The following is a 1153433-nucleotide window of genomic DNA, read 5'->3' on the forward strand; positions in this document are numbered from 1 at the left end:
GATCATACATGTCGCCATCATCAGGTGAACTGACGGACTGAGCTCCTGTGAACGTGACGGCACGGAGATCCGTACGCTATGGCTACTCAGAGGGTACTGGTTCGGTCGCGGCGGCGGCCGATTTAAATACCCTCCGCCCGCGGTGCGCTGCCTCCGCTGTCCGCGCCTCGCGCCACGGTCGCGCGGTGAAACAGATTGCGACGGCGTTGGAAATGACGTCGGAGTGATGGCTCTGTCCGCAGTGGTCGTCTCAACTATACGTTTGCTGGATTTATTCTTGATTAACCCAATCGCTGGTTCACAAGCCTTGATAAGGTTATAGCCACAGTCACGGTTTATGAGATCGTCATTGGTGCGACTTTCGATGGCCTCTCTAACAACGCTGTCCCAGTATCTCGACGTCTGTACCAGAATCCTCGTGCGTTCATACTCCATAGCGTGATTTTCCGACAAACAATGTTCAGCCACCTCCGACTTGCTCGGATACATGAGTCGAGTGTGCCTCTGGTGTTCACGGCATCGATCCTTGACGGTACGCATCGTCTGACTAATATATGACTTGCCACATTGACACGGAATCTGGTACACGCCGGCCTTCCTCAAACCGAGGTCATCTTTGGCGCTCCCCACCAGTGCACGAGTTTTATTCGGAGGACAAAACATAATTCCGACCTGGTGTTTCTTCAAAATGGGGGCGTTTTTCCCCGAGAGTGCGCCTGTATATGGAATAAACGTAGTGCCTACCTTCTCCCTCGTGATTTCATCCATCTCCACAGGTTGTGCTGTAGTGGTTGGGTGGAGAGCACGTTGAATCTGCCACTCTGAGTACCCATTTTTTCGAAAAACAGTTCTCAGATGCTCCAATTCCTGGGGTAGACTCTCTGCGTCAGAGATAGTGCGCGCCCTATGTACTAGAGCTTTAAGTACCCCATTCCTCTGTGAAGGGTGGTGGCAGCTGTCTGCGTGCAAATACAGATCAGTGTGCGTTGTCTTCCGATACACCCCATGACCTAGGGTGCCGTCAGCACTTCTCTTGACCAAAACGTCAAGGAAAGGTAATTTACCCTCCGTTTCAGTCTCCATAGTGAATTTGATGTTGGGGTGTATGGAGTTCAGATGTGTAAGGAAGTCAAGGAGTTTATCCATACCATGTGCCCAGATGACGAACGTGTCGTCCACGTAACGGAAACAGCAAGTAGGTTTCCATTCGGATGACGACAGGGCTTCCTCCTTGAAGCTCTCCATGTACAAATTCGTTACCACCGGTGAGAGAGGGCTACCCATGGCGACTCCCTCCGTTTGTTCGTATTCTCCATTAAAAAGAAAATACATTGAAGTCAAGACATGCCTAAAAGGTTCAGTGGTCTTCTCGTCAAACGTATGACTTATCAATTCTAGTGACTCTCGCAGGGGTACCCTCGTAAACAAGGAAACAACGTCAAAACTCACCATGATATCTGACTCATCTGACCTGAAGCTATCACGGCGTTTAAAAAAATCCACGGAATTACGGATGTGATGAGGGCATTTACCCACATAAGGACTTAATATTCCGTCAGGTATTTGGACAACAAATATGTAGGTGCCCTGATGTTGCTGACAACGGGGCGTAATGGTACCCCCTCTTTGTGAACCTTCGGGAGTCCATATAGTCTAGGCGGTACCGGACCTTCGTGTAACAATTTCTTAGCGTCATCCTCCGGTAAATCTGCGTCCTTGAGAAGCGACTTCGTCTTGTTATACAAGGACGCATTTCCTGAAGCGTTGCAAAAAGGCGAGAAAACACCTGTCAGGAAGGTGGGTTCTTGTCAGGATATCGTTCTCTGTACAGTTCTACTGCCTGTGTAGCATTTCGCCTACCTACAACAACAACAGTAAGAGAAACGCTGTGTCGATGCAATTTGTAGGAAAGACTGCCTTTACTGTATGCCTACTCTACACGACAGTATTTAAAAAGACTAAACTACTGTACTAAATGTACCTGTACATAAGAAAACAGTATTGCAATCACTGTTATGCTAACTGACATTGACCGTGGATGAGTAGCATTTCTACCTTCTCTTTGTCGGTGTACATTCTACTCCCAAAACTGTTCAACTGACGTCAGTTCATGGAATGGCAGGTGTGCATTCTACTTATGTTTACGTTAGTCCTCTGTCAACGTCAGCACATGACTGTGTTCCATTACCCCAACTACCTGCACTATGAGCTGGGAGTTTCAACATCAGTGATGTGTTATGTAAATAATAACCGTGTGTTTCAGTGAACGTTATACTGTGATACATTTTTGAATAGGTCTTTAGGACAAGAAATGAATTACTGAATAAAAAATACAGGGTGGCATTTAAAAAAGTCGCACGTCTGTAAGACACAATTCTGCAATGAAGGCAATCATCCTGATTGATGTCCCCCTGACGGCTAAACAATATTTGTTTGAAACATTTAGTAATTTGCATCTGGACAAACAGTTATTTAGGGTGGACATGATAAATGGGAAATGCTGTATATTAACAATTGTGAAAATACTGTGGAAGCAGGTTATAATTTAGGCGACTGGACTAATGAATTAGGAAATAACTGGATTACAGATTGGGCTTCAACTGGCCTGAAAAATTATTATGAGCAAAATGATAAAAAACAAGAGATGAAAGTAAAGGGTTTCACTTTTATGTGTAAGAATATTCAAGTTCTGAATCTACATCAACATTTATACTCAGCAAGCCACCCAACGGTGTGTGGCGGAGGGCACTTTACGTGCCACTATCAATACCTTCCTTTCCTGTTACAGTCGCGTATGGTTCGCGGGAAGAACAACTGTCTGAAAGCCTCCGTGCGCGCTCGAATCGCTCTAATTTTACATTCGTGATCTCCTCGGGAGGTATAAGTAGGGGAAGAAATATATTCGATACCTCATCCAGAAACGCACCCTCTCGAAACCTGGCGAGCAAGCTACACCGCGTTGCAGAGCGCCTCTCTTGCAGAGTCTGGCAGTTGAGTTTGTTAAACATCTCCGTAACGCTATCACGGTTTCCAAATAACCCTGTGACGAAACGCGCCGCTCTTCTTTGGATCTTCTCTATCTCCTCCGTCAACCCGATCTTGTATGGATCCCACACTGATAAGCAATACTCAAGTATAGGTCAAACGAGTGTTTTGTAAGCCACCTCCTTTGTTGATGGACTACATTTTCTAAGGACTCTCCCAATGAATCTAAACCTGGTACTCGCCTTACCAACAATTAATTTTATATGATCATTCCACTTCAAATCGTTCCGCACGCATACTCCCAGATATTTTACAGAAGTAACTGCTACCAGTGTTTGTAGCGCTACCATATAATCATACAATAAAGGATCCTTCGCTCTATGTATTCGCAATACATTACATTTGTCTATGTTAAGGGTCAGTTGCCACTCCCTGCACCAAGTGTCTATCTGCTGCAGATCTTCCTGCATTTCGCTACAATTTTCTAATGCTGCAACTTCTCTGTAATGGCGAATCTATGATAAGATTAAGTGAGAGTGAAGTAAAGGAAAAGATACAACTAGAATACACTCAAATCACTAGATATATTGATACTAAAAATCTCGTCAACAAACAGTCTAAGAAAGAACTCTAATTTCAGTATGATAAAAGAGTAGGGCTGGGAAATTATGATATAGTGCCTTATGGATATTAAAATTATTTACTAGTTAATAAATATTAATAAGATTAAAATATTTTTCTATATCTTGTAAAGTAAAAATTAAATTCATACGACATTTCTTGTATGTATCAATAATATAAATTTATTAGTTGATTTTTATTGTATTCTCTATGTTCTAAATCTCTAGTTATTGACTGAGAAACTATTTAAAACAATGAATACAATTTAATATATTTTTGTATTATTTTTGATAAATTATTTATTGGTGAACTATAATAAGTTACGTTTATAGAGTCATAAAAAAGAGGACTGATGACCTCAGATGTTGAGTCCCAGTGCTCAGAGCCATTTTTTCCATAAAAAAGAGGGAATCTGAGTTTTCTGTTCACCTCTATGTTTCTATAACAGTTTTATCATAACTATTAAATCTCATTTTGTACTCTTCTTCATAAATTTGCTTTAATATGTTTATAATTCCAGTATGAACCACACTTCTCAAATGTTCTATACTTAAAGATGGTTTAAAATATTCTTTTCAAATATTACATTGAACTTGCTTCTCACTTGGTTTATTATTTCTATCGACAAAAATATCAAATTTAAATTCATCCCACACATTAGCTATATTTATATAGAATAAAATTTTTTAATCTTTTTTTATTCTATATAAATCGATACTCAACTGAAGAAGCTAAATAATTCAAGCAATTCTGATTTGTTTAAAAAGATTAGTGAGCTAGAAATAAATGAATTGTTTTGTATTACAAGCTGTGAACATTTAAAAACTAGATGTTTTTATGGAGCTTGATAATAAATTTAAAATTATTTCGCCAGACAGGTTCCATAAAATAATAAGTAACTGGGACTTTGAATTTTTTGAAGATGTTAATATTAAACTAAAGTATGAAGGAATGCAGAGAAGTAAAACTAATGATAACGAATGTCGCGATCTAGAGTTCATTGCTTGAATAAATTTTTGGTTTGATTTTTTATATCTTATTTTCTGGGTGGGTTGGGTTTGCTCAGTAAATAATCTCTTAGTGCGCTCAACCTACCCACTTACTACTGGTAAATCACGTAACTAATTAGGAGATACTGAACAGAATTGGGGAGAAGAGGATTTTGTGGCACAATTTGTGTAGAAGAAGGGATCGGTAGGGAGGACACGTTCTGAGGCATCAAGAGATTACCAATTTGTTATTGGAGGGAAGCGTGGAGGATGAAAATCGAGGAGAGACACCAAGAGGTGAATACACTAAGTAGATTCCGAAGGATGTAGGTTGCAGTAGTTACTCGGAGATGAAGAGGCTTGCAGAGGATAGAGTAGCACGGAGAGCTGCACCGAACCACTCTTTGGACTGCAGACCGCAACAATAACAACTACACTCTTATCATTCCGCTTCCTGTGAGAGGGCTCACATAGTCCGATACTAACAGTTTAATAATCCCACATGAGGAAGTATTAGTGAACCACTTAAAGAGGCATATTCATTGCACTGGTGTAGAGCTGGTATCAGAGTGCCCAGCGTCTCTAAGAGGAACGATGTAACATTCGTAGCCGTGTAAGACGACGTGTGAACTGTGATTGTAGTAAGTTATTAGCCGACGAAGACGAGTGGCATGTCTTGTCAGTAACAATCAGTTTCAAACCCAACAGGAATTACTTATACCCACGAATGGAAAAACCGTCTCAATTACTCAACGATCGAATGTTGCGAAGGAAACTGCACGCAACGAACGTTTGGAATCTGATACCTCATAAAAGGCCTTTGCTCATAGCGGCACAAGTAGGTGCAAGTCGTGATCGGCCAAAAAACACAGAAACTGGTCAGGGGCTGACTGTGAGAGTGCTGTGTGGTCCAAAGAATCCCGATTTAGCCCCTTTTCAAATGATGCAAAATGTCATGCGCACCAATAGCCCAACAAGGCGCTCAACCCGTAGTTTGCAGGGTGCAGATCAGGCTGAGTGTGGTTTTGAGATGTTATGTTGATGTTTTCCGTCCCATGACTTCGGTCCATTCATTCAGGTTATCGTGAAAATGAAGGAAGACGGCTATTCCAATAAATTAAGTGAGCTGTTGTTACGCTTTTCTCCACATGTCCGTGATAAGTATACTATGGACACTCTCATCTTCCAAAGTGGCAAAAGCAGTATCCACAAGTGTGTACAAAGGCGTTCCTGGTTTCATGAACACTCAGGCACCATATCATTCGTCGACTGAGAGCTAAACCACACGGAATAAATTTAATAGAAAATGTGTCGGACTGAAATAATGGGTGAAACGTAGCACCCTACATCTCCACAATCTGGTAGGTCTGCAGTATGTAATGATCAGCGAGTTGTTTCAGCTGTATGTTGCATATCTGAAGAAAGTTGTACGCTCAGTTTCTCGCCGAATTGACCTCATAATTTGTACAGCGTGGTTCTGAAAACTAACATCGGAATAAAGCTGGCAATGTTATTTGCTGCAAGTGGTTAAATCCTAGAATTATCCAGTTTACCTTGCACATTAATCCACTCCACTGTGGCGTCATGCAGCAACTGTGGAGCAAGTGTGGTTGAATGTTCGATAACATAGAAAACAGTCTCTGTCACAAGTGCTTTGTTAATATGACGCGTTTCGCGCTGTTAGCTCATCTTGAGATTATCTTGGACAGCGGGGACCGCGTTAGTCATAAAAAAAAAAAAAACATTGCTATGATGACGATGAAACGAAAATCGCAGTTCCCTAATGTCGACATAAGAAAGGCAAACCTCAGCAATATGCGGTGCGAAGACAGGTTAACCATCACAGTCATGTATCACAGTGTTGAACATATACACTGATGTGATAAAAGTCATGAGCTGTCTTCTAATATCGTGTCGGACTTCCTTTCGCCCCGTGTAGACCAGCAGCTCGACGTAGAATCGACTCAACATGTCTTTGAAAATACCCTGCAGAAATATTGAGCCATGCTGCCTCTACAGCAGTCCACAATACCGAAGGTGTAGCCGGTGTAGGATTTTCTGCACGAATGACCTCTCGATTATGTCCCACAAATGTTCGATGCATGGCCAAATCATCCTCTCGAATGGTCCAGAAGTTTGTGAAACCAATCATGAGCAATTGTGACCTAGTTACCTGGCATATCCACAAAAATTCCATTGATGTTGGGGAACATGAGGTCCATGAATGGCTGAAAAAGATCTCCAAGTAGCCGAACATAATCATTTCCGGTCAGTGATCGGTTCATTTGGACCAGATGTCACAGTCCATTCCATGCAAACACAACCGACATTAACATAGAATCACCACCAGCTGGCACAGTATGTTGTTGAACACCTGCCTTCGTAGGGTCTTCACCACAGCCGAAGCCTATCATCAGCTCTTACCAACTGAAAATTAGGACTCGTCTGACGAGGCTGCAATTTTCCAGTCGTCTAGGCTCCAACCAATATGGTTACGAGCCTAGTACAGGCGCTGCAGTGGTGTTGTGTTGTTAGCAAAGTCACTTGCGTTGGTCGTCTGCTGCCATACCCCATTAACGCCATATTTCGACTCCATGCCCTAACGGATATCCCCGTCGTCCGTCTCACATTAGTTTCTGAAGTAATTTCACCCAGCATTGCTTGTCTGTTAGTACTGACAACTCTATAAAAACGCCGTTGCTCTCGATTGCTAGCGCAGTCATGGACTGTGTGGCTGGTCCCGGTGGAGTTTCGAGTCCACCCTCGGGTATGTGTGTGTGTTTGTCCTCAGGATAATTTAGGTGAAGTAGTGTGTAAGCTTAGGGACTGATGACCTTAGCAGTTAAATCCCATTAAGATTTCACACAAACTTTTCGATTGCTAAGTGAAGGCCACCGACCACTGCGTTTTCCGTGGTGAGAGGTAATGCTTGAAATATGGTATTCTCGGCACACTCTTCACACTGTGTATCTCGGAATACTGAATTCTCTAACGATTTTTGAAATAGAATGTCCCTTGCACCTAGCTCCAATCACGATACCGCGTTCAGTCTGTTCAGTCCCGTCGTGGGGAAATAATCACTTCGGAAACCTTTTCACGTGAACCATGTGAGTACAAATGACAACCCCACCAACAAACTGCCCTTTTATACCTTGTGTACGCGATACAACGGCCATCTGTTTATGTGCATATCGCTATCCCCTGCCTTTTATGACCTCAGTGAGCTGTTCTATTGCCAATGCTACATATTTCTATGGTTTGGCTTTGTTATATCCATATTTGACAATTGATGTTTTCACTGCAGCCTCATCATATCAAAGACTTTTAATATGACTAAAGCGGTCTCCGCTGTTCAAGATAATATCAAGATAATATTAATCAAACAGTTGGAACAGAGACTACTTTCTTTTTTAAACTTCCTGGCAGATTAAAACTGTGTGCCCGACCGAGACTCGAATTCGGGACCTTTGCCTTTCACAGGCAAGTGCTCTACTATCTGAGCTACCGAAGCACGACTCACGCCCGATACTCACAGCTTTACTTCTGCCAGTACCTCGTCTCCTACCTTCCAAACTTTACAGAAGCTCTCCTGCGAACCTTGCAGAACTAGCAATCCTGAAAGAAAGGATATTGCGCAGGCATGGCTTAGCCACAGCCTTGGGGATGTTACCAAGATGGGATTTTCACTCTGCAGCGGAGTGTGCACTTGCCCGTGAAAGGCAAAGGTCCCGAGTTCGAGTCTCGTTCGGGCACACAGTTTTAATCTGCCAGGAAGTTTCATATCAGCGCACACTGCGCTGCAGAGTGAAAATCTCATTCTACTTTTCTTTTGTTTTTCATAACCCCCACCCCCATGAACTATGGACTTTGCCGTTGGTGGGGAGGCTTGTGTGCCTCAGCGATACAGATAGTCGTATCGTTGGTAAAACCACAACGGAGGGGTGTCCGTTGAGAGGCCAGACAAACTCGTGGTTCCTGAAGAGGGGCAGCAACCGTTCCAGTAGTTTCAAGGGCAACAGTCTGGATGATTGACTGATCTGGCCTTGTAACAATAAGCAAAACGGCCTTGCTGTGCTGGTACTGCGAGCGGCTGAAAGCAAGGGGAAACTACAGCCGTAATTTCTCCCGAGGGCATGCAGCTTTACTGTAAGGTTAAATGATGATTGCGTCCTCTTGGGTAAAATATTCCGGAGGTAATATAGTCCCCCATTCAAATCTCTGGGTGGGGACTACTCAAGAGGATGTCGTTATCAGGAGAAAGAAAACTGGCGTTCTACGGATCGGAGCGTGGAATGACTGATCACTTAATCGGGCGGGTAGGTTAGAAAATTTAAAAAGGGAACTGGATAGGTTAAAGTAAGACATAGTGGGAATTAGTGAAGTTCGTTGGCAGGAGGAACAAGACTTTTGGTCAGGCGAATACAGGATTATAAATACAAAATCAAATCGCCCACGCCTACTACAGTAGTACAAGTTTATATGACAACTAGCTCGGCAGATGACGAAGATATTGAAGAAATGTACGGTGAAATCAAAGAAAGTATTTAGATAGTGAAAGGAGATGAAAATTTAATAATGATGGGTGACTGGAATTCTGTAGTAGGAAAAGGGAGAAAAGGAAACGTAGTAGGTGAATGTGTACTAGGGCAAAGAAATGAAAGAGGAAGCCGCCTGGTAGAATTTTGCACAGAGTACAACTTAATCATAGCTAACACTTGGTTTAAGAATCATAAAAGAAGGCTGTATACACGGAAGAAGCCTGAAGTTATTGACAGGTTTCAGATAGATTTTGTAATGGTAAGACAGAGATTTAGGAACCAGGTTTTAAATAGTAAGACATTTCCAGGGGCAGATGTTGACGCTGACCACAATCTATTGGTTATGAACTGTAGATTAAAACTGAAGAAACTGCAAAAGCGTGGTATTTATGCATATGGGACGTGGATAAAATGACTAAACCATAGGTTATACAGAGTTTCAGGGAGAGCATAACGGTACAATTGACAGGAATGGGGGAAAGAATTACAGTAGAAGAAAAATGGGTAGCTTTGAGGGATGAAGTAGTGAAGGCAACAGAGGATCAAGTAGGTAAAAAGACAAGGACTAGTAGAACTCCTTGGGTAACAGAAGAAATATTGGATTTAATTGATGAAAGGTGAACATATAGAAATGCAGTAAATGAAGCAGGCAAAAAGAATACAAACGTCTCAAAAATGATATCGACAGGAAGTGCAAAATGACTAAGTAGGGATGGCAGAGGACAAATGTAAGGATGTAGAGGCTTATGTCACTAGGGGTAAGATAGATACTGCCTACAGGAAAATTAAAGAGACCTTTGGAGAAAAGAGAACCACTTTTATGAATATCAAGAGTTCAGATGGAAACCCAGTTCTAAGCAAAGAAGGGAAAGCAGAAAGATGGAAGTAGTATATAGAGGGTCTATACAAGGGCGATGTATTTCAGGACAATAGTATGGAAATGAAAGAGGGTGAATGTGAAATTGGAGGTATGATACTGCGTGAAAAGTTTGACAGAGCATTGAAAGATCTCAGTCGAAACAAGGCGCCGGGAGTAGACAACATTCCTTTAGAACTACTGACAGCCTTGAGAGAGCCAGTCCTGACAAAACTCTACTATCTGGTAAGCAAGATGAATGAGACAGGTGAAATTTCCTCCGACTTCAAAGAGAATTTAATAATTCCAATCTCAAAGAAAGCAGGTGTTGACAGATGTGAAAATTACCGAACAATCAGTTTAATAAGCCACAGCTGCAAAATACTAACGCAAATTCTTTACAGACGAATGGATCAACTAGTAGCCGACGTTGGGGAAGATCAGTTTGGATTCCGTACAAATATTGGAACACGTGAGGAAATACTGACCCTACGACTTATCTTAGAATCTAGATTAAGAAAATGCAAACCTACGTTTCTAGCATTTGTAGACTTAGAGAAAGCTTTTGACACTGTTAAGTGGAATACTCTCTTTCAAACTCTGACGGTGGCAAGGGGTAAAATACAGGGAGCGCAGGGCTATTTACAATTTGTACAGAAACCAGATGGCAGCTATAAGCGTCGACGGACATGAAAGGGAAGCAGTGGTTGGGAAGGGAGTGAGACAGGGTTATAGCCTTTCCCCGATGTTATTCAATCTTTATATTGAACAAGCAGTGAAGGAAAGAAAAGAAAAAATCTGAGTAGGTATTAAAATTCATGGAGAAGTAATAAAAACTCTGAGGTTTGCTGATGACATTGAAATTCTGTCAGAGACAGCAAAGGACTTGGAAGAGTAGTTGAACGGAAGGGATAGTGTCTTGAAGGGAGGATATAAGACGAACATGAACAAATCAAAACGAGGATAATGGAATGTAGTCGAATTAAGTCGGGTGATGCTGAGGGAATTTGATTAGGAAATGAGACACTTAAAGTAGTAAAGGAGTTTTGCTGTTTGGGGAGCAAAATAATTGATGATGGTGGATGTAGAGAGGATATAAAATGTAGACTGGCTATGGCAAGGAAAAAGTTTGTGAAGAAGAGAAATTTGTTAACATCGAATATAGATTTAAGTGTCAGGAAGTCATTTCTGAAAATATTTGTATGGAGTGTAGTCATGTATGGAAGTGAAACATGGACGATAAATAGTTGGAACAAGAAGAGAATAGAAGCTTTCGAAATGTGGTGCTACAGAAGAATGCTAAAGATTAGATGGGTAGATCACATAACTAATGAGGAGGTACTGAATAGGATTGGGGAGAAGAGACGTTTGTGGCACAACTTGACTAGAAGAAGGGATCGGTTGGTAGGACATGCTCTGAGGCATCAAGGGATCACCAATTTAGTATTGGAGGGCAGCTTGTATGGTAAAAATCGTAGAGGGAGACGAAGAGATGTATACACCAAGCAGATTCAAAAGGTTGTAGGTTGTAGTAGGTACTGGGAGATGAAGAAGCTTGCACAGGATAGAGTAGCATGGAGAGCTGCATCGAACCAGTCTCAGGACTGAAGACCACAACAACAACAGCTGTCCATAGTTTTTAATATTTTTAATGTTTGAAAGATTTTATTACGATGAAATGTACAGTAAATTATTACATTTACAATATTTATTCTGTATATAGTTGAGGATATTTTTAAGGATGTGCTTCTATTTGGAAGCCACTACTATCTGCTGTATTTTAATCAGAGTGCATAGCAAGTTCTGACATCCAACATTAACGTTCTGAAACTGTTCCCCTCTGTGTGAAATGTGAATGAACTACAATGCGATCTGTCTGTACGGTTCATTTAATAGGTTGTTTAACATAAAGGAAGATAAATTCCAACGAAGATCTTCAACTGTCCTCATACAGTCTGTCATTCTAAAAGTGTCTCCCCTTGTAGCCAAAAACGTGGGTCACGCTTGCGTAACTCATTTTACATGGTTCAGTTATCATGGCACTTGTAACAAGAACTTTCTTCCTGTTATTTTGTCGAAAACGGACATGTTTCAGACAGTGGCTGTGTACAAAGTAGAAAACGATTCGTGCAAAGACGAAACGAGCAACAGCCCACTGTTAGTAACGCTATTGATTTACACAAATACCAACGTTACCGGTTTCGAATCGATAGCATCATTTTCAGACAGCTATTCACGCATATACTACACTAGCTGCGCCCAGAAATGTTACCCGCGGTTAAACAGTTATTTATAAAGAAATACATATTAATGCCGAAGCTCATTATCAGCGCGAATGCGCCATCACAGAAGTTAGAGCGACGTTGGAAGAAAAAGAAGAAAGAGGGACGATGGGAGAATATGAGAGAAAATATGTCGCTCAAAACTCACTCATTTCGTTAAGGAAGAATAAATTAATCGTTACGCTGAACTTAACAGAATCATTTAATAGTTACCTTTCATGGATGGCTTGTTGTCGCTTTACCTATCCCACGGGAACAGTAGTCAAGTTGACCATACCACAGTAACAGTGATTTTTATTCGGAATGATAGGTAGCCAGTATGTTAATTCAGAGTACAAGCTATCTTCATTCCGATGTTGATCCAAGACCGTCCAGCCGGTTCATTGTGAAGGAGTAATAAACATACTAATTCGAATAAGAAAGAAAATTAGAATTTTCTAGTACGGGGTAGCAAAAATTTTATATTATTTGTACCTGTAACAACGTCAACTGAACCTCACGTGTGTGACTGTTACCAGCGGATGCGCTCGCATAACATAATCAAATCCAACGATACCACGTTCTATTTGTGGGGAAGGTACGACTCCTCTATGTCGTCCAACATTAAATGACACCGTCGTTGTGAGTCTTCAAGATCGCAGAAGCTTTCTGGTACATCTGACGCTCTGCGACTAAAGTGCACGGGCTTCTATGGAAGTATGGATTAAAAACTTTCAAGATTGTATAAGCATTGTATTCATTCCCGTCAATAATATGTGGAACGTATTAAATAATGAAAGCATTTAAACAAATTATTGCAGTTCAAAACTCAAAGAGTGAATAGCTTTTCCTAAGAATTATTTTTGTTGTACATTTCGCCTTGTATTCTTTAAATCAATAAATTTCTTGTACTACACACAATTAAAAACAGCCGATGTATAAATACAAATTTCCCCAAATATGTTCAGCCGTTTCAGCGTGACGGAGTAACAAACATAATTACACATAAACTTCCGAGTCTATAATATATGCAACATGGGATTTGGTGTTGTTTACATTAGTTATTAAAAAAACAATGAGCCGAAAAGTAATGTAAGCCGCGCCAAATGTGAAATAAACGCTATCATCCGTCTGAAGGTCACCTTGTCGGTTCGAAACCGCTAACAGAGCTATTTATGTAAATAAACAGTATTATTAATAGCAGCTGATTGCTGTTTTCTACTTTGCAAGAACCGACTTGTAAAACCGAGCGAGGTGGCGCAGTGGTTATCACACTGGACTCGTATTCGGGAGAACGTGTCCTGCCATTCTGATTTAGGTTTTCCGTAATTTCCGTAAATCGATTCACGCAAATCCGGGATTGTTTCTTTGAAAGGGCACGGCCGACTTCCTTCCCTAATCCGATGAGACAGATGACCTCGCATTTTGGTCTCCTCCCCCAAATCAACCCAGCCCAACTCGAATTGTAAAGGGGTTTCTTAGTACACGAAAATCCAATCAGTTTCCTAATAGGCTACTTAAAACGTTCTTCATAAAGCAGTTAGTTCTAGTTTGTCTCATTATTCTTTGCAGTAATGAAGTGGGTAACATACATCTATGGTGTCAGAATACCTTCTCAAATTTTCGTATACAAATAAGTTATGTACAAATAGAGATACATTGTTTTTGGATTCTTCTGACAAATGTGAGATTTAGTACTTAGAACCTTTTCACTTTTCACTCTTTATTTAACGTACTTTAAGTTTTCTGTAAAAAATTGTCTGTATGGGAGAAAAGTGATTATATAAAGTCAAAAACTTTTTCCTCACATAACGTGAACTTTAGGTACCGTATTCAGTTGCTGGACAAACCGGACTGTTGGTTGGCCCTGAGTTGCTCATGTGAACGCAGTGGTGCAATAAAACTGAAAACTTCGTGAAATGCAAAATTTGAAACAAACACAATGAATCTAATTAATTTCCAAAAGAAATTAACTGGGCGCTCAATGAACACAATGTAACTAAAAATTAGTATCGACGTGCGTTATAAACGTTGCGTAATACGAAGTCCAATGTTTTGCTTGGAATATCCACAAAAATAAATTAGTACTGTAGTTGGAAGAAAATAACTGTTTGAAATTACCGATATTTTTCATTGAAAATGGATGTACTTGCTAGCACTACACCTGACAATCCCGACCACACACCACTTGCTCAAGAACGGAAGGTGATCCCTATCTTGAAATAAAAATTATTTACCTCTTTATCAGCACGCTGTTTCTGCGTCTTGAATACTGAAGTTCTCGAAAGTAAATACAAATCAGCAGAGGCAGCAGCTAAAGATAAATAATCTACTTTGCTTGTCAGAAGCAGTCTGTATCTTTGTGTGGCGTAAGGTGCAATACGCACAAGACAAAATCTTCACAACTTTACTATGAATCATGGAGGTGGGTTTTATTCTACAAGATATCGTTCTGATTGAGAAAAATACAGCACAACATAAGAAGACTCTATTTCAAGATTCTCTCGTTACAGAAACTACAAACATATCTTTAAAATTCTTCCAAAACCTTATCTATCAATACAACGAACAAGAAAATATTATGAATGGGTTTTCATCTCCATATTAAGGTATTCTAGATAGTTTCTCCCAGATTCACAAATAACAGATATTGTTCTTTGAGAAATTCAACTGCTATATCTTAAATATGTATGTCCCACTGCATAACTGACTGACTAGCAACGCAACCACAAATAAAACTGAACACAGAGTCAAGGATCTTATTAGATACTCATCCAGTGCCTTCATACATCTTTGTCCCAGTACAGTAAAGATGAATCATTTACAACAGCAGAAAACATGGGAACCTTGCAGCACTTACGCGAACTCTGCTACTCTTCCAGTGAGCTATCAAATTAACCATTAGGCTGACGGCTGACACACCTCTCGCTTTTGTCCCCCAACCCCCGACGTGTATTTAGGAAGCACACTATTGGTGACTGACTGAAGAATTCGCTACGTGTTTCCAATGTGATATATATTGGCTTAAGCGCCTCAGAGCCCGCGGTGGAACTGTCCTGCGTCAGCAGCCGCGTCGCGGCGCTCTTGCTGGTGACGGCGAGGCGCGTTCGTGTGGCGCTGGAGAGGCGCCGTCCGTCGCCTGGAGGAGCGGACGCTGACACCTGTCAATGCGCCATCCCCCTCTCCACCTCAACCCCCGTGCGTCACGCCACGCCAAGCACGCACGCCGACACGTGTGTCACGCACTGTCAGCCATCCCAGCGCCGCGCCAGCTCGCGCTCCTCGTCTCTCCTGCCGGCATATGCAAATATTCGACGGAAGTGCGAAAGCTGAAGGTGCATTTTGCACTGGCCGTAACTGTCACTCAAAGTGGGAAGCCGAATCCCTGAGGCACTGGCAGTGGAGACACGTGAGGCGAAAATAGATCGCTACTTTTTGGCAAGAACCATTTACAGCCAAGAGTGTTGATCATATTTTACCATGAAAATAGGCAGATTAATAACTTTTCATGACGAACAAATCCACTCCAGGTGGACGTGAAAAATGCATTTCGGATAAAATCGTACACGACGACATGGTTTTCAAGATGTAAATCCAATCTTCAGGCTCTTGGTTGCGTACGAGAAAGCCGTAGCAGTCGCGTACAAAAATCCGGCTTGCAAGGCCTCCTGTGGAACGTGCATGTTATTTTATAGATCTTTTAGATTTTTTACGTGACTGGTACCGCTTTCTCGTGGGCAACAAAGCTCCTGAGGATGGGATTTACATCCTGTAACCCGGGTCGTTTATAAGGCTTTATGCAAATGAAGAATTTGTGTAGTAAAATTAGAACGGATTTATTCATCATGAAACGTTTTAGCAACAGTTCTGAATGTCCCGCAAGGAGTACACTAATAGACTTAGCTCTCAATAGAAACAATCAGACCACATGAAGCCATTGCCATGTTACGATACAATGGCGGAAATGGGAAGATGATCATAACACAGCGGGAATTAATTGATAACGCTTTCATTCCATTCTCAACTGAATTAGAATTATATCATTACCTTCAGCTGCTGACTGGCGTTGATATATATCAACGGGGACGGGTGAAAATGTGTGCCCCGACCTGGACTCGAACCAGGGATCTCCTGCTTACGTGGAAGACGCTCTTTCCATCTGAGCCACCGAGTGCACAGACGATATGGTGACGGCAGGGACGACCTCGCGCACGCTTCCCGCGAGTCCCACATTCTCACCTTGTATGTCCACACACTACATTCGTAGTGTCCCACACCAGCACACTCATTACTCGTGGAAGACATTCCTACCAAGTCACGTAAGAGTTCGGGGAAAATGTCTGCATCCACACAGAAGAAGAAGACCATGGCCAGTATTGCCAGAACTATATTCATATATGCATATGGTATCTGTTCTTTCCGACATCTCCGAAAGAAAAGACACCATATCCACATAAGTATATTCTCAACTGATGTCCATCAACAACATCAGTAGGTGGCGTGAACTCCTATGGCCACGAATTCGCTCTTCTGTTACATGTGGCCTCGACGCAAACAGTCTCCGAATATCATCATCAGGAATTTGTTGCCATGCCTGAAACACACGCTGCATCTGTTCGCGAAGGCTACTGGTTTGATGCTGGTACGAAAGTACTGTATATATCTTTCCATAGCATTCTAGACGCATCCTCTGGGTAACAACCCAAGGTACTTGCCAGCCCAGTGAAGGACACGTACCTATCGCATGGCCTTTGTGGTGTGAAACTGCAGCATGGTCAATTGCGTTATCGTGCAGCAATGTCATTTTGTTTCCGGTAGGTAATGACAACCATTTTACCAATCTCGTCACATACCGGCGAGCATAGACTTTTCTTTCAACAGTTAAGAAGTCAGTCCTGTTTTCATATCCAATCACTTTTTACGTTCACCTTTCACCAGGTCGCCTAGGGACACGTTGATTTCGATGCAGTCGCCACAAGCACAAGAGCGACTCATCGCTGAAACCAGAATGCGACTCACAAGGGGACAGCGCCTACTCGTACTCACCGATTTCGTCCAAATTAGTGGCATATGCAGCCCTTGGTAAAGGATGAAACTGACAGAAATGGTAGCTCCAGATGGCCGCCGGTTAGAAAAAGTTAACATTTTTGGAGCACATTGGGAGAGGTAAGGGAGCCAGTAATGTTGGCGTCGTATCCAGACAGCGGTTGGAGCAGTGGAAGGAGTCGGAGGGGGTCGTCCTCTCGAGTCGCTATGCAGAAACTACTTTTATTTTCAGTTTTTAAGTTACTTACACTGCAAACAAACCGAAATATTGTTCGGTATGTGGTATTTATTAGCATCTTATCAAAATGCGTGGAAAGAAAAGGCGAAAGGAAATTTGGGATTCAAAATAATTTCCAAAAAGTAATGTGCTGTTAGATACAGCGTCCACAATGATTCTGCAAATAAATGTCCAAAAATGGAATTTGATTGAAGCGTACAGAACTTCGTATTCCCTTAGTCTTATTCTGTCGTCCGAGCAGCCCTCAGCAAGTGCACACGATCGATAGGTTCCACTGTTGTTACGATCAGTATCAGTCCAGCTTATGAACCGTTAATTGTAAAATAATCAAAGAATATACACTCCTGGAAATGGAAAAAAGAACACATTGACACCGGTGTGTCAGACCCACCATACTTGCTCCAGACACTGCGAGAGGGCTGTACAAGCAATGATCATCCGCACGGCGCAGCGGACACACCAGGAACCGCGGTGTTGGCAGTCGAATGGCGCTAGCTGCGCAGCATTTGTGCACCGCCGCCGTCAATGTCAGCCAGTTTGCCGTGGCATACGGAGCTCCATCGCACTCTTTAACACTGGTAGCATGCCGCAACAGCGTGGACGTGAACCGTATGTGCAGTTGACGGACTTTGAGCGAGGGCGTATAGTGGGCATGCGGGAGGCCGGGTGGACGTACCGCCGAATTGCTCAACACGTGGGGCGTGAGGTCTCCACAGTACATCGATGTTGTCGCCAGTGGTCGGCGGAAGGAGCACGTGCCCGTCGACCTGGGACCGGACCGCAGCGACGCACGGATGCACGCCAAGACCGTAGGATCCTACGCAGTGCCGTAGGGAACCGCACCGCCACTTCCAAGCAAATTAGGGACACTGTTGCTCCTGGGGTATGGGCGAGGACCATTCGCAACCGTCTCCATGAAGCTGGGCTACGGTCCCGCACACCGTTAGGCCGTCTTCCGCTCACGCCCCAACATCGTGCAGCCCGCCTCCAGTGGCGTCGCGACAGGCGTGAATGGAGGGGCGAATGGAGACGTGTCGTCTTCAGCGATGAGAGTCGCTTCTGCCTTGGTGCCAATGATGGTCGTATGCGTGTTTGGCGCAGTGCAGGTGAGCGCCACAATCAGGACTGCATACGACCGAGGCACACAGGGCCAACACCCGGCATCATGGTGTGGGGAGCGATCTCCTACACTGGCCGTACACCTCTGGTGATCGTCGAGGGGACACTGAATAGTGCACTGTACATCCAAACCGTCATCGAACCCATCGTTCTACCATTCCTAGACCGGCAAGGGAACTTGCTGTTCCAACAGGACAATACACGTCCGCATGTATCTCGTGCCACCCAACGTGCTCTACAAGGTGTAAGTCAACTACCCTGGCCAGCAAGATCTCCGGATCTGTCCCCCATTGAGCATGTTTGGGACTGGATGAAGCGTCGTCTCACGCGGTCTGCACGTCCAGCACGAACGCTGGTCCAACTGAGGCGCCAGGTGGAAATGGCATGGCAAGCCGTTCCACAGGACTACATCCAGCATCTCTACGATCGTCTCCATGGGAGAATAGCAGCCTGCATTGCTGCGAAAGGTGGATATACACTGTACTAGTGCCGACATTGTGCATGCTCTGTTGCCTGTGTCTATGTGCCTGTGGTTCTGTCAGTGTGATCATGTGATGTAACTGACCCCAGGAATGTGTCAATAAAGTTTCCCCTACGTGGGACAATGAATTCACGGTGTTCTTATTTCAATTTCCAGGAGTGTAGTTTCATATACGAAGTTCTCGTGCAGACCTTAGAACCCCTTCCGGAAGTTTATTTGCACGTGTTTCATGAAAATATTAATAAATACAATATATTAATTGTTATTTCGGTTCCTTCGGTGTAAGTAACGCAAAATTCGAAAATGAAGAAAACCTTAAAATCTATGCCGCGTAAGGACTCGATCCCATACATTGACCGTGCCTGGAAATTCTTCCGGGTTATATGGCCGTGGTCCATGGACTACTTCTACTCCTAACGTTTCGTCCAATACTACGTTGCACATCCTCAGAGGTATGGCTGGTCCTGTTGAGTCCTGCGGACAGGACGAGCCATACTTCTGAGGATGTCCGACGTAGTATTGAACGAAACGTTATGAATTGAAGTATTCCATGGACCGTTCCATGGACCGTTGAGATATACAAATAATAGGAATACGGTATCATATTACGCAAGATTAGTAAACCTAAATAGATGACATCGATTTAGATCCTATGACGGCATATGCCACCTGGAGGATAGTATACGTACTAATAATGGTTTAAACATCGTGCGCCAGTAGATAGCGTAGTGGCATATCTTCCCGAGTGTCATACGTGTCTACCCTTCAACAGGGAACGCTCACAGCCAGAACGCTCAGTTCTCGAAACTTTAACAAAAGCCCGTACCGAGCTACTGAGCGTCTTTCCTGCAGAGTCTTCTACTGCAGTTTATTTATCATCTTCGTAACGCTTTCGCGATTACTAAATGATCCTGTAACGAAGCGCGCTGCTCTCCGTTGGATCTTCTCTATCTCTTCTATCAACCCTATCTGGTACAGATCCTACACTGTTGAGCAGTATTCAAGCAGTGGGCGAACAAGCGTACTGTAACCTACTTCCTTTGTTTTCGGATTGCATTTAATTAGGATTCTTCCAATGAATCTGTCTGGCATCTGCTTTACCGACGATCAACTTTATATGATCATTCCATTTTAAATCACTCCTAATGCGTACTCCCAGATAATTTATGGAATTAACTGCTTCCAGTTGCTGACCTGCTATTTTGTAGCTAAATGAGAAGGGATCTTTCTTTCTATGTATTCGCAGCACATTACACTTGTCTACATTGAGATTCAATTGACATTCCCTGCACCATGCGTAATTCGCTGCAGATCCTCCTGCATTTCAGTACAATTTTTCATTGTTGCAAACTCTCGATACACCACACCATCATCTGCAAAAAGCCTCAGTGAACTTCCGATGTCATCCACCAGGTCATTTATGTATATTGTGAATAGCAACGGTCCTATTACACTCCCCTGCGGCACACCTGAAATCACTCTTACTTCGGAAGACTTCTCTCCATTGAGAATGACATGCTGCGTTCTATTATCAAGGAACTCCTCAATCCAACCACAGTATGACAGTCTCTCATGGCTACCCTAGCAGTCTGCCGTTTTGTTTTTTAAATTTCACTAGTATTGAGAAGCATAAGACTAATGATATTACAACCGAAGTGCTTCGGACACCTTCGGGTCGTTTAGGCGGGCGGGGGGGATGAAGTACTTCGGCTGCGCTAGTCACTCTGTTTCCGATGTTCCGGAGGGCCGGACGTGTGTCTCTGTTTCGGACGGACGTGACGTACTGTATATCGAAAGTTGTCACGAAAGTTACTGTACTGTTAAGAAAGCTATGTCTAGCGTTGTAGAAGACAGTGTAAAATGTGATTATTTAAAATATAAAGAAACACGATACGTGAATGAGGTGGCGTCGCCTACCATCATTGTAAGTACTACATATCTTGCCCTCTGTAGACACAGAGAGTAACCAGGGCAAATGGCACTCCACAGGAAAAAAGAAGCACACACACAAACACAGGTTCAAGCTCGAGATGACAGCATAGTAGCCTCCGCCGATGAGGATCCCACGACCGACGAGCTGTCTCCTACGCTGGGACGTAAATTTATAAGACGACAGTTAGGTGGAAAAGACGTTTAGGGACTCTTATTCAGTCTCTCCAGCTTCCAGATCTGATTTCCAAAGGGCAAAGCATAATTTATAGCCCTCCAGGATCGTCGTATTGTAAGGGCAGCCGTGGAAGATCGTGCAGTGACCAAAGCACAGGTAAGAGGATTTATGAGTCCAGACGTGTCAACACGAAACGTTGCGAACCGGTTATTAGCAGTAGGACTAAAGCAAAGCACACCTCTAGCCCGTCTTCCACTCACGCCGCAGCAGCAACATGCACGATTCGACTGATGCTGTCAGGGTATCACTTAGAGGATTGAATGGTGCACCGTGGTTTTCAGCTATGAACGTAGATTCTGCCTGTACGCAACTAATGGTACTCTGCTAACACGATGTAGACCTGGTGAGCGCTGTGTAGCAGAGTGCATTTGTCCACGACATACTAGCCCCACCTCACGCCTTATGGTTTGCTACAACTGTAAGTTTCAACAGTCGTTCATCTTCGGTGTTTCTGAGGGGACGGTACCCAGCGTTAGATATGTGCAGAATGTTGTTAGATCCATTCTTTTGCCGTTCTTGCAACAACAAGGTGATGTGTTGTTCCAACAGAATAATGCTCGTCGACACACACTGCCCATGAAACTCAAGGTGCTCTGCAAAAGGTGTATCAACTTCTCTTTGCAGTACGATCTCAGGACTAGTCTGCAATTGATCAGGTGTGGGATATGATGAAGAAAAAAATTACTCGTGTGACTCATCAACCAATATCTCTCAGAGATTTACGTGAAGAGGTCGAGGATGTGTGGCGTAACATCTGTACGATCGACTGTTGCCGGAGCCCATGACTGCACTGCCGCCTGTAGAGGCTACACTACGTAATGGTACGGGTGTTACAGCATGGGTTGATACCTGGTACCTCAGAACGACTTATCCTATAGACCTGTAAATGCGATCATTTCATGTACTCCATATGCACTGTCGCAACAATAAATGTTGAGCTAACTGGAAATTTCTAATACAGTGTACCATTTTTTTCTGCAATGTATATACGATCAGAATGGCTTATTAATATACAACTACTTGAAAGATAGAGTGTTTCTAGTCTCCTGGAAAATGTCCCAGTGTGGAAGTATATTCAGTAAGCCTTACACGGTATGAAACTAGTGCAAACAAAAGTGAGCTGGTAATGTAGAAAGGTTAATCTGTACGCTACGCAGTACTCTGAACGAGAATAGTAATTTGCACTGTCTCTCAAAATATGGTTCCCTATGAATGTACACAATTTCACTAGAGAAAATTCATTGGTGTATAAATAAATGCGAATTGTTGAAATTTATTAAACCACTTCGGTACAAAATCTTAAAACTAAAAGACGAAAGACAGGAAACAGTAATCTAATAAGAAACTTCTGCTATATCGTAGGGTCCCATACATCTTTAATCCTGTTCCCATTGAGTATAAGTGAACCTGATCTATTGAAAATAAATCAATTTAGAGAAACAAACGATCGCATAAATACAGTGTTACATGTCGTAGTAGCTGTTAAGTGTGGTATTCTGCATTTAAGCAACTATATTTTCACAGACCACGTAAATAGTGTAATAACATCTTTTAACCAAGGGGAAATTTTAAACTGATGGGAAACAAAACTATTAAATCTTCAATCGCCCTTATTCGTTAACTAATTTCATTCTATCGTCCTCTATATTTCGTAGAAACCCACGTAAGAGTCTATGACATTGTGTTAAAGAAACAGGGTTTAACGCCGCAGATAACTCGCCGGATTGCTCTCTTGTCCCACCTGGTGCCGCCGGTACTGCAGACGATCTCTGGAATCGTCGCACAGCATATGTTCTTGAGTATTCGCAGAAACAGAAGAAGATGGCAGATGGTAACTCGTCGATAAAAAATTAAATTTGAAAAATACCGAATAAGTTCTCGCCTTTGTTCTGATGCACTGTCGCACTGTGGAAGTGTCACAGTGAAATTTTAGATTTATTTTTGATCAGGTTTTGGGGTTAGACACAGTTTTACAAACATTCAACTCTGGTCGACCGTACAATAATATATTTCTATGGCGTTTCATCACTTCATTAGTTTTTACTTTCGAATAATGTACGCTTAGGTCCTCACACAACATAGATCAATTTTATCAAATCTCTTCGGTGTTCGGCCATTTATTACACAAGATAACGGATAACAGGTACTCTTTGCAACACAGTCGTTAGTACTTACATAATTTACAGTCACCGCTCTACCAGAATAAGGCCGAGAACTACCTAGTACACTTCACAGTTTTCTTCGTCAGACTGTTTCTATTTCTTCTTCCCGACCTGTTGTTACTCTTGACATCGCTGTGTCTCCAGAACTGCTTATGGAAAAGTCTTCTGTCTTGAAAATATTGTTTCTTGCTTCGATTCTTTCTTCTCTTCTTGCGGCTCATCATCTTCGCTGAAATTTTAGGATCAGACGTCTTCACAAAAATTTAATGTTTCATTACAACACTGTCGATGCAATAGTTTTCTGGAAACTTCTATGTTCCGCCCTCTTCACAAGCTTGTAGTTCTCTTTTGTTCTCAATGTCTCCAATCTTCACCACAATGATATGTCCTTCTCCTCCGACGAAATTATGTCCTTTAGATTTATTAACCCTATGTTCGCGCCCGTCCGTCATTATACCACCCACTCTCCTTTCAAATATACTTCAAAACTTCCTATTCTCCGCCTGACTATTGCTCCGTCCTCATTTTCACAATAAAACACCTTCTCCTTACAAAATACAACAGGCTGTTTCTTACTAACATTCAGACATGCCCCTTCCGTCCAACCTTACACATCCAAGCCCCGGCTTAGATTGTCTGTATTCGTTTGTCTTCCTCTATTCGCCAAATTCACAAAGATTCCTACCGGACCAAAGCGGTTTTACTTATAGATTACACATAAATTCTGCACAACGAAATTTTCATCAAAATAGTTCCTCAAACTCGTATGATACTTCCATTTTATTCATAGTAAAACATCGAATAAATAATTTAGTAAAACATCGAATAAATAATGAACGAATTTTTCTTTTTCTGAACCACGGTCGTGTAAGATTTTCTGATGGATATTTCCTCCATTTGACTGTACATACTGTATTTATTTCACTATTTAGATTTCGGCCTTAGACCATTTTCAAGTGTTAAACTAGAATAAATTAACAATAATAAGTACAAATAAAAAAGTAGGGCAAAAATGGAAATTAAAAGTTATGTATAGATTACATGATTTTTACGCTACATACACGTTAAAAATCGTCTGACTTGGGTGAAACACCAATAATCGTTGATTTTTTTTCCTTTGTTGATATTTCATCCACCTCCGCTCCATATGGGTGGATACACGTATAATCACAGTGTATTTCTGTCGATTTTGTATGATGCCCTTTAGGAAAGAGCTTAATGTACAGATAATAATTTAGAAGAATGTAGTATATACATTAAGCCCTTTTCTAGCGGGCTTTATATAAAATCCTTAGAAACAAATACTCGGTGAATATTCCCTTGTTCGTGTCTCGTATGTTACCAATTACAACTTAAGAAGGATTATTGATTTTTAAGGACATATAACATCGAATTTTGAGGCATTGTGCAACTGTTCAGCTTATAAATTAGTGGCCAAAGTTTTAGGTAAAGCGCATTTTTGACACACTGCAACACTTTCATAACATGATTCTGAAGTGAACACTAGCAATAAGCTCTGCTGAGTACTCCTAGAACTCCAGCTGCTGATCCTACCACACTCATCTGTGCGGTCTCAGAATGATGTGCTTCAAATTGAGCAATTTGTGCCAAGATATTGTAATTGAGACCCTAATGTTTCTCGGTATTTGATTTTGCTGAAAAGCGTATTCCACGCTGAGTACACGGTATGCACGTCTTACTACGGATTCATGACCAAAGTATACACCTAAAGCCGTATTCCATAAACCAGTGAGAAGTGCGTGGCAGAGCCCACTCCCGCCCCCCCCCCCCCTTTTTAGGGTTTTTTTCCCATCCCATTCGCGTACTGCTTTATGCCTGCGTGTGTACTCTCATCAATCTAATCTGGTCTCCATCGTCCCAGCGGGAGTTTTAGTATGCTCCTAGAACTCTCACTTTAAAAAGCCTCTGATTCAAAACACTTAAGCGGGTTTCTCTGGATGCTCTCAAGCGCCTGCCAGTGTAATTTCTTTTAACATTTCCGCGACGTTCTCTAGTTAGCCAAACAAGCCTGTACAGCTCTCTTTCATGTCCTTTCAATATCGTCTTCTATTCCTTAACTAAGGACGGCTTCACGCAGCTACTCTGGAAATGCGTCAGCACACATTCTCATACGAGTGAAGGAATATCACTCCGTCCAACCAGTAACTCACATAATGGCCAAAAATGTAAAATTAAAGACATCACGAATTTATAGACGATCAACAACACATTCCTGCGCAGCATTCATTAATGGATCCAGCGTCATCGCTGGTCAACGTACATTGTGATCCTCCGCCACTCGGACGTTTTAATAAGCTACAAACTCGCAGTACTGTTCTGTCCTGTCCTGTCCTGTCTCAATGGAGAGAAGTCTTCCGAAGTAAGAGTGATTTCAGGTGTGCCGCAGGCCAAGTTGCTATTCACAATATACATAAATGACCTGGTGGATGACATCGGAAGTTCACTGAGGATTTTTGCAGATGATACTGTGGTGTGTCGAGAGTTTGTAACATTGGAAATTTGTACTGAAATGCAGGAGGATCTGCAGCGAATTGACGCATGGTGCAGGGAATGGCAATTGAGTCGCAATGTAGACAAGCGTAATGTGCTGCGAATACATAGAAAGAAAGATCGCTTATCATTTAGCTACAAAATAGCAGGTCAGCAACTGGAAGCAGTTAATTCCATAAATTATCTGGGAGTACGCATTAGGAGTGATTTAAAATGGAATGATTATATAAAGTTGATCGTCGGTAAAGCAGGTGCCGGACTGACATTCATTGAAAGAATCCTAAGGAAATGCAATCCGAAAACTAATGAAGTAGGTTACAGTACACTTGTTCGCCCACTGCTTGAATACTGCTCAGCAGTGTGGGATCCGTACGAGATAGGGTTGATAGAAGAGATAGAGAAGATCCAACGAAGAGCAGCACGCTTCGTTAAAGGATCATTTAGTAATCGCGAAAGCGTTACGGGGATGATAGATAAACTCCAGTGGAAGATTCTGCAGGAGAGACGCTCAGTAGCTCGGTTCGGGCTTTTGTTAAAGCTTCGAGAGCATACCATCACCGAAGAGTCAAGCAGTATATTGCTGCCTCCTACGTATATCTCGTGAAGAGACCATGAAGATAAAATCAGAGAGATTTGAGCCCACACAGAAGCATACCGACAATCCTTTCCACGAACAATACGAGACTGGAATAGAAGGGAGAACTAATAGAGGTACTCAGGGTACCCTTCGCCACACACCGTCAGGTGGCTTGCGGAGTATGGATGTAGATGTAGATGTAAGTGTGGAAAGACGTTAATGATATTGATCCTTGTGAACGCCTAGTACTCAGAGCCAATCTTCGTTTTAAGGAGTGTGCATTCTTTCGTCATTAGGCTTATCTCCACATTTAGTTTTCTATCGGGAATTTTCAGTGTGAGTTAATCGATGAGTTCTATCTTCCCCATTAAATTACAGGAGATGGAAGTTTAATCTAGGAGGAATTTCGATTTGAATTACATTCGAGAGGTCTCCAGTCTTGTCTGTTGGCCCCATGAATACAAAATTCATAAAATTATAAATTCTCCAACTCCGTTATGAACATCACTTAGTCACGCTACATAGGACGCAAGATGAATGGTACGCATTCTGAAATAAGTTATTTCGTTCGTCTCAGTTATCTCTGAAAGAGAAAAAAACTTGTGTTCTTCTGTGTGTGTGTCAGTTTTGCCCAAGCGTTCTCTCTTAGACGCACAAGGAAGTTTTAATTGTTATCCTTAATGTCTTACGGAGCGACGGCGTAAGTAGCTGTTCTGAGGAATTCTTGTATTAGTTGGGTATTTTAAGAGAGTGTCATTTTGGAACTTTTATAAGGTAACATCTACCGTTGGTCGCATCATCCCTTCCCCTGCATGAGGTAACAAATATAACGTTACGTGCATAGAAAACTGACGTACTCTTCGTTGACAGTCATCGCAAGTTTAATGTTACCTCATTACCTGAAATATGCACTGAGTTTCAGGAGAAATAGTAAATATTTTAGGAGCTGTTCGTAAAGAATAATTGGAAGAAAACATTCCACGTAACATGTGTCTAATTGTTTCCGGTTATAGAGCTACAGCTGACAGAATGCAATCCAAACAAATATTCTCAGGAGGTGTTAAGCAAAGGCAAAAGAATAAGTTCAGATTGTTTTTCATAAATTCCACCTCCGACTTCTGTGTAGTCTCGAATCCTCTCACTGATCGTGGTGTCGCAGTGGACTCGCATTCGGGAGGACGACGGTTGGTTCATACCCGCGTCCGGTCATCTTGATTTTAGGTTTTACGTCATTTCCCTAAATCGCTTCAGGCAAAGCTTTTGCTTTGAAAAGACACGGCTGACTTCCTACCCCATTGTTCCTTAATCCGGTGGGGCCGATGATCTCGCTGTTTGGTGCCGTTCCCGAAATCAACCAACCAACCATCAATTCCTTTTGACAACATCGCAGATACCTCTCCTGGGGTTCTTTTATTCTTATGTAATGTCCCCCACATTCTAACATTTGGAACACGATACGTATAGAAATTCTGCATGTGGTTGGTGAAGGACTACGTTCTACCAGCGGAAAAACTTCTGCTATTTCATTCACGCTCTGTTGATTTGCGCGTTCAGAAGAAATATGACAGCAGGTCATTGAAACAGTCTCGTACAGTTTATTGAAAGCAGGAGCAAACACCAATGAATCTGGTATGCTGCGGTTAGGGGTCGTCTACCTAGCTGGCCGGTGTGGCCGAAAGGTTCTAGGCGCTTCAGTCTGGAACCGCGAGACCGCTAAGTAGTCCTAAGTTCTAAGGGACTGATGACCTCACAAAAACAATGCCGGCATACTCATCATTTACAAATACGCGCATCACGCCTAAACGCTACAGCTGCGTTATCCAACTCGTGGCAACTAAAGATCCAACACGCGAAGTGAAAACTTATCTCTGTAATCACCTGTAACTCTGTATGTAATAATAATTGGACGAATGTTAGACTGAATATTTTACTAACGGGGCACTTATATGTGGTATCTTAATGCATACACACAACAAAGTGTTGGTCGTTTTTTCCCTGTGTCAAACAGTCTTCCCACTAACACATCACAAGCTTTAGGCCTGATGTTTGCTGCACAATCGTAGCTGGTCCATTATGTAGACTATACCAGTCAGTATAGATTAACCATTTTGCATCCACATGTCCAAAGTTCAACACCTGATCTGTCACCCACAGGGAAACAAGCGTTAGTGGTTTGATATTGCCACATTTATTGGAAGTACATTCGCCTTGTAATACCTATAGTTATTAGGTTGCAAATGAAGTAAATACTAGTTTAATGTTGTTCAGTATGCACTCCTCAGTTAGCAATAGAAATATCCTCATTTATATATCTCCCAGCCCTACAAGAACAGTGACACAACTCAAAAGTGCAACGCTTTAGAAAACACGACTTAAAAAATTAATTTCATAAAACTTAAATTGAATCAGTATCAGTATCTTTTAAATTTCAAGAATTGTTATTAATATTATGTTTTTCATATACGTTGGGCATTTGACACATATTTTTCATTCATACAAACTAAGAATACTGTATCCGTTTTTCGACTTTGTCACATTTCTTGTCGGGCTAGAATAAAGTACCCAACTGCGGAACACCGAAATGCGGTTTGAGGAGTTCGATTGTTCATGGTCATGGTAATGGCACGGTCGTCCGTTACCATGAATCAGCCCTGTAGTCCTGTATGTATTGAGATAATGTAATCTAAAACGGAAAGTGGTACTCCTGACAGAACATCATTCGCTCTGATTCATAAAAACGGCTGCATCCGGGCGGATGATATTTAAAAACGAATCCTCAATCACTACTGTACTTTGAAAGATAATGTGAAGTATGTGACAGAGGGATTGCGATCTCTGTGACGAGAGCTCTCTTGCCATCGGCAGCAGTATTGGTCATCTGGGCAGAAATGTTCCCCCTGATCTAATAAACTCGTGTACTGCGACACACAGGCGCATCTGAAAAGCCTTTTTCACAGCGGATTGTGCAGGACGAACGGCGGGCTGCGCGATTCAGCGGTCGTATCTTTAACCACCGGTGCAGAACAAAAGACGAGTCCGGTGCCAGAGGGATTAGTCTGCGGATCCGTAAATCGCTTTTGGGTCTCGGAGCGAGTAATTTTTTTCCCTGACTCTCTGGAAAGGGGACCGAAGCAAGAGAAAAAAGGGATGGTAAAGTGTAGATATTTAGCTCACTATATCGGCGAGTTACGCCACGGAACGTACCTTACATATTCGCATTCGCTTATCACCGCTTTCTATCACTACAAGAGTATAATGCGTCCCAAAGCCTTTAACGTAGCCTTCTGAACTCGGAACAGAGTGAAAACCCTCTGTTCAATGTTCACTCTGTAACATGGATCTCCGAATCTACTGCCCATACAAACATTTCATTAAAATTTTCAGAGTTATTTATTTCGGATGAGACACGATATTAATATTTAAGCCTGCAGAATCTCCTGGGGCAGATGGTGTGCGTACGAAATATTTTGCGAGGATTTTCAAGAACGAAAATATCCTAAATAAGTATCAAAATAGATTCCAAAAACAGAGAACTTGTGAAACTCGGCTCGCTCTCTTTGTCCTTGGTATTCAGAAAGCTGCTGACACTGGCGTCCAGACTTCTGGAGGGCATTTGTTACAGTTCCGTACGATCTTACTGAAAATCGCACCGGATTAGTGACTGCAGTCAGGACCTCCTTGCAGATGAAACTCGTCACGTCACTCTTATTGGTACGAAACCGGCAGGTGTAAAGTGGTTACGGGAGTACCCATGGAAGTGTGATAGGGCCCTTATTGTATGCAATATGGGCAGATTACCTGGTACACAATTCTGAATCTCCATGGGGCCGTTCACAGAAAACACAGCTGTCTGTGTGACGGTAATAACGCTTGAAGACTACAGTGAATTGTATGCAGACCTGCAGGGGATCGGTGATTCGTACAGGCACTGCCAATTGACACTGAACATAAACAAATGTCTCGATCACAGACATAAAGTCTACAAATGAGTCCGCGGTCATGTTATAGCACTTTATTTGTAAAGTTCCGTCTTGATCGTACAATTCACAATTACCCGTACCGGCCACTTTATCTTCAGAATAAAAATATTGCCATGTAGGTATCATCGTCAAAATCTACACATCTACTTACATAATAAGAACTAATGTACCTAAATATGTAGATTTTAACGTTGAGAACTCCATAAACGTCGAAATCTTTGTATCTAGATTCTTAGTAAGTGCTAAAGTACCTAGTTTATGTCTCAACGAGCTCCGCAGATGATAAAGAGATTGAGGAAATGTATGATGAGGTAACAGAAATTATTCATATGGTTAAAGGAGTCGAAAATTCAACTGTGAGGGGGATGGAATTCGATAGTGAGAAAAGGAAGAGGAGGAAAAATAGTAGGTGAATATGGACTGGGAGAAAGAAATGAAAGAGGAAGCCACCTGGTAGAGTTTTGCACAGAGCATAATTTAATCATCGCTAACACTTGGTTTAAGAATCACAAAACAACGTTGATTGTGTGGAAGGGACTTGGAGACTCCAGACTGACCATATAATAGTTAGACAGAGCTTTAGGAACCAGGATTCAAATTGTAAGACACTCCCAGGGCCAGATGTGGCCTCTGACCATAATTTATTGGCTATGAACTGCAGAGTAAAAATGAAGAAACAGAGAAAAAAGGTGAGGAACTTAAGAAGAGGGGACCTAGATAAATTAAAAGAACCAGCTTCAGAAGGAGCACCAGGCAATGGTTGACAAGAACGGGGGAAAGGAATGTAGTAGAAGACGAATCGGTAGCCTTAAGAGATGAAATAGTGAAGGTAGCATGGGATCAAATAGGTAAAAAAAAGGCTTAGTAGGAATCCTTGGATAACACAAGAGATATTGAATTTAACTCAGGGAAGGAGAAAATTTTAAAATGCAGCAAATAAGCCGGCGAAAGGGAGCACGAACATCTAAAATATGAGATTGACAGGAAGTGCAAAATTGGTAAGCAGGCATGGATAGAGGACAAATGTAAAGATTCAGAAGCATATTTCACTAGGAGAAAGAAAGATACTGCCTACAGGATAATTAAAGAGACCTTTGAGGAAAAGAGAATCAGCTTTATGAATATCTAGGGCTCAGATGTAAACCAGTTTTAAGCAAAGAAATGACAGTTGAAAGGTGGACGGAGTGTATAGAGCGTCTGTACAAGAGAGATAAACTTGAAAGCAATATTACAGAAAGGGAAGTGGACGTACATAAATATGAGTGGGAGACATGATACTGCGAGAAGAATTTGACAGAGCTCTGAATGATCTAAGTCGAAACTAGGCCCCGGGAGTAGACGACATTCCGTCAGAACTACTGATAGCCTTGGGAGAGCAAGTCATGGCACAGCTCTTTCTCTGGTGTGTCAGATGTATGAGACAGGCGAAATATTCTCATATTTCAAGAAGAATGTGGCAATTACCATTCCAAAGAAAGCAGTAACTCACAGATGTGAAAATTACCGAACTATCACTTTAATAAGACATGGTTGCAAGATATTAAACGAATTCTTTACATAAGAATGGAAAAACTGATAGAAGCCGACCTCGGGGAAGATCGGTTTGGATTCCGGCAAAAATGTAGGAACACGCGAGGCAATACTGACTCTACGATTTACCGTAGGAAATAAGTTAAGGAAAAGGCAAACCTACATTTGTAGGATTTGTGGGCTTAGAGAAAGATTTTGACAGTGTTGATTGGAATACTGTCTTTGAAATTCTGAAGGTAGCAGTGGTAAAACACAGGAAGCGAAAGGCTATTTACAGCCTAGACAGAAATCAGACGACAGTAATATGGGTCGAGGGGCATGAAAGGACGACAGTGGCTGAGAAGGGAGTGATTCAGGGTTGTAGCGTATCCCCAATATTATTCAGTCTTTATACTAAACAAGCAGTAAAGGAAACCAAAGTAAAATTTGGAGTAGCAATTGAAATTCATGGAGAAGAAAAAAAATACTTTGAGGTTTGCCGATGATACTATAATTATGCCACAGACAGGAAAGGACTTCGAAGACCAGCTTAAAGGAATAGACAGTGTTTTGAATAGAGGGTATAAGATGAACATCAACAATAACAAGACAAAGATTATGGAATGTGGTGGAATTAAATCAGGTGATGTAAAGGGAATCAGATTAGGACATGAGCCGCTTAAAGTGGTAGATGAGCTTTTTTATTTTGGCAATAAAATAACTGATAGCGTTCGAAGTACAGATCATATAAAATGTAGACTGGAAAGGGCAAGAAAATAATTTCTGAAAAGAGTAATCTGTTAACATCAAATACAGATTTGAGTGTTTGTAAGTCTTTTCTGGAGGTATTTGTCTGGAATGAAGCTGTGTGTGGAAATGAAACATGGACGGTAAACAGTTTGGTCAAAATGAGGATAGAAGCTTTCGAAATGTGATGCTACGGAAGAATTCTAAAGGTTAGATGGGTTGATCATGTAACTGATGAAGAAGAACTAAATAGAATTGGGGAGGCAAGGGATCTGTGACGTAACTTGACCAATAGAAGGGATAAGTCGATAGGACACATTCTGAGATATCAAGGGATGAACAATTTAGTATTTGATGGAAGTGTGGGAGGTAAAAATAGTACAGGGAGACCAAGACATGAATACAATAAGCAAATTTAGAAAGAGGTAGGTTGCGGAAGTAATTCGGAGAAGAAGAGGCTCGCGCAGGATGGAGTAGCATGGAGAGCTGCAACAAACCGGTCTTCCAACTGAAGATCCCAACACAAAGAACAAATCACTACGGCTCAAAGACAATATTTTGTATAGTATCACCTGCGTCTCACAAGTACGCACAAGCTATCTTTATCGTGAATTTTACGAGGGATGCATTGTCGATTGCTCTCTGCATTCGTCTAATCTTAGGCTCGTACTCGTTGCGGGACATGTAATACGGGAGAGGTAACATGTTCCATAAATTCATTGACTCCTGGACACTGTGATTTCTGCGAGCGCGTTTCTCTGCGATGTGCAACAACTTTGTTGTAACGTCTCTCATTGCAGCTTTCAGACAACTTAGGTAATGCTATCGAACTGAATGAAAAAGCCGTGACGAGGGGTGTACCCTTTTTTGAATATTTGTAAACCTTTCGGTTAACAATTCAATTTAAATTTACAGTACATTGCTCATAAAACCGGTATCACCAACGCACGCCTGGTTGTGTTGCATTCACCTGCATGTGTCCAGAAAATTGAAGGTAAATGGCGGCGTGCAGTTTACAACTACCAAACACACATACACACACACACACACACACACACACACACTGAAGGACGAAAGTACCTCATCTCTTCAATACGTCTTACCAACATCAGTGTGTCTTACTAACATCTAAGAGACGTGTCACAATATTCATTAAGTGCTATACAGTACTAACAATATTATGAACTTTCGTAGTATATCAAACAGTCGAAGCCAAGTTCGTTCAGAAAATAAATAAATAATTAAGTGGAAAATCGAAGACGGCTAGGAAAATGGTAACTTTTTCTGTATTTGGGCTATGATCGGAAGTCGTCTTGTTGAAAATGTGTTGATATGAAATTTTACTTCAGAGTTAACAGTTTTACTGAGATAGTGGCTTGTAAGCTGTCCGCATCTATATAAAAGTTGTTATGACAGCGAGATTAATAATGTCATTCTCCACTTATAAGTAGGCCACGGCAACGTCTAACGACTATGGCCTGAGAAACCTAACAGTTGTTTTATGACGAGCTGCTTCTTCCTTCTTGGCTCTACCGATGTTGGAAAATCTGTAATTCTCAAGCACAAGGAAGCAGTTCATTACGGACGGAGTGTGGCTACTGGGCTATTCAAAGTAACACTGTTTTGTAAGTACTTTGTTTCTATTTTGTAGTGGTGCTTCACTTGGCTCTATTGTTCTAATACTAATGTTTAACACACATTAGAATGCTTCTCGTAGGCAGACTACACTAATGTAGCGACGGGTTTCTCGTAAGCGTAACGGTATTTACCTGTCGTCATATCCGTTCAATTCAGTTTCACATATCTCGGTAATACGTTTGGGACCAGCATACATCGCACAATACATTCACGATTACTCTTTCTTGTTAAGTTTACAGTTCGATACACATGGTCTACACAAAGCGACGCGATATAAATGATTTTCCCACGAACCGTTAAAATTTAACTCAGAAGTGCGTCGTCTCTCCAATTCTGTGGCATACTCGTACACGCATCGGCAGCAGTTCAGTTATTGGTGCTGTAATACAGCTTTCACCATCACGATCTGCTCATAGCCCGACGATCTAACCGGCTCCCTCTGGTCTTCTCGACTACTTTTGGATGGCCATCCAGGACGAAGGGCGCGCAAAAGAAAGGACTCTTCGCCACCGGTGAACTACCGACAGCGGCGTACTATTCCTTCAGGCTTAAGGATTGCTTTTTGGGTGTTAAGAGAGCGAAACGGCAGAGACTAATGGATGTCAATGCCAATTACTCATCCAAAATCACACGTTAAATAACACACTGCATGACTTTCATCATCGTATCAACCAAAGAGCGAACTCAGATTGTGGTAAGCATGCTGGCAGCGAGGTCCCGGTGAAGAGTGAATCTCCTGCATAACATGCTCTGATAGGAGTATCAAGTGTTACATGCCATGTTACTTTGGTAGGCGAATAGCGCGACACATGCAGCGATGGCTGACACCTTCGTATCTACCAGACAGCGAATTCCAGTTGTGATTAGTACTTTGGCAGCGAAGTCCTGTTCGTGAGTGAATCCCCCACAGAACGTGCTTTGATAGAGGTATCATGTGTCACGTGCCAAAGCACCTGTCGTGTGCCGATTACAATCACAACTGTTCATGCAGATGGCGCCTACATATTGGGACTTGATCTGCTACAAACTTAGAGTTCTCTCATTAGTGGTTCTCAACAATAGCTGTAACCACATGGTGATTCAGAAAACACCTCACGTGTGCGGGAAGGTGGCAGTTGAGAATGTTCTGTTAAAAATCATACTGAAATGAATCACACGTCTATCATTTATGTATAACGTAACATAATTTCTGTTTAAAAAGAATATTCGACGTACGAGGCAGAAAATTGATAGGAATGCTCTCCCAACAGGTCCAGTGAACAAGTGGTACAGTTTTTGCGCATTCGAGTTTGCAGCAAAGCTAACTACATAATATTATTGTTCCGTACTGCTCCTCTCACGTCGCCTGCAAATTTTTGTTGATTGGCGACTCGATACAGTACTGTGTGCACAACGACAAAATGATAAATAAAATTAGAAGGAAGGTCAGCATTTGCCGTAATTTTGATGATGTATTAACAGCAAAATCGATTTTCGACCACACAATGATCATCTTCAGTGCTGTAGTGTACAAGTTAAAAGCTCGTAGGCACTGGTGTCTCGTTATTAGCGGTAACAGGGGACACTGTTTTCTCTTGGAAGGAAAACTTTAATATAGTTTTATATTCCATTTTGAAATGGTATCGTTCATTTTATGTGTGCTGCAGTATTTTTTCTGATATTACAAAAATTACTCGTAAAGGGCAAGGTTTTTCTAAATGTGAAAAACTGTTTGAAGGTACGTCACGATCATGTACTGTATTCCTTGCCCTGGGGAGATCAATACTTGCTCATATGGAGTTATGAACAGTGCAATGAGTTAAGACTTTCATGATTTTTGAAAAACCGACGAAAAAAATTTACAGAAAAATCATTTATCATTCAACTTAAGTCTATTTAAAAACAATATCGATTTAATGTGTATATTATACGTAATTCTATGGTAAAAATATTTTATGTAATTGACTACTCTGGTCCTCGTCTTGGATGAGGATAGACATCAGAGACATTTTAAGTGTACTTACATTGCTTTATGGTTAAATATTTTGCTCTTAAAATCTCTATTTATGTACCTTTAGCATCCCTATATGTTAGGAAACTAGTAACTTACTTCTTCAGAATACCAGAACGCGCAATAATGCGCAAGCCTATGAATGATTAATATCGGCCATTTACACGGCCGCAACGTGTTATTTGAATATTACCAGTATTAAACGGCACAGATCCACGGCAGTAACTTACAAAGTTTCGATTTTAACTATATTATTCAACTTCAGTCTCATTTTAATTTATTTGCGAAAATTAATCGTAGTTTTCATTAAAATCTTGTGGTTGACGCATAACTGTTATCTTTTATCTCAGCTACGAAAATTCGCAGAAATTAGCTTACTCCGAAATATCAGTGATAAAAACGCCACGCAATAATATTTCTCTACGCGAACTCATGACCTTAACGCAGTATTAATTTCAGGGAAATTCCAATGCAAAAAGAACCTCGGATATTTTATGAACATTCGAACTAGTACGGTATTCACGCCGCTCTTCACATGTTTTATATTACGAGCATTAAAACTTTAAATAATATTTCCATACAGAAAGACTGTGTAATTTGCTTGTCGTAAGTTGTGTTGTCACATTACTGTGTATGGCGTCCTTTGATGCATAACTATACGTATATGTGCCTACAAATCATACAGTTTAATGAACTGCACATGTACAAAAAACTAAACCATACCACTTGATGTACCGAATGGAACGCAACATAGACATTAAAAACAACGCAGTACCTCAGAACAAATACTCTATTTAAATTTAAAAGAGCTGCTAGACATAAAATTCTGTCAATACTGAATTTAAAAGTCTGTGCGATTCATTATTACTCAACTACACATCAATAATCAGTAAGTGAAATCAAATGAAGAAAAAGCATTGTCAAAAGACAGTTACCAGTTAAAAAGTTTTGAAACGAGACCTATTGACAACAAAAAAAATTCCCGTTTTCGAGACATGAAAACTGTCAAGACGTTAAAGAAACTCATTGCAAATACAGTACCCCATGACCTTCCTGTTCAGGGTACAAAGCGGTGCACGACTGACGAAGTGTGGTTGAACCGCCCGTTCGTTATGTTACTAATTTTAAAATAATGAAGAATTTTTGCTCAATTTAAAACATTGTAACTGAAGAATCAACAATGTACTCTGAGTAGCTTTAATATATTCTACAGCACTCACCTATGCAGAACTCACAACATCTACAGACATCAGCCTCATGTCTGACAACAACAAATACAGTAGAAAAGGTCGGGACAGTTTCGGCGCCCAGGGTGGCCGAGCGGTTCTAGGCGCTACAGTCTGGAACCGCGCGACCGCTACGGTCGCAGGTTCGATTCCTGCCTACGGCATGGATGTGTGTGATGTCCTTAGGTTAGTTAGAATTAAGTAGTTCTAAGTTCTAGGGGACTGATGACCTCAGAAGTTGAGTCCCATAGCGCTCAGAGCCATTTATGACAGTTTCCAGCGCACGTAACTTCACACGGGTTTAATATCCGTCACTATACTGAAACGACGACCAAGAAAGATAGTGTGTTCTTAGTTGTGCTATCCTCCAGGTACAGCAGTCCCCCTCCCCTCCCCACTTATCACGGAATATGACTTACGGATAAATTAAGTAAAGATAAAGGTGATGAAGAAACAATACGAGACGAAAGAATAGCTACTCCCTTCACTACAAAATTCGCAATAACACATTACTGGAAGGACAGAAGTAATTTTGTCTAGGAAGAAAAAATGTACAGGCTGCCTGCAGAAAAGATGGTACCAAAAACTGACCTGCAGATACGTAGAGCACTTATAGCCAATTAGATACTGATACGGAACTGAGAGACACATTCCGGAATTCGTACGTCTCGATCACAGAATTATGTGGGAGGGAAACTTGGGCCGTCTGAAATCAAGACAATAAGAAACTAGGAAGCAGGGAAAGAAGCTTAGTGCTTAATACTATGTCAACGAGGTCATTTACAAGTTCGGATTAGAGGCAAGAATGAGGGAGGGAGTCGCCATTACAAACGAATCGTCTCGGCATTCACCCGAAGTGATATGGGAAAATCAGAGAAAACTGAAATCTAGATGGCCGAAAGTTGATTTGAAGCACCGTCCGCCAAAATTCGAGTGCAATGTCTGACCACTGAGTCACTTCACAACGTCAGAAGAAACAGGAAGGATCTGATGTGTGGTGATGTCGAAGAATATTAAAAATTAAGTGAAATTACAAAGTAGTAAATGAAGAAGTACTAAACATATTGGATGCGTAGGGATCCACTTACCAGGAGAAGCGGAACATTTGTTGCGGAGTCCAGGAATACGAGTAATTACATCCTGCAGGGAGGATAGATTTTTATTTATATGTTTGTTTGTTTTATTGCATTAATTTTCTGATCGATTTGATTCGGCCACCACACGTGCCTCTACTATGCTAACTCCTTCATCTCAGAGAAGCACTTACAGACAAGACTCTTGAGTGTTTGTTAGATATCTTCCCTGCAATTTTCCCTCTAGCCCCCCTTAGTGACATGGAAACAATTGCCTGCTGTCTCAACACATACCTGTCATCCTGTCCCATCGTCTCGTCAGAGTTTTCAACGAATTTCTTTGATGACCGATTCTTCGCATAACGTTCTCATTTATATCCTTATCAGTCCATCCAACATACAACATCCGTCTATAGTATATGTCAAAAACCATCACGGCCTCTGCTCGTCTGCTTTTTGCGTCCTCCTTGTTCCGTACGTCATTTTCTTTCCAAGGTAGCAGATTACTTTCACTTCATCTACTTCGTGTCCGCAATTGTAGTACTGAGTCTATTGCTAATCTAGTTTCCATTACTCCTTATTACTGCCGGCCGTTGTGGCCGAGCGGTTCTAGGCGCTACAGTTTGGAACCGCGCGACCACTACGGTCGCAGGTTCGAATCCTGCCTTGGGCATGGATGTGTGTGATTCCCTTAGGTTAGTTAGGATTAAGTAGTTCTAAGTTCTAGGGGACTCATGACCACAGATGTTAAGTCCCATAGTGCTCAGAACCACCCCTCATTACTTTCTTTTTTTTCTCCAGTATTCTTGCAGTCCACATCCTGTTGCTCAGTAAACTGTTCTTGCCATTCGATACGTCCTGTATATCTCCCTCGCTTCCACTGAGAATAGCAGTATCATCAACAGTAGAGAGGAAAAATAGTGAAGACCGACCACGACTAGAATATGCAGAACATATTGTAGAGTCTCAAAACAGGACAAACATGTCACAGGGGAGTTCTCCTCGATTGTTGTCTGTCAGAAACAGGTTTCTATCCTGTCTGTAGATGGCTCTTTTTTATTATTAATTCATGACCGGTTTCGACCTTTGTCGCCAGTCTTCAGATAATTTCTCGTAGTTACAGAACAGCCAGTCTTAACAGAACTGTCAGTTCGATTGTCAGAATAGTATATAACAGTTAAAGAGGTAGTTACTCTGTAACTATGAGAAAGAATCTGTAGATGTGTGATATGGGCCGAAATCGGCTATGAAATAATAAGAAAAACAAAGAAAAAATAACATTAGCTATATTAGACACGTAGAGATAGTTTGTAAGTCGTAACGAACTTAACAATCGGAATGATTTTCGGAACTGCGCCGTGGCCAATATAAGTTAAAAAAACAAAAATCACGGCTGGCAACGGCAAATGTTGGACGTAAAGAATGAAAGCAGTGTCGTCCGATTGTGCTGTGTTTCGGTGCTGGTCATGGCCCGATTTCCAGAAAAGTCCACTAGAGGCCGGCGACCGCAAGGGATTTAAGGCCGATGACACTGTGTGTTGAGAGGGGCAGGAGAGGAGACTAGGGTGGAGGGTGGAGGGTGGCCGTGTTGTCGGGCCGCAGTGCCGCGGCTCATCCATATTTGAGAGGCCCAGGGGGATCAAAGCGGGCCCTCGCCGCACCTGGGTGCCGGCTGGCCCGCGCCACGCTACAGCCAGCTTTAAAACGCGCGTGCGGAGGCCGCAGCTGAGCCGAAGATTATCCGAAATGGCAAGCTGGCCACCTTTATGGTCCTAGGACGCCGCAGTCTTTCAAGGTAAACAGCAGAGACTAAATCTTCTCCGTCACAGAGCCACATCACACGGGATGTGGATCTTGGCCTCTGAGTTACAACAGCAATAATCTCAAAATTATTCTCTGAACTCACCTTGGTTGCTGTACTTAATGGGGGTAGGGCGTCAAATGGGCCGACTTGGAACAGGAGAGGCACCACAGGACATTTTAATTTCCACTGTCTATACTTTTACAAATAAATTCATAAAACTTTGTCAGCATAATGAGGAAGGATCATAGCAGCGGAAGTTCAAAAACATAACAAAATAATTTTTTTTACACGTGAAATTTCATCATTTTTTCACTTACTATTCGCTGCATTTGTTACTATAGGTACATTTTTCTTAATAAGTAAGAGAGACTGTTCGATAAATTTTGAACAGCATACAAACCATACTTACAGGTGTCTGAAACTCTAGAATCTATTTAATTTATGAAAAAATGAATGAGCTGTTACGTTTTATGCTTTATGTTTAGAGAAAAATCAAATTTTGTAGTTAATTATCTCTATTTTTTCATAGTTTTTAATAGATTTGCAAAACTCTAGAGTTTCATACACCTGCAAGGAAGGTTTGTATGCTGTGCAAAACTCATCAAAGAATCTCTCTTACTTGTGAAGAAAAATGTACCTATAGTAACAAATCCAGCCAGTAGTAAGTAAAAAAAAATGATGAAATTTCACATGTAAAAAAAAATTATTTTGTTATGTTTTTGAACTTCCACTGCTATGAGTGTTAGTCCTGAATCCTTCCTGATTATGCTGACAAAGTTTTATGAATTTATTTGTAAAAGTATAGGCACTGGAAATTAAAATCTCCTGTGGTGCCTCTCCTGCGCAAAGTCGGCCCGTTTGACGTCCTGCCCTCCTTCTCTCGTAAATTAGCATGGAGATTAGTGCGAAGTCAGGAATACAGACTTCATATCCTCCAACTCGTCAGAAAGGTCTCCTACACTTATGGATTGTGGAATGCTGCTACGGGTAGATCGACGGTACAGGGACTTGGTACATCACATGAGAAGAGGCATGCCTCTCTTCAACAAGAAATCAGGCAAGCGATGGAAACAGTCTCTTGTGAGAAACGTTCGAACTGGGTAAGATGAGGCACCTGACGGATGGTCCACAGTCTTTCATCAGTTAATGGAACACGAACTTACAACCCAGTCATTTAAATTCATTTGTTCTCCCACGGCACCCTCCCGCATCATTGCGACAATGTACCGAACCTACTGAGTTAGATTGGTTCGGGGAGCTCTCTACGCAGATTGAGATAATTCTGTTGCATTCCAGGTCAACTGACTACAAACGTGTTGAGCACATTTGGGATTCTCCTTGTGACAAGTTTGACCTTGGACTCAACTAGGACCAGCAGCCATGAGTTGTTGCGGTGGTTGAGCGGGTTTGGTTCATCAAGGCTCAAGGCTTTCAGAGGTTCGACTCCACCGCCTCACCAGGGTGAACCACGGTGTTACAGCCTGCTGCCTAGCTATCCTTTCATTTGTTCATGAAAGTATTTCAATCACATCAAAGCAGGTTCCAACTGAATTTTGCTACGATATAAGAACAATTGTATGTATGTACGTCACGCAATTACTCTAAAACTATTGAATCGTTTGCAGCCAAACTGGATACACATGTCACTTACTATATGTAAAGAACCACTGTGGTGGTAAAAAAAAAAAAAAAAAAAAAAAAAAAACACTTATCTGTAATAGGGATGGAAGTGGCTGTGAGAAGAGGCTTCTCGCGCACATATTTTTGACAGTAAATATTTTTCATCTTTTATGTATTTCGTTTCCTAGAAAACCTACTATTGGTGTTAATCAGTTTTCAGGTATCGGCCTTTTCGAAGAAGTTGGCACTTAAGCTCAGTTTCAGTTCTAGTAACGTATATTTTGTAATTTCCAACTTTGTTCATTTTAAACCATAACCTGTTGTTTGTATGCGACAAGGTATCTTTAGTGACTGCCCTGAAATATTACATATTTCCTTTCATTTGCACATATAGGTTACAGATTTAAAACGCTTAAGGGTAGTTTTTATAATAAAATAGGAAGGTACCTATATATCAGTGTCCGATTCGTTATTTGTAAGCCAAGCAGTTTTCTCTCATCTGGAAAACTGGTTGAAAGCTTGTAGATGTATTATGGCAGCCTTTTCTATGTCTAGAGTGTCATTCGTTTTTGTAAGTACCGCCAAAATTCTCAGTTTTCGCTTTTCATTGTTTTCTGTTGACCACGTGTGATCATGTGTGTTTTGTGCGTGTCTGTACTCTCTACTTTTTATCTATATTTCATTCACTTATTTTACTTTTCATTACATTTTTTATTTTTTATTTTATTTTTAGTATTCATTTATTTATTCTATTTGTGCACTTAGGAAAGCAATGGGATTTGTGATCATTAATTGTGATTTCTCTCTGTTATATGATCACTCAGTGTGAACAGTGCGTAGTTAGAAGTAAATACAACTTAATGACCAAGTGAATATAGCTAATCTCTCATTGTTTACACTTATTGATCATATAATAGACTCAAATCCCAGTTAATCACAAATCTCATTTCTCTCCTAAGTAAATAAATAAAAATAAATAGATAAACAAAAAAGTAAATAAATAATTTAAATAAATAATGAATAAACAGTACATAAATAAAATAAAGGGTAAACTTTAAAAAAATTAAACATAAAAAGCTTATAGACACACGCACGCGAGTGCGTGTCAGCGCACGCGCGACAACACACACACACACACACACACACACACACACACACACACACACACAAAGCTTACATGAACGCAAATACAGTCAAACGAAAAACAAATGAGAGCAAAAACTGAGAATGTTGGCAGTAGTTACAAAAACGAATGACCCTCCAGGCACAGAAAATGACAGCTTCGGCGCTATATTTTCGAAAATAGAGCTCCTACAAGAACACTGCAAGCTTTCAGAAAGTTTTCCAAATGAGAGAAAGCTGTTGGGCTTGCTAATAATGAATTACACTCTGATCTGTAAGCAGCTTTCTATTTTATTTTGATAATGTCCATCAACTGTTTTTAAATCTGTAAGCTATATGTGCAAACGAAAAAATATCGTGACTTTTCTAGACACCCACCGAAGATGCAATGTAAATAGATAAAACGCGGCTGGGTGTGCAAATAAAATATAAAAATTAGAGTGCAGCATGCAACATGCGCTTATCTTTTAACTGCTGCAAAAGATTATATTTGAAACGTCCCCTTGGAAGAATTATACAAGACTTTGCTTAAACTGACACAGACTATTTTTAGCGCAACGCAATATGACTTTCAAAAATCCCTACAAAAGAATGGCCCTGACTAACATTAACCCATACTTTTCACAAATCGCTTACCTCACAAAAGTCTTCGTTACTCAAGCTACTGCAATACAGCAAGCACCACTACTGCCAGCTAAATAAAAGATTTGAGCTACTGAAAGCACTAACTACTGATAGGCATAGTAAGCAAATGAAAGATTTTGATAGAGAACAAGCAATGTATTCACCTTACTAGTGTTCAAAAGTCATAATGTATATAGCAGTTCATGACATCCAGTCTTACAAATTTCAAAACTCCGCCATCTCTCTCCCCACATCCACCACTACTGGCGGCTCACCACCAACTGCGCAACGCTTCGCGCTGTTCTCATCCATCTGCCGAACGCTACAATGGCGAGTATTGCAACAATGCCAACCAGCCACAGACTGCACACAGCACAGCCACTGATCTTCATGCAGAGCGCTGTGGCGTTAGCAATAAAAAAACCTAAACAGCCTACTTACATAGCCCCCATGCTCCCCACAAAAAATTTTACAAATTATTTTGGGCACTGGCAATACAGATTTGAAAAAAATCCATAATTACAGTAAGAAAGATATCAAATGCACACACTTATTAATATAATGTTGGTCAAAAGCTAAGATTTTCTCACAGTCCATAAAGACAGTCCTGATCATTCATCACAGTAAAATTTTTTTCTCAAAGTCTGAGCAGTAAAAGAAAATGCACACAGAAGTAGTGGATTTCCATGCAGTCTTTAAGAAGTAGTGCTGTCATTCCAATGGAAAGACAGTTCTGACTTTTGGCATGCTGACAGGTAATGGGCCACAACAGAGCAAACCCACAGCAGAGTCAGTCGAAGTTTTGAAGAATATTGGAGGGTAGGTCATCACAGAGAAGACCACTGTAGTGTTGTTAGAGACTGCGGTACTGGTGGGCTACCAGAGGTGCAGACCCTGTGCAGTTCTTGTAGAAATAATTGTATTGGTGGGGCATCAAAGATGCAGACCCACTGTAGTTCTTGTAGAGATGGCTAGCAGCCATCTGTTGCGACTGTGCAGGTGCACAATCACCATCAAAGAGTCTTGAAGACAATATCGCAAGTCCTTGAACCACCACTTGCGCACTCACAAAGTTTTTTTCTAATTGTCCATAGAATCAGGAATTCTGTTACCCAGTCCCATGCTGAATTAGTAACACACGTGTAAATACAATCAGTCCCTACTCCTCACATATTGTCCATATACTACGACCAACAGAAACGTGTGCAGTGAAATGTAACTTACAAGTTACTTAATTTGATGAACTGGTGTCAATTACAATTTTATAATATAAGAATACAATGACAAAGGCACAAAATACATCATTAAAGAACATATCAGTACAGATAACATTTATAGTAATACAGGCTTTACAAAACAATAGAAATTAACATATACATCAGTGTTACAGGAATTATGACATAAGTAAATACATAAACGATCAGTATAACTTTTGAAACATCAACTTCACACATGAGCATTAAAACAAATCAGAATAAATAATGTCTAAGCAACTTTACAAGGTAAATAACATAGTATTAGAAAAATTCTACAACATAACTCGTATCAGCTAAACACACAAAGACAGGAAAAATACAAATACACAAGGGTACACAAACACCTAGATGGATAACTCAAAAGGAAAGGACAGGGTTTGTTTTACTGCTGTATTTTGCATAGAGATCTCCCTTCGTTCATCATTATTCCCAAGAAGTCCTATCTAAGCCTGCTTTCTGTATTCTGTTCATATCCTCTTTCAAAAATAGTTTTTCTCCACTGTACACTACGTTTTTGGCGAAACCATTTTCTTATAGCTTTTCAATGCATTTCTTCCAATTCGCCATAACTTGTTCTCTTATATGGCCTACATCTTAAGCTAACTTAAATCTACTGAGCTCAGATGCTAAATTAAGGGACGAGGCAATGCCGCTGCACAGAATAATTAACACAAACAGCAATGACAAAATTTCAGATTGGCAAAGCAAGCAGCAATATTACAACTAATATAAGGCAATGAGCAGCTAACAAGAAAAATAAATCAGTAGTAAAACTGGCTTAACAGAGAAATGCAAAGTGAAATTTAGTAGCAATATGCCTGGCAAACAGCAGCAGAAAATGCAATAACTTATATTTAAACATGACAAAGCTCAAGCAGAAAAGATATTACAGTAAAAATGGCCATGTTTAATACCCATGTCACATATTAACACTAGGGTGATGCATCACGAGAACTTACGCTAGCAGATAAGCTACCAAACGTAAAAAAATTATTTATACAATTCCTGTGAAGGGAAATGTCTATGTATGTGCCCTCGTTTTCTTGGAAGTGGATCATAAATTTATTATTGACTGGATCTGTAGGCATAAAATAACTATATTAGTACATCTATTAAATTTTATTTTAACAATGCTGCAGTGCAGCTAGAAACTAGATATTAAACAAAATAGGCAAAGCAAGGCGTGAAACGTCATTCGCTAGCCATAAGGCATTTCATATTGCAGTAAACAATCTTCCAACTAGCAAGACAATAGACATGAAATGTTTCTCATCATGTCACTTCAGTAAATATCATAAATTAAGAACTCTACAGTGTAATCATGTTTTCCAGTTTGAGGGTGTCGTATTTACGATGCTTTCTACAAAGGAATGTCAATAGTGAGAATAATAGCCCCCTTTTTTTCTTTTCTTTTTTTTCTCCACCTGTGCCTCTGAAAGACACACACTAATGGCTTTTTTCCAGGTGGCTGTCGTGCAGCTGGGTGCCCACGACGCATAACGTGACAGTCACTTAACTTTTTTACCGAAATATCTGCGACAGCAGTTTCTGCTACAGTGACAGTCTCATATAAAAATTTCACAGGTCAAGAATTTGCGTTACAAATGTGTAGAAACAAAATACTACAAATATAACAGTGTGCAAAAAATTTTTGCCTGCATTGTGATACATTCACGCATTTACACACATTTCATAACTCTTAAAGTACGATTCTCAGTTTCCAACATCATTTTCCACAGATCAGAGTACCTAACCACTACTCATTATTCCTTATCTTATTATACATATATATACTCGTCTACACTTCTTCAATATTTCATCATAAGAAATACATAGCATAATCAGATTCCTCATATACAGTTGCATCATTGTATTGATCATAAACATATATCAACAGCATAATACACATCGTCTTTGTAATAATATCATAACATCTCAGTCAATTCTCAAAATTGTCGTAGCTTCCTCAAATAATTTCAAAACCTAAAAAAATTCTCTACTCATGTCTAAAGAGTCATCTACCTCAAACGTACTTTAAAAATCATGATCTCATACTAAACACATCATTCAAAGCTCTCATAGTATCACAATGGTTCCGAAAAAATATGAAGGGGTCACACAGTACAGACAAAATACAATTTCATAAGTGTGAAGTTATCCAGCTGTGTAATTGCGAAAACATGTGTCACTGACGAAGTAAAAAGATATTTGTTTCTCTGTCAAATAATCAGATAGCTGTGTAATTCTGTGTTAGAAAAATATGGTACCGATGTGTAAAATTGTATAAGCAAATACCATATTAGCTAAGGCTCCTTGTGCTTGCCAAACACGTGATACACAAAGTAAGCGTGTACCCCCCTGAGGATTAATGTGATTATATCCTCAGGTGTTACTGATTACAGCAATGGAATGAAATGTATCACGGGAAACCTTTGTATCATTTTACTTCAAATATCTTTAAAAATAAATGTTTTAAGTACAAAATTAATCACTGAAATACGTGTACTGTAGCGTTAAACTGTGCCTCTCATTGTAAGATAATCTCTGTGGAAGTGTCGTAGTTATCGTCCTCCAAAAGCTAAGTTCTGTAGAAGTCAATGTACTTACCGCATGATAAACAAAATTGAAATGCTATGCGTATAGATATCGTAGTTGTTATGTACCGTATCGTGCTCAAGAAAGTGCTATAATGTAACATATTGTAGTGCTACGGAAAAGACTGTCTCATTGTAGCTATACCACAAAAGTTACTAGTAAAACATGTTTTCTTTCCAGAATAATTCAGAAACACTGTGCAGATATAAAACAGAAACACCGCCAAAGCAACATTGTAAATTGTCACTCATTAGTGGCGTTGTGATATAATCGTGTAGCTGCCACATATACTAACTACTGTGTCATCTGGTACCACACAGAAAGTGCTTTAAGCCAGACTGTATTTTCAAGTAAACCAAAATGTTGCATTAAAATCTCTTTAGCAGTACTGGTAAATGTTCTAATTATGTCAGCCTTATAGTCGTTACGTAATCGTGCAACTAACAAGCAAGAATGTACACACACAACAACACTGTGTCGTCTGTTCACTATAACAATGCACTCGTAATTTCTGTTTAAATAAGTTCTCTTGGTTCTTGGCTGGATATTTAACTTCAAACATTGTTGCATGTTAACAGATTCTAAGTCTGACAAAACATACTAGCAATGTAAAGTGAAAAGTTATATGGCAAAGACAAAGTTAAAAAGCAGAATATCTTTCAATAAACGGTTTTACATGTAAATGTGGTGTAAACCTTTACTCTTCCTAGTGGACAGAGTTTGAACTTCAAAGCAATTATCATGTTGTATACGTCGGTAAGGAATGCTAAAATTTTTCTCAAGGTTAGCGTCTATGCTATTTCTTGCTGAGCCAGCCAGCGCATGTGGCTGCCTGCGGTGCGAGTCATTGTCTATCTCTCTGTTGGCGCGCGTCGTTATTGGGATTTGGAGACCTAACTTCTACAAATTCACCTTGTCGAGAGGGCCCTGCCCTGTTTGAAGCTCGCCAGTTCTGAGGCAATTCAGGTGTGTCGTTACGATTATATCGCCTGTCGTCACGTCGGTAGATTCCATAGTTTCTTTCTTGCCGGTCACGTGGTGGGGAATTTCTTCCTGAATCGTAACTGCACGCTGAACTGTTGCGTCTGAAGTTATTCTGTCTCCATTGATAATAATTGTTTTTGTTCCCATATTGTCTGTTTCTATGGTAATCTCTGTCATATTCATTACTACGGAAATGCGATTTTTCTCTGTAACTATTATTACTCTGCCAGTGGTTGTCATATGGGTTGTGTCTGGTTTGGTCAGGATTTGCGTTGTAAGAATAGACTTTATGTGTCCAGTTATTGTTTCTGTCATCGCAGAAGTGTGACAGATGTGACTTGTAATTGTTGTGCTCCTGTTTTCGCGTTCCGCGATTGTCAGTGTCAATTTCCAGTTCCTGTAACAGTCCCTGAAAAGCTTGAATGTCGTCTTTGCAACGTCCTGCCAAAATAATATGTCGTAAAAGTTTAGATAATTTGATTAAGCAAATGCGGATGAGTTCTGAGGGGCTGTATCGCTTTGGCAGGTACTGATTCTTGTGCAACATGTCTTCAAAATATTTCACAATACTGGAAAATTCAGATTGATCGAAATGTTTCATCATGATGATGCTAAGTTTAAGTCGGTCTTGTGTAGCTTGAGACCAATACGCTGAGAGGAAGGCATGATAAAATTCTCCTTCACTGTGACAATCGTGAATGACCGATCGCATTCTTACAGCTGGTTCATTCTCCAAGTAGCCACACATAAATTCTAATCTGTGCTCTAATGACCAGTTGGGAGGAAAACAATGAGAGAATTGATGGAGCCACGCTTGTGGATGAATGTTGTTGCCAGAATTCTTAAATGTTTTGAATTTACGTGTAGTAATGAACAGCTTGTAGTCAAAATCATCGTGTTGGCGGGTAGCACATCGGTCATTGTTACGTTGTGTCGGCGGTTCCATCTCAGAATTTGGTGAACCTTGCCAATTTCTTTCATACTTTCCGAAATGCCCTGTGTTATTATTTTGTGGTTTTTCCGTATTTCTAAGTTCCTCTTCCTGTGTTGGAGCGCGGGTGTCCTCTGAAATATATAATTTTTGTATTACCTGCGTCAACTGATCTTGTACTTCCCTAATTTCTCTTTTGCACTGTGTATTGATTTGATTTTGATTTTGATTTCATTTGAATTTTCTAATTTGTTCATACTCGTCTGTGTCAGTGAAGGCTACGGGTCTTGTGTCATTCAGATCATCATCTACCTTTGTAGAGAAGTTAGTGAACTTATCCGAAAGTTCGGCTACTTTCTCCGATAGTGAACACATTTCCTCAGTGTGTTTTTCTGAACCAAGTTTCAGAGTGTCCATTTGTGTTGAAATCGAATCTACTGTGTCCTTTAAGTTTTCCTGAGTTCTTGCAAGTTGCGTAACCGAATCGGTGGATGCAACTGAGTCCATTTTAGCTTGCAAGGTGTCGTGATTTTCATAAACAATAGTTTGCAGTTCTTTTATGGCTGCTTTGTGATTCTGTAATGCATTTTCATGCCGCGAAAAAATAGGTTGAAAATGCTCACAAATTTGTGTTTTTATGTCATTACAGATTTTTTGACATTTCGATTCAATGTTATGTAACTCAGAAGTTAAGTCTTCACGTGTTTGTTAAAGTGTGGTGTCTAACTTCCAAAGATTTTGTTCCATTGTGTCTAACTCTTGCTGTGTTTGTCTCTGGTGTTGTTCCATTGTGTCTAACTTTTGAAATTTTAGCTGTGTTTGTCTCTGATTTTGTTCTATTTGTTGCATTAATTCCAATAATAATGTATTAGTGTCTGGAATCTGTTTCTCTATGCTTTTTGGCAGTGCATTTTCACCGGCAACATTCACATTTTGACAAGCAGAAAACGTGTCTTGACTCATTTGAGAAAACGTTAAGGACCCAAAACCTAAGTCTCCAGTATTCGCAATATTGTGTTCTGTCATTTCGAATTCCTGTTGCCGACCGATCGATCAATAATTGTTCCCTGTTCACTACTTGTTTCATTGTCTACACCATTATTTGCCGCCCACTCCATTTCCCTATGCACAATTACCAAATTACTACTTCGAATGTCTGTTAAATCAATACATAGTGGTGCTGATAAGCTACACTCGTCGTCACTATTATTTCGCAGTTTACTTTGGAGCCTAGTGTTTCGTTTTTCACACGCCATTATTGTCACAAGGTTTCACACGACAACACAGAGAAACACAATTTGAAGAGCAAAAATAAGAGAACGCGTTAACATAGCACTGAAATTAATATCTAGTTAATTGCAAGTGCAGCTGCGAAATACTTGGTGCAAATCTACATGCATGCCACAACTGTTTTACTGTACAACAATGAAAGACTACAACTACAAAGGAGATTCTCTCTACAATTACGTGCTAGCAATAAACAAAATCTACACTAATTACAAAAACTAAAAGAAAAAAATCAGAAGATTCCAGATTCGTATCCTGGCAGAGTCTCCATATGAAACATCCCCTTGGAAGAATTATACAAGACTGTGCTTAAACTGACACACAATATGTTTAGCGCAACGGAATATGACTTTCAATAATCCCTACAAAAGAATGGCTCTGACTAACATTAACCCATACTTTTCACAAATCACTTACCTCACAAAAGTCTTCGTTACTCAAGCTACTGCAATACAGCAAGCGCCACTACTGCCAGCTAAATAAAAGATTCGAACTGCTGAAGGCACTAACTACTGATAGGCATAGTTAGCAAATGAAAGATTTTGATAGAGAATACACAATGTATTTACCTTCCTAGTGTTCAAAGGTCATAATGCATATAGCAGTTCATGACATCCAATCTTACAAATTTCAAAACTCCGCCATCACTCTCGCCACATCCAGCATTGCTGGCGGCTCACCTCCAACTGTGCAACGCTACGCGCTGTTAACATCCGTCTGCCCAACGCTACAATGGCGAGTTTTACAACAATGCCAACCAGCCACAGACTGCACACGGCACAGCCAGTGATCTTCATACAGAGCGCTATGTGTCGTTACCAATAAGAAAATCTAAACAGCCTACTTACACATTCTTACTATTCTTTTGCGTATTTTTACGCAAGAGGGCGATCGAACACGCAGCACACTGATTAGAAGTATTATGAACTATACCAAAAAAAAAGTTTGAGGGAAAGTTACTAAATCCCCTGTCCAAATTCCACAACTTTCACGTTCAACAGAGAAGCCGAGAGCTCTTACGTGGTCTTTTACACTGTAATAACTACTGGACATGGAGATGTTCGAACAAGGACTGTAATGCCAAAGTTTCTGCGATCGGAGGTGACTATAACTTATTTTACTTTCTGTCTGACGCACCCACAACATTTTTACTGTGACTGGACCTTCAGATGGAAAACAGGAAAACCAGATTAAAAACACGAAACATAAAAAGCGTATCCCGTCTATTAAACGAAATCTATCTTAAAATAAACATGACATGGAATGAAACGTGATCCATACCAGGGCATCTGCATTTGGTATGTGTAACGTAAGTGAGATGAGTTCTCTCGCTAATTAAAGAGAGAAGAGAATTCTTTTCGGTTTATTGGCTTTTGGGCCGTGCCTTTTCAGCCATCTCAATAGAAATGTCAATTATGACGATACTATACTGAGGACAACACAACACCGTAACCCCAAGAGCAAAAATCTTCAGCCCTGCCAGGAACCGAACCCAGTCCCTTTGCATTAGTAATCAGCAGCGTTGGACGCACAAGTACCGAGGCAGACTAAGGACTGGAGTATGCACATACTGTCTATAGGTGACATAAGGTGCGCTTTGCTTCTCCTCCCACTCCAGTGCTCCATATATGTGTCCTCTGCTTGTGAATTTGAAACACGAAAACAGTTTTCTTTGCAACTATAATTCTGCATGTAAGTAAGATATGCTTTAGGAGAATAGGATATTCACAGTCAATATCATAAAGTAACGTATGTAAAAAAGTATTTTAAGGTGATTATGCATATAATGACAATTTATAAGGACAGAGATCCAATCATAAATGAAGGAAAACTAGGAGTTAAACTTTAAACAACTAGAACCAGTGGAGCATGGGTATGTAAGAAGGCATACAATTGGGGGTTATGTGGACCGTTGGTGGCGCTATTCTCCAACTCCAGCATGTTTAGCTTTTTCGTTGCTGTGATTTGCATGGCAGTGTCGACGAGGCTTGGACAGGGCGACACAATAACTCACTCTGGGCATCAGATAACTCTACCAGAACTGTACCGCACCACCTGGCTCCGCTAAGCAAATCATTATAAATGTCAAACTACCAAACCCATTTTCCTCGACAAGCACTCTTCCCATCTCCATTGCTTTGCAATGTAGGTCTCCAATTCTTCTGAAACTTCAAGCCACCAGATCTTTTCTTTTTTTTTTTAATTTCATGTATCATTTCGATTTCCTTTTCAGATTTATCTATGTCAAATTGCCCTATGATCCCAAGTTTCTAAGTTCCCATTATAAGTTAGCTTTACTTAAGGTGACTATTAAAATGGCCATTCACTGGGTTGGATAAGGAATTACGGAGTACACGAAGACTGTGACTCCAAGGGGGAATTGATGGTAGGTGAAAACTATTCAGGTGCAGGTAGGCCTTTACTTGGTGAGCAGATAGTTTCCATGAATACTGGAGCCAGGTTTCACAGATTTTTATATTGGCTTAAATTTCGCTGCTCACAGTTTCCACCTGTCCCTTGCCTGTAGGGCGAGGAGGTGCACCAGACCAGCATCGAATTTGAGCGGTCTGTTAACGAGTAGACACAGGCCAGTCAGAGTGTAGATTTCACTCTGTTTGAGGCACGTTTTGTCTGGTTCTGCACCCAGAAGAACCCGGCTTTAATGTGAGTTCAGGCCGTGGCACATCGGGCAGACAAAACACTGCTTTCTGCAGTGGTGCTCGGACCTCGTCAGGAAGGTTCGCCTGGACTAGTAAAGGAATCGGCTGCCGCTGAGCGCAGGTTGGTAGAAAACAGTATGTTTGAATTTGAGAAGCAGAGAGTGCTGCGCAGGACTGGTGGATTTCAGGACAACGCACTACAAACACCGTCAAAATTAGGACTGATAATGGTCTAATATACAACTAAGTTCCGGCAAATCGTCAAGTTATTATACACATAGTTTTGGTTCGAAATGGGGTGGAGGAGATGGACAGAGAGAGGGGGAGGAGAAGTTGGAGAGATGGGAAATGAACACATCGACAGAGGGGGCAGGAGCAAATGGACAGAGAGAAGGGTAGGAGGAGATCGACAGAGAAAGGTACAGAGGCAGCTGAAAGGTGACTATTTTGCTCTGCGATAGCTTCTTGAACGGCATAATCCCAGTAGGTGGATACATGGTAGAACATCTCTGTCACATCACCCTCTAACGGTCAAGTAAATAGCGTGGGTGGACCTGTTTTTCGTGATTATAAAGGAGAGGAAGAGGAAACCAGTTCTTCAAGGTAAATGGCTGTTATTCTACAAACAGGGCTTTATGGTGTATCGGAACGGTACCAAATGCAAACTAATCGATTAGTAGCATTTCTAACCTGACGATCTCATTCGTGAACCGTTGCAGTGCGGCTGCAGAACTGGATTTTTGAATAAATCGAGCACTTAGTTTTATTTTCGCTCTGCCAATTTCATTTGCCAGTCAGACGGGAGGCCCATTGATCATCGTTCTTCTCTCGCAGTAGCTTCGGTGCGGGTTTTGGTGCGAGTTTGTATTCACGTCGGCTGAATGCTGTCCGCTGCAATGCCGTCTGTTTTTTTATTAACATTTTTTCGGTTGCAAATGAGTAAAATTTCATTCCTCTCCACGAATGCCAACAGATGTGCCCAAATGCCATATTTTCGAAAGTTCATGCCACAAATTAAATGTTCGTGCATCTCGAAGCTTTTTCCGTACGTGCTGTTAATTACAGTTACGCAACAAGTTATTGTCATTTGTGATAAGTAACTATTCGGTATGAAATAATCAGACATAGTATGTTTTGCTCCTTATATTACCAAACTGTAAACTGACGCGGTACGACTTCCGCAAAATTACTTCACGTTAAATTATAGCAGTGTTAACAATTGGCCGGTTGGAGTGGCCGAGCAGTTGTAGGCGCTTCAGTCTGGAACCGCGCGACCGCTACGGTCGCAGGTTCGAATCCTGCCTCGGGCGTGGATGTGTATGTTGTCCTTAGGTTAGTTAGGTTTAAGTAGTTCTAAGTTCTAGGGGACTGATGATCTTAGCAGCTAAGTCTCATAGTGCTCATTTGAACCATTTTTTGTTAGCAATTCCCTAACTCTGTCTCCACTGAATTTGTTGGTAGCAACTCGCAGATTTAAGTACACTTGTCCTTAAGATAACCATAAAGATGAAAGTTATTGTAGTAATGAAAATTAATGTCTGAGAACCTATGTACCAACATTTCCTTTGCGCCGTGATTTTTACCTTAGTAAACAAAGGTCTGTGCGAACTTTTCCGTTGGCACGCAAACATCAGGCAATCTACATCCATCTAATTACTCTGTTATTCGCAACAAAGTGCCTGGCAGAGGGTTCAATGAACCACCTTCAAGTTGTCTCTCTATCTTTCCGCTCTCGAACGGCCCGCGGTAAAAACGAGTACTTCGTTTTTTTCTGGGCGAGCCCTGATTTCTTTTTATCTTAATGATCATTTCTCCATATGTAGGTGAGTGCCAACAGAACGATTTCGCAATCGGAGGAGAAAACTGGTGACTGAAATTTCAAGAGAAGATCCCGTGGCAACGAAAAACGCCTTTGTTGTAATATTTGTCACCCCAATTCACGTATCATGTTTGTGGCACTATCTCCACTATTTCGCGATGATACAAAACGAGCCGCCCTCCTTCCCACCTATGCGGACCTCACACCGCCCAACAATCCTCCCGAATAAGGCGGACAAGCGTGGTGTAAGCAGTCTCTTTAGTAGACCAGTTGCACCTTCTAGTTGTTCTGCCAATCTTATGTAAATCATTTTGCAATTCGTTTTCGTCATCTGATGACTTTACTAGACAGAATCATCTGCAAACAATCTAAGACGGCTAATAGGATTGTGTCTTACATCGTTAATATAGATCAGGAACATTAGCAGGCCTATACCACTTCCTTGTATAGATCAGGAACATTAGCAGACCTATACCACTTCCTTAGGGATCGCTGGATGTTACTTCTGTTTTACTCGATAACTTTCCGTCTATTGCTACGAACTGTGACATTTCTGAAAGGAAATCACGAACCCAGTGGCACAACTGAGGCGATATTCCATAAGCACATATACAGAGCGAGGCGGCGCACTGGTTAGCACACTGGACTCGCATTCGGGAGGACGACGGTTCAATCCTGTCTCCAGCCATTCTGATTTAGGTTTTCCGTGATTTCCCTAAATCGTTTCAGGCAAATGCCGGGATGGTTCCTTTGAAAGGGCGCGGCCGATTTCCTTCCTAACCCTTCCCTAACCTGAGCTTTCGCTCCGTCTCTAATGACCTCGTTGTCGACGGGACGTTAAACACTAACCACCACCACCACCACAAGCACATAGTTTGGTTAGAAGACGCTTGTGAGGGACGATGGTGAAATCCTTCTGGAAACCTAAAAATATGGAATCACTTTGACATCTGTCGATAGCACTCATTACTTTATGAGTGTAAAGAACTAGTACTGTTTCACAAGAACGATATTTTCTGAATCCGTACTGAATGTGTGTCAATAAATCGTTTTCTCCGAGGTACTTCATAATGTTCGAATACAGTATATGTTCCAAAACCCTACTGAAAATCGACGTTAGTGATATGGGCCTGTAATTCAACGGATTACTACTACTTCCCTTTTTGGGTAATGGTGTGACCTAATCAATTTTCCACTCTTTAGGTAGGAATCTTTCTGTGAGCAAGCGGTTGCATATTATTTTTAAATATTGAGCTATTCTATCAGCATACTCTGAGAGGAACCTTACTGGTATACAATCTGGAGCAGAAGCCTTGCCTTTATTAATCTGCTCTGTGACACCGAGGACATGTAATTCTATGTTTCTCATATTGATAGTTTTTCTTGACTGTAATTCAGGAATATTTACATCGTCTTCTTTGATGAAGGAGTTTCGGAAAATGGTTGTTTAATAACTCTGCTTTAGTGGCACTGCCAGCAGTGACTTTACCGTTGTTACCGCGCAGTGAAGGTGTTGATTGCGTCTAGCTATTGGTGTGCTTTAGTTATGACCACGATCTGTTTGGGTTTTCTGCCAGATTCCGAGACAGTTTCGTTGTGGAGATTATTAAAAGCATCTCGCATTGAAGTACTTTCTATATTTCGAAAGTTTGCAAGACTTTGAGAGTCTTAGCGATTTTACGTTCTTTTAAAATTTGCATGCTTTTTTCGTTGATTCTGTAAACAGCAATATGACCCGTTTTCTGTACCGTGGGGGATCAGTACCATCACTTATTTATTTATGTGGTACATATCTCTTAATTGCCTTCGATACTATCTCTTAAAAATCATTCCTCATGTTTTCTACTGTTACATGATTAGATCGGAATGAGTGAGGACTGTCTCTTAAAAAGGCTTTAAGACCATTGTTATCACCATTTATAAATAATAAATAGATGAACTTTGAGTTTCTTTTTGATGGCTGTGGGTGTTTCGGTATTTATCCTAGTAGCAACTGCCTTGTAGTTGCTAATCCCTGTATCCGCCATGATGCTCCCTATTTATCCAGGGTTATTTGTTTCTAAGAGGTCAAATATGCTTTCGGAGCCATTTACGCTTCGAGTGGGCTCATTAACTAATTGTTCAAAGAATTTTCTGAGAAAACATTCAGTACAATTTCGGATGACGTTTTATACCTGCCGCCGGCTTTAAACGTATAATTTTTCTCGCATATCGAGAATAGATTGACGTCACCACCGACTATAGCTGTATGACTGGGGTACCTCATATTTTCTTTTAACTGTTCAGCAATTGTATCTTCTGAGTCCAGCGGTCAGTAAAACGATCCAATTAATAGTTTAGTCCGATTGTCAAGTATAACCTCTACACATACTATTTCGCAGGAACTATCTACTTCAGTTTCACTACAACACAAACAACTTCTGACCGCAATTAGTACTCCACCACCAACTGCATTTAATCTATTCTTTGTGTACAGTGTTAGATCGTTTGAAAAAAATTTCGGTTGAACTTATTTCCGGCTTTAGCCAGCTCTCTGTACTTACAACTATTTGAGCTTCGGTGCTTTCTATTAGTGTTTGGAACTCTGGTTTTTTTCCAACACAACTACGACAATTTACAGCTACAATACCAATCGTTTCTACAACTACCTTACTGTGTTTTACTTGCCACTTTCAGCTGGACGTCCCTTGTATGATTCCCTGAGAACCTTTAACCTGAAAGACCGCTCAGTCCCTTCCACACAGCCCCCGCTACCTGTGTATCCGCCTCTTGTGTGTAGTCTGTGGTGTAGTGCACTCCTGATCTATTAAGCGGAACCCGGAAACCCACCACCCGACGGCTCAAGTCAAAGAGTCTGCATCCTACAAGGTCACAGGCAATAAACATGGTTGATGTTTCGTTTAATCAGGTTGAGTGTAACATCAATTACCAGTCGATCCAGTAAGTATTCCAAAAAGCTGTCTCACATGCTTGTATGCTATACAAATGTATGGACAATATCGATCTGTGAACTCCTCTTCGGGGGGGGGGAGGAAATTTAATCATTGCTCGGCGATCATGGTAGAAGACAACATCGGGCGGATTTCGGAGTGATTCATAACGCAAATTCACTACGGACTTCCTTCTCCATGCTGGTCCACAATCAGTGATAGGCCTTTTTTGACAATGTTAACATTATAACGACTCAGTCCCGTGTCTACCATGCCTGTTTAAACTCTGACACGTTGCCACCTGTTGTGTTTCCGACCAGTTGTGCACAGCTTGTAATTTAATTTTTCTCGAGACATTCAAGTCTCATTTATATCTACGATAATGATGGAAGCTGAATAAATGAATTAAAATTTGTGCTGCGGCCTGGACTTGAACCTGGCCCTTCTTGCTTACTAGGGAGGAATGCTGACCATTACATTACAACATTGCTGACAGACTACCCCAATCCGATGCCCGCCCTAACACAAACTTCAGTTCATACCTTCAGCTTATTTTCCGCCTAAATTGTCTTGACACAATGAAGTTGCATTCAGAACAGCAGCGATATTTCTTTCGAAGACACTGCGCATGAGTTCCTCTCTCGTGTCTCATCTCTACTGACTCGGTGTTAAACACTAAACGTCCTTTGTTCTGGAAAACATTATGACTGTTGCCCACTGCTCTTCAAATGCTACCTGTTTTCGTTGCATGCATATAACGCGATAAGGGAAGTATATAAAAGAGCAGAGACGAATGGTGAATCTTTCTGGTGACGATATCGGCCGAAAACGGGGAAATCCACTGACGTCAGCGAATTTAACAAAGGGCAGGTTGTTGTTGCCAGATACCTGGGAACGACAAAGCCGATCGGCTGTTTACGAGCTGCTGTCGTGAGCACCTGTGGCGAGCGGTTGGAGGATGGTGAAAATGTGGTATCTTAGCTCGATACCATCTTCACTGACGTCTCACAACTGGTGGTCGCTCGGGGATCCGGTAGTACCAATGATGCGTGCTCCCTGAGGCATAACTCCAGCAGCTCCGACTGCCAGCACCCTCTGCCGCTGCGATGTAGGATAGCCGGCGGCAGCTACACAGCCCAGTCATAGTGGCAGCCTTAGGCAGTCTTCAGTCTTAGTCAGCCTTTAACCGTTCGCTCGTGTATTAACAGCAGGCCCTTACACTACATGACGCCCAATAGTTCGTTTCTTGTAATAGCTTGACTTTACCGCCGTTTGTTCTTTTGTAAAGGTTCTCCGCTACGCTTAGAGTAAACTACAAGTTAATAAAAACTCCTTTTTATCGTATTTACGTCTTCGCTAAGTATTTCTGTTCCTCTCAAGCTTCCCTACAAAGACAGCCCACCTCTCATCACAGTTGTGTACGAAGCAGTACATTTAACAAAATCCACTAATAGGGACAACTTACTGGACGTCCACGTTTCGTCATAAAATGTGGACGTAGGATGCCTGCTCGCTCTGTAAAGCAGGATAGGCGGCGATCTATGCCCAATTTAACTACTGACTTCCAGGCTGGTGCAGGCAAAAGCGTTTAGGTGCATGCATTTCGGCACACATTATTGAAGATGGTTCTCCACACTAGATGACCCACCTGCATTCTCATGTTGACCGAACGATATCCTCAATTACGAGTGTAGTGTGTAAGGCATCATCGAGACTGGACTGTGGATCGATATAAAACGTGTCGCCTGGTGGCATGAATCACATTTCTTGCAACAACAGGTCGATATCTGTGGGCAGAAACACCGGCTGCTCGAAGCTTGCACCGCACCACGAACGCAGGCCGGAAAGGGCAGAGGTGGGGGAGTGCATTATGCTATGTGCGGGACATTTACTTAGGCTTTCAGGGGACCCCCGGTAGTGATTGAAGGAATCACGACAAGTGTGTATGTAGGTGTATGTGAACACTGTTTCGGACCATCTGCTTCATCTCAATCTTGTCTTCCTCTAAGACGGTGGCATTTACCAGCAGGAAAACTGTATATTTCATATGGCCAGAATTGTGCTACAGTGCCTTGGAGAAAATGCTGATGACCTGGTCGTCAAATTCGTCCGGTATGGTCTACATCTACATCTACATCCATACTCCGCAAGCCACCTGACGGTGTATGGCGTAGGGATATTCCCGTCCCGAACAAGCACATCCGTGACACCAACAGACGCCAGCTCCGTGCCAACAAACGGTGGGCACATAATTTACGGGAACTGTACGGCCTGTGTGCAGACATCTAGTGCCACGTATCTTCAGAAAACAATATGAGCAAAAGAAACCACCACATCTGTATCTTGAGAATGCCTTTACTCAATCACAGACTAGCTTCGGTGGGACATGACGATATCCTCAATCTCCATCACTGCTAAAAGAGTCTTTGATTTCTTTGGTGGATATACTGTGGGATCCTTGCTACTAGCACACGTGGGATAGCTTCCATCTCACTCAGTACTCGACACCGTGTTATCTCGAATGCAGTCTCATGTACCTAACGTGCCCACAACTCTTCGTGGGTATTTTAGGCACATGTGGTTACACTGGGGAAAACACGGCGCCGAACATAGATTCCGGATGGAAGCTACCCCAAATGTGCTAGTAACAAGGTTCCCACAGCAAATGTGCCAAGGAAATCAAATACTCTTTTGGCAGTGGTGGAGCCCGAGGATTGCGGTAATGTGCTACGGAAACTAGTCTTGTGACTGAATAAAGACATTCTCAATATACAGCTGTGGTGGTATTTTTTCACATATATACCATCAGCTAAAGTCCCTGGCCCATGCAAAAAGATGGACATCCATAAACCTAAGGCTTGCCGAATCCATACCGCTCATAATCGCTACTGCATTGCGTTAGAGAGGTTAATCAACTCGCTGTTAAGCAGGTTTTCTTATCATTTTGGCTCATCAGCGTAGTTCGCTTTAAATAGTCTACTTTACATTATTGCACTGAACAGTCTCCTTTCTGTTAATAAATGTTCATTTCCTCGTATAATAGTGTGATCATTTTGTGGGCTTGACAAGGAAGGGGTGCACGGATCATGTAAAAATGCTCTTTATACTGCATGTGCCCAATTGTTTTCATTCAAGCAACCGAATTACGCCTGGAAATCGATGCATATTAACCCTGATAGATAGAGGGATGGAATATCTGTCATTCCTCGGAAAGGCATCATTCTAGTTCTCTACCAAACACGGGAAGACCGGTGCTGCTACTTATTAGTCAACCAGATGACTTTAGAGGCTTCGAACTGTGTGTAAATTCGTCTTGATTGTGTCAAACTCATCTTTGTGCCATACATAAACTCAGCGTCTTAGCTCTTTCGGGCAATTCTGTTTTTCACTGATCTACCCAGACACGACCGCAGACCCACATCCAGAACCACTTCTGTCAATATCTGTCTACTACTTTTCAAATTTCACAGATACCGCGGACTATGAAAACGATAAATTCCCAGTCCCTTCCTAGTACAGAGTATTTTCTGTCATATGTTTCAGAACAGTGACACTAAGTTGCAGAATGCGCGCTACATTCACACAGGAAACAACCAGTTCACCGACCCCCCAATCTCCCCCCCCCCCCCTTCCCCAACAGCAGTGAAGAAGCCATTTGTCTTTGACAACCTTTCTTCCAAGAGTAATATTTTAGTAAGGTGCCCACGTTCTGTGATTTTTCATAATTACGAGTAGTGCACTGGAGAGAGCTGAGACAGTAGTCGTCCCGTGCGAGTTGCTTCACACACACACATACAGTTTCATTCTCTCCTGAATTCTCCAAAAAGCGAACACAACCCCCCAGAGCTACAAGATTCGCTCGGGTAATTTTGGGTGTTTCCTGTCTATCTTATTATTGTTTTGGGTGCGGAAATCCTTAGCTGGAAGCAACAACTAACTACACCAAATTGATTTCGTAGCCTTTGTCAGCTACCTTTACTTCGAATTTAAGCACAGAACGCACAAAAATCGCGGCATGTTCGTCCAGTTCATTAAAATATCTTGACCATTCTTTATAGATGGAATAATAGCAACAGTTTTTCCACAACAGAACACGTCCTACGGTAGAAAAAGATGTAAAACTACAATCCTTGAACAACATTACACGTTTCCATCGGTCAATACCATCGGCTTTTTGTCCTTTCGCCACTAAACGGCTTTGCACTCGTCTAATTTATACGTGATTTAACAAAAGCCTTTCTGAAAAAATGATTTAGTTTGTGAAGTGGAAACTTTGCGAAACTTGTTCGAAAGTTTGTAACATCTCATAAATCGTAGAGGATGATTATCCAGCGAACTTCTTATAGACGCAGTAAATGCTTGGACAGAAATACATTATTGTCACATACAGGGTGGTACATTGATCGTGACCGGGCCAAATATCTCATGAAATAAGCGTCAAACAAAAAACTACAAAGAACGAAACTTGTCTAGTTTGAAGGGGGAACCCAAATGGCGCTCTGGTTGGCCCGCTAGATGGCGCTGCCACAGGTCAAACGGATATCAACCCCTATTTTTACTGCATATTCGTGTAGTACGTAAAGAAATATGAGTGTTTCAGTTGGACCACATTTTTCGCTTTGTGATGGATGGCGCTGTAATAGTCACAAACATATGGCTCACAATTTTAGACGAACAGTTGGTAACAGCTAGGTTCTTTAAATTAAAATACAGAACGTAGCTACGTTTGAACATTTTATTTCGGTTGTTCCGGTGTGATACACATACCTTTGTGAACTTATCACTTCTGAGAACGCATGTTGTTACAGCATGATTACCTGTAAATACCACATTAATGCAATAAATGCTCAAAATGATGTCCGTCAACCTCAATGCATTTGGCAATATGTGTAACGACATTTCTCTCAACAGCGAATAGCTCACCTTCCGTAATGTTCGCACATGCATTGACAATGCGCTGACGCATGTTGTCAGGCGTTGTCGGTAGCTCACGATAGCAAATATCCTTCAACTTCCCCCACAGAAAGAAATCCGGGGACGTCAGATCCGGTGAACGTGCGGGCCATGGTATGGTGCTTCGACGACCAATCCACCTGTCATGAAATATGCTATTCAATACCACTTCAACCGCACGCGAGCTGTGTGCCGGACATCCACCAGGTTGGAAGTACAATGCCAACCTGTCATACAGTGAAACATCTTGTAGTAACATCAGTAGAACATTACGTAGGAAATCAGCATACATTGCACCAATTAGAGTGCCATCGATAAAATGAGGCCAATTATCATTCCTCCCGTAATGGCGCTGATGTTCCACTTGCCGGAGCCATCGTGGATTTTCCGTTTCCCAATAGTGCATATTATGCCGGTTTTCGTTACCGCTGTTGGTAAATGACGTATCGTCGCTTAATAGAACGTGTGCAAAAATCGTCCCGTAATTTCCCTTGTGCCCACTGGCAGAACTGTACACGACGTTAAAAGTCGTCGCCATACAATTACTGGTGCATAGAAATATGGTACTGGTGCAATCGATGTATCATTCTCAACACCGACCTTTTTTGAGATTCCCGATTCTCGTGCGATTTGGCTGCTACTGATGTGCGGATTAGCCGCGACAGCAGCTAAAACACCTACTTGGGCATCATCATTTGTTGAAGGTCGTGGTTGACGTTTCACATGTCGCTAAACACTTCCTGTTTCCTTAAATATCTTAACTATCCGGCGAACGGTCCGGACACTTGGATGATGTCGTCCAGGATACCGAGCAACACACATAGCACACGCTCGTTGGACATTTTGATCACAATAACCATACATCAACACGATATCGACCTTTTCCGAAATTGGTAAACGGTCCATTTTACCACAGGTAATGTATCACGAAGCAAATACCGTCCGCACTGGGGGAATGGTACATGATACCACGTACTTATACCTTTGCGACTATTACAGCCCCATCTATCACAAAGCGAAAAAGTGGTCCAACTAAAACATTCATATTTCTTTACGTACTACACGAATATCTAATATGAAATGGGGGTTCCTATTTAAAAATACTGTTGATCTCCGTTTGACCCATTGAAGTGCCATCTAGCGGGACAACCATAGCGCCATCTGGTTTCCCCCTTCAAGCTAGACGAGTTTCATTCTTTGTAATTTTTTCGTATGGTGCTTATTTCGTGAGATATTTGGCCCGGTCTCTATCAATGGGCCACCCTGTATACGTTCTAAATGAGGGATTCTCCATAGACAGTTCCGTCAAAATTTTATTCCATACTTATCTAACCGCTACCTGAGTTTATCAACTATGGTCGCAACTCAGTACTATTTATTCAGTTTTATTGCTACACACTAATGGATGGGTGCCACTACAACTACATGCATACTCCGCAAACCACGGAACAGAGCTTGGCAGTGGGTACCTTTTAACACTGATGATCACTCCCTTTCCTGATCTCTCTGCAGATGGAGTGAGGGAAAATGGACTGTCTGCACAGATCCGTGCAATCCTTAATTTCTCATATCTTCTTTTCGTATTCCTTACACGAAATGTACGTTGGCTGCGTTCTGCAGTCCGTTGCAAATGCCGGCCGGCTCTCTAAATGTTCCCAACAGTGTTTCGCAAAATGAACGTCGTGTTCCCTCCAGGGACACCCAAGTGTGTGCTCGAAGCATCCCCGCAATTCTAGCTTGTTGATCGAAAAAATCTAGCAGCCCCTGTTGAATGGCTTCGATGTCTTTCTTTAATCCGGCCTGGTGGGGATCACAGACACTAGGGCACTACTAAAGAATGGGTCGCCCGAGAGTTCTATCCGCAGTCTCCTTTACAGATGAGCTACATTTTCGTTGACGATTCGCCTTCGCTACGACTGGTCTCACCGGCTCCTTCCATGTTATAGCGCTTCTCAGCGTTGCGTCTTGGCATTTAATCGACGTGACTGTGTCAAAAACCATAGCATTAGTATCACCTAAATTGATTCTTCCTTCGGTTCTGAGTGGAACAGTGCAATAACAAATAGATCATACAAGAAAACTGTGCATTCCCTTAGTCGACATCACTAATATTGCATTTTCCTACTAATCTGGATTAACTTATACGGTTCTATGTTTAGAACAAGCCGCCATTCATCACACCAAATAAAAATCATGTTTACGTCGTCCTGGATCCTCTGGATTAACCACATCGCTTCCCTGTACACTACACCGTCATCAGCCAACATTCGCAGACTGCTGCTCACCCTGTCCTTCAGATTTTTAACGTACAGTAGACAGAGATTAAAGCGGTCGTACTATATCTCCTTGGGGGAAGTTCTGATCATACCCTTGTCTCTGATGAATACTCGCCGTGCAGGACAAGGCACACGGATTTATTACTTAAGACGTAAAAAATAGTTCAAATGGCTCTTTCACAAATGTTCAGTATGCCCTAAACGAGACGCACATCAAACATTCAAACGAGAGTCAAACTCGTCCAATACTTTTGCAACCATGCCTCCGGCTACTGCAGTAACACTGTCCACGAAGTACGTAGACTAGACGCAGTCTTTCGCAAACATCCCACGAATAATATTAATAAAAAAAGAAATTGTGACAGCAGGTGGCCTTGAGGGCCAAGAGAGCAGTACGAGATGTAGTGCTGCACTCTGGACAAAATGAAGCCACACAGTTTTAAGTGAAATTCAAATGCAGAAACAGAGCACGAAACGGTCTATGTTATCGCTTTCTCGATTCGACGAACATTCAGTAATAAACGCCAGAGTGAGCAAGCTCGTTGCGCCATAGAGACACCTATCGGCGATCACAAGAACCAGTTCACATCTGGCATCGATGTAAACTATTTGTGTCTATACCTGAGTTTAAATGTACCACAAGCTTGTTCCATTTTTAAGATATAGCCTTTGAAATCAGATAAACGTTCCATTTTTATCAAACCTACTTACATAATTATAAAATCTGCTGTGTCAGCGTAAAAACATTGCAGATAAGTAGTTTCAAAGGAGACAGTTTTTGCATTTCCGCCAGGCGCGCAGAATCACCCCGGAATTTTTTTGTTTAGCGGGAATCTGGAAACTATTTTTGTGGTCAGGCAGAAAGCGCTGGAGAACATATTGACCATAGTTTCCAGTCTGCAAGTCCACATTCTTCTTTTGTTCACCGAATGAATGTTTCTACACTCCGTTTAATGAACAGGATCAGAAGCTGTGATTATAAATGAAAGTTTTGAGTTCTAACTGATGGATATATTTTATAAAGTTTCACAATCATAACATAGTAATAATATTCCTGATAATAATAATAATAATAATAATAATAATAATAATAATAATAATAATAATAATAGCCTATGAGCAGTTCAGAGGCGACCTCTACGGTAAGTTCCCATTAAAAGGTCTTCCGGCCTGACTTATGAGAATCGAAGTTAATTACTCGCCCCGAAAGTGGAAAATAATGTTACCACTTGCCATGCGATTTTGTTAACATTACGGCGGCACAAAGTTACGTCCACGAAATCTAAGTGATCCAGGACGGTGTACACTCCTCGCGAGTTCTCTTCCTATTTGTACCGTACACATGCGTTTAGTTGCAGCCTGGCTGTGACGTGACCCGAGGAAGCGGGTAAGCCAGCCTTTGACTAGCGCGTACCGTATGGCATGTAGCTGGGTGCGAAGTGTAGTGAAGTCACTGCCTGTCAATCCGTATGTATGTGGACGCAGTTGACGGCCGAAGAGAACACCTACCATCATCCGCTCTATCCCAGAGTGGCAGCATCTAAATGGCCGCTTTGTCGGACACATACTCGTATTATTTTATAACACTGTCATGAAACAATTTAGAATCTTCATAATTTTTTTATGAATGGAGTTAAGTTGGCTTTAATCTGAGACAAAACTTCAGCTCGACTGCATTTAAACTCTACCCGCTAGAATTTTTAGAACGGAATCGACAGTAGAACATGACTTCTGAACTACAACTTTTAGGGAGATTGTATTGATTGTTAAATACATCAAAGTCTTGAAACTTGTCGATCTATTATTTAACGTATTTCATCAGATCCCGAAGTCAAAACGTTCTATATTTAATATAAATGACACTTGACCGACTACAAATAAGGAAGTTTTTCGTCCAGATTTACTTATCAGTAAATTACACGAAAGGTATTAGAGGTGGCTTAATGGGGTTCCATAATTAATGTTTTTATTCATACGAATTTTTGGCTTTCTAGCTTTATTACTTAGTGCCACTTATTTTTTTTCCCTGAAACCAAGTATTTAGGGAAAGATTCATCTGATCACTCTGAGACTTGCAATTTAAATATTAATATACTGAAGCATCTATAGCTACTTCTGCGTGATTACTTTGCTATTAATAGTAAGGTGCCTGGCACAGGAATCAATGAACCACCTTCAAGCTGTCTCTCTACCGTTCCACTCTCGAACGGCGCACGGAAAAACGAGCACTTAAATTTTTCTGTGTGAGCCCTGATTTCTCTTATTTTTTCGTGATGATCATTTCTCCCTATGTAGGTGTGTTTTTCCGATTGAAGGAGAAAACTGATGATTGAAATTTCATCAGAAGATCCCGTCGCAACGAAAATGACCTTTGATTTAATTATTGCCACTCCAATTCGCGTATCATGTCTGTGGCACTATCTGTCGTATTTAGCGATAATACAAATGAGATGCCCTTCTTTGAATTTTTTCGATGTCATCCGACAGTCGCACGTGATGCCGATCCTACACCGCACAGCAATACACCAGGATAAGACACACAAGCGTGGTGTAAGCAGTTTCTTCAGTAGACCTTTTGCACCTTTCAAGTGTTATGTCAGTGAATCGAAGCCTTCGGTTTGCTCTACCCACAAATCTATCTACATGATCGTTCCAATTTCGATTGTTTGTAGTTGTGATCTCTGAGTATTTAGTTGATTTTACAGCCTTCATATTTGTGTGACTTATTGCGTAATCGAAATTTAGCGGATTCCTTTTAGTACTCATGTAAATAACATCACAATTTTCATTATTCAGGGTCAATTGCCACTTTTCGCACCATACAGATATCTTATCTAAATCATTTTGCAATTCTATTTGGTCATCTGATGACTTTACAAGACAGTAAATGACAGTATCATTGCAAACAATCTAAGAGGGAAACTCAGATTGTCTCCCATGATTAGGAACAACAGAGGGCCTATAAAACTTATTTGGGGAACGGCGGATATCACTTCTGTTTTACTCCATAACTTTCAGTCTATTACTACAAACTGTGACCTTTCTGACAGGAAACTACGAAACCAGTGGCACTACTCAGGTGATATTCCATAGGCACGCAGGTTGGTTAGAAGACGCTTGTGAGGAACGATGTCGAAAGGCTTCTGGAAATCTAAAACTACACAATAAATTTGACATACCTTGTCGATAGCACTCATTACGTCATGAGTATACAAAGCTAGTTGTGTTTCTCAAGAACTATATTTTCTGAATTAGTACTGACTATGTCTCGATAAATAATTTTCTTCGAGGTAATTCATAATGTTCGAACTCATTATATGTTCCAAAACCCTACTGCATATCGACGATAGTGATATGAGCTTGTAATTCGTCAAATTACTCCTATTTCCCTTTTTGGGTATTGATGTGACCTGAGCAATTTTCAGTCTTTAGGTAGGGATCTTTCTATGAGCGAGCGGTTGTATATAATTCCTAAATGTGGAGCTATTGAATTAGCATACTCTGAAAGGAACCTGACTGGTATACAGTCTGGACAGGAGGCCTTGTCTTTATTAAGTGATTTAAGCTGGTTTGCCACACAGAAGACATCCTCTCCTATGTTTCTCATCTTGTCTATTGTTCTTGATTAGAACTGAAGAATATTTATTTCATCCTCTTTATTGAAGGAGTTTCAGACACCGTGTTAAATAACCTTGCTTTAGAGCCGCCATCATCATTGACTTCCCGTTGTTATTGCTCCGTGAAGGTACTAATTGCGACTTTATCTCGCATTGAATCATGTGCTATATTTCGAACTTTTGCAAAACTTTGCCAATCTTGGGGATTTTACGCTCTTTTACATTTGGCGTGCTTTTCTCGTTGCTTCTGCAACAGCTATATGACCCGTTTTGTGTACCATTGGGGATCAGCACCATCACTCATTAATTTATGTGGTATATATCTCTTAATTGCCGTCGATACTACCTCTTTGAAATCATTCCACACGTTTTCTACTTTTACATAATCAGATCACAAGGAGTGGAGTCTCTTAAAATGCTTTAAGACCATTTTTATCAGCTTTTTTAAATAGATGTACTTGGCGCTTCTTTTTGATGGTTGTGTGTGTTACGGTATTAAGCCCAGCAGCAACTGTCTTGTGGTCGCTAATGCCTGTGTCCGTCATGATACACTATTTGTCCAAGTTTATTGCTTGCTGAGAGGTCAAGTATGCTCTCGCAACTACTTACGCTTCTAGTGGGCTCATCAACTAATTGTTCAAAATAATTGTCTGAGAAAGCGTTCAATACAATTTCGGATGACGTTTTATGCCTGCCGCCGGCTTTAAACGTATACTTTTCCAGCATATCGATGGGGTCGGTAAAACGATATAATTAATGGTTTACTCCGATTTTCAAGCATAACCTCTACCAATACTATTTTTACTACTAGCTTCAATTTCACTACAAGGTAAACTACTTCTGACAGCAATAAATACTCCTCCACCAACTGTATTTGATCTATCCTTTCTGAACACTGTTAGATCGTTTGAAAAAATTTCAGCTGAACTTATTTCCGGCTTAAGCACTTCTCTATTAGGGCTTGGAGCTCTGGTTCTTTCCCAGCACAGGTAAGACTATTTACAACTATAAAAACGATTGTTGCTAGAACTACCTTATTATGTTTTAACTGCCCCCTTTTAGATGGGATGCCATTTCTGTGTTTTTCTAAGACCCTCTGACATAAAAAAACTATCCAGTCCTCCCAACAACCGCAGCTACCCATATAGCCATTTCATGTATGCAATGGACTCCTGATCTTTCAAGTGGAACCCGGAAACCCACCACCCGATGGCGTAATTCAAGGAGTCTGAGGCCTACTCGGTCACAGAACCGCCTGAGCCTCTGATTCAGAACCTCCACTCTGCTCTGCACCAAAGGACCACAGTCAGTTCTATTAACAATGCCGCAGATGGTGAGCTCCGCCTCAATCTTGCAAGCTAGACTGGCAGTCTTTTCCACTTCCGCTAGCTGCCCGAAACCAAAGAGAGAATCTCCTCTGATCCAAAGCGACACATGTCATTGGTAAAGGCAGGAGCCACCCCCTGCAGTTGGCTCTACCCTGTACTCTTCGTGGCATCCGAAACCACCCTTTCCCTATCCAGAATGACTCCTCCCGGTTTGCACACGGAGTACGCACTGGCTTCCTTCCCCTCCGTGGCAGCCATGCTCCTAAAGAGCCACATGACGCGCCTAACGTTGGAGCTCACAACTATCAGCAAACCCTCCCTCTGTGAATTCCCAGAGCTTGCGGGTCGAGAAGCTTCCTTTGGAACATGGTGAACGACTGCATCCAGCTTCGAGATTTTGTTAGCCACAGATAGCGCCCGAAACCTGTCGGTCAAACGAACTGGGGAGGCCCTACGATCGGCCCCTCGAAAAGTGTTTTGCTGCCTGCCAGACTTTAGAATGATCTCCCACTCGACCATGGGTGTTGGGTCAAATTCAGCACGGGCAGTACTCGGGGCATCCACATCAGTGGACCGATCAGCGGACAAGTGGGATATGCTCGACGTGTCTGACTACTCCACAGTGATGTGCCATAGCAACAGCTTCAAGCTATGTGACAGAAGCCAATACCACCTGGAGCTGTGAGTAAAGAGTCAACTCAGCTCGCATCTGTACACCGTAATCACAGTTCCTATCCATTACTGAAGTCGCTCCAGTCTGAAGTTCCTAAAAATGACAAACGACCAGTGTAGTCGGCTTATTAGCAGCAGGAGTTGGAGGGGCTCTCTCACTAACGGTCTAACCAACAGTGAGCAATACTAACCAAAACAAACAAAAGCTAGTTCGATACGAGGGTCTATAGAAGCGTCGTTAAAAAAGGCAGTAGCGTACGCTACACTGTTATTAAAATAAGAAGGTTGTGCCTAGTAAGCACTCAACGACGCAAGAAATTACAAAAATAAACTAGTAACTACACAGATAACAGAAAATAAGTCGCTCCTGTTTGAAGCTCCTAAAATATATATAATAGGCAACCGTTGTACTTGCCTTTTTAGCAGCAGGAACTAGTGGTGCTTTCTCACTGATGGTGTAACCGACTCTGTCGACAAAATTTGGAAAAATTTCTTTAATTTTTTATCATTCATAAATTATGGCGAAATTCTTGTATCCAACGCACAGTCGCGATATGACGACGTGGCGCTAGCAGCAGTGGACCGAGTTACGTCGCGGCACACTCGCTGGCCTCCGTATCTCTCAAATGATAGAGCGGTTGTTTCTCCACAGAATGGATCTGATTAGAGGTAGAAATTTTGATTATTTGGCGTAAAGAAGATGATTTGAGAAATAGTGCAGCAACTCGACGTGGCATGAACTCAACAAGTCTCTTTGATTCCCCTGCAGATATATCTAGCCACGCTGCTTCTGTAGTCGTCCATAACTGCGAAAGTGTTGCTAGTGCAGTAGTGTACGAACTGACCTCTCAGTTGTGTCCCATAAATGTAAGATGGGATTCATGTCGAGCGACATGGTTGGCCAAATAATTCGCTCGAACTGTCTAGAACGTTCTTCAAAACAACTGTGAACGATTGTGGCCCTGTGACGTGGCGCATTGTCATCAGTAGAAACGAAGTCCATGAATGGCTGCAAATGGTATCCAAGTAGCCGACATAACCATTTCCATTCCATGTAAAATGTAGGAGTTTGAAACGAGACGAACAAGTTAAACAGGTGTTAAGGGAGGCGACAGGAAAGCTAAGATTATTTGAATGGATACTGAGAACTGCTGTGCGTCTGCAACGAAAGGCCTAAGCGGTGCAACAAGTTCCACAGCACTTATCGAGCGTATGGAGAGGCTTGACAGCGTATATCCACAGAGACGCTGCGGCGCGGAGTGGTCGCAGGGTTAGAGGCACCGTGTCACGGACTGCCCGGCCCCTCTCGCCGGACGTTCTAGTCCTCCCTAGAGCATGGGTGTGTGTATTGTTCTTAGCATGTTTCCAGTATCTGCTATAATATTGACAACAATGGTTACGATAACAAGTTTACTGTTCACTGAAATTACTACCCACAATCAGTAAAGAACCTAATGAGCTATGTCGCATCTGTGGAGAAGCAGAGAAGGACAAATAACTGTGGTGAATGTGTGTTGCATGCTTTGCATAAAAGGATGCTGCGGGCACTAGACAACAGACATCCCAAAAGACGTTGTATGTGATGCCCGCTTGTCCAAGAAGCGACCATTGTAAGAATTGTTGAAATATAAAATGAAAATGATTACATATTCAAACAGTATTATAATTTTGTAACAGAAATAAACAGAATTTAGGTACCAATTATTTTCAATTATGTTTATTTTATGTGGATACGTCGCTTCCAGTGAGCGCTAGTTAAGCTCTGTCGGGCGTGGTCGGCACTTGGATGGGTGACCATCCAGGCCGCCATGTGCTGTTGCCATTTTCCGGGGTGCACTCAGCCTTCTGATGCCAACTGACGAGCTACTCGGCCGAACAGTAGCGGCTTCGGTCAAGAATACAATCATAACGACCGGGGGAGCGGTGTACTGACCCAACGCCCCTCCTATCTGCATCCTCCACTGAGGATGACACGGCGGTCGGATGATCCTGGTAGGCCACTCGTGGCCTGAAGACGGAGTGCATTTTATGTTTATTTAATATAAGCTTCTCTTCTCAAGCACACAATTTACTAACCGCTGCTCATCATTGGCCCATGAGGTGCAGAATCGTGCGCAATCGATTGTTTATGAAATTTGAAACTAAATATCATTGTGCGGTTTTTTACATTTAGTATAATTAATATAGTGAAAGCAGAGAAATTTCAGCTATCTTACATAGTGTTGGTTTTACTTAACTTTTTGCGGAAGTGTCAAAATAATAATTTTTACTTCAGTGTACGCCTAAGTTTTTCCGATTCTCTGTTTCGATTTGAAGGTGCTCTACTTTAGTCTCTTTTCCAACATCTTCATATTGTTCTGCATGTCGAATCTCTCTTACTCACTGTACTCCTTCCCGAATAATAGTAAGCCGTCTTTCTCCTTTTTCTTATTGTGCTTAGGTTATCTGTGCAGTCTTATAACATTGTGCTTTTGCTTGAGAAAGTGTAAAGCCTCTGATGGAATTGTATAAATAGTCGATCCATTTTTATAGGTTCTTAAAATAAATGTGACGTTTGAATGCTAAATATTGCTTTGCACAGGGTGATCCAGCTGCCACTACCACTGGGTTATATGCAACCTGCAATTCCCTCAATCGCTACGCACACGATTGTCACATTCTCTCGCTCGCTAACCAAAAACTATCAGTCCTACAGAAAAAAATGAACAGGACCTTTTCGTATGAAATTTAATGTACTTAAATTCTGTACGGGGACAAGTTTTCGCAAGAGTCCGTAGTTTTCGAGTTATTCAAGAGAAAGGTACAAAAGCAACCTTGAAGCGAGTTTTTGTTGAATAAGTCGAAAATCGTGACCTCCAGCGAAAACATATCCCACTACAAAATTGCCTACAAAATGAGTCTATTCGTTATCTCTGTAGGACTAATCGTTTGCACGTAGTGAGCGAAATAATATGAGAATCGCAAGCGTGGTTTTTGAAGGCGTTCTGGTTGAAGAAAGATCGTTGCTAGGGGCAGCAAAATTTGCCCTGTATTCCTTCGAGGATCTAAATTTATAGAGTTTAGCTTCTATTATTTCTGGTTCCGAGCATTCCTAAGAGTATTGTAGTATTTCCTTGACCATGCTGACCTACTCGAGCATCTTCCGTCTCTTTCGCACATTTTCTGTCTCGTTCAGATATCTCTCTCACTCACTGGTAACCTTCACCAGCCAAAGATTTTTTAAGCTTTCTCTGTCTTCTCATATATAAGAAAAAAAGACAGTAAGAGACAGATTCTTCCGCACTACATATATTCGCCAACAATACATACTGTGGCTCGGGCATCGGAAATAGACCTCCATTTTCTTTATGGGAGACAAAGGCCTGGCACCATCGTAACCGCAAGTAGATGGCAGTGTGTGTCTGGAGAGAAAAAATCTGTTAATGGAATCAGAGCCAGTTAGCACATATCGAACCCTACGAAATTTTGCAGACGACCATAGGTGAGAAACGCACAGTTGTGGAGCTTGGTATATAAAAAGGCAGTCAATCAACAGCAAGCACATGGAAATTTATCCAGTAAGCGAAAGTGTTTGTGCTCTTTGGGGGGATCTGCCAGTGCTGTTCCGTCCGACTACGCCGCTGTCGTGTTGTGGTGCTGGCGGTGTTCTCCACTGAACTCTTTGCCATGGGCTGCACCACGATGCTGGAGAGGCCGTGCCGAGAGGGTGGTGAGGCAGGACTCCATCAAGGGCGCAGCACAGAGGGGCGCAAAAACTGACAGGAAAAAAACAAGCACAGGCGACAGATAAAGAATTAACCGTGCGAGGTACGTGAGCTATACTACCTCTCGTCCTCTTGTATTTTTCCTGTGAGAAGACTCCTTTCCCTCGGCTCAGGACTGTAAACGCACATTTTTGCCAGCGTTCCAGCTCTACAGTTTCGTTTCATTCAAGTACCATAATGAAGAACCAGCTATTACCGAACAAGAAAAAGAATTGGTTCAAATGGCTCTGAGCACTATGGGACTTAATATCTGAGGTCATCAGTCCCCTAGAACTGAGTACTACTTAAACTTGCGACTGTAGCAGTCGCGTGGTTACAGACTGAAACACCTAGAACCGAACTAGAGTCTACCGCAATCGTTAATACTAGTAACATGGCAACATAGCGCTTTTTCACATAACTGCCGCCTACACCACGCCGGCCGCGGTGGTCTCGCGGTTCTAGGCGCGCAGTCCGGAACCGTGCGACTGCTACGGTCGCAGGTTCGAATCCTGCCTCGGGCATGGATGTGTGTGATGTCCTTAGGTTAGTTAGGTTTAAGTAGTTCTGGGGGACTAATGACCACAGCAGTTGAGTCCCATAGTGCTCAGAGCCAGTCTACACCCCTAACTCATGTCAACGATGGTTTTCGGTACCCTGCTATGACATTATAAGCTATAAAACTCCGGCGAGTGTGTGCTGATTGCTAAAGGAAATATGCCACTTCACTGTACACTACTGACATTTTTCAGTTTCTGCTGACTAAGGATTCTCAATAAGTTATGAGTGCAAAACAAATCATACATCAAATTAAACCTACTGTAAACAATCACATAAAGATTTTGTGTTACTATTAATTCTTTTATAAAGTTTATTTGTTGAGTGAAATATTTTTCCTCGATGTTATTTTGAATAACGGTCCATTTCAATTAATCTTGCTTCTATAATTACAAAATTTGCTATATGTATTTAAAAACATTGCAGAGAGGTAGTTTCAACAGAGACGACCTGTTGTTTCTGCCAGGGACACAGAATCAACTGGGCAAAGTCTCACTTGGAGGTAGTAATTTTGAATATTTGGCCTAAGAAAAGTAATTTGAGAAAAATAGCGTGTTTCAAAAATTTTTTCACTATTGTCTCGCCTCAAACTTGGTGATTAGAAAAAGTTAAAGAAAAAGTTAAAATATCTGTTCTTTAGATTTCATTGCTGAAAACATTACACCCTGCAGCACCTCATGTTGACACTCTTAGCAAATTGTTGTTTCTGCAGTACATGTTATTTTCGTAATTAATTGGTGGAATACTTTAATAGTCAGCTCCACCCAGTAAACACTATAGAAAATCTGCATCCAAGGAATGCGCCATCGATAGTAGTTCAAGGTATCTCTAACAATGACTGTCTTGTTGAAATCATTATCTTTGCCTATTAGTAACTGCCGTCTTTATAATAAGTGGTATTAGTTGGAGCAAGTTACTTTAAATTCACACTCCTGTGCATTACAGTCGTAGACTGGTAGTCGTTCGATGGCCATAACACTACAGTGGCGCATTTGAGACATGTGGTTGCTTGCAAAATTTCTCAAGATCCGATGTCCTCTCAACTCTAGTCAATCTAGTGCAGTATATGAAAACCTGCTGCAGCTTACATCCATTTCAGGCTGCTTACTCTATTGATTTCTTTATCTCCCTCTGCAATTTTTCTCCCACACATACACATTCTTCGTTCCATTACTAAATCGACGTCTCCTTGACGCCTCAGGATACGCCACTTCAACCGACCCCTTCTTTTACTCACGTTGTGGGACAAACTTATTTTGCCCCAGTTCGATACAGTATCTCCTCTGCAGCTATTCGATCTTCCCATCTAATCTTTAGCAGGTCACTAGATTTCAAACATTTCTATTCTTTTTTTTTTCTTTGGACTGATTATCGTCCGCGTTTCACCTCCTTACAAGGATACCAAAAGGATTCCAAAAAGTCTTCAGAAAAGATATCCCAAACGTTAAAATTATATTACGAACAAACTACTCCGTTTCAGAAATATTACTCTTGCTATTGCCAATCTGCATTTTATACTCTACTTCCGCCTTCACCCGTTTTTTGCTGCCCAAATAGGAAAATTCATTAATTACTACAGTGCAGCCGAGAGGAAGAGCTGCGGCTCGACAAGTACACGCCGCTGGCTGGCGTCTCTCTGCTGCCGTCTCGCACCATCGCGTGAAGTGAAATAGCTCTGCGTTGTGTACACACACTCCCGTGTCAACCACTGCTTCCTTTTCGAGTCTTCGACTCTTATAAATGCACTTTGGTTTTCACACAAGTTCTAAATAGCTTGAGTAAATCATGTGAGCTGATCCAGTCTACACCTACGTAATTACTCTGCAATTTACACTTAATTTACTGGCCTTTGAGGGAACCACATTCAAGCTATTTCTCTACCTTTCCTCTCTCGAACAGCGCTGGGGGAAAACGAGCACTTGAATAATAGCATGCGAGCCTTCATTTGTCTTATTTTATTATGATTATAATTGTTCCCTATCTATGTGGGCACCACCAAATCATTTTCGCATTCGAAAGAGAAAGTTGGTGATTGAAATTTTGTGAGGAGATCCTGACGCAACGGAAAACGCCTTTGTTTTATTGATTGCCAGCCCAGTTCACGTATCGTATAAGTGGCCCTCTCTCCTCTATTTTATGATAATAGAAAGTAAATTGCACTTCTTTAAACTATTCCGACATCCTCCATCAGTTATATCTGATGAGGATCCCACACCGAGCAACTATACTCCGAAAGACATCGGACAAGTGTAGTGTAAGCAGTCACTTTAGTAGACCTGTTAAATTTTTTAAGCGTTCTGGCAATAGATCACAGCCTTTGGTTCGCTTTCGCGACAGCTTTATCTATGTAATCGTTTCAAAAAAAAGTGGTTCAAATGGCTCTGAGCACTATGGGACCTAACATCTGCGGTCATCAGTCCCGTAGAACTTAGAACTACTTAAACCTAACTAACCTAAGGACATCATACACATCCGTGCCCGAGGCAGGATTCGAACCTGCGACCGTAGCGGTCGCGTGGTTCCAGACTGAAGCGCCTAGAACCGCTTGGCCACTTCGGACGGCGTAATCGTTCCAATTTCAGTTATTCGTAACTGTACTCCGTAAGCACTTTGTTTAATTCACAGTCTTAATATTCGTGTGCTTTAGCGTGTTACCGAAATATAGCGGATTCCTCAAGGTAGTCCTACTGACATGGATGGCTTTACACTTTTCATTATTTAGAGTCAAATGCCAATTTTTTTTATCGTACATATATCTTGTCAGAATTATTTTGCAATCGGTTTTGAACATTTGACGACTTTATAAGATGGTAAATGACAGTATCATCTGGAAATAATGTGAGACCGCTGCTCAGATTGTCCCCTAAAGCTTTTGTGTTGATGAGGGGCAACAGAGGCTCTGTAAGACTTCCTTGTGGATCGCTAGGTATTTCATCTGTTTTACTCGATGACTTTCCGTCCATTACTACGAACTGTGACGTTTCGCAACTGAAATCATGACTCCAGTAGCACAACTAAGACGATTGTATTCACACAATTTGATTAACAGTCGCTTGTGAGGAGCGGTGTCAAAAGCGTTCTGGATATCTAAAAATATCGAATCAGTTTGACATCCCCCGACTGTAGCAGTAATTGATTCGTGTAAATGAAGAGCTAGTTGTGCTTCACAAGAACTATGTTTTCTGAATCCGTGTTCGTATTTTCAGTAAATCGTTTTCTACGAGTAATTCATGATGTAGGAACACGGATGACTATAACAGTGACGGAAAGGCTGATGGTGTGTAGGGTGACATTAGTAGATCAGCCGGTTACAGGCAGTCTGTGGCGTCTGTAGCGCCCAGAGACGGGACTCTAGTCTGTATCGTTAGCTCAACGTCAACATTACAGGAAACCAGAACAGCAAATTCGCGCTGAACTTAAGACAAGCTTCCTCGTTCCTCGAGTGCTACATCTTTGTTCAGGTAGTTGATGCGAGACGTCGTGGGCCAGCGCTGCTGGAAGCCTGGAGGCCCCCCGTCCTCCTGTAAATAAGGACCCGAGGCAGCGGCGGCGGTGGCGGGGCGCCTTAGCAGCGTCGTGTTTCGGCCGCAATTTGTGGGCAGGTCCGGTCGGGGCTAATAAAGCGGCGTTTCCGCCGGAAGGCTATTATCCCAACGATCCCGTCGGCAGACTGCTGCTGCTGCTGCTACTCCAGAGACAACTGCCGCTCGTTTGTCAGGCGGCCGCTGAAGAGACGGCCCGGCAGCGCCACGACTACAGTGCAGCCGAGAGGAAGAGCTGCGGCTCGACAAGTACACGCCGCTGGCTGGCGTCTCTCTGCTGCCGTCTCGCACCATCGCGTGAAGTGAAATAGCTCTGCGTTGTGTACAAGGGACATTATAATGAAAGCAGTCCAGGCAGTCGCATAAATCAGTTTCCTCCTATTGGTAGGTTTAAAAGGGGAGGGGGGGGGGGGGTGGGAGGTACCGAGGGACCAAGCTGCTTGGTCATCGGTCACTAGTTTCCTCCGGAGCTTACTGGACAGACACAGGGTGGTTCATAAAATATCGCTATCTTTAATATCTAACAAATGTAACTCATCATCACCTGTTTGGAAAGATTATATGTGAGCCAAATTATTAGGTCGACCTTCCCAATATCGTGTTCGGCCACCACTGAAAACTAATAAAGCAGTGACATGCATACATACTGAAACGATGAATGAAAATTTGTACCAAGGTCGGGATTCGAGCCTAAGTCTCCTGCTCTTGGGCAGATGTGCTAACCACTAAGCCACTTCGGCAGAGTGGCCTTGCACAACTGCATGGACTACCATAGCGTGACACTCTCCTAAATCCAAATTTCCATTCACACCTAAAAGTGGGCTGATTCGTGAATGGAGTGTTGTATTGGTGATGGAGGCGCGGTAGGGTCGTCCATGCCACAGAGGCGTAGCGGTTATTGCATCCGCCTAGTGAACAAGAGACGCAGGTTCGAATCTTGACCTTGCTACAAATTATTTGTCGCTCCAAACAGGGTGCTTCAGACGCGATGGTCAATATTCAGAGATATGACAGGAATGATCATTCGAAACAAAAAGTAAAAAAAACATGGGTTCTAAGACGCATACCTTAGGAGCTATGAGGAATTTTTGTTCTTAGATAGTATGAAACAAATCTCTTCTACTGCAAGCCCTTTGCTTTCCATGTTTCGGGTAGTGGCAGTATGGAGCAAAACAAGAAAAAAATGTCCAGTAAACATGTGCTCTTAAATCCATATCTTAAGAACTATGAGCAGTTGTTCACCTTCACTACTTTGAATCACAGCTCTTATAATGAAGGCCAAGCCGCATGTAAAATGCTAGGCACATTTAAAGGGTGCGCAAAATGAAATCAACATGGAAAGTATATATAAGAATGACCTAGATCAGATCCTTGTTAGTGATCAGGAGAGCTACCCTTCACAGAAAATGCTGGAAACCGAGATTTAGATGAGCCAATCATTTGCTTACATATGTCTGCGCATCTCTCGCACGTTCTGTCCAGAGTACTTCGTAGTGTCAGTGCGTTTAAATTAGTGAGAGGAGCAGACCTGTTTAGCGCCACGTTGAATGAAGCACAAACTGGTGGTCGATATGAAGCAGTACGTATTCAGTTTCGAGTGCTATACAAAGTCCAATTCGTGAAAAACACTCTTTTCGGAGATCTCCGAAAAGAATCCTAAGACCAGAAAACAATGCTCCGGTAAAGGAAAGTACGAGACAAAATCTGACGAAACCTCTACGCTGTTTATCTGTGCGAGTGGTAATCCAGAGATCGTCGTGTCGAAACATTATCAAAAAGGTTATGTACCTGTATCCTTATAAATTTACTATTGTGCATGAGTTAAAGCATTCAAAAGAACTTCCACGTGTTTAGTTTTGCGCTGGTTTCAGAATGAAGTGAAATCTGAAATGTTGGATCCTCAGTGTTTCATTTCTGCCAATGAGGCTTTGTTCAGCAAGTCAGGGTACGTGAACTTATAGACAAGCGCCATTACAGATGAGAAATCCTCATCAATACTTCGAAGAGTCGTTTCATTATCTCAGAATCGTTGTTTGGTTGGCTGTGTCTGATCGACGCATGGTATCAAGATTCTCTTATGAAACTGTTAGTGTTTGTCGATTCAAACGGTGCTAACCTCTTCTTCTTTGTTGTGATTAACTCCGATTTACCACTTCTGTCCTATTGAAACTCTTCATGAAAAACTTGCAGGAACTGTCATTCGGCTACGTATCTTATGCCTTCCAACTACATAAGCAGCTGATTCTTCCCTCCACTTGCAGTAATAAACCTCGACTTCGAAGACAGGCTGAAAATTTTTAATGAAGATGAAGGAGTAGGAGGTACGATCTATATGAGGTTCAGGCTGTGGCAGAAACCGGTCTCGTCAATTCCAGCAAGGGTTGTGAAGGTGAAGAAGACGGGCGTGGCGATCACGGAAGCCAAAACTCACAAATAGATGATTCCCCTGGATCTAAACTTTTCGATGGTGTCAGTTTCTAACTGTGAAGTATCCACAAAATTAAAGGTTCAGTTCTTATCCCAAATTTACAGCACGCCAATAAAATTAGAGATAAATAAATCAAATATACTTTTTCTTCCAAGGAACATTATGGATGTTTTCTTTTTCTATGATGGTGATGCTGAGGGAATTAGATTAGGAAATGAGACACTTAAAGTAGTAAAGGAGTTTTGCTATTTAGGAAGTAAAATAACTGATGATGGTCGAAGTAGAGAGGATATAAAATGTAGACTGGCAATGGCAAGGAAAGCGTTTCTGAAGAAGAGAAATTTGTTAACATCGAATATAGATTTATGTATCAGGAAGTCGTTTCTGAAAGTATTTGTTTGGAGTGTAGCCACGTATGGAAGTGAAACATGGACGATAACTAGTTTGGACAAGAAGAGAATAGAAGCTTTCGAAATGTGGTGCTACAGAAGAATACTGAAGATAAGGTGGATAGATCACGTAACTAATGAGGAGGTATTGAATTGGATTGGGGAGAAGAGAAGTTTGTGGCACAACTTGACTAGAAGAAGGGATCGGTTGGTAGGACATGTTTTGAGGCATCAAGGGATCACAAATTTAGCATTGGAGGGCAGCGTGGAGGGTAAAAATCGTAGAGGGAGACCGAGAGATGAGTACACTAAGCAGATTCAGAAGGATGTAGGTTGCAGTAGGTACTGGGAGATGAAGCAGCTTGCACAGGATAGAGTAGCATGGAGAGCTGCATCAAACCAGTCTCAGGACTGAAGACAACAACAACAACAACATGATATCGTAAGAATTTTTTGTGCCTCCTACAGTTTTTAATCTTTTCAAGCAAACGAGGCGTTGTGCTTCATTGCTACCGCAATTCGTAAAATACTTCCAAGCTAAGAGATGATAAAATTCTCCAATACACCTGATGTCCGAGAAGGATAGCGAGAAATTACCGTATAGACCAGTCGGACCAAATCTCGCATTCTACACGTACACACATACCGTCTAATAGGTCACGCCACACGGCAACAGTTGAATTATAGTCTCTGCAATGCTGGACAGATTCTTATGTTATATGTTTGTTGATAGTTTCTAACTGTAGGTGTTTTTATGAAAATAGTGTTGATCGCCTTTCCCAATTTCTGTAAAAACCTAATATTTCTAAGCAAAGGAAATTTTACCAATAAACGTTACTTGTTTCTTTAAAAACAATTATAGCACAAACATTTACTATGGCTTATTGATATGCCAGTTTTTTACCTGGTTAGTAGCAAAAATTGAAAAAAACTGTTTTAACCAAGACCGAACAAATACACAAAAAAACTAAAATACTGCTGTCGGTCTTAACCAGGCGGTTTCTCACCTCCCTCGGGCACATCAGTACTCGAGACCTATCGCCTAGCGACAGTGAACGAACTGAAATCCGCGTGCGCGTAGGAGAATTTGATACCTGCAGAATACTGAGATAGTGAAGGCTGAAAATATTTGCGTCATGTGGGTTCCGAGATGCTGGCGGACGCCCACACCCTCCCTTCGGTTGTAACCCGCACCGAGTGATTACCACATCTTCAGTATACTGAAGGAATCTGTTCGCGGAACGAGATTTGTAGGAGTCCCTTTCATAAGCTGGTAGCACGCATCTCGTGGTCGTGCAGTAGCGTTCTCGCTTCCCACGCCAGGTTCCCGGGTTCGGTTCCGGCGGGGTCAGGGATTTTCTCTGCGTTGTGATGGCTGGGTGTTGTGTGCTGTCCTTAGGTTAGTTAGGTTTAAGTAGTTCTAAGTTCTAGGGGACTGATGACTATAGATGTTAAGTCCCATAGTGCTCAGAGCCATTTGAACCATTTGAACCAAAAGCTGGTAAACAGTTTCTCACATGTGCCGGTCTTGTCTTCTTCCGCGCAGGTACAAAGATCGTAATTCCATATATCAAATGGGAATATTTGTAATGTGGCGTGCTTTTTATACAGCTCGCTTTACGGAATGCAGAAGGGGTCTACGTAAATACAGCGTAACTGAAAAAGTACCTGTTTCAATTAAAAAATTTATTGGTGTGGCGCTGTCTAACAAAAAAATGTGTGACTGAGGTCACGGTGCTTACAGGCCCAGGGCGTACCAAGTTGTAAAGAGTAATTAAAAATTAAAAATGAGAAAAAATACTTCCCCTTTCTAAAATACATAGCATCTTCCCAAGAGTATACAAATATCAGTTACATTAGTTGAACTAATATATATATATATATATATATATATATATATATATATATATGTGTGTGTGTGTGTGTGGGATGGGGAGCTCATTAGGAACAAATCTGACAAATCGCATAGACGGGACCGATGACATTCTTTTTAAATATCGCACGTGAATGTTGTTATACTATCTCTTCATACACAATATTTCTCCCCAGTTTTTTCGTACTCTGCAATCGATCAAGCTCTTTGCGTCGTCAATTCAGCATGTAGGATGTAACACATCGAACTGTAAAAGAAAGTGTTTATTAATTTCAAAGCTGAGAGAATCTAAGTAGTTCTAGATGGGAAAGTAAGTCTGAATGTATACCATTTGTGTCCAAAAATTATAACCCGTGATTCTTTTGCACTGGTGAAGCGGCGATTATCGTCAGCAAAAGTTTGTTCATACACGACGAGCACGGTGCTGTGCAAGCTGCGCCTTGGTTTGTCTGGGCCACTGCGGTGTCGTTATTAATTATTCTTATGTCATACGCACTTTGTGGTGGACAACTCCTTTAGACTGAAATGGTCACCTGGTCGTCTTCGTTACAATGCAGCTGCATAAAATAAATTGGATTTTCAAAGCCAACTCACGATTAACCAACTCTCCACACTTACATTTACAGTTATTAATTTATTGTGGGGATGTGCACAGTCGCTGAATTGTAGTTAATGATGTGTTATATAATTTACATTGAATTTTGAGAAGTTTTCTGTGGAAACGAGATCCAGAAAGGGACTACGTTGCAATCGAAAGTCATGTATCACTGACATTCAATTAACGAAGTCAGTGACTCTCACCAATAACATTGCAAGACAGGATTTAGGTTATCACCCTAACTATTAACAGAAGAATATGTGAGTCGTAGACAGAAGTTATCAGGGACTGATTGACTTGGAACGCGTTGATACAGGTCTAAAATTGGGTCGCAGTGGAGATGGGAAATATTTGCAGTATGTCGAAAAGTAAGCGAACAAGAACTAGCAAAGTTTTAGTATGTGAAATGGCAACGTCGCTTAACTAAATATCTTAACGGATCTGATATTTATGCTACAAATAAAGGATGGCTACAGTTTAAAATCAATCTTACTTAAAATAATTAATCATTAGCTGCCGTCAGTAACATCCAAAACAAAAAGATTCTAATATAGAGCCTTCTACACTATCGCATAGAAATCAAAATTTAACATAAACAAAGCTTATGTAAAGTGAAAAAAACAGATAGAGGGAAAGAAAGAGGCAGAGAGGGAGAGACAGGCTGGCAGAGAGAGAGATTTTGGTAAATATGTATAGTATACTCCTATATGTTCCTGTGAAAATAGCTATTCCTGAACAACCTGATTGTACTAGAATTTTTCTGTAAAGGGTAAAAACCATCTGCGAATAAAATTTTGAAAGTGACGAAAGGCCAGATACGTCATCGTAAAGTGATATGGTGGTCTGACGCATCTTCCCTTCATTCTCTCAAGCCATGATAGTTCATCTCACCTGATCCACTTTTTCTGTGTCAACTGGAAGCCAGAGAAGGTGACGTCATACCGTATAACCTCGGAAGCATCCAACTCGATACTACTTGCTCGTTTGAATCATGAAGTTAACTCCGAGCGAGGTGGCGCAGTGGTTAGCACACTGGACTCGCATTCGGGAGGACGACGGTTCAGTCCCGCGTCCGGCAATCCTGATTAAGGTTTTCCGTGATTTCCCTAAATCGCTATAGGGAAATTCCGGGGTGGTTCCTCTGAAAGAGCACGGCCGACTCCCTTCGCCATCCTTCCCTAACCCGATGAGACCGATGACCTCGCTGTTTGGTCTATTCCCCCAAACAACGCAAACAATCCCAAGAAGTCAAATGAAACAACAATTAACCGAAGAGGCTTATCATGGCGATGCAGGGGAACGGGAAGAGCCGTGTCATACTCTTAAACTATGGGAGGAACGCAAATGTCCTCATTAATTGATATGTACTCTAAATTTAAGATTTACTAACAAACAAACAATCGCTGTGGGGATATAAACCACCTACCCATCAAAGGGACGAGGTTGGGGTGAAAAAGAATATCCAGATTTTAAGAGATGCATTCATTAAGAGATGTAATACTTTTTTCTCGGCAATGTCGGTTGAAAAATTCCGGAATTTGTTGCGGCACATCGTGGAGTATTCCCGGTTCAGCCAGTATACAAGTTTCGATAGGTGGTGGAGCTATATGTCACCTTTAAAGTGCCGTCTGTAGCGTAGGTGTGTTTCAAGAACAGAGCTGTCATTGAGTTTCTTTCGGCGGAAAATCAGACCATTGCAGATATTCAAAGACGCTTGCAGAAAGCGTACGAATATCTGAAAGAAAATAAAAGGACGGTGTGTTCTTGGGCGAGGCGTCTGCCATCACCGCAACAAGGTCGCTCAAACCTTCTGATCCCCAGCATGCCGACCTTACCCACGCAGCTGTGACACTGAACTTCAGCCACAAAAACGCAAACGAACTGCTCCCTCTCTGTGACAACGCATGACCTCGCACAATTTTACGTACGTAAGAGGATCTCACAAAACTTTATTGGACTGTTCTTCCTCATCTACCTTACAGCCCGCATCTCGCACCTTCCGACTTCCATCAGTTAGGCCCATGAAGGATGCACTCCGCGGGAAACAATACGTGGATGACGGGAAGGTTATTGATGGACCGAGGCGTTGGCTTCAACGTCGATTATAGAGTGGAGCCACGCAAAAACACAGGCTCTCCCGCTAAGGTAGCGTAAGGTCGTCGCATTGATCGGAGACTATGTTAAGAAACAGGACTTCATAGGCAAATGAGTGGTGAATAATGTGGTGTATATTAATCCTGAATAAGACCAACCTACTCTCTGAAAAAGATGTACGCACTGAACGGCTCCCGTACTCTTTCAGTATTTGAGAGTGAGAGCACTTCGTGACTTGCAACAGACTTAACACATGATTTGGAACGTTTACGAAATATTTTTCGCTGGAAGACCCCACAAATCGATGAAAGCAAAAATGTTTTTCGCTGATTACATTTCCTCTTTTCGCACAGTAAAACTGGCGCGTCATCCATAACTTACATTAATTACTTTTTTGATATTAACTCGATTCGAAAGATCTTTCGTAGACTGTATCCATATATGCTGCTTAATATACCTACAAAATTATGTCATTGTACGACAGACAATTCAGGAAATATGACATCAATAACATTGACCTGCAGTAAAAGAGAACTGCACGGTGAAATTCACTAGCGATGCAGCTGACCTGTGTTTACAAATATGTGTAAAATAAGTTAAATGTGCGTGAAATACATGTGATATGTGCGTATAACCACGGGACAAATCTCCTCCTAAAACCCTAGATCGATTCAAGCAATCTTGATACACATAATACTTCGTATCTGGAAAGATACGGGTAAAAGCCAGAAACAGCCTATAGAGGTAAGAGTGATAACGTTGAGAGAGATCAGTGTAGGAGGATATGGACACACAGAGAGGCGGAAGGAGACTGATAGGGGGAGGACGAAATGGACAGAGAGGAAAGTGGAAACGCACAAGTAGGGAACAGGAGGAGATATACAGAGGTAAAGGAGGAGGAGAAACGAAAGAGAAAGAGACAGATGGAGGAAGGAGGAAGAGATGGACAGAAAAAATGGAGGAGGAGGTTGACAGAGAGAGGGAGAGAAGGAGATATATTTAGAGGGGGAGCAAGAGATGCATGCGCAAGTTTAGAATTATTAACAGGGTGGAAAAGGTGATGGATAGAGAGAGCAGAGAAGGAGATATAAAAATAGAAGACTAGAACAAATAAATACTCGGGAAACTTTGAGAACTGAGTCAGCAGAAATGAAATGAAATCAGTCGCAACGGTTTGGAAGCGAGCATCCATGCACCCGACAGAATTTTTTTTACGAAATTATAGCATATCTACACTGCGATACAAGATAAGCGAACTGAACACCACATTTTTCCAAATACCTGCTAGTACTCTGAGCACTGTATTATTTTATTTGTTAATTAATGGCAGATCCGTACCAACTATTGGTAGCTTATCTGAAACATATTAGAGAGCCTTGTTTTACTCGTGATCAGCTCAACAAAATGCAATTTTTTTTGCGATGCATCGCGTATCATCGTAGAAGTGATGTAGCTATGTGTTGGGCTGTTCCTACGATATGACTGTCATTTTCCTCTCCTGGTCTAGGCACTAATGATTCCCATCAAACGCAGATACGAAGAGATTGCTTCTATAATAAGCAACAGCTGCATACCTACTTTGAAATGGATTAAGCTCCACCTAACAATAACTGAAATTGTTCGATTAGAGGAAATGTTTCCGTCTTACATGTAGTGAAACGAGCTAGCTTCAACTATGCTTGAAGATGCACATTACCAGTTTCATACTGCGAAAAACTAGAAGTGGTGCCTATAAGAGAATCAGAGATTAATTTCCAATAACTATACTCGTGTGCAAAACTTAAAAACCGAATCAACTTTCGTTTGATGTGTCACTGCAAAATAACATAACTCGATGAAATTGGGAACGTACATAGAAAGAACTGCTACAGTCTAGTATGGAAAGTAGCTGGTAGAAATGCGAAATGTTACGAAGAGAAATCACACTTTTGTACAAAGATGCTAATTACACCTAAGTAACCGAGATTTATAACGTTCTCCTGGCCCTTCAAATAGGCGGGGCATGGTTTCTTAATTGGGTGCCTGGTCACAAAAAGAGTAATACATGCTCTGAAACGTGTTCCCATGCTGGTCACAAGTTCGGTAAGGAGTTCTTGTTTTTGGGCGTTGGTTTCCTCCTACACCGGATTTGACAACCACTGGATGATTGGTGATGCATTTGGACGCTCTGTAATATGTGTCCCGAAGGAATCTCACACGTGCTAGATGCGATTTAAGTCGGGGAACGGGCAGGCATGTCCGTTCACTGGATATCCTCTAGTTCCAAGAGCCCCTCCACACGCACTGTTCGATGTGGTCGCGTATTGTTATTCATAAAAATGAAGTCTGGATTTGAATGATGTACGTGGGGAAGGAATACAATGTTACAATAACATTGACTAGTGAGTGTACCATGTTCAAAGATTTTCACGTAAGTACGCCCACGTACCATTTTGTCTCTACACACCATTTATATCTACACTAGATGCATTACGTGTTCCCACCTCTCACTACATAGGGAATGTCCAAAATCACTACTCAGACTAAATCCGCTCTCATATGAGAAGAGCACGTGACCCCATTTAGTCAGTTCCTATTCTCTTGACACCATCGTAAAGGGTCTCGCCAACGTTCGAGTGTCAACAGAACTTAACGTACTCGTCATCGGGCGAAGAAATCATTCTTGCACTGTCGCCCTGTGGAACGTGAATTGGCTGCGCTGCCGTCCTCTTAAATGTACATGCGGATGCGCCCGCCGTTTTTCGTGGGTCCCTTCCTGTCTGCTACACAAAGTAGCGGTCACCTGCTGCTGCAGTACCATTGGTCGACCAGTTCCGCACCTTCGTGCAGCAGTGCTTGTGGTTCGGAACGCTCCCCATGCATTTGAAAAAATTCTGTGAGCAATGTCAAACACCTGGGCTACCGTCATCACAGTTTGCCCTCATCCAGCTGTCCGATGATTTTTCCCAGTGTGAAGTCATTCAGGCCATGTTGTAATGAAGAACACCACAACAGTGCACACTAACTGGTAGCTGATTGGGACATATTGATTTTTTTTCCCTTCCGGTCAACTGCTTCCACTTGCGAGGTGAGCGGCACCTGGCGCTGCAGTCACTCTGACCTCATGGCATGTGCCATTTAGCTTTGTGTGCGCGACTGGGAGTCCTCTGCCACCATCCGCCTGCACTTCCATTCATTTCCACTGAGCAGTTAATAGGTTAAGGTCCTTCTGTCTCACACCTAAGTATTGCAAGGCAGTTTATTTTTTTCGTCAACGGAAATAATACATGTTTCTTACGGAAACTGGATACACTCTTGAACGACCATAGGGTGTCGCGGGAATTACGTCGTCTTTCTTCGAAGGATTTCCACTTAAATTCCACGTTTTTCTCTGTAGCATTTTCATATGGTAAATAACGACCTGTAGCAATCCATGTAGCGAATATGGTAAGAAATCCAAGCTGTAGCACAGTACTGTAGAATTAAACTCATTAATGTCTTTCGTGCTATTTTCTCTACATTTGCACTTTACTTTTCCTGAAAGCCAATCAACAAATGTGAGTCTTTCATTCCCCCTTGCATAACATAGATGAAAGTTTCAATATGTATGGCCTCTTAGTCTCACAATTAAATGCTTGTACGAAGTTATGTTCTCTTGGTGTACGTCAGTAATCCTGTAATAGTGACTATCACATGTCTTGTCTTTTTGTAGACATCAAAATAAATGTGGTGATTAGACAGCATGTGAAATGTTGATTGTACTGAACATTTTATATTGTAGTCATTGACGACAGTAAAACAGTTGTGAAATACAATTTACGTACCTCTACAAATGAAAAAATAATTATCCAGTTAATCAGGATTTATATATTTTATTAGATTGCCTTATCTCGAAGTTTTTTGAATAAAATTACAGGTTTAGAGTGTGTAATAGCCACCTCCAGAACCCACAATGAAAGTGAAAAAAATGAATTAGTAGCTACTACATTAAGAGAATAAAAACAAATGAACTTACGCCGTATTTTTGTACTAACTACTGTCATTTTTAATCTCTTAATGTAGTAGCTAATAATTTACTTTCTTTCACTTATATATTAGATTCTGAAGAAGCTGAATCCGTTAATTTAATAAAAAAGGTTTGCCATTAAGACAACCAAATAAAAATTATGTACGACATGAATGCTCTCCAGATTGTCATTTTATGCCAAATTCTGTTGAGTTAGGGTTCCTTGTAGTTACTTCCTACGATATTTTGTAAACTGTCGTCGCATTACTCGAGAAATAACAGAAATCATCCAATAGTACCATGAAACGGGGATAATATAGCCATTAATTTTTACAGCAAATTATGATAAACAATAGGATAGGTGCCTTTCACGCGTCATATCATTGCCGTCATTGGTTAGAGGACTTAATTGTACTTTTTCCACTACAGTCGTTAACACGCATGTTCCTGAAATCGAATGGAAACGTGACAACAGGGGAGCTGTTCGCTGCCTGTGGCTACTCGGGCGTGGCAGATAGGCGTCGGCGCTGTAACTGTCATGCGAGCGACACCTGTTCACGAGAAGCGTGTTCTCATTATTACAAAATATATCTACTCGTTTTTCACCCCGCCCTGATCCTCTCCCACCCCCTCCCCCCACCCCCTTGTTCCCAGCGTGACGTGTGACACGGACACGGGGTACCGGGTGGCCTAGCATTGTGTGCCGGCCGATGGGTGTCCTTGTGCGCGGCGCCTGGCAGATAGGCACGCCCGGTGCACACAATGGCCGCCTGTTGCTGCCGCGGCGGGCACAACAGCTCGCATCAATACCTGCCAATACCCGGCACCTGCTGGAAAACGGGCACGGTTTAATACACTGCAGCGAAGCGCCCCTCTATCCCCCTGCGAGATTAACGAGACCAGCCGTGCTGTGCGAGTACTTCGGCCAGATAAAATTAAACAGCATCGCTGGCACCTGTCGAGGGTGAATAACATCTCTGTGATTATTTGGTCATAAAATATAGCCACTCCTGTAGAGACATTTTCGATGTGTAACGTTTGCCTTATATAATACAAGGGCAGTTCAATAAATGGAGCAACGAACTTTTATTCTCGGCCAGTTTCGGTTCAAAAAATGCATAAGATGTTAAGGAATGTTCTGATACGTTGCGGCGCTATACGTAGATTTAAGGAAAGCTTATGTAACAAAGATTCGTTGCAAGCAGAAAACTGCCACTGAGTTGCTTTTAGCGGGAAAACAGAGCATCCCATATATTCATAAGCGATTGGAGAATGTCTACAGAGAGCTGGAAAGAAACTGAAGGATGGTGACTCGTTGGGCGAATCGCCTGTCTTCATCGCAGAAAGGTCGCGCAAACCTGTCCGATCTCCCACGTGATGGCTGGCCGCTCATAGCTGTGACTATTGCGGTTTAAGGGTGTGGCTACGTACTACACTCCCATTCGAAGTGATCGACACACCACAATCAGACACTTCCCTGCGCAACTGGACGTGCTGACACACTCGTTCACCAGTTGAGGCACCCAGGCGTGTGTGTCCGCTGGCTTCCTCGTTTCCTAACAGAAGGTCATGAAAGGCAACGAACGATCATCTGTGCTGTATTGCTAGCGGATTACGAAGTTGATCCTGACAGTTATTTGTCAAACATCGTCGAACCGGAAACAAAACGGCAATTAATGGGGTGACGCTACACCACGTCTCCTCCAAAGAAAAATATCGAAGCAGTATCCTAAACCGGTCAAGTCATGGCATCGGTCTTCTGGGACTCTGGAGAGACTATTGTGTTTGATGATCTACCTCATAGTGCAACGAAAAACTTTGGATTGTATTGTGTTACCCCCATGAAATTGAAGAAACGACTTCAGAGCATCCGTCTCCATGCAAACGAACATCTCCTCCTCCATGACAACGCAATGCCTGACGAAAGCCTGCGCATCCGAGAGCTACTCATAAAACATCACTGGCTGTCATTCCTCATCCACCGTATAACCCGAACCTCGTGTTTTCGGGTTTCTATTTGTTTTGCCCAGTCTGCGAGATTCACTTCGCGGAAAGCACTTCGTGGATGAGGCAGAGGGTACTGACGCAGCAAAACGTTGGCTCCGATGTCGATCAGTAGACTGGTACTGTGCGTGCATAGAAGCCCTTCCGGTAACGTACGTTAAGGGCGTCGCATTGAACGGAGATTATGTTGAAAAATAAGTTATTCCTGAATTTACCCGAACATTTTTTTTACTTCCTTCTTTCATCGGACCACTGAAGTATTTTTCCTGTTACCCATGGTTTCTTGGCAGTTACCTTTTATATAGATAAGTTTTTCTTTCCAAATTCTCTTTGCCCCTTTTAGAGATCTCCATTCCTCGTCAACTGTACCGCCCACTGAGATATTCCTTATTGCTCTATCTACAGCCTTAGAGAACTTCAAGTCTCAAGTCTCTCAAGTCAAGAGAAAATCTAAGCGTGTCCCATTACAAATTTTTCGTACTTTCCTATCCTTCTTCATATTCTTTTCAGTATCTCTTAATGCTGATAATATTTTTCTATTAACTGTTCGTTTCAGTAAGGAACTAAATCATGCTTTCGCCGGAACTACCCAGTTAAGCAAGTGAAATGTATAACACTGTAGCTCAGTATTGTATTTAGTACTGTGGCACTGCATCCAAAAAATGATTTGTCGAATTATAGTATTGTTTTGTCTACTATGATCCCCTGTCTTTGAACTCATATTCTGGTCACATCTCATGACGAACACCTTGCTGGAATGGTGGAAATGTAGATTTTTATTTGGTGTAGGAGTTTTACTTTTTAGTTGAGAAGGGGGCGGAGTACACAGTAATATTTAAGAGAAAGCATGCGTATTCGACCTTTTTGGGGAGAGTGTCAAATTTGAGGAGTCATAGAAGTCAGACCGCAATTAGGAGAAAAATCTCCTTTGCAGTGTTTGAAGATACAACCATACTAAACCTCCAGACAAATAGTCGTAGCTTCCCAATCAGTCATTTTGTGCTAATAGTGGTGATCGTAGGTTGCTGCAGTTCACCCACTGGTGATGTATATTAACAAGACAAAAAGTGTAAATACAAGCTCTGTTGTTCCCTTCCACAACTGTTATGTTTTTAAGCATGTTAATCTACATAAAATCCTAATACCACATCTGTAATTAATTTTCCCTTTCGTTCCTATGTGCAGCATGCCCGCGTGAGCTATGTTGCCGGACCTCTGAAAAGTATTTCCACATCATTGTTGCGCTGTTTACATCCTGGCTTCCCATCACCTAGGAAACAATCGTACTCCAATTTGTTGTGGTGTATTCGTGTGAGACACTGCTTGTAGCATAATTAGTTGCCTATAATTGTGGGAAACCATGCATCATTAACGGAGTGGTGATAAGTCTACGCCGGTGATCAGTGCACGCGGTTACTTTGAGACCGAGAAAGAACAGGGCGCGAGCAGTTTCGTATCACAGCCAGTAAAGATAACTTCTGAATGTCTCGCTATTAGTGAAAGTGCAATGAAGCGAATTTTGAGGCAATATAGAGAAACGTCATGCGTTTTATCACCAAAACAGAGTTCTGGCAGGCAAAAGGAGTCAGTACTGGACGAGTCTACATGGGGTATCATAAGGAAAAAAGAATCCACGCTTTCTATGTGGAAAAGCCGTTTTCAACAGTGGCAGCAGTGTCGAAAAAGTTGAAGACTGAAGTGTAAGATTTTCCCGATGTAAGTGAAACAATCTTTATCGTGATACTTGAAAATTGGGCTTCAGATACAAAATGTTCAACATAAAATCTGTGCTGGTGGAAAATAACCAAGTATCAGGAAAAGAGACGAATTGTTGCTAGAAATAAGGCACTTACGCAACGCTGGATGCGCTATTTATTGCATTGATGGGCTTTAGTGTCGTGTAAATCATTCCAGAAAGTTCGGTTGGCAAGAACAAAAAGTGCCTTATGCATCAGAATCTGTGTACGATTATCACGGAGGAAGTGTTCAAGAGTGGAATAGCCGGAAAGGAGGAATTCAGGCACCAATCCGATTCTGCGAGACCCCAGCCAGCAGCGAAAGCCATTAAAGAAGGTTTTATTTGAGTCACCATTATTTAGTGCAAAATGTATTGGAGCTAATCAACTTTTCCAATTTCTGTTGAAATCTGCTGTACAAATGTTCATTTATTGTGAGCTGCTTGCGTATCTAACGTTTATTTGCGATTTGTCATATTATTTCCCTCTACTCGCAACAAAAACTGAACGCAGCAATGCTCTCTAGAATGCGACTACGAAGCTGCCATTCTGTGCTGATGAACAGGCGTTACATCCCCATCTACATTAAAATCCGCAAGCCACTTAAAGGTGTGTGTTGGAGGTTACTTTTTGTACCACTAACTGAGCCCTCCAACCTTGTTCTACTCGCGAAAAGCGCGTGGGAACAGTGATCATCGTAGGCCTCTGTATTAGCCCTAATTTCTCGAATTTTCTCCTCGAGGTCATTACGCAAGACGTATGTGGGAGCAAGTTATATGTGTTCCGACTCTTCCCGGAAAGTGTTATCTCGAAATTTCAATAGTAAATGTCTCCGTGATGCACAACCCCTCTCTTATGGCGTCTGGCAATGGAGTTTGTTGAGCATCTACGTAACGTTCTCACGCCGGCCAAACGATTCCGTGAAGAAACGCGCTGCTCTTCCCTGGATATTCTCGATCTCTTCTATCAGTCCTACCTGGTAGGGATCCCAGACAGATGAACAGTTCACAAGAGTCGGTCGAACAAGCGCCTTATAAGCCACTTCCTCCGTGAATGAATTACATTTCCCTAAGCTTCTTCTTATGAATCTGGCATCTGGTTTTCCCACAGTTTGTTTTATGTGGCCATTTCACTTAAGGTCACTCTGAATAGTTGCTCCTAGACATTTTACAATAGATACTGTTTCCAGCGGTTTGTCATCAATAATGTAGCTATCAGTAGGGCTATTATTTTCCTACGTATGCGAAAAGTGTTACATTTATTTGAGGGTCAATTGCGAGAGGCTTCATCGTTCAACAATTCTGTCGAAGTCATTCTGCCAATCGTAACTATCTTCTAGCGTTACTACTTTGTTATAGGCAACCGCATCGTCTCCGAACAGCTTTAAAGAGCATCCGACGCTTCCTAATAAATGATTTATATATGAAGGGCTTATTTCAATAGTGGTACAAGTCCATTACCTCCACTTTTCTGCCTATAATGCTTCTGACATTAATGATCCAAATAAACAGAAGGAAAGGTTTATCTCTAGCAAGAAGCCATATGGTTGAATATTTCTGGTATCTCAACGGCAGATTTTGCAGCTCTCATTTAACTTTAGGACTGTGTACGTCAGAATGAAAAAAATGGACTTTTACCACTATTGAAATAAGCCCTTCATATATACCGTAAAAAGTAACGGTCCTATCAAACTTCCTTGGGGTACTTCTGAAATTACCTTTACTTCTGTCGGTTTTGTTCCGTTAAGAGAGACATGCTGAGTTTCGTCAAGGAACACGGCGTCAATCTGAGTGCTGTTATCTACGGCGCTGTGGGAGGAACAGAGCGAGCTGAGTTTCGCAGGATCTCCGTGGAATCCATGTTAATTTTTGTAGAGTAGATTTCCGTTATCCAAAAAGTCATAATTCTTGAGCATGAAAGATGTCCCTTCATTCTACAACAAATTGACGTCAACGATGTAATTGTGTGCATCTGTCATACAGCCCTTCTTGAAAAAGAAATGGCCTACGCTTTCTTCCAATTGCTAGGCAATTACTTCTAGAACAGCAGCAAGTAGTTTCGAATAATCTTTGTAGGTTAGGTATTTCATCTGGTCCTGACGACTCTCCAGTACTGAGCGACAGCAGAATTGTTTTTCTGTTCTGCAACCGGTTATCTCAATATCTGCCGTTTCTACGTTCGTAAGACGATTGAAAGGAGGGACTGTGTTACGATCTTCCGCAATGAAACAATCTCGGAAGATTGAATTCAGTATTTCACCTTTCTCTCTGGTATCTTTCGTCACGGTGCCGTTATCTTCAATGAGTGAATGAGTAGATGATTTCGACCCACTTACTGGTTTTACATACGCCCAAACCTATTACGGTTTTTACTCAGATCGGTTCGCGAAGTTTTGCTCTCCGTAGGCTCGTTTCCACGTCGTTCAGCTTTTGTTTCTCAGTTACATTTTTACGTCTCTTGAATCTGAGATGAGGTTCTCTTTAGTTACGTAGCAGTTTTCTAATACCTCTATTAAACCATGGTAGGTCTTTTCGACCCCATAAGACATTACTCGAAACATATAGCGCTATTACAGCGTCTTGCGTTTGACACTATAGCGAAGAAAGGAGTCATCAGAAAATAACGAAACTCTGCCTATACATAGAATATGACTGTATCTTTAACGTGCGCAAAGGGAATTTTTCTCCTAATGATGGTGTGATTTTTATGCTTTCTTAAAGTTGACATTCGCCGAAAAATGCTAGAAAAAGCACAATTCCTCTTAAATATTACCGTGTATGTCGCCCCAAATTACACCTAACACGAAATATTCACACACTAAATAGAAGTACACAAATCCACTATTTCGGAAAGGTATAACATATGCAGTGTGACCAGCATATGAGCTCAAAGACAAGGGTCAATCATCATGAAATAGATAATAGAGTGCTCATTTAGATGAGTTTGCGGTGGTCGCCGTCGTGACTGCTGTGCAGAACACTGCTTGTGATTAACTAAAGTAAAAATATGTCTCTCAGTCATGAGTACAGAAGCAAATATGAGATTTGAAAATTAATACGAAGCAGAAAGCGTAAAATATTGAAGAGCTCAATACATATAAACCCATTCCGTCGTGTACACAAGCCTAAGCTACTTTGATGAATGAGTCCAATATTATACATTTTATTACATTTTCCATGAAATGTTTCTGCAGCGAGCAGTCAGGGACTGGGTCAGACGGTCTGTACAGAGAGATTAAAAAGCCCCGCAATCCTGATTAATCGCTAACGCAGGCATTTCCTTCATCCTCTCTTTCGCAAACAAATTACGAACTGCGTTATGTATTGCGCTTCTATATTTTTGTCTCCAGTAATTACGTTTCCTATTTCTGAACTAATTAAGCCAAATGAAAGAAAAGTTTCCTTGAGTTTTAATAAACACTGTAGTAATAAATCACCGGTTGTGATTACATTTTCCTGCTGCTCGTCATTTGCTAACGTAGATAATATTATAACTACTAAGTGAGCACAGCGTAGTACGTTGCGAATGGCATTTATATTACCTGATGTATCTACATCTACATCCATATGGATGTTCTGAATATCGCACGTAAGTGCCTGGAAAAGGGTTTATGGAACTACCTTCACAATAATTCTTTATTATTCCTATCTTTCGTCTTTCCGCTCTGATTTCCTTTATTTTATTATGATAATAGTTCCATCCTATGTAGGTTGGCGTCAACAAAATATTTTTGCATTCGGAGGAGAGAGTTGGTGATTCAAATTACGTGAGAAGATTCCGCTGTAACGAATAATGCCTTAGTTTCAATGACGTCCACCCCAAATCCTGTATCATGTCAGTAACACGCTCTCCCGTATCTCGCGATAATACAAAACGTGCTGCTCTTCTTTGAACTTTATCGAAGTATCCCGTTAATCGTATCTGGTAAGGACTCCAGACTGAGCTGCGATACTACAAACGAGGACGTACAAGCGTAGTGTAGGCAGTCTCTTTCGTTTGTTACATTTTCTAAGTGTTGTGCTAATAAAACGCAATCTTTGGTTTACCTTCCCCACAATATTTTCCAAGCGTTCTTTCCAACTTAACAAAAAAGTGTGACCGCTACACTGTTAAAATATTGTAAAGACATAATTTAAACATAACACACTGCCAAACTGTACCATGACTTGGAGCATATAATTAACTCACATCCGAGATGTGGAAATTTACTTCGTTGGCCACGACTTCAAGCTCAAAATACCAGTTGAAAGAAAATGCAAGTTACTGGTGCAATATGATGATGAAGTCCCATACTCCTTGACAGAGCGTAGTGGACGATGCGGGAGACCCGCACCGCCGTACTAGGCAAGGTCCTAGCGGAGATGGTTTGCCATTGCCCTCCTCCGACCGTAATGGGGATGAATGATGATGATGAAGACGACACAACAACACTCAGTCATCTCGAGGCATGTGAAAATCCCTGACCCTGCCAGAAATCGAGCCCGGGACCCCGTGCCCGGGAAGCGAGAACGCTACCGCGAGACCACGAGCTGCAGGCTTGCTACAATAAACTGTGAGCTAATACTAATGGTCCTAATTTGTAGCAAGCAGTCAGTACTTCAAAGTATTACATAGCAAAATCAGAAATCTTTCTAAATATCTAATGATTTAGGAGTCACATTAAAACAAATATTGTTTTACAGATAGGCATATACATCAAACAGATATGAGAAGACGTCTGACTAAATACATACTCCTTAATTTGAAGTCAAAAAGTGTCTGACAAATCTATCGTAAATGGTTAACTGTATACGCGTGGACGATTATCCAAACTGCTAAGCATCGTTGGAATCTCGTGTCGGAAGTGTATAACTGTCAAGAAAATGAAATAAATTATGTGATTCGATGAACCTACAGATATAAACAATAACTAAAGTGAGGTGACGAAAGTCATGGGACACCTCCTAATATCGCGTCAGACCTCCTCTTCCCCCACCTAGTGCAGCACCTCGACGTGACGTGTACGCAACAAGTCGTTGGAAGTTCCCTCCAGCAATACTGAGCCATGGTGCCTCTACAGCGGTCCATTATTGAGAAAGTATTGTCCGGGCAGGATTTTGTCCACGAACCCACCTCTCGATTACGTTCCATTAATGTTCAATGGGATTCATACGGGCGGTCTGTGTCACTAAATCATTTGCTCGAACTATCTAGGTCGTTCATCGAACAGTTGTGGCCAGTTGCTACGGCGCATTGTCATCCACAATAAATCCATCTTTATATGGGAACTTGAAGTTCATGAATGACTGATAATGGTCTCCAAGTAGCCGAATATAACCATTTCCAGTCAATGATCGGTTCAGTTGGACCAGAGGACCCAGTCCATGTAAACATAGTGCACATCATTATGCAGCCACCACGAGCTTGCAGTTCCTTGTTGACAACTTGGGTCCATGCTTCCGTGGGATGTGCAGCACATTCCAACGCTACCATCGGCTCTTGCCAACTAAAATAGGGACTCATCTCACTAGGCCACGGTTTTGCAGGTGTCTTGGGTCCAACCAATATGATCACGTGGCCAGGGGAGGCGCTGCAGGCGATGTTGTGCTTTTAACAAAGGCACTAGTCTCGATTGTCTGCCGCCGGAGCCCGTTAACGCGAAACTTCGCCGTAATGGCCTAACGGATACGTTAGTCGTGCGTCCAACATAGATTTCTGATGCTATTTTACTCAGTGTTGCTTGTCTGTTAGCACTGAAAAATCTACACAGACGCTGCTGCTCTCGGTCGTTCGCTGAAGGCCGTTGGCCCCTGAGTTTTCCGTGGCGAGAAGTAATTCTTAAAATTAGGTGTTCTCGTCAGAGTCTTGACACCGTGGATCTCAGAATACTGAATTCCCTAACGATTTACGAAACGGAATGTCTCATGCATGTAACTCCAACTACCATCCCGTGTTGAAAGTCTGTTAATTCCTATTGTGCAGCTATAATCAACTCGGAAAGATTTTCACATGCATCACTTGAGTAAAAATGACAGCTCCGCCAATGCATTGCCTTTCTACACCTTGTAAATTACCGCCATCTGTATATGTGCATGTCGTTATCTGTATGAAACATATTCATCTGTGTCTTGTGCTGTGAATCTAGATACCGAGATTTTGGTCAAGGACGTAGAGCTAAATAAATGAAATTACATCCATTAATACTTCTCGTTAGTGTTACCGAGTCAGCTTCAGGCAGGCATTCACAACAGCCAAGAGGTAGGCGAACAGGCATAGACGTAATTCTGCAGCGCTCGGCTCTAGTACTAATGTAACATCACGCACAGTGACGTTGTACCATATGTACTGCACTGGATTGGACTTCACTGGATTGCTACGTGCTGCATATAAATACGGTGTTCCCACAGTCAGCTATGTGACAGAGTTTACCTCCTACCACAATACAAGCGGCCAGAGCGAGTATTAATGCCCTCAGCTCAGCCGGTGGCTGCATTCCTCCAGCGCCGAGCATTGAGAGTGGTGCATCTCCTCGCCAGCATCTGGGCTACTACAGCCTGATTGGGCGGCACACCTACTAGATGAAGCTGCTGATCTCAGCTAGTGTTAAAGGTTCAATGCTCTGAACTGTCTGATGCAAGGTCGCCAAGTGGGTACCATGACCTGGCAACCAAACCAGTTTCCGAAGGTCCTGGGTTCCACGAGGGGCGACCACGCATTCCTGTCACCCAGCTCGGATCTAGTGTGGTGTATATAGTCCCAGCTGCACGTGAACGGGAAATCTGACAACTGATTTGAGTCAGCAAGGACACTACCTGATGGGCGCCATGGTTCCGCTACCACTATACTCTTCTGCCTCGGCTGAAACCGCTTCACTACAGCCGCAGCAGAGTCGTCATCATTGGAGAGCTGTATCGAAGGCTGTTAATAATAGGGTATATTTATGTTGAGAAAGTATTCTTAACTCTGCACTCACTCTTCTGCAGCATATCTCATCCCACAGCCTTGCACAGGCGTCACCCTGGAGTCAGGAGCGGCCATGTTGCAACACTGGCATCAGCCGGCTATAACAATGGTGTCAGAAGATCCACTATCTTCGGGTGACATCGCAGAACGACATTCTGAAGCTTCACCTCAACGTCTCAATCTGACAGCGTTGAGTACGCAGTGTCTAATTGCCCAAATAGCTGGACTGGATGTAACACTGGGGAATTAAAGGAATGCCCTTGGTTAGCACTCAGACATAGGAATTAGATGTGTTCGTTGGCGGGAAATACGATTATGGTCTTGGTGTTGATTCCTTTCCCATTGCAGTTTTCCGTCCGTTACACAAGCTTTGAAATGAACGAACAATATGTGTAAAAGATTACCACTACATAGGTGGTTAAGACCTTATTGAATCAGATGGTCCAAAAACAGATAGTATGGAGCTAAGCAACCAATTGTGTGCACAGAGAGAAAATTGGGATGATCATTCCTTGCCTAGTACGCTTGCATCCATCCAAGACGCTAGTACCACTTACCTAGTCTCTCCATAATAGCGTAAATTAGGAAATGACGTCTAAGGGTTCACATACATTGTTTGAGAATTGCTAAGGAACGGAGACAACTTTCGACAGGAATCATCGCAGGCAGTGATGGACGACATGAAACACTGTACACAGGTAATACAGCTGGAGAGGTATTTTTTAACGATAACTGGTATATGTTTCACCACATGGAGAGCAGAATAACAGACATAAATAACGTCCATGTTTGATACAGGTCAAACTCGCAACATTAAGTTCGATATCGGACTCTCAGTAAGGAATATGCCCACCTTGGGCACTTATGTGCATTTTGAACCCGTTACTCATGCTGGCTGTTGGGGTGTGCTCGGGGAATACTGTCCAATTCCTATCTGAAGACTCTTTCAGTTCTTACTTGGTTCGGGGAGGGGGTGTTCCTTGAGAAACACATCCGCCAAGAGCATTCCAGGCCTGAGATACAGGGTTTCGGCCCGGGCAGTGTGCAGACCATTCCATACATTCAATCTTTTCGCTTTTCAGAGTGTTTGACCCCTCAGTCAATCTGTGTGGGTGAAATACGTCTTACAAGTGCGTCCCAGGTCTGAGATATAGGGTTTAGGGCGGGGGAGTATCCAGGCCATTCGATACACCCAATCTCTTCACTTTGCAGTGTGTCTGACACCTCAGCCATTCTATGTGGGCGGCTATTGGTGTCCATAAACAGGAAGTCGGGACCTACAGCACCCCTAAACAAACGGATGTGACCCAGAATAATCTCCATGCAATAGCGCTGTGCTGCAATGATACCACGCACCGAGATCTGCAGCGCTTTTCGGCCATTGTGCATAATGCCAGCCCACAACATAACGCCTAAGCCATACCGATGGCATTCGTGAAACACTCGCTCTGCACATTAAATGGTGGCCAGTGAAATTCGTCGGAGAACATTATTCTGGGCTACTGTTGCTAACCCACCAACGAACCCTTTCTCGACGATGCCGTGGTTGAATTGGGATGTTATTTAAGAGGCTTCTGAGCGTACAAACCAGCCTAATCTAATCGCCGTGAAATAATTTCTGCAGGGACACATGTACTGGAAACGATTGCAAGTCTGTAGTTGTCTGGCTAGGAGCGAGAAGTCTATTCCTTTGCACCACTGGGGCTTCGTATCGATCCCCTTGCCATGGGATGCTCCGCCTACGATCAGCGGCAATGGTTTACACCATCAGCGGCCCTTCTTAGTCGCGAGAAGACACTTTTGGAAACACCCACTTCTGAGGCCACGATAGTGACGCTCTTACTGGCTTCGAGCCGTCCAGCTGCTAGTCCACTATTGTAAACACTCAAATGATGTCTTGCAGCATGTTGCCATACCACACGGAGTGTCACACTAATTTGTTCCACAACAACCTTCCTCAAACACTATTCTGCTGGAACTGTCGAATGCTCACAGAGCACTTGTGTACAGGAGACGCTGCAATTAATGTGTCCCGCATTCCACAGTTCCTTTTACTGTCATTGGTGGGGTGTGGCATAGTAATTGTTGGTTTTTCCATACCAATGGACAATTGTTCCTTAGGAAGCACTAGTTGTCGCTTAGCACTTATCAGGCAGTGTGCAACTTTTCAACATTAGCAAGACTGGGATATTAAGTAGAGGAACAGCTTTTAAATATGGATGAACTACGTTTACTGGGAAACACTAATTCGTACACAATGAATCGTGAGGAGTGAAGAATAGGAAACTAGTCCCACACTGTACAGTCGTCGGAAACAGCCACTTTGGATGCGGTGGTAAGGATCCAGTTATGTTCGAGAGCGTCAAGGAAATGTCATTGATAGTAACACATTTTAGGCAGTAATACAGAATTGTCTTCCAAAGTGCAACGCCATAGCTGGACCGGATGAGCGATGCCTTGTGGGCAGTGGAAATCCATTGTTTGCTCGGACTGCAGTACGGCCAGTGCTACGAAGCGTCGGGTGGCGGCTGCTACGTCATGGGGCAGCCGTGGACCCGCGGATTCCAGCGGCCTCCTGCTCCACGTATCGATCTCCAAAGTACTCTCATTTATGTCGAAAATTTGCATTTAGGAGTGTCGCCTCAGGTCCACCTGAAGTACTCGCTGGCACACAGGGTTCAGATCTCTGCCCCTGCTTAGGAGACAGGAACCGACAGCTTCGGTGTCGGTCTCATGGACGGGATGAGCAACAGCAGCGCTCCCGCTCTCGAAGGGGGCTGACGAACAGCGTCCAGATCACGAAAATCAAGCCTAGAATAGGCCTGCAGGGTTATGGCGGTCTCTGCACCCCTTCAGTGTTGCCTCGGAAGCTGGCAGTGCAGCTGGCAGAAGCAGCGTACTTCCAGCTGCACTTGTGGTTCCATACGCGTCTGCGGACCGCAGATCGACTTCTATGGACTCTCTGCTCAGTGGATAGCTGCAACTGACAGGAGGGCTGAGACTACGCGCTGAGCAGTCGGCAATCAGCACTCGGCAATCAGAGATTTGTTGAGAAGGGTGTGGTGTGTATGTTAGCTGTTCCCGTGCGCTCTGCAGCGGAGAAGATTGCTATGACATCGTGTATCCTATTTTTCTCTTGCTGCCACCTCTCCTAGTGGCCTCAGACTTTCGCGGCTTCTCCTTTCCGAGGCTGTTTTCCGCTGGTTCCACACCTGAACACTTATCGTTGCGTTGTACCTAGCCTTCCTTACGAAACGTTACTTTGTCAGTAGTAATGACGGTATTTCTCGCCTTCCGAAATGTCACTGTGCTTGCAGACCTGCGCGCTCGGTCGTATCCCCGTGCTGTGATGGCTTCCGTGTTTACGCGACTCGCTCAGCATTTCCCTTTAGCTGACTGTCTACTGGTCACTGACATACACAGTTCAACTTCCAGGACCTGCAAACGTAGAACTAGGACAAATTTTTAGTGTCTGTCAGGGATTCTATCCATGGGCATAACATAAGAAATGCACAGCCGTTTAAAATTCAGTAGAAGAGACTGATGCAGTGGTACATAAGGAAAACTAGCTGTCGGTGTTATACGGAAAAGCTGAACAATGTCTCACGAAAAGATTGGGTGTCCATTGAAAAGTTTCTGGACATGATTAGGCAGCTAATTGTCAACACGTACGAGATGACGGCCAACGATGATACCAACAGGATCATTAGGAAGAAGAACAGAAGACATTAGATCTATTTTCACACACGTTACCTCATAGTGTGCCAAGAAAAGTAAGGTCAGAGCTCCCTAAGAACTAAAGTGCGACAGTGTTACAGAGATAGACGTAGTGGCATGAGCTCAGGACAGAAAGGAAATTTTCACGATGGGAGTTAAATACTAACACATGATGCAAGACTACACTGTACTTGCAGTATGTCTTGGAAGGCAACAACCGACTATGAGTTTCCGTTCTGACAACAATCAGTTTAACTAATAAACCTCCAACTTGACTACCCGGCCCACGGATCTGCTAAATTGATTTTACCCTTTGACCGTGTTTTTTGCTGATATCGTACATTAGAGGTTACCAAATTTATTAGAACTTAATGTACTTAAATGCTTAAATACTATTAATGATATGGTTATCTTGTCACTATTTTAGTCAATTGTTGATAGGTAATTAACATATCAACATGCGTTTGATGTTTCGTAGAAACTACAACAAAAGTTTATTGATGAAAAAACAGGACAAATAATACATGTTAAGTGTCATGACAAAATAAAACATGAACTGATGGCAGCACAAATATGCAACAAACAACTAACACTCCCCTGGGTCGCGGCTGGTTGATAAAGAGTAAGGTTCGTCTGATTGAACTATTTACTCTGGCTCAAAATATGTATAATTTAAACTCAAATTGTCTAACACTGAAAAGACTTTGATGGATTTATTCTACACAGAAGTTATACTACATTGATTAGTTGGCTGATTTGTGGGACGGGACCAAACAGCGAGGTCATCGGTCCCATTGGATTAGTGCAGGATGGGGAAGAAAGTCGGCCGTGACCTTTTAACGGATCCATCCCGGCATTTGCCTGAAGCGATTTAGGGAAATCGTGGAAAACCTAAATCAGGATGGCAGGACGCGGGATTTTGAACCATCATCATCCCAAATTCGAGCCCAGTGGGCTAACCCCTGCGCGACGTCGCTCGGCATTCTACATTGGTGGATAGCAGCAATACAAAACCTCTTTCTCGATGTGTGGCGCTGTCTCAGGTGACGGTCATGGTTCAAGTGTCTGAGAGCAGCGGCGTGTGGTACCTGTGATTTGCTATCGCGGGCATGAGATATGCAAAGTTGCGGCTGCCGATCGCAATTACTCTCTAATAGAAACCTGATATCTCTACAGATTCCAGCATGTGACCCTTCCATTCGCTACTCATACAGTGGACCAATTTGACTCACTTATACAACAGCGCACTCAAAGAGATCAAACGTCAGGGCGGAAGACTTGTCACGATTAAGATTGCTAGTTGTCAAAGATGTCCTCACTACAGGCTCCCCAGACAAGACCAGTGCTAGCGCGAAGTCACACTCAGGACAATCGTCCCAAGTTCAACCCACTCACAACAAACGTCAAGACCACAATCCTCTCCAGAACAGTGTTTGAATTAGAAAACTCAGTCCCGGCTGGAGTCTGAATTGGAAGAGCAAGTTTCTCTTCTCCTCACTTTCCATCAAACCTCGGCGAATTCCACCAAAGGGTTTAATGCCAATCACAATACGCCATGTGCACCCTGCCTTCCCTCTAACTCATCTGCGTTACTCATAGACCAATGCTAAACAAAGTTAACAATATTCTTCTTTTTTCTGCAGAAGCAGCCAATCTCTGACTCACAAATTCGCATGCAGAGAGGAGAAGAAATTGTGCTCCCGACTTGTTCTTCCCATGGCCACTTTAGGTAGCAGGTTTCGAGTTTTGCTATAGATCTAAAGTGAACAATACATTTATCATGGAGATCATTATCTTAACAGTCTGTACCTTACAAAATGTCCATCCAGGGGCCCTGGCTAAACTAAGAGAAGTGCTTTTGTGTTCCAACACAGATCATTATAGAGCCGCCATATTTGTTGTGTTCCTTCTAAAGATGTTTTGAAGGCCTGAGGCAGGCAAAGGGACACCACCACCTGACGTCATCCTTGATAGGTTATGGCCCACAATCAACATGGAAACCGAGAATTTTTATGGCCACCATACCTACTCACAAAGGGCCTTTTCTTCACTGATGAAACGCTTTGGCTGCGCTGTCTCGATTTCTCTTGCGTCCCTGCCCTGTTGTGGCTAAAGGGCCCTAACATGTAGGTTGGGGTAGGCAGTTTTTTCTGCCTCTTCGGCCGAACGCATTGTCTGCACACTGATGCAAGAAATTATTAGGACCAGCGTTCTATCCCCGTGAAGTGCTTTGAGATGTTCCTAATCCTAATCGCTTGCAAGCCCCAAACGACCACAGCAAGGTTTTCCGTTAAATGACCAAACTGCCTGATTGCTCTCAACTCGAGAAAATACTATTCGAAAGAGAGCCACCATAAAGATTACACAGGCATTAAGAATGTACATGCTCTCATCTATGTCTGGTCGCGTTGGTAACTTACTGTTTTATTACAAAAGTGATGACTTGGGTGTCGCGTTGGTAACTTACTGTTTTATTACAAAAGTGATGACTTGGGTGTAAAACCAGCGTTAAGTAGTACCTTTGAATATGCTAAATCGTGAGAGTGACTCAACCTCTCTTAATGTGTACAAACGAAGCACATACAGCTGTGATTGCAATCCAACAAATGCAGATGAACAAGAAATCCAGAAAGAAGGCATGATAGGTAGATGTGGGTGGGTATAGCAAGTCACCGTGAAACGACAATGAGGGTACCGGAATCACCATTAAATATATAGCTACAGCTGAAATATCAGCAATCGCAGAATTTTGCTTAGATAGCTTCATGGATGGAAGGAAGCGTATGTTTCTATTAGACATGGTTATGACCCCCTGGTTCATAGGTGGCAAACTTTTCTGGGATTTTATGGAGGTCTTCCTTCGTATGGGCAATGGTTAAAGCACCCTTTTAAAACTCGCCAACATAAAAACCTAAACAATCTACTTACATAGCCCGATTTTAGAAATTAAATGATCAGCACACGTTAGGAATCGATCGGGCATCGTTCCATCTCGGGGAAACTTCCGATAATGCCACACAACTGCGAGTGCCATCCCTGGTGCAAGGGGAACCTCTTAGGTCGTGTGCACAGTCATTAAGGATCGATTTGTCGCTATCATGTACTGCAAAGTACGAAAAAACTACTGACACTGAGACTATGAACTAATTTGCCGGTATACGTACTGTGTATAGTGGTCACATGACAAATTGTGTAAAACACTGTGAATCATAGGGAACAGCGTTGTGCGCATGCAGAAATTGTATGGTGAGCATTTAGTATCCATTGCGACAGATAATTTTGGGAAAGCCAACAGGATTGCTGGCCTTGAGAACTAGACAGTTTATTGTGTATTTGAATGACATAACTATATCTGCAAATGACATGGAAGAGAATTTACTGCAAATAAATGAAGGGCTTAAGCATTTGCGCTTGGCATACCTAACACTTATTTTAGAAAAATACCATTAAATGAAGGAAGGTGTACAATATGTATAGCATGTAACAGACATCAGGTGGGACAGGTGGATCCCAGAATAATAAAAATTATAAACATTTTTTGGCACCATATACAGAAATAGAATTGTAGATTTTCTTGATCCTAGCGAATGATTACACTAGTTTCTACCAAAATATACAGGAATAGAATCACCACTTACTCACCTATTGTATCCGATGCATTTCATCAATTGACAGGATTGCTAACAACTGGACCGATGTCTGTTTTGCGAAATTATTGAAGTAGAATTTGCGTGGCGTTCACATGAGCAGTCATGCTTTCAGCTGTATATTAAGTCAGAATGTGGATCAAACAGAACATACGCTCACCTGCGGCTGACGGCGGTTGGACAGAATGGAAAGGAACTCCTCTATTATGGAGAAAGAGATTCTGAGTCTCACATATGGCATAATATATTTTGTACGTAGAGAGTATGGAAGAAAATTCTAGGTAGTAATGGAGCAAGCACCACTCAGGTAGCTGTTAGGTTTAGAAAGTCCATCGAGCAGGTTGATGTTCTGGGCACTAAAATACAGTGACTCTGAATTTGATGTGATTAATAGACCTAATAGTCATACGGAAATACTGATGGCCTAGCTTGGAAAGTTTGTCATTACAAGACATATGTTCCACTTCTGCAGAGTGGTAGAAGATAGAAGCAGCTGACACAGACTGCAAGGTATTCGTGCAGCAATCACAGTACATGATAAACGACTAACTGTAATGCAGCTATGCTGAGCAATCCAGTGTTAAAACAGGTGCATGATCATTTATTGACAGTACACGGAAGTTCTAGATGTAGGCAGAATGTACACAGCTTGTAAAGAACAGAACACCAGTGTAAAACAACCCAAATGAAGAGACAAGTGTATTCCGTTGCAGGTATTAATGAAGGCTAGCAAATCGCTTGCGATATCAATTTGGACATCTTAGATCATTTTGGGCAGACGCCACCGGGGAATCGTTATGTGTTAACGACAATACATCACTTTTTGCATTTCTTGGAAATATTAGCTGTTCCAAACCAGCAAGCCGACGCAGTTGCTAAAGCCATGGTTTGCACCTATATCTAAATATAAAGTGTTCATGTGTGTACATACAGACATACTTTTCTCCACGTCCACCCACTGCCACACAGTCACGGTTGTGATGTCAGGTAGCCATTGGTTCCAAGTTGTTAGTAACGGAGTTTCGTCGCGTGGGGAGCAAAAATCCACGAAATGTGGAGCAATAAATATCCTTAGGGAAAGGTATGTACTCTATGACTTCCGATATTTACCGTACATGCGATAATGCTTTTATTGTTTCATTCACCCGACATTTTTCGATGCTTGCGCAACGACGTGGAATATTAAATAGATCAGTTTTTAATCTTGACGACCACATTTTACCGATTGTCAACAGTCACGAAGAATAAATCCAGATATACTAAAAGATAAAAATACTCGTACTAAGAAATGAATATTCTAACGGTACACTATTCTTGACTATAATCCTTTTATAATTTATCATGTTTTCGTCTATCACTTCGCTTACTCTTTTGCAGCATTCTTCGTGATCCGGTTTGCCCTTCACCATAAGACGACTGCAATTTCCAGTTAAATTAGGATACTACACGACCATCAACCGAGCTCAGGCGCATACATTCCAATACGGAGGCGTTTATTTGATGCATTCATGTTTTTCTCACAGACAATTGTATCTAGCGTGCTCACGAGTTGGATCTCGTGCACATTTGTTCCATGTTCCTTTACAGTCAAAACAGGGAAACTTCAAATACAGAATGATCGTAAATCCTTAATACAAACTTATGGGGTTTGTAGAGGAGAGTGAGTACATAATATTTTGAACAGGAACCCATGTCTGGAAAGGCACCGCCTGAGTGACCGAGAGAGGTGTCGTAGTGGTAGCCCAATGGGTAGCATTCGTGAGGACGTCAGTACAAACCCACGTCCGGCCATCCTGATTTTGATTTTCCGCGATTTCCCTAAATCGCGGGGATAGTTCCTATGAAAGGGCATAGTCGATTCTCTTCCCCATACTTGAAACCACCCAAGCGTGTATTCTAATGACCTCGATGTCGACACGACGCTCAACCCTAATCTTCCTTCTTTCCTCTCTGCTTGAGGAACTGAATTGAGCGTGATGCACTACAATTATTAAGTAACAGTTCGAAAGGAAACATAACGGAACATCCTTTTATCACATATGCGCATCTAAAGATTAAGTGTTTACATTATTCCAAAACAAAAAGGAACCTAGCATACTGTACGTACGGAAGAATAGCGTTGCATGGCAATAGCTGTTCGATGTGCCGACCACCGACGTTCTTACAGACGTTGTACACGTCGTCCTGTCTACGCTGTTGCATACCAAGACAGACGTTTCTCTGTCCCTCATCAGACATGGACGCGTTACGCATTTCAATTGAAAACGCCGTAGGACGGAAACAGTGTGTTTCCGGACATGGGATTCTATTCTAAATATTATGTACTCACTCCCGTTTACATTTCCTAAAATGTTGTAACTAAAATTTACGAACACCACGTATAGTCTGTGAGAAAGTATTTAAATACAAGATATTATACTTATTTTTGTCCAACGAAAAGCAAATGCCTAATGAAATACAGTAACTTTTGTTTCTTTTCAGGTTCACTTAAGTACTATTATGGTAAGAAAACATTACTAAACTAGCATTGGCCCTGTGGTTTAAGCCCCCCCCCCCCCCCTCCACGAATTAAATATGGTTGTGTAATCTTGAAATGAAGTGTACAGTATGGAAGTTGATATAAGCGAGTATATTCAGTAATATGGTAAAGTTCCAAAGTCATAGAGAATATAGTTTCTCCTAAGAGAATTAAGTGTTTCACATCCCACATTTGCATTGAGATATCTGTCAACCACAATCGCCCGCTAGCACCAACGACAGTATGGATGGCCGCCTTAGTGGCCGAGCGGTTCTAGGCGCTTCAATCTGGAATTGCGAGACCGCTACTGTCGCAGTTCCGAATCCTGCCTCGCGCATGGATGTGTGTGATGTCCTTAGGTTAGTTAGGTTTAAGTAGTTCTAAGTTCTAGGGGCCTGATGACCTCTGAAGTTAAGTCCCATAGTGCTCAGAGCCATTTGAACCGTTTGAATAGTATGGATGAAACACGTTGAGAACTTTATCACTATTACATTGTATCGTGAGTGAAACAGTAAAAACATTTTCACATATACGGTAAAGTTCGTAAATATATATTATTTAGCTTCACCTAAGAATATTTATTTCTCGATATTTGGCGGATTTTTGGTCATCACACTCATCCACTGCCACATACCACAACCAAACTGCATTCATAAGATCCTTGATGAGATATACGTATGTATGCGTCTCATATCTGGAATGGTTCTGACGCCTCCTCCCATGCCACATATTCCGACCCGGGCAATGACAGATTTCTCAGGTAGTCGGTTATTGAAGTTCTGCACTCCAGATACATTAATTACTGACCAAGACTCTAACCCCATGTCAGAATTAATGAAGCAGTAAGTGAAAACGGTGCAAAAATGTGAAATTTTGAGAAAACCGTATGGTCGGATAGCGGACAGTGTGTTCGAAATACCTAGGGAGACAAGAGCGAATGAGACAACTTGCCTACATACCATGTGTGGCAACAGCGGATGTTGTCGAGCTCTTACTTGTTGAAGAGAAAAGCTAAATAAAATTATACTCGTTGCCAAGGTCTACAGCTAGCGAACGAGAGGAATTCATCGTTAAATGTGAAATTACAGTTTCCTTCTCGACAACAGTCACCCACGTTGGCCATATTCACCCCTTCTGGGATGACCATTTCCGAGGTTCGTTCCTAAAATGAGGAGAGACGGTAAGACAGGCAAGGTGCTACAATTAGCATGCCACTCCCACATAGCCTGCACGTATCTTGCAATAGGCACTAAATTCAAGAGACATGCCCATGTAGAGAGGATTGGAGTAGTAGATAACAACGACAAATAGGAATGCTACAGGTTTCACTCACATTTGGAGAATCTGGAAACTTTAAAGAAATTAATACCTCTCGAATGACGGCTGATTCTGCTGATCACACGAGAAGTCATGCGTTGATGGTAGCAGAAGAACTGTGCTGATACCACAGACTGCATGCTCTAATACGCCCCTTCATACTCGTCCAAGCTGTCGCTGGGACTTGCGAAACGGAATTATTCCTCTGAGGAACAGACAAGGGAGAATGCCAACAGGACCTCTTTCTAATCCATTCATATTTACAGAAAGTGGAACTTCAGTATGTGTACTCAGTGTACGACACAGTAGTAGCTGTCAACACCTGGTGTGTGCAAGGACGCCTCAGGTGAACGGAAATATTGGAATATGAAACATAAAGAATACTGTAAAACAGATTAAAGGGATGTCTTGGGACCGACTTTTCGGTTTCCAAAGACTATAACAGGGGCTATGGCTCTCAGTCCAATGTACCTTCTACTGCATCTACCCGATTAACCTTCCGAAATCCGCCCAACAAAGAACCTAAACTACGTCAATACTATCCTCTGTTCCACCATACTTAGTCACCTTGTCAAGCTGTTAGCGGCACGGAGTGGACGCATTAGTGCATAACAGTTATTCCAGCATGCTCAGCAGTACTTCATTGGGTATCAGCTCCAAGCGTTGGAAAGGGGACTCAGAAATTTTATTAATCTTGCTCCTCGCTTGTGCGGCGTACGTCTACCATCTGCCTAACGGAACTTACAGTCTATAGCCTGCCAACCCTATTGATCGATCATAAGGTTTGACCGGAGAGACGGAAAATTCCGTTACTATATACTAGTTACTATATACCATGTGATGGAGGGTGTAGTGAAGAAAAACAGAAAATTGCATTTTATAACTAGTGGTGTGAGGCCACACAGCAGGGGACAAAACGTAGACACACTACTGCCATGCTTCTTTAGTAGTTTAGCAGCAGCCTGGAAATCGGAGGGCCGAATTCTCCAAAGACGGAGGAAATGTTCTGACATTCGCTTCAGGCAGACCTTTGTAACCAACCAAGAGATATACGAGCAGCCACCAAGGTAATTCAGCAGCAACGCACTGCACAAGTGGGGGTGTAATATTGTACAACATGACTTTGTACGATCAGTGGTGGACGGAATCGCTACGTGGAATAGCACAACGTCGCATTTCCACAGACAGCTGTGTGACGGGAGCGTAGCTTCTGTCATAAAACACCCAGATGGAGCGTGGAAATGTTTCTAGCTCAGCCGCTAGCAGCATTTGTTTGGAGCCATGCATTCGATCAGCCCAGCCTCGTCACCGCACCATCAACAACTGGGCGATGCCGCTGACCTACAAGCCGTTATCTAGCCCAGATCGTACCAGGCTCCAAACTGGACCCGCTGAGGTGTGGGCGCCCAGTGGATTCCAGCCAGTAGCCGAGAGCTGCTGGGTTCAACTCGGGGTGCCTGTATAATTCTGCCAGTCACCTCTCTGTGTGTGGTGTACGCTAGCCTTGCTACTAAGTCTCGCCGGGTAACGGATTTGATAAGCGATCTGCATTGGCAACGGCTCTGCTCGACGCGTGATGATGTGCTGCCAAAGCATTCTGCTGTCCCAGTGGGTGTTACCTGCTGCTACTTACATTTATGGACAGCACCTAAGTCGACAAAATTCGGTGATTTGTGGAAGATAACTAATAACAGAAAAACGTTCGTTTTAAGAAAGCATTCTTAACTTCGTAGTCACCGCAGTACTAGAGTCCCATCCCACAGTTTTCCACACACACCAGTCTTCAGTCAGAGGTGTCTATCGTGAACACGAAATTCAGCTAGGCATTATTTTAAAAACAAGTAAAGAGTAATCTTTTAAAAATTTTTGAGTTCTTCTCGTGCTACGAAGATTTCCGTTCGATATGAATAGAAGAGTTCACGGTTAGGAAATAGATGGAAAGCCTTCCTAACCTTATATATGCACTGCATAAAATAGGTAACAGGATTCATGACAGGTCGTAACGAGCGATACGCTGTTATGGTGGAACCTTAATGAGTATTCGGGACGACGGTGGTTCGAATACCCGTCCAGCTACCTGTACTTAATGTTTTCGTGCTTCTACTAATACGGCCCGTTATCTTCCTCACCTTTGCTCATGTTATGCTCCATGTCTAATGAATGTGTGGAAAATGGCAGTTAAACACACTTTTTTTCCTTTTTCGGATGCTGTAGATCTAAAATTTTGTACGTATAAAAAAAAAGGTCAACCCTGTGACAGTAGATGAATTGATAAATTTTTCAGAACAAAATTATGACCGCTTCGAGTAAAACATCTAAAAGCATTAAATGCTTACTTGTGGTATACCTTCGTGGTTCAGTTCTGGCAACTATTTGGATCGGAGGCTTTCCTAAAAGAGCTAACAGTGCATATATTTATAACTTGTTCAGCTACGTGATGACGTCATGTGAACATGGATAGTTCTACAAGGCCGGTAAGCACATTGTCATCCAGTGGCATGTTGCAGGAGTTACGCCTGTAAGACACTGTAAAAATGTTTGTCAAATACCTCTTATAAAAGACAAATTGAAAGAAAACATCCCTCGGTCACTAATTTTTAACGAATCAACAGGGTTTCAACACTGCTAGGAGTGTCTTCCTCAGAATGTAGATCAAAGAATGGTCTATAACATAGTCACAGAATTATGACTACAAACGTATGATACAGAGAATAATTACGGAATCTGTATCATACGTTTTTTGTCATATTTCTGTGACCATGTTATAGACCATTCTTTTATTTAAATTCTAAGGAAGACACTCGTAGCAGTGTTGAAACCCGGTTAATTCGTTAAAAATTAGTGACCGAGGGCTGTTTTCTTTCAATTTGTAACTATTCACTGTCTCTGAACGTGCAGCCATGTACAATTTTTTTTTATAAAAGTCGTTTTATAAAATCTCTGACAATGTATTGTGGTATTTTATCATGTCGTTTATAAAACTATGTTGCGATAAATGACCTAAACAACTGTAAACTACTCGCAAGAAAAAAATACTTTATACTTCTCATCTGGCAATGTCTCTTGATATGAAAATGCAAAGTAGCACCACTGTTACGCGTCTACGTTAAGCTGTGTGTCCTGGGAGGATCACTTCAGACTTCTCGGGGAAGTTAACTGCATACCACCTCCAGTGGAATCATGCCTCATAAGGCACTGTCGTGTTCAAATCAAACTTTGAGTTGATGAGAGTGTTACGTTTAAAATGAGGTGACTGTACAACCAAAAGGAATTTAATTATACCTCCTCCCCATCATAAAAACCCAAAGCAGTGAACAATGGCCTCTATATATATGAGCTCCAAGTTCTGTCTCCTGATTTCAAATATTCTGAAACCGACCATACCTAAAAATTTTGAACATTTATTTCTATGATACAAAAGAACACACAACATACATCTTGTGTATATTTCGATATCTGAAACAAAAGCACTTTGGGAAGATTAATATTCCTTGCTTCATGGGGCTCTCCAGTTTTATAAGCAATGTTTTATAATCTATTTAAATTGTCAGATGACACAGTGGGATCAAATTAGCGAAACGCTACATCATTATTTCATAAATCTCCGGGATGGCCGTGCAGCTGACGGAAAAATACTAGCCGATATTCCTTACATAGTTGGTTAACAGTGCATTAGCGAGAGAACTCTGAAAGTTCGCAGAAGAATTTCTCGGTGGAGCGCGGCCCCAGTGCTCCACTTCACCTTTTATTCGGTGATCCGTCTTCTTCTTCTTCGCGGAGTTTGCCCAGTAGTGTGCCGATCTTCCCTCGGAGAGGAAAGCGATTCCGGGCTTCTTTCAAGTTGTGGTGGAACTTTGAACCGAGATTGGCGGCTGTTGTAGGAAAAGAACTTGGGGGCCGAACTACCTGAAGCGCAAAATTGCAGCTGCTGCTAGGGAGAAGCGCTCGCCGCCGGCGGGGGAGGCGCAGCTCCACACGTGATTCCGACGCAAGTAGAAACTCAACTCTGTTCTGCACGTGCACGTCGGATAAACATTAATGAGAGCGCCTGGTTGCAGCGGATTAACAACTGTTTGCGGCAGAAAAATGATGACGGCACCAGGACACTTACGCTAGGACGCAAACACTCCCACAATAGTCCCACGTTTATACTTCTCATTAAAAACATTAAGGATACTTTCATAAAATATTTTCTTCTTACATCAAAGCTATTTGGAAATGAAAACAGTTTTATTCTACCATGACGAATTAGCAAAATACATTTTCAGTTTTAAAAGCATTACAAAAAATATGTCAAAGTTTTGGAGTATTATTTATCTGAATGTAAGAGTTAGATTAGAGAAACGTTTGCCACGTCTCTGAATAATAGTCGAAATCATGTACAGCAAATCGTGAGCCGACTTCGAATTTAAACATTTAACTTACACTTTTAATGAGTACTTGAGGATATTTTTCTGGTGGATTAATCGCTGAAATTTAAATTCTCAATCGGTACCTCAATTTTTCCTGAGATATTTTATTTTTAATTTAAGGCAAATCGTTACACAAAACATTTGGCCCTTTTATTTCATTCTTTTAAATTTTCAAGTTTTATTCAGAAAGCACGAAGTATAGCACATTTATTGGACAGTTAAATATCTCACTAAGGTAACTTTTCATGTGTAAAATTACTCGATGTTTAAGACATGAATTTTTTGACATTTCATTTAGGTAGCTAGCAGCAGTAGCTCTTGAAATAATTCAGTTTTCACTCAGTCACTAATTAAGGTTACCCTGGTTGCTTTCAAGCTCTTTTTTTTTTTTTTTTTTTTTTTTTTTTTTTTTTTTTTTTTACAAAACTAGACCTCACCCAGGTCAATTTGATACTCAATTTTTCCTTTTCTCCCTCGGCATTTGTCTAGGAAATTCGGACAAAAATCCATTGCTCGTCGAATTGGAAGGATATGTAAATGGTTTCCTGAACTCTTCCCCAATTTATTACATTTCTATTACGTTGGAAAGTCGCTTGACTTTAACCCGAAAGGAAAATTGTGGAGCATGCTGGAGCAGTGAGTAAAACGCCGACATAATCATCCCCACAGTTTGATGGAAATACGCTATGAAATCCTCAGTGTGTGGCTTTACTTGGATACGCCGTACCTGCATAACCTCCTGGACTCACTTCCTAACCGAATCCAGGCGGTTATCAAGTTCACGGGCGGAATTAAACGGTATTAAATTATGCTTGTAATGTTTTATTTAGTAGCCCATCGATCTTGTGTAGGTGTAGAATATCTTGCAACTTTTTCAGAGAACGAGCTAACGTAATTCTTGTCATCAGAAGCATCTCTTAACACTGCTTGAGACGGACTGGTGCTGAATGCTCTGGCATTATTCTGGATGAAATTACCGGACTTAACTTCGTTATTTATCGGTTTCCTTTTCTTGTTATTATGCATGCTGCCACGTGTCTGTCTATTTAACTTCAAATGCCTCATGGGGCCATAGCGTTTCTTCCACGTCTTCTGACAAAATGAACATGTCCATGGGCTTATTCATCCGATAATCTGATATTCCATACAGCGACACAACGTTGAGTTCGGCAGCAGTTTTTAGAGGCTGTTCCTAATGTTCGTAGAATTACTACATTTAGGATTTTTATTATAGCTTTGAAAATGTTAAATGTGTTCAGGACATCTAACTGCAAGTAATTTTAGAGTACAATTATCAATTGGACGTTGCAATTATATTTGGTGTAGCCCTGTTCGTTCCGTAAGATCCTTTAACATTTTCGTTGATGAACCATAACATCTGCTTAACAGCATATTTATCTATATGTGAAACGCAACATTGTTGCTATTCAGTAACAAGTTATTTGAGGTTTTCGGAGTTTCGCGTACAGGCGTCTACGGAAAGGTCACACAGCTACCGTAAATATCGGTCGGTGATTTTCGAGCGCAGAGATGGAGCCCGATAGCTTTCCACGGTTCCAGACGTGTTCTCTCGGATTAACATCAGAAGAATTAGGTAGTCAAGACACCAACCTGCGTTCACAGTCTTGGTCCTGAAACTACTGCAGCGAAAAGATGCCAAGACCGTTGGGGAAGACGTCAAGCATGATAGAATCACGCAGTCCACAGTAATGTTCAGACGACCATCGATATAGTGTAACAAGCAACGTAATTAATTCGACCTGTCTGCACGTTTCCACTGATCTACGGTCCCATCTCGACGATCCCCTACCCGCTGCTAGCGTAACTGACGGCGTCATCAAAGGAACATGTATGGCTGCTTCATAGCCCCACGTACAACAGTTTTTGCTGAAAGCTGTTCTGCGTAACACTTGTGCCTATGCTAGCACTGTACGCTGTCGTCATGTTGCCACAGATAAGCATCTATCCTGCTTTAAAGAGTGGACAGTTTTCCGAGCGTACGTCCTGAACTAAGGCGTACAACACATTGTCGCTTGCTCGTGAACTCTTCGTCCTTTTAACAACTTCCCGTTAATGGTGACGATACCAGCGCGCAAACAGTCGACCAGCTTCATCGTTTCCGGGATGCTCCTTTCCAGGAGCCGAGCCATAGTCATCTGTTCTTTGTGAGAGTCTCTTATGTCAGCTAAATTCCCTATTTGCAGCCCTATCGTACCTAGAATGATTTCTCATTCGCCTCTGTTCTGATTACACAGGGTGTTTCTCCAATCTATCATAGGCTCTTCGGGATTGTATAAGAGACTTAGCAGACAAAGTTGTGACAAGGAAACCATGTAAATAAATGTACTATTTGGATGCGAAATAAGTTTGAAGGACGCATCACTGTCTAACCTCCCACTTCACTTTGTACGCACAGCGGAGGCAATGAGCTGTGTGATGCTTATGCTCGAGTGTTCGTCTGATTCTCTACTAAGGGACGAAGGACGTCCTTTTCAATGTTGCGCATATCCGTGGAGGACCACAGACAACTCTCCCAGTTGCGGACGTGCAGTTTCTCGCAGGCGTTGACTTAGTCGGAAGAGAATATTAAAACATGTTTTACGGCGTAACATTCAGTGTTTCTCCTACATTCATTGATCACTTTCAGTGGGGGATTATAGCAAGATGAGTAGTGTGTACTATCTGTGACTTGAATATTAGAGAGGCGTAGGTTGATTAACAACAGAAGCACTCAGATACAACAAGGCTTGAGACATTTATTAACACTTTTTCGTTTCATATTAGGTGCTATTCAACAATTGTTTAAGAGCAAGGCAGCTTTGCTACAAATATACGTAGGTTGGAACTTAAATACTAGCAACACTGCTGTGGGGACACTATGCACTGGAATCGATTATTGTCGCTGATAGCACAGGTTGTGGATATAGCTGCCTTACCTCCGAGCAAATGGACTCGCCCATCACACGTCACCGGCGTGCGCACAATCGAGGGAAACAGTCACTTGTGAGCGAGCGGTCTAACATAACGGCGTCACTATGTTTTCTAAACACAAACAACGGAGTTGGATCTAGATTGAGTGTGCGAGAGGTCGTGCAGTGTCATAAAGCTCTTGAAGATGCGTGCGGAGAATCGGCATTGCCGTACAGAACAGTGGCACGTTGGGTAAAAGCCTTCACCGAAGCTCGGCAAACTGTGGCAGACAGGCATCGGGCAAGTCGCCCTAGCGTCTCTGAAGAAGACGTGGATGCTGTTGCCGCTTTAGCGGACGGTTATCGACGCCATACGATTCCTGAGCTCATCCACGAAATCGGATTAGTGCATACGGCTGTGCTTCGCATCCTGAAGGAACGCTTGGGCGTGCGAAAAATTGCATCACGATGGGTTCCGCATGACTTGACGGAAGTGCAGATATGGATACATTACGACGCTCCGCAAACGCACTTGGAGCGCTGTGAGCGCCGTATCGTAACACTGTATGAGACATGGGCCACGTCGTACGAGCCAAAACTGAAACGCTAATTCAACAAATTGGGTGATTACGGGTCGCCGCGAAAGTCGAAAGTGCCTCAGAGACCCAGTATGGTGAAAGTTATGGTGAGTCTCGTGTACGACTGCGATGGCGTTATCCTAACGTATTATGTTCCTCGACGGCAGATCGTCAATGCACAGTATTACTGTTCGTTTTTGTAGCATCACCTGCGACCAGCTTTGCGAAAGAAGCAGCGACACTTTCTGCGCTACCCACTCATCATTTTGCATGACAATGCGCGGGCACATACAGCGCAAGCTGTGGCTGCTCTGTTCTGTCGATGGGACTGGGAAGTACTGTACCATCCACCATACTCCCCGGACTTAAGTCTTTGTGACTTTTGCCGGCCGGTGTGGCCGTGCGGTTCTAGGCGCTTCAGTATGGAACCGCGTGACCGCTACGGTCGCAGGTTCGAATCCTGCCTCGGGCATGGATGTGTGTGATGTCCTTAGGTTAGTTAGGTTTAATTGGTTCTAAGTTCTAGGTGACTGATGACCTCAGAAGTTAAGTCGTATAGTGCTCAGAGCCATTTGAACCAGCCTTGTGACTTTTATTTTATTCCGAAGATGAAGGAACCACTTCGTGGCATTCGCTTCAGAACTGTTCCAGTGATTCGGCAGGTAGTAGACCGCTCCATTCGCAATATCAGCAGAACAGGCTCTGCTAACGGTATACTACGTCTTCCACATCGCTGCCAACGGGATCTACACAACCCAGGTGACCACTTTGAAGGACAGTAACAGGTGCAAACGTGTATCTCTTTTTCATCGGTTGTGAATAAATAGTTGCCACTATTTTGGTTCCAACCCTAAATACGCTACGGAGTCTGATTCAAATATTAAGTCGAAACACCTAAGGCCAAGACTATAGTTGGCGAAAAATCTCGAGTAGGAATGACAATGGCGTGCAGCGATAGCTGCCATCAGTATATTTCTATATCGTCGACACATCTAGTTGCGGCATACACTATTGATACAAATGAATATGTTGTCCTGTGCTACAGTACGATTATAGAAATTAAGCTACACACCTTATAGTACCTTGAAGCTGGACATTTGAAAGAGATACGAGTTTCAAAGTTATTTTACATCCAAACGGTACATTTCAGGTCAGAGCTTCCTTATTAAACCTTCATATACTGAGTCCCCTCTACAATTCCCAAACGCCTTTAATAGGAATACCTTCCTTACGTGTCAGGTGCCCACGACACCAAGCAGCATGTAATCGTGCTGTGAGCAGTGGCCATAACGTTTTGTTTTACCAATGTACATTAGATTTGGTTGACAGGGCGATGGTTTCAGTAACTGAAACTGCAACTTCGTTGATAGATAAAAGATTACGCTGATTTAACCCCATCATAGCGGCTTCTCACCTCACACCAGGGCAGTACCAGTCAGCCGAGTCGCTGGCTACCTCAGTGACTCACGTCTCCAGACAAGATAACGCGGTGCACCTAGTGTATATGCAACGTGTCAGCGAGGTTGGACGCCGAGGCTCTTTGCGTGTAGTAGTAAACACGCAAGAAGGTGGGTGATGGGTCGATGCATAGTAGCTAACACCAGTGTGGTAAGTGAGGCGTCAGCCAATGCTATTCTTCTGGCATGTAAGTCTGTAGCGTGCGCTTCGGGGTGGGATAACACATGTATCGTTGATTCTCACGTTAGTTTACCTACGGTGAAGGTACTTAGCCATTGCAGTATTAATCATACGTGCCAAAAGCAAAGACGACAATTCTTACGCTAAGAAACAACAACGATACTTTTTCGAGCATATAAATTTGTTCTTTGGAGGACCAAAAGCATAAACGGTCGCTAAATGTGGCGCGTGTCCCAGTGTTGCCGGTTCCGGATGTGGACAACAACTGAAGCGTGAGGCTGGGCACGGGGAAGGAGAATACTCTGGCGGTGAAGCCAACTATTGTCCACCTCTGTCTCCGCAGAGCGCATCGCGCTACCGTTTCCTCACTTTCACACCGATATAAGAACGTTGAATTACAGTAATGCTTTACTGAAACCTAAGTCACAAAGAAGCTGACTCGGAACGCGATGTATTTGGTTGCTCTTTGGCCCTGGACGGTTACCCTCAGTCCTATGGGCAAGTTAGGTGCTGAGGCAGGGAGAGTAAAAAGGTGGGTAAGGGGGGAGGGGGGCGTGGAGAGCCTTGCGTTGGTCGTGACCCTCCCTGAAGTGTATTTCAGCTAAGTCGTTTCTTTGTTCATATACATCAATTCCTTTCGTTTCTCACCTCGTTTTCGGAGTATAAAATAGCACGGAAACGAAGAGTATTGTAAATGGGAAGAAGTTTCACAAAATTGCAACCTTTATTTAACACAGGATACTTTTCCATTTTTGCGAGGGAGCTGCCAACGTGGACTGGTTTATGACCTGACCACCTGTGGAGGTCGGAAAAAGCACATTTTCACAGGCTGATCGCAGTTGTTGCCAATAACAAAGCCAACACTGTCCTTGAGCCCAAAGGTGAAGTCGATTAGTCTGTCGTTAAACTGAAGAGCGAGGAGGCGAATGGCACTGTCTCTACTTCAGGAGGAGGCATTATAGGCTGCTCATAAAGTTTCAACTGTTCTTTCGCAGTGCCACTGTTACATCAGTTACGACACAGTGCTCAGAAATGCTTGGGAGGATTGTCTTCTACTAAATATGATAAAAACGGAAAAAATACAGGAATTAGTAACTAATATAAGTAACGAGAGATACTTTCCGGAGCGGGAATGAGCGCCTGGTCCCCGGCACGAGTCCGCCTGGCAGATTTGTGTGGAGGTCCAATGATCCGGATTGTCTGCGGATGGTTTTAAGGCGGTTTTCCATCTGCCTCGGCGAATGTAGGCTGGTTCCCCTTATTCCGCCTCAGCTACACTATGTCGCCGATTTGTGCTCAAACAAGTTCTCCACGTATGCGTACACCACCATTACTCTACCACGCAAACTTAAGGGTTACACTTGCCTGGTGTGAGACGTTCCCTGAGGGGTGAAGTGGACTGTGGTAGTCCTCGTGGGGTTGTGCACCACTGCGGCAGCGGCGGGGACTGAGCCTCTCCGTCGTTTCTAGGCTCCCGGGTAACATACAACATACAACATACAACGAGAGATACGCTCATATCTATGTAGATCATTCCATGGTTCGCTACACTGCTAGACGGGAAATTTATTCTTAAGGCACTTGTGGGCGTAGGTAAGGCGTTCTTGCGAGAAAAGTCACTTCCTCTATCACGGCGAGCACTGCTCCCTGTTATGCTACAGAAACCACAAACCACAGTAAGGCTAACGAGGCGAAGCACAAAGCAAAGAACCTCCACTTAAAACAAACGTTGGCGAAAGTGACTCAAACAGAGCGATTTTTTAAAATTTACACGCACTTATCTTCATAGTTCGCAGATTTGCGTTCAAAATTACAGTAATAAGTGAAACACACATAATGCCTGAAGGCAGGCTTCAATTTTACGAGGACAGAGAGTAAATTATTGCGTTATAAAAGTTCCTTTCCTATTAAAATTCTTTAATCGCCACCAAGAGATATGCACTACTAAAATTTTCGGATGAATGCTTTTTAAAAGATTTCTGTCTTCGAGTAGAAATTTTTGGAAGTTAGGCTATTTTGCTATTTTTGTGAACTAATCTCTGATGTAAACAACTTATTACTATGGTTACTATACAGGGTGTTTCCCTAAGAGAGTGCAAAACTTTAACAGGACATAGAGGATGCTGCACTGAACAATTTAAGGTAGGGAACCTGGAGTCGGAGAAGCCAGTTTAAGGAGATAACAGGAATAAAATCACAGTAATGTGTACTTTTTTACTTACATTAGTTAAAGTTAGCTGCAGGTACCATCACTGTCACAATGAACGTACCATTCGTACTGTATCTTACAAAATGTACTGAAACTGCCTGCCATTAATCTCAATGCAAGCATGACGTCTGCGATCAAGATACTGACGCACGCTGACAAATATCCCCGGTGCCTTTCAAATCACATCACAGGCAGCTGCAATTCTGACAATTATCTCCATCTCCATAACCACTGAGATCTCATACACAATTGACTTTAGATAATCCCAAGAGATATAATCAAGAAGATTCAGGTCAGGTGACCTCGCAGGCCATGGAATACGACCTCCCATTCCCATCCAGCAATCAGGAAATACTGTATCGCTATTACTCAATCGTATTGTACTGTACGTCTTTGAACAACACTGAGTAATGAATGGGTCTCTCATTGGTTCACAGCATGTGCTGTCATTGGGTGATGTAAATACGATACAACAGAGCTACCTTATGGACAAGTAAAGTAAACAAAACCTGCATCATGGCTTCCTGGTAATCATGCTCGTCCTACTTGTTTCCTTGCAGGAAATAAAGAATATACATGTAAATAAACAGCGTAGTACGTATAAACTTGTACACATGATAACTGTAAATAAGCTGGAAAACAGTAATGCTAGACAAAGCGGTAGACAACTTTACTTCCATATCTCCTTAAGCTGTCTTCTCCGAGCCCAGGTTCCCTACCTCAAATAGTTAAGTGGAACATCCCCTACGTCCCGTTACATTTTTGTACGCTCTTACGGAAACACCCTGTGTATTTTTAGGTTTTGTTACTAAAATCCTAGGCGGCTGCGCTGGGTTAAAGGAAGTGACAGATGTGTTTTCTGTTTTAGGGGAAGAAGGCAGCAAATTGTTTCCGCGCCCAGAACCGAACCCTGGACCGGCGGCCGGTGCTGGCAGCGTTTTCCGTCGCTGCCCCGCCGGCACCTCTGCGACCGCCCACCATGTCTGCATGCTGGCTACGACTGCTACATAGCCTGCTGCCCAACACCCATCTATGTGAACCGAAATCTCTTCAGCCTACCAATCTATTGTGGACCAGTGCTGTCAATTACTAATCTTATGTTCTCGGAGTTACTACGACAGTAACCGTAGCTCCCGACATTTAACTAAGATTGTTGTCTCCGTTGCATATTTCCGTTCACGCTACACTACACAAGGAAAAATCGGAAGGGGGTCAGTTTAAGCAAACGACTTAGCCACAAAACCAAGACACTGGTGGTCAAGCACCTTTCCGGACGTAGCAGTTGATAATGAAGATGTACGAACGGAGCTGCAGCTCCATCATTTTGGAACCGCATTCGAATGGGTACATCATTTCATCTTGTGTACATCCGTTCAGTCTTCCTGTCTCAGCCCTTACAATGTGCGCCTACGGAGTGGTTGCGTTTGCCTTCCTTACAACGCTACCAACTACTTACATATGAAATCAATTTATTGCGTGTACATCTTACAAAAAACAATTCGTACGTTTCTAGTATTCCAGTGTCAGTTATCCACAATACATTTTGCTTTCCAACTTTCGACTCACGCGCTTTCCGATCGGGGTTCCTTGTTTCAGTTAATATATTTGGTAATCTACCACATCACAGGGAGTTTGTACAGTCATCAGGGGAACACTGTCCACCAAATATTTATTTATTTATTATTATATTTGATGATTGCAACAGCAAAACTATCATAAACATTTGTGGAATTCCCTCAATTATTTATGAGTGGTAATTTTAGTTCAGAAAATCATCCCATTAAATATTGAATACGGCAGTTACAAAATTTTAGTCAAAATTTGTGGAGCGCTAATTGGTTTGGCTGATGGGTTTTGCTCAACGACTGACATTGGTAACTGGTGATCGTTCTTAATGTATTGTAGTAATGTCTTTCGCGATTCTTTCGAGTATGTGACACATACTATCGAAAAAACAGACGTACTTCACTAACAAATTCTATCTACACCAAACATAAGGGAGAACAAATATCATTACATGTGCACGATGTTGAAGAAAAATTTTGTATTCAATTTTCAAGTATTAGGCAATTATGGAAATTTATATCCCCAATCTGGAACAACGGATACCGGAACCCATGTCAAGTCGTAACAAAATTTTATGATGAGACGTTAAGTATTGGATTTTAATAATGTCGGTACTTAATTATCATAGTTACTAAAGGAGCTCACTTACACAACCGCAGGATGTTATTGAGACAGTTTCGAAAGATCACAAAACTGCTTAACACGTGCAGTATTTCCTGACTTGTTGCGCAAATAGTATTTCCAGTCGAACATCCCTTCTGGAAACCAGACTGCGATATTCTAAGAAAACTGGTTCTACTTATATGTCAGCCTCCTCTTGAAATGATTATTATTTAGAATAATTTGAGCCGGCCAGAGAGGCTGAGCGGTTCTAGGCACTACAGTGTGGAACTGCGAGACCGCTACGGTCGCAGGTTCGAATCCTGCCTCGGGCATGGATGTGTGTGTTGTCCTTAGGTTGGTTTGGTTTCAGTAGTTCTAAGTTCTAGGGGACTGATGATCTCAGCTGTTAAGTCCCATAGTGCCCAGAGCCATTTGAATAACTTGACAACATGCCTCGTTAAGGACACTAAATGATAACTGTTTAAGCCTCTCCTGTGATTTTACTTGTAAAGAGATTACGCAAAGGCCTGTTTTAATATCTATGGCTAAATCCCTTTATCTCTATCTGTAGGCCTACAGTATATATGTGAACAATAAAGAAAATCTTTTTCACCGACCTCTCGAATATCTGTTTTCATATGGGCCCAATGCAAAAAGTATATCTTATCCCTCTGCGGTGCTCGATTGTTACCTATCGTCGCCATAATAATTTAATGCCTACGTTATCTACATAATAGTAAAACTTTTTGATCGGAGGTATATCGGAAGCTTTGTCTTAACCTCAAGTCGCAGAATGTCATTAACGAAAATTATGATAACGAGGACCATGAAGTGTTGGTCATAATTGTGTGTGTGTGGTGCATTTAGTATCTGCTGTAAAATATGTTCCGAATCTAGTTTCACATTAATTGTAAGCTGTTCAACTATCAAATGACACATAGTAACTAGACTACATAAGGAAATTTTGTGAATTAACATTATTAACAAATTTAATCCTAAATATTAATTAACATCTCATAACATAAAGTGAATATATGAGTTTTTCATAGGAAATATAGGAAGTTGAGACTTCGTTAAAAACAATTCAGACGTATCACACTGCTGGCTAATACAAATTTTATTTTCACAGACATCTATTTGGCTCAAAACTTTGTGTGGCTGTGCTTTGGGATCTTATGGTTCTCAGTGCCTCAATTCTATTAGTTTCAGAGAATGGTGTCAGTACTACTTCTGGCTGCTTAAAGTGATTCGGAACGACATTTTAATAGGTTCTCTTGGTTCTTCAAATGTGCCATTTAATGTTGGTTTTCCTGTTTTGTAGGTTTTTTCGTAGCTGATGAATTTACATAGTGGTTATTCAGTTTTATACATATAATTTAATGCTTTTATTGCATCTGAATAACAGAGCACTTAATGACCTGGTAAGTTAGTTGGTAATGATATAGGATAGTTCTTTGTAGATCTTAAAGTCTACAGAAACTGAGAATGTGGAAACCTAACCAGAGCAGTAACGATGGTTGACACTGTTGTAAACTTTCTAAAAGCATCGTTCACCTGTATAATAGATGAAGTTAAGAACGCAGCCTGTAGTGGTATATACTGCAACATCAGAGACTGATACAACGCATATGACGGGTAACATTGAACCTGTAGCGGTAGTGATGTACTGGTAGATCAGAGACTGATACAATTAATATAACGGGTAATCTTCTTGAATCTGAGTACACAAAATCAGGTTGAGAATCTCTCTGTCCAGCGTTTGCCACAAACGCCCGACAGAGGTGTGTCACTAGTGCTGCGACCCTTCGTGTGAAGGTACACTGGGCAACCCAAAAACTTGCTGAAATCTACCAGTACACACAGCTATTACTGTGGGCAGTTAAAGCAGATGACAAGTCGCAACTTTGAATATTTGTAGAAGGTAGAAAAGTTCCTAAAAAAGGTAAAGTGGCACGGTTGAGACCATCAGCGTTTCACATTGATAGGTATCTGTTAGTCAGTAGTTTAATTTCCTCACAAAAACACTGCCGGAAAAAAAAATTCGCAGCCTTTGAGAGGTTTCCAGTTCACTCAAGATTTATTGTTGCAATAGTGCATATGGAGAAAGTGCAACAATTACTTTTACAGATGAATAGCACAAACGGTTTTGAGGTACCAGGCATTGTTGACCCATGCTCTAACACCCGGTCCGGAGAGCTTGCTGACCATTGAAACTGCTGCACGTCTTGTAGAGCACGTTGAGTTTCATGGGTAGTGTGTGTGTGTGTGTGTGTGTGAGTGTGTGTGTGTGTGAGCATTATCCTGGTGGAACAACGCATCACGTTTCTGTGGCAAGGACGGCAAAAGAATGGGTCTAACAACGTTCTTCCCATATCGAGTGCTGTTTAGCGTCCGCTCGGAAACACTAAATGTGTTCAAACATTCTAGCTTAATGCACTCCAGATCATGAGGCGTGGAGTGTGGAGAGTGTGTCTTGGAAAGATGCACTACACAGACAGCGCTCACGTCTACGACATACGCGCTAACAGCCACCACTAGCGGGCGGGCAGAATCTTCTTTCATCGCTGAAGACCACGGCGCGCCGTTCCATTTCCAAGTGATCCTCTGATGGCGCCAGTCGATCTGCGCACGTCGATGCTGTGGTGTGAGTGGAAGACGGGCTAGAGGTGTGCATGACTGCAGTCCCACTGCTATTAACCGATTCGCAACAGTTCATGTTGACACGTCAGCGTTCACAGGTCCTCTTATCTGTGCTGTAGTAGCTGTACGTTCTACTACTGCTGCCCTTATAACAAGCCGATCATGGCCGGCACCTGTGCTGCGTGAACGCCTAGAACCTTGTCTACAGGTGTGGAAATGGTCACGTGCTCACTATACTAGCATCGCTGCACAACAGATGCTTCACACTTAACTTGAGTGGCAATTCTCCGAAAGGACCTTCCCACCACTCGGAAGGCTGCAGTATGATCCCTTTCATACTAGCGCCAATGGCTGCAGGAAGCACAAGTCCGTCTCAGTGGTATGGTTACCTGCTTGTTTCACACTGAGCCTTCTCGCTGTGAGCATTCCCTATAAAGGGCACACACAGATGGCGCTCTGGCAACTACGCCACTACGCTGTCCGTGAGCGGACGAAGATGAAACCATCATCAGTGCCCCTACTCTGCTATAGGAGGCATATGCCATCGTCGGATCAATACAGAAGTTGTCTTTCCAGGTGTACTATTTTTTTCCAGCAATGTATTTAGTCTTGTGTTCTTCGCGATGTTTATTTGCTATAATCTATCAGATCTTGCTCTAGCCACTTTCCATACATCAGTACTAGTTCTTTAGCAGTCTCTTTGCTGCTCATTGTGACTCGCTTAAGAGGACCACGCCGTGGTTCAGGTCGAAACAATCAATTTTCGACTTTCATCATATTTCGATAGATTAAGGTTTTATTTAAGTACTCTGAAAAGTATTTTGCTGAAAGAAAAATGTTTTTGAACATTTAAACAGCATTTTACTACCACGTGTGTTTATGTGCCATGCCCACTTTTCTGCATATATTTTACATCTTTATATCCCTTACATTGTACGTTAGGGTTTTTCCTTTTGCTCCTGAGTGTGTAGGCTATCCTTAGAATGCAACGGTCTGTATTCTTTTGGTTCTGCTGTTTGTTAACAACAAGCTTTCAAATACGCGCAGACTCAGAACCCAAATGAATGTTTCAACAGCATAATTTGGGGCCGCCTTCCTAAAACTGTGTTTGTAGGCATGCATACAATGAAACTAGGAGTTCATGAGGCTGTTACTACATTCATTAGTGGTAATATTGGAAAGTGTTGGGTACTGAAAAAAGCCGAGAATTAATCCTGGTGAAAATATGATCACTGGGCTCCAACATTGGGATAAAATGAGGATAGCCGATGCAGACAAGTGTGCATCTAATATGGTCAAGAAAGCAAGACAAACATCCAGGAAGGTGAAAAAGACGCTGGAAGACCTGCTAGGGACCGAAGAAGGGGCATCATATGCAGCAGAACAGTTTTAGTTAACTGTAAGTAACAAATTTAAAAAGTTATTTCTTTAAAATCAATTTTCCGCAATACAAAATTTTCAGTACATATGCCCCATTACATCAGAAAATATCATAGATAAATGAATGAAATTTTCAGAGACTATCTATAACATAAAAAACATTTTCTGCAGAAAAACTTAATATTTTTTGTTAATAAATTTAAAAAAAAATTTCCTATAAACTATAAAATGGATATAGTAGATTTTAGTATAGTTGATTCTATTAGCATCATGTAACATACAGTAAAAATATTAAGGTCCTGCATCAAATAGTTTTTTTTTTTCAGAAATGGGTCAAACACTTGCCTAAATTAACATGGGTTAGATAGGCAGGGTGTGGTCCCCTTGACGCTTCCTGAAATCTATTTTACTCTCGACCGATAGCAATCGTTCGCAGTAGAACATTCGATCTTGCTTATCAGAGTGTAGTCTGCCATTAATCGTGGTCATTCCTTGCCTGGAGTTGCTATCGCATAGGTGAAGAAGCATTTTGTGCTGTGTTTCTGATTTCCAGAAATATTTTTTTCTGGAGAAGATTCAAGCCCACCATCAAATACCGCAATGCAGAAGGATTAGGTGAGACCGACTCAATTTACTTTCCTGTGAGGAATGTTTACCTGGCAAAGTAGATTTGGGAATATTTGCTTATACTTATTTCGAGAAGGTAGCCGATGACATGATTCTGCAAAAAGAAATAGGTACTCGAATGTTAATGTCATTTATTGGTTGAAAGTTGGTTATTTTGCCACTGATTGCTTTACCATAAGTTCAACAATAGTAACTGTTCATGAAGTTCGAGATTAATTCTTGTATTCAGGATTCAAGATCACGTATTGATATTGTGCTTTACAATTCGAGTGCACTTTGCATTATCCCCACAGGGTTTACAGTCTGTAGGGTCAACAGATTCTTTGTTAAACTAACGTCTTCTGCACTCACTTACCAAAACCAAATTATTCTTTGTACATGCACTATCTGAGAGTGCCAGGCTGGTGGGCCTCCATCTTGTCGTGTAATGGAAGTCAAATGCGCTACTCACAGTCTCTCTGATTAATCACCACTCATCTACGTAGTGGGCACTGAGCGTTATAAATAATCAAGCAGAATCTCTCTGCATGCTAGTTAAGCTTCAAATGCTAGTATGAAAAGGTAGGTCATTGTATGCTCGGCTGCTAGTTGCTGCAAGAAGACATTGTGTTATCACCTCACAGGTCTAATACTATGTTATGTATGAACAAAATGGCGGTTGCACGTACTATTTTCTATATTCTTAAGTTTTGTATGTAGATACTAGGTTGAGAGAAAGAAAACAGGCGTTCTACGGATCGGAGTATGGAATGTCAGATCCCTTAATCGGGCAGAAAATTTAAAAAGGGATATGGATAGGTTAAAGTTAGATATAGTGGGAATTAGTGAAGTTCGGTGGCAGGAGGAACAAGATTTCTGGTCAGGTGACTACAGGGTTATAAACACAAAATCAAATAGGGGTAATGCAGGAGTAGGTTTAATAATGAATAGGAAAATAGGAATGCGGGTAAGAGTTTGACAGAGTACTGAAAGACCTGAGTCGAAACAAGGCCCCCGGAGTAGACAACATTCCATTGGAACTTCTGACAGCCTTGGGAGAGCCAGTCCTGACAAAACTGTACCATCTGGTGAGAAAGATGTATGAAACAGGCGAAATACCTTCAGACTTCAAGAAAAATATAATAATTCCAATCCCAACGAAAGTAGGTGTTGACAGATGTGTAAATTTCCGAACTATCAGTTTAATAAGCCACAGCTGCAAAATACTAACTCGAATTCTTTACAGACGAATGGAAACACTAGTAGAAGCCGACCTCGGGGAAGATCAGTTTGGATTCCGTAGAAATACTGGAACACATGAGGCAATACTGACCTTACGACTTATGTTAGAAGAAAGATTTAGGAAAGGCACACCTACGTTTCTAGCATTTGTAGACTTAGAGAAAGCTTTTGACAATGTTGACTCGAATACTCTCTTTCAAATTCTAAAGGTGGCAGGGTTAAAATACAGGGAGCGAAAGACTATTTACAATTTGTACAGAAACGAGATGGCAGTTATAAGAGTCGAGGGACATGAAAGGGAAGCAGTGGTTGGGAAGGGAGTAAGACAGGGTTGCAGCCTCTCCCCGATGTTATTCAATCTGTATATTGAGCAAGCAGTACAGGAAACAAAAGAAAAATTCGGGGTAGGTATTAAAATCCATGGAGAAGAAATAAAAACTTTGAGGTTCGCCGATGACATTGTAATTCTGTCAGAGACAGCAAATGACTTGGAAGAGCAGTTGAGCGGAATGGACAGTGTCTTGAAAGGAGGATATAACATGAACATCAACAAAAGCAAAACGAGAATAATGGAATGTAGTCGTATTAAGGCGGGTGATGCTGAGGGAATTAGATTAGGAAATGAGACACTTAAAGTAGTAAAGGAGTTTTGCTATTTAGGAAGTAAAATAACTGATGATGATCGAAGTAGAGAGGATATAAAATGTAGACTGGCAATGGCAAGGAAAGCGTTTCTCAAGAAGAGAAATTTGTTAACATCGAATATTGATTTATGTATCAGGAAGTCGTTTATGAAAGTATTTGTTTGGAGTGTAGCCATGTATGGAAGTGAAACATGGACGATAACTAATTTGGACAAGAAGAGAATAGAAGCTTTCGAAATGTGGTGCTACAGAAGAATGCTGAAGATTAGATGGGTAGATCACGTAACTAATGAGGAGGTATTGAATAGGATTGGGGAGAAGAGAAGTTTGTGGCACAACTTGACTAGAAGAAGGGATCGGTTGGTAGGACATGTTCTGAGGCATCAAGGGATCACCAATTTAGTATTGGAGGGCAGCGTGGAGGGTAAAAATCGTAGAGGGAGACCAAGAGATGAATACACTAAGCAGATTCAGAAGGATGTAGGTTGCAGTAGGTACTGGGAGATGAAGAAGCTTGCACAGGATAGAGTAGCATGGAGAGCTTCATCAAACCAGTCTCAGGACTGAAGACAACAACAACAACAACAACAACTAGATTGACTGCCCCATTACACAACTGGACGCAACAAGCGGAAAGCTACCAGGTATCTAAGTGCCGGTTACACGTTATAGATATGCATGCCCTTAATTACTTACATTGCGCTGAATTTATGACAGTGTGCAGTGCGTGTCCACAGCCAGACAGCTTTACTAAATTTCTTCTTCTGGCCTTTATAAATTTACATTCTCCATATATTCGGCATATGAGGACTTGCCTGTCGGTACCTGTAGAGTAGTCTATGCTTCTTTACATACGCGTTCACACACACACACACACACACACACACACACACAAACACAGAGAGAGAGAGAGAGAGAGAGAGAGGGGGGGGGGGGGAGTGCGCGTGCACGCACATTTCAACGCGTATGGAACAGTCAGAAAATGTGATTTGTGTTAAACTACGGATTTTCTGGGCATAGGATTCGCACACCAGGGAAAATTTTCTCACCCCCCTAGACGCTCGACTACACAAATTCAGAATATTTTCTTTGGTCACAGTAAACACCATATTTACCAAACTCCTGTCCAAGACACAGATAATCTTTATACGACAATGAACAACATAATCAGTGTACTCTCCCTGTAGAGTGAAAATTAATTTTAGAAACAACGTAATGACAACTGCCGATGAGACCACAGTGCGTGAAAGAGGTTAAAATAAGTATTAAATGTTAACACATGCTTCGAAAGATGGATGTATTAAGGTAGGATTGAATTTCTTGAGTCAGGTGTGAGAGCAAATCAATTTTAATTTTTCCCTGTCAGTTATTGATCATTTTGCTATGATACAAAGCTACGTTAAATACGAATGGATGTTAGGTACATTTTAGTTTCTCTTCTGACAGTACTAAATTTTCACCAGTTTTCTAGTTCTTAAAACGATCGAAGACTCCTCCTCCTTAGCTGGTCAACCAACGCATCTTGCTGCCATGTGTAGGATCCGGCTTCAATAGACAGCGCTGTCACTATTCTTTCTTTCGTGCGAGTACTGGAAAGGGTTAAACTCACCATCGCGAGGCCACTTTCGGAAGGATCTGTACTTGAGCGAGAAGTAGCCGCTCCAAGTTTCCGAAAGCTGATACCGGCTGGAAGAGCGGCGTGCTGCCCCTCCATACTGCATTCAAATGGTGCTACATGGCAGAGTATGACACGGCCATCGTTCGGCATGGGCCCAGAGTCTAAACGTGGCCTTTAGCCTTTATTTTTAGACTACAGAAGTATTCTACAGTACTTAAGGATCGCAAAAGGACGCAACTACGTTACGAATTCCCTCAGAGAAGTTCCATGATGTTTAAAGCCATTTCAGTTTGTCTCTGAAAATTATGCATAAAGAATCTACCAAGATGAACCAACATAAATTCTTCCGTCAGAGATTCCACGGAAAACAAGATCTCTGTCCAATTCTTCTGTTTGTAGTACCCAAACGTGTGGGCGACTTGAGTCGTCCACAAATTTGATCACGAAATTACTTTGAGTTCAGATGTCGCCTTATGAACTGAATAAGGAAGGCGATAAAATCTGGAGCAGCTGTTTCCACGCGGGGAGACTTGCATTTCGCCGAACGGAGAGAAAGAGCGAGGCGAGACGAGGACGGAAGCTTCTACGCAGGTTTCCGCCGGCGCGAAGGCGGATAACGAAATTCTTTCTGCCTCTTGCTTCCCGAGGAGGTTAATTTCTGACAGAGCCTGAAGAATGTCTCCTTCCCAGGCTTTTTCTCGGCGTTTAAGGGTTGCTGTGACATGCTTTTACTGCAGTTCCCGCGCGGAATATATTAGGCCTCTTGGTCGCGCCTCCGGAAAGAAATGAAAAACGCAGCGAGAATTCTAAGTGCCGAGTTTCTTTTCGGGCCGCGAACGCGCTTAATGGAAGAGATACGCACGAATGTGAGAGCCGTCGGCGGTGCATTACACCAAGACCCTCAATACCCCTCTGGGCACGGCACGAAGACTTTCCGCACAAATCTAAGGTCGTATCAGACGTGAAACAGAATCAACCCCTCAATACCGTGTTCTAAACTCATACTCTCTTAGATTATCTTTCCTGCGTTATCGCGGGATGAAGTTGCAGGGAACACTGAGACAGTTAAGAAGAAACGGTTCTTGTTAGTAAGAGTCTTATTGATCTCAATATTACTCTATGTGAAGAAGACCCTGACACTGTAAACATTACCTGCTTAGTAGAATACTGATCTACATTTGGAACGGAAACCGGTAACGATGTTGCTTCGTATGGATTCGATCAGTCCTCGATAACTTCCCAGAGGCCCAAGCAATTCCTGGATATTACGGGCCGGTGGTTCGCGTGCATGGAGATGGCGTCAGATAGTGTGGCCCGATGTATATTTCGAGCCTGGACAATGGTCTATCCAGACACGACAATCGACCTGACGTAGTAAGGAACGTTGATTCATACGACCAAACGACACGTTTCCTTTTACCCACGGCCTAATCTCGACGCATTCGTGACCACCGCACTCATAACTGATGACGTCGTTTCGTCAAGCTTAGCAGTACTAACATATTCTACATAAACGGTAATACCAAGGGGAATATTTTGTGCCCACTGCCAAAAAAGCTATAAAAAACAAATTTCGTAAAATGTATTTAACTTTTTAATTACGCTACTGGCCAATAAAATTGTTACGCCACGAAGATGAAGTGATACATACGCGAAATTCAACCGACACAAAGAAGATGTTGTGATATGCAAATGATTAGCTTTTTAGAGCATTCACACAAGGCTGGTGCCGGTGGCGACACCTACAACATGCTGACATGAGGAAAGTTTCCAACCGATTTCGCATACACAAACAGCAGTTGACGGGCGTTGCCTGGTGAAACGTTGTTGTGATGACTCGGCTAAGGAGGAGAAATGTGTACCATCACGTTTCCGACTTTCATAAAGGTCTGATTGTAGCCTATCGCGATTGCGGTTTATCGTATCGCGACATTGTTGCTCGCGTTGGTCGAGATCCAATGACTGTTAACAGAATATGGAATCGATGGGTTCAGGAGGGTAATACGGAACGCCGTGCTGGATCCCGACGGCCTCGTATCACTAGCAGTCGAGAATACAGGCATCTTATCCGCACGGCTGTAACGGATCGTGCAGCCACGTCTCGATCCCCGAGTCAACAGATTGGGACATTTGCAAGAGAGCAACCATCTGCACGGACAGCTCGACGACGTTTGCAGCAGCGTGGACTATCAGCTCGGAGACCACGGCTGCGATTACCCTTGAAGCTGCATCATGGACAGGAGCGCGTGCGATGGTGTACTCGACGTCGAACCTGGGTGCACGAATGGCAAAACGTCATTTTTTGGATGAATCCAGGTTCTGTTTACAGCATCATAAATCCATTAATATTGTGAAATTGTTATTGAAAACCATTCACCACTCTGCATTAACACTGTTAAATTGTTACTGAAAATCTGTATCATGGTCATCATCTGGCACCGTACACAAAGTGGTAAAGACCGAGGCAATTCTGTGGTCGTGATCTAAAACCCATGTATTGCTATAAACACATGAGGGGTTAGTGTGTAAGGTACGTACACCTATTTCAAATTCGATTACTATTCTTGTGATGAAGCTACCAGAGCGTGCATCCTGCAAGCCAGTGAAGCAGTCAGAGCTTGTTTTGTGCAAATGCCACACAATTTTCAGTAGTATGTATGGAGCTTACCGCTCTTCGCAAAAATATCCTCTGTCGCTCACTTCTCTTAGACATCGGATGAACATCTAGTTTGCTCTGTGGAACCACAGGCTGTTTACATGACACTCTCTACCGGACAACAAATCCGTCATACGTTAAGAAACGTACACTCATTGTTTGATGGATATTTCGAGGAATTTCAAACAATGGCATCCGTACCATTTTACCCAAGCATACCTCCGTCTGAGAGCTTGCAAGATGGAGCAACAAGTGTAACCAATGGCAGCCCATACCATCACGCCGGGTGGTACGCCAGTATGGCGATGACGATTACACGCTTCCAATGTGCATTCACCGCGATGTCGCGAAACATAATACATGTATGTCAGGGTCGCTGAACCATCATTGAATCTTTTTCTCGCGAAAAGAATTGAGTGTCTTGCCTACTACTTAACGTAGTTTAGTCAGAAGTAATAAGTAAGCAAGTACCCGTACGTAATTATACTTGTTCACTAGATAGACCAATAAATTAATGAAGATATATTGTCCACTATATCTTCAAATATCCGTTCTTTCGATTAAATTGTATCACATTGAACTGTTGTACGATGGGACAGCGAAAATTAAGCTACGCATTACTCTGGCAGTTGACTGCTGCACTATACATCGAAGCGACACAGATACATGACACCATTTTGCATCACAGTTACCAAGTCTCTGTAAAAAATTGTTGGTAGGTTCTATCAGTTGTTCAATTCCTTGATGAAAGAAGTCAGTTCCTTGGTCACGGAGCTACTAGAGAACCTCTGTATGAACATCTGCTATTACTGTGAATCAGCTCTGAAACGCCTGGACACTGCCGTCTGTGGTCGATATCGATGGTCTACCCTCCTGATCAGCATCACCATCAGATGGCACCATTTCACTACGGCTGGATGCAACATTCCATTTGGTCTATACACGCCAGGATATCACCGTGAATTTGTGTGCAGTTTAGGCGTCTTTCCCACAAGAATCCTACTGTTCCACGCACTTCAGTTTTTCAGTACGTTTCCAGCTACTGCGCCATTTCACTTGCACACGTAATGCACTTGTTGTCAGTAACGCAGAAAAACGGTGTCTGCAGGCAACCTTGAACACGCACTTTCTTCTGAAACTGTGGTACTCTTCTTACGCTATGATATTAGCGTGGTACATCACGCGTAACTGCTTTCAGAAAACGCTGCTTACGACGGGCGTTGAGTAAGTAACGTAACACCATTTTTCTCGGCCAGTATCAGGGAGAGAAACACAAAATTTGCTGTGGGACATCATGGAATATTCATGATTGAGCCCCCATAGTTTCATGAAATTTGATAGTAGGCGGGGCTATATACGTACCAAGCAGACGGCTGTCATTGAGTTTCTTTTGGCGGGAAACCAGACCATCGCAGATTTTCATAGGGACTTACAGCATGTTTAAGGAGACCTGGAAGTGAACAAAAGGACGGTGAGTCGTTGGGTGGCGCGACTGTCATCATCGCAACGAGGTCGCACAAACCTGTCCGATTTCACGCGTGCCAGCTGGCAGAAAACAGTTGTGACTCCTGCAATGCTGAAACATGCAGACAATCTTATTCGAGGAAGTCTACCCACCCAAGAGTACCTCACAAAACTTCATTGGACGTTCTTTCTCATCCATCCTACCCATTACATGGATGATGAAGGTGTTATTGTTACAGCGAGACGTTGGCTCCGACGTTGACCCGTAGAGTGGTAGCACGAGGGCACGCAGGCCCTCCGAGTAAGGTGGCGTTAGGTCGTCATATTGGACGGCGATTATGTTGAAAAAAAAAAGAGTTTTGTAGACTAAAGATGGGGAATAATACGGTCTATTGGAACCCTGAATGGAACCAGTCCGCTTTCATAAAAAATGTTCGTTGCGTTACTTATTGGACGCCCATCGTACTTTGCCGGGAGAGGGAGGATTTCAGTGACAATCGGATATTAATCATGGGCGAAGGGGTTACGTCAGCTACAATGGTGTATCCCAGAGAATCACATTAACAGCACTATGTGCCCATTTTGCGAAGTCTTAACAGTACATAAATTCGAAAGAACAATATGAAGCTTCGTGAATGAAAGAGAATGGAAAGGATGATTTGTGAAACTTCTTTTTATTTTTTACTTCTAGACAGCAGACACAAGTCCGACATTTCTGTCATCCCGATCTTCATCCATTCCATTCATTTCTTCTTTAATTTTCATTTAATGTCTCGTTTGAACAAAACCTATACACCCACTCATCCCAACCCTCACCAAACACTCAATACACTGATACACACACACACATACACACACACACACACACACACACACACACACACACACACACACACACACACACACACATTGCTGAGAAGACGCGAGAGGGTGGAATGGTGTATGAAGCAAGGATGTGTAGCGTTTACCCACGAGAGAGCTGTTTCACTGTGCACTCACCAGCTGACTGCGCGCTTATCTCTAGGCTTCTCTATAATTCAGTCGCAGCGCAGTGTACGACGGCTGCTATTGAGAAGCACGACGTTCCCCCACGTACCGGTAAGGGCAACGCCCCCTCTCGCTGCTGGCTGCTTTGCTAGGGTGAAGCGCTCACCTTGCTCTTCCAAAAGGTGCTGTGCAGCGTTTCCAGACAACGCTATTACGTTTTGGTGCAGGAACATTGCTCTTTACAGGCTCAAATGAAAATTAACTGTACTACAACGAAACATATTGGTTTTTCATTCGCTCATATTAATGCTTATTCACAACGATACTCATTTCGTATGTCCATACAAGGGAAGATCGAGGTGTAACGCACAAAAATTCTACTACTAAAATGTTTAATAGGCAACAAACAAAAAAATTAGAAATAAACTTCATCTTTTACACGATTTTCTACGTAGTCACAAACCTTCTCAACACATGTATTTCATCGTGGTACCAGTTTCAATACTCACTTTTCATAGAGGTCCGTTTGGTTGAACTATAGTACATCAAGCTGTTGTTTTTACTTCCGCATCTGTCACAATGTCGTTTGCTCAACTAATGGTTTCTGAGAATGCATTATTGTGGGGACACTCGAGATGCGAGTGTCTACGAATGTTGTTAATAGAGATAAGGGTTTTTCCCTCAGTGCAGCTTGGCAACCCGCCTGTGAATTGCTAAGAAGGGAGAGATAGCAGTCTGCATCGCGTAAGGCAGCGGTGGTGGCGGCCACGACTTACGACCTACTTAAACAATGAAAGGAGCAGCTGTTACTTGTGGAGCGGCCGTTGCGAGATTTAAATGCCCATAATCTTTATATGACGTTAGTATCTGTTCCCGAAAGAACAAATACCACTGATGACCTTGCAGCTTCTCGAGAATGAAATGATGATTAAATCCACACCCTAGCTGCAAACAGGCCTTGATATACACCATTGAGGACATGTTAAAAATGTGTGCCTCTGGACCGGGACTCGAACCCGGGATCTCCTGCTTACAGTGCTGACGCTCTATCCATCTGAGCCAACGAGAGCACAGAGAATAGTGTACGTGAAGCGATTTATCCCTTGCACGATCCCCATGAGACCGGTATTCCCAACATGGTATTTGTTCTTTCGGGAACAAATACTACCTTCAAATATAGTTAAAATATGGCTATCCGATCATTGACCTTGTTGTGCGAACGCACAGGCTATGCCCCAACTCGTAGATTAATCTGCCACGAGTAATGAGTGTGCTGGGGAAACATCTATTAGGCGAACTATGAATGTAGTGGTGTGGACATGTTGGGAATGTGGGTCTCACGAGGAGCGTGCAAAGAATAAATCCCTGCAGGCGCACTATCGTCTGTGTCCTCGGTGGCTCAGATGGATAGAGCGTCTGCCATGCAAGTAGGAGATCACGGGTTCGAATACCGGTCAGTGCACACATTTCAACATGTCCTTAATGATGTGTATCAATGCATGTTTGCAGCTAGGGTGTCGATTTGATTATCATTTCACCCACAATCTTTATCAACGTAGAACCATGGACTGTGAAATACGGGCACTTCGCTATATTGTGAATGGAGAACAGGGCATTGCCAAAACGTCACGTCACACTCGCACTGCGATCTTTCGTGGCGAGAAACCTGCCATGGTTTCATTGAATTCTTAAGATGTTGTCGGGGCGATCCGTGCAAGTGGAGGTGCAGCAGAAGTGCCATCAGAAGTCGGTAAGTGCATTGAGTCGTGTGTCCTCGCAAAACAGCTCCCTCATATCAATGTACAGGATAATGCTGCCATTTTAGACTTATTTTCACGAAAAAGAGTTCTACAGCGGGAAAGAAAATCCCTGAAATAAAAAGTGAGGACACCTTATAACAGACAAATGTGTTAAAATTATTTGAAGTTTTGGGTGGTTTTTGGGAAAAAAATTAGAACTGCAAAACAAAATTATCTCTCTTTACGTGTCGGGACACAATATTATTCAGTTGAGCTTCAAGCGTCACTTGAAGATTGCATAAGAAGCAGAGCCAGCTTGTCAGAAGGTATAGCGGAATATCAAGAACAGTGTAGTTTCTTGAGAACCTAATATATCCTGATGAGTCTGTAGCATGTCCGATCTTTCTAGCATCTCAATTTGGTCACTTCTTTACCGATGTCACTTGTTTTTGAAATACTGGGTGGTTATAATTAATCTTTCGCTTTTTGAGACGGGCCTCATAAATAACGAGTGGTCGTAGCACAATAAAACTTTGTGTGAACATTTGTAACGACGTATGGAAGAGAAATAACCAATAAACCATTTGAGGAAACACATTTTAATTTCCACATGAGAGAGTGACATTTGTTAATTTCGTTCCAGGTTACAAACGCTGGTCAATGTTACGACCATCTGCATTCACTACAACCTGTAAGTTCGTACGGATACCATTTCACATTTGTTCGTCGCACTTTTCGAACGGTAGACCATGGATTGTCCATCTGCCATGACAGATTGTGCACCTCTTGAAGATTCCATATTGCGTCCATCATAGTAACTTCTTCCACAATTTTTGGAGCAGTTGGCCGTCGGCCTCCCCCAGGATCATTTCCCAAACTGCCAGTTGATTCGAACTTCCGATTCGTATCCCTCAACCCCGGTGCGGAAAGAGGGCCTCTCCGTATTCCAATGACGCGTCGATACTCGCGAAGGGCAGCAGTGAACTACTGCCGTTCTTTTGATAAAAATCTTTACGAGTAAAGTCCTGTTCACCTCGTGCTGCCAATGTTGGCTGTCTGCAGCTATAATCAACACTGATGCTTCTGTTTCAACTCTAGGTCGTGGTTCCAGTGCTGGCACGTAACGGCAGGTCATGACACTAACATTACTAACGAGGCAAGTCCTGCAGCACCCAGTCTAAATCTCGTTCCTGTGAAGTTGGTTACCCGTAAGGTAAATATTTTACCGTCTACAGTGGCTCAGACAGCGAAAGGTTCATTACAACAATCCTGTATGTAAATGGAATAAGTAAAATTGTTGTGGCAGGCGAGGACAAGTTTCTTAGGTTGGACTCGAACTAAGCAGGCTTCGTTCTAGACATTCGGAATGTTTTTGGCAGAATTATTTAGTGAAAACATTTTTGACGTAAATGCTCTCACCTCAACCGCTAGAAATGGCAAATAGTTAATACGACGAAATGCCTCAACCTTATTATTTCCACTTCCTTTATTGCTAGATTCATTTCTGCAGCTACAGCACATCAACACCATAGGTGGAATTTATTTTGATTCGCTTATTACTCTTATGAACTGTCTTATCGAAGCAGTCTGCTGTAGACTGTCCTTCAAACGCTATGGTATGAATTATTAACAGGTGAAATCAGGAAGGAGCGATTGCGTCAGTTAATGTAAGAGAACTCTCTGGTAAGCGATGCATTCTCTCTGCTACAGGGTTATGTTTGCCTTCAGTTCGTGTCGCGCTTCGACTGTATTCATTCCCATGCACTTTTATATATATGAATTATTAACAGGTGAAATCAGGAAGGAGCGATTGCGTCAGTTAATATAAGAGACCTCTCTGGTAAGCGATGCATTCTTTCTGCTACAGGGCTTTGTTTGCCTTCAGTTCGTGTCGCGCTTCGGCTGTATTCATTCCCATGCACTTTTATATATATGTTTATGAAGCAATAAAGTGTACGTACTCTATATTTCATTATATTATCAGTCATCTCATCAGGATCTTCTCCATACTGGCGACCCCACGACGAACTTCCTACAGATTATCTTGCGTTCTTCGTCTCATGTTATACACGTCATAGTAGAAATATTTCACAACTATAGTGCCGGAGAAGTACGAATACAAGAAACTGACTTACACAGTGACTTACACAGTGTTCAGTTACCTCCTCTGTTGCGAGCTCGTATGAGCATGAGTCGGTAGAAGGTAACCTAATTTTGGCAGACAGTCTTATAGCTGTGTGACAACATCGACAATGCACTAATTTACCGGACAACAACGACCAGCTCCGTCTCAGAGAACATGCCAGGCAGCCAGGTGGAACCGAGTGTGGACGAACACCGCCGAGGATAACGTCACTGGTCCACGCTGGAGTAGCGACCTCAGACCGGTCAAAGCAAAGAGGCAGCCAGCTGTCAACAGCACCCCGCACTCGGACAAAAAGACACGGCCATGCTTTTGTTGGTTTCACGAGCGTTTCCGCGAGAAAGCATGAAACTGCGTGGAACCTTGCAATCACGCAGGCAGGTGACTTGCATAAACCCTTTGGAGATGGAGCGCGTTTCTCCAAGGCGGAGCAATTCGGCCTTAGGTTTCTTTCATCGCTTATAAAATATACAGTTTTTGATTTTCGGTGTAATTTATTTATTTGTAAATGAAGCTTAAAACACGCTCTTTACTGCGATACTGTTTTCATTATTCCATATCGCGCACTTTTTGACTTGGCGGTGGTGTTAAAACAGAAAAAGTGAAAAATCTAATTTTTCTTTAAAGTTTTAGCTTTAAAACGACATATAAAATACTCTTTCATCTGTTATGGGACGTCCGTGGGAAGAAAAATAAAAAGTCCGTTTTGAGTTATGAGAAATTTAATTTATGTCAATAAACTAGTAAATTTCATAAAATTTGCTTATAACAAACTTTACAACTCCGGAATATCGATTTTTCGATAGGCAATCATATTTTACAAGTCCTTTCGGTACTTCGCTACTTTGTGATGCCTGTTAAGCACTCAGGCAGATGAAGAGAAGGGTTGGACGGACAAGTTTGGCAAAAAAACGGGGACCGTTTTCGCCTCCTGGCTTGGAGCGATCACTGCAAACGACACAGTCACCCTGTTTTCCGGTGTCTATTCTTGCGATAGCATGGTATAGGGCGTCCATCCTGCGTAGGTCAATGTGCTCAGAACGTGGCCTCTACCTCGACGGGTTGGTTGGGCCCTGACGTCGCCCACAAGCTCCTTGTCGAGACCGTGCAAATGACTCTTTGGTGTCCCTCCTCTTTTCTTTGGTATGATGACATATAGCAAGAAAGCGTTGACGATCCCTACTTGAAATTAGTCATAACAATTACCGTTTTGTCAGGATGATCCCCGTCCCTTGTCGATCCTCCAAGCCGGTCCCTAGATACAGCGCTGCGTGTGTGACGCGACAATCGGACCACGTATACGGGCCACGCGTCTCACAGCGACTGCCGAGTCGGGGCATGTATACGGGCCTCGCGTCCCGAAAGGCTTAAAGACGCGATCAGGAACGCCTACTGAACCACTCCGGATCGTAGCTCTAATGCAGATCACCTGACTACTAAACCAGTAAGCTAATTATATTCCACACAGACCCCACTCCAAGGTAGTAGACTGTGCATCCTGGATCACATTTGCATCTGATATTTTCTTGTCAACGCATGTGAGCTACAACTGCCAGAAAAACTTCTACCCATCTTTTAACTTTGTGCATCGTACTACTCACAAATAACATCGCCGCACGGGATTAGCCAAGCGGTCTAGGTGCTGCAGTCAGGGACTGTGCAGCTGGTCATGGCGGAGGTTTGGAGTCCTCCCTGGGGCATGGGTGTGTGTGTTTGTCCTTAGGTTAATTTAGGTTACGTAGAGTGTAAGCGAAGGGCTGATGACCTTAGCAGTTAAGTCCCATAAGATTTCACACACATTTGAACAAATAACATCCTAAGGAACACACATCTCCAACCATCGACTTGGATTTCGAAAAAACGTTTCTGCAGCAGTTTTTCATCACCGACGTCAAGATACCGAAGCTGGGGCTGATTTTCTATGACCTTTTAATCTCTCCCGCGATGTGGCACACGAAACTGTTCTGCATCACAGCAGTGGATATTTGGCAACCGGGATCAATTGTACTCCACTGCCATCCACGCAGGTGCCTTCAGTAAACGCCTGCTAGCAAACCACTCATTCTGCTCTCACATAGAAAACATGACCAACACATACTTAGAGACTGTCTGGCATCAGCGTAGGAACTGAAGTAACTCAAGCAGCGCTACCTGAATCTCAAAGAGGAAACACTTCACCTATTTGTAAAAACCATACTATGAGAGGTTCCATGCCCTCTTTTGCATGTCTCCTCTCATTTTTATCAATTTTATTAATGTTCTATGTCATTTCAAGGTAGTAACAGACCGAATAAGGTTATTGTAATGAGAGTATTTGTACTGAGAACTCAAAAAGATACTTTTCACTTGATTCCTAAACATGTTTTTTTCCGCGAATGGCCTGCGCGAGGTGAGCATTGTAGGACACAGATCACTGCGTTTCCGGTTGGGAGTTGCACTTCCCTGAATTCTGAGGGGTTCGCACAATAGACTTAAGCGCCTGGCTGAACGACTGACGTCGGTCGAGTTCGCCTGTTGTATGCAGGGTGAAACGACCTGCGAGACGTCTGAGTGTCGCCGCAGATTATGAGTTTAGCGTTCGGCACGTCCGGAACGAAGAATCCTGGTTCCGACTGACCGCATTGTCCTCTTGATTCTGAGAATACTTGTAGACTGTGCCCTGCTGGGAGCGACTGTCTGGCGCCGGATGGCCGGTGATCTAGGCAGGTTGTTTTCGTAGCCAGTCAAACGGCAAGTTCAGTGCCTTGAGCTGAATAGCAGAGGTATGATTGGTCAACTTAAACTGAGGCTAGTTGGCGTCATAAGCCCTTGCTATAAATTGGAGGTAACGGTTCCTATTGGCGCGAATGATGTTCTGAGGGAATTTTTGAATCAGAACTGAATGCTGATTCACAGGTCTCCGAGGAGAGTAGGGAGTAGAGCAATGTTGGCTTCGCTCTTGCGTTGTGCTCGCAGTAAGATTCGGTATCTGATCCTCTTCGAAGTGGGAGTGTTTTGCGAGTTCGTCGCTCGTTTTCGGAACAACTTTGAATTCTCGGACAGCATTCGCAGCCTGGCGTTGACACAGAGTTGCTGCACGGCAGAAGTCGGCGCCCACATCATCAGGACGCTGCATACCGACGACATACTGCAGATTTCAGTACTGGTACAGTATTGTGCGGCCTCCGGCATTATAGGACCTTATCCATTTTATACTGAATCCCTCAGCAGCATACGCGCTCGCCTTGCTACAAATCCACCTTGCTTCTTTCTCCATGTGATCCCATTTGAGCTCTCACTACTAATTGCGTTACTGTTATATAGTCGGATGATTAATATTTGATTTAAAAAAAATGATTCAAATGACTCTGAACACTATGGGACTTAACAGCTGTGGTCGTCAGTCCCCTAGAACTTAGAACTACTTAAACCTAACTAACCTAAGGACAGCACACGACACCCAGTCATCACGAGGCAGAGAATATCCCTGACCCCGCCGGGAATCGAACCCGGGAACCCGGGCGTGGGAAGCGAGAACGCTACAGGTCAACACAGTGAACCCTTCTTCCAATGCTTGTGTAGCTACTTAGTGTGTTTCATCAACCCTACTAGATTCGCTCGTGCATTTCGGACAAAGTGCTGTCCACAAAAGAACTGGTCATAAAATCAACGCCACACCAGGCACATAGATTAGCTTTGGATAAACTTCGAGCAGCCAAGTTTTCTACTGATGAGTTACTGCAAACTGGTATAATGAGACAGTCCTTGGCCCTTGCACATTCATCTCATACCTACAAAGGTTGGGAGATATAGTCAGTGTAGCGAGTATTGGGCTCCTAATACCCACAACATTTCACTTATTCAATCCTGAATGTTTGGGACTTTACTCATAGGTCAGCAGTCGCCTCTGTGTTTATTGTGATGGACTGTAAAAATACTTACTTGCAGATTCCCACGAACCAGGAGTACATATCAAAAATGGGTACTAATGCCAGTTTTAGCCTTTATGACTCTCTTTACATTCCATGTGGACCCAAAAATGCAGTGCGGACGTGGAATAGGCCCATAGACAATGTTCTTTTCAAGTTTTCCTTTTGACTACATCTACTTAGATGACGTTGTTTTAATCTTCTTTCCCTCTCAACACAAATACAAAGAGTATCTCAAACTAATTTTTGTGGCTCACTTGAGCTTGTCATCGTAGTCAATGACGATAAATGGTAAGTGTGACGTTCAAACGTTGCCTTCCTTGGCCATTCCTTTATCAGTGATGGACTACTGCACAATAGGCTGAGCTCAATAGTTAACAACCAGGGCCACTGAACTTACAGAAATTACGCCGATTTCTGTGCACGGTAAACAGTTGTAGCAGTCGCCTACCTCATGCAGCTCCTAGCCAGGCACCACTGATGAATTTGCACTACTGGCCATTAAAATTGCTACACCAACAAGAAATGCACATGATAAACGGGTATTCATTGGACAAATATATTATACTAGAACTGACATGTGATTACATTTTCACGCAATTTGGGTGCATAGTTCCTGAGAAATTTGTACCCAGAAGAAGCACCTATGGCCGCAATAACGGCCCTTATACGCCTGTGCATTGAGTCAAACCGAGCTTGGGTGGTGTGTACAGGTACAGCTGCCCATGCAGCTTCAACACGATACCACAGTTCATCAAGAGTAGTGACTGGCGTATTGTGACGAGCCAGTTGCTTGGCCACCATTGACCAGACGTTTTCAAACGGTGAGAGATCTGGAGAATGTGCTGGCCAGGGCAGCAGTCGAACATTTTCTGTATCCAGAAATGCCCGTACAGGACCTGCAACATGCGGTCGTGTATTATCCTGCTGAAATGTAAGGTTTCGCAGAGATCGAATGAAGGGTAGAGCCACGGGTCGAAATACATCTGAAATGTAACGTCCACTGTTCAAAGTACCGTCAGTGCGAATAAGAGGTGACCGAGACGTGTAAAAAAAGGCACCCCATACCATCACCCCGGGTGATACGTAAGTGTGGCGATGACGATACACGCTTCCAATGTGCGTTCACCGCGATGTTGCCAAACACCGATGCGACCATCATGATGCTGTAAACAGAACCTGGATTCATCGGGAAAAATGATGTTTTACCATTCGTGCACCCAGGTTCGTCGTTGAGTACACCATCGCAAGCCCTCCTGTCTCTGTTGCAGCGTCAAGGGGAACCGCAGCTGTGGTCTCCGAACTGATAGTCCATGCTGCTGCATATGTCGTCGAACTGTTCGTGCAGATGGTTGTTGTCTTGCAAACGTCCCCATCTGTTGACCCAGGGATCGAGACGTGGCTGCACGATCCGTTACAGCCGTGCGGATAAGATGCCTGTCATCTCGACTGCTAGTGATACGAGGCAGTTGGGATCCAGCACGGCGGTCCGTATTACCCTCCTGAACCCACCGATTCCATATTCTGCCAACAGTCAATGGATCTCGATCAACGCGAGCAGCAATGTCGCAATACGATAAACCGCAATCGCGATAGGCTACAATCCGACCTTCGGAAACGTGATGGTACGCATTTCTCCTCCTTACACGAGGCATCACAACAACGTTTCACCAGGCAACGCCGCTCAAGTGCTGTTTGTGTATGAGAAATCGGTTGGAAACTTTCCTCATGTCAGCACGTTGTAGGTATCGCCACTGGCCCAAACCTTGTGTGGATGCTTTGAAAAGCTAATCATTTGCATTTCACAGCATCTTCTTCCTGTCGGGTAAATTTCGCGTCTGTAGCACGTCATCTTCGTGGTGTAGCAATTTTAATGGCCAGTAGAGTACTAGCAGGCAAACACTTGAGGGGCAAAAGTGATATTCAATGACCCCACAGAATGCAACAGACATTTGAGCAAATTATGGTAAATTTTGCCTTTCTCAGGCTACGATGTTGGTAAATCCTCGACCTACAGCACTCCTTTTGATAACCTCAGGTTCGAGCGATTCCATTATTGGACTGGTTCTCCAACCCTAAGCAAGAGGAATACAACAACCAGTGTGCTTCTTTCCCCAATAGCTGGCCGACACCCAGTCTAAGTGGTCGGCGTATGACATAAATTTTATTCTTCAATTTAAACAAGTCCTGTCGTAATTAAACGTCTGCAACAGAAGAACGAGGCAGTTGCAGTTCAGTGGATACTAGCTCACTGTGGTTTACGTGGTAACGAAAAAGTAGATTTTGTAGCCTAAAAGGGCAAAAATTTAAACATACTGGAAAAAAAAAGATGTTTTATTTTGCAGTGGAACGTATTGTTAACGACACATTTCCGTAATTATTAATGTGATCCTATAAAATTTCATGTCAGGGAAAGAACTGAAGGACTGATAAAACGTCATGGACGACACGGTACCCCAGATGGACCGAGTAGGGAAATAATAGCCATATTCCGCTTCACTACTGGACATGACACTTCAGCCGCCCACCTGCAAAAGGTCTCTATCCTGCTGTCTCCATACTGTGTTCTGTGTCAGATGATTGGTTTGATCGTGAACAAATAACATTTTTAGACTGCACAAAACTGAGTAATGGTAATTCAGAAATAACAACACTGAATTGATAGGTAGTAAGGCGAATTACAATAAGCCAGGTACCACAACATTAAAATAACAATAATTATATCATGATGGCAAGGGTTAATAAATTTTAAATAAAAAATATCATAGGCGTTTCAGGATTAAACGAATGGAAGCAATGTTGTAACCACCCAGAGACAGGGAAAAGAAAACACGCTTGAATTTTCACACTTCCTATTTGAAACGAGAGGTGGTATTAATATTAAATGAGAAAAACTCCGGTAAGAGACACAACATTACTTTCGTCTGCTTGTGTACCGGAATGTTATTTTCATCACCTCCATATTTACATTAGCCTCAACCAGCTCATAATCTCTCAAAATGAAGAAGTAAAACGGACCCGTTATTCATAAGTACTATTTGGAAATAAGTAGACTGAATATTCTTATGTGCATGACGAAACAGTGCAATGTAGATTTATAACGAATTTGTGGCGATACTAAGAAGATGGGCGAAGTCAAACTAGAGCAGACACTACAATAGAGAGAAAGGACACGATGTTAAAGGAAAGTATTCGTCTGCGAAATGTGAGCAGTTATTACAGAAATGTTTAAAAATATTACTAACGTAGAAACTGAAATGATAAAATATACTTTTTCATTGGAGCACAGTAGCTGAGATAAGGAAGATTTATGTTTCGACGAAATTGGTAGGAAAGGGTAAGGAGCTAAGCGGTGCTCTCCTTACACTGATTTCGTTGACACAGATAGTATATTTGAGTCAATCGATATTCGACCAAGCCACTGGAGAAGACTGCACCATCTGGAGTTATTTGCACCTAGGGGTCACTAGTCGCCCTATGGCACACTTGCCTCTGAGAGAGAACGGTAGTGAACGCAGCTACAGTTATTCAGCTGTCGTAAGCTCGTGGCCCGCGTGCCTTTTACAATTAATTACGAACATGTGTATTCTGATGTGTGAATATTCGTGTAATTGTCGGTAATGAGTCTTTCATCAACACCTGTCGTCATTTATTACAATATGAATGGATACGAATCATAATGAAGTCTATGTAAGCTCTTGGTGCTCCGGGAGTACACACTTTTTACCGATTTACACAGTCATCTGCAGACGCAAACATTATTATATTGTCACACTGTGTGATCTTAAGCTTACCCTGTAAATCGACTGTATGCACTGTTCTTGTGTGTCTGGTAGGGAACACTCGTCTTTGTAACACTGTATTTCGTCAGCGTACCTATCCGTCATCTTCAGGTGATACTTGTAGAATATTTTTTTCCGTCTCGGAGGGACACGGTTGGGTGCAGAAGAGCATATCCCTTTTCAGCCAACAGTATTAGTTTATCTTATTGGAATGGTTTTACACTGTGTATTTGGGGCGAAGGTTATGTTCGGTGGAGGCTCTGGGAGAGAGATTTGGCATTGGCCTTACCAGGACAGCTGACTGTCAACCTCCGCAAACCCTGGATAGTGCTGCTAGTGTTATCATCACATTTTGCTGCATCGAATGTGTGGCAGGCTACATCTATTTAAATCACCCTTCTATCTCTTACGGCGGAAGACTGAGCGTTTTCTCTAAATCCAGCTTCCTATATGCTGTGATCGCTCCCCACAAGTACCCGGTCACACGAAACGGTGGTTGGAGTGGTGCTGGGACGGCATGGCCGAAATCTGGGCACGAACCCCGGTCCCTTAGTGCTTTTGCAGTCCCCGTCGGCTCTCGGACGGCTCTTCGTTTTTAGCTGGCTGACAGCTGGTTCAGACTTTGCTCAGGGTGCGACCATTGTCTCTCTCAATCAGTCAGTTGGCTAATCGAATTTCAATAGTCTCCTTCAGAACACAGTCCTAAAACGCTAAGATCTGTCATAACACTTCCGTTTCTTCATACTACACTGATTCACCAATGTCCATGTAATGTCCTGTAGCCGAAGATTTTATTGTTTCCCAAGTTGGTCAATAGTTATTTCTTCCATGGGTCATTTGAATGATTCTTTTATCGAAATGGTGTGGAATGAGTCAGTGTATAGGATGTGTAAACGTGATTTCTGTTAACATTAATGGACAAATTATCTATGACGAATTTCACTAGCGCATATATGTATTGTGACCACGCACTTGAAATGCCTAACAGATTGAAGAAGGACCTACATGACGTCCGTTGCTGAACACCACATATTATTCTTATTGCTCGCTTTTTTGCAATCACTAGTTTCTTTATAAGTGATGAGTTACCCTAAAAATGCTTAAGTTTATTATTTCCTTTGTGCTCCTTGCAGCTTTCTTCGATTGACCGCACAGTCTGCCAGATGTATGCCTTATCGTAGTTACTTGCAATACGTTACCGAATTTACGGAGTCCTAAGTCGTCTTTTACCGTATCTAATACTCAAGCGTTTTCCGAGGTGGATGGAAAACGCATTCAGTGTTACGCAGAGCCAGGATTCTGCCGATTTTATTAGATGCTTCGCCGACGTAAGTCAGATATAGATATCGTGCTATCCTCCTCGTGTTCTGTTTGCTTCTGCACGGAAGCGCATTGGATTTGTCTCCTGCCTATCCCTTCTTCTTGAGTACGCCGATAAGGCGCTTGACCTCCCTCTATGGACGTCTTTTGTCAAGCACGAAGCCAATGGTAGAGTGTGACACAGCGTGTAGGGGAAAGCCGCCCACAGTGATTTCTGTCTCCATGCTCCCGACGTCATCATCCTGCACATCATGCTACGTACACTGGTACAAAGGGCCCTAACAATATCGGACGAAGGAAACCTACCAGAGGAGCTCAGTCACCTTAGGGACGTGTTCAAGAAGAATGGACACAGTGGGAGAAAAATCCGACGTGCCTTCATGCTGAAGTTGTAGGTCTAGCAAACAGAACACAACGAGAAGAATATGAAAATATTTGTATCTGCCGTGTGATGGCAAAGTATGGAATAAAATCGGCAGAAGCTTGGCTCGACGTAACAAACGCGTGCTCTATTAAGTACGGTCAAAGACGTCTTGGGGCTACGTAAACTCTTTATTATATTCCATGTAAATGCATAACATCTACATGACTACTCTGCAATTCACATTTAAGTGCTTGGCAGAGGGTTCATCGAACCACAATCATACTATCTCTCTACTATTCCACTCCCGAACAGCGAGCGGGAAAAACGAACACCTAAACCTTTCTGTTCGAGCTCTGATTTCTCTTATTTTATTTTGATGATCATTCCTACCTATGTAGGTTGGGCTCAACAAAATATTTTCGCATTCGGAAGAGAAAGTTGGTGACTGAAATTTCGTAAAAAGGTCTCGCCGCGACGAAAAACGTCTATGCTGTAATGACTTCCATCCCAACTCGTGTATCATATCTGCCACACTCTCTCCCCTATAACGCGATAATACAAAACGAGCTGCCCTTCTTTGCACCCTCTCGATGTCCTCCGTCAATCCCACCTGGTAAGGATCCCACACCGCGCAGCAATATTCTAACAGAGGACGAACGAGTGTAGTGTAAACTGTCTCTTTAGTGGACTTGTTGCATCTTCTAAGTGTCCTGCCAATGAAACGCAACCTTTGGCTCGCCTTCCCGACAATATTATCTATGTGGTCCTTCCAACTGAAGTTGTTTGTAATTTTAACACCCAGGTACTTAGTTGAATTGACAGCCTTGAGAATTGTACTATTTATCGAGTAATCGAATTCCAACGGATTTCTTTTGGAACTCATGTGGATCATCTCACACTTTTCGTTATTTAGCGTCAACTGCCACCTGACACACCATACAGCAATCTTTTCTAAATCGCTTTGCAGCTGATACTGGTCTTCGGATGACCTTACTAGACGGTAAATTACAGCATCATCTGCGAACAACCTAAGAGAACTGCTCAGATTGTCACCCAGGTCATTTATATAGATCAGGAACAGTAGATGTCCCAGGACGCTTCCCTGGGGAACACCTGATATCACTTCAGTTTTACTCGAAACTCGCATAAGGCGTACATCAGGCTGGCTGTGTGTACAGTCGAAGAAAGGTGCAAGTTACACAGAAGACACACAACACCAACAGAATCTGTGGTTGTAAAAAATTACATGGCTACAGGTTACTCAATGAAACGTGAAGAAACTGAAGTGTTAAAAGAGGACTGTCGTGTTGGGACTGTATTCTGAAGGAGGTCATTCAAATTCGAGAGGCTGACAGGCTGATCAACAGATACAGTGGCTGCACCTTAAGCAAAGCTTGCGACCCTGCGTTCAGCCAATTAAAATCAAGGCATCGGTCGAGAGCCACTTCCACGCCGGGCGGCAGCTGCGCTGAGAGTCCGGGCTTCGTGCCCAGACTTCGCCGATGTCGTCCCAGCAGCACTCCACCCGACGCGTCGTATGACCGGGTAGTGGGAGGAGCGGTTGGAAGCGATCACATTATAAAGGGGGCCGTATGTAGCGAAGACGCTCACTGTACAGGTATGACCTGAGGATGACGGCAACATACACTGTCGAAATATCGTGTGGCAAAGACGACTGCACCTGTCTGAACACCTGAGCACAACACAAACTGTTATATTGTTTTAATAAATAAAAAATACATGAAGATCATTTTACATTCTTTGGTCTATGATTATGTAACGGTACGCGTGCATACAGAAACGCTTCTAAATCTTGAATGCAGATACTTTGTTTTCTATGAATTATTAATGTGTAGAACGAGAACTGTAGAAATGAAGTAAAGACTGTTATTAATAATCTTCTGTTCTATGATTTTATGAAGCGTTGCCGAGCATGATATTATTGTTAGTGCAACCTTATGTAGTTTTCAAGGCTATTCTATGGGCAACAAGGCAGAACTGCTGGGTAGCTTTCACAGTTTCCTTCTCTAGAATCACGTGCTTAAAGCTGGAGCATGTATTACAAGTTCTCGGTACCTTATCCTTGGGAACTATGTAGATATAATTATTGGCTGAAGTCAACTCCCTCTCATATACACATACACAAGGCAATGTCCTGACTGACTGACTCGTCTTCCCCCAGCGAAACCAATAAGGCTAGAAACCTGAAATTTGGAGAGGGTGTCGATCTTTTACTGTAGGCGCCGTTTTAGACGGGACTTATAGAAGTTTTACTTCTAAGGGCCTGAAATAGGGGACGAAAGTTTTTTTTGAAAATATCACAATTAAGGCAATTTTGAAGCTACACCTATGAAAATTGGTATTAGGCTTTTCTGTCAGAAATACATGAGTCCGTGTTTCAGCATTTTTGAAAATGTAACCCCTATGCGGGTGAATGGGTGATAGTTTTTTTTAAATAAATCATTATTAAAAGACAGCTAAATTATTTGTAAAGCAACATCTATGACAAATGGTACTTGACTTTTCAGTAACAAACAAGAAAATAGATCTTCTATTGTTTTTGGAAATTCAATCCCTATGGCGGTATAAAGAGGGTGAAATATTTTATGAAAATATTTCGTTGTGAAAGCATTTTAAAGCTGAATCTATGAAAATTTGAGTTTAGCTTCTTCGTTATAAATTTAAAAAAACTTTTCGGTGTTTTTGAGATTCAAACCCTAAGACAGTGAAACATGGGATGAAAAGTTTAATGAAATTGCTTCATTATTAAAGCATTTTCAAAACTAAATCTATAAAAGTTTGTATTTTCCTTCTCTATTAGAAAAAAACCACATGTTGCTTAGTTTTTGGACAGTTAACTCCTATTGGGGTGAAATAGGGACTGAGAGATTTTATGGAAGTACTTCACTATGTAAGTATTTTTGAAGCTAAGTCTATGAAATTTTTTATTTTTCTCCTCCGTTACAAACGGGAAAAACTATGCTTCATATCTTTTGGAAAATCAACACTTAAGACAGAGAAACATGTATTTTGAATCATTAAAAAAACATTTAAGTCTTAATCTGAGAAAATTGATATTTCTCTTTTCGGTTAGATATACAGAAGCATATGTTACCGGACGAATGTTTCTATGAAAGTATCACGAAGAGATATAAAAATCGTATTAAAGGAAAACAAAATATCTATTTAGACCATAGAGTCCACGCGAGTAAATCAGCGGGTGCCAATCAAATATTTTATATTGTTACTGAGAGGAAACGTGTGGTCAGTAGTTACTGGTATACTAAAGCACTCGTAAACAGTTCTTAAGTGTCGCCAACTGATTGAAGAATTAGTATTTGCTTGATTAGGGTACGGAAGAAGGAAGTGGAAGAGGCGCTGGCATCAATGACATGTAATTTAATAAGAATGCGGAAAATTGTGATACTTTGTCATCGAATACAGCAGTAAAAGCACTGAAATTGTCTAAATTTCCCAGCATGCAAAAAAACCCTATCTACACTTCACATATTTACATATCAATATCTTGAGGTCCTACTATGATTTTTCAGACGTAATTTAGAGACTGTTTCTCGATGTGCTACAGTAGCCATGTAAGCAATTTATTTAAAGTTAATGTCGCACCAATGTTCCAATACATTCTGTAACTGAAAATAAATATTTGTAGCGTTGTTAGGATTGTTGACGGAGTTATGGTATATATTAACGTAGCAAGCTCGGTTCGAAAAATCCGTCACATGGATGAGGACAGTCCGTCCCTAGTTTCAAACCCCTATATCGTCAAATGTATCATAAGCATAAGGATAATGGAAAACACGTAGATTAATCAACTTATTGACTCTCAACATCTGGAAATAGCAAAAGAATAGAACCAATCCTTCGATCAAAAAGATAGCAGGAATAACGCAACACAACTAGGCATTGTCTCCGTTAATTTTTAACGTATCCCCTGGGAGGAGCTTTAAGATAAACAGAGGGTGTACGAACTGAGCAAAAAGGACAAAACTCTCATCCTTGCTTTGTAGAGCCTGTTGATAAAGCCGGTCAGTCATTCTACACTGCTTTTAGACATGCCCCAGAAATTACAGGAAAGCTTCAGTTCAGCCGGTTGTTAAAGATTAAATGCTGTGATCCTATTCCATTAACATCAGTGATATATACAGCAGTGATGAGAGAGATTCATCTCCTTTACTTAGTGTGGTGTCAGAAGAGCTAATCTTTGTCGTGCTGAGGTATGTGATGGATTCTCACATTGAACAATTTTGTGTTTGAGCAATGGTTTTAGAAGCGATGCGAGTGATACAACTGAAGCTGGTTAATGGCGTGTATTACGATTACTCAAAAAGAAACGAGCATGAGGTTGTAAAATGAAAACAGGTTAAAGAATCGTAAAGCCATTGTCTACGGAAGAATGTGTAGTCCGTGCAAAATCCCTAAGGTCACAGGCTTGCCGTGACATGGGCGCACACCCACGTGATTTATGACATCAGTTGTAAAGCAATTGTAAACTGGCAACAAACGCTTTCCCTAGGGTCGCTCGAAGCACCGTTGTGTCACTGTGTTCATCTTCCCCTCCTCCCTCGGGTAGATATTCACGACCGATCAAGCCCTTGCTGTTGAAAAGGCGATCAACATCTTCTGAATCTTTGATTTCGTCAGCTGAAATTTTTAAGGAGACGAGAAAGACGATGGAGATCACGCCATTGACAGTCACTTTGTCTTCGGATCGCATTGCCACCAGGATGTCTGATCTCCTGTAATGATGTGGATATCGAACAGCGCCTGACCACGGTGCTCCGAGAAATTCCACTAGAAGTGTTTTCTGACAGTTTCAAGCTGCTTTACAATGGAGATCACAAGTGTGAAGTAACTAACGGTGATTACTTAGAAGGCTAATTTAAATGATTTGTTCTTAGCTCATGTTTCCTTTATTTTCTGAGGCCATTCATTGTTCTATTAAAGCGCACCTTGCATAAATAGTAGAGATTTACGAAAGGAAGTAAAACATGTCATCCCAGCAGCCTATGACCAATGCCCAACAAGACTGCCGCTTCGTTAGGACAAAGTACATGTCATGTATTTCCTGCAGACTCTGTTCTACCTCGGTGGGATAACAGGTGCATTACCGTATTAGGGTGAAACGACGCGACAACGGGAAACGTTGAAGCACGCGGGACGGCGCGGTTATGTGGGACAAATGTCTAATTTTCTCTCAGATTCATATTAAAATTCTGGTGGCCCATGGACCAAACGCAATGTTGCGTCCAGCCGTAGTGAAATGATGTCAACATTTCTATCCAGTCCGCACAGACATTGGTGATGCTGATCGGGAAGGAAGACTATCGACTGCGGCAATGGACGAACCGATTCGCAACAGTCTCTGAGGAAAACAGTAGTCCAAGAATGGGGACGTACACTCAATGGTTCTCGTATGTCTCCGTGAGCAAGGAGCGGAATTCTGTTGTCGAGCAACGGAATGATTCGTTGATCGTTACCACCGTTGTTTGCAAGGCTTGGGGCCAAAGAAAGGTGTTGTCATGTAGCTGTGTCACTTTGTAGTGTGGCGCAACATTCAATAAAAGATATTTGGCCTGTCATAATAATACTTACTTATTCAGTTACTCCCTGGCACCACAACCGGTGTAGGGCCTTGGCCTCCTTGACAAACTCCACTCGCTGTTCTTTGCTGGCTGCCTTGGCTCTCCATTTCTTGACCCCCACTCTTCTCAAGTCCTCCTCCACCTCCTGGTACTTGGTCTGCCCCTTATAAGGTGTCCACCTCGTTTCCTTTGAAAACTATCCTGATTTTGCTACTCCCCGTCATTCTTTCTATATGTCCCAACCAACGGACTCTATTGCGATAACTGGTTTGTTGTGCAACTCTATGATCTCTTTATTATTTCTGATTCGTCAAAAACCCCTATCATGCACTGGCCCGAAGGTTTTGCTAAGTGTCTTCCTTTCCCATCTCTGCAACAACCCCTCTTCATTTTGCGTCCCCGAACCATACATCACCACAGGCCTGAGTACTGTACGATACACTGCCAGCTACAGATTCCTACCAAGACTTCTTGCTTTAAATACTTTAATTTGTGCTAAGTAGCTCCTGTTGGCAGCTGTAATCCTTACATTCATTTCTTCTGTCATATCAATATTCTCAGTTACCAGTGACCCAAGATGTTTAATGCTCTCACAGCGTTCATATTCTTTCCCGTTCAACGTCACGCTTCTTACTCCTTCGCTATACCTTTTCCTAGATGTTAATATATACTTGGTCTTTGATTGGTTAATTGTGAGCCCCATCTCCGCTCCATAACTTTCTAATACTTCAAGCTTTTCTTCACCATAATACTGGCGTAACTAATGTTTTGAAGTGCTCTCCTATTTATATTTATACACACACAGCAATAGAAGTCAACTAGTTCATGTTAATGCGTTTAGGTTAACCGTTTTTAGTTTTGTTTCTAAGAAATGTACTTCATATAAATTTAGCCTACGTTATAAAACAAACAAACACCAAACCCTCGCGACGCACACCACAATTAAAGATGGACTCCATTATGCAACGAATTTTAGTCACATCCTACCATGACTATAGTAGTGATGTGAAATTCGTTAAGAAAAAAAGAATTACGATGTACCCTCCCCACCTCCCCAACATGCATACACATATCTAAAAATCTTTGGAAGGCCTACCTGTAACACTGATGCTGCGTCTCTGAAAATCCGGTAGAGATGTGAAATCCGTTGTACCGCGTGTGGACGCCACTGTCGGCTTACGCTTCCACGCTTACCAGTCGCTGGCCGAAGGTCGCATCAGCGGTCACGTCTGCTAAAACTTAAGAACAGCCGGAAGGAAGTAGTATAAAGAGTGACCAGTTTCGCACAAGTTGATATACTATGTAGGCAAAGACTAAAGTTTTCCAAAACTAAAGTTTTAACTGCTTTTATTTGGCGTTTTGAGTACGGTATTCCAACGTACACCGTCGCAGTCGACTATCAGTTACCGGTATGATGTTGGAGGTGTCATTGTGCAACATGTCTTCCAGAGGCTTTCGTTATTGTGGCTGTAGCCGTCCAGAAGACGGCATGGTTGCGCAAACTTTCCTTCGAATGGCACAATGCTGCTAGGCGGCGCTGGCCGCTGTGGTCGAGCGGTTTTAGGCGCTTCAGTCCGGAACCGTGCTGCCACTACGGTCGCAGGTTCGAATCCTGACTCGGGCATGGATGTGTGTGGCGTCATTAGGTTTAAATAATTCTAAGTCTTGGGGGCTGATGGTCGCAGATGTTAAGTCCTATAGTGCTTAGAACCATTTGAACCATTTTTTCTAGGCGGCATTCTTGGAGCCGTAGCGCAGCAGGCAAGTTCCAAACTACAATGACCACGACTCGTGCTGTCAGATTGCACGGTTCGTCGCTGTCACGTCCAACTCGGGATGGCAGGACGTGCTGTCGCTCTATCATTGTCACAGGTCCCGCGGGTGTCTCATCTGGACGATATCTTCTATACGTTCATCTAAAAGAAGCCACTTCACGGCAAGTAGCGGAGGATTCTTCTGGTAACACAGTCATTTCCCTCTTCCATTCGCTAGTGATGCACAAGAAGAATTACTGTTGATTAACCGCAATGTAAGTCCTAATTTGTCTGATGTGTTTCGTCGTGATCATATCATGAGATGCATATGGTTCCAAGTAATGTTTCCAGTGCCTTATTACAAGTTACGATCTCGAAACTTTGACAGTAAACTACTTCTTGGTGCACAATGCCTTTTTCTTAGCATCTGCTCCTTAACACAAAACGGAACTTCCAGAAAATTCGCAACTATTCTTCGGATTTTCCAGCTCTGGTTTCTGTTAAATATGCCTGACAAGGGACCTATATTGACGAGAAGTACTCAAGAGTAAGTTCAGAAAGTTTTGCAGGATTTTTGAATTTCAACTTGGTTTCTGATCTTCTTATAATACGAGAGTGCAGTCGCAAACTGGGGTAGAGACAAAAGCGCAGCGTGTACTAGCCTGAAATTTATTTTCTTTTCCAACATACTCCCCTTGTAAACCTAAACTCTTACTCTATAGTTTGACAAGTCGTTAAAAGCCTGCAGCATAGAATTCTCGTGACAGTCTTCCCATTTAACGAGTGACGTCCAGGGATACGGCAAGTTTATTTGGTTCATTAAGCTGCTGCAACGCACAAGGGCGATGTGTCCTGGTGGTAGCGAAATACCCCATAGACCTAGAAACAATGCGCAATCATGGATAACCAGGGCGGCCAGGAAGCTCCGTGTTTGTGACTTTTTCCAGTCCTTTGTTGTACGTCTATATGCCACTGAACACAACGTTCCATGAAATAAGATTCTGTATTTAAATGAGACTAATTTTGCTACGGGCGTGATCTGTGGGCATTCCGTTGACTCACAAAAATCGCTCTTTCTTCTTGTCGGGAACACATAGAAAACCTGGCATCTTGATCTGACTGCAGATCATTAAGCATTGGCTGCGGAATACTTTGTATCAGCTACCTTACACGTGAAATGTGCTGTCACCTTCTAGATACATATAGGCACTAAATTTAAAACGATATGCGGTATTCTAGCGTTTGCGACTTATTTGTTGACTGATTCCCGCTGTTTTATGCTATCATTCTACTCTAGGTCGTGCTGGACGTTTACTTCTTGGTATTTAATGGCTGTTTCTAGTAATTTATTTTGAATAGTGTAATTGAACAGTAATGAACCTCTGCACCTATCTATGTGCAATCTGCACTTTTATTCTCGTTAAGTGTCAATTGAAGATAGGAAATGTGAAACGTTCTAAGCGCCATTTTTTCACAATACACGTTGTCTGGGCTGTTGTGTTCTCGGCACTATGTTGCATGACTCTAGAGTTGTTCCAACTGCCAAATCATGGTTAAATTTTAAAACATCCACTAGTAGATGGCACATGTCTTTGTGCCAAGCATTGTCAGATGGTTCAAATGGCTCTGAGCACTATGGGACTTAACTTCTTTGGTCATCACTCCCCTAGAACGTAGAACTACTTAAACCTAACTAACCTAAGGACATCACACACATCCGTGCCCAAGGCAGGATTCGAACCTGCGACCGCAGCGGTCGCACGGTTCCACATTGTAGCGCCTAGAACTGCTCGGCCACTCCGTCAGGCCAATCATTGTCATTCGGCACGTCTTCCAATTAGTTGATGCACGGTCTGTGTGGTAATCAGAGCAAGAGTCAGAAGACACAACTGAAATATTTTTATTAATTTAATGTTGTTATTCTCTTGCAAATAATTGAAGGATATCAGATATGGTTATTGCATACTGGACTTCTTAGTTAATGCATTCTTGCTGCTTATGGATATCAGTATAATCACAAATAAAATGTAGTGCCTCAGAATTAATGGGAGATGAAACAAAAACTTTAATATTGGCACTTCTTGATGTGGAATTTAGAACATACTTAATACGTTAATAATTTTTAATTCGTTTCATTATTTCTTGTAGTGATGAGGTGAGCATCATAATTCTTTGGTGTCAGAACACCTTCTCATTATTTTGGATACAACGAAGCTACGTACAAAGAGCGATATAGTGTTTTTTTATTCTCCAGAGAAATGTGAGATTTGGCTGTTACAACATTTGGATCCTCTGTATGCAAAGGTAGCAGAAACTCACTACCCTGTGAATAGAGTATTAATGAGTCACAAGTGACATTATTCAGCGGATACAAAGATCTGGGTCTATTTCGGGGGATATGAAACGACATAGTGACATAGGCTGAGTCGGAGTAAAATCAGTCTTGGACTTCGGTTTCTTGGTAGGATTATGGGAAAACACAATGTCTACAGAGGATACTACTTGCAAGCCACTCATATGACCTATCCTAGAATAATGTAAACCTGAATGAGACCCATACGAGACAGACTAACAGAGGCTGTTGAATATATATCGGGTGGTTATAATTGAAGTTGGGCTACTCAGAGAGGTCCCGTGTAGGCTGTAAGTATCTTATGGCAGTGAAACTTGGTAGATACGTTAATGCGTTAATGTGGAGAGGATTTACGCTGGAAATAAATCAATTAAAAAATTGACCATTAGGTGAAAATCTGACGCTGTACAGTATATCGTCAACATTTCCCGTGCTCATATTGAAGATATTGTTAATAGTTACTAGTAAAATCAACATTATGCCTATCTCATTTGTTTGAGGATTTCTGCCCACGTTCCATTCCTAACGTATTATACACTCCTGGAAATTGAAATAAGAACACCGTGAATTCATTGTCCCAGGAAGGGGAAACTTTATTGACACATTCCTGGGGTCAGATACATCACATGATCACACTGACAGAAGCACAGGCACATAGACACAGGCAACAGAGCATGCACAATGTCTGCACTAGTACAGTGTATATCCACCTTTCACAGCAATGCAGGCTGCTATTCTCCCATGGAGACAATCGTAGAGATGCTGGATGTAGTCCTGTGGAACGGCTTGCATGCCATTTCCACCTGGCGCCTCAGTTGGACCAGCGTTCGTGCTGGACGTGCATACCGCGTGAGACGACGCTTCATCCAGTCCCAAACATGCTCAATGGGGGACAGATCCGGAGATCTTGCTGGCCAGGGTAGTTGACTTACACCTTCTAGAGCACGTTGGGTGGCACGGGATACATGCGGACGTGCATTGTCCTGTTGGAACAGCAAGTTCCCTTGCCGGTCTAGGAATGGTAGAACGATGGGTTCGATGACGCTTTGGATGTACCGTGCACTATTCAGTGTCCCCTCGACGATCACCAGAGGTGAACGGCCAGTGTAGGAGATCGTTCCCCACACCATGATGCCGGGTGTTGGCCCTGTGGGCCTCGGTCGTATGCAGTCCTGAATGTGGCGCTCACCTGCACGGCGCCAAACACGCATACGACCATCATTGGCACCAAGGCAGAAGCGACTCTCATCGCTGAAGACGACACGTCTCCATTCGTCCCTCCATTCACGCCTGTCGCGACACCACTGGAGGCGGACTGCACGATGTTGGGGCGTGAGCGGAAGACGGTGTAACGGTGTGCGGGACCGTAGCCCAGCTTCATGGAGACGGTTGCGAATGGTCCTCGCCGATACCCCAGGAGCAACAGTGTCCCTAATTTGCTGGGAAGTGGCGGTGCGGTCCCCTACGGCACTGCGTAGGATCCTACGGTCTTGGCGTGCATCCGTGCGTCGCTAAGGTCCGGTCCCAGGTCGACGGGCACGTGCACCTTCCGCGGATCACTGGCGACAACATCGATGTACTGAGCAGACCTCACGCCCCACGTGTTGAGCAATTCGGCAGTACGTCCACCCGGCCTCCCGCATGCCCACTATACGCCCTCGCTCAAAGTCCGTCAACTGCACATACGGTTCACGTCCACGCTGTCGCGGCATGCTACCAGTGTTAAAGACTGCGATGGAGCTCCGTATGTCACGGCAAACTGGCTGACACTGACGGCGGCGGTGCACAAATGCTGCGCAGCTAGCGCCATTCGACGGCCAACACCGCGGTTCCTGGTGTGTCCGCTGTGCCGTGCGTGTGATCATTGCTTGTACAGCCCTCTCGCAGTGTCCGGAGCAAGTATGGTGGGTCTGACACACCGGCGTCAATGTGTTCTTTTTTCCATTTCCAGGAGTGTATATGGAAAAATGTTTCTGTCTTTCTTGATTTCAGAGATATGAATATGGTGACCAAAATCTAAACTAATTTACTTCCAGTATAATTCGGTCCATAATTACTGTCCACACTGTACCTCTGTGAGCAGATGATTTTCAGTCAAAACCATCCAGGGTTTTACAAATGATAGCACCCATCTCTGGCCGGGAGTGAGCAACTACCTCAGAAGAGTTTAGTAATTATTAACAGCGAGTTTAAATGCATGTAAGCTTTCGACAGCACACGACAAAATTAGGAGCCTTAGTCGGTACCTTTTCATTTCAATACTGATTTTTCGTGGGCCCTGCTCGGAGCCAAGCGTTCACCAAGTTTGGCGGGCAAGCCTGCTAGTGTGACGTCACAAGTTCGTTGCACGGCCCGTATATCTCGTTGGTCCCGTGAACTCGTGGCCTTTGTGTCCCCGCAGATTCGACTCGTGAGACACTTCCGCGGCGCACTCGTCACCTGCGTCTTCTGTGGGGTGCGAGTGGACTCGACTCGCTCAGGAAGGAGAGCGAGTACACGAGTTCGCAAATATACCCGAGGACTCGCGGCATTTCCGCTACTTGCTCAACCGGTTTGAAAGTAATTCTTCCATTATACTGTAAATTTCAATTCATTTATTTCACACAATCATGATTTCGGCTTGTTAGTCATTCTCAAGCTGAAATGTCACAAAATGTCCAACCAGCCTAAATGAGAGAAGCAATTTGTATCCAATGTAATTACTAATCAGTTAGCAGTGAATATTGTTCTGTTTGTACATACATTTATATAGATAAAATTTTAAGATTTAATATCTATTCACAGAATGTCTAACAATTATTTTGAGATAGGTCAGCCGGAGTGGTCGAGAGGTTCTAGGCGCTTCAGTCTGGAACCGAGCGACCGCTACGGTCGAAGGTTCGAATCCTCCCTCGGGCATGGATGTGTGTGATGTCCTTAGGTTAGTTAGGTTTAAGTAGTTCCGAGTTCTAGGAGACTGAAGACCTCCGATGTTAAGTCCCATAGTGCTCAGAGCCATTTGAACCATTTTTTAATTATCTTGAGTTATACACATTTTCGAGGCGTTATCGAGCTTGTATTGACAGTAGCACAAATTATGACACGAGAATGAAGTGTAATTCCTAAATGGTGATTAATTATTAAAATATATTACAGGAATAAATCATAATTTACACAACTCGCTTTCAACGCATACTGCAAGTTACTGTAACCAGACGAATAACGAAACGGCTCGATTGTTTACAGCAGGAATATAACAGTGACGTTGATCCCTGTCCAGTTTTCGACTGGCGCAGCACATACGTTTTCTTATCCTCGAATTGGTATAAACAAGAACACAATGATATTATTAGCATTTGACGAAACCTGTGTGTTTGTCGTCTCAATCGTAGACTACAAGATGAAACTTATTCAAGATATCACTCTTCGCCTGACTGGAACATTTGCGGTAGTGTATTTGCATCTGTTATTTTTCGTCTTACACCCTCCACAGTCTCACAAAATACAGCTTTGTTAAATTTGTTCTAATGCCGACAATCGGTCACTTCACATTGGCAGCGCTACTTTACAGCACCAACGTCGTGCAGTCGTCTTCCGTACAGACATTAAGTTACGACTAGCCTTACAATCTGGTACGCTTCAGCGAGAGACAGCGAGTTGGTGAGTGTGGTGCGACCGCAGCGCAGCCGTTCCCAGACTCGTGCAAGATCCCCTCGCTTCTAAACTGAAACTGTTACTACTCAGCTTAGCCGCGAGTCCGTAGAGGGTGGTATATGTGACGTACAGTACATCTAGTCAGTGTTACCACCAGAAATTTGCGAGCGTAAGTCGGGCCTTCCTTGATCCGCCTTGGTGGGTGGTGTCGTCGGATTTCCTCCAACCTGTGCGCGGTGCAGCTCTCGTAAATGTCGTCCCGCGCAGATTCTTCATTGGCGCATTGGATGTCTCTGTCGGTGGAAGCTAATTATCTGAAATTACTGTCGATCAACTTTGGGGTATCTATTTACTCGAAATTAACATTCAGAATGCCGTAATATAACTATTATTCCTATTAGATCAATAATGAAACACTCATGTCACAAACTACCCGTAACCGAGAGCATGGCTACCATCGAACAGGACAGGAAGAGCTCTTAACGTCGACAGCCGACTTTGGCACGCAGTCCGTATCTCTTACTAGCTTCGTCATAGTTCGTGGACATCCGATCAAGTTAGAACTTAGTAAGATATGCATTTGTTAATGAACGGGTGTGAATTTTAGCGAGGAAGAATTATAATAAATAGTTTTAAACATCCAGAGGCTCCTCCTAGTATTCAGGTCGTCATAAACTACTTTAATTATCAAATATAAATAAACAAAATCGTTAGCTTTGGCGCCAAATGGCGGTACTTCCCGTCATGTATATTTCCCAGGCCAACACTTGTTGCTATGGTACAGCGCCGAGCCCCACCCCACTACGCGCGACATATGGTCGCTTCGTCACCTAGCCAGCCAGCATGGGAAATGCTCTCCGATTCATGGCCGGCTACTGACTACAGCACTTCCTAACTATCGTGAATACATCAGTGAGAGACAATAATTTATTGAAACTGGTAAAAATGTCTTCCTCACGTAAGAGGCACCTTAAACTCGTCACACACGCGAAACTTCATCGAGAACGGAAGAAGTCTGTTTGCACTGATTTAACGGCGACTCGCTGACAAGTAAAGTATGCAACCCGCAGCACGAGAATCGTACTCGCTCGGTTCCTGATCTCTAGCTACCACCCGCTTTGATTTGTATTCTCGTGCCAAAGCGTCGCGGCTCGCAGCTGGGAGACTGCGACGAAGAGCGTCCCGGTGATGGGCGGCGTCGCGGGAGGCGGCGTCGAGTGGATTTTCCGTAACAGCCCACCACACATCGGCAGGCAGCGACAAATCGTGTCGGTGGCGCCGTAGCCAGCACATTGATTCTTAAAGCCATTACCTAGCGTGGCGCTGGCTGCGCTGGTTGCGCGCCACCGCCCCCGCACACGCCTCCACGCGCCCCTGCAGCGCACGTCCCCAGCCGCGCCTGACAGAGGGCCACTAGAGCGCAGCGCGTGGCGGCGCCATTCGCCGGAATCGCGACCCATTCCTCTCGGGATATCACGCCGCTCTCGACTTGAGGGGCCGCCCTGAATGGGGGCACGCGTGACACGGACAGCTGCCGCGCACTCCTCGTCCGTCAGCTCTCCTGACTCCATAAGAGAGCGCGCTCTGTACGGGACCCCTCAGCCAAATTCTCTCGTCAGGGGTGTCACCGAACCTACAGGTAATCCCCCAGCACAACAGCAGTGGCTGAGAGGTATACTTACAAATCCTACTTATCTTCTTTCAATGATGATGGAAGTGGTTTCTGACCTAACAAGCTCTAATCAGACGGTAAACTTTTTATACAATCTCTTCAACATTTCATTGTTGAACTCCTTTATGACTTCCTGTTATCAGATTCGTATCCCTACAATGAATGTTCTGTGCGCATTTGAAACTTTATTAAATGAAAAACTTTTAAAATCATCCTACGTTTCATGCCAGGTCTACAGCAACTTACCATTCATTTTTAAAAAAAAGTGTTGGTGTCATAATTCGGCACCTAAGAACGTCGTTAGAAAATGCCACATCGTTCCTTTAACTTAGCCAAATCGCAGCTTGATATGCGAGTGGCTTTCAGTAAGTAATGAACACTTTTCTTTCTAGGCCAATTTCCGTTGAAAAAATTCAGATTTGTTAAGATACATCATGGAATATTCGCTTCAGCCCCTATAGTTTCATGAGGTCTGAATACGTAGCAGCGCTATGCGTAACCTGCAAAATGGCATCTGTAACGGAAGTGCGTTCCAAGCAGCGAGCTGTCATTGAGTTTCTTTTCAGGGAAAACCAGAGCATCATACATATTCATAGGAGCTTGTGGAATGTCTGCAGATACCTGGCAGTGAATAAAAACACGTTGAGTCGTTGAAAGAGACATCTGTCATCATCGCAGCAAGGTTGCACAAACCTGTCAGACCTGCCGTGTGCCCGCATCTCGTGGCCGTGCGGTAGCGTTCTCGCTTCCCGCGCCTGGGTTCCCGGGTTCGATTCCCGGCGGGGTCAGGGATTTTCTCTGCCTCGTGATGGCTGGGTGTTGTGTGTTGTCCTTAGGTTAGTTAGGTTTAAGTAGTTCTAAGTTCTAGAGGACTGATGACCATAGATGTTAAGTCCCATAGTGATCAGAGCCATTTGAACCATTTGAACCTGCCGCCTACCGGCTCGCCGCACACTGCTGTAGTTCCTGCAGTGTTGGAACGTGCAAACACTCTCATTCGAGGTAATCCACGAATCACAATCAAACACCTTCCTGCCCAAATAGACATCGCTGTTGGTAGTGCTGACATACTCTTCCAACGCTGGGAGCACTCAAAGTTGTGTACCTGCTCGGTTCTTAGTCGTCTAATAGACGACCATAAAAGCAAAGAAGGAATTCAAATGGTTCAAATGTCTCTAAGCACTATGGGACTTAACATCTGAGGTCATGAGTCCCCTAGACTTAGAACTACTTAAGCCTAACTAACCTAAGGACATCACATACAGCCATGCCCGAGACAGGATTCGAACCTGCGACCGTTGCAGACACGCGGTTTCATACTGAAGCGCCTAGAACCGCTCGGTCACAGTGGCCGGCTGTGTGGAATTGATTTCTCGATAAGAGACTGATCCTGGAAAGCCTTTATCGAACACCGCCACGGGTGATGAAATATCCAGTATATGAAGTCCACGGAATGGTCTCAGACCATCTCTCCTCCGAAGAAAAAGGTTCAAAGCCGCATCTTAAGCGGGTAAAGCATGGCGATTGTCTTCCGGAACTCTGAAGGGGTTGTTCTGATTTATTTCATCCCTCACGGTGAGACGGTAAGTACTGAACTTTTTTTACTACCCTCAGGAAGTGGGAGAAACGACTTCAGTGTGTTCGTCGCCACAAAAGTGCACACGAACTTCGCCTTCTCGATGAAAACGAAAGTCTCACGAAAGCATGCGCACCCGAGATAAACTCAGAAAACTTCATCGGACTATTATTTCTCACCCAGCCTACAGCCCTGATCTTGCACCTTCCGACTACCATCTGTCTGGCCCAATGAATGATGCCCTCTGTAGGTAGCACTAAGTAAATGATGGGGAGGTTACTGATGCAGGTAGCCGTTGGCACCAACGTCGTTCAGTGAAGTGGTATCGTTCGGGCACAGTGGCGTAAGGGCTTCGCACTGAATAGAGAATATGTTGAAAAATAACGTCTTGTTGCCAAAAGCGTGACGAAAAATATGGTGTACTGGAATACCGAACAACACCAACCTGCTCTCAGAAAAAATGTATGTAGCATTACTTATTGAACGCCCATCGTTTTTAGGGAGATCTGTCTCAGATTGGCCGAGCGGTTCTAGGCCCTACAGTGTGGAACCACGCGACCGCTACGGTCGCAGGTTCGAATCCTGCCTCGGGCATGGATGTGTGTGATGTCCTTAGATTAGTTAGGTTTAAGTAGTTCTAAGTTCTAGGGGACTGATGACCTCAGAAGTTAAGTACCATAGTGCTCAGAGTCTTTGAATCATTTTTTTTTGTCAGATTACTGACACTATATACTAATTTCACAGTCATATAGGCAACTGACGGACTATACATTTACCACAGACGTCCTTGGTATGCTGTTGTGTTTCGGCCATACGATGTATAGCTTCTTGACGGCTGAATCATGAGCGCCTATTAAGATCTTCGAGACAAAGGCAGCGAAATATTGTACAGCATATCCCGCAGCCTCTATTGGATGTCTGTACAGGGGGCGACCGAAAACGAAAGCAACGTGTATCGTTGGGCTGCAGCAGAAGCAGACTTTGGCAGAAGCAAAAGCGTTTTTCGAAAACCGAGCTGAGAAAGGGATATGCACTCGATACATCGGAGGGAATGCAGCTTCTCATAAGAGAAGAATGCTTTCTGAGGAACACTTGCTTGGCGAATGTTTACGATTTTTTTATCCTGGGAAGGAAACGGTACCCAACAGATATTAACTATATTCTTACATAATTCGTTAGACGACAAGTAGCTTCCAAAATATGGGAAGCAGTGTAGCGGGAGCCACCGAGCCGAGAGGACGCGCAGCAGAGCACAGCAGCACCAGCAACACTTGTGTGATAAACTGTAAATTAATTTAGTCTTTGTACTTTTGTTCTTTGCTTCTGGAAGGGAGTCAACTACAAATGTGTACTTTACTGTGTGGACTAGTGGTTAGAAAATTATTCGTAGTTTTTTCTCTTTGCGCAAGTCTTGCGAATATCGTTGTGTAGGGCGGATTCCAAGTGTAAATTTTTCGCGTAGAGAAATTTTTCTCCGATTAGTAGCTGCGGTCTCAGAGTTCACTGAGAAATCTGCACATCAACTTTTAATGTTACTTTATTCTCCTTTGGTATAATTTCAAACGCAGTAGCCCCGTTTGAGCCCTCATATGTATTTTATACACAGTACGATATGCCCAGGGACTGTGCTTATTGCAAGCGAACACAAGGAGAGTTGACTGCTGTCCGTATACAGCTGGAAGCTACGTTGGCTACCGTCGAAAAGCTTCTAGGTAATACTCGAAGTTGCGGTGACTTCGGGGCGCCAGTGACGATACCTGCAACACCTTTTGTGTCACTGGAATCGCCTGGTGTCCAGGACGTCACTGCGGCTTCCAATACGCAACATCTGGCCGATTCGTCCTCACTCCAGAATGGGTGGCAGGCAATGGTGGGTTCGCGTGTCACTGGGCGGAAGGCGAAAGAGGGAGCAGGCCGTGCGGCTGGCTCCCTATATATTAGCAATAGGTATGAGTTGCTTCCCAGTGATGATGATAACTCTGAGCCAGTACGGGATGCCTCTTGTGTTGGCCCAGCGGTCGATTTTTCTGCCCGAGGCAGGATTCGAACCAGCGACCGTAGCGCCTAGAACAGCTCGGCCACACGGCCAGTTAGGAGGAGGCCCTGCGGGCGGCTATGAAGCACACTGGGTGCATCCGGCTGGATGTAGTGGCAGATGTCGCCTGCCGCGTGGGTTCTGAGGGCATCCTCGGCTCCTTTCGGCGGGTGGCTGATTTGGTGAAGGCAACTAGCAACGTACACGGGTTGCAGGCTAAGCTGTCTATTTGTAGCTTCATACTCAGAGCTGGTCGCGGTCCTCTGGTTTGGAGCAGAGTGGAAGGTCTAAATAAGAGGCTCAGACAGCTCTGCGATGCGGATGCGGATTTCTCGACCTCCTCTGTCCGGTGCAGAATTTTAGAACCCCCTAATAACTCAGGCGTGCACTACACGCAGAAAGCGGCTACTAGGATAGCGGAGTACATGTGGGGTGCACATGGGGATTCTTTTGGTTAAAAGAACCCTCCCTTGGTAGCAAACATGGTTTATCAGTTAAATCAGCCACAGCGACTTCAGAGAATCTTGGTCCTCGCAGATCAGATACGGAAAAGATTAACATGATTTTAGTAAATTGCAGGAGCATCCATGGAAAGGTCCCAGAATTAGAATCGCTTACTGAAGGTTATAATGCACACATGGTATTGGGAACAGAAGGCTGGTTGAAGCCAGACGTCATAGACAACGAAATCCTAAGTTCGGACAGGAATGTTTTTCGTAAGGATAGGTTAGTCGCCAAGGTGGCGGTGTGTTTATTGCAGTAAAAAATTCGCTAAAATCTTGCGAGTTTAGCACGGATTCCGAACGCGAATTGATATGGATGAAACTGACTATCAAAGAACAGTCAAAAATGGTGATCGGATGCTTTTATAGACCACCTATAGTTGTAGAGCACTTGAGACAGAGCTTGCAGAATATTCAAATTTGAAGAGACATACACAGTAAAGAACAGTTATGAACTTATTAATTGTCTAAAGGAAATTCAGATTCCTGATACTGCTAGGTTTGCATCACTTGACATCACAAACCTCTACACAAACATACCCGTCAAAGAAACAATAGAAATAATTAAAAACAATTTACTTAAACATAAAAATTTGGCATTACCAGAAATATATGAATTCATTGATCTATTAACACTAGTACTATCACACAACTATTTTTCTTTTAATAACAAAATGTACCAGCAGAAAGAGGGCCTGGCTATGGGTAGCTGCCTTGCCAGTTTGCTAGCAGATATTTTCATCAATAACTTAGAATGTAAATTTTTTAAAGAAAACCCCCAGATGGTAAACAAGATAATTTATTACAGAAGGTATGTTGATGATATAATAGTCTTATTTGATGGCACAGCAGAAGAAATTGATAACCTTGCAAAAGACATGAATAAAATGCATCAGAACATCATCTTCACTGTAGAACACCAAACATCAGTAGGTTTAAATTTTCTGGATCTCTGCATAAGTAGCTCCAACAACAAACACAAATTTCAAGTATACAGGAAACCAACATACACAGATAACACAATTAATAAGTCATCCTGCCACCCGGATCAACATAAGACAGCTTCATACAGAGCAATGCTAAACAGAATGCACAAAATACCACTACAACCAGCTGACCAAATAGAAGAACTAAACACCATCAAAGCAATTGCTTACAATAATGGTTACAATCCAAAATTAATAGATGAACTAAACTCTAAGATAAATCCCCACATAAACAAACACAATAACAAAACTACATTAAAGAATACCACAACACAGCCAAAAGAAAAATATGTAAGCCTGCCATTTGTAGGAAAGCTGTCATATAAAATATCAAACTTGTTCCGAGGAACAGATATCAACATCAGCTACTACACAAATAACAAAATAAAGGACAAAACTATCCATGACATTAAAAATAATACCAAACCGTACAATCAATCAGGAATATACAAACTTAACTGCAACTCATGTCCAAAAACATACATAGGCCAAACAGGGAGAAACTTCAGCATACGGTTTCGAGAACACATGGATGCTCTTCGTTTAAAAAACTTAAATAAATCCACATTCGCCCAACATGTAGCAGAAGAAGAACATCAAGTAACAGACATATCCCATAACCTACAAGTTCTCCACTTAGCCAACAAAGGAAAAAGAATGAACCTCCTAGAAGAAATCGAAATTTATTCACATAAACATGCATCCCCTTCTGACATACTTAACGACCAAACAGAGCTGCCAAACCGAATATTTCTAAAAAACTTCCACACTCTACTTATCAAACCACTTACTAAGCACAATCAACAAACAACATAATCTGTTATAAACCCAGCAAATGCATGTAAAAACATAAAAATCTTAATTCTAATATCTTAATTATATCTTTGTTATATTGTAAATGTATGAATTACTGCTTTGTATAAATGTGTTATGTTAGACTACTTCTATCAGCCAAGTCAATATTTAGAAAGCAATAGCTTATCTTAGAACCTCAAAACTTTCGTAAAAATATAACTCTGTCCATAGATAAACCATTTGTATGTAAACAAAAACTGTCAGTCGACAACATGGCGGATAACGCAGTGCGCCTGTGCAAAATACGTGATAAAAAGTGTTTGTGTCGTTGCAAAAAAGAAGAAAAGCCAGGAAAAAACAAGGAGAGGAGAAAGTAAGTAAAATGAACAGCTGATAGTGTGTGACTTTAAACTCGCGAAATTGAAGTAACTGATTGGAGTTGTTGCTTTGCACAGGCTTGCTGCAGCATCCAAACTGCTGTCGAGATTATACTACTGTAATAACTGAAGATCCATGTAATTTGCCAGCTGAAGATGGGTGCAAACCCGAAATGCATATTGGCGTAAATAAAAAACGCATTAAAAAGTGGCTGGTTGCCGTATTTTTTCAGTGAAATATCATTATCCACGGCCACGGAGCTCAACAGTCCAAATAAAATGGACAAATTGTTATTAGTTATTTTCCTGATCATTCCGTTGTAATAGGGGGTGACTTCAACTTGCCAGCTATAGATTGGGAGTGTTGTGCCATAGAAACAGGTGCCAGAGACAGGAAATCGTATGGTATTGTTCAGGATGTCGTGCCCGAAAATTGCCTTGAGCAGATAGTTAGAGAACCAACTCGTGAGGGTAACGTCTTCGACCTCCTGGCAACAAACAGACCTGAAATTATCGAATCAGTTACGTAGAGGAAGGTATCAGTGATCATAAGGCTGTGACAGCAGCTATGACAACGGGTCCTACAAGGAATGTTAAGAAAGTAAGAAGATATATTTGCTCAGCAAGAATGACAGGATACAAATTTCAAAATATCTCAGCAGTTAGCATCAAATATTCGGTGATGAGGATGAAGATGTGGCAAACAAATGGAAGAAACTCAAATGCATGGTTCAATATGCCCTAAAAAATTATGTTCCGAGTAAGGTTTTAAGGGATAGGAGAGAACCACCATGAATTAACAGCCGTTTTAGAAAAGCGGTACGTAAACAAAGACCACTTCATCACAAATTCAAAAAAGTAAAAACCTAGCTGACAAGCAAAACCGAACGAAGCGGAAATGAGAGCAAGGAGAGCAATGACAGAAGCGTTCAGTGGAGTGATTTCGAAAGTAAGACGTTGTCAACCAACCTGAGTAAAAACCCTAAGAGATTTTCGACGTATGTTAAATCAATAAGTGGGTCAAAATCTTCTATTCAACCTCTCAGCGATCACGCCGGCACCGGAACAGAAGATAACATAGAGAAGGCCAAAATACTGAATTCGGTCTTCCGAAGTTGTTTCACCGCGGAAGATCGTAACAATATCTCTCCTTTCAATCGCCGTGCGAACGTCGAAATGGCAGATTTTGAGGCAACCGATCGAGGAATTGAAAAGCTGCTGCAATATCTTACTAGTGGAAAGGCTTCAGGATCAGATGAGATACCTATAAGATTCTATAAATATTATGCCAAAGAACGTAATCCCCTTCTAGCAGTAATTTCTCGTAGATCCGTACCTAATGACTTGAAAAAAGCGCAGGTCATTCCCGTTTTTAAGAAAGGTCGTAAGACAGATCCACGCAATTCTAGACCTATATCGTTGACGAGAAACTGTTGTAGAATTATGGAACATCTTTCATGCTCAAGAATAACGATGTTCTTGGAAAATGAATAGCTGCTCTCTGAAAATCAACGAGGATTCCGCAATCATAGATCCTGCGAAACTCACCTTGCTCTGTTCCTTCATGAGATCCATAGCGCAGTGGACAACGGCGTTCAGAGTGATACCGTGTTCCTTGACTCCACTAAGGCATTTGACACCGTCCCGCATTGCCATTTAATGAAAAAAATACGAGCTTACGGAGTATCGGAGCAGACCTGTGATTGGATTCGAGACTTTCTTGCAGATAGAATTCAACACGTCGCTGGTAACGGAGCTAAATCGATAGAGATAAAGGTAACATCCGAAGTACCACAGGGAAGTGTGATAGGACCCTTGCTCTTCACAATATATATAAATGATCTGGTAGAAAGCGTTGGATGCTCTTTAAGTCTAATCGCAGATGATGCAGTTGTTTATACCAAAGTTGCAAGGCCAGAAGATAGTAACAATTTGCAGAACGACCTGCAGAGATCTGATGAATGTTGTAGACTCTGGCAGTTAATCCTGAACTTAAATAAATGTAACATGTTGCGCATTCATAGGAAAACTAATCCGCCACTGTACAGTTAAACTATTGATGACAAACAGCTGGACACAGCGTCTGCCGTAAAATACCTAGACGTAACTATCCAGAGCAACATTAAGAGAAATGATCATATAAAACAGATAGTGGGAAAAGCAGATACAAGACTCAGATTTATCGGAAGAATCTTAAGGAAATAAACTCTTACATAAAATAAGTTGCTTACAAGGCGCTTGTTCACTCGATTCTTGACTATTGTTCATCTATCTGGGATCCCTCTCAGGTAGGACTGATGGAGGAGATACAGAAGATCCAACTAAAAGCGGCGCGTTCCGTCACGGATCGTTTACCTGGCGAGAGAGCGTTACGAGATGCTAAAAAAAAAAAAAAAAAAAAAAAAACTCCGCTGGCAGAAGTTACAAGAGAGACGTTGTGCATCACGGAGAGATTTACCACTGAAATTTCGGGACAGTACTTTTCAAGAGAAGTCAGACAACATATTACTTCCCCCCACACACATCTCGCGTATTCACCACGAGAAGAAAATTCGAGAAATTAGAGCCAATACGGAGGCTTATTGACAATCATTCTTCCCAGGCACTATTCGCGAGTGGAACAGGGTTGGAGGGATCAGATAATGGTACCGAAAGTACCCTCCGCCACACACCATTAGGTGGCTTGAAGAGTATGATGTATATGTAGGCCGGACGCGGTGGTCTCGCGGTGCTAGGCGCGCAGTCCGGAACCGTGCGACTGCTACGGTCGCAGGTTCGAATCCTGCCTCGGGCATGGATGTGTGTGATGTCCTTAGGTTAGTTAGGTTTAAGTAGTTCTAAGTTCTATGGGACTGATAACGACAGCAGTTGAGTCCTATAGTGCTCAGAGCCATTTTTTATGTAGATCTAGGAGCAAAAAGCCTGATGTAGAAGAAATGTGTTTCGCAATATCGAAGATGAGCAAGTGCTCATAGCTCTTAAGATATGCACTTCAGAGATAATCTTTACTGGACTTTTTGTTTGGTTTCATGTAAGATAGTGGTCCACATATTCTGTAAAGGATACTTAGTTACACCATACATATTTTATTCCGTTACACCACTCAAGTCGTCGGCTGTAGGTTATTAGTGCTTTCCATGTGAAGCCAGGGTCAGGCACTAGTTATCCTCTTCAATTACAATTGAATTTTTTGATCTATACATAGTTATGTTCATGTACATTTGTACTGTATTTGTATTTTGTATATATGCATGTATGTGTTTATATGTATGTTTAAAAGGAATAGGCAAATGGAAGCGAGACACATGAGAAAAAGTACGTAAACTGTTTATAATTTCAAAAGAATTCGCCATAACAGTCAATAAATTTGGCTCACTGTGAGACAAGGTTGTCACTAACTTAATGGGAAAATGTTTGTAGTTGCCTGCAGAACCAATTTTGAACCCATATGTCCACCTCTCCGTCAGAAGCAAATTGAAGATCACTATCGTCTTTCTTCAGGGCTCCAAAAATAAGGAAGGCATGTTGGGAGAAATCGGGATTGTATGGAGGATACGTAAGGACTTGTCTGTGAAAATTCTCTAGTGTAGTGGAAACAACTATGGCTGCATGTGTGTGAGAATTATCCTGCAACCGTTTGGACTCGATGGTACACTTCAATTTTCGCAAAGTGTCCATGTACCGCTGTGCGTTATTTGTGGTGATTTGACCCAGAGAGTCAATGAGCAGTGAACCCTTGCACTCAAAGGAAAAGATCTCCATGAGTTTCTTGAAGCCGGCATGCCTGTTCTTTTGATTACGCTGGAGAACTTCGCTGGGATGCGCATACACATCCACCACAAAGTACTGAATTGCGTAAAAAACGGAAAATTTTGTCAATTATGTTCACGTTACTGACTCCCACCAATTCGTTGAAGGAGTGGCTCGCCAGTCACATTGGTAAATTTCATTTGAAGCTGCATATCGTTCACCACAGAATTATTAGAACGAGTAAACAGCACATTTTGCTTTAAATAATTAAAAACCAACATTCCCTTATGAAATATAAATAAGGAAGTAGAACTCTGTATTTGTTGAAAATGAGTTTTACTATAAATACTATCCCACAAACCCATAAAATGTGAAACGAAATCAAACACTGTTTCACATCGCAGTTGCTCCTACCACCATCAAATGACTGCACTGTAGATCACAGGTGCTCCTGTCATCAGCAGATGTCTGCACTGTAGAAAATCAGAGAGGTTCATTTTTTGTACCACAACTTTATTTGAGGGTTATTTCTAACGCCAATAGATGGCTTCATTGTAGATATATGGTTATTTCATTTTTTGTGCCATGAATAGTCTCCACCCTCACAAACAGATGGCTCCACTGTTAGAAAAACTACAGAGTCATAAATTAATTATTTTACTCCACTAAGCCATTGAAATGTCCTAAAACATCTGAAAAATATGTAGGCAGTGCAAAATGTGCGATGCTTTCATCGATTATCTAAGACTTCTTTCAGGTTAAATGCATTAAAAACTATCTTTCCTCATGTTCATCAAAATATCCACGGGTGTACTGCCGGTCTACAGTGTCCAACGGCCACAATATTTCGGCGATCATACATGTCGCCAGCATCAGGTGAACTGACGGACTGAGCTCCTGTTAACGTGCCGGCACGGAGATCCGTACGCTATGGCTGCTCAGAGGGAACTGGGTTCGGTCGCGGCGGCGGCCGATTTAAGTATCCTCCGCCCGGCAGTACACCTGTGAATATTTTGATTATCAAATACGCCGGGAAAAACTCAAGAATCACATCTTTGCTCATGTATTTATAAACAGTTCCTTTGCATTCAGCAGCTTAAGTAACATGAACATTACGTTGTACAATGCATTTTAGAATACTGTGCCATTAAAAATGTTGATTTGCGCGTTATTGTGTCTTTCTCTTGCACTTAACCTCAATTATATCTTTGATAATTGATGTAAACATTGAATTTTTCGCACTGCCGACGTATTTTGAACATATTTTTGGAATAGTGTGACATCGCAGTTATGGAAATAAGGCCTTGCCACCATAGTTCGAACTGAAAGCTGCAGTTATTGCAAGTAGCCTTTAGTAGACCTGTGTCAGTTGTAATAACAGCATCAACTTTCAATCCATAGCATCGATTATACACATTTTTTTTTTCTAGTGAATAACATGATGCGCTACTTTTGTGCTTCCTGAAATGATGCTTGACAACAATTTAAAAGTGGAAATATTTTATTTGAGGATGTATTGTAACTTCCTTCAATTGCAGTTTGAGTTAGTTACACTCAGACTGCCAAATTGCTTGTTTGCTTGCCTGCTTAGCGTAGTATTTTAACCTAACCCATATTCTTCTGTTCTTCTGGAGTTATAAGCCTTCTCAGGTTATTACTTAAATAGTGAAAACTACACGTATCTTGACATTTTATTGTCATTTTCAAGTGCATTAGTTTGCATGAGTATTTTTGGTGATGTTTACATGTCTAATGCAAGCATCATAAAAAATATTCACGCAAAGAAATGTACAGTGCATTTAAATGAGAATAAATTGACGAGACGCATTGTGCTAAACATGAAAAAATAAATAACTGGAGCAGCTGTAACTATTTAAATCATGAATAACACGGTTGTAGGCTTTCTCGAAACATCAAATATGATGAACGATATATGGTCAGGTTAGTTTTACATCAGATTCTTAGACCTACTTTCTTAAATTACAAGCGGTATTAGGCACGGAAATCTAGTATTAGAGTAGATATCTTATAATAACGAGCACTAATTTAGCGAATATATGTGTTCATAGATATTAATCTGCACTTTCTCTTTCGTTACAAATATATTTTTTACAGTATTGTGACATCACGTTCGTTGATTTGAGTCTTACAGCTGTTTTTCATGGACTTAATCTCAACTACACACTGTATAATCGGTGTAAGCAACGCACGTTTTGCACTGTTTATGTTTTTTGCTGATATTTTAGATATTTAATTATCTTAGGGCTGAAAAATAAATAATTTAGCGCTCTATTTTGTTTTTTCACAGTAGCGCCATTTGTTGATGACAGTAGGGACCACGCATATGACAAAGAAAGAATTATTCCACATTTATATAGTGCAAACATTTATTGGCGGCAGTGATAACCTCAAAGAAAATTATGGTACAAAGAACAAACCTTGCTCGATTTCAACAGTCCAGCCATCTGCTGACGAAAGCATTCTGATGTGAAAGAAGACTTAATTTTATTTCACATTTTTATGATTGGTGGGATGATTTTTGTAGTGAAACTCATTTTCAACGGACAATATTTGTTAATTTCTTATTTATACACTGACAGAAAAACGGCGGCACCAAGAAGGAGTTGTGCTACACAAACTAAAACTAGTAGGCATGTTTCTATGCCTGAAACATGATGTTTATTCAGTTTTTACGCCAGTCGCATAAGAGCAGCGCAGGTAGCGCCATAATAAGAATTCGAACCAGGTTTTGTTTAAATAGTCGCTGAATTGGTTGTGAGCATTAGTTACCTCGCAGATGGGGCTCGGTGAGTTGATGTTTAACAAGAATGTCTTTAAGGCGACAAAGTTGCCATCATCAACACCTCGTTGTGTTTGAACAAGGTAGTGTAACAGCGCTACAAGAAGCTGGAAGTTTCTAGTGCAATACTGCGGAAAGACTTGGGAGGAATTTAGCCAGTTTACACGATTGCTGACAGCGGTGGTCACTAGAATGTACAGCTGTAAGACGACCACGCTCCATACGGCCACGTGGCACTACCAAGATGGGAGACCTTCATGTCTGTTGTATGGCTCTGTCGCCTCATACTACATCTGCAACAGCAACTTGAGCAGCAGATGGCACCATACTGACACAACGAACTGTTAGAAATTGGTTACCGCAAACTGAGCCAAATGCCCAACCGTGCGCATTCCATTGACTCCAAACATGCGCCATTTGCTTCTTCAGTGGTGTCAAGCAAGAGCTCACTGGAGGCCAGGGTAGAGGTCTGTAGTGATTTTGGATAAAAGCTAGTTCTCCCTCAGTTCCAGCGATGGCCATATGCTGGTTAGAAGTAGGCTAGTTGACAGCCTGCAACCAATTTGGAACACTATCAGACAGTAACTCCAGCGTCACCCACAAATAACATTAACTGTACCTGTATTTACCGACCAACTGCAGCACAGATGGAACTCCATCCCAGAAACTGACGTCCGGCCCTTGTACAACACAATGCATGCTTGCATCAGTTATTGATGTGCAAGCACTTCACATTTGCAGGAGCTTATTTCGTTCTTGTCCGCAGCTCGTAGTCTTGCGGTAGCGTTCCCGTTTCCCGTGCACGGGGCCCGGGTTCGATTTCCCGCAGTGTCAGGTATTTTTCCCTGCCTCGAGATGACTTGATGCTGTCGTGTCGTCTTCATCATCATCATTCGTCCCCATTACGGTCGGAGGAAGGCAATGGCAAACCACCTCCACTAGGACCTTGCCTTGCACGGCGGTGTGGGTCTCCCGCACAGTCCCCTACGCCCCTTGCATTATGGGACCTCAACGATCAAGATCTCGTCATTACATTAACCTGCAATCTTGCAGTGTAAATTACTTACATATGTTAGCTAGACAAATATAATTGCAAAATTTCATTATTCTACTATTTTTTAGTGTTCTGAGTGTATTTTATAAGAAAACGTTTTTTTTTAATTGTTAAAGCGAGGTATGCTACATACAAGTTCCAGTGCTCCATGGCGAGTGATCTATTGCTGCAAATGAAGTTCACTAAAGCAGCTGGTGGGACAGTAATTCCATGAATTTTTAGAAGTCAGTATTGCAAATGCAGTTGCCAGAATGTTCGGTATGTTAGGCTATTTACATGCTTGTCGTCTTTAGCTACCTAGAAGGAGTGCGGGGCAAGAGTGGCTTGAAGCGTCAGGGCCTCCCCCTCCCCTACCCCACCCCCCCATCTCACCTATCTCTCTCAGCCCTTTGCTGTTGCTGATGTCATGATTCCAGGAATGGACTTGGAGATAAGGAAGCGCTGATGCTGCTGTCTGTGGAATATGACACATGAACAGTCTGACCTGTAATATGACGCCGCATATAAGAAAGTTCTGGTGCTGATGTTAGTAGTTATCTGCGAAAAACTCTCCATAACACACTACTCATACAGTCCTGATCTCCCCCTCATGAAATTTATGTATTTTTTAATCCTAAAAAACGACATTCATGACTGTCGATTTGGTTCAGATTAGATTAGATTATACTAGATTAATACTTGTTCCATAGATCATGAATACGACACTTCGTAATGATGTGGAACGTGTCAGGTTAATAAAAGATGTCTGTACAAGAAATTACATTACACAAAATATTGCATGACACTAATGATTAAGTTTTTTTTTTTACTTAGTTTATATCTAAAAATTCAGCCAATGAGAAGAAGGAGTTGTCATCTAGAAATTCTTTTACTTTATTTTTAAATGTTAGTTGGCTATCTGTCAGGCTTTTGATGCTGTTTGGTAGGTGCCCAAAGACTTTTGTGGCAGCATAATTTTCCCCTTTCTGTGCCAAAGTCAGATTTAACCCTGCATAGTGAAGATCATCCTTTCTCCTGGTGTTATAGGTATGCACACTGCTATTACTTTTGAATTGGGTTGGATTATTATCAACAAATTTCATAAGGGAATATATATACTGTGAGGTTACTGTGAGGATCCCTAGATCCTTAAATAGATGTCTGCAGGATGACCGTGGGTGGGCTCCAGCAATTATTCTGATTACACGTTTTTGTGCAATGAATACTTTTCTACTCAACGATGAATTACCCCAGAATATGATGCCATACGAAAGCAGTGAATGAAAGTAGGCATAGTAAGCTAATTTACTGAGATTCTTATCACCAAAATTTGCAATAACCCTAATAGCATACGTAGCTGAACTCAGACGTTTCACCAGACCATCAATGTGTTGCTTCCAGTTTAACCTCTCCTCAATGGACACACCTAAAAATTTTGAAAATTCTACCTTAGCTGCAGACTTCTGTTCAAATTCTATATTTATTACTGGAGTTGTGCCATTTACTGTACGGAACTGTATATACTGTGTTTTATCAAAATTTAAAGAGAGTCCGTTTGCTGAGAACCACTTAATAATTTTGTGAAAAACATCATTTATAATTACATCACTTAGTTCTTGGTTTTTGGATGTTATTACTATACTTGTATCATCAGCAAAAAGAACTAACTTTGCAACTTCATCAATGTGGAATGGTAAGTCATTAATGTATATCAAGAACAGTAAAGGACCTAAGACCGAACCCTGTGGCACCCCGTGCTTGATAGCACCCCAGTTTGAGGAATCAGCTGTTGTTTTAACATTACACGAACCACTTATTTCAACTTTCTGCATTCTTCCAGTTAAGTATGAATTAAACCATTTGTGCACTGCCCCACTCAAACCATAATGATTTAGCTTATCTAAAAGAGAAGGGATACATGATTGTGTAAACTCATGACTCCTTGGGCAACTGCAAGTATTTTAAATGAAGGTATTGACTATCGTGTCTCAAACTGGAATAAATATGTAAAACGTTATAGCAATTCCTTTGGAAACAATAAACAGGTTACTTGCTTTTCTTACATCTGTCTTGTTTTCATATACATACACATCAAAAAAAGTTTTGAATCAGCCCGATTCCCAGAACTCCTTAAGACAGATGTTGACTGTGGATATTATATCACAGACACAGTCTCTTTCACTGTTCAGAGATATCACTAAACCCGCCCAAAGATGTAAACAACCATGCAGGAGCTATTAGACAGATGGGGTCCGACAGCCAATCAGTTCCAGTCATTCCACCAGGAAGGAGGTACAAGACTCGTGTTGTCTGTAGTTCAACCATGCCTAGACAATCACGTCCACACTGTTACTTTGTGCCAGGAAGGGCTCCCAACAAGGGAAGTGTCCAGGCGTCTCGGAGTGAACGAAAGCGATTTTGTTCGGACATGGAGGAGATACAGAGAGACAGGAACCGTCGATGACATGTCTCGCTCAGGCCGCCCAAGTGCTACTATTGCATTAGATGATCACTACCTATGGACTATGGCTCGGAGGAACCCTGAGAGCAAAGCCATCTTCAGGATAACGACATAGCTCGAGTAGAGTGGCCAGCATGATCTCCAGACATAAACCCTGTCGAACATGCCTGGGATAGACTGAAAAGGGCTGTTTATCGGCGACGTGACCCACCAACCATTTTGAGGGATCTACGCCAAATCACCGTTGAGGAGTGGGAGCATGAGGACCATCAGTGTCTTGATGCACTTATTGATAGTATACCATAACAAATACAGGTTTACAGCAATGCAAGAGGACACGCTACTGGGTATTAGAGATTCCGGTGTGTACAGCAATCTAGACAACCACCTTTGAAGGTGTAGCTGCATGGTGTACAACATGTAATGAATGGTTTTGATGAGCAATAAAAACGGCAGGAATGATAGGGTTCCGGGACTCTCGGAACCGAGGTGACGCAAAACTGTGTGTGTGTGTGTGTGTGTGTGTGTGCGCGCGCGTTTGTGTTTGTGTGTGTATCTATCTACCTGTAAATATTTTAATACACTCCTGGAAATTGAAATAAGAGCACCGTGAATTCATTGTCCCAGGAAGGGGAAACTTTATTGACAGATTCCTGGGGTCAGATACATCACATGATCACTCTGACAGAACCACAGGCACATAGACACAGGCAACAGAGCATGCACAATGTCGGCACTAGTACAGTGTATATCCACCTATCGCAGCAATGCAGGCTGCTATTCTCCCATGGAGACGATCGTAGAGATGCTGGATGTAGTCCTGTGGAACGGCTTGCCATGCCATTTCCACCTGGCGCCTCAGCTGGACCAGTGTTCGTGCTGGACGTGCAGACCGCTCAATGCTCAATGGGGGACAGATCCGGAGATCTTGCTGGCCAGGGTAGTTGACTTACACCTTCTAGAGCACGTTGGGTGGCACAGGATACATACGGACGTGCATTGTCCTGTTGGAACAGCAAGTTCCCTTGCCGGTCTAGGAATGGTAGAATGATGGGTTCGATGACGGTTTGGATGTACCGTGCACTATTCAGTGTCCCCTCGACGATCACCAGAGGTGTACGGCCAGTGTAGGAGATCGCTCCCCACACCATGATGCCGGGTGTTGGCCCTGTGTGCCTCGGTCGTATGCAGTCCTGATTGTGGCGCTCACCTGCACGGCGCCAAACACGCATAAGACCATCATTGGCACCAAGGCAGAAGCGACTCTCATCGCTGAAGACGTCACGTCTCCATTCGTCCCTCCATTCACGCCTGTCGCGACACCACTGGAGGCGGGCTGCACGATGTTGGGGCGTGAGCGGAAGACGGCCTAACGGTGTGCGGGACCGTAGCCCAGCTTCATGGAGACGGTTGCGAATGGTCCTCGCCGATACCCCAGGAGCAACAGTGTCCCTAATTTGCTGGGAAGTGGCGGTGCGGTTCCCTACGGCACTGCGTAGGATCCTACGGTCTTGGCGTGCATCCGTGCGTCGCTGCGGTCCGGTCCCAGGTCGACGGGCACGTGCACCTTCCGCCGACCACTGGCGACAACATCGATGTACTGTGGACACCTCACGCCCATCGTGTTGAGCAATTCGGCGGTACGTCCACCCGGCCTCCCGCATGCCCACTATACGCCCTCGCTCAAAGTCCGTCAACTGCACATACTGTTCACGTCCAAGCTGTCGCGGCGTGCTACCAGTGTTAAAGACTGCGATGGAGCTCCGTATGTCACGGCAAACTGTCTGACACTGACGGCCGCGGTGCACAAATGCTGCGCAACTAGCGCCATTCGACGGCCAACACCGCGGTTCCTGGTGTGTCCGCTGTGCCGTGCGTGTGATCATTGCTTGTACAGCCCTCTCGCAGTGTCCGGAGCAAGTATGGTGGGTCCGACACACCGGTGTCAATGTGTTCTTATTTCCATTTCTAGGAGTGTAAAACATTTTGGAAGACTGCTGTAAATTCACTTTCATAATTGCTGCCTGCTAGCGTCTAAATATGTGAATAAATTTAATAAACGAATAACAATCTGTGAAAAATCACAGAAATGAATGACACGCTATACTAACTGCTGTTGCCCTGTAATCACAGGTTACCATAACAAGACGAATAAACAAACTGAAGCACTTCACTTATTAATATACACTATAGTTCCAGTCCCTTAATGTTTTACGTAGATTCTTTGCACTGCAGTCGAAGTTGCTTTAAAAGGCTGCTCCTAACTGCAAGGGTTAATATGTATAATTTCATTATCTATGCAATATCAAGGAAAAAAAACAACAAAAAGACAGATTTTTTCATTGGAATAACGTAATATTCAGCGTCAATCGATAGCTCATGAAAAGGGAATCGCAGTGGGTTTGCAACAACGTAAATGAGGAAATTATACCTAATTTTTATATCGAGAGCTAGCTTTTTTGTATGTTATTGAACTCTCATTTCCTCTGCAGGTTGTTAAATAAAACCCTGTTTCAATAGTCCGTGATTACAACTGCATTAACATGAATCCCTTTAAACTCTCCTGAGCCTTGCCACTGATGACACACCTCTGTACGCTTTAGTAAGGAAACGAGTCGACGAGCAGGAAGCGGCCACAATGCCACCGTTTTCAAAAGCATCATACTCGTGCAACTATGGCGGAAGAGAAAGAAGCCAGCACTGCACTGAAGTAACGGCGGTAACCTGGTTTCTTGTGAATGGAGCCCTCAACGTACTCTTAGTGTCTGGGTTGCTCTCTTCTACTTCCTGCATTGATGAATAATGCCTAACTCGCCGTACAGACTAAATAACAGTCTGAAGATGCATACAGCATCTCAATTAGTTGACATACGTACCTCGCAGCGAAAGATGTTTCTAGACCGTGTGTCTGAAAATGTTCATCCGACTCCAAGTGAAAGAAGCTACTGGAGAGGCGTTCCGTATTACGGACATATTTTCGCATGCATTTCCTGAGAACACACACTCCAAGAAAAGTTAAATGATATATTGCTTCCACTAGCAGATATTCCGTGAAACGACCTTAACGAAAAAGTTGGAGAAATTCCATTTCATGTAGAGGCCTACCAAAGGTCAAACTTCCCACATACCGCTTGCGAACCGAACAAATAAGTGAAAGGGAGGAGTGGGAAGGCGGAATTGATAGTAGCACGCTTAAAAAACCTCCGTCATAATTAGTAAGTAGGCTTCTAGAGCACTGATGTGGATGTGGGCGTAGAAAAATATCTGAAATCTCCAAAAACTTCTTAACGAAATTCGAGCCTTCTCTGAAAGCAGTTCTCATGATTGATAGTACCTCTACAATTACACTATCCCTTTCAAGTAAAATATATGTAATAAAACTAGTCTGCCAGTAAACATAACTAATAAACTACACTTTTTTTTTCAATTTCTAGAGAAGTGTTATATGCTATTGCTACCAGGACATCTGCAGCCACTGATTTTGAACTGTCACTATTAACACCAATGTTAATGCTGCATAAACCGTTTTATACACTGACTTGAAAACAATTGTAGCGCCAAGAAGGAGTTGTGCGACATAAACGGAAGTAGGTAGGCGGGTTACAACACCTGAAAGACGATGTACATACAAATTTTGAGTCAGTTGCTTAAGAGTGATGTTAGTAGCGCCACTATGAGGATGCAAATGAGATTTGCTTTAGGTACATGCTATAGCGGCCGTGAGAGTTACTTACCTTTGAGACTGCACGTGGTGAGTTGGTGTTGGTCAAGAATGCTTTTAAGGCGACTAAAACATCATTATCAGTACGTCACTGACTTTGAACGAGGTCATGTAACAGGGCGACGAGACTCTGGATGTTCCTTCAGCGACACTGCAGAAAGACTTGGCAGGAAAGAAACCACCGTCCATGATTACTGGCACCAGTGATCATTTAACGTGCGGTCTCAAGAAGACCGACCACGTGCTACTACCAAAAGGGAAGACCATCGTGTTCACCGTGTGTCTCTGGTGCATTGTGCTGTATCTGCAGCAGCAATTTGAGCAGCGGTTGGCACCACACTGATACTACAGACTGTTAGAAATCGGTTACTTAAGGGACAGCTCGGTGCATTCCAATGACATGAAGCCAAAGTCATTTGAGGCTTCAGTGATGGTAAAGCAAGCACTCATTAGAGGGCAGGGTAGTGGGCTGTTATATTTTCGATTGAAAACTGGTTCTGCTTCGGTGCCAGCGATGGCTGTGTGTTGATTAGATGGAGGCCAGCTGAGGGCGTGCTACCAACTTCTAGCGTGCTAGACACACTAACGTGCGCCTGGAGATCTGGTATGGGGTGAGATTTTCTTGTTTATCCCACGGAAACTGACTGCCAATTTCAGAATGAGATTTTCACCCTGCAGCGGAGTGTGCGCTGATATGAAACTTCCTGGCAGATTAAAACTGTGTGCCGGACCGAGACTCGAACTACAGACCTTTGATTTTCACGGGCAAGTGCTCTATCGATTGAGCTACCCGAGCATGACTCACGCCCCGTCCTCACAGCTTTACTTCTGCCAGTACCTCGTCTCCTACCTTCCAAATTTTACAGAAGCTCTCCTGCGAACCTTGTAGAACTAGCACTCCTGAAAGAAAGGATATTGCGGAGACATGGCTTAGCCACAGCCTGGGGGATGTTTCCGGAATGAGAGCACTTTACCACGAAAGGCAAAGGTCCCGAGTTCGAATCTCAGTCCGGCACACAGTTTTAATCTGCCAGAAAGTTTCATATCAGCGCACACTCCGCTGCAGAGTGAAAATCTCATTCTGGAAACATCCCCCAGGCTGTGGCTAAGCCACGTCTCCGCAATATCCTTCCTTTCAGGAGTGCTACTTCTGCAGGTTCGCAGGAGAGATTAGATTAGATTAGATTAGATTAGAATAATACTTGTTCCATAGATCATGCAGAAGGAAATCGGCATTGTCTCGACATTTACCGGGAGCGACTTCGGACAGTCACGAAAAATATAAATGTGGGTGGCCGATCGGGGATTTGAACCGTTGTTCTGTGGAATACAAGTCCAGGGTGCTAACTGCTGCCCCAGCTCACTCCATAAGGTACATGATGGAAAAACATATGTAACGCCGGAAATGCATATCCTCCTATTTCCAGCTATTGCAATGAAATTTTTTTCCTTATTTTGTTACATGAAGATATAACATTTCTGTGTCTTTGTATATTGTAATTGTTTTACTATTTGTATATAAATGCATTTAAGTCGATGTATAATTGGTTTGTTTTGTGAATATTATTTGTACACTCCTGGAAATTGAAATAAGAACACCGTGAATTCATTGTCCCAGGAAGGGGAAACTTTATTGACACATTCCTCGGGTCAGATACATCACATGATCACACTGACAGAACCACAGGCACATAGACACAGGCAACAGAGCGTGCACAATGTCGGCACTAGTACAGTGTATATCCACCTTTTGCAGCAATGCAGGCTGCTATTCTCCCATGTAGACGATCGTAGAGATGCTGGATGTAGTCCTGTGGAACGGCTTGCCATGCCATTTCCACCTGGCGCCTCAGTTGGAGCAGCGTTCGTGCTGGACGTGCAGACCGCGTGAGACGACGCTTCATCCAGTCCCAAACATGCTCAATGGGGGACAGATCCGGAGATCTTGCTGGCCAGGGTAGTTGACTTACACCTTCTAGAGCACGTTGGGTGGCACGGGATACATGCGGACGTGCATTGTCCTGTTGGAACAGCAAGTTCCCTTGCCGGTCTAGGAATGGTAGAAGGATGGGTTCGATGACGGTTTGGATGTACCGTGCACTATTCAGTGTCCCCTCGACGATCACCAGAGGTGTACGGCCAGTGTAGGAGATCGCTCCCCACACCATGATGCCGGGTGTTGGCCCTGTGTGCCTCGGTCGTATGCAGTCCTGATTGTGGCGCTCACCTGCACGGCGCCAAACACGCATAAGACCATCATTGGCACCAAGGCAGAAGCGACTCTCATCGCTGAAGACGACACGTCTCCATTCGTCCCTCCATTCACGCCTGTCGCGACACCACTGGAGGCGGGCTGCAAGATGTTGGGGCGTGAGCGGAAGACGGCCTAACGGTGTGCGGGACCGTAGCCCAGCTTCTTGGAGACGGTTGCGAATGGTACTTGCTGATACCCCAGGAGCAACAGTGTCCCTAATTTGCTGGGAAGTGGCGGTGCGGTCCCCTACGGCACTTCGTAGGATCCTACGGTCTTGGCGTGCATCCGTGCGTCGCTGCTGTCCGGTCCCAGGTCGACGGGCACCTGCACCTTCCGCCGACCACTGGCGACAACATCGATGTACTGTGGAGACCTCACGCCCCACGTGTTGAGCAATTCGGCGGTACGTCCACCCGGCCTCCCGCATGCCCACTATACGCCCTCGCTCAAAGTCCGTCAACTGCACATACGGTTCACGTCCACGCTGTCACAGCATGCTACCAGTGTTAAAGACTGCAATGGAGCTCCGTATGCCACGGCCAACTGTCTGACACTGACGGCGGCGATGCACAAATGCTGCGCAGCTAGCGCCATTCGACGGCCAACACCGCGGTTCCTGGTGTGTCCGCTGTGCCGTGCGTGTGATCATTGCTTGTACAGCCCTCTCGCAGTGTCCGGAGCAATTATGGTGAGTCTGACACACCGGTGTCAATGTGTCCTTTTTTCCATTTCCAGGAGTGTATTTATACGCTGGGTCTGGCCTAGAGAAAACTATGCTATCGAACGAATACATCGATAGGTCGTGTGGAGAACAAAAGTGTTTAGGATCTTTGGTAGTGTTAACTCTGTCACGTGGAGCGCGGGCAGAGGGAGTCTAGTGGGAGTAGGCCGGTGAAGCAGGTGTGTTGTGTGACGCTCCCGCGAGTCGCAGCGCGTTCGGGGTTGGGCAGCATGTAATTTTGCTCGACTTGCTATCATAGTTTCTGACACGGTGTCGCGGACGGGAACCATTAGCTGGCGAACATCAAGAGCCCGTTTCGCCTGGTGACCGTGTCGAGACGAAAGCGCGCCAAGATCCACCTTCTGCAGCAGCGACAGCCGACAATGAGTGACTGTCGACACCTCCACGATCGGCGGCTTCAAACCTTCAGTCAACCAACAAGGAAGACTGGAAGCACGTAAAGTTTTAGAACTGTATGGCAGACCTCAGCTTTTTAAACTGTTCCATTTTCGTAACTATAATTACAGTAACTTAGCATGAACATTTGTTGCTCATTGTCCCAATTGCATTACCACGCAGGGTCCCTTCCTTTTCTGGAATGAACCCGAGTGTCGTTGAAATTCAAACACCAGCATTACAGTAATATCATTCCATTCCACTGCTTTAATTTCAAAGTTCAGTTTAAGTATTCATAGCTGGCTACGATATTTAGATGACACAAGCAGAAATTAAGAATGCGAGTTTTGTTACCATATTTAGCTTACCTGTGACTGCAGCTCAGCTTTGTACGTACTAAATTTTACTATTGTCAGTTCTTCAGAATCATTTAATTCAAGTTCAAAGTTAAATCTCTTATTTCTAAATTGCATAGATTCAAATAGATTTTTAAATGATTGTTGAGGTAGCCCAAGACTAACCGTATTTGACTGAATTTCGATGTGCTTCAGAAACAAAGCTCACTATTAATTTCAGTCACTAAGTTAACTTTCAATTTTCCGATTTTATTAATCCTTTTGCTAAATTAAGTCAGAGTGTAGCGAAATTTATTACTTCTGACAAATTTTCAGTTTTCACACTACACGTGTCAACCTTCAGTTGCCACGCTTCTAGTGCTAATTACATGTGTAATAACCTTTCTTTTTCAATGTACTATAGTATTGTCCATACGACTGGCGACCGTAATTTCCCCCAAATCTCAAATATCTAATTACCGCTAGTTAACTGTTAACGTAACGGCCGCAAGTTTACTTTCTTGATTAACTTTACCCCTTTTTCAAAATTAATTTTCGCCAGTTTCATTTGCATTTTTCCTTTCATTTAGATGTAACCCTTTCCTCCCTCTTTACCGACAGATTAACTTCGGTGACGATTGCTTTTCCCAAATTTCCATTAGGTACACGCTGTTTAATTTTTCGCTGTCATTAAGATCGATAAGTGAGGGGGAGGTTACACATAGTGGCACACACTTGATACCACGTGACATTGGTTCTCTGTCAGGATGCTTTTATACAATGGCCGCTTTCTGAGTTACGAAATGACAAAATGTTCAAATGTGTGTGAATTCCTAAGGGACCAAACTGCTGATGCCATGGGTCCCTAGGCTTACACACTACTTAAACTAACTTATGCTAAGAATAACACACACCCATGCGCGAGGGAGAACTCGAGCGTCCGGCCGTAGGGGCGCGAAATAACAGCTAGACTGTTGAATTCACACTCGGGGAAGAGGAACAGGATGGCGTTAGTCACTGGCGTCTTGCAGAAATCGATCAACCAGGAAACTTAACACAAAAAGGACCTTCTGCTGTTCCTGTGCCAGGAGTTTCGGAGGAGCATGCCTATAGAGACCAGCTGGGTTCATAACATGGGAAGAGCAGAGTTCAGGAGATCTTCTGAAGCCTATAGCCAGAAGAAGGACAAACATTTTCATTATTGTAGAAGAGCCGCTCATAGACGGGCAGTTTTAAGGAGTAGACATGTCTTACGGCTGTCGCGGGAAAAGATGATCGTCTACGTGCAAGGTGATTCGAGTTGCTCGCTAACATCAACGGGAGATGAAATGATTCCATGAAGGCTTCTGATAACGGCTTACCTAATTCCTGGTAGTATATACCCTCCCCGCCATGCCTGACGCAGGAGTCCATACAGGACTGGGGATAATATCGCTGCAGCAAGCCACGTTGCAATGCGCAAGGAGCCCGCTTTAAGGATGTGAGGTTGTGTGCGTATCCTGTGGAGAGTAAACAGATAATGATGTTGCATGACGTTTATTGTTTGGATAACTTAGATGCTATACCTTGAACTTGTCTTGCAATAAACGAGAAATATAAATTTAGTGAAATCATATTCATAGAGACCAAAAAAAGTACTATTAGAAGTTCGTAGGTTTTGGAAAGGACATCGCACTACCCAAAGGAAAAGAACACACACGTCAGACGTGGACAGAAGTGATATGTGACAGTTAATTGTACAGTTTAATCAACTGGGATAGCTTGGAGGCACGAATACTTGTTAGCGAGTAAATGATAGAGAAGTATGCAAATTCGATGGTATTACAATGTGCGTACACTGACATACGTCCACCTGGTCCACTGCACAAAGAAAGCGTTACGTTCGTATCGATATGGCGCCACCCAACACTACTGGCATGTAAGCGTGCTGCTGGAGTGGCGAGATGGCGCACACTACGGGACGAGACGATTCTAAGGCGGTGCACGAGTGCAAAGGGAGGCAGTTGGCTTTCGGAGGACGTCTGGCAATCCAGTCTGACAGCAGCCGTGACCTCGTGAACGCTGCCACGCCCACGCTGACGTTGACAAGTAAGGACACACAGCGAGGTGAACAGTCTGGAACTGGCACCAGTTGACGGAAGGATGCGGCGTGTCGTTGCTGGCCTGGAAGTTCGTAGTGTTGGGGAGCAAGTACCGCGTCGCGCTGCGGAACCGTGGTGGCTGCCTCCATCCTCTCAATCTGTTCGGACAAACTGTGAGCTTTCGCCTCTAGCTGATTTAAACGGAGCTATGTTATACTGACAGATAAGGACTCACTAATCTTGCACCAGCTTATAAAAGGTGATAAATGGGTGAATGGTTATCTGGAAATGATTTGCGAAACAGAGATTAGGGGAAGTTAGCCAGCGTAGGACTCTGCAGGCTACTGTAAGTTCCACGTACCACAAATGTTTTCTGAGTCGCCACCCAATTCAATAAAAAAAATTTAATATAAAAAAGGGAACTGAATTAATCAGTAAGTTGGTAAGCATTAGTAATGTGTTAATATTAATAAAAAGATCCGAGTGAACAGACGGAAAAAGCATATGGGAACTATTTAAGAACATACAGTGAATCAAATAGTTCACAGCAGGCAGCAGCTTAAGCCATAACAAGAAAGCAGATCATTAAAAAAATCTTAACATATAAAGCCTGCCCTCTCCGCTTCAGAAACGAGAGGTTGGATGTATTAAACATGATCTTACAAAAGGGCAACAGTTTATTTGGAGAACAGTCATCACAGTTTAACGTGGTTCATTTACATAAAATATATTAGAATTTGACTAAGTGATTTTAAAGTAAGTTTTGTCGTGGCCTGTTATTTAATTAATTAATTAACTCACTTACACTTTTATTATATTGAGTACTGAGACTTACAGTGCTGATACATAATATCTCAGGCACGCATGGGACGAGTTCACAAAAACATAGACGATTCACACATACTAGAACAGAGATAAAAGAATATTGCTCATCACGATAAGTCAAAGGCTCAGAGGGTTACCCTGTGGCTGTGACTGAATTATTGTGAATACGAATACTATGGAACCCTTTCCAACAAACATCATCTTCCAAACTAAACTACGATACGGCGGCGTGAAACACCTGCAAATGCCGTGGCCGCCGGGGTGGCCGAGCTGTTCTAGGCGCTACAGTCTGGAACCTTGCGACCGCTGCGGTCGCAAGTTCGAATCCTGCCTCGGGCATGGGTGTGTGTGATGTCTTTACGTTAGTTAGGTTTAAGTAGTTCTAAGTTCTAGGGGACAGATGACCGCAGATGTTAAGTCCCATAGTGCTCAGAGTCATTTGAACCATTTTGAAATTACACACAGTGCAATTGCCAACACGTAGTACAATCAAAGCAATCTTGTCTTAAAACTGAAATGAAATAAAAAGCAGAAGAAATGAAACACACACCAACGGAAAACTTCACGGATACGCTTTAATTAAAAGAGATATCAGACAGTTGAATTTTAAACCTGTACTGTACTAACGAATCTTGTGCACTATGTGTGTCCGCAGTTCGTGGTCGTGATGGTTGGGCGTTGTGTGATGTCCTTGGGTTAGTTAGGTTTAAGTAGTTCTAAGTTAAAAAATGGTTCAAATGGCTCTGAGCACTATGGGACTTAACATCTTAGGTTATCAGTCCCCTAGAACTTAGAACTAACCTACGGACATCACGCAACACCCAGTCATCACGAGGCAGAGAAAAACCCTGACCCCGCCGGGAATCAAACCCGGGAACGCTACCGCACGACCACGAGATGCGGGCGTAGTTCTAAGTTCTAGGGGACTGATGACCATCGATGTTAAGTCCCATAGTGCTCAGAGCAATTTGAACCATTTGAACACCAAGTGTACTGGTTACAGAAGGCAAAGACCGGAAAAACGTACGAAATACAGAAAGCATGCACATCACTAAACCCTAGAGTTCGACTACCGAACTTGTAACTGAACTAGACTATCAAAGATGTTCGTCAGTTAGAATAGTTAGACGCCATCACACATTAGCACACTCACCAGCGCCAAGTCGCTCTTAAGACTAACATTTTCACTTACTAAAGGTTCAGCCCCGGCTGACGAGAGCTAGTTGTTCTTGCAACGAACTTCACCCAGGTAGCCTGAAGAGGCCAGAGGGGTCCTTTCCGCCACCAACGTAACTACTGTCGAATGACTGTCGGAAGGGTACAAATCTCTTTGCCTTGACGGACAAAGCTACAGTGCCTACACTGTTGCTACCACAGCAGACAGCCAGATGTGCTACCATATAATCGACAAATCCAGCATACACCCTCACTGTCAATCAAACAGAGGCTAAAGAGAGAAATTAAATATGTAAGTACAAAATGTAGGTAATTTACGTAGGATTAGGTCCTTACTGGAAAAATAGTTATTTTAAAGTAGCTCTCTACCACTGAACACGAAGTATGAAACTAAATTATAAATAACTGAGTATGACAACACGAAATACAGCTTAAATAATATGAAACGAATCTAACAGCCGTTTCGCTTGATAGCGACTGTTCGTGGAAACTTATCCTTTAACTCATGCAGTGAACTGTACTGTACTGTTAAAGAATTCTTATTTCCTTGCGGAATTACCTGTAAATGTCTGTTCTGCTTTTATATTAGCCTGTGAACTGGAATATATGTAATGTCAATGCTGAGCCGTAGACGTCCTGCCACGTTCGAACTTTAGTATGAACAGGCCGAGATGGCGGTGTTTCCTGCTAATGATTTATCATTCTGCAGTCAGTTGCGCGCAGTTTGCTAACGAGTCAGTTACTTGCTAGTTCATTTGCAGTAAATTATCACGAGAATTCACGTTTTATACACGCATGATTCCTTTTCCATGTGACTGCGTATGTATTTATTCTTGTTTCCTTTGTTGTACAGTTATGAGTCGTTATTTGAGCTACTATGAGTTGTTAAGGTACCTTTATCGACCAGTGGAGTTCTTGCTGCGCAAGATCGTTCCGAAGGTTTAGTTTACCGCGGAGGAGGAGGCAGGCGGAAGATTAAATGTTCTTCATGCGCTAGTTTTAGAGAAAGAAGATGGTACTTGGGCGACACGGTTTACCGAGAAACCGCGCTCACAGACCTTTAGCTATACCGGGATTCGAACCATCGGTCACAACAAAAGGGAGGCGTCATAAAAACTTTGGCGGATAGTGCAAGAAAAATATGCGAACCAGAAATGCTTGACGCAGAATTAAAGCCTCTCACCAAATCATTGCTTAAAAATGGTTGTTCGTCTGCTGAGTCGAAAAGAGCCCTAAGACCAACACGTAGAAATCATGACGCCTGATAAATCGGAAGTTTTCCTGCCTTTCATTATGGGTTTTACTAACTGTATAGGAAAAATCTTGAGAAACCGGATCATGGTGGTAATTCACAAACAACTCGGCAGATACAGTACCACCTACAATGGGCCAAATGTGCTCACCAACCGCTGGAAAAAGCAGTAATTTATAGGATTTCGTGTAGTTATGGGAAGGTGCACGCGGTTCCTACAATGAGAATGGTCAAAAGACGACTAGAAGAGCACAATATTGCAGAAGAGGGGAGACTGACATATCAGCTGTTGCGAAACATACTTTACAGCCAAGATACCACCACATTCATTTTGATAGGACCCAAGTACTGGCAGCCAGAAGCAGTTACCATGAAAAGCTGTATAGAGGACATAGAGACTGAAAAACACGGAAGGAATTTCAATAAAAAAAAGGAGGAAGGCATGAAACTGAATGACATGCGGATTCCGATGCTGAGGAAGACGGGTACCAGTCGTCCATCATGGGTGATACCTGCAGCTGTGGACGGCAGTCCCAGCGGACAATTGCGTTGGCGTATGCAATATGTACAACAACCAAGAGGGAATAATAAGAGTGGACGATCAAGAACGAAGTGCTCGTATTAAGAAGGGCTTAAGACAAGGCTGTAGCCTTTCGCCCCTACTCTTCAATCTGTACATCGAGGAAGCAATGATGGAAATAAAAGAAAGGTTCAGGAGTGGAATTAAAATACAAGGTGAAAGGATATCAATGATACGATTCGCTGATGACATTGCTATCCTGAGTGAAAGTGAAGAAGAATTAAATGATCTGCTGAACGGAATGAACAGTCTAATGAGTACACAGTATGGTTTGAGAGTAAATCGGAGAAAGACGAAGGTAATGAGAAGTAGTAGAAATGAGAACAGCGAGAAACTTAACATCAGGATTGAAGGTAACGAAGTCAATGAAGTTAAGGAATTCTGCTACCTAGGCAGTAAAATAACCAATGACGGACGGAGCAAGGAGGACATCAAAAGCAGACTGGCTATGGCAAAAAAGGGATTTCTGGCCAAGAGAAGTCTACTAATATCAAATACCGGCCTTAACTTGAGGAAGAAATTTCTGAGGATGTACGTCTGGAGTACAGCGTTGTATGGTAGTGAAACATGGACTGTGGGAAAACCGGAACAGAAGAGAATCGAAGCAATTGAGATGTGGTGCTATAGACGAATGTTGAAAATTAGGTGGACTGATAAGGTAAGGAATGAGGAGGTTCTACGCAGAATCAGAGAGGAAAGGAATATGTGGAAAACACTGATAAGGACAAGGGACAGGATGTTAGGACATCTGCTAAGACATGAGGGAATGACGTCCATGGTACTAGAGGGAGCTGTAGAGGGCAAAAACTGTAGAGGAAGACAGAGATTGGAATACGTCAAGCAAATAACTGAGGGCGTAGGTTGCAAGTGCTACTCTGAGATGAAGAGGTTAGCACAGGAAAGGAGTTCGTGGCGGGCCGCATCAAACCAGTCAGTAGACTGATGACAAAAAAAAAAAAAAAAAAAAAAAAAAAAAAAAAAAAAAAAAAAAAAAAAAAAAAAAAAAAAAAATTTCTAAATGTGACGTCACGCCACTGCCCGGAAGCACGCTCAAGCTGAATTTTGCTGGTGGTCAGTAGCGAGCTATGGTGTCAATCGGACAGTCAAAGAAGCTACGATCGCCCTCATATGGGGACAAAACATTGGGTTTTCAGGTGAAGTCCATTCGACCATTATATCCCGGAACATTTTAATAATTTTGACATTTTCGGCTGTGAGAGTTTACATTCTACAATTCAACGATCTCTTTGTTTGCTGCTAATTTGTAACTCGTAGTTTCTAATATTGTTTCAAGAGCTTGTGGTGGTTGCAGAAAACCATTTGTTTTGTAACTACGTTAATGTGTAAAAGCTGCCAGTTGTTACGTAAATTGTACCTTTACAGCTGGGTTTTTATACGTGGTAAAATTTCAAACGTCAGTGGGCGCTGCTGTCTTGGATATTTTAAAAATAAAATATCAGTTCACATTTTTTGTTTCTGTAATCAAACTACCAATGTATGTTATAAGTCGAATTGTTGTTAGTAAATAAAATTGTTTACTGTTGTTTGATGAGACCGGCTCAGTGACTTTACACACCCTGATCCTTGTATCCTACCTGTATATACCGTTAAAAAAGTCAAATATTTCACAAAGTGCCAACAGTTCACTTAATTAAAACGGAGATTTATACGAATCCGGTAATGAAGACTCTACCGCGATATTATATACTGTTTAATTTGCGCTAATCTATCGAGAGGAAATATACAAGACCGAAATATACCTGGTCAGATAAACATCAGATGTGTCCATTACCGAGAGTCTCCAGAGGAAAAGTTTCGTTTAACCACAGGCAAGCCCGCATTTTCCTTCTAGCAGTTCCCCCACTCACGTGATTCTATCCGTACTTTGTTGTTGCCAGCTTTGGCATAAAAAGGCATCTACAGCTTCCCAACCTTCTCTAGTCAAAGTTTTGTGCGTGCAGACTCAGAGTCAAAAACACCATGCATACAGCGTTTTGAAAGTTGGCAGATTTACTGCAGGACGCTGAGAGAGGAAGTCAGTTACTTTTATCAGATTGATTTTACAGTAGGACTGGGGAATTTGCCTCCAAGTCTACTGAATGTTAGTATTCCCTCCCACCATGTGGATCTGCTTCGTCTTTTAGTGTCTGGGGAGCTTAAAGTGGCTCGCGCCATGAAACGTGTCAGTTCGCCCGTGGCCGGTGTGTTTTAAGTCGTCAGGTAAACTTTCTGTGAACTTTTGTTCTCTGATTTCTGGAACCAACTATAAGACATGGGCACAGTCTTTGCAAGCGTAACACAATGATGACGTTGACGGATGAATCACATGCCGTCTGTGGACTTTAAGTGGTTACTATAACAGCAGGCACGACAGTCAGTAATTCCTGACAAAGACGATGACGGAATTTTTCGATGGCTCGAAACTGTATCAAGATTTGACACAAGTATACAGAGAACGTCGTAGAAAAATGGCTGTGACCACTATGGGACTTAACATCAGAGGTCATGAGTCCCCTAGAACTTAAAACTACTTAAACCTAACTAACCTAAGGAGATCACACAAATCCATGCCTGAGGCAGGATTCGAACCTTAGACCGAAGCGGTCGCGCGGTTCCGGACTGCAGCGCCTAGAGCCGCTCGGCCACCGCGGCCGGCAGAACGTCGAAGACAAGTGTTTCTTTGGTTGCGAACGTTTCGTGTACTATCAGATCAGTAGGGCACTGCTTGTCATGCAGCGCGAAAGTATCGCGAGTAATTTTTCCACTGAGATGACAAAAGTCGTGGGATAGCGATATGCAGATATACAGATGGCGGTAGCATAATGTACACAAGGTATAAAAGGGAAGCACGATGTTGGAGCTGTTACATGTATTTAGGTGATTGTCGTGATAATCTATCCGATGTGATCATGGTCGCACGACGGAAATTGACTGACTTTGAACGCTGAAAGGTAGTTTGACGCTAGAGTGTGGCGTCGACTCCAAGAAGCCAAAGGCCGAGTTTGTCAAAAAGACACTGTGCAAGCTGGTGGTTCAAAAAAATGGTTCAGGTGGCTCTGAGCACTATGGGACTTAAGTTCTAAGGTCATCAGTCCCCTAGAACTTAGAACTACTTAAACCTAACTAACCTAAGGACATCACAAACATCCATGCCCGAGGCAGGATTCAAACCTGCGACCGTAGCGAAGCTGGTATGCTCCATAATGGTGTGGCCTATGTTTTGAACCGATCACTGACTCTAAATAATTACATTCAGTTACTTTGGAGTCCATTTTCAGTAATTCACAGACCTCATGATTGCAAACACGTCATCGGGCCGCAGTTGATCTCTGTTTGAAGAACATTCTGGAAAGTACGAGCGAGTGAATTAGCCACCTAGATCACCCGACACGAATCCTATCACACATTTATGGGAGATAATCAAGAAGTCAGCTCATGCACAAAATCCTGCACTGGAATCACATTCACGATAATGGACGGCTATAAAGGTATAGGGACTTACTATTTCTGCAAGGGCTTCCCCCGACTTGTTGAGTTGATTTCACGTCGAGGTGCTGCACTACGCCGGATAAAAGGAAGTCCGAGTCGATATTCGGAGGTAGCTCATGACTTCTGTCCCCTCAGTGGAATGTTACCACCTTATCATATTTCCGTCGCGAGATAAAGCCTGAAACAAACAGCAAACAAACTGTGGTACCCCTGCATCTACATCTACATCTACGTAATTACTCTATTATTCACAATAAAGTGCCTGGCAGAGGGTTCAATGAACCACCTTCATGCTGTCTCTCTACCGTTCCACTCTCGAACGGCAAGCGGGAAAAATGAGCACTTAACTTTTTCCGTGCGAGCCCTGATTTCTCTTATTTTATCGTGATGATCATTTCTCTCTATGTAGGTGGGTGCCAACAGAATGTTTTCGCAATCGGAGGAGAAAACTGGTGACTGAAATTTCATGTGAAGATCCTCTCGCAAGGAAAAAGGCGTTTGTTTTAATGATTGTCACTCCAACACACCTATCATGTCTGTCGCACTATCTCTCGTATTTCGAGATAATACAAACGAGCTGCCCTTTTGAACATTTTCGATGTCATCCAACAGTCCTACCTGATGCCGATCCTACACCACACAGCAATACACCAGGATAGGACACACAAGCGTGGTGCAAGCAGTTTCTTCAGTAGACCTGTTGTACCTTTCAAGTGTTACGAGAGTGAATCGAAGTCTTTGGTTTGCTCTACCCACAATATTACCTATGTGATCGTTCAAATTTAGGTTATTTGCAATTGTAATCCCTAAGTATTTAGTTGAATTTACAGCTCTCAGATTTGTGTGACTTATCGCGTAATCGAAATTTAGCTAATTTCTTTTAGTACTCATGTGAATAACTTTGCACTTTTCTTTATTCAGGGTCAATTGCCACTTTTCGCACCAGACAGATATCTTATCTAAATCTTTTTTTTCTAGTCGTTTTGATCATCTGATGATTTTACAGTACGGTAAATAACAGCATCATCTGCAAACTATCTATGACGGCTACTGAGATTGTCCCCTGTGTCGTTAATATAGATCAGAAGCAATAGAGGGCCTATAACACTTCCTTGGGGAACGCCGGGTATTACTTCTGTTTTACTCGATGACTTTCCGTCTATTACTACGAACTGTGACCTTTCTGACAGGAAATCACCGATCCAGTCGCACAACTGAGGCGATACTCCGTAGGCACGCAATTTGATTAGAAGACGCTTGTGAGGAACGGTATCGAAAGCCTTCTGGAAATCTAAAAATATGGAATCAATTTGACATCCCCTGTCGATAGCACTTAATACTTCATGCGTATAAAGAGCTAGTTGTGTTTCACAAGAAAAATATTTTCTGAATCCGTGCTGACTATATGTCAATAAAACGTTTTCTTCGAGGTACTTCATAATGTTCGAATACAGTATATGTCCTAAAACCCTACTGCAAATCGACGTTAGTGATATAGACCTACTTCCCTTTTTGGGTATTGGCGTGACTTGAGCAATTTTCTAGTCTTTAGGTACGTATCTTCCTGTCAGCGAGTAGTTGTATATAATTGTTAATATGGAGCTATTTTATCAGCATAAGCTGAAAGGCCTCCTCCCCATGAACCATGGACCTTGCCGTTGGTGGGGAGGCTTGCGTGCCTCAACGACCCAGATAGCCGTACCGTAGGTGCAACCACAACGGAGGGGTATCTGTTGACAGGCCCGACAAACGTGTGGTTCCTGAACAGGGGCAGCAGCCTTTTCAGTAGTTGCAGGGGCAACAGTCTGGATGATTGACTGATCTGGCCTTGTAACACTAACCAAAACGGCCTTGCTGTGCTGGTACTGCGAACGGCTGAAAGCAAGGGGAAACTACGGCTGTAATTTTTCCCGAGGGCATGCAGCTTTACTGTATGATTAAATGATGATGGCGTCCTCTTGGGTAAAATATTCTGGAGGTAAAATAGTCCCCCATTCATATCTCCGGGCGGGGACTATTCAGAAGGGCGTCGTTATCAGGAGAAAGAAAACTGGCTTTCTACGGATCGGAGCGTGGAAAGTCAGATCCCTTAATCGGGGAGGTAGGTTATAAAATTTTGAAAGGGAAATAGATATGTTAAAGTTCGATATAGTGGGAATTAGTGACGTTCAATGGCAGGAGCAACAAAACGTTTGGTCAGGTGAATACAGGGTTATAAATACAAAATAAAATAGGGGTAATGAAGGAGTAGGTTTAATAATGAATAAAAAAATAGGAGTGCGGCTAAGCTACTGCAAACAGCATAGTGAACACATTATTGTGGCCAAGATAGACACGAAGCCCACGCCTAAAGTTTACAAGTAGTACATGTTTATATGCCAACTAGCTCTGCAGATGATGAAGAAATTGATGAAATGTATGATGCGATAAAAGAAATTATTCAGGTAGTGAAGGGAGACGAAAATTTGATAGTTATGGGTGACTGGAATTCGACAGTAGGAAAAGGAAGAGAAGGAAACGTAGTAGGTGAATATGGATTGGAGCTAAGAAATTAAAGAGGAAGCCGCGTGGTAGAATTTTGCACAGAGCATAACTTAATCATAGCTAATACTTGGTTCAAGAATCATGAAAGAAGGTTGTACACATGGAAGAAACCTGGAGATACTAAAATGATTCAGATAGATTATATAATGGTAAGACAGAGATTTAGGAACCATTTTTAAATTGTAAGACATTTCGAGGGGTAGATGTGGAGTCTAACTACAATCTATTGGTTATGAACTGTAGATTAAAACTGAAGTAACTGCAATTTAAGGAGATTGGACCTGGATAAACTGACTAAACCAGAGGTTGTACAGAATTTCAGGGAGAGCATAATGGAACAATTGACAGGAATGCGTGAAAGAAATGCAGTAGAATAAGAATGGTTAGCTTTGAGGAATGAAATAGTGAAGGCAGCACAGGATCAAGTAAGTAAAAAGACGAGGGCTAGTAGAAATCCTTGGGTAACAGAGGAGATACTGAATTTAATTGATGAAAGGAGAAAACACAAAAATGCAGTAAGTGAAGCAGGCAAAAAGGAATTCAAATGTCACAAAAATGATATCGACAGGAAGTGCAAAATGGCCAGTCAGGGATGGCTAGAGGACAAATTTAAGGATGTACAAGCTTATCTCACGAGGGGTAAAATAGATACTGCCTACAGGAAAATTAAAGAGACCTTAGGAGAAAGGAGAACCACTTGCATGAATATCAAGAGCTCAGATGGAAACCCAGTTCCAAGCAAAGAAGGGAAAGCAGAAAGGTGGAAGGAGCATATAGAGGGTCTACACAGGGGCGATGTTCTTGAGGACAATATTATGGAAATGGAAGAGGATGTAGATGAAGATGAAATGGGAGATATGATACTGCGTGAAGAGTTTGACACAGCACTGAAAGACCTAAGTCAAAACAAGGCCCTGGGAGTAGACAACGTTAATTAGAACTACTGACAGTCTTGGGAGAACCAGTCCTGACAAAACTCTACCATCTGGTGAGTAAGATGTATGAATATAATAATTCAAATCCCAAAGAAAGCAGGTGTTGACAGATGTGAAAATTACCGAACTATCAGTTTAATAAGTCACAGCTGCGAAATACTAACGCGAATTCTTTACAGACGAAAGGAAAAATTGGTAGAAGCCGACCTCGGGGAAGATCAGTTTGGAACACGTGAGGCAATACTGACCCTACGACTTATCTTAGAAGAAAGATTAAGGAAAGGCAAACCTACATTTCTAGCATTTGTAGGCTTAGAAAAAGCTTTTCACAATGTTGACTGGAATACTCTCCCTCAAATTCTGAATGTGGCACGAGTAACATACAGGGAGCGAAAGGCTATTGCAATTTGCACAGAAATCATATGGCAGTTATAAGAGTCGAGGGACGTGAAAGGGGAGCAGTTGTTGGAAAGGGATTGAGACAGGGTTGTAGCCTCTCCCCGATGCCATTCAATCTGTATATTGAGCAAGCAGTAAACAAAGGAAAAGTTCGGAGTAGGTATTAAAATCCATGGAGAATAAATAAAAACTTTGAGGTTCGTCAATGACAATGTAATTCTGTCAGAAACAGCAAAGGACTTGGAAGAGCAGTTGAACGGATTGGACAGTGTCTTGAAAGGAGGGTATAAGATGAACATCAACAAAAACAAAACAAGGGTAATTGAATGTAGTCGAATTAAGTCGGGTGATGTTGAGGGAATTAGAATAGGAAATGAGACACTTAAAGTAGTAAAGGGGTTTTGCTATTTTGGGAGCAAAATAACTGATGATGGTCGAAGTAGAGAGGATATAAAATGTAGACTGACAATGGCAAGGAAAGCGTTTCTGGAGAAGAGAAATTTGTTAACATCGAGTATTGATTTAAGTGTTAGGAAGTCGTTTGTGAAAGTATTTATATTGAGTGTAGCAATATATGGAAGTGAAATGTGGACAATAAATAGTTTAGACAAGAAGAGAATAAAAGCTTTGGAAATTTGGTGCTGCAGGAGAATGCTGAAGATTAGATGTGTAGATCACATAACTAATGAGGAGGTATTGAATGGAACTGGGGAGAAGAGGAGTTTGTTGCACAACTTGACTAGAAGTAGGAATCGGTTTGTATGACATGCTCTGAGGCATCAAGGGATCACCAATTTAATACTGGAGGGCAGCGTGGAGGGTAAAAATCGTAGAGGGAGACCAAGAGATCCGTACACTAAGCAGATTCAGAAGGATGTGGGCTGCAATACTTACTGGGAGATGAAGAAGCTTGCACAGGATAGAGTAGCATGGAGAGCTGCACCTAACCAGTCTGAGGACTCAGGACCACAACAACAACTAAGAGATGAACCTGACTGATATACAATCTGGATCGGATGTCTTGTCTTTATTAAGTGATTTAAGCTGTTTTGTTACACCGAGGATTTCTACTTCTATTACAATTTACTATAATAGGTGTGTAAATTGGTCATTACGCTTGCATATTGCAGCAAGCGTCATGCGTTCCAGTTCCCGCCTAAGGTATACTGTGTCTTGCACGACGAACTAGCAACTAAATGAATGAATTGACGTAGTTGCTATGTAGCTACCTGGCGCCACGAAGCGACCCGGTAACACACCATCTCCCAGCCTTCACAATATTGGTCAGTTTAGATGTCAAGCATGCAAGGTACATCTGTTCACTCGTGTACTTCGGAGTTTAAAATGTTATGTTTACCGTATCGACCTTGGCGAGGAGAACAGCGGCCACGACCGCAGGTGTTGGCGTCGCGTGCAGCGCAGCGGGGGAGGCTGACCGCAAGGCCAGCGCCGACAGCGTCGACGTCGGCGCATGCGCAGAGCCGCGCTCCGCCGGGGTGTCCGTGCCGGCGCGAGCGGCGCAGTCAGTGGCGGCTATGTTGCCGGGCAACCAGCACCCCTCGTGTCGCGAGTGCCCTGACACCGCCTGAGGGCGCCCGCCGCGTCGCGATCACCTCGTGCTGCGCTCGTGCCTGCTGCTCGGGTCCGCCTTCCTGCCCAAGGGCACGACCACTCTCTCACACCACTCTCAGGTAAGCTCACGCCACCACAGCCGTCACCCTGCTACCTCGAGTTGGTGCTCGAGAAACCTGCTGACGCTTTCCTCACTGCGTTACACCCTGTATGCAGTCCTATGACAAATATGAAATCTGTATTCCATTTGTGAGAAAGGAATTCCTGTCAAATATTTAGTGACGTATTAAACGCACTTTAAGTTTATTTTCTATTGTCCTCTCTCTATGCTTTCGTGCACGCTGATAACTGCGTGGCAAAGAGCAATTTCCCTGTATCATCCATTAAGACGATTTTCCGTTGCATTGGTGGACTGAACATTGGAGTAATAACTATATGTAAGACTCTGAGAATTACATTGTGCTAATTTAACAGTGTTCATGGTCTTCTCCGTAGACGCGCGTAGATAGCTGAAAACTATTTGTAGATTCCGTAAAGAAAGCAAATTGTTCTCTGTTTCTGCATAGCTTCTTGCAAAATTTTAGGCGTCTATCTTCAAGTACAAGTGGCAAAACTCTTGTCTCTTATCGAGCCAATGCTGCAAAGAAAAAGCATTGCGAATGAACGCTGTCACCGTCGGTAAGAAAGAATTGTGAAATTCTCAGATTAAAATGAAGATGTGGTAGGCTGTGGTCCGTTGCAGTTAAGATCTCTAAATATTTCGCAAGACGCACGCTTACAATTTCTTCAGGTAGCAAAACTGTAACGGCCCCACGAAATTTCCAACAATAGATAGACGCTAACTGATGAGGAACAGTTCTCATCTCTTCTTTAACTGCTTGAATTATTGTGCCTCCGTTGCGTTTAGTTAGGACATCCTTTCAAAATTGTTATGGAGTATCTGATTTAAGGAATAATAAGACGGAAATTTCTACACACTCCCTTCTATCAGAAGTATGTTGAAAATATGTTCTTATTAATGCGACAGATGTCTTAAGGTAAGTCACTCCATAAGTAATTGAAAAAAGAAACGAAGACATATCTTGATAGAAGAGAGATCTTCTTTCTTTTCCAGACATAGAGCAACGACAACTGGATATAACAACATACCGAATGTTCAGAGAGCTGTTTACAATAGCTTTGGAGGAAACTTTTTAGCTAATATTTGATTAAATTCTTGAACTCAGTGACAATTTCACCTCTTATTATATGTGAAAAGTAAGACGGTACTAATGAATGCAACAGAAAATTAGTTAATTTCACTACTGGTTAGGTAATTTAAAAAATTCTTAGTAGCACAAAACAATAATTGTTTTCAAGACTGGAACTTTTCATCAAGACTGCGACACAAGATACCACAACAGGCTACATCTGGCTTTATATATGACTACCATAACAAGTAAATAATCCAGCTTTTCACCGAAATGAACGATGCGTTCCTAACATAGTCAGTGGTGGGGAGAATGTCTCGTCTTATCTGTTAATGATCTGTATGAATATGAAGCTACCGTGATGCGAGGACAGACGTGTTTAAGTTAACTATTCCCTCCTTTCCCTTCATTTCACTTAAAGCCGCGCACTCTGAAAATGTAGCTTTCAGAACTTTAGTTACTTAAAAAAAAACTGTAGTATACCTAAAATACTTCCGACACTGGCAGGAAGTAAACTAAGGATTAGCAACTTTTTTGAGGATAAAAAATTTCTAATCATAATACACGTTGTAAACGTGAACGTCATACGTTAAGAGAGGTCGCAGTTTAAGTGAGAGGGGCGTTCCAAGTCCCGTACTTGCTAATTCATTAACGATGGAGCTCAGGCTCGGATTCAAGAGCATGCTGGAGGAAATGATCCGTGTTCTGTCTGAGGGACCCGCAGAAAAAAAGGTGATCAGGGAGGCGAGGTTATGGAACAAATTCCTCATCTACAAAATAATTCACTATGATCAGAAGGTCCAGGATAAGCGCTCCGTTTACGATAGGTCCTAGACCCGCTATCATTGACCGCACACGTATTACGTTAATTTCTTTTGTTTAACTTCCGCTTTGAAATTTATTTAGCTTATTAAATCTAAACCACAAATATGGATGAGGAATGTAACATGCAACAGCTTTGCATGTCGTAATGCCGAAAACAATAGAAACACCTGTTCTTTTACGTTTATCAGGCTCACAGAAGTCAAACACTTTTATTACACCAGTAACATAACCTGCACTGACAAATGTGCAACTACACTAATTTGCAGTAAAATTTTGGGGTACTATTAGCAACAGTACTGATTACATCGTGCTGATATTAAGAAAACGTCAGAACGACAGACGAGCGTATGGTGGACTAGACACGCTGTATCACCGCTATACTTCTTCCGGACAAACAGAAGCAGCTCAACGCATGGTACACTTGATCCATGCAGCGGGCCCTTCCCTTGTCACTGTGGCAAGTGTGCACCGCAAGTGCTTATGCTCGGGAGAAACTATGGGCGGTAAGACGCCCATGCTGTGGACAACAACATGTTGATGGTATGTCACTGTTGGCTGTCGTGGCTTGTGACAGTAGGTGGACGGACCACAGCGCAGCAAACTGCACACCAGTTCAGCGCTAGGTGACAAGATCCGTCTCCTCACTGTGGTATACAGAAACTACCTCTCGATACGCCTACATCTCTTCATCTCATGTAGCCGACCGCTGTAGCCGAGCGGTTCTAGACGCTCCAGTCCGGAACCGCGCTGCTGCTACGGTAGCAGGTTCGAATCCGGCCTCAGGCATAGATGTGTATGATGTTCTTAGGTTAGTTAGGTTTAAGTAATTCTAAGTCAAGTGGACTGATGTACTCAGATGTTAAGTCCCATAGTGATCTACATATCCACTCGGAAAGCCATTGTAAAGTGTATGACAAAGGGCGTAAGGTACCAGTATTATGGATTTTCGTTCTTATCCCATTCGCGGATTGAGAGATGTAACAGTGGCTGTTAATGTACACGTTTAATCTCTCTTATCTTATTTCCATGATCTCTATCCAAAATAGACGATGGACGTAGCATTAGGGTCGCACGACAAGGCAAGCGAAACACAGTGGTATGGAACTGATGGACCAATCTGGACCGATCGACCGCCGAATCATCCTCTGGCTACGGCGTCATTGGACACGGTATGCTTGGGCGTGGGGTCTACACCTCGGAGCCGAAACATCTCAGGTGGTCTCACGAGGCTGAGTGCAAACTGTACCAGTCCTACCACCAAGGAAAAATCCCAGAGAGTTACGGGAACCGAACCAGGTTCTCTGCATAGCAGCCAGACACAGTAACCGCTGAGTTACGAAGACGGACATCACAATCTACATCTACATCTACATCCCTACTCCGCAAGCCACCTGACGGTGTATGGCGGAGGGTACCTGAGTACCTCTATCCGTTCTCCTTTCTATTCCGGTCTCGTATTGTTCGTGGAAAGAAGGATTGTCGGTATGCTTTTGTGTGGGCTCTAATCTCTCTGATTTTATCCTTATGGTCTCTTCGCGAGATATACGTAGGAGGGAGCAATATACTGCTTGACTCTTCGGTGAAGGTATGTTCTCGAAACTTTAACAAAAGCCCGTACCGAGCTACTGAGCGTCTCTCCTGCAGAGTCTTCCACTGGAGTAACGCTTTCGCGATTACTAAATGATCCTGTAACGAAGCGCGCTGCTCTCCGTTGGATCTTCTCTATCTCTTCTATCAAGCCTATCTGGTACGGATCCCACACTGCTGAGCAGTATTCAAGCAGTAGGCGAACAAGCGTACGGTAACCTACTTCCTTTGTTTTCGGATTGCATTTCCTTAGGATTCTTCCAATGAATCTGTCTGGCATCTGCTTTACCGACGATCAGCATTATATTATCATTCCATTTTAAATCACTCGTAATGCGTACTCCCAGATAATTTATAGAATTAACTGCTTCCAGTTGCTGGCCTGCTATTTTGTAGCCAAATGATAAGGGATCTATCTTTCTATGTATTCGCAGCACATTACACTTGTCTACATTGAAATTCAATTCCCATTCCCTGCACCGTGCGTCAATTCGCTGAAGATCCTCCTGCATTGCAGTACAATTTGCCATTGTTACAACCTCTCGATACACCACAGCATCGTCTGCAAAAAGCCTCAGTGAACTTCCGATGTTATCCACCAGGTCACTTATGTATATTGTGAATAGCAACGGTCCTATGACACTCCCCTGCGGCACACCTGAAACCACTCTTACTTCGGAAGACTTCTCTCCATTGAGAATGACATGCTGCGTTCTGTTATCTAGGAACTCCTCAATCCAGTCACACAATTGGTCTAATAGTCCATATGCTCTTACTTTGTTCATTAAACGACTGTGGGGAACAGTATCGAACACCTTGCGGAAGTCAAGAAACACGGCATCTACCTGGGAACCCTTGTCTATGGACCTCTGAGTCTCGTGGACGAATAGCGCGAGCTGGGTTTCACATGACCGTCTTTTTCGAAACCCATGCTGATTCCTACAGAGTAGATTTCTAGTCTCCAGAAAAGTCATTATACTCGAACATAGTACGTGTTCCAAAATTCTACAACTGATCGACGTTAGAGATATAGGTCTATAGTTCTGCACATCTGTTCGACGTTCCTTCTTGAAAACGTGGTGCCCTGTGCCCTTTTCAAATCCTTTCAACGCTACGCTCTTCTAGAGACCTACGGTACACCGCTTCAAGAAGGGGGCAAGTTCCTTCGCGTACTCTGTGTAAAATCGAACTGGTATCCCATCAGGACCAGCGGCCTTTCCTCTTTTGAGCGATTTTAATTGTTTCTGTATCCCTCTGTCGTCTATTTCGATAGCTACCATTTTGCCATCTGTGCGACAATCTAGAGAAGGAACTACAATGCACTCTTGCTCTGTGAAACAGCTTTGGAAAAAGACATTTAGTAATTCGGCCTTGAGTCTGTCATCCTTTGTTTCAGTACCATTTTGGTCACAGAGTGTCTGGACATTTTGTTTTGATCCACCTACCGCTTTGACATAAGACCAAAATTTCTTAGGATTTTCTGCCAAGTCAGTACATAGAACTTTACTTTCGAATTCATTGAACGCCTCTCGCACAGCCCTCTTCACACTACATTTCGCTTCGCGTAGTTTTTGTTTGTCTGCAAGGCTTTGGCTATGTTTATGTTTGCTGTGAAGTTCCCTTTGCTTCCGCAACAGTTTTCTAACTCGGTTGTTGTACGACGGTGGCTCTTTTCCATCTCTTACGATCTTGCTTGGCACATACTCATCTAACGCATAATGTACGATGGTTTTGAACTTTGTCCACTGATCCTCAACACTCTCTGTACTTGAGACAAAACTTTTGTGTTGAGCCATCAGGTACTCTGAAATCCGTTTTTGTCACTTTTGCTAAAAAGAAAAATCTCCCTACCCTTTCTAATATTTCTGTTTATGGCTGAAATCATCGATGCCGTAACCGCTTTATGATCGCTGATTCCCTGTTCTGCGTTAACTGTTTCAAATAGTTCGGGTCTGTTTGTCACCAGAAGGTTTGATATGTTATCGCCACGATTCGGTTCTCTGTTTAACTGCTCAAGATAGTTTTCAGATAAAGCACTTTAAAAAATTTCACTGGATTCTTTATCCCTGCCACCCGTTATGAACATTTGAGTCACCCAGTCTATATACGGCAAATTAAAATATCCACCCAGAATTATAATATGGTGCAGAAATCTACTCGAAATATTTTCCAAATTATCCTTCAGGTGCTCAGCCACAACAGCTGTTGAGCCAGGGGGCCTACAGAGACATCCAATTACCATGTCTGAGCCTGCTTTAACTGTGACCTTCACCGAAATCATTTCACATTTCGGATCTCCAGCAATCTCCTTCGATACTATTGCACTTCTTATCGCTATAAACAGGCCTCCCCCTTCACTGTCCAAACTGTCTCTGCGGTATACATTCCAATCTGAGCTTAGGATTTCATTATTGTTTACGTGTGGTTTCAGCCAACTTTCTGTCACTAGTACTATATGTTAGTTGTGACCGTTTATTAATGAGAGCAGCTCTGGGACCTTTCTATAGACGCTTCTGCAGTTTACTTATAGCACATTAATATTGTTATTCCCTGTTGCATTTTACCTACTCCTACCGTGCCGCGCCTCAGGAGGCGTCTTGTCGGGCCTAGGGAGGGAATTCTCTAACCTAAAAAACTCCCATGTGCACTCCACACGTACTCCACTACCCTTGTAGCCGCTTCCTGCGTGTAGTGCACGCCTGACCTGTTCAGGGGGACCCTACATTTCTCCACCCGATAGCGGAGGTATAGAAATTTGCACCCCAGATCTCCGCAGAATCGTCTGAGCCTCTGGTTTAAGCCTTCCACTCGGCTCCAAACCAGTCACCGCGATCGGTTCTAGGAACGATACTACAAATAGTTAGCTCTGATTCCACCCCGCGAGTGAGGCTTTCCGCCTTCACCAATTCCGCCAACCGCCTGTACGAACTGAGGATGACCTCTGAACCCAGACGGCAGGAGTCATTGGTGCCGACATGAGCAACAATTTGCAGTCGGGTGCACCCTGTGCTCTCTATCGCCACCGGTAGGGTCTCCTCCACATCTCGGATGAAATCCCCCGGCAAGCAGACAGAGTGAACACTGGCCTTCTTCCCCGACCTTTCCGCTATTTCCCTAAGGGGCTCCATCACCCGCCTAACGTTGGAGCTCCCAATAACTAAAATACCCCTCCCCCCGTGTGCCTGCTCGGACCTTGCTGAAGGAGCAGCCACATGTCCACTCACAGGCAGAGCGGGCGATGCCACACGGCCAGCCTCCACATTTACCCTCCGCCTCGTGCGCCGCGAACGCCGCTGAACCCGCCACTCCCCTTGGGGAGAGGGTGGCCCAACCGCGCCCGGTACCCGCGAAGATGTCTCGACAGCAGGGACAGTGGGTGAAGCATGTAACACCTGGGGTGTACCTTGCGACGCACCAGACTCCCCACTGCCGCTACACTCCGAGGGAGCAGCCTGAAGACGGCTGACCGCAGCCATCAACACGCTCAGCTGTTCGCGAACAGCGGCCAGCTCCTCCTGCGTCCCTACACAGCAGTCACACATCCTATCCATTCTAAGGAATCAATTTACTGAAGAGAGTTAATCAACTTTTAACTAGACTGCTAATTCACTAAAGGCGGCTGTTTATTGACTAAACTGTGGTTGCTAGCCACTTCTTGTAGAAATCAGCACTACCTGTCTCTGGACTGTATTGAAAACATAGCACTACTGGCACTATGGTTGACTGGAGGGACTCTCTCTGACTGTATTCAAAACAAACACGAAACATATGGAACACTTTTAATAGCACTCGACAATTAAAGCTTCCTAAAAGCAAAAACACACTGAAGAAGGAGTGACAAGTAAGAAAAATACAGTTAACACTTAAATTAAGGTAGATCTCTGCACAGCAGACGTGAAGCAGTCGGCGGTTAGGAAGACACTGACACTACTGGCACGGTCATGTTCGAATACAGGTTCTCTAACTATCCGCAATAGTGTTTCGCGACAAATATGTCTTCTTTTTTCCCGAGAATTTCAGTTAAAGTTCGTCGAACTCTTATGTATTTCTTGTGTCGTGCCTGCTTGATAAGCACATAATTGGAACAACGCTCTCGAACTGGTTGCACTAAAGACCCTCATAAATTTTCAAACTTAGTTGTGAAATTCGCTCTTGTCTGGCCCTGAATTTGTCAAACAGGCCTGTATTCGTACAAACAAAGTTCGCCAATTGAACCGAACTTTCGAAGCAGGCGCTATTTGTTTATGCTGTATTCTGACGTTAGGGCGAATAGGCCCAAATGCAAATAAAACATTTCTAGCACTGATTCTGGTACTTTGTTTAAAGAAGAAATGGAAGACGAAAACAAGATACCGGTCCAGGAAATGAATTAAAATAAGAGAGAAATAAACACATGCAAACTTGTTAAGAGAAATATTACGCTAGGTACCTGACAATTACATAAAATTTGTGTGAATGGACAATAATTCGTTTAGAGTTACTTCGCCCTCACACTGAGGGAGACATGTCTTCTACGTGGTTCTCTATTGACAGTTTATTAAAATACCACAAAGTCGCAACATGTAGCCTACATCATCCACGGAGGAACCTGAAAACTTTGATTTTTATTTTATTTCACTTACCCTTGTATGTTATGTGTAGAGAACTTATTTTCTTTTTGAAATTACAATGAAATGAACACCCTTAGCTGCTTACCGGCGTTGACATACGGCCACGGGGACAGATGAAAATGCGTGCCCCGACCGGGACTCGAACCCGGGATCTCCTACTTACATGGCAGACGCTCTATCCTTTTTTTTTTTAGTCATGAAGTAAGACACTTTTTTTTGTTCAAATGGCTCTGAGCACTATGGGACTTAACAGCTATGGTCATCAGTCCCCTACAACTTAGAACTACTTAAACCTAACTAACATAAGGACATCACATGACACCCAGTCATCACAAGGCAGAGAAAATCCCTCACCCTGCCGGGAATCGAACCCGGGAACCCGGGCGTGGGAAGCGAGAACGCTACCGCACGACCACGAGCTGCGGATTTTTTTTTACTCATTTTGTTCGATGGTTTTCGTTGCATCTGCTCGGGGCGGACGTCGTAAGACATCCGTTTAAGTTCGTTGTTGATCGATTAACTCAGTTTTTTTTATTACAGAGGGAGCTAACCCTCTGAACGAACACATCTGAGCCACCGAGGACACAGAGGATAGCGCGACTGCAGGTATTTATCTGTGGCACGCCACCCGCGAAACCCACATTCTCAACGTATTTTGCCGCACTACTCGCGGCGAGTTGCCGATTCCCTGTGCATCCGCACAGAAGAGGAATATGGTCAAGTGGCCGGTGAACCTTATATATATATATATATATATATATATATATATATATATATATACACTAAGATGATATCTGTTCTTTCTGACATGTCCGAAAGAACAGATACCATCTTAGTATATATTTCCTTTTTAACCTCTTTCTAATAAATCGCTGGGAAAGATGCAACACCTCTGAATGTTGGAAATTTTCAGTGCTTTTTTTTCTAATTCTACGTAGTTTCCGCAGTTGTAGAAACTGACGATACAGTGAGATATAGTGTAATAAAACTGTTTTTCATTAAATGTACATGGCGAAACTTCAACACAAACAATGTTCTCCAGCTTCTCAGATTTTCCACCAATCAGAATTTCTGTCAGACACGTGAAACACGATCTACGTTTGACAAACCGTCAAACAGCACCGCACACGGTCGAATACTTGTCAAACGTAGAAAAATTTTACAAATTTTTTGATCGTTTACGGGGGCCTTACCGTCTTGCAGCGATTTCCTTTAAACATGCGTTGTATTTTTCTAGAAACCTTTCAACAAAACTATCAGTAAATCTTTTGCACGACACGTTGAATGCTGCCAGGGTTGCGGCAGACACAGCAGAACTATATGCCCGCAGTCATGTGCCCACCACCACCACCAGCAGCAGAAGCAAGCTCCTTTCTGTTTGACAGAGTGTGTTTCTGGATAGCGTGTTTGTGTTACAATTACAGTTACATGCGGCTTGTTCATGAAACGTGAATGAACATGTCCTGTGAATGAGATCTTGGGTTGGCGGGGTATTACCAGTTCATCCTTCGTCGCGTCTTAAAGTCCTGCTTGCTGCAGATGTCTTGCAGTCCAGTGCCATCACCAACACAGTCGTTGTCATAGCCACTGTTTGATATGGCAAACTACTGGTAATGAGTAAGTAGTTTCCAGCCTTCCTTAATTAAAAGTTACCATAGAATGGGCAGATCACATTAAAGAAAAAAATGAAATTACTCTTTGCCTTCACAGCAAATCCGAATGCAATGACCGTAGTGGATATTACTCCTTTTAAGTATGAGTCAAGTTTCCATTCAGCTTTTATGAAAGTAGAAAGCAACAGCTCGTAATCTTTATGGAATCGATCCGTTTAATAACTGCGCGACAGCGTAATTATTAAACGGTATTCTTTCCATGAAAATCTCATTTAGCGTAATAGCCAGACTTCGTCTCTCAATTCAGCAGGTTCAATTTTTAAAATGGTAGTGAATAAACTGAGGCCGAATGGCACTGAAAATAATCGCACGAGGCGAATCGATTCCATTTTAAAGACGGCCACATTTAACATTACCTGCTTATTTTTCTCATTAATTTTCCGACACAACTAATCTTGAAATGGATTATTATTCATTTCAGAGAACAGTACATATTCTGGGAGACATCTAATGAAACAATAAGAGACGATAAAACAGACATTTAACTTATTATCTACACAAAAAGACAAAGGCTGTGCGGTGTAGCCATGCGGTCTAAGGGTCTTAAGGGTCTTGCCACGGTTCATGCGGGGTGTCCCCCCCCCCCCCCCCCCCCCCCGTCGGAGGTTCGAGTCCTCCCTCGGTCATGGGTGTGTGTGTGTTGTCCTTAGCATAAGTTAGTCTAAGTAACGTTAAGTAGTGTGTAACGCTAGCGACCGATGACCTCAGCAGTTTGGTCCCATAGGAACTTATCACAAATTTAAAAAAGACAAGCACATTCTGATTTTATTATCAATTATAAATTATTGATCTTATTCCTTTCTGCGTCTCTTATTATCTCTTCTTGAACTTTTCGTCGTACCACGGCGACGGTATGAAATGAGCAAGGGTTATTTCATGTGAGGATTCTACTAGAACAATTTAAAAATAACGTTATAAATAGAATCGCTATCAGTTGCCTTCAAAAATGCAACTTATTCGTCACAAAACACCGATAATGCTGGTGTCAAAATCTGATTCCTACAATCTCCTCAGCAATTCTTCGTCCGTGAAACAAGTCACTTTTCGACGTAGTGCCGTCCAGTTAGTCGTGGTACAGGATCTATTTTAGCTTAAAACATTTATGCTCGCGCTATTGAGTTAGTCAATTTGTGAAGCTCTTGCTCTTGAATAAGTCAACCTTTTTTTCATAAATTATCATTTGTTTGTGTGTACATGTATAATACATCTACCGATTTCCATCCCATTCGGACAATGTCTTCATTTTTTTTTCTTTTTCTGAGTAGTGTATCTGGGAAGGTAGTTCTTACGGTTGTATCTTGGTTGGCAATAGATGATGTGGCACAGTGTCGAAAGCCTTTTGAAATCTTGAAAGACGGTGTCTACGCGTCTATTCACCTCCGTCTCTTGTTTGCAGCCTTAACATTGGCACATTAGCGCCACAATCGTACGCTGAGACGATGGCAGAACGTCTCCCGCAGTGATAAGTTGTGGTGCACGTTGGTACACACCAATCGTTAGGTACAAGTGCATGGCCAACTACATCAGGCATTTACTAACAGGTCACCGCATAGGATTGTGGTCAGGGTATCCTTGCGCTGAGAATGTTTACATTTGACGAAATATGGCTCGTTACAGGTGTGCTACCGTCGCTCATAATCTAACGATAACAAAACCGAAGTCCAGTGTTGCTCATCCGTTTTTTCAGCTGCAGCTCCCCGTCTGTTATCACCTCTTTTTGTAAGACGAATGTGTCATTACATCGCTCCTAAATTATGTCAGAATAATTTCCAGAACGCGCAATGAGTAGGAGAGTGCTCGTAGTGTTTTCCAGCTCGCCTGACCTCAATCCTACTAGCTACATCTGGCACGCAATTGTACATAATGTACGTGCCAGCACTGACCAATATGAGTGAATTGGGGTCAGCGACCGCGCTTCTGTAGAGCAGTATAGTTCACCAACATTTCCAGTATCTCCTACACTCCATGCAACGATGCGCTGCTTACATTATTAAGGAGCAATGGGTTACTACACGGCGCTGTTAGGACTTTATCCATAATTCAGTATCTTACTTGTAATGATTACTTCAGTCACGTACACAACGGGCTTTGAAGACAATGAAAACCGCTGTCGTCCTCTGCCCAGTGAACACTGTGTGAGATGTTTAGCCGCTCAGTATTTGTCCACTTCCTTGTCACGTGTAAGATAAAGGAATTAAACGAAGGGTAAGGAACAAATTCGTATTAAAATGCGAAAATGGCTGCAGGACCTGTCCACATTTAAGAACAGACCACTATCAATTCGAATATTGTAATAGATACACAGCAAATGAGGCCTCAAAACAGTGTTGTAATCAGGAACTGTACACCACGATCTCTCCTCGGCTTCACAGACAAATACCAGTGACGAGATGAATGTTTAAACGCTTATCTCTGTGTTTAGTGCCACCGCCTTACAGCAGTGTATTATCTTCGGCCATTCAGGGTCATTGCTTTCTGTCAACAGTGACTGAATGCACCGCTCGAAGTTGGTCGTTGATAACGGACCATGAGGAGCTGCGGACACACATCCTGCTTCGTCTGTTTTAGCACTGCTGTGGTGCTGTTTGTACCAGAAATGTCTAAACCGCTTGGATTCAGTAATTTTTGTAATAATTATGTGTTGTGTTGTAATACAGAACGTAGGAAATAGGAACGCTGAGGATCTAGTGCACGTTCAAAATCTAATAATTGCTGAGAGATTGTAAAGTATCACAGTACTGTCGCAGTAACGACTGGACAGGTCCTGGAACACGTCCGGTTCGGTGGGCTGCAGTGTGGCTAAGCGCTACAAGTGTTTTACATTTAAAGAGGGAAAAATATAAACTGTCATGACTTTCGATTCGAATGACAGAAAGAACATTCAGGTTGGAGCGCTTTTCACCATTTAACACGTTTCAACACAGCTAAATCTGTCGTATTACCTAAGTGCTAATGAAAACAAACTCTGTCAATAATTTAAGAAAGTTACAAAACACCGAAACTAGTATGAGAATATTAAATTGAACGCTTTCCTTTTAGGCACCTGCGGTTCGGTTCTGCTTATACACCATCCAAATCGACACTTGATCCTCTAAAAGTTTCAGGGTCAGTCACAAGGGTCAGTAGTCTTATATTCCAGATACAATGTTGCTACTGACCGAAAAGATACGGAGGAACTTGAATTCTTGACTTTAAACGGGAACAACAATCCGAAACTGCTTCCGTAATACAGAGAAGGTTGCGTAGTGGTTAAGATGCAAGACTCACATTCGGGAAAACGGTGGTTCAGATCCCCGTCCTGGGTTTCCGCAGTCTCTCTATATCTGTTAAGACAAAAGCTGAAATGCTCCCTGAGGAAAGACACACACGATTTCTTTCCAAATCTTTCTCCAGTGTGAACACGCCCCCGTCTTGTCACCAAAGAGTCATTCAACCCTACTCTCCCTTCCTTCTTCTGTATTTGGTGCAACTCTCTAGCAATAATTATCCATCGTTTACTACTCTGGCTTAAGTTTTAACATTCTATACTCGGAGTGCTTGTGTGGTGATTGTTATCAGTCTGTTAGAGGCCACGGTTTACAGATATTTTTTGCTGATAAGTACTTCACTTAAATTATTGTCATTGTGTTGCTGCAATATGGAATGGAAAGTGTTAAAAGCTATATTATTCGCTGGTACCTTCAAAATAATTTAGTTATCTTCTACTTCTTGGTTAAGAATAGCTTCAAATTCTATCACCGAGAGACGTCTTTCCCAACCAACAACCACGCTACATAATTTACAAGATACATAGTTCACTGTAAGTAGGTGTCCTTCTTCATTTATGCTCTAAACAAAAATTCATAGCTTTTCTAAATGATGAGAATAGTGAAATTCATTATTGGGGCTGTAGTAGGTATTTCAGACTTGCGAAAAATATTGTACTGAATATCCACGCAGTCGAAAGGAATCGACCGTGGTTAAATATCAATACTTGTGGAATCACAGTACCATAGCCGAATTTTGGATAGAGTGGGAAAAACAGGAGGACACTAGGACGTTTCTCTAATACCTACACCTGTCATTGCAGTGAGTGGCAGATAATATCGCAGAAAGTACTGACGAATAAATAAAGGGGAACGATATAGAGGAAGTTGCAGAGACTAGCTTAACGTATTATCACCTCTCAGAGTAGCTGGCAGACTACCTCTCCAGAAAATGTAAATTAGCAAGTTTCGCGAGGTATTAGAAGAACGCAGACAGCCCTTCAGACTCCTTGCTCTCTCCTCCTCGTGTATGGAGAGGTTCCGGATAATTAGCACATGTTTTCTCATGTTGCCTCTACAAACGGCTCGGATTACGGGGGCCATTAGTGGAGCAATTTATTGTACGGGGGAGGCGTAAGTTTCTACTGAATAAGACGCTTAGCGACCGCAAAATGGAGCTGTTTACTTCCAGTAGGAAGATCAACAACGGGGATCGGCTAAACACGGGTGTAACAAGATCACTAACTATTACACGCTACTGAAAATTTATCATCAGTGTTGAGAACACGCAAGTCTTAATACCAGTGGCTTTATTGGAGCATCTGAGTGCGGAATACTGAACTTCATAGTAGCTTGTTCCTTGCGTGACCATGTCTGTCGTACGACTTTCAAACTTCTTATAAATGATTGCGGCACAACACAGTCGCCAAATACATGATTTTAAATTATAGACGATTTTTGTGCATCCCCACTTCATAGTGTTCTCGTGGTCTCGGCGTTGATTTTGAGCATACACAGACATAACTTTAAGGTTATAATCGCTCATTCAGACTCTTAAACTAAGCAACTTGGAAATATGACACTAAGCCGCCCGCTCTTTTTAAACATACAGATCAATCTCACAAATAAACCCTTGAGTGCGAAGTCGTAAAGCCGATGATGTTTACAACATTCGCTCCCCTCCGCCAACCCCCCCCCCCCTCTTTCCCCAGCCTCCACCCACTACCCCCTCCCCCCCCCCCCCCACACACATATCGTACTATGCAACCACAGTATTGGCTGCTAGTGTCAAAAGAGACTAGAGGTATCCAGTGGTGAGCACAGCAAGAGGATACGGACATTCTTATATACAAGTAATGGATTAATGTTCTTAGCGCTACTGGGTACTTCTGGAATGTCTCGAATGAACTGCTTAGTCGAACTGCTTAGTCGACGACTAACTCGAAACAGCGCTATAGTGCTAGTGCTGTCGATGGAAAGGAAAGCAATGGCAACGATAAAAAAAGCAAACATTCCCCTATATCTACAACAACAGTGGCCGAAGCAGACACTACGTTACAATGGAGCCGAAGGAATTGAGAGAGAAGTGGTAGACGAAATATTAGCGTTTCTGCACAGTCAGTGGTGGAATTTGTGGTGTCTTATACGACGGACTGTGCGGACAATGCACATGAGGAGTACAGGAAAGACAGTACGTCCATAACAAGCGAAGGTGATACTGAAACATGTGCCGAGCCATGCAGTTCATCATCGTTGTCGGAAAGGGAGTCACAAATCCCGTCTATAGTGAAACCTAGTAAATGAAAACCGTTGCTCAGGGATAGGGTACTAAACATAATAACGTATATGGAAGTTTGTGAACACATTTGGAATAAGTCCACAGGAATGTGACCATGTAGTGCATAAGAAAAATTACGGATGTTCGAGCGAAGACCAGGCCCACTTTTCACGAAAATTGCTGTTTGCATATTTCAAGGATGCTCTATGCAATCTACACAGTGATCTACTACGTTATGCACATCAAATTACGCGCAATAGATATTACAGTGATTTCAAGGGAAGCGATGGATTGTTGCTCAACGTCAAACATTGCTACAGAACTGGAAGGGATAAGATAAAGAAATTTCAAACAAAGCGTTAACTTGACGATGCACACCAAACTGTGGAATCGGACAGAAAATTTGTAGACGAGATAATAGGATTCATCCCATTGTTCTGTAAGAAATTTGTTTTCAACTCCGAGCAGTCGTGATTTGAAGAGGAAGTGCTTACCAAAGTAACCCTGAAAATTAGAGGTACCAAGAGAGTAGATCAACTAACATCAATGCCTTAACACATTCGTATATATACAATTAAGCCGACTGTTAATCTGGATGATAAATTGTATGGAAAGTTATTTATGGTGCTGCGAAAAGGGGCTACACTGTGCCATACGATCATTTCTAGGGTGTAAGATCTTGCAAGGACAGTAGGGAAGGTTCAAGTAATTTCAAAGAAGACTGGGAAAAATTGTGTAAGAGTACTACAACTATGGTGTGAGCACTACTGTTGGCCAATAGCTTGAGAAAGTAGCTTGCTTTTGCTTAATTCATTATCTGTGTATAAAAATAATACTCACTTAGAGCAAACTATCGCTCCTAAAAAGTATAACATTACAGTTCATACCACCTGGAACCAATGCACAAGCTCAGTGTGTTTGTTTTCCGTGTCTATAACACATATTATCGCACTATCTGCAGCTACGCCTTACAGGATACCATAATACGACCCAGGGGGACATATTTTAGCAGAACAAGAAAGAGATATAACGGTTTAATGCCCCATCGACTATCTGGTGATCATAGGCCTAACACAAACTGCGCGGTGTTAACGCAGTAGTGGAACATGAGAACAATGCTACGTAATGGAGGGTGACGGTCAATGAAACATGGATAACTTAAAACGCACATGAGACATGCCGACAAAATGCAATCACTATGAGAGACTGAAAGAAGTTATTGGTTTTGAAACTTCAGTATTAGTAATTATAATTTGTACTGGTGAAAGACGTACGGAAATGTGTGTTCGATGTTCCGTCTCTGACAGTAATAGAATTCTGATTGAGAACAAATGAAGACAGAAATTAGATTACTTGTCCTCCAAATCACAAAGAAATCAATTCTCAAGTATCTGGCTGCTAGTTTTAGATTTTCTCTAACAACTTCTGACAATTCTATGCTCTTGTATGCAACAGAAAACTTACCTCGTCTTGCCGCTGCAACTGCGTGGTCAGCAACATGCTAAAATATTCCAAACGCAGTACAACGACCAATGCAGAGTGCAATGGATGGTCATTATAATTGCAACGACTACTGCCAATATATATATATATATATATATATATATATATATATATATATATATATATATATAGGCTTTTACTTATTTTACAATGTCAATAAATACATTTCAGGTCGCAACAAAGATACGAATATTACCCTCATTACCCTCAATGCATGCATGCACAAAACTAGCAACGAACAGCTAAGTGCAGCAAAAAGGCATATTTTCAAATATCCTCAGTTAATACCAAAGTCTCCTACGGCGCTACTTGCGCGATCACGGGAGCCTGCGACCTCTCATGTGGCGCTGCTTCTGTCCACCGCAGGCTGCTTCCGACCACTTCCGATTCCTCTCAACAACAGTTCGCTCTCTGCTACTTGCGATAATAATATCTCATACTCAGTGTTTGTGTATGCACATCGGAGCATAACCATTAGTCAACTCTGCAAAGGAGTATTAACGTCCACCTTCTCTGTTTTAAGAATTTTATGGAGTGATTCTTGCACATGTTGGCAAGGAGCAAAAGCAAAATTGTTACGTAGCGAAATTGAGAAAAATAGCATCAGATGTTTTACAAAGGTGATAGAATGCATCAATGTAAGCATAAGATTACATAAGTTATGTACATAACATGAAACTGATGAGCTGTGCACTGTGTTCAAGAAGGAATAATATAGAAGCTCTAACCTCTCATAGTAGTTAATTTGATAGGATAGAAAAATGTTATTTATAGTTCTCTAAGAGTGTAAAAAACTCTTTCAATTGTGTTGATATAATATTACATACAATTTCAAATAATTTAAAGAGAGAGAAATTAAATATACAAGTATCATTGTGCAGGTGAGCACTCAAATCTGCATGACATTGGCGGTAGTTCATTTGACTTTTGATACAACAACAAAATGTTATTTACAGTTCTTCAAGGGAGTAAAATTCATCTGGCTATACAAAACAAGGTAAAGTAACACTAGCTTTAGGTGCAGAAAGCTCAGGGACAACTCACACTATGTTCACTGACAACCACACCAAAACGTTAATATATTCATTTGACAAAACACAAGTTTGAGGTGTAAGAACACTCCAGGACTCATTACATATATTACAGCCACTGACAACCACACTGAAAATGTTTTAGTGTGTCACTCCTTTTCATATTCAGATAAAGGTACGGTACAGAATCAGTAGTAATAGTATAAGGCACAAGCATACTCGTACCTTGCTGAGTACAAAAGAGTTCATGAAGACCATCATAAAACCATTGATGTAATATTCCTTTGAGAAAACAGGTTCTCACGGTTGAAATAGGTGATCAAAAGTCTCATATATGCCACAATAACAGAAACAAATCATAGTGAGTAAATGAATAATAGTAAATTATATGCACTTGAATATAAAAGTCAACATTAAAATCGACATTATTTGAATAAGCACATAAGCTCAGTGCTCAGTAAATGACTCAAAATATATATGACCACAGGTAGCTACATAAATGTGGCAAGTTCCTTGAAGTACATAAGTAGATATAAAGTTTAGGTCAATCACATAGTGGCAAACTTGTTCTACACAAATTCATTTTATGGAACTGTATACAGTGTACCATGAAGTTCATCTTTTGATCCTGAGCATGCAAAATGTGTGAACAACACTAAATGACATACATATTTGTCCAAAGACATTAAACGTGACATCTAAAAAATGTTACAATTAAGCATAGATCCTATATTTGATACATATATAGTAGTTGCATGTCATTTAAATTATCATACAATATAAAATTAGCATTGTTCAAAGACAGATTTACAAACACAAAAATTACAGGTACACAATCAAAATGTGAAGTTCATGTAATCCAATTTCTATGGTAGATATTTAAGAAAAAATGTAACTGAGTATTAACGCAATTCTATCTTATGCAGTGTAAGTGACTTGACCTCCAGTCAATGTAAGTTAGTAAAGAATGTCATTTCTTATGACTGTGTATTGAGTTTAGTTCTCATAATTTATTTTACATTCATTCATTGAGTCATGTGCCTGTGATTATCACAAGTAATTCCTTATTATTACAGCATAATTATTTCATGTCTTAAAATCTTAGTAATGTTTACATGGTGATCAGCGAATAGAAAATAGTAGGTAGCATCACAAGGTTAATATCGTCAGATGTTAAATTTCAACTTGCCTGTGTGTAGAGCCAGAACTGAATGGAGTCATAATGTTATAGAGTCAGGATAGTATAGAGTGAGAATCGTATGGCCACACATAGTTAATCACAACAGCAAAATAAATACAACATTCAAAGCACATATCTTCTAAAGCAACTAATAATTACATATCTTACTCTAAGGGGAAACACAAATAATAAGTATCCTCAAACTGTTCAGTAGTACCTGAAGGAAATGGTTTATTAACCGAAAATGAAGAAAATAACTTCCATTGAGCTTCAGTATTGCTTAATGTCAGGAGAAAAAAAAATCATTATCCTTCAAGCAGTAACTTAACGTGATGGAATCGTCAATGCATCACTGCTGAAGCAGAACCATAAGCAGGTAATTTTTTCTAAAATAAAAAGACACTAAAATATAGAAGTAATTTATTTTATGCGATTATTTACAACATGTATAAAAATGTAGCTGATCAACTTGCAACGAGGCGTAAAAATTCAACATGCTGAAAAGAAAATGTTGCCAAAACGTTTAACATTTTTATATACAAGTAATGGATCAATGTTCTTAGTGCTACTGGGTACTTCTGTAATGTCTCGAATGAGTTGGTTGACAAGTCCGTATGGTATGCACAATACCCAAGTGGGACTGAATAAAATGTTGTTACATAAAAGCTAAAAATGTCTTGTCGCAGTACTAGGTTTTTTTGCCATTTCTTCTTTATCTCTTTCCATATTGGAACTTTCTCTTGTTCATGAGCAATGTCATATAAAGAGCATAAAATAAAGTTTTCAACAGTTACTTTTTGCATACATAACAAACTAAAATTATTTTAATCACAGTATTCTTCATTACTCTGAACTAAACCAACAGGTGCACGTGAAACTGCAGCAAAAACAATGTTTTCTGAACTCAAATGACAGTGAAACTGAATTCCTGAAGGAACAAAGCCCAACGTCTTAAACAGTCGTGATTTAGTTTAGCAGCCGTAAGTAACTGAAGTGCCCGATGTCGATATATCCTTAATGAGTTTACCTTGTAGAAAGTAACGAAATTCATCAAATTCCCAAACTAGGGCTAATGCTTTGAGCTCAGTGACAGAATAGTTGCGCTTTGTTTTGATTAACATTCTACTGCCAAAAGTTTTTGTGTGCAAGAATTCCATTTTCACAATTTCTTGAAACAAGTATATACCGAGACCAGATTTTTAAATATCCGTCGAAAGACAAAATTCAAGAGATAACTCAGGATGTGATAGTATGGTTGCATTAAGCAATGCAGTTTTCAGATCATCATATTCTGTCTGGGCGACATCATCCCAGTCCCAAACTGTATACTTACCTGTGAGTTGATATAGTCCAAGCGTAGATAGGCCCTCGAAGGTAATGAAACGACGATAAACATTCAAACGACTTAAGAATCTTCTAAGTTGTCGTTTGTTTATAGGTAGATCCATTTCTGCAATTGCTTTCCGTTTTTAAGGATCTGGTGATATACTGTTCATAGAGACAATGTGGACAAGAAATTTAATTTGCGTTTAACCGAATTCTGATTTTTCTGCATTGACTGTAATGCAATGCTCAAGAAGTGTCTGTAATAGTTCTGTCCACGAATTTCTGCAACCAAAATGTTGTCAATATAGGTGGTGATTCTGTATTTTAAATGATCAGGTAAGATACTATTCAGAACTCAGATGAAACAGCAGATGGTAATTTTATAAATTGGTAGCAGTTTCCAAAACAGCGAAAGGCTTTATATTTCCTACAGTCAGGGTGTGATTCGATTTGCCACAAACTAGATCACAAATCAAGAGGGGACATTTTCTTAAAACGATGACATTTTTGTAATAATTCGTCTAGTGTTTGTGGGCGATTTTCTTCTGGTTGTATTGTGGTGTTGACTTGTTCGGAATCGAGAACAAGTCTCATAAAATCAACTTGCTTTTTAACAACGTACAACGGGCTGTTGTATAAATTCACAGCATGCTCAATAATTCCCTGATCTAGCATTGACTGTATTTCCTGTGTAACCTTTCTTCTGTATGTCAACGGAATAACACAAGATGGTACAAGAAATTTATTATGTTCTTTAACATTGAATCGTAATGAAAACTTCGTACATTTCCTGTGCTGTGAGAAAAAACTTCATAACGTGCCTGTAAAATTTCTAGTAATTCATGTGTGTCAGCATCAGAATCTACTACATGTCTAAGTACTTCCTTTTTAATTAACTGTTCTATGGTAATACAGTAGATTGTTCATCTTCATAATGAAATGTTATTACGTCGTTCATGCAACTGTCAGACAAATTCAGTGAGTGTTGAGCCTAGAGCGGAAAGAGAGAATGTAAACAGTTCACATCTCCATATACTTTTTTTAACCAGCCTTAAAAATTTAAGCGTTACAGGTACTTGGTTTATTGGTAACATTACCTCAGCATCGCAAAAGTTTAACATCGCTTTATATTCACGTAGAAACTTTAGACCAAAAATTGCTTCAGTTGACAAAAGAGGAACTATCAGGTAATTCACAGGAAACGCGTGTCCCCGACACATGAAAACTAACGAAGTTTGATTGATTGAGCACATTTACTAAACACTCTCTCACTAATCACATTAACTGGATTACCAGAATCAAGTAAAGCAAAGAGTGAAACGTTTCCTATAGAATTTTTTGCAGTAAGATGTACAAGTTTACTTTCGTAGTTGTCATTTTCTTGTAACAATGTGTCCCTAATATCATAAAAACCTACGAAGTCAATATGGTTTACATGTATATTGTTGGCAACTACAAACAGTTTGTTTGCAGGAGTGTCTGCTACTCATTGTTGGGTCGGTTCATTTTGCCTGGATTTGTTACGTTTGTTGAGCGGTCTGTTTTCTATAGCTGCACTATGCTCAGAATTTGAATTTCTACGATCACGACAATTTTGGCTTGATCTGTCATCACAGCTTGCGTAACTGTAATTAATATTATGTCTTGGGCTCGATTGCCTGATTTCTACTACCTGAGCACCACGTTCGGAATCGAAGTTTGTAATGTCACACCAATTTAGATTTACTGTCATTGCCATTGCTCTAAAATTGGCTTCGTTGCCATAACGTCCATGTTCACACGATCCGCGATCTCTGTTTGTTTACTGATAATTCCTACGGTTACGGAAATCATTTCTCGAGCGTCTGTAACCTGTACTTTAGGGCTGATATCTCATACCGTGCCCGTTTTCGTAGCGTGTCTCATCGTCCACGCGAATTCCACCAATGTTTTCGGTTACGCTGCTGACTGCAATTTTTCAAGTACTGGTTATCATTGTGTCTTTGCGTTTTATCATTATTGTGAAACTGAAATTTTTGCAAAAGTGCCTGTAAAGCTTCCAAGTCATCCTTACAACATCATCGAAAACTATGTGGCGTAATCTGATGCGTAATTTAGTCAGACAAATGTGGATTAATTTCGACGGACTGTACGGATTAGTTAAATATCTGTTCATGGGCATCATGTTTTCAAAGTACTGCACAGGAATTGTGGATTCGACTGTTCATAGTTTTCATCAGGATAATGTTATGTTTCACGCTTTGTTCAGTTGTTTCGGACCAGTATGCAGACTAGAATGCGTGATAAAAATCACAGTACGTGTGACATTCACGTGCAATCGATCTCATTCTTGTCGCAGGTTCTTCTTCGAGATAACTGAAAATGAAATCCAATCTGTGGTCAATTGGCCATGTTGGCGGTAAAGAACAGTCAAATTGTTCTAAACACTCCCTTGGGTGAATTTCATTGCTAGCATTGCGAAAAAATTTTAATTTCCTTGCTGTGAGAAAATAATTGTAACTAAAACTATCGTTTTTCTGAACTGCTGTGTTTTCACTCACGCTGTAATTCGCATTCCAATCATTGAGTACTGCAAACATATCAAGTTCACGAGAGAAGTGATTAGCAGTTCCAAAATTAGGGCGTTTCTTGTGATTTCCAGTGTGATAATTATTTAACATAGTGGTATCGTTATAGCGACCTATTATTCCTTCGATATTGGCAAGCTGTTAGCGTATCTTTCTCAAGTCACGTTTATTTTGCTGATTAATCGTCATCTGCCCTTCTTTAAAACGTTGTAGAGACAGAAATTCTTCGGTATCTGTGAACGGAACCGGCTGAGTGAGTCTGACCTTTTGTCTCAATTATTGTTCGTTTGTGTTACTCTCTCGGATAATTCTTCGACACGTTTTGCAACAGTCATCAACTAATTTTGCGTCTTTAAAGCTGTAACTTCTGGAACATTTGGCCTAATTCGTCTGTTTGCAATTCTTGTTGTGCAGTCTGTTGTCGCAACTCAACAATATCAACTGAATTTGCATGGTAAGGTCTGCATTCAAAGTTATTATCTGTCTTGAGTTACTCATATTCCTGAATTTTCAGCCATTCTGACATTTCCTCAATTTACGATTTAAATTGTTACTATTCTCATCCAGAAACAGTTTGAAGTTCTCTACCTGTAGCTTGAAATTTTGTTCATGTTTGCTACTACATTCTTTGATCTCTCCACGAAGTCCGTCATTAGATTGTTTACTTTCATATAAAACTCTCTTATAGGATCATTGGATTTTCTGATTTCATTATTGGATTTTCTAATCTCATCAAGTTGAGCTGGTATTAACTGTATAACATTACTGAAAGAGAGGAAGACAAAATGATTTTGCTCTGTAGAAGTAGAAGCAATATCTGAATTTCCCATAACAAAATAGGATTGTGTCACTGTATTTTGATGGCTGGGAGAGCGGTGTGCTGACCACAAGTCGCTCCATATAAGCATCCAGTAACGCCTGTTGGCTGAGTGTGACACGGCGGTTGGTCGGTACCATTGGGCTTTCCGAAGCCTGTTCGGACGAAGTTTCATCGTTAAACCATCAACATTAGGCAGCTAATACTACAAAAAAAGTACTATTCTGTTGTACTAATGGTCATAGTAGACAACAATTATTTTTCACATTCGTAGACGTACATTTGGTCATATAGGTGACTCGAGCACTCGTGTATTAAAAGCAACTGAATAAGATTAACTCGCACTCAAACTCTGAATGTGCTAGATGTAGCACCACTTGAGTAATCTTACGTCCACGAGCTTGTCAAATTCGTGGCGACACATTGCCCTGGCATGTTTGCCAATAAACTGGGGCTAACGTTGCTGACGTCCGTAGGTTCAACCTTAGAATACCCTACATGTGGCAGCTGGGTGGTGCTAATTGAACAACAGAGATTACAGACAACCAGACTATCCATATGATCTCCTGGTAATGACATATTAACTAAATAGCAGAAACAGTTCTTTTCAAAGCTCATTAACAAGAAACATTGGACCAACTATCAGGCTCCTTCAACTGAATATCGAAATGTTGTACAGCATTTAAATATGTGGAACTATTAATACATAAGAACGATACTGAAAACATAAGTTCATATCTCACAATACAAAAAACACTAGAAAGAGCTGGAAACCGCTCATAAGGGTTTCTAGTTATCACTCCATCATGCGGAAACACCAGGAAACATTATCCGAGTTGCGTTCAATAAGTAATGCAACATTTTTTCCCCATTAGAGCAGATTGGCTTTATTCAGGATTTCGATACACCATATTATTTCCCACTCTTTTGGTTACAAAACCTTATTTTTCAACACAATCTCCTTTCAGTGCGACGGCCATGGACCACCTTAGTGGGAGGGCCTGTTTTCCTGCATGATACCATTCTACTGCTCAATGTTAGAGACAACGTCTTGCTGCTTTAGTTACCTGTCTATAATCCACGTATTGCTTCCCCTGCAGTGCATCCTTAACTCTTTCGAACAGATACTCTTTGTGGTCTACTGTTAAGCAGCGAGGAACCCAGCGGTCACACACCTTTGTGTACCCCAGCTGGTGGACAAGTGTGACAACACAACCAACTGAGACGTGCAGTTGAGCAGCAATGTGTTTGACTGCGATCCGTCGATCACATCAAATGAGTGTGTCTGCACGTTCCAACTTCCAGCTGAATTCGGACGAGTACTTACTGAACGACCTTCGTAAGTTCCTAGGTACACTATCCTCCAGGTACAATACTGTCTCCTACCATAGGGTACACAAGATTAACATCTTTGGTTCACACAATTTTAGACAGCAAGCGTTACATTTATGAGGCGTTAATGCCGAGGGCTGTGCCTCATCTTCAATGTTTATGACTTTATTTTCAACAAAATAAGGCATGACTTCATGCTGCGTGAGACGGCCTAGCCTACGTCCACAATGAGAGTGCTCGACTGCAGCCCCGGCCAACACGTTCTACAGATCTCTCACCCACTGAAAAGACTTATTCATTGGTTTCTGACAGCCTTACACCCCACAGCGCTCCAGCCACTAACACTGATGAATTCTGGTACAGAGCTCAAGCAGCATGTAATGACGTGACCACATATGAGAGGTAATCTCAGGCTGACTGGATGCCCCGCAACATGAGTGCCCTTGATTTTACCAGAGATGGCAGTTCTGAGGATTAATTAGCAAACTCTCTATTTGAAACACCATAAAATTTAAATTTATATTTTTGCTTCTGTACTGCATGTTTACATTTAGTAATATTTCGTAATTTTCTACCTTCCAGGTGCAGTAGTTTCTATGATTAGCCTTGTACATTACACAATACACTCTAAGTCAGAAAAAACGACGCACAACGACGGAATTGTCCGAATGGAATCGAAGTCAGTAGATGTGATGTGTATGTACAGACAAACCAAGTATTACAATTTCAGAAAAATTGGATGACTTGTTCAACAGAAACAGCTTCACAAACTCAGCAAGTCAGTAACATATTGGTCCATTTCCTTCCTTTAGGCAAGGAGTCATTCGTCTTGGAGTTGTTTGATAGAGTTTTGGATGTCCTCCTGAGGGATATCGTGCCAAATTGGAGAGTTATATAGCCAAAATCCCACTCCGGTTGGAGGGCCCTGCCCATAATGCTTGTTCTGCCTACAATCTCATTGATTAATGTAGAAATGTCTTCAGTGGTGAGTCCCGCACCGAACTGAGCCTCAGCGACCAACGAAGACGTGTCTGCATACGCCCTGGAAAATGGTGGGATACCCTCCCTCCACCCTCCACCGCCCCCAACGACCAAATTAAAAATTTTTTGTTCATTATGGCCATGAACCTCAAATCAGTTCGGAATTTTGACTATCTAACGCGGCAGTTGCACACAAGTTGGCACGATATCCCTCAGGATAACATCCAACACCTGAATAAGGGCCAGAGATGGATCAACGGATCATTGACTTGCTAAGTTTGTGAAGTGCTATCCCTTGAATAAATCGTCCAGTTTTTTTGAAACTGTAGAAAGGGAATCATTTGTCTCTACATGTAAACCACATACATCTATTTCCGCTCCACGCGGTTAATTCCTTGGAGGTGCACCGTTCTTTTTTTCTTACAGTGTATCATTATATAACATAACTACTAAATTTGAGGGATAATTCATGTCGAGCGAGATTTTCTGTCTTAATGTTACTGCGATAGATATTAATTGTGGCTTTACGCTGAAGAAATTCCTCGTAAAATGGGTCCTTTATGGATAGGGTGCAAACCATCATATCTCTGTCTGAATTCAGTCGTTGCTTTAGGATTCAATGGTGAGTAGATTGATACATATAACTTTTCCTTAGGTCCAGATGTTCAACCACGCTGAAGATGTAATACACATTTTTAAACTTCCTCAGAAGCCCTGTTGATGCAACAGCCCTTCCAGATTTGTTACTTGTTTGTTCTTTAAGTTAGTGTGCCACACTATCTGTTACTATCGTTCATTTTTTGTGTGATCTGAATGATACGCTACCTTCAACTGAACGGAACTCCCAGGTTCTTTCATTTTGAAACATCGTTCTTCCTTCTCCGTCCTGAGACTATGTACCTCCGTGGCTGTCCGTTCGTGGCACCGCAGGTCATACTAGGTTCACATAGAGAGCTATCCGTATGCAGCAGACACGGCGCGAACAACTGTCAGAATGTCATATCTTCGTTAGAAGGCCGCTCACCTCATTTTTGTCTTCTACCTTTACCGAACTCGACTTAAGTGCAGCAGTATTCGGACGTATCAGAATGTCACTTTTAAGTGTTTTTAGTTTCAGTTTTACTGATTCAACTCATATGAGCAATAACCGCTATATTTTAGTCGAAATGCTGTAATAAAATATGACATTAAGCATTTCCATCAATATGAAAGCAATCTATAGTTTCCTTCTTATACTTCCTCCGCTGTCGTAGCCAACGAATCAATCCAAGATCACTTGCTTATCACACCGATAAGTGAAAGAATGCTCGTGACCAGCATTTTTTGGCAGGGAAGAAAATGGGTTGTAATTTTCCTAGATACGAGACGTTATGTACACGTCCTGAGCTTTGTTCCGTAGTACTCTTCATTACGTTTTTAGTAAACGAGAACGCCCTTCACTCGTTTTCAGAAAAGGACGAAAGTTTTTCATCTTCTCCATTTCTCTTCCATAAGTCTTCATCACTTAATGGCATCGAATTTCGTGCTGATCCTTCATTAAATTTCCTTAATGGAAATGTCGTGAAACATGGTCGCGAGTGCCTCATCCGTACAAGACTCCGTTTAAAGAAGTTGGAAGTTTAATAAGATACTGCTGATTCTGAAACGAGAACTTCCCGCAGTCGTTAACTGGATGGAATTCCATATGTAAGAAATTTCTAGAATCCTTCTGTTTGAAGGACAGACTGCCAATCATCACGTATGGAATACATTCACTTCAGAACACGTCGGGCAAGTCGAAAATTTTTCTCGTCTGATCATGTAGCTACGCGAACCACGCGCTTTCATGTTCACGAATACACACTGATCGCAGAACAATGTTGTAGGGTGTCGAAGATGATAGACTGTAGGAGGATACAGGATGACTTAGACAAAATCTCTACTTGGTGAAATGAATGGCCCCTAGCTCTAAATGAAGAAAAATGTAAATTTATGTGCAAGTGTAGGAAAAACAAACCGATAATGTTCGTATACAGTATTGGAGGTGTCCTGCTTGATACAATCACGTCGTTTAATTATCTGGGCATAGCGTTGCAAGGGAATATGAAATGGAACGAGCATGTGAGGATAGTGGTAGGAAAGGCGAATGGTCGACTTTGGTTTAGTGGGAGAATTCTAGGCAAGTGTAGGAAAGGAGGCAGCATATAGAACACTAAAGCGAGCTATTCTCGAGTACTGCTCTAGTATTTGGGATCCGTACCCGGCTGCATTAGAGGAAGACATCGAAGCAATTCAGAGGCAGGCAGCTAGATTTTTTACCTGGTAGGTTAGAACAACACGCAAGTTTTACCGAGATGCTTAGGGAACTCAAATGAGAATCACTGGAGAGAAGTCAAAGTTTTTTTTTTTTTTTTTTAAGAAAACTATTGAGAAAATCTGCTTCAGTAAGACAAGACTCTGCGTACAAGGATCACGAAAATAAGACACGAGAAATTAGGTGTCATACGGAGGCATAGGATAGTCAAAGGAAACGTACTAGTACTCGTACGGGGTACCCTCCACTACGCAGCATAGGGTGGATTGTGGAGTATCGATGTAGTTGTCTATGTAGAGGAAGGATGTAGAACGGGGACTGCGTTAAACTTATTCTATTAGTTCTCATTTTGACAATTACGGCTGACAGGCGTATTTGATGGTTTTATAGCTACAGCATTAAATATATCAATCTGTTAAATTGAGTATCAAATCCTCGCATAGGACATACTTAAATACGCGTTAAGGAAATGCTTTCGAGGGTAAATCATTAGTCTTTTTTCTAGTACCAGTTGCTAACGATGTCCGGTATTGTTATGTCTTTAAACGAAATAAAATTCTTGTTCTAAAGCAACAGTACATCTGTTGCTAATAATCACAGCGTGTACACCGGAAACAATAGTCACAAATGTAATGTTATTTATTCGTCAAACGGCAAAAATTAACATAATAAGCATAAAAGTTTTCTCCGTAGTGATGTTCGTTCGAACTGTATGTTTAAGAACTACAACAACTAATTATTAGTGGTTGGGGAGAGCTACAGTATGCCTCATTTAGACTACCATGTCGTAGAGAGTGAAGGAAGGAAAACAGTTTCCTGGATCAACGATTGGTATGAGGTAAGCCAAACGACGAAATTGAAAAATGCTATTGAAATTAATACAAAAGTGAAGACAGCGTTTTCCGTAGACCAGGGCAAATGTAAGTTTCCTAAATATGTCACGTCGCACTTTAAACGAGAAGGAACAAAATTAATGAGTCGCACACCAGAAATAAATTTTATCTTCTTCCAGATACTTAATTATGCTTTCCAATCCAGTATGAAAGCGAAAACGTTATTGTACTATAAGTAGATTTCCTTACTTGATAGCTGTATCTCACCTCGTCTCCGTTATGGAATTATGCTAAAGTGAAGATGGATAGTTTAATTAATTCTATAAACCCAGATGTTGGTTAAATAAATGGCAGAAATCAAGGATTTGAATTAGGATTAAGTGGATACATTCACAACAGTCTTCGCTTTCTCTGTGTAACAAGTAAAATTTATCCATGGACTTTACCTGTGCCTACGTTTCGCTGAAATTTTCAGTTTCATGTTGTTTAATATTTCACGCTAAACTGAATCAAGGTCGACGTCACGACTTTTTTCATTTCCACTTCATGACGTCGATGATTGTAATTCCAAGATATGGAATTGAAAGTAAGTCACGGACATCGAACGGTACCAGCCAAACAGCTATTTCTGCGGACCATATTTACCCACTTATCCTACTATTACAGAAATTTCGTTTTTGACCGATGATCTCAACGGAAAAAAAGAATTCAATTAAAAAGCATGTTTTCGCTCATTATCGAAATGAGTCTTTTAATTTGAGGAGATGCAGCAACAGTGACAGCAAATACTAGAATGACGTAGAAGCCAATGGTATTCAGCATCGTTGGGAACTTGTTCTGGTGTTGTTCGTAAATGCTCAAGTCCTCCACAGGGTGAAGATGGCAATATTTCACTGTGGCTGTAACCTGTCAGGCTCCCCGCATATTAATACTGAACCTGTGGGGAACACAGGAGTCATAAACGTGCCCGTCACCGTAATCAGACACTCGTTACTATCTAAACGTTATGTCGGGTCAGTGCTGTCTGACAGGTAATAATATAGTTACTATCATAATATTAATGAATCGGAGATGACCGAATTTCATAGAAATAAGAATTGTCGATTTGTAATCGATATTATCTTTCATTAACAATGACGTACCTTTGAACATCACTTTATAAACTGCCAATAATTACGACCGAACAACCTTCGTCCGTGAGAGAAATGTACGATATACAGGATGTTTGAGGAGAAATGGTAAATATTTTGGGAGGTAGTAGTATAGACGAATTGCAATAAAAAATACCATTTGACATGGGTCAAATTTTTGTTGAGTGGAGAGAATTATAGTTCAGTTCAGTGCATTGGGTATGTTTATCGATTGTCAGCAGTAGTATTGATGTTCACGTTGTGAAGTGGGGCTTTAGTTAACATTCAAGTTTTAATTGTGATTTACTGTCCAAGTCTACTGTACTGTAACGTGTAAACATGCCGCGCTTATTTATATATTCTGAGTATGCCGATATGGTATTCGTGTATGAGTTTTGTAGTGGAAACGCTGCTGCTGCTTATAGAAAATACGGCACCAGATTTCCTAACAGCAGACTACCAGATTCAAGAGTGTTTACTAGTGTGTTCCATACACTGCGAGATGCAAGCAGAAGGCACTATTCAGTCGGTATAACGTGGTCCTTCAACAAGCACAATTAGAATTGCTACATATATCGGTGTTCCACATACAAGTGTATGGCGGACATTCCGTGTCATTTATAGCTCATTCAACACCTTCGAGCAGGAGATGAAGATAGACGATTGGAATTTTTTCATTGGATAGTTGAAAATTGCCAGGTAATCCCATTTCTGCTCTTCACTTATGAAGCCACTTTCACTCATGACAGCGTCAGTAACACTAGTAATTCAAAACAGTGGTCAGAAGGAAACCCACTTGCCATTGTGGAGATACGTTTTCGAAAACGCTTCTATGTAAATGTGCGGTGTGGTTTGATAGACATTCAGGTGATAGGGCCTGTTATGTTACCGCATTGTCTTACAGGACCCCGTTACCTACACTTCCTTGAAAATAACGTCCTGCATTATTGGGAGAGATTCCTTTGGCTACAAAAATTCGTATGTTCATCCAACGAGACTGGGATCCTACACATTGTAGTTCGTCAGGTGACACATCATCTAAATCTAGCATATCCCGGATGATGGATCTGTAGATATGGGCACGCTTCTAGACCACCAAGGTCCCCGGGCCCTTTGCATTTTTACCTGTGGGGATGATTGAAAGGCGAAGTCTACAAATAAAATCTAACTATAAGAGCCGATTTGATCTTCCGGAGTATGAATACTGCAGCCTTCATATAAGGACACAAAGATGACCTCATATGAGCTACACGTGTTGTTATCAAGAGGGGTCAATAATGAACTTAAGTTGGCGGTGGAGTTTTTGAAAATCAACTGTGAACGTCCTCATTTGCCATTGCTTTTAAGTTTTTTTTGGGTTACTTACTAACAGCTTTATGTCTGTAGTCAGCAAAACTTCGACACATGTTATATGGGATTTTTATTGCAATTCGTCTATTCTCCCACCTCTTAAAATAATTACCCTTCCTCCTGAAATACTGTGCATATCATCGTTAATAGGAAGAATACAGTAGATCACAAGTTTCTTCCCGGACAATACGCGAGGGCTTTTCTGTGGAGAGATGCCTTCGTCGTATTTGTAGAGCTGGTGGCCAGCCACTTGGCACAGCTCTCTCTGCAGTGGCGTCTTCTGTACCTTCAGTGACGGCGTTACACGGTAAAAAGTAGAAGTCAATCTGTTTCGCAGTTAGAAAACGGAATGTACTTATACTTCAGAATACAATAAAAAATTTTGAAACGCATAGCACGTACATTTGGTCATCTGCTGCGGAAATTTCTCTCGCAAGTTGCACTGATGTGACACAACTCATTGGATAGTGATATGCACATGATATACATGACGTTACTATTAAGTCCACAAGATGTGAAAGAATAATCCACTGGTGAAACTGTTATTTGTCGCGGAATAGTAGTTGGAGCTATCTCCATAGAACATTCCTTTTCGGAAATCGTTAGGGAATTCAGTATTCCGTCATACGCTGTGTCAAGAGAGAGCCTATAATACCACATTTGAGGCACTACCTCTCACCATGAACAATGCAGTGTCCCAGAGAAGCGGCGTTTGCGTAGGGTTGTTAGTGCAATATTGCGTGAGATAACCACAGAAGTCAGTGTGGGACGTACGATGAACGTATCCGTTAGGACAGTGTGGCGAAATCTGGAGTTAAAAGATGATCGCAGCAGACGACCAAGGCGAGTTCCTTTGCTAAGACTACGACACCGCAAGCACTGCCTTCCCTGGGCTCGTGACCATGTCAGTTGGACCATAGACGACTGGGAAACCGTTACCTGGTCAGATGAGTCGCAATTTCAATTGATACAGCTTGTGGTAGGGTTAGAGTAGAGCGCAGATCCCACGAAGTCTTGGACCCAACTTGTCAACATGGCACTGTGCAAGCTGATCGTGGTGCCATAGCTATGCTTACAAGGATTGGACTTGACGACAACTACGGATGTTCGGTTATTTGTAGGCTATATGCAGCTACTTACGGACTTCATGTTCCCAAAAAACGACGGTACGTTTGTAGATGATGGTGTGCCATGTCACCGAGCCACAGTTTTTCGCATTTGTATGGACGACCTTGTGGATAATTCGAGCCAACGGTTTGGCAAGACAGAGCGCCCGTCATGAGGCCCATCGATCATTTATGGGATATAATCGAGAGGTCGGTTCGTGCGCATATATTTTCATCATTATGGGCGGCTGTAAAGACATCATAGCTCAATATTTCTGCAGGGGAGACCCAGTGAATTGCTGAGTCCACGCCTTGTCGAATTGGTGCACTATGTCAGGCAAAACGAGGTCCGGCACGACTCTAGAAGGCATCCCATGACTTTCGTCACCTCATTGTATTTGTGACACTGATGTCTTTCTGCACACATATATTGTGCTATCTGGCCACGAAGCACGTGGAAACACGTTAACAGTTAGTCGAGCGCTCTAGCAAATGGGAGGGCGCCCAAATAAAATGTAATTAATACACTACTGGCCATTAAAATTGCTACACCAAGAAGAAATGCAGACGATTAACGGGTATTCATTCGACAAATATATTATACTAGAACTGACATGTGACTACATTTTCACGCAATTTGGGTACATAGATCCTGAGAAATCAGTACCCAGAACAACCACCTATGGCCGTAATAACGGCCTTGATACGCCTGGGCATTGAGTCAAACATGGCTTGGATGGCGTGTACAGGAACAGCTGCCCATGCAGCATCAACACGATACCACAGTTCATCAAGAGTAGTGACTGGGGTATTGTGACGAGCCAGTTGTTCGGTCACCATTGACCAGACATTTTCAGTTGGTGAGAGATCTGGAGAATGTGCTGGCCAGGACAGCAGTCGAACATTTTCTGTATCCAGAAAGGCCCGTAGAGGACCTGCTACATGCGGTCGTGCATTATCCTGCTGAAACGTAGGCTTTCGTAAGGATCGTATTAAGGGTAGATCCACGGGTCGTAACACATCTGAAATGTAACGTCCAATGTTCAAAGGGCCGTCAATGTGGACAAGAGGTTACCGAGACGTGTAACCAATGGCACCCCATACCATGACGCCGGGTGTTACGTCAGTATGGCGATGACGAATACACGCTTCCAATGTGCGGTCACCGCGATGTCGCCAAGCACGGATGTGACCATCATTCTGGATTCTTCCGAAAAAATGACGTTTTGCCATTCGTGCACCCAGGTTCGTCGTTAAGTACACCATCGCAGGCGCTTCTGCCTGTGATGCAACGTCAAGGGTAACCGCTCCCATGGTCTCCGAGTTGATAATCCATGCTCCTGCAAACGTCGTCGAACTGTTCGTGCAGACGGTTGTTGTCTTGCAAACGTCGCCATCTGCTGACTCAGGGATCGGGGCGTGGCATTTCTCGTCCTTACACGAAGCATCACAACAACGTTTCACCAGGCAACGCTCGTCATCTGCTGTTTGTGTATTAGAAATCGGTTGGAAACTCTCCTCACGTCAGCATGTTGCAGGTGTCGCCACCGGCGCCAACCTTGTGTGAATGCACTGAAAAGCTAATCATTTGCATATGCCAGCATCGTCTTCCTGTCGGTTAAATTTCGCGTCTGTAGCACGCCATCTGCGTGGTGTAGCAATTTTAATGACCAGTAGTGTATTTCTGATTGCAGACTCACATTTGTCTCTAAATTACCTGTCAATTAATATAGTTCAAGTGGTAATGGGCCCAGTAATATAAAAGCTGATTTAATTTAACACCAACTAAATCACATGAAGTGATTTTTCCCCGGCGAGTAGCGACCTCCATATGCTTGCCTAACCGCAATACTCGCCCCTCGCGAAGAGGTTATAATGTTTGACGCCCGGGTTAATTATTATAGAATTTTTACAATATGGCGTAGTTAAGGAATTTAAGGTAGCCATTGGTTTGAGTTCCAGTCCTCTTTCACCAGCGGGGGTGGGGCGCATCGCGCCCGCCATTTTCGCAGGAGACCTCCTATTCCAGCTCTCCCAACCTGTGGGCCGCTGGCACTACCTTCACGGATCGGGACAAATTCGCAAGATACAGTATTGCAGTATGTATGTTGTTAGGGAGTACGATGTTTAGTTGCTTCAGACATGCATGCCTGTCGGAAGTTACTTCGCATCGTACTTCTGAACTACATTGGCACAGCAATAATGTATTTATCCGCCGACACCGGACAAGCTACTTTCAATTAAAACGTCTCCGCTATAGGGCAATACATGTTCGACATAGTTCTGGCTGTACGCACATGGTTGATGACATCGGGAAGTTTGAGTCTGGCAGTGAGCCTTGCTCGGATAGCCTAATTGAAAGGCGACCGCTTGCGGTAAGTGGGAAACCCGCATTCGAGTCCGGGTCTGGCAGAAATTTTCATTGGCATCATTCAATTATACATCTGATGGTTGTCGATAGTCACAAATACGAATACATTTCATGAACTTAACAAGACGCGCACCTGTTAGGTTTGCAACGGCGCTCCTGTCTTATTAGCGGAGGTAAAAACATTCTAGATCTTCATGCAGAAAAATGTCGAAGACGTCATAGACATCCCAGTTGAAGTCAGTTCTCAGTTGGAGGTTCGTGACTATCGTAAGCTGGTATGCTGCCGCCATTATACGTGGGTAAGATGCCTGTTACACAGATGGCGGCCACTGGTCGCACGATCCGCTACAGTACGGTCGTTAATCAGTTTCCGCGTGCTAATCGGTAATTATTCCCACGCGATGCAATAGCGAACAGTTTGTGCGATGGTAGTAGAATGTTTCTGGAATAGCAATCTAAGCCGCCCCGCCTGGGCCCACCTCCTCAATTCTCATGACCATTAATATCTCTAGTTTATCTCGGTGCACCCTCTCTTAATTCACGTGTTAACTCATTCATCGCAACGTCCATAATTTGCTTCCTGTTAAACATTTATTGAATCTCGCCACTTTATTGTGTGCTGCAACTTTATTCACTTAGAACAGGCTACCTTTCATTCAATATGTTGCGCTGTGCCAATGTATGCAACATTTTACAAGATCTTTCTTTTTATCCTTGGTCTGTGGTTTGCCCTCTTGTCTGTTTATATTGTCGGCTGCATACTGAAACTGTAGCTAGACGCGATGGTGGGTGATGCAGGCCGTATTCGGGACAACAGGAGAACTGCAGGGGAGATTTAAAATCCGTAGTTCTCAGTGGAACGAGGTAAACTGACACCCAATTCAAATAATTACTGTTGTACTTTCGATTAATCACAACATCTCACGCCATCTCAAGAACCATTGCAGCCACAGTCTGATGAGTTATAAATGTTCAGACATCTCTTATAGTTCAAATTCGGTTGTTTTGCGCACTCTTGTAAATGAAGTATGCAGCATGGCCTCCTGTTTTTGTAAGGTACTGTCTAATTTTGCTTACCACAACATAGCAATCTTTTGCCTAGCGAGCTCGAGAAGTTCAAAGAAGGTAGTCCAGTAATGATGTTTCCGATTTGAATGCCAAATGGGTCAGCCTGCTTTAGATTCTTCACAGTTCATCTGCAGTGCGGTATGATTACGTTAGCATTGGCACCATCTGTTCATTTCCCTGCTGTTTTCATATTTAGCTAAAGTTGCATCTCTAACGAATTCACCAATGATGAGAACTTGATTCACAGTAAGACCGAGCGAAGCGGGCACTGCACTCGCATTCGGGAGGACGACGGTTCAAACCCGTGTCCGGCTATCCTGATTCAGGTTTTCTGTGGTTTCCCTAAGTCGCTTCAGCCAATTGGCACGATGGTTCCTTTGAAAGGACACGGCCGACTTCCTTCCCCATCCGTCCCTGATCGATCCGACCGATGACCTCGCTGTTTGGTCACTTTCCCCAAACAACCAAGTACCATCATAGTAAGATAAGAAAATAAAGATACATGAAGTCATTCTCTGCCATCCTTACACAAACACAGTGAGTCGTATTAACAGAACGATTGGAGATGATTTAAAAAAAACAGCAGTTCTATTTCTGAGGGATATGTTTAGCCAACTTGAGATTGCTAAAGAAATACTCAACAGTCTTTAGTGAGAGATACCACAAGTGAGATGTTGCATATCGTGGAGGGACTTCTCTCAAAAGACGCATCGTGGCAAATACGAGGTAAGTAATAAAATACTTGCTCCGTCTCACCTACCGTAAAATGACCAAAGCGGTAGAATTACAGAAATTCCAATTTACACAGACGAGTATTGCTGATCCTTCCTCCCTCCCGTCACACACGAATGGATTAGGGAGACGACCAAGTGAATCTGCTCCACTGACTGCACATTTAATGGAATCTGACACTGTCAAATTAAAGAATGGGACCTATTTAGGAAAATACAATTTTGTTCTGGGTGTATTTAATTATCTCTCTCAAGAAGACTTTTTAAACCAAGGGGTTTGAATAAACCTCTGTTTTCTGCAGCTAATTGCCTGTATTTCACTTTATCCTCACAGAGCGCTCAGAAGTTTCTGGATCTTTAGTTTTTCATTTCTGTAGGTTTCGCCCAGTTCAGACTGTCAGTGTATATCAACTCACAGAAAATGCGCCCCTGTGCATCAGAAAATTTCCGTCAGAGGAGTTGCATAATTTCAAGTCTGGTGTCTGGTGTCAGCATGGTGACACGATTAATTAACCGATCTGTTAGTGTTAATCAGTATCTCCAGAAACTATTTCACTCATATGTTGATCAATTCTCAGAAGATGAACCATTGTACGGGTATTGGCAGGAAGATGGAGCAACTTCTTGAGAACCTTATCTCGAGTGCGTGAGGTAATCTTGTCCACCTCGATCACCTGATACTTCTTCCTGTAATTTTTGCCTTTGAAGCCCATTGAAGGGGCTCTTCCTCAGGGAGAGCTGCTATATGTGCCTCAAAGTTTGATAAATCGAGCACAATGCTGCATCGTCGGTTTCAGTGACCATTTCCAGCATCTTCCGTGATGTCCAACAGTCAGTCCTACGTCATTTTATTGTAAACATTTTCCGGGCCTGTTTCATTTTATACATCTTGTGTATTTATTTTGGTATACATTGTTTTATGATGTTTTCTACAAGACGTGCACGTTGAGCAATTTGACAGCAGTCCTGCAAAAAAAAAGTAGTTAATCAGCTTTGCGTATGCTGGTTAGTCTATTACATTAATTTTCAAATGTTCTGATGTGTGTGAATTCCTACGGGGCCAAACTGCTGAGGTCATCGGTCCCTAGTGTTACACACTACTTAAACTAACTTATGCAAAGAACAACACACACACCCATGACCCAGGGATGACTCGAACTACCGGGGGGGGGGGGGGGGGCGCATTCCGTGACATGGCGCCCCAAACTGCGTGGCCACTCCGCGTGGCTTACATTAATGAAAGAATTTGCTGATTCCAAATAATAACTGAAATACTGTGACAGAGTAGCACAAGAGGGAACATACTGAATATAACTCCAAACAGAGAATACAAAGACAGCTGTCAGATAATTCTGAAAATTGTCATTTGAGCTTACCTTTGTTGTGTCACCTCTGTCGCTTTCGTGGTCAACAAGGCAGGCGCCCTTATCCGTGTGAGACTGTCATTCAAAATCTGCCTGCTTACATAGTCCCTTACATTCTATCGGATTTAGTACATAGGGCCCATCCGGAACCTCATCATAGTGATCTAAACTTCCCTCTTAGATAGTTACGTACAGACAAGCTCTCTCTAAAACAAATTAAATGCAAACCTTTCTGTAGCTGTAGCTCATACTACTAAGTAAAAACAACTGTGCTTGACCACTCGTGTAAATTACGGATTTCCCTAAAATGTATAGTGATATTTTCAGAACAACATTAACACAAACTGTTAATCAATCCATATTCATTTATAAAGCGTAAAATATTCAAGCAGTTGAAATTCTTAGACTGAAACTCAAGTCGCCGTTCTGAATTAGAGTCGAGAAGCGTAGGTGCTATGGTCTTTATAAAACAAAAAGACGAGCGGGTTCCATGTTCGGTCTTTTCTCTGATATCTTAACAGAATTGTATGCTGAGTTTGACCACTGTGCACAACAATAACTTCATCACAGTGAGAGAAAAAAGATTACTTGTGCATCAGGTTATATTTATTTTTAGAGGGTCGCCTAACCATGGAAACGCTCTAGGAGAATGTAAAAAACCTTGGAATCTAAGTGAAGATTGAGGTTAATAAACATTTATGTGACCTAATGTCTGACAAAAATCAGAATAAAACTTAGCAACAACGCGGTTCTGTAAAACTCAAATAAAATTACAAAATGATGCATACACAGTGAGTTACCAAAATTTATAGAGAAAGCGCAACAAGATCTCTGTAGCTTACGAAATCAAAGTTAATGATAGATCATGATTCTATGAATTATAACCAAAGTAAGCAAGAGAAACTGCCTGGGAATATAACGAAGTAATGAGCTGCTTAGTATATGGATCGTGCTACCACAATTGCTGCACTTACATTTCCCCAAAATCAGCAAACCGTGCACCCATCAGCACCAAATGACAACTGGGAGATGAGAGACCCTCACGGCGGACGGCAGTCAAATGACTACAGGACACGATATCCATCCTCAGTTCTCAACGTTCAAAAAAACCCTGTAAGGGGGGGGGGGGGGGGAGGGGGGAGGGGGGATGACTCAGTGTGCTGTTGCCAACGTGACAGACAAGAATATCGCTTATTTCATTAATAAATCGGATGATGTTGCAGAAACTTCAGGTCCCCATTTTTGCCGTACAAAATGCACCGTAACAAATGTGATATGGGTACTGGGACGGAGCTATGTCCCATCGATTGGCCTGCTTCTCCGGCCAAGCACAGTGGAAAGGTAGCTCAATGCGACTGGGTACACTAAATTTAGGAGCGAAAACATATGGACCTTCCCACACTGGCCAGACAGTGTCTCGGTGTCTCACCCTTTGACATTCAAACAGCACACCCAAAAATTGCTGTGCTCAGTTTTTTTTTGGGGTGGCAGAGCCAGCACGGCACAGTCCCCTCGGGTCTGGGAGAGGCGACGGCTCTACTAACAAAAGCACATAGCAGGCTGCAGCCTTACAGCCACGAAAACAGCCCAGCTCTCTTGGGACATTCGCTATTCCTAATGAGATTCACTGACCACCTGTTGCCAGCGAAGAGGGCCCAGAAACCACACCGGAATAAAGCCTTCCCAGTGAGAAACACACAAAGCTATCCTTACAGCAAATGTGCACTCTAAACAAAATTAATTACGAAACAGCGTTAAAAATGAGTAAATATCACATAGTGATATGTGGCAGTAATGTCACCGGCTATAATTTTTACATTTATTTTTTATCATTTAGAGTGCTTCGATTTGAAGAGGCAAGTAGTTTAGTCTTACAAGGTTTTAGTAACTAATACTACTTATTCTTACAATAGCAAAGCAAGATAATAGTTCTTAGCACATTATCATGCTTTATTGTGAATTCAAATTTCGTCGATTTAGTGTTTTCTAACATAAGGAGGCCGTTCCATATAGGTCTGCCACCAACAATTTTGTCACCTCGTGCGTAAATTTCATTGTCTTTTTCAGAGATAGTCAACCTGTAAATAAAATGACATTCGTCATTTACGTCTTATTCTGTCATACTACACTTACTCACACGTCTTTTTGACGTGCATACTCCTTTGGGACCACAGTCAGATATGGGGCACTCGTCAGTGAATCAGAAGTGATCTGTTTGAACTATAACTACAAAATTAATTATGTCAACCAGAATTAAGTCATGTCACTCGCGGAGTACAAAACTGAAATCTGTTCACTTCTCCTCGTTCCCTGTGGAGAAGGGAGCTCACGATGGGAGGTCTGTGGCAACCAGCACGGCTGAATACTGCATTGCCTGTGGTATCGTCGGACCTCCTGCTTTGCAAAGTGGTACGTCATAGGACAGCGGCTGACTTACATATAAAAGCTTTATTTGTTGAAAAAAGGATAAATCGCTAGTGCGTTACCGTGACCATTGCACAGAAAGGAATAACGGCTTTTGTCAGATATCTGAAAGGTGCTCTTTCGGACATGCCATGACCTTGATTTATGACAAAAAAAGAAAAAAAAGAAAAAAACTGTTTTGAAGTAACATTCATTTATTGCCGTGAAAAGTAGCAGTTAAATCCTATATACAGTTGCTGAAATGCAAACGGTGCGAAATACTATGAAACAGGATAAGCACTACGTGCAGTGCAGTTTAGTTGCTTCAGCTCCAAAATAAAGTTTGATTGATTACGGCTTAATCACTGAAGAGGAAAACAGAATGAGGGAAAGCTTAAAAGAAGTTACAGAGAAAGCAGAAAAAATTAATTTAGTTGAGCATGGCCAGAAGAAGAGGAATTTAAATGGTATTAACGACAGATATAAAGGGGAGCAAGTGGTGGGGAAGGGATTTGTGCACATTACCGTATATAAGCGCCGCTTAATCGCAATGTCTGGATTCAAAGGATTACGGCGTACGACTGACAGTGCATTTTTACTTATTGTTTATTTATTTAAAACAAAGTGTTTTCCTTAACGATACTGCTATAGCTGTTCAACAGGCAATGCAAATGAGCGTTTGGCGTCATTGGCCGGGAGGCCCCTTTGCGGGGCAAGTCCGGCCGCCTTGGTGCAGGTCTTATTACATTCGACGCCACATTGGACGACCTGCGCTCCGGATGGGGATGAAATGATGATGAAAATAACACATCACGCAGTCGCTGAGAGGAGAAAATCTCCCACCCAGCCGGAAATCGAACCCGGGCCCGTAGAACGGCAATCCGTCACGCTGGCCACTCAGCTTTCGGAGCGGACAACAGACAATTTTACGCCATCATATTTTTCATTTATGTTGTTTCTGTGTAATAAAGTTTTTCCTTCAGTAGGACATTTCAAGTTGACGTGGGTACTTTTCAGTTGTTGTATACGAGCACGGTAGAAACTTATTTGTTAACACTGCCACTAACAAGTTTTACTATTTTGGAAGACGCACCCAAGGTGACCAACTACAGCGCTTAGTTTGTCATCTCTTTCACAATACCGTAGACAATTCCGATTAAAACTGTATATTTTATGAAAGATTTACATTCACATTTTATTCTCACACGTCTTCATTTATGCAAAGCATTAACTCTCGTACAACCAAGGGGGAGGGAATTCACTTCGTGTCGACCTTTTGAAATATTTTAAAATTCTGAAAAAAAGTTTACTGTTTATGATGAATTGCTCTATCAGAGCCCATATTTTTATTCAAACTTTTCAGTTAAACTTAATCAAAAAAAAGTCATAGTAGTAGATGTCACTATCTCCAACAAACGTCATAGTCAATATTGGCAGGTTCAGGAACTTACCTTCGCATCAACATCTCTTTAAAAGGAATGCTGTGAGCAAAAGTTAACAGAAATGAACGAATTTTGAATTTTTAAATCTTTTTTGCAGTGCGGATGAAGTACGACCCCCCCCCCCCCCTTTCCCCGTCCACTGTCGGCAGTACACGTTATTGAAAGAGCGCTGATACTGCTAAGAATGTGCTAAAGATATTTAGAGGTTCAATCAACGAAATTTCTTTCTTTTTCAATATTTCTTATGGTGGGCATAAAGAAGCCAGCCACTACCATCTAGATAATGATCATTACGAAAATTGCGTTCGTATTGCTAGTGTTAATTGTTTTCTATTATTTATCCTTTTTAAATTATATCAAAATTTAATATTTTGCCGCCCATAAAAACCTGCCGTCCTGGGTGGTGGCACGGCTCGCTTCCTCCTCCCCCCCCCCCTCACCTATGAGAGGGCCAGCCCTTATCCCATGACATTGGAAATGCTGCTAAAATACCAGTGACGCACTGACAGGTATTTGTTATTGTTTCGCGTCGGGCACATGTTGCACGTTTTCTGTTCGGTTGCATATTTGCCATCTTCTCATGTTGTTGTTGCGGTGTTCAGTCCGAAGACCGATTTGATGCAGCTATCCATGCTTCTCTACCCTGTGCAAGCCTCTTCATGTCCCAATAACTACTGCAACCTACATCATTCTGAATCTGCTTACTGTATTTGTCTCTTGGTCTCTCTGTCTACGATTTTTACCCCCCACGCTTCCCTCCAGTAGTAAATTGGCGATCCCTTGATGGGTCAGAATGTGTCCCATCAACCGATACCCTCTTCTAGCAAAGTGGTGCCACGAATTTTTTTTCTCCCGAGTTCTGTTCAGTACCTGCTCATTACTTGTTCTATCCATCTAATCTTTACCATTCTTCTGTAGCACCATATTTCAAAGCTTCTATTTTCTTCTTGCTTATCAACCATGTTCCAATTACACACATACCTAAACTCCATACAAATACTTCCAGATAAAAATTCCTGACACGTAAATCTATATTCAATGGCAAGAAATTTCTGTTCTTCAGAAACATTTTTCTCGCCATTGTCAGTCTGCATTTCATATCCTCTCCACTTCTGCCATTATCAATTATTTTGCTGCCCAAATAGCAAAACGCCTCTACTACTTTAAGTGTCTCATTTCCTAATCTAGTTCCCTCAGCATCACCTGATTTAATTCGACTACAGTCCATTATCCTCGTTTTTCTTTTGTTCAGATGGTTCAAATGGCTCTGAGCACTATGGGACTTAACATCTGAGGTCATTAGTTCCCTAGAACTTAGAACTACCTAAACCTAACTAACCTAAGGACATCACACACATGCATGCCCGAGGCAGAATTCGAACTTGCGAACTTAGCAGTCTCGCGGTTCCGGACTGAAGCGCCTAGAACCGCACTGCCACCGCGGCCGGCTTTGCTTTTGTTGTTGTACATGTTACAACCTCCTTTCAGGCCACTGCCCATACCGTTCAACTGCTCTTCCGTGTCCTTTGCTATCTCTGACAGGATTATAATGTCGACAGACCTCGAAGTTTTTATTTTTTTCTCCCTGGACTTTAATTCCTGTTCAAAATTTTTCTTTGGTTTTCTTTAGTGCTTGCAGAATACACAGATTGAATAACATCAGGGATAGGTTACAACCGTGTTCACATTATGCTGTGGTTATAATGTTCTGTCTGACTGGTGTACGTTAGAAACATCCACCAAAAAACTAAAGGCATCTTCCTAAGTGTAAAGGTGGGTGTAAGGTATCACGGAAATGCACGAGACACAATATAAATAGTAATGTGAATCTTGCACTGGTGTGTTAAGGTCGAATCACACTTCCGATGAAGGGAGAGCTGCTTCCCTTTCATGCCCCTCGGCTATTATAACTGTCGTCTGGTTGATGTAGATACTGTAAAAAATAAAAAAATAAAAAAAATGCCTTTCGCTTCCTGTGTTTTACATCTGCCAACCTTTAGAATTTGAGCAAGAGTATTCCAGCCTCATGTGTCTCATAATTAAGCAGGAGTCAGAAAACTTTTGCAATATGAAACTGCTCCCTATTGTACTCCACTGTTCCTGTGGCCGCGAGATGAATATAAGCAAGAGCCTGACCGCCGTGACACCCGTTTAATTGGCATCCCGGCTGACGAACTGCTCTACAGGGAATTCGGACAAATGGAGCGGTCCAACAGACAGCGAGCGACAGCCGGCAGAGGCCGCCGGCCGCGCAGTGAGCGACGGGCCGTGATTGAAATCGGAGCGCGCGCCGCGCCGGCCAAAACGGTGCCGTCACGGACGTGGATAATTAATAGGGTCGGTCTGCGCGTGTTCGCGGCTGGTTCACCGACACACGTCACACTCACATGCGCGCTTGCGCACAAACATGGGGCCCACTTTCTCGCCCCGCGTTCACGCGAAGCTGGCAGTTACACCGCCCGATAAGGGCCATGAAGGAGGAAAATTTATGGCAGCCATTTTTTCTCGCTTGCGACGACAGGTCACGCTGTTGCTGCAGTTGGCCAAAAACCGCAGTAGCTTCCGGACTTGTTCCTTAAAACCCTAAAACAGTAAATCATTTGCACTTTGATTGCCGCCAACCATATAGCACTACTTTTGTAGTGTTGCTTCGTTCACGTCCTGAACACTTACCTGTGATAATCGAAATCCAGTGAATGCGTATTGATCTTATGGTATTTTCATGTTACATGCAAATTGCCCTGATAGGAAGAAATATGTTTTTCATATTCAGTGGAGCGTCATCCACAACAGGCTGAATCTGAGGTACCTTGTGTCAGGTGTCTACTGTTCCTGTTCTGGCGACCTGTCATGACTGTAACCTCCTCCTCATTTATCGACCTTATTGACAGTGAAAAATTAAACCGCGTGTACCTAATGGAAATTTCGGAAACGCAATCGTCACCGAAGTTAATCTGTCGGTAAAGAGGGAGGAAGGGTTACATCTAAATGATAGGAAAAGTGAAAATGTAATTGGTGGGAATTAATTTTGAAAAAGGGTAAAGTTAATAAAGAAAGTAAATGTGTGGCCGTTACGTTACCAACTAACTGGCGTTAGTTAGATATTTGAGATTTGGGGAAAATTACGGTCGCCAGTCCTATGGACAACTACTATAATAACTGAAAAAGGAGGGTTAATGCAGATATAATTAGCACTAAAAGAGTGGCAACTGAAGGTTGTCACGTGTTGTGTGGATACTGAACGTTTGTCAGAGTTTTGCTACACTTTGACTAAATTTAGCAAAAGAATTAATTAAAATAATAAAACCGGAAAATTGAAAGATAACTTAATGACTGAAATTAATAGTGAACTTTTTCCTGAAGCGCTACGAAATAAAATTAAATAAGGTTAGTCTTGGGCTACCCCAACAATAATCTCAAAAGCAACTTGAATCTACGAAATTTGTAAATCAGAGATTTAACTTTGAACTTGAATTAAATGATTTTGAACAATTAACAATAGTAAAATTTAGTACGTACAAAGTTGAGCTACAGTCACAGGTAAGCTAAAATATGGTAACAAAACTCGCACTCTTAATTTGTGCTTGTGTAATCTAAATATAGTTCCGTTTGGTTATTGTAGCCAGCTATGAATACTTTAAATGAACTTTGAAGTGAAAGCAGTGAAATGGAATGAAATTAATTTAATGCTGACGTTCAATTTCAACGACACTCGGGTTCATTTCGGAAAGGGAAGGGACCCTGCTTGGTAATGCAATTGCGACAATGAGCAACAAAGGTTCATGCTAAGTTTCTGTACTTTAGTGATGCAAATGGAACGGTTTGAAAAGCTGAGGTCTGCCATACAGTTCTAAAACTTTACATGGTTTCAGTCTTCCTTGTTGGTTGATTGAAGGTGTGAAGTCGTCGATTGAGGAGGTGGCGGCAATCACTTATTGTCGGCCGTCGCTGTTGCAGAAGCTGCATATTGGCGCGCCTTCTTCTCGACACGGTCACCAGGCGAAACGGGCTCTTGATGAGTGCCAGCTAATGTTTCCCGTACGCGACACCGTGTCAGAAACTATCATAGCAAGTCGAGCGCAATTACATGATGCCAAACCCCGACAAGCGGCAACTCGCGGGAGCGTCCCTCAACACACCTGCGCCACCCCCCTACTCCAGCCATATCCCCCTCTGCCCTCGCTCCCAATTATCCTAAACACTTTGGTTCTCCACACGACCTATCGATGTAATCGTTCGATAGCATAGTTTTCCCTAGGCACATATAAAGACACAGAAATGTCATATCTTGAGATAACAAAATAAGGAAAAATTTTATAGTACAAGAGATGGAAATACGAGGATTTGCATTTCCGGCGTTACACGATACATCCGTTTTTCTTTTAGAGGCGTTTGTACAAATGCAATGGGGTACGATTAACAGCAGAATGTTTCAAAATCTGATGTTCACACTTGCAACCTCACGTGTTACAGCTTTCCTGCTTTTTTTCTGTTTCTTTTGCAAACGGGCAGTGTAAAAGTCGAGTCGAGTTCCAAATCCGTCAACCACTTGTCGAATGAGGCCGCACAGTAGACAAGACACTGAATGAACTTAGTCATAATCACAGCAGGCATCATGATAGGATTTTGTGTTGTTACTTTAAACTTTTTAAGGCTTGTGCACTGAGAACCTGATAACCAGTCCACGGAGAGGTGGGCACTTTCTTCATAGGTATACAGTAACGCTTCAACTTTATCGATCTCGTTATCGACAGAACGTTGCACTCTAATCTTCCTTCCTTTGCTCTTGCCTTCCTTTAGAAGAACGTACGGGAGTTTACTGGCGCTAGGACAGTTCACTGACCCAAATCAGTAACTAACGAATATTTTCATGTAGAAGAAGGTGTAATTAGATGAATGACGAACACTAACTTCACTTAACGAAGCTTTATTCAGCACTTGCACATACAAGAGCGCGGAGCGAACAGCTTCCAACCAGAACAGGTACGGTATATATAGTTACAGAACATTCCAGTACAATGATTCTTGACATTTGTTGATACTTCTATAATGTACTCAAACCGAATATAGAAACCGAAATTTTACAATTCAGGTGAGTTTTGAACTCACGACCCTGCATGCAACAGTCTAGTATCATAACAACTACACCACGGTGCTACTAAGCTTCTTCTGCGACATTACTCCTCCCTTAAGACAACAGCGTCTCGGTGTTACGTCCTCCTGGTACGGAACCGAGTCATCGGTTCTGCATTCTGCGACTACCGATGACTGATGTCCGTCCTGGCGGTGATCTTAGAACTTCCTTTGCTGCTACGCTCTTCGTCACCTTTCCGCTTGTTGCCTGTCGCTGGAGCTTCGAATTTACCCTGGGTTGCAGAATCCTTATAGGGCTTCATTCGAAGGACGTGGCTCGTATCTCTGATCTTTCGTCGTCTTGTGTCGGGGTCGAAAAACTACAACTTCATTAGTAACATCAGGCAACTATCTTACAGCCTTGTAAGGTCCATAGTAGCGCCTGAGGAGCTTCTCGGAGAGACCAACCTAACGAACAGGAATAACGTTTCACACGAGGTCACCAGGCTGGTAAACAACAGGGCGGTGGCTCCCGTCATACCTTCGACGATTGTTTCCTTGAGCCTGCATCGTGCAGAGTCGAGCTAACTGCCGAGCTTCCTCAGCGCTGGTTAACGCCTGGCCGATGCAGTCGTTGTCCATGTCATCAGGATCTAACGGAAACACAGTGTCCATCGTCGTAGTCGCCTCACTCCCATGCACCAGGAAAAATGGCGTAAATCCTGTGGTGTCTGGTTTGGCGGTGTTGCAGGCAAACTTCACGAAAGGCAGCACCTCGTCCCAGTTACTCTGCTCAGCATTGACGAACATCGATAGCATGCCGACCAAGGTCTCATTAAGGCATTTAGTAAGCCTGTTAGTTTGCGGGTGGTAGACAGTCGTTAGGTGATGAGTAATGCTGCCCAACGGTTTATCTCAGTCACAAGATTCGACTGAAAAACATTACCTCGATCCGTAATATGGCACCATGTTTTAATACAATGTCTTCCACGATGAATTTGGCTACCAAGGACGCTTCGACTGTTTTCACGGCTTTTGTAATGGTAAGGCGTGTCAGATAATCAGTTCAAACAATAATCTATCTATTGCCACTAGCAGACGTTGTAAATCGGCCGAGTAGGTCAACCCCAACATGCTGGAAAGGCGTTTCGGCTGGTGGAATTGGTATGAGTCAGCCAGGTGGTTTTTGAGGGACTGCCTTTCTCCTGTGGCACTCTTGATAGTGCGACACATAGTGACAGATACTCGTACATGAACCTGGCCAGAAAAATCTCTTGCCGATTCTATGATTTGTCTTAATAAATCCTAAATGTCCGAACTTAGGTGTGTCATGGAATTTCTGTAGAGCATCTAAGCGCATTTATTTAGGAATCACTGGTAGCCACCTCTTTCCAAACGGATAAGAGTTTTTCAGGCAAAGTAATCCATTAACTACCTTAACTTGTCCTTTCACATCGTATGAGCGATTTAAGACAAGCATAATTTGAGATTTCGTGGCGTCCTACTGCTGCTCAGCAGAGAGATTCTGGAGTGCAGCGAAGCAGTCACGATCACCATCACAGTCTAGATGGTCTTGCACAGGGTTTCTTGAGAGACAGTCAGTATCTTGGTGGTTTCTTCCACTTTTGTACATTATGGTATAGTCGTACTCGTGAAGACATAGTGCCCACCTGGCGGGTCGTCCTGGCGGATCCTTAAGGCGTGTCAACCAACAAAGTGAATGATGGTCTGTAACAACTGTGAATGGCCTTCCATAGAGATACTGTCGAAATTTGCACATGGCCCAAATCACAGCAAGACATTCTCTTTCTGTAATTGAGTAGTTTGTCTCGGCTTTTCTAAGTGTCATAGAAGCATAGGCTATAACCTCTTTTCATCCAAAACTTGCACCAGAACAGCACCGACCCCATACCCACTGGCATCTGTGTGTATCTCTTTAGGTGCTCTCTCTTCATACAGACCAAGTACATCGTCAGTAGTCAAAGATTTTCGCAGCAAATCGGAAGAATCTTGTTGAGCACCACCCCAGATAAATTTAGCATTGGCTTTTAACAACTCTTCGGGTGGACTGGCTTTGGTACAAAAGTATTTGATAAAACGACGGTAATAAGAACATAATCCCAGGGAGCCTCTCACATCTCTAATACTTTTAGGAATAGGAAATTCCGTTAAAGATCTCACCTTTTCTCGGTCTGGTCGCACATCTCCGTTTGACACAAGGTGTCCAAGTATTTTGATTTCTTTTGCTCCAAAGAGACACTTTCTTGGATTACGTTTCATTCCGCCGTGTTGGAGACACTTAAGAACGGCCTTCAGTCCTTTTATGTGTTCAGCAGAAGTCTCTGAGAACACTATAATGTCATCTAAATAACAAAGACACATCGTCCACTTCAGGTGACTTAGAAGATTACACATCATCCATTCAAAATTTGCTGATGCATTACACAAACCAAACGGCATTACCTTAAACTCATACAGGCCTTCAGTGGTGATGAATGCAGTTTTCTCACAATCAGCCTCATCTACTTACATTTGCCAGTATCCCATGTCATTGATTGAGGAAAACTTAGCCCCCTTCATATAATTAAGTGTATCGTCAAATCGTGGAAGAGGGTAAACGTCCTTTTTTGTTACCTTATTAAGCTTCCTGTAATCAGCACAAAAGCTCCAACTGCCATCCGTCTTCCTAACGAGAACCACCGGTGACGACCATGGGCTGAATGATATCATTCTTCATTTTCTCTACCTCGTCACAAATTATTCGACGTTCCGTTGCAGACACACGGTATGCTCTCTGGGTTGTTGGTTGATGGACTCCAGCGATAATCTGGTGCTTCACAGTAGATTTCTCTAATTTGCTCTTCACCTGTGGACTGAAGCATTCAGAGAACTCTTGAAGAATGGCAAGTAGCTTTTTCTGTTGGTCCTTAGTAAGATCTAGTGATAGTCGTGCTCGAAGATCTTGTCTCGTAGTGGCAGCGCTAATTTCTCCCACAGACTCGGCATGGGAGTTTTCTATGACGCTCAGCTGTTCTGCAATTAACGGCTAAGCGTTTGCTACGCACATGCATCTTGGAAGGATCTGCGGTTCTCAGCGACAGTCAACTATCCAGTGTTCACTAAATCCGTTCTTAAACGAGACGACAGAGGCTGTGATGACCCTGTTATTTTTCAGTGGTATGCTTGTCTTACATTCCACTACAAGATACATGGGTTGTGCATGGTATTACACATGACAGTTACCTTTGTAGTGCTAATTGCAGGAATGATCACTCCATGCTGGACATATAGTCTCCATACACTCGGATGCGCATCTTCTGTCCACAGTATCTCATCTCGTCTAGTATAATCTTCGAGTGACCGCCTGAGAAACTTTCAAAAAGTCCCATCCGAGAATTACGTCATGACTGTACCCTTGTAAGACGATCAATTCTAAGTTCTATGTATGGTCACTTATACCCACACAACTGGCACATCATCCTGTAGGTTTTACATATTTCCCATTAGCCACATTCAGTAGAGACGTTTTGCTGTCGACGAATACGGTTTTCTGCAGCTCGCGACGGTACTTCTCCGAAATGACTGGATATGATGCTCCAGAGTCTACAACAGCTTAGGCTGATCGGCCATCAATGAGGATATCGAAGTAGTTTCCTATCATTTTTATAGTAATAGACGGCGGTGGATTTTCTGTTCTGCGGCCTCACTTCCAAGGAAGGTCGCACCCTTTAGTTTTCCAGGTTGTGGCGGCTAGGTGATCGGCTGGAGCTTCTAAACGGCGTCCTCTCTAGCGGCTAGCTTGTGGCGATGGTGACCTTCATCGTCCTGCACCCGCATCTTCTTCTTCATCTTCGTCGTCCCGGAGTTGGCGTCAGCTCAAATCGGTCTGTTGTCTACTGGCGCGGGCGTCATCAAATATCCGTCTTTCTCGACAATAGAGCACCACATGTCCCGGTCGGCCGCAGTCGAAACACACTGGTTGGTTATCCTGGGTCCTCCAGACGTCAGTCTTCCTTGGTGCCCAAATAGGTTCCTCATGCGGCATTGTAGGAACGTAACTACTTCTTGCGTGTAATTCTTTTTTGATGCATTGTCTCGATATACTGCCACCATTTTATGAAGTCGTCTGCTGTCGAAACCTCCTTCAGGAGTAGGGCTTGATACATGTCCTCAGCAACACCCTTTATGACATGCGCTACCTTATCTTCCTTCTTCATTCTAGGATCCACTATTTTACACTGCTCCAAGACGTCTTGAATGTAGGATGCTGCAGTTTCTCCTGGATGCTGTGCCCTGTACTTTAATTTATCTACAGCCTTGCACTTCTGTCGTTGTGTGTCGCCGAAATACTTGCGCAGTTCCGCCAGCAATACTTCCCAGCTTCTTAACTTCTGCTCGTTGTTCTCATACCATTGCTTTTCAGTGCCCTCCAAGTAGAAATATACGTTAGCCAAACAGACGGTGTCATCCCATTTGTTAAATTTGGCTATACGCTCATATACCTTCAGCCACTTGTTTGGATCTTGGCCATCGTCACCAGAGAACCCGGAAGGATGTCTCATGTGGTGGCACACAGTTGCTGTCACTGTAACGTCCTCTTCTTCTTCTGTCTCCGATAGATTGCGATCTGTTGAACAGCGCTCGAACCCGAGTTTCTCGGTGGCTCTGTTGTGACCTGATGGGAGCCACTCTGTCGTCGATAATGTGCGCTACCACAAGTTCCAATACCCATCGCCTCTAGCAGAATAATTGCACGTAGAAGAAGGTGCAATTAGATGAATGACGAACACTAGCTTCACATAACGAAGGTTTATTCACGCACTTGCACATACAAGAGCGCGGAGCGAACTGCCTCTGGCCAGAACACACACACAAAAATGTTCAAATGTATGTGAAATCTTATGGGACTTAACTGCTAAGGTCATTAGTCCCTAAGCTTACACACTAGTTAACCTAAATTATCGTAAGGATAAACACACATACCCACGCCCGAGGGAGGACTCGCACCTCCGCCGGGACCAGCCGCACAGTCCATGACTGCAGAGCCTAAGACTGCTCGGCTAATCCCGCGCGGCGCCAGGACACATACGGTATATATACAGTTACAGAACAATCCAGTATAATGATTCTTGACAGTTGTGGATACTTCCAGAATGTACTCGAACCTAATATAGAAATTAAAGTTGTACAGTTCAGGTGAGTTTTTAACTCACGACCTTTCGTGCAACAGTCTAGTATCGTAACCACTATAGCACGGTGACAGCGCTTCTCAGCTTCTTTTGCGACATTATCATTTTGTCATGGATTCCACTACAAATTTAGTCAATTACCGTACACCAGTCAGGCGGGGACAGTCTACGACACGGAAGGAAATACTACATAGGTTATTCGAAGAATCCATTCTAGAACTTCCTAGACATGTTTTAGAGAAACCACGGAAAGCCGAAAATTGCTTGCTTACATTTACAATAACTCAGCACGAGTTACCAAGGTGTGGAAATTTGGGTGACACGGAACGGATTTGAATCTCGGCCCTCTTGAATTCGATACCGGTGCCATCTCTTCTGTTAAATTAAAATGATGTCTTAATTTCATGCTTTTTAATAGCAAGACTCATTCTCAAAATTCGTTTGATGGCGGTAAATAGCAGCGTACAGCCAACACTCTAAAGAAGGTATAATCAAACCAGCATTCTCAAAGCAATTAAAGAGCGCTCTGTCTCTCCAGTCGTTAACGGTGCAATGTGGAATTTATTTTCGTGGAGTCCGCTACGTACCAAATTTTCATAGAATTTTCAGCTGTTATTTATTTATTCCAGTGAAAGTCAGTTTCCTTGCTGCTGACTTTTTTTTGTATTTTAATGTTCACCTTAAGCTCAAAAAAAAAAAAAGTAGCTGTAAGGGTTTCATTGGAATTAATGTGAACATTGTCAGTTGCTCAGTCTGTCAACAAGCCTTGGAGGGTAATTTCAACCTTAAACCGAGCCTCAATTCTCACTTTACGCCATTATGGGCAATCAACACGGGAAACTGCCCGTTGGAGACCAGAAACTGGGCAAGTATGAGACCAGTGTTGCGGGTTGCTTACATCAGAAATGTAGGCGCCGATGTTACGTCAGCGTTATAGTGGATCCTCGCCTTCCCGCTGCTGTTCCACGAGTACGGCGAATCTGAGAACGGTAGCGCTGCATTAGATTCCTGCTGGCACATTCGTTCCCTTACTAAAGTGTATAGTGGTGTGTCAGCAGTGGCGAGTTCTGAGTAACAGCCACACTCCTCTAGCTGCCATGTGGAATTTTGCGTCTTTTGCGATAGCTCGGGACAGTTTACAAGTACCCATCTCAGTAAAATGCTAATGCAGGTCTAATTGCAGGAGCATCTGGAACCATAGTTTTATTCAACAGAGAAAATGGCAGGTAAATCATTTCTGAAAAAGTTCATTCTTGTTATAGAAATAAACTTCTAATATCTTCACTTACGTTGTTACAAACCCATATCAAATTCCATTTCACAAGATATCTACAGTCCTTAACAAATTACAGTATTCCACTGAAAAAAATTTGTATTTGCGTGGATATTGCAGTAGATAATGATGTTTGGCGTATCAACCCATGCAACTAGGAACAGACTTTTCCAGAAACTTCTACGGTTGAGCAAGGTAGCACCCTGTGTGCAACATTAATGGGATGAGAGTACTGACGTATACTAATGAGTGATGCGCCTCGTTTTCTTTTCTTTCCCTTAATTCCTTCTGTCAAGGATGACTTGTCTTTATAGACTAATAGCGATTCATGTAGCGTATCATACATTTATGTAAATTTTTGATTGTAAATTTATTTAACTTCTTTAAATATTCTACCACTAGCTGAAAGTACACAGGGTGTAACAGGTGTAAGTCCAGAAGTTACATGTACACACATTAGTGCGTTGGTTGTTTTTGCTCTGTGTCAGACAGTCGTCCCAGAAAAGTGTCACAAACTTTAAAAACCTGATTTTTTTCCTGCGTGGTCATAACTGCACAAATAAGTAGCTACACCTGTCAGTATAGACCAACTGTTTTGAGTCCACACTACAACACTTCAGCACGTGATCTGCATCCCATGAGAAAATAACCATTAATGACTCGCTCTTGCCACACATACTTCGTGGTACTAACCATCCCCAAAACATACGGCCAATAATTATTGGACTGCAAATGACGTAAATACTATAGTAAAATTGTTCGGAACACCTTTCAAAGTCACCAATACAAATGCACTTACACCCGTTACGCCCTGGACCTTAAAAAAAAAAATAAAACAATGGAACCGTCGTGTCTGTTTGTCTGAAGTCGCTAAGCTCCAAACCTAATATGCGAATTTTCATAGGGTTATTACAGGTAACTTGAGTGTAGCTTGAAGCAAAATATGGGCCTTCTTTCATTAAAATGGAATCACAGAAAAAATGATATTCTGACTTAAAGTTTCATCTAACACAGTCTTATATGTCTGTCTGTCTGTCTGTCTGTGTGAACCGGCTAATCTACAAAACTACTCAATGATTTTTCATCCGGTTTTCAATGGTAATTTGAACGTGGGTTGGAGCAACATACAGGCTTTGTTTAGTAAAAATCGGATCACTGGGGAAAATACATCGTAATTTAAAGTTTTATCTAAAATAATCACCTCAGCTCAGTAGTTGGGACGATAAATAATCACAGCATAGTTCACCAAATAACAAATAGACTACGCTGTTAGTCAGTTTCGTAGTACACCAAGGAACCAATAGATGCACTATTACTTTTTTAATCGATGTGATTGTCGTATTTTCATAAGTTTACAATAGTGGCAAAATTAAGCGTTGCAGTCTTATCTTCAGGAATGCAAATTAACAGCGGCTTTACTTGGCTATGACGTACGCATTTGGCATGGTCATCTCTAGATAGACCTCTCCTGCGTTAGTGAAATTATGTTTCCAATCATACTACTTCATACTGCTCTAGCACCTGCAGGTTAGACAACGCCTTCGACACCCATCTGGTACGATTTGCCTAGCTCATATGCTTCCAGGCTGATGTGGTGTCGAAGTTTCTGATCAGTAAGTTTGTAACGTGCTCAACGAAGTCGCGTGGGTAGTACTGAGGGTGTTGCTGAACTACAGGGGCTTACAGAGACCCTTTGACGATTCATTTGCGCACAAGTCAATGTTGCACTCCAGCGTGATCATGCTACAGGAGGGTAGAACAGGAGAGCTGAAAAAGCATAAGTACTCTTTCCTTCTTCCAATCATGTTCAAATTTCGTTGACTGGTTTTGAATGATAGCTACTGGTTCCAAACTGTGCACGAGAGTAAAAATTAAGGATGGACTGCACTCCAAAAGGCTACGTCAATGACGATGCAGCCCAAGATGTCCTTAGAGAAGGGCTGAAACATTCGAAGGTCTCAGAACTGTCAGATGTCGTCAAGAACATCTTCCTGTGGCCCACAACACTGAGAACTGTCGTTCTGAACTGCGAAATGCGTAGGATTGAACTACACAGGGAAACGAGAAGTTTCATTGGCAACTTTTATGCCAACCCATGAGACTTTTTCTTGTCGATTCGGCCACCCGTAAGAGGATGAGACAGCCCAAAAAATTAAAGTATTTATCAGTGAACCATGCAAGTTGCTTTTCGGAGGGAGAGAGCGAGCCCCTCATGAGTGCCACCCCATAACACGCCACATAATCCCACTCTTGCATTTGCATACATCGCAGTCCTATTCTGCTCATCCAGGTACCATTCTGACGTACTACCCTATGTACTATTACGTCGAGATACTTGCACACCGTACTATCCAGTCTGCGTACTGTCGTAGTGTAGTATTACACTACTGGTCATTAAAATTGCTGCACCAAGAAGAAATGCAGATGATAAACGGGTATTCATTGGACAAATATATTATACTACAACTGACATGTGATTACATTTTCACGCAATTTCGGTACATAAATCCTGAGAAATCAATACCCAAACAACAACCACCTCTGGCCGTAATAACCGCCTTGATACGCCTGGCCATTGAGTCAAGCAGAGCTTGGATGGCGTGTACAGGTAGAGCTGTCCATGCAGCTTCAACACGGTACCACAGCTCATCAAGAGTAATCACTGGCGTATTGTGACGAGCCAGTTGCTCGGCCACCATTGACCAGACGTTTTCAGTTGGTGAGAGATCTGGAGAATGAATTGACCAGGGCAGCAGTCGAACATTTTCTGTATTGAGAAAGGCCCGTACAGAACCTGCAACATGCGGTCGTGCATTATCCTGCTGAAATGCAAGGTTTCGCAGGGATCGAACGAAAGGTGGAATCAAGGAAATTGAAATAAGAACACCATGAATTCATTGTCCCAGGAAGGGGAAACTTTATTGACACATTCCTGGGGTCAGATACATCACATGATCACACTGACAGAACCACAGGCACATAGTAACAGGCAACAGAGCATGCACGATGTTGGCACTAGTACAGTGTATATCCACCTTTCGCAGCAATGCAGGCTGCTATTCTCCCATGGAGACGATCGTAGACATGCTGGATGTAGTCCTGTGGATCGGCTTGCCATGCCATTTCCACCTGGCGCCTCAGCTGGACCAGCGTTCGAGCTGGAGGTGCAGCAGACCGCGTGAGACGAAACTTCATCCAGTCCCTAACATGCTCAATGTGGGACAGATACGGAGATCTTGCTGGCCAGGGTAGTTGACTTACACCTTCTAGAGCACGTTGGGTGGCACGGGATACATGCGGACGTGCATTGTCCTGTTGGAACAGCAAGTTCCCTTGCCGATCTAGGAATGGTAGAACGATGGGTTCGATGACGGTTTGGATGTACCGTGCACTATTCAGTGTCCCCTCGACGATCACCAGAGGTGTACGGCCAGTGTAGGAGATCGCTCCCCACACCATGATGCCGGGTGTTGGCCCTGTGTGCCTCGGTCGTATGCAGTCCTGATTGTGGCGCTCACCTGCACAGCGCCAAACACGCATACGACCATCATTGGCACCAAGGTAGAAGCGACTCTCATCGCTGAAGACGACACGTCTCCATTCGTCCCTCCATTCACCCCTGTCGCGACACCACTGGTGGCGGGCTGCACGATGTTGGGGCGTGAGCGGAAGACGGCCTAACGGTGTGCGGGACCGTAGCCCAGCTTCATGGAGACGGTTGCGAATGGTCCTCGCCAATGCCCCGGGAGCAACAGTGTCCCTAATTTGCTGGGAAGTGGCGGTGCGGTCCCCTACGGCACTGCGTAGGATCCTACGGTCTTGGCGTGCATCCGTGCGTCGCTGCGGTCCGGTCCCAGGTCGACGGGCACGTGCACCTTCCGCCGACCACTGGCGACAACATCGATGTACTGTCGAGACCTCACGCCCCACGTGTTGAGCAATTCGGCGGTACGTCCACCCGGCCTCCCGCATGCCCACTATACGCCCTCGCTCAAAGTCCGTGAACTGCACATACGGTTCACGTCCACGCTGTCGCGGCATGCTACCAGTGTTAAAGACTGCGATGGAGCTCCGTATGCCACGGCAAACTGGCTGACACTGACGGCGGCGGTGCACAAATGCTGCGCAGCTAGCGCCATTCGACGGCCAACACCGCGGTTCCTGGTGTGTCCGCTGTGCCGTGCGTGTGATCATTGCTTGTACAGCCCTCTCGCAGTGTCCGGAGCAAGTATGGTGGGTCTGACACACCGGTGTCAATGTGTTCTTTTTTCCATTTCCAGCAGTGTATTTTTACCTACTTTGGAGTATTGCTGTGAGCACAGAGTTATGTCATTGTTTTGGAGTGCCTATACATCTGGTACCTAAAAGTGATCTTATTATTTCACCAACTACCAACAAATAGCAAAGCGTAATTAATGTTACGAATGTTCGCTGTTAAACTAACGTCCAGTGTACAATACATTACCGGCATTGCTAGCGTATTATGTACAATTCCAGTTTTCTAACTTGTTTATTTCAAGTCAAATTTAAGTTTCCGAATGATACAATATAGAAAGTTTGTAATATTATGCATACTGGAGCACATAAAACTGGCCCCTGCATTGAAAGGAATATGAATGAAGAGAATCAACGTACATCAGTGCTTTCTTACATTTTTATTGTACAGTTTCATTATTAACTATGAAATTAACAGTTTAAATAACAGATTTACTTTTATTAATTTAATAAGCAGGTTTTAGAAAGGAATTTAAAATCTGTGTTCAAAATGTTGTCCGCCAACATCGAAGTAAAGTTGTGAACGTCGGACCATGTTAAGGAAAACACTTTTCAGTGCTCTTTTAGGAATGTTCAGAATTTCTTCACATAAGTTTTTTTTTTAATGTGTCAAGTGTTCTGGGATTGTTACGGTAGACTCTAGCCCTTAGAAATCCCCAGAGGCAAAAGCCTCGTTGTTACAAGTCGGGAGGGCAGGGTGGCCACAAGCCCTTACTAATGATCCTCTCTTCTGTAAAAATCAGTATGTATACGAGCTAAGCACAAATCCGACGTGTGATAAGTTGCCCAATCTTGTTGGAAAAATGCACAATATTTTTCGTTTGGAGTTAACAGACCCGAAAATTCATTGTAGAGTTGCAAGTAAACATGTGTGTTGACAGTTTCGCTGAAGAACAATGGCCCAATAATTTTGTCACCAGGTACAGCAAACCGTACACAAATTTTTAATTGGCGTAACCGTTTTCCACTATGCCATGGGGATTCGCTGTCTCCCAGTGTCCTGTGTTTTGTGAATTAACGTAACCCAACCGATAAAACCAAGCTTCATCCTTCAAAAAAGGAGGAACGGATCAAAACGACCCCAGCGATATTTTCCACCAACCAATTACAGTAATGTATACGCTTATCCTTGTCCGTTTCCTTTATTTGCTGAACAAGACTCACACGGTAAGGTTTCATTTTTAAGGCATGAAGGATACGTTGACATGACCTGCGAGATACTCCAAATTGCTGTGATAATTGTCGCGTTGACTTGTAGGGACTTATTTCAATGTGTGCCGTCACGTTTGCCACAACTTCAGGTGTGCGTACAGTCGGCCCCTTTTTTCTCTTTGAATTAACAACACTGCCTGTCGAACGCCACTTTCTCACTAGATCCTGAATCGTTGATTTGGCAGAAATATTACCTTCAGGAAACTATTCATGAAAAGTGTCATGAACAACTTTAATGGATTCAGATCGCACATATTCTTCAACAATGAACACACGTTCTTCAATGGAGTAAGGCATGACAATGAAGTACACGGTTTATAACGACTAATTTCCGTATGAAATACTCACACGCTACTGATGTTGGAAGGTGGCAAAGAAACTGACTAGCTAGTAATGCTACTCATACGCTTTCTCATTCCGGTTTTATGTGCTCCACTCTGCAGTACTACACCTGAGTTTAAGGTTAGGGGAAAGGCATTTAGTCTTACATACGCCTTCACAGAAGCGACGAGCTCTTCCACTTCAGTGAAAATGGTGTTTTTTTAAAGGCCTCTCGTGTTCAGTGTTATCTACTCTCTGTAATATCGAATGAAATCCGATTTCGTATCACCTTGTGTGCTTCAGGAACTGTGAGACAGTTGTTTCTCTGATGTTGTTGAGGGACTGTGTTTTTCTAACTGTGATCTTATTTTAGCTGTTTATGTTTCAAGAAACAGCCTTTACATATTAATAGTGTATTGTTAGCTTGCGATTTTTGTAGTGCAGACCTAACGTAGTCATTCGACAGTGGACAGCCGAAGAGAGGGGGGGATATGTTATTAATTTGTTGACTGAATGCATCGAAATGGCATTACCAGACTAATGAATGATAAGCTGTTGGGAGTTTGTTGCAGTCTGTTCAGTTTGGGATAATTCTTTGATTCCGTGTATCTTTAATGCATAACGCTTAGTTTTCCAATTTGGCCTTGGGTTATTCAAATCTTTCAAATGGCTCTAAGTACTATGGGACTTAACATCTGAGGTCATCTGTCCCCAAGACTTAGACCTACTTAAACCTAGCTAACCTAAGGACATCACACACATCTATGACCGAGGCAGGATTTGAACCTGCGACCGTAGTAGCAGCGCGGTTCCGGACAGAAGCGCCTAGAACCGCTCGGCCACAGCGACCGGCTTGGGTTATTCCTATGCTCGTATGTAACTATATACTTAATCTTCAAATTATGTCATAATCGTTGTTAGTATTTATTTTCATTTCATTCGGTATAGATGAGGTAACAAAAGAAGTAAGTAAATAGAGATTTTACCACATACTTTGTAAATAGAAGTACTTCAAGTGCCTATTTCTATGTTTCATTTTTATGTCTATCAGTACATATTTCGAATCGAAAGTTTCATCTTGGTAGTCTGTGTTTTACAATTTAGGTTTCTCGTTACGGTCTCATGAAGCAACTGTACCTGAATTTTCCTGTATATTTTTTGAGTTTTATTACACACAGTTCGCTACAACAAACTGTTGTGTTTACAACAACGTAGTAGATTTTCACCAAATTCAGATACAACTACTTAACCAAACACTGAAGGAAGCCTTGATAGTTGTAAACTGTGGAAATGGATCTGTCTTTCTCAAATTTACCCCCTCTCACTGTGTCCAAGGACATCGGACTGATTATAGTGATACTGTATTCACTGCAATATTGCAGCATGTGTGAGCAAAATGTATTTTGCGTGGGGCGACATACAAATATAAAGTAGTGTTAGTGAAACTGCGTCCGCAAGTGGTTTATTTTGTACATCAGCTATGTCGCAGTATTCAATAAAAATATGACACACGTAACACCTAACTAAACCGAGTCAAAGTCCGAAACGCTTATACAATTATCGCAGCACAGATGATCGATCGCGCACTTTGACGTCAGCGCACGGAGCGTCCAGTTGAAGGTGTGGAACAGCTGCATTAAAGATTCAGAATCCACAGCAACAGCGGCCACAGTGGCCTACGTTGTGGAAGAACGCGCAGAGGTCGTCTTCTCCTCTTTGATAGTGGACAGAGCGAAGTCAGCAGTTCTTGGAGTCATTCGAAAGGAACTACAGCATTCAATCACAGAGATCCACGTTGAACAAATAGAAAATATCTGGTTAACTCGGTGTAGGTGATGTATTTTTACTGTAACACCTAGTTTCGCACGGAAATCAAAAACAGGGAAAGGATAAGACCTGTGATCAGCGTCAGCAGCTGTTGTAGCAGAGATAAACTGCAGATTTTCTGTATCAAAGACTTGGCTTTCGATAAATACTGCTGTTCCTTCATGTTGTTACAAGTAAGGGATAGAAATAACAAGAGGTTTTATAGAGAACACATCAGCCTGCAACTAAACTCAGTACCAGATGAGATTTTCACTCTGCGCTGATATGAAACTTCCTGGGAGATTAAAAGTGTGTACTGGGCCGAGACTCATAATCGGGATATTTGCCTTTTTCGGACAAGTGCTCTACCGACCTTTTTTTATCGTTATTATTGTTATACCGGAGCCAAGGTAGCCCCTGACGGCCGGCAACCCATATAAGTCCACAGAGGACGAGGTTGCCTATACCCAAAGGCGTACCCAGAAGCACCATGGCAAACACCGGCTATTTACACACAAGATAATGGAAACTGACATTCCGAGCACTACTTTCTGCAGGGGAAGCTCGAGCCACGGCCTGCAGAAAGTAACACTACGCCGAAATCTGATTGGCTTGAGACAGCTATTTAAGGGGTAGAACCAGGCCATAAGTTCAGTTCTCGTCGGATGCCGACCTCGTGTACTGCAACCGTCAACGATTACGCCCTTCGTCGCGTAATTGGACCCCTACTAGTGTGTGAGTGTGTTACCACGAACCTTTATGGAAAGTAAGAAGTGAACTTTGGTTTGCCTCAATTAGGAGACTTTTTTTCGTTATTGTATCCTTTCGTTTGTATGTTCAGTCATCAACCTTGAGAACTTACGTCAATAAAAGTAGTGTTGTAAAAAATTGCGAATCGTCAGTCACAACAATTATTCGTTGCATTTGACCTGGGCGGACGTCATTTGACATTCGTTCCAGTACGACGCTTCTTTTCTTCAATCAGTTCTTTTTATTACAGTGACTAACCAGCCCACTGACAGAACACGCAGAGCTACCGTGGCGGCACCGATCGAGCTACCGAAGTACGGTTCATGACCTGCCCTCACAGCTTGACTTCCATCACTATCTCGTCTCCTAGCTTCCAAACGTCACAGAGGTTCTCCTGCGAAACTTGCAAGACTAACGCTCCTGGAAGAAAGGATATTGCGGAGACATTGCTTAACCACAGGCTGGGGAGTGTTTCGAGAATGAGATCTTTTCTCTGCGGCGGAGTGTGCGCTGATATGAACTTTCGCAGGAGAGTTTCTTTGAAGTCGAAGGCGCCCAGTTCGAGTTTTGGTCCAACACACCCTTTTAAACCGCCAGGAAGTTTCAACCTCAATACAATTTGAAATGCCCTTCGCTTCAGTGTAATACACTGGACAGAGCACGGCAAGAAAGTGGTTTTCTCTTTTTACGGAAGGTCGCTTTGGCTGTAGTGACCCTACACGTTCAGGAAGACCTACGTGGTTTGATGAAGATCGTTTGAGCGAATTAATCCACAATGATCCACATCACTCTACTCGAGAACTGACGAACTGTGACGATTGCACCATTATGTGACATTTTTCAGGCAGTGGACAAGGTCGAAAAAAAAAGTGTCTTGCTGTCACATGCTGTAAGCGAAAGTCACAAAAATCAGCAGGTGGCCGTATGTGCATCTCTGCTTGCTCCGGCTAGTGAACAACAACGACCATTCTTACCTGGTATTGTTAATGGTGATGACAAATGGTGTCCTTATGCTAATATAAGGAAAAAGAGGAATAGCTGAGCCCAAAAACAGCAGCACATCCCCGTACAAAGATCTGCGTGCATCTCTAAAACAATGTTATGGATCTGGTGGAACAGCGACAGTAGGGTGTACTAGGATTGCCTCCTCGATGTTTAACTACACTGCTGATATTTATTGTCAACAACTGAGACGTCTTGCAGACGCAATCCAAGAACAACGACCAGGAAGACTGCGTGAAGTGATGCTACTCCACGATTACGTTCGCCTACATTCCGTACATTCAGGTAGACTGACAAAAACGCTATACAGGACTTGGGAAGTAGAATGTATTAATGACGAGTAAAGTCTCTGTTATGTGTATCTGGTTTATTAAACTTATGGAATAAGGCGAAGAAATTACGCAATAACCCAATAATAATATGCAACAATGTGTTTAAGCACAATAATAATATGCAACAGTGTATAAGTTTAAACACAGCAAACCTCTAACTTAGTCGGCTGTTGTGGCCGCGCTGTTGTAGGTGCTTCAGTCCAAAACCGCGCTGATGCTACGGTCGCAGGTTCGAATCCTGCACTCGGGCATGGATGTGTGTGATGTCCTTAGGTTAGTTAGGTTTAAGGAGTTCTAAGTTCTAGGGGACTGCTGACCTCAGATGTTAAGTCCCATAGTGCTCAGAGCCGTTTGAGCTTCTAACTAGCCAGTGTCAGACCGGTGCCCGGTTGCAAACGAAGCACGAGAAATACGTCCTTCATTTTGCCGCGTTCAGCTTCTTGTTGTGCTTATGTTTGCTCAAAAACATTATTTCTGTATACAGCTCAGCTCGGTCACGCCTGAGGTTCCGTACCACTTGCAGTAACAAAGTATGCCTACTGCAGCCGTTAAGAGGATAAGAAGGGAGAGTAGTACATCCTCTTCAGGTAAATAGCGTTGCACAGTATGTAATTAAAGACTACGGGGCAGGTGATAGAGCGGAAGTGTGACACACGACTAATGAGGGGCTACGGAGAGGCGACGGAGCACTGTGCACCGCACAGTAGTTGGCAAGCTGCGTTTAGGCCGGGGCGGCGCGGCACGGCGCTGTTTTCGACGCCGCGGCGGCCGAGTGCTGTGACGGCGGTAACGAAGGGCCGCCAGACCGGGCCGGCTGGCGGCGCCTCGTCAAGTTTGGAGAGCCCGGCCGCGCCCGGCGCCGGCCGGCCGTCGCGCCATCAGCAGCGCCTAACTGCCGGCCCCTATTATGTGGCGCGCTTCCCCGCGCCACCGACGCTCACCGGCGCCCTCCACGCCTGCTCGGCACCGTGCTGCACTTAGGCCGGAGAATGCTGAGGCCCCACAGCGCTGAGAGCTCTTCTGTCGCATAGAGCGTGTACACAGTCCCGATCACTCTGCTTTCCAGCTCTCGTGTGATAACAGTTCTATTCATGGGCGAAATTAATTTACAAAAGTCTAAAATTAAGATATATTATTGCTGAATGTCAGCTCACCAAACAAAACACCACATGGTTATAATTACGGCACAACTATTAACAGAGGTCCAGTGTGTGGTCTGTGTTTATGGTATCGCAGCGAAACTGCATAGATATTACAATGCATTAATGTGGAACCTGTTTACACTGTGGAAAATAATAGTTCGAATTTTTACCACCAGGTGCGAATCTGGCGATGTTCACGGTTTATATAATGATGTGACATCCATGCTGACATTTGACAAGCCACAGCGTGAGTGAGCACTATGGATCTCGAGAAGGCAGACCGTGCTCTGTTCTATGAGAATATTGCAGGTCCTGCAGGGGCCTTTCTGGATACAGAAAATTTTCGACTGCTGCCCTGGCCTGCACATTCTCCAGATCTCTCACCAATTAAAAACGTCTGGTCAATGGTGGCGAGCGACTGGCTCCTTACAATACGCCAGTCACTACTCTCAATTAACTGCATGGGCAGCTGTACCTGTACACGCCATCCAAGCTCTGTTTGACTCAATGCCCAGGCGTATCAAGGCCATTATTACGGCCAGAGGTGGTTGTTCTAGGTACTGATTTCTCAGGATCTATACACCCAAATTGCGTGAGAATGTAATCACATGTCAGTTCTAGTAAAATATATATGTCCAATGAATACCCATTTATCATCTACATATCTTCTTGGTGTAGCAATTTTAATGGCCAGTAGTGTATTTACGCTCTATGATAACGAGAGCAGGGAGAGGGTGAAACCCAGTGTCGACATCCAGCCTACTCCTCCCGGATAGTACCAATAGGACTGCCGACCTTAACGTTCCTACCCGACGAACGGATCACCATCAATAGTGTCTCATGGCCTCACTCCATGGGACACTGCGCAGAGGTTTGGCATTTAAACCAGGACATAGGCACAAACACTGATGATCAGGGACTTCCTGTCACCACCCCTGCTCCCGCTTGCCGAGAGGTCAAGGGTAAACTGCCAACAGCGCATGGCGTATCCATGCTATTACCCATCGAAGTAACAGCGACCCCCTACATTGCCTAATTTCGGTGATATGTGGGAAACCGATTTGTTCAAGAGGTCGAGGCGTTGACTTAATGATGACTGTGCTGTGGGCACTGCGTCTTCCCCGATGACGACAGTGGTGCCCTCAGGGTTACTTTCCTATTGCACTTCGAGTGGTCCGTTAAATAATTCGAGCTTAGTGGCACACTAAATGCCTTAGACTATTGAGTGGGAACAGTGTGTGAAACGTAGACGTTAACATCTCAGAAATCTTGGATTTCTGGCCGGCCGCAGTGGCCGAGCGGTTCTAGGCGCAACAGTCCGGAACCGCGCGACCGCTACGGTCGCAGGTTTGAATTCTGCCTCGGGCATGGATAAGTGTGATGTCCTTAGGTTAGTTTGGTTTAAGTAGTTCTAAGTTCTAGGGGACTGATGACCTTAACAGTTAACTCCCATAGTGCTCAGAGCCATTTGAACCATCTTAGATTTCTGCGGTACGTGACCTTCAATGAGTGGCTTCAACTGAATATGTCACACCTGGATAGACTTGTGTCTTGGTTGATGCCACTAACCAGGCTAGAGGTGGTGTTACAAGGCGTCAGCGTGATGTCTCTTGGTGACGACTAATTTGTTGTGTGGTGTTTCCATATTCTGCAAGTCACAAACGGTGACGGCTCAATTACAGTTGATTTTCTTTCTCACACTACCCGCGTATTGACCTAGGGGGAAACTGCTGACTATGCCTCTACAAACTCACTAATTTATCTCATCTTTTTCTCATATAACTAGCCCAGATACAAGATGCTGTCATCAGAATTATGGTAGTCCTCCTCGAATACTGACTCTCTAGATTTATCCAACAAGCCAGCACCTTTCATCCGAATATCCCTATTTAGATTCTCCGGGCATCACATGATGACTTTCGTATGGTCTACATCGAGTCGTTACGTTCTAGTAGTACGTTTTTTAATTTTTTCGATCTCGGTTGTCATTCATATCTGACAAGGGGTATGAAAGCTGGAATGTAGTCCAAAATAGGTCGGTATCGCGTTTTGTATGCAATTATCTTTACGTATGCACTACATTTTTCCAGAACAATTCCAGCAAATATACCTTTTCCATTCATCTTCTACGCTACTGATGATTCATATTCGTCTTATCCGATATCGCTTCTGAGCATTATCGCTAGGTATTTGCACGATTTGACATCTTCGAGATGCCAACATCTTACTCTGAAACAATCTTGTTCCTTCCCTTTGTTATACGCATTATGTCGCATTTATCCACATTTAAACAGAGCTATTATTGATTACAACAAGAGGAAATTCTGTTGAAATTTTTCTTCATTTTCCTACGATTGTCCCACTTTTCTGCAAACTTCGATTTCACCTTTGTATAACCTGATAGTCTGTCTGATCATGTCTCATACATCGATTTCTGACGTGTGTCACACTAATAGCTTTTTACCTGAATTACATTAGTTTATGTGCTGTAGTCTGTTCATCTCGGGCCACACGCTTGTTGGGAGATACAGTGTCACTCGAAACTCATATTATTCGTGCTTCCAAGAACCTGTATTCTTCCTACCATCCAAGACTTCCGACGGTAATTTTAGTTGTTTTGCTGTCAGAAGCCCTTAGTCTCCTGCGCCTCATTACAGTCACCCCGTTACCTTTGTGAGCGTAGGACGTTGATAAAACGCCTTTTGACGATGTTCTGTATCCGATTATGTTGAAAATATTTTAATGTACTGTGTAAGGAGAACAACCCTTTCCTGGAAATTATTTCATGCAATTTAAAATGGGTAATCGAAAACACATTGTCTGCCCTTCGTGAGGATGATGTGCTTTCGGATTTATCTGTGATTGTTGTGACTGTGTCTACTCTCCAGCATTCCCAATAAAACTTATGATTTTATTAGGTTACAGGGAGTAATTATACCTGCTAGTATCTGATCAAGTTATTCTAACATGTTCGTTGGACACGTCACTACGTATAAGTTAATTAACCTTAACTAAATTTTTCGTCTGCTCGTGGAAAAAATTCGTACTCCGTTACTTTACAAAATCTGTTTCATGACATCTTCGTAAATATCAACACATTCAAATATAATACTACAAAAGGAAACGGAGAGTGAAATCGAATAGAATGTTCTCGGCTTATAAACAGTGTCACTTGTAAACTGAGAAGATTTTATTCTGGCATGCCACTGTCAAAGACTCCGACGAAACAGTGCAAAAGTTAATAATAACAACAATAAGCTACACTGGGCACAAGTATTTCTGATGGAGTGTTGCTGAAGTGTTACGGTGGGCTCCAAGCTGGCGCAGACAAACAGTACGTGTGGGAGGTCTCACGCTCTACGGCGCCCTCGGCAGACGCCTGTTAAGGTGCTGCGGGGCCGGCCTGGAACGGCCTGTGCTGCAGGCTGTAAAACTTTGTAACTGCGGCTGTCCATCAGTGTCTCCGGCTAAAGTGGAGCCGGTCCACTCTGCAATGCCCTCGTGGGAGAGATCAGTAAAGCCACTTCCTGCAAATCCTTCGGGAAACTCACGTCTTGCGTATTAAGTTACGCAACAGAAAAACACACGGCAGATGCTGCTTGATTCTGACTTTTTTAAATTTTGCGAGTACTATTGTTCATATAGTTGCTCAGCGATCGGATTTTTAAAGGGAGATGGCTTATAACAGATCAAGTCCAACACTAAAATAAACTGTCTTTCTACTGTTCGCAACGTGACTGTAATTATTGGCCATCGACTTCTATAATTACACGTGATCAACATTTGTTATAAATGTCATCACGATGTATACAAATGTAGTATAATGGTTTCCAACAAACAATGTGCTACACTATGGTCTCCAACGCACACTTTCGTAATTCACACTGATCATTGATAATTTTTGGTTCCGGAGAAGTCACCATTTAATTTGGCGTGAAGAATTTCACAGAGCACTGAAAGACCTGAGTCGAAACAAGGCCCCCGGAGTAGACAACATTCGATTGGAGCAACTGACGGCCTTGGGAGAGCCAGTCCTGACAAAACTCTACCATCTAGTAACCAAGATGTATGAAACAGGTGAAATACCCTCAGACTTCAAGAAGAATATAATAATTCCTATCCCAAAGAAACCAGGTATTGACAGATGTGAAAATTACCGAACAGTCAGTTTAATAAGCCACAGCTGCAAAATACTAACACGAATTCTTTACAGTCGAATGGAAAAAACTAGTAGAAGCCGACCTCGAGGAAGATCAGTTTGAATTCCGTAGAAATACTGGAACACGTGAGGCAATACTGACCATACGACTTACCTCAGCAGAAAGATTAAGGAAAGGCAAACCTACGTTTCTAGCATTTGTAGACTTAGAGAAAGCTTTTGACAATGTTGACTGGAATACTCTCTATCAAATTCTGAAGGTAGCAGGGGTAAAATACAGGGAGCGAAAGGCTATTTACAATTTGTACAGAAACCATATGGCAGTTATAAAAGTCGAGGGACATCAGAGGGAAGCAGTTGTTGGGAAGGGTGTGAGACAGCGTTGTAGCCTATCACCGATGTTATTCAATCTGTATACTGAGCAAGCAGTAAAGGAAACAAAAGAAAAATTTGGAGTAGGAATTAAAATCCATGGAGAAGAAATAAAAACTTTGAGGTTCGCCGATAACATTGTAATTCTGTCGGTGACAGGAAACACTTGGAAGAGCAGTTGAACGGAATGGAGAGTGTCTTGAAAGGAGGATATAAAATGAACATAAACAAAATCAAAATGAGGATAATGGAATGTAGTCTTATTAAGTTGGGTGATGCTGAGGGATATGATTAGGAAATGAGACACTTAAAGTAGTAAAGGAGTTTGGCTATTTGAGGAGCAAAATAACTGATGATGGTCGAAGTAGGGAGGATATAAAATGTAGACTGGCAATGGCAAGGAAAGCGTTTCTGAAGAAGAAAAATTTGTTAACATCGAGTATTGATTTAAGTATGAGGAAGTCATTTATGAAAATATTTGTATGGAGTGTAGCCATGTATGGAAGCGAAACATGGACGATAAATAGTTTGGACAAGAAGAGAATAGAAACTTTCGAATTGTGGTGCTACACAAGAATGCTGAAGATTAGATGGGTAGATCACATAACTAATGAGGAAGTATTGAATTGGATTGGGGAGAAGAGAAGTTTGTGGCAAAACTTGACCAGAAGAAGGGATCGGTTAGTAGGACATATTCTGAGGCATCAAGGGATCACCAATTTAGTATTGGAGGGCAGCGTGGAGGGTAAAAGTCGTAGAGGGAGATCAAGAGACGAATACACTAAACATATTCAGAAGGATGTAGGTTGCAGTAGGTACTGGGAAATGAAGACGATTGCACAGAATAGAGTAGCATGGAGAGCTGCATCAAACCAGTCTCAGGACTGAAGACCACAACAACAACGATTCTTTCATCGACACCAGTTTCAACTTTTTCTACAGTCTCTTATAGTTCATTATTTCACGTTTGTTCCACATAATAACTTCAGCTCTTGTAGTCTAGAAAGGCAAATACTCGCCCACTACGCTTAACCGTGAACAACTCCGCTTCTTAACACCATTCTTCCTGTCAACACCGTCCTTGGCTTTCACTGCAACCGATAGCCTTCTTTATTATCCGACCAACTCTTTTATCTGCAGGCACCTACCTCCTCCCGTGGCCGCTCGTTATGTACGGAAAAAATGCCAGTACGCCTCGACAATGCTCCCGCCACTTTAAGTAGCGCATAGCGTACCGAATGTTCCAGAATGTCAAGACTCGCAGGCAAGCGCAGGCTAGCCAAAGAGTAAGAGTGAGGAAGACACAGTACTCTTAGAATGCCCAAGGCTGTGGAAGATAGCACTGCAAGATGGTCGCTTGTCACTCAGAGAAAATGACTGCTCAGACACACGGAGAAGCCTTTAAGAAACACTGTCCGCACAAAAGGGGAAAATTCAATTTTACCACAGTTTACGAGTGATTGGTTTCACGTACCGCTGTTCACATATATATATATTTCTGAATCCACAATGGCCGGCTTTTTGGCAGGCTGCTTGAATTTACGACCTCATACTTTAGCTTATACCGTGTGATCAGAAGCAGTCTGCAGGGGAAATTGTGCTAAGTAATAATTGTTAAGAAAAAATCTATATGTTGCGCCGTTTCTGAGTTATTTAGCATTGAAGTTAGCTAATCATGTCTTCGCGCGTGCAAATTCCAGCACCTGCAGGCGCCAAAGTGCGGCAATGCACAGACATTTGTGGGTTCGTAAGTTACCACTGGTTCAAATGCTCATTACCAGTAAAAAGTGCTTTTTTCGGAAGTGATTAGTTTAAGGTCGATGAGCAAAAGCATAAGGAAGCAAAAGCTTGAGGAAACAAACGAAGAAACAATGTGGTGACTGTCTTTGGCAGCTTCAAATGGTTCTGACCACTATGGGACTTAACATCTGGGGTCATCAGTCCCCTAGACTTAGAACTAACTAACCGAAGGACAGCACACACAACCATGCCCGAGGCAGGATTCGAACCTGCAACCGTAGCGGCAGCGCGGTTCCGGACTGAAGCGCCTAGAACTACTCGGCCACGGCGGACGGCTCTTAGGCAGGCTGCTTGAATTTACGCGCGTGACGACCTCATTCAATGCTAAGAAACTCGGAAACGTCGCAACGTATCGAACTTTCTCTTAATAATTATTCTCCGAATAACCTCCCATGCAAGATCGTTACAAGCTTTTCACACTGTTTCTGGCCACTCTGTACATATCGTTCAACAATTGCCAAAATACCTAATTTGTTTGAAGAAGTCTATGCAAGATTTTCTGCAGCTAACACGAGATATACGTCTATTCTATTTAAGTATCGTTGCCCCAACAAATAACCCCATACCGTTTTAGTGAATGAAAACCCCCTTCTACACTCACGTTACGGTGCGTAGTAACTGGTACTTCCGGCGCCATTATCATTTCCCCCCTTACATTCGAGAAAGGGGCGTACAGAGGAAACTATGGATAAACATCCGTATGTGCTCTAGTTCCTCTTATCATATGTTCGTTGTCATTGTGCGAAGCATTCATGGGAGCAAATAATATGTTGCCCAGCTGTTACTGCGACGTACGGTCTCTGAATTTCAACAGTGATGTAGAATGCCTCTTTTGTAGCATCTGCCACGATTTTGTAACGGAAGATCCTGCTTTTCGTTGGACGTTCTCTATCTGTTCCATTATTGTGATCTCGTAAGAGCCCCAGACTGATGAAAAATACTCATCAAGTGTGCACGCAGTTCATTCGCAAGCCTCTGGTCCTGCGATGGTGCATTTAAGTTTGGAGCGTACACTGCGAGAGTACTCACGCCCTCCCCTTATTTCCTCTCGACTATAATAATACAGAACACCATCGTTTACATAAAAACACATTACTCCGTAATGCCTAACAAGATGGTATTCGAAAATACGTTACGAAGTGCCCAAGCTGCCCGCAAGGAGCGGCCCTTGGCTGATCGGGACACTCGTCTGCACGCTGCAGGTTATCCGCAGTACCTGTCGCATCCGTCCTCAGCGACCGCACGGGAGCACCTCCGTGCACAAAGGACCTGCAAAGTCCGGTTTCGTATACGCAACGTTGCAGTAATTCCCGACAGGGAGCAGATTGTATTGAACATACTGAGCTGTCCAGCATGCACAATGCTGCTAGATGACACTTGGAATGTCAAGTGAGGTGCGGAGCTCAACAAATTGTGGTCACAAGTGTTTGGTTCGCCGATGACTTTGTAATTCTGTCAGAGACAGCAAAGGACCTGGAAGAGCAGCTGAACGGAATGGACAGTGTCCTGAAAGAAGGATATAAGATGAACATAAACAAAAGCGAAACGAGGATAGTGGAATGTAGTCGAATTAAATCGGGTGATGCTGAGGCAATTGGATTAGGAAATGAGACACTTAAAGTAGTAAAGGTGTTTTGCTATTTGGGGAGCAAAATAACTGATGATGGACGAAGTAGAGAGGATATAAAAGGTAGACTGGCAATGGCAAGGAAAGCGTTTCTGAAGAAGAGAAATTTGTTAACATCGAGAATAGATTTAAGTCAGGAAGTCGTTTGTGAAAGTTTTTGTTTGGAGTGTAGCCATGTACGAAAGTGAAACGTGGACGATAAATAGCTTAGACAAAAAGAGAATAGGACACATTCTGAGGCATCAAGGGATCACCAGTTTAGTATTGAAGGGCAGCGCGGAGGGTAAAAATCGTGGAGGGAGACCAAGAGATGCATACACTAAGCAGATTGAGAAGGATGTAGGTTGCAGTAGGTACTGGGAGATGAAGAAGCTTGCACAGGATAGAGTAGAATGGAGGGCTGCATCAAACCAGTCTCAGGACTAAAAGCCATAGCAACAACAAGTGTTTTGTATGCCACTTTACTCATGGATGAACTAAGTTTCGTTGAAATTTTTCCATTAATTCTCAGCTTGTCATCTGCCTTTTCTACAGTACATTTTATATGGTCATGCCACTTCAGACCGCTTTGGGCGTTATACTTAGGTGTCTGACAACTGTTGCTGCTTCCAGTTTTTTATCACCAACAGCGCAATCTAACATTACTGAGTTTGTTTCCTTATTTATGGGCGATATGTTATGTATGCTGCAGAATAAACTAAACTAATCACTTTCTTCTACTTTTTTTTGTTTATCTTTTTTATTTTTTATTTTTTTATTTTTTGCAATCCCATGAGAATTTGACAATGATATGACTCATTTAGACCAGTCAGTGCCGATCATCAGACTTAGAACAGAATTTGCAAATAATTTCTTCATTTTAGTCCTGAGGTCTAGGCCAAGAACGGAGTATATTTTTCGCTTCTGTGTCCCTATGCTTCTTGACGTAACAACCATACAACCATTTGATCTCAGCTGTTGATACCAAGATACGTTACCACGTAGGATTGACGGAGGACATCCAAAAAATGCAAAGAAGGGCAGCTCGTGTCGTGTTATCGCGCAGTAAGGATGAGAGTGTCACTGATATGATACGCGAGTTGGGGTGGCAGTCACTGAAACAAAGGCGGTTTTCTTTGCGGGGAGATCTATTTACGAAATTTTAATCACCAGCTTTCTGTTCCGAATGCGTAAATATTTTGTTGACACCCACCTACGCAGGGAGTAATGTTCATCATAATAAACGAAGAGAAATCAGAGGTCGAACGGAAAGATTTAGGTGTTCCTTTTTAACACGCTCCATTCGAGAGTGGAATGATAGAGAAGTAGTATGAAAATGGTTCGATGAACCCTCTGCCAGGCACTTAAGTGTGAATTGCTGAGTAACCACATAGATGTAGTTGTAGAAACAAACTTCGCAGCAGGCACACATGCCCGATTGTCAGTCAAGAAGATTGGAAATTCCGAAGAAGCTCCTTTAATGAAATTTAAAAAACGCAAGGACGAGTACCCTTGCTTTTTCAGGCATCTTTCACATTTTGACCAGCACCACAGCACGTGGCTCCAGTGAATTCACGGAGCGACGTCAGTGGTTCGATGCGAGAGCGGGCTTACGTGCTCCTGCTCTCCCCCAGGTCGCCTCTCCGCGGTTAGAGCTGCTCCGTCTCAGAGTGTCCGATAAATTCTCTCCGACAGCTAATTGCTTTCCCAGCGCCACGAGAAACATGCCGACTTTGTTTCAGTACTCTTAACTCCTTCCCTGATCTACGCTGAACGCACATTACCACCGAAGTAGCCGTGCTAATGACGCCCTTGTGTTCACATACTGTAGAACTTTGCGTTTCTGCTTCTGACAGCGCAGCTTCATACTATGTGTGTGCTGTCAACCGGCGGCGTCCTAGATCACTTATCGTCACGGAGCTACATTGATTTCATGAGACAGAAATGTCATCAGAATAGCTGTCTACTGTTGCAAGCACTGGAAATCAACAGACATCTGGTCCACTCTGATAATTTGATACTAAATGATCAAACCCAGCTCAGTATATCCAGTCATCAAAGTTTCTCTTAATCCTCAGAGTTTTCCAATGCTTCCCACACTGTGCTTCATTCTGTTCCTCCATTTTCTTGTATTTATTTGTTCTTTGTCTGTGTACACTACTTATTACGTTATTAGAACTGCCAATTCTATCTTTTACTCTATTTCTATGTTATCTTCCAAACTTAGTGCCTCTTCAAGTTATTCTTCAGTACTCTTGTCACATACCGATTTTATTTTATTGATATTATTAATTTAATTTAAATTGTTTAGTAGATATTGTACAGGGTGTTTATAAACGAATATTGTGGTTTTAACGCCTCATAATGTTTATTATATTAAACTTACAGTTATAAATAATATGTCAAATGAAAGAGCAATTCAAACAGTTTTACCAAGAACCGTATGAGTTTTCAATGTGAGCACCATTTGTCACACGGCACACATCAAGTCTACAGCCGAGTTCTTCCCAAACGTTGATTGTAGCAACAACTGCTTCAATCCGGTTTTTTAATTCAGGAAGGTCTGAAAATTGCATGGCGTTAGATCGGGTGAACGTAGAGGCCATGCAAAGCAAGCCCTGTCACTGGGCCCTTTGCGGCCTATCCAGCGCTTGGGTACACTGAAGTTCAACCAGTGGCGAACTTCGCTATGCCAGTGAGGTGGCCCACCATCTTGCTGGAAAATGAAGTTCTCTGGCTCATCTTCTTCCAACTGTGGGAACAGCCATTGCTCTAGTGTATCAAGGTAAAAGTGCCATTTACAGTAGGTTCACCAAAAAAGAGAGACCCATAAACGTTCCGCGGGATACGGCACAAAAAAAAATGGCGCGCTGCGCATGCGCACTGGTGCCAAACATACCTGTTTGAGTTGCTCTTTCATTTGAAATATCGTTTATACTTGTAAGTTTAATTAATAAATATTATAAAGCGTTAAAACTCCGATATTAATTTATAAACACCCTGTATTTAATGTAGTTTTAATGTTTTCTTGTTTCTTCCATTTATATTTATTAACTGTTTGTTGTTTGTTGTTGTCTTCAGTCCTGAGACCGGTTTGATGCAGCTCTCCATGCTACTCTATCCTGTGCAAGCTTCTTGATCTCCCAGTACCTACTGCAATCTACATCCTTCTGAATCTGCTTAGTGTATTCATCTCTTGGTCTCCCTCTATGATTTTTACCCTCCACGCTGCCCTCCAATGCTAAATTTGTGATCCCTTGATGCCTCAAAACATGTCCTACCAACCGATCCCTTCTTCTAGTCAAGTTGTGCCACAAACTTCTCTTCTCCCCAATCCTATTCAATACCTCCTCAGTAGTTATGTGATCTACCCACCTTATCTTCAGCATTCTTCTGTAGCACCACATTTCGAAAGCTTCTACTCTCTTCTTGTCCAAACTAGTTATCGTCCATGTTTCACTTCCATACATGGCTACACTCCAAACAAATACTTTCAGAAACGACTTCCTGATACATAAATTTATATTCGATGTCAACAACTTTCTCTTCTTCAGAAACGCTTTCCTTGCCATTGCCAGTCTACATTTTATATCCTCTCTACTTCGACCATCAGCAGTTATTTTACTTCCTAAATAGCAAAACTCCTGTACTACTTTAAGTGTCTCATTTCCTAATCTAATTCCCTCAGCATTCCCAACTACTGCTTCCCTTTCATGCCCCTCGACTCTTATGACTGCCATCTGGTTTCTGTACAAATTGTAAATAGCCTTTCGCTCCCTGTGTTTTACCCCTACCACCTTCAGAATTTGAAAGAGAGTATTCCAGTCAACATTGTCAAAAGCTTTCTCTAGGTCTACATATGCTAGAAACGTAGGTTTGCCTTTTCTTAATCTTTCTTCTAAGATAAGTCGTAAGGTCAGTATCGCCTCACGTGTTCCAACATTTCGACGGAATCCAAACTGATCGTCCCCGAGGTCCGCATCTACCAGTTTTTCCATTCGTCTGTAAAGAATTCGCATTGGTATTTTGTAGCTGTGACAAATTAAACTGATAGTTCGGTAATTTTCACATCTGTCAGCACCTGCTTTCTTTGGGATTGGAATTATTATATTCTTCTTGAGGTCTGAGGGTATTTCGCCTGTCTCATACATCTTGCTCATCAGCTGGTAGAGTTTTGTCATGACTGGCTCTCCCAAGGCCGTCAGTACTTCTAATGGAATGTTGTCTACTCCGGGGGCCTTGTTTCGACCCAGGTCTTTCAGTGCTGTTTAGCAAAAATTTTTTAATTTCTTTAATACACTGTACTGTCAAATATGACTTATTTGCGTACCTCAATATTGATGTGTGACATCATTTCAATATTGTTCATGAATATTGTACCGTCTTTGACGACAGTGGTCAGTTAAAATCTGACGATGGCTTTGTAAGCTGGAAATCTATTACTACAATAATTTAATACTGTAGAACATACACAATATTGTGCTTTTCATTCATATATAACTGAAGACATTGTGATTCGAATGTACTGAATCATGCACAAAGTACAAAGCGAATTGTGAGGCTTCTACTTAGCAAATTGAGGCACACGTTTCATATACTGCTTTAATCATATCTGAAACTGATTTGGAGGATGACGCCTTGGTGTACACATACTGCAACCACAACCTGCCGAAAGCACATCATCGGACACTTTACTAATATTAGTGCATTAGCTGTATAGTTTCAACAGTGAAATTCTGTATTTCTTTAAAGTAGTACCACCATCTTTGGGTAATGGATTTGTTCCAATTGCTTTCGAAAACGGTTTCACATATGTCTTTCATATTCAAAAACACTTGTTAATAACATTTAATCGTTATTAATATGATCCACTTGATGACAGCTTGCTGTAAATGTAGAGAAATGTGGGTTAACACTGATGAGTAGAAAAAAACAATACTGTTACGTTCGAAGATAGTATTACGGGTGTGCTGCTCGACATAGTCCTGTAGATTAAAAGTCTAGGAGCAAAATCCGGATATGTAATGGAACGTGCACTTAAGACCGGTGGTAGCGAAGAGGACTGGTCGATTTCGGTTTATTGTAGGAATTCTAGGTAGATAAATAACTGATATTCCATATAGAACACCTGTGTGGCCCATTCTTCTGTACTGTTCGAGTGATTTTTATACCCACCACTTCGAGGTAAAAGTAGTCACTGAACCAATTCACAGGCCCGCTGATAGATTAGTAACTGGTGAGTTCGATCAACACGCGAGTATTACGGAAATGCTCTATATAGTCAAATGAGAATCCTTGGAGCGAACAACATGTTTTCTTTCGCAAAACAGAATCCAGTGAGCTTAGAGAACTGGCATTTCGGACAGACTGCAGAACGACTGTACTTCTACCATGTACATGCCGTGTAAGAACATGAGCACAAGATAAGAGAAAACTGGGTTCGTATGGAAGCATATAGCACCCGTTTTCCTCTCACTCCATTCGTGAGTGGAACAAGAAAGGCAACGACTACGCGTGTAACAAGGTACCCTCTGCCGTGCACAGTATGATGGCTTGCTGTGTAGAGAGAGAAAATGTTCGCTCACGCATCCCGGCAATTCTACTCATCTTGAGGATTCTAGTCGTGTTTTATTGTTCTTCATGACCCTGAGATGTAGCAGAGCGTAGTCACTCTACAGCGTACAGACGCAATGTGTGTTGCCAGTATTCCACATGAAATAGGTTAAGCCGAACAAGATTGAAGTTCCTGATTCCCAACAATCATTCTTATATTTGATGGGAGGGAGTTTTAAGATTCCCCATATAAACTTCTTGGACTTGTGGAGGGAACTGTGTGGACAATATTTTGAATTACAGCACATGTGCGGAAACATAACGTTTCCGTGCTATAGCCGTTTGAAAACATGTTTGGTAGGTAGCTGTGCAACACCATAGTCATGGTGAGAGGTGCTTACGTTGGATCGTCTGATGTTGTTTGACTTCTATTCCACCTGTGACTTGGTTCGCGCCACATTCACGTGTCTGTGGGCGTTAGAATAACATGTTTGAATAAACATCTTGCTGAATACACCGACGTGATCCTTCTGTACGGTGAAGCTAACGGTAACGGAAGAGCTGCTCGTCGCCTTTATCAAGATCGTTATCCAAAACGTCAGACTCGATCGCCACAATGACGCAACGGCTTCGAGAAAGGGATAGCTTTACCGTCTGCAGGCGTGACTGACACATTGAAGAGAATCAGTCAACGGATACACGAACAGTTGCTCTTGCAGTGGATGTTCCTCCCAGCGCCGTGTGGTATGTTCTGCAATACCAACAACTACATTCTTACCACCCCCGCAGGATACCGTCACTATTGACAGTCCATTTTGCACCATGCGTTCAATTCTGTACACAGTTTCTACGCCGCTACGTCAACGAACCCGTAGCGTTTATGGGGTACATGGCGCATTCTCTTCACATACGAACGTGAATTTACTGGGGAATGTGTTCTCAGTTCTGGAAAGAGTCATGTCTGGTCAGACGAGAACCCCCATGCCACGCTTTTCCAGGTATTCCGACACAGATGTGGTAACAATGTTGGGACAGGTTTTCTGGACGGGTTTGTAATTAGTCTGTGTATGCTCCCAACGAAGCTCACGGCTGCCATCTACTTGACCTTCCCACAACAGGTACTTGGCGTGTTATTGGACGCTATTCCACTGAGTGTCCATCGTGACTTGTGGTTTCAGCATGATGGCGCACCCGCTCGCTTTTTATGTCATGTTCGGAAACATCTGGTGATGTGATCCAGCCGCATGGCCTCCACGATCAGCGGATTTGTCTGCACTAGACTATATCCGCAGGGGTCGAATGGTGAGTTTGGTTTATGAGACTTTCGTACCGACGGAAGATCTGTTGGCACGTGTTGTTATCGCTGCAGGACAGTATGCAGAGACACCAGGTGTGATAGAGCGTGTGTGTACATCATTCGAAGGAACAATGTGTACACCGAACTTGGTGATCGCCACATCGACCCTTACTTGTAGTGATCAGAAAGGTAACCCTCCTTACAAAAGGACAAAAACTGTTTAAGATTAACAGTAAACAAAAATGTTTGTGAAAATTACTTAAATTTACTTTTTGTTTCTTTGGTCATTAATGAGTGAAATTGTAAGGAAAGTAATGTATTGGGCCACACCTAATAAATTACTTATAAAAGTGGTAGCGTTTGTTTTCATATGGTTCCAATTCAAAATATTATCTACTCGTTTCCCTCTACAATTCCGAGAAGTTTGTAAGGGAATTTTAGAGCACTCTGTAGAAAATCATTCTACCAATACCTAGGGCAAGTAGTATGGATATGCAACAGTGCTGGTTAGTAGACCATGTTAATGAAGTGAAATCTCGTCGTCTTACGTCCGTTGAATTCAATAAAATGACACGAGTATTTTGACTCTAACAAATGCTGTTCCCCATGACATAACTGGTCACCCCTAGGCGTCTGATGTAAACACTATGAAACACCTTCTATGTGGATACAGATGTGCATAATAACTGACAAATATGTTTTGAAATCAGTCCACAAACCACTATGGTTCAAAGTAAATACGTAATTTCATAGTAATTTAATTAACACTTGGGTTATAAACTAGGAAATGCTCATTACAATAGGGAATTAAAAATTTAGCTTTTAAACATTATTATTGCGTGTTTTAAAATCAAGCTCTTATTAAGTAAACTTTTCCAATTATATGTACCTTGTACAGTGGTACACTGTTCTATTAAATAGAATATTATGTAAGTACGAATACTCTGATTACACCATAACACGTCTGATGCCGAAGGGACGAAGGGTAGATGTAGAGCCAAGTCTCCTGTTCACATATGCAACACGAGTAGCGAAGTCAAACATCAGCCGTCTCATTTTTAGCCTGGCTAGTGTGTCAACGTTGGTAGCTCAGGCTGTTGCGTCGGCGCCAAGTGATTCCCACAAGCAGGTGTGACCTTACCTTGCGCAGCGACAGCACAGCCCTTATTGACATGCCAAACATTTGTCCGAGACAACCTGCATCAGTCGTTCATCTCTGAAAACAAAAATTGGCTTCAGGTCAGAAGCCTCTTACTGCTGAAGCCATGAAAAATTGTCAGCGTAACACAGTCCTATCTGTGAAACATGGTACCTGTCACTTCATGTGTCACAAAGATATGTAACTCTGAAAGATTTTTGACATCTGTAGTAAGTGCCGGCCTACAAAAATTAAAGGGGCATAGCTAGAAAAATGTCAGAAGGTATCACAACATTAGATACCGTGAATGAAACGGTAGCGTAAGTCCCAACGAAACCTAAACAATTAGAAATTAAGGTAAAAGTAACAAAACATAGAAAATGTTTTTGAGGCAGATTTTACACAATTCATGTAATTTCATGAAAAACTAATAAATGCATCGACATTCTTTTGAATAACGCACGCCCGGGTTCGATTCCCCTCGGGGTCAGGGATTTTCTCTGTCTCGTGATGACTGGGTGTTGCGTGATGTCCTTAGGTTAGTTAGGTTTAAGTAGTTCTAAGTTTTAGGGGACTGATGACCATAGATGTTAAGTCCCATAGTGATCAGAGCCATTTTTTTTTTTTTTTGAATAATATTTTAATTTTTTCAGTTGACATTTACAGGGTGTCCAGAAAAGGACTCCCTGATTTCTAAGTTAAATATCTTGAAAACAAAGATAGATAGAGGAATGCAGTAAACGGTATGTTTATTGTGAAAGCTGTAAGAAGTTTATACAAAAGTTTGGAATAATAGTTACAAAAGCTGCTAACAGATGGCGCTGTACGGTGTACAGCTCATATCATCATACATAAGTGAAATAATCGTATGAAAACAATCGTTGCAAACAATCACATCACAATGTTTTCAAAATGTTCACCATGGGCACTACAGAGGTGGCGCAAACGAAAAATGAAATTCGCCATCACATTTCGTAGTGTCTCAACCGAAATGGATTCACAAGCTACAGAGGTCGCCGATTCAAGCTCGTCATGCGTGGCGGGATGTTTCGGGTAGAACATGACTTTCACTGTGCCCCACAAAAAAAGTCACAGGGAGCCAAATCCGTCTAATATGGAGGCCAATCCATGCCTGCACCAGTAAATTTGAGATATTCCAAAACAATGACTGTATTCCCGACGTATTCCTCCAGAAAGCGAAACACTTGTTCGGTCCGATGTGGTCGGTCTCCATCTTGCATAAACCATTCAGTACCTGGTCGATCCTCTAACTCTTGCTGTGTGGCGACAAATTGTTCCAAAATTGCAATGTAACGTGCACCAGTGACCGTTTCCCGAATGAAAAAAGGGCCAATAATGTCTCTGCTGCATAGTGCAGCCCTCACAGTAACTTTAGGAGAATACAGGGGTTTCGCTTCACACCAATATGGCTTTTTGGAACCCCAAAATCGCCAGTTCTGCTTATTCACGTATTCATTCGGGTGGAAGTGTGCTTCATATGTAAACCAGATGCAGCCAACATCAAATCCTTCACTATCAATCATTGTGAGCATCTGATTAGCAAAGCAACCCTTCGTTCCACAGCTCGTGCGGGTATTGCCCGGTGCGTTTGAATTTTTAATGGAAACATGTGTAGGCTCTTTCTCAGTATTTTCTGCGTGCTGGAACGCTTCAAACCAGCCTCAGATGCAATCCTACGGACGGATGACATTGGATTTCGGTGAATAATTCCAGAAACTGTGGCGATATTTTCAGGCGTAACTGCGGTTTGCTTGCGGCCAACATGCCCCATTAGATCATCAGTTACGCTGCCTGTTCATTGAAATTTTGCGAAGAGCGTACGAATGGTTTTCGCATCGGGTCCTTTTGGAACATTAAATCGTGCTTGAAAACTTCGCCTTGTTGCCGTAGGACTATCTTCTAACCTGTGGTACTCTAGCACCAGAGAAACGCGTTGTTCAATGGAGTACATGGTTTAAATCTCTTCCTTCGGTACGCTAACCTCCTTTCACGTTTCGGTAGTGGAACTGATCGCTCTGGGCTTCGGACCATTATTTATACTATGCATTACGTACTGCGATTACAGAGCCATCTGTTAGCAGCTTTTTTAACTATTATTTCAAACTGCTGTATAAACTTCTTACAGCTTTCACAATAAACATACCGTTTACTACATTCCTCTATCGATCTTTGTTTTCGAGATATTTAATCTTGAAATCAGGGAGTCCTTTTCTGGACACACTGTAGATGCACCGCTCCATTAGCAGGACTTCAGCTGTTATGAAAGGACATTCATCGCAATTTCAACACGACTAAAAGGCACAAAACTGGAGGTCCAAAAAGCGTTCTTATTAGAGATTTGCAGAGTTGTGGTGAACATAATCAAAAAAAGTAAGAATGTACGTAGATTCTTTTATTAAATTTTTTCCTACAAAAGTTTCATGTTTCTGTTGTATAGACATCACGTATTGCTTCTACAAATTATTCACATTGTAATTTTTTCTCGGGCATTTCATCTTCGGCTGGTGCTTCGTCTCCTATACTTAAAATATTTTCAATATTTTTGTTCATGGCTGCTTTCCAAATCCCCACCAATACAGACTCCTAATATTTTGTTTTTATTGTCTGCACAGCAGTTCCTAAATAATAAGCTCTGTACGCTTAGTTTCAGAAAAATCTTTAATCTCTAGTAATTAAATGATAGTATCAGATTTCTTGATGTTAGTGGAAGGTTTCTTCGCAAGTGAATGATAGTTTCTTCGTTCACTGTACACAACATTGCTGTCGTTGTTTTTTCGCCAAATTTAATACTGATCGTATGAATATTTCTTTTCTTGCAATCTTTATCACTATCGTCTTTGTCTCCCTTGTCTCAACCCACAGTTCAAGTTAATCAACCAAACCCCTCTACTTAGTAATGTCCTCATGTGCATCTTTCCTGACTCCAGAAGAGCCATGCAATCTGCGACTCTTATTTTGGCACCTTCTCTTTCTACACTTTAGAAATTTGCCCTAATTACCCTATACAATTGTTGGAAATGAAAAATAAACTAGTATGGCTTTCACTCTTTGTTAAATGGTTAAAATGGCTCTGAGTACTATGGGACTTAACATCTGAGGTCATCAGTCCCCTAGAACTTAGAACTACTTAAACCTAACTAACCTAAGGACAGCACACACATCCATACCCGAGGCTGGATTCAAACCTGCGACTGTAGCAGTTACGCGGTTCCCGACTGAAGCGCCTAGAACCGCTCAGCAAGAGAGAAGGAATGTGACATGTGTGTTATTGGAAACGCTGCCCTTGTCAATCTGCAAATTTTTTCTGATTTGTACTCTGATGGAAAACTGATAGCTTTCAATCCCGCAACGATTAAATGCCGGACATGCTATCTACTACCGTTCCAAAAATTTACCTTCGCAGACAGAGCTGCTGATTACACATCGATGCCTTGCGGCGATAATATCTGCTCGTCCCGCATTCCTTTTTGAGGGCCGACAGGAGAGCAGTAAACCCCGGCAGTCGAAGCACTGCCCCTAACGTTCCCGCACTCGTTACCGACGTTTTACTGGGGCCGTATATCTCCTGCGGACATAGGGTCACACAACGGCCGTAATTATCTCCAGCACAAGTGAAATATGCGCTTAATAAAAGTCACATTTCACGGGCGCCGACACGAAGTCTCCGTACCCGCCGTGCAGTTGGGAAGTCGTTTTAATTCAAATTAAGCTAGGTGCAGAATTAACGACAGTTATTTTTGCGTGTACGTGAAATGTGCGAGAAGTCTTTTAGTTGTGCAATTTGCACGAAATATTGCGGATACATTTTCTCTTGCTGTCGCAGTACTTGTTTGATAAAATTTAATTTCGTCCGCCACTAAAGGAACGCGGTCGGAATTTATGGTCTGACCGAAAAGGGCAGAAACGAAGAAAAAGACGAAGCAGAAAGAATGAATAGAAGACGGGCAGAAATGGCAAAACATACAGGAAAAGTAGCTTGGTCACACTGATAGACACTTCTACGACAGAATATCTTATATGAAATAAATGTTATAAAGAGCCAGGAACTCATTCAGTATCAAAGGACTGATATTAAGGAAATGATGGAGGCTGTGTCTATGAAACAATCAACTGTTCCATCGTGGTAACTATGCAATGGAACGAAGAATTTTTCGAGACATACGACCAAAGAAATAATTGTAGCTTGAAACCGGTTCAAACAAACCATTACTATCGTACCTAACAGTATCTTGTGAACATGCGACGAATTGAAGTAGTTCATTCTGCTGTAAATGACACTGTCAACGACCTCAAAATTAAAGTCATTCCTGAAGCGTTGTGCAGTGGTTTGGTTGTTAGGGTGTTCCTTCCGAATAGAGTCCAACATACAACCCCACCGGGCGCCAGGTACTACTTTGACCCTCAACTTCAGTTTTCCCTTGCTGACATTTCTCTGAACATTGGCATTTCTCTGAAAAGGAGAGATCTGCATGGAAATGACGAAACTCCTGTTGTGAAGTGGACATAACTCTCCGAAAAAAGACGCCAGTGTTTGAAGAAGTATAAGTAGGACGGAGAGAAATAAGTGTTAACACAACACAGCGTAGTAGGGCCAACCCGAAAACGAAGAGGAGTCGTGACACGATTTCCATGCTCTTATTATTTCCCTATTCCAGTAAGATGCTACTATAAAGAAATAAAAGCATAAACATGACAAATACAAGAAGCAAGAGAAGGGAAGGTGCAAAGATTGGTACATCTTCCAGGGGCATTCCTAGAATTAGGCAGAAGTGATTCTGGAATGAAGGAAGGGTCACCTAGGGTTCAAAGTTCTGTCGAACACGAGGTCAATACAGACGACAGTGATTTACAAAAAACGGGTTGGGAAGTTCCTTTCACACCGCGCCACATCGCTAGGTCAAAAACATTAGTGAGTAATTTCGATACAATTTCAGCGAGAATCTTTTACGTCCACTCACTGCTGTGAATATGATTGTTCTCACCTTAATTGTAGACTGGTTTCATCTTCTCCGACCGTAAGTAAGTTTGTGTATCATATGAATATTTTCCTATTGTAGAGTGCTACCCTTTCAAGGTGATAAATATAGAAAGAATACTTCCGGTGTTTGGCAGCTTTTATTCGTTCAGTTGGCACCACTACCTGTCGCCTCGTGGCACGTGATGAAATGACAGCCACCTGGTAGCGGTGTGAAGTGGAACAGGTGACAATCACCGAGTGGTAATTCTACTCATCTCAACACAAAATGGAACTCGTGGGCGCCTGAAGCTTATGTCTGCCTCATCCAGCGACTGCATATATATACACTGCAAAAGACGCACTCTTAAGTTGAACGATACTTAGCCAAAAACGATATAATGCGGCTCTGTCAAAAGACATGTTACTACAAAGTATAAGTAAAACCAGCAATCATACACTGTCATTTACTTAACACATTTAAATTTGAATCATTGTCGACGTCGAGTCGAGCCGAAACATTAACTCTCATACTGATGCTCAAATTTTGCCGTGTCCTTCACACCGCGTTGTCAATGAAAGTACAAAAATAAATTCATATGTTATAGACAAACGTGTGTTTCCTGAAGAGGGGCAGCAGCCTTTTCAGTAGTTGCAGGGGCAACAGTCTGGATGATTGACTGATCTGGCCTTGTAACACTAACCAAACCGGCCTCTCTGTGCTGGTACTGCGAACGGCTGAAAGCAAGGGGAAACTACAGCCGTAATTTTCCCTAGGGCATCGTCTTTACTGTGTGGTTAAATGATGATGGCGTCCTCTTAGGTAAAATATTCTGGAGGTAAAATAGTCCCCCATTCTGATCTCCGGGCGGGGACTACTCAGAAGCCCGCCGTTATCCGGAGAAAAACCTAGTGTTCCACGGATTGGAGCGTGGAATGACAGATCCCTTAATCGGGCAGGTAGGTTAGAAAATTTAAAAACGGGAATGGATAGGTTAACGACTTATCTTAGAAGATAGAGTAAGTAAAGGCAAACCCACATTTCTAGCATTTGTAGACTTAAAGAAAGTTTTGACAATGTTGACTGGAATACTATCTTTCAAATTCTGAAGGCGGCAGGGGTAAAATACAGGGAGCGAAAGGCTATTTACAATTTGTACAGAAACCAGATGGCAGTTATAATAGTCGAGGGGCATCAAAGGGATGCAGTGGTTGGGAAGGGAGTGAGACAGTGTTATAGCTTATCCCCGATGTTATTCAATCTGTATGTTGAGCAAGCACTAAAAGAAACAAAACACAATTTCGGAGTAGGAATTAAAATTCATGGAGAAAAAATAAAAACTTGGAGGTTCGCCGATGACGTTGTAATTCTATCAGACACAGCAAAGGACCTGGAAGAGCAGTTGAACGGAGAGGACAATTTCTTTAAAGGAGGTTATAAGATGAACAGCAACAAAAGCAAAACGAGGATAATGGAATGTAGTCGAATTAAAACAGGTGATGCTGAGAGAATTAGATTAAGAAATGAAACACTTAAAATAGTAGGTAAGTTTTGCTATTTGGGGAGTAAAATATCTGATGATGGTCGAAGTAGAGAGGCTATAAAATATAGACTGGCAATGGCAAGAAAAGCGTTTGTGAAAAGAGAAATTTGTCAACATCTCGTATGGATTTAAGTGTCAGGAAGTCTTTTCTGAAAATATTTGTATTGAGTGCATCCATGTTTGGATGTGAAACATGGACGATAAATAGTTTAGACACGATGAGAATAGAAGCCTTTGAAGTGTGATGCTACAGAAGAATGTTGAAGATTAAATGGGTAGATCACATAACTAATGAGGAGGTATTGAATAGAATTGCGGAGAAGAGAAATTTATGGGATTGGTTGGTAGGACATGTTCTGAGGCATCAAGGAATAACCAATTTAGTATTGAAGGCCAGCGTGAAGGGTAAAAATCGTGGAGGGAGACCAAGAGATAAATACACTGAGCAGATTCAAAAAGGTGTAGATTGCAGTAGGTACTGGGAGATGAAGAAGCTTGCAGAAGATAGAGTAGCGTGGAGAGCTGCAGCAAACCAATCTCTGTCCTGAAGACCACAACAACAACAACAACAACAACAACAACATGTCATTGTCGTCTGGGAAACGCTTGCGACTAGCCTCAGCCACCCAATTCCGGCACACAATACCTTTTTTTTTTTTCTTCGCGAAAGGAGAATTGTGTCCTAAACGTTAGTACTGAGTAACATATGGTGTGACGAGAGCATACAATGTCTTGGTGATGTGTTCGTATTGTTGGTCTGGACGATGAAATGGCGGTTGTTTCTTTCTGTAATCGAAGTTCCTTAGACCCGTGGAGGAATCGGAAACACTGCATCGTTTCTTCAAGAATGGTGGTTGACGTACATTTTCTGATTAATGATGACTATTTTATATTAAAATGCACGTTTTTATAGTCCACTTTTCGGGTACATTCCATCTGGAGCACCAAACAAGGCTTTGATATTTAGACAACCTTCGTTAAAATTACATTAACCTTGCCGCGTTTCTGTTACTTGGAGGGTGGGAATAATTAACTGTTTATTTGTTCTCACAGTTCTATTCCAGAGCACTCAAAAAATTATTCACTTCTGACGCAGGTGAAATGCCCATCAACAGGGTTGTAATTTTCAAATATCTAAACATGCACAACCGATCCTTAATTGAAACTGTCTTTTTATGGTCCTAAATTTATATGTGGCTGTGTGTTGAATGAAGTTCTTCCCTATGTAAAATCAAAAGAGCATAGTGCAAAGCATTACAGATCTCATAATATGCTTCACAATATACAAAATTTGCACTGTATGTTAATCATCAAATCAGTACTACAGTTTAATATTATCACGCAGATGTTTTCTAACCACTAATGAGAACAACTAAATTCTTAAGATATGGTTTTGTTCATAGCCGTAGTTCAGGAGTTGCAGAATATTTCGACCAAAATAAAAGGTAAGTCGGCGGCTGCACAAGTAAAGATTTATTTGGTTCATATTACCGGTTCCAACTGTTTAAACAGTCATCTTGAGAAGTGAATAGACTGAAATCATTGGTAATCCATAGTCAAAATAAGAATCGGATGGTAGTTTGTTACAAAGTAATGGGAAAATGCACGTATAAGACACGTATGTTAAATATATACCTAGGGGACATGTCATATCGGATAGCCAATTTGTTAAGAAGTTGTAGCGTTAATGTGCCGTTTACCACTAATAATGTCACAAGCCGCCTTTTATGCATAACGAGAGGCCAAGAACCGATAAATATCTCAAATCTAGAATATCCAAAATTCAATGCAATGTGTGGCCGAGTTTTTAAATACGAGTTTTAAAACCCATTTCCGAGAACACTTACTCAACAAAGATGGTGAGAATTCTTATAAGTCAACTTTCGCAGAACAACAGAAGTTGAAAAACACACTTATCAACCGCCACATTTACTCGATATGGAAATTTTGCGTATAGCAAATACAGAGTGCAAAATGAATCTTTTAGAAGTTGAAATTTATAAACTTTCCCGTCTTAACTCTAAGGATTTACTGCATGATCAACTCGCGCTGAAGAACACATTGCTTTTTGATTGTATAGCTTCTCAGTTAATTGTCTTACATTGCTCTACTTCTCGTCAAACGTTCGTTGTATCTGATTACACATTCGAAGCTGCCTTTCTCACAGATTTGAATGTAATTTTATTTTATCGTTTCTATCCGATATGTACTAACGGCTTTTATGTAACATAGATATTTTACGATATCTTATTGGAATAGCCACTAACTACTATTTATTTTTGATGTGGAACTGTCACACGCTTGCTTATTAAAACGCCTACGCTCCCACATGCTAGATTTTACATTGCATCCATATACGCTAGAGGCATGTTTCCACACACTAGGTCAACTTGTTGACACGCGCTGCGCTCCCACGCACGACTTCGGGTCGTCAGCGTCCACTCCCTGCCTTCGAAGCCCGACTGCAGCTCTCTTGTATATCCTGCTATCGCATGTCCGGCGGCCGGCCTATCTCCAGGATACTGAACAGTTCAAATGTCGCCACTGTTCCAGTAGCTCAAGGCACCACCATAAATTGATAAAATCTGACCAGTTTAGCTCTCTTTACATAGTATGTTATTTTTTATCTTTTCGTTTGTTTAACACTTGGTCCATGATTTACAGTCTGCGAAAATGCCTTTGTTAATAATTTTATATGGTTTTATAAGGTTTATTGCATATGTGCACTTCACTATTGCAGGCTTTATTACAGTTTAGGAGGCCTGTATGTATACTTGTGCTTCCACTTTGTATATTGGCGCTTTCAGTGCCCTTCATGTCACTGTTACGTTGGTTGACTTTCATCGCACATGCAATATACGATTTGCAATTTGAAAGTTCATTGTTTGTGACTGATCGCACATGTCAATTATTTTTAAAATGTCACTCTACTTTATTCTTTCTGAAGCAAATATATGTTGTGGTTCTCACACTTAACTGTTTTACATTTGCCTTAACAAAGTGGTTTTACTTATCCTGCTCAATATTTTTACATTCGTTTTTAACGTACTTGCTTGATATATGTATTTTTTGTCAATATTGTGTAGGACAACCGTCTGATTCTTATTCTGACCTCGGCTTACAAATGATTTAATGTTATTTCACTTTTGAAGACTACAGTTAAACTGTAGAAAGCGGTAAAGAAAAACCATAAAAATTTTCTAGTGCAGCTGATGACTGACGTTTTATCTTTGCTGAGACACTGAAGGTATTTACTTCACTATATTATTAAACTTCTCAGTGACATTTGTAAATCATTGTACGTCCTCCAAGTATTTCAGATAAGCCGGCCGCGGTGGTCTCGCAGTTCTAGGCGCTCAGTCCGGAATCGCGCGACCGCTACGGTCGCAGGTTCGAATCCTGCCTCGGCCATGGATGTGTGTGATGTCCTTAGGTTAGTTAGGTTTAAGTAGTTCTAAGTTCTAGGGGACTGATGACCTAAGATGTTAAGTCCCATAGTGCTCAGAGCCATTTGAACCATTTTTTTTATTTAAGACAGTATTTATAATAAAATCATCCAGATAAATTTGCCTTGCCGCAATGCTGCCACCGTTCACGCGGCTATACGACCATGTACCTCTCTGTAGCCTGCTGTAGCCTGTTGTGGGGTTGTGAACCACTGAGGGCTACGGCGGGGACGAAGCCTCTCCATCGTTTCTAGGTCCCCAGTTCCACACAATACAATACAATACAATACAAGCGCCAACGCCGAACACGACTCTTCATAAAAGCGAACTGGGATTCCATCCGGACCTGGCGTCTAATCTGTTTTCATCATTTTTAGTTCCTTCTGTGTTTCTACGTTTTGTGGAGATTTCTCAACCCATTAAACTGACAAAAATCATGGGATATCTACTAATACCGTGTCGGACCTCCATTTACTTCGTATCATTCAGAAATTCATTGTATCATGGACAATTCGCTGGTAGCGTCCTGCATAAATATTGAACCATGCTGCCTCTAATAACCGTCCACAATTACAAAGTGTTGTTGATGGAGAATTTTGTGAATGAGCTCACCCTAAATGGTTGATGGGATTCAAGTAGCGCGATCTGTGAGGCCGAATTATTCGCTCGAATTATCCAGAACGTACCTCAAACAAATAGCGAACAACTGAGGCCCAGTGATATAGCGCATTGGCATCCATAAAATTCCAGGTTGTTTGGGAACATGAAGTCCATGAATGGTTACATATGTTCTCCAGGTAGCCGAACATAACCATTTACAGTCAAAGACGGCTTCTGCTGGACCTGAAGACCCACTCCATTCCATGTAAATACACCATTATGAAGCCACCACCAACTTGTACCGTCCCTTGTTGACAGCTTGGGCCCATGGCTTCGTGGGGTCTTACTACACTCGAAGCCTACCATCAGCTATTAATCAGCTGTTACCAACAGAAATCGGAACTCATCTGAGCTGGCCACTTGTTTCCAGTCGTCTAGGGTCCGACTGATATGGTTACGAGCCCAGGAGAGGTGCTGGAGGCGGTTTCGTGCTGTTACCAAAGGCTGTCATTTCGGTTGTCCGCTACCATACCCCATACACGCCAAATTTCGCCACACTGTCGTAACGGTTATGTTCTTTGTACATCCCACATTGTTTTGCGGTGTTATTTCATGCAGGTTTGCTTGTTATAAGAGACAGCTCTACGTAAACGCTGTTTAATGGTTCAAATGGCTCTGAGCACTACGGGAATTAACAGCGGATGTCATTAGTCCCCTAGAACTTAGAACTACTTAAACCTAACTAACCTAAGGGCTTCACAAACATCCATGCCCGAGGCAGGATTTGAACCTGCGACCGTATCCGCCGCGCGGTTCCAGACTGTAGTTCCTAGAACCGCTCGCCCACTCTGGCCGGCAAAATGCTGTTTAGTGAAGGCCGTCGGCCACGGCGTTGTCCGCGATGAAAGGTAAAGCTTGAAATTTAGTAATCTCTACACATTCTTGATACTTTGGATCTGTTGTTGTTGTGGTCTTAAGTCCGGAGACTGGTTTAATGCAGCTCTCCTTGCTACTCTATCCTCTGCAAGTAACTACTGCAACCAACATCTTTCTGAACCTTTCTAGTGTATTAATGCCTTGGTCTCCCTCTGCGATTTTTAGCCTCATTGCTTCCTTCCAATACGTAATTGACGATCTCTCGATGCCTCAGAAAGTGTCCTACCACCCTATTCCTTCTTCTAGTCAAGTTGTGCTACAAATTTCTCTTCTCCCCAATTGTATTCAGTTCCTCCTCATTAGTTACGTGACCTACCCGTCTAATCTTCAGCATTCTCCTGTAGCACCACATTTCGAAAACTTCTATTCTCTCATTGTCCGAACTATTTATCGTCCATGTTTCACTTCCATACATGGCTACACTCCATACAAATACTTTCGGAAAAGACTTCCTGACACGTAAATCTACACTCGATGTTGACAAATTTCTCTTCTTCAGAAACGCTTTCCTTGCCATTGCCAGTCTACATTTTATACCCTCTCTACTTCGACCATCATCAGTTATTTTGCTCCTCAAATAGCAAAATTACCTATTTTAAGTGTCTCATTTCTTAATGTAATTCTCTGAGCATCACCTTTTTAATTCGACTACATTCTTTTATCCTCGCCAATTTCGACCTTTCAAGACACTGTCCATTCCGTTCAACTGCTCATTCAGGTACTTTGCTGTCTCTGACGGAATTACAATGTCGTCGGCAAACCTCAAAGTTTTTATTTATTCTCCATGGATTTTAATTCCTACTGTAAATTTTTAGTGCTTACTCAATGTACAGATTGAATAACATCGGGGTTAAGTTACAACTCTGTCTCACTTCCTTCTCAATCAGTGCTTCCGTTTCATGCCCTTCGATCTTATAACTGCCATCTGGTTTCTGTACAAATTATAAAAAGCCTTTCGCTTCCTGTGTTTTACCCCTGCTACCATCAGAATTTGAAAGTATTCCAGTCAACATTGCCAAAACGTTCTCTAAATCTACAAATTCTAGAAACGTAGGTTTGCCTTTCCTTAATCTATCTTATAAGAAAAGTCGTAGGGTCAGTATTGCCTCATATGTTCCAACATTTCTGCAGAATCCAAACTGATCTTCCCCGATATCGGCTTCTACCTGTTTTACCATTCGTGTGTAAAGAAATCGTTTTAGTATTTTGCATCCATGACTTATTAAACCAATAGTTCGGTAATTTTCACACTGTGGGTCTAAAAATACTGAATTTCCTAACGATTTCCGAAATGGAATGTCACTTGCGTCTAGTTGAAAGTCTGCGTTCAGTATGTATAATTCCCGCCGTGCGGCCAAAATCACGTCGGACACCATTTCACATGAATCACCTGAGTACATATGACAGCTCTGCCAATACACTGCCTTTTTATACCTTGTATACGCGATCGTACCGCTATCTGTATATGGGTATATCGCTATCCCATTACTTCTGACACCCTAGTGTGACACTGAGTTCTTCGGATCACCATATATAAATTATTCTTTTCCGTGAAGGGGTGAAATCTAATTTTGCAAACGCTGTTACCCCGGGGTGTGGCTCGTCCTCGTGCCTGTCAATATGTTCAGCAGCTAAGGACGAAGCTGGGTTATGCAACCGTCGAGGAGTGCGGGCTGCTTTCCGGGAAGTCAAGCAGTGACGTGTTGACACAGCGCTGCCATTTGAAACAAGCGGCGGCGGTCACGCTAGCGGCCGGTCACGACACAGACGACCGCCTGATGATGACTCATCGCGCGGTCGGCGATGACGTCAACGTTGCATGAACCGCAGAAATGGGCTGCTTGCATAACTCCCAAGCGCTCGACGTAGACGGTCGTGGGAAGCAGCCAAGCCGCAACGATGACGTCTGAATAAATACTCTCTTCGATCTAGCACTGACCTATCCACTAGTTAGTCACGATACCATAGATTACAAGTATCTAGCACTTTTTTCCATTTATGTTTATCTATTTCTAATTCACTGCGTGCAAATGTTGATTATGATTGAGTGCAGACCTCAAGGAAAGCATACAAAATGGAGCTAGCAGTCTACCTTATCAGCCCCAATTCAAACTCGTGATTTCAACTGTCTCGAACGACATTGTACAGGATTCACGTCCGCTTTTTTTCACACGTATTTACTTTAATTTCTGCGTAATTGGCCAATTTCGACCTTTTAGGCTACTTTCAGGTTCTGTCTACAAAAAGAGAGACAGACAGACAGAGAAGAAAAGTTACATCATGAATAGAAGGGCAAAAGGATGAATATACTATAAAGATATACTTCAGAAACAGCCTGACCACTTAACCGAAACTCACGATTTCAACTTTCTCGAACGACAATATGATTGTCGTTTAAATGTATAAACTTTATTTAATTACGGGCAATTGGCCAATTTAGATCTTGCAGGTTGTTCTCAAATGCTATCTATAAAAAGGGAAAGAGAGAGCGAGCGAGAGAGAGAGAGAGAGAGAGAGAGAGAGAGAGAGAGAGAGAGAGAGAGAGAGAAGCTACACAATGAATAGAAGGGGAAATAGATGACTGTACTGGAAGTGATTGAGATACTTCAAAAGCAACCTGACCACTAAATTAACAAACAGAATGATGTGCATACCACATAACTTTTGGACAACTTTAGCCTAATTTCCAAACATTATATGAAATGGAAATATGATTATGTGTCGTTTCTTCCCATGTGGTTAAGCAAACCCTTGACTATTCAGTGTAGCGTCCATTACTGAACTGTACGGAAGTATCCAATTCATGACGGCTTGGCACCCCTCTCAACTCCTCCATTCCCTCCCTCCACACCAACCGTTTTAGCTGATTGCAGAACAATTTATATTTATCGACTTCAGGACTAGACTAGATTGTAAACAGACCATCGTGTCTTTGTTTACTGTCATGTATTTTTACTCTATGCATCATATGACATCGTTTTAGCGGCTGGAAACACATTTTTATGTCAGACCACATTTCGTGTATGATGCAAGATTATAAACCGATCGACATTTTATTGTACAGTACTGCATATTTTGTTGTTATATACAAGCTACGTTATGTCACTTCTTTGCTGTTGCAAACAACTTTTGTCATTTTGAAATGGTGCCATCTTGATACTATAAGCCTCATTAGTTATATTTATGTAGTTACCTATGTATACATGTTATGTCATGTCACTTCTTTGCTGTTGCAAACAACTTTTGTCGTTTTTTAATGGTGCCGTATTGATAGTACCAGCCTCATTTGTTATATTTATGTAGTTACCTATGTATAATGGTCACCTGTTTTGTTATTTCGTTTGTGTATCTCATCTGGCAGAGTTATTTATTTTGATTACTTTGTGTCCAAATGCAATACAGAATTTCGTTTTCCGACTTGCTTTAATATTTCCTCACTCAACAGACGTATTGTCGCTTTGGAAGACCGTTAGCACTGGACTTGTTTGCTAAAATTTAGAAGCTCTAGAGCACCAGTAGCTATATAATAGATATGTTAGACATACGTCTCTAACACATTCATAGGTTTATAAACAAACTGATGGAAGTACTTATCTTTGTTTGGTTTGTTTCCTGCGCAGACAGGACTGACAGTTGTTAGAGTTGGTTTTTTGTTACGAAAGTGAGCACGCACAGTGTTTAAGAAAACGCCAGCAGTGTTTACAAGGACTATAAATTTATTCAGTAAATATTATCCTTTAAACATAACACTTGGACACATGTACCCTCGCTTTCAAAACTGCCATGTCCGCTACTAAATAAGGGGAACAATTGCGACATGTTAACAAATGTAAGTACAAATTTTAGGCTGTTCTTTTTAAACACTTTTGTACCCAGTAAACCAAACATAAACTTTCAAAATGGCATGTAAAGCTGAAATTGACCAGCTGCGAATAATTATGTAAAGTAAGTGTGTCAAACAACAGCCGTGGTGGAACCTGTACAATGTACACTCCTGGAAATGGAAAAAAGAACACATTGACACCGGTGTGTCAGACCCACCATACTTGCTCAGGACACTGCGAGAGGGCTGTACAAGCAATGATCACACGCACGGCACAACGGACACACCAGGAACCGCGGTGTTGGCCGTCGAATGGCGCTAGCTGCGCAGCATTTGTGCACCGCCGCCGTCAGTGTCAGCCAGTTTGCCGTGGCATACGGAGCTCCATCGCAGTCTTTAACACTGGTAGCATGCCGCGACAGCGTGGACGTGAACCGTATGTGCAGTTGACGGACTATGAGCGAGGGCGTATAGTGGGCATGCTGGAGGCCGGGTGGACGTACCGCCGAATTGCTCAACACGTGGGGCGTGAGGTCTCCACAGTACATCGATGTTGTCGCCAGTGGTCGGCGGAAGGTGCACGTGCCCGTCGACCTGGGATCGGACCGCAGCGACGCACAGATGCACGCCAAGACCGTAGGATCCTACGCAGTGCCGTAGGGGACCGCACCGCCACTTCCCAGCAAATTAGGGACACTGTTGCTCCTGGGGTATCGGCGAGGACCATTTGCAACCGTCTCCATGAAGCTGGACTACGGTCCCGCACACCGTTAGGCCGTCATCCGCTCACGCCCCAACATCGTGCAGCCCGCCACCAGTGGTGTCGCGACAGGCCTGAATGGAGGGACGAATGGAGACGTGTCGTCTTCAGCGATGAGAGTCGCTTCTGCCTTGGTGCCAATGATTGTCGTATGCGTGTTTGGCGCCGTGCAGGTGAGCGCCACAACCAGGACTGCATACGACCGAGGCACACAGGGCAAACACCCGGCATCATGGTGTGGGGAGCGATCTCCTACACTGGCCGTACACCTCTGGTGATCGTCGAGGGGACACTGAATAGTGCACGGTACATCCAAACCGTCGTCGAACCCATCGTTCTACCATTCCTAGACCGGCAAGGGAACTTGCTGTTCCAACAGGCCAATGCACGTTCGTATGTATGCCGTGCCACCCAACGTGCTCTAGAAGGTGTAAGTCAACTACGCTGGCCAGCAAGATCTCCGGATCTGTCCCCCATTGAGCATGTTTGGGACTGGATGAAGCGTCGTCTCACGCGGTCTGCACGTCCAGCACTAACGCTGGTCCAACTGAGGCGCCAGGTGGAAATGGCATGGCAAGCCGTTCCACAGGACTACATCCAGCATCTCTATGATCGTCTCCATGGGAGAATAGCAGCCTGCATTGCTGCGAAAGGTGGATATACACTGTACTAGTGCCGACATTGTGCATGCTCTGTTGCCTGTGTCTATGTGCCTGTGGTTCTGTCAGTGTGATCATGTGATGTATCTGACCCCAGGAATGTGTCAATAAGGTTTCCCCTTCCTGGGACAATGAATTCACGGTGTTCTTATTTCAATTTCCAGGAGTGTATTTCAACAAGTATATGGCTGTAGTACACTACACGAAGAATATGATTTTAAATTGTAATCGACCGGCGGATACACAAATAACAATGGAAAATGTATAATCTGGCAAAGCAAACCGAAAACGTGGACAGAGTAGCACTACAGTCATGGTTACGACTAAGAAACAAAGAGTGAAGGTAGTGACAGGGTAGAGTCCCGTAGCGGGGGCTACTGGCGCGCTTCTACGCACTATACGTCTCTTCCCCAGTGGTACGCATAGCACAGCAGTAAAATATCACCAGCCCTATTGTTTGCCAGTACTTCTAGCACACTTTAACTGTCAATGTGTAATGTGTGTGAATCCAATTTTCGTCTGAATGAACCACTGGCCATTTTTATAGTAATGTTTTAATGTTTGGTTAAAATTTTACCCGAGTATGCTCTTCTTCAAAGAAAATCTTTTCGATTACGCACGTGACGACACTTTTATCCTGCCAATTTTTTAAATCAAACCTTAGTGTTACCTTCATAGGTTGAAAATTCATTTCTGAAGTGCAAAAACAGTGACGCTTTTGCCTAGTTAGTATGTATTTGTATTGTTTAAAACGTCGCAGAAAGCGGTGGCTAATAAAACATTTGTACACATCGTTATTGGGACCTTTAGAGTGTGCAATATTCTTCTTCTTCTTCTTCTCCCCCCCTATTGTTCAGAGTAGGTATTTGTTCCTCACTCGTGCCAGCTGTTTGGTAATTTTCGCGTTATCGACCTGCGCAATGTTAATATTTATGAAACATCCCCTTTGTACAATTATACAATATTTTTAGCGCAACGCAATCTGACTTTCAAAAATCCCTACAAAAAATGGCCCTGACTAACATTAACCTATACGTTTCACAAATCACTTACCTCACAAAAATCTTGGTTACTCGAACTACTGCAACACAGCGAGCGACACTACTGCCAGCTAAATAAAAGATTCAAACTACGGAAGGCACTAACTACTGATAGGGATAGTTAGCAAATGACAGATTTTAATAGAGAACAAACAATGTATTTACCTTAATATCATCAAAAGTCATAATATATATAGCAGTTCATGACATCCAGTCTTACAAATTTCAAAACTCCGCCATCTCTCTCCCCACATCCACCACTGCTGGCGGCTCACCTCCAACTGCGCAACGCTACGCGCCGCTAACATCCATCTGCCCAACACTACAATGGCAGACAACAATGCAAACTAGCCACAGACTGCACACAGCGCAGTCAGTGATTTTCATACAGAGCGCTATGTGGCTTTACCAATAGGAAAACCTAAACAGCCTACTTACATATTTTTCTTGGACATCCCGACACTTACTCACTGCTTTCACCTTTTCTTCGTCAGTAAATTTAATGATAATAACTCAAATGATCACACCTGCTTACAAATACATTATCTGAAATTATTTTCTTGCTTTCAATGAGAGATAACGACACGCCCTAGTTTGAATTTGATCGAGGATGTGTTCAGTACCTGTGACCCAATTAGTTCCTGATACAGACGCGTTGTATGAGGACAATACTTGTGGAACACTCCCTCATACAACGTCATTATTTCGAATACGAATGTTGATTCTCATGTTTTTGAACACTCTTGGGACGTAATAAAATGCTGAGATGGGGACCCATCCTCTACGTTTAACACTTACCCTAAATCTCGTAGGAAGGCACCAGCCCACATAGTGGCTTACAGTTTCGGACAACTCTGCATTGAAGCTATTTGCGTTATAGCAGAAATACATCGTTAGGAACATAAATGACAGCTTTCTGCTGCAAATCATCACTATGCTGATATATTTCCCCATTAATTGCCTTTAAAAGTAGGAGAACTGTAAACAGTTGGAAAGTAATTTGATGCCACCAGCAGAGTTAAAACAGCAAACTGGAGATGTGTGCCACTTGCATTGTCTGTTGTGGAGGAAGTTTGGATACATAAGTCCGAAAGAGCTGCTCTCGATGAAGAAATCGTTCTAATTAAATATCAGCACGAACCGACCGCTTATTCTGGACAATGTCCGCAACAACTGTTAAATAACTGTGAGAGCAGAAGGGTGATACTATATTCCGTTTCCTCTGGGGATTAATCAAACCATTTGTGATCGCTTTATTGGAGTACGAAATAAATAGCTATTTCCTATTAATAGTGGAAAAATAAAAACCAATATTTAATTGCTGCAGGCAAGTGTAAAAAACTTTCAATATCTGTTACTCAGAGACAATTATGTCCCTTGCACTAAGAGAATAAAGCAAAACTGAAACTGGTAAATCACTTACGAGTAAAGAATTTCATGAGTATGATGAAGTATCAGGTAAGCTAATGAAAATTAGTGCGTCACACACTGGTGTTCTATTCTACTACCTGTCTTTTTAGTGCGGTCAGTTTCCAATAGATTAAAGTAGCCATTTGGAAAGTCATTAATAAAAAAAGAAATAATGTGGACAGTTACGAGTAATTTTCGTATGTCTATAATTAAAACGGACGACTTGGGACGTCAGCTGGTATAATATATGTTAAAAATGACGTAATTCCTCGAGCTGTATTAAGGTGTTTGTTTTATTGGCAACTGGTTTCGGTGTTGTAACAACATCGAAGCTAGTTGCCAATAAAATCAACACCTTGATACAGCTTGAGGAATTACGTCATTTTTTAACATATGTTACGAGTAATTCCCTTACTTCTAGAATTTTTCGAGTCCTTTTAGGTATAGCAACACAACTTAGTGTCTACAGTTCGTTGTCTGACCCGATGTTCGGTTTCAGGACAGAAGCATCAGGGAATAACCTTATTTATTATTCCGTATTTATGTTTTGTAACCAACTCATCAACTTTAATCTATGTACACATAAACAGGTACACTTCCACATTCATTCGTCTTTCAGTCATTTGTCTGCGGAACACTGTCCCTGAAGTAAATTAAAAACAACCCCCATCGCCCTGTTCTGGCTACGGTTTTCGGGAGGTATCTCTTGGGTGTAAAACAAATGCTGGAACAGGATAACCCATCTCAACAATACCTCCCTGCCGAAAAGTGACTCACTCTACTATGAATTGTTACTCCAACTACCCGCTCTTGCTACAGAATGGAATCTAACCACAACCAGTTGTTCTGTTCGTAGTACTATTCAAGAATTTTTATTTAAAATATGTTGTCTGGAACACGCTATTCTTTCGCATAAGTTGAACTATTGTCAAAAACCTTACCGGTGATCAGTTTACTGTCTAGGAGCTAAAATGTAGAAGGTTGTCTTCCTGTGTCAGCAAACAAGGAATGCATTCGAAACTGTAAGGACGCCGTAATGTGGTGGGGTGCCCCATTACTGTGTCCTACCTACACTGTTTCCTTTGGCATGTAGCAAAGACAAGTTAGTAAGCATGACAGACAATTCAAACACATGTTTTTCCAGGTGACACATTTGTCGTAATAGAAGATTGGTAATAAATATCAAGTAAATACACTGCTTCACAATTGCTAAGGTACAGAGACATTGCTGGACAGGAGTAATCACAGGTAATGATGGACGAAATGAGGCACAAGACATACGTAGTAGAGGTGGAGTAGTATATTTGTAACGAAAAATAGTACAGATCTCACCACAAGGGAAAATAAGATTCATGTTTAACACGGGTTATACTGCTGACATAAAGATCGATATCGGTCTCCTATATTGCATTTATTGTATGTTAACCGGGGACCTAGAAACGACGCAGATACTCCGTCGCCGCTGCAACCGCAGTGGTCCACAACCCCACGACGACTACCGGAGTCCACTCCACCCCTCCGCCGCCCCACACCGAGCCCAGGGCTATTGTGCGGTTCGGCCCCCGGTGGACAACCCTCCCCCCCCCCCCCTCCCCCAAGGGAACGTCAAACCAGACGCGTTTAACCCCTATGTTTGTGTTGTAGAGTAGTGGTGTGCGCATACGTGGAGAACGTGTTTGCGCAGCAATCACCGACATAGTGTAGCTGATTCGGAATAAGGGGGCCCAGCCCGCATTCACCGGGGCAGATGGAAAACCGCCTAAAAACCATCCATAGACTGGCCCGCTCACCGGACCTCGACACAAGTCCTCCGGGCGGATTCGAACCGGGGACCAGGCGCTCCTTCCCACTCCGGATACTCGTGCGTTAGACCGCTCGGCTAAGCGGGCGGGCTCGGACTCCTGTAAGTAAGGAATATGTCCTCCTCGGAGAGTAACGCAGTGTTTGCATCTGTTATTCACGCTGGTTACCAAACTGTGTGGGAGTCCTTGTTGGATATTGTCTCACCCCTCTCTCTAGGCCTTTTTCAGTTCTTGCACGGTTCCGAGAGTGGGTGTCCGTTGAGAAACACGTCTGTCAAGGATATCCAAGGCAAACTCCTTAGGGTAAGAGGGGGAATACGCAGACCGTTCCTATGCAGTTTGTTCGACACTTCAGCGATCCTGTGTGGGCGGGTTTTGTTGTCCATAAACGGAATGTCGTGACCTGCCGCACCCCTAAACAGACGGTCACAATCCAGAATAATGTCCCTGTAATGCCGTTGTGTTGTAACGGTATCCCACCCAAGGATACGCAGCCGTATGCGGCCATTGTGCAAAATGCCTGCCCACGCCATAATGCGTAGCCCATACCGACGACGTTCATGGACATTCTGTGGTGTGCAACATGTTCCCCTGTCTCTCCACACTAACTGGAGGCCAGAATCGGTTGCCACAGAGAAGCCTGATTCGTTGGACAGTATCACTCTGCATGACTGTTGATGACCACAACGAAAATGCTCTCTACACCAACGAAGTCGTTATCGACAATGGCTTAGTTGAAGCGGAATGTGTTTAACAGTCTTCAGATGATACCGACCAGCCTGATTTAATCGCCATAAAATGGTTCTGTCACAGACACGTATACCGGTAACGGTTGCAAAGTCTGCAGAGGTCTTCCTAGGAGTTAGATGTCTGTTCCTTTTCGTCAGTAGGGCTACTTATCGATCTCCTTGCTGTGTGGTGGTCCGTCTACGGCTACGGACATGCTATCGCATAGCGTTTCCACCTTCTGTAGCCTTTTTAAATTGGACACACCGATTACTGTGAACACAATAATGATAATTTTTAAAGTTATTACAACCAAAGGATCTGGATAAAAGGCAACGTCTCTCATGATGGACTTCGAAGCCCATGTAGTTCAATTTTTGTACCATCATCATCATCATCATCATTATCATTTAAGACTGATTATGCTTTTCAGCGTTCAATCTGGAGCATAGTCCCTCTTATAAAATTCCTCCATGATTCCCTATTCAGTGCTAACATTGGTGCCTCTTCTGATGTTAAGCCTATTACTTCAAAATCATTCTTAACGGAATCCAGGTACCTTCTCCTTGGTCTACCCCGACTCCTCCTACCCTCTACTGCTGAACCCATGAGTCTCTTGGGTAACCTTGCTTCTCCCATGCGTGTAACATGACCCCACCATTTAAGCCTGTTTGCCTTGACTGCTACATCTATAGAGTTCATTCCCAGTTTTTCTTTGATTTACTCGTTGTGGACACCCTCCTGCCCTTGTTCCCATCTACTAGTACCTGCAATCATCCTAGCTACTTTCATCTTCGTAACCTCAACTTTATTGATAAGGTAACCTGAATCCACCCAGCTTTCGCTCCCATACAACAAAGTTGATCGAAAGACTGAACGGTGCACAGATAACTTAGTCTTGGTACTGACTTCCTTCTTGCAGAAGAGAGTAGATCGTAGCTGAGCGCTCACTGCATTAGCTTTGCTACACCTCGCTTCCAGTTCTTTCACTATGTTGCCATCCTGTGAGACTATGCATCCTAAGTACTTGAAACCGTCCACTTGTTCTAACTTTGTTCCTGCTATTTGGCACTCAATCCGTTTATGTCTCTTTCCCACTGATATTACTTTCGTTTTGGAGATGCTAATCTTCATACCATAGTCCTTACATTTCTGATCTAGCTCTGAAATATTACTTTACCAAGTTTCAATCGAATCTGCGATCACAACTAAGTCATCTGCATATGCGAGACTGCTTATTTTCTATTCACACATCTTACTCTCACCCAGCCAGTCTATTGTTTTCAACATATGATCCATAAATAATATGAACAACAGTGGAGACAGATTGCAGTCTTGCCTTACCCCTGAAACTACTCTGAACCACGAACTCATATTTGGCGTCAACTCCAACTGCTGCCTGACTATCTATGTAAAGACCTGTAATTGCTTGCAAAAGTTTGCCTCCTATTCCATAATCTCGTATAACAGATAATAACTTCCTCCTAGGAACCTAGTCATATGGCTTTTCTAGATCTATAAAGCATAGATACAATTCCCTGTTCCACTCGTAACACTTCTCCATTATTTACCGTAAGCTAAAGATCTGGTCCTGACAACGTCTAAGAGGTCTTAACCCACACTGATTTTCATCCAATTTGCCCTCAACTAATAGTCTCACTTTCCTTTCAACAATACCTGAGAAGATTTTACCCACAATGCTGATTAAAGAGATACCTCTGTAGTTGTTACAATTTTTTTCTGTTTCCATGATCAAAGATTGGTGCGATTACTGCTTTCGTCCAGTCTGATGGAACCTGTCCCGACTCCCACGTCATTTCAATTATCCTGTGTAGCCATTTAAGACCTAACATTCCACGGTATTTTATGAGTTCCGAATTAATTTCATCCACCCTAGCCGCTTTATTGCACTGCAATCTATTAACCATTTTCCCCACTTCGTCAAATATGATCTTATTTCCATCATCATTACTATCCCATTGTACATTGAAATATGAAACATTACTGATCGTATTTTCACCTACATTGAGCAACTCTTCGAAATATTCCCTCCATCTGCTTAAGGCACAACAGGATTTACCAGCAGTTTTCCTGACCTGTCCAAAATACATGTAATTTCCTTCTCATCTCCATTTCTAAGACTGCTAATTACACTCCAGAATGGTTTTCCAGCAGCTTGACCCAAAGTCTCCAACCTGTTTCCAAAGTCTTCCCAACATTTCTTCTTGTATGCTGCAATTATCTGTTTGGTTTGTTTCTTTCTTCAACATAACTTTCTCTGTCAACCTGAGTTCTAGTATGTAGCCATTTTTAACACGCCTTCTTTTTCCTTTTACAGACTGCCTTCACTGTGTCATTCCGCCAAGCAGTTTGCTTCATCCTACCTTTACACACTACTGTTCCTAGACATTCTTTATCCATTTCTAGTACTGTGTCCATGTACCTGGTCCTTTCCTTTTCCAATGACTGTAATTGACTACATTCAACTAAGTGGTACATTTCTGAGATCACTGTTATGTACATGTGCCTGATTTCCTTATCCTGAAGTTCCTCCACTTTTATCCTCCTACATATGGGCCTGACCTCCTGCACTTTCGGCCTCACAATACCAATTTCACTGCAGATTAAATTGTGATCAGTGTCATCAAAGAATCCCCTGAATACACGTGTGTCCCTCACAGCCTTCATGATTTCCTGATCTGTTATATAGTCAGTGACAGATCTGATTTCGTTGCCTTCCCAAGTATACCGGTGAATGTTCTTATGTTTAAAAAAGGAATTTGTGATTACTAAGCCCATACTGGCGCAGATATCCAAGGGTTGTTTCCCGTTCCTGTTGCCCTCCATATCCTCTCCAAATTTACCCATAACCTTCTCTGCAACGGGCTCCCATGCTGGCCACGAGATTGGTGAGTAATTTACGGTGGTAAAGCGTTCCATTTTTCCACATGCACGGTTGACAACTACTAGACGGTCTTTGGTGCTTGTATATGTGCTGCAATACGTCCCACAAACGCATTCCACAGGTGCGCGGCGGGGCTTGACATTGGGAAACGGGCAGGAAAGTTCATTCACCCAATATCCTCAAGTCTTAAGAATTACTCCACCTGATCTGTTAGATGCTGTCACGCTCTATCACCCACAAAAATGATATCACGTCCGAATGCACCCCTGAATGTGGAGGTCAGTACGCTCATGCAATATTATGCCTCCAGACACCATAACACCTGGACCACCAAAGTGACCGTGTTCGACAATGTTGGACATGGGCCCTTTCTTGCCTGTTGCAGGATGTAGCGGTCGTCTGCCCTTGTAATTGACCGCGTGCGACCACCTCCTCTCCTGCGGGCAGCAGTGCCTGTAGTTCAGAGTGCTCCCCATTCGCGTGAAACAATGCTGCGAGCAATACGAAATTCCATACTTCTTTCACTTTCTCGAAATTCTTCCTAGTCTGAAATCATCCAAATATTGTCTCCGAGCCATATTGTAACGAAGAACACCAGCGCAGTGCATCTTAACTGCTAGCTGATTGACACACAGACACAGACACACACACACACACACACACACACACACACACACACACACACACACACACACACTCACACACATGTACACAGATACACACATTTATACGCTGTCCTTCCCCGTTCCTTCAACTACCTTATTTTGTGACGCCAGCCCCGTCTGGCGCTATAGCCACACTGGCCTTACGCTATGTGACGTCCAGCAGTCTTTGCACGATTGGGAGACCTCTGACAACATACTCCCGCCCTTTCATTCATATTCATCGAGTTGTTAATATGTAATACTAATTTTTCTATCTCGCCGTTACGTTTTTCAGAGCAGTGTATTCGGAATTACAGTGGGAGGCGCCATCACACTAACAATGTCTCTGGATGGTAAGCACTCCCTCCCCCCAGAGGGTAGAGTCCTCCCTCAGCATGGTGTGTGTGTGTGTGTGTGTGTGTGTGTGTGTGTGTGTGTGTGTGTGTGTGTGTGTTGTTCTTAGCATAAGTTAGTTTAAATACTGTGTTAAAAAATGGTTCAAATAGGTCTGAGTTCTATGCGACTTAACTTCTGAGGTCATTAGTCGCCTAGAACTTAGAACTAATTAAACCTAACTAACCTAATGACATCACACACATCCATGCCAGAGGCAGGATTCGAACCTGCAACCGTAGCGGTCGCCCGGCTCCAGACTGCAGCGCCTAGACCCGCACGGCCACTCCGGCCGGCCTAAGTAGTGTGTTAGTCTAGGGACCGATGACCTCAGCAGTTTGGCCCCTTAGGAAATCATACACATTTGAACATTTTTGGATAAATATGGGGACTATTGGAAATGGAATGTGTGTGTTCTCAAAATGGAAACAAAGGTGAAAATCAAAAATGTTTTATTACAATAGGTAGCTACACCTTCCAGCTACTTCTCTACGTAGTTGTTCTTCGACTGAGGCATTTGTCTTAGCGTTGAAGCAACTTTCCGATACCCTCCCCAAAGAAGCCAGCCGCCAGCGTTTTCTGCCAATTCTCTAGGCTCATCTGCGGCTCATTGTCTGCGTCATAATGTTGTTTCATAGGCAGCGGCTGATGTGAGCAGAGATGAATATCAGAGGGAGCCAAGTACGGGCTGTATGGGTGGTGACGAAAAACTTCCCATAGCAAACGCCGTGGTAGCGTCTTCATTACCCCTGCAATGTGGGGCCCAGAATTATGAAGAAAGGCTGCTAAAATTGGGTGGGAGACATTATTGTTCTAGGCAGCTTTTCGGTCTCACTGTCCGCTTAGATCTGAAAAAAGCGGCGTGACGCAATTGATGGGCATAATAGAGGCACCGTTCAACACAACTATGTAAAGTTTAATAGGATTTTCATTGTAGTTTCCATTTTGAGATCGATCGGGTATTACAATCCGAATAGCTCTCGTACATTAATGTCAAAAGATCATCGAAATGTTTAATAATTACTAGAAATCTTCGAAAAGACACGGAGGAACAAATCAACCAGCCTGAACATCTAATTTTAAATTTCAGTTGAAAAATAAAAAAAAAATAAGTCAGCTGTTAAGAATGACGAGACAACCACAAAAGCTTTAAGTAGACTTCATATTGACGGCAACGTATAATCATTTTTAGCAGGTGTCACATATGTACAGAAATTACAGTGAACAAGAAAACGTCACAGCTAGTGAAAATAATGTAAATATTGACAAGTAGCTGAATGCACGTCATGCATGGCATTCTAAAATATTCTTAACAGGTTTAATGCGGGATGAAATCAAACAAACTCATCGTGGTGTTAACGACACGAAGTCGGCCAAACACCTCTAACAATTTGTAAAACATATGGCCACATCTCTTTTGGAGATCATCGCAGCATTCCCCTTGAGAGATTTCTGAAATGAAATTGTAGACGGGTCGACATCCAGTATAAAATCGTTGCTGCGTAAAAGCTTACAAGTGACATGCCACTACAGCCATTCGTTCTCCCTCCGTCTGAAAACAGACACACAAGCCTGGTACGTGTTAAGGCAAAATAAAATACCATACAAAAAGTTACTGTTGTAGTTTTTCAGCATCTCAGAATGGCTGTCCCTGTGAAAGCCGCTTATCCCGGCAGTATCCCCAGACTCTGCAGAAACGTCTTTCGGCACAAGTGTTCCAGCCTCCCGAAGACAACTGGAGAACAAACACAATGGCAAAAACTACTACTGAGAAAATAACGTGCAGTCAGTTTGCGTGGTTCTTAAGTACGATTTTCGACGAGGAAATCTGTCCGTGCAAGGCTCTCATATTCCTCCAGAACCTACTCGTACTTTGGTGACAGACGCATGATCGTTAATGGTTCTACTCGGCATCACGTTGTAAAAGTGATTAAATATCGGGCGTCTGCTCATCAGTGGATGAAAAGGGGCGAAGAAATTGGAATAATGAAGGTTTTCGGCTGATGAAATACCATATTGTTAGCCAGCAGTGTTTCTGTGCTACGCGATTCCAAAACATTTCCGCCGAGAGGAGAAGACACAAGGAAGAAGTAGGACGACCACTGCTCCATTCTTCCTATTGTTAAGCTGTACAAAAGGCATTTGCTTCTGCGTGGCGTGGCATTGTGCCACGGGCCTCTCAGTCAATACTGCGACAAAGAACACCAGACGTCTGCCGCTGACTTGCTTCCAAGAACAATTACCACAACGCATTCCCTTTGTACCACGATAATTTTAAACGTCGCTTTGACATAAATTCTAAAGCCTTTTCTGCGCTCCACAACGGCCCCTCTCTGCACTGCATACTGCATTCATTTTCACGACATGTCAAGAACGTGTGTGAAGTGCATAAAACAAATACAAATAGCGTTAAAGTCCTTTAAAAAGAGGGTTATAACAAAGCCGGCCACACAGTCACTTCGGCTAGTAGCGAAAGCCTGTGGGTTTTACGGAAAGGTTTGGCCTAGCATAGCGGAGTTCTTCACCAGTTTTATGACGTTCTAGGTAGAGTGTCCCACGAGAAATGGTCAGTATTCAGGGCTATGACAGGAACGATCATTTGAAGCAAAACCCTTCATATTGACATAGGCCCTATTCAGAACGGTTCCAGAGGTAGAACACATGTAACGTACATTGTTATTTTTTGTGCTGTTCAGTACATTACCAGTTTTATAAAAGTAAACATGCGCAACAAATGGTAAACATTACTACATGTGCGTTACGCTGATACGTGCACGAAGTTGCCGTTTGCTGCCACACTACTGGCCATAAAAATTTCTGCACCACGAAGATGACGTGCTACAGACGCGAAACTTAACCGACAGGAACAAGATCCTGTGATATGCAAATGATTAGCTTTTCAGAGCATTCTCACAAGGTTGGCGACACCTACAACGTGCTGACATGAGGACAGTTCCCAACCGATTTATCATGCACAAACAGCAGCTGACCGGCGTTGCCTGATGATACGTTGTTGTGATACCTCGTGTCAGGAGGAGAAATGCGTACCATCATGTTCCCGACTTTGATAAAGGTCGGATTGTAGCCTATCGCCATTGCGGTTTATCGCATCGCGACATTGCTGCTCGCGTTGATCGAGATCCAATGACTGTCAGCAGAATATGGAAACAGTGGGTTCAGGAGGGTAATACGGAACGCCATGCTGGATCCCAACGGCCTCGTATCACTAGCAGTCGAGATGACAGGCATCTTATCCGCATGGCTGTAACGGATCGTCCAGCCACGCCTCGATCCCTGAGTCAACAGATGGGGACGTTTGCAAGACAACAATCATCTGCACGAAGACTTCGACGACGTTCGCAGCAGCATGGACTATCAGCTCGGAGACCATGCCTGCGGTTACCCTTGACGCTGCATCACAGACAGGAGCGCCTGCCATGGTGTACTCAACGACGAACCTGGGTGCACGAATGGCAAAACGTCATTTTTTTCGGAAGAATCCGGGTTCTGTTCACAGCATCATGATGGTCGCATCCGTGTTTGGCAACATCGCGGTGAACGCACATTGGAAGCGTGTATTAGTCATCGCCATACTGGCGTATCACCCTGTGTGATGGTATGGGATGCCATTGGTTAAACGTCTCGGTCACCTCTTGTTCGCACTGACTCCACTTTGAACAGTGGACGTTACATTTAAGATGTGTTACGACCGGTGGCTCTACCCTTCATTCGATCCCTGCGAAACCCTACACTTCAGCAGAATAATGCACGACTGCGTGTTGTAAATCCTGTACGCGCCTTTCTGGATTCAGAAAATGTTCGACAGCTGCCTTGGCCAGCAGATTCTCCAGATATCTCACCAATTGAAAACGTATGTTCAATGGTGGCCGATCAACTGGCTCGTCACGATACGCCAGTCACTACTCTTGATGAACTGTGGTATCGTTTTGAAGCTGCATGGGCAGCTGTACCTGTATACGCCATCCAAGCTCGGTTTGACTCAATGCCCGCGTGTTGTAAATCCTGTACGCGCCTCTCTGGATCCAGAAAATTTTCGACAGCTGCCCTGGCCAGCAGATTCTCCAGATATCTCACCAATTGAAAACGTATGTTCAATGGTGGCCGATCAACTGGCTCGTCACGATACGCCAGTCACTACTCTTGATGAACTGTGGTATCGTTTTGAAGCTGCATGGGCAGCTGTACCTGTACACGCCAACCAAGCTCTGCTTGACTCAATGCCCAGGCGTATCAAGGCCGTTACTACGGCCAGTGGTGGTTGTTCTGGGTACTGATTTCTCGGGATAAATGCACCAAATTGTGTGAAAATATAATCACATGTCAGTTCTAGTATAATATATTTGTCCAATGAATACCCGTTTATCATCTGCATTTCTTCTGGGTGTAGCAATTTTAATTTCCAGTAGCTGCACCATTCCAACAACGTGTTGCTATTCTTACACAGGTTTTTGAATTACGCGTTAATAAAAAAACAAACTTGAAGAATACCTGCCTAACTGATGTGCTTTAAAGTCTGGTAAAGATTCTACGATCAGAAATTCGACGTGTCGGAAAGCGCCGACGATATGCTTTGACAGCGGCAGGAGCACTACCATCGCAGAAGCCTTGAAAACACACACCATAAGTGCACATTCTTCACTAGTGACAATGTGTGGCAGTTTAGCCAGCACCTATACATACGCAGCTAACTGATATTTCTCTCTGATACATTCCGAATCCCTCGAACTACTTCTCTCACAACATACGATGGACAAATGCGCGTCAACGGGCTAGATTAATGGCAGAAATACAAAGAAGTTGAAGGCAACGGAGTTAGTAGGGCTAAAATAAAACGTCAAAGAGGTTGGCTGGGTAAGATATATAGGTTCGCCCCACTAGCTCAAAAATAAATGTGCATTAAAAGTGTTCTATTCCGGAAACTATCCAGAACAGGGTATTAGTCTGTATGAAGAGTCTTTCTTCAGATGAGCGTCCCTATCATATACGTGGATACTGACCGTTCCTCCTAGGGCACTCCGTATAACTGACATTTATCTTTAGTACTGTGACTTTTCCTTATTTGCAGATCATTTGTAATTCAAACTTTTTAAAAATGCCTTGCACCAAAGTCGTGCCTCGCATGATTCGGGTTTTATTATTTTTTTTATTTTTTTCTGTAGTTTCTTTCTCGCTACTGCTTTGTCGACACAAGAACTACACCTACAGACATGAAAAGTAAACTTGTCTCATCACAACCGTTCAGTAGAACGCGGTGTGTCTTCAGTCGTGAACGGAGCACAATGCACAGTGTTCAAACAATCATCATACCTCGAAGAGCCTTTTCGCGATTCTGCCGTGCGCACGTTGTCAGTTGACGGCAAGAAGGGGTCTTTGCACGAGAAATTGATACCCAATTTGGCGTAATGCTCATCAGAGTCATTCGAACATTCAGCTGCTATTGTGAGACGCAAAACAATGAAAACCTACCGCGTAGCGGACATTCGCAAACAACATCACCAGCTAACGACCGACAATTGATAATTACGGCAGGTAGGTAACCATGTGAGTACACAATGAAGCTGCGCTATTATTGTGTGGGCGCAACAGGAAGGCCTGCATCGATCCAGATATTACGCAGCCGTCTCTACTTGATTAGTTTGACCTCAATGCATCCTGTACAGAGAACAGCACAAACCGCTCGACACCGTGCTGTGCAAAGACTGTGGTCGGAGAAGTACCTAGAATGAAACCTAGATCAATGGCGTTCGATTTCGTTCACGAGTGACTGCAGATGTAGTTTCATACGTGATTATGACGACGTAATCCACCTAGCAACATTCATTTAACGGGCAATATACATTATAGGCATCTTTACTAGAATTCTACATATTGTCAGAACGTCGCTCACAACCAAACCGTCACCTCTAAAGTTAGACCTTAGGCTACGATACAGATCGGCCTGCGACCGTACCATATATTTCAAAAATTGTGCAGAAGCAAAGTAAATAATGTCAGATTGCTGTCCTATATGTGTTTATGTACATGTGACTTCATGTTGTGCAACATCTTTACAGCACAGCTCCGACGTCTGGTACTGATAGTTTCAACAGGTTCCTTAATGACTAGCGTGGAAGAGAGTGTATGCGAGTTATCCATGTACGTCTCAGATATGCAATCACATGTTTTGGGACGGGATCCCCCAACATATTGACTAACCCTACAATCAACATTTCGTCGATGGGTTCCTTTTTCATGAAGACAATATCATGAGTATACTGCGTCAAACACCTGAAAGCCTTCTTCCATGTGTCAGGATTCGACTGCGGTATCTACAAACGTTAACCCTGCTGAACATTCTTGGGACCAGTTTTAACTTGCAGCACGTCACCGCAAGAATCCCTCTCAGTCACTGATCAGCTCAAAAGACCGCTTTCGAAAAGTGAGACAGTAGCCAAGTCTTGAAGTTCCTGTAGACATCAAGCATAGGAGGATCTAGCCATATTTCAGATCACAGGATGGGACAACATGCTAGTGAAAGTTATCCAGCAACAGCTTTCGATTTTAAAGGTGTAAAAAGTTTTGTACCTTTGAACAGACAGACCTTTTTGGTATTTGTTTCGTACTTCACGGTCCAGTTACTTTTTTAGCAAGATCCTGTTGTTTCATTCCCTGTTTTCCCTGAAGACCTGATCACATACATAATTAGATATGTAGCTCGAGTGAAACAATTTAGCGACGCATTATGATTCCATGGGCAACGGCCTTGTCGCAGTGGATACACCGGTTCCCGTGAGATCACCGAAGTTAAGCACTGTCGGGTGTAGCAGGTACTTGGATGGGTGACCATCCTGGCCACCACGTGCTGTTGCCATTTTTCGGGGTGCACTCAGCATTGTGATGCCAATTGAGGAGCTACTCGACCGAATAGTAGCGACTCCGGTCACAGAAAACCATCATAATGACTGGGAGAGCGGTGTGCTGACGCCATGCCCCTCCTATCCGCATCCTTCTCTGAGGATGACACGGTGGTCGGATGGTCCCGGTAGGCCACTCGTGGCCTGAAGACGGAGTGCAGTATGATTCCATAGAGTTCTTTGGTATAATAAGATGACTGTCGAGTAATTAATCACAGAATCCTTTCAGCGAACTAGTAGAACAATATGAAAGAGACTCTGCCTTACTAAAATTGAAACGTAAATAGATAATTGTTTAACACTCACATTTTATGTGATTACACTGGTACAGGGTGAGGAAAAGCGAGGTCATGTTGATAAGATATGCTTGCGAATTTTATATGTGAAAACTTAAACCTTTTTAGATAAAACAAAGTTTGTTGACATTCGACATGTTTAATCGTGATGTCTACATATTTTGAGCCATGTGCAGCTATAGGGCTCAGAATTTTACTGTGTAACACGCTGAAGTGTAACATTACTGTGCCAGTGCGCGAGAAACAGTGTGCTTTAATCGAGTTTCGAATTCGAAGAGTTCATCCACACTTGGAGCACCCTGTCCTTCAGCATGAGGTTGCCAGACCACAGATGAGTGCTGTGACATCTGCAAACGTCCGACGCCTTGGGTTCACTCTCATCGATCCTTCTCCATATAGTCCTAACTTGGCCCCAATAGATCTTCGTATGTTTACAAAACCTAAAGAACACCTTCGAGGACTTGACTTTGATAGTGGTTCTGTTATTTTCTCAGTCAAGTAAAAGGTTCCACAGTGATGTTATCAACAAACTGGTCTCCCATTTGGAGAAATGTCGTCATCGCATGGGTGACTACGTTGAGAAATAAAAATGTGGTCCTGAAGAATAAATATTTAGAATATTAATAACGTTTGCTTCATTTAAAAAGGTGTAAGTGTTTAGACATAAAAATTCGATGGCATTACTTTTCAGCACGATCCCGTGAAATACCCGACAATTTTTACTCTCACCATAAGATAGGCAACCCTGCTTACATCATATGCCTAGGGGAAGGATGATGGAAATAGGTTTGCCTATCTTACGGTGCGTGAAATATTTTCTGGACCAGTTTTGTTTCACCCACACAGAATACTGTGATGCTGTAGACCGCGGCAGTTTTCACCATTGGTTATAACGCTACTACATCCACCTCTCAGATGTACTAATGTGCTATTACTTACTGTCTGATGAGAGAAGGCGGGAAGAATGGGTACTGCTTAATGTTCCGTTGGGAACAACGCCACAAGAGGCTGCAAAATGTCTTACCGAGCAAGATGCTGAAGTGTATCATCGCGGAACTTTTCTCAGGCAAGCTCTCGAATTTGAGAAGAAACCACGGGCAAAGTAAATCTGGGTGAATGGACGGGAATGTAGGCCCAGTCCTCAGTACATAACATGTGTCCAGTGTCTTAACCACTACATTTGTGCTGTCTTTTCTTTCGGCTATGTCCGAAAAACAGACATCATAAATATATGATTACGGCGATGATATGGCCGAAAGACCAGACACAACATGTATTATTATGCTTATATACATCTACATGGATACTCTGCAAATCACATTTAAGTACCTGTCAGACTGTTCATCGAACCACCTTCAAATTCTCTATTATTCCAATCTCGTATAATGCGCGGGAGGAATGAACACCTATATCTTTCCGTACGAGCTCTCATTTCCCTTATTTTATCGTGGTGATCGTACCGCCCTGTGTACGTCGGTGTCAACAAAACAGTTTCGCATTCGGAGGAGAAAGTTGGTGATTGGAATTTCGTGAGAAGATTCCTTGGCAGCGAAAAACGCCTTTATTTTGACGATTTTCAGCCCAAATCCTGTATCATTTCTGTGACATTCTCTCCCATATTTCACGATAATACAAAACGTGCTGCCTTTCTTTGAACTTTTTCGATGTACTCCGTGATTCCTACCTGGTAAGGGTCCCACACCGCGCAGCAGTATTCTAAAAGAGTACGGACAAGCGTACAGTAGGCAGTCTCGTTACTAGGTCTGTTACATTTTCTAACTGTCCTGCCAATAAAATGCAGCGTTTGGTTAGCCTTCCCCACAACATTTTCTGTTTTCTTTCCAATTTAAGTTGTTCGTAATTGTAATACCTAGGTATTTAGTTGAATTTACGGCTTTGGGATTAGACTGATTTATCGTGTAACCGAAATTTAACGAGGTCCTTTTAGCACTCATGTGGATAACCTCACACTTTTCGTTATTGACTGTCAGCTTCAACTGCCACTTTTCGCACCATTCAGATATCTTTTCTAAATCGTTTTGCAGTTTGTATTGATCTTCTGGTGACACTATTAGTCGATAAACGACAGCGTCCTCTGCAAACAACCGAAGACGGCTGCTCAGGTTGTCTCCCAAATCGTTTATATAGGTAAGGAACAGCAAAGAGCCCATAACACTACCTTGAGGAACGGCTTAAACCACCTTCTGTTATGACGGCCAATGATCCCCTCAGTGCAGACGCAAGATGCACACCAATCTCGAACTCTTACTTGAATCGGCGATGAGCTCTGACGCGACGTTCAGTCACGTCCGAGATGTGTTCGACTGGGTTCAGATCTGGTGAGTGGGGGGAAGAGGGGGCGAGCAGCAGGGAAGCACATCAGTTGGAACACGGCATTGTGTTCCTCGAACTACTCCATCGCGCTCCCCATCTTGTGTCATGGAGCATTATCTTGTTGAAAAATGTCACCGCTGTTAGGAAACATGATCTGGTCTGCAACCAGTGAACGATAGTCCTTGGCCTCACGGTGACTTGCACAAGCTCTGCTGGATCCATGGATGCCCACGTGAATGTTTCCCAGAGCATAGCGGAGCCGCTTCCAGCTTGTCTCCCTCCGTCCCGTAGTACAAGTGTCAAGGATCTGTTCCCCTGGAAGAAGATGGATTCGCGTCATCCCATTGTCATGATGAAGAAGGTATCAGGATTCATTAGATCCTGCAACGCCCTGGTACTGCGCCAAAATCCAGTGCCGATGGACACGTGCCCATTTCAGTCTAAGCTGCCGATGTCGTGGTATTGTCATTGGCACATGCGTCTGTCGTCGGCTGCGGAGATTCATCGTTAGGAGTGTTCGGCACGCTGTGTGTTCAGACACACTTGTACTCTGGCCAGCATTAAACCCTATTCTTTGATCCGCCACAGTTCGCCACCTGTCCTGTTTTACCAGTCTACCCAGTCTATGATATCCGACAGAGGGGTGGCCGCCCAACCCCACGAGTTGTGGACCTGGTTTTACCTTGGTAACGCCACGTGTTGAATACACTCACCACAGAACTTCTAGAGCACATGGAAAGTCGTGCAGTTTCCGAAATGCTTGTGGCGAGTCTCCGGGCCATCACAACCTGCCCTCTATCAAGCTCAAATACACTCCTAGAAATGGAAAAAAGAACACATTGACACCGGTGTGTCAGACTCACCATACTTGCTCCGGACACTGCGTGAGGGCAGTACAAGCAATGATCACACGCACGGCACAGCGGACACACCAGGAACCGCGGTGTTGGCCGTCGAATGGCGCTAGCTGCGCAGCATTTGTGCACCGCTGCCGTCAGTGTCAGCCAGTTTGCCGTGGCATACGGAGCTCCATCGCAGTCTTTAACACTGGTAGCATGCCGCGACAGCGTGGACGTGAACCGTATGTGCAGCTGACGGACTTTGAGCGAGGGCGTATAGTGGGCATGCGGGAGGCCGGGTGGACGTACCGCCGAATTGCTCAACACGTGGGGCGTGAGGTCTCCACAGTACATCGATGTTGTCGCCAGTGGTCGGCGGAAGATGTACGTGCCCGTCGACCTGGGACCGGACCGCAGCGACGCAAGGATGCACGCCAAGACCGTAGGATCCTACGCAATGCCGTAGGGGACCGCACCGCCACTTCCCAGCAAGTTAAGGACACTGTTGCTCCTGGGGTATCGGCGAGGACCATTCGCAACCGTCTCCATGAAGCTGGGCTACGGTCCCGCACACCGTTAGGCCGTCTTCCGCTCACGCCCCAACATCGTGCAGCCCGCCTCCAGTGGTGTCGCGACAGGCGTGAATGGAGGGACGAATGGAGACGTGTCGTCTTCAGCGATGAGAGTCGCTTCTGCCTTGGTGCCAATGATGGTCGTATGCGTGTTTGGCGCCGTGCAGGTGAGCGCCACAATCAGGACTGCACACGACCGAGGCACATAGGGCCAACACCCGGCATCATGGTGCGGGGAGCGATCTCCTACACTGGCCGTACACCTTTGGTGATCGTCGAGGGGACACTGAATAGTGCACGGTACATCCAAACCGTCATCGAACCAATCGTTCTACCATTCCTAGACCGGCAAGGGATCTTGCTGTTCCAACAGGACAATGCACGTCCGCATGTATCCCGTGCCACCCAACGTGCTCTAGAAGGTGTAAGTCAACTACCCTGGCCAGCAAGATCTCCGGATCTGTCCCCCATTGAGCATGTTTGGGACTGGATGAAGCGTCGTCTCACGCGGTCTGCACATCCAGCACGAACGCTGGTCCAACTGAGGCGCCAGGTGGAAATGGCATGGCAAGCCGTTCCACAAGACCACATCCAGCATCTCTACGATCGTCTCCATGGGAGAATAGCAGCCTGCATTGCTGCGAAAGGTGGATATACACTGTACTAGTGCCGACATTGTGCATGCTCTGTTGCCTGTGTCTATGTGCCTGTGGTTCTGTCAGTGTGATCATGTGATGTATCTGACCCCAGGAATGTGTCAATAAAGTTTTCCCTTCCTTGGAGAATGAATTCACGGTGTTCTTATTTCAATTTCCAGGAGTGTAGATCGCGCGCCTTCCCCATTCCACATACGGACAGCACACTCACAGATACAACATGCAGCATGTGTACGTCTGACTAGCAGTAATTCCTCTCCGATTGACGATGCTGTCACCTGGAAGGGTTTATATTCATAGTAGGTAGTTGTTTATAACGTTTTGGCTGTTCTGCGTATATTCCACACTGCGTACCAAGCTCTTCCACTGTACATGTGCCTTTACCGCCTCCTCTCAGTGAGAGATTTACCTCATACCGTGAAAAGTGTTTAACATGGAACAAATGTTGCCGAAACATTTTTCTGTGTTAAACGCATTTCATTTTACACGATGCATCCGAAATCAATGCTCAACAATATATTCTAGGGAATTTTTTGAAATGCTATTTACTGCTAAGTTATACACCTGCAGTTGCCAATACATGCGTTTGTTTACACTTTGAATATCTTCGGCCGGCCGCGGTAGTCGTGCGGTTCTAGGTGCTGCAGTCCGGAACCGCGAGACTGCTACGGGTGCAGATTCGAATCCTGTCTCGGGCACGGATGTGTGTGATGTTCTTAGGTTAGTTAGGTTTAAGTAGTTCTACGTTCTAGGGGACTGATGACTTAAGATGTTAAGGCCCATAGTGCTCAGAGCCATTTGAACCATTTGAAGCAATATCTTCATTTTAACAGAAATTATGGGATATATTCCTAATGACTTCACAGCCATTATACACGTAAATTAGATTTCGATACATAATTAATTATTTTTGATACATAGAGAACCAAATTCGAAAACTAACTGATTAGTTGAATAAAATGTCCTGGTACTGGTTAGTAAGTACCTGAACCTGCCAAAAAGCGGCCTTGTTTATTCTATTTGGACGAAAAAAAGAAGCGAAAATGAGAACAAAACTTCTGAGTGTTGATGCGACTGCATAAAATAGCTACTGAACATCTAATTTTTCCGAGAAGCATGTGACAAATCATTTTGTTTTGTGCTGAAGAAAACTTAAATATGGTATTCTCCCGAGTCCACTGCTCTATTACGTGTCAACGAATTGTTCAAATTGAGCATTTTCATGTGAAACGATTTTCCCTCCACTAACTTCAAAACATGATGATTATGGGTGCGATAAAACTGCCAATAAAATGTCTACAGCACAATAATAATTCACAAAGGAACAGGCTATTTATTTAGTTGCAATATATCAACACTGACTTGACAACGCACTACATAAATGAAAGCTACAATGCAAAGAGATACATTGATCGACAACAGATTTTGTGCGCAAAAATATTAGCAACATATCTCTTCATTGCTTTTCTCTTATAACAGTAAGAAGCGACATCTTCGACTAATTTACTTCTGTGATTTAGTATCCATATAACTCATCTGTGAATGTGGTAATGTCGTCAACATTTACTCACAAAACAAGCTTCTGTACTTTTATTGTGGTGGTACAACAAAGAATTTTAACACGCCTTCTGGCAAATTAACCATGTAAAAGTACTACTGAAAACAAAACCAAGTGTTCCGTTCTTAATTAGACGCCAACACAGTGTAAATGAAGCGGAATAAAGGGAACGAGCACACATTCACCGAGGCAGATGGAAAGCCGCCTTAAAAACCATCCACAGGCGCCAGCATAGCGGATCTCCGGGCATATATGAAGGCAACATGTGTGTGTGTGTGTGTGTGTGTGTGTGTGTGTGTGTGTGTGTGTGTGTGTGTGTGTGTGTGTGGGTGGGTGGGTGGGTGGGTGGGTGTGTCTGTGTGTGGTGTCTGTTCTGTCGGACATGTACGATAGAACACACCACATATCAGTTTAACTGCAGAGGTTCAAAATGGCTCTGAGCACTACGGGACTTAACTTCTGAGGTCATCAGTCCCCTAGAACAAAGAACTAGTTAAACCTAACCAACCTAAGGACATCACACACATCCATGCCCGAGGCAGGATTCGAACCTTCGACCGTAGCGGTCGCGCGGTTCCAGACTGTAGCGCCTAGAACCGTTCGGCCATTCCGGACGGCAACATGTAACATCTTGCAATTTTACAGAATATATTCCATTTGCCGTCCTCGTGTTTATGCAGTACTCCTATCACCTCCAAGGACCACTGTACACATACAAAAATGAAAGACAGTGCGAGGAACAATATTACTAAGAAACTGACCCGCAACCACTGGGGAGCACACTCACAGGTTTTCCGCACATCTGCCCTCGCTTTGTGCTTCTCCGCTGCTGAATATGCAGCACCTGTATGGCAGAACTCCAGCCATGCTAAACAGGTAAATATTGCCCTAAATGAAACAGGACGGATTGTAACCGGCTGCTTGCGGGCAACCCCTGTTGACGAAGTCTACCACCTCATGGGCACAGCACCTCCAGACATCCGAAGGAGAACAACAGCTGAAGTGGAAAGAAATATGCAGGAGACGGATCAGAGACACTCCCTGTTTACATGCGAACGTCAAACACCAAGACTCAAGCCGAGAAAATTTTTCTCCTGACAACGAAACCAATACAGACATCGTCTGCAGACCATAGGATACAATTCTGGCGCAGCTCATCATCGCAAAAATATTGGGACAACCCCAAGGAAGAACTTGCTACTGGTCATCATCTCCCACAGACGACATGGAAGATACTCAGTAGACTGAGAACTGGAGTATCTCGGTGCAAGGAGAACACGAAGAAATGGGGATACATCTCAGGGGACAAACTATGTGAGTGTGGTGAACACCAAAACCATCAGCATCTACTCAACTGCAGGAAACTGTCGGAACCTCTGTCCATGGACCATCTGATTATCACCAATGATAAGGCAGTCCGTGCAGCAGAATTCTGGGCAGCAGATGGAATATAAAAATGCACATATTCTCTGTAACACTTGTAATAAAGATGTATGATATGCTATGTATGATAAATTATATTTAATATGTTATGTTCTGGGCATGTGTAAATAAAAATCGCGTTTGTAGTGATTCACGAATTCTTACAAACGTCCATGAATCGTGTTGTATAGCTTGACAAGACATTTGTCCAGATCTTCAACCATATCAATGGAAGTGATGTATGGTTCATCTTTCGAGATGACACCAGGCTGAATAATTCAGGGGTTAGGTGATCTTAGAGGCTGAGGTACACGTCCTGTTCGACTTTTCTGTCATTGGCACATTAGATATCACCTTGCATCAAAGGCAAAATGTTCCTATGCCCCACCATGCACCTGCCATATTCCTCAAGCATGGGACCTGGATGTAATTTGAACCCAATAACGTGCGGGCTTAGCCTACTCGAAAAGTTTCTACTTCAAATAAATTTGCGTTAACTGGGACAACATTTCATTCTGAAGTGGCTGATAGTGACACAGTCGCAAATTTATCGCATACTGCTCGTTTGCAGTTCCTTGTTTCTTGGAATGTTTTTGCTTCTTTTATCGTATACCTCCGCTCGTGCCTGTTTCCGTATTAACTATGATCCACCTTGTATGAGAAAATACTTGTCAGGTTAAACTGTGTGCAGAAACGATACTCGAACTCACGTCCTTTGCCTTTCGGTACATAGTGCACTACCAACTGAGCTACCCAATCACGAATCATGGCTTGTTTTCACAATTTCACCTTCACCAGCACCTCGTCTTCCAACTTTCAAATTTCACAGAAGTTCTCCTGAGAAGTTAACTGAACTAGCAGTCATGAAGGAAAGGATATTGTGGAGACATGGCTCAGTCATAGCCCAGTGATGTTTCCAAAATGAAATTTTCACTCTGCAGCGGAGTGTGCGCTGATACGAAACTTCCTAGCAGATTAAAACTGTGTGCTGGACCGAGACTCGAACTCGGCTAAGCCATATTCCGCAATATCCTTTCTCACAGGAGTGCTAGTGCCGCAAGTTTCGCAAGAGAACTTCTGTGAAATTTGAAAGATAGCAGACGATGTACTGGCGGAAGTGAAGCTGTGAGGACGAGTCTTGAGTAGTGCTTGAGTAGCTCAGATGGTGGAGCATCTGATGTAAGGAAATATAATAATAATAATAATAATAATTAACATTATTATTATTGTTGTTGTTGTTGTTATTGCTATTATTAAGCATCAGATTGAGAAGACTAGGCAACATATACTTGCGTGGCTCCCTTTCACGTTTAGAAACTGCCGCGTACCATTGTGCGAGCGATGTAGCGATGTGCGGTAGGAGAAGTAAAATTTGCTAAGAAATTCCCGGACGTCACTCGCACTGAAAATGTACCTAAGTGGTAGCTTAAAATTGATTTTGAAGAATATTACAAGGGGGAAATATAAGTAGTATGTTAACGTCGGCCTCGACTGTTCTGTCCGCACAATGACACGTCGGACACGGTTGGCTCTGTAAAAAAAACTTGGAACATAGAAAGTAAATGATTAAGCAAATACACATTTCGAGTAATGACACTATAATTGAAAACCTGGACTTAACGTACATATAACATGTTAATACGTACGTCAATAACAATGACAGAGCTTGAGTGGTTTGAAAAGTTTAGAAATCACGAAGAAATGTCCATTCATTAACCACTCTGTGTTTTTCAAACATATTAGTCTCACATGCAACAAAGTAACCGTTTTTCTCAGTAGATTTAAACAAATTACAAAACCTATAATGACGCCTATGTAATGTTGCGTCCGTATTACACAGGAGGTGAAAAGGGAGTGATATCGTCCGGCAGTGGACGATGGGTTGCGCGCTTTTTTTAAATATATGAATGTCTTCAGAGTCTGTCTCTAATATCGATGTTTTTACATGCGCGTTGTATTAGTCTATAGTTTCTTAGGCGCGTCAGTGGCACTGGATTGATTTCTCCATTTAAATCGTCAAAATACATCATTGCAATGCTTAGTTAAATATTATACATTAACAAATAAATGGCGCTTGGCCTCTTTCGTTAGTCAAAACTGTGTTTGACGAGATATGGCGGTGTGAAAATACATCTCAAACACTTGCCCGCCAAAGGCGAAGATTTATATTTTGCGCCACAGTACGGCACATAGTTTTAATCTGCCAGGAAGTTTTATATCAGTTCTCACTCTGTTTGAGAGTGAACATTCCATATTGGCACATTGTATAAAATTCGTATATCCAGTGTGGTAGACGACCCATCAGGCACAGAACCTGAGGACTATTGAAACAGTGGGAAGACAGAGTTGATGTAGACAGTGGCAACGCTATAATGAAAAAAGGAAGGTAATTACTCATATCATGAAGGCTTTCACGACAGGTGTTCTCATCACTTAACAGTTCCGGGCTAAGATGCCGTGGTCCATACATAAGACTCTCCCCTGACGTTTCGCCTTCGACTGCAGAAGGCATCCTCCGAGGACAATCGGCGAACTGGCCATAGTGATGAAGGCAATTACTACTATGAAAGATCGTGATGGGCACAGAAAATAAGAGTTCTCTTTGTGTACTGGGGCCGTATTACCAGTCAGTTTACGATCACTGGCAGGACCAGTGTGTAACATTCATCTCTGGGAATAATAACAGAGCGTATCTGGTTTAACACATCTATGTTCCCTTCTTCCTCACCACAAACACGACGGTGATCCCATTCTAGGCTGGCCACAGTTTGCTTTGTGGAACAATACATCCCGTACTGCGCGGAAAGAATACACATAAAGAATGCCAACACCTGTGAAATCAACACACCTGCTGTAGGAGCTCTGTTAGAGAGGAGCCCGAAAGATACTGTGTAGCAGTCAAGAAGTTTTCTCGTCTCAGAACAATAAGGAGCTATTACCACTTGCTGTGGAGTGTCATTATTTCTTGCTCGCAACGGAAGGTAGGGTAGAAATAGTTGCCTGAAGAGCAAGTTGGCAAGTTTCCGCTGGACTTCTTTCTTGGAATGAGGCCGCAAGTGGCGCAGTGCCAACGGGCCCGTCTTGTCTGGCCTTTGAGAACGGTGGGGAATCTCTCCTTATCTGTGGTTCGCACACGACTGTAATCGATAGCAGACGTTCTTCGCAACAGAAATTGGCCGTTTTGTGCTACACTCAGCTACAGTACTCATATTCATCTAAAATTTCATATCAACTTACGGACTGTTGAGTCCCCTAGTGTAAGTGTCCATTCCCCCCCCCTCCCCCCTCTCTCGCTATAGTGGTCGCTTATTTAATTAAAGCCAAACGTTAGTTGTTTTTTTTCGATATCTTAATTCAGTTCGCTGAACTGTTCAATATTTCATACATATATGACGTATCTGTACACCTATTTCATCTACACTCCTGGAAATTGAAATAAGAACACCGTGAATTCATTGTCCCAGGAAGGGGAAACTTTATTGACACATTCCTGGGGTCAGATACATCACATAATCACACTGACAGAACCACAGGCACATAGACACAGGCAACAGAGCATGCACAATGTCGTCACTAGTACAGTGTATATCCACCTTTCGCAGCAATGCAGGCTGCTATTCTCCCATGGAGACGATCGTAGAGATGCTGGATGTGGTCTTGTGGAACGGCTTGCCATGCCATTTCCACCTGGCGCCCCAGTTGGACCAGCGTTCGTGCTGGACGTGCAGACCGCGTGAGACGACGCTTCATCCAGTCCCAAACATGCTCAATGGGGGACAGATCCGGAGATCTTGCTGGCCAGGGTAGTTGACTTACACCTTCTAGAGCACGTTGGGTGGCACGGGATACATGCGGACGTGCATTGTCCTGTTGGAACAGCAAGTTCCCTTGCCGGTCTAGGAATGGTAGAACGACGGGTTCGATGACGGTTTGGATGTACCGTGCACTATTAAGTGTCCCCTCGACGATCACCAGAGGTGTACGGCCAGTGTAGGAGATCGCTCCCCACACCATGATGCCGGGTGTTGGCCCTGTGTGCCTCGGTCGTATGCAGTCCTGATTGTGGCGCTCACCTGCAAGGCGCCAAACACGCATACGACCATCATTGGCACCAAGGCAGAAGCGACTCTCATCGCTGAAGACGACACTTCGTCCCTCCATTCACGCCTGTCGCGACACCACTGGAGGCGGGCTGCACGATGTTGGGACGTGAGCGAAGACGGCCTAACGGTGTGGGGGACCGAAGCCCAGCTTCATGGAGACGGTTGCGAATGGTCCTCGCCGATACCCCAGGAGCAACAGTGTCCCTAATTTGCTGGGAAGTGGCGGTGCGGTCCCCTACGGCACTGCGTAGGATCCTACGGTCTTAGCGTGCATTCGTGCGTCGCTGCGGTCCGGTCCCAGGTCGACGGGCACGTGCACCTTCCGCCGACCACTGGCGACAACATCGATTTACTGTGGAGAGCTCACGCCCCACGTGTTGGGCAATTCGGCGGTACGTCCACCCGGCCTCCCGCATGCCCACTATACGCCCTCACTCATAGTCCGTCAACTGCACATACGGTTCACGTCCACGCTGTCGGGGCATGCTACCAGTGTTAAAGACTGCGATGGAACTCCGTATACCACGGCAAACTGGCTGACACTGACGGCGGCGGTGCACAAATACTGCGCAGCTAGCGCCATTCGACGGCCAACACCGCGGTTCCTGGTGTGTCCGCTGTGCCGTGCGTGTGATCATTGCTTGTACAGCCCTCTCGCAGTGTCCGGAGCAAGTATGGTGGGTCTGACACACCGGTGTCAATTTGTTCTTTTTTCCATTTCCAGGAGTGTATATCTGTAATAAATTTCACTCTCCAGTTTTATCCCAGTCATTAAGAAAATTTAATTCTGACGGAGGAAGAAACATGGGAAAAGTCGTTGAAAACTGTCCAAATTTTGGTTCTAAAAATGCAATAAACACCTTTTTTTACATATGCAATAGGATAACTGCTGTATCTTATTACTTCACTTTCACTCAAACTATCTCTTTATTTTTTTAAAAATATTATCTCGATATTATGAGTTTAATTGAAAATCGAGCAGTTTTTGAAACAACATATCCTTCCACTTACAAACAATACTTAAAAAATGAAAGAGGTCTCCGTGTTCGTGAAACGTTCATTGAATTCAGTACTACATCTTGCGGTCCGCCCAGTACAAAACCACATTTTTGATCGACATCCAGTTCTTGATATGCCCTGAAGTACATCTGTAAGTGCTTTCCATTTTCAGTTGTAGGGAGAGAAGGGGGAACGCCCTTTGACTTGCTCGCTCGTCCTCCCACTCCGTGTAAGTGGAGTTCAGTTGATCTTCAGACTCACCAGTCTGCATTGTGGTGACACGTTCCCACATATCTAGCAGTCGATGGTGTCTGTTTCATTTATTCGCAATAGTTCCACATTGTTCTCCGTTTCCGTCTTGTATGAGGCATAATAACACCGGTTGATCGTTTTTTAGAGAAAAAGAACTTTCACTGCAGCTGTCGCATTCTCCACTGTTTTATACTATGGGACTCGATAGAGGATTTAAATGTATCTGTGATATTCAGCCACGTTGCATGGTTTTTTTAGCCGAAAAAAGTTGGAGCCAAGGAATCAAACGTCATCGGCAGTGTTGCGAATGATGCTAGCGACCCCGGAAACTATATATTTGATACTACTATTGGTCATTGTCGAATATTTTTACATCTCGCAGCTTCTAACAACAATTCATAGGGGAAGAAGGGATATATTATACCCATCCTCGTATCGTATGTCAACGCGCTAGCCATGCAATGGTTGTGTAAGTGCCTTAAGTTCTGTCGATACCCAGATCATTAGAGACATACCATGAGATCCGATTAAGGAAGGATGTGGAAGTAAATCGGCAGAGTCCTTTCGAGAGAACCATCCTGGCATTTTCTGAGATGATTTACCGAAATCGCATGTAAATCTATGTCAGGATGGCCGGACAGGGATTCGAACGGTCGTCCTTCTGAATGCAAGTTGAGCGTATCGATGGAATTACATCCCTTCACATTCTGCGTCTATGTGTCAGTCTACCTCTATGCTCTACAAGTCACCTAATGATGTGTACCTTGCCACACTTCTAGTGTCACCGCCATTGCTTTCTCCCACCATTCCTGTTAGATTTGTGAATGAGAACGATTGTTGGTGAGTATACGTATGAGCTCCAATTTTTCAAATTTTCTCGTTGTGGCCATTTCATGAGAAGTATGTGGCAGCAAGCAGTAAAATTATGTTTGTATAACTCTTGTACATTACTGGAATTTGATATACCGGGTGCTTAAAATTTAAGTGCAGCTACTCGCTGATGTCCAGTGTGGGCCGTTAGGGTCGAATGGCAGCGAAAGTTGGAAGAAATTCTTATGCGTTCACGCGGAACCTATATATGCTGGAAAAAAAATTAGTTCCAATTTTGACCACCATGTGCAAATATGGCGCTGTACATGCAATAAATGAATACACAAATGTTTCGATGTGAGATGGGTTGCGAACGGGACGTGAGCAGAAAAGATCAAACAAGTGAGAAACGCTTAATGCTGATTTTATTATTAACTCCCGAAGAAAAGATTTGTTCAATATGACCACCAGGGACGTCGACGAGATCGTGCTTCCGTAAAAGTACGTGATCACCAATCGCCCGCAGCAGTTCAATTGGAATCTGAGCAAAGCGTTCCTGTTTATTGGTCTTCAAATCAGGTAGAGGACGAACTTGCACCTGGTAAATGTGTGCTTTTAGGTATCCTCAGACCAAGAATGCACATGGATTCAGATCAGACGATATTGCAGGCCACGCATCTGGAAAACATCTGGAGATAACACATCGTGAAGAGTCCCAACGGCCGGCCGCGGTGGTCTCGCGGTTCTAGGCGCGCAGTCCGGAACCGTGCGACTGCTACGGTCGCAGGTTCGAATCCTGCCTCGGGCATGGATGTCTGTGATGTCCTTAGGTTAGTTAGGTTTAAGTAGTTCTAAGTTCTAGGGGACTGATGACCACTGCAGTTGAGTCCCATAGTGCTCAGAGCCATTTGAACCACTTTGAGTCCCAAAGAGTGTTTCTTTCACTGGGCGAACGACAAGAGTTTTTGCCACATCTAGCATTAGGACAATGGTTCCCACACAGCTGCACACTTCCAGAGAAGGAATCACACACTGTCAAGGAGGTACGGATAATGCGCTGACATCACTATATATCTGGCAGGTCCTATGGGTTTATTCTCTTCAAACAAGAACAGACAGGAAATAAAAGTTGTTGTGAATCCACACCGCACGGTCACATACAGCGAGCGCAATGGCACTTCGTGCACAGCATATAGTTTAATGGTACCCCAGATTCAGTAGTTCTGTGTATTGACTGCATCCTGTTGTGTAAAATGTGCCTTGCCGTTCTACAAAATATTGCCCGGTCACTGATCGTTAACTTCGATGAGTGCCAGGTTTCAGTTGCTGCACCGTCCGAATCTTCCTGTCAGTGTACACTAGACCGCAAACTTTCCGTACTGTTGACCATGGCATGGACAATTCTCGTGCCACTGTACAAGCACGAGCACTAGCACTATTCGCCCATGTGCTGCATGGTCAGTTACAGCAAATGCAACCTCACCAATAACTTCCACCCGGATAGGACGCCTTCTTCCTACAGGTGCCACACCAAGCTCTTCGCCGACCGGAGTGGCCGAGCGGTTTTAGGCGCTACAGTCTGGAACCGCGCGACCACTACGGTCGCAGGTTCGAATCCTGCCTCGGACACGGATGAGTGTGATGTCCATAGGTTAGTTAGGTTTAAGTAGTTCTAAGTTCTAGGGGACTGATGACCTCAGATGTTGAGTCCCATAGTGCTCAGAGCCATTTGAACCATTTTTGAACCAAGCTCTTCCTTGTTTTCTGTTTTTATTATCACCTTCTTTATACCATTTAATGATATCGGGCCTCTCATCAGACCTTTCTATCGAGACACTGTCTCAGTGCAGCACAGTAATCGCTGCTATTCACCGACCGAAGTGGCCGAGCGGTTTTAGGCGCTACAGTCTGGAACCGCGCGACCACTACGGTCGCAGGTTCGAATCCTGCCTCGTACACGGATGTGTGTGATGTCCATAGGTTAGTTAGGTTTAAGTAGTTCTAAGTTCTAGGGGACTGATGACCTCAGATGTTGAGTCCCATAGTGCTCAGAGCCATTTGAACCATTTATGAACCAAGCTCTTCCTTGTTTTCCGTTTTTATTATCACCTTCTTTATACCATTTAATGATATCGGGCCTCTCATCAGACCTTTCTGTCGAGACACTGTCTCAGTGCAGCACAGTAAGTGCTGCTATTCACAGAAGACAGTTTCACTAACGGCGTGCCGTCTCTCTTCTCGATAGCCGTATTGTTCACTCACGTTATGGTTTGTCAAATGATAGCGTGGATACTATACCGTGACACGAACAGTATACAGCGCCAGATTTGCACCTGGTAGCCACAACTGGAACTAATTTGTTTTCCATCGTAAATCGATTCCGAATTAACGCTGTAGGGTCATTATAATGTTTCTCTGCCTTACAGTAATTACAGCCCTCGTGCGTGCCTGCATTTCAATTACAACCAATAGCTAGATATCCTCTCCTGTAGCGTCTGCCAGTGGAGTTTTTGAACAACTATGCAACTCTACAGAGCTAATGAAGCGTACCCGCTGTTTGGTCTTTTCTATCTCTTCTATTAATGCTACTATGTAAAGAACACAGACTGTCATCAATATTCATGAATCAGTCAAACAATCGTTTTGTAACCAACAACTTTCGTGGACGAATTACATTTATTTCAGTTTCTTTCAATAACAGAGAGGCCGACCGGAGACATCTGCCTGAAGTCAGCTTAGCAGTTACATACGTGTCAAGCGTCTCTGACGCTAGTAAAGCATCGTCAGAGTTCAGTTATTTATTAACCATGTTTACAGTCGTGTTGTTCCACAACAGCCTTGTAGCCAGCGCTTCACTGAGCTGCATGTTGGATTCCCACTGACGGCTGCCAAGTCAGCTCTCTTTCAGCGAGTGACCTAGCGCCGCCGCGCGCTGCCGGCGCAGGTATGGTCCAGCACGAATGCACTTGTGCTGGCTGCTGGAGTGTGCTTGATGCCAGTTCGAATTCTGTGTTGACTCTTCATGACCTATTCACGATGTGGTGTTGTCGGAAGTCATGTGGTCGGTCGATTTTCTTCCTACCGCCAGTAGGTTCCAGCACCCGGAGGCGTCTAAATCTTGGACAGGAGCGTGGACCCCTGGAGGCCTTGTAGGCGATTTCCGCTCTGAAGTTCGGTGTTGTGCACTCCACGATATTGCGTTGTAGGAAGACAGAAAATTTTCGTCAGCAATGATAGGCGGCGAACAACAGCAGGTGAAGACCCTCATCTCAAGTGATTCGTAGCCTGTTCTAGAATATCCAGGAAGATTATCCGCTACAGTATCGTAATCATGGAATAGAGTGCTGTTACTGTGAACGCCAACGATACCAGCGATCAACTTCTTGAGAGATCAAGTATTAAAGGGAGCTATCGTGAGGCTATGACTTGACGCTCGATTCATAATGTCGCATGTGTTCTTAATCTACTACACTACTGGCCATTAAAATTGCTGCACCAAGAAGAAATGCAAATGATACACGGGTATTCATTGGACAAATATATTATACTAGAACTGACATGTAATTACATTTTCACGCAATTTGGGTACATAAATCCTGAGAAATCAGTACCCTAACAACAACCACCTCTGGCCATAATAACCGCCTCGATACGCCTGGCCATTGAGCCAAACATAGATTGGATGGCGTGTACAGGTAGATCTGCCCATGCAGCTTCAACACGGCACCACAGTTCATCAAGAGTAATCACTGGCGTACTGTGATGAGCCAGTTGCTCTGCCACAATTGACCAGACATTTTCAATCAACCAATATCTGGAGAATGTACTGGCCAAGGCAGCAGTCGAACATTTTCTGTATCCAGAAAGGCCCGTACAGGACCTGCAACATGCGGTCGTGCATTATCCTACTGAAATGTAGGGTTTCGCAGCGATCGAATGAAGGGTAGAGCCACGGGTCGGAACACATCTGAAACCTAACGTCCACTGCTCAAAGTGCCGTCAATGAGAACAAGACGTGAAAGAGACGTGTAACCAATGGCACTCCATACCATCACACAGGATGACATGCCAGTATGGCGATGACGAAAACACGCTTCCGATGTGCGTTAACCGCGATGTTGCCTAACACTGATGCGACCATCATGATGCTGTAAACAGAACCTGGATTCATCCGAAAACATGACGTTTTGCAATTTGTGCACACAGGTTCGTCGTTGAGTACATCATCGCAAGCGCTGCTGTGTGTGATGCAGCGTCAAGGGTAACAGCAGTCACAGTCTCCGAGCTGATAGTCCATGCTGCTGCAAACGTCGTTGAACTGTTCATGCAAAGGGTTGTTGTCTTGCAAAGGTCTCCATCTGTTGACTCAGGGATCGAGACGTGGCTGCACGATCCGTTACAGCCATGCGGATAAGATGCCTTTCATCTCGATTGCTACTGATACCGGGCCGTTGGGATCCAGCACAACGTTCCGTATTACCCTCCTGAACCCACCGATTCCATATTCTGCTAACAGTAACGCGAGCAGCAATGTCGCAATACGATAAACCGCAGTCGCGATAGGCTACAATCCGACCTTTATCAAAGTGGGAAATGTCAAAGTATGCATTTCTCCTCCTTACACGAGGCATCACGACAACGTTTCACCAGACAACGCCGGTCAACTGCTGATTGTGTATGAGAAATCGTTTGTAAACTTTCCTTATGTCGGCACGTTGTAGGTATTGCCACCGGCGGCAACCTTGTTTGAATGCTCTGAAAAGCTAATATTTTGCATACCACAGCATCTTCTTCCTGTCGGTTAAATTTCGCGTCTGTAGCACGTCATGTTCGTGGTGAAGCAATTTAAATACCAGTGATGTACATTCGCTTAACAGGTTCGTTGTTGCTGTGTAGTTTCTCTGATATTGGTTCTTATGAAATAAATACAGTTTCTTTGGACATGTCTTGCGAGCTAACGAATATGCGTGTCAAGTTTTCTTTGGTTTCTGTCCTGTGTTATTTTCTGTTGAGTTCCTCCTCTCTCTCTCTCTCTCCCTCTCCCTCTCTCTCTCAGCGCATTGTTGTAACGTCCTGCCGGCCGCAGTGGCCAAGCGGTTCTAGGCGCTACAGTCCGGATCCGCGCGACTGCTGCGGTCGCAGGTTCGAATCCTGCCTCGGGCATGGATGTGTGTGATGTCCTTAGGTCAGTTAGGTTCAGGTAGTTCTAAGTTCTAGGGGACTGATGACCTCAGATGTTAAGTCCCATAGTGCTCAGAGCCATTTTGAGACCTCACCCACTTGCGACACACCGCCTATTTCCTGGTTCTGTCTCCGCCTCTGGCGTGATCGCACTTTCCTTGTGACAATGTAAATGAGTTTTAATAAACCTTGAGGTTGAAGCTCTTTTGCCCATGTTTGCTTTTACATCGCGTATGTTTTTTTTTTTTTTTTTTTTTTTTTATGAGTCCCCCTTTAGCAAAACAGAGGTTTGTTTTTGTCCGAAACATTTCACTGCAGTTGCAGCATCATCAGCGGGCTTTTACTTTATGGCTGTTAAGCATAAAGAATGTTCTTTACTGTTTGTATACAGCTATAAAACAAAGCCCTCTGATGATGCTGCAACTGTAGAGATATATGTTTGGAATAAAAAACAAAATTGTGTTTCGCTAAAGGCGAAACCCATCCAAAAACATTTGTATGGTTTTAATAAAATTTTCTAATTTTCAATCCGTTACTATTCTCTGCCATAATACAATGATTCTCAACATCCCATCTTCTTTCCCTGCAACTAGTTCAAATGGTTCAAGTGGCTCTGAGCACCATGGGACTTAACATCTATGGTCATCAGTCCCCTAGAACTTAGAACTACTTAAACCTAACTAACCTAAGGACATTACACAACACCCAGTCATCACGAGGCAGAGAAGATCCCTCACCCCGCCGGGAATCCGGGCGCAGGAAGCGAGAACGCTACCTCGCGACCACGAGCTGCGGACACAACTAGTTCAATGTAATAATTACACTAGTAGTACAATGTCAGTGGTAACTGCAAAATCAGTTATTGTTAATTTAAGTAACCTACTGTAAATACACGTGCATACTTGCACTGATCAAAACAAGCCCGGTAATACAGAATGTTGGTTAGATTTTAGACTAGACCCTACAGGGTGTTAATTGAAGAGTGATAAGTAACTCATTGAATGGAGTGGTAGAAGAAATCGGTGGTGGCCTTATCCATGAAATCAGCGTGGCGCATGCCTGGAGCGAGTTGAGTAACCACGAAATCCGTACGTAAACACGAGGTGACGTTAATCTCTCCACAAACTAGAAGCAGGGGCTTTCGCCTCAGTATTTTCACTACTTGCTGCAGCAACAAAAAGAGAATACCGTAATATGTTAATAGCTCTCATTCATCCGAACTGTACTTGATCTATGCCACCGTTGCTGAAATCATGGACATCTGCATAGTTTTTGTGTTCTACATCCAATGCAGTTACCGTTGTTAAATTGATTTCCTGTAACACTAGGCCACTAGTTGCAGTAGAAGACAGTGTTTATCCATTATTTAAAAGTCAGACTCTTCCTAATTGTAACTTTGAACTTTCAGTAATTAAATAAATACTAAAAATAGTTTCACCGTTGTGTAGGCCCTCTCTGTCCTGTTTTCGCTAATTAAACTATTACAGTATCATGGAATCCAACTCCCCACTGTAGAACGTGTTTCATTTATTGATACATAACTTCATTTGAAGAAGTAACAAATAAACCATTAATGTTCCCACATCTGTTATCGGTTACAAATAAATTTCTCGAAAGTGTTACAGTGTAATACAACCCGCATTCCTTTGTACTGATCTTTTATTTATATTGCCTGAGGTGACCAGGATGTTCTTACGTTTCCGGTAACAAAGAATTTAAGGTAATCTGAATATAGTTTACGGGCAGGCTAGTAATCAAGCCCTACGTACTATTGAGAGGACTCTCGATGGGACAGTGTTTAGCTATCATTAGCCTGTTCGAGGGCTATTAAATAAAAGTGTCTTCAACGGCAGTACAGAGACCAAAACATACAAGCATTGTTTCTGCACCAAACTTTTCTTAAATTTTTATCTCGTAGTAACGACAAATGGTAATTCATAAAAGCAGAACAGACGATATTATCAAGACTTTTAATATTTTCCAATGAATGGCCTCGTGTTATAGTGACTCACCCACAAAACCAAACAAAATTTCCTCCCGATAAACTTTCTTGCGTTTCCAGTAAAATTAATTAATTCTGTCCAAAATGCCGGCTTTACAACGAATGCTACCAATTCAAAACGTCACATCCAGCTTGTAGAATAACACCACGAATTCCGGAAAACTCACCCATACGAGAAACTGCTTGTTTAATTCACTCACGACGTTTTGTCAACAGTGAAGGATATTGAAAAATGTGATTCCGTCTTTACTGATTCCCGAACGTCAATTTACTTTATAGACAGATGGCACGGAAATCTCTGCTCTTGACCGCGTGCAGCTAGGCTCGTTGCGCATATGATGGCGAAACATGATAAAAAGGGTCGAACATCGCAGATACCAGAACGAACAGAGGCATTAAAAACCCGTTGAAAGAGCTGTGAGACATTTGAGAAGGGCCTTGCAAGATAACAACGTTGTAAACAATAATTGGAAGTAAATTGTTTGTACAGGTTTGATTTTCAGGTCAAGATGGAAGACTTTTTCATATTTTTATAGGGCATAGAGAGATGCTGAAACCTTCTTGCTCACTGCAATTACGTTCTGAGTCGAATTCAGATTTTCATCTGTTATTACTCCTAGAGTCTTTGCTGAGAGGGAGAAGTTCACATTTGTCGCATTTAGGGTTAAAGATGGCAGGGATTCCCATATTTTCGATATTTTCGACTATTGAGCTTATGTTGACCAACCAGTACCAATCTGGTTTTTGATGGGTTGAGATTTAACCATATATCCGGCGCTCACTTTGCTAGTGCACACATACGGGAACTGAGATTCTCTATAGCTTCCTTCACTTTTATTGGTATTCCACTTAGATACAGCTGGAGGTCATCAGTGTGCACGTGGTATTTGCAGTAGCGCAAACGTGATGAAACATCATTGACATACAATGAGAAGAGTATATGGCCTAATACCGAACCCTGGAGGATGCCTCATACTGTCTGTCTCTATTGTGACTTAAAGGTGCTGGAATTGATGCACTGCTGGCGGGAAGTCAGGTATGAGCGAAAGCATTGCACGACACATGGCGAGAAATGTAGTCTGCTGAGTTTGACAAGTAAAATGTCGAAGTCGACAGTGTCCAAAGATTTGCTGAATTCAAAGAAGCACAGGATAGTCGTATCTTCTGCATCCTTGGTAAGCTTCAGGTCACCTGTTATCTTTATTAAGGCAGAATCTGTGCTGCGAAGTTCACGGAAATCTGATTGGTGTTCATCTACTAGGTTGTTCGAGATTAAGTCGTTTGTTAGCTGTTCGTGGACTATATATCATACGGCTTTGGACAGTGCAGGAAGAAAACAAATAGGTCAGTAATCAGAGGCTGCTGTGGTAACGTCCTTTCTTGTAGTCGATGTTCCCAGGCCTCAGGGAAAACAATTGCGTTTAAAGATGGGCTAAAGATAACTATTATGGCGGGCAATAGTAGACCAATAACAAGCTTCATCATTTGAACTGTGATGCCATCGTGACCAGTAGATGCTGATCTGATATGCATGATGGCTTATTTTGACTGTATAGCAAGTAGCATGCACTATATAGAACATTTTCGCTTCTATATTCCCATGAATTAATCAATGAGCCACTCTTTTGTCTGTGTTTGAAAGGTGGTAATGTGGTAATGGGAAGCACTCCTTCAGTTCTTCAGCTAGAACAACGAGAGCAGCTGCAGCAAGACCACGTAAGTATTTCCATAAGATAGCTGGTCTATTTCTGCTGTCGGTTAATATATAGGCGTGCTGAGTTTTGCGTTTCTTATAGCTTAACCGGCTCTCTTACGCTTTTCCCTGTACGCAATACATTTTTAGGTGTGTGTGTGTGTGTGTGTGTGTGTGTGTCTGTGTGTGTGTGTGGAGGGGGCCGGCAGTTTGGTATGCCCGATGCACAACGTTCCTGAGACTCAAGAGTTGTTTCAGTTCTTCAGTAAGACAAGGGGACGACCATTAATTACGTAAGGTCAAAATAGGGAGAGGCGTTAAAATCTCACGAAATGTCATTTAAAGGGGAGGGCGAGGGATGCGATTAAAACCTTACGTCAACTTTTTAATTCAGGGAACATGCATTATTATAACAGATAACATTTTGCGTATAGACTGCATAGGTGAGTGAAAATTTGTACCTAGGCCGGGAATCGAAAACGGGTCTCCTGCTCACTAGACTGGTGCGTTAGCCACTAAGCCACATTGGCACAGCGCTTCGCGCAACCCTCCTCGATATAAATTCTCACTGCCGCCCCAGTCTACTTTAAATTCCCTCTTCCACAAGAACAGAATCACCGATGCTCTCCATGTTCTGGACTAGCACCTCAGCATCGAATGGAAATGGGAGATGCAGCCTGAAACACAGGTGCAGGTACCTATACAAATGTTGGAGGAAATTTAAAGTAGACTGGAGCAGCAGTGATAATTTGGATAGATGGGGTAGGCGGACCACGGTAATCAGTGCAAATGTGTGAATAGCTGTGCCAAAGTGGCTTACTGGCTAACGCACCTGCCTAGTATGCAGGAGACCCTTGTTCGATTGCAGGTCTTGGTACAAATTTTCACTCACCACTACAGTCTACATACATAAAATCATTTCTGTACGAAACTAGTAAAGTCTCTGAAATTGTATCATTTCGTTGGGATAACATTTCATTTTATATAGTTAATCACGAGCGTAGACAATATTACAGTGGCCACAAATCTTCATGGCCTCTCTGAACTGAATGCAGCATCGAACATACATGGGAGATCCAGCCCGAAACCCAGGTGCAGGTACCTATACAAATGAAATGACACCATTTCAGAGACTTTGTTAGTCTCATACAGACATAATTTTATGTACGTAGGGAAAATTTAAAGTAGAGAGGGGCGGCAGTGAGACTTTGGATCGAATTGTTTCCTAACCTGGAGTAGCTCGAGTCAGCAACGTCTGTTAATCAGTACAACGAAAAACCAGTCCCAATGCAAATTTTATCTTTTATCTTTTCACTCGATGACTGGTTTCGGCCCGAAACTGGTCATCAAGTCAACACAGAAAAGGTAAAAATTTGCAACTTAGGACTTGTTTTTCGTTTTTACTGCTTTACACATATGCCTGCCCAGGATTCCCCGATTTGAAACAAGCGCCCCACAAGTGTTACATTTGATGCTGGGAGTTCCCTGCTGCGCCCGTCAAAATCACTGTGCGTAAAAGAATAATAACCAGCAAAAGGTCAATGTTTATGGTCCCTCAAAGCCGTTAATATTATTTCTGTGCATCCTTTTTGTCCGTATGTTTCTTTTCTGTATGTGAATTCTTTCAGATTTAGCGTATTTAAAATAATGTTTTCAATCGCGTGGTATAAAAACAGTTTTTTACACTTCATAAACCAACAAAACATGGCTTTATTAAAGGGTTTTAATCAATGTATTAAACAAACAAAGAAAATAAATTGTACTTATATTTACGCAACTACGGGGTAAATCTTGTGTGGGGAAGGGACTGGGGGGGGGGGGGTGAACACATCCCCTCACATCTCACCAATGGGATAGGTGGTGTATAAATTTTAAAGAAATCCCCTCACGTAATTAATGGACGTCCGCCAAGGTGCAGGTTTCCTTTTTACATTTCCGGTCTTTAGAGAATCACATGTGTCGTATAGTTGAGTAACTTTGTTAATAAATCCACAAAGTTTTTCATTTATGTCCGAGAAGGGAACAGCAGACGTTCCCATAACTATTTCTCGCACTTCTGTTGAGAGTTCAGCCAGGCGGATTGACGACGAGGCCCGGTGTGCGTTCCAGCCCGGATGTGGTTTGTAGGTGGTTCCCCACATCCTACTAGGTGAATATAAACATGGAGTAAGATACACACTGCCCAAACATATATAACACTTTCTCACAGTTGCACATAGGCCTTATTCTAGACGCAGACAGCTGAGATATACAGATTCCAGGATGAATACGAGATTTGCCACCTTCGATATTTATTTCCCTTAAATCCAATCACCAGAACCAGCTGTATCGTTTTATATATGGGCATAATTCCAAGAAGCGATATGAAATTGAAGGAACACGTAAAATCTGCAATAGCGAACACGAGTGGAAGTCAGGTTTGTACAAAAGGTTGCGGCAAAGCACACCCCATCTGTAAAGAAGACTCTAGTCTGGAAGACTCTAGTCTAGTGCAAGCAATTCTAAGGCATAGTCCGAGAGTTTGAAGATCTTATAAAGAAGACAAGGTATCAGACATCCAACGAATTGAGAAACGTGTTGCTAAGAACTTAACATGTCGGTATGACCACACAGAGAATCCCAGGGAACTGAAAAAGTCTTTCAGAGAAAGACCAGGTTCTTCCCACGAAAATCCAATGGGTAAATTTTAATAACCAGAACGTGAGAGAGAATGAGTGATAATTCTGCTGCCACAATCCACTGTCTAGGTGGTGGCCTCGAATATAGTAGGAGAAATTGTTTCTCAGTTTGCCTCTGCGGTAGGACAGAACATATCTGGTTCTTCTACAAAGTATTGTCGACCTTACATTCTTTAGTAACTCGTAGAATATAAAGGGTGTGCCTTCTAAGAGTCATCAGCTGAATTTCCTCTGATGTTTCAGCAGATATTTGCAATTTTGTTCTTCTAAGGTGTAGCTGGAGTCAGCCCAAACAGGTGCTGCTCATCAAGTCTTTCATATGGAAAGCGTCGATGTGCTTCCCGCTACAGACAAAATCACTTTTGAAGTGGACTTCCACATGCCCATTCAACAGAGCAGTTCCATGTTAGTCTAGTGCAATACTCATGTTAGCGATGTGTGTTAAGAGGAAAAGTGAAACGCGCACAACACCCGGTACTCTAGCAGCGAGAGCACCGCCCTGGGCCGCTCTGACTGCTGCCGCCACACAGCAACGCTGGCTGCTAAGTCGCTGCTGGAGTACTGATTGTCCTTCGTGTTTTACTGTTCCTGTGAACACACATCGGTAAACGAGTATCGCACTAGACTAATTTGGGGCCGCTCTGTCGAATGGGCACATAAAAAAATGAAATGAAATGTGTGTGAAATCTTATCGGACTTAACTGCTAAGCTTACACACTACTTAACCTAAATTATCCTAAGGACAGACACACACACCCATACCCGAACCTCCGCCGGGACCAGCCAGCACATAAAAGTCCACTTTCAAAATTCAGCAACAAGTTGTAAAATCATAACTGCAAATATCTGCCGAAACACGAGATAAAATTCGCGTAACTACTTTTAGATATTGTATTCAGGTGCACCGTGGGTGCGCCCGTTCAGCGCAGTTTACACAAGCGAATTATTTTGAAACCCTAGGTGCCAGACGCTTATTTTTAAACCAAACCAGAGCACCTCTTGGTCTGTATTTTGTATGAGAAAGCGCTTGCGACTCCTACAAAGGGACAGTCAGTGCTGAAATATTGACAAAGAATAGTTTGGACGCACCGCAAAGTGTATAACTCGACGCATAAACAGTTTTTATATATTTATAGCTACATTTACAAGCACGTGGCAGTTTTTATACGCTATGAGATAATCGGCTATATTATCTGCACTCAGTGTATCTTCCTCCGATTTAAGTTACACAGGATATTCAGGATATCGCAGGAGGAATTGCCAGTAATCAGGGATATGACAGGAACGATTATTCGAAGCCAAAAGCCCAATAAACATGGGCTCTATAATGCCTAACTTAAGACTTCTGAGCACTTGTTTCGTAGAAGAGACGTGTTTCGCAGTACCGAAATGAACAAGTGGTCATAAGTCTTGCCGCATGCACTATAGAGCCCATGTTTAGTGAACTTTTTTTTCTTCTTTTCGTCCATAGAACCACCTCTCAAAATACGAGAACCAAAGAACTTATTTCACAGTGTCGAAGATGAAAAAGTTCTCATAGCTCTTAAAGTATGCATTTTACAGCCCATGTATACTAGACATTTTTGCTTCAAAAGATCATTGCCGTTACATCGTTGAATTCTGTGCATTCCTCCTGGTACACCCTGTATAACTATCAGAAACACAAAACGTAACTGCCGGCAGGGGTGGCCAAGCGGTTCTAGGCGCTACAGTCTGGAACCGCGCGACCGCTACGGTCGCAGGTTCGAATCCTGCCTCGGGCATGGATGTGAGTGAGGTCCTTAGGTTAGTTAAGTTTAAGTAGTTCTAAGTTCTAGGGGACTGATGACCTCAGAAGTTGAGTCCCATAGTGCTCAGAGCCGTTTGAACCATTTAAACAAAATGTAACTGACTGGCTGTTGTTATCAGCTATCAGGAAGGTAGAACTCAGCAAGTAAGAACATTTATATTTACTAAAATTACAAATGTTTCGACCTACGTAATCGTTGTTGTCAAATAACATGATCTTAAATTATTACATCTAATTGGAGCAGTCGAGTTTCTTGTATGATTTCGTATATTTTACAGAGTCGCACATTTTGTAATGATTTTATTTTAATTCTTTAATAATGAGTGAAATTTTATTTATTTATATTTTTTGTGCCGAGTGCGTTTAATACGTCGTAAAACTTTGAATATTTTAAACAATACTTATTCACTTCGTTTGTAATTTTAGTTATTATATTTCTTGAGAGTCTAATGATAATAAATATAAAATTTTGCTTTTTAGTTTCATGAAATTGCACAAAATCGTTAAACAGTACAAAATTAAGCAGTATTTGGCCTATGTAGAATGTACTTGACGCTCAGAGAAAGAGGAAGCCACAAAGGAAGAACTGGTGTCTAACTTTGCAAAAACAGACATAATGTCTTTTGGGACAACAGCAATCAGTGAAATTATAATGTTACTTAAAAACCGTCTTGATTGCAAATATTTTTATTCATATGACCGGTTTCGGTTCATTCAGAACCATCTTCAGATCTGATATTTCAGTTACAGGAGTAACCCGTCCAAATCCAGCAGTTTTCACATGCTACGTCACATCTGCTGGATTTGGACGGGTTACTCCTGTAACTGAAATATCAGATCTGAAGATGGTTCTGAATGAACCGAAACCGGTCATACGAATAAAAATATTTGCAATCAAGACGGTTTTTAAGTAACATTATGGTGTCTAACTCTTGCCTCTCCTCACACTAAATTATCCTCTGAACTAAATGTCCGCAACCTAATCAGGAGTGTAGTATACCCTCATTCCCTGAGATTAAAGGAGAGGTTGTGGACGTTGCCTGTGGTAATGACGTAAGGGAGAATGTTGTATCTGGAGGATAGTGTGCCTACGAACAGGTAATGTTTCCTGGTTGGTGTTTTAACGTAACCATCAAATTTAGAATCACTAGAAGGAAGACGCACAAGACACAGCCACAGTCAGTTGCTGGTGTTTCCTGCTTCTTCTTTTTATAGTGTGTCGTGCAAAGTTGTGTAATATATTAAAAGTTTTGAGAAGAGTTTAATAACTATTCAGTTGGAGAATTTTATGACGAGTAAAAGACTGTGTTGTTTTAAAACTAGATATACATTTTGTCGGCGGTGAAGCCATACTTCGTCGACCGTGCACCCCAAACGGGAGAAGTTCTTCCGCCACGTGACATGGGATAGTTGTCAACGAAATGAGTGTTTTTAATCTAATAAGAGCTTTACCTGTTTTGAAAACGAAAATTTGCATTAGTTTCGAATAGCTTCTATTTAAAACTCTATTTCACTTCTACTACATTTTGATAATACGGCCAAGCAATTTGATACTGCATCACTTTGTGACTGTAGGTGTCTAGTAAACAGATGATGTAGACTATTAACTACAGCTTGATTAGCTTTTGTTGATTGCAACGCTATTAAATTTCAATAGTATATTCGATCCTTCCAACCGCCTTCCCACTGGTTCCCGTCAGATCACCGAAACTAAGCGCTGTCGCGTTTGAGTAGCACCTGGCTGGATGACCATACAGGTGTGCGCAGCGCCGTTGGCACGCGGCGTGCGGCCAGCCCTTGTGAGACTGTTCAAGCAGCTACCTGACTGAGAGGTAGCGGCTACGGTGACAGAATCTGAGAACGGCCGGGAGAGCAGTGTGCTAATGACATGCCCCTTCATACTCGCATCCAGTGACCCCTATACGCTGAGGAAGACACGGCGGTCGTTCGGTAGCGTTGGGCATTTCGAGGCCTGTTCGGATGAAGTTTAGTTCAGCATATATGATCGTAGGTAAAAGATCATGTTGTACATTAGAACACTTTGTAGTATTTGTAAAAACGTTATATTTTGTAATTTCAGAAGAAGAACACAGCACACAAAACTGAACTCCATCATCCTTCTTGCATTAAAAAGGGAAAAAGAAAATATATTTGTGGGCTTTTACAGGGCTGCCTAGAGGCGAGAGTCTAAAACGTATTACAAGGTCTAACACTCACAGTTGGGTAATCGTATCTTCTGTCCTACATCTTTCCTTCCCCTGCCTGCCAAATTGTATTTTGTCAAAATGTCTTCTCATACACGTGAAGACTACGGAACGCATCACTTCACCGGCGCCCGTTTGTGACCTCGGTAAAGAAGGGCCCTTGAATAGCATATTAACAGCAAAACTCACGTTATTAGTCGGTAGGTCAAGCACAAAATACAAACATCTTGAAAAGAATAATTGTATAATAACCTTTTACCAGCCAATAATAACTAATTAATTGAAAATCTACTTAAAGGATTTGCATAGTAATTAACAATGTGGGCAAACTACTGCTGAAGCGAATATAATCACTCTGTCAGATTTTCGTGAATTGATCTCGCTTGAAATGTAACTGCTATACCTTTACGCAACAGTTCATCAATTCATTAAAAATAAGTCCAAAAGAAAGAAAAATACATGCCTTACAAGCAGTTACAGGAAAAAATTCTATCTACTGAAGTATTGTTAAGTGTGTTTTTTACGCCTTCTTTATGTAAATTAACCTCGTACGGCATGGAGAGAATTTCATGAGTCAAAGCTGTGCTAACTTAATACCTGTAACACAAATTTAGTTCGTCGCAAGATGAAAAATAAAAAAGTAGCTAGTTCTTGCAATCAGTATTTTCATCTACAGTTACGCTACGTAAAGTATCGTATGGTATGCGCTAAAATTTAAACAGTGTAGCAATGTCATCTCTCCCGCTTTCCCATCCATTCATGGAGCCTGCAAAAGCGCTGGAACTCTTGACGCGACAACTCTTATGTTTAGTTTCTTCAACTAGCGCTTATATGTTATTTTATTTGTTTATTTATCTATTTTTTATTCAGCGTAAATTATTTTTCTCCTCCTCTGCGTTGGATCACGTTGTTACTGCAGCGGAAGGTTGGTCGCTCCGCTTTCGATCAGCCGACGTTGGCCACCCTGAAGCTTCCAAACAGCAATAAATCCTGCTGCTGCCTGTGCTGATATACACTGTAGCGTCCCCAAAAATATTCTTTCTGCTCTCATGAATTCACATCTGGGTTTCACCTTCAGCATTCAGGAATTGTATCATGGCCTGTTCTCCTTCATAGTACGCTCTGTTCGCTTATAATACACCTCAAACATTATAGATAAAGATGTTGCAAACCATGAGGAAACGCCGGTTTACAACAGAATATCGCTCAACTGGATTTGTATTGGTGTGTGACGACAACAGAGATGTTCTGCGGCTGTATTGGTTGACTGATCCATACCGGATCTAAACTGTAGCAATAGAGCTAAGCTCGTGATAAGAAGTTCTGCAGAAAAGATAAATAAGGTCACTGGTGTCGATAGAATCTTCAGCCGGTTGCATCCCTGTTGCCGTATACCCATTAGTGAGTACATTGAGCCGTGCATGGTACCTCGTACCATTATTATCAATTATTCCATTGGTACATGCAGAGAGGTAAAGGTTCCCCTCTTACGCGCTATCATCTCTCTACGTTATTCTCATTTAACTTTACTGATCATTTCTGCACACTTACATAATGACTATAGCTTGCTGTTACGATCCTAACAACGCGACTCCGAATTCATGCTATATCTATTGTCCTGCGTGCTAGATGAGGACTTCAAACACTACAATACTCTATAATTTCTCACTCTAGTGGCTCGTGTACAATTCTTTAAATATGGGCTCCATTTTCCCAAAATCCTTTCAACAATTCTAATCTTCCCATCCCCATTCGACACTACCCATTTTGCGTGGCCTGTATCCTATGGCTTCCTGGTATTATCCCTAAGCATTTATTTGATGCCACGTTCTCAAGGTGCTACCACTAATCTTGTATTCTGGTACTTATTGGGTTTCTTTTCGTTCTTACAGACGCTGTCTACGACTTTTTGTTAACTTATTTAATTTCCAGGTCTTACTATGGACGAATAAACTGAATACAGCAAGACCTTGTAGAAGTTCACTGGTCAAATTTTTGAATGGTGTAAAAACAAGACTCCCTAGAAATTACACCTAATTAGGGTAACCAAAAGAACATAGCCATTTGAGAGAAAATTAAAGTGTTTTCCGAAGAGCTGCTGTTAGCCATGTAAATGAAGTATTGAAACGTTCAGCTCTTGAAGGGCTACTTATTTTTCACATAAGAAGTTACATTAGTGTGATATTTCACTGACAAAAAAGCTGCCTTCGTATCAGGGACTAAATGAGAGACATTTCAAGCACAGAAGATGATAGGTAAGCGAATGAGATGTAAGAAAGTTTATCTTTTGAATGTGTAGATATTTTGTGCCGTTGTGCCTCCGTAGAATTTAAAGTGCAATTATTTGTACCATCATTCAAAGATACTCTTATGTTTCCTAATCAATTTCATTTCTTACTCTCGCAAAACATACGACCAATTTTTCTACATTTTTTAAAAATTGTTACTAATTGTCTCTTTAATGGTAAACAACATATAAACATTACAAGGGCTGACACACGCATAGCCGGGGGAACGATTCTGATTGGTTGATTTCCGCACATACTGATAGGCCAAAATATTATGACCACCTGCTTAATAGCATGTCTGTCAGTCCTTGGAACGAAATACACTTCTGGCCATAAATATTGCGACACCACGAAGATGACGTGCTACAAAAGCTAAATTTAACCGAAAGGAAGAAGATGCTATGATATGCAGATGATTAGCTTTTCAGAGCATTCACACAACGTTAGCGCCAGTGGCGACATCTACAATGTGCTGACATGAGGAAAGCTTGCAACCGATTTCTCATACACAAACAGCTGTTGACCGGTGTTGCCTGGTGAAACGTTGTTGTGATGCCTCTTGTAAGGAGGATCAATGCGTACCATCACGTTTCGGACTTTGAGAAAGGTCGAATTGTAGCCTATCACGATTGCGGTTTATCGTATCGCGATATTGGTGCTCACATTGATTGAGATCCAATGACTGTTAGCAGAATATGGAATCGGTGGGTTCAGGAGGGTAATACGGAATGCCGTGCTGGATCTCAACGGCCTCGTATACTTAGCAGTCGAGATGACAGACATCTTATCCGCTTGGCTGTAACGGATCGTACAGCCACGTCTCGATCGCTGAGTCACAAGATGGGGACGTTTGCAAGACGACAACCATCTGTACGAACAGTTCGACGACGTCTGCAGGAGCATGGACTATCAGCTCGGAGCCCATGGCTCTGGTTACCTCTGCATCACAGACAGTAGCGCCTGCGATGGTGTAATCAACGACGAACCTGGGTGCACGAATGGCAAAACGTCATTTTCTCGGATGAATCCAGGTTCTTTTTACAGCATCATGATGGTCGCATCCGTGTTTGGCGACATCGCGGTGAAAGCACATTGGAAGCGTGTATTCGTCATCGCCATACTGGCGTACCACCCGGCGTGATGGTATGTGCTGCCATTGGTTACACGTCTCGGTCAGCTCTTGTTCGCACTGACGGCACTTTGAACAGTGAACGTTACGCTTCAGATGTGTTACGACCAGTGGCTCTACCCTTCACTCGATCGCTGCGAAATCCTACATTTCAGCAGGATAATGCACGACCGCATGTTGCAGGTCCTGTGCTGGCCTTTCTGGATACAGAAAATGCCCGACTGCTGACCTGGCCAGCACATTCTCCAGATCTGTCACCAATTGAAACCGTCTGGTCAATGGTGACCGAGCAACTGGCTCGCCACAATACACCATACTCTTGATGAAATGTGGTATCGTGTTGAAGCTGCATGGGCAGCTGTACCTGTACACGCTATCCAAGCTCTGTTTTACTCAATGCCCAGGCGTATCAAGGCCGTTATTACGGCCAGAGGTGGTTTTTCTGGATACTGATATCTCAGGATCTATGCACCCAAATTGCATGAAAATGTAATCACATGTTAGTTCTAGTATAATGTATTTGTCCAATGAATACCCATTGATAATCTGCATTTCTTCTCGGTGCAGCAATTTTAATGGTCAGTAGTGTACATTACTGATTATGTGTATCAGGGGTCCGACAGTATGTTGGTAGGTTTGTGGAGGTGTGCGGAGTTAGATGTCTAGATGCATGTAATGTAATTCGCTTAAATAATGAGCTGATTTTTGTTAATTTTGTAAGTTGTTACTTTAACACAAAAGACGGTCTGCAACACGCTTCTAATAAAATGAATAGGATCTGCTCTGACTACAGTTTACGGAGGTAAAAAAACTGAAGGACAGAATTTGTATTAAGGTAATCTCTAGCTTGATCGTGCAGCGTATAAAGGAAAAGACAACAGCAACGTGTGACTGCTGCTCCAGGTGGAATCCAACGCGATACGAGCCGGCACGCTACGCACGCTATGTTCCTCGGGTAGCGCCAGCAGCCTGTAGAGTGCTTGTTCTCGTTGCAGGCGAGCGCTAGGGGCGGCATGCTGTGGAGCGACGCCTGGCGGCTGCTGCTGCTGCCACTGCTGCTCGCAGGCGGGGCGAGCGCCGGCGTGCTGGCCAAGGTAGGCAACCTGCTCGCCGCCAGCCACTGCTGCCATTGCTGCTGCTGATGATGACGCTACTACTGTGCCGACTGTCGATGCACGATTTCTTGATAAGAAGTTTTTAAGTTTTTGTGTTCTAATGAATTCTACACTTCCGGATAAAGAAAGTGAACCTTCCAAAACACATGGTCGGATATCAATGTAACTTCGTGCACCTACTCATCGCCAGCAGTTACGTAAATCACTAGAGTTGGAGTTGTCTGTGACAGTTTGAACGGCCTCCAGACTCACTTATTGTTATAGATACGAGAGGTGTCTGTTCTGTCAGACATATCCGATAGAATGGACACCACTCGCAGTGAAGCAGCTGGGACATATACATGAACAATTGTCGTGAAAGAAATAGAAAGGAAACGAGATGCGAAAGAGATAGGGAGAAAATAAAGTCCAGCCCCTCAGGGCATTGCGGCATTGCAAACGACGAGATTTGAAAATTTGTGTCGGACAGGGGCTCGAACACCGGAGCTCCGCTTGAACTGTTGAATTAATCACCTTGGCCATCTTGACACGCTCCCTGTCAGACCCAGACTCCCAAGTTCCCCTTTGCCGCATCGTATGGGGTGGGACGTGTCCAACAGAACAGACACAACTCATATCTATAAGTGTATTTACGCGATGGATTTTTGTTTAAAAATGTGTTAGTGTGGATGCGGAACCAACGTAGAAACTCGTACGCGAATGAGAAATCTGTGAATAGAGGTTTAATCGGACGGAGTCGTTGCGGTGCAGCGAGTGAGAGGTTGTGCTGTGGGCCTGACAGCCAAGGGGGCTAAGGCAACCGTTCTAGACAAGCGGAGCATTTGGGTTCGAGTCCTGGTCTGGCACGAATTTTCAACTTCCATCGTTGCATTACCGCCTTACCCTCTGAGACTAGAAGACATTATTTCCTTCCTATCTCTTTCCCATCCCGTTTCCTTACACCCCAATTATTCGTGAATTATTGTTCTTCGTATTTAGTGTTGTTATGAGACCTGGCATGGTGTATAAGGGATGAGAACAGCGTTGAGTGATCACAGGGAAGGAAACGGAGAAGCTGCGTACTCGTATGAAATGGTAACTGCAGAGTTTCAAAGAACGTCACTGTCTGTCTCCAATTGGCTGGATGGTCAAATCGTACAATATCCAGATTTGAGGGGCATTCGTATATGGCATTGGCCCGATAGCACACTGAGTGGTAACGTAAGGGCATATTTCTCGTCAAGCTCCGGTAGATCACGTCTGACCATTATATTGTGCACGAAGCACATCGTAACTCTTTCACATCTGTGGCTACCATCCGAGAACAATTAGCGAATTCCCTGCAACATTATGTATACTTCACACTGTTACTCGGTGAGTACCAAAAGCCGGACTACGGAATTACCTTAGGCTGCCTTAGCACCACAACAGAAACTGCTATGTGACCAGGAAGCGTGGACTGACGATGAGTGACGTCCCATTTGCGTTCAGCGAAGAACTGCTGTTCTGCACCTCCACGGATGGCTAATATGGTGGCAACATTGGGATAGGTCCCAGTCTTGCAATGTTTTGGAGTGATACAGCGATCCTACGTCTGGCCCCATGGTGTGGGGAGCCAACAAGTACGGCTCCTGCTTACGGCTGGCGATTATTGAGGGATCTCCGACGGCAGAGTGGCGCACCACAGACGTTCTGCGCTCTCATGTGTGAAAATTTTGTGGTCTCCTTTTTTTACAGAAGAGTGCTCGTCTAGGCGTCACGTGTAGCTATGAACTGTCTGCAAAGTGTTAAAGTACTCCTGTCGTAAGCAACACCCGCAGGTCTGTCCCCCACAGAACTTGTGTGGGACCAGCTCTGACATTAACTCCATCCCAGTGCGTTGTGCCGTATATCAAGGGCAACCCACAACAGTTTTGGTCCAGCTTGCCTCACGAGGGATCTGCGACTTTATGACACACTTCTCAATTGAATCGTTGCATGCATCCAGGTCAGGGGGGATGCAACGTCATACTGACAAATGGACTCATACAAGTTCTTTGTCATTTTGGCTCGGTTACATAATCACTGAAATAACTTCAAGTCCCATGACTACGCATGTAGTTTCATTCTATTTCTCCTCCCCTTCTCCGTGTTTCACTTTTTTTGTCTGGCAGTGTATTTTCAAGATTTTTTGACCACTATTACGACACGCCGTTATCACGGCTCCACAAGTTAGAAGAAGCGATGAGGAACTACACTGATTTGAAGGTGCAACCCCCACAATTAAATGAATCCGGTAGCGTTTTAATTTTAAGAAAGCAAAACTACTTTACATTATAGGGCAAAGAATTCGCAGAGAAGTTAGCTATTATTTTTAGGACTTACACACAGAACTTCGCCCAAATCGTAATTTCTTTTGCCTCTCAGGTATCTTTATGACACTTTTCGATAATCGTCAAAACGAAGGAACATAAAATGATTGCAAAACGTATATCTATTTAACGATATTTCTCCTAAGCATGTAATCAGAATAACTAAAATAAAATAATTTAGATTTTGAACTACACTTATGGTGCAAACAGCCATTTCGACTGCTCCATACGTATGCCATGCGTTTTGTGTCAGCAGACATCTTGAGCGAGTGAAGTACCCTAATACCCGTACAACATTCGTCGGACACCACCGATGCAATATGGGGAGTTGTTACGTACTCTATCTCTGAGCTTACTAATTATTAGCGGGCTGCTTACGAGTAACAAGATAAAAGTGGGCTGCTAGCACGCTCTTACATCGTTCGCTTTTGTGTGATGGCAGATAAGTTAATATGTCAATTTCAAATCAGAAACGAATTCCAAAAAACAAGAACGTAACGTCTTGCCTGCGTTCGAGAGCATGAGAACTCTGCCAAGGGTACATATCGTATCTTTACATTAGGCGCATCCCACTAGTCAATGGCACTCTTTTCCACTGTTTTTTGGGTATCGCACGATTGACCAATTGTGCGACATAAACGGAGTACTTTCTTAGTGGAACAAGTACAAGAAAAAGGAGAGTTTGGAAATTTGTGGTAAGGTTCTATGTGACCAAACTGCTGAGGTCATCGGTCACTAGGCTTACACACTAATAAAACTAACTTACGCTAGGGACAACGAATGCCGGACATTTGCCACGCCGAACATTTGCCACACTTACCCCTTCACCAGGTAGCTTGAGTAGCGATTCCTCAGGTAAGGAACGCCCTTCCTCGTACTTCTTCTGTCCGCTTTCAAACGGCCATCTCCACATCTTACTCGATACAACCAGTACGTAACGGACCTTCTTCTTCGACATCTTGGCCAAATACAGAGCTTCTTTTCCGAAATCAAAATATTTATGACTTTTGGGAAACTAAAGCAATACCGACGATTATGTCAGTATGTATGTAGTTCTGCCAAGTATAAATATAGACCCTTCTGTTTTTTATGGTAGCTTCCTTTCACACTTACTGATTACGATAGAAACAGTCCATCGCCGTGGGAGCAACAAGAAAGGAACGATGTAAAGAGAATGCGAATGTACGCTAATCATTTCTTTTTATCACTACGTTTGTGCCTACTTTAATTACTATAACTGCATGCCCAAAACACAATAAGGAAAGAAGAAATTGGTATGTGAATATTTGAAAAGAAGAACGATATACTCCATATTAATTTACTCTCAAAAATCCGATATCCCTAGTGGCCAAACATTAGTTAATAAAGTGTAGCGGGACAATGTTCAAAACATGACTGAAAATACTCGTACATTCACTAAATAGAGATAAGAACATCTATGACTGACATCTCATCTGAAGCCGACGTAAAATTTTAAAATGTAAAAAATAAGGAAATGACGTAATACAGAATTCTATGTTTGTAACGTACGTTGTTGTTCTACATTGTTTAGTTCTTAGTTCTGGTATTTACAGAGTCACAGAGAAAGCATCCTAGGTTTTGAGGGAAAAGCCGTAACTGTAATGATATCCACTACTACAGAAACAAGAAGCACAATTTGTGTTCAAGCTCACAAGCGACATAAAAGCAGATAGTTCCTATGACTTAGTATGGACAGAGGTTGTATTTGACAACCCGAATAAATTAATAACTGGCTCCACTTACCGACCCCCAGTCTCAGGTGAAACACTTGCTCATCACAAATAGGTACCCAATCCTACAATTATAGTCGGCAGTAACTTCAATCTACCTTCCATATGTTGACAAAAATACATTTTCAGACCCTATTGTACATAGAAAACAACTTCCGTAATTGTTATAAATGCTTTTTCTAAAATTATTTGTACAATTAGTTCACGAGGCCATTCAAATTGTAAATGGTTACGGAAACACACTTGATCTCTTAGCCACAAATAATCCAGAGCATCACAACGGATACAGGGATTAGTGAACTCTGTCGTAACGAGGCTCAACTCCGTACCAAAGAAATTCACCAAAACTAAACGAGAAATATATCTATTTATAAAAGCAGCTAAAAATTCGGTTGACTTCTTTCGAAGAGATAGTCTCCAATCCTTCCTAAGTATGCAAATGAAGACCACATGTGGCTTAAGTTCAAAGAAATAGTATCAACAGCACTCAAGTGATTCATAGCACATAAATTAATAAGAGATGGAACTTATCCCCCGTGGTACACAAAACACGACAGAAAGCTGCTGCAGGAGCAACGAAAAAGGTACGTATAATTTAGACGAGCGCAAAATCTCCAAGATTGGCGAGGTTTTACCAAGGGTCGAAATTTGGTCCGCATTTCAATGCGAGATGCATTCAATAGTTTCCAAAACGAACTTTCTCTAGAAATGTGGCGGAAAATCGAAAGAGATTCTGGCCCTATGTTAAGTAAATCAGTAGAAAGGCTCAGTAAGTACCTTTACTGCACGACAGTGACGGTAATGTTACTGACGAAGTGGTGTCGCTAAATTCAGTTTTCCGAGAATTCGAAATAAGAACAGCTGCAGACATAATATAGAAGTAGATATAATTGGTGTTGCAAAGCAACTCAAATTACACTATCAAATAACTGATGTTGCAGATGTGACTGAACTGTCAGTGACAGAGGAAATCATCAAATATCTTTTCAATAAGACTCTAATGTATAAGAAAAGTAGGTCTAATGCATTTGTTTCTGATGTTCTTTAGTAACAATTAATTTTCAGTAGTAAGCTCCTTGCCTAGTGTCAGTTGCTTTTACTGGCCTGTTTAAAGATAATCATCAATTTAGTAAGGAATTTTAATTTTTAAAGAACTATATCTAAATGTACTTAAGTAGATTTACATCTACTGTAAATGTTTGCAGCTAAACTTAAATAAAAAAATATTTGAGATGCCAAAATTGTCAACTTTAGGATCAGATCAGTTTTGGGATGTCAGTTTTATGTTCAATTCAAAGGTTCAGTTCCCATTTTCTTTTACAAAAGCGTATACCATCAGCATGATATTTTAGGTGATAGTTGCGACTCTGAAGCTTCAAAAACTGATTTTCGAACTCACAATTATTTAATAGTATGGCCTTAATATTAGAAGGTAGAAAAAAGTTATCTTAACGTGACAACAATAAGAGCTCTTAATTAAACAGGAAACAGGAGGATCATTTGAGTGATGTTTAATGTTGCCTTCGTTAAGCCAAATGTCACTGTTTCTTTATTACACTCTAGTGAACCGAGATGACACCAGCAAGTTACATCGTTAAGCTATTTAGGGATACTTTTGTGAGGCTTGAAATAATCTTTAATTTTTACAATAATGGCTGATTCCCATCACTCTTTGCACAGGCTTTGGACTGTCAAAATGATAAATGACCATTTACCATTTTGGCGTGTTTAAAATCAGCTTAAGCAGGCTGAACTAATGTGCACTATATTTACAATTACAACTTAATATTAACGCCGATAATGCAGTTTCAATATTTTAATAATTTTAACTCAGTAATCTGCGAGGACTCAGTGGTCTTCATAGTTTTAATGCATTATTTTTAACATATTTTAGTCTATTTTCTGAATATGGGCAGTGGCTTTCAAGCAAGGTCCAATGTTGCCAGTCTCTTCATAATTCTTTACTATACTCTCTATTCTGTCCTCCAGCTTCAAGCACTTCTTATTCCTCTTCTTACCTTCAAGGTTCATTTCCAATTTCATGTACATGCAGTTTGTCAGCTCTGCTTCCTTTTTCAAGCACTCCACCAAATAGGTGATTCTAGGGTGAAGGTTTCCATTAATATTATTTATTTTGTTGTGCCACCCTTCAACAGCATTCGTCGTTCGGTGCCTTTTTCCGTAGTATTTCCACATTCCTATTGGGATATCCTCACTCTCTAGCCAGTTGTCCACAAAGAAATCAAAAAATTGAGAGAGCCTTCACTTATCAGGAGCCTCTGCATGAATCTCAATCCATCCATTGCTTACGTCCTCCAGTTTTACAAATGCCAGCGCTGCACACACATTGACGTAAAGTATTAAATCCTCGTGCTGGCGGTAGTCCTCAGTTAGATCGAAAACTTGAATTCTTCTCCATAAACTCTTCTCCATAAGTCAATAGCATCCATTTATTTCAATTGTAGGAAAAACTTGACGAATGGCCGATATCGGAGCTGCCTCAGAATCGACATTCACTTCTTTAGGCGCCACTAAGGGACTGCCTGTTTTATCAGACGAAACAGACGAACATATGTGTCTTTCTTCTTATTAGGGAGCAGTGCAAATACAATAGGAAGAATGTTTGTTTCTTTAATCGGGCCTCCTAAGTCTACATGTATGGTGTAGATTTGAGCAAACTGCTTGCTGCAGCTCTTAAATGTTCCATCCATAAAAAAATGGGAACATGTTTTTAAACTTTCTTTTCCTTTGCTTCCACTAAAAATCATTATTCGCTCCTCTAATCTATCGTCTTCTAGAAGAAAACTACTGCCATCTCCCATTTTTATAGATCTTCATGAAGATCAATTTCATAACAGTTCTTAGGCTCTTGTTGATTCCCCCGCGCTTGACTCCGTCGACGACGCATGGTTCTCTTCATAGATTCTGTGATTAGGCATCATTGTAACAAAGTCATAACCTTTATTATGAAGATTTCCCATTTCATCCACGTATATCTCCGATAACTATGTAGTTTCTTCTTGAGACCTTCTCTTCGCCCTTTCCACTTGCTTTCTCACTTCCAGAGCCGCATCGTCAGGTGATCCACAGAGATGTTCAAATACGTTCAACACTTCTCCGTTCTTCGAAAGCAGCTTTCTCTTGGAATGATCCGATTTTCGGCGTAAGCACATCCACGTAACAACACCTTCTTTAAATTCTCTCTGTTTAAGGTATGCATAGCCCTTGTAATGAGAAGAAGACCAGCCCTTGTTCGTTGCAATAACTTCCATAGTGATGGTCACGTTAGGAACATCGAAAGGAAACTGAGTGTAAGGACTTTTGTTGTGACCAGTGTGCAGGTTCGGTAACCGTCCACAGGAATTCCAGAAGTTGGACGGCGGGTGAGGAAAAGGAGGAGGAGGAGGTGGAGGAGGAGGGGGAGACAAGGGACCCAACCCTTCGGAGCAGGCAAATGTCTGGCGTAGCAATTGTCCGCACACCAGGGACAACACACACACCCATGCCCGAGAGAGGACTTGAACCTCCGACGCGGGGGCCTCGCAAACCGTGACAAGGTGCCCCTGACCACACGCCTACCCAGCGCGGCACCAAGCAGTGTAATTAATTTAGCTAGGAGGGTAGAGCGCATATAGTTCCTTGTAAACACAAAATTTCTTTGTGCCAGTGCAAAAGAAAGGTGAGATAGAAAATTTTGAATTTGTCGGACTAAAGATTTATTCAGAAACTGAATTCCACTGTCCTTAGTACAAGCATAATCTAGACTTTCACTGACACTGAAGCGCGATAGCTTGTTTACTTTGCTGACTTTCCTAGTGTTGCCGCTTTAATTATGGGGTAGTTCTCTACATTCTGGGTCAGATAATAGCGGTGAGAAGCTCCTCGGGCATTATATAATTCGCAAAGTTTGTCCAGGACGTTGTTCAAGCGTCTCAGGATGCTAAATATTCCTTCCCTTTACGAACACTCTCTCAAGAGAAAGAATAGATTTAGAGGAATCAGTGGTAACCTTCATTACGACAGCTTGGAATTTAGTGAACCTAGCTGTTACAGAGTAAGAGTCCAACGTCCTAACTCTATCGCCATGTCGATCGAAACAGCCCTTGCCATCCAAACTTCGTTTGCCGTGGCATCCGAACAAAGGTGCTGCAGTTTTACCCGAGCGAAAGTGCGCGATACTGAGAATGTATAAAGTTGCTGACCTGAAGCATCTGTGTCTGATACACATCTGCACACCGCAAACCACGTTACCCTTTGGTTGAGGGTGCTTCGTGTATCACTACGATTTAAATCTTTTCCCATTACAATTGCCTAAGGTATGCAGGACTAATAAATTTCGCTAATTCTCCGTATGTGCTCCAGTATCTCTAATTGTACCCTCGTGATCGTCTCTCGAAAGTTTAACAGATGGCCACACCGCGATGCAGAGCGTCCCTGCTGTAGCGCCCGAAACTGGAGTTGGAAGGCAATGTCTATGACGCTTTCACGCTTACTAAACGAACCCGTGACGAATTTCGCTGTTCGTCTTTGGATTTTCTCTGTTTTCTCCGCCATTCGTATCACGTAATAGTTCCTGGACCGAAAGTAATAGTTAAGAACGGTACCACGTGTGTTTTTAACTATCTCCTCTGTGTCTGATTACGTTTCATGAGGATTCTTCCAATGAATATCTGTCTGGCATCAACTTTTATGTGATTAGTATTATCTGGTAGTTACATTTTGAATGAGTCTGCTCGCATACTCCGAGACATTTAATATATGTGACTGCTGTGAGTGATTACTAGACAGTTGTGTAATCGAGACAGTAACAGATCTTTCCATCTACTTATGCGCGGTATATTACATTTATCCACGTTGGGCGTATCTACCATTCTCATTTCGTTCTCCATTTCGCAGCAATAACCTAGCGCTGCGACTTCTCTACAGGCAGCAACATCGTTCGCAAAAAATCATGGAGATTCCGACCTTATACATAAAGTCCGTTCCATATACTGTGAACAGTGATAAACCCACATCTCCTTATTGTGATGTAACAGACAAGTATTGTCTAATCATCGTCAACTCTCTGGTGGGTTTTGGAGAACAGTTAATAGAGATGACAGCAGCTGTATTGTGATGAGTTGATAAATGGGAATGACTACCACGAATTCGGCGAGACTCTTCGAGTGCTTATACAACCTCGTCATTAGCATCCCTCGAAACACGACGAACAACAATGAAACCGACAGTATTTCCTGTGTGCATGTTTTAAAATTGAAACGTGACATCGAATCACGTAAATTAATAAGCGTATATCGCTCCACGCTGAGTGGCAAAAATGTAATAAAACAAACTAGTGGAACTATTAAGACAAGGAAATATCTACTTGCGTTATTACATCAATAACACAAATATAACTGTCAAGGCGAGTTTGAATACACGCAGAGACTAACTGGAAAGATAGGGGGGAATTAATTGTATCATTTCACCACTCGACAAAGTCAGTTTTACACAAAAGTGTGTGCGGTGGGTGCACAGTCAGCGCGATGCGTTGATCATTCCTCGTTGTCAGTATGACAACCGACAGTTTCCATCTTCCATGTCCTGCAGCCTTTTGGCGACACCCTGGGTGGCTCAACTCCATTCTTCTTCTGCGCTGTCTGACTTAATCCCACAGGGACAGTACAGGTCCGGCAGCCGCCAAGATGTTCCTCGCGCTCGTGGCGACTATCGTTTCTGTTAACTGTATTGCACAGTCAGTCTCTGCTTAACATTTGGAGGCTGAGGTCAAAGAAACAAATGTTGGTGTATGCTTAAAGATTCGTGCTCGAACCGCAATAATTGGTTAATTCAACATTGAGTGAAAGTGCTTATGCCACAAAGCGACTATAAAAATTTGAATGAGAGCAAGTATCTCACTCAGAGACCAAAGTCTGAGTCGACAACAGGTTCGAATGATCCAGAAGGTGAACTCACTGTCTCTTCTGATTCTCATGAAACCTGCTCACTGCCTTCTCACTGTCTATTTGGCTGCTCTTGACTCCTTGACTGTTGGCTACCTGCCGCTGTCTATTGACTGACCCACTATCCACTGTCTGATCTCAAGCTGTCTACCTACATTGTTCATTGATTGCATTTACGATTGTCCGCCCGACTGACTAACCACTGTTCATTGTTCCTTGCCTGCTACTTCTTCGCTCTAATCGAGCAACATGGTGCAGTGGTTAGCACACTGAACTCACGTTCTGTGAGACGCCGCTTCAAATCTGGGTCTGGCCATCCATACTTGGGTTTCCCTTGATTCCCCTAAAACCTCTCCAGGCAAATGCCGAGATGATTCCTTTGAAAGGGCACGGCCGATTCCCCTTTCCCGAGTGCCTGCTCTGTCTCTAATGACATCTATGCCAATGGGACACTAAACTCTCATCTTCCTTCCTTCCTTTCTTTACGCACACTGTCTGTCAAGCGCTGGAGTTTCTCTTGAGTCATCTTTCTCACTGGTAGGCTCAATCTGCAGTCCTACTCAGTGAACGACAGGCACTGCGTCATCACACCTCCTATCATTGCGCAGGGTGAAAATTTCTGATCTTGCAGCGTGTAACCCAAGAATTTTCGTTTCGCTCTCATGCTGCTCCTAACATTGGCATTACCTAGTGGTGGATGTAATCTCCCAAGTGAACTATACATCGCTAAACATTGGCTCAAGTATTTCCCAGAATTCCTGAGTGGTCAACGATTCAGTAACCTAACAAAAAATCCTCTTATTTGTAATGAGAATTGTAGTATTTCGCTGAAGCGTCCCCTGACGTTCTCAAACTGATGGCATTCCTCCTGCTGTACGTCGTACTTTAAACGGGACAACTGTTCTGGTGTAAAATCGAAAAAACTTTCACGTCTTCAGAAGTAAGTATAAAGAATGGACTTTGTGACACTAATCTGAGATACTTCTATGGACTTAGATGCATAGGGAAAGGCCATTAAGCTAGTAAGGTTATTTGTGGCTTGCTGAACCTCCTTGTCCCCCTATAAAATCTATCAAATACAACTCCATAATAAGAAGTAGTGTCAAGGCGTGTGTTATTGAGTCAATGACTACAGCAGCAGAGCAGGCTGTAGCAGAAAATGGTAGCTCTGACATAGCAATATCATTCGACGAATAATGGCAAAAAAAAAGATTTCCAGTCGTAGAATTCATGTGCAACTATTATCAACATCGACAATGGGAAAGTGTTGGATGTTGATGTGTTGACCATGTACTGTCAAGGTGTTAGCCCAACAGGCAAGAGTACTGAAAAGCAAACTAAGCATGAAACGAATTGTCAGAGAAACTATAAAGAAACTAGTGCAGGGCTGGGGGTTGCTTCTGCAGTGAAAATGTTCCAACGTTCCCAGCATGACCGTGCTGTTCGCTACAAGAGTTTTCTTGGGGATGGAGACTAACGATCGTATAAGGCAGTGGTGGAGAGTAAAGTGTATGGTGATTTGTCAGTTTCAAAAGTTCAGTGCATTAATCATATGCAAAAGAGGATGGGCACGACACTACGTAGACTCAAAAAGCAGTTGGGAAGTACAAAGTTATCTGATGGTCTAAGTATAAGACTGACTGATAAACAAATTGATCAGATTACACAATATTATGGTATGGCTATTAGAAGTAACAGAGATAATGTAGATGGTATGAAGAGAGATGTTTGGACAATTACTTTCACAAGCTCTGTACAGATGCTGAACTAATACACAACCTGTGTTCCACTGAATGGTGTAAAAACTTGAAGGCAGAAGGGGAGGGTAAAGTAGGCACTTTCTCGCACAAAATTACTACACCAGATGATGTTATACTTGCCATGAAACATGTGTTTCAGGATCTTGACTAACTAGAGCTGTTGAAGAAAGGTCTCAAGGGCAAAACACAAAATGCGAATGAATGATTTAACAATATTGTATGGTCAAGGATACCACAAAATGTGTTTGTTGGAAGGTTAGTCTTTGAACTGCGTGTTTTGGATGCTGTTCTTACTTTTAATGATGGGTAGTCTGGAAGACTGCAGGTTTAGGAATATGTTGGCATTCATAAAGGTTACAACACCACTAAAAGTATGATGGACTTGGACCAACTGCGAATCATGAAGACAGAGATTGCAAAGCACAATATGTCAAAAGAAGACAGATCCACGAGAAAGAGTTCAGCACTGGGTGAGAAAGATGAAGGAGGAGATGAGGACTACCATCCTGGAGGATTCTAACATACTTTTTATGTATCAGTTAGCTGTACATTAAAATTTTGTCTTTAAATGCAATTTTCTCAACATGACATTTTTCAGTATAAAATCCCCTTTTTCTCAGAAACTTCTGAATCTACACCAATGAATTATTTGCCACATAACATAGATAGTACAATGATGCTGTAACTCTACTTTAGTAGTATTTACTGTAATAGTTAAAATAGAAGAAAAATTGTGAAAATTTACACCCAAAAATTGCATGCCTAGGGAAAAAATCATAACTTTTTTCCAGTTGTTATTTTAAAAGTGATTGTAGAGCAGTGCAGTCATAAAACATGGTAGAACATGTGATAAAAACACCATATTTATATACTCAACAGTTCCTGAGAAAACGGGTCATTTACATAGCCAATTTAACATTGTCGAGATAGGGCGGTACGACTCCCATTAAGTAACGCCCCACCTGCAGCTCTACGAGGATCAGATGTTCTCCTGAAGACCTGGAGAAACATCCTGAAGAACACCCAGCTGCCCGTACACAGCGATATATTAATAGCAGAACATCAGCGTGTGAAGCCAAGAAAACCATCTTGGCGAACTGCACTACATCTTGGAGCTTCCGACTTTAACATAAACGAAGTATGAAGAAGTCAGTGGGAAGAAACGTCAGTGTTCAACGGTCATCTGGTTGAAAAGCCTTCCCTGCGAGTTCCAGGTTTCACACTCCGCAGACGCCAGTGGAGAGCCATCAACCGCATCCGAACAGGACAGGATCTAAAGCAGAAATGGGGCTGGGCAACATCTCCCGATTGTGACAGTGGAGCTGCCCTGCAATCAATTAATCACATTGTTGGTGAATACCCGATACGAGCCTTTGGGAGATCAATAAATGACATCTACCATGGATCACCTGAAGGGCTCAACTGGATGGACAGATTGGACTTATAAATCTAAGAACATGTGTGATGAGTAGATAATTTTGCATAATACTTTGAACATTTGATTCTGCACATGTATTTTACTGGTCATTTCTTACACTGTATACTCTTAAAATTATGTACTTGATCCAAGCTCTGTATCATCATACGATAAATAAATGAATAACATCGTTTACTGAAACCAGGCGGCCGGCCCGAGTGACCGAGTGGTTCTAGGCGCTACAGTCTGGAACGGCGCGACCGCTGCGGTCGCAGTTTCGAATCCTGCCTCCGGCATGGATGTGTGTGATGTCCGTAGGTTAGTTAAGTTTAAGTAGTTCTAAGTTCTAGGGGACTAATGTCCTCAGCAGTTGAGTCCCGTAGTGCTAAGAGCCATTTGAGCCATTTTTTTGAAACCAGGCAGCACAGACTGGAAAAACATACAGTCAGCGTCGTAAGCGGGTGATTCCAGGTGTCTTTTTAATTTCATTAAGTGTTTCTTTCGTGTACAGCTTGGGTTTGTATCGGCAGCATAAGAAGAACAGAAACAGGAGGCCACTCCGCACTCCTCATAGCAGGCGGCAATATCCGAGATCGTGTGATACGTAACTGGCAAACTCGGCGCGGAGAATCTCCGGTATATGTCATCTATTTTACCGAGAGTGGAAAGAGGTAGGACTCTCATTGCACTGTTGAAAACCATTTCGATATGTTAGATACATCTTTTACCCAATAATGGTTGGCATAAAGTGCACCAATCGGGACTGGATAGCAGGTAAATTTTTCTTTGCATATTTTAGAAAATATGCACTGTGTTGTACTTTACTTTGAAGTAGCACAGTAACAGTTGGCCATAACAACGTGGAAACAAGTTCGTTATGCAGTTGGAATGCGTGAGCCTCGCGGCACTGGTTGGCATAAAGTGCACCAATCGGGACTGGATAGCAGGTAAATTTTTCTTTGCATATTTTAGAAAATATGCACTGTGTTGTACTTTACTTTGAAGTAGCACAGTAACAGTTGGCCATAACAACGTGGAAACAAGTTCGTTATGCAGTTGGAATGCGTGAGCCTCGCGGCACCCCGTGTCAGGAGTGGGGCGGGCCTGACGACGCCAAAACACGCAGGCGGGCGGCGCGCAGGGCGTGACCTTGACCGCGACACGCGTTGCAGGCGAGGCCGCGTGGCGGCGAGCCGCGGGATCGATACCCGAGACGAGCCCTCCGTACGATTTCTGCACCATTCTTGGCTTCCGAATACCGGCCACACAATTCTGTCCTGCACTCAGAATAAAAATTATAATTCCATGGATAACACAATACACTCACAACGCCAAAGAGTAATTGATGTAGAGTAACCAAGTGAAGAAGAGAAATTTGTTAACATCGAGAGTAGATTTAAGTGTCAGGAAGTCGTTTCTGGAAGTATTTGCATGCAGTGTAGCCATGTATGGAAGTGAAACGTGGACGATTGAAACGTACCCTTAGAAAAATTATACATGACAGTACTTAAACTGACAACAATATTTTTAGCGCAACGCAATCTGTCTTTCAATAATCCCTACAAAAGAATAGCCCTGACTAACATTAACCTATACCTTTCACAAATCACTTACCTTACAAATATCTTCGCTACTCGAACTACTGCAATACAGCGAGCGCCACTACTGCCAGCTAAATAAAGGATTCAAACCACTGAAGGCACTAACTACTGATAGGCATAGTTAGCAAATGACAGATTTTGATAGAGAACATACAATGTATTTACCTTAATAGGGTTCAAAATTCATAATATATGTTCATGATATCCAGTCTTACAAATTTACTGTCTCTGATGGACACACGTCCAGATCATCCGCTCTCAAAACTCCGCCATCTCACTCCCCACATTCACCACTGCTGGCGGCTCACCTCCAACTGCGCAACGCTACGCGCTGTTAACAGCCAACTGCCCAACACTACAATAGCCAACAACAATGTAAACCAGCCACAGACTGCACACAGCACAGCCAGTGATTTTCATACAGAGCGCTACGTGGCGTTGCCAATATAAAAACCTAAACAGTCTTCTCATACGATAAATAGTTTGGACAAGAAGAGAATAGAAGCTTTCGAAATGTGGTGCTACAGAAGAATGCTGAAGATTAGAAGGGTAGATCACATAACTAAAGAGGGGGTACTGAATAGAACTGGGGAGGAGAGGAGTTTGTGGCACAACTTGACAAGAAGAAGGGACCGGTTGGTAGGACATGTTATGAGACATCAAGGGATCACCAATTTAGCAATGGAGGGCAGCGTGTAGGGTAAAAATCGTAGAGGGAGACCAAGAGATGAATACACTAAGCAGGGTGACAAGGATGTAGGCTGTAGTAGGTACTGGGAGAGGAAGAAGCTTGCACAGGATAGAGTAGCATGGAGAGCTGCATCAAACCAGTCTCAGGACTGAAGACAACAACAACAACGAAGTTTTGGGACTGCATTTGTCTAGGTAACATATTTACACGTAAATGCTACCGTGAGGTAAGCCATTGCAAATGTGAAATGCTGGTACATTAATAAGTGGTGTAACCGTCATAATGCTGAGTACAAACATGCAAACGTGCGCGCATTGTGCACGCAGGTACCGGCTGTCAGTTTGTGGTAGGAAGTTCCGTTCCTATTCTACTTGGTCTGTCAGTACAAGGACGGTTATAGCTGGGTGGGGATGACTCTGGAGTTGCTGGCTTCCTAACCAACACACGGCCGTTACTGGTGTCGAGGCAGAACCAGCTCTCATCACAAAAGAGACTTCCACTCTGACCTCCTAAGCTCTCGCTTGACACCACTGAAATCGCAAGTGGTGGAGGTTTGAGGCCAGTGGAATCTGATTCGGAGCATTCCTTGAAGTAACCGATTTGCAACGGTTCGTTGTATCACTTTTGTGCCAACTACTTTTGAAATTGCTACTGCAGATGAAGTACGACGCGCTAGAGCCATCCGTTGAACACCATGGTCTTCGCTTTCGGTAGTGCCACATGGAATTCCAGAGGCTGTAGTATCGCAGAGGGAACATCTAGCTTTTCGCAATCCTACTAACGACCTCGTTCAAACTCAATGAGGTGTTGATAATGGCTTCTTTGTCGTCTTAAAGGCATTCTTTACTAACTTCAACTCTCCACGTCCAAGCATAAAAATAACTAAAGTTCACGACCATTATAACGTGTACTTAAAGCAAACCTGATTTGCATAATCATAGTGGCCCTTCTAGCCCCACTCTTATGCAACTGGCGTGAAACTTTGATAAACACCACCATTCAGATATCGAAAAACGACTACCTGTGCGAAATCGAACAGTGAACACCGCGATCTCGGAGAACACTCGGAAGTTCGATTGTCTACAGTTGGAAGTTTGATAGATGGAGATTATTACAGATGAAAAATCAAATCATTTGTACAAAGGTGGGAACGAACCTTCTTGAATTTGCGTCAAGCGATAAAAAAGAAATCACGGAATCCAACGTCACTATGATGAAAGGAAGATTAGAATCCCACTTGTACTGGATACTAGACGAGAGTTACAGCTGTAGATTTCGGACTTGAAAATCGATATAATGTATGTGCTAAAGCAGGAAAAGAATATATATCCCACACAAGCTAAAGAAATGTTTGTTCAGCAACACAGTTCTAAGATACAAACAGATATTTTCAGAAACTGTTGCATTGTCTTTATACAGGAGAAACGGGAAATGTGCTTGGTAGTCGCGAATAATCAGCGTTGTTGTTTGCAGAATGCATGGCTATCGTGTCATGAAATGAAATGTCCATGTGACTTATTCGGCTGCTAAATTTTATACGGAAAAATTCGAACTTTCAGCTCTACAAGATGTAAATAAGATACCCTGTTGATGCCGTCAGCTTGTCGATGTTCTGGTCACAAGGTAGGAAAGGTGTAGAAGAATTACTTTATTATTTCAAAAGAAAAAATCTTAAAATCTACTTTATCATGGAGATGGAAGCAGACAACAAATATACTTCGTGTCTGTTTTCGTTATGAGGCAGGCTGATGGAAAGTTGAACGTAAGTTTCTTTGGGAAGTCACTCATACGAACAGACATCTTGTTGTAACCGCAGAAAAGCCAAGTCTAAATGCAGTTGTTCTCAGACGATACACCAGAAATCATACGGGGAGATAGAGTTAACAGGGGACGCCAGGCGTGTCAGAGGGGTCACAAAAGATAACGACGCAGCCAGATAGCTGAGGCGGCGGTCCAAGCGGCCAGGCAGCTGCGCGTGATAAGCAAGGAAGCAGACTCAGCTATTAAGATAAACAGGGCGCTCTGGGCAGGTCCCTTAATAAACAATAACTTGCAGTATCAACACTCTTGGCTAGAGGGAGAAGTCTGGGAGCGGAGAGAGAAAGAAAGAGGGCCCTAGGTGGGGACCGCACTACGTCATGAGGAGCCAATGAAGGGCTCAGGACGCAGTGCGTGACCATATAGGGAGAGGCCCCTCTACCCCTCCACCCAGCTTCTGAAGAAAAGTACTGAAGTTAATACTAAAACAATCCCTAATAAGGAAAAGTTGCACTCGACGCTACGTCATGCCAAGCGCTGGCGGGGTCGAAGGGGAAGAGCTAACAAAACTCGGAGGCACGCCGCTCCGGGGATCTCTCTCTCTCTCGGGTTTAGGCAGCGACGGTAGTCAGCGTGAGTAGCAGCCGACTTGGGCTGAGGGCGGGCTGCAGGCAGACAGTTGGAGATAGTCGCCGATGAGCGTTTAGGCAGCGACCGCGGGACTCTGACGTAGGGTGCTAGTGTGGGCAGCAAAGTGCTGGAAAGTTCTATCAGGCAGCCAGAACGGTGGAAGTCAGTCACCGTCTCTGTAATGGGCTTGGCTATTCTGTAGGTACAATCACTACGCAGTTAGGGTGATCTGTATTCTTTATGAATAAATTAGAACTTTTATAACGTCCATACGAGTTTACTTCTACCAACATCCTAGCCTTGTACCTTCACACTAGGGAATTTAACATCTTAGCCAGATCAAAAGTCTCCCTCTCAATTAGGTCAACCGGCTAATTCCCGTTTACGAACCGTGTCGCTCAATCCCTCGCAAAACCCACGCTTGGGACGCGACATAAATAAAAGTTTTTGGTGCCAGGTGTGGGGTACCACAAAGGCATATAGGCAAAAAGGAGATAGGAGCCAGTAGATTTTGCTACAGCGACTGTGGCAATTAGCAGGAAGTTGTGGCGACTCGCAACTTTCAGCATTAGTAGCCCCACTACGACAGAGTCCAGAGAAGTAGTCCTCGCGGGTGCAGGGCAACGCAGGATAGCGGCAGCACGACGCGGAGCGACGAGGCACAGAGGTGCCTAAGCAGCCAGCGTTCGAGACCGGGGGTCCGGGCCGAGCAGCGGCAGCAGCCGTAGCAGTGGCAGCCGAGGCGAGCGACGGGGTCGGCACAGCCCAGCAGAGCGGCGGCCGACGCATCGCGGCAGCGCGGAACAGCGCGGGCATAGAGAGCACAGAGACAGCGCGGAGCAGCGCGGCACAACGCGGGACAACGCGGATCAGCGGAACAGACGGCGCACCACAAGAGAAGCGGTACATATAAAATTATATTAAGAATTTTGTATCTTGTATTGTAAAGGGCTAACATAGTTAAGTTGGTAAGATGGCCCAAACTAACGAAGTTCCGTCATCCTCCAGTAGCGGTAAGATATCAGTGAAAGAAGCCTTGTGTATAGTTCCAAAAGTGTTCGAAGGAAATAAGAGAGATCTTAGGGAGTTTATTGAAAATGTAGACGCTGCATTTGAACTTGTGAAACCGGAGGAACACGAAACGTTACTGAAGTTTGTTAAAGCCAAAATAACCGGAGAGGCCAGATCGAGGCTGCAAGTAAGGGAACGCACGGGAACATGGCAGGAAGTAAAACATGTTCTAGAGGAAAATTATGCGAGTAAGCGTACCATTGACTACTACGCGTGCAAGATATTTCAATCGAGACAGGGACAAGGAGAGCCAATTGCGACATGGGCAAGCCGAATAGATGAAATGCAAAGGGATTTCAGGGAAGCAGTAAGCACAGTTACGGCTAGGGAGAACTTAAAGGGCGCAATAGAACTGGTTGATTCACTAGGAAGAGCATGCTTTATACAAGGGTTAAGCAATGATAGAATACAGACGATAGTAAGAAGTAGAGGCGATGAAATCACGCTGGCAGCGGCCGTGGAACTAGCATTGCAAGAAGAAAGTGCAATACTGTCAATGAAAGAGCGGGGACTAGCCCCAAGAGTAACTTTCAACCGGGGAAAGGAAACGGTGAAGAATACCAGAGATATTAGAGATTTGAAATGTTTCAATTGTGGATTGAGAGGGCACATGGCAAGCAAGTGTAGAAAGAATAGGCCAGAGGGAAGAGTACGGATAATGACGGGCAAAGAGTTTACGAATTTTTGTTACGGGTGCGACAAGCCAGGACATACAGACGCGGAATGCCGGGTAAGATTAAGAAAAATTCAGCCGATAGATACAAGAGACTTTAGAGGAAATCATAGGGAAGCTGATGGAGGGTTACGAGAGTGGAGGTGCCCACAATGTAATCTACCAGGGAACTGTGGAGTTCCGTGTACGAGGGTAAAAGACGTTGCTTGTGTCAAGTGTAAGCGGCCGGGACATTACGCGAAAGATTGTCACGCAGGGCCCTGGCACGCATGGAGAAAAGGCAGGGTGCCAGTATCGAGCAAAACCGGTAAAGTGGTGCAGGGAAACTAAGAGGCGGCAAGGCCGCACAGTCGGGCCTTGTTGCGATAGGTAAACCCTCAGTTAGGGTAATCGACTGTGCAACAGAAAATGACGTTTTGGTTTTATACTGCATAGAATTAAAAAGATATTTGAAGTTGCTAATAGACACTGGAGCACAGTTGTGTCTGCTCAAGAGAACGAGTATTCCGATAAATAGTACACTTGCAATTAATGAAGCGGAAAGGCTTCGGCTAAAAGGTGTAACCAGTGAGGCCGTCAGCACAATAGGTACGGTACAGGTACACTTAAGTGTGGACGGTTCTGAGCAAGTAGGGCAAAAATTTCACGTGTACGGGAGAGGATTAGATATTCCGTACGACGGACTGATAGGCAGAAATTTCTTGACAGAGCATAGAGTTAAGTTAAACTATGCAGGTAAAATAGTGAGACTAAAAGGGCGAGATATACCCTTAGTAGTAGAGGAAGAGCCAAAGGGACACGAGAACGAACAAGATTCAGAAGTAGGCGGGGAAATAGGGCCCCGAGAGGAAAAAATAATGTTATTAAAGGTGGAAGGAAATGTAAAAAGGGGAATCGAAAAGGAAATGATTATTCCTAGGCAGGAGATTGCACAAGGGGTACATGTACCTGAAGCGTTAGTTAAAGTGCGAAATGGGAAATGCATAGTTAGTGCATTAAACTTGTCAGAAGACAGAGTGCAGTTAGGAAACGTCAGGTTAATGACGGAAGAATTAGAAAAAGTAGGGAAAATACGCGAAGTAAAATGTTGTACTAATGTCATAGGAAAGACAGAAAGTCGTACTAGTGTGTTGCGAAGGCAATTAAGAATGGATCATTTGAACGCTGAAGAGAAAAGCGCTCTAGCAGAGGTTTGCGCGGAATACGGAGATGTATTTCATCTACCAGGGGACAACCTGTCCTATACTTCCGCAGTGAAGCACAGAATACCGATTGCACCGGAACACGCGGGAAAGGTAGTAAACGCTAGACCGTACAGGATCCCGGAAGCGCAAAAGGAAGTGCTAAGGGAGCAAATAGAGCAGATGCTAAGAGATGACATAATTGTCGAGAGTAAGAGCGCTTGGAACGCACCGTTACTGTTAGTTCCAAAGAAGCTAGACGCTAGTGGCAAACAGAAATGGAGAATCGTAGTGGACTACAGACGATTAAATGATATCACTGTAGGCGATGCATTTCCACTACCGAATATCTCCGAGATACTGGATCAGTTAGGGCAAGCTAAGTACTTCTCGACGCTTGACCTCGCAAGCGGGTACCATCAAATATTGACGGACGAGAAGGACAGAGAGAAAACGGCATTTAGCTCAAACTATCAGCATTACGAATACAAACGAATGCCGATGGGACTGAAGGGAGCCCCAGGATGTTTTCAGAGACTGATGAATACAGTCTTGGCAGGTTTACAAGGAGTAAAATGCTTTGTATATCTAGACGACATAGTATGCTATGGGAAAAACCTGCAGGAGCATAACGAAAAGCTCCGGGAAATATTTGACAGGTTGCGAGAGCACAATTTGAAGCTGCAACCAGACAAGTGTGAATTCCTGAGGAAGGAAGTAATCTTCCTAGGTCATTGCATCACTGACAAAGGAATATCACCAGATATGGCGAAGGTGGAGAAGGTGAAGTTCTTCCCACAGCCAAAGACAACTAAGGAACTAAAAGGGTTTCTCGGATTGATAGGTTACTACCGCCGTTTCATTGCTAACTTCAGCAAGATTGCGAAACCTCTCCATGAGCTCTTAAAAAAGGGAGTGGAGTACCGATGGAGCGAACGTCAGAACAATGCGTTCGAAGAACTAAAAGAGAAATTAATAAACCCTCCGTTACTTCAGTACCCTGACTTTAGGAAACCGTTCATCATTACAACGGATGCGAGTAACGCAGCCTTGGGTGCAGTGTTATCGCAAGGTAAGAAGATTGGCGAAGACTTGCCCATCGCATATGCATCCAGAGCATTGAACAAAGCCGAACTAAATTATAGCACAACGGAAAAAGAGTTGTTGGCTATAGTTTACGCAGTAAAACAGTTCAGACCATATGTATATGGCAGAAAGTTCACTGTAGTGACTGACCATAAGCCATTAACGTGGATATTTAGTGTCAAAGATCCGAGTTCGAGACTCCTGAAGTGGAGACTGAAACTCGAGGAGTATGATTATGAAGTAATATACAAGCCAGGAAAGTTAAATAGTAATGCGGAAGCGCTGAGTAGAATAAGGCATGAAGGGAAGGAAGAGATAGATGCGAAGCAGAAGGTGGAGACAGAGATCTCGGCAGCAAAAGCAAATGGGGAAGAAAGTTCCGTAAACGTGCGGCAAGCACAAGTGTCGAGTGAAATAGAACAGGAAACGGATAGTGGTGAGGAAATTAGTCCCGAAGAAAAAGAAAATATACTAAAGGAAATGCATGACAATCCCTTGGGAGGTCACCAAGGAATGCACAGGACACTCGAAAGAATTAAAGCATACAAGCAGTGGCGCGGAATGAAGCGTGACATTGAAAATTACATTAGGAAATGCCCATCGTGTCAAAAGAATAAAAACACGCAAATGAAAACTAGGATGCCCTTAGAAATTACAGGCACAGCAGAAACAGTATTCGGAAAGTGTTCGATGGATATAGTGGGTCCACTAGATGTATCTAATACAGGAAAAAGGTACATGTTAACATTCCAAGACGATCTGAGTAAATTTACCTTAGCAATCCCAATTGACAAACAAGATGCCGAAACAGTAGCTGAGGCATTTGTGGAAAACGTAGTATTAAGGTATGGAATTCCATCAGTATTATTAACAGATCAAGGGTCTAACTTTCTGAGTGATGTATTTAAAAGTGTATGTAAATTGTTGAAGGTAAAGCGTATAAATACTACAGCGTACCACCCTGAATCAAATGGTGCACTAGAAAGAAGTCATAGAACTATTGTAGAGTATCTCAGACACTTTGTAACAGGAGATCAAAGTTCTTGGGACAAATGGGTACCGTATGCAATTTTTGTGTTCAACACTACACCACACAGCAGCACAGGATACACACCATTTGAATTACTATACGGAAGAAAGGTTAACATACCAGGAGTACTGCAGCAAGAAACACAGCAGGTAAGTTACAATTATGAAATGTATGTAAATAAACTAAGAGCGAGAATGCAGGAAGCCCACAGAGTGGCCAGAGACTCGATTATAAGAAGTAAAAAAATCAGTAAGGAACAGTATGACATGAAACAAAATCCAAAAAACTTCAAGGTAGGAGATAAAGTATTACTGCACGATGAGTCGGTGAGACGGGGTAGATCTCGGAAATTAGATTCACAATGGAGAGGTCCATTTGAAGTAGTAAAAGTGGAAGATCCTAACGTAGTAATAAAAGTTAAAAGAAATAAGGAAACAAAAGTACATGCCAACAGGCTGAAACAATTCTTTTAAATTTCAGGTATGGCACTCAAGTGGCAGGTCGTGAAATTCGTCATAGTGATAACAGCATACTACATCACTGCATCAGAGCATGCAACAAATGAGTACCAAGTAACGCCATTTCCGAGTTCATCAGGACTATATTACGATAATAGAGGACAGGTAGAAATATACAGTACCACATGGAGAATAGTCACATACGTAAATCTAGATATAATAACAGAAAGGTTTCAGAATGCAGAGAGGTATGGTAGGGCAGCGGTACAAAGGTGCCGAGAAACACTAACACAATTAAATGTAGGATTAATAGAATGCAGGGTACTAGACCAACAAGTAACCCATCATGTGGAAAAAATCACAGGATTGCAACTTTTAGTACAGCAGCTAACGAAACACGAGACCAGAAGGAAGAGAGGAGTATTCAACTTCGTCGGGCAGGTAAGTAAAATACTGTTCGGGACGTTGGACGAAGCAGATGCAGCATACTATAAGGAAAGAATAGACGCTATGGAGAAAAACTCAGAAGGGTTGTTGAGGCTAACAAAGGAACAGGTGGCAGTGGTAAGAGCCACATTGGCGGGAGTAAACAGGACGGTATATACACTAGAGTCAAATGAGCACGTTCTGAAGACAGGTATGCAAAGACTAGAACGATTCATGAAGGAATACGTGAAGGAAACCGATATAGGGTTTAAACGTGTAGCGTCCTTCGCCACAGTAACAGAGCAAGTATTACAACTATCGGCAGTGTTTGGTCAGATCGAAGAGGAATACGAACAAATGATAAATGCCATTGTAAATGCTCAGAAGGGAATACTACAGCCTCATATAATTAATCCAGTCCAAATTGTAAAATACCTAAGTTTAATACGGGAAGAACTAAAAGATGTAAAGTTTCCTGTTCCTCTTACGGAGTCCTCAGGTTATCTATTGTTAAGAATAATTGATTTAGATGTTTTCATCTCGGGTAGCATACTAGGATATGTAATTAATATTCCATTAATAAATAATAACAATTTCAATTTGTATAGAGTACTCCCACTACCAAAAGAAATTCCAAACATGAAAGGTAAATATGTGTACATACAGCCAGAGAAAGAATTCTTACTAATAGATGAATCCAAAAGGCAGTACGCGAAACTTTCTGCGGAGGAACTAAAATGCAAGGAGCTAAGTAAAAATAGGAGACTGTGCAAACAAGCATTCGCCTTGCTGTCAACATTCGACCACGAAGAGTGCGAAGCCAAATTGTTGCAACCGGTAAGAGAAATTCCGGAAGATTGTGTGCGAAAAATAGTCGCACTGAATCAGAGCCTTTGGACTCATCTAAACAGTAATGAATGGCTATATGTAGCACCGAAGGAAGAAGGCTTAACAGTATTGTGTGGAAGGGAACCACCAAAGGACCTAGTAATAAAAGGGGTAGGAAAAAATTAGTTTTTACAGTAAATGTAAGGGGTATGGCACTAGAGTGTTCATACAAACAGATAGAGCGATCCAGAGTAATGTGACGAAGAAAGACATAGTTCCGCAGATCAATCTAGAATTCGATTGTTGCGTGGTAAACAAGGAAAAAAGGAATGTCTCAACGTTAGCATTAGATTTGCCATTGGACCAGGTAATAACACAGTTAGACGACTTGAAAGTCGCAGGAAAAAGACTGGATGATGTCCAGAAGATGGTAGAGAGACAAGAGGAGGAAATGAAGTACTCCAGGTACTTCACACATTACTCCATAACTACGTATGTAGCCATATCAATAGTTATTCTAATCATAATAACATGCTGTTGTAAAAACTGTAAATGTTGTAAAGACTGTTTTAAAAGTATATGGAAATATTTTGAAGACAGTGATTGTTGTGGGAAAGTATGTATAAGAAATACCATAGTGAACCAATACCCAGAGACTAGTTCAGCTAGAAGACACAGTAATAAAGAAACTGAAGAGATAGCAATTTATGAAAGATGTGGAAAAGACCAAGGTGATACGGTCGCTTTCAGAAACAGACGTTAAATAACTGTATTTGAAATGTGTTATTGAAATGTAACTGTATTTGAAATATGTAATTGAAATGTAACTGTATTTGAAATGTGTAATTGAAATGTAACTGTATTTGAAATGTAATTCTAATTGAAATGTGAATGTATGTATCAATGAAAGTGTCTTTTGATTTTAATGCAAATGCTTTTGACATAACTGAATGTTAGGCATGTATAATGTAATTGTATTATTGTGTGTTTAATGAATTTGACTTTACTAAATGAAAATGAAAAATATAACATATCAGATGCTAATATAATAAACAAATCTGTAAAGCATGTAATGGAAAAAAAAATAAAAGAGTCACAATTGACGCTACTCTGAGGAGTAACGCCAATTTCCCTGGCGGGGGAGGTGTTGTAACCGCAGAAAAGCCAAGTCTAAATGCAGTTGTTCTCAGACGATACACCAGAAATCATACGGGGAGATAGAGTTAACAGGGGACGCCAGGCGTGTCAGAGGGGTCACAAAAGATAACGACGCAGCCAGATAGCTGAGGCGGCGGTCCAAGCGGCCAGGCAGCTGCGCGTGATAAGCAAGGAAGCAGACTCAGCTATTAAGATAAACAGGGCGCTCTGGGCAGGTCCCTTAATAAACAATAACTTGCAGTATCAACACTCTTGGCTAGAGGGAGAAGTCTGGGAGCGGAGAGAGAAAGAAAGAGGGCCCTAGGTGGGGACCGCACTACGTCATGAGGAGCCAATGAAGGGCTCAGGACGCAGTGCGTGACCATATAGGGAGAGGCCCCTCTACCCCTCCACCCAGCTTCTGAAGAAAAGTACTGAAGTTAATACTAAAACAATCCCTAATAAGGAAAAGTTGCACTCGACGCTACGTCATGCCAAGCGCTGGCGGGGTCGAAGGGGAAGAGCTAACAAAACTCGGAGGCACGCCGCTCCGGGGATCTCTCTCTCTCTCGGGTTTAGGCAGCGACGGTAGTCAGCGTGAGTAGCAGCCGACTTGGGCTGAGGGCGGGCTGCAGGCAGACAGTTGGAGATAGTCGCCGATGAGCGTTTAGGCAGCGACCGCGGGACTCTGACGTAGGGTGCTAGTGTGGGCAGCAAAGTGCTGGAAAGTTCTATCAGGCAGCCAGAACGGTGGAAGTCAGTCACCGTCTCTGTAATGGGCTTGGCTATTCTGTAGGTACAATCACTACGCAGTTAGGGTGATCTGTATTCTTTATGAATAAATTAGAACTTTTATAACGTCCATACGAGTTTACTTCTACCAACATCCTAGCCTTGTACCTTCACACTAGGGAATTTAACATCTTAGCCAGATCAAAAGTCTCCCTCTCAATTAGGTCAACCGGCTAATTCCCGTTTACGAACCGTGTCGCTCAATCCCTCGCAAAACCCACGCTTGGGACGCGACAATCTGCATACGATCTCCAATTATAATCCGCCATTGAGTCTTTTTGACAGAATTTGCACGCCGGAACACCTTGACGCCAAATGAAAACATCTGAAACGGGGTTTTGAGAAGAAAGGCAACTCACGCAAAGAAGTAAATAGGGTTCTGTGACCGAATATCAGTAGGAAAAATGACAACTATAAAACAAAACGATGACAGAGGAAGGGGTCTCTCCATTTTCTCAAAAAACTGACTAGTCAGAAGATTTGACAGAAACATGATATGAGACCGGTTTTTATACCAACTAAGTGAATTTGTCAAGCTCTCCGATCTGTAAAGGTCAAAGGCCCTAATCTGTCAACAAGTAGACTATATAAGATTGCGCGTACTTGTGGAAAGATCTGTATTGGAGCTACCATGAGAAGCTTGAATACAAGACTGAAAGAACATAAAAAATCTTTGCCGACTTGGGGAAACAGAAAAATCAGCTGTAGCGAGGCATGCTCTTCAGTCAGAAAATCATGAAATGAAGTTTTCCGAGAGCACAACTTTATCTATTAAAAAAAATATTATCGACAAATATATAAAGAAGCCATCGAAATATATAAGCATAGTGATAATTTTACGAGAAAAGAAGAAGCAATGTAATTCAATGCCGTATGGACAGTGTGTCTGCAGAAGTTATAGACAGTTTTTATCTTTGACAGGCTACAATCGACATTTAAATTTTATCTCTGAGAACTATTATCTTTGCTGATCACGTGTGATCTCGACCACGCCCACTTTACTCAGTATTTATGCCGCTCTGCGACGTTCGGCTTGTCAGCCGACAAGACTCAGTGTTGCAAGGACCACCACCGAAGAGGTCTAGCGCTGCTCTGGACGAAACTTCAGGAATCAAAAAGCTTCTTCGACCACGGCCTTATAGCCCGGAAGACTCATCCTGACTTATCAGTGTTCGGATGCTCCGAGGGGATCAAATGATTCCAGATTACATTCCTCATCGTCGTACAGTCCCACCTCCTGGCGTAATGATATATATACAAGACGTGATCACCTCTGGTTCACATAGCCAGATCTCTGCATAGTGTGAGCTGCATTTCTGACGTGTTAAGGGCGGTGGCTGTCCCGTGTCTCTGAGGTGGCAGTGATGTTATCTTTCAAGAAGATAACGGAAGATCGCATATTGCTCATGTTGTCCTAACCTACCTCTATAAGGAGGGTGGCCGCGCGGGATTAGCCGAGCGGTCTTGGTCGCTGCGGTCATGGACTGTGCGGTTGGTCCCGGAGGAGGTTCGAGACCTCCCTCGGGCATAGGTGTGTGTGTTGTCCTTAGGATAATTTCGGTTAAGTAGTGTGTAAGCTTAGAGACTGATGACCTTAGCAGTTAAGACCCATAACATTTCACACGCATTTGAACATTTTTAAGGAGGGTGTTCAACTGTTGCCGTGGCCAACACGTTTTCGTGATCTCTCAGCAACTGAAAACTTCTGATCGTTGTTTTGTGAGGGGACTGGCGTGCCAGTACTCAGCAGCCACTAGGATTAATGAACTCTGGGACAGAGTTGGTGCAGTCGTCAGTGACGTACCCTTATCAGCCACTGAAGCTGAGTTTGACTTGACGCCCAGTGGACTTAAGGCCATTGGGTGCTGAAACAGATAGCACCATTGTCTACTTAATTTCACACACAGTACACCACCATGTAAGCTGAAATTTAATCGGTATACGTGTGATAGCATGTGTGCCTAATATGTTCCAAAACGCCGCGCATAAGAACGGAATTTTCTGCTTCTCATACCTCGGGTTCTATTAGTGATAAAAAGGTAGGATCAAGTATTTTGTTGTACCCTTCCTCCTGCTTAGGCAAATGGAGAAAATTTGTTAGTTCTTTTTGCATTTGATGTGGTCTACGGTAGCGACTTATGACAAGGCACCGTTAGTTCATAGGCGGTTCCTCTAAAAGCTCCATAAAAATGGCTTTTTACTATACTTTCGCCGATGCCAGCAAACGAAATCCAAGCGGAGCATTCTGAAACGAGTATTCACAGTAGATACCTGAAATTTTAACGATGTGTTAATCCTGATCTCAAACATGCTTGAACATTATGTATATATATTTATCCATTTACGAGAGACAGACGTTAAAGTTACAGAACATGTACGCGCAAAATTCGTACGTAAAATTCTGTGTGAGGCGAAAACATAGTTTGTAAAGAGACTTTTCACGGAGTAATATGTTGTAAAGTGTCTCCGTTATCATGTGAGCCCCATATGTTGTTGTACTGAAGCACGTACAAAATGTTTTTGCACGTGAAGTCCTATCTCAGGTGTAAAATTCATTTTTCTTTATTTCACATAAGTAGACGATCTAAATTTTAGTGACCAATACATTTCTTTTCATGTGAATTACGTTCCCCGATGCAGCAGGAAAAAGGAGGTAACTAGTGGAAAAATACTGTTACCGCAGCACAAAAAATGCGAACATATTCCTGTTTACTTAAAGGAACTCTGAATACTTGGGTACCAGCTGTCTCATTATACCTTCCTCAAAATTTTTGTATGGGAACACATTCGCGCTTTGTTATGCTGAGAGGGAAGTCCGTGGCCGTGGCAGAGGGACGGAAAAGTGATATAAATACTGGGAGATAATAGACAAGAAAATGGCTCTGAGCACTATGGGACTTAACATCTATGCTCATCAGTCCCCTACATCTTAGAACTACTTAAACCTAACTAACCTAAGGACATCACACAACACCCAGCCATCACGAGGCAGAGAAAATCCATGACCCCGCCGGGAATCGAACCCGGGAACCCGGGCGTGGGAAGCGAGAACGCTACCGCACGACCACGAGATACGAGCGATAAGTGACAGTGATTATGTTAGAGAAAGAGCGGAGGAGACAGTGGCAATGTGAGAGAAAGAGAGGGACAGAGTTGCAGTGGAACATAGCGGAAAGTGACAGAACAGTACTAGGAAAAAAGTGATGGAGACAGTGCTCCGGGTGGCGGAGGAATAAAGAGGAAGTGAGAGTGGGTGAGAGCCAGTGATAATGAGAGACAGAGTATATGCCAATGACAACAATGAGGAGAAAGAGAGTGGCAGTGATAAGAGACAGCAGCAGCATTAGCAAGAAAGGAATGAGATATGAACAGTAAGAAAGCAAGAGACAATGACAGTGAGAGGAAACTGTAGTAGTAACACAGAAATAAGGGGACTGTGGCTGTGACACAAGAGCCAGTGACAGTTAGAGAGAAAGACGTAGTTACGATGAGTTGGGCTGAATGAGTGAGTAAGTAAGTAAGTAAAGCGAACGGGGAGTGGACTGAGCTTCTTACAGCGATGGTTTAGTGGGTTTGAGTGAGTTACAATTACCGGAGCTTGTGGGAAATTGAGGTAAGTTTGCATGTTGAAAAAAGCGCGAATACGTTAGCATGCCAAAATTTTTGGGAGAATTTTTAAAGGTGCTGAGGAAGGTAGAATGAGGCAGCTGGTACCCCACTTTTCCGTCAGAGTCTTTTAAATAGACAGGAACATATTCGCTCTTTTGTGCTCCGATAGGATCATTTTTTGCTGGTAACGTATTGTTTCTGCTCTACTATACATGCACAGTAAGCATTTTCCTTTACTGGCGATCCTTCGTTGTGTTGCCGCTTCTGTCTGCAGCAGAGTACCTAGAAGTGTCTGTCGGAGTTGTTCATTTGTGTACATTGTTCGCCTAACCGTATGACTGTCTGCTTCCCGGAAGGGGAGGCTGGGGCGCGCAGTATCTGCGCACGGTCGCCCTCGGAGCTGCCAGGACTGCGAGAACACAAAACACTTCCGGCCGATGCCGGCGCGCCCCGCTGCTGTTCTTGCCTCGCGGCTGGCGGAGTCAAGTTTCCCGGCGGCCTACGCCGGCTGTTATCTGATTACAGCGCAACACGAACTGAGCTTCATTTTATGCAAATGCCGACCCCAGCCAGCGGGGCGGCGTCTGCCTGAGCAGCGTCTGCCGAGTGCTCCACAGTATAAGTCTAGAAGGCTCTCACCAAACAACTGCTTACTGCTTACACGTGGTCTTGCCAGTAGGTTAAACGCACATACATCAAACTCTACAATTCCCAGTAACGAGCTTTAAGTCAAAATTTTTGCGTATCCCGTTTGATGGAGTGTTGTTGACAGATTCTGGCTTAATTAACATCACCTGCATCCAAACAACGGGAAATGCACCCAGTTCTATCAGTACAGGATCTTGTATTAATGAAGCTACTACTATTTCTCCACCACGAGTAGTTCAAACGGATAACCGCACTTTTTAAGTAAAACGATAGTGAATTTTAGGGCTCCAAGCATCAATTGGTCAAAACGGAACCCCTATAGCGTCCATTTGTTGTCTCTCTCTCTCTCTCTCTCTCTCTCTCTCTCTCTCTCTCTCTCTCTCTCTCTCTCTGTCTCTCTCCCTACTTCCATCTGCCCGACTCATAAGACCCCTTTTTCTTAGGAACAGATAGACGTGACAAATTCAAATTTATGTCAGATACTAAAGTCTACGTTCCTTGGCGGTGTACAAAATTTAGGCTTGTAATCAATGGAATCAGTGTCAAACTCGTATTTTGATACTCGTAAACTGTCATCAAAACACATATGGTACCTTCCGTTGACCTAGAAACTGAAACATGGTAAGAAGCAACGTTTCACGGTAAAAAGAAAGGAAAAATCCGAAAATTGTTAATTTGTAATTATAACCAATGAAAAAAAATTGTTTTTGTCATTTGTTATTCCCTGTCTGTCTGTCCGTCTATTAAGAGCCCCTTTTCTCAGAAGCGGGAAAACGTATTAAGTTTAAATTTACAGCACAAACTAAGGTCTATAGTCCCTTGGCAATGTAAAAACTTTAAGATTCGAAGTCAACGCAATCGAAAGATACGGCTATTTATGTAACATATTTTCATACTCGCAAACTCACTCATCACGGAAGCCTATATGGGTTAATACACAAGAACATCAACTTGACATCAAGGAGCAATGGCGGAAATTTTGGAATGATTATGCAATTAATAAACAAGATATCCAAGATCCTACTCTGGAATTACCGGGCTTTGACCTGAAGAGATGCACCTGGACTAAATTAAACCGTCTCATAACGGGCCATGCAAGATGCAATGCATACAAGTACAAGTGGGGTCTATGCGACTCACCAGCCTGTGACTGTGGAACACCAGAACAGATCGTCCGCCATATTATTGAAGAATGTCCCTTAAGAAGATACGCCGGACCTGTCTCTGAGGTTATATATGTGAAACCCTCTGCTTTGGATTGGCTGTGAAAGCTAGATATTGAGCTTCAAATACATGAATGAGTTTCTAGTCAGCCTTGCCAAGCTTTTAACGTGTAGTTATTTTGTCTTGAGTGTTTGTACTTTATTCTTTTGTGCTATTGCTTGTTTTTTACATATGTACTATTTCCACATTGTTTTGTTTTATACATTTCGTTTACATATTGTTGTACTTATATAAAATATTGTCGCTGTATTGCCATACGCAATATAAAATAAATAATAAACTCATCAAAATCTCCGGCGTAGTTCCAGGATTATGACATTTGGCAAGAAGCAAGATCACGCGGTACTAGTAAAGTAAAAATTCCGAAAATCCTTAAATTTTGAGTTATATCATACAAAAAATATTCTTTTGCCATTACGGACGTACATTTCATCCGTAACCTCTCAAAAATCTCAGGAATTACTGTCGATATGTCGACCTGGTTTTCAGTAATGGGTAAAGTGATTCGCGAGGGAGGTTTGTTTATATAATTTACAAATACTTCGTGCTAATTGTCTGAGCTGGATTGAAATAAAACTATGAAAACGATGCCTTTGCCATCTAGCGGTGATAGGCGTACAATCATCCGACTAAGGCATGCACAGCGTTTGTAATGTTTAATAGCAAAGCGCTACCCGTAATTTTGTAATTTATACAAGATTTCACTTCCACTGTTTGGCATGAGGTTCCGATACCCCATAAAATATACTTCGATGTATTTGGCAGAACAATTCGTCATTTGTGTAACAACAATGGCTGTATGACGGGGTGCACCAATTTCTTCTCTGGAAACTTTCGTCAAATATTACCAGTAATTGCAACAGAGACTAGGGCAGAAGAATTCAACGCGCCTGCAACTGTCAGTTAACATAACATATTAATATAACATAAAAATTTATAAAATAAATGAAAACTTACAATAGCAGATATTAAATTACACAAAAAATGTAAACTTAAACTTAAATCGTCCGCGAAAGTCTTTGAATTCCCAGAATTATATTACGCCAGTATCGATACAGGTAACAGACAAAAGTCATCTAGATTCTCCATTCCTATGAATAAATTGTTTTGGAGAAGAGAAGAGAAGGAAAACCTTCCAGCGCACTCGTTAAACAAAAGTATGAACAATACTAATTAAGGTTTCTTTGATACGATGCAATTACTTACAGTTCCTGTGAATGTGCCATAACATACGTTGGTGAGGCACAACATCATGGCCGGTAACCAGTGCCCACCACTACGGTAAATGTCATCTACTGGCAGTGCAGGTGCATAAAGCGGTAAGGAAAGTATCCTGTAAACAGAGCAGAGACGAACTGGGAATCTTTTTAGTGACGATACTAGCTGCGAATGGGAATCTCTCCATCACCAACCATACTCTGCAAACCACTGCGAAATGTATATCACATGGTACATCTCATTTTACTAATGATTAGGACTTCTTCCGTATCCGCCGCGTGGGATTAGCGAAGCGGTCTTGGGCGCTGCAGTCGTGGACTGTACGGCTGGCCCTGGCGGAGGTTCGAGTCCTCCCTCGGGCATGGGTGTGTGTGTTTGTCCTTACGATAATTTAGGTTAAGTAGTGTATAAGCTTAGGGACTGATGACCTTAACAGTTTAGTTACATAACATTTCACACACAATTGAACATTTTTTTCTTCCCTTTCCACTCACGTATTGACCTAGGGAAAGAATAACGCGCTTAATCTAGCCTTGTCCTAACGATATCTATGCGAACGATACGTAGTGAGTTGTTGTATATTCCTATAGCCATAATTTACAGTCGGTTCTTGGAACCTTATCACTAGGCTTTTTCGGAATAATCTGCGTCTATCTCCAGCAGGTTGCTAGATCAGTTTCTTCAACATCTCTGTGACACTCTCCCATTGGTCAGACAAATCTGTGACCATTCGTGCTGCTCTCATCCATTCATGTTCAGTATCCTCTGTTAGTCTTTTCTGGGATCGATCTCAAAAATTTGAGTGATACACTAGGATGACTTTTATCTGACTGTGGTCCCTTACGTTTATGAGAGATGGGTAGGGATAATAATAAAATTAGCACGAGGATCAACATGAAAAGCGTCTTCATACAGTGAGATTTTGAACTATTTCGGGACAAATTTACGTCATGCACTCAGGTTGAAAACCCAGACAAACCTGAAAAAAAAAAGAGAAGGGAAACCCGTGGAACCAACTACGAAAAATTCAGAGAAGAACACTTATTCATTTGATAGCATACCTCCTATCTAAGATGGTTATTCACAAAAGACCACTGGTCTGTGGTCACGTGGTGTGCAACACCATGGTAAGAATGACTGCAAGACTAATCGGCACTTCGTTCTCGTAGAAAGAAGTTAGCACTCAGTACGTCTAGCCACATCTGATGATTTAAGGACTGAATAGAGTGCAAGGATAACCGCTGATGTCGTGGTGCCACTGTATGAATAGTTACAAGGCAAAGGAAAAACTGGTGACAACATATAAAGTTTCACTTGAAATAATTAGTATGCACATGCAAGCGTTAATAAAATCATAGCTGAACACACCCTACTGCTGAAGATGCTCATACCTTCAAGTAATGTCTCCACCTCTGCAGAAAGCAAAACTGGAACTTGATACTGGAAATAATAAAGCTACTGATGTCAATAAACGAATGAAAAATGAAATACTGAATTCCTCCTTCATGGATTAGCATGTGATAAAAATAAAATACTGATAGAAGCCGAATTATTTCCGATAAAAATGAAGGAAAGGCAAACTTATGAAAGCATACGAAAACGCTGTATGCCTTTCACCGATTAATGGATTAAAACATCAATAAAAGATCGTTGATAACACTAATAATACTCTACTTAGACACAATCCGACTTGTATAACCAGGAATAAAACAACCAACAACTCTGTTCTCATCTCTGCTTTATTCTACAGGCAACCGTTTTGGCGTTTCAGTATACCATGATCAGGCCCTCTGTGGTAACACAATGGCTGAGCTTATATTGCAGGAGAAAATACCATGCAAAAGTGAACGAGCATATGCTCCAGTGCATATAAAAAGACGGCTATAAACTCGCAAGTCGCAGCTCAGATTGCACAATTGCACCCAGATTGTTTACGGGACCATAGCCGTGTTACATACGCTGCAGAGGATACTGGTTCGTTTTTTCATGATACAGTCTCTGGCAATATAAGCTCAGCCAGTATGTTACCACAGAGAGCCTGATTGAGGCGTAATTGAATGCAGAAACCGGTATCCTCTGGAATTAATCAGAGATAAAAACATAGCTGTTGGTTCATTTATTGCTGCATATACATCACAATGACATTCAGCTTGATTTCTATTTTGATATTTGTAAGCGATTTTTGTTCTTTTATGCCTCAGACCTTCAACGTCTTCTTCAACATTGCTTAATGAATATCATACTTCGTTAACAGGAGGTGATATGGTAATACTCAAGTCTGAATTTATCGTTAAGGATGAATGGGAGTGGGAGGGCTAGAAGAAGTTCCGGGGGATCGAGCAATACAGGCTTCGACAGAGATAGCAACTGGGGCGCCTCAGAATAGGCAACTCTCTCAACCCAAAGTCGCGCCTAACGCACAGGGTACAAGATCACGGTTTGGTACGGAACACCGGAAACCAATGTCGGCCCTGCAATAATCATAAATACCGACGTTTCTTGTCTTCCCAAACATTAAATCGGAAGAATATATACTCGAAAATGAAAGGGTATACCCAAATAATGATCATTAAGCAATCAAAACAATAACTGGGGCACAATTCTTAATAATGATAGGTTAATTCTCAGACCTGTTGCGACCAAATATATATATATATATATATATATGCCCGTAAGATATCACGTAATCCTGCTGCTGGCAAGACTATTATATCCTCAGACTTGTTTTACCTTTTAAATTTTAACAGACATGTTAAAGGACTATCGCCGGCCGCGGTGGTCTCGCGGTTCTAGGCGCGTAGTCCGGAACCGTGCGACTGCTACGGTCGCAGGTTCGAATCCTGCCTCGGGCATGGATGTGTGTGATGTCCTTAGGTTAGTTAGGTTTAAGTAGTTCTAAGTTCTAGGGGACTAATGACCACAGCAGTTGAGTCCCATAGTGCTCAGAGCCATTTTTTTTTATAAAGGACTATCACAAGATAATCGTTGAAGCAACAAGTGTTACTAACAGCAGTAATATATATATATATGACAACGCTAATAATCAGTCACCAGATTTGCTGCGTAAAAGTGACTTTAACTACAACACACACACACACATATATATATATAAGAAACTAAAACTATGTAATCAACCAAGCCACAAGCACCGAGTATATCTGCTAGTGGCTGTGAAAGATTTTGTAATAACAGTATTTTCAACTGTACGCTGATTGAACACTCATCGGCGTTCTGTCGAAAGGCTCCTCTTGTTGCTTGCCGTTAAACAAATTGTTATTCAACGGTGCACGTTAACAACAACAGGAAAATTAGAGGAAGCCGCGACACGAATCCGCAAGAAACGAACAAACGTGTACAGGTACATAAAAAATATTTATTGTACAAAAATTTACAACTGTTAAACTACTTTTATACATAGGTTCCGAAATTTTGTATGCACGTGTCTTACCGTGACACAAGCTTTTGTATGCCTTTCGCATAGAAGGTTGCCACCTATGTTTTCTACCATGTGGTGACACGTTCATTCAGCTCGTCATTGTCATGATCGTGAGATTTGGGGATCTTCCATAACAAGGGCACTAAGTGTAAACTTAGAGTTGTGCTTAATCTTCTCCTCAATTGTGTGAACCAGTTCACCAGTAACCACAGACGGGCGTCCACTTCGCTCTTCATCGTGAACGTGATCACGTCCTTCATCGAACAGTCTGTCCCATCTTCTAACCATTGAATCACTTATAGCATTTTGTCCGTAAACCTCGAAGATTTGCCCATGAATTTCCTTTGGTTTAACTTTATTTACATTTAGAAAACGAATCAGAGATCTGATTTCACACGCGGAGGCATTTTCATTTACGGTTGACATTATAAAGAAGCACTACATAGCACACGTTGGCAGCAGCGATCTGAAAATGGCGTACATGTCGTCTCATTGAGTCAGAGTATCTGCCGCGCATACTCGGAACTGCGATCGTAGCGCTGCCGCAGATAGAAATTGAAACGGAACTTACGTTGTGGACGACCCTCGTACAGACGGCAGAACATCATACCTCCAAGCACATCGCCTCACCGTCCTTCTGGATGAGTCGCAATCGAAAACGGCGAGTGAGGTCGCTGAGGCCGGTGAGGCCTGGCACGAAGTCGGCGTTCCAAAACATCGCGAAGTTGTTCTATAGGATTCAGGTCAGGACTCTGTCCGGGTCAGTCCATTACAGGGATGTTATTGTAGTGTAACCATTCCGTCACAGGCCGTGCAATATGAACAGGTGCTCGATCGTATTGAAAAATGCACTCGCCATCCCTGAATTTCTATTCAACAGCGGGAAGCAAGAAGGTGCATCAATGTAGGTCTGTGTTGTGATAGTCCAACGCGAAACAACAAGGGATACAAACTCCCTCCGTGAAAAACACGACCACACCGTAATACCACCGTCTCCGAATTTTTTATGTTGGCACTACACACGCTGCCAGATGACGTTCACCGGGCATTCGCCATATCCACACCCTACCATTGGATCGTCACATTGTATATCGTGATTCGTCACTCCACACCTTTCTCCACTGCTCAATCGCCCAATGTTTACTCTCCTTACACCAAGCAAAGCATCGTTTGGCATTGCTGGCGAGATGTGTGCCTAATGCGAAGCCGCTCGGCCATGAAATCCAAGTTTTCTCACCTCCCGCCTAACTGCGATAGTACTTGCAGTGGATCTGCTGCAGTTTGGAATTCCTGTGGGATGGTCTCGATAAATGTCTGCCTATTACACAATACGACCCTCTTCAATTGTCGTCGGGCTCTGTCAGTCAACAGACGAGGTCAGTCTGCACGATTTGTGCTGTAGGTGTCCCTTCACGTTTCCACTTCACTAGCACATCGGAAACAGTAGACCTGGTGGCCGCTGTGGCCGAGCGGTCCTAGGCGCTTCAGTCCGGAACCGCGCTGCTCCTACCGTCGCAGGTTGGAATTCTGCCTCGGGCATGGATGCGTTGGATGTCCTTAGGTTAGTTAGGTTTAAGTAGTTATAAGTCTGGGGGACTGATGACCTCAGATGTTAAGTCCGATAGTGCTTAGACTCATTTTGAACAGCAGACCTAGGGATGTTTAGGACTGTGGAAATCTCGGGTGCAGACGTATAACAAAAGTGACTCCCAGTTACCCGACCACGTTCGAAGTCCGTGACTTCCCCGGAGCGCCCCATTCTGCTGACTCACGATGTCTAATGACTGCTGACGTCGCTAATATGGAGTACCTGACAGTAGGTGGCAGCGCTATGCAGCTAATATAAGAAATGTACCTTTATTTTTGGGGGGGGGGGGGGGGGGGGTTCGGATACTTTTAATCACATAGTGTATTTAGGTGTAACGTAAGTTTCCAGTATCGTTTATGGCGAATGGCAGTATGCGGTCATTTTTCCTCCCCATTTCTAACCAGTGTTTTAGAACTAATGAGCTAGTCATTTACAGGACTCTAAATTATAATCTCCGTTCCTTCTCTCGTTTTCATAACAAATTTTTATTTTTACAGAGATAGTCGGAGTACAAATACTATACAGCTCTCGACACAGTTCTCCCTTCTGTTACTGTCGCATGAAGAAATTTAGATCCAGCCATGTGTACATTTATTCCACTATGATAGAGAAAGAGAACGGCTAATACTGGATAAAAGTTGCTGTTTAACTTTTTTCCTTTGTGATTGTTGGCAAGTTACGAATTATTTTTGTGGTACAATACAGGACCCTACAACGTTTAAAATGCATTCTGTCAGAAGGGGTCCATGCATCTACCCGCCATTGCATTGGATCTCTGATATGCTGATGTATTCCTTGGAGAACTGCGAATTATTTCACAGCCTTGCTCAATAAGGGCAAGAAGACTCTGTACATATTGTACCGGAGTTCCGTATACAAGAGTTTCAGGTGCTCCCAAAAGCAGAAGCCTAACTGGTTTACCTCCGGAGAGCGTGGAGGCCAGGGAAATAGGAAGACTAGGGTTCAAGTTCCCTTCCAGCTACCCAGATTTAGGTCTTCGCTCCAAGTAAATGCAGGAAAGCTTTGTTCGTAAAGGGCACGGCCGGTTTCACTCCCCATAGTTTCGTGATCCGAATCTGGGCTCCGTCTCTAATGACCTCGCCTTCGATGGGAAGTTTACCACTAATCCTCCTTTCTTCCTACCTTATTTAATTTCTCTTGCCTTCGAACATTGACTTCGGAACATTTAATGTAAGAACACTGTTCAAGTAATATTGGTACGTTCTTCTCTGCGTGATTCCCATGATTAATGTGGTTATGAAGGGATGTAGAAAATGAGCACTAGTATGGAAATGAAGAGTTTACGTACACATTTCCACATACCACATTTTATACCTCTATGAGTGACGTATGTTCCTAGAAATCTTGGCCACACCTTTTTGTTACACACTGTGTAAAGTATGTCCCGCCTAACACTGGCACCTTATGTATTTCCGAAATGTGTAAAAAGGCAATTGGTCAGGGATGCACCTATGTCAGGGGCTCACACAATGGACAGGAATGCACAATTCATAAATGTAAATAAATTTTACTTTTAACTCAAAGGTATATTTTTTTAAAAAAAATTACTTATGGCTGTTTTTTTTTTTCTACGAAAACGCAAACCAGAGTTACAATTAGTGACGGCAGACTAGTTTCAACTGTCATAAATTTCACAGCCTCTGAAGGACATCGACTTTAAACTATGGCAACGGCGCCACAGTTTCTGCCATTATGCGCAGTGCAAGGATTGCATACAGGGGGCTCCAGGCATTATAGCACTATAGCAGAAAAAGTGACACCGTTTTTATCATTTAAAGCCGAAGTATTCCAGAAGTTAGAAGGTTTAGAGCAGTGAAACCAGGTCTGCCATCACTAATTGTACCCCTGGTTTTTATTTTGGAAGATAACGCACCATTTTCCACTTAACAAAACGAAATTTGTGTTAAAAGTTTTTTTTCTTGTAGGAATTGTACATACATGCCCATTATTTGAGCCCCTGACATAGATGCATCCGTGGCCAGTTGTATTTTTCACATTTTGATTCATTCTGGAAACATACGACGTGGCAAAGTTAGGTAGTATATCCTGAATTCATCCAATTACGCCAATTAATCAAGCTGTGTTAATGTTTCAGTTTAAGAGTATGAAACAATTTGGAGTTCTAGGAAATAAAATGTTATGTAGGTATGTAGAATCCTCCGTTCTGTTGATACCAAGCGACTGCTTCAGAAGGAAAGCTCTCTGTCTGTCATAACCTGATTTTCCTTTTCGAAATAAAAGTTGGCTCCTATGTAACACAACAAAGACTTTCTGCTATTACGTAGAATTAATTGAATTATTCGCATTCTTCTTTACCGATCCTCCAACTTGTATTTACTTTATCACATTTCTTCGTGTGATTCAAATTTTTAATATTATTTCTCTTTTGGAAATTATCCCCAGCATTATCGTTTACTGGAAGCCAGACACACCTCTTGTACGCAGTAACGTAATAGGTTTTGTGGGAGTAGCTTCCATTAACTAATCCTACTAAACACAATATGACAACACTCATCAACTTATTTTTCGACACTAGCCCTGGAAATTATTCCGAAGTAATTAATGTATCACAGTCGGTGTACAAGGTTGAAACACCTTAAAAGAGGTAATTCATTTCATCCAAAAGACGACTTATTAATTAATGTTAATTAATTAAAATATCGATAACTTAAGAAATACTTTTCCCTCCATACAAGTCCAAGTTTCTAAACCATGACTGAAGTGTAACCTTTTGAACTACATTTCGATTTTCACATTTCTCTAGTGATTTTTGTTTTTGCATATTCAGAGTCTTTTTCTCCTAATCTCAACCCACTTCAGTCATGAGAATTGGGGTCGCCTTTTCTGGTAATCTTAATGTTCTTTTGATTCCTAAGACACTTCGTAATCCTAATGTAAAGCTTATTTCACATCATCAGAATGACATCAAAGGCACCATAGTAAAAGAAGCATCTCGATATGAACCCAGGAAGTTCTGGAGAATTTTTAATGAATTAACTTTTGCTATCAGAGTTATGAGAGCAACAGTTTCAGATGATTTGACTATGGTAAGCAATGAAATGGCGACACTGCTTGTGGCGTGTTAAAGTAGATCAATGTGGCTTTGTTTTGTACTGAGTGATAGTAAAAGAACGGTACTGAAAGTTTTTGTTTGTTTTTTTGAACATTAAATTCACCTCAAACATTATAAGAATTTGAAGACCTACAACCCTGTACAAATCAGCGGCGACATGACAAATGTACATAAATTCGCAGGAAGCTGTGGATTCGAGGATCTACTGGGGGCTCGCCTTTTATAACGAAACAATAAAATATTGGTAGACGCGAATAAAACAGAGAGAAATTTTTCGTGGTTTACAGAAACAGCAGGTTACAGATTTGTTTTAGATTACTTTATTGAAAAAGTACCGTTACCTGTTTGAAGATGATACAGTTTTTCATCAGACAGCTTGCCGTTTTCGCTAAACACATTTTGCATTGGTTTACATGTGCGTTGACCTACAATAAACAACAATTTACATTTACGAAAGTGTAATAATTATTGTTCCGCAACAGACTTGTTTTAGAATTCAACTTACGTGAAATGCACGCCTGGAACACTTGTTTTTTGTAATTTTTCACCGACGAGGATCAGTCATGTATTTGTTCGTGAATTTCCACACAAACACACACACACACACACACACACACACACACACACACACACACACACACACAAGGGCCAGCACCCGCATGTGCTGGTCTTCATTGTTACATAATTTCGTTGGACCACATAACAAATTACTAACGTTCACCACTTTTACTGAAACGAATCTAGAGTATGTAAATTGAAGGTGGAGAGTGGAGAAAGGAAAGAAAAGTGAACGATATCAGCTGCATAGCGGAATCAGCGGCAAAGAGTGAACCCTGCAGCTGCTGCTTACTAGGCAGTTGCATGAACCACTGAGTCACGCAGATACACTGTTTATAGTTAATGCTCCTACAATCCTGGCACGCTTCTTAGCCGACTCACACTCCCTTCTAGTACCACCACTGTTCCACTGTCCCAGTCCATGTTCTTCGTGCCTACTAATTTTAGATTCCTACTGAAGATCGAACGTAAATGTACGTCATAAACGACATAAGTGTAAAAGCTGGTACAATACAGTGATACACTACAGAGATACTGGTACATCATTTCAGGTGAAGGAGATGTGCTATATTTTGTCGAAAATGTATTTAGCACTAAATATGGGGCTTCATGATGTGAGAAGGAAATGGAATGTAGTGACGTGCACCACTGAAAACATATTTTACAAAACGGTAAAGAGATAAATGTCCACATGAAGTTATGAAAAACCTAATGTGTTATTGGAACAGCGCTGATTACTCTACATTATAACTGTTTAATAATTAATGTCATGCCTCTCTAAATATAGCATATACATATCATATCATCATCGCACACTCCGCTCCAGAGTGAAAATCTCATTCTGGAAACATCCCCCAGGCTGTGGCTAAGCCATGTCTCCGCAATATCCTTTCTTTCAGGAGTGCTAGTTCTGCAAGGTTCGCAGGAGAGCTTCTGTAAAGTTTGGAAGGTAGGAGACGAGGTACTGGCAGAAGTAAAGCTGTGAGGACGGGGCGTGAGTTGTGCTTGGGTAGCTCAATTGGTAGAGCACTTGCCTGCCAAAGGCAAAGGTCACGAGTACGAGTCTCGGTCCGGCATACAGTTTTAATCTGCCAGGAAGTTTCATATACATATAATATTATAAATTTTGTCGCTTGATGTGCAGTTAGGTGGAGAAATTTTATTTGTATTGCAGTGAGTAAAATACCTTCTGAAAGTTTTTCGGGAAATGTGTATTAGCCAACTCAGTCCGCCCAATAAGAATAACGTGAGAGGATCTGCTTTTCTGAGTGTGTATTTATATTTATTATAACTGATTCATCATGGCCCCATTTTCCTGCAAATTGCTCTCCTGTTATCATTATTTCTCAGTGAATTATTTCTTCAGGAAAGTAGGTTGCTAATACAAAGTCGTTTGCCAAGCCTTAAGGCATCAAAGAGTTCTTCGTTTATTAACTCAAAGCTTCTGACCGACTCATAAACAGAATTTTGGGCAAAAATCACCTTCGATCTCATACATTCCTGATTTACTGTAAGGGCCTTCAAAATATTTGCATAATGGAATACTTTTTCTGCTAATTCATTGTTAGTAGATGAGTCGATTTCATAGTCATTTTCTTAAAAAAGTTTGTTATTTGGTACAACAGGGGACCTGTGCATGAGATAACACTATATTTAGGATTTCCTTCTGTCGTAGATTAATTTGTTTTGGAGTGAACATTGTGTGGACTGACGTGGACATGTTTATCTATCATTATGGACTTGTTTATCACAAGCAAATGTTTTCATTACACTGATTTACTTTAGTTAATCTATGGGACCCATGTGAATTATTTCCACAAATTGTTCAATGACTCCTCAATGTGCTGTTTCATGTAGGTTAGGAGGACGCAATGAAATGACAATGACAACATTTGTGTTGGCAGGTTTTCTATAGATATTAAGTTGATGTTTATAGTCATTATTACAAATTTTAAGGTAAAATAACAAATCATGCTATTATTTGTTTCATGCTCAATTCTATATTTAATATTTTTATTCAGTTTTCTGTGATCTGATACCGCTGCACCTGTTTCACAGTTCGTACCATCGAACAGTGTTAGCCTACTCTATCAACAACATATCTTCTGTAGTAGATTATTTTATTTGAGATATATCGGTTGGTTGATATGTATTTTTGCTCAGTATCAGTACTGAAAATACCACCTACACTGAAGCGCCAAAGACACTGGTATAGGCATGCGTATTCTGATACAGGTATATGTAAACAGGCAGAATACGGCACTGCAGTCGCTAGCGCTTATATGAGACAACAAGTTTATGGCGCAGTTTTCACATCAGCTACTGCAAGTTATCAACATTTAACTGCATTCGAACGTGGTGTTATATTCCGCGCACCAGCGATGGGACACAGCATCTCTGAGATGGCGATGAAGTGGGGATTTTCCCGTACGACAATTTCACGAGTGTACCGTGAATATCAGGAAACTGGTAAAACATCAAATTTCCGACATCACTGCGGCAGGAATAAGATCCTGCAAGAACGGGACCAACGACGACTGAAGAGAATCGTTCAACTTAACAGAAGTGCAACCCTTCCGCAAATTGCTGCAGAATTCAATTCTAGGCCATCAACAAGTGTCACCGTGTAAACTATTCAATAAAACATAATCGATATGGGATTTAGTAGCCGAAAGCCTTCTCGTGTCTCCATGATGACTGCACTCCACAAAGCTTTACGCCTCCCATGGGCTGGTCAACAGAGACATTGGACTGATGATGACTGGAAACATGTGGCCTGGTCGGGCGAGTGTCGTTTCAAATTGTAGTGAGCGGATTGAAGTGTACGGGTATAAAGACAACGTCATGAACTCATGCACCCTACATGTCAGCAGGGGACTATTCAAGCTGTGGTGGCTCAGTAATGGTGTGGGGCGTGCGCAGTTGGAGTGATATGAATCCCCTGATACGTCTAAATACGACACTAACAGATGAGACGTAAGTAAATATCCTGTTTGATCACCTGAATCTATTCATGTCCACTGTGCACTGCGACGGACTTGGGCAATTCTAGCAGGACAATGCGACACCCAACAAGTCCAGAATTGCTACAGAGTGACTCTATGAAAACACTTCTGAGTTTAAACACTTCTACTGGCCACCAACCCCCCCCCCCCCCCCCCAGACACGAACATTATTGATTATTGAGCATATCTGGGGTGCCTTCCAACATGCTGTTCAGAAGAGATCTCCACCCTCCAGTACTCTTATAGATTTACGGACGGCTCTGCAGGAGTCATGGTGAGAATTCCCTCGAACACGTCTTCAGATATTAGTGGAGTCAATGCCACATCGTGTTGCGGCAGGTGTACCAGTTTCTTTGGCTCACAGCCAAGCTACCTCCCATTGTCAGGTCATCATCTTGTTGGCAGAGCTTGTTGTTGAACCTAAAGTAATTATGGCCCAGGACAAGTGTACATATTTCTGTGTGTTTATGGGTCTCTACAGCACTAATTTTCTTATACCCAAGCAGAGCTTTTCTTGTAATGTCAATAATCTATTTAACAGGCATGTTCGTATTAAGAGTAGCTATGATCAATGATGCATATATAGCTGTGGGTATGATGTAGTTGTTTTAGTAGTGTCTATGAGATCACGTGCGTTATATCTGATGTAGCTCTTTTCAGACATATAGTACATGTTTAATTTCTGACTTATAATGTGTGCCGGACTGTTTCTCAAGTTAACTATTGGTCAAATGGGGCAGTTTTATTTATGAATCTTTGATTGTGCATGCAGTTTTGGTACTGGGGGATTCATTGTTATACATTAATGTACTTCAAATTTGTTCAATAAAGAGTTACAGTTATGTAGTAGCTTATAGAGCTTAGATTGGAATTTCATTTTCGGACCGATCTTTATTTCAGTTATGTTGATCTTATGGAAAAATTGTATGGTTTTTTGTACATATTGTTCTCCGTGATTTTGTGTATAGGATTTCCTATCCTAGCTATCACAATGATTGCTTTGCTTTTGGAGAATTTTATGGTAACATTTCTTAAGGAATTCATTCATTGTTTCTGTGAGTATCACTTTTTATATGTTTGCCCATTAACATATTTGGCTTAAAAAACCGGGACATTTTTCTATCACGTATCTTCTTTGGTTGTATCAAAGGTTCGTTTTTTATAGTCTATAAGATTCTTGACACTGTATATGAAAAATTTTAAGAATGTGCACCTGCATATATTGGCAACAAAATGATAATAAGTTGCATTAGTGAACAAGCAAAACAGAGTGGTAGCACTGGAAACGCCATAGGGCCATCAGGCTTATGATGTTGGCACTATTTGGCTAATGTTGTAAAGCGAGTATCATACACTGCTCCTTGTACATATCCAGTGCATATTGTTGACATGAACCAGGAGGTCTCATATATGGCTGCTGCTTTCATTATTTCCACATGGCTGCCTCTTCCAACCAAAGGGGTTACCGAAGATCGTAGGCATAAATAGAAAACTTATACGTCATTCTGAATCTGAATGATTTCCAAAACAGAATACATTTAATGATTTTGATAGGTCCAGTCATTTTACAAGAGCATGTGACAGAAAAAATTTCTTGCACTTTGATGGGTGATTCGTTTCTTGAACACCATGAGGACGTTTCTTTGGATATGGAGAATGAATGTACATCCAGCATGAGGGAGCCCATCCATACTTTACCTGATGTAAAGGAACATCTCAGTTCGCACTTATCGTAATCGCTGAACTGGCAGCGGTAGAACAATTAAATATCCACCACACCAAGGGCGCCAGACCTTACACCATCAGAATTTTGTTTACGGAACTGAATAAGTCTGAGATGTGAAAAAGAATGATGATCACCGAAGATAAACAGCTTGATAGAATTGTGGAGGCTGCTGTCCTTATTAGTGAACGTGTAAAGGAATTCAGACAAGCAATACAAAATGTTCTTCCAAAGGAACACAAATGTATTGACGGTGGAGTATTCGAAGGCTTATTTCGAACAGTACAACAGAATTTTTTTTATTAAACTGTGTACCATTGTTCGTTGAGAGCCCTCCCTCATCAAGCAGAAGTGACAGGAGAATCGAATGATTTCAGAGACATGTTACTAGGTTCATGACAGGTCAGTGTAGCCTACGTGAAAAATTAGTGGAGATCGTATACTGGATTTATATAGATATCCAATTATCTTTCGTTCCATACGTGTATCGAATAGAAAATACATTCGCTAACATAGGTACGAAATTCCCTTGGCCACGCACTGTGTAACGTGGTTTAAGTGTACGTATGTAGAGGTAAGCACGTGATGCCTGTATAAGACTTGTGCTGGAAAACAATCGTGGGCTATTCATAGGAACCATCACAAAATTGTTTTGTAACGTTTTACATTAACCACAGTTGTAAGGATTGTAAAGATCCAACGCTAGTATTGTTCTAACGGCATTAGAAGTCAGTATGAACGCCGTGCTCCTCCTGAACGACAGTTTGACGTGGCAAGAACAATGAAGCAACAGACCATACGTCAGATGTTGTCTTTATGACACTATTGTTGGTAGGCAGCAATTGAAGATACATTCACAAAAGTTTGTACACTTTCCCCTGGTACGGGTGTGGAAAATCTTGTGCTTATGTTCTGTGTTGATGAAATAGATTTAAGAATTCGTGCAAAGATATGCCACAAGGCCAAATAGCTACCATTTATATACTCTCGAAAACTGATATAATTTTCAGTGTCCAGCGCTTTTGAGCAAATCACGAATTAGTCATGGAAGGTCATCTCAAGCTTGAATCGCTACTGATGGCAGCAAAAACTAATTTTCTGTCTCACGTATACACTACCATCACATAAAAGTTTAAATACACTCATTCCAAAGCCGGCCTCGAAAGAAAAACTGCAAACGTTTAAGTAATAATTAACTTGCTTCAGGGACCAGGATTGTTGTTTCTGTAATATTTCGTGATAGCAATAGCAACCTAATGCCAAATTTTCGCATTATGTTCAATGGAAGTTCTATCGAAAGAAATGATGAAAAGTCCTGTCATCGTCTGTTTGAAAGAATGCGTTACTAATTTACGAGCAATATGTACCGTAGTAGAGCAGTGGAAATACAGAACGAAGCGTGGAACAACGAGTGAAGTACGTTTACTTAGCCGGGGTTGGCTGAAAGAGAATGAGGTTACGTTTTTAATGATGCAGTGTGGTACACACATTTCCATCTCCATCAGACGAATCTATTGGATCTGTGTCTTTTGTTTATCGCGGGATGCATGCAGCTGCGTGTGTTACGAGCTTTTCTCTTTGTTTTCGATTTTATATTTTTTTTTCGTTGCTCACGTTTCTGTATACCGTTATTTATGAAACGAATGCACTTACCTTTATTTGCATGTCTATTTGTTCAATTTTGAAAGTTCAAATTCTGAATGCGGCATTCACGTATCGAAAAATCTACAACAAACAGTTCTAATGTAACGTTGTGTCCTTACGCACGTTCGATGGGGTTGAAAATTATGTTGGTTTTCACATTCCTTTACCAGCCAGCGGTAGCCTCGACTATACATGCACTGTATGTATGACACATTGTGTGCTGGTGTGTATTCCAAATGCTGACCCAACTAATTATTTGGCCTTTTACCAAAGGATAACAACTACACAATCTTATGAACAACGTCCCATCTCATTAGTCGATCATTATTAAATACTGGTCACGATTTTGAATTATTTGTCCTTATAAAGTTTTTATCAAGGTCGTTGGTATAGTAATGCTTTCATCTAAGAACGCCCAAAGAGAGGCGAATAAGTGTAGGAGACATGCAATTTTGTCTATTGTATCCTGTTGTATATTACAGTTGACATGTCGGTTCGCCTTATGGTTAATTTCTGAGTAGTGTCAAGCTATCTCTTTGTCTTTGGGCACTACTGTTTTAATTTCTGATCATAGGTGCTAGGTTTATAAGTGCAAACCGATCAGAAATCCCTTGATACCTGTCCTTATCATTTCTTGTTGCTCGTAACACTCCTACGTAGTACCTAAAGGAACTTCACAGATAGTATTAGATTTGCATGTAGAGCCGATCTTCTGTTCAGAGGAGCACGCCAAAAATATAATTATGACGGGTGCTTCATGCAGTATCCGCTACTGCGGGAGTCAGTGCCGACGCAAACAAGGGAGGAGAGAAATTGCGATGGCTGGAGGCAGGAATCCAAAATCACCTGTACATAACAGATGTAGATTAATAGAACACTTTATTTTTAAAACAGAAAGAGACATAACCTAACTTCTGATTACGAGGTGGCTTGTTGTACTTCCTGTGTCACACACATGCAGTTGCATTTATACTCTATTACTAGTAGCATAACACAAATCCAACCATTCATTACTGATGCTGTCCAAGTCTCCAACCGAACTGGGCCCGACCAGTAATGGGCGGCTGGTTAAGTTAGCGTCTACTGGGGGCGCTGAACTCTGTCTTCCTCGAGGCGTAGCGCTGCCCGTTCTTTCCATTGGCACGTGGGTCAACGCCTCCTTGGTGCCGGCACAGCGCAGGTCAGAGGTGCAATCGATGCTTTAGAACCCCATACCAAGTAGGCATAAAGTTTGTTCAAACCAAACTACTTCGTCCTTTGTCTGCCGGCCGCTGTGGTCGAGCGGTTCTAGGCGCTTCAGTCCCGAACTGCGCGACTGCTACGGTCGCAGGTTCGAATTTTGCCTCGGGCATCGATGTGTGCGACATCGTTAGGTTAGTTAGGTTAAGTAGTTCTAAGTTCTAGGGGACTGATGACCTCAGATATTAAGTCCCATAGTGCTCAGAGCCATTTGAACCATTTTTCGTCCTTTGTCTTATGACTACTTAGGTCGTAAGATGGAAACCAAAAAATAATACCTACAACTACCATTAATTAGCGTTTCAGCTTATTTGAAATTCTTCTTTACTACAAGGCGTTTATAGTTACCAGCTTATATATGTACTCTAGAATCAGATTCTCCTGCCTGGTTAGGTGTTAGAGAGGGCCTGAAGGCCCTAATCTTGCCAGGTAAAATAAATGCATAAATAAATAAATAAGTTAGTTATTAATTGTGAAAATTATTTCCTTGCGTACTGGGCTCGAATTCGGAAATAGCGGAGCATTTACCTAAACGAGCGTGAGAAACAGTCCAAAAAAAAACCATATTCAGTTTTTCGGGCGCGACAGCCAAGGCCGTTAGTTAACCGCGTGGGTTCGATCCGGCTGTGGCTCACGTGCCTCTGCCTAAATCTAGCGAACTGGACGCTGCGCTATGCGAGCTGGTGACACTGTAAACTGTTAATCTTCCACAGTAAAGTCCTTAGTCAAGCGTGTGTCAGAATTAACTTTCTAAGCTCACGAGGGAACCGTAGAAATTTCCTCTCACCGATTTTGTTCAAATTCATAGGGCGCGACTAACATATGTAAACAGGAAGACACAACCCTCAACCGCTTTCGAGAAAATCACGCCACACCATTGCAGCTGAACTGCACCTATTGAACGGAGAAAACCACCGCTTTTGTGTTATCGTCATGTGGATTTGTCAAATACTGAGCAATGAACGAGTCAGTAAATGACTTTGCTGCATCAGGGAGACTCCCACCAGCAATCACATGGAACACCAATCTACATCTTGTCGCAAGGTAAACTTTTAGTTTCGATCTGTAAGTTAAAATCGACCTCAAGATTCTATCTTCATGCAGATCACATACCCATTTATAATCGGAAGAATCTTTTCAAACGCCTTGTGCTATAATGAAGCAAGTAGAAGATGAGGAAGCTCTTCGTTAACGACTTAGAAATACTTTGCCAAACTTGTCTGTTTTTACAATGACCTCTCCACTCAGCAATATACGATAAATTTTATGTCATCATCTAAAAATCATATTATCGGCGGTCCTGGTGCTTCTGTCTTCTGAAGATTCTCCTACAACAAACTTGATGAATACGTCTTCTGATTTCAATAAATGACCAATCCACTTCATCCTAGTAGCTCTGAATTTTTTTCCAGTGTCCTATGGTTAAAACAGTTCACATAATTATTTGTTTCTCCGGGTACACCAAACTACAGTAACAGGTTCAGACATTATTTCAAAATTTTTGTTTAATGTTTACTCGTAATATTTTTCTCTCGAATATGCCAAGGGTTTCCTCATGTAGTTTGTAAGAGCCGTGGTTTCACACTCATATGCCAGAACTGGTCGCGTAAGTAATTTTCAGATAAATGTTTTGGTTTTCTTACATAAGTCACTCCTGGTTAAGATGTTTAACGGAGAATTTTTTTAAATTATGAAAAACTGAAATTCGGAGAAAGCTGCAAATGCGGACGAGATTCCTTTGGAATTATTAAGAACGTTACGTTGGGAGAACTAACGATGACAGTACTGTTCCAGATGTTATGTAGTACATATGGGATAGGCGAAATACCATCAGACTGGAAGAGCAACGTAATAATCCAAATACCGAGACAGACTGGTGCTCTCATGTGTGAATATTACCGAACCGTAAGTTTCATAGGACTTGATTGCAAAATACTAATGTGTATTACTTACAGAGGACTGAAACAATTGGTTGGAACCAATATATGGGAAGATCAATCTGGGTTTCGGAAAAATGTAGGACCATATGAGGCAACGTTGACATTATGGCTTATCTTGGAAGACAGAATGAAGAAAGGCCAACTACAATTATACCATGTGTAGATTATTATGTGTACATAGCATGTGTAGATTAGATTAAATACAGGAAACAAACATTTATCTCCAACTACTGCAGAAATCAGATTGCAGTTACAGCAGTCGAAAATGGTGGAAGAGAGATAGTAATGGACAAGGGAATGAGACAGTATTGTGATCTATTGCCCTTGTTATTCAAACAGTACATTAAGCAAGCAGTGAAGGAAACAAAGAAGAAATCCCGAAAAGAAAGCAGCATTCATGGAGAAGAAACTTCAGGGCTCACTGAAGATATTTTAACCTTGTCAGGGATGACAAAGGACATAAGAGACCAGTTGAACATAATGGATGGCTTCCTGAAAAGGCGTCGTAAGACCAGCATCTACAAGGGCGTTGGAGTCTACTCGAGTAAAGCTAGTGATGGTAAAGAATTTAGGATGGTAGATGCGGTTTGTTAAAATGTTTCCAACTAGACAGTCAAGTTATTGTTATATTTAACAGCAAGGGCAAATAGTTAATTGAAAGTCATTTCCTTTGAGAGCTTCAATTAACTACATCTCCTGCAGCTCAAACAATTCGGTAATAGCACCAGCTGTTTCAAGAAACTGGTTGATTAAGTCCTGTGTTCTCGTTGTCAAAACATAGACTACATCCGACAGCGTTTTGTATGTAGTCAACAGAAGTACACGAATACTGATATTGATGCACATAAAATGGGATTGATCTTTGGAAAATAAAAACTTTGCTGTCTTACATGTGTATTAAAATTTAACGCAAATTGTTGTCTTTATTCGTATAGAAAATACACTCTTTTTAACCGGGTGCAACTTTTTGCAAAATGTTGTGTAGTTAAAATAACAACTATGATAAAGTAATGAACTGGCCCGGAGAGCCGAACCTAAGGACAATATAATAAAAAAAATTGCATCACCCCGGTTCCCAGAGGTCCTAAGGATAGAAGGCGTTGACTGTGGATATTGTATCACAGACACAGTCCCTCTGACTGTTCAGAGATGTAACCAAACCCGGTTAAATATGTAAACAACCATGCACGAGCAGCGCCTGTTAGACGAAGGGGGTTCGACAGCACTGCAGCTCTAGTCATTCCACTAGGAAGGAGGTACACGGCTCGTGTTTTCTTTATTTCAACCATTCCTATACAGTCAATACCGCGGTTTGATCACGTCTGCATTGTTACTTTGTGCTAGCAGGGCTCTCAACATGGGAAGTGTCCAGCCATCTCGCAGTGAACCAAAGCGATGTTATTCGGACATGGAGGAGATTCAGAGAGACAGGAACTGTCGTTGACATGCCTCGCTCGAGCCGTCCAAGGGTGACTACTGCAGTGGGTAACCGCTACCTACAAATTACGGCTTGGAGGAATCCTAACAGCAACGCCACGATGTTGAACAATGCCTTTAATGCAGCCACAGGACGTCGTGTTACGACTCAAACAGTGCGCAATATGCTGCAACTTCACTCCCGACGTCCATGGCGAGGTCCATCTTTGCAACCACGACACTATGGAGCGTGGTACAGGTGGGAAAAACAACATGCCGAATGGACCACTCAGGATTGGCATCACGTTATCTTCACCGATGAGCGTCGCATATGCCTGCAACCAGACAATCATCGGACACGTGTTTGAAGGAAACCCGGTCATACTGAAAGCCTTAGACGTTTTGGGGTGGCATTATATGGGGCCGACGTACGCCGCTGGTGGTCATGGAAGGCGCCGTAACGGCTGTACGATATGTGAATGCCATCCTCCGACCAACAGTGCAACCATATCGGCAGCACATTGGCGAGGCATTCGTCTTAATGGATTGCAATTCGCACCCCCATCATGAACATCTTGTGAATGAGTTCCTTCAAGATAGCGACATCGCTCGACTAAAGGGGCCAGCATGTTATCCAGGCAAAAACCCTATCAAACATGCGTGGGATAGATTGAAAAGGGCTGTTTATAGACGATGTGGCCCACCAACCACTCTGTGGGATCCACGTCGAATCGCCAATGAGGAGTGGGACAATCTCGACCATCGGTGTCTTTATGAATATATGGATAGCATGCCACGACGAATACAGGCATATTTCAATGGAAGAGGGCGTCCTACTGGGTATTAGAGGTACCGCCGTGTACAGCAATCTGGACCACCACCTCTGAAGGCTTCGCTGTATGATGGTACAACATGCAATGTGTGGTTCTCATGAGCAATAAAAAGGGTGGAAATATTGTTTATATTGATCTCTATTCCAGTTTTCTGTACAGGTTACGGAACTCTCAGAACCGAGCTGATGCCAAACTTCCTTTGATGTCTGTATCAATGGCCGGGTAAACTATGAAACATTTTTGTTCTACATAGTTGTCCTTCTGTCTGTTACTTAAGAATAAACAGTACTTATGTCAAAACGAAGACTAAGAGTGCGTTATTCAGGTTTTATTCGAAAATTGTTGGTGTGTAAAGTGAAACAGCAGGATGTTGTAGTAAAAATAAAGCAAACGATATAAATTTAAAACAACTCTCGCAATTATTAATAATAACAGGAGACTCTTGCATTTGATGATGAACTTTCTATTGAGTAAAAAATGCAAAACATAGTCTGTAACATATGCAATACACGATGTAATATATCATTCAGTGTTAGTACATTGTGTATTTCATATGTTACAGACTATGTTTTGTATTTTTTAAGTAATAACAATTAGTTAACACAGAATGGCGTGCGGTTCTAACTAGGTGAGAAAAAGGAAAAGAGAGAAATCGTCGGTTCAAATTTTCTCTCTTACACGTTGATTTATGTTTATTTCCTTACAATTCTACCAATACTGCTGGTAATCCTACCAATTATTGTGTCATTTATGTAGTGTACCAAAACTACCGGACTGTATCTCGCTCACCAATAGAAATGTGTGCACTTACATCCGTTCCAAGCTGTATATACAGGGTGATACAAAAAGGTACGGCCAAACTTTCAGGAAACATTTCTCACACACAAACAAAGAAAATATGTTACATGGACATGTGTCCGGAAACGCTTACTTTCCATGTTAGAGCTCATTTCATTACTTCTCTTCAAATCACATTAATCATGGAATGGAAACACACGGCAACGGAACGTACCAGCGTGACTTCAAACACTTTGTTACAGGAAATGTTCGAGATGTCCTCCGTTAGCGAGGATACATCCATCCACCCTCAGTCGCATGGAATCCCTGATGCGCTGATGCAGCCCTGGAGAATGGCGTATTGTCCCACAGCCGTCCACAATACGAGCACGAAGAGTCTCTACATTTGGTACCGGGGTTGCGTAGACAAGAGGTTTCAAATGCCCCCATACATGAAAGTCAAGAGGGTTGAGGTCAGGAGAGCGTGGAGGCTATGGAATTTGTCCACCTCTAACAATCCATCGAGGTCAGGAGAGCGTGGAGGCCATGGAATTGGTCCGCCTCTACCAATCCATCGGTCACCGAATCTGTTGTTGAGAAGCGTACGAACACTTCGACTGAAATGTGCAGGAGCTCCATCGTGCATGAACAACATGTTGTGTCGTTTTTGTAAAGGCACATGGTCTAGCAGCACAGGTAGAGTATACCGTATGAAATCATGATAACGTGCTCCATTGAGAGTAGGTGGAAGAACATGGGGCCCAATCAAGACATCACCAATAATAACTGCCCAAACGTACACAGAAAATCTGTGTTGATGACGTGATTGCACAATTGCGTGCGGATTCTCGTCAGGCCAGACATGTTGATTGTGAAAATTTACAATTTGATCGCGTTGGAATGAAGCCTCATCCGTAAAGAGATCATTTGCGCTGAAATGAGGATTGACACATTGTTGGATGAACCATTCGCAGAAGTGTACCCGTGGAGGCCAATCAGCTGCTGATAGTGCCTGCACACGCTGTACATGGTTCGGAAACAACTGGTTCTCCCGTAGAACTCTCCATACAGAAACGTGGTCAACGGTACTTTGGACAGCAGCAACTTCTCTGACGCTGACATTAGGGTTATCGTCAGCTGCACGAAGAATTGCCTCGTCCATTGCAGGTGTCCTCGTCGTTCTAGGTCTTCCCCAGTCGCGAGTCATAGGCTGAAATGTTCCGTGCTCCCTAAGGCGCTGATCAATTGCTTCGAACGTCTTCCTGTCGGAACAACTTCGTTCTGGAAATCTGTCTCGATACAAACGTACCGCGCAACGGCTATTGCCCCGTGCTAATCCATACATCAAATGGGCATCTGCCAACTCCGCATTTGTAAACATTGCACTGATTGCCAAACCACGTTCGTGATGGACACTAACCTGTTAATGCTACGTACTGATGTCCTTGACGCTAGTACTGTAGAGGAATGAGACGCATGTCAACACAAGCACCGAAGTCAACATTGCCTTCCTTCAATTGGGCCAACTGGCGGTGAATCGAGGAAGTACAGTACATACTGACGAAACTAAAATGAGCTGTAACATGGAAATTAAGCGTTTCCAGACAGATGTCCACATGACATATTTTCTTTATTTGTGTGTGAGGAATGTTTCCTGAAAGTTTGGCCGTACCTTTTTGTAACACCGTGTATAGTGAAGGCCAATAATGATTCTTCCGAATAGTTACAGCGATGGCGTGGGGAGGTAGTACACAATTTGGCTTATTACAGTGGCTGCGGACGAAAACAAAACTACCCTCGGCATGCTTCGTCTCTGGGAACAACTGAAACATTATATACTATGCCGCTGTGTCAAATATCCTCTGATATTATATATAGTATATTTAACTTATATATAGTGTATATAACGTAACTCACAGAGAGAGTAAATAAGGGGATCTGTAACGAATATGCTGGCTCCTGACGACGTGAGAGAGGACTGCACGATAACTTCATTGTTTGAAATAGTGCTTGCCTGGTATTATACGCATCGGTGAGCCGCAGAGTCTACGCGGATTAAGCCAACTCCTCTCCTGTGTGGGTGCTTTCAACGAACGCAAAGCTCAGTGTATTACCGAAGTTTAACTCTCCAGAATGGGTCTACAACAACATCGCCACAATTTCCTGCCAGTGTGACGTCTTTGTGCTGTAAACGACATGAGGGAAACTTTCCCGTCTGTTGTGTTGCCCAAGAGCGATGTGTGCCCTTTCGCAGGGCGGCGGCGGCGGCGGACACTGCAGCGAGAATTGCTTTAGGAGGGGAGGGAGACCGGACGCGACCCACCCTCTCCCACCCCCACCCCCGACATCCGCCGCTGCACACTCGGCCGGCCGACCCGTAAATACAACCCTTTGTTTAAAAGGTCACCAGCGCCACCGAGGCACCGCGGAGAGCACGGGCTCACTCACGTGTGGGAGCGGCAGCTAAAACACAAGTCATAACAATAAATCAAGCCGCATTTGTTAGAGCTGCAACAATGCGAGCGCCGTGCCAACAAATCAGGCGATAAGATCCCCTCTACAATGCTCCGGGATTACCGCAGCCCACTTCACTGCCGCTGTGTGGTGCGAAATCTGGGCAAAAAAATGACCGTCTCCCCAAAGTGCCTGTTTTCTCTACGCACTTAACTGTTCCCGTGGACAGACGCTCGAGTGCTGCAGGGATGCACTTCCCGAAAACTAAGTTATGCTCTCTGAACTACTGCTTTATGAACAATTACAGCATATATCAAAATGAGTCTTAGGGAATTTTTTAAGCTAAATTCCTCTCTCTGCAAGTAACCACGGACTTTGCAGGTAGTAATCGAGTGAAATCAGCTTTCTCTGTTCGTGTACCACATACAGGGTAACTATAATTAAGGTTAAACTTTCAAACCGCTGTAGAAATAAACTGGTCAGAATGACGTCAAACTGCAACGTAATATTATCGGAGAAGGGGGAAAACGTATGGCAGAAGAAAAATAAATAGTTTGGCAATAGATGGCGTTACATGCGTCATAATTTCAAATGGCTCTGAGCACTATGGGGCTCAACATCTGAGGTCATCAGTCCCCTAGAACTTAGAACTACTTAAACCTAACTAACGTAAGGACATCACACACACCCATGCCCGAGGTAGGATTCGAACCTGCGACCGGAGCGGTCGCGCGGTTCCAGACTGTAGCGTCATAAATTAACTGTGGACGGCTACAACTGACAAATGAATCATACTCCAATGCCTAAGGTTTACGTTTGACGTTAAACAAACTGTACTACTCAGAGTGCATGGGTTTACAGGTGTGATACTGTTAGTTACGTAAGCCCATCCACCACGGCATTGTCATATCTCATCGGATGGGAAAAATCTGTTTTTAATTATCCTGAGGCCAAAAACCGTATCGAAAGCAGCAGTCAAAATCAAATCGGATTATTAATTTCAGTGTGACTGGCGCAAAACATGTTCAATATCGTGTCCATCGGTTTCTGCAACAAATTGAAATCGAGGAACAGCATGTTCCACAACTGATCGAAGTGTTTCTCGGGTCATGTTCAGAATGTGTTACGCCATACATGCCTTCAACGGAGCTAAGTTTGCAATCGGAACACTGAACACAACATCTTTTATATAGCCCCACAGCCAGAGGTCACACGGCTTAAGATCAGGTGATCGGGACGGCCAGGCTGTAAGGAAATGGCGGCTGATTATTCAGGCATTTCCCAAATAGCGCTTCAGGATCAGCTTAATTGGATTTCCAATGTGTGGAGATGCACCATCTTGCTTAAAAATGATCACATCCACGCTGTTGGAGAGCTGCAATGATGTGTTTGGGCAAAAGACACTCATAGCGCTTACCAGTGACGCTACGGGTAACAGGGCCGGAAGCACCTGTCTCTTCCAAACAATATGGCCCTGTGATAAATGATGCCGTAAACCCGCATCGCACAGTAACCTCTCAGGTTGAAGTGTTACTGATTGATTTGCGTGTGGATTTTTCGTTACCGATATTCGAAAATTCAGCGTAAATAGGAATTTTTAACATTGTGCAGCACTGTCAGCAACTGTCATAATTGAACATGTAACATGTCAGCCTCAGTTGTAAATAGAAACCAAACCTAGCCAGGTTTCAGCCAAAATATTTCGGCCTTCTTCAGAAGCGAGTGACACTAAACTACTGCATGCCAAAGTTTGGCCATGTCAAGTATAAAACTGAAGCACCATAGTAACTAGTGATAATCTACGTTACTTGGACTGAAAAGAAACAGCAGGCCCCACTGCGCCAACGAGGTCGGTAGGCTGCGAGAACTGCACCGGATCTAAACGCGGCTAGCAGCCGTAAACCGAGCGTTACTGATAGTCATGCACATGCGAGCGTGGAACTATAGATACAAAACAATAGCTAACTTTACATTATGGATTGGATTAATATAACCATTAAAACCTTTAATGTCGTAATATGTAGAACAACTTAATTCTGATGAGACCGATACCCCTATAACAGATTCGGAGCCCATGAGAAAGAATAGCTATTTCTCGGCAAAATTATTTCTCAATTTTGAATACATAGCTGAAACTTTATCTGGTATGTGTGGTTATTTACAGGAATGATCTGTAATGTCGTGGAGGGTACATCAGTGTGACTAAGCGTCAATGAAGGCAACAGCGCCTAAAAACTTAAAAGTAGATGAATCTGAATTAACATAGCATTAGTAGCATTAATGAAGATAGCACTAACAAAAATTGCGTAGGGTAGTTGGAAACTGGGTAGCTCTGGCAGAACAGCAGGTAGTAACATAACATGATGCTACACGTTAATCGTGGTAGTACAAAATTATCAGTTTTCCAAAGTTCTTTTTATAAATTTGGCATATAACGTAATAAATACAATGGAAAATATATATGCACGTATATTATGTCAATTACATATTCTTAGCAAAACGTAATGGTTCAGAGAAAGAAAGGCAGCAGTGCCAAAATATTTTGTACTTAAGATTAAGATAGTGTACAGGTGTCTTAAACTGACATTGTCTATCACTGATTCATGAAATAACAGAAGGTAACCAACATTATCAGTAATACCGGGTGCAACGCCACAGTCCTCAATTATATAAAAAATTGTTGACTGACATTAAGTCAGATTTGCATTTAGGCATTTAAACATGCGTTTCTGCTTACGAATAACATTTAATACCAGTATGATTCGGCGTGTAACGCCACAGTAATAACTAAAATTCAAGGTCACATTTGTACACTTAAATATACATTTCTGTCTATGAACGAGACGAAGAATATTGTCCCATTACTATTATTTCACAGCTAATGGCATGATGAATGGGTATATATCTAACAGTCATATTTCAGATTGTATCCAAGTATCCAGACTGGCTACAAGTCACAGATAAATAATATCTAACAAGTGGGATATAAGAGACCATTTAACATGGTAAGTATTAGCAAAAACTTAACAGCTGATGGTAACATGAGTGGGTGTACAATCCCAAGTCACTAGTAACAGACAGACAGATTCTAGTCAAAAGTTAAATGCAGGCAGTAAGCCGCTCTTAAAATGAGTAAATTTGAACGTGTCGATAATATGGTTTACCATTAATCATATGTAGCGTACACGTAGTCCATGTTCAGGACACCCTGAAATGGTCTAGATCGTAAAGTAACATACAAAGGCCACGTATATTGTTGTAGTAAACGACGTGCAGACGTACGTATAGGACTAAGACACTTCTAGATATGGGCGTACAAAGGTTTCCGAGGACCTTCTTATAAACTTGGTGTATAACGCCATAAATGCAATAGAACAATGTACATGAACGTATATTGTGTCAAACTGCATATTCTTAGTAAAACATAATGGTCGGCTTTGCTACGAGCATTCTACCACGGATGATGTAACAAAAACTGAGAGTGACTGTGCACGGCTGCTTGCAAGGTGGTGGAAACAAACACATGAATCACAAAATGGCAGATACTACCCCGCGACTGCTGATCACGAAGTGAAGCCTACCAAGTATTGCTACGAACTGAGTCGGAGAGGGCGTCTCTCAGTAGTGTTTTGAAGTCTGATTCTCGCACATTGTATGCTTTCTTCGGCACCGAAATGTCTCTACTGCCAACATGAGTGGCAGCTCATAAGCCGATGGTCGCTTAAGATTTGATCTGAGGGACCGTTCGGCCATAAGATATTTCACATTATGAAGGATTGCGCCATTCTGATATAGCTACTACAGCGGCGTACGGATTTCACTGTGTGTCATGACTGTATACGTGTACCTCCAAACAAACAGAAATTTTAATTCTGTAATTTTATGAATTCGAGGCGGCAGTTAAAACTTCATACCCACCCATCGTATACTAGTTGATAATCCCTATATTTTTCCAAGGACAAATCTGTTGGTTGCCAGAAAAAATTGGTGTACTACTGCCAAGATCCGAAGCTTTTTACTGAAGCACATTGAATAGGTTTCCTAATTCTAAGACGCTGAGTAAATTGGCGCCTTCCGTCAGTTTCTGGTGGCTATTTCTAACAGATGATGTTCATTACTGCGAATTGCGCAGACGACTGACCGCGCATCGAAGTTGGGAAGCACTAGAGGGGAAAAATTACCTCACAGCGTCGAGTCACGTTAGCGGAGCTCCGATGATATTTTGCGACGGATTATGCACGGTTCGCATGGAACTCCATCAGAGTTTTGCTGGGAGTTTATTCGTGAACTGCGCAGCAGGTAATTAGCCACTCGCGGACGGGAAGCGGCGATGGCCGCAGGCGGACAGGCAGCCCTGCGGCGCAGCGGTGCGCGGCGGGTCTGCCGCTGCTGCCGGCGCCGTGCCTGCGCGTGCGCCGTCGCGCTTTTCGCGGAATTAACTCGCAGAGTCAATGTTGGCCGACGGCTTCCCGGCTGCAAGTGATGGGGGGGGGGGGGGGGGGGGGGGCACCGGCTCTGCGGCCCCGTCCGCTTCCTCCTGTCCTCAACCCCTCGCCTTCCAACAGTCAATAATCTCAAAACACACAGATTTCTGTTTATTTTTCTTAATCTTTATCTTGATCGAATGGAATTGCAAAACATATAAAACTTATCAACCCGCTTTGTTCCTTCCTATATGTCTTATGCGCCATGTTCATCCTATGTTCAAAATCTCCATTTTATCTCTGTTTTCTTTCCATTTTATAATTCTCCTACCTTCATCCTATTATGAACTCCATCTTCAGGCCACGCGTAGCCTACCGGGACCATCCGATCGCAGTGCCATCCTCAACGTAGGATGCGGAGAGGAGGGGCGTAGGATCAGCACACCGCTCGTTATGATGGTATTCTTGACCGAAGCCGCTACTGGTCGGTCGAGTAGCTCCTAAATTGGCATCACGAGGCTGAGTGAACCCCGAGAAATGGTGATAGCGCATGGTGGCTGGATGGTCACCCATCCAAGTGCCGGCCACGCCCAACAGCGCTTAACTTCGGTGATCTCACGGGAACCGGTGTATCCACTGCGGCAAGGCCGTTCCCTCATCCTATTATCTTCTACCGTAATTCTTCTGTTTCTCCCGCTCTTTCTTCTGTATCTTCACGGAGCGTAATGTTAATTTTTTTGGTTTGGTAATGGTAATGGTACTATGTGGCTGGATCCCCTGTCACGCTCCATCTCCTGTCAGCCCAATATTCACCTACTCGGATGAGTATACTGCCTAAAAGCCACATGTAGGTTGGCTGCTAAACAGATCCTGACGCCTCCCCGAATCGCAGAAGCGGCATGATCAAGCGCGCAGTAACACGGACGGGTATGCTCTACCGTAATTACAGTACTGGCCATTAAAATTGCTACACCACATAGATGATGTGCTAAAGACGCTAAATTTTACCGACAGGAAGAAAATACTGGGATATGCAGATTATTAGTTTTTCATAGCATTCACACAAGGTTGCCGACGGTGGCGACACCTACAACGTGCAGACATAAGGAACGTTTCCAACCGATTTCTCATACACAAACAGCAGTTGACAGCCGTTGCCTGGTGAAACGTTGTTGTGAAGCCTCGTGTAAGGAGGAGAAATGCGTACCATCACGTTTCCAACTTTGATAAAGGTCGGATTGTAAGCTATCGCGATAGCGGTTTATCGCATCGTGACATTGCTGCTCGCGTTGGTCAAGATCCAACGACTGTTAGGAGAATATGGAATCGGTGGGTTCAGAAGGGTAATACGGAACGCCGTGCTGGATCCTAACGGCCTCGTATCACTAGCAGTCGAGATGACAGGCATCTTATCCGCATGGTTGTAACTTGCAGCCACGTCTTGATCCCTGAGTCTACAGGTGGGGACGTTTGCAAGACAACAATCATCTGCACGAACAGTTCGACGACGTTTGCAGCAGCATGGATTATCAGCTCGGAGACCATGGATGCGGTTACCCTTGACGCTGCATCACAGACCGGAGCGCCTGCGGTGGTGTACTCAACGACGAACCTGGGTGCACGAATGGCAAAACATAACTTTTTCTGATGAATCCAACTTCTGATTACAGCATCATGATGGCCACATCGGTGTATGGTGACATCGCGGTGAACGCACATTGGAAGCGTGTATCAGCCGGCGTGATGATATGGGATTCCATTGGTTACACGTCTCGGGCACCTCTTGTTCGTATTGACGGCACTTGGAACAGTGGACGTTACATTTCATATGTGTTACGACCCGTGGCTTTACCCTTCATTCGATCCCTGCGAAATCCTACATTTTAGCTGGATAATGCACGATCGCATGTTGCAAGCCCTGTACGGAGCTTTCTGGATATAGAAAATGTTCGAATGCTGCCCTGACCAGCAAATTCTCCAGATCTCTCACCATCTGAAAACGTCTCGTCAATGGTGGCCGAGCAATTGGCTCGTCACAATACGCCAGTCACTAGTCTTGATGAACTCTGGTATCGTGTTTAAGCTGCATGATTAGCTGTACCTGTACACGCCATCCAGGCTCTGTTTGACTCAATGCCAAGGCGTAATAAGGCCGTTATTTCAGCCAGCGGTGGTTGTTCTGAGTACTGATTTCTCAGGATCAATGCACCCAAATTGCGTGAAAACGTACTTACATGTCATTTCTAGAGTGATATATTTGTCCAATGAATACCCGTTTATCACCTGCATTTCATCTTGGTGTAGCAATTTTCATGGCCAGTAGTGTACCTTCTACATTTAATTCCTTCTTATGAAACGTTTTATTCGTGATTGTTATTCCCCTGTATCCTTCCTCTAATCGTCGATCCTGGTTGTGTTGACTTTTAATTCTCAGCAATACCGTGGTAAAAACAGGGAGGCCCATGGGAAATAATGTGTTCTTCATTTGATTGATACCCAGTTTAGTGTACACAGATATCAATATAACGTCTGGTTAACTCTTCTACACACATTGCAATTGCTGAAAAGCCAAACACAAGTTTATGTCTTAAAAACCATATCACACAAATGGCTTTCATCGTTGGCGTTTCATTCTGTAATGGGCAATTTGGAGTACTATTTAATGTTGTTGTTGTGCGTGTGTAAGTGTTAGTGTAAAAATATGAAAATGTAACAGCAAGAATAACAGTATTGTTTGAAAGAGAGAAACAAACTCTGATAATTCTTATTTATGTGCTGCTGAGCCGGCTATAACGAGTTTCAATAATTCCCTACTTGACATTAAAATATGTTAACCAAGTGACTAATATATCACAGCACCATCTCCACCCACAACAACACTGGTGCCCTAAACATTTCTATTTTAAATCACTGATGAATCAGTTTTGGAAAAATTAATCTTACGCACCAGCCATAAATTATTTCATTGCGTTAAGTCTAAGATTTTTCTACTGAATGTTATTTTCGCTTTTACAATCGAGAAATAATAAATTCCTGTGATTTCTTGTCCTCGGAGTTCAGATATTGTAATATCGATCGAAAGAATTTGTATCTGATTATTTCTGCAGTTTAAAATTTCCGTTCCATACGCTCACGTATTGGCGCTAAACAAAGACCAGTCTGGACTGCTGCGGAACAAAACTTAAAACATTAATAGTTGGTTATTTAGTTACAAGTAAAAGTCTGTTCACTAGAATTCCATTTACTGTATGTTACTTTTATATTTTTCCTTTGACCATTTATGACCACCGTTTATAATAATTAAAAGAACAGACCTCAGCTTATCTTCGATCTCATCGGCTTCATACAACATAGAGAAGAATGACATAAGAAGGAAGAATTCCACAGACAATACAAAACAAGTACACTCTTTTAGTGGAATTATCTTTTGTTATGTGGTTATTCATTGCAGGGAACTAGATATAAAACGATAAAACATATTGCCGTTATTCGTCAATATAATAATAAGTCTTTTCTCAGTAAAAAGTCGTTTCTGGAAAAACACCCGCTAATTCACAAGGCCCGAGCACTGTCTCACACTCTGGCGCGTTGACATTACAATTCCTGACGACGTTCCCGTAAGTTCGTCATCAAACCTCAATCTTTCCTTGAGAAATGGCATCTGTCTCAGATTGCGGCTTTCAGATCATCGGAATTATAAAGCCATTGTAAAAAGGAGAAAAATTTCCTTCGGTCGATCCCATAGAAAAAATCAGGGTGTAAAAGGTCCGAAAAATATCGGACGTTTTGTTTACTCACAAGCACATACAGTTGAAAGTCTACCTCTTGAGACATTACAAGATTTGTCAAAAACGTGGCATCTGTATTAATTCTACTCTGTAACGTTTTGAAGGCACTTGCAGATTGTAGGGAGAAACTTTAAATCCGGTTTCACAGTCCCCGCCAAAGACCTGCGGAGGATATGTAATGTTCTGGAATGGCGACTGAGAGATCACTATGGGCTTCGTTGCAGCGCTGCACAAAATCGTCGAAAATTTTCGAACTGCCATTTCAGGTATGTTGTTACAGAAAGCATGTCACGCCATTGTTTTATCCATCTGTAAACTGCACTTGAGCCTGTAACACGGAAATGGTGCGTCCAGGGCATTTAATGCACAGGACAAATGGTTCAAATGGCTCTGAGCACTATGGGACTCAACATCTGAGGTCATCAGTTCAAAATGGCTCTGAGCACTATGGGACTTAACATCTGAGGTCATCAGTCCCCTAGAACTTAAAACTATTTAAACCTAAATAACCTAAGGACATCACACACATCTAGCCCGAAGCAGGATTCGAACCTGCGACAGTAGCAGTCACGCGGTTCCGGACTGAAGTGCCTAGAACCGCACGGCAACTGCGGCCGGCTATGCATAGGACAGCTGCAACGCTATGCACATGATAGTAATCCTCCACTGCCTCCACTTGGACTGACTATGTTGCATAAAGAACTGAATAGCGTAGTATGAAAGTCCCTTCACACACAATAGATAGCGTGAACACATTTACAAGTTAGCGGGGTGGCAAATTTAAAATCTATTATGTACCGTGGGCAATCCTGTATATATATCAAAGAAAACTTCTCTCATTCTCAGGAAACATCACTCTAATACCGTGAAACAATGAATGTAGCTATAAAATAGCCTCAGGTAGACGAGGAAGAGATTCGAGAAGTTTCTTCGCTTTTTCCTGATGCAGTGGAAGCCATTCCTTGCTGTCAGTTACAGGAGAGCTATCCCATTGCTGGGGTGTTGTTGTTACGTTTCACAACGCTGTTCTTACAGTCTCCCACATTTTCATTGAGATTAAGATCAGAAGATTTAGCAGGACACTTGAGGTGCAACAGGGTGCTTGAGTGTTCGACAAACCAGGATCGTACGTGTGCAGCCTTGTGAACACGACTGTTGTCATATAGGAAACGGGAATGTCTGCATCACGAAGATGCTCAAGGAAAGGCAACACCTGGTCACCAGTAATGTTGAAATAAATTTCCTGGCGCATGTTATCGGTTACCTGAAAGAACGGGAGACACATCCAAACCATCACCTAAGCCCCTACACACACTCTCTCTCTGTGGGTTGAACTATTCATTGGACTGCCGATGCACTCGACGCTTTGTACCTTTTGAAGAGAGGCAGTATCGCACTTGCCAGACCACAGTATTCGTCTCCAGTAAGCTAATGTCCTTTTTTGCTTATTTGGGCAACTGAAGATGTGCAGCTGCGAGATACGCCTTTTAAAAAGTATTACGTGCAGTTCCCTTCCTAATGTTCGGACGAAAACTGGCTGAAATTGATCTGCATTCACTGACAGCAGCGTTCTTTGTCGGGTCTGGCGTCGACTGTCATTGATACGGCGTGAAAAAGTCTCTGGCCCGTCTCGGTTAGGATCTTTCTGCAACCACTGTTCTTACGCTGTGTTACATGACTGCCAGTAGTACACTAATCCTTAAAGACACGTGTCAATACAAGAAATCGTGCAACCTTGTTAACGGTATATATGGACATACAGAGACTTGTTAACGCTATGGTCGTGGTCACATGGAAGCACGATAGAACTTTTCTACCATTCTTTCTTATCTCCACGTCAAGCCACATTATTGCGCCGATTCCATACACGTGACTTGTGGGTGTGCGTAATTTCACTCTCATGAATTACGTCATTTTAGAGCCTGATAGCAGTTCTACACCTCCTACAACGCTCCAAAGTGACCAATGTGTTTTTGTAAGGATGATTAATATTTTTCTCGGTGAGCTTATCATCTCCGACTGTTTTAAATCGTTCTGTGGATATGTTAATTAAAGATTAATCTTGAACAATTCGGACGATAAACTGTTCCCAAAGTACTTAAATATTGCAGAACGTATACAGCTTATTTTTCCTTGTTAACGATTGAATTGATCTACCGAGCACCACAGGAAGCGACTTACTGATTAGCAAGATTAAACTTAACTTTGCAACTATTTCTGTTACTTTATGTATGTTTCGGTGCATTTTTCTTTTAGATAACATTCTTCGACCCTTATAATGTTTATTGTACCATATATTTTTTCACGCCACACCTGTTCCTAGTAACTTTACTCCACACAACTCAGAAGTCATTCTTACGTATACAGAAATTTCGGTCTTTCCTCTCCACTGCTTTAGGTTTGTGTTTATAGAAATGTCTTTGTTGCTGCTCATATTGTTATAACATCTACATCTACATGACTACTCTGCAATTCACATTTAAGTGCTTGGCAGAGGGTTCATCGAACCACAATCATACTATCTCTCTACTATTCCACTCCCGAACAGCGAGCGGGAAAAACGAACACCTAAACCTTTCTGTTCGAGCTCTGATTTCTCTTATTTTATTTTGATGATCATTCCTACCTATGTAGGTTGGGCTCAACAAAATATTTTCGCATTCGGAAGAGAAAGTTGGTGACTGAAATTTCGTAAATAGATCTCGACGCGACGAAAAAAGTCTTTGCTTTAATGACTCCCATCGCAACTCACGTATCATATCTGACACACTCTCTCCCCTATAACGCGATAATACAAAACGAGCTGCCCTTTTTTGTACCCTTTCGATGTCCTCCGTCAATCCCACCTGGCAAGGATCCCACACCGCGCAGCAATATTCTAACAGAGGACGAACGAGTGTAGTGTAAGCTGTCTCTTTAGTGGACTTGTTGCATCTTCTAAGTGTCCTGCCAATGAAACGCAACCTTTGGCTCGCCTTCCCGACAATATTATCTATGTGGTCCTTCCAACTGAAGTTGTTCGTAATTTTAACACCCAGGTACTTAGTTGAATTGACAGCCTTGAGAATTGTACTATTTATCGAGTAATCGAATTCCAACGGATTTCTTTTGGAACTCATGTGGCTCATCTCACACTTTTCGTTATTTAGCGTCAACTGCCACCTGACACACCATACAGCAATCTTTTCTAAATCGCTTTGCAGCTGATACTGGTCTTCGGATGACCTTACTAGACGGTAAATTACAGCTTCATCTGCGAACAGTCTAAGAGAACTGCTCAGATTGTCACCCAGGTCATTTATATAGATCAGGAACAGCAGAGGTCCCAGGACGCTTCCCTGGGGAACACCTGATATCACTTCAGTTTTACTCGATGATTTGCCGTCTATTACTACGAACTGCGACCTTCCTGACAGGAAATCACGAATCCAGTCGCACAACTGAGACGATACCCCATAGCTCTGCAGCTTGATTAGAAGTCGCTTGTGAGGAACGGTGTCAAAAGCTTTCCGGAAATCTAGAAATACGGAATCAACTTGAGATCCCCTGTCGATAGCGGCCATTACTTCGTGCGAATAAAGAGCTAGCTGCGTTGCACAAGAGCGATGTTTTCTGAAGCCATGCTGATTACGTGTCAATAGATCGTTCCCTTCAAGGTGATTCATAATGTTTGAATACAGTATATGCTCCAAAACCCTACTGCAAACCGACGTCAATGATATAGGTCTGTAGTTAAATGGATTACTCCTACTACCCTTCTTGAACACTGGTGCGACCTGCGCAATTTTCCAATCTGTAGGTACAGATCTATCGGTGAGCGAGCGGTTGTATATGAGTGCTAAGTAGGGAGCTATAGTATCAGCGTAATCTGAAAGGAACCTAATCGGTATACAATCTGGACCTGAAGACTTGCCCGTATCAAGCGATTTGAGTTGCTTCGCAACCCCTAAGGTATCTACTTCTAAGAAACCCATGTTAGCAGATGTTCGTGTTTCAAATTCTGGAATATTCCATTCGTCTTCCCTGGTGAAGGAATTTCGGAAAACTGCGTTCAATAACTCCGCTTTAGCGGCACAGTCGTCGATAACAGTACCATCGGCACTGCGCAGCGAAGGTATTGACTGCGTCTTGCCGCTTGTGTACTTTACATACGACCAGAATTTCTTCGGATTTTCTACCAAATTTCGGGACAATGTTTCGTTGTGGAACCTATTAAAGGCATCTCGCATCGAAGTACGTGCCAAATTTCGCGCGTCTGTAAATTTTAGCCCATCTTCAGGATTTCGCGTTCTTCCGAACTTCGCATGCTTTTTCCGTTGCCTCTGCAACAGCGTTCGGACCTTTTTTGTGTATCACGGGGGATCGGTTCCATCTCTTACCAATTTATGAGGTATGAATATCTCAATTGCTGTTGCTACTATATCTTTGAATTTGAGCCACATCTCGTCTACATTTGCATAGTCAGTTCGGAAGGAATGGAAATTGTCTTTTAGGAAGGCTTCTAGTGGCACTTTATCCGCTTTTTTAAGTAAAATTATTTTGCGTTTGTTTCTGATGGATTTGGAAGAAATGGTATTGAGCCTAGCTACAATGACCTTGTGATCACTAATCCCTGTATCAGTCATGATGCTCTCTATCAGCTCTGGATTGTTTGTGGCCAAAAGGTCAAGTGTGTTTTCGCAACCATTTACAATTCGCGTGGGTTCGTGGACTAGCTGCTCGAAATAAGTTTCGGAGAACGCATTTAGGACAATCTCGGAAGACGTTTCCTGCCTACCACCGGTTTTGAACAAGTATTTTTGCCAACATACCAAGGGTAGGTTGAAGTCCCCACCAACTATAACCGTATGAGTGGGGTATTTATTTGTTACGAGACTCAAACTTTCTCTGAACTGTTCCGCAGCTGTATCATCGGAGTCTGGGGGTCGGTAGAAGGAGCCAATTATTAACTTAATTCGGCTGTTAAGTATAACCTCCACCCACACCAATTCGCACGTTGTTTACCTTTTTAATTTTAATGATTCTTATGCTTAACGTATATATTTATAATACATTAGTGTAGTGTTTCGCACAGATATTTGAATTACAAGCATTTTTCATTTTTATCTATCAAGAACTGCGACCGAAAACATCACTACATCGCATGTACCCAAACATTCAGCAATTTTTAACACGGACTTTTGCGCTGCTAGTATAATCTATTTTTATTTATTTTTTAAATTCTGTATTCATTTTCTCTTGAGCTTCGTTGTTGCTGATGGAACGCTGTTGGCCATCCTAAATAAGATGGCTAAAAAAATTGTAAGAAATTGTGGTTGAACGCAGAAGTAAGAAAAGATCCTTATCAAAGAATCTGAAATCACAGGAACAAATTCTTATAATAAATATAATTAAACATTTACAAGGATTTCGAGATTGAGTTTCTGTGGTTTATAAGACGGAAGACATTTGCATTAGATGTAACCAGATTGTAGTTCAACACAACTTTTTAGTCAAACGAGTCCTTACTGCTGCAATTTAAGAGCTCGGTGTACTCCCTACATTACTCACTTCGTCAGTCCATGTGAGAAACTCAGCCTCACAGTTGCGCAATGACTTTACTGTCTGTATCTTCGGGGAAGTAAGATCAAAGATTTTGCATTTCAGAGCTGATGTATTGTTGGTAGCTAAATTTTCTGATACCAGGATTCTCCGTCATGCTGACTTCAAAAGAAGGAGAGACATAACAGTATGAACACCTGCGTCTTGGTTTGAACGGACCTGTAATTACAGTGTGGAGTACGAGGTTCAGAATCACTTGCACAAACGTTGCATCCCATGCAAAAGGTATCTGGGAAGCCTTTGAGAGCGGTCAAGAAAAAGACCTTTAAGCCATGCGCTCGCAACCTGATTTTGAAAACATTTTTTCAGAAATACTGAAGGGCAGGTTGTCTCTAGGTGTAAATGTAACCGCAGTATTTCCAGCTCACAAAGCTGAACGGGGTGCTGTTGTTGCGAACGCTCTGGTACGCCGTTTAGAGCTCCAGAGATGCATGTGTATGGACAGGTAAGCTGGGCTAGCCCACTCGGGTCAGCTAATAGGGCTTCAAATTTTCCAGAAGCAACTGACTAGGAAATTCCAACAAATCATACTTACATGCATTTAATGCATTCATTTGTGCAAAAAAATAGTTCACATTATTTTCTAAGTTTTCACTTGCTTACAAATTAAACATGTCAAAATTATTTTTGTCTTAGGTTATCAATAGAATAATTATGTTAACGTAGTAGATTACGGGAAGCTATTCATTTTGACACTCTGTTATTAGGTCACTTTCATGTCTGTCTGCCCGTTCGGTTCAAGTTTTGCAATTGGTTTTAAGGCAACTCCCCAATCATCTGGAGACTTTAAACTTTTAGCATAGCTTAGAACTGGATGACAATGCAATTTAAACTCGCTTTTGTGCTGGTCTGTAGGGGAGGGTGCTTTGCTTATCTGTTTTTCTGTTCGGTAGAATACTTGCAGTTGATTTTAAACTAACTTCCCGATGAGTAACAGACTTGAATCGTTCAACATAGCTTGAAACTAGATGACAATGCAGTAGTAACTCACTAGCTTGTCTGTTATGTGACGGAGGGTACTTTGTATAGCACTGTCATTTCATTACATCGTAAAGACTTGAAACTTTCGACATATTTCAGAAATGAATGGCAGTACAATATTAACTAGCATTCTTCTGTGATGTGTGTCGGAAGGTTCTTTGTGTATCACAGCAGTTTCCCAATTTTCCTGATCCTGTGGCGACCAATTCCTTGTAACGACTGTCGCTAAGCTTCCTTTAGATCTCGAATCTCTAATTTTTACTTTTACCTTCACGATCTTTGTACAAGGTATACGTAAGAGGAAGCAATATACTGGTGGACTTAGGTAAAGATAAACTGAAATAAACCTGAAATTTAACACTTTTCTCTATTGTAATCGCTCCAAAATGTTTAAAAGTAGCTTGCAAAATTTCATATACACACACAGGCACTTAACTAAAAAGCAGAAAGCAGAAGCTAATTAAATGAAAAAATTTCAATGTAGCACGTCTTTAAACCGGACTAAAATGTAGAAAATAATTTCTTCTTGTCCTGAACAGATTCTTAACTTACACGGACACTCCTTAAACTTTTTGCATTCGAGACTTTTTAATAGCTGTGATAATACTTGTAACATCTGAAACGAAAAACGTGGAGTGCATGGAGTAGATAATGTAAGGCGTGTAAAGATTAGATGTCGTAGAGCAATATCACGCAACAGTTCATTTTCTTTATAGAGCAATAAATTTGTAAGCGATTTAGGTGAACAATTCATGCAGCAATTACATATTGCATATGCCAAAGGTTTTTCGTTTTAAATTTTATAAGTTTTGCCACAGGTGCTAAGAATTCAAAAGCACAAATTTTCGGGACTCTCTGTATGGCGTTGGGAATTTCTACCAGGCTGACATAAATTAATTTATTCTTTTCAGTCCGTCTTAAAAATGCATTACATAAAAAATATTTTTATTTAAATAATTATTAAATATGCAAAGAGTGATGTCATTTTGATCAACCTCTGAGCGAAATTTATTATCAAATTCTTTTCGTCGTTGTTAGCCGATTTGTAGTTTTTAATGTAATAGTCGTCAATACAATGGAGTCGCATGGTAGGAAGAGACGATGGCGGCAGCCAATACGAAACAAGTTAGAGCTAGTGGGATAACGCACAGTAAGGTGGTTTTGGGTGTCGACACTGGAGATAAAACTCGCTTAAAGCTGAAAGGGCGAAGAGTTCTGGCTCAAGAAATTGGTTTGTAAAGTTAGTGTGAACTGATATCTGGGCAGCAACTGCCCACGCAGAGCAACTGTTGGCACTTTTGTTTTCTTCCTAGTCAATTTATATCACGACCTAGAACTTCAAAAGTTTTCGTATGCAGGTGTGTTGACCTACGCTGAAGAATTATAAGTCTCTACAGATATTCGTGAATTGCTAGAGACACTTTCAGTGTGCTTTTTATGAATTTGGCTGCCTGCTAGAGTTGCCGAGATAACAAGTGCTACTAATAGTACACAGTTGTGTTTTAATGAATAAACTATTGAATTGCAAAGGTGACTCGTGTGTCACATAGATCGTACGATACAGTCCAGCTATATTAATTTACTTACGTTTCAGTTAAAAAGATTGCAATGAACTTGTTTTACACTGAAGAGGGAGATAAACTGGAACACCTGCCTAATATCGTGTAGGTCGCACGCGAGCACGCAGAAGTGTTGCATCACGACGTGGCATGGACTCCCCTAATGTCTGACGTAGTGATGGAGAGAAATGACACCATGAGTTCTGCAGGGCTGTCCATAAATCCGTAAGAGTAAGAGGGGGTGGAGATCTCTTATGAACAGCACGTTGCAAGGCACCCCAGATATGCTCAATAATGTTCATGTTTGGGGTGTTTGGTGGCCATCGGAAGTGTTTAAACTCAGAAGAGTGTTCCTGAAGCCACTCTGTAGCAATTCTCGACGTTTGTGGTGTCCTATTGTCCTGATGGAATATCCCAAGTCCGTCAGAACGCGCAATGGACATGAATGGATGCTGGTGATCATACAGGAAGCTTAAGTACGTGTCACCTGTCATAGGCGCATGTAGACGTGTGAGGTGTTCCATATCGCTTCAACTGCACACGCCCGACACCTTTACAAAGCCTCCACCAGCTTGAACAGTCCCCTGCTGACATGCAGGATCCATGGTTTCAGGATGTTGTCTCTACATCCGTACATGTCCATCCGTTTGACACAATTTCAGACGAAACTCGTCTGACCAGGCAACATGTTTCCAGTCACCTAAAGTGCAATGTCGGTGTTGACTGGTCCAGGCGAGACGTAAAGCTTTATGTCCTGCAGTCATCATGGGTACACGAGAGAGCCTTCGGCTCCGAAAGCCCATATCGTTGATTTTCGTTGTATGGTTCGCACGCTGAATAAAAATGTGCAGCAATTGGCGAAAGGGTTGCACTTCTGTCACGTTGCACGATTGTCTTCAATTGTCGTGGGCCTCGTTCTTGCAGGATCTGTTCCCGGACGCAGCGATGTCGGAGATTTGACGTTTTACGGGGCTCCTGAGATTCACGGTATACTCGTGAAACGCTAGGACGAAAAAATTTCCTCTTCATCGCTACCTTAGAGGTGGTGTGACCCATGGCTCGTCTTCCAACTTTAACACCACGTTCAAACTGACTTAAATCCTGATAAACTGTCATTGTAGCAGTATTAACCGATGTAACAACTGCGCCAGACACTTGTTGCCTTCTACAGGCGCTCGCGATCGCAGCGTCGTTTTCTGCGCGTTTACACACCGCTGTACTTGAATACGCATGCTTATACCAGTTGCTTTGGCGCTCCCGAGTAGTATGAACTGTTTTATAGTGGTGTGCGATAGGTCTCTAGACTACAGCTGATTTGTCAATATTCAATCACATATCTCCAAAAGCGCATTTATGTCCAACCTTCAAGATACGTTTATCAAAGCGGGGTGGTAGTCAGCTAAGGGAATACATACAAAAGTGATCTCCAGCGGAAGGTATCGCTTAGAAAAGTAATACTAAACGTTTCTTTCACGATAGACAGAGGTATAATGTTAATGAGATATAAAAAAGCAACATAGCTTACACCTATTGGTGATAATAAACAGTTGATAGACAGACACGCAATTACATCACAATACTTATTGAAACACATTTCCCCTGTGTCGAATATCATTCTTACAATGGAAATATGGAAAAGTACTGTCATCAGTTCAAGAGGTACTAAGAAAGTAATAAGACCAAGCTCCGCGCGTCGTAGGAGCGTGGTCAGGGGCGCCTTGTCACGGTCCACGCGGCTGCCCCCCGTCGGGAGTTCGAGTCCTCCCTCGCTCATGGGTGTATATGTTTTCCTTAGCGTAAGTTAGTTTAAGGTAGATTAAGTAATACGTAAGCTTAGGGATCGATAACCTCAGTAGTTTGGTCGCATAACGCCTTACCATAAATTTCCAATTTAAGATCAAGCGTGTGGCATATTTCCAAGAGACAGTTATAGTCTGAGAAAATTAAGTTTCTGTGCACCGTCAGTCACTGCAGCAAGTCGTGGTCTGAATGAGAGATGCGAGTTTCATCATGTGTTTTACATGAATGATGTGACATTTTATAATTCTTTGATATTTCTTTTAATACTCTTTATACATCAGAAAGACGTTCCATAAGCAACTACTGTAGTCTGATGAAAAATATCTCTTTAAACTTACTTGTTGAAATTGTTAGGTGACGCCGAACTTTAGCCAATTTCTGTTAAGCACTCAACTATAACATGCGACCACTACTTGAAAACAGGCTCAGAGGCTTAGTCTACAAATACAGTTCGTCCTCTGATAGAATATTTTTCTCATATATATGTTAGTTTTGCAAGGGAATGCAGGACATGTATTTTGTGCGGATGCTGCCTCCCAATTCGTAAATATTTAAGGAGCTAACATTCATACAGCACCAAGGGCTGCTGATGAAATAAACTTTTATTTGCACCAATCTGGAAACAAGCATGATCGTTATGCAGTGGTGTACTTTTTGGTGTACATCATTAATCAGTTACGGCGAGGAAACTTGAGACATCATCTTAAGCATAATCATTAAACAACAAAAAATTACTATAGCAACCTGTATGAATTCACTCTCACTGTAGCATCAATAAAAATAAAAGTACAATAAGAATCTTACGTCACTATCACTGCATCACTGAGTAAGCCGCATGGGATTAGCCGAGCGGTCTAGGGCGCTACATGCATGGACTGTGCGGCTGGATCCGGAGGAAGTTCGTGTCCTCCCTCGGGCATGTGTGTGTGTGTGTGTGTGTGTGTGTGTGTGTGTGTGTGTGTGTGTGTGTGTGTGTGTCCTTAGGATAATTTAGGTTAAGTAGTGTGTAAGCTTAGGGACTGATGACCTTAGCGGTTAAGTCCCATAAGATTTCACACACACTTTGAACACCTAAACTGAGTAATCTTGGCACAGTGTCCATGTCTGAGTTTCCTAACTGCTTTGTGGAGTCAGGGACTGCGGAGAGATACTGTTAGACTGCTGTTTTCAACCGGACTGTGAGACATTTCTGGTTTGCAAATTTGTGTAACGTCAACCCACTACAAACAATAATCTGGATTCCATCCTCGAACCGATAAACAGTCATATGTCAATAAATGACACCGTACTCTACACTATTCCGAAGACTGGAAGACTCATTCTCTGCTTTATTTATGTTAACGTGTCTAACTATCAAAGGACTTACTGATAACTTCATATGTTCACTTACCTGAAAAGTTGCTCACCCCCTTATTTTATAGCAAAGCCGACCTGGTTACATTATACGTTGTGTCCCAGAAGGATACTTCAGTGTCCAGATACAGTAATTTAAAGCCTAATGTTGGTCGTTTTTAGTCCCACAATTGAGCACCCTTGAGCAAGATACATATGTACACACGTCTGGAGAATAAAGGTGCTTGTAGACATATGACCTACTTCAAATGCACCAAGAGATGAACTTGTGTTGTTGTTGGTGTGCTCTTCAGTGCGAATACTGGTATGTTGCAGATTTCCACGCTAGTTTATCTTCAGCAAGCCTTTTCATGTCCGAATAACTACTACAACCTCCATTCATCTGAAATCACTCTCTGTCTCCATCTTTTGGTCTCTCTTTACTTCAAATCTCTGTGGAACCTGTTTCACGTGATACTTCATTGTTCTCACAAAAATGGCCACTTCGTTTAGAGGACTGGTGTAAGAACGATGAGTTCGTGAAAGGATGATGTAAAGTAAAATATGAAGGAGAGTCCACGGAAGCTGTGAAAACTGTTACGTCTGATATTGAACCAGTGGCGTAATATTAGTGACGTTGCGCTGTATTTAACTTGAAGACGTGACACACTTCCTAGAACTATAGACTTTAGGCCTACAATTTTACCCATGTATATGTGCGGAGAATTTCGAAACCCATAGAAAAATCTGTTGCATAGGCATTATACAACAACGCCGAACGTTCTGAATAACATGTTTCTGTTCCTCCGATGATGATCATACGTTTTGGGCCGGCTATTACTTTCACGAAGCGTGTTAAGAACACGGAAAAACACGACGATCCGCTAATCAGCACGCGGTAAAGCGCTCAATATCATCTGCAACAGCACCAGGAGCGTTCGTATACGTCATATCTGTAATTGTGCATTGTGGAACTACACGGCATATGTAATTACCATTTTCGAAGCGAAGCAATTACGTAATGATGCACTCACAGCCTGTTGCAATTATAGGGTGGCAATAACTCACAATCTTCTGTGAATTCTGTGGCTCGATGTCGTAGTGCTAAAGATGTTCAGAGCTCAGACTACGCTATATTAGAGTGTAAAGAAAGAGAAATCTATCAATCTCTTGCTAGCAACGGTTGCCGAGGTTGTGTGGCCTTGAGGATCTTATACAGAAATCTGTAGGACTGGTTTTGGGGAGCATTTGAGCCCTATTAGCTGCGATATAAAGTGATAACTTCAAAATTAAAATAATTTTACCTATGGTAAAAAGGATGACATAGTTAAATTAAGTTTTATGAAACAATTCAGAAAGACGGCTTGAGAATGTGAACGTGTTTTGTACGTTTATAACATGTAATGAGCAGGCATAGGACGCTAGTACGCAGTAAAACACAGCATGGGAGAGTGGAAGCACCTACACCAGTCAGTGGCAACCATGAAAAATTACAGGACATGTGTCTACCGAGTATTCCCGGAGAAAAAGAGCAGCAATAGTGTTGCATAAATCAGAAATAGTGGTTATCATTGCCTTGGCAGATCGCTTTAGTACAACTGAGCATAAAGGATAGTAGAGTTTTATTGGAATTGGCAACAGGTGTCTGTTCCCCTGAACTGTGCTGGGGGCAGACTGTATAACAGCTCTGCATGACATTCGCTTTGCCATACCACAATAAGCACAAATTATTCTAAAACAGACTCAGATTGACTAAAAATTTGCAAGACTACTGCCTCAAGGGATTAAACATCAAATTTACTTAGAGAATTTATGTTTGTTCCAGTTTAAAATGTTTCTTTTTATAACCATTCTTTACCTACTCGAACCTTACTGTATTTTGTGACACAAAAGATATGTGGGAAAAACGTAAAATTTGTGGGTGCGTGAGATGCATGTGGACAAATAGTGGGACTCTTGGAAGACTAGTTTGTACGCGGGTGTATATATATATATATATATATATATATATATATATATATATATATATATATATATATATATATATATACACACACATCTACAGCCATACTCCGCAAGCCACCTGACGGTGTGTGGCGGAGGGTACCCTGAGTACCTCTATCGGTTCTCCCTTCTATTCCAGTCTCGTATTGTACGTGGAAAGAAGGATTGTCGGTATGCTTCTGTGTGGGCTCTAATCTCTCTGATTTTATCCTCATGGTCTCTTCGCGAGATATACGTAGGAGGGAGCAATATACTGCTTGACTCTTCGGTGAAGGTATGTTCTCGAAACTTTAACAAAAGCCCGTACCGAGCTACTGAGCGTCTCTCCTGCAGAGTCTTCCACTGGAGTTTATCTAAAATCTCCGTAACGCTTTCGCGATTACTAAATGATCCTGTAACGAAGCGCGCTGCTCTCCGTTGGATCTTCTCTATCTCTTCTATGAACCCTATCTGGTGCGGATCCCACACTGCTGAGCAGTATTCAAGCAGTGGGCGAACAAGCGTACTGTAACCTACTTCCTTTGTTGTCGGATTGCATTTCCTTAGGATTCTTCCAATGAATCTCAGTCTGGCATCTGCTTTACCGACGATCAACTTTATATGATCATTCCATTTTAAATCACTTCTGATGCGTACTCCCAGATAATTTATGGAATTAACTGCTTCCAGTTGCTGACCTGCTGTTTTGTAGCTAAATGATAAGGGACCTATCTTTCTATGTATTCGCATCACATTACACTTCGCTACATTGAGATTCAATTGCCATTCCGTGCACTATGCGTCAATTCGCTGCAGATCCTCCTGCATTTCAGTACAATTTTCCATTGTTGCAACCTCTCGATACACCACAGCATCATCTGCAAAAAGCCTCAGTGAACTTCCGATCTCATCCACCAGGTCATTTATGTATATTGTGAATAGCAACGGTCCTATGACACTCTCCTGCGGCACACCTGAAATCACTCCTACTTCGGAAGACTTCTCTCCATTGAGAATGACGTGCTGCGTTCTCTTATCTAGGAACTCGTCAATCCAATCACACAATTGATCTGATAGTCCGTATGTCTTACTTTGTTCATTAAACGACTGTGGGGAACTGTGTCAAACGCCTTGCGGAAGTCAAGAAACACGGCATCTACCTGTGAACCCGTGTCTAAGGCCCTCTGAGCCTCGTGGACGAATAGCGCGAGCTGGGTTTCACACGATCGTCTTTTTCGAAACCCATGCTGATTCCTACAGAGTAGATTTCTAGTCTCCAGGACATGTGTCTACTGAGTATTGCCGGAGAAAAAGAGCAGCAATAGTGTTGCATAAATCAGAAATAGTGGTTATCATTGCCTTGGCAGATCGCTTTAGTACAACTGAGCATAAAGGATAGTAGAGTTTTATTGGAATTGGCAACAGGTGTCTGTTCCCCTGAACTGTGCTGGGGGCAGACTGTATAACAGCTCTGCATGACATTCGCTTTGCCATACCACAATAAGCACAAATTATTCTAAAACAGACTCAGATTGACTAAAAATTTGCAAGACTACTGCCTCAAGGGATTAAACATCAAATTTACTTAGAGAATTTATGTTTGTTCCAGTTTAAAATGTTTCTTTTTATAAGCATTCTTTACCTACTCGAACCTTACTGTATTTTGTGACACAAAAGATATGTGGGAAAAACGTAAAATTTGTGGGTGCGTGAGATGCATGTGGACAAATAGTGGGACTCTTGGAAGACTAGTTTGTACGCGGGTGTATATATATATATATATATATATATATATATATATATATATATATATATATACACACATCTACAGCCATACTCCGCAAGCCACCTGACGGTGTGTGGCGGAGGGTACCCTGAGTACCTCTATCGGTTCTCCCTTCTATTCCAGTCTCGTATTGTACGTGGAAAGAAGGATTGTCGGTATGCTTCTGTGTGGGCTCTAATCTCTCTGATTTTATCCTCATGGTCTCTTCGCGAGATATACGTAGGAGGGAGCAATATACTGCTTGACTCTTCGGTGAAGGTATGTTCTCGAAACTTTAACAAAAGCCCGTACCGAGCTACTGAGCGTCTCTCCTGCAGAGTCTTCCACTGGAGTTTATCTAAAATCTCCGTAACGCTTTCGCGATTACTAAATGATCCTGTAACGAAGCGCGCTGCTCTCCGTTGGATCTTCTCTATCTCTTCTATGAACCCTATCTGGTGCGGATCCCACACTGCTGAGCAGTATTCAAGCAGTGGGCGAACAAGCGTACTGTAACCTACTTCCTTTGTTGTCGGATTGCATTTCCTTAGGATTCTTCCAATGAATCTCAGTCTGGCATCTGCTTTACCGACGATCAACTTTATATGATCATTCCATTTTAAATCACTTCTGATGCGTACTCCCAGATAATTTATGGAATTAACTGCTTCCAGTTGCTGACCTGCTGTTTTGTAGCTAAATGATAAGGGACCTATCTTTCTATGTATTCGCATCACATTACACTTCGCTACATTGAGATTCAATTGCCATTCCGTGCACTATGCGTCAATTCGCTGCAGATCCTCCTGCATTTCAGTACAATTTTCCATTGTTGCAACCTCTCGATACACCACAGCATCATCTGCAAAAAGCCTCAGTGAACTTCCGATCTCATCCACCAGGTCATTTATGTATATTGTGAATAGCAACGGTCCTATGACACTCTCCTGCGGCACACCTGAAATCACTCCTACTTCGGAAGACTTCTCTCCATTGAGAATGACGTGCTGCGTTCTCTTATCTAGGAACTCGTCAATCCAATCACACAATTGATCTGATAGTCCGTATGTCTTACTTTGTTCATTAAACGACTGTGGGGAACTGTGTCAAACGCCTTGCGGAAGTCAAGAAACACGGCATCTACCTGTGAACCCGTGTCTAAGGCCCTCTGAGCCTCGTGGACGAATAGCGCGAGCTGGGTTTCACACGATCGTCTTTTTCGAAACCCATGCTGATTCCTACAGAGTAGATTTCTAGTCTCCAGAAAAGACATTATACTCGAACATAATACGTGTTCCAAAATTCTACAACTGATCGACGTTAGAGATATAGGTCTATAGTTCTGCACATCTGTTCGACGTCCCTTCTTGAAAATGGGGATGACCTGTGCCCTTTTCCAATCCTTTGGAACGCTTCGCTCTTCTAGGTACCTACGGTACACCGCTGCAAGAAGGGGGCAAGTTCCTTCGCGTACTATGTGTAAAATGGAACTGTTATCCCATCAGGACCAGCGGCCTTTCCTCTTTTGAGCGATTTTAATTGTTTCTGTATCCCTCTGTCGTCTATTTTGATATCTACCATTTTGTCAACTGTGCGACAATCTAGAGAAGGAAGCACAGTGCAGTCTTCCTCCGTGAAACAGCTTTGGAAGAAGACATTTAGTATTTCGGCCTTTAGTCTGTCATCCTCTGTTTCAGTACCATTTTGGTCACAGAGTGTCTGGACATTTTGTTTTGATCCACCTACCGCTTTGACATAGGACCAAAATTTCTTAGGATTTTCTGCCAAGTCAGTACATAGAACTTTACTTTCGAATCCATTGAAAGCCTCTCGCATAATTTTTGTTATGGGGTTTAGTAGGGTCTAAAGGTACTTTTGAGAGTGCTACGCGTCCTTGAAAGAGCTGACTTGATAGTGTTATTTTACAGTAAATTGGAGGCTGTTTTCTAGAGAGCAACGAAAATTATCACGGCCGTTAACAGTGTCAATATTTATTCCCAAATAACGCAAGAGTTAATAAATCCACATCTCTTCATTCATTAAACAACGGTCGGGTTGTTTAAATTGCTTAGATTTTCTTAGAGCTGGACTTGACGGAATCTACACGAAGCAGCATGCAACAAGCTCTAAAAAAGCCATACTTGCCGATGCAGAATGCAGAAATCATAGCTTTAGTAGGAAAACGAATAAGTTGTCGCCAGCCAGTTAGGCAACCCGCACTGCACGTTGTCTGAACAGATACGCCGGTTGATGCCTACATCCTAACGCGGTAGATTTTGAGAAATGAGGCATTTCATTGGTGTTCGCTGTTGCAAGAAGTGACAGCAAAGTTTTCTGTCCATTAGCAGTGTGCTAACGGTTCATACTGGGAGTTTACTTATCATATAGCTCCTCACTATGAGTATCATTGAGCGGAGCAAAGAGGATCCAGCATACATGCAACATATAAATCGTAATGTGATGTGTCCTGCATCAATTGTGAATCGGGTAGTTCTTACTTCGAGTATATCTATCTATACTCTATGAATTCAAAATAAAATACGTAAATTGAAAATGTACAAAATTGTTTATTTTAGCACCACATGTAGCCACTATTTAATTAGAGATAAATTATCAGCAATGAATGATATACGTTTTACAACGCAAGTTTGTTATGTTTCGAAAACAGTTAGTTGCACAGACCACGAAAATACAAGTTTACTTAGCGTGTATGACAGGAGTGTTTATTTCGTCTCCATGGATCTTAATTCCCTTTACTTTTCCGTAAACACTGTTTAGTATACAGATTTAGAAGCATACGGTAGATATTCGAGCTCTGTCTGATTGCCATCTAAACTACTGTCTCCGTTTCCCTTTCTTTGAGTCTTATTACTGAAGTTGGTTTTGTACAAGTTGTAGATAACATTTCGCTCACTGTATTTTATCCTCGCTACAGACACAATTTCAAGGAGTGTATTCCAGTGAACAAGGTGAAAAGCTTTCGCCAAAACTACAAATTTTGTAAACGTAAATTTGTTTCGCTCTCCTCATTCTACCACATTTATTGAGGATTACTTGTAATTCATGCGGTTGAAGATACAGTTTCCGTACCTCAACTAGTTTCTGAAATGTTTGAGAGGAACAGCTAAGTTGACTCACCCCAAATGCTGTTTGGCTATTTATTTGTGGTCAGGACCCTACCTGAGAGTTGGCGTATGATAAAACAACAAACTGTATATGCGTTGGTCATTCGCAGCCGCCGAGAGCTGTTGTGCCGGTGTCGGCAGAGCAGGTACCTCGCCTCGCCTCTGGGCAGGTGATTTCACATTCGCCAGCCAGCACGCTGCGTGAGCAGCGAAAATAGCGCGTGGCGCGCGTGCTTTGTGTGGGGTGCACTGAGGCGAGCCGGCTCTGCGTAACGGCACTGCTCTGCGCTGGCGCTCGGCTGGTCACTGGAGCCGCACGCACACACGCACACACACACACACACACACACACACACACACACACAGGGACCCTGTGAGCTCCTGACGTGGTATTTTGACTCCACACCCTACACGCCGCCGGCTCCGCGTTCACATGGAACACTGTGCAACTACGCACACTGGCCGCTTCAGTCACTACCCTGGTGCGTGCAGGTCATACGATCAAATGGAATTGCGGGTATTTAAAACCGATGTCACTCGCTACACGTACAGTAGAGCAATCCAGTTGAAAGGGAATGCTCGTTTGTATGTGATTTTCCATTGAGAAATCCATCTGTTTGCGCCCGCGTTTCGTGTTTCTCTCTCTCTCTCTCTCTCTCTCTCTCCCTCTCTTATTTTTAACCATAGGTGTATAGAATGTTTCAAAAAGGATTCATGAAAGCTCATAAGACTATATCTTCTTCACTAATGAAGGTAGACACTAGGTGGGAATGTTAATCAAGCAATGAAACTAAAAGTTTAGGTTGAGGACAGACGAACAGACTGTTTGCGCGACAGGAGATGTACCATGGTGAGATGCGCAGTCTTGCATCCCTTCTGCTAACTGCGGAACAGAATCCCAAAAACCGAATATCGGGTCATTTGCTGTGACTCTATAACTTGTTTTGCGTGGACAAAGCAAAGCTACATCCGCCCTTTTAGTTAGTTTCTTATTAAAACTTACTTTTTACGTAAAAAAATTTAAAAAGCCACTGATTTGGGTTTCAAAAGTGTTCTCCAGTATTCAATATGTCTCACTCGATTTTGAGAAAATCAAATTAAAATTTGATTTTTTTCATATCCTACAGTACCACATGACAGCTTCATAGTGAACCGGCTTCCTTGCGTTATTGCTCATAGTTTTTGTGATATTCGCAATACATCACTTACTGCACCCATTCTGGAGATTATACAGCGAATGATGTCCTTGTCGGTATATATTTGATGCATTGCATTGCTGTATTTGCTGTATATGAAATGTTGGTAACATAACAGAATTGCTTCCAAAGCTATAACGAGAGGCATACCTCTTTCCAGTCTCGAGTACGTCATTGGTATATTTTGGCGATTTGCCATTACGGGATATAGCACATCAGACGCTACAGCTAAACGATTTCTGGAGTTTATGGCTCATGTTTCTCCTTCGAGTGTGGTTTATGGCGTCAGCTGCAGTCACACTTCCAGTTAACATTGCAATGCGAATTATTTTCATTTTAGAGTCAGAGGTAGACAATTTCATATCCTGTGGAACATTTATGTGTATATAATATACATAATTTATTTTTGTCCGCGGATCCTGTGCCACATTTAGCTACATACAGTAGGCGTAATTAATTCTTGTCTGCCGGCCGTTGTGGCCGAGTGGTTCTAGGCGCTTCAGTTCGGAACCGCGCTGCTGCTACGGTCGCAGGTTCGAATCCTGCCTCGGTCATGGATGTGTGTCATGTCCTTACATTAGTTAGGTTCAAGTAGTTCTAAGTCTAGGGGACAAATGACCTCAGATGTTAAGTTCCATAGTGGTTAGAGCTATTTTAATTTGAATTCGTGTCTGCAAAAAAGTGTCTTTCGTGAAACAACCTGTATCTCTTTTGTTCACCTATTGTCGAGCAAATGGCGTGTTTCGGTGAGCAATGAGTGTGAAATTGGATTTTGCTATTGATATATATAAAAGATGCTGTGTCATTTATGACTATTTACGTGACAGAAATGATATTTAACTTGGAGACACATTTTCTGTGAAAAAAGCTAAGTGTGTCACAAACTAGAGTGAAAGAAAAGGAAATGTGCCAGCAGTAAGAAACAGAGATGTAATGGCCAACGGTTTTGTGGATCCTTTGGCAAGACAAGTCGTGAAGTAAGGCAGAAGATCAGCCGTCATATGCATTCCCCATGCCATTATTTCAAAAGCAAAAGGGAAAAATGTAGTTCTTGTGGACTAAGGACAGTACATTGATGAAGCACAAGAAATAATTTCACAAAATAATATTACAAACTAAAAATCCGACCCAACAGGCAGATTCCAAACAAAGTAATGAAGCTGAAGCAAGACACCGTGAAAATGTAGACAACATGATAGATACCACAGAGAAAAGAAAACTATCCAGAGGAATCCCAATGCACATGCCCTCTGATGCCAAACAAATAGCCGCAAGCGAAGTCCTAGTCATACCCAAAGAAAAATCAGAAAAGCATTCATTTACAACTTGTGGGATATAAAATAGGCCTGAACTTTTAAAACGAATATGCGTATACCTGCTGTGGATAATGACAACCTTGTAGTGAAAATACAGGACATATAATCGTTGTAACTAACTAGAAATCTAACCCCTCTCACATAAAACCTGGATTGTGTATAGGAAGAAAACTGCTTCCTCCCTAAGACAGGTACATCATTAAAGATACTGGCAATCAACCTCAGGTCTTTAAAGCATCTGGCGCGTAGTGCACTTTTTTTTACGCATTTATATTGAGCGGGTTAGACGTTTGGTGGATCATCATTATTATTACACAAATAAATCACTAAGCGGTTGATTTTCGTTAGTCTTCTGACTGGTTTGATGAGCCACACAATAACTTCCTCTCTTGTTCCAATTTTTTCATGTCAGACTGGCATTTACATTCGACGTCTTCGATTATTCGTTAAATGTTTCCTAATTTGTTTTTTCCCCAAAGTTCTTCCACTCTGTGGCTTCCTCTTGTACCACAGAAGTTACTCCCTGATGTTTTAACGCGTATCCTATTCTTTGATGTCTTAACACTTCTATATACATACTAGCAAACCACCGTATGGTGCGTGGTGGAGGGAGCCTTGTATCACTACTACTAATTTCCTTTCCTGTTCCACTCGTGCCGGCCGGGGTGGCCGTGCGGCTCTAGGCGCTACAGTCTGGAGCAGCAGGACCACTACGGTCGCAGGTTCGAATCCTCGGCCATGGATGTGTGTGATGTCCTTAGGTTAGATAGGTTTAATTAGTTCTAAGTTCTAGGGGACTGATGACCTCAGAAGTTAAGTCCCATAGTGCTCAGAGCCATTTGAACCATTTATTTCACTCGTAAATAGAGCAAGAGAAAAATGACTATCTATATTCCTCAAAACAAGTCTTAATTTCTGTTATCTTCTTTGTCCTTATGTTACATGTATGTTAACGGCAGTAGATTCGTTCTGCAGTGAGCTTCTAATGCTGGTTCCATAAATTTTCTCAATGGTGTTCTGCAGAAAGAATGTCGTCTTCGTTCCAGGAATTTCCATTTGAGTTCTCAAAGCATCTTCGTAATACTGGCACGTTGAATGAACCTACCTGTAACACGTCTAGCAAGCAGCCTCTGAACTGCTTCGATGTCGTCCTTTAATCCAGACTGTTGAAGATCCCAAACATTCGAGCAATACTCAAGAGTGGATCACACTAATGTCCTGGTGTTCTGTACGCTTTGCCTAAATTCTCCCAATAAACTAAATCCGACATTGTCTCTCGATATTTACCTGCATGTAGTCAGTATTTTCCGTATATTCTTCTCTTCACTGATTCTAAGAAGAACCTTATTTAGTATCAACCCACTTAATTTTTAGCATCTTTCTGTAACACCACATCTCATACGCTTTGATTTCTCTTGCTTTTTCTATTTTCTACTATTCACTTCCACCAAATACTTTGCTCCAGACATGCATCCTGAAACATTCTTCTTCAGATTATGGGTTCTGTTTAATACTAATAGACTCCTTTTAGCACGCAATGGTCTCTTTGCCTGTGTTAACATGCTTCTTAAATCTGCCTGGACCTCGTTTCGTTCACCAAGAGTTAAATTGTTTCCAAAGTAACAAAATTCCATCATTTCTGCTAGTATCCTTTAAACCATGGTACAAACCTTGCACACTTTGAAGCATTTCAGACATGGACTGAAGTCGACGCTATGTTCGGAACATCGCAGAGTATCTGTTGAAAACTTCTACGACACTGATGAAGTACAGAGTATGTTTACTGTAGACCGAGAACTAGCGACCACCCAAAATTTTTTTTTTCTTTTTAAAAATTAAATTCCTCCAGCTGTACTTAAGATTTTTTATACTTCGCTACCAGTTTCGTCGTTGCGCCAACGCCATCTTCAGGCCCGTACACTTTGATGAAATCAGTTGTGTGTGGCTCAGTCTAGAAGTCCGCTGGGAGACCAACACGTGCTCCACAAGGATGGCGGGTAGTAACTAGTGTTACACTAGTTTTACTAGTTACTGCCCACCGTCCATGTGGAGCACGTGTTGGTCTCCCCGCGGACTTCTAGACTGAGCCACACACAACTGATTTCATCAAAGTGTACGGGCCTGAAGATGGCGTTGGCGCAACGTCGAAACTGGTAGCGAAGTATAAAAAAACTTAAGTACAGCTGGAGGAATTTCATTTTTAATAAAAATTATACCAACTGTGTCCCACCTTCACACAGTTTAAATATGGATTTACGAAGACAAAATTTAGTTTTACAACGAACTGTGTTACAGCGACACAGATCAGTCCACTTGTGTTCCACAAGCCTGCCACCGGGTGTACCGCTCACGTTATTACAGAGACAAGATCTTTTATTTAAAAGAGTTGAAGCTGTCAATACCGTACGTCTGCTTTGTTCTGTGACGTAGTAATGCGTCAAAGTGTGAAGTCATGGACAAAATTAATTTTATATATATATTATTTCCCGGAATACAAACTGTTCTGATAGACTCATCTGAACTGCAGGCCAAATTCTAGGTTACAATGGAAAGCGACAATTTAGATGTGAGTTATTGAAGCCAAAAAATGTGAAAATGAAATGTTAGTAGTTTTGGTACAGTTACATGTAAACCCGTTCAAATTTTTCGTATTTTGTTTAATCATCAACATATTTTCTCTTATGCTTTGCTTTAAGAAGCAACAACGAATATGAGGGGAAAAAAATCGTGGTTGAGTTGGATCGGGGGAGAAATGACATCAACTGTTGAGGATCACGGTGTCCATGGTTACTCCTAAATACATACAGCAACCGATCTATTAATTAGCAAAATTTCTCTAATTTCAATAAGTGGTGGACAGCGGATGAAATGTATTATACATAAATGTTCTCTGAAAATAAAAACAACTGTTACTGAATTAAATTTCCCCCTTGGTAAAACTTTTCTCTTGGCTTGGAGTGTTTAATCGCTACCTATTTAACACCAGGCATACTAAGTCTATTTGTGCAGTGTCTGTATTTGAAAGTGTCTACGAAGTTCGATGTGATGTTTCTTCGGAAATGAGTGCAAGTCTGAAGTGCCGGGTACTTCTGACGATTATAGCCGTATTAAATCATGAAATGTTTAGCAGATAGCGAATATAGTACAATGACAACTATAAAATTTACTTGAGACAAATGAAAATTTGTGCTGGACTGGGCTTCAATCCGGATTTGTCACTTTGTTTGAGCAGGCACGTTAATAGCTTCGGCTATCCCAGCATGCTTCAAGAACAGGCACAAATTTCCGTATGTTCCAGTATCTGCTGCCCATTCTGATCGTACAGGATGTTGTGTGATTGTCACACAGGAAGGGAGTTAGTGAGTTTTCTCGTCAGACTGCTTGTCTTTGGCATGAAATACATCAGTGCAGTGTTTGTATTTGGCAGTGTTCCATGAGCGAAGGAACATTGCATCGAACTTGGCAGACACTGCCATATACAGAAACATCACTGATGTACAATACTGGAAAAAAATTAGTACACCCTTTTAGAGGCTTCCAGTCCACTCAGGATTTATCGATGCATCAGTGCATCTGGAGTACAGGACATTGGATTTACATATCAATAGCACAAGCGGTTTCGATGTACCAGGTATCCACCCATGCCGAAACTCCCATATTAGCAAGCGGTGTAGCCTCCACGGGTGGTAATGCGGGCGCTGACTCTGGCTTCGCGTCCGTAAGTGGCGAATACTGTCCTGGAATATCACATTCCACACCTGCTCCACCTGTTCACTTAGTTCTCTAGGAGTGCTTGGTTGACGAGTGGTATAATTCACTTCTGGCCCCATCATATTTCACACGTGCTCGACCCGAGACAGCTCCGGAGATCGTTCTGGCCAGAGAGGTTGGTACAGGTCTTGCACAGCACTTTGACTTTCAAGGGCAGTGTGTCGGCGAGAATTATTCTATTGGAACAACAGATCACCTTCCTGTTGCAAGAACTGAAAAAATGGGTCTAACACCATTCTGCGCCTACCGAGCACTGGTTAGCGACCCTTCCAGAAACACCACAGGTGAACGAGACTTGTGGCTTATCTCATCCCAGGCAATATGCTCTGGATTAGAGCCCGTGTGTCTTGGACAAATGCATTCTACGAACAGTGTCACCAGGTCTACGCCGTAGGCGCCAACGACCATCATTTGCGTGCAGGCAGAATCTGCTTTAATCGCTGAAGACCACTGGACGCCACGCAGCCTTGCAAGTGATCCTCTGAGGGCACCAGTCGAGCCGTGCACGTCGACGATATTCCGTGGATGGAAGGCGGGCTAGAGGTGTGCCTGCCCGTGGTCCCACGGCTAATAACCGCTTCATAGTAGTTCCTGTTGACACGTCTGGACTCACAAGCTCTCTACGAACTTCCACGGCTGCCCTTACAGTACGACCGTCCTGGCGGGTGTCTGTGCTGGGTGAACGTTCAGAACCTTATCTGAAAAAGTTCACGTGACCACTGATATCATCATCGTTGGTCGACTGACGTGGCGCATTCAACTTATGTGGCAATTCTCCGAAAGGATCACCCCGCTAATCGGAAGGCCACAATTTGGCCTCTTTGAAACTCACTCACTTGGCTGTAGGAAGCACGAGTGCGTTTCTGTGGCATGGTTGCCTAAGTCTGCACCACACTGAGCCTTCTAGATTTGAGGATTCCCTGTTAAAATGTAAAAACAGATGGCGTTCTGGTTGCTATGGCACTACACAATTTTTTGGCCGACTACGCTGAAACCATAATCAGTACATCTACTATCCCCCAGATGGCATATGCCGCCACCATATCAAAACCCACGTCGTCTTTCCAGGTGTACTTTTTTTTTCCTTTCGGCAGTGCATTTAATGCCAAAGCCAAGGAAATCCCGCGGGAAAACTAAATAATTCTGTCCCTATGCGAGAATGACATAACAGTACGATCACTATGGGTATGTGTCACTGGGACATATGGAAGTTTGGGTTTGTCCATGCAGCATGCTCAGATAGCCGAAGTGGTATAGGCGGTAAAGCGGGAAATCCAGTTTCGAGTTACGGTCCGGCAAAAATTTTCATTTGTCTCCAGTAAATTGTATAGCTATGGTGGTACCTACCGTACTTGTTCGCAGATGATGTAGTAATTTACCGTCTAGTAAGGTCATCTGAAGACCAGTATTGGTTGCAAAGTGATTTAGAAAAGATTGCTGTATGGTGTGGCAGGTGGCAGTTGACGCTAAATAACGAAAAGTATGAGGTGATCCACATGAGTTCCAAAAGAAATCCGTTGGAATTCGATTACTCGATAAATAGTACAATTCTCAAGGCTGTCAATTCAACGAAGTACCTGAGTGTAAAAATTACGAACAACTTCAGTTGGAAAGGCCACATAGATAATATTGTAGGGAAGCCGAGCCAAAGGTTGCGTTTCATTGGCAGGACACTTAGAAGATACAACAATTCCACTAAAGAGATAGCTTATACTACACTCGTTCGTCCTCTGTTAGAATATTGCTGAGCGGTATGGGATCCTTACCAGGTGGGATTGACGGAGGACATCCAAACGATGCAAAAAATGGCAGCTCGTTTCGTATTATCACGTAATAGTAGAGAGAGTGTAACAGATATGATACTCGAGTTCGCATGGAAGTCTTTAAAGCAAAGGCGTTTTTCGTCTCGGCGAGATCTACACTCCTGGAAATTGAAATAAGAACACCATGAATTCATTGTCCCAGGAAGGGGAAACTTTATTGACACATTCCTGGGGTCAGATACATCACATGATCACACTGACAGAACCACATGCACATAGACACAGGCAACAGAGCATGCACAATGTCGGCACTAGTACAGTGTATATCCACCTTTCGCAGCAATGCAGGCTGCTATTCTCCCTTGGAGACGATCGCAGAGATGCTGGATGTAGTCCCGTGGAACGGCTTGCCACCTGGCACCTCAGTTGGACCAGCGTTCGTGCTGGGCGTGCAGACCGCGTGAGACGACGCTTCATCCAGTCCCAAACATGCTCAATGGGGGACAGATCCGGAGATCTCGCTGGCCAGGGTAGTTGACTTACACCTTCTAGAGCACGTTGGGTGGCACGGGATACATGCGGACGTGCATTGTCCTGTTGGAACAGCAAGTTCCCTTGCCGGTCTAGGAATGGTAGAACGATGGGTTCGATGACGGTTTGGATGTACCGTGCACTATTCAGTGTCCCCTCGACGATCACCAGAAGTGTACGGCCAGTGTAGGAGATCGCTCTCCACACCATGATGCCGGGTGTTGGCCCTGTGTCCCTCGGTCGTATGCAGTCCTGATTGTGGCGCTCACCTGCACGGCGCCAAACACGCATACGACCATCATTGGCACCTAGGCAGAAGCGACTCTCATCGCTGAAGACGACACGTCTCCATTCGTCGCTCCATTCACGCCTGTCGCGACACCACTGGAGGAGGGCTGCACGATGTTGGGGCGTGAGCGGAAGACGGCCTAACGGTGTGTGGGACCGTAGCCCAGCTTCTTGAAGACGGTTGCGAATGGTCCTCGCCGATACCTCAGGAGCAACAGTGTCCCTAATTTTCTGGGAAGTGGCGGTGCGGTCCCCTACGGCACTGCGTAGGATCCTACGGTCTTGGCGCTAATCCGTTCGTCACTGCGGTCCGGTCCCAGGTCGACGGGCACGTGCACCTTCCGCCGACCACTGGCGACAACATCGATGTACTGTGGAGACCTCACGCCCCACGTGTTGAGCAAATTCGGCGGTACGTCCACCCGGCCTCCCGCACGCCCACTATACGCCCTTGCTCAAAGTCCGTCAACTGCACATACGGTTCACGTCCACGCTGTCGCGGCATGCTACCAGTGTTAAATACTGCGATGGAGCTCCGTATGCCACGGCAAACTGGCTGACACTGACGGCGGCGGTGCACAAATGCCGCGCAGCTAGCGCCATTCGACGGCCAACACCGCGGTTCCTGTTGTGTCCGCTGTGTCGTGCGTGTGATCATTGCTTGTACAGCCCTCTCGCAGTGTCCGGAGTAAGTATGGTTGGTCTGACACACCGGTGTCAATGTGTTCTTTTTTCCATTTCCAGGAGTGTATCTAAGAAAGTTCAGTCACCAACATTCTCTTCCGAATGCGAAAATATTTTGTTGAGCCCAACCTACACAGGTAGGAATGATCATCAAAATAAAATAAGAGAATTCAGAGCTCGAACTGAGAGGTTTACGTGTTCGTTTTTCCCGCGCTCTGTTCGGGAGTGGAATAGGAGGGAGATAGTATGATTGTGGTTCGATGAACCCTCTGCCAAGCACTTGAATGTGAATTGCAGAGTAATCATGTAGATGTAGATGTACTTGAAATTTGCGAATACATTTCATGAAATATTAAATGTACTAGTATGATGTTTATATAATTGTGGAAGATATCCAAATCTTTCAAAATGCTTGTCATACCCAAAAGACAGTGTACTACTAAGAATGACAGAATTGGAAACGCACAAGGATGTTTAGGATTCAATGTGCCGTCGACAATGAGATCTTGATGACGGAGGGCAACCTCGAATTACAGGAAGGATGGGGAAGGAAAGCTACGGTGTCCTTTTCATAGGAACCATCCCGTCATTCACCTTAAGTGGTTTACGAGAACTATGGAACCCTAAGTCTGGATGACCGGACGGGGACCTGAGCCTCCATCCTCCAGAATACAAGTCCTGTGTCTAGTCACAGCACCATTCGATGGTAATGTCCCATAATGTGTCTCTCTTGCCTAATCTGGGAAGAAACTGTTTTCTGTTGTAAATCTAGCAAAATGATTGATTTTTACTTCTCTGTTATTTATTCTCTGTGTCTGTATGGTAACGAACTAGTTCAGCTACTAACGCTTATCAGTCAGTAAACAGTCAGGTCCCTCACTAAGTGCCTCTCTTTTACATTTCTGAGAGTCAAATAACTACTTAAAGGGGATGGACAACGCATGGAACCATCAGCAGCACGATACACACCATGCGTCAGACGGTGTAGGAAAACCGTTGATATCCAAAATAGCTTCCAGTTGTCTTGGAGTGGATAGATACAGGTCCTGTATTGTTTTTCAAGAGAATCTTATACAATCCTTCCAGGAAAATAAAGGCAAGTTCAGGTAACGGTGATTGAGATGAACAGCGATCACGCACTTTTCTCTGTGAAGTAGGCCAGGAAGGCTGAAGTATATTGAGATCTGGTGACAGTGGTCGCCAGGGGAGATGCAACAGTTCATACTAGTGCTTACAAAAGCAGTTCTGCACCATTCGAGCAATGTGAACAGGGCCCTGTCTCTTGGAACTCAAGGCCTGCATTGGAGAACTAACTCTGTTTCATGAGATGGGCCTCTCCATCCAAAACGGTTACACAATCCTTGACAGTAATGCTACTTTGAACAGTCACCAAGGGTCCCATGAAACAGCACGATATTTCGACCCATATTATCAGCGAACCACAACCGTATTTCACCCTTGCGACATAAACTAGGCCAGAAGTTGTAAACAGTGTACAAGAAAGCTCATCCTAGCAAATGACTTACCCCCATTGCTCCATAGTCCATGTTCTGCCGTTTCTTTTGTGGCCTTTTGGCTCGATGATATGTGGTTTACTCATTTCCAGCCCACCCTGTTTCAGTTTTGACAGGGCAGGCGGTTGCGGCATTCAGTTCTGCAGTGGATTTTGCAGTTGTCGCCCCTTGAATAGGGCCTTTCACACATTACGCAGTTTTTAAAAATGTAACAACTATGTAAAAAATACATCGAAATAAAAATCCCTATTTTTTTTTATTTTCATCTACATATACTCGCATTTAAGTGAGGAAATTTATATCAGGCATATGTCCACAACCACTGTCTCAGCAGGCAGTTACCCGATGTATGAAGTTTGTGATGACACTTCCACAGACATCACTGTTTATGTCTTTGACGACACTTTGAATTGCTTCTTTCTTAAGTTGGAGAACAGTTTGTGGTTTGTTCTCGCAGACCTTGGTCTCCACATAACTCCATAAAAAGAAGTCACATGGAGTAAGGTAGTAAGATGTGGAAGAAAAGTGGCTCTGAGCACTAAGGGACCTAACATCTGAGGTCGTCAGTCCTCTAGAATTTAGAACTACTTAAACCTAACTAACCTAAGGACATCACACACATCCGTGCCCGAGGCAGGATTCGAACCTGCGACTGGAGCGGTCATGCGGTTCCAGTTCGAAGCACCTAGAACCACTCGGCCACACCGGCCGACCAAGATCTGGAAGGTTATTTCAAGTCACTACTAAGTGCGATTACAGACTGAGGGAATTATTCCTAGGATTATGATTATTGTCTCGCGGCGTGTGTGAAAAGTAGCTCCACTCTGCTAAAATTACATATTAGCTGTGTCAACTTCATCCAGAGCAGGGCAGAAGTTGTTTCTGTCCATTTCACGATAACGCTCACCGTTAGCTCTTACTGTATTACCGTCGAAACTTGAAAAAAAGAAGAGGCTGATCATGCAACCTGCCAACAGCCTGCACCTAAATGTGCTACACAGTGGATGCGCGTGGCTTTCTTGGATCACCCTAAGGTTTTTTTGACCCAAATACGGAAATTTTGTCAGCTAATGAGCCCAGAGAGATGAAAATGTGCCTCGTGACTGAAGATTGTCCTTTGGGCAAAACTGTTGTCCACTTAATGTTTTGTGAGAATCTACTCGACGAGGTTGAGGAAGACATTGAAGCAACTTGTGAGGGCTCACAGCCACACAATCCTGCACCAGTGCAAAGTTTTTCTACGGACGATTTTATGGTTGCAACGGTCCGTGCTTCCTCGAATTTCCTTATCAACTGCAGAACTGTTGATGCTGTAGGATCATTATTACGGCCGAAGATCCTGCAAAGTCTGCGAGCAGTCTATGCACAGCACTCAGTGGTTCTGTAATGGGTTTTCACAATGATACTGCGTTCCTCCTTTGTGAACCGCTCCTCGGGAGGTGAGATCCTGAAATATTCAAGAAACGATTGATCAAGTAATCGGAATGGAACTTGGAATTAAATGTATTAAATACAGTGCTGTAAACCCGAAAACAAAAAAAAAACAAGAATACCACTGAATTGGACCTAAGTAAGGGGACCGTCTGTCACGATTGTTCAACACACACCGTCATCCGCGTTGTAACTTAGCGCATAATGTTTTTCCGTTTTCCCTGTGTGCGGTATAAACGTTCGATTCGGTGCCTCTTGAAACATAAAACACGTCGGCTACGGTGATTGCGGAAGCACCCACCATACGAGAACCAACAATATGCCCACGTTCCAATTCACGTAGCTCCAACATAATGGACTCACAACTACACAGAACACTGTTTTAATCACGTCTGACACTTGGAAAGTATTTAGAACATTCTGCGCGTGGTCAAATGCAAGCGCAAACTGCAATCATGGTTAGCTTGTGCACCCATTTGGCGCAGTTTCCCATATTTTTTTCAGTCTATGCAACAGCAGCCTTCCATCTAGACCTTCTCAATAATCGACTGCAGTCCACTACCGTAACCACAAAAATGATTTAGAGAACAACAGGAAAGCTAACACTAACGATTTTACTGATTGTGAATAAGCGTTCAGCCACTCCAGATCTAGGAATGTATTAAACGATAATCGTTGTTTTGTATTTTACTTGCAAGTAAATCTCAACCTACTTCACAAACAACCAAGTGAATGAAATTTAGTACACGTTTCACTACGCTGTGAAGGATACGATTTTTCTACACTACTGGAAATGGAAAAAAGAACACATTGACACCGATGTGTCAGACTCACCATACTTGGTCCGGACACTGCGAGAGGGCTGTACAAGCAATGATCACACGCACGGCACAGCGGACACACCAGGAACCGCGGTGTTGGCCGTCGAATGGCGCTAGCTGCGCAGCATTTGTTGTCGCCACTGGTCGGCGGAAGGTGCACGTGCCCGTCGACCTGGGACCGGACCGCAGCGACGCACAGATGCACGCCAAGACCGTAGGATCCTACGCAGTGCCGTAGGGGACCGCATCGCCACTTCCCAGAAAATTAGGGACACTGTTGCTCCTGGGGTATCGGCAAGGACCATTCGCAACCGTCTCCATGAAGCTGGGCTACGGTCCCGCACACCGTTAGGCCGTCTTCCACTCACGCCCCAACATCGTGCAGCCCGCCTCCAGTGGTGTCGCGACAGGCGTGAATGGAGGCACGAATGGAGACGTGTCGTCTTCAGTGATGAGAGTCGCTTCTGCCTTGGTGCCAATGATGGTCGTAGGCGTGTTTGGCGCCGTGCAGGTGAGCGCCACGATCAGGACTGCATACGACCGAGGCACACAGGGCCAACACCCGGCATCATGGTGTGGGGAGCGATCTCCTACACTGGCCGTACACCTCTGGTGATCGTCGAGGGGACACTGAATAGTGCACGGTACATCCAAACCGTCATCGAACCCATCGTTCTACCATTCCTAGACCGGCAAGGGAACTTGCTGTTCCAACAGGACAATGCACGTCCGCATGTATCCCGTGCCACCCAACGTGCTCTAGAAGGTGTAAGTCAACTACCCTGGCCAGCAAGATCTCCGGATCTGTCCCCCCCATTGAGCATGTTTGGGACTGGATGAAGCGTCGTTTCACGCGGTCTGCACGTCCAGCACCAACGCTGGCCCAACTGAGGTGCCAGGTGGAAATGGCATGGCAAGCCGTTCCACAGGGCTACATCCAGCATCTCTACGATCGTCTCCATGGGAGAATAGCAGCCTGCATTGCTGCGAAAGGTGGATATACACTGTACTAGTGCCGACATTGTGCATGCTCTGTTGCCTGTGTCTATGTGCCTGTGGTTTTGTCAGTGTGATCATGTGATGTATCTGATCCCAGGAATGTGTCAATAAAGTTTTCCCTTCCTGGGACAATGAATTGACGGTGTTCTTATTTCAATTTCCAGGAGTGTATCTCCGTACATATATGTAACAGCTGCTGCCGATTAAGCATACACTAGTTAGTAATTCTTCATTTGGTTTGTTCAGTCTACCTCGTGGAAGTCTGGGGCGTGGCTCCAGACTTGGCGTAGAACGGTTCGCTGAAAGCCATCCACTCAGGCAAGCACGAGTCGAAGTTTCGGTACCGCTGCCGGGAGTTCCCCACCACCTTGGTTTCTGCCCCGATGCTTCTCCTTTTTACTCTACCAGTTCTCCGTAGTTCTCCTTCACAGCGCCTCTAATGGCTCAGACAAGTCGAGTTTTCCAACTAGTGTGTGTTAATAGTTTCTCTCAGTCTCACACACTTTTCTAGATTCAGTGCAGACAGAAGTTAGAGTTGCGTCTTCAGTAGGACTCCGCTGCTGAGTATATTGTTTTTTCACGCCGTAGCTCATTGTACGTTAGAGTAATTATCCTTATCGAGATGAGCGTTTGCTTTATTTTGAACGCATTTAATACACAGAAGTAAAAATTAAATTTATCAGGGTGAAAATTCTGACACACTAACAAGACACCGACGTATCATGTATTTTGCATACATTTCAGTCTAACGTATTTTTTCCCGCTCTTATTACTGTATTTAACGTTTATATGTCATGTTAGCTTTCGTTCAAAATTTCTGTAAACACGAACAGTTTACGTTTGATGCTCTATCGCCGTCTTCGTCTGAGAAATAACTCTAGTTTTCAGAGTGTATGTACGTAACATGTTGCATAATTATGACAGTGTAATCTGCATTAAAATTGTGTCTCAGAAATTATACATTTGTTTTCCGTGACACTTCGTAAGGTTTGAGTTCATATTTTGTTTATATAGCACTGGAATCCTGGCCAAGGAACTCATATCCACCGCACCAAAATATGAATACTTTGCAAACTAATGGATAATTCCTAGATCACACAGAATATAGCTTTAGATATATGGCTTGTTTATTACTTTATACCATTTACTGGGTGTTTCAAAAATGATCGGTATATTTGAAACGGCAATACAAACTAAACGAGCAGCGATAGAAATACACCGTTTGTTGCAATATGCTTGGGACAACAGTACATTTTCAGGCAGATAAACTTTCGAAATTACAGTAGTTACAATTGTCAACAACAGATGGCGCTGCGGTCTGGGAAACTCTATAGTTCGATATTTTCCACATATCCACCATGCGTAGCAATAATATGGCGTAGTCTCTGAATGAAATTACCCGAAACCTTTGATAACGTGTCTGGCGGAATGGCTTCACATGCAGATGAGATGTACTGCTTCAGCTGTTCAATTGTTTCTGGATTCTGGCGGTGCACCTGGTCTTTCAAGTGTTCCTACAGAAAGAAGTCACAGGGGTTCATGTCTGGCGAATAGGGAGGCCAATCCACGCCGCCTCCTGTATGTTTCGGATAGCCCAAAGCAATCACACGATCATCAAAATATTCATTCAGGAAATTAAAGACGTCGGCCGTGCGATGTGGCCGGGCACGATCTTGCATAAACCAAAAGGGGTGTTCCCAGTGTCGTCTAAGGCACTTTGTACCGCCACAAATTCACGAAGAATGTAAAGATAGCGTGATGCAGTAATCGTTTCGGATCTGAAAAATGGGCCAATGATTCCTTTGGAAGAAATGGCGGCCCAGACCAAAACTTATTGAGGATGCAGGGACAATGGGACTGCAACATGGGGCTTTTCGGTTCCCCATATGCGCCAGTTCTGTTTATTGATGAAGCCGTCCAGTTAAAAATAAGCTTAGTCAGTAAACCAAATGCTGCCCACATGCATATCGCCATCATCAATCCTGTGCAGTATATCGTTAGCGAATATCTCTCGTGCAGCAATGGTAGCGGCGCTGAGGGGTTGCCGCATTTGAATTTTGTATGGATAGAGGTGTAAACTCTGGCGCATGAGACGATACGTAGACGTTGGCGTCATTTGGACCGCAGCTGCAAGACGGCGAACGGAAACCCGAGGCCGCTGTTGGATCACCTGCTGCACTAGCTGCGCGTTGCCCTCTGTGGTTGCCGTACGCGGTCGCCCTACCTTTCCAGCACGTTCATTCGTCACGTTCCCAGTCCATTGAAATTTTTCAAACAGATCCTTTATTGTATCGCTTTTCGGTCCTTTGGTTACATTAAACCTCCGCTGAAAACTTCGTCTTGTTGCAACAACACTGTGTTCTAGGCGGTGGAATTCCAACACCAGAAAAATCCTCTGTTCTAAGGAATAAACCATGTTGTCCACAGCACACTTGCACGTTGTGAACAGCACACGCTTACAGCAGAAAGACGACGTACAGAATGGCGCACCCACAGTCTGCGTTGTCTTCTATATCTTTCACATCACTTGCAGCCCCATCTGTTGTTAAAATTGTAACTACCGTAATTTCGAAAGTTTGTCCGCCTGAAAATGTACTGTTGTCCCAAACATATTGCAACAAACGGTGTATTTCTATCGCTGCTCGTTTAGTTTTTATTGCCGTTTCAAATATACCGGTCATTTTTTGAAACACCCTGTATATACAGATATTTTAATTACATGCGTCATACTATGATCTTCATTAGTCGGTTTTAATACCGTAGGATGTAAATGTTAAGTAGTTGCAATTGTTAGATTCTACATCTACTGTACTATGTTTCGGATCCTTGCCACTTAATAATGCAGATCAAGCGAAGAGTTGGAGATACAACCACGACAGATAACACACTATTTCAATATAACACAGTTAGCTTTCGTGTTTTATTCCTAGTGCAATATGCACTAATATAAAACTGACGCACAACTGTAAGCCTTTTAAAGAGCAACTGTACTTTTAACTATACTTCGTAAAATACTGAAATTCTACAGAGAAGTAGACATCACATTTCACCCCGTGGTTAAAGATGTTGTTTTGAGTTTATTGGTATAGCTAGCGTCACAATCAGCTGTTTCTGTCTCTCTATCCTTGCTTCTGTAGGTGACTAGCGGCAACATACGGGTACCAGAGAATTACAGCTGCGAAAAAAGTAAATGGAAATGTAATCTGACACTCCCTTACAAGATGAAATGAAAGTGGCTCAATCCTGCTAACATTACTGATGAACTTTTCGTTGTGACAGCTTTTGTGCGCAACAGATTTTCGATCTTGAATGGTGTTACTATCTTGTGACTGGTTTCATTGAAATAAATCACCTCGGTCGAAGTTCGCCCCACCGGAAGCAATAATCATCGCAACTGTTGCTTAAATTCAAGGAAGGCGATGTGCAGGAATTTGTGGTGTCAAATGTATTGTAGGGCAACCAACAGTAATAGAACAAATCTGGTAGGAACGTCGGCCTGGCTGTGGTTTTTGGCGGCTTTTCACGCTAGTTTAGGTTGATCCTAGTCTGTTGCCCAATCACCAACTCAGAAAATACAAAGAAGAACGAAAAAACTGATACACATTTCTAATATCGTGTATGGCTGCCGTGAACATGCAGAGGTGCCGGAACACGACGTGGCATGGACTCGACTAACGTCTGAAGTAGTACTGGAGGGAAATGCATTAGGCTGTCCATAAATCCTTAGGAGCACGAGTGTGTGGAGTTCTGTACTGCACAGCACGCTGCCAGGTATCCCAGATCTGCTCAACAATGTTCATGTCCGGGGGGTGGGGGTAGGGGGGACGGGGTTTGGTGACCAACGGATATGTTTAATCTCATAAGAGTGTTCCTGGAACTGCAATTCTGGACGCATGGGGTGTCGCGTTGTCTTGCCGGAATTGACCAAGTTCGTCGGGATCCACAAAGACCATGAATGGGTGCAGGTGAGCAGATAGGATACATACGTACGCGTCATCCGTCAGAGTCATATCTAGACGTATTACGGGTCCCATACCACTCCAACTGCAAACGTCTCACACCATTACAGAGCCGCCATCAGCTTCAACAGTCTCTTGCTGGCATGTAGGGTCCATAGATTCATGACGTTGTCTCCATACCCATATACGTCCCTCCGCTCAATACAGTTTGAAACGAGTCTCGTCCGACCAGGCAGTATTATTCCAGTCATCAACAGTCCATGGTCTGTGTTGACGGGCCCAGGCGAGGCGTAAAGCTTTGTGACGTGAAGTCATCAGGAATACACAAATCGGCCTTCGACTCCGAAAACCCATATCGATGATGTTTTGTTGAATTTCTCGCACTCTGACACCTATTAATGGCCCAGCACTGAAATCTGCAGCAATTTGCGGAAGGGATGCACTTTAGTTATTATGTTGAACGATTCTCTTCAATCGTCGTTGGTCCCGTTCGTGCAGGATCCTCTTCCGCCGCAACGATGTCAGAGATTTGATGTTTTACAGGATTCCTGATATTCATGGTACAATCGTGAAATGATCGTACGGGAAAATCCTCATTTCATCGTTTCCTCGGAGATGCTGCGTCCCATCGCTCGTGCGCAGACTATAACCCCACTTTCATACTCACTTAAATCCTGATAACCTGCCATTGCAGCAGTAACCGATGTATCAACTGTGCAAGACACTCTCCTTCCTTTATGACTCAGTAGATGCAACAATTAAAGATGCTGAAGTTATGAATATTCATATTTTGTAAATGTTAAATTTGATACATAACATCAAACAGATATTCAGTTGTTGATAGATATGGTAGTTGGCAGATGTAATAACCATACAATTTTAGCTGTAAATACTGAAGTTCGAATACTAACCTGAGCATCAAATATCCTACACTCATGAGCAGTACATGAACTGGGCGTTAGAACTGTTAGTGTTGTGACCATCTCTTCCGAGGGAATAAGGGCCGTAAATCTTTTCTAAGCAACGGCGCAAAACACATGACGCTCTGGAGGATCTCTCTAATGCTCGTCTGTGGTATCTGGCTGACGTGCTCCCCACTTCCTTATGTTGTAGTGGTTCACTGTTCTACTTCAACACTGAGCGTGAAAGAAAGCTGTTTTCACAGATCTCTAGCCGGCCGCGGTGGTCTCGCGGTTCTAGGCGCGCAGTTCGGAACCGTGCGACTGCTACGGTCGCAGGTTCGAATCCTGCCTCGGGCATGGATGTGTGTGATGTCCTTAGGTTAGTTACGTTTAAATAGTTCTATGTTCTAGGGGACTAATGACCACAGCAGATGAGTCCCATAGTGCTCAGAGCCATTTGAACCATTTGAAAATCTCTATGCGTTGTTGTTTGTCGCCATAAAGTATTGATTGTAATGAAACATTCGCTTAGAAAAATTTAAAAATGACAGAGCTGGAAAACCTCTTACGTTATTTGATTTTCAAACAGCTGAGCAAAACTGAAAGTACTCAGACATTTCGCTCTGTACTTATTCTGATCAACACTGAACTGATAGACAATATTTTTATCGCAACGCAATCTGACTTTCAATCATCCCTAGAAAAAAATGGCCCTGACTAACAATAACCTACACCCTTCATGAATCACTTACCTCACAAAAATCTTCGTTACTCAAACTACTGTAATACAGCGAGCGCCACTACTGCCAGCTAAATAAAGTATTCTAACTACTGAAGGCAGTAACCGATAGGCATAGTTAGCAAATGAAATATTTTGATAGAGAACAAACGATTTATCCATCAAGTATTACAAATTTAGTCTTTCTGATGGACACACGACCAGATCGTCCGCTCTCAAAATTCTGCCATCTCTCTCCCCACATCCACCACTCCTGGCGGCTCACCTCCAACTCCGCAACGCTACGCGCTGTTAACATCCAACTGCCCAACACTACGATAGCGAATATTCTAACAATGCTAACCACCCACAGACTGCACACAGCACAGTCTGTGATTTTTATACAGAGCGCTACGTGGCGTTACCAACATGATAAACCTAAGCAGCCTTCTTACAGTAACAACTGAATTTTGTATGGTGACGAACACAAATGTCACCCAGAAACACACTACACAGACAAATGAGGGATGTCTAACTGTCGGATGGTACGACGAGTAGACTTCTTTGGACTACCTGCAACTCCATGCTTCTCGAACGTGGGCAAGAGGTGGCCTGTGGGTCCCCCTTACATAAAAAAACAGTGTACTGAAACTCATTTTATCCTAATAAAAGACAGTCTTGGCCTCTCTGTTCGGGTAATTCATGAAATAGGCTGTGTATGTGGTGGACTTTACATTGGTCTGTCATTACAGAACGCTGCACAGAACACGAATGACACAATGAATATCGTGATTTCGGCAAACCTGCTGTTACTGAATGAAGCGCTATGAACAAACATAGTATTATGTTTTATGAGACATTCTCCTATTCCTCTACCTGCTGGGATTCTGTCATCAAAGAAAGAGCTGAGATAAGCACTCGTAACGTCTTCAACCGGAACAATGGCTACAGCATTAGTGGCACATGGAAACAAAGACAAAAGAGAAATCAGCTGACTTATCCATCATCTACCGAAATCAGCGTCGCTACTGATGTTCTCCAGTCATAGACATCGACATAACCTCTGGCAACAGTTGGAAGTTCTGAGACTTCGTGACGTCTTCATGACAAATCAAGCACCTAAGACCATAGTGAAATTTCCTGACGAGGGCAGCCAAGGAACTCGTCGACAGCTTGAGACTGAATATAAATCTGACGCGGCAAGAACTCTATGAATTATTTATTTAATAATCGTAAGTTATTTGCAGACTTTTCAATGTATTACAACCAAAAATTTGTTTCAAGTTGTTTTTTGCATAAGCATTCTTTTGATGTCATTTCACTGGTGATCTGCCCTCTTTCGCCGTGACTAACGCTAAGGTGACATTTATCTATGGTTACCCAAATCGTATTAGGGGCTGGGCTACAAAAATTCCACGGCCATTTCCTTCCCTGACCTTAGTCTCAAATTACCTGTTGGACAATGAGACGCTAAGCTCAGACACGCCTTCCTTTTTGAAAAAATAGTGATAGAATTTTTGAATGTCTTATTTTTCTGACTTTTGCCTGTTTGATCTTATGTGTGTTTCTGTATTTCCAGAATTAATTTTCGTCTCTTAATGACAGAGAGGTCAAGGCTGCCTATCGCTACAGTTTATATTCTCCGACATTTACTACTACTTAACACTTACCTTCGACATTTTACTTGTAGGAATAGGTACAGCACCCAATACCTTCATTCCCGAAATGAGCTCCAAATGATCCATAATGATGAAAGCCCAGACGACAGACTGAAAGTAAGTACTTTTTCTAGAAATAATGACCATGGATCGATCTTTACTGACAAGTATATTTAGTTTTGGTATGATTTGTGAGTCGTTCTGGACCTTTCAGTAATAGTGTTTCGTACAAGTGAATCATCCTGTCCAGAATACACGCAGCATGTGGAGTGCAAGAACGACACAGCAGGGGTGAAATTTCTTCTGACTCTGAGGTCAGTGTTAAGAGCACAATGTGTGCAAGTGTGTATGTTGTGTAAGTTATGCTAGTCGACTTTTTTTCGGAAGTTTCCTGTATGACCGGACCGTCGAAACATTTTCGTAGCGTTAGTGGTAGCTATTATGGAAGTTATGACGTAAACAATAATAACATCATCAAACTGTCTTGGGAGCTGAAAACGAGGTATTACCTACAGGAATGCTTTTTCAGAGATCAAAGCGAATCACTCGTTAAACACGTAGCTAACTGGTAAATAGACGAAATACTGAACAACCTTCAACAGCAACTCTGTCTTTTTCAGTGGTCATTTCTGAAGACTAGAGTTGTTATTCCCAAACTTTTCTTCTGATAGAACACTTTGAGAATACCGATATTTTGATGAAACATCTTGCTTATTTTGAAGGTTAATAAAATTTCGAACAATGAGAGAAATATTTTTTACTGTGCGATTACTTCAAGTTTTAATCACGTCTAATTACGCAGATGTGTAAAGACAGAGGAAAATGAGCGCTTTGATTCAGCTACAATAATATCAACATTTTCACTTTTCGTGTAAGAGACATTACCCTCCAGAGGTTTGAGAAAACTGAGTGAAACGAGTATGCAGTTAAGTGGAGACGATGGACAGTACGTATCTCTCTGTGCAGAGGACGTGTAAAGGATTTTTTAAGTAAGGGTAGCTGGCTTTAGTGGTACAGTTAGGCAGAACCAAAGGCTAATCAATTTAATACCATAGGTCAATGTGAGTTGGAGACCGGTTCTGTGAGAATTTTATTGATGTAGTGGTAAAGGAGCATGAACTACAGTCACGAATTACAGTTTCTATTTCGGTGTGGTAACTGCGTGCGGTGGAAATTGTGAATACAGATCATGTTACGGATAACGCAAAACATACCTAACATGCTGAGGACTGGAGATATCCATGATGAAAAATTTGGCTTCAAACTGGATTGGAGTAAGCTGCAAACAACAATAAAAGAGAGATGGTCTGGAGCATTGTCCAAAATTCAGTGCATGTCAGGTTTACAAAAGTCTGCATGATATCGGGTAATTCAAAATGAATGTGTTTCCTTAAACAAAGATTTTATGCTGAATTTAAAACTATTGTTGAGTTTATTCTACCACGTAAAGTTTCCATAACGCGATTAAGTTTATTTCGTTTTTAGTTCTAGGAATTTCACTAGGAAAGCAGGCTGGGTACACGACAAAGTTCTGCTTTTTATGTGAGTAGAGTAGTTGGGCAACGAAATAGCGTTGCAGCGTAAGGCTCGGTCAAATAGCAGGCTTTTTTTTCTAGGACGCAAATGATTTTCCATGAGTTACTTGTGTGCCAGAAAAAAAAACTACTTACAGCATTACCAATGAAATTGTCTTGACGATGCAGTTTCTATTAGTTTTCGGATAATACGTATCCTGCTTTAAGCACCTCTCTACGAAATTTTCCGTCACTAGTGAAGAAAACTTGAAACCTGGGTTTTTGTTGGTTCTCGCGTTCACAACACGCTAAGAAATGACGAATGTGAGAATACAATGAATTTCAGAGCTAAATTTGCTTCGACTGCCATCAGATTTGTCCCCGAAAACTTTGTAACAAAGAATAATTCTCTAATTACGAGAATATGGTCAAATAATGTCGGAAAATGAAGATAAAAAATATTAATGTGTTCGAATATGTTAACACTAATCACTTTTACAAATCCTGCGAATTGACGCATTCCACATTATTTCGATAAAAGAATCGTTCAAATGATCTATGAAACATGTAAGCAACTAACTAGGTCGTTAAGGAGGTGGATAATATTTACCGAGGAACATGGAATAAAACTATAATTTTCAGTTGTTAGATGTTGAAGAAGGGCGGTAAAGATTAAGAATCTGCAAGGAAATCAAACAATATGAAAGTTGTAATATTAAATATAAGAGTATTCATAATGTTTCTATGAAGACTGCTTGCAGTATTTTTAGTATAAGCCCAAAAATAAAACAAGGATTATAAAAAGTAGTCGTTTATTGAAATTTTATTTTAATATTTGTTCACTGATTATTTAAATCTTATGTGAGACCTTATTCTGTGCAAAATCGTGTTATGGGAGAAGAAAATGAAAGTATTTTTCAAAATCAGCATTACACATAGTTTCTGGAACACCTAGTTTTGGCAAATCATCGGACGAATATTTTAAAAATTCAGGTTATAAATTGGATCAAATTGTAGGCAAATGCAGGGTGTCACTTACAGAACATTTACTTCCAGAAGTGATTGAATGTCCTGAATTTCTCGGAAGGTGTTACAGAGAGGACTGTAGTTTCAGGCCAGTGAAACGTGTTTTTGCTCGGTTCATTGAATAGGCGCTGCAGCCAGAGCTGGCAGGGGCGATTGTGCAAGAGAAGAACGGATTCGGGGAAAATTACAAATTGAAGTGGGAAGCGGGAAAAAGAGCGTAGCGGACTGCCCACTGCGGCTGCGCCAGTGGTCAGGCTGCGATTGCCCGCGGCAGTGATTGGCGGACGTGAGAGCAGTGCGTGTTTGGGAGGGAGGGGTGGCCATCGCCAGCGCGCTGCGGCATACGAGAGTCGCAGAGGCCGGAGCCAACGCGGCACCTGCGACTCACACAGCACTACGGAAGTATTACATGCAGCAGTGTTCTTCAGTACAAGAAATAATCTTGATTATCGTGAGTGTAGTGGTGAAGCAAAGCACAGAATACAATGTCACAGCAAAAAGGAATCTAGACTGTAGACGCGAGGCATACCATTAACCGCGAAATTTTTGAAAAATTAGGAGAAAAGTATTCAATACGAAAAAGCTTAACACGAAAAATCGGTTGACAGAAAATAATACTGTAGTTGGGACAAACTTCTATTTACTTTCGTACTTTTTCTTTAAACATAAACCAAAAATTGTTTAACAAGAAAATATTTTAGCTTCTGCATGCTCTGATACTGCGACTGTCTGTTGAGACATTGAGGCCATTACCGTTTTAAACCATTACATTAGACCATTTTAAAGAGTTTCCGGAAACTACACTACAGTCCATTAAAATTGCTTCACCACGAAGTTGACGTGCTACAGATGCAAAATTTAACCGACAGAAAGAAGATGCTGTGATTTGCAAATGATGTTTTTCAGAGCATTCACACAACGTTGGCGCAGGTGGCGACACCTACAACGTGCTGACTGAGGAAAGCTTCCAACCGATTTCTCATACACAAACAGCAGGTGACCGCAGTTGAAACGTTGTTGTGATGCCTTGTGTAAGGAGGAGAAATGCGTACCATCACGTTTCCGACTTTGATAAAGGTCGGATTGCGGTTTATCGTATCGCGACATTGCTGCTCGCGTTGGTGGAGATCGAATGACTGTTTGCAGAATAAGTAATCGGTGGGTTCAGTAGGGTAATAGGGAATGCCATGCTGGATCTCAACGGCCTCGTATCACTAGCAGTCGAGATGACAAGCATCGTATCCGCATGGCTGTAACGGATCGTGCAGCCACGTCTCGATCTCTGAGTCAACAGATGGGGACGTTTGCAAGACAACAACCATCTGCACGAGCAGTTCGACGATGTTTGCAGCAGCTTGGACTATCAGCTCGGAAACCATGGCTACGGTTACACTTGACGCTTAATCACAGACAGGAGCGCCTGCGATGGTGTACTCAACGACGAACGTAGGTGCATGAATGGCAAACCGTAATTTTTTCGGATGAATCCAGGTTCTGTTTGCAGCATCATGATGGTCGCATCCGCGTTTGGTGACATCGCAGTGAATGCACATTGGAAGCGTGTATTCGTCATCACCATACTGGCGTATCACCCGGCGTGATGGTATAGGGTGCCATTGGTTATACGTCTCGGTCACCTCTTGTTCGCATTGACGGCACTTTGAACAGTGGACGTTACATTTCAGATGTGTTACAACCCGTGGCTCTACCCTTCATTAGAATACTGCGAAACCGTACATTTCAACAGGATAATGCACCACCAAATGTTGCATGTCCTGTACGGGCCTTTCTGGATGCACAGCACGTTCGACTGCTGCCCTGGCCAGCACATTCTCCAGATATCTCACCAATTGAAAACGTCTGATCAATGGTTCTCGAGCAACTGGCTCGTCACAATATGTCAGTCACTACTCTTGATGAACTGTGGTATCGTGTTTAAGCTGCATGGGCAGCTGTACCTGTACACGCCATCCAAGCTCTGTTTGACTCAGTGCCCAGGCGTATCAAGTCCGTTATTACGGCCAAGGTAATTGTCCTGGATAGTGATTTCTCAGGATCTATGCACCCAAACTGCGTGAAAATGTAATCGCATGTGAGTTCTAGTACAATATATTTGTCCAAAGAATACCAGTTTATCTTCTGCATTTCTTCTTGGTGTAGCAGTTTTAATGGCCAGTAGTGTACCATAAATATAAAACATTACATATAATACAAGATGAGAAAATAAGGCTTACATGTATACAATTTAAGTACCTACAAATCACAAAACTTTCATTGCACTGTAGATGAAAAACATACAAATGATAAAAATGCAGATTTGAAATATTACCATGAAATAAGATCAATAGAACAATTTGGTGAATACAAAGGAAACTTTCAAAAATGTTGTTTGCTGTAATGTTGGAAGGTAAACAGGAATATTATGAAAATAGTTGTTTACGTAGGTCAATAGTGGACTCATCTACAGGGAAGTTGCTTACTTCGAATTTTTTATAAGTAACCGCGCAAAATGGTGTTGTTTTAAGTACATGGTAAACAAAACTTCATCACGTTTCATTAACCAAAAGTCAGTTTTAAACTATAATACTGTTTCGTGTAATTCAAAATGTAGGGTTGTCTTCTGGAACTTGTTTGGCGAATAGATACAGTCGACGTCAGCGTTTCTTCACATGAAGAATCGGAATTCCACAGAAATGAAGAACCACCTTGCACTGTCCTCATCACAAGAGATAATGCTGGAAGTAAAGCTTATGGATTAGTAACCAGTCCTTTAGATGATATGCATATAAGAGTTGTTGTTTAAAAGCCAGAGGTTAAGATGAGTTTTTTTTTTAAAAAAAAAAGCAAGACCGGGTAAACTAATTTATTTTAACAGATGAGGAGCGCTTCAGCTAAGGAGATGCTGTACGATTTGTAAATTTAAAAGCTTCACTCTTAAACACGTTGTAAGTAACTTCATGAATTAACAAACAAAGTTCATCAGTTTAATGTTACAATAAAGTAATTGGAGGTGTAACAATCTTTATATGAAAAACATAAGAAAGAAACCAAAATTCATGCAATAGTTTCAGTTTTTGAAAGAAATAGTTCATTTCTTGAACCAAATAAATCTTCTTTCTTATATTCATAGATTCAAAACAGATTTTTACATGTCCCTATTCATTTATTTTCCATGTGTCTCGTTTTCATTTGACTGCTCCTTATAAATTTGTGGAGCAACAACAACGAAACAGACATCTTGGCTAGGCAGGAAGACGAAAAGGCGTAGTCACGGCAGTTTCCATCTTTTTCAGCCTACACCAACCCAAGCAAAAACACTAATACGTGCTAGACCCCACACCAACAGCTCAGTAGTCGGCACAACGCAGTGAGGAAAAGTAAAGGAGGATTTCCGTTCCGTCAGCTAGTCGAATTAAAATAATTGTTGATATTGTTGAGACTGTCGTTACTAGTAAGACTGACAGTTTTGTAATGAAAGCTATATCTCTTTGGCTATTTTAGCACCACATAACGTATGTGAACTAGTTCAGGAGAATAACAACGGGAAATACAGGGTGATTCTGTTGGCCTTAGGCCGTGCGCTACAGGTCTGGGGCCGAGTGACCACTCCGGTCGCAGGTTTGAATCCTGCCTCGGGCATGGATGTGTGTGATGTCCTTAGGTTAGTTAGGTTTAAGTAGTTCTAAGTTCTAGGCGACTGATGACCTCAGAAGTTAAGTCGATAGTGCACAGAGCCTTTTTTTGTTGGCCTTACTGATGTCGTTTTATGCAGTCCACAGTGCTATATTTGGCCTTCGCACACCTCTTGTAAGATTTTCGTGTTCTCTCGTTCTCTAAGCGCAGGCCTCAAGTAATATGAAAAAAATGAACAGGATCTTTTTGTAGGAAATTTAATGTGGTCAACTTGTGTACTGGGATGCGTTTTCGCTGGAGGCCATTGTTTTCGAGTTATTCAAGAAAGGCGTACAAAAGTGGCTTTCGAACTCACCTCCACCCCGACACTCATCTCTCGCCAGTCAAGATTTCTAGTGTGTTGTTCGTGGCACTCTTTCCTAACACTGTACAGAAATTTGCGACTGCTCGATGTGTTCCCGATATTCGACGCTTTTTGGTCTCTACTCATTGGGCTATTACGCTACCACCTTAATCGACTATTACGTTAACATTATTAATTTAAGCGTGCCTGGAATGCTAATGAAAGAGAAACGAGTTTTATAAAAGTTACTAATAACGTTGACAAGTCAACCCAGACCTTACTGTTAGGGCCGGCCGCGGTGGTCTCGCGGTTCTAGGCGCGCAGTCCGGAACCGTGCGACTGCTACGGTCGCAGGTTCGAATCCTGCCTCGGGCATGGATGTGTGTGATGTCCTTAGGTTAGTTAGGTTTAAGTAGTTCTAAGTTCTAGGGGACTGATGACCACAGCAGTTGAGTCCCATAGTTCTCAGAGCCATTTGAACCATTTGAACCTTACTGTTAGAACACAATATTTTCATAATCAGAAGGCCTGAAGACTCAATTATGTAACTGTTCATTTTATAATTTTGAATTCAGAAAACTGTTAGGTAAAATGTACAAAAACGCCAGTTCTACGATTTGTAAGTGCTCGAATAAACTGGTGGTGTAATAAAACCAGTCAAAGGAGACCAAAGAGATCGAATGTGGGAAATACTTCGTGCAGTCGCAAATTTTTGTACAGTGATAGGATGGAGCGACATGAACAACATACCACAAATCATTTCCGGTGGGGATTGTATGTGGGACTATGGTTGCATTTGAAAGGTCATTTTTGTACGCTTTTCTTCAAAAATTCGAAAACTACAGCTTTTGGCGAAGATGTATCCCAGTACATTTCTTTTCTATAGAAATAATAGTATGCGCATAGCGAGCGTGAGAATATGAAAACCTCGTGCGTGGTTTTTGAAGGCCAGATGTGACATTGTGTATTGGATAAAATGACGTCAGTAGTGACAGCTGAATCTCCCTATATATCATGCAGCTTTCCATTAAGTCTAATTTGCAGTCACTTCTTCACAAACAATTGTCTAGAACGTTGTATCCAAATAGCGGTAGCCTCCTCTGCCAGTCTTATTACACATATGGATTTCTGCGCCAAGTTTATGCCGCAGTAGCAACTCTCCAGAAGTTACATCAAACAATCATACGTGCCGAATGGAGCGCTTTCGCTCAGCGTACCGGCCAGTAATAATGAAAATTCTCGTGTGAGGTGTGAAGGCGCGTTATCCCGCATCATTAACGCAGGTTGTTAGCGCTCGCAGGCCGTAAATACGCGGGCAGGTGGTGGGTGGGGCTCGCCTTTCCCACGGTCCCATTGTCGTCCGCTCCCCGGCTGTTTGCTTGGGCGGTAATTCGGCGGCGGCGCGTCGTGCCCGCTGACGAACCGCTGCGCCGACATGATGTGATTACGCCCTCCCTCCCTCCCTCCCTCCCGCCTGACGAACGGCGGTAACAAGCGTAGCCGCCATTGTCGCCACACATTCGCAAACTGCCACTGCGCCCCAGCTGCGGCTCTGACTACAAACCGTGCCCTCTGCTAGGCCAACACCGTCTGTCTCCTGCCACCAGGCTGGTCGCTTTCCGTCGTCTCTTTCGTGACAAAAGACCATAAAGATCTCTCCATCAACCTGATAGTGGCAAATATATTCACAGTTCGATTAAAATTATTCGTAGTCACCGTTTCAATGAGCCGCGTGATAGGCGCTAGCTAGCAGCCAGTCTCAGTTATTTCTCAGAAACTACGTTACAAGCGTTGTTCAAAAATGTGTTAAATCTTATGGGAATTAACTGCTAAGGTCATCAGTCCCCAAGCTTACACACTACTTAACCTAAATTATCCTAAGGACGAACACACACACCCATGCCCGAGGGATTACACGAACCTCCGCCGGGACCAGCCTCACAGTCCATGACTGCAGCGCCTCAGACCTCTCGGCTAATCCTGACACGAGGTGTTACCTGACTTCGTAGATACAGGACCTTAAACGAGGATACCGCTCTTTGCAATGCAAGTACTAGCTGGCAACACTGCCTGCCACCTCTGCCACGTATGGCATCTCTCAATGAGACTTATTTTATTCGAATCATATATTCCTACAGAGCAAGCCGCTTTTACGAGTGTGACGGAGGGTACTCCGTACTTTATTATATTATTTTTCCCCCTTCCCATAGCCGTCCCAGCTGGAATCTTGGGTACAGATTTTTCGTTCATTATGGTCTCCCCACACTTTACTGCTGGTGGCATTCGATAAGTAAGGCAAGTAATTATTTTGTGCTAGCAGGCTGGTTTTATTCAGGGTTCCAATACACTAGATTATTCGCCACTCTTTGGCTATAACAGCCTGTTTATCCACATACTCTCCGTTCAATGTGACGGCCTTGCGCAACCTAAGCAGGAGGGCCTGTATTACCCAATTATACCACTCTGCTGGTTGACTTCGGGCTCTACTGCATCAGTAACCACCTCTCACCCACATACTGCTTCCCACAGAGTTCATCTTCCATTGAGCCAAACAGACGGGAGTCACGAAGTGCGCGATCCCAACTGTAAGGCGGATGAGAAAGAACAGTCCAATGAAATTATGTAAGCTCCTCTCGGGTATGCAGAACTGTTCGAGGCCTTGCCTTGTCATTAGAAGATGAAGTTCCTTTTCATTTATGTGCCTGTGAAGACACCGATGTCGTTTCTTAAGTTTCCTGACGGTAGCACAATGCACTTCATAGTTGATCGTTGCACCATGCAACCGTCTTGTCCTTTCAGAGACACAGAAGACCGCTGGGTGACTTTGCTGGATTACGGTGCGGCTTTTAATTTATTCTTCGTAGGAGAGGTGGGGGGGGGGGGGGGGGCACATCATGGATCGCCGTTTTGTTTCCGGTTCGAACGGATAAGCCCACGTTTCATCGCCTCTGAAGTTGTTCGACTAAAAATTGTCACGATCTGCCTCGTAACGCTCAAACGGTTACGCACAGATGGTCCTTCTTTGCTCTTTGTGTCTTCTGTTCGGCAGCGAGGAAGCTAGCTCGCTCACAACGTTGAGTACCGAAAATGGTGGACATGCGTGTCCGCATTACCAACAGAGAAGTCAAACTGAGCAGCGAGGTGTTTCATAGTGATTCGTCTAACACCTTTAATGAGAGTGTCCACACGCTCCGACACTGCAGGAGTAAGCTGTGTGCTGCCGGCCGGTACGCCGGAGATTGGACAGGTTCGCGCGAGCTTGTTGTGATGATACAGACGCCTCGCCCAACGATTCACTGTGCTTTTGTTCACTACCATGTCTCCGCAGACATTCTGCGAGCGCTAGTGAATATCTGTGACTCTCTTGTTTTCCGCCAGCAGAAGCCCAATGACAGCTTCTTGCTTGGAGCGCACCTCCATTATAGACGCCATTTTGAATTATACGTATAATGCCGCCACATATCGGCACTTCATAAACCTATGAGGGCTGAAGCAAGAGTATTCCACGATGTCCCATAACGAATTACACTGTTTTCAATCAACCGAAGGTGCCCGAGACAAAAATTTGTAGTATGCTTATTAAATGTCCCTCGTAGATATATAATTGTCTGTTATAGTACTAAGCCTACCTGACAACGATGGGAAATGTTTTGGCCTTACCAATCAGTAAGTAACTTGGGTTTGTTTGGTTGTCACATGTTACAAGTTTAATTTTGCCTTCTTCTTAGACGGTATTTTCCGCACTGTGCTGCTGTCCAGGCGAATGTGAGTATTTCCAGGACATTGCCAAAATAGAGTGCCCAGTCCATTCCTTGTCCTATCACCGTGGCAGGAGGAGAGCACTTCAGCAACCTGGTCAATTGATTCATCTACATCTGTACTCCGCAGATCACCTTTTGGTGTGTTGGGGAGGATACTTTGTGTACCACTGTCACTTCGCCCTTTTCTTGCTGCAGTCCCTAATGGTCTGAGGAAGAACGATTGCTGGGAATCTTTGCTATATACTGACGTCGGCGATGTACGTCTTTAGGTTTGTACGTCTATTCAATGACCTTCCTCGGAAACGGGTCTCATCTGCGCATTTTTCCAACCACTGAGAGGCCGGCCGCGGTGGTCGAGCGGTTCTCGGCGCTTCAGTTCGGAACCACGCAGCTGCTACGGTCGTAGCCTCGAATCCTGCCACGGGTATGGATGTGTGTGATGTCCTTAGGTTAGTTAGGCTCAAGTACTTCTATGTTTAGGGAAGTGATGACTTCAGATGTTAAATCCCACAGCGCCTAGAGCCATTTGAACCATTCAACAACTGAGAACACTTTGATTCTACAGCGATGTACGTTACACATCTTCTAGAAGAGGCGCAAGTAATTTTGCGTGCTGTACGGAGAAGTGTGTATGTATTACATAAGGCCCAACGTTCATTCTTCTGTTGAGCGTTTTCAGCCTTTTTCCTGTCTCACGGTCATTTAATTCGACATCTGCCATGTTGAAGTTCGGGCGACGTTTTACAGGAGAATCCGAACCGCAATACGATCTTCTACAATGTAAGGCTTTTGGAAATAATATACTACTGGCCATTAAAATTGCTACACGACGAAGATGACGTGCTACAGACGCGAAATTTAACCGTCAGGAAGAAGATGCTGTGATATGCAAATGATTAGCTCCTCAGAGCATTCACACAACGTTGGCGCCGGTGGCGACACCTAGAACGTGCTGATATGAGGAAACTTTCCAACCAATTTCTCATACATAAACAGCAGTTGATCGGCGTTGCGTAGTGAAACGTTGATGTGATGCTTCGTGTAAGGAGTTGAAATGCGTACCATCACATTTTCGACATTGGTAAATGTCAGATTGTAGCCTATCGCGATTGCGGTTTATCGTATCGCGACACTGCTGCTCGCGTCGGTCGAGATCCAATGACTGTTAGCAGCATATGGTATCAGAGGGTTCAGGAGGGTAATACAAAACGCCGTACTAGATCCCAACGGCCTCGTATCATTAGTAGTCGAGATGACAGGCATCTTATCCGCATAGCTGTAACGGATCGTGCAGCGACGTCTCGATCCCTGAGGCCACAGATGGGAACATTTGCCTGACAACAACCATCTGCAATAACAGTTCGTCAAAGTTTACAGCAGCATTGACTATAAGCTTCGAGACCATGGCTGCGGTTACCCTTGACGCTGCATCACAAACAGGAGGGCCTGCGTTGGTGTACTCAACGACGAACCTGGGTGCACGAATAGCAGAACGTCATTTTTTTGGATGAATCCAGGTTCTATTTACAGTATCTTGATGGTGGCATCCGTGTTTGGCGACATCGCGGTGAACGCACATTGGAAGCGTGTATTCGTAATCGCCATACTGGCGTATCACCCGGCGTGATGGTATTGGGTGCCATTGGGCACGCGTCTAGGTCGCCTATTGTTCGGATTGACGGCACTTTGAACAGTGGACGTTACATTTCAGATGTGTTACGACCCGTGGCTCCACCCTTCATTCGATCCCTGTGAATCCCTACATTTCAGCAGGATAATGCACGACCGCATGTTGCAGGTCCTGTACGTGCCTTTATGGATACAGAAAATGTTCGACTGCTGCCCTTGCCAGCACATTCTCCAGATCTCTCACCAACTGAAAACGTCTGGTCAACGGTGGCCAAGCAACTGGCTCGTCACAATACGCCAGTTACTACTAGTGATGAACTCTGGTATCGTGTTGAAGCTGCATGGGCAGCTGTACCTGTACACGCCACCCCAGCTCTGTTTGACTCAATGCCCAGGCGTATCAAGTCCGTTATTACGGCCAAGGTAGTTGTTCTGGATAGTGGTTTCTCAGGATCTATGCACCCAAACTGCGTGAAAATGTAATCGCATGTGAGTTCTAGTACAATATATTTGTCCAAAGAATACCCGTTTATCATCTGAATTTCTTCTTGGTGTACCAATTTCAATTGCAATTAGTGTATTTCAGAAATCACGACTCTAGCCTCATAAGTCTTCCTGTTCCTATACTGAAGAAACTACGAACAATCTCAAACACAAACGTGAGGCAAAATTAGTTCGTCGTATGTAGATTCCCGAAAAGTTGTTGTGTATCCTTATAGGAAAGTCAGTCGGTGAAAGATTGTGATACAGAGAAAGCGTCCTCTTCGGTACTCACTGCCTCGATCAATACTTCTCAACGATTAAAGTGTGGAGGCTAACTTTCGAACTAACAGCTAGGGCCGAGTATCTGAGAACTGATTCTAAGCGTTGCGATTCCATCGCATAATACACGTTAATAGGTCATGCTGCAGTTAACTTTTATCAGGTAACTACATCTTAATAACTTCCATAGCACTTCACCGAGACATCAGTTTTCACTAAAAGGGCAGTGTCCGTTTTCAGCACTTAAGAGCCGACTTTCAGTCATCAAAAGTTAGCAGGTAACTTAGCTGCGGTGAAGTTTTGAGAGCTCTCTGCTTATAGTTACTAATTGTGCTTGGATGCAGCTTTTTCTTTAAAACCGTAAGTTAATTACTTTTGTGGCCTATCTCGTAACAAGATTGTCGGAGAAGCTCATTTGTTCTGGAGCAGATGCCATGCTAGCTTCAGAAACAAAGCATAATGCCGCGGACCGTTCCTGTGGCGTAACTTTATATTCACGGACAAAGATTTGCCGTACTCCTGACTTTTACACGAACAATCTACTTGAAAACAAATCACCTAAGTAATAATGATTTAATACAAGCACTGATATAAACGTCAAGGTGTGTAGTTAGCGTTTCGTTCCTCCCTCGTTATTGTCTCAAACGTCCTACCAAAAGAACTTTTCATGTCAGGAGCTGAATGTAATGATAATAAAACAACACTTTTATATTTGAAAAACGTCATATTACGGTGCTGAGATTGTTGTAAAATACTATATTTACACAACCAGTTTCGGTCGACAGTCCATAAAATAGTTCAAATGGCTCTGAGCGCTAGAGGACGTAACATCTATGGTCATCAGTCCCCTAGAACTTAGAACTACTTAAACCTAACTAACCTAAGGACAACACACAACACCCAGCCATCACGAGGCAGAGAAAATCCCTGACCCCGCCGGGAATCGAACCCGGCAACACGGGCGCGGGAAGCGAGAACTCTACCAAACGACCACGAGACGCAGGCGGTCGACATTCCATCATCAGGTACATAAAAGTATTCACAATTTGATGTTAGCCAAAATATAAAATCATTATCGTCAAATAGGAAAACGTGAATTAGACATTGTTATCAAATCGTGATATAAATTCCTTCGTCAGCCTATATTGCATGAATCCGTTCACAGCGTTAAAGCCCATTACATTTATATCATAAATGAGTACATTGCGTAGCACAGTTTATGTAGATCACTGATGTAATTTATATTACGATATGAAAACAGTGTCTATTCCACGGTTCTATCATTTGACGATAATGATTTTATATTTCGCCTAATACCAAAGAGTGAATTCTTTTATGAACACGATGATGGTCGGTCAACATAAACGGGTTGTGTCAGTAAGGAATTTCACCAGTAGCTCAAGGTGATAATACGACATTTTTCAAAAATAAATGACCTGTGGTGCATCCTCTTTGAAAGTAGGTTGGAAAACTACGACAATTTCTCGAACACACAGTTTAAATGAAACGCATGTTTACGGCTAAGACCATTTGCGTGTACGTTTGTTAGAGGCGCTCAACTGCGAGCTTAATCAGACCATACACGAGCAGGTGTAGCAAAATAGTAAGATTTAAATATTGGGACTACCATAAAACACATGTGTTTCCAGTACTGAAGATTGCGCAAGTTTTGCTATTGCTATCCAATACCCTGGAAACGTCCTTTATCATTAAGCACTTTCCGTATTTTTGGCGATCCACAAATGAATTTTCTAAGATGTTGCCACGTCCCCCGGCAGGTGCTAACGATTTTGCAGCATAAATCATGATAAAGTCATCAACAGTGCTCATATTTTGTCTCGAAGTCAGACTCCGTTTTCTGTCAAAAATCAGATTAAACAAGAATTACATAATGAGTAAGGTGTCCCCTCCGGTAGTCGGACTATGCCTCCGAGCTGTAGGGAGTTATAAGGCTACAAATGATCTTCTAATAATTGCGGATACAGCTGCACAGATCACAAGTAAGGAGTATACCCTAGTTTTTATGGGTTCCTTATCCTCTCAGGCAGCGCCTCTCGCACTGAAGTCTACTGTTTAATATCACCCTACGTTTGCATGTTTTTACGGTGTGTGACGAAATGTATTTTCCAATAACACAGAAGGGAATATTTCTATCCCACGTCCCACTGACAAAGATGGTCGTTATAGAGAGAACAAAAGTTTTGAATGGACGGAGGTGGGGAGGTAAATCGATTTTCCCAGTTTGGGAACCATCGTGACATTCGGCTTCAGCGATTTAAGGTCAGAACGTTAAGCTGAAACTGAGGTGATGAGTAGGCCAATCAGTTACTGTAACACTTTTAACGTGGACAGTTGCCCGAAACACTGTACAGTATCCTAACTGTACACAGTATTCGTCCACATAATTGCCATCCATGGTACGCTACAGCAACGGACAAGGACATGTTTGTAGATGACATTAAAAATCGCTGGCGCTGACGTAGATGAAACCAGTTAGGATTCTGAGGATCGGATAAATCATGAGAAACCGCCGCGTTTATAATTTATCTTCACCGGAATGTTCACCAGTGAGTGCAATTATTCATTTATGCATTTATTTCATCTTGTGAGGTTAAAGCCTTCAGGTCCTGTCTTCCTAGTGACAAGATTTTCTTACTGAAGCAACATTACAGTATATATAATATGATGATGACTGATGAGAATAATAGCAAAATAATAGTAACAATAATAATAAGAAGAACAATATACTAAGTAGAACATGGAATTTGAGGAATTTCTAAACTATTATGACTGTATTACTGTTTTCTCACTAAGTTCTTATTCTCTGTAAGTAAGAAAGTCTAGCAGAAGTGTGTAGCAGCATTACAGAAATAATCAATGTGCTGAAGAAGTTGGCCGGGCAAAGGAAGAGCGAAAAAAACAATAGCGTGAAGTTTATGAATGAGTTAGGAAGAGCAGGTAGTGGTGATGACAACATAAACGCATAGTGATGAGAAAAGCATGTATAACTTAAAATGTGAAAGAGACATTGTTTCGCTATTGGAGAGTCCGCCCCCGGTAGCTGAGTGGTCAGCGCGACAGAATGTCAATCCTAAGGGCCCGGGTTCGATTAACGGCTTGGTCGGAGATTTTCTTCGCTCAGAGACTGGGTATTGTCTTCTCCTAATTATTATCATTTCATCCCCATCGACGCGCAAGTCGCCAAAGTGGCGTCAAATCCAAAGACTTGCAACCGGCGAACGATCTACCCGACGGGACACCTTTGGCACACAATATTTACACTTTTACTGTTGGAGAGAAGGAAAACCGCTGTCATATGCTGAAAGCGAATTATGCCGGTGATAACAGATAAAGTTTTGAACTTCTTGAATGAATGTGGCATTATTTCCTAGCTTAGGCTGTTACTTATTTATGTTCATTACCAGTTTCGACTTATGAAGCGTTTCTATAGTGAGTATTTGTACAGAAAGCATGTGTGTGTTACCGATACGAAATAAGAACACAATGCTGCGAAGGCAAATAGTGGAAAAATGATTTACTTTAAGTGTGTCAGTTGTCTCAAATGGTTTGATATTATAATCTGTGTCTCAACTGGTATTAGTATACAAACTATTCTAGATATTTTGACAGTTTTAACATTTATTTTGTGTGTAAAAGCTGGTAAACATATAGAGAAATTATGTTGACCACAGAATAACTTTTTTCCAAAGAACAAAAGTGTAGATGTCTAATAATCTTAGAGTATATGCAAAGATAGAAACTAATAAAATAAGATAAAATTATTAAAACAATTTACGAAAAAAGGATTTTGAAAATCTAAATTTCACTTATTGTGTAGGTATTATGAGTAATTTTATCGGTCAATGTTAAAATTACGTCTGGCTAATCTTATCAGCGAACGAACTGAAACGAATAACACAGGATATCGGTATAATTTTTCCACTATTTTGCTTGCAGCTATGTTGTTGTTGTTGTTCTGGTATTCAGTCCCGAGACTGGTTTGATGCAGCTCTCCATGCTATTCTATCCTGTGCAAGCTTCTTCATCTCCCAGTACCTACTGCAACCTACATCCTTCTGTATCTGTTGAGTGTGTTCATCTCTTGGTCTCCCTCTACCATTTTTACTCTCCACGCTGCCCTTCAATACTAAACTGGTGATCCCTTGATGCCTCAGAACATGTCTTACCAACCGATCCCTTCTTCTAGTCAAGTTGTGCCACAAACTTCTCTTCTCCCCAATCCTATTCAATACCTCCTCATTAGTTATATGATCTACCCATCTAATCTTCAGCATTCTTCTGTAGCATCACATTTCGAAAGCTTCTATCCTTTTCTTGTCCAAACTAGTTATCGTCCATGTTTCACTTCCATACATAGCTACACTCCATACAAATACTTTCAGAAACGACTTCCTGACCCTTAAATCTATATTCGATGTTAACAAATTTCTCTTCTTCAGAAACGATTTCCCTGCCATTGTCAGTCTACATTTTATATCCTCTTTATTTCGACCATCATCAGTTATTATGCTCCCTAAATAGCAAAACTCCTTTACTACTTTAAGTGTTTCATTTCCTAATCTAATCCCCTAAGCAATTCGACTACATTCCAGTATCCTCGTTATGCTTTTGTTGATGTTCACCTTGTAGCCTCCTTTCAAGACACTATCCATTCCGTTCAACTGCTCTTCCCATACCTTTGCTGTCTCTGACAGAATTACAATGTCATCGGTGAACCTCAAAGATTTTATTCCTTCTCCATGGATTTTAATACCCATTCCGAATTTTTGTTTTGTTTCCTTCACTGCTTGCTCAATATACAGATTGAACAACATCGGGGAGAGGCTACAACCCTGGCTCACTCCCTTCTTAACCACTGCTTTCCTTTCATGTCTCTCGACTCTTATAACTGCCATCTCCTTTCTGTACAAATTGTAAGTAGCCTTTCGCTCCCTGTATTTTACCGCTGCCACCTTCAGAATTTGAAAGAGAGTATTCCAGTCAACATTGTCAAAAGCTTTCTCTAAGTCTATAAATGCTAGAAACGTAGCTTTGCCTTTTCTTAATCTAGTTTCTACGATTAGTCGTAGGGTCAGTATTGCCTCACTTGTTCCAATATTTCTACGGAATACAAACTAATAATCCACGAGGTCGGCTTCTACTATTTTTCCCATTCGCCTGTAAAGAATTCGCCTTAGTGTTTTGTATCAAGTTACTTATTAAACTGATTGTTCGGTAATTTTCACTTCTGTCAGCGCCTCCTTTCTTTGGGATTGGAATTATTATATTCTTCTTGATGTCTAAGGGTATTTCGCATGTCTCATACATCTTGCTCACCAGATGGTAGAGTTTTGTCAGGACTGGCTCTCCCAAGGCCGTCAGTAGTTCTAATGGAATGTTGTCTACTCCAGGAGCCTTGTTTCGACTCAGGTCTTTCAGTGCTCTGTCAAACTCTTCACGCAGTATCATATCTCCCATTTCATCTTCATCTACATCCTCTTCCATTTCCATAATATTGTCCTCAAGTACATTGCCCTTGTAAAGACACTCTGTATACTCCTTCCACCTTTCTGCTTTTCCATTCTCTGCTTAGAACTGGGTTTCCATCTGAGCTCTTGATATTCATACAAGTGGTTCTCTTTTCTCCAAAAGTCTCTTTCCTCTACATCCTCACATTTGTCCTCTATCCATGTCTGGTTAGCCATTTTGCGCTTCCTGTCGATCTCATTTTTGCCTGCTTCATTTACTACGTTTTATATTTTCTCCTTTCATCAATTAAATTCAATATTTCTTTTGGTACCCAAGGATTTCTACTAGCCCTCGTCGTTTTACCTACTTGATCCTCTGCTGCCTTCAGTACTTCATCTCTCAAAGCTACCCAGTCTTCTTCTACTGTATTTCTTTCCCACATTCCTGTGAATTGTCGTCTTATGTTCTCCCTGAAACTCTGTACAACCTCTGGTTCTTTCAGTTTATCCAGTCCCCATCTCCTTAAATTCCCACCTTTTAGCTGTTTCTTCAGTTTTAATCTACAGTTCATAAACAACAGATTGTGGTCATAGTCCACATCTGCCCCTTGGAAATATCTTACAATTTAAAACCTGGTTGCTAAATCTCCGTCTTATCATTACGTAATCTATCTGTAAGCTGTCAGTATCTCCGGGCTTCTTCCATGTATACAACCTTCTTTTAGTATTCTTGAACCAAGTGTTAGCTATGATTAAGTTGTGCTCTGTGCAAAATTATACCAGGCGGCTTCGTCTTTCATTTCTTACCGCAAATCCATATTCACCTACTACGTTTCCTTCTCTCCCTTTTCCTACTCTCGGATTCCAGTCACCCATGACTATTAAATTTTCGTCTCCCTTCACTACCCGAATAATTTCTTTTATTTCATCATACATTTCTGCAATTTCTTCGTCATCTGCAGAGCTAGTTGGCATATAAACTTGTACTACTGTAGTATGCGTGGGCTTCGTGTCTGTCTTGGCGACAATAAGACGTGCACTATGCTGTTTGTAGTAGCTTACCCGCACTCCTATTCGTTTATTCATTATTAAACCTACTCCTGCATTACCCCTATTTCATTTTGTATTTATAACCCTGTATTCACCTGACCAAAAGTCTTGTTCCTCCTGCCACCGAACTTCACTAATTCCCACTATATCTAACTTTAACATATCGATTTCCCTTTTTAAATTTTCTAACCTACCTGCCCGATTAAGGGATCTGACATTCCACGCTCCGATCCGTAGAACGCCAGTTTTCTTTCTCCTGATAACGACGTCCTCCTGAGTAATCCCCGCCCGGAGATCCGAATGGGGGTCTATTTTACCTCCGGAATATTTTACCCAAGAGAACGCCATAATCATTTAACCATACAGTAAAGCTGCAAGCCCTCGGGAAAAATTACGGCTGTAGTTTGCCCTTGCTTTCAGCCGTTCGCAGTACTAGGACAGCAAGGCCGTTTTGGTTATTGTTACAAGGCCAGATGTCAGATCAGTCAATCATCCAGACTGTTGCCCCTGCAACTACTGAAAAGGCTGCTGCCCCTCTTCAGGAACCACGCGTTTGTCGGGCCTGTCAACAGATACCCCTCCGTTGTGGTTGCACCTACGGTACGGCTATCTGTATCACTGAGGCACGCAAGCCTCCCCACCAACGGCAAGGTCCATCGTTCTTGGGAGGGGGGAGGGCCGAGGGGGGGTCTTGCGGCTAATCAGGAGAAGAACTGTGATTCCATTGTAACTCCCAAATGAATAGATGTGATTAGTCATACGTAGTTCTACATTGGCAGCTAATATTATTTAAATTACCTATGTGTACACGAAGCCAAATTTAAATTTTTAAACTCCCCATTTTGTAATATCTTTGAATAACTTTATTTTATTTTATTAGTTCCTGTATTTATCTGAACATTGAGATTATTAAAAACCCAGATTCTTGTCCTTTGGCCAACATTTTATTCTTTGCTCAACATATTATACTTTGGTCAACATTATATCTGTGCATATGAACAAAATAAATTACAAAACTGACAAAAAAACCTAGAATAGTTTGTAAACTAATACAAATTGAGGCAGAGTTTTGAAGAAGCTGCCTATTTAGACATTTGGCTTATTTAAATGAATTATTCTCCCACTTATTTAACTTCATACCACATAGTTATTTTGTACCAGTACCATAATTATGTTTTTCTGTACAGTTAATCACTAGACAATGTCGTTGTAAGTTGAAAGGGGCACTGAACAAAACAACGGCCTAAGTGAAGAATAGATGCTGTATGCGTTCCATAACTACACCCCTGGAAATGGAAAAAAGAACACATTGACACCGGTGTGTCAAACCCACCATACTTGCTCCGGACACTGCGAGAGGGCTGTACAAGCAATGATCACACGCACGGCACAGCGAACACACCAGGAACCGCGGTGTTGGCCGTCGAATGGCACTAGCTGCGCAGCATTTGTGCACCGCCGCCGTCAGTGTGAGCCAGTTTGCCGTGGCATACGGAGCTCCATCGCAGTCTGTAACACTGGTAGCATGCCGCGACAGCGTGACGTGAACCGTATGTGCAGTTGACGGACTTTGAGCGAGGGCGTATAGTGGGCATGCGGCAGGCCGGGTGGACGTACCGCCGAATTGCTCAACACGTGGGGCGTGAGGTCTCCACAGTACATCGATGTTGTCGCCAGTGGTCGGCGGAAGGTGCACGTGCCCGTCGACCTGGGACGGACCGCAGCGACGCACGGATGCACGCCAAGACCGTAGGATCCTACGCAGTGCCGTAGGGGACCGCACCGCCACTTCCCAGCAAATTAGGGACATTGTTGCTCCTGGGGTATCGGCGAGGAGCATTCGCAACCGTCTCCATGAAGCTGGGCTACGGTCCCGCACACCGTTAGGCCGTCTTCCGCTCACGCCCCAACATCGTGCAGCCCGCCTCCAGTGGTGTCGCGACAGGCGTGAATGGAGGCACGAATGGAGACGTGTCGTCTTCAGCGATGAGAGTCGCTTCTGCCTTGGTGCCAATGATGGTCGTATGCGTGTTTGGCGCCGTGCAGGTCAGCGCCACAATCAGGACTGCATACGACCCAGGCACACAGGGCCAACACCCGGCATCATGGTGTGGGGAGCGATCTCCTACACTGGTCGTACACCTTTGGTGATCGTCGAGGGGACACTGAATAGTGCACGGTAAATCCAAACCGTCATCGAACCCATCGTTCTACCATTCCTAGACCGGCAAGGGAACTTGCTGTTCCAACAGGACAATGCACGTCCGCATGTATCCCATGCCATCCAACGTGCTCTAGAAGGTGTAAGTAAACTACCCTGGCCAGCAAGATCTCCGGATCTGTCCCACATTGAGCATGTTTGGGACTGGATGAAGCGTCGTCTCACGCGGTCTGTACGTCCAGCACGAACGCTGGTCCAACTGAGGCGCCAGGTGGAAATGGCATGGCAAGCCGTTCCACAGGACTACATCCAGCATCTCTACGATCGTCTCCATGGGAGAATAGCAGCCTGCATTGCTGCGAAAGGTGGATATACACTGTACTAGTGCCGACATTGTGCATGATGTGTTGCCTGTGTCTATGTGCCTGTGGTTCTGTCAGTGTGATCATGTGATGTATCTGACCCCAGGAATGTGTCCCTTCCTGGGACAATGAATTCACAGTGTTCTTATTTCAATTTCCAGGAGTGTATTTGGCTGTGGTACTCTCCACGAAGATATTCGATCTTCTCTTGATTATAGGCGGTTTGTGATAACACGCAGTTTATAGTATGGTTTGTTCCAGAGCAGTATGCCTGATATGGAGAAGGGAATAGAGAAAAACTTTCCCTTGGTGTTTTAATCAGCCAGTCTCTTTAATTAACAAAAAACTCCGAAAAAATAAAAGAGATCATTATTCAATAAATCTCTCGAACAACTATAAGAATTTATCATAATGTTCAGGTTCACTTTAGTGACGAGGCATTGAAACTGTTATAATTGTGGAGCCTCGTTAGATTACTACAGTGTTAAGGATGTCAACACCTGGATACTTTAGAAAGGCGACTGGTGCACCTAACAGGCTATGCTGAGAAACAGCATTAAATATATATCTCCAGTGTGGCAAGTGAGTGGGTCATCAGTGTGACGTGCCGAAACTGTTAATGTCGTATGAGCGAAAATAGTTGTTCCAATAGACGATGTAACAAAGGCAATTAGCGTTATCCGTCCAGGAAAATCGGATGTTCGGATTCCCACGGGCTGCTTGTGCCAATTTAAAAACTGTTTTTCCTTTTTGTGGTTAAAGTGACCACTGTTCAAAAGAATATTTTAACCTAATTTCTACTAATAAATCTGCATTCATATTCTGCAAAACTCATCGAAGTGCATGGCAGAGACTACGTCTTATTGTATTAATTATTAAGGTTTCTTCCCACTCCGTTCTCGTGTTGAGCGCGGAAAAAATAGTTGTTTAAACTCCTCTGTGCCCACTGTTATTAGTCTAATCTTGTCGACGCAGTCCGAAAGGGAATAATAGGCAGGAAGCTGTAATACATTCCTACATTCATTATCCAAAACTGGTTCTTGAAACTTTGTAAAAAGGTTTTCACGTGATAGTTTGCGTCTATATTCAAGCGTCTTCAAGCATTCAGTTTCTTCGCCATTTCCTTGCTACTCTCCCGCGGATCAAACAAATTTGTGACCATTCGTACTGCTCTTTCCTGTATACGTTCAATATCCCCTGTTAGTCCCATTTGGAGCAAGTCGCACACACTTGAGCAATATTCTATAGCAGGTTGCACTGCTGATTAATTTCCCTAGTATTCTACCAATGAACCGAAGTCTGTCACCTGTTTTACCTATGGCTGACCCGGTGCGATCTTCCCACATCATGTTGCTACAAACTGATACAACCTGGTATTTGTATGAGTTGACAGATTCTGTCTGTGACTCACTGATACTGTAGTCACAGGCTACTGCGTTTTTTCGTTTTGCGGAGTGCAGTTTTACGTTTACAAATATTTAAATCTAGATGCCATCTTCGTACCACTTTTAAACCGTATCAAGATTCGACTGAGTGTTTGTGCAGCTTTCTCCAGACAGTATTTCATTGTAAATAACTGCATCATTTGCAGAAAGTCTGGGGATTAACATACTGTTATATTAAAACACTTCTGAAACACGAAATATACTCAATGTTCACTTTCTATAAGCCTTACTAGGGTACACTTTTCTCTGTACAAAGGGCGTTCAAAACGTTTTGCACAGTAGTCTCTAATTGTTCTATCTTCTTTTTTTTTTTTTTGCAGGAGGATAATGAAAGTTTTTGTGAACATACTTGGAACATTTACCTATAAGTTAGTATATAAAAGCATTTTCTTCCGTTTATAGGTGAGCCATAATGGACCGTGAAGTAGATGTCAGGGTGCGACAACGGTCGGTGGCGGAGTTCGTCTTCAAGACCGGTGATGAACCTGCCACATCGATTCACAGGAAGTTGCTACCTCTTCATAAGGGGGACACAGTGGATCGCAGCAGTATCCAGCGATGGTTGCAGAGGTTTAAAGAAGCTGATTTCTCTCTACATGACAATCCATGATGCGATAGACCATCGACGGCAGTGACAGATGTGAATAAGGAGACCATTGATCAAATCATCTAAAATGACAGACGTGTGAGGACACAACAGCTTACTGCAATGGCTCGTCTGTCATAGGGAAGTGTGGTATCACTGGTACAGTCACTAGGGTACAGAAAAATCTGTGCACGTTGAATGCCTAGATTAATAACAAGAGAAATGAAAACGATGAGGAAGAATGTGTGCGAGGGTCTCATGAAGGCGTTTACTGTAACGTGTAAACAGTGTTTTGATGGCGTCATTACCCAAGATGAAACATGGCTGTTTTTGTCCGAACCTCAGAACAAAACCAAATCCATGGATTGGCGTCATCCGGATTCCCCTCGGAAGAAGAAACCAAGACCTTCACGAACAGCACGCCGAAAGACAATGGCCTCCTTCTGGGTTCAGTGTGGTGTCATTTTCATTGACTTTTTGGAACCTGAATCCACAATTAACCGATACCGTTACTGTTTGTCACTGGACAAGCTGCGACGTTCCATTAAGACCCACAGACCACAGCTTCAGGGTCAGGTCATCTCATCAGACTACACCACGACAATGCCAAATTCCATACAGCACTTATGATGCAGAAGAAAATCAGGAAAATGAGTTGGAAAATTTTTTCTCATCCTCCCTACAGGCTCCGATTGATTTTTACCTTTTTGGTCATCTGAAGACCCACCTGCGTGGTAAAACATTTAATGGTGAAAAAGACCTTATTTCCTGTGTCAAGCGATGGTGTAAATGTCAATCCCCAGAATTTTACCAAAGTGCATTTACATCATGGAAAGAACGTTGGGGAAGATGCGTTACAGCTGATGGAGGTTATATTGAGTAGGCTCAGTGTATAGCTAAATGTTCCAAGTATGTTCAAAAAAATTTCATTCTCCTACCACAAAAAATTAAAAAAAATTTAGAGACGCCTGTGCTAAACTTTTTGAACGCCCCTTCTATTTTTATTTGTTAAAAGAATAAAAACATACTGTGGACACAACAAGTTATATATATATTGCTATCGATATATCTCTACACTATTTCCTTGCTCTGCAAAATTAATAAGTAAAATGAATGACGCTTGACTACTCGCAAGTAATGGTCTTTGCGCCTATGTAGATATGCTCATCTGTTTTTTTTTATTAGGGATCTGTAGACACTGTGCCATCTGTCCGGAGGTTCTTAGGTTTTCTCGTTTTTAGAGCGTACCAAACGAGAGACAATAACATCAGTATATCTGAATAACAAACGAAGGCTTTTACCTTTCATAATCACGCTGCTTTGATCCTCATTCTCCAACATCACTGTTCATTTTGTATTGATACGATATTATTTTCTCCTTTTCCTTCAATCAGTTCTACAAAGGTAATAGAAAATAGCTCAGCGTATTGACAACTTTTTCCCGTGAAAATATGTTTTCACGAATGAGATGTTTTTATCCGCGGAATAATAAGTAATGTAGTGTCTTGTACGATGAAAAATCCCGAGTCTGGCAGGAACCATCGCTTTAATTCAGTGAATCGTTAAAACAGCTTTCTCGTGGCTCTGACGAAAACAAGTTTTTATCTTTGACAAATCCACTGTCTTTACGTGAAGTTTTAAGTTGTATTAGCGGACTTTACTAGAAGACTACTAATGAAGATAAATAATGTCTCTTTGTCTTCACTATTCTGCTACGCACAGTAAACAACTGACAGTGATTTTTACGTTCGTTTTATATTTCCTTGTCTCGTCTGTTTTAGATGTATTAAAATGGACTTGGAAGAGCATTTGAACTGAATGGACAGGATCTTTATAAGTTGATCATAAACAACAGCAAAACAAGGGTAATAGAATGCAGTCGAATTAAAACAGGAGACACTGAGAGAGGAAACAAGACACTTAAAAGTAGTAGATGCGTTTTGCTATTTAGGTAGCAGAATAATTGACGATGGTCGAATTAGAGAGAAGATCATACGTAGACTGACAATGGCAAGAAATGCGTTTCTGAAGAACAGAAATTTGGTAACGTCGGATATGGACTTTGGTGTTAGAACTGTAAGTAGGCTGTTTAGGTTTTCTTATTGGTAACGCCACGTAGCGCTCTGTATAAAAAAACACTGGCTGTGCTGTGTGCAGTCAGTGGCTGGTTGGCATTGTTGTAATACTCGCCATTGTAGTGTTGAGCAGCTGGATGCTAACAGCGCGTAGCGTTGCGCAGTTGGAGGTGAGACGCCAGCAGTGGTGGACGTGGGGAGAGAGATGGCAGAGTTTTGAAATTTGTAAGAATTGGTGTCATGAACTGCTATATATATTATGACTAGTGAGGTAAATACATTGTTTGTTCTCTATTAAAATCTTTCATTTGCTAACTATGCCTATCAGTAGTTAGTGCCTTCAGTAGTTTGAATCTTTTATTTAGCTGGCAGTAGTGGCGCTCGCTGTATTGCAGTAGCTTGAGCAACGAAGATTTTTGTGAGGTAAGTGATTTGTGAAACGTATAGGTTATTGTTAGTCAGGGCCATTCTCTTGTAGGAATTTTTGAAAGTCAGATTGCGTTGCGCTAAAAATATTGTGTGTCAGTTTAAGCACAGTCGTGTATAAATTGTTCAAAGGGGACGTTTCAGAACATCTTTTTTACAAGTTGTGGTATCGAATGTAGAAAAGATCAGAAGCTATTGAAACGTGGTTCTACAGAAGAATGCTGAAGATGAGATGGTTAGATCACGTGACTAATGAGGATGTACTGAACAGAAATGGAGAGGCGTTTAGTCATACAGTGTAAGCTTTCACGGCCGGTGTCGTCTTCGGTTGAAACTTCCGGGCTGAGAGGCCGTGGTCGATGTATAAAATTTCCACCTGACGTTTCGTTTCCATCTGCGGGAGACATCTTCTGAGGTCACCCGGCTACTGCCAAGTGATACTCTTGTGAGCTTCGATGTAGTGTCATTACTTACCATGGTGCCTGTAAACGAAGCTATATCATATATATCAGGTATTTTTACGACTGACATAGTGGCTTCATTTAAACACTGACTGACGACAACTTATTTCCAGTATAACAACGAGTTTTACGAACAGATCGACGGTGTGGCGATGGGAAACCGTTTCAGCCCGGCTGTTGACAATTTATTTATGGAGATCTTCGAACAGCTAGCGCTGGAGACTGCTAGAAAAAGCCAGCTAAATGGTACCGCTCTGTTGATGACACATTTGTAGTGTGGACTCATGGTGAAGAAGAGTTGGAGGTCTTTTTGGTGCATCTGAACACCATCAAATGTGACAGTACCTGGAGCCTCAGTGGCAGCAGCCAGACAACCTCAGAAGATGTCTCGCGCAGATGGAGACAAAACGTCAGGTGGAAATTTTATACATCGACCACGGCCTCTCAGTGCGGAAGTTTCAACTGAAGAGAAATGGAGAGAAAAGAAATTTATGGCACAACGTGATTAAAAGATGGGATCGGTTGAGAGGACACATTCTGAGACATCAAGGGATGAGCAGTTTAGTTTTCAACCGAGTGTGAGGGGTGAAAATCGTAGAGAGAGATCAAGAGATGAATCTGATAAGTATCTTCAGAAAGACATAAGTTGCAGTAGTCATTCAGAGATGAACAGGCTTGCACAATACAGAGCAGTATGAAGAGCTTCATCAAACCAGTCTTTAGAGTGAAGAGTACAGCAACAAGTAGTCTGTCGAAATGAGTTACGGAAACTTTAAATTTAATAACTGAGGTAACACGTCGAGGCAGGAATGTGGCTAAAAAAAACTGTGAAAATTTATCTTTCCTATCCTTAAGAATTAAATTCCTATTTAGTTAATCGCTGCCCTGATACAAATTTTAGGTCTTCTGTAAATGTAACTTAACTTATAAATAAAAATGAAGTAGAAAAGAGGCGTTACCTATAACATACTACGCAAGTTAATACAATTCTGCAAGTCTTCCCCTGGAGCCACCTATTACCAGAAGTCGTGTTTTTGTAGCGGGACTTGTACTTTTCGTTGATAGCGAAATAAGTCGGTAATTCCTGCATGTCACTTCCAGAAACTTAGAACGTTTCATCATACTTCTGTAGCACTGCGCTGTAGCCTAGAGGACGTTGCCGGTTTAACAGGTAACGTGGAAGTGAAATAAATGTATTTATGATTTCAATTAAGAAAATTAATAATAAATGGCGAAAAAAAAAGAGATTCACATTGCTTCGGGTATAAAATTGTATGTCTTTCATTAAGGGGAGGTTTTCTATCTTTGGCCCGAAAAAAGCATGTTTTTTAGATTTTTTTTCTCGGGATGTGTTACAGATATCAATGTCAAATTTAGTCAAAATGTATACTGATACTTCATCCAAAACTGGAATTCTTTCGACGGGAAATGTCGAAGAGCAAAGGCGGAACGAAACAAAGTTTCGCTGTAGACCTTCACGTACGGAATTTCACAGGTTAGCCGGCTCGTCTGAAATCAAAATTAAGTTGCCGTTATCGAAGTATATAAGATTCTTTATTGGACCATAGGAAACAAAATGGCGGCCATTTGAAAAAAATAGCTGTTTTTTCATCGATTTTTATAGTTCGTCGGCCAAGTAAAGAGATTAATAGTTGATGGATCAGAATAAAAGTGGTACAACTCCTACATAATTTAGTTAGCTTCGTCGGAAACAAAGAACCATCCCACATGGTTCAGTAGATTTGAAGTTACCATACCGCGCGATACAAAAATGTCATTTCGAGAAAAACGCGTTTGACGTTTTAACTACATATAAATGCAATATTATGAAATGTACGTTCAATCTGCTGTTGCGGGTCCATAAACTAGTCCTTCCTCTTCCTCATAGAGGGGGTTCTGCTCGATCTAGGCCATCCTGCACTGCTCCAGAGCCGCTCGTATGGCAGGTGACAAGCGGTTTTCGCCCGCTTGAACCTGGTGGTCTTCCGAATGCTTGGTGAACTGCTTCGAATAGAGTCCCAGGGTGACGTCCATCGTTGTCATGGTCTTCAGAATTGCTGAATACCCTTCGTTGAAGCTGGTTACTGCCAGGAAAGTCCCAATCTCACAGTCTTCCAACCAGAAGGCAAATGCTTGGGGCTAACTTCCAAACACCGGCGTTCAAACTTTCATTCAAATTTTGTGTGTTTCCTTCCAAGCACCGGTACAATAACTCGTCCTCCGAAAGAAAAAGAACTAATTCGTGACAAAGGCCGATTTAAGGCAGGTGCATTTTTTGTTCAAACTGCGAATAACAAACATTTCCGTATTCGGAAAAACAGTTTCGGGATTGGATTCTGAACACATTTATGGTTCCAAAAATGTAGTTAAAAAAAATCGATTCTTTTGAACCAAAACATAGTAAACTTCACCTTAAACGGAAGTCCATTTTTGCAGCGACAATTAACTTTGTCACAACATATTACAAATTTAGCTCCTCTTCCGTTTGTTTTTGCCTGTATATCAAGATAACTCTCAGAAACCACTACAGGCATTTTGATAAGGTTTAAACTTATAGGTAGACTGATACACTAGGAATGTTTGTGTGTATAATTTATACATACTTCGGGCAAGTTGGCTGAACTACGAAGAAGTAAAGTCTTCCGCCGTGTTCTTCTGTCTGTATGTGAAGACTAATCTCAGGAATTGTTGCAGGAATTACGGTAAGGTTTTCACTAATAGCCAGACTGATTTGTGTATATATATTTTTTAATGCCACCTCTGACAATTCTTCTAGACCCAGATGCTAGTGTTACCCACGTGAAGCTGGGGCAGACCACTAATCCATATATTTTATAACAATGTACGTATGTATGTGTGTTTATGTATGAATGTTCTACATCTCTTCCTAAATCAGTGTGTGTGTGTGTGTGTGTGTGTGTGTGTGTGTGTGTGTGTGTGTGTGTGTGTTTGTGCGTACGTTGGGTTGTGTTGTGTTGTGTTGGGGGAGGAGACTAAAATGCGAGGTCATCAGTCTCATCGAATTAGGGAAGGAAGTCGGCCGTGCCCTTTTCAAAGGAACCATCCCTGCATTTGCCTGGAGAGATTTAGGGAAATCACGGAAAACCTAAATCAGGGTGGCCGGACACGGCCAACAGAACTCAGTACACGTATCACTTTCCATCAGGCAACTATCCTGTGGTGATAGAACCATCTAGCCATCATAGTTCAAAAGATATAACGTAATAAACACTGATATGTGTGTGGCAAAACTACCGCATCATGCATAACGTTTTATCTTATTACCTCCTTGCTGCTAATTCTACTCACTAAATATTTCTCTAACTGTGTGGAGAATGGAGTATAGAGAATAAAGGACATACACAAGTATATCATAGTACGACTCATAGTTCAGGAAATACGCCGTCATAAACACGGAGATGGATGAGAAAATGACGCAGCATACCTGAAGTTGTAATACATTTATTCTATACTACTAAGTCACTAGTACAGTCGTGTCAACTAAAGGATATCCCTGGCACCTGCCAGCGCTTTTGACAGTTTTCAGCTGCGAAGCACAAACGGCTGTAAACAATACCCGTCTACAGAGTTATTAAGAAGCGTTGCCATAGAGACGTCTACAAAATAGCGTTCTAGACACGCGACGCAGCTGCTCCCAGCGTTCAGGAGATGTCCGGGGTCGTGTTTCTTAATCTAGGTACTATACGTACACATTTCTACATTTTGCATTTTTATTTGTACGACTGTTTCGTAATTTGAAAGGTGTTTTCACAAATACATGGAAATAAAATTTTGGCGATACTTCACTACAAACGCTGTTTTTGTTTCCATTTCTAACAGAAAATCATTTTGGAACCACACGAAGGACCGTGATAGAGACTGCCATAAGCAGTTTCCAGCATTTTCTGTTATTTCCGTTATTGTGAGACATAAGATTGTGTTTTGTGCAGCGTTTGTGAGTATTAAGACTTCTATATATTTAAGTGCTGTGTAATGCATGATAGCTATTTTCAGAGTGCTGTTATGTCTCCAGTTGCACAGTTTTGTCGTGGGTAGAATTCTATATATTTTTAGAACGAGTTAAATAACGTGTGGGAACCATACTTTGTTAGTCGTGCAACATCTTTTATCTTGAAACGGAATGTCTTTTTACCATGAAACACAAGATATTTGCAAATGAGTGAGTTTCTTTAATTTCTTAAAAATTTCCCTGTCTGCAAAACGCAAATCTGTGTTAGTTGCCAATGGCCTCTACTATTACTTTTTCTTAATATGGTATACCTTAGTGATTGTTCATGTAGCGGAGGTAAAATGTAATCCGTAGGCTATTAAATGGAGTTTTGTCACGAATCTTCTTTACTGCAACACTTTTAGATTTGAACAAAATATCTGTTCCTAGATACATGACCATGTTGTACCTTGGAACAGATTTTCACATTTGAAAAAACCTTAATTTTCCAGAGTAATTTTTGTAATTTCAGAAAACGACTGTGGTAACCGTCTAGATTCTCTTTCTTGATGTAAATGCTGCAGATCTAGGTTTTACTGTAATTATTTCCATAAGATATTTTTTCTCTGTGACTACAACTTTTAGTGTCCGTAATTAGTTTTCCCTCCTCTTAGTCGAACATAGGTGACGGTGTCCGTTTCCCTATTATACGAAGTAAAGTCCAAAACTTTATCTAAATCTTAAGGGTCATGTCATGAGATTAATTGGCACCTATAACCAAACTTCACTCATCCAACCTTACTCCTTACAACTGCTAATTGCAAACATTTCTGTGGAGCAGACATAGGCTGAAGCCTGCCTATGGCATCATGTAGAGTTAAGATACAACACTGCAACGTCGTTGTAAGATAGTAGATTGTATGAGCATCACAGACGCATTTCGAGAGATACAAGACTCCAAGAAAGATAATGATGAGGTCGATCTAAGTTTAGTAAAAATTATCGTAGACGCATAAAGAAAGGTGTGCGGAGGCTGAGAAATGTAAGTCAAGCCCTTAACAACTGATAACAATAACGGACAACATCCAGATAAGAAAACTGATCTCGTTCGGCCATTTGTTCGGCGTCAATGACAGCAGGTTGACGTAAAAGCTCTAGACACAAATCTGTAAATCTGTTAGCTGAATGGCAGACCTAGAGAGGACAAAGAAGTGGTAAGATTTGTTGCTATGCTAGGTAAGAGAAAAAATTCTTTCGATTAAAACATTTTATGTAGAAAATCACGACCTAAGACTACTTAAAGACGAAATGGTTCAAATGGCTCTGAGCACTATGGGACTTAACTTCGGTGATCATCAGTCCACTAGAACTTAGAACTAATGAATCCTAACTAACCTAAGGACATCACACACATCCATGCCCGAGGCAGGATTTTAACCTGCGACCGTAGCGGTCACGCGGTTCCAGACTGAAGCGTCTAGAACCGCACGGCCACACCGGCAAATACGAAATAAAACGTTTCATGTCGTGCCGAGGAAGGGGAAAAGAAGCTCAGATTAAGACCTCTAAGGATATTATTATTGCTAAGAATACGCAATTACGATCTCACATGGTAGGAAATTTAGTCCAAGATAACCATTAATAAAGGCTTGCTGTACTTGCACAGAGACAAAGGTGTCTTAGGATCACGGATGAGCAGGCAGTGACTTGAACATATTTTTGGGCTTTGTGGATGAATAGTTATTAAATTGTCGAAAGCTGGAATGCATAAGATGCAAAGATTGCTTTACAACCGGCTAGCAGAGGGATCTAGTAATAACAGTTCAGAAAAGAAAGCAGTTAATCAGTGTAAAAATACAAACTTTTCTTCCTGTAGTGAAGATTGAGTCAGAAACGTAGGCACATCCATAATCTTTACGCAGCATGTTTTCTTAATACCTCAGGAGCACCTCCGAAATGCTTTCAGCAGGACGGTATCGGATAATGTTAAACTCAGCAACTTTCTTTCTGATTCTTTTTAAAACGAACAAATAAGCATTCTTTCGGCGGCTGCTTTGCTTTGGTATCGCACGATTACCTATGTGTTAGCGTTAACAAAGGAGAAAAATTCACAGGCCGAAAAATCTGACTCACAAAGGCTGAAAATTATTTCGGATTCAGTGCACACGGAGAGGGGCGAGATAGGGATTCTCTCTTATCTTGTTCCAGAAGGCCGCAGGAGCTCCGTAATTGGAAAAGTTTACTTCCGCTGCTCTTTGCTTGTGTACGGAGAACATTAGCTGCGGTGTTTACGATCTCTCAACGCCGCACCGCTGCGCGCCCCCTCTCGCCGTTGGCTTGCCGCGGTTTAAAGGCCGGGCCACCGCAGTGCCCACTTACACGCCGGCGCTGGCTACGTTTCATTAGTCTGCAGCAATATGCCAGCGGGCGTACTGTAGCCTGTAGCTTGTGCTTCCGACCTTAGCCAACGGCTGTTGACTTCGCCTGCAGGATGCATTCATCAATCAGGCTTCCAGAACAGCAGAACTGTCTAGCTGTAAATAAGCCAATTTCCTGACAGCAAATGAATGCGATGTAGTAGCTGAGCACCATCAGCACGAAGAAGAAATTCGCGTGGCTCCAGCAGTGTGAATAGTAGTAGTAGTACGGTATTCTGCCTTACGGCAGGTCTTGTCATGGGTTAAGCCTCTTCCACTTTTGTCTGTCCACAGCCAGTCTTTTCATTTCTGATTATTTGCCTCCTCTGATATTGTCCAGCATTTGATATCTTCTTTCTGCCCCCCTCCTTTTTCCCTCCGCCATTCCTTCTATTCCTTCTTCCAATAAACAGTCCCTCTTTAAACAATGTCCAGTCCAGTTCCGTTTCCTCTTTCTCATGAATTTCAGCATGTTCCTTTCTTCTCTTAATACTTCTTCACCCCTTACTCGGTCTTCCCATTTCACTTTTTCCATTCTTCTCCATATCCACATCTCTAGTGCCTCCAATCTTCTTTCATCTTCCTTTCTCAATGTCCAGGTCTCCGCACCATATAGAGCAACGCTCCAGATGCAGCATTTGGCAAGTCCTTTCCTCAGATCTTTGTTTAGTGGTCCACAAAGTAATTTCTGTTTCCTCTTAAATCCTTCTTTTGCCATTGCAGTTCTTTCGTAATTTCTGTTGGGCAATAGGTATCATCCATTATTACACTTCCCAAGTAATTGAAGTTATTCACTTGCTCTATTTCCTCTCCCCCTATTGTATAGGCATTTTCTCCCCTTTCCTCCAATTATTACGCTTTTCGTTTTCTTCTTGTTAATCTTCATTCCATATACCTCTAATTTTCAACACACATGGAACAAATGTTAGATGATCTAAACACAAAATTAGAGTGTGAATAACACTGTAGAAAATGCAAGTCGCTGGATAAATATCTTTCTTGTTCTGTTTCTACATCTACACACCGCAAGTCATATTTTGGTGTGAGGAGAAGGGTATTTTGTGTACTACTATCACTTCGCTCCTTTTGTGTTTCAGCTGCGAATGGTGCAAGGGAAGAACTCTGCTGTTTCCCTTTATTTCATGTAAAAATTCATAATAATTGCAAATAACGCTGTACTGAGATGCGATCTGTTAGAATTGAGTATTGCATTTCGTGCTCATGTGTAAGGTGTGGCCGGCCGATGTGGCCGAGCGGTTCTAGGTGCTACAGTCTGGAACCACTCGACTTCTATTGTCTCAGGTTCGAATCCTGCGGATCTGTGTGCTGTCCTTAGGTTAGTCAGGTTCAAGTAGTTCTAAGTCCTTCAAGACTGATGACCTCAGAAGTTAAGTCTCATAGTGCTCAGAGCCATTTGAAAATTGTTTTGTAAGTTCCGCCTGAACAGTTGAATGCGAAAGGTGTAACCACAAGCGCCAGAGACGGCACAGCTATTTATGCAGACGCTGTGATGCAATATTGTCGCTGATGTCTTCGTTATTCTTAGTTTTTATGTAATAAGACTTAGAAGAAGCGACTCTGGCTATAATCGTACATAAAGGTAGACGAGTTCTAAACTGGAGTATTTCTTGCTAACTATCTTGTGTCATCTTATGCACATAAGAGAAATTTGTTATTTGACGTTAAATGGAAATGTGTGGAGAGTAACGTAAGAAGATTACTCAATACATGTATCAAATTATGGTACGTCTTCAAAATTAATTTTTGGCTTCTCATAAACTGAAATCATTGAGTCACTGCTACACTATAGCCTGCTGTTGCATACAACTCGTAGGCGTGGAAGAATATGCAATTTCTAAACGTTCGTACTATTCTTATTGTCATCATTGGACAGTTTAACTTGCAAAGCATATTAACTTCGCTCATCGATCTCCGAATTTATATGTGATAATTCACCATTGCACACAAGTGAGCCCGTGTGTTGGCTTCACGGCGTAGAAACTACTTCTGTGTGGAACCTTGGACATTCGGGAATCCAGCCGGATGTTCGCGTCGTTCTCTTACGATTTTTCAGCAGCGTGCCTCGCTGTCTTCTTCAGGTGCTACCTGAGACTGGGCGTTGGGTCGATCGAGTCCACTATTTATGCCTGGAAGCAGCTGGGCGTTCCCTAATCGGTCCGCGGCGAGTCGAGTGTTCCGTCTGTAGTCCACGCCGCCACACTCGGGTTCAATGGACCCCTCCAGTCGCGGATGTACAGACTGCCGTCCGCGCCGGCCGTCTTCTGAAGTCGAGTTCATGATCTGGTTTGTATCAAATCTGGTCTCTAATGTCCGACACTGATTTTCACGGCTGTTCTCTCGGTCTCCACTTCTATTTCTTGTAGAATACCGGAATTTCCTGCGTTGAGTTTTCACAAGCTCAAGCGCTAGATTCCAGGCAGTGCTCATTTGGTATTCTGAGTCACAGTTGATTAGATTGTCTGTGACCTTAATCTCAACGGCTTCTTTAATGGCACTGTCCCAAAATCTTGTAGTCTATGTCACAATCCTGGTGTCATTGTAATCCATTGAATGACCAAGTGCCAGACAATGCTCTGCTATGGCTTATTTAGTTGCTTGTCTGAGTCTGGTATGTCTCTGTTGTTCTTTACACCTGATGTCCGCAGTTCTGGTGGTCTGGCCAGTGTATGATATCCCACACAGGCATTGTATGTTGTAAATTCAGTTCACAATTGAAATGGAGAAAGATGGACTACTTCCGTTCTTGTACGTTCTAGAGAAGAGAAAGGCAGATGGCACATTTCTACACAGTGTGTACCGCAAACCTACGCACACTGACTTACACCTACAAGCTAGCAGTTGCCACCATTCGGCACAGAAGAATGGAGTGCTCAAGCCACTGGCCAACAGAGCACAATTTCTGTCAGATCCTGATAGTTTGGCCAGAGAAATCGAACGCTTACAATCAGTGTTCAGCAGGAATGGGTACTCCTCTAGAAATATCCAGAAGGCACGTCAACCTGCCAATCAGCCAAAGGATCCAGAAGAAGAACCAGAAGAGGCAAAGAAGATGGTATACCTGCCATACGCTGGACATATCTCTGCGAAAATCAGCAGGATTCTCCAGAAATATGACATCAAGTGCATATTTTGCCCAATCACCGACATTGGGGCTATGCTGGGAAATGTAAAAGATGACCTGGAGCTACGCAAGCCAGGTATTGACAACATATCATGTTGTCATACATTGGCCGGACCACCAGAACTGTGGACATCAGGTGTAAAGAACACCAGTGACATACCAGACTCAGACAGGCAACTAAATCAGCCATAGCAGAGCATTGTCTGTAACTTGGTACAAAAATGGTTCAAATGGCTCTGAGCACTATGGGACTTAACAGCTGTGGTCATCAGTCCCCTAGAACTTAGAACTACTTAATCGTAACTAACCTAAGGACGTCACACACATCCATGCCCGAGGCAGGATTCGAACCTGCTACCGTAGCAGTCGCGCGGTTCCGGAATGCGTGCCTAGAACCGCGAGACCACCGCGTCCGGCGATAACTGGGTCATTCAATGGATTACAATGACACCAAGATTGTGAAACAGACCTCAATATATTGGGAGATTAAATAAACCATTGAGATTAAGGTCACAGACAAAATAATCAACCGTGACTCGGGATACCAAGTCAGCACTGCCTGGGATCCAGCGCTTGAAGTTGTTAAAACTCAATGCAAGACACTGCGGGATTCTACAAGAAATAGAAGTGGAGTCAGAGAGAACAGCCGTGAGACAAGATGTCGGACATTAGAGACCAGATCTGACACATAGCAGATCATGAACTCCACTTCAGAAGACGGCCAAGCCGAGGGCGGACGGCAGTGGGAACACCGGCGACCAGAGAGGGCCAAGGCAGCTGCGTCTAGCGGGTGCGGACTGCAGACGCAACACACGACGCGGCGCGGACCGATTATGGAGCGCCCAGCTATTTCCAGACAAAAATACTGGAGTCGATCGACCCAAGGCCCAGTCTCAGGTAGCATGTGAAGAAGACAGCGAGGCACGCTGTTGAAACATCGTGCGAGATCGACGCGAACATCCGGCTGGATTCCCGAATATCCACGATGTCAACAGATCGCCGGGAAAGCATGAAGAATTATTTCTGTGTGTGTCATGCTAAAGAATTTCAGGGCGCGCAGCAGCTTCCTGAGATCAACGCAAAAGGTGACTCAACATCACCTAGTACGTGACAACTGTGTGTGTGGCGTGAATGATCGAGAGTTAAATCTATATCGAAGGACTATGAAGTTAAATAATTCTTATACTCAGAAGTAAAGATCGATAATTGCTACTTTATGTCAGTTCAGAATTTTATATTTGAACATTAAAGGTCATTATTTTATGGCGATGACTTTCAAACTCACGCCCAAGAGCTGTTTTAAAGGTCCGATCTTTTAACTGGTAGCGGCAGTTAGTGAACTATTGATTGAAGAGTTCAAACGTCCAGCTACTTCGAACTTCATAATTCTCGCAGCTTTAAATGTGTGATCCATGTATGTGCTGTGTAGCTTACACTACTTGCTATCAAACCCATTTGGCCTTACGCATCACTTTTATTTTGTTATAGATACAAATTTCAGCTGTCAAGTAAGAAATTAACAAATGAACAGATACATACGTCCACACTTACTCGGATCAGCCGGACATTATGACCATCGACCTACTCTCGATGTAAATCCTTCCAGAAGTTAGCAGCGTCATCTGGCTAGGAATGACTGTCAGTCAGACTCAAGCAAGGAGCGTGTAGTATCATTGAGCGTGGTGTCCTTGTGCAGGATATGAAAGGCGCGAGGTCTATCTGAGTCTGACCGAAGGCACATTGTGGGGCCGGAATCTCGGCACGAACATATCGGAAACCACATGAACAGTCTGGTCTTCGAAGAGTGCTGTGTTGAGTTTCTTCAACACGTTCCGAAACCAAGATGAAATCACGTCCAGACATCATCGGGTTGGGTGGGTATCCCACATTACAAATGTCGGACATCGTAGGCTGGGCAGACTGGTAAAACGGGACAGGTGGCGAACTGTGGCGGAACTATAATCAGACTTTAATGCTGGGCATAGTACAAGTGTGTTTGAACACACAGTGCACCGAACACTCGTAACGGTGGGTCTCCGTAGCCGACGACCCATGCACAGGCCATTGTTAACAAGACATCTGCAACTACGACCAAAGTGGGCACCTGACCATCAGCAGTGGACGTTGGTGTATTGGTAGAGCGTTTGCACGGCCTGATGAATCCTGGTACCTTCTTCATCATGTCGATGGGACGGAGCGAATCCGTCGTCTTTCAGGGAAACAGCTTCTTGGCAACTGCAGTGCGGGACGGAGACAAGCTGGCGGCGGTTCCATTACGCTCTGGGGAACATTTACGTGGGCATCCATGGGTCCGGTGGGGCTCTTGCAAGGCACCATGTCGGCTAAGGAGTATCATACACTGGTTACACAACTGATGCACTCGTTCACGTCGATCATGTTTCCCGACAGCAGGAGCACTTTCAACAAGAAAATGCGCCATGGCCGGCCAGGGTGGCTGAGCGGTTCTAGGCGCTACAGTCTGGAACCGCACGACCGCTACGCGCTACGGTCGCAGGTTCGAATCCTGCCTCGGGCATGGATGTGTGTGATGTCCTTAGGTTGGTTAGGTTTAAGTTGTTCTAAGTTCTAGGAGACTGATGACCTCAGGAGTTAAGACCCATAGTGCTCAGAGCCATTAGAACCATTTGAATGCGCCATGTCACAAGGCCAGGAGTGTGATACAGTGGTTCGAAGAGCACGTGGCAAGTTCCAATTGATGTACTGCCCCCCCTCCCCCCCCAGATCGCCAGATATTAACCCGATCGAACACATTTGGCGAGGGGGGGGGGGGGGGAGCTCATCGCCCTCCCCCCTGCCTGAATTTATGGGGAATTGTGTGACTTGTGTAAGCACATGCGATACCAACGCCCTCCATCTCACCTGCTGAGGCCTCATTGCTGTCATACCACGACGACACGTTGCCACTGGTATCCGTTCCAAAGGTGGACATACCGGCAATGAGGTAGCTGGTCGTAATGTTCTGGGCTGGTTAGTGTATTTCGTTTAGGAGGCAAATAACGTGGGATGGAATCTCTCTTGTTTTAACTGTTTGATATTTTCTATACTATTGGAAACAACATATTAGTTGACTCTTCTAGGAACGTAACTCGCAAATTTTAACAGTAAATCGCGACGTGATTCAGAACTTCTGTCTTGTTGCCTCTGCCACAGAGTTCGATGAGCATCTCCATGGCTTTCGCATTCACTAGAAGAACGTGTGGCGAAACACACCCCTTCTCTTCTGGATATTCTCTATTCGTTCTACCAATACTACCTGGAGCAGACCCCAGACTGACGGCAGTGTTCCAGTAATGGTTGAAAGAGAGTTTATGCCCTACTTGTGATTGGTTTTATGTAGTTTCCCACTTTAGATCACTGCACACTTAACGGTTGTGATTACTTCCAGTGACTGATCGGCAAACAAGTGATCTAAGAATAAAAGTTTTTCCTCCTACTTATGAGCAATGCAGGTCTTCCTGTATCACGCTACAATTTTCAAGCGTTGCGACTTATTTATACACAACTTCATGATTCGCGAACATCCACACGGATGATTCATTGTTTTCCACTTGGCCTTTTTTATCCATACTGTGAAAAATAATGGTCCTGTAACAACTTCTTCTGGTGAACCTGAATTTACTTTTAAGTCTAAAGGTCTGGCATGATGCGTTCTGTTTCATAGAAGCTCTTCAATCGAGTTAAACTATGTGATCAAAAGTACCCGGACACCTGCCTGAAAATGACTTACAAGTTCGTGGCGTCCTCTATTGGTAGCGCTGGAATTCAATACGGTGCTGGCCCATCCGTAGCCTCGATGACAGCTTCCACTCTCGCAGGCATACGTTCTATCAGGTGCTGGGAGGTTTCTTGGGAAATGGCAGCCCATTCTTCACGGAGTGCTGAGTATCGATGTCGGCCTGTGATGTGTGGCACGAGGTCGGCGTTCCAAAACATCCCGAAGGTGTACTTTAGGATTCCATTGTTCAATCCTCCAATGTTTACGCTCCTTACACCAAGCGAAGTATTGTTTGGCATTTACTGGCGTGATGTGCGGCTTATGAGCAGCCGCTTGACCGTGAAATCCAAATTTTCTCACCTCCCGCCTAACTGTCATAGTACTTACACTGGATCCTGGTGTAGTTTGGAATTCCTGTGTGATGGTCTGGATAGATGTCTGCCTATTACAGATTACGACCGTCTTCAACTGTCGGCGGTCTCTGTCAGTCAACAGAGGAGGTCAGCCTGTACGCTTTTGCGCTGTAAGTCTCCCTTCACGTTTCCACTTCACTATCACATCGGAAACAGTGGACCCACGGATATTTAGGAGTGTGGAAATATCGCGTACATGCTGACGACATTCGAAGTCCGTGAGTTCCGCGGAGCTCCTCATTCTGCTCTCTCGCGATGGGTGGTGCATGTATTGCAGATTTTACCAATTTTAGATGGTTGTTCTTAAGATCAGACACATTCAACACAGCCTCAGTAGGTTAGGCTCGATAACGAGCCTCTGGGTTCGAGACTACTTACCAAAATAGATATACTGTAACTGCGGCAGCTTTTTAATAAACATTTGATGATGTCTTTATGCTGTTTTTATCCTTTTCGCTCTGAACCGGCCTTTGTTATAACATACAAATTAAGTTTCATGCGAGAAAATCATTGCCCATCTAAAGAAGAGCCATTAGAGGTATAGATGATAGAAATTCAGATGTTTCTTGATAGCTCGTAAAATTTTGGTGACAGAGGTAAGTGAAATCGGATCAAAAGCTGCTTATTGTCAGTTTAAGCACTTCGTGTATGCCTGAGTGCCGTTCTTGGAATGTTGATCCAATCATTAGATCCAGAGAAATCATAAAATTTATAATACGTCTCATTTCGGTTACAACGCCCTCTTGCGAACACAATAAATTTTTGGAAATGTATCTCCTGTGCAGAGGTCAAGGAGAGAACGATCCGTCGACAGTTATATCTAGTCCCAAGCAAGAACGTTCGACGTTTCCTGGAGTGGTCCAAACCTAACAACAGCATTTTCCATCTGGAGCAGTGGAGAATAGTTGTGACGTGCTAAATAATGATTCCTGATACGAATCTGAGATATGGATGTCCTACTTGACGAATGCGTGACAAACGATATTTATAAAAATAGTTGCCGCGATTGTATAATTCAAATATATTAGTATAACAGTCTCTAACTATATTAGCGAAATTGGCTTGTAACATTAATTTTGGTACACGGCGTATCGAACGCAGGAGTTACGAAAATATTTACACAGAGAAAATGTAACACTCTTGTCCACAAACCAGTGACCATAGCATCGTGCCTTAAGAAAATTCGAGTTTATCAGCGTAAGGTCGGCCGTGGTGCCCGAGCGGTTCTAGGCGCTACAGTCTGGAACCGCGCGACAGCTACGGTCGCAGGTTCGAATCTTGCCTGGGGCAGTTAGGTTAATTAGGTTTAAGTAGTTCTAAGTTCTAGGGGACTGATGACCTCAGAAGTTAAGTCCCATAGTGCTCAGAGTCATTTATTAGCGTAATTTCCCTTATTACAACTATTAACTGGACGTCATCTGATTCCTTTGCAATGGATGTAAGCGTTATTTACGTGCCTCTCGGTCCGCTCAAGAAACGCGGTTGTAGCGTCCCGCCGTACTTCGGAAGAATGGAAGCCGATTATATCGCCATAACCGAAATTGGTGACATGCCTTTTGGCACTAAGAGCGTTAATGGCAGCAGAGTAAAGCCGTCGCTACACAGACCGTGCATTCGAACATCAGCGTTGAGTGTGGTGGAAGCCTGTTCGAGAGTTTTTGCGAACGTGTAGAGCACTATCAGGCCTGACGGATATTCTGAACTTGCGTCTAGACGTAGACCAATACTAAGGAGGATAGGCACCTATATTACGTGTATACCCTCTCTTTTCAGTACAGAGACTGAAGACGCCATATTGGCTTTCAGTTTAAGCCCATGTTTACTTTATTTTATGTTATAGCTTAGGTCTTGTGAATATATGCCGTTTCAGAGCACCAGCAGATTGATCTCTCGAAAACCCGTCGTTTATTGGAACTATTTATGTGATAAAATGACGGGAAACATCATGTTGGTGGTTAAATGTTGTAACCTGCGTGTCATGGAAATATGCCATTTCAAGGGACAGGCGTCTCCGCCTCGGTAGCTGCGCGGCCAGCACGGGTGACGGCTATGTGAAGGGTCCTGGGATCGATTGACGGCCAGGTCGGAGGTTTTCTCCGTTGAGGGACTTGGCGCTGCGTTGTTCTTTCGTTCGTATTGTCATATTTGACGTTCCATTACTGAGCTGGCTGAATCGGTACGTCCCGAAAACCAATAAATTTCAAAAAAAATATATGTTGAAGATCCCTCAAAAAGACATTTTTCTTTATATTATTTATCATCATCAAATGTCAGTTAACAACATTTCTGTGATTAACGCCTTCAGAAAGTAGTAACATGCAAGACAAGATCGCATGCTGTGGGAATTCAATTTAGCATAATAAATGGAGGAGCATTATTACAAAATTATGTGTCATGTGTTGTTGGTTTTTGTGGCACTATATGCAAATTCCTGTTTACCCGCTTTCTCGTTTTCTAGTAGGTTCTGAGACTTTCTTATTAATTTAATACATGTATACTCTATAATATTCGATTATATTTAAATACATGTGCGCTCCCTTTTAAGAGGGTGTTTATTCGATTGGCTTTATCTACAAGAGATCTAGCACTACTTGCAGTAAAATATTTTGCAGTTCATTACTTAGTCTTGTACCTGCGATGTTCTGAAAATTCTGCTAATGCCGGGAAACAGCGATCAAACAAGAACGACCTTAGCATTTTGCAAAAAAGTGAGAATAATAAAATTATTTTTATTTTATTTGGAAAACTGTTGTAAATTTCTATCGCATTATCTGTAATGAAGGTTTTTTAAGCGAATGCCTTTACTGACTATAGATGGAGTTTTCCTTTCAGCTTTTCAAAATGTTCATGGACATTGAATTTTTTATTTGTGTGTACGTACTACAGAGAGAACAATACGAGTAGCGTAAGGAGAAATGAAGAAATGTGCTTTTTAATAGAGATGACGTAGGAGTTTTACGTCCATCCAATTCGTAAAGAAACTTTTTAACTTGCGATCCAGACACGGACTGCAGCTCTGCGATCGCGTATATCACGTTGAGATATGCGTACCGTATGCACAAGTCGCATCGTTTCTGAGCGTTCAGCAGCACGGTGAACTCTGCACCCCCAACGTTAACGTTCGAATGCACGGTCCGTGTGCCGACAGATTAAGGTTCTACTTGCTATTGGGTGCGTGGCTATAGCCTTTGGAACGAAGAGCAGTTTGTCTATGGATACTTACGGCTAAATATTATAACATAGCATCCTAACTTCAAGAAAATGAAGGTAATAACAAACTGAAGAACATATATTTTTTTGGGTAAATTCGTTTTAATTAAGGGACACATTCATGAAGACAGGAGATGAGCATTCAATACGTATACTATTAAAAGTACTTGACGGCAAAGTTCACTTCAATTTTTTCTTGGAGTGGCAAGATAGTCACCGTTTCTGAGTAGGTTAAGCCTCAAATATACGTGTCGCCATATCCTTATCTGTTCCGCGAATCGTTACACTCAATACAGATCATATTCTAGCGTTCTCTGCCACTTTCCAACTTTTTGCGTAAATAGTATCCCAATCATTTCTCAAATCTTTTAATTCTTCCACAAGATTCTTAATTTTGGCTCCTTTAGCCTTCCTTCTGGCTTCCTTTACTTGAAGCATCTTGTTAATTGTGTTTACTGCAGCTAATACTTTGAATAATATCGAAGATATCGAGGAACATTGAAACAATTTCAGATATACCTAAATGCCATTTAGTTCAGAGACTGACTTCTCAGTCAAATTAATGTTAAAAGTAAATTGACCAGCCCTTTCTAATCCTAGAAAATGCTTAGCAATTGGACAAACGTCATGTAACTACATTTATGTGATTAATATGCAATTCACGAATAAGTGATTGTAAGAGGGTTCACCGAACCACCTTCTGACTATTTCTCTACAGCTTCACTCTCGAACAGCACATGTGGGAAAACTAAATTTATCCGTTCGAGCTCTGATTTCTCTTACTTTATTATGATTGTCATTTCTCCCAAAGTAGATGGGTGCCAAGAAAGCACTGAAAATATTTTCGCACTCTGAAGAGAAATCTGGTGTTTCAAATTTCGTGAGAAGATCCTGCTGCAACTAAAGAAGTCTTTGTTTTAGTGATTGCCATCCCAGTTCACGTATTATATCCAAGACACTCTCTCCTGTTTCGCAATGATACAAAACTAGCCATCCGCCTTTTAAGTTTTTTCGACGTCTTCCATCAATCCTAACTGATACACATCCGACACCGCACAGCAATATTCCAGAAGAGGGCGGAGAGTCTCTTTAAACACAGCTGTTGCATTCTGGAAGTGTTCTTCCAATAAATCATAGTCTTTGGTTTGCTTTCCGCACAACATTTTCTAGGTGATCGCTACAATTTAAGTTATTAGTAACTGCAATTCCTAGTTATTTAGTTGAATTTACAACCTTTAGATTTACGTCAATTATCGTGTAAACAAAATTTTGCGAATGCCTTTTAGTAGTGTTGTGGATGACTTCCCATTTTTGATTATTTATTATCAACTACCACTTGTCGCAACATAGATATCTTGTCTAAATCGTTATTCAGTTTGTTTCGTTCATTTCACGACTTTGGAAGGGTAAATGAGAGCATCATCTGCAAACAGTCTAACAGGAAGGCTCAAATGATCTCTCAAATCATTTATATAGGCCAGGAACAGCAAAAAGCCTGCAACACTTCCTTGAGAATCGCCAGATATTATTTCGGTTTTACTCGATGACTTTCCGTCAGTAATTACGAGCAGTGACGTTTCTGGCAAGAAATCATGAATCCCGTCACTCAACTGACACGACACTCCGCAGGAAAGCAATTTGATTTGAAGTCACTTTTGAGGATCGGTGTCAAACGTAGAAATCTGTAAATGTGTAAACAGTCTATCATCCGCAGATAGCACGCACTACTTGGTGAGAACATAGAGCTGGTTGTGCTTCACAAGGATGATGTTTTCTAAATATGTGCTGACTTTGTGTCAGTAGATCGTTCTCTTCGAGCTAATTCACACTGTTCGAATCCAGTGTATGTACTAAATCGTACTGCAAATCTATATTAGGCATACGATTCTGTAATTGCTGCTGTGTAACAGAGCTGCTTCCACGTTAACTAATTGTTTGTCCTACCTTTTTTCAGACTCGTGATTATCTCCAGCCGTTGAATAAAACCAAATAATACTTAAGACAACAGATCGTAGTGAAAACAATGGGCAAGGAAAGCAGTACAACGACTGTTTCTCCAATCCCCATTTTTTAAGATGCGCTCAGATGCATTTGAAGGGTAAGACTGATTACTTTTTCAGGCCCATGCTAGTCATTTCGGTGTTTGCTTCAGATCATTACCAAACAACTTCTTCTGTCTCTGAACTGCTGAAGCGTTACTTTCTTTTCACTCCACAGACCGATATCGAAATCTGGATGTTACCCACCCCCTATCGACTTAGCTGTTACAACCTGTTCACCTTCTGGAGCTATCTCACCACCGTCACTCACGCTTGATCTTAATACTCGACAAAAAAACTTTTCCGAAAAATAGAAATTTATTAACATCGAATATAAATTTAAGTGTTAAGAAGTCTTTTGTGAAGGTATTTGAATTGTATGTAACTTGTGCGGAAGCGAAATGTGGACAATAACACATGCCTGCGGCATAAAAATTATTTCAAATTTATTAAGTGATTTTTGTAGTGTTTTCAACGCTTATTTCGGGAAAAATAGTGAAAAAAGCTACATCACGTACAGTTGTTTCACAAATTGCTTGTCTAGATGGGCTTTCTTCGATATTTTAACACTCATGTGAGTTTGAATTTTGGCTTTTAGGACCTCCATAAACTGTTATTTTTTTCGTTTTTATACTAGATATACGTAAAATAAGGAGTAATTAGGAGAAACCAGCAGTTTTTTCATGTCAGTGCCTGTCTGTCGCGCTGTCCTTTCCACCGCCATCACCAAGCAGTGAGCTTTTGCTATAGTCCTTCAGATCACAGTACCTCTTTACTCTGTGCTGTTAACGTGTTGTTGTTACTAGTAGTTTTAAGTAGTGACTGTTTTCTTGTGTTGTGAAGTAGTTTTATGGACAATGGACAATGACTACCAGAGGGTGTATAAACTCGATAGATGTTTCTGCTACATTTGTGGTAACTATACCGTTGTTTGTTGTCGTGGTCTTCAGTCCTGAGACTGATTTGGTGCAGCTCTCCATGCTACTCTATCCTGTGCAAGCTTCATCATCTCCCAGTACCTAATGCACAGTACATCCATCTGAATCTGCTTAGTGTATTCATCTCTTGGCCTCCCTCTACGATTTTTAACCTCCATGCTGCCCTCCAGTATTAAGTTGGTAATCTCTTAATGTCTCAGGACATGTCCTACCATCCGATCCGTTCTTCTAGTCCAGTTGTGCCTCTAACTCCTCTTCTCCCCAATTCTATTCAATACCTCATCATTAGTTATGTGATCTACCCATCTAATCTTCAGCATTCTTCTGTAGCACCACATTTCGAAAGCTTCTATTCTCTTCTTGTCTAAACTATTTGTCGTCCTTTTTTCACTTCCATACATGGCTAAACTCCAAACAAATACTTTCAGAAACTACTTTCTGACACTTAAATCAATACCCGATGTCAACAAATTTCTATTATTCAGAAACGCTTTCCTTGCCATTAGCAGTTTACATTTTATATCTTCTCTACTTCGACCATCGTCAGTTATTTTGCTCCCCAAATAGCAAAGCTCCTTTACTACTTTAAGTGTGTCATTTCCTAATCTAATTCCCTCAGCACCACCCTACTTATTTCGGCTCCATTCCATTATCCTCGTTTTTCTTTTGTTGATGTTCATATTACACCCTCCTTTCAAGACACTGTACATTCCGTTCAACTGCTATTGCAGGTCCTTTGCTGTCTCTGACAGAATTACAATGTCATCGGCGAACCTTAAAGTTTTTATTTCTTCTCCATGGATTTTAATACCTACTCCGAACTGTTCTTTTGTTTCCTTCACTGCTTGCTCAATATACAGATTGAATATCAACTGGGAGAGGCTACAACCCTGTCTCACTCCCTTCCCAACCACTGCTCCCCTTTCATGCCCCTAGACTCTTATAAGTGCCATCTGCTTTGTGTGCTAATTGTAAATAGCCTTTCGCTCCCTGTGTTTTACCCCTACCACCTTCATAATTTGAAAGTGAGTATTCCAGTCAACATTGTCAAAAGCTTTCTCTATGTTTACAAATGCTAGAAACGTATGTTTGCCTTTCCTTAATCTTTCTGACAGTTTTTCCATTCGTCTGTAAAGAATTCGCGTTAGTATTTTGCAGCTGTGACTTATTAAATTGATAGTTCGGTAATTGTCATATCTATCAACACCTGCTTTCTTTGGGATTTGAATTATTATATTCTTCTTGAAGTCTGAGGGAATTTCGCCTGTCTCATACATCTTGCTCACCAGATGGTAGAGTTGTGTCAAGACTGGCTCTCCCAAGGCTGACAGTAGTTCTAATGGCATGTTGTCTACTCCTGGGGCCTTGTTTCGACTTAGATCTTTCAGTGCTCTGTCAAACTCTTCACGCAGTATCGTATCTCCCATTTCATCTTCATCTACATCCTCTTTCATTTCCATATTATTGGCCTCAAGAACATCATCCTTGTATAGACCCTCTGTATACTCCTTCCACCTTTCTGCTTTTCCTTCTTTGCTTAGAACTGGGTTTCCACCTGAGCTCTTGCTATTCATGCAAGTGGCTCTTTTTTCTCCAAAGGTCGCTTTAATTTTCCTGGAGGCAGTATCTATCTTACACCTCGTGAGATAAGCCTCTACATTCTTACATTTGTCCTCTAGCCATCCCTGCTTAACCATTTTGCACTTCCTGTCGATCTCATTTTTGAGACGTTTGTATTCCTTTTTGCCTGCTTCACTTACTGCTTTCTTGTATTTTCTCCTTTCATCAATTAAATTCAGTATCTCTTCTGAAACCCAAGGATTTCTACTAGCCCTCGTCTTTTTACCTACTTGATCCTCTGCTGCCTTCTCTATTTCATTTCGCAAAGCTACCCATTCTTCTTCTACTGTATTTCTTTCCCCCCTTCCTGTCAATTGTTCCCTTATGCTCTCCCTGAAACTCTGCACAGCCTCTGGTTCTTTCAGTTTATCCAGGTCCCATCTCCTTAAATTCCCACCTTTCTGCAGTTTCTTCAGTTTTAATCTACATTTCATAACCAGTAGTTTGTTGTCAGAGTCCACATCTGCCCCTGTAAATATCTTACAATTTAAAATCTGGTCCCTAAATCTCTGTCTTACCATTATATAATCTATCTGAAACCTTCCTTAATCTCCAGGGTTCTTACATGTACACAACGTTCTCTCATGATTCTTCAACCAAGTGTTAGCTATGATTAAGTTATGCTCTATTCACCTACTATGTTCCCTTCTCTCCCTTTTCCTACTTTCGAATTCCAGTCACCCATGTCTCCCTTCACTACCTGACTAATTTCTTTTATCTCATCATACATTTCATCAATTTCATCATCATCTGCAGAGCTAGTTGGCATATAAACTTGTACTACTGTAGTGGTCATTGGCTTCGTATCTATCCTGACCACAATAATGCGTTCACTATGCTGTTTGTAGTAGCTTACCCGCACTCCTACCTTTTTATTCATTATTAAACCTACTCCTGCATTACCCCTATTTGATTTTGTATTTATAACCCTGTATTCACCTGACCAAAAGTCTTGTTCCTCCTGCCACCGAACTTCACTAATTCCTACTGTATCTAACTTTAACGTATCGATTTCCCTTTTTAAATTTTCTTAAATACCTGCCCGATTAAGGGATCTGACATTCCACGCTCCTATCCGTAGAAAGCCAGTTTTCTTTCTCTTGATAACGACGTCCTCTTGAGTAGTCCCCTCCCGGACATCAGAACGGGGAACTATTTTACCTTCGGAATATTTTACTCAAGAGGACGCCATCATCATTTCATCATAAAGTAGATCTGAATGCCCTCGGGAAAAATTACAGCTGTAATTTCCCCTTGCTTTCAGCCGTTCGCAGTACCAGCACAGCAAGGCCGTTTTGGTTAGTTTTACAGGGCCAGATCAGTCAATCATCCATATTGTTGCCCCTGCAGCTACTGAAAATGTTGCTGCCCCCTCTTCAGGAACCACACGTTTGTCTGGTCTCTCAACAGATATCCATCCCTCCGTTGTGGTTGCACCTGCGGTACGGGTATCTATATCGCTGAGGTACGCAAGCCTCCCCACCAACGGCATGGTCCATGGTTCATGGGGGGAGAGGGGGGGGACTATACCGTTAATAAGCAGGAAAGAAACATTTCCGATTTTGTTGAAATAGTATATTTCGCCTATTTTGGTATAAAGTTAGGCGATGAAGATAAGCCTTGTGCCCCACATATAGTTTGTTCAGTGTGTGTAGAAGAACTAAGAGAATGGTTTCAACGTAAAAAGCAGTCCTTACGTTTTGGAATAACATTGGTTTGAGGGGAGCCCAAACATCATAGTGATGACTGCTATTTTAGTACTTGCAACGTATGAGGTTTCAATTTGAAAAACAAAAATGATATCTCTTACCCTAACATTCAATCAGCTATTCGCTCTGTTCCTCATTGATCTGAAGTATGAAGTACCAATACACTCTCCTCCACAGACTTTGGATTATATAGATGATGACGAGCCATCGGCTCAGCAAGATGATAGCCAAGAAGACAGAGGTTGCTACTGTCCTGGCACAACCGATCCCATTCCATTCTCACAATCTGAACTGAAAGATTTAGTTAGAGACCTAGGCCCTTCTAAAGAATCGGCAGAGGTTTTAGGATCTAGATTGAAAGAAAAACATATGTTGGCTCCGGGTACATCCTGTTCTTGGTATCGATCGAGGGAAAAGGATTTTGTACCTTTCTTCTCTCCAGAAGGTGACTTTGTGTTTTTCAGTGATGTTCCTGGACCTGTGGCACCTTTCAAAATAGAATATGCTCCTGATGAGTGGACACTTTCAATTGTTTCTTCAAAACGAAGCCTTAAAGCAGTAATTCTACACAATGGCAGTTTGTATGCTCCTATACCAATTGGACACCCGGTTCACTTAAAAGAATGTTACTAAAACCTTGAACTGCTTTTAAGCAAGCTCTGCTATTCAGACCGCAAATGGAGACTAAGTGGTGATTTAAAAGTGATGTCAATGCTGCTTGGTTAACAAAGTGGCGATACAAAGTTCCCTTGCTTTCTCTGTGAATGGGACAGCAGAGACAGAAAGCAACACTACATCAAAAAAGCTTGGCCCTCGAGATAAACCTTACAGCTAGGGGTTAAAAATGTTGAGAGGAAAAGCCTTGTGGATCCCAAAAATGTGTTACTTACACCACTTCAGATTACGTTGGGGCTGATGAAACAATTTGTCGAGGCATTGCCAAAAGAATGAGAGTGTTTCAGATATCTCTGTGGACAGTTTCCTGGTTTATCCGAGGCAAAGCGAAAAGGAGGTATCTTTGTCGGGCCAGACATTAGAAAACTAATGACAGATTGCAACTTTGTGGACAAAATGGGAACAAAAGAAAAGGCAGCATGGACATCTTTTAAATTAGTTATTACTGGTTTCCTAGGAAACAAAAGAGATCCAAACTACAAGACAATCATCACAGACATGCTCGACAACTTTAAGAAGCTGGGCTGTAACATGAGCATTAAAGTTCATTCTCTCCACTCACATCTTGACTACTTCTCTGCAAATCTTGGTGATGTAACTGAAGAGCAGGGCGAAAGATTCCACCAAGACATCAAAGAATTGGAAAGAAGATATCAAGGAAGATGGAACGTCAACACGATAGCAGACTACTGCTGTATGATGAAAAGAGATGATCCTCAACGAGTCCACAGCCGGAAAAGCAATAAAAGAAGCTTCGACAGAAGGTGAAAGCGTTAATATAAGGACCTATGAGCTTAAAGACTAATGGAAATGTACTGGAAACGTATTTTATAACATGATTCATAAGTAAAATAAAATTTTATAACGTTGTAAAAAAATGTGATATACTGCTTAAATTTTGTTATTATACCCAAAAGTACTCCCTTTTTGTGAGAAAACCTGTCGTGATAGAAAAAATGGGTTGCATTTTTAAAATCAGCGCTGTAAAGTACATAAAAGTCAGTTAGTAAATTTCAAACAACTTTCAAAAAATATTTTTTTCAACCCTGAGTAATCTGTTCAGACAAGAAGCGAATGGAATTTTTTGATATGCGATTTTACAGAACAACGTTGATGATTACATGGATAGATCGAATAACTAATGAGGAGGTATTTAATTGAACCGGGGGAGAAAAGGAGTTTGAGGAATAACTTGACTAATAGGAATGATCAGCTGATGGGGCACAGTCTGAAGGCTCAATAAATCGTCCTTCGGTCATGAGAGGAGATGTGGTAAGTAATAGTTGTAGAGGTAGCATGTGCGAGCATGGGTTAAAATGCATATAGTCTACAGTAAATACGTCGATATGAAGAGGCTTCCACGAGATAGGCTGACAGTGTAATATGACACGTAAATTCGACGAAGCCGTGGAGTAGCCTTATATAGTGATTTAGGTCATCATAGGATTAGCTCTTATAGGAACAAATATCGTTAACATTTTCTAACTATTGACAAGAGCATCTACAACTCTTCAATGTCAGTATCAGGTACAAGACTGTACGGAAAGGATCGCAGGATTTGTGTATCATAATAATGGAACTACTGAGTTAAGACTGTTATATCTGTTTCAATGATACGTGCAATCTCCGGCTGTATCAGTGAAATATCAAGCTACACAAATCACTGCCAAGACTGTGCTGCTGGTCGTCGTTCTTCTCACGAAATTGTACTGCCCTCTCGTGGATACGTTCAGCATCACATAACAAAAACCACGCATTGTGTATAATTTCAGAGGTCAGAACGTAGTTGTAATTAGGTGGAAGCTATATGAAATTACAAACGCTGCAAGAAAAAAGGTGCGGCAACACATTCATTGTTTACTGTGCGCCAAGTTACTCAGTCTTTGAAACCATATCATTTTAAGGCTTCACAAGAGGTGTGTCAACATGCGTTTTGCTGCACACAGCAGTAAAGCTCTTACTGCATCATTTTCAAACGATATCTAGATTTACATCCGTAATCATCACTCTCAATACTTATCACAAATTACTTACGAATTTTGTATTCTAAACAAAAAATTAATGGCTAAAAACAAGTGAAAGGATAATACACTTTTATTCTTTCGTGGTGAATTCTCGAGTGACGGGGTGTGTTTAGCACACAACAGACAAATTCTTGGAGTGACAGGCTAGTCACCGTTCCTAAGTTGGTTAAGTCTCAAATATACGTGTCGCCATATCCTCTTTGAGGATTCTGTAAGCAATCCACGTATAAATGTCTGTTATTGTGATCATTCGCATATTAATTTCTGTGAATTCATATAAATACTCTCACTTGTAATGGTGATGTCATCTACAGTTGACCGAGTGTAATAAAACTTCTTTACGCAACACCTAACTTTTAGCTTCATGAATATCTCGATCAAAATTTCCCCTACGTTTTCGTGCTGTGTCAACGTAACAATCTTCATACTGTATTTGTAATATGTTTTCGCACTATCGACAAACTGTTCGCTTTTGGTGTGCTCCAATTAACCGCAAAGTAAAGACCTATCGATTCTGAAAAAGCGTCGCAATTAAAATGTTGTTTTGCTTACGCGACACCGCTAACGGCTTCAATCCACTTTCTACTAATTGGCACGAGGCGAACGAAAATACACATTTGGAAAACTGTGAATTTAAATCCACAATTTCTCTGCATTTTTATAACTGGTAAACTTTCCATAAACAAATATCTGCAGCATATTTTTTCCAGATCAAATACTAAATCACTGATCAGCAGAAGAATTCACTAACCTGAGTTTGCATTTGTTCTGCAACTGAACGGTATTTCGTTACATTAACGAGATTAAAATTTTACTGTTCAGTTGGAAGATGGGGTCAGCAACTGATATTTCTCGACAGCGAAATTACTCCTTTTAATGCTTACGTACCGCAGACCAAAGCGGGAACGTCATTTACAATTCCTTATCTGTAGACCGCGTTGTCGGAACTGTTTTGCATCTTTTAGCAGACTCATGCAGCACGAAACATCGCATGATCCACGACCGAACAACGATCCTTTCATGTTATTATTACGTCACGATTTTCCCTCCTGTAACTGGATAGAAACTCATTTCCTAAGCGCTATCTTATTAGACTACCGGAAATTGCCGTTATCTATGCACCGTTTCATTGCTTTCGAGGTCAGTGAAATCACTTGTTAATATTTCAATATATTTGTGAAGCATGTTCTGGGATCCAACAAATTCATATCACAGTATAAACACGAAAATGATATGACCTCTAAGACAGCTGCAATTACTTGGACGATGGCAGTATTCAAGGTGGCACTGGCAAGTAATTCAAATGGAACAATTGAAATATCCGCTATGATGATAGCAAAAAATTTAAAAATGCGAGATGGCGGGATAGGGAAATTGAAAAAAATGTTTTTTTAGCATTGAAACAACGAGTCACGATACAGTATATGTCTTTTTAAAGACGAAATAACCAACCCGTATATCGCCTGCCATATTTATCAAGTTGTAATACAGCATTTCCAGATACAAATTACGCAAGCTTTATCTGGCCTGACACTATGTCCCAAATCATACGACTATTTATTAAAATTATGAAGGAACAAACATACATACTGACACACGCACACACAGACACACATCTGAATTTTACTCTACTTTTAAAGGTATTCTCTCTAACACTATTACAGTCCACAGCTCCCCATACCATATGACGTAGCATTATATGCACTCTATATGCAGTGACACAAACTATGGCCAATGAGAGCTGTATCTGATGATTGTATGCTTCACCTACTTCACTAGTCTCTGTCAGTCCTTCAAGAAAAGTGGGACTGCAGCCAGATACGAAGCTCTCGAATAATGATAACAAAACTAGCGGCTGTAATTGAATCTACGTCGTTAAAAAAAGTAAACGACCGTGAATTCAAATAAATCAGCTGGTCTTGTTATCATTTTACAAATACTTGACTAGTCGGCGTTAGATACATTTAAGTAATTTTCCAAGCAATATTCTCAAGAAATGAGGGATAAACCTTGAGTAACAACGTTTTCATACGCCTGAACATCGAGATGAAAGATGTTATTTAAGGTATCATTATCTCAATGTCAATAAATTATGTTTTTTCATACAGTGTGTTCGTTCCATTCTACGACTTCATTGCATTAGGTACATGCTCATACATTCTTAAGCTCTTACAATTTCGTAGTTCCGCATGTAGACTCTACATTGACTCCTGCACACATACTGATCTCACGAAAATTGTATTCCGTTATGCAAGATAGAAAACATCGATTTTTAACTAAGTACCTCAGCATGTATTGCAACTATCATACTGAAATTTTAATAGTGTCCTATTATTGTTTTTGACAGCGTCGTGTGAAGTTTTATTACAGTTGGTTTACATTTCTTCTAACAGTTAACACATATTCCTGTCCTGTTTTCCTTAAATCTGTTACGTTTGAGCGAGAGCTGAGATATCTTAAGCAAATGTAATTCTCTTTGCCTCCCCCAGTTCTCTCACTCCACCTACAGCACTAGTGCTTCTTCCATGCCATCTAGACTTTTCTGAGGGTGTATATTAAATAATCCTGGTGAAGCGACTACCTTACTCTAACTCCGTCTTTTATTAGTGCTACTTGCCACGTTTCAACACATCTGTAGTTCAAATAAACTACCTTTTTGATTCACAGACTACATTGCGACGCAGGAAGTAGTACTCTGGGTATGCGACCTACCAAGCCATGACAGGACCTACGAAACAGGCCAAACAGCGAACATGTGATGCTTGAGAAACCACCACGATTGGCTGACGGCTGACCTCTGCCACACCATTTGCTGAAGCTGCGATCACAAAAAAGATTTCAAACGCAAAATAGCGCCAACTATCTTTTCCAAATTCTGTAATGTTTGGTCTTCAGGTTCTGCACCTATCTCCCTCACTACCAGGAAAACCTGCTCGTAGTTTGAACTGTCAAATACGTCCGTAATAAATCAATACAAGTGATTAAGATACCCTTACTGCCGTTAATCGTTACTCTTTTATTCATCCCAGAGAAGTGACTGCATCCTGGGGCCATTCCCACTCTTGGAATCGTACTCCTTTTCAGAAATTTCTGCTTTCAACGTCCTGCAGCTAAGTGAAGGTTTAATTTCCATTCCTTCTGATGACCACTCTGCGACTAGATACACTAAATTTCACTCTTTAGTTTTATTCTTTAGAGCGTAAAGATTCGTTCCAGCAGCCATTTCTTCCCTGCGCAGATCAGCCCTAATTCTCTGAAATTTGCAGTTTATTGACGAATATAGAAAGAACCTTGCAATATCACATTGCTTATAACTGCTCGCTGAGCCACAGAGCTCGTAAAAGTAGAATTTTATCCAGTGTTAAATTGCTGGGAAGTTTTTCATCAATATGTAAATTAGAGCTTTTGACTTAGATGCTTCTATAACGTACCGGTAGTTGGTATGCAGTAAAGGAAATTTTTAATTCGCCCTCCTCGGAGTAAATGTTATCGAGGTACCGGAGTATTTTACCTGAATGTAATTCATATTTTCATTTTAATCCGAGGTAATTAAGCTGTTGAAATGCAGTTTTTATGAGCTAAAGCTATTTTAATCACGATTCTGGATTAATACAGTGTTTCGGAACTAATTTCGTACTTCTCGTTTCAATTATAAATATTTTACACAACTGACCATTAAAACTGCTATACCATGAAGATGACGTGCTACAGACGCGAAATTTAACCGACAGGAAGAAGATGCTCTGATATGCAAATCATTAGCTTCTCAGAGCATTCACACAAGGTTGGCACTGGTGGCAACACCTACAACGTGCTGACACGAAGAAAGTTTCCAACTGATTTCTCATATACAAACAGCAGCTGTCGGCATTGCCTGGTGAAACGTCGTTGTGATGCCTCGTGTAAGGAGGAGAAATGCGTACCATCACGTTTACGATTTTGATAAAGGTCGGATTGTAGCCTATTGCAATTGCAGTTTCTCATATCGCGACACTGCTGCTCGAGTTGGTCGAGATCCAACGACTGTTAGCAGAATATGGAACTGTTGGGTTCAGGGGGGTAATACGGAACGCCGTGCTGGATCCCAACGGCCTCGCATCACTAGCAGTGGAGATGACAGGCATCTTATCCACATAGCTGTAAAGGATCGTACAGCCACGTCTGGGTCCCTGAGTCAACAGATGGAGACGTTTGCAAGACAATAACAATCTGCACGAACAGTTCGACGACGTTTGCAGCAGCATGGACTATCAGCTCGGAGACCATGACTGCGGTTACCCTTGACGCTGCGTCACAGACAGGAGAGCGTGCGATGGTGTACTGAACGGCGAACCTGGGTGCAAGAATGGCAAAACGCAATTTTTTGGGCTGGACCAAGGTTCTGTTTACAGCATCATGCTGGTCGCATGCGTGTTTGGTGACATAGTGGTGAACGCACATTGGAAGCGTGTATTCGTCATCGCCATACCCGCGTGGTGGTATGGGGTGCCATTGGTTACACGTCTCTGTCACCTGTTCGCATTGGCAGCACTTTGCACAGTGGACGTTACAGTTCAGATGTTATACGACCTGTGGCTCTACCCTTCATTCGATCTCTGCGAAACCCTACATTTCAGCAGGATAATGCACGACAGCATGTTTCAGGCCCTGTACGGGTCTTTCTGGATACAGGAAGTGTACGATTGCTGCCCTGACCAGCACATTCTCCAGATCTCTCACCAACTGAAAACGTCTGGTCAATGGTGGCCAAACAACTGGCTTGTCACAATACGCCAGTCACTACTCTTGATGAACTGTGGTGTACACGCCATCCAAGCTGTGTTTGACTCAATGCCCAGGCGTATCGAGGCCGTTATGACGGCCACAGGTGGTTGTTCTGGGTACTGATTTCTCAGGATCTATGCATTCAAATTGCGTGAAAATGGAATGACATGTCAGTTCTAGTATAATATATTTGGCCAATGAATGCCCGTTTATCATCTGCATTTCTTCTTGGTGTAGCAGTTTTAATGGCCAGTAGTGTAACTCTTGACCGACCGATCTACTTTTAGGAAATTTGCAATGACCATCGTGAAGGGAAAGTCGACAGGAAATAGTGAAATAGGTAATAATGCAGCTCTCTAAGACGTGTGTCTTTGGCTCCAGGGGTGTAAAGTTTCCCGTAGCACCGGAGAGACCACATACATTTAGTTGAAAGACCACATGTTAACTGTGCCATTAATGCGACTTAATAAGACGCCCATCAATGTATGCTATGTGACCAAAAGTATCCGGACACCCCCAAAAACATACGTTTTTCATAGTAGGGCCATTGTGCTGCCAGCTACTGCCAGGTAATCCATATCAGCGACCTCAGTATCATGAGACATCGTGAGAGAACAGAATGGGATTCTCCGTTGAACTCACGAACTTCGAACGTGCTCAGGTGATTGGGTGTCACTTGTGTCATACTTCTGAAAGTGATATTTCCAAACTCTTAAACTTGCCTAGGTCCACTTTTTCCGATGTGATAGTGATGTGGAAATGCGAAGGGACACGTAGAGCGCAAAAGCGTACAGACCGACCTCGCCTGTTGACTGACAGAGGCCGCCGTCAGTGGAAGAGAGTCGTAATGAGTAATAGGCAGACATCTATCCAGACAACCACATAGGAATTCCAAACTACATCAGGATCCACCGCAAGTACTGTGACAGTTACCTGGGAGGTGAGAAAACTTGGATATAATGGTCATGCGGCTGCTCATAAGCCACACATCACACCGGTAAATGCCAAACGAGACTCTGCTTGGTGTAAGGAGCGTAAACATTGGACGGTTGAATAGTGGAAAATGTTGTTTGGAGTGATGAAAACGGTACTACATAATGTGGCGATCCGATGGCAGGGTGTGGGTATGGCGAATGTTCTGTGAACGTCATCTGCCAGCGTGTGTAGTGCCAACAGTAAAATTCGGAGGTGGTGGTGTTTTTTATGGTGTGGTCGTGTTTTTCATGGAGCGGGATTGCACCCCTTGTTGTTTTGCGTGGCACTATCACAACGCAGGCCTACATCGATGTTTTAAGTCCCTCCTTGCTTCCCATTGTTGAGGAGCAATTTGAGGACGACGATTGCATCATTCAACACGATCGAGCACCTGTTTATAATGCACGGCCTGTGGCGGAGTGGTTACGCGACAATAGCATCCCTGCAATGGTCTGGCCAGCACAGAGTCCTGACCTGAATCCTCTAGAACACCTTTGAGACGTTTTGGAACAACGACGACGTGTCAGGCCTCACCGACCCACATCGATACCTCTCCTCAGTGCAGCACTCCGTGAAGAATGGGCTGCCATTCCCCAAGAAATCTTCCAACGTCTGACTGAACGTATGCATGGGAGAGTGGAAGCATCAAGGCTAAGGTTGGGCCAACACCATACTGAATTTCAGCATTACCTGTGGAGGGTGCCACGAACTTGGAAGTCATTTTCAGCCAGGTGTCCTGATACTTTTGATTACATAATGTAGGTTTCATTCTAAACAGCCGAATCAGTTTCAGCTCTCATATAAAAGACTTGGGTAAAGGAGACAGAAAAATGGAGGAAAAAATAGTAACCTTTTTAGGGTTCAACTACAAGGTGCCAATATAAACAGTACGAACAGTTTTAATTGTATCACTGCCGATTAGCTCAGAGGCTGCTACCTGCAAAACCAGAAGAAGGAGTAAATAAAGTACAGGGACGAGTGCCTTCCAGGTTGTTGGTATCTGCGGAGGCACTACCAGAAGTACTTGGAGTAACTCTCCTTCATTTACAAATCCGAGAGGAAGTATCTATGTACTGGTTGAGAAGGAACTATTACTACCATCCTCATAGGAAAGAATGCCACTGATCTACATCTACATCTACATCCATGCTCCGCAAGCCACCTGACGGCGTGTGGCGGAGGGTACCCTGAGTACCTCTATCGGTTCTCCCTTCTATTCAAGTCTCGTATTGTTCGTGGAAAGAAGGATTGTCGGTATCCTTCTGTGTGGGCTGTAATCTCTCTCATTTTATCCTCATGGTGTCTTCGCGAGATATACGCAGGTGGGAACAATATACTGCTGGACTCTTCGATATGTTCTCGAAACTTTAACAAAAGCCCGTAACGAGCTACTGAGCGTCTTTCCTGCAGAGTATTCCACTGGAGTTTATTTATCATCTCCGTAACGCTTTCGCGATTACTAAATGATCCTGTAACGAAGCGCTCTGCTCTCCGTTGGATCTTCTCTATCTCTTCTATCAAGCCTATCTGGCACGGATCCCACGCCGCTGAGCAGTATTCAAGCAGTGGGCGAACAAACGTACTGTAACCTACTTCCTTTGTTTTCGGATTGCATTTCCTTAGGATTCTTCCAATGAATCTGTCTGGCATCTGCTTTACCGACGATCAACTTTATATGATCATTCCATTTTAAATCACTCCTAATGCGTACTCCCAGATAATTTATTGAATTAACTGTCTCCCGTTGCTGACCTGCTATTTTGTAGCTAAATGATAAAGGATCTATCTTTCAGTGCATACGCAGCACATTACACTTGTCTACATTGAGATTCAATTGCCATTCCCTGCACCACGCGTCAATTCGCTGCAGATCCTCCTTCATTTCAGTGCAATTTTCCGTTGTTACAACCTCTCAATACACCACAGCATCATCTGCAAAAAGCCTCAGTGAACTTCCGATGTCATCCACAAGGTCATTTATGTATATTGTGAATAGCAACGGTCCTATGACACTACCCTGCGGCACACCTGAAATCACTCTTACTTCTGATGACTTCTCTCCATTGAGAATGACATGCTGCGTTCTGTTCTGTAGGAACTCTTCACTCCAAACACATAATTGTTCTGATCGAAAACGAACAAGAAATTGGTTCCTCCTCTTCTGGCAGGAATCTTGGAATGCTTCGAAAATGGAACACAAACTCTCAACTTTTTTTTTTTTTTTCGTTTGTCTTCTGACTAGTTTCATGCAGTTCCTCTCGAGTGTCGACCTCTTTTTCTCAGAGTAGCACTTCCTACATGCTCAATTATTTGTCAAGTGCATTTCGATCAGTGTATACCTATAAGGTTTTTGCGCTCTAAGGTTCCCTCTAGTACCATAAAAGTTATTCGTTGTTTTCTTAACAGATGTGCTAGTATCCTGCCTCTTCATCGTATCAACGTTTTCCTTATATTCCCCTCTTCGCCGATTCTGCAGAGAACCTCCTCGTTTCTCCCCTTATCAGTCCGCCTAATTTTCAACGTTCTTCTGCAGCACCGTATCTTAAATACTTCGAATCTCTTATGTTCCGGTTTTTCAAATTCATACCAAACGTCAAATAAAGGCTCGGATTACTATACCTCAAGCTTTCAAGACGGATGGCCGACCCCGAACCGCGCCTAAGGACCGCGGTATCTTCCACTGCAACCACGGGGCGCAGGGGAGAAGTGTGCTATCAGAAACTTCATCTTAAATTGAGATGAACGAAGATTTCAGATTCCTTCATAACGTCCTCTAGTGGAATAAATATGTAACGTACTGAATCGAATGTGAGAAAACTAAGTGGCAAAGACGTTATCTGAGAGGCTCTCTGATAATTATATCGTTGACTTGAAATATTACTATCTCTGTGATTTACTCGTAACTACGGGAAACTGGAGTTTTCTGTTCGCTTCTTTTGATGTTATGTGGAGAATTGTACAAGAGACACAATAAACCGTTATTATTTCATGAGAACAACGGTGAGCGTCACGAGCTTTATTAGTATTTTTGGAAGTATTGAAATAGCAGAATTGTTTCAGATTGAATGCGACGTGTACGTGAAGAGACGTGGGCAACAGCACTCGAACCTGCAATCTCATGTATGAATAGTTGCTAAAAATATCCAGCCGTGTCTCCCAAGACTTTATACGCGCAACAAACTGTCAGAGACAATTTTATCACGTTGTTACGACCTTTTACTGCGAGCATAATACATCGACAACAGACAAACAAAAAATCGACAAACGCATAAAAGAATCTACCACAGGCCTCTGTAATGCCGACGGAGCCAGCAATGAAGCTACGGACTGGGATCACACTGAACGATAGTGAGGAATCTACAACACGAGGACTCTTAAAGAGACAGACAGATTCCTGTAATTACGTATCATAATAGAAGGGGAGATAATAACGGTGGTGATAGCTGTAGTAGTTAAAGATTCATAGTGACTTTCGTCGTCTTATTACTAATAATATTAATAATAATAGTAACAATAATGGTTACTTCATGTTTAACCATAGAGTCGTTACTCTCTTTTACAGCGAAATTAGTAATAATACTGTAGACAGTGAAATGTAGAGCAGTTAAACAAATAAATTTCTTGCGGCTACCTGTACTTAATTAATGTTGGTATTCGTTGTCATTCAGTTGACATGTTCCTCCTTTTCCTGAATGATATGTAAACTGCAATCAACATTTGTGAGAAACCGAATCTAGGGGCCGGACCGGGAACTGAACCCAGGTCCCAGCCTTTGGCTGATAGTGCTCTATTAATTGTGGGCACACCACAGGAGACTTATTGTTAGATTAAAACTTTGTACCGGACCAGAGCTCGAACCTGGGGCTAATGCTCTTCGAGGGCACGTGCTCTACCAACTGAGATACTCATGTTCGAGTCCCGGTAGGGCACACAGTTTTAATCTATAATTCACAAGCAACACTGTTGCATAAAATTTAATATAATTACTCTGCTCTACGTCTAGCTTGAGAGAGCCTTAATTTCTTTCGCCTCCTCATATCTCAGTAGTTCTCACTTAGTTACTGTAAAAACGGGTAGTCAAGTGGCTCAACTGCTCTCACACAACCATTTCGGCTGCTGCATTTCCTACCTCTGCTTTTTTGTCGATTATTACTTCCTAAAAGCGGTAGATTATCCTTTCTCAATCAACCTGGAAATCTTAAGGGAAAGACGAAGACACTATGTACCTAATTCACAGGAATAATTCTGCTATCTATGAAAGTTCACCATTGGTTTAGGACAACCATTGCAGCTCATCTTACACAATAAGAAGTCTGTATGCTCACGTGAGAATTATATACCATACATGCAGTATGTATTGCGCATAAACCGTGACGATCCGTTCAGTAAAGCTACGCAATCTCTAGTCATTATGGCTTCTCTTTTGTTCGGTAATGTTACACATGCTAATCTAAAGCTACATCTATACTCCACAAGCAACTTTACGATATGTGGCCGGGGGGTATTTCATGTGCCACTCTTATATCCCACATTTCATGCTGCTTTTGCAAATGGTGCGCGGAAAACACGATTGCCTGTAAGCCGTCTTTTGAGCTCTAATCCCTCTGACTTTTTTGTCGTGATCGTGGCCGTTTCGCGAGATGTATGCACGAGGAAGTAATGTGTTGCCTCACTCTCCAAGGAATATACGCTCTCGGAAATTTAACAGCAAATTTAGCGTAGTACACAAATCTCTAGGAGTGCTCGCCAGTACAGTTTGATAAACATCTCCGTAAAGCTCTCTCGATTTGTTACCAAAACTCGTAATGAAATTTGTCTTGCATTAATATTGCCTGATAAGGTTCTCAGACTGACGAGCTGTATTCAAGAAACGGTTTCAACTTCTTCTCTGAATGTATAACACGTTATCAGGATCTTTCAGATGTACACCAGATGGGCATCTGCTTTTTGCGAGAGTTTTATGTTTCCACTATGCTTTAGTTCGTTTCGGACAGTAACTTCTAGTTCTTTTACGGTTTTTACTGTATTTAGTGATTTGTCACTAATAATGTAACCAAGTTTGTTTGTTTGTAAATAAACAGGCAACCAGTTCCCGAAAGTTTATTTATTAAAACTTACCCTACTCTCCGATACTGCCATGAGAAACTTTTTTAAAAGTTTATGATGTTCCCTAAAAAATTACGACAATCTAAACAGTAATTTTGTGATACCGATTATGATATACACTCCTGGAAATGGAAAAAAGAACACATTGACACCGGTGTGTCAGACCCACCATACTTGCTCCGGACACTGCGAGAGGGCTGTACAAGCAATGATCACACGCACGGCACAGCGGACACACCAGGAACCGCGGTGTTGGCCGTCGAATGGCGCTAGCCGCGCAGCATTTGTGCACCGCCGCCGTCAGTGTCAGCCAGTTTGCCGTGGCATACGGAGCTCCATCTCAGTCTTTAACACTGGTAGCATGCCGCGACAGCGTGGACGTGAACCGTATGTGCAGTTGGCGGACTTTGAGCGAGGGCGTATACTGGGCATGCGGGAGGCCGGGTGGACGGACCGCCGAATTGCTCAACACGTGGGGCGTGAGGTCTCCACAGTACATCGATGTTGTCGCCAGTGGTCGGCGGAAGGTGCACGTGCCCGTCGACCTGGGACCGGACCGCAGCGACGCACGGATGCACGCCAAGACCGTAGGATCCTACGCAGTGCCGTAGGGGACCGCACCTCCACATCCCAGCAAATTAGGGACACAATTGCTCCTGGGGTATCGGCGAGGACCATTCGCAACCGTCTCCATGAAGCTGGGCTACGGTCCCGCACACCGTTAGGCCGTCTTCCGCTCACGCCCCAACATCGTGCAGCCCGCCTCCAGTGGTGTCGCGACAGGCGTGAATGGAGGGACAAATGGAGACGTGTCGTCTTCAGCGATGAGAGTCGCTTCTGCCTTGGTGCCAATGATGGTCGTATGCGTGTTTGGCGCCGTGCAGGTGAGTGCCGCAATCAGGACTGCATACGACAGAGGCACACAGGGCCAGCACCCGGCATCATACTGTGGGGAGCGATCTCCTACACTGGCAGTACACCTCTGGTGATCGTCGAGGGGACACTGAATAGTGCACGGTACATCCAAACCGTCATCGAACCCATCGTTTTACCATTCCTAGACCGGCAAGGGAACTTGCTCTTCCAACAGGACAATGCACGTCCGCATGTATCCCGTGCCACCCAATGTGCTCTAGAAGGTGTAAGTCAACTACCCTGGCCAGCAAGATCTCCGGATCTGTCCCCCATTGAGCATGTCTGGGACTGGATGAAGTGTCGTCTCACGCGGTCTGCACGTCCAGCACGAACGCTGGTCCAACTGAGGCGCCAGGTGGAAATGGCATGGCAAGCCGTTCCACAGGACTACATCCAGCATCTCTACGATCGTCTCCATGGGAGAATAGCAGCCTGCATTGCTGCGAAAGGTGGATATACACTGTACTAGTGCCGACATTGTGCATGCTCTGTTGCCTGTGTCTATGTGCCTGTGGTTCTGTCAGTGTGATCATGTGATGTATCTGACCCCAGGAATGTGTCAATAAAGTTTCCCCTTCCTGGGACAATGAATTCACGGTGTTCTTATTTCAATTTCCAGGAGTGTATAATAAGCAAAATTCTCATTTTGAAACTGAAACCATTTCTAGAATAAACAACAACCGCCTTCACTCACAATAGTGATTTTATTGTAATGTTCGATGCAATATGAGCCCGTATGACTCATCTTCAGGTGGTTTGAGAGTCTACATTGATTTTTTGCCAGATTTAGGCTAATTCTGAGCCTGGTGATATTACAGTGGTATATTACAAACAGGCACATTGTGAAAATAAGTTTATGAAACTAAAACCAATCGGAAAATAACTTACTGTTTCTAATGGCTGATACACTATTTTGAAGCTTTCCATTCTACAGCACATTTTGTAAACCGAATCAAAGAATTTTGAATGTAAAGACTTTCGTTTGTGTGGCATTATTTCTAATTATTCTAATAGGTTAAATTTCTTACCATGTTTCCCTGCATCGAGTGCAACTAGGCTGCTGTGGATGTCTCTTATTCTGTTTCTGTTAGGGTACATGCGGTTGACTATAGTGGATCTGTCAAAGTGGTTAAGTCTAAAAGCATCAGTGTGTTCTTTGTAAGGAGTGTGGAAAGTTCTTCCTGCTTCACCTATGTAAAATGCAGAGCAGCTGTTACATTGTTATTTATGTATTCCACTATGTTCTGTTATTGAAATGTTTGTGTTTACTGTGTGACTTAAGTGGTGTCCAAGTTTGCGATTTGTGGAGAATGATATTTAAATGTTAATGTTTCTAAATAAGTTAGCAGTTTTTATTGATGGAGTGCCTAAATAGGGAATGCTTACGAAGAAATACGTTGTGCCAGTTGTTATTCTTGTAGTGCTTCTGTTGCTGATGTTGGCCTGTGTTTTTTTGAAAATTTGTCAGTTGATTTTTTCTGAACACCTGTCCCATATTGGTATTGCTTTGATCGTACCCGTTTCTTGTGTTAGTACTTAGGGTTTCAAAGGTAATGTGTGCGACATGTGAACACGAACCTAAATGCAGCATACTTATGTGTGTTTGAATGGCAAGGTGATTCATGTATTATGATATCAGTGTACGTTGGTTTCCTGTAAATGTAAAAATTATTTTCTTGTTGTTAATTGACAACTGTGAGGTCTAAGTGATTTGTTTCGTGTTCAGTTCTGAAGTTCATTTTACTGTGGAGTGAACTGTATAACGTAAGAAGTTCATAAAGTTTGTCTTCTTTACCACCAGTGAGGAGGAGAGTGTCATCCACATATCTTCTGTAATGCACAATTTTTTGCCTTCAACAAATTTATTTTCTATATAGTTGATGAATATATCAGCTAGGTGGCTTAATATGTTGTTGCCCATAGCGAAGCCTTCTTTCTGTTGGTAGATTTTATCATTAAAAGAGAAGCAGTTACGGGACAGTACTAGCCCAAGCAGACCAGCTAACTCTAAAATCTCTGGTATGGTTAGTTTCTTCTATTTGATAAAGTTTTCCCGAATAATTTTAGTTGTCTCCTTGGCAGTTTCATCTGTGTTTACATCAATATAGACTGTCAAAACATCTTAAGAAGAGTTCCCAGGGCTAGGACTGCATCGTGCATTGAAATAAAATCACGATTGCGACTGAGGGCGATTTTTCTTTATTTTACAAAACTAATACAGTCACGAAAGAAACGCTGAAAACAACGGGTAATATTAAGAAACTATTTCTTACTCGTTAAATTGATTATAACATGTTACATGAATCATGAGCTAACCTGCTAAGGTAACATACAGTAATTAAAAGTAAGTGTCTGTTAAAACTGCAAGAGTAAAATAGAAGTGACTGTTGAAAAAAGTCAAATATCTGACTAAACATATGACATACAGCTACAGTGCCCACATACACAACCACACCATATATTGGGAACTGATATTGGAACAAAATGCTCCAGTTATGTAATCTTTATCTTTTGCTGCTCCGACATTGCGTCGTAACATATAACCTGTAATCTATTTTTCATCGACATAAGGCAACAAAACGGTAACGTCGTAATAATAAGGATATTAAAATGAAATTTAAAAAAGTAAGAAATAGCCTAAACTCAATTAACTACTACATGCTTCCTTAATAAATAGGTCGAAATTCATAATTACAGGAAGTAATAAATTAATGCTTATCTACTGAAAAACTGTATAGGAAATTAAAGCGTCACTTGGCAGTCTATCCTGCCAAAGAATAATGCATTATAGAGAAACCATATGACACATTTTAAAAAGAAAACAAGACTTGTGAGGAGTAAGTGGTATTGAAACAAGTTACCGCGGTAGAATATTTACTACGCGATCACGATATTAGTGCACTTGACCTTCCACGGCCTTTATCAGAAACACGCGGTCACGTTAAAGTAAAGAAGTACATTGATGACCAAGAAAAGCTCATCGGACTATGAATGATTTTATGATAGTTTTGAATAATCTGTGAAACGGATAAGAGTGTTCCCATGAAATGTCACGATAAAACTCACAAGAATCCAACCGAAGCGCCCTTACTCCGAAATGCAATAATATTGTGATCGAATAATTCACAGTCGCGAGTATTAGTCGACGACTTTTTTTGCACTTGTGAGTGAAGGCGCTTCGGTCGGTTTATCATGAGTTTTTATCGTTACATTTCACAAGATCACGCTGAACCACCTGATAACACATGCTCAGCTCTCTTTAAATCTTTCACAGTGGTACGTGCTTTCATTAGTTATCACTGTACTTTTTTTTACTGTAACATTTCCATTTGTTTCTGATAATGGCCGCCGAAGGCCAAGTGCATTAATATAGTGGTGGAGTATCGAAGGTTTGAACGCATTATAGAAACTTCTATTTCTCAATAGCAACCGTTCATTTAAAAGAAGACCAGCTTTCCTTATCATGTGTCTCAGAATCTCCAGCTCTTTTAATGCATCTAATCTCCAGCCATTCGTTTCTTTATGTAGGATTTCAGTTCCTTCGTGTCTTTTCGGATTATGATATGACATTAGCAAGTATTCTGCGAATGTAGAATTATGCACATTAGTACCTACCTTTCCTACCTAAAACATGTTCATGATTCTGTAACCGGATGTATTTCATTTCTCCGCATATTTCACCGCATCGCATTACATTATTCACATTCAGGTTCAACTACTTATCCCTCCACTAACTGTGGCTCTTCATCAAGTTCTCGCGTATTTTGCCATAGTCTTCTTGCGTAGCTGCCTTCTTATAACGAACAGCATCGTCCGCGAACAGCGTCACGTAATTTTCCGCTTAACTCGCTAGAACAGATCAAGAGATAAGTGCTCCGAAAAGCTTTATAAATTTTATTTAAACATTCTGCTCATATACGGAATGATGTCAACCTAGAAGTTAAGCCTCGTGTTGGCAATAAGAAGGGCATAGTTCGTTATTTTGACTTTTATACGTATTCCCTGTAGTGCAAATCTTTGTTCTTTGATTTACTGGGATATTAGCGAGTAACATGCCAACACATGGCGGGCAGTAGTGGCAGGCAGGGGCTTTGTGCACAAAAGTGTGTAACGTGATGATCAGTGGAACTCTGGGCAGGTTACAGATGTAGAAGTAATTAATCTTAAGGAAATAAAATTTTATGTGTAATCGACATTAAATGGCAGTAGATAATAGAAATATTGCCATTATTTAAAGTACCCCAGAAAAAACATAAGAAATCCAGATAATTATTAAAAACAATTATAAACAAAACACTGCACAAACTATTTGCTCAGCTGCCGTAAAAATTGTGCTCTGTACACGGAAATTACCGTTATCGTAGACCGGACAGTAGATGCGGTTTACAGAGCAGACTAACCGCATTAAAACTATGTTTTCTACTTACCTAGAACAACAATTTCTACACAGCTTTCTTAAGATAGTTTTTTTGTTTTTTATGCTGTGCTATATTGACTGAAGAAAGTCAGTGACGGCTAGCCTGCTTATAACATTGTGCCGGTCAAAAGGTCTTTAGTGATTCAATTTCTTTAGTTGAATCGAGAACACCTTGCTAATTCGCAGTCTTCGTCAACTTCGGTATGTTACTTCATTGCATATCAACGAAACGAGAAAGTAAGAGCTGAATTTCGGTTGCACTGTCTGTAATCTTCTCTGATTTTCCGCAGAATGAGATCCATGCACTACTAATTCTGGGCTCAATAGGTAGTATTTGAGTGAGGCAAAAGCTACCACCTGCGCGATCAGCGCCTTGCGAGATGACAGAGCGCATGGAAGCGAGCGAGGTGGTATAGCGGGAAGATGGTCGGCTCGTTTTGTGCAGAATGGAATCTCCGTCCGTCCATACAGTGTTGGATTTTCTGCGGTTTGTATAGATCGCTTAAATCATTTGCTGGGATGGTTCCTTCGAAAAGCACACAGCCGACCTTTTGTAGTCTGACTTGTCGGGCTGGCTGTAATGGGAACTGGATGCTAAACCATAATCTTCCTTCCATCGTTCTGTCTATGCGGTCTGAAGATAATGTGTAAAATATAAAAAGAACATTCTCACCTACATGTATACTCCACAAGCCACATAAAAATACGGGGCAGACGATATTTCTGGTACCAGTAGTGTTTCAAACCATGTCTGTTCATTTATAAATGGCATGTGGGAAGAATGGCCGTCGATAAAATTCTGCATGAGCTCTAATGTTTCTGGTTTTCTTCGCCGAGGCCACTTCGCAAGGCGTATGCAAGAAGAATTACTACAGTGATGTTCAAAATTTACTTCCCGTGGTGGCGACGAGGTTAGTAACGAGTTCCAGACAATATTATGCTTTCCACACCGCAATACCTCATCTTCGGTAATGTTTCATGGATTATTACGTGTTACCAGGTGTCACCATAGGAGGCTACGTCCACACGATCGTTTTGGTTGTCAAGGCGTTATGGTGTTTAGAGGCACAGTGTTGCATGGGCGTACTGACCTTCAAATCTTTGCACACGGTGTACTCAACGATCAACGTTATTCTCACACTGTACTGCTTAGTCATATGCGTCTTTTCAGGGCTGCATTCCCGCCCTGACTTCATTTTTATGGGCGACAATGCGCGACAGCATAGAGGTGGGCAGGATAAGGAGCTCAGTGAGCGAGAGGATATTTGGCCACAGGCCGTAGTGACCGCGCGGTTCTAGGCGCGTTTTGTAAACGATGCCCCAATCAAACTTCAGTCCGTTCGTTAGATATTCTCTCTTTCTCTCTCTCTCTCTCTCTCTCTCTCTCTCTCTCTCTCTCTCTCTCTCTCTCTCTCCTCTCTCTTTTTCTCTCTCTCTCCTCTTTTAATAAAACTTTGTGAAGGCCTCAGACTCGCAAGCCCGCTGTCGTCTATTTCGGTATCTACCATTTTGTCAACTGTGCGACAATCTAGAGGAGGAAGTACAGTGCAGTCTTCCTCTGTGACACAGCTTTGGAAGAAGACATTTAATATTTCGGCCTTTAGTCTGTCATCCTCTGATTCAGTACCATTTTGATCACAGAGTGTCTGGACATTTTGTTTTGATCCGCCTACCGCTTTGACATAGGACCAAAATTTCTTAGGATTTTCTGCCAAGCTCGCGCTATTCGTCCACGAGACTCAGAGGGCCATAGACACGGGTTCACAGGTAGATGCCGTGTTTCTTGACTTTCGCAAGGCGTTTGACACAGTTCCCCACAGTCGTTTAATGAACAAAGTAAGAGCATAGGGACTATCAGATCAATAGTGTGTTTGGAGTGAAGAGTTCCTAGAGAACAGAACGCAGAATGCCATTCTCAATGGAGAGAAGTCTTCCGAAGTAAGAGTGATTTCAGGTGTGCCGCAGGGGAGTGTCATAGGACCTTTTCTATTCACAATATACATAAATGACCTGGTGGATGACATCGGTAGTTCACTGAGGCTTTTTGCAGATGATGCTGTGGTGAATTGAGAGGTTGTAACAATGGAAAATAGCAGGTCAGCAACGGGAGACAGTTAATTCAATAAATTATCTGGGAGTACGCATTAGGAGTGATTTAAAATGGAATGATCATATAAAGTTGATCGTCGGTAAATCAGATGCCAGACTGAGATTCATTGGAAGAATCCTAAGGAAATGTAATCCGAAAACAAAGGAAGTAGGTTACAGTACGCTTGTTCGCCCACTGCTTGAATACTGCTCAGCAGTGTGGGATCTGCACCAGATAGGGTTGATAGAAGATATAGAGAAGATCCAACGGAGAGTAGCGCGCTTCGTTACAGGATCATTTAGTAATCGCGAAAGCGTTACGGAGATGATAGATAAACTCCAGTGGAAGACTCTCCAGGAGAGACGCTCAGTAGCTCGGTACGGGCTTTTGTTAAAGTTTCGAGAAAATACCGAAGACTCAAGCAGTATATTGCTCCCTCCTACCTATATGTCGCGAAGAGACTAAGAGGATAAAATCAGAGAGATTAGAGCCCACACAGAAGCATACCGACAATCCTTCTTTGCACGAACAATACGAGACTGGAATAGAAGGGAGAACCGATAGAGGTACTCAGGGTACCCTCCGCCACACACCGTCAGGTGGCTTGCGGAGTATGGATGTAGATGTAGATGTAGACGTAGATGTATCGGTCTTAAAGGTATTCTGTAAGCCACTCTTTCGTGGTCGAAGTACATATCCTCGCCGTTCTTACAGTGAATCTCTGCTTTGCATCTGATTTTTATACAATTACTTTTACATGGTAATTCCATTTTAGATCGTTCCTAACGGCAATTTCTAGTTATTTTAAGGTAGTTATTGTTTCTATTATGTAATCGAACAGTTCCGTATCTCAGCGTCTGTTTAAGAACAATACGTTATATTTATATTCAGTCAGGATCATTACCAGTCCGTACACTAGTCATGGATCCTTTTCAGACCTTACTGAATTCCGCTATAGTCTTTTGATGTTGCAAACCTCTAACCGGCTGCCGGCCGCTGTGACCTAGCGGTTCTAGACGCTTCAGTCCGGAACCGCGCTTCTGCTACAGTCGCTGGCTCGAATCCTCCCTCGACCATGGATGTGTGCGCTGTCCTTATGTTAGTTAGGTTTAAGTAGTTCTAAGTCTAGGGAACTGATGCCCTCAGATGTTAAGTCCCATAGTGGTTAGAGCCATTTGAACCATTTGAACTCTACAGATACCAATATCGTCCTTGAAGATCGTCAAACAGCCTCTGGCGTTACCCCCTACACCTTTAGTATAAATTGTAAGCAGTATCGTCCCTAAAACACTCACTCGAGACATTTTATAAATTACGTTAACATTTGTCGATTTCGTCCCGTTCAGAACAACGTGGCGAATTCTGTCTGCTAAAACGAACTGATTCCAGTCACAAATCAGCGGCAATAGTCGCTAAATCCGCGTTTAGTTAGCCAAACGACAATGCGGAATCATATCGAATGCCTTCCGGAAATCAAGAGACATGCATAAGCCTTGTCACCGTTGCATTCTGCGCTCTAGATTTCATGGACGAACAGAGCGACCTGTGATTCGCAAGAACTCTGTTTGCAGAACACTTACTGGATTTTGTAGAGGAGAGATACGTTCTTCGAAAACGTAACAATACATGAACATAAAATGTGTTACATGAATGCACAGTTCTACCATAAAATAATATAATAATAATTAGTAATTGATATTAAAGAACACACAATAAATTTTACGGAGAATAGGACCAGAGTGTAGCGTGTAGTGGAGCAACGACCAACCGACTGCGGGGCGATTTCTTTTTAATGACAGAGCGGCAAACGGAAGCTGAACCGTAGCGGCAAAGGAAAGGCTTTTTCCGCCGCCTATGTGGCAGCTGCTGTATTATTGCCTTTTACTCGTATAGCCTTCAGAATGGAAGAATGTCGGTGCCGGCGAGCGAGCACAAAGAGCGGGCCCACAACTGTGCCGTGTGGGAGACGAGAGACAACAGCGGCGGCGGCGGCGGCGGCAGCCTTCCCTCCGGAGGGAATCTCTATCGAACGTCCGGTCGCCGCTCTGCCTCTCCGGACGTCTTATCGCCGCTCGCAGCCGACCGTGAGGAGTACGGCCAGGGAGTGGGAGGGTATCGAGCGCTCCCCTCCCCCCCCCCCCAACCCCTCTCACCCCCACCCGCGGGGGAGGCTCGCAATAAGCCGCCAAACGGCCGCGTCCGCCCGCCCCAATTTCGTTTCCGCACCCCTAGGCCGTCGTCTGCTCCAGCCGCTGGATAGGGGCACCCACCGACTTTGTTTGCGCTGTTTCTCGTCCCGAGCAAAATGCGAAATTCATTTCGTTGTTTAATATTCCTTTGAGCAAGTATACCATTTGCGCTGTATGATTTACATAACAAACACCCAGTAGGCGGAAAGAGGTTATTGCCTATATTGTGTTTTGCAAACGACCGTTATGGTACATGGTTTTTTTCAGTTAGACAACATTTATACGAAACCATTCACATTTCCTTCTATTTAATACAGATTGATAATCACCTACTATTATCAGAAGACCGAAATGTGGCCTTTTTTCGCAGATGACACAAGTATAGAAATAAAAAGTAGCACAGTCCTGTTACTGAAAAAGCAGATAACAATGTATTTGCAAACATCTTCAGTGACAAATGGGTGATCAATAAATTTTGAAAAAACTCACTACTACATACTATTGAAGACCTCAGCTGTAAACAATGGAAAGGGACAAGTTGTTTCTTTCTACAAACAGTGCAGTAATGTTTCAATAAAATCTCTTAAATAAGATATTTCAACGACATCCTTTATGATTTTTTTTATTCAGGTAATTAACTGTTTCAAAATATTTCTAGAGTAACGACATATTTTTAAATTGTAAATTTTATTCAAAATTTTATTTTTAAAAACACATACGAAGACTACACGGAAAGAAGGCGTTAATTTCAAATATTACGCAGATGCGTTAGTGGTATCATTATGAAGCTCATTAGATTTATTTTCAGTTCTCTGAATTTAAATGAATGTGGTGGGTATAGTCAAGGAGTTGTATCCAGATTAAAATATGGTATACACACAGAAAAAGAGCTTAGTGCGTCCAATACATGGATAGAAAGGGTGAAGTCCAGCAGGTGCGAATTTCTGAGCTGTATTGATTTTTTTGTCTGCTTTTATCGAAATATCATAGTTGAAATTGTTAAATACAATGTCATAGTTGATCTTACTGATGTATTGTTGAACCTAACATGGAGCAGATTTGACATTAACTTCTTTGCTTTGTGCTGTGGGGGGAAAATTTCGTGCCGTGATTTGTGCTAACACAGAGCGGCCTTCACAATCGCTTCAGCGCTTTATGGTGTGGTAGATAGAATTGAATTTCGTGTAAAATCCAAGTGAGGTCTGTGTTTCAACTGGTGATCGAATGAAGGATTATCCAGAGTCAAGCTGCAGTGGTAAGTCTAGAAACAGACGAGCTATGGTAGACAATTCGAAGTACCTAAAAAGCTAAGAACAATGTCACATAAAGTAGGAGAGCATTGTAACAGAAAGAAAATTTACTGATTTGATAACTGATGTAGAGAAGTCTACATTAATATCTAATTTCAGTTTGCTGAAGGACTGGAATGAGCAAGGTTGTCACCTGACAGGACTGATTTCTGTTGACAATGTACAACGCCGAAGGCCTCGCAAAGATGAGACAGTAGCTACTTTGCGTGATTATATATTACATTATAAAGTTAGAATAATGAGAGACAATACTGTAACAGAATTGTCTGCTTGTCAAAAGGCCTTTATATTACGACATGCTATTTCAAAGAAAAGATAAAAAACTGTCAGGAATTCCTTAAAAATAAGGCATGGCGCCAGTTGATAAACGAGGGAAACACGGAAACCAATTTATAAACTTTCAACAAAAACAGAGCACAACATCTCCGCACACATCTGGTCATTTAAAGGACGGTCCAGTTATTACAGCACAAACAAAACACAGAAACTGTATTTGCCTGAAGAACTCACAAGTAAGAAGATGTTCAAGATGTTTCAAGATACACACTCCACTTGTTCCGTATCATATGAAACCTATCGTAAAATACTTAATATAAAATTTAATATCCCATTCGTTTTCCGTCGAAGTGATACGTGCAGTACTTGTGATAAGTTTTCTGTAGCTTTCAAAGCTCTAGAGTCATAACTCTCACAAGCAACAAATCGAAAGGAAAGATTAGACGTTCAAAGTAATATTAAGAGAGAGAAGATTGAGTATGAACTGCACCGCCGTAAAGTTGATGCACTCTATCAGCGTAAAAGACAGTCTCGACGGAGATGCAGAACGTCCAGAAACACAGAATCGTTATATATGGATTTCCAACGAAATCATCCATATCCAATCATGAGCACCAACATTGTATATTACAAGCGACGGCTTTCTCTATATCTGTTTAATATACATCGACTCCCAGACAGTAACGCAGTATTTCATGTATATCCTGAAGCTATAGGGAAGAAAGGTTCAAATGAAGTAATTTCTTTCCTGCATCATTATGTTACTTCGTTCCTGGATTCTGAGGTTTAATATTTGGAAATCTTCTGTAACTCATGTGGTGATCAAAACAAAACTACACCCTTTTCAGGTTCATCCATTATCTTGTCCACCATGCAGAGCGATATGAATCAATTCGTGTGACACTCCCAGTAAGAGGACATTCATACCCGTAAAGTGACAAAGACATGGGCCTCATCATACGTAAAACAAAAGCTGAGCTCCCAAAGGACTGGGTAGACATAATTAAAGATTTGCGTGCGAAACCCACTCCTTTTCAGGTTGTTCAAGCTGATGGCTCAATGAAGCGTGACTGGTGTCCATTCCCATCGCGAATTATTAAGGAAATGAAGACAGAACGTCACCATCCAAGGCTTTTCATATATCGAGACACTTACAACGAATCCTGGATAACATTAGTTATTACTGCTCCTGCTGGACAAATGGAAGAGGAAGGAGAGTTTTTGTTCCCTTTACCTGTTACGAAGGTAGGCTGGTAAAGACTTTAGCCACAGTACTTAAAGATACTAGACCATATCAGTGTGTGAAATAGCACGTCCTGCTTCATTAAAACAAATCTGTTGAGATACCATGCTAATAAGAGGTCGCATGTCGAATGTTTCAGGACTGCTACCTATCACCAAGGAAAAGTATCGTGATCTGCAAGAACTGAGGGTGTTCTGTGACACAGTGGCCCAAGAGTACTATACAAATACTCCTTTGCAGCAGTGAATTTACAAACAAGTTTTGTATTATTTGTTTGTAATAAGTAAAAAGTAAGAAATAAAGACTGTGGGTTATAAAAACTGTGATCTGTGCTGATAACAAATTACGTCCTATTAACTATATTTTAATGTATGTGTTGTAACTATTTATTGAATAAATGTTGGTCTAGAGATTCAAAAGTTGAGACATAGGCTTATTAATCATTATAATTTACATAAGTTCAATGAAATTAAGAACAGAATATTGGTAAACAGTATTGTTCCTAAAACATGATTAGTAATGAAAATATTGTACAATAATGACTAGATCTTTGTCAAGGGAGTTGCAGGGAAGTTTTATAGTTAAGTAGCATCCCAACATTACATTACATTCTAACTTTTACAACCTAATTAGTGCACTATTCAAAGAAAATAAAAGATAGACATCAGATAAAAATATATACAGGGTCCAAGTTTTAATAATATTTTTCCACTTTTGAGGAATCCTAAAGAAAATATTGTTGAATCTGATGTATAAATTAAAAAAAGCACAGTTCAATAACCAGTGATACTTTAACTTTTTAAAATTTAAAATTGCCCCCCCGAAAAATTATAAAATCTATTAACTCCTTCTTTCCGTATGGTATTCATACACACTAGTGAAATCCATAATCCATCGCAATTTGAGAAGAATATTGATGTCCATAATTCCAACACTAGAGGAAGAAATACCCGTTACTACAAATCATTAAATCCGTCAGTGTCTCAGAAAGGACTTCAATAAGCAGAAACGGAATTATTCATTGTTTGATCAATAATATAAAATGCCTGACAGATAATAAAGCAGCTTTTAAATCTAACCGAAAATCATTTCTCCCGTAGAATCCCTTCCATTACACGGAAGACTTTCTACTCGAAAACTGGTACCTGTAAATAAAAAGTAAAATTTAAATGTCGTGTGACTAAGGCCTCCCGTCGGGTAGACCGTTCGCTGGGTGCAAGTCTTTCGATTTGACGCCACTTCGGCGACTTTTGCGTAAATGGGGATGAAATGATGATGATTAGGACAGCACAACACCCAGTCCCTGAGCGAAGAAAATCTCCGACCGAGCCGGGAATCGATCTCGGGCCTTTAGGATTGACATTCTTTCGCGCTGACCACTTTTTTGTTGTAGTTGATCTCATTTTGTTCTATATTGTTAGTTGAATTTGTTCGTGGCGGACGTCCGATGACACCCGTTCAGGTTGTTCGTAGATCCGTTCATTCAATTTTTTTTATTACAGAGGATAGCTAAACCGTCTGACCGAACACGCTGAGCTACCGTGCCGGTAACTACTCAGGTACCGGGAACGGACAAATAAAAATTGTCATGGCATGAGTAGGACTAAAAACTAATGTTAACACTATTCCTGTCTCGTGTATGATTGTAAACTAATCCCTTCCACATAATGCCCACAAAAGAATCGTTTAAGTGATCTACAAAGCATGTAGCTAAAGAACTGAATAACTACATCAGCGGCTACTTAACGTTGTCTGCCTGCAAACCGAGTATACCTTAGATGCATTAGCATTGACTTACCGCCTCTCACTTGATGAGAAATTCAACAATACATTATTGTGAAACTCTCTGTAAAATACAGATTTAAAATGTCGGAATTGCTTCAGGTTATGATACTAAGATGTGCATTAATAAAGTAGAACAACCTCAAAGGTCAATCTATGATTTAGCAAAACATACAATTAGTTTTATTAGTGCCTTGTTACAGTTCATAAGCTATGTTAAGGATAGCCCTTAATATTCCTGCCATAACACTGTCATATAAGCTCACGTAACATATGGTGACGGGGGTACATATTAACATTGTTGGCTTGCTTAAATAATTATTCACATTTACCTAATTAGCAACAGCTTTTGAATCACATCTGGAGTCAGCAACATATTGAGGAGCTTAATCTGAGTGGTAATTATGCACATCATTTTCGGATTTGTGCAAATCGTCCCTGTAAAGCCCTTCCTGTCACGAGTACCGTACACGTTACTGCTACTGGCAGCCATGTGTTTGGCACTTACCAACGTTTACATGCACACATCCCGGTGGAGTTGTCGTTAGTGAGACTTTGAAGCTAGATATAGCGCTGCCAGGCCTCCGTTTATTGACCAACTATTATCTGATAGGATTAAAGCACTCCACATGCATGTTTTGCATGTGATAAAATTTTTTTCACATCGAGTGTCTATTGCCACTCCTTGTAGGTGAGGTCTTGAGTTCATTACTTGCCACATAAGACCACACGTCAAAAAAAAAAAAAAAAAAAAGTCAATTCAAACAATTAAATACAAGTAGTAAAAAAATATGGTAAGTCGTAGAGATAACAGACAGATCAAAGCCATAAATAAAATACCTGCTGCCTAGTAATGAAGCTCCTTCCTTCAGCTACATTTCCATCATGCTTGAATTTTATACAGGTAATTTAAAATGCGGGAACTAATTTATTCCGCAGTCTCACATTCACGAAAAAGTAACAGAATAATTTTTTGAGGAAACTCAACTTACAGAACACAAAGGTGTGTTATGCTTGGTCCAGTCACGTTAATGTCATCACAGCGTATGTTCGACATCAACGTGTAATAACCACTCACAAACGGAAGGTACAGCACTATCAGAGGAGGATATATAAGGCATGTCGTGGGGAAGCGGAAAACCGTGAAGTCGTTGTCTTAATGTGGAAATGGAGCAATTTATCTGGCGTGCAAAAGGGCATGATAGGTGGTTTTCGGAGCAAGGTTGGAAGTACTTCAGATATGGCTAAGTTCTTTAAACTCTTCGCTTGGCGCCGTTGTTATAGTATGCCATGCTTGGTAAAATGGCGCCTCCTCAACGACTGTTCAGCGAACCTTGCTGCGTATGGGCCTCAGCAGCAGGAGCATGGTTCATGCGCCGGTGCCTGTTTCATGCACCCATGCTGACAGCTGTTCAATCTGGAATTGGCACGGTAATACCGCAACTGGAAATCCACTGTGTGGCGAGAAGTGGCTTTTTCATATGAATCACATTTTGTGCTCCATTGGATAGATGTCCCTTGGTGTGGATGGTGTGAAACGCTCTAAGGCAAATACCCTGCAACAATCACCGAAAGGGACCAGACCGGAAGAGAGATGGGGAATGTTTTCGTGACATCCCCAGTGTGACCTGTCAGTATCGGAAGCACAGTCGATTCCACAAGTTGCATCTATCCTTGGGGAGCATGTCCATCCCTGGATGCAGTTTGTTTTACCACGCAGCAAGGCAGTGTAATGTGTCACTCAGCTCGTGATGTACGTGCGTGGATCGAAGAGCATCGGGATGAGTTCTCCGTACTATTCTGGCCACCAAATTCCCCGAATTTAAACCGAATCGGGAATCTCTAAGACCAACTCCACCGGTCTGTTTGTGCCATAGATAGTTATCCGAGATACTTAGTGCAGCTGTTCGCAGCACAGAAGTCGACATGACACTCCAATTCCGTCAGTGTCTTTCAGGACCTCATTGACTATCTTCCTTCACGTCTCGGAGCTGTCCGTAGTGCGAAAGGTTGTCGTTCAGGTGGTAAGATTAATGTTAGTGGACAGCGTATAATCAAATCTTATGTTGGCTCTTCACTTGTCTGCACAGAAATGATAGCAAAAGTTAGTATTTGCGAATATTTCCACATTATAGATGTATCCTTGTTTGTCTCTCAAGAAACTTATTAGACCACGGTACAACAGCCTGACTGCGAAAGTTTCTGTTACACAGAGACACGTTATTTAGTCAAGATAGCGCATGGTACACCGAAGATATCACGCCACATACACAACAACGGATATAATTATGTTATTTTTCGAACGCTACCAAACTGACACTAGCCCACTGCTGTGGCCGAGTGGTTCTAGGCGCTTCAGTCCGGAACCGCGCTGTAGCAAAGGTCGCAGGTTCGAATCCTGCCTCGGGCATGGATGTGTGTAATGTTCTGAGGTTAGTTAGGTTTAAGTAGTTCTAAGTCTAAACCTCAGATGTTACGTCCCATACTGCTTAGAGCCATTTGAACCGTTTTTGAAACTGGTACTCCAGTACTTCCACACTTTATGAAAAGTTGTTTTCAGAATAAAAAAAAATGGCAGTCCCACAGATGAACAATGGTGTGTCTAAGCGTAAAGGAATTTTTCAGGTGGGGATCGCAACACAGCATTCTGAGAGGAGGTTTACGTGTAGATCATAGACATCCTTCACGCTCTGAGAAAGATTGAATCGTTCGCTTTTCGGACATTAATCATCATACCAACAGGTCCCTGTAGTGAAATAACTGCAAAACGAGGAGCGACGAAATTGACTCTGGACAGCAGTTTGGCAAGTTGTGTATGCACAGCTCCTTCCGGACGGACTGCACCACGAGAGGGTCGCAGAACTGTCCGACTGTCTCAGATGAATAGACGGATGACAACAGCTAAAATCCGGGCAGAGACTACAGACAGGTTTTCACCACGAACCATTGAGAACAGGCTAATCGAAGCTGGGTTGAGATCTCCGATTGATTATCAGGCGTCGCTTTCCACTGGCACCACACAACGGAGACCACAGTGTGGAATCCCAATCTATTGGGACATGGAGCCACATTATGCGGCGTTTAGCTATGAGCCACGCTAATGCCTATGGCAGGTCATATCGACGACAATGTGTCTACAGTCGACTTGGTGAAAGGTCACTGGAAGCAGCGTTCCTTGAGACCCACGTCCCTCCGGTTCCAAATCATTGTGTGCGCCGGTATTAGATATGGCAACAGGACCGATTTGGTAATTGTTGAGGTGGGACTGAATGATCGCCAATAGCGGTAACGTCGCTTAACAGTGTTTCCATACCCTTCGTAACCAGGATATTCTCCAGCATGATAATGCAAGACCCGACGCCGCAGTTCACACCACATGCACCTTGAAGAATTGCAGAAAATTTCTTCGAAAACGTGGCTCAAGTGATAAGCAGTAGACTACCCAACAATCTCTGTCCAGTTATAATAAAAATTTGAACCGTCAAGAGGTCGGCAATGAAGTAAAAATACGGCAGAATGCAGGGAACATGCTTCTGAGGAATTCCTTGAGTGATGTACGGATCCTTGACTGACCTATTCGGTCCCGTCATATCTCAAACGTACAGCATGTGTGAAATGCATTGGGAGGTCGTATGCTTTCGTACCAGCCGCCAGACAGCAGTCGCCATGGACACGGCAAGCGTTTCAGAGATGGCAATAAATTTCTCACGATGACGTCCAGAGACTATTCGCTCCCTTGCCACAGCAAATGCTGTACAACTGTGTATTCGTGTCCGTGGGGTAACGCCTCATTTTGGTGTTGATGATGGACATCGGATGCAAATGAAATAAATGCTCTGTTATTTAATATCTGTTATGAACTTTGAATTCTAATATGTCGGCTGAGCTGAACGCAATAGTTTTTAACCAATGTAAACAAGTAGTAATAAATTAATCGTTGCGAGACATGGACATTAAATGAATTCAGTGTTAGAAAACTAATAGTAACACAAAGAGGAACTGAAAGATCAGCATTGGATTACACAGAAAAAGACAGTAAGAAAGCAGCTGACATCAGACAGACAACAAAGATCACTGACATAATGGAAACAGTGAATACCTAGAAATGGAAGTAGGGTGGTCATGTCACTCGAAGAGAAAGATGGAAGGTAATAAAAAAAACACATAACACGTACTAGATTCAGCCCAATTTAACAAAAGAGACGAAGGGGAAGACCACCGAATAGATAGGACTGAGACCTAAGAAGGACAACTAGGTTTAAATAGCAACAAGAAGCTCAAGATCGGCAGAAATGAAATAACCTTCAGGGCTACTACACTACTGGCCATTAAAATTGCTACACCAGGAAGATGAAGTGCTACAGACGGGAAATTTAATTTACAGGAAGAAGATGCTGTGATATGCAAATGATTAGCTTTTCAGAGCATTCACACAACGTGGGCGCCGGTGGCGACACCTACAACGTGCTGACATGCGGAAAGTTTCCAACCCATTTCTCATACACAAACAGCAGCTGAACGGCATTACCTGGTGAAATGTTGTTGTGATGCCTCGTGTAACGAGGAGAAATGCGTACCATCACGTTTCCGACTTTGATATAGGTCAGATTGTAGCCTATCGCGATTGTGGTTTATCGTATCGCGACATTGCTGCTCGCGTTGATCGAGATCCAATGTCTGTTAGCAGAATATGGAATCGGTGTGTTCAGGAGAGTAATACGGAACGCTGTACTGGATGCCAATGGCCTCGTACCACTAGCAGTCGCGATGACAGGCATCTTATTCCCTCGGCTGTAACGGATCGTGCAGACACGTCTCGGTCCCTGAGTCGACATATGGGGACGTTTGCAAGATAACAACCATCTGCACGAACAGTTAGACGCAGTTTGCAGCAGCATAGACTATCAGCTCGGAGACCATGGCTGCGGTTACCCTTGACGCTGCATCACAGACCGGAGCGCCTGCGATGGTGTACTCAACGACGAATCTGGGTGCACGAATGGCGAAACGTCATTTTTTCGGATGAATCCAGGTTCTGTTTACAGCATCATGATGGTCGCATCCGTGTTTGGCGACGTCGCGGTGAACGCACATTGGAAGCGTTCAACACCATACTGCCTTATCACCCGGCGTGATGGTTATGGGATGCCATTGGTTACACGTTTCGGTCACCTTTCGTTCGCATTGACGGCACGTTGAACAGTGGACGTTACGTATCACATGTGTTACGACCAGTGGCTCTACCCTTCATTCGATCCATGCGAAACCCCAAATTTCAGCATGCTAATGCACGACCGAATGACGCAGGTCCTGTACGGGCCTCTCTGGACACAGAAAATGTTCGACTGCTGCCCTGGCCAGCACATCCTCCAGATCTCTCACCAATTGAAAACATCTGGTCAATAGTGGCCGAGCCACTGGCTTGTAACAATACACCAGTCACTACTCTTGATGAACTGTGGTATCGTGTTGAAGCTGCATGGGCAGCTGAACCTGTACACGCCATCCAAGCTCTGTTTGACTTAATGCCCAGGCTTATCAAGGCCATTATTATGGCCAGAGGTGGTTGTTCTGGGTACTAATTTCTCAGTATCTATGCACCAAAAATGAGTGAAAATGGAATGACATGTCAGTTCTAGTATAATATATTTTTCCAGTGAATATCCGTTTATCATCTGCATTTTTTCTTGGTGTAGCAGATTTGATGGCCAGTAGTGTATATTGCACGCCAGCTCATAGAGGCCACGTCACCAAGTGACCGATCTGGCTAATGATGACGATTATATGATGAACGTATTCATATTTTGATAAATATCGGAGTGCTACTTCATAGTGTAGCACTTTTTGTTTCCGTCTTCTTTTCCCTAGGGCTTATCCCATCTGATATGGGGTCAGCGTTTTCGAGCTCTGGCACACTTAATTTCATTATCTGACTTTGTAGCCGGATGCAGATGCTGACGGTATAGTCGTCAGGGTAATATAATGTAGAAAAAGTATGTGCCATTTGTCAGGGAATCGTGTAAGCTATTTTTTAACTTTTTGACTTAATTATTCTAGATGCCGGCGTTTGGTGCACCTAGCAGCATTTACCTAAGCGTGCGTGGGAAACTGCATAAAGACCTCACTTAAGCCGACTACTGTACAAGCCCACGTTCATAAACGTGCGATGCGTATTCGATCCCTCTGGACATTTTCCTGATTCACTACGTAGCAAGTTAGCCAGCCGCGCATTACGCTTTGTGAGCAGGTCACTTTCTATTTCCGTCAATGTGCAATAAAACGGCTCACTGTAATAGTTCTCAACTGCGATCCTGTTGGTCTTGATATTATAACTTAAGCGAGACAATATACGATAGTGATTAACAGAAATGTGCGCTGTGATATCTTTCTCATTCGGATATTGTCACTATGATCTTATTAGCAAATGTTGCAATAAGCTTCACTTTTATGAGGGCCATTCGGAAAGTGAGATCCGATCGGTCACGAAATGGAAACCACAGCCAAAATCAGAAATATTTTATTTCCAGCATTTAGCTACAACTTCCAATCACTTCTCTACATAGCCGCTCCGAATTAGACAATCGTCGTATCAACTATCCAATACCCTCGACCTAGAAGGCAGCTGCCCGTGCTTCCCGCCACTCTCTACTCTGGTCTGCAGTTCGTTGTCTGTGTTAAAATGTTGTCTTCGTAGTCAGCGGTACATTTGAGCACAGATAAACACTAAGGGAATCACGTTCGGACTGTATGGTGGGTGATCAAACGCTTGCCACGGAAAGCGATGCATGAATATCCACATTGCCCCTGCGGTGAGCAGCCGAAAATTGTCGTGAAGAAAAAAAAGGCATGAAATGTGCATTATGTGGGGTTTGCATGAAATCAGGCAAAACTTGGGGTGAGACACTACAGTTGTAGACATGTTAGCGTGCTCGCTGCCTGCTCAGAACTGAATAGACCGACGTGATGGAATCGACAGGCATAGAAAAGATCCCGCCCAAAACATCGGTGCAAAGCTTCGTCTCCATTTCGCGATCTATCGGATCTTACTTTCCAATATCCGCGTGCTGACTCCTTAACACAATGAGGTTTATGAAACTCCGTAAGTCATTACCTTCCAAAGTATTTGGTGAAATAGTCCGCTTTACATAACAAGGCACACGTGCTTCAGCATGGCAACTGTTTATCTCCATCTCATTGCATTACTATAACCTTTTACTTGTTCTGATGAAAATGTATTCTTAGATTTTGTTGCAGAAATTGCCGGCCGGAGTCGCTGAGCGGTTCTAGGCGCTTCAGTCTGGAACCGCGCGACCGTTAAGGTCGCAGGTTCGAATCCTGCCTCGGGCATGGATGTGTGTGATGTCCTTAGGTTAGTTACGTTTAAGTAGTTCTAAGTTCTAGGGGACTGATGACCTCAGCTGTTAAATCCCCCAGTGCTCGGAGCCATTTGCACCATTTTTTTTTTTGCATAAATTATTTGAAGGGAGTAGCTACAGGGTGTTTCAAAAATGACCGGTATATTTCAAACGGCAATAAAAACTAAACGAGCAGCGATAGAAATACACCGTTTGTTGCAATATGCTTGGGACAACAGTACATTTTCAGGCGGACGAACTTTCGAAATTACAGTAGTTACAATTTTCAACAACAGATGGCGCTGCAAGTGATGTGAAAGATATAGAAGACAACGCAGTCTGTGGGTGCGCCATTCTGTACGTCGTCTTTCTGCTGTAAGCGTGTGCTGTTCACAACGTGCAAGTGTGCTGTGGACGACATGGTTTATTCCTTAGAACAGAGGATTTTTCTGGTGTTGGAATTCCACCGCCTAGAAAACAGTTTTGTTGCAACAAGACGAAGTAACCAAAGGACCGAAAAGCGATACAATAAAGGATCTGTTTGAAAAATTTCAACGGACTGGGAACGTGACGGATATGTGGAAAATATCTTACTATAGAGTTTCCCAGACCGCAGCGCCATCTGTTGTTGACAATTGTAACTACTGTAATTTCGAAAGTTTGTCTGCCTGAAAATGTACTGTTGTCCCAAGCATATTGCAACAAACGGTGTATTTCTATCGCTGCTCGTTTAGTTTGTATTGCCGTTTCAAATATACTGGTCATTTTTGAAACACCCTGTATATCTGCCTGAAAAGCGGTGCTGACTTAGTACCTTGCGTACCAGATTCTCTTGCAGTTACGAGTGCCCTCTTTTTCTTTCCTCCTCTTTACCAAAAGAAAATTTGAGACAAAATAATTTCTCACAGAATTGGGGCATGTCTCTCGTGTAGCGTAAATTGTTACGTGCGAACATATTTCGTGTGTTTATTGAGATGTTTTAGCAGCCCGGTCCTCCTGTCTTGTGCAGCACTCGCGCCACCACCGGGACTCGACGCCGGCCACGCCCGCGACGCTGACGGCGACGCCGCCGCCGCCCCCCGTGCCGGCCACCGCCGCCCCGGCGCCGGACGACGCCGGCTACGCCATCGCCGTGTTCGACGACCTTGTCACGGAGGACAGTGAGTACACACATACTTGTGTCCCCGCTTCTCCTGTTGCTGACACGCTCGCGCAGATCGCTTCCTTCGCAGTGATGTGATATCCTCTCATCTGACACAGTGAAGTAACAAAAGTCGTAGAATGACGGCCAATATCGTGTCGAACCTCATTTTACCGGTCATAGTGCAGAAACTCGACATAGCGTGGGCTCAAAAGGTCGTTAAAGTCCACTGCAGAAATACTGAGCCATTGTGCCTCTATGTTGTTGTTGTTGTTGTCTTCAGTCCTGAGACTGGTTTGATGCAGCTCTCCATGCTACTCTATCCTGTGCAAGCTTCTTCATCTCCCAGTACCTACTGCAACCTACATCCTTCTGAATCTGCTTAGTGTATTCATCTCTCGGTCTCCCTCTACGATTTTTACCCTCCACGCTGCCCTCTAACGCTAAATTTGTGATCCCTTGATGCCTCAAAACATGTCCTACCAACCGATCCCTTCTTCTAGGCAAGTTGTGCCACAAACTTCTCTTTTCCCCAATCCTATTCAATACCTCCTCATTAGTTACGTGATCTATCCACCTTATCTTCAGTATTCTTCTGTAGCACCACATTTCGAAAGCTTCTATTCTCTTCTCGTCCAAACTAGTTATTGTCCATCTTTCACTTCCATACATGGCTACACCCCAAACAAATACTTTCAGAAACGACTTCCTGATAGATATTCGATGTTAACAAATTTCTCTTCTTCAGAAACGCTTTCCTTGCCATTGCCAGTCTACATTTTATATCCTCTCTACTTCGACCATCATCAGTTATTTTACTTCCTAAATAGCAAAACTCCTTTACTACTTGAAGTGTCTCATTTCCTAATCTAATTCCCTCAGCATCACCCGATTTAATTTGACTACATTCCATTATCCTCGTTTTGCTTTTGTTGATGTTCATCTTATATCCTCCTTTCAAGACACTCTCCATTCCGTTCAACTGCTCTTCCAAGTCCTTTGCCGTCTCTGACAGAATTACAATTTCATCGGCGAACCTCAAAGTTTTTACTTCGTCTCCATGAATTTTAATACCTACTCCAAATTTTTCTTTTGTTTCCTTTACTGCTTGCTCAATATACAGATTGAATAACATCAGGGAGAGACTACAACCCTGTCTCACTCCCTTCCCAACCACTGCTTCCCTTTCATGCCCCTCGACTTTTATGACTGCCGTCTGGTTTCTGTACAAATTGTGCCTCTATAGAATCCCTAATTGCCAGTGTTGCCGGTGCAGGATATTATGCACGAACTGACCTCTCAATTATGTCCCATAAATATTAGATGGAGTTGATGGTCGGTGGCTCTGAGAGGCCAAATCATTCGCTCGAACTGTCCAGGTGCTCTTCAAGCCAATTATTAACCATTTTGGCCCCATGACATGGCGCAGTGTCATCCAGAAAGATTGCATTGTTGTCTGGGAACATGAAGTCCATGAATGGCATCAAATAGTCTCAAGAATTGGGCGAACGTAACGACTTGCAGTGAGTGATCGGTTCAGCTGGACCAGAGCACCCAATCCTTTCCATGTAAACACAACCCGCATCATTATGACTTGGGTCCATTGACTTCGTGGGGTCTGCGCCATAGACGACTCCTACCATCAGCTGCTCTAACCGAAATTAGGACTCATCTGGGTAGACCACTGTCTTCCAGTCGTCTAGGATCCAACCGATATGGTCATGAACCGAGGAGAGGCGCTGCGTTTGACATCGTGCTGCTAGCAAAGACCCTCGCTCCGGTCATTTCCAATTATAGCCCATTCGCTGCACTGTCTTAACCGATACGTTCGTCGTACATCCTATATTGATTTCTGCGGTTATTTCACTCATTGTTTCTTGCCTGTTAGCACCGACAACTCTACGCAAACGCCGCTGCACTCGGTCATTCGCGGTGTTGAAATTTGGTAATCTTGGCACACTCTTGACACTGTGGATTGCGGCATATTGAATTCCCTAATGCCTTCCGAACTGGAATGTCCCATGCTCTAGCTCCAACTATCATCTTGTGTTCAAAGTCTTTTAATTCTCATTCTGCTGTCGTAATCACGTTGGAAACGGTTTAGCATGAATTATCAGAATCCAAATGACAGCACCGCCATTGCACTGTCCTTTTATACCTTGTGTATGCGATACTACCGTCATCTATATATCTGTACATCGGTATCTCAATAGTTCTTTTTCACCACATTGAAACGCGGGATCAATAAGCTGAGAGCGTTCCTGCAGTGTATATGTCATCCAGCAAGACTCTGATGCGGATATATAAGCAGCGACATGTAGACAATGGTTTAGTATAACCTTCGAACGGGAACTTTTTCATCGCCCCTTATGCTTAGTGTCATCTTCGGGTAACTAAATACACTGCATCTGTAAATAGTGGATCCAATGGAACAAAAGTTACTACAGATTTTTCTAATACCACAAAGTATGCATAGAATTGTTCTGAAAACTATTTAAGAACTTTCTCATTAGAAATAATAATAATAGCGCAAGTGTGAAACAAGGAGATCGACTCCTTAATGTCCTCTTCAACGTCGTCCTAGACAAGGTTATCGAAGAATTGGAGAATGAACTCAAGAAAGGTGGGGTTTGGCAGCCAATCCTACTAGGCTGTCCCATAAACAACCTCTGCATACGATAGTATCCTTGCGTTTTCGGACGACATGGCGATATTTAGACTGAATGAAGAGACTTTCGTCAAATTACACGAGATACTTAATGTGCAGAAAAATTAAGGTTGTAAATTAATTCGAGAAAACTTAATTCTTATGTTCTAAGACAGAAAATAAAACATGGTAACATAAACAGGGCTTCGTACTTTAATTAGATCGAATAATTAATCGAACAGACAGGTCTTGAAAAAATCTCACAGCAGAAGCACCTCCAAAAAGTAAATAAATAAATAAATAAATAAAAGCATCAGGGTTAGCCCCAAACCTCTCAACAAAAATTCGGCACTACAATACAGTCATAACATTACGTAAGACAAAGAGAAACGATTTGCAAATTAACCTCAGCGGAGCTCTGTCTTAATTAAAGACGAAATAACGATAGAACACGAATAGTGTTCGATCGTTTCGTCATCGAACAATCCGTTTCCAGCTTCTCATCATTGGCCATTGTAAGTTATAAAATACAACGACAATTATGTTAATGACAAAGGAAACGCGAAAGGTAACAGAACCTGAAATAATTAAACCTAAGTATAACAAATAGGTTGCCAGAGAACAGGAATATAATACATTTACGTTGGATCTTTCTGAGATCACGCAGGAAAAAGAGTGCAACCATATTTCTTACACAGCTGAACTGATGAATATTGGTTTCTTGTAAACAATACAATTAAGTGATTTCACACAATTCTATAGGTTTGGCTTGATAAATATGCACTTCGATTAGGAAGATAAAAAAGCGACAGAATAGTTTAAATAATACTTTAAAAATGTAATGATTCATATTTGATGTAGAAGCTTCGAAATAGGAGTTACACAAGCTGATGACAGACACTGCTGTACGCTGTATAGTTCTTACCACATCTTCATCGACACTCCGCACTCTAGCTTATGGCGCGTAAGGGAGGTTCAAATGGCTCTGAGTACTATGGGACTTAACATCAATGGTCATCAGTCCCCTATAACTTAGAACTACGTAAACCTAACTAACCTAAGGACATCACACAACACCCAGCCATCACGAGGCAGAGAAAATCCCTGACCCCGCCGGGAATCGAACACGGGAACCCGGGCGTGGGAAGCGAGAACGCTACCGCACGACCACGAGCTGCGGAACGTAAGGGAGGGTTCGCCGTACTACCACTAGTCATTTATTTTCCAGTTGCACTCGAAAATACAACGGGGGAAAAAGAACTGTCTACATGCTTCTGCATGAGCATTAATTTCTCTTATCTTATCTGCATGGTCCCTAAGCGCAATGTTTGTTGAAGGCAACAGACTCGTTCTGCAGTCAGCTTCAAATGCCAGCTTTATATATTTCCTCAGTAGTGTTCCTAGAAAAGAAGGTCGCTTTCCCTCCAGGGATTCCCATTTGAATTCCTGAAGCATCTCCGTAACACTTTGCATCTCCGTAACACTTAAGTGTTGTTCAAACCTATCAGTAACAAATCCAGCATCCTGCCTTTGAATTGCATCAGTGTCTTCCTTTAATTCGACCTGGTACGGACCCCAAACACTCCATGAGTACTCAAGAACAGGTCACAGTACGTCCTACATGCGATCTCCATTACAGATGAACCACACTTTCCTAGAATTCTCCCAATAAACCGAAGCCAACCAGTCTCCTTTCCTGTCAAAATCCTGTCATGCCCGTTCCATTTCATATCGCTTTGCAACGCTTACAGCTAGCTTCCATTTATCACGCTAACTATACATTTTTGTCTAAGTCATTCCGTATCCTCCCATACTCACTCAACTTCGCCGCCTTACCGTAAACCACAGTATCATCGACAAACAACAGCAGACTGTTGCCTAACCTGTCGTATATAGGGAATAATATTGATCCTCTCACACTTACCTGGGACGCTCCTGACAACATCCTAGTCTCACCGCCAAACAGTGAATGTGGAGGCCAATCCATACCTGCAACAGTACATATGGGATAATACAACCCATTCCTCTGCCGGAAGTATTCATCGAAATGGCGAAACTCTTGTTCGGTGCCTCGCCGAAATTCAAACCCTTGCTGTGTGGTGACAATCGAACTAGAACTGCAATATAATGTTCACTTATTATTGATTATTGCATGAAAAAAAGGTCGATCATCCACGTTGAAAACCGGAGATGGTTTGGGAGAATACTGTGGTTTCGTTTCAAGCAAATGGGGTTTTCGGAACACCCGAATAGCCAATTTTGTTTTCTCGCGAATCCATTCAGAGGAAAATGTGCTTCTTTTGTGAACCAGATGCTGCCAACATCAAATCTTTCATTATGAATCCTGTGGGAAATCTGTTTCGTAAAGTAAGACCACTGTAGCATAGTACGTACTGGTATGACTTTGGATTTAGAATGGAGACACGTGTAGACTGTTTGTTAATATTGTATGCGTGCTGGAACGCTTCAGACTAGTCTCCGCTGTAGATCTTCGTGCTTGTTCTCGCAAATGTTGGTGAGTAAGTCCAGAAACTGTAGCGACACTTTTAGGAATAGCTGCAGTTCACCTTGGATAAATATTCTCCACTAGACCATCAGGCACGCAGCCTGTCATTCCGAATTTTCCCTAACGTTGTGAGTGGTTTTCGTATTGGGTCCTCCTGGAACATTAACTATTTTGTGAAACTGTGCATTATTTGGTAAAATTTTTTTCTAACGTGGGATACTCCAGTACGAGAAAGACACGTTTTTCAGTGGAGTAAATAATTTCAGACTTTTCCTTCTGTACGCTAACTTTCTTTTCGCTTTTCAATGGTGGAACTGATGGCTCTAGGCGTCGGAGAAATGTTTATAGCACTACGTACCGCGATTACAGGGCTGTCTGTTAGCAGCTTTTGCATCTATCACTTCGAAACTTCTTATGAAATTCTTGCACGTTTCACAATAAACATATCGTTTGTTGCATTCTTCTGTCGAACTTTCTTTCACTGTTATTTAATTTCATGCCGTGGAACCCTTTGTTGATCACTTTTTGACTCAGTACGCACCCTTATCTCTGTTCTCTTTTTTTCATGATCCCAACCTGAGACATACAACGGTTCCAGTCTTCCTCAAATACGAGTTCTCTTGTTTTATCAGATTCTCTACGTATATCCAAACAAGTTTCTTGGGTACAACGTCGCCATTCTTCAAGGGATTCATGTGCAACACACACGAGAAATTTTTGTGTGATCTGTACTGCCTGATAACATTCATACCTGCTGGTTTCTGTATTCTTCCGATATCTACAGTCTTATCTAGGTATGTGATAAGGGCTCGAACCATTTGAGAAATAATACATAGTATGTCGCACTAACGTCTAGTATGAGAATATTTTTGCGTGTGCGTAGCACTTTTCCCAGAGTCCTTACTACAAATGTGTTTTGTATTCGACAACAAACATTGTCGAGACAACAGTATAGACAGATTACATACTAGGATAGAAGAAGTTTGCTGTAACCAACCGGCCCTGATCTTTTGAAAAGGACCATCACGGTTTTTGTCTTATACTATTTAACCCTTCACTGCGCTGCTGTGCACATCAACAAAATACAGTTTGAACTGGATTTTCTCTCCTGTCAGGCAGAGCTTAATACTGCCGATTCGTTTGCTTATTTGAGTTGCCGGATATATAAACGGATGTTGGGAAATGTGGCCACATGCAGGCAGCTCTACAGGAATGCAAAGTTGCAAAATATATTTATTTTAAAAAAATATTTATAAGTGAAATAATTTTTAAAACATGTTTCCTATATTCCGTGACTAACCCTACACATTAAAATAATTATTAAGGGTCATTTTATAAAGAGTATTGAATGAAAAGTTAAGGCAATCTGGTAAACTCTAAATATTGATGATTAGACGGGGAATTTAGAGCTTTTTCTACCACAACGCCACCTCACGCGGTCCCTACCATTCGTATTCCTATCCCGTGTTCCTGTTTCCACGTTCTCATCCCACCTCATGTTGCTTGCTTGACTTATTCCTAAATATTTAAACTATGTGAAGTTTACCACTGGAAGAAATCAAGAACATATACCTATGTGTGATGAGGCAGTATGTAATGTCTCTACTTCTTTCTATGTCATGTGGAGGTAGACATGGAACGGAGAATTAATAGCTCCACAGAGCGTGGTCCGTCATAGAAGAGGTAAGTTCATGAAACCCAGTTTCAGCGTTCCTTGGGGAACATTTGGAAGAGTTGTTATGGACGTACAGAAGTGATGAAACGCCTAAAGGTTAAATGCTTTAGAAGCCTTATGAGCTGACACGTGCACATAACAGTGTATGTTGCCACTGGTGAACAGCAGTTTCGACCTTATACTTCTGTGTCATTTATTTATACTTTCCATTATAATTTAGTAAGTACCGAAGTTGTCTTTGCCTCGAGGATTGCGGCGAGGAGAATCCACCGCTTAGTAGAGGATGGGGACGCCTGCTGTAGTACGCTTGGCCACTGTCTGTAGACTTGTAGCCGCTGACCAGTGTCCACGGAGAAACCGCGTGGAAGTGGTGCCTTCTCGTCGAGTAGCGCTGTATCGTGAATCAATGTAACCCCGCTCTGGTATCCGTAAAGTGAGCGCTCCGTGGAAATTCAGGCTGTAACAGGTGCTGCAGAAATCACTTTGCCAGCCGTGCCCACTGCCGAGCCCAGGTTCCATTGGACCACCAGGTTTCAGCCTAGTTGGTTCCGAGTTCCATCAAGTTTTCACCATGTTCCCAGATGTTCTGATTTGGTACGCTTCAGTGTTTAATATTCAAGCCGGTGTGATTTCGCTCACCACATTTGTGGACACACCGTCATGGTACCTTGCACGTTCCCCCTTTCAGGAATCACATACTGCTTGCTAACGCTCGTTATGCTAGGAACGAGGGATTAGTTAGTCGCTGAATGTTTCATTGGTAACCGCCTCGCAGTCTGTCAAGACGCTGACACCGCGTTCCTGGAAGGAGCTCACATGTTAGGGATTTCCACCCCTGGCCCAACACCTAGAACGGCTGCGCAAGCGAATTACATATGTTTCTTTTGTAACCACATATTCTCTTGTCTGGAAGTTTCCTCTGACCACATTTGACGAGACGCTGTCAAGGACAACCCTTTGGAGTTGTCTTCATCCTGTCTCTCGCTGTACTTCCTTAGGCCATTGGAACTGTATAGTTTGCGATATTTTTCATGGTGAACACCGCATGGTTTGCCAGGAAACTTCGTTGTAACTGCAGGTGGCTTCGAGTGCCACGCTATTGCGTGACTTGACAGCTCAAAAGTGTAGGCGCTGCAGTCTGGAGCCGAGCGACCGCTACGGTCTCAGGTTCAAATCCTGCCTCGGGCATGGATGTGTGTGATGTCCTTAGGTTACTTAGGTTTAATTAGTTATAAGTTCTAGGCGACTGACGGCCTCTGAAGTTAAGACGCATAGTGCTCAGAGCCATTTGAACCAATTTTTTTTTTTTCAAAAGTGTATCCCAGTGTTTACCCCTTTCCATCCATTAATTTGAAATGTTTCCAGGCTTTCACTTCACATCAGTTGCTGATTATCGTTACAAGATTCTTCTTACTACACTCGACACGTCATCGCCTAAGATGTTTCCACGAACTCCATTACTCATGTTACTCTGATTGTGTAATCGCCGTGCAGTCAAGAGCTGCATTTTTCATATAGGATATACAGATACCAATAAATCACACAAAGAGTGCACCGCTCGACATCTCATATCACTGCCCCATTTTACACAGAGGCCGTGGACCAAAGCTCTCTAGTTAAGATATCCAGCAATACCCACCTATTGTGAGGGTTGTCCACCCTCTGCGACTTTGGAATTAGTATGGTTACATGCTGTGCTCCGCGTGACTCGGTTTATCAAGTCTGTTCCTGTGAAAGGTGTCACCATTCAGAGGGCAGCCTAGGTCAAGGACAATGAATATACAACGTCTCTCAAACCTTTTGACTCAAACTGAAACAGGTTACAGAGGGGCCACAACTGGTTACATTGAACTGGGAACCAATGATCGGGAATACATGTTCATTGTGTTATGGGCATAAACAGAGTACATCGCATAAGAACGACATGGCTCATAGTAATGGTTCAAAGCGACTGTCGCCAGTCTCAGTGCATGTATTGCAACGGCGCATGCAGTTCCTCCACATTCTCGCAAAGATCCCAGTTTCTATTGTACACTGACAGTGAGTGACGGACAGCACGAATCCCTGACGAGCAAACAGACATACTGTACACAACTTAGCTCAAAGCACGTGTGTCATTTGACGACCGCCCACATCGCACCTGCACATTATCTTATGCCGCACCACACCTCTATCCTATATGCCAGTTGTCCGTTTCAAAAGGGAGCTTCTGGTGTGTCCATGGGGAAGTATGTTACTATGTATAGTGCACGACTCGTAGCCGAAGACAGAATTACTCGTCAGGAGAGTTGGCAGACATGCATTTAATATACGATGTGGCAAGATGTAGTGCCTGTAAATCAACACGAGTATACAGAGAACTCTTTCCCAGCTGGCATCATCCTAACTGGAATAAGTTTAGCACTTTAGCCGGACAGGGTGGCCGAGCGGTTCTAGGCACTACAGTCTGGAACCGCGCCATCGCTACGGTCGAAGGTTCGAGTCCTGCCTCAGGCATGGGTGTGTGTAATGTCCTTAGGTTAGTAAGGTTTAAGTAGTTCTACGTTCTAGGGGACTGATGACCTCAGAATTTAAGTCCCATAGTGCTCAGAGCCATTTGAACCATTTTTTTTAATACGTTTATCTCGCTGGACACCAATTTACAAGAGGCAGGGTCTTTCACGTCACAGAGAGCAGGCCAAGGTTCCAGGCAACGACATGTCCGAACATTCGACTTTCAGGAGATAGTGTTGAAGCTTGTGACCGACCACGCAGTGATAAGAACCTGTAACTTGTCGTGAAGCGCACGCTTCGAAGGGGAGAGTACTGCTGGAACAGGTATTACATCCTTATCATAAAGAACGTGAGCAAGCACGGATTATGACTCCTGCGCTTACTTCTGTCAGTGAATTATGCACCGTAGTGCTGTAGTGCTGAACTTCATACATTTTGTATTGTTCACGGATGAGGGCTCATTCAGCCATAATCGTGTTTTCAACAGTCACAACAGCCAAGTCTGGAGTGAGGACAATCCCCACGCCAATTACGTCGGTGGCCACCAACAACTATTCTCTAACGTCATCTAATAGGACCTTCTTTGCTGCCTCCCCGTTTGACTGAACCACGTTACCTGTTGTTCCTACGAGATGTCCTGCCACAGTTCTTGGAGATTGAACCCCTTGTTACCCACGAAAGGATATGGTTTGAATACGACGGTGCACCAGCCAGCTTCGATGTTCCTGCGAGATGTGCTGCCACAGTTCTTGAAGACTGAACCCCTTGTTCCCCACAAAAGGATATGTTTTGAATACTATGATCCACCAGCAAGCTTTGATGTTAGTGTCCCCGAGCACCTGACCAGCACGTACTCTCCTCGTTGGACTGGAAGTCCTGTACTTTGGCCTTTGCATTCGTCTGATCTCACACCTCTGGACGTGAAGACCTTGGTGTATGAAACTCCACATAAACGGATGAAGACCTGCTTGCTAGGGCCCGGGCTGCCTGTCTCCTGGTACAACCGACACTAGGGATCTTCGAGGGAGTGAGGCAGAACTTAATGCGCGGTTTCCATGCGTTCATTAATGCCGTGATCGTCGCTTTGAACAATCACTATGAGCTACGTTTTTGTTATGCTGTGTGTGCTGCGTATGTCGATAATACAGTAAATATTCATTTCCGATCGTTGATTGTGAACCCATTATCACATGCTCCAGTCTGGCCCGTAAGGTTAGAGATACCCTGTATGTTTCTACCATACTATATTCCATTCTTTAACAAATATCTGGCTCAGATATCCGCTTTATTTTAAGTCTTATGACTTCTTCCGATTAGTGTTATGGAGCTCAAAGGTGAATGAAAGGTTAAGGCAGTTATCACATGGGCAGTTCGAAGAATACTCAGGTGAGTTGTGTTATTACTCTGTGACATCATCCAGCCTGGTGTTGTCAGTACAATTAATTCAGGCATTGGCCTGATGATTAGCAAATTTCAGAACATCCTGGTGAACTACGTAGATTTCGACTCAAATGAGGGCGCAACTGACATCCTGACAGCAGCTCATCGCCCAGTTTTTAAATATGTAAGGTTACATATATTACTAACTATAAGTCTGACATTGATTCATATATTCCTTAACGTTTAACTGTTATATGTATAATTAGATATATTAAAAGAATGTGTTAAATTTCGGTTACATGATATACCACAGATCTGAAGGTTTTAAATTCAACTAAATATTTAAGAATTAAAATTAAGCTTAAACTGGAACGATCACATAGGCAATGTTGTGGGGAAATCGGATCGAACACTACGATTTACTGACAGAACACATGGAATGTGCAACATGTCTACGAAACGGACTGCTTACATTACGCTTATCCTCCCTCTTCTGGAGTATTGCTGTGCGATCTGCATCAGATGGGACTGACGGGGTACACCGAAAGAGTTCAAAGAAGGGCAGATCATTTTGTATTATCACAAAATATGGGAGATAGTGCCGTGAACATGATACATGAATTGTGGTGACAATCATTGAAGGAAAGGCGTCATTCGTTGCGCAAATCTTGTCGTGAAATCTTGTCACCAACTTTTTCCTCCGACTGCTAAAATATTCTGTTGGAGCCCACAAATATAGGGAGAAATCATCATCATGACAAAGTAAGAGAAATCAGAGCTCGCACAGAAAGGTGTAAGTGCTCGTTTTTCCCGCACGCCTTTCGAGAGTGGATCTATGCAGATATATCTTGAAGGTTGTTCGAAGAACCCTCTGTCAGGCACTTAATTGTAAATTGCAGAGAAATCATGTAGAGATGAAGTTCACGTCAGCAACAAGCAGAGATTTCTCTTTTTGTTCTTGGTGAGGTACAGCTTAAGAGACAGGTTGGTGAGTCAAAGTTTCGTCCGCAAATCCAGATCAGGTGGAAGAGAATAACCTGCCAGTGATAGGATTTTGCGACTGAGCCAGACGGTTTTCGACTGTCACACGTAATTATTAATCGATGAGCTACATTCTGCTGCAGATAAAGGTCGAAGATTAGATGGAAAATTGGGTAACGAATGAAGAGGTATTGAGTCAAATGGAGGGTAAAAAAGCTCTAATGTACAACTTGTCTAAAAGAAGGAATAGTTTGATCCGATGCATTCTGAGACATCAAGAAGTATGTAATTTGGTAATTGATGGAAGCGTATCGGGTTGGCTTGAAAGCTGTAGAGGGAGACTACGGTTCAGCAGGTGGTAGGCTGCAGCAGTTACGTAGATGTGAAAATATTTGCACAATGTACACTATTACGGAAAAAAGCATCACGCCAGTCACTGGACAAATGATTGCAAAGACGATGACGATAACAACAACATATTAACAACAATACACAACGTTCGTTATCACATAAAACATCAACATGACGTTTCAGAGTAGTCTTCCGGGGTTCGCATCCGCTTTTACTCTGTAATTTTTAGTATTTGAACGTCATAACTTACGGTGAACGGTTGTTAAGTTGCATACTGCTATTATTTTTCTACAAATATGAACCTGCAGTATCCTCGTAACAGCAGCAGCAGTTCACAGTTCTTAACAACGCTCTCTAGACTTGTCCTGTGTTTTACCCGTTGTGCGAAGAGGTCTCCCCTGCTGTAGCAATATACAGGGGCGCACTTTGCAGTCCCTTGACGAGGTGCTGTTCCCCCGGGCGCTGCGTGGCATGTTACCAGAATGAATAACGCTCATCACAGCGTCATTTGCAACCTCCCGCAGGTATTTTTTTCATTACCTGCGCAGTCTTCTCTCCGATGACTATCTCTGCTTGATACCTTTGCTGCACATTTGTTTTACTCCAATTTCAGACAGTGGCTACGATTACCCTGTAACACGCACATATCTAATCAAGCTGAGAGGCATTTATTCTCGTGGCAGACTGGTTCTACCGCAAAGTTTATTGCAATTTATATTCGACAGCAGGTATAAATTTACCTGAGCTTCTGACTGGTTAATGAAGTAGGCGCTAGATGACAGCAAGAGAAGTTACATAAGAGGAGCGTGCAGTAAGTAATGCAATACTTCTTTTCTTACCCAGTTTGTGTTGAAAAAAATGCGGAATTTGTTGCGCGATGATATGGAATATTTCCGATTCAGCCCCTGTAGTTTCATGAAGTTCCGATAGGTGTTGGCGCTATACGAAGCCTTCCAAATGACGTCTGTAACGGAGGTACGTTCGAAGCAGGGAGCTGTAATTGAGTTTCTTTTGGCGGAGAACCAGAGCATCGCAGATTTTCATAGGCGCTTGCAGAATGTCTACGGTGACCTGGTACTGACAAGAGCACGGAGAGTCGTTGGGCGAAGCGTCCGTCATCATCACAGCGAGGTCACGTAAACCTGTCCTATGTCCCAAGTACCGGACGGCCGCACACAGCTGACTCCTGCAGTTTTGGAACGCGTGAACGCTCTCATTCGAGGTGATCAACGGATTACAATCAAACATCTCACTGTTCAATTGGACGTCCCTGTTGGTAGGGCCTGCACACATATCCAACATTTGGGGTACTGAAAGGTGTGTGCTCCCTATGTTCCTTACTGCCGAACAGAACACCAGAAATACCAACGAAGGACCATCTGTGGAGAATTGCCTGCGCGTTATGAGGCTGATGGTGACAATTTGCTGTCGAACATTGTCACAGGCGATGAAATATGGGTTCATCTCCTCTAATAGGAAATAAAACAGCAACCCACAGAGTGTCGCCAACGACCTCTCCTCCGAACAAAATGTTCAAGGCCTCACTCTAAGCCGATAACGTCTTCTGGGACTCTGAAGAGGTTACTCTGTTTGATGTCCCTCTTCAACGACCAACCCTGTAGTGTACCGTGCTACCCTCAGGTAACTGAAGGAACGACACCGGTTTGTTCGTCACCACAAGTATACAAACGATTTCCTCCTTGTCCATGATAATTCAAGGCCTCAGACAAGTCTGCGCACCAGAGAGGGATTCTCAAGACGTCATTGGAATCGTTTTTTCTCATTATAATCACAGTCGGCATCTCGTACCTTCCGACTTCTGGCCGTTTGTCCCAATGAAGGATACACTCCGTAGGAAGCTGTAAGTAGATGACGGAGAGGTTATTGCTGCAGCAAAACGTGGTGTCTGACGTCGCCCTGTGTAGTGGTACCATACTGGCCTACAAACCCTCACGGTAAGGTGGCATAAGGCCGTCGCACTGAACGGAGATAATGTTGAAAAGTAGGGTGTTGCAGCCAGAAGAGTGGGGAATATTATGGTAAACTGGAATCTTGAATAAAACTAACCTGCTTTCAAATAAAAAGTTTATGGCACTACTTATTGAATGAACCTCGTATTATAAACCTTCTTTACATACTCCCGTCAACAGCCTTGCCGCAGTGGTTACACCGGTTCCCGAGAGATGACCGAAGTTAAGTGCTGTCGGGCGTGGTCGATACTTGGATGGGTGACCATCCGGGCCGCCGTGCGCTGTTGACATTTTTCGGGGTGCACTCAGCCTCGTGATGCCAATTGAGGAGCTAGTCGACCGAATAGTAGCGGCTTCGGTCAAGAACACCATCTTAACGACCGGGAGAGCGGTGTGCTGACCTCATGCCCCTTCTAACCACATCCTCCTCGGAAGATGACACGGCGGTCGAATGGTCCTGATGCACCACTTGTGGCCTGTAGACGGAGTGTTTTTTTTTTACTTGTTCCCATATGGCAGACGAGAGAATCTATAAACTCGTTCATTATTAGAAAATTGTGGCATATTTGCATAATATCTTCAGAACAATACTGACATTTTTATAAATGAAAGCAGCCGGAATATCCTTCTCCTTGATCTAGGTATGGAGTTTCATGCACGCGGTAAACGATATGATTGAACCATATCTTTTACGGAGCACCATGTTGTTTCATTGCATATCTTCTGCTATTTTCTGTTTTGTTTGCGAATCTAATTACTGTCCTTTTTTATGGACGCACAAGCTGCTATCGACGTCTCTCTATCAGTTTCCCTGCAGTCTGTTCCCCGGTACTCTCGGTTTTCTCGATATTTTATGACTAGTACTACAAAACTAGCGTGAATCTTTATATCAATCCCGGACCCATGTAATGTTAAGAAATGAAGACAGGAAACAGGTAGCGGAAATTTTATATTCCGCATTGAAAAATGTTCGCGAGAGGGCAGCACCGTATAATGTCTGACCACCTTACAGATTAAGAAGTGCCAGATATCGATATTAGAACGCAGGTGTTGAAAAATATTAATACTTCCTTCAGTGAACAAGGCACCAGCCGCTGACAGTGTTACGGAGCTATTTTACACTGTATACGCTGTTGAGTTAGATCCTTTCCAACCTCATCTCTGGTAAGAATCTCATGGGCAGAAAGTAATCACTTGTAACTGGAAAGAAAACAAGACACTGCTGTTTCCAAAAAGCATAAGAGTTGACATGCGCAAAATCACAGACGACCGTGTATTGCAAGATCCATAAGTATACTCTGAGTTCAGATATTGTGGCATTCACGGATGGAAACAAGCTTATATCAAATAAAGAGCACGGGTTCAGGAAAACCCTCTCAAGTTAAACATCACGCTTTATGTAGACATGACAACCTGAACGAAATAGATTCGGATGTACAAGTAGATGTACAAGTAGAAAGATGTTAGACTTTGTACCAGAAATACATTAATGAGCCAGGTTATCATGATGATTGATGCGCGCTCGAAAACGACAGTTCGCAGAGCTACGAGCAAAAGGAATATGTTATTGACATCGTTTAACATTGCTGACACCCTCGGACCTTAAAATCACTCTCTAAGGACACTGTGAGCCTGCAACTCCACTGGGCGTGGTCGCAACATCTTCGAAGTACAGCGCGACCGCAATTCTCGCTCTCCTGTACTGGCTGGAACCAATTGGGACCTTTCGAAGCCATCCCAACAAAATCTGAACGTGACCTGAAACATCAAAGCGTACTTACACTTTTGCAGCCCTTCTGTTTTGTGCCCACCTGTGGCATGATGAGGCGGGGCCACGTCAGTGTGTGCGTGAATAAAGCGGCAAAGGCTCCCTATAAGACGCCCCCCCCCCCCCCCGAAGTCTGGAAACACTCTTGGTGCTACCCACACGCCTTCGTTGACCACGTTAGAAATTTATCTTCAGAAATTTCGACACCAAAAGAGCATCGCAGCTGCTCTAGCACCTTATTGTTAAGCAAAGCCCACGACACCTTTTGGATGAGATTTGTCTACCTCCAGGCACTAGAGCAGCAGCAGGCTGAATTGGTGTCGAAGTTTCTGATAGGTACATTTGTAACCTGCTCAACAAAGTTCATGTGCGACACCAGGGATTCCGAACTGGGAATCTTAGAGAGACCCATTGCCGTTTTATTCGAACACATGTTAAAGTTGCACTCCCACGTCATCCCGCCACGGGATGGAGTAAAACCGGATGGTTGGAACGACATAAGTATCATTTCATGATTCGGTTCATATTCAAGTTACGTTGAATGGTTTTGAACGGTCCCTAGCGGTTCCAACCTGTACAGGGGGGCAAAAATTGCGATCCCGCTGCACTCCAAAGATGTTGCGACCACGTGCAATGCGGATGCAGCCCTGCAGTGTCTTTGGAGAAGAGTTGAAACATCCGAGGATGTCAGTAGTGGCAAAGGCTCCCAAGAACGACGTCTTCCTGTTCCTCGTGGAACTGCTAACTATCGCTTTCAGCGCGAAATGTCTGGGGATCAATGCCCGAGGGGCATTGACATTTGGTGCCAATGTGACATCATTAATCCACCTTGCAGTTCACACGAACGTTTGAGCTGTAGCCTTGTTTTCGCATACTTCAACATCTCGTATCTGAAGTGACGCCGAACGCCGGATGGGATCGCAGGGCGCCACGCTTTTCCAGCGTTGCAGAATAAGTTTGCAGCCAATTTGATCCGAATTTCAATCTTAATCATCGCAGCGGGAGACAATTACCACGTTTAGAAACAGTAATTCTTTAATTTTGTTGCACGAATTATATCACTCACCAAGTATTCCATCTATCTAACAGAAAATGTATAGAAGGTTGAATTACGCATGATTGGAGATTAAATAATGTCATGGAATGTACATGTAAGTAGTTGAAAAATGTTGCAGATTAAGTGAACCGATACATTACGAAATCATAAATGCACAAGGGGAAAGAACCTTTAGAGTAGGGGCAGTTCGGTAGTAGACTTGATAAGACATTGTGTGCTTGTCAACCTTACCAAGGGGGCATTGCTGGGACGAAACTGGCAATTATGGCACTGAATAGAACGCAGTATAATTTCGTCCAGATGTTGTGCTTAAAGGGTAGGAAAGACATACATATGATACAAAGTAATGGAAAACAGCGACAAGCTAGCCATCAGACACTAAAAGAAGAGATCACCTTCGGCACACGAAACGGTAAATGAGGGAGAGTGTGATTCTTTCTTTTTTCAGCATCAAATATTTCTCAAATGGTGTGCAGGCTCTTATCAACACAATGTTTTCATTGGTAATAAAGATAATTACGGAAATGGTGCACTAAAAGAAGCTACGACAGAGGGTAGTAAATCATAATACATTACTGCAGAATATAATGTGAAAACTAAATTCTGATGTTTTTGTAACAGTTTTAGTTACAATTTTTTTTAAAGTACAGATGCATGTTTGAAACTAAAACAGATGTTATATCAGGTATGTAGTAGATATTATTGCCAAAACATATGATTTCGATGCAGCACTACAGTCCTTTACGGCCACCAGTAAATACCAAATCAAAAACAAAAAGAAACAAAAAAATTAAATGTAGGAATAAAAAATGGCTCTGAGCACTATGGGACTTACCTTCTGAGTTCATCAGTCCCCTAGAACTTGGAACTACTTAAAACTAACTAACTTAAGGACATCACACACATCCATGCCCGAGGCAGGATCCGAACCTGCGACCGTTGCCGGTCGCGCGGTTCCAGAGTGTAGCACCTAGAACCTCTCGGCCGATCTGGCCGGCGTATAAATTACAAATTTTTGTGAAGAGTTTCGGGAAAAACAAGTCTAATCAAGTGATGATGCAGCTGGACTGCTCATCTTCGATTTCCTTCAGACGTGTACCATATGAAATCAGCGCTTGGAGATACATACCCTAAGACAGTACGTTGTAGTTCTCACAAAAACTCGAAAAACTCGCCTTTAACATAAAAAGGTTTCTCAGTGCTGTTTAGGTGCAAAACATAGCCAACTTATTAAGAGGGTCACTTATAGATGAGAAAGTAGATGATAGGTCTTCAAATTGTGAAAACGGTGGTTCGATCCTCAGAATGTTAACCTTTTCTAACTTTTTACAATTCCTTTTTATTATTAGTTTAAAACGTTAACTAAAAAATACTAAATCATGTTTTTCAGTAGAAATAACATCTCATTACCTTTAGTTAGTAATGGCGTTAAAATGCTAATATTAATAACAGATTACTGTTTCATAAAAAAATGCAAAACATCAAACTAAAAATAAAATACTTCTACAGAGTGAACAGTATGATTGATGTAAGTAATTTTTTCAATTAGGAATAACGAATTTTATTTGTTTGTATCAAATTTTAATTATTTTCAAATGATTAATAATTAAAAATAAAGACCCGCCAGCGGAACTGTGGGCACTAATGCACCGCTTCCGGGATTCGGGGGGACGAGCATACCCACAGATAGGATACGCCTCGCGAATTAACGACGAGGGTTGTGGAGACAGTCAGCCTATATGTGCTTTTCAAGCGGTTTCTCACGACTATCTTGGTAAGTAAGGGGTTGGTGCCAATGTGGCGCCTCACACACACGCTACAAAAACATTGAAAAAACGTTGTGACGTTTGAATATGTGATTTTATCAGACGGATAGGGTACGCAGTTTCTGTCCTGGGGGGAGTGATGGCATCAATCCACCAATTGTCACTAACATTGGCAACGCCCATATAACAAGCCGACACAGTAGAGAAACATGAAAAGATAACGGAAGAAGAACAGGAAGATTATTCAAATAATTTACTGGCATGCAGTGGGGTGACGTCGTCGACAATAGCCGATGTTTCGGACACGAGCACACTCTGTCATTTGCACGGTAAAACGGGAGCAAGTAAGCACTGTCCAAGGGAATTTAATACCGCTATTTTTCATAGAAACTCCGGAAGGACAATACACGGGCATACACTTAACATTAGCGCCATCACAAAGCAAAAATGACCGACTACAGAAGTTATCTCTAGCCAAATTAATAATTAGCCGGTGAGGTATCATAAACTCTTTCGCTCTGCTTTTTGACAAGGGATAGAGCAGGATTCCATGCAAAATTTAAGCAAAAACTACCATCTCTATTTACAGATAAGAGATAAGAATAATTAAAAATAAAGAAGACACTATTTTCAGTAAGATTCATGACCCAGAATCTGCTAATTAAAATTTACAATTGGTAATAAATAAAGATCTTAAATAAAAATAGAATAAGTTGCACCTACCGAGAATCGAAGCTGCGTCTAAGCATTTACAAGGCCCGTGCACTACTGAGTCTCTACAGTTACCAGAGACAGTTGAGAAAGAAGTTGGAAATGTTCTGTACTTAACAGCACTCGGAAATCTTTCTCTCTTGAAAGCCCATTTTTTCCAGTTTTTTGAAATTGTATCATAATGTTTTAAGAAACTGATCTCTAGGCACTGAAGTGGGACCAGGTCTCAATGACAAAAAATAATTATATGGACCTGAAGGACAAATTATCGACGCAATTCTTTCTTTAATTACTTTCATTTCTTCAATGAAATGCAATTAAATTAAATAATCTAAAATAGTATATAAATACATTCAACTTGAGTGAGGACGCCAGAGAAAACGGTGCTGTTTATTAAAAATAAAGACCCGCCAGCGAAACTATGGGCGCAGACGCTCCGCTTTCAGGATTCGAGTAGTCACTGAGTGAGACATGTATGTCTCTGAGCTGTGCTCTTCTTGTTGTGGTTGTTGAGCACAGGCAGAAGTCACGGACTGTCAGTTGTGAGTTGTCATCGGGCAGCATGGAGATGGGAGGCAATGTCACCTCGTATTATGTATTACTACAACTGTGCGTTCTGTTCTGAAGTTAAAGTTAAATGTGTGTACTTCCATGAAGTGAAATAATAACTGAGAAAAATACGTATCAGAAATGATTTCAAGTTCTGTCCCAAAGGAGTGTTACAGAAACAGAATTCTGCAACAAGGAAATGAAGTTCACACAAGTGCAAGGCGTCTGAACTTCTCCACAGGACCCGACAAAAAGGGCGTACGTCATCGCCTCGTATACGAAATTAAGACCCATGTTACTGTCATAACTGGTAAGCAAAACTTATAACAATAGAGAACAGTTATGATTTATATATTTAAATAACATCTTTTTATTACTCACTTTGACAATTTAGTTACATTTATAATAGATCCCGCTTCCTACAGAGTAATATATATATATATATATATATATATATATATATATCAAACAGAAAAACTACAAAGAAGGAAACTCGTCTAGCTTGAAGGGGGAAACCAGATGGCGCTATCGTTGGCCCGCTAGATGGCACTGCAATAGGTCAGACCGATATCAACTGAGTTTTTTAAAATAAGAACCCCCATTGTTATTACATATTCGTTTATTACCTAAAGAAATATGAGTGTTTTAGTCGGACCACTTTTTTCGTTTTGTGATAGATGGCGCTGTAAGCGTCACAAACACATGGCTCACAATTTTAGACGAACTGTTGGTAATAGGTAGATTTTTTAAATTAAAATAGAGAACTTAGCTACGTTTGAAGATTTTATTTCGGTTGTTCCAATGTGATACATATACCTTTGTGAACTTAACATTTCTGAGAACGCATGCTGTTACAGCGCGATTACCTGTAAATACCACATTAATGCAACAAATGCTCAAAATGATGTCCGTCAACCTCAATTCATTTGGCAATACGTGTAACGACATTCAACAGCGAATAGTTCGCCCTCCGTAATGTTCGCACATGCAGTGACAATGCGCTAACGCATGTTGTCGGGCTTTGTCGGTGGATCACGATAGCAAATATCCTTCAACTTTCCCCACAGAGCCGCGCGGGATTGGCCGAGCGGTCCTTTGGATAAATTAGGTTAAGTAGAGTGTAAGCGTAGGGACTGATGACATTAGCAGTCAAGTCCCGTAAGATTTCACAGACATTTGAACTTTTTTTTCTCCAGAGAAAGAAATCCGGGGACGTCAAATCCGGTGAACGTGCGGGCCATGTATGGTGCTTCGACGACCAATCCAACTGTCATGAAATATGCTATTCAGTACTGCTTCAATCGCACGTGAACTATGTGACGGACATCCATCATGTTGGAAGTACACCGACATTCTGTCATGCAATAAAACATCTTGTAGTAACATCAGTGGAACGTTACATAGGAAATAAGCATACATTACACCATTTAGGTTGCCATCGATAAAATGGGGGCCAATTATCCTTCTTCCCATAATACCGCACCATACATCAACCCGCCAAGGTCGCTCATGTTCCACCTGTCGCAGCCATCGTGGATTTTCCGTTGCCAAATAGTGCATATTTTGCCAGTTTACGTTACCGCTGTTGTTGAATGACGCTTCGTCGTTAAATAGAACGCGTGCAAAAATCTGTCATCGTCCCGTAATTTCTCTTGTGCTCACTGGAAGAACTGATCACGACGTTCAAAGTCGTCACCATGCATTTCCTAGTGCAAAGAAATATGGTACAGGTGCAGTCGATGTTGATGAGCATTCTCAACACCGACGTTTTTGAGACTCTCTATTCTCGCGCAGTTAGTCTGCTGCTGATGTGCGGATTAGCTGCGACAGCAGCTAAAACACCTACTTGGGCATCATCATTTGTTTCAGGTCGTGGTTGACATTTCACATGTGGCTGAACACTTCCTGTTTCCTTAAATAACGTAACTATCTGGAGAACGCTCTAGACACTTGGATGATGTCGTCCAGGATACCGAGCAGCATTCATAGCACACGACCGTTGGGCATTTTGATCACAATACCCATAAATCAACACGATATCGACCTTTTCCGCAATTGGTAAACGGTCCATTTTAACACGGGGAATGTATCACGAAGCAAATACCGTCCGCACTGGCGGAATGTTAGGTGCTACCACGTAGTTATGCGTTTGTGACTATTGCAGCGCTATATAGCACACAGCGAAAGTGTGGTCCAACTAAAATATTCATATTAATTTACGTACTACAAGAATATATAATAAAAATGGTGGTTCCTATTTTTAAAAACGCGGTTGATATCCGTTTGATCAATGGCAGCGCCATCTAGTGGGCCAACCATAGCGCTATCTGGTTTCCTCGTTCAAGCTAGACGAGTTTCGTTCTTTGTAGTTTTTTCGTTCGATGCTTATTTCGAGATATATTTGGCCCGGTCACTATCAGTGGACCACCCTGTATAGTTAGGGCTCACCGGCCACTTGACCATCTTCTCCTGTGCGGTAATCGGCAAAAGGCCGCGAGAAATGAGCATAATGGGCAGGGCACTATGAATATTGTGCGGGACAATAATTTGGGAATGTGGGTCTCACAGGAGGCGTGCGAGAGATAAGTCCGTGCAGTCACACTATCCTCTGTGTCCTCGTTGCCTCAGATGGACCGCCGGCACGGTAGTTCAGCGCGTTCGGTCAGAGAGCAGGTTGGTCTCTGTAGTAAAAACTTGAGTGGAAGGTTCAACAAACGAACTTGTACGGATGTCATGTGACGTCCGGAATGCCCAAGCACAACGATCAACAACGAACAAATTGCGAGAAAAAAAAGGATGGATAGAGCGTCTCCCATGTAAGCCGGAGATCCCTGGTTCGAGTCCCGGACGGGGCAAACATTTTCAGCTGTCCCCGTTGACTTATATCAACGCCTGTATGCAGCTAGAGTTATTCATTTAATTGTAATTTTATTATATAATACTCTGTAGCAAGCCGGTTTAATTAGTGTACGACTGGGAACTAAAAGATGGTATTGTAAGACTGTATTCACTGGTATCACAACTTCCATTATAACACATCTAAATATAGACGTATACTCTGATTTATATAATTAAATAACATCTCTTTATTACTCATTTTTATAATTTTATTACATTTTTATTACATCCCACTGCAGCACTGAGCTCTAAATTCCTTAGTTATGAATAACTGAAGAGGGCCAGCCGGTGAGATCCTATCGTAAAACATTATTTCATTTCCGACAGTCTCGTCCAGCGACGCTACTGAGCAGAGAATACTTAGGCTCAAGCCTGGCCGTGTGGTTCGGCTGCATCGATCGCGCTTCTGTCTCTGGGTACATTTCCAGGCTGTGATTTCCGATGGTTCTGCGAACTGAGATATGGGCTTCGATCCCGAGAAATATGCTGCGTGTGAAATAATTCGAATCTCGCTAGGCACGGTCTTGCAAGTGCGTCTGTCGAAGAGGAATCAAATGCTTCAATATATGATGCTGGCACTTTGAAGATTTCCTGTTATTCGGTTTACTTCCGTTTACCACAACCTAGAAAAGCAGTGAATGCTCACCACTTTTCGTATTTGCTTTGCCTTACCTCATTTTAATACACGGAGACCATAATTAAGTTTTCAGTTTCAGGCTCTACAAAGAGATTCACTGCTCAGAGTGACGTCAAATTTGACGAGCATATTGTTGATGGAGGGGAAACTTCCTGGAATAAAAGAAATTAATGGAAGTTTTCTCCATTAGCTGTCACTGTAAGTTTAAATGGAGTCGGCTACTAATGACAGATGAATCGCAATAAGACGGCTATGATTTAAGTTGCACATTACACCATCCGTATTGTTCAATGTGGACCACTGCACAAATTCGGCAGTTAACAGTAGTGACACTGTTAGTTAGGTAAGCCACATCGGATAGGAAAAAATCGGTTGTTCACTGTTCCTAGGAAAGCAAAATGACATCGGTTTTTAATTTTTCTGCGGGCTGAACGGCTTAAAAAGCAAAATGACATCGGCTTCTAACTGTGGTGGTAAACACGTTCAACATGGTTTCCTCTGTTTTCTGCCTGAAGTTGAATCGAAAAACATATGTTTCACAACAAATAGGAGTGTCACGGATGTCACGCTCAAAACCCTTTACGAAATGCGTGTATTCAATTCAGATACGTTCGTAAAGGGAGCACTGTACAAAACATCTGTCAATTAACCCCACAGCTATAAGTCACGCGGATTAAGATCAGCTGATACAGAAGGCTAGGTTGTAGGGAAACGACTACTGATAATCCAAGGATTTCCGGAATGCCGCTGCATCAGCCTCTTTATTGGCAGTGCAATTTACGGAGGAGCGCCATATGGCTTAATAATAATCCTACCCACACATCCACGCTGTTGAAGGTTCGGAATGACGTTGGTATGCAAAAGACTCTTAAAACATGTAACAGTGACGGTACAGATAACAGGAGGCCAGGGACTCGCCGTTAACCCACACCGCTCTACGGTACGGTTTGGTGTGCGTGACGATTTTCCATTACCAATATTCTGCATCTGTGCACATACAAATGTCTTTGAAGCAGCAAATGAGCTTCGTCTGCCCACAGAATATTCCGTGGTCATTCATTGTCCACTTCTAAGGGAGAAAAAAATTCCAGAGGGAACGTTTATTTTACTGACTCATTAGTAGGAAGCAACTCCAGAATGTGAGTGATTTTCTGTGGATAGCAATGCAGGATGTTTCGTAGGATTTTGTGTACCGTTCTCGAATGCTTCTCCAATGTCCTGGAAATACGCTGTGAACTGCATATTTGTACACCGCCACTCTGCTACTCCTGCAATGATCATGCAAAATATCTTCGACTGCCGTTGGATCAACTGCTTTGCTCCGTCCACCACTTTCTTTCTTTTGCTAGTGCCGTTTTCCCGCAATGACGCAGGGTCATCATGGTTAATCGGATTTGGCAAGGTTAATTTATGGGTGGCCGGATGCCCTTCCTGCCGCCACCCCATAACCCCCAGGATGGAATTAGTGTACCCCAACTGTCTGTGTCTAGTGTAATCCATGGAATAGTGCGAGCCGTGTAACTGAGTCGGGACGTGGGGACCAGCCCGGTATTCACCTATTGGGATGTGGAAAACCGCCTAAAAACCACATCCAGGCTGGCCGGCACACCAGCGTCCGTCGTTAAGCTGCCGGGCGGATTCGATCCAGGACCGGCGCGCCTACCCGAGACCAGGAAGCAGCGCATTAGTGCTCTCGGCTAACCTGGCAGGTTTCACTTTGCTTCGTCCGCCACATTGCACCACAAAAGAACCCATCTTTTCGAGTTCGTAAACATTTTCTCCAGATGCTTAGCACATATCGGACTAGTGCAATTTTTCATACTCTTGATTGTCCGGAACTTCTGTATAGCTGTTGACGCACAGTCGCTGTTCTTCTTAAAGAGCTTAACCACAGTGAGTGATCCTTCATGAAGACAGTAATGTTGGGCGTCTCGGGCACAAACTGAGGAACAGTGGTGTGCCGCGCTTCTCTTGGTGTGCTTATTCTGACGCTTACAACGTCGTCTATTTGTCAAATTTTCGTTAAATATTTTTGTTTCTTCACGTTTACCCCAGCGTCAGTAATATCCTGCCCAAATTTGACGTCATTCTGAAGTGGTTCTCTTTCCACAGCATTTTGAAACTGGAACTTATAATTATGGACAACATGTATTTCTACATGTATTCTATCTGTACCTATTAGTGCACAGTAGTATGGGGTGATGGCTTCAGCTCTGCTCAGAACTTTTTCAGTGAGGTATCTTAGTGTTTGTGGAGAAATGCCTGTTTATTATTCCTCAAGAGCGTAAGATGAAGGTGGCAGCGCTGTTGGACGCGACTCCAGAGGAAAGTCGATGTTGTAATTTATCCTAAAGATGTTCCACTGGATCAGGCTAGTCAATTTCAGGAATGATACTGCACACAGATCATTGCCCCGTAGACGCAGCTTTAAGATGAGGCACATTGTTATGCTGATACAAACAATCATTATCATTGAACTGTTCCGTAATACGTAGTACATTATGATGTAGAACGTGTTATATTCTTCCCCATTTAGAATTTTTTAAGTGCACTAAGGGAATCACACCATAACCACGAAAACCACTACCTCCTTCATACTCCACTGTTGACACCACACATGATTACAGGTAAAGTTCTCCAGGTATAGAAAAACGGAAATGAGCGGTTGGCGTCATTGGCCGAGAGGCCCCTTCCGGGGCAGGTCCGGCCGCCTTGCTGCAGGTCTTATTACATTCGATGCCACATTCGGCGACCTGCTTGCCGGATGGTGATGAAATGATGATAAAGACAAGAACACCCAGTCCCTGAGCGGAGGAAATCTACGACCAAGCCGGGAATCGAAGCCGGGTCCGTACGACGGCAATCCGTCACGCTGACCACTCAGCTATCGGGGCGGACAGTATTATAGACGTGATTCTTGAGTTTCTCCCGGCGTATTTGATAATTAAAATGTCCACGGGTGTACTGCTGGTCTACAGTGTCCAACGGGCACAATATTTCGGCGATCATACATGTCACCATCATAAGGTGAACTGATGGACTGAGCTCCTGTGAACGTGCCGGTACGGAGATCCGTACGCTATGGCTGCTCAGGGGCAACTGGGTTCGGTCGCTGCGGTGGCCGATTTAAATACCCTCCGCCCGCGGCGTACTGCCTCCGCCGTCCGCGCCCCGCGGTGGAACAGATTGCGACGGCGTCTGAGATGACGTCGGTGTGATGGCTCTGTCCGCCGTGGTCGTCACAACTATACGTTTTCTCGATTTACTAGACAATATGGACTCCCGAAGGTTCACAAAGAGGGGGTACCATTAGGCCCCATTGTCAGCAACATCAGGGCACCTACATATTTGTTGACCAAATACCTGACGGGAATATCAAGTCGTTATGTGTGTAAATGCCCTCATCACATCCGTAATTCCGTGGGTTTTGTTAAACGCTTTGATAGTTTCAGATTGGACGAGACGGATATCATGGTGAGTTCTGACGTCGTTTCCTTGTTTACGAGGATACCCCTGCGAGAGTCACTAGAATTGATTAGTCAGAAGTTTGACGAGAAGACCACTCAACTTTTTAGGCATGTCTTGACTTCCACGTATTTTCTTTTTAATGGAGAATACTACGAACAAACGGAGGAAGTCGCCATGGGTAGCCCACTCTCACCGGTGGTAGCGAATTTGTACATGGAGAACTTCGAGGAGGAAGCTCTGTCGTCATCCGAATGGAAACCTACTTGCTTCATCCGTTACGTGGATGACACGTTCGTCATCTGGCCACATGGTAGGGGTAAACTCCTTGACTTCCTTACACATCTAAACTCCATACACCCCAACATCAAATTCACTATGGAGACTGAAACGGAGGGTAAATTACCTTTCCTTGACGTCTTGGTCAAGAGAAGGGCTGACGTCACCCTAGGTCATGGGGTGTATCGGAAGACAACGCACACTGATCTGCATTTGCACGCAGACAGCTGCCACCACCCTTCACAGAGGAATGAGGTACTTAAAATCTAGTACATAGGGCGCGCACTATCTCTGACACAGAGAGTCTACCCCAGAAATTGGAACATCTGAGAACTGTATTTCAAAAAATGGGTACTCAGAGTGGCAGATTCAACGTGTTCTCCGCCCAACCACTACAGCACAACCTGTGGAGATGGATGAAATCACGGGGGAGGAGGTAGGCACTGCGTTTATTCCATATACGAGAGCACTCTCGGGGAAAATCGCCCGCATTTTGAAGAAACACCGGGTCGGAACTGTGTGTTGTCCTCCGGATAAAACTCGTGCACTGGTGGGGAGCGCCAAAGATGACCTCGATTTGAGGAAGGCCGGCGTGTACCAGATTCCGTGTCAATGTGGCAAGTCGTATATTGGTCAGACGATGCGTACCGTCGAGTATCGATGCCGTGAACACCAGAGACACACTCTACTGATGTATCCGAGCAAGTCAGCGGTCGCTGAACGTTGTCTGTAGGAAAATCACGCTATGGAGTATGAACGCACGAGGATTCTGGTACAGCCGTCTTGATACTGGGACAGCGTTGTTAGAGAGGCCATCGAAATTCGCACCAATGGCGACCTCATAAACCGTGACTGTGGCTATAATCTTAGCAAGGCTAGGGAACCAGCGATTGGGTTAAACAAGAGTAAATCGAGCCATCGTATAGTTGTGACGACCACGGCGGACAGAGCCATCACACCGTCGTCATCTCAGACGCCGTCGCAGTCTGTTCCACCGCGCGACCGTGGCGCGGGGCGCGGACGGTGGAGGCAGTACGCCGCGGGCGGAGGGTATTTAAATCGGTCGCCGCCGCGACCGAACCCAATTCCCCCTGAGCAGCCATAGCGTAAGGATCTCCGTACCGGCACGTTCACAGGAGCTCAGTCCGTCAGTTCACCTGATGAGGGCGACATGTATGATCGCCGAAATATTGTGCCCGTTGGACACTGTAGACCGGCAGAACACCCGTGGATATTTTGATTAGTATTATAGACACTCGCCATTAAAGCGAGTTCCACTAGCGCCGTGGGCGTCGCTGTGGGTGGAGATACCGACTTCGCCTCGGCCAATTTCTGGCCGAGCACAGTTCGCCAATGACTGCACGACAACGGACAGAGGCCGACTCGGAAGATAGAAGTGGAGCTCTCACCCACTTGGTTATAGAACATCGCTCATGGCTGACTTAGACAGGGAACGTCGTTTACTGAACTCATAGAAGTGAATAGGCAGTTATTGTAAATTGCATTTGCTATCTACTCTGAAGTCTGCTTACGATTATTTGCACTTTGCCATCGAGGGCCTTTTCTGCGTTATATTACGAGCAGTGTTGCAGACTTCATATTCAACTAGTAGCAAACATCAGCAAACCTTTTAATCATTTCTTTGACTTCGTTACTAATCTCTTGGAGTGTTGTAGAACCTTCGTTCTCCTACCTTATTACTAGACCCTGCGACATAGCTTTGTAATAGTGGCAGGGAGAAGTCGTCTTAGTGCTGTACTGCATCAGAAGCCGTTTCAGGAACTCACAAACTCGGCCTACCGTAACAACAGTGGTAACTCGGCCTCTCTAGCAGTAGCGACGAGGCCTTTACAAAACTGGCGTCGAAGGTTTAGAAAACATAAGCTGTCCAGTGGCATCACTCTTTACGCCTTCCCAAGTTTCGCTTATCACCGATTACAGAATTGTGTCGCTCATGGGGAGCTCCTTGACCGTTGTAGCCCATTCCGCGTAACTCCCTACGAACAGCCACTGTGCTAGCTGGACTTCTGGTTAGACTTTGGACATCACGAGCGATTCCTCCTGCTTTCTTTTACAACCACCTTACGTAGCTCGACGGTCTCTGTCCGTCAGTACATGAGGTATCCTTCTTCTTAGCGTAACTGCGGTTGTCAATTAGCGTTTCCAGTTCACAGTCACATCAGCAACAGTTGACTTGAGCAGGTAGAGAAGGGTTGATATATCCTTGATGGGTTTGTTACTCAGGTGTTATCCAGTGAGTAGCCCACCTTCCAAGCCCCTAAACTCTCCTTATCGACCCATTCTGCTGTTACTGGTTCTCTACCAACAACACAGCACCCCCTGCCTTGTTTTACACTGGCGGATGAACCTCTCGTGACATCTGATAGTCCATTTCGCATTACGTATGGGTGTCCGATAATTTTGATCAGAATGTGCATGCATCATTTCATTTACATGCTCTCGTAGCGTAATGCACAGTGAGCTAGCTTAATAGACAGAAACCTGGGCCAGACCCCGCGCGGCCGTTTAGAGACGGGTGTGGGTGCAATGGTTTGTAGGTGGTTTCCCATTCTTGTTCAGGTGAATGCTGAGCTTAGTACCAATTTTCCCCTCAGAAAAACACGACACTCAGCACGAAGTTCACGGAATACAGACCAGGTGGAGCATATGGTTCATATTAGGCAACTGGCTACAGTTGCGACTGGAAGGATATCAGGCCGCATCCATAAGAAACTATAAAAATAATCTATGGATGTATGTATGAAGTATACGTGAATACTATCTGAAAAATGTGTCCTGAATAGAGTTAGGGAGTAAACAAGTAATAAATTTAGACATAATGCTAAACGTGGGAGTTTCACTGCTTAAGCGCTGAAAATGAAGTAAGCGATAAACTACTTTCCTTTCATCATTTTCTGTGGGTGCTTCCGCAAGAGCGCGCAAAAATGTAAGAGGACTTAAAGAATACTCCACTGAACAATTTGAAGTAGGGAATCTGGGGTCAGGAAAGCCTGCATAAGGAGATATGAAATAAACTTGTCTACCGCTTTGTCTAGCTTTACTGTTTTCCGGCTTATTTACAACTAACATGCATACCAAGTTTACACGTACTGTGGTGTTTATTTACAGGTATATTCTTCATTTCCTGCAAAGAAACAAGTAGACGAGCCTGATTATTAGGAAGTCATGAAGCCATCAGAATGGCCACCTGCACTTGAGGTTAGCGCAAAGAGCTCTACCTGAGTTGTTGGCTGCTCGTGAGAGAGTGTGGATACAACATGACGGCGCACCGCCTCGCATGTGTCGATGTCCGCAAACAACTCAATGCTGCATTTCCTGGTCACTTTATTGGGAGGCGACGTCTTCCCATGGCCCGCGAGCTCACCTGATCTGAATCCCACTGATTATTTCCTGTTGGGATATCTAAATTCATTTGTGGTTAACACCCCAGTGGGTATGGGGATGGAATTTGTAGCCAGGATTGTACCTGCCTATGTTTTGTTTCGAAACATACCAGACATATTTGTCAGCGAACTTCAGAACGTTGTTCACCAATGTAATGGTTGCATTGTGGTTGATGGCCGTCAGTTTTCGCTTATTTTGTAAGATACAGTACAAATGGTACGTTTACTGTGTCATTGATGACAATTGCAGTTAACTGTAACTACTGTAAATAAAAAAGGTACACAGTAGCGTGATTTTATTCCTATTATTTTCTTAAACTGGCTTCTCCAACCCCAGGTTTCCTACCTCAAATTGTTCAGCGGAGCATCCTCAAAGTCCTGTTAAATTTTAGCACGCTCTGACTGAAACAACCTGTGTGTGTACGTATGTATTGTATGTTCCATATGCCCTCCTGAACCACTGCATCGAATTCATCCAAACTTGGTACCCATATCATTTACTGTCTGGAAAGAATCACTGTTGGGCTAAGAACCACCCACTTATCAAAGGGGTAGGGCTGGAGGCCAAAAAGTGTAGTCCACGATGCGAAAGTACCCGTATTTTAGTCATCCAGTAGTTGAGAATGAAATCACTAGAAACTTCGAACAAACTTTACACATAATTTGAAACCTTTATGAAACTTTATCTTGCTTTCGACCCCCACAGAACGATGGAAGGAAAGTAATTGATCGATTACCTCATTTCCAGCGTTCAAGCAGTGAAACTTCCACGTTTAGCATGATGTCTAAATTTATTACTTGTTTACTACTAACTCTATTCGGGACACATTTTTCAGATAGTATTCACACATTCTAATGAATTTATCAGAAAAATTAAATCATTGTACGATACTTAGTCCAAGATATATGATGTCGTAAATACGGAATGCGCGAAAAACTACCGCATCATGCAAGACGTTTAAATTTATTATTTCGTTGCTATAACTTCGTTCGCAGCACTTTTCGCAGGCGGTATCCACATATTCGCCTGCCGCTGAATGTACCTAGAAAAATATATCATTGTACCGCACATAGTTTGCACATATGCCGTCATGAACAGTGAGATCCGAGCAAAACTGCCGCGTTATGCACGACGTTTTACTACTTCCTTACTATTAACTCTCTTTGCAGCACATGTCGCAGACAGAACACATCCTAACCTCCCGGAACGATTTCAATGAAATTTAGTACACATATTAGTTGCAAATTCGGTATACATATAAGACATGCTGTTGGAGTAAGAATGACCAGACCCTGTTCCGGTGAGTGCCGCAACGTGGGGAATGAAGGGAGGGCGTGTAGATGGACAGCTAGCCAGAGAAAAGGAGGAAATAAGCACAGAGAGGAGGTGGAGGAGATGGACGTAGATAAAAGAGAAGGAAATGGACAGAGAGAGGGAAGAAGAGGAGATGGACACAGAAAGGAAAGGGGAGGAGATGGACAGAGACAAGGGTTAGAAGACATGGGCAGAATAATGGTGGAAGAGGATGCTGTTGGAGTAAGAATGACCAGGAGGGGGATGAGGAAATGGACAGAGAAAGGGAAGAGGAGATGAACAGAGAGAGGGAAAAGTAGGAAATGGATATAGAAAGGAATAGGAGAAGAGGAACAGGAAGAGAGGGAAGAGGAGGTAGGTAGAGAGAGGAGGAAGAGGAGGTGGACGGAGAGGGAGGCTGAGGAGGAGACAGACACAGAAGTGGGAAGAGGATTGGGGTGGAGGAAGCGAACAGAGAGAGAGAGAGAGGTGGAGATGGGCCAAGGAAGGGGCAAGGAGAGATTGACTAATAGAAGATCAGAATCAATTCGTACCTGGGAAACGCCGGGGAATCAGCTAGTAATTAGTACATAAAATAAATTCGACAGACCACGAGCATGAGAATAATGCCAGGTACAATATATATATATATATATATATATATATATATATATATATATATATATATATATATATATATTACATTAAAAAGTTGCTCATTTCTTAAACTCCTGAATAATTGCTTACTGACTTCAACTGATTACATAAATAAAGAGAGACGCGTTAGTTTCCATACATCTGAAGCCCTTATGCGTCGTTGCTGATGTTACCTAACACGGGCTTCTGTCCTCAGTTCGTTACTCAAGACTTCAGTACAGCATCATTATGCCTTTCTGCCTGAACAGAAACAGCTAGCAGTTTGAGAAATATGTGACTGACGTTTGTTTTTCTTGGTTTTGTGAACATTAAAAATTGCATATGCGCCTATGTCTATAAACCAATGGCTAATGTTCGTATTCCTTAGCTCTGCACTGTAATTGGTATCAACACTCTTTAACAAAATGTGTATTTGTGCTCCTGGGGTAACAATTACCAGTGATCAAAGTAATCCCGAAACAGAGAAATCATGCACATCCCCTTAGAAATCTTAATAAGTTGCCATATTTATACATATGAACAAAAAACCACTCTGTGGTATGTTCTGAGAATTAATCGAGTAATATGCATGATTCATTTAAAAACACCAATGGCTTTCCAGGTAAATGATATCGATGGATTTTGCACAACCATATTTTAACACACATCTTCGTATGAAACTGTAAGTCACAACAGGTTCGGCAACCGGCGCGCAAGAAAATCGGCACTACATGGCGCCATGTAGCGTGTATTGACTTAACTTTACCACTTAACAGTGTATCCTGAACGTCCAACTGAGAGCCAGCAGAGAGCCGCGGGTAACCACAGTGGTCTAAGTATTCCCGGTTTATGGTAGTGAAAGCGTCGTATTGTTAAACTGCTGTATTTCTATTAAAGATGCGGGTAGGGAGGACTTGATTGTAATCTGCTTCATGGTACCAATATGTGTCGCAGTACACGTAATGTGTACAATCATAACATTTCAAAAAGTGGCCAATGTGTGCAAACACAGCAACAGGCTGAGACAGGTGTATTAAGAAAGTATGTACGTATGTGCCCGTCAATTGCACGTTGCCGTTTTTCCATCTGCCCAAATACTGAAGCAGCTGAACTTTTGTTTCTTTTTCTTTCTTTCTTTCTTTCTTTCTTTAGCTGCACGATATGAATTCTGACACTATATCATACCTCTTGAAAAGACGAATGTGGTGCAGTCAATTCCTTCTGTTGGGAGTGAACTTTTCACTAGTTAAGGCTATACATGTACTGTATCTAAAGACCAAATCCACGAACATTGCGTAGATCCCGCTCTGTTAAGAAATGTCTGTGTGACAAATACTTCAAAAAGAAACTGCGCTATCTCACTAGGCTTTTACGTTTATCCAACATTATCCTCCACCTTTTTTCTAAGTAACTGTAACCGATAACTTTAACCAACGAGCATCATACTAATACATACTTACCGGAGATGCTATACATGGTGTTACAAAAAGGTACGCCCAAACTTTCAGGAAACATTCCTCACACTAAAAGAAAGAAAATATGTTATGTTGACATATGTCCGGAAACGCTTACTTTCCATGTTAGAGCTAATTTTATTACTTCTCTTCAAATCACATTAATCATGGAATGGAAACACACAGTAACAGAACCTACCAACGTGACTTCAAACACTTTGTTACAGGAAATGTTCAAAATGTCCTCTGTTAGCGTATTGTATCACAGCCGTCCACAATACGAGCACGAAGAGTCTCTACATTTGGTACCGGGGTTGCGTAGGCAAGAGCTTTCAAATGCCCCCATAAATGAAAGTCAAGAGGGTTGAGTTCAGGAGAGCGTGGAGGCCGTGGAATTGGTCCGCCTCTACCAATCCATCAGTCACCGAATCTGTTGTTGAGAAGCGTACGAACACTTCGACTGAAATGTGCAGGAGCTCCATCGCGCATGAACCAAATGTTGTGTCGTACTTGTAAAGGCGCATGTTCTAGCAGCACAGGTAGAGTATCCCATATGAAATCATGATAACGTGCTCCATTGAGCGTAGGTGGACAAAACTAAAATGAGCTCTAACATGGAAATTAAGCGTTTCCGAATACATGTCCACATAACATCTTTTCTTTATTTGTGTGTGAGGAATGTTTCCTGAAAGTTTGGCCGTACGTTTTTGTAACTCCCGTATACCGCTAAAATAGAAGATCGTTCGATCAACTACAGATTTTTCGCAGGCAATGAAGCTATAGGGCTTCGCCATTCCATTCAGGTTTTCGGAATAAAGCTACTCTAATGAGCTTCTTCTCCAGAATCGGTATTTAATTTTGCACTATCTGAAAATCAAAGGTAGCATTGAAGTCCTGTATAGCGGTGATTGCCAGTGAAAGCGCAATAGTTAAGAAAGAGGCAGTGCTTAAGTACCAGCCTTTTTGCAGCTGATTCCGTTTTACAATGTCTTTTATGAACTACTTTCGACGAAAGGAAGTGCATAAAACGTTCCGCTAACGGTCCATTAATTAAACGCTGCTCTTTTCTCTCCACTGCTGGGTAAAAGCGCGGTAATTACAGTTAGAGAATTTACGACGGATTGAAATGAGTTCGGAATGCTGGAAGCGCATACCAGGACGTTTAATCCATTATCGGATTTAAATCTCGCTCCTCATTCCCATATAGAGCATTTTGTTACTTAAGGAACGTCGTCGCTGTTCTAACGGTTTTGCAGAGCGAGAAATATTGCCAGCTATAGACGTAACACAAAGGGACACTTCTGAGAAAAAAGAGTTGTGTTGCCCCGAGTGAGCCCTGTATTTTTAAGTTTGTTTGTCAAACTACACTCCTGGAAATGGAAAAAAGAACACATTGACACCGGTGTGTCAGACCCACCATACTTGCTCCGGACACTGCGAGAGGGCTGTACAAGCAATGATCACACGCACGGCACAGCGGACACACCAGGAACCGCGGTGTTGGCCGTCGAATGGCGCTAGCTGCGCAGCATTTGTGCGCCGCCGCCGTCAGTGTCAGCCAGTTTGCTGTGGCATACGGAGCTCCATCGCAGTCTTGAACACTGGTAGCATGCCGCGACAGCGTGGACGTGAACCGTATGTGCATTTGACGGACTTTGAGCGAGGGCGTATAATGGGCATGCGGGCGGCCGGGTGGACGTACCGCCGAATTGCTCAACACGTGGGGCGTGAGGTCTCCACAGTACATCGATGTTGTCGCCAGTGGTCGGCGGAAGGTGTACGTGCCCGTCGACCTGGGACCGGACCGCAGCGACGCACGGATGCACGCCAAGACCGTAGGATCCTACGCAGTGCCGTAGGGGACCGCACCGCCACTTCCCAGCAAATTAGGGACACTGTTGCTCCTGGGGTATCGGCGAGGACCATTCGCAACCGTCTCCATGAAGCTGGGCTACGGTCCCGCACACCGTTAGGCCGTCTTCCGCTCACGCCCCAACATCATGCAGCCCGCCTCCAGTGGTGTCGCGACAGGCGTGAATGGAGGGACGAATGGAGACCTGTCGTCTTCAGCGATGAGAGTCGCTTCTGCCTTGGTGCCAATGATGGTCGTATGCGTGTTTGGCGCCGTGCAGGTGAGCGCCACAATCAGGACTGCATACGACCGAGGCACACAGGGCCAACACCCGGCATCATGGTGTGGGGAGCGATCTCCTACACTGGCCCTACACCTCTGGTGATCGTCGAGGGGACACTGAATAGTGCATGGTACATCCAAACCACCATCGAACCCATCGTTCTACCATTCCTAGACCGGCAAGGGAACTTGCTCTTCCAACAGGACAATGCACGTCCGCATGTATCCCGTGCCATCCATCGTGCTCTAGAAGGTGTAAGTCAACTACCCTGGCCAGCAAGATCTCCGGATCTGTCCCCCATTGAGCATGTTTGGGACTGGATGAAGCGTCGTCTTACGCGGTCTGCACGTCCAGCACGAACGCTGGTCCAACTGAGGCGCCAGGTGGAAATGGCATGGCAAGCCGTTCCACAGGACTACATCCAGCATCTCTACGATCGTCTCCATGGGAGAATAGCAGCCTGCATTGCTGCGAAAGGTGGATATACACTGTACTAGTGCCGACATTGTGCATGCTCTGTTGCGTGTGTCTATGTGCCTGTGGTTCTGTCATTGTGATCATGTGATGTATCTGACCCCAGGAATGTGTCAATAAAGTTTCCCCTTCCTGGGACAATGAATTCACGGTGTTCTTATTTCAATTTCCAGGAGTGTATTACAAGATGTTATAAGATAAACTTATTGAGCGAAGTCCTTACTAACAGTGAAACAAGCATTCAAGAGAAGAACAAAACTGTGACACCGTAATCTCATAGTCGGAAAATCTTAAATATTTATTATTTTCCGATGTAGCTGTTGCCGGAGGCTTCTTCGCTCTCTTACAGTTCATAAAAATGAGTTTCTGTACCAGTAAGCCAATTAAACGGAAGTCGTTTTCAGAGGCTGATACACAACGCTTAATGTACAACTGTACACATTTTTACTCAACACAGCTCGTCATATTATGAAACCTGTTCTTGATGAAAGTCAAACTTTCAACTTTTGAGGAGCTTCGTAATTCACTTAATCTTGCACCCACATAGCTGCACTTGGCTGTACTTGTAGAAGGTAGCACAAAGTTACCATACCTCTCCTTGGAAGTGGACAGCCACAAAATGCCACTTGTTGTTGTTGTTGTTGTCTTCAGTCCTGAGACTGGTTTGATGCAGCTCTCCATGCTACTCTATCCTGTGCAAGCTGCTTCATCTCCCAGTACCTACTGCAACCTACATCCTTCTGAATCTGCGTAGTGTACTCATCTCTCGGTCTCCCTCTACGATTTTTACCCTCCACGCTGCCCTCCAATGCTAAATTTGTGATCCCTTGATGCCTCAAAACATGTCCTACCAACCGATCCCTTCTTCTAGTCAAGTTGTGCCACAAACTTCTCTTCTCCCCAATCCTATTCAATACCTCCTCATTAGTTACGTGCTCTATCCACCTTATCTTCAGTATTCTTCTGTAGCACCACATTTCGAAAGCTTCTATTCTCTTCTTGTCCAAACTAGTTATCGTCCATGTTTCACTTCCATACATGGCTACACTCCAAACAAATACTTTCAGAAACGACTTCCTGATACATAAATCTATATTCGATGTTAACAAATTTCTCTTCTTCAGAAACGCTTTCCTTGCCATTGCCAGTCTACATTTTATATCCTCTCTACTTCGACCATCATCAGTTATTTTACTTCCTAAATAGCAAAACTCCTTTATAAAGAAATATTTATCAATCGTAACAAGACTGTTCACAGTTCAAACATCCGCTTTGATAAGCTGCCGTCCAATCCTTGGACGTCCATCTGGTGTAGCATCCTTAAACACAATGAGAAATCTCGAACAGAACGACATCTTCGACACCAATCACCATGGATTGCGGAAACTTAAAACAAAAAATTGTTCAAAAGGCTCTGAGCACTATGGGACTTAACTACTCTGGTCATCAGTCCCCTATAACTCAGAACTACTTAAACCTAACTAACCTAAGGACATCACACACATCCATGCCCGAGGCAGGATTCGAACCTGCGACCCTAGCAGTCACGCGGTTCCGGACTGCGCGCCTAGAACCGCGAGACCACCGCGGCCGGCTGCGGAAATTTCAGTCCTACAAAATTTGACTTGCGCTTTTCGCCCACGACAGCTTGTATTCAATGCATCAAAGCAATCAGGTGGATGCAGTACTTGTTGACTTCCGGAAAGCATTGCACTCGTTAGCATGCCATCGTTTATTAACAGATAAATGATCATATGTGTCATCCTACAAAATTTTGCGGTTATGTTGAGGATCAGGAGGAGGAGGAGGAGATTACTGTTTAATACCCATTCGGCAACGAGGTCATCAGAGACGGAGCACAAGCTCGGATGAGCGCAGTATGCTGAAGGAAAGTGGTCTCCGATTTCGAATTAACTACCCAGACTTTTGCCTTAAGTGATTTAGGGGGATCACGCAAAACCTAAACGAGCATGACCTGACGCGGACTTGAACCATCGTCCGCCAGAATGCGAGCACATTGTGCTAACCACTCCGCTACCCAGGTCGGTGAGATTTGGCGAGCGCACAGCATATCCTCCTTGATCGATAGTTATCCACAGAAGTATAAGAAACTGTGGGCGTGCTCTACGCGAGTGTGTTGGGACCCTTACTGTTCATGCTGCATGTTAATGACTTCTATAACGTGACGTCGGTTTCAGGAGGCAGTCAGTAAGTTGAGAGGTGGAGTGATGGGTTGGAGGGGTCCAATGACAGACAGAGACGGTCGAGAGAAGTATTTTATTAGACTGCCATTACAAATTTACGATCCGAGGCCCCACTTCGGCGCAAAGTCCGTGATGGCCAGCAGAAAGATGGCTTCCGCCCTGTCCAAGAGATAAATACACTCCTGGAAATTGAAATAAGAACACCGTGAATTCATTGTCCCAGGAAGGGGAAACTTTATTGACACATTCCTGGGGTCAGATACATCACATGATCACACTGACAGAACCACAGGCACATAGACTCAGGCAACAGAGCATGCACAATGTCGGCATTAGTACAGTGTATATCCACCTTTCGCAGCAATGCAGACTGCTATTCTCCCGTGGAGACGATCGTAGAGATGCTGGATGTAGTCCTGTGGAACGGCTTGCCATGCCATTTCCACCTGGCGCCTCAGTTGGACCAGCGTTCGTGCTGGACGTGCAGACCGCGTGAGACGACGCTTCATCCAGTCCCTAACATGCTCAATGGGGGACAGATCCGGAGATCTTGCTGGCCAGGGTAGTTGACTTACACCTTCTAGAGCACGTTGGGTGGCACGGGATACATGCGGACGTGCATTGTCCTGTTGGAACAGCAAGTTCCCTTGCCGGTCTAGGAATGGTAGAACGATGGGTTCGATGACGGTTTGGATGTACCGTGCACTATTCAGTGTCCCCTCGACGATCACCAGAGGTGTACGGCCAGTGTAGGAGATCGCTCCCCACACCATGATGCCGGGTGTTGGCCCTGTGTGCCTCGGTCGTATGCAGTCCTGATTGTGGCGCTCACCTGCACGGCGCCAAACACGCATACGACCATCATTGGCACCAAGGCAGAAGCGACTCTCATCGCTGAAGACGACACGTCTCCATTCGTGCCTCCATTCACGCCTGTGGCGACACCACTGGAGGCGGGCTGCACGATGTTGGGGCGTGAGCGGAAGACGGCCTAACGGTGTGCGGGACCGTAGCTCAGCTTCATGGAGACGGTTGCGAATGGTCCTCGCCGATACCCCAGGAGCAACAGTGTCCCTAATTTGCTGGGAAGTGGCGGTGCGGTCCCCTACGGCACTGCGTAGGATCCTACGGTCTTGGCGTGCATCCGTGCGTCGCTGCGGTCCGGTCCCAGGTCGACGGGCACGTGCACCTTCCGCTGACCACTGGCGACAACATCGATGTACTGTGGAGACCTCACGCCCCACGTGTTGAGCAATTCGGCGGTACGTCCACCCGGCCTCCCGCATGCCCACTATACGCCCTCGCTCAAAGTCCGTCAACTGCACATACGGTTCGCGTCCACGCTGTCGCGGCATGCTACCAGTGTTAAAGACTGCGATGGTGCTCCGTATGCCACAGCAAACTGGCTGACACTGACGGCGGCGGCGCACAAATGCTGCGCAGCTAGCGCCTTTCGACGGCCAACACCGCCGTTCCTGGTGTGTCCGCTGTGCCGTGCGTGTGATCATTGCTTGTACAGCCCTCTCGCAGTGTCCGGAGCAAGTATGGTGGGTCTGACACACCGGTGTCAATGTGTACTTTTTTCCATTTCCAGGAGCGTACATTAGTGCCATGCGATGCTAACATCAGGAGGACAGCAATCCATCTGGCGTCAGTCGGCCAAGGTCCTGACGTCAGCAGCGTCCTCGTTCTCGTGCTGCGACTGTTGTCTGCTTGTTTGCTGTAGGACGCCTGCACAAAGACGAATCAGACACTGGTCACATCCTCTGCAGTGACGAGGCAAAGCTGCCGTGCATGGGACACGACCCGCTATCCTGTATCAGGTATCCGGGGGCGGGTGGTCGGTAGCGCTGTGACATCAAATCACTCAGGCTTGGTGCGGCAGGCGGCTGTTCCCACCCGGTTCCGAACTCACACCTGTAGCTGGAGGCGCCCAATCGCCTCATCATGTAGCGTACCCCTGGCGTCGTGGTGGTTCTCTCGGACTCTGAATGAATCTGCCTCAAAATTCGCAGCAGTTTACAAGGTTCTGGGGGCTACCTGTTGCATTGTTAATTAGATCCTGGTCATGTAGCTCATAACTGATTCTTGCCCTGGGATGGTGACACCATCCTGCCCGCTCTGGATATTACCGGTGCTACAGTGCACGTTTCGCCGAGCCCGGCTAGCTCATCTCACTATCCTTTTGCGTACATGTTGCTATAACCTATGCTGCCACACTGCCCTTACTTACCAGTAGTACCTAACGCAGTGCTCCATGGTATCTTTCTGACACATACCCAAAAGTTTTACATAACACTAGGCAGTGACACTGTACTTTGCAGGCAGCATTAATAATAACCTCAGACAGATAATAAAGTTGTCTCTATTGAAGTATTTCTGAAAAAAAAAGCTACACAAATATGCGGTAAGACTTGGATAAGAATTAGAGATGGTGCAAAGAAATCACCTTGCTTCAAATGTAAAACTATGTAAAATTGGACACTTCACAAAATACAGAAAAGTTGTAGAGCAAAGTACTGAACCTGGAGGAACACTTGATGTGTTTTTGATCGATACTTGACTATAGTGACAGATTAAAGTTGTTTTTTTAACCATATTGTTGGTTCTCCAGTCGCCGATTTCCATGCCAAGTAAAATTCTGCCTTTTTAAAACTAGTTTAATAGGATTTTTCGTTGGTTGTGCACTACAAGAAGGTGTTTTAAATGGTTCAAATAGCTCTGAGCACTATGGGACTTAGGTAGCAGTCGCGCGGTTCCCGACTGTAGCGCCTAGAACCGCTCGGCCACCCCGGCCGGAGAACGTCTTTTACCTTGGAACATATGATATTAGGAAATTAACTTAATTTAGTTAATATACTGTTGTCCAAAACTAAAGCAACAAACGGGAGTCTTGCAAGATTGTGTTTATTTTATTACAAAACACTTTAAATAAGTGATAGTGAAGTAGGAACAATGTATAGAACACAGAACGTAAGCAACTGCAACAAGCATTGAGGTAGACAAAAATGTTTTTCGTTTTTTCCATGTGAACGGGTTTGGGCACACATTCCGACAACTGGTTAAAGTGCTCATTATGTGATGTGGCCGCCTCTGGCAACCAATACAGCCCTGAAAACGAAGGGGATTGCTGTGAATGACGTCATCCTTCTCATGTTGAGGCAATAATGCCCATTCTTCTTGCAGAGCTGGTCGCAAGACTTAGAGAGTGGTTGGTGGATGCTGACGTGATGCAATCCGTCTCCGAGTTCGAGTCTCGGTCGGGCACACAGTTTTAATCTGCCAGGAACTTTCATATCAGCGCACACTCCGCTGCAGAGTGAAAATCTCATTCTATTAATACGATTTGCTTGAATTGTTGTCTAGCGATCCGAGAAAACAGCTTCCTAGGCACCCTACATTAAAAGAGTGGGAAGGATACTACAAAAGCATCAACGACTCGTGCTCTATGAGGTTGAGCATTATCGTCCTTGAATATGAAGTCTGATTCCACAGCACCCCGCAACAACCTCATAATGAAACGTGACAACTATTAAATCTTGGCGATTCACCGGTACAATTTCATAAAGAGGTGTTAATGTGGTGAACATAATCTCTGCCCACACCGTTAGGGGTCCCCCTCAATAACGCTCTCTTTCCATACTGTCTGGGTCCCGAAATCGTGTTCCACGTGCCCTCCAGATGCGAATCACTCTCTAGGCCAAATCGGCAGTCACCTGTAAAAGGAACATTGGCAATCTGTTCGACCGTCCACGTGTCATGTTGACTACTCCGCTGTAGGTGTTCCCTTCTGTGAAGACGCGTTGGAGGCAAATATACATCAGGTCTTCGACAATAAAGGCTACTTTGCCGAAGCCTTCTGTACCCCGTTTGCCTCGGTACAACACGTCCAGTGGGTGTTGAGAAGTCAGATGCCAGATGCCAGTTTCTGTGCGATACTGAGTCGATACGTCGTGCCCTTATAGCCAAACAGCAGCCTTCTCTTTCTGATGTCTCACGTGGTCGGCCCTGTCCTGGTCTTCTGGATACAGTTTCAGTCTCTATGAATTGTCGCAACATCAAAGAAACAATAGAAAGATTCACATTAAGGCATCGCGCCTCATCAGTTTGTGACAGTCCTGCATGCATCCCTCCTAAAGCCCTCCACTGAAGAGTGACTCTTAGGCGTCTTCTCTGTGCCATACTGCACCGTCTCTTGACAGTGAACTGTGGGACTACGCGGCCAACGCTACCCCGTTTTTGCCGGCCGCTGTGACCGAGCAGTTCTAGGCGCTCAGTCCGGAACCGCGCGACTGCTACGGTCGCAGGTTCTATCCTGCCTCGGGCATGGATGTGAGTGATGTCCTTAGATTAGTTAGGTTTAAGTAGTTCTAAGTTCTAGGGGACTAATGACCACAGCAGTTGAGTCCCATAGTGCTCAGAGCCATTTGAACTAGGTGCACTGACATCACTGTTCGCGTGGTTGTCCGTTGATCGAATGCCATCTTCCGAGCAAAACACGATTCTACGGGCATCTGTTGACAGTTTGTATAACTATATCGTGAATTAGACACAGGAGAAGTAATAGAAGTCTGTTGCTTTAATTTTGGACACCAGTGTATGTTAACAACTTTACCTGTTTTGATAATGAAAATCTGTGTTAATTGCCAATAGCTTTAATTTCAAAATGTATTTCACTAACAACTGGTTTTTGATCAAACTTCCGCTCCGCTTGATTTCAATTTCTGATTATTGATAACTAGTACAGTAATAAAGCAACAGATAGCCGACTAAATACAATACTGACAAGATTATTTCGACTGCAGCGCTTTTAAATTTGAATAGAGAATTTGTTCCTAGGTCAATGTCCATGAGTTACCTTGGAACATGTACTCATATTTGGAAAAACTCTGATTTTCAGGACTAATTTTTGTACAATAATTTCAGGAAAAGACTGCAGCGCATAGAAACTGAGTAACAACATTTAAGAATGTGCTTTAAATTTTGCTTACAGGGAGAGATAAAAGGCTAAAATGTGTATCGTGGGACAACTCTCTCCCCTATACTGCCGGCCGCGGTGGTCTCGCGGTTCTAGGCGGTCCGTCCGGAACCGTGCGACTGCTACGGCCGCAGGTTCGAATCCTGCTTCGGGCATGGGTGTGTGTGGTGTCCTTAGGTTAGTTAAGTTTAATTAGTTCTAAGTTCTAGGCGACTGATGATCACAGATGTTAAGTCGCATACTGCTCAGAGCCATTTGAACCATCCCCTATACAGTGACTGCAACATCAATCAGTCAACTAATACAAATACCTAGAAGTAAAACTTTGTAGGAAGAACAAACGGAATGATCACGTAAATCACTCGTAGGTGAGGCAGATTGCAGACTTCGGTATATTTGCACGATATTGGGCAAATGCCGTCATTCCACGAAGTGGACTGTTCAAAATTCACTTGTGCATCCAACTATATAATACTGCTCAGGCTACGGCATTTTATACTTGTCACATTAACAGCCGTTACTTGCAACCTCAAATGGCTAAAATGGCTCTGCGCACTATGGGATTTAACTTCTGATGTCATCAGTCCCCTAGAACTTAGAACTACTTAAACCTAACTAACCTAAGGACATTACACGCATACATGCCCGAGGCAGGATTCGAACATGCGACCGTAGCAATCGCGCGGTTCCAGACTGTAGCGCCTAGAACCGCTCGGCCACTCCGGCCGGCTTACTTGCAACAGTTTACGTCTACGTGTACATAACTACACTGGAATTCATAATTAAGCGTCTGGCAGAGGGTTCATCGAACCACCGGCAAGCTGTTTCTCTGTTGTTCCACTCTCGAACAGTGTGAGGGATAAACGAACTTTTTCCGTGGGAACTCTGATTTCCCTTATTTTATTACGATTATCATTTCTTCCTAAGACACAGAGAAATTACGGATATCGACTGCTGGATCAAAATAGTGTTTGTTCTGTCAGCCATGTCCAAAAGAACGGATACTATATATATTTTGCGCTAGATGTTCACACTTTGAGGAGAAAGTAGATGATAGAAATTTCATGTGAATATCCTGCCATAACAAGGAACGCCTTTGTTTTAATGACTGCCAACCTGATTCGCATATCACATCCGTGACACTCTCCTCCTCTTTCGCGATAAAACAAAAAGAACTTTCCTTCTTTGAGCTTTTCGATGTCCTCCGTCAATTTTCTGTGATGTGGAACCCACGCTGTGCAGCATTGCTCCAGAAGAGGACGGACAAGAGTCATATAGGCAGTCCTCGAGTGAAAACAGTCGGGTGACATGTTGCGTATCGGAAGCCGCAGTGACAACAGAAATTCCAACCGGTATGCATCAGTGTGATATACTGCAGAAAACATCAACAGGTGGTATTCACTTGGGTCATATTCAATGATACATATTGTAAACAGGAGCTGAATCTAATGATAGCCACATTTAAAAAAGTTTGATGCTAATGTGCAGCTGTTGCCGTATTCGCAGTCCTAAAGGGTGACTGATAACTTACTCTCCTTACTCAAATAGTAGACGAGAGACACTACTTTCCTACGTACCATTTCCTTAACTAAGCTCTAACTAGTCGGCTATGGCTCGTTGACCAGTAAATTCTAGCACAGACACATTTCGAAATTGAGGAACACTACGTTTGAATGTCTCGTCTGTGAAGACGTTATTTGTGACGGTGCGTACGCTAACTCTATACAAAGCTAGGACAGAGCTAGGTCATCCATTTTATAAGGTGCGTTGCTAACAAATTCCTAACGTGACGCAGGAAAACCTAAGTAAACTTCTTCCGGATGACCGAGCTTCTGTTCCATGCGAGTTCATTGCCTTAATTACTGCGTCACCTCATAGAATTCCTGATTCGATGTCATGACTGTTGAGATAGTAGCTGCATTTATAGTTTCATTCTCCTCTACATCTATGCTCCGAAAGCCACATTATAGTCTGTGACAAAGGATTTTTCTGGTTCCACTATCTTTTACCCCCTCCCCTGTGTAATCCGCCGGTATTATTTTATTTCTTTTATATATAACTGATACTTGCTGAAGTCTGGCTGGCCGGAAAATTAGGCGTAGGACATTCAAAAGCAACCAGTTACAAAGGGCGAATTTACTTCCAAGGTACGTGCGCCGATACCCAAAATTCTGACCGCGAGCCTACGACGCATGGCCCAACTGTTTGTGATGTGTCGTGCAAACAAGGCACAGCCAGGGGAAATCACCACAGGGGCAAAGATGCGAGATGGTGCCCGTGCCATAAAGACGCGCCACTGGCGCGAGTTCCACCAGCGCCACGGGCGGCGCTGAGGATGAAGACATCGACTTCACCTCGGCCAATTTCCGTCCGAGTACAAATGGTTGAAATGGCTCTGAGCAGTATGGGGCTTAGCTGCTGAGGTCATGAGTCCCCTAGAACTTAGAACTACTTAAACCTAACTAACCTAAGGACATTACACGCATACATGCCCGAGGCAGGATTCGAACATGCGACCGTAGCAGTCGCGCGGTTCCAGACTGTTGCGCCTAGAACCGCTGGGCACTCCGGCTGGCCATCCGAGTACAATCCGCCAGTGACCGGACGACAACAGACAAAAGCCTACACGGGAAATAGAAGAGAAGCTCTCGCCCACTTGGTTATAGATCATAGACCAGGGCTGACTTTGTCTTAGACAGGGAACTTCGTTTGGTGGACTCTTGGAATTGAACAGACAGTTGTTGTAATTGTATTTGCTATGTACTGTGAAGTTTACCTACGATTATTAGCTCTTTGCCATTGAGGACCTTATTTGCGCTGTATTACAAACAGTTGCGGACTTCATATTCAAGAGCTTTGTAACTATTACAAAGATAAGTTAACCTTTTAACTAATTTGTGTGACTTTGTTACTAATCTCTTGTAGTGTTGTAGAACATTCGTTCTCCTATCTCAGTTACAAGGCCCTGGAGCACAGCTGTGTAATAATGGCTGGGAGTCCGCCTGCTTAGCTGGGAGGTCCCGGCTGGGTTGGAAATTTTCTCCGCTCAGTGACTGGGTGTTGTGTTGTCCTCATCATCATTTCATCCTCAACACCGGCGTCGAAGTCGCACAATGTGGCGTCGAAGGAAATACGACTCGCACTTGGTGACCGAACTTCCCCGAATAGGGGCCTCCCGGCCAACGATGCCATACGCTCATTTCTGCGGCAGGAATAAATTGTCTTAGCGGTGTACTGCACCAGGAGCCGTTTCCGGGACTCAGAAACTCGGCTTCCACAGCAATAGCGAAGAGGCCTTTACAAAACTGGTGAGGAGGCTTCACAAAAGTTTTCCCACAGTGTTACAAGATTCTGTCCCTTCCAAAATATTCTACTGTTAATGAAGAGGTTCTAATATGTGAATAGTTTTGTATTGCTCAGTAAACGTTATTCCACTTTCAATTGAGATAACACGTCCCTACTTGTTCTGATTGCACTCACTCTACAGTTGAAATCACTCATTTATCAGTTACTGGTATGAGATTATCATCCGACCGAGTACTGTACGATCGCCCTTCATTACATAACAACGACCGTAGATACGAAACTTAGATCTGAGCTTCAACATTCTAACTTTGCCCACAGACATACGGTATCTGCCGAGTTATAACTCTGGTGAGACTATCAGTGTAATGTTTCCTCACAATACATCACTTGTATGCACCATCGCAAGAAGCGCAGGCACTCGGGACCTGCCCTGTGAGCATGCTCCGGGTCGACTGGCTCACTCTTTCGCACCAAAAGATCTCCAGGCAGCAGTCAGTCCCTTCTAGAACGACGGGGCATCCCCGACAGCGAGGCCACTGTGCTGTAGCAAAGAGGGTAATGGTACATCCTATCGGCATCTGTACCTTTGGAACGGTTCCATTCACGAATGGCGCGTGGGATGAATGCTTGCTGGTAAAACGCAATATTAAATTTACATCATTTTATCGCTATGGTCATTTCGCGAGACGTATGTGAGAAGAAGTAGAATGATCCTTGACTCTATCCGGAACGCACCTTCTCGAAATTTCGACAGTAAATCTCTCCCCGATGCACAACCCCTCTCCTGCAGCTTCCGCTACTGAAGTTTGTTTACCATCTCTAAAAGCCATTGCATAGAATTAACCATCCCGTGACGAGACACACAGCTCTTCGTCGCATCTTTTCTATTTCTTCAGTTAATTGTACTTGCTAAAAGCCTCGCAGTGACGAGCAGAGGACTTGTGGAAAGCTACTTCCACTCGATCGCGGAGCCTCTGTGGCGTCGAGCGAAATCACAGCGCTGCACCGAGAGAGGAAGCAGTCTGGGCGACGTGCGCCGCTCCAGACAAACTAGACGTGCACTGCTCCGCAGATTGAATCGGGAACGCATATTGACGGATCTGGATAACCCTACACACTGCTAAACTTCTAAAGTCGAACTAGACAACGGGTGGTATGCTCTCTTTAACCTGCGGGACAGGGTTGAAGTGCTCACTGTTCGAATTTCAATAACCAATCAAAATGCCGCAGCTATCTCAATACTTTCAAGATCCGACCCCTAGTCTTGGAGGTGCGTTCACAACCATTCCACGCACGACCTCTAGGCGACCGCAGCAAGTTTCGTAGATAATTTCCACAGCAATACGTGGCTTCATTTCTGCCGGAATGCGCGTGCGGGCACTTCCCGGGATATTTTTTTTTTTTTTAAGTCAGCGGCACATGTCAGCTCCGGAGTGTTTACAATCTGAGTCCCAACAATACAAAAAATATTTAATTTTAAAATTTTTCACAAAATTAATGTTTATCATCATTGTAAGCAGCGCACACAGGAAGAAATTGGCAAAAGGTGAATAATAAGCTATTTTAAGGACGTGGTTTCACTTTGGTACCACTGGGACATACAGTTTTCAACCAACCATCATTTCAGGTGATATATTTGAAAGCAAATTCGTATTTTTTGTAGACACAATCTCACATCTCGAAACTTCCATGAACTCATAAAGCCTAAAACAAATTATTATAACAGTCTCATTCCCTCACGTAGCGCGGTCTACGCGCAGACCGTTGGTATGAACGCTGTAAGTAAACTGCTACAATGCACTGCATTCGTAGAATTGCCTCGCTGTACCACTAGATGTCTCTGTCTTACAGCAGCATCAATGGGTTCACGCTAAAGCCAATGGTACTTCAAAACAAAATTTATAAAATGGTGGTTTCAGCTAGAAACTACAAGCACATCAAGGATAGTACCAAATATTCACTGTAATTTGCTGCTACGTGACAATAGGTGTCCAACGAAACGCAACAGACAGCGCCGGGGGGGTGAAGTACTGTGTGTGTGCGTGTGTGTGTGTGTGTGTGTGTGTGTGTATGTCGCTGAGGCATAAATAAGATAAAGAGTCTAGCGACTTGCACCGATATGTGTCGAGCAAGGCTAGGGAGCAAAGTGACACTGCTAGGGGGACAGACGGTAGCACCTGTTCCTTCTACTAAATCTTGTGGTTTTATTGTAAGGAAATATGTTTTAAAAACCTGAGCTTCAGAACAGTATTTTGTAAAAAATGATTTCTAATTTTAAGTTTTATCACAAGTTTTCAAAAATAAAAATTTGTGATTTTTGCGGCTGTGGAGGGCTGCGAGAGAGAAGGATAGAGGCTTGTGTGGTTGGAAAGACTGCAACAGCTCAACACAAATACAGGTAACAGCCAATAGAGAAACTGTCAGACAAAACAGTGCACTCAAATTTCCGTGGAAACGGACGCTAAATATTTGTTCAGAGAAATTCAGCTTCCAGCTACTAGATGGTTCCGCACTCTGATATCTCTTCCACTACAGAATTTCTACAGTCAACCGGAGAAGACTAAAAAGAATGGGACGCCCTTACGATTCTTATAGCGTTTACATATTTGAAACATAATTTTCTTGTCAACAGTCAAAAGATTTAAAACACGAGCAGCATATTACGTGGCGCACCGTTGCTATCTCAACCGTCGCCTGCCAGCGGACTCCCAATTCCGCAAGCTCCAAGAAGCTCCACGAAATTGTTTGCTTTCTACCCAGTTACACTTCAGAACAGAAGGTAAGCAAATTAGCCACTTCTTTCTGGAGATAACAGCATTCGCCGTGAAGTTACTGCTTCTTTCCAAAAGTTTCAGAGTCGTCATTCCAGTGCGTGTTGGGAAATACCAGCCATAATGGAAAGGCCGTGCCCGTTACAGCAACAACCCAGTCAAGACAATCGGGGAAATACTGTTACATCACCTCCAGAGGGAAGAAAACCTGTTTCCCCATATAGAGGCCCTTCCAGTATACAATATCGGATCAGAAGTATCAGCATATCGAAATATAATGCAGAACTCATGTCACGAAACCCGACCCACCAGTACAAATGGCGGCAGGGAATATTGTATTCCCAATACATAAACAGTAAAATGTAAACGTTCACGGCCGGAAATGTCTGGTCGAATGGACTTCACTTTAAAATACGACGTTTCGTCCTCGTCTGCGGAGGAAATTTTCAAGGGGGATGGTAGCTTTGTTGAATGTCCGATTGACACCTTGGATCGCTACTGACTACAGCAATAATCCGCTTCCGCGAGTTCCCGCGCAGTGGCTTGACGTCACATGTTTTGAATACGAGAGCGCAATTGGCCGGCAGCCGCGGGAGCTCTCGGAAACGGAATTTTACTGCAGTCAGTAGCGATCCAGGGTGTGAATCGGACATTCAACAGAGCTACGATACCCCTTGAAAATGCCCTCCACAGATGAGGGCGAAACGTCGGATTTAAAGTGAAATCCATTCGATTACAGTGTAATAGCTCGGAACATTTTATTAATTTTATTGCAATACACAAGCAGTAATAGCAGAATGGACCGGTCAGGGCATCTCAGAGACGTTTTGACTGTTGGTGATGAGAATGTTAAATGGAAACGCATAGAAACAGCTGCAGCTAAAGAAGGGCCAAGCAGACCTCATGTACTGACGGACAGGGTCCTTCGGTCATTGCGAAAGATGGTTGTAAAAAGTCGCGTGAAATTAGCGGAAGGAACCACTCGTGAGTTCCATACTGCTATAAACAGTCCAGATAGCTCAGTGGCTATGATTAAGAGATAAAAATAAGGGGCTATAATGGCGAGCAGGTCCTCATAAGCTACATATTTTTGAAATCAGTGTTAAGTGATGCTTGATGTTGTGTAGAGAGCCACAGTACTGTACAATGGATGACAGAAAACGAGCGATTTTGAGCGATGAATCACGCTGTACCCTACGGCAGTACGATGGAACGGTTTGGAGATGGATAATTCTGGAGAACGTTTTCGGACATCATGTGTAGTGCCAACAATGAAGTACGCCGGGATAAGCTCATTTTACAGCAATGTATGCTGCGCACAGTAGAGGAACAGTTTGAAGACAATCATTGCTTGTATCAGCATTACAATGTATCCTGTCATAGAGCGATATGTATGAGGCAATAGCTTGGGACATTTGCATCCCTAAAATGGACCGGCCTGCTGAGGATCTGATCTGAAAACGATGGACCACCTTCGGAATGAGTTAGACTGTTAGTTCACAGCAGACCCCAGCGTCCATCATCACTGCCTTCTCTAGTTTTGGCACTTGAGGAAGACTGAGCCAACATTGCTCCACATTCATTCAGACATCTCCGTGAAGGTATCCCGTGCAAAGCTGAAGCCGTCATAAAGAGAAAGATGTCTGGGTACTTTTGAAAATTTAGTGTATTCGGATAATAGCCACCAAGGCGCGTGCAGGAAATATCTTACAAATCATCGCCAACTCATAAAAAATATATGTTAATTACAGTTGGTGGTATGCTGCCTGAATATGTTGGATATGTTCCGTGATTACATTAGATGGGCAGAAGTATTGTAAAGACCAGTCCTACCACGGGCCTTGTTCAGGTGAAGCACGTATCGAAAACGTACATCGGAGTAGCTGTACACAAATCGCAAATATCTTGACACTTATCTTTCAACTAACGTAAAACTTAGTTTCGTCATGCGTAGCTCCACACCCTGGACAGAATTTCTGATACTAAACGAATTTAAAACGTCCACATGACGCTGTCAAATTTTTTTCGTATATGTCAACTTTACTGGGACGAGGGGCTTTCAATAAGTAATGCCACAAATTTTCTTCTGAAAGCAGGTTGGTTTTACTCAGGATTGCAACACGCCACATTGTTCCCCCCTCTTTTGGTTATAAAACCCTGTTTATCGTCATAATCTCCGTTCAGTGCCACGGCCTTACGCGTCCTTATTGGAGGGGCCTGGGTGCCCGCATGATACCATCCTACTGGTCAACGCTGGAGCCAACGTTACAGATGCCATTTTGTAGGCTGCTTATCGGAACTGCATGAAACTACAGGAGCCGAAGCGGGAATACTACATGATGAGCGACAACAAATTCCGCATTTTATTTTTTCAACCGAAGGCCGAGAATAATAATGTGTTGCATTATTTATTGAACATTCTTTGTATTACATTACTGGCCAAAAATGGCTACATACCGAAGGAGGCTAGTAATTTAAGACGGATGCAGTGACGATCACCAGCATAAAAAAAATTCTCACAGCCCACCGGGGACGCTGAAAATGATCTGTGACTTCAGTAATGTAAAACTGGAGCAAAGTTTTTCCCGTAATTGATATTTCTCCTCTGAATAACGGTGTTTTTCCTATAAACAATAGAGAATCACGGACCTCTTACTGTTTCAAAAAATTAAGACGACTTTCCGGACAAACAGCTCTTCAGTTGCCGTGTGTAGGACGTCCCGAGTGCAACAAATCCGAAAGCAGTGTCCACAAAGACTGCAGCGGCGTTACGTCGCGGCACTGCGTGGCGCTGAGCGACGGCTACCTCGCCGGGAGGAAATCTTGTTTCGTGGGGACGTGAGTGGGGAGCATAACGGCTGCCAAACGCACGCCGCCCGCGCCTTCCTCTCGCGGCTCTGCCAAGAAATATAGCCCGACCCGGCCTTCCTCGCCGGCTCTGCTCTGCTCTCGAGAGCGAGGTACGTGGACGACGTCTGCGGGAGCGCCAGCAGAGACCGCGTGCACGGGGGTTTCTCTCCAGGATTTTGCCGGCCCTCGAGACAGTTACCTGCTGAAAAACTTGCGGCCTGCCTGCGTCCTACTCCCCACACGGCCTTATTTGCCTTAGCGCATCTCCTTCTACATGTTGTATCCTCGATATCTCATTCTCCCTTATTCGCACTCCTCCTTTATTTTCTGTCCCCAACATCCATTGCGTTTGGGGATGCACACGTCATGGATACGTATTCCGATTGGGATATGTGTGGCTGGGAAGGAAATTGAAGTCTATACAGAATACTACTCTCTTTCACATTCTGAAAGTGGTAGGGATAGAATACAGGGAGCGAAAGGCTATTTACAATTTCTACATAAACCAGATGGCAGTTATAAAAATCGAGGTACTTGAAATGGAAGTAGTGGTTGCGAAAGGAGTGAGACAGGGTTGTAGCCTCTCCCCGATGATATTCAATATGTATATTGTGCCAAGCAGTAAAGGAAACAAAAGAAAAATTCTGAATAGGTATTAAAATCCATGGAGAAGGAATAAAATCTTTGAGGTTCACCGATGACATTGTAATTCTGTCAGAGACAGCAAAGGACTTGGAAGAGCAGTTGAACGGAATGGACAGTGTCTTGAAAGGGGGATATAAGATGAAGCAAAACGAGGATAATGGAATGTAGTCGAGGTAACTCGGATGATGCAGAGGGAATTAGATTAGGAAAAGAGACACTTAAAGTAGTAAAGGAGTTTTGCTATTTGGGGAGCAAAATAACTCAGGATGGCGAAGTGGAGAGGATATAAAATGTAGACTAGAAATGGCAAGGAAAGCTTTTCTGAAGAAGAGAAATTTGTTAACATCGAGTATAGATTTAAGTGACAGGAAGTCGTTTCTGAAAGTATTTGTATGGAGTGTAGCCATGTATGGAAGTGAAACATGGACGATAACTAGTTTGGACAAGAAGGGAATAGAAGCTTTCGAAATGTGGTGCTACAGAAGAACGCTGAAGATTAGGTGGATAAATCTCATAACTAATGAGGAGGTATTGAATAGAAATGGGGAGAAGAGGAATTTGTGGCACAACTTGACTAGAAGAAGGGATCGGTTGGTAGGACATATTCTGAGGCACCAAGGAATTACCAGTTTGGTATTGGAGGGCAGCGTGGAGGGTAAAAATCGTAGAGGGAGACCAAGGGATGAATACACCAAGCAGATTGAGAAGGATGTAGGTTGCAGTAGGTACTGGGAGATGAAGAAGCTTCCACAGGATAGAGTAGCATGGAGAGCTGCATGAAACGAGTCTCAGGATTGAAGACCACAACAACAACAGAGATATGTTCAGAAATTCCCATTATTGACTTCTAGGACCTTTAGAGGGGAGCGAGTACGTAATATTTTGAACAGGAACCCATGTCTGGAAACGTCGTCCAACAACGGTACACAGCATCAAAGTTTTAGGCGCTGGCACATGTTAATCTATATACATACAGAATGATTCCCTGATGATGTTACAAACTTTCTAGAACAACGGAGGAGTATAAATGTAGCAGTTTCAGGTAAGGCTCCCTGCTTCGGAAACGAACGATTCGACAGTTATATTGGGAACCTGTTCTGAAACCTCGGATAGTGCAGCGATACTGTTGTTGCTAAGACTGTAGGGCAGGCAACTTGCGGGAGTGGTAGCCTGAAGCAAAACAAGGAAAAAATGTCCTATGAAGACAGGGTCTAAAACGCATACATGAGGAACAATGAGCACTTGTTCATCTTCGCTGCTGTGAAACACAACGCCTCTGTTGAACAAGTGCTCATAGCCCTCAAGGTAAGCATTCTAGAGCCTATGTTTACCACAGTTTGCCTTATACTGCCACTGTTTCATACTACCACTTCTGAAAGTTGTATACCCTACAATCTTAACAAAAACAGTATCATTATGTTATTCCACTATCAGAGGAATCAGAACGGTTTCCGCTTATAACTCGCGATTCGTTCGTTTCCGAAACACTGACTCTTTCTTAAGTCTGATACATTTACACTTCTCCATCATCCTTGGAGTTCTTAAAATCATCACAAAATCACCCTATAGGTCTATATATGTACATTTACAGGCGCCGTAACGTTGCAACTCTGTAAAGTCATTGGATGACGTTTCCGCACATGGGTTCTAATTCAAAATATTGGATGTGTTAATACTAATACTGACTGGGAAAGTACGTGACAAAGAAGAAATAAAATGCGCTTAGTATACGACAGTACAATTTCACTACAAAACATGTTTTACATTGAAACAGTTTCTCTGGCAAATAATTGAGGATCACTGTGATCCTCGTGTACAGTTCGTGCGACAATTTCAGAGGTGTACACTTCGCTTCTTCTCACTGTGCAGAGGTGCCACTTTATTCAAAGTAAATTCATCCCTGTCACCGCACCGACTGTCGCCAACGTACAAAATGTTTTGATCAATGTTTACTTATTAGGGTTCCGTACCTCAATTTGAAAAAACGGGCCGGCCGCGGTGGTCTCGCGGTTCTAGGCGCGCAGTCCGGAACCGTGAGACTGCTACGGTCGCAGGTTCGAATCCTGCCTCGGGCATGGCTGTGTGTGATGTCCTTAGGTTAGTTAGGTTTAAGTAGTTCTAAGTTCTAGGGGACTGATGACCACAGCAGTTGAGTCCCATAGTGCTCAGAGCCATTTGAACCATTTTGAAAAAACGGAATCCATACAGTATCGCTCTGTTGTCCGCCTGTCATTCTGTCTGACTGTCCGATTATTAACGAGTAGACGAATGTAACATATTAAGGTCTACGGTCCCTTGGCGGTGCAAAAAAATTGATCTTTTATGTCAGTGCAATCAAAAGATACGGCCATTTATGTCATATTTTGAAACTAACACAAGAAAACATATAGAGCACTTCCCGTTGACCTAGAATCTACGAAGTTGGCAATAAGCATGTTTACGCACTACTAATAAAGGGATGAATCCGAAAGTTGTTAGTCTGCAGTTAGATCACAAGATAATTGTTTTTGTCATTTGTTATCCGATCGTCTTTGCGCACAACTATTAAGACCTCTTTTTCACTGGAAAGGGTTGATCTATAAATTTCAAATTTGTATGACACACTAAGCACTATGATCCCTCTGCGGTGTAAAAATTCAAAGCTTCTGAGTCAATGTAATAAAAACACACAGCCATTTCATTCACATATTTATACTGTCAAACTCACTCATCAAGACCTATGGCGTGCTTTCCTTTGAACTGGAATCAATATTTGGCCAAAAGAAAAAATTTCACGGTACAAGACAAGGAAAAGAATCCGAAAATTATTAATTTGTAATTACATCACGCAGAAGAAAGTTATCATTTGTTATCCGCATGTCTGTCTGTCCTTCTGTTAAGACTCTTTTTTCTCGGGAAAGGAAAGACGTATACCTTGTATTGTATGGAACTGGGGACCTAGAAACGACGGAGAGGCTTCGTCCCCGCCGTAGCCCTCAGTGGTTCACAACACCACAACAGGCTACAGCAGTCCACTCACCCCACCGCTACCCCACACCGAACCAAGGGTTATTGTGCGGTTCGGCCCTAGTGTATCATGGTGTACGCGTACGTGGAGACAGTATTAGCGCAGCAATCGCCGTCATAGTGTAACTGAAGCGGAATAAGGGGAACCAGCCTGTATTCGCCGAGGCGGATGGAAAACCGCCTTAAAAACCATTCACAGACTGGCCGTCGTACCGGACCTCGACACTAATCCGCCGGGCGGATTCGTGCCGGGACTGGTACGCCTTCCCGCCCGGAAAGCAGTCCGTTAGACCAGACGGCTAACCGGGCGGGCACGTATACCTTCCTATGGTCGATATCGATAAATGGCAAAAGTCATCGAGATACTTGGTTCCCAGGGTTGACGAACTATCTATAACAGAGTGTTTCACAATTCCTGTTACACACTTCTGCAGGTTGTACGGGATACTTAGTAGATGAAGATTTACGTGGGATCCCAACTACGGAAACGTTATCCAACGACATTACAGAGCATCGAAGTTATAGGCGCTGGCGCTTATAGCTGTATGTACATACAGGGTGATTCCGTTATGATATTAGAAACTGTCAAGATGAAGGAAGACGCATAAATGTATCAGTTTGAGATAAGGGTAACTGGTTCGGAACGAACGAGTCGAAAGTTAAAAGCGAAAATCATTCTGATGCCTCTCACGGTGGTATACCTGTACTGGAATTGTTGTTAAGAGTGGGGGGTATGTAACTTCCAGGTGTGGTAGTATGGGCCAAGAAAAGAAAAATGAGCAATTAACATGGGCTCTAAAATGCATACCTGAAGAACCGCTAGTGTGAAACACATTTCATCTATTGAGTAAGTGCTCATAGTTCTCAAGTTAAGCATTTTAGAATCCGTCTTTACTGCACAGTTTTTCTTGTTCTGGTCCATATTACCACCTCTGAAAGTTGCCTTCCCCACAATCTTACTAAAACAGTACCACTATATTATTTGCACTGTCAGAGGTATCAGAACGGTTTTCACTTATAACTTCCGACTCGTTCGTTTCTGAACCAGGGACTCTTACCTCTGACAGATACACTTATATATAATCTCCAAGAACAATGATGATTTGACTTACCAAACGAAAGCTCTGTCAGGTTGATAGACAAGCAAACATACACACAAAATTCAAGCTTTCGCAACCAACGGTTCCTTCATCAGGAAAGAGGGAAGGAGAGGGAAAGACGGAAGGATGTGGGTTTTAAGGGAGAGGGTAAGGAGTCATTCCAATCCCGGGAGCGGAAAGACTTACCTTAGGGGGAAAAAGGAAAGGTGTACACTCGTACACATACACATATCCATCCGCACATACACAGACACAAGCAGACATTTTTAGGCGCCGGCGCCTATAACTTTGACGCTCTGTAGCGTCGTTGGGTGACGTTTGCTGGCATGGGTTCCTGTGTAAAATTTGATTTACTGAGTCCCCTCTACAGCCTGTAGAAGTGTGCAACATGGTCTATGAAACAGCCAGTACTTACTTAAGTTTGTACGGAACCCTCGGTGCGCGAATCCTACTCGCACTTATCAGGATTTTTTTTTTTAGGTACTCCAGTTTTCTCGAAATTTTGTAAGCACAAGGTGTCTGCACCTGGAAAGTTATTCAATCGTTGTCAGTCATAAGGAAATGCTCTATGCTCCGCAACAGAATGTGCCGTAATTTTTTGTCCGCTACAGTGGCAACTTAAGCGTCGGGTGCCTTTAATGGTAACTGACGCTATTACGTTTAGGTCAAAAGATATATCGAGTTTATCTTCTGGAACCGTGTAAAAGTGAATTTACCCGGTTAAAGAATTTATCAAGAAACCGCATGTTTCTTTCTCTGTGTTCTGCTTTGTGTGATGCCCGCTATATTACAGAAAACCTAATGGCAAGTTTCTAAGATTATTCTCAGCTCTTAAGACGAGCAAATAACCTTACATAATTAGGAGCAAAGAGTCGAAATCGCCTCTGAACTCTATCGAGTGCTGAATAGGGATAAGGCAAATGTTAATGTTTTACAAAACTGATATTTGTACAAGTGAAATATAGGCACACTATACTGATGAATTAAACGAGAGTAGACTTTCATTTATCGTCGTGGTTCCTAACTCCTTTGCTATATTCTTAGAGAAATACAACATTTTATTTCAGTTTCGGGGAGCTGAGTAATGGGCCTTTGGAGTGAAGAGTATCTAGCAAGATCTGCTTCATCACTTCCTGGCTATTCGTAAAAAGAGTTTTTAGGACCTTGTAAAACGCTGTGTTATCCGAAAATCGCGCAAGATAACCAAACATTTCATCTTACAAACTAAATAGCAAACCATGTATGTACACCCGCCGCCCCACAAAATGTTCGCCTCGGAGGGAAAAGCAACTTACACTGTGACTTTTCGTAGTAACTGACTGAAGGTCATGGAGTAAAGCAGAAGTGATTTCTGGCGTTCCCCAAAGTAGTGTTCCTTATCTATATGAACGATGCGCGAGACAATCTGAGCAGCCGTCTTAGGTAGTTTGCAGATGACGCTGTCGTTTATCGACAAGTAAAATCATCAGAAGATCCAAACAAATTGCAAGATAATATCTGTATAGTTTGAAAATAGGCAGTTGCCCGTAAATACCGTAAAGTGTGAGCTGATCCACATGAGTGCTAAAAGGAATCCGTGAAACTTCGGTTACACAATAAATCAGTCAAATCTAAAGGCCGCAAATTCAACTAAATACCTAGGAATTACGATTACGAACAACTTAAATTGGAAGGAACACATACGTAGAAAATGTTGTGGGGAAAACTAACCAGAGACTGCGTTTTATTGGCAGGGCACTTACAAAATGCAACAGATGTACTAAACAGACTGCTGACACTACGCTTCAAAGCAGGACAGCGCGTTTTGTATTATCGCGAAATATGGGAGAGAGTGTCACTGAAATGATAAGGGATTTGTGGTGGACATCATTAAAACAAAGGCGTTTTTCGTTACGGAGGAATCTTCTCACGAAATTTCAATCACAACTTTCTCCTCTGAATGAGGAAATATTTTGTGGACGTCGACCTATTTAGGGAGAAAAGATCACCACGATAAAATTATGAAAATCAGAGCTCGCACGGAAAGTTAATAGCTGTTTTTTCTTTCCCCGCGCTAATCGAGATTTGAATAATAGAGAATTGTGAAGGTGGTTCGATGAACCCTCTGCCAGGTGCTTAAATGTGATTTACAGAGTATCCATGCAGATGTAGAAGTAGTTGTAGGTGGGCCACTGCTGGTTGAATAGATGGCTCAGTGTCAGTAATCACAGGTTGTTGCTTTGAAATAATGATTTCCCTGAAGTCATTAGCGGATTTGTGCAGAGTGATTTTGTTCGTGGTGCGCGCAATAGCCGCACGGTTTGAGGTGTCACGTCACGGACTGCGTGGACACTCCCGCTAGAGGTTCGAGTCCTATCTCGGGCATGGGTGTGTCTATTGTTCTTAACGTAAGTTAGTTTAAGTTGTGTGTAAGTCCAGGGACCCATGACCTAAGCAGTTTGGTCCCTTAGGAATTCACACACATTTGAACATTTTGCACATTTCGTTTTTTTATTGCTATTCCGCAAAATTTTAGTGGTGTCTCCGCCAGACACCACATTTGCTAGGTGGTAGCCTTTAAATCGGCCGCGGTCCGTTGGTATACGTCGGACTCGCGTGTCGCCGCCATCAGTGATTACAGACCGAGCGCCGCCACACGCCAGGTTTAGTCTAGAGTGACTGACTACCTAGCGCTCGCCCCAGTAGTACAGCCGACTTTGCTAGCAATTTTCCACAGTCTACATACGCTCTCATTTGCAGAGACGACAGTTTAGCATTGGCTTCAGCTACGTCATTTGCTACGACCTAGCCAGGAGCCGTATTCTTTAAGAATGTATTCTGAACAGATAATACTGTGAATCATACCTCACGTCAGTATTGTTCTTCCCTCCTCACGCCAGCGTGCGCGAGCTAAAACGCGTGCATTTCGGCCTCCACTCGCAACATGGTGTTGGCTATTCTGCTAACACAAAAATTTTAATCCGGTTATCCAACCTCGCAGGAACTGGGACATAAATTGGTATACTAAGAGTTGAGGTATGATTCAAATGGCTCTGAGCACTATGGGACTCAACTGCTGTGGTCATTAGTCCCCTAGAACTTAGAACTACTTAAACCTAACTAACCTAAGGACATCACACACATCCATGCACGAGGCAGGATTCGAACCTGCGACCGTAGCAGTCACACGGTTCCGGACTGCACGCCTAGAACCGCGAGACCACCGCGGCCGGCCATCGTAGGTATGTTTTTCGAAAATGACTCTTATGATTTGTACCTAGAACATGTCGTTTCTTCTCAGAAGCACTTTGTTATATAGTACAGGGTGTTTCAAAAATGACCGGTATATTTGAAACGGCATTACAAACTAAACGAGCAGCTATAGAAATACACCGTTTGTTGCAATATGCTTGGGGCAACAGTACATTTTCAGGCAGACAAACTTTCGAAATTACAGTAGTTACAATTGTCAACAACAGATGGCGCTGCGGTCTGGGAAACTCTCTAGTACGATATTCTCCACATATCCAACATGCGTAGCAATAATATGGCGTAGTCTCTGAATGAAATTACCCGAAACCTTTGACAACGTGTCTGGCGGAATGGCTTCACATGCAGATGAGATGTACTGCTTCAGCTGTTCAATTGTTTCTGGATTCTGGCGGTATACCTGGTCTTTCAAGTGTCCCCACAGAAAGAAGTCACAGGGGTTCATGTCTGGCGAATAGGGAGGTCAATCCACGCCACCTCCTGTATGTTTCGGATAGCCCAAAGCAATCATACGATCATCGAAATATTCATTCAGGAAATTAAAGACGTCGGCCGTGCGATGTGGCCGGGCACCATCTTGCATAAACCACGAGGTGTTCGCAGTGTCGTCTAAGGCAGTTTGTACCGCCACAAATTCACGAAGAATGTCCAGATAGCGTGATGCAGTAATCGTTTCGGATCTGAAAAATGGACCAATGATTCCTTTGGAAGAAATGGCGGCCCAGACCAGTACTTTTTGAGGATGCAGGGACGATGGGACTGCAACATGGGGCTTTTCGGATCCCCATATGCGCCAGTTATGTTTATTGACGAAGCCGTCCAGGTAAAAATAAGCTTCGTCAGTAAACCAAATGCTGCCCACATGCATATCGCCGTCATCAATCCTGTGCACTATATCGTTAGCGAATGTCTCTCGTGCAGCAATGGTAGCGGCGCTGAGGGGTTGCCGCGTTAGAATTTTGTATGGATAGAGGTGTAAACTCTGGCGCATGAGACGATACGTGGACGTTGGCGTTATTTGGACCGCAGCTGCAACACGGCGAACGGAAACCCGAGGCCGCTGTTGGATCACCTGCTGCACTAGCTGTGCGTTGCCCTCTGTGGTTGCCGTATGCGGTCGCCCTACCTTTCCAGCACGTTCATCCGTCACGTTCCCAGTCCGTTGAGATTTTTCAAACAGATCCTTTATTGTATCGCTTTTCGGTCCTTTGGTTACATTAAACCTCCGTTGAAAACTTCGTCTTGTTGCAACAACACTGTGTTCTAGGCGGTGGAATTCCAACACCAGAAAAATCCTCTGTTCTAAGGAATAAACCATGTTGTCCACAGCACACTTGCACATTGTGAACAGCACACGCTTACAGCAGAAAGACGACGTACAGAATGGCGCACCCACAGACTGTGTTGTCTTCCATATCTTTCACATCGCTTGCAGCGCCATCTGTTGTTGAAAATTGTGACTACTGTAATTTCGAAAGTTTGTCAGCCTGAAAATGTGCTGTTGTCCCAAGCATATTGCAACAAACGGTGTATATCTATCGCTGCTAGTTTAGTTTTTATTGCCGTTTCAAATATACCGGTCATTTTTGAAACACCCTGTATATACAATAGCGAGTTGTTGAAAGTTTTGACTGAGAGGACTGTCTTGCCTTAATACGAATAACAACCCGGTAATTATCTGACGTTTCTTTAAATTTAAACTCTGTTTTGTTTGTTCCTGAGGAAGAACAACCTTCAGCCACGGCAGTGAAAGCAGGTGCTGTTGTTTAGCAGACCGAGCAGCGACTGGGAGCTTGTTACGTCACATTTCCTCGTCGTCCGGCAGCAGTTACTCCAAATTGGGCCGCGAGGTTGGCATGCCTGCACGGGCGGGGCGCGCGCCCTGGGCGCACGCGTGCTGCGCGTGCTGGGGACACGTGGGCGCGTCCCGCACGTGTTTGACATTTGCCGCCGTGGAGCGGGCGGGGCGCCGGTAGCCAGAGCAAAGCCCCGCGGCTCATCCCGTACCAAATAACAATAGCTGTCAACTTTGAGCCCTGCTGTTTCTGTCCAATAAAAACTTCCACCGTTTCAAATAATTTCATAAAACACAAACAAAACAGGTTATTTTAATCATACAGGCTCATTCGTCTAAAGCTACCATCGCGAATTTTTCCGCAACATCCCAAAAGTTCTTCTGACAGTTTCCTGCCTAATAAATCCTCTTTTTAAAAAATATGTATAAATTTTGAAAAGGTAACGATGCAGACGAAACAGAGCAGAAGAAACGGAACGAACGCTAAGGATAAGAGGTCGTCTATTGAGAGAGAGCTTTTCAGAATGAGAAATGGAAACAGTCCACATATTTTAGCTTGTGTGGCTTTCCTTTTTATTATTTTTTTTGTATTTTTTAATTTTCATTTATTTATTTTTTTGACCTCTGTCGTGAGTCTTCGTGCTGTCTGTATTAAAAATTCATCACTACAGTTGATCATTTCATTTCTAATTTTGTATATCTTCCATACAATACATTTCACCCATTGTTTCATCTGCCAGAGCGCGGTGAAAAGTACTGCCTCAGAATTTTTTATGTCGAATCCCCGAAAGCTTTTTTAAATAAAACAAACTGTATGAACATTCTACATCATTATACTCGAAATTTTTGCGTATGCATATTGATGATATCTTGAACTGGAAGAAGCACATTACTCAGCTTCCACTTTAAGTTATGCTTTTGCTCTTCGTACAATTACTGATGTTGCAAACCTCCTTTTACATCTTGCGTATTTCCACATAGTAATAACTTATACATTAATTTTGTTGGGTAACTCGTGACTTAGAAGGAAAGTACTGATTGCACAAAAGAGAACAGTAAGAATAATATGTGTTGTTCAGCCGTGGACGTCAGGTAGGTGTCTCTTCAAGCAGCTAGAAATTTTAACTGCGCTGTCACAGTATATGCACTGAAGAGCCAAGGAAACTGGTACACCTGCCTAACATCGTGTAGAGGCCCGCGAGCGCGCACAAGTGCCGCAACACGACGTAGCATGGACTCGACTAATCTCTGGAGTAGTGCTGGAAGGAACTGACACCACGAATCGTGCAGGGCTATCCACATGTCCGTAAGAGGGGGGATAAACAGCACCTTGCAAGGCATTCCAGATATGCTGGTTCAAATGGCTCTGAGCACTATCGTACTTAACACCTGTGGTTATCAGTCCCCCAGAACTTACAACTACTTAAACCTAACTAACCTAAGGACATCACACACATCCATGCCCGAGCCAGGATTCGAACTTGCGACCGTAGCGGTCACGCGGTTCCAGACTGTAGCTCCTAGAACCGCACGGCCGCACCGGCTGGCCCAGATATGCTAAAGGATGTTTATGTCTGGGGAGTTCGGTGGCCAGCGGAAGTGTTTAAACTCAGAAGAGTGTTCCTGGAGTCACTCTGTAGCAACTCTGCACGTGTGAGGTGTCTCACTGTCCTGCTGGAAATGCCCATGTCCGTAGGAATGCACAGTGGACATGAATGCATGGAGGTGATCAGACAGGATGCTTATGCACGTGTCGCCTATCAGAGTCGTATCTAGTCATATCAGGATACCCATATCACCCCAACTGCTCATGCCCCACACCATTACAGAGCCTCCACCAGCTTGAACATTTCCCTGCTGACATGCAGGGTTCATGGATTCATGAGGTTGTCTCCTTACACGTAGACATCCATCCGCTCGATGCAATTTGAAACGAGACTCGGCCGATCATTCGACAGGATTCCACTCATCAACAGTCCAATGTCGGTGTTGACGGGGCCAGTCATCGAGGGTACACGAGTAGCCTTCTGCTCCGAAAATCCATATCGATGATGTTTCGTTTAATGGTTCGCACGCTGACAGATGTTGATTGCTCAGTACTGAAATCTACAGCAACTAGCGAAAGGTTTGCACTTCCGTCACGCTGAATCTTCAGTCGTCGTTGATCCAGTTCTTGCAGGATCTCCTTCTGGCCGGATTCCTTATAATCACGGTACGCTCGTGAAATTGTCGTACGGGAAAATTTCCACTTCATCGCTACCTCGGAGATGCTGTGCCTCATCGCTCGTCCACCGACTATTACACCACGTTCAAACCAACTTAAATCTTGATCATCTGTCATTGTAGCAGCAGTAACCGTTCTAACAACTGTGTCAGACACTTGTTGTCTTATAGAGGCGTTGCCAACTACAGCGCCATATTCTGCGTATGTAAATATCTCCGTATTTGAATAGACAAGCCTATACCAGTTTCTTCGGCGATTCAATGTATATTCGCTAATGACATTCGTCACAAAATATCCATCACAATTTCAGAAGAATAGTAATGTCCATACCTACAATACTACAGGAAAAGTGACCATTATTTCTTTCTTTCTTTCTTTCTTTATTTCTCGGGCCTTTGTCCCACTCCAACGCGGCATCGGCATTGTTATGACGGATGTAGCAGTGTTAATGATAGAGGGTGGCCGGATGCCCTTCCTGCCGCCACCTCGAACCCCCCAAGAGGGAAGTAGTGTACCCCAGCTGTCTCCGTCTAGTGTAAGTCATAAAATAGTGCGAATGTTTGCAGATGTTTGTGAGTCGTGTAACTGAGGCGGAACTGGGGGACCAGCCCGGTATTCACCAAGCGAGATGTGGAAAACCGCCGAAAAACCACGTCATCCAGGCTGGCCGGCTTACCGGCTCTCGTCGTTCATCCTCCGGGCGGTTTCGATCGGGGGCCGGCACGCCTACCCGAGTCCAGGTTGGGTTGGTTGGGTTGTTTTGGGGGAAGAGACCAAATAGCGAGGTCCTCGGTCTCATTGAGTTAGGGAAGGACGGGAAAGGAAGTCAGCCGTGCCCTTTCAAAGGAACCATCCCGGCATTCGCCTGGAGCGATTTAGGGAAATCACGGAAAATCTAAATCAGGATGGCCGAGTCCAGGAAGCAACGCGTTAGCGCTCTCGGCTACCCTGGCGAGTGGAAAAGTGGCCATTATCAACCATTATTAAAGCAGTCAGTGGCTCAGAAAGAAGATCAATACTAACTAACAAACTTTGTGGTCATTTGCAAAATACCTGACATAAAATGTCTGAAAAGCACATTTAAAATCTAATTGAAAGTCATTTCTCCTGGACAACTAATTTCTACTCAAAAATTTGTTTCTTTGGCGCTTCAGTGTATGTCGGTGAGTGAGAAACAGCGTGCGTAATCGACTTCGAAAATCGAAGAGTTCGTCCACACTTGGAGTACCCTCTCCTTCAGCAAGACAACGCCAGACCATCCGCAAATGCTGCAGCATCTGCTACAACCCAACGACGTGGTCTGACTGTCATCGAACATCTTCCATACAATCCCGTCTTTGCCCCATCCGTTTTTTATCTGTTTCCTAAACTTAACGAACACCTCCGAGGAATTCACTTTGGTTTGCGATAAAGCGGTGCAAGCTGAGGTGAGGTTTCGGCTCCGACAAAAAAGTCAAACTTCCTACAATGACGGTATAAAGAAACCTGTAGTGTGTTCGACGCCCGGGTGACTACGCTAAGAAATAAATATTTGGATATGAAGCATAAAGATGGATAGTTAATAACTTTTGTTTACTTTAAAAAGAAATATCGCATAAAAATTCGGAGGCTTTGGTTTTCACTTGTATCTACCTCTTTACTCCGTAGGCCACCTTATGATCTGTCGGGAAGGGTACTTCTTCTGCCACCATCATTTCTACCTTTGCTGCTCAATTCGTGAACGACTGTCGACAAGCTTCCATATGAGCTCTGATTTATCTAATTTTCTCGGGAGGTATATATGGAAAAAAGTAGCATGTTGCCTGACGAATTTTGGAACGTACGCTCTCGGAACTTTAGCGCTAAGACTATTCGCAACCCTCAGTACCTTTCCTATATTGACACCTCCTGACAGATTAAAACTGTGTGCTGGGTTGCAATCTAACTGGGAACCTTCATTCTAGGTACCTCTCTTGTAGTGTCTGCCGCTAGGACTTGAGGAACACTTCACTACCGCTAGCATTGTTACTAAAGGAATGCGTGACGAAATGAGCTGATCTTCATTGGATCCTCTCTATCCTGCCTGTTAATCGGATGGTCGTACGCTGATAATCTGTACTCAAGATTCTTTCGAACAAGTATTTTCTACACCTCTTCTTTCATGGCAGCACGCAGCTTGCAGTCTTGCGTTAGCGTTTTCGCCTTTCACGCACGGGTGAGGGGAGGAGGGGGGGGGGGGTCAGGGATTTTTCCTGCCTCGAGATGACTGGGTGTTGTTGCGTCGTCTTCATCATCATCATCATTCATCCCCAATACGGACGGAGGAAGACAATGGTAGACCATCTCCGCTAGGACCTCGCCTAATACTGCGGCGCGGGTCTCCCGCATCGTCCATTACGTTCCTCGGAGTATGGGACCTCATCATCAGCTTTCACGGAAAGCGCTCATTTCTTCAGAATTCTTCCAACGAATCGCAATCGGTTTTATGTTATAATTCTAATAGAAATCATTCTGGATAGATACTTCTACGTATTTTACAATTATTACCGCTTCCGACAATGTAATCGAACACTAATAGAGTCCTCTGTCTGTGTACGCGTAATATCCTATTATAGCATACCAGGAAGAGATTTCGAGAGGAATTTCATACGTTGTTCAGCAAGTGCGACTGAAACTTTATCACATATATTTTCGAGTTCTCCATGAGAGTGATGATTGAGTTTAGAATATGTCATTGGTACAACTATTCTCCCTTCATACTGAGTGGAGGGTTATAGGGCTTACGTATTACACGTGTTTCCTGAGTATCCACTGTTCGATGATCGCCCGTCCATTCTCATTCTGATTTTCCGTTCTTTTCTTAAATAACTTAAAATGAATGCCGGAATGGTTCTTCAGTTATTAACTTCCTACCATAGATGTGATCAACTTATCCTTTTTGATCACCGAAGACCTCGGTTTTGACTGTACGTCCACACTGCATTGGCGCTGACATTCCCCCTGGCGACGCCAATGGAATTGTCGACAGACCAATGGTGCATCTTTCGGCGTTTTACCTGGCTATGATTGGTAGATGTAGCTTCATCACTAAACAAGATACATGACGCATCTGGAATATACTGTCTTAATGCCTATGAAGAGAAGTTAACGCAATTCTCATAACCATTTTCATGCAGCTGTTGATGGAGAGAGATGTGATAGGGATGGAACCTATGAAGATGGAGACTGCGTTGAATACTTGCATGACTTGCGATACTTCCTCGCGCTGTTCAGCTAACGTGTTGATCAACTGCAACAGCAGCAAGAAAATTAATTTCTCCCCCACCCCACTCACCCAACCCCTTCTGTCGTCTCTTGTTTCCTTCTGCTACACCTAGCAACTATGTAGATTGAATGGCACAAAACGAGTGTCAGTGCAGGAACTTTTCAAAATACGATATCTCGTAAACGACTCGCACTAGAATCTTACAAAAATACCACTAAGATTCTAGTATGCCGTACTTTCAGTTGATAATATCAATAGTTTAAAAATGTATATTTACACAAACAATACACTTTTTAAGTATCATTACAATCAGTTTATTGTCTAATAATGCGAGCCCCCGGCTACTACTACATTCTGTGAAAATCGTACTTCGTTAGCGAATCCAATTTCGTCAATATTTGCGTTGCAACGTTTAGATCATTCACCTTGTTTATGGGATTTCAAAAGCTCTTTGTTGGGGTGACCTAATATTCGATCAAGCTAAATACACTGTAAACATTTATACATTACTTCTCTTAACTTACACAATCGCAGTGGGTGCTATACCTTAACTTAATTACAGCTCATCCCTCCCACCCCAACACCATCACCGATCATGCTCTACTACGTACACACCCAAGAATTTCTGATAAATGGCCGTACAATGGCCGACTGAAGTCGTCATAAAAATCACAAATTCAGCTGCAATCGTTAACTTCACCTTGTGGAGGAGAAGCAGTGACTCTCATTATTTTATTGAGTCGTAACTCACTCTCTCGCTCTCTATTTCTCTCTCAGACACACACACACACACACAAACACACACAATACAAATACACGTATTTGTGTGTAGTGCAATGCGTAAAATAAAATATTAAAGAGGCAATATACATTTGTAGGAAACTTGATAAACAAGTCTTAACCGGTGCCCTTTTCGTTGATGAACTCCGATCGATTTTCATCCCATCTTCCAGTTCTATAGTACTGTGCAATTGATACACGTGGAACCACGAGACAAAAGCGAGAAGTAAAGAGGTGTAGCTGGGAGAAACAGAGGGAACAGAGCGCGTTTTGTCTGTGATGTCCTACCAACAGTGGCCGTGATTCACTGCTCTCCATAAGTGTTATTACCTTGCATTGCACGCTACGAATGTGAATAGGAACTCGAAACTCATTGTAAGCAACAACAAAAAGCAACCAGTATTGTGTGGGATGCAGAGTAGTATTCGTATAGGGCGCCGAGAGGTGATGTACAGAGCCACACAAACAACAAAGAGGGACCACACGTTACCCATTCCATTCAGCGTTCGAACAGCCCAAAGACCTTCACAAATGATCAGAAGAAAATGAGAATATACCAAAAAACACACGATTGTCATAGAAACTAAATGTTTTAAATATTCACTGTTCTCATAATCCATTGTTTCGTTAAGGGCTACCCATAATTCATCAGACTATCAGTACTGTCATATTATAGAGGAACCGGTGAAACCAAGAATAGTGCTTAACTCAGTATGAGTTCTTATTAAAAACTGACATGATTTCGTAAATTCATGCACACATTACCCTTAGTGAGTTGGAAATTTTTATATTATAAGTATATTATAACGGCACTGAGAATGCGAATACATGTTAACAAATCACCATTATTTGATTAGTAATGAAGCTTTAGTGGTCCGTCGATCACCGGCGACGTTTCTATGGCAGTAAGTGATGAATAAATAAAGCTTGCCGATGACAGAAACGAGGCGTGGAGGGTATAGACCTCCTTCAGAAGTTCAAACGATTAACAATGAGCTCAGAATTTTTCCGATAAACTGCGAATCTAACCTGGGTGAACATAATGTCCACCGAGTCACGATAGAGCGCCTAGTGGGTTGAAAACTGCATTGAGTGTTTTGATTCCGGTCGGCTGGCCAGATACAGAAAAACTGCAATTCCGGTATCCAGGAAAAATTGCAGAATGGCCACAACCGAACTCGCCCGATAAACACTCACCAGATACATATCTTAAAAATATGATTTATACAGTTAGTCTTCATTTAGCGTTTCCTAAGGACGCATGTCATTGAAACGTGGCGTAAGTTATCTAGATTCTGAACTTACCACAAAGAAGAACGCATAAAAGAGGTTGCATATAAGTAGGCCACGTTTATTCATATTTAATTAGTTACTACCGTTAGTTTCTGTTTTTTAATAAACTTGTTTCAAAATGTTTGTCAGCTTTATACAAAGAACCTCTAAACAAGTTTTAATCTATTTTAATTCATCCTAAATCTGCGCGGATGATACATTCGGGGAAAGGGATTGGTCAGGGCTAAAGAATGCTGTAATTATATTACGTGCGTATCAGAGTGATTCGGCATTCCAGCACATTTGGATAATCAGATTCAACTGAAACAATCAGTAATATTGATTGTACACGAAACTGTTATAGAAGTGTTGACAACCGACTCTTTCGGTTATTGTTTAACGACTCATTTATGAACGTTGTTATATGCATTTCCGTGTGATTAATTTTTGTATATATGTTATATGAGTTCTGATTTATGCATACTGTCAAAATTTTGTTAATTTTTAGGGTGCAATCTCTGAATGAATTACAATGAATTGGTCTAATTGACGGGAGCATTTTAGTGCACCTGGAATTTTTGTAGGATTAATCCAACTTGTGGAACTAGACTTCTGTAATCGCGGAAGCGGCCACATTTATAACTTTACACAAAGTTTTCCATTACAGTATGGTGCTTTCGCTCGATTCAGAGGTAGTCATGCTATCCTTCTGCAACTGCCAGGATGTTCCGGTGCCACGCCGGACTTTCTGCCCGCGGAGACAACTCTCATCTATCTGACTTTCCAAGCGACTTGTGACGACTATACCCACACGTTTAAAACTGTCGGCTGTTGACAACCAAGTACTGGACGTTACCTTACCTCGTACAACACTTCAGTTTCTAATAACTTCTCGTACTCCAAGTTTTTAATTTCCTCTTTCTATCTTTCTTGATTTGTAGTTATTTACATTCCGTATTGTAGGAAAGTCTGCTATCGTTTTAAATTCTAAAATGGTTACATTTACGGGACGGTAAAAATAAATAAATAAATAAATGAAAGTCTGAAAAGTTTGTAATGATGCTGCAGGGCACGCTGTGTTATGAAATAATGTTTAAGAAAAAATGCGATTCGTTGCGCCGTTTCCGAGGTAAATAACACTGAAGTTAGATAGTCGGTCCGTTGCGTAAGCAAACGTAGGCGATCCGCCAGAGACGTGGTCACGAAACGTGTTCTTCGTTTGATTTCATAAAACCGAATAAGAGAGCCACACAAAAATTGTGCTTGGGATCGTAGTATAGAATCCGAGCCAAAGGCTGAGCAATCTCGTGCGCTATCATCTTCGCTATGAGAGCAACTGACGTTAATTGCATCTTGCGGAGTGATTGAATTTGCGCGCATCGGCCTGGCTGGCTAACTTCAGTGCTAATTAACTCGGAAACGGCGCAACATGTCGAATCTTTTTCTCAACAGTTATTTTTTAGCACAGCCTACCCTGCAACATCATTAGAAGCCCTGCACACTGTTTCTGACCGACTGTTTTTCTTAACTATTGTTTCTCATCACAATCAATACTGAAACGCTCTTACAAGCTTTGCGCGGTGTTTCTGACCACCTGTACACAGGATGTCCCAGGAGGAATGTTCAATATGCATGGATGACAGGAACGCTCATTTGAAGTAAAAACGTATGGACGTATACCATTTTCCGAATGTTTTCCGAGATAGAGCACATTTAATATGGATTTCTTTTCGGGCTAGTGACATGGATTTATGTGTCTTGCCCACGTTTTATTTTAGACCAGCCTACATCGTTGCTTTCAGCCACTTAGCTTGGGATGTCTTTCTCCCAGTAAACTAGCCCATTGAACGTGCAGTTGTTTGTGGTGTGTTGTGAATGACATAGCGTGAGACATTGAGTGCGTACCACAGAGAAGCATCGCTTAAGGGGACATTGTGCGTGAAATTAGTTGAAATTTGACATTTTCTGTTTTCTACTCCATAATGTACTTCGGACTTTTCTAAACATTTTGTTATATAATACATTAAAATCAGACAAATGTGAGACCTTCAAATAATATTTTGAATGTTGACGTGTGACAATCAAATTTCGAGGCTGCAAATATACTGCCACAGTTGAGCTGTCATACCTTGGGAACTACACAGTCTAGAAGGCTGTGAATTTCTTTGTTTTGTGCCTACTGCTACGTCTCAGAAGTTGGTATTACAAATAAAGAAATCAGTCCCCTGTTTCTGATACTAGTTTTCGTTGCAAGTACTGTGATTATCGGCTATTTTTGTAGTAACCTAACTTTTATTGCTTTTTATACGTAAATAAAATGACTAAGCGTAAACGTAACTTCAATAAACGCAAATTTGGCGGTAACAGATATGTGAGACCTGTATTTACCTCTGAAGTACTTGAAACCACGTGTGCTAGCATTGAAGGAAACCACGATAACGTTTCTGAAGTGACCATGGTCCCTAGTGTATCGCAAAGGAAAGTAACTTTATAAACTGGCGACAGTGGTAAAAGTAATGACATTATGGGCAACGTCATTATTGATCGGCATATCCTTGAAAAACCATCCTGGTTAACACAAAACTGTCTGATGGCAAGACAATAAAATGTGTTGGAAGACTAGCGGACAAACTAATTGATGAATTACTATGGGAAGGCCATTAGAGATAACTGTGACAGTTTAAAGAAGATGAAAAAAGCTGTCTGGAGCACTTTCTGTCATCGAATATTAACCGATGAAAAGCCATGTCATGTTTTGTGTCCACCTCCGCCAAACACTTGGTGTATATATAGGCAAGCTGAATTTTCTGGCACCCTGTATGAATTTACACATTAGCATTCTCTCCCTTTGGCAGTAATGGAGGTAATCAAACCTATTTACAGCGATTTGGCGTGTTTGCATAGGAAGATCAGAATGTGAATGAGTCCTTCAATAAAGTTGTGTGGTACCATGTACCTAAGAATGTATTTGTTGGCCTTACGACTGAAGATAGCAGTGTCTGGTGCTGTAATAACTTGAAGCACTCAAGATTGTGGACAAGTTAGGGGTAAGATTTGGACAGAAGACAGTTAAAGGACTGCAGGAATTGGATGAGCTTTATGTACGTGAAGCAGAGTTAGCTTCTCAGCAAATGACAAAAGAAGCAAGAAAGAAAAGGAGGAGGTAAGCACTGGGCTGTTGTTACACTGAAGAAGACACAGACTGTGGGCCAGGGAAATTCTAGTGCGTAAAAGACGCAGAAATGTAAGTCTGTATAAGAATTTTCAATAAAAAAAGTTTTATAAACCTCAATATCTCTGAACTACATTTTTTGCAATAAATGACCAGTTTTTAAAAAATATATTGATGGTAGAGACATGAAATTTTCATAGCATGCCAAGTGTGAGATTCAACACACATGTAACTAGAATAACTAAAATATCATGAGTTCTTTTGTTATTATGTTAATTTATTTACCAAATTCAGTCAAAAAATTCAGTGTTTGAAAAAAAAGATAACATGCCCCACAATACAATTTTAGTAAAAATTCTAATTCAGTGTATCTAGAAAGGTGCATTCAATAATTATTAAAAATTGTAAGTTGGTGTCTTAAGAAGTTTCCAAGATAATGGTTTACAAAATTCGGTAATTTAACATTGGCGGCATAGGACGTAATATGTCCCCTTAACTGTGTTTGTAGGCACGCTGGCTGTAACGCCACACATCTACACTAATGAAGAAGATGCAGATATGGAGTATGATTACGGCTTCTGCGATGGCAGTGCATCTGCTACTGTCGGAGAAGACTGTCGCCGCTATCCGTCTCGTTGAATTCCTGAACGTAGAGTGTTTACCAGAGTTTTCAGCACATTGGGGGAAACAGGTATTCCTCATGCTCCCGTGCTGCTTCTGTACGTCTAATTCAGCAAGCTGCACACGAACAGCAAGATATTTTTGAAATGGTGCGGCGTAGTCCTACCACCAGCGCACGGATACTTTCTGCACGTGTCAGTGTGCAACGAACACCTGTACGGCGAACATTGCATTCGGATAACTTGTACCCGTTTCACACACAGCGTTTCCACAATCTTCACGTTGGCGACAATGGCACACAACGTGAAGTTTGTCACCGGTTAAATGACAATGGTCACTTCCTTCCACTAATACTATTCAGTGGTGAAGTTACGTTTACACGGAATGGCATCAACAACACACGTAATAATCGTCGATAGCAGCAAGAAAATCCACACGATACGCTGTAAACTTGTTCCGTTTCTCGATTAGTGTTTGGTGCGGTTTGATCGGTAACGTGTTGATAGGTTCAGTTACTTTAGAAGAGCGAATGGTGGGACGTAATCACTTGCAGTTTTTTTGGAATTTCGTTTGTTGAACATGTTGAGGACATTGCTTTGACCATCAGAATTCCACCATACTTCCAGCATGATGGAGGTCCTCCACATTTTACCAGACGTGTAAGGGAACATCTCAACAACACTTAACCTGATCGCTGGATCGGTCGTGGTAGTACAATCAACTGGCCACCAAGATCGGTAGACGTTACGCCATGAGATTTTTCTCACAGGTTTCAAGGTAGTCTGAGGTGTACAAGTATAAAGATAAATACGGGAGATAAACTGCCTCTTCACATCATGGATGCTGCTGTCCTTGTTAGGAAACGTGAAGAGGCATTCACACAAGCAACAAGCAACACAACACGATTTCACAAGAATACACAAATGCAGTGAAGCTGTTTGTTCTGAACTGTGCAACAGCTGTAATGTGACGTGAACAATAATTATTAGAGGTGGACGTAATAAAAAAATATATTTTTCCAATGATACTTTGTAAAACGCATGTTGTAATGTGTACTAACTGTTGTGTATGTGTACATGTGTAAATGTGAGAATCTACTGAATAATACAGAAAATAAATAAGAATGTGCATTAAATGTGTTGTGTTTCGAAAATCATTCTAATAGGACATATGTCCACATGAAATATTTAGCTTCAAATGATCGTTCCTGAGTACTGACCATTCGTCCTGTGACGCTGTGCATATCATCTAGAGGACAGCGTCGGAACTTCCATGAGGCTTTTTGCATGTGATGCTATTGTATACAGCGAAGTGGCAACGCTAGGAAATCGTGACGAAATGTAGGAAGACATGCAGATGATCAGTTATTCGTGCAAGGATTGTAAATTGACCATCTACGTAAATAAATGTAACGCGTCGCCCTTAAATATGCAGAAAAAACCCATTATTGTATGTTTACGCGACTGCAAAACAATCACTGAAAGTTGTCGCACCCATAAAATAGCTAATAATATGCGTACGAAGGAGTTTGAAGGATCATACAAAGCCAATCGGAAGTAAGAATGATGCCAGACTGAGATTCATTTGGAAGAATCCTCAGGAAATATAGTCTACTCACAAAGGAGGGAGTTTACAAAACACTAGGTCGACCAATACTTGAATAATTCACCTCGTGAGTCTAGGATCCGAACCTCTTGGAAGTGATAGAGGAAATAGGGAATATAGAGAGTAGAGTAGCACGTTTCGTTACAGGGTTGTTCAGTAAGCGTGAAAGCATCACGGAGATGCTCAGTCAACTGCAGTGGCAGACACAGCAAGAGAGCCGTTCTGCATCACGGTGACGCTTCCTGTTAAAATTCCAATACCGTGCGTCGCCAGAAGGGTCAATCAATATGTTTCTTTCTCCTAAGCACATCTCGCAAAAAGACCATGAAGATAAAATCAAATAGGTTCTATCCCGCACGGTAGGTTACCAGCAATTGTCCTTCCCGCGAGCCATCCGTGAGTTCAAAGGGAAAAGATGGGAAGTAACAATTGTACACAAAGTACGCTGCGCCATACAGCGTAAGGTGACTTGCACAGTATAAATGTAGATGTAGCGACGATACGTCTGGTATTATTTCCTTATTATTTTATAGAAAACAGGCAATTTCATTTAAGTCCCATTTTGTCCTTGCCTCCTCATCATTTCCGTCCGGAAGAACAAGTTCAGAACTGTAAGTATTGCGACACTGATCTCATAAATGTACGAACTAAAAATCAGTAGATTCAACGGTAGTACGGTGGCAGCTGTGCTGAACAGATGTTTCATTGGAAAGTTGTTGAGGAAGCAAATGCGGTATTCCATTATATTATGACAACCGATTGCTTACAAATCGTACGCAGATAGTATTGTAAGTGAAACTTCCTGGCATATTAAAACTCTGTGCCGGACCGAGACTCCAACTCGGGACCTTTGCCTTTCGCGGGCAAGTGCTCTACCAACTGAGCTAACCAAGCACGACTCACGCCCCGTCCTCACAGGTTTATTTTCTCCAGTACCTCGTCTCCTACCTTTCTAACTTCACACAAGCTCTCCTGCGAAGTAGTGCGAGGTACTGACGGAATTAAAGCTGTGAGGATGGGGAGTGAGTCGTGCTTGCATAGCTCAGTTGGTTAGAGCACTTGCCCGCAAAAGGCAAAAGTCCCTAGCTCGAGTCTCGGTCCGGCACACAGTTTTAATCTGCCACGAAGTTTCATAATAGCGCACACTCTGCTGTAGAGTGAAAATTTCATTGTAGTATTTTAAGTGATTTTGAACACTGGGTTTAACTGAGACGTAGAAATGGCTTGAAAAAATCTGGCTGACATGTTCAACGCAATGAAGTTCTAATAAATTTTTTAAATGAAGAACAACTAAATTTCATCTGGTTTAATTATTTTTTCACTTGATGTCATATACACCATGCAGAGAAGCATTCAGCATTTCAGAAGGCACCTTCAGTAATAAATTTACTTGTATTTGGTTTCAACTTTGGAAAGAGATGACTAGCAATCTTCACTCTAATGTGTGAATCAGCACAACCAATTCAACAATGTAATACAGGTATGTGAAGTACTTCCACGTACTGTAGCACCACCCTTGCTGTGTATATTAACATTATGTTTATTTGATGTGCTCGTAATGTAGCAGTTCTTGCTCGGTTCTGAGATTGCCGTAGCTCCTTTCTTGACTGCAGGACAACAGCTAAAAAAGTCATAGAAGTAAAGCAGTCACTGATTGCGCAAACAAACAAAACAAGAAGGAAATAGAAGTCGTTCTTACGTCTGAATTACGACAATTGTATGAAAGTCCTTCCATATGTTCCACACACACATTGTGTGATAGCTGATGTGTCACCGTGCTTGTACCCCTTTAACCGTTACCGTCTACAACGACTTTATGCGGGCGATGTAGTTGGACGATACCAATGGTTTCGACGAGCAATTGCTAAATGTCGGTCAATTCCACTCGTGCAGCTCACCGACAATACTGCATCATGCTTATCGGCATTAACAACGTCTGTAACTCACATGGGTGGAGCAATGAAACTACGGATACCTTTATTGAGACACATCGCTGATGTCCAGCATTACTTCTCTGTAAATGAGTCAGCAACGGTTGGTCCATTTGATATCCGTTATGAGTGAAGCGTCCTCCAGGGCGTAGGAATTATGACTTTTTTTAGTATGATTTGAAACTCTTGTCGGCAGAGGCAACAACACAAGATATGTTCTCTCAATGTGACGTGGCCGCAACATGTTCTGGCGTCATGGAACATATTTGCTAAATTTGATACTCATTGGTCATCAAGTTGCCAGACATTACTTCAAAAGTTTTCAGTCTGTGGGAAGGGGTAAAGTGCTAAGTACATAAAGTACATGCAGACAATGACGAACTGTGTAAAAAGCTTTGACTCCATAAAAGCTTTTGTTTCCATAAATTATATGTGTGACTTTGACCTTATTTGTAAGATTTCTTTTCAGCATACCAGTCACACCTTTAATTTCACCCTAATTAGAAATTGCACATACGATTATTTTTCATCTTAAAGTATCCATGGTATCAACGCGGCTTTATTAAATACTTCGCTTAGTACATACATCTCCGGTTCTTTTATTTTGAGTATCTACAATAGATGCACGTGGCAGCTTTTAGCTCGAGTGGTTCTAGAGACACCATACGTCTCGATTTGCGGCTTTACAAACATTGCTGTGTGTATTCGGGCCGCCGACAATCACACTTTGACCTAAAGTGTGTATGAGTTTGAAATTTGACTTGGGTAAAGCATGTAACTTAAGTCTGTATTATCGCTTAGAATATTCTCGCTTTAAACAAAGCCTTCTTCACATAGCAAAATGAAATCACTTTATTTGTTTTCTTATAATGAGCACTCAACTCTGTCTATAACTGCAAATAGGAACATTCATTGTTTTCTTCCAATACAATCCGTCGTTCAGTCTGCAGAAAAAAATAAAGCAAAAGAATCATCGACTTTCATAACTCGTCAGTTTTTAGGTCGATAAATTGGTGTGATATTATCTATTGAAATGTACGCAATAGGTTTGCTCCCTTTAGCCAATGAAGCGACAGCAGATTGCCAAAATTAATTGATACAAACTCCGAAACCTCCTATTACTGGAAGAAAAATGTTCTCCCACATAACAGTTTTAGGCGTAACCTGTTAAAAAAAAGCCATCAGCAGCTTTCGAACTCATGACCTGCAGCACGACAATCTGACGCTCTACTAACTCCTTTAACACAGATCTCCACATTCAGAGCACACGGATACGGTTTGCCTATATTCCGCAGTTCTTGTGCTGCTTTTAATTACCAGTCATGCATCTTCTATTGGACCACAGCACAAACTAAATCGATCTTTTAGTTGATATTCTATCGACACACAACGTTTCATACCGATCTGAGTGTCTGACACCTGGAGGTTTGCGTGTGAGCTCTCCTAACTGATCCATTCTGCTGTGACTGCTCCTCTGCTGACAACATAATACGCTCCACCTCCTTTCATCCTGGCGAGTCCCCCGCTCGTGATTCCAGCGGTCTGTTCTGCATACACAGGAACTTCAGCAAGCTTTCGATCAGACGGTGTAGTTCACTGGGAATCAGTAGCAGGTCACATAAACAGGGAGAAGCGGTAAAGGCTCTGTGCAGGTGCAAGGCAGAATTGTCCTAGGACACACAGATGCACACAGAACTACCTCAGCTATACGCCTAATCGTGAACATATAATGTGAAAGAAGCTAAACGTGTGCTGGCTTCGAGACGCAAACAATAAATGGACAGTTACTGGACAAGGACAAGTAATCATTGCGTGCAAATACTGGAAGTATGTGGCATTCATGCCCGAACGATATTAACGACGGAAGGAGGATGAAACATTTAGTTCCAACAAGAGCCTGATGCACTTACTCTAGTCATTGGCTTACCCATACTGTTTATACAAAGCTGAACGAAGACGAGGTAACTGCTGTCCGTATGATAACCTATGAGCCCCACAATATGTTATTTTTCAATATTGAGTCGGAGATCCCTATTCGAAACGCAACAAGTTTACCAACACATGAATCTTGCGAACCATGGATGAAGGGTATCAGACGGATGCCATATTCCTTGACTTCCGGAAAGCGTTTGACTCGGTGCTCCACTGCAGACTCCTAACTAAGATACGAGCATATGGGATTGTTGTCCTCGATGGTGGGTGTTCATCGGAGGTGAGGGTATCATCTGGAGTGCCTCAGGGAAGTGTGGTAGGTCCGCTGTTGTTTTATAGCTACATAAATGATCTTTTGGATAGGATGGATAGCAATGTGCGCCTGTTTGCTGATGATGCTGTGGTGTACGGGAAGGCGGATAGTCGTCTTCGGTTCATTGTTAAAATTTTGGGGAGATGTGGCTCATCTGAGAAGGAGACCACTTATAAAACACTGATACGACCTATTCTTGAGTACTGCTCGAGTGTTTGGGATCCCTATTAGGTTGGACTGAGGGAGGACATAGAAGCAATTCAGAGGCGGGCTGCTGGATTTGTTACTGGTAGGTTTTATCATCACGCGAGTGTTACGGAAATGCTTCAGGAAACCGGGTGGGAGTTTCTAGAGGAAAGGAGGCGTTCTTTTCGTGAATCTCTACTGAGGAAAGTCAGAGAACCAGCATTTGAGGCTGACTGCAGTACAATTTTTTTGCAGCCAACTTACATTTCGCGGAAAGACGACAAAGATAAGATAAGAGAGATTAGGGCTTGTACAGAGGCATATAGGCAGTCTACTTTCCCTCGTTCTGTTTGGGAGTGGAACAGGGAGAGAAGATGCTAGTTATGGTACGAGGTACCCTCTGTCACGCACGGTATGGTGGATTGCGGAGTATGTATGTAGATGTAGATGTCTGCTTTGGAAGAGGTGGATTTTGGAAAACATGAGAAACGTTAAGAAGTCTTGCAGAGAAGCACTAAGAAAAGAACTTTCTTATACTATGCAGCATAGTATAGTGTGGACTACGAATCGCAGTGACAGAAGTGAACTCGAATGCCAGCCACTGCAGTGACCATATGAAGCAATGGCGAACCACCTGCTGCAGACATGAAAAGCACGAGTATCAGATAAGTGGAGACACACGACCCAAGACTATTATTTTATTACCGCCTAGATACCAACCCACCGAGGTTGTGCAGATCTGCTCAAGCATTATTCTAGGACCCTGCCTAAGACCTAAGGAGACAGATACTACAGCTGCATTAGGAACGGAAGTGGGAGATGAATGCTATGACGGGAGGTGAGAAGGTGTTGGTGACAGTTTTTGATAGATGCACCTACCTAGTGGTTACAATTAAACTGAGGGTCTGCCGAGTGCTGCAGTGCGTATTGTATACATATCGTGGACTATGCCGGAAAAAATGATAGTGTCACTTTCTACCACCAGGTGCGAATATGGCGCTGTAAGCAGCCAGAACATGAAATATTTCCAGGTTTTACATCAGTTTGCTGTCTGTCACTTGGCGACATCTGTTGGTTTCTTTTGTGACGTGCGGTGTAAAATGTTGAGAAGGCTGATGTTTTCTATACGAAACGCAATGACTGTTGAGAAGAACGACCTGCACTTCTGCTAAGGTTCTTTCGTCGAAACGGCAGCAGTAGCAGCAGTGTCGTGAATGCACAGAACTGTGTTACACAGGACTCTATTCCGCCACATGGTGTGCAAGAGCATCCACTACACACCGCTTCTGTGACAGTGTGGTGTGGCTTCACGAGTTCCTTCACTCACGGTACGTTTTTTTTTTTTTTTTTTTTTTCGAGGAGATGATACCTCGTGGTCCTGTTAGGTATACAGTGATATCTTCACATTATAAGGCCTTCCTTGTGCAACAGGTGAGCCCAGAGTTCCAAGAACGCAACTGTATCCATACTACTATTTTCATGCAAAATGGGCGACACCACACTTGCCAGGTGAAAGATTGGCTCTGAGAAACCTTCAGTAACGACCACATCATCTCTAGGCAATTTCAGGATGTGTGGTCTTCCAGATCCTCCAGCCCAAATCGCTGTGACTTCCGGGTCTTAGGATATCTAAAAGACCGTTTCTGTCAGTAATTTATCCGGCACTTCCTGATCTGAAGGATAGCATATGATGATATATCGCTCTGATTACACTGGATGTGCTACCGACAACTAACGACCATGGCGTGTTATGGACGCAGCATGTTGCTGAATCGGGAGACTGTATTGCAGACATATTGTAAGTTTGACCGTATGCTAAGAAATGAGCCACAACCATCGTTATCATGTGTTTGATTCTTCCTGCACCCACACCACATTCTGACTGTTTACAGCCCCAGATTTTTACCTCATTAAGGAACATACCTACAATGTTTCAGCGTCCTGTGATTTATACAACCTACACTACAGTTATGAAAAGACCGTCAGTTTAAATACAACCATTCGGTACCCACTAGACTCAGCATTAGATCAGTAAGCTCTGGGTGGATGGGATGGAGGAAGGTCCCTCTAGACCTTGGTCATGGTTGAAAATTATGCTCTAGATGCAGTAACAACTACTCACCGTTTGACGCTCTTTGCTGCCAAGAGGACGCTCTTCGCTGCCAAGAGACATTGAGGCCTTTTGTCCAGATAGCCGAGAGACGATCGTAAGTAAATGCAAGTAGACTTGAACAAAGTTTTTTACTGGCGAAATGAGTGACAGCTCTCTATGAATGTGCGCCGTAATACCTGTAACAAAAAGAAAGAATCCACTGTAACGGATTATACCATTAGTGGTGAAAATCAAGAGCAAGTCAAATCATTAGAATCCTTATCAAGTAGGCATGACAGCAGACAACGAATGAATTCAGAGATTTGCTGGATCCCAAGAAACAGGTGTAAGGCAGTCTAAAGAGTAACAGGGATGCTCGAGAAATTTCTGCTGCCATCATCATATGTCTCGTTTAGGGATCACGAGAAAAAAGAGAAATTTTGGCACATACTGAGACCTGCTGTACACATTTATTCATCACTATGTCCAAGATTGGAGTTACATACAGCAGCAATTGCTGTACCCTTCATCACGAACTGTATAATGGCTTCAGGAGTACATACGTAGGCTGAGATATGGAAGAAATTTGAATATTAATGTGGCCTTCTCACAAAATGAATGTTACACAAGCGCATTAATGTAAAATAGCAGAAATATCGTCACGTTCTTTGAGCCTTGATCATGCATAAAAATAGTTAAAACTGTAACTTAGTGACAAACATACATGATCTATAATACGAGTGGGGTCATGGTTATATCTTAAATGTACATATCAGACAGTAAATAAAAAGAAAATTTACTGTAGTGAGAGGTACAATCAGTGTGGCGCTTGAGAATTTGAGCGCTACATTTTGAAAAGAGTACACTCAATTTAATGAGCAGAGGATAATATCTAATTTATTGCGGATCTTGTGCACAGTTTTAGATAGTGACATAGAGAGCGGTAAATGCCAAGTAAACTTTAATCTTCTTTGCATTTATTCTACAAAATATTTATGAAGAAGGATACTCGTACTGTTCGTTTTAGCATCACAACCCTACAAACTTTGATGTATTCACTTTTCCTTATATTTTTAGGCACCTATGTTTTGTAATTTACATTCAAATTAATTTTTTACGTTTCATTTTCATATGATTGTCAATTACCAGTTGTGCTGCGCACTTCCACCGCAACAGCTGGTACCTGGTCCCACAGTTTTTTTGGAAGCTGTCAAAAGCAACAACTTATACTAGAGATAAATTAGCATCACTTGTTAGTTGATATCTCAAGCTTTGGAACTTACTTCCTACAACCAGAGCTCTCAGTGTTACACGTGAACTGTTCGCCATTGAAAAACGCTGGGACAAAGAGTCATTTCCCTTGCAATGTTCGAGTAGCGTGATGTACAGAGGTTATCAGCAACACAGCATCCCATCTAAATGAGGCTGGTCACTGCGAGTATATCCGCAATCTGGCAATGGCCTGTGCTGACAGTTCGATGTCTTTTGTTTGAGTCGTAACAGAGGAATAGCTGATGTCTGCAGTGGAAATGAATATAAATGTCAAATAACAAGCCGCGCGGGCTAGCCGCCCGGGCTAGCCGCCCGGTCTCAGGCGTCTTGTCACGGTTCGCGCGGGAACTCTCGTCGAAGGTTCGATTTCACCCTCTGGCATGGGTGTGTGTGTCGTCCTTAGAGTAAGTCAATTGAAGTTAGACTAACTAGTGTGTAAGAGTAGGGACCGATGACCTCAGCAGTTTGGTCCCATAGTACTAACCACCAATTTCCAGTTTTTTTCAAATAATAAGTTGCCAGGCTGTATGTTTTACTAATTAGTTGAGTGTGCGCCATTTGAAATTTCCTGTCAGATGAAAACAAATGCCAGAGCGTAACTGCAAGCGTGGATCTTGCCTTTCGTGGGCAATGCTCTTTCTTTTTTTCTTTACTGTATCCTTCTTGTGTCAGGCTTCAAATGGAGGCTCCGTATCGGGCCCTATACTGTGCATCGTCTTTCATCTGCCTCTATATTCGTCCATTTCTAATGTCATCCAATACTCTCGTTTTCTTCCTACCTCTTCCTCTTATTCATTCCACATTTGCCCCTATAATTATTTGCTTCAATCAATATTTACGCAGTATACCTACCAGCCAAGACATTTTTTCCTCTTTCTGATCACTTCCCCTGCTTTCTTCATTAATTATTCATTCGTAAATCTCCCAATCCATTTCACCTTAAGCTCACGCTTATGTTTGAAAAGTTGCTAAACATTTTTTTTTTGCTGCCCGTGATTCACTGCTGCATCACACTACATTCCAGGGATAACACTTAGCAAATCTGTTCTTGAGTTTCGTTGAAGTTCTTCTAGCAGTTAGTTGCTAGTTCACTTTTGAAGAGTCTCTGTTTTCCATTGGCATCCTCCTCTTTATCTGTTCTCTTCAGCTTCCATTCCATGTCATTAAACTTCCCAGTTACATAAAGGATTTTACTTATTCCATCATTCTGTCATCTAAGAATGTCTTACTGGCGCTACCTTCTTTCCTATATTTACCCTCATTCCGCAGTCCACATCCGTTCTCGCGATACTCTTCAACACCTGCAGTACCTCATCATCTGATTCTGCTAGCACTGGTCTATAGTCTTTATTCTTCTCCTCGAAATGCAATGCCTATTGTGACCTATGGCCTTAACTGTATGTTATTTTTCATATGCAGAGTGATTCAACTGCCCTTATCGCTGAGTTTTATGCAACCTACAACGCCTTCAAACACAACACACTATATTTTCGTATTCTCTTGCTCACTGATATACGTAAACTATTAGTCCTGTACAAAAATTAAGTGGACCTTTACATAGAAAATTTAATGTAGTTAACGTTTGTACTGGGATACACTACAGGTGGAGACAATGGTTTTCGAGTTATTCAAGAAAAACGCTTTTGAGGCTCACTTTTTTACCTTTTTCATGAATAATTCTAAAACTGCGCCATCTAGCGACAACGGATCCCAGTACAAAATCCAACTGCATTAAATTTAGTACAAAAAGGTACCTTTCATTTTATCTGTGTGAGTACTAGCTTGGATATAGTATGCTCTGAATTACTGTATGTAGTTAGTGCCTTTTCACAGCATAGAACACAGCAGGTAATAAATCCATGGAGAAGAAATAAAAACTTTGAAGTTCTTGGATGACTTTGTAATTCTGTCAGAGACAGCAAAGGAATTGGAAGAGCAGCTGATCGGAATGGACAGTGTCTTGAAAGGAGGATATAAGATGTACATCAACAAAAGCAAAACGAGGCTAATGGAATGTAGTCGAATTAAGTGGGGTGATGCTGATGGAATTAGATTAGGAAATGAGACACTTAAAGTAGTAAAGAAGTTTTGCTATTTGGGGAGCAAATTAACTGATGATGGTCGAAGTAGAGAGGATATGAAATGTAGACTGTCAATCGCAAGGAAAGCGTTTCCGAAGAAGAGAAATTTGCTAACATCGAGTATAGATTTAAGTGTCAGGAAGTCGTTTCTGAAAGTATTTGTATGGATTGTAGCCATGTATGGAAGTGAAACATGGACGATAAATAGTTTAGACAAGGAGAGAATAGAAGCTTTCGAGATGTGGTGCTGCAGAAGAATGCTGAAGATTAGATGGGTAGATCACATAACTAATGAGGAGGTATTGAATAGAATTGGGGAGAAGAGGAGTTTGTGGCACAACTTGACTAGAAGAAGGGATCGGTTGGTAGGACATGTTGTGAGGCATCAGGGGATCGCCAATTTAGTATCGCAGTGTAGTGTGGAGGGTAAAAATCGTAGAGAGAGACCAAGAGATGAATACACTAAACGGATTCAAAAGGATGTAGGCTGCAGTAGGTACTGGGAGATGAAGAAGCTTGGACAGGGTAGAGTAGCATGGAGAGCTTCATCAAACTAGTCTCAGGACTGGAGACCACCACAACAACAACAACACAAACATACGGCGGATGAGATGTCGAGGCAGGAGTCCCGACCCGCGCCGACCACTACCCTTGTGGCAGGCAGCCTGAGGTGACGGGTACACCCGCCGTGCCGCAGGCCCGTGCTCGCTGCTGTCGTGCGGCGCGGGCCGCGAGTGCCTGCTGGACGGGGCGGGGCGCGCCTCCTGCGAGTGCCGGCGCCGCTGCCCGGCGCGCGCGCGGCTGGCCGTCTGCGGCAGCGACGGCCGGCGCTACGCCTCGCATTGCGACCTGCACCGCCAGGCCTGCCTCCAGCGCCGCCACATCGCCTTCGACCACAAGCTCGCCTGTCTGCGGCAGCCGACGCCCGCCGCCGCCGCCGACGCCGAAGCCGCCGCCGACGTCGACGCGTATGCTGGTCAGTACTCTACTACCTCGATACTTTGTCAATACGTTTTTCTTAAGTCGCCTTCATCTCTACCTCTTGTACATGTTTTGCAATGGCTTTTAAACTACACTACTGACCATTAAAATTGCTACACCAACAACAAATGCAGATCATAAACGGCTATTCATTGGACAAATGTACTAGAACTGACATGGGATTACATTTTCACACAATCTGGGTGCACAGATTTTGAGAAATCAGTATCCAGAACAACCACCTCTGGCCGTAATAACGGCCTTGATACGCCTGGGCATTGAGTCAAACATAGCTTGGATGGCGTGTAAGGTACAGCTGTCATTGCAGCTTCAACACGATCACACGGTTCATCAAGAGTAGTGACTGGCATATTGCGACGAGCCAGTTGTTCGGCCACCATTGACCAGACCTTTCCAATTGGTGAGAGATCTGGAGAATCTGCTGGCCAGGGCAGCAGCCGAACATTTTCTTTGTATAGAAAGGCCAGAACAGTACCTGCAACATGCGGTCGTGTATTATCTTGCTGAAATGTAGGGTTTCGCAGGGATCCAATCAAAGGTAGATCCACAGGTCGTAACACATCTGAAATGTAACGTCCACTGTTCAAAGTGCCGTCAATGCGAACAAGAGGTGACCGAGGCGGGTAACCAATGGCACCACATACCATCACGCCAAGTGATACGCCAGTATGGCGATAACGAATAGACGCTTCCAACGTGCGTTCACCGCGATGTCGCCAAACACGAATACGACCATCATGATGCTGTAAGCAGAACCTGGATTCATCCGAATAAATGACGTTTTGCCATTCGTGCACCCAGGTTCGTCGTTGAGTACACCATCGCAGGCGCTCCTGTCTGTGATGCAACGTCAAGGGTAACCACAGCCGTGGTTTTCGAGCTGATGGTCAATGCTGCTGCAGACGTCGTCGAACTGTTCGTGCAGATGGTTGTTGTCTTGCAAACGTCCCCATCTATTGACTCAGGGATCGAGATGTGGCTGCACGATCCGTTACAGCCATGCGGATAATATGCCTGTCATCTCAACTGCTAGTGATACGAGGCCGCTGGGATCCAGCACGGTGTTTCGTATTACCCTCCTGAATCCACCGATTCCATATTCTGCTAACAGTCATTGGATCTCGACCAATGAGAGCAGCAGTTTCGCGATACGATAAACCGCAATCGCGATGGACTACAAACCGACCTTTATCAATGTTGGAAACGTGATGGTACTCATTTATCCTGCTTACACGAGGCATCACAACAACGTTTCTCCAGGCAATGCCAGTCAACGGCTGTTTGTGTATGGGAAATCGGTTGGAAACTTTCCTTATGTGAGCACGTCGTAGGAGTCGCCACCGGGACCAACCTTGTGTGAATGCTCTCAAAATCTAATCATTTGCATATCACAGCATCTTCTTCCTGTCGGTTAAATTTCGCATCTGTATCTCTTCATCTTCGTGGTGCAGCAGTTTTAATGGCCAGTATTGTATGTTCCTGTTAATCTACGGAGTTTAAATTTTAAACAGTGCTCTGAACTGCATGAGTGTGCAGTATTATCTCGCTTTCTTGTCAGTCTTTTCGGAAGGGGTGGGGGTGAAAAATTTTGCCCATACCTCACATCTCAGCTGCCCTGAATGATCTGTGTTTTGTTGTCGATAGTGTTGGAATGCATTCCAGACGATACACGAGCGGACGGGCACAGCTGAGCAGAGAGATGTGGTAAGAGGAGATGAACAGAAAGAGGGGGATGTAGAAACATGTACACCTTATGTGGCATACATGTACAGTCATAGACATAAAAATTGACCACCGGCCCGCCGCCACGCAGACTAAGTCCGAGTCGTTCACTTAAGGTGGCCAATAAAACAGACCGCCCCTGACAACGCTAAGTCCTGACATCTGCACAATCTGGCAACACTGTAATATGCACACGTATCGGGTGGAAGTGGTGTCTACTTCCGAGATGTTATTGTGCTGTGTGAGCCCGTGGTCTAGAGAGGAAGTATCCAAATTCAAATGTTTTGGTATTGAATTCAGGAGCAACATCCAATACACCACATATGTTTTTAGATAGGGTCCGGCTTTAGCAAAACACAGTTTTGTTTTTTAACCGAAACATGTTTCACTGGAGTTGCAGCATCTTCAGTGGGCTTTTATTTTTCATCTGTTAAATATAAGGAATGTTCTTTACTGTCTGCATACATGTAACTATTAGTTTTTAAATCGTACTTACAGATATTTGAGAAAAACGCATAAATTGTGAGTTCATACCTGTTTACCACATGGTGTGGTTTTTCTTATGTGTTGTGTTTCTACAGTGACCGTTTTGTTCCACAGTTTGTCGTCTGAAACCACTTATACCTTAAAGTAGATAAATTGCTTAAGCTAAAATTTGTGCTTGCGAATTTTTAGTACCTGTAACGACGGTTATAAGTTTTGTAACGGAAAAGGTGGGGCTCGTGCTCTAATAGTGGGAGTTTAAAAACGTGGTATATTAAGAGTTTATTTTTATTTCAGTAATTAGTGGCATGGTACTACTGTGCAGATGGTTGTAATTACACTACATCTGCAGTGTGAACTCTAATCCTGCATACTGATTTTTTTCAAGGATGTTTTTCGTGTCCACCCTTATAGCCAAGGCCGGTAATGCATGACTGCATTAACCCTCGGTTCGGAGGGACATCATTTCAAATCCTAATGATAGAAACTTTTCACTGCTACCAGTAGGCCGGCAAGAGAGGAGTGGTGGTGGCGTAAAATTACTGATGACCAGTCTTTGCGCCAATGTCTAGGATTAAATTCCACAATTCTCCGCATTTCTTATGAAGTGTGTGCATGTGACACATGATGGTGATCTGTTTGTCGGATGGGAAAGTTGCGTTTAGTGACCCCTTGGCGGTATCCGTGACGAATACGCTGCGTGCCAGCACCGAGTTTCATCCTTTCCCGTCCCTTCATTCACAACACAGGCCCAAGACTACACTGTACAAACACTTATCTCAGCCAGCCACACGGCATAGATACACATGGAACATTTCATAACAAGTCTTAGGAAAGTAACGGCAATTCACCCGCCTAACTATATTTCCTATTACAGCGACACATCCACTCCCCTGTGCTCTTTTCCTGATTATGGGTCTACTTTCACGTTTTATTTCCTGAATATTTTCATATAAGTGAACCATGGTCACTTCACATTTGTGAAACGTTCTTCAGTATACCCGGTTATTGATGCAACGTTGGCACCACACGTCACCACAGTTTTCCCAAATGCCACCGCGAAAGTCTGAGCAATGGGACAGTCGTCACACAAACTCTTGCGCATATTTCACTGCTTATCTCGATGCCTCTGAGGTGGAAGCTACGTCCACAATGCCTACTGATGAAATCACGCGGAGGTTCGAGTCCTCCCTCGGGCATGGGTGTGTGTGTTAAGGTCAAGTAGTGTGTAAGCTTAGGGACTGATGACCTTAGCAGTTAAGTCCCTTATGATTTCACACACATCCGAACATTTGAAATCACGCGATTCTCTTAAGGGTGGCAGAGGAAAACATTTCGGATACATCATTGTTCAGAAGCGAAACGAAAATGCCTGAGAGAGGATTTTGGGAGAGGTGGCGCAGTGATAAACGGCGTGAAAGAAAAGCAACTCTTCCATTGTGGATTTCATTTTACATACTTCACGGTCGAAAGCAACGGTTTACAGTGTGACGTGCAAGGGAATAACGTTCTTGACAATCTTTTACACTGCTGACACTCCACGACGGTTCAGTCCTTCTCTAAGGATGTCACTGGGCTGCAAACCCATTGGACGTAACCTCACCCCTTTGGAATGTGGCACGACCGACAGTTTTCCTCTGGAATAGAAGATGGAACTACCGCAGTGTGTTCAAAACTATTCGACGAAACGTGAATGTGACCTGAGGGAGAAAAGTGTACTTGGGGTTTTTCACCTCTCCTTCTTTGTACGATCCTGTGGAGTTTGCAAGGGTGAGGGTAACATTGATACACATTGAATAAGTTGCCAAGGTACCCACGACCACATCTCTTAGGGACACATTGCGTGCGTCAATATTTGCCATTCCTGGTATACAGCTTATCTGTTGCCTATAGCCACCCATGTTTACACGTCAGCTGGTCTTTTTCACCCCATGATACGTTCTACCTTTCGTGTCTCAAGGTCCATTGCAATATGTATTACCGCGTCGCCGTTCATCGTACTTACAATCTGAACGATAGCGCCCGCGACTGTAGACAGCTTCGGTGATGTACTGGGACGGTACGGGAGTCCCTGCTGTACACTACTCTACCATCGCCGTACTGCTCGTCGTAGGTGCCGGAGGTTGTTGCGGTGCCGAAGTTCCAATTCTGTGTAATTCCTGCGACACGAAGCTCCCTTCGTACCGGACTATGCACGGGAAAGATGTACATTTGAACACTTCTCCAATTATCTGAGATGATTAGGGCAGCGAAATTTGGTATCGACTTCCGTAAAACGGCCGTTGCCAAGCAACTGGACGTTATCATTTCTATTTAATACTGATACATCTCATAAAGTTGTGTACATCACATAACCAAGAGAGAGGTGCTTTTTTTACTTTTTTTGACACTCGTCTACACCGTTTTGTCCCGTTCTAAAGTGGTTCTTACGCATCGCAGAAACAATGGTTCCACACGGATAATTAGCCGCACAATATGACTACAAGTGTTTCACGAACGGATATCACGTCGCCTCCGAAAACCCATACAGAGGAATTGATAGTCTACTGCGTCAGAGTAATTGGACATAGGCCGTCAAGAATCCATTTCTGCCAAGACCGTACGAGGCCAAATGCTCGGCACAGGCTTCAGTGGCTGCCGACCAAAGTCATACGCTGCCATCTCTCGACTTCTGGCCGCTTTGTGTAACGTACGTAAAGAAAGCTGCCATGGCTTAACCACCTTCATTTTTATAGCTTCCAGATACTTACACGAATATCACTGCGACTATTACATTACAACGATGCACACTGCAGATTCTGCTCATCGTGTCGAGAATGTTTCAGCATATGAGCACACGTCTGAAACACCACCTGGCTGTAAATAATACGTCAGCTGCACGTTACGTCTCCTATTGTGTGGTGTTACAGGGTTTCACTTTCATTACTGCAAGCTACTGACACGAGCCTTTGTGCTGCAGCAGGGAACTGGACAGAACAGGAGAAGACGACACCTGCTGTGGATGCCTCGCAGGAGCTGAGTGCTTCGCAGGAATCTGGTTCCGACCTGGACTTCCTCAATAACTCCGTTCCGGACGATCCAGGGCCACGCGTGTGCACTCTGCAGCAGTACGAGATCATGAAGGTAAGGGAGCAGCTGACGACCTGGAATACGTCGCACCTACTGTGTCACATTCATCACAAAGTGTTTCGAAACGGCATTATAGTTTAGTTATTTTCTTTCCGTTCGGCCACACAACTTCAGTAAGTTTGAAAGAGATATGATTTCACCAGGCTGTGCTTAAAGTTACTATATTTTCAGACATCGTCCATTTTCAAGTGCACCTAAAAGACGTGCAACACACCAAGATAAAAATTTAAAAAAATAGAGTGTATAGAAAAGGAAGCAAAAAATTGAAAGTTATATACATAACATTTGTTGTAGCGATGAACAAACATAATAGCTAACTACAACAATCGATGTGGACACGTCGTCGTCAGTTTGTTGAAAAATCGTGTGCCATGAGATCTGTACGCGGCACAATCGCCAACGGTCATCTTCTAAAACAAGAGGTGCAAGACATGCAGCGACCTTTCGAGAACGATAATATTAGTGCCTTTTTAAGACGTCACATATAGCCCGAGCATCAGGGAAGCGAACCATGTAACTTCTGCTACAAACCACACACTGAATGTTGAATTTTGTACGGGAGAATTTTAACTGATGGTTAACGAATAAATATGCAGGGAACTTAATGTATTACCGAAACGATTTCAGAGTATTCTTCTGTATTGTACTAACAGCTACGTGGGAGACAGTGATACTTACATAAACAAATCGATGTCACACTTAAGCACAAGTATAGAGGAGTTTAGTATAACTGACAGATAGAGCATAAATATTTATACGATATACAGGGTGTTTCAAAAATGACCGGTATATTTGAAACGGCAATAAAAACTAAACGAGCAGCGATAGAAATACACCGTTTGTTGCAATATGCTTGGAACAACAGTACATTTTCAGGCGGACAAACTTTCGAAATTACAGTAGTTACAATTTTCAACAACAGATGGCGCTGCAAGTGATGTGAAAGATGTAGAAGACAACGCAGTCTGTGGGTGAGCCATTCTGTACGTCGTCTTTCTGCTGTAAGCGTGTGCTGTTCACAACGTGCAAGTGTGCTGTGGACAACATGGTTTATTCCTTAGAACAGAGGATTTTTCTGGTGTTGGAATTCCACCGCCTAGAACACAGTGTTGTTGCAACAAGACGAAGTTTTCAACGGAGGTTTAATGTAACCAAAGGACCGAAAAGCGATACAATAAAAGATCTGTTTGAAAAATTTCAGCGGACTGGGAACGTGACGGATGAACGTGCTGGAAAGGTAGGGCGACCGCGTACGTTAACCACAGAGGGCAACGCGCAGCTAGTGCAGCAGGTGATCCAACAGCGGCCTCGGGTTTCCGTTCGCCGTGTTGCAGCTGCGGTCCAAATGACGCCAACGTCCACGTATCGTCTCATGCGCCAGAGTTTACACCTCTATCCATACAAAATTCAAATGCGGCAACCCCTCAGCGCCGCTACCATTGCTGCACGAGAGACATTCGCTAACGATATAGTGCACAGGATTGATGACGGCAATATGCATATGGGCAGCATTTGGTTTACTGACTAAGCTTATTTTTACCTGGACGGCTTCGTCAATAAACAGAACTGGCGCATATGGGGAACTGAAAAGCCCCATGTTGCAGTCCCATCGTCCCTGCATCCTCAAAAAGTACTGCCTTAGACGACACTGCGAACACCTCGTGGTTTATGCAAGATGGTGCCCGGCCACATCGCACGGCCGACGTCTTTAATTTCCTGAATGAATATTTCGATGATCGTGTGATTGCTTTGGGCTATCCGAAACATACAGGAGGCGGCGTGGATTGGCCTGCCTATTCGCCAGACATGAACCCCTGTGATTTCTTTCTGTGGGGACACCAGGTGTACCGCCAGAATCCAGAAACAATTGAACAGCTGAAGAAGTACATCTCATCTGCATGTGAAGCCATTCCGCCAGACACGTTGTCAAAGGTTTCGGGTAATTTCATTCAGAGACTACGCCATATTATTGCTACGCATGTTGGATATGTGGAAAATATCGTACTATAGAGTTTCCCAGACCGCAGCGCCATCTGTTGTTGACAATTGTAACTACTGTAATTTCGAAGGTTTGTCTGCCTGAAAATGTACTGTTGTCCCAAGCATATTGCAGCCAACGGTGTATATCTATCGCTGCTCGTTTAGTTTGTATTGCCGTTTCAAATATACCGGTCATTTTTGAAACACCCTGCATGTTCGGTCTCTATTTCTAAGCTACACATACGGAGTCAAATATAGAACTTTATAGCACAGTACAAAAGGTTAAGGAATTATGTGAAGTTGTACCTATGTCTTTTATTGCAAGGCAAGCGTTCAAAATTATAGCACATCATAATGTGTAGCACGCAAAGGAAATCAAGTACTGGGGAAACAAGCTTGTTTATAGACCCATGTCTATAAAGAAAATAATTAATGTAAAATATAGTGTATCGAAGGTAAAGCAAAAACGTATTACAGTTAAAAATGTACATAGTGTTGTAGCTGGTTTATATTTGTGTACCGCACAGCATGTATGTATGGGCAAGTGAGTGTAATTATTTGTAGTTGCTGATAGCACAGCACAAACCATATGTAGAGGTAACTGTTGTGTTTGTTTATCGCTGCATCCAACGAAATGATATTACTTTGGTATTTTTATTGCTTTTTTATAAAAATTTTAATTGTTTTAATTTTAAATAATTTTACCTATGGTATGTTGAACTTTAAAACTGACAGTGTCTGAAGATAGTAATTCTAATAAAGTTTTTATAACATGGCCAGGTGGAATCAATTGATTTTTTAAAATTACAGTTTAGCTCTGAATATGATGAATCACTACAAACAACTACACTTCTCCCCTCCGTAAACACTACAACAAAAAAGCGAAAGACAAAAACTATTCTCTTTCATCCGTGAGCAGTAACTGCACTGAAATAGGTCACAGATTCTTTTCGGCTATTGCATAATTTAACTGCGTGTTGCACATTGTTCAGATCTAAAAAAATCGTGTATTATTCTAATCCTAAGATTATTGTGAAACGTAACATATAGAAACCAGTCGATCCCCAAGTAGAGTAACCAGAATTTTTATTTACCTGAGTGTGTAAATAATAGCGGAATAGAATGAGATTTTCACTCTGCAGCGGAGTGTGCGCTGATATGAAACATCCTGGCAGATTAAAACTGTGTGCCTGACCGAGACTCGAACTCGGGACTTTTGCCTTTCGCGGGCAAGTGCTCTACCAACTGAGCTACCGAAGCACGACTCAGGTCCGGTACTCACAGCTGTACTTCTGCCAGTATCCGTCTCCTACCTTCCAAACTTTACAGAAGCTCTTCTGCGAACCTTGCAGAACTAGCACTCCTGAAAGAATGGATACTGCGGAGACATGGCGTAGCCACAGCCTGGGGGATGTTTCCAGAATGAGATTTTCACTCTGCAGCGGAGTGTGCGCTGATATGAAACTTCCTGGCAGATTAAAACTGTGTGCCCGACCAAGACTCGAACTCGGGACCTTTGCCTTTCGCGGGCAAGTGCTCTACCAACTGAGCTACCGAAGCACGACTCAGGTCCGGTACTCACAGCTTTACTTCTAGCAGTATCCGTCTCCTACCTTGGTAGAGCACTTGCCCGCGAAAGGCAAAGGTCCCGAGTTCGAGTCTCGGTCGGGCACACAGTTTTAATCTGCCAGGAAGTTTCAATAGCGGAATAATTTATTTTGACCTACCATGTTGTAGTACACACACTGCTATACGAATTCTCTGATAGAATGGCAGTTTGGTTGCCTAACGTCAGAGTTCCTATAAATTTTACTAAAGGAAATGTGCATTTTCAGCGAATATCTTCAACTGGTTTATAATTGAAAATTTGGGAAAATTACTACATTGTTCTTCATGTCGCTAAAATGCTCTTGTAAGGGATTCCATATGAGAAAGTACATCAAAGCATTCACACACGCTTGCACACATAATAATCCATTCACAAATGACACGGTGAAGCACTTAGATAAATTGTCACTGATTACAAAAAGTTAACTTGTCAAAACTTATAGCAACGGTCAGGGTCTTGTTATTGTTTAATTTGACGAAAATAAGTATGCATTTCTGTACTTATTTGATCTATTTTAAGTTCGTGTATTCATTGTTGTTGGTTAGAAATACGTTACGGTTTGTTAAAATACTGCACCAACTACTTTTATGAAAAGTTGCTTATCGTACTTTGTCGTATTTGTAGTCTCACAGCTCAAAGTAAAAGTATTAAGGGCCTGTTGCTATTCTTGTCGAACACCGTATTAGTTAGAAAACTGTTACCTTGCACCCTGTAGTCGCTTCTCACGAAATTAATTACGAACTATAAAATTTTCCATTATTCTCAAATTGTGGTGTCACCGCCAGACACCACACTTGCTAGGTGGTAGCCTTTAAATCGGCCGCGGTCCGGTAGTATACGTCGGACCCGCGTTCGCCACTATCAGTGATTGCAGACCGAGCGCCGCCACAAGGCAGATCTAGAGAGACTTCTTAGTAATCGCCCCAGTTGTACAGCCGACTTTGCTAGCGATGGTTCACTGACTTCTACTCTCTCATTTGCCGAGACAACAGTTAGCATAGCCTTCAGCTACGTTATTTGCTACGACCTAGCAAGGCGCCAGTATCCGTACTATTGATATTGTGAATCATGTACCATAAAGAGCGACGTTCGTCATTAATGGATTAAAGTTAAGTGTACCACCAGCTACGTCCGTTTTTCTCAATTCTAATTCCCTTGTCATGTTCCAGACCTCACGCCAACCTGCTTCCTTTACTAACACGGTTGGCTCTCCTGCCAACCACAACACAAATTTTGCAATATTTGTTTCGCTTTGAGCTCTGTTAACATAATAATTTGAAATGGTGACAGCTGGTTTAGAATTTTCAATTAACATAATCCTGCGAAGCTGAAACAATTTAGAAAAATCGTGTCGAAACAAAATTAAATTACTTTATGGTCATGTAATATTTAATTCATGAGATAATCATTGGATTGAGAGATTCCATTTATAAAGGGAAATGTTGTGTTATCAGTTTCACACTGTCATAATCATAATACTCGGTAATCGAGACAATGGATCAAAAATAAAATCAAAGGCAGAAGTATTTTCATTGTTCGTAAAATTTCACTGACGATTCGCGTCGACCATCCTGTACGGAGTGACTTTGTGTATCCATTATCACTAAAATTAAATACTGTCGCTGCTGGCCTATATTTAAATTGCCTGTTCTTCAACCGAGGCAAAAACAAGGGATCATAGTCACACTAAAGCTTACGAATTCACCGATACCTTCTCGACTTTATTTTCACTGATCTCGACACAAACCACTTGAGAACTCTTTCACTCTTTTACTCTTGCCATTGCGAGTGCATCCGTCTTTCATGAAGGTCGTAGATGTAATACCATTCACACAGTTCAAATCCATACTCTCCAGAGTACGAGTCCTTACTTCTACTCAGGCAATGTACTCCTTACTATAATGGTATTACCGGAAAAATGAATTCTGGCAGACATCTCCCACACAATAATTATAAAAGTAAAATACAAAATCCTTACTTATTGAATCTAAAAGCTATTACAATTGCGTTTGAATTTGCACATACATAAAATAAATATTGAAATGTATTCATATTACGATAATAGCTAGTTTATCTGCCACTAGGTGGACATTATTTCACTCAACCCTATAACTTAGAAAAATATGACAAAGAAGTAATAAAAAATACTATAGACACTTCTGTGCCCCGTACTGTTACAATTGACGTAATCACTCAAAATGTAATGACGTTTCAGATGAGATAAAAACAATTGAGTCTTTAATTTAGAAGTGTTTACGATGCTTATATCCAAGTATCAAGTTTCCAACACATCATATCTTATTAATTATTATTTTTTGTGGCCGCATATCTCTTTTCAAATATTTGTCTAAATAGCGCCTTTAATGTGCTTTCTACTAAATTCGCTGTTCCCTACTGAATATGAAAAAAAATTGATAGTATTGCATATATTGCCCGGGATATCCCCTTCGGGGATCGGCCGTCGTATTGCAAGTCTTTTGACTTGACGCCACTTCGGCGACTTGTGTGTCAATGATGATGAAAATGATGATGATGGACACACAACACCCGTGAATCGAACCCGGATCCCTTTATGTGGTAGGCAGTAACGCTACCGCTGCGCTACGGAGGCGGACTTCGGAATATGAATCATCTTAATAAATGTGTACCTGTACGAGTAAGAAAAATTTTCTAGGAAAGGCGTTACTAAGAATGTCTATGCCCGAACATTTCATCAAGTAACGTGACATCGTAAGAGAGCAGTAAGTTGTACCCCGTAATCAATATGTAGCAAAGCGTTTTATGGGTTTAGAAAATTGGTAGCAGACTGAAACACGTTGAATATAACACATTATCAGCCTGGTCTGCTGTATGATATCTTACCGTCCAATCGTCCATCTTACCTAACACTAACACTCGCAATTTTTTTCAGTCTTTCTGCACGCTGATTCTCAATGATGACGCTACTTAAACTCTTACATATTCTTTCGAAAAATGACGTATTGTCAATTGAAATTATGTGATTGGCTGATTATCTTCTTTTATTCTCTTACTACACAGCCAAATATGCATTTTAAAATACAGAAACTGGTTTCGAACAACATGTGTCCATCATGGGACGATAAATGGTTAAAAAAAGGAGACATCGAATCATAAATTGTATGAAGTGTGCCTAACAACTCTATGTGTAATGATAAGACAAGCATAAAATTGTACCTAAAAGCACGCTGCATTCAATTTTTAACTTAAGTATGAGCATGAGATGGTACAGGCCCAGTCCAAAAATAACCTTGATTAACATGTCCAACACCATCATGTGCCTATGAACTGTCCTCTCACCACATTCATCCTCCTCCCCAATTTGCCAACACTGAAATTAAAAAAAAAAGTATTCTTAATTTTTAAATTTTGTTTAGACATTATCTAGAAGGTCTTATTATAACGTCGCATACCGCATGCTTTAAGGCTGATTCTTACTCTTGTTTTATCATTATACAGATAGTTATTTATTAGATTTTGTAGATTCTTTTCTCTCTGCCTGACATTCTGTTGACGACCACTGGCTGGTCAAACTGGTCACTTCATTGTAAAATGATATTACCACTCGATGCTTACGATATTCGCCCTAAAACTTGTGTAGTAATTGTGGAACTGATGGTCACCATACAGGAGTGCAATCGTCCAGTCCAACAACGTAAGACGTTAATGTACAGTGAACGAATCCTTGGCTGTAAACTAACATGAAACAACCAGCTGCTAAACTTCTGGCAGCAAGCTTACAATGGGATCGACAAAAGTTCCCACCTACCCTCTACGCTTAAAAACACTTCATTCAGCCAGTTCTTTCCACAATGCAAACATCACCTGGATTTCTACATAATCAAAGTACCATCACGACTTCGAAGGACTTAAACGCCATGCAGTTATCTTGCACACGCTTACCGTCGCAAACATTCAATTTATCAATTTAGATTCAAATCTGACCCACACTGAATGTCTGGTACACAGGCCAGAATAAGTGTGGTGTTTACGAGGGACTTTCTATAAGAAATGCAACACACTTTTATCTGAAAACAGGATGACTTTATTCAGTATTCCAATACACCATACTATTCGCGTTTCTTTTGGCTACCAAACCCTATTCTTTAACATAATTTCCGTTCACTGCGACGGCCCAACGCCAACTTACTGGGAGGGCTTGTATGCTAGCAAGGTACCATTGTACTAACCGACGTCGGAGACAACACTTAGCTACATCAATAACCTCCGCAGCATCCACGCACTGCTTCCCGTAGACTGCATCATATATTGGTCCAAACAGATGGAAGTCGGAAGATGTGAGATCCGGGCTGCAGCATGGATGAGGAAGAACTGTCCAATGAAGTTCTTTTGATTTCCTCTTGGGTGCGCAGACTTGTGTGAGGCCTTGCGTTTGCATTTTATTTTATTTTTTTATTTTATTTATTTTATTTTATTTTATTTTTTATTTTTATTTTTTTTTTTTTTTTGCGACACATGCTGAAGTCCTTTCTTCAGTTTGCTGAGAGTGTGAGCAGTTAGTCGTGCACTGGACATCTGGCAGGTTTGCGTGATCTTGTTGTGATGATAGGCGCCTCAGCTAACGACCAACTGTGTATTTGTTCACTGTCAGGTTTCCGTTGCATTCTGTAAGCGCCAATGGATCTGCGATGCTCTGGTCTTCCACTGTAAATACATCTACATATACAGGGTGAATCATCTAGAACTGGCACCGCAAGTATTGCGGAAATGTAAAGTGCTATTGATGTGCGACTTCCACAAAACAGACCGGTAGTCAGGGGCTAGTAGTTTTGGGCAAATAATAAAGTGTCAAACTATTTTGAAACTGTATTTTTGTGCATACATGCACTTTTTTAGATAGAACAGTCCCTATTGATGTTAACAAACTGAAGGTAGAGTGACTTAGAAGGTGAGTGGTACCTGTTGAAGGAGTATAGTGCGAGTCGTTTTCGTGAGACTGTACTTTTAAAAGTTAACGTACTGACATCTGCGCAACACCTGTTGTAACACACACTGATGAACAGCACAAGTTCATATACCAGTTATGTGGATTCTAACTAGTAACGAGACAACTAGACAAATAACCACCGGCAGCGGCAATACACGCTTGCAGTCTGCTGCACAGATGATAGCATTTGAGATAGGTGATCATCGTTTGCAGTTGGTATTGCTTTCAAGACAGTGTCTTTCAGCTTCCCCCACAGAGAAAAGTCCACAGGCATCAAATCCGGGGAACAAGATACAAGTCCTCTGCGTCCAATCGAAAGATTTGGAAACAATTCGTGAAGACATGCTGCAGTACTTCGGGCAGTATGATCTGGATACCACGAGTTCCTCCTAGTCCGCAGAGGAACTTTTTCTAGCGTATGTGGAAGATCGTATGTTAGGAAGCTACGATGCTTGTGCGCGTTCTGTGTTCCGTCTATGAAAAACTGGCAAATGAGCTGATGGTTCGCTATCCCACACCACACATCTACACTCTATGTATGCTGACGTTCCGCCTGACGAAGCCAACGAGGATTGTCCACAGACAGTAGTGCATGTTTCGGCCGGTTACCTGGCCACGATTGGTAAATGTCGCTTCATCACTAAACAAGCCACTTGATACGTCTGGAGTATCCCGTCTTAATGCTCATGTACAGAAGTTAACACGATTGTCATAATCGTTTGCATGCAGCTCTTGATTGAGACAGATGTGATAGGGATGGGAGCTATTTCGACGGAGAACGCCTAGGACACTTTGACTCATGTCACTTCCTCGTGCGATTTCGCGGGGCTGAAGTGCGAATCACCTGCAACAGCAGCAAGAACATTAACCTCAACCACCCCTCCCCGCTCCCCCCTTTTATGTCGTCCTTGTTTCCTTTGTTACGTTGTCTAGATGTTACACTACCACTTTCACATAACTGATAGAAGAGGTTCGTAAATAATTGCCGAGATGGCTACGTCTATTGAGATGTCTTGCCGCGTATCCCGTACAAGAATGAACTGTATTCTTCCTACACACTCTATACGCCATGAGCATATTGGCTCTTTCTGCATTGGTAAATCCATCATCCACTCACTACCTACTGCTTAGATTGTCACACTGTCACTAACAAGTCGCAACGCATTCAAGGAACACGCAAGAACACTGTAAGCAAAGGTAACAACGTCGTACCTAGCAACTCCGCAAACTGAATGACACAAATAAGTGTCAATGTGAAAACTTTTCAAAATAAATATCACGCAAACGACTTGCATTTGAATCCTGAAACACACACCACTCGCATTCTAGGCATTGTTCCATTTACAAAGGAGTATGTTTCGACAAAAGTACGCATTCTAATAATACGAGCCCCTGCCTCTTGCTCCACTCTCTCACATCTATAGCATTTCCTATTTCCACAATAGTTGGGGTCCAAGTTTTAGGTGATTCATCGTGTGTACACCGCAAGCTACTGTCAGTACGTGCCAGAGGGTATCCAGTACTACTACTACTACTGGCCTATTCCTTTCCTATTCCACTCGCAAACCGAGTGAGAGAAAAACGATTGTCTGTATGCCACCATAAGAGCCCCACTTTCTTTTATTTTCGCAGTCCTTACGAGAAACGTACGTTGGCGGCAGTAGAGAAGTTCAGCAGCCAGCTTCAAATTCGAATTTTCTAAGTCGTCTCAATAATATTCTTCCAAAAGAACGTCGCCTTCTCTCCAAGGAGTCCTATTTGACTTCACTAAGAATTCCCGTAGTTAGAACCTACCAGTAACAAATGTAACAGCCCACCTCTGAATTGGTTTGATGAATTCCTATAATTAGAGCTGCTGTGGATCCCAAACACTCGTGCAGTACTCAAGAATGGGCCACATTTAGTGTCCTGTATGCGATCTCCTTTAGCTATGAACCACATTTTCCCAAAATTGTCCCAATAAACGGAAGTCGACCATTCACCCTGCCTACTGCAATCCTTGTATGTTCGTTGTGGTTCACGTCACTTTGCGCCGATACGCTTAGATATTTAATCGACGTGACTGTATTAAGCAGCATTCTGCTAAAACTCTATTCGAACATTACGGGTTTGCTTTTTCCTGCTCATCGCCATTGACTTACCTGTTTCTACATTTAGAGTTAGCTGCCACTCGTCACACCAGGAAATTTGTCTAAGTAATCTTGTATCCTCCTATAGTCACTCAAGGACGATACCTCCTCGTATACTACAGCTTCATCAGCATATAGCGGCAGATTGCTGCTCACCCATTCCAATAACAGCGTCCTTTCATTCTGTCCTGGGTCACTCCTGACAAAAGCCTTGGCTCAGACAAACAGTCTCCATTGAGGATAAAGTACTGGATTCTGTTGCTTAAGAAGATTTCAAGTCACTGAAAAATGTGGGAACCCATACCGTATGTTTGTACCTTCGTTAACAGTCGGCAGTGGGGCACCGTATCGAAAGCTTTTCGTAAATCTAGGAATGTTGAATTTGCCTGTTGCGCATTATACATGATTCGCAGCACATCATGTGAGATAGAGGCAACCTGAGCATAGCACTAGCGATGCTTTCTAAAACCATGCTGATTGGTGGACAGAAGATTCTTCATCTCAACGTAATTTATTATATTCTGACTAAGAATATGTTAAAGAATTCTGCAGAAAACCGATGTTAAGGATATAGGTCTGTAATTTTGCGGATCCGTTCTTTTACCCTGCTTAAACTCAGCATTCACGTGTGCTCTATTCCGTTCGCTTGGAATTTTGCTCTGGGTAAGAGATTCGCGACAAATGCAAGCTAAGTTTGTATAACCGAATTGGTACTGCTTGGGACAACCCCGGACCTGGCGCTGTAAACAGGCTTATGTCCACTGGAGTCCTGGAGAAATTATCACATCACCTAAACCTATATCTCTGTTTCAGGATAATCTGCTTCTGTACAACCACGCCAGACTGATGGCAGAAGACAACCGCAGTTCTGGAAAGGAGTACCTGGTGAGCATCATGTTCAGCCATTACGACCAGAACAACGACGGCGCCCTGGAGAAGGAGGAGCTTGACGAGGTGAGGGTGCACTCCTTCCTTTCATCTACATCTGCATTTACATCTACAATACTACTCTGAAATTCACAATCAAGTGCCTAGCAGAGACACCATATTAGAAAGGTTGTGGCAGAGTGCCGACGGCACGCAGTATACCGCATGCCTGTTTATCTACCCCGCGTAACACACAGTGCATCCCATTACTATATTCAGTGGTGCGAAGTAGTACGTTAAATTTCTGGTCGATAATAAATAGAACCTGAGATTTTCCCATGCATGATTCTAAGTGGGTGTCTTATTTCAACATCGACAAATGATCTTGGCTACATATTGTAGCTATTTAGTCACACATGGCTTCTAGCTTGTCAGATCTGAACGGGAGCTCGTAACGTCAGCGAGGAATGAACCATCTTGTGCCGCAGATCACGACCAAGGAGCAGCTGCGGCAGCTGTCCAAAGGCTGTACGCTGGGCCACATGGTCGACTTCGACGACGCCGACAAGGACGGCCACCTCGACATCAACGAGTTCTACATGGCCTTCAGCAAGCTCTACAGTGAGTAGTCGGGGACCGCTCCACGGCAGACTTCACCGCAAAACTGTACCCACACGATGCTAGATCGCTCGTTTCGTTTGTATTTCTCACTGCCCTAGCTCCTGACTCACTTATTTCAAGGACTACTCGCGACGTCTTGCTGTGTAAATGAAATTATAACAGCATATCACAAAATGCAGTCTTTTACGAATAAATAATTCCGTGGGAAGCATAGAATAAACAATCTGAGCAGAGAGCAAGTATTAAAGATTCGAGGAAGGTATGCATCTATACGAGACAATCATAGAGTCGACGGCTTGATATTAGTAGTTTGAGTGTCTACACGAATGTATGTCACAATGCGACTAAAATTTTGTATGTGGATAATTTCTGCCTAGATTACGTCTTCAATTTTAAAGAATTACCCAGAACTTAAACATATTAACAGTTCAGGTATCTTATGAATATCTGTGGCTCAACAATGCGCCACACACAATGACAGAAAAAAAATTTGTGCGTATGTACAGCGGTTATTGGTTTAATTATCATGCTGAACTGTCTACAGGAATATTACACGCACTAATCATGTTATTTACCTATACGATTGTTTAATCTTACTAAAGAGATTTGTCGATATGTAAATCAAGATCCACAGAGAAGGAATGAGTGACAAACAGAGTATTCCACATGTCGTCAAAATCAAACTCGTGCAACGGTCTTTGCCTACCTTTGAACTAAAACTAAATCTTTATATTGCACGTATTTGCAATTTTTACACAATAATTTATTAGTAACAGCAATAATTTTGGCTCCTATGGTTTTAAATTGCAATACATCAAATAATAAGTTCCCTTTATGAGGTGAAAGATCTAATTGTAGTTATAATAATAGCAAAACACGCTTTGTTTACTGTAAGATAAATAACCACAGTTCAAAAAATTGCTAAAATTGTTGGGATAATTTACGTGAATGTATCAACATTTATTTACGAGACAAGTATTAGATAAATTCATCGGGTGGTAATGCGCTGCAGTCAGTTTGCTGAATGTACGCCCATTTAGAACGATGTTCAACGGAAGGTATCAGACATTTCCTCAGTATTTCACAGATTTTTAAACGATTCTCCAATAAAACAGTCAGAAAAGGAAACTACATTCATGAGCCGAAACGTTGTGATCAGTGCCCAGCACGGAGTTGAATGCCTCCTGGCACGTGACGGAGTTAGGAAATAATTAAAGCAGAATAGAGACGAATGGGCAGTCATCTTAGAGAAGACACAACGCGAAAATGCGGACATCCATTAATATATGCGGTTTTGACAAAGAGAAGGTTCTTTTGGCGCTGATTCTGGAAGCGAGAACCTCTCAAATGGCGAATATGGTCTACTGTTGGCGTATTTCTGTCGCGAGCACCTGAGGAAAGTTGTTGAATGATGGCCAAATAACGAGGAGGCCGTATGGTATTGGGTGACCACGTCTCATCACAAGACCTAGAGGTCGGAGGATCCCCCACTGTGTGATCCAAGATGGGTAGCGATCTGTGGCAGGTCTGACGACAGAGTATGGTGCTGGTGCATGCACAAATGTTTCGGAGCACACCGTTCAAAGGCCGTTGTTGAAAATGGAGCTCCACATCACACGTACTCTACGTGTTTCTCTGTTGACCCATCGACACCGTCAGTTATGATGGCCGTGGGCACGGCGTCACTGAGTTTTCAATGTGGATCAACAGAAACGTGTCGCCTGTCGAATGAATCGCATTTCTTGCTAAACCAGATCGATGGTTGGTTCCTAACAGGCTGTCATCCAGGCCAGTAGCTGTACGAAACATCCACCATCCCATAGATCCAGGCTGGTAAGGGCAGAATTATGCTATTGGGTACACTGAGTTGGACTTCCATGGGCTCTGTGGTGGTAATCGAAGAAATCATGACAGCAGTGAACTAAGTGAACATTATTGCAGAGCAGCTGCATCGCTTCATGCGACAATACCTTCCAACAGGATAACTGTGCGTGTTTCAAGGTCAGAATCATGCTATAGTGATTCGAGGGATATTATAGTGCAATTGCATTGATGCCTGGGCTAGCAAATATGTTTCATCTGTACCCAGTCGAACATATATTGGATGCCAACTGCTTCTCTGTAAACCATCATCCCGAAATTTGCGGGAATTGCTTTACCTATACGAAGACATCTGGTGCCATATACTTCTGGAATCCTGTCAAGGACTTGTGGAACCCATGCCAAGCAGAATTTCTGTTGTACTACGTTTGAAAATTGTAGTTAGAAAAGTGGAACAGCACTCTAATAAACAGGTGGTCAAAATGTTTCGGCTGATCGGTGTATACTACTACCACTTATGACGTGAACAATGTTTTTCTATCAAGTAGGTCCCCATCGTAGGAGTATTTCGTGAAGTACTCGTGATATCATCGTCTGCCTGAAAGTGCTTACAGGTGTTGAATACGTGAAAGACTATACATGAGTATTACAAAATTTTGTACGTGGCTGCACGTTCCGAGACCGTGAATAGCTACAATTGAAAGAAAACAGCCCTCGGTCACTAATTTTTAACGAATTAACCTTGGTTTCAACACTGCTAGGAGTGTCTTCCCCAGAACGTAAAACAAAGAATGGTCTATAACATGCTCACAGAATTATAACTAAAAACGTATGATATATAATATAAGTACGGAATCATCGTCAAAGACTGGGTGTACTTATATGTCATTTATAAAATAATAAATATGCGAAAAGGGTATTAGTCACAAAGATAATTAAGGGAAAAAACTGTGATGGCGAGCCACTAAGGGCTGCTCGTTACTCTCGTGGTGCAGGTTGTAAACGGACATGAGTATTAGTTTAGTTTCCCTTTGTGTCGCATAACTTATGTTCTGTAGTGTAGTCGATACTTGTACGTAAATTCGCCATTGAAATACGATAATGGGATTATTGGAAGGCAACACAGCTCATTGAGGAAAGACTCACCACTACGTTCAACTGCAGAACAAAACGTAAAAAAAAAGAGTGACTATCATTTTTTGCTGTAACATTAAAAATAGCCCTCTTGAACTGAGATATTTGCCGCAAAAAAAAAAAAAGAAAATACTCTTACATTTATCTATCAAACGCTCAAGCCAGTTTCATTATAGACATAGAAAGAAAATTGTTAAGATGCATATGAAAAGCGTGAATGAAAGCCACTACTTCTGAGCTGGATCTGTTTCTATTAGATATGTAATGGCGTTGAAAATGAGCAGACCGCTTACGGGAAAACTTTAAGAAACGCCAAACAAACCGTACTTTCTCACAAAAACTCTATTCGGTGCATCTCATCGGCCACTCTATTAGTATTCCTACTCCGTGGCACGGTGTACAGATAAAATAATAGCTAATCGGTATGCGATAATGAGAAACCTATCAGCGTTGTGCAAGAACGTCAAAACAGATTCAATAACAGAACACCGGTACTGGTTCACGGCATTATGTATGCTGAATTACGAATAAAGAGGAAGATTAGGGCTTAATGTCCTGTCAGTGATGCCAGCAATTAAAATTCCACAATAGGAACTGGGCTGAGGAAGCAATCTGGCCGTGTTCTTATCAAATGAACTGCCCGGCATCCGCCTTAATCAGTTTGGGTAACTCACGGAAAACCTTCATCTGGGCGGCAGAACCATAATTAATACCTGGCTCCTCTCAAATGAAGGTTCATTACCTTAAGTACCGCGCCACCGCGTCACGTCACTCGGTGCAGGCATCAGGAAAGGACATGTTGAGCGAGACTTCCCATAGAGCTACAAACAAAACTGACTGTGCAAAAAGGAGCTACGCTATTTCGTTAACATTTACTTTGAGCTACCAAAAATTATCATCAAGTTATAGTAGTCAAAAAATCGAAACTGAAAGTTCCGTTTTTCCTCTCTATACCACTGACAAAGAAACCTTTTGTCTGAATTTCACATCAATGTACAGAGGGCCATGTGAGAATTCAAGTAAGAATATGGAACATTTTTTTCCGCATGAAATATTTCGTAGATGCTATCGAGTAGAGCAATAAACGGCCTTCACTCACATGATTCCAAATCTGATCGTACAGTTCTCGTATGTGCCCTCATTGTGATTGCTGTTAGAATGTTTATGATCGGCCTAAAGGGAAGTGTTCGAAGAGGAGAAGTAAAGAGAGCCTAAATTATCAGCTGGCCATATATGTGTAGATAATGAGAGATGGAGCTCTATTTCGTCTGTAAAAAGGGTGGATGTTCCATAAACCAATACACCATTTGCATCAAGTAACTCCGGAACACAGGAAGTATAAATGAGGATCGCCACGCTATACACTGAATCCCAATTATTCAGAGTCCTAATTCTCTAATTTACTTCACCAACGAGAAGCGATCGCAAAAGCACTGACATTCTTCTTTCAGTTTAACCGTTAACGAAACTGCTGAATGAAATTAAATGAGAACAGTTGGAAGGAGGGCGACATTCCCTGAAAGTCTCTCAAGCATGCAGTCGGAGTAACTGGTCGTCATGGAACGACTGTTCGATTATATTGGATTAGATTTACTTTCATTCCAATTGATCCATAGTGCGGATGTCCTCCAGGATGTAGAACATGTCATAAAAGCAATAATACGTGACAAATATTTACAACTGAAACAAATAAGCTAACGTACCTTCCACAGGTCCCAAGTGGAATGAACTTCATTTTTTTAATGAACACTATATGAAAGAATCATTTTACAAACACTAATACACTGAATTTAAAATAATTTTTTTAATTTTTATTTATAAGGTAACAAACATGTAATAGAATTACTATAAAACTTATTTACAATTAACAGATTACTGCACTGACATGGTTGAGAAGTTACATTGTAGTTACACACATTCACACACACACACACACGCACACACACACGCACACACACACACACACACACACACACACACACACACGCATACACTTATTTACAACAAACACATTACTGCACTGAAATTGTTTAGAAGTTATATTGTACTTATATATATATATATAGACACACACACACAATTCACTTTGTTCCAGCGAGAAATTCATCAATGGAGTAGAAGGAGTTGGCCACCAATAAATCCTTTAGGCTTCTCTTAAACTGAATTTCATTTGTTGTTAAGTTTTCATGGCTGCTGATAAGTTATTGAAAATGTGTGTTCCTGAATAATGCACACCCTTTTAAACAAGAGTAAGTGACTTTAAATCCTTGTGAAGATTATTCTTATTTCTACTACTGATTCCATGAATTGAGCTGTTGGTTTGGAAAAGTGATATATTTTTAATGACAAATTTTATTAAGGAATAAAGATATTGGGAAGCAGTAGTTAGTATCCCTAGTTCTCTAAACCGGCTTCTTGGGTTCACACCACATATAACTCTTACGGCACGTTTTGGTGCCAGGAAGACTTCAGCTTGGCTTGATGAATTACCCCAAAAAATAATCCCATATGACATTATGGAATGAAAGTAAGAATAGTATGCCAACTTTTTCTTTCTTGTATCCCTTATGTCTGATACAATTCGTTTTGCAAATAGAGATTTGTTAAGAAGGCGTAACGTGCCATTGCTGCTTGGCTACACCTCCTGATTGACGTCCCGATATGGAGGATAAGACATACGCTATCTGATGAAAAGTATCCGTGGACATTGTGATGACTTGGACTGTCCCGGGGACAATTTCATTGGCGTTCCTGAATATTTGTGCACAAAAGACAGACGATTGGACGTCAAGAGCTGAAACCACAGACCGCTGGTATCTGGAGCGAAGTGAACGTTCTAACTCATCCCTAAGGTATTTCATTGAGATGAGCTCAAGACTCCGAGCAGACCAGTCCCTTTCAGGAATGTTACTGTCCTTGAAGCTTTCACTCGCGGATGCTGCTTTGTGACAGGATGGACGGGATGCACTGTCATGCTAATAGGCACAAACCACGTCTCCGAACTGTTCCTCCACTGTGAGCAGTAAACAACGCTGTACAGTGTGTTGGTATCCTTCTGTATTCAACGTTTTCTTAAGAGCTATAAGGGGACCACATCCAAAACACGGAAATCACACCCATACCGTAACACCACCTCACATTCACTTCACTACTGGCACCTACACAAGTAACGGTCTGCAGGCTTTCGCCAAACCCAAACCCGTTCAGTGGACTGCCACAGAGTGTAGCGTGCTTCAAGTCACTCATTTCCAATCATCCACTGTCCATTGAAGTCACTCTTTACATCACTTCTGGTGTCGCTTAACAATGACTACAGAGATGTGTAGCATATGAGGATCTGCTCAACATTATACCCCATTGTTTTTAACTCCCTATTCACAGTCACTGTGCCAGCTGGAATGTTGGTATCCCTTTGCAACTTACGAGCGATTCCTTCCGCTGATTTCATGCGGTGTTTTACAACTATTGTTCACGATTATTGACTGTCTATGTCCGTTATCTCATAAGGTCTGCTTGCTCTTAGTTTAGTTGTGGTTCCAATTCACAATCACATCGCCAACAGTTGGCTTGGCTAACATGAGAAGGGTTGAAATGTTCCTCTCGGATTTGTTACTAGAGTGACATCCAACGAGTAGTATACATTCTAAGTCACTGGTCTCTGCTGACTTACCCATGTTTCTCTAGCGACAGTATAATGCTCCCCTCCTCCTTTTATACTGGTTGTCCGTCTCTTACGCCATGCAGTGAGCGATTCGAAATTACAGTGGGCTGTCCAGATACTTTCTATTACATGATGTTTAATCTCGGTCCGCCACCAGAAATAGATCGTGAAAGTCTGACGTCAGCCATTCCTGTTGGCAAAACGTAAGAAAAATCATAAAACAAAGGTCGGTGGAGGGTTCCGAGACAAAAGTCAACAACCAACAAGTCAACGAGCTGCCACTAATCCTCAACAATTTATGATGAAAAGTTCTTAGTAAACTTGTCGCATCAAATTCAGATAAAATCCAAATCTTTCGATTAAAGCATTGATCGTCGTCATCAGGGCCCCTATGTCTGACTGTCGGGTAAAATAGTCCTCCATTCGGAACTCCAGGCGCGGGTAAACAAAATTTTGCTGCAAACCAATAGAGAGCCAGGGAGTGAATCGGACACTCAAAGAAACTAAGATCCTCCTTGGAAATGTCCACTGCAGGTGGGGACGAAACGTTAGGTTTTAATGTGACGTTCATCTGATTACGACTTAATAGCCAGGAATATTTTATTAATAGTCTAGGCTAAGCCAGACTGTGTTGAAAAGAAGAACAAGCTCTTTACTTGCGCGGCACGCTGTGAAACGCCGGGCGGCCCTCCGCAGGCGTTTCGGTGGTGTCGCTGGACAAGGCGCTGCAGGTGAACCGGCTGTCGGCCCGCGTGGGCGACAACGTGGAGATCAAGTGCGACGTGAGCGGCACGCCCCCGCCGCCCATCGTGTGGCGGCGCCACGGCGCAGACCTGGCCGCGCTCGCCGGCGACGGCGTCGGCGTCCGCGTCTTCAGCGACGGCTCGCTCTACCTGACGCGCGTCCAGCTCGTGCACGCCGGCAACTACTCCTGCCACGCGCAGCGCAACAAGGACGTCGTGCAGACGCACGTGCTCACCGTGCACAGTGAGTCCAGCCCCTTTCTTCCTGTCCAGTACTTTCAAAACAAACACTGATTCCAATATTAATTCTGGGCAGAACCTTGCAGCTTTCATTACTTACCTTCACGGAGTAGCGAGAAACTACATACTAATTTCAGTACAACGCTTTTCCCCTTATCATGTATTCACGAAAACTTTTAAGAAATTCAAACCTCAATTTATATGTCATATTTCTTAATATAATGAATGATTTGGTTGTGAATTATGAAATATACTAAACTTAGACAAAATTATTTCATTTAGTCCTCTATCGAACTTTTACTTTGTCTAATGACTATCGGTTTCGGATAAAAGTACCATCATCTGACCATCTTATGATCAAAGAGTGGAGTTATTATTATTATTATTATTATTATTATTATTATTATTATTAAAATCATTATTAGCCGAGCTGTCTAGGCGCTGCAGTCACGGACTGTGCGGCTGGTCCCGGCGGAGGTTCGAGTCCTCCATCGGGCATGGGTGTGTGTGTTTGTCCTTAGGATAATTTAGGTTAAGTAGTGTGTAAGCTTAGGGACTGATGACCTTAGCAGTTAGGGCCCATAAGATTTCACACAAATTTGAACTTTTTTTTTTAAGATCATTATAGTATGGGTCAGTTACAAAAACAAGAAAAGATGCTGATGTGCAACTACTTATACGATGAGGGGCGGTCAATAAGCAAAGCAACATTAAATGTTTTAGCAGGTTGAGTTTACTCAGGATTGCAATACACCATCTTATTCCCCACTCTTACGGCTACAAAATACTGTTTTACAATGTAATAACCATCAGTGCGACACACTTACTCCACCTTATGGTACTACTCTACTGGTCGGAGCCAAAGTCTTTCTGCATCAACAACCTCCACACCATCTTTCGCCGTCGGAATTTCCAATAGCAACGTCCAGCGTAAAATCAACTCTGCACCCACGAAAGAATATAGGTACATTCAATATAACAGCTTGGGTAGTTCCATTTTCTCCAAGTTTATTCTCGAGGCTGATTATGTGTTTGTAGACGGGAGAGCAGTGGCGGCGTTGACGATACACACGTCGACGAGGTATACTGCTTCAATGCTGTTGCAGGTAGAGCTCACAGGGAAATGGTTTCGCTGGCGTGCACTGCCCGCTTATATGGGAGAGGAGTGACCTCGATTACGTAACGCGCTGATAACGGACTTAGATTCTGCAGGCACCAGCAGGCGGGGGTTATCCCGTTCGCGTGCTGAAGTCGTGCTAGGGGCACGCCTTCCCAGGTGCGCCGGCCTGGCGGCGAGACAAGTCGGGCGGGTTGCGTTGCCGACTCGCTAGGCGCTCAGCGGGCAGTGCGGCATCACGTTTTGAATTTTTTTAAACTGTTGCATCCTTGAGCCCCCGGTTCGCGATGTGCGCACCCCGGTTACAGGTGTCAAGGATCACACCGTATTAATAATTATAGTAATTAATAATTATAGTAATTAATAATTATTGTATTTATGAAACTTCCTGGCAGATTAAAACTGTGTGCCCGACCGAGACTCGAACTCGGGACCTTTGCCTTTCGCGGGCAAGTGCTCTACCAACTGAGCTACCGAAGCACGACTCACGCCTGGTACTCACAGCTTTACTTCTGCCAGTATCCGTCTCCTACCTTCCAAACTTCGGTAGCTCAGTTGGTAGAGCACATGCCCGCGAAAGACAAAGGTCCGAGTCTCGGTCGGGCACACAGTTTTAATCTGCCAGGAAGTTTCATATCAGCGCACACTCCGCTGCAGAGTGAAATTCTCGTTCTGGAAACATCCCCCAGGCTGTGGCTAAGCCATGTCTCCGCAGTATCCTATCTTTCAGGAGTGCTAGTTCTGCAAGGTTCGCAGAAGAGCTTCTGTAAAGTTTGGAAGGTAGGAGACGGATACTGGCAGAAGTAAAGCTGTGAGTACCGGACGTGAGTCGTGCTTTGGTAGCACAGTTGGTAGAGCACTTGCCCGCGAAAGGCAAAGGTCCCGAGTTCGAGTCTCGGTCGGGCACACAGTTTTAATCTGCCAGGAAGTTTCATATCAGCGCACATTCCGCTGCAGAGTGAAAATCTCATTTTGGATTGTATTTATGGCTACAAAACACTATTTTTCAATGTAATCTCAATCAATACGACACACTTGCTCCACCTTACTGGGAGGGCTTGAATGTATCCATGGTACTACTCTACTGGTACGAGCAAACATCTTGCTGCATCAGCAACCTCCCCACCATCCTTAATCGAGTCAAACAGATGAAAGTCGGAAGGTGTGAGGTCTTGACTATAGGGTGGATAGGAAAGAACAGTCCAATGAGGTTTTGTGAGCTCCTCTCGCGTGTGCAGTCTGGTGTGAGGCCTTACGTCCTCTTGGAAAAGGAGAAGTTCCTTTGAATTTTTGTGGCGACAAACACGCTGAAGTCATTTTTGTAATTTCCTGAGAGTAGCACAACCGTGTGGGGCTGACCGGCAGGCGGGAGATGGTATAGGATTGGGCGACCTTGTTGTGTTCTTGATAGACGTCCCGATCAACAACTCGCCGTACTTTTGTTCACTGTTGGGTCTCCGTAGACATTCTGCAAGCGAATATGACTATCAGCGATGCTTTCGTTTTTCGCCAAAAGAAGCTCAATGACAGCTCTTCGCTTGGAACGCACTACAGTTACAGACGCCATTTTGAAGGCAACGTATAGCGCTACCAGTTACAGGAACTTCATGCAACTGTAGGGTCCCAAGCAGGAACATTCCACAATGTCCCACAACAATTTTCGCATTTTTTCAAGCGAAATTGGCCGAGAAAAAAAGTGTTGCATTACTTATTGAACGCCATCCATATATAAACATTCATCAGACTATATTACACACTAATGTCGGAACATTCAATCCAGTTGAACACCTCGTCTGATGTTTCATGCAGGCTCTTTATATCTCCGGTGAAACGCCTTTTAGAGCACTCATATTCTATTAAGCTGTATGCAAACGTCTCCAGGATGATAAAAGGCTGGAAATTTAATATTTGTGTTGTCAGTAAGGTCGACGTTGGCGGGGTTTGTGGCTTGCCACTCACGTTTCCATTCAGCATCTCTGTTGCACTCAGTGGAGATCATTTGGACACCTTCTTCATAAGCTGGTCTTCAGAAATTTATGGCGTTTGCTAGCCAGCAAAAGTAGATCTTTGTGAGGAGGGAGTGAACTATTTTTAGGAATTTGCTACAGAAGTTATAAAGAGACGCCTTTCGATGAAGAAGAGTTGGACGGATCTTTGATAGTACTGGTAACCAACATGCAGGTGTGGATTTTACTAACTCACTGATAGTTATCATAGCCGCTTTCAAATGAACATCAGCTTTCTTCGCATGAGAGCTGGAGAGTGAAACTGGTGCGCTATATTCTGCTGCAGAGGGTAGCGACGCAGGGGGTGCTACGCAGTGAAGCGATACGTTTGCTCCGCATGTTCTTCCTATCAATTCCTCAGCAGGTTCACAGGTTCACTCGTCTTTGCACCTTCTTAGCTATGGTTTTTAGCGTTCTGTTTAAAGTGACACCTATATATTTTAATTTATTATTGTATCTGACTATGCTCAGAGGGCCAAATCGTGAGGTGATCTTTGCTGTTGTTGGGTGATTACAGAGGCCGAACGACATAGGTATTTTAAAAACACTTCTGACTACAATGTAGTAGCTATCAAAAGAACATCGCTACAAAAAAACATTTACTAAATATTCTTCTGTATGGTAGCTGAAGTATGGTATCAAGTGAAACCTTAAAATACAGGTAGTCTCTTACAAATGGTTCGCAGTAGTCACCTTCACTTACCCAAGCAAGTGTGTCATATACTAAAAGTACATGTCAATGCTATGCTTTAAATAGAAGCAAATTGTAGCCAGTGATGGTAAGAGGGCCTCTTATGTACACAGGCTCTTTTTATGTCTTAAAATGGTCTGAGCGATGTCTTGTAGCGGAAAGCATCGCACACAAGCGGTGGATAAAAAAATAGCAATTTATAAACACTATTCTGTCTTTAATGATTCACTGCAGTTCTGACTGACTGTTTCATTTTTTATGTCTTGTTAGTTATATTCTTACATTCCATAGTTTCATGCAACTTTCATTTTAAGATATCTTTTGCATTCTATTTTTTGCGAAATAAAAAAAAAATCTCTGTGCTTAGCGGGCAGTTATATCATTTGAGACCGCAACTTGCGCCTGTAGAAATCACTGCATTCGGTAGTACTTTTAGTGAATGGCATGACGTCTTGGGTAAGCGAGCTTGGCAACTGCGCTCCATGGTTTAGAAGCTGCCAATATTTTAAGGCTGCAGTTTATACCATGAATTAGCTGTCACAGAGAAAAATATTTTGTAAATATTTATTGAAGAACTATGTACTCCGACTTTTTTTTCAAAATAGGATAGCCAGATGGTGTTTCTTGCTACCGAAACCGGCTGTCATTAGCAAAAAAAATGTTTTGTCTAAAGACAAATAAATTCTTCCTGATAGTGTTGGACACTGTTCTAACCTCTAGTATGTGAAGTAAATGTCGGCTTAAATTTAGTCTTTCGGAAAATAATGTTGGTGTTCTGAACGACGTGTTCGTACAGAGCGAACCAGAACACCACTGACAAACTTTCAGAGGTTGTTCGAGGATATCTATATATTTTTGCCACAAGGGACCCATGTTCTCCAGCGGCTCGTTACAGAGTAGTAATGTAATTGGGATTTATTCAGTTTGTTACTGAAATCACCCTTGTTTCTGTGAAAATACCATCTTAACAGCGAAGAAGCCTGCAAGATGCAACAGCCAAAACATGGACCACACAAGACAGAGCTCTCCTCCCACCGCCCCCCCCCCCCCCCCCAGAATTCTGTGAACCCACAACGAGGTGCATATCAGCCTGATCTATAACCATAAACGCATTCATAATCACACAGTCGACATTATAACTTCTGAGCACTATTTACAGTACTATACAGACATAAAGCTCGCTGTGGCAAGAAACCAAACGAAATGCAAAAGCTCTGTAACGAGTCGCCGGTGACCATGGATCCCTGATACCAAAATACTCATAAAGTATCCCCGAACAGCCGTGGGGTTCTGAAACACCTTCTATAGTGTTGACAGGCTTAGTAATGTAAATTTTGGCCGTTTGAACTCCTACACATTTTTTTTTTAAATTGATCATTGTATTGGGTTGACCCTACAAGTAATATAACTCTTCTGGCCACCACTTGTCAAGACTTTGGTTTCGTACTCCATACACATTCCGACGAGTGGCAGTAAATATCTACAGTGATTTTAACTGTTTCCTTCGCGGAAAAAGACCATACTTGGTATGGTATGCCTCTAAATAGGTAAAGTTTTGGTGGATGATTTAGATCGCCGTCAGGCATATGCAGGAACTGCAGCAATTAGGACAGCTTATCTGCTGAAGTCAGCGGGACATCGAATATTCAGACATATATGCCGTTCTTACAAGAGGTCACTCTTGCATTGGGTAATGAAGCAGTAAGGACTGGTGGGTGAAGGGGTCGTAGATAGTTCTTATATCGGTTAGGCAGTAGAATAATAATAATAATAATAATAATAGTAGTAGTAGTAGTAGTAGTAGTAGTAGTAGTGGTAATTGGATGTAAAACCTAAGATCACAAGGGGTGTTGATAATTCAGTGCACTATACGATCTTATACCAAGTCAGAGATAATAATTAGCAACATCGTATATATGTGGACGTATGTGAAGAACGATGGTAGCCGAAAATCGTGTTTCATCGACTATTTGCGTTGTTCTCAGCAGTGACTTACAGCCTCATATTCTATTCTGTAAGTACTTCAAAGGAAGTTTTGTTATTTCCTAATAACGTACAGCGAGCTTGCTTAGTTCCAAGACCTCACTTCGACATTGTTTCAACTGGATGACAATATTTGTCGCTCATGAAGTACATAAGATTGTTTAGAGTGTTACTGCAAGTTTCTGCCCCCGCAATGTACTACATAACTGTCTTCCATTAATGGCACTTGTCCATTAGATAAGAAAGTGGTATTCTATCGCCTTTAGACCTTCTATTTCGTTTTCAGCAATACCGGAAGTGAAGGTGATGCCCAAGATACAGTACAGACGTCCTGGTGAGCAGGCGTCCATGTTCTGCCACGTCGTGGGGGAGCCTTTCCCTAAGGTAAGAGCAACTCCAGCACATGCTGTAACTGCGCAGAAGCGTGCGTTACTACGAATTACGCAGTGGCTTAAAGGCCTTGTAGTAGTTGCTAAATTTGCGAAATGCTTCTTGCAAGACACAGAACACACTTCAATATACGGAACATGAATAAAGTCCAAGAGCACATATCTCAATATCCCGTACATTTCACACACTCTACGACTTGCCAATTTTCTTCAAAAATTCATGCCTATTGACGTGGAAACCTCGGTAGAGAAAAATTATATCTTTCCTAAGACGTACTTTCTCTTTCTAGTCAGTGAAGGAATTCCTTTACCTCAGTTGCTGTTCTTCTGAAAGGCTCGTATGTCTGCCATTGATGAAGAAAAAGAAAGGAGCATTGGTGATTAACGAGCAGTTGACATCTAAGTGATTAGAGATGCAGCTTACGCTCGAGATCAGACTTGTCATACTGAAAGGCGATTTATAAAAGTCACGGAAAACCTAAATGAGAACGGCCGCTCGGTCATTTGGACAGCTGTCGTCTTGAATGCGATTACAGTGTTTCAGCGATCTCGTGGCAGACTCGTCTGCATGTGTATTGTCTAATATTTCGAAACAATGCAACTGGCATTGCGCACAGACTTTTCTCACATATTTGTATGTACTAAATAGGATGTTCTATCTGCCACTTCACAAGGGGAAAAACTCTAACTTCATGGTTGGGTCTCTTTTCAGGCAAAAGGGTATAAGACTATAAACAGGAGAAAAATGAGATATTGTAACTCTCTTAATAGGGGACTTCCATTAAAAATACACACTATTTAAAAGATCCAAATCCACAATTCTGAAGAAACAGTATGAAATTTTGTCCCATACTTTGCATGAAAGTAACTCCTTTCCAGTTTTATCTTGGATTATATGTTAAACGTCTTTAGAGAATTTAAAAATTTTATTTTCAAAAGTAACATATGCACTTTTTTTCAGAAACTGTTCAAATATTTCTACAAAATTTATTTGTTTGATTTCCTTACGTGTAGTAAGTTCCTCTCATGAAGCTTTCTGACTACGTCGAACGGGAAAATTTTCACAATTTTTAATTGCAATTCTGTAAGTATAATATAAAATTCATACAAAATTACAAGCATTTTGCTCGATATCTCACTCACCTTCCACACAGAATTTCAAATTTTACGCATGAGACAATATTTATTGTGTTCATAGAAATAAGTGTACAAAATTTCGTAATTCTAGCCTTCATAGATTCTAAGAAAAAGGTATATAAACAATATAGTTTTCAGGATATGAAGTACAAAGTTAAACGTAACGTTTTTTTTTCTTATTTCGCCTATTCAAAAGGTCCCAGAAATCTACTCAGCACCCACTGTTCCTTCAAGGCTTCTCATCTGGAATCTTGTTTCCTGCCTTCTTTTCTTTACCAGGTCTTCAACTGCCTTTCCAGCTGCCGAAGGGCGACGTAAATCTATTTTTCCCAAGAAGTCTTGAATGAAATTTCCTACCTTCCAGCCCATTCTCTCTAATACCATCATCTTCCCTACCTTCCTACGGTTAAATACAAGAACTGCATCATAAGCTACAATTCTGGATAAAAATTCGTCATTAGTACGTGGCAAAACAAGCATTACTTCTTCATAATCAAAGCAGCCGGGTTGTTACTGTTTCTAACAAGTACGCCCTTGAGTGCGAGGTCGCAAATGGTCGATGATATTCGCCGCATTCGACGCTCCACGTATTGTCTACCACGCCACAACAGTACTGGCTGCCTTTAGCAAACGGGGGTGGGACTGGAGTTATCCAATTATGAGAGCAGTATGCAGCTACGGAGCGTAGTTCAACGAGTAATTGACAACAGTGCTACAGCGCTAGTAATGTTGATACAAAGAAGAGCATTGCATTATGCATACCACAACAGTTGCAGAAGTTGACATTTCGTCAAAAAGAACCCAAGTAAATTCGCAGAGTGAAAATGAAGTGGCAGATGAAATATTAGCGTTCCTGCCAGATGAGTCAGCGGAATGTGTGGTGTCGTATACACTTGACGGTGCGGACAATTTCCATGAGGGTACAGTGATGACGATACATGCTTTACAAGTGAAACTGATTTTGGAACAGCTGTCGTGCCATGTAGTTCATCATTCTTGCCGGGCAGGGAATCACAAATCCCGTCTCCAGTGAAAAACAGTAACGGAAAATCGGTCTCCGGGGAACGGATACCAAACATAATTACATACATGGAATATTATCCGCAACACAGTAAAAAACCAATTATGAACAGATTTAGAATAAGGCCGCAGCCATATGACCGCTTAGTGCATAAGAACTACTGATAATAACGGGTCTTTGCGAGTCTCAAGGATGCTCTGTACAATGTACAAGACTTGCAAGAGAGCGAACAACTGCGTTATGAACATCAGCTTGTGCGCTGCATGGATTACGGTGATTTTAAGAGAAGCAGTGGATGGTTACGTAACTTTGTAACAGTGCTACAGAACTGAAAGATAAAGAAATTTCAAACAAAGCGTCAGCTTGACAATGCAGAACAAACTGCAGAACCGCCCCGAAAATTTGTAGATTGTATCAACAAACTCCTCCCCCCGTGAACCATGGACCTTGACGTTGGTGGGCAGGCTTGCGTGCCTCAGCGATACGGATAGCCGTACCGTAGGTGCAACCACAACGGAGGGGTAGCTGTTGAGGGGCCAGACAAACATGTGGTTCCTGGAGAGGGGCAACAGCCTTTTCAGTACTTGCAGCGGCAACAGTCTGAATGATTGACTGATCTGGCCTTGTAACACTAACCAAAACGGCCTTGCTGTGCTGGTACTGCGAACGGTTGAAACCAAGGGGAAACTACAGCCGTATTTTTTCCCGAGGGCATGCAGCTTTACTGTATGGTTAATGATGATGGCGTCCTCTTGGGTAAAATATTCCGGAGGTAAAATAGTCCCCCATTCGCATCTCCGGGCGGGCACTACTCAAGAAGACGTCGTTATCAGGAGAAAGAAAACTGGCTTTCTACGGATCGGAGCGTGGAATGTCATATCCCTTAATAGGGCAGGTAGGTTAGAAAATTTAAAAAGGGAAATGGATAGGTTAAAGTTACATACAATGGGAATTAGTTAAGTTCGGTGGCATGAGGAACAAGACGTTTGGTCTGACGAATACGGGATCATAAATACAAAATCAAATAGGGGTAATGCAGGAGTAGGTTTAATAATGAACAGGAAAATAGGAATGCGAGTAAGCTACTACAAACAGCATAGTGAACGCATTATTGTGGCCAAGATAGACACGAAGCCCACGCCTACTACAGTAGTACAAGTTTATATGCAAACTAGCTCTGCAGATGACGAAGAAATTGAAGAAATGTATGATGAAATCAAAGAAATTATTCAGATAGTGAAGGGAGACGAAAATTTAATAGTGATGGGTGACTGGAATTCGGAAGTGGGAAAAGGGAGAGAAGGAAACGTAGTAGGTGAATATGGATTGGGGGTAAGAAATGAAAGAGGAAGCCACTTGGTAGAATTTTGCAGAGAGCACAACTTAATCATAGCTAACACTTGCTTCAAGAATCATGAAAGAAGGTTGTATACATGGAAGAACCCTGGAAATACTAATAGGTTTCAGATAGATTACATAATGGTAAGACAGAGATTTAGGAACCAGGTTTTAAATTATAAGACCAATCTATTGGTTATGAACTGTAGATTAAAACTGAAGAAACTGCAAAAAGGTGGGAGGTTAAGGACATGGGACCTGGATAAACTGACTAAATCAGAGGTTATACAGAGTTTCAGGGAGAGCATAACGGAACAATTGACAGGAATGGAGGAAATAAATACAGTAGAAGAAGAATGGGTAGCTTTGAGGGATGAAGTAGTGAAGGCAGCAGAGGATCAAGTAGGTAAAATGACAAGGGCTAGTAGAACTCCTTGGGTAACAAGAGATATATCGAATTTAATTGATGAAACGAGAAAATATAAAAAACTCAGTAAATGAAGCAGGCAAAAAGCAATACAAACGTCTCAAAAATGAGATTGACAGGAAGTGCAAAATGGCTAATCAGGGATGGCTAGACGACAAATGTAAGGATGTAGAGGCTTATCTCACGAGGGGTGAGATAGATACAGCCTACAGGAAAACTAAAGAGACCTTTGGAGAATAGAGAACCACTTGTATGAATATCAAGAGCTCAGATGGACATGTAAGGATGTAGAGTCTTATCTCACGAGGGGTGAGATAGATACTGCCTACAGGAAAATTGAAGAGACCTTTGGAGAAAAGAGAACCACTTGTATGAATATCAAGAGCTCAGATGGAAACCCAGTTCTAAGCAAAGAAGGGAGAGCAGAAAGATGGAAGGAGTATATAGAGGGTCTAAACAAGGGAGATGTACTTGAGGACAATATTATGGAAATGGAAGTGGATGTAGATGAAGATGAAATGGGAGGTATGATACTGCGTGAAGAGTTTGACAGAGCACTGAAAGATCTGAGTCGAAACAAGGCCCCGGGAGTAGACAACATACCATTAGAACTACTGACGGCCTTAGGAGAGTCAGTCCTGACGAAACTCTACCATCTGGTGAACAAGATGTATGAGACAGTCGAAATACCCTCAGACTTCAAGAAGAATATAATAATTCCAATCCCAAAGAAAGCAGGCGTTGACAAATGTGAAAATTACCGAACAATTAGTTTAATAAGCCTCAGCTGCAAAATACTAACGCGAATTCCTTACAGACGAATGGAAAAACTAGTAGAAGCCGACCTCGGGGATGATCAGTTTGGATTCCGTAGAAATATTGGAACACGTGAGGCAATACTGACCCTACGGCTTATCTTAGAAGCTAGATTAAGGAAAGGAGAACCTACATTTCTAGCATTTGTAGTTTTAGAGAAAGCGTTTGACAATGTTGACTGGAATACTCTCCTTCAAATTCTGAAGGTGGCAGAGGTAAAAAACAGGGAGCGAAAGGCAATTTACAAATTCTACAGAAACCAGATGGCAGTTATAGGAGTAAAGGGACATGAAAGGGAAGCAGTGGTTGGGAAGGGAGTGAGACAGGGTTGTTGCCTATCCCCGATGATATTCAATCTGTACATTGAGCAAGCAGTAAAGGAAACAAAAGAAAAATTCGGAGTAGGTATTAAAATCCATGGAGAAGAAATAAAAACTTTGAGGTTAGCCGACGACATTGTAATTCTGTCAGAGACAGCAAAGGACTTGGAAGAGCAGTTGAACGGAATGGTCATTGTCTTGAAAGGAGGATATGAGATGAACATCACCAAAAGCAAAACGAGAGTAATGGAATGTAGTCGAATTAAATCGAGCCATGCTGAGGAAAATAGATTAGGAAATGAGACACTTAAAGTAGTAAAGGAGGTTTGCTATTTGGGGAGAAAAATAACTGATGATGGTCGAGGTAGAGAGGATATAAAATGTAGACTGGCAATGGCAAGGAAAGCGTTTCTGAAGAAGAGAAATTTGTTAACATCGAGTATGGATTTAAGTGTCAAGAAGCCATTTCAGAAAGTATTTGTATGGAGTGTAGCCATGTAAGGAAGTGAAACATGGACGATAAATAGTTTGGACAAGATGAGAATAGAAGCTTTCGAAATGCTGAAGATTAGATGGGTAGATCAGATAACTAATGAGGAGGTATTGAATAGGATTGGGGAGAAGAGTAGTTTGTGGCACAACTTGACTAGAAGAAGGGATCGGTTGGTAGGACTTGTTCTAAGGCATCAAGGGATCACCAATTTAGTATTGGAGGGCACCGTGGAAGGTAAAAATCGTGGAGGGAGACCAAGAGATGAGTACACTAAGCAGATTCCAAAGGATATAGGTTGCAGTGGGAACTGGGAGATGAAGAAGCTTGCACAGGATAGAGTAGCATGGAATGCTGTATCAAACCAGTCTCAGGACTGAAGACCACAACAACAACAATCAACAAACTTATCCCATCGCTCCGTAAAGAATGTTTTCTCCTCTCCGACCAGTCTGATTTTGAAGAGGAAAAGCATATGAAAGTAACCCCGGAAATTAGAGATACCAGGAGAGTTGTATCAAGATCAGCTAACATTAATGCTTTACAGCATTCGTATACAATTATGCCGTCTGTTAATCTGGAAAATAAATTGGCTGGAAAGTTATTTATTGTGCTGCGAGAAGTTGGAACGATTCTTTCTCGTGTTCGTGATCTTGCAAAGGCAGTAAGAAATATTTACATCATATAAGCAGGAGGGCGAACATGGGCCTAAGACAACTACAACTGTGGTGTGAGCACTGCTTATGGTCAATAACTAGTCAAAATAACGTGCTTTACCTTCATTCTGCGTATAAAAATCATACTACTTTAGAGCAAACTGTCCCTCCTGAAATGTGTTTAACATCGCAGTTCATACCACCTGGAACCACTCGACAAATTCAGCCTCTGGATATTTGGTTATTCCGTGCCAATAAAACGTATTATTACACTATCTGCAGCTACGCCCTAAAGGGCAGTTAGTTTCACCACAAACTCCACGACAGACCTGTTTCACATTCGATTGCATGCCACAGTTCCAACAGCTCTGATCATCCTGTTACACCAAAGTGATTCTATATGGGTTTTTTAAGAGTGGATTCCTAGCTGACCGTCCTGTACGGTTTGGAACTTCCAAGGAGTTGGACTTCGATCTTGTTGGTACAAACCTTTGTGTTCACTGTGGTGCGCCATTTTTCATTCGGTCTTCATAGTGAAAGTTAACTGCTTTATTTCTATCATTTTTTGAATATCGACGATGTGAAGCGTAATATGTACATCCCATACAAGATTGATCTGTGCACCTGCCGGACACTCATTTTCTTTAACCTTCCAGAGGCACATGATGCGTCACTGAAGTCAATTCTACGCCAGTCAATGTGATTCCAGGCCGAATAAATGTTTGGACACGCCTCGGACATCGACTGAATACTGACCTGACTATCACCTGCCATACGGCCGATAGCGAGGATCGACGATTTGGGGCGCCATTTCTTATCACAGCACTTCCTCTTCTGCTGACGACACCATTACACCACAGCAGTACGTCGACGCTTTTCTACGCCCCGTTTTGTCGCCCTCTCATGGGAAGCGATCCTGGCCCTACATTTCAAGAAGATCATGACCTCCCGCACAAGGCAACAGTTTCTATTCCTAGTCTTCGTTCTTGCCAAACGTTACCTTGGCCAGTAAAGTCGCCGGATCTCTTTTCAAGAGATAACATTTGGAGCCCTATGGACAGGGCCTTCCAACCATCTCGGAGTTTTGACGATCAAATGCGCTATTTCGACAAAATTCGGTGCGATATCTCTCGGGAAGACATCGAACAATTCTATCAATCAATGCCTACCCGACTAATTGCTTGCAAATGGCCAGAGGTGGGCCAACGCGTTACTTACTTTCTCAATTTGTGAAGCTTTTTCTCTTGAATAAATCACCCAATTCTGCTGAAATTATAATCATTTGTTTGTCTGTAGATTTACTTGACTTCTACAAATGGTTCAAATGGCTCTGAGCACTATGGTACTTGACTGCGGAGGTCATCAGACTGAAGCGGAGGTCATCAGACTGAAGAGCCTAGAACCGTTCGGCCACTCCGGCCGGCGTAAAATGACAGCTCTGCCAATGGACTGCGCTTTTATAGCTTGTGTACGCGATACCAGCGGCATTTTTATATATGCATATCGCTAAGCAATGACTTTTGTTACCTCAGTGTAAGGTAACGAAATAATTTACACAAAATAAATTTGTAACACAAAAAATCAGATGTTACGCATTTCATTTATAGTATCTGGAGCAATATAATACCCAGACTGTATGGTAATTCCTCCATAAGGGCAAAGAAAAATACGTCATTCGCCTTTGTAGGTAACTGTTCACAAACCCCATTGGTGTCTATATCCGTACCTAATTAATTTACTCTAATCATGATTCATTGAATACATACGTGTTTTATCATGACTCACTGTTGATGTCATGTTTGATTTCGTCATCTTGATTGATTTACAGAATTCTACATTTATTCAGTTATATACTTTTATGATAAATATTGCCTTTACTGTAAAGCGACTTTATGTAATGCCCTCTTGTTACGAACAGAAAATAAAATTTTATCGACTTAAAACCTAACGAATCAGGAAAGTCTATGACTCTATTGCTTTATTTTTTTCCGAACACTAAACGACGGATTATGCTTGAAGAAAGCAATGAGTGTTCCTGTTTGCAGTTGTAGACAGATTTGAGTGTTCATTATAAGAAAACAAATTAAGTGATTTTGTTTTGCTGTGTGAAGAAGGTTTTCTTTAAAAAATGGTTCAAATGGCTCTGAGCACTATACAGCTCAGGTCATCAGTCGCCTAGAACTTAGACCTACATAAACCTAACTAACGTAAGAACATCACTCACATCCATGCCCGACACAGGATTCGAACTTGCGACCGTAGCGGTTGCGAGGTTCCAGACTGAAGCGCCTAGAACCCCTCTGCCACTCTGACCGGCCTTTGTTCAAAGCGAGAATATTTACAGCGATAATACAGAATTCGGTCTTAGAGTGTATGTTGAGTATTAAATCATTTACTGCACAGGTGCATTACTTTTCGATCCACCCTCGTATTTACGAAATACCTCAACCCTATGCGCATCATATGTTTTCCAGACATCTTTATTCCTCTCGGTATTCTGCACTCTGTTTCTGACGGGCATTTCCTCCCTAAGCTTCGGAACTCCTCTTCGTCTTGGTTATAAAAATGAAAGTTGAGCTATCACATTTTTTTTAAGGAAAGCACAGTATTCATTTGGACGGTAAGACAAGAATATGTGTTTTTGCCTCGAACCGTGCTCCAGTAGCGAGCCATTACACTATTCACCCATCCTCCTGAGCATTTCTCCTTCTGGACTCTTTCGTTCCCGTTTAACTGCTCTGGCAGACATAAATCCTCTTAGCGTCGTGCAGCGCTCGCTCGGCAGACGGCTGGCTGTGAGTGGGGACGCCCGCAGGTGGAGTGGCTGAAGAACGACGAGCCGCTGCGCGCGCGCCAGTGGCCGCGCAAGTACGACCTGGTGGGCAACGGCACCGAGCTGCGCACGCGCCACATCGCCTACGCGGACACCGGCGCCTACATGTGCCAGGCGCGCAGCGTCGGCGGCCTCACCAGGGACATCTCCTCGCTCGTCGTCCAGGACGAGCCCACGCCCAGTGAGTAGCCTCGCTCCGTACGACTCCCGTACTTCGTGACAGGCTCGAACTCGGGACCTTCGCCTTTCGTGGGGAGTTGCTCTACCGGCTAAGCTACTCATGCACGATTCATGGCCCGTCCTAACAGCTTTACTTACGCCTGTACCTTATTTTCTACCTTCCAAACTTCACACAAGCTCTCCTACGGAACGTACAGGACTAGAACTTGTAAAGAAGCTGGTTCCCTACTTTAAAAAAAAGAAAAAACTTTTAAATACCAAAACATTATCTATACAAGGAATCTGATTACCCCTGTTAGTCATGGACAAAAAGAAATTCAGTACAATTATTATATAGATGTGATAAATCACTTTAACGGGGGTCAAAAACATGGTTCAAATGGCTCTGAGCATTATGGGACTTAACATCATTGGTCATCAGTCCCCTAGAACTTAGAACTACTTAAACCTACCTCACCTAAGGACATCACACAACACCCAGTCATCACGAGGCAGAGAAATTCCCTGACCCTGCCGGGAATGGAACCCGGGAACCCGGGCGTGGGAAGCGACAACGCTACCGCACGACCACGAGCTGCGGACTTACCGGGGTCAAACGAACAATTAAAGTCAATATAATTTTAGTAAACCTGCAAAAGTAAAAACAAATTATTGTAGGGGCCTACATCTGCTAGATGCCCCCGCCATACGTAATTTTGTTTTGAAGCTGACACCCAATGAGAAAATAGGTGCAGTTTTCAAGCAGTAATAGCGGATAGCATCAGCTGGTAATACGCGGTGTTACAAAAACGTACTGCCAAACTTCCGCCAAACATTCCTCACACACAAATAAAGAAAAGATGTTCTGTGGACATGTGTCCGGAAACGTTTAATTTCCTTGTTAGAGCTCATTTTAGTTTCGTCAATATGTACTGTACTTCCTCGATTCACCGCCAGTTGGCCCAATTGAAGGAAGGTAATGTTGACTTCTGCGCTTGTGTTGACATGCGACAGATTTTCTGTGAACGTTTGGGTAGGCATTGTTGGTGATGTCTTGATTGGGCCCCGTGTTCTTCTACATACGCTCAATGGAGCTCGTTATCATGATTTCATACGGGATACTCTACCTGTGCTGCTAGAACATGTGCCTTTACAAGTACGATACAACATGTGGTTCATGCACGATGGAGCTCCTGCACATTTCAGTCGAAGTGTTCGTACGCTTCTCAACAACAGATTCGGTGACCAATGGATTGGTAGAGGCGGACCAATTCCATGGCCTCCACGCTCTCCTGACCTCAACCCTCTTGACTTTCATTTATGAGGGCATTTGGAAGCTCTTTCCTACGCAACCCCGGTACCAAATGTAGAGACTCTTCGTGCTCGTATTGTGGACGGCTGTGATACAATACGCCATTCTCCAGGGCTTCATCAGCGCATCAGGGATTCCATGCGACGGAGGGTGGATGCATGTATCCTCGCTAACGGAGGACATTTTGAACATTTCGTGTAACAAAGTGTTTGAAGTCACGGTAGTACGTTTTGTTACTGTGTGTTTCCACCCCATGATTAATGTGATTTGAAGAGAAGTAATAGAATGAGCTCTAACGTGGAAAGTAAGCGTTTCCGGACACATGCCCACATAACATATTTTCTTTCTTTGTGTGTGAGGAATGTTTCTCGAAAGTTTGGCCGTACCTTTTTGTAACACCCTGTATACGTAATTTTGTGGTGGCTAACTTTTAGTACACAAAAGATTAAATATGTACTCTCTCCAAAAAAAGTTACAAACAAACATTAAAATAAATTTATAATGAGCAGCAAAATGTCTGAGAAAAATTTTGAAAGAAATTTGTTAATTGAACTTTAATTTGGCGGGTTTTCAACACTCACAACAAGACGAAATAATGGAAAGAATATTTATTGGAACTAAGCAAAATTGAGATATTGTGACAGTATTTTTAAAACAGTTAATTTAACTGCAATTGTCTTTGATTTTGAAATGACAGAGAGCGTAATAATTTTCTTTTAATGTCTTAACTGTTGCTGCAGGCTGTGAGATGACGTCAGCTGTGGTCCGCGCGGACGATGTGTGAAGTTAATCCTGGTTCTTGCCGTGAAGATAATGATGGATCCTCCTGTTTCATTAATATTCCAGTTACGGCGGTGGACCACGTCAATCACATGGCAGCACTGGCGCGATAATAATAGTTCCAGTGCGTGTGTTGTCGTTACGCGAGGGACGTTTCATTATTAAAAGTTTATTAATCACGCAGTGCGGGTAGGTCGGAATTATGCAATGTCTTTCGTATTTACGATATATATCCGTTTAAAGTCAATACTTCTTTCACTGGTGTACCACAGGAAAACAGTCACATGTGTTTATCACTATAACAGTCCATTAAACATCAGTTCAATTTACTCTTCGGCTTTAAGACAGTTTGGACGATATAATAAATGTTTCTTGATCAAATCACAGCACTGTTCTTTTACCTAACATTTTGGTTTGTTCCACTTTCACGCAGTTCTAACAGTTTGTGTCGTGTCTCCACCTGACAATGGTGTCTGGTTCACGGCTAATTGTCACAAGTTTACACAGTATGTAAAATCGTCACCGCAAACACTCACTATACTTTTCAGGTTTTACTGTTGACTTAATAATGGACGATCTCCTATTAACACAGCGGACGCACTGTAATTGGTTGTTCCTCCTTGTATCACCATTTTTCACGCCGAACTTTGCAACATTTATCACCCGCGAACCGGTCACGATACTACACAAACTAGCACGCTCTCTATCGATAGTCGTTCGCTCTCTCTCTGACACAATACTTCTAGCCTAACCAATGATTTACAAAGCATTTAAATTAGAGCATTCATATTCGTACTATATAAAATATAAAACAGTAGCAAAATTAACGAAGAAACAATGTCACGTATTAACAAATAAAGAATAGTTGAAATAAATGATACATATGTACTATGACAAGGTAATGCACGAAAGAAAAAAATTACTATCGACTTTTGTGGAAAGCGATGTCTTTACAAACTCCTCGAAGAGAGGGTACTGCAGAGACGGTTTAGCCACAGCCTCCGGATCGCCGCTGCGGCAGCCCACTCGGTGCAGCACATGCCCGCGAATGGCAAAGGTCTCGAGTTCGAGTCTCGGTACAGCAGACAGTTTTAATCTGCCAGTAAGTTCCAGGTTTTGAGGAAATTTAAAAGTAACTCTCTTAATAGTTTACATGGAAGGCTGAGGATTTTACTCAAAATAGCTACATATCTCTTCTTCCGAACTCCACCTTTTCAAAAATCTGTCGCTTATAGGAGTGGATGGAAAATTTCTTTTTCGTGTCATAATGATTGAAGCGCAAGTTTCCCAAATGTGTGACACTCTCGATTTTATTAGAGTGGTGCCTGAGTTTGTACAGTCTTCCCGCAAATTTAGTAACCACAACACGTAACAGAGCGTTTAGTCATCAATAATATACTCCTTCACTATTACAACAGCCTGCCAACCCTGGAGTAATTGTTAGGTTCCGCGGCAATAGAAAGCACGTGGTTTTGAGGCGAAGAACTTGTCGACAGATGATCAAAGTGATTTTCACCCGGAGTGGAAGTTCTTTCAACGTTGTTCGATAGAGAGTGGGAAAAGGTGAATCCTCAGGCCGCAAGATTAAGTGAATTAGGTGGGTAAAGTGGGTATGGAAGAACTTCTCATCCCAACTCCCGTAAGTGTATTTTGTCAGTCTCTCAGAACGCGGGTAGGCCTTATATGGAGCAGCATCATTCCTCACAGTATTCCTGTTCGTTGTTCTTGGATTGCGTCTGCAACAAGTCTGCGTTGGTGACAGTAAATATCAACGGTGATGGTTACACCTCGAGGAAACAATTCGTAGCACATCGCACAGTCTCGGTTACATCAGGTGCATAACATTGTCTTTTGTGGATGCTGGAGGTCTCTGTACGGAGGTCTGCTGCTTTCCTTGCACTCAACCATTCCTTTCTTTTCCTTATATTAACATAAGGATACCATTGCTCCTCACCATTAACAGTACAACGTATCAATTGTCGGTGTTGTTCACGAGCCAATTTTTGACGAGCAAGCAGAGAGCACACATGGCCATCCGTTGGTAATTCTAATACTATCTTAGAGCATGAGGTACCCATATACTATCGATTTTTGAACTTTCCCCATTGTATTTACACTACTGTCTATTAAAATTGCTACAACAAGAAGAAATGCAGATGATAAACGGGTATTCATTGGACAAATATATTTTACTAGAACTGACATGTGATTAAATATTCACGCAATTTGGGTGCATCGATCCTAAGAAATCAGTACCCAGAACAACCACCTCCGGCCGTAATAACAGCCTTGATACGCCCGGGTATTGAGTCAAACAGAGCTTAGATGGCGTGTAAAGGTACAGCTTTCCATGCAGCTTCAACACGATACCACAGTTCATCAAGAGTAGTGACTGGCGTATTGTGAAGAGCCAGTTGCTCGGCCACCATTGACCAGACGTTTTCAATTGGTGAGAGATCTGGAGAATATGCTGTCCAGGGCAGTTGTCGAACATTTTTTGTATCCAGAAAGGCCCGTACAGGACCAGCAACATGCGGCCTTGCATTATCCTGCTGAAAGGTAGGGCTTCAGAGGGATCGAATTAATGGTAGAGCCACGGATGTAACGTCCACTGTTCAAAGTGCCGTCAAAGCGAACAAGAAATGACCGAGACGTGTAACCAATGCCACTTCATACCATCACGCTAGGTGATACGCCAGTATGGCGATGATGAATACACGCTTCCAATGTGCGTTCTCCGCGATGTCGCCAAACACGGATGCGACCATCATGATGCTGTAAACAGAACCTGGATTCATCCGAAAAAATGACGTTTTGCCATTCGTGCACCCAGGTTCGTCGTTGAGTACACCATTGCAGGCGCTCCTGTCAGTGATGCAGCGTCAAGGCTAACCGCAGTCACGGTCTTCGAGCTGATAGTCCATGCTGCTGCAAACGTCCTCGAACCGTACGTCCAGATGGCTGTTGTCTTACAAACATCCCCATCTGTTGACTCAGTGATCGAGGCGTGGCTGCACGATCCGTAACAGCCATGCGGATAAGATGACTCTCATCTCTACTGCTAGTGATACGAGGCCGTTGGGAGCCAGCACGACGTTCCGTATTACCCTCCTGAACCACCGATTCCATAGTCTGCTAGCAATCATTGGATCTCGACCAACGCGAGCAGAAATGTCGCGATACGATAAACTGCAAACGCGATAGGCTACAATCCGTCAACGTCGGAAAGTGATGGTTCGCATTTCTCCTCCTTACACGAAGCATCACAACAACGTTTCACCAGGCAACGCCGGTCAATTGCTGTTTGTTTATGAGAAATCGGTTGGAAACTTTCCTCAATTCAACACGTTGTAGGTGTCGCCACCGGCGCCAGCCTTGTGTGAGTGGTCCGAAAAGCTAATCATTTGCTTATCACAGGATCTTGTTCCTGTCGGTTAAATTTCGCGTCTGTAGCACGTCATATTCGTGGTGTAGCAATTTTAATGGCCAGTAGCGTAAATCTCACCCTATGGTGGAATAATCGCAGTTACTCACAATTAACAATTCTCGAGTACACTGACGTGGATTATTGTCGATTAATGCATTCAAACAATCTTCCTCAAATCTGGAAGATCTTCCTAAAAGTGAAAAGTCATCAATGTCAAAACGATCCTCCTTAACAAAACCATTTTCTTGACATACTGTGTCAAATTGGGTTATCCCCACTCACGGCGAAAACGTTTCTGGCTGTTTCCTTTGTGTCACCTCTCTGCTGAACTCAAACAAAATAATATGTCGCAAATGGTCCGATTTCCCCACTTAGTATCGGTTTTGTAACGCCCACAGCTCCACTCACTAACTTTAAATGACAAAATGAAATTATGTAAACTCAGTAACAAAAATAAACTACAAATAAAAAAAGACAATCGATTAATAAACCCATAACAACCGGATACCAATATGCATAATAGAAACGCTAAGAACTTTTCCACGAACCTAATGCACACAAAACTCATCCATAGTGAATGTACCACATTGGGTTAAAACAACAACCTATTTCGCAATAAAATTTTGTAAGTGACCGACTTCGACATCATTTGGATGTTATCTTCAGTTTCCAAGCAGCCTGTCCCATGGGTCGTCCACCAAAAGTCATTGAAGATATTGACCTGTGCCTTTACCATGACTACAGCCGACGTCCCTCTGTATATTTCTGTGATTTCTTAGCTCCCACCATGGTCTCTGTTTTACCCTGACAACGATGTCACTTAGAGTGCTCACTAGACGACATTGCTTAGCTGCTATACAGTGATATCTACATATTTTACTGTTTTTATCATTTAATGAAATTATTTTCCGTTTGTGTATCACGTTAAGCCAGCACTTAGAAACAAAATGAAAAAAACTTTTGTTTCGTTCTTTTGCTTATCGGCTGGAAACTATTAACAATGACGTCCTTGCAACTCGTTCCAATGCCATTATGTTGCATTTCATCTTCTTTCAATCTGCCAGCTCACAAATTTTGACATAAAAAAGATTACTTGTCTCATGATCCGTGACTATTTACATATTTATATATTCGCACCTAGTTTACGATAACTTGTTTGGAAATTCCATATAACATTAGTATCTCGCATTTTGTGTAGCGTTTACCATTGGACAGGGCTGACATAATCCGTTTTCGGCCTGAAATTTGCATACTGTTTAACCAGTCACTCTGCAGCCATCAGTCCGCAGTTTACGATTGTGTTGCTGCGTTCACATCCGAGGAGTGGCCAGCAGTATTTAGATGGGTAAATGTTACATCGCTACATCATTTTACTCTACTCCGACACCACACTCATGAAACATTGTGTTACTCTGCTATTGTTCTTCCAGCGCTCATATTCTGATGAGGACTTCTACATGGTGTCGAAACCGGTCATTAATAAAAGATTACTGTGATACCAGTTGCATCACCAGATCGCTGTTAGTCCCCTAGACCAGGTTGTCCAAATTTAAGGGGGTGTATCACATTGTTGCAGCGCCTTTACTGGAATCTACATTTATCTACACATTCAGCTTGCTAAAAATAGTCGATTTCAACCCACAAGATTTCAAAAAAATAAACTTTAGGATAGGAATCATAAAAGTAAATGAATGGTTACAAGAAAACACATACATATAAAAGATAGGGAATTGAACAGGGAAATCCACTGCTTCAGGTCGGTAAGAAAGATACCTGTTATGATCTCTTGAGGTGGCTCTCTCCGTCGAGCGACGTCAGGAGGATCGGGCCAGTCCAGAATTTTCTTACTTTGGCCATGACTGATACTGGTGCTTCCGGTATCTTGTTGGGAGCGGGAAGTCAGAGCCCAGGATATAATATATCACAGTATTTCACAACATACAGGTAATCCTCTCGCGCAGAATCAGGTCATGGGTGGTTATTAAGGGAGGTGGGGACAGGAGCCTATTCATCAGCGAGAGTGGTAACGGCAGTAGACGCTTCATTGTCGGTTCCGTCCAGTCGTCCAGATTCGTCATTATTTGTAATAACTGATTCAGCAGCAATGATGTCGTGGATCGAATAAACAATTTTTCATATAAACGGTCACAGAACCCAGATGAGAAAGCAATTCAAATTGCTAAAGTTCGCAGTTTCTAGCTGATATTATTCAGATGAATATACAAATTTACCAGGTTTCTCAGTGCAATGATTATAGTGAAGTCATAGGTGACTATATCAATCACGTTATCACAGGAACAACATACACTTCTGTAAAGGTACAGAAACTTATATTTAAGGCATATACCACCTGGAATCTGTTCCAGCTCTTCCAGACAGGTGCCACAACTTCCAGAATTTTTTCCAGAACTTTAGCTGGACCACCATTGCAGCTAGAGGGAGCTGTATGTCAAAAATATTTACTGTCACGTAGTTGGTAGCCTCTCACGTAGTTTGGGACGTTTACAGTACCATTGGAAACAGCCTGCTCAAGGCGCCATGGCCATCACTTGTGGAAGGATATTTCTAAACTGTCCAGTAGCCAATACATGCCACTGTGTATGTTGGCATGATGTGCAAACATTCCTTTTATAAATCCAAACGATCATTTCTTGGTACAATCTAATATTTATTTACGTTTTAGACGAGGTTCCGCCTGTTACGAAGGGTATACGCTATACATAATCATGAGCGCCCGAATAAGTTTGACTGAATGCTGCAGCTCCCTTCAATGTGACACAGATACGTGACAATATTTTTCAGCATAATTACCAAGTCTCTGTAAACAATAACCGGTACGTTCTACTAATGGTTCAGTTTCTCGACTATAGAAATCCGCTTCTTGGACATGGCTTCACTCCCGAACCACTGAGTCAACAGCCTCATCGTTGGACAATTTCTTCCCACGTACCCCACCCCCCAACCGCGCACTGTCTTTCAGGCTCCCGAAAAGATGGAAATACCGTGCTAAAAGGTATTAGCTGTATGGCGAGTTAGCATGATCTGCGTCTATGCGGCCTTGGTCAAATTGTTCATATCATATCACTTCGGCCGGCCGTGACATTGTATTTAATTCATCTACCGCCAGAATTTCACGGAGAATCTGTGTGAAATTTTCCCTCGAAAGAATCATATTGTCCCAGATACTTTAAATTTGAGGTACGTTTCCAGAAACAACGCTATTTCAATTTCACACTTGGACGCACCTGTTATCTGTATCGCAGCACACTATGTCTACAGGAGTTGTAGCTACACTTAGTCGAGAGCATACGATGTTGGCAACAAATGGCTATGTGCTGCTGCCGTAAGTGTAAAATAGGGGCGCTACTGAAGAGCAACATAAGGCACGCATGCCTATAAGCACAACTGCTGAAATATATTCACGACGATACACAAGTGTTCTACCACTCATACATATTCTACTTGAGGAGATCGTTGGACAATACCCCTAGCCTGTGGCACTTCTGGACCGAGGCTAAATACAGTTAGTGCACACTACTGTCCTCTATACGGGGTAGGCATTGGCGGGTCAGTGCCGTGCATTCATCTACATCTACATCTACATCTACGTGATTACTCTGCAATTCACAATAAAGTGCCTGGCAGAGGGTTGATGCTACCTCCTTCAAGCTGTCTCTCTACCGTCCCACTCTCGAACGGCACGCTGGAAAAAAGAGCACTTAAATTTTTCTGTGCGAGTATTGATATCTCTTATTTTATCGTGGTGATCATTTCTCCCTACGGAGGTGGGTGCAAAAATAATGTTTTCGCAGTCGGAGGAGAAAACTGGTGATTCAAATTTCATGAGAAGATCGCGTCGCAACGAAAAGACGCCTTTGTTTTAATAATTGCGACTCCAGATCACATATCATGTCTGTGACACAATCTCCCCTATTTCGCTATAATACAAATCGAGCTGCCCGTCTTTGTACTTTTTCGATGTCATCATTCAGTCCCACCTGATGCGTATACCACACCGCACGTCAATACTCCAGAATAGGGCGGACAAGCATGGTGTAAGCAGTCTCTTTAGTAGACCTGTTGCAGCTTTTAAGTGTTCTGCCAATTAATCGCAATCTTTGCTTTGCTACACCCACAATATTATCTATGTGATCGTTCCAATTTAGGTTATTTGTAATTGTAATCCCTATGTATTTAGTCGAATTTAGAGCCTTCAGATTTGTGTGGCTTATCGCGTAATCGAAACTTAGCTGATTTCTTTTAGTACTCATGTGTATAACTTCACACTTTTCTTTATTCAGAGTCAATTGACGCTTTTCGCACCATACAGATATCTTATGTAAATCATTTTGCAAGTCGTTTTGATCATCAGATGACTTTGCAAGACGGTAACTGACAACATCATCTGCAGACAATCTAAGACGGCTACTCAGATTGTCTCCTATGTCGTTAATATATATCAGGAACAATGGAGGGCCTATAACACTTCCTTGGGGAACGCCGGATATTACTTCTGGTTTAGTCGATGACGTTACGTCTATTACTACAAACTGTGACCTTTCTGACAGGAAATCACGAATCCAGTCGCACAACTGAGGCGATACTCCGTAGGCACGCAGTTTGGTTAGAAGACGCTTGTGAGGAACGGTGTCGAAAGCCTTCTGGAAATCTAAAAATGTGGAATGAATGAGACATCCCCTGCTGATAGCACTTATTACTTCATGTGTATAAAGAGCTAGTTGAGTTTCACAAGAACGATATTTTCTGAATCCGTGCTGACTATGTCTCAATAAATCGTTTTATTCGGAGTACTTCATAATGTTCGAATACAGTGTATGTTCCAAAACCCTACTGCAAATCGACGTTACTGATCTAGGCCTCTAATTCGGCGGATTACTCCTACTTCCTTTTTTGGGTATTGGTGTGAATTGAGCAATTTTCCAGTCTTGAGGTACGGATCCTTCTGTGAGCGAGTGGTTTATATAACTGCTAAACATGGAGCTATTTTATCAGCAAACTCTGAGAGGAACCTCATTGGTATACAGTCTGGACCGGAGGCCTCGCCTTTATTAAGTAAATTAAGCTGCTTTGTGACACCGAGGATATCTACTTCTATGTTTCTCATCTTGGCATTTGTTCTTTATTGGAATTCAGGAATATTTTCTTCATCTTCTTTGGTGAAGGAGTTTCGGAAACCCGTGTTTAATAACTCTGCTTTAGTGGCACTGTCATCAGCGACTTCACCGTTGTTATCGAGCAGTGAAGGTATTGTCGAAGAACGGCGAATTCTCTTCGGGCAAGACGGTTTGATGTAAGTGGCTCTAAAGCGACGACTGGAAGCGGCTCTAGTTGAAACCCTCGCTGAAAATCTAGAGCATCCTCTCGAATGCACTTCGCAGTAACTCCACCGGTTAAGCTTCGGAGCGCGGCTTGCATCCTAGCGTGCAGCCATATTAAGCGCCTCATTAACAATTGCACGTAATGCGTGCCGTAAACACAGTCCCGCGATGCTAGAAACGTCTGCATCCGACCGACAGAATTTGCTGGAAAACTCGCTTCCCCTGGGCGTGGATGCTGCCCCGTTTCTCTCAGTTGCTGGAGGGACGTCTATATTGCCAGGGCTGCGGTACGGTGTCAGCAGGAAACTCGGAACTTGTACAATTCTTTGAAAATGCACCAGTCTCGTTGTGCAAACGTTTTAGCTCGGAACAACTTGTGCAACTTTCTTTCCGAAGTCCCTAATGTATTAAAAGGCTCTTCAGTCGATGTTTAGTCACTCGTTTGTTCTGCTAAAATATGCATTTCCTGCGATCAGTCAAACGAATAACTATTAAACCCAGCGAAGATTCCTTTAATACAAAAGCAGAAACGCTTTTCGACGTAAATAAGTAAAGAGTGTTACAAAAATAACTTTACAACTTTGAAAATTCTTAAAAATTTATTGGTACGAATGACCGTCATATATTTGGCGTAATTTTGTAGGACAACAGACGACTCACTGATTGCGCAAGTACGAATCACAGACAGATGGAAGCATTCGGGTATGGCGAATGCCTAGAGAATGGTACTTATATCTCGTATGTTGGCAACAGTGAAGTACGGCTATGGTGGTGGTGTTTTTCGTGGTTAGAGTATGGTTCCTTATTGGACTTAAGATAATGCTTAATGCGTGAGGATGGGAAAATAGTTTACAGCATTGTGTAGTGCGTACAACACAGGAACATCTAGGAGGTGATTAAGGTTTGTATTTGCTTTACAGCGCGCCCTACCAATCCAGCATCTGTGGACGATAACACACCTGAAATGGACTGCTCTGTCCAGAGTCCTGAGCTGAATGGAATTGAATATCTATAGGATGAGCTAGAACGTTGGCTACGTTGCAGACCCAAGCGTCCATCATCATTCTCTCCTCTTTCGGAATAATATAATTCCATCTTCTGGCATACAATAAACCTTTCACCATTTGTTATCTGTGGAACAAAAGTTCCGTGTTCCACTTTATAAAATAGAGAAAATAGGATCGCGACAGCAAACACTGTCTTGCTGCCGTCTTCTGCTTTCAGCACTTGAGGAAAAAATGTCTGCCATTTCTCATCAAACATAACGCCGAAGAGTGGACAGATCCCGCAGGATACATCTAATCGGCAGTGTGTCTAAGGAACGCAATGGACCACTCCAAATCATGCATGACACCGAAGAAAATTGGCGGCAAAAATCAATCAGTTATCATTTTCGTTAAAATATTTTGTTAAGTTTCGCTATTCGTTAAAAGGTTGTAGAAGAATATTCTAAGATCAGACTCAGTTTCCTTGGAACTGTGCTGAGAGAATAGAAAGTGACGACTTGAAGATTGCTACGGTTAATTGTACAGTATACAACTGCTGTCCCATAAATGTGTGATCCCTGTGGCGAAATGTACGAGGGTCACTCCAGAAGAAATGCACACTATTTTTTTTAAATCCATCTTCTATTCTACATGTTTGAAAGTTTTACAGTGTGTAGATACATCCTTAAGGAACGACATGTTCATTTATCCACATAATTTCCATCCCTGTCAACTGCCTTACGCCATCTTGGAACCAGCGTCTGTACACCCACACGGTAAAATTCTGGAGCAACCTGCTGGAACCACTGTTTGGCAGCGTGCACAAGGGAGTCATCATCTTCAAACCTTGTTCCACGAAGAGAGTCTTTCAGTTTCCCATAGAGATGATACTCACATGGAGCCAGGTCCATCAGAGTTTCGTGATCGCTTCCATGGTTTTTTGAGTGACATGTGGCCGTGCATTGTCGTGCAACAGTACAACATCATGCTTTTGCTGATGTGGTCGAACACGACTCAGTCGAGCTTGAGGTTTCTTCAGTGTCGTCACATATGCACCAGAATTTATGGTGGTTCCATTTGGCATGATGTTCACAAGCAAGAGTCCATCGAAATCGAAAAACACCGTAGCCATAACTTTTCGAGTAGAAGCTGTGGTTTTGATTTTGGGTCAATTTGCATGATGCCACTCCATTGATTGCCTCTTCGTCTCTGATGAAAAATGATGGAGCCATGTTTCATCACCTGTCACAATTCTTCCAAGAAATTCATCACCACCATTCTCGTTCTGTTCTAAAAGTTCGCTGCATATCGTTTTTCTTGTTTCTTTGTGAGCCGTTGTCAGCATCCTGGAAACCCACCTAGCACAAGCCTTTTTTAACGCCGACACTTTCAGTATTCTGCAAACACTTCCGACCCCTATCCCAACGTAGCGCGACAACTCGATCACGGTGGTGCGTCTGTCAGCAGTCACCAATTCGTTAACTCTCTGCACATTGTCTGGAGTGTGTGCAGTACGAGGCCTGCCGCTGCGAGGACAATCCTGAATATTGCCGTGGCCGCTTTTGTCACGTAACCAGCTTGCCCACCGACTAACTGTACTGGGATCGACAGCAGCATCTCCATACACCTTTTTCAATCTCTTGTGGATGTTTCCCACTGTCTCGTTTTCACAGCACAGGAATTCTATGGCAGCGAGTTGCTTGACATGCTGTGACGGCGCCACTCACGGGAACAGGTTGAACTAAGTTTGAAAACGAACGGGAAGGATGTATCTACACATTGCAAAACTTTCACACACGCAGAATGAAAACTGTATTTTTACACAATAGTGTTCATTTCTTTTGGAGTGACCGTCGCAACTGATCCAGGAAGGAAGTGGTTTACAAGGCACTTGACCACCAGTTTTTGAGTGCCGTTCATCAATCAGCGATTCTTACTTTGTATAAACGACAGAAGAGATAGATAAGACCCAACGAAGAGTGGTGTATTTAGTCATGGGCTCCCTTAGTCGGCGTGAGAGCGTTACACAGATGCTTCACAAACTCCGGTAGTAGACGTTACAAGATAGGCATTGTACATCACGGACAGGTTTACTACTAAAATTTCCAGCACTTTCGGGAAACACTGTAATTTCTCCCACATAAATATCAAGAAATGACCACGACGAGAAAAGATGAGAAATTAAAGCTAATACTCGTGAGCTCCCGAGGGCTACCACAAGTCCTGCTAGTACAACGGCTGCGAGTAAGGAGTTAAAAGAGATGGGGTGCAGTAGTCGACAAGCTTACCGACAAACATTGTTCACAAGTGCCATACGCGAGTGAAACATGAATGGGGCGATGAGTTAGTGGTACGAAAAGTACTCTCCGTGAACACGGAGCCGATTATATGGCTGATGAGGAAGTATGTAACAGGTACATGTAATACGATCAGCATCGGTATCCTAGACTCCGCATACTGCGTCGTACCCGTTTGATACACGTGTAGACAGCTAAACTGTCGGTGACACACCGCACGACGATCGAAAAGACCTGTATTTGCACAGCAGGTCTGTCGATGGACTGGGGGTATGAGATGTGCAAAGGTCTTACTCGAGATATTTGAGTCGGATATCACCCCAACCTGGGATGAAGCTACTCCCGGGGCAGCGAGCGGAGCGGATGAACTTGTATTCGGAGCAAAAATTTAAAAAAAAAAAGGATTTCATTAGGGTTAAGTCATGGAAATAAATTATATTTAAAAATCCAGTTCTACTGCCAATATTTCGTTAAACACTGATACGAAATGTTTTCATCGTCTTCACCGGAAGACTAGTTTCATGCAAGTCTCCGGCATTAATCTGTCCCGCTCAAACTTCATCTCTGTATAGCTACTGCAACCTAAATCCGCTTTAACTGTCTTATTGTAATCAAACCTTGGGCTCCATTTATTCCTTTTATTCCTCAAAATTCTTCCGTTACCAAATTAATTAATTAGGTGAAAATACGATCAGTAATGTTTCAGATTTCGAGGTAGAATGGGATAAGAATGACGATGGAAATAGGATCACATTTGAGGAAGTGAAGAAAACGGTCAATAGATTGCAGTGCAATAAAGCAGCTGGGGTGGATGAAATTAAGTCGGAACTCATCAAATACAGTGTAATGTCAGGTCTTAAATGGTTACACAGGATAATTGAAATGGCCTGGGAGTCTGGACAGGTTCCATCAGACTGAACAAAAGCAGTAATCACACCAATGTTTAAACATGGAAACAGGAAAGATTGTAACAACTACAGAGGTATCTCTTTAATCAGCGCTGTGGGTAAAATCTTCTCAGGTATTGTTGAAAGGAAAGTGCGAGTATTAGTTGAGGACCAATTGGATGAAAATCAGTGTGGGTTTAGGCCTCTTAGAGGTTGTCAGGACCAGATCTTTAGCTTACGGCAAATAATGGAGAAGCGTTATGAGTGGAACAGGGAATTGTATCTATGCTTTATAGATCTAGAAAAGGCATATGACCGGGTTCCTAGGAGGAAGTTATTGTCTGTTCTACGAGATTATGGAATAGGAGGCAAGCAATTAAATCTCTTTACATGGATAGGCAGGCAGCACTTAGAGTTGACGGTAAATTGAGTTCATGGTTCAGAGTAGTTTCGGGGGTAAGACAAGGCTGCAATCTCTCTCCACTGTTGATCATATGTTGAAAACAATAGACTGTCTGGGTGAGATTACGATATGTGAACACAAAATAAAGCAGTCTTGCATATGTGGATGACTTAGTTGTGATGGCAGATTCGATTGAAAGTTTGCAAAGTAATATTTCAGAGCTATAGCAGAAATGTAAGGACTATGGTATGAAGATTAGCATCTCCAAAACGAAAGTAATGTCAGTGGGAAAAAAATATAAACGGATTGAGTGCCAAATAGGAAAAACAAAGTTAGAACAGGTGGACGGTTTCAAGTACTTGGGATGCATATTCTCACAGGATGGCAACATAGTGAAAGAACTGGAAGCGAGGTGTAGCAAAGCTAATGCAGTGAGCTCTCAGCTACGATCTACTCTCTTCTGCAAGAAGGAAGTCAGTACCAAGACTAAGTTATCTGTGCACCGTTCAATCTTTCGACCAACTTTGTTGTATGGGAGCGAAAGCTGGGTGGATTCAGGTTACCTTATCAACAAGGTTGAGGTCACGGATATGAAAGTAGCTAGGATGATTGCAGGCACTAGTAGATGGGAACAATGGCAGGAGGATGTCCACAATGAGGAAATCAAAGAAAAACTGGGAATGAACTCTATAGATGTAGCAGTCAGGGCGAACAGGCTTAGATGGTGGGGTCATGTTACACGCATGGGAGAAGCAAGGTTACCCAAGAGACTCATGGGTTCAGCAGTAGAGGGTAGGAGGAGTCGGGGTAGACCAAGGAGAAGGTACCTGGATTCGGTTAAGAATGATTTTGAAGTAATAGGCTTAACATCAGAAGAGGCACCAATGTTAACACTGAATAGGGGATCATGGAGGAATTTTATAAGGGGGCTATGCTCCAGACTGAACGCTGAAAGGCATAATCAGTCTTAAATGATGATGTTGATGATGTTGATGACCAAATTAATTACTTCTTTCCACGTGCCCTATCAGCCTCTTCTTTCAGTCGAGATGAACTAAAAATTTTTTCCTCCTCGATTAGATTATGCACGTCTTCACTAGTAATCTTATCTACCAATCTAATCTTCAGCATTATTCTGTATCATTTTTCATTTCGGTACAAAGATGCGCTGCGCATAAATCCTTTGATAAAACACGTCCTGTAAGTTTAATTTGCAGTAGATGTTGAAATATTCCTCTTTTTCAGAAGGCTTATAGAACTGCAGTTTATCTACACCTACAGACGTTCTCCGCAAGCAGACATACAGTACGTGGCAGAAGGTGCCTCGTTCCACGACTAGCAATTTCCTTTCACGATCCCCTCGCCAATGGAGCGAGGGCTGAACGACAGTCTATTCGCCTCCATGCGAGCCCTACGTCTACGTCTACATGATTACTCTGCATTTCACACTTAAGAGCCTGGCAGAGGGTTCAGCGAACCATTTTCGTACTACTTCTCTACCATTCCACTCTCGAATGGCGCGTGGGAGAAAGGAACACCTAAATCTTTCCGTTCGAACTCTGATTTTTCTTATTTTATTATGATGACCATTTGTCCCTACGTTGGTGGGTGTCAACAAAATATTTTCGTGTTCGTAAGAGAAAGTTGGTGATTAAAATTTCGTAAATAGATCTCCCCGCAAAGAAAACCGCCTTTGTTTTAGTGACAGTCACCCCAACTCGCGTATCATATCAGTGACAATCTCACCACTATTGCGCGATAGCACGAAACGAACTGCCCTTCCTTGCACTTTTTCTATGTTCTCCGTCAATCCTACCTGGTAAGGATCCCACACCGCGCAGCAGTATTCCAGCAGAGGACGGACAAGTGTAATGTACGCTGTCTCTTTAGTGGGTTTGTCACATCTTCTAAGTGTTCTGCCAACAAAGGGCAGTCTTTGATTCGCCTTCCCCACAATATTGTCTATGTGGTCTTTCCAATTTTAGTTGGTCGTAATTATAATTCCTAGGTATTTAGTCGAATTGACAACCCTTAGATTTGTGCGATTTATCGTATACCCAAAATGTATCGGATTTCTTTTAGTACCCATGTGGATGACCTCGCACTTTTTTTGTTTCGTGCCAATTACCACTGTTCCCACCATACAGAAATTCTCTCTATATCATTTCGTAATTGAAATTGATCGTCTGATGATTTTACAAGACGGTAAATTACAGCATCATCTGCAAACAATCTAAGGGGACTGCCCAGATTATCACCTAGATCATTTATGTAAATGAGGAACAGCAGAGGGCCTATGACACTGCCTTGCAGAACGCCAGATATCACTTCTGTTCTACTCTATGATTTACCGTCTATCACTTCGCACTGTGACCTTTATGTGAATAAATCACAAATCCAGTCACACAACTGTGACGATGCTCCATATGCCCGCTATTTGATTAATAGTCGCTTGTGAGGAACGGTATGAAAAGCCTTCTGGCAATCTAGGAATATGGAATCGATCTGAGATCCATTGTCGACAGCACTCATTACTTCATGGGAAAAAGAGCTAGCTGTATTTCACAAGAACGATATTTCCTGAATCCGTGTTGGTTATGTATCAATAAGTCATTTTCTTCTTTTGTCTTGTATTCACGGCCCTTGCACGAAATGAACATTGGTGTCAGTAGAATCGTTCTGCAGTCGACCGCAAACAGTGATTCCCGAAAAGAACGTCGTCTTCTCTCCAGGAATTCCCATTTGAGTTCACTGAGCATTTCCGTAATACTCGAGTGTTGGTCGAAACTACCGGTAACAAATCTAGCAGAAAATTTCTGAATTGCTGGACTGTTTTCCTTTAACCCGACCTAGTTGGAAACTCTAACATTCGATTATCACTCAAGAGTGGATCGCACAAGTGTTCTGTACGCGGTGTACTTTACATATGAGCTACTCTTTCGTAGAATTCTCCCAATAACACTGAGTCGACCACTCATATTCCCTACCGCTGACTTTACGTGCTGGTTCCGTTTCATATCGCTTTGCAACGCTACACTTAGATATTTCACCGACGTGACTGATTTACACAAGCTGCTCCTGGATCCTTTTTCGCACTCACCTGCATTAACTTACATTTTTATGCAATTAGAACTAGCTGCCAATTATCACACAAAATATAAGCACTGTCTAAGTATCCTTCTAAAGTTACGACACTTTCCCGTACCGACAGGTCATCGGAAAATTTCCAAAATTGATGCTCACCCTACCCGTCAGGAAGTTCACTCACGTACAGAAGAAGAGTGGTCATATCACATTTCCCTGGCGGGCTCCTAACGATAACCTTGCCACCAATTAGCATGCGTTGTGCAGGGCAACGTACTTGGTTCTGCTACTTAAGAAGTCAGCGAGCCAGTCACGCATCTGTGAACCTATTCCACATGCCCGCATCTCCGTTAACAACATGCAGGGGATCACTGTGTGAAACGGTTTCCGAAAATCTAGAAACATTAATTCCGTCATTCCCTCTTCATTCATGTTTCGCAAGATGTCGTGCGAAAAAAGGGCAAACTGAATTTCGCGAGTGTGATGCTTCCTATATCCAAATTGATTTGTGGGCAGGAGTTTATCTGTCTCAAGGAAATTTCGCTTTATTCCCGCCGCTTGGAGCTGTGCATTGTGCGTGAAATTTGCGGTAAATACAAGCAAAGTAAGGAACAACACCGAAGCGTACTCTCAATAAAGCCAAATTCGGACTCCACTTGGACCTGGCGACTCATTTGTTTCGAACTCTTTCACCTGATTCTCAGCGCCAGGGAGGGCTATTTTTTCGTCGTCCGTACAGGTGTCTGTGCGACAGACCAAGGGCCCTTACGATCTCCTTGCGTGAATGATTAATTATTTTTCAACCCAAGTTAAACACTTCTGTTGTTCTTTCGCTTTGCCTTATTGCCACGCCAGGCGCGTCTGTGAGTGACGGAATAAAAGATGCAGACCAGCCTAGCGCTATTACGTATGACAAGAATTTTCTCGGGTTCTCGACAAAATCTTCCCTTAACGTATGCCGATGGAAGTTGTTGCAGAGTTCGCGAATCAATCTTTTACAGACAGCACGAATTTCTACTAACTCCTGATTGTCGACATCTCTACTTTCTTTTTTGAACCGAGTAGGCAACAATTTCTCTTTCCTCGACACACTCCACATTTTGCTATTAAAACCACGTCGCATGTTTGTCGTCGTTAACCCGTTTACTCGGCACATACCGCTCCAGAGTGCGGTTTATGATACTTGGAAGCTTTGCCCATAATTTCTCTTAATCCATAATATTGGAACTAAATTATGTCCATTCAGTGTCCGAGTGGGATGCTAAGAACTACTTATCTGGTCTTTCCACCACAAAAATTCTCCTAGTCTTCTCGATCGTTATATTCGTTTTAGTAACCGTCGTCGCTACGAAGATATCATTAGCACTAATCCCACATCTCGGTACCGACAGTGTAGATAAGGTCACACCTGTTTCTAATTATAGGGTCTAAAATAGAACGCCAGTTACTTGTCTCCGAAAATATCAAAACCCGGCCAGAAGTTTTAGTGTCTCATTTCCTCTTTCAATCCGCTCAGCATAGGCTTATGCAATTCGAACACATTCCACTACTCTTGTCTTATATTTGTCGGTGAACATCTTTCAACATCTTTTCAAGACAACATCCATTCCTCTCAATTTATCTTCAGTGTACTTTGCTGTATACGAGTATTCGCAGTTTCTTCGGTAAACAGTAAGGCGTTCCCTTCTTCTCCTTGAACTTCCATTTAGTTTCCAAATTTTCTTTAACTCCCTTCGGTGCTTGTTCCATGTAAAGAGTGAATAAAATTGTGGATATTCTGGAATTCTGTCTCACTCCGTTTTCAATCACTGCGTCTCTTTCGTCACCGTCGACTTTTATAATTTCAATTTGGTTCCTACACTAGGTATGTGAAGTAAGTAAACAATAATTCCGCAAAATATTCAAAAATGGACATCAGCGCGGTCCCGTTATGGCGGAAACCGCAGCCTGTAAGACTGATATGGGAACGATGTTATCTGAAATTCGGCATGCATTCAGCGATAACCACAGCTTATCTCTTCCGGTCACTTGCTTTGTGCGGGCGACCAGTGTTTCGACCGTATTTCCGCCTCACTTGTTATTCATTGTTTCACGAAACAGGTGTTCACGGGCCAGCAGAGCATATGCCGTGAAGTCTCCCTTCATTGCTGTGGTGGATTACTGAGAAATGTGATCATATTTGTGATGATAGGGGCGGGGTGGAGTGGGGGGCGTGGCGATGTTCCTCAGGCTATGTTTGTGTATACAAGTAGAAAACAGAAAAGCAATAAGAGTTGCTTGATAAAAAACAACAGATGGTCTACACCTGGCTGAACACCTTGGCAATAAAATTACTCTTTAGTTTGAGTAATTCGAAATGAGATGGACACACAAGATAAAGCGGCAGTTTTCTTCGTAAACCTTTTACAAGACGGGACAGAAGTTGAATACATTTAACTGTTCCCAGAAGTAATCATGACGATTATTAACGGATTAAGTTGGCCAAAATATGTAATAAATAATACATTATATTAGCAGTGACACACTAGTATGCAATACTTTCGCATGATGCATCACTGCTAATTAATATAGCGTGATGAAACACGGGCAATACGTAGCCAGAACTAGTACATAAGGTAACTGAAAGAAATACGCAGTGAGACGGACAGAAATGACACTTTTATTCAAAGATAATAATTATTGCATTGAATGCGCCGTGTTACATGATGGTCCTCTAGACATCACAAAAGGCAGGAAACGGTGTAAGTGAGCTCTTTAGGTTCTTATGTTGGTAACGGCGCTCTGAATGAAAATCACTGACTGTGCTGTGTCCAGTCTGTGGCTGGTTGAACTCATTGTTGGAATATACGCTTGTGTAGTGTTGGGCAGTTTGGAGGCGAACAGCGCGTAGCATTGGGCAGTTGGAAGTGAGCCGCCAGCAGTGGTGGATGTGGAGAGAGGGATGCCGGTGTTTCGAGAGGTTACTGTAAGCGGACGATCTGGACGTGTGTCCGGCAGAAAACGGAAATTTTTAGAGACGGATGTCATGATATATATATTGCTAGCTATGCCTATCAGTAGTTAGTGTCTTCAGTAGTTAGAATCTTTTATTTAACTGGCAGTATTGGCGCTCGCTGTATTGCAGTAGTTCGAGTAACGAAGATTTTTGTGAGGTAGGTGATTCATGAAAGGTATAGGTTATTGTTAGTCAGGGCTACTCTTTTGTAATGATTTTTGAAAGTCAGATTACGTTGCGCTAAAAATATTGTGTGTCAGTTTAGTATTGATCAGAATAAGTAAAGAGAAAGCTCTATGAGTACGTTGAATTTTCTGAGCTGTTTGTAAATCAAATAACATAAGAGGTTTACCAGCACAGTAATTCGTAATTTTTATAAAGGGCCGTTTCAACGGTTTTTGTGACAGACCTCCACCAGCCCGTTGGTGCATGTGGACGTGCTACAGTACCTGTCCCCAACGCACACCACACATAGCTGATGCGATTCAAGCCGGGGGAGCGGCAGACCTGTTAATTCATCAAATATTTTCACATTCTAGGAGGTCCGCCACTAGCGTTATTTCATAAAATGAAGTCAGGGACGAAAGCAGCGCTGAGAAGATGCACCTGGCGAATGAGTACAGTGCCACAACTGCGTTGACCGGTAGGTGTCCCGTGTACAAATATCTGTAGGTCACTGTGCCCCACAAACATTATGCCTTACCACACCATAACTAAAAAATCATGTCCGACAATGTTGCAGGATGCATTACATGTACCCACCTCTCACCATATGAATGTACGTAGCCGAACATGGTCGCCTTGGTGGTCCAGTCGCTATGGCATGTGGAGGCATACTGTTGCACCTCCAGATCTTTGAACACGGCAGACTCACCAGTCTACTTTATTGTGACACTGTACCCATGTGCATCTTATCAGGGTGCACTCGGCCCTGAATTCATTTCTGGAGATGGCATTGTTCGACAGCTCTGAACAGCGCAGGAGGAGGAGCTTTTGTAACGACAAGATATTTAGCGAATGGAGTTCCCGCCCGTTCTACGACTTAAACTGCATTGAGCTCGTGTGGCTTGCGTTGGAGAGGCGTATTCCAGCACGTTCACGTACACCGACGACCATCCAGCAGTTGTCAAACGGACGGACTGGTAGGGGAATGAAACGCTCTGCCATAAGACCTCCCTATAATTTTCGTTGCCACCATGGCAGCACGTTAAAGAGCATCCACTGCCGTCAGTCTTGGTCATACACCGTATCGATAACCATGTCTTCATTCTGTAATGTACAGGTGCCATGACGAATAGCGGTAACTTCAGTGTAGTCATTGTCTTTGAAAAAAAAAAGAGTCATTTCTCCTCTTCTCTTTGCATATTTCCTTCACTTTTGTATGATACTGTAGCAGTTCTTATCAAATATGGCCCACGTTTCATCGAGCTAACTGTATATTAAATGGTAGTGGCATATGATGCTGGACAGTTGCCTTCGTCCATGACTTTTGCACTACAGCGTATTTCTGATACGGTATGATACGTCTCCTTAGAAAAATTGTACATGACTATGCTTAAACTGACACACAATATTTTTAGCGCAACGGAATCTGACTTTCAACATTCCCTACAAAAGAATGGCCCTGACTAACATTAAACTATTCCTTTCACAAATCACTTACCTCACAAAAATTTTCGTTTCTCAAGCTACTGCAATACAGCGATCGCCACTACTGCCAGCTAAATAAAAGATTCAAACTACTGAAGGCACTAACTACTGATAGGCATAGTTAGCAAATGAAAGATTTTGATAGAGAATAAACAATGTATTTACCTTAATATTGTTCAAAAGTCATAATATATATAGCAGTTCATGACATCCAGTCTTACAAAGTTACTGTCTCTGTCCAGATTATCCGCTCTCACAACTTCGCCATCTCTCTCCCCACATCCACCACTGCTGGCGGCTCACCTCCAACTGCGCTACGCGCTGTTAACATCCAGCTGCCCAACACTGTAACGGCCGACAACAATGCCAACTAGTCACAGACTGCACACAGCACAGCCAGTGATTTTCATACAGAGCGCTACGTGGCGTTACCAATAAGAAAACCTAAATAGCCTACTTACAAATGAGAATCGAGAAGTAAATGCCTGGCTTCTAACATGAACTTTAGTGAATGAAGAACTATTTTCAGACTGTTCTCATCAGAGTACAATTTTTAGGACCACATGACGACAGCATACAGAAAATGAGTCTCAATTAAACTGAACTGTGATCATATATGCGAAAGTTTGGAAGCACGCACTAATATCGAAAAAGTATCATGATTATCGATCCCAAACACCCAAATTACCGGCTTGAAGGTAAATTTTAGGGTGTGGTACGTCAAACAAAGGTAAGAACCAAATGAACTTCGAGCAAAATGCACCAGTTGCGAACTGACCGAGGCCGAACAGATGAAAATGGTTCAAATGGCTCTGAGCACTATGGGACTTAACATCTGAGGTCATCATTCGCCTAGAACTTAGAACTACTTAAACCTAACTAACCTAAGGGCACCACACACATCCATGCCCGAAGCAGGATTTGAACCTGCGACGGTAGCGGTCGCGCGGTTCCAGACTGAAGCGCATAGAACCGCTCGTCCACTGCGGCCGGCGCCGAACAGATAAAAAATAAAGGTTAGAGTTAAGCAGAACAAACATCTGGTTGAGTCATTAAATTTTACAATAAAATACCAACAAGTGACTATTATTTATTTGATCGCTTACCGAATATTATTTACATTTTGATATTTTAAAAATAATTGTTTTCTGTTTTTCTTCTAGTGTAATGTTAAGTTTGGTGCAAAATGGTTGTAGAATATGGTGGGTAATATTTGACCTGCGTCTCTGTAAAGCTGAGAATCGCTGGCGTAGCGCTTTGGCAAGCTTTTCATGAATACTATCAAATGTTTTCCATGCGTTACATTGGCGGATAACAGCTTTGACTGCTTTATTTCTCAAGTTACTTTCATTAAATAACTGTGCAGTGACAGACACTCCTAGATTCTTCGTACATCAGCGATAGGTCACGGCTACCCAGCAAACTTTACAGAAATGGGCTCAGATCGCGTCCCTTCTCAAAGCATACGGATCCGTGTTACTGGCGTAACAGAAGTGTTTCCAAATGTGGCGTAACCTCCTAGTTGCTGTAGCGGTTCACTTCCTCGCTTGATACGTCAGTGTCGATTGCTTCAGTAAAACTCAAAGCTCATGGTGAAAGTATAATTTACTCATCCATCAGATGTTCAGGTACGACTATGGTGCGAAAACCAAAACTATTTGCTTTTCAATCAATGTATCGTGATAAATGTAAAGGGTGATCGAAAAGTTAAGCATATCAAAAAATAATCACACATATAATTTAATATCCTCGCATACATTGCTTAGTTAGGTGCATGTTCCCTAGATCATCTGAATGTTTCTTTTCTCGAAATGAGTCAATGTATAGGATCTGGATACATGACTGTTGTTAACATTAATCACATATTTTAAGTCCTAGTTGTGCAACTACACTTAAAAATGTGTATGGTTTCCCACCTAAGAGTCATCAGGCTAGTTTTCTCTTGTGTTTTGCCAGGTATTCGCAATCTCGTTATTGCAATGTGCAACTGAAATCAACCCAAACACATATAGCTCATCAAGTCTTCCATGCGACACCCAGTGTAGATGGAAAACGTTGGTTTATTTCCCTGTACAAAGAAAATGATTTTTAAAAACGGAGTTTTACGTGCTTATTCGGTAGAGCGATTCTAATCTGGTCTAGTGCGATTTACGTTTTATCGATTTGTATCAAAAGGGACAGCAAAATACGGAGAACAATCAGTACTCGACAATTTGACCCTGGGCCGCCCTAACTGTTGCCGCCAATCAGTGTACGCTGCTCAGTCGCTGCTATTGTACTGAGTGTGCTTCGTGTTTTACGTCCCTGTCGACACAAATGATGAAGTGTGTACTGCACTAGACTAAGTTGGAACCACTCTATCGAATTAACGAGTAAAATTCCGCTTTAAAAATCATTTTGTTTGCAGCGGGAGACAAACCGAAGCTTTCCGTCGACAGTGTACTTCGCATGAAAGACTTTATGAGCTGTATTTGTTGGTCTGCCTGCAGCTACACACTTCAAAAATGACTTTCCAAATACCTGCGGAAACACAAAGCTAAATGGGCCTGACGGCTCTTGAGGGAGACACTCGATATTTACTCCACTGAGGTGGCACAAGTCATGGGACAGCGGTATGCACATATACTGATGGCGTTAGTATCGCGTACACAAGGTATGAAACGGCGCTGCAGTGGCGAAGCTCTCATTTGTACACAATTGATTCATGTGAAATGATTTCTTAATCATAGCTAACACTTGGTTTAAGAATCATGAAAGAAGGTTGTATGCGTGGAAGAACCCTGGAGATACTAAAAGGTATCAGATAGATTATATAATGGTAAGACAGAGATTTAGGAACCAGGTTTTAAGTTGTAAGACATTTCCAGGGGCAGATGTGGACTCTGAACACAATCTATTGGTTATGACCTGTAGATTAAAACTGAAGAAACTGCAAAAATGTGGGAAATTAAGGAGATGGGACCTGGATAAACTGAAAGAACCAGAGGTTGTACAGAGTTTCGGAGAGAGCATAAGGGAACAATTGACAGGAATAGGGGAAAGAAATACAGTAGAAGAAGAATGGGTAGCTCTGAGGGATGTAGTAGTGAAGGCAGCAGAGGATAAAGTAGGTACAAAGACGAGGGCTGCTAGAAATCCTTGGGTAACAGAAGAAATATTGAATTTAATTGATGAAAGGAGAAAATATAAAAATGCAGTAAATGAAGCAGGCAAAAAGGAATACAAAGGTCTCAAAAATGAGATCGACAGGAAGTGCAAAATGGCTAAACAGGGATGGCTAGAGGACAAATGTAAGGATGTAGAAGCTTATCTCACTAGGGGTAAGATAGATACTGCCTACAGGAAAATTAAAGAGACCTTTGGAGAAAGGAGAACCACGTGTATGAATATCAAGAGCTCAGATGGCAGCCCAGTTCAAAGCAAAGAAGGGAAGGCAGAAAGGTGGAAGGAGTATATAGAAGGTTTATACAAGGGCGATGTACTTGAGGACAATATTATGGAAATGGAAGAGGATGTAGATGAAGACGAAATGGGAGATACGATACTGCGTGAAGAGTTTGACAGAGCACTGAAAGACCTGAGTCGAAACAAGGCCCCCGGAGTAGACAACATTCCATTAGAACTACTGACGGCCTTGGGACAACCAGTCCTGACAAAACTCTACCAGCTGGTGAGCAAGATGTATGAGACAGGCGAAATACCCTCAGACTTCAAGAAGAATATAATAATTCCAATCCCAAAGAAAGCAGGTGCTGACAGATGTGAAAATTACCGAACTATCAGTTTAATAAGCCACGGCTGCAAAATACTAACGCGAATTCTTTACAGACGAATGGAAAAACTGGTAGATGCAGACCTCGGGGAGGATCAGTTTGGGTTCCGTCGAAATGTTGGAACACGTGAGGCAATACTGACCTTACGACTTATCTTAGAAGAAAGATTAAGAAAAGGCAAACCTACGTTTCTAGCATTTGTAGACTTAGAGAAAGCTTTTGACAATGTTGACTGGAATACTCTTTTTCAAATTCTAAAGGTGGTAGGGGTAAAATACAGGGAGCGAAAGGCTATTTATAATTTGTACAGAAACCAGATGGCAGTCATACGAGTCGAGGGGCATGAAAGGGAAGCAGTGGTTGGGAAAGGAGTGAGACAGGGTTGTAGCCTCTCCCCGATGTTATTCAATCTGTATATTGAGCAAGCAGTAAAGGAAACAAAAGAAAAATTTGGAGTAGGTATTAAAATTCATGGAGACGAAGTAAAAACTTTGAGGTTCGCCGATGACATTGTAATTCTGTCAGAGACGGCAAAGGACTTGGAAGAGCAGTTGAACGGAATGGACAGTGTCTTGAAAGGAGGATATAAGATGAACATTAACAAAAGCAAAACGAGGATAATGGAATGTAGTCAAATTAAATCGGGTGATGCTGAGGGAATTAGACTAGGAAATGAGACACTTAAAGTAGTAAAGGAGTTTTGCTATTTAGGAAGTAAAATAACTGATGATGGTCGAAGTAGAGAGGATATAAAATGTAGACTGGCAATGGCAAGGAAAGCGTTTCTGAAGAAGAGAAATTTGTTAACATCGAATATAGATTTATGTATCAGGAAGTCGTTTCTGAAAGTATTTGTTTGGAGTGTAGCCATGTATGGAAGTGAAACATGGACGATAACTAGTTTGGACAAGAAGAGAATAGAAGCTTTCGAAATGTGGTGCTACAGAAGAATACTGAAGATAAGGTGGATAGAGCACGTAACTAATGAGGAGGTATTGAATAGGATTGGGGAGAAGAGAAGTTTGTGGCACAACTTGACTAGAAGAAGGGATCGGTTGGTAGGACATGTTTTGAGGCATCAAGGGATCACAAATTTAGCATTGGAGGGCAGCGTGGAGGGTAAAAATCGTAGAGGGAGACCGAGAGATGAGTACACTAAGCAGATTCAGAAGGATGTAGGTTGCAGTAGGTACTGGGAGATGAAGCAGCTTGCACAGGATAGAGTAGCATGGAGAGCTGCATCAAACCAGTCTCAGGACTGAAGACAACAACAACAATATGGCTGCGCGATGGGAATTAACAGACTTTCTAGGCGGAATGGTAGTTGGTTAGTGGACATTCGCTACTGAAGTTCGCCATCAATAATCTCTCAAAACCTGAGAAGAATTGACCTTTATTAGCAATCAGAAATGCCGAGGTTTTAAATTTCAAGTTCAAGAGATCGTTCACACAGGAAAATCGTACAGACATACTGTCGTTTGACCATCGAGCACACTCCCGTGGGAACGTCAAAGTAATCGGCATTTCTGGCATAGAGATACCGCTGACGATTTTAAATCACGTAAATCACAATTTCTGGATGAAATCCCAGACCAGTTTTTCAAAGAGTATTCTAGAGAACTGGCCCATAATTTAGGTTACATTTATCGCGAATCTCTCGACCAGCGGAACACTGAGCAACTGGAAAGAAAGCTCAGATGACGTCTGTGTATAAGAAGGGCAAACGAGTGGACACGCAAAATTACAGACCAATATCCAAAACATCGGGTTGCTGCAAAATCCTCGAACATGGTATAAATACAATAAATTTTCTTGAAACAGAGGAGCTTATGTCCAAGAATCAGCATGGTTTTAGAAAACATCGCTGCTGTGAAGCTCAACTTCACATTTTCTCACATGATATACTGCTTACTATGGGTGAGCGGCAACAGACAGATGCCATGTTTATAGATTTCCGTAAGGCTTTTGACACGGTGCCTCATTGCAGGTTGTTAACGAAGGTACGAGAATATGGGATAAGTCCACAGATATGTGATTGGGTCAAAGATTTCTTAAACTATAGAATTTAGTATATCCTCGATGACGAGTCTTCACCCGGAGACAAAGGTATCGTCAGGAGTGAACTAGGAAAGAGTCATAGGACTGATTTTATGCCTTATATTAATATACCATGTGATCAGAAGTATCCGGGCATCTGGCTGAAAATGACTTACAAACTCATGGCACCCTCGATAGGTAATGCTGGAATTCAATATGGCGTTGGCCCACCCTTAGCCTTGATGACAGCTTCCACTCTCGCAGGAATTCGTTCAGTCAGAAGCTGGAATATTTATTGGGGAATGGTAGCCCATTCTTCACGGAGTGCTGCACTGAGGAGGGGTATCGTCGGTCGGTAAGGCCTGGCACGTCGTCGGCGTTCCAAATCATCCCAAAGGTGTTCTTGAGGATTCAGGTCAGGACTCTGTGCGGGTCAGTCCATTAGAAGGATGTTATTGTCGGGTAACCAGCCCGCCACAGTTCTTGCATTATGAACAGGTGCTCGATCGTGTTGAAAGATCCATTCGCCATCGCCGAAATGCTCTTCAACAGTGGTAAGCATCAATGTAGGCCTTTGCTGTGGTAGTACCACTCAAAAAAAACAAGGAGTGAAAGCTCCATCCATGGAAAAAAGTGGTTCACATGGCTCTGAGCACTATGGGGCTTAACTGGTGAGGTCATCAGTCCCCTAGAACTTAGAATTACCTAAACCTAAGTAACCTAAGGACATCACACACATCCATGCCCAAGGCAGGATTGGAACCTGCGACCGTAGCGGTCGCGCGTTTCCAGACTGCAATGCCTAGAACCGCTAGGCCACTCCGGCCGGCCTCCATGCAAAACACGGCCACATCACAACATATCCATGCCCTGACATGGGATCGCCGCATTGTGTACCGTGATTCGTCACTCCACACAACGTTTTCCCGCTGTTCAATCATCCAATGCTTATGCTCCTTACACCAAGAAGCGAAGCGTCGTTTGGCATTTACTGGCGTGGTGTAAGCCTACGAGCAGCCGCTTGGCCATGAAATCCAAGTTTTCTCACTTCCCGCCTAACTGTCGGGAATTCCTGAGCGATGGTCTGGATGGCCTATTACACAATACGACCTTCTTCGTCTGTCGGCGATCTGTGTGAGTCAACAGTAGAGGTCGGCCAGTTCGCTTTTGTGCTGTACGTGTCCCTTAACATTTCCACTTCACTATCACATTGGAAATAGTGAACCTAAGGATCTTTAGGAGTGTGAAAATTTCGCGTACAGACGTATGACACAAGTGACACCCAATGACCTGAACACGTTCGGAGTCCGTGAGTTCCGCGGAGCGACCCGTTCTGCTCTCTCATGATGTCTAATGACTACTGAGTTCGCTGATGTGGAGTACCTGGCAGTAGGTTGCAGCACGATGCACCTAATATGAAAAACGTATGTTTTGGGGGATGTCAGCATACTTTTGATCATATAATGTAAATGATTTGGCGAACATGGTAGGCAGCAATCTGCGATTTTTTGCTGAAGGAGCTGTGTTGTACGGTAAGGTGTTGAAGTTGAGTGACTGCAGAAGGGCACAAGGTAACTTGGACAAAGTTTCTAATTAGTGTGATGAATGGCAGTTGGTTCTAATTGTAGAAAAATGTAAGTTAATATGGATGAAAAGGGAAAACAAACCAGTAATGTTCAGATACAGCATTAGTATTGCCCTGCTTGACACAGTCAGGTTGTTTAAAAGCGATAAGAAATAGAACGCGCATGTGAGGACTGTAGTAGGAAAGACGAATGGTAGACTTCGGTTTATTGAGTGATTTCTAGGAAAGTGTGGTTCATCTGCAAAGGAGACCGCATATAGTTTGACCTATTCTTGAGTACTGTTCCAGTGTTTGGGATCAGTACCAAGATGGATTCAAGGAAGACATCGGAGCAATTCAGAGGTGGTCAGCTAGATTTGTTACTGCAGGTTCGAACAGCACGCACATGATGCAGAGATGCTTCGGGAAGTCAAAAGAGAATCCATGGAGGGAAGGCAATGTTCTTTTCGAGGAACACTACTGATAAAATATAGAGAACGGGCATTTGAGGCTGACTGCAGAACGAGACTCTTGCTTCCAACATACATTGCGCGTAAAGACCACGAAATAAGACACGAGGAATTGGGGCTCATAAAGAAACACATAGACAATCGTTTTTCCAACATTCTGTTTGCTAGTGGATCAGAAAGGAACTGACTAGTTGTGGTATGGGGTACCCTCCGCCATGCGCAATAAGGTGAGTTGCGGAATATCGATTTAGATGTAGACAAAGATTGTTGAAGCTGTCATTGACTCAGAGAAGAGTTCAGTATGCAGCAACAAAAACTTTTGATCATTTCCCCAATAACATAAAATGTCTGACGGGTAACAGAACAAGTTTCATATCTAATTCATAACCACTTTTCGTAGACAACTCCACTGACGAATTTTTACTTAAAAACTGGTAGCCAGTAAAAAAAGTGTAGTAGCATTCGTAGGACTAAAAATAATAAAGTGTTCATTAATGTATAACTAATCATGTATGTATATTCTGTAAACCGACCCGTCCTCCTCATTTCGATAAAAGTAACGTTCAAATGATCCATGGAACACGTGACTAACCAATTAAGAGCGAAAACATCACGAGCCACAACTACCTTATGAGGAACAGGATTGGTGACCGTATAGGCTCTTTGGTTGTCGGAAGCGGACGATCATCTTGACAAAGTAGTTTAGGTGGCATGGGATGTGTGCACTGTTCTTCACCCAGGCGTCGACTGGTCACCGTGTTGCCAACACAGGACACGGACGTAATCGGCTGCGCCCATCCACACACTCCCAGTCGGTATAGTTCGCCTGTGCCTGATAGATTCCAGTAAACGCCGTTCTCTCTGCAAACGCGGCACTCGCCAATGACCGGCACTGGTGCTAAGGCAGAAACTGTTCTCATGAGTAAACACAACTCTGTCCCATTGATCTCTCAAGTTGCCGGTTACTCTGCTCTGCTATAAGCGGGCTGCAAGGTGATGTGGGCAGGAATCCAAACGAGGGCATCCTTCGCTCGTAGACCAGCTTCTAGCGACGCTCCCTGATGGTACCAGCTAACGCCCTGAGACCAGAGTTGTCCACAATTGTTGTTGCGGTCGCCGTACCCTCATTGTTCGTCTTACGTGGATCTTTCACTCAATATAGTGTTGTTGTCCGAAGCAGATCGACTAGGCTGTTTACCTTTCTCGGACCTCCAGCATCAACGGCGGTACCCAGCAGACTTCGTGCTAATACGCTAAGTTATTCTTTTGAGGAACTCTCATACGTCTGCCTGACACAAGATAGGCCCTCAATGAAATTCATTTTACTCCACGAAATGATATGCTCCAGCCCTCATGATCTGATTGATTTGCTGTGTCGAGCAAGTGAACATTACAGTTTCAACAAGTGAGACGAAGTAGATAGGTTATGAACTTTATCATGCGAAATAGCCTCAGACTTCAAGAAGAATATAATAATTCCAATCCCAAAGAAAGCAGGTGTTGACAGATGTGAAAATTACCGAACTATCAGTTTAATAAGTCACGCCTGCAAAATACTAACGCGAATTCTTTACAGACGAATGGAAAAACTAGTGGAAGCAGACCTCGGGGAAGATCAGATTGGATTCCGTAGAAATATTGCAACACGTGAGGCAATACTGACCCTACGACTTGTCTTAGAAGCTAGATTAAGGAAAGGCAAACCTACGTTTCTAGCATTTGTAGACTTTAAGAAAGATTTGACAATGTTGACTGGAATACTCTCTTTCAAATTCTGAAGGTGGCAGGGGTAAAATACATGGCGCCAAAACCTATTTACAATTTGTACAGAAACCAGATGGCAGTTATAAGAGCCGAGGGACATCAAAGGGAGGCAGTAGTTGGGAAGGGAGTGAGACAGGGTTGTAGCCTCTCCCCGATGTTATTCAATCTGTATATTGAGCAAGCAGTGAAGGAAACAAAAGAAAAAAATCGGAGTAGGAATTAAAATCCATGGAGAGGAAATAAAAACTTTGAGGTTCGCCGATGACATTGTAATTCTGTCAGAGACAGCAATGGACTTGGAAGAGCAGTTGAACGGAATGGACAGTGTCTTGAAAGGAGGATATAAGATGAACATCAACAAAAGCAAAACGAGGATAATGGAATGTAGTCGAATTAAGTCGGGTGATGCTGAGGGAGTTAGATTAGGAAGTGAGACACTTAAAGTAGTACATGAGTTTTGCTATATGGGGAGCAAAATAACTGATGATGGTCGAAGTAGAGAGGATATAAAATGTAGACTGGCAATGGCAAGGAAAGCGTTTCTGATGAAGAGAAATTTATTAACATCGAGTATAGATTTAAGTGTCAGGAAGTCGCTTCTGAAAGTATTTGTATGGAGTGTAGCCATGTATGTAAGTGAAACATGAATGATAAATAGTTTGGACAAGAAGAGAATAAAAGCTTTCGAAATGTGGTGCTACAGAAGAATGCTGAATATTAGATGGGTAGATCACATAACTATTGAGGAGGTGTTCAATAGGATTGGGGAGAAGTTTGTGGCACAACTTGACTAGAAGAAGGGATCGGTTGGTAGGACATGTTCTGAGGCTTCGAGGGATCAGCAATTTAGTATTGAAGGGCAGCATGGAGGGTAAAAATCGTAGAGGGAGACCAAGAGATGAATACACTAAGCAGATTCAGATGGATGTAGGTTGCAGTAGCATGGAGAGCTGCATCAAACCAGTCTCAGGACTGAAGACCACAACAACAACAACATATCTCCCTATTCTGTGAGCAGGGCTGCTGTTATTCATTTATTGCCCCGTGTCAGTATCCCATGAGATACACTGTCGGAAAAAATAGAGTAACCTTTTAGATGTTTCAAAGTCACTCACGATTTATTGTTGCAACAGTGGATATGGAGTACAGGAAATGGTTACATGAGTAGCACGAGCGGTTCTGAGGTACCAGGAAACGACCCATGCTGCAACACCCATGTCTGCTTTCATCGCTGAAGACCATGGCGCGTCATTCCGTCTTCCAAGCGATTGCCTGGCGGCGCCATCGATCCATGCATGTCAGTGCTCTGGTGTGAGTGGAATACTGGCTAGAGATATGCGTACCTGTGGTACCGCAGCTAATAATCGTTTCACAACAGTTCGTATTGACACATCTGGCTTCACAAGCCATCTTATCTGTACTGTGGTAGCTGTACCATCTGCACTGCTGCCTTTACAATACCACGGTTCTGGTGAGCGACTGTGCTGCGTGGGTGTCCAGAAACTCGCCTACGGGTGGGAAAATGTTCACCTGACCATGATGCCAGCATGTTTGCACAACTCACCCAGTACGTCTAACTTGTGTTGAAATTCTCCTAAAGGACTATCTCGCCACTCGGGAGGCCACAGTTTGACCCCTTTCAAGTTCGCTCCATTTGGCTATGGGAAACATGAGTGCATCTCCATGGCGTGTATGCCTGCTTTCTTAACGCGCTTGCACCATACTGGCCTTGTAACTGTGAACATTCCCTATCAAAGGGTACACGCAGTTCGTGCCCTGCCAGCTAAATCAGTAGGATGTTTGGCGGACGACGTTGCAACTGTTATCAGTACATCTACAGTCCCCCAAATCGCATATGAAATCATCGAATTACAATCGACGTCGTCTTTCCAGGTTCATTTCTTTCCGGCAGTTTATATTGTTTATTTGCAGTGTGTGTGTAGGGACGTTCAGCTTTCTTTTTTTTTTTAATTTTCTTGTGTATTTTTTCCCAATTCAGCTTACCTCACAACGCTAGCCTGCTGTCGGTTTGCAGCAACTTATTTAAATGTCACGTGCTATTTTCATACTTTCGTAAGCGCCTAATCACGCTCAGATTCCTTTGGCTGTAGTGCAGTCTCTTTGAGCTGTAGTGTATTACGCATCACCTGATCGTCTAAGGAGCTTTCAGTGCTGTGTTGCAGCGGCACCCAACGAGGAGAGGCGCTTCTTCTCATTCCACGACTGGGGCGTGTCCGTGTACGAGCCGACGGCGTGCCGCCTCTACCACCAGATACAGGCCACCGACATCATACCAGGAACGCAGGTACTGCCGCCACTCAGCACCAACGCCATACGCTTTAGAGAACACACTACAGCTTGCCCATAAAGTTCAGATATCATTCCAGCAAATCTTATCTTGGGAACCATTAGAGATAGAGCACAGCGAATTGTTGTAAAACGTTTAGCAGTTTTCAAAGATTTCTTTTTCTGTTACGCCAGAATATCTATGAGTGCCCCTACTCGTCCCTCATACAATATCAACGCGCTATTCCAGTTGTGCCCATGTACAGGTGAGCATTACAGCGTCAACAGCTCTGATTGCTTTATTGATGATTGCGCAAAGAGCAGCCCACAAAAAAGAAGTGTAATTGCACGACATTGGGAGAGAGCAGGGTATCATATGATGAGACCATCAGCTCCCACCCACTTCACAGAAACTGTCACTGGATCATCCAGCACGTTCTAACTCCAGTGTGGGTATGCACCTTCGTGCTGAAAGATGATAGACGGTTGCATCTCCTACATCCGTGGTAGCAGTAACTGTTCAAGTATATCCAGAAAAATGTTTTCCATTATGATTTTTTCTCCGAAGAAAAATAGACCTATCACGTTGTCTTGTACTAGACCACACCAAACATTAAGCTGTCAAAGATTTGCCCATGTGTGCAGTGTGGGCTATCGGAGCCCAGATCCTAATTTGGCGACTCAATTGTCTGGAAATATGGAACTCTGTTTCGTCTGAATACAAGAACTTCTTCAGGTAGTCATTGTCAGTATCTATGGAGGTCAGTCCGGTTCACACGAGCACATAATGCAAAGGACGATCGGTTGGTTGCCGTACTTGAACCGTTTGCACTTTGTTCGCAAAAAAGCGTAAACGCCTCTGTAACACTTCACGGACGGCCGATCTTGCTTCCTGCAATTCGCGTTGTGCACGATGAACTGACTTCTGTGAGCTGCGTTGAAATGCAAGTTGCACTCTGTCAGCATGTGCTTGAAACAACGAGGGACGTCCACTTCGTGGAAAGTCTCAGACACTGCCTATCTCATTAAGATTTTTGAACCATCGCATTATGCTTGTTTCTGGCGATGGTGCGCTCCCACACTGTTGTCGATAATTCCGCAGTACCGTTTTCGCAGATTTGGATTTTGCATACCAGATGACACATTGCAACTTATCCTGGTTTGTCGCCATTTTGATGCACTCCAAGTCAGGTTTGCAACGCATTACAAAGGAAAAACACATTGAGAAGTTATTATTTCCTGAAATGGCATCGGGACTCTATGAACGCACACTACTTTCAATATACAATATCACTGCACATTGCATGAGAAAAGTAGATACTTGATTGCATAGAGCCTAAAATCAGTTTGATCAACAGACATGTTCTTAACCAAAGTGAATGTGAGTGGGCATTTCAGGGATCAATGTGCTTCTCAGCGAACTGAGGAAATCGGGTAGTGTTCAAGAGGAGTGATAATTGAGGAGTATGTAGCAGGGCAATTCTTGTCTTGAAATATTTCTCTTGTTTCAATTTCAATCCGGTACCTACAACGAAGTACCAGGATTCTAAAAGCTATAAGGCAATGATATAGTCATTTGCCCAGAGTGTTCAGTCTTTATGTCGTACTTTAGGGATGGGATAAAAATTTAAAATGAAAGGATATCAATATTCACTAATGACGTTGGTAGTGAAAGTGAGTAAGAATCATGTGACCTGCTGAATGGAATGAACAGTCTAACGCGAACAAAATGTGTATTAAGAGAAAACCGAAAATAGACGAAAGTAATGAGGATGGTCAGAAATTAAGTTAGCGACAAATTTAACATAAAATATTTGGACCAAACACTACACGAACTAAAGCAATTCTGCTACGTTTGAAGCTATTAGCACATGAAGAAAAAGCATGGAGGATATAAGAAACAAACAAAGAGGGCATAACTCTTTAAAAGAAGCCTTCAGCTATAAAATACCGATTTTAAGGAAGAAGCGACTCATGGACCCTGGGAAAACGGGAAAAGAAGAGAATGAAACAGTTTGAGACGTGCTGCTGCTGAAAGCTTCTCAAAGTTGTGTGTGCTAAAAGGATGAAAAATGAGAAGGTTCTCCACAGAATTGCTGAGGAAAGGAATATTTGCTAAGCATCGACAGAAAGAAGGGTCAAGATGATAGAAAGTGGTTTAAGACGACAAGGGATAATTTTTATACTACTAGAGGGAATTGTAGAGGATAAAACTGCAGGAGAAGGCAGAGACTGAAACATATGACTTGTAGAGGAAGGAAGAATATAATCAACAAATAATTGAGGATGTTGTGTTCAAGTGCTACAATGAGATGAGGAGTTCGCAGTTATGCTGTAGTTTTATTCATACAAATGATTTCGACTTTAGCACAGGCCATTATCCACTTGAAAATGTGCATTGCCATCGAAAATTGTACATTTTGCTATGTGACTGTGGTGTTCTGGTTAGTACTTAATAAAAATTGTAATGACTCGGAAGTTAAATCGAAACCGACTGTGTAAATAAGTCAACAACATAATTACTAGCTGGAGTGTTTATTTTCAGTAAGTAGAAAATAACTAATTTAATGCTCGCTACAGACGTTCATTTTTATTAGCAGTATTGTTATAGTTACTGAAGTTGGTCCTACTGAGGGCGTAAAAGATCTCTACAAAAGACAAGATGTCATCCTTAATTTCGCGTTTTCCACCGCGGAAACAAATATAACAAACTAACATTCCGTATTCCTTCCTCTCGAGATATCTCCTTTGTCCACACTTTTCTACTTTTCGTAAAGATAATATACTGACAAGGGGAGGCCACGACGTTTGGAATCCGGATTTGCTTCAAACTTCCTACACTCGTAGTACTCCACGAGGACAGCAAAATGTGTAAGCAGTAGCTCGTACTTCTCAAGCGCTACTGAGAAAATCACAAGATAATTTCCGTCGTCGAATGTATGTCGCTGCGTGGCCATTTTAACCATAAAGCGGCTGCAGCTGAGTGGTGCCGGCACGGTAGCTCAGGGTGTAGGGTCACAGCGTTAGCCACCTTTTATAATAAAAGAACTGAGCGAAGGGATCATCGAACAAACTGAACGGATGTCATCGGACGTCCACCTTGAACAAATTCAGTGAGCAATATAGAACAATTTTTTTAAGTGTTTGGCGTTCAAGCCGCTGGATGACTTTATGTGTTTGGTCGTTTAATAGTCGATAGTTATGAATATTATATTATTTGTGAAGATAAAAATTATTAGACTGCCAAATAACATTGTAAATTTAATAAAAGTTCATCCGATTACACGTATTTTCCCATTATATCAATTGTAATATAAATAGTAAAGAAAATGACCGTGTTGGAAACTAAAAAAAACTGACGAACGGAGCTCAATCCAGCGGCTTGGTCGCCAACCACTTAAAAAAATTGTTCTATATTGTTGGCTGAATTTGTTCAGGGCGGACGTCCGATGACACCGGTACAGTTTGTTCGTTCATCCTTTCGCTCAGTGTTTTTTATTAGAAAGGGAAGCTAACGCTGTGACCGAACACGCTTTTTTTTTCGCTTCTGTTCGTTGCATTTGCTCGGGGCAGACGTCGTAAGATATCCGTTTAAGTTCGTTGTTGATCGATTAACTCAGTTTTTTTGTTACAGAGGGCTGCTAACCCTCTGACCGAACAAGCTGAGCCACTGTGCCGGCATCTGAGCTACCATGACGGCACCAATCAGCTGCAGCCGCTTCATGGTTAAAACAGCCACGCACAGAAACATATTTGACGACCGAAATTATCTTGCGTTTTTCTCAGTAACGGTTGAGAACTACGGGCTACTGCTTACACATTTTATTGTCCTCATGGAGTACTACGAGTGTACGAAGTTTATAGTAAATTCGCGATCAAAATGTCATGGGCTCCCCTTGTGAGTTGCACGAATATAATTCAAATTTCATGTTAATATATTATGTGTAGTACGAACATAAATAAATTTATGTGCAACATTTGCTCTGTTGTAAGCAAAGAGGAAACGAATAGGTTAATAATATATGCTATTTACATGCTACAGTTAAGTATTTAACACAGACGTGGTGGTGTGCGCGGTAGTTTCCGGTGGCGAGACGAGTGTGTTTGTGTGTGTGTGCCGTGCCAGCAGCAGTACGTGTGCGGCGACAAGGGCGCCAACTGCAGCTGGGGGCAGGCCATCAACGTGGCCAACCGCTACGTGTACGTCGCGCAGCCCCGCAACGACCGCGTCCTCGTCATCAGCAAGATACAGATGGTCGTCGTCGACGTGAGTAAGCCTTGCTCCCGCGCTTCTTCCCCTCTAGTACTCTCAGATCTTATATCGAATGCACAAAGGAATCGTACTGGCCACATTCAACGAGTTTCAATTACCACCTCGGCACAATTAACTTGCTACTTTGAAAGATAATGATGTCAGTCTTGCTACACAATTCAGCCCTCAATGCGACACCTTTTTACTGACCATGCATGACTTGGCGGTGATCTTGGTAGCAGAAGTTTGCATTTTGGATATTCAACAAACGTTCCGCCTAGTTCTTATTCTGGAAAGGCTTTTCACACAATGGTTTCTTCACCAGTCTTGTGATTGTTGCTGCATTCGGGATGAAACCGTAACAGTTTGTGCTCAGTGGTGTGGGTGGGTAACGACGAGCTGCTGGGCTGCAGGTGGTCGTGACGGACAAGTTCCCCGTGGAGCTGCACTACGTGCCGCACCTGGACCAGGTGTGGGTGCTCAACTGGCGCGCTGAGCACGACAGCGGCGTCAAGACCATCCAGGTGATCCGCGACGCCTCGCAGAAGCGCAAACACCACACCGTGCACCCCGAGCCCATCGACGGCCAGTTCGACCTCGTCCAGGGGCTCTTCGTGCCGCCGCTGCAGGTCTGTACCTCAGCGCTCTCTACACGGCCACGGTCACAGGCTTCTTGCGAGAGACATTCCTTTTCTGTTGTCTGATGCTCTTACCGCTAAAACTGTTTACATTTACCTTGTGTACTGTTTATTACACCACTGGCCATTAAAATTGCTACACAAAGAAGAAATGCAGATGATAAACGGGTATTCATTGGACAAATATATTGCACTAGAACTGACAAGTGATTACATTTTCACGCATTTTGGGTGCATAGATCCTGAGAAATCAGTACCCAGAACAACCACCTCTGGCCGTAATAACGGCCTTGATACGCCTGGTCATTGAGTCAAACAGATTTTGGATGACGCGTACAGGTACAGCTGCCCATGCAGCTTCAACACGATACCACAGTTAATCTAGAGTAGTGACTGGCGTATTGTGACGAGCCAGTTTCTCGGCCACCATTCACCAGACTTTTTCAATTGGTGAGAAATCTGGCGAATGTACTGGCCAGGGCAGCAGTCGAAAATTTTCTGTATCCAGAAAGGCCTGTACAGGACCTGCAACATGCGGTCGCGCATTACTCTGCTGAAATGTAGGGTTTCGCAGGGATCATATGAAGGGTAGAGCAACGGGTCATAACACATCTGAAATGTAACGTCCACTGTTCAAAGCCGGGTGATACGCCAGTATGGCGATGACGAATACCCGTTTCCAATGTGCGTTCACCACGGTGTCGGCAAACACGGATGCGACCATCATGATGTTGTAAACAGATCCTGGATTCATCCGAAAAAATGACGTTTTGCCATTCGTGCACCCGTCGTTGAGTACACCATCGCAGTCGCTTCTGTCTGTTATGCAGCGTCAAGGGTAACCGCAGCCATGGTCTCCGAGCTGATAGTCCATGCTGCTGCAAACGTCGTCGAACTGTTCGTGCAGATGGTTGTTGCCTTGCAAATGTCCCCATCTGTTGACTCAGGGATCGAGACGTGGCTGCACGATCCGTTATAGCCATGCGAATAAGGTGCCTGTCATCTCCACTGCAAGTAATACGATTCCATATTCTGCTAACAGTTATTGGATCTCGGCCAACGTGATCAGCAATGTCGCGATACGATAAACCGCAGTCGCGATGGGCTACAATCCGACCTTTATCAAAGTCGGAAACGTGATGGTACGCATTTCTCCTCCTTACACGAGCCATCACAACAACGTTTCACCAGGCAACGCCGGTCAACTGCTGTTTGTGTATGAGAAATCGGTTGGAAACTTTCCTCATGTGGGCACGTTGTAGGTGCCGCCACCGGCTTCAACCTTGTGTGAATGCTGTGAAAAGCTAATCATTTGTATATCACAACATCTTATTCCTGTCGGTTAAATTTCGCGTCTGTAGCACGTCATCTTCGGGTGTAGCAATTGTAATGGCCAGTGTAGTTCATTTTATTAGAGGCGTATAGTGTGTGTGTGTGTGTGTGTGTGTAAGTGTGTGTGTGTGTGTGTGTGTGTGTGTGTGTGTGAGCGCACGCTTGCGCACACGTGTGTCTGACGGTGTGCGTAAAGGGTGCGTGATGGACAGGAAGAGATGAATGTGAAGAGGTACTGAAAAGGTGTGCTGAAAGTAAACAAATACTGTAGAAGATAGTAGGATGAAGGAAGAACAGCCTAAGAATACCTGCTCAGTAACAGATTTAGCAGGAGGAAAGTAAAAGGAAAAAGCTCAAGAGGGAGGACTAAATAGAAAAACCATAATGACAGATAGAGTGAAGCTACTGCATTTTAGTGTAATGTCAAGAAGGGATAGATATAGGATATGGTAAAATGGGTAGCCATTATTCTATAATTCCCCAAGTTTCATGTAGAACATTTAATAAAAAATAATTAATTAAAGCAAGTTTACAAAAGAACTTGAGATCTGCTCTTACTAACATATTGCACTTTGCAGGTAGGAATAACAAATAGTAGTTCTTATTGTTCTTTCCTTTCACGTTTCTCTTACGGGGTTCGCAGTGTTATGCCGCTACTCCCAGCGGACGGAATTGAAGTACCCCCTCTAGGTGCGTGTAGAGTAATCTCGTGTTTAACTGTGGGAAAGTTTTTCTGAGTGTTGGCGTAGTTTGCGTATGAGGCGCGTCGTCGCCACCAGCCCAGTATTTACCTACTTGGGTGTGGGAAACCATCTAAAAACCATATCCAGGCTGGCCGGCTGACCAACCCCATCGTTGATCAGTGAAGTGACTGTGATCTGGAATAAGCACATCTCCCAGTATCGCGGAAGTGGCGAGGTAACGCACTCAGATATCCAGTCAGGTAGCAATAGATAGATCCAGGTGAATATAGCATTGGCATGTGTCTCACACCTATACAAAGAGTCAATAAATTTTTCACATTTATGCAACAGTTTTTAGAAAACGGGGCGACCCTAATACTCCAACATAACGGAACTGTGCCGTGTTCCGTAGCATGATTGAAAATTTTCAGAAAGTGACAACTCAGGAATTTAAAACTAATGGACCAATAGAGTCTGTGGAAAATGGTCGTCCTACCAAAGACGCTGTTGTATTCAGACTCAGACATAACAAGGAACACTGACAACATTTATAGTGCATTACTACTGCAATGGGAAAGAGGAGACCAATCTTATATGCTTATATAGTCAGGACGTACAACTGGATAACATCAAGGATTTTCATACTCTAGAATGGAAGCTATTAATACCAAGCAGGCAAGATTTCTTAGGAAGATGTTGAATAACTAGAAACTGACAACAACGTTGTTCACTACAGAGATTAGTACATAATACTCTTCAGAACATCACATTCTTTCGTCACTAAGAGCAGTAAATGTTCGTCCAGAAATATGTGTAAAATGGAGGCAGGAACTGAGAAACCGATAGCACACAGAGAACAGGTTTTGGGATAAGAAGAAAGGTCGCCAGAATTAAAAATTAAGTGATCTAGCATAGGATAAAAGAGAATATACTGAATAAAATTCAGGTACGATCTTAATAACGTGCTTTATTTCACGTGTAAAAATAACGAATAGTAGTTGCCAGCTAAGTAGAAGTATCGTATGTTTATCAAAGACATATTGCGAGTCAAAAAGTTAAAGACATTACTGTAGCTGTGGTCAGACATCGTGCAAAACAATTGAAGGGTGACTTTTTTTTTAAATTGTTGTCATTGCAAAGCACAAAGTCTGTAATCTGGAACAAGGGTACGAACACCCTTCCTCGGTAATGGAGCAAGAGTACGGTGCCCTGTGATGTCACCCTCGAGCGCGACGACGCTTCAAACAGCGAGCTGTCGACATATGCCAAAAAAAAAATAAAATAAAATAAAATAAAATAAGCGCCACAGCTCAGAAGTTCACGTAAGTTGTGATTTGAGTTAAGACTGTCATACTGGCACCAGATTTCACCACAACTCTGTTCAACGCCTCCGCGTAACGGTGTCACACCCCATCTTACCCACTTTCTATCTGTTCTTTTGACGCTTCCGCGATGGAGATCAGAACAGCGACATCTAGCACTGAAATAACGCAGTTTTCTTGTGCGAGAAGGCATCAGTAGGTGGCGTAAAGGGGAGGTGATTCCCATACGTTTCGTAGTTGCAAACATGCATGAAAGAAACAGCAAAACTTCCCCCAAGTCCTCGCTCCCCTAATCCTAAACGCCCCCCCCCCTCCCCGCCCCACCTCCAACACCACTTCGACAACGCACTCGGTGTTAGCCGCACACCATTGTTGACCACTTTAATAGTGTGCTTTTACAGATACTTCGACAGTCATTGAGAAGCGTTCGGCTGCTACTCTAGCGACTGAGCACGCAACCCTTAGATTATGCATGCCCGCAAGCAGGCGTCAGAGCAGCCATAACGCGTCATTCAAGTGAATGAGAGTAGAAGTCTTTGTAAAAGACTTTTGAATGTGCTCAACAAAGGTGTACGGCTGGCACCGAGGGAATTGCAGAAATGGAGGCAGGGAGGACCCCACCTTCCCCACCACACTCCAAACCCCCCCTCCCCCTCACCGCCACCACCACTGCAGCATGTGGCACGCCGCTGGAAAGTGGAAAGCGCGAAACAGCAGGCCTGAAAAATCATAAATACTCTTTGCTGCTTCGGATCACACTCAGATTTTTTCAAATGGTTTTCAATAAGACTTAGCATTTCACCCTTTATATCAGAACAATCATTGTGGTCGCGCTACACTCCGAAGGGGTCAGATAATGCTGAATAGAGTTCCAGCCCACGATGTCGTGGAGAAGAGTTTAACAATCTGTGGGGTTTCAGCAAGGTCTAACGTTGACAGGAATGTAGTCCAGTTGCTGATCGCGAAGCAGACTGTTGGTTTCGACTGCAAAATGTGCTGTAATCAACGATCCGAGGAAACAATGGTTTCATCGAAGCTGTTTATGCGATTTCTTTCCTTTCATCTCGAACCTGTACGAATGTGTGTCTGAAATATTTCCCTCGGCCAGTGATAAGAAAACGCTTCATTTAAACGCTGGGTGTTGCTGTTCTGACTTCTTATCACAGAGACGTGAAAGGAAGGGGTGAAATGTGGGTAGCCGGCCGGGGTGGTCGAGCGGTTCTAGGCGCTACAGTCTGGAACTGCGCGACCGCTACTGTCGCAAGTTGGAATCCTGTCTCGGGCATGGATGTGTGTGATGTTCTTAGGTTGGTTAGATTTAAGTAGTTCTAAGTTCTAGGGGACTGATGTCCTCAGAAGTTAAGTCCCATAGTCCTCAGAGCCATTTGAACCCAATGTGGGTATGAGGGAGTATGAAAACCTTCCCATTGTGTGACACGTCCACTGTGACATTGGGCGGAATTGCTGTGAAATTTGGTGCCAATGTGACTTAGTTTATCCATCTTACACTTTACTTAAAAACTTCTGAGTTCTGACCCTTTTCTTCGCGTGTGTGGATACCTTGCCGTTTGACGCGTCGCCGAGCCCGAGGGGGCCTTTACAGTGAAAGGCTGTAGGCACCTTTTAGCCGAATTTGAAACTTCTGTATTGCGACTGAAGGAAATTATATAATTTCGAAAAAGTGTCCTTCTAATTGTGATGCACAGTGTAGAATAAGGTGACAATTAACCTGTTACTCATTTAACGTCACTATCCAAGACTCAGTAGCCTCACATGCATATATCACGCTCACTACTTGTAGAATCACCTCTCTGGAAACGAAGTAATGTGTGTCAAGTGTAGCCTACTATGGTCTCCGCACACTTTAGCTTCAGTAGCTACAGCATGCAGCTCCGAATTTGCTACCAAAAATAGAATGTTTCGTCGGATGTGGGTGAATTATTAACAGACTTCGAAGGAGAGTAAAGGCCTCTACAGATTCATACCTGCAAAACATAGCATTGAATTTACGCGTCACAGCCATAGGCAGTAAAATTATGTCTCGTAAGGAAACACATAGAAGTACTTTTGCCTTAAGTACTGAGTTTCACTCCTAAGTTTGGTCTAGGTTACATTAACATATGTTTGCTGTAATACGACTTATTTTTCGCACATTGAGAATACATTACGTTATTATTTTTAATCGGGGCAACGGCCTTGCCGCAGTGGACACACTGGTTCCCGTGAGGTCACCGAAGTTAAGCGCTGTTGGGCATGGCTGGCACTTGGATGGGTGACCATCTGGTCGCCATGCGCTGTTGCCGTTTTTCCAGGTGCACTCAGCCTCGTGATACTAATTGAGGAGCTACTCGACCGAATAGTAGCGGCTTCGGTCAAGAATCCCATCCTAACGACCGGGAGAGCGGTATGTGACCCCACGCCCCTCCTATCCACATCCTCCACTGAGGATGACACGGCCGTCGGATGGTCCCTGTAGGCCACTCGTGGCCTGAAGACGGGGTTCTTTCTTATTATTTTTAATCAATGTCATAACGTAATCCTGAGAGAATGGTTGGTGAGTATACGTGGAACCTGCAATAGGTAATGTTAGGAAGAGCACAGTGGGACTAGACTTAAGACGATAAATCAAAGAAAATACCAGAAAGCAAAGAAAATACTAGTTTTCCATCATCTCCCTTCATCTCCCTTTCCCATCCTTTATCTGTTGATTATACCTCCGGCATCCCTCATAAAGTGTCTTAGATGAATATTGGTAAATGGGTAGATATAGGTATTACTGGTCGAGAAAGAATGCCGTTTGAGGAGCAGATATAGGTGCGATGCTCTTCCTTATGCATTGAAGTAATAGCAGGAAAAATTTTTCTTCCGCATATGAGGCAGACCACATTGCTTCTACAGAGAATGCTGATTTCTGATGTTGCCTAACCAACGGCCATCGACATTGTGAAGTTATAGTACAGATGTCCAGTTATGAAATTTTGGAACTGGCAGAGATTGGTTTCAACTATTTTAGCAACGCTTCGGCATTGTGTATCACTTGACAGTACTGTCATCGAATTCTTTGGATCTAATAACCTAGTTTTCTATCGGATAGGTTATCGAAGACCCTGCAGTGACTTTTGAATGCCTCCGAAACTGAAGGTTGAAAAACGTAGGAAGTACCAGTATGGAACAGAATGTCCATACGAGGTCGCTCGACGTCACACTACAAGGAAACAGTTGCCAAATGAAGTATGAGATTGGAGAAAGACATGTAGAGATTATGTAAAGTAATCAAGTTGGTCCCAGTTAGTACGAGGGGACTTCAAAAAGTATGTTACACAATAGTGTGTAGCCAAGTAACTTTTATTGAACGCTGCACTATACCACAAATTAACACAGATACACTACACTATTTTCGTACATAGTCAACAGATCACTGTAAAGAACGATCGAATCGTACTGTCAATGATCCAGTTATTCGACGATAGATATCTGCACGAAACCATTCTAGAACCACTTTCTGAACATCCACATCGTCAGGAAGTGCGTCATCGCTGCGAATTAGTTCCTCGATTGCTTAGACATCTACGTCTGTAGTCGAGGTCGATTGCCTTCATTCGCGATCCGTATCAACCACGTCTTTAGCACTGCCCTCGACTGTACGGTCCCTGTCACATGATTAGCACCGTTTTACTACGGCTGGACACGATATTGCGTTTGGTCCCTACATCGCCAGAATTTTCCGGTGCACGTTTGTGCGATTTTGACGCTGTGACGTTAACAGTAACAAGAAGGTACGTGTTAGCTACTGTTTGATGCTCGAAATTTACATTGGGGAACACCACATCGTCATCTGGGTGCTCGACCAACTATCAAATATAATGTAGATTGCGCATCCTCCGACATGTACGACAGTTTGGATCTAAATGTCACAAAACAGTAGTTCATGTAAATCACACTCTAGCATCCATGTGGTAACTGTGACGAAATCAAAGAACAGTGTAAAACTAAAGTGAATAATCAGATATTTTGTTTTATATCTGCCAGTGAGTAATATTAGTACCCTTCCGAAAGTAAAGCCTTCCTCCCCGTTTATTAGAGATTTATAACATCCGAATGAAATACCGATTGTTTTAAAGTAATCTAATTTTCTTTGTATTTGCGAAAGGAGCAACTGCGTAGTCTTCCGGAAAGATATCGAAATACGTAAGAAACCGAGGCGCGCCTTCAGTTCTTTTGCATTTCTTTCTTGTTTCAGTCTCCACAATCCCCCTGTAGCTCTGTAACACGACACATTGCTAGTGTTTCTTTCTGCCATACGTATTACTTGTGAATACACACAAACACTAGCAAATGACGCAGAGAACGAAATAATGGAGCTTACTGCAATTATGTACTCATCATTTTGTACTAATTTGTTAAATCAGCTTCATGTTGACAGATCGAGTGTGGTGGAGCAGTGGTATTAAACAATGGACTCGGATTCGCCAAACAGTGGTTTGAGTTTCCGTCAGCGATCAAAATTTGTCTTCCCATGGTTTCTATAATTCATTGAGAATGAATCCTGGAATGGTTCCATAAAATAGAGACATAGCCTATGCTTTGTCCTCATATGAGATTGTGCTCCATTTCTAATGGCCTCGATGTCGATAGAGCTTTAAGCTCTAAGCTTCTTTCCCTCCTTCTTGCCGACTGACATTATATGACATTACGAGCAGTCATGTCGCGGAGTTAAGTGTAACTGTCAGCGCGACTGCCGAGCAGGTCTGGCTCCAATTAAGCAGAGTGACCGGTGGGCGCGGGATTTTTCCCCGTGCTCCATGCAAGCGCAGGTGAGGGGCTGCTGGGGCTATAGGTAGCGAAATATAAGATGGTTGTTGCATTTTCAGGGATACCACGCTACACACGTTAGATACATAACACAATAGAAACGAATACACCATCAAAATCTTAGCAATGAGACCAGCTCATTGCAACTTTAAGCATGTTTCTTCGATAATTATTAAGAAAGTTACAACTGTTTTAATTATAAATAGGACACTGGGTAAGACAAATTAATATTATTAATCCACTGCAGCGATCGCGTCACATAAATTATCAAAAGAAAGTTGATTACAACAGTTAACATCACAATTGGCTACAGTTCAAATTCAGCATGTATATCAAAAGTAACAGCCAATTTCATAAAAGTCATAAATTCTCCACAAACTACAAATAGCATGAAGGCAATTCCTCACCTAATCATTCCAGATTATTATGAAAAATAGCTCAAATGGTACGTATGTAAATGGCCATTGATAAAAGTTATACTAAATCGCTGTGGAAGTCGGAACAATAAACACTAAAACATATGCATGAAAAAACATGTATCTAGAGGCCGGAAGGTCGCTCTTTATAGCTGATCAGATGGATCTTGTGACTTAAACGTACTCACTTATCTCATATAGTAAAACCGAATGCAAGAACGTTTATGAATTTTCCTAATAACTTGTGTCATACTACAATGCTTTTATAATAATAGGAAGCAAAGTAGTAATTGTAGGTTTACTCTAACACTATGTATATGTGTGCAAACGGTCTTAGTTTAGACGACGGTCTTAGCTGAATAGTTAAATAGATTAAATAGTGTATGACGTAACGGAAAATATTTACAGCCAACCGAGGTACGCATATGGTCTTTGCTCTTGGTTAGTACTCTGTCGTTGTTGAGGTTTCCGTCTGTTGCGAGTGGTACTGTGTTGATGGATGTGCCTGACAGTAATGGAGATAATCTGGGCTGCAGAGCACCCACAATAGTTAAATACAGCCTCGGGTGAGTGCGAGCTCTTACTTTAACCTCTCATTTCATTTAGAGTATCTGACATCAGTTTGATGTCATTGAGTACGAACTTCAGCTTTGTTTGTGAAACCAAGAACGATTTTCTTGCAGTTAATATTGAAACTCGTTTGTGATAAACATGTTTACTTGTTATTGCAGTGATTATTTAGAACAAAAAAATTAGTTTTATGTCGTGATTGATTCTGAAAATTCATGCTATTGATCTTTTCATGTTTGCTTCGTGAGTAATGGGCTTTAAAAAGACTTTGCACGCACGTTTAGCGTTTACGTTTCTCTGTTACACTACATTAATTATTATTTACGTTTGTGCTCCCCTGTATCCACTATTATGTAATGTCACCATCCATAAATGTGCGCATTACTTGCAATAAACATTTATTTGATTTAAATGACAGTTATCCTGTTTTCAAAAACTTTGTCAATGCACAATTAATTTATATAAATCATTTCGGTAACCTGTTTAGTACTTTATTGTGATCTAATGGACTCTTCTTCAATAAATGGTTCTCATATTAAACATAACTCTTATCTCACATAATTTATAGATCTTTAGCGAATGACCCACCCGTACGACACTGTAGTGTGCCAAGCCAATTGTGCACTGGCCACACCAAGAGCAGACTATAAAACATCTGGAAATGTCCTAATTAGGCGCAGTAGTTGATAACGATTATACTCGTAGGTTCTGAGATAAATTGAGGTCTATGGGTACCATGGATATTGTCACAAAATCAGTGTAAATCTATTCGTACACGTAGACAATTTGACAAAAGTGAAAGTTTTCGAGAATATGTAGACACTGAGGATATGGCACGATCCCGCAATGAAGAGCTTTAATGATGTACACAGCTAAGCAAATTATGGCCGTTGTTGGAGATTAGAGAATTTAACGACAAAATCGATTACGCTATAAGATCTATACATCATGAGAGATAAGGGTTGTGTTTAATATGAGAAGTCTAGACTCAACACCAGATTAGTGGACAACAATCTTACTTCAAGTTGAACTGGACTGACTATCCTCTTTAACCGCCCATTCCTCCGGGCATAAACGTAACACACCTCCCTCGGGTGTGTGTGTTGTCCATAGAAAAAGTGAGTTTAACTTAGATTAAGCAGTGCGTAAGTTTGGGGACCGATGACGTAAGCAATTTGGTGCCATAAGATCGTGCCACAAAAAATACTACTTGGAGAACAGTTACAGTGACGCTGCGCCAGAGGGTCACGCGAAGAGACAATTTGCTGTGCGAAAGGCGTGCCCAGCGAGGGATAGGGCAGAGCAGCTTAACTGCCTCACTTCTCCTCTTACTACTAGAAAAAAAATTATCTTCGTATAGCGTCATCGCACACAGCGCCGCCAAACAGACAGCCTTCTTAATTCAGAATTAATTTGAAGGAAGCCAGAATGTGCAATGGGTACTGACTAACAGCGAGTGTACCCTGAGCAATTCGTCTTGAAATCTAAGCTTACAGTAGCGTTTCAGATGCGGTTCACGATGTTTTCCCCGTGTTACACGGAAGTGTAAAAAAACTGCCAGACGTTGAATACAGCAAGCATTCAGATCTGTCTGAATATTATCTGTCTGCCAGCAAAATAATATGTGCAAAAATCAGATAAACTACAAATATTATAGGTATGTATTAGCAAGTTTAGTGCATAGTAAAAAAATAAAGCTTTAGTGATTGGAAATCTGCGTTTAATTGTGCTGAGTTCCCTCCTCCCCTCTGCTTTCACGCAACTAATATGAGCAGCAAATCCTCCCAACCCCCACCCCCAAGCCCTCCGCCCACACACACACACACACGCACACACACACACACACGCACACACACACACACACACACACACACACACAGACCTAGCTCGGTTGCTGAGCAAGCTCTTGAGTGATATTCTCATTCTGAAATATGAGTTTTTTATGACGTGATTATCCACTTTTGGATGCAACTGTATTTTTGTGCTGTTGCTGGTTCGACGTACACGTCATAGTCAAGTATAAGATTCGATGTCATATTACGGCCAGAAATACATAGGTAAAAAATAACAATGTACACGCAACAAGTGAAGAACACACGCACCTCGTTGCTCATGTACTCGTGTCATGGATAACAACCACTGACTTTATTGTCATCAAGAGTAAGACAGCCCTACAGGAACGTTCTTATTATGAATCTGTTTCTGTGTCTATGCCATAATATGGCATCAAATCTTATACTTGACTATAGACATAAGCCGAAATAGCAATAGCAAAATAAAAACAGTAACAACTAAAACCGAAAAGTGACGTCATTTAAAGAATTCACAAAGAATGTGGATCGTTACGGCATGAACCATGGACCTTGCCGTTGGTGGGGAGGCTTGCGTGTCTCAGCGATATAGATAGCCGTACCTTAGGTGCAACCACAACGGAGGGGTATCTGTTGAGAGGCCAGACAAACGCGTGGTTCCTGAAGAGGGGCAGCAGCCTTTCCAGTACTTGGAGGGGCAGCAGTCTGGATGATTGACTGATCTGGCCTTGTAACACTAACCAAAACGGCCTTGTTGTTCGGGTAGTGCGAATGGCTGAAAGCAAGGGGAAACTACGGCCGTAATTTTTCCCGAGGGCATGCAACTTTACTGTATGGTTAATGATGATGGCGTCCTCTTGGGTAAAATATTCCGGAGGTAAAATAGTCCCCCATTCGGATCGCCGGGCGGGGACTACTCAAGAGGACGTCGTTAACAGGAGAAAGAAAACTGGCGTTCTACGGATCGGAGCGTGGAATGTCAGATCCGTTAATCGGGCAAGTAGGTTAGAAAATTTAGAAAGGGAAATGGATAGGTTAAAGTTAGATATAGTGGGAATTAGTGAAGTTCGGTGGCAGGAGGAACAAGACTTTTGGTCAGACGAATACAGGGTTATAAATACAAAGTCAAATAGGGGTAATGCAGGAGTAGGTTTAATAATGAATAAAAAAAGGAGTGCGGGTAAGCTACTACAAACAGCATAGTGAACGCATTATTGTGGCCAAGATAGACACAAAGCCCACGCCTACTACAGTAGTACAAGTTTATATGCCAACTAGCTCTGCAGATAACGAAGAATTTGAAGAAATGTATGATGAAATAAAAGAAATTATTCAGATAGTGAAGGGAGACGAAAATTTAATAGTGATGGGTGACTGGAATTCGGCAGTAGGAAATGAGAGAGAAGGAAACGTAGTGAATATGGATTGGGGGTAAGAATTGAAAGAGGAAGCCGCCTGGTAGAATTTTGCACAGATCACAACTTGATCATTGCTAACACTTGGTTCAAGAATCATAAAAGAAAGTTGTATACATGGAAGAAACCTGGAGATACTGGCAGATTAAAGATAGATTATATAATGGTAAGACAGAGATTTAGGAACCAGGTTTTAAATTGTAAGACATTTCCAGGGGCAGATGTGGACTCTGACCACAATCTATTATTGGTTATGAACTGTAGATTAACACTGAAGAAACTGCAGAAAGGTGGGAATTTAAGGAGATGGGACGTGGATGAACTGAAAGAACCAGAGGTTGTAGAGAGTTTCAGGGAGAGCGTAAGGGAACAAATGGCAGGAATGGGGGAAAGAAATACAGTAGAAGAAGAATGGGTAGCTTTGAGGGATGCAGTAGTGAAGGCAGACGAGGATCAAGTAGGTAAAAAGACGACGGCTACTAGAAATCCTTGGATAACAGAAGAAATATTGAATTTAATTGATGAAAGGAGAAAATATAAAAATGCAGTAAATGAAGCAGGCAAAAAGGAATATAAACGTCTCAAAAATGAGATCGACAAGAAGTGCAAAATGGCTAAGCAGGCATGGCTAGAGGACAAATGTAAGGATGTAGAGGCTTATCTCACTAGGGGTAAGATGGATACTGCCTACAGGAAAATTAAAGAAACCTTTGGAGAAAGGAGAACGACTTGTATGAACATCAAGAGCTCTGATGGGAAACCCAGTTCTAAGCAAAGGAGGGAAAGCAGAATGGTGGAAGGAGTATATAGAGGGCATATACAAGGGCGATGTACGTGAGGACAATATTATGGAAATGAAAGAGGATGTAGATGAAGATGAAATGGGAGATGTGATACTGCGTGTAGATTTTGACAGAGCACTGGAAGACCTAAGTCGAAACAAGGCCCCAGGAGTAGACAACATTCCATCGGAACTACTGACGGCCTTGGGAGAGCCAGTCCTGACACAACTCTACCATCTTGTGAGCAAGATGTATGAGTCAGGCGAAATACCCTCAGACGTCAAGAAGAATATAACAATTCCAATTCCAAAGAAAGCAGGTGTTGACAGATGTGAAAATTACCGAACAATTAATTTAATAAGTCACGCCTGCAAAATACTAACACGAATTCTTTACAGACGAATGGAAAAACTAGTGGAAGTCGACCTTGGGGGAGATCAGTTTGGATTCCGTAGAAATATTGGAACACGTGAGGCAATACTGACCCTACGGCTTATCTTAGAAGCTAGATTAAGAAAAGGCAAACCTACGTTTCTAGCATTTGTAGACTTAGAGAAAGATTTTGACTATGTTGACTGGAATACTCTCCTTCAAATTCTGAAGGTGGCAGGGGTAAAATATATGGAGCGAAAGGCTATTTACATTTTGTATAGAAACCAAATGGAAGTTATAAGAGTTGAGAGGCATGAAAGGGAAGCAGTGGTTGGGAAGGGAGTGGGACAGGGTTGTAGCCTCTCCCCGATGTTATTCAATCTGTATATTGAGCAAGCAGTAAAGGAAACAAAAGAAAAATTCGGAGTAGGTATTACAATCCGTGGAGAAGAAATAAAAACTTTGAGGTTCGCCGATGACATTGTAATTCTGTTAGAGACAGCAAAGGACTTGGAAGAGCAGTTGAACGGAATGGACAGTGTCTTGAAAGGAGGATATAAGATGAACATCAACAAAAGCAAAACGAGGATAATGGAATGTAGTCGAATTAAGTCGGGTGATGTTGAGGGTATTAGATTAGGAAATGAGACACTTTAAGTAGTAAAGGAGTTTTGCTATTTAGGAAGTAAAATAACTGATGATGGTCGAAGTAGAGAGGATATAAAATGTACACTGGCAATGGGTAAAGAAGAAGAGAAATTTGTTAACATCGGGTATAGATTTAAGTGTCAGGAATTCGCTTCCGAAAGTATTTGTATGGAGTGTAGCCATGTATGGAAGTGAAACATGGACGATAAATAGTTTAGACAAGAAGAGAATAGGAGCTTTCGAAATGTGGTGCAACAGAAGAATGCTGAAGATTTGATGGGTAGATCACATACCTAATGAGGAGGTGTTGAATAGGATTGGGAAGAAGAGAAGCTTGCATCACAACTTGACTAGAAGAAGGGATCGGTTGGTAGGACATGTTCTGAGGCTTCGAGGGATCACCAATTTAGTATTGGAGGGCAGCGTGGAGGGTAAAAATCGTAGAGGGAGACCAAGAGATGAGTACACTAAGCAGATTCAGATGGATGTAGGTTGCAGTAGGTACTGGGAGATGAAGAAACTTGCACAGAATAGAGTAGCATAGAGAGCTGCATCAAACCAGTCTCAGGACTGAAGACCACAACAACAACAACAACAACGGCAAGATGTTAGTGATATGTTGTAGTATACCTTCAACTGTTGCTTCGCATGTTCGTGGAGTATATCCGCTGACAAACTGGTAGATAGCTGTAGCTAACTTGCGTGGTGGCTACTTTAAGCGCACGGTGTGCCTGCAGGACCTGCGCTACAAGTTCCAGTACGGCTACGTGTCGCACTGGAAGCAGCGAGGCCTGTACAAGATTGACCTGGCCAACATGCGATACGTCCGCAGCGTCGACCTCTCGCTCTACAATTGCGTACCGCGCCATCTGCAATTCTCATCTCTGTGTAAGTACCTTCTACGAACAAGCTCTCACTATTTTTGTCTGTAGAACTTTCTGTACTGTTTTGATTTCCATGACACCCACAATAACAGATTTTTAACAATTTGCTGCAGATACGAGGTGTGATAATAAAGCAATGAGACTGATTTACTTTGCAAGATGTGGCAACCCTGCAGGCTTGCGTTGTCACAATATCTTTGACCTTGGTCTATAAGCTGCTTCTAGTCCAGACGGCACATCGATGCAACTGCTGAGTCGTGAGTTGTGCTGTAATAAGTTACCACGTGTGAGCGTCTCTCGTCACGGAAATGGAACCGCACAATATTGCGCAACGGTATGCCATTTATTTTTGCGTTAAATTGGGTGAAAATGTGACAACAACTTAGGGTAAGCTTCAGAAGGATTTTGGAGAACAGGTTATGTCAAGAGCTCAAGTTTTTCGTTGGTATAAAATGTTTAGTGAAGGCAGTGGACGACCATCAACCTCATGGATGGATGTCAACTTTCCCAGGCTGTGTGAACTCGTACGATCTGATCAAAGATTATCTGTGAAAATGATTGCAGAAGAACTGAACATCAATCGAGAAGCAGTTCGTCTAATATGAAGATGTTGGTATGAGAAAGATTTTTGCAAAGATGGTCCCCGAAAATCTCACACCACAACAGCGAGAAACACGGAAAAATGTGGCAGCACATCTGTTAGAGCAAACGGAAATGAATCCAGAATTGCTGAGCCTTGTTATCACTGATGATAAAAGTTGGGCTCTTCAGTACAAACCAGAGACAAAACGCCAAAGTTAGCAGTGGTGCTCAAAGGGATCACCCAGGCCAAAAAAAGTTCGCATGCCAAAGTCTAAAGTAAAACGCATGCTTGTGTGCCTCTTTGATTCCATGGGAATTGTTCATAAAGAGTGGCTGCCTTCTGGACAAACAGTTAACTAAAATTACTACAATTTTTTTTTACAAAGACTTCGTAAAAGAGATCTTCATGCCTGTGCCAACATTGCTGATAATTGGATTCTGCGTCACGATAATGCGCCATCCCATATTGCTCAGTCAAGACAACAATTTTTAACCTCAAAACTATTTCCAGTACTACCAAAGCTACCTTATTCACCAGATATCGCTCCATGCGACTCTTTTTCTATTTCCAAGAGTCAGAACGGCGGTCAAGGGACGCCATTTTCAAACGACACAAGATGTCAAAAATCTGTGCCGAGGATCTTGGAGGATATTACAGAAGATGAGTTCCAGAAATGTTACCATCAACGGCAGAAGCGCTGGAAAAAGTGTGCGTAATCACAAGGGAACTACTCTGAAGGTGGTAACACTAAACTTGACTAAAACGGTAATCAACTTTTTTTTTCCCCACATCAGTCTCATTACTTTATTGTCACACATCGTACGTCGCAATACTACCTCTAGCGTGTACTGCCGACAACTGAGAAGAATGCGAATAACAGGAATGCAGCAAAGTGTTGTATGTGTATTGTGACATACTCTAGGGAAGAATAGTTCATGTTGTTCTGACAACATTTTTTGTAAACCCCTCGTAGCCAGTTTTCTAAAGGCCACGTCGCTACTACTGCTGTAACGATAGGCCGAGTTTCTGAGTTCGTGAAATGGCTTCTGGTGCAGTACATCACTACGACAATTTTTCCCTGCCAATATTACACAGCTGTGCCCCAGGGCCAGGTAAGAGGACAGTAGAGCGAAGGTTCTATAACACTCCAACAAATTAGTGACAAAGTCACACACATCAGTTAAACGGTTTACTTATCTTTGTGACTAGTTGAAATATGAAGTCTGAAACACTGCATGTAATACAACACAAAAAGGCCCTCAATGATTAAGTGAAAATGCAATTTACAATGACTGTCTGTTCGCTTCTAAGAGTTCACCAAACGACCTTCCTTGTGTAAGTCACTCCTGGACGATGTGGGCGAGAGCTGCTCTTCTATCTTTCGAGTAGGCTTCTGTCCGTCGTCGTCCACTCATTGACGGATTGTACCCGGCCTGCAGTTGGACGAGGTTAAGGCGATACCTTCATCCTCAGCGCCTCCCGTGGCGTTGGTGAAACGCGCGCAGAGTGTCTACGGCACCGGCACCAGCTCGCATCTTTGCGCCCGTGTTGCTTTTTACGTGGCTGTGTATACATCTACATCTACATCTACATGATTACTCTGCAATTCAGATTTAAGTGCTTGGCAGAGGGTTCATCAAACCACAATCACACTATCACTCTACCATTCCACACCTGCACAGCGCTGGGAAAAACGAACACCAAAACCTTTCTGTTCGAGCTCTGATTTATCTTATTTTATTTTGATGATCATTCCTACCTATGTAGATTGGGCTCAACAAAATATTTTCGCATTCGGAAGAGAAAGTTGGTGACTGAAATTTCGTAAATAGATCTCGACGCGACGAAAAAAGTCTTTGCTTTAATGACTCCCATCGCAACTCGCGTATCATATCTGACACACTCTCTCCCCTATTACGTGATAATACAAAACGAGCTACCCTTTTTTGCACCCTTTCGATGTCCTCCGTCAATCCCACCTGGTAAGGATCCCACACCGCGCAGCAATATTCTAACAGAGGACGAACGAGTGTAGTGTAAGCTGTCTCTTTAGTGGACTTGTTGCATCTTCTAAGTGTCCTGCCAATGAAACGCAACCTTTGGCTCGCCTTCCCGACAATATTATCTATGTGGTACTTCCATTGAAGTTGTTCGTAATTTTAACACCCAGGTACTTAGTTGAATTGACAGCCTTGAGAATTGTGCTATTTATCGAGTAATCGAATTTCAACGGATTTCGTTTGGAACTCATGTGGATCACCTCACACATTTCGTTATTTAGCGTCAATTGCCACTTGACACACCATACAGCAATCTTTTCTAAATCGCTTTGCAACTGATACTGGTCTTCGGATGACCTTACTAGACGGTAAATTACAGCATCATCTGCAAACAACCTAAGAGAACTGCTCAGATTGTCATCCAGGTCATTTATATAGATCAGGAACAGCAGAGGTCCCAGGACGCATCCCTGGGGAACACCTAATATCACTTCATTGTTACTCGATTATTTGCCCTCTATTACTACGGACTGCGGCCTTTCTGACAGGAAATCACGAATCCAGTAGCACAACTGAGACGATAGCCAATAGGCCCGCAGCTTGATTAGAAGTCGCTTGTGAGGAACGGTGTGAAAAGCTTTCCGGAAATCTAGAAATACGGAATCAACTTGAGATCCCCTGTCGATAGCGGCCAATACTTCGTGCAAATAAAGAACTATCTGCGTTCTTGCGTCTTGTTCGGACGACATAGTAACGTTTTCACGGATGCAAGTATGTCAACATAGAAAAGTTCGAACGATGTAAATGGATTAAATGGGCCTACCTTTCAGCATTGTACTAATACTACCAGAATAATGTTATTAAGACTACCCATTTGTGCGGCTACAGCATGTGTGGTATGAGTATAAATAGTTTATTAATTTCAAACTGGTACTGTGTGTGCACTACTGAAGTACTCTTTTCCTTTACGATACATATTTCGCTTCAGTCAATTAAAACACCATCAGCGGTAAGGTTGTCTCATCCGTTTCTTCCTTACAGTGATAATATAACGTTTGCGTACATGTTTTGTGATCGAAAGTATCCGCACAATCTGTGTAATGCTGAGTTGATCAATACTGAACCGTCCCCTTAGAAAAATTTATGAGTTACTGTGCTGATAAACCTCTTACATTATTTGATTTTCAAGCAGCTGAGCAGAACTGAACGTACTCAGACATTTCGCTCTTTACCTATTCTGATCAACACTAAACTGACAGCCAATATTTTTAGCGCAACGCAATCTGACTTTCAATAATCCCTACAAGAGAATGGCTTTGACTAACATTAACCTATAAGTTTCACAAATCACTATCTCACAAAAATCTTCGTTACTCGAACTACTGAAATACAGCGAGCGCCACTACTGCCAGCTAAATAAAAGATTGAAACTACTGAAGGCACTAACTACTGATGGCATAGTTACCAAATGAAATATTTTGATAGAGAACAGACAATGTATTTACCTTAACAGTGTTCAAAAGTCATAATATATATAGCAGTTCATGGCATCCAGTCTTAGAAATTTACTGTCTCTGATGGACAGACGTCCAGATCATCCAGTCTCGAAACTCCGCCATCTCTCACACCACATTCACCACTGCTGGCGGCTCACCTTCTACTGCGCAATGCTACGCGTTGTTAACAGCCAAGTGCCCAACACTACAATATCATATACTCCAACAATGCAAACCAACCTTAGCCTTCACACAGCACAGCCAGTGATTTTCATATTGAGCGCTACGTGGCTTTACCAACATAAAAAACTAAACAGCCTACTTACAATACGTGTCAAGAGAAGGGAACCCGCGGGGAGTGCTGTGCTATCAGTAGAGGGAGCAGCAAAAAGCAGAACGGGTTACTCAGGAGAGATTAGTGCCATCGAACGTGGGCTAGTCATTGGATCTCAGATGAGTAACAAACCCACAAGGTACTTTTCAACTCTTCTAAAACTGCCCCGGTCGACTGTCGTGAAATGATTGTGAAGAAGAAACGCAAAGGAATAACCATAGCTAAAACGAGACCAGGCACACCCCCTCTGGTGTCGGGGGGGCGACCGTCGATCATTGCAGGGAATGGTTGTAAAGAAAATCATGAAATACGCCGAAGGAACCACTCGTGACTTCCAGATGCTACCAGAAGTCAGGCTAGCTCAGCAGAGGAACAGTTGTGCAGCCGTCTCGACAACGGATGAGCCACTGTTTTTTACGCCGGACAACGAGGTAATCGTTACCACAGCAGTCACTGTGAAGGTAAACTCTCCGTTCGTGGGATAACTCTGGCACAATTGCTCCTTTGTTTTCTTACATACTCATCGAATTTCCGTGTTTTTTTTTCCATTACAGCATGAACATTAAAATACGTTAAGAATATGAGCACTTTTTACCAGGATTTGGTGCCATTTGATCCAGCGCACATCGATTTCTGAGGGTTGACTCATTCAGAGGAATAGTTGAGTTATAGAAACCTGATGAGCGAGTTTCATTCAGTCATTTCAGAAAGCCAAACAGCCGCAATTGGCGCCTTGAGTAATGCAACAATCTCAGTCAGATACCAACAGATGGGTGCTCTCAGAACCATACAAGACAATCAAAGGAACACAACAAGGCTGACGTCGAAGACTGCCACAGTCGAGTCGATGTATGGAGATCCCAGGCAATTACCTCAAACAGTGACGGGACGGGATTCTGTAAACGTCTCTATGGCAACGCTTCAGTGTCGCCGGAGCTAAGTAGACGGCTATTGTTTTCGCCTGCTGCGGGTTGCGTTTTGCAGCTAAAAGTGGCAACAGCGCCGCCAGTCAGGGGTCATCTTACACCGACTCGACTGTAGGAATGCAAAAGAAAGAATTCGTTTCCCACACCTTGTCTCACCCCGCGCAGACATTCTTCTCTGCTGTCTACTGCACATCTGTCATTGACTGATCATTGCACATGTCTTACAAAAATATATCTGGACGGTATTTCATGTTGATATTAGGGGTAAAAATGTTAATTTATAGACACACGTTAGGGAGAAGAGATATTCAGATCCCTAGCTTCGAATGAGGCATTGGCCTTACGCAGTGAATACACCGGTCCCCGTCAGATCACCGAAATTAACCATCATAAAGACCGGGAGAGCGGTATGCTGACCACACGCCCCTCCTATCTGCATGCTCAGCAAAGGATGACACGGAGGTCGGATGGCGCACTTGTGGCCTGAAGACGGAATGCTGAGCGCTAGCTTCAAATTCCATATTTCTCTAAAATCACTTGCTGAAGACGTGATAACGATACAGTCAATTGGCTACTCTAATCATGTTTCATTTCTGGCTACTGACATACGCGAAATCACATTGTTGCAATCTTATTTTCCTCCAGTTTGCTACTCGGAGTCGAATTTTTGACAAGTAATGTGCATGTTTGGAGAACTGCTTCCGCTGTGTCGAAAATACGAGATTTATTGATTGTGAGTGGGCTTTGTATATCGGTGAGTTGGGATGGGGCTGTGTATGTAAACTGAATGTACTTATGCTCTTTTATGCTTCTTTGTGGTATGTAAACTGTGCTTTCTAATATGCACTGTGTCACTGTTTATCCGATAATCCCCTCTGTTGTCTTGCGTTATGTCTTTTACCAGTAACTTCATATATTGTAATGACAGCAGGCGTTAGTGTGTGTGTGTGTGTGTGTGTGTGTGTGTGTGTGTGTGTGTGTGTGTGTGTCACGTGCTTGGATCTTTGATCGTTCGTCTAGAGCCGAGAACAGGGTACCATTGCAGAGATTCATTATCTGTTTTCATTCTACTATGATTTCTTGTACATGGTAATTTTTTATATTGTAAGTTTATGTGGAGGGCTTTTGTTCCATTCAAGAATATCACATTGGTGTTTATATCTGTTGGTCTGTGGCTGGTATCCATATCGACTCTGCAAACGGAGAATGATTGCTGTGGCTCTGAAGCACCCTTCTATGTTCACCGCATCTAACGCTAAACTTTCTACCCGTCTTTCCAAATGTAAATTGAGTTGCACTCTTGAGATGTGAGCTAACAGATTCCAGATTGTTCTGTTTTCAGTTCTTGTTGCTTTCTTGTTGCCAACCACGCGAGATGCTTTGCTGTTGTGGGCAAGTGTCTGCCATTTGTTTGTTGTTATGGTTAATCCTTGTTCAGACCTGTTGTCTCGGTTTGTGTTCTGTGTATTTAAGTACTGTGCGCTTTTGTTTGTAAGTTGTTGTCGAGCTGTCTGTTGGATATCTTGTTCATTTTTGTTGTGGTTCATTTTCTTTATCATATTTGTCTCTACAGGTGCTTGTTTGACATTCTGTAGCTCATTTTTGTAGTTGTCCTCACTGGTTGGAGTTTTATTGAATGTGTGTAGCATCTTCAGGTTTTTTTGCGTGTGTAAGTAGGTCTGAGTCTTCGTACACGGTTGTGTTAGTGGTCGTGGGTTTCCCACATATGGAAAATTGTTGTTTGTTGAATTTCTGGAGTAAACTGCGTATTGTTAATTGGAACCGCCTGAAACGTTTTAATTAAAAATAAGAGACTTAATATAAAGAGTAGATATAAATAGTATAGTACGGGGTAAGAGCAACATTCAGTTTAATTCAATGAAAGCGATATATTGTGTTTGTTTCCACGTCATTCTAGTTTCTTAGTACTTACCCCACACATATAACAGTGGAAAACGTGATGATTTGAAACAAACGAACTGCTGTGTTTCTCAAAGAGCATTTGTTATCCTAACGTTCTCGTGTGGTTTGCGAATGTTCCCAAGAGGGTTTAATGCTGTTCACTTTGTCTCCAGCAGCATTTTGAGATTATCTAGTATTTTTCCTTCGTTATCATTATCAATACAATACTGAAATAGGATGACTAAAAAATGTTAGAACGCTATGGTTGTAATTCTCGTAACACTTTTAATGCATAGAAACAGTAAACCATTGTATGTGCCCTTGCCGGATTCAGACATCAGTATCGGCGAGAGGCGGGGACTTCGTGTCTGCTGGATAGGCGTTCTGGCGGCGTAAGCTAGGACGAAAGTGTGTGCTGATGTTTTCCAATCTTTTCAATCACCGACACTATTTTCGCACCGCTACTCACTTGCTCTTGTGTTTTCTCTCGGTTTGCAACTGTATCTTTGTTTAGTATACTGTTAAGGATTATTTACTTTCATGTTTTTCTTTTATTTTGTCCTTTCGGATTTATGTGTAATTGTTGCTGTTGAGTACTTGGGCCTTTCAGCCACTCGCTGTTTCCTCAAAACCCCATGTGTGGCAGTCCCACACCAGGGTGATGCGTCGCTAAAATGGCGCCAAGGCATACTCTCGCGTCCGAATAAGCAAGTAATGATCAATCAAAAACGTCCGTAGCTTTGCCTTCATCAAATAACGCTGCAGGAACAGCACCATGAACAGACGCGGCTGCAATGGCAGCAAAGGAACAGATGTGTCTGCAACAACTACAACAGCAAGAGCAGGTGCAGCAGCTGCCCTAGCAAGATGTGAGGTGATGTAAAACGGGAGGCCGGCCGGTGTGGTCGCGCGGTTCTAGGCGCTTCAGTCTGGACCGCTACGTTCGCAGGTTTGAATCCTGCCTCGAGCATGGATGTGAGTGATGTCCTTAGGTTAGTTAGATTTAAGTAGTTCTAAGTTCTAGGGGACTGATGACCTCAGATGTTAAGTCCCATAGTGCTCAGAGCCATTTGAACAATGAAACGGGAGCATGCCGCCGGCAGCAAGATCATCTGCTGGGTAGTCTTTGTCCCCACTTCATCCATTCTCTGTGTTCGACGAAGCTGTAGAGACGAGGGGAAAAACATGCGTAGATTTATGCTGTATTACAAGGTAATAAACATATCACGGAGTAGTTTGTGCAAGCTTGTGCACAAACTGTCTCTGCCTCCGGTTCTCGAAGTATTGGAATTTAACTGATTGTGTAACTTGCTGAGAGAGCATTTCTGCGATCGACAGATATCGTGACTGTAAGATTGCAGTTTACTCATATAATAAGCCAAGGAAACCGGTCTTATGCGTCGTAGTCAACGGATCTGCAAGGGATCGCCCATAAATTGATGTTTTAATGTACTAATTGCAGTGTCTCATACGATGATTCTTTAGGTAGTTGTAAGATAATCACTGGACAAGGAGGTCGAGAATAGAGCTACGGAATAGTCCAACACCGAGTTACGCAAAATCGCAGATATTGCCTGAACGATTGAGTTGTCTGCAGTAGGGCAAATGAATTTTCAAACAGTTGGCAAGTAACTCAGCTCCCCGCCATGCGTCGACAAGTAAGTGCTCTGGATGACATCTAGGCTGTGACCCCTAAGTAAGAAAGACTTTCTTTCCATCAGGTAGATTTCAGTAAACTTGGCAAACAGACAAACTTAGTCAGGAGTCTAGAAGTAGGTTACGTTCTTTAAATAACAAGAAAAGTTCCATCTAGGCTGCAGATTCGCTCCCACTGATGCTTAAGTCGTGTCCATCCTGTAGGACGCTGCCGCTTTACTTCCCCGTATTTGAGCTAGTTCTTCGTCTCTAATGACACACCCGTCGCTGGTACGCTAAACCTTGATCATCCTTCCTTTCCTTCTGGCTTGCCATAGAATTCAACACTTGTCAGTATGTATCGACAATTGCGTGATTGAACTTGTCATTTTAACTAACCTACCGCAACGATGTCGACTGTAGTGTTTTCATATTATGCAAATTCTTTTTTCTTGGTAGTATCCAGATGTTTCTGTAACACCGCTTCAGCATTGTTACTCTGAGGAATTGTCCCATACCTAGAAAACCAGAAAGAAACAATTGATTTTCAGGACAGTTAAAGCAAGCTTCCATGGTACTGTGACTTTACTGAAAGATTTACTCTAACCTCGAGCTGTCCCTATCCCTGCAGAATTTCTGCGATTCCACCGACTCAGCTGGTATTTTCGAAGCTCGTTGCCGTTTCATTGCCACAAACATCATTTTTCGATTATCACGGCTGGACCAGCCGTAAATCATTTCTGTCTGCCGTTATTTACTTTCCTAATGCATGATCACCGCCCTCCCCGCGTCCCGCACGTTCCACCCTGTCCACCTGTGACGTCCTGCCGTCACAACACATCGTTTCCATTAGCGCTCGCATTGATTTACTGCAGGGTCCCCTCATCGTCATCCGGTGTGGTTTTTTTTTCACGCCTACAGGGACGGTGTATCGTACGAAATGCACTCTTGATCGAGAAGGTGTTCCGGTATCCATGTAAATCAGGCATACAACATGCAGAAGGGCTAGAGCTGAAGTGTTAAAATGCCTTTAATTACGAGGGAAAATCAGTAAGCAATGGCAGTTTTTTCTAGTTCATAAGGTGACAGAACTGACTCAACGTCGACAAACCGTAAGGTCAACGTTGTTCTTGTGCGCTAGCAATGCTGCTCCACTCAGCAGCTCTTTCGTAGTGATTCTGTAGAAAGTTATTACGATTTCCCAATGGTCCGTAAACAACAAGGAATAATTCGTAAAAAGTAGCTGTATGTCGTTGATGAACGAAAGATTTTCTAATGTATGAATTGTTTGAAAAGTGGACGAGTATCTGTCTGACGAATAGCACTTCGAAAGCTAGCCGTACCAGTGAGAAAGCTGAGCAAATGATTCGTGGTGACCGTCGTCCCAGAACTGATCATCTTGTGCAAGTCGAACATTACCCGCGCTTCAGCATCTGCAGTGGTCCACAATGCTGTAAACCGTCGCAGTGCCGAGCTCACAGTGTACCACATCAACTGACAGACAAGAACAAATGGGGACTTTGCAGATTTTGAAGTAATATTTGACGCGTTTTTAAGAGGAAGGAGACGACTTTATCGGTGGAATAATAACCTTTGATGAAGACGTCGGTGCATTACCACGAATCACAGAGTAAGTGGCACAGTTTCGTATCTTCACATGAAGTCAGAATGTTTCGAATACAAATTTATGTGGGAAAGATAATAATGAAAGTGCTTTAGTGTGTCAGTGATCCACTGATAATTTATTACACTTCAAAAAGTAAAACAGGAGATAGTGATATCTGTTGTAAGCTTCCTGGAGATCTGAAATCCAAAATCAAAACGAAGACGAGACGAACCTTTCAAGAACAGTGATTTTCCTTGAGGGTAATTACCCGCCCTCATACTGCAGATGAAATCCAGTGCCTTCAGGATTCATTATTGGTCTGCAAAAGCATCCACAATACAATCCTGTCCTAACGCCAAGTGATTGTAATATGGTTAGTGTCATAAAGGAACACCTGAGTGAATCCAAGTTTTCATCGGACGACAGAGTTGTGGAAGCGATCCCAAAGTGGATGGACACGATGCTGGAAAGTTTCTTCCTGGATGAATTTAGAAAACTAATTAAGATATGGAGATATGGATCGACTGAATGCAATTTAAGGAAAATGATGTAGGGAAATTATGTTCCTTGCAATGTTGTTTTCCCAATACAAACTTCCTTTTTACAGAATTGCTTTTGCTCTTTGACTTGCCCACATGTATATTTATATGTAAGTCTGCCAATAACCAACGAGTATTATGCTCTTTTAATCTCTTTCTTTGTCGTAGCTTACATGAATAAAATATCAGTCATTTCCTCGGAACAGCACACTGGCTGCTTTGGAGCACTGTATGTGTAATGTGACCCTCCACGACTCTCACGGGTAATGGCTGTGAAGCGGATGTATGGAATTAACGCAGGAGGCTGTCGGCATAGAGACGTGATACAATAGCAGAAACTTCACAACGATCGCATTGAGGAATCATGCAACCCCATTTGCTGGCGTATCAACGCAGACTGTCTAAAGTGCCTACAACAGTGTATCACTCGCAACCTTGTAACACGGTGTAATAACAGCGCTCGTAAAAAAAAATCCAACCGACAGGCATCGGAGACGACTGTCGTGCCTTGTCCGTAACACTTACTTTCAAACCCAATACGAGTTGCTGTTGTCATTAAATGCAGTTCTATCTCAACCAGTTTCACAGCAAATGTTACTAAGGAAACGGCCTGCAGTGGACATATCGAGTAGGGGGTCCTGCCAAATGTCATTCCTCAAACCGACACATAAATCTACAAGTCTTCGAAGGCTCAAACAACGTAGAAAATGGACTTTTAGTGGTGTCCGACGAGTCGCAGTTTTGCGTCTTTTCAGATGACGCCAGCCTTCGAGTACACCGAAGACTCAATGATGCCTTTAACCCTCCGTGTCTGGAGAGTGTAGGCCAGGATGCAGGTTTTCTGTGATAATTTCCCGGTGTTTTTCGTGCTTTAACATGGATCATCTCAATCGCTCGAACATGAATCACAAAGGGATTCTTGAAATTTTCTGTACTGCTCGAAGTTTCAGGATTGCAGCCGGATGACGTAGACTTCTTGCCACGATTATTTCGGCTGACAACCATTCAGTCATCTCTAGGGGCGTGTTTAGTAGAGGGGATTGCTATCTTTCTTTTCTTCTTTCCGCGCGACGGAGGCGGGCTGGCAGCAGAAAAAGAACCGCTGTTCAGGGAAAGGTTACAAAAATTGTATTTAAAAATGTTTAAACACATAATATGTGATAATAAGAGTTTAACTTGTAAAAAGTGCATAGGTGGACTATAGTGACGATTTTTACATAAAAATTAGTGACAAACAAGGATTGTAAAACATACACAGATAAAAATACTGAAAATAGTGAAGGTTTTTAAAACTTGTTTGATGATTTTATAGTAAAGTTAAAATACAGTAGCTCTTGAAAGTGAATGAAGCCATAGTGTAGTGGTGATCCGTGGAACACGCGTAACGTGCGGTGATGAGTATGACTGGAGCCCTGTAAAACCGCAGTGGTAGGGAAGTGAAATCACCAAGATGGAGGTGGAGCATAGTGATTAGGGTTAGTTGGAGGGGTACATCTCGGAACGGATTTCATGGTTGGGGAGTGGGAGTTGGTTAAAATTCCTATAGGAGAGGAGAATAAGGCATAGACGGGCGTCTATGCCTTATTCTCCTCCCCTAGAGATGACTGAATGGTTGTCAGCCGAAATAATCGTGGCAAGAAGTCGACATCATCCGGCTGCAGTCGCGAAACTTCATGCTATACTCTTTACGTCTGAAAAATTTTGACAATCCCATTGTGATTCATGTTCGCTTGATTGAGATTATCCAAGTTAAAGTACGAAATACACCCGGAATTTGGAATGTGGAGGTAGTGGCGCAGCAGAGTACCTGGATGATTAGTGGGTGGGAAACTGCGTGCTAGGACTGAGTTCTGTGATTTATGTATCGAATTCGAAGTTGCTCTAGAAAGAGAAGAAGGGGTGCGAAGAGGGTAAGTTGGTACCGGATGCGAATTGGGGAAAGCAGGTGGATGCGGAATGCGATGTGGAGTGCAAGACTTGGCATGATTTCGTGGAACTACTAGAATTTAGGTGAGGCAGAAATGCAGGCTATGTTGGCGTGGGTTAGGATGGGGCGGATGAGGGATTTATAGGTGAAGATTATGGTAAAATGACGCAAGCCCAGGTGTGGCTTGTTTTTAATTTCAGTGGCTTTAGTAGTTGTAGACGGTTTCGGTCTTTGGGTTGGTTGGTAAGGAGATGTGTGTTCCATGTTAGTTCTCTATCGAGAGTTAGTCCTATGTACTGTACTTCGTTAATCAGAGGGATGGGTTGGTCGTAGATGGAGAGATGGAAATCTGGACGACAAAAACGCCGAGTGGTACGACCGAAGATGGTAGTTTGGCTTTTCTGCGGGTTTACTTGAAGTTTATGTGTATTACACTACTCGTCTAGGAGATTCAGATGACGTTGGAGGGAAGCATGGGAGAGTTGAAGGGTATGATGGGTGGCTAGGTACGTTGGGGAGATTAATAGTCCACGTCGCTGGCTTAAAACCAAGAACTTGGCGCGAAGATGCATGCGCAGCTCAGCCGGTACATGAGCGATCTCTCTCGAAATTGGCACCCTCTTCGAATATTTCTCCAACTACAGCGCGCAGGGGCTAGCTATCTCCAGTACTAAACACTCACATGAAGATCCTTGAATGGTTGTCAGTCGAAATATCGTGGCAAGAAGTCGACGTTGTCCAGTTGCAAATCCGAAACTATCTTGGAAAATGGACGACAATGTTTTTGTCAGCATTCTGATGGCAGCACATTTCAGCTCTTGGGTCCTAACTTAGTTGTTCAATGCGAAGCTCAAGGTGAAGTGTCTACCGAGCTGTTACTTGACTACTTGCGTTTTGTATTTATTTACGTGTCATAAGAAGGAAAAAAATATTGGCGATATTCTGTGAGTATTCTAATTAATACATGTTGCTAATAATTGTCTACTCACATGTTACAAAAAGGTGTAAAGGAATTGAATACAACTTTAATGAGCTATAATTCCCGCCAACTTGAAAAATATTGTTTGGAAAAAACAAGTGTTTAAAGTTTCTATTTTTGTTTTTCAACACTGAAATTGAACAAACCTTTAATTGGCTATACCAGAACCACACGATTGTCCTTTTTTTCGACGATGTTGAAACATTCTGATTGTGACGAAATTATGTAGATTAACTGGCTTCCGCTTACCAATCGAAGCGTTTCATGGGCGACTGAGATTACTTTTCGAACCTTTTCTATTCGCGTAAATGTGCCTGTTTCTCATTTTCAAGCACTCACGTTTTGCTTCGTATAAAACACAAGCGAAAGTTAAGCAGACGCGAGATAAGCAAGTGTTTTCAGACTGTTTATCATAAAAGAATCATATTACGAAGAGAAATCTTGTTGATAATAACATTTTAGTTGATACTAATGTTCTCTGTGATACTATTCGAAACTGACAGGACTCCTATTCCGTCTGTAAATGTTGGACTTAGTATTAATCGCTAGGATGCACCAGAACATGATGCAGTATATTGCGGTTTAACGTATTTTAAAATTTGTGGTATAACGTATATGAGTGAATTTTAAAAATAGACGCTCTAAGGTCCGTTTGAAGGCAATAAAAATATTAGTGTATAAGAATTTTTTTGCCTAGGTCCACCCTGTTAATCCCAGGATGATTTTCACATCAATTGAGCTATCCTTTATCATTATATAGCAGGTCAGCAACTGGAAGCAGTTAATTCGTTAAATTATCTGGGAGTAGGCATTAGGAGTCATTTAAAATGGAATGACCATACAATATTAATCGTCAGTAAAGCAGATGCCAGACTGAGATTCCTAAAGAAATGCGATCCGAAAACAAAGGAAGTAGGTTACAGTACACTTGTTCGCCCACTGCTTGAATACTGCTCACCAGTGTGGGATCCATACCAAACAGGATTGATATAGAGAAGATCCAACGGAGAGCAGCGCGCTTCGTTACAGTATCATTTAGTAATCGTGAAAGCGTAAAGGAGATGACAGATAAACTCCAGTGGAACACTCTGCAAGAGAGATGCTCAGTAGCTCGGTACGGGCTTTTGTTGAATTTTCGAGAACATACCTTCACCGAGGAGTCAAGCAGTATTTTGCTCCCTCCTGTGTATATCTTGCGAAGAGACCACGAGGATAAAATCAGAGAGATTAGAGCCCACATAGAGGCATATCGACAATCTTTCTTTCCACGAACAATACGAGACTGGAATAGAAGGGAGAATCGATAGAGGTACTCAGGGTACCATCCGCCACACAGCGTCAGGTGACTTGCGGAGTACGGATGTAGATGTAGATCCAGATGGGTCTCAAGAGTCACCTCACTGCCGTTACTCTCTTCGAGTTTTGAAATGATCTGTTCAGCCAACTTGAATAGCTCAGGGAGTACGAGATATGGCCACAAGAAGCAGTGGATTCGAAATGGTTCCGTCTATACAGTTTCAATTTGTCAGGATAGGTTATCTTTTGCTTTTCTTTTTAATTTCAAATGCCTTGTGGTCAGATTTCATCATTTCTTTGCAAATTTATGTCACATGTTTGTATACATTACCTACATTGCCTGGCAAAAAAAAAAGAATCTTCTAGAAGGGCAGGAGGAAAGCAAATGTAATTTCATAGGTTGAGAGGGTATGTGATCTATGCATACAAAATCGAATAAAATTTCCAAATAACTTGGCATTATCAGTATGACTCTGCACCCTTTCTGGTCTGGATTATACCGAAGTAAGGCACCTTTCACTCTTCTTTGTTGCAGTCTCACCTAGGTGATCCAACAGAGTATCAGTCAAAGCCTCACAGCAGCCGAAAATTCAGGTTTAGATTTAACCTATCTCTGCAAACCACTTAAGGCGACTGCAGGGATAGTTGTTATTAAACATGAAAAATTAAAACAATTAAAAAAACATTGTGAGCTTCTACGTGGCCCCGACGATATTTGCCTTTCAACTGACCAGGAACAGTCTGCATATCTGCTGCAAACTGGTCACCTCGTCTATCTGTCTTCACATGTTCACCAAGATCAATGAAAAAGTGTTCCCAGAGCACGCAATCGTTTGTACCTACTTACGACTCTCACAATGGATAATAAACACACTTTCAAAATTCAAGGTGCCAAATATCTGTACGGTCAGCCTATAAATCTACACCTATACGATTATTCTGCGATTCACAATTAAGTTCCTAGCACAGGGTTCATGAAACTATCTTCAAGCTATCTCTCTACCGTCTCATTATCGAAGAGCTCGCGATTAAGAAATAAATAAATAAATAAAAAAGGTCTGTACGAGCTCTTATTTTATTACGATTATTATTTCTCCCAGTGCAGTGGGACGACAACAAAATATTCTCACACTCTGAGGAGAAAGTTTGTGATTGAACTTTCATGAGAAGTTCCTGTCGCAACGGAAAACGGATATGTCTTATAGAGTGCCACCTCACGTATCATACGCGTGGCACTTTCTCCTCTATTTCACTGTATTACAAAGCGAGCCGTTCTTCGTTGAACTTTTTCGATATTTTCAGGTAATCGTCTCTGATGTTGACCCCATACCAAGTACCAAAACTCCAGGAAAGGCGGGACAAACACAGTGTTGGGAGTTTATATAGACAACCTGTTGCGTTTTCTAAATGTACTGCCAGTATTTACTGGTTTGCTTTCCCCAAAACATTATCTATGTGATTGCCCCAGTCAAAGTTATTTATAACTGTAATCTACAAGTGTTTAGTTTAAATCACAGTCTTTAGATATGTGTGATTTCTCGAGCAACCCAAATGTAGTGGATTTATTTTAGCACTCATGTGGATGAGTTCGTGCTTTTCGTTACTGTCAAGTGCCATTTTTTGCACCATACAGGTATATTGTCTAAATCATTTTGTTATTTCTATTGATCATCTGATGACATTGTAAGACGTAAAATGACAGCGTCAACTGCAAACAATCTGAGAGGGCTGCTCAGATTGTCTCCTAATTCGTTTATGTAGATCATGAACAGCAGAGCACCAATAAGAGTTTCTTGGGGAACGCCAGATATTACTTCCATTTTACTTCATGACTTCCCTTCAGTTACTGTGAACTGTGACGTTTCTGACAGTAAGTCAGGAATCCACTCGCACAACTGACGCGAAACTTCACAGTCACGCAATTTAGTTATAAGTTGCTTGTGAAGAACGGTGCCGAAAGCTTTCTGGAAATCCAGGAATGTAGAATTAATTTGACATCCCCTATCGATAGAACTCATTACTTCATGAGAATAAAGAGCTAGTTGTGTTTCACAAGGACGATATTTTCTGCATATGTGTTGTCTATTTGTCAGTGAATGTTTTTCTTATAGGTAATTCATAACGGCTGAGTATAGTTTATTTTCCAGAGTCCTACTGCAAATCGACGTTAGCGATATAGTTCCGTAGTTGAAATGCAGGAAGATCTGCAGCGGATAGGCACTTGGCGCAGGGAATGGCAACTGACCCTTAACATAGACAAATGTAATGTATTGCGTATACATAGAAAGAAGGATCCTTTATTGTATGATTATATGATAGCGGAACAAAAACTGGTAGCAGTTACTTCTGTAAAATATCTGGGAGTGGAAGTGGAATGATCATATAAAATTAATTGTTGGTAAGGCGGGTGCCAGGTTGAGATTCATTGGGAGAGTCCTTAGAAAATGTAGTCCATCAACAAAGGAGGTGACTTACAAAACACTCGTTCGACCTATACTTGAGTATTGCTCATCAGTGTGGGATCTGTACCAGGTCGGGTTGGCAGAGGAGAAGATCCAAAGAAGAGCGGCGCGTTCTGTCACAGGGTTATTTGGTAAGCGTGATAGCGTTACGGAGATGTTTAGCAAACTCAAGTGCCAGACTCTGCAAGAGAGGCGCTCTGCATCGCCGTGTAGCTTGCTGTCCAGGTTTCGAGAGGGTGCATTTCTGGATGAGGTATCGAATATATTGCTTCCCCCTACTTATACCTCCCGAGGAGATCACGAATGTAAAATTAGAGAGATTCAAGACAGCACGGAGGCTTTCCGGCAGTCGTTCTTCCCGCAAACCATACGCGACTGGAACAGGAAAGATAGGTAATGGCAACGCCACGTAAAGTGCCCTCCTCCGCACATCGTTGAGTGGCTTCCAGAACTTACAAGTAGACATAGAAGTAGAATTCAGCAGACTATTCCTGTTGCCTTTTTTGGATTTTGATGTGACTGTGGAACTTTCCAGTCTTTAGGTACCGATCTTTCGTCGCCAGAGCGGTTATATATGTTTGCTAAATATGAAGCTTTTGCATCATCGTACTCTGAAACGAACATAACTGGTATACAATCACGAACAGAGAGCTTGGCTTTATTGAGTGATTTAAGCTAATTCTCTACACCAAGGACATCACCTTGTAAGTTGCTCATATTGGCTGTTGCTCTTTATTCGAATTCTGGAACTTTTAAACCGTCTTGTTTGGAATTTCAGATAACTATGTTGAGTAACTCACCTTTAATGGTACTGTAGTCAGTAACATCAGCATTGTTATCGTGGTGTGAAGGTATTGATTGCGTCCTGCACTGCCGTATTTTGCTTACAGCCAGAATCTGTTTGCTCTTTTTGCCAGATTTCGAGACACAGTTTAGCTGCGGAAACGGTTTAAAACATGTCGCATTGACGATCGCGCTTAATTTCAAGTTTCTGTAAGACTTGGACTGTACATAGGTAGCCATGTGCCGCCATTTGTGGTAACCACATAGCGTGTGCTGCGCAGACGGGCTCGTCATCGTGGAGTGCGAGCAGCCGGCGGGCCAGCTGCTGCTGGACTACCTGACGGACGCCGTGGTGTCCCACAGGGCTCAGGTCTCGGGCCGGCCCTACGTGTCGCCCGACAGCCGGGCCGTCGTCACGCTGGACCGAGGACGCGACGGCGTCACGCTCGTGGTGCAGCGGGTGCAGGGTAAGCAGTCTCACTCTCTGGCCCTGTAAGGCCACCAGCAAGCTCACTGTTCTGCCTCTGGAATTCTGAAGTAGCTACAAATCATTTTCATGACACCTGTCAGTTTTTCCTCTTTCCTGGCGTCTTCCATAGTTTAATGAAAATTAATATCACTCAACCACGATGTTACAAAACAATGTTGTCTGTCACCTGATTTGTTCGTCTTTTATTTATATAAGCTAATCAAGGAATAACCGCACTGTCTGGGGCGCCTTGTCATGGTTCGTACGGCTCCTCCTCTCGGAGGTTCGAGTGCTTCCTCGCTTCCTCGGGCATGAGTGCGTGTGTTGTCCTTACTGTAAGTTAGTTTAGATTAGATTAAGTAGTCTGTAAGCCTAACAACCGATAACCTCAGTAGTTTGGTCCCATAGTAGCTTACCACAAAAATAATCACGGAATAGGACAACCAAGCACCTATTGAGACACACTGACATTCACCATTCAGTGCGCTAATCTGCACTGCTCTAAAGCCTCGCCAAAGATATGAAGACCTGTAAGCAGCATTTCGCCTGTAATCTCTTAGGTTTTCTCGCCGTGATTGCTTGATAGTGTGGAAGTACACTATTAATCAGCTCAGATAGCTGTGTGTGGAGGAAACTTGGAAGTTTTTAGAACAACATTGTGATTTGAGCCCATGGAACGAGTACACATAGTAGTGAAAGTCGCAACACCTAAAGGAGACGAATAGGTCGGTCGTGGAAATATTGTGTAGAGAACGGAAACAACTCTACAGAACACCCAGAAGTCAAACATTAAGCATTCCATACGTTTCCCTTCACAGGACATCCACAACATTTGATATCCATCAACAACGATAAAATCTTTTACAGTTACAATAATTATTTATTTCTAAAAAGGAAAGCACAAATCGGTGTCAGGGCGTATGTTCCATCTTCAGGTGCATTTGCAAAATTAAAAATCAATAATAACACCTATCCACATTGCTAAAATGAGAAAAGTTAAACAGAACCAACGTAAATTCTTAGAAAGAACCCCTGTACATACATTAAAATGTGAGTCCACGAAAGATGCATAACTGAGGTTGAAATAGGTTAAAATATCGGAAAATAGTGCATGCCTGGTATGTGGCATGAAACAGATTATCCTCTTCAGTCCTAAACCTGCAAGAAAGCTTCTCGTATAGGAGGACCTATATAAAAGGACAAAGGTCTCCAAATAAAAGAGTGGAACCACCGCTAAATGGAGTCAAATATAAAGAATTAATGGCTTGACATCCCAAACCCCATTACAAAACTCACAACGCTACAAATGGATCCACATGAAGCTAGATAAACGATCTTTCAAACACTGAAACGTCCAAAACGTTATACGCACTTTGCACCTGCAGACATGTGTGAAAAACACAATGAAGACTCTGTTATATGATGCCAGATACGTGGGAAAATGGGCAATAGTTTCAGAATTAATTGTAACGAGTACAGAATAATTCAAAGTCAGCCCTGTCTTTTCATCTAGCGCTCAACAAGCCTAGTGTACGGCACATTGTGGAAGAGCTAGAAATTGTGCATGTACAGTCTGTAGGACCGACACTTAACATCTTAAAAGAAACTTCGAATATTAAATCTAAAATTAATTATCCTGAGAAGGCATTTAATGAACAAACAAAGATGAAGCATAGGTGCATACTTAATGACTACATCCAATGCCTTCATTGTGTTACAGCCCAGTAAAATTGTTCTGTATGTTACAAACATAGGGGTCTTTGTGTCTTCCGTTTAAAGTTACATCCGTATTTTTCGGTTGCTAATGCCAAACTTCTTCTTTGCCGAAGCTCATGATGGGTTCCTTCATATTTATGTATACTTACATTGTGTTTTACAGTTTTAAATTAAAATTAGTAGTTATTACAAGGAGCTAGAGGTCTTTGGAGCACAGCATTATTATGGGCTTCCTTCTTGTTTTTTATTGCTTTGGTTGTTATCAGTGATTTTTACTATTTTAGTTATATGTCAGATTTTATTGAAGTGGTCAGTGCTGTGTGACCACTGTTCCTTGATAATTTTACGTTGTACTTTTTATTGTCGTGACAGTTTGGGACTATGCTCTCTACGCGTGCCACATAAATTCTTGAGTGCGATTCCAGGCAGTATGTCAGTGTACTTTGGTTTGTCCCTATTGGTTACCTAGCAATTAATCCCTGTGAAAACGGGGTAATCTGTAATTAGGGCCACACTGGTACATGTGAGAAGTTGGCTTTCATTGCAGCGGATGCTAGTTTGTGGATTCTTAGACCTGGCGTTAGGGGTTACATTAACTCAAATTTTCACCTTCAGATGGTGTGAGCTGTCCACTTACTTAATCTGTTTGCACACGGAACGAGGGAGGCAACGTTGACGTGCACGCACACAGGATATCCAGCGTCGCGAGACGCAACACCGCCGGCACAGGGCACCAGCTGGCTAACGTGATTTTGCGCTCTCAGAGCTCTACAACGGTAGTTGTAGGCTTTATTTGGCTCGCAAATCATATAATTGCTTCAGGAAAATAGACGACCATAAAATTCCTACGTTCAGCTCTATTAAAACTCACATTCTCTCCCTCTATCATAAGCTAATCATGTTCGCTCTGTCGTACACATAAATAAAACTTCAGTATCTGTGAATATGTATGTAGACAAAAAGAAGAGGTACATGGACATCAGCTTATAAAACTTCACCAAAATGAACAAACTCACCTCGGACAAAGAGTGCACTTACATCAACACAACATCAAATATTACACAAATTATATTTACTAATTTCGCAAGAAAGTCTGACAATCTTTGAGAAAATGAGAAGGTGGGAAATCAAGTGTACACAGCATGGCACGAACCCTCTTTCACTTAGTTTGCCTTCCATAACGTGGAGCGTTTACCAACTACGCTCTAATGAAACTGCTCTGGTCGACTTCTTGCATTTTCTGTTACAGCCTCCTAAAGGTATCAGTCTCCAAAATGTTGTTAATTGGCTTTCAATTACAAAAAAAATCCTAACAAGAACGACAGGTTTTTCATTAATCTCAAATGGTCATTGCCTTACATTGGCTTATCTTTGTATTTGCAACAAATCATATCAATAATGAATCGTTCCCAACACGTTCAATGTTCTAGTGCTTAGAAAATGTTTATATTCTCAGGATATGAAATACAACATATAACCCAGCGAATATGCGCTTCTATTGAACGCGAAAAATACAATACGGCGTCTCACTTTCTGCTTATAGCGTTGGACATGTTCTTGCTTCCTATTGGTTCTACATTACATGGCACATTGCCGAAATATCGAAGAACTCATTTTTTGTTTAAAGTGACGAAATGGCTTCGCAACATGACGTAGCGCGAAGTGGCGTCACGAAACTCGTAGCGCGCACGTCAGCGTTAGCTAAGTCGTCCCGTGTGCCAACGGCCTTACGTTTACGGATACACGGATACACGGCCGCTCCCACCGGCACTTCAGTCCTGGTTTCTGCTTGGAACGGCTCCGATGAGTGTGTATGCATCACTGGTGAATCGCAAATTTTACTCAAGGGGCTACTCCTGCAGGTGCACATTATATATAATTCCCTTTTTTGGACATTTCATTGTTCGGAACACATCCTGTTTACCTCCATGCTGATACATCAGTGGCATACCGATAAGCCCAGACTTTTGTCAGTTTTGTGATGGAGATTTGAGATATCGGGCACTTAATACATTACAAATTATTCCGTTTAGCAATGGCTTCGCTGCTTTAATTGGGTATCTATGTCCTTTCATGTAGGTCCTCCTCTGCAAGAGGCTGTCTGGCCTCCCTAGGATTGAATAGGATGTCCTGTTTCATGCCATGTACCATGGATATACTACTTTAACGTATTTTAACCTTAATTAAGTAGTCTTATGGCTTCACTTTTTAATGAACCTATAGGCTTTTTTTCTGAAAATTTATGATGGTTCTGTAAGTTTTTCTTATGTTAACAATGTGGGTAGGCGTTATTGACTTATAATTTTGCAGATGCACCTGACGATGGGACACAGGTCCTGAAACCGGTCTGCGCTTTCCTTTTTAGAAATAAAAATATTTTACAACTATGATGATTAAACATTCCGTCTGTTCAGATACGGCAGTGCAGCTAAACACCTGAAATTATCAGAAGAAAAGCAATGGATGTTGCATTGCGAAATGTATCTGAATCTTTTTAGTCTCGAACTAGTAGTGCAATCGATATGCTTTCAATACTTGGTTTGATGACTTGAGTAAGCATTTAGAAACCAAACAAATTTTTCAAAGAAGTCTAAATGATTTCAAAATCGTATTCAAGTTACACAAAAACAAATTAAGTGAAATCTTCACCGCTGTACGACACCTTACAAGGGCTGGTAAACCAAACACAAAGCGCAGAACTTATACCACTGATATAAATTTTCTTATAGGAGATAAGAGCTGCCCAAGACGACATTCTCAATAAATGTCCGGAGAATATCTGAAAATATAATGGAAGTCATGAATGGTTGTAACTATTGCACCAACATAAGAAGCAAGTGGTGAAAACGTGTTTATCATTGCTAGTTCTAAGCTGGTAAACAGAAGCAAAAAGGAAAATGAGATGAGAAGGTAAAATGCGGCTTCATCATTTGGAACTAGCATGTATGCCGCCTACGATGATAATACGTAGTAATAACCACGATTATGAAACAATTATTCATGTGTACCACCTTTATTTCATGGTTACTATTAGTCTGATGACAATGATGTAAGATTTCAACCGGTGATGTAAAGCAGAAACTGCTAATTTCTATATTTAAACTTGTCTTTTTGCTAAATCTGTCATAGAGAATGTTTTTCATCAGATGAGTGTAAGACGTTCTCCCCTTGGCTACAATTATGTGGTCACCAAACATCTAGGCCAAGGCAGCTTTTGAGAGCACACTTACTCTTCAGTTAATGAATATATGCATCATAAACGCTCGCTTCTGTAAACTATAATATCATAAGTCATTGACCAAGTTATCACTAATCTAAGAAAACACTTTTATCATAACGAATCGATATAATACAGTCACCTTATTTTCTCTGAAGTGTGTTGAATGTCATGCTAAATCAATGTTTGGTAAGAGGCACCACTAATCATGTTACGTACAGAAGCTTGAATCTTGTGTGTAAGATCAGAAAATAAAGTTTCTACCCTTAGGGTTACATCAGTTCCACGTTTGGCGCCATATAAGAAGTTTGGACAAATGTCCAGTAGTAGTACCGTATTTTTTTTCAAATTAAATTAGACGATAATCTGAGGCTATTTCAATAAAATTGTTTGATATTCTTAGTGACTGGCTATTCAGCGGATGTCTTACGTACGATATTGTATTTAGCTGTCACCTAAGGATTCTACAGCCATTATACTGATGGTCGACGCGTATAGGATTCATCATTTAATTCGTGGAATAGGATGAATTGGATGTGGACTCATTCCACTTCTTCAGGTAAAATGAGTTGATTACAAAACAAAACAAAAAAATTTTTACACAGAATCTGCGGACATGGCGTCATACTGAAAGCGTCCTACCAAACTGAGATACGCTACATACGTTTGCTTAATCGCGATGTGAACCTACGTTACTGTCAGAAAATTTTAGATTTTTCTTTTGCAAATAGATATGAATGATTTTCAATTAGAATTTTTTTAGGAGATTGAACAATAATATGTATCTTAGGACAGCTTGTGATATCGGTTTCACCAAAAATTTATCTAATATCTTCGCGGTTGTTTCTGTCTAGAGTGCAGAATTCAGTCGTATTTTCAGAGGTTTCTCATACTGCACTTAACATCTTGTGAATAATTTGCAAGTAATCTGAATGTTGTGCATCTGTATGACACTCGTATATGAAATACACTATTACGTTTAATGTAAATAGGAATTAAACTTAAGCTACAATATATTATCTGAATAAGGATTGTTATTTAATTACAAAAGAAATATTATAATCATTGTTTACGAAAGAAGACTCTAAAGTTCTTATAGTATAATTTAACACACTTGGAACGATTGCCGTCACTAAAAGCAATTCTCAACTTAAAAACCGTTTTGTAAAAGGTTTTCAGCAAGACCAGTACTAATTAGCTGAGGAAAGTTTAACCATAAATAGCGTTCCCTGTACGATCAGTATATGACCTCATTTTCAGACGACGGCCTCAAGTTTCTGTTCGACGTGAAGACGACGTTGAACGTCAGTGACATCGCCTTCTACCCGTCAAGAACGAACCACGGATACGACCTGTACGCCAGCGGAACCGATAAGGAGGACATACTCTTTCTGAATCTAGTCACAGGTAAGCTGCCTGACGTGTACACTACAGGCCTCCTGTAGTTACTCTAGTTCCGTGCTTTCTCTTGTATAATTTGTTGACGCTGTGTACCAGGGAAGGAAAAGCAGGCTAAACAATGAAACAAAATAGCAACCCTCTTGGGAAGGTAATGAATAGTGTTCGTTTTTGCATGTGTGTTATTTAAAAACTTGGTATTTTCTTCTCGCACAACTTCCATCTCTTTACATTCTCAGCTAGCTTACAAGTTATATAAAAATGTTTTACAAAAGTAACTGTGTTTCTCGCTGTCTTAACAAATAAAATTTTCGTTGTCAGTCTTTCCATACAAAAAATTAGAAAAAATCCGTTGAAATATTTTGAAAAACATTATAGATGAATTTTTCCTAAGGAAACGATTCGCAGAGTTGACGAAGAAATCATAAACAAAAGAAACTAATGGGGAGCAAGTGTTAGTTAAAAGTGATACATTCTGTACGATCAAATAGATTATGAAAGCAAACGAAACGAACAAAATAATATGAAAAAATTATTAATTTCCATCCGAAACTAATTTCAGCTCTCATTCGGATTGGAAACAGCGAATCAAGGGTCATAGCCCTGCGGAATGAGTTACACCTTATACTGGCTCTGCACCCGCCGGTAACGAACTACATTAACAATATGCATAGAACGGCTCTCTTGTCAACGTATTCAAATTCTTATTACACAACCAAAAATCAATCGCGCTACATGAAGAATTGATTCTTTCAGAGGAGAGCCATTTCTGGTGGGGTGACCCAAAGACAGATCCGCCTCAACAGACATGACTTTCCAAACAAGAGGGACAACAAGGAAACCACATTGCTTCCGAAGTTTGTCAGACAGGAAGTGCAGTATCGGCGTGTATTACCAGTAGTTACGTAACCGACTGGACATGGATTTAAAAGTGCAAAAACTGTTTCAGACACTCAAGGTTGCACAGAAAATTATGGAGAGTTGCATGTGTAGAATTAATAGGAGAGACAGGAAAATAAAGAGATCCTGGAGTAGACTGTAGTGGAGGACATGACCGAAAGTGTGTGGGAAAAGGCTACTATATGTGTCAGTGGTATTCTTTTCTGGATTACAGAAGATAAGACATACAGAGGCAAAATAAAGTATGATGTACTATATCCGTTTCTCAGGCCTGGAAGTTTGTTTGGCTGAATGAAATATTCTAAGTTACGGAAAGTGTGTTGATACTTCTGCAACTATTTTGTGTCTTGTCATGTGAACTACAGAAGTTAAAGAATATACATCTCATTTCTTGTTCCTGTCATAATTTTTTTCTTATTTTTATACTTTCTATCATTCTGATTCGTCTGTTGAACTATGTAAATGTTTAAGGAAATCGTCAAAATCTTGCATGGTTTCTGCTATGTTTTTAGGTTCTACGTCGCCTGTTGTGTTGACAGATCAAATATTACAGGTATATCTACCCAACACAAGTCTCTGTTCTATTTTCTTCATACTGCTTATGTTTACGTTTTCTTTCCCTCTTCTTAAATTTTACTTGTGCCTTTTCACAATCTCTTGGAGTCATTTCTGAACAGATATTATTATTATTATTATTACTATTATTATTATTATTATTATTGTCATTATTCAGGATACATTTTATCATGTGTGTATCATGTAACGCCAAAAACTCTCGCTTGCTCTTTAACTGTTTCCTAGTTCCAGTTCAGATGTTACTTTATTTCCCCTCCAAGAACTGTAGCTAAGTATATGTACTTTTAAGTTTGTTTAAACTACATTTTACTAGAGGCTAAACCTGACTCTTCTTTCATTCTGGAATAGTTTCCTATTCTCACATAAATTCTCCTAATGTACGTTACTTGTACCCTGCTTTATGAGTTTCTTTTTCCCCATTTTTCTGTGTGTTATTACTCTGCATTTTAAATGTTCTTATTTACTAACAATTTAAAAATTATTTGCCAGACATGCATTATGTACAAATATTGTCTTGCTTTGTGAAGTGTATTGTAATTCATTTTTAGCTCTAATTGGTCAGTGCAAAGCAAGTTATTTTTTCTTTCTTTAAGAATATGTTAAGGACATAATAGCGTTGCAGCAGTGGACGGTATGTATGGAAAGAGAGACTTTTATTTGTGAGTTAGCCAGTTTTGGTGTCACCGTAAACTCAGCATCAGATAGTAGGTATTCGCAGGAGCCTTAAATTTTGAACCAAGAATTTATCCGAATGGGACAGAAATTGATGGATGTGATGTAAACGTACAGACAAAAGAAATAGATCATAATTTCAAAAAAATTGTACGATTCATTCAAGAGAAAGAGCTTCACAAATTGAGGAAGTAAATAATCCATTGGTCCACCTCTTGCCCATATGCAATCAGTTATTCGTCCGGGTTCCAAGGTTCGATTCCCGGCGGGGTCAGGGATTTTCTCTGCCTCGTGATGGCTGGGTGTTGTGTGTTGTCCTTAGGTTAGTTAGCTTTAAGTAGTTCTAGGTTCTAGGGGACTGATCACCATAGATGTTAACTCCCATAGTGCTCAGACCCATTTTTTAGTTATTCGTCTTGGCATTAATTGACAGAGGTGTTGGATGTACTCCTAAAGGATATCGTACCAAAATCTGTTCAATTGGAACGTTGGATCATCAAAATCCCGAGCTAATTGGAGGGCCCTACGCAGTCTGCACCAAATTTCCTCAAATGGGGGGGGGGGGGGGTGGAGATCTGCGACCTTGCTGGCCACCTGTTGGCAAGCAGTAGAAATTCTCGCCGTATGCGGGAGAGCATTACAGATATAAGCCCAAGGTGGCTTTCCATGAACGGCAACAAAAGGGGGCGTATAGTATCGTCGACGTACCGCTGTGTTGTAAGGGTGCGCGGATGTCAACCAAAATGGTTCTGCTACGAAAATAAATGGTATCCCAACCATTATTCCTGGCTTTCTGGCCGAATGGCGGCCAACAGTCAGGTTGGCCTTCCATCGCTGTCTGGGGCGTCTCCAGACAAGTCTTCAGCCTGCAGTGTCATTGACTGGAGTAGAACTGTCCTCAGTTATGAGACCTGCTTCGAACTGAGCGCCTACGGAGACGATCAGGACAGTGTTGGGACACCAACCTGACTGTCGCCAGCCTTTAGGCCCGCAACCAGGAGTGATGGACGAGATGCCATCTCTTTTCTTAGGTAGACCTTTTTGGTTGTGCTCTGCGACACCCTTACAGCATAGCGATACGTCGACGGTATTCTGCGCACCGTTTTCTTTCCCTTCATGGCAAGCCAATCTGGGCTTACATTTTAGCAAGATAATGCCCATCCACACATGGCGAGAGTTCCTACTGCCTGTTTCGTGTTTGCGAACGGGTGTCCATCAAAGTCTCTGTGTCTCTCCCCAATGGGGGACGTTTGGAGCAGTATGGACAGGGCTCTCCAACCAACTCGGTTTTTTTACGATCAAACTCGCCAATTGTTCGATTTCGGTATGATATCTTTCAGGTGGACATCCAACAACCCTAGCAGTCAATGCCAAGCCAAATAACTGCTTTTATAGGGGCCACAGTTGGACCAACGCATTATTGACGTCCTCAAGTTGTGGAGCTCATGCTCTTTAATGAATCATCCAGTTTCTCTGAAATCGTAATCATTTGTTTGTGTGGACATATACACCAAATCTACCGATTTCCATCTCGTATTTCATCTGTGATTCATTCAGTTAGTGGTTGAAATTTCGTTTCAATCATTATTTATTCAGTTGTTGCTTTATAACACCGTAATCACACTCTACTTGACACGGTGGACGGCCGTTGACCAATAGTGTACTGAATCCGGCGACGTGATAAACTCGGGCGATGTGAGGTATAGCCTTCAGCGATTTCCATATCTTTGTGACATACGTATTGTTATCATTACAGACAGTGATCAATATAAATTTTTCATAGTGCCGAAATTGTAACGTTGAACATTTTGATCCAGAAATTATATGTTCACATAATTTTTTTTAATGTAATTCTGGTGGAAACAGACCGCGTTCCTACCGAGAGGGGGCTGTATTTACAGTCTACGGCAATCGTGTCACCTGTAAATATTGCAGTAATTGTACTGGGTGTCATTACGAGATCTGCCAAGAGCAGGTATTCCCTGCAGGTGGAGCAAATATTAATACGAAGTTGTCGAAGGCAGCCAAATTGTGTATTTTATTGACCGGTTTCGCGCTGTCAGTGTCAATTTCATCATCTACTTTTGTACTTTATACGTAGTTTAAACATAAGTTTAAGAACTATAGTACTACCAGATTACTCCTTAGAGATGTTAGGCAATTCTAATTCAATCTTTAATACTGTCAGCCAACTCTACTCTGTGTATTCTAATGATGCTCTTGTTCATTTGAAGAGCGAAACAGGTCAATAAGAAATACAGAGTGCGATTTGTGGCTGTCTTCAAAAACTCAGTCATTACGAGAGTTGGGTTGTTTCGGAATGGTTCAGACAGCAATAGTGTAAGATGAGAGGCGCTGTACAGTCACTCAATGGAGCAGGGAATGAGACAGAAGAACATCGCAGTCAATGTCGCCGTCAGTCAAAGTGATGTCTCTAGCTTCCGGAGCAAATTTATAGCAACAGGATCAGTTCTGGATCGTCACAGAAGTGGCCATGAGAGAAAAACAACCTGTGTGCAGGACCCATGTCTGTGTATAACAGCAAGGAGAAATCCTCAACACACCGCTACACGTCTACAGCAGCAGTTGGTTGGTTGGTTTGTGGGACTGAAAGGACCAGACTGCTAGGGCGATCGGTCCCACAGCAGCAGTTCCAAACAGCTCCGGGAGTGCAGGTATCAACACAAGCTCCCTGGGCAGAGATTACGTGCCAGAAGACCTCTCAAGGCTCCTCCTCTAAATCGGATTTGGAGAGGGGTCGTGTAGCAACGTCACGGAAACACTCGTTGTGGACGAGGTAGCAGCAGGCCACATCGTTATTTTTTCTCAGACCCGTATCCGTCTCCTCGCTGACGCTACTGATATTCCTTTATGGACGCAACGAGGATAACGTTTACACCCTAACTGTACCCAGACAGCCATCCTTATCAAGGTTGTTCAGTTATGTTTTGTGGTGGAACCATACACTATGTCATCAAAAGTGTACGGACGTCTGGCTAAAAATTACTTACAGGTTCGTGGCGCCCTCAATCGGTAATGCTGGAACTCACCTTGGTGACAGCTTCCACTCTCGCAGCCGCGCGGATTAGCCACGTGGCCTTAGGAGCCTTGTCACTGTCCATGTGGCTGCCCCCGTCGAAAGTTCGAGTCCTCCCTCGGCAATGTGTGTGTGTGTGTGTGTGTGTGTGTGTGTGTGTGTGTGTGTGTGTTGTGCCATAGGTTACGTTAGTTAGATTAAGAAGTGAGTAGGCTTAGGGACCCATGACCACAGCAGTTTGGTCCCATAAGTCCTTACCACACATTTCAAAAAATTTCCCACTTTCGTAGGCATACGTTAAATCAGGTGGTAGAAGGTTTCTTGGGGAATGCCAGCCCATTCTTCACGGAGTGCTGCACTGAGGAGAGGTATCATGTCGTTTGGTGAGGCTTCACACGAAGTCGGCACTCCAAAACATCGCAAACGTGTTCTATAAGTTTCAGGTCAGGACTCTGTGCAGGCCAGCCCATTACGGGGATGTTATTGTCGTGTAACTATTCCGCCACAAGCCATGCATTATGAACAAGTGCTCGATCGTGTTGAAAGGTGTAATCGCCATCCCCGAATTGCTCTTCAACAGTGGGAAGCAACAAGGTGCTTAAAATATCAATGCAGGCCTATGATATGATAGTGCAACGCACAACAACAAGGGTTGCAAACCCCTCTATGAAAAACACGACCACACCATAACACTACCGCCTCCGAATTTTACTGTTGGCACTACACAGAATGGCAGATGACGTTCACCGGGCATTCGACCAATCGGCATACCCACACCCTGCCATCGGATCGCCACATTGTGTAACGTTATTCGTCACTCCACACAACTTTTTCCAATTTTTACGCTCCTTACACTAAGCGAAGCGTGGTTTGGCATTTACCAGCATAATGTGTGGTTTACAGCCGCTGGACCATAATATCCAAGTTTTCTCACCTTCCGCCTAACTGTCATAGTACTTGCAGTGGATCCTGATGCAGTTTGGAATTCCTGTGTGATGGTCTGGATAGATGTCTGCCTATTACACATTACGACCCTCTTAAACTGTCGGCGGCAACATATGAGGTTGGCCTGCACGATTTGTGCTGTATGTGTCCCTTCACGATTCCACTTCACTATCACATCGGAAATAATAGACCTAGGGATGTTTAGGCGTGTGAAAATCTCTCGTAAAGACGTATGACACAAATGACACCAAATCACCTGACCACGTTGGAAGTGTGTGAGTTCCACAGGGCGCCCCATTCTGCTCCCACGCGATGTCTAGTGACTACTTAGGTCACTGACAGGGAGTACCTGACAGAAGGTGGCAGCACAATGCACTTAATATGAAATACATTTGTTTTGAGGGGTGTCTGGATACTTCTGATCACATAGTGTATATGGCCGCAGGACACCCATTGTGAAAATATTTTGGAGGATCACTGGTATCGGGACGTCATCTTTGCATACATATTGGCTCCATTTGGTGAACATATTGGAATGGGATTCACACAGATAGATGACAGTGCACGCTCTTAAGCCCGTATTACACGATGTGCCTAAACCGTACACCTATGCACCAACGCCCCTAACGTGCATACCTGTAACTACAGACTGGTTCACTTCCTACCTATTACACCACCGATGCGAAATAAGCCTATCGTGCATGCGCAGCAGCAGACTGTACGTGCGAAAAGAAAATAGATGTCTTATGTCCTAATGTCTTGTAAATTTGTTCGTTCTACCGCGTGCAACTCAAGGGCGACTATATGATATACTGAAGCGTCATACGTTCACATTATTTGTGAACTCAAGGTTCCTATTTATAAAGAAATTATTTTCTACCATTATGTATTAAGTAATAGTTTTTCTCTAATGTAGGTTAGTACTGTTCCGAATTATAGACCCAACAGTTTTATATTACGACACTTCATTACACAGTTATATGTATATCGAGATTTCCATTTATACAGCCAATTGCACGTGGAGCATCCACTTGTTTTTGGAGCTATTGCCCTGGCAGTGACAATAAATCTTCGGATTAGGGCAGAACGGCTACGAAAACAAAAGTCAAACGTTGTTGGGCTCGACCGTGGCTGACAAGAGGAGTAGAAGGCAGGGAAATATATTCACTGTTTATGAAAGAGCTGCGGTCCGGAGATCCGCAAGAATTTCGGAACTTCGTTAGGATGGACATGGCCTGTTTCGAGAAGCTGCTGTCTATGATAGAAGATGGAAACAGAAAGTGTGACACAGTTATGAGGGAGGCTATCTCACCTTGTAGAGAGTAAGAATTATGTTTTGTGATCATACCAGCCTAGATCACTAATAAAATACCGGTGAACGCCCTTTTATGTTGCTGGCTGGATGTAACATTACGTTTCCTGGCGAATGGGGGATCTTTTAAGAGTCTAGGTTTTAGCCACACGATAGCACAGCCCACCATTTCAAAAGTAGTTGTGTTTGTATGAACTGCAATTTACAACACATTAAATGAGCAATACTTAGGTGAACCTGTGTTATTTTTCCAAGTTTGGACTATACTAAGAATTTTGCAGTCCTCGTCTGTCGCTCTGGGGCAAACTGCAAGGCCTTTCTCCCTTTCACTGCCAGTTTCTTGTTTCTGGCATGTTGAAATCAAGCAAGAGGTGCAATTAAATCAAACCTGAACTTTCGTAAACTAAGGCATTACGAAACAAATCGAAAATCACCGTATAACGTTATATGCATAATCCTCAGAAAGAAACGATTTCCGATTACCTTATTATGATACAGTGGGTCATACATACACCTTTCCTCGCTGTATGCCTGATTTCAGACGCTTAATTCCTCTCTGCTCCATTTCATTTCGAGAATAAGAAGCTATCAATAGAAAAAATCCTTTCACAAAAAGCTATTATGTAAGAGTCTAATAAAAAAAAGTTTCTTTTGTGTATTTGTGAAACCTGCTTACTGAAAAAAAAATGCAGAAGAGCCCCATCTCGAAAAATCCTCAAGACGAAGGTCTGAAATTAACCACTAGACGCCTAACAATAACCAAACAACAAATAGAAAGCACTGTCGTGAGCCCTTCTACGCATGCGCGAATTATCGCTGCCAGCTGCACATGCGCGGATTGACGGCAGTTTAGAACTGCTCTCTATTCCAGCGTGTAGATAATGTGTCTGCTAATTTCCGTAGTTTCACCCGTTCTACCGCTAGATCGCTGTCGCGATAGACCAGTACCATTCGCTACGGATCGTCGTGTAATGCCGGCCTTATGTCACAATACTGTAAAAACCTTCGAAGTGGAGTATAGAATGAGCCCCATGCAGTGGACTCCACATTCATTCAGAACGGCATCATAGAGGCAACTGTGGAGCAATGGGACGATATTCTACGCGCTAGTGTTTGCAGTGGAATAGTTTGTAAGGTTTTGTTTTTGTTCTTTTGCTTGTGTTCACCACGCAGAAGTGTGACTATTTTTTTTTCTTACTACTGTACCTGACAGAAAAAAAAAATCAGTTTTGTTTTCTGTTATGTTCGGAAATTGACAGTAAGCAATATTCAACATTTATTTTGACCACTGTACAGATATTGTTATTAAATTATTAATTTGATAATATACCTTACGATACGTCGTGTAGGCGACAAAGTTCTCAGTGATAGGCAGAACTTCTTTATCACTACAAAATGGATGCACTGTGGTTTATAGAATCTGACGCTTGAGGGCACTTCCCAGCTTAATGAAAGTCGATATAAGAGGTAGCCTGCTTCCGCATGAAGCCGTGTGCAGCGAGCTCGCTCGTGCCCGCAGGCAAGGTGGAGATGATCACGGGCGTGGGTCGGGCGATGCCGGCGCGCCTGTCGCAGTGGGGCGCGCCGAACCGGCCCATCGCCGCCTCGGGCGTCTTCGGCCACTACATGGTGACGTCGGCCAGCGGCGCGCTCTTCGTCATCAACGGCGAGACGCGCACCGTCAACTGCGAGATCGGCGGGCTGGCGCGGCCGCGCGCGCTCGTCTGGGTCACGATGCGCCTGCAGTGACGCCGGCCCGCACGCCTCGGCGCGGCGCAGACTCCCTCCGCCACTCACCGCTGCCACCCGGCCTCCGACTCGCAGCATCCGTTCACCAGACTGGCAGAATTCTTCCTCCCTCGCTGTACTCAGTGACTCTCCCGCCTGAAAACGCGCGTCTCAAGACTGTCAAATGAATCATTTCGTCGACGGTCCGCGTAATATGCAGTTTGTTGCCGACACAGCAGCGTCTCTTCCCTTCCCCCTCACCCCTCCAGATAACTCTTCATTTTGTACACACGCATTCTGAAGCGACGAATGAAAATTTGTACCAAGAACAGGTTCCAAACCTGGGTCTGCAGCTCACTAGGCAGATGCGCTAACCACTATGCCACCCTGCCTTACTCAAACCAAATTCCAGTTCACGCCTCAGTCCACTTGGTATTCCCCCGAAACTCGAACAGGATTGCAGAGGCTTTACAACTCTATTGTAATATCACCTTAGTATTGCTGTTCGACTCCACAGGAATCCCAAGTGGGTTGTGGGATGAATGGGAATTTTGACTGAGCAGGGAGGCGAGCGACGGTAGTTCGTGCACTTGTGCAAAGCCGCTGAACCAGGGTGGAGTAGTGGCTAGCGCACCTGCCTAGCGATCAGGAGATCCGGGTTCGGATTCTTGCTTCGGTACAAATTTTCATTCGTCATTTCAGTCTGCATATATACATCATAGATGTTTCGGACTTGAAAATGGCTCTGAGCCATGTAGTTTCATTTGATCTGCTCTGTTTGGCTGTGATATTATTGACTATAACGATGGTAAAAGGGCCGATTCTCTAAAGAGTCACTAACACTAATCTCTCGTACGGACGACTTTTACCATCGTAGGCAGTTTTCTGTTGATATGTTTGCTGCTTCTGGAAAAAAAATAGTTTATGGAGCTATGCCACATGCTAATTGCGCTATGCAAATCATGCAGCCCGAAGCACAGTCTGAACAGATGTGCCCCTTTTTAAGTCGGCACCATATCTTCGTTTTTCTTACAGACTCTTCCACACAACTTTTATGAGTACACATTTCTTACTTTACATACTGTAAAACAAAATAGTAATTAAATATTCAACTTCTTAATGAATCTACATAAAATTTCTAGTTACTAAGCAAAAATTCAAATGTAAGATTCATGTTTAAATGGAAACATTTACGCAAGTTTTCGTGAAATATTCATGTAGGCTTTGCCGAACGGAATTTCTCGTCAATGTACGCATGCGTCTTTTGGTAGTAGACACCGAAACATGCTTTACTTTATAGTAAGTCTATTTTCTATGATTTACTATTTTCTGAGTTGTTACATGACGTTGAACTGGAATTCGTAAGCTGCATGAATCTAACGTTCACTGTACTCACAGCGCAACAGGCTCTCTATTGCCTGACGTGGCAGCTGTCTTAACAATCATTTGAAAAACCCTTAAACTCACACAATTATACCTCATTTCCTTTTATGACAGCGTACACGATATTAATTTCAGGAGTATGACAGCGAGCCTTAAATGTAGTATATATCTTTACCCTCTGATAATGTGTTTACCATTTTGGAATGTTTCATATAACTTGTTCCAACAAACTCTTTTCGAGCCTCTTTTCCACTATTGTAACGTTGTTTTATCGATGCAGGTCAGAGACATCTACACTGTACGTGAGAGAAGCGTTATAACTTTATAGTAAATCTACAAGAAAAAAATCAGGAGATAAAACTGCGAAGCGAGAATCTGCGGAATGATCAGTGTCATTATTCTACACTGTCTGACGTAATTAAATAATCACTATATCGAATCCCCGTAATTGTCTTGCACTGCGACGCAAGAGTTTCTCGTTTGGCTCAACTACAATCTTCCTCTATGTGCAAAAACGTAGCGTCCTGTGACGTCATCGTAGGGCTCGGCGACGCTTCAGATAGCATGGTGTTCGAAATATTCGAAAGAAAGGGCAGAGCTCACAAGTCCGTGTGAGGTGTAAGTCGGGCTAGTGATGTCACATTGGCACCAAATTTCACGCCTATTCTGCCAATGCCACCGAGAACGTGCCACTCGATGGGAAGGTCGTTGGCCTTCACATTTCACACCTTTTTTTTGACGCCTCTGCGATGGAGGGTTCAACAACGACGTCCGGAGTTAAATCACGCGAGTTTCTTATGGACAGTCGAGGATAATATTTCGGACACACCTCCACTCACTAGCGACATAAAAGGCGGCAGTGGGTGGCGTAAATCCTATCATTCAAACCACCCCTTCCCTTGGGGCTCTGATTCCCACACATTCGTAGTGAAAAACTAGAGTTCGCAGTATGATGAGCAACAGGACGACGTTCTTGAACACTTTTGACGCTGCTGAAATCCCTATGACCATTCAACTCTTTTCTAAAGACATCGTGGGCTTGCCACCACAACGAAAATAATCGCATCCTTTTGAAGCGTAGCGTTACCGCAATTTTTGCTCTGGTGTACAGTGAAGAGCCACTAGCGACCGTTCAAGACAATCAGAAGAAATTTGAACATTCTCCTAACCAGAGAAGGGTATTTATGCATTATTAGCCCTTGTGTTTCGCACCAACTTGAAGTGTGATCTTGGACTGGAGAGAAGGGTGAGCCACATTCACATGTGCATGAATAAAACGGCAAAGGTTTCCCCTAAAACCTCCAAGTATTGTAACACCCTAAACTCTGACGGTTCCTTGGCGCCAGCAAGTAGGCAACCCATTAGACACTCCTCAGATTCGGTATACATTTTGTCAGCATGAACCGGTGGTTGGTGTACAAATAGCTATGGTTGCGAATTTAGTGTTTCTTAATAGCACTTTATACATTTCAGATAGAGCGAATCGCCTCAAAATTTTCAGTCAAATGAGTGTTCAAAAGGTTTAGTCGACGGTTTTTAGTATTTTACGTGATGGTCGTTAATCGCATAGAGACCATTACATGAGTAAGACAGTTACGTGCTTTCATCGACAGTACTATAAATTAATGAGACAGATAGGGGCATCGTTAATAATATTACCCCTTGTAACAAAACCAGAACCGTTTACAGGTCGCTCTCTTTTGTCACGTCAGCGCAGACTATTAATATCGACACGGGAAGTGTCAGAGAGTAAACCTTATTTCAAAACTGTGACAGCCTTTTATATAACCGTTTGGTGTTACACTTGTCTTCTGTAGCATTAATGTCTCAGTTCCAGAAAGGCAGTAAAATGCTTTCACTTTCGTATGCGACGATCAACAGATGTAATAAGATTTCTGGACAGCATGATGCACAGTCATTCAGCTGTAGAACAATTTTTTATTTAGTAATTTGTTTCAGTCTTATAGTTTGTAAGAACCGAAAAAAGTCAAAATGTGAAAAATGTGCCTCAGTGATTTCATGTTAAACAGTGAAAATTATTTCAAAGACTGACATTGTTAGTCCAAAAATGCCTGAAACCATACATAGATGCTGAAGGACAACTAATGACGAACTATACTTAGAACTTGCACATACAGAATGAATACGCAGTGTTGTAATTTCATTTCTTACGCAGGTATCTGATGATATAAAAAATGTAAGACTGAAACTGGTTACGAAATGAAGTTTTATTATACAACTGAGTGACATTGAATCGTGAAACTCAGAAAATGTTAAATACTTAGTCGTGGATTCCATATTACTACCATAGAGTGTAGAGCCTCCCAGACTTCTTCATTCGCACACATCCTCGTCGTGGCACACCTTCAACAAAAATCAAAAATATAAGTTTAATATAGAGCGTGTAACAAACTGACATCTGTCGCAGTTGTCAAATTTTTTACATGCAAATAATAATAAGCAATTTCATACGCCACACAATTTCATTTTTCGCTTTTGTACCTTCTAGCTGGTTGGATGACACTGCAATTACTGAGCTGCCACTGATGAATGACGCTCACAATATCCTATTGAGTTTATAATTTGTTTCCTTTGCATGTATGATAACGGTACTGTGTGATGGACTATGTGGATTTAGCGTAGTATTTTCTTACGAAGGATCAGCATCTTGCTTTTAGCCAATTTTCCAAATAAGTACTGACACAGCTTTACGTTGCCTCCAAGCCATGGTTACTTAACTCCGAAATATGCTGCTAATTCTACTAACGTAAGACGAAATTTTCATCTGACAGTCGTATCTCATACTATTTGAGACGCCTAAAGGCATCCATATTCCTTCAACAAAGATTTTTATTTATTTTAAAATTATTTTCGTTCTATTACTATGAGCCCAACTGCGTGGACTCTGACATTCATTGAAACAAAATTATGTTTTCATAACAACGTAGCACTTTGAAATATTTGTGAAAACATTGTGTTTAATACCTAGTACTGGATTAGCTGCCTTAATTGCTGTACTTTTACAGTACACTTTTTCTATTTTTGAAACCTACAATGAATGTCTAGAGATATTAAGTTTCCATTAATCACTTCGTATTTGTTAAAATTTTTACAAGTGAGATTTCCTTTAAGAGTTGAAACGTCAGTTTACAAAGAAATTAACCTACTGATTGCACTTACTGGAGTAGTGATGACAATTTTTCTTGCACTATTCAATAGTATCAACTGCAAAAACGCAGTTTTCTAATCGGAGGTTGAATGTAATGCTATGTACCCAGTTGGCTTGAAATATGGAAATGGTGAACGAATGTGAGGTATCGCCATTAAAGGTCGGCAGTGGTAGTTTCACGAGGACCTCACAGTCCCATTCTTTGGGTCCCAGAGCGTGTGGGTGGTAACGCAGCGCACGTTTGCTGAGACGTGCAGTCCTGGCCGTCTCGTCCCGACTGCAGGCACAACTGGTGCCCGCAATTCTTTCATTGTCTAGTCACTGTGTTTCTTTTCCTCACTAAAAGTTTTGTCTGCGTGTTCATGTGATGTACAGCAAACGAGAAGAAATGAACTCCTACATTCACAAATGTGTACATAATATTTTTACATAGATTTAAAATTTTCCTTATTGTGAAGTACTGTACGTCATGGCACAAGTTTAGTTCTATAGCGTAATTACATGGTACAACAATAAAAAAAATTATACTGATTTTTGTATGTAAGACATGTTACACTGCCTTGTACATACGTAGCTAAGTTATAGAATGAAGCATTTGTTAATGGTTTACACATGTAATAAAGATCAAAGTCGTCGACTGGAAAGGAACAGGACAGCATTGTACTTAACATAGCGATTTCACACACTCACATATCTAAAAGAATAATAATATTCGCATATTACAACACAGCTTGCTTAGCATACCAGCGTACATCTAACGTTTGATATGGAAGGGAGACGGGAGGTGGAGGAAAAATGCAATTGTGGCAAATCGGAGCAATGCTTGAAGTCATGTCCTGAAGGCCTCCACCCACTGCATAATTACGTAGTGGAAGCAGGAGCAGCTTTCGCTGCCCTCACGTACCTACAGGTTAGGCATAGGCGAGGGAGAAATTGGAACGAGACTTGCCTGATTATGTCGCTGAACTACTGTAGATGAAGACGCAATTATTACCTCAGATGATTCAGTGCATAGGTGTTCCAAGGGTCCACTATACATTAAAATGCTATAATAACGCACAGGACAGAACCAAAGGCGGCGCCAGTATGATACATGTGGAACTGACACACACGCGGGTAATTTTAGCTTACTACCTCCCCCTGCTGTTGCCAATGGAATCGAATGGAGCATTATGATTTTGCACTATGTCGTCAGTGAGGGCATGAGAAAAGCAGTGGGTGAGACTGACTGTTTGAAAACATGAAAAGCAGAAAATTTCCCACATCTGAATGTCCATCATTTTATTCCGACAGTCAGTGAAGCCAGTGAACGAAGCTGAGAGCTTTGCACAAGAGTTGATTTTCATTTATTTTATGTATAATTAAAAATAAATCAGAAGAATCATAAGAATCACTTAAAATAATCATCTTATCATTGTTAAATTTACTATTGTCAGTGTACTTGGCTTCTACTTACAGCATGTGTTTCACAATTGTCGTGTGTATTGTGTCCAAAGAAGTTACTTGAGTGACGATGTACATTAATTTACGAATATTTGGAAAAATTTTCGTACTACAGATCATCTACTTAAATGTGCTAAATGCCAGAATAGCCTGCATTCTCAGATTGACAACCGTATAGACTGCGTAGATCATGCATGCTTTTGTAAAATATCCTTTTTAAATGGATGGAATCTGTCTGTTACATGTGTTCTCACAACATATTATATGCCTTTGTTATTTTAATAAAAAGTGTTTAAAAGGAGAACAGTGTTCGACACATATACAGTAAGAGAAAATTGATCCATTGTTACCTTGGATTCCAATCCTACATCAATCTAAATTTATATTGCATATCTCGTGAAAGCATACATCTGTTTATACTTTCCTTCTATTAATCATGATTCATATATCGCAGCCTCATTTGCGAAATTAATAACTGTAGTTCACTGCATACTATGAAAATTCCTTGTAGAACAGCAAGCTCCAGATTATATGGGTTAATGCAGACTTGATATCTCCCAGCTACACGTAGGTCACGAATAATCAAAAATAACATGTTTTCCCCTGAAATTTGTATTTACTGTATTATCAAATGTGAATGCCCACAATATTACTTACGTGTTACTCATCGAAAACTGGTAATAAAATTAATTTAGAAAGCACCGTATTCCTTACCACTTTTGGGAAATAATCGTCTGTGTTTCATGTTTCTGTTTCTCATTCACTTTTTCCTGACGACGGTTCCCTTTTCGCGAGTCAGAACATCGGCATAGTGAAATGATTTTTTCCTGCATACCTTAATAAAAGGCCAACGCACTTAAGTTGGTCAGTGAGCATATAAAATATGTACCACAGGAGCAGCAGAGTATTCTAAGCGAAACTAGCATTTTAAACTGTTTTAATCACCAAACTATTCATGGATAATCCGCACACCGTACAGTTGGTAAATCTGAAGTTTGGTGCAACTCGTTTCAGCGTCTACACCACTGCTTTATTCGTCTATGTTCTCCCATTGTTATACACTGAAGCATCAAAGAAACTGGTATAAGCATACGTATTCAAATACAGAGATATGTAAACAGGCAGAATACAGCGCTGCTGTCGGAAACGACTATATAAGACAACAAATGTCTGGCGCAGTTGTTATATCGGTTACTGCTGCTACAATGGCTGGATACCAAGATTTAAGTGAGTTTAAACGTGGTGTTATAGTCGGCGCATGAACGATGGGACACAGCATCTCCTAGGTAGAGATGAAGTGAGGATTTTCCCGTACGACCATTTCACGAGTGTACCATGAATATCAGGAATCTGGTAGAACATAATATCTCAACGAAATCACTGCGGCCGGAAAAAGATCTTGCAAGAACAGGACCAACGCCAACTGAAGAGAATCGTTCAACGTGATAGAAATATAATCCTTCTTCAAATTGCTGCAGATTTCAAGGCTGGGCCATCAACAAGTGTCAGCGTGCGAACCATTCGATGAAACATCATCGATAATACGAAATAAAACTTCACGGGTGAGGGGCTATGCGATGTTGTTTCAGTGCTACAAAATACAAGCATAAGAAATAAAACTTCAGGGGTGAAAGGCTATGTGATGTTGTTACAGTGCTCACAAAATACAGTCATATTTACAAAGAACTTGGCAGTATCGGCCCACTTATCAGTATGACGTTGCACTTGCTTTGGCATGGATGCTTGTGCTGATTCGGTTTGCAGGGATGTCATAAAGCCATTGTACAATCTTCTGAGACAAGCTGGCCCTCAACTGTTGTAACTGGTCCTTGATATCCTGCATAATGGCACTGGTATGGAGATGATGTCTGAACTGGTCCCACACATGTTCTATCGGCGACAAATCTGGGAAACTTGCTGGTCACGGCAGTACCTTATCATCACGCAGAAAGTTGACAGAGAAAGGTGTCATATGTTCCTGAGCATTGTCCTGCTGGAAAATGGTACCACGATACTGTGTTATGAGAGGTAACACATGAGGATGCAGCATATTCCTGACGTGCAGTGGTGCCGCCAATCACTACCAGACGTGACTTGAACTCATACCCAGTGACTACCCACACTGTGGCTGATGTACCTCTGCTAAATGTGGAAGAAAGAGACCTCTCTCCAGGTCGGCGTCATACATACAGATGGTGTTCATCCGGAGTGATGCAGTACCGTGATTCATCTCACAACTCAGAGCGACGCCTTTCATGTGCAGTCATTGCTTCCCAGTCCCGCCACCTCTCCAAAGAAAGCCGTGACACTGCTGTGTTAATAGCAACCTAAGCCTCGGATGATAATTCCCTACACCGGCTGCTGTCAGTCTACAAATAATGATGCAGAATGATGCAGACTGTTGCAACGTCTCCATTACTTCTTTTCATATGGCAAGTGCTTACATGAAGGGGTTACGATGTTTTTGGTTCCCAATACAGCGATCATCCCTTGTGGTGGTCAGACGTGGTTGACCGGGCCATTGTCACGTGCGAATGCTCCATAGATCTGGCTATTTCACGATTCGAACAACCGGTATAATGAAGATCCACTATGAACCTATTACCGTACTCTCTCAAGTATCGATAACGCTGTCTCACGAGTGCTTGGCATCTCATAGTCTTTCAGAGTGATCGCTCAACAACTAACACTATTCATGCCTCTTGTATACACTCCGAACCTGGCGACACTACATACAAACAACTCTAATGCACACTGGTTGTTGTTCTACCCCTCAAAAATTATTGCTACTCTAATTCTTTACATACCAGGCAATGGTGTGTACTTGTACGAAGCTACACTGACATTCGCCGCATTTCTTGACGATTAATTTTTTTTTCTCGGGTAGTGTATACTTTAATCACTTAAAAATAACGGCAAAGTTCTTCTTCTTTAAAGATTCTGCACCATATTTTGTTCTTTAAAGTCGTCTGAATGAAGAGAGGAATACTATTACGCAGTGAGGGACGAGGGAGTGAAACAACTATATAGAAAAGAAAAGAGACCTCGTCCACCAGGACAAATTTGCAATGGCTGTAGGTGGAGAGCCGTTTTAATAAAATTCGTATAACTAAAGACTTTCTGTAAGGAAATGAGACAGATGACACTATTAACAGTGAGTATTTCCGTTTGACACTGGTAGGACAAATATTTAATTAACTGCAGTTACAGCTACGAAGACACGTTCAGTACGTTGTTCAGACGGCCTTTCGGTGAAAACGGTCTGGCAGATTTCGTAGGCTGGTATTCTGTGACAAAGCAACTCTACTCCATGGATACTTCGTTAAAGTTCTTGCAGATTCTTCAGTGTGATGGTGAGTGGATGGGGAGTTAGCACTCTTAACGACCACATTTTGGCTAGCCACTGACGCAGTCTCCAGCTTTCAGGTAAGCTATTGAGCTCGTAAGTCGACAAAGATTGGAATTCTCATTCTGGAAGAACAAAGGTACAGAGTCATGCCCTATATCTTAATGGCATACAATATTATTACAAACAGTTTATCACGGCTTTGTCACATTGCTTCAACACTTATATACAATGGTCATTGGCCCTAAATTGAAAGTAAGACTTCTTTTTCCAGACTCGATGGCCAAAGATTAAGATGAGACTGAGGTCTCTGGTAACGTTCCTGCAGTAGTAACTGTAGGAACAAGGAACAGTAACAGTCAATGACCTGTGTGTATCGATTCTTCCCTTGACGGCAACTGTAGTGTCGTTCCCCGAAAATCCGCAGTTCAGGTTTTCTGTAGTTTTAAAGTGATCTCTCAGATCAATTATACTCTGGCTGTGTACCCTACATATCGGCAGAACCCTACATCGTGTCACTCGGACATTTTCATGACTGTTGTTTATCATCTGAGTTTATATTAGAGTTCTACAATAACGATATTTATAGTACAAAACTGGTTCTTCTTACACAATTATTTGATTTCTAGCCCTTGTGCATGCTGCGTTCGACAGACCATAAGAAGATAATAGCAGTCTCAGAGGATTTCAGATATCGAAGCTCGTCGATATGGCAGGAGTGCAGCTTTCTGCACTTGCACATTGCTGGCCATTGAAGCAGCAATTCCATGAGGACAACATACAGCAAACTTTAAATAGGCATTGTTTTGAACTGAGAATTCTTCTCTGCTGTCGGACATGAAATGACGATTAGATGACTAACGAGACTGCCCCAAGCCTGGAGTTAATTATTAAGTGACATCAATTATTGAATGAAACCAAACACAGAATGTTATGACATTAAGGTGTTGATATATGAAACGAACAGACTGCTTGATGATTAAAACATGAAAGAAATGTTTTTATTTCAGTGTTGTTTACACTAACCAAAACAAAATTATAAATGCCAGGGCCGCTTTGACTGGGCGTCGAGACGACTCAGTCATTTAGGGGAAGACGTGGGGACGAATCGTCTCACCGTTACTCGTGATCATTCGTCCTGAAATTCTGTCGGCGGCAGGCGCTGCGTCGATACGGCACATCGCCTCGGAGCTATGCGGCGCGAGTCAGCTGCCCTCATCAATTGTGGCTGTGCGGCGAGGTCCTAGCACGATCTACGTGTTGTCTGCCCGTTGTTGACTGCGTGACCGAAGCTGTGGTATCATGGTGTCGGAAGGGGATATCAGCGATGAATGGAAGAGCCCTCATTTCCTTTCGCTTCCGCACCCTCTCGCCGACCCCCTGTCCCCATTTCGCTTCTCATCCAGCCATCAGCTCAACTCCTCTTCCAAACTGCCTTCCTTTCGGCGTTGTCATTCGCGGGCAAAATTTTCAATGCTGCCCAGTGACAGATCGCCATTTCATGGACACGCCTCCCCGTGTAGTTTGGAAATTTCGGCTGCCGCTGTGACCGAGCGGTTCTAGGCGCTTTAGTCTGCAACCGCGCGACCGCGACGGTCGCAGGTTAGAATACTACCTCGGACATGGATGTGTGTGATGTCCTTAGGTTAGTTAGGCGTAAGTAGTTCTAAGTGCTAGGGGACTGATAATCTCAGATGTTAAATACCGTATTGCTTGGAGCCATTTGAACCTTTTTTTTGGTGGAAATTTCCTATCTGGCGTGAGGTGGTGTGCGCCTTGAGAATCAGCATTTTTCTCACGATTTCCCATACTTACGATGTCCTCTGCAGTCAGAAGCTGTTAGCAGCTGCACAAAGCTTCCTTGTAACCGCTGTCTCTGTGTTAGGCCTGGACAGACTCACGTTTGGACTTCGTGTCAAAGTCCTTTGGCGCCAGTGATTTATGAGGTAGGTCCTTACTGTCGAGAACCCTGACTTCTTTCCTGCGCGTATTCTCCCCGCTTTGTCTATGCTCCTCCCTGTGCCCGTGGAATGCTGGAATTTTCGGAACATTTCTGCTTTCCAAAGCAGGTAAAATGACTGCCGCAAGGCCAGAAGAACTCGCCTGCTTTCATGTGTACATATCCGATGTTCCGTCCTAATGGCTGCAGGTGTCCATCAGTTCTCAGCACGCTTCTCATTGTCAGCCAGGTCCGCCTTCTTGAGCGAGGCGAGGGCGCAAGCCCGGCTTCCCGCTTTGTGCTTGCAGAATGGCTGCAGTGTCCTGTCCTCGGGCGCTCGCCGCAGGGTGTCTAGCTCCCTCCTGCCCCTCGGCCGCTGGCGCTGCGAGTTGGCGAAAGTGGCAGCAGTCGGAGGTATCACGGCATTAACTGTACAACATGCATGTATACAAATGGTTAGTATTTCGGCGCAGCCACACAAGCAGGCAGGAGAAACGCCATTTATAATCTGTATATATGTAAAGACTATGGAGCGGGTTTCTCATTCATAAATTGAATCTGAATGTTGGTTCACTGTAGGAAGATCGTGTTATGCCTCGTGGCCTGTCGAGGCAGCAGTTTATCGTTCAGCGATACTGTTGTCGCCATAGTCAGGATCCCATGATTACCGTGCGAACATCGAATCGATGGGTTCAGGACAACCCTAGACCAGCTTCTCTCATGTTTTCAATACTCGCAATCCAGTTTGCATTCTTGATGTACAATGGCTATTTTGAAAGTAAGATCCGATAGGCCGCCAAATGGAAACGCACTGAAAATCTGACGAAATTTTGCACAGATGTGTCGGACAGTGTCGCTAGTACGCCTTTCGGCCGTGTTATGTCGCTCTTTTCAGTTCTGAGCACACAGTGAGCGCGTAAAGATGCCCAGAACAATATTATCTCCCACCAAATATGGGTGCCTGCTGAGAGATTTCACTGATTTCATGCAACCTGGCATAACGAAACAGTCTTGCAGTTCATTCTTCAGGACTCCCCTGCAGCGTTTCGATAGGAAGTGTTTGATCATCCACCATACAGTCTAGACTCCCTGTGATGTGCGTCTGTTCTCACATGAACCGCTGACCATGAAGACAGGGTTTTGGCACAGACAACGAAATGCAGACCAATGTAGAGAAGTGGGGAAAAGCAGAGGCGGCTGCAATACAAGGGCATTGGAAAGTTAGTGCAACGCTACGACAGATGCCTGAGTCAGAGGGTCGACTAAGAAGGGAAATAGCTGGAAAGTGTACCATACTGTTGCAAATAGAACACTTTTCATTTTCACTGTGGTTTCCAAATAGCAGCCGTCGGACCTTTCTTTCTGAATAGTCCCGTAGAAGACTGTGACTACAGTTCTCTGACCTATGTTTACAACAAATACAATTGTTGGTCTTCATTTGCAGTTCCATTTGGGTGAAAGATATAGGTATCACAGGGCAGCTGACTGTTTACGGTCTAGAGTCTGCAAACGTGGCATGGGAGCGGAGCCATCAGCATGCAGCCATATTCCATATTGCTTGTAATTAACTGTTTCTACAACTGTCATTACATGAGACCGAGGGACCTGGAGAGAGGGCTCGGAGGCTAAACCACTAAGAGGAGGGAACGCTTTGAACCCTTTGGCTCTTTATTAATACGTATAGACCCCCACTAATAGATTTATTAAGGTAATTCTGGTGTACACCAGGAATGTGTTTTGAACACCTTGCTATTTATTTTGCATATTAAGGACCTTGTAACAATATTAATGGTAACAGTCTTTTCGCAGAAGGTGCAGTTATCTATAATGACATACAGTCTGGAAGAAACTTCACGTATATTCAGTCAAACCTCCATAATATTTCAAAGTGATAAAAAATTTTACAACTTGCTTTAAACTTCAGAAATGTAAAATTGAGCACTTCACAAAACGAAAAAACTTTGTATCCTATAACTCTAATATCAGTGAGTCACAACTGGAATGGGTAAACTCGTAAAAAAGTGCAACACTTTGTAGGGACGTGAAATGGAACAGTTAAATAACCTCAGCCGTGAATAAAACAGGTAGCAGACTTAGATTAATTATACGAATACTGGGGAAATGTGATCAGTGTACAAAGGAGATTGCTTGCAAATAAAACGTGTGACCCATCCCAGAATACTGCTCAACTGTGTAGGACTGGCACGAGATAGGAGTGACAAGGGATGTTGCACGTATACGAAGAAGGGCATAATGAATGGTTACAGCCAGCCGCTGTGGCCGAGCGATTCTAGCCGCTTCAGTCCGGGACCACACTGCTGCTGCGATCGCAGGTTCGAATCGTGCCTCGGGCATGAGTGTGTGTGATGTTCTTAGGTTAGTTAGGTTTAAGTCTATGGGATCACTGCAAACTAAAAGATTGAACGCTGATGTTAAGTCCCAAAGTGCCTAGAGCCATTTGAACCATTTTCGAATGGTTACAAGTTTATTTGACCTTGAAGAGAGTGTCACAGAGATGTTGAAAGAACTTAAGTGGCAGATTTTGAAGATAGACGTAAACTATTCAGAGGAATCCTGCTTATAAAGTTTCAGAAACCGGCTTTAAGTGATGACTTTGGTAATATACTTCAACTCCCGTAGGGATTGTGGGGACAAGTTCACACAAACTACAGCATGCACAGAGGCATTTAATCATTCTGCCTGCTCTCCATACGTGAATGGAATTAGAAAAAGCCCTAAAACTGGTACCATGGGACTTACCCTATACCACGCAATTCAAAGTATTTTGTACAATATGGAGGTATGTGTAGATAGGTAAACAGAAATTCACGGAGATGTCCGTTGGCTGATCCACATATGCCTCGGAACTCCTGATTGTTGCAGTATTCGTGCAGACACTATTCGTGAATGTGTAGCGAGCTATCTGTGACATTAGTTAAGGAGCGTAACACGCAAGGCACAGGGACAACTTCCGTGTCTCAGGCATTCTCCTGCTTGGCACAGCGCAGATGCGTGTCTCGGATGAGACTTCCCCAAGCGGTAACACCTAAATTAGACATTCTGTGCCGGAGGTGCCCGCAGTGGTCTCCAGACTGGTTTCGGCCGCCTGCGGGCGCCCCTGCTGTGAGAGGGGTATTTGTGGCTGAGCGGGTGTAAAGCGACGGTGGCAGCGCCGACCACCGTGGCGCTAGCCAGCCAGCCAGCCAGCCAGCCAGCCAGCTCGCTCGCCCTCTTGCCTCGCCAGGCCGCGGGGGGCCGCGCCGGCACAACTTGGCGGAAGCTTACGCGCCGGAGACCGGATTACGGCGGGTTGCCGCCCCGCAGGCGCAGCGCGCCGCCAGGCTTTGTCGCGTGTGACAAAGGAGCGGAGGCACTCGCTACGAAAACAGTATTAACTGCCGACCGCGCTTCTCGCTGTGTCACTAGCGTTACTGCTGCTGCTGCCGTAGAAAGCCAGAATAAGCCTTCTGACGGAACTCCAGAATCACTGATGAGCGAAATCATGAGATCACTGCACACCAAAAGATTGAACGTCGTCTGGTGACGGTCTGGGTCCATGAGAAGGTAGCGAAAGTACGTAAGCGGAGCACAACGAATGGACAAATTATTCTACGAAAAGGACCCATAAGAAACACTGCTAAAGGGCAGAAAGTTATGGCGCGATGCCTAGGAACCACCATCTCGTAAATAGCGAAGCTGGTCGGCTGTTCGTATGCAACTGTCGGGAGCATCGATGGAAATTAGTTGAAGAAAGTTGAAACCACGAGTATTTGTCAGGGTTTCGGACGTCAACGCCTTCTCAAACAACATGGAGATTAACGGTTTGCCTGCTCAATACGTGCCGATTGCAGTGGGCAAGGGATTAACGAAACTGGACAGAGGATAAGTAGAAACGTGTCTGCTGAGCTGATGAATTACGTTTCTTGTTACACCAGTTCGGTGCCAGAGTCCTGATACGAAGCCATTCACGTGAATTCCACCTCAAACCATGCACTACACTATAGACACAGGCTTGGTGGAGGCAGGATTGGAGACATTTACGTGGGTTTCCACTGGGCGTAAGATAGTAACTGAACTACGTGCCTCCTGTATACCGTGATGCTTGATGTCTTCTCTGAGGAAGACGGCATCTCCCAGCAGGAAAACTATCTGGATGATAAGATCATAATTATGCTAAAATGAGTTGAAGAGCGTGAAAGTCAAGGATAGTGAATTCGCTTTATCCGAACCCAACGGAACACGTCAGGGACGCTACTCGGCACCAGGCATCAGTTCCGCGCCCGGCAACTACCCGTCCTTGATGTATGGGAACTGTAGTCCTGTGAGCAGATATCTGGTCCCACATATCTCCAGAAACATAAGCAGGACTTGTCGAAAAGATGTACCGACATGCTACTCAGCAGCGTATCATATTGTTTGTGCTCATCAGTGTAGTTCATATAGTGCTTCGCTAGCGATTCCACCTCGGAGTTACTAAACTATGGCCGGACGGTATGCACGAGCGGTTATAGGCACTTCAGTCCGGAACTGCGCAACCACTACGGTCGCAGGTTCGAATCCTGCCTTGGGCATGGATGTGTGTGATGTCCTTAGGTTACTTAGGTTTAAGTAGTTCTAAGTTCTAGGGGAATGAAGACCTCAGATGTTAAGTCCCATAGTGCTCAGAGCCATTTGAACCGTTTACTAAAGTATGTTAGCTCTCAACATTGAGATAGCTGATAGGATACCTTGTAGTGTAAGTTATAGGTATGTGTAAAAGCACAATTTAAGTTGCTGCTACGAAATGCTTTAATATCCTCTATGAGTTACGATCATTGTTGCTGCTCAAGTGACATGCGTTATAACATATAAAGACGCGTGCATTAATTAACGCAGCTATCGCTGTAAGAGAAAGAGTAACGTTCCAGTATTCGCAAGTGCGTAGTAGCTATTACGACATAATAGCTGAGTGTCATTTCACCCTAATGAGGACGAACCAAGTTGATGTGAGTCAACAACACAGTGTACTTGTTCTCGTACCAGTTTTAGAGGAACTAAAACTCCTTCGTCAGCTGTAAGTTCTGCAGGTAAGTATCTGGCAGAAACAGTTTGAGTTTGTTGCGCAGTTGATGCCATGGATTGGTCCCGTTTAAGGCTGGTTCCAGCTGCACTCCCTGCAATGGTCTACAGCGAAAATTTCCTGTGTCTCGGAACCTTCACCATTTAATGCCGCTGGGACTGGTCTGTTACAGAGCTTTGAAGGATTGGGTTCTGCAAAACAAATCGCTGATGATGCCTCAGTGGAGGTAAGTTGATAATATCCCCACAAAAACACACTCAATCCACACGGAAAGTTCAGACGCTATTGATAATGGTCTACAGCACTGCTTCTCCTTATACTTATGTAGTATGCCTTGTTGTGTCCTGGAAGTCTTCAGCTAGTATACAACCTGAGTATCCAAAAGTTGTGTTCCGTGGACAAATGTTGATTCGCCTCATTAATTACAACTAGGATGAGTGGACGGAAGGCAAGAATGAGCTAGAGGGGGCAAAGGGGAGGGGAGAAAGGGGTAGAGAGGGAGGAGGGTGAGGGGAGGGTGAGGGGAGGGTGAGGGGAAGGAGGAGATAGGCTCCTACCGCGTAGTCATATCCTGGCAACGAGGAGGGAGGAAGATTCCCTCCAATAAAAAATTTAAAAAAATGTGCAAGTAGGAGAGTAGACGTAAGCTAAAATTTCTGAGGACAATCGTGTTAACTCGATGTTTTTACACACTACATGCCATTTATTCAGTAAGAGTTTAAAAGTGATGGAAAGGCGTTCATAGAAGCATTATCTATCAGAGACCAGTGACAGACATACGGACTAATATCAATTTTATCCCGGCTAGAGTGACGAGATGTTACTTGGTGTCATGTCATATGATAATTCCCTTATGCATAAAAAGCAAATATCTAACAGATTGAGACAACGTCCATCCCGTTGTCGCCGCTGCTCATCGACGGATGGGATGATATTTGCCAGTAACTGTCGTTGCTTCCCCAACTCAGACAGGAATAGATTAGCATCGAACCATAATCTGAAAATGACTTCTCTATCGACTGGAATACTCTGGTAATTTTATAATGCAGTACTGTAACTGTCAGACTGTGTTCCAATTCCAATTCAAAGTCGTAACTCGCGAAGGCCTAAGAAAACACACTTTTCCGGTTCAGACTCTGTAACATATAAACCAGTGGCTACATGACCTATAGCTGTCTCATGAACTGGCTTCGTATCATGGTTTTGCTAATTCATCGTGGCATGGAAACATGTGAAAACTTTAGATCAATGCCGCGAATGTTCCATTTGGTGGGCTCACTTTATGCCTGTTTGCCTCTTTCGATACTGACTGAATCTTCAAGACTTTCTTGAGCGAACAAAGATTCTCCGCAAATTAATGTTAATATTGCGTGACATTTCTGCTTATTAAGGTACTAACATTTTATGTGACAGCACATTGCGCTATATATATACGATAGCACAATTGCACTTCGAGAAAAAATCTGTATGAAATTTTCGTCTTGGCTTCCCAGTTCCATTTTTCCCGATTATTCCCAACGTCTAAACAATGATGTAAGCAATGCATTTAGAGACACAGAATAAAAATACATTACGGACATCTAAGAAAACTCTGTTGATGGAGAGAAATGGGAGTTCAGGTATCGCTGACGTTGATGATACAATAGGAATAGTAGTAGGAGGTGAGCATCCAGATCCGCGGAATGGGAATTTTGTCGCCAACGTACACTGACTTCAATATTCAAGTGAATTTGGTGTGGCATAAGATTGAATCGTAAACACTCTACAGATTTTGGATTTGATTTCATGCCGAGTACAAACAGATCCACTTCAAAAGTGCCGTAAATTTTTTACAGGTGTTCCATAGCCGTCATAATAATTTGTGCTCAACAGAGCTAATGAACTCGTTGTAGACTATTTTAAAACTAAAGCAGCCACGGATAATGTTATTGTACATAATAGACTGACCTTTCATACAATATAGCAGAGGCGTTTTAAACAGAAAATTGAATGAAAAGTGTATACGTTTTTAATAACTGTATTTATTGATGTCAGTTAAGTAACTAATGGACTTCAAGAAATAAAACTATTGCGGACTATTGGACTTTCCATTTAGTTTTCTATTTAAAAAATTGTTCTAATGGCTCTAAGCACTATGTGACTTAACATCTGAGGTCATCAGTCCCCTAGCCTTAGAACTGCTTAAACCTAACTAACCCAAGGACATCACACACATTCATACCCGAGGCAGGATTCGAACCTGCGACCGTAGCAGCAGCGCGGTTCCGGACGGAAGCGCCTAGAACCGCTCGGCGACAATGGCCGGCTTTCTATTTAAAAATTTAAATAATGGTACGTAAACACCTGTGTTATACTGTTTGAATGGTCAATGAATTATGTAGAATGAACTTGGCTTACACTCTTGAAGAGAGAGAAACGCAGCGACATTTCGCTTGTTTCCGACAGGTGTCGCAACCCCTGATGTCCCCGTTTTTGTTGTAAGAATAGAAGGCATAGCCGCTGCTATCTTTTAGGTTTTTTTTCCGCGCTGGTTCGCATTGGTGAGTACCTTCTTTAATAAATTATGCTGCATCGACATTTCCTAGTGAACCATACAGACAAACATAAAATTTTGAGCTGTGGTATGCATTAAATTATTGATTTAGGTTTGTCCAGTATTTTTACCACTTTATCCATTTATATTCTTATAATAAAGAGGCCGAAAATAATATTTTACATTTTATTACATTTCCTTTTCACTTTTTAAGTGCAAGTGTATATTACATTATAAAATAAATATTACGTGGAAACGTTTGTGAGTAAATGTATAACAAACTTTACTAACTCCCGTACGCTCATACATACACACACACACACACACACACACACACACACACACACACAACACACACAACACTATTTTGTTTAAAATATTTAAAGGGTCGAACTACTTCTCTCTTTTGTAATTTGTAATATCTGAGCTGTAACACATGTAGTTATCTCTTTAGAGCTACTAGCCAAAATCAGTCCAGACGAAGAAACACAAGTTGTTAGGTGCCTGTTAAACGTGTGTACAAAATCCACAGTACTTTTGATATACATCTGTCTGTATCAGCACTGTAACGACTTTCAAAATCTACAGCGCCTGTAAGAGTGAATCTAAGGTTACAGCTACATCAATGACTTGAGAGGCAATATACTTAGACGGAAAAAAATCAGAATACAAAAAATAATTAATATAGAATAATAAAATTTCGAGAATACATTTGTCTAGGTAGTATATTAAAACGATTAACATTGCAAGTTCACAGGTTAATATAAGTTCGAGATAATCCATTGTAAATGTGAAATGCTCTTGCATTAATAATCTGTGTAGCTGCCCGAATGTTGAATGCAAGCGTGCATGCATTTTGCTGTACAGGAGTCGGATGTCAATCTGAGGGATGGATTTCCAAGCCTGTTGTACTAGTCGGTCAGTACATGGATGATTAATGCTGGTAGTGGATGACGCTGCAGTTGTCCGATGATGTCTCATATCTGCTCGACTTGAGACAGATCTGGTGATCAAGAAGACCAAGGCAACAAATTCACACCCTGTAGAGTATGTTGGATTAGAAGAGCGATATGTGGGTGAGCGTTATCCTGTTGAAAAACACCCCTTCGAATGCTGTTCATGAATGGCAACACTGGAGGTCGAATCATCACGTATTTGCATTCAGGGTGCTTGGGATAACCAAGAGAGTGCTCCTGCTGCCATATGAAAATGCACCCCAGATCATAATTCCAGATGTAAGTGCAGTGTGTCTAACATGCAGGCAGGTTGGTTCCAGGCCCTCAACTGGCTCCTTCTAACCTACAAACAGCCATCACTGGCAACGAAGCAGAGCCAGTTTCCAACAGAAACCACAGAAGGCCTCCGCTCTGCCCTCCAACGAGCTGTCGCTTGACACCACTGAAGTCGCAAAATGTTGTTGGTTTAAGAAGAGAGGAATGCACGCTGACTTTTTCTTCTGGGGTGCAGCGAAACCAACTGTGTATAAAAACCGTCCAAAATCCATCGATGAATTGAAAACTGCAATATCCACTTTCACTGCTTCTGTTACAGAAGAAATGTTAGAGCTTGTGTTTGGAAACATGATTACACGAATTGAATTGTGTATTCAACAACAGGTGGGACACTTTCAATATTTGATGTGAAAATTTGAAGCAAAAATGAATATTCAGTAAATTAATAACTTGTATTTCACTGAGTTTCATTTCGGTATGTTCACTGCGGCATACGGCACGCGCGGCTAACAATCACATGTCACTGCGGAGAGACTTTTTGAACACCCAGTAGTTTGTAACAGTTCGTTGTGTCACTGTAGCGTCGGCTGCTGCCCACTTTGCTTCTGCACATGCAGTACGATGCGACAGAGCAATATGCCGAACAGGATAGTCTTTCCTCTCGGTAGTGCCAAGTGGGCGTCCGTGATACGGTCTTCTCGTGACCACCGCTGCCAGCCATCACGTACAGTGGCTACATTCTTGCCAAGTCTTTCTGCAATATCTCAGAAGGAACATCCAACTTTTCGTAGCCCTATTACATGACCTCGCTCAAACTCAGTGAGATGCTGATAATGGCGTCTTTGTCGCCTTAAAGGCATCCTTAGCTAACATCAGCTCATCACATTCACTATCAAAGGTAACTAAGACTCAAGACAGTTACAGGACGTATTCAAAGGAAGCCTGATTTTTATCGTCATTTGCGACTGTCGCCTAATCTAAATAGACACTATCTTTCACATGTAGAAACATTTCTACCATCTTTCGTTTATGTCGCTCAACTCCTTCTTGGTGTGTTTTCTATTTTTCGTTAATAAAAACCAGATTCTAGCCATCTAAATGCCTACTCCTACCCGCTGGCGCTGAACGGTGAGACTGTTCCGTTGATGGAGAAGCGTTAAAATCGATTCTCATATAAGTATTGTTTACATCAATTTTGAATGTGTGTAGGAAAGTTGGTTGGTAATAACCCAACATAAATCATGTTCAGCCCCCTACAAAACACCACAACGGCTCAACTTATTAGAAAGATCAAAAACATTCGCAGATAATCTCGTGAATTTTGTGTAATTTTAGTAAATATATCATTTGTTATTGATCTCTATAGACGAAACGAACATTTATTTGCAGCAAGGTGTCGTCATAAGTATCAAATAACGGCATACAGATTAAAAATTACACAGAGTTACCACTTTGAATGAATGAAGTTTCATAGAACATTGTTATGCGGGCAGTCACAGTCGTTAAACTTCATAATGAATGGATGTTAAATGAACCGGAAGACAGCTGTAATAATGTTGTTCTACCTCGAACCGACGGAAGATTCTGTTACCAGCTGTAATAGGTGATTTCTTATTGTGACAACATGTTTCGCTGAATTGGAGCAGCATCCTCAGGTGAACTACTTAAGAAGGAAAGAATCCTGTGCAATACATATGCCTTTTTTTTAATTCTAAATTTTTCCGAGAATTTCCAGAACTTTTCAAATTTTTATAGAGCGTATCCAAAGTACTTAAACAGGACGAAGAACAAATTAAAACGTATCTACAACATTGTGACATCATCACATCAAGACGCTTCCAACGTTCGTAGTCAAAAATAAAATCCCTGAATTGGGAAGTCTTCAAAATAACTGAAATAGGAAATCGGGCCGAGTAATGTGGTGGCGTACTACGAGAAAAAAACATACGTAAATAAAATCAGTGTAAACGAAAGATATAAATAAGGAGAGATGAAAACTGGGGCCTCTAGCGAGGTAAATAACCACCCACTCCCCCTCATCTTGACGCTCTCTCACATCCCCCTCCCTTCACTCACGTTCACACTATTATGAATAAATGTCAAGACCATAAGGCTGATTGAGCAACAAACTGACCACCGTATCTGTGTGGAATTTATAAAATCAGAAGCGCAACATATGACTTAACAATTGATACATTAAATTTTTTTGTAAGGCAGATTATATCAAGTAAAATGACACCTGATTGCCAGAAATTTAATATAATAAGATAGAAAAGGACTAACGTAACTTCAATTAACATGAGACGAGAATCAATACACACCCTGTGGTGGCTGCAATGATACAGCACGGAAAGCTGTCTGGCGTGTGCTAGCACGGGAAGTTCACCTACGCTGGCAGGCGCTACTGAGCTACGGTAGGACCGCGAAATAAGGTTAACACTAGGGGACTTATGAATGCAAAAGTTATATTCTATAATAAAAAAATATTTTATAGTATTTTGATCACACATAACCACAGGAATATTTAAAGCCGGCCAGAGTATTTCTGAATCACGCTAGACAATGTACACTACTGGCCATTTAAATTGCTGCACCAAGAAAAATGCAGATGATAAACGGGTATTCATTGGAGAAACATATTATACTAGAACTGACATGTGATTACATTTTCATGCAATTTGGTGCATAGATATTGAGAAATTAGTACCCAGAACAACCACCTCTGGCCGTAATAACGGCCTTGATACGATTGGGCATTGAGTCAAACAGAGCTTGGATGGCGTGTACAGGTACAGCTGCCTATGCAGCCTAAACACGATACCACAATTCATCAAAAGTAGCACTGGCGTATTATGACGAGCCAGTTGCTCAGCCACCATTGACCAGACGTTTTCAATTGGTGAGAGATCTGGAGAATGTGTTAGCCAGGGAAGCAGTCGAACATTTTCTGTATCCAGAAAGGCCCGTACAGGACCTGCAACATGCGGTCGTCCATTATCCTGCTGAAATGTAGGGTATGGCAGGGATCGAATGAAGGGTAGAGCCGCGAGTCGTAGCACATCTGAAATGTATCGTCCACTGTTCAAAGTGCCGTCAATGCGAACAAGAGGTGACCGAGACGTGTAACCACCCCATACCACCAAGCCGGGTGATACACCAGTATGGCGATGACGAATACACGTTTCCAATGTGCGTTCACCGCGATGTCGCCAAACACAGATGCGACCATCATGATGCTGTAAACAGAACCTGGATTCATCCGAAAAAATGACGTTTTGCCATTCGTGCACCCAGGTTCGTCGTTGAGAACACCATCGCAGGAGCTCCGGTCTGTGATGCAGCGTCAAGAGTAACCACAGCCATGGTCTCCGAGCTGATAGTCAGTCCATGCTGCTGCAAACGTCGTCTAATTGTTCGTGCAGATGGTTGTTATGTTGCAAAGGTCCCCATCTGTTGACGCAGGGATCGGGACGTGGCTGAACGATCCGTTACAGACATGCGGATAAGATGCCTGTCATCTCAACTGCTAGTGATACGAGGCCTTTGGGATCCAGCACAGCGTTCAGTATTACGCTCCTGAACCTACCGATTCCATATTCTACTAACAGTCATTGGATCTCGACCAACGCGAGCAGCAATGTCCCGCTACGATAAACCGCAATCGCGATGGGCTACAATCCGACCTTCATCAAAGTCGGAAACGTGATGGTACGCCTCTCTCCTCCTTACGCGAGGCACCACAACAACGTTTCACCAGGCAACGCCAGTCAACTGCTGTTTGTGTATGAGAAATCGGTTGGAAGCTTTCTTCATGTCAGCACGTTGTTGGTGTCGCCACTGGCGCCAACCTTGTGTGAATGCTCTGAAAAGCTAATCATTTGCATGTCACAGCATCTTCTTCTTGTCGGTTACCTTTCATGTCTGTAGCACGTCATCTTCGTGGTGTAGCAATTTTAATGGCCAGTAGTGTAAAACGATACAGCCCTTTATAAGATAAATTCTTGTGGTTTGTTTATTAGAAACTAAAAAGAAGGCTACATCATACTGATCTCTATTTCAAGCAATATTTTATAGCTGTAGTTGACACTTATACAAGAAAGTTTTGTAGTTTATCTGAAGAGAATGAGATACATTGTTTTGATTCTAATATATTAGTGTGTGCATTTTCTAAAAAAGTACAGAGTTTTCAGTAGAAGTCGTAATTCTTTAAAATCCACGAATCTACATGTGACCGGGAGTGATTGCGCTGTGTTTAAAAGCACATTTGTAAATTCATTCCCCGTATTTGTCCTATCCGAGCTCGTGCTCTTCAGCCCATCATTCAGTCGGCGAAGGGACTTTACACCATAATTTTGGTGAAGCTTTCTCTGATGATTCCGTTTGTAACTGCTAGTGTATGATAGAACACTAGGTTCGCCATAGAACGTTCCAGAGTAATGACTGGGAACCTATCCTAGCCTTCTCAATGGACAAGAAATCAAATGGTTTAGCAATACAAAACAACTAGTGAAAGATTTTAAACAAAATACATTAACTTATTCCGTGTAATTTAGTTACCACCTTGTAAACTGATCACTAGACGAGCATCAGTACTCATCGGGTCCAAATATCCCCATATCTTGACTATACAAATTTATATTTTCAGTCAGTCTCTGATGCTTTTCAGAAAAGCTAGATAAATTCTAGTTTGAACTTAAACGAACGTGAATTCTACCTACGCTTGCAAACGTAGCAAATGATATATTAGTCGGAGCCTGTGAGTTGCCACCCCGTTTGTGGAGCAAACTCCAAATGAAGGGGGTGCATTTCTCCTCTGGTGTCCTAGAGGTTTTCCGTTTACTTTTGTTAATAGTATTGGTGTAACAGGAATCTTCCACCTGTTGTAAGAGGATGTTGAGATGCTGTCATTGATGTGTGCGGCTAGGTCCCTAGGTCCCCTGTAATTCGATCAAGAATTCTTCCATTCAGTCCTTGAGCCAGATGCAAAAGTAATCATGTCTTTTACTACAAAAGTTTTAAATAGAACTGAGTTCCTTCAGCTACTAGCAGAGAGTTCGATAGCGCCTCAGCGAATATGGATGGCAGTATTGGTGCATTTTGGGTCCAGATGCGACATTTCTAAGCCAAATACAATTTTGAAAATTACGCCACTATCATGACTGTAGACTTTACTCATCTGGGACGTTTCAACGTAAGCCCGCTTATAACCAGAGAAGCATGTCATAACCTACGCCCTCCTTATTCTCAGACTCCCATCACCTTTCTTAAAAACCTGCGTAATAAGGGGCATTAAGACCCTCAAAATTGTCTACCTGATACTGACCCGTAAGTATTTGTTGGCTATAATTTGTGACCACACAAAATTTATTGTATAAAAGCGTATATCAACATTCTGGGCAATGAAGTTGCTGACGCGCTTGCTGAAAAAAAAATATGCAGTAGCAAAGAAAGGCATAAATTGGTACTGTCGAGAGATCCTACTCCGGAGATAAAGTATCTCTCCAGGAATAATTGTTACAAAACCTGAAACGTATAGCAAAAATCTAGGTAACTAAATTCCGCCATCGTAACACCAACAAGACATAGATACCATGCGTTAAACCACCAACGGCAGTTCTTAATCATTATATATATATATATATATATATATATATATATATATATATATATATATATATATATATATATATATATATATCCTCTAAGGCTTCAACATTGTGCCACCTTTCCTGTGCGGCTGTGTCGTAGAGGAAGCCTAAAATAACATTTTCTTTGGTGGAGGTACCAGAAAGCCTTTTCATAGGCGCTGGTAATTCGATTTTGTATTGTTTGCATCAAAAACAATATTTTCATTGTATAGAACATTGTAATACATTTTGAGAGGAAGTAAAAGTAACATTCATGAAATGATAAAGCAATTTTAGTGCTGGAATTTTTAATCACGTGTCCCATATTTCAAACTCACTGTTAAACTAGCGTAATGGTGTGTTTATGTGGCTAAATAAAGTTAACTGAAAGCCAATAAAACAACATTAAAAAGTCTCATAACGTCACCCAGTGTTACCCTATCGAGTAGTTTCATAGTTTCCCGTCAGTGAAATGAGCTACAGGAATCGTCCTTCAGAAGACTGCAGTATCGTCTGAGAGAGTAAATGTTCTGCCCTCTCTCAGAGCGTGAGACTATGAGAAGACTAAAACCAACAGGTCAATCCTATTGACAGACCAAACATAGCTCAAGGTATTTTCTTTAAATATTCTCGGGGACTCATGTTAGTCTTGAAAATGCAGTTTTGTTAAATTCACTACTACTCTTGTCAGAAATGACTTCGTCGCGTATTTTGTGAGTTAATCTTCTCCATGGAGAGAATTAAACTTTGCAATGTTTGTTTAATGAATGAACTGGCGACAGTTTGCACTCGGAAAAATTCTGTTAATATTAACGAAGCAATTTTAGTGTCTGCATTTTTAACGTCCACTGTAGCGTAGACAGTTAACAGGAAATTGCTTCTGAAGTACATTTATTGAAAATGTTATCGACGAAAATAGCTCTTCCTATTGTCCTGTCAACAACAGTACGCGATTCTATTACCCGTCCAAAAGCTCTTTCTATACATGTTATTGCTGTCAGACTGTGCAGTAACCGAAATAGAGAGGGGGTGAGGAACAGTTTATGCTCAATTAGAAATAAGATTTTCTTAGTTCCTAACAATTTATTTTCTGTTCTTTGTTTCTATTTCAGGCGTTCTGCGACGTAGATTGTCCACAAATCATAGCTAATCGCCTGTCAGTGATTACACTGAACAACAAATTGGAAGTGAAAGTGTGTAAATTGCATGTTTATGAGTTAGTTAAGTTTATTTAAATACAAAATGGTACAAAATCATCATCTTCATAAGTATTTAGCGCTAGTTTAAAAAAAAAGTAATCTACAATTTTGTATAAATAACTCACTAACTAAATATGCGTTCATGTTCCAAGATTCAACATAACAAATTCTAAGTGAATAATTACTTGAATTACGTTATGTGTTATGCACTGATAAATTTCAGTGTCATTCTGGAAGTGAATGAAGGTAGTATTACATGAATGAAAATACTTTGTAAGTGTACTTTGTACCAGAACTATGTAAAGCACAAAAGAAAATATATAAATTAACTAGTCACAAATGTATATAACGGATTACAAATATTAAATGTCCATATGGACAGTAGACAGAATTACATATTTTGTTCAGAGATAAATTAAGAAGATGACCGTTTTCGCTTGGCTTGACGTTTATACACATACTCGGAAGCATCCCTTATGACAGTCCAGCAGGAATTTGCTAAAATAGCAGGCTCCACTTTCCGCATACCTCTTCCCAAATGTGGCAATATCTTGATGAAAGCGCTCCCAACATTCATTACGTACTGCATCACAATCTTTTGGGGAAGAAGTCAAGGTGACTATGTAAGAAATGCATTTTCAATGACATGTTGCAACCAAGGTTTTCGTAACATGACAACATGTTATCTACAATATCCTTGTAATTTATTGCTCGTTCGTTCCCTAAGAACAGTAAACAGACTGTCTTGGAACATTCCCATCCATGATTCTCATCATCTTGTATGATTCCATCAAAGGAATGTCTCCAAAAATCTCTTGAATCTGTGGGCCTACAAATATGCCCTCCTTTACTTTGGCATCACTTAAGAAACGGAATTTTTACCTTAAGTACTTAAACGCGTGACCATCTTTGTTCATTTCCTTAAGAAAGTTTTTCATGAGACCCAACCTGATATGCAAGGGCGGAAACAGAATATTTTTAGGATCTACTAGGATTTCACTCTTAATGTTCTTTAAACGTAGTTGAAGAGATTTTCTGGTTGGCCATTCATGTTTACTGCAATGAGATTCGCGAGCTCGGCTATCCCATTCACAGAGTAAGCAGCAATATTTAGTATACCCTAACTGCATACCTAATAGCAGTGCAACCACTTTTGATTCACCACAAATTTGCCATAAAGAGTCATTATACTTGATGGCTTTTAGTAAAATTTTCTTGTTTTGGTATGACTTTTTCATATGCACACTATGCCCAAATGGAATACAAGGAAGCTCATTGCCAATACGTAAAAGCATTGCTTTTATGCTCAACTTTAACGAATCAATAGAGAGTCTCCACTCATCAGGGTTTTAATTAAGTCTGAGAGCCTTTATTAGACCATTTATATCTGCAAATGCCACAACATTATCTTGCATGTTAAAAACAGTAGTGAACTGTTGCTCTCTTTTGCGGTAGAACGAAACATTTACATTGCTTTCCAGAAAATTTCGGTGGTGCAATCTTGATGCTAAAATCTCAGCCTTAGCTTTAGAGATCTCCAAATCTCTAATGAGATCAGTTAACTCATTTCGAGACAATTCTTGTGGATTATCAGTTGATAATACATTTGGAAGAAACTCTGTATCTTGTGCTGTACATGGTTCAGGACATTCAGAATCCCCATCAGAAGTAATCTCGTACTCCGCCGGTGGTTCAGGTATTGGCAATCCTTCCCCATGTAGAACTGGACTTATGGTGGATGGAATGTTAGGGTGGATCACTGTCCGCTTCTTCTTAGATATTGCCTTCTTAATACAAGGAACCATACAAAAGTAGCAGTCACTGACATGGTTAGTTGGCTCACGCCAGATTATGGGCACTGCAAAGGGCATTGAACGTCCTTTCCCATGGATCCATTTCCTGAGATTGCTGGCACAAGTGTTACAGATCACACGTGAACCCCAGGGATTATCCTGATCACCTGTTTTTCACCCAAAACAATAACTGTAAGCTTTTCTAATCAATGGAGTTATTTGCTGTTTTTGTGAAGCAAATGTCACTTCTCAGCACACATAGCAAAATGTGTTAGCACTGTTAACACAAACTGGTGGTATTTTTGTTCACTTTAATTGCAATCAACTTGAACAACTGGTAGTTAATCTGGAAACAAATGTGCAAAAATTATTACATGTATTAATAAAGTCAGTGAAGTTGAAGAGGAGGGAGACAAAAAGATCAGTTTATATCCCAAATATTGCTCACAAGTAAGACCAGGGACAATAATATAATCCATTGTTACTAGTTATTATGACTTTTACAAACCATTACAATATTTGATTTTAAATTTAACATAAAATCCGTAAATAAATATCTTATCGAAATAAAACAGTGTAAAATAGAAACTAAGAGTTAATTTTGAATTGTCTTTGTGATATTCGCGATCAGCACAGTAGAATTGATAGGAACTGATATTTTCATTCGATTTACATTTTCATTGTTGCACAGTGTCATTATTAGTACTGTTTTTTAAAGTTCTGCGGCCAGATGATCTTGTTGCTGCAACTGTTTTCTAAGCGAAGGAAAGAAATTCATACGCATCATCTGACTGAAAATAGTGTAAACATCGTTCTATCGGTATTAATGTTTCTCCTGTTCGTTTCGTATGTTTCTGAGACAGAGAGATTAGGCAGTGTGTCAGACCAATAATATTATTCTAATGTGGGAATTTAGTGCCGAACTGGATTACATCCCTGTCGAACAAACAGGCAAACTATGCAGTAAACTATACGAGAAAATGTAAGAACTCACTTTTGCTTCACATTCATAGGAGTGTAAAACTGATCATAAGAAGAAACACACTGTTCTTTTCAAAATGTTGAGTATAAACTAAGTCCAACATTACATGCATATATCTCTTTAAAATGTTGAGCTACATCTACATCTACAGACGTACTCCGTAAACCACTGTACAGTGCGTAGCGAAGAGTAGCCTGTACCACAACTAGTCATTTCCTTTCCTGTTCCACTTGGAGACAGAGGGGGGGAAAAACGAAAATCAATATGCCTCCGTATAAGCCCTAATTTCTCGTATTTTATGTTCGTGGTCCCTACGCGAAATGTATATTGGCAGCAATGGGATCGTTCTCCAGTCATCTTCAAATTCGGGTTCTCTTTCTTAGTAGTGTTCTTCAAAATGAATGTCTTCTTCCCGTCAGGGATTCCCACTGGAGCTCTCGAAGCCTATCCGTAACACTTCCATGCTGATCGAACCAACCGGTAACAAATCTAACAGATAGAACCAACCGGTAACAAATCAAACATCTCGCCTCTGAATGCTTCGATATCTTCTTTCAATCCGCCCTGGTGCGGATCTCAAATACTCGAGCACTACTCAAGAATAGGTCCCGCTAGCGTCCTATTCGCTGCCTTCTTTACAGGTGAACCACACTTTCCTAAAGTTCTCCCAATAAGCCGAAGTCGACCATTCGTCTTCCCTACTACAATCCTCATATGCTCGTTCCATGCCATATCGCTTCGCAACGTTACGCCGAGATATTTAAACAACGTGACTGTGTCAAACAGGACTCTACTAATGCTGTATCCGAAAATTACAGGTTTCTTTCTCCTACTCATCCGCATTAAGTTCTACTCATCTACATTAAGAGCCACCTGTAATCACACCAACTAGAAATTTTGTCTAGGTCATCTTGTGTGAGCCTAAAGTCTCTTATCTTCACCCTTTCCTTTACACCACAGTGTCATCAGAGAGCAATCGCAGATTGCTGCCCACCTTGTCTGCCATATCATTTATGCACACAGGAAACAGCAACGGTACTACCATACTTCTTTGGGTCACTGCTGTTGTTACCTCTATCTCCAACGAACACTCAGCGTCGAGGACAACATACTGGGTTCTATTATTTAAGAAGTATTCGAGCCAGTCACATGTCTACGAGCCTATTCCGTATGTTCGTACCTTCGTTACCCGTCTGCTGTGGGATACTGTGTAGAAAGCTTTTCAGAAATCTAGAAATATGGACTCAGCCTGTTGCCCTTCATCCATAGTTCGCAGTATATCATGTGAGAAAAATGCAAGTTGAGTATCGTACGAGCAATGATTTCGAAATCAGAGCTGATTCGTGGACACGAGCATTTCGTTCTCTGGGAAATTTATTATATTCGAACTCAGAATACGCGCTACCATTCCGCAGCAAACCGATGCTAAGGGTTTTGCGTGTCCGATCTTCTCCAGTCTCTAGTCGAGAGATTCCCAATGAATGTAAACTAAGTAAGTGGCCAATGATGTACTCTTTGTAATACCGAAATGGGATTCCATCCGGGCCTGGCGACTGGAGTCTTAGTGGTTTTCAACTGTTTCTGTTGTTTCTCTACGCCTGTGATGTATATTACTATGTCATCCCTAAGGGACTCTGTACGATAGTCAAACGACGGTACGTTTGTACGATTCTCCTGCGTGAACGATTTCTTAAACATGGAATTTAAAACCTCTGCCTTCCATTTGCTACTTTCCACTGTCAAATCAGACTGATCAACGAGTGACTGAACGGAAGCCTTAGACCAGCTTAGTTGTTTTGCATAGGACCAGAATTTTTTCGGGTTGTCCACCACATCTTTAGCCTAGGTATGACGGTGGTAGCTGTTGTGTGCTTCGCACATAGATCTTTTCACGGACGCACGAATTCCTACTAAACTTTACCTGTTGTCATTAGAGTCCTCTTTTGAACCAAGTGTGCTAAAGCGTTTGCTTTTTCGTCATTTTTCAAAATTCGTTATGAAACCACTGTGGGATTTCTCATCCTTACTTAGGGACAGACTTGTCCTGAAAACGAATTAGAATCTGTATAAACTTTGCTCATAAACACTCTGTGGCCATCATTTTGGATCTAAATTATTGCATTTCATTGTCTAAGTAAGATGCTGACAACTCTGTATCTGCTCTTTCTAGCTGAAACTCTCTCCTACCCCTCTTCACTGATTTATTGACTTTCGTAACCATAGTCGCTATGGTGACATCATGATCACTAATCCTCGTCTCTATAGGGACGCCATTGATAAGGTCTGGCTTGTTTGTAGCTACCAGATCCAAGATACTTAGATTGTGTGTTTCGGAGAACGTGTTCAAAAGTACTTCACAAAACTGTCTGTCAGTACCCTCTGCAAAGAATCCACGCACATCCCAGTCTATAGTCGGTAGGTTAAATCACCACCAACTAGTATTGCATAATCTGGGTATGTATGTACAGCTGACCATATTTATTTATTTATTTATTTATTGGTCTGTGGGACCAAATTAAGGATAAGTCTCCATGGTCATGGAACGAATCAATACCTGGAATTATAACACCATAGTAGAAACAGATAAAATGAAATATAAAAAAAAAATATTCAGGCGATAAGTCTTAAGTTTAAATAAAGAAAATCAACACTGTAACACTAGTATTTGCTTAATTTTTTAACTCTTTCAGGAGCTCCTCGACAGAATAGAAGAAGTGAGCCATGATGAAACTCTTCAGTTAGACTTTAGAGTTTGGGCTACTGCTAAGATCTTTGAGATCTTGTGGTAGCTTATTGAAAATGGATGCAGCAGAATACTGCACTCCTTTCTGCACAAGACTCAAGGAAGTGCATTCCACATGCAGATTTGATTTCTGCCTAGTATTAACTGAGTGAAAGCTGCTAACTCTTGGGAATAGGCTAATATTGCTAACATCAAACGACATTAAAGAAAATATATACTGTGAGGGCAATATCAGAATTCCCAGACTATTGAATAGGGGCCGACAAGATGTTCTCGAACTTACACCACATATTGCTCAATCAGCCCGTTTTTTAGCCAAAAATAGCCTTTTTGAATCAGAAGAATTACCCCAAAAAATTATACCATACGACATAAGCGTATGAAAATAAGCGAAGTAGACTACTTTTCGTGTTGAAGCGTCACTTATTTCAGATACTATGCTAATGGTAAATAAAGCAGCATTTAGTTTCTGAACTAGATCCTGGACATGGGCTTTCCACAACAGCTTTTTGTCTATCCAAACGCCCAGGAACTTTAACTGTTCCGTCTCGCTTATAATATGTCCATTCTGTCTGATCAAAATATCGGTTCTTGTTGAATTGTGAGTTAAAAACTGTAAAAAATGAGTCTTACTGTGATTTAGCATCAAATTATTTTCCACAAGCCATGAACTTATTTCATGAACTACATTATTTGATACTGTTTCAATATTACACACAAGATCGCTCACTATCAAACTGGTGTCATCAGCAAACAGAAATATTTTTGAATCGCCTGTAATACTAGAAGGCACATCATTTATATAAATAAGAAATAGCAATGGCCCCAGCACCTACCCTTGGAGAACGCCCCACTTAACAGTGCCCCCCGTTGGAACTGAACATCACTACCACTCTAAATATTTCGGAGAATTACCTTCTACTTTCTGTTCTCAAAGTAAGAGGCGAACCAATTGTAAGCTATTCCCCTTACTCCATAATGGTGCAGCTTCTGCAGTAATATTTTGTGGTCAACACAGACAAAAGCCTTCGTTAAATCAAAGAAAACACCTAGCGTTCGCAACATTTTATTTCATCCGTTCAAAACCTCATAGAGAAAAGAGAATATAGCATTTTCAGTTGTTAAACCATTTCTAAAACCAAATAGTACATTTGACAGCACATTATGTGAATTTAAATGCTTCAGTAACCTTGTGTATACAACTTTCTCGATAACTTTAGGAAACACCGATGGCATAGAAATAGGTCTAAAATTGTCAATATTATCACTGTCTCCCTTTTATAAAGTGGCTTCACTAACGAGTACTTTAATTGGTCAGGAAACCGACCACTCCTAAAGGAAAAGTTACAGATATGACTAGGTACTGGGCTAACATACATAGAACAATACTTCAGTATTCTGCTAGATACCGCGTCATATCCATGAGAGTTCTTGTTATTTAGTGATTTAATTATTAACTCAATCTCCCTCTTGTCAGTATCATGGAGGAGCATTTCATGTAACAGTCTCGGAACACTTTTTTCTAAGAGCGCTATATCATTCCCTGTTGGGACTAGGTTTCTATTTAGTTCACCTGCTATATTCAGAAATTGATTATTTAATACTGTACATATATGCGACTTATCAGTAACACGGTCATTCCCACTACGCACTGATTCTATATCTTCGAGCTGTCTCTAGGGCCAGCCACTTCCTTTACGACTGACCATATGGTTGTAATCACAGAAATGTCACTGCGGAGTCAGGTGGTAGGTAAAAAATCCAACAATTAAACTGGTTTCACCTAGAGCTCCTATGTGCGACCAAGTAACTTCACTATCACACTCAGTTTCAACCTCAGTAGACAATACTTTAGTCGACTCTAATGAACACTCCTCCTCCTCCTGTCTGATAAACATTCCAAGACTCGTTAATGATCGCAGAGCTTTTTACTTTGGGTTTTAGTAGCTCTCAGTCCCAAGAAAAATTCGAGGTTGAGAACTTTCATGGAGGACAGCGAATTCGGGAACTTTGTTACTAATACTTCAACGACTTACAGATAAAATGTTTACAGTCTAACTGTCTTTGCTCTGAACGCGGTCTGAATTCCCTAAATACATATTGACGAGCGAGTGTTCATGAGAGTACCCCAAACTACAGCCTAACCTGAAAGGACACCCATGTTTACTCGACAAGTACTCTGCTACCGGAGTAGCTGCTTCCTTTGTGTAGTGCATCTCTGACGTATCAAGGGGCTGCTAGAAGTCCCCATCCGATAATGCAGGTCCAGAAATCTGCAGCCAAGACCGTCACAGAGACGCTGAAGCCTCTGGTTAAGACCCTCCACTCGGTTCCAGACAACAGGACCCCGATCAACTCTGGGAAAGATGCTGCAAACTGCGAGTTCTGTTGGACCCCGTATGTGAGCTCCTAGTAACTAGCAAAAGCCTGCCCAAGTGTTCCTCCTCGGATACTGCTGAAGGAACGGCCACCTGTTCACTCACAGGGTGAATAGGTGAGACCTTGCGGCCAACCTCCACAATGACCCTCGTTCTCGAGCGGCGCGAAAGCGTCACCACCGGCTACTGACCCCGCGGGCCCTCCTCGTCGGGTGCAGTAGAAGGTGCCTCGGCAGTAGAGGCGCTGGGCGGAAACATGACACCTGATGTGTCACGTTCGACGCTCCAGAATGTCCGCCACCGCTTCATCCTGAGGCAGTAGCTTAAGGCGACTAACAGCATCCAAAACCACATTCAACTGTCTGCGAACTACGGCTAGCTTCTTTTACATCGATGCACAGTAGGCACACGTTATACCCATCATAGTAAGACTAACTGAAGAGTAAACAGTAAAAGCTTGCAGAAACCTGGGTAAGCAATGCGTTACACTCCTGACGTGTAACCAAGGGACTCTGATACCTGAAGGAACTCGGTAGCTGGTTTTTCAGAAGAAATGACAATTGGGCTATAGACTGCCTAAATCTACACTTACAGCTGCAAAAAAATGGGACTAAACTTCTTAAATACCAAAACACACAAGTAATTAGACAAATATATACATTAAGAAAAAACAGGGAAAGCTAAAGAAGTAACTTGATTCCCTGGACATGTGTCACAGGCGATATCTGGCACAGAACTGAGTGGCTAACTGCGTTGATTGCAACATTACCTCCACCTATCACTAAAAATGGTAATATTTGCCATATGGGCACTGAGCAAAAGAAGAGGTTCACGTTCCAGTCTATAGTTTCACTTGCACAGTAAAATTTATCAAAACACGCTAATGTTTGTGGTGACTCGGGGCTATGGCGAAATGGTAAATACGCTGTATCTAAATGGAAGCTTGACTTTCGAAACGAGTCATCGAATAAATTTTACTCTCCAAATGAGACTACATAGCATGTTACCACTTCCTAAAGTAGTTTCACTCATTTTGCCAACGTCCTTGTCAAAGAGGACGGAGGAGCGGACAATGGTTCAGGTCACGGGGGTGGGAAACTGCCCCTGAAGGAGGAAGAGTCAACAAAGATCAACGGCATGAGGATGCAAAATACAATGTAAACCACTGCATTAGAGACACGTAAAGCGTATCCACAGAACATGTAGCCCATAATTGAAGAAGTGTAATGATGATCTCTCCTTTGGCAAAAGATTCCGGAATAGCCCCCATTCGGATCTCCAGGAGGTGACTGCCAAGGGGGAGATTATCATGAGAAAAAGATTGAAAAATCAACGAAATAATAACATTCTACGAGTCAGGGCGTGGAATGTCAGCAGACTGAACATTGTAAGGAAACTAGAAAATCTGAAAAGGGAAATGCAAAGGCCCAGTCTAGATATAGTAGGGGTCAGTGAAGTGAAGTGGAAAGAAGACAAGGATTTCTGGTCAGATGAGTATAGGGTAATGTGAACAGCCACAGAAAATGGTATAGCGGGAGTAGGATTCGTTATGAATAGGAAGGTAGGGCAGAGGGTGTGTCAGCGCAAACATTTCAGTTCTTATCAGAACCGACAGCAAACCAACACCGAGAACGATAATTCAGGCATACATACCGACGTCGCAAGCTGAAGATGAAGAGATAGAGAAAGTGTATGAGGATAGTGAAAGGGTAGTAGAGTGTGTAAAGGGATATAAAAATCTATTAGTCATGGGGGACTCGAATGCAGTTTTAGGCGAAGGAGTAGAAGAAAAGGTTACAGGACAATATGGGCTTGGGACAAGGAATAAGAGAAGACAAAGACTAATTGAGTTCTGTAACACGATTCAGCTAGTAATAGCGAATACTCTGTTCAAGAATCGCAAGAGGAGGAGTTATACTTGGAAATGGCCAGGTGATACAGGAAGATTTCAGTTAGAATACACCATGGTCAGACAAAGATTCCGAAATTAGATAGTAGATTGTAAGGCGTACACAGTATCAGACATAGACTCAGACGATAATACAATAGTGATAAAGACTAGGCTGAAGCTTAAGGCTCAGGAAGGATCAATACGCAAAGAAGTGGGATACGGAAGTACTAAGGAATGACGAGATAAGCTTGAAGTCCTCTAAGGCTATAGATACAGCAATAAGGAATACCTCAGTAGGCAGTACACAGTACAGTTGAAGAGGAATGGACATCCCTAAAAAGGACGATAACGGAAGTTGGGAAGGAAAACATAGGTATAAAGAAAGTAACTGTGAAGAAACCATGGGTAACACAAGAAATACTTCAATTGATCGATGAAAAGAGGAAGAACAAATACAGAAATACAATTTCTGAGGAATGAAATAAATAGGAAGTGCGGAGAAGCTAAGACGAAATGGCTGCATGAAAAAATGAAGAAACAATCTTCAGTGACACTAAAAGCAATGGTGATAACATTAAGAGTGCAACGGGAATTCCACTATTAAATGCACACGAGAGAGTGGATAGGTGGAAAGAATACATCCAAAGCCTCTATGAGGGGGAAAATTTGTCTGATGTAATAGAAGAAGAAACAGGAGTCGATTTGGAAGAAATAGAAGACCAGGTATTAGAATTAGAATTTAAAAGAGCTTTGGATGACTTAAGATCAAATAGGGCAGCAGGGATTGATAATATTAATCAGAATTTCTAAAATCGTTTGGGGAAATAGCAACAAAACGACTACTCACGTTGGTGTGTAGAATGTATGAGTCTGGTGACATACCCTCTGGCTTTCGGAAAAAATCGTCCATACAATTCCGAAGACGGCAAGATCTAACAAATCCGAGAATTATCACACAATCACCTTAACAGCTCACATCTCCAAGTTGCTAACAAGAATAATATACAGAAGAATGGAAAAGAAAATTGAGGATGCGCTAGATGACTATCAGTTTGGCTTTAGGAAAGGTAAAGGCATGAGAGAGGCATTTCTGATGTTGCGGTTAATACTGGAAGCAAGACTAAAGAAAAATCAATACACGTTCATAGGATTTGTGGACCTGAAAAAAGCATTCGACATTGTAAAATGTTGCAAGATGTTCAAAATTCTGAGAAAGATAGGGGTAAGCTATAGGGAGAGACGGGCCATATTCAATATGTACTACAGCCAAGAGGGAATAATAAGAGTGGAGGACCGAGAAGGAAGTGCCGGTATTAAAAAGGGAGTAAGACAAGGGTGTAGTCTTTCGCCTCTAGTATTCAATCTGTACATTGACGAAGCAAGGGTAGAAATAAAAGAAGTGTTCAAGAGTGGAATTAAAATTCAAGGTGAAAGGATATCAATGATACGATTCGCTGATGACATTGCTATCCTGAGTGAAAGAGAAGAAGAATTACATGATCTAATGAATGGAATGAATAGTCTAATGCCTACAAAGTATGGATTGACAGTAAACCGAAGAAAGACGAAGGTAACGAGAAGTAGTAGAAATGAGCGAAAAACTTAATATCAGGATCGATGATCACGAAGTAGATGAAGCTAAGGAATTCTGTTACCTAGGCAATAAAATAACGAGTGACGGACGTAGCAAATAGGTCATCAAATGCAGACTAGTAATGGAAAAAAGGGCATTCCTGGCCAAGAGAAGTCTACTAATATCAAATATTGCCCTTAATTTGAAGAAGAAATTTCTGAGAATGTACGTCTGGAGTACAACATTGTATGGTAGTGAAACATGGACTATGGAACACCGGAACAGAACAGAATTTGAGATGTGGTGCAACAGACGAATGTTGAAAATTAGATGGTCTGATAAGGTAAGGAATGAGGAGGTTCTGTGTAGAATCGCAGAGGAAAGGGATATGTGGACAACACTGACAAGGAGAAAGGACAGGATGATAGGACATCTGTTAGAACATGAAGGTATGACTTCCATGGTACTAGAGGGAGATGTAGAAGGCAAAAACTGTAGAGGAAGGCAGTGATTAGAATGCATCCAGCAAATAATTGAGGACATAGGTTGCAAGTGCTACTCTGAGATGAAGAGGTTGGCACAGTTTAGGAATTCGTGGCGCGCCACATCAAACGAGTCAAAAGACTGATGACCCAAAAAAAAAGTGTAGCATAGATTTGTCATTACATAAAAAGGGAAAGGCTGCTCAGTTGTAACAAGAGGAAAGAGGAAGGTAAATTCATGAATTGTAAATAGTGAAAGACAAATGGGCACGTTCCAGAACATCCAGTCTACTATTCTTCGATGTTGCTTCTTCTATCATCGCTACATTTTGCATCGATTCACTACTGTCGCATTTATGAACAAGATCAACATCCAGAGGAAACCATAATTTCATCCGACTGAGGTAACGAATCATTTTCAGAGGAGAATATGGGAGTACAGTTAGACCGATAATTTAATGGGTAATTTAACTTTTTTGTACTCATGTGTCATTCTGTTCCTCTACCGTTGTGACAGGTTTCAAACACAACTTTTGTAGACTTTAATGTTAGTACTTTTAATTAATGGCTTTCTAATGTGAACATCATTCTTGACTGTTGTCAGACATCCAATATTTTATTGACGTTTGTACTTCCTTTTTATGTATGAACTCGCATGTATATTATCTAGTGGTCTAGATAAGGCATCATTTCGAAAAACAGCTAACTCAGAACGGTAGCTTACTTCTGGTTAACCATTCCCAGTCTTGCCTGTTTCCATAATGTCAGCTGCTAAGTTTAGTGTATCCACATACCAAGAAGATACGATAAAAGAATTTTGTTTCTGAATACTGAACTCTTTGCCAACGGCGTTGCCGCCGTGGTAACACCGGTTTCCGTCAGAGAACCGAAGATAAGCGCTGACGGGCTGAGCTAGCACTTGGATGGGTGACCATCTGTTCTGCCTAGCCCTGTTGGCAAGCGGGGTGTACTCAGCTCTTGTGAGGTAAACTGAGGAGCTACTTCATTGAGAAGTAACGGCTCCAGTCTCAGAATCCGACATACGGCCGGGAGAGTGGTGTGCTGACCACATGCCTCTCCATAACCGCATCCGGTGACGCCTGTGGGCTGAGGATGACACGGCGGCCGGTCGGTACCGTTGGGCCTTACAAGGCCTGTTCGGATGAATTTTTATTGAACTCTTTCGTGTGCCACTGACAGCTATAATAGTGGGTAGCAAAGGCAATGTTTTCCTCTAGTGTGATATCCATGAACATCACTGTTTTTCTCAAATCGTGATGGATTACTTGTGACGAATTTTACTGGCGACCACATGCATTGAGATGCCTCAGTTAAAATGTCTAGCTCCTTGAAGAGGTACCTACATGATATTCGCAGGTGCTCGCATCTTTCTTGCAATCAACACTGTCATTGTAACTGATCAGTTACCCCAGAAAATAACTCCATAGGACATTACTGAGTAGAAATACGCAAAAATGTGAGGAACTCAATACGTTTTTTTTTCAAATATTAGCAATTATACGAAGAGCAAAAGTAGTTGACTTGATTGTTTGAGGAGTCCGATAACATGCTTCTTCCAGATCATGTTTTCACACCCGGAAATTTGGAGAGTTCTACCCTATTTATTGACTGCTGCTCGTATTCTATGTCCGTTGTTGGTATGATTCTACTCGTTGTACAGAACTGGGTGTAATTTTCCTTTTTTTTTTAGTTTAGAGAGAGACCATTTTCTGTATTCAGTTCATTAAGTGAGATCCAAACCGTCTGTGCATAAATCTATCAATTCCAATGAAACTTGAGTAACTTGAGTAACGCGATCTGTGCAAACAAAAAGCTGATTTAAGGTTTATAATATTTTGTGGGTTAATATACAAACAGCATTTGCAGTCGAGCAACCTTGCTGAACCATTTAATCCTATTTTTAATCTTATGTTTAGAAAGTGATCGTTAAAAGTACTTGCAACTTTTCAATTATCATTGCAATGTAGCTTCATTGTTATGGAGCCTTGTACACTGATTGGCTGTCCTGTCTCCCGCGTGACAATATCCCTTATAACTGATTACTTTTGTTGCACTGTGTTAACTCGAATAAATGTAAATGGTCACCAGCGTTATTGGGCTTACGCATACTAACTCCTTCGATACCGCTCAGACTATGAGTCCGACAAGCTAAAAACTGGCATTGAACATATCACCAGCAGCCATCCACCAGCCTTACGTTACGAAACTGTTCTACCCAATATCAAATCCGGTAAAAAAATTGAGAACATTTAGAGAACCATTTGAGAATGATTTTACATAATGTCAAAAAAAACTTGTCTGCAAATGTATCTCTGGAAGAACTTTCAGCTGATCACTCTAGTCACTGCAGGTCACAAACACAGCTACATTTTCCCTGTGTAACTAGGTGCTGTTTTTCGCTACTCTCGGAATACTTTGCGAGATTGAACGCATGTTGAGCACTACCAGGAGCTAATGTCGGATTATTAGTAGGGCGTGATGAAAAGTAATGCTTCTCAATTTTTATGTGGAAACTCTTCACAGATTATTAAATAAAACAAAAGTTGTTTGCATTCTACATCTTTGTTCTTGATGTCTACATATTTATTTCTCAACTTAGTCATCCTGGCAACGAGCACATTCCTCCCAACGAGATACCTGTTTTTTGATAGCGTCACTGTGATATGTTTGTGCTTGCCGATGGAACCACAAACTCACTTCTGTTTGAACCGCTTCATCATTATCAAAGTGAAGTCCTCGAAGATGTTCTTTAAATTACATTACAAATTATTTTATTTCATTAAATCTTTTAATACAATGCGAGAATAATTTAGATACAAATATGGCAGACAAGACTGATGGTATTAAACAAAAATTAATCCCATGGAAAAATTAGTTCAAGTTCGTGACACGGCACATTTTCTGCAACTGAAGGCAGTCATTTTGTGGACCACATATGATGGATTACTCTTTAATGACAAGCATTTCAGATGAATTCCCAAACAGGTTCCAAGACTTTGCACTTTGAAAACTGATTTCAATTCGTTTGGCAGACCGTTCTGGCCTTTGGCTGCTCCAACTTCAACTGACAGGTGTATACTGAGTGTAGCACCCAGCTCAACGATCTGTTTGTCCAGCCTAGAAAGTTTCAAGGTCTTATAAAATGTTACCCCGACAGCACTATCTTGGACTGCATGGACAAGTTATACCACTGTTTTCTTCAATACATGCGTGCAAATAATTTTTTTTCTTTTCTCTTTTTTTTCTTTTTAGCTGTGAAACTGAGAAAGTCCTCAGATTTTTCATTTGTCTAACACCATGTGTTTTAATCACAAACCATAGTTCCAGGTGCTACACATTCCAGAATTGTAATTTATATAAATTTACGAACGTCACAACTTCATTTAAACGCCTGCACATAAAGCTTATTGTAGTATTAACACTGCCTAATGCACTTGTTCAATTAAGTAGTAAAGTTATTGTTCGGGCAGAAAAACAAGAAGCTGAAAATAAATTGTAGTGACAAAATTCTCTTAATAAAAGTATTCCGAAATATTCGCCTCATAGAAGTCGGCGCACTGTGTTGATAACCCGTGTCTCTAAGACTGCTGCGTGCGCAGCCTTCAGCGTATAGCCGTCCCACTTGCACACCTGTTCCGAATAGCTCAGCGACAAGTGGTGGGGAGGGGGGGGGGGGGGGGGAGGGGCTCTGAGTAGACTCGGCTGCGCTCGCAGAGCGCGGGTGTGCTCTGGGAGTGCAAATGTTAACCAGGCCTCACTTAATATACTTATATCACGTAAATGTAAACAAGACAGTCAGACAATGTGGATGCAGTTGCACCAGTGAAATTTGTTTCTCGTCGAAAGATCTGTAAGAAAAAATTGGAAAATGTGCAGGTCACATCAATACTCAAGAATCGAGACATGGATGATCCACTGAATTACAGAACCGTATTACTGCCGACGATATGCAGTAGAACTCTGGAAGTTATACTTTCTTTAAACATTATGAATGAATTACTTCGAAGAAAATGATTTACTGACAAATAGACACACATTCAGACAATATCATTCTTATGAAACAGTTTGTTCTCATGAAAGTAATGAGTGCTATCGATAGGAGAAGTCAGACTGGTTCCGTAGTTTTCTATTTCCAGAAGGCTTTCAACACTCCCCCTCACAAGCGACTTCTAATCGGATTGTGTGCCTGAAGAGTATCATTACAATTGTGCTATTGGATTCGTGATTTCTTGTCAGAGAGGTCACAGCTCATAGTAACTGACAGAAAGTCATATAATGAGACAGGATGTGGCTCTTCCCAAAGATGTGTTACAGGCTTTCTGCCGTCGCTGATCTATATGAACTATTTGGAAGACAACCTGAGCAGCCCTTTTAGTTTGTTTGCTCATGACGCTATCAATTACTATCTTGTAAAATCACCAGATAATCAAAACCAATTGCAATATAATTTATGCAAGATATCTGTATTGTGTAAGAAGCGGCAATTGACTCTAAATAATGATAACTGTGCAGTCATCCACATGAGTACTAAAATGAATCCATTTAATTCTGGTTATGTGATAAACCATCCAAATCTACGGGCAGTGATTTCAATTAAGTACTTAGGGAATACAATTACTTGACTTGGAACGATCACATAGATAATATTGTGGGGGAAATCGAAAAGAAAACTGATTTATTGGCACAACTCTTAGAAAATGCAATGGGTCTATCAAAGAGACTTCCCGCACTTCTGTAGTATTGCTGTGCAGTGTCGGACCCGCTTCAAAAGGGATTGATGGAGGACATCGAAAAAATTAGAGGAGAGACAACTCGTTTTGTATTAGCTCAATGCTGGGGAGAGAGTACCACGCATATTTTATGCGAATTGGCACAGTAATCATTAAAACAAGGGCGTTTTCCACTGCGGCAGGATCTTCTCATGAAATTTCAGACACCAACTTTCTCCTCTGATTTGTGGAAATAATTTTTTTGGCGCCCATTATCATTGGATCATCGTCATATAATAAGAGAATTCAGAGCTCATGAGGAAATATTTTAGTGTTAATTTCTCCCAAGCATTGTTCGAAAGTGGAAAGGTAGAGAAATAGCTCGAATGTGATACGATGAACCCTCTGCCAGGCACTTAATTTCGAATTACAGAGTAACCAAGTAAATGTATCACTACATAACCTAATGGCTGCGGGACTCATTTCATACGCTATGTTCCCAGTATCAGATAGTATTACTGATGTCATACAAGGGGGCGATCAACAAGTCCATGCTAGAAATCCGGTTAGTCCAGAATCGGTATTCCAATCACGCAAAATCATCGTGAGCATTGAGGCAATCATTCCACATATGCACCATTTCGATGATAAGATTTTGGTAAAACACTATCTCCTGCTGCGTGAAGAAGCCCATAGCTACCTGTTGCACATCCTCGTCTGACCACAATCGCCGACCCTTCCTTCAACGCCTTTTTAGGGGTCTATAGACATGACAGTCGCTTGCGTAGAGATCAAGACTATTGGGCAGGTGCTGGAGTGTTCCTCACATGAGTTGGCGTAACTTCAGCATTTCGACATGTGCGATATGGATACCAGCGTAATCACGAAGCAGCAGCGCAGAACTTGGAGCACCACTCCGTAGAAGTGTTTTCCGAAATACATGGTGCCACGAACACACTCTTCATTCTCCTATGGATGTCTACCACTGGGCCTTTTCCACTGCAAACTTTTCAAAAAGCGCGATGTTTTACTTAACTTCTATGTGTCACAATAATTATGAGCCATAAAGAAAAAGAAACAAGTTCGTTATCAAATGGAATATGTGGCTGTAAGTTGCGGAAAAATAATATTTTCTTGCCAAATAGTGCCCTCAACATCGCATGTGAAAGACTGCACAGCGGAGAACACGCACGCATCCCAAAACAGTGGTTTTCATTTTTTTTTTACTCGAAAACTAAAAGTTTTACCGAGATCTAAATACCGAAACCAATGTTCCTTTGCTTCATCTATGTAGGTCAGTTTTTAAAGGCAAATGGGTTGTTATGAAATTTCGCACCCCGTGTACTTCGTGGTACGTTTTGCGTGGAGCGACCAGCACATCAGTGATTGTGGGTACCCAGATGGCGGAGGGCGGGGGCGGAGTGATGGGTTGGTGCGGTTAGGTGGGGGGGGGGGGGGGAGGGCGAAGCTTGACACACCTAGCGCGGCCCTAAATGTTACTCTAGTTCTACGCTCCGTGGTCACATACTAAGAGCGCCATGACATCAGTTGCGTAGCGCAAAACGTCAGCGGGCCTCATATCGCATCATCTGCTCTAGCCGGTGACAGCGCGGTCCGTCAGCTGGTAATCTGGTAAGGGGCGTTGGGGGAGGTCGGACAGTTCACATGTTTCTGATTCGATGCCCATGGGAAGATCAGGCAGCAGCGCGTACATCACAGCATGTGACACTGCAGGTCTTACGAGTCCAGCAGCCGTCTCCGGCGGAGAGTAACTATTTCAGGCGAGTTTCATAATTTTTTGATGCACGTTTAAATGCAGGCAAGCTCTTGATAGCATGCGACAAAGACATTTAGCGCGTACCTTTGCAATTACATATCGATTTCCCGTGGGCCCTGCACGGAGCCAAGCTTTCGCGAAGTGTGGCGGACAAGCCGACTAGTGTGACATCACAGGTTCGTTACAAGGCCCTTATTTCTCGCGGGCCCCGCCTCTGCGACCTGAGCATAGATGCGAGTACTAGAAGCTTTTCCGCTTTCCGGATGAGGAATTCATTGTTGGCCTGAAGGTAATCGCATTTAAGATGCTAAAGCTTAAGGAACGCCTATCATAGTTGTATACAGCGCAGTCGGTCCCATTGACAGGTTGGAGACTGGGGAAAAAGATAAAATATCGTGTACCTCAGACCTCAGACCTCAGACCGCGAAGAAAAATGTAGAAAAGCATTTAGGAATTTACCAAACAGGAAAAAAGAAAGACATCGATAAAGTTAGAAAACCCTCCTCGAAAGTTAAAGATCCAAAGAAAGAAAAACTAACGATACATAGCATCCGTTTAACTAAAAACGTCTTAATAGTGGATGTGGCTACTGTAGAAGAAGGCAAAAAGTTCATGGACAACGAGAAAGTGAAAACTGAGGTGGACTGTGAGCCACCAAAGAAGAAACGCCCGTCGATCTCTCTGTATGATGTTTTCCGCAACATGGCAAACGAGGAGCACATGAGAAACGCCTACAAACAAAGCGTTGACAGAGAAATGAGTGGAGAAGACTATAGTGAGGGAATTCCTCTTAAATTTAAGAAAAGATGTGTTGGAATAACCACCTTTTATCATGTGGCATAAGTATGTCCTGTCACGAGAAAGAGACTGCTGGAACGACACTTGCGTCACAGTATGGCGTGCTTCCGGGTTCCGCTTAATATGTCAGGGGTCCACTACACACATAAGACGACTACACTGTTAGTGGAGCCTATGACGAAGAGGCTTGGTGCTTGTTTTGGTTAGAGGCTCTCGGGAATCTACAGAAACGGCGTCAGTCTAAAATGGCGTAGGGCAAACACAGGACAATGGTAGACCTTGCAACAATCTGTATTGTAGTATTAAACTGTCGTAACTGAATTGGAAAAGATCCAGTACTAACAGGCACTAACAGAAATCACTGAAATTCGAGTTCTTATAGGCAGGCAATGCTGTCTAAAGAGTGGTATCAGTTTAGCCGAAATTTTTACAAAGGACCTAATCATGTTAAGAAAGGATAGATTAAATACTGTTGGTGGTGGAGTGTTTATTGCAGACAGAAGTAGTTTACCTTGTCGTGAAATTGAAGTAGATAATTCCTAAGTGTTAGTACGGGTAGAGGTAATATTTGACAACCGGAATAAATTAATAATTTATCGATCCCCGACTCAGAAGATACAGTTGCTAGACGGTTCTAGGAAAACGGTCTTATTGCAAATAGGTACCCTACGCATACCCACTGGTGATGGTTGCAATATACCCTTGGTATTTTGGCGAAAATGCTTGTTTCAAGTCGATGGTAGGCATAAAACGGCGTCCGAAATCATACTAAATGATTTCTCGGAAAATTATTTTGAAAAAATTAGTTCAAGGGCTCACTCGAAGTGTAAATGGTTGCGAAAATATACTTGACATCTTAGCAATAAATAATCACAAAGAAATAGTGAGCATCATGACAGACAAAGAGATTACTGATCCCAAGGTGGTTGTAGACTGAATGTTGCAACATCTAAACCCATCAGAAATAAACGCAACGTACATCTGTTTTGAAAAGCAGATAAATGTTCGCTTGTTGCCTTCCTCGGCGATGTTCTGCACTCCTTCCGAACTAACTATGTAAGAGTAGACCAATGTGGTTTGAATTCAAAGAAATAGTATCGACGGCAACTGACAGATATACAACAAATAAATTAACTGATCCCTCTCGATACACGAAACGGGTTACAACACTGCTGTAGAAGCAATAAAAAAAGCATGCTAAATTTAAAAAAAGGCAAAATCACCAAAATTGTCGAAGATTTACAGAAGCTCGAATTTAGCGAAAACAACAATACGAGATGTTTTTAACAAACTCGGTATCTCTAAATCTGGCAGAAAACCTAAAGGGATTCCACTCGTATGTAAGTACACCAGCGGTAAGACGCAGTCAGTATCTTCACTACACGATGGCAGTGATGATATTACTCATGACAGTGACATTAAAGCAGAGTTACTAAACACAGTCAACCGAAGTTCCTTCAGGAAACAAGACGAAGCAAATATTCAGCAATTGTAATCAAAAAAGACTACGGAGGAGTTAGAGACAGATATCCTCGTTGCAGCAAACCAGATTAAATCAGTAAATACAGGCAAGGCCTCCCGTCCTGACTGTAGTCAGTCAGGTTCCTTTCAGACTACGCCGATACTGCAGCTGCATACTTAGAAATCACATACAACCGCTCCTCGTAGAAATACTCGTACTCAAAGACCGGAAAATTGCACAAATCACATCAATACCCAAGAAAGGAAATAGGAATAATCCGCAGAACTAGAGACCCATATCACTAATGTAGATTTTCAGTAGGATTTTTAACATATGCCATGTACAAACACAGTGAATTACCTTGAAGAAAACGATTTATTGACAAATAGCCAAGATCCATTCAGAAAACATCGTTCTCGTGAAACAAAAGTATTTTTTTATTCTCACGAAGAAATGAGTGCCATTGGCGGAGGATGTCAAATTGATTCCATATGTTTAGATTTCCAGAAGGCTTTCGACATCGTTCCTTATAAGCGACTTCTAATCAGACTGAGTGCCTATGAAGCGTCGTCTTTGTTTTGTGACTGGATTTTTCGTTTCCTGCCAGTAAGGTCGCAATTCGTTGTAACTGACAAAAAATCATCTAGCAAAACATATGCAGTATCTGTCGTTCCTCAAGGACGTATTATAGGCTACTGTTATTCCTTCACTACATTAACAGTTTAAGAGACAATTCGTGCAGTCCTCTTATATTGTTTGCAGATGACGTTGTCATTTACTGTCTTGTAGAGTCATCAGATGATAGGAACCAACTTCAAAATAATTTAGACTAGGTACCTTTTTTGTGCGCAAACTGTCAATTCATTCTAAATAACGAAATGTGTGAATTCATACACGTGAGTACTAAAAGGATTTCGCTAAATTACGGTTACAAAATCCTTAGGGATTACAGTTACGAATGATGTAAATCCGAACGGTTGTTTTAAAATCAAACCAAAGACAATGCGATTTGTTGGCATTATACTTAGAAAACGCAACGGGTCGACCAAAGACATTGCTTACACTACGCTTGTCTGCCCTCTTGTGGAGTTTTATTGTGCGGTGTGGGACCCTCACTAGATTGGAGGACATCGAAAAAGTCCAAAGAAGGGCAGCTAAATAGCGGAGAGAGTGTTGCGAATACGAAACACGAGTTGTGGTGGCATTTATTAAAATAAAGCCATTTCTCTTTGTGGCAGGATCTTCTCATTAAATTTCAGTCACCAACTTTCTCATCACAGCGTGAAATTATTTTGTAGGCTCTCATCTACTTACTGCGAAACGATCATCACAGTATCATAACAAAATAACAGAAATCAGAGCTAGAACGTGTAGATTTAAGAGTTAGTTTATCATTCACGCTGTTCAAGAGTGTTGAACGGTAGAGAAATATCTTGAAGGTTCCTCGATGAATCGCCTGCCAGGCACTTAATTGTGAATTGCAGAGCTATCACGTAGATGTAGAACAACAGAGGAGACTGTACATTGGGTTCCTACCAGTATCTGTTAAAGGTTACTCGATGCTACCTACATGTCGTAAATGCTTTGATTATTGACACGTTGGGAGTTAACTAGCATTGCGCTCTGATTTAAATATATGGACGAAAGACACAGCCTACAGGAATTGTAAAACGAGTCCTGTCGTCCAGGACCGCATGTCACAAAGGGCGCAGTTTCACCACGAGATGGGGACACTAACATTCGTGTATTGTCTACTGAGGCCTAAGCGTTGTAATGTGCGAGTGATACAGACGAGAACCTACATCATAGGAAAACCCAGTAGAAGCCATTTGTGGCCGAGGAGACGTAGCAGTGTTAAATATGGCGGAACTAAGATCGGCCATAACGGGATGGAAACTACTAAATTGTGTAGTAATTCAGGGAATCAAACCACAGTAATTTTAATGTGCCATCCTCCACAAATTTTGATGGTGATCCGAATAAAACTTGAATATTGATCATATCTATAATAGTTTAGGATTTACTGTTAAAGTGAAATCAACAAGTTTTATATAAAAGACCCGAATGCTCAAATCTGAACGCTTTGGTCGATCTTAACGATCGACATTTCATAAAGAAGGGCATAATTAAAATGGCAAATTTTGTAAATATCAACTTTGTAACTTAATTTGTTTAAAAGATACAGTAAACTTAAATTATCGGTACTTTCAGTTAATCATCAGATCATCATTTCCTCCACACAAAAAACATTGAACGATTACAGCATGACACCTTATTGGATCATTAGGTAATAGAATATTTGTTGTAAAGTTTAGTGCATAATAGTTACTTTTGTTCTTTGTTTACTTATCAGAAAGCACATTGGTGCAAGGCTACTGGCCGTGACATTCAAAGTTAAGAAGAAAATTGTATTGGTTTTATGTAAAAAAATTTAACGTTTATTATGTAATGGATATTATTGTTATTTCATTTAGAACGTGAAAGGGGTCAGGCTTTGATTATTTAAATATGTTAAAATGTAAACTAATGTAGAATAAGCTGTAGCCAATCAGATGGACGGCTTCAGGAAAAGTAACTGCCCTAGTCAGTCGAGCGACGGAAATTCGGCCGGGGACGGGTAGAGGGACAGTTCGGCTGGAGACACCAAAGCGTACACTTCGGATGCAGACGTGAAAGCGGACGGTCGGTCTTTATGCAGCTAGGAAGTGAAACGACTTAGAAATTTTCGCGTTATGTGGTAGCGCGGAACTGTAGTCTCTGAGCGTTGATCAGTCGGGCGCCCGGTGTGAACTCTAACTTTTCGCGTATTTAACGAGGTGGAGTATCGAACGTGTAATTCTAGATGAAATTGTGAATGATCGAACTGTGTCAAATGGATATGAACTCGAGTGTAACAGTAACTCTAAATACGACCACTATGGCTATTAGTTTTCTTTCTGAATAAACATTATTGTAACCAAATCGCAACTGTGCGGCCTAGATCATTTATGGGTCGTTAAGTTAGGTCCCGATATTATTATTACTGTTATTACGTGTTATCTTAAGTTCGTGTTTCGTAAACTTGCCGTCAGCCAGACAATTTAACCAAAGGGTCACAAGTGTCTAATTTAGGGTGTGTAATGCGATATGGGCGGTTCAACCCCTAGGCTAGTTTGAGACAAGACATTTCGACGGAGAGGAACCGCATGTGAGCCCGAACATCTTTGGGATGATAGCTCGCAACATATACAAGTTCTGTGATTTAGATAAGATAATATTTGGGCACCTAGGGGGAAAATATCATGAGAGGAGTAAGTGTCCCAGGGAAATGAGTCCAGCAGTGTGTATAGCCCACAAGACAAATAGAAAGGACATATTATAGGTAATTACAATAACTTAATGCTTCAGATCATGAATAAACTAACACATAGTTAAAATACTCCCCTCAAATTCCCTTCTAAATGATTCTGAGTCGAATTGCGTGCTGTAAAATTTAAAACGGCCCTGCGCTTGCTTAGCGAAAGACAGATGATTAATGCTGCCATTCAGACAAATAACTCAACTGACACGATGTTCCCCTCCGTCTACGGAAAGTAGATGCTGGACGCCAGCACCAGAAGTGATAATAGTGTATCACTCCATGAGTATGAAACACCTGTGGACCCTTGTACGCCCTCGACAGTTGTACCATAGGTATAAGGATATTCTCAAGCTGTCTATAGTAGAGGTGATGGTTACTCCAAACACAGCCTGTAGACAAATAGTGTATATAGAACAACTGATGCGATATTTAATTAAGTTCCATGTTCCAGAATTAGTAAACAGAAATCAGTTAACAACAGTGAAACATCCTACTTGCGCAGACAAGTTTACTGAAATAATTTTAAAAAAGTGTAGAGGACGAGAATAAGTATCACATGTACAACAACTATCCAATCAATTCCTATTCACATGTGACTGCGTGGCGTTTGATCATACAAAACTGTGGCCACAACGTTACTTTTATACGCTTCACCCCGCATTCAGTCGTTACCAATAGCACAGCTGAGTGCAATGTGAAGTGCGACGGTGCCTACAGGAATTACGGAAGCTGTGGGAATAACAGAAATTCGATGTAATCTGTATGCAAGAAACGTACTAAGTACGAGTAAGGATCTGTAACATGTCTACAATAGTGCAAGTCATAACGGAAGAGAGGTGCCCAGCTGCAGCAGTAATAATACTCAACTGGAGATTAAAAGTAACGAAAATGACTCTGTTATACGATGAGCACACCATAGTCGTCGAAGTTATTACTCCAGATACAAGATGGTATGTATTTCCAATACAGCGATGAAATATCCACACACGTCGAAAAATCTTATAGTTAAACTTTCCTTCAGATATTTGAGTCTCATCTTTATCTAAAATTATGATGGAAGCTGAAGAAATGAATTAAAAATTTTGCTGCTGTCAGGACTTGAACCTGTGGCTCGTTGCTTACTGGACAGAAATGCTATCCTTTCCACCACCACAGCACTATAACTAACATTTCTGCACATACTGCCGAAGTCAGGTGCCGTTCCTAACACAAACCTCAATTAACACCTTCATCTTATTTTCCCTTTCTTAGATCGTCACTATTTCCAATACTCTGCGGCTTTGGAATATCACCCCATCGTTGGGCGTAATGGTGAAATCCTGTACCTCCGGTGTATGTGATCTGTAGATCTTTTAATTAAATTTTCCTCAAGACATTTGAGACTCATCTTTATTTACAACAATGACGGAAGCTCAAGAAATTAATTATAATTCGGGCCTACTAAGCAAGGAGACCTGGGTTCTCAGGACCCGGGCAAGGCACAAATTTTACTTTATTTCTTCAGCTTCCATCATTATCGTAGATAAAGATGAGGCTCCCCCCCTTCCAGTGTCAGAGAGCCTCGGCAACAGTGACGGTCCAAGAAGATGTGAATTGAGGTTTGTGTTAGGGAGGGTACTGGATTTGAGTAGCCGTACAGCAACGTTAGCTGTAGTGCTGTCTTGGTGTAAAAGCTAGCATACCTAACGAGACGTGGATCAGGGTCCTGGCCGTGGAACACATTTTAATTCATTTCTTCAGCGTCCATCATTATTATAGACACCGAAAAATTGAAGCACATTTGTCAGACTCTTTATAGTAAGCTTGACGTAATTAGTATCTACGCAAAGCTAAATCTGTAGTGACACATCAAACACCAGAAGATAGAGCCCATGAACTGGAAGAAGCGATTCTGGAGCTGCAGTTGTATGTGCATAATCTTCGTCGTAATCCTCCTACCTTCCAAAACAGGGCGGGCGCAAGCTCCAATATAGACGTTATACTGTATTTGCAAGGGCTTGTAAAATTACGTTTTCCGGAAGACATATGAGTCAATTTTATCAAGAGTGTCAGCTTGTAGGTACGTTCAACACTCAGAACTCATCTCAGGGGACAGGACTAGCGATAGTAAAATATTACCTCACTGGGTTGGCTCTGGGAACAACACAGAATTCTCTCGTTAAGATGGTAATAGATTTAGGAAAAGCAAACCAGGAGCTTCGGAGCACAGAGTACGTTTCACCATCCTTAACGGAACCAGAAGACAATGTTGACGACAAAGCTATTGAATTATTGGACGCTATATAGAAAACAGCAGAAAAGGCTATGCGGAGAAGAAAGACTTCGGTGCAGCACAACTCACACCTTGGAAGCTCAGAGCTTACTGAGCCTAGAAGACAAGTTGCAGAATGCAAAAATAACATATCAAAGAAGTTTGTATGACATGCAGTTTAGACTGCTCCAATAAAGGCAACTAAAAGATAAATGTGACATAAGATCTGTAAGTATACCTAGCTCGGACAGGATTATTCTTGGAAGTCTGTCAATAGATCCCTGGGTTACGCCCTGTAAAATTACAACTGATAAAATAGGAACCCCCATTGTTCTATACACAAGGCACACTACAGGACGGATGACAACAAACTGGAAGCAGTCCGTTGAAATTCTGCTTCAAGCTCTTCTTTCACATGACGACGAGGAGAAATGACACTGAATATCACAAAAACTGAAAGAGGGGCTCCAAATCCTCAAGACAATACAGCCGTTGTATATCCGTCTGTTGACATAGAGGTGGCTGAAATCATATTCGAAATGAAAATGAAATGAGCACCTGTCCCAATGGCATACCAGGTGAGGTCCCTATGTAGTTCCTTACATGAACATATTAAGTAATGAATGCATTACCCACGGAGCTTTCTAAAATGTTGGAAAATGGCAGACTAAGTCATTATAAAAATGGGAGAATGTAGATATCCCATACTTCTTGAATTGTATCAGCTCATTTGCCCAAAAAATGTGCCGGGTAATAATTTGGAGAAAGTGCTACTCAGTAGATTAAAATGTCACAGTATTCGATTTAATAAAACTTAGTATGACTTCAGGAAGCGTAAATATACTAAAATACAATTTATGAGGCGAAAAAATTAGTATACTCTGCAGACACAACATGTGTATGTATATGGGGTATGTCTGGGGAATCTGATAACTTAGTTTATCCTTCATTCTTTAAAAGACTGAAGGAAACATGCTGCCCAGAAATGTTCCACTACTGCCTACTGGATTACTGCAAAGACCGAATCTGACGCTATCAAATCCCGCATCGACAGATACGAAAACTATTACGAAATGATGTCCGCAGAACTCAGTTTGCGGTCCCGAATTCTGGGAGGTTAACTTAGAGCCACTTCTCGACAGACTACGAAGCAGTCAGGAATTGTTGGCAGTTGTAGCATTTGCCACAGTCGAGATTCTCTAGAAAATAAATGAGGCAAAATCTGTGCAACCTTGCATGAGTGGTGCTCACAGGTACGACTCAAGGTAGCTTCACAAAAATCGGTATACATGTTACTTGAAGAAAAACGTATTAGGGATCCATTGACCAAAGTAAGTGAGGAGATAATTCGGAGGTATTGTCATCATCCATTATTGACGTGTACACTACGACGAACGCTGGACCTTCAATGCCCACGTAGAAATTGCAGCAGGACAAGGGAATGGTATAATGAATGAAATTGTTAATATGGCACTGGTTTTGTTTGGCACTGAATGTAATTAGTCTGTAGCACTGGTCTATATTAAATGCAGTTGTGGGTTTTGGTGCCAGCATGACAGGTCATGACTGATCAAACCTGCCACTGCAGTAAGAAAAGTACAACGAGGAATTTTGCAACGAACCTTCAGCACCACATCTGCAGTGGTCCTAACTACCCGTATGTTAGTGGGCGTATGTCCCCTGGCTCTACAAACAGGAACAAAGGCTGCCATCCATTGGCTGAAGAAAAAAAAAATCAAAAATTACACGAAATTCTGAGAAGCGGCAAGAAACTCAATAGCAATAAAGAATTTAATAGTTGCAGAATAGCAGCAGAGATGGAACTCAGTGCACACCGGAAAGGGAACGTTTAAATTTCCTCAGGGAGTAACAAAGGCTTCAGACCACAAGTTTTGAGTCATGTAGGGGAGTGGTCCACTATCTTTCCGTATAAGGGCCATATAGGTGAAAGGGTAACGACCAGCTGCCCGACCACATAATGTTCTGCGGGAATGTCCCATAGCTGAAGGTGTAGCTACTAGGACTGCTACGAAGAGCTGAAGAGATATGTTTCTTTATGACTTAATTAGAGTAAAATGGAACTTTGTCACCGTAAATCTTGTAGATGATACTGTCTCAGAAAAAGCAAGGCGTGACTGTAGCCAGTAGACACCATAGCTAAGATTAGTAAGGCTTGTATACAATCCTAGGGAACGTGAATGAAACCAAACCTAATTGCTCTACTATCACATGGCCCCGTAAGGGAATGAGTGAAAGGAGTTGGCCACAGGCGAACCCAAGAAGACTGAGAAAAGTTAGTGAAGTTTAAGTGATACATCCTGATACGTCGCCATGCTGTCTGATGGTAGCGAAATATTGCTGGACTTGACTTAGTGGCTGACCTAGTAGACAGAAAATAGATATATTTCGATGCTACTAAATTGTATGTATGTCCATCTCGGACTACAATAAAGATAAATAGTGATGATATATAATAATAGTAGCAATATTGTAATACTATTATTGTTGTTAGTAATAGTAACATAATTTTCAATAGCAATTTTCTTTTTTTTGTAATTTTAATAGCTACATTGTTTGTTGTTGTAGCAGTAGTATATGATGATGTTACAGTAGTAATAGTAACTTTAAATTAATGAAGACAATTTGAACAACGAAAACATATGGCTCACTTTTTGTCACAGTAATGGAACACACGAATAAGGGTGGACAGAGATGCCATAGGAAAATTATAGGTAGCCACCTAAATGTGTGACACTAGTAGGAAAAAAAATAGACAAGAAGAAATAGTACAAATGAAATGACACAAATACAGAGATTTCACTGGTCTCATACATACGTGATTTTATGTACACTACTGGCCATTAAAATTGCTACGCCACGAAGATGACGTGCTAAAGACGCGAAATTTAACCGACACGAAGAATATGCTGTGATATGCAAATGATTAGCTTTTCAGAGCATTCACACAAGCTTGCCGCCGCTGGCGACACCTACAACATGCTGACATGAGGAAAGTTTCCAACTAATTTCTCATACGCAAAGAGTAGTTGACCGGCATTGCCTAGTGAAACGTTGTTGTGACGCCTCGTTTTTTTTTTGGGTCATCGGTCTACTGACTGGTTTGATGCGGCCCGCCACGAATTCCTCCCCTGTGCTAACCTCTTTATCTCAGAGTAGCATTTGCAACCTACGTCCTCAATTATTTGCTTGACGTATTCCAATCTCTGTCTTCCTCTACAGTTTTTGCCCCCTACAGCTCCCTCTAGTACCATGGAAGTCATTCCCTCATGTCTTATCAGATGTCCTATCATCCTGTCCCTTCTCCTTATCAGTGTTTTCCACATATTCTTTCCTTTCCGATTCTGCGTAGAACCTCCTCATTCCTTACCTTATCAGTCCACCTAATTTTCAACATTCGTCTATAGCACCACATCTCAAATGTTTCGATTCTCTTCTGTTCCGGTTTTCCCCAGTCCATGTTTCATTACCATACAATGCTGTACTCCAGACGTACATCCTCAGAAACTTCTTCCTCAAATTAAGGCCGGTATTTGATATTAGCAGACTTCTCTTGGTCAGAAATGCCTTTTTTGCCATATCGAGTCTGCTTTTGATGTCCTCCTTGCTCCGTCCGTCATTCGTTATTTTACTGCCTAGGTAGAAGAACTCCTTAACTTCATTGACTTCGTGACCATCAATCCTGATGTTAAGATCCTCGCTGTTCTCATTTCTACTACTTCTCATTACCTTCGTCTTTCTCCGATTTACTCTCAAACCATAATGTGTACTCATTAGACTGTTCATTCAGTTCAGCAGATCATTTAATTCTTCTTCACTTTCACTCAGGATAGCAATGTCATCAGCGAATCGTATCATTGATATCCTTTCACCTTGTATTTTAATTCCACTCCTGAACCTTTCTTTTATTTCCATCATTGCTTCCTCGATGTACTGATTGAAGAGTAGGGGCGAAAGGCTACAGCCTTGTCTTACACCCTTCTTAATACGAGCACTTCGTTCTTGATCGTCCACTCTTATTATTCCCTCTTGGTTGTTGTACATATTGTATATGGCCCGTCTCTCCCTATAGCTTACCCCTACTTTTTACAGAATCTCGAACAGCTTGCACCATTTTATTTTGTCGAACGCTTTTTCCAGGTCGACAAATCTTATGAACGTGTCTTGGTTTTTGTTCAGCCTTGCTTCCATTATTAGCCGTAACGTCAGAATTGCTTCTCTCGTGCCTTTACTTTTCCTAAAGCCAAACTGATCGTCACCTAGCGCATTCTCAATTTTCTTTTCCATTCTTCTGTATATTATTCTTGTAAGCAGCTTCAATGCATGAGCTGTTAAGCTGATTGTGCGATAATTCTCGCACTTGTCAGCTCTTGCCGTCTTCGGAATTGTGTGGATGATGCTTTTCCGAAAGTCAGATGGTATGTCGCCAGACTCATATATTCTACACACCAACGTGAATAGTCGTTTTGTTGCCACTTCCCCTAATGATTTTAGAAATTCTGATGGAATGTTATCTATCCCTTCTGCCTTATTTGACCGTAAGTCCTCCAAAGCTCTTTTAAATTCCGATTCTAATACTGGATCCCCTATCTCTTCTAAATCGACTCCTGTTTCTTCTTCTATCACATCAGATCAATCTTCACCCTCATAGAGGCTTTCAATGTATTCTTTCCACCTATCTGCTCTCTCCTCTGCATTTAACAATGGAATTCCCGTTGCACTCTTAATGTTACCACCGTTGCTTTTAATGTCACCAAAGGTTGTTTTGACTTTCCTGTATGCTGAGTCTGTCCTTCCGACAATCATATCTTTTTCGATGTCTTCACATTTTTCCTGCAGCCATTTCATCTTAGCTTCGCAGCACTTCCTATTTATTTCATTCCTCAGCGACTTGTATTTCTGTATTCCTGATTCTCCCGGAACATGTTTTTACTTCCTCCTTTCATCAATCAACTGAAGTATTTCTTCTGTTACCCATGGTTTCTTCGCTGCTACCTTCTTTGTACCTATGTTTTCCTTCCCAACTTCTGTGATGACCCTTTTTAGAGATGTCCATTCCTTTTCAACTGTGCTGCCTACTGCGCTATTCCTTATTGCTGTATCTATTGAGTTAGAGAACTTCAAATGTATCTCGTCATTCCTTAGAACTTCCGTATCCCACTTCTTTGCGTATTGATTCTTCCTGACTTATATCTTGAACTTCAGCCTACTCTTCATCACTACTATACTGTGATCTGAGTCTATATCTGCTCCTGGGTACGCCTTACAATCCAGTATCTAATTTCGGAATCTCTGTCTGACCATGATGTAATCTAATTGAAATATTCCCTCGGGTAAGGAGGAGAAATGCGTACCATCACGTTTCCGACTTTGATAAAGGCCGGATTGTAGCCTACCGCGATTGCGGTTTATCGTATCGCGACATTGCTGCTCGCGTTGGTCGAGATCCAATGATTGTTAGCAGAATATGGAATCGGTGGGTTAAGGAGGGTAATACGGATCGCCGTGCTGGACACCAACGGCCTCGTATCACTAGCAGTCGAGATGACAGTCATATTATCCGCATGGCTGTAAAGGATCGTGCAGCCACGTCTCGGTCCCTGAGTCAACAGGTGAGGACGTTTGCAAGACAGCAACCATCTGCACCAACAGTTAGACGACGTTTGCAGCAGAATGGACTATTAGTCGGAGACCATGGCTGCGGTTAGCCTTGACGCTGCATCACAGACAGGAGCGCCGGCCGGTGTGGCCGTGCGGTTCTAGGTGCTTGAGGCAGGAACCGCGTGACCGCTACGGTCGCAGGTTCGAATCCTGCGTCGGGCATGGATGTGCGTGATGTCCTTAGGTTAGTTAGGTTTAAGTAGTTCTAGGTTCTAGGAGAATCGCTCAGCCATTTGAACCATTTCTGAACTGACAGAAGCGCCTGGGATGATGTAGTCAGCGACGAACCCGGGTGCACGAATGGCAAAACGTCATTTTTTCGGACGAATCCAGATTCTGTTTACAGCATCATGATGTAGCAATTTTAATGGCCAGTAGTGTAAATACATCGAAAGAAAAAGATAATATTAGAGACAATGTAAACTTAATTTATATTCAAAGCAGAAAGAAAAGGGAAACTTAATTTATATTCAAAGCACAAAGAAAAGGGATTGGAAAATAATTAGATTATCATCAAATTTCAGTCACGTGTAGTTGTATACGTAACAGCCCATAGTTGTAATCAAGAAAGTGGACTTAAATAAACAAATAAAATAAAACCAATAAAAATTAAAATATTATAGCACATGTAAGTAGGATTTCGTAGGCAGCTTGCCCTGTGCGCTTCTCAATTGGTTTCAAAGTCTGAACTCTGGTTGTTCCCACAATACAAGATGTTGCGCTAGAAAGAACTGCTGTCACGTACAATAAATGTGCCTTTCAGTACCTAACAGCATAAAGAGCCTTTATACAGATTGTACTGAACTTGCCTTGCACTCGGGACAGCATCACAGCTTCTTCAAGCAAAACAACAAACTTGCAGAAGGTATGCATCAGGGTTTCACCGTCAATGCAGTGAGGTGACAAAAGTCATGGGATATCTCCCAATACCGTGTCGGACGTCCTTATGACCGGTATAGTGCAGCAACTCGACGTGGGATGGACTCCACAAGTTGTTGGCAATCCCATGCAGAAATATTGAGCCATGTTGCCTCTATAGCCAAGTGTTGTAGGTACAGAATGTTGTGCGCAATTTGAGCTCTTGATTATGTCCCATAGATTTCGATGGGACTCATGTCGGGTAGCCAAGTCATTCTCTCGAACGGTCCTGAAAGTTCTTCAAACCAATCGCGAACAATTGTGGCTCGTGACTTTTCGCTCGTCTTCATAAAAATTCCATCATTGTTTGGCTGCAGATGGACTCCATGTAGCATAACATAAATTTCAGTCATTGATAAATTCTGCTGGACCAGAGAATCCAGTACTTCCTTTGTAAACACAGCATTATGGGGCACCACCAGCTTGCACAGTGCCTTGTTGACAACTTAGGTCCATGGTTTCGTGGGATCTGCGGCATACTCGAATCCTACCATCAGCTCTTACCAAATGAAATCGCTGTTCATCAGACCAGGACACGCTTTCCAGTCGTCTAGGGTCAAACCGATATGGTGACGAATCCAGGAGAGGCGCTGCAGGTGGTGTCTTGGCGTTAGCAAAGGCCGAAGCGTTGGTCGTCTGTTGCCATAGCCCATTAAAACGAAATTTCGACTCACTGTCCTAACGGATACGTTCACTGTGCGTCCAACGTTGGTTTCTGCGGTCATTTCAAGCAGTGTTGCTTGTCTGCTAACACTGATATCTCTACACAAACATCATTGCCCTTAGTCGTTAAGTGAAGCCTGTCGGCCACTACATTGCCGGTGGTGAGATGTTATGCCTGAAATCTGGTATTCTCAGCACGCTCTTGGTACTGTGTTTCTCGGAATACTGACTTCCTTAACGGTTTCAGAAATGCAAATTTCATGCATCTAGCTCCAACTACCGTGTCACGTTCAAAGTCTGTTAATTCCCGTCGTGCCGCCGTAATCACTTCAGAAGCCTTTTCACATGAATCACTTGGGTGCATTCGTTATGACTGGGCGTTGTGTGATGTCCTTAGGTTAGTTAGGTTTAAGTAGTTCTAAGTTCTAGGGGACTGATGACCATAGCTGTTAAGTCCCATAGTGCTCAGAGGCATTTGAACTTGGGTGCATATGACGGCTCGCCAATGCACTGTCCTTTTATACTTTGTGGACGCGATACTACCGCCATCTATGTGTGCATATCGCTGTCCCGTGACTATTGCCACTTCAGTGTACTACAATAATACGCTGAAAAGTGTGCATTTGACAGCATTGCTAACGACGTTGCTACTAACTGTAAAAATCAAAGTTTAGTACTGAAATTATGGGATAACAAATAGTACGCATTACTAGAAGGAAGCAGATTTCAGTTTGAAATCTCATTGCATTTCTAATTAGTTCAGTAGCGATTTTCTGTGGGATTGACTAGATGCTTTCCTTTAACTTCGTAAGTGTATGTCTAGAATATTACTATTACGGTGTTTTATTGCATTACTGAGTGGATTCGTAAGTCCAAGTTAGTGTCCTTATAGGGCTGGCGACTGTTATGCTAATATTGCTTCCAAATCCGTGGTGTTTTTGTCATGAGTAAAGTGTCAGTGAATTCTCGGTGTTCTGTAGTTTTATAGTTTCGAAGCTTTGGACTGACTGATCAAATGAGGTCAGTGTGAGGTCGTATTGTCGTATTGTCCTCCTAATTAGCTGAGTGATGACGTGCTTGCCTACCATGCAGCGGGCCCGGGTTCGATTCCGCTCATGGAATGGGGTGTTGTGTTATACTCCCATCATTTCATCCCCACCGCACTCAAGTCACATCCAAAATACGGCGTCACCTGAAACAAGACTTGCAATCGGCGGCCGAATTTCCCCGCACGAGGCCTCCCAGCCGTCAATGCCACACAATCATTTCAGGTAAGGTCGTATTGCTATCTGTTTGCATCATGCTCCGTTTTTTATTATCAAAAAGTCAAGACAACTCACACACAATTATAGACATCTTTCACTTCCAGGCGGCCAGAGTGGCCGAGCGACTGTAGGCGCTTCAGTCTGAAACCGCGCGACCGCTACGGTCGCAGGTTCGAATCCTGCCTCGGGCATGGATGTGTGTGATGTCCATAGGTTAGTTAGGTTTAAGTAGTTCTAGGGGACTGATGACCTCAGTAGTTAAGTCCCATAGGGATCAAAGCCATTTGAACCACTTTGACTTCCACAGAAACGATAGATACAGTTACAGACATTCTTACAATACAAAGTTTATTTCTCCAACAAGAGTATAAAACACTTAAGTAAAAGTGAGTAGGAGTAATAATTTGTCTTCTTCTTCTTCTTCTTCTTCTTCTTCTCTCTCTCGCTCTCTATTTATATATCTATCTATCTCTGTCTCTCTCTCCCTGTTTCACCAGACGAAGTACAATTGGTCAACTCAGTGTGTTCAGTTTACACCACATTTTAGGCCGATAATTAATTCTTAATGTCATTCAATGTAACCATTAAATCTATTACGCACCGTGGCATCAACCGCCACAGATAACATAAGTAACACTAATTATAGAAGAAATAGACAATGAAACAAAAATTACTTCTGTTACACAGAAAAGCCTGAATTACGCACGACGGTTACGCTCTCGAGTTTTTGTCGCGTATCCCAAATCCCGTATCTCTGGCAGATCGAGTACCCAAGTCACTGGATTTTTACTGAGTGGGAATGGTGGCTGTGCCGAGCCTCAGCATCAAGCCCTGGGACTCCGCAGTGCTTTCGGAAGCGGCCACACCGGTGCTTCTGTGACGCTGCGGCTGTTGTGTTTATGCCCGAGCGGACGATTGCGTTCCGTCGTGGAAAGCCATTACCGGCCGTTAGCCCGGGCGTTCCGTACATCTGCACGCCACATTCAACAAGGCTGCGGACCGTGATGCGTGCCATTTCACAATCTCGCAGCGTATTTTCCAGCCCGGCCTTTACCTCTCCTTCTAAATAAAATATTTTAATTAAGACGGCAGAACCGGCAGTCGTGACATTAAAAGCCTCACTAAACGAAAGCTAACTCGTGCGTCACACTTTGGATGGAATGCGGCATATTTCACATAAGAGCGAATTTCAAGCAGTTCTCGCTCGCATGAATGATATAATTTGAAATATCGGTTTTCTGGAACCTTGCGATATGAACGACATGTTTTATATTCATAACACGCATTCTAACGAAGCGGCTAGACGCTTTGGAACACACTTTTGTTTTGACGAATTTCACCTATAACATTCACTCTTTCAGTAAAGTGATTTAATATCGAAAAACGAAAATTATTCACTTTAAATAAATAACTTATATGTCATCTTTTAATGAAAGTAAATTATTATTGTATTACTATTATTATCGTAAAGTTCGTAAAGTCCCTGACTGCAGGTCACAACTACAGTTTTTAGTTTATGAGTCAACTTTTCAAATCGTTTTTGAACAGTCCGATCCAATTTCCAGGATGTTTCTTGTATGCATAAGAAAATGCAAAGGAATATCTTTCCTGGCGCAGTATAGTGTAATGTGCTGTGAAGGAATGACTAACATTGTTGAAGGCCTTTTTCTACACTACTATCTGTTCTACTATTCTGTACCTAAACATTATGTGAAACATCATAACAATACAGTGGTTATTATTGGCCGATTTTCCACCTACCTGTAACTTTGCTCCTCGACTATTTTACATTGTGATAGAAACATGAAAGAAAAGTGGTGCTGTGCTATATTCGGTAATAAGTAATCGTGCAGTGGACTACCTTGTTCCTGGCCATGTGGTAACTTCGAGTCTGAAACTTTGTTGTATGAACTTTTTATGTGAGAATCTCACTATAATTTTTGAATTTCCTGCCAAAACGTTGCACGTCTTAATGGGTTGAGCTGCAGACAAGGACAATATGTGAAGAATAAGTGCACGATATACTTAAGTAGATCAAAGAAAGGGAAAACACGACCGTATAGTTATCGCTCTCCAGATTTAGAGTATAATGACATTTGGTAGGTGCACACGCCACGACAAAAACATTCAGCTACAGGAGGGATCTCATTCCTGAAGTACTCATCAAGTTTATTCCCATTTCAATAACAGTCTGTGTACATAAATTGTAGGAATAACAGTAGAACCAATACGAACGACAACCTCCAAACGCTAAATCATTTCCTACACATGATGGCCAAACAAATCTATCAGAACGCTCAGTCGTTTCCTATACACGTGGACCAAACAAAAGCTTCACTTTCAGAGAGCTAATGAACCGAAATATATCGAAATAGAGTCAAACAACTAGAAAATCCTGATAAAAATCCTTCATAAAAACCGCACTGATGCACGCCTCGTTCACTACAATTTGGCGAGGCAAAGAGCTTAGTAGTCACTAACCGACACGTGGTACGAAAAGTCTAACACCTAAAAATTTTACATAATCTTATAAGAAGTAGGCGGTTAGACATTTTAGAAGAACTGGGGATTTACGTCACGAAACACAAAAAAACCGGATAAGCATCTCAGTGAAGAAAATGAGTTTGCAGCTAATGCCTATCTGAATATTTACGACGATTCACTTAGCTCAGTTAGTCGCTGCTTCATGCATACATGCTCCACTCTGTAATGGGCCACAATGTGCTGTCCGGGCCGCGTCTGCGCTTCCTGACTAATAAACACATTGCTGCCGGGAGAAGAGAGCCATCGAGCCGCAACAAAGAATTTCCCTGGTCGCCCATTCCGTTTCGTCTCTCGTAAGGTTATGTGCAGTGGTGTAAACATCTATCAGCCTGAAGTGCAGCTCCACCCAACACCGGGAAATATACCATACGGATTGTCTGTTTTATTTTAAAGGCTTTACTTTGCTCTAAATAGGTTTTACTCTTTCAACGACCTATACTTACTTTTATAAACGATGAATAACTGATGGTAATATCATTGTAGTTATTTTCATATTTTATGGTTTTTATGATTGAAGAGTGTGCATCTAGCGCAAAGAGTAGGTAAGGAAAAGTACACATTGGTATTATAAACATAAACACTACGCAGGATATGTAATACGCAGATTTCTGACTTTATGTTTAGTTGACAACGCATGAAAACTTGTTCATAAAATGCTGCCCTCAGATATCAGCATGTTCACAGCACTTTACTAATGTCATAAGTATCTATATCTACATGGACTCTCTGCAAATCACATTTAAGTGCCTGGCAGAGGGTCCATCGAACCACCTTCACAATTCTCTATTATTCCAATCTCGTATAGCGGCCGGAAAGAACAAACACCTATATCTTTCTGTACAAGCTCTGATTTCCGGTATTTTATCGTGGTGATTGTTTCTCTCTATGAACGACGGTGTCAATAAAATAATTTTCCATTAGAAGGAGAAAGTTGGTGATTGGAATTTCGTGAGAAGATGCGTCGCAACGAAAAACACCTTTATTTTAATGATGTCCAGCCCAAATCCTGTGTCATTTCTGTGATACTCTCTTCCATATTTCGCGATAATACAAAACGTGCTCCCAAACTTTGAACTTTTTCGATGTACTCCGTCAGTGCTATCTGGTAAGGATAAGCGTAGCGTAGGCAGCCTCCTCAGTAGATGTGTTACATTTTCTAAGTGTCCTGCCGATATAACGCAGTCTTTGGTTAGCCTTCCCCATAACATTTTCTATACGTTCATTCCAATTTAAGTTGTTCATAATTGTAATTCCTAGGTATTTAGTTGAATTTACGGCCTTTACATTTGACTGACTTATCGTATAACCAAAGATTAACGAATTCCTTTTAGTACTCATGTGGATGACCTCACACTTTTCGTTATTTAGGGTCAACTTCCAATTTTAGCATCAGTCACATATCTTTTCTAAGCCGTTTTGCAATTTTTTCATCTTTTAATGACTTTATTAGTCGATAAACGACAGCGTCATCTGCAAACAAGCTAAGACGGCTGCTCAGATTGTCTCCCAACTCGTTGATATACATAAGGAACAGCAAAGCACCTATACCACTACCTTGGGGAATACCAGATACCACTTCTGTTTTTCTCGATGACTCCGTCAATTACTACGAAGTGTGACCTCTCTGACAGGAAATCAAAAATTCAGTCACACAACTGAGACGATATTCCACAAGCAAGCAATTTCACTAAGAGCCACTTGTGTGGTACAGTGACAAAAGCCTTCCGGCAATCCAGAAATACGGAATCGATCTCAAATCCCTTGTCAGTAGCATTCAACAATTCATAAGAATAAAGAGCTAGTTTTTCACAATACGATGTTTTCTAAACCCATGTTGTCCGTGATTCAATAGAAGTAGATCTAATGAAATTAACTGAACTTGTTTAAGGCATTCATTCGAGCTTTTCTGTTATATATTTAAGCACGTGTAAATGGGCTTTGATGGCAGGAAGTCGTTATGATTCTATCATAAAAAAGTGATTGTGTTGGAAAATTGGAAATTTGTGGTTAGTTCCTATAGGACCAAACTGCTGAGGTCATCGGTCCCTAAGCTTACGCACAACTGAATCTAACTTAAACTAACTTACAAAGGACAACATGCACACACACACACACACACACACACACACACATATGCCCGAGGGAGGACTCGAACCTCCGGCGGAAGCGGCTGCGCAATTCGGGTGATGGCGCCTCTAACCGCGTGGCCACTCCGCGGATATGGCCACAGTGACGGCATTTGAAGTTACACAAGATAGAAAAGTGAATAGTGCATGCCGTTTTGTTGGTACGCTAGATAACAAATCATTACACGCACAGAAACTATCTCAAGAATATTACAAGAGAAGGAGTTTGTGTAACGAAAAAACAAAATAACAGGATAACTAACTAGTCGGTCGAAGGTAAAGTGGGGTCGGAAGCAACATCACTCAAGAAAATACTCTAGTTTTTAATTTGAAGAAGCAATTAACAAAATGTAACTCGAATGATGAAACTGAAAAAAGATGTGTAATGGCCGACGAAATGCAAAGTTAAGTCTAGACTCTCGCGCAAAAATTGCTTTGCGTAGTGAATATCAATGGATAATTGCTACGCAGTGGCAGCGTAGACGCGAAAGGCGACGACTCTTTTACCATGGCCTGAGCTGGGGGCAGCGTTGTTCATTTTTTTCTGGTTACAACCCCGATAAATCCCGATACCTGCGGAGGCCAAGATAGATCATTTCCCCAATCAGTTCGACCATCTATTGTCTTACTGGCACATGTTTGAACAACATGATAACCATAATCTACAAGGGAAATTTTTTGGCCTGTTCATAAAAATGTAAAGCTCTCTCTCTCTCTCTCTCTCTCTCTCTCTCTCTCTCTCTCTGCTCGCGATCACTGATTGTATACTGTTATTGAATCAGTCGCTCAGTGTAAAAACCTTTCACTGGCTTTGTGAAGCTTTTAGCCACGCGAGTTTCATTTGTGTTCGGGCATCCAAGAATGCAACGCTATCACAAGTGATACTGGAGGAGAAGTATTTAAGCTGTGTATTTTTGCCGAGAAGAAAGCCCTGAGCAAATCTGTTAATCTCAGAACCACTTTGCAAAAATGATATTTTCTCGGTCTTTCATCCCATATTATAATCCTTTACGGGATTCTTTCAGCTCTGATACCTACTATCACTGAGTTAGATAGTTAGCTAGTTATTTTCATGTCCCATGGATCGTTTTGCGCGATAGATCGTCATGATGTGGAACGAGTCAGTTTACATTCATATTACAAATCAATTTATACATCTATTTGTACTCTAAATATCACCATTTTTTTCTCCCCGAAATGATATCAAGATGTACAGATTGAGTCAGCAATTACTACGCACCACCTTTTACACATTAGAAACATAGATATTCTTCTACTGAATATACGGAGTTCTCAAGGAGAAACTTTTTCAATGTACAGTGTGATCGTAAATAAAGTTTCAAAACGCTGTAGAAATGAGACCACTGCTCAGATTGACTTCAAATTGCAACCAAATATTGTCGGAGGAAGGGGAAAACGTATGGCAGAAGATAAAAAATTCTGTGAAAATTGATCAATAGATGGGCTGTATGTGTCAGAATAAGTAAATGAAAACACCTGTCATGCGCACGATCCATTGAAGTTGGTATAAACGCACCGGGTACACGGATTATCCTCCTTTCTTGCCTGCGACGTTTGCAATGACTGTCTCAATGCAGGATCGCGCTCTGCTTGTAAAGCTGTATTTCAAAACTGATGACTGAACACACGTCGCTCTGCTGAAGTTCCAGACACTGAAGGATTTGAAAAAAAAGTATTGGTCCGATGACTGCCATGGGTCTGGAGAAAATGATTCGGAAGTGCGAAAAGACGGTTTCTTTTGGTGTTCAACCTGGTAAAGGGAGGAAACCAATTGATGCGACGTCAGTGGACGCAGTGGTCACAGCAATGCAGGAGGAGACGAGTGGTGGTCTGGAGACGTGTGGTGCACGGAGAATTGCCCGAACATTGGACGTACCCGTGAGCAAGGAGCGTAAAATCCCACTAAACATCCTTCTTTGCTATCCATTAAAAATTATACATGTGCACAAGTTGCTTCCTGTTGATCTGTCAGCAAGAGAGACCTTTGCTTTAGAATTTTGTTCGCAAGGAAGTGGACAATGACCGGCCGTGAAAAATTTTGTTGACACACGAAAGCCCACTTCCATCTGACAGGATATGTCAATACACAGAATTGTCGAATATGGGCAACAGAAAATCCACACACAAATCAGCCAGTACCGCTTCATCCTGAAAGGATCACTGTGTGGTGCGGGTTTACGGCATCGTTTATCATAGGGCCATATTTTTTCGAAGAGACAGGTACTTCCGGTCCTGTTACCTGTAATGTCTCTGGTTAAGTACTATGAGTGTCTTTGCGCAACCTCTTTATTCTAGCTCTGGAACAGCGTGGATGTGTTGATGGGATCATTTTTATTCAAGATGGTGCACCTCTGAACATTGTAAATCCATTTAAGCAGCTGCTGAAGCGCCATTTCGAAAATGCTAGAATTACCAGCCGCCATTCCCCTACAGCCTGGCCGTCCAGATCCCTTGATCTTAATCCGTGTCACTTGTGGCTGTGAGACTATCTGAAAGATATTATGTTCAGTGTTCCTATTGCAAACGTAGCTGCATTGAAGCCACGCAATGCGCAACTCATTCTGAGCATGACCCCGGAAACACTTTAATCAGTTGTGGAACATACTGTTTCTTGATTTCAGCTTGTTACAGATAACGGTGGAGAGCATACTGAACATGTTTTGCGCCAGTCACACGGAGTTTAAATATCCGATTTGATTTTTATTGATGTGTTTTTTTTTGCAGGGTTTGGCCTCTGGACTATTGAAAACCGATTTTTCCCATCCGATGTGATATGAAGTTGCCGTGATGGATGGACTTACGTAACTAACAGTTTTATACCGGTACACACATGCACAATGAATAGTACAGTTTTTGTAACGTCAGACATACACTTTAGGCCTTATTTTATGATTCATTTGTCGTTTGTAGTCGACCACTACTAAATTATGACGCTTACGGCACCATCTATTTCTACATTTTCTGTTTAGTTTTCTTCTGCCATACGTTTTCCCCTTCTCCCATAATATTCCGTTGCAATTTGACGTCATTCTGACCAGTGGTGTTGTTTCTACAGCGATATGGAAGTTTAATTTTAGTTATAATCACCCTGTATTACCTCGCTATCTGTTAGACATTTTATATCACTGGGTAAGTGGTCAAAAATTTTAGTTGCACCGTTGTGGACCCCTTTCTGTGCTGAAGACAACCTTAATGTTGAGTAATAAATCTCATTTTTTCTTGTATTGTAATTATGTATCTCATTGTTCCTCTTGAACTGTAGTGGATTATTTACAACAAATTTCATGAGGAAGCAGTAGTCAGAATGCCCAAATCCTTAAACAGATGCCTAAAAAATGATCGAAGGTGAGCACCACATATTATTCTTACAGCACTTTTTTTGTTATGGTTTTAGGCCGCAATACTGCTACGGTCCTTAGTGCCCGGTCTGTGACTTAGGAAAAGGTAAGAAAACCAAACTGGAAACCAGCAGCAATGGGAACGAAACTCAAGAAAGTGGGAAAACTAAACACAGAAGAAAAGCTTAAAAAACCACTATAGAAGGGGGGCTGTTTGTCCCCAAAAAGAGCTTCAAGTGATTGACGTCATCGCACTGGCACTAATTAACTCGAGAACGCGATCGGCTGAGCGCGAGTCATCTGATAAAATGGAAGATACAATGGATTATACACTCCTGGAAACTGAAATAATAACACCGTGAATTCATTGTCCCAGGAAGGGGAAACTTTATTGACACATTCCTGGGGTCAGATACATCACATGATCACACTGACAGAACCACAGGCACATCGACACAGGCAACAGAGCATGCACAATGTCGGCACTAGTACAGCGTATATCCACCATTCCAGCAATGCAGGCTGCTATTCTCCCATGGAGACGATCGTAGAGATGCTGGATGTAGTCCTGTGGAACGGCTTGCCATGCCATTTCCACCTGGCGCCTTAGTTGGACCAGCGTTCGTGCTGGACGTGCAGACCGCGTGAGACGACGCTTCATCCAGTCCCAAACACGGGGGACAGATCCGGAGATCTTGCTGGCCAGTTGGGTGGCACGGGATACATGCGGCCGTGCATAGTCCTGTTGGAACAGCAAGTTCCCTTGCCGGTCTAGGAATGGTAGAACGATGGGTTCGATGACGGTTTGAATGTACCGTGCACTATTCAGTGTCCCCTCGATGATCACCAGAGGTGTACGGTCAGTGTAGGAGATCGCTCCCCACACCATGATGCCGGGTGTTGGCCCTGTGTGCCTCGGTCGTATGCAGTCCTGAGTGTGGCGCTCACCTGCACGGCGCCGAACACGCATACGACCATCATTGGCACCAAGGCAGAACCGACTCTCATCGCTGAAGACGACACGTCTCCATTCGTCCCTCCATTCACGCCTGTCGCGACACCACTGGAGGCGGGCTGCACAATGTTGGGGCGTGAGCGGAAGACGGCCTAACGGTGTGCGGGACCGTAGCCCAGCTTCATGGAGACGGTTGCGAATGGTCCTCGCCGATACCCCAGGAGCAACAGTGTCCCTAATTTGCTGGGAAGTGGCGGTGCGGTCCCCTATGGCACTGCGTAGGATCCTACGGTCTTGGCGTGCATCCGTGCGTCGCTGCGGCATGCTACCAGTGTTAAAGACTGCGATGGAGCTCCGTATGCCCGGCACACTGGCTGACACTGACGGCGGCGGTGCACAAATGCTGCGCAGCTAGCGCCATTCGAAGGCCAACACCGCGGTTCCTGGTGTGTCCGCTGTGCCGTGCATGTGATCATTGCTTGTACAGCCCTCTCGCAGTGCCCGGAGCAAGTATGGTGGGTCTGACACACCGGTGTCAATGTGTTCTTTTTTCCATTTCCAGGAGTGTATATCAGGCGACAGCTGTAGACTGGTGCGAAACGGAGTAAAATAGGGGCACTCAAGTATAAGATGTCTCACCATCCACAGTTGAGAGCAGTGGGGACAAAGAGGGGGCGGATCGCCGCTTAAAAGATGTCGATGACTAAAAAGACACTGCCCTATCCGGAGTCTAGTTAAAATTACTTCCTCCCGACGACGACTTCGGGAGGAAGAGTTTCAACTACGTTCCGCATTTTATTGTTGGGAAATGTTGAGGAATGTGCGTTTCATGAAAGAGCAACACGACGACATAAAACACTCCGTAGATCGGCGAAGGGAATCATGCGAATAGCAGGCTGAAGAAGAGAGACTGCAGCCTTGGCCGCTATATCGGCCACCTCATCTCTACAGATACCAACATGTTCTGGGATCCAGAGGAACGCCACAGAGACGCTCCCCAAGTGGAGCAAGTGGTGGCAGTTCTGAATCCGGTGAACCAGAGGGTGGACAGGTTAGAGAGCTTGGAGACTGAGGAGAGAGCTGAGCGAATTTGAGCAGATGACATACTGTATCCGCTGATGGCGACGGATGTATTGGACAGCCTGGAGAACAGGGCAATGCTCCGCAGTAAAAAACCGAGCACTAGTCGGGAAGCCGAGGTCGATTAGGAGTGTTGCCAACAATATAGGCACTCCCAACACCAAACTATGTATTTGTGCCATCAGTGTAAATAAATGTGACATCCTTCATTTGTTTGCGCACAGAGCAGCAAGTGCCCGATGATAAGCAAGAGAAGGGGTACAATCCTTGGGAAACTGACAAAGGTCACGGAGCAGGCAGGTCCGGTGCCGGAGCCAAGGCGGTGCTATACCCCAAGTTGTCAAGAAAGTTTTAGGAAAGTGGAAGGAAAGAGAATGTAGCAGTTGACGAAAGCGGACTCCCGGTGGTAGTGGAGAGGAAGGGAGGCCTGCATACCTTAAATCCACGGAGGCGTCGAAAAAAGTGTCATGGGCCGGATTACCAGGCATGGAAGACAGATGGCTAGCATAACGACTCAGAAGGACAGCTCGCCGATTGGACAGTGGAGGTTCAGCAGTCTCAGCATAAAGGCTTTCCACAGGGCTGATGTAAAAAGCTCCAGACGCTAAACGTAATCCACGGTGGTGGACAGAGTTGAGACGCCGAAGAATAGACGGCCGAGCAGAGGAGTAAACTATGATTCCATAGTCCAATTTCGAGCGCACTAAGGCGCGATAGAGGCGGAGAACGACAACTCGGTCCGCTCCCCAGAAGGTACCATTCCAGGACACGGAGGGTGTTGAAGGATCGCAGACAGCGAGCCGAAAGATAGGAAAAGTGGGAAGACCAGCACAGTTTTCTGTCAAACATAAGACCCAATAATTTAACGACGTCCGTGAACGGAAGGTTTACAGGGCCTACATGTAAGGAAGGCGGAAGAAACTCTGTACGACATCCAAAATTGACACAGACTGTCTTACTGGAAGAAAAGCGGAAGCCGGTTTCGATGCTCCAAGAGTGGAGGCGATCGAGACATTCCTGAAGACGTCTTTCAAGAACGCTGGTCCTTTGAGAGCCGTAGTAGATTGCAAAATCGTCCACAGAGAGGGAGACCTAGACATCAGAAAGGAGACAATCCATAATTGAATTTATGGCAATGCAAACAGTACAACACTTAGCACGGAATGCTGGGGTACCTCGTTTTTTGGGAGGACCTCGAAAGCCCCAAGAGATCAGTGTGCGGAGGATGCCTGTCGTCGAACAGGTATCATACAGTATGCTCTCTCCAGATCAAAAAATATTGTTACTGTTTGGCGTTTCCTGAGAAAATTGTTCATGATGTAAGTGGAGACAGCAACAAGATGGTCAACTGCAGAACGATGCTTTCGTAAACCGCATTGGGCAGGTGTTAAAAGACTTCGGGACTCCAGCCACCAGGCTAAACGGTATTTCACCATACGCTCCAAAACTTTACATACACTACTCGTGAGAGAAATAGGGCGATAGCTAGAGGGGAAATGTTTGTCCTTTCCAGGTTTAGGGACAGGAGCGACGATAGCTTCCCGCCTTCTTCTGGGAAAAGTACTGTCGCTCCAAATTCGACTATAAAGGCGAAGGAGGTAACGCAGACTATGGTATGATAAATGCAGCAACATTTGGATGTGAATACCATCCGGTCCTGGGGTGGAAGAGAGGGAGAAAGAGATTGCGCGTTGGACTTCACGCATGGAGAAGACAGTATTATAGCTTTCACGATTTTGAGAGGAGAAAGCAAGAGGTCGCACTTCAGCTGCACGTTTCTTCAGGAGAAAAGCTGGCGGGTAATTTGAAGGGCTCGAAATCTCAGCAAAGTTTTGAACCAATGAGTTAGAAATTGCGACGGGGTCCACTAATGTACCATGCGCGACAGTGAACCCAGAGACAGGGAAGAAATTAGGCGTGCCAGATAACCGTCGAATCCGATTCCAAATTTCCGTGGAGGAAGTGAAGGTGTTAAATGAACTAATAAAGAAGTCCCAGGTTGCCTTCTTGCTATAGCGGATGACGCTACGGCATCGCGCACGGAACTGCTTATAGCGGATACAGTTGGCCAGGGCAAATCGGAGGTGCGAGGTATTGAACGTTCCGAAGCTGTAAGAATAACTTCTGTAATAACAGTGACCTCATCGTCGACGCTAGGAAAGTGACGGTCATCGAATGTCGCTAGAGACGAAAATAGTGTCCAATCGGCTTGGGCAAACTTCCAGCGTCTTGGGCGCATATATGGCAGTTGTGGATGCAATCGAAGGACACATGGAAAGTGGTCACTCGAGTGTGTATCAGAGAGAGCGAACCATTCGAAGCGCCTAGCTAGCGGAACAGTACCGACCGAAAGGTCCAAATGAGAGAAATTTATCGTGGAGGCAGACAAAAATGTAGGGTCCCCAGTGTTGAGGCAAACAAGATCCGCTTGTTGGAAGACGTCTATCAATAATGAGCTGCGCGGACAAGGACGCGAAGATCCCCAAAGCGGGTGATGGGCATTGAAGTCCCCAACCAGCAAATAGGGGGGCGGAAGCTGACCAAGATGATGAAGGAGATCAGCTCTTGCCATTGGTGTGGACAACGGAATGTATACAGTGCAAAGAGAGAAAGTGTATCCAGAAAGGGAAAGACAAACAGCGAAAGCTTGCAAGGAACTTGGTTCAAATGGCTCTGAGCACTATGGGACTTAACATCTGAGGTCATCAGTCCCCTAGAACTTAGAACTACTTAAACCTAACTAACCTAAGGACATCACACACATCCATGCCCGAGGCAGGATTGGAACCTGCGAGCGTAGCGGTCTCGCGGTTCCTGACTGAAGCGCCTAGAACCGCTTGGCCACAGCGGCTGGCTTGGAAGGAACTGTTTAAGGGGATTGGGTGATAATGGAGAGTATCATGAAGAAGAAGCGTGAGTCCTCCATGTGCTGGAGTATCTTCAACAGAGGGGATATCAAATCGGACTAACTGAAAATGGGGGAAAACAACGCAATCGTGGGGACGCAGCTTAGTTTCCTGAAGACAGAAGATAACTGGAGAGTAGGATCGTAACAAGGTCGACAATACATCTCGACTGGCTCGAATGCTGTGGATATTCCAATGAATAATGGATATAGGGTAAACAGAAAAGAGTAGAATGTGACCAAGGTTGCCCTCAACTCGACTTCTCAGAGCCGTCGGCCGACAGCGTAGAACGTCATTCAGCCGAAGGCAAAAGATGCTGATCCATATGTTGTTCAGGAGCAGCTCCTGCCACCAGCGATCGGCCGGTTGAGCGACCGCCTGCAGTGTGCCTCGGAGACACAGAAGACGGCCGAGGACTGTTACCGCCAGGTGGTGCTGTAGATGACACACGCCGTGGCGGAGAAGGAGAGGAACTGGGTTTCTTGAGCCTTGTTGGAAACAGGACGTTGAGATGAAGGAGGAATCGATTGTTGTGAAGTCATGGTAAGCAAAAAATCTTCACTAGTAGGCTCTTTTTTTGGAAGTACGGGTGTCTGAATTTGGGGCTCGCGATTTAGCAGAACCCGATGAAGGGTAAGCCATAGAGTGAGAAGGTGAGAGTGGGGAGTTTGAACGGACGATCTTTGCGCTGGCCGATTTGACGACCGGGGCACTAAAGGTGAGATCACAAGTCTGTGTGGCTGCCTCTTTTGTAGGCCGAGGAGAGGCAAGGACAGTGCTGTATTTACCTGTGTGAGGCACAGTGGGTTTTCGACTGGCGAATAACTTTCGAGCAGCAAAGGTCGACACCTTTTCCTTCACTCTGATAACCGTTCGTCTCTAAAAATGGGGCAATCTCTAGAGGAAGCAGCGTGGTCACCCATACAGTTGATGGAACGAGGGGATGGAGGTGGACAAGCACCCTCCTGGGCATCCTTGCCACGCGTAACGCATTTGGTCGGTTTGGAACATAACTGGCTGGTATGATTGAACCACTGACACCGATAGCAGCACGTAGGGTTTGGTATGTAAGGGCGAACGCAAACTATCTCATAACCTGATTTTATGTACGATGGATGTTGAACTCTGTCAAATGTCAAGAAGACGGTTCAGGCTGAAAAAGTTCTTGTCAACCCTTTTCATGCCTCGATGAACAGCCGTTACGCCCTGATCAAACAGATAGTTTTGAATTTCTTCGTTGGACAATCCGTCGAGGGAGCGTGTATAAACGACCCCTCGTGATGAATTTAAAGTGCGGTGCACTTCCACCCGGATAGGGAAGGTGTGTAGCAGTGAAGTACACAGTAATTTTTGTACCTGGAGGACACTGACTGTTTCTAGTAACAAGGTGCCATTTGTAATCGGGAACAAGACTTTACAGGATCTGCAATTGCGTCGACACCTATCTGAATAATGAAAGGGTTGACTGTGGATAAGTCTTGACCTTCATCCGACCGAGAAACAACAAGGAACTGTGGCACTGATGGAAGAATTGTCTGTGGCTAAGGCTCATTTAACTTTCGCTTGTGAGCAGACATAGTAGATGATGAGGAAATCATTGCGAAAGTGTCCCCCATGATTACCGGCATCTCCGATGGCACGCTCCTTCCTTGTGGGGGGGGGGGGGGGGGGCACTCTCTAAGGGCACTCCCACCTTAGGTGATCGTTCACACCTCAGGTCACACCTCCTGAGAAACGGAAAGAGGGACAGAGGGACCAATCAGCAATGTCGGAAGGTATCAGCTCGGGTAATCACCCCTCCCTGGGCCTGTCCGTTACCAGGGGGTACGTACGTGTCCTACCTGTCTACCCGGGGCGGGGAATTACGCGTTACCTCGTCACCGGCTACGCGTGGAAATGCGCGGGTCGGCCTTCAGACACGCACAGGGAGGAGAAAAGAGAAAGGGAGAAACAAGGAGAAGTAAAGGAAAGAAGATAGGTCTCAAACTACGCAGCGGAGAAAATGGTAAAGAGAAGAGGTAAAGAAAAGAGAAGGACAAAGGAAGGACAAAGACTTGCCAGCAGAGAAAGCGAAAAAGAGAGACTATTTTACAGTTTCGAGCGTCTGTCTCTGGATGTAGGCACCAAACATACTCCCAGAGGGAGAGAAAAGGAAAGGAAGAGGCGCAGCTGAAGGGGAGAGATGGGGGACAGGGAAGGATGTGAAAAAGGTTGGTATGCAGCCTGGAATGAAAAGAGGGCTACACTAGCTCGGGGTCCTGTGCTTGCTATGCACGTGTCCATAAAAAAGTTGTGGATCTCCTGGGGGGGGGGGGGGGGGAGGGGGGGCAGCACGTTTTTGAGGAATGAAGATCTTCTTTCTTAAAGATGAGTTACCCCAGAACATTATTCCATGTGACATTACAGAATGAAACTATGATTCTAAATGTAAATGTGGCTGAACTAAATTGTTTTAAGAATTCCGAAATGTGTTTTTTTTTCAATTAACATTCTCATCTATATGAACACCTAAGAATCTTCAAGTTTCCACCATATGTATTATTTCAGCACCATGTGTTACACTTCTCACTGGTGCAGCACCCTTAGAGGTGCAGGACTGATTATGATGTCGCTTTGTGAAATTCAGGGCGAGTCCATTCGCAAGAAAACCAGTCAATGATATTTTTGACAAATCCGTTCACCATTTCTTCCATTTCTGTACATATACTGGGAGTGATTACCATACTGGTGACACCTGCAAAAAGAACTAATTCTGCCTGTTGTACATTAGATGGTAGTTCATTTGCATATATGAGAAACAGTAGTGCACCTAAGATTGAGCCTTGGGGAACCCCATATGTGATTTTTCCCCAGTCATAATTTTGTCCTTAGTACCTGTTGGTTGAATTACTACTAAAAATAACTTTCTGCATTCGTTTGGTTAGATATGACATGATCCATTGGTTAGCTATATCATCAATCCCATAAAACTGCAATTAATCTAGGAGTATACCATGATTCTCACAATCAAATGCCTTGGATAGGTCATAGAAATCACCTACCAGTGTTATTTTGTTATTTAATGCTTGTAATACCTGGTGCGCGAACACATAAATGGCATTCTCAGCAGAGCAGTCCTTGTGTTGTTGTTGTGGTCTTCAGTCCTGCACACTGGAGGACGACGGTTCAATCCCGTGTCCGGCCATCCTGATTTAGGTTTTCCGTGATTTCCCTAAATCGCTCCAGCCAAATACCGGTATGGTTCATCTGAAATGGCACGGCTGACTTCCTTCCCCATCCTTCCCTAATCCAATGAGACCGATGATCTCGATGATTGGTCTCTTCCTCCAAAACAACCAAAAAACCAATCTTCAGTCCTGAGACTGGTTTGATGCAGCTTTCCATGCTACCCTACCATGTGCAAGCTTCTTCATCTCCCAGTACTCCATACAAATACTTTCAGAAACGACTTCCTGACACTTAAATCTATACTCGATGTTAACAAATTTCTCTTCTTCAGAAACTGTTTCCTTGCCATTGCCAGTCTACATTTTGTATCCTCTCTACTTCGATCATCATCAGTTATTTTGCCACCCAAATAGCAAAAATCCGTTACTACTTTAAGTGTCTCATTTCCTAATCTAATTCCCTCAGCATCACCCAACTTAATTCGACTACACTCCATTATCCTCGTTTTGCTTTTGTTGATATTCATCTTATATCCTCCCTTCAAGACACTATCCATTCCGTTCAACTGCTCTTCCAAGTCCTTTGCTGTATCTGACAGAATTACATTGTCATCGGCGAACCTCAAAGTTTTTATTTCTTCTCCATGGATTTTAATACCTACTCCGAATTTTTCCTTTTGTTTCCTTCACTGCTTGCTCAATATACGGATTGAAAAACATCGGGGAGAGGCTACAACCCTGTCTCACTCCCTTCCCAACCACTGCTTCCCTTTGATGCCCCTCACTCTTATAACTGCCATTCGGTTTCTATACAAATTGTAAATAGCCTTTCGCTCCCTGTATTTCCCCCTGCCACCTTCAGAATTCCAGTCAACACTGTCAAAAGCTTTCTCTTAATCTACAAATGCTAGAAACGTAGGTTTGCCTTTCTAAGATAAGTCGTAGGGTCAGTAATGCCTCACGTGTTCCAATATTTCTACGGAATCCAAACTGATCTTCCCCGAGGTTGGCTTCTACCACTTTTTCCATTCGTCTGTAAAGAATTCGCGTGACTTATTAAACTGACAGTTCGGAAATTTTTACATCTGTCAACACCTGCTTTCTTTGGGATTGGAATTATTATATTCTTCTTGAAGTCTGAGGGTATTTCGCCTGTCTCCTACATCTTGCTGACCAGATGGTAGAGTTTTGTCACGACTGGCTCACCCAAGGCTGTCAGTAGTTCTAATGGAATGTTATCTACTCCCGTGGCAATCCTTCTGAAACCCAAACTGTGATTTGTTGAGGATATTACTGTCGCCAAGGTGAGATACGATTCCAAAATACATAATCTTCTCAAAAATTTTGGAAAATGATGTCAGCAGTGAAATAGATCGATAGTTATGAAGTGTCTCTTTTCACTTTTCTGAAAGAGAGGTTTAACAATGGTATGTTTTGGTCTCTCTGGAAAAATGCCCTGAGTTAATGATGTGTTATGTGTATCAGACAGTGTCGGACTTATTACATGGCAACAAATCTTTAATACTCTATTGGAAACACCATCAAAACCAGAAGAGATTTTATTCTTGAGAGAATGTATGACCCTCTTAATTTCAGAAGTCGAAGTTGGCATTACATTCATATGATGCAATTTTATGAGAGTTACTTGTTCAACTCTGATCTTTCTCTTGAACTGTTGGCCCCTATGCTTTCTACTATGTTTAAGAAATGATTATTAAGTACAATTGCTATCTGTGACTTGTAATTTATAACCCTTCTATTCAATTCAATAGTAATGTTATCCTATTCTGTGGTTGGTATTCCTGTCTTTTGCTTCACTATATTCCATATAGCCTTAATGCTGTTGTCAGATGTACTGATTTCTGACATGATGTGCGTGTTCCTTGATTTTTTAATAACCTTTCTCAGTAATTTTGAGTAGTTCTTGTAGTGCTCATCTACTGCAGGGTCTCTGCTTGTTCTCTCCAGAAGATACGTTTCCTTTTCCTTTCACGAGATAGTTTAATCACCTTAGTGATCCATTGTTTTTTACATGGCTGTTAAATATCTCTTCTGATTAGCTTATGCGGAAAGCTATTTTCAAATACTGGTGTGAATTTATCATGGAATAGATTCCATTTTATTTTGGCATTTGGTTCTTTATGAAATTCATCCCAGGTTGCTTCCTGTAAGCCAATCTTAAAAACATTTGCCCTGTACTCGTTAATGACTCTTACTGACTTCCACTTTGGAGTATCCACACTGTAAGGCACTATGTCATTTATCCTGAATAACTGTGCATCATGATCAGAGAGAGCAATTGTTACTGGGTAAAGAAAACATTATCAATTAGGTTCAAATGGCTCTGAGTACTATGGGACTTAACATATGTGGTCATCAGTCCTCTAGAACTTAGATCTACTTAAACCTAACTAACCTAAGGACATCACACACATCCATGGCCGAGGCAGCATTCGAACCTGCGACCGTAGTGGTCGCGCGGTTCCAGACTGTAGCGCCTAGAACCGCTCGGCAACCCCGGCCGGCTATCAATTAGGGATCTACTGTTTTTGTCCACCTGTGCTGGAAAGTTAACTACTGAGAGCAAATTGTAGGATCCAAATAAGGTTTTCACATCATTTTTCCTATCAGAATACTTTAGAAAATCTACATTGAAGTCACCTCAGACTGTTAACTGCTTGTTGGTATCTGATAGACAGCACAGTAAGGAATCCAGGTTCCTCACAAGTATTCAAAATTCCCAGTGGGGATCTATATACTGTTACAATTAAAAGTTAACTGTTTTTCAGCATTAATTCGCAAGCACGCACTTCTATGGGCTGATCACCACAAAATCTACTTGTGTCAATGCTTTTGAACTTGTGTTCTGTCTCATTATATGCAACAACTCCTCCTTTTCCCATATTAGTTCTGCATGAGTAAGCTGTTAGACTGTAATCTTTTATATGTCACTTACCTAGCCCTGTGGTTTTGTGGTGCTCAGACAGGCACAGGATGTCTATTTCTTCCTCTAAAACGAAATTGTTAATGCTTTCGTGGCCACTTGTTGACAAACTACCTGTTGGCTTTTTTCTCGAGTTCTTCGGCCGACGTTCATCTAATGATTTTCCTGACGTTTCGCCAGCACGAGTGGCTGGCATTGTCAAAGCTTCACCCTCCATTGACGGTGGTGAAGTGGAGCCGAGCTCGCGGTCGCAGACTGTATGTACGCCAACGTCCGAGGGCTTCTTCTCGGTCATTTCCGGTGCGATTCTCCTCTTGCTACCTGCGACGGTCGTTCGTTGCAGTACGGGGAGCCAGGATCCGTTTACCTTAAGGCTTGCCTATTTGTTGTTGAACCTGTTCGCGTGTTTTTGTATTTCCACAGCTTCTCTGAACAAGCGCGTGCGATAGTGATAGGCTACAGCCAGAACTTCCGTGTCGGCGAATTTTATCACGTGGTCGGTCTCACTCAGTGCGTGTTCTGCAACGGCCGATTTCTCCACCTACCCCAACCTGTAATGTCGCTTATGTTCTTTGATCCTGGTATTGATTGATCGTCCAGTCATTCCGACATACACATTTCCGCATGTGCATGGTATACGGTATATTCCCGACATTGCAAGTGGGTCGCTTTTCTCCTTTGCCGACCTAAGGCACTCTTTGATCTTCCTCGTCGGTTTGAAAACCGTCTTTACGCCGTGTTTGCGCAGTATACGGCCGATTCTGTCCGTCACTCTGGGAATGTATGGCAGAAAGGCCGTATCCCACATTTCTTTTTCTGATTCCTCACTTCGACGAGTGTTTGGCTCTCATACACTTCTAAAATAACTCTCTAAATTTTGCAAGCAGGCAAGTAGCTCTTCTACCTTATTACTCAATAAGGAATAAGGTGGAATAAGCTAACCTTACTTTTCTGTACATTCTTGTGGGGCTCTTCTGTTGTAGTGACTACTTTCAAAACAGGGTGCCTGAAACTTGATTCTAATCTAAAAAAGAAAAAGGTGCCTCTCCAGTAACTACCGGGATGTAGCATATATCCTGGAAAAAGTTCAGGCAACCTATCTTTCCCTCTCCTATTCAGGTGCAGCCCATGTATAGTATAACCCCATCCCCCAATTGTAGCAACGGTCACTGCAATCATATGAGAACTAATTTTAGTCGCAGCAAGGTGCTCAACTCAGAGTTAACACGGCTCTCAGCAGTATTAACTGAGAGCTGGTCATAGCGCTGCAGGACCTCCACGCAGCTCACATTTGTGTGTGTAGTTGTTACTAGTATTTTATCCAGGTCACCCCTAATGCTGTAATTACTGTTCTTAGCCAGGCTATTTCCTACTCCACCTACTATAATAACCTGATCATCTTTGCCAAAACCTTTGCACAGTTTTCCTATGTCCTCTGTCACTTGGCTTCACAATACTTGTGACCTGGTATCCTGCTCCTAACTTTTCCTGCACCATCTGGCCTCCACCCCTCCCGTGGCTACTACCTAGCGGCAAGAATCTTTTCTTCTCACTGTCTTTTGGTGCCGACCTACATTGAGTTTCTTGGCTAGAAGCATGCTGCGCTCTGCTGTAATCTACAGCTGTGTGACGCTCTTCCCCTCCTACTTCAGGTAACAAGCCAAATTTTTCGATATTGATAGCTCGAATGTAGAAGAGGCTGACGAGCTGTTCCCTTTGAGACCATTACTTGTTATCTTTACCCTGTTCCCACGATCTTTTCCCCCTTCAGTCTATCTGATTCCAATTTCGCCTGGTCTGATTCAGCCTGAAGGACACAAATCCTGTTCAGATAATCTCTTGTCTTTTTTGCAGAGTCTACAGTTCCATGGGAGAGCCTCATTGAGCTCTCCATTCAGTTCCCCACTACAATTACCCCAATGAAATTCCATCCCACAATCTACACATACCACCTCTTCTCTGACTATCTTACGGCAACATCCACATTTACACGCTTTGCAAGACAGATTACACGCTTAAAGACGGAATTAAATCACTTAACACGCTTCACACGACACGAATGTTCATTATTTATGAACAGTAAAATTGGACCTACCGTTTAGCGCTTCAGGTGTTTTATAAAACGTAGACTATTATTTAATTTCGCTTACAGTACGAAAACAGCACTCACTTAAATTCAGTATCTGTCATATAACTTAATCATAGCCGAATGTACTTGACAGTACGCACACTGTATGTAAACAAAAGACTTGTTCGAAAGTTTCTAAATAAAATAACTTTGCACAGTTTATGTGACGAGACAAACTAAAACAAAGAACTGCGTCTCCACTAGATGAAGTTTTCACTTATTTCTGAGATGGACTAACAACGCAAACTGCACTGGCCGGCCGGAGTGGTCGAACGTTTCTAGGCACTACAGTCTGGAGCCGGTTCTAATCCTGCCTCGGACATGGATGTGTGTGATGTCCTTAGGATAGTTAGGTTTAAGTAGTTCTAAGTTCTAGGGGACTGATGACCTCAGCAGTTAAGTCCCATAGTGTTCAGAGCCATTTGAACCATTTGAACAAACTGCACTTTACTCAAACAATCCTGTAACTGGCAGTATATCGAAAATGTAAACAAAACTTAGGCCAAAGTTCACGTCTATGAAATATTTTCTTTTTCCAAAGAATAAGCAAATAAAAATAAAACTTTCAACTGATGGCTTACAATAGGTACTAATTTACTTATTTATGATAGAATATTGCCTTAATTAATAGTTGTTACACAAAAACCCACTTACCTCTACACGAGCTCTGAACTTCAACCAAAGATTTTATTAGCATCAAACACATACTGAATAGAACGCCTAGATTTTTTATGCACTGCGACAGTGATTGGACAGTTAAGTAAAAATTGTAGCTGTACAGTGAACAGTGGCCATACTGTTGTTGCAAAGAGGCTGAACAGCTAGTAAAAAGACATCTGGAACTTTGCGGGCGTAAAGTGTTTTGCAGTTGAACTATTTTCTTACGTCAGAAACTAACGAATCTACAACAACAACTACCACTACAGTTAATGTAAACTCCTCTCGAAAAGGCCATGAAGGCCCAACGGTATCTACCGGCCGCCGTGTCATCCTCACACCACAGGCGTCATTGGATGCAGACACGGAGGGGCATGTGGTCGGCACACCGCTCTCCCAGTCGTATTTCAGTTTCCGAGACCGGAGCCGCTACTTCTCTATCAAGTAGCTCCTCAGTTTCCCTCACAAGGGCTGAGTGCACCCCTCTGGCCAACAGCGCTCGGCAGACCGGATGGTCGGTCACCCATCCAAGTGCTAGCCCAGCCCGACAGATCTGAACTTCGGTGATCTGACGGGAACCAGTGTTACAACTGCGGCACGGCCGTTAGCCACAGCTAATGTAAGCTGACATAATATTACTTACCATCACCATTTCTATTTCTGCTATAAAGACACCATACACTACCATTTGGCCACAATCAGCTCAACCACCTCTACCTCCGCTGTACACCACATCTAACTGAAATACAGTGTCTGAACAGTAACAATACGTTTCATGCGAGGAATATTCCAATACTCTTCGAAATCTCTCATTTTTCTCGGAGACCCTTGCAAGTAAACAATTAACTTTTAATTTAGGTGAATAGACCTGCTGTTGATCCTGCTGTCAGAGGAGGATGGATCTTGCTAAAATGTCTCGAAATCGTTCTTCCTGACAGTGCAGAGCCGCAGCGATCAGTACGGAGAGTATGTAACAGTGAGTGTTGGTCTCCTGCGTTGACAGTACCACACTGGGAGCGCATATTCCCCCGTGTGAGTTAACGAGCATTGCGCTCTCATTTAAATATATAGCCGAATTAATCAGCCTCCAGGAATTGTGAAACGAAACCCGTCGTCCAGGACCGGAAGCCAAAAAGGGCGCAGATTCCCCACGAGATAGTGAAACTCAAAGGCGTCTATTGTCTATTGAGGCGTAAGCGTTGTAATATGGGAGTGAAACAGACGAGAACCTACGTTATAGGGCAAAGCAGTAGAAGGCCAAGGAGACGTAACAGTGTTAAATATGGTTTTCAGGCCGTTCATATTCAGCCATCTTAATAGCAGAATGACAGTTATGACGATTCGGACCTGGAGACAACCTTCATCCCGTCTCCTAGCCCTCCAGTCCAGCAGAGGGAATTGAACCCGGGCCCCTTCGCTCAGTAATCTTTAGCGCGACCACGCAGTTACTGAGGTGGGCTTAGCGATTGGTTGGGGTAGTTGTGTAGTTAGTAACACGAGCAGATAGTGACTACCAGTAATCTGAATATGTTTTGCACAGCTGTTAATCCTGCTCCTTAGAAGTCCGTTGATCCGAAACAGCTTCAAGCATGGCACGTGGCAAATTTCTAGTGAATAGAATCCCAGACGTGTACTATTCGCTTCATATCGAGAGATTTCACTCAACACTCTATGCTGCGAATTTTTTGCTGTTGAATAAGCGTGTTCATGAGAAGCTGTGTGTGGTTAAGTGTTACCGAGTTAAAAATGAATCATCTGCTCCAAAGGCGTAAGGATGCATATAAAAATCTTGGGTTTCATTCCTACAGATTAACTCAATTCCTAGTGAGCGACATTGTATATTCCATCAAATGTAGCCCTCCTCCCACCCCCAACCTCCTCACACACACACACACACACACACACACACACACACACACACACACACTATCTTACTAAAGTCACGCTTTCGACTTATGTTCGATGAATGCAATTCGCGCTGATTTCTCACCGTGTCAAACATAGTCTATAGCAAAAAGTAAAGCTGTGTGGCGTCGTTGGCTGGGATATCCCGAAGGGCAGGTTTAGCCGCCGCAATAGAAGGGTTATTCTGCCTTTTGCATACAGTGGCATCTTTCCTTCGCAAAGCGGGAGAGTTAGGTGTTTAAGTGTACCTGACAAGTGTCAATGACTGTCATGGGTGTGTGTAAACATAGTTTCATGTTTACGTTGGATGATGGAGAAAAAGAACTGACAAGCTGGCGCTCTGCCTACTCCTCTCGGAGAGCATGAAAGGGGCCGCCGAGCTCAACGTCCCTATCTGATGGAAGTGTCTCCAGGAACACTGTCACATACCCTCATTCTTGAGACAGTGCGTAGGGCAGTGGTGTACAACCTTTCTTCGACCATTAACCCCGAGTGCAGTTAGATATTAGCTAATAACCACGCCCTCCGCTCTCTCATTCGTCTGTTGCCATTCTCCCTCACCAACCCTCCCTCCCTCCCCTATTATCACCAACTTCAGCACCTAACTAAACTGTCGAATGAAAGACTTTTCTTGGAACACTTTTATTTCTAAAATGATGAAAGATGAATGAGGCGGGGGGGGAGAGGTGTTAGAATGAATGACGAAGGAATTTACGATGCATCGCAAGTGCTACTCACAACTCCTTCTCAGATAAAAAAGCCAACTATCCACAGCGATGGTAGACGTTTTTTGCAAAACGCACTTCCCCTGCATTACTCCTCTCTGTTGCGGCACTTGCTGGACCTGCACACGCAACCCCATTTAAAATCAACCAAGTCAAAATGTATGCACTGTACTTACTGCTCGCAAATCACTTGACTGATGCACACCTTGCTTCTGAACTGGCACAAATTGGAAGAATTCAGGCTATTAATGCTTTGTGTCTGACCACAGTCACTAATAGTAACAGTAATAATAATAATAATAATAATAATAATAATAATAATACAGTACTATAAAAGCCCTTGCGGAGTTACTGCTGTGTCGGACTGCCAATGAAACAGTTTTTGGACTATTACAGGTACTATCTACAACTTGGAGAAGATATTTTCTTGATGCATTTAGCATTTGTAACGTATATGACTCACTTTTTTCGTCATCAATATACAGGTCAAAGCACAGCATATGTGTGTAGTGGGTGGACTGTGTGAGGAACGTGTAACCTCCACTACTAATTGAGAAAAAAAGTTATTGATAACTTTCAAAACTATGATAATAGTAATGATCTTTTGAAAATAATTTAGTTTCCTGACGAAAACAGAATCGAATCCTTTAGTTTTTAACACACATAAAATTTCATTTTGCCTCTCAGAGGGTAATTACCCCCAGGTTGGGAGCCACTGTCATACTGCCGGAAGGCCTGGTGATTAGAAATTTTAAGCCATCTTGCATCCACACCTTTGTCGTGTAGGGCGGTTACCCACCGACTACGCCCAACTTTTGTTGACTGCACTGATTTGACGAGAACAGGTGTATTCAACGAGACAAGGCCATTGGCAGTTGTAGTTACTCTTCATTATAAACATGCCCTTGGTGAGGACAGTATCCCGGTGATACACTATCACTCAAGACACTGGAGTGTCCACTGAAAACGTTCTCTCAAGTGAGGAGTGACCAGCCGTACAGTCGTGGACAGTCGCCCCTAATGCGTTCATGAAACTGGGTGCAAATGGTTCAAATGGCTCTGAGCACTATGGGACTTAACATCTGCGGTCATCGGTCCCCTAGAACTTAAAACTACTTAAACCTAACCAACCTAAGGACATCGCACACATCCATGCCCGAGGCAGGATTCGAACCTGCGACCGTAGCATTCACGCGGTTCCAGACCGAAGCGCCTAGAACCGCTCGGCCACACCGGCCGGCATGAAACTTGCTGTCGGCAATAGTTTATTAGAGGTCTTTCCAGAGTCGACGTAGTAACTTATGTGTTCGCAGTTCCGTTACATCTAGAACATTACATCCCCGCCCGTAGTTTCTGACCGTCCTCGACTTAATCCACTGAGCGGAAAATTTTTGGTCGGAAATTATCAGCACAGTCTGCAAAAAGCAAGACGAATATCTAGGAAACTAGCAGAGCCTCGCGTGAAATGAAGCTGCTAGTGGTTCTCCATTCTGCTCGTCCTCGATACCACACTGTCCGGTGTTACTTATGAGACATTCCATAAAACTAAGGAACATCGTTCGTCACTATGCGAAACGCTGCGCCTCAGACTACTAGTTACGAGTAGAACGTCACAAGCTGCTGAGGAGGGCACGGAACATCCCAGGCATAGTACCACATCAGAACGATTAGGTATTTCTAAGTGATTAACAACAAGAAAATAACGTTAATAACCCTAATGAGCTGTGTGTGTGTGTGTTTGTGTGTGTTTGCTTTTCATGGGGCTAATCATAATCAGTGTTGCTTTTTTTTCATGTTCTTTAACAGTGTTCCTTCGCATTCCAAGTTTCCACAACACAACGCTCATTATTAACAGATATGTAATATAACTTCACGTTATTGGTGAATCTAATTACAAACAATGAAGCACTGGCCACGAATGACGTATGTAGCCTTATGCAGTGGAATTTAGGTTGCAAAGACCCAATCGGTAGTCGAACAACGAGACCGTCCAAACGCGTGGCCAGTATTATATTACCGCACTACCGCACCCGGTAATAAGCTGCACTAACGACCCCACTAACGAGGGAATATCGAGCAGCTTGTATCCGCATAATTACAGCTGTTCTCGAATCAGAGTCCCAGGTGGCCAACAAGACCCAGAGCCACCTTATTTCATTTGTAGCAGCTAAATGAGATTTAGTAACAGCAGACACCATAGACTCCATTTCCTCGAGCGGTTACACACTATGCTGAATAAATCAGTAGTTCTTCTCACACACATTCAGAAATTCTTCCTTGATAGACTTATACGTAAAATACTGAGTAATTACTTGTTGAAACGTAAACTCTGTGTTATTGGAGCAACAGCTTAACATTTATGCAATCCGTCGCAGCTTAACTTAATATTAACAAAATCTATTATAGGTTTTTTGTGTATTTTTCTGTCTTATTAATTGCTTTTATATTTGAGCAAATGCCGTCTATTTTCGAATATATTTGTTCAGTTTCAAACCGTTACCTACGTTAAATTTGAAATAGATATAAAGTATACGAATCTTTTCTAGCATTATGTTGAAATCAGACGGGTTTATAAGAGTGGTTACAACATACCCCAGTCTTTTCCACTTGATGAAAGAAATAATTTCCCTGTACAATTGGCTCTAAGCACTATGGGACTTAACATCTGAGGTCATCAGTCCCCTAGACTTAGAACTACTTAAACCTAACTAACCTAAGGACATCACACACATCCATTCCCGAGATAGGATTTGAACCTGCGACCGCAGCACCCGCATGCTTCCGGACTGAAGCGCCTAGAACCGCTCCGTCACAGCGGCCGGTCTCCCTGTATAACATTTATGCATTAACCACGTGACAAAGACTTCCGTATATTATAACCACAGTGACGTGAACATCAGGAGTGCTTAAAACCGTTTACATAATTTAATATTTGCGTTTTACATTTTTACTGATAAAAATAAAGTGAAGTCGTATGCCATTGTTGGCTGGGAGACTCCGAAGGGCAGGTTCAGCCCCCTAAATTAGAAAGGTTTTTCTGTTCTCCGTGAAGCGGTATCTATCCCTCGCAGATTGTGAGAGTTCTCTGTTTAAGCAATGCGTGTATGCGCAGTGTAGTATCATGAATGTGTTCGATAATTATGAGAGAAGGAAAAGGGTTAAAACCTGGTACCGTCACGTAGCCAACTTCTTCCCAATAACATCAGAGAGGCCACCAACCTTAACGTCACTATCCAATGGACGAATCACCATCAGCTGTCACATGTTCTCAATTCTTGAGACAGTGTGGAGAGGTTTGAAATTTAAACCAGGACATATGCGCGAACTTGAGTGATGAGAAACATTACACCATCAGCCCACCTCCTCTTTCCCGGAGAGGCAAAGGGAAAGCAGCCGACAGCACGTGGCGTACCCAGGCGGTTACCATCGAAGTACTGGCCAAGCCCAAAGTTGCTTAACTTGAGCGATCTAACGAGAACCGGTGTAATCAACGAGGTAAGTCTGTTGGCGGATTTTGACTAACGGTCTGCCTTTAACGTAGGTAATGTTTTGGAAATGAACTAATTCATTCTAAGCTATTAACGTAAATGTGAGGGCAACCACGACATAAACATAAAGAAACCAAAACTTTATGCCGCTGGTCCTTCTGCCAATGCAGTAGTGGAATTTCACGTACTGTGTGCTAGGCAAAACTGTTGTAGTTGTTGTAACGTGCTCCTCAAGCTAATTAACAATTATTTCAAGATACTTCCAGTCAGTGCGACATGCGCTTTTCGTTTCCTATAATTGCCAGTTTATTGGGTGAAATTAAATAATACGCCAAGGGTACAGAGAGGAACCTCATCGACAATGAATCGCAACTGATATTCTTAACCCATATTGAATGACCAGCCGTCACTAATAGTGGATTATTCCCACATCTAGCGTTGCTTACAAAAGGAAGACTGCGAGGACGTGATCAAGTGACGAAATTCAAAAAGTTGACAGTACTGTACAGATCGATTTTCAAATGTGGTTTTGTAATCCACCAATATACACACAGATCCATCAAATGGCAACTTTTCACTAAAAGACATGTAATATTTCGCCAAAAATCACTTACAAAACACCAACAAATAGTTTCAGAGCGGACTCTATGAATATCCTTCGATCTACATGCCACTCTTAAAGAGACGGCGAGGAAAAAATTGGGATTGTAACAGACATGCCATATCTTGTTCCTGCAAATCCCCAACCATGAGTAGCTGAATATTGCATTGTACGTTATGTTGATTTGCTGACTTCGGATCTACAATGTCCTGGACCTATCTTAGACGTCCTATTCCTCAGAAACTCTTTGTTTCCTTGTAATGTTTGCTTTAGATAAACCTTCAATGCACAGTAGATATGTGAAGGTCCTTAGTGATGTGAGGATATCATGACACCAAAATGTATCGCTTAGTTGGGGTGAATATATCACGTCAGAAGAGTACATGAAAGTGTAACAAATCTCGTGTTTTTATTTATTTTTTTATTTTATTTTAACGGAGACAGTACGATCATTGGCCATATCTTCTTCCAAGTGACAGTTCCTTCATTCACAGGGCTTAAACAGTAACTCCTTGGCTTGAGAAACGTTCGGGATCAAACATGAGGCGTGTCCTAGAAAGTTCTCAATTACTCTCAGGGGCCGCAAGGAGCAACGTGCGAGACCTCGGGAGTAGCATCCATCTGCGTGAGCTGCGGCGGGAATATTTGTACGTTGGTGTCTACTATAGCCAGAGCAGTGTCCATTCCGACACTTAGTGATTAGCATCTGTGATCGAGACCCGTGGAAACATTCCACGCTATTGAAGCTAACTAGATCGCTTTTACGCATGATTCTTTCGTATTTAAATTCTGATTCAGTTCAAAAATGGTTCAAATGGCTCTGAGCACTATGGGACTCAACTGCTGTGGTCATTAGTCCCCTAGAACTTAGAACTACTTAAACCTAACTAACCTAAGGACATCACACACATCCATGCCCGAGGCAGGATTCGAACCTGCGACCGTAGCAGTCGCACGGTTCCAGACTGCGCGCCTAGAACCTCGAGACCACCGCGGCCGGCTCTGATTCAGTTCTTTGTAATGAACTGTGTGGTTCCTTTTTATTGGGTTTATTATATCAGCAACACTACTTTCAACTTATGTTTACTGTTCTACGTAGAGGGATAGAGAGTGGAAGGCACAGATTATCATCAGAGAGGGTGAAGCATTTTGCGAACACAAGGTTTATTTTGACGCAGTGTTATGCGTTTGCCTGGAAGTTCATACACAGTTGACTTCCATGGTTCAGGGTGCAGCAGTCACGAACGTGCTTAAAAGCTAAGTTTCCTAGAGCCTTACACTGAATCATAACATTAAAAAATAAGTGGCTCAAGAAAGTAATTTCCTGCAAAACAGCTAGTAACAACATATATTGATGGCTTTCTTTATGTTTATTACTGATTTTAGGACATCAATACTATCTCATATAATTTCTATATTGCCGTACTACAGTCAGTGACGTTGACCCTCAAGACTGAACTGTCTTACTGCATTCTAGCTGCGATCATGACGCTGGCTGCGGCCAAAGTCGGAAACTTCGGTACTCTTCGCCTAGTTTATTCTCCCTCTCTTTTCGTTCCAACTGAAAAGTGACTATGAGGTCGAATATATCAATTATGTATTATGAAACGTTACGTAAATAGCATGTGAATAGGTGTATACTTACTATTCATGTGTGTCGACTGCTTGGTATCTGGTAAGAGACTCAGATTTGTAGACAGAATACGAACTAGAGATAAATTGGTCGTGTACATAGGTGGAAAGCGGGTTTTCATAGTATAGAATAGTGCTTAAGGCAATGAATAACAAAAGTACTTCTGAATCAAGTCTCAGACTCAATTTTGCTGTAGAGTAAACGTTATATTTTTTTTTTTTTTTATACATCTCATTATGTCCTATCTTCAGTTTCGTTCCTTCTAAGATGAAATTACATTCGACCCGTTCCTGCTAAAAGTCTCGAGCGTATTTACTGAAATTACTTTGATAATGAGTAGACTTTTTGAGATTTTAACGTAGTAGTACAATACGATATTTCTATAATCAACCCGTGTGGTGGACAGATGGCTGTAATCTATGATGTAGGATGGCAGGTGGCGGAAGGTTGAGGTGGGATAGTAGGCTAGCGAAGACCCAAAGAGACTCGGCTGCCCAAATGAACACCTTATTTTACTCGTACATTTATGTGACGTCGGTGCGGACTAGTGACCACGCCCCCACTAGACCTCAGCAGAGCTGAGTGACCGGCGAGATGCCAACCGGTGACCAGACAGTTGGCAGCATCGCGTGTGTCCACCTCTGCTGACGCCTACGCAAAGTGTTTGGTATTTGACCCCAATGCGCCACTCAGGGGCGCACAAAGGTGGTCGGGCACCTTGCCAAGGATGCCACCTCTGCTATGAATGACTGTGTCCCAACGTTCATTAGCGCTTAGCGCCGCGACACGCACACGGCAATGGTAGGAGGTGGCTGCCGTGCATGGGAAACGACCCACTGCACTCTAGGCAACGGTCTGGGGGTGGGAATCTGCACCGTGGCGTTGAGTCCAGCAGCTGGAACTGGTGCTGGACACTGATACTCGTACTCGTGACGGTTACTGGTGGCTCTATGTGGTCTCCTCATCTGACTTAGCCACAACGGACCGCTAGAACTGCAGGACTGCCAATGAAACTGCTTCCAAAATTACAGCTATTTTACAGCTATTTATAGAATTGCACCTGTTACTCCAACTCTCCGCTTCTAGTCACTTCCTCGGCAACACCCGTTTATCTAAACAATGTCTAAGCTGCAAGAACTGTGTCTTAGCACTGCGCTAGCAGAATTCATTGAGAGAGCGTGGCCCGTCTCGCAATAAGTCAACAGCTCTTATGCTACACTATGTGATCCAAAGTATCCAGACACCCCCAAAAACATACGTTTTTCATGTTAGGTGCAATTTGCTGCCACCTACTTCATATCAGCGACCTCAGAAGTCATTAGACATCGTGAGTGAGCAGAATGGGGCGCACCGTGGAACTCACGGACTTCGAACTTGGTCAGGTGTGAACCGTGACGAAATGCCACGGTCGGTTCTCTGCGTTTCCTCCTTGTCTGTAGCGCGTTCCCTTTTAAATTCCCGCTTCGCGCTCTGTCGTTTCCTTACCCTAGCCAGAGGGCGCTATGGGGATGCTGGGAGTGGCTGCCTGCCGTGCTTGCGAGAGAGCGTCGGTCTGGAGGAGGAACTCTAATTGCGGACATCTGAGAGCGCACAGGAGGCCACGCCGTTTTGTTGATGTTTGGTGTGACTCGTGCCAGGTGTGATGCATCGTAAAGGTCGTGATAGCAACCAATGTTACTGTCTTGGTCGCAGGTGGATCAAAGGGAATGAGGACTGGTCGTTCATTGAAATTCTTATCTTACGGATGTCGTCGACTTAAAGTGTGACATTTTGACCATTATTTTGCGTTATTTTCAAGCAACTGGGCATTCCGGCGTCAACAGTAATTCGGCAAAGATTATTTGTTTCGTCGGTGAGTAAATGACTAAACAAAGAGCAGTTTATTTAATGCTCACCTTGTGCTCGTGTTCTGCGTGTGCTGTTTGCGAGTGTATACTTGACTCTCATCTTTGTCTGTTGATTTTGAGCGCATCGTCAAATACTGGATCCAAGTAATGACTTTCAATTAATTAGCTGGATTGTTCCTTTTCCTCGTCAGGAGGCACGTTAAACGGCAAAGTAGAATTTAAGACCTTATCTTGCTACCCCACCTGCGTAGCTTCAATAACAGAGCCTAACCTGTTAACTAATTAAGGCTTGCTAAACAAAGGTATTTAAGTATGTTGATTCAATACGTTATCTGAAATGTGTCAATGATTTATGTTGCGCTAGTTAATTCTGGGGTATGAACGTATGTGCTGGCACGTCCGCTGTGTGCCTGCCTTGATGTTATAAGTGATGTTTCATCAATCCACCACATATTCGCACAGATTTGCTCCTAAGAATGATTAAATATCATAAACTCCCTCTTACAAATATAATATGCGTGCTCGGAAAGCGGTTGTCATCCGAAGGCTGGAGGACATTTCCAGTGCTGACATGGTAGTATGGGGACGTTCCGAAAGCCAATAAATTTAAAAATAAGAAAAAAAGGAGAATGTCTCAGTTTTAAGATTTCTTACGTACATATAATCTTTATATTTTACCGTGTTGATAACTCGACCCCACGCTTCTGTTTCCCCGTGTCTCCACCGTTACCCACCGCAGAACATGGGAACTGTTTGCAGCATAGTGCCTCCAGCTGAGCACGCAGTTGATATTCTTTACGTACAAAACCCCGGATTGTTTCTAGCTCACCGATGCTACCAGGACCAAATTACATCCTTACCGATTAAAACGGAAATTAAGTAAAATTAGTTACCGACGAGCCCTATTACAGAGTGACTCTGTGTACACACGCACTAAGTGTATTAATGTCGTATACGTACATCATGCGGAAAGATGACGAGCCATAAACAAGAGAAATTTGATATTGGAGAGGGATAAGTGCTAGAGGTACCTGGCACTCTGGCCACCACAGTATGGTGGCTTACTTACATGTCAATGAATTTATTTAAAACCTTTCATAGTATTCAACTTCAGAACACACGACGCTTCTAGAAGATAATCCTCCATTTTAAACACCGTTCTCTCGTTGTCATTTTATACAGAAGGAGTTCCAGTGTTCATTGCTTTACGCATCGGATTTCGCAGCCGGAAAACCGTTCCAGGGGCCTTGTTTCATTATTAGGACTCGTTTCAGCCCGCTGTTCTCCGCAGAGAGAAGCTTCGCCAGCCTCCGGGGGATGCCCGGCTCACTGTGAATGGGTCTCCTCCGCACTCGAGTACTAAACTCCTTTTTTTGCCACGAACATTTGATGGTGTCTGCCACTTCACTTGCCATTTGTGACAGCGCTAACGAAGCCAACATCGACGCGTAATTAAAATTTCAATATACCGGCAGAGTGTCGTCAATAAGCTTTCGATGGTCGCCCCCACCAAACAGTGCTTCGTTAATGAGTCGGCCGTTGCGCCAGCGAAATTTGCTCTCCGGAAAAATTTCAGCCAACACGGCAGTCGGGGGCGGGAGCTGTCACGTCGTTAAACGAGGCTCTTCAGCTGCGGGCCTGTCTGGCTGCGTTTGGAGCCCTGCAGAACGCTGCCGATCCGTAATTACCTGTAGTGATTTTTCAGGCTGAATCTGAAGACGTCCCGAAGCATTTCACTAATGTAGGACTACTGGAACACTGTATTTGAACTGTGCTGGTGTAACAGCAAAAGAGTAATAGCCGCACTAATAATGGCCTCTCTAATGACCTCGATGTAGATCGACTTTAAACTCTTAAACTGCTGTACTGTCTTGTACCGTCATGCAGTCTTTTTAGATTACTGATAGTACGTCAAGAAGTGAATTATTTTCTTGTTAAGTAAGACACGTGCGTTTTTCATAAACCAAAGAACTAAAACATTAACTAATTTTTAACGAACTGAAGTGATTTTTGAAAATAATTACTTACATTTATAAGGACCTCTTTGAACAGTGGACCTCACGGAAACGCTCGGGCTTCATATTCTCTACAATACAATTATCCGCATCATAGGTACGAAGAGAACGGAGTTGTGTCAGTGGAGACGTAAGGCTATCCTAACCACTGGATACTAAAGAGGGGCAGCAGCCTTTCCGAAAGTTGCGGCGGCAACAGTCTGGATGAATGACTGATTTCGCCTTGTATCATCAGCCAACATGCCCTTGCTGTGCTGATACTGCGAACTGTTGAAACCAACGGGAAACTACAGTCATTACTTTTCCCTAGGTCCTGCAACTCTATTGTATGGTTAAGGTATGATGGAATCCTCTTGGTCCGCAGTTCGTGGCCGTGCGGTAGCGTCCTCGCTTCCCACGCCCGGGTTTCCACGTTCGATTCCCGGCGGGGTCAGGGATTTTCTCTGCCTCGTGATGACTGGGTGTTGTGCGATGTCCTTAGGTTAGTTAGGTTTAAGTAGTTCTAAGTTCTAGGGGACTGATGACCATAGATGTTAAGTCCCATAGTGCTCAGAGCCATTTGAACCATTTGAATCCTCTTGGGTGAAATATTACGGTGGTTAAATAATCCCGAGGTTAAATAGTCCCCATACTCGGATTTCTGGGAGGAGACTACTCAGAAGGACGTCGTCATCAGGAAAATTGAAACTGCCACTCTACTTTACGCGGAGTGCTATGTCAGGTCCTTTAATCGTGCAGGCAAGCTAGAAAATTTAAATAGGGAAATGACTAGGCTGAAGTTAACTATGATGGGGATTAGTGAAGTTTGACGGCAATACGTACACTACTCCTGCTCAGGTGAGTACAGGCTTATAAATAGAAAATCAGTTAGCGGTAGAGTAGTATTAGGTCCAGTAATGGACAACAGAATAAATATAAACAATGAAAAGTATAGCGAACGCATTACCGTAGCCAAGTCAGACACACACCTCTGTAGTATAATTTTGTGTGCCACCTAGCTCCGCAGATAATTATGGGATTGAAAAGCTGTATAATAACACGAAGGAAATTATTCAGACACTTAAGTGAGAGGAAGATGTAATTGTGATGGGAGACGGGGATTTGACAATTGGAAAAGAAAGACAAGGAAAAATGTAGATGAATATGGACTGGGGGAAATGAGTGGAAGAGGGATCCGACTGGTAGAATTTTGCACTGAACACAGTTTAGTCAGTTCCAACACTTGCTTTAAGAACCATGGAGGAATGTTGTGTAATTGGAAGAGACCTGGAGACACTGGAATGTTTCATATTGATTACAGAATGATAAGATAGAGATTTCGGAAACAGATTCTTTACTGCAAGTGATTTCCAGGGGCAGACGTGGATTCTGTTCATAATTTAACGGTTATGAACTGTAGGTTAAAACTCAGGAAATTGCAAAATGCTAGGAAATTAAGTATATGGGGTTTAGTTAAGTTAAAAGAACCATAGGTTGCCGAGAGTTTCAGAAGGAGCGTAGGCTACTTTCGACTGAAACATGGGAAAGGAACACAATATAAGACGAATGGATAGCTCTGAGAGATAGGATAGGGAAGGTATGAGAGCATCACGTAGGTAATGTGGTGTCACCGACAGACACCACACTTGCTAGGTGGTAGTCTTTAAATAGGCCGCGGTCCGGTAGTATATGTCGGAGCCGCGTGTCGCCACTATCAGTGATTGCAGACCGAGCGCCGCCACACGGCAGGTCTAGAGAGACTTCCTAGCACTCGCCTCAATTGTACAGCCGACTTTTCTAGCGATGGTTCACTAAAAAAATACGCTTTCATTTGCCGAGACGATAGTTAGCACAGCCTTCAGCTACGTTACTTGCTACGACCTAGCAAGACGCCATATTCCGTTACCATTTATATTGTGAATTATGTACTGTCACGAGCGATGTTCATCATTAATGGATTAAAGTTAAATATTCCACCAGCTACGTCCGTTTTTCTCAATTCTAATTCCGTTGTCATGTTCCAGACCTCACGCCAGCCTGCGTGAGCTGAAACGCGTGCATTTCGGCCTCCTTTAGTGACACTGTGTTGGCTCTCTTGCCAACTACAACAGGTAAAAACACGTAGAAATCCATGGGTAACACAGGAGATACTGGTACTAAAGGTGATAAAGCATTGAGAAGGCGAATTCTACAGCGGTCCTAACTACTGTCTTTCGTTAACGGCTACTACTACTACACAGGGCTGGACTAATGGCCCCTGTTTCACAAATAATACTTAACTCTGAAACTCCTTGACGTACGTCTGAACACGTCCTACGCTGACTATAATATCCAAAGCTATTATTCTCATCTCACTGTTTATAATACTCAAACAATAAGTGTCCAGCATACTGTCAAGAACACTTGGAACATCAGCGCACAACATAATCACAACTGAACCTTTCCGACCAAAAATTATTTCAATATACTAAACCCGCTTAGTTGCTAATTAACTCCTAAAACTTTAACTGTGTATGGATATACCAAGGAAATTGTCACGCGGTTAATTTTCCTCTTGTGTCAGTCAGAGATGGGTCAAGTAACATTCTCACAAACAATCATGCACTTTCATGACGTAATAAATTCACACATCAAAACAAATTTTGCATCGCCCCCATTCCCAGAACTCGTGAAGATAGACGTTGACTGTGGATACTGTATCACAGACACAGTCCCTTTGACTGTTCAGAGATGTCACTAAACCAGCCCAAATTTGTAAACAACCATGCACGAGCAGCGCTTATTAGACGGAGGTGGTTCGACAGCCGATCAGTTCCAGTCATTCCACCAGGAAGAAGGTACACAGCTAATGTTGTCTGTAGTTCAACCATGCCTAGACGTGCAAAACCGCGGTTCGATCGCGTCCGTACTGTTACTTTGTGCCAGGACGGGGTCTCAACAAGGGAATTGTCCAGGCGTCTCGGAGTGAACCTAAGCGATATTGTTCAGACATGGAAGAGATACAGAGAAACAGGAACTGTCGACGGCATGCCTCGCTCAGGCCGCCCAAGAGCTACTACTGCAGTGGATGACCGCTACCTACGATTAAGGCTCGGAGGACCCCTAACAGCAATACCACCAGGTTGAATAATGCTTTCCTAGCAGTCACAGGACGTCGTGTTACGACTAAAACTGTGCGCAACAGGATACACGATGCGCAACTTCACTCCCGACCTTCATGGCGAGTTCCATCTTTGCAACCACGACATCATGCAGCACGGTACAGATGGGCCCAACAACATGCCGCATGGGCCGCTCAGGATTGGCATCACGTTCTCTTCACCGATGAGTGTCGCATATGCCCCTCAACCAGACAATCGTCGGAGACGTGTATGTAAAGAACCCGATCAGGCTGAACGCCTTAGACACACTGTCCAGCGAGTGCAGGAAGGTGGAGGTTTCCTGCTGTTTTGGAGTGGCATTATGTGGGGCAAACGTACACCGCTGGTGGTAATGGAATGTGCCGTAACGGCTGTATGATACGTTAATGCCATCCTCCGACCGATAGTGCAACCATATCGGCAGCATATTGACGACAGTTTGCGCCCCCAATCTTGTGAATGACTTCTTTAAGGATAACGTCATCGCTCGACTAGAGTGGCCAGCTTGTTCTCCAGACATGAAGCCTATAAAACATGCCTGGAAGACATTTAAAATGGCTGTTTATGGACGACGTGCCCCACCAACCACTCTGGGGAATCTACGCCGAATCGCGGTTGAGGAGTGGGACAATCTGGATCAACAGTGCCTTGCTGAACTTTTGGACAGTATGCCACGACGAATACAGGCACGCATCTGTGCAAGAGGATGTGCTACTGGGTATTAGAGGTACCGGTGTGTAAGCAATCTAGACCACCATATCTGAAGGTCTCGCTGTATGTTGGTACAACATGCAATATGTTGTTTTTATGAGCAATGAAAAGAACGGAGATGATGTTTATGTTGATATCTGTTCTATTTTACGTACAGGTTGCAAAACTCGCGGAACCGACCTGATGAAAAACTTTTTTTGGTGTATGTACATATACAAGAATGTCTATTGCAGTGACAGTTACTAAAGATAACTGTCTACTATTGAAATTACGTATATCAATTACGTTTTATGTGCTATTGGGCATATAACAAATGAACAGATGTATACTGCTAAAATTTGACGTCATTTAGGTATTTGGTAAGATATTCAGATCAGATTTACTGACAAAATACGAAGTATAGTGCAAAAATCGGCAAGAGTTGGGTTAACGTCGTATCGAATGGTACTTGCGGTAATTAGTGACAAAAGTCTCCTGAATAGAGTCCAAGATTCAGGGCTTCTACTAAGTAATTTTTTTCAAGTTATGTCCTATCATTAACCGCATTTTGCTAAGATGAAATTAATGAAGATCCGTTCCTTTTACGACTCTCAATATTATGTAGTGAAGTTACTTCCATAAACGTTATTCGAGAGTTACATGTAGTAGTACATTCCTCTTAACGTTTCGTTCCATCTCAGTGGGAGCTGGCGGGCTACAGGAGAGGATGGCACTTTTCAGTCAGTTGTTGTAATTTTTTCTGTGGTGGAACTATTTATTTTGGAGAATTTGGGTGCTGGTTCAAATGGCTCTGAGCACTATGGGACTCATAATATGAGGTCATCGCTCCCCTAGAACCTAGAACTACTTAATCCTAACTAACCTGAGGACATCACACATATCCATGCCCGAGGCAGGATTTGAACTTGCAACCGTGGCGGTCGCGCTGTTCCAGACTGAATCACATTTAACCGCTCGGCCACTGCGGCCGGACGAATTCTGGTACTGTTTGGATAAGTTTTGTTGCAGTTAGGTGGAAGGAAGGCGTTCTTATTTTTATCTTCTACATTCTGAATCCCTGCAGTTGCCTGACGGCTAAGGAAGAAACTTCCCTGTCGCATAAACCTTAGATGGGATTAGTTGCCTGATGTTCTGGCTTTTGTTTCTTATTATTATCTTTTTGAGACTGGAAATTTAGTCCGTGACTGACTCTGATTTCGGGGGGGTTAATTATTTCGAATGTGTTTTTCTGCCACTTTAGTAGTTCGCCTAAGTAGATTACAAGATAAACTATGTGATCAAAAGTATCTGGACACCCCCAAAAACATACTTTTTCATATTAGGTACAGTGTGCAGCGATCTACGCGAGATACTCCATATCAGCGACCTCAGTAGTCATTAGACATCGTGAGAGATCAGAATGGGGCGCTCGGCGGAACTAACGGACTTCGAACGTGGTCAGGTGATTGGGTGTCACTTGTTTGATAGGTCTGAACGCAATATTCCCACACTCCTAGACATCCTTAGGTTCAGTGTTTCCGATGCGGTAGTGAAGTGGAAACGTGAAGGGACACGTACAGCACAAAAGCGTACAGGCCAACCTCGTCTGCTGACTGACAGAGACAGCCGACAGTTGAAGAGGGTCGTAATGTGTAATAGGCAGACATATATCCAGACCATCACACAGGAATTCCAAACTGTATCAGGATCCACTGCAAGTACTATGACAGTTAGGTGGGAGGTGAGAAAACGTGGATTTAATTGTCAAGCGGCTGCTAATAAGACGCACATCACGCCGGTAAATACCAAACGACGCCTGATTGTAATGACCAGTTATTGAAAAGTAAACATTGGATGGTTAACAGTAGAAAAACGTTGTGTGAAGTGACATATCACGGTACACAATATGGCGATCCGATGACAGGGTGTTGGTATGGCGAATGCCCGGTGAACGTCGTCTGACAGCGTGTGTACTGCCAATAGTAAAATGGTTCAAATGGCTCTGAGCGCTGTGGGACTTAACTTCTGAGGTCATCAGTCCCCTAGAATTTAGAACTACTTATACCTAACTAACCTAAGGACGTCACATACATCCACGCCCGAATCAGGAATCGAACCTGCGACCGTAGCGTTATCGCGATTCCAGGCCGTAGCGCGTAGAACCACTCGGCCACCCTGGCCAGCGCCAATAGTAAAATTCGGAGGCGGTGGCGTTATGGTGCGGTCGTGTTTTTCATGGAGAGGGCTTGCACCCCTTGTTATTTTGCGTGACAAATTCACAGAACAGGCCTCCTTGCTTCCCACTGTTGAAGAGCAATTCGGGGATGGCGACTGCATCATTCAACACGTTCGATCACCTGTTCATAATGCACGGCTTGTGCCAGAGTGGTTACACGACAATAACGTCCCTGTAATGGACTGGCCTCCACAGAGTTCTGACCGAAATCCTATAGAACACCTTTGGAATGTTTTGGAATGCCGACTTCGTGCCGCTCCTTTTACGTTAGAAATCTCCTGTCCCTAGACCCGAATATTGAGTTTGCGAAGGGCCTGTAACCGAATGTTGGTGAAAGATTTGTGCCTAAATAGAGATGGAAAACAATAACTGATTGTAATGACCAGTTATTGAAAAGTAGCGGTTACTTTAATAACCGCTCATTTCTTTTAATAACTGCCAACAGCGAGTGACGCCATTTGTTTACCATAGTGCGTGCTACACTTTCACACCATCCGGGATGTAGCCACCGATAAATGAAGAGAGGGTCGGTACAGAGTATCCAGAAGGTATTCTACAGCTCACAGAAACAACTGTGAGGTGATGCGCAAATTTATTATCGAAGTGTTGATCACGCCGTCGTGCTATCTAGCTGCGAGGGGCCTCCAATAACTAATGCTACATATTTTTTCTCGGTCAATTTCGGCTGAAAAATTCGTAATTTGCTGTGGGATATCCTGGAATATTCTCGCTTCATCCATATAATTTCATGAAGTTCCGATAGGTGGCGGCACTATGGGTAGGCTTCAAAGTGACGTCTGCAACGGAGGAGCATTCCAAAAAGATAACTGTCATTGAGTTTCTTTTGGAAGAAAAGCGTAGCAAATGTATATATTCATAGGCCTTTGCAAAATGTCTACGAAGACCTGGCAGCGAATAAAAGCTCTGTGCGTCATTGGGCGAGGCGTCTGTCATCATTGCAAAAGTCATCCGTAAACCTGTCACCGCACGGATTGGCCGTGCGGTTAGAGGCGCCATTTCATGGATTGCGCGGCCCCACCGGCAGGAGGTACGAGGCCTCCCTGGCATGGGCGTGTGTGCTGTTCTTAGCATAAGTTAGTTTAATTAGTGTGTAAGTCTACAAACCGATGACCTCAGTAGTTTGGTCCCTTAGGAATTCAGACATGCACTCTGTAGTGAGGAGTACGTAAATAATGGGGAGGTTATTGTTACAGCAGGACTTAGACTCCTACGTTGTCCTGTGGAGTGGCACCATACGAGAATACAGGCCCTCCCAGTAAAGTGGCTTAAGGTCGTCACACTGAAAAGAGTTTATATTGAAAAATAGAATTTTTTAGTTGAAAGAGGTACTACTCAGCTAACCTGTAAGTTAGTGTCTCGGACCCCAGTAGGTCGTAGAAGACGATGACATTTCCAGAGAGGATACATACTGGAGTGAACAACAGATAATAGAGGTAGGATAGATGTGTGCTATGACACATTTAAATGCAATTGTTGTGGTGTGTATGTAAATAAGGGTATTTATTTGTTGATTAAGAATTTTGTTTTAGTTATGTCTCTTATAAGTCCGTCAGCAGCTGCAGATGTCACACAGTTACAACGTAACGTAATAGTGGTTTGGATACATGTTTTGCAAAGTTGACCTACCACTTACAATGGATGTGCATTTGCAGTGTATATTGAATGTTATGGCACATTTGAATGGATTACCAGTGGTGTATATTAAATGTTGGCATGTATTGAATTAAATCTTTGTTTCAGCAGTGACTCTAAGATTTCCATCGTTGGCTGCATCTGTATTTTCTCCAGTGCCAACGATCATACTGCAACCGAATTAACTATTTCTATGGCACGAGAGGTCCAAAATACTAATGGGTTATTGGAACCCTGTATCAAGACATGACCGAGTAGACACTTCAAAGAGTTAGAGCAACAGCATTTTATGTTCTGCTATCTTACAAATTTTTAGCTGTAGCACCTAATCTTATAAACAATTCCTTTGAATTTGAAGTTCCATTAAATGATACTGATATTGATTTCATTTGTGTTACGTGCCAGTGACCTGGCAGTATAAACACTAATTTTTATAAGATTGTTAGTATTTCCAACAATTTTCCTCTGTTCGTAACTTCAATTTTTTATCATAAAGGTAAGAAAACTTCCGTATTTTGGAACTTTCCAATATAGGTTACGTGCAAAGAAATATTTACTGCGATAAACCTATACTGTGCATGTAGCACATACACAACGGCGAATGGTTGCATCAACAGGACATAGAAATGAATACCACTGAAAATGCCAAACATGAATAGACGGAACATGTCTGGCACTCACGCAAAATAGTTGCAAAAGACAGAAGTTTTGTTATCTCTGTAATTAAAGTATCTGATTGCCATAATTTTGCAAGTCTGTAAGCCAGAAAGGACATCAGAATGGAAGAGTCTTACCTTTATTAAATCAGGCATTTAATATAAAGCGGGATGTAGTGCATAATAAATGAGTATTGAAAACCAGTTTTAAGTACAACCTGTGAGAGTCTCATGGAACAGAGTAAAGTAATATAAATCACATTTATTACTAAATCAGAGGCTTTTCTGGATAATTTGTTTACCTAAAAAAAAGCTGTAAGTATCTGGGGATACTTAAATGTTAATCGGATCTGAACATCAAAAGAAAAATATCTGTATCTCTTACACACTATCAGCATGCTACCTCACATAACTCTGCCAGTTTCCTCTGACATGCGAGTCACATTATAATCTTACTTCATAGTATGTTACCAGCTTACATTAAGGAGTTCGAAGAATATTTGAAATTTATTGCTAGAGATATAGTTCACACTTCAAGTGAATATCTTTACTACGAATGTAAGTCTCTTATGTAGTTTCTGCCAGTTTATGTGTTCTTGTAGTAGGCGTATAGTTTGTAAAGCATTTTTAGACAACGATGTTTCTGCTGCTGGTTTCCTGTTCTTCTGTTTAAGATAACTACTATCGTATATGCTGTAGTCTGTGAAGGAAGTCTGACAATGTAGTGAAGCTCTACAAATGAAAAAATGTTGATTGATGTAATTTGAAGTCATATTGACCTTTTCATATTGTTGAGTGATGTTTGGATATTTGTGTGAAGTGATAAAGAAAAATGTTGCAGTGTAGTTGCATACGTAATTGTGTATGTATCTGATGATTTGTTTTGATAGTTGTGAGATTCTTATGTCCTTAGGATGTGTAGCGGTAAGGAGTATATTGTTATTTATCAGAAGATATTTGTGTGTAAATCAAATAACATATTGTATAATAGGGACGAGCCAAATGTGACAGTGCAGCTGTTATAATACTGACCTCACATTCGGGAGAATGGACATTCTGGTTTGGGTTTATCACGGTTTCCCTGGATGACTGAGGCAAATACAAGGATGGTTCCATCATCAAAACCACAGGCAACTACCTACCTGTCCTATTCTTTTGGAAATCCTTTAAATATTTAGCGTATACGCAAACTTTGATCCACTGATATCTATTGTACTGCTGTGACCATTCCTGTATCATGATGAGATGATACTTCGACAAAATAAAAAAATTAATAAATATATGTGTGTGGTACATACTAAATTACTGAGCAAATTGCAGAGTGGTTGTTGCATTGAACTTGCAATTAGTAGGATTGGGATCCTTCACCTGTTCGACCATCCTGGTTAGGTTTCCGCAGTTTCCCTAAATTCCTTTAGGCAAATGCTGCGATGGTGCCACTGAACAGGCCATACTCGAGTACCTTCTCCGTCCTTATGCAGTCAGAGTTTGCACACAGTCTCTGAAATGTTTGCTACATTTACTACTTTTTATAGTACTGTAATGTGTTTGAAATGGCCCACAACATTGTTGAAAACAGTCAAGGTACACGTGATGCTGCAGATATATTTCTGTATTAAATACAATTTTTTATTTTAAAATATCTTTCTTTCTACTCTGTTAAGTAATTTGTTGAGAAACCATTAACTTCACCAGTTGTAGTATATATTGTCATGTATGTCTTTATGGATATGATATTACTGTCTAATGAACATAGGACGATAAATGACGATGATGTGTTACATAGAACAAACAGAAATTACACAGCTGCACAGTATTTTTGTAAGAATATTTTGTATTAATCAATTTTGGGGCTGTATAAGAAACTCACGGCAGCAGTGATACAAGACGGAGCACATCTCCAACTTTCTCAAAAAAAATGCTTAATAATTTGTGCCATTGCTGTGAAGAAAAACATTCACTGTACCACCTCACAAATAGTACGAACATCAGTTAAACAGCTATCAAGGACTGTAACGAGTATGCAACATGTTAATATTTCTCTAGGCATTTTTACACTTACTGGAGTATCTGAGTATTTTAGGTGATCAAAAATTTGAAAATAATCAACCACCTTCTCCAAATATACAATATCGCTAATGCTTAGTGGCCTCATGATGATGAAGAAGCGCCAGCGCTGCATTACAGATCAATCTCACTAAAGCATATCTTGTCACCGTAAGAGTGCTTTAAATTTGGCAAGCCGTACTTTCCTTTGGGGCATTACGATGACAAACAGCAGGAGAGATTTCTCACTTTGTACATATAATTACTAGTGATAATTTTTTATTTAATTATTCTTAGGCCATTGATGTGGAAAAACTTACTACATTGCACTGCACATTTCAGATTTATACAGGAAAATTTTACAATTGAGTAGTACCATTTCATGTACGCATGTTTTGAATGAATACTTGTATGTTTAAAATAAGTCAGGTCACATATTTTAAATTGTTAGTGGCTTTTAAATACAAATGTGGATTTACTTATATTCATAGTAACTGCTCATACTACATGAACATATTTGTACCATACATGGCTTTTTGTTCTGAAAAAGCTCAAGTCAGTTCATTTTGCGTCACATTAGGTAACCAAAATCAGTTGCACTCGTTATCAGTCTCAGGCCTTTTTTGTATGCAAAACTTACTGAAATGGTTATTCGTCTCATTCATGAAGCAGCCTGTTATATATATGTATTGACAATTAACTGTGGTGATACCAAATTGTACAGAAAAATTAGGTCAAAGCACGCAGGTGGCAACGTCAGATTAAGCAAACTGGGAAGGGTGCAGATTACTGCCTCATATATGTGAAAGAAAGAGTTACACTGTCATGATATTTAAGTTTAACAGAAAAGTCAAAGCAGACAGATGGAATCGATACGTTAAGTATCCTCAGGACAGCAAAATCTGTTATCGAGAAATTTATGGAAACGTGTTGCAGATTCATATTCACCACATCAATACTACTCACTAATTCATGCCGGAGAGTCTCACAACCTGGATACCCAAATAAGATGAACAGAATAAAAAGGTATGACGTCTGAGGCGTTTAAATCTATTGTCTGTATGAGATTAACAGCTTAATCCTTCGTCCAATGGAATTCCGCGTAAAAAAGAAAAATGGTTCAAATGGCTCTGAGCAGTATGGAACTTAACTTCTGTGTCATCAGTCCCCTAGAACTTATAATTACTTAAACCTAACTAACCTAAGGACATCACACACATCCATGCCCGAGTCAGGATTCGAACCTGCCACCGTAGCGGTCGCGCGGTTCCAGACTGTAGCGCCTAGAACCGCTCGGCCACTCCGGCCGGCAATTCTGCGTACAACAATGGTAAATGTTAGAGATAAACAACACACTGAAGGCTTGGAGAAATGTAACCAGTCACTGTCACGCAAAAAATTAAAACCTCGACGGTAGTTGAAGAAATTGTGCAGTTTTTCAGATCTCACATGAAACTATATCAGCGCATTCCCACTTCCCTCAAATGGAGTATATTGTACAAGAGTAGACGAACTTATCACCTTACGCATATTTATGTGTTGTATTTCAAGGTCCTAAACTTATTGGATTAAGCGAATCAAACCAGAAATCAAGCTTAGAATTTTACCTACAGATTTCGGGTTACATGTTAGCTTACCAAATATTAATCTCAAATTATACCTTCAAAATTCAGCTTATATGTTATTTCACACTTGCGAAAGCATGTCTTTCACTTTTCACTTTTAACAGTGCTGTGGCAAAGATTCGTATACTTTCTGCTGCAGCTGTGAGAATTATGTTTGTAATAGTTACTGATAGCGTATGTGCGTGTAACATGGAACATCGATAACCATTGAAATATCAACTGAAATGTACTGGACAGTTATTGAGCTAATTTTACTGCACGATTCGTCCGACATTCCTCCTCCTTCGCAGTACACACAGATTTAGTTGTACTGATTAACTAATCAGATGGATTCCACCTAATTAGTTACTTGGCTGTAGCCCCGCCTGACCAATTCAGCAGTAAAAAATAAATGACAGTTATAATAATAATTTATAAAGAACCGTTAAAATGACTGATTTGAAAGTAAATATAACTACGACGAACGATAACCGCTCAAAATGGCTGGCAAATATACAATCTATATCTACCATAACTGATACTCCATAATAACAGTATTCATTTCCTATTATATGCTATGATTGTACATTCTAATTGCGAGGGAGTTCTGTACTGATAATGTAAGGGTATGTTATGAAATTCTCTTCAATGCTTGACTTGGAACGCTAAATACTGTTCTTAAACCTCTATAAACATTTGCGTAATAGTATGTTAAAATTCTGTTTTCACATGTAACGAAAAAAAGTTGATGGTGATGTGTGGAAGTCGCTGGAGCATTTGTATGTCTGACTTTGCACAGTATCTCTCTGAGGCCGCAGCACTGCTTTTCTTATGATAGTCACTAGGCCGTGGCAAAATAGCAGTTACTATCTTACCAATTCCAAAAATTCAAATAAAAATAGGCGGCTGCTCCGACGTGCCGTCTCTTTGATGATCATATTATCAACTTTTTGAACTATTCCCAATGGGATGTGAGATTGGATTATGTCGGAATGGTCAACGCATTTTTTAAAAGTTTAACGGTAGATGAAGGTGTTTAACTGCAAAGCGTCCGTTTTACTAGTTTCACTTCAGACCATCGTTAGCTTTGGTTCTCACGATATTCAAGCTCACTGCTGAAATAGTTGTTCACTGTGATGCACTGAACAATAGATGTCAGTCTCCACTCGTAAAACAGTCCATAGAAATGGCAGGTTTCACACTCTCTCTTGTCTTCTAAATTACACAGAAAATAGCGCTGTGTCAATCACTTTGGGTTTGCGATCTCATTGTGTGATACCTCTGATTTTAAGCTGTTCAATGTAATATTAGCTTCTGCGTCTCGACGAGTTCTGTGCTGCATCTTTATAAAATTCTTCACCCCTGAAATTTTTCACTCTTGTTTCTCTCCTTTTCTTGAAAATTCTTTAACTCTTCGAAATCCTCTTCGGCGTCGAATTCGTTCTCTTCTCAAAATCTCGATGGGTTGTGGCAACATCAATAAGACGACATTTTCTAAGAAGTCCTGAATCCTTCTCTTACCATTATGTAATAATTGCATTCTCCATTTCCATACATTCTCTCCGTGATCTTCTTGAGCATCTCCACCTTGCAGCGCCACTAATACTATTTTTCTTCCCTCAAAGTAATTTATTTTTGCACTATTAACTATGCACGCAGAACTGTCCATTCACGCATTTCCAAGTCCAAACCGAATCTGACTCCTCCACTTGTTCCTTCCACACTTACAAGTCTTTTTTCACAGTAAAAACATTTCCTACCACAACAAAGCTCCATATAATTACACTGACAGAATAACATTACAAATTTGTATGACATTTTCTTTGCATTTTCATATACTTTAAGGTATGAAATAAATGGAGAATATTTAAAAACTGGCAGAATACAAATTTACAAGACATTCCTGGTAATGTTAAACTATGTTGTGTTATCACAGAAGGGGGCTGAATATATGTCCGTTACAACCCGTTCCTTATACAAACGAAACATTTTGGTATGTTTTGGGAAGAGTTTCACAGCAAAATCTGCTTCTCTGCTCAAGAGATTTGTCGAAAACCTTATTGGTAGTACTTTGAACTGTTAATAAATGATCGGAATGATCAAGCCACATTCGGAAATGTGTGAAATTCAGTCCCTATCTCTCTGAGCAATTTGACTCTGTAGTAAGAAACTGGCCGTCATTAGAAATGAAGGAGGTTCAAACCCCCATCTGGCAGAGTTTGATGAGATTTTGAGGTTTTCTCAGTAAATCACGTGAGGCGAATGCTGTGACGTTACCTTAGAAGTGGCTTCAGCTGACTTCCATCATCATGGATGTTTGATCCTACCTAGTTCTTTATCTCTAATGAGTTCAGTTTCGAAGAGACGTGAAAGTAACTTTCCTTTTGATGCGTCTTTCCCTTTCTCGTACTCCTCATTCCAACATTTCTGCTAGTGTGGAGATGACAGATTTTTATCTTTTGACTTTTGTCTTTCGATATACAGTTGATCCTCCAGTGCTGCAAGAAGAGTCAACGTAGTAGTTTCTGAGTAGCAGCCACACTATTGTGTGGTAATGACTGTTATCAACATCATTCCTTTGTTATTCTTTCAATGTGTGTGATGTCCTTAGGTTGGTTAGGTTTAATTAGTTCTAAGTTCTAGGCGACTGATGACCACAGATGTTAAGTCGCATAGTGCTCAGAGCCATTTGAACCATTTTTTTTTTTTTTTTTTTTTTGTAAAATATTATTACAATACTCATGTTGCCGGACGGGCATGTCTCATGTTTCATTCATGATTGGTTTAAATTTATCACACTCTGTCCTTATCAGTTAATAAATATTTAACATTACTTATAAGCATCGTCAGTGATGGCCAGGATTAAGCCGCCTACTTCTATATTAATTCCCCCTTTTCTCTGATAGTTGTTTTGCATATGACCTCTATAGTTTAGATGCTGCCATGATAAGACAGGGTAGTCGGAGAGGCATAGGGCATTGACTTTGTGTCAAGTGGAGCCCTCACAGGGTGTTTTGGTTAGCCTTTCAGATGTGACAGAGATGAGGTGAAGAGTTCACCCGTTACTGGTACCACGCTACGGGCCACAAACCATTTAAAGCTGGCACTTTCTCACACCGCTCTCTGTGCAATATGCGGTCCAGGTCTCTATCAAAACAAGTCATATGAAGCATCGCGACGAGTAGCTGTGCTCGTGCGGAATCTTGGCTTTTATAATCTTTGCCATTCAGTCAAAACACGTTGTTGTTGTGCTCTTCAGTCCAGAGACTGATTTGATGCTACTCTCTATGCTATCATGTGCAAGATTCTTCATCTCCCAGTACCTACTGCAACTTATATCCTTCTGAATATGTTTAGTGTATTCATCTCTTTGTCTCCCTCTACGACTTTTGCCCTCAACGTTGCCCTCCAATACTAAACTGGTGATCCCTTGATGCCTCAGGATGTGCCCTACCAACCGATCCCTTCTTCTAGTCAAGTTGTGCCACAAATTTCTCTTCTCTCCAATTCTATTCAATATTTCCTCATTAGTTATGTGATCTACCAATATAATCTTCATCATTCTTCTCTAGCACCTCATTTCCAAAGCTTCTATTCTCTTCTTGTCCAAACTATTTATCGTCCACGTGTCACTTCCATACAAGCATACACTCCATATTAATACATTCAGAAACGACTTCCTGACACTTAAATCCATAGTCGGTGTTAACAAATTTCCCTTTTTCGGAAATTCTTTCTTGGCATTCCCAATCTACATTTTATATCCTATCGACTTCGACCATCATCAGTTATTTTGCCCCCAAATAGCTAAATTCCTTTAGAACTTCAAGCGTCTCATTTCCTAATCTAATTCCTGCAGCATCACCCGATTTAATTCGACTGCATTCCATTATCCTCGTTTTGATTTTGTTGATGTTCATCTTATATCCTCCTTTCAAGACACCGTCCATCCCAAAACACATTTCAAAACAATTTTGTTTCTCGCTGATGGGTTATCTTCCTTGAACGCTGTGGAAGGGGAAGTCAGTCGCAGATGTGGATTTCTGTTTCCCATGAGAAGCGACGCAGCTGCATTGTGTGTAGGAATTCTTTTCCGTCTTTGTATAGTAATACTCAGGTTCAACTGTGGAATTAAAACTCAGGATAAAAGGATATCAATGATAAGATTCCCTGACAACATTGTTATCTCCAGTGAAAGTGAAGAAGAATTGCAGGACCTATTGAATGAAATGAACAATCTAATGGATATAGAATGTGGATTGAGAGTAAATTGTAGCAAGCCGAAAATAATGAGAAGTAGAAGAACTGAGAAATGAGAACAACGAGAATCTAAACATCAGTACTGGAGACCACGAAGCAGACGACCTTAGGCAGCATGACAGCTCACGACGGACGGAACAAGGAGGACATAAAAAGCAGGCTAGCTCTGACAAAAAGGGCATTTCTGACCAAGAGACGTCTGGTAGCATTAAACATATGTCTTAATTTTTAGGAAGAAATTTCTGAGAATGTGCTGTTGGAACACAGCACTGTATGGTAGTGAGACATGGACTGTGGGATAAGAGGAACAGAGAAGAACCGAAGGTTTGAGATGTGGTGCTGCAGAAGAATGTTGAAAATTAAATGGACTGGTAAAGTAAGGAATGAAGAGGCTCTCCGCAGAATCGGCGAGAAAAGAAACACGTGGAAAACGTAAGAATAAAGGGAGGATGATAAGACATTTGTAAGACATCAGAGAATAACTTCCAAGGTACTAGAGGGAGCTGTAAAGGGCAACAGCTGTAGAGGAAGACAGATGTGGGATTTTACATCCTCTCTACTTCGAATATCATCAGTTATTTTCCTCCCCAAATAGCAAATTTCATCTACTACTTTGAGTGTCCCCCACCCCCCACCCCCATGGACCATGGACATTGCCGTTGGTGGGGAGGCTGGCGTGCCTCAGCGATACAGATAGCCGTATCGTAGATGCAAACACAACGGAGGGATATCTGTTGAGAGGCCAGACAAACTTGTGGTTCCTTAAGAGGGGCATCAGCCTTTTCAGTAGTTGCAGGGGCAACAGTCTGGATGATTGACTGATCTTGCCTTGTAACACTAACTAAAACGGCCTTGTTGTGCTGGTACTGCGAACGGCTGAAAGCAAGGGGAAACTACAGCCGTAATTTTTCCCGAAGGCATGCAGCTTTACTGTATGATTAAATGGTTATGGCGTCCTCTTGGGTAAAATATTCCGGAGGTGAAATAGTACCCCATTCGGATCTCCGGGCGGGGACTACTCAAGAGGACGTCGTTGTCAAGAGAACGAATACTGGCGTTCTACAGATCGGGGCGTAGAATGTCAGATCCCTTAATCGGAGAGGTAGGTTAGAAAATTTAAAAAGGGAAATGGATAGGTTAAAGTTAGATATAGTGGGAATTAGTGGACTTCGGTGGCAGGAGGAATAAGACTTTGTTCAGGTTATAAACACAAAATGAAATAGGGCTAATGCAGGAGTAGGTTTAATAATGAATAAAAAATAGGAGTACGGGTAAGCTGCTACAAACAGCATAGTGAACGCATTATTGTGGCCATGATAGACACGAAGCCTACGTTTACTACAGTGGTACAAGTTCATATGCCAACTACCTCTGCAGATGACGAAGAAATTAATGAAATGTATGAGGAGATAAAAGAAATTATTCAGGTAGTGAAGGGAGACGAAAATTTAATACTCATGGGTGACTGGAATCCGAGAGTAGGAAAAGGGAGAGAAGGAAACATAGTAGGTGACTATGGAACGCAGGTAAGGAATTAAAGAGGAAGCCGCCTGGTAGAATTTTAGACATTTCCAGGGGCAGATGTGAACTCTGACCACAATCTATTGGTTATGAACTGTAGATTAAAACTGAAGGAACTGCAAAAGGGTGGGAAGTTAAGGAGATGGGACCTGGATAAACTGAAAGAACCAGAGGTTGTACAGAGTTTCAGGAAGAGCATAAGGGAACAATTGACAGGAATGGGGGAAAGAAATACAGTAGAAGAAGAATGGGTAGCTTTGAGGGATGAAATAGTGAAGGCAGCAGAGGATCAAATAGGTAAAAAGACAAGGGCTAGTAGAACTGCTTGGGTAACACAAGAAATATTGAATTTAATTGATGAAAGGACGAATTATAAAAATGCAGTAAATGAAGCAGGCAAAAAGGAATAAAACGTCTCAAAAATGAGATCGACAGGAAGTGCAAAATGTCTAAGCAGACATGGCTAGAGGACAAATGTAAGGATGTAGAGATTGGGTAAGATAGATACTGCCTATAGGATAATTAAAGAGACCTTTGGAGAAAGGAGACCTACTTGCATGAATATCAAGAGCTTTGATGGAAACCCAGTTTCAAGCAAAGAAGGAAAAGCAGAAAGGAGGAAGGATTATATAGAGGGTCTACACAAGGGCGATGTTCTTGAGGACAATATTATGGAAATGGAAGAGGATATGGATGAAGATGAAATGGGAGATGTGATACTGCATGAAGAGTTTGACAGAGCACTGAAAGACCTGAGTCGAAACAGGAGTAGACAACATTCCATTAGAACTACTGACAGCCATGAGAGAGCCAGTCCTGACAAAACTCTACCATCTGGTGAGCAAGATGTATGAGACAGGCGAAATACCCTCAGACTTCAAGAAGAATATAATAATTCCAATCCCAAAGAAAGCAGGCGTTGACAGATGTGAAAATTACCGAACTATCAGTTTAATAAGCCACTGCTGTAAAATACTAACACGAATTATTTACAGACGAATGGAAAAACTAGTAGAAGCCGACCTCGGGGAAGATCAGTTTGGATTCCGTAGGAATGTTGGAATACGTGAGGCAATACTGACCCTATGACTTATCTTAGAAGAAAGATTAAGGAAAGGCAAACTTACGTTTCTAGTATTTGTAGACTTAGAGAAAGCTTTTGACAATGCTGATTGGAACACTCTCTTTCAAATTCCGAAGGTGGCAGGGGTAAAATACTGGGGGCGAAAGGTTATCTACAATTTGTACAGAAAGCAGATGGCAGTTATAAGAGTCAACGGGTATGAAAGGGAAGCAGTGGCTGGAAAGGGAGACAGCGTTGTAGTCTCTCCCCGATGTTATGCAATCTGTATATTGAGCAAGCAGTGAAGGAAACAAAAGAAAATTTCGGAGTAGGTATTAAAATCCATGGAGAAGAAATAAAAACTTTGAGGCTCGCCGATGACATTGTAATTCTGTCAGAGACAGCAATGGACTTGGAAGAGCAGCTGAACCGAATGGACTGTGTCTTAAAAGGAGGGATAAGATGAACAGCAACAAAAGCAAAACGAGGAGAATGGAATGTAGTCGAATTAAGTCGGGTGACACTGAGGGAATTAGATTAGGAAATGAGACACTTAAAGTAATAAAGGAGTTTTGCTATTTGGGGAGCAAAATAATCGATGATGGCCGAAGTAGAGACGATATAAAATGTAGAATGACAATGGCAAGAAAAGCGTTTCTGAACAAGAAAGATTTGTTAACATCGAGTATAGGTTTATATGTCAGGAAGTCGTTTCTGAAAGTATTTGTATGGAGTGTAGCCATGTATGGAAGTGAAACGTGGATGATAAATAGTTTAGAGAGGAAGAAAATAGAAGCTTTCGAAATTTGGTGCTACGGAAGAATGCTGAAGCTTAGATGGGTAGATCACATAACTAATGAGGAGGTATTCAATAGAATTGGGGAGAAGAGGAGCTTGTGGCACAACTCGACCAGAAGAAGGGATCGGTTGGTAGGACATGTTCTGAGGCATCGATGGATCACCATTTAGTATTGGAGGGCAGCGTGAAGGTAACAATCGTAGAGGAAGACCAAGAGATGAATACACTAAGCAGGATGTAGGCTGCAGTAGATGCTGGGAGATGAAGAAGCTTGCACAGGATAGAATAGCATGGACAGCTGCATCAAACCAGTCTCAGGACTGAAGACCATAACAACAACAACTTTGATTGTCTCATTTCCTGATCTAATTCCCTCAGCATCACCTGATTTAATTCGACTGCATTCCATTACCCTCGTTTTGCTTTTGTTGATGCTCATCTTATATTCTTCTTTCAAGAGACTCTACATTCCATTCAACCTTTCTTGAAGATCCTTTGCTGTCTCTTACAGAATTACAATGTCGTTGGCGAGCCTCAAAGTTTTTACTTTTACTCCATGGATTTCAATTCCTGCTCCAAATTTTTAGTTTATTTTCTTTACTGCTTGTTTAATATACAGATTGAATAACATCGTGGATGGGCTACAACCCTGTCTCACTCCCGTCCCAAACATTGTTTCCCTTCCATGCCCGTCGGCCCTTATAACTGGCATCTGGTTTCTGTACAAGTTGTAAATAGCCTTTCGTTCCCTGTATTCGATCCCTGCCGCCTTCAGAATTTGACATAGAGTATTTCAGTATATGAAAATAGGCCGGCAATATATCGTACAACATTATGAAAACATTATGAAATAGTAGGTACCCATTATCTGCATAAACGTTACAATGTGGTCAGCACACCTGACTCCCGAACTTTGTTCGGTTTCTTCACTTTGGAATCTCCACCACCCGGAGAAGCAGTTCCTAAATTGGTCTAACGAGGTTTAGTCCGCCTCTTTCCACCAAGGGAAAACTTCTGGCAGGATCGAGAACGAACCCGAATCCCTTGTACAGCAGTCTGTCGCCCTAGCCAACCAGCTACGCCGGCAGACCAGTAGAGTAGAATACGAGTATACAAATGCAGCTGCGAATGATCTCTCACAATTGGGTGGAAGTTCTCTGGGTCAAATCCACGACTCTCTTGGAAATGGACAAAACTTGTGCTCCCCTGCAGCCAGTGGGTAGAATTTCCTGCTCAGATGATCAACTAATTAACTCCACAGTTACTTCAGCCGCGAATTCTGTGTTATAACTGTGGTACCTCGGGGCCTTGTTGACTTTTTACGACCTCAGCTGGCACACAGCACACGTTGGTTTTCATGTTTATTTCCCCTCCAGACAGAAATGCTATTTCACGTAGTTAATAAACAAAACAGAGGGGAGTGTTTCAGTCATCCGCCCTCTCACGCACCGTTGCTTCACACAGTATTAAATTTAAACGTCACCCGATTCACAAAAACCGTTGCAATAGCATCTATGCCTTTATCATTTAAGAAAAACATTTCATAGCAGGAATGCTGATCTTACAAATGTTCATTCACAGCCATGACAAATACACATTTTGAAACCACTACGCTAGACCAGCACTGTCATCAGACTGTAGTCATTAAGCACAAAATGTTGTTGCTGATATCTGATTTGTGGACATAGGTGTGTAGTTTATTGATAATGTTTAATGTTTAAAAATGCTATCTGCCCTTCGTAAAAGAACATAAACAAACAGAGTGACATGACAAGAAAGCCGGCAGGAGTGGCCGTGCGGTTCTAGGCGCTACAATCTGCAACCGAGTGACCGCTACGGCTGCAGGTTCGGATCCTGCCTCGGGCATGGATGTGTGTGATGTCGTTAGGTTAGTTAGGTTCGATTAGTTCTAAGTTCTAGGTGACTGATGACCTCAGAAGTTAAGTTGCATAGTGCACAGAGCCATTTTTGATATGAAAAGATACTGCCTAAAATAGAAGTAAAATTCCATGTAATGAACTCACAGAAAAGTGTAAGACGTTTTGGTATCATGTTGCATCAGTAAACTGATCAAAGACATCTGTCGTTACTCACTATTACCATAATACCATCGAAACGGAGGATGATGCAGAGAAGGTCGAGACACAAAATTCCATTCTGCAAAATTATTTCACTGAGGAACATCGCATTGGGCCCCTTTCCCCTTCCAAATTTGCGCAAAATTTCAAAATGACAGACAACGTAATGTGTGGCAGGAGGCATAAAATCTATTGAAATAGCTCAACAAATGAAAAACGACTGGACCTGGGGGTGCATTTATACGATTCTACATAGACTATGCGAAATAACTCACTCATTTTCCAGCATCAGTGTACCGTAGGTAGCTGGAAGAGCAAAGTGTTCCGGTGACTAGAAAACTGTGCAGATCATTGTCGCTTTCAGGAAGGGTCACCTGACACACAGAGCTGTAGGCCTATATCTCTGACGCCGGCCTGTTGCAGATATTTTGAACGTGCTTTATGTTGACTTTTTATGACATTTCTGAGACTAAAAATCTCTGTAGGAATCAACGATTACGAGAATCAACAGATGCCTGAAACTCAGATCGCTCTGTTTGTCTATGAGGCTCAGAAGGCAGTTGATACCGGGGCTCATGCTGATGCCGAATTCCTTAGTTTCCATAAGCCGTTAGATACAGTTGAGCATTGTCGCCTGATGAATAAAATAAGAGCGTCTAGAATATCAGATCAGCTTTGCGATTTGATTAACCAGTTCCTAGCAGGTGGAGCACAGCAAGGTCTTTTAACGAATAGGAATCTTCAGAGGAACAATTAACGTCGGCCGTGTGTCAAAGGAATGTTATAGGATGATTACTTTTCTTAATATGTGTATATGACCTAGTGGGTAACGTCAGAAATTCCTGCAGACGCTGGGCGTTTGGTGCACACTTTGCAGCTGGCCCCTGAAACAAACACCTGTAACGTATTCCGTCTAAGTAGGAAGAACGGCTTGTTATTGTGTGATTATATGATTGCAGACCATCACTGGACGCAGTCACACTCATTAACTGTATGGCAATATGCGTATATGACGGTTTGAACTGGGACTACCACACACAACCAAACGCAGGCAAGGCACTTGCCGGACTGAGATTCTCTGTAAGTTTAATAAAAATAATACCTTGATCGCAAAAGATGTGTTATTACGTTACTGGTGACGGGTTTCAGTCTTAGTAAATCGCCTTCAGACCAGTGGTTGGTTGGTTGGGTGGTTTGGGGGAGTAAAGTGACTAAACTGCTTGGTTATCAGGCCCACACCAATGGATGTCGTCATTAGTGAGGTGCATAGACGATGAGCAAAACTGTTGTGTAGGCTGAGAAGCATCCACCTAGGCTTTTTCGGTCGAAACTGATTATTTTTGACAAAATAAGAAATAGATTGCTCAGCTCCCTATATGTTGTCAAAAATTATTCATCACCAAGTGCTATCTACTCATGAAGGGGGAAGTTTAAGCCCCCGCTGAATCGATAAGCGTGTCATTCTAGGAACCATGCAAGATAGAAGTGGTAATGAAACAGGGAAAATCCAAAAAATATTGGAGCATTTCGTCACAGCTTCGTTTATTACGTGCGAAAGCGTCATGGAAATGCTCATCCACATCCAATGGCAGACACTGCAACGGAGGAGTTGTGCACCACGATATATTTCTTTCTCTTGCGTATTATTCTCGAACATGTGATGAAGGCAAAATTAAGGATTAGAGGTTGAACGGAGACTTAGAACAATGGTTCTTCCCGGGCAGCATTCGCATTAGGGACACAGGTATAGTCCGGAACCAAGCAACCGCTACGGTCGCAGGTTCGAATCCTGCCTAGGGCATGGATGTGTGTGATGTCCTTAGGTAAGTTAGGTTTAAGTAGTTCTAAGTTCTAGGGGACTGATGACCCCAGAAGTTAAGTCCACCAGTGCTCAGAGCTATTTTAACCATACAGATATAGATGCAAAAAACAGTACCTGATACTTTTCTACAAATTTCATTAAAGTGGTCGGTGTTCCATGACCGTTAAAGTTTAATCACGTCCTCATTGTGACACTCGTTTCGATATGTCAGAGTGCCGTATGCGTCCCGCAAACACATTAACGCCAGTTCGTAACATATTGCTGAACTACGTTAGCTAAAGAAAAACTATCGTCAACAGGGCATATTTTTTTTAATTGCCGTTATGAGATTCTTGTCCGAATCAAGTTACGGTAATAGAAATGCACCGTACCAGCAGAGTGAATGGTTTCGAAAGTCTACCATTATGCTAAAATTTCAGTCCACGACACTGCGCGTCTTCAGACTGATATTAATTTATTTAACTGTGCTGTCTACCATATAATGACTGGTAAAAACAAGTTTCACTCACTAACAATTACAGTAGCACAGAGCAAAATATATGTGTAACCCACAGTACTCACGTAGATTTAAGAGCAGGACGTTCCAGCAGAATAAATACCTAGTTTCCACTTGGACACCATAGACAGCAGTTGTTTTAGGTGGCCTATCAATCCAAAACTTTTACCATAATTAGAGAATCCATTTCAGACACATGGTTTTTTTCCGGACCTCGATTAATATTGCTACAATTGCTATTTTGTTAACTAAAGGTAGAAAATTTGATATTAGAAAAAACTGAAAACCTTTCTCTCTCTCTCTCTCTTTCTCTCTCTCTCTCTCTCTCTCTCTCCCCCACTCTGTCTGTGACCCACTTTAATCAAACAGTTTATGCCAAGTACATTCACACTCCGAAAAAAAAATCATACACCCTTTTGAAGGCTTCCAGTTCACATGAAATGTATTGTTGCAACTGCAAATGATTACATTTACAGATGTACAGCACGCGAGGTTCTGAAGTGCCTGAAATCGACCCCTGCTGAACCATCCACTTTAGTACATGGTGTAACCTCTGCGGACTGCAGTGCAAGCACTGAGCCTGGCCTGTAATCTATCGTACAGATGGTGAATACTGTCCTAGGATAGGTTATGCCGCGCCTGCTCGATCTTTTCATTTAGTGCCGTAAGAGTTGTTGGCTGACGAAGACCACGAATCACTTCTCGTACCATCATTCCCACATGTGCTCGATTGGAGATAAGTCCGGAGGTCGTGCTGGCCAGGAAAGTTGCTGCTCATCTTGCTGAGCATGTTGTGTTCCACGGGCAGTGTGTGGACGAGCATTATCCTACTTGAACAACACATCACCTCCCTGTTTCAAGAGCGGCAAAAAAACGAGTCAGACAACATTCTGTACCTACCGAGCGCTGCTTGGTGCTCCCTCCAGACACACCAAAGGTGAACGAGAGCTGTAGCTTATCATATGCCAGCCCATAACGTGTGGGGTGTGGCCACTGTTTTTTTCAAGAATGCACTCTACGAGGCAGCGTTCACTAGGTCTACATCGTACCCGCAAACGACCTACAATTGCGTGCAGGCAGAATCCGATTTCCTCGCTTAAGATCACAGCGCACCATTCCATCTTCCAAATTATCTCTGACGGCATCAATCGAGCTATTCACGCCGATGCTGTTCCGTGAGTGGAAGACGGGCTAGGGCCGACGTGCCCCTATTTCCATATTCCTAATCACCGGTTTGCAACAATGCGTCTGGGCTCACAAACCTTCTTATCTGTGGTGTGATGGCTGTACGATCGGTCATAACTGCCCTTACACTACGACGATCCTAGGGCACGTCTGTGCTGCCTGGACGTTCAGAATCTGGTCTACGGATGTGAGAATGTGTATGTGACTATGATACTAGCATCGTTGCACAACTGTCATAGCATGTCCAACTTGTTTGATAGTTATCCGAAACGACCTTCTCGTCATTCGGAAAGTCAAAACTTGACCCTTTTCAAATTCGCTCAGATGTTTGTAGGAAGCACGAGTGTGTCTCCGTGGCTTCACACGTTTGCGCCACACTGTACCCTCTGGCTATGAGCACTCCGCTCTGGTATCTATTCCACAGTGCTACTTATCGGCAGACGACGTTGAAACCGTTATCAGTACATCTACTATCACTCAAGTAGCACATGCCGTCATCGGATCAAAATAGACGTCGTCTTTGGATGTGTTCTTTTTTTTCAGCAGCGTAGTTCACAGTTGTACCAAGCCTTTCTTATATTCGCACAGCGCTATCACGGTGGAAAGTCGACTCAAGTACCTAACAATTTTATAAGAAGAGCGTTTTATTTATTTATTTACTATATTCTTTTAGTCTTAGTGAGTCAAAGGAGAAGTCGCCCGCATCTCGTGGTCATGCGGTAGCGTTCTCGCTTCCCACGCCCGGGTTCCCGGGTTCGATTCCCGGCGGGGTCAGGGATTTTCTCTGTCTCGTGATGGCTGGGTGTCGTGTGATGTCCTTAGGTTAGTTAGGTTTAAGTGGTTCTAAGTTCTAGGGGACTGATGACCATAGATGTTAAGTCCCATAGTACTCAGAGCCGTTTGAACCAGGTTTGAAAGGAGAAGTCAGAACACACAAAAATGGTTCAAATGGCTCTGAGCACTTAACTTCTGAGGTCATCAGTCCCCTAGATCTTAGAATTACTTAAACATCCATGCCCGAGGCAGGATTCGAACCTGCGACCGTACTGGTCGCACGGTTCCAGACTGTAGCGCCTAGAACCGCTCGGCCACTCTGACCGGCTCAGTACACACAGCACACGAAACAAAGCAAACGTATATGTCGGTTAAGTGGAACGTCAGACACACATGTGGTTCTACATTAGCTAGTATAACTTTATTGAGAATTACGATTTTTTCCAGCACAGTGTGCTTTCGACAGCAAAGCCCCAACACACAGAACATTTTCGTAATTGATGACATAATTTACAACTTTAGCATTTACATTCCCCTTCCCCATCTTGATGCTGCAGCAGTCCCGACTTTGCTATGAGTAGCAGTGTTCCTATTTAAACAGATTTTCTCAGAGGTACACATGGAAAATAAGAAAGATTGGACAGCGTAAGTCCTACGGGGAGAAAAAAAGATGCATTTCAATTAATTTAAGTGAAAAATCAGGCATCTGTGAACGACACTGTACAGATTACCCATTCAACTGCAGCAGTCACAGTTGATGAAATATTTAAGTCTTCTGAAAATAGTGAAGTGATTCGTTAAGACATTTCAGAAAAATAACGTCAATCAAGTGACATTACTTTTCAAATGTTCCGCTGTGTACTTATTCCGCTGCTTACAGGTCATGTAGTATATAATGTCGAAGATTGATATACGATGTGTCCCAGCAGCTGTGGTAATATTCATGGATATGACAAGACGGATCATTCGAACCAAAAAAAGTCCAGTAAATATGGTCTCTAAACTACATACCTTCAGAGAGTTGAGCACTTGTTCAGCTGAAGAGATATGTTTCATATCAGCGAAGATGAATAAGTGCTCTAAACACAGAGTTGTCAGAAATAGCCGGAAAAGCTTGTACGAGTGTTACAGAGTACGTTGTGCTCAGAAATAAACGTTAAGAAAAAAATCCGTGCATTGCACCATTCCCGATTTACTTAGCTTTGAAGTTAGCGAATCATGTTGTTGCAGGGGCAGCCTGCCGGAGACAGTGTCGTCAAAAGCATTCTTCTTTTGAATTCCTCAAACTGAACAAACGTAGCATCTGCTAACCTAGCTTCAATTTATTACTTCCGAAAAAGGCATATTTCAACTGGTAATGAGCATTTGAATAATGGTAACTTTCGGAACCATAGATGCCTTTGCTTTACCGCATTTCAGCGAGTACAACTGCTTGAATTCCTGCGCGAAACGACCTGATTGGCTAACGTCAATACTAATCAAATCGGAAACGGCTCCACATACCTAATTTTTTTCTGAACATTTATTTCTCAGTACAACCTACCCAGTAACATTCATACAAGATTTTCAGACTGTTTCTGACCACACTGTACAATGGATATTTTTTCCTTGTTTCGGTCTAGAATGTGGAAAGCAAAGAGCTTGCAGTAGAGGAGATTTATTTCACAGTATCGAAGATAATGAAGCGTTCATTGCTCTTGAGGTATGCATTTTAGAGCCCATGTTTTCTAGACTTTCTTGCTTCGAATGGTCGTTCATATATCTCTGAATATTAGACATTCCTCTTGAAGCGCTCTGTAGAAGAACACACACCAACTGTCGGACATATATAACAGTATAGTGTTAATGTTGATTGGTCAAATTGTTTCGAAGACGCCCGATAATGCAACAGGAGTACAGTGTAAGGAAGTAACACAACATAGAGCTGAAAATGAAGTTTTACGTTTGTTCACTTCTTCCTCTGTTGAGAATAAAACCTTGAAAGTAGTACCAATATTTGTTACTGTTGCCCATCTGAGCTGTTTTGAGTACGGCACATACCCACTGGGGTCGTGCGGTGATGAGACCATGGAGTCACTCGTATATTAGGGAGAACGGAGTTGCAAACTCACTTCCGTCTGTTCAGAGCTAGGCTTTTGCTCAGTTTCCTAAATCGCTTAATGAGATCGCTGGGACAGTTTCTTTGAAGGTGCACACCCGATTTCCCTCTCCACATTTCCCAAATACAAGTTTGTGCTACGTCTTTAATAAACTCGTCTTCAACGTGATATTAAACTATAATGTTCCTCCCTTCTTGTTTCTAATGCAGATAATGTTAGACGTCGATCAGGTTGTATCGGTGAGAACAGTAGACAGTCTCTATACTACCCGTGCCCCTATCGCGCAGTCTGCTCAAATGGATCAAATGGCCCTGAGCACTATCGGACTTCACTGCTGATGTCATCAGTCCCCTAGAACTTAGAAATACTTAAATGTAACTAAGCTAAGGACATCACACACATCCATGCCCGAGGCAGGATTCGAACCTGCTACCGTGGCGGTCGCGCGGTTCCAGATTGTAGCGCCTAGAACCGCTCGGCCACTCCGGCCGGCAGCTCAGTCTGTAAGCTTATCTTAGGAGAAAGAATCATTTAGGGGTTAATCTAGTGTCTTGCATCAGTTACAGCAGAAATAAGAATGTAAATATAGTGCTAACTGTCAGACCCTTTATTTACATGGAGTTCTGCAGATGTAGGTGTTCTAGATGAATATTATTGAATATTCGAGAAGAAAATGGTACAAGTGACATCAGCATAACTCAGTTGCGTAAAAATAAGGAAGTGTTTTCCTTCTTATCGCTGTAGAGCAGCCAGTAAGCATTGTCGTAACAGTATGCCCATTAACATGACACGTAGCTACGCAGACTTTCATGTGAAACGTGTCTTCGCCAAGAATACGCCATTAGGTCTGTAGGTACCGTCTTTCTACAACGCTGTTAATATTTTGCCAACGTTATTGTAAAATTTACGGATAAGTGAACAGAGTCAGCACGCCGAGGGGCGTATGTGCCAGTACACACACGTCCACAGGTAAATGCTCGGACTCCAGACGAGACGGGGTTTTCATCCCTCTCTCAATTTGTGTATTCCATTTCCCCTTGCCCGCAGCCAGGACAGAGAAGTAAGCGTGCTGAATGCCTGTCCATGGCTCTACGTCCATTTGTCGGGAATCCCCGCATGAAGTCTCTTTCCAGGCACTTCAAACGGGAACAAGGCTCCCCACAAAGTTCGGCGGCCGAGCGAGCTACGCTCTGCTCTCGGCGACTGTCTTTGTTTTTATTCCGCCGGAACTGTGCAGAACCACGGCTGCCTGCGAGTCCAGTAAACTTGGCACGAAATTCATTTCTGTGAGCGCCGGTCCACTCCGTGTCGCTGCCAGGTCGGCAGCAGCAGCTAAAGAGGCCGAAACGCGCCTGTGTCGGCGGCACGCAGCACAGCCCCTCCAGCATCGCACGCAGCAGCCGTTTCAAAGAAGACCCTGGGGCAACGCTATTAACAAGCGTCGTCTCGGAGCTGTTGGGAAAACTCAAAACACGTGCATCTTGCGTTCCGTGCTAAACCAGAGGCCGATGTCACCAACATACGCTATAGCAATTGTCTTCTACCCAAATGTTCGAATCATAGTAGGGGAAAAAGAATTTTATCTCTATTATTTGGGTGGCAACTACACTAGCTACACCGACGGAAAAATGTAAATGTCACACAATAAAATACCAGTCCGATATTCATCAAACTTTGTGGAGAATTTCATCACATGGCGGATGTTAAATGATTGCGTTCAATCCATTCGTAACTGATGTCCACAACCAACAAAAGTACAAGGTTTGACAACCATGGGCACGAATATTCTCTTTAACTCGTTGTAGCATGGAATCAGACAGACTCCAAATGTCACCCTAACGAATTTATATCATGACTGAAACACCACCTGCGCGAGAACGTGAAAGTTGTTGGCAGAGGGCAGGTATGAAGGTATACATCCTCCCACAGCGCTCTAGACGTGCCATATGCGTGATAAATTACTGGATCCATCAGGCCCGTTAAGAACCCGTACATTCTCCAACGCTGTTCTTGTTTGAAAGCCAGTGCAGTGTTTTGCATGATCGTGCTAGACTATGCCACTTGGTACCTCCTGGCTATAAAGGACATGACAATAGGATTTATCATTCTTTAAACAATTAACAAATCAGTCCTGTCTAGAGTTGTAAAACAACTGTAGATTACCATACATTATCATACGCAAGCGAAGGCTACAGCAGTTTTACAAGGAGTTTTGGTCAGTTAACATCGTAATCGTGTTACCTGTGAGTTAGATGTGTTGCAAACCTACCAGGCGTGACCTCATTTCAATCCCTTTTCTTTCATATACAATAAGTCACTTACTGGGTTCCTCTGAAAACCAGAAGCAGTGAACCCTCTACAAACTGAGTGAGGATATATAAAGGGCCGCATAATCTACGGAACATTTTTTTTCTGCCTAGTTATCCTTATTTCTGTTATTTAAAAATGAACAGTACTTGTAACAAAATTGAAAGTGTCAATGTTTCATTCTCGGTTTATTCGAAAACTGTTGATTTGGGACGTGAATAGAGGGATGTTGTAGTAGCAAAGATAAAAAATAAAAAAGACAGATTCATCACATAGTGCTAGAAAACTCAATTACCTTAAGGCTTAAAATACAAACATATCAAATGTCACTGCCGGCCGGGATGGCCGAGCGGTTCTAGGTGCTACAGTCTGGAACCGCGCGACCTTAACGGTCGTAGGCTCGAATACTGCCTCGGGCATGGATGTGTGTGCTGTTCTTACGTTAGTTAGGTTTAAGTATTTCTAATTTCTAGGGGACTGATGACCTCAGAAGTTAAGTCCCATAGTGCTCAGAGCCATTTTTCAAATATCATTTCAATAATTCGTCGAGCTTAAGTAAAACATGTTTCTGTTATTCGTAAACGACTTTCGTACTTATCTATAAGGACAGTAGCCTCGTACCTTTGATTACGATTGAGAACGTTGTACTTTGTACAAAATAACAACAGTAATTATGTAGATATGTCTGTGCATGTAAGCTACACTTGCATCAAAAGTAACTGCTTTGGTTACATAAAAGTGCAGAAGTTACGCGAGCAACTAATTTTTATTACTTATGAAATGCAATTTATTATTTATAACATATAAAATACTCAATGGACTAACACTGGATTATATGCGGTACTAATTATGTACAAAATAAACAAAAAGCAAATACAGGTCGTCGTCTTCCAGTTTCTCTCTCATACATTCAGTTATGTTTCGTTCCTTGCCAACGCTACCAATACCATCGGTAATCCTTCCATTTAACATGTCATTTGTGTACTGTACCAAAACTGCCGAACGGTAGTGTTGGCAGAGTGCGGCTGTAGTCCTGTCTGTGGTGCGTGCAGGACAGCTCCCCTTCCTATTCGGTCACCACACACACGTATATACTTCGCGAGCCAGAAACGGCCCCTACCTCACCTAGGAGGTTCTTTGTCGACAGATGAGTCGCTGAGCTGTTTACCACCAAGCCTTCTACGACGGTAAGCGTCTGCGGACGCAAGGCGCGTCGATAAGTTGGGTGCAGGTCGCGTTAAACAACGCCGCAGTGGCAGGCACCTGTTTGCGTCCGCGTGAACACGTGTCTTTTGTGGGCGGGTACTTGGACCGCCGCTCGGCACTTCGACGGCCCTTCCGCTCTAGACTCCAGACTGTCAGATGCCACGAGTCCCAGCTACGGACTCAACGCCTGTCAGAGTCGCTACCCGTCAGACAGTGCCGTTAGTCCGCGCCGTGAGCCGATCGTGGGGGCCCCGATTCGCAGGTCCCGCTTCTATACTGCCCACGAGCGACCGGGCCTTGTTACCACTTCACAAGGCTGATCATTAGCTGACTGCTCAATGCTCAGAGCGTCTTGGAAATGTGTCAGTACTCATCCACGGCACCTCCCTGCTCATCGCCACTACGATGTTCATAGATTTCGCCCTACTGAGCGCCTGGGCAGCATAGTCTAAGACTGACATTTCAGTTTTAATCAAGTTTTGTGGACATTCGTCCTCAAAAGCTGTACTGAGCTTAGCTAATTGTTAACAGACAAACGGTTGTTATTGCAACATGTGTTTTTCAGTTGGTTTCTGCTGCACCACTCGAGAAGGTTAAGACACTGACATCACACCCAACAGCTTCCTACACCATAACATCAGGATAGGGGTATGGGTATCGAGAACCGCTACTTTCTGCAAACTTTCACCAGGCCTTCTATGGAAATGTTGACGTCTTTTTGGCCGCCACAAACACAAGTGAATGTGTGGTGTCTGTTCTTTCGGTACACATTCACATAATTTGGTAGGCCTAGCTGGGCAATGAATCCACCTTCTTCAGTGCGGATGCACAAATATGTCCGACCTCCTGTGGGAATCTCGGAAGATGGAATATGGAGGAAATAGGCAAGGGCTGCGGATAGGTGGTGCTCGATGGCAGTGTGGATCGGCCGTAGGGCGAGCTGACGCAGTCCATGCAGTTGCGGTAACACTGTGTCCCGGATGGCACAATGGTCAACCCACCTGCCTAGTAAGCAGGAGATCCAGGTTTCGAGTCCCGGTCCGGTACATATTTTCACTCGTTTCAGCCGATTCTGCGTAATGTCCTAATGCAGCTGACAGCAGTGATCCCTCCCCTATCGTTTCCTTTCTTTTCTTTCCATCCCCATCTTAAATTTACGCAAACAGAAGTGACACTCATCGCTCAATGTCACTGAATTCCCGGCTGACCCAGGATCTACAACATATAATTCCCTAATATAATTGTGTAGGCTTCCGTGGCCAGAGTCAGTCAGGGTTTGGTACCGCGTCATAATGTAAAAACTACAGCTGCTATAGTAAAACCAACGTTTCGGCCACGATTGCAGCACCCTTCTTCTGGGTCTACATTATGACGCGGCACCAAACCCAGAAAACTTTTATTGTCATATAATTCCCTGTTATTTGTCGGATAGTACAGCGGTAAACGACGCATAGCTACTCGAGATCTCAACAGAGTTTCCAATAATGTGTTCCTGAGGGTTCCTGCTAAAACTGCCTTTAATTTCAGCTATTGTCCCATGTCTATTCGCCATAGCCAGTCGAACAATCCTAAAATATTCTCGCGATACGCCCGTTTTGGAAGAACCCGTCTCTACTGCCCTTGTCACATAATTGTTCAGATTCTATCTCAACACTCGTTCCTGGAGTAGCTGCACTACTTGCTTCAAATGGCTGTGAGCACTTTGCGACTTAACTTCCGAGGTCATCAGTCGCCTAGAACTTAGAACTACTTAAACCTAACTAACCTAAGCACATCACACAAATCCATGCCCGAGGCAGGATTCCAACCTGCGACCGTAGCGGTCGCTCGGTTCTAGACTGTAGCGCCTAGAACCGCACGGGCACTCCGGCCGGCAACTGCACTACTGCTAACTGTCTGTGTGATCCTTCGGTATTATGCTCCCATGCCCCTCACGCCAATCGTTCTCTCATTCTCATCGAAAGATGTCGATAAACTGTACATTCACGTCCTTTAGCATATTTTCTGGCCATCTCTACTTGAAAACTTCTAGTAACGTTAAACACATCAAATATTCATCATGTACCCTCACCATCCTTTATCCGTAGGCATTATTTCTTTATATTAGCTGAAAGTAATCTAGCTTGATGGTGAGATTATAACTAATATACCCTCACTGCCATGAAAATATTGGAGTATCAGTCTGGTATCGTTGCACAGTGAGTCTCCTTCAAATGCTGAAAACGAACTATGATATTTCACGTTATCAAAGACGTGATTCTTTAGCAACGTGCGCCGGTATCACAGTGCCTATCAAGATTTATTCCTGCAGACAGATACAAAATTATTTGCGTAATTTTATTCTCTGGATGCGATAAAACTTTAAGATAGCCCTCGTATTGTAGCACAGAACTGATTCAAATCCGTTAGCGCTTTTGGAAATTACCTGGGGTAACGGGATAGCGTGCGTCTCAAGGTCCTCATGGCTGACAGGGACCACTTCTGATGCGGAAGTGCTTCCGGGAGTTAGGAACCGGTTAAGCGTGAAAGGGACCTGTGTCGGCCACCTTGCATGTAATTGATATTTGAACGCCTAACATAGCTAATTAAGAACGGTTTTTTTAATGTGACGGACTGTGATAGTAAGATTAACGAGTTATTAGAGCATCAAACGTATAGGAAACCGAGTAAACACCTCACCGACAAAGTTCTTAGGACTGTTACCGGCTTGATAAAGAAGTCCTCTATCAAACAGAGCGTTCAGAATATCTGACTTTATGAACTGCTGAAGCTGCACTAAGAACATGTTCCGCTAAAGATTATAGAGAGTGCTACTAGTTCTCCCATCTATTCGATTGCCAAGTCATTAATGACATGATTACTAACAAATGTGGGCCAGTCGGATTCACATTCGAGAATTCGGCACATTTTATAAGAAAAATTACACTGCGTACTGGCACAGCAAGAGGACATATCAGTTACATTGGATGCTATATGGCTATTAAGTATGTTTGCACTCTATGAAGTGTTGCAGCAGCTGAATCGGATTTTTCCTACCGATGTTGCAGAACTGTTTAAATATTGCCTCTCAATCACGTATTTCAAATGGAACGATGAGCTGTATGAACAGACGAATGGTATCGCTATGGGGTTCCACTTAAGCCCTGGTATACAGAACTTTTTATGGAAAAATTCGGGGAGCAGGCATTGAAAACTGCGAATAAGAAACTGAATATTTGGTTCTGGTACGTGGAAGATACGTTAGTTTTGTGGCGGCATGGCCGCGAAGAAATTGGATCGTTTACAAAAACATCTCGACGGGATCATGCAGAAGATTCATTTTACCGTGGAGGAGGAGGCAGATGGAAGATTAAATTTTCTTGATGTATTAGTTTTCAAGAAAGAAGATGACAGCTGCGGACACACGGTTTACCGAAAACTCACGCACACAGACCTTTAGCTAGACTGGGGTTCGAACAATCACCAATGAAGAACCGAGGCACCATAAAAACGTTAGCGGATAGAGCAAGAAAAATGTGCGAATCAGAGCTGATTGACTCAAAATTAAAACATCTTACCAAAGCAATGCTCAATAATGGTAATTCGTTCGATTACGTGAAATGAGCTTAACGGCGTAGGAATCATAGCGATGGTCAAGCGCCCGTCAAATCGAAAGTTTTCCTGCCTTTCGTTAAGGATGTTACAGCCGCATAGTGAAAATCCTGAAGAAGCGGAACATCGCCGTAATCTACAAACTCACGAAGATGAGAAGATCACATAAAATCGGCTACGGATACGCGACAACCGCTGGAAAAAGTACGAATTTACAGGATTCCGTGTAGTTGTACGTGGGTATTCCAGAAGCGGGGAGATTGGCAGATTAGCTGTTGCGGGAATGCTTTGTAGATCGGGGACCATCACATTCATTTTGATAGGAGTGAAGTTCTGGCAGAGACAAGCCGAGACCATGAAAGACTATACAGAGAAGCTATACCAATGCCTCTTCTTTAATCTGTTGGTGTAACATTTTGTGTGTGTAATGGGCCTTATTGCGTCGCAAATTGTTCTAAAGAATTAATTAAGCTGCTTTACAGTGTTGCTAGCCAACGTAATCAACAAGGTGATACGTGTCTCAATTAAAACTGGACCTCGATATTTTGAAAAAAATTTCGGTTAATTCTTTCTGGTCAAAATCAGCACTTGTCCCAAAATTAATTTCCAACTTCGTGCATTAAGTCCAAACTCATTTGTAACTACTGTGCACGATCAACTGGACAGCTCGATCACGCACTGGCGCGAGACGTATTTCAGATAGAGCGCGCAGGTTTCAGTTTTCCCTAATGGGCTAAACGACGCTTTTGATAACCTGATACGTTGATCTCACGTAAAGTTTAAATGAAACTGGATTTACTCTCCATTCGGGTCAATATCACAAAATAAAATTCACCACATGCTTCAGCGAACTATAAACGCGCACTTTAAGCACCAAGTGATAACTCGTCTCAGAGTAAAAGCCGCACATAAATTCGCACTTTTTTAATGCATACAAAATTAAAAACCTTTATATTAAACAAATAAACTATGGCATGTAATTATTAACCAAACATTTCCGATTCTGAATAAACTTCAAGAACTTGTATTTCATAATTAATAAGATTTTATTGCCTGAGAGAAACTATTAGCATGTAAAACGGTTTCAGATTACAGTCAACTCGTGTGTAGACGATGACGTCACGAATCGATAATTGCTTGAAATGAACGCAATACCTGTACAGAAATATTCTGTCCGTTGAGTAATTTAATGACTTTTATAACAAATTTGGTGCCCTTTGCATCGCTACAAGGCCACAGAGATGGTAAACCACCCCAGGAATTTCAATAGGTAGGAGGACGGAGTAAAAATGAATCAGTTTTGGATTCCATTACCGAAAAAGGTGTGTACCAGACTTCCACCATGGGGTGACAGCAACAGCAAACGACGGCAGTCGACAACTACCAATCGTGCTCGCGTATTCGAAACATGTAATGTCACGCCACTGAGCGGAAGCATTCAGAAGCGAAATTTTGCTGTAGTCAGTATCGAACCAGGCTGTGAATCGGACATTCAAAGAAGCTAGATCTCCCTTGAAAATGTCCTCCGCAGATCGGACGAAACGTTGGGGTTTAAGATTAAATCCATTCATTCAGATATAATAGCTCGGAACATTTTATTGAGTGTGTGAAGTGTTTCTTTCGTGGAATACAATTCACTCTTCGTTCTCTCCCCGAGTGCCTTCCGCCATTTTCCTATATCTCCTCTGAAATATCTCATGGAAAAAGTCCTGCTTGTGGAATAAAGAACAAATGTTTAGCAAAATCCATTCCCTGGATCGTCGTGCTGAAGTCTTAGTATTAATTTCAGACGTGCTTTTCAAATAATTCACCAGGTCGAATATGATTAAACTTTCGTAGAAACATCACATGACACTGCACACTGTGGATTTTAGAAATAGAAGCTTTGTCTTCTCTTTATAAGAACCATAGTAGTTTCCAAAAGGCCATGGCATACGGCAAAAAGGCTAATCCGAAAAATAAGAACTCAAATATGATTAAGAATGAGGTGTAGAAATAGAAGGGGTCAAACGAGATACGAACATTTCTCAAGTCCACTATTATAGTCTCTTGACTAGTGAGCCATCTTGATCGGGGTGTTGTGCGCTCGCAAAACCTTCAGCATTACGCATCAAAGTATTCCCTGCGAACCCCATCATAACAGCAAAAATAAAATGAAAATATTTCTTGTAGTATGATGAAACGAAATGAAACAGGGTACACAAAGAAAACATGATTATTTGCATTCATAATGAACTGAGATGACAGCATTACATTTACTGCAGCTTTTATAAATGTGCCATAAACTATTACCGAAAGATCCTTTTTTAACGCACCGAAAAATTATGTCCGTGGATATCCACCTAAATGTGAGGCAGACTGCTGCACAGCGCAAACGTGATGGTGGTCTGACCTGCCGTTGACCAACCACTTGGAACCTAGGCTCGTCCCTTCGACAGTGATATGCGGAAAAGTTGTATCTCGACCAAAGTGTCAATGAAATGTCCAGTAGGTGCCATCATTGTGGCTTTTGCCAGTACGTTTCACAAATCGTGGGCAGACCTTCCGCTTACTGAATTTCGCGAATGACGCCGTTAAAAGAGTTCTTGCTTATTCCACATTTTCCAATACGAATCTCGCAGATGTCGTCTATTTCGCATCTGTCATTGCTTCTCAGATTTGTTCACTCTTACGCTTCTGGACAATCGGCTCGATCGTCCCGCTTGATCAACAGATTTCTATCAGACCAGACAATACTTTACCAAGTCGTACATACATTTTTTCACTCGCGGCTTGTGTTCAGGATGATATACAATTCCATCGCGGCTTTGTGTAATTCGTAACACACTTAAAAGTTTATTGCTTTTTTAACCAATTTTGATTCCATCACGAACCGTTGTGCACAGCGACCGTACGGAAGCAGTGGCACACAGCCGTCAGTCGCAATCCCATTAGTTTTTATTATGCTTGCAAATCTAGATTTCGGCTTTAAATAGCCATCCTCAGTGTATTTTCGTTACACGTCAACAAACCCGCGGAAGTTCATGTCGCCATATGATTATACAGATGTATAGGTAGATGGACCTCTTCTGCGAATACACCTGTAAGAACATTTGGTGACATGAACTGCTGCGAGTCTGTTGAATTGTAATGAAAATACGCTGAGGATGGCTATTTACAGCCGGAATCTAGATTTGCAAGCATAATAAAAACTAACGGGATTGCAATTGACTGTTGTGTGCCACTGCTTCCACATTCCTTTCTTGGTTGCAGCGCGTTCGTTTGGACGTGGGAGAAAACTCTGCTTCAGCTCAGTGCGCTAGAGTACACATAGCCCTTAATGAAACAGCAAGGCAAATTACTGGGTGTCTGAAAACAACTGGTGCTGATGAGCTGTAGCACATGGTGTCATTGCTCCTCCTGACATACGCCGAGAAGTAGCCGCAAAGGACGAAAGGAAGAAACTTGAAGAAAATGAGTTACACTTAATGCATAGGCGTAGTCTACCAAGACCTAGCTTGAAGTCCAGGTAGAACTTTCTACAGGCAACGTCTGCACTAAATCCATCAGCCAAGGAAGCTAGAGAACAACTGCATGCAGCCAAAATAAGACACCTCCAAGCAGGGTCAAAGCTTTCAGGATGCTTATCAGAGACACGCAACTTGGAGCTCAATGAACAAGTCGAAATGGAAGATTGAAGGATTACCTAGTGAAATGGTCACACAAGGATCAACACTGAGTGAATGTGAAGAAGTACAGACCACGAAACAGCTGTGTCAGTGTTGCCCTGATTCTTGCGACGAGGTGTTGCTCAAGGCTCATGAAAGTGCTGTGGCAGTTCCTCGTTTCTGGGCAAAGCCTGGCTTAAATTTTGCATATCTATATGTGTATAAGTTCCTTCTTATTCACTTACCTGAATTTCTAAGTTTATAGAATCTTATGTGTAACCTCCTTACTCGAGTATCTCCATAATATTATCATTCCCAATCTCCACCGAATTCAGTTCAATGTAAGTCATTGATTTGCAGACATACCTCCATTCCTCTTTCTAATTTGTTCCATTCTTTGTCAAAGTTTCTGTACTCGAGCAAATAAACCTATGCCATCCATAAATCGGAGATAGTCAAGTTAGGAGCAGTTGATACGGATTTTCGTTTCAACCGTGTTTAGTGAAATACTGAAACTCAATCACTTGGCACAGCTGGTGACTTTACTCTGATTTTTCCAGTCTCTTGGCGTAAAGAAACTCAAAATATGTCCTTACTCTACACAAGGTATTAAGAAAAGTGTTCCATGTTTTGAGAGATGGTAGTATGACCAAAACGAGGAAAACATCAGTAAAGGGATTCTAAAATGCACACCTAAAGAATTATGAGCGATCGTTCGTCTCCACTAATATGAAACACATCTCTTCTAATGTAACCTCTTTGCTTCTACGAACGACCTAGGGAATGTAGCAAACTAATGGGAACAAATTCCTCTGTTATTGTTCATACACACTGCATTCAGTAAACACCTGTTAAGGTTAATATAGCTGCGTAAGCTTCCACGGCCAGACAGAATGTAAAAAACTGTACTGGAGAATTAGCATTTAGGCCACGGATACAGTGGCCTTCTTCTTATTTCCAGTATTCCTTTTTTTTGCCATACTCAGAAAACGTTTATGTCACCTGTTAGGGTTGTTCCTGGGAACCAGATTCGCACTCTAGACCGGTTCAGCGCTTAAATTAGTTCTGGTGGATCCACGTTTCGTTTTGATAAGTTTGTGAATTGCTGTTACAGAGACAAAACTACAAGATAAAAACATATCATTTGTGAAATGCTGTTACAAAGACAAAACAACAAGACAAAGACATACCACAAAATTATCGCAACATAAACTGGTTCCATTAGAACTAATGGGTGCGCTGCACTTGCAAAAAATGTGAATTCTCTCTACAGTAACTATAACAGACGTCTAATACATGCTGTATCTATAGACAGTAACAATGTGTCCTCATTTGTCTACTGCTTTCTGTAGGTCGTTTCTAATAGCGAAAAGCTTGCAATAGAAGTGTTTCAGATCAGCGAAGATGATCGAATGCTCATGTATCTTAAAGTATGCATTCTGTGTTTACTAGGCATTTTTGTCTTGTTTTGGTCCAGACTACAATCTCTCAAAATATGAAATACTTTCTTTAACACCCTGTTCATTGCCTTATAAACTGATAGGTGGATATTCGATTTTTTAAATGTTAATAAAAATCACCACACCTGTATTTGAGTTATAATTATTACGCCACAGACGGTTTCGTTCTACATTAACATCTTCATCTGTCCGACATTTAGCAACAGATTTTATTACCAGCTCTCACAAATTGGATGAAATGTATCTGTGTCATGAGTGAAAAATATGTAGCCGCCATACATTAGATATTTTTGTACTATGACATCAGCACATTTCTGCCGCTTTGTGAGATTTAATTATGAAGACTGGCGGTGAATTTCGGTCACGTCACGTCAAGATATTCGTTTAGAAGGGGACCGGTTGTGGGGCAATAATCTTGCCTCATATAGACCTATGATGGTTTACTTTAACATTTGCATTATTCATCTGTGGAGCACAAGATGACCGATAATAATCGCAGGCCGTTGTGGTCGAGCGGTTCTAGGCGCTTCAGTCCGGAACAGAGCAAATGCTACGGCCGCAGGTTCGAATACTGCCTCGGTCATGGATGTGTGTGATGACCTTAGGTTAGTTAGTTTTAAGTAGTTCTATGTTGTAGGAGACTGATGACCTCCGATGTTAAGTCCCATAGTGCTCAGAACCATCTGAACCATCTGATACTAATCAAGTTTACTTTTTCTTTTATATTGTCAATAGAGGTGAGATGTGCAGTCTTACTGATATGTTGTTGTTGTGGTCTTCAGTCCTGAGACTGGTTTGATGCAGCTCTCCATGCTACTCTATCCTGTGCAAGCTTCCTCATCTCCCAGTACCCACTGCAACCCACATCCTTCTAAATCTGCTCAGTGTAGTCATCTCTTGGTCTCCCTCTACGATTCTCTCCCTCCACGCTGCCCTCCAATACTAAATTAGTGATCCCTTGATGCCTCAGAACATGTCCTACCAACCGATCCCTTCTTCTGCTCAAGTTGTGCCACAAACTTCTCTTCTCCCCAATCCTATTCAATACTTCCTCATTAGTTATGTGATCTACCCATCTAATCTTCAGCATTCTTCTGTAGCACCACATTTCGAAAGATTCTATTCTCTTCTTGTCCAAACTATTTATCGTCCATGTTTCACTTCCAAACATCGCTACACACCATACAAATACTTTCAGAAATGTCTTCCTGACGCTTAAATCTATACTCGATGTTAACACATTTCTCTTCTTGAGAAACGCTTTCCTTGCCATTGCCAGTCTACGTTTTATATCCTCTCTACTTCGACCGTGATCAGCTATTTTGCTACCCAAATAGCAAAAATCCTTTACTACTTTAAGTGTCTCATTTCCTAATCTAATTCCCACAGCATCACCCGACTTAATTCGACAACATTCCATAACCCTCGTTTTGCTTTTGTTGATGTTCATCTTATATCCTCTTTTCAAGACGTTATCCATGCCGTGCAACTGCTCTTCCAAGTCCTTTGCTGTCTCTGACTGAATTACGATGTCATCGGCGAATCTCAAAGTTTTTATTTCTTCTCCATGGATTTTAATACCTACTCCAAATTTTTCTTTTGTTTCCTTCACTGCTTGCTCAATATACAGATTGAATAACATCGGGGAGAGGCTACATCCCTGTCTCACTCCTTACCCAACCACTGCTTCCCTATCATGCCCCTCGACTCTAATAACTGCTATCTGGTTTCTGTACAAATTGTAAATAGCCTTTCGCTCCCTGTATTTTACCCCTGCCACCTTCAGAATTTGAAAGAGAGTATTCCAGTCAACATTGTCCAAAGCTTTCTGTAAGTCTACAAATGCTAGAAACGTAGGTTTGCCTTTTCTTAATCTTTCTTCTAAGATAAGTCGTAAGGTCAGTATTGCCTTACGTGTTCCAACATTTCGACGGAATCCAAACTGATCCTCCCCGAGGTCCGCATCTACCAGTTTTTCCATTCGTCTGTAAAGAATTCGCGTTAGTATTTTGCACCTGTGACTTATTAAACTGATAGTTCGGTAATTTTCACATCTGTCAACACCTGCTTTCTTTGGGATTGGAATTATTATATTCTTCTTGAAGTCTGAGGATATTTCGCCTGTCTCATACATCTTGCTCACCAGATGGTAGAGTTTTGTCATGACTGGCTCTCCCAAGGCCGTCAGTAGTTCCAATGGAATGTTGTCTACTCCGGGCGCCTTGTTTCGTCTCAGGTCTTTCAAGCTCTGTCAAACTCTACATGCAGTATCGTATCTCCCATTTCATCTTCATCTACATCCTCTTTCATTTCCATAATAATGTCCTCAAGTACATCGCCTGGTATAGTCCCTCTATATACTCCTTCCACCTTTCTGCTTTCCCTTCTTTGCTTAAAACTGGGTTTCCATCTAGGGTGTTGATGTTCATACAAGTGGTTCTCTTATCTCCAAAGGTCTGTTTAATTTTCCTGTAGTCAGTTCCTATATTATCCCTAGTGAGATAGGCCTCCACATCCTTACATTTGTCCTCTAACCATCGTTGCTTAGCCATTTTGCACTTCCTGTAGACCTCATTTTTGAGACGTCTGTATTCCTTTTTGCCTGCTTCATTTACTGCATTTTTATATTTTCTCCTTTCATCAAATAAATTCAATATTTCCTCTCTTACCCAAGGATTTCTACTAGCCCTCGACTTTTTACCTACTTGATCCTCTGCTGCCTTCATTACTTCATCCCTCAAAGTTACCCATTCTTCTTCTACTGTATTTCTTTCCCCCAATCCCTGTCAATTGCTATCTTATGCTCTCCCATCTCCTTAAATTTCCACCTTTTTGCAGTTTCTTCAGTTTTAATCTACAGGTCATAACCAATAGATTGTGGTCAGAGTTCACATCTGCCCCTGGAAATGTATTACAATTTAAAACCTGGTTCCTAAATCTCTTTCTTACCATTATATAATCTATCTGATACCTTTTAGTAGCCGGCCGCGGTGGTCTAGCGGTTCTAGGCGCTCAGTCAGGAACCGCGCGACTGCTGCGGACGCAGGTTCGAATCCTGCCTCGGGCATTGATGTGTCTGATGTCCTTAGGTTAGTTAGGTTTAAGTAGTTCTAAGTTGTAGGGGACTTATGACCAGATGTTGTATCCCATATTGCTCAGAGCCATTTGAACCATTTGAACCATTTAGTATCTCCAGCCTTCTTCCATGTATACAGCCTTCTTTTATGATTCTTGAACCAAGTGTTACTTATGATTAAATTGTGCTCTGTGCAAAATTCTACCAGGCGGCTTCCTCTTTCATTTCTTGGCCTAGTCTATATCCACTTACTACGTTTCCTTCTCTCCCTTTTCCTACTACCGAATTCCAGTCACCCATGACTATTAAATTATTATCTCCCTTCACTATCTGAATAATGTCTTTTATTTGATCATACATTTCTTCAATTTCTTCGTCATCTGCAGAGCTAGTTGGCATATAAACTTGTACTACTGTAGTAGGTGTGGGCTTCGTATCTATCTTGGCCACAATAATGCGATCACTATGCGGTTTGTAGTAGCTTATCCGCATTTCTATTTTCCTATTCATTATTAAACCTACTCCTGCATTAGCCCTATTTCATTTTGTGTTTATAACCCTGTAGTCACCTGAGCAGAAGTCTTGTTCCTCCTGCCACCGAACTTCACTAATTTCCACTATATGTAACTTTAACCTAACCATTTCCCTTTTTAAATTTTCTAACGTACCTGCCCGATTAAGGGATCTGACATTCCACGCTCCGATCCGTAGATAACGACATCGTGATAACGACAACCTCTTGAGCAGTCCCCGCCCGGAGATCCGAATGGGGGACTATTTTACCTCCGGAATATTTTACCCAAGAGGACGCCATCATCATTTAATCATACAGTAAAGCTGCATGCCCTCGAGAAAAATTACGGCCTTAATTTCCCCTTGCTTTCAGCCGTTCGCAGTACCAGTACAGCAAGGCCATTTTGGTTATTGTTACAAGGCCAGATCAGTCAATCATCCAGACTGTTGCCCCTGCAACTACTGAAAAGGCTGCCGCCCCTCTTCAGGAACCACACGTTTGTCTGGCCTCTCACCAGATACCCCTCCGTTTTGGTTGCACCTACGGTACGGCTATCTGTATCGCTAAGGCACGCAAGCCTCCTTACCAACGGGAAGGTCCTTGGTTCATGTTGGGAGGCTTACTGACATATGCCGGTATAAATACTGTTCTCCTAAAATTTACGACTTGGAGATGGTCAGTCTAGAGATACCAATTTCCAGAGAAAAATTGTTGCCGGCTGTGGTTAATGTCCATTTTTTAAGGTGTTTTCCACGTCTTAATAACATCACTATCCCCAGTTCTGAGAAAAGAAGCTCGAGTGACAAACTTTGTCTCGAAGCCAATGGCTCCTCGAAAATATGGCTGCGTCTCTTCTGGCTGTTCAGACCCCACGGCCACCAAACCGTGCAGCATCGGCGATTTGGAGAGGGCGTCTCCACTCTTCAGAAACATGCGTCAGCATGCTGCGTATATCATGCAGCCTTCATCGATTTACGGTATCTCACTCGGAGATGACACCCTCTGCTGCAGAGGTCTGAATCTGTCTGCAAGACCAAGCGCCGTGCGACATAGTATAACTCGCCGTTACGGAGTAACACGGGTACAACTGTTACAGGAATCCACAATAGCTCAGCTGCAATTCCTTCTGCCCCTGTTCTACAGAGAGTCGGTGCGCTGTCGCTCTGTCAGGGAGACAGTCTCTATTGTCCTCTGGAAGCGCACAGTGGACGGAGCTGCTGCTGCCTCCGCTGCCGCCGCCGGGTTCCCGAGGCAGCGCGTGGGCCGCACCATTACCCCCTGCAATTACCGCGAGACCACGCCGGATTAGCCAAGCGCCGGTGCCCGCCTCACCGAGCACGCGTCCCCCGTGGCACCTGCACGGTCGCCTCGCCTGGTGAATTGGCTGTCGCAGCGTGCAGCGTGCTTCACATTTTGCTCAGGTAACCATGGCGACTGTGTTGTACTGGAGATGGGGACAGGTTGTAATAATTTATGATTTTTAGTTTTTTAAGAGCCAGTGTTTACATTTTCCCTTTCTGTCATTAGAGAATCTTATATTCAGCGTCCTTGGATATATTTTTTCTATAAATTTGAGGCCACAGCAACACTGGGCTTCCCAGAAAACAAAATTCTGATGCAGTAAAGTATTGTGACAGTTGTTCCGACTCCTGGTCGATTTATACAAACAATGGGATTAGTTTTTTTCACACACACACACACACACACACACACACACACACACACACACACACACACACACACCATCTTCAGCCCACGAGTGGCCTACCAGGACCATCCGACCACCTTGTCATCCTCAGTGGAGAATGCGGATAAGAGGGGCCTGGGGTAAGCACACCGCTCTCCCGGTCGTTTGATGGTATTCTTGACCGAAGCCGCTATTAATCAGTCGAGTAGCTCCTAAATTGGCATCACGAGGCTGAGTGCACCCCGAGAAATGGAAACAGCGCATGGCGGCCTGGATGGTCACCCATCCAAGTGCTCGCCACGCCCGACACCGCTGAACTTTGGTGATCTCACGGTAACCGGTGTAATGGGATTGGCTGCCACAGGTTATTTAGATGGTAAAAAAGAAATATTTATACAAAACAGATTAATCAAACAACGATAAGAGTAAAGCACTAATAAATATTTAAGATCAATTTAGACCTTAAAACAGGAATTAAGTTATTATTTAAGAAAATGTCCTACTACAATCTAGTCACTTTCGAACGCACTCTGACAATTCCCACATGTACAAAAGTTATTTGGTCTGGTTGCACATAATTTGTGAGGCCCCTTTTTATATCCCACACTGGTTCCCTTTTCCCTTAGCTTTGTTTTAGCAATAATTCTGTCTGGCTCCTGTACAGAAGCATTGTCCATTTCGTCCATGTTCCAAGTTTCATGAGGTTGAAATTTATTGTTCTGAGATCTGTTGTCCAATTATTGAGAAATGATTCCACGTTTATTCGACTGACTTTAGTAAAACATGCTAAACTAGTCACCTATGCTTCTTGTAAAGAAAGAGATCAGTGTCTTTATAAAACCTCAGTGAAGCTGCCATCTCTGGTACATCCATTACCCTACCAATATAAAGGGACATTTAATAGAATTTGCCTCTCAAAGACCTTATGCCAACATTTTCATTTCTTTTTGTGTGCCGGCAGCGGTGGTCTAGCGGTTCTAGGCGCTCAGTCCGGAACCGCGCGACTGCTATGGTCGCAGGTTCGAATCCTGCCTTGGGCATGGATGTGTGTGATGTCCTTCGGTCAGTTAGGTTTAAGTAGTTCTAAGTTCTAGGGGACTGATGACCACAGATGTTAAGTCCCATAGTGCTCCCATTTGAACCATAGTGCTCAGAGCCATTTCTTTTTGTGTTAAAATGCTGAAAACAACCGCTGCTTGAATAACATACTCCTGTAATTCCTACTCACTGACATCAGAAAAACGATTTTCTATTTAGAAAATAACATATGATAATCGCCTGCAGCTTTAACTATTTAGAATCCCTCCCTTAGTACATTCCTTAGTGCTGAAATTATGATGTTTGTAGCGAAGTCTCTCCGGTTTGTGATTTTTATGATTTTTCTGTATCTTTACCTGAAAAATTACTAAAATCCCTGTCACATGTGACAAACAGTACCAAAATTCCTGAGACCACCAATTCCGAAGAGATTATTCAGACAAAAGCCGAGTTGGGAAAGCAAATCTCAAATCTAACATCAATGTTGGTATAGCACAACATGGTGTCATTCTTACGAAATAATGGAATATGGTTGCGATATGTACTTCGTGGAACACAGAGAGGATAATTAAAGTTGACTATATGAATAAATCAATATTTACACTTACAAAAACACTTATAAAATTCAGCAAACGGTCACAAGGAAGTAGAAATTGGGTATAGCCTACTAAGAATATTGTGGCCATTCTGTAGTTTGACTTTAGACAACTAGCAAGCAGCGGTGACTGAGAACTGAAACTTGTGACAACTAATCTGTGTGACAATTTACTTTACCCTACCGACACCTGAAACTTCTCTGCTTAAGGTAGATGCTTTCCACAAGTCTTTCGAATAGGTAGGTCGTAAGTATACGTACTGTAAAATACGTTGGGATATATATGCTGTGGAGTAACAAATGCGGACGTTCCAATATTACTCATATAATGAAGTATCGATAATTTTGTCTCGATATCAGAAGTGTCGGTACTTCGGTACTGAAACGAAATATTTGTTAATTTCTTATTATATGAAGATATATCAGTGTATTGGTATAGGAAGTATCGAAAGGTGTGCGAGAAAATATCCTTAAATCACTAAACTGCCTTCTGAGTGTTAAAATGTGTGCAGGTCTACATATCATACAGGAAACCGTAAGTTTCCACACACGATCCCGTCGTATATTTCAATCATATTAGGAGTCTCAAATTTCATTAAGGCAATCGGAATCTATTTACTCTCTGAGTAGAGTTCACATACAGATAAACGTGATAGTGTTAAAAGCTATGTTCGTGTCCCTAGCATGCCTCCCATTAAAGCAGTCTCCGTTTATTTTAAGTGCATATTGACCCCAACAGTAAAAGTTCGCAATGTTAGACTACAAATTTCATTGTGATCAGTGTAATTCTGAATTATTATTCCTCGAGAGCTTTCTGAAATTATTTGTTGTTCGTATTGGATTCACACGAAACCTTTAAACCGATGAAATTTAGTACATGTCAACTAGTGACTGTTATAATTCATACACAGCTATAAATTCTAACAAATTTATTGAAGAACTGAAATGCAAATGGCCCCATTCTAGGCACGAAAGTGTAATAAAAGTGAAACCTTTTCGATGAAGCAAAAAAAAAATTTACGTTTTCATCTTATTATCATTATTATTACTATTAACAAATTATCAATACAGGTGAAGCTCAGGTTCCATTTGAGTGTACATATACACGACTCACTAATTGTGGACGTAGGAGAGACGAGTCGGGGGTGGGGAGAATAAACCAATTTATCTCACCACTTGACGGAGTGGGTGACATATGCATGCATGAGAAGCTAATCTAATCATCTCCAAATATAATGCTACCCGGCAGTCGACATAGTGTTACTGTACGTAATCTTGGCGTATATTGTCTGCAATTATTAACTCACAGCGGTGGTGTCAGTTTTATATTTGATAGCTGAGACCAAGTGACGAAAATATAGTCGGACGCCTAAAGATTCTAAGGTAAGACTGGAATGAATCCAGCCTGAAAACAGAGATGCCAATATCCTAAAATGCCTCGAGAAGGCAAAATCAGAATTGTTGACGCAAAATAGAGCGCAAATTACACTGAATGATGGATGCAAACCTCCATTGTGGTTATCGAGTCATCTCATACATAATTTCTAACCATGTATTATCCAGACACCACAGCATGAACTCCAAATGATGTCTGAAAACTTTTAATGATCCAACTTATCGATTTATCCGTTTCGTCCAATTGGCTGAGTTATTCCTCTGACCGCAAAATCTGACTCACTGATTTTCATTCTTCACTGCTATCGAAGAGACTGCCCATTGATCTTAAATCTGTTCTGTTCAGCAGCACATAATGCTACTCTGTCCTTCAGGCAGCTTAACTGTATCATTTTTCTCATTGATGGGCTCAGTTTGCAATCTCGCTCACTGTGTAATCGGCCCTGTGTAATCGGCACTGTGTAACCATACCAACCAGAGACAAAATTTCCAACCCTACGCCAAAAGGTCCTCAGGTCGTGACTGGCGGTTTTATAGTATCGCTTCCCATCGTTGGCTACTGGTTTCCTAGTGGCTTCGATGCAGGTTTTCCTGTGAAACACCCGAAGAATTCCTCCAGGTGTCTATCTGCCATCGTCAGTTGCCGAGAGGTGTGCTGACCAACAAGAAGCCTTCTTGTTTGTAGCAATAACGTCTGTAAGCGCCAGCCGCTGTGCCCGAGCCGTTCTAGGTGCTTCAGTCCGGAACCACGTGGCTGCTATGGTCGCAGGTCCGAATCCTACCTCGGGCATGGCTGTGTGTGATGTCCTTAGGTTAGTTAGGTTTAAATAGTTCTAAGTCTAGGGGATTGATCACCTCAGATGTTAAGTCCCATAGTGCTTAGAGCCTTTTCTTGGTTGTTGCTTGAGAAATGTTTTGGAATTGCTGTCCACTTTGATCAGTTTCCCAAATCAGATGTTAGTACGGAATTCCATTATAGTCCTCCAGAAATTAACAGTGCTATAAGGCAGTCAGTGATGTAATCTTTCTAGGAGTATCAGATTTTAAGGTTAGAGGTGTGGCTCCGAAAAAATAATCTCCGCGCTCCTCACTTACATGTGTTACTGGTGAGAGTTCCGACAGATCTGATTCAGGAGACATTTCCAAACAATGAAATGGGGTTGAAAGGATTGATCATACTGGAATTTGCCGGAATTCTTTATTCATCCTGGAGAAGGACAGTTGAGACTTTAAACTTTTTTTGTAAATGAAAGAGGATCTGGTCTAATGTTGAGACGATAGCAAGGGAGTTAATATTAATTAATGTAATATTATTCATGGGTTAAGCAACCTCTTCGCATGGCCACAGTGTGTGGTTTCGCTTCCTTGGGAAGTCAGTTTGTTTCAACCAATGGAAAGATTTCGCAGGTTGGAAGACACGAGGCTGGCCTACTTTGAGATATTCAGCCTCCTCCTTGTTGGGCGGAAGACTGCCTTTGTCTGGTGGCAATATGTGCTGTGCTGGTAAGGAGATTCCTGGGGAAGACTATTTCAGGTAGTGAAGCTTAAGTAAAGCGGTTATGTTATTTCAGCATTGCCTGTTCAGAACTCCTCGTCATCAGAGGCTATTACATCAGTCGCAGTAGACCAGTGTAGTGCCATCACTTTCTTGCACTTCTACGTTAAATAAGTCGAGTGCAAGGTCTAACAAAAGACAGTGCGAGTTAAGCTGCAGTTGTGTGTACCTCCGAAACGTGTTATATTATTGACAGGTTCAAGATTCCGATTAAAATTCAGGATGAAAGGATGTCAGTGATAAGATTCACTAATGACGTTGATATCCTCGGTAAAATGAGGAAAATTCGCAGGTCCTGTTGGATGGAATGGAGAATGTAATGAGCACACACCGAGGACTGAAAGTAAACCGAAGAAAGTCAACACTAATGAGAAGTATCAAATATAAGATTATTTATAAACTTAATGCAAGAACTGGGGACAAACAGACAGTAGGAATTAAATATTTCTGCTGTCCTGGAAGTAAAATACCACACGACGGATGAAGGAAAGAAGAAATAAAAGGTAGACTCGCGCAGGCGAACATGGCATTTTAAGGTAAGAGGAATTTAATAGTATTAAACAGTGGGCTCAACGTGAAGAGGAAATTTAAGAAAATATACGACTGGAACACATTCTAGGAAAATGTATCACGGACTGTGGGAAAACCGGAGAAAGAGGATCGAATCGTTTGAGATGAGATGTAACAGATGGATGTCAAAACCAAGGTAGACTAATAACTTAAGAAGTAAGAAGGTTTGGTGGAGGAATGATGAGGAAAAGAACTTGGGAAAAACATTGACAGCATGACAGGACACGTGCGGATTCACTAAGGAATAACTTCGATTGTATGGAGGGAGCTGTAGAGAGTAAAAGTATAGGGAAAGGTAGAGATTCAAATTATCTAACAAATAATTAATCACACTGGGAGCAGGTGCTGAGATGTAGAGATTGGAAGAGGAGAGGAATTCGTGGTGGGCCACATCAGACCAATCCTAAAAAGAAAATAATGGTCAGCACTTATCTGAGGATACGCCCGTCTGTATTCTGCGCTTTCTCTGGTCAAAACACTTCAGCATGTTGTTTTCCGTGAGGCTACGCGGGAACTTCACCGTTCTTTCTTCAGTGCAGCGAAAGATCACTGTTTCAGGAAAGCGCCTGTCTGCTGCAAATCCACCCAGAACTGTTAATGGAACTTAGCACGGCATAAGAACACACGACATTATTGAGAATAAAACTCTCTGCAGCACGCGAGAAATGCTATTGTTATTATTATTATTATTATTATTATTATTTTGTGTCGCTTAGGTGATATCATCAAAAAATTCTTCCTGAATCTGACAATTTGAAAAAAAGTGAAAGAAAGATTGTAAAATGTGCTTTTTAGTGTTGCTGTGGGTGGAAAACCTTTGCTGTCACTTTTGATATCGAATATGTTGTTATTCTCGTGGTCGTAACTGCTGCAACCCACATCCATTTGAGCATGATTACTGTACTCATCTCGTGGCATCCCTATGCAATTTTTACATTTCCCTCCAATACAAACCTGACGATTCCTTGATATCTCAGACCATGTCTTCTCTGCCGATCTCTTCTTTTAGTCGAGGTATGGCACAAATTTGTTTTCTCTATTCTGTTCATCGCCTCGTCATTAGTTACGCTATCTACTCACCTAGTCTTCGTCATTCTGCCGTAGCACCACATTTCAAAAGCTTATATTCTCATCTTGGTTGAACTGCTTATCGTGCATGTTTCACTTCCGTACAAGGTTATGCTCCAGAAAAATACCTTCAGAAATGGCTTCCTAATACTTCAATTTAAATTCGATGGTAACGAACTTCTTTTTTTCAGAAACGCTTTCCTTGCCGTTTCCAGTCTACATTTTACATCCACTCTACTTCTGCCATTAATCAGTTATTTTGCTGCCCATATAGCAAAACTCGTCTACTACTTTTACATCCTCATTTCTTTATCTAATTTCCTTAGAATCGCCTAATTAAATTCGATTGCATTCAATTATATCCATTCTTGTTTTTGTTGATGCTCCTTTCCAGACACCGTCCATTCCTTTCAAGTGCATTTCCAAGTCCTTTATGTCTGACAGAATTATTATGCCGTCGGTCAGCCGCAAAATTTTTAATTATTCTCCCTCAACTTTGATTCCGTTTCCAAATGTTTCTTTGGCTTCCTTTACTGTTTGCAATGTACAGACTGAATGACAATTCCGCCTCACTTCCATCTGCTTCCCTTACATACCCTTCGACTCAAATGACTGCTACAGACGGCCTAGCAGAAACACTCTGCTGAAGTCAGGATAACAGCAGGGACCTGTGAAGCGTCTTCTACGGTAGTAAAACACCTTTAGAGTTCAGCTATTTATTCACAATGTTCACAAGTCGTAGTTCTTCCGCACTTGCCTTGGCTGTTGTTCATTCAGCTGCTTCTTGGACTCTAGCTGAAGTCCGTCGAGTCAGCTCAGCGATTGCGCGCCCAGGACAAGATGTCAGCGATCCTGGCGTCGTGGCGCACTGACGGCGAACAGGCGAGGCCGTTGGGGCTGGCCGCTGGAGTGCTCTCAGTCCCACTCCGAATTCTACGATGACCCTTGATGATCTATCCGTGATGTACCTGGTATCGGTAGTCGTGTAGTTGGTTGATCTCCTCTCTACCCCTGGTAGGTTACAGCACTCGAAGGCTTCTGAGTGTCGAACTGGAACGGCAGTCCCAGTAGCTGACTTCCTTGCTTGAAGACCTGTTTTTGCAGCACCCAACAGCGTGGTATTGTTGGTAGACAGTTTCTCATCATCGGATGGTAGGCGGCTTGCAGCATGAAGTTCATCAGGTGAAGGTCGTCATCCTGATTACTTTTTCGGGTAGTTCATAGACTATGGAGGAGCATCTAGAACATAGATTCGCTACAATACCGCAGTCATGGAATAGAGTGCTACAATTCAAATGGTTCAAATGGCTCCGAGCACTATGGGACTTAACATCTTAGGTCATCAGTCCCCTAGAACTTAGAACTACTTAAACCTAACTAACCTAAGGACATCACACACAACCATGCCCGAGGCAGGATTCGAACCTGCGACCGTAGCGGTCGCGCGGTTCCAGACTGAAGCGCCTATAAACGCTCGACCACGGCGGCTGGCAGAGTGCTATAATTGTGAATGCCGCTGATCCCAATGATCAGATCATGACGAGAGCTGGAGTGTCCTCCTTATATGTTTTTGAGTGGGGTCCACCTTTAGCAAAAAACGATTTTGTTTTTTGTGCCAGACATGTTTCACTGCAGAGCAGCATCATCAGTGAGTGTTTTTTTTTTTTTATTATTGTGACTGTTAAACATAAGTAATGTCCTTTACTGTTTAAATACATATAATTATTAGTTTCCAAATCGTAATTACAGGTTTTTGAAGAGTACATAAAATTGTGTATTAATACCTCCTGCTGCATTACGTCTTTACAGTATCTATTTTACTTTACAGTTTCTAGGTGAAATATTTACGCAAAAAATTACTGTTTCTGAACTGTTATGTCTGTGCCTGAGATTAATAATTTGTGAGATTGGTTGGTTGTGTGTGTGTGTGTGTGTGTGTGTATGTGTGTGTGTGTGTGTGTGTGTGTGTGTGTGTGTGTATTTATTTACTTTATGTTTCACTTACAGTTCCTTTTTTCGTCATCTTCTTCATTGTCAAGTTCTGTGTATTGAGTTGTTACTGTCACTGTCACTGTTTAACAGCTCTAATAACAAGATGGTGGACAGTAGAACAGTAGAAGGTGTGAAAACAAGATGGCAGCCAGTGAAACAGTTGAAAGTGTCATTGGTGGTTGTTTTGAATTTCTCAGAGGCGTGTGTGTGTGTGTGTCTGTGAAAAGAAAGAGGGAGAGAGAGAGAGAGAGAGAGAGAGAGAGAGAGAGAGAGTAGATTTGATTATTTATCATTATTAAAGTTATATAATTGTATTTTTTTGTTTCTAGTTTTATGCATGTCTATGTATGTTGGGTCTGTGTGGGGGGGGGAGGGGGGGGGCGTAGTTCTATACGCTGATATTATTTAAAACTTCTTTGGGGGCGGAGAACAGAGTTCCATTGCAGAGAGCTGTGTATTCATTTATTTCTTGCTTTCCTTCAACTATGGCTCTTTGTATTTGATAATTTTCTTCATTTACTGCTTTTTGTGGGGTCTGTTGCTGCATTTCAGAATTTTCAAATCAGTGTTGATGTCTCTTGAGCTATGTTTATTGTCCATAAGGTGTTCAGCAAATGTGGAATGATAGCTTCCTTTTTATGCTCTTCTCTGTTCTGTGTATCTGGCGTTAATGTTTCTGCTTGTCTGTCCTATATAATGTGGTTTGCAGTTCTGACTCGTTAGTTGGTAAATACGAGCATGTTATGTTTGTTTGTGCTTGTGTTGGTTGTCCTTACTTTCCTCTGTGTTGAGTTGTCTGCCGTGTAGGCTATTTTTAGCCCTTGTTTTTTGAGTGTGTTGTCCATTCTGTGGGCTGATTTGTTGTATTGGGAGAGAACCACTTGTTTGTAGTCATGGGTGTTTCTTGTTCATGTGTGCTCGTTTGTGTGTTGTGTGCGTTTGTAAGTTAGTGAGAAGGCTTTTGTGTGTTTGGTGTGTTTTTTATTTTAATTTTGTTTTAATTTTGTTTTAATTTTGTGCTTTAGTCTATCTATAGTGTTTGTGTCATAATCATTCACTACAGCTATTTGTCTGATTGTCTGTAATTCATTGTTATTGTTGCTTTCAGAGAGTGGAGTTTTGTTCAGTCTGTGTAGCAGATATTGGAAACCAGCTGGTTTGTGTGTAGTCAGATGACTGGAAAGTTCGTAAATGGCTATGCTGGTGGTGGTTACTTTTCTGAATACGCGGAATTGGTGTTAACTGTTGTGTCTGTATATTGTGAGGTCAAGGAAATTTAACGTTTTGTTGTTTTCTTTTTCTAAGGTGAATTTATTTTTGGGTAGACATTGTTCATATCACTATGGAGCTGTTGGATACGAGTGGGTGTTTCATGTAACAGGCATATGAGGCTATCAACATAACAATACCAATATATTATCTGATATCGTTTGGGTCCTACTATTGTTTCAATCATTTGATTTTCAGTGTGATTAAGAAAAATGTTGGCTAGAAGTCCACGGACTGGTGACTCTATTGGAAGTCTGTCTTCTTGTCAGTAGAACTGATTGTCAAATGAGAAATAGTTTTGCTCTGTGATTAGTTTTAGAATGCTAGCTATTTCTTTTGTGTGGGGTTTGGGAATTTCTGCTTGTTCTTCTAATTGTTGTTTGATGATGTTGATATTTTCTGTGGTGGGGATATTGGTGTACATGGATGTGATGTCAAATGATGTGAGTGTGGCTGTTGTGTGTACAATGATGTCTTTGATCTTTTGTATCAGCTCTTCGGTGTTGTGTATGCTTCTGTTATTTGTGTAGATGTAATGTGCGTTTCTCTGGCTAAGTGATGTGTGGGTGCACTTCTGAAATTGACAATGGGTTTATCGGAATGCCCTCCTTGTGGAGCTTTAGTAGGCTGTTCATTGTGGGTGCTTGGGAATTCTTTTGTTTCAGCCATTTCGCTTTCTGTTTTGTGAATATGTGTGAGATATTTTTTAGAAGTGTTTGTGTGTTTTTCTGGTATCTTTGTGTTGGAAGGTTCTCCACTGTCGTGTGTGTAATGTGCGTATTGACATTGTATTTTGGGCTCTTTTCTGGAAAATTTGTTTCTTGGTTGGTTAGATGTATGACAGTAAGGTTGACCAGACGTTTGTAGAATGTTTGGTTTGTTTGCTTGCTTTCTATTATTATGTGTAATGATTTCACTTTCTTTTAAGAGGTCGTTTAGTTTTTGTTGTTTATTCAATTTTGTTTTGAGTTGTGTTTCTGTGTTTTGTTTGACTGTATTCATGATATCATTAAATATTTCAGAGATTGTTATGTTATTTCTAGTTCCAGGTGAATTTTAAGTAGTTCAACATCGAGTTCCTGCTTTTTTGTGTGTAGGCATCTAATTTCTTGCTTCAGCCACTCAATTTCAGCTTTTTGTTTGGCACGTTGGGCTGCAGGTAACATACTGTCTACATTTACATGTATATAGTTAGGTATTACCTTACGTGAAAAATAGCTTCTGTTGAATTTTATATTTAAAATGGTTTGATGTAACTTTGCTGTGGTGTTCCGGAATTTGTTGCAGAGGTTGTTTGGAAATGCCTAACAGGGCGTCAGAATAATCATCTTGATGATCAAGATCTTGTCTGTCTTTGCTTTAACAAAATCCTATGTTTTTGAGTGGGGTCCACTTTAGCAAAACACAATTTCGTTTTTTGTCCCTTTTGCTAAAGGTGGACACCACTCAAAAACATATATTATTTTTAAAGGAATAGGTACTCCAGTGGCCAGCAAGGTACCCAGATAAGTTCCCCACAGAACGTATGTGGGACTAGGTTGAGCATGAACTACATCCCAGGTTTCAGGTTGTCAAAGATCAATTACTGTAGTTGAGAGCCTACTTTCCTGAATGACACCCTTCTCAACGGAATCAGTTCGTGATTCAAGGCCAGAGAACTTACTACCACATAATGACGAGTGGTCTTAGGGCAAATAATCGCTTTATTAAAAAGAAGAAATTTACCATCAAGTACGTAAATGAAATTAAATTACAGTTTTTTTACTAACACAGACAATACCATTTGCAGCAGTAAGACAGTGGATGAGCAGACATCGACTCAAATTTCATACAAAAAGAAGCTTCGTGGATCTGAGATCCAGAACTCTGGTCCAAGTCACATTGTTCATCCCCTCATTCTGGTTTTGCATAAAACCGGAAAGATACTTGATACCTCACAACTAGGGTTGGAATAACTTTAAGGAAAATCACATGGTACATGGACCCACATATTTCTTCATTTGTTGTTTGAAGGAATACACTTTATTGCTTTACAACCCTATTATAATTACAGTTTAAGAAATCTTGTTAAAATAATAACAGCACGCACAATCATTTTAAAAACTTGAATAGTCTCGATTCATTAATAACAAACGTTAACAATTTATACCATTAAGACCAGGGCTTGAAACCAGGGGTACACTGTTCCCAAGCATAGGAAAGAAGTCACACCAACTAGGTGTGGCTGAAAATGGGTTCAATAAACAATTGTATCAGTAAAATAAATTAAAACGACAGGCACTAAATTTACAAACAATTTACAAACATCGGTAAACCGTTACAGAAGTGGACAAGGCTAATAGAAAATACAGAAAGAGTAAAAAGTCACACCACAGATTTTGGCTCTTGGAAAGCCCTTAACAATGTATAAGCCTTAACAAAAATCCCTTAAGCCATAAAATACACAATCCCCAAAAATACAGGCAAAGCTGGAATGCATGCCATTAAAATGTGATTCTAAGCTGGTTTATACCAGCAGAAACATTGATAATGATCATTAATAAACATATAATTGCCCAAATACAAGATAAGTTGGCGGGGCGTGCAACTGAAATGTGATTTCCAACTGGTACACACCAGCAGAAACGTTGACAATGATGTTTAATAAATATATAATTGCCCAAAATACAAGGCAAGATGAGAACCACAGCAGACGGCTATCAGAGCCAACAAGGAATAAGTAGCCAAATTTCACAATGAGTGGAGTTAGCTAGTGACTGTGAATCAAAGGGATGGTTCAACGGTTTATATTGATAAGTAAAAGGCCTTAAAACTTTGCGCGCTCCTTAAGTAACAATAAGGGCATAAGGTTTAAATGTGTAGTTAAAGAGCAGGTGTACGGAGTAGGAACTTCGGGCTTGGAGAATAGGCTTTAAACATGATGAGCTTACTGAGTTCACCAAATAGGACCGACTAATGGTTTCCGTTCAATTGGCAACACTCCGCCATGGCACGCGTGAAACAATCGACTTTACTTTACTTGAGCAACCACAACGAGGGTGGTAGAGGCTCCAGATTGTCAGCCAAAGCAACAGCTTGTCAGCTACGCCTTCTCCAGCCAGCTGACTGTCCAGGGCCCGCCAAACCAAGAACACACGCCTTGACCAAGGACCCTAGCTCGCGACATATGACTAGATCGATATCGGCAACCCAGGTAGTTAGTGCCATGCTGCCAAAATTAAAGCCACCATGGCTTAATATCAGTATCAGACTGACATCTAAAATTGCATTTAAGATGCCGATGACAGATTTCGAACGACTGTGGTTTATATATTTAAACATACCCCAGTCATTGGTATCTATTATGTTTGCACCAAGTGTATGGCCCCTTTGGACATAATCCATGTAAAAGTTCAAGACCTGTAGACAGAGTACACTATATAATGTTTTCCCATAGGAAATATTATTACATGCTGCTGTCTCATTAATTGAAGAAAATAACCTGATAGAATCCATATTTCCTGAAATGACAATCAGGGAAGCGAGAGAGAAATATTCACTTTCAAGAAGTGCATTAGATGATAGGCTTCAGTCTTTACGGAAAATCAAAGTGTTGGCCATGAAATCTCTTTCAGAGAACAAGAAGTTTTTTTTCCGAGTACGTTCGATGGTGAACAGGATACAATATTGTACCACCAACTAAATCTTGAAGAAGACTGGATTTAATGTCACATTTGTGAGGATTGGACCCATTTGAACTGTGCCCTTTTAGAGCTGAACAAACTTTACACACGATCACTGGTTCGCTAAACATTAAGCTATGCTTTTGCCGGCCGCGGTGGTCTAGCGGTTCAGGCGCTCAGTCCGGAACCGCGCGACTGCTACGGTCGCAGGTTTGAATCCTGCCTCGGGCATGGATGTGTGTGATGTGCGTAGGTTAGTTAGGTTTAGGTAGTTCTAAGTTCTAGGGGACTGATGACCACAGATGTTAAGTCCCATAGTGCTCAGAGCCATTTCTTTAAGCTGTGCTTTTAATTTACGGATTTTCTGTTCAATACTTTAAATTAATAAATTCACTTCTAATCTCTGTTTATTTTAGTCAGATCCTTCCGACATGGAAACTTATTGTAGTTTAATGTAAAGCATTTACGATACTGCCGGCAGGAGTGGCCGAGCGGTTCTAGGTGCTACAGTGCGGAACCGGGCGACCGCTACGAACGCAGATTCGAATCCTGCCTGGGGCATGGATGTTTGTGATGTCCTTAGGCTAGTTATGTTTAAGCAGTTCTAAGTTCTAGAGGACTGATGACCTCAGAAGTAATGTCCCATAGTGCTCAGAGCCATTTGCGATACAATTAAAACATTTTTCTGAAAAACCTTACAATTTCATGTCCAATACGACCCTGCAAACATTTCAAGGACCAAAACGCAACGGGCGGAAAAAATTCTTATCTCAATGAGTTTTATAATTCTGTAACATAACGTATCGTAGTACCGCTTACTGTAAAAAATGCTCTAACTGCAGCTTCTAAGAACTTTAAAATTTCTAAAACATCACGTGCCCGATAATACCTGATCTTCCAGCATAATTCAAGTTCCGTAAGAGAAAGTTTTCATTATGTTTAAAAAGTTTTGGGGTCCCCTTTATGATATCTGAGCACTAAGTATCAAACGTGGCAATAAGTTTCTATCTCGGGCTCGTCCACTTCTTGCACGCTGAAGTAACTCCATGCCAACTCGTCACCAAAGAAACTGGTGTAGGCATGCGTATTCAAATGATGAAATATGTAAACAGAATACGGCGCAGCGGTAGGCAACTCCTATATAAGAGAACAAGTGTCTAGCGCCGTTGTCAGATCGCTTACTACAATGCAAGATTATCGGGATTTAAGTGAGTCTGAACGTGTTGTTACAGTCGGCCCACTAGCGATGGGATACAGCATCTCCGAAGTAGCGATGAAGTAGGGATTTTCCCGTACGACCATTTCACGAGTGTACCGTGGATGTCAAGAATCCTGTAGAACATCAGATTCCGACATCGCCGCGGCCGGAAAAAGATACAGCAAGAACGGGACCAACGACCACTGAAAAGAATCGTTCAGTTTGAAAGAAGTACAACCCTTCCTCAAATTCCTGCAGAGTTCAGTGCTGGACCATCAATAAGTGTCAGCGTGCGAACCATTCAACGAAACATCATCGATATGGGCTTTCGGAGCCGAAGGCCCACTCGTGTACCCTTGATGACTGCACGACACAAAGCTTTAGGCCTCGTCAGGGCCCATCAACACCTAGATTGGACTGTTGATGACTGGAGGCACGTTACCTGGTCGGAGAAGCTTCGTTTCAAATTGTATCGAGCGGATGGACGTGTACGTGTGTGGAGACAATCTCATGAATCCATGGACCCTGCATGTCAGCAGACGACTGTTCAAGCTCGTGGAGGTTCTGTAATGGTGTGGAGCGTGTGCAGTTGGAGTGATATGGGACCCCTGATACGTCTTTATACAACTCTGTTATGTGACACTTACGTAATCATTCTGTCTGATCACTTGGATCCATTCATATCCCTATTGAATTGCGAACGACTTGGGCAGTTCCAGCAGGACAGTGCAACATCCACACGTCCAGAATTGCTACAGAGCGGCTCCAGGAACACTCTTCTGAGTTGAAACATTCCCGCTGTCCACCAAACTCCCTAGACATGAAAATTATTGAGCATAGCTAGGATGCCTGGCAACGTGCTGTTCAAAAGAGATCTCCAGCCCCTCGTCCTCTTACGGATTTATGTACAGCGCAGCAGGATTCATGGTGTCAGTTCCCTCCAGCACTACTTCAGAGATTAGTCGAGTCCATGCCACGTTATGTTGCATCACTTCTGCGTGCTCGCGGCTTCCCTACACGATATGAGGCCGGTACACCAGTTTGTTTTGCTCTTCAGTGTATCGCTACCTAGCACCGATTTGTTTGTTTCTTAACAGCTCTGTTTCGTATCAGTTTGTGAGAGATGTATTTCCACCTGACAGTGGCAATGTAGCCAGTATAGATCATTAAAATGTCGGGTAACGGTGCAAGAACATTAAGTGGCAACTTTAGGTTCTTTTTCTTTCTCACAAGGTAACGCCCGCTCGTACTCAGTTTTCTTCTGTAATAATATATTATTCCAGTCTCTGAATAATGTCTGTTTCCGACAAACACATTATAGGTATGCGGCAGGTTGGTCATTTGTGAATTTGTAATTCAGTGTAACCTGATCTCTCGAATAGCGCTGAATATTTCCAGTGCTACCATTAGATAAGTACAGTTGTCCGTCTAGATTTTATTTCACTTTGTAGTTGCATTTAATTTGTCTGATAACTACGAGTATGTATGCTACGGTTGAATACTGCATGTTAAAGTTTGAATTATCTTAAGTAAGAGCTGCACACAGAAATAACCAGCATCAAAAAACGGTAAATACATAAAGTGTTGTCACATTTTATCGAGTGGTCTGCAGGAGAAGCAATTATGAACGTTTCAAGTTATTTTACCTGTCACGACACTCTTTTGGGTGGAGGATGAAATAGCATCAGAATTTCAAATTAAACGTAACTTTATTATTAATTATGATTACATTAATCATTAATTTGATATTGCAGTTGTAACAGAGCATATGAAATTACCGAGGTATGCCAGTAGCAGAAATGATATATGCGCAAATTACAGTTGCTTTTATACAACACGCATCATTTGTTTTGGCGACGACTGAATTTTATATATTACTGATTCCCATTTCACAATACTAGGCACATCAAATATTGGGGATGTTTTTCATTCTCCACGTTGCATAACCATATTAATTCCTTCTACGTGCCCCGTTGTCAGAGAGCGTCGATGCCATGAGCCACTGAGGAAGCACGCACCTCTCCACAAGATTGTACGGCCTACAAATTAGCAGAGTAAGTCAATAGAAGTTAAATTCTGGGCACCAAGTATCAGATATCACACGAAGCAGGCAATGTGACTTTTACCTGAAAGGGACACAAGCTGCTGTGATTTAAACATCATTAAAAGGAATTTATATTCAATTACAAAGATGCATAAGTTTCAGAAACAGTGAGTCATGAGTCGTGCTAATTCTTTACGAACCGATTGTGTCAATTCAGAGGAACTCTCATCTACATCTACATCTACATCTACATGCTTATTCTGCAATTCACACTTAAGTGCTTGGCAGAGGGTTCATCGAACCATTTTCGTACTACTTCTCTACCATTCCACTCTCAAATGGCGCGTGTGGAAAAGAGACAACTAAATCTTTCCGGTCGAGCTCTGATTTCCTTATTTTGTTATGATGATCATTTCTCCCTAGGTAGGTGGGTGTCAACAAAGTATTTACGCATTCGGAAGAGAAGGCTGGTGATTGAAATTTCGTAAATAGATCACGCTGCAAAGAAAACCGCGTTAGTTTCAGTGACTGCCACCTCAACTCGCGTATCGTATCAGTGACACTCTCACCCCTATTTCGCGATAACACGACATGAGCTGCCCTACTTTGCACTTTTTCGATGTCCTCCGTCAATCCTACCTGGTAACGATCCCACACCGCGCAAGGATGTTCCAGCAGAGGACGGGCCAGTGTAACGTAGGCTGTCTCTTTAGTGGGTTTTTCGCATCTTCCAAGTGTTCTGCCAGCAAAGCGCAGTCTTTGTTTCACCTTCCCCACAATATTGTATATGTGATCTTTCCAATTTAAGTTGCTCGTAATTGTAATTCCTAGGTCTTGAGTCGAACTGACAGCCCTTAGATTTGTGCAATTTATAGTATAACAAAAATTTTTCGGATTTCGTTTAGTACCCCTGTGGATGACCTCGCACTTTTCTTCGTTTAGTGCTAACTGCCACATTTCGCACCATATAGAAATTCTCTCTAAATCATTTTGTAATTATAACTGATAGCTGATGATTTTACTAGACAGTAAATTACAGCATCATCTGCAAACCATCCAAGGGGGGTGCTCAGATTATCACCTAGATCATTTACTTAAATGAGGAACAGCAGAGGGCCTATGACACTACCGTGCGGAATGCCAGATATCACTTCTGTTCTACTCGATGATTTACCATCTAGCACGACGAACTGTGGCTTGTCTGAGAGGAAATCACGAATCCAGTCACACAACTGAGATAATACTCCATATGCTCGCAGTTTGATTAATAGTCGCTTGTGAGGAACAGTATCAAAAGCCTTCTCGAAATCTAGGAATATGGAATCGATCTGAGATCCCTTATCGACAGCACTCATTACTTCATGGGAATCAAGAGCTATCTGCATTCCACAAGAACGATATTTTGTGAATCGGGCGTTGGTTATGTATCAATAAGTTATTTTCTTCAAGGTGATTCATAATGTTCGAGTACAGTATTTGCTCCAAAATCCTGCTGCAAATTGATGTCAGTGATATGGGTCTGTAATTCAATTGATTACTCCTGTTTCCTTTCTTAAATATTGGTGTGACCTTACTACTTTCCAGTCTTTAGGAACAGACCTTTCGTCAAATGAGCTGTTGTATATGATTGCTAAGAAAGGCGCTATTGTGTCTGCATATTCTGAGACGAACCTGATTGGTATATTATCTGGACCGGAAGACTTGCCTTTCTTAAGTGATTTGAGTTGTTTCGCAATACCTAAGATATCTACTTTTATGTCACTCATGCTAAGACCTGTTCTGGTTTAGAATTCTGGAATATTTACTTCGTCTTCTTTCGTAAAGGAATTACGGAGAACTCTATTTAGAAACTCCGCTTTAGTGGCATCATCATCTGTAACATTTTCATCGCTATCGCGCAGTGACGGTATAGACTGTTTTTTGCCACTGGTGTACTTTACATGCGACCACAATCTCTTTGGGTTTTCTACCATATTTCGAGACAATATTTCATTGTGGAAACTATTAAAAGCATCTCGCATTGACGTCCGCACTGAATTTCGAGCTTCCGTGAAACTTAGCCAGTCTTGGGGATTTTGCGTTCTTCTGAAGTTGGCATGTTTTTTTCGTTGCTTCTGCAACAATGTTCCGACGTGTTTTACGTACCATGGTGGATCAGTCCCGCCTCTTATTAACTTATTCAGTATGAATCTATCTACTGCTATCGATGTGTATCTTCGAATTTGAGCCATATCTGGTCTGCACTTACATAATGAGCTGAAGACAATTGATATACATTTCTATGAGTATTGAACCGCGATGTATTATGAAGTTAAGCAACGCGTAAACGATCAACATTATTCGACACTACTGTTGTAGATTGTTATCAAAGTCGTCCCTACCCAACTCAATAAAACTGCAAATTAAGTTAGTAAGGATCAAAAGTTTTGGCACTCTGTATTCTGCTCTGTTTTGTTTAATAAGAAGAAAAGAGACGTTGAACGAGAAATGGCGTAAAGACCGACTAAAATTCAGCAACAGAATCTTGATGAATGAAGTGAAATTGAATGAGGCAAATTAGTACCTACACATTTTTGTTCGTTGACTGTTTAACCTTTGATATAATTCTGAAAATTTCATAGCTGACATTCTTGCACTTTTGATCCTTACCGGTTCACTTTCTTTCTGTTTTTATACGCATTCTCTTCCAAATTCCATTGAGTTGGTCAGTTCTCGTACAGCTGAGTGCTTCCTATAATTAATACCATTGGTCAATTTATGATGCCCTTCTTCCAATCAAAACGACAACTATAACAAATACATAAATAAGTAAAGTGCTGAAGTTTTGAAGAGCGAAACCGAAGTTCTGTAATTGAGTTTACTGACCATAGCTTACCGAATGTGCAACTGTAACTGGCTATATATTGTACAATATCGCGTATAGACAACACAATATTTCTTGTACAGTGTAACACACTGTTAAAAGAATTATGAAAACACGTGTATCAACGTCTGGTATGTTAAATCTATTTTGATACAGGCGGTACCTGTGGTCTTATTGCACGGCTTGAGATTTTCTCTTTCAGTAGAGGCAACAATTAAAATCATTCCCCATCTATTGGTTCTGTTTTGTATTGTAGTGTTAGGTGACTCCTCGAAAGGAAATGAGTACCGGTGTCCCGGCTTTTTCTGCTGAGGTATATCGATGGCAGTTGCATTTGTTGAGATTTTATTCAACCAGGCACAAGTAGTGCAACGTCTTAATGCTCTGCAAGTTGCAAGGGCGGTAGATTTGATATAAAAAGGATGGCCTTTCTGCCTTGTTGCAGCAGATGACAGTGCGTGTCCCCGCGTTATTCATAGTTTGTGGACACACTACAAGGAGACATGCCAACATACAAGGCGGATTGGACGCCAAGGCATTACAACTCCACGTTAAGACCGATATCTGGCCATTTCTGCGTTGTGGTGTCGTACAGATAACCCCAGTTCACTGCAAGACGCTGTCGGAAGGGCCACTGAACCCGCTGTGGTCTATCAGATTGTAATGGACACAGGTTACGAGAAAGGAACTTACGACCCAGACGTTCTGCTCAAGTACCCCATTTGACACGGGAAGATCTTGCAGCTCGCCGTCAGCTCTTCCGCTCCCTTGTCAACTGGCAGCTTCGTCACTGGCGACTGCTAGTATCGTCTGACGCAAAGTGACGGCCTTGTTCGTGTGCGGAGAATCGTGCTGAGCAGTACCCGCCAAATGTTGTCCAACAAATCTTCAGAATACCAAGGTTCATTGAGTTGTGACGAGGCTTCAGTGTTGACACCCATACGAATCTTGTCACGGTCCATGATCGCCTTACTGCGAGGCAGTACATCGAACAGATGCTGTTGGACCATGTTGAGGCTGCTGCATACCGTGGTAGTTCTGAATTCCTTCTAATGTCAGAACTCATGTGGTGGGAGTAGCAGGTATGTCTTGTAAATCCTAGACTTTGAAGTACTGGAGCAATTGACGGTGAGTCCGGATCTAAACCCCGTTGTGCACGTCTGGGACATGCTTGACAGATGTGTTTGTGGTCGTCTATTCCACCAAATCGTCCACAAAAACTCTCATGGGCTCTCTTTGAATAATCGAAACAGTTACCACAACGTGAGCACACCACTTAGTTGTTGGGCAGGGACAGATGCTCAAGGAGAGCACATACGCTGCTGAAGCTCTTAAAGTTCAGTAAAAAGCACTCTGAATCACGTGGTGAATGATTTTTGCTACTTTGTTTTCGACATGTGTCTGATATTTCAGTTCAGTTTTTTTTAACCATCGACGAAGTAATGATGTTTTGTTGTGTACTTAATTTGTGGAAGACGAACGCATAATTTGGAAACATAGCCAGTCCTCTTAATTACTGCCCAATGGAGTACGCCTGACGTGCAAAGCCAAAAATTTTGGAGTCATTTCATGTTTTGATATATCTTTCAGTCTAATCCACAATGTTCGAGAAGTCAGCGTACTCGCCTTGATATACTTAACTGTTTTGCTTTTATTACTTATTGGAAGCACACGAGAAGGATTCTGCTCAGCATTTCATTATTTTGTTCCGGTATCGCACTTTTTATTGTTGAAGCCACGACTAAAGTGATAGGACGCAGTTACGCTATAGAGAAACAGTTTGTGGCGTTTTTATGGATGTACGAACGTCCACAGGCAGGGCAAAGAATGGCAGAGATAATGACTGCGTCTAGAGCCACAATTCGTACAGCAACACCAATTGTCAAGGTAATACCTCATGTTGAGTATACGAAACCCCGGGAGGACGTTGCCGCCGAAGCTGAACAGTCTTCCATGAAATCAATTTGCAAAACAACAGCAGGATACCAGGCACCGCAGTCTTATAGTGTGCGAGCAAATTAAAACAGTTTGGAAAATGAAAGAATTTAGGGCGATATTTCTGAATGAATTATCTGACGACATGCCGTAGAGACTTGCAGCCTGCAGTACTTTGCTGGAGTAATTTCAAAATGCCGCGTCTCGTCCAAGTGCGTTATTCTGTGATGAGTGTGCGATATACCACAGTTTAAAAAACCAGTATCGTGGTTTCGTTGATCAAGGAAAATTTTCGTTATGTGCAAGAGTTGGACAGGAACCTGCCTCGTGTTAAAATATGGGTCGCAATGGCACTACAGTACGTTCACCGGCCGTACAAAAAGCTCCGAGACTGGTGTACGACGCTCACGAGAAAGACAGTCGGTGGTGCCTACGTCACAACACGCGACACTGCAGACCAGCAGCCCTCTCCGGCGTGGAGCGAGTAACAGTTTCAGACGAGTTTAGTAATTCTTGACTGTACATTTAAATGCATGCAAGACCTAAACATCACACGACAGAGGTAAGATCTTTTGCGGACACCTTTTCATTTACATACTGATTTCCCGTGGGTGCAGCACGGACCCGAGAGTTCGTGAAATGTGGCGAACAACCCGACTAGTGTGAATTGATAAGTCTGTTGCGGGACCAGCCTTTGTTGTGCACCTCGCTGCAGTAAATACAACAGTAAAAAACAGAGGTGTATTCGACCATTTACTTGTAAGCAGGCAGTGTTAACACAATGTGGACGGATCCCGAGGTTACACATGTTTCGCGAGCCATCTGTTTACAGCATACTTCAGGATAACTCGCGTTTTCGACATGCAGTCTGTAGATGAGAATCTGCTGTGATATTTTTTTAACTGCTCCGGCTATTTATGTGTACACATAGCAGTAATTGTATGACACTTGTCTGCCGTCATATGCTTTTCGCTTGTTTAGCTGAACGTCCTTCTGCTTTCAGAGGTAGCTCTTTTTACAAAAAAGAAGGAATTGAACGAGTCTGAAATACTTTCGAACGTTTTCAGCGATGTTTATTCAGATGTTCCTTGTGAGGATGAAGGTCTGAATAAGTGTGTGAATGAACGTTTTTATAGTCCTGAGGACTATTCCAGTGACCGTGAAATCATTAAATGCGTAAAGAACCGTACAGTGACCGTGTTTCCAAGTGATCTGTACAATAACAATGAGGATGATTCTGTTCTTGTTAATTACTGGTTGTTCGTAATGTTAAGTAGTTGTGTTGGGACCGTACTGTTTTAACGTTGTTGTGTTGAAAATCGCAGTGGAATATCGAACTGAACATCTCTATTCAGTTATTCGAGACTTTCTCCAAAATGTTTGAAAAATAGAGTGAGTACATAGTTTGTTCAGCACACTCTGACGAAGAAAAACAATGAGGAATGGAGGCCTGAGGCGGCTTCACTGAAATGCATGTAACGTTCCCTCTTTCTGTTTATTTAGGTTTGATTTGTTTGATTGTTATTCTTTATTTCTATTATTCGGAATCTTTTTTTTTTATTAAATTGAGCCTGAAACTTACGTAATAAATACTTCGCGTGAAGTACGATTTGCAGCATAAACAAAAATTAATTTCGGAAATGTAATCCACTGAATATTAAAAGTAAAGCTTTTGAACAACGCGCGTGACTGACTAGATACATTCAGAGGGTACGTACATTCGCGTGCGAGTGGTTGCGGTCTGATGAGAAATTTTCATTGTGAAATAATTTCGTCGTAACACACTCGGAGATTGCGAAAGTACATTCAGAGTAGAGGCACGTACGTTCTATCATTCCCCGTGGCCTGGGTAAAAGAATGGCAATTATTTAAATCTAAGAGTATTTCTTTTGCAACGGACTAGTATTTTTATAAGAAAAAGAAGATTGCAGGTTCTGAATGTCTCGGCAAAACGAATCGGAAGTAATTTTAGCGGCCACGAAAGGAAAGTAGAGAGCACAATCACGTACCTCTATTGTTGAGCAGCGCCGTTTTGAAGATCTTCGGTTCCATCTAAAACTCGCCTTCTCTGCTTAACATAAATACTCCATAGGCATGGGAATAAGGCTTGTTGTGCGATGAAAATAATATAAAACACATCTTGCGTCTTTTAACTCATTCATTTACCACACACACACACACACACACACACTAGTAATTAGACAGTACGACAACCCACCAGCCCATCAGAACAAAAAGTAGTCGTTCATACCAGAAATAAAAAAAAAACGAAGGGCGAAATTGTTCCTATGTCTCTCAAAGATAAAAAGTTTACCAGATATTTCTCTGGTGTGTCACTGGAACAATTTTTCAGCACCTCTGCGATTAAATCACAATATTTTCAGTTCCTTTACATCGCCCCCTTGGGCGAATTGTCTGAAGAAATGTCAATTTTGCGGGCAATGAGCCCAAACACTTTGCACACTGGTAGTCCTTGACTGTTATTCACACGTAATGGGATTGCACTGTCAGTGTCTCTCTCCCGATCACTTCATTCTACAAACATGGTTGTGATGCCAGTTTTGACACATGACAATGAGGACAAAACATTTATATAAGGATACACAGAACACATGTAAAACACACATAAACTTACATACTATACACACAAAATTATTACATCGTCCTTGACACAAAATCATCACATTTGGATAATTGTTACATCCTCCTATTACCTTCTTTCTTCTCTCTTTTTTTTTTGTATTGTATACACAAAATTATTCTATTATTTCTTGGTACATCGCATTAACAAAGGTATTACATTGTTTTATACATAGTCTATCGCTATATAAACAGTCTTCTTTTACACTTGCTGCTCATAAAATTCATAATTCTTAAGTCTTTTTTTTTTTTTGATTAATAAAAATTTTCAGGAAAGTCACATATTTATTAGAGTGTTCGGATCTAGATTGTGGGTTAATAGTCGTGTCTGGGGCAGCAAGAGGCGTTAGCTCTTGCTTAGAGTTGGTTCTGCTTTCCACTGCTTCTCTCTTCTACGCCAAGATCTGCTTAGTGACATCCTTTCCTTATTTTACTATTGTCTCGTCATGGGTAATACAACCATGTAACAAACAAAAATTCACATGGATTAATACTTAGTCTAACTTAATACTAATACATATATATACATATAAACATAGGCGTTGTTCAAAGGTAACGTGGGGCGTGAATCATGAGCTGGGGTAGTCAGACTTTATTTCGGGTTTCAGGAATCTGTGTTTCTACATGTCTTGGCACTTCGTTGGGTGTCCATTTAAACGTAGATTTTGCTTTGCATTTAAATTGTCCTTCTATGTTATGCCGTTAGCCAATAATGTGTCATATGCACATAACTGCACTCGCAACAATCAGTTTGGTGGCGCGCTGCGCGCCGTGTGGAACTCGGCAGTTGCGCGGGCCCACCGCCGTAAAGCGATGCCGCGCGTCTCGGTCCAAACTTTTCAGTGTCTCGTGCAGTGTTCGCAGAGGTTGCAAAAAAAACCAACCGCACTTGTTTTCACTTGCTGTACACCTTGGCTGTGGGAAGGGACCACTCGGTGCCTCCGAAGTCCACTGCACAAAGGTAAGTACTGCACTTCACTATTTGGCTAGCAACGGCACACTGTCCTATGTAGTGCACAAACACTTGTACCGCCGCAGTCTTCGTCGATTCACTATGTCTCTTTTACCTCGAAGGAAAAGGTTCGTGATATGAAACGTATTTTCACTTGTCTATTTGCATATAGCTCACAGGTCACTGACACTGACACTGAATAACATTGTCACACTGTCCTGTCCATTCAGAAACAAAACTGTAGCTCATGATATCACTAACTTGTCTTTTATGATAAATGCCCACGTTCGTTATTTGTTCCAGCGATTTTTTACTGAACCTTGTCGGCGTACCTTTTTGCTCATAACATTTTTATTACATAAATTGGTAGGTGATTGTGTTCTCAGAAAGTACGTGCCTCTAATACTATATTTCGCGATCGTGACACTGTCTGACATCTCATAGAGCATAGGAGAACACGTTTGAGAACAACAGCACTTTTTTTACTCTATGTCGTGCTACTGATGCACTTATGTATTGAAATAACAATACTAGGACATGAACGCACTATAAGTGCTTTTAGAAGTTGTCTCCAAATGAGGCAAAGTTTGTTCATTCTCTACCCGCGAGTTACTATGTGGGAGGGGGGATTCTTTCATCCTTTCGTCACCCAAGTTTGTAACAACGCATGGTACACACACATCATAAACATAAAGGAATAAAATAATAATAGGAAATGAGTAAACAGACATAAATAAATCACTATACATAAATTGCTAGGTAGTACAAACAACAGATTAATAATGAAGCTTGGCTGCTGTGCGCTACTGCCTCTAAAGTCTGTGCTCGCGTATATGGTGGTTTTTTTTTTGTGTTCATATTTGTGTTACTTCTTCTCCTTCCATCAAATATCTTCCGCTCAGATTGGTCAAAATATTATAAACACATAAAAAAATATAATCAATGTACTGCATCCCTCTAAAGTCAGCGTACGTCCTTCGTATTTTCATACTAAAAAAATAGATTATTAAAATTCTTTGGCGTTACTGGGTATCACGTAGTGTGTTTCTCAGTGATCTTGGTAATGTTTTATTACGTCAATCGTCAGTCATAGTGACATTAATGTAACTTCATGACTTTTCCCCGCCGATTGAAGTCTCGCAGTATCTCGCCGAGTGCCACCTGTAAATAATTGTGTTTGTTTCGGCGTTACCTCATTTTCTCGGCTAGTTGGCTACCTGTAACTTACCTTATACATACTCCTTTATTTTTTTTATAAGGGACGGTGTTATGTGTGCTTCAGTTAACATTCACAGATTGTATCTCAACATCGTACTTGCATTCAAACATGTATATAAAGTTAAAAAAAAAATTATCTGTATGACAGTAAGATCACACAAGTTGTTATTCATGTATCCTATCTTTAGGTGCACTTTTCTTAGATCAAGTTACTGTGCGTATGGTATATATATATATATATATATATATATATATATATATATATATATATATATATATAGTACCCTACACTTTCATTAGCAGTTAGGAATCCTTTTTTATAATTGCAGCATACAAAAAAAATTTAAGGTCGTCTTTTGTGCGATATATTTATAGATAAAAACTCGTGGTGTGGATACGTCAAAGACACAAAATACTTTCTCAGCAACCTATCGTGTACTTGCGTCACAAATTTAACCTTTGTACCTTAGGGAGTCCAATATTTTTCTTTGTAACTTACCCTGTACCTTACTGCCTTGATAGACAAGTGACAAAAAAAAAGAATAAATAACTTACATCTATTTTGCTGTGAGGTCTGTGCCAATTGTTCGCACCAGATACCTCCGTACATAAACTTAAAACTAAAATACCACTGTGACCAAACAAAAAACATTCCGTCAAAACTTACAAGTACACTTCGTGTTAAACATCGCTAGTCACCAACTGACGTGTATGTCCTAGCTTACCTGTGTCTTGCGTCCACGTTCACTGACAAATGTAAACAGAAATAGTGAAATGCTCTGATTCACTTAGCTGCATAAGATGTATTTTCTTTATCCTAATCGTGCTCGTTCCTTTTTTTTTACAGTAACTTATTTTATACTTGTGCATTATTAGATATGACGTATGATACTTAATTATAGTAGAATTTTCTTAAGTCTCTGTGTGCATGCAGCCCTTTGATCTTACCACTGTGAGGGTATGCAAGTAAATAACAACCGTCGTGCGGAATATGTGCGATTACGTACGGACCAGTATATTTCATTTGCCATTTAGCGTTTTTCTTAGCTAGCAAGGAAGCTTTCACGTGAGTTTTGAGTAACACCTTTTCTCTGATTGTAAATCTGGTAACACCATGTAGCTGTTTATCATAATGCTTCTTTCGGCATTGGGCCTGTTGTGTGATAGAGATTAATACTTGCCTTATTTTTTCATTTAGGTCGACGGGTTGTCAAGGAAAAGACGGGATAGGGTTTACCCATTCATTATTTTCTTTCTTATTGCATATTAGTTCTGAAGGCGTAACTGCAGTGTCGTATATTGGGAGATTGTTTACCACCTATTCAAAAACGTTTAAGTATTCAATCCAGTTAGACTGCTTGTTGGCTACGTGTGTCCTCATAAACCTATTCAATTCACGGAATATTCTTTCAATAGGGTTTGATTGCGGGCTGTACCGGGATATCAGTATTTGTTTAACCTGTTGTTCTTTCAGAAATTTTTTCCAAGCATGGCACGTAAAATTGGTTGCGTTATCTGTTAAGATCGCCTGTGGTTTCCCAACAGACGGGAAGTAGTCGTTTAGCATACGTCTGATAATAGGCTTAGCTGCAGTTGTTTTCGTGGCATATAATTTCACATACTTTGAAAATACATCATATACTCCAATAATATATTTTACACCTCCCCTGGCAGAGGGTAAAGGACCCATAGCATCTATGCATACTAGCTCTAGTGGGTTTTTTGGTAAAATAGGATGCAACTCTGTCTCGCAGTTCACATTGACAGGCTTAACCTTCTGACAAATAATACAAGTTTTCAAAATTTGTTGTGTGCGTCGAAGCATATTGGGAAAGTAACAGTACATATTTAATTTCTTATAGCACTTGCGGGCACCGTAGTGTCCCCAAGCGTAGTGAGTATGCCAAATTAAACTTTTCTCATATGCTTCGGGCACAAAAACGCACCATGTATCGCTGTACATGTTCCTCCTGTAAAATAATACATCCTTGTGTAATTTGTAATGTTGTCTTATGGGTAAGGGGGGTTATTGTTTAACTGGAATCTAACTTTTCTCCACCGGTCATCTTCTTCCTGTAATTTGGCCATATTATTGCACATATCCAAAAAAAATTTCCTGAATTTTGTGTCCTTGATGAGCATAACTTTAAATTCTGTGTTCTCTCCTACCAATTCTTCGAACTCAGGTAGTCCTTGTGGTAATCTTGACAGTGCGTCGGCGATTACGTTATCCTTGCCATTCACATATATAATTTCAAAATCATAAGACTGCAAAAATAACGTCCACCGCGCAAGGCGATGGTGTAGCAACCTACAAGTGAGTAAAAAGCTTAATGCCTGATGGTCGCTGTAGATTCGTATATGTTTGCCAAATAGATAATAATGGAATTTTTTAATAGCCCACAAAATAGAAAGGGCTTCCAATTCTGTTGTGGAATACCTGCGCTCGCATTCTGACAGAGTACGGCTAGCAAAACTAATTATCTTAACATTGTCGGAGCTAGCGCCTATGTCCAGCTGAAATAGACAGGCTCCTAGTCCCGAAAATGAAGCATCCGCCGCTATACAGAAATCATTGCTCATGTCAGCATGTTCTAGTATTTTAGAATTAACCAAAGCATGTTTTATTTTTTCAAACTCGGTCTGGCATTGAGGCGTCCAGATCCACTATTTGTCCTTCTTTAAGAGGCCCAATAATGCAGGGCTATTGAGCAATTGGTTAGGCACGAACCTGCGAAAGAAAGAACACAATCCCACAAATGCCTTTAGCTTTCGTTTTGTGCACGGCGCGGGAAAGTTTTTTATGGCTAACAGTTTTTCTGGGTCGGGTCTTATCCCTGCCGGCGAAATTATGTGACCGAGAAATTTTATGTCTTTTCTCACAAATTTTGATTTGCTAAGGTTTGCTGTGACACCTGCCGCTGAAAGCCTCTGTAACATTCTTTCCAAAAGCTCTATATATTCGTCCCATGTAGGTGTTGCTATTAATATGTCATCTATATAAACTGTGAGTTTGTCAAGAAGGTCAGGTCCTAAAACAGTGTCGAGCGCAGTTATGAAAACGCCGGCACTAACGTTCAATCCGAACGGTAGAACACAATACTGGTAGGACCTACCTGAAAATATGAATGCTGTATACTTCCTACTATCAGGTGATAGTGGGATTTGCCAATATGAACTACGGAGGTCTACACTAGTTAAATATTGCACCCCATGAAAACGCTGCAGCTGTTCTTCCAGGTTTTCAGCTCGGGTGGTTACTGGAACTATAATCTTATTAATTTCCCCTTGCGTCGAGAACGAGTCTCACAGAATTGTCGGCTTCCTTGACCGCTAATATTGGACTGCAATAAGGCGATAATGAAGTCTCTATGATATTCCACGAGAGCATTTTCTTTATTTCTTGAGCCACTGCCTCTCTTTGTGACCAAAGTATAGAATAGGTATTCTTACAGAAAGTGTCGTGGGGCCGGACATCCATGCTATACTGATACGTCCTAATGACCCCGGGTCTTTTATCAAACACACGAGCATAGCGTAACAATACACTTCTAAGATCACCCTTCTGTTGTTGTGAGATTTCCGAGCATTCAGATATTTTCTGTTCAGTTTCATGCTGCTCTACCTGCTGATACCACAGTTCACTCGAGTCGCTATTTCGTGAAGTATTGACCTTTAGGATTTGGACTATGTATATTTCGACAAGCTTTGTCGTTCCTACTCTTGACTTTTATTAAATCCACACTACAGTTCTTTCCGTTAATATATAAATGACACTTTCCAGATTCCAAGTCAATTTTAGCACACTTTTCCCTTAAGAAGTCCATGCCGAAAATGCACCGTTCTGTCAACCCTTCTACAACCAGAAAAATTGACTGAAAAACAATGTCTTCAATCTGCACTTCGACCATGGTTTGCATTTTAATTAACTTGGATTTACCGCCTATGGCTCCTAATATCCTACAATTTTGTACTGGATAGGTCGGTAAAGTCGTGTGGATATTAATCTCTTTAAATAGTGCCTTGGACATCACACTAATTTTCGCACCAGTATCTACAAGGATATGCGTAGGTACTTTTCCTACTACGGCCTGTAAATTATCTTGTACTATACCATCACCTTCACATGACTGTGGTTCTTCCTCCTTGGTCAATAAATCACGCATATCCGTTTCATCTTGGTACCTGAGCAATTTACTTTCATGACAGCATGGATCGCCCCCACGACAATCTATGGCCAACATTGGGGAGCATAATGAGGCCATGTTTAGTTTAACGTTCCACGGTTCGTATCTGTTTGTGTTTCGTTGGCGACTTCAGTTATGTTTACCCCTGACGTGTTGCTCCTTAGTTGAGTATTTCTGTCGTGGTTTTGCCCTGAGTTTAGCGGAATAGTGTCACCTAGCGTTTCTGATTGATAGGCTTGGCTGTTAGCAGGATATTGCCACTGCCTACTTTGATGATCTCCCGTGTGGTTGCGGCTAAATTCAGGCTGGAAATTATTATAACTATTTCCCCACTGGTTCCTATTGCCATTTCTGTACCAGTTACGTTTTCGGTCACCGGAATAACCAGAAAAATTCCTATCCCCGTTTTTTCCTTTTCTATTGTATTGCGGATGGCAGGTCTGATTGTAGCAGTTGTAATTTCCTCCCGAACTCGGGTCTGGCATCTGTGCTGTAGGGGCGCGATCGACAAAAGCCGGTCGCGATTCAGCCGCGCACGCTACATTGTTGACGCCGTAATGCGGCTGGCGCTGTATAAGCTGGTTGCTACCGCTGCCACGAAAATTGTTTTGGTAGGCTTCATTTTGCCTAGCATCCTCATTAATTAAATCGATAGAATCTAATACAGATAGGAAATATTCGAGATTGCTCTCTGGTACTTGTACTAATTTTTCTCTGATACTGATCGGTAATTTTGCCTTCAGGATGCGCAGTACGTCTGTGTGTGTGACGGGCTCGTCCCAGAATCGCGTTTTGTTTAAGTATTTTTCAAAATACTTCCGGAGTGATCCAAATTTTGGATTGTATGGCTCCGGGTTAAACAGAGCTTTTCTCAATCTCTCTTGTACACCATGGGACCAATACTTAGATAAAAATGCAGCTTCAAATTGTTCTAATGTCTGACAATTTTCCGACATTTCCATTGCCCATAGGGCACCATCCCCTTGAATATATCCAGTTACATACTGTATTTTTTGCTTTTCAGACCAGGTCTTAGGCAACACATTCTTAAATGACTTTATAAAAATTACCGGGTGGACGGATTTTTTTTCTGGGATAAACACTTAAAACTGCCGGTGTTTTATAAGGCTTTCCTCTAACAGAACAGCCGACAAAGTTGGTTCGGTTGTCTGGTGTCTCTCTCGTTCGTCGCGGTAATGTTGATTACCGTAACGACCTTGGTTTGGTGAAAACATGGGTACATCGGGATAAAGATAACTGTTTGCTGCGTCGTCACTCTTACCTGTGCGTCTGTCATCAAATTCCTCTTCTGAATGTTGTTCTCTTTCGTTCTGTGTATGGTGTTTACTCTTTAGTTGCTCGTCTACATGTTTTTTCCAGTCACGTAAGTCCTGTGTCAGAGTCTTTTGTAACTGAGCTAGGTCAGTTTGAAGTTTAGTTACAGACGTGTTTTGGGTAGTGTACACCTGTTCTACAGTGTTAGTTATTGCTTTTTTCAGTTCTGTTTCTAATGTATGGTTGATATGTTTGTCTTTTTCCTCTAAAAATTCGTCAAACTGCTGTTTTTGTTGTTTCGTCATGTCATCAACTTGGTCTACAGCCTCCTGCATTTTGACACTAAGCTCGGTCTGTTGAAAACTCATAGCTTCAAACTTTTCGGTTAAGGTACCGATCTGTTCTGGCATATCCTTAACTGTGGAATTTAAGTTATCAATGTCTTGGCTCATGTAATTTAAATCTTCGCGTACTACCTCTATCACTTGATCTGCTACCTCTCTTTTTAACTGGGTCAGTTGAGTCGTCAGATTATTTTGCACGTCGGTCAGGTTCTTCACGTCATTGTCTATTTTGTTCATTTGTGTCGTTACACTGGCTATCTGGGTAGTGACAGCGTTTATCTGCGCTGTGACATTGTCTGTGTGAGCTTGCATTTGTGCTGCAACATTTTCTACAACTTGAGCTGCAAACTGCGACTTAAATTTGTCTGCATCTCTCTAAACATGCGTATAAGGTCTGTTTCTACTGGGTCTTGTGTATTGTCAGTATTCGTATTTGTTTCTGTAGTCGACATATTGTCGCCCGTCGCCTGCGACTGAGCACTGCCGGTCGCTGCGACTGTGTTTTCGGTATTCGCAGTACTTTCGGCCTCATAGTTTTGTAAGGGTTGGACTATTGATTCCTCATCTGACGAACTATCCATGGTTTTTGTCTGAGATCTGAGTTTCACCATGCCGATTCACAACACAAAACAGCGTGCAGCCGAACTTCACTATCACTACAGCTCGTACTACACGTAAATAAATCACAGATGGCTTTGCACTCGTCCGTGAAAATTCACGTAGTAAAATATGTCTCTGGCAAAACAGAAGACTGATAAATGACTCTTACTTTTTTCGCGCTCAATCAATAAAAATTGTCCGCCATCTTGTGATGCATTTACATATAATAGAAAATGAACTAATGCCATTTTTACGTAAACTAAAAAGAAATGGAAAAGAATTTGGAAAAAGGAATTGATGCGTTCTACGCAGTGGGTGTCGAAAAAATGAAAAAAAACTGTCCCACATTTACTTTCAACTAAAGCGGATTAGTGCTGTTGTTCTTACCTTACGTGTGTTTTCTGAAGGTTTTGTAGTGAGAAGAATTAACATTAAATGGTCCAAAACTTTTTTTTCGAAAATTAGTAATTTCCATGTGGTTTTTCGTTACTGGTACGTAGCTCGCATGACATGCAACAGAAACAACATGTTGTAGTGGCAATAATGGATGGCAAGAAAAAAAGCTTAAATATTTCAACTAACAATTCTACTGATTTTTACTGAAATTATGGTCATGGCACTCGGTCGCCATTGTAACGTTCCCTCTTTCTGTTTATTTAGGTTTGATTTGTTTGATTGTTATTCTTTATTTCTATTATTCGGAATCTTTTTTTTATTAAATTGAGCCTGAAACTTACGTAATAAATACTTCGCGTGAACTACGATTTGCAGCATAAACAAAAATTAATTTCGGAAATGTAATCCACTGAATATTAAAAGTAAAGCTTTTGAACAACGCGCGTGACTGACTAGATACATTCAGAGGGTACGTACATTCGCGTGCGAGTGGTTGCGGTCTGATGAGAAATTTTCATTGTGAAATAATTTCGTCGTAACACACTCGGAGATTGCGAACGTACATTCAGAGTAGAGGCACGTACGTTCTATCATTCCCTGTGGCCTGGGTAAAAGAATGGCAATTATTTAAATCTAAGAGTATTTCTTTTGCAACGGACTAGAATTATATAAGAAAAAGAAGATTGCAGGTTCTGAATGTCTCGGCAAAACGAATCGGAAGTAATTTTAGCGGCCACGAAAGGAAAGTAGAGAGCACAATCACGTACCTCTATTGTTGAGCAGCGCCGTTTTGAAGATCTTCGGTTCCATCTGAAACTCGCCGTCTCTGCTTAACATAAATACTCCATAGGCATGGGAATAAGGCTTTTTGTGCGATGAAAATAATATAAAACACATCTTGCGTCTTTTAACTCATTCATTTACCACACACACACACACTAGTAATTAGACAGTACGACAACCCACCAGCCCATCAGAACAAAAAGTAGTCGTTCATACCAGAAATAAAAAAACGAAGGGCGAAATTGTTCCTATGTCTCTCAAAGATAAAAAGTTTACCAGATATTTCTCTGGTGTGTCACTAGAACAATTTTTCAGCACCTCTGCGATTAAATCACAATATTTTCAGTTCCTTTACATGCACAACATGTGTAAGTAGGCTGTTCACGTTTTTATGTTGGTAACGCCATGTAGAGCTCTATATGAAAATCACTGACTGTGCTTTGTGCAGTCTGTGGCTGATTAGCATTGTTGGAATATTCGCAATTGTAGTGTTGGGCAGTTGGATGTGAACAGCGTGTAGCGTTGCGCAGTTGGAGGTAAGCCGCCAGCAGTGGTAGATGTGGGGAGAGAGATTGCAGTATTTTAAGAGCTGGCGATCTGGACATGTGTCCCCCAGAGAGAGAACATGACTAAGGTAAATACACTTGTTTGTTTTCTATCAATTTCTTTCATTTGCTGACTATGCTTATCAGTAGTTAGTGCCACTTTAGTAGTTAGAATCCTTTATTTAGCTGGCAGTAGTGGCGCTCGATGTATTGCAGTAGTTCGAGTAACGAAGATTTTTGTGAGGTAAGTGATTCATGAAAGGTATTGGTTGTTGTTTGTCAGGGCCATTATTTTGTAGGCTTTTTTGAGTCAGATTGCGTTGCGGTAAAAATATTGTGTGTCAGTTTAGTGTTGATCAGAATAAGTAAAGAGAGTAATGTCTGACTACGTTCAGTTTTGCTCAGCTGTTTGAAAATCAAATAATGCGAGAGGTTTTCCAGCACTGTCATTTTTGAAGTTTTAAAAGGGGATGTTTCACATGCACAATTCTTTCTGGAAAATATCAAGTTATAAAAACGGGTAGTACCTCAGATCGGAGACAGTATAAACTGGTGTGCAAAGCATATGGGCGAAAGTAACTTCCGCTTGATGTATCAAACCAACATAGCTCGACAAAACGGGGACCATACAAAGAAAGAACTGAAAGAAACAGGCGGTAGCTCAAAGTAATGCTCGATGAGAGTAACAGAAATGACACTTTTATTCGAAGGAAATTAATATACTGAATACACCAAGATTCATAATGGTTCGGCGCGCGGGGTGCACGTGCGGTCAAAGGCGCTTTGCCACGGTTCGCGCGGCTCCCCCAGACGGAGGTTTGAGTCCTCCCTTGTGTGTGTGTGTGTGTGTGTGTGTGTGTGTGTGTGTGTGTGTGTGTGTGTTTTGTCCTTAGCGTAAGTTAGTTTAAGTTAGATTAAGTAGTGTGTAAGTCTAGGGACCGATGACCTCAGCAGTTTGGTCCCATAGAACTTACCACAAATTTACAAATTTTCATGATGTTTGCCTGGACATTACAAAATGCCGGCCATGGTTCTTAATAGTGTGTGATCATCATTGATGTCAGTAGATGCATTCCTTGCAATCTATCTTCTTCCATTCAGGTCACATGGTCAGAAGGTTGGTGAAGAGTTCTTGTGGTTCAAGAACTCCACCAGCGTGCCTGACAACTGCTAGTGTGTGTGTGTGTGTGTGTGTGTGTGTGTGTGTGTGTGTGTGTGTGGACGTCTCCCTAACGCATCCCACATTTGCTCGATGGAATTTAACTGGCGAGAAGAAGCAGGGCAGTCCATTTGCCGTATTTCTATCGTTCCAAAAGCTCCTCCTACTGCGCCATTCGATGCGGTTGCTGATGGTTACGCACAGAAATGAAGTCGGAGCGGTAGCGCCGGGGTGAATTACGTGTTCTCACCTCTCGCCAAATAAGCGTACGTTCAACATTGTCGAAACATGATCGCTTTGGCGGTCCAGCTATTATGCTTGGGGAAGCATAATGTTATCTGAATTTAGTGACTTCCAAATCTTTGAACACGGGCCACTCACAACGTTATTGTGACATTCACTCCTTTTCCAAGGGCATCGTTTCAGGAGTCGATTGAGAGACACGACTTCATTTTTACACATGACAATGCACTGTCACATCGAGCTGGTCTGGTTTTCTTGGAACGACAGGATATTCGGTGAATCGTGTGTCCGCCGGCCGCAGTGGTCTAGCGGTTCAGGCGCTCAGTCCGGAACCGGGCGACAGCTACGGTCGCAGGTTCGAATTCTGCCTCGGGCATGGATGTGTGTGATGTCCTTAGGTTAGTTAGGTTTAAGTAGTTCTAAGTTCTAGGGGACTGATGACCACAGATGTTAAGTCCCATAGTGCTCAGAGCCATTTGAACATTTTTTTATTTTTTTTTTAATCGTGTGTCCCACTCGTTCCCCAACCTAAATCCCTTTGAGAATGTGTGGGATGTGTTGGAGAGACGTATCGCAGCACGTCCACATACACCAACGACCGTCCAGCACTGGTCATGCACGATGGTGGAGGAATTGGATGCCTTTACAGAAATTGTGGGCAACTTGGGAGCTCGTACACCATGCATTGCCGTCCGTGACGATCGCACACCCTATTGGGAGTGGTATCTCCCGTTTGTAGTATCCGGGGTATCTACATGAACCGTGTTGTAATTATTCATGATGATGAGGTATGGTTTGTGGGGCACTCAACTGCGCGATTATCAGCGCCCTTACAAATTCCCAAACTTGTCTCAGCCCAATCTCCCCATTTTCATGAATGATGATCAAATGATGAAGACAACACAAGCACCCAGTCATCTCGAGGCAGGTAGAAATCCCTGCCCCGCCGGGAATCGAACCCGGGATCCCGTAGGCAGGAAGGGAGACCGCGAGCTGCGGACTGCTGTAGTTATTATCTGGAATGAAAGTGTCATTCCTGTTCTCATCATGTAATTCTTCCGTTACCTTCTGTACTATAGCGTAGCGGAGGTTTCTGTGATGGCCCACGTTTCATCGAGCTATGTTACTTGACAGTGACACATGATGCGAAACTTACTTTTGTCCGTAAGTTTTGCACACCAGTGTACGAAATACAAAACCCTGCATGGACTCAGGGGCATGTAGACTCCTCGGGGGCTCTGTTCATTTGCACTGCATAACTGGAAATGTTGTCGAATAACAGTGACTGTGTAGGGGCGCCTTTGCAGCTGGCTTCAGCCTCATCGTGGAAGACAGTCGGCGCGTGGTCGCTGAGGCCAGTTCTTTCTGCACCAGTGTTGATCCCTAGCCCTACTGTCCCATTCACACAAGAAACATGGAAATTTCGTAAAGCCACCTTGCTGACCAGGGAGCATGCATGTTACTTTTAGATCACCACATACCATCCAACCATGAGCAGAATAGCCTATTTTATTTAACACTATTTCTAGGTTTTCATAGCTTTCTTTCATATGTAAAGAATGTCCAACAGGTATAGATGCATACACGTTGCCATTGTGTAATTAAGCAGCCTATAAACTAGTTTTGGATGAATCAATAAACAGCCTGCAGTCTTCCTTTTTGTATTCAATACCAAACCCATTCATCACACTGTGAATGTCTGAGCAGTACACTAAATCACCTTCTTGTTGAAAAAAAACTTGGAAAATAGCTGCTCTCTCTTGCATACATGTATATGCTGATTCCAACCGCCAATAAGTTCTTTTCTTTTATTCTAGAGCTAAGCAATTCAGCTTTTTCTTTCGTTAAACCCACATCCCTAACCAAATCGTTAAGTTCGGTCTGTGTAAACAATTTGGATCTAGACTTTCTGTATTACAATGGAATTCATCATCATCTGGTTCATCTAAATCACATTCTACATCAGAAACTACTTCTGTTGGAATACAATTTTAATCATCTGGTTGTTCAGGAACTGGCAAATCTACACCATTCCCTACTGGTCAGATAGCGGACAGAAGGTTAAGGTAGCTTATTACCTTCTTGTTTTTCGAATTATGACCAGTAATATCAACACTGCAAAAGTAGCAATGATCGGAATGATTTCTTGGCTCCATTCATATCATAGGAACAGCAAATCTAAAGGCTTTTTTCTCCTTTTTTGGACCATTTCCCCAGATATTCAACACACACATAACATACCTTATGTGGCGCCCAAGATTTATCCAAAGTATGATAGATAAATCTTTTTCACAAAGTCTGTAACGTTTCTTTGGTGTTTTTTAATCACAAATTCACCACAAATATAACAAAAACTGTCAACAGAGCGTTTACAACCTTGATTAGACATTGTACTGAGCACACGTACAGGAAACGGGAAAGTGAGGTTAAGTAGACAATAAACAAAACACCCTCTGTTAACACAAAAATATAATTGACATTTTTTGCCAGCAAATGTTTTCCTCAGTGCTACCAAGGTCATCTACATCCATTACACCTCATTTTTAAATTATTTTAACTACATGAAAGCTATTAAATTCTTTAAAAACGCTTAATTTAATAAATTTAACTGTAAAATGTGAAGAAATGGTTGGTGATAAAGCTTTTTTAGTATCACATTTAATAAGAACATAAGAACAAGGTATTTAAGGAAAAAAGTTTTTCCATCGTTGGCTTGTGTAATCAGTAAACTTCCAACCCTTTGAATTTTTCCCATTATAACATTGCATGGTAATAGTCAGTAACACTTAAGCACTTCTAATGACGAGTAATGATGCATGTGATAGAGGACGCCTAGCTATACATATATGTCACTTAACAGGTTTAACGAGAATAAATGTTGTGAAGTGATAGTAACGCGCTGCCGCCTCATGGCTAAATCTCCAACCAATGAAGCTGTAAACGTTCATAAACCATACTGGTGAAATGCGCAAACGTATATTGTTTGATTTATTTGTTAAAAGGACTATATTATTAAGGATATTGTAAGTTATGTATTTCTCAGCATAAAGAGATTTGGCTTTAGTGTTAATGAATATGCAGTAGGGAAATCCCCATTGGTGAATTGGTGTGGGGATATTAGGCCTCATTCAGTAGCTGTAGTTCCAGAATAGTACAATATATAGAGCCCTGGTAGTTCATAATGTGTGATGTGAAGATGCAGTTTGTGTGTGAGGTATTAATTGAACTAATTATCATTGATAGCTTTGGAAGATAATGGTATAAGGCTACATTTCTACCAAAAGAGCAGCTAAACAAGTAAGTGTAATTATCTAAGAAGAAGTGAGCTCTGACGTATTACGATGTATACGCCAGACATGTTGTGGAGTCATGGTTTCTCCAAAACTTCAAGATGCATGGTACTGGCTATTAGTACAAAGGAGGAAGGAGTGTTATTCAGAGCCACAAAAGTGTTCATTCCATAGTGCATTTTGTAGTAGCATTTTCGATATGGGCTTGAACAAAGCTCACCACATAAGTTTATTTTTGCATGTGCATCTATGTAATTCGTAAGTCATATACAGAAGCCATATTTGAGTTGTGAAAGCTATGCTCAATTCTAATTTTCGAATTCACTGACTATATAGTAAAATTAGATCGGGCATCAGTATATGCTACAGCTATACTGATAGAAAAACCTGTGTTACGGTATTTTGAATGAGATATAGTAAATGGGATATAGTACATTAAGTTTCGGATTTTACCATGATGTAAACCATTTTAGGCCCTGAGATCTATGAAGTACACCATCGGCGAAAGTGAAATTGTAGAATTCATGCTTCTGACATGTGTTGATCTTATGGTGGGTCAGGTTTATCTGTACAATAGGTCCACGTTGTACGTATATCCCAACATTCACGAAAAGCTGCCTCGCTGGTTTCTCTGATATTCACTTAAATGAGGGGCCGAAGACGGTGTGCTTTTGGCCTCATGGCTCTCAGCGTCTCGTTTGCGTTATAGTTCAGCGATCTTGTTTGTAGATAGTACTATCTGAATTTAATCATTTCTGCAAACGGCAGTTCGTTTTCGGAGTTTTTGTCAAGTGCGCAGAAGTGGGCTTTCTTGTAGACTCTCAACACGGACTCTGTTGAACCTGTATTAAAAGCTAACAGAAAAGGAAATTACCAAGAAGAGTTAGCCGCAAATAAACTATGACATTCCAGACCAGATCCGCTGTCTGAGACAGTGACGAAATCAAAGAAGCGTGACTACAAGCGAACATATCATAAAGAAGTGTATAGTAGCATAACCTGTTATGTGAGTGGAACATAAGAATGCCTGATTTTCAGCTCAGAAGTTAATTCGTTAACTAATACTTGAATTAGGGCTCGTGTACATTTGTCAGCAAGAATAAAAAAAACACTACTACTCTCACTTACAAGAAAATGCGAATCGGAGAGTAGCAAACGCATCATCATTATTTCGCTCTTGCCCTAAACTGTATTTAATTATGGGTGAAACAACAAAATTCAACAAAAACCATTCTTCGTTTTTTTAGGCAAGTTATGCTTTATTATTATTATCATTATTATTACTGACAGTGAATGAAGTTGTATAAATATGTTGATAAGCATAATTATTATGCAGCAGATGCTATTAATTTCGCGCTCTCGTATTTATCTTAATTTAAAAATTTCTGAACACCCAGAATGTAAACCTACGAACCGCTACAGCCACCACAGTAGGGTAAGCATCTTCTATGCTTTTCAGGCTAGTTAATATATAATTTCTATAATCACTCTCTATAAAGTACGAGTATGTCACTGATGCACATAAAGTGTTCATGTTAGTTTAGCATTCACTGCCATCGTCGCCTCAAAGGCAGTTCGTATAAAACTAGTCAGGTTTCATCTACATTCACTTTGCAATAACTGTTTACTTAGGTATATCTCATCGGCTAAACGCTGTCTAATATAGCTTTCGATCAGTAGTTTTACTACTGAGCAACTACTGTACTTGACCGTTTCTCGTTTCTTCGATTCCGATTGCCCAATATGGTCATTAGAGGAATTACCTTTCCTAATTAGTATATAACGGAACGAACTAGGGCGTCGTCTGTTTTCGCGTCTGATGGATATCAAGTAGTCTAGACTGAGTGCTATGAAAGATTGACAGTATAACAGACGTTACTAGTGTTGTCTACCAGATAGTCTTTGAGTAGTTTCATTAGTAGCAAGCTCAATATAGAAAGAATCAAATATCTCCTTTCTCTGCTAGTACTGACGAACTGCGGGAAAACAATAAATAGGATTGTAGCCAACTTAAAGAAAGTTCTGCTTCGAGTGTCTGCAAAACTACTGTAACAAATTCCATGAGACGAGCATTATCAGATATAAGCCAACGTGAGTATTTTCAGATATAGGCCAACGTCTCAAACGCATGTGATTTGTTAATGAAATTTATAACTGATGGAGCTAAAGTGGTAGAAAAGGGCATGTTAGTAGCAATGGGTAACACATCGGAAGTGGAAGGTGGCGAATGTATACTTGAAAAGGTAATTAAATTTGTATATGGTAATTAAATTTGCATGTCACAATTACAATGTAGCTTTTATCAGTTGCAGTCAAGTCTACGAAGGAACACTTGAGGTACGAATCCACGACGTCTAGAAACATACAGCCTAAATATTGCAATACAATGGAGGTCGAAGGCAGCGAATCTATACTTGAAAAAGTATTTACATTTATATATGGTAATTAAATTTGCATGTCACAATTAAAATATGGCTTTGGTCAGTTGCAGTCAGGTCTTATAAGGAGCACTTCAGGTACGAACCTACGATATTCAGAAACATATGGTCCCAATATGACAATATTGATTATTTTTAGAGGTGTATATGGCTCCTGAAGGTGGCATAATGAACTGCCGAAACTGGTAGCGAAAATAAAATGAAAGAACTTCTCATTTTGCACAGCTGTTTGGCGAATTCCTCTATTAAATGAAAAAAAATATTTATTTTCTTGTTAGGCCACATACTAGGCAGAAAGAATAAAAAATAAAAACATTTGTCACTTCCCTTGAAAGGCTATAAGAAAATCCTAATAAGTGTAAAAATCAGAGATAGATAAAAGATGATTTTACTTATAAGTATCGGAGTAATTTCGACGCATAAATAATTCCGAGAGTAAGAAAAAACTCTAAAACACGTCGTCAGATATAAATCAACGAACATTGTCGGGTACTCAAAAAACAAGAGTTAATTACTTTTTTTATTTATAAAAGAATTTTGGTTGCAGATAACCAGGAATTACGGCTAGTTATCTCCATGGAGGAAATATGTCTGTTATTGGGAAGCGATAACACTTACGGATTATTGCTATGTTTTGGTGACAAAGGAATGATTTAGGCCCTAATCTGTGTGCATCTGCTTTTCGTGCTGTCCATTCATAAATATTTGAAAAGATGTACTTACTATTGAGCTACTGTACTGCAGTATTTTCACTGGCGTGGTTAAGCCTGTACGTTTAATAATATATAACCCAGAGATTGATATTATGTTACCGTAATTACTATCAGCAGGATTTTAATAGTGAGCAACACGTAAAATTAGTGCATATAGGAATTCTTTTTCTTTAAAGAGGTCTTTTATACAGTACTTTAACTGGCGACTTGGCCCGGATTCGCACGGGTAGCATTAAGTATCTACGACCAAACGACTTGCGCGGCGTGGCGTATTTTATTCCGGTCAGTGCGTAGAGTTATGAATAAATTTCAGAGAACAACGTTAGGTTACTGAATGTCGTCACTTTCACATAACTTACGCGATGTAAGCAGTACAAGGCAGGAAAGTTGCCTGCACGCATGAATGTTATGTGTTCCATATTGAACTGGCATTCGGAGTGACATCTCATGGCAATTATGGGAGCATATCGTGAAGTAAATAATATGTTTATGATCAATGTAAACACTCTATGCGAATATCGCAGACTGGCTGAGTTAGCAAAATAAAAGAAAATACACGCTTGATATACATATTTGCTCGTTTTACAGAAATTCTCTTGTGAGTTATAAATTGTTGAGATTTATTGCGGCTATTCTGTGTCGCCGACTTTTTGTGACAGACTTCTTCGTCGTGCGATGCAAAGAATCGCGTCCACATGCATTTTTGATTCAAGGAAGGCAGAACGCTGAAAGTTGGATCATCTGCTACGCTGCTGAAACTGATCAAAACGATTGCAGGGAATCTATGGGTTAAAACTATTTGATTATTTTAAATTGTGTCGTATCACAGCCGAATAGAATCAGAGAAACCTCACACAGTCAGGACTCGATCCGTAGTCTTTATGTTTCCAGCCACTACCGTCAGATTGTCACACGAGATTCAAATATGGTACCGCTTAGTGTGTTCTAGAAGCACTGCTGCTCTCTCACGTTATGGTGGCTATTTAGTACTGCTTACTAGCTGGCAATGGCATCGTTTTCACAATTTCACTTTAATTCATCATAAAAGAGACCATTTGTACCACGTGTTTATAAATTATATACAGGAAACTTCCTCGTGAATTAGTGTATCTATTAGCCAAATGCGGATCAAAACCCCTAGTGTAGTTCCCGAGATTAATCTGTATATACAGATAGACGTAAGCAAGGGACTTCAATTTTTGTACATAGAGAGGAGATGAGAACAGATGACGTATATCAAACGATATAGATAAGAATAATTCCAAAATGACTCACGGTAGTGTGGATAATTTGAACTCTGCTATTATAGTGTTTAAGTGGTGGTGGTAGTATTTATGAAAACTGCAAGATGTTAATTTACATAGAAAAAATTAACATATAAAATTAAAGCATTAAATATCAAAGAACCTTTAGGTAACGTGTTTACACCTATCACGACCACAACTGGCTGCTTATGCATACATACAATTTTTAGAACTATTCCTATGAATAGATAAAAAATAGAGATGCGGCAGACTATATTTTGGGGCAATAAAGAAACTCCACAAAAGTGAAGTGCGCAACTGGGATTGCGTTCCTTCCATAACGGACTACATAGCCTGTCTTAAATAACAGTAGTAAAGATGCAAGCTGCCGAGTGATTCAAACAGATTTATCCGAATCACAAGACTGCTTCCACCACACGAAGGAAGGTAGATGTTTGGAGTAAAATTTGACCTACACATCGAAGCTAAAAGCTTATCTTTGTGGCAGTTCTAAGTTTCCGGTTCAAGAAGTGATCAGTAAAGACCTTCCTGGTGCAACTACCCAGCTCAATCGCTCTCTCATTACCCACTGTGCGTCGACCCAATATGACGATAACAAAGCAACAAAAGACGGCGTACATCCTACATTTCAACAGGTGCATTTCACGTACATACAGCAAAGACTTTCAGGACAGGTTGACTTAGTTTCTGGTGCAGCTTTCGGTTCTATAGTCATGATGCATGGAACTTTTTTGTTTCTAAAGAAATGTCGAAAGGTGTGTTAGACATCTTGAGAGGTATATTTGGTTCCACTTCATAGCTCATACTTGGCAACCCGAAAACTCCACCAGCATTCAATCCAGTTACAAATGTGCGGTGTGAGTTTCGTCGATAGTGCAGTGTTGCCCTTTCTACAGCTCAAAGCATTCTATGATAGCACCAGCGGTTCAAGACGATGACGTTTATGAAAGAGCTGGTTTTCCCACAGTTACGAGAACGCGCCGAAGATTTCATTTTTCAACAGAATGAAGCGCCACAGCACTGACACCCGCACGTAAGAGACGTTCTTAACAGTGCGCTGTCTCAGATCTTCAAGATTGGCGACCTTTTACAGAAGCCCGAAATTTAGAGCGCGCTTGAATGCGAGATGCTTACAATAGTTTCCACAACGAATCTTTGTGACGGAACCTGGCAAGAAATCCAAAGATATTCTGGTCGTATGTGACGTATGCTTGCGGCAAGACACAATAAATGCCCTCTCTGCGCGATAGCAATGGAGATACTATCGAGGACAGTGCTCCCAAAGCAGATTTACTAAACACAGCCTCCGAAATGACTTGACAAAAGAAGACGAAGTAAATATTCAGAATTCGAATCAAGAACAGTTGTCAACATGACTAACGTAGAAGTAGATAGCCTCGGAGTAGTGAAGCAACTTAAATCACTTAATGAAAGCAAGTGTTCTGGTCCAGAGTGTACACAAATTGGGTTGCTTTCAGAGTATGCTGATGCAATAGCTCCATACTTAACAATCATATACAACCGTTCGCTCGACGAAACATTCGTATCCAAAGACTGGAAAGTTGCACAGGTCACACCAATATTCAAGAAAGGTAGTAGGAGTAATCCAACAAATTACAGGCCCACATCATTAACGTCGATATGCAGCACGATTTTGAAACACATATTTTTTTCGAACATTATGCATTATCTCGAAGAAAACGGTCCATTGACACACAGTCAACAAGAATTTAGAAAACATCGTTTTTGTGAAACACAACTAGCTCTTTATTCACATGAAGTGTTGAGTGATATTGACAAGGGATTGCAAGTTGATACCATATTTCTGGATTTCCGAAAGGGTTTTGATACTGTACCATACAAGCTGTTTCTAGTGAAATTACGTGCTTATGGAATATCATCTCAGTTATGTGACGGGATCCGTGATTTCCTGCCAGAGAGGTCGCAGTTCGTAGTAATTGACGGAAAGTCATCGAGTAAAGCGGAAGTGATTTCCGGCGTTCCCCAAGGTAGTGTTATAGGTCCTTTGATGTTCCTTATCTATACAAACTTTTTGGGAGACAACCTGAGCAGCCGTCTTAGGTTGTTTGCGGACCACGTTGTCATTTATCGATCAGTAAAGTCATCAGAAGATAAAAAAAACTGCAAAACGATTTAGAAAAGATATCTAAATGGTGCGAAAATTGGCAATTGACCCTAAATAACGAAAAGTTTGAGGTCATCCACATGGGTGCTGAAAGAAATCCATTTAAGTTCGGTAACAAGATAAATCAGTCAAATCTAAATACTGTAAATTCAACTAAATACCTAGGAATTACAATTACGAACAACTTAAATTAGAAGGAACACATAGAAAATGTGGTGGAGAAGGCGAACCAAAGACTACGTTTTATTAGCAGGACACTTAGAAAATGTAACAAATCTACTACGGAGACTGCCTACATTAAGCTTGTCCGTCCTCTTTTAGAATAATGCTGCGCTGTGTGGGATCCTTGTCAAATTGGATTAACAGAGTACATAGAAAAAGTTCAAAGAAAATCAGCACGTTTTGTACCATCGCGAAGTAGAGGAGAGAACGTCACTGAAATGATACTGGATTTGGGATGGACACCATTAAAAGAAAGGCGATTTTCGTTGTTGAACAATCTTATCACGAAGTTCCATCACCAACTCCCTCCGAATGCGCAAATTTTTTGTTGACGTCGACCTACATAGGAAGAAACGATCACCATGATAAAATAAGGGAAATCAGAATTCGTATGGAAAGATATAGGTGTTCGCTATTTCCGCGCGCTGTACGAGACAGGAATAACAGAGAATTGTGAAAGTGGTTCGATGAACCCTCTGCCAGACACTTAAATGTGATTTTCAGAGTATCCATGTAGATGTTGATGTCGAACGCGTATTATATTGTACCAATGGCCCCAAAGGTCAACGATTGTCACACTATGTATCCTTTTTGTGGGGTTCGGTGAAAGACTCCCTCTATTTGCCTCCCATTTCGAGAACTTTGGTTAACTATTACGCCTCGTATATGCAGGAGTGTATGCAGCAACTCCAGACATGCTCTCAAAAGTAAGGGACGAGTTTGACTGACGTCTGGATTTATGTCATGTTGCGTGCGCTATGGAGGGCACGTTGAACAGTTGTGAAAGTTAAATGAAAAGTTCGACTCATAACGTAATTGTAAAAAGTATTTCAAGGTCGAATGTGTGGGTATGTAACAGTTATACCCATGTAAAATCTTGTAGTTCTTTAGCAAATAAAAAATTTGTATTTCTATGTGTAGGTTAAAATTGCCTTAAGGTTTTATCTTAATTCGTTTAGAAGACAATTAAAAAGTAAAATAAAAATTTGCTATAAACATTCTGTATTAATGTCTGGGTACCTAACTTTAACATGGCAAAGATTTGGTAAGAAACGGAAGCTAACACATTAACGACAGGCTTTCCACCGTACGACTTCTCGACAGGCGCTAATTCTACTCAAGTAAGGTTTCATTGTAGGCGATAAGACTGAAGAAATCATATGAGATTATTTTTTACTTCCGTCGTGGGATCGACCTAATAGGTCATGCTCCTAAAGTGGAAACTTCTCTCATCGAGCTCTACCTTGCGTATCGTCCGTTCATCTGTGGCTCGTAAAATAGTTTGCCACTTTGCCCAGGATTATGCTTTCATGTCATCATGTGATTACTAATTGCTCGGTGTCATCAGGTCTTCTGAAGAACGATGTGAGGGATAACTTATCATAGGGGATTTTACACACATATCCAGCTCTCTGAGGCCCACACTATTTGTGTTCGTTACTTCAACGTTATTGTGAAGTTAATACAGCGCCTGAAGTTCCTCAGATTTGATAATTTTCCTTTCGAGGAAATGCTCATCCAAATGTAACGCAAAAAGTTTACTAATTTCTTAGATTTCAACTTCACCGATCGATCAATTAATAGTGGCACTTTTGGACGAGCGCAGGCATGCTCTCTGACTTATGCACTTCGCTCGCACTGTGTACTGCGGCCAACAGCTGTTGTCCATGGGCTTGAGTTGTACAAGGGACTTAATTACTATAGGCTGACTGCTGCACAAATGCAAATCTTAGCGTTCCTAGGCGAAAGACTTTCCAGAGCTCATGCTGTAATTACCGCATCGAAATGAGTGGTGCGGTCGGCATGTTACCAGTTAAGCTTGAGCAAGCCATTTGCCCACTGTGCAACACATAGTATGCTACCCGCAAAAAACCGTCTTGGCTGGACGTAGGTATGTCCGCCAGACGAAATATTTGTCACACTGGTCGCTTTGGAGCAGTGTAGAACTGGTACCGGGCAGTCATGTGAAGGTATTATGACCGCGTGCTGATAAGTAATGGCTATGATTTTCTTTATGCGAGAAATCTTACAGATTTTTAAACTAACGACTTTATTCTTCATGTCTGCATTTTATTTCACATCGCAGTCACCCTAACGACTAATACATTTCTCCCAGAGACCAGTTTGTTGATGCTGTCACTGTACGATGTTGGACATTGTTGACGGAAACAGCTTCACCTTTGCTTCCACCGCTTAGTCATTACCGAAGTGAAGTTCTCGAAGGTCTTCTTTAAGTTCTAGAAAGAAATGAAAATCTGAAAAGGGTCCAAGTCCGGACTGTACGGAAGATGGCCGGCCGTGTGGCCGAGCGGTTCTAGGCGCTTCAATATGCAACTGGGCGACTGCTACGGTCGCAGATTCGAATCCTGCCTCGGGCATGGATGTGTGTGATGTCCTTAGGTTGGTTAGATTTAAGTGGTTCTACGTTCTAGGGGACTGATGACCCCAGATGTTGTCTCATAGTGCTCAGAGCCATTTGAACCTAAGGCGTCTGACTGATGCGGATGTCGCAGCGCCCGTGTCTCGTGTAGGATCTGGTACTGTCATGCTCAAGACATGGACGCTCCACGTGTCGACGAACTCTTCGAATTCGAAACTCAATTACAAGACGCAGTTTCTCACGCACAGACGTAATTACGTTACACACAGCCAAGTTAAACGCTACAGTTCGGTGCGGCGGAGAACTGCGAATATGTAAGTATGAAGAATATAGAGGTACATTGTTCATTCTTTACGCATTCTCTACGCATTCATTCTTTAATGCGCCACATTTTACAAACGATGGATGACCTTATCGAGATATTAATTGACGTGTCTGTATTTTGGCTGCTCAGGAACCATCCCCAAAACCCACGCCGTCTTCATTCAGTACACCTTCAAAAATGGTTCAAATGGCTCTGAACACTATGGGACTTAAATTCTAAGGTCATCAGTCCCCTAGAACTTAGAACCACTTACATCTAACTAACATAAGGACAACACACACATCCATGCCCGAGGCAGGATTCCATTCTGCGACCGTAGCGGTCGATCGGTTCCAGACTGTAGCGCCTAGAATCGCTTGGCCAACCCGGCCGGCTGTAAACCTTCCCATGATTTCTTAATCTGAGGAAAAGAAGGAGTCATAAAGTGCGTCGTCAAGAGAATATAGGGAATTAGGCAAAATTGGATAGCCCCAAGAAGAAGCTTGTGTGACTGACTCCTGAGCACCACAGCATTCCCGTCCCAAAGAAACACTTAGTATCACTTTTCAAGATGTGTCTGTGATGTTTCCGGCCATAGTGTATACACATGTTTCTACTTATTGCCTTGGTCTTTTTCTAAGGATTATACAGGGCCGATTTAAAGGCAAAGTGACACAAGCAGCCGCTTGGGGGCATCAAATTGATTGTGATAGGATCGCCCAAAAGCAAAAATATCGCACACAGGGTGTACCACAATTAGTAGGAAAAACAACCCATTTCCACAATGTATTTAGAATTATCATTAAACATCACACAAGGAAATGGTGATGTCTAGTGTATGAGGTAGGGGCATTGGAGCCGCCAAATGATGTGTTGATTGTATGGAAAAATGTAGGATCTGAAAGGGGGGTGAAAAATGGTAAGGCGCTTTTAATTGAGTGTTAGAAGTCATGGAACCCAGAAGGCGGCGGCTATCCTAATGGCAAAATGTCATGAAATATATTGAAACTAATCCACAACTGATTTGCATCTCTTCCACTATCTCCTCGATTATAATATGGCGGTCTTAGAGCACTAAGCGCTCCACATACCTTGTAATTCCTGTTTTTCGCAGAGAGACGGTTAGCCACTTTGGTCTTCGTCGTTCAGATTTGTCTGAGCACACTGGAAGCGTCTACGACACGATAATCAGTCATATGAGGATGCATTGCTGCTGCATACTTCGATTGATCCAGCATACATTGTTGCAGCGTTGCTTCCTTTCAAATGAAGAAAACGAATTACCAAATGATTTTGTGTTTCTTTTCCTAGCGGAGGGTTAGGGTACTGTGGCGCCACTATTGCAGCGTGTATCAGTACTGGAAGCACTTACCTGCAAACAAACGAAAAATATGAAACCTCCTGGTAGATTAAAACTGTGTGCTGGAAGGAGATTCGAACTCCGGACCTTTGCCTTTCGAGGGCAAGTGCTCGCGCTGGTAGAGCACTTGCCCGCGAAAGGCAAAGTTTGGGTTTCGAGTCTCGGTATGACAAACGGTTTTAATCTGCCAGGAAGTTTCATATCAGCACACACTCCACTGCAGAGTGAAAATTTCATTCTGTAAACGAAAAATAAATTATCTAGCTTGAGTTTCTGAATTTGATATTTAAAACTTCATGACTATAAGTCGTGCGAAGCCTGAAAAACTTACGAGCAACTATACAGGGTGGTCCATTGATAGTGACCAGGCCAAATATCGCACGAAATAAGCATCAAATGAAAAAACTACAAAGAACTAAACTCATCTAGCTTGAAGGGGGAAACCAGATGGCGCTATGGTTGGTCCGCTAGATGGCGCTGCCATAGGTCAAACGGATAACAATAGTTTTTTTTAAATAGGAACCCCCATTTTTTGACATATTCGTACAGTACCTAAAGAAATATGAATGTTTTAGTTGGACCACTTTTCTCGCTTTGTGATAGATGGCGCTGTAATGGTCACAAACGTATAAGTATGTGGAATCACGTAACATTCCGCGAGTGCGGACGAAATTTGCTTCGTGATACATGACCCGTATTAAAATGTACCGTTTACCAATTGCGGAAAAGGTCGATATCGTGTTGATGTACGGCTATTGTGATCAAAATTCCCAACGGGCATATGCTATGTATGCTGCACGGTATCCTGGACGACATCATCCAAGTGTCCGGACCTTTCGCCGGATTGTTGCGTTATTTAAGAAAACAGGAAGTGTTCAACCACATCTGAAACGTCAATCACGACCTGCAACAAATGATGATGCCCAAGTAGGTGTTTTAGCTGCTGTCGCGGTAAATTCGCACATCAGTAACAGTCAAATTGCGCGAGAATCGGGAATCTCAAAAACGTCGGTGTTGACAATGCTATATCAACATCGATTGTACCCGTACCATATTTATATGGACAAGGAATTGCATGGCGACGACTTTGAACGTCGTGAGCATTTCTGCTACTGCCCACAAGAGAAATTACGGGACGATGACAGATTTTTTGCACGCGTTCTATTTAGCGACGAAGCGTCTTTCACCAACAGCGGTAACGTAAACCGGCGTAATATGCACTATTGGGCAACGGAAAATCCACGATGGCTGCGACAAGTGGAACATCAGCGACCTTGGTGGATAAATGTGTGGTGCGTCATTATGGGAGGGTGGATAATTGGCCCCCATTTTATCGATGGCAATGTAAATGGTGCAATGTATGCGGATTTCCTACGTAATGTTCTACCGATGTTACTACAAGATGTTTCACTGCTTCACAAAATGGCGATGTACTTCTAGCATGATGGATGTCCGGCACATAGCTCGCGTGCGGTTGAAGCGGTACTGTGTAGCATATTTCATGACAAGTGGATTGGTCGTCGAAGCACCATACCATGGCCCGCACGTTCACCGGATCTGACGTCACCGGATTTCTTTATGTGGGGAATGTTGAAGGATATTTGCTATCGTGTTCCACAGACAACGCCTGACAACATGCGTCAGCGCATTGTCAATGCATGTGCGAAGATTACGGAAGGCGAACTACTCGCTGTTGAGAGGAATGTTACACGTATTGCCAAATGCATTGAGGTTGACGGACATCATTTTGAGCATTTATTGTATTAATGTGGCATTTACAGGTAATCACGCTGTAACAGCATGCGTTCTCAGAAATTATAAGTACACAAATGTGCATGTATCACATTGGAATAACCGAAGTAAAATGTTCATACGTACCAACGTTCTGTATTTTAAAAAACCTACGTGTTACCAAGTATCGTCTAAAATTGTGAGCCATATGTTTGAGACTATTACAGAGCCGTCTATCTTAAAGCGAAAAAAGTGGTCCAACTGAAACATATTTCTTTACGTACTACACGAATATGTAATAAAAATGGGGGTTCCTATTTTTTAAAAAAAAACGCAGTTGATATCCGTTTGACGTATGGCAGCGCCATCTAGCGGGCCAACCATAGCGCCATCTGGTTTCCCCCTTCAAGCTAGATGAGTTTCGTTCTTTGTAGTTTTTTTTCGTTTGATGCTTATTTCGTGAGATGTTTGGCCCGGTCACGATCAATGGACTACCCTGTACATGCAACTGATTAGATATCGCTGAAAGAAGAAGCACTACATGAACGAACTTCCTGAAACATACAGGAAAGGATGGATGGCAAAAATCTATGAAAACAGCGTTGCCGGATCTCGTAGACGACCCTGTAGTTCAAAATGGTTCAAATGGCTCTGATCACTATGGGACTTAACATCTGAGGTCATCAGTCCGCTAGAACTTAGAACTACTTAAACCTAACTAACATAAGGACATCACACACATCCATGCTCGAGGCAGGATTCGAACCTGCGACCGTAGCAGTCGCGCGGTTCCGGACTGAATCGCCTAGAACCGTTGGGCCACCACGGCCGGCGACTCTGTAGTGCTAAATCGATTATCTACTCTGCAGTGACAAGACTCGTGTAATAGCGACATGCACTTCTACAAATGGCGGTAGTCTCGCATACACGACGTATAAAAGAGCAGTGCATTGACGGAGCTATCATTTGTACTCATGTGAACAGGTGTACGACATGATTATGGCCGAATGACGGGAATTAACAGACATTGAATGCTGGAAGCATAGAACATTCCACTCCGGGAACAATTAGAGAATTCAGTGTTCTGAGATCCACAGATTCCAGAGTGTACGGAGAATATCAAATTTCAGGCACTACCTTTCACCACTGCCAACGCAGTGGCCAACGACCGAGAGCGGCGAAACTTGCATAGAGTTGTCAATGCAAACAGACAAGTAACACGGTGTGAAATAACAGCGGATATCAATATTGTACGTACGACGAATGTATGTGTTAGGGCAGTGTGGAGAAATTTGGCTAAATGGTCTATGGCAGCAGACGACCGATGCGAACGCTTTTGCTAACAGCACGACATCGCCTGCAGTGCCTCTCCTGGGTTCTAGACCATATCGGTTGGAGCCTAAACGACTGGAAACCCGTGGCCTGGTTAGACCAATCCTGGATTTCAGTTGGTAAGAGTGGAGGGTAGGATATGAATGTGATGCAGACCCTACGAAGCAATGGGCCCAAGTTGTAAACAAGTCCTGGGGCAAAATGATGGTGGCTGCAGAATGGTGGGGCTGTGTTTACATGGAATTGGGTGGGTCTTCTGGTCCAACGAGACCGGTCATGAACTGGACATGGTTATGTTCGGTTACTATGACGGAATTTTTATGGATAACAGTGCATCATGTCACCAAGCCACTTTGTTCGCTATTGGATTGAAGAACATTCTGGGCAATTCGAGAGAATGATTTGGCCGCCCATATAGCCAGACATGAATGCCATTCAACATTTATGGGAGATAATTGAGATGTCAGTTCATGCACAAAATCCTGCACCGCAACTATGACGGCCACAGAGGCAGCATGGCACAATATTTCTGCAGTGGACCTCCAACGACTTGTTTAATCCATGTCACGTCCAGCTGCAGCAATACGGCGGGACACGAGGTGTCCTATCACTTTTTCACCTCAATGTATAAGACAGCAGATGCAGTGAAACGTCCCCTTAGAAAAATTTTAAATTACTATGCTGATAAACCTCTTACATCATGTGTTTTTCAAACAGCTGAGCAGAACTGAACGTACTCAGACATTTCTCTCTTTACTTATTCTGATCAACACTAAACTGACACACAATATTTTTAGCGCAACGCAATCTGACTTTGAATAATCCCTAAAAAAGAATGGCCCTGACTGACAATAACCTATACCTTTCATCAATCACTTATCTAAGAAAAATCTTCGTTACTTGAACCACTGAAATACAGCGTGCGCCAATACTGCCAGCTAAATAAAAGATTCTAACTACTGAAGGCGGTAACTACTGATGGGCATAGTTTGCAAATGAAAGATTTTGATAGAGAACAAACAATGTATTTACCTTAGTAATATTCAAAAGTCATTATATATATATATATATATATATATATATATATATATATATATATATATATTTTCATGACATCCAGTCTTACAAATTTACTCTCTCTGGTGGACACACGTCCAGATCATCCGCTCTCAAAATTCTGCCATCTCTCTCCCCACATCCACAATTGCTGGCGGCTCACCTCCAACTGCGCAACGGTATGCGCTGTTCACATCCAACTGCCCAACACTGCAATAGCAATAATTCCAACAATGCAAACCAGCCCCAGACTGCACACAGCACAGCCAGTGATTTTCATACGGAGCACTACGTGGCGTTACCAACATAAAAACCTAAACAGCCTATTTAGTGCAGCAAAAATGGTGTGCACTAAAGCGAGGAATTGTCACTTATTAGGAACAGCTAAATGTAGCGACACAATTATTCACAAACTCTTAGCTAAAGAACAAGTTCACGATTGTAGCGAATTTGATGCTGTAAAAAAAACAACCTTCATAGTAGCTTACAGACATCGAGTGCCAGTTTGGTACAGTGCCCAGCTATTTCTGACAATAAATCAACAGCAAACTCAGTACTGCTATCGCTGGAGACTTTCTTGTAATGAGGGAAAATGTTACGGGGCAACATACGTGCAGCAGTACACTGGTAACCCGCTACATCTTTCATGGTGCACTGTCTCAGTTGTAGGATACCTATCTAACAGCTTCATATAATACAAAAATTTCGTTTTCAATATTTCATATAGTTATTGACCTAATTTAAAATCCTAAAATGATGTCATAATCCACTTACTAACAGATACAGTCTCATGTTGAAGGTTTAAAACACTAAGACAAGTATTACATTTAGAAATTGTGAATATGTCTTGAAACAGCGGAGGTTCGAGTCCTCCATCGGGCATGTGTGTGTGTGTTTGTCCTTAGGATAATTTAGGTTAACTAGTGTGTAAGCTTAGGGACTGATGACCTTAGCAGTTAAGTCCCATAACATTTCACACACATTTGAATTTATTTTTTTTTTTTTTTTTTTTTTGAAACAGCGTAACTCACGGCTTGCAAATCACCCAGACAAAATTCATCCAGTATTTCAGAATGAGAACATTTACTGAGTTCCAGCAAACTATATACATCATTTCAGATTTCCTACGAAACTTTACTCATTGCCATCCTCCCCTCAAAGTGATGAAAGGAATAAAGTTTACCGCTTACTACAGTTTCGCTGTTCTTTCAGTAAATCTCAAGCATCAAGCGTAATGTTTCAATTTACTACTTATTTACTACAAGCTCTATTCGCATCACATTTCGCAGATCGTATCCACATATACCATTGAATATACCTGCAAAATTATACCATTGTAGGACATTTAGTTCAAGAGGTAGAACATCGTACACATTGAGATGCGTGAAAAAGAAGCTTTTGATTAGAACGGCAATGAACTCGTTTGTCAGCTAGACGAACAAATCATCTGACGACTCGTTGACGCTACATTTTGATGTTTTGGTGAATGGCGTTTAGACGTCCAAGGAACTTTCAGTTTGTCTTCGTAATGAGGCAAATTGTAAACGTATTGTAATCTCCAGAACACTATCAATATTGGTTTTAAAACTGCAATGTTGGGTGCTTTTCCTTCTAAATCCTCCATAAATAAATTAGCTAGCATGGATGGAAGGGAGTACCCATGGTAACACAACAACCTATTCAAAATATTGGTTGTCAAATAAAAATAAGTGGAAGTCAGGGCGTGCTTAAATAATGCCGTTATGTCTTCTAAAAACGTGTTGATAATCAATGAGAGCAATAGGAACTTTGGTGAACGAGGAACCGACGTCAAAGGTGACCAGTAAATCAGAGCTATTGAGTTTTTAACGAAGTAACAAAATCGGTTGAGTTACAGACATGATGTTAGCATTTACCTACAAAAGTTCTTAACGACGAGGCTAAATATTTAGCCAACCAGTAAGCAGGTGCATCCATGTTACTCACGGTTTATTAGTTTAAAAGTAAATGCTTCGAAACATGAATAAAAAATATCCCACATGCATGCCAAGAAAGTGGTGGATTATTCGATCTGCCAGAATAACTTCAAGAAACACAGAAAAAATGCTTTTTTCGACGGTCTTTGCTACTTAGAAGGAAAAAAACCACAATGGATAAGGTAAATAGGCTCTATAAAGGTTGATTCAGTTGCCACTAGCCACGAGTGCTATGCAACCGACAGTGTTTCCAAACCCAAGCTCAACATTTTAATTTTCTCTTGCTCACTATGCGCAAAATATCAGTTGCACAGAAAAAAAACAAAACCTTTTTTGGGAAATCTAATGTAGTTAAATTTCGTACTGGGATAGGTTTTCGCTGGAGTCCACAGTTTTCGAGTTATTCAAGAGGAACGCATCTGAAGGTCACTTTTGTGTGTTTTTCTTGGCTAATACGTGAGACGATTTTACTTAACTCCTGTTTTGTTTGACCTTTAAATCTAAAGGGAGTGGAAGGACTGACACAATAAAGTGAACATTTCAATTGCAATGTGTTTATTAAGTACCAAAAAGAATCTCACGTAAAAGTTGGCAGACGCCACTCAGGCAAGATTATTTACGAAACACTCATTACATAAAACGATAAGCAAGCTAATAAACCATTAGTCAACGATTTTCCATAAACATCGAGAAACGCCACTCAGGCAAAATATTTAAGAAACTCTCTCATTGCATAAAATCATTAATAAACTAGTAAACCATTAGCAACGATCTCATACAAAAATTGACAATCCACTAAGGCTGCATCTAACCACAACTTTAACTAAACAACTCTAGTTAAGACACTTTGTTTAAGACCCTTTCAATTCCAATACTTTAACATTGCATATGAAATAACAGTGGACGCACAGCCTCAATTTTAACACGAATTCGTAGAACATATTTATTAAAACGTAACTTGGTCTATCATGCAAATTACTAGACTAGAGAACATTGCAGAGTGAGCCGCAAAATGATTCAAATGCTGATTGGCTTGTAAGATGTGCTTTTAGGCACAGAAAGTTACAACTTTTTACAATCATAAATATGTAACAACAGAAGTAAGGCCCGAGATTGTAAGGCCGAAGTTTAATCACGAACGGTGGAAACGATTGAGGGAAGTAATACTTAACTTCAAACCAAGACGTGGATCCGTTTGCAACCCCACATCGAGTAGGCCACCGAAATGTGAACCTAGCAAACGCTACCGAAGAGGAACACACGAGCCAAACTAGCAATCTAAATGGAAGCTATTCGCTTCGGTTGCCAGCTGCCTCAGCTCACTGAAACACAGACCACACCCGACAACATGAGGCCAAAAAACTTTTCTTAACCTTAACATTCAAGACTGATCAGTAAATTAACGTTATAAAATCAAGGCTAAACAACAACTAATTTCACTCGCAATTCCTTCTCTAAGTGAGACAGTACATGATAAACGCCAAGAGTCGCAAATGAACTGGCTCACGAGAAGCGACACTCACTAGAACTTAATGACTCATATATGCCGCGCGGGATTAGCCGAGCGGTCTAAGGATAAATTAGGTTAAGTAGTGTGTAAGCTTAGGGACTGATGACCTTAGCACTTAAGTCTCATTAGATTTCACATCCATTTTTTGACTCACATATTGGCCACCTTTAGTGGGTCTGCGAAGCTTAACACGGTAACCTTTAGAAATTTAAACTCAGATTGCTCGCAGAGGACACACTGACATGGATTAACCGATATCGTAAGCAAATCAAACACTTGCTAATAATAGGTAATGAACTAACATTCTGCAAATACATCAATATTATGCAAAAGCAGCGCACACGCTTAGTAAGAGGCATCAAATGAAATCGAACACATATAACATCACGCGTCCGGCAACGTCTTACTGTACCAAGAGCGATCACAATCACAGTTAACTAAGCGCTCTTAGTAATTAGAGTACTTAACAGGATGTCTTTATGCTGTGGCGATTTCGCGATGTCAGACCATCATTTCGCAAGACCTTAACAGCGTGTCCCTCCAAGGAAGCTGACACATCCACAGCTCACGAGGTTGTCGGGGAATGCACAGCGCCGGCCAACTCCCGCCGCCTCCAGTACAACCACGTGATAACCGCCGCCCGGCCTCGGGCACGCTGTCTTCGCTTCTGCCCGCCAGCCAATCGCCGACTCGCTCTCAAAGCGTTCTTCCCTTTACTCGCGGTCGGCACTTGCGTACCGAGCCGACCCAAGCCCCCAAGACAAACTTCTGTAGTAGGAAATAGATCGTACTCATGTCAGAGATACCACTGGTGCCGTTCCCTCCACGGCTCAATACGAAAACTACCGTCTCTAGCCAGAACGTATCCCAATACAAAATTTGACTAGATTAAAATTACTACAAAAAGGTCCTGTTCATTTTATTCTGTAGAACTAATAGTTGGTGCGTGGTAAGCGACAGAATACGAAAACGATTCATGTAGAAGCTGAAGGCATTGCAGGTTGCATTAAAACCCATATAGGGCCAGACAAATCACCCGGTATATTGCCTTGTAACTATATTTTGTTGTACAAAGAATAAACAATTTTTCAGCCTTCATTTCCAAGGTAATTTTTACTCGTTTACCTAGGTTTCGATTCCAGTAATGGAATCTTCTTCAGAACAAAAAATTAAATTATTTTGAGAGCCAAACACTGGCCATGTCACAGATTAAAAATTAAAACTATAAAGACGCATAATCATAAGATTAATGATTTTAATTTTGACAGACATAATCTTCTCATGGAGAAAAAATTAATCCATTCAGTCACAGAAATACTTCTTCCATTTGGACTGATTGGGGATGGAGGCCTTTATTATGGATATCACACTGTATACCAGGCGTAGTTGATCAAATTCATAAAACGTAGTAATACAAACTGATAGCGCACAGGTGAGTGACGTCTGAGAATACTGTTCCAGTGATAAACCAGAAATTACAAAGAAATATCGGGTACTATGTTGCCCAACAACCTCCTGAAAAATGTTTTTCATTGCCGAACATGTTATTTATCGAGACGTTCTCTCACGGCTACTTCTTCCAGGTGGTATCCGAATTATATGGACTGTTTTTTCATAGTCATCTTCGAAGAGAGAGGTGTCCTTATGTCCAGGTAAAACGTCCAGCGCAAGTAATGAATTGTTCCGTGCAATTGGTAATGACACTTTCTGAATAAAACGTTTACAACTATTTTTTCTCTTTTTCCAGATTTTTCGTACGTCTATTACAGGATTTTTGCAACTAGAGACTCCTTTCTTTTTATTTGTGGTAATAATTTGCCTTCAGAAACAGTAATCCACCGATACTTATCACTGGCATTATTGTATGAAAATGTGTCATAGAATTCATCCATTGCACAACCGGCTCTGTCTTTTTTTGCCGCTAAATGATGAAGTGCGATTTTCAAGCAATTTTTATATGAACTCTCACTGATCGACTTTACACCCAACAAACACAGGAACAACATCAAGCTTTTTTTTAAGCCAGATACGAATTTCTCTATGAAAATGAAATGTCGTGTGACGAGGGCCTCCCGTCGGGTAGACCGTTCGCCTGGTGCAAGTCTTTAGATTTGACGCCACTTCGGCGACTTGCGCGTCGATGGGAATGAATTGATGATGATTAGGATAACACAACACCCAGTCCCTGAGCGGAGAAAATCTCCGACCAAGCCGAGAATCGAACACGGGCCCTTTGGATTGACAGTCTGTCGCGCTGACCACTCAGCTACCGGGGGCGGACAATTTTTGTATAATATTACCTATTAAAAGCATCTCCTGTACATGTTGTCCTGTTGAAGTAAGCTTCACAATTTTGCGACTCCCTGCTACATATGGTTTCTTGACTCTCCTTAATCAAGTCAAGGGAGCTTGGAAAACTGCAATTTTCATCTCATTTTCAATTCTGAACCCTCGGTCTTGCAGATCTGCCTCGGCAACAGTGCGGTATCACTCAAGATCAATTCTTAATCTTTCGTATAAGTTTTTCCTTCACATTTCATATTTCTATTCTCGTGTAAGTCTGTCTTCCATTTATGAAGTTCAGATTCCGATTTTGCTAAACAAATCCGGCTTTGCACACTGCTTAATTTTAGGCGTTTTCTCCCTGACGGGTTTAACCAGGATTCACAGCCTATTCTTTGTCATTGAAAGCTGTTTTTGTATAAGTTTGCTTTGGGCTAGGAAGGTATTCTTGTTCCGTACTCGCACTGGAACGATCATCATCGTTCGAACCACAATTCACGGAACTTTTAGAGTTATTACCTATTTCTTTTGAAGCTTCCACAGTCTGTATCGAAAGGTCTACATCATTCGAATGAGTGTCCAGGAAATTAATTAACAAAGAACACATATGGAGATCTTTGGGAGAAGTGGGTGATTTCGACTGCTTACCAAGCTCTTTGCACTTCATCTTAGCAAGACTGAGAATGTTAGTTGTATTCCGCGGTACTGTGAAATTCTGGTACCTGTACGGACAGGTGCTATTGGCAGGCATAAATGAAGAAAACACTATGAATATTACTTCATTTCTGTCTTCACTGTTAACGCTTACCAAAATCCGCTTTACAGTTACGATTGCGTTACGTCGTGTTACCTGTTTACCGATGCGCCGCCATTCAAGTAATGCGCCTTGAGGTGTTTCGCATGCGCAGTACGTATGCCACTTCTCCAGCCGCTTGGCGAGCTACGAATTCGGCAATTTTATTTTTTTCTTTTAAATAGTTACAGTGCGTCTTACCAGCTTCAGTTTTGAAAGTATGTTTCTTTAGATGTATTCTTGCCGCATAAGAATATTCGGTGCATGTTTCGACATGTAGGGTTGGACCATTCCCTTGTTAGGTAGATAGTGACGTTCATAGGGATGTCACTAGAAAACGAATGCAGCACGTTGTGAGTAGTACTGAGTGACATTTCCCTAAACTGTCTCATTTACATGTCAAAAGCCACTTACGACTGTTTCTCCGGGGAGCTGAGCCACTTCTCAGGTTAGTGTCGCTCCCTTTATCAGACGTGCGGTCAGACTCGTGTGCGTGTCCGGCCAAAGCAAACCATCGCGCGAAACGCGCCGGCAAAGCGGCCAGCCGTATCCGCCTTAATTAACGCGCAACGCTACGCAGCGCCAGCGTAGGTATGCGAGCGTAATTACGCGCCGCGCCGCCAGGTGCGCTGCCGTAGCGAGCCTCGGCGTCAGGGTTGGCAGCGGCTCACTCGCTGCAAAAAGCCGCCCCCGGCCTCACAGCGCTACAAAGACTCCGGAAAATAAACAGGCTCCGAATAATTTTTATAATTGTATTAAATACGCCGTCGTTTAAATACATTCACTGAAGGGCACAAAGGGGAAAAAAGCAAAGGAAACAAAAACAGACGACTTCTGAGATTTCTTCAAGGGAATCATTACCACTAGCTACATTAAATAAATAGTATGGAAGGAGGGTAAAATTTAAAAATCACTTCAAATAAATTCCTTTACTGAGGCCCGTGGAATGCCCGTTTTTTCTCCCGAATTTTCAAAACTCAGGTCTCCAAAGAACCACGAAATATTTTCCACTCGATTCCATACACTCCTCTTGAAATACTGATACGATATTCATTTGGTACACATAGTGGATTCAAGAAATTTCTCAATGTGTGTATTTTCGCTTTCCCACGGATTCATTAAATTTCAGGCATGTAATAGTGCAACTTCCCACTGACTGCGCATAGAACACTGTCTACTAACACACGAAGAAGGACCCAGCATTCTGTGAAGTTTGTTGTGTGCCACTTTCGGTTCAGCACGATTTGGCTACGTGTGTTTTATATACTAATATCAGGACAATCCTCAGTTTGGCTGGAGATCTGCCCTCCATGATCGCTGACACTGACACCATTGTAATACGGGTTTTAAAATTTTGTCGACCATCGGGCCTCGTTCTTGAAGAGCTGGGGAGCGGAGGACAGTGTCTTCTGAAAGGATAGCTTGCCCATGCGTGTTACTCGATTTTCAAAGCCAAAGTTCAGCGTATCATGACGAGGGCATTTTTGTAACTCCTAAGTGGTCTTTAACGCATTTTAAGCAACTCCTTGTGTGGGGACTGCTTTCGTCTCCCCCCCGCCCCCCACCTCCTCCCTCCCCCTCCCACTAATATGGCGTTCCGACTGTAAGGCCTCTTATGAGCGTGCTGTTGAGCGCCCCACGTCCGACAACATCATCATCAACAGGGCAGTTCCCAAGTTCTCCATTGATATTTCGACCACGCGTATTTCTGACATATCTGAGGATGGACAGGTGGTATATTGTCGAAATATTATTGGTGGAGGAGTCTGAAATTACACGGCTAGTTGGCTGGATTTTAACGCGTCTTTAAAACAATACTCATTAGTCAATTTGCACGCGCAATCCTCGTGTATGCGAGTACAAATTCTCTGTTGCTAATTTTACATTGATTTATTTATTAGGTATCTTGGAATCACGTGAGCCGAAGCTGCTTCGTCATGGAATGAGTCAGTACACAGTTTACAGAATACTGATTAGAAACTTTTACTCGAAAGAGCCAAAGAACATACATGTGACAAATTATCGGAGTAAATACCACATTACAGAGGAATTTATTTTCAACTTATACCATAGAACTGCTGTATTTTCTATAGTTTTAGTATGTATCCTAACTGTCTTCCGTGGAAATGCATTATCTTCTTAATGTTCACTGACAGACAGCTGAAAAGTCGAATCATCACTGTTAGTTAACACGTTACTCATAGTCCTCCTACGGAACTTTTCTGTCCACGACCCAATCAACAGAACGACATTACATGCAAATATCATTGTTAACTGCCTGAGGTAAACGCAAATCTTGACGGACGAGGTAATTAATCTCGTCTTATTATCTTTTAAAGAACCACATGGTTACCAACTTTGTCGCTCGTAAACTGGTGTATTTACATACGATACTCTGGCAACCCCTTTTTACTTATTCTTTATTCTGTTTGTTTTTTAACTGTTACCGCCCGAGTGTGCAGCCGCGTTTGCCAACTTTCGTGATATGTCTACAACCTCGAGTTGCTACGTGTAGTTACGCTATGTCTAATAAATGGTCTAGCAAAGTGACACTTTAACATGACTGGTTATTACTTTTAATGAAATCCTAAGCGATTCAAGAATTAATTTAATAATTTTCATTCTGCAAATGGTTAACTGTGCTCTAATACCTGTTCAGATTATTGGAAAGCCTCTCGTTATTTTCCGAAGCGTCTGCTGGACATTATTGAGGTCGTGGTCGGAAAGATTTTAACTAACGCTTCACTGGTTGCCTGAGTTCTCTTTCACACAACTTTGTATTATCCACTAAACAACAGTGTCAGTATTCGAACGAGGGCGGGACCAATACAACCTTGTTGTTGTTGTTGTGGTCTTCAGTCCTGAGACTGGTTTGATGCAGCTCTCCATGCTACTCTATCCTGCGCAAGCTTCTTCATCTCCCAGTACCTACTGCAACCTACATCCTTCTGAATCTGTTTAGTGTATTCGTCTCTTGGTCTCCCTCTACGATTTTTACCCTCCACCCTACCCTCCAATACCAAATTGGTGATCCCTTGATGATGTCTCAGAACATGTCCTACCAACAGATCCCTTCTTCTAGTCAAGTTGTGCCACAAACTTCTCTTCTCCCCAAAACTATTCAATACTTCCTCATTAGTTATGTGATCTACCCATCTAATCTTCAGCATTCTTCTGTAGCACCACATTTCGAAAGCTTCTATTCTCTTCTTGTCCAAACTATTTATCGTCCATGTTCCGCTTCCATACATGGCTACACTCAATACAAATACTTTCAGAAATGACTTCCTGACACTTCAATCTATACTCGATGTTAACAAATTTCTCTTCTTCAGAAACGCTTTCGTTGCCATTGCCAGTCTACATTTTATATACTCTGTACTTCGACCATCATCAGTTATTTTTCTCCCCAAATAGCAAAACTCTCTTACTACTTTAAGTGCCTCGTTTCCTAATCTAATTCCCTCAGCATCACCCCACTTAATTCGACTACATTCCATTATCATCGTTTTGCTTTTATTGATGTTCATCTTATATGCTCCTTTCAAGACACTGTCCATTCCCTTCAACTGCTCTTCCAAGTACTTTGCTTTCTCTGACACAATTACGATGTCATCGGCGAACCTCAAAGTTTTTATTTCTTCTCCATGGATTTTAATACCTACTCCGAATTTTTCTTTTGTTTCCTTTACTGCTTGCTCAATATACAGATTGAATAACATCGGGGAGAGACTACAACCCTGTCTTACTCCCTTCCCAACTACTGCTCCCCTTTCGTGCCCCTCGACTCTTATAACTGCGATCTGGTTTCTGTACAAATTGTAAATAGCCTTTAGCTCCCTGTATTTTACCCCTGCCACCTTTAGAATTTGAAAGAGAGTATTCCGGTCAACATTGTCAAAAGCTTTCTCTAAGTTTACAAATGCTACAAACGTAGGTTTGCCTTTCCTTATTCTTTCTTCTAAGATAAGTCGTAAGGTCAGTATTGCCTCACGTGTTCCAGTATTTCTACTGAATCCAAACTGATCTTCCCCGAGGTCGGCTTCTACTAGTTTTTCCATTCGTCTGTAAAGAATTCGTGTTAGTATTTTGCAGCTGTGGCTTATTAAACAGATTGTTCGGTAATTTTCACATCTGTCAACACCTGCTTTCTTTGGGATTGGAATTATTATATTCTTGTTGAAGTCTGAGGATATTTCGCCCGTTTCATACATCTTGCTCACCAGATGGTAGAGTTTTGTCAGTAGTTCCAGTGGAATGTTGTCTACTTCAGGGGCCTTGTTTCGACTCAAGTCTTTCATTGCTCTGTCAAACTCTTCACGCAGTATCGTATCTCCCATTTCATTTTCATCTACATCCTCTTCCATTTCCATAATATTGTCCTCAAGTTCATCGCCCTTATATAGACCCTCTATATACTCCTTCCACCTTTCTGCTTTCCCTTCTTTGCTTAGAACTGGGTTTCCATCTGAGCTCTTGATGTTCATACAAGTGGTTCTCTTATCTCCAAAGGTCCTTTTAATTTTCCTGTAGGCAGTATCTATATTATCCCTAGTGAGATAAGCCTCCACATCCTTACATTTGTCCTCTAGTGAGACCTTACCTTACGAAAAACTTTTTATAGAAGCATTAAATAATGAGTAAAACAAATTAGACTCAATTAAAAAGTCATTAAGCTGAATCCGGCATCAAAATGTGCACATTCACATTTGTGAAAAACAACATTATTTAATCAAACACAATTTAAACAGTCTTTACAGTAAGAATTACTAAATATTTTTATAATTAAATGCAAGTTAATGTAAATCTTTACCTGTTATAAATAACTGCACTAATATTTCAATTCTGGGACTGGGTGTTGTATCGTCCTTGTCTTCGTACCGTCATAACTGCCACGAAAAGTGACAAGTCCGAGCTTATGTAACTTCGTATCAGTGTACGACTTGCCCCTGATGAACATTCTGCGTTGTTGTGACACACTGTCGTATCTTCCACTGAGAGAGGGAGAGAGACTGATAATAGTAACACTGCAGCCAGTCTGTATGAGCGAGCAAATGTGGAATCTGTATCTGTCCGATTAGTTGTGGTTTTTAGGCAATTTACTGAATTAATTGGATAGTAGTATTCAAAAGGAAGTCACCAAACCATCCTTTATAAAGCTCTCAACTAACATTTACGTTGCACGTTTACTCTGAAGCGCCAAAGAAACCGATATAGGCATGCATATTCAAATAGAGAAATGTGTAAACAGGCACAATACGGCGCCACGGTCGGCAGCTCCTGTGTAAGACAACAACTGGCGCAGTTGTTAGATCGCTACTGCTGCTACAATGGCAGGTTACCAAGATTTAAGTGAGTTTGAACGTGGGTTTATAGCAGGCGCACGAGCGATGGAACACAGCGTCTGGAGGTCGTGATGAAGTGGAGATTTTCCTGCAGGTCCATTTCACGTGTGTACCGTGTATATCAGGAAACCGGTAAAACATCAAATCTCCGACATCGTTACAGCCGGAAAAACATCCTGCAAGAACGAGACCAACGACGACTGAAGAGAATCGTTAAACGTGTAACCCTTCCACAAATTGCAGCAGATTTCAGTGCTCGGCCATAAACGAATGTCAGCGTGTGAACCATTCTACGAAACATCATCTATATGAGCTCTCGGGGCGGAAGGACTACTCGTGTGCCCTTTATGACTGCATGACACAGAACTTAACGCCTCGCCTGGGCCCCTCAACACCAACATTGGACTGTTGATGACTGGAAACATATTGCCTGATCCGACGAATCTCGTTTCAAATTCCATGACTGTAGACCAACGGGAAGTTTCCTACAGGTTTTGATGAGTGAGTTCGTCAGTGTCAAAATATGTGACATAATTGTCCGTATCTTTTGGTTGCATTGACGAATAATCTTCAATTTTTTACATCACAAAGGGGCTGTAGAACTCAAAATCTGATACAAATTTCGACTTGGTGCGTCTATCCTTCCCTGAAAAAGTTGGTTTTGAATAGTCGGTCAGACAGACAGACCGACAGACGGATAGTAAAACGTTCCTACAGTGGTTCCATTTATACCGGTTGAGGTACGGAACCCAAAAGAGCCATTTTTAAAGGTAAAAGGAAGTGTGAGCACGTAATGGTCATCACGTGTGTCAAACGTTAATGGAACCTCTCAAGTTGAGATGACAATTATGCATGCCCAAAGGACGTGCACCAACAGCTTCTAGTCATCTTTTATACATCGGGAAAGATAGAATTATTGACATGAGGGACGTGAGAACATCACACCGACAGAGTACACAGACAGTTGGCTGCCATAAAATGACTGGGAGGTTGTGTCAAGAAGACTTGGCACACGTCATCCTAGAAGGATAACATCACGAGAAGACAATGAAATTCTTCGCCTGTTTCTGACGAGTCGCAGGTTCGAATACTGCCTCAGGCACGGATGTGTGTGATGTCCTTAGGTTAGTTAGGTTCAAGTAGTTCTAAGTTCTAGGGGACTGATGATCTCAGAAGTTAAATCCCATAGTGCTCAGAGCCATTTGAACCCTTTTTTGAACAGGTAGGTTACTGCTGACAGTCGGAGAGAGATCATTGGAATCTGGGTTGAAATCTCGCGAAACCTACCTATTTTACCTCTGATGCCATATCACAGGCAGCAAAGACTTCCATGGGATTGAAACCACCGTCAGTTGGGATAATGAGTAGCATTCTGTGATCTTGAGGTTCTGTTCGTGGCGGTCACATAGATACCAACGTGTCTGTGGGGAGACGAACCTTTGCAAGTCCTGGAATCGTGGTGTGAGGAGCTGTGGGATGTGGCAACAGCTCTGATTTGATAACAGTTGAGTAGAAACTGAATGCTCGTCAGCATGCGCAATGAGACACCCTGTCGAAGACTCTTCTTGGTCACGGTACGAATTGGCATATTGGAGCAGAATAATAGAAAACTGCATACTGCAATCGACACCACAAATGCCTGGAGGACAAACAAGATCCTTGTCTCTCCTGGTCGGTCCCCTTACGTGTCAACCATCGAACGTGTCTGGGGTGTGATGGGTAGGCATCAGTGGCGTGCGTGAGGGGATACTTTGAGACTTAGTCTCTCCTGTATTCCTGCTTATAAAAGGTGTAATAGTAATTCATAACAAAGATATAAACACCTTTCTACTAAGAGCTGTAAATGTACCAAGACATCAGTTTTGTAGCACGCGCCGCACCCTGAGTATTGGTGTATTTGCCTGTTTGAGACTCGACTGCTCCCAGTCTCTGCCTCCCTTCGCTTACCTGGCTGTGTGTGTCTGCGCTTTAGTAGCATTCTCGGCTCCCCTCCACCTCCCCTCTTCCACGAAGGCTGATGCGCTGCGCTTGCTAGCAGGTATCGAGACTAATCTCTGCCGCTTGTATGATGGGTTTTAACATGGAAGTTTGTGTTCGTAGTCATTCTTCTGTGCTTTTAGTGCATATTTTAGTTGTGTCGTCAACATGAGTGAGCCAGCAACTGAACACCATATAGAATTTTTATTGAAAACGCCTTTTTCTACATCAACGAACGAAAAAATTGGGAATTAAAGGACAAACGACCTACTCCTATACTCAGTGTAGCTCTAAGTGAAGCCAAACAAAAACGCACTTTTCAGACAGCTCGGTATGAGAAGTTTACTTGGCTAACTGCGAATGCAGTTAATAACAGATTATAATGTTATATATGTCCTCTGTTAGGTAGTGAAAAGGAATGGTGCAATGAGGGCATTTGTACAATAAAGAACTTTGACAGCAATGCACAAAAGCATCAGATGTCAAAACGTCACCTGCAGAAAAAGGAATCATTTCAGTTATTGGGCAAAAGTAGAATTGAGCACGCCCTTTCTGAAGCCGCTCGTCTGACAGCAACAAAATACAACGAACAAGACGAACAAGTTGCATCCAGCAGGAGAGTATTGGCTCATCTTATTCAGGCAATTGCATTTATTTGGAAACAAGAACTAGTCTTTTGCGGCCATCGAGAAGACGAATCCTCTAGTAACAACGGAAACTATCTGGAATTGTTGGATTTAGTAGCTCAAGGAGAGCAGTTTATCCGAGACCATCTGTCATCATCTGCAACCTTCAAAGGAATTTCTCCAGATATACAGAATAATGTAATAGAAATGATAACTCTGGCAGTTATTGAGAAAATAAAATCTGAAATTCAGAACTGTAATTTCATTTAGATTCTGTCCGATGAAACATTAGATATGTCATGCAAGAGTCAAATGATTATAATATTCACGTACTGTATTGCAGACAAAACTGAGGAAAGATGCGTTGGATTTTACGATGTTTCTGCAGATAAAACTCCTGAATGTAGTATTGAAAGAATGGAATGTGGAAGTAAAAGTGGTTGGTCAAACATATGATGGCGCTTCAGTAATGGCAGAGAAAGAGGACTACAACAATTGGTGAAGCAGTTCTGTCTCTATGCGCTGTTTATTCATTGTTGCGCACACCACTTGAATTTGGTACTGTTACATGCCACCAAAATCATATGACAAGTACTCATGTTTGTAAGTGATAGTACTATGTTCCATTCGTTTTTCAGCATATCATCAAAACGAACTGTATTGGTAACTTAGAAAGGATTTAAACTGCCACATGCAAGCAACACTCACTGAAACTTTCGTTACAGGGCAGTTTCCACAATATCTAGTCATTTCTCAGAGTTATATAGTGTTTTTAATTACATAATTGATGATACAGACTCTCAATGGGACCCAGAATCTTTGAGCTGTACTGTGGGAATGAAACGACGAATGGATGATCCTACATATGTCTACTTGCTTTGCTTCTACCGAGGGTGATTTGTTTATTTTTATCTTCTCTTAAATGTTCTTCAGTCAAAATCTGTCAGTATAACTGCTTGACACGACGAAATAAGATCTGTTTTGAGAAACGTATGACAATTAAGAACGGAAACATTCGTTGATGTATGGATTAAATGCAATTGTGTATGAAGGCCAACTTATCATTCTGTGACAGTGAAAAGACATCTCTCAGGGCACTAACTTACGAGATACTCGATTATCAAATTGTTCAGATGGAAAGAAAATTTAAAGACTTTATCCCAAATTCAGTTTGTTGAACTTCTGAACGAAAAGTTGAAACTGCTTCAGTTATTGGAACAGTACCCTTTTTACGAGCAGGAACAACTTGAGAATGAACTTTGTAACATACGCTGATTAGAAAAAACACTTATCTCCAAGAATCCTCTTAACGTACACTGTCAACAATGATTTCAACTCTGTTTATGAAGAAACAACGAAGTTCCTGCGTTTGGTTTTGACCCTACCCGCAATTATAGCAAGTATAGAACGAAGCATGAGTACTCTTAAACGAGTGAAGAATTATTTAAGGAATTCAATGTCCAACACCCAACTGTCGTGTTTGAGCACGTTAGCAATAGAAAAGACACTGCTTGGAGAGCTATCCAGTGATCAGATCTTTGTAGACCGAGTTATGGACTTATTCATGTAAAGAAAAGACAGGCGCATTGCACTTGTGTACAAGAAAATATAAGTACTTCTTGTCTTGTTGCTGGAGTTCTACAAATTTGTCATCGGTTCTTGAACAAGTTAGTTCTTATTATTATTAATATTATTATTATTATTATTAGTGGTGGTGGTGGCAGTAGTGGTGGTAGTAGTAGTAGTAGTAGCAGTAGTTGTTTTATTTGATGCATTTTGTTTGATTTGATTAAATTATTGTTTATTGTTACTATTTTGTCTCCCTATAATAACTGAAGGCCTAGAGTGTCACCAACCTTTACAACCACGCTACGCCACTGGTAGGCATATACTCTGATGCCAGCGATCTTGGTGAACGGACATATCATGTGCTTCAGACATGGCAACAAATTCCTCAAGATGGCTTTTGGTGGCTGTTAGCTTCTGCGCCCCAACAAACGCTTTTCTGAGTTCCATACCTCAATCAGTAAAAACGGAACCCTTTTCTAATCACTTTGATGTCCATCTGTCCTTGTATATGTCTCTCTCTCTGTCCGTCCAACTGTTAAAAACACTTTTTCGCAGGAACGGGTAGGAGTTTATAATTTACGCCACATACCGAGATCTATTGTCGCTTGGCATTGCGAAAACTTGAAGCTTCTAAGTCAATGTACGCAAAAGATACGACCTTTTATGCTGTACCTTGATACTCTCAGACTCACTCATCAAAAGCTACAGGGTACTTCCCGTTGACCTGGAACTAAGGAATTTCACAAGAAGAAAGGATTCACATTAAAGGAAAAAATCAGAAAATTCTTAATTTGTAATTACGATACACGAAAAAGATATTATCATTTGTTATCTGGCTGTCTGTCTTTTCGTCCGTCTCTTAAGACCCCTTTTTCTCTGGAGCAAGTAGACGTATCAAGTTGAAATTTAATTCGTGTACTAAGGTCCTCGGTCTATTTAGGGTGTAAAACATTCAAGCTTCTAAGCCAGTACAGTCAAAATTGATAGCTGTTTATGTCCTCAATTTGTACCTCGCCAGTATCGATATCGATAACATGCAAAAATCTTCGAAATTCTCGATTAACGGAATGGATAAACTATCTATGTACATAATCATGTTTGTACGGAAGCCTCGACGCTTGATTCTGTAAGTAGGCTGTTTAGGTTTTCTTATTGGTAACGTCACGTAGCGCTCTGTATGAAAAGTCACTGGCTGTGCTGTAGGCAGTCTATGGGTAGTTTGCATTGTTGTCTGGCATTGTAGTGTTGGGCACATGGATGTGAACAACGTGTTGCGTTGCGCAGTTGGAGGTGAGCCGCCAGCAGTGGTGGATGTGGGGAGAGAAATGGCGGAGTTTTGAAATTTGTAAGACTGGATGTCATGAACTGCTAAATATATATTGACTATTAAGGTAAATACATTGTTTGTTCTCTATTAAAATCTTTCATTTGCTAACTATGCCTATCAGTAGTTAGTGCCTTCCGTAGTTTGAATCTTTTATTTAGCTGGCAGTAGTGGCGCTCGCTGTATTTTAGTAGTTCGAGTAACAAAGATTTTTGTGAGGTAAGTGATTTGTGAGAGGTATAGGTTAATGTTAGTCAGGGCCATTTTTTGTAGGGATTATTGAAAGTCAGATTGCGTTGCGCTAAAAAAATATTGTGTGTCAGTTTAAGCACAGTAATTCATTAACTTTTCTAAGGGGACGTTTCATATGTCAACCCTTAGCCGAGGATACCTCACTGGAATCTTCTGATTTTTTTCTTGTAGTTTGTGTAATTAGTGTGGCTATTGTTTATTGCTAGCTCTTAATTGTAGAGAGAATCTCCTTTGTAGTTGCAGTCTTTCATTGTTGTACAGTAAAACAGTTGTGGCATGCATGTAGATTTGCACCAAGTATTTCGAAGCTGCGCTTGCAATTAACTAGATATTATTTTCAGTGCTATGTTAATGTGTTCTCTTATTTTTGCTCTTCAAATTGTGCTTTTCTGTGTTATCGTGTGAAATATTGTGACAATAATGGCGTGTGCATAACGTAGCATTCGAAGTAGTAATTTGGGAATTGTGCATAGGGAAATGGAGCGGGCGGCAAACAATGGTGTAGACAATGAAACAAGTAGTGAACAGGGAACCATTATCGATCGATCAGTCGGCAACAGCTCGTCTCAGGAATCCGAAATGACACAATATTGCAAATACTGTAGACTTAGGTTTTGGGTCCTCGCCGTTTTCTCACATGAGTCAAGACACATTTTCTGCTTGTCAAAATGTGAATGTTGCCGGTGAAAATGCACTACCATAAAGCATAGAGAAACAGATTCCAGGCACTAATACATTATTATTGCAATTAATGCAACAAATGGAATAAAATCAGAGACAAACACAGCAAAAGCTTCAAAAGTTAGACGCAATGGAACAAAATCAGAGACAAACACAGCAACAGTTAGACACAATGGAACAAAATCAGAGACAAACACAGCAAAAGCTTCAAAAGTTAGACACCACACTTGAACAAACACGTGAAGATTTAAGTACTGAGTTACATAACATTGAATCGAAATGTCAAAAAGTGAACACGTGAAGATTTAAGTACTGAGTTACATAACATTGAATCGAAATGTCAAAAAGTCTGTAATGACGTATAAACACAGATTTGTGAGCATTTTAACCTATTTTTTCGCGGCATGAAAATGCATTACAGAATCACGAAGCAGCCATAAAAGAACTGCAAACTATTGTTCATGAAAATCATGAGACCTTGCAAGCTAAAATTGACTCAGTTGCATCTACCGATTCGGTAGAACGTAGCTTTCGGAGGAGGATAACTACACTTCCACAGAGATTATCTTACAACAAGAGGCACAGTTTAGCGCTACAGTACATGTGTTTGAGTAATTAATTTTGTACTTAAAACATTTATTTTTAAAGATTTTTGAATTACAATGATACAAAGTTTTTCCTGATACATTTCATTCCATTGCTGTAATCTCTAACACCTGAGGGTATAATTACATTAATTCTCAAGGGGGTACACGCTTACATTTGTGTACCATGTGTCTGGCAAACACAAGGACCTAGCTAATATGGTATTTGCTTATACAACTTTACACATCGGTACCATATTTCTCTAACACATAAGTTACACAGGTACCTGATCATTTAACTGACAGAGGCAAATCTTTATTTTACTACATCAGTGACAGATGTTTACGTAATTACACCGTTGGATAATTTCACACTTAGGAAATTGTATTTTGTCAGTACTTTGTGAACTGTTCATATTTTTTTGGAACCATTGTGATACTATGAGAGCTTTAATGATGTATTTGGTATCATGATTTTTAAAGTACGTTTGAGGTAGATGACACTTTTGACATGAGCAGAGAATTTTTTTAGGTTTTGAAATTATTGAATGAAGCTACGACGATTTTGAGATTTGGCTGAGGTTTTATGATGTTATGATGACCATGTGTATTATGCTGTTGCGGTATGTTTATGATCAATAAGCTGTTGCTATATGAGGAATCTACATATCTGTTATGATGAAATATTGAAGAAGTGTCGATGAATATGTATATGTATAATAAGGTAAGGAATAATGAGTAGTGGTTAGGGGCTCTGATTTGTGTAAAATGATGTTGGAAACCAAGAATCGTACTTTCAGAATTATGAAATGTATGTATATGTGTAAATGTATCACAACGGCGACGAAAATTTTTTGGACACTGTTGTATTTATAGGATTTTGTTTCTACACATTTGTAACGCAAATTCTCGACCTGTGAAATTTTTTATATGAGACTGTCACTGTAGTGCAAACTGGTGTCGTAAATATTTCGGTGAGAAAGTTAAGTGACCACCTTCACGTAATGCGTCGTGGGCACCCAGCTGCGTGACAGTCGCCTGGAAAAAAGCCATTAGTGTTTACCTTTCAGAGGCACAGGTGGAAAAAAAGAGGCCATTATCCTCGCTATTGACATTTCTTTGTAGGAAGCGTCGCAAATACGACACGCTCAAACTTGAAAACATATGATTACACTTTGGAGCTCTTAATTTATGATATTTACTAAAATGCCTAATGAAATGATGATAAACATATTTACATCTATTGTCTTTCTAGTTGAGAGATTGCTCAATTTCTTTAATATCTAGTTTCTAGCTGCCCTGCAGCATTGGTTAAAATAAAATTTTATAGATGTACTAATATAAATATTTTATGCCTACAGACCCAGTAAAGAATAACTTTATGATGTTCTTCAAAAAAACGAAGGAGCCCAAAAAGACATTTCCCTTCACAGGAATTGCATACAGAATTTTCGTTTCAAGTACTTGGTAATTTCTTTTGTAGAATAAATTGTGATGCATCACTCTAGTGTTAAGATGTGACATTGGTATTAGACATGGCCATCTTTAGTGTAATATTATTTCTGCTTCAGCTTTGTCATGTTTAGACATAAGTTACTGCATTTGCTGCTGCTGTTTGTCAGACATAGTGCTATTAAATTTCACTTTGTATTACTCTGTTAAGCTAGTTTTACTACTGATTTATTTTTCTTGTTTGCTGCACATTGCCATATATTAGTTGTAATATTGCATTTGCTTTGCTAATTTATGCTGCTTGCTTTGTTAATTCCTATTTTTTCTCATTGCTGTTTGTGTTAATTGTTTTGTGCTGCTCCATTGCCTCGTCCCTTAGTTTAGCATCTGAGTTCAGTAGATTTAAGTTAGCTTAAGAGGGAGTAGACTATATAAGAGAATGAGTTGCGATGCATTGGAAGAAATGCATTGAGAAGTTATACAAAAAATGTACAGAAAGCAGGTATAGGTAGGATTTTCTTGGAAATAAATGATGAGGTAAGATGATGGAAAATAAATAATGAGGTAAGAAATATGTGAACATATAAATACAAAATCATGGTTCGATAAAAATTTTTGGTGGAAACAAATGTTGAAATAAGACGAAAGATCTATGGAATGAAGTTTTGGGTTGGACTGCAGTACCAAATGTTACAATGAAAACAAACCCTGTCCTTTTCTCCTGTGTTATTCTGCTATGTGTTTATGCACCCTTGTGTATTTGTCTTTTTCCTGTCTTTATGTGTTTAGCTAATAAGATTTATCTTGTAGAATTTTTCAAATACTATGTTATTTTCTTTGTAAAGATGTTTAGACATTATTTATTCTGTTCTATTTTATTGCTCATGTGTGAAATTAATGTTTCGAAAACTATTCTCATTATTTGATCTATTCACTTATGTCATAATTCCTGTAACACTGTTTATTTCTATTTTTATGTAAAGCCTGTACTACTACAAATTTATCTGTATTGTTATGTTTTTAATGATGTATTTTGTACCATTATTATTGTATTCTCATGTTATAAAATTGTAATTGACACCAGTTCATCAAATTAAGTAACTTGTAAGTTACTTCACTTATTTCACTGCACACGTTTCTGGTGGTCACAGTGTATGGACAATATGTGAAAAGTGGGGAATGCTAGTTTTTGGACTTGTGTTAATAATTCAGCAAGGGACTGATTAACAGCATTGCTGGTTCTAAGGACAATTCCAAAAACTTTGTGAGTGCACAAGTGGTGGTTTATTAACTTTCTATATTGTCCGCAAGACCCTTCGATGGTGATTGTGCACATGCACAGTCGCAGCTGATGGCTGCTGGCCATCTCTACAAGGACTACAGTGGGTCTACACCTTTGATGACTCACCAATACCATTATTTCTACAAGGACTGCAGTGGGTCTGCAGCTCTGGTGGTCCACCAATACCGTAATCTCTATAAGAACTACAGTGGGTCTGCTCTGTGATGGCCTCCCTACCAATATTCTTCAAAATTTCGACTGACTCTGCTGTGGGTTTGCTCTGTTGTGGCCCATTATCTTTGACCATGTCAAGAGTCAGCACTGTCTTTCCGTTGGAAGGACAACACTACTTCTTCAAGATGGCATGGAAATCCACTACTTCCATGTGCATCTCTTTTACTACTCAGACTTTGAGAAAAAAAACACTGTAATTTTACTGTGATGAATGATCAGGACTGTCTTTATGGGACTGTGAGAAAATTTTAGCTTTTGACCAACATTGTATCAATAAGTGTGTGCATTTGATATCTTTGTTATTGTAATTATGAAAAATATTATCAAATCATTACTGGCCACTGCCCAAAACAATTTGTAAATTTTTTGTGGGGAGCATGGGGGCTATGTAAGTAGGCTGTTTAGGTCTTCTTATTGGTAACGCCACGTAGCGCTCTGTATGAAAAATCACTGGCTGTGCTGTACGCAGTCTGTGGGTAGTTCGCTTTGTTGTCTGCCATTGTAGTGTTGGGTAGATGGATGTGAACAGCGAGTAGCGTTGCGCAGTTGGAGGTGAGCCGCTAGCAGTGGTGAATGGTGGGAGATAAATGGTGGAGTTTTGAAATTTGTAAGACTGGATGTCATGAACTGCTATATATATATTATGACTATTAAGGTAAATATATTGTTTGTTCTCTACTAAAATCTTTCATTTGCTAACTATGCCTATCAGCAGTTAGTGCCTTCCGTAGTTTGAATCTTTTATTTATCTGGCAGTAGTGGCGCTCGCTGTATTGCAGTAGTTCGAGTAACGAAGATTTTTGTGAGGTAAGTGATTTGTGAAAGGTATAGGTTAATGTTAGTCAGGGCCATTTTTTTGTAGGGATTATAGAAAGTAAGATTGCGTTGCGCTAAAAAAATATTGTGTGTCAGTTTAAGCACAGTAATTCATTAATTTTTCTAAGGGGACGTTTCATAATTCCTACACGCAATTAAACTGATTTTTTTCTTGCTCCGATTGGTAGCAAAATGCAAAATTAAGCGAAAATAAAAAAATTATTTGTGCATCATTTTTCTTCACTTTCCATCTACTTCTCTATGGGTACCTAAAAAGGGTGTTTATGTTTGAAGAGCTCTCTGCATATGTGCATCAAATCGGAGGGCAGTGGGAGAATGAGACGGGGGGGAGGGGTACGTTCATCGCTTGCTTGACCTTAAGGCCGATCCAAGCGTTTCCCCTATCTGGAAATGGATCAAAACGTTTGAGGAGATCGGTTCAACACTAGCCAAACCGAAATCAGGGCGATCATGGTCATAAAGAATGGGAGAATCCGTGGAGAGTTTAATTCGGTCTGTCCGTTACGATCCTAACAAGCTAGCAAGTTCCTAAAGGTGCATAGATCGTCACTGCATCGAATTCTGCAGAAACATCTTAAACTGCACCCTTACAAAATCTGTTTGGTGCAATACTTTTAAGTCTCAGGATGCCATACATAGACTGCAGTTCTTTAATGATGTAACTGAGTGCCATGTTTTCTGACGAGGCTCATTTTCGCCTGAAATTGCCGCTGCTGTAGTGCAACGAATCCTAAACAGAAGCGTTAAAAACCGGTTCATTCACCAAAAGTTACTACACTGGTGTCCAAAATTAAAGCAACAGACAAAAATTTTCCAAGGTAGCGTTCATTTTTGTACAAATGAGTTATAGTGAAGTAGCAACAACGTAAAGAATACAGAACGTAAACAACTCCAACATGCCTCACGGTAGATAAAAATGATCTTCATTTGTTCCAGCTAACGCATTTGCACACACATTCCGACAGCTGGTTAATGTGGTCTGCATGGGTTGTGACCAACTCTGACAGCAATACAGGCCTGACAGCGACGGGGCATTACGTGACGGATGTTATCTATCTCTTGCCGAGGCAATAGCGCCCCTTCTCCTTGCAGAGCTGTTCGCAACTCTTGGAGAGTGCTTGGTGGATGCTGACGTGATGCAACCCGTCTCCTAAGCGCATCCCAGACGTGGCCCATGAGATTAGAGCGGGAGAGCGTGCAGGTTACGCTTGTGTACAATATCTTTAATTTACAAGGAAACATCGAAAACCAGTGCTCTATGAGGTCGAGCACTATCGTCCATCAGTACAAAGTCTGAGTCCACAGCACCTCGCAACAACATTTCATGAAGAGGTGTTCGAGTGGTCAACATAATTCCGGCGCACACCATTTGGGATCCTTCTCAATACCGATCTCTTTCCACAATGTTTGGGTCCCGAAATCGAGTTCCATGTTCATTCCAGATGCTAATCTGTGGAGGATCACTCTCCATACTAAATCAGCTCATCTGTGACGACTTCACTCTAGACCTTCCCTTCTACGAAAACGTGTTAGAGGTACACGTACAGCATGTCTCCGACAATAAGGGCCACTCTGCCGAAGCCTTCTGTACATCCTTTGCCTCGATACAACACGCCCAGTGGATGGTCGACGTCAGATGCTACTTGCAGTACTAAGGCAGTACCGTCGTGCCCTTACAGCCAAATAACGATCGTCTCTTTCTCATGGTTTCTATAAATTGTCGCCACATACGAGAAAGATGAGAATGATTCACATTAAGCCGACCGGCTGTTTTGCTTCCATTCTTCCTCTGATCCTCCACCGCCGAGAGTCTGGTAAGCGTCTTCTCTGTGCCATACTGCACCGTCCTCGCCTGTGTACACAGCGACTGTGGATGTGAAACTATCCGGCGAACACTACCCCGTTTCATAGGTGCCCTGACGTCAGCGTTGTCCATCTTCCATGCAGAATACGATCGTACGGACATCTGTTGACAGTTTGTTTGATTATATCATGAATCAGACTCAGGATGGGGACATGGCGATTTGTTGCTTTAATTTTGGAAACCAGTGTAAATAGGCTGCGATGCCAGCTCGAGGAATAATTGAGGACGAGAGCAGTCCTGCAGTTACAGTGAATTTGGAGCGTTATGTGACGATGTTAAAGAACGATTTGGTGCCTGATTTGCAAAACTTTCCTGGTTACAACCGAAGAACATGGTTTCAGTAAGACAGATCCACAGCACACGCAACTGTGAATTCGTGAAATTTTGGCTGTCAAATTGATCTACAGGAGGGGTGACATAAATTGCCCCCCCCCCCCTCCCCCCCTCCCCCGCAGTCCAGATTTGAGCCCCATGGATTTTTTTTTATGCGGATATGTCCAATCTAAAGTTCGATAATCCGGCTTCTCTAGAGCAACTGAAAGAAAATTCAGTAGTGAAGTGGCAGCCATTACAGTGTCCACACGCCGAGCCGTCTTGTGAAATTTTGTTCATCGTTTAAATTAGTGCCTAAGGTGCGCTTGATTGCATTTAAATGACATTATTTTTAATTCCTAAATTTTATATTTAAATCATAAATAAAGATTTTTGTCTATAGACATCGACTTCTGTTTTGTTCTTACGTTTAAATACATACCTTATTCAAGAGACGCTGTACATAGTCGCCGTCCGTCTTCGAGATTCATTCTAGTTTGATATCAAGTTTCCAATACCCTCGTCATAGATGGCAGCCACGTCTGCTTTCCATCAGCTGTCTCCACTCGTGTGTAGATTGTTGTCTGTGCCAACATTCTGTCCTCATAGACAGCAGTTCAAGCGAGCAAAGAGGTGAAAATCAGAGGGATCTAAGTCCGAGCTGTATGTCAGGTCATCAGACACTTCACATTGTAGACGTTCCAGGAGCTTCTTTTCTGCACCTGCTCTTTGCAGCCGAGCATTGCCATGAAGAAGTCTACCCGTGTCAGTTATTTGGTCTGTATAAAATTATATATATATATATATATATATATATATATATATATATATATATATCCACCCAAAATATCTCTGAAACAATAACAGCTATCGGGAAACGACTTTCACCGGTATCAATGTAGGGCTGGGGCCCATGAATTTACATATTTGGAAACATTCTAAAACGAAAGAATATGTGTTTTTTAACACAAACTTATGTTTTTTTTAAATACACCTCCTATATTTTTTCTTCAGCAGTCCATAGCATGACAAAGCACATACACAATGGCGTTGATTGCGTCGCAATCCCATTACATGCCGTTAATCCGTTACTAAAAAGGTAATGCCGTTAAACATTAAAATTTACTTTACTGTAGATCTAGCGCAAGTGACAGTTAATCATTCACTCGTAATAGTAAAATTCATGTTGATGGTTTTAGTGAAACGAGCAAGTGGACAAAAAGTTTTACCGTTGCTTAGGTAAAAATGTTTTCATTTGGGAAGTTCAGGTAGGACATAGAAGATGAATGTAAACATGTTTAAGCAGTTAGTTTTATTATCACCTAATTATCAATGTTATGTTTGTCTAATGCGTTAAATGACAAATCGTTGCAAACAAATGTGTCTTAACATCAGTGGGTAAAATGGCCCTTTATAGAAACTTCTACTGTGATACCAGCACTACATACTAAACATAGCATTCACATCTCATGCTCAAAGTGCTGGCCATTGGCTTGCATACATAGGGTCACTCTACGGATGAAGGATGCCCTATTTTGTGCTACTGTTTCCTCTCTGATGGCTGTACAAGCATCAATAATGTGTTGCTTCATGTCCTCTGGTGTTGTTGGTTCATGTTGGTAAACAGCATCTTTCACTGCTCCCCAAAGAAAATAATCCAGCGGTGTAAGGTTCGGAGATCGGGCAGGCCACCTAACTGGGCCACCTCGTCCTGTCCACCTACCAGGGAACTTATGGTTCAGAAGTCGTGTGCTCGTAAGGCGTTATATGCAGGGCATCCGTCATGCTGATACATCATGACCATTCACCGGTTCAGAGGTACGGTGTCCAAGGGAACAGGAAGATTGTGTCGTATAAATCTGGAGTATTGTCTGCCATTTTGGATGCCATTTATAAAGAAAGGTCCGATAATGGTAGCTCCAATAATCCCACACCAAACATTAACTTGCCACAGACGTTGATGCTCTACCTGACGGAGCCATTTTGGATTGTCTATGGACCAATAATGCATATTCCTCATATTGACAATTCCATTGTTGGAGAATGATGCCTAGTCGGTAAAGAGAACATCTGCAAAAAAAGTTGGATTAGTCAGAAGCTTTTGCTGAACCCACCGACAAAATGTTACCCTATTGCGGAAGTAATTTCCATGAAGATCCTGGTGTAAATGAACATGGTAAGGATGAAATTGATGACGTTTAAGAATACGCTGTGCACTTGATTTAGACACACAAACTTCACGTTTAATTTGACGTGTGCTGATTTGAGGATTCACAGCTATGGTAGCGAGCACAGCAACTTCAGCACGTTCATCTCATAGCACTCCTGAAAGAAAGAATATTGCGGAGGCATGGCTTAGCCACAGCCCGTAAGGTTCGCAGGACAGCTTCTGTAAAGTTTGGAAGGTAGGAGACGAGATACTGGCAGAAGTAAAGCTGTGAGTACCGGGCGTGAGTCGTGCTTCGGTAGCTCAGATGGTACAGCACTTGCCCGCGAAAGGCAAAGGTCCCGAGTTCGAGTCTCGGTCGGGCACACAGTTTTAATCTGCCAAGAAATTTCACGTTATGAGATTGCTTGTTTGTTGAGAGTACTGTTAGCGAACATTATGATTATTAAGTTAATATGTCTGTTTTCTACCCTACTCTACATACCTGTACTGTACCCTGTTGCAGGTGGACGAAATGCTGTTCAGGCAAAACGACTGTACAGAAGACGATTCGCTGACAAGCCATCGCCTTCGCGCCGGATGTTTGGTCGTCTCACATCTCGTCTATGTGAAACGGGAAGCTTAAATCCAAGACCTCGACATCGTCCTAGAACACGCACAGATGAACGTGCTGAAGTTGCTGTGCTGTCCCCTGACTTAAGCCCTCGTAGGTTCAACTCGATTTCTAAACTGAAGGAAACACTTCACGGCATTAGCTTCAGCACTTCTACAAATTCGTCAGCAATAGACCGCGCCGCTCCAACTGTCAACACAACTGGCTCTGCTAAGAGTATCCTACGACTTCCACATCGCTGGCAACGGGTTATACACAATGCTGGCGACTACTTTGAAGGTCAGCAAAATTTAAAAAAAAACATCTATTTTGTACGAGCTGTAAATAAATAGTTGCCACTATTAAAGCTCCAACCCTCGTATATTGTGATTTTTTTGAAGTAATAATTATCTTTGAGCGCTACATATACGGAATAACAAGATGCTTTTCGATTGTAAATTTTTTATTGCTTACGAACCTTTGTATAAGTTGCTATATTTTAGTAACTAACATGACAACTTGGCATGAAGTTCTAATTAACTATGACACGTATTTTAACAAAAAACTTGGAACCTGAAGATGATAGCAAAATCTGTTGAAAACGGGTGTTGCAAATAAAGAAATATGTATGCGATCTTGGCTACCAAGCTAAACAGAACGCTCTTCTCATATCTCAAGAACAGGAAATTCAATATTTTAATTCCCGTTATGAGGAGAAATTCTGCACAAAATTTGATTTACATTGAACTGGTGTTTCACGGTGAAACCCTTCCCACCACCGTCTGTGTAAATGTGCTGACATAATCGCTGTGTGACGAGTGCATGTTATTTATTTAGACTTGCATAATTGTGGTACAACTTGTTGTGACCTAGCGAAGTGGCGCAGTGGTTAGACACTGGACTCGCATTCGGGAGGACGACGGTTCAATCCCGCATCGGGCCATCCTGATTTAGGTTTTCCGTGATTTCCCTAAATCGCTCCAGGCAAATGCCGGGATGGTTCCTTTCAAAGGGCACGGCCGACTTCCTTCCCCGTCCTTCCCTAATCCGATGAGACCGATGACGTCGCTGTCTGGTCTCCTTCCCCCAAAACAACCAACCAACAACTTGTTGTGCTATCGAATGGTGTTCTTTGAGGGACTTCTGTCTTCCTTCACTGGAACGGTAACAGAGAAATCGGTAACAAATGTGGATGGTGTAAAGCTACATTTCCTTAAGGAGTTCCTTCTTTTATCGAGAATACGTACACAACTAATTTGAGAGCCGATGCTCAGGGGTAATACAGCAGCTACACAGAATTCGAGAACAGAGCTCTGGGCACCATCTGTACTTCTGCTATTGATAGTTATCTGCTCGGTAATGGAGATAAGTTATTAGGAAGGAGTTAATATCACCGGAGTTGGAGCGCTCCGCGAGTCTTGGTGGCAGCCTCATAAACTGGATCACCTCGCGTGGTATCAGGTGGGGGATAATTCGGGCAGCGCAATTATCGCGGACCCGGCGAATTAGGGCTGTCTGGCGATGCAGATTGCCGCAATTAGAGGCTGGTCCCCCGCCGCCGCTACAGTCCTAGCCCAGAATGCGCCCGGAAGGCAAGACAAACAGGCCGGCGGCAGCTCCTTGCGCGCCCGCCTGCTCGCCGGCTCTCGCCGCCCTCGGCCCTCGCTCGCCGCTCCTGCGCTGGTCCCCGGGCATTATCCGTAATGGGGCTGTGGGATCGCGGGGAGACGTGGTCGCCATGGTAACCGAGCGGCCGGAGCCACAGCAGCCGGGGCCTCCTCCACGCGTCAGCGCTTCCCACCAGGAAAAGGAACAGGCCGCAGCTGAACGTATCATCTCTTCCTTCCTGCCTGCGCTACTACTTCGTGCGAACGTTGGTAAATACAGAGACTGCTAAAATGGTCACCAGGCAGATTAACAGCGAGGTGACAAAAGTCATGGGATACCTCTTAGTATAGAGTCACAGCTCCTTTCGCCCAGCGTAGTGCAGCAAATCAAAGTTCCATGGACTCAACAAGTCGTTCGAAGTGTTGGAAGTTGTAAAGAAACTGGTTCTCTACTTCAGAAAAAAAAACTTTTAAATAATAAAACATGACCTATACAAGCAATCTGACTACCCCTGTTAGTCATGGACGAAAAAAAAAAATCGGCACAGTCTTTGTCAGAACGTGCAGGATCTTATGTGGGGCCAATAAGACGTCAATTTCAATCTAAATATGGTATGCCAATGTTTACGTACAGAAAATGGTAATTCAGTACAATTATTATATACAGGGTGTTACAAAAAGGTTCGACAAACTTTCAGGAAACATTCCTCACACACAAAGAAAGAAAATATGTTATGTGGACATGTGTCCGGAAACGCTTACTTTCCATGTTAGAGTCGGCCGGTGTGGCCGTGCGGTTCTAGGCGCTTCAGTCTGGAACCGCGTCACCGCTACGGTCGTAGGTTCGAATCCTGCCTCGGGCATGGATGTTTATGATGTCCGTAGGTTGGTTAGGTTTAAGTAGTTCTAAGTTCTAGGGGACTGATGAGCACAGATGTTAAGTCCCATAGTGCTCAGAGCCATTTTTCCATGTTAGAACTCATTTTATTACTTCTCTTCAAATCACATTAATCAAGGAATGAAAACACTCAGCAACAGAACATACCAGCCTGACTTCAAACACTTTGTTACAGGAAATGTTCAAAATGTGTTCCGTTAGCGAGGATACATGCATCCACCCTCCGTCGCATGGAATCCCTGATGCGCTGATGCAGCCCTGGAGAATGGCGTATTGTATCACAGCCGTCCACAATACGAGCACAAAGAGTCTCTACATTTCGTACCGGGGTTGCGTAGACAAGAGCTTTCTAATGCCCCATAAATGAAAGTCAAGATGGTTGAGGTCAGGAGAGCGTGGAGGCCATGGAATTGGTCTGCCTACACCAATCCATCGGTCACCGAATCTGTTGTTGACAAGCGTACGAACACTTCGACTGAAATGTGCAGGAGCTCCATTGTGCATGAACCACATGTAGTGTCGTACTTGTAAAGGCACATGATCTAGTAGCACAGGCAGAGTATCCCGTATGAAATCATGATAACGTGCTCCATTGAGCGTAGGTTGACGAAGCTAAAATGAGCTCTAACATGGAAATTAAGCGATTCCGGCCACGTGTCCACATAACATCTTTTCTTTATTTATGTGTGAGGAATGTTTCCTGAAAGTTTGGCCGTACCTTTATGTAACACCCTGTAGATGGGATAAATCACTTCAACGGGGGCCAAATGAACAATTAAAGTCAATATAATTCCAGTACACCTGCAAAAGTAAAAAAAAAATTATTGTATGGGCCAACATAGACATCGCGCATCTGCTAGATGCCCACGAAATACGTAATTTTGTGAGGAAGCTGACAGCCAATGAGAAAACAGGTGCAAAAATACTATTGGTCAGTTTTCAAGCAGTAATGGTGGACAGCAAGAGCTGGTAATATACGCAATTTTATGGTAGCTAACTTTACTGCGTAAAAAAATAAAATATGTACTCCCTCCAAAAGAAGTTACACACAAACATTAAAATAAAATTATGATGAACAGCAAAATGTCTGAGAAGAATTTTGAAAGAAAATTATTAATTGAACTTTACTTTGGTGGTTTTCAATACTCTCAACAAGACGAAATGATGGAAACTAAAGAAAATTGAACTTTGATACTGTGATAGTATTTTTAAAATATACAATTTACCTGCAATTGTCTTTAATTGTGAAATGAGAGAGAGCGTAATAATTTTCTTTTAATGTCTTAACTGTTGCTGCAGACAGTGCGATGACGTCAGCGGTGGTCCGCGCGGACGATATGTGAAGTTAATCCTGGTTCGTGGCGTGAAGATAATGATGGATCCTCCTGTTTCATTAATATTCCAGTTACGGCGGTGGACCACGTCAATCACCTGGCAGCACTGGCGCGATAATAATAGTTCCAGTGCGTGCGTTGTCGTTACGCGCGCGACGTTTTATTATTAAAAGTTTATTAATCACGCGGTGCGGGTAGGTCGGAATTATGCAATGTCTTTAGTATTCACGATATATAGCCGGTTAATGCCAATACTTTGCACAGCTCTTCCACCGTGTTGCCACAGGAAAACAGTCACATGTGTTTATCACTATAACAGTCCGTTAAACATCAGTTCAATTTACGTCGTCGTCTTTAAGACAGTTTGGATAATATAATAAATGTTTCTTGATCAAATCACAGCACTGTTCTTTTACTTATCGTTTTGGTTTGTTCCACTGTCACGCAATTCTAACAGTTAGTGTCTCCACACGACAATGATGTCTGGTTCACGGCTAATTGTCACAAGTTCACACAGTATGTAAAATGGGCACCGCAAACACTCACTATACTTTTCAGGTTTTACTGTTCCCTTAATAATGTACGATCTCCTATTAACACAGCGGACTCACTGTAATTAATTGTTCCTCCGCGTATCACCGTCTTTCACGCCGAACTTGGCAACGCTTCTCCACCCGCGAACCGGCCACGATACCACAATTCGCACGCTCTCTATCTATAATCGTTTGCTCTCTCTCTGACACAGTACTTCTCCTAGCCTAACCAAAAATTTACAAAGCATATAAAACCATAACATTCATATTCGTACAATATAAAATATAAAACAGTAGCAAAATGAATGAAGAAACAATGTGACGTATTAACAAATAAAGAATAGTTGAAATAAATGATACATACGTACTATGACAAGGAAATGCACAAAAGAAAAAAAAATATTATCGATTTTCGGGGAAAGCAATGTATCTAAAAAGTCCACTACAGAAATAGTGTGCCATGCTGCCTCTATAGTCGTCCATAGTTGCAAACGTGTTGCCGGTGCAGAAATGTGTGCACGAACTGACCTCTCGATTACGTGCAATAAATTTTCTATGGGATTCATACCGAGAGATCTAGGTGACCAAAAATTTGCTCGAATTGCCCAGAACGTTCTTCAAACCATTAGAGAAAAACTGTGGCCCGCTGACAATGCGCATTTTTATCCATGAAAATTATATAGTTTTTTGGGAACATCAAGTCCATGAATAGTTGCAAATGGTCTCCAAGTACCCTGACACAACCATTTCAGATCAATGATTGGTTCAGTTCTTCCAGAGCACCCAGTCCATTCCATGTAAACACAGCTCACACTATTATGTAGCAACTACGAGTTTGCTCAGTGCCTTGTTGACAACTTGCATCCATGGCTTCGCGGGGTCTGCTGCACACTTGAACTCTACCCGTCATTAGTCTGCTCCCATAGCCCGTTAACGCCACATTTCGCCGCACTGTCTTTACAGATACTTTCGTCCTACGTTCCACATTGATTTTTGCGGTTATTTCAACCCATTTTATTTGTCTGTTAGCACCGAGAACTCTACGCAAGAGCTGCTGCTCTCGGTCGTTAAGTGAAGGCATTCGGCCACTGCGTTGTCCCTGATGAAGTAATGCCTGAAATTTGGTATTCTCGGGTAACTCTTGACACTGCGGATCTCGGAATATTGGATTTCCTAACGATTCTCGAAATGGAATGTCCCAACTAGCATTCCGCGTTCGAAGCCTATTAATTGAAGTCGTGCGGCCACAATCACGTCGAAAACCTGCTTAAAAGAGGGCTCCGCCTATACACTGCCCTTTTATAGCTTGTGTAAGCGATATTACCGCCATTGTATATGTGCATATTGCTGTCCCATGACTTTTGTCACGTCTCTTATGTTGACTAATACGACGTGTAGGGCAGGTAAAGCCTAGCGTGGTGTAAAAACTCTCAACGATTTTTTTAATTGACTAGCATCAATTCACTAGTTGACAACTAAGTGGAATGTTTGTCTTATTGTGTACTGAAAGTTCCTCCCAGCAAGTCACTCCACAGGTGAGAAAATAAGGTAAGTTTGTTTTTTACCACTTACATGTAACTTTCCTGATGATTTACTTGAACATTGATTAATGTAGGGTATGAAAAGAAGAGTCAACAAACTACTCATAGACACTATTGCATGTAATCTTTACTTTCGCTTGGAGGCAATTTTTGCAGCTGGTTCCAAAGTCAACAATGGGGCATTTGTCAGAAAATAGCGAACTGGGGTAAGCCCCCGCTAACGTTTTGCGGTAAATCCGCAGCTCCAACAATGTGAAGACAATTTTTCAATGAAAACCCAGCCAAAGATGACATTCAACACAAACTGCGTGAGATTACCACACTTGTAGACATAGTTGCGGTGGCTAAAATAATGATTCAGAGGAAACGTTCTTGGCGAAGCTTTGAGATCTGCGCTTCTAACGTCGACACCCAATAAAGATCGAATGGAAGAAGAATGCATGGAAAACGAAAAGCTGGCTACTAAGAAGGAAAGACGTACCAAAGCAAGAAATTAGTGTTCTATAGAAAAAAACATGGTGAACTAGATTTCATACATCAGTGTCAAAAAGGAAGAAAACAGATCAGCCAGTTGATCATTCTTGGGAGTCTAAAGCAGTTTTGTCACATCACGACAGTTGCTCAAATATAGATATGGACTTCCTGTCTGGCGAAGAAATATCAGAAAAAGTAAAAGAACGAGAGGCTGGAACTACAAGGAAGAATCAAACGATCTAACAAAATACACTGTTTACTACGTACCTAGTAGCTTAGCCTCAGTAAAGGAACTCATCCAGCTACTCTACTAATACTACTTTCATGAAGAATAAGGTATTATTTTTGTAAAAGTATTTATGCTAAAATTTATGAGACATTTCAGGTCAATATTGTGCTGCGTAACTTGGCTGCAATACAACAATGTTACAAAGGGCTATTTGAAGTGTGTTTATTATTCAGTAGTCCATTTTTATCCATGCTTATCGCAAATGGGGCAAAGACATGCTCGAAAGGGCTTTATCTCGTTTTGTGGGGTACCACACTGCAATTTTTGTTTCAGCTAAATTACTCCGTGATTAATAATCATACACACCTGGAATTTGGATGGGTTACAGGTAAAAACCCAACCTATGACCCCACCCCCGTTTACCACAACATTAGAAAAAATGTAAATTACGGGGCTTTACCCCCAACTAACCAATGTGTTGTGTTACGTCTTTGCGGCAACTGTCTACTTTCAGTGGATGACTCCTAGTTTTGGAGATGTCTTTGATTGAAAGAATCAACGAAAATATAGATGTAAAAGTAAAAATACCGCCTTATTTTTCTGACGTGTCACACCAGTTTGTAAACACGGAAGAACCTAGTAAGTGCAAAGGAGGTATTAATAAACGAAACACGTCACCATAAAGCATTGCCTAGGTCTTTAGTTGTACAGGTGAAAAGAAATATTAGTGTAAATACCTCCGGTGGTGGCAGATGTTTCCTGTCATGTGTAAATAATTATGTACACATTCAAGCAAGCGGGATGGCAAGTTAGAAACATTAAGTGCAAAGAACATACTAAATGATTATGTTACCAATAGTGGCAAAATTTACATACACAGTTTGCAAAACGATTATTGTTTACAGCGTAGCACGGTTGTTGATGTAGGATACTCGTGATCTATCAAGCCGGGAGAAAGCCCCAAACTGTCTTACAAAATCCACCTAAGCTACAGCACATGCGTGCCGCGCAAGATCTTTGCCAAAGTAATCCTCGAATATTAAAAACGCTTTGTTCTTGCCGTTAAAGAATGTAAAATGTACCTTTTCATATTTTTACTTCAACGTACTGGTTTTTAATAGCATAAAATTGACGAATCGTTCTGTTTGTCTGGCGCTCTTATTAAGAAACTACTGTGCTTTAAATCGCATATTAAATGTAACTAATTTGTGCGTAACGTTTGCAAAAGTGTTTTTTCTTTCATTACCCTCAAGGGAAGGTTTAAATTAATAATGTTAACGAAGAAGCTGACTAAGCCAGTGGCGTAAGAGATCGGGAGAAGTTGAAAATTTCGCACTGCAGGTTTGCAGTGTAGTTTAGGTGGTTACTGTCGGACAATTGGAGTTTGCGTACCGTCCTGATAGAACGCAAGTGTCCTAAATCAATTTGCTAGACTCGACGTCGCCTACACCACTGTTACAGGTTGTAAACAGTTATCGTTTACATATTGTGTAGACGATTTACTTATTATTAATACCTACCAATGGTATTGTGAAAGGAGTGAGAGAAGGAGAGCACAGTTTTGGTTACGAGACTGCTGTGCAAAGCAATTGACGACCTGGTGAGGGTGGCGGCAACGTTTTGTTTATACCTAAGAAACAGGGAGTTAAGGTTGGGGAATCTCAACGTGAGCCTCTTTGTGAGACCTTATTTAAAGTAACCTCAATATCTCTGGTACCTCAGTTTATGTTGCATTCAGTAAATTTCCTGCGGGATAAAGAGAAAGAGTGAGTAGCTGAGTGCGTCCATATCAGCCGCAGTTTACATATTTTACACCAAAGATGTCTGTCAATTGTCTAATTGAGATGCACTTGTAAAAGTCCATTACGTTTTGTTACTTCTTTGAGTCCCAAACGATGCCTCATTGCCATATTCCACTGTAGCTCTCCTTTGTTTCCCCTTCTGAAATAATAAAACGAATGAATGTGTGTGGGTGTGGAATTGCGAATTCTATGTGCAGAACCGTGAGAGCTACTGTGAAAGCACGGACAACTTTTTTAGGCGGTTAGTGAGCGGCAAAGAGGTTTCTTTTTGCCTTCGTCGAACATTTTTCTTGGGCTTGCTTAAGACAGTACGCCTGCTTCCTGGTAGCTTCTGTTAGAGGGGTAAACCTCAGTTTCGTTAAGAGAGTTCTTGACTGTTCGCTGGAAGCTTGGTAAGGTCGGTTGCTCGTAAGAGATTCTCTTCCTTAGGTTAGTTGATGTTTGAATTTTTGTAATTTTTCTGTTTAACTGAAGCCCTAACGTTTTTCTCTTATAGCTTTATAGTCTATTAATTTGTGTGACGAGATTTATCTTAATGCTGACAGTGTGGAATACTATGCAATTTAGTTGATTTTCTAGGATACTGTCAGCTTCAACTAGTCACTCGAACACGTTGATGTGTGCTGAAACGTTAACGATTCAGTTCAATCAACTTCCCATTTTTCTAACGACGAGTACTTGTGCGTTGTATGACACCGTTGTGATTTTGCCTCTGATTTTTCAACCCGATTTATTCCATACCTTCCATGTATCGATACTTGCTGTTCTCATTACCACTGTGTGTTGGTTTTCATGTTTAGGACGCAGTAGCTTTCGCATCTAGTTACCACTACCATAAATTCAGTGCAGTCCTAATCCGTTTATTCTGAAATTTCTCTTTGTAGGGTACTTACTTTCGTTTGGTTATCCCCTTGTGCTCGCGCTCCTGTTTAAGGGCCTTTTGTGTTGTAGCTTCCATATTCTTCCTCTTACACTGTGCATTTTAGTTAAATCTGTTTCTTAGCTCATGTTTTGATTTTCGTTCATGTATTTCAACGGTAACTTTACATATTCATTCGTGTGTTGAAACCGAGGGAGCAGTATCTCATAGTGAAAGGCTTTTGACTTTTTCTATTCTCCTCTGTGTAAAACTCATCGGTTGCATTCAGGTGTTAAGCACGTGTATACATTACCCAAAGTCAATGGATTTAGTAGAGGGCTCAGAATCAAGGCTTAGATTTATCGTGCATGGAACTCAATATACAGGGTGTTACAAGAAGTTAACGGCCAAACTTTCAGGAAACATTCCTCACACATAAATAAAGAAAAGATGTTAGAGCTCATTTTAGTTTCGTCCACCTACGCTCAATGGAGCACGTTATCATGATTTCATACGGGATAATCTACCTGTGCTGCTAGAACATGTGCCTTTACAAGTACGACACAACATGTGGTTCATGCACAATGGAGCTCCTGCACATTTCAGTCGAAGTGTTCGTACGCTTGTCAACAACAGATTCGGTGACCGATGGATTGGTGTAGGCAGACCAATTCCATGGCCTCCACGCTCTCCTGACCTCAACCCTCTTGACTTTCATTTATGGGGCATTAGAAAGTTCCTGTCTACGCAACCCCGGTACGAAATGTAGAGACTCTTTGTGCTCGTATTGTGGACGGCTGTGATACAATACGCCATTCTCCAGGCTGCATCAGCGCATCAGGGATTCCATGCAACGGAGGGTGGATGCATGTATCCTCGCTAACGGAGGACATTTTGAACATTTCCTGTAACAAAGTGTTTGAAGTCACTTTTTTCTGTTGCTGTGTGTTACCAATCCATGATTAATGCGATTTGAAGAGAAGTAAGCGTTTCCAGACACATGTCCACATAACATATTTTCTTTCTTTGTGTGTGAGGAATGTTTCCTGAACGTTTGAGTTTGGCCGTACCTTTTCGTAACATATATATAACAGGGATCAGCAATCAACTTTATTATGTTTCACTCTTTAAACCAGAATGAAGACTATTCAGGCAGAAATCGCAGTCTTTAAGTGAGCAAATTACCGCGATGTACACTACTGGTGGTAGTATCAGCTATCACTCTGTTTCTCTGTTTAATCTTACAACTCTTTACAACCAATATAACAACCTTTTAACGTAGCAGCAGGTGTACCCGGGTATTCTTGCAACTGGAATGCACATACGCATGCATAGCACAAGTAAATAGTAATTGGCCTTTGTTTAACGATTCCTCCGTAATTAAAGGAGCGAGGGTGACACGACTGCGTAGTGTTGCATCTTACAGCACTTATCTGCAACCTTGCTGCAAATAGAACTTGACTAATTACACCGTCTTTCGACTATTTCACACCAAACCACTTCTTCTTGTCGGCATCCAATCACCATATAAACCATGTCTAAATGATTGGGACGTTGTGTAGCTTTAAATTTTCCTACATATTTTGGATGATTCTATAGACTAGCCGATCCGCCGGCCGAAGTGGCCGAGCGGTTCTCGGCGCTACAGTCTGTAACCGCGCGACCGCTGCGGTCACAGGTTCGAATCCTGCCTCGGGCATCGATGTGTGTGATGTCCTTAGGTTAGTTAGGTTTATGTAGTTCTAAGTTCTAGGGGACTGATGACCTAAGATGTTAAGTCCCACAGTGCTCAGAACCATTTGAACCATTTATAAGTTTCGGCTGGAATCCCCCCACCATCGCCTTAGCAAATTCCCTTACTGGTCGTGTCTTGACCAGTTCGCTGTTCTTTAGACAGTTTGCGGTATTTTCTATTGGGAGCACACCTAAGCGCAAGCAGAAACCCTGGTGGTACGGCTCCACACAACACAGCAAGCCTTCGGGGCGCACTCATCATCGACCTCCGCAAGATATTCCCAAATCCAGTATAGTCAACGGAGACGCGTCCACACACAGAGTACGAAACTGGTGATGATCGTACAGAATTTCGACGGGCTGTGATCGCCAACGGCAGCAGTATATAAATGGCAGTTCCTATTGACACTAACTTATATATCACTGTGGATTATTCGAATTTATATTAGTGATGTAGTGCTGGAAAATTAATTTTCGTGCTGGTAAATTCTCTACATGTCTGCGTACTACCTGTACAGAAAGAACTAGCTCCTAACAGAACAGCTGCAGAACACAGTAAAGCACTGTGCGACAGAAGTTGTCCATCATAGAACAGATCTTCCACATTTTCATCAACAGGCGCAAAAAGGTGATTCGCTGGCACTACTCAGGAGAGCACCATACTCAATAATTTCCTACAATAATATCCACCATTTTAAAAAACATATCATCTGCTAAATTAAAAATTCTTTTAATTAATTCCAAGGAATAATTTTAGTTGTATCATTAGTAACAGTCTTTTTATGTACTTAATAGTCTGATTATTAAGAACTTACAAAATTTTAAATATTATCATATTCATTTATAGGTTTTCACGCGCAGTTTTAGTCTGAATAAAATCAGTATGAGTATTGCACCACATCACTGTGAAATATTAAAGCAACTAAGATCCTGACGTTTCAACCGTCTTTAGAGTGGACTGCTTCAGAGCAAATAACTGCCACACTGTGGTGATGGTCTTCTCCACATACTCTCTTATTTAAGTCGTCAGATGGCTAGCGACGTCACATTCTGGAATGCCAATTGACAATTGAAAGTTAAGGATGGCTGTATGGTAGGCTTCTGTCTGTGCTACTCTAACAGGTGGTTGGTAGGTAATTGTGAACACAGGGGTATTGTTGTTCTGCAGCGAGGCATTGATGTCACAAAATAATTCTCTTGCTGCCACTTGTTTATACCGTTGAACTATCGCCATGTGGAGCTTCTGGCTCGTGAACAACACATGCGACTCTTTGGGTTGGGATCGCTAGGAGCCAGGATATCAGTAACCTGCTGTCACATTTCCTGTTCATATTTCTAATGCATTTAATTATTTCGTTAGCCTTTCTTACTTTCCCTCGTTGCGCCTAAGGCTGCAGAGCAAGACACTTTTAAAATTAACGGATCGACCACAGACCAGACTTCGTTCATCTGTATTCCCAGTGGTGAGTAGTGTTCATGCTCTGACGTGCAACAGGTAATCAGTCCCACAATTTGAATATTGCAGAGTTTATGTTGGCAAAACCAGGAGATCAATCTTTGAAGTATTACACAATTTCACATCATTTTTATTTTGCCTTTTTTCCCTTTCTGATGAATGATTTCATATGGTGTTTCTGTTGTAGCAAATATAGAGAGGCACATCGTTCTCAAAGGGTAACAACTGAATTGCAGGCAAAGAATTGAAGGCTTTTGTAGAGTATTTAGAGGCAAGAAGAACAAATTTATTAAGAAAGACTCTCTGGAACGCCAAATATTTTTAATGGAGTTATAAATTAATTACATAAACCGATGGGGATAAATTTTACTACAAGAAATATCATTTCACTTGGTACTGATGGTTTATGGGAATCACATTTACCAGAAAAAATTTGTGTAAAATTAAAAGGTATAGGAAAAATGAATAAATGGTAGAAATATATATTAACAGTAGTTAATGTTTTCTCGATGTTTTCATCGTTTCATCGAGTTAAGGATAAAACTGATAAAATGGAACAACGTATTAGAAAGAGTGCTTAGCAGAAAACGTCAAAGTAATCTTTAAAGCGACATTGTAAAAGAATTTTCTCGACAGTGATTCTAAGTTTGATATGAAACAGTATAAAATAATCATTACTCTTCTTTCACAGAGATGAAAACATCAGTAGTAGAAGGATTTAAAAGAGTATTCCAAGAGAAAGCGTGGAAGGGATTTATTTGATATTCAAAGTAACAGTAAGTTGTCTATATAGACTTAGTTTCAAAAATATTTGATGGAAACAACAATAAAAAACACAGACCATTAAAAATTAAACCTAAAGATGTAAATAGGAGTAACGAAAGGCATATGTATAAATACAGACAGTTATACAGTTAAAAATGTATCTTTGAAAATGGATTAACAGGAAATTGATCAACAGAAACATTTGAAACGGATTATGCTGCACTGTCGAATCCCGTTATCTACCAGTTGAGGGATGTGAATGGAAGTGAAGTGAAAGGGGTGTTTTAAGAACATTGTCCACTCCCAAAGCATCGACTGTACAGCGACCAGTGCAGCGGCGCAAAACGGCATCAAGAAGGCGCCGGCCTGTACGCGAACAGAATCAGCAAGCAGCGCCACGCCTCCAGGAAGACAAGAGCTCAGCGCCTGCCGTCAGCGCTGATTTTACCAGCCGCCCATCGCCGGTCAAGCCCAGTTCGGTCATACACTTCGAGAGCATCAGTTATGAGTAATAGGAAGACAGTACGTAGCCTGCTTTCTCAAAAATGTTCAAGTGTGTGTGAATTCCTAATGAACCAAACTGCGGAGGTCATTGGTCCCTAGACTTACACACTACTAAACTAAGTTATGCTAAGAACAACACACACACACACACACACACACAGACACACACACACACACACACCCATGCCCGAGGGAGGACTCGAACCTTCGACGGGAGGGGCCGCGCAATCCGTGCATGGCGCCTCAAATCGCGCCGGCCTGCTTTCTGCGAGTGGCAATAGAGAGTAAATGTAGTAGCATGTAGGATGCACAGAAAGCCACTTCATGATGAGAAGTTCAGTTATGTTTCTTTCCTTTGTGGAAATTAAGTGTTCTATTAATCTACATCTGTTATGTACGGATCATTTTGGATTCCTGCTTCCAGCGATCGCAATTTCTATCCTTTCTTGTTTTTGCTGGTGCTGACTCCCACCATAATTGACACAACATCTGGCGACGAGGTTTCCAGAACAGACGCTGCCTTCGCTCTTTTCCGCTCCGTCACAGCGCGTTACTAATATTTCTCTTTCTTCTTCCAGTAAAGCATTGCTACTAATGGTGTTATTTCTTGTAGCCTAGTCGCAACTTTTTCGCTATTTCTGTATTTGACTTGCATCTAATATTTCGCCGGCCGCGGTGGCCGTGTGGTTCTGGCGCTGCAGTCCGGAACCGCGGGACTGCTACGGTCGCAGGTTCGAATCCTGCCTCGGGCACGGATGTTTGTGATGTCCTTAGGTTAGTTAGGTTTAAGTAGTTCTAAGTTCTAGGGGACTGGTGACCTAAGATGTTGAGTCCCATAGTGCTCAGAGCCATTTGAACCATTTTTTCTAATAATATTTCCTATCATTAAAACGGCCTCTAACCGGTCTCCTACACCATCTGCCCCACACTCCCAGTTACTGCTGGTTGTGATCTGATGCAGTTTACTCAGTTTCAGAACCATCAAATGTCGCAGTTGATTGCGGCAGTTCAGCAGCTCATTAATGCACAAGCCGCGGCGGCACCAACTCCGCCACAACAGCCACCGCATTGATTGCAACGCCTCCTTGCGTTTCACCGCTGGGACCTTTTAATGAACGAGGGGAGTGGAACCAGTGCTACGTGCAGTTCACGCTCATTGTGGTACACATCAAGTGGAAGGCATTGTGAAACTTTCTTATACTTGTCAAAGGCTGTCACAGGCGTTTACCGCTTCCTTCAGTCTGGAGCCGAGTGAACCGTTCCTCATTAAGTATTACGAGGATCAGGCGCAGGTTGCTGCAGCTTGGTACCAAGTTCTTGCGTTTGCTGTAAACGCCAGAACAGACATACCGTCATTTGGTCATGGTTTGACACGACAGCTTTATGGACAGTACTACAGTGACGCAATGATTTGTGAGGCAATTATGTACAATGTGCAGACAGTAGGATTCGTGAACAAATTCTCAAACATTCTGAATCTGCTTTCAAATAAGTGTTACAAGTTATTGATCATCAGGGCTCAAATGACAGTACCGTGGAAAGCTTTCAGTTATCTCCCATTTTCTGTGTAATGAAGAGGGGACAGTCTTATTTCCGACTACCCTGCGCGAACTGGCCACTGCAGAGTAAACAAGTGTCCACATGTGTTTGTCTGCTGAGAAATCATGTGTCCGCTGCTCTTCCATGCATAAAAGACAACACTGACCTTTACGGAACGTGACTTGCTTTGCTTGTAGAAATCTAGGTCATGTGAAGTATGTGTGCTTGCAACAGACAAAGGTTCATCCTCGTAAGGACAGAGCACCTTCTCACTCAGTGAATGTAGTTTTTACTAAACTGGCTGCTGGACCGGTAACGACCAAATCGAGGTTGTGCCTTCACCCCACCCATATTCTGTGCAACGACAGTCGAACTAACAATTTGTGAACTTAGTCATTGCTGGGCGCTGTGTGCGACTTCAGTTAGATACTGGCGCTTCCGTTCATTACTTAATAGTGCCGTTTGTGAAAAGTTGGGCTCGCCACAGTTGACAAAGTGTTGCATACAATTTACTGCGTATAACGGTCAGAACATTCCAGTGCTTGCTACATGCAGTGTGCCTGCCACATTCCGGTCTCACACCGGAACAGTGACATTTACAATTTTGCGTTCGCACCACTGTGAATATATTTGTGTATTAGATTCATTCGATTTCTTTGGTTTTCGTATTCAGGGCTAACTTCCTGTTTCCGATTTCAACCAAAATGACAGTGTTACTCATTTGCCTGAGGAGTCCCCTGATGTATTTTCCGAACGGCTTGGCAGAGCAAATAATTTCTTGGCAAACGTTACAGAGAAGGACAATACGCAACCCAACTCTTTTCGGAAGCGTCTCGTCCCGCATGCATTTAGAGTCAAAGTTGCAAGTGAACTTAAGGAATGGCAAGACAGTGGTACTATCCAAGCTAGTCAATGGGCTTCTCCTTTAGCCATCTTAACAAAGCCTACTGGAAAATTTCGTCTTTGTGTTTACTTTAAATCCACGCAAGCAATAACTGATACATATCCATTGCCTCGCCCTGAGGAATTAATGAACATACTTGGTGCAGGCCGTTATTTTTCAAAAATTTACTTACGTGATGCGTATTTGCAAATTTAACTAGATAAAGAGCCTCAGGAAGTGTTCGTGGTCAGCACTTATTTAGGGTTGCTCAAATTTTTTACTTAAGCTTTGGAAGCGCTTCCGCGCCTGCCATATTCCAACACTACTTAGAACAGTTTACTGCAAAAGTTCCATTCTGTTCAAATTACTCGGACGATATTGTGGTGTCAGGATGTACACCTGAGAAACATGTAAGTAACCTTCGTACGCTTTTTCAAGTACTTTCAACTGCAAGTTTGAAGTGTCGCCTGGACAAATGTGCCTATTTTTCAGACTGAAATTCAGTACTTAGGCGAATTTCTTAATAGCCAAGTAGTTCATGCCATTTACTCACATTGCCCCGCAAAACGCGATGGAACTGCAGTCAGTTATCTGGAAGCTGACATATCATATCCGGTTTATACCAAATGCAGCACTGATCGCCACTCCATTGCATCGTTTGCGCCAGAAGACTGTTCCTTTTGTTTGGACCAAAGCGTGTCAGGATGCGTTTCAGAAACTTTAAAGTACCTTGTTGAGTGACGAATGACTTCTGCATTTCGTTCCCACTAAGCCTCTGGTTTTGGCAGAGAACACTTCTTCGTACGGGATAGGAGATGTGGTCTCGCACAGATTTTGTTCACAGGACGGGCCCATTGCTTTCGCTTCAAAGTTATTGACAAAGACTCAAAGTAACTATTCCCAAATCGAGGATGAAGCGCTCACTATTATGTATGGCGTGACAAAGTTCCACTATTACCTGTTTTGTCGGAAGTTTAACCTAGTGACGGATCACACGCCACTTCAGTCTTTGTTTCATCCGTCCAAAACAGTGCCGCCACGCTTGGCTCAGAAGCTGCAACGTTGGGCTTTGTTATTGGCACAGTATCAGTACGAAATACTGTACCTACCCCACCGAAGCGTGCAAATGCTGACACCCTTTCTCGACTTCCTGTTTCTCCTGATTCTGAACTTGATGCGCTGAAGCATACAGTTGTCAGATCGATGCTCGGGACGCTGAACTACCACAGACTTTTTACTGTACTGCGGGAAAATTGTACAGGCCATAGAAGAAGACATCGACTTGAAGCTTTTATTATACTACATCTCTACTGCTTGGCCTCGTTCAGTGAAAAACATTCAGAAATCTTTTGTGCTCCGATATTTTGCTCGTCGGCGTAGCCTCTCCCCCCAGCATGGTGTGATTTTGTTGCAAAATGAGGCTGGAAAAACGTGTGGGCTTATTCCTAAAGTGTTGCAAAAAGATATGTAGCGATTGCACCACTGGGAACATTGACGAATTATACGTACAAAACAGTTAGTGCGCCAACACTGTACTGAACAGATGAAGGTACAGTGTTGCGCTTTTGCTGAAAATATGTCGGCACCGCCGCGAACGTTTTCAGCTTGGCCAAAGTTTCAATATCCGTGGCAAAGGGTGCATGGTGACGTTACTGGTTGATGTGTTGTTCCTTTCGACACATCGAAATTAAACAGATAACCAGTTTGTAGTTCCAGAATGAGATTTTCACTCTGCAGCGGAGTGTGCGCTGATATGAAACTTCCTGGCAGATTAAAACTGTGTGCCCGACCGAGACTCGAACTCGGGACCTTTGCCTTTCGCGGGCAAGTGCTCTACCATCCGAGCTGTGAGTACCGGGCGTGAGTCGTGCTTCGATAGCTCAGATGGTAGAGCACTTGCCCGCGAAAGGCAAAGGTCCCGAGTTCGAGTCTCGGTCGGGCACACAGTTTTAATCTGCCAGGAAGTTTTATATCAGCGCACTCTCCGCTGCAGATCGAAAATCTCATTCTGGAAACATCCCCCAGGCTGTGACTAAGCCATGTCTCCGCAGTATCCTTTCTTTCAGGAGTGCTAGTTCTGCAAGTTACGCAGGAGAGCTTCTGTAAAGTTTGGAAGGTAGGAGACGAGGTACTGGCAGAAGTAAAGCTGTGAGTACCGGGCGTGAGTCGTGCTTCGGTAGCTCAGATGGTAGAGCACTTTCCCGTGAAAGGCAAAGGTCCAGAGTTCGAGTCTCGGTCGGGCACACAGTTTTAATCTGCCAGGAAGTTTCAGTTTGTAGTTGCCATACACTTATTTATTACAACCACATGCTCTTAACGAAATCAACAGTAACAACGATTATAATAAAAGGCACCTGCCCTACCGAATCGCCAGCAGGACTCAGATTAAAACATTAATCCATCTAAATCCGATAGACACAGATCTTTCAAAATCTACTCAACCAATTTTCCCTAATTAAAACATAGTTCACAAAACCACCATTTATCAAATTTAACTGACATAACTGAATCACACAAACCTTTTAAACATTATTCATGACTTACATAGGAACTGGCTTGCACATAACTCATATCAATTTCTAAAAGTGCTTCCAACAACTGAGACATCTTCCATTGATTGATCTTAAGGAATTCTAACAAATTAAAAGTGTTATCAGATTAATACACTCAAATTGGCTCCTCTTTAGTGTTACTTACAGGTAGGAGGTTCTCATACATTTCATCCCCAGAATATAATAATAGCATATTAAATAGTCTTAAAATGGGGCCGTCTCAATTTTACGTGATGGACACGAGCAGACCGCAAGGTTCTAACAGATACAGGAGATTCACGGACCAGAAGGTGAAATAGAACTATACTCAACTTCGAGCTACAATTAAGCTTCCGGAAAACCACAACGCTCCACCGGAAAGATGGAATTGCAGGACACTAACAACGTAACCATAGACACCGATCCAGGTCCTTAAATTTCCCTCTTCCACCGTGATACCCCGATCGGAGTTTGCTCACGTCGACCACTGCCAATTAACTGAAACATAAACATATCAGTTGCTGACAACATTCTGGCGCGTCAGATACACAAAACATATCTGCCCAACTGGTTATAAATAAACCTTCAATTCTGCACGGCACAAAAGAACCCAAGCAGAACTAACCTACGTGACCACTTGCCCAGTAACGGCTCCTAAAATTTTATTAGCCAATTCTCTAGAACAAACAAATAAAATAATAACATAGAAAAGGAAATACGGAAAATTATTTCGGGCCGCTCTCGAACGCCAGGCACAGACTTACGCACTACTTGGTACAACCTCTAGCTACGCATTAAGCACGGCTTCATGTCTATTTGTTACGCGTAGCTAGCACTCCCTGAAATGCCGTCAACATATCAGGCGGCCAGACCAAATATAGTGTCAAGTAACTGCAACCATGAAGATAGTTTTCAGTGCACTCAGGTATTCAATCAACAAGAACAGAACCCACCAAGGAACAATACGACGACTCCAGTTCATTCACTTTGAGTAACATGTAACAGACGCGAAGGAATTCTGTTCTTCAAATCTCAAGGAAATTCCAATCACCGTCGGCAGCAGATCTGCATTCCAATGGCTAAACACGCCGCAGCAGCCCACGCTCCTCCGTCGTATCGACTCGGCCACTCGCCACGCTGCATACATCCACAGTGCCACACGTCACTGTCTCTCACACAGCTGATGCCCGAACTCAAGCGTCCAGCAGAGCGCGCGCGCCGCAGTTAAATAGCCATCCGCCAAAGATGCGAAGAAGACAAGCAGGCATCGAAAATCGACTCACAACGATCGGGATGACAATGGATGGAGACTGGCGCCAGTAGCGCACCATCTCACTGGTCGTTTAGGAACGCTCTTTGGCCTTTTTGTTGTGGACTGTTTTAGCAAACATCCGTTTGCAGTGCCCATGAACTCGAGTACATTGCATAGAAGCATACAGTCTTTGTCATCTACTTTTTGCTCGGGAAGTTTGCCTGAAATGTTGATTATAGACAACGGACCACAGTTTATTGCTCAGGACTTTGAACAATTTTGTACAGCCAGTGGTACCATTCACTTACCGATCCATCCCCAGTTGAACGGAGAGGCAGAACGATTTGTGCGTACGTTCAAGCAACAGATGAAGAACAAACCCCGTGCCCCCCCCCCCCCCCCCCTGGGCGGCAAGCGCTGCTGCTCTTCCTCGCAACGTAGCGCTCCCACTCAGCTTCTACGTGGCCGGCGCCACCACACGCTGCTCCAATTGTTGCAGCGCACGGCGCCTGCCCCGTTACGCAGTTATCGCTTTCCGCCTAATGATTCTATTCTTTTCAGAGTTTTTGGAAGCACCAGGCGCTGGGAGAGAGAACGATTTTACGAAATTCGGACGGTTGCATGTACTTAATTCAAAGTCCTGCCGGGTTGCTGCGACGCAGTTAGAACCAGATTCGTTCTTGTCGATTGCGAGATTCTTTCGCATATGTTCTGTCCACTGATTCGTATCCTACCAGGATCGTGCGGCTGACACGGAATGAGTGGGACGCGCCACGCCTCCAGGAAGACGAGTACAGCGCGCCCTGCCAATGCTGACCTACCCAGCCACCGATCACTGGCCGAGCCTAGCTCGGCCGTGGACTTCTAAAGCATCAGTACTGATTAGTACGAAGGCGATACCTAGCCTGCGTTCTGCTATTAGTAATGTTAAATGTAATTTCATGTAAGAGGCACAGGAAGCCACTTCATAATGAGAGGTTCCGTTATGTTTTTGTGCTCCCTGCCGCCGTTGGATAAGCAGCTGCAGCAGCAAGTCGTATAACCCTAGCTTACTTATTTGTTAGATAGTTTAATTAATTTCTTTGCGTGTTTTTGGGTACTTGCATTGTTTAATTCATATATTTCGGGCGTATTATAGTATTTGAGGGTTGTAGCATCGCGCCTTAGTACCTGAATAGTGCAAATTCGCGTAGTCGTCTGTCTTCTGTTTTTGTTTTGAACAGCCAGTGTCGGTTGGTCACAGTCATTGTGCTCTCTGCCACCGTTGGATAAGCAGCTGCAGCAGCAAGTCGCATAACCCTAGCTTATTTGTTTGTTAGATAGTTTAATTAACTTCTTTGCGTGTTTTTGGGTACTTGCATCGTTTAATTCATATATTTCTGGCGTATTATAGTATTTGACAGTTGTAGCATCGCGCTTTAGTGTTCACTTCGTAGATTCTTATTTAAATTGCGTGTGAGTTTCGTATAGGAGGTGCAATTTCGAGTTTTAGTTACTGTAATCGTAGATTCAGCAGATTGTAGCGCAGTCGTTAGGCATTTGTACAGGTTAGTTGATACACTCTTTGCGTGTTTCGCTTGCATTATCTAGGCACGGACTCGTGTTTCGGTAACTGTTGTTAAACATCGATTAGAATGGACAGGGACTGCGATTGCTGTGTTCGGATGAGGGCTGACTTGGCATCCCTTCGCTCACAGCTGCAATCGGCGCTGACTTCGGTCGCGCAGCTTGAGGCTGTTGCCAATGGGCACCACTGTGGGGAGCCGGACTTGGGTATCACGGGGATGTCAACCTCGTCCCGTCTGTCCCCAGATCGGTCTGCCGCTGTGGTTGCCCCGGTTGCTGCCCGCAGTGGGGCTGAGCCCTCGCCTGTGGTTGATTGGGAGGTCGTTCCAAGGCGTGGCAGGCAGCGAAAGGCGTCCCTGGAGGCTGATCAGAAAGCCTCCCCGGTGCGTCTGACAAACCGGTTTCAGGCACTGTCTCTGGCTGAGCCAGATGCAGCTGCCTGCCCTGTTTCAGAGGATCATTCTCAGCCTTCAAGGTCTGGGCAATCGCAGAGGGTGGGCTTACTGGTAGTTGGGAGCTCCAATGTTAGGCGCGTAATGGGGCCCCTTAGGGATACGGCGGCTAAGGAGGGGAAGAAATCCAGTGTGCACTCCGTGTGCATTCCGGGAGGAGTCATTCATGATGTGGAAAGGGTCCTTCCGGATGCCATGAAGAGCACAGGGTGCAGCCAGCTGCAGATGGTGGCACATGTCGGCACTAATGACGTGTGTCGCTTTGGATCTGAGGAAATTCTCTCTGGATTCCAGCGGCTATCTGATTTGGTGAAGGCTGCCGGTCTTGCTTACGAGATGAAGGCAGAGCTCACCATCTGCAGCATCGTTGACAGAACCGACTGCGGACCTTTGGTGCACAGCCGGGTGGAGGGTCTGAATCAGAGGCTCAGACGGTTTTGCGACCGTATTGGCTGCAGATTCCTTGACTTGCGCCATAGGGTGGTGGGGTTTCGGGTTCCGCTGAATAGGTCAGGAGTTCACTACACTCAGCTGGCGTCTACACGGGTAGCGGAGGCTGTGTGGCGTGGACTGGGCGGTTTTTTAGGTTAGAAGGCCTCGGGAAAGTGCGGGATGGGCTGCAATGTCAAAGGGTGCTTGGCAATTACAGGACGTGCTTGGATCAAGGAACAGTCGGAATTATAGTTGTAAATTGTTGTAGTTGCGCTGGAAAAGTCCCTGAGCTTCAAGCGCTAATAGAAAGCACAGAAGCTGATATCGTTATAGGTACAGAAAGCTGGCTAAAGCCTGAAATAAGTTCTGCAGAAATTTTACGAAGTCTCAGACAGTGTTCAGGAAAGATAGATTAGGCAGAATTGGTGGTGGAGTGTTTGTGTCTGTCAGTAGTGGTTTATCTTGTAGTGAAGTCGAAGTAGATACTCCGTGCGAATTGGTGTGGGTGGAGGTTATACTTAACAGCCAAATTAAGTTAATAATTGGCTCCTTCTACCGACCCACAGACTCCGATGATACAGTTGTGGAACAGTTCAGAGAAAGTTTGAGTCTCGTAACAAATAAATACCCCACTCATACGGTTATAGTTGGTGGGGACTTCAACCTACCCTCGGTATGACTGATACAGGGATTAGTGATCACAAGGTCGTTGTAGCTAGGTTCAGTACAGTTTCTTCCAAATCCATCAGAAACAAACGCAAAATAATTTTATTTAAAAAAGCGGATAAAGTGTCACTAGAAGCCTTCCTAAAAGACAATTTCCATTCCTTCCGAACTGACTATGCGAATGTAGACGAGATGTGGCTCAAATTCAAAGATATAGTAGCAACAGCAATTGAGATATTCATACCTCATAAATTGGTAAGAGATGGAACGGATCCCCCGTGGTACACAAAAAAGGTCCGAACGCTGTTGCAGAGGCAACGGAAAAAGCATGCGAAGTTCAGAAGAACGCGAAATCCCGAAGATAGGCTAAAATTTACAGACGCGCGAAATTTGGCACGTACTTCGATGCGAGATGCCTTTAATAGGTTCCACAACGAAACATTGTCTCGAAATTTGGTAGAAAATCCGAAGAAATTCTGGTCGTATGTAAAGTACACAAGCGGCAAGACGCAGTCAATACCTTCGCTGCGCAGTGCCGATGGTACTGTTACCGACGACTGTGCCGCTAAAGCGGAGTTATTGAACGCAGTTTTCCGAAATTCCTTCACCAGGGAAGACGAATGGAATATTCCAGAATTTGAAACACGAACATCTGCTAGCATGAGTTTCTTAGAAGTAGATACCTTAGGGGTTGCGAAGCAACTCAAATCGCTTGATACGGGTAAGTCTTCAGGTCCAGATTGTATACCGATTAGGTTCCTTTCAGATTACGCTGATACTATAGCTCCCTACTTAGCACTCATATACAACCGCTCGCTCACCGATAGATCTGTACCTACAGATTGGAAAATTGCGCAGGTCGCACCAGTGTTCAAGAAGGGTAGTAGGAGTAATCCATTTAACTACAGACCTATATCATTGACGTCGGTTTGCAGTAGGGTTTTGGAGCATATACTGTATTCAAACATTATGAATCACCTCGAAGGGAACGATCTATTGACACGTAATCAGCATGGCTTCAGAAAACATCGCTCTTGTGCAACGCAGCTAGCTCTTTATTCGCACGAAGTAATGGCCGCTATCGACAGGCGATCTCAAGTTGATTCCGTATTTCTAGATTTCCGGAAAGCTTTTGACACCGTTCCTCATAAGCGACTTCTAATCAAGCTGCGGAGCTATGGGGTATCGTCTCAGTTGTGCGACTGGATTCGTGATTTCCTGTCAGGAAGGTCGCAGTTCGTAGTAATAGACGGCAAATCATTGAGTAAAACTGAAGTGATATCAGGTGTTCCCCAGGGAAGCGTCCTGGGACCTCTACTGTTCCTGATCTATATAAATGACCTGGGTGACAATCTGAGCAGTTCTCTTAGACTGTTCTCAGATGATGCTGTAATTTACCGTCTAGTAAGGTCATCCGAAGACCAGTATCAGTTGCAAAGCGATTTAGAAAAGATTGCTGTATGGTGTGTCAGGTGGCAGTTGACGCTAAATAACGAAAAGTGTGAGATGATCCACATGAGTTCCAAAAGAAATCCGTTGGAATTCGATTACTCGATAAATAGTACAATTCTCAAGGCTGTCAATTCAACTAAGTACCTGGGTGTTAAAATTAAGAACAACTTCAGTTGGAAGGACCACATAGACAATATTGTCGGGAAGGCGAGCCAAAGGTTGCGTTTCATTGGCAGGACACTTAGAAGATGCAACAAGTCCACTAAAGAGACAGCTTACACTACACTCGTTCGTCCTCTGTTAGAATATTGCAGCGCGGTGTGGGATCCTTACCAGGTGGGATTGACGGAGGACATCGAAAGGATGCAAAAAAGGGCAGCTCGTTTTGTATTATCACGTTATAGGGGAGAGAGTGTGGCAGATATGATACACGAGTTGGGATGGAAGTCATTAAAGCATAGACGTTTTTCGTCGCGGCGAGACCTTTTTTACGAAATTTCAGTCACCAACTTTCTCTTCCGAATGCGAAAATATTTTGTTGAGCCCAACCTACATAGGTAGGAATGATCATCAAAATAAAATAAGAGAAATCAGAGCTCGAACAGAAAGGTTTAGGTGTTCGTTTTTCCCGCTCGCTGTTCGGGAGTGGAATAGTAGAGAGATAGTATGATTGTGGTTCGATGAACCCTCTGCCAAGCACTTAAATGTGAATTGCAGAGTAGTCATGTAGATGTTTCTTTCCTTTGTTGAAATGAGGTGTTCCATTACTCTGCAACTGTTACGCAAGGGATCATTTTGGATACCTGCCTCCGGCCATCGAAACTTCTCTCCTTTCTAGCTTATGTCCGTTCTGACTGCAACAGTAGCCAACACAACAAACATGTATCACGAAAGATAAATTAACCACATATACACAGTGTTGAAAATGTATCAAAGAAGTATAGACCAAGTGCTTAGGTTCTGATTAATTCTCGCAGCAGTTGGATTAGCAAAAATGTTATTATATGAGTATGTTTCCAAATATTAAAAAAATAATGAATTCAACTCTTGAAATATTTCTTTGCATTATATTTAATAGTTTTCAATCTGTACGAGTTTAAACATTGTAAAAAAATGTAAATGTCCTGTGACTAGGGCCTCCCGTCGGGTAGACCGTTCGCCGGGTGCAAGTCTTCCGATCTGACGCCACTTCGGCGACTTGCGTGTCGATGGGGATGAAATGATGATGATTAGGACAACATAATACCCAGTCCCTGAGCGGAGAAGATCACCGACCCAGCTGGGAAACGAACCCGTGCCCTTAGGATTGACATTCTGTAGCGCTGACCACTCAGCTACCGGGGGCGGAAAACATTAATTTGACCTTATTGTCTCTGAAACTAACTGTAGGATATAGTAATAATGATCAGGAAAAGCTAGGAAGTACATAAATGTCTCAAATGGCTCTGAGCACTATGGGACTTAACATCTGTCATCAGTCCCCTAGAACTTAGAACTACTTAAACCTAACTAAGGACATCACACACATCAATGCCCGAGGCAGGATTCGAATCTGCGAGCGTGGCGGTCGCGCTATTCCAGGCTGAAGCGCCTAGAACCGCTCGGCCACTCCGGCCGGTAGACATAAATACTATGGATATTGATACAGAGATTAGGGCTGTTGAACTGCTTTCAGAAGTCAACAATAAATTAATAGAATTATTGGCCATCTTCCAGCAAATATATAATTTGAAACCTGTGAAGATATAGCCACTAGCGATAGATTTTTTTCTCTTTTTTGTTTTCATGGACTAAGTGTTCATATCTTTGATGGTGTAGCATAGCTGTGTTTGGAAATGATGTTAAAATGTAGCTGCAGTTTATTTTCCTTTCTCTAATATATAACTGTATGTTCTTGTTGTGTGAATGTGAAATGACTTTAAACTCTTTTGTTTACTTTGTCAGAATTTGTAATATTAACTGTGATGTGGGGAACCGCTATGTGGACCGTGGGCGTGAGAGCACAGAGGACGATATCGAAAGCACAGTAGAGCAGCGATATACAAAGAGGGAAAGTCAGAGACATTGAGTGCGGCAATATGGCGGGATGTGCATTCTTGATCTGAGATGCATAAACTTGCCGAGACAGTGAATTCTGGAACTTTTCGACTGTCGATTCGGATTACTGTCGCAGTGCGTAATGAAAACTGAAGTGATCATTATGAACTTAGTACCGTTTGAGCATTAGTGAAAAGACTTTCCCGTATTGACAACGCTTTCCGAGGAGGAATTAGTTAATGTTCCTGTCTCAGTGAAACTGCTTTTACATATAACAGCGTCGCGAGAGATATGGCTCCATAAAACTTTGTAACATTTTGTCTTTTTAATGAACAGCAAAGTGCTTTAAGCCGTAAATAGATATTATCAACTGACAACCAAACTGTCATCTTGCAACCTCATATAGATCCCGGAATCGGCTACAGATCACCGCGTCGTCAAAACCTACATTTAAAAAATGACTGGAAGGTATTATATATGTTCCGAGGGTTCTGTCTTATTTTTGTTACCACATATTTGACATCAAATGCCACATGCTCATTAAGTCCCAAGTCAGAAAGTTAGAGATTGTGTCAGTATGTTCAAATAACCCAAAATAGGCAGCTAAATTGATCCTCAACATCCACAACAATAAGTAAAACCATTTACACCAAGAGCAACCTTCGCTTAGTTGTGATGGATAATGACAAATACGTCACCATACACTCGTAATAATACGAATGGCACCCATATATGGCCTCTTGAGCTTATTTTTTTTCCATTATTTTGGAACAGCTTAAAATTGTTGTCATCATTATTAAAAGTTGCTAGTATTATTCTCGTATTTTGATACTACCTTTTTTATATTAAATGTTGGTGGTATTATTTTTTATTTCGTGATTTTACATAGTTTTCTTAGCATTATACCGTCGAAGGCACTTTTATTACCAGTATACAAATTACGAAACACAGAGGGCAGAATAAAATCTTTGTCAACGTCTTCCAATTATTCTGAGTCCTTCACTGTATATTCAGTATGCCAGAAAATTTTTGTTTCATTGGCTGTGTAGAACTAACATGTATTTTTCAGCAGCACCACTCTTGTACGTGTTTCCAGAAACAGTTCGAAAATAGCAGAAATACGAAAATGGAAAAAAAATTTAACAATACGCTAACAGATGGCGTACACATGACGTCCCCTCATCTAACAGCAAAAGACAAGATAACGCGTCTCCAATTGAGAAACGTGGAAAGAGAGAAAAGTTATATGTCGTGCGTCTTCTGTCCCGTTTCTGTTGGCACGTGGTTGACATGGTAGAGTAGAAAGGTCAGAGTGAGAAAAGTTGTCCTTATTCTGCTTCTCAACTGATAAGTAGTGATGCAGAACACATAATTAAATCTTATTTCTTACGAAGTTACCACAACGTATTACTGATGTAACAAATTTATTTGGAGCCTGCTTTACACCAGGAGCTATTTTAGCTTATATTACAGTGCTTCTTTGTTTTTGATATATATCATGTCATTTCGTTAAGAATGCTGACACAACTGATAGAAAAATATTAGCCTTGATAGGGATGGAAGCCTTGGGGACTCTGATTACTGTTCCTCACTTCTCATCTTGGAGTTCCGCACTTCTAAACAGCACTACACATTACAATTGCTATGCAATATTAAGACAGTAAATATAACATAATAAACATGGGTGTTTCAATAAATGAATCCGACTTCAGAGTATGACTTTTACAAGAGTGGAAAAAGAAACTTGGGTTAAATATCAGTCTTACGAAACAAAACTAAAAGCTTACTTTGACGCCAGTTTCAAGTTAGCAGTGCCCCAGAGAAGTGTGATTTGACCGACATTATTTTTTATATACATATATGATCTGGCGAACACGGTGAGCAGAAATTTGCAGTTGTTTGCTGATTATGCTGTGCTGTACGGACGGTGTCAAAGTTGAGTGTCTGTAGGAGAATACGCAACAAGTTAGGCAAAATTTCTAGTTGATGTGATAAAGGCACCTAGCTCTAGAAGTGGAAAAAGTAGGTTAATCCGGATGAATATGAAAAGCAAAGCCATAATGTTCATAAATGGCATTAGTAGTGTCCTGCTAGACACAGTCATTTAAGTATATGGACATAACGTTGCAAAGCTATATGAAATGGAACGAGCATGTGAGGATTGTGAAAGAGAAGGTGAATGGTTGACTTCAGTTTATTGGGAAAATTTTGGGAAAGTGTGGTTCATCTGCAAAGGTGCCACCTAGTGCTCGAGCGTTTGGGATCTGTACGATGCCAGATTAAAGGCAGGCATTGAAGCTATTCGGATGCAGGTTCGAACAACATGCAAGTGTTACGCAGATACTTCGGGAAGTTAAATGGGAACCCCTGGAGTGAAGACGATGTTCTTTTCGAGGAACGATTTTGAGAAAATGTAGACAGCCGGCGTTGGGAGATATCTGCAGGTCGATTCTGCTGCCACCAACATACATTTCGCTTGAGAACCACGAAGATAAGGCACTAGAAATTCGGGCTAATACTGAGCCATAGAGTCATTTTTCCCTTGCTGTATCTGCGAGTGGAACAGGAAATCAAATAACTAGTAGTGGTACAAAGTACCCTACGGCACACACATTACGATGGCTTGCGGAGCATGTATGCAGGTTGTAACGTCCCCTTAGAAAAATTATACAAGACTGTGCTTAAACTGACACACAATATCTATAGCGCAACCCAATCTGGCTTCCAAAAATCGCTACGAAAGAATGGCCCTGACTAGCATTAACCTATACGTTTCACAAATCACTTACCTCACAAAAATCTTCGTTACTCAAGCTACTGCAATACAGCGAGCGCCACTACTGCCAGCTAAATAAAAGATTCAAACTACTGAAGGCACTAACTACTGATAGGCATAGTTAGCAAATGAAAGATTTTAATAGAGAACAAACAATGTATTTACCTCACTAGTCATAATATATATAGCAGTTCATGACACCAATTCTTACAAATTTGAAAACTCCGCCATCTCTCTCCCCACGTCCACTACTGCTGGCGGCTCACCTCCAACTGCGTAACGCTACGCGCTGTTAGCATCCAGCTGCCGCTGCCCAACACTACAATGGCAGACAACAATGCAAACCAGTCACAGACTGCACACAGCACAGCCAGTGATTTTTCATACAGAGCGCTACGTGGCGTTACCAATAAGAAAACCTAAACAGCCTACGTACAAGGTGTAGAAGTTCCTGACTCATAGGGTTGCCGGTAGGGTTCTGCCTCACTCGCTCTCCAGTTCGTCTGTTACATACAAAGTTCGTAGAGCAAGACCAGGCGTTATGCGCTCTTCGTTCCAACACGCAGTTTAGTTACATCTGCGCAACGTTACGTTCTTCGAGAGCATGGCACTCCACGTCGTAAAGCTCAAAGCATTCGCGACGATGGCACTATCATTGCTGTACAGACCTTCAAGGCCATCTGATGGCACGGCATGTGATTTCTTTTGAGGTGCTATGTGAAAGACTCCGCCTATGTGCCTACCCTGCGAACAACTTTGGTTGAATTGCGACAACGCCGCTTCTAGGATTAGACCACGGCGTCTGCCCTAAAACGTGCTTCTCTGCGAGCAGTAGACAGCTCCCCCTTGCCTAAGATTCAGAAGCAGTCACTCCAGACACTCTCGCAAAAGAATGGGACGACTATCGTTTGGAGCGCATGTTGAACATTTGCGAAAGGTAAAAAGTGCCGCGAGGGTGTGTGTGCATAGATGTAATACATATACCACAGTTAAATCGGAAGGTTCTTTCGAAAATAAATACTTTGTAATGATAAGCGTGAATTGAAATTCTAGCTAAGTGTCTGTCTTCATATTTGTAGGACATATAGACACTCTGTGTTGCATTGCTTTTAAAATGTCATCGTTACAAAAATTTCTCATTTAGTATGAATGTAACTAAACTTTTATTTTATACCTTTGGGAAGTAAGTGCCCAATTTCCCTTCACGCAAAGTGTAGAGTTCCAAATTCCCTCCGGTGCTCAGAATCTAGCACAGAACAATTTATTTCAAGGGGAATGTTCTAAATGCCCACGTTTCAACTAAGGTCTAATGCTCCTCCTGTTTAAGTTGCCAGAAAGTCTCAATGATCGAGAGACCATCCGCGCAAGTATTTAGTAAAACTTTTATTCGGGTCGCCGATTTTCGTTGCCTCTCCTCAATCAGCCGAGCAGGCTGGGAGAGCCTTCGGTATTCATGATACTGCGGCCGGCAGGCATTATCGGCCGGTGTGCAGCGGAAAGCGGCGAGTTTAGAGATAATTCCGAGGCGCCGGCGGAGACCATTTTTCGGCGCAGTAGCGCGCCCGGGGGAAATTCCGCTAATGTGGCCGAATGGCTCCGGCACGCCGCCAGCCGCCAGCCGCCGTCCAAATTGCCACAGCGTGCACGGAGGTGGACGTCGGGGGAGGGGGCTGTTATGAGCGCAGGTCAGGACCGCTTTCACGGCTACACGCATACCTGCTCTGCGCTACAGCTCGCCGCTACTAGGATTAGACTACGGCCGCCACCCTATAACACACCTCTCTCGCGAACAGTAGGCACCTCCCCCCCCCCCCCCTGTTTAAAATTCAGAAGCTAATACCCCATAGACATTTCCGTAGTTTCCCAGTATAACCAAATGTGGCGGTATGGCAGAATAGGAACTGTTGGAAAGTGGTGCAAGATAAAACTTTACATGTAAGTGGACTTTTTCGTTAAAAATTTAATGATTAGCAATACTTTGTATCTGGTCTGTCATCATGTCCGACAGCCATACGGAGGACATAGACTCAATCCCCAGTACCGGCAGGTGATTCTCAATTCTGCGGGAATTTTGTTTTAATTTATTTATTTCTTGCACTATCACGTACGTGATATATATAAATTTTATTTCTAAACATATTTCAGCGATTGTCGAATGAAATAGCTGTAGGAATGTACTGCTGCTTGTGGTTCCTTTGATTGTAGGCATCTAACAAATGCTCAATAATTCGCAATGTAAAAGTATTTGTACATATTTCATCTGTCATCCAAACAATCTGTCTCTCCTCTCCCAGTGATGGTCTGCGCCTGAATCTATTAATACAACTGCTGTTATCGTTAAACAACTCATACTTCGTATACCAAGCTCATAACCGCTATACCATGACGACATCCTTTTATCAGCTCTGTGCAGCAAAGGGAACTGCAAAAATTAAAGATATACTTGCCACCTCTTCAGGTGCTGGCGCCTACCTATACGTATCCCAAAACAACTAACCTATTACTAAAGGACGCAGGAAAGGATGAAAGTAGGAGAAGAGAACAAATAGGGGAGCTATGAAAATGAGAGGAGTTGTGTAGGGGTGAAACGTCCCCTTAGAAATATTACACATGACTGTGTTTAAACTGACACAATATTTTTAGATCAAACGCAATCTTTCAAAAATCCCTACAAAAGAATGGCCCTGACTAACATTAACCTATACCTTTCACAAATCACTTACCTCACCAAAAATCTTCGTTACTCGAACTACTGGAATACAGCGAGCGCCACTACTGCCAGCTTACTACTGTTCAAAAGTCATAATATATATAGCAGTTCATGACATCCAGTCTTACAAATTTCAAAACTCCGCCATTTCTCTCCCTACATCCACCGCTGCTGGTGGCTCACCTCCACCCAACGCTACGCGCTGTTAACATCCAGCTGCCCAACACTACAATGCCAGACAACAATGCAAACTAGCCACAGACTGCACACAGCACAGCCAGTGATTTTCATACAGAGCGCTACGTGGCGTTACCAATATGAAAACCCTAACAGCCTACTTACAAGGGCTTTTTTATATTATGCACCAATTTTCCGGGAGTCGCTCGTGTCCTCAGTTGGTGGGACATCCAAACTTATCTTCTCTAAATTTTAATGGAGATTCCGTTTGTAGTTGGTTCAGAGCACCATGTAGACAAAATAAGCATCAGCAAGTTATGGCTTGGACATTCCAGCTAGAAGGCGGGTAGTGAAAGGCTCTCCATAGAAAATTTGAAAAGAATTGCTTGTATCTGGTGTTGCCAACAAATGCACAGTGTGGATCATTAAGGTATGTCGAATAACTCAGTTCCGATTTCTCGTCCGAACCAAATAGGTAGCAGACGGTATGGCCACGTATCCAACTCAAAGCGTCAGTTTTCTTTGTGGGGCAATGAATCACGTCCGGGAACTAAAAAGGCTGTAAACTGATCTGATCATGTGCCTGCCGAGTAAGGAATGCCAAGATACGCTGCGCAGGCCTTCAGACATCAGACCGCAGACCACATGAGAACCGGTGAGTGTATGTGTCGTCCACACCACAGTGAATAGAGAGGGATGTGTCAGCCAGGCGGATGCGGTGCAGACGATACTGATTGACCTGTTTGCCGTTGATGGTGATACAATAGTGATGTACCAGGTGGACTGTACGCTGATGTCGAGAAAGCTGCCTGCACCACTTTCTTTCTCGACGCCATGTGATCTGGGGAAACATGTTAGTTGGGATTGGGGGCGGATGCTTTTGTAATGCGTCGTGTACAGTCTCTGTCCGACGATTCGTGTGGGATAGGCAAGGAGTGGAAAATGTAACCTAATTCTAGAAATAAATTCCGTAAGTGATAAAAGAGGGGTACAATGTCTAATAACATGACCGGAGCCGACATGCAGTCCGGCGCATATTCATGTAAATAAAAGCAGTCAAGTGAGGCTCGTTGGGCAACGGCTCAGACTTTTAGTTGGGAGCTAAAAAAAAGTGCTGTAACTCTGTCCAGCATGTGAATTGAGCCATGCTCCCTTGCGAGAACAAGGGAGGCACATTCAATTTTCAATAACATGAAGGTAAGGTACAAACAAATGATCCGACCACCATCAAATACAATGGGTGGGGGTAAGTAGGACTTGGAACTCTTGTGCCATGTGAGGAATACGAAAGGCATAGTAGACATTCACGTAACGTGCACGCTGTACAATGTCGAGGGTTCTAATCCGGTGATCAACGAGGCTAACCCTGATCATTTGGAGGAGGCATCTACTGTTTGTTGCCGCCAAATGAGAAAAATAATTCGTAAAATCAATACCAAAGCAGCGGAAGATGGTGGCCACACTTTGAGAAGCGACACATCTCTCACGTATGTCGTCACCATTGAGCAGCACTGCGACTTGTACACGTTAAGAGAACTACCTAGTGCCTCACGAAATGTTTTCATCCACGTCAGAGCTGCACGGAAATCTTCATTGCACAGGTAGAGGACGAGAGTATCAGCATAGGCTGTACAACAGAAGAGATGTCTCTGTAATGACAGGCCCATCAGGCACTGGCGAAGTCTCTGGAGTAGGATTTCTTACTTCAAAGCATATAGTACTGGGGAAATTAGGCAACCCTGTCGAACAGAACATTCGGTCGCTAGGGACACGGTGAGGTGCCCATGGTAAGAGTACCACCTTCAAAAAGGTGTGATCGACATGGTGGTACGCCTGACTGCAGTGAAACAATGGCACAGCACCAGGCAGATGTCGCGACCTAGTGGATGTGGTCACGTCCGTCTAACAACAAAGGGCTATAGGAATATTGCTGTCAACACCAGTGGAAGTATGATCAAAGGACGTGAAGTATAACACTGCCTTCATCAGTGAAGGTGCCAACAAATGGGTGAAAAGTTTCACGTCGCTGTTGAGAAGAGTGATGAGTCGGGTCGGAAATCATACAGGGTGTTACAAAAACGTACGGCCAAACTGTCAGGAAACATTCCTCACACACGAATAAAGAAAATATGTTATGTGTACATGTGTCTGGAAACGCTTAATTTCCATGTTACAGCTCATTTTAGTTTCGTCAGTATGTACTGAACTTCCTCGATTCACCGCCAGTTGGCCCAATTGAAGGAAGGCAATGTTGACTTCGGTGCTTGTGTTGACATGCGACTCATTACTCTACAGTACTAGCATCAAGCACATCAGTACGTAGCATCAACAGGTTAGTGTTCATCACGAACGTGGTTTTGCTGTCAGTGCAATGTTTACAAATGCGGAGTTGGCAGATGCCCATTTGATGTATGGATTAGCACGGGCCAATAGCAGTGGCGCGGTAAGTTTGTATCGAGACAGATTTCCAGAACGAAGGTGTCCCGACAGGAAGACGTTCGAAGCAATTGATCGGCGTCTTAGGGAGCACGGAACATTCCAGACTATGACTCGCGCCTGGGGAAGACCTAGAACGACGAGGACACCTGCAATGGACGAGGCAATTCTTCGTGCAGTTGACGATAACCCTAATGTCAGCGTCAGAGAAGTTGTTGCAGCACAAGGTAACGTTGACCACGTCACTGTATGGAGAGTGCTACAGGAGAACCAGTTGTTTCCGTACCATGTACAGCGTGTGCAGACACTATCAACAGCTGATTGGCCTCCACGGGTACACTTCTGCGAACGGTTCATCCAACAATGTGTCAATTCTCATTTCAGTGCAAATGTTCTCTTTACGGATGAGGCTTCATTCCAACGTGATCAAATTGTAAATTTTCACAATCAACATGTGTGGGCTGACGAGAATCCGCACGCTATTGTGCAATCACGTCATCAACACAGAATTTCTGTGAATGTTTGGGCAGGCATTGTTGGTGATGTCTTGATTGGGCCCCATGTTCTTCCACCTACGCTCAATGGAGCACGTTATCATGATTTCATACGGGATACTCTACCTGTGCTGCTAGAACATGTGCCTTTACAAGTACGACACAACATGTGGTTCATGCACGATGGAGCTCCTGCACATTTCAGTCGAAGTGTTCGTACGCTTCTCAACAACAGATTTGGTGACCGATGGATTGTTAGAGGCGGACCAATTCCATGGCCTCCACGCTCTCCTGGCCTCAACCCTCTTGACTTTCCTTTATGGGGGCATTTGAAAGCTCTTGTCTAAGCAACCCCGGTACCAAATGTAGATACTCTTCGTGCTCGTATTGTGGACGGCTGTGATACAATACGCCATTCTTCAGGCCTGCATCAGCGCATCAGGGATTCCATGCGACTGAGGGTAGATGCATGTATCCTCGCTGACGGAGGGCATTTTGAACATTTTCTGTAACAAAGTGTTTGAAGTCACGCTGGTACGTTCTGTTGCTGTGTGTTTCCATTCCATGATTAATGTGATTTGAAGAGAAGTAATACAATGAGCTCTAGAGTGGAAAGTAAGCATTTCCGGACACATGTCCACATAAAATATTTTCTTTCTTTGTGTGTGAGGAATGTTTCCTGAAAGTTTGGTCGTACCTTTTTGTAACACGCTGTATATGCACAAACGCCCACGCGATTTAGGGACTGGGATAATGACCTCATAAAGGAAGGTGGCTTGGATCGTCGTTGTTGGGGAAATCAGTTCACGAAAGATGGACGTTCAAGTGCCAACAGAATGCTGAAAGAGCTGTAAAATTGGAGGGAGAGGCCATCAGGTCTTAGGGACTTAGTGACAGCTTCCACATTGACAGTGTCTAGGACTTCCTCCCCCCATGAACCATGGACCTTGCCGTTGGTGGGGAGGCTTGTGTGCCTCGGCGATACAGAGAGCCGTACCGTAGGTGCAACCACAACGGAGAGGTATCTGTTGAGAGGCCAGACAAACGTGTGATTCCTGAAGAGGGGGAGCAGCCTTTTCAGTAGTTACAAGGGCAACAGTCTGGATGATTAACTGATCTGGCCTTGTAACAATAACCAAAACGGCCTTGATGTGCTGGTACTGCGAACGGCTGAAAGCAAGGGGGGACTACAGCCGTAATTTTTCCCGATGGCATGCACCTATACGGTTAAATGATGATGCCGTCCTCTTAAGTAAAATATTCCGCAGGTAAAATAGTCCCCCATTCGGATCTCCCGGCGGGGACTAATCAAGAGGCCGTTATTATCAGGAGAAAGAAAACTGGCATTCTATGGGTCGGAACGTGGGGTGTCAGACCCCTCAGTTGGGCAGATAAGTTAGAAAATTTAAAAAGGGAAATGGATAGGTTAAAGTTAGATATAGTGGGAATTAGTGAAGTTCGGTGGCAAGAGGAACAAGACTTCTGATCAGGTGAATACAGGGTTATAAATACAAAATCAAATAGGGATAATGAAGGAGAAGGGTTCATAAATAATAAAAAAAAATAGGATTGCGGTAAGCTACTACAAACAGTATAGTGAACGCAGTATTGTGGACAAAATAGATACGAAGCCCACGCCTACCACAGCAGTACAAGTTTATATGACAACTAGCTCAGCAAATGACGAAGAGATTGATGAAATGTATGATGAGATAAAAGAAATTATTCAGGTACGATGAAAATTTAATAGTCATTGGTGACTGGAATGCGGTAGTAGGAAAAGGGAGAGAAGGAAACGTAGTAGATGAATATGGATTGGGGCTACAAAATGAAAGAGGAAGCAGCCTGGTAGAATTTTGCACAGAGCACAACTTAATCATAGCTAACACTTGGTTTCAGAATCATGAAAGAAGGTTGTATACATGGAAGAACCCTGGAGATACTAAAAGGTATCAGATAGATTATATAATGGTGGTTGTTGTTGTTGTTGTGGTCTTCAGTCCTGAGACTGGTTTGATGCAGCTCTCCATGTCACTCTATCCTGTGCAAGCCTCTTCATCTCCCAGTACCTACTGCAACCTACATCCTTCTGAATCTGCTTAGTGTATTCATCCCTTGGTCTCCCTCTACGATTTTTACCCTCCACGCAGCCCTCCAATACTAAATTGGTGATCCCTTGATGCCTCAGAACATGTCCTACCAACCGATCCCTTCTTCTCGTCAAGTTGTGCCACAAACTTGTCTTCTCTCCAATCCTATTCAATACCTCCCCATTACTTATGTGATCTACCCATCTGATCTTCAGCATTCTTCTGTAGCACCACATTTCTAAAGCTTATATTCTCTTCTTGTCCAAACTATTTATCCTCCATGTTTCACTTCCATACATGGCTACACTCCGTGCAAATACTTTCATAAATAACTTCCTGACACTTAAATCTATACTCGATGTTAACAAATTTCTCTTCTTCAGAAACGCTTTCCTTGCCATTCCCAGTCTACATTTTATATCCTCTCTACTTCGACCATCATCAGTTATTTTGCTCCCCAAATAGCAAAACTCCTTTACTACTTTAAATGTCTCATTTCCTAATCTAATACCCTCAGCATCACCCGACTTAATTCGACTACATTCCATTATCCTCGTTTTGCTTTTGTTGATGTTCATCTTATATCCTCCATTCAAGACGCTATCCAATCCATTCAACTGCTCTTCCAAGTCCTTTGCTGACTCTGACAGAATTACAATGTCATCGGCAAGCCTCAAAGTTTTTATTTCTTCTCCATGGATCTTAATACCTACTCCGAATGTTTCTTTTGTTTTTTTACTGCTTACTCTATATACAGATTGAATAACATCGGGGAGAGATTACAACCCTGTCTTACTCCCTTCGCAACAACTGCTTCCCTTTCATGTCCCTCGACTCTTATAACTGCCATCTGGTTTCTGTACAAATTGAAAATATCCTTTCGCTCCCTGTATTTTACCCCTGCAACCTTTAGAATGGAAATGGAGGAGGATGTGGATGAGGATGAGATGGGAGCTGCGATACTGCGTGAAGAGTTTGACAGAGCACTGAAAGACCTAAATCGAAACAAGGCCCCAGGAGTAGACAACATTCCATTAGAACTACTGACGGCCTTGGGAGAGCCAGTCCTGACAAAAGTCTACCATCTGGTGAGCAAGATGTATGAAACAGGCGAAATACCCTCAGACTTCAAGAAGAATATAATAATTCCAATCCCAGAGAAAGCAGCTGCTGACAGATGTGACAATTACCGAACAGTCACTTTAATAAGCCACAGCTACAAAATACTAACACGAATTATTTACAGACGAATGGAAAAAGTAGTAGAACCCGACCTCAGGGTAGATCAGATTGGATTCCGTAGAAATACTGGAACGCGTGAAGCAATACTTACCTTACGACTTATCTTAGAAGAAAGAATAAGAAAAGGCAAACCTACGTTTCTAGCATTTGTAGACTTAGAGAAAGCTTTTGACAATATTGACTGGAATACTCTCTTTCAAATGCTAAAGGTGGCAGGGGTGAAATACAAGGTGCGAAAGACTATTTACAATTTGTACAGAAACCAGATGGCAGTTATAAGAGTCGAAGGACATGAACGGGAAGCAGTTGTTGGGAAGGGAGTAAGACAGGGTTGTAACCTCTTCCCGATGTTATTCAGTCTGTATAATGAGCAAGCAGTAAAGGAAACAAAAGAAAAATTCGGAGTAGGTATTAAGATCCATGGAGAAGAAATAAAAACTTTGAGGCTTGCCGATGACATTGTAATTCTGTCAGAGACAACAAAGGACTTGGAAGAGCAGTTGAATGGAAGGGATAGCGTCTTGAAAGGAGGATATAAGATGAACGTCAACAAAAGCAAAACGAGGATAATGGAATGTAGTCGAATTAAGTGGAGTGATGCTCAGGGCATTAGATTTGGAAATGAGACACGTAAAGTAGTAAAAGAGTTTTGCTATTTGGGGAGCAAAATAACTGATGATTGTCGAAGTAGAGCGGATATAAAATGTAGACTGGCAATGGCAACGAAAGCGTTTCTGAAGAAGAGAAATTTGTTAACATCGAGTATAGATTTAAGTGTCAGGAAGTCACTTATGAAAGTATTTGTATGGAGTGTAGCCATGTATGGAAGTGAAAAATGGACCATAAATAGTTTGGACAAGAAAAGTTTAGAAGCTTTCGAAATGTGGTGCTACAGAATAATGCTGAAGATTAGATGGGTAGATCACATAACTAATGAGAAGGTATTGAATAGGATTGGGGAGAAGAGAAGTTTGTGGCACAACTTGACGAGAAGAAGGGATCGGTTGGTAGGACATGTTCTGAGACATCAAGGGAACACCAATTTAGTATTGGAGGGCAGAGTGGAGGGTAAAAATCGTAGAGGGAGACCAAGAGATGAATACGCTAAACAGATTCAGAAGGATTTAGGTCGCAGTAGGTACTGGGAGATGAAGAAGCTTGCACAGGATAGAGTGGTGTGGAGAGTTGCATCAAACCAGTCTCAGGACTGAAGACCACAACAACAACAACAGGACTTCATCCATGGTCATGTCTTTCTGAAGTTCTTGAGCTACATTCTCTGATATGTTTGTCGTGAGTGCCACTACTTTCTTAATTAAGACCAGGTGATGTGGGACCAGGTGAAGCGGGAGTGGAAATCGTAACCAACGGCGCATTCTGTAGTATATCGTCTTCCTTCTACGTCAGTGATCTTGCGTATGAGATCTAGCCGACGACGCTGGCGTTTTTTCAGGACTTAGTTGATTGATGGCTTTTCATGAGGCATACAGGATGGTCCATTGATCGTGACCCGGTCAAATATCTCACGAAATAAGCGTCAAACTAAAAAAACTACAAAGAATGAAACTTGTCTAGATTGAAGGGGGGAACCAGATGGCGCTATGGTTGGCCCGCTAGATATCGCTGCCATAGGTCAAACGGATTTTTTAAGTAGGAACCCCCATTTTTCATCACATATTCGAGTAGGACGTAAAGAAATATCAATGATTTAGTTGGACCACTTTTTTCACTTTGTGATAGATGGCACTGTAATAGTCACAAACATATGATCCACAATTTTAGACGAACAGTTGGTAACAGGTAGGTTTTTTAAATTAAAATACAGAACGTAGTTACGTTTGAACATTTTATTTCGATTTTCCCAATGTCATACATGTACCTTTGTGAACTAATCATTGCTGAGAACGCATGCCGTTACGGCGTGATTACCTGTAAATACCACATTAATGTAATAAATGCTCAAAAAGATGTCCGTCAACGTCAATGCATTTGGCAATACGTGTAACGATATTCCTCTCAACAGCGAGTAGTTCGCCTTCCGTAATGTTCGCACGTGCATTGACAATGCGCTGACGCATGTTGTCAGGTGTTGTGGCTGTATCACGATAGCAAATATACTTCAACTTTCCCCACAGAAAGAAATCCCGGGACTTCAGATCCGGTGAACATTAGGGCCATGGTATGGTGCTTCGACTACCAATCCACCTGTCATGAAATATGCCATTCAATACCGCTTCAACCGCACGCGAGCTATGTGCCGAACATCCATTATGTTGGAAGTACATTACCATCCTGTCATGCAGTGAAATATCTTGTAGTACCATCGGTAGAACATTACGTAGGAAATCAGCATACATTGCACTATTTATATTGCCATCGATAAAATGGGGGACAATTATCCTCCCTCCCATAATGGCGCACCACACATTAGTCCGCCAAGGTCACTGATGTTTCACTTATCGCAGCCATTTTGCATTTTCCGTTGGCCAGTAGTGCATATTATGCCAGTTTACGTTACCGCTGTTAGTGAATGACGCTTCGTCGCTAAATAGAGCGAGTGCAAAAAATCTGTTATCGTCAAGTAATTTCTTTTGTGCCCAGTGGCAGAACTGCACACGACGTTCAAAGTCGTTGCCGTGCAATTCCTTGTGCATAGAAATATGGTACGGGTGCAATCGATGTTGATGTAGCATTCTCAACACCGACGTTTTTGAGATTCCCGATTCTCGCGCAATTTTTTTGCCACTGATGTGCGGATTAGCTGCGATAGCAGCTAGAACACCTGCTTGGGCATCATCATTTTTGTTGCAGATCCTGGTTGACATTTCACATGTGGCTGAACGCTTCCTATATCCTTAAATAACATAACTATCCGGTGAACTGTCCGGACACTTGGATGATGTCCAGGATACCGAGCAGCATACATAGCACACGCCCGTTGGGTATTTTGATCACAATAGCCATACATCAAGACGATATCGACCTCTTCCGTAATTGGTAAACGGTCCATTTTAACACGGTTTATGTGTCTCGAAGCAAATACTGTCCGCACTGGCGGAATGTTATGTGATACCACGTACGTATACGTTTGTGACTATTATAGCGCCATCTATCACAAAGCGAAAAAATTGGTCCAACTAAAACATTCATATTTCTTTACATACTATACGAATATGTAATAAAAATATTTAAAAAAAACGTAGTTATTATCCGTTTTACCTATGGCATCGCCATCTAGCGGGCCAACCATAGCTCCATTTGGTTTCCCCCCTCCAAGCTGGACGAGTTTCGTTCTTTGTAGTTTTTTCGTTTGATGCTTATTTCGTGAGATATTTGGCCCAGTCACTATCAATGGAGCACCCTGCATAGTCATGGGTGCAGGACCTATGAGAGCCCTTCCAAGTGTTTTTGTATAAGTGCAGTGACCCGCACTTTAACATGATTCACTATCACCTGACAGCTGGGAGAGAATGCCATCGAAGTGCAGTCATGTAGGATCATGTAATGAAAGTCCGAGGTTCTTGCATGCCAAGCCTTGACGCTTTGCCATATCCCTGCAATAACCTGCGTAGAGCCTGTTTCATGCAGAATAGCCACTAGGATAGGGTACCTGTGTAGATGGAGCGACGTCAACGATAGAGTGCCCACGCGTCCTCGACGATTTGTCAGCAGTCATGGGCAGTCAGGTGATCAACATGCAACCTCCGCAGACTACGATTTTGTCACACGCGTTGATGGGCAAGAGTGACATTGCAGATGTAGGCCTAGTGATCAGAGGAAATCAGAGGACAAACTCTTCCCTATCGAGTGCTGCCAGCATGGAAATGTTTGAGGTAGATATGGTTAAGGTGACTGGACGAGTGCACCACATAGTATGTGAAACCTATGTTGGTGCCATTAGGGTTTGTCCATGTGTCGATAAGCTGAAGTTGTTTGATGATGACAGAGAGGGCCACTCACTAGGAATGTTGGGGGAGTTCATCAGTAGCCTCCACAGAGGACCATGTCACTCAAGGGATCCTCAAAAAGTGGCATTACCTCGTCAGCAAAGGAGCTGTGTCGTTCGAGACGTCAACTGGAGCTAGACAGTGCTTATACATTTAGGAGACAGGCGCCAAACAGGGAAGCCCTGGACATAGGAGGATGGCCACTCTGCTATTGTTGTCAGAGGCATGGGAGATGTGGGCCATGTAACTGGTGGGAGCATAGAAATCAGCAACGATCACTTCTCGGAGGAGGGCAATGTCGACATCAGCCCTGTAAATGGTTTTTCTAAAGAATGACAGTTCTTGTGGAGCCTGACTAGTGGCCAGATTCATCATCGCGATGTGGTAGTGTTGTGGGTTGTTCCCCCTCTTGCAGATATGGCAGGCGTGAAACACCCAGTGCAGCCACTGTGGCTGCTATAATTGGGTGGAAGCTAGGTCAGGCGCCACCATGGGAAAATTACCCGAGGGTGAGCAAGCATCCTGTTCTGTTTCATTGTCAACATCGTCTACCCAGGAGATCAACTGTCGCGTCCATTAAAGTGTGGAATCGGGAAGCTTTCGCAGTGGGATCGGGAGAACCTTCCTCCATCACTATCGCAGGTGGTGGAAAGACCATTCGCCATATGGGACATCGGGAGCGGCCACTCCTAACGTCGGGGCACTCAAATGGAGATCACTATCTGGTACCTGGTCCACAATCCAAGATGCCATGTGAAGAAGTGTGTCGTCAGAGGACGTTCAACTTTGCTTCTTCTGTTTTCAGGGGGACTGCTGGTTTCACAGGTGCTGTTCCATGTCATAATGTGGTCGTTAATCATCTTTTGCTGTGTCCAACTGAAGGAAATCAGAAGTAGGCAGCACAATTGGTTCTGTATCTATAACAGTGGGAAGGCCATTCATCAAGCTCTGGAGACTTGTTGTTCTCGTCACTGCCAAAGGAGATGGTAGCAGTGGGGTCTCGTCCACGCTGTCGTCCCTCATGTGGGAGAAGAAGTGCATCCTGAAGTGATGCATCTAGGTTGCACATGGTCAAAGCACAAATATCTGGTAAAGAAGTGATTGTCGCTTTGGATGCTGCATCCCAGTAGCGATCTGAAGCAAATGGCGACAGAGACAGTCGTACCTGATATAGCTTTCTTGTCCAGATCCTGCACCTAACTGTAGTCAGCCATCATACATGACAATGGCTCGCACAATACCTACCAGCAAATAGGGTAGCAAGTGTTTGGACGGTTCGATATTAATCTGTTGGACACTATTTAACACATGGTATGGCTTGTGAACATCTGTCATTTTTCCAAGATGTGGCCCACAATGTTGCCGAAGAGTTGAAAGCTACCTCAAAATGAAGCTGAAACACCCGAATCCTTAGAACATCGAAACCAGCGTGGTCTGGCTGCGCCTCCTCAGTATATCCGTCAAAATGTTTGAATTTTAGCTTTGAGGCTTCTCTACATACAACACCATTATTCGTGAAAAGCCGTATGAAACTTCCGACGTCATCCACTGGGCCGTATTTATATAGAGTGACCTAAGTAGTCTGCTGACATTTCAAAATTCAGTAGTTTACGGTGTAATGTAGGTAGAAACGTAAAAATTTATACACATTCTTGAAATAACATGGAGTTTTATTGAAACGATAAAAGTGCACAAAATGACCAACAGATACCGCTTCATATAATACAAAATTTGCATACCAACTGATTTTTACCGAAGACGATGCACTTTATAACAAACGCTCAACACGTCGGCCATCATTCATAAATAATACCTGTAGCCGAAGGGCAGTGCTGTGAATAGCAGTGAGTGCACATGTACATCAGAAGGTATGGTGAGAAGCTGCCATTGGATTTTGCCTTTGAGCATCTCTAATGAGGTCGGACGATCGCGACTTGCGACTTCTGGTAAGTCCACAACCAATAATCACCTGAGACCTAGGAGGGCAAGCGGGTCGGAAGGGGCGTCTCAGCACGCAGGACGCGGTCCTCGCCAAATGATGGGTGCAAAACATCTTTCACACCTGTAGCAAAATTGGGTGCAGCACCATCCTACTTAATAGCAGATATTTATCAGCCAGGCTAGGGATGGTGGTATTCTGTAACATATCGGCGTTCTTCGCCACCCGTCACGCTTACGGCGTCATGCAGATGGTGTCACTGATGTGTGGCTCTCCAGCGCCACCTGTTGGCAGGTTTCAATAAAACCGCACGTTATTTGAGGAATTCGTATCAATTTTTTACCTCTCTGTCTACATTATCATGAGCATTAGTGTACTTTCGATTGTTAACGGACTTTTTGGTCATTCTGTATACAATGAAAAGCCTGAATATTTCTCTCTGTCGAGAATGACATCCTGGCATGTGTTTGCTACAAACTTTTCAGTCACACATTTGGTCTGATATTCAGCACCCTCGTGCTTTTTTTTCATTTGAAATTAGTGCTGAACTGCGAATGACATATCCCCCCCCCCCCCGGATTCCTTTTGTATTCCCCTCCTCTGCCTTCCCCACTCTCTGTCGCGTCTCTCCAGCACCCCCCCCCCCCCTCTTATAGGTCCTCATCCTCCATCGGCTGCTTTCCCCCCTTTTCCCCTTCGTTTTTTCTTTCCTTACCCCCTTTTTATTTTCCCATCATCTGTCCAGGTTCCCCCCACCTGCCCTCGGCTGTGGTATGTCATATTTGCCAACTGTTTAGTGCAGTGTTCAAGTGAATGTTCAGTGTTGTTCATCTTTCCAAACAGTTGTGAACAGAAATCATGCTGTCGCTGGGTGTGAATTTTATGTCTCTTGCGAACAGAAACCAGACTGTCACCGTGTTTTTTAATTGTCTGTCTATTATTTTAGCTGTCTGCTTCATATGTATTTTATTAGCATCATCATCCGTTTTTCTATATTTTAAGTTCAACGATTTTTTCCTCCGTGTTACCATTTAAGACTCCGATTTTATCGCCTGTTTTTATTATTTACACTCCTGGAAATTGAAATAAGAACACCGTGAATTCATTGTCCCAGGAAGGGGAAACTTTATTGACACATTCTTGGGGTCACATACATCACATGATCACACTGACAGAACCACAGGCACATAGACACAGGCAACAGAGCATGCACAATGTCGGCACTAGTACAGTGTATATCCACCTTTCGCAGCAATGCAGGCTGCTATTCTCCCATGGAGACGATCGTAAAGATGCTGGATGTAGTTCTGTGGAACGGCTTGCCATGCCACTTCCACCTGGCGCCTCAGTTGTACCATCGTTCGTGATGGACGTGCAGACCGCGTGAGACGACGCTTCATCCAGTCCCAAACATGCTCAATGGGGGACAGATCCGGAGATCTTGCTGGCCAGGGTAGTTGACTTACACCTTCTAGAGCACGTTGGGTGGCACGGGATACATGCGGACGTGCATTGTCCTGTTGGAACAGCAAGTTCCCTTGCCGGTCTAGGAATGGTAGAACGATGGGTTCGATGACGGTTTGGATGTACCGTGCACTATTCAGTGTCCCCTCGACGATCACCAGAGGTGTATGGCCAGTGTAGGAGATCGCTCCCCACACCATGATGCCGGGTGTTGGCCCTGTGTGCCTCGGTCGTATGCAGTCCTGATTGTGGCGCTCACCTGCACGGCGCCAAACACGCATACGACCATCATTGGCACCAAGGTAGAAGCGACTCTCATCGCTGAAGATGACACGTCTCCATTGGTCCCTCCATTCACGCCTGTCGCGACACCACTGGAGGCGGGCTGCACGATGTTGGGGCGTGAGCGGAAGACGGCCTAACGGTGTGCGGGACCGTAGCCCAGCTTCATGGAGACGGTTGCGAATGGTCCTCGCCGATACCCCAGGAGCAACAGTGTCCCTAATTTGCTGGGAAGTGGCGGTGCGGTCCCCTACGGCACTGCGTAGGATCCTACGGTCTTGGCGTGCATCCGTGCGTCGCTGCGGTCCGGTCCCAGGTCGACGGGCACGTGCACCTTCCGCCGACCACTGGGGACAACATCGATGTACTGTGGAGACCTCACGCCCCACGTGTTGAGAAATTCGGCGGTACGTCCACCCGGCCTCCCGCATGCCCACTATACGCCCTCGCTCAAAGTCCGTCAACTGCTCATACGGTTCACGTCCACGCTGTCGCAGCATGCTACCATTGTTAAAGACTGCGATGGAGCTCCGTATGCCACGGCAAACTGGCTGACACTGACGGCGGCGGTGCACAAATGCTGCGCAGCTAGCGCCATTCGACGGCCAACACCGCGGTTCCTGCTGTGTCCGCTGTGACGTGCGTGTGATCATTGCTTGTACAGCCCTCCCGCAGTGTCCGGGGCAAGGATGGAGGGTCTGAAACACCGTCGTCAATGTGTTCTTTTTTCCATTTCCAGGAGTGTATTAACTTCGTCTTTTAAAACAAATTCTGTAGGCTGAAGGACGGCATACTAAGCTGCTGCCAGCCTGCCCCCTTCGGGGGGAATCGAAACTCAATAAAGAAAAAACAAAATGTCGAATGACATCCGGAAGTGTAGCAACAAGGCATCAGGCATGGCAATGGTACCTGCTGCTCTCTGGGTCTCGCGGACTCACGGCGCTGCGCTGGACTCCACTTTGTTGAAGATAAGCCAGCTCTTGGAGACAGCAGCAGTTTGTCCCGCGAATAGGAGACCCGGCTCGTGTAGTCCCTCACCTCAGCTCACCTGCCGCTGCCGGCAGCAGCCATTACCAGCCTGGGAGACATTAGGGGGGGCGCACAACTTGAGATCCAGGCGACAGCCGCGTTTAAGCTGCGGGTCTTAACAGCGCCGCCCTGCCGCCAGCTAAGCCCGTAACTCAAAGAAAACACTCTCACGCGAGGGCTGGCGCACAAGTTGTCCGTGGCACGAGCAGTTACCGGCCCGGTGCGAGCGCTCGCGTGCGCTCCCGCCACGCCGGCGCCACACGTGGCGCGCGCAGACGGCGCGTTCTGCGGGATTCGCAGTCTGAGACGTGGCGGGGTTACTCCCTTTCTCTGCCCACGTTCATTACCGACTCTAATATTAGGCAATAACGTAAAGTCAGTTACGGAATAAATTACTGTTGTATGAACTGATAAATCTTCAGGCCATTCGAGCAATCCGTGAAGTAATCGAATTCTATACAATTTTGAAGACGGCGAAGCAGCGGAATTCAAACAAGAGGGTAGTTATGTTTGGTTTCTTTCCCAGAGACTACGAGAGTAACGGTATAGTGAACGGTGGTGGTGATGACATGGGTGGTAGCTGTGCCACGTGGACATCTTACAACAGAGGTGCCCAAGAATTCGGCTCCTGCACATAGCGCTCAGCTTGGCTGGCGCATATCCCCCACCGCCACGCCACTCTCTCTGAGCGTCAGGAGAGCAAAACTGCAAAAAACGCCGCATTTAAATGGCAATGCAGCGGCACTGTGTACGACTTGGTTTCATATTTCACATTTTTCAACAACGTAGAAGTCCCACTGTCTATACTTTTACAAATAAATTCATAAAACTTTGTCATCATGACCAGGGTGGATTCAGAATTCACACTCTTAGCAGTGAAAGTTCGAAAACATTCGAATTTTCTTTTTTTGCATGTGAAATGTCTTCATTTTTTCACTTACTAATAGCAGCATTTGTTGCTGTAGGTACACTTTTCTTCATAAGTAAGAGAGATTCTTCGATGAATTTTGCACAGCATACAAACCATACCTTAAGGTGTATGAAACTCCAGAATTTTCCAAATCTATTAAAAACTGTGGTAAAAATTGAGGTAATTAACTACAAAATTTGTGTTTTTTTCTAAACATGAAGTTTAAAATATAATAGTTTAGTCACTGGAAATTAAAATGTCCTGAGATGCCTCTCCTGCTCCAAGTCGACCCGTTTGACGTCCTACCCCCTTTAACCGAAAAAACGTCTTCCACGAATTCACGTGTTAGTCAAAATATTGAAACATTTTTGCAACCTCACTACAGAGGCGTGGAAACTACCTGAAGAAAGTAATGTGTACGCCCTGGACAAAAATGGTTCAAATGACTCTGAACACTAAGGGACTTAACATCTGTGATCATCAGTCCCCTAGAACTTAGAACTACTTAAACCTAAGTAACCTAAGGACATCACACACATCCATGGCCGAAGCAGGATTTGAACCTGCGACCGTAGCGAAGGCGCGGTTCCAAACTGAAGCCCCTAGAACCGCTCGGCCACCAGCGGTCGGCGCACCGCCCAGGACAGTTTTAACATTAAAGTGTGTCATCTTTCAAACGGGAATTACAATCCAGATTAGTCAACTACAACTGTGCACGCACAGTGGCACCATCAACAGAAACAGCGGACTGTCCCGAAAACAGCTCGAAAACGGATGTAAGATTGGCAGTGTCTTCAACAAGTTTAGGAAACTATCCCAATTTTTTCAAGATCACAGTGAATTCTTCAAATTTTTTATTTTCCTTAACATCAGTGAGCCCAGGGAACGTGAGTGTGTTTAGCAGAATGTGTCCTTTCTATAAAGCGATTTTACTTTTAAATGCATGCACATCAAATCAGAAAGAAGTTGTTTCTCTCTTACTATGATGTAATGTGGACAGTGTATAGTCAAGTTCACTTGAAATGCAAGGTCTGCAATGCATTCTGGATGTTCTAATTTTCGTTACTGCACTCCTTTTTCCGTCATAACTTCGACAATAGCGAGTTGTAAATCGAAAGATCGTTTCAATCATGGTGTTTGACTTAACCAACATACTTTGCAGTAATATCTAAAGTCCCATGCTCTTCGTTCACTTCCATCCAAAATTGTTGCAACTAACAGCGGGAAAATGCTTGCCACTTGAGAAATTTTACTATTCGTATCACAGTTTCTTCAGTTCTCCATGCCTGAAAATTTAGCAGCAAGTGTTTTTTGATGTACAGAACAGTAATTTCCGTCTGTCGATCGTTGTAATTTCTTTCGTTGCCAACTAAATCTCCAAACTCTTTCTTCATGGCATTGTAATACCGTTTCATAGCGAATGTGGAATACCCATACCTTATGCGATTGCATAATACATACCGATAATTCTCATTCCTCTTTTGTGTCATTCCATTCATTCTTAAAGACTTTCGATAACAGATCGCAACATTTCCTTCTTTGTGTGTGTGTGAGCAGACATTGGAACTCTGAACGTTCTTCATATCACGAACAAATAGCGAACGACGAACGGAGTTGCCACCGCAAATCTGTTTAACTGAAGAGGGTTGTGTAGACCGAAGAATGCCACACCCAGTACTAAATGAAATTTCGCACTGTGCCAGACACTTCCAGGAAGGAACGAGCAAAGCCAAGACAGGATGGGTCCTGTCTCTCCCTCTGCCCGCACACGCTGCATGAGTGAAGTTGGGCACGCCATGGCCCACCCTGTTCTAGAACGTTGGCCTGTGTATACTCCGGGACGATAAGAAAAATAAGAAGAAATTTGAGTGAAGGGTTACCACTTGCGTCTGAAGAAATGGACTTGCTATTGAGCAAGCAGTAAAGGAAACAAAAGAAAACTTCGGAGTAGGTATTAAAATTCATGGAGAAGTAATAAAAACTTTGAGGTTCGCCGATGACATTGTAATTCTGTCAGAGACAGTAAACGACTTGGAAGAGCAGTTGAACGGAATGGACAGTGTCTTGAAAGGAGGGTATAAGATGAACATCAACAAAAGCAAAACGAGAATAATGGACTGTAGTCAATTAAATCTGGTGATGCTGAGGGAATTAGATTAGGAAATGAGACACTTAAAGTAGTAAAGGAGTTTTGCTATTTAGGGAGCAAAATAACTGATGATGGTCGAAGTAGAGAGGATATAAAATGTACACTGGCAGTGGCACGAAAAGCGTTTCTGAAGAAGAAAAATTTGTTAACATCGAGTATAGATTTAAGTGACAGGTAGCCGTTTCTGAAAGTATTTGTATGGAGTGTAGCCTTGTATGGAAGTGAAACATGGACGATAAATAGTTCGGACAAGAAGAGAATAGAAGCGTTCGACATGTGGTGATACAGAATAATGCTGAAGATTAGATGGGTAGATCACATAACTAATGAGGAAGTATTGAATAGGATTGGGAAGAAGAGATGTTTGTGGCACAACTTGACGAGAAGAAGGGATCGGTTGGTAGGACATGTTCTGAGACATCAAGGGAACACCAACTTAGTATTGGAGGGCAGGGTGGAGGGTAAAAATCGTAGAGGGAGACCCAGAGATGAATACACTAAGCAGATTCAGAAGGATGTAGGTTGCAGTAAGTACTGGGAGATGAAGAAGCTTGCACAGGATAGAGTAGCGTGGAGAGCTGCATCAAACCTGTCTCAGAACTGAAGACCACAACAACATGTCCATGAAGTGGGGAAGATACAAAATAGAAGTCAACCAACAATACATGACAAAAAAATGTGAAGCACGCAGAACGGGAGGAGGGAACGAAATGAAACTTCAACGGGTTGAGACTGTGTATGACGTCACTTCACTGATTTTAATGTTGACTCAAATATACGAAGATTTTAGCAGTACGAGTCCACTTACTAGAGTGACGTCGCACACCCACTGGCCCGGATGTATGCACTGTTTCGGTAGGGAATGGTGTCATAAAGCCGTTGATTCTCCCTTGAGACAAGATGCCAGTCAACTGTCGTAACTTGTCCTTGACATCGTGGATGCTGACTCTGAGATTCAATAGAGAAACGTGTCATAGAGAAACGTGTCATGTGTGGACTAGCATTGGCGTGTTGAAAAATGGCCTCATAAACTGATTTACAAATTTCATTGCTATTGTGAAGTGAAGTTTGTAAAACTGCTTAGGAAGTGACTTTTTAATGGCAAAAAAAAAAGGTCTGATTGTCACAGGAAACTATTTCCGGTCATAAATGTGATAATATAATCGTCAACAAAGATTACTGCCGGTCCTACCAAATGTTGAAATGGCTCTGAGCACTATGGCACTTAAGATCTGAGGTCATCACTCCGCTAGACTTACACTACTCAAAGCTAACTAACCGAAGGACATCACACACATCCATGCTCGATTCAGGATTCGAACCTGCGACCGCAGCAGCAGTTCGGTTCCATACTCAAGAGCCTAGAAGCGCTTGGTCACAGCGGCCGGCTCGCGCCCTATCACTTTGCTCGCCATTGTGGTGATAAGTAGAGCTATGCAAGCCTTCTTGTTGCTCTATATTCTCAGTGCTCAATAGACAATCGTTATTGTCACGATTGAGGGTGAACATGTGATCGATACTAAGCAGTATTTTAGTATCCTGGCGTTTAATGATTAAAGTCCTGCGTGTCAGAATTAGTTTAAAATACTTCGTTAAATTTGTGTGAGTAAAGGTCGCCTGTGGGTTATTAGTCGTTCTACCCCACTCTCCATTGTTGTCAGATGTATCCAAGCCGGCAGCGATGACGTCATCCTGATGGCGGCCTGTAGACATAGTTAACAGCACATGACATCAATTTTGGAGGGAAGATAGGTCAACTGGGCCACCTCCACTAACCTAAACCCACTCCCCTCAACTGCCCCAGAAATTGGTGGGAAGTTCAAATTCCATCAGGACAATTCAGCACACCACACTTACATCTACTAACCAAAGAAAATGGTGGGAAGATAGATCAGTTGGGGTACCTCTACTAACCTAAGCCATCCAACTGCCACCTCTTTCTAGAGATTGGAGGGAAATTTGAATTTTGGCAGTAAAGAAAGACGACTTGGGCTATCTCTACTAACCTAAGAAAATGATGGGAAAGAAAGGGCACTTGAGCTACCTCCACTAACCTAAATTATGCGACCGCCACCTCTTCCTAGGAAATGGTGGGAAGAGGACTCCACCTTTGCTGGACATAAGTATTTTGTATGCACTAAACAATTAGAGGCAGTACCCCCATCAAGTGTAGTCGACATGGGGTCTGGAGTCCAACTGACCTAGTATACAGTACAGCCACCAGAGGGCACTGTTGTCTGTTTCATGACGTAATCCAAGATGGCGGTGTGAGGTGGAGGAAAATATTGGGAAACAGTGTGGTCGCCATGGGGTCCAGAGTCCTAATGATCTACTACACAGTACCACCACCAGAGGACCCTGTCATTCATTGCATAATGTAATCCAAGATTAGTGGAAAATGGCAGGAAAGAGTATGTCCATCATAAGGTCTGAAGTCCAACTGATCTAGTACGCAGTACTCACCAGGGGGCGCTGTCGCCCCTCCTGTGAAGTCACCCTAGATGGTGGTCTGGGGGGAGGGGGGATGGCGGGAAAATGACTCATCCTGTGCCGGACTGCTAGAGAGAGGAACGAGTGAACTTTATTTATTTTCGAGCAATTAATTTAGGGACAGATTTCAAATAGTTTATTTACTACCCCGATACCAAACAAACGCTCTGACATGCTTGGGGCCAAGCCACATAGCCTACAGACCTGTAAACTACTCCTAAATTACCGAAATAACCAATGAATAATGCTCTGCCAACATGCTCACAACGCTTAAACAGCCGGAAATAATGCAGTCCATAGACACTCATTGCACATAAAAACACTTTCGAACTATCGTCAATATCTCAGACGCTCCAAGGGCACATGCGTGTGGACGCCGCCGCTAGGCACCTCTGGACGCAAGCCAGTGCGAGCCATCACTCTTACGAAGCTGTTCCCTACAGCAAGCAGGTGAAAGTGGGGTCTGTTTTCGAGTATACAGTTAGAGTTCCTCAAGTGTTATACTAACATCACACAACTCCAAGGCGCGCTCAAACCAGTCCCATATGCGAGACGCCTCTGGAGAGCACGTGTGTTTACCATTGCTTACAGAATAGCCCAGGGTGCATTGTCCTAGCGATCCTAACGGCAGATGCGAGCTGCATCTAGCTGTGTACACGTACCCAGAGTGGCTGACACATCGCCGTGAAATGTTTGTCCTACTGTCAATATTTGTCTCAGAAACGTTAAACGTTCTCACTGCTAAAAGCCTTCATCATGTCTGTGCATCCTTGTGAAAACACCGTTAACCAAAAAAGCATTCTTGTTGTTTGGAAAGAGAGCACTGTCTAAGCGCAGACAGGTAGCAATCAGAGCAGTTACACAAACAGAATTCGAAGCACTGCTTACAGAAGAGAAAAATGATGCGAAGATTCCGTATCCTACAGCTACAGGTCTGGAGATGTCCTAATGCCACAGTGGCAGGTGAGTGATGGCATCCCCACCAGAGATGGATGGTCTGCTGAACATGCTTTCTCAGAACTTTCTGTACATACCTTGCCTCCATCTTGTTCGAATCAGTTTGTAGACGTTCCTACATCCCGACACAAAGAATTTCTTCTGAATGAGTTAGGCATTATGATTGGCTCCTATCGGTGTGGAAGCACCGTCTGACTTTTCTTTCTTTTTACAGACGAGACATTCAGTGGCAGAAAACTGTTTTACCTAGATCGCCATATTGCACTGACAATTAAACCTTGAGAAGTGCCTCTACGTATCGTCAAATACGGAAAGGCTCTTACTCGACTACACTGCTCTCCCACTGAGGATAGGAGCTAGAATATTAGAGTGTGAAATTGATCTCCAACCTGAAATATGATTTACTAGTGGCTGTAATCATTGGCTATGAGCACTATGGGACTAAACATCCGAGGTCATCAGTCCCCTAGAACTCAGAACTACTTAAACCTAAATAATCTAAGGACTTCACACACATCCGTGCCTGAGACAGGATTCGAACCTGCGAACGTAGTGGTCGTGTGGTTCCAGACTGAAGCGCCTAGAACCGCTCGGCCACATTGGCTGGTTTTAATCATTAAACGATTTCTCCATAGGATACAGTGCTGGTATGTGCTTGATTGGGGGGACTTGATTCCAAATCCCAGACGGCATTACTAGTGGATAGCGTAGCACTAGAGATTTGAAAAGCTAGTATACATTTCTTATGGCCTCAATCATCACACCATCTAATGTTTGTGATCCTTCTCAATCAACCATTGCCTATAGCCCAGTGGATACATCACTGCCCCTTGAGATTTTCACACCGGCATATGTCGTCACATAAAACACTGATCTGAGTAATGAAAGAGGCAAAGAGCCATTTATTTGCCACTGTAAGTCATTTAACTACCCATTGTAATGATGTATTTTGACGATTTATAAGGAGAAATTCACCCCGCCTCCCCCCTCCCCCCATGAACCATAGAACTTGCTCTTGGTGGGGAGGCTTGCGTGACTGAGCGATACAGATAGACGTACCGTAGGTGCAACCACAACGGAGGGGTATCTGTTGAGAGGCCAGACAAACGTGTGGTTCCTGAAAAGGGGTAGCAGCGTTTTCAGTAGTTGCAGGGGCAACAGTCTGGATGATTGACTGATCTGGCCTTGTAACACTAACCAAAACGGCCTTGCTGTTTTGGTACAGCGAACGGCTGAAAACAAGGGGAAACTACAGACAACTTTTCCCGAGGGCATCCAGATTTACTGTATGGTTAAATGATGATGGCGTCCTCTTGGGTAAAATGTTCCGGAGGTAAAATAGTCCCCCATTCGGATCTCCGGGTGGAGACTACTCAAGAAGACGTCGTTATCAGGAGAAAGAAAACTGGCGTTCAACGGATCGGAGCGTGGCATGTCAGATCCTTTAATTGGGCAGGTAAAAAAGGAAATGGATAGGTTGAAGTTATATATAGTGGGAATTAGTGAAGTTCGGTGGCAGGAGGAACAAGACTTTTGGTCAGGTGAATACAGGGTTATAAATACAAAATCAAATAGGGGTAATGCTGGAGTAGGGTTAATAATGAATAAAATGTAGGAGTGCTAGTAAGCTACTACAAACAGCATAGTGAACGCATTATTGAGGCGAAGATAGATACGGAGCCCATGCCTACTACACTAGTACAAGTTTATAGGCCAGCTAGCTCTGCAGATGATGAAGAAATTGATGAAATCTATGATGAGATAAAAGAAATTATTCAGGTAGTGAAGAGAGACGAAAATTTAATAGTCATGTGTGACTGCATTTCGAGAGTAGGAAAAGGGAGAGAAGGAAACATAGTAGGTGAATATGGATTGGGGGTAAGAAATGAAAGAGGAAGCTGTCTGGTAAAATTTTGCACAGAGCACAACCTAATCATAGCTAACACTTGGTTCAAGAATCACAAAAGAAGGTTGTATACATGGAAGAATCCTGGAGATACTAGAAGGTATCAGATAGATTATATAATGATAAGACTTAGGAACCAGGTTTTAAATAGTAAGATATTTCCAGGGACAGATGCGGACTCTGACCACAATCTATTGTTTATGAACTGTAGATAAAAACTGAAAAAAAACTGAAAAAAGGTGGAAATTTAAGGATATGGTACCTGGATAAACTGACTAAACCAGAGGTTGTACAGAGTTTCAGGGAGAGCATAAGGGAACAATTGACAGGAATGGGGTTAAGAAATACAGTAGAAGAAGAATGGGTAGCTCTGAGGGATGAAGTATTGAAGGCAGCAGAGGATAAAGTAGGTAAAAAGGCAAGGGCTGGTAGAAATCCTTGGGTAAAGGAATTAATATTTATGAAAGGAGAAAACATACGCCGGCCGGTGTGGCCGAGTGGTTCTAGGCGCTACAGTGTGGAACTGCGCGACCGCTATGGTCGCAGGTTCGAATCCTGCATCGGGCATGGACGTGTGTGATGTCCATAGGTTAGTTAGGTTTAAGTAGTTATATATATATATATATATATATATATATATATATATATATATATATATATATATATATAAAAATGCAGTAAATGAAGCAGGTAGAAAGGAATACAAACGACTCAAAAATGAGATCGACAGGAAGTGCAAAATGACTAAGCAGGGATGGCTAGAGGACAAATGTAAGGCTGTAGAAGCTTATCTCACTAGGGGTGAGATAGATACTGCCTACAGGAAAATTAAAGAGACCTTTGGAGAAAAGAGAGCCACTTGTATGAATATCAAGAGCTCAGATGGAAACCCAGTTCTAAGCAAAGAAGGGATAGCAGAAAGGTGGAAGAGGTATACTGAGGGTCTATACAAGGGCGACGTACTTGAGGACAATATTATGAAAATGGAAGAGGATGTAGATGAAGATGAAATGGGAGATACGATACTGCGTGAAGAGTTTGACAGAGCACTGAAAGACCTGAGTCGAAACAATGCCCCCGGAGTAGACAACATTCCATTGGAACTACTGAAGGCCTTGGGAGAGCCAGTCCTGACAAAACCCTACCATCTGGAGAGCAAGATGTATGAGACGGGCGAAATACCCGCAGACCTCAAGAAGAATATAATAATTCCAATCCCACAGAAAGCGTGTGTTGACAGATGTGAAAATTACCGAACTATGAGTTTAGTAAGTCACAGCTGCAAAATACTACCGCTAATTATCTACAGACGAATGGAAAAACTGGTAGAAGATCAGTTTGGATTCCGAAGAAATGTTGGAACACTTGAGGCAATACTGACCTTACGACTTATCTTAGAAGAAAGATTAAGGAAAGGCAAACCTACTTTTCTAGCATTTGTAGACTTAGAGAAAGCTTCTGACAATGTCGACTGGAATACTCTCTTTCAAATTCTAAAGCTGGCAGGGGTAAAATATAGCGAGCGAAAGGCTATTTACAATTTGTACAGAAACCAGATGGCAGTTATAAGAGTCGAGGAACATGAAAAGGAAGCAGTGGTTGGGAAGGGAGTGAGACAGGGTTGTAGCCTCTCCCCGATTATTCAATCTGTATATTGAGCAAGCAGTATAGGAAACAAAAGAAAAATTCGGAGTAGGCATTAAAATGCATGGAGAAGAAATAAAAACTGCTACAGAACTGATGAGGAGGTATTGAACAGAACTGGGGAGAAGATGAGCTTGTGGGACAACTTGACAAGAAGAAGGGACCGGTTGGTAGCACATGTTCTGAGGCATCAAGGGATCACAAATTTAGCATTCGAGGGCACCGTGGAGGCTAAAAATCGTAGAGGGAAACCAAGAGATGAGTACATTAAGCATATTCAGAAGGATGTAGGTTTGCAGTACGTACTGGGAGATGAAGAAGCTTGCACATGATAGATCAGCATGGACAGCTGCATCAAACCAAAATCAGGACTGAAGACCACAACAACAACAATAAGGCGAAATTACTCCAGCGCCACTGACGCGTCTCAGAAACTATAGACTAATTCTGTGTGCATGTAAAAACATCGATATTAAAAACAGATTCTGAGGACATATCTGAATATTAGAAAAACAAGCGTACCACCCATCGTCCACTGCCGGAGGATATCACTCTCTCTTTATCTCCTGTATAATATGGACGCACCATTATATAGGCGTCATTATAAGATATGTAATTTGTTTAAGTCTATTGAGAAATACTGTTATTTTGTTGCATGGGAGACTAGTATGTCTGAAAAACACAGAGTGGTTAATGAATTGACATTTCTACCTGATTTATAAACTTTCATGGACGTAACAAACCACTCAGACTCTGTCATTGTTATTGACGTAAACGTTATCACGTTAAATGTGTTTCAGTATCCAAGCTCGTAATTGTAGTGTCAATTACTCTAAATTTGTGTTTGCTTTAGTTGCTGGACGACCTTGATCATTTACTTTCTATTTGCCAAGCTTTTTTTCCACAGATTCAACCGTGTTCTACGTGCCATTGTGTGGACAGAACAGTCGAGGCCGACGTTAACATACTACTTTTATTCCCCCCCCCCTCCCCCCTTGTAATATTTTTCAAACTCTGTTGTAAACTGGCCCTTTGGTACATTTTCAGTGCAAGTGGCGTCCGGGAATTTCTTGGCAAACTTCACTTCTCAAATAGTACATCGCTTGCACAAAGCCTCGCTGTTCCACAATGGTCCGCGGCACTTTCTAAACGGGAAAGGGAGCCACGCAAGCATATGTTGCTTCCCCTTCTCAATCTGATGCTTAATAATAATAATATTTCGTTACATCAGACACTCAGACATTGCATCTAGACAGAATGCGTTACAAACACTGGAGAAATATCTAGCGACGTGAGGGTGTTGCAAATACTAGTTTCATACCACGCTCCTTGGCCGAATCACTTTCAAAATTCGGTAATTTTATTACGAGGGTACATCGTCGGCGACGAGTAACAGCACAGCTGGTGTGATAGTATACACTCCGACGATCACCGTCTATATTAAGTGTCACGGTATTTGTCTTGAAGAACCACGTCATTTGTAGGTAATACCAAACATGGGTTTATAAAACCGGTATAGCTGTTAATATGGATACTTGTGTGTACCTGTAGAACCAAGACGGCTTGTGATGTTAACATGGTTGTGTTTTCTTTTTTTTTTTTTAATATCTAGCGGTTTGTAAGACGATTACGATTTTAGACAAAACTTTTTCGAAAGTTACGCATGATTTTTCAGTGATACCACTCATTTTATTAACATGCTTTTTTGATTTTATGTGTTTCTTTAATATAGTTAGAGTATCTACTACAGAATAGTTACAATATTTTCATTTTGCCTTGTAGTAATTATCACGGTCCTTTACTATCCATGAACGAAATGTTGGATCCTTCTCCCTTGCAATGCGATATTGTTGACACCTGTGCTGAGGTTTTTCACTTTTTGGCAACTCACCTCTTTGCATATTCTTTCATGGCATACGAAGACCGCATACTTACACAAATTAACAAGAAATACACAAATTAACAAGAAATATGAACGTTATATGTTGCTTGTCAGCCCGTGCTACTTAACGGACTAGAGCACGAAGAACTGAGAATGATTGTTAAGCATTTCACAGTAAAACTGCCGGTATAAGCACGTGTAATAAGAAATTATACACTACCTTACCGAAATCCGTCGCTATTTAAATATTCAAGTATTAAGCGGAACTGCGTTTCCTGCCTGGCGCGTGTATCGGAAGACATTCTTACACTGAACTGAATAATCTTAACTTAAGCATAGTCTATTCTTGTGCACATGCTTCGTAATCGCTTGACAGTAACCTAATAATGTATGCAGAGTTGACTTGTTTTGTAATGGTTTCTCGCTCACGACGTAGTAATCCCAAGATTATCATATTTTTAAATACAGTATAATCCTTCACTAAGGATCATACATCATACCGGACATGAAATTATGGTACTCATATTATCTTTAGACACTTAACTACCCTGGGGTGGAGCTGCAGTAGTCATTAGGCAGGAAACGATTTGTTGTTGTTATTGTCGCTTTGTCGGGCGTTAAGTGAAATTGTATCGTGAATTCGTGAAATGACGAAAACTTGCGTCTGGAACCAGAGTGCGCGTATTATAACGATCTGATTTTTCACTACTATAATTGTGATGCGAAGTTTAATTTGACTGTGTGACTTACACATCAGCAGAGGAACAGCAGGTGCGAAGAGAAAAGTGACACTGGGATCTCAAGAGAGGACTACTGGAGGGATAGCAGAGGAACTGACAAGCCCGACCTAGAGATTTCGAGCAGTAAGGTATAGCAATAGTCACGCTGAACTCGACATGGGAAGAGTGGCGAGCAGAGCCCCTTGCCATCTAGATTTGGGTATCCTGTAATTTCCCTAAATGGATAATAGATTCAAGTGAACGCCGGGAAGGTGCTTTTGCAAAGAACAACGCCGACATTTAGCATCATTAAGTATATCATCAAGTGATATTGTGCTCCGTTACTAACAACCATCTTATCTATAGGACCTTACCATCTACGCTACCTTTCCCTTCAAGAACGGTCAGGATGGTTACGACGAAGACACTGGTACGCTGTTGTATGACGGAAGACATTTCGACAAGCTTGTAACTATCATGGGTAGTTCGTGACCGATCCTCTCTCCGGAACACAAAATGTTATACTGTGTTTTTCGGTAAATTTAAATGAAGATGGCAGAGGAGAGATTTAAATCTGGCTCCTCGGAAATGCTAGTACAGAGGCTTAAAAACTGCAACAGTCATTGGTTCTCATTTCGATTCCCCCGCTGTACATCACCTACGTTCTTTCTCGTCTCAAATTTGTAAAGTAAATTGGCAAAGTAAATAGGAAAAATTAAAGACATTTCAGAGGATTCTCCGACTTAAAAAGTCAACAGCGCAATGTCGAAATTGTCAGGAAAGAAAGTGTAAGCTTTGGGGAAGGACGAGAATACATAACATATGTAAGACCTAACAGGAAAAAATAAAAATTTAATAGCAAGAACGAAGTACTGGACTAAAAAGACTGTAACACAGGTTTGAAGTCTTCCGGCTCTGCTATTAAATCTATAGATTACAAAAATAAAAGGAAGGTTCACGAGTGAAATTAAAATTCGCTGTGAAAGGCTACCAATGATAATATTCTCTGATGGCGCAGCTATCCTCAGTGAAAGTTCTCGCGGGACAATAACAAAAATATGTAGTGTGGGAGGGAAAGATTTTAAATGATTGAGATTTGGGTGTAACTTTGAATTGAATTGAAATTATTTTTTAGTTTATGCTTTTAATTACTGGCTGATTAATAAGAGCAAACTTTTTGTTCACATTAGTTACGGTAATATGAACCAATCTAGAAACACATTGCATTTAATTTGAAAATTGAAATAACATTTTTGTAGAATTCTGGAAACATCCCCCAGGCTGTGGCTAAGCCATGAATGGGCAATATCCTTTCTTCTAGAGTTGTAGTTCTGCAAGGTTCGCAGAAGAGCTTCTGTGAAGTTTGGAAGGTATGAGACGAGGTACTGGCAGCATTGAAGCTGTGGAGACGGCTCGTGAGTCGTGCTAGGGTAGCTCAGTTGGTAGAACACTTGTCCATGAATGCAAAGGTCCCGAATTCGATTCTCGGTCCGGCACACAGTTTAAATCCAGCAGGAAGTTTTAATATTTGAAACGTCCCCTTAGAAAAATTGTACATGACTGTGCTTAAACTGACACACAATATGTTTCTTTTTAGCGCAACGCAATCTGACTTTCAGTAATCGCTACAAAAGAATGGCCCTGACTAACATTAACCTATACCTTTCACAAATCACTTACCTCACAAAAATCTTCGTTACTCGAACTACTGCAATACAGCGAGGGCCACTACTGCCAGCTAAATAAAAGATTCAAACTACGGAAGGCACTAACTACTGATAGGCAATGTTCACCAAATGAAAGATTTTAATAGAAAACAAACAATATATATATATATATATATATATATATATATATATATATATATATATATATATCAGCTCATGACATCCATTCTCATAAATGTACTGTTTCTGATGGACACACCTCCAGATTATCCATTCTCAAAAATCCGCCATCTCTCTCCCTACATCCACCACTGCTGACGGCTCACCTCCAACTGTGCGCAACGCTACGCGCTGTTAACATCCAGCTGCACAACACTACAATTGCAGACAACTATGCAAACTAGCCACGGACTGTACACAGCACAGCCAGTGATTTTCAAACAGAGATCTACGTGGCGTTACCAATAAGAAACCCTAAAGAGCCTACTTACATATTTTTGTATTTTTCCTCGGCTAACATTTTTTTTCTTTAACAAGCATGAGCTCTTTGTTGTAATTTGCAACTGTCCACACCCGCGAGAGAATTATTCTTACCGCCACTAACAAATAATTAAAGTCTGTTTCGTGGCTCTGGATCTCGACGAGTAACTGAAAATAAAAATCTTAAAAACTATGTTTTCTTCCACTGCGTCAGGCAGCTGGGGGAAAAATAATTGTTATATTATGAGCGGGCGATCTATTCGCTACCACTAAATTCGTGAATTAAAATTGCCAGGTAATGGCATGTGTTGCTGCAGCGGCGGCTGCAACTGCTGCGCTGAAAATTATTACTTAGAATACTGATTTTAAAAAGGAAGCGGACTTGACATAAGGCTCACCATCGACCTTTAAACTACTATATTATTAAATTAATTTCACAAATGAGCTTACACTCATCAGCAATTACCAAACATACCCGACTTCTACCACATCAGACAAGTGAGAGAGAAAAAGATAGTAGAAGAACAATTGAACTCTGTTCTTCTTCACATTAAACTTACATTGTCTTGTACATAATTAGTAATCTTTGGACTCGAAAACTGAAATTAACATTTTATATAATAAAAATGCAAATGAGAAAAATTATTGCCGCCTTTGCGGCCAGTATCGCACTCAGTATAGCTCTTCTCCATATTAATTCTTTTTAATATTTGAGTTCGAGTTTTTTTACATTTTCACTGGAGACGGCACAAACTGAAGAAGAATTATAGGAGCTGTTGAATGGATTGAGCAGTTTAATGAGCGCAAACTACACTATGGACTGAGAGTAAAGCGAAGAAAGACAAAATTAAAGAAGAGTTGTTGTTGTTGTGGTTTTCAGTCCTGAGACTGGTTTGATGCAGCTCTCCATGCTACTCTATCCTGTGCAAGCTTCTTCAACTCCCAGTACCTACTGCAACCTACGTCCTTCTGGATCTGCTTACTGTATTCATCTCTTGGTCTCCCTCTACGATTTTTACCCTCCACGGTGCCCTCTAATACGAAATTGGTGATCCCTTGATGCCTCAGAACATGTCCTACCAACCGATCCCTTCTTCTGGTCAAGTTGTGCCACAAACTTGTCTTCTCTCCAATCCTATTCAATACCTCCCCATTACTTATGTGATCTACCCATCTGATCTTCAGCATTCTTCTGTAGCACCACATTTCTAAAGCTTATATTCTCTTCTTGTCCAAACTATTTATCCTCCATGTTTCACTTCCATACATGGCTACACTCCGTGCAAATACTTTCATAAATAACTTCCTGACACTTAAATCTATACTCGATGTTAACAAATTTCTCTTCTTCAGAAACGCTTCACTTCTTCCCAATCCTATTCAATACTTCCTCATTAGTTATGTGATCTACCCATTTAATCTTCAGCATTCTTCTGTAGCACCACATTTCGAAAGCTTCTATTCTCTTCTTGTCCAAACTATTTATCGTCCATGTTTCACTTCCATACATGGCTACACTCAGAAATGACTTCCTGACACTTAAATCTATACTCGATGTTAACAAATTTCTCTTTTCAGAAACGCTTTCCTTACCATTGGCAGTCTACATTTTATATCCTCTCTACTTCGACCATCATCAGTTATTTTGCTCCCCAAATAGCAAAACTCCTTTACTATTTTAAGTGTCTCATTTCCTAATCTAATGCCCTCAATATCACCCGACTTAATTCGACTACATTCCATTATCCTCGTTTTGCTTTTGATGATGTTCATCTTTTATCCTCCTTTCAAGACACTGTCCATTCCGTTCAACTGCTCTTCCAAGTCCTTTGCCGTCTCTGACAGAATTACAATGTCATCGGCGAACCTCAAAGTTTTTACTTCGTCTCCATGAATTTTAATACCTACTCCAAATTTTTCTTTTGTTTCCTTTACTGCTTGCTCAATATACAGATTGAATAACATCGGGGAGAGACTACAACCCTGTCTCACTCCCTTCCCAACCACTGCTTCCCTTTCATGCCCCTAGACTCTTATTACTGCCATCTGGTTTCTGTACAAATTGTAAATAGACTTACGCTCCCTGTATTTTACCCCTGCCACCTTCAGAATTTGAAGGAGATTATTCCAGTCAACATTTTCAAAAGCTTTCTCTAAGTCTACAAATGCTAGAAACGTAAGTTTGCCTTTCCTTAATCTATCTTCTAAGATAAGTCGTAGGGTCAGTATTGCCTCACGTGTTCCAACATTTCTACGGAAGCCAAACTGATCTTCCCCGAGGTCAGCTTGTACTAGTTTTTCCATTCGTCTGTAAAGAATTCGTGTTAGTATTTTGCAGCTGTGACATATTAAACTGATAGTTCGGTAATTTTCACATCTGTCAACACCTGCTTTCTTTGGGATTGTAATTATTATATTCTTCTTGCTCGCCAGATAGTAGAGTTTTGTAAGGACTGGCTCTCCCGAGGCCGTCAGTAGTTCCAATGGAATGTTGTCTACTCGCTAGTCCTTGTTTCGACTCAGGTCTTTCAGTGCTCTGTCAAACTCTAGACGCAGTATCGTATCTCCCATTTCATCTTCATGTACATCCTCTTCCAATTCCATAATATTGTCCTCAAGTATATCGTCCTTGTATAGACCCTCCATATACTCCTTCCACCTTTCAGCTTTATCTTCTTTGCTTAGAACTGGGTTTCCATCCGAGCTCTTGATGTTCATACAAGTGGTTCTCCTGTCTCCAAAGGTCTCTTTAATTTCCCTGTAGGCAGTATCTATCTTACCCCTAGTGAGATAAGCCTCTACATCCTTACAGTTTTCCTCTAGCCATCCCTGCTTAGCCATTTTGCACTTCCTGTCGATCTCATTTCGGAGATGTCTGTATTCCGTTTTGCTTGCTTCATTTACTGCATTTTTATATTTTCTCCTTTCATCAATTAAATTCAATATTTCTTCTGTCACCCAAGAATTTCTACTAGCCCTCGTCTTTTTACCTACTTGATCCTCTGCTGCCTTCACTACTTCATCCCTCAAAGCTACCCATTCTTCTTCTACTGTATTTCTTTCCCCCATTCCTGTCAATTGCTCCCTTATGCTCTCCCTGAAACTCTGTACAACCTCTGGTTCTTTCAGTTTATCCAGGTCCCATCTCCTTAAATTCCCACATTTTTGCAGTTTCTTCAGTTTTAATCTACAGGTCATAACCAATAGATTGTGGTCAGAGCCCACATCTGCCCCTGGAAATATCTTATAATTTAAAACGTGGTTCCTAAATCTCTGTCTTACCATTATATAATCTATCTGATACCTTTTAGTATCCCCAGGGTCCTTCCATGTATACAGCCTTCTTTTATGATTCTTGAACCAAGTGTTACCTATGATTAAGTAGTGCTCTGTGCAAAATTCTACCAGGCGGCTTCCTCTTTCATTTCTTTGCCCCAGTCCCTATTCACCTACTACGTTTCCTTCTCTCCTTTTCCCTACTACCGAATTCCAGTCACCCAAGACTATTAAATTTTTTAGCTCCCTTCACTATCTGAATAATTTCTTTTATTTCATCATACATTTCTTCAATTTCTTCGTCATCTGCAGAGCTAGTTGGCATATAAACTTGTACTACTGTAGTAGGTGTGGGCTTCGTATCTATCTTTGCCACAATAATGCGTTCACTATGCTGTTTGTAGTAGCTTACACGCATTCCTATTTTCCTATTCATTATTAAAGCTACTCCTGCTTTACCCCTATTTGATTTTGTGTTTATAACCCTGTAGTCACCTGACCAGAAGTCTTGTTCCTCCTGCCACCGAACTTCATTAATTCCCACTATATCTAACTTTAACCTATCCATTTCCCTTTTTAAATTTTCTAACCTACCTGCCCGATTAAGGGATCTGACATTCCACGCTCCTATCCGTAGAACGCCAGTTTTCTTTCTCCTGATAACCACTTCCTCTTGAGTAGTTCCCGCCCGGAGATCGGAATGGGGGACTATTTTACCTCCGGAATATTTTACCCAAGAGGACGCCATCATCATTTAATCATACAGTAAAGCTGCATGCCCTCGGGAAAGATTACGGCCGTAGTTTCCCATTGCTTTTAGCCGTTCGCAGTACCAGCACAGCAAGGCCGTTTTGGTTAGTGTTACAAGGCCAGATCAGTCAATCATCCAGACTGTTGCCCCTGCAACTACTGAAAAGACGGCTGCCCCTCTTCAGGAACCACACGTTTGTCTGGCCTCTCAATAGGTACCCCTCCGTTGTGGTTGCACCTACGGTACGGCTATCTGTATCGCTGAGGCACGCGAGCCTCCCCACCTACGGCAAGGTCCATGGTTCATGGGGGGGGGGGGGGGGGGTAAAGAAGAGTACAGGAATGAAATTAGTGATAAATGTAACATCAAATCTGGGAACCATGAAGCAGATGAAGTGAAGGAATTCTGGTATCTTGAAAGCAAAATAGGACATGACGATCGGAGCAATAAGAAGGTAAAAAGCGAAGGAGCACAGGGAAAGAGGGCTTTCGTGGCCAAAAAAGTGCTAGTATAAAATATTTTCGGAAGATATTGCCTAGACTGTGCGTTTGGAGCACAGCGTTGTAGGACTCTACAGAAGTGAACCGTGGATGGAGGGAAATAGGAATGAAAAGAACTGAAGAGTTTGAAATATGGTCCATTAGAAGAATGATGAAAATTAGTTGGACTGATAAAACACGAAATGAGGGGGCCTGCATAGAATCAGCGAGCAGAGGAATAAATGGAAAACATTGAGAAGAAGGAACAGGATGATGACACGTGTTAAGAGATCAGAGAAAAACTTACGTGGTAGTCGAGGGAAGTGAAGGCGGTAGGGAAGACAAAGATTTGTACATATTCGACAAATATTGGGGGACGCTGGGTGTGAGTGCTGCTCTGAAACGAAGAGTTGGGCAGTAAGTCGTGATAGACCAAATTAAACATGTCAGAAGACTCATGACATCCCCTCTTCCCCGCCTCCAGCCCCCCATCCGGCTTCCCGGCCCAATAAAAATGAGCTATAGAAACTCTAAAACCCACTCTTGCTAGACAGGAAACAGTTCTTTGCATCGCTTGTATCTACGACTGTACGCGACTCAGAGAAGAATACATGACGAACCAAGTGAATGATATTGCAGTAGTCGTAGACATTTGCACCCAGTAAATGATCAGTGTTATGAGGAGACGAGAATGACGTTTTTCAGAATGTAAGTCCGTGCACTATTCTGTGAAGCTGGTGTGTGTTAGAGATCTTGGAGGTGACCCTTGCGCCTGCCGACAAACAGAGATGCGCCAACGCCGAATGCTAAACAAAGCTGCACATCCGGTTGCCGAGGGCGTATGAATAATGGTAGTGGGTACCGCGGCCCGGCGAGGCTGCAGTCCCTTGATTCATTAACGCGCCAATTCCCTGGGCCTTGCAGTCCCCAGTAATTATTCCATCCGGACCGCTGCGTCGGACCAAATGGGACGCAGCTGGACGTGCCCTGGGGCGGCGCGCATGCATAAGCAACCGACCTCTCCCTGCCGCGATCAACAGGTATACCACGTAGCCGCTGGTACAGGCACTCAGCATCTGTTGTCGCTGTGGGGTACGTTCTCACATCGGCGAGAGGTGTTCGCACAAAATCTCGTTGGTATTGTAATATCTCTTTATATTCTACTAATCATCCCTGCACAATTCTATGAGTGAATTACGTTTCCTACTTGACCACCTATACACTCGCAGAATTGATGCGCAAAGTAGTACAGTACTATTACTATTCCATGACCGCATAACTACTCTTTGTAATATTCTCTCTGGTGTGTTGAGAGGACTTCTAGGATCTTCTCCGTGCCGAATAGCCGCATTGAATAATTGTAATTTTGCTATCGAGATTACTGGAAGAAAGAGATTGAAAATATATTGTATGCTACTCAAGAAAATATATACTGAGCATTTACACCAAAGGTGTGTAAGGAATTTCATTATATATGTATTCTCTAATTGGAAATTTGCCCGTAGGTGTCGTTTTGTTGGTAATCATAAGGGAACTTACGATGAATTGGAAACGAACCTGCAATTATTAGATCCAAGAGATCCATTATTTTCATCGGATAATTTAACTCCATCAAATCAAACTTTCCTCTTGATATGAGGTTTCCCGACTCTCTACGCAACGCAAGAAAACCAAGGCATTTTATTTACACAGGATTGCAGATCGCTTCGAATCATCGAGACTGCGGACAAGCAGAGTCATCGTCCGATTCTGATTAAACAAGTAAAGCTTATTTATAACTTTCTTGAGCGACTGTTATGACTGTGATATGGCTGCTTATGAGTGAGATCATTAATAAAATACTAATAACTAAATTTCCTCCTCACCAGCAACCAGAATAAACACAATATTAATTAAAATTATAGTATCTGGTGACAACAGCGCTTTTTCGATTCGCAAATCTTCGATGTAGTTGCTCGCGATGCGTGTTTCAGAGTTAGAAGTAATTAGAAGAGGTACATGTATGTCTATATACCCACTACGCAAGCTAATGTACGTACGGTGTACGACGGCGGGTACCTTAGCCCATTACTAGTTTCCTTTCCTGTTTCATGTTAATCTAGGGCGCGTAGTTGTCCTTTATTTTTACAGCCTACAGTACACCGGATAACACTTTATATGTCCACCAATACGAATTCGCCATCCATGTCAGTTCACCAGTCAACCTTCCGCAAGTCGTCTTCCCATTGTCATATCAAAACTCGCTACATACGAGGATGTATACACATCTAGACCCTCACTCTCGCAGAATGTTTTCACAATTAAATCTTATGTAAGATTTTCAATTTGTACATATTTACAATGTACATCTTGTCTCTGACAGCCACAAAGGATACACAGAGTGTACATATAAGCAAAAACCACTATCCAAATTCAATATACAGCCCGTTGAGTTGCAGACAAATGAAAAGACTGTTACACAATATAGTTATCGGCCAAACTGTTCTTCAGCAAATGTGCATCATAGTCGCTGCTTCGACTTACACATTTGTCGTAACGTGGTACCAACTTTCCAATAACATCGACGCCATAGACAGCGACCTGTGATTTCCACTTATTCTGTACACTCTTCTGCCGCTCGTTATTTGTGCCGAAATGCTGGTGTCCATGTGTGAGAAGAGACGAAAATGGGATGTGTGGTAGGTGGCCAGACACTCTCCATCGAATACAGTGCAGGGGCGTCTTCGTTGCACCGGCAGTATGCGACCGAGAATTTTTACGAAGAAGGAAACGCTTGACAGCTACGTTACGGTATGTGTATGGCATGATATCAGACGAACCCCTCAATAGGCACCTCACGTTTAGCGGGAGACACTATTGTTCGACAGGTTTTAACGTGCTCACTGTGCGCTCAGAACTAAAAAGAGCGACGTGACGCAATCGACGGGCATACAAAAGACAGTGCCCATTACATCTGAGCAAAGCTACGCAAGATATTCACCATCCTATTAATATTGCGATCGATCGGGGATTGAACAAAAAGTAGCCCTTATAGTTACATACAGAAATACGCATTTACCGAAACTGAAACAAGTCAGTACCTGAAGCTGTATCTGACAACAAATTAAATATGGAGAATGTAGTGTAACGGGTGTACTGTACCACATCCCTGGATGTTCTTTGCCTCTGTCTGATAATACAAAGAAATAAAGAAAGGAGAATAAAGACAGATAAGTAGCGCAAGAAAACTGTTGTTGTGTTCGTTCATTTAAATTCTGCTGCTTTTTTGTACTGATGTATATACTTCTACCTTAAGCTGTGTGTCAGAGAGTAATTTTGGTTATTTTCCCTGGTTATTTACCCTGCCACTGTTCCATTCGTAAATGAAATGGTACGTGGGAAGAAGATATGAGCTCTAATTTCTCTGATGTTGTAGACATGGTCATCTCGTGAGACGTAGGTGGAATGAAGTAATACTTTGTCTGACTCTTCTCCGAGCATACAGATCTTGGAATTTCAACAATAAGATTCTCCGTGACCAACAACGCCTCTCTTGTAACGCATGCCACTGGAGTTTGTTCAGCATCTCTGTAACGCTCTCGCACCGACTGATCGACCCCGTGACGAAACGCGGAGATCTTCCTTGGATTTGCTCTGTCTCTTTTATTAATCCAACGTGAAAGCTGCGACATTGGAACAGTAGAGAGACAAGTATATTAACGGGTCTCTTTCCGTGGCACGACACTGACTGCCAGGTTAATATCGTGGAGTAATAGCAAAGCAGTGACTGTAGAGAGACAGGTTTATAGAACGGACTGATTTCAGTGCTAAGCACAGTGCTCATAGCTGTATACAAACGTCGACCACCAACACTTCAACCAACAAGGAGACGGTACGCGCTTTTACTACATCTTCATACCATCGCTTTCAAGAGGTCAACTGCAGCGGCATTATTTAAAAAGGATCATAACTTGTGGAATGGGTTTGTTGGCTGTCTTGTAACGAGCAAGCAATTCCGCACAATAATGGTCTTCGTTACTGTCTATTGTCTTCTGTTAGGCGGCGGGGAACGCAGGGCGCACACACCTTTAAGTATCTAAATTGGAGTACGAGTGTGTCAGAACTACCAAAACAGACGGCCATTTGTATAGCGAAGTGTTTAATTGTGATTCGGGGATCATCTCGAATGAGAGTGTCCACACGTTCCAACACTGAAGGAGTCACAGCTATGCAGGCTGGCACGCAGGATACTGGGCAGTTTGCGCGGCCTTGCTGCGATGATGACAGATGCCTCGCCCAACGGGTCACCATGCTTTTGTTCACTGCCAGGTCTCTGTCGACATTCAGCAAGCGCTTTTGAATATCAATGATGCTCTGATTTTTCGGCAAAAGAAACGCAATGACGGCTCTCTGCTTGGAACGCAGCTTCGTTACAGAGGCTGTTTTGAAGACTGCGTATAGTTCCGTCACACATCGGAATTTCATGAAGCGATAGGAGCTGAAGTGGGAATATTGGAAGATGTCCCACAACGAAGACCCCATTTTTTTCAAACGAAACTGGCCGAGAAAAAAATGCTGCATTGCTTATTGAACACCCCCTGTATATTACGCCAAGGGAAAACCGTGTAATTTTCGCAGTGGAATTGACACAACCTAGCTGAGTGCGAACTCTAGGCAGGTGTCCAGCGCGAACACTTCTCAGACTCCAGTAACCCTTATTTGCCCGAGCTGAACTGTAGCGGAGTAAGCACACTCTGGGCATCGATTAGATACGCTAACTGATAGTTACATTGTAACAAACCTCAGTTTAGAGATCCACGTCCGCCAACCTGTATTTATGCTTCCCTAAATCCGTGGACTTTCCTAAACCGCTTATGACTAACGCTGTTATCATTACTTTCAAAAGAACACCGGCCTATTTCGTTCACTGATCTTGTTTGGCCCGTCTCTGATTGTCAATGAGATATTACATTCTCGTTTCCTTTCTTCCATGGATTTCACTATTTTACGCATAGTACTACGAGTGTTAGCGTTCCCAAGACACGTCTCTGAACTGCACAGTAAGAATGCAGGGATTTATTGCTTTGTCTCCATAAAAATGAGTGTAATAACTTGCTGAAAGTTAGTACACTGAAGAGCCAAAGAAAGTGGTACACCTGCCTAATGTCGTGGAGGGCTCCCGCGAGCACATGGAAGTGCCGCAACACGACGTGGCATGGACTCGACTAATGTCAAGTACCGCTGGAGGGTACTGACACCATGAATCCTGCAGGGCTGTCCATACATCCGTAAGAGATTCAGAGAGTGAGATCTCTTCTGAATACCACGTTCCAAGGGATCGCAGATATGCACAGTAACGTTTATGTATGGGGAGTGTTGGGGCCAGCAGAAGCATGTAAAGTCAGAAGATTTTTGCTGGAGCCACTCTGTAGTAATTCTGGACCCACTGTCCACCTCGAATTGCGCAAGTCCGTCGGAACGCACAATGGGCATGAATGGATGCAACTGATCAAACAGGATGATTACGACGTGTCAACTGTCTAGAGTCTTGTCTAGAGGTATCACGGGTCCCATACCACTCCAACTGCACACACCCCACATCATTACAAAGCCTGCACCAGCTTGAACAGTCCCCTGATGACATGCAGGATCCACGGATTCATGAGGTTGTCTCCACACCCGTTCACGTCCATCCGCTCGATAAAATTTGAAACGAGACTCGTCCGACCAGGCAACATGTTTCCAATCATCAACAGACCAATGTCAGTGTTGACGGGCCCAGACGAGACGTAAAGCTTTCTGTCGTGTTGTCATCAAGGGTACACGAGTGAGCCTTTTTGCTATGAAAGACCGTATCGATTATGTGTCGTTGAATGGTTCACACCATGACACTTGTCGATGGCCCTGCATTGAAGTCGACAGCAATTTTTGGAAGGTTTGCACTTGTGTCACGTTGAACGATCATATTCAGCCGTCATTGGTCCTGTTTTTGCAGGATCTTTTTCCGGCCGCAGCGGTTTAGGGTATTTGATGTTATACGGGATTCCAGATATTCACTCTACACTCGTGAAGTGGTCGTACAGGAAAATCCCCACTTCATTGCTGTCTCGGAGAAGCTGTCTCACATCGCTCTTGAGCCGCCTAAATCACCACATTCAAACTCACTTAAATCTTGATAACTTGCCATTGCAGCAGTAGTAACCGATTTAAAAACTGCGCCAGACACTTGTTTATACAGGCCTTGCCGACTGCAGCGCCGGCCGTAGTCGCCGAGTGGTTCTAGGCGCTACAGTTGGGAACCGTGAGACCGCGACGGTCGCAGATTCGAATCCTGCCTCGGGCATGGATGTGTGTGATGTCCATAGGTTAGTTAAGTTTAAGTAGTTCGAAGTTCTATGGGACTGATGACCTCAGAAGTTAAGTCCCATAGTGCTCAGAGCCACTTGAACCGACTGCAGCGCCGTGTTCTGCCTGCTTACACATCATATCTGAATACGTATGTTTATACTAGTTTGTTTGGCGCTTAAGCGCATATCAAGCTGTTTTTAGCGAGGTCGGGTTATTTATGGAGACTCTGAGAAGAATTTTGTCAGCAGAAAAAAGCGGCGATTAACGCCCCATCGTCTACGAAACTTAAATCTGTATCTATAGTGCACAAGTCACCTTAAGGGGTGTGGCGGAGGATATTTTCTGTACCACTCTCACTGGCTCTCTTTTCTGGTCCATGAGAAGAAAGATTGTTGGTAAACCTCCATATGAAGTCAGACCTCTCTAATCTTACCTTCGTCGTCCTTCGCCAGATATAAGTAGGAAGAAGCAACATTTGTTGACTCTTGTAAAAACGTACGCTCTCCGAACCTTCACAGTAAATCACACCCTAATACATAACGCATCTCTTGTCGCGTCTGATATTGCACTTGGTGACCATCTCCGTGACGATTCTGCTCTTACTAAATGAACCAGTAACGAAACACGCTTCTCTTATTTTGGTATTCTCTGTTGTTTTTATCAATGCTATCTAATACAGATCCCAGAGTGACAATCATTATTCAAGTACTGATTTAAGGACTTCCTTTATGGATGGACTACACGTCCTGAAAACTTTTGCAATGAAACTGACTGTCACCTTAAATCGTTCCTTACGACTTATCTTAGAAGCTAGATTAAGGAAGGGCAAACCTACGTTTCTAGCATTTGTAGACTTAGAGAAAGCTTTTGACAATGTTGACTGGAATACCCACTTTCAAATTCTAAAGGTGGCAGGGGTGAAATACAGGGAGCAAAAGGCTATTTACAATTTGTACAAAAACCAGATGGCAGTTATAAGAGTCGAGGAACATAAAAAGGAAGCAGTGGCTGGGAAGGGAGTGAGACAGGGTTGTAGCCTCTCCCCGATGTTATTCAATCTGTATATTGAGCAAGCAGTAAAGGAAACAAAGAAAAATTCGAAGTAGGTATTAAAATCCATGGAGAAGAAATAAAAACTTTGAGGTTCGCCGATGACACTGCAATTCTGTCAGAGACAGCAAAGGACTTGGAAGAGCAGTTGAGTGGAATGGACAGTGTCTTGAGAGGAGTATATAAGATGAACATCAACAAAAGCAAAGCGAGGATAATGGAATGTAGTCGAATTAAGTCGGGTGATGCTGAGGGAATTAGATTAGGAAATGAGACACTTAAAGTAGTATAGGAGTTTTCCTATTTGGGGAGCAAAATAACTGATGATGGTCGAAGTACAGAGGATATAAAATGTAGACTGGCAATGGCAAGGAAGGCGTTTCTGAAGAAGAGAAATTTGTTAACATCGAGTATAGACTGAAGTGTCAGGAAGTCTTTTCTGAAAGTATTTGTATGGAGTGTAGCGATGTATGGAATTGGAACATGGACGATTAATAGTTCGGACAAGAAGAGAATAGAAGCTTTCGAAAATTGGTGCTACAGATGAATGCTGAAGATTACATGGGAAGATCGCATAACTTTAAATTACCTGCGGACGTGATTCTCGTCCGCCCAAACGAGTATGTTGTGCAAGTTTAATCTGCCGTCTCAAGTAAACGTGAATTCATCCGTGAGTAGCACCAAGCTCGGAAATTGTGGCTGCAGAATGCACTGTTGTAGATAGCACTGCGCAAACTGTACCGTCGTTCTAGTCCTCCTCCCGTAATGACTGGACTTCCTGGAAATGGTATGAATGGAGCCGGTGTTTACGGACAACACGACACGTGGCATTTTTGTCCGTGTGCAGCGCCTGTGCCGCCTGCCGATAGCTGGTGGAGGGCCGCTGTGGCCGAGTGGTTCTAGGCTCTTCAGTCCGGAGCCACTCCGCTGGTACAGTCGCAGGATCGAATCCTGCCTCGGGCATGGATGTGTGTGATGTCCTTAGGTGGGTTAGGTTTAAGTAGTTCTAAGTCTAAGGGACCGATGACCTTAGATGTTAAGACCCATAGTGCTTGGAGCCATTTGAATGTGATAGCTGGTGGCTGGGTCCTCTTCGAGCATTGTCAGCACGTGCAACTGACGTGTTCGAGTTGAATTGGACGACCCGCATCATGTTTCGGCACCTAATAGATGACAGACTGGGGATAGTATTCGCTTGTGTCAAGCACAAAGTGTTACAACTTTACTGTACAACGGACCACCTCAGGCAGACAATACCTACGTGCAACGTTCCTGCTTCTCTGAGGCGTCTCTCGATCGTCGCCAATGTGGAATGATGTGGGTTACGTCTGTTTGGAAAACGTTCTGCACACAATCTCGCAACAGCTCTCCCACTGCAGTCTGCTTCGCCGTTTGAATACATTATGTCGGTTATTTCCGCAGCTGTACAACGGTACATGTCGCACTGCTCTCAACAGCGTAACTGCACTGGCAGAACAAACAAGATCCGCAGTATAATGCGCACAATGGCTGTGTGGAGGAATGTAGCTCATTCACAGGACTGTTGTTAGGCTCAGGTCGTCCACACGGAGTACACAGACGGCCACAGGGTTGCATATCTTCCGCATCCAGACAGCAAAGCAAATTGGAACAAACCGCTATAAAAGGTCGTTCTCAGACATCAACGCTCTCCAGTGCGAGAGCCAATCGTTTACGGATACGGGTTCCTTTTTGAAAATCTTTCAGTTCGCCTTCCCGCACAACGCACTAAGCGCTATCGGCGTTCTTTTTTTTCTGTCTGGGTCACCCAGTATAGGCCTGATGACGCCTGCCAACACAGCACCCACAGGACAATACAGTGAACGTTTTCTGCGTATCCTGCACAGACACAACTGGTTTCGGAAAGAGCAGAAGGCTGCACATTGAGACGTGATACGCTTCAGATTAAATCTGAGTAACACCGCTTCAGGATACGTTTTCTTGATATGAAGGGTAATGGGGAGGGGAAGGCGGATAGCTGAAACTCGAATGCTTATCGCATCTGCGTTTTCGTATTTTTCTAATTATCTTTGAATTATAAAGCAACTTATTATATAATATTAAACAGTTTCTGAGAAACTCTGAATCAGTGAATAATGATGGCGCATAAGACGTCAGATGTCCGCAACGAAGCGCACTGTACGTGAACGGAGACGAAAATTTCATTAGCTGCCTAATTTTGGCGAGTCGTGTCTCGCTGAGTCTAGACAAGGGCTAATTAAGCGAGAGTAGAGTGGAGAGGGGACAGGATCCTGCCCCGGCTGCGGTGTGAGAATGGCAGAGCACGAGGACCCGACTTGGAAACACTTGGTCGCAGGCGCCGACGTAACGCGCTTAGCTGCTCTCCTTCTGCGGTTTAATTACCGCCTTGACTGACAAATTTCTGCCATCACCAGGTTTAATAAACTCCCGCCTCAAGGCTCTAGCACAAAGGCGGAGCTCCGAAACGAGTCCTATGTTTCTTCTTACTCTAGGAGCAAAGTATAAATATCACCCTTCATACCTCTCAAAATATCATATTAGTCGACGAAACAGCAGTGACTTCTTCTTGGTCATTATAATATAGACTGACCCCAAAAATAGCACATCAAAATACAGTTAATGTATATTAATGAAATTTCCGGAATGCATTGTCTAGGTAACATATTCGGGTGATAAACATTTCAGGATCATAGCTTAATATAAGCGCAAGGCAAGCCACTGCAAATGTGAAATACTAGTACATTAATAACCGGTGCAGCCACCAGAATGTTTAATGCACACATGGAAACGTCATGCGTTGTGTTGTACAGGTGCCGGATGTCAATATGAAAGATGGAGTTCCATGCTAGTTGCCCTTGGTCAGTCAATACATGATGCTATTTTCGGATGACGCTGGAGTTGTCATCCGATGACGGCCCATGTGTACACTATAGGAAACAGATCTGTTTATCTAGAAGGCCAAGGCAACACGTCGACACTCTGTAGAGCATATTGCGTTACAACAGTGGCTACGAAGTCTTTCGCGACGTATTTCTTGAATAAAAGTCTCTCGGTGTACATGCCGCGTCAGTTTAGGATACAGTCTCAGTTGTACGCGGGCGAGCGTTATCCTGTTGAAAAGCTCCTTCTGGAATGCTGTTCATGAATCGCAGCATCACAGGTCGAATCAAGAGATTAGCGTACAAATCTGTAGTCAAAATGGTTCAAATGGCACTATGGGACTTAACTTCTGAGTTCATCAGTCCCCTAGAACTTAGAACTACTTAAACCTAACTAACCTAAGGACATCACATACACTCATGCCCGAGGCAGGATTCGAACCTGCTACCGTAGCGGTTGCGCGGCTCCAGACTGTAGCACCTAGAGCCGCTCGGCCACACAGGCCGGCAAAGCTGTAGTCAGAGTGCATGGGATAATCACGACAGTGTTCCTGCTGTCATACGAAATTGAACCTCAGACCCTTACTTCAGCATGCATACAGGTTGGCTGCAGGCCCGTAACTAGCCTAACCAATTCATGGCCATCACTGAAACCGAGGGGAAACCACCTTTTACCAGAAAACACAACAGACTTCCACACTACCCTCCAATGAGCTCTCGCTTGTCGCTACTGAAGTCGCAGAAGGCGGTGATAGGGGATCAGTGGAAATCAAGCTACAGGGATTCTTGCTCAGAGCAGTCCTTGAAGTAAACATTTGTAACGGTTCGTTGTGTCACTGTGTTGCAACTACTGCTAAAATTGCTGCTGCAGACGCAATACGATACGCCAGAGCCATACATAATGGACTTTCCTTTCGGTAATGCCACACGGGGTCCGGTCTTCTTGCGACCATACCTTCTCGTGACCATCTCTGCCAATAGTCATGTATAGTAGCTACAGTGCTGCCAAGTCTTTCTGCAATATCGCAGAAGAAACATCCAGCTTCTTGTAGCCCTATTACAAGACCTCTATCAAAGTCAGTGACGTGTTGATAATGCCTTCTTTGCTGTCTTAAGGCATCACGTCCAGATTCAATGGTATCTAACGCTCACGACCTGTACTGCGGGTATTAAAAGCAAACCTGATTAGCATCTTCACAGTGGCGTACTACCGGATCCACTCTCACGCGAATGGCGCAAAATTTAAATACGCGTCATATTTGATAGGTAGAAACACGCCTACCAACTGTCGTCTATGTCGCACAACTGCGTCTTGCGCTGCGATTTTTATTCCAGCAGTGTATGATCAACCGCCAATTTTTCGATCATCTTTGTTCTACCTGTTTTGATGAAAATCGTCACCTATGGTGGTCTTTAGTCCGAAACCTGGTCTGATGCATTTCTGCACCGGACTCTATCCCCTGCAAGGCCCTTCATCTCTGAATAACAACTGCAAGCTACATCCACTTGTGAAGCCTGAGTCTCTCCCGGAGTATACAACTTTCAAATAACTTCCGGAAATTCAGCCGGGTAACAGTTTCAGCGACCGCCGATATTTCGGCGAAATTCCCGGAAGTTACTTGAAAATGCATCCACTTGAATATGCTTACTGCTTTCAAGCCTTGGTCTCGCTCTCTTCTTCTGTTACCAAACTGACGATTCGTTGAAGCCTCAAGATGTGCACTGCCAAACGATTCCTTCTTTTAGGCAACCTGTACGGCAAAATTCTTTTTTCCTCTTTTTGGTTCAGTACCAACACCTTCTAAAGCTCTCACGCTAAATAGGCCACGGAAGCGCGGTCTTTTCCGAATGCGCTTCTGACCAAGAAGAGATTCTTGTAGTTAGAATTCAAAATTACTGTTAATTATGCCTTTCGCGTTCTTATGATGTTATTTCCATAGCAACTTTCATCCAGTAACGTATGTTTCTCTGTATCTGAAGGAGAAGTGAAGTATTAGTTGTCACATATTTAGCTTTAATATATGTTTTTCATATGTTTGTTGTTGTGGTCTTCAGTCCTGAGACTGGTTTGATGCAGCTCTCCATGCTACTCTATCCTGTGCAAGCTTCTTCATCTCCCAGTACCTACTGCAACCTACATCCTTCTGAATCTGCTTAGTGTACCCATCTCTCGGTCTCCCTCTACGATTTTTACCCTCCACACTGCCCTCCAATGCTAAATTTGTGATCCCTTGATGCCTCAAAACATGTCCTACCAACCGATCCCTTCTTCTAGTCAAGTTGTGCCACAAACTTCTTTTCTCCCCAATCTTATTCAATACCTCCTCATTAGTTACGTGATCTATCCACCTTATCTTCAGCATTCTTCTGTAGCACCACATTTCGAAAGCTTCTATTCTCTTCTTGTCCAAACTAGTTATCGTCCATGTTTCACTTCCATACATGGCTACACTCCAAACAAATATTTTCAGAAATGACTTCCTGACACTTAAATCTATATTCGATGTTAACAAATTTCTCTTCTTCAGAAACGCTTTCCTTGCCATTGCCAGTCTACATTTTATATCCTCTCTACTTCGACCATCATCAGTTATTTTACTTCCTAAATAGCAAAACTCCTTTACTACTTGAAGTGTCTCATTTCCTAATCTAATTCCCTCAGCATCACCCGATTTAATTGGACTACATTCCATTATCCTCGTTTTGCTTTTGTTGATGTTCATCTTATATCCTCCTTTCAAGACACTGTCCATTCCGTTCAACTGCTCTTCCAAGTCCTTTGCAGTCTCTGACAGAATTACAATGTCATCGGCGAACCTCAAAGTTTTTACTTCGTCTCCATGAATTTTAATACCTACTCCAAATTTTTCTTTTGTTTCCTTTACTGCTTGCTCAATATACAGATTGAATAACATCGGGGAGAGGCTACAACCCTGTCTCACTCCTTTCCCAACCACTGCTTCCCTTTCATGCCCCTCGACTCTTATGACTGCCATCTGGTTTCTGTACAAATTGTAAACAGCCTTTCGCTCCCTGTATTTTACCCCTGCCACCTTTAGAATTTGAAAAAGAGTATTCCAGTCAACATTGTCAAAAGCTTTCTCTAAGTCTACAAATGCTAGAAACGTAGGTTTGCCTTTTCTTAATCTTTCTTCTAAGATAAGTCGTAAGGTCAGTATTGCCTCACGTGTTCCAACATTTCGACGGAATCCAAACTGATCCTCCCCGAGGTCCGCATCTACCAGTTTTTCCATTCGTCTGTAAAGAATTCGCGTTAGTATTTTGCAGGCGTGGCTTATTAAACTGATAGTTCGGTAATTTTCACATCTGTCAGCACCTGCTTTCTTTGGGATTGGAATTATTATATTCTTCTTGAAGTCTGAGGGTATTTGGCCTGTCTCATACATCTTGCTCACCAGCTGGTAGAGTTTTGTCATGACTGGCTCTCCCAAGGCCGTCAGTAGTTCTAATGGAATGTTGTCGACTCCGGGGGCCTTGTTCCGACTCAGGTCTTTCAGTGCTCTGTCAAACTCTTCACGCAATATCGTATCACCCATTTCGTCTTCATCTACATCCTCTTCCATTTCCATAATATTGTCCTCAAGTACATCACCCTTGTATAAACCTTCTATATACTCCTTCCACCTTTCTGCCTTCCCGTCTTTGCTTAGAACTGGGTTGCCATCTGAGCTCTTGATATTCATACACGTGGTTCTCTTGTCTCCAAAGGTTTCTTTAATTTTCCTGTAGGCAGTATCTATCTTACCCCTAGTGAGATAAGCCTCTACATCCTTACATTTATCCTCTAGCCATCCCTGTTTAGCCATTTTGCACTTCCTCTCGATCTCATTTTTGAGACGTTTGTATTCCTTTTTGCCTGCTTCATTTACTGCATTTTTATATTTTCTCCTTTCATCAATTAAATTCAATATTTCTTCTGTTACCCAAGGATTTCTAGCAGCCCTCGTCTTTTTACCTACTTTATCCTCTGCTGCCTTCACTACTTCATCCCTCAGAGCTACCCATTCTTCTTCTACTGTATTTCTTTCCCCTATTCCTGTCAATTGTTCCCTTATGCTCTCCCTGAAACTCTGTACAACCTCTGGTTCTTTCAGTTTATCCAGGTCCCATCTCCTTAATTTCCCACATTTTTGCAGTTTCTTCAGTTTTAATCTACAGGTCATAACCAATAGATTGTGGTCAGAGTCCACATCTGCCCCTGGAAATGTCTTACAACCCAAAACCTGGTTCCTAAATCTCTGTCTTACCATTATATAATCTATCTGATACCTTTTAGTATCTCCAGGGTTCTTCCACGTATACAACCTTCTTTCATGATTCTTAAACCAAGTGTTACCTATGACTAAGTTGTGCTCTGTACAAAATTCTACTAGGCGGCTTCCTCTTTCATTTCTTAGCCCCAATCCATATTCACCTACTATGTTTCCTTCTCTCCCTTTTCCTACACTCGAATTCCAGTCACCCATTACTATTAAATTTTCGTCTCCCTTCACTATCTGAATAATTTCTTTTATTTCATCGTACATTTCTTCAATTTCTTCGTCATCTGCAGAGCTAGTTGGCATATAAACTTGTACTACTGTAGTAGGTGTGGGCTTCGTATCTATCTTGGCCACAATAATGCGTTCACTATGCTGTTTGTAGTAGCTTACCCGCATTCCTATTTTCCTATTCATTATTAAACCTACTCCTGCATTACCCCTATTTGATTTTGTGTTTATAACCCTGTAGTCACCTGACCAGAAGTCTTGTTCCTCCTGCCACCGAACTTCACTAATTCCCACTATATCTAACTTTAACCTATCCATTTCCCTTTTTAAATTTTCTAACCTACCTGCCCGATTAAGGGATCTGACATTCCACGCTCCGATCCGTAGAACGCCAGTTTTCTTTCTCCTGATAACGACATCCTCCTGAGTAGTCCCCGCCCGGAGATCCGAATGGGGGACTATTTTACCTCCGGAATATTTTACCCAAGAGGATGCCATCATCATTTAATCATACAGTAAAGCTGCATGTCCTCGGGAAAAATTACGGCTGTAGTTTCCCCTTGCTTTCAGCCGTTCGCAGTACCAGCACAGCAACGCCGTTTTGGTTAATGTTGCAAGGCCAGATCAGTCAATCATCCAGACTGTTGCCCCTGCAACTACTGAAAAGGCTGCTGCCCCTCTTCAGGAACCACACGTTTGTCTGGCCTCTCAACAGATACCCCTCCGTTGTGGTTGCACCTACGGTACGGCCATCTGTATCGCTGAGGCACGCAAGCCTCCCCACCAACAGCAAGGTCCATGGTTCATATATAACGAAATATTTTCTTAAGAATTTTCGTTCCCTTAGCAGTAGCGTTTTCAGAAACAGTGAAAGAAGCATTTTCTTTTCTTCTAATCGAGAAGACAAATACCAGTTTTGCTAGATGTAGCTTTAAAAATACTTTAGTAGTTCTTTAATAATAATTTGTTTACAAAAACACTTTTACTCACTGTTTTGTGCCTTTAGTTGTTGAATTTCCAAAACACTGAAACACATAAAACTTCCTGGCAGATTAGAAACGAGTACCGGACGGAGACTCGCACTCGGGATCTTTGCCGTGAAAGTTAAAGGTCTCGAGTTCGAGCCTTGGTCCGCCAAACAGTTTTAATCCGCCGTGAGGTTCCATATCAGCGCACACTCCGCTGCAGAGTGAAAATTGCATTCACTGAAACACATATTTCTTTATTTGGAGCCGAGAAATAAAATACCAGTTTTTCATAGATGTAGCTTTAAAATATTTTAGTAGCTCATTAATAATCTTTTTTTTAAAAAAGGTTTTGTCAACTCTTTCACCCACACAGTGGTTACAGTTCCAAAAATGCAGAAACATGTAATTCTTTATTTCTGTCCTAGAAACCAATCAACATTTTCGTATTTCGAGCTTCAAAATTGTCTTAATAGCGACATGTTTTCAAAAAGCCTTTCATGCCCCATTTTTCTCTCATCCCTTTAGAGGTGAACTTTCGAAAAAACCCTCCTTAAACGACCCTCTCCAAATTTAAAATTTCTGTCCTTAGCGGTTTCGGGTGGGCGACACTGAGTCAGTCAGTCAGCACATTGCCTTTTATATATACAGCTGTTAATATGGGAAAGAAGAAAAAAAACAAAATACCATAATAAGGGCAATGCCACTCGACAAATAATTAGGCGTTACTATGCGAATTTCTTCTGCCGGCCGAACTGAAACCAATCGCTGGCCGAATCTGGCCTGCAGGCCGTCGATTGCTGTCCCACCCGCGTTCAGTAGCATAACATTTCTAAAGCTCCTGTTCTCAGCTTGTGTGAACTGCTTACCGTTCACATTTCTCATCCGTACAAATACTCCCACCCAGTCACGAAGAAGTGCTGAGTCAGTTTTCCCGACTAGACAGAGAATGAAAGAAAATGGCTGTGTGGGGAATGTCCGCACCTCTGCTCACTGAACTCTCCCTTGCCACTTTTGGACCCGCCGTGACGGCTCTGCAGCGTGTCAGTTCCTAGAGAGGACTCGACACAAGTGTTAAACGACACATTCGCCACCTGCGAGCCCACGCCACAACAGGCTCTCAGAAGCATTCACTGATGCTTCATTCCGCTGTCATTAGGCGACATCTGTGCTCCGATTAATTCCAGGAAGTTGTACAGTTCTCAGCACCGACGAGACACCGTGACCGACGGGAGCCGTTAGCCTACGGTGGCTGCCCCAGACAGAGTAGCGCTCATTGTCGGGGAGTGCAGTGATGCTGTCTGTGCTTGCATGGTTACTCCCATTAAGGCCAGGTTCTCATTCAAATAAACAAAAAATAGGCAAAGTTTGGAAATTTTGTTTAAGACAGTGAAAAGATGATTATATTGTATTGTATTATAACCTGAGGCCTAGAAACGACGGAGAGGCTCCGTCCCCAGCCGAGCCGCAGTGGTCCACAACCCCACGACGACTACCGCAGTCCACTTCACCCTTCCGCCGCCCCACACCACCGAACCATTCTTTCAGGGTTATTGTGCGGTTCGGCCCCCGTGAACCCTCCTCCCCCCCCCCCCCCCCCCCCCCCCAGGTAACGTCTCACACGAGGCTAGTGTAATCCTTATGTTTGCGTGCTAGAGTAATGGTGGTGTACGCGTACATGGGGAATTTGTGTGCGCAGCAATCGCCGACATCGTGTAGCTGAGGCGGAATAAGAGGACCCAGCGCGCATTCGCCTAGGAAGATTGAAAACCATACACAGACTGGCCGGGCTCATCGGTCCCCGACCCATATCCGCCGGGAGGATTCGTGCCCGGGACCAGACGCTCCTTTCCAATCCGGAAAGCCGTGCGTTAGACCGCACGGCTAACGGGGCAGGAATGATTGATCATACTTTGAACTTTATTTTAGATGTTCAGTCCTAAAAAAGAAAATTGCGCCTCTAATTATGGTTTGATTAAGGTCCAGCAAGTCTGAAGTACGCAGACTCCATGCAGTGTAGCCCCTCAGGAGTTATCCGAAATCAAAAATGGATACCATTAGTCAATGCTATAATAAATTTATGGAAGATTACACCTAACCACAATGAAATACCCTTGAATCTAACAATATGGTGCTAACTTGAACTTTGACTTCAGAGTTTGGGCGTTTGTTTCACTCTTTATGGCTTTACAAGAAATAGTTAACATTAACAAATTTCATATATTATAGGCATAAGCTCCGAAGAAAAGTGTTTACTTTTAGGGGGTCAAAAGTAGAAGTTAACAGGTTGAACTTTTTTTTTTTTTGCAGCACGCAGTTCTGAAAAATAGTTTCTTGAGAAGAACCTGTTTAAAGTAAATGAAAAACTTTTAAATGTATTATTAGTTCAATTTGCATTAAACTACGTTTTATTATATATTTTTGATGTCGCTGAACACAAATCTGACGTTAGATTTTCGGAATTCAAAATGGCTGATCAAAAAATTAGGTTTTGACCAGTTTTGACTAAAATTTGATTAACAAATTGTTTTCGCAACTTACGGTCAGTCTGCAATCCCAGGACCGTATACCAGCCGTTCCTCTAACTCGAATTGTTCCTGAAAAGCAATTCCGTCTCTATTCTTGGCTAGAAAAGCCGATCTGGCTGAGCTGCGCTCGGCAGCCTGCACACGTTATTCGTCAGCTTTTTCGTCGAATTTGTTTGCACGCAACCTGTAACGAAATCATTTGGTGAAGGTGCGTCATGATTCGACAAGTTTTCTACTTGAGTCAGGCATCTCCCGCTGAGAGCATCCCACAGCGGCCGTGACTCTGCTTCGAACAATCGGTTGTAGAACCTTTTGCAACAAACGGATTAAAAAACTTTTTGGTCTCAACATTTTACACAAATGTATTTTTCAAAAAATGTGATACAAGAAAAATTAAATTTCCGACCACTTTGAATGAGAACGGGCTTAAGAGAGCTTCATTTGCCGCTATAATCCATGTATCAGTTACATCACGCACAATGAAAACAGCCAATTCTACAAACCGCTGATGCCGTAACAATGCAGAGTTAAGTCTCGACAAATTGAGGAAAACGTCCGTTCCTCAGGTGAAACAACCCACGGATGGATTCTTATGTTTCAGACACATTTTATTTTTTAAATCACATGCCCCATATTTAACAGGTGTCGAATAATAACACGTTATCATTTGCATACTCTACGTTTGTTATGATTTTTATGTTCCACATTTTACTTTAAAGATATGTATCTATAATCTACACCAATGTAACTTGGCGGCAAATAGAGACCAGTTAATTTGTTGTCAATTTTTATTGGCCATATTACTATAATTTCTTTCTTTTATGATAACATTCACAATGTGATCAAAAGTATCCGCACATCTGGCTGAAAATGACTTACAGGTTCGTGGCGCCATCCATCGGTAATGCTGGAATTCAATATGGTATTGGCCCACCCTCAACCTTGATGACAGCTTCCACTCCCGCAGGCATACGTTCAATCAGATGCTGAAATGTTTCTTGAGGAATGGCAGCCCATTCTTTACGGAGTGCTGCACTGAGGAGAGATATCGATATCAGTCGGTGAGGCTTCGCACGAAGTCGGCGTTCAAAAACATCCCAAAGGTGTTCTATAGGATGCAGGTCAGAAATCTGCGCAGGCCATTCCATTACAAGGGATGTTATTATTGTGTAACCATTCCTCCAGAGAACGTGCATTATAAACAGGTGCTCGATCGTATTGAACTCTCCTTCAGTGCGAAGCAAGAAGGTGCTTAAAACGTCAGTGCGGGCCTGTGCTGTGATAGTGCCACGGAAAACAACAAAGGGTTCAAGACCCCTCCATGAGAAAAACGACCACACCGTAACACCACCGCCTCCGAATTTTACTGTTGGCACTACACATGCTGGCAGATGACGTTCACCGGTCATTCGCCATACCCCCACCCTGCCATTGTATCGTCACATTGTGTATCGTGATTCGTCATTCCACAAAACGTTTTTCCATTTTTCAATTGTCCAATGTTTACACTCCTTACACCAAATGAGGCATCGTTTGGCATTTACTGGCGTGATGCGTGGCTTATGATCAGCCGCTCGATCATGAAATCCAAGTTTTCTCATCGCCCGCCTAACTGTCATAGTACTTGCAGTGGATCCTGATGCAGTTTGGAATTCCTGTGTCATGGTCTGGGTAGATGTCTGCCTATTACTCACTAGGACCGTCCTCAACTGTCGACGCCCTCTGTCAGTCAACAGACTAGGTCGGCCTGTACGCTTTTGTACTGTACGTGTCCCTTCACGTTTCCACTTCAGTATCACATCGGAAACAGTGGACCTAAAGATGTTTAGGGGTGTGGAAATCTCGCGTACAGACGTATGACACAAGTGACATGCGATCCCCTTACAATGTTCGAAGTCCGTGAGTTCCGCGCAGCGCCCCATTCTGCCCTCTCACGATGTCTAATGACTACTGAGGTCGCTGATGTGGAGTACCTGGCAGTAGGTGGCAGCACAATGCACCTAATATGAAAAACGTATGCTTTTTGTGGTGTCCGGATACTTTTGAACACATAGTGTAGGACAGGATATAATATTTGTAAATGTAATTTATTTACAACGAAACACGTCACAAGAACAGGTTATCTATTTGACACTCTATTTCCCAATTAATTTAATTTTTTTAAATAAGAAAACACTGCATCGTTTTGCTTGGAAATCTTCTATCCGAAGGGGTCATGATATGAAAAAAACGGTACCCCACAGCAACGCTCCTGGCTTTCAGGTCGTATGGCGAGCAGCAGAATGGCTGGTGTCCCACGGCTGTCCAAGGCGTTTACAGACTCATCTTCAGCCTGGAACCTCATTGACTGGGGTAGGACTGTCTTCAGTGATGAGTCCCACTACAAACAGAGCCCAGATAACCAGTTCAGACTTGTCTGCAGACGCCCCAGATACTGTTTACCTCACATCTAACGATTTCCGTTTCATAATGATAATTACTTCGTAGTCCGTCGTTTTCTTTCTTTCTTTTTTGTGTCTTTGAATATACGTGATCTCATTAACATCTCTTAGAAGGGAGATGTGACTTGTATGCCATTCAACGAGAAAAGCGTGCGTCGTTCTGCTCGTTAATCTGGCGGCATTACCGATGGACAGTATGTGCGTTTGAATGCGGCTGCACATACGGTGTTGTACTCATAATTCTAAGAGTATTCGGGAGGTATTTTTTAGAAACAGACTCTTTATTGCATGGATTGGCATCTAAGAACTCAAGGCTTGGATCTAATAAAATTAACTTTTTGTGAAACATCACAGTCAAAGGCATGTCTTAGAGAAAGACAGCGCCTATGTTTGGCGGTATATCTTCAGATGTACTCTAAGTCCACCATGTCAGTCCACGTGATACTGTGACCGCGCTGAACTACACTCACGACGTCTTTCAGGCTTTCATAGGTTCTTACAGCACCCGACCTGAAACTAATAACATTAACTTTCTATAAAAGACACTATCAATAACAGCAGCCACCGTGAAAGGAGTGTCTTAGATATATATAGCGCATGTGTGTGGCATGCTTTATCTTTAGGTGTACTCAGAGCTCTCCATGTCAATCCTGTTAGTGCTATGACAGTGGAGATCTACACTTGCAATGTTATTGAGGCGTATGTATGTTATTACGCCAGGGTAACAAGTAAAGATATCTCCCTACAACGTAAATCGCTACCACACATGTTTGTGGATGAATATCTTTGGTAAAAGAGTACACAGCGCATGGATTGGCCTTCTCGAACTCTCGAACTGTATCTAATAAAATGGCCTTTCTGTGGAATGCACTATCAACAACAGCAACACATGTCACTGGTTTGCTGTATTGTTGCTGGATTAATCACGTTTCAGGTGACGTGGTATGTGCTACACACCAAAATGATGGATCAGCTTGGCACAGGTCCAATATTTTTTACGTATGAGTGTAGATCTCTGTTTTTGAATAAAAATACTAGCAGCAGCTAGGGGCTTTCAAAAATAAAAATAATGTGATGGCCCTCAACTACGTAACCTCAGATTCACAGTAAAAATATTAAAAGTTTTGGCTGGTTTCGTTGTCTAGAGGCTGGGATATGCAGTTGCCGCATCACATGCCAAATACTGCTGAGTGTACAGTATACAATATGAATATAAACGTGAATTGAATGGTCGAAGGTTCCTATCACTCGGCAATTGCGAATTTTGTACGCAACATAGACATTTATAAATGAAGGATAGCAATTAAATAATATCTGCAGGTATTAACGACTTTAAATGATGAGTACGGTAGCAGAAGTACATTTAAGAGTGCCCTTCATTCTTGTAAGACACTTATTGTTGTCGATGATCCAGTAATTAAATGAAATATAAGTTGAATATTAGGGAAATAATAGATTCCTACTTTAAGCAATTAGTTATGAGCAACAACGTGGCTCGCGAGATCTTCACTTCTACACGCATACTACGTCTTCACTGCAAAAGCCACGAAAATCTAACAAGTGCACAAGTCAGCATTACGAAATATTTCTATCTGCAGCGACCACGCGCAAATTACTCCACTGTCCAAGTCTTTCCGCCGCCTGTCCGTCCGTTGCGCCGTCACGTCCACCACCTCCCATGACCTATTATAAGCATGCTGCTACCGTTTATTCGTGTAACTGTGGAGTACTTACGGCCTGACGCGATTAACATTAATCGGCCACTCTGACCTCCAATAACTCATGTACTATTCAGGTTACATGCCTGTAATTCATACCAGTTTAGGTTTACACTAATATCATTCTAAAGACACGTCGATCGACGAAATCGGATAAAGCGTTCGGGATTTTGGAAATTCGTTGATGGGTGTTACTTGTATAAATTACAGTCAGATTCTAAACGTTAAACTAACAACGTTATTGAAAATCTGATTACACCATCAAAATCGTCGTGAAAATAATGGTAGTGTACATGTTTCTTTTTGTGGTATCATGATTCATCTGGCTACTATTAATTTCTATATGAACCGTGAAATATCTGCCATTAAGGTTACACGAAGTCCGCCATCTTTAGCACTTCATCGACAGAGCATCACCATGGAATTCCCAACTACGCCGTCGGCTGGACCACGTGGTCCAGCCGTTGTTCTGCATCACGCGGTTTCTAACGAGCCGCGGCTTGCTGAGCGGCCCGAGCGGTTGCCGCCAACTCTGAACTTAAAATATTTCCAGATTGCCACAACCAGCCCCTAACCTCACAAGCTGCTCGTTTCTTTTTATTTTAATAACCATGATCACTTTTGGCCCAAATATCATCCTATCCCTGTCGATCCATCATAGACTGGGGACATCAGCTGGTTAAGTAATTGTTAGTATTAACGAAATTCTACAACTGCCATGTAACTAAGATGTTATTTTATTGTATTTTGACGACAAACTGTTTCGCCATTCCACTGTATCATCTTCAGGCCCAATATGCATCTCTCAAAATAAAGGACAATGCCATGCAGTACAATGTATCCCTGGGTTTCGTGAATTCAAACCGTTTCCCAACTGTAGTTGCTATCAAGTCTTTGAGTGAAGCACTCGTGAAATGGTTTGAATTCACGAAATCCATGTATATAGGGCAGTGATGGCGTTGTCGTTAATTTTGAGAGATGCATATGGGGGCCTGAAGATAGCATAGTGGAATACCGAAAGTGGTTCTTGTGAAAAATAAATAAAATAAGATCTTAGTTACATGGCTGTTGGAGAATTTCATTAATATTCACAACTTCAAAGAACATTACCCAGGGTATATAAGGTGTTAGCGGTATAAGTGCAGAGACTTCTTCGAAAATAAATCATTATTTAAAAAAGTAGTAAAGCGTTTTAAAGCTACATCTATGAAAATTCGTATTTGACTTCTTAGTTAGAAATAAAAGAATTTGTGTTTCGGTGTTTCTGGCAATTCAGCTCCCTAAGGAAATAAAATAAGGGATGGAAAGACTTATGAAATTATTTCATTATGTAAGCATTTTCAAGGCGAAATATGAAAAACTGTGTTTGCCTTCTCTGTTAGAAATAAAAAAGTGCGTGTTTCACAGTTTTTGGAAATTCAAGTCTTATGGAGGTGCAACAGAATGAAAAATTGTAAGACACTATTACGTTACATGAAAAACTTTTCAAAACTAAATCTAAATGCGATACTGCACGGCATTAGCGTTGTACCTCGTCACGGTGTCTGACCTGATTCAAAAAACCAATCAGATCCACCTACACACCTTTTGTACCCATTGCAGCCGAATAGTGCATCTATCCATTTATTCTCTTTGAAACATGATTCACGTGTTACCTCGAACATATCTTAGATATGTCATATAATAGGTAAGAGTTTTAATATAATCACTAACTTATGTATAAGCCACTAACTTTAACTTAATAGATCCCTATGACAGTACCCTCACACCCAAAATCTACTTATAATTTATGTATACTAGCTGTAGAACTAACCTCTTCATGAACGACTATTAAAATTGTGGAGTTAGACACAAGCCTATTGCAAACAAAAGAATTATATCCTTAACAACTAACAGCTTTGTCATAACCAAAGTTGTGCTCTGTCTTTCTGTTTCTCTCTCTCTCTCTCTCTCTCTCTCTCTCTCACACACACACACACACACACACACACACACACACACACACACGAACACATAGACACACACACGCAGGATGAATCAATAAATGAGGAAAAATACGTCGTGTAAATTGTCACACACTAAGCTACAAACATAAAATTGTTTTCCCCATGTTCCTGTGCCAGTAAATGACAAAGCAATTGGATGGTAAAAATCTGGAAATATGAAATGGACTTTTGGGTGTTACTCTGCGCAGACATTGCCCAAGGGGACAGATCCGCAATAGGGCACAACATGCGAGTGTTGTAGGTAGTCTAGACGCACACGAGAAAGCGAGGCATGCGGTGTCAAGCGACGATCCGCGTGACACTGCAAGCAATGACAGCGCCCAGATCTACCTCGTACCGGTTACTCTGGCTGGTATTATGTATCGTGGCTATTTGGCAGAGGGAAAGGAACGTGAGGAGGGGCTGCACTATTGTACATGCATGTTTTATAATTTGGTTTCTGTGTCCCTGACTCAGTTTTCAGAAACTAGTACATAGATGCAGAATACAAAACACCACTACACAGGTATGTGGCAGTTAATACAAACGAATACAATACATCTGTACAAATCGAAACTAACATAGACACACATGACCAGAAGCTGCAGTGGCGGTTTATAAGTACTGTTCGAAATGAAAGACACGATGTGTGTGGCAAAGTTTAACTCTTCGCAGGAAGGATTGCTGAACACGCTCTGTATCTATTCGCGTAATATCACAGGCATGTTGTATTCTGCGTTGAAGGGCGTTGACATCCTCTCCTTCATAAATCAAAAGATTTCAGGTGGCCTCACAAAAATAAATCCAGTGGATTCAGGACTGGCGATCTTGCTGGCCATGCTGCAGGGCCTCCACGACCGATCCATTTAGAAGGGAAGGCGCTGTCCAGGTGGCGTCGCACTGTGCCGCTGAAGTGAGCGGGGACCCCATCATGCATGTACCACAGGTTCATACGTGAGGCCAAACTAACGTCTTCCAACAATCACGGTAATGTAGCATCCAGAAAACGCAGATACCGCTCTCCTGCAAACCTTTGTGGTAGAACATGTGACCCTATGAGATGGTGATCAATAATACCACAACAGATATCGACACCGCATCGTTGCTGGCACCCTCGTATCACTGTACTGTGGGGGTTTTCTTCCGCCCACTCCTGCCAATTATGCGAATTCACTGTACCCTCCTTCACTAAATAGGCTTCGTCGGTGAACAGTATTGTTTGTAAAAAATTCTGCTCGTGGGTCCGACGCCGTAGGATAAAGTTGCAGAACTCCAGTCTCTTCCGACAATAATGCCTGTACCTTGTGCATGCGAAAGGGATGGTAATGGTTTCAATGGAGTACTCGCATAACAGTTGATTATGACATTCCGACCGCAGTGGCGAGAGACCTGGTGCTTATTGTTCGGTCCTCCGCAACAGTTTGTACCACTATTTCTTCGTCATCCGCACTGTACGTCAACGGTCGACCACGACCACTAAATCCTGGAGGTGCTACACAAGCACCATACACTCTCAAGCGCCTGTCCATATATAGACAGGCGCTTCAGGGAGAAATGGTAATACGCGAAAATCGACACTTCTTCATTACCTCTGAATGGCTGTGTCCCATCTCTCGCACACGGACTGTACCACCACGTTAAAACTCACTTGAGGAAACTCACTACCTAAGGAAAGAAATTGGTATAGGCATGGGTATTCCAATACAGAGTTATGTAAACAGTAAACTGGCGGCTTGTAGCACTGCAGCCAGCAACGCCTATATAAGACAATAAGTGTCTCGCGCAGTTGTTACATCAGTTACTGCTGCTACAATGGCAGATTATGAAGATTTAAGTGAGTTTTAACGTGGTGTTACAGTGAGTGTGCGAGCGATGGGACACAGCCATTCCGAGGTAACGAAGAAGTGGCGATTTTCCCGTATTACCATTTCACGAGTGTACCGCGAATATCAAGAATCCGGTAAAACATCAAATTTTCCACACCAATGCGGCCAGAAAAAGATGCTGCAAGAACGGCGCCAATGACGACCGAAAAGAGTCGTTCAACTTGACAGAAGTGTAACCCTTCCGCAAATTGTTGCAGATTTCAGTGCTGTATTATCAACAAGTGTCAGCGAGCGAACCATTCAAGGAAACATGGTGGATATGGGCTTTCGGAGCCGATGGCTCCACTCGCGTACCGTTGATGACTGCACGACAAAAAGCTTAAGGCCTAGCCTGGGCCTGTGAACACCGACATTGGACTGTTGTTGGCTGGAAACATGTTGCCTGGTAGCACGAGTCTCGTTTCAAATTGTGTCGAGCGTATGGACGTGTACGAGTATGGAGACAATCTATTGATCCTGCATATCAGCAGTGGACTGTTCAGGCTGGTGGAGACTCTGTAATGGTATGGGGCGTGTCCAGATAGAGTGGTACAGGACCCCCGATACATCTACATACGACTCTGACAGGTGACACGTACTTAAGCTTCCTGTCCATTGTGCATTGAGACGGGCAATTCCAGCAAGACAATGTGAGACGCCACTCGTGCAGAGTTGCTACAGAGCGGCTTCAGGAACACTTCCGCTGGCGGCCAAACTCCCCAGACATGTAAATGCCTTGCAACGTAATTTTAGATAAGATTTCCACCCCGTCGTACTCTTGCGGATTCGTAGACAGCCCTACAGGATTCATGATGTCTGTTCCCTCCAGCACTACTTCAGACATGTGTGAAGTCCATGCCACGTCGTGTTGCGGCACTTCTGCTTGCTCGCCGACGCCCTTCACGATATTAGGGAGTTGTACCAAATTTTTTGGCTCTTCAGTGTACTAACTTTCAGCAAGCAGCCCTCCAGGTTGCGCTCACCACGGTACAGCCGAACATGTATGCGGCCATCACTGTAGGACACGTTGAAGTGGCACTCATCCGAAAGAATTATGTGTTGCCACTCAGCACCCCAACGACGTTGTTCACTTGTCCATTGCAGTCGGAGGAGGTTGTGGTTTCTGGACAATGGAAGCCAGCGTAATGGCATACTTGCAACCAGCCCAGGCTGCAGCAGACGGCGAAGAACCGTCGATGCAGACACGTTCATGCCTGTTGCAGTGCTCTAGCGACGAGTTAACACTGTGGATGACGCTGTACGGGCCGTAGTAATGGCCATGAGGACAAGATGACGGTCATCCCGTGCGGTGGTCATGTTCCGTGGTTCAGTTCCCGCTCGTCACTGCGTACGACCTTCTTCTAACCGCTGCTTCCACACAAGCGTCACTGTCGTAGCAGCATGCCCTGTACGAGCCGAAATGTCACGGTATGACAACCCCGTTTCCAGGAGACCATTCATTCTGCCCCGTTCTAACTCGCTCACATGCCGATATGGCTCCCTAGAACGTCGACGAGGCATACTGCCACTCACTGTATTGTTTCCACTTTGTGTGACAACTCTGCTCCGACTACACTAGGCGCAACACCGACCCTGTCGAACCGCCTCAAGAGGGCTCTGCTCGGCCTAAGTGTACCCCATCTCAGTGCAAAACGTATCACGTATTGCTTGAACATCCGTCACCACTTCCGCCAAGTGTGGCGCTATTCGGGTAATCCCTTCTCGGTATTTCACTTTTCACAAACAGCAGCATATATAGAGTGGTCCACTGATAGTGACCGGCCCAAATATCTCACGAAATGAGCATCAAACGAAAAAATTAAAGAGAACTAAACTCATCTAGATTGAAGGGGGGTACCAGATGGCGGTATGGTTGACCCTCTAAATGGAGCTGCCATAGGGCAAACGGATATCAACTGCGGTCTTTTAAAATGGGAACCCCCATTTTTATTGCATATTCGTGTAGTACGTAAAGAAATGTGAATGTTTTAGTTAGACCACTTTTTGCTCTTTGTGATAGATGGTACAGTAATAGTCACAAACGCGTAAGTACGTGGTATCACGTAACATTCCGCCAGTGCGGACGGTATTTGCTTCGTCATACATTACCCGTGTTGAAATGGACCGTTTACCAAATGCGGAAAAGGTCGACATCGTGTTGATGTATGGCTATTGTGATCAAAATGCCCAACGGGCGTGTGCTATGTATGCTGCTCGGTATCCTGAACGACATCATCCAAGTGTCCGGACCGTTCGCCGGATAGTTACGTTATTTAAGGAAACAGGAAGTGTTCAGCCACATGTGAAATGTCAACCACGACCTGTAACAAATGATGATGCCAAAGTAGGTGTTTTAGCTGCTGTCGAGGCAGTAGCAGACAAATTGCGTAAGAATCCGGAATCTAAAAACAAAATCGGTGTTGAGAATGCTACATCAACATCGATTGCACCCGTACTATATTTCTATGCACCAGGAATTGCATGGCGACGAGTTTGAACGTAGTGTACAGTTCTGACACTGGGCACAAGAGAAATTACGGGATGATGACAGATTTTTTGCAAGCGTTCTATTTAGCGACGAAGCGACATTCACTAACAGCGGTAACGTAAACTGGCATAATATGCACTATTGGGCAACGGAAAATCCAAAATGGCTGCGATAAGTGAAACATCAGAGACCTTGGCGGGTTAATATATGGTGCGGCATTACGGGAGGAAGGATAATTGGCCCCCATTTTATCGATGGCAATCTAAATGGTGCAATGTATGCTGATTTCCTAGATTATGTTCTACCGATGTTACTACAAGATGTTTCACTGCATGACAGAATGGCGGTGTACTTCCAACATGATGGATGTCCGGCACATTACTCGCGTGCGGTTGAAGCGGTATTGAATAGCACATTTCATGACAGGTGGATTGGTCGTCGAAGCACCATACCATGCCCCGCACGTTCACCGGATCTGACGTCCCCCGATTTGTTTCTGTGGGGAAAGTTGAAGATTATTTGCTATCGTGACACCGAAAACGCCTGACAACATGCGTCAGCGCATTGTCAGTGCATGCGTGAGTATTACGGAACGCGAACTACTCGCTGTTAAGAGGAATGTCGTTACACGTATTGCCAAATGCATTGACGTTGACGGACACCATTTTGAGCATTTATTGCATTAATGTGGTATTTACAGGTAATCACGCTGTAGCAGCATGCGTTGCCAGAAATAATAAGTTCACAAAGATGCATGTATCACATAGGAACAACCGAAATAAAATGTTCAAACGTGCCTAAGTTTTGTATTTTAATTTAAAAAATCTACCTGCTCGTCTAAAATTGTGAGCCGTATGTTTGTGACTATTACAGCGCCATATATTACAAAGCGAAAAACGTGGTCAAACTAAAACATTCATATTTCTTTACGTACTACACGAATGTGTAAACAAAAATGGGTGTTCCTATTTAAAAACACGCAGTTGATATCTGATTGACCTATGGCAGCGCCATCTAGCGGGTCAACCATAGCGCCATCTGGTTTCCCCTTCAAGCTAGACAAATTTCGTTCTTTGTAGTTTTTTCGTTTGAAGCTTAATTCGTGAGATATTTGGCCCGGTCACGATCAATGGACCACCCTGTGTATACAATGTGTGTGTGGGTTTCAGTTTAAAATAGTATGAACCATGGACCTTGCCGTTGGTGGGGAGGCTTGCGTGCCTCAGCGATACAGATGGCCGTACCGTAGGTGCAACCACAACGGAGGGGTATCTGTTGAAAGGCCAGACAAACATGTGGTTCCTGAAGAGGGGCAGCAGGCTTTTCAGTAGTTGCAGGGGCAACAGTATGGATGATTGACTGATCTGGCCTTGCAACATTAACCAAAACGGCCTTGCTGTGCTGGTACTACGAACGGCTGAAAGCAAGGGGAAACTACAGCCGTATTTTTTCCCGAGGACATGCATCTTTACTATATGATTAAATGATGATGGCGTCCTCTTGGGTAAAATATTCCGGAGGTAAAATAGTCCCCCATTCGGATCTCCGGACGGGGACTACTCAGGAGGATGTCGTTATCAGGAGAAAGAAAACTGGCGTTCTACGGATCAGAGCGTGGAATGTCAGATCCCTTAATCGGGCAGATAGGTTAGAAAATTTAAAAAGGGAAATGGATAAGTTAAAGTTAGATGTAGTGGGAATTAGTGAAGTTCGGTGGCAAGAGGAACAAGACTTTTGGTCACGTGAATACAGGATTATAAATACAAAATCAAGTAGGGGTAATGCAGGAGTAGGTTTAACAATGAATAAAAAAAAATAGGAGTGCGGGTAAGCTACTACAAACAGCATAGTGAACGCATTATTGTGGCCAAGATAGACACAAAGCCCATGCCTACTACAGTAGTACAAGTTTATATGCCAACTAGCTCTGCAGATGATGAAGAAATTGATGAAATGTATGATGAGATAAAAGAAATTATTCAGGTAGTGAAGGGAGACGAAAATTTAATAGTCATGGGTGACTGGAATTCGTCAGTAGGAAAAGGGAGAGAAGGAAACATAGTAGGTGAGTATGGATTGGGGCTAAGAAATGAAAGAGGAAGCTGTCTGGTAGAATTTTGCACAGAGCATAACTTAATCATAGCCAACACTTGGTTCAAGAATCATAAAAGAAGGTTGTATACAAGGAAGAATCCTGGAGATACTAGAAGGTATCAGATAGATCATGTAATGATAACACTTAGGAACCAGGTTTTAAAATGTATGACATTTCCAGGGGCAGATGTGGACTCTGACCACAATCTATTGGTTATGACCTGTAGATTAAAACTGAAGAAACTGCAAAAAGGTGGGAATTTAAGTACATGGGATCTGGATAAGCTGAAAGAACCAGAGATTGTACAGAGTTTCAATGAGAGCATAAGGGAACAATTGACAGGAATGGGGGAAAGAAACACAGTAGAAGAAGAATGGGTAGCTCTGAGGGATGAAGTAGTGAAGGCAGCAGAGGATAAAGTAGGTAAAAAGACGTGGGCTAGTAGAAATCTTTGGGTAACAGAAGAAATATTGAATTTAACTGATGAAAGGAGAAAATATAAAAATGCAGTAAATGAAGCAGACAAAAAGGAATACAAACGTCTCAAAAATGAGATCGACAGGAAGTGCAAAATGGCTAAGCAGGGATAGCTAGAGGACAAATGTAAGGATGTAGAAGCTTATCTCACTAGGGGTAAGATAGATGATACTGCCTACAGGAAAATTAAAGTGACCTTTGGAGAGAAGAGAACCACGTGTATGAATATCAAGAGCTCAGATGGCAACCCAGTTCTAAGCCTAGAAGGGAAGGCAGAAAGGTGGAAGGAGTATATAGAAGGTTTATACAAGGGCGATATACTTGAGGACAATGTTATGGATATGGAAGAGGATGTAGATGAAGACGAAATGGGAGATACGATACTCATACTTCAAGAAGAATATAATAATTCCAATCCCAAAGAAAGCAGATGTTGACAGATGTGAAAATTACCGAACTATCAGTTTAATAATTCACAGGTGCAAAATACGAACGCGAATTCTTTACAGACGAATGGAAAAGCTGGTAGATGCGGACCTCGGGGAGGATCAGTTTGGATTCCGTCGAAATGTTGGAACACGTGACGCAATACTGACCTTACGACTTATCTTATAAGAAAGATTAAGAAAAGGCAAACCTACGTTTCTAGCATTTGTAGACTTAGAGAAAGCTTTGGACAATGTTGACTGGAATACTCTCTTTCAAATTCTGAAGATGGCAGGGGTAAAATACAGGGAGCGAAAGGCTATTTACAATTTGTACAGAAACCAGATGGCAGTTATTAGAGTCGAGGGGCATGATAGGGAAGCAGTGGTTGGGAAAAGAGTGAGACAGAGTTGTAGCCTCTCCCCGATGTTATTCAATCTGTATATTGAGCAAGCAGTAAAGGAAACAAAAGAAAAATTTGGAGGGAATTAGATTAGGAAATGAGACGCTTAAAGTAGTAAAGGAGTTTCGCTATTTAGGAAGCAAAATAACTGATGATGGTCGAAGTAGAGAGGATATAAAATGTAGACTGGCAATGGCAAGGAAAGCTTTTCTGAAGAAGAGTAATTTGTTAACATCGAATATAGATTTATGTATCAGGAAGTCGTTTCTGAAAGTATTTGTTTGGAGTGTAGACATGTGTGGAAGTGAAACATGGACGATAACTAGTTTGGACAAGAAGAGAATAGAAGCTTTCGAAATGTGGTGCTGCAGAAGAATGCTGAAGATTAGATGGATAGATCACGTAACTAATGAGGAGGTATTGAATAGGATTGGGGAGAAGAGAAGTTTGTGGCACAACTTGACTAGAAGAAGGGATCGGTTGCTAGGACATGTTTTGAGGCATCAAGGGATCTCAAATTTAGCATTGGAGGGCAGCGTGGAGGGTAAAAATCGTAGAGGGAGACCAAGAGATGATTACACTAAGCAGATTTAGAAGGATGTAGGTTGTAGTAGGTACTGGGAGACGAAGCAGTTTGCACAGGATAGAGTAGCATGGAGAGCTGTATCAAACCAGTGTCAGAACTGAAGACAACAACAACAACGGAAAGTGTTATATTTGTCACAGTTGGGAACATAATTATGTTCATATCGTTTCAACTTATTTGCTGCTAATACGCCACCTTCGCTTACATCAATGTTTACAAAGTGTATGTGATGCTAACAGGACATGGGAGCTATCGACATTTACACGTTCATCTTTGCAGTCAATGACCTCCACAGATCTTTGAGCCTTATAGCAACAATATGTTTCGTTTTCTGTCGTCTGCTACCAGACAGTGCCACAGATTATTCCAAAATCGTAAGTACAATAGATACATTCTCTTATTAACTGACATAGAGCCATCTGATAATTAATGTTTAACGCTCCCAAACGCGTAGTAGAAATAAAATAAATTGTGCATGATTACAGTAAATTTTAGTTTCAATTGATACTCTGACACTCACGGAAAAGTCTAACCTGGAATGTTCGCATTTAAAGTGTAACACATTCTAGAACATCAGTTCGAAAACATGTTGTATCCTGGGTAATGAAAAGAAAATTGTTATTTTTATCTACATACATTTGTTCTGCTTTTGTATTTAAATATTTAATATATAAGAAACTATCAGCCTCGATTGCGGTATTGAAACCAACCTTTACCTAGGTTTCAGCCCAAATAATTGAGCCTTCTTCAGAAGATATACCTAAATCTGTAATTTTTCTAAGTGTTCATGGTCTAGAAATAAAACTAAAACAGCCTGCATAGGTGAAGACACATTTTAGTCTTATTTCTAGACCATGCCCAATTAGACAAATTATAGATTCAGGTATATCTTCTGAAAAAGGCTCAATTATTCTGGCTGAAACCTAGTTAAAGGTTGGTTTCATTACTGCAATCGAGGCTGATAATTTCTTATGTATTAGATTATTACGATTGCTGACTGTGCTGCAATGTTGAAAGTACAAAAATTTAATTATTTCCCTAAGACAATTAAGTTTTCGATGTAAGGTACCAATAACTTCATTGATCCATAGAAAGGAAATCAATATGTTAATTGATTACGGATAGACCTTCTTCCACTTGGACCATTAACAGCTTCCTGTATCACTAACAACTGACGGTGGTAACACAAATTATTTTATTGAGTCACATTTCATTACACGCAAGTGTTTGAATAATCAATGTAAAGTATTATTCCGGTAGTATAGTTCTAAGTGTCTAATAACTCACATTCTAATACTTTCCGTTGTTTCACATTGAAGTGTCTTCTTACAGCGTGGAAAGAACTGGAAACGTGAAATGTCTCGCGGTACACCTTGGGAGTTCTTCCGGGGAAGACTGGTGGCACACATAATATGTCGAAAGCTTCGTGACCGGAATGGGACATCGAAGCCAGGAATGTCTGGGGCATCGTGAGCTGGGCGAGGGCACAGTGGCGGAGGATGACTCGTATTGCTTTCCATCCGGAGCCTGCAAGCACCGACCACGTCGCAGGAGAGGTCAGTAAGCAAACGAAAACCGTCGGTGTTTTTCATTACAAATGAAAAAGTACAAAGCAGCAAAAACCTTCTAAAATACGATCTACCGCAGTGTGAGAGGTGACATGTGTTCAACGAAAGAGCAGCAAAATGTTCTTCAAAACGCCTGAATAGGGAAATATACACTGAAGTAACGAAAGTGATGGGAGACCTCTTAATATCGTGTCGAACTTCTTTCTGCCCGGTGTAATAGGGCAACACGACTTGACATGACATGATCTCAATAAGACGTTGGAAGTGCCCTGCAGTGATATTGACCCACGATGTCCCTATAACTTTCAATAACTGCGAAAGTGTTGCCAGTGCAGGAGTTTGTGCACGAACTGATCTCTTGATTATGTAACATAAATGTACTATGGGATTCATGCTAGGCAAATCATTCGCTCGAATTGTTCAGAATTCCTCAAATCAGTCGCAAACAGTTGTGGCCCGGTGACCTGGTACATTGTCATCCATAAAAATTTCATTGCTGTTTGGGAAATTATGTTCATGGATGGATGTAAATGGTCTCGAAGTAGCCGAACATCCTAAGGACGAAATTCATTCCATGTAAACACTACCCACATCAGTAAGGAGCCAAAAACCATCTTGCGCCGTGCTTTGTTGACAAGTTCGGTCCATAGATTTGTGGGATCTGCAGAACATTCGACCCCTGTCGTCAGCTCTTACCAATGATACTGGGAATCCTCTGACCCGGCCAAGGTTTTCCAGCCGTCTAGCGTCCAACCGACATGGTCACGAGTCCAGGTGAGGTGCTGCAGGAGATGTCCTGTTGGTAGTCACTAGCGTCGGTCGTCTGCTGCCAATGCCCATTAACGCCAGATTTCATCGCACTGTACTAACGGATACGCTCGTCGTACGTCCCACTTAGATTTCTCAGGTTATTTCGCACAGTGCTGCTTGTCTAGTCTCATTGACAAGTCTACGCATACACCGCGCCTCTCAGTCGCTAAATGAAGGCCGTCAGCTACTGCGTTGTCCGTGGTGAGAGATAATGCCTGAAATTTAGTATTCTCGGCACGCTCTTGACACTGTGAGCCATGAATACTGAATTGCCTTACGATTTCCAAAATTGAGTATCTCGCGCGTCTATGCCCTTCTGCGTTTGAAGTCTGCCAATCCCCGTCGAGCAGCCATAATCACGTCGAAAACCTTCTCACAGTAATCACCTTAGTACAAATGACGGCTCCGCCAATGCACTACCCTTTTTTTTACCTTGTATCTGGGATGGTATCGCCATCTGTATATGAGCGCACTGCTATCCCATGAGTTATGCTACCTCGGTGTAAATGAGGAACAGTATTCAGAGAGACCAAACTATAACAGCAGAGAGAATATGTGAAGGGGGTTGCTTCACTACAATAAGCGCGTATTTAATCTATGATGGATCGTTTCGACAACATTAAATCACTCATATCGAAAAGAAAATTGTGTACTTCTCGAGTATATGTGCCATATGTCTGAAGAAGAGTATCATTTCTCAAAAGGACTGTTCATCTAAAAAAAAAAAAGTTCGAATTATTAGTTCCAGATTGACGCTTTCAGTCTTACTCTGTAAGTTGGCGTTATAGGTCCATTAATTTTCACAATATGTATAAATAATAATGTGGACAACAGTAGTGGGACAAAGAGAGAATCAGGACAATTTGTTAATACTGGTTACCTATTTCAGGGGCAAGTATACATTCAGAGGCAAACCAGTTGTTCTCTTTTGATTGACAGGTCCTCAACCTATTGTTCTGCTAAGAGGATTACGACCCCCTGGGGATAATCTGTCCTTTTGATTGACAGGTCCTTAACCTATTGTTTGGTTAAATGATTTGCCCTGCCACTGCTGTCTCTTCCACCCTCTTGGAAACCTGGAACCACTTCTGATATCACATTAATTGACTAATCAATTAAAGTGATACAAAAATTGGTGAGAAATAGCTCAATCGTGTCAGTTTCGGTTTTCACGAGCTACTTTAGGTTATTTGAATAGCTCCCACCCCCTACCATTCTATTAATTTAACTGAAGTGCTATAGAATTCCTAAGTTGACTGTTTCTTTCAGCTACACCAGGACGAAGAAGGAGGGAGGAAAGGGTCTACCACATGGCAGGAAAGTAACGTCAACAAATAGTGCTGCGATGTATTGAGAAACACGACCCATCCACAGCTTAATGCCTGAGATCGCTCAAAGCTCTCTTACGTCCAATGTACGCAACTTCCGGATGCCCACACCCACCGTGTTGAGCTACAGCGCTAATTCTCAGAGACCAGAGGAAAGAATCACTCTTTAATGTACAGAGGACACACAGTCATTTTCTCTGAGCATAATAGTACATAAGCCATAATAACTTTACACTACACTACAGACAAGCAGTGCAGTTATCGTTTATATGTGGACAACACCCGAAAAAATTATGGTATGCCTTTCCACACTAGCTAGGTGTCTCGATTCTCCTCTGTTCTAGGAAATTATTTGACATTTAAGTCTTCTAGTCGGCACTTTCAGAAGGTGCTGCATCTTGCTAAAACTCTCACAAACAAGTGTTGTAAAGCACAGGAATCCGGAACTATGTGATAATCAACAGCGCTCCCGCCTACGCAAAGGGTTGGAAAGACATCATCGATACGAATTGGTGTACTGTACTCAACATCGCAGTCGATACTGAAACAAAACTTGAGTATATGCTTAGAAGAGCCGCTAAGGAAACGTTTTTGGTATCCATTTTGTTACAGCCGAATTGCCCATCCTGTTTGTACACTATCTCAGATCCAGTTGAACCCTCACATTGCTATATTGGGCAGCTGTTTACGAAATTAATCTATCACCCTTACGTTGAGACATAATCCTCAATGAGCTGAAATCACAATTGACCACGTAAAATCTATCCTCCCCTTACAAGACTAGATATTTGTAATTTTTTTACATGATTAGTAGTCTGGTTATTTCCCAAAAATGTCTGGTGATATGTTGAAGTGTAAGCCAGAGTACATTTACATTCAAGCAGCAGCACGACATTTCCGGCTATCATTTCAGGTGTACAAAAAAAGTTATGGTACGTCCACACTCCCAGCAACTGTGTGTCGTTTTCGCACAGCTCAGTAGCAAAAAAGCCTCTCGCCATCGAATTTTTGAGGAAGGATAAAGGATGTAATTACAAGACAAAAAATCCCAAACATCTTTTTTTTTATCGATTTCATCGCTTCCACGAAACCTTTTCGTATTTTTTATCCTTGTAAATCCAGCCAACACAGTGGCGTCATATATATTCAGACCGCCAAATCGGGGTTTGTGTCACTGCATTCCACGCACAGCTACTGTAGACGTACCTACCACCATCCAGATCCTACAAGTTTCCCATGACTTAGAAATAATTGCGAGTGCCATATATACTAGAGTGCGTCCATTCGGAGCTAATTTTCAAGGCCAAAGGAGATGCGTGGAATAACCTTAAAACTGTTGTAGTCTAAGCACATTTTTACGTTCCTGTTGCTAAACAAAGTACCTGGTTAACACTTTGGAACAGGAGGAGGAACATAGCAAGACGGGTCTATTGTTGCAGCTGTCAAAATTAAGTTTGTTTCGAGAAAACGAAAGAGCCTGTTGGAACGTTGTACAAAAATTCTGTTTGTTACATGCACGATAAACGTCGACTTAATGATACATTACTGTTTATATCCTATAACATGAGTACGAGGGAGCTGTATTTTCAAAAAGGAATACTATGTTATGCAGGAACCACCTACTGGCTTAAATGCAAAGAATGCTTTATTCCAAGCGTACAATAGACTTATGCTTGTCACTTTTAGGGCACCAGCTGTATATAACTGAATAATCACTAAGAATCCAGAGTCATTCAGTTATTTAACTTCAAGTATATGTAGGATGTCTATGGATTAAAGTAATGCCGTAAATATAACAGCGAATTTGAGGAGTGGCAGTGAGTGTGTTGTGCAAACTATAGACATGCTTTAGTTATCACTACTGAGGGCCGATAGTGACTGCACAACTCTGCTTATTCAAGAATACATCTGTGACCACAGAAAAAAATATTGTAGAACTCTAACTTCATCAATATGTTACGACAGTTAGCCTTGAGGGGTATGGTTTTGCTGAGAAAAGAGAAGGGTACTGCTGACGACGCGTTTGAAAGGGGGAAATCAAGATATGTGTGTAATGTGCTCTCAGATATTGACATGAAACTGATTGAGGGTCGTCACCACTTGAGCACTTTTAATTACTAAGCGTTCTCTACACAACTTGTATCATTGCTACAAAGTGATACACATCGCACAGATTTTATTTGCTTCTCGAGGAGTTTAAAAGGGATGAACTCAATTCAAAGTAAGAGTCCTGCTTTAAGCACTATGATTCGAATGCACGATGCCAGATTGATGGGCTACCAACAATTAAGATGTATTGTATTGGGTGTATAGGGAAAAGATCGATAGTAATAATAATAATATCTTTTCCGTAGGCAAGTAAGATGCTATTTACCTTTTAATGGCCTCTTTCATTGCTTCATGGTTCCTGTAATGTAGACAGTTCGTATTTAAAGATGCTGTGTTCGTAGCGTACACAGAAGATACCGGAATAATCAGGACATTTCTAGGAAACATTGCATCGCCGGGATCTTTCTAGGATGTAAAGTGCGAAGTGGTTAACACGTTTCTGCCATGGATTTCATTGGGATGGCCCTGGTATAACCTATAAGATATGATGGCATCACTTCGATTATTCGACAGTACGGGTACCATCATTTATGTGAAGGTAAAGGAGAAGATCATCTCATGGATGCGTCGAATCTTCAAGTTTGCTGATATTCAAGAACGGGACTTCTACTGGTGGCCTCCTCTTCCATCGACTCAAGAAGAAGAAGCCATGTGAAAATAGTGTTGCTGTTGTACCTGCTTATGATAATGTAACATTACTTGGAGAAATAAATGACTTCTTACCTCATAGTATGTCTGTTATTTCTCTTCACCCTGTTCTCATTTTGATAATATACAGTTTCACCCAGATACTATGTCTGTGGTTTTCTTGAAGCACAGGAGATGTAATTTTAGACATTTGTGCAAGCAGACGTGGCCACTCACCTCCTGCACCTCCTGTGCAATAACTCAATTTATGCTGCACGACAGACATAATTCTATGCAACCATTCTATATATTTTGTTAATATCTGTCTTAAACTCCACCTCCTCAATAGCACTCACCTTAAGAAAACTAATGTAATTTGCACCGTGCACAGCCTTTATACATACATAATGCAATAGGGACAGTTTTGGTGCACACACACACACACACACACACACACATATATATATATATATATATATATATATATATATATATATATATATATATATATATATACGGTATGCATAATTGTTTATGAATAAATAAAAAATATTCTGTTCTTCCTTTTTACATTTTTTACTTGCAAGAAAAATGTATAAAAGTTAAAAAAGCGCAAACAAAAAATATGTATATTTACTAAAAAAGCACGGACAGAAAATATATATTCCACACGTGTGCATAATACTCATATATAAATATTTACATGACGCACTCACACACTCACACACACACACACACACACACACACACACACACACACACACAAACACACACACAATTACTTACACTGTGTTAAAGGGTCATACTACTACTCTGCAGACACTCTCTGTCTTCCTGTCTCTTACTCAATCAGAGTCCCCCACCCCTACACTCGCTATGAGTGAGTAGTGTGAGTATGGAAAAGTTTCAGTCCCTTCATAACAAATTACCCTTTTATCGTCATGAGTGGCACACCCATTTTAGACTACAGCATAATATACATCTCATGTCCTCTCGATTGAATACTGGTTTGCTGTACCATATGCGGCAGTTGCAGTACAGTACCGTGAACACCACTGTACAGGAACCTCTAATAGCCTTCGATGGAGAGGGTTCTCTATGATATACAATGCACATCCTTAAACAGTCTCTGGGTGGGACTTTCCAATGTGTGATCCGCAGGCATTCGCCTCGCCTTTCATAAGGTCGATAACCCTCTTGTCCTGTGAACAATACCGTAATGATTATTGGCCATGTATGAGGACTTGTCGAATTCATTACCGTGATACATCATTACTTCATGTGGATCACAGCTCTTCACCTAATAGATGAAGCTATCTACATTCGTATAAAGTAATTTAGGATCTGCGAAATGAGTTTTCCTAAGCTCATAATGAAAGCGGTACATGTGGCGTTGGGATAGGTCTAGCAAGCACATCCCCTCATAAACAGGTTTCGGGTTCTCTCCTGCAGTCTTCGCCGTCTCCACAGAAACAAAATTCTTATTGAATATGGGGGCCCACTTAAAAGTTTCTTACGCCATAACGCCTATCCCATTCGGCTCTAATCAAAATTTCTCGTCGTTCCCTTAAATTCTTCATTGTCTTACCGAAAATTGAATTATTCATTAATACGTAAAAATCTTTCTCAAAGTCATGTGTCACGGAAGCCCTCTGTCTCGTATTCAGATCAATATACTCCTTCATCCAGGGGGATTGCTTGAAGATGAAAGTCTGGGTGATTCTAACCATCTCCATTCCCAAGCTCAGACATTGCTGGAGACAACTGTAATGAATAATGTATCTCCACGTATTCCTCAGTATTGTCAACAGCGGTGGAGCCTCCTCGAAGAACTAGTTGCTCTGGGCACAGCGGCAAATCGGTGTGTGCATCATGCACACTAATAAGGTATGTGAGTTCTGCTCCCACCAAATAACATACTTACAGTCAGCTCCCATACCTGCCATGATTTTTCCCTTGCATTCGTCTTCGGGCTCTTATCGAAAGTCACCAGTTAGCAGTGATCGTTGCATGGCGTGCCCATACAAATTACATCTACATCTACATGACTACTCTGCAATTCACATTTAAGTGCTTGGCAGAGGGTTCATCGAACCACAATCATACTATCTCTCTACTATTCCACTCCCGAACAGCGAGCGGGAAAAACGAACACCTAAACCTTTCTGTTCGAGCTCTGATTTCTCTTATTTTATTTTGATGATCATTCCTACCTATGTAGGTTGGGCTCAACAAAATATTTTCGCATTCGGAAGAGAAAGTTGGTGACTGAAATTTCGTAAAAAGATCTCGCCGCGACGAAAAACGTCTATGCTGTAATGACTTCCATCCCAACTCGTGTATCATATCTGCCACACTCTCTCCCCTATAACGCGATAATACAAAACGAGCTGCCCTTCTTTGCACCCTCTCGATGTCCTCCGTCAATCCCACCTGGTAAGGATCCCACACCGCGCAGCAATATTCTAACAGAGGACGAACGAATTATATGCGTCCAAGTACATTATGTATCTCGAATCAAGGGATGCACTGAACCTGTCACCCAACCCTGGGTTATTTTTCTTTGCGTGCCTATTGACACACTGGCAAAGTCCCCCACGGATCCCTCGCTCAAAGAAAATAAACATGCCAGTATCGGCGAATAATTCGATGCTTCACTTTTGTGTTCTTGAGCATTGCATCCCCGGACAACACAGGTAGGATCCAGAGAATATGAGGTCATGCATAATCTCTGGAATTTCTCGAAAACGTTCGCAAACAACCGCACGTCTGTGTCCATGCAAGGCTGTGCGTAGTCTCCTAAAGTGGATATATAGAATTCCCATCAGAGATTCACGGCATGCTCATACTCTGCATCCGTTATGGCATCGCCTGTAAGGTTGTTGGAGCATGCAGTTATGTCGGGTAGCTTGCTTTGTTTGAGTTTTGTCATACTATCCACATATTCACATTGGGAAATCCCCTTCCTAGTCACAAGCTGAAACTTTTCCTCATCGGGAAATGCAGCTCGAGTGATATGGATATCCTCCCAAGATAGAGTTTCGACGAGGTTCTGGATTGGCGCCTGCATAAAACGTAGCATAGCAAGGAGGCGGAGTGTAGTTCTTGGCGTCATTCGTTTGGAGAATGTAATGTATTTCTCGACGCTCTCAGGTAGGACACCGACGTGATTTTTCTCTATGCCGAAATCAGCCAAGTGTTCAACTAGACAGTGAGCGTCATACCCACTTTAAATATGCAAGAAACTGGCACGTGCCTTGGTAGCTGGTACTTCAAATTGCACGTACTGTAAGCTGCACTGCGGAACTTCCCCGTAAGATGTCAGCGCTCCCCACAGAGGAATTTCCGCTTTACCATCTAACAGCAGCCGACAAATATGACAATCAACGCCAGTATTGTACAAATTTTCATTCTCCTTAGATTTGGTCATGGGAACGTTGCCACTGTAAAACTTATCAACCTCCCATGAAAGTTGTTTGGAACTCCGTGAGCAGCCAAACCACAGGATTATCCCCAACACAAGACTTGTAGAGGTTAAGACTCAAATCATAGAACTATACTATTTGGTACGCAGCTGCATATGGTGTTTTTCTGTAAAGGTGGTATGTGAGGTCGTAGGCGTCACCTTCATAGTGGGTCACACGAGCGAGGAGTCATTCTCAAAGTCAGCGTACACCACAAATGAGCACTGTTCCTGGTGCTAAGCTTTTTCAAACTTTTAGAATTTGCTTTCCTCAGTAGCCTAAATAACACGTGCTCTGTCCTTGGAAGTACAGTATACTAGATGTTCTGCTAATCAGTTGGCGGAGGAAAAGGCATTGAGGCACCTTAAGCAAATATACTGTTTACCATTATCCTTACTCGGTTGGGTGGAAAGGAGTCGGGACATGTCTTTGAATCAAACATCATGATAATTATCACATTCAGAGAAGAGTAGCTCCTTTATATGAATCTCACACTCTCTGGCAAATTTTGATATATAGAGGGGGCCGACGCCTATATGTTTCTCCTGCTCATGAGACTTGTTTTTCTTCACCAGACCATAAACATGAACCGATATTCCGGTGTTCTCCACCTCAAATTTAGGTATGCCCTGGATCTTGATGGGGAACTCGATACCATCAAAGCTACAACGCTTTATGGATGTCAAGGTATATACTGTATTGAGATGTGCGTTCTGGATGTACCTTGTAATTTCTTTCGCAAGCCCGGATTGAACATGTAAAATAAGCCTGATCCTTTCTGTTTTCGACATTAATGCGTGCCCTCTTGTCTTCTATGTCCTTAGGGAGCTTGATATAGCTGGACCCTCCATTTAACGGACCATAGACATGTGTGTGGATGTCCAGGTGAAGTATTCGGCTGAGTGCTTTAGCCGACTCTCTCACTAACATCTCAGAAAATCGGGCCAATATAGCATTCAAAGTGGATTCAAGACCCCACTGATGTGCTCTGCGTTATCACGCCATTTCCCCCCCCCCCCCCTCCCCCCCCACACACACCCAAAGATAATGAACAGTTGTCTCTTCAATGCCAGAGGAAACTTTGGAGTAGGTGCGATAGATCGATGTGGAGCACTGCACTGCATTTAATGACAGGATACTGTGAATCACTGATTTCTTTGAGCAGCTCCGTTTCCATGACAGGAAGGCACGCCCTTAGAAACCCGACAGGGTAGCGGTACCCTCCTGCTAGATTCTCGACCCTTGTGAACGAGATTCACACCTCAAAGATGTTTCCAATCACCGAGCACTCTAAGTGCGGTATGGCGTCACTCACCTGATGTCTTTCACTAAAAGGATGGAAGAGGGAATTGTAGCTAGCCACAGGATCATTGGTATTACTAATACTAGAACTACAATTAGATAACGAAGCTGCAAGCAGTGATGTGTTGAGGGGTATGCGTCATGGTGCACGTACCTCGCGACATCGGCAAGGACGTGATGATGGAGGTGGAGCAGGAGAAGATGTTGCGGAATCTGACCAGTGTGAGCAGTCTCTGCTGCTGGCAACCCTGGCCTGCTTGGCAGAGGGAGTGTCGACCATGCACGGCACTGCACAGCTAGTGTGGGGGCGGCTGCGGGGCGGCGGCGGGGGGCGGTGGGAGTGGCAGCGGCGGCCGTGACCGATTCCCGCGTGGCGACCAGTGGTGCTCTCGCTGGCGAAGCATGCCGCGTGGGACACCGCCTCGATGTTATAGCATTCACCTTGCCCAGTATCCGCGCCATGGCTTATTGAGGGAACTGATCCCTTGGTGCAGCTGCTGTAAAAGAGAGAAGGATAGCAAACACAATTGTGTTAGTGGATATGCGCTGAAGCAATAAAAAGAAATGTATTCAATACTACGAAATTCTCAGTGGAAGACAAAAGTTACAGTTGCCGATTTGAATCTGTACTTTCAGGTATTTCCCCATCTTGCTCTAACGGTCTGTGCTGTTTGCGCACCGGCCGTTGTGGCCGGCGCTTCAGTCTGGAACCGTGCCACCGCTACGGTTGCAGATTCGAATCATGCCTCGGGCATGGATGTGTGTGATGTCCTTAGGTTAGCTACGTTTAAGTAGTTCTAAGTTCTAGGGCACTGATGACCTCAGAGGTTAAGTCCCATAGTGCTCAGCGCCATCTGAAGCATTTTTTTGCTGTTTGCGCCACGCAGGTAGCCGCGTAGTCTTAGGAGTCTTGCCACGGTCCACGCGGCTCCCCCCCCCCCCCCCTCCCCATTCGGAGCTTCGAGTCCTCCCTCGGGCATGGGTGTCTGTGTTGTCCACAGCTTAAGTTAGTTTAAGTTATATTGAGCAGTGTGTAAGCTTAGGGACAGATGACCTCAGCAGTTTGGTCTCATAAGATCACAAATTTAGAAAACATTTTCTGCTGTTTGCCGCCGCTGACAGAATGAGGGCTACTGGTCGCTGGAGCATCTTAGAGGAGGTACCTTGGGTACCTCGTGTTTATGAAGTGTTTGCATTTCTACATCTCCTTCTAACATAGTTAATTAGGATGAAAATAGTCAGGGATGTTTGGTCGTGATAGTTTTAGTCACTGCTTATTGATTACTGAGGGATACCACAAGATGCAGTGGTTTGTGTACTCTATGTTATTGCTAAAGCACGTTATTTTATTTTAAGTTTTTATAGAGAAAGCTGTCACAGTTTGTAGAAAAAAGAATGAGGTAGTCAGAGGTTTTTTTGTGGTTGTCAGAGTGATTTCAGCCAGGGTGATTTTAATGAGGATGAACCTTATAATCTAGTGATGATGGTGGCGCTTGTCCTACGGACAATTTTGTACAGCGTGAGGCTCGTGGGCGTCGACAGCCTGCCGTTGATGGACATGAGTTGGTTCTATCCTTACGGTACATGCTATCTTACATACTGTGTTGGAGTCGGTGTGCTCTTAAACCTGGTGTTGATGAGGATGAGTGAGGTGCCCTTGACAATTTCGCTTCTCTGGCGGACGTGTGGGCACGTCGAACCTCTGGTGTGATCGGCATAAAGTATGCTACTCCTACGATTAATACGGTTCATGTATTCTTACATACTATTTGGGATGGGTGTGTTCTTAAACGTAGTGACGAAGACAATGGGGGAGGTGCCCTTGACAATTATTGCTTCTGTGGCTGACATGAGTTCATGCTGACCGCCTGGTGTGGACATGAGATATTCTAGTGCTGTGATCAATATGGTAGTTGTTTAATTACTACGGCTGATGGGCTTTGGGACTTATGGCCTAATGGAGGAAGAGACAATGGAAACATATTACACTGGGGTGGGCAGCTAGATTTTTTGAATGCCTGGTAAGCAAGCCTAGCGTGGGGGGGGGGGGGGGGGGAGGGATGGCTTGTCATACACAGTTTGTATGGTGTTGGCAGTGGTTCTTTTTATTGCCGCTATTGATAGGTATAACTAAGTCTAGGGATGCATGTATTCAGATGGAGTGGAGCTTGTGGTTTGCTTATAACTGTAGTTCTACATTCATTATCACATTCATTTGGTGATCTTATGCATACTTTCTCCTTCACGCAGGAGATCAGGCCATCTGGTCGCGGCCAGACGGTGAAACATCTGTCCCAGATGCTGTGTGAGCAGGTTTGGTGAGTCCCTGTTCTTCTCATAGAAGACTGTTGTAGTCTGCCGGATCCTCGTGGTGAGAATTTGTACGTCTGCCATCTGGTGCACCTCTGCCGTGAGAAATCAGCGCTGTCATCAGGACGCGGCTCTGCACCGTCTGGAGTTTCCTGAGGCGTGAGGGAACAGCTTTACCCCACACAACGGCAGCATACTCCAGTATTGGCCGCACCTGTACGAGGTAGATGATGACTCCCAGCCTTGGTGGTAATTCTGAGGTCTCCTTCAGGATCGGGTAGAGGGCTTGCAGTCTTCTGTACACCTTCTTCCGAGTGTCCACTGTGTGTGGTTTCCACGTTGGGTACCGGTCCAGATACTTTGCTGTGCTGGACCATGGTACCTCTACCTGCTGGTTGTTTCTCGGGATACGTCTGCAGCATATGGGGATGGCCTGTGTTTTCGTCACATTGAACGAAAGGAGCCACTTGGTAGGCTATGTCGTTACCTCGTCGCAGGCTCTCTGCAATCTTCTCTGAAGGTTTCCTGCGTTGATACTACCTGAGTACAGGGTAGTGTCGCCTGCATACAAGGCCAGGTGGACTCTCTCTATAGTTGGTGTATCGGCTGTATACAGGATGTAGAGTAGAGGCCCCAGTACTCTGCCGTGTGCTGCTATAGAATGGATGTGTCATATTGTGGAGATCTCCTCCTGTGTAATTACGTAAAAGGTCCTCCCTTCGATGTAGCTCTTTAACAGCGTTACGTGTGACACGGGAACTCCCTGTGTTAGCAATTTATACAGGAGTCCCTCATGCCACTCTGAGTCAAATGCGCGCGCGACGTCAAGGAAAAACGCCGAGAAACATATACGTCTCTCTCTAGCGTCGAGGGCTTCTTCGACGATACGTAGCAATTGTTGGGTGGTGGAGTGCCCAATTCTAAATCTCAACTGAACATCTGGAAGGGTTCTTTCATCATGCCTTAGCAGTCGCTTGGCATATATTCTTTCGAATATTTTAGGCCGGTCGGAGTGGCCGTGCGGTACTAGGCGCTACAGTCTGGAACCGCGAGACCTCTACGGTTGTAGGTTCGAATCCTGCCTCGGGCATGGATGTGTGTGATGTCCTTAGGTTAGTTAGGTTTAAGTAGTTCTAAGTTCTAGGGGACTGATGACCTAAGATGTTAAGCCATTTTGAATATTTTAGAGACTGCAGTCAGCAGGCTGACGGGCCTGTAGCTCTCCAGTAGCTTGTGGTCTTTCCCTGCCTTGGGGATTTCTATGATCTCGGCGTGTTTCCAGGCCTTTGGATACCTTCCTGTGCTTATGATGTTGTTGAATGCAACCGTTAGTAGTGGGATGGCTATCGGTGGCATTTGCTGAATCAGCATGTTGGTGAGGAGATCTGGTCCGCCAGCCATCTTTGTGTTGAGCCAGCGTATTTGCGCTGCTACTTCTTCTTCTCATATATGTTCGTCTCGGTGAGTTAGGAAGGCTGGCAGCCGCTGGGCTAGTAGTTCTAGGTGTTCTAAACATTCATGGTGGTGTCTGTTTGTACTATATCGTGTCTCCCTACCACTTTCGTGCAACGACGCTCTGAGCGTGTTTTTTAGGGAATTAACTAGTTTGAACCTGGGACCTGTTGCTGGTAAGGAGACGCCAGACCACACATGACATGTAGAATTCAGAAGAGTTCAGTGAGACTAGCGATTATATAACCAAATACTAAATGATCTCAGCGTCAGCTCCACTGCACTCCCTGTAAAAGAATCTTAATACTAACTAAATTTAGTGGAAAGGGTTCAAGGCTTTCCTATTTTTAGTTAGCTGGTAAAATAACGTCGAAAAAGCAGTTAAGTTTACCATTGGAAATTTTATTCTACTCACAAAACATCGTTTATAAATTGCACTATTGATAAAAGGATATGTTTTAATACAGGATGGTAAAAACCAACTGCGTTCAACAAAAATGTGAACGAATATTCCCTAAATGGGTTTCCAAGTTCTACAATCGATCGAAGGATGACCTATGCCATATCACATCTATAATCTAGGTTTAATTTAAGTTTCACAAAAGAGAAAACTATCAAAATGATCTACAACTATAAAAATGGTCTACAGTGACCCTCAATTATCTTTAATTACTTATTTAACTTGTCATAAATTACAGTGGCTGATGTGGCTTCTCAATAACTATATTAAAAAAAATCATCGCGTTTCAGATCTGTTCTTCAAGTGGCAAATGTGAACACCATGAGTTTTAATTAACGATCACCATTAGTATTACGCAAAAAAGGGTTGTAACAGATGAGACTTCTGCAGTTCTGAGTGAAGCCTTATGCGCTCAAAAATGCGGCATCGCGTGCGTTCATTACCTTTCGGTGTTTAAGCAGCGTCAGGGCTACAGCGGCTGGCGCAGCAGCCATCCAGCACGCCGTCTCGGAACCCACTCTCCTCTAACTTCTCCTTACTACAATTTACCGAAGTTAGTTTCAAAAAACTATCTGGCTATGTTTTCATCTGACCAATCAGGGTCTCAATGTTAACCTTAAGCTCCGCCTACAAAAATTCTGTCAATCCAATGAGAAACGTTATTCTTTTCGTGGTGGGGCAATGTTTTTTAAAGTTTGCTACGTAACAGAGACGCTAAAAAGTCTCACGCTAAAACCTGCAGCTGGTGTGGTCCTTTTAGCGTTATCGTGAGATCTATACTGTTCTTCTGGAGGGCTCTATGTTTTAACATGAGCTGGAGGATTGTCCTAATGTAACAGACAAGCGAAAAAGTCTCACGCTAAAACTTGCGGGTGGTAGTGGCCCTTTTTGTGTTATCGTAAGATCTATACTGCTTCTCTGGAGGGCTCTAGCTTTTAACATGGGCTGGGGGTGATCCTTGACGTACCTGAGACGCGAAAAAGCCTCACGCTAAAACGTGCTGGTTGTATAGTCGTACAGGTAGGCTCGCGGCGTGGGTGCCCAGCCCCTCCCTTATCTAGCTTAACACGGTTCTGCTCTCGGCTTCTGTCCTCGTTTCTCCCCTCGGAACTGCGTCTGCCTCACGGTGGGAAGGTACGACATGCATTTAGGCATTCTTGTGTTAGTCTGTGGTATTCCATTTGCTCACTCGTTACTCGGATTACTTTGGTTAATTTAATGTCAAGATTTATTCGGAGCTATGTGACATACTACTGGATTTGCTTATGACGTCAGGGTTTTCATGTAAGGTGTTGGATTTGCCTGACATCTTACAGTGTGCCTGGTCAACTGATTGGACGATGCGTTCGCCTTATCATCCGGTGCACAGACTATGTAGTTCCTGACCGAGACTGGACTGGTGACTGGACTGTCGTCTTCTGGCAGGGTTTTTAGGCCATTTGTCTGCATCTGGGCTGTCTTGGTCGTCGTTTAGGGTGGTGGCGCAGGGGGATGCAGGATGTTATTCTGGCAGGTGTTTGTCGTTGCTGCGTTGGCTTACATGACGCTTGGTCACCAGTTTGCTGGTGGGCGTCGTTGTCTGGCTGTGTGTACCTTCGCAACTTCGCAGCCCATGTAGTTCGCAGGATGTTGCTTGTGTCAGTGAGTGCATGTAGGTGGGATCTTGCTTCCCTTCAGACATTCTGTGGATGAATGTTTTCCTATGCATTTAGACATTTGATCTGTATTGTGCCGTTCCTGGCCACATGATCCAGGACTTGGCACCTGTAACACATTCGTGCATCCTTTTGTCGTCTCGGTTTTTCCATACTAACGTCAGTCTTGGCAAGGGAGGAAAGATTCCGCAGCCGCCTGTTCTCAGATGTGTCGGCAGCCACGATCTGCAGCAGTGGCGTGTCTTCCCCCATCTTGGGTGACTTGACACGCGTGATAGAGCGGGTGGTGATCTGGGTCTTCTCTAATTCTGCTTTAACCTTAACAATGGATGTCCTGAATGGCAGGCCCCACATGACAATGTTTATTGTGCTGTCTTTTACTGTGGAGTACGTGTAATAGCCCCACTTCCTTTTTTTTCAGCTCTCGATTGTCTTTCAGAAGACCTCAAGGTAGTGGGTGAGTAGTCAGTTTACGTCCTTCCCTGCTGTTTTGAACTAGAAGGGTGAGGTTGCTACATCCCTGACAAGGTATACTAGGTCGTCATACATCTCCTCACACTGTATGATGATCGGTGGAGGTTTTGTGGTTGGTTTGGGGGCTGGGGAGGGCTAGTCTCCTTCTCCATTGGACTTTTATAGCAACTGAAATGCATTTGCTGTGGATGCTGGTGTGGTGGTATGCAGGAGCCTGGGAGGTGCTGTGTGGGTGGCTCTTGTGAAGCCAGGATGTGGTGTCTCTGGCACTTTTGCTCCTAGTTGTCTTCAGAGTGGTGAAGGTGGGGACGGTTGGAGAGTCAGACTTCTTCCTCTTTCTTGACTCCTCCTCGAAGTCCATTTTTGCTGGGCTGTCGAAGCGTCTGGTGTTCGTGCTTCCCTTCTGATTGCCCTGGTGACAGCCTGAGCTGTTGCAGTGTGCTGTCAACTGCGGTGGTCTGTTAGACTACCGCAGTTATTGGACCCCTTCCTGGGGTTCCTGGGAGGGCGACTGGGCTGGAGTGGCCTTTATATACCCTCTGCCCCCTCCACCCAATACTTTCCTCAGGGAGCCAATAGGAACTCAGCATCCTTCTCTACCAACAGATGAATGCTGGTCTGAGTGCGCTGGATAGGTCGGTGCCAGTCTGAGCACACTGGATGAGTCTGTGCCGTTCTGCGAGCACTGCCTATGTCCTGCTGGTTGTGGGTGCTGTCCGAGCAATCCGAACATAAGATTAAATGTAGGCAATGCTTGCACCCATTTCGCGATAACTGTATGTTGAACTATCTATGTATCTAGGGTTGCCATAATTTCTGTCTGACACACGGGGACATTTCTCTGAGACTGACCAAAATTGGGCTACTTCTTTAATCTTAAAAAAGGGAAAGATTTGAGCAAATGCTGCCTTTAGCTGCGAACAGCTACAGCTATACCAAAAGTAGATCTTTGAAAGGTCACTGTGTATTTGTTTGACAGTGTCGGGCGCTAACAATTATTTCACAATTGCTGTTGACTTTGAGAGGCCCAAGTTCACATTTTTGCTGCTTGAAAACTTTAAAAAGTTTGGAACTTAGCGTGAAAGTATAGATGCGATGGAAGCAGTTCTGGCCCAGCAAAATTTCGGCCGAGCATTGTCTTTGATAGTAAAGTATGTGCAACAATATTATTAGACTTGCCTAAACCTTCAGAAAAGAGTTCAGGGAATTCTTTCAGCAGGACAGCTACATTGTCACTGACATTGAATGCAGTCACTGGCAACACATTTTCTGTCTGACACACGGGGACATTTCTCTGAGACTGACCAAAATTGGGCTACTTCTTTAATCTTAAAAAAGGGAAAGATTTGAGCAAATGCTGCTTTTAGCTGCGAACAGCTACAGCTATACCAAAAGTAGATCTTTGAAAGGTCACTGTGTATTTGTTTGACAGTGTCGGGCGCTAACAATTATTTCACAATTGCTGTTGACTTTGAGAGGCCCAAGTTCACATTTTTGCTGCTTGAAAACTTTAAAAAGTTTGGAACTTAGCGTGAAAGTATAGATGCGATGGAAGCAGTTATGGCCCAGCAAAATTTCGGCCGAGCATTGTCTTTGATAGTAAAATATGTGCAACAATATTATTAGACTTGCCTAAACCTTCAGAAAAGAGTTCAGGGAATTCTTTCAGCAGGACAGCTACATTGTCACTGACATTGAATGCAGTCACTGGCAACACATTGTCCTGAATGTTAAAGCCAAACAAATCAAATAATTCAACGCCAAATAAGTTCTCACAATCGCGTGATTGTAGCACAGTGAAAGTTAACAGTTCGCGTATGCGAGCTATACATGGCAGGCAATGTACATTTTCCGAGGACGGGATTGTCTTGTCTTTTATAAGCCGTCATGTGCATGCAAGTTTTAGACAGGCGTGGGGAGCCTAACGGTTCAGCAGTTTAACAGAGGCACCCATGTCCAACAGAAATTTCACGCGTTTTCCACTAATATGCATATGAAGAAAAGGTTTGTTGGACTGGCATAACATTGCAGAAAGTGTTCATTTGCTAGTTTAGCTACTGCCTTTAGCAGGCTTGGAATACAGAGCATTTATGACATGGGCCATGTAACCAGATTTTTGTGAGTTGGCGGAATTTAATATGGTTATTCCATAGCAAACATACGGATTGTACATTACCTTTCTTGCTACAAGCTTTCAGACTCAGCACGGTAAATTGGTGCCTGCTCTGATTTATCGGCTGACAGGGCACCTGAATCTTACTGATCTAAAATTTGCACTACCTGCTGAAATAACGGATCTGACTGTTCCAAAATCTGTTCGAGAAGTTTGACGTCAGTTTCATTGTACACATCGTATCATGCAACGTAACATCTCAATATAAAGCACCACAAGCACATTTGAACTTGCATTTCCTCGTCCAACTCTGCATATCTGTTACCCACAAGTTTGTTCTGATAGTTTCTTGTAATTAAAGAATTGGTACCTAGCTGCCGCCACATTCACTTGTTGCTCATAGTGGTTAGAGAATCTACAACCTGATCATAGGGAAGTTCATTTGGAGTAGCGTTAGGGAATAATTTCTGGATTAGGTGAAACACTGCACTTCCTACTGTTGACAAAAAAATAATGGAGTTTCACAGTACCCGGTACATTGTGAGCAACTACGTGGGCTTCAAACTGTTGCAACCACTCGAGCCATTCCTCTTGTTGTTCACTAAACTGGTGAAAATGCGGTATGGCATTCTGAACAATTGCAGGTGCCTGGTGGACTGTATTGGTGACTTGTGCGATGAGTAGTCTTTGTACCTTATTTAGTAGGGTTGCGATTTGTTGACTCTAAAACTGAAACATCTGTGTAAACTGCGTAGCCTCTATCGCTTGCAGCAAAGGCGCCTGAGCAAGTGGTAGGACAGGCGGTTGCTCATCGTGGCAGGACAAATGCAACAAATAGGCAAGGTAAGCAATTAAAACTAAGTACAAAGCCAAGAAAAGGTCTACAACGCCGACCGTAAAAGACCATTCAGCAAGAATACTATAAGACGTACTCTTAAAGCAAGTAAACACAATCTGCAAATAAAAAAACGAAGTAGAATTAAGGCACCAGCAAAACACAAAAACTTTTAAAGTGAAGACAGAGAATCGGTGGTGATTGTCAGCTCTGTGTTCTTTGTAATACACGTCGCCAATATTGTACACTCCTGGAAATGGAAAAAAGAACACATTGACACCGGTGTGTCAGACCCACCATACTTGCTCCGGACACTGCGAGAGGGCTGTACAAGCAATGATCACACGCACGGCACAGCGGACACACCAGGAACCGCAGTGTTGGCCGTCGAATGGCGCTAGCTGCGCAGCATTTGTGCACCGCCGCCGTCAGTGTCAGCCAGTTTGCCGTGGCATACGGAGCTCCATCGCAGTCTTTAACACTGGTAGCATGCCGCGACAGCGTGGACGTGAACCGTATGTGTAGTTGACGGACTTTGAGCGAGGGCGTATAGTGGGCATGCGGGAGGCCGGTGGACGTACCGCCGAATTGCTCAACACGTGGGGCGTGAGGTCTCCACAGTAAATCGATGTTGTCGCCAGTGGTCGGCGGAATGTGCACGTGCCCGACGACCTGGGACCGGACCGCAGCGACGCACGGATGCACGCCAAGACCGTAGGATCCTACGCAGTGCCGTAGGGGACCGCACCGCCACTTCCCAGCAAATTAGGGACACTGTTGCTCCTGGGGTATCGGCGAGGACCATTCGCAACCGTCTCCATGAAGCTGGGCTACGGTCCCGCACACCGTTAGGCCGTCTTCCGCTCACGCCCCAACATCGTGCAGCCCGCCTCCAGTGGTGTCGCGACAGGCGTGAATGGAGGGACGAATGGAGACGTGTCGTCTTCAGCGATGAGAGTCGCTTCTAACTTGGTGCCAATGATGGTCGTATGCGTGTTTGGCGCCGTGCAGGTGAGCGCCACAATCAGGATTGCATACGACCGAGGCACACAGGGCCAACACCCGGCATCATGGTGTGGGGAGCGATCTCCTACACTGGCCGTACACCTCTGGTGATCGTCGAGGGGACACTGAATAGTGCACGGTACATCCAAATCGTCATCGAACCCATCGTTCTACCATTCCTAGACCGGCAAGGGAACTTGCTGTTCCAACAGGACAATGCACGTCCGCATGTATCCCGTGCCACCCAACGTGCTCTAGATCTGGCCAGCAAGACCTCCGGATCTGTCCCCCATTGCGCATGTTTGGGACTGGATGAAGCGTCGTCTCACGCGGTGTGCACGTCCAGCACGAACGCTGGTCCAACTGAGGCGCCAGGTGGAAATGGCATGGCAAGCCGTTCCACAGGACTACATCCAGCATCTTTACGATCGTCTCCATGGGAGAATAGCAGCCTGCATTGCTGCGAAAGGTGGATATACACTGTAGTAGTGCTGACATTGTGCATGCTCTGTTGCCTGTGGTTCTGTCATGTGATGTATCTGCCCCAGGAATGTGTCAATAAAGTTTCCTCTTCCTGGGACAATGAATTCACGGTGTTCTTATTTCAATTTCCAGGAGTGTATTTTGCCTAGTTGTCAAAGATGGGGTATCTAGGAACCTGCTTCTCAGATGGCTAGACAACAATTCACGCAAATCATATTAAAGACTTTTAGAAAATAAAAGACAATACTTAACTTTGAGAAATACATATATGTGTCGCAAGCAAAGAGTGACATGCAATCTAATCAATGTCCTTCAGCATAAGATTTCAGCACAAGTGAAACAGTACAGTGGATGCTTCAATCCAGGTCGCTGGTCTTGGCGTTTCTGTAGAACTGGGGCCGCGACCAGTCGGGAGCGGCGCTTACGTTCTCTTCGCCTAGAGGCCACTGCTGTCGCGTTATCTTCCTAGAGAGGGGTCAGTCAGCGTGCTATTGGCTGACCTCTGCTTCACAGCCCTCTCTGCTCTAACGTTTCTCAATGGCGTGTCGGCTCTTGACTTTACGCAGGAACATGATCATTTTATGTATGAACTACATTTAGTTTGAATTTAGTTTCTTCTTACCAGTTGTTCGTGAAGTGTCGAAACGTACTAAAAGCCAGGTAAATATTGTGTGTTTGGTTAAGACGCAGAAATCAATAATAACAGATCGATATTATCAGCTTGTATGAGAAATTGCTTTTATATCTCAATTTTGTTTCTATCTTTAAACGGGCAACCATTAACACATAGCACCGACAAACACCAAATCTCCGACCCAAGGCTGGACCCAAAACCACCTCCTCTTCTTCTATTAGTCAGCACCTATTTCATGGAGGCTAGACAGTGTTTTATGAGGAATCATAGATTTGCAGAAGGGATTTGTAACAGATCATGTCACATTAGGCAATTTATTGCACTGCGCGACCCTCAACGTCAGGTAGTTCTTCAGCCAACTTCGGTCACTTTGTGCAAATTGCGAGGTCTCATATCGAAAAGGGCAGTAAAGAAAATATTAAACAATCGAAGGAAAAGTATATTAAAGCTGTATGTCAGACTGGCGCTTTACCAGCCATATTTGCATTTTATAGGCATGTGCTCTGCTATATATGCAAGATGGAGAGCCCTCACTCTCAGATTTACTTCCACCAGTATCTCGAGTGCCTCTAGAAAAAACATCCCGATCCTTTCGCAGCTTTAAGGAGTCCTAATAGCAAATAAGTGTCATTGCCTGTAAATTACATACCGGTAAAAATTTCTCATCGAACTGCGACCAGTATCAAAGCTAGAGGTAGGGTTACACGGTATTAGCGGGATGCCTTTGCCCGATATGTTTATTTGCTCTCGGACGGGGACGTGAGTTCGAGTTGCGATCAGGTACACACTTATAATCTGGGTGGGAAGTTACATCACAGATTACACGTTACTTCTACAGTTACGTCTACATCTATACTGCCAAAGACAACTTGCGGTGTGTGGCGTAGGATACTTTGAGTGCCACCGTCACTTATCCCCGTTGCTAAGTTCCTATTCCAGTCGCGAATGGTTGGCGCGAAGAACTATTACCGGTAATCCTCCGCGTCGGCTCGATTTCTTCACGGTCTTTTCACGAGACATACATAGGATGAAGCCAAATATTGGTTGACCCTTCTAGGAATGAACACTCTCGGTACTTCAACAATAAACCACACCGTGATTGTTAATACTGAAGGCCAATTGCCTCTCTCTGCACCATGCGTCGATCCTCTGCCAGTCTTCCTGCATTTCGCTACAATTTTCCAGTGTTGCGACTTCTCTACGTACAACAGCATCAAGCCTCATGAAACTCTCGATGTGGTCAGCAGTGGGACAAAGAGAGAATCGACATATTTTAGTACGGGTTGCCTACATCAGGTACAAGTATAAACTCAGGCGTGAACCTATTGTTATCTTTTGGTTATCAGGTCCTTAACCTACGGTTCTGCTAAGAGGATTATGATCCCCCTGGGGATAATCCGTCCTTTTTATTGACAGATCCTCAACCTATTGTTTTGTTAAATGGTTTTTCATGTCGCCACTACCCCTCCCACTTTCTCAAAAACCAGGCATCAATTCTGATATGAAACTCATCGACTAATTAATTAAACTGATTAAAAAATGGGCGGGAAATAGCACAGCTCTGTTACTTTCGATATTCATGAGCCGCTTCAAGTTATTCGAGTAGTCCCACCTTCCTATCACTTTATCAATTTGACTGGCTAATTAATTAAGAAGTTAAATCGATATCCCTTAGTTTTCTTTGCCTCCTTCCCCGTTCTGGAAGTATTGATGCTCTTTTGCAGTATATGGAATATTGTTTAAACAATTTAAACAAAATGTGGAATGTTGTTTATTTAAAAACAATTGTCAGAAAAGGGATTCCAGCATGTGGAATATTTAAACAATTGCGGCAATACATTTCGATAGCGCAAGGAAACATGTGCATTGTGTTGATCCCCTAAGCTATGCAAAATGAAGTGTTGCTGTTATATCACCAACGACACTGGGGATTGAAACGTACGGAACAAAAAAATGGGGGACTTAACATCTGAGGTCATCAGTCCCCTATAACTTAGAACTACTTAAACCTAACTAACCTAAGGACATCACACACATCCATGCCCGAGGCAGGATTCGAACCTGCGACCGTAGCGATCGCGCGGTTCCAGACTGAACCGCCTAGAACCGCTCGGCCACACTGGCCGGCTCGGACGGAACAGTTAGAGCGTAGACAGTGTACTTGGCGGGTATGAACAACCAATTAGAACTGATGACGTCCCAGTGTCACGTGGGTGCGGAAAATCAGTCCGCTCCGCCACAATAATTCTGCTTGGCCCAAGTCGCATGGTAACGTGTAGACATAGACTTTGTGGGACATTTTTGGAACGTTCGCTGGTTGATTGTGGTAGAGTCTTACAGGAAGTTTCCTTTTGCTGTGCCAATGAACTCGACAACGTCAAGTAGCGCAATTAAGTTTTTGTCCTATATTTTTTGCCTCGAAGATTTGCCTGAAGTCATCGTGTCGGACAACGGCCCTCAGTTCACGTCAAATGAAATTGAAACATTCTGTGAACACAATGGCCTAATTAGTGCACCGTTCCATCCACAGACAAACGGCGACTCGAACATTCAAGCAGCAGATGGCCAAACTTCGCACCGCACACACCAAGTTTCAAGCATTGCAACTCTCGCCTCATATCGTTCGCACCCACGAGATGGAGCATCGCCGGCGGAGTTGCTTCACGGCCGCTGCCGTCGGAAACTGCTCAACCTGTTCCATCCTCCTCAGCATCCGGAGCCGAAGGAAGGCCGCAAGTATCGCTTCGCGCAGCGTGATATTGTGTTTTACAGGGTTTTAAGCAGCAGCCAACAGTGGGTGCCAGGAGAGATCCTTCGTCGACTTGGCGTATGCATGTATCCCATTTCAGGCCCAGACGCATTGCAGCGCCGACGTCATAATCAAATTCACCACTGTCACGTGCACGATGATCCTTTTGTATCTCTTCCCAGAGATTCACGGATCCCGAGGACGGCGTCCACCTAGGGACGACCCCATGGAGACGGACCTTTCGCCACCTCCGCCTCCTCTCGTCCTACCGATGGAGCTGGACCCCCCCCCCCCCCCCCCACACCGCAGCAGCCGACGCCTTCTGCATCTTGCTATGGGCTTCAGAAGGTGGACACGTATCCTTCCGGTCGGTTTCCGCCAGAGCCAAGGCCGGATGTAGGGGTATGACCGGAAGCCTGACGGCCCCTGTAGCCACAGCTTCCGGTCCAGTGTAGCGTCCACGATCCTGCCTCCCCTGCCCTTGTCGAGCTCCTTATACGACAATGGTCCGTCGCTCCGGGGGAAGAAATGATTCGGCGTAAAGTCAAGCGGCAGCACGCCAGTCGGAACCGTTAGAGCAGAGAGAGCTTTGAATAATACGTCAGCCAATAGCACGCTGACCGACCCCTCTCTAGGACGACAACGCGACAGCTGCGGCCTCTAGGCGAAGAGACTATAACTCTGCTCCCGACGGGTCGCGGCCCCAATTCTACAGAAACATCGAGACCAACGACCTGGATAGAAGCATCCACTGTATTACTTCACTTGTTTTGGAATCGTACACTGAAGATATTGATTATATTGCATGTCACCCTTTGCTTGCGACACATCTATGTATTTCTCAAAGTATTATTATTTTCCGTAATAAAACTCTTTAATACCGTTTACTGGAATTTTTGTCTAGTCATCCGACAAGCAGGCTTCCTAGACACCCCATCTTTGATAACTCGGTAGGATACAACAGATCATATCATACAATTGTCACTGTACCGTACTACTTTATCCAAACGAATTATGTCGTGCCCAAATTGCACGAAAAATTTCATAAAGAAGCAAGTGAAAGAAGGCTGTTACGCTGAAACAAAAAAAAAAGGTTCAAATGGCTCTGAGCACTATGGGACTTAACGTCTTAGGTCATCAGTCCCCTAGAACTTAGATCTACTTAAACCTAACTAACCTAAGGACATCACACACATCCATGTCCGAGGCAGGATTCGAACCTGCGACCGTAGCAGTCCCGCGGTTCCGGACTGCAGCGCTAGAACCGCACGACCACCGCGGCCGGCTGCGCTGAAAAAATCTTACTTCATCTGGGAGTTGTTGAATGTTATCGATGGAATGAGGTGTACATGTCTTGTACGTACCCAGAGGGGCAACCTGTAATACAGCAACTGTACAATAACACAGCAGAGGTGGATTTCACTAATCATTAACATAGAATTTTTGCGGGGGGGGGGGGGGGGGGAAGGGGGAATGGAGCAGAGTCATCGTGAAAAAGACGGAAAATATAAAATATATGTAGTATATCTTTTAGAGCGTAGGGTACATTCGCATACATGATGTGTAAAATGAAACTGGTCTGGAAAGAAATTTCAGTATGACTGCTGCACAATTCACGCTTGTTAATGAACGTCATAGAGTATGCTGTGAATGGCCACCGTTAACGTCGAGAGTCAAGCTGTACTCGATTAATCTAATTGTGAGACGTGCTTGGCAGCAATGTCAGAGGAAAGGCAGCAATAGCGTTTTCAGTGTTCTGCTGTAGCTATTCTAGAGTTAGTGGATTATCTGACTACACACGATCTTTCTACTTGTTCCGCAGATGGAGGCAAATCAGGAGGCCGAGCTGGCCAGATGATTACACTGCTTCTGCTGATTGCCCTCTGCCCACGGAACAGCTGATCCACTCGCGACAGCTGTCAAGGTGGTGTGTGCTGTCGCTCCGTCTTTGCAAAAATATCCATACAGTCGTTCATCTGCTGCTACTTGTCCCACGTGCGACCCAAAAAAGCTTCTGGACATACCAGTTATCATTAGCAGTTTCTCGAAAGAATTGTTAAGATTCGGACACCATTGAGACGCATATACAAAACTTGATATTCAACGGCTATTCACTGTACTGACGGGGATTTTATGAAGCATAACGGTGGGTGTTCTGTGAGTTCACGTACGCAGTCAGGGTCAGAAAGGCCTCACCACTTCATTCAGAATGGCTAGTACGCATCAAAATGCGAATGTTCGAGTGAATGCTTTAGCTCCTACACAATAAGAAATTTTTACAGATACCGACACTGATCCTTTTCGGAAACGTTTCGACACGACGATCTCATAATTCCCACTTGCACAGATAAACGGTGTTGTGTTCCAGCCTTTCCTTTGGAGCAATGTCTTTCAGCGTTCGAAATCTTTTCCGATAGTTTGGGGTTTTACTGGCTACAGAGTCCGTTTTGTGTCATCTTGTCTCTGAGCTTTGCATTGAAGACATTGTTGAAGGCTTTGCCAAAACATTTGCAGTCTTATAATCTTACGCAAACAGTTTAGCTCACGTTTTCCACCAGTTTTGTTTCGCGTAACAGTCGACAATTAACACTCACTGTTTAATCGATAGCATCATTTGCTGTTGTCCATAAACACGTCTGCTCATCACGCGTAACAACACAGCGAATTCCTCCGGATGGAGCATGTGACAGAAGCCGACTGGTGCATCTAAATCGTGGTTTCCACCGTTTTCTTTGACGAGCAGTTCTCCAGTTCATTAACAATGCTCAAATCAGCGCCAGTCTTATAAATATTTTCCTGGCCAATTTTATTTGCACAACCAATATACACTAATAGAAACAAAATCGCAACACCAAGAAGGAGTTGTTCGACATAAACGAAAGATTGTAGGCGTGTTTCTGCATATGAAAGATTTAAATTTACATTTTGCGTCAATCGCAGAAGAGTGGCGCTAGAAGCGTTACTGTGAGGATGCAAATCAGGTTCGCTTTAATTACACGCTGTGACGGTCACGAGCATTAATTGACTTTGAGATTGGACGTGGTGGGTTGATTTTGTCGAGAATGCCTTTAAGGCAACAAAGATGCCATTATCAACACCTCACTCAGTTTGAACGAGGGGCCGGCCAGGGTGGCCGAGAGGTTCTAGGCGCTACAGTCTGGAACCGCGCGACCGCTACGGTCGGAGGTTCGAATCCTGCCTCGGGCATGGATGTGTGTGATGTCCTTAGGTTAGTTCGGTTTAAGTAGTTCTAAGTTCTAGGGGACTGATGACCTCAGAAGTTAAGTCCCATAGTGCTCAGAGCCATTTGAACGAGGCCGTGTAACAGGGCTAGCAGAAGATGGGTGTTCCTTCTGCGATATTGCAGAAAGACTTTGCAAGAATGAAGCCATTGTACAAGACTGCTGGCAGAAGTGGTCACAGGAATGTACGGTCGCAAGAAGACCGGGCTATGGAATGCCACGTGGCGGGATAGACCATCGTGTTCGTAAGAGGCTCTGGTACAACGTACTGCATCTGCAACAGCAATTCAAGCAGCATTTGGCACCACAGTGGCACAACGAATTATTATAAATAGGTTAGTTCAAGGACAGCTCCGAGCCAGACGCCTTGTTGCATACATTCCACAGACCCCAAACTATCGTAGTTTGCAACTTCAGTGGTGACAAGCCAGAGCTCATTATAGGGGCACGGGGAGGTCTGTTGTGTTTTCTGATGAAATCTGGTTCTGCGTCGCTGCCCGGGATGGCCTTGTGCGGGTTAGAAGTAGGACAGTTGAGTGCTTGCAGCCGACGTGTCTGCGTGCTAGACTCACTGGCCGTACAACTGGAGCTGTAGTCTGAGGTGTGATTTCGTATGACAGTAAGAGTAGTCTCGTCGTTTTCGTACACACCCCGACTGCAAAATTGTACGTCAGTGTATCATCCGACCTGTTGTGCTGCTATTTAAGAACAGCATTCCTCGCCCACATACCGACGCTGTAATCCGATGTGCTTTACAGAGTCTCGACACGTTGCGTTGGCCTGCTTGATCACCACGTCTATCTCCAATCGAGCACATATGGGGCACCATCGGACAACTCCAGCGTCATCCACAAACAGCATTAACTGTCCCTGTACTGACCGATCGAGTGCAACAGGCATGGAATTCCGTCCCACAAACTGATATCCGGCACATTTGCAACACAGTACATACACGTTTGCAAGCGTGCATTCAACATTCTGGCGTTTACATCGAATACTAATGTATCACCGTCAAGAAAATGACTTATTGATGCATAAACAACACGGATTCAGAAAATATCGTTCTTGTGCAACACAGCTAGCACTTTGTTCCCATGAAGTAATGAGTGCAGTCGGCAATGGATCTCAGAACCATTCCATATTCCTAGAGTTCTAGAAGGCTTTTGACACCGTTCCTCACAAGCGACTATTAATCAAATTGCGTGCATATGGAGTATCGTCTTAGTTGTGTGACTGGATTCGTGATTTCCTCTCAGAGACGCCACAGTTCGTAGTGATAGGAGGTAATCATCGAGTGGAACAGAAGTGATATCTGGCGTTCCGCAAGGTAGTGTCATAGGCTCTCTGCTGTTTCTGATTTACATAAATGATCTAGGTGATAATCTGAGTAGCCCCTTAGATTGTTTGCAGATTACGCTGTAATTTACTGTCTATTAAAATCATCGGACGATCAATTCCAATAGCAATTAGCACTAAACAAAAGTGCGAGGTCATCCACATGGGTACTAAAAGAAATCCGATAAATTTTGGGTATACGATAAATCGCACAAATCTAAGGGCTGTCAGTTCGACTAAATACCTAGGAATTACAATTACGAGCAACTTAAATTGGAAATACCACATAGATAATAATGTGACGAAGGCGAAACCAAGACCGCGCTTCGTTGGCAGAACACTTAGAAGATGCGACAAACCCACTATCCGGACGGTGTGGCCGAGCGGTTCTAGGCGCTTCAGTCTGGAACCGCGCGACCGCTACGGTCGCAGGTTCGAATCCTGCCTCGGGCATGGATGTGTGTGATGTCCTTAGGTTAGTTAGGTTTAAGTAGTTCTAAGTTCTAGGGGACTGATGACCTCATGTTAAGTCCCATAGTGCTCAGAGCCATTTGAACCATTCTGAACCATTTTGAACCAACTCACTAAAGAGACAGCCTGCATTACGCTTGTCCGCCCTCTGCTGGAATATTGCTGCGCGGTATGGGATCTTTACCAAGTAGAATTGACGGAGGACATCGAAAAAGGGCAAAGAAGGGCAGTTTGTTTCGTTTTATCGCGAAACACAGGTGAGAGTTCACTGATATGATACGCAAGTTGGGGTTGCAGTCACTGAAACAAAGGCAGTTTTCATTGCGGCAAGATCTATTTACGAAATTTCAGTTACCAACTTTCTCTTCCGAATGCGTAAATATTTTGTTGACACCTACCTATGTAGGGAGAAATGATCATAATAATAAAATAAGAGAAATCGGAGCTCGAACGGAAAGAATTAGCTGTTACGTTTTCGCACGCGCCATTCGAGAGTGGAATCTGAGAGAAGTAGTATAAAATGGTTCGAAGCACCCTCTACCAAGCCCTTAAGTGTGAATTGCAATGTAATCATGTAGATGTAGATGTAGATCACCCTTTCACATTTGCAGTGTATTGTATCGCGTTTACATTAACCTATGATCTTATAACGTTAATCACTTGAATATGTTACCTAACCAAATGTATTCTAAATTTCATTACTGTACTTTTTTTTAGGTGTTGCGACATTCTTTCGTCACTGATCGACTCTGGCGTAGAACACGCACTAGAGTTACCTGCTAATAAGACGAAAGTACAAGCGTTAGCGTGGACACGTTAACAATTTAACGCAATGTCATTGTACATCTATCTATATACTCCACAACCCGTTTATCCCTGTGTCTTGTCTGGCTTCCTCTTCCAGCCTTCAGTGGTTCACGGAAATAACAGTTATTGGTAAGCCTTCGCGTGAGCCTGAGTATCTTTGATTTTGCGTTCGTGGTCTTTTCACAAGATATGCGTAGAAGGAAGTAATATAATGGCTGACTCTTGTAGGAATGTATTCTGTGGGAACGTAAACCAGTAAACCACACACTGATGCAGTACGCCTCTCTTGCAACGTCTGCCACAAGAGTTGCATGAGCTTCTCCATGGTGCTTTCTCCCATACTAAGCGAAACTGTAACCAAACGAGCTGATCTTGTTTGGATGAGCCAAATGCTAGCCCGTGTGGAGGATACCGGTGGAATAAATGAGTCTCGGATTGTCAGTAAAGTTGGCCTGGCTGAACTGGTGAAATTTTAACGGAAAATTACACCTCCTTCGATGCGTAACAGTAGATCTGCCTGTTGACCACACGGGGCGAAAAGTCACTGAAACTTTGTAAAGACATGAATGCATGCAATAGGTTAACGCAAAATCGACGTCAAGACTATTAAAGATTCGTCTGGGCAGGAAACGAGATAGAAATAATCCATGACCATTTTTATTCAAATGACTTGGCATACGTCTACGGTAATTTTTGAAAACAAGAAAATGAGACCGGCTGCTTTAAAGACTGCACCATTTTCTCCATAACAATTGCGTTCTGACACTGTGGAATGTATTTGGTGAAATCGTGAGTCTACAGCTGCGGCAAAACAAGTAAAACTGCACTATTGTATGTTGTGCACGAACGAGCGATCAATCTAGTTTATGAAATCCACAGCTCTGATTCGACAGTAAGTGGCTAATTTCCAGTACTGCGTGACTGGCACATTCATATCGGAGCAGAATTTCGCAGTTCGGGAGAACGCATTCCGATGTACCTACGCGAGCCTTACACTACACAGAAGTTGGAATTTACTCCAGAGTTCGCATTCCAATTCACTCTCTCCATGCCCGCTGTGCGTTGCTGCGCTTCCAGAGTGCAAAATTTTCTGCTGGTTGTAAAACATCGTACACCAGTTTGCACTTTGTTTTGTAGAGATTCACTATAGTTTTTGTTCGGGCGATTAATGTGACATAAGTTAAGCAATAACATCAGTATTTAAAAAGGGGTAATAATACATATTACACCACTGATGTGAAGTTCACATTATAAAATTGCACGCCACACTGTACGAAAGACTCCGGTTATCTATCTGTGTGAAAAACAACGACTATACTATACTCACGTGTCCCTCCTCATAAAGACAATGCTGCAGCGTAATAATTTGGGGAGCCGTGTATTCTTTCAGCTACTTCCTTGTTGATATGAGATTTTCGTGTTTCATTTGTCTTGATCTTTTATTGTGTACAGTTATTTTCAGAACTTTTCAAATTACTTGCCTTGTGCACTGCTGTATGCCAACGGCGTTGTGATTAAGCAGTTTGGTTTGTCTAATACTATTCAATAAACACGGCTTCATTTCTTGGCACTGTCTAATTTTTAGGAGTCCCGTGTTTTATACAACATGCACTGCATCCACGATGAACATACACATCTACTCCACAGGTATTTTGCCGGCCGCGGTGATCTAGCGGTTATACGCGCTCAGTCCGGAGCCGCGCGACAGTTACGGTCGCAGGTTCGAATCCTGCCTCGGGCATGGATGTGTGTGATGTCCTTAGGTTAGTTAGGTTTAAGTAGTTCTAAGTTCTAGGAGACTTATGACCTCAGCAGTTGAGTCCCATAGTGCTCAGAGCCATTTTTTTCCACAGGTATTTTCCCTACTACCATCGAATTGAAACCGGGTTGGTGTTTATATTTGTGTTACATAGCTACCAGAAACATTTGCATTCACACTGAGGTGACAAAAGTCATGGGATACCTCCTAACATAGTGTCGGACCTCCTTTTTCCCGGACCAGTGCTGCAGCTTGACGTATCATGGACCCAACAAGTTGTTGGATGTCCCCAGCAGAAACAATGACCATGCCGACCCTATAGCCCTCCATAACTGCGGAAGTAATACTGGTGCAGGATTTTATGGACGAACTATGATCTCGATTATGTCCCATAAGTGTTCGATGAGATTCGTGTCGGGCGATCTTGGTGGCCAAATCATGCTCTGGAACTGTCGAGAATGCTTATCAAACAAATCGCACACGATAGTGGCCTGGGTAAATGGGGCAACGTCATCCATAAAAATTCCATCATTGTTTGGCAACTTGAGGCCCACGAATGGCTGCAAATGGTCTCCAAGTAGCTGAACATAACTATATCCAGTCAATGACCCACTCGGTTGGAGCAGAGGACCCAGTCCATTCCATGTATTGGAGAGCCCACATCATTAGGAAGCCGCCACCGGCTTTCACAGTGCCCTGCTGACAACTTAAGTCCCTGGCTTCGTGGGGTCTGTGCCTCACACAAACCCTGCCATCAGCTTCTACGAACTGAAATCGGCACTCATCTGACCAGACCTCGGTTTTCCAGCCGTCTAGGGTGCAACCTATTGAGTCGCGAGCCCAGGAGAGGCATTGCAGGTGATGTCTTGTTGTCAGCAACGGCACTCGTGTCCGCCGTTAGCTGTCATGGCCTATTAACGTCAAATTTCGCCGCATGGTCCTAACGGATACGTTTGTTGTAGGTTTGATATTGATTTCTGCGGTTATTTCACGCAGTGTTGCTTGTCCGTTAGCACTGACAGCTCCCCGCAAACACCGCTGCTTTCTGTCGTTAAGTGAAGGCCGTCGCCTAATGCGTTCTCCATGATGAGAGGTAATGGCTTCAGTCCGGAACCGCTCTGCTGCTATGGTCGCAGGTTCGAATCCTGCCTCGGACATGGATGTGTGTAATGTCCTTATGTTAGTTAGGTTTAAGTAGTTCTGATGACCTCAGACGTTATGTGCCATAGTGCTCAGAGACATTTGAACCATAGTGCTTGCAGCCATTTGAACCATTTTTTTAGAAGTAATGGCTGAAATTTGCTGTTCTCGGCACAGTCTTGAAACTGTCGATAACGGAATATTGAATTTCCCAAGAATTTCCGAAATGCAATGTCCTATGCGTCTAACTCCATCTACCATCCCGTGTACAAGGCTGTTAACTCCAGTCGTGGCACCATAAACACGTCGGAAATCTTTTCACATGATTCACCTGGGTACATCTCCACAAATGCGCTGCCCTTTTATACCTCGCCTGAGATATACTACGACCATGTGTATTTGTGTAAATCTCTGCCCCATGACTTTTGTCACCTCAGTGTATTTCCTCTTTATCATAACAAAATGCTTGTTCTGCTGATCTCTAAGCGTGTTTATAGATAAATGTATGATACTTAGTAATAAAAAGTGTTAATTAAGCTAAATTAACGCAAAATATTATAGCTGCAACTTTGTGCGCTGGTCTGTTTATGCAGTGCATGATCGCGGATGAGGGCAGAGGAGGGGGGGGGGGGGGGGGGTTGCAGGTTGGAAAAGAGAGCCTATGTGGAATGTATACAGACTATTTTGTTTTCCATCAGTTTCTGCGGTGCATTCCGCTGTGATACAAGTTTAACAAGTCTAAGACATTCTGGCAGATTAAAACTGTGTACCCGACCGAGACTCGAGCTCGGGATCTTTGCCTTTCGCGGGCAAGTGCTCTACCAAGTGAGCTACCCAAGCACGCCTCACGCCCTGTCCTCACAGCTTCTGTAAAGGTTGGAAGGTAGGAGACGAGGTACTGGCGGAAGTAAAGCTGTGAGGACGGCGTGTGAGTCGTGCTTGGGTAGCTCAGTTGGTAGAGCACTTGCCCGCGAAAGGCAAAGATCCCGAGTTCGAGTCTCGGTCGGGCACACAGTTTTAATCTGCCAGGAAGTTTCATATCAGCGCACTCTCCGCTGCAGAGTTAAAATCTCATTCTGGAGGACTAAACAGTTGTTCCCGTAAGATATGAAGTTCGAGAGCTTCAGTTGCTTTGTATTTCCTTCTGGTACTCCAGCAGTAATGTTGCGTAACATTAAAAAATTGTAATGTAACTGTCTAGTATGTATTTCGCTTCAAAATACGTTTTTACGTGGAAGTAAATGTTACACACAGGAGATGGAGAATATGTGGAAAAACAGCCGGAAATATATGCTCGAACATAAATACAGACGCTAGCTAGGCCTGAATGTAGCGATGTTGTAGTAGAGAACGGATGGAAAAATCTTGGCCTCCTCATTCAAATAGGGGGGGGGGGGGTGATGAAAACATTATGTCCACTTTTTAATTCAGAAAATATACATGATTAAAACAGTTCGATCTTGCCCACTCGTCGCTTGTAGGGTGTCTAAGGGATGCTCTGTTCTCGGAATGCTATACAACAATTCAGGCAAATAACGTTAGTAGTTTTTTTTCTATAAAACATACTGACAATACTTAATCTTGGAGTTACATTGGTGTCGCAAACATGCAAACAGTAATTGATCTTCGCTATAGACAAAGTCCAAGTAAGCACTTGTTACGGATCACTACAATCTGTTCTGTGGGTGCCAATCTGAGCGGCCAGTGCTGGCAGGAGCGGCGCTTATATTCACTTCAAGCAGATGTCGCTCCTGGCGCGGCGCGGTTCTTGTCAGCGGGTTATTGGCTGACGTTTCCTCACCGCCTTCTCTGGTCTTCCGTTCTTTGTCTTCGTTCCGGCGCTTGTTGTTATGCCAGAACAAAAGCGGACGGCATTTTATATTAGATAATTAATCCTGAGAGTAGACAGTATAAAAGTGCTCACCAGTCTTTATGGCCTGTCTGAACTGAACTGAATACATTAATTTTGTACATCCCTGGGATTCCCGGATTTGAAATAAGAGCCGCAAAAGTGTCAGATTTCATTCGGGGAGTTCTCTGCTGCGCTGATCGAAGTTACTGCATGGCGGTGACCCAGTCTCTTTAGTTTGCACGCATATAAAGTCGATGTTATTGTGATCAGCACGAATTCGTATCACACCCATTGCAATGTGTCTGTTAAGCGGCTTGCTGACAAGTAAAAATAAATGTTTGAATAAGAACTTGCCTGTCAAAGCAAGCTAAGCTGATGTACACCAACGAGAATTCTCTCATTGATCATGTAAATCAGGGGATTGAAAACCCTGCGTAATGGTACAGTTCAAATGAAGGTACTGCAAGACTACGCTGGAAATGTGGATATTTTGGAAGGTGACAAGTGATTACAACTTTACATCCTGACAGCAATTACTTTAAGGCTTCCACTTGACTACCTTGCACATGTGTCTGCTAAAATTGGTTTTGTCCTTTGACTGTGTACATTTTTGTTCGTAGCCTGCATTAAAGATTATCACATTTATCAGAATATGAATGAACCTAAATGATGAAATAATATTAACGAAAAAGGCGTCCCTGCCATTATTTTAGTCCATTGTTGATGTGTGATTAATATATCAAACGGGAATTGATCTTTCGAAAAGTTACAGACAAAGTTTGTTGACTAAACATTAGAAAAAACATACGTAATAAGCGTGATGACAAATACACATGAACTGATGGCAGTACAAATATTCCACAGACAGTGAACACTCCCCCGGGTGGCACCTGGTTGGCAAAGACTAAGATTTGTCTGATTGCGCTATTTACTCTGGCTCAAAACATGGATAACACAATCTGAAGTTATCTAACACTGAATAGACTTTGATGGATTTATTCTACACTGAAATACTACGCTGGTGTAGCTGAGACAAGTAGCGACACTGTGATCCTGTTTACCTTAACAAGCCGGAGCAGTAATGCAAGACCACTTCTCTCGATGTGTGGCACTGCCGCAGGTGACAGTCTGTGGTTCAAGCGTCTGCAGAGCAGCGAGGTGTAGCGCCTGTAATTCGCTGTCGAGGGCAAGAGATACGTAAAGTCGCGACTGGCGATCTGTTACGTAAATCGCAATTACTCTCTAATGGAGCCCTGAAATCTCGGCAGATTCCAACGAGAGAAACTCCCATTCGCCGGTCACACCATGGATCATTTTGACTTACTTATACGACAGTGCGCATAACAACAAATGTCTAGGCCGCAGAATTGTCACGAATAATATTGCCCTTGGCACAGAGCGCTGTCCAAGATGACGCAGCTCTAAACTGTTGGTACAGCTAAATCCTCACCACCAGCTGACCAGTCAACTCCAGTGCTAGTGCTAAGTCATGCTAGGAACAAGTGGCCCAAGTGCAACCCACTCACAACAAAAATCAAAACCAGAATCCTCTCCAGACCAGAGTCTGAATCAGAAGTCCAAGGTTTTTCCTGTCTTCATCAAACCTCGGTAAACTCCACAAAAGCAGTTCCATAGGCGCCTCCTATGAGGATTTTGTGCCAATCACAAAGCTCCATGAACTCCATAGCTCCCCTATAACACATCTGCTCTACTCCTCAGCCAATATTAATCAAAGTTAACAATATTCTTCCAATTCAGGAATATTCTTCCCGACTCGCAAATTCCAGTGCAGAGAGGAGGAAACATCGGGCTCCTGATTTGTTTTTTCACACAGCCACTTTTGACAGCGTGTTTTGAGTTTCCATATAGGCCTGAAGTCAACAACACATTTGTCACGGAGATCATAATCTGGATGGCCCAAACATCATGTGTCTAACCAGGGGCTCTAGCTAAACTGAGATAAGTGCATTTGTGTCCCAACATAGATCATTTCAGAGCTGCCATAAATGTTGTATACGTTCTAAATTGTTTTCAAGGACTGAGGTTTCCCACCACTTGATCGTTCCCTCGATAGTGTCTGGTCCATGGTGAACGTGGAAACCTGGGAATTTTTATTGCATCTTCACTGATCATAGTGTTTACAACACTGTTGTTGTTGTACAGCAATGCAAGAAATTCTTGGGCTCAACATTGTGTCTCCAATAACACACATGAAGAAAACGTCCTCACTTGACCTCAGTTACCTGATGGATCACTTACTCACACAAAGCTGCATGCCTGCAAGATTGGTAGGCGAAAATTGCTGGGTGTAATGTGATTAGTGTGGATCCAAGGGTGGTTGCCACATCCCAGCCTTCAGATAGACAATTACTAAGCGGTTATAAGGCTTTGCAGCAGTATTTTTTACTTACTCGTGCAACTTCTGATGTCAGAGACGACTATTGTCCCTAATCATATTACAATTGCTTGGATTTTGAATCGTTCTCTGCTTCAGTAATTTACCCCTGCTCAATCATTCACAAGGTTTGAATCATCCTTGATACATAGATGGACAATAATTATAACTTAAGAAAAACCCTCACTCTCAAAATCTAAACAGATGAGTACCATGTCTCATCTATTCTGTTATTATCTGAGGCGATGTAATATTGTTTCTTATACCACCAGGATATCTCAAAATCCTTCTCATTAACTTAACCTAACATAAAAGTTTGACAAATTATCTACACTAGATTAACTGCAAGAAAATTTGTTTCACGAGAAATACTGGATTATATGAACATCTGAAACATGATCATCTTATCGACCCCTCCACAAGGGTCACATTTACAAAGGCACGCAAATAGTAAACGACACTAAAGACTCACGCAAATGGTCTCTGGACTAGCTAAAGCATTGAGATGCAGTAAAGTCGTGCCAAAGTGAGGGTCCTCCTTCACTCAGTGCTTGATGTAGGAGCAGCAGCAGATGGCTCTAGTCCCCCATCTGATCCATGACAGCATCAGTGACGCAGCTGGCTTTTGGTATCATCTCGACCTGGCAGCAATTAGCAGTCTGGAGCAGTGTCGGGAGTGACAGACATGGCATCTTGTGGGAGGGAATGAGACACCGATGTGGTCTCATGACATTTAGCATCTTCAGCTCAGATAGTGAAATCTCTGCCCCTGTCTCATCTCTGGATCCAGTAGCTGAAAGAGTGCAGTCTCCCCTTGGATTGTGTGATGAGACAGTGTTTTATTTGGCGTGCAACCCATCTCCTAGTGTGGATTTCCTCTTTCTTGTGATGTCTCCAACGTCATCAGTGCCTGTCTGCAACCTCATACACGACTAGAGGAGCAACGCCTCCAGATTGTGGCCACCTGGTTCTGCTCGCCATCTGCAGAGTGGGTGTGTCTCCCTGCGAAATCTCTCTGAGACGTATCGTGATGCGGGCATGTCTGCAGGTCCTTCAAAGTCGAGTCATGAAGTCAGGGGAGAGCCTCCAGTCTAGTGATCCCGTTCACAAGCGATCAGTGAGTGGTTGCTGTCATCTGTCATTTATTCGGCTTCCAGCCCGTCTGCCAGGCTGTCGAAGAAGTGATGTGGCATCAGTGGTGGACCACTTTAGTGTAGAGGGCTACCTCCATTCACAGCCACCTGCGGTAGGCTGGTTTACGGCAGCTGCAGCGCATGGCGTAGCGCTCGCTTTGCTTTCACTTTCGCTGGGCTGCAAAGGTGGCAGGCAGACTCCCAGTTGGCCCAGCGTTCATTCAGCACTGGCAACCAGCGCTCCACTTGGCAGGTCTCTGCGCTGCGTGGCCACAGGCATTCTGCCGCAGGCTGTCATGTGGCCCCTATTTCCAGTTGTAGGGAACGCTTCTCGATACCCGTCAGAGTGCAGTGATAATGGGTTTGACATCTTCCAAATTCAGCTCAGTCCTCGCTGTACGTTTCAGTGCCAATGTTTTACAACGTTCTACATACATAGTGTTTTATGAATGAAATAACAACCCAAAACAGCTCTTCCGATAAATACACTGAGAGCAAATATATGATTACTTGAGTGATCAGAATAACAAAAAATGAAAGAAAGAAATATGTGTTACTGTATAGACTAAATATGACGTTCTTAACATTTATATTTGTCTTAAATATATGGTGTGAAGTGACTCAGGTCTGTGTGTGAGAGTTGCTTTACTACCATTCCCACCATGCATCTTCCCTACGATAGGCCAGCACTGCATCCACTCTTCACCCAACATGCTCTTTCAAAAATGGTTCAGATAGCTCTGAGCGCTATGGGACTTAACTTCTAAGGCCATCAGTCCCCTAGAACTTAGAACTAGTTAAACCTAACTAACCTAAGAACATCACACACATCCATGCCCAAGGCAGCATTCCAACCTGGGACCGTAGCGGTCGCGCGGTTCCAGACTGTAGCGACTAGAACCACTCGGCCACCCGGCCGGCCATGTTCTTTCCACACAACACTTAGTATTAAACTATTTTCTTTCCCCAGCATCTGTCAACTTTACCTCTAAGCCCTCTCAACTCTTAGATTATGACTACGCTACGTATCCTCCTGTTCTTGGTACTTCAGGCAGCTTTGTCCTCAAGACCGAAGTGGTCTAGAATCGTTCTCCCATTCATCTGCACAGATGCTCTGTTTCATGACACCTGCTCCTGCATTCGCACACCTGAAACGTACAAATGTCATTATTTCCCTCTTACTTGTTGATCTACATGCTACAAAACGTCTCCAATTTCCTCTTGTTGAATAGACATTTTAATAAAATTCAAAACGGTAAGTTAGTTCTCTGATGTAGGTCGGTTCTCATCATCACCAATGGTCCCCTGCTTACTGCCGCTCTACTGTTCCTGAATCTGACGTACGCCACACCAGCATGACTTGCTCTGTACGTGCTCAACCTTCCCAGTGTACTTTGCCTACGACACGCGAAAGGCACCAGAAAAACACAAAGACCTCAAAAAAGGTTTCATCGCATGACTGACGATGGCCCAGAATCTCAGCGAACTTTGTGTCTCCACGAACCTAATGTGTGGGCGGCTGATACCACTCACAGCACACCCAAAAACGGAGACAAACACTCGCAGTGGCGTGGCCGCAATCACGTCATCGCTAAACAGCAGAAGCAACGTACACTCACCTATTGAGCATACCGCAGAGAAAGAGACGGAAATACTCTCACAGGCCACAGTGATATTACGGAAGATACTACTACGAGAAATATACAGCTGTATTTGATGTTGATGATGCTGCCGTTTCTTGTTTGACATTCATGTGCTCCTTGGAGCAAGAAGATGGATAACAACAGTGCGGTCCAAAGACATAATGGTCATTTGTCACAAAGATAAAGAAGGGATCGGTTGGTAGGACATGTTCTGAGGCATCAAGGGATCACCAATTTAGTATTGGAGGTCAGCGTGGAGGGTAAAAATCGTAGAGGGAGACCAAGAAATGACTACGCTAAGCAGATTGAGAAGGATGTAGGTTGCAGTAGGTACTGGGAAATGAAGAAGCTTGCACAGGATAGAGTAGCATGGAGAACTGCATCAAACCAGTCTCAGGACTGAAGACCACAACAAGAACAACAAATGCATGTTGGACCCTGGCCTCAAGTCAGTCAATGTGCAGAAGTTATCATGCCACAGAGAGGTCTCAGTTAATATGATCAGCTGCCACAATGAAGAATTTCTGTTCAATCCTGACTTTGATTTTCAAGCAGGCAGTGACGTTACTTGAGGAGTCATCTCATTAGCTCATCAACGATAATTACAAATACATCAATTTAAGAAATTAAGTAAACGAATAATGTAGGCTGCTCTACACAATATCATCTAGAATTTGCTGACACATTGAAGATCTATATACAAATCGATTCTAAACTATCTGATCTACTTTAAACACCTATTCTATAAATGGTTTCACATGACAGATATGGTGAATACCAAGATTTCTTACCTTGATACCTTGATTTCAAGCTTTCAATTCCAGTGTGTATACGTGAGCGATCCTGTGGATTCGGACAAGTCCACTGCAGACACGGTATAATTTGTGGCATCTGTTGCTGCTTGTTAGACAGACAGAAACTTTTGACCAACAGGTTTTGACCAATGAGGAATTCTCTGACACGTGCCGTTCTATCCCAGATCTCTTTCCGTTTCACTCCTGCCTCACGCAGCCTCCTGAGTACCAGCTCAATCTGCTTGTGTTGCACTCGGGTTCTTGGGGGTAAATCTACGACTTTACGGGTTAGATCTCTGGGTTGCCTGTTCTTCAGAACAGTCACTGGTGCTATCTCAGTGATTCCATGTGGCAACTCGTTCATTACGTCCTGGACGTCGTGTAGGAAAGCATCTCAGGTCATGTGTCGTTTCGTACAGTATATACAGAAAAGGGTTTCCAGGATTTTCACTATCATTTCTGCTCGGGATGATTGGGAATGCCATATGGATGAGTATATGGAGTTAATCCAGTGTTTCCTTAAACTATCATTCCATCTCTCTGACCAGAACTAGGGTCCATTGTCGGAGATAATCCTATCTACATGACCTACCGTGGTGTGGAAATCTTTACAGAAGATTCAGCACACTGTGCTGTTGCCTTTTTCAGGGGAGTTAAGGTGACATACTTGGATGTCAGCTCCATTATTACCAGGATGTAACTATATCCTCTACCTGTGCGCACAAGAGGGCCCATTAAACCGGTTGCAGCAAGGTGTTTTAGTTTCGTTGGAATTATAGGATGCAGAGATGCCTGTATCGTCACCATATACTGCTTTGATTACTGACAGGCTTTAAACACCGCTAAAGCCGTCCAAATTCATGTGTCAATATCTTTAAAGTGGTACAGCGTGCGTAATTTCGGGTAGCATAGCTAAGGTGAGTGTGTCAGATAACCTTGTTCACAAGCTCATATGGAATGTAAACGCTCCAGGGTGCTCCTTCCCCTTCACTGCAAAAGAACAAGATTCCCTTCCACAATAGATGTAACTGCCTGAGTTTAGTCTCCATGCTATGTTTTAATTTTTTTTTTTCAGAGCAAGCAGAGCTGGGTCCTTGTCTTGTTCCCTGCTGATGTCCTTTAGGCTCGTGGTGACATAATTCTCAAACACCACATTTTTAATATAATATAGTGTTCTTCTTCCACTGGCTTTGCACCTTTTCTTTCCAGTCCCATAGGCGAACGCGACAGCGCATCCACGGTGATGTTCTCCTCCCTGGTATGCGCCTAATAGTGAAATTCCACTCCTGTAGCAAGAGTGCCCATCTCGTGAATCTCTTATTGTGGAGCTTCGCCGTGAGTAGCAACACGATTGCTTTGTGATCTGTGAACACCTTTATTTTTCTCCCGTACAGGAAGAATCGAAATTTTCGAAGACAAACACGATCGACAAAGCTTTCAATTCAATTACCGAGTAGTTTCTTTCGCATCTACTAGGGATACTACTTCCAAAAGCGATTATCTTAAATATCATGTCTCCCCTTGCTGATATCTCTGGAAGATGACTATGCTCAGTCCAGACTATGAGCTGTTTGTTGCCATGCAAAATACCTCCGCAAGATTGGGCTACGGCAAAATCGGTGTCTTAACCAGCGCGGTTTTGAGGGTCTTGAATTCATCTTCCGCCACATCGTCCCAGTCTCATGGCGACTTCTTCCCAGTGAGCTGGCGTAATCGCGGTGTAGCTAGTTTCTTCACTTCAATGAATCTCTTGTAGAAATTTGCGACACCGAGAAAGGTGCAGAGTTATTTCTCAGCTGTTGCCGTAGTAAATTTTGCTGTTTCCTCTATCTTGTCCGAGACTGGTGAGATTCCTTCCGCAGTGATTCTATGGTTGAGGAATTTTACTCGTAAGGTTCCAGTACACGAGTTCGAGATGGTGGGAGTTACGACACATTCCTTGAAACTCTGTAGTATTTCCCTTAAGATCACATTGTGTCCTTTACACGTCGGTTCTGAAATTAAGAGATCGTCTGTGTAAGTGGTGATTCTTTGTTTCACAGAATACTGTAAGATACCATAACGTCCCCGGACGAAGGCAGCTGATGAAACGTTTAACCTGAATGGTAGCCATTTGAATTGGTAATATCTACCGAGGGCAAGGAATACAGTGTATTTCCTGCGGTTTGGGTGGAGTGTAATTTACCAGAAACTGGATCATAAGTCGAGGGACGAGAATACTGTTACACCAGGGAAGTTTTGTTGGAGTTTCTCTACCTTCTCAGGACGATATGTTTCTGGTTCTACGATGGTATTAATTTGGCTTGAATCTAGTACAAAGCCTCTTGAGCCATGTGACTTTTCTGCTACCTTAAGAGGGTTTTTGTACATTGAGGTTGCTGGTTCAATGATGTCATTGTCTAGCATCCTCTTGATCGATAAGAAAACTTTGTGACCGTAGGCCAGGGGGGATCTCGTAAGGGGGCACGAAGAATCTTGTGTGCTCGTGCACTCAGAATGCATAATCAAGATTACGGACTGCTTACGACTTGGCAGGACTACATATGTGTGTTTCTAGTAAGATTTCTTCCATATCTTCCCTGTCATTCATTGGAATGTTATCTAGGTCTCCTAACATGTTATCGATCGCATTCCGCACCTCCCGTCTAGTTTCTTCTCCTTCTTGCGAGATGCGTCAACGCTCATCATGCCACGATTGATTTCTATACTCCTTCTGTTTTTTTTAAATTCAGGTTGAGGTATTCGGCAGGAATTTGGGCACGTATTGCGTAGTCAGCAGATGTAATTTTCCTGGCAATATATTTTTGCAATTTGAGCACTCCTCGTCTCAAATCCGATAGGCCCTGAGTTTGGTTCAGGAAATCTATGTCGAATATTATTTCAATTGCCATCGAAGAGACCACCAGAAATTTCGCTTCCAAGGTGTGTTCTTGACAGCCGAACATCAACCGTGTTTGTATCCGAAATTCCGTGGGCTTTCCTCTCAGTGCGCCATTGATTTTCGGTTTCTTCAGCGTGAGTGATACCCTGGGGTGATTTGCAATGCATCTCTTGTACGCAGATTCCGCTATCGCAGTAACGTGGCTTCCACTGCCCACAATTCTGGTCAGATTCATGCTGCCTACGGTGACAGGAATAATACCATGTAGGTCCGGTCATGTCACTAATTCCTATTACTCACGCTAGAGCTCTCTTATGTCTTCATATTCTGGTATGCTCGTCCCTATTGTTCCTGTGACCTTGTTTTGAGCTGTGTCCGCAGCAGCCAAGTGTCAGTTCCGCTCTAGACTTCTGCATGGTTTCCCCTGTGACTATTTGAGAGGCCTAATCTGGATATTGTGATCTTGTTGGTTTTCTTGCTGCCATCGATGTTGTTCTGACACTTGTTTCTTTGCTGCTGAGGTTCTCCAGTATCCCCCTGGAACTGGTTTGGATTTCGTTGTTGAATCCAGTTTCCTTTTTGCCGTTCGATGTAATTATGGCTGTAGTTGCCTCGTCTACCTCTGTTCTTCCACGATGTCTTGTTACTCCCTCTATAGATCGAGATGTTGTTTTCCCATGATCGGTAATTTCCCTCATTTCATCTGTTCTCTTTCCTTTCTGACGAGCCTTGCCAATTGCGGGCCTCCCATCTCCACATCTCTGAGGTGGAAGTCAAGTGCTCATGTAGAAGACAGAGTTCCAAGTAGGAATGAGCCAAACTTTCATTAGTAACACTCAAAATCTCTGCTCCATGTCATTAAATAAGTGGAAATAAATCAGTAAGTGTCCCTGAAACGACGCTCCTCTGTGCTTTCCGTGAAGAAGCCCCCAAAATCCCATCTTTGCCAACATTAGATTTTGTTAGATGAGCCTCCGGTGCTACGAAACAAACCTGCCCCTCCTCTTCTTCAAGAAGTTTATTTGCACACTATCCAACCTGTAAGTTTTCCAAGTTAAACGAATTCTCACAATATGGTAACAAACTCCCACTCTCGCGCAAAGCGACTGTCTCTTTTCTAGAAAAGAGGCGCCCAACCTCCCACTCCGTCAACATTTTTAGGCGCCGTCCTGTCATGGTGTGTGCCGCTCTGTTCTTTAGATGTCAACAAAGTCCATGGTCCTGGTGACAGAAAATCACGCCGGGTTTCCAAAGCGGGTCCAGCATTCTGCACTCCCAGATGTTATCAACTAATTTTTTTTCTTGCTGATACCAGCCAGCTCAGAAATTGCGGCATACGCAGATGGAAGGACAAAGCGGGAACTACGAGTGTACTGGACACTGAAGAAAAAGCGAATATTGTGTCTGCTATATTTATTACAGCAGTGTAAATGACAGACTGGTTTCAGAGCACAAAATGATTACAGCAACAGTAAACACACAGTTTACACTACAAAACTGTGTTTAAAGACCTTCAAAGTAGTCCCCTATGGCGTTCTCGAAATGCTGGGGGGGCGCTGAACACTATCTGCGTCACCGCTTGCTGCACCATGTCTGAAGCGGGTCATCTCACGGCACTGGTATGATCCTCTCGTGTGGCAAACGGCCCACCACGCAGTGGTTCATTTGTAAGGCAAAAGTACAGGAGAGTACGGCAGGTGCTCCAATTCTTCCTATCCACTGTTGAAGACCCGTCATTTCATGTGGTACCACCGTGACGTAAATTGGTGCGGTTGCAGCTCTGTCCACAGCATCTAGTTTGTTTTGCGATGCCACTTGCCCTCTCTAACTCCAGCAGCGCCCATCGTTTGTCTCTCTCCAAGAACTAGTCGACGACGGTACTTGTCACGCTGGCCCGCACGCTGACAGGTCGTCCCGAGTGTTGACGATCACCGCTTTGCACACATACTTTCTTACCCATCATGCTACTGTACGGTATGGGAGGCTAATATTCTCAAGCGCTTCTGCCAATTCACTGTCACATTCTCTCTCATTTCTTGCAAAGAACGGCTGCGCAACACGGGTTACTTCCATCTCTCCTGAAGCTCGCCATGCAACTGATCTCGCAGTACTACTGCGAGCCATCACAGAGCCATCTGTTGTTCTGAATACACACTACGCCTGCATAGCTTCCGTTCAACATATTGCAGTTTTTGGTCCGCCTACCCATCCGCAAAGAAGAAAATAACGCAACGACTTTTCGCCAACCCTCGTGGTACCCTGTGTAAAGAAACGCATAGGTGTCCTTCAGTTTCAGCTATTTCTGTATTCCATATTGTTGCAAGCTTATTTTATGCGGCCCGTTCACCAGACGCCTGCCCAATTTCTACGAAAAAGTCATCCTGCTACGCCGATGCGGCACTTACGGTACAGTGGGCGGTGGCGCATCAGCCTACCTCTGGGTCTGGGCGAACCAGGGGCGGGGGAGCCTCCCTAGGCGCTCCACGGCTGTTACAACTCGAGTTAGGCAGTCGCTAGGGGGCCTGCGCTCTCCTACTGACAGGACGTCAGTTGCTGCAGTGGCTTGCCGAGACTCGATTTGTTTACCAGCCCAGCACAACATGCAACCTGAATACTCACTTAACTGAAACAACATTGTTAGAGGGAAGTTACAACCTTTACAATCGTCGGTGTCCCATGTAATTATTAAATGTTGCATTACCCGTTTTCTTAAAACGGAAAAAACAAATAATAATCCAGCTGCGGCATGACTGACGAGTGAATGTTTATAAATGCAACGTCTGTTCAAAAACTTCCGGGACTTTGTCCACAAATTTTTCTACTGTTACCTTTTACTTACTGTGCGTGGTCTCCTTCCGAACACTCTCCTCCGCAATTGATACACCGCTCCCAACACCGTTTCCACTTCCGGAAGCAGTCTTGGTACGCTTCTTGCTAGATCACGCGAATTTTCTTTTTATGTTGTCTATCGTTGCAAATCTTCGTCCTTTCAATTGGGTTTTAACTTTGAAAATAAAAAGAAGTCCGCAGGGGCCAGGTCTGGAGAGCACAGAGGCAACCTTCTGACTGACTCATTTTGCCAAGCCCAGACCGCTGAGGACAGGAACTTGAAGTTTGGAGATGGTGTTGATCTTATACTGTAGGAGTCGTTTACAAAGAGAGTTTTCTAAATTCCACACAAAAGGGATTCAACAGGGATGAAAGATTTTTTTTTTTAATCTCTCGCTATTAGAGCAGTTTTGAAGCTAGAGCTACAAAACTTACTATTTCGTTTCTCTGTCCGAAATAAAGAAACGCGTGTTTCAGCAGTTTTTGAATTTTAACGCCTATGGGCGTGAAACTGGAGATGAAAATTTTAATGGAAATGTTTCATTACGCAAGAATTTTTGAAGCTAAATCTATGAAAATTTGTATTTGACTTCTGTATTTGAAATAAAAAAATACACATGTCATTGTTTTTGGAAATTCAATCCCGCAAGAGGTGAAACAGGGCCACGCTGATACACTGCCTCATCATCACCCAGTGCTAAAGCTAAAAATTTGGAAGTTGGACGGGGTATGCATCTTATACCGTACACATGGTTTAAGAAGTGATACCCTGAAAAACCATTCCTAAGGGGGTGAAATAGGGGACGAAAGCTTTTTTGGAAAATGTTTCTCTATTAACGCAATTTCGAAGCCAGAACTATGAAAATTAGTATCTGTCTTCTCAGTCAGAAACAAAAAATTCGTGTTGTAGCATTTCACGAAATCCAGCCACTAAGGCGGTAAAACAGAGGGTGACTTTTTTAAATACATTATTGTCAAGGAACTACTAAACCACTTTTAAAACTGCATCTCCGAAAACTGATATTTGACTTCTCGGTTAGAGATACAAAAATACTTGTTTCGGTACTTTTTTGAAAGTAATTCAGCCTCTCTAAGGAAGTGAAATGGAGAATCAAAAGTTTTATGAAATTATTTTTCTCAGTTGAAAATAAAAAATGCATCTTCCACTGTTTTTGGAAATTTAATATTTCATAATATTAGAACATTTATACGAGTATTTCATTATGTTAGAAAATCTTTAAAACAAAATCTATAAAAAGTGATATTTCACTCCTTGGTTAGATATAAATAAATATGTCTTAGGAGATGAAAGTTTATATGGATATATCTCCACAACAACACGAAAGGTAGATTAACAAAATGCTTGGACAGCAGCTACAACAATCGCTTTTTGGTCAGAAGTACATTCGGGAAAGACCATGCTTCTATGGCCCTAATTAGTGTAAAAAAGGTGGAAGGTCTTGCAATTTGTGAACATGAAAATTTGGTAAAAGAAGAACAAAAAAATTCAGAGACCATAAGTTGCCGGACAAAATTCGTGTCACTCCAAAGTACCGTTATCCAAGCGATGACGTTAACCAAGATGGCGGCCTGTAGACATGGCAACGGAACATGACATCGTCCAAGATGGGGGCCGTGACGTCAGCTGACGCGAGTACCGTTATCCAAGGTGATGTCTTTTCGCGGGAAAGTGCCATGCCCCCTGGCAGGAAGATCTAATTATATCAGGACAAAGCAACACACCACGGCTGCCTCCACTAACCTAAGAAAATGGTGGGAAAAATGGCACTTTGGCTACCTCCACTAACTTAAGTCACCCAACCACCACCTCTTCCTATGAACTGGCAGGAAAGAGACTGGGCCTGTGCTCGAAATGTCTTTATTTTCAATCTTGATGTAAAAAATTAGAGGCAGTACCACCATCAAGGGTGTTTGACCTAGTGCACAGTACTGCCAACAGAGGGTGCTGTCATCTGTTCCATTATGTAATCCAAGATGGCGGACTGGGTTGGGGGAAAATTTCGGGAAAATGACTCAGCTTGTACTGGGCATATGTCTTTATTTAAACAATTTGAGGTGGTACCTCCACCGAGTGTGTTCACCGAGGAGTCAGAGATCCAATTGACCTAGTACATAGTACTGCCACTAGAGGTCACCTTTATCCCTCGTGTGATGTAATCCGAGATGGTGGTCTGGAGGAGGAAAAAATGGCACGAAAATGGCTCAACCTGTGCTAGGCTGCTGGAGAGACAAAGGAGTGTGCTTTATTTTTAGAATGATTTGTTTAGGGGAGGATTTCACATAGTATATTTATTACACTGATACAAAACACGGGCTCTGACGTGCTTGGGGTTGCAATTCACAGCCTACGTACCCATAAACTACTCGTCAATTACCGAAATAAAGCATGTTAAACGCTATGCAGACACACTCACTAAATCTAAACTGTCCAAATAATTTACTACAAAGCACACAGGCATGCAAAATACTCGTAAATTATCAAACTAATGCAGTACACTGATGTAGTGAATTTCCGAAATAATATACATGTTACGCTCTGCCAGCACACTCACAACGCTTAAATAGCCAAATACGTAAGACACTGCACAAATATTCAGTGCATGTAAAAAACGCTTTGGAACTATAGTCAATCACGATATGTCAGAGGCCCAATGTGCACACACATCGCCGCCGCCACGAGCCACCGCCACTGCTGAGCCATTCGGGTTCTGCAAGCATGAGGTGAGAGCATCCTTTTCATACATGACGCATAAGAAAGTCCTGTCGAAAATACGTGTTCACCTAGGCGCGATTGCTAATGGGATGACGCATAGCTGCAGGTCCAGCGCCGAAAGATGCGTGCATGGCAAGTAAAAGATTCGCAATGTTATACTAACATCACAATTTGCACTAAAGAAATATGTTCAACTGCGATGCTAGATGGACAGCCCATTCGTCACTGCTGCCGGTGTGGAAGCACAGTCCACCATTGTTTTCTGCATATGAGACTTTCGTCGACAAAGGCTATATTTTTTTTTTTTTTTTTTTTTTTTTTTTTACAAATCGCCATATTGCACTGACAGTTAAGCCCAGCGAAAGAGCCCTACATATCATGAAATACGGAAAGACTCTTACTCAGTTACACTGCTATGCCACTACTGTATACTTCAGTGATCATCATCTATATTCAGTGTTACGGTATTTGTCTGGACAAAAAGTCACCTCATTCAGTGGTAATGTCATACTTGATTTGCAAATCGTGTATAGCTTTTAACATGGATACTTGTATGCACCTCTAGAACAAAGACCACTTTTGATGGTAATATTGATGTGCTTTGTAACATCTCGCTGTTTGGAAGACGATTACGCATCTCTTTCTAGGACAAAGTGGTACCACTTGCAAGAAAACTTATTTGACATGTCCACCCATCGTTGATTTTCGCTCAGCATTATTTTGTATCGCCGGCAATCAGTTACTGACAAAGTATTACACTTAGTAGTAGGGGATGTGTGATAGGTTCACCTTGAGTATCAGGTTCAAATGGCTCTGAGCACTAATGGACTTAACTGCTGAGGTCATCAGTCCCCTAGAACTTAGAACTACTTAAACCTAACCAACCTAAGGACATCACACACATCCATGCCTGGGAAAGGATTCGAACCTGCGACCGTAGCGGTCGTGCGCTTCCAGACTGTAGCACCTAGCACTGCTCGGCCATTCCGGCTGGCTTGAGCATCAAGCTTGTAAAGTATGTGTTTGTGTTCATACATGTGCAAAGGAAATGACTATGCCCAGTTGTAAGGAAGGTATGTATTTGACGTGGAATACTGTGATGGCGAAGGGAGGCATATGTCAAGTCATAAGAGTGGTGCAGATATTTCAATTTCCAGAGCCATAGCCGTCAGCAGGGTGTATTTCCAACACTTAGCTCATTGTTGAACATTCAAAACAATCAAATATATATGTAACTGGTTTCATAGGATGATTCTAGACATGCATGGCAGAGGGCTGTTGCAATGCAGGAATGTAGTTGACTTAACCATGTAGTTCTCTGGATGGTCGAGTAGCGAACTAGTACTTAGTATGTGTTGGACAGCTTTCGTGACCAAGTGGGAATTTGACAACATTCAATATGTACGTATGTCTGTGCTGGGCCATTATTCCCTCCCTTCCATAGACTGATTCTTCACATTTGACTTCCTTATTTAGTTGAGAGACAATCGATTGTGGTGTGTGCATCTAGCAGGTGGAAGACACATTTGCTGGTTCTCTAGCAATGAGAAAGACCATATATATATATATATATATATATATATATATATATATATATATATATATATATATATAAGTGTGTGTGTGTGTGTTTGTGTGTATATATATACTCCTGGAAATGGAAAAAAGAATACATTGACACCGGTGTGTCAGACCCACCATACTTGCTCCGGACACTGCGAGAGGGCTGTACAAGCAATGATCACACGCACGGCACAGCGGACACACCAGGAACCGCGGTGTTGGCCGTCGAATGGCGCTAGCTGCGCAGCATTTGTGCACCGCCGCCGTCAGTGTCAGCCAGTTTGCCGTGGCATACGGAGCTCCATCGCAGTCTTTAACACTGGTAGCATGCCGCGACAGCGTGGACGTGAACCGTATGTGCGGTTGACGGACTTTGAGCGAGGGCGTATAGTGGGCATGCGGTAGGCCGGGTGGACGTACCGCCGAATTGCTCAACACGTGGGGCGTGAGGTCTCCACAGTACATCGATGTTGTCGCCAGTGGTCGGCGGAAGGTGCACGTGCCTGTCGACCTGGGACCGGACCGCAGCGACGCACGGATGCACGCCAAGACCGTAGGATCCTACGCAGTGCCGTAGGGGACCGCACCGCCACTTCCCAGCAAATTAGGGACACTGTTGCTCCTGGGGTATCGGCGAGGACCATTCGCAACCGTCTCCATGAAGCTGGGCTACGGTCCCGCACACCGTTAGGCCGTCTTCCGCTCACGCCCCAACATCGTGCAGCCCGCCTCCAGTGGTGTCGCGACAGGCGTGAATGGAGGGACGAATGGAGACGTGTCGTCTTCAGCGATGAGAGTCGCTTCTGCCTTGGTGCCAATGAGGGTCGTATACGTGTTTGGCGCCGTGCAGCTGAGCGCCACAATCAGGACTGCATACGACCGAGGCACACAGGGCCAACACCCGGCATCATTGAGTGGGGAGCGATCTCCTACACTGGCCGTACACCTCTGGTGATCGTCGAGGGGACACTGAATAGTGCACGGTACATCCAAACCGTCATCGAACCCATAGTTCTACCATTCCTAGACCGGCAAGGGAACTTGCTGTTCCAACAGGACAATGCACGTCCGCATGTATCCCGTGCCACACAACATGCTCTAGAAGGTGTAAGTCAACTACCCTGGCCAGCAAGATCTCCGGATCTGTCCCCCATTGAGCATGTTTGGGACTGGATGAAGCGTCGTCTCACGCGGTCTGCACGTCCAGCACGAACGCTGGTCCAACTGAGGCGCCAGGTGGAAATGGCATGGCAAGCCGTTCCACAGGACTACATCCAGCATCTCTACGATCGTCTCCAAGGGAGAATAGCAGCCTGCATTGCTGCGAAAGGTGGATATACACTGTACTAGTGCCGACATTGTGCATGCTCTGTTGCCTGTGTCTATGTGCCTGTGGTTCTGTCAGTGTGATCATGTGATGTATCTGACCCCAGGAATGTGTCAGTAAAGTTTCCCCTTCCTGGGACAATGAATTCACGGTGTTCTTATTTCAATTTTCAGGAGTATATATATATATATATATATATATATATATATATATATATATATATATATATATATATATATATATATATATAATTTTTTCGCGTTTTGAAGTAAATGTCTTCGCAGAAGGGATAAATTTCTAGTTACTCTATGGTTCACAAGACATACCACATAGCTAAAGCGATACTACTGTGTGCTTGATATCGAGAAGTACCGCGAAAATGGTATGATATTCTAGAAAACCATACGAAATTACATATGTTCTTGTAATCCCAGCGTCTGGAGATGTGTGTAGAAAAGCAAGCAAGTAAGCAGGTATGGACCAGAAACAGTAGCACGTCTGTGCCAAGGGGGAAACGAGCATGTCTTTTCACAACAGCTCTGAGAGTGACTTCGATCCTCTGAGGGCGCTCTGGTCATGCGTTGGGATTGGATGACCACATGACCTCATGGGAAATATCTAGTGCCATGAGTATACCTATGGTGAGTGTGCTTCTGCTGTCTGTCTTCAAAGTATATGTACAAATGATGTAAAAGGGGTGCTTTTCTATGGCATAGGATATGAATTGTATGTTTACTATATCGACACGGTATGTGGTGATATATTCATGGTTGGAGATCGGTTTCATCTCTCATATTCAAGCTTCTGTGTTCAGTGGGAGAGCAGTGCAATTGAGTAAGAGTATCTCCATTTTTGATGATGTGTAGGGCACTTTGCAGAGTTTAATTGTCGGTGCAATACGCGATCTGTGCAAGATAGTTTTTTTCCACTGGAAGTCTAGTCTGTAGAAAGAAAAAAAAAGGGTGGATGATACTTCCAAACTGTCGGCACCCTTAATTCAGTTGGTAAATTCGATAATAGCCAATCATAATGCCCCATTCATCCACAAGACATCCTTTGTGTTGGGATATAGGGGTTTCAACATAGCCGTGAGAACGTTTGCATATGTTGAAAGTAGGAAGGGTAACGTGTGATGGACAGAGTGCCATGAGGAAGAATGCATTCCTGTGCTATTTTCGTAAACAGGTTCTGTTAGAGCAAGAATTTCCATGCATACAAGCTGAGACATCACGAAAGCTCATACAAAAGCAAGCGTTAACTATTTCTGGGACACTATACAATTTCCGAGAGGTCGACTTGGTTCTTATATTACATAGCCATGTGACATTAGCATAACATTGAGAACATTTTTAGAGGCACTTGCGATGGCGTGTAGCTACCCGAACGCGTTTCATGGTGATGTGTCAGCCACACTGGGCAGCTAAGCAGGACTAGACGCAGTTCAAATGTCCTGTTAGGATCACAAGGTAGAGAAAGCAGCGTATACTATTCTGGGAAGCAATGGAAGGGATTTCAGCAGTGGTTGCGAGGGTGAGTCGCTCTGGAAATAGGTCTTTGCTCCCATCCAGTCTTTGCTCCTGTTCTCAGTGGCTAAGCAGTGTAATTGAGTAAGAGCCGTTCCATATTTGAGGTTATATAAGGCTCTTTTGCAGGGTTTAACTGCCAGTGCTGTACGGAGATTTGTAAAAAAGGAAAATAGTTTTTTGCCAATGAAAGTGTTATCTGCAGAAAACAATGGTGGATGGTGCTTCCACACCAGCAGCAGTTTGACGGTTAAATTGAGTGACGAATGGGCTGTCCATTTAGGAATGCAGATGAATATATTTCTATTCCAGCGACCTGTGGCATCAGTATAACATTGCATACCTTTCAGCTGCTATGCACACATCTTTCTCGGCACTGAACCTGCACTGCAGGTTATTTTCTTATGCGCATTCTCTTACCTTCTCACACATTAAAAGAAATACGTTCAGTTAGCCAAGTTGAAGTCCATTAGATTCTGACCATGCTCGCACAGTTCTTCAACTGATATTTCGGCCACATAGCTTTCGGTCAGCTTCCCAGTGAGCTGACGTACGTAGCCTTTCCATGACTAAAACCTATTTAGCACATATTTGAAAAATAAAAGGTCAAAACACTGTCTTCCTTGGTGATAAATTGTACACTTTCACTACCAAAAAAAGTTTAAGCTAATCGATTATGAAAATGGGTGAAGTGGAACACGTGAAAGTTTTCATGTGAACCTAGGATTTTTAGAGCTAACTTTTTAATTTTATGATTATTTTATCAGGATGTCTACTACAGAAAAAGTATAACAAATCAGCACCAAAACACATTTATTCTCCTGACAATGAAAAACGTGAAATATCACACGCAAGTTTTCAACAAAACATTTGAAGATGCCTTTGACATACCACACAGCCGGCTGGAGTGGCCATGCGGTTCTAGGCGCTACAGTCTGGAGCCGCGAGAGCGCTACGGTCGCAGGTTCGAATCCTGCCTCGGGCATGGATGTGTGTGATGTCCTTAGGTTAGTTAGGTTTAATTAGTACTAAGTTGTAGGGGACTGATGACCTCAGACGTTGAGTCCCACAGTACTCAGAGCTATTTTGACATACCAGACATCAATTTTTCTGAATTCTTTCACTTGCGGATTATGTACAATTCAGCTGAATTACTGCAGTGTCTAGTAATATTTGAAAACAATGTCTACGACGTAGAAGAAAAAACAATAGTTATTTCAGGCATTTTTGCAATGGAGAAGATGGTGATTTTATCTGATTTCCGTGAAACAGATACACTACTAACATGGGCAGCCCAATGTGATCGCTCACAGCCATCTACATTGAAGACCCAAAGAAACTATCACACCTGTCTTATATCGTGTAGGGCTCCCGAGAGCTCGCATAAGTGACGCAGCACAACGTGGCATGGACTTGACTAATGTGTGAAGTAGTGCTGGAGGGAGCTGACTCCATGAATCCTCCAGGTATGTTCATAAATCCGTAAGACTACGAGGGAGTGGAGATCTCTCCCGAACAGCACGTTACAAGGCACTCCAGATATGCTCAATAATGTTCATGTCTGGGGAGTCTGGTGATCATCGGAAGTGTTTAAACGCAGAAGGGTGTTGCTGGAGCCACTCTGTAGCAATTCTGGGCGTATGGGATGTTGCATTGTCCTGGTGGATTTGGCCATGTCTGCAGGAATGCACAATGTACATGGATAGGTGCTGGCGATCAGACAGGATGCTTATGTACGTGTAACCTGTCAGAGTCGTATCTAGATGTATCATGGGTCCCACATCACTCCAACTGCTCACGCTCCACACTATTACAGAGCCACCGCCAGCTTGAACAGTGCCTGCTGATACGCAGGGTCCATAGATTCATGAGGTTGTCTCCATACCTGTACACTTCCGTCGTCTCGATACAATTTGAAACGAGACTTGTCCGACCAGGCAACATGTTTCGAGTCATCAACCGCCCAACGTGAGTGTTGACAAGCCCAGGCCAGGCGTAAAGCTTTGTGTTGTGCAGTCATCAAGGGTACACGAATGGGCCTTCGAAAGCGCACATCGATGATGTTTCATTGATTGTTTAGCACGCTGACAATTGTTGATAGCCCAGCATGGAAATATGCAGCACCTTGCGGAAGGGTTGCACTTCTGTCACGTTGAACGATTCATTTATGATCCCAATCTTGCAGGATCTTTTTCCAGCCGCAGCAGTGTAGGAGATTTGATGTTTTACCGGATTCCTGATATTCACGGTACGCTCGTGAAATGGTCGTAGGGAAAATCCCCACTTCATCGCTGCCTCGGGGACGCTGTATCACATCGCTCATTCGCCGACTATAACACGACGTTCAAACTCACTTAAATCTTGATAACATGCCGTTGTAGCCTGCGCCACACACATGTTTTCTTACATAACCGTAGTGCTGTATTCTGTCTGTTTACATATCTCTGTATTTGAATACTCATGCCTACACCAGTTTCTTTGGCACTTCAGTGTATATACCCACCCTGTGGTCCGTAATATGTTTCTCCAAGTTCCGAAAGCTTCTCACTATATGCTAGCACTAGGTAGGTAAGAGATATAGGTCCCAACGCTCAAAACTTCGTTTCACTTTAGAGGGCCATATGTATTCCATCAACTACAAAAGAATTCAACTGCAACACAAAAACGTGTTTCGTACACACGAGAGACGCATACTGCACAAGGACAGTCATTTGAAAAATGAAGTTTCTGTTGCTGTTCGCCCGAAAAATGATGAAGCAGTCAGTACAACAAGAAAGTATGAAAATGCTCAATAAAGCCTCTCTGAATTTCCTTATAAATAAATTAGAGTGGCTTGTAGAGACGGACCACTGCGTTCTCTGTGGCGAGACAGTAGGCTTAACATGCGCTGGGAAGATTAATTAGAAAGAGCGGCTGGTCTCTGGGAACGGCCTCGAGCTGTGCAAAATAATCCTCCCGTAAGTCGCCCAGCGAACGCCGAATGTAGTTAGTGCAACGAGCGAGCAGGATGTCTGGCGTAATGTGTGAGGCGCGAGGGCGCTGGCGGAAAACATCGTCCCAGCCGGCGGCGGCGGCAGCGGCAGCGGCGGCGCATCGCTCAGGATTATCTGACAGTGGGGCCGGCCTCCGGGGGGCGGATGCGGGGGTGGTCAGGGCCACGCCCCCGCATCAATCACCGCGACGGCTGCGCCGGACGGCGTGCTGTCCGCCGCCCAGGAGAGCGGACAGCGGCGGCGGCTTTGCTGCTCGTACACCACTGGGCAGCGAGGGACGGGGGAGCTCTAGCGAGCGCGGCTCAGGTGCGTACGACGCACGTAGCATCCTTTCTCTCTGCGCATCCCGCAGATTGAATGCTTAGCACGTTACCGTTCTAATTTACACCATCCATCACCACTCTACTACCCTTTAAATCTGTAAACGGGTGCTGTGATTAGATGACGGAAGCCTTTCCCTATTCTTGCCTCGTAAGCGAGTGCTACACACCTAGCGACCACTTCGTCACTCTGACATTCCTAATTACGTATTAGGTGAGCAGTCCATTTCATTTCACAGTTCTTCGACCAAGGAAATGGTCGGACTTGTTGGCAGCCCGTGGTCTAGTGGCTAGTGATGCTGCCTCTGGGTCACAGGCTCCTGGGTTCGACATCGGGCCGGGTTGTACGTTTTTCTCTGCACGAGACCTGGGTGTTTGTGTTGTCCTCATCATTTCATCATCATCATTATCATTCGTGGCAGTGGCTAGATTGGACTGTGTAAAAATTTGCCTGCCGCTGTGGACGAGTGGTTCTAGGTACTTCACTCTGGAACCACGCTACTGCTACGGCCGCATCTTCGAATCCTGCCTCGGACATGGATGTGTGTGATGTCCTTAGGTGAGTTAGGTTCAAGTAGTTCTAACTCTGGCGGACTGATGTCCTCAGATGTTAAGTCCCATAGTGCTCAGAGCCATTTGAACCATTTTAAAAAGCCGGCACGGTAACTCAGGATGTTCGGTCGGAGAGCTGGTTGGCCTCTGTAATAAAAAAAACTGAATGGAAGGATCAACAAACGAACTTGAACGGATGTCAGGTGACGTCCGCAATGACCAAACACAACGATAAAAAAAATTAAAAAAATAAAGATGGATAGAGCGTCAGCCGTGTAAGCAGCAGATGCCGGGTTCGAGTCTCGGTCGGGGAACATATTTTCAGCTGTTCCCGTTGGCTTATATCAACGCCTGTATGCAGCAAGAGGTATTCATTTCATTGTAAATACTGCTTATACCTTATCTACGTGTTTCTTTCCAAACTGCTGTCGAGTATATACACAGGCAACAAATGGAGCCACCAAGGCATAAGGATTATGCCATGTGTGAAATGGTGATTAAAAGTTTAGAGGAACGTTTGAATAGTGGAGACACGTGGTTAGAAACGACAGAAGCACTCGATGATGCAGACTGCAAATCCACCGGCGTTGGAGAAACTAAGGGTACTTATATTCTTGCCTACGACATTTCCAGCAGTTCTTGTTAATAGGTCTCCCAATCCAGGTGACTAAAACGAAAGCAGTGTGACCCAGTCTGCAGAGACGTTAAAGGTCAAGAGAGGGCTCGGATTGTGTTAGTGAACGTCTGTACAGTCTTCCATCGTGTAAAACGTCGGAAGCGTTCCAGCTTGTAGCGGGTTCTTCTTTACTAGATGCAAAATACAGGAGGGAATTCGCTCAGGCCAGAGAGAGAGAGAGAATAAGATACTGCTACAAGTGCGAGAGGGGAAGTCACGGTGGAATTACGAATGGCCGTTTTACTGAAACAGGTGGTTTTCGGTTATTTCGGCTTTTTTACAACGTCAATTTAACCGGACTATTTAAACCACTCAAAATAACTGGTTTCTGAAATATCCGATGTTCAGTTTTTTATTCTTATTATTTCCTATAATAAAAGTAGAAATGGAATGCAAATGGTTCAAATGGCTCTGAGCACTATGGGACTTAACTTCGGAGGTCATCAGTCCCCTAGAACTTAGAGCCACTTAAACCTAACTAACCTAAGGACAACACATACATCGATGCCCGAGGCAGGATTCGAACCTGCGACCGTAGCGGTCGCGCGGTTCCAGACTGTAGCGCCTAGAACCGCTAGGCCACTCCGGCCGGCGAAATCGAATGCAGACTGAAAAGTTTTCGCTCCCTCAGTTTCAAGACACATACAATCAAAATATTAAATTAAAAATGCAAATAAACAAAAACTTAGTCCGTCCACCGTTCATTCCATATCTCTAAAACAGATAAACGGTTGACTACTACAAAAAGTCGCGAGTATTCTCCTACTGATTCTAATGTTTTGAAAATCTGCTCAAAAATCATGTTGTAATCGAAGTTCATACCACTACTTGGACATTACGTATAGTCAGTTAGAAGTGGTGAAAACTGGGGTTGTAGATCCTCATTTTTCATGTTAGTTTGTCCATTTTCAAGGGCTGCAAGCAGGTAAAGGCGTGTTATGTAGACACAGGCAGCAGATCAGCTGCCTTCTACGAGGGTCGGTCAAAAAGTAATGCCTCCCATTTTTTTTCTACTTAAAAAAATTAAGTTAAGTGAAAAATTTGAATTTGGCGCCATTCCTCAAACCTTCTTCTGCAATCCACTGCAGTAGTAACTTTCTGTGTCAACAGGTGGCAGCACAGCAGAAGTTTGTAAGATGGCCGACATCGATGTTCGTTTGAGACAGCGTTGTGTGATTGAATTCTTGAATGCAGAAGGTGAAACGCCCATACGCATTCATGAAAGACTGAAGAAGGTGTATGGTGTTGTGACAGTGGATGTCAGCACTGTTAGACGATGGGTTCGTCGTTGTAAGGAAGCTGAAGGGCAAACACCGTTGACTGACGAAAAGCGGAGCGGCAGGCCGGTGAGTGCAGTGACTCCACACAACATTCAGCAAGTTGATGACATCATTCGTGGTGACCGTCGGGTGACTGCAGATGAAGTGTGTCGCATTATTTCTCTTAGTAAAGGCAGTGTGATCACGATTATTAAACAATTGGGGTACTCAAAAGTTTGTGCACGGTGGGTTCCAAGAATGTTAACCGATCAGAATAAAGAGGCAAGGAAAACAATAGCCTCCCAACACTTGCAGCGCTTCCGTTTGGAGGGAGATGAGTTTCTGAAAAAAATTGTGACCGGCGACGAAACATGGGTGCATTTTTTTGAACCTGAATCAAAGAGGCAGTCAGTGGAGTGGCGTCACACAAGCTCGCCGAGGAAGAAAAAATTCAAAACTGTGCGATCGGCAGGGAAAGTTATGGCAACAGTTTTCTGGGATACAGAGGGTGTGATTCTGGTTGATTTTTTGGAGCAGGGATGCACAATAAATTCTGTTCAATACGTCACAACCATCAAAAAACTTAAAGCACGTCTTCAGCGAGTTCGCCCAACAAAATCAATGGCAGATGTTCTTCTTTTGCATGACAATGCAAGACCACACACCAGTCGTCACACCTCTGACGAGATTGTCAAAATTGGATGGGAAGTTTTGCCTCATCCCCCATACAGCCCTGACCTGGCACCATCAGACTTCCATCTGTTCGGGCCACTAAAAGAAGCTCATCGTGGGATTCATTTTGAAGATGAGGAGGCCGTCAAAACATCCGTGCGTCAATGGCTTAGAAAGCAGAGCTGTGATTTTTACCGTGCTGAGATACATGCCCTTGTTCAAAGATGGACCAAAACTGTAGAGATGGGCGAAGATTACATTGAAAAATGACAAAATGATCCTCAATGTTGTGGTTTTCAACCTATGTAATTGCATTTAAATTTCCTGACAATTAAACGTAGAAAAAAAAATAGGAGGCATTACTTTTTGACTGACCCTCGTATTTTTGATTGTAAACCAAGAATGAACTGTTAAGTTCTATGTTTTTTCCTTATATTATGTCACACTTTGCTTGTACTTCATCTGGTTTTGAATCTCTTAAAGTAAGTGAAGCATTTTACTTCATTGATACCGCACTTCGCAGAATACTTCCAGACTTTGGATGGTGCGATTCTGTAGCGCAACTGATGTCCGACGGCTACAGTGAGAAACTATCACGATGACCAGATGGTGCAAGTCTTGCACACGCGCTCCATCTAATAGGCCACGTAACATAGTAAAAGTTACATTATTGTCTCAGCAATGGTGTGCCATTTCTTATGCCAAGTGTATAGTGCTCGTTTCTATCAGCATTATTATGAAAATAGTATTGATTGCCTTTCTATTTTTCTATAATATTTCAAATTACTCCAAATTCGAAAAAGGCTCATTTAAAAACGAATAATTTTAACACTACTGCTACTGTATAGCCAATTCGTATTTCGTTTCTTTCCTTTTTTTTTTGCCCGATTAATAGTAAAAAGGAAAAACACTTGTTACAACCGAGACCAAACAAGTACCGAAAAACACCGGTTATTCAGAACTAAAATACCAGTATCGGTTTCAGCTGTTCGGTTTTTCCCATTCTTAGGTGGAATCTTACAGCGTGACTGACGCCCTCAGCCTGCCGCCGCCGTAACACTGTCGAGTTATTTTCTCGTTAAACTGTTGCTACATTCAAGTTGGCAAGCGACCAAAGCAAAACGTGTCCTCGACGGAGACGAAGCTGCATCGGCTGGTCCTCATCGAAGCTGAAGTTGAGTAGGAATGAGATGGCGGCAGTCAGACCTATTATGACTATGGAGGCGCCTCTCTCTCTCATGAACTGCCGACCACAAAACATAGGGCCGTTGCCAACTTACTTTCAAGGACAGGAGTCAAAGCCTAGCTGCTGTGATATGTGGAACTGACACCGTCTTTTGACAGCAGAAGTTTCACATTCTGGCTCATTCCCGGCCTTCGGAAGGAAGAAGAAACCACTTCAAACTTGAATTTTTAACGGTTGTCACCATTTTCAGAAAATTAGAAAACCTCCCCAAAATTACTGTAGCTGAAATCTGTTTTCAGCATTGGTTCCTCAGTATTTCAAAATAGTTACAACAATGCCTATTTTCAGTCAGACTTTTTATAGTCGAAGTCTTCAACCACAGTGAAAATTAAAGGAATTCCAAATAAAATCGATATAAAAATGAGTGTCCCGTAGGGTTCTTCATTACCAATGGTGCTCACTCCGTAATCAGAATTGTTAATTATTGATTCCTATTAGTTTCTTTTTTGACGTCCTAGGAGAGGGGGGGGGAGGGGGTGGCACATGCGCACGTCTTGACATGCGGCATTCCAGCTGCTCCTACAAAAATTCTGAGTTGGAGAAAGGTGTGGTAACGACTGTTAGGTCATTCCCTGGGCAAATAAAAGTGCGTTCTCTTCTCTCAAAATTTAAGGGGCACGGTTGGCATTAGTAATCAATAACAGGAAGAGAATCTTTCACTCAGGCTTGATTTATTACTTTTTATTTCATCCTACTTTGTATGTATGAACGGTTTGTGAAATAACTCTGTAAACGACGTACCTGGGCTCGTACTTTGGATATATGCATTTACGAAAGTGTATCGTCTCCTAAAGTGTCATATCTAATCATTGGACTAATTTTGTACGTCTGATATTTTTGTACTTCAGATGTTCTGATGTCACTTGTGAGTTTTGTTTTTCGTTGTTTCGCTCTCGTGAGGTACGGCGCTCGTTGTAAATATTGTCATGTAAATGATGGTTAGGTTTTCTTAATACAGAATGAAGTTAAAGTAATTCTGCCTTTTATTTCTAACAAAACCATGTCACTTTCTCACGATTTTTCATTTGTATGACGTGTTTTCAGAGGATCGCGACTGGAGCAGAGGCGTCGACAGCACGTTCTGAGTGGACATTTAAGGCCGAATACTTTTCATGTTCAGTCATTACTTTTCATTGCGTCTTATTCCATGCGTCCCTGAGATACTTGGACCGGTCATTTCATTTATATCTTGGAGGATTTTCACGCAAGCTCTGCAAAGAATGATTCGGACATTCGTGTACTAACAATGGCGTCCTTGTGCGGCCTACACCAGTAGAACACAGGTCCCATTAACATTTAAAAGTTTTTAAAGGTGGTTAGTTGTTTCCCTCGGATGTCGCATTCCCAGCTTCACGCCGAACTCAGTACGAAGCATTGGCTGTATTACTGCGCTGAGCCGTACGTACTGTGGACAAGAATAGGCGCAACCACCACTGGTGACACCTACACTCTTCTAATTTATACAAAATCATTAAAATTATTTATTTTGAATCTATTCAAGAGTAGTAAGATGACACGGTATTTACACAACAAGAAATGAGCATAACCTGTAAAATGCAATTAGAGTCCTTTCCAGCTGGACATGCAAACACTAATAAAAACATACACACAAAAATAGTACAGAACACTAAAGGTTTTTTTCTTTTTAGAAAATATACAACAAAAATTAATATCCAGCATAACCAAGCAATGCTCGCATTGTTGCATTATACCTTTTCGGTAAACAACGGAAGAACAAAACTGATGTTTCATAAGCACACATCACTTCGGTTTTAACATACGTGGGAAAGGGGTGAGTGGTAGAAATTTCATTTTGTGTCCACTTAGAAGTCATACTGTCACCCCACAGCTGTATTTCGGTCTGCCCACACACACACACACACACACACACACACAAGCGCGCGCGCGCGCGTGCTCGAGGACACACAATGGGCAATGGCCAGCGCCTTTTGCAAAGGAAACAAGACAAACATTGCATTAAAACATTCGTTAATGTCGGGTTTTCATCCTGTAACAAAGCATTAGAAAGGTATGCTTATCATGAAAAATCGACTTATCATGTGTCATGCAGCAGCAGAAAAAATGCAGCTGATAAAGATGTGAACGTGCAGTGCTTAAGCTGAGGAGATAGAAATGAAATCTACAAGAGTAGATCTGTTGCGTATATTATTTTCACTGCGTGATCTCGTAGTGGAGGCTTTAACAATCCGTGGTGACACAGATGAAAATTGTAATTATACTTGATTGTTTGAGTGAGATGCTGAAGAAAACTCCCATTTGTCATCTTGGCTTCAAGGTACAAAGTACTGATGCTTTTCGCAGAAGATAACAAATGAAATAGGTTCTATTATGACCAAAGAAGTCTTAGACAATTTGATAAAGTTTGTTCAGGTGGTTCAAATGGCTGTAAGCAGTATGGGACTTCACGTCTGGGGTCATCAGTCCCCTAGAACGTAGAACTGCTTAAACCTAGCTAACCTAAGGACATCATACACAGCCATACCGGAGGCAGGATTCGAACCTGCGACCGTGGCAGCAGTGCGGTTCCGGACTGAAGGGCCTAGAACTGCTCGGCCACAGCGTCTGGCTTGATATAGTTTCTAAAATATAAAAGAGTGCTGAGCACTATGGGACTTAACATCAATGATCATCAGTCCCCTAGAACTTAGAACTACTTAAGCCTAACTAACCTAAGGACAGCACACAACACCCAGTCAGCACGAGGCAGAGAAAATCCCTGACCCCGCCGGGAATCGAACCCGGGAACCAACGCGGGAAGCGAGAACGCTACCGCACGACCACGAGCTCCGGACTGTAAAATATCCCCAGTAATATTTGATAATTGTAGATGAAACTAGAAATGTATGTCATCATACGGAAGTTTCGATTTGCATTCGTTTCGTTAATCGTTATAATTTTCAGTACTGCGTTTACTGTGATGCATCCGGGAAGTGCAGAACAACAAAGACTGGGGGCGTAAGTGAAAAAACAACTTTAAGCTGTCAACTGAAGTTCACACAAAATCTGAATACAGACACTGATAGACGGAATTGTACACTGAGTCCCTGTCACAACACTGTCACTTCAAGTCTGTGTATGTCCGTCGTTACAAGGGTGAGTCTAAACACTTCGCGAGACTGTAGTCTGACTTCGCACTGCCGTCCGTGGAGGGTTGTGCGCCTTTAAATAGTCTGGGCGCGCAGGAGTTCTCAGGCCGCCGGTGAGGCCTCTGTGGCATGGCGTGATCGGTCTGCAGGCGATAGGCTGCTCATTTCCGTATGTGCAGCGCTCGTAAAGCACCGTGGCCGCCAGATGCGCAGCCGGCTTTGGAAGTGTGCGGGTGGTGGAAGTGGTGGGAGGTCGCTCTGAGCACTGTAGGGGAAATGCCGAGGGATGGAGGGGAGGTGCCATTCTATTGGGACCCTCCACGCCTACACTTGCTTGGTGACCATTCAAAAAGATCTTTGCTTTCGTTAGTATCTAAAAAGAATTCCACCGGCAGGGCAGCGATTTATTTTCGCCTGGCTTATAACCATTTGTAACTTTCAGAGAAGCGTCATGAGTGGCGAATTTTGAGTAAAACCTACACACTTCTCTGGTTGCCATGTCAAAATTTGCTTCTTTTGCCAAAACACGATGGAGTTTATGCTGCCTCGCCTCACTAACAGGTTGTGCAGACGAAATTGAGAGAGAATTCTTAAACAGCGGTTTCATTAAGTTTATTAAGTGAAGAACTTACGAAAAGTAGTCAGTAATTATGAAAAAGCACATCCTACATACAAAAAAATGTGTAATGTCTTCACACGCGTTGTTCCAAAACGTATAGCATTTCTCGGTTCACTAGCTATCGATGGCCCATAAAAACTATGTTTTCTCAGCCACAAAGTCTATAGTTATTGGAATAACACAGGAGTTTTGGGTCAAATGGTTCAAATGGCTCTGAGCACTTTGGGACTTAACATATGTGGTCATCAGTCCCCTAGAAATTACAACTACTTAAACCTAACTAATCTAAGGACATCACACACATCCATGCCCGAGGCAGGATTCGAACCTGCGACCGGAGCGGTCACGCGGTTCCAGACTGAAGCGCCTAGACCGCACGGCCACACCGGCCGGCCACAGGGGTTTTACGTAATAACGCTATGATAAGATACCCTCCTCTTTACGTGCTATCATTTCTAATATCTCATTTAGATATATGAAACCGTTTATGGAAGCAATCAAATGGCTGAGGGGAAGATGATGTGGCTGCTGGCTGCTGGCTGCTTTCGTCATGGTTGTCGTCATCGTTGTTGTTATTTTTGTAGTGTGTGAAAGAAATACTGTTGCAGTTTCATCTTTTGCGCAGCTTCTCTTATTTTCATCTTTTACGCAGCTTCTCTTATTTGTAGTGCCATGTGCTGTTCCCACAGTTTCAAATACTTAGGATCAATGACTGCAAGATGTGTAACGCCCTCGTCGTTATGTTACTATCCTAATCGGCATGGATACGAACATTTCAGTATTAAAAGCCACTCAGTGACACGGTGGCGGTGGAAAAATTGCCATTCCGAGTAGTTGGTAAGAAGTGAGTTCAAATAATGAAACCTGACGATAAACAGAGCCCAAATCACACAAGGTCTTCGTAAGCGTACAAGATCAGTCCTAATGGATACTGAAAGAGAGAAAACTGTAGGCCAAGCAATACTCTTAACACTGCATTAAAGGGTGCTGTCTGAAGACTTCAAGTGATAGTAAACAAGTTGCAGTATGTGACTGCAAGCGCATGTTTAATATTCATTGTACTCTGTGCTTATGCCGTCTTCGGAACTGAGACAAACTGCGTCTGCTTGCCAGCCAAAGTATCTAAGATTCCATTTCAATTCTGAGGCAGACGTGTTCATCGTAACGTATGAGGCTACCAAGCAGACAGACGCTCATCAGATTACCTTCCAGTAGAAATGTGCGTGCGTTCAACGACTATGATATGACTTTCAATCGCGGAACTGTGGCGAATTTTAATATTGGATCATTTGAACATAAATTTTTAATAAAATCGTCTGTATTTTTTGTATGGGTATGGCTGTTTTGAAATGTGGCTTGTTGCGACATTTGCTGATGCCATCGGCTTCCACACGATATATCAGACCATAAGCTTGCTCCGGTGGTTTAGTTGTTATTAATGTTGTAATGTAACATAGTTTAAAACTGCGCCAACTATCTTAACATTAATCCTAGAATCATGCTCTAAGATGCAATAAACTCGTGTCAGCATTGCGTTTGTCGGATATGTAACGTAGTTTCGTTAAAAATATGCAGTATCCATCGTAGCTGCCACTGAGTCGTCTGCTTCCCTTCAGTCAAGCACACACACAATGATATTTGAAAAATCTGCACCTCCACTCCTCGCATGGCTCTCTCACCTTGCTAGGAGCTTTCAGCAGTCAAAACACTTATCACTACGTCTTTCTCCATGAAGCAGCTTCTTGTATTGCCACAGGTACAGTATATTGTAGTACATCGAGACAGTGAGGGAATGAGAGAGAACTGAGTCCCTACATCCCTGCACTGTTCAACCCCACGGAAGTATCATCATCAGACAGCCGCTAGGCGTAAACATTTGAACACAGTTCGTTCGTCAGCAAGAGTGCGACATCAAGCCTTTGTTTACGAGCTGACGCAGTGGAAAAGAGTAAAACAAGTGCAGACCAATGTGCCTCCATTACTCTCATAACATTATGTAAGAATCACTAGCTATGATGCAACACCCCCTGTCACTGGTTTGACAAAGCGTTTATGATGCTGAAACAAACTTACCAAGCCAATGCAGGAAAACTGAATACCATCAACCACTTGAAATGAATGAGACCAATGCGGTCACTACAAATGACGTGTGCAGCAAAGATGCTACTCAATGCCATAAGTACTCCACCACGCTAGCGTGGAATCGGTTGATCAGTGGGATTGATCTAATCTGCATTCGATTCTCTGATTATTATATTGTAACACTGAAATCGGGTAATCAAGGAAGGCAGGATTCGGTTACGATTGCGGACGGAGCCGTAATCAGTTACTACTGGTTTCGTTTTGCAATTACACACATTTATTTTAAAAGGGTAATTCCAGACTCTAGAATAAATAAAGATATCACACGTTATTAAGGAAGGCATGAACAACTGTGTGATTAATAGTACTTTCGGTGCTGCACAATTTACCAAATAAGCATAACATACAGACACAGGAAATAATGTTTTAAAAAACAAGCCAATGTGATCCAATTAGAATTATAAGACAAGTAACCACAGTCACGGCTGAGGGCCTTTAACGCCAGGAACGGCAATTATAAAAACAATTTAACAAACATACTGTAAAACAGCAATGCAATAGCAAAGGTTAATTTAAAAAAATAGGCAACTGATCACGAAGCGGATGAGACAAATCATGGTAAACTTGGTAGCACAATCATTTAAACCTGCTATAACGCCAAGAAAGGCAATTATATAAAAAAATTAGAAACATACAATAGAACAGCAAATACAATAATAAGACACCAGGGCCAGTCACAGATGGTGCACCAGGAATCGACCTCTGAGTACGTCTGGCAAAAAACTCTTTTGCCAGCGATGAGATACGCATCCAAAAGTTGCATTCACTTCACAAAATGGTAACTCAGACTAGTGGCAGTCAAATGAATGACTAATGATGATCTTGCTGAGGCTACCTGACGTCCAATAAACCAAATGCAAAGATGTAAAAATACGCCAAAGCCGGAACCAGCGATCTGGACTCCTCCCGCAGAATACTGTGCTTAGAGAGCCTGGAACGAGAAAGGAATCACTACCCCCAGAGTAGAAGGATCGCCAACCAACCTACAATCAAGAAAACTGTCAAAATTACCCGCCCCACCGGACAGCAGTGGCAAAGCGAGGAAACCTACACTGCCGTTACATACACTAACACCCAGGGCAGGTAACTGGGGCATTAATGGCCACGAGGCTGGAAAAAATGCCACTGACTGAACATAACAAATAGTAACAAACTGAACGCAATAAATAATAATCAGAAGTCGAGGAAAGCTAATCAGATCCGCCTTCCCTAAGCACTCCATTCACTGCTCTTCGCCTCAGTGACTTGACCCTATGAAATATTGCGCCCTCTAATATTCTTGATTTACAGCGCCTTGTGTAAGAGTAATGCAAAAAAATATAAGTAAACTATTTGCGCTAAAACTTACTTTTTTACTGTCCACGCTAAATTACTTGCGCTCTCGAATGCATAGTCTAGAATATACTATGGCTGTTTAAGTTTGTCAAGTGTGTTTTGTGCCCTTTCTATGAACATTTCAACAAATATTTCGTAAACAGTTCTCTTGCAGTCGGACACTTAATTTCATACAACGTGTTTACTTTCTTTCCCCCTTTTGCGTAGCAACATGTTATAAACACACTTTTTCTGAACAATGATTTCTATTTGTTGTTGTAGAAGTATTGAAAAGTAGGTTTTAAACATTCTCAAATGAGGATAGAAAGAATTTTTGTTTAAAGTAAGCAGCTGTCATTCTGCATGCGAATCTGGTCATATATTCAGTTCATACAAGTAATGAACTTTCGATTTTGCTGCGCATTCCATTTGCTTACTTTTAATTCATTTAATGAGAATGTAATTCCGTTTGTACTGAGATTAAAAATCAAATTGCACAGGCATGTGCAATTACGTAAATGAGGAAAATAATTTTAGCCATGTCAGTGTGTAGCCATTGTCAGATAATCTTACTTCGTATGTAAAATGCACATTTAAAATCCAATCCTTTGCAGGACGCTGCGGAGTTGCAAAACTCTTATTAAAATTGACAGTTTCAGAAATGAAAGTTTCCATCTTTGAACCTCGGTTGGATGCTGGGTCACACAGTCGTTCTGTCTTAACGATAAATTCCAGGAACCCTGCACCCCTTCACCCCTCACTTAATTGAACGCCAACGGGTGACAGACCGCAGGTGTGTGTGTGTGTGTGTGTGTGTGTGTGTGTGTGTGTGTGTGTGTGCGTGAGAGAGAGGGAGAGAGAGAGAGAGAGAGAAATAGTATGTGCTATCCTAGCTCTGAAACTCTGGGACAAATTGCAACCAAACTTGTCAATACATTCCAGGTGTGCCTATCTACCTACAGATTTCGACGAAATGTGTCAGAGTAGACGGTGTCCCCTCGAAAGGAACTCCTCTGCAAGAATTCAGACTCGTAGGCACCTACAATGGTGACTTTACTTCCTTGTCACCAATAAAATTAATTTTATTTAATGCGAATGTATATGAGTTTAGGTAAAACTTTCGTCCTCTTGCCCAAGAATGAACAATAATGCAAGAAATGCGAATCGGACCATCGACGGCTGTTTTGAACTGTGGTTTTAACGTGGACCTCACAGAAATGACTGATTCTTCGATTACTCGGAAGTCATTACGTTACGGAGCTGATATATTTAAATAAAACTTCCTTATTTCCTAGTGTGCTAACAATTAAACATGGTCTGAAACGGATTCTGTCAATGATATTACATTTTTCAACAAATTTTAATTCCGAAAACAGAAGCTTAATGATTTAA

General features: G+C 42.6%; 1 protein-coding gene and 2 pseudogenes across 3 annotated transcripts; all 3 read left to right on the forward strand.

Moving 5' to 3' along the window:
• The first annotated feature begins 206252 nt into the window (after positions 1-206252).
• Positions 206253-763185, forward strand: LOC126270956 (follistatin-related protein 5-like). 3 transcript variants are annotated; one of them, XM_049974113.1, is made up of 18 exons: positions 206253-206418; positions 215052-215117; positions 353213-353311; positions 544214-544364; positions 630202-630480; positions 635671-635834; positions 647338-647478; positions 647880-648012; positions 655325-655615; positions 661695-661792; positions 670818-671016; positions 705946-706067; positions 710175-710315; positions 710714-710929; positions 725839-725989; positions 744735-744920; positions 751116-751262; positions 760215-763185. In XM_049974113.1, exons 3-18 carry the CDS (start codon positions 353231-353233, stop codon positions 760442-760444), a joined length of 2730 nt encoding a protein of 909 aa, XP_049830070.1. In that variant the 5' UTR covers positions 206253-206418; positions 215052-215117; positions 353213-353230; the 3' UTR covers positions 760445-763185. The 3 variants fall into 3 exon arrangements, with proteins under 3 accessions (XP_049830070.1, XP_049830071.1, XP_049830069.1); XM_049974114.1 differs by lacking the exon at positions 215052-215117 and having other exon boundaries at positions 710178-710315; XM_049974112.1 differs by lacking the exon at positions 215052-215117 and having other exon boundaries at positions 206255-206418.
• On the forward strand, positions 319252-319369 carry LOC126288800 (5S ribosomal RNA; annotated as a pseudogene).
• On the forward strand, positions 716462-716578 carry LOC126289299 (5S ribosomal RNA; annotated as a pseudogene).
• Positions 763186-1153433: the final 390248 nt, after the last annotated feature.

This window comes from Schistocerca gregaria, chromosome 1 (genome assembly GCF_023897955.1).
Source record: "Schistocerca gregaria isolate iqSchGreg1 chromosome 1, iqSchGreg1.2, whole genome shotgun sequence".
In the NCBI taxonomy this organism is placed as follows: domain Eukaryota; kingdom Metazoa; phylum Arthropoda; class Insecta; order Orthoptera; family Acrididae; genus Schistocerca; species Schistocerca gregaria.

Coding starts and splice junctions, on each gene's coding strand:
- LOC126270956 (XM_049974113.1), top strand. CDS start 353,231: ATGCTGTGGAGCGACGCCTGGCGGCTGCTGCTGCTGCCACTGCTGCTC. Junction 655,616..661,694: donor GCACGTGCTCACCGTGCACA/GTGAGTCCAGCC, acceptor TTTCGTTTTCAG/CAATACCGGAAGTGAAGGTG. Junction 671,017..705,945: donor CCAGGACGAGCCCACGCCCA/GTGAGTAGCCTC, acceptor GCTGTGTTGCAG/CGGCACCCAACGAGGAGAGG.